Source organism: Phyllobates terribilis, unplaced genomic scaffold (assembly GCF_046119375.1).
Source record: "Phyllobates terribilis strain yellow unplaced genomic scaffold, ASM4611937v1 Scaffold_11__3_contigs__length_659146591, whole genome shotgun sequence".
NCBI lineage: Eukaryota > Metazoa > Chordata > Amphibia > Anura > Dendrobatidae > Phyllobates > Phyllobates terribilis.
Genome location: NW_027362771.1, coordinates 305,052,462 through 306,029,518, shown reverse-complemented (window position 1 = coordinate 306,029,518; position 977,057 = coordinate 305,052,462). Strand labels below are relative to the sequence as shown.

The 977,057-nt window shown below is 43.3% G+C and overlaps 2 protein-coding genes across 3 annotated transcripts; both read right to left on the bottom strand.

The window, feature by feature from the left end:
- Window positions 1-13,447: 13,447 nt before the first annotated feature.
- On the bottom strand, window positions 13,448-104,143 carry LRGUK (leucine rich repeats and guanylate kinase domain containing). Of its 2 annotated transcripts, XM_073652486.1 has the most exons (21): window positions 103,840-104,143; window positions 93,236-93,343; window positions 86,848-86,929; window positions 86,072-86,172; window positions 85,813-85,894; window positions 72,779-72,903; window positions 63,179-63,322; window positions 60,168-60,248; window positions 46,090-46,176; window positions 44,632-44,721; window positions 42,896-43,002; window positions 36,716-36,835; window positions 25,148-25,244; window positions 24,838-24,951; window positions 24,537-24,738; window positions 23,806-23,916; window positions 22,561-22,688; window positions 20,481-20,569; window positions 19,480-19,614; window positions 18,413-18,582; window positions 13,448-13,837 (listed from the first exon to the last, which is right to left on the bottom strand). In XM_073652486.1, the coding sequence occupies exons 1-21, from the start codon at window positions 104,023-104,025 to the stop codon at window positions 13,650-13,652; spliced, it is 2,547 nt and encodes an 848-aa protein (XP_073508587.1). In that variant the 5' UTR covers window positions 104,026-104,143; the 3' UTR covers window positions 13,448-13,649. The 2 variants fall into 2 exon arrangements, with proteins under 2 accessions (XP_073508587.1, XP_073508589.1); XM_073652488.1 differs by lacking the exon at window positions 44,632-44,721 and having other exon boundaries at window positions 13,449-13,837.
- Window positions 104,144-134,420: 30,277 nt separating this feature from the next.
- On the bottom strand, window positions 134,421-631,643 carry EXOC4 (exocyst complex component 4). The gene is made up of 18 exons (XM_073652485.1): window positions 631,529-631,643; window positions 619,419-619,608; window positions 616,212-616,406; window positions 571,743-571,927; window positions 568,709-568,815; window positions 567,202-567,445; window positions 559,847-560,021; window positions 515,446-515,591; window positions 513,807-513,895; window positions 431,587-431,677; window positions 305,967-306,186; window positions 268,059-268,195; window positions 248,552-248,707; window positions 230,312-230,490; window positions 204,409-204,550; window positions 198,773-198,951; window positions 194,790-194,949; window positions 134,421-135,205 (listed from the first exon to the last, which is right to left on the bottom strand). Exons 1-18 carry the CDS (start codon window positions 631,594-631,596, stop codon window positions 134,968-134,970), a joined length of 2,901 nt encoding a protein of 966 aa, XP_073508586.1. The 5' UTR covers window positions 631,597-631,643; the 3' UTR covers window positions 134,421-134,967.
- Between the last annotated feature and the right edge of the window lie 345,414 nt (window positions 631,644-977,057).

Below are 977,057 nucleotides of genomic sequence, written 5' to 3'. Positions count from 1 at the left end.
AAGGCCAGTGATGTGATCTATAGCAAGAGATTTTTACGTCATGTACCGTATTAGACATACTGTGAAGCTGGGAATACCCCAGGTCCCTATTATTTTTCAGAGCCGGCTGGAGGCGCTCACTCAGCTATTTCTGTATCTCCAATTCATTTTTATGGACAGTGACCTTGTGTGGTCTGATTCCTGAACATTAAAACCCTCACCGTTCAGTATTATCTAACTAATGTACATGTATCGTTCTGGGTTTCTGGAATTGTACTAGATCAGCCAGGCATTGCTGAGCGTACTTTAAATTGTCAGTCAAGTATGGAGACGCTAAACCTTCTTTCCATCTTGGCTTCATATCCTAAAGAAGTTATGGGGAATTTGCCAGAACATTTTTACTTCAGAAACTCGTGGTATTACAATACATTAATTTATCGCGGCCATGTCTCTATACTCCTAGTGCGCCAACGTTCCCATAATGCACTTCTTGATTTATATTGATGTGCTTTAAAGCACCACTCCAGTGGTTTTTTTTTATTTTATTTTACCGCTGGAGTGGTGCTATTAATCTAGTGTTCCTGCCCGTACTGTCATGCTTACCAGCCTCCATCTTCACTTTCTAGCGCTGCCGCTCTCCGTAGGTCTCTAGCAGTTGTGCTCCAGTGTCATTTTTCAATGCCTTGTTCTGGCTTTCCTAGACTTACAGTGAGCGCTTGTGACCGTTACTACTGACTTCTGGACAGTCAGAAGTTGTGGTCACAAGATGGTGCTGCAGGACCAGAGCGGTGCCGATATAAGGTGAAGACGCCCGGCGGATAAGTATAATACTGCAGGCACTGACCTTAGTTTAGAAGCGCCACTCCTATGCTGAAAAAAAACAAAATGCTGGAGTGGCGTTTTAAAGTTTGATGTCTAGATTACTACAAAACAGGTATAATTTATATTGTTGAAATAGGAACTAAATAGCCATATCGCTAGTTTCAGTAGTAAAATCTCCCAGAAAAATGAGAATGAAATCTATTGTGTGTAAGCCATGATTTTAGGCTTGACAGAGGGTAATGACCGGAAATCCAGAAAAGTGTTCGTATATCACCCCAATAATCTTCACCTTTTTTTTTTTCTCCTCCAGATACCTTCACATATCTGTGAAGAACAGCAGGTCAATTTAGATTTGCAGCTTTTCGAATCCATACTTTTGTACCAAGCATTGTATGGCAGAATGTACGGATGACATAAAGCTCATCTTATACAGTCTGTTGTGGCTGTTGAAGAGGTCTTACAATGTGTTTATGAACAATACTACCTAACTATCATTTATAAGCTGCAGATTCCGGGTCCATCAGTATTAGAACAAATGTGTCTTACAAGCCGTACTATTGATCTATGGTCGTTTTTAAGTCTAGTAGCCATTTAAAGGGAACTTGGCACTAGAATAACGCTGCCCAAACTAGGGGCAGCATGAATCAGACCTGGCTGCACGATTGGAGCAAAGTATGTTTTACTCTGAAACAACCTGGCGAATCAGAGAAAACATAGTATGACAAGCCTGACGGGAGACGATAGGGAGAGACCAGACTAGTCTGGCACTTCCCCTGGCTGATTTCTCCCTGCTTGACTCTAGTTCATTGACAGGTCTCTCCTTATATACAAAAAGGAGACACTTGTCAATCAACTGAAGGGGGTGGGGAGAAATTGGCTCCGGACTAGACTAGTCTTGTCTCTCCATATAATGCCCAGCAAGTTTTTCAAATTGTTTTCTCTGAAATACCACAGCATTTCAGAAAGACATACACTTCAACCCATATTTTGGGCAACATGAATCGACTGACAGGTTTCCTTTAAGATGCTAAGCATAGATTTAGACGAACAGACAGTCCACTACGGAAGCAATAACAAGCTAGATTCTGCCTTATTCTTGTACGAAGGTTAGTTTTACTTTTGTTTGTGTCTTGTGTATCTATAGCTTATCAATTATATAAAAGGAAGTCAAAAGTAGAGTAGTAAAATATATAACGTGTCTTCTGTCCTGCAGATGATATTGTAATTTATTTATACGCTGACAGATTAGGAATGCAAATCTTTTGGCAGTTCAGCCTTTTCAGGCTTCCTGTTTCCTACTAGTATTTTTATTTTCTCTTGTATCTGATCAGAGAGTAATAATATCGATAAAACAGCTGATGTTGGTTACAATGGATGAAGAGATGCATATATTAAAGAAACACTCCCGTCTATTATATTAAATGTGTGTGTATGTGCCTGTAATGTAGTGTGAGTGTATTAATATTCTCACCTACCGCTGCTCTCTCTGGGATCCAGCGTCCTTCTGCTTAGTTTCTCAGTGATCTCATCACAATTCAGAGTAACCCATGGTCAAAATTCATCTCTCCACTGTCAGCTGTGCGTTTGGGCCATTTTCGTGATATATGCAGGTCCTACTGTTGGGACTTGCATTGACACTTGTGGATATGGCATAAATGTACAAGATGGGAATACACCCTTACATTATCCTCCTTAGGCCTGATTCAAATGTTAGTACTTGTCATCCATGTGGTATCCATGTTTTCAACGCACTGCACATAGTCTATGGGGCTACTAGCTTGTCCGATTTTCAAACAGGAAAAAAAAAATCCTGTTTTTCACAGACTATTTGCTAAGAGACACTTCAGCTTCCTTCCGTTATTTTATGTTTAGCATAGTCAAAAAACATGACGTGCATGGTAAAAATCAGGTACATGGAATGCAAATGGGTAAAAAACAGTCCAGCACTCAGATTCAAAATGGTCATGCAAGTGTAATGAAGGCCTTATGTGGATAAGAACATTAGCCTTCATAGGGGATACTTTAGCATCGCCTCACCATATTCCGTATTATTGGTTGCAGAGAACTGTGTGACAATTTTAGCCTCAAATTCTGTGCACTTCATTTGTATCCCTAATCTGTTTTGTTTTAATTGCTGTTACCAATTGTATGTATTAGAAATGATCAATATGACCAAACATTTATGGCAACATTTAGTGGTTTTTCTTTTTAATGTATTACAGGTGTTCAAACAGAACTTGTTACTTTCTGGAAAACTTTGTGATATGAAAGGAGTTCAAAATATAAATCTTCTCATTTTATGGAAAAAGAGAATAAATCGAAATTTAGTTATAGTTCTGGACTTTTAAAAGGGTTGTCTAGGTTTGGCACAAACATCTAAAGTCATTCTATGTGACTGCAGACTTGTGAATCCTCACATCGTGTAAAGAGTGCGCAGTCAGGATTCCCTGATGCCGGCGACAAGACCACGCGATCATGTGACCACAAGTATTTAATAAGTATACTTCCAGCCACATTCCAACTAGAAGTGCCTGGCATCGCTCAAATCACCCCTTTAAGAATCGAGAAGCTGAAGTTGGGGCTCTCTGCTGTCTAACTATTTGACAGTTCTGAGACTTTCTGCTTCTCAGCTGGCAGATTCTGTGGGGATAAAATGGAAATCTTCAGCATGTAAACACATGAGATATGCTTTTGTCTTTGAAAACAGTTGGAGAGGCTGTTCTCCTGCTCTCACGTCTTCTTACCTAACTTATAAGGAGAAGGCTAGAAACAGCAACTGTACTTCTGTCACAGGTTCCTTCCTGACTATTGGCCCGTCTAAAAAAAAAAAGTCAGTAGATGGCTGACAAATTAGCAAAATGCGCATTTGATGAGTGTGCTGATTTTTAACTGCTCAAAAAAAACAGTTCTAGGCAGCACTTTCTCCTGTGTAAACAGGTAAAGAGCTGTCGATAACATTTATATTCTGTGCTCACTAGACAGGCCATTAGACCTCCTCCATTGGCACATGTAAACCCACCATTGTTTTTTTTAGGTCTCTCTGTATACAGTATGTAGTGAGGCTCGGCTTAACCCTTTGCAAGCAACTGAATCCTTCTTTTGCTACATTCTGTTTGAGGTGAAGACTAGTTTCCTGGTTGGAGGTGAGGTATATCTTTGCTTGATTTGTGTTTTGCTGAATTACTTTTGGTGAACTGGTGAGAGAAATATGTGAATCAATTCTCCTATCATATTCTATGGATCAGAAAGTCAAAAACGGACCAAATCCTGTCATTCTGATCAAAGGGATCACTTTCCATCCAGATGCCGTCAAGAATCAGCCCCCTCTTCCCTCCTCAGTGTTGCCATCTCCCAGTGAAGAGAATTAGTGTTGAGCGAACATGCTCGGATAACGTGTTATCGAGGAGTGCCAAACAAACAGGCATTCCCCACATGTGTTGTGTCTGTCTACCGCTGGAAAACATAAACCGAAAATACTCGGATAAGACCGAGCATGCTCGGATAACACGTTATCCGAGCACATTCTATCAACACTAAAGAGAATCTTTCCAGATTTTGTGCTCATTATGGGAAAGTGAAACCTGTGTCCTGGTAAATTGAGGGAAAACATCGGATTTGTTAATTATCTATATTTTAAGAAAAGACTTGTAATTTCATGTACTGTCCATGTTTTTTTTTTGGTTCTAACCAGTAAGTCCTTTTTAGGCCACATTCACATATTCAGTATTTGGTCTGATTTTGGCTTTCAAATACGGATGTAAAATACTGGAGTGGAAGAATCAGAGGAAAAGTATAATAGAAACACGTGCAGCACTTCAATATTTTACATCAGTCTTTGTAAGCCAAAACCAGGAGTGGGTGAAAAATACAGAACAAGTGAACTTGGCCTTAACAGAACACCAGGCCTAGTGTTTCTCATTTGTCTTTTATATGCAAATTGCCTTTTAGAGAGGAAGAGGACTTGAACTCTAGTGCCACCTATTGGAAGTAGCGATCCTCAGAGGAGAATGCACGGCATACAAGTCTCCTCACTCTGAACATGCCAGGCCTGACTTGTCACTCTACACAAGGAGAAATGTTACCCCTGAGATGTCATTAGTCTTTTAAAATTTCATTGAAAGAAATCCTCTTATTTGCCCGTTGCCCAGTATGACTACCGTCAGGAAGTCTAAAAATGTCTCCATTCTAACACCGCCTCCAGATACATTTTGTGTTGCGTCGCGCAGCCTTTGTGTGTTTTTAAAACGCATTTAATAAAATTACATACGTTTAACGGCATTTTTTCAGGACTATGTTAGAGCTAGTTTTTAGTTAGTCGATAGAAATGTACCAAATCCTGCTTTAAAAAATAAAATAAATCAACTTGTATAATTAATTTTCATAGGAATTTAGAAATGTTAATAAAATATTTTATGATCCTCAATCAATTGACCCTTATTTATGGAAAAATAAATAACCAGGATGTTATAGTAATCACAAAAAAAATAGTTATCAGCTCTCATGTTATATTTTATCTAGGTTCTTTACATGATGGTGAGAAAAAGTTTTGTTAAACTTTTATTAATCAGAGTCTGGAAAAATAAAGGAGTCAGAACTTTTGCTTCCAACTACTTATTTTTTTTTCATGCGTTTTACTTTACTTTTTTTTTTACTTGCTTTTTTTCTGGCATAGCTAACATTTTATAGAAGAGTGTATGGGTAACAAATATCATACCTAGAGGATACAGCTTTTAAAGAAAAATGATGAACTCCAAAAATGCTATACAAACATCAAAGTGTTATGTAGACATTTCAATATTTTCCTAAAAACTGGACAAAGAAATATATCGGAGAATTTTTCTCTTCCCCTTTGGGCTGTGATCAGTTCCTAAGGGATAGTAGATTTCCTGATCCATATGATCTATATGCAATCATGCTCAGATCTACTGCTTTATCAGCTCTGTCTCGTTTAGAAGCTTTGAATATTTTACGAGGATGTTTATTATGTTTGCTATGTAAAACATTGTAGCCTTTAATCTTAGTTTCCATGTATGCACCTATTATGTTTTGCTTTTTTTCTGTTTTTACAAGTACATGGGTTTGTGGAAGGTGTAAGAAGCTGGTTGGAGTGAGGTGTTAAGTATGTCTCCAAGTGCTCATATCAAAGAGAAAAAAATATTTTTGCCTAATTTTGTCTTGTATTAAACAAAACTGCTTTTTTATACTTCCTGCTATTTGGCTTTGACAAAACTTTGATACAGTTATGTGGAAACACACTAAAAATGCATATGCATCTTTTTACCTGCGGATTTTCCACATCTAATGCAATTCAATGGGGAAAATCTGCACATAAAACTAATCGTACCAACAAGAAAAATTGACATGAGGCAGACTTCAAATACGCACCGCGGATCAGTTTACGCAACATACAAAAAAAAGCAGAGTCTGCATGAGATTTCTATGAGTCCCATCCATTCTGCTCGAACTTTAAGATGCTGCCTTTTTTTGTGCAGCATCAATTACTCATTATAGGCACTTAACCTTAGGGTATGAACACACTATTTTTGGAGCAAATCCAACCCCCCACCACCCAGGAAAATCACATGCGCTTGAAAAGCTCTTCCTAATTATCTGTCTAGTAAAACCACTTTGCTAGTCGTATGTTTAATGTTTTGGGCATTTTTTTTTTCTGCTTCAGAATTTGAGATACCTATGGCAAAGAAAGTGTATCTCCCTTCTTTTAAAGGGAATCTGTCAGTAGGGTCAACCCTCCTAAGCTGTCTATATGGGCATGCAGGTCAGCTGAATAACATGATACTTTGAGGTCTGCGATCTGATGTCTTATTCCAGAGAAATCCAGGTTTTTCTTATATGTAAATGAGCTGTTAAGATCTATGGGCGCCAGACACTGATCTGCATGAGAATCTGTCTCCAGAGATTATTTTACAAGAAAGGGGGCATTACCAGTGTGAGACAAGTAATCCCTGACACAAGTAATCACTGACACTTTGCTCTCTAAATCACACATAGCTCTGCAGTGAAATCAGAACACAATACAACAGAAGTGTTGTTTGTCTCATTACAAACATATTTGCCTATACTTCTTATAATTGACACAGTACAGCAGAGTTAAATCTCTTCTCATTGCAAACATATTTGCAGTTCTGCTGTAATACCCCTGCCCCTCACTGGCTGCCTGTGACATGGAAGCTAGGACTTTCAGGCTGCACTGCTGGTGAAAAACGATTTTGTGGCCAATGATGTAAGACATGTGTCTAGCAATAGAAATGGACGTGTTCCTAGGTCTGACTGACCTTTTCCTCAAGAAAAATACATTATATAAAAATACAGAAGACAATGGTTTAAATCAGTGTTTCCCAAACTCCAGTCCTCACGGCCCCCCACACGTCATGTTTTCAGGATTTCCTTAGTATTGCCCAGGTGATAGAATTATTATTAAGGCATCAGAAACTGCCACAGGTTCTCTCACCTGTGCAATACTAAGGAGATCCTGAAAACACGATGCGTTGGGGTCCGTGAGGACAGGGTTTGAGAAACAGTGGTTTAAATAGATAAAAAAAGGTACCAAATGGGAGATACCACCCAAGAGAAGTCTGCCAATTTGAACTTAAAATCAAAAGCAATGAACTGGAATATAAGTTTGTGTGCATGTAACGTGTAGGTGCATGTACATATGGGCCAATAAACAGACAACCTAAGATAAAACAAAATGAGCAAATACCCTGCAGTAAATAAATAGCAATAGTGCATGAAAATAATATATGGTGCTTGCTTAACATAATTTTTGTAGCGTCGGCGTCCCTGCCTCCTGCTAGGCAGGGACGCTGTTCCCCTCACCTCTCCGCTCCGTGCCCGGCGTCTTCCTCCTGCTCTGCTGGCAGCGCGCGCTGCTTCCCGGCAACTGTGCTTAGGGCGCGCGTGCGCGCTCCCCCTCTCTTAAAGGGGCCGCGCGCGCCGTCCTAAGGAGTCCCCGGCCAATGGCCGGAGGACCTCACCATATATAAGGCACCTCCTCCAAAATGGAGGTGCCCAAGCAATGTTGTTGCATAGCCTATCACTCTGCTTCAGCCCTCAGGTCCCGTTACCAGATACCTGCCAGTTACCTGCTTGATACCTGCCTGATTCTTGTCTATCTACTTGCATTCCTGCGGTCCGACAGTCTGCCTACCAGCCCTGCCAGTCTGTCTATGGATCTGATTGCCCGCTCACCTGGGAGCGCTCATCTGCTACCTGCCTGCTAGCCTACCTGGAGGCTCTGCCTTCACGTGCTGTGACCACCTGCCTGTCCAGAGACTCTTACCCGCTCACCTGGGAGCGTCCATCTGCTACCTGCCTGCTAGCCTACCTGGAGGCTCTGCCGTCACGTGCTGTGACCACCTACCTGTCCAGAGACTCTTCCCCGCTCACCTGGGAGCGGCGTCCGCCTGCTACCTGCCTGCTAGTCTACCTGGAGGCTTAGCCATCACTTGCTGTGACCACCTGCCTGTTCAGAGACTCTGGCCCGCTCACCTGGGAGCGTCCACCTGCTACCCGCCTGCTAGCCTATCTGGAGGCTTAGCCGTCACTTGCCGTGACCACCCGCCCGTCAAGAGACTGTCCCCGTCACTTGCCGTGACCTCCTGCCCCTCTACCCAGAGACTGTCCCCGTCACTTGCCGTGACCTCCTGCCCTCCTACCCAGAGACTGTCCCCGTCACTTTCCGTAACTACCTGCCCGCCTTCCCTGGGAGCCACCCGCTTCCTTACAAGGACTGCCCCTTTGTATCGTTGCTCAGAGGTTCCACCTCCCAGACCCTTTCCAATTTTGATTAAAAAAAAGCCATCCCACTGTGTCAAGGTGACACTATTCAGGACGGTCCTAGTATTAAAACCTTACCATGTGTCTAATCACAAAAATGTCCTGTTACTCACTGAACTCCGCAATGTTCAGGGGCCCGCTCGCTGCAGCGAATTATTCTCTCCTGCTCCTCAGCGTGCGATCGCCTCAAGCCACCGCTTGTGCTGATGAAGAAATGGCGATCAGATGGATTACGGCATGGGACACTGGATTATTTCAACTTCGGACAGGTGAGGGATATTGTGTTTTTTATTTCTGGTTTGTTTCAGGGGACAATGGCTTCAGGGAATTAGGTGAGTATAATGTGTTTTTTATTTTACATTTGTTGTAGACAGCAGGGGCTGAATACATCTCTCAACATTGTCCCTTGCTAGTGCTGATTGCAGCGCAAGCTGGGGACAATGATGAGGGATGCCTCCAGCACCCGGTGCTGGGGAACAGCGGGAACTGTATTGCTGTTTCCCAAGCGCCGGTACATGTCCCACTGATGACACACGGATGTCATCCGTGTGTCAGTGTGAACGTGTATTGGATGTTTTGCGGTTCGTGCGGCATGCAAAGACATGTGAGTGTGTTTTGCCCATGAACACATGGTCCGTGGAAACACTAACGTGCGCAGTCCCATTCATTTGAATGGGTCTATGTGTGTGTCTCCAGTACGTTTGAAAACTGTCACCACACGTACTGGAGACACGGACGTGTGAAAGAGTTGGGGTCTTAGTCCTTCTTGGCCCTTATTCACATTTACGTCATTAGACACATGTTAAAGGGGTTGTCCAGTCAAAAGTGATAAGTCTGCAGTCACATGAATCCCCCCAGCGCAGGCACTGTGCGCTGCAGGGATTTGCCGGTATGAGACCCGGTAATGGAGGGTACGTGTTATACATACCCCGCCCAGTGGGCGTGGCCTTGTGCTCCATACACTTGTATTGAGCAAGGCCTCACCTTCTAGTCAGACACACCCACTGGCCGTCCACATCACTAGACTGGGCGTGGCCTCGCTCCTTAAAAGTAAATGGAGAGATGCGGCGCTGAATGGCCAGGGGTATGTATAACGTATACTTAGCCTCCGGTCCCGGGTCTTATACCGGCGAATTCCCGCTGCGCACTGTCTGCGCTGGGGAAAGTCATAAGTCTGCAGTCAAACAGAGTGACTGCAGACTTTTCACTTTTGACCGGACAACCCCTTTAAGGTTTTAATACTAGAGGTTAGGACCATCCCGAATAGGGTCACCTTGATGTGGTGGGATGGCTTTTATGTTATTTTTTTATCAAAATTATGTTAACCAAGTACCCTATATTATTTTCATGCACTATTGTTGTTTATTTACTGCAGGGTATTTTCTCATTCAATTTAAAATGAAATAGTTCATTTCCTAAAATAATTAATAAAAACATTTTAGGAAAGCCAGGTATGACAGGGTTTAAACCTAGCACTGAAAGTCCTGATCCATGTGTACCTGGCTATGGCTAGAGCCAGGCCCTGTGTTCCTTTTTAGTCAGCTGGAGAAGCTGAACAGAGTGGGGTGTGTAGGAGCTGGTGAGACCAGATAGAATCTCTCTGAAAAGAGAATGCACAGGCCATGTGTAAATGTGGAGCTGAATAGAAGCCATTGTTGATTTACAGACTGTGCCTGCGACAACTCATGCCCATGCTGTGGTGTGAGTACAGCCATGTTAATGTACTGTGCCTACCCTGACAAAAGGACTGTGAGGTTTATTATATGTTTTGGGCTGAAGAAAAGCTGTTATGTTTTGATTTTCTTATGTTAGAGAAAGCATGATCATTTAGAGTGCGGAGAAATGCAATAAACCTTACCTTGTTTTGCACCAAGACCCATGCCTGGGCTGAGCATGTGCCTACACATTGATCTCCTGGCAGTCTTCAGAAAAATGGCACCTGTGGCTGCACATGCGCAGATTTAGATCTCTGCTTATTGAAGAGCCAAGATCTCAATCTGCGCGTGCATTGCCTCCGACTCCATTTTACTTCAAGACTGCCAGGAGATCAACATGTGCAAGCGCCGTTCGCAGCTAGGTTGGCAGCAGCATGAAATTTAAACCAGGAGGACGATAAAGACAACAGGAGGGACAGAGGCAGAGCCGAAGACCATACCCACAGTCTTGCCCCAATGCACAAAGCTATGATTATAACTTCAAACCCTGATTACACAAAACAGATTTCTTCGCCACAGGTATGGTTTTAATCAGTATTACAGCACCATTATAGCTAATTGTGTACTTAACAAAATCCTGCTGACAGGTTCCCTTTAAAAGTTCTTTTTCTGCTCTTTTAAACTTTCTGTTGCAAATAGTCTTTTTTTTACCCTTTTATTTCTAAGAAACAGAGATGGGTTCGGACCTGGGACACCCTCTACGCACAAGGTATTTTGCTACTGCATCAACTTATAAAAAAAAAAAAAAAAACATAACAGCTTAATTAAATCAGTTCAATTTTAATTCTTTTTTACATTGTGTTCTATACATTGGGATGGTGTTATTTAAAAGCAAAATCTGTTATATATTCTGTGTATTTCATTTATGCAAATGTAGGCTACGTTTTATTTAGGACGGATCCCGTTCTTTATCAATAATTATAAAAAAATAATAAATCAAATTATGGACATTATAGTCATTATAGCAATTTTTTGTTTTTAACCCCTAAGTTTTTGTTTTTAGTGTCTACACTGAACTCTTTTATAAAAATATAAATCAGAAAATAAGTGAACTTGTAATGTCTGATTTCCTGCTAGCTGGTAGATGTCGTTCACACACAAGTGCAATAAGGGTGCAGGGTAAGGGTATACATTAACCTGCAAACTGGGCAAACCATGAATCTGATGAGCACAACTAACGGCACTGTGGCTGGTGTGAGTGTGCGGTATGTGAGTTTGGGGTATCCTACCCTCAATCAGGCCTGGATTTGTGGCTGTGATTTTGACTCCGCTCAATTGCAATTTCTTGTGTGCTGAATGATGATTGTGACTGTTACTACAATTTAATATATCAGCACCCAATCTGCAGGAAGGTAATCGGCACCTGAAAACCATCAGCATGCAGGGTCTGTGAGCACAGAGGAGACCCTTGTGCACATTTAAGAGCTACAGTGCAAGTCCTGCTTTTTCTGCTGCAAATGGAAATTCCAAAATTCATATGCAACGTCTCTATTTTGTAATAATGAATATCTTCCTATTACCCTCATCCATGTAACTTGGTGCAGCAGTTAGGCCAAAATGTACTTTTTTTTTCTTCTCTTTTAAGACATGCGCACACCTGTATTAAAGGGAAAAAAAAGCTGTGCTTTAAGTGTCTTTACAAGTGTTTTGTGTTGCTGTTATTTTATCACATTTGAAACTTGCAGAAAGAGAGAATACCCCAAAATTGTATTTGTGCCATTGCTTTATTTCGACTGGAAATGTATAAATAAATGTATAACTAGGCACTATATTATTTCTGGTATTTTCTGACATTGTCCAAATAGTGCTGACTGTGATAGCACACACCCAACTGACAAGGGGGTTGGTACTGCCCAGTTGTCAAATTCTTCATGCATTTACAGGAGGAATGACAACACAGTTATATGAGAAGACGCTCCTAGAATTATTTCATGTGTTAAGGCAAATATTAATTAAAGCACACGTAACACGAGATCAGACAGGTCCTCTTTAATGTGAAAATATCTTATCAAAAGGTGTAGCTCATCAGTAGATGCAATATATGCTGTAAGTATAGTGTAAATTGATCTGCATAAAAATATATTTCTAACATTTAAGATTCAAAATACAATCTGAAAAATTATTAATTTATAAATAATCTAATTTAGGCTGTGTTCACACCTGGGTTTTGTTTCTTTGTTCTGTTTTAGGGACAGAGAAAAGGAATTAATATCTGTTACATGAAGGATGCAGAACGGGTTTGACTGGAATCAGGTTTTAATACAAAAACTTCTGCATGGTGCGGTTTTTGCTCTGTTAAAAAAAATGGACACAAAACAGAACAGTCAATAGCGCCCGCCGGCATCTGTCTTCACCTATTATGTAACAGCTCCATATTCCACATAAATTCTGTTTCTCTACTCCTAAAACAGAATAGAGAAATGGATCTCAACACACAGGTAAAGCCAGGACCTTACATTGTGATATTTAGGCAATACAGGAACATGTGTCACCCACACTAAAATCACAGTGACACATTGAATGCAATGACTTCCTATGGTGTCGCGTTGCGACCTGTGACATATCATGATACAGAGTCACGTTTCCAAATGTGTTTTGATTTTCTGCCTCTGGTCATAAGCTGCATGCGATACAACTGCCGTAGACTTCAATGCAAGTTGCGCGCAATATATGACTTTGTCTGAAACTTGGCCGCTTTATTTACAGCACAATTGTAGGTCTAATTTAGTCTAGCAAATGTTTTTGGTCTGGTGACTTCTCCGAGAACTGCTGTCATGTGACAAGTATCGCTCTGTAGCCACAACCTTAAAGGGAACCCATCATGTGAAAAAACTGTATTAACCTGCAAATATGGGGTTAATATGTAGGTTTATAGCATTTTGAAGCTGCACGGCACCTGCACGGAGAGCCCCGCTGCCAGGAGAAAATGAACTTTATTCCTCCCAGCAGCGTTTGGCTTTCAGCCATAGGGGCGCGGTCGGAGCGGCTTCAGACACTGCTTAGTACATGGTGAACGGCAGCTGAAATCACGCCACTGCACTGACTAACAGCCAGCTCTACAGTGCAATAGTGCGGAGCCGACTGTCAGTCAATGCCGGAGCATGGTTTCAGCCGCAGTTCACTATGTACTAAGCAGTGACCTGAAGCCGCTCTGGATGTGCTTCAATGACTGAAAGCTCAAGGCTGCCGGGAGGAATTAAGTTTATTTCCTCCCGGCAACTGGGCTTTTAGTGCAAGTAACAGGCAGCTGTAGAACCCATTTAACCTACAGACTAGCTCCATATCTTCAGGTAGATAGCGTTTTTTTACATGACCAGTTACCTTTAAAAACAAAATCTAACTTGTTGACTTCTTGCGCCCCAATGGAATAGGGGGGAGAATTGGTTTGTTATTGGAGCCTGAGCGACTTGTATAGACCCAGGGTGAAGAGGATGATGATTTGGACTTGGAAGCACTGATATCAGAGTGATTTGAGGATGGAAGCCGTGGAGTCTCTGGAGTATTTTCTATGTATTTCAGGTCACCTGTCAAGAGCACAAAAAAAATGAAGATATACAAGTTAGGTATGTAGCAATGCCATGTCCTTAGTTCTGATATACAGTACAGACCAAAAGTTTGGACACACCTTCTCATTTAAATATTTTTCTGTATTTTCATAACTATGAAAATTGTACATTCACACTGAAGGCATCAAAACTATGAATTAACACATGTGGTATTATATGCTTATCAAAAAAAGTGTGAAACAACTGAAAATATGTCTTATATTCTAGGTTCTTCAAAGTAGCCACCTTTCGCTTTGATGACTGCTTTGCACCCTCTTGGCATTCTCTTGATGAGCTTCACGAGGTAGTCACCGGAAATGGTTTTCACTTCACAGGTGTGCCCTGTCAGGTTGAATAAGTGGGATTTCTTGCCTTATAAATGGGGTTGGGACCATCAGTTGCGTTGAGCAGAAGTCTGGTGGATACACAGCTGATAGTCCTACTGAATAGACTGTTAGAATTTGTATTATGGCAAGAAAAAGGCAGCTAAGTAAAGAAAACGAGTGGCCATCATTACTTTAATAAATGAAGGTCAGTCAGTGCGAAAAATTGGGAAAACTTTGAAAGTGTCCCCAAATGCAGTTGCAAAAACCATCAAGCTCTACAAAGAAACTGTCTCAGATGAGGACCGCCCCAGGAAAGGAAGACCAAGAGTCACCTCTGCTTCTAAGGATAAGTTTATCCGAGTCACCAGCCTCAGAAATCGCAGGTTAACAGCAGCTCAGAATAGAGACCATGTCAATGCCACACAGAGTTCTAGCAGCAGACACATCTTTTCAACAACTGTTAAGAGGAGACTTTGTGCAGCAGGCCTTCATGGTAAAATAGCTGCTAGGAAACCACTACTAAGGACAGGCAACAAGCAGAAGAGACTTGTTTGGGCTAAAGAACACAAGGAATGGACATTAGACCAGTGGAAATCTGTGCTTTGGTTGGATGAGTCCAAATTGGAGATCTTTGGTTCCAACCACCGTGTCTTTGTGCGACGCAGAAAAGGTGAACGGATGGACTCTACTTGCCTGGTTCCCACCGTGAAGCATGGAGGAGGAGGTGTGATGGTGTGGGGGTGCTTTGCTGGTGACACTGTTGGGGATTTATTCAAAATTGAAGGCATACTGAACCAGCATGGCTACCACAGCATCTTGCAGTGGCATGCTATTCCATCCGGTTTGCGTTTAGTTGGACCATCATTTATTTTTCAACAGAACAATGACCCCAAACACACCTCCAGGCTGTGTAAGGGCTATTTGACCAAGAAGGAGAGTGATGGGGTGCTACGCCAGATGATCTGGCCTCCACAGTCACCAGACCTGAACCCAATCGAGATGGTTTGGGGTGAGCTGGACCGCAGAGTGAAGGCAAAAGGGCCAACAAGTGCTAAGCATCTCTAGGAACGCCTTCAAGATTGTTGGAAGACCATTTCCGGTGACTACCTCTTGAAGCTCATCAAGAGAATGACAAGAGTGTGCAAAGCAGTCATCAAAGCAAAAGGTGGCTACTTTGAAGAACCTAGAATATAAGACATATTTTCAGTTGTTTCACACTTTTTTGTTAAGTATATAATTCCACATGTGTTAATTCAAAGTCTTAATGCCTTCAGTGTGAATGTACAATTTTCAGAGTCATGAAAATACAGAAAAATCTTTAAATGAGAAGGTGTGTCCAAACTTTTGGTCTGTACTGTAATTACATTTGTTTTATTCATTGTAATGAACCGGTCTCATGCAAATTAATCATCTAGTAATACTATTTAACTGGACAGCAGTTCAGTGCTGATCTTTTTCATTTATACTGTATCAGCACAGCTGACATTTGATAATATATTCTTATGCGGAAGCTTTGATGCAGAAATGTAAGCAATTGAAAATTTGTTCCCTTGATCTAAACCAGGGGTCCTCAAACTTTTTAAACAGGGGGCCAGTTCACGGTCCCTCAGACCATTGGAGGGCCAGAATATAGTTTTTAAAATAAACTATGAACAAATTCCTATGCACACTGCACATATCTTATTTTGAAGTAAAAAAAACAATACAGGAACAAATACAATATTTAAAATGAAGAACAAGTGAAGTTAAATCAAACAGTATTTCAATAGGTAGGTAACTGTACCCAATAGGCAGCATAGGTCCCCAATAGGCAGGTAAATATCCCCAATATGCAGCATAGGTCCCCAATAGGCAGCATAGGTCCTCAATAGGCAGGTAAATGTCCCCAATAGGCAGCATAGGTCCCCAATAGGCAGCATAGGTCCTCAATAGGCAGGTAAATGTCCCCAATAGGCAGCATAGGTCCCCAATAGGTAGGTAAATGTACCCAATAGGCAGCATAGGTCCTCAATAGGCAGCATAGGTCCTCAATAGGCAGCATAGGTCCCCAATAGGCAGGTAAATGTCCCCAATAGGCAGCATAGGTCCCCAATAGGCAGGTAAATATCCCCAATAGGCATCATAGGTCCCCAATAGGCAGGTAAATATCCCCATTAGGTAGCATAGGTCCCCAATAGGCAGGTAAATGTCCCCAATAGGCAGCATAGGTCCTCAATAGGCAGCATAGATCCCCAATAGGCAGGTAAATGTCCCCAATAGGCAGCATAGGTCCTCAGTGGGCAGGTACATGTCCCCATTAGCCAGCATAGGTCCCCAATAGGCAGGTAAAAGTCCCCAATAGGCATCATAGGTCCCCAATAGGCAGGTAAATATCCCCATTAGGTAGCATAGGTCCCCAATAGGCAGGTAAATGTCCCCAATAGGCAGCATAGGTCCTCAATAGGCAGCATAGATCCCCAATAGGCAGGTAAATGTCCCCAATAGGCAGCATAGGTCCTCAATAGGCAGGTAAATGTCCCCAATAGGCATCATAGGTCCCCAATAGGCAGGTAAATATCCCCATTAGGTAGCATAGGTCCCCAATAGGCAGGTAAATGTCCCCAATAGGCAGCATAGGTCCTCAATAGGCAGCATAGATCTCCAATAGGCAGGTAAATGTCCCCAATAGGCAGCATAGGTCCTCAGTGGGCAGGTACATGTCCCCAATAGCCAGCATAGGTCCCCAATAGGCAGCATAGGTCCTCAATGGGGAGGTAAATGTCCCCAATAGGCAGCATAGGTCCTCAATGGGCAGGTAAATGTCCCCAATAGGCAGCATAGGTCCTCAATGGGCAGGTAAATGTCCCCAATAGGCAGCATAGGTCCTCAATAAGCAGGCTGTTTCCCCCTTATAATGCCCTATGCAGGCTGTTCCCCCCCCTTATAATGCCCCATGCAGGCTGTCCCCCCCCTTATAATGCCCCATGCTGGCTGTTCCCCCCTTATAATGCCCCATGCAGGATGTCACCCCCCCCATATAATGCCCCATGCAGGATGTCACCCCCCATATAATGCCCCATGCAGGATGTCCCTTTCTCCCACCATATAATGCCCCATGCAAGATATCACTCCCCTGTCTTTATAATGCCCCATGCAGGATATCACTCCCCTGTCTTTATAATGCCCCATTCAGGATGTCACCCCCCTCCCCCCCTATATAATGCCCCATTACCGCTCTGCGCTGCCTGTGACGGCTCAGGGGAGGGCGCGGTGTAAAGACGTCACCGCACCCTCTAACCTGAGACGTCACAGGGAGCGCAGAGCAGGTAGACAGCGGATCTGCGGAGGCACGGGGAGAGGTAAGTATCCGGCTGCCAGGGCCCTGACCAAGCGGGGGGGAGCGGGCACTGGCACTGCTCTCCTCCGCCCACAGCCCGGCGGGCCGGATAAAAATCCTCCGCGGGCCGCATGTGGCCCGCGGGCCGTAGTTTGAGGACCCCTAATCTAAACAGTGTTGTTTGGAAACATGCATGTTGATTTCTGCAAGCCTTATATTGGGACAGTTGCAGTAATGTGTGTAACAAATTTGCTATGTGTGAACAGGTTGCAGAATGCGGTTTACAGACAAATCTTTTCGGCCACGGCCCCACTATCAGTATTTGGTCAGTATTCGGTCAGTATTTTTTCTCAGGAGTCAGAGCCAAAACCAGGTGAGGAACAATCAGAGAAAAGGTATAATGGAAACAAGTCACCAATTCTGCATTTATCACCCACTCCTGGTTTTGGCTCCCACTCCTGAGAAAAAATACTGACCAAATACTGACCAGATACTGATAGTGGGGCCGTGGCCTTAGAGTTCATCTCATGGCACAGCCTCCTGCGGCTCCTCTGCCCTCCTGAGGGATCATCTAAGCGTTCCTTTTATCAAAGTCGATTGACTTGATTAGAATAGAACGTATATGATTGTGACAAGCAAGCGAATATGGCTGTTGATAGCATTCTGCAGCTTGATATGTACTGTAATATAATGAAGCTTCAGATATGTAAATGGAATTTTGCAAGAGATTTTACATGAAAATAGATGGATTTCATTGAAAAAGTTGAATATAACTTTAAAAAAGGGCTTGTCTTTGTAAAATAACAACTATAATCTACGGTGGGTGCTGCAAATTGTTCTAGTGGGAGATTCGATTACTGACATTACTGGAGGGACCTTTGTCTTAAAACTAAAAAGTAAGACCGTACCAACCTGACGATGTATCCTGCCCAATGCCAGACAAATCCAATGGCTCTATGTTATTATCTGGAGGCGAATTAATATTAATGACCGGAGTTGACTGAGACGACGATCTTCTTGCAGAGAAGGCACCAGCTGAAGACAACAAGGACAGCCCAGAGCTGGGCCTTGAATCTCTAGAACTGAAATTATTACACCAGATGGATATGTATCAGTTATATTAGTGTTGTGTAGGTTTGTAAGCAGAACCAAAGATTTGTTACCAGAATGCACAATGCAAGCAGCACACATTGTTAAATAAATCACTTAGACCCAATGAGGCTGGTGTATTTATTGTGAAATCAAGGACAGCATGGTTGTATAAATGAGAATGTTATAAGTCACCAGTCCAGCTTATATTAAAATTATTATTTTAACCTCTAAGGCAGGAAAATGTTCATAAAGAATTACACAGCCACTCTGTAAAAGCTTTAGCCTACGCTCCCCCCTCACATGACATGGCTTAAATGCTATGATTTCTTTAAAAAAACACATAATAGAAGTCTAATCCTCTAATGTCTCATTTTCTATGTTAGGGTAAGGATTACAAAGGTGTATACACTCATTAGAATTTAGGTGAGGTTTCAATAGGATTTATGTGTAGTCCTATGAACAACCACTAATAAACACATAGTATGCCTGGCACTAAGCAAAATGTGAACAAGCTTTGCACCAGGTCTGACCAGTAATCTACTCCAATTTTTAGAACAAATTTCTGCTTTAGAGAACACAACCTTACTTGCCACTTTTAAGAATAAAGAATCCAGAATGTCTTGGGTATCCTATAATACATGCTACAACATTCAGGCAACCTCTTGTGCCCCTTTTACAGCTGTGGCACATTGATACATCTACCTCATTGTAATATCATAATGACTTTTGCCACGTAGGAATCTCAGCTCTGCTGTATCTGTACAGAGCCAAGGATACTATGGTACAGTCATGGTATGGTACAGGTGGTATGGATACAGTCAGGACTGCTTAATGAACATTGCTTGCAGCAATGGTAACATCTTTGATAACGTCTCTTCCATTGTTACCTGCTCTCAGGACTGGCTGGTGGATAACTACGTTCTGCGGTAACATTGCTTCCACTTGGCTTCATGGATGAACATGATGTTGGATCTAGAAGACGTCTGTGGGTCCCCAAGGTTGCAGGAGCTGTTACAGGACCTCTGTACAGTGAGGAAAAAAGATTCAGAATGACTATGTGCTATGATGTTAAATCAGCAGGTGACATTTTATACTAACTGTGTGCTGAATTATTAGGCAAGTGGGTATTTTGACCATTTCATCATTTTTTTTGCATATATAAACTTGAATGCTCATTGGATGAAGCAGATCATGTGATGTGTATTTGTGTAATGACGGAGGATGAGCCCTAAGGATACAACACTCTTTATCACGGTGTGCAGAATTATTAGGCAGCTGTTTTTTCTCAAGCAAAATGTGAAAAAAAAGAGATTTAACTGATCCTGAAAAGTTAACAATTGTTAAAAGTCTTCCAGAAGGATGCAATTCAGGAGGAAAAGGGAGGGGGTGGATATGTTCCGGGTGTTGCGATGGAGGAGACCAACCTATTCACAAGATGAGACGTTTAATGGCACTACGCGTTTCAGAGACGGTCCGTCACCTTCATCAGGTGCACCGAGGGATGCAGCACTTTAGAAATTGCTAAGATATTGGGTCGTGATCACAGAACCGTCAAGAGCTTTGTTGCAAATAGTGAACAGGGTCGTAAAAACGTATTGAGAAAAAAAGACGCACATTAACTGCCAAAGAAGAAGCAAACGTGAAGAGACCAGGAACCCATTATCCCCAGTGCTGTCATATTCCAGAACTGGAACCTCCCTGGAGCGCCAGAAGTACAAGGTGTTCAGTGCTCAGAGACTCTTTAGTCCGATTTACGGACCAGACAAATGCTTCTGCACTCGTCCGATTTAGACGGGCACACAGAGCTGCACATGGATCCGGTTACAAATTTGCGGACATGACTGGCCCAAGTTTTCACACGGCTATCTAAACCGGGCCTCAATCTCACCTTTGAAACAGCTGGGTGTATGTCCCTGAGGTCTTCCCCGCCAAGGCCTGTCGTGCTGCTTGCTGTCGCCTTTGCACTGAGGCTTCTTCCTGATACGGACAGACACAAGTGCAGTTATATAGTTGGGAGGGAAGTGTTGCCCATATGTTCCCTTACAGTGGAAGCATTTCTGCTGCTGAGATGTGCAAGAATCTGCATCTATTACCTTTATCATCGCAATTAGTGAAATTCATACCAAGCCCGGAATAAGGTCAGTTTCACAGTGTTATTCTGGCCAGTATTTCGAAGACAAAAGCAGGAATGGGGCTCGATGAGAAAAGAGCTATAATGCAAATATTTGTCTCTTGTCCATGTTTTAGAACCACTCCCTGTTTTGCCTGAGTTATACTGATGAAAAATATTGATCAAAATACTATTATTATTTGACAGTGACATAAAGGGAATCTGTCACCAGACATCTAACTAGAGATTAAACCTATCGAGAACAATAACCAATTTATGAGTCCAACTAAGGAATGAAATAACACGAGTCCAAGTGTAGTCTCAGTCTCCACAAACCCAGCAGCTTGTACTGATCAGTGTGAGATCTCAGCAGCAGGAGGAGCACTGAGGAGCTACCAGTCAGACTAGGTGGGCAGAGAATTTTCATAAAAGGATTATACAGCCATTTTGACATGGATATTCAAAGTCATCATAGCATTCTTATCAGGTCTACATTAAATAGAAATATACTAATTTGGTGCAACTAGATAATTAGATTGGAAGTTGTCTTATAATGAGAGGTTAGAAAAATTGGGCTTATTGGGCTTAGGAAAAAAAAAAAAAAAGACACCTCAGAGGTGATCTCACTTCAATGTATAAATACAGTTGATATAAAAATCCTACATACCGCTGTTAAAATTCCAGGTTTATGTAAAAAAAAAATCATTCAAGAAGAGTTATTGCAGAACTTTTTCCACCTTTAATGTCACCCATAATCTGTACAATTCAATTGAAAAATAAACTGAAATCTTTTCGGGTGAAAAAAGAAAAGTAAAGAACTAAAATAATGTGGTTGCATATATATGCACGCCTTTAAACTAATACTTTGTTGAAGTACCTTTTAAATTAGGACAGCATTCTGTCACAGTAAATGATGGCAGCAGTGTACTGACTACCATTTACCATGAGATTAAACGTGATTGGCTAATTCTGAACACAATCACATCTACAATTATAAGAGGGTGTTCACACGAATGCAATCACAACCATTTAGTTTTATTATATTTCCCCCCCCTCAAAATGATTGTTTCTCAATGGATTTGTATAGATTATGGGCAACATTAAAAGGTAGAAAAAATTCTGAAATGATTCTTCTCGGTGTGATTTTTTTTTACAAGACCAAAACCTTGCATTTTAACACATGTGTGAAGATGGTTTATATCCACTGTACATGTGTGGTTAATACAAAGAATGGACACATAATTTATTCCAAGAACTTTACAAAATGATGAAAGGACATAAAATTAAGTGTGGAGGGAAGGAAATTCCAGCATCTAAACAGGAAAGGGTTCTTTACAGTTAGAGCAGTGAGGCTGTGGAATGCCCGACCACAAGAGGTAGTAATGGCACTATAACAGCATATAAAAGGAAACTGTGACAGGATTTTTGCTAACCTCTCTGAGAGCAGTATGATGGAGAGCAGAGACCCTGATTCCAGCAATGTATCACTATATCAAAACTGCTGCAAGCAACCCGGTAAATAACTGATGATCAACCAGTTCTCTAGATGCTTGCTGGTTATAAATAATCCATACATAGATAATGTATAATTAATTAATTAATTAAGAAAAGTTGAACTTGATGGACCTCTGTCTGTTTTTAAGTATGTAATTAAGGTCCTAGAGATTTATTTAGAAACGTATACAGTTTATATTGTGAAATCTGATGACAGATCTGCAGAAGACGCACGCTCAAATCTGAGCTGTGTTTCTTGTAAAACATTACTAATATACATAGCATTGTACTTTAAGTTTTCAGCTGAGGACATGAAGACCACTTTTACTATAAAAATCAAAAAACTGCAGAAAGACGTGCTTACTGCGGGGGTCTTCTGTGGTGACACTTTTACAAATATTTTCGCAGAATAGTTTCTTGCAGCAGAATCCTGAAACTCATTGTTTTGTGAAGGTCCATTTGGTGAAGATCCAGTAAGTGGTTTTCCAAAATCTAGAAAAACAATGCAACACTATATGTACTATATTTGGCTACATTAATAGACAATACCCATGGTGGTCTTTTTGGAAGAATCTATTCTAATCCTGTATAGCCGCTTATTAATAAACTGAACACTGTGGTCTCAGACATCCGTGATTTTTCACACATACAAGGAATGGTCCAAGTGTTTCTCATCCGATTTTCATCAACATTTGGTCTGAGTTTTCGTTTTTCATCAGTGATTTTCTCATATGTAAAAATAAATAAATTGCAAAGCTTCATTATTCATTACAATGTTAATCACTGACATGGTTGGTATACTAAAGCCATCAATGTACTCTTTGTGATTTTCACGGACCCATAGACTTATATGGGTAATTTTGATCCGCGATTCCAATCAAAATGCGACATATCTCCAAGATTATTGCACTGACACACAGTCCGCAAAAAAACACGCACATGTAAACGGCCCCATAGATTATAATGGGTACGTGTTTTAGCTGTCAAAATCATGGAAGTGAAAGACACACGATCTAATGCGTCCATACTGTCAGGTTTCCCCACAGATTATAGCTGACTACTGTGTGTTCTGACAAGTGCACACTTTGGCCCCAACTTCTTATAATCTTTGCTCCATTTTTTTAATAACTGTTTTATTTTTTTTTTATTTTTTCTTTTATTCTTTTTTTTTTTCTTTTGACAATGTGGGCATGCTTTTCATTTTCCTTACCCAGATGTTTTAGCCCAATTCATCATTTGTGTTTTTTTTTTTTAAATGTCGAGCACAATTTCACTCTAGTGCCCTACTGGAGTACAAAATCTGTCCGGTTTTATTTTTGCACATTTTAATACTAACATGTGACATTTCAAAAGGTCATATGACTTTTGCGCTAAAAAGTTACTAAAAAAGATAGACAAGAAAAAAAAAGCATCCTTGATTCCTTGCAAAAGTCATCAACTCACGTGCACAATTTTGAAGACTTTGGCACAAAAAACGGCAATGAATACCACAGGATAAAAAAGAAAAGCAGTTAAAAAAATGCAAAGGCCTTTGTGATCGGCTTATTGTCAAAGGGCCGACCTAGCAAGTTGGGATTATGCAAAGCAAAAACCCTTAAAACAGACTAACCAGTGGCAGATTTTGCTGTGCCAGAACTCTCATTAGACACTGCTGGTTCTATTAGGCCAAGGTATTCTTTTACCAATACTCTTAACTTGCTATAGGCTTCATCTAAATCATCTGTAAAAAAAAGGAAAAACAGTTAAGACAGCTTATTTTTACAGTTTTACAGAACATTGACAATTTCGCAAAAAAAAAAAAAAAAAAATTGCTGTACTAAGCATATCATAATCATTTACCAGCTTACATGCTTTTATTATAAGGAATATGGTGAAATAGTATAAGTGAAATAATAATAGAAAAAAGGCCATGGAAAACTAGAAAAAAAAACACATAAAAAGAATTAAGAATGGCTTCACCTACATATTTTTTTTCTGCATATAATGCTTAAAAAAATAATTAAATTGGGGATTTCAACTCTGAAGCTTTTTGGGGCTTTTCCCAACACATACCTTCACATTTCCTTTGGTCCTGTTTTAACAGTGTGTTCTGTCGGCCTCTATATGTCCGGCATGCCCTGCATACCTTTGTTTAACTGTATGGTATGTAATATTATTTTTTATACAATGGGTCCCTATGGTTGGCAGATGCCCAGTGACACACCCTGACTTTGGCATCGTAAGGCATAAACCTTGTGAACGTATGCGTCTGACAGGGACCAAATAAATTACTGCAAAACTAAAAACTGTAAAAGGTGCCACCTGATCCTTAAATAGGATCAACATAACATTGCTCATTACCAATATTAATAATGGCATCAAAGAAGCCAGGGTGATCCTGGTGTATATTCATGTACATATCCACTCTGGACACTGCAACATCTATTTCAGGTCTAGTGAACAAGCCCTTTCTTCTCAGCCAGCCTTCATACTTCTCCTTGTTCATTGGCAGAAGCAAAATGCAGCGTGGTTCAAAATACGAGTTCTTCAAGCTCCTTACACCCTAAAGACAAAAATAAAATTCACGAAAAAGGTAAGAAGGTGCACAAAATAATAAAAATTTGCTCTGAAAGTCTGCAGTTGGCTCTGTAGCTGGACATACCTCAATCTCCAAGTGCGTGCAGCAGGCGAGACCTTCTCTCGCCACTGATTCTACAGCCTCTCTGCTCAGACCATAGTAGTGTCCACTGTATTTCATGGTTAGGAGAAACTGACCCTAAAATAGGAGAGATGTGAGACAACACAAAATATGCTTGGCTTGTGGTTAGCAACAAACGCCACATTTAGCAGGTTACTAAAATCCAGTACATTGACCCTTTTGTGTTTACAGACACAAGTGACCACAAGAGATATCCAAGACCCTCAGAGATCAACTGCTTTGAAGTCTATATTAATACTTGATATTTTCTTACGGAGCAAGTCATTTCATCAAACGTTTCCGGTGCGACAAAATGGTAATCAAACCGCTTTTCTTCTCCAAAGTATGGATTTCTAGTTGTATGACAGGGCCTGAAATGTAAAGAAATAATAATACTGCTACTCTGGATGAAAAATTACCAATAAAAATACATATAGCCACTATGCAGATTAATCATTATACATATTCACAGCATAGCCACAATATTGGACTTGTACTACATAGTCTGGTTGCCTCTTTCAAAATAATCATCAGTGTGGTGCGGCTATATTTTACCCACTGGTGAACAAAACTAGATTTTAGCCTAGAATCTGATGTAGAATACCAGAAATTTAGTGTTTCTTGTAAATCAATGGCAAATTTAAATATAATCACATAATCCCCAGAGTTATTTTACTTTACTTCAATGTGTATTTTCAAATGTACAGTTAAAGTAAGCAATAAAGGCCTCCATATACATCAGACCATCGTCAACCAGAATTTGCACTTTTAACTTTTCTTTGTATGGTAGATGAAGGCATTGTGACAAATGCTGTGCCGCCAGGTATATGTAAGCTGAAAAATACAGGTTACCATTACACAATATACAGAGCAACTACAGGATACTCCTCCTTGAGTGTGCTGAATTACAGCACCAGTATACACTTTCAAGTAAAAACTCATGAATTTCTTTTCAACATAAAAACTGTAATAATTGTAAGCAGGTGCTATTTACGGTCTAAAATCAGTGTGCTATATATTGCACAGCCGCATGTGTCAGACTATGGTTGAAATTAAAACAAGATGGAACATATGGATTTTATCATATTTCAAAGTGATCTTTAAAACCAAGCATCCTAAAGTACATTGTTCATAAGCGGGAGGCTAAATCGGTCAGTCTTAAATCTTCAAGCATGGTTTTGGTGTAGTCTTATTGATTCTGTTAAGATACAATACCTTTTGAAATACTCCACCCAAGTGAATAATTCTTCAATTGATTTTACAGCTTATCCTCATCATATTTTTCTACTTATTCTAAATTTAAAGTCAGCATATGAAATGTCATGTACTGGTCGTGTTTTCATAGCTCTGAAACCAGGAACAATGAATAATAAGATGTAACTAACAAAAGTTCCGTACTTAAACAGAATATATGCAAACATATACAGTGGCATGAAAAAGTTTGGGCACCCCAGGTCAAAATTACTGTTATTGTGCACAGTTAAGCAAGTTGAAGATGAAATTATCTCTAAAAGGCCTAAAGTTAAAGATGACACATTTCCTTTGTATTTTAGGCAAAAAAGAAAATATATTGTTATTTTTTACATTTTATAAATTACAAAAAGGAAAATGGGCTGATGTAAAAGTTTGGGCACCCTTGGAGATTTGTGTACTCAGATTACTTTGACCAAGGTTTCAGACCATAATTAGCCTGTTAGGGTTATGGCTTGTTTGTTATCATTGTTAGGAAAGGCCAGGTGATGCAAATTTACCAACTTTGTAAAAAACAGCCTCCTCTAACCTTGTGCCAAAAAACAGCAGCCATGGGTTCTTCTAAGCAGCTGCCTAGCACTCTAAAAATGAAAGTGGTGGAGGCCCACAAAGCAGGAGAAGGTTATAAGAAGATAGCAAAGCATTTTCAAGTTTCCCTTTCTTCATTTTAAAATGTAATTAAGAAATGGCGGTTAACAGGAACAGTGGAGGTCAAGATAAGGTCTCAAAGACCAAGCAAAATTTCAGTGAGAACTGCTTGTAGGATTGCTAGAGAAGCAAATCCTAACCCCCGCTTAACTGCAAGAGACCTTCAGATAGATTTTGCAAATTCTGGAGTTATGGTACATTGTTCTACTGTTCAGAGACACCTGCACAAATATGGCCTTCATGGAAGAGTCATCAGAAGAAAACCTCTTCTGCATCCTCACCACCAAATTCAGGGTCAGAAGTATGCAAAAGAACATCTAAACAAGCCTGATGCATTTTGGAAACAAGTCCTGTGGACCGATGAGGTTGAAATAAAATTCTTTGGCCACAATGATCAAAGGTACGTGTGGAGAAAAAAGGGCACCAAATTTCAGGAAAAGAACATCTCGCCAAACATTAAGCATGGGGGTGGATCAATCATGCTTCGGGGTTGTGTTGCAGCCAATGGCACGGGGAACATTTCACGGGTAGAGGGAAGAATGGATTCAATGAAATTTCAACAAATTCTTGATGCAAATATAACTCCATCTGTAAAAAAGCTGAAGTTGAAAAGAGGATGGCTTCTACAAATGGATAATGATCCTAAATACAAGTCAAAATCCACAATAAACTACCTCAAAAGGTGCAAGCTAAAGGTTTTACAATGGCCCTCACAGTCCCCTGATCTGAACAACATTGAAAATCTGAGGCTAGACCTCAAATTAACACAGCAAAAAAATGGCAGCAGTATTTACCTGCCCAGCTCTCAGAACTAATGCATTACCAGGATGCAGCAAACCCATGTAATAAATATGGCGACAACACATGTGCAAAGTAGTGATGAAACAACCACTCACAACCTACCAGTTCCTGGAGAGGGTGATTGCTTAGTATTAATATTGCAAACAAAAAGGGCTTGTATAGGGTGCTGGTCACACACAGGTAGTGCAGAGTGTCTGGCTTACAGCCTATTACTGACGCCCATACTATTAAATTAGGCGGGCTGCCCAGCACTTTGTAAGTGAACCCCATGAGGACAGACACCCCAGTTTACAAGGCCTATGTTAATGGGCCTGGCTTCACCCGGACTCTAAATAACATCTACCAATACCTCATATATATTATATATATATATATATTGGATATTAGATCTCAAATTAGCAGTGCATGCAAGATGACCCAGGAATCTCACAGAAATGGGAGAATTTTCCAAGGAAGAACGGATGAAAATCCCTCAAACAAAAATTGAAAGACTCTTGGCTGGCAACAAAAAGTGTTTACAAGCTGTGATACTTGCAAAAGAGGGTGTTACTAGGTACTAACCATGCAGGGTGCACAAACTTTTGCATTGGCCTATTTTCCTTTTTGTAATTTTTAAAAATGTAAAAAATTACAATATTTTTCCTTTCTTTTGCCTAAAATACAAAGGAAATGTGTCAACTTTAACTTTAGCCCTTTTAGGGATCATTTAATCTTCAACTTGCTTAAATGTTCACAATAACAGTAATTTTGACCAGGGGTGCCTAAACCTTTACATGCCACTGTAAGTTATGCTACGAATAAATAAATGAAAAAAATAATAAAGGAGCATAGTGTATCTGGCACTGCCGGATCCATAAAAGGCCAATCTATGAAAATATAGAATTATTAACTTATATGGTAGATATCGTAAAAAAAAAAAAAAAAAATTGTTCTTGGTTCCCACAAAAAATGCAATAAAAACTGATTAAAAGTTGCATGTACTAAAAAATGATATCAATGGCATCAATGAAAACTGTAGCTCGATATGCAATAAACAAGACCTCATACAGCTCCATTGACGGAAATATATAACGTTTACGGGTATCTCGTTACGGGTTTGTCTCGCCATTTCCCAACATATTTTTTTAAGCCACTAAAACAGTAAAACTATAGGTTTTGTATCGCTATAATAATACTGATCTGGAGAATCACATTGCCAGATAATTTGTACTGCACAATGAGTGCTGTAAAAACCAGACTAAAAACTATGGCAGAATTGAGTTTTATTTATTTATTTATTTTTTTTTTTCACCATTTCATCTCACTTGGAATTTTCTTCTCCTTTTTTAGTAGAGTATAATGCTAAAATGAATGGTGTCATGTAAAGCTACAACTTGTGGGGAAAAAAGTAGCCTTCATGCAGCTATGTCAACGAAAAATAAAAAGTTATTGCTCTTGGAAGAGGAGGAAATAATGTAATGCAAAAACAATACATCAGCTGCATCCTTAAGGGATTAAAATTCACCACCAAACCTCTGTGACATGTATAGAATCTCAGAGGCCCTGTATTTTGATAAATTACAGTAACTATTCCAGATATAATCTTTCCTTAATAAAATCTGCATACAGGGGCTTGCGAAAGTATTCACCCCCTTCGCTTTTTACCTATTTTTGTAATCCGAATTGTGTGTGATGCATCAGCACTAAATAGTCTAAGTTGATGAAATGAAGTGAGAAAAATATAGGCATAAAATAAATTTATGTGGTCAAATAACTAAAAATTGGCATGTGCATATGTATTCACCGATTTTGCTATGAAGCCCCTAAAAATTTCTGGTGCAATTACCTTTATAAGTCACATGCTTAGTGAAAGGAAGTCCACCTGTGTGCAATCTAAGTGTCACATTGTCTGTCAGTATATACACACCTTTTCTGAAAGGCCATAGAGGCTGTAACACCATTAAGCAAAAGGCACCACTAACCAAACAACACCATGAAGGAAAGGATATCTACAAACAAGTCAGGGACAAAGTTGTTAAGAAGTACAAATCAGGGTTGGGTTCTAAAAAAAAAAAAATCATCCCAAACTCTGACGATCCCCCGGAGCACCATCAAATCCATTATCATCAAATGGAAAGAACATGATACCACTACAAACCTGCCAAGAGAGGGCCACCGACCAAAACTCTCAGCTTGGGCAAGGAGAGCATTAATCAGAGAGGCAGCACCGAGACCAAAGGTAATCCTGAAGGAGCTACAGAGTTCACAAGCAGAAACTGGAGTATCTGTTCATACATAAGATGTACACTCCATAGAGGTAGCCTTTATGGAAGAGTGAGAAGAAAAAATACTTTACTTACACACAAAAATTGTAAGGTTCGTTTTGAGTTTGCCAAAAGACATGGGGGAGACTCCCTAAATGTATGGAGGAAGGTGCTGTGGTTAGATGAGACCAAAATTAACTTTTTGGCCACCAAGGTAAGTGCTATGTCTGGTGCCAAACCAACACAGCTCATCACTCCAAGAACACCATCCCCATAGTGAAGCATGATGGTGGCAGCATTATGCTGTGGGGATGTTTTTTGGCAGCAAGGATAGGGAAAATGATCTGAGTCGAGGGGAAGATGGATGGTGCGAAATACAGTGATATTCTTGAGCAAAACCGTTTCAGTCTGTGAGCGATTTGAGACTGGGACAGGGGTTCACCTTCCAACAAGACAATGACCCAAAGCATACTGCTAAAGCAACACTCGAGTGGTTTAAAGGGAAACGTGAAAATGTTTTGGAGTGGCCAAGTCAAAGCCCACACCTTAATCCAATTGAGAATCTGTGGTCAGACTTGAAGATTGCTGTTCACTAGAGTAAATCAACTAACTTAACCCTCCGTCAGGGGCAACTGATCTGACAGGCGCAGCTCACTTAGTTTCATTTCTCTATTTTCAGTGGTTTGTCTGGGAAACACCCTCCTCCCAGTACCTTCCTAACTTTAAAGGCTGTGTGAAACCTGAGAAGCCATTTATTACATTCCTATTAAGGTAACTGATCACTTTTAGAGCATTGAAATTTTAAAAAAAGGAAAATATAGCCAATTTTCTAGCCTGTGCCAGACAGGCGCAATGCCCCTAAACTCGTTATGAAACATATTGCCCCTGACGGAGGGTTAAAGGAGCTGATGTAGTTTTGACTGGAGGAATGGACAAAAATCCCCATGGCAAGATGTGGAAAGCTCATAGACACTTATCCAAAGCGACTTGCAGCTGTAATTGCTGCAAAAGGATACTCTACAAAGTACTGACTTTGGTGGGGGTGAATAGTTATGCACACTGAAGTTTTCAGTTATTTTGTCCTATTTGTTGTTCGCTTCTCAATGAAAAGAAAACCAAATGTTCATAGTTGTAGGCATGTTCTTTACATGAACTGATGCAAACCATAAAAAAACAAGTCAGGAACAAAGTTGTTGAGAAGTACAAGTCAGGGATGGGTTATAAAAAATACCCCAATCTCTGATGATCCCCTGGAGCACCATCAAATCTATTATCATCTAATGAAAAGAACTCTCAGCCCGGGCAAGGAGGGCATTAATCAGAGAAGCATCATGGAGACCAAAGGTAACCCCTGAAGGAGCTGCAGAGTTCCCAAGCAGAGACTGGAGTATCTGTCCATTTGACCACAATAAGCCGTACACTCCATGGAGGTGGCCTTTATGGAAGAGTGGGCAGGCAAAAAGCCTTTACTCACGCACAAAAATTGTAAGGCTTGTTTTGAGTTGCCAAAATACACGTGGGAGACTCCCAAAATGTATGGAGGAAAGTGCTGTGGTCAAATGAGACCAAAATGTAACTTTTTGGCCACCAAGATGAATGCTATGTCTGGTGCCCAACCAACACAGCTCATCACCCCACAAACTCCATCCCCACAATGAAACATGGTTGTGGCAGTATCATGCTGTGGGGATGTTTTTTGGCAGCAGACACTGGGAAAATGGTCCAAGTCAAGGGAAAGATGGATGGTGTAAAATACAGGAATATTCTGGAGCAAAACCTTTTTCAGTCCGTCAGTGATTTGAGATTGGGACGGGGGCTCACTTTCACACAAGATAATGACCAAATCATACTGTTAAAGCAATACTCGAGTGGTTTAAGGGAAAACGTGTAAATGTTTTGGAGTGACTTAATCAAAGCCCAGACCTTAACCTCTTTATGACGTGGAACGTATTAGTACACCCCACGTCATAACCCCCTGTTCAGCGCGGGCTCCGGCGTTGAGCCCACATTAAACTGGGCACATGACAGCTGATCAATACAGCTGGCATGTGCCCACAACAGCCACGGGTGGAATCGCGATCCACCCGTGGCTCTTAACTAGTTAAATGCCGCTGTGAATCTCAGTTTTTTCACACGGGAAACCTGTAGCAAGTGACGTTACTTTTGCTGGAAGCGGCAGTCTTTTTTTTGGAGTGTCTCAAATCAGAGCAGCCGGCCGAAGCAATGGAGACACCGAAAGCACCATGGATTGAGGTCTGACAGGTTATTCCCCACTCAGCGACTCATTTCTACGTTCTAACAGATTTGGAACGATCCAATTCACATCTAAGCACAGGTAGGTATAGGAATTTTTTGGGGAGAATTCTATGCATCTGTCATAGATGATAATTATTCATTGTATTTTAACTATATTTATTCATTTAGCTTCGGGCATAAAGAGATTCTTTAGCGCATTTAACCTTTATTCAAACTTGAAGATTGCTGTTCACCAGAGGAAACCATCCAACTTGAAGGAGCTGGAGCAGTTTTGCCTTGAGGAATGGGCAAAAATCCCAATGGCAAGATGTGGAAAGTTCAGAGATTTATCCAAAGCGACTTACAGCTGTAATTGCCGCAAAAGGAGGCTCTACAAAGTACGGACCAGTTATGCACACTGAAGTTTTCAGTTATTTGTCCTATTTGTTGTTTTCTTCACAATAAAAAAACAAACAAATGTTCACAGTTGTAGGCATGTTCTTCACGTGAACTGATGTAAACCCTCAGAAAAACAGTGAAATTCCAGGTTATAAGGTAGCAAAACACATAGAATGCAAAACATGCCAAGGGGGGTGTAATGTTCTCATTTTATGTTAAAATCTGAAACCATCTAAATCAGTATAGAGGTCTGTGTTTTTTCATCATTGTTAGCTGGCTTTTAGCAGAGCTCATATCTCCTGCATGTCTTCACAATGGAGCTTGTAATAACTGGGCAGTGCAGAATTGTGATTCAAGCTGAGCTGTGCTTGTTGTCTGCTGCTGACAGATCAGTAATGTGAAACTGCCAATGCTACTCAAATTGATGCATATGGCAGAAGTTAATCCTTTCCCTATATATAAACAGAGCAGCATTAGCAGTTTTACATCAATGATCTGTCAGCTGCTTGCAGCAAACAGCTCAGGTCTGCAATGCCTGGTAATTACAATCTCAGTTGTGGAGAAGTGAAGATGAGTTGATCTCTGTTAGAACCAGCTAATTACATAAAACTACACTGGCAGCAGTAATGATGCAGATGGCAGAATATAAAATCATAGGTACTGCACGGGAGCCCAGAGTGCCAGAGTGGACAGAGATAAACATTCTGGTAGACTGTGATGCTGTGAAAAAGGAGTAGTACCACGTTTGGTAATACTTCAAGTAGCTTTCATTAGCGCGTTTCAGGTTCGTACCAAATCCCGTCTTAAAACTGAACTACATGTAAACATATGTAGTTCCGTTTTGAGAAAGGGTTCGGTATGAACCTCAAATGCGTTCATACTCCTTTGCGAACTACTCCTTTTTCACAGCAGAAAGGTCTACCAGAATGTCTATCTCCTACTATGCCTCAATATACATGCAGAAGCTGCTTAAATTTTATCTGCAGACGTGACTGCAGCAGTTGAATAATCAATGGGAATTTATTGGAGTTGTAACATACACAACCCAATCAGGTGAGCAACTCCTTCACCTCCAAATTTCACTTTTAAAATACTTTGTTACTCTATGTGCGCTTGCCTTTTTCTTCAGTGTGCACAGAGGTATAGAGTGTATTCTTCTTGTGGCTCTAGTGCAGAGCTGGGCAAACTGCAGCCAACAGGCCACATCCGGCTGTCTGGCTATTCCAGTCCAGCCCGCAGACCAAGACAGCTGAGGGGCTGAAACAGTGGCCCGCCCACCGGCCGCACCATGTCCTCGCCCACCGTCCGTCCATTGCCATCCACTGTCACAGTTATCCGCATCCTTGAGATGCAGAAAGCGGTATATATATTGGTGGAGGAAGGGCCGCCACTGGCTCCTTCTGCCACCAATCAGCATGTGCGACTGAGCTAGCCAACATGATGACATCATTTCACCGAGTCAACTGTGTGGAGACTCAGTGCACTGGAGACGGGAACAGGGTGGAGGAATGGGAGCAAGCTGAGTATGTGTTAGTTCTTTCTTTTTTTTAAATATGTGTATGGGATGTTTGCATGTATATTGGAAGCTACGTGGGCTCATACTGTATGTAGGAAGCTATGTGGGGGCTCATATTGTATGTAGGAGGCTATGTGGGGGCTTATACTGTATGCAGGGGGCTATGTGGGGGCTCTCACTGTGTATAGAAAGGCTATGTGGGGTCTCATACTGTATATAGGGGGCTATGTGGGGTCTCATACTGTATATAGGGGTCTGTGTGTGGGCTCATATGGTATATCCTTAATTCTGCTCAATATTAAGTAATACAATTAATATAAAATAATTATAATCAATAAGTTGAGCGGAATTAACTTCAGCCTATTGATTTGGCCCTCCTCAACAGTCACAGTCTCTCATGTGGTCCCTTGGGAAAATTAATTGCCCATCACTACTCTATTGGCATGTTTTGTAAATACAACTTTACATCTTCGTCGGACAGGGTACTATACAGAGGGAGAGAGTGCACTGAAGCAACAAGGGAATTCTACACTTTGATTAGCTTGATAATAATTCGAAGAAGTTTGCTTCGGCTAGGAAGGAGTACACTGGAGGGAGGAAGGGATCTGCAGTATTTTGGAGAAGCCCATTCAGCTCTGTGAAGATGGATGCACAAAGGAGCAAACAGAGATGAAGTACATAAAGTTACAAGAAATTTTCTGTTGTGCTTAGTGTCTATATTAACAATAAGTATGCATTTACTGAGCTTTGTGAAAATAATGTGATTCTGGGAATAACTTAACAGCAAATTAAAAATAAAACTGGAGTCCTATCTCCAACAAACATTTACATTTGATTGCTGATTTCTGTTACAGTAACAGCATGGCCGAGTTCACTTTTGCACAGAGCATATACACCTGAACTGCAAAATAAGTTTTTTTTCTTTCATTATTCTCAATGGGGTACATACTCAAACGTTGAAACACACAGCAATACATTTCTATATGTCTAAAACTATGTTTTCCCATTTGTTCCATTAAGAGCTAGTTAAGAAAGGAATAAAAAAAATAAGATTTTTTTTAACACATATAGAAATAAATGGAAATTCAGACAGACGTAGCTCCATATATTACATAAGCTTGCATACGTTGTTTTTAATGAAATCGTCCTATACATATGTCATATGTGAACCTAGCCTTATACATCGTACTAGTGTCTGCTGTACACACCACTTCAAAGGAAACTTGTCAGAGCACCAAAAAGGATATAGAATCAGAGTACGCATTGCAGGGTATATTGTAATGCGAGGGCACAGAGGTTTAGATATAGGCATCACATCAAATCACTATTGTCTGTGTATCACACCTGACATCACGTCACTGGATACATCTTTTTGTGACCTAAAGACTATTATTCTTTACTGCAAACATTCCATAAAAAATGGAATGGGACATCTATTTTATATTAATTATTATTAATGGCCAAAACTAATCTATACCTGATGCCAGCTCTTGTAGAAATGTACATTCCATACATTCATGCTTCACTCTCCTGGCAGGGGTGCTCCTTTTCTCCTAAATCTATGTTTGACATTATTCTGTTCAAACAATGTATATAAGATTTAGTATCAGATCTGTTTAATCTTCTGCACGATCACATCTGTGCGGCTATGGCAATTAGAAAAATGTGGATTCCACACAGGGTACAAAAAAAGAATTACTCTTTTTAATCCTTTTTAGAACATGCATTTTCAAGAATTTGCAGTGGTATGGTGTATTGACATCAGTACAGGTTATTTTTGGCACATTACAAATAATTTGAATCCATATTTTGAATAATATTGTCGAAGACTTGTAATATTATCTAAATCCATTGGCAAATTTTATCAATTTTTTTTTTATTAATTTTGAATATTTTCATGTCAATTTAAATTGGTTTAAAAATATTTTCTGCCTGAAAGTACTTGTATTACCACACTGACACCTTGTGGCCAATATTGACAGTGCAGTTTTATGTAACATTGAATTATTTTTAAGTGTATTCTTATCTTGAATAACCAGAAAAACTATAATTGAAGCCCTGTCATCAGATATTTTTAAGCTTTTTATTTGTGCGCCAATACAGGTATCACTCCAATATTACTTTTTTGGCTAGCTTCTTTTCTTTTTACTCACTTAAGTAAGTAATTACCCCAATGAAGAATTATCCTTCAGTCAATAAAGAATTATCACCATTTTTAGAAGATGCTTATTAAAGGGGTAGTTTACTTGGCTATCTCCTGCAGTCCCCTTGAGAATCAATGGAGCAATGGTGAGCAAGTCCGTTCCATTCAGACTCAGTGCCCTTTCTAAGGATCAGTGGAGTCACAACGGTCAGACCCCAACTGATCAGTAGATGGGATTAACCCTTTAAAAATATATGCAAGTCTACTTATTTTTCTATTTTGAGTCCATTGACACATATTTGCTCCAATTAAGAAACACTTCACTTGTTCAAGGTCTAAAGTTCTGCCGATTTTGGATGTTTTACTACAGATGTAACGCACTCAAATGAACAAATTTTCCATTTTTTCCCTAATGCAGTTTAGCCCAGACAGATGAAGTAAGTCATTTATAAAAAGTGGTCAAGGGCTCAGTCCCTAAACTCCAGGGTTCTGACTGTAAAGAAACAAGTCACAAGGACTTGCTTAAATTTACATTAAAGCACTAAAATATTATTATTATCTGCCTGATTCAAAGCACATTGTACCCAGTAAAGATGAATGTCTTACCCGTAGCGGAAGAACTCCTTGAACTCTCTGCACATTCTGTGAGCCAATTCCCGCTTCCCACAAGACTGGGGCCCTGTTAGAATGAGCATGGGGTAGGGGGTGTCCAGATTGGGCAATGTACTGTAATAAATGAGAAAGGCTTGTCATTGTGATTTGTAGGTGTGTGTCAATCTGTTATTGATCTGATACACGTGTACATGTGCCTGTTGTGTTACGTTTTAGCAGCATTGTAACATGTAAGTAGATTTACCCCTAATCTGCTGAGTTTTAACATTCATTAGAACAAGAATGTATGGAAACATACACTAATTACAGTCAGTTGTAGAGGAGGCCACGGGGGCAATTGCCTGGGGGCAACATTTCCATGCCCTTATACCATGTCAAATGATCTGGGGCCTGGCTCAGTGAGTAGACCACTTCTTCTTCCATTGTGACCATTGTACTGTGAGCAGTGGGTACTTCGCTCTCCTGGTGACCAGTGAATGGACTGTGTGAGGCAGCGGCTGCTTTGTCATCTTGGTCGCTGCCACTAGTACTTGTGCAGAGCGCAGCAACCTAGAAAACTTTATTACCGGCTGCTATACTCTGCAAGGGCAGCGACCAAGATGACAAACAGATGTAACACAGTCAGCAAGCTGAGGATACAGTGAAGTGGGGAGATCTGTGAAGCGGTCAGGTTGTGCATGGGCACTATGGCTTTGTGACATAGGCCACCTTTCTTCCACTGATGATCCATGCCAGAAAACGTCAGCATTGTGCAGCATGGGTAGTGCAAATGGGAGTGGGAAATTAAGGGAGGATGTGAGTGGTAGGTCATTGGATGCGCATAGAGTAGTGGGGTTAATAGATGGAGTTGTATGATGTGATATGAGATGTATAACAGCACAGCATGGTAAAACAAAAAAGGGGTAACCAGTGTAATGGGCAAAAGACAGCACTAGAAGTCGTCAGTATAAACACTAAGCAGATAAACCAACCTGTCATTCAAAGGCATATGACATTAAAAGGTAGAAATAGTACAGTCATATGAAAAAGTTTGGGCACCCCTATTAATCTTAAGCTTAATGTTTTATAAAAATTGGTGTTTTTGCAACAGCTATTTCAGTTTGATATATGTAATAACTGTTGGACACAATAATGTTTCTGCCTTGAAATGAGGTTTATTGTACTAACAGAAAATGTGCAATCTGCATTCAAACAAAATTTGAAAGGTGCATAAGTATGGGCACCCTTATCATTTTCTTGTTTTAAATACTCCTACCTACTTTTTACTGACTTACTAAAGCACTTTTTTTGGTTTTGTAACCTCATGGAGCTTTGAACTTCATAGCCAGGTGTATGCAATCATGAGAAAAGCTACTTAAAGTGGCCACTTGCAAGTTGTTCTCCTGTTTGAATCTCCTCTGAAGAGTGGCATCATGTGCTCCTCAAAACAACTGTCAAATGATCTGAAAACAAAGATTATTCAACATAGTTGTTCAGGGGAAGCATACAAAAAGCTGTCTCAGAGATTTAACCTGTCAGTTTCCACTGTGAGGAACATAGTAAGGAAATGGAAAAACACAGGGACAGTTCTTGTTAAGGCCAGAAGTGGCAGGCCAAGAAAAACATCAGAAAGGCAGAGAAGAAGAATGGTGAGATCAGTCAAGGACAATCCTCAGACCACCTCCAGAGAGCTGCAGCATCAACTTGCTGCAGATGGTGTCACTGTGCATCGGTCAACTAAACAAGGCACTTTGCACAAGGAGAAGCTGTATGGGAGAGTGATGCGAAAGAAGCCGTTTCTGCAAGCACGCCACAAACAGAGTTGGCTGAGGTATGCAAAAGCACATTTGGAGAAGCCAATTTCTTTTTGGAAGAAGGTCCTGTGGACTGATGAAATCAAGATTGAGTTATTTGGTCATACAAAAAGGCGTTATGCATGGTGGCAAAAAAACACAGCCTTCCAAGAAAAACACTTGCTACCCACAGTAAAATTTGGTGGAGGTTCCATCATGCTTTGGGGCTGTGTGGTCAATGCTGGCACTGGGAATCTTGTTAAAGTTGAGGGACGCATGGATTCCACTCAGTATCAGCAGATTCTTGACAATAGTGTTCAAGAATCAGTGATAAATATGAAGTTACAAAGTGGATGGATCTTTCAGCAAGACAATGATCCAAAACACCGCTCCAAATCTACTCAAGCATTCATGCAGAGGAACAACTACAATGTTCTGGAATGGCCATCCCAGTCCCCAGACCTGAATATCATTGAACATCTGTGGGATCATTTGAAGAGGGCTGTCCATGCTCGGCGACCATCAAACTTAACTGAACTGGAATTGTTTTGTAAAGAGGAATGGTCAAAAATACCTTCATCCAGGATCCAGGAACTCATTAAAAGCTACAGGAAGCGACTAGAGGCTGTTATTTTTGCAAAAGGAGGATCTACTAACTATTAATGTCACTTTTCTGGTGAGGTGCCCATACTTATGCACCTGTCAAATTTTGTTTGAATGCAGATTGCACATTTTCTGTTAGTGCAATGAACCTCATTTCAAGGCAGAAACATTACTGTATCCAACAGTTATTACATATATCAAACTGAAATAGCTGTTGCAAAAACACCAATTTTTATAGAACATTAAGCTTAAGATTAATAGGGGTGCCCAAACTTTTTCATATGACTGTAAAATGTATGAAGCACTAACACAAGTTCAGGGGGAGTCCCTGGCATATGCAGGACAATTAAGGGGAACCTGTCAACTGATTCATGATGACCAAACTATAGGCAGCATGAATCAAATAATGGAGCGTTATTGCAACGTTGTACTTACTCTGAAATGCTGTGGTGTTTCAGAGAAAACTTACTTTAAAAAGCTGGCCTGGGACTTTGTGTCTCCACTCCCCATGACTGACAGGTCTTTAGCTATACACACACACATAGACAGAGACCTGTCAGTCTATGGGAGCCGGTTGGGAAGATGCTGCCAGGAACCTGCTAGGGACCAGCCAAGAAACATAGTCCCATTGTGAATATGTTTCATTTCAAATGTTGCAGTGTTTCACAGTAAACCATACATGGCTGAAATAATGCAAACAGACTCAGATTTATTTTCTCACTGCTTTTACACTAAAGAATCTCTGGCAGAGAGTTCTATAGGTTCCCTGATTTACAGTAAAGAATCCTTGCTTTTTAAAAAACAAAAACAAAAAAAAAACTCACTTCATCCCTCTAGTACAGGGGTCCTCAAACTTTTTAAACAGGGGGCCAGTTCACGGTCCCTCAGACCATTGGAGGGCCAGAATATAGTTTTTTAAAAAAAACTATGAACAAATTCCTATGCACACTGCACATATCTTATTTTGTAGTAAAAAAAACAATACAGGAACAAATACAATATTTAAAATGAAGAACAAGTAAAGTTAAATCAACCGGTATTTCAATAGGTAGGTAACTGTACCCAATAGGCAGCATCGGTCCTCAATAGGCAGGTAAATATCCCCAATAGACAGGTAAATGTCCCCAATAGGCAGGTAAATGTCCCCAATAGGCAGCATAGGTCCCCAATAGGCAGGTAAATGTACCCAATAGGCAGCATAGGTCCCCAATAGGCAGGTAAATGTACCCAATAGGCAGCATAGGTCCCCAATAGGTAGGTAAATGTCCCCAATAGGCAGGTAAATATCCCCAATAGGCAGCATAGGTCCTCAATGGGCAGGTAAATGTTCCCAATAGGCAGGCTGTTTCCCCCTTATAATGCCATATGCAGGCTGTTCCACCCCTTATAATGCCCCATGCAGGCTGTTCCCCCCTTATAATGCCCCATGCTGGATGCCACCCCCATATAATGCCCATGCAGCATGTCACCCCCCCCATATAATGCCCCATGCAGCATGTCACCCCCCCATATTATGCCCCATGCAGCATGTCACCCCCCCATATTATGCCCCATGCAGCATGTCACCCCCCCATATTATGCCCCATGCAGGATGTCCCCTTTCCACCCATATAATGCCCCATGCAGGATGTCCCTTTCCCCCCTATATAATGCACCATGCAGGATGTCACCCCCCATATAATGCCCCATGCAGGATGTCACCCCCCATATAATGCCCCATGCAGGATATCACTCCCCTGTCTTTATAATTCCCCATGCAGCATGTCACCCCCCCATATAAAGCCCCATGCAGCATGTCACCCCCCATATAATGGCCCATGCAGCATGTCACCCCCCATATAATGCCCCATGCAGCATGTCACCCCCCATATAATGCCCCATGCAGCATGTCACCCCCCCATATAATGCCCCATGCAGCATGTCACCCCCCCATATAATGCCCCATGCAGCATGTCACCCCCCCATATAATGCCACATGCAGCATGTCACCCCCCCATATAATGCCCCATGCAGGATGTCACCTCCCATATCATGCCCCATGCAGGATGTCACCCCCCCATATTATACCCCTTGCAGGATGTCACCCCCCATATAATGCCCCATGCAGGGTGTCACCCCCCATATAATGCCCCATGCAGGATATCACTCCCCTGTCTTTATAATTCCCCATGCAGCATGTCACCCCCCATATAATGCCCCATGCAGCAAGTCACCCCCCCATATAATGCCCCATGCAGCATGTCACCCCCATATAATGCCCCATGCAGCATGTCACCCCCCATATAATGCCCCATGCAGCATGTCACCCCCCCATATAATGCCACATGCAGCATGTCACCCCCCTATATAATGCCACATGCAGCATGTCACCCCCCATATAATGCCCCATGCAGGATGTCACCCCCCATATCATGCCCCATGCAGGATGTCACCCCCCCATATTATACCCCTTGCAGGATGTCACCCCCATATAATACCCCATGCAGCATGTCACCCCCCATATAATGCCCCATGCAGCATGTCACCCCCCCATATAATGCCACATGCAGCATGTCACCCCCCTATATAATGCCACATGCAGCATGTCACCCCCCCATATAATTCCCCATGCAGCATGTCACCCCCCATATAATGCCCCATGCAGCAAGTCACCCCCCCATATAATGCCCCATGCAGCATGTCACCCCCATATAATGCCCCATGCAGCATGTCACCCCCCATATAATGCCCCATGCAGCATGTCACCCCCCCATATAATGCCACATGCAGCATGTCACCCCCCTATATAATGCCACATGCAGCATGTCACCCCCCCATATAATGCCCCATGCAGGATGTCACCCCCCATATCATGCCCCATGCAGGATGTCACCCCCCCATATTATACCCCTTGCAGGATGTCACCCCCCCCCCATATAATGACCTATGCCTCCATACATTAAAAAAAATAAAATAAATCCAATACTCACCTCACTCCTCCTCACCTGCTGCCGCTGCTCTACTCTGGTCTGGACTCCAGCGTCCCGGCGTCGTCGTCCCGCTCTGCGCTGCCTGTGACGGCACTCAGGAGGGCGCGGTGTAAAGACATCACCGCACCCTCTGACCTGAGACGTCACAGGAAGCGCAGAGCAGGAAGACAGCGGATCTGCAGAGGCACGGGGAGAGGTAAGTATCTGGCTGCCGGGGCCCTGAGCAAGTGGGGGAGTAGGGCGGGCGCTGACACCGCTCCCCTCTCCTCCGCCCATAGCCCGGCGGGCCGGATAAAAGTCCTCCGCGGGCCGCATGTGGCCCGCGGGCCATAGTTTGAGGACCCCTGCTCTAGTAGATAACACTGCTACCACAGGCATCATGTATCAGACGCTGGTTGCATGATTTCTGCCATATAGGTTTAACTCTGAAATGCTGTGGCGTTTAAGAGAAAAACAAAGTTTAAAGAACACTGGGGACCAAGGCTCTTGAGAGACCAGACGGACAGGCAGGTCCTTGGCAGTGTCTCCCAGCCCACAGCCCTGGAGTTGTAGGCTTCTCCCTGCCTGTGTGTATAAGAAGAGACCTGTCAATCACTTGCAGCAGACAGGGAGAAGCTGCTGGGGACAAGCCTGTCTTACTAGTCTCCTGTGTGGCTCGGTCCCCAGCAGCTTTTAAATCATGTTTTTCTCTGAATCACTACAGTGTTTCAGAGTTAAACAAATATAGCTGAAATCATGCAGCCAGCATAGATCAGGCAGCATGTATCGGCATTCAGGATCCCTTTAAATATTCAAGATGGGCAACTATGATCATCAAGTATAGAAATTACCTGTCAAAGATCTTCTGTGGTTGGATCATACAGTACATAACATTGGCCATATGATCTCTGGCTGCAATTACCTCTGGAGGAGGGTCATACTTATTCACTGCTGCCACCTAAGTATTGTCCAGAAAGTAAAATAACACATATATTACTTTCAACAGATAGCTACCCAGTCATCATCAACAAAGGCTTTTGTACAAAGTATTAAGTAAATGTCAATAAGCGTGTTCAATACTTTTCTCCCTATGTCATTTCTCATTGTTACACAACTTAATTTATGGACATCTATGGTTTGATTTATTTGCCTGTGTGGATTGGATGGGTTGTTACTGACATCTGGTGAGAATATCATGTCAATAGCACCTTTAGAAATATATTTACTGTATTTAGAAAATTGGTGACGTGTTCAATACTTATTTCACCTGCTGTATACATACTTTGTATATAAAGAACATATGCTTGTATAGTTACTCTGTCCTTCAATTGTCTAAAATTGTGGATAAACCTGAAATGTTTTAGGTGCAATATGCAAGGCAGCCACCAGGAATTTCAGGGCCCCATACAGGCAAAATTTTCGTGCCCCCCTGGGAATCCGCCCAGGCTTCACCCCAACTCCGCCTCCACCCCTCGAACCTTCCACAATTCCACCGCCCACTCTTGGAAAAACTCTACTTCTGCACTACGTCCTCACCAATCACACATTAACAGTTCCCATAGAACACCATATCACACATTAACAGTTCCCATAGAACACCAAAGCACACAGTAATAGTTCCCATACAACACCATATCACATACATAGCCAGCAGTTTTTGTTTTGGACAAAAGATTTTTTTAAGCCGCCACCAGGACAAGGTAGACTTTTCTGGCCGGGACCTACTCTACTCTAACCTATTAAACATTTCTTATAATACCCAATATTCTTTAAGTATATTTTTCTTTAAGGGAATGTGTAACATACATTTTTAAAAAATGACCAATAATACCACATACAAGGAACAAATACTGACACACCATTACCAGACCACATATTACTACCACGTAGTGACCGAATAATATCACATACAATGAATACCGCTACACCATAACCAGACCACATATTATCACCACATAGTGACTGAATGTCACACACAAGGAACAAATACCGCTACACTATTACCAGGCCACAAATTAAAACCACTTAGTGACCGAATAATACCACATACAAGGGACAAATACAGTCACACCATGACCATACCACATATTACCATCACATAGTGACCAAATAATACCACAGACAATGAACAAATACTGCCACACCATGGCTGGACCACATATTACCATGACATAGTGACTGACTACTACAATACTGATCATTAATAAAAAGAAAAATGCTAATATTACCATAAATGCCATTATACACAGGAGCTCTGTACATAGTATCAGTGTATAGTCTAAGTGTACAGGTAATACAGGGATCACTAGTGACATTATACACAGGAGCTCTGTACATAGTATACAGTGTATAGTCTAAGTGTACAGGTAATACAGTGATCACCAGTGACATTATACACAGGAGCTCTGTATATACTGTCAGTGTACAGGTAATACAGTGATCACCAGTGACATTATACACTGGAGCTCTGTATATAGCGTCAGTGTACAGGTAATACAGAGATCACCAGTAACATTATACACAGGAGCCCTGTGTATAGTATACACAGTGTATAGTGTCAGTGTACAGATAAAACGACACGTCTCACCAGTGACGACTCTAGTTGAAGTCCTTCATCTTCGCTTTTCTTGTTCATCCAGCACAGACAGCCATCACTTCTTCCAGCCAGGACTCGTCTCTGCAGAAAATAACACATAGTTATCTAGAGCAATTTCCAGAGCACATTCCCCAATTTTTACCCATCTTCTACACTGCACCAGATGAAGAAAAAAAGCGACATAGTGTCGCTCTGCACAGTAACAGGACCCCCCTCCCCACTGAAAACAGTATCCTCAAAAATAAAATACATCGCAGCAATAATAATATCGCTTAAATAGCCCCTACAGTAATAATGTCCCACATCCTGCTCCCATATGTACTCCATTCTGGACCCCATATGTCTTCATCCTGCCCTCAATATGTTCTCCCATCCTGTCCCACGTCTCATCTCCCATTCTGCTCCAATGTGTCATATAACCCATTCTGCCCCCATGTGTCAGATATCCCATTCTGCCCCCATGTGTCAGATATCCCATTCTGCTCCCGTGTCCCATACATCCCATTCTGCCCCCGTGTCTCATATATCCCATTCTGCCCCAGTGTCTCATATATCCCATTCTGCCCCCGTGTCTCATATATCCAATTCTGCCCCCATGTCTCATATATCCCATTCTGCCCCCATGTCTCATATATCCCAATCTGCCCCCGTGTCTCATATATCCCATTCTGCCCCCGTGTCTCATATATCCCATTCTGCCCCCGTGTCTCATATATCCCATTCTGCTCCCATGTCTCATATATCCCATTCTGCTCCCATGTCTCATATATCCCATTCTGCCCCCATGTCTCATATAACCCATTCTGCCCCCATGTCTCATATATCCCATTCTGCCTCTATGTCTCATAAAAACAAAAGTTCCTCCTTACCTTGCCGCCGCTCCAGGGGAGATGCTCCTTTCTTGATTTGATGCACGGATGCCAGCCAGTCACAGGCCGACACTAACGTCATACGCCAGTGAAGTGCGCGCTGACGTCAGTTGTCGGCCTGTGATTGGCTCGCTGCTGTTAACTACTGCCGTGCAGGTAGACTCCCGCACGGCAATAGATTTAAAGTGAACCTGTGTCCGAGGACGCAAGTTCAGTTCTCTGGGGCCGGGTGAGCAGACGGGGGGCCCTGTCCGAAGCCCTCTGCTTGCCGGGCCCCATACGCCAGTAAGGGCAGCAATGCCCTGATGGCAGCCCTGGCAATATGTGAACATTCTCTTAAAACATTAATACTTCTTATTACACTTCCATATTTTCCTTCATTTTTTTCTGTTGCACACTTAGCAGCCTGGTGTGTATATTCAAGATGCTGATTGTACGGAAATGTCTTTCTCAGCTCATGTCATTCCTCTGGGATAAGCTATATTTTCCTCACTGCATCACCAATGTAATTACTAGGCAACACTGATTGCTTTAGGAAGATGTTTATTAATTGGTGGAAAGCAGGTGCAGAGATAAATACCTTCTCTTCAACTCTGATCTTCTTCTGATCCAGTTCAGTTAATTTCGGCAGCATAAACAGCACTGACAGCCAATATTCCGCTTGTTCCTAAAAAAACAACAGATCTAATGAAAAATCAATGTACAGTACAACTGCACTATACACATACAGTACAGACCAAAAGTTTGGACACACCTTCTCATTTAAAGATTTTTCTGTATTTTCATGACTATGAAAATTGTACATTCACACTGAAGGCATCAAAACTATGAATTAACACATGTGGAATTATATACTTAACAAAAAAGTGTGAAACAACTGAAAATATGTCTTATATTCTAGGTTCTTCAAAGTAGCCACCTTTTGCTTTGATGACTGCTTAGCACACTCTTGGCATTCTCTTGATGAGGTTCAAGAGGTAGTCACCGGAAATGGTCTTCCAACAATCTTGAAGGAGTTCCCAGAGATGCTTAGCACTTGTTGGCCCTTTTGCCTTCACTCTGCGGTCCAGCTCACCCCAAACCATCTCGATTGGGTTCAGGTCTGGTGACTGTGGAGGCCAGGTCATCTGGCGTAGCACCCCATCACTCTCCTTCTTGGTCAAATAGCCCTTACAGAGCCTGGATGGAATAGCATGCCGCTGCAAGATGCTGTGGTAGCCATGCTGGTTCAGTATGCCTTCAATTTTGAATAAATCCCCAACAGGGTCACCAGCAAAGCACCCCCACACCATCACACCTCCTCCTCCATGCTTCACGGTGGGAACCAGGCATGTAGAGTCCATCCGTTCACCTTTTCTGTGTCGCACAAAGACACGGTAGTTGGAACAAAAGATCTCAAATTTGGACTCATCAGACCAAAGCACAGATTTCCACTGGTCTAATGTCCATTCCTTGTGTTTTTTAGCCCAAACAAGTCCAGCACTTGAGTAGGTTAAGCAGCCATCTTGGTGCTGATTGAACACCTGTAGAAAGGGATCTAAGGGGTAATGTTTCTCCTTATGGAGAGTGACATACCAGCTCTGGCACATCAAGGTAAGGAGGCTTATTCGCCATGCAATGCTCCTCTGGGAAGTTTAATATGCAAATTGCCTCTTCAGAGAAAAAGAGGACTTGTACTCTATAGCGCCACCTATTGGAAGCAGCAATCCTACAAGTCACAATCAACCCTTTAACGAGTCGTGCAATATGACTTAGGATAAAAGCCAAATCAGAATCTCAATTTGCAGACACGGTGTTTCGGGCTGTTGGCCCTCGCCACCTAGCCAAATCAGATCTCATACTTTGCACTGACGAGGGTCAACAGCCCGAAACACCGTGTCTGCTTTTAACAGTTGTTGAAGAGATGTGTCTGCTGCTAGAACTCTGTGTGGCATTGACCTGGTCTCTAATCTGAGCTGCTGTTAACCTGCAATTTCTGAGGCTGGTGACTCGGATAAACTTATCCTCAGAAGCAGAGGTGACTCTTGGTCTTCCTTTTCTGTGGCGGTCCTCATGTGAGCCAGTTTCTTTGTAGCACTTGATGGTTTTTGCAACTGCACTTGGGGACACTTTCAAAGTTTTCCCAATTTTTCGCACTGACTGACCTTCATTTCTTAAAGTAATGATGGCCACTCTTTTTCTTTACTTAGCTGCTTTTTCCTTGCCATAATACAAATTCTGACAGTCTATTCAGTAGGACTATCAGCTGTGTATCCACCAGACTTCTGCACAACACAACTGATGGTCCCAACCCCATTTATAAGGCAAGAAATCCCACTTATTAAACCTGACAGGGCACACCTGTGAAGTGAAAACCATTTCCGGTGACTACCTCTTGAAGCTCATCAAGAGAATGCCAAGAGTGTGCAAAGCAGTCATCAAAGCAAAAGGTGGCTACTTTGAAGAACCTAGAATATAAGACATATTTTCGGTTGTTTCACACTTTTTTGTTAAGTATATAATTTCACATGTGTTAATTCATAGTTTTGATGCCTTCAGAATGAACGTACAATTTTCATAGTCATGAAAATACAGAAAAATCTTTAAATGAGAAGGTGTGTCCAAACTTTTGGTCTGTACTTTACATATTCGGCAGAACAATGCCGAGCATCAAGCATAGCTCATACTGGAAAGACAAAAAAACGCTTTCAAAATTACCAGCAATTTCAGAATGTTTGCCACAAATGGCAGTAATATACACAAGCACTTTTTAAATGGAAAAGTTCAGAAAGTAGGTCAGGGTTCAAGAAAGTAGGATGGTATTATTAATCTGAATATCAGTGTCAAAACTACACATGGGCGCCAGTCAATGACAGCAATTATATATATATATTGTGACAAAGTCACTGGCAAAGAACTGGAGGGAAGATGTGTAGCGCTGAGATTGTTAGCTCCATTAATATAAACATAGGAAAAGTGTTCCAGCACACAAAGTGATGAGGTGTTAATCAGCCATGTTTATTGCTAGGGTGATTAAACACTTGCAGAGAAGGAGGCGGTCAGAGGATAAATTCCCAGCCTTTGAGAGCATTTGGTTTGGGGTGGGTCTGGAGGCACAAGTGCCGGAGCTGTATTGCCATGTGAAGGAAAGCTAAACATTGGGTTGTTTGTTCCTGAAGTGGACGGTTACCCGTAGCAACAAGGACTGTGCCATACATTATGTTTTGTTTTTCCTGTTAGGCCGGGAAGGCAGCGTTTGTTTTGCTAACTTTGCCGTGGTTTATGCCAAACTCTTAATAAACCACGGGAGATTTAAAGAGACAGTGTTCCTGTGTCTGCCTCTATGTGCAGCCAAGTGAGCTGATCTACCACAGTTGGTGCTAGAAATGCAGACAAGATTCCCACAAAGTAAGTGTGATTGTTATGGACAGACTTCATGTCCTGGGTGATGGTGGCTGTAAGAATAGAACAGCGGTCAGACAAAATGGAGGAGCTCATCAAGCACCTGATCCAAAGCCAGCACCAGCAGCACCTGCAACAGCTGGCACAACAGAAGAAAAGTAAGCTGCTTATGTAACAGCTGCAGCAGCAACAGCACCAACAACAGCTTCAACAGCACCAGCAACAGAGCCGACAACAGCAGCAGCCGACTGGTTTACTCACAGAGGCGGTTGGTGGCACGGCGGCAGCTCCAACACCAATTTCAGCTGATGATTTCTCTGTAAGAAGGTGGTAAGGAAAGCCTTGGAGAAAATGACCCCGGGTGACGACAGAGGCCTTTTTAACCGTGTTTGAAAGGGTCGCTGTTAGGGAGAAACTCCTGCCAGAGTAGTGAATGGAAGTCCTGGTGCCATATTTAATGGGGGAACCACAAAAGGCCTACTATGATTTAGCCTTACAAGATGCCAAAAAATTTGAAAAATTGAAACAGAAATTTTGGCGCCCTTGGGGGTGACAATGTCTGTCAGGGCACAACGGGTCCACCATTGGGCATACCACTGTGACAACGCCCCCTCCCCACCCCCAAATATTTGATCTGCTGCACCCTGTCCAAAAGAGGTTACAGCCGGAGTCCTCTACACCAGCGCAGATGGTGGAGCGAGTTGAAATGGAACGGTTAGTGCACTCCCTTCTGAGCCCGATGCAGACTTGGATTGCCCAGGGAGATCCCCGAAATGCTGTTAACTTGGTCGGACTGGTCAAAAGATATCAGGGGGTCGACAGGTCCTTGGGGAGGCAACTCATTCCATACTGGGGGGAGGAGGTTAAAAAAGGGTTGGGGCGTCAAAAGTCCAAGGAGGCGGCAGAGGTCATGCCAAGGCCCTCATCAAGGGATGTAATTTGCTGGAGATGTCACGGCAAAAGTCTTTTAGCTGCCCATTGTCCCCTGACCACCGAGCAAATGGACTGTAGCATGGGATGCCGGTGTTCATTTTACACATAACCAGCTCTCAGTGTGTACTGTCCACCCTTCAAGGGGCCCCAAGCTTGTCCTATAAAAGTGAATGGCCTGTATATGACTGGACTACTAGATAAAGGGAGTTTGGTGACTCTCGTGAATGCCACACTCCCTCTCCAATTGATCCCTGGGAAGAAGGTGGGTGTCCGCTGCATTCAAGGGGATGCTAAAGACTATCCCAGTGGCCAGAGTGGTCGTTGAGACGGCCCAAGGGGCAGAGTCACATGAGGTCGGCGTGGTCCAGAATTTATTACACCCAACTATCATAGGTCGGGACTTTGTGTTGTTTTGGGACTTGTGGGAGAAGGGCAGAGACCTCGATTGCTTGGGTAAGAAACGTGTTGGCCCTAAAAAAAGTCCCAACAATTTCAGAGTCTGACGATTTTCCTTCTGTGTTATGGGTGAAGAGGAGAAGATAGTGTCACATGAGGCAGACATTCCTGAGATAGGGGTGACCAGAGAAAATTTTGGGTTCACCCAACATAGGGATCTAACTCAAAAAGAGGCGTTCAATAAGGTAACAGTTATAAATGGCATAACACAGGAGTCGGGGGCTGACACCAGGTTTCCCTATTTCATGTTGAGTGGGGACTTATTGTACCAAGTTACTAAGGTGAGAGAGAAGATAGTGGAGTATTGTTGGTACCAGGACCCTATAGACAAAGGGTTTTGGACAGGGCCCATTCACATGTCTTGGGGGTCATCTGGGAGTGGACAAAACTCAAAAATGGGTCATGCAGAGGTACTATTGGCCCAGATGTCACTGTGAAATCCTAAGATATTGCAAGTCCTGTCCCACCTGCCAGTTAACCGCTACCACCTCTCCCTTCCAAAATCCTCTCATATCACTGTCCATCAAGACAGGGCAACAGAGAAACCACGTTGAAGCTCCAGGTTGGCTGGACAGACCAAAAGATGAGACTAAAGGTGTCACCGTGGCAGAGACACTGTCACCGGCCCAGAAACAACAGTGCCGATGTAACATACCTGGCGGCGTCCTTGCATAGTGGTCCATCTCCCACTGTGCAAGAGCGCGCACTTGATCTCCAGTCCAGGGTGTCTCTCTGGCTTCCCTCCATGCTGTCTGTTTGCTTCTGTGTCTGCTGCTTAAGGGCGGCACCCGATCACTTCCTGCTTTTTGTACCTGCTGCAGGCACACCCCTTGTGCGTCCTCAGCCTATTGCTGTCTATCACCTGGTATTTAAACCAGCTGCCCCAATTAACTGATGCCTGAGCATCTTGCCCTGTCAGTTGGCTTTTGTCTCTGACATGCCAGGTCCTGTCTATGTTACCAGTCTTGCAGTATCTGTTTCCATGTCTGTACTGTGTCCTATCTGTGTACCTTAACCTGCAGTCTGTACTCGTTCCTTGCCTGTTCGTTCCGCCTTCCTGGAGGCTGTATTTCCAGGCCAGTCTGAACACGCTCCTTGCCTGTTCGTCCCGCCTCTCTGGGGGCCGTATTCCCAGACCCGCTCCTGTATCCCGCTGCAGTGTCGGTCTCCTCCATACACTCAGTTCCAGTCTGAACTCTCTCCTATCTTTTACCTGTTTTTTCTCTATGTCCGTTCCTTTCCTTTTTCTGCAGAGTCTGTACTCGTACCTAACTCCTGCTCATTGTCACTGTGAGTTTGTGGTCCACTCACTACTTCTCTGCAAGTACCCTGTGGGTATCTGGTTCTGCCTTTCTCTTCTAGTCTGTTCTGTGTGAACAGAGCCTTGTCCACCGCGTCTGCGGTTTTCGCTTTGCTCAGCTCTGTCCGCCGCGTCTGCGGTTTTCGCTTTGCTCAGCTCTGTCCGCCGCGTCTGCGGTTTTCGCTTTGCTCAGCTCTGTCCGCCGCGTCTGCGGTTTTCGCTTTGCTCAGCTCTGTCCGCCGCGTCTGCGGTTTTCGCTTTGCTCAGCTCTGTCCGCCGGGTCTGCGGTTTTCGCTTTGCTCAGCTCTGTCCGCCGCGTCTGCGGTTTTCGCTTTGCTCAGCTCTGTCCGCCGCGTCTGCGGTTTTCGCTTTGCTCAGCTCTGTCCGCCGCGTCTGCGGTTTTCGCTTTGCTCAGCTCTGTCCGCCGCGTCTGCGGTTTTCGCTTTGCTCAGCTCTGTCCGCCGCGTCTGCGGTTTTCGCTTTGCTCAGCTCTGTCCGCCGCGTCTGCGGTTTTCGCTTTGCTCAGCTCTGTCCGCCGCGTCTGCGGTTTTCGCTTTGCTCAGCTCTGTCCGCCGCGTCTGCGGTTTTCGCTTTGCTCAGCTCTGTCCGCCGCGTCTGCGGTTTTCGCTTTGCTCAGCTCTGTCCGCCGCGTCTGCGGTTTTCGCTTTGCTCAGCTCTGTCCGCCGCGTCTGCGGTTTTCGCTTTGCTCAGCTCTGTCCGCCGCGTCTGCGGTTTTCGCTTTGCTCAGCTCTGTCCGCCGGGTATGCGGTTTTCGCTTTGCTCAGCTCTGTCCGCCGGGTATGCGGTTTTCGCTTTGCTCAGCTCTGTCCGCCGCGTCTGCGGTTTTCGCTTTGCTCAGCTCTGTCCGCCGCGTCTGCGGTTTTCGCTTTGCTCAGCTCTGTCCGCCGCGTCTGCGGTTTTCGCTTTGCTCAGCTCTGTCCGCCGGGTCTGCGGTTTTCGCTTTGCTCAGCTCTGTCCGCCGCGTCTGCGGTTTTCGCTTTGCTCAGCTCTGTCCGCCGCGTCTGCGGTTTTCGCTTTGCTCAGCTCTGTCCGCCGCGTCTGCGGTTTTCGCTTTGCTCAGCTCTGTCCGCCGCGTCTGCGGTTTTCGCTTTGCTCAGCTCTGTCCGCCGCGTCTGCGGTTTTCGCTTTGCTCAGCTCTGTCCGCCGCGTCTGCGGTTTTCGCTTTGCTCAGCTCTGTCCGCCGCGTCTGCGGTTTTCGCTTTGCTCAGCTCTGTCCGCCGCGTCTGCGGTTTTCGCTTTGCTCAGCTCTGTCCGCCGCGTCTGCGGTTTTCGCTTTGCTCAGCTCTGTCCGCCGCGTCTGCGGTTTTCGCTTTGCTCAGCTCTGTCCGCCGCGTCTGCGGTTTTCGCTTTGCTCAGCTCTGTCCGCCGCGTCTGCGGTTTTCGCTTTGCTCAGCTCTGTCCGCCGCGTCTGCGGTTTTCGCTTTGCTCAGCTCTGTCCGCCGCGTCTGCGGTTTTCGCTTTGCTCAGCTCTGTCCGCCGGGTATGCGGTTTTCGCTTTGCTCAGCTCTGTCCGCCGCGTCTGCGGTTTTCGCTTTGCTCAGCTCTGTCCGCCGCGTCTGCGGTTTTCGCTTTGCTCAGCTCTGTCCGCCGCGTCTGCGGTTTTCGCTTTGCTCAGCTCTGTCCGCCGCGTCTGCGGTTTTCGCTTTGCTCAGCTCTGTCCACCGCGTCTGCGGTTTTCGCTTTGCTCGGCCCTGTCCACCGCGTCTGCGGTTTTCGCTTTGCTCGGCCCTGTCCACCGCGTCTGCGGTTTCGCTTTGCTCGGCCCTGTCCACCGCGTCTGCGGTTTCGAATTTGTCTCCCAGTCTGTACTGGACCCTACCCAGCCTGCGCTCTAGTCTGCCTGTCTCTGTATTCCCCGGTGTGGGTCAACAGCTGTGTCCGGAGTCTGACCTGGAGTAGACCCTGGTTCCTCTGCTCGGTTCCTCCCTGGTGCACTGGCGTCGTATGCCGTCGTGCGACCTTGGTCGGATCGGGAAGATACTTAGTTACGCCCCTCCAGGCACTCTCCGGTTCATGGCACAGTGGAATCACTACATAAACACGCACACGCCAGTCAGTCCGGGCGTGTGCATTACAGCATGCTCAGGCCATGGTTCCCGTTGAGCCCCACGGCCTTCGCTCTCTGAGACTTTTTTCCAGCGAATACGTGCATTAAAAATAAAAAATGTTTTGTTTTTTTTTATCTCTAGCTGAGTTCCAGGCGAATTACGCACCCGTCCAGATGGATCTATCAGCTCTCGTTCCTGCGGATCCGCCACGTTACTATGGGGATCCAAGACAGAGTCGTGCTTTTGTGGAGCAATGCATGCTACACTTCAAGGTTTACCCTCTCTATTTTCCTTCCGATTGGGCTAAAGTGGCCTTTATGATTGACTACCTAGCGGGTGATGCCTTGAAATGGGTCACCCCCCTATGGGAAGCATGGGATCCTGTCGTCCTTGACCTGCAGGCCTTCCTGGTGGCCTTTCGTATGGTCTTCGAGGACCCTAACCCTGAAGCCCCTGCTGAAGCTTCACTTCCCAATATCCCGGAGCAGCCCCGACGGGTAATGTGTGTGGGTAGCGCACTAGTCCTCCTGCCCGAAGAGACTACTGCCCACCCAGAATCCAGACAGGATGACTACGCTCTCCGGAATACTTCTCACGATCTCAAGAGGCAGTCCAGACGTGTTAGGCGTAGAGGCAAGCCGTCACGCCAGGGTCTGTTCTCCCAAAGACCTCCTGATTCCAACCTTGAGGTTCCTGCTGAAGCTTCATTTCCCGGTATCCCGGAGCAGCCCCGACGGGTAATGTGCGTGGGTAGCGCACCTGTTCTCCTGCCTGAAGAGACTACTGCCTACCCAGAATCAACACAGGAGGACTTCCTGCATCCGGTATCTGATGCTTCACCCACTTTAACCGGTGAGCCTGTCCAAGGGTACTCTGAAGCAGTGATTACCTCCGAGTCTGTGCATCTCTGCTACCTGGCGGAGGACCCCCTGTTGCCTCCTGAATCCTCCGGGATACCACCTGATGACAAATGGAGAGAGACTTCCCTACACCCGGTACCCGATACTTCGTCCGCTCCGTCCTGTGAGCCTGACAATGGGTACCTCAAAGCGGTAGTTAATCCCGAGTCTCTATACCCCTCCGACCAGGCGGAGGACCTCCAGTTGTCTCCAGAGCCCTTCGGGGTGCTACCTGGTAGCGAATGGACAGAGCCTTCCCTATACTCTGTACCTGATACTTCGTCCAGTGAGTCCGACCTAGTGTACTCTGAAGCAGAGGTTATCCCAGAGTCTCTACACCCCTCCGACCAGGCGGAGGACCTCCAGTTGTCTCCTGAACCCTTCGGGGTGCTACCTAATAGCGAATGGACAGAGACTCTCCTATACTCGGTACCTGTTACCTCGTTCGCTTCATCCAGCGAGTCCGACCTAGTGTACTCTGAAGCAGAGGTTACCCCCGAGTCTCTACACCCCTCCGACCAGGCGGAGGACCTCCAGTTGTCTCTTGAACCCTTCGGGGTGCTACCTGATAACGAATGGACAGGTACTCTTCTATATTCGGTACCTGATACCTCGCCCGCTTCATCCAGCGAGTCCGACCTAGTGTACTCCGAAGCAGAGGTTACCCCCGAGTCTCTGCACTATTCCGACCCGGCGGAGGACCCCCAGTTGTTTTCTGAATCCTCCTGGGTACCACCAGATAACAAGGTAACAGGGACTTTTCTACACCTTGTACCTGATACCTCGCCCATTTCATCCTGTGAGTTTGACAAGATGTACCCCGAAGCAGAGGTTACCCCCGAGTCTCTGCACTCCTCCAACCCGGCGGAGGACTTCCAGTTGTCTCCTGAACCCTCTGGGGTGCTACCTGATAATAAGTGGAGAGAGACTTCCTTGTGTGCTGTTCCTGGTACTCCACCCGTTTCGTCTGTTGCTGAGGATGGCTGGATAGGAGGTAGCATCCTAGCTACCCAGATGAGACCAGTTTCTCCAGTGGACAGTGGAAGTGATCTCCTTGAAGTAAAGGATTGGCCCTCGAATTCCCTGCGGAACATTCTGGCAGGCCTGAAGAAGAGGGGGCGTAAGGGGGGGGGTACTGTAACATACCTGGCGGCGTCCTTGCATAGTGGTCCATCTCCCACTGTGCAAGAGCGCGCACTTGATCTCCAGTCCAGGGTGTCTCTCTGGCTTCCCTCCATGCTGTCTGTTTGCTTCTGTGTCTGCTGCTTAAGGGCGGCACCCGATCACTTCCTGCTTTTTGTACCTGCTGCAGGCACACCCCTTGTGCGTCCTCAGCCTATTGCTGTCTATCACCTGGTATTTAAACCAGCTGCCCCAATTAACTGATGCCTGAGCATCTTGCCCTGTCAGTTGGCTTTTGTCTCTGACATGCCAGGTCCTGTCTATGTTACCAGTCTTGCAGTATCTGTTTCCATGTCTGTACTGTGAACTATCTGTGTACCTTAACCTGCAGTCTGTACTCGTTCCTTGCCTGTTCGTTCCGCCTTCCTGGAGGCTGTATTTCCAGGCCAGTCTGAACACGCTCCTTGCCTGTTCGTCCCGCCTCTCTGGGGGCCGTATTCCCAGACCCGCTCCTGTATCCCGCTGCAGTGTCGGTCTCCTCCATACACTCCGTTCCAGTCTGAACTCTCTCCTATCTTTTACCTGTTTTTTCTCTATGTCCGTTCCTTTCCTTTTTCTGCAGAGTCTGTACTCGTACCTAACTCCTGCTCATTGTCACTGTGAGTTTGTGGTCCACTCACTACTTCTCTGCAAGTACCCTGTGGGTATATGGTTCTGCCTTTCTCTTCTAGTCTGTTCTGTGTGAACAGAGCCTTGTCCACCGCGTCTGCGGTTTTCGCTTTGCTCAGCTCTGTCCGCCGCGTCTGCGGTTTTCGCTTTGCTCAGCTCTGTCCGCCGCGTCTGCGGTTTTCGCTTTGCTCAGCTCTGTCCGCCGCGTCTGCGGTTTTCGCTTTGCTCAGCTCTGTCCGCCGCGTCTGCGGTTTTCGCTTTGCTCAGCTCTGTCCGCCGCGTCTGCGGTTTTCGCTTTGCTCAGCTCTGTCCGCCGCGTCTGCGGTTTTCGCTTTGCTCAGCTCTGTCCGCCGCGTCTGCGGTTTTCGCTTTGCTCAGCTCTGTCCGCCGCGTCTGCGGTTTTCGCTTTGCTCAGCTCTGTCCGCCGCGTCTGCGGTTTTCGCTTTGCTCGGCCCTGTCCGCCTCGTCTGCGGTTTTCGCTTTGCTCGGCCCTGTCCACCGCGTCTGCGGTTTCGCTTTGCTCGGCCCTGTCCACCGCGTCTGCGGTTTCGCTTTGCTCGGCCCTGTCCACCGCGTCTGCGGTTTCGAATTTGTCTCCCAGTCTGTACTGGACCCTACCCAGCCTGCGCTCTAGTCTGCCTGTCTCTGTATTCCCCGGTGTGGGTCAACAGCGGTGTCCGGAGTCTGACCTGGAGTAGACCCTGGTTCCTCTGCTCGGTTCCTCCCTGGTGCACTGGCGTCGTATGCCGTCGTGCGACCTTGGTCGGATCGGGCAGATACTTAGTTACGCCCCTCCAGGCACTCTCCGGTTCATGGCACAGAGGAATCACTACATAAACACGCACACGCCAGTCAGTCCGGGCGTGTGCATTACAGCCGAAAACTGCTTCAGCGAAACCGGGAACTGTTTTCGGAGTTGCCAAGACGTAAGCAGGTTGGTGAACACGGAATCCTGACGGAACCACATGTGCAGGTGAACCAAAAGCCGTATAGAATCCCCGAAGCCCATTGCAAGGTGATTTCAAAGTAAAGGGCTAAAATTGACACGTATCCGATACCCCGTGATGATGAACTCATATCGAAGCTAGAGTCAGCCAGATACATCACCTCCCTGGACCTACCGAACGGTTACTGACAAATCATCCTCTCTCATATTGCCAAGAAGAAGACAGCCTCTTTTACACCTGACAGTTGCTTCTAGTATACCAGAAGCCCATTAAGGATGCAAAGAGTCCCAGCTATCTTCCGGAGGGCCAAAAACCAGATCTTACCCCCTCACAAAAGGTACGTTGCAGCTTACCTTGACGATATTGTGATATTCAGCCCAAACTGGGGAAGTCATCTGCAGCAGGCCTAGGCGGTGCTGGGTGTGCTGAGGAAAGGGGGTTTTACCATAAACCCAAAGCAGTGTGCCATCGGGAAAAAGATGGGAAAATATCTGGGCTACATCGTTGGAAAAAGCAAAGTAAAGCCGCAAGTGAATAAAATGGAGGCAGTCCAAAACTGGCCAAAACCGGTGTCCAAGGATCAGGTTCAGGCATTTCTGAGAATGGTGGGATGCTATCAGTGGTGTATCCCGCACACCTGACCGATCTTCTTAAGGGTATAAAGACATTAATCGCCAAATGGCCTCTTGAAGCAGGGATGGCATTCCAAACTCAGGGCTACAACTCTTCATCTTTCATGTGGAACACAGGACTGGGAAGCTGCACGGTAACGCAGATGCCCAGTTTAGACTTCCATGTTTGGTGACTGAAGGAGCAAAAACCTACGGCTTTGAGCAGAGGGGGGGATATGTGACAAAGTCACTAGCAAAGTACTGGAGGAGAGATATGTAGCATTGAGATTGTTAGCTTCAGTAATATAAACATAGGAAAAATGTTTACTTTATAACAGCAGCTTGAAAAATGTTTTTAAAATCTGAAATGTTGCCTACTGAAATGTATGTTCAGCAAATGCTCTCAATACTTGGTCGAGGCTCCTTTTGCATCAATTACTGCATCAATGCGGCGTGGCATGGAGGCGATCAGCCTGTGGCACTGCTGAGGTGTTATGGAAGCCCAGGTTGCTTTGATAGCAGCCTTCAGCTCGTCTGCATTGTTGGGTCTGGTGTCTCTCATCTTCCTCTTGACAATACCCCATAGATTCTCTATGAGGTTAAGGTCAGGCGAGTTTGCTGGCCAATCAAGCACAGTGATACTGTTGTTTTTAAACCAGGTATTGGTACTTTTGGCAGTGTGGACAGGTGCCAAGTCCTGCGGAGAATGAAATTTCCATCTCCAAAAAGCTTGTTGGCAGAGGGAAGCATGAAGTGCTCTAAAATTTCCTGGTAGACGGCTGCGCTGACTTTGGTCTTGATAAAACACAGTGGACCTACACCAGCAGATGACATGGCTCCCCAAACCATCACTGATTGTGGAAACTTCACACTAGACCCCAAGCAGCTTGGATTGTGTGCCTCTCCACTCTTCCTCTTCCTCCAGACTCTGGGACCTTGATTTCCAAATGAAATGCAAAATTTACTTTCATCTCAAAACAACACCTTGGACCACTGAGCCACCGTCCAGGTCTTTTTCTCCTTGGCCCAGGTGAGACGCATCTGGCGTTGTCTATGAGTCATGAGTGCCTTGACACAAGGAATGCGACACTTGTAGCCCATGTCCTGGATACATCTGTGTGTGGTGGCTCTTGAAGCAATGACTCCAGCAGCAGTCCACTCCTTGTGAATCTCCCCCAAATTTTTGAATAGCCTTTTCTTAACAATCCTTTCCAGGCCGCAGCTATCCCGGTTGCTTGTGCACCTTTTTCTACCACACTTTTTCTTTGCACTCAACTTTCCATTAATATGCTTGGATAAAGCACTCAGTGAACAGCCAGCTTCTTTAGCAATGACCTTTTGTGGCTTACCCTCCTTGTGGAGTGTGTCAATGACGGCCTTCTGGACATCTGTCAAGTCAGCAGTGTTTCCTATGATTGTGGAGCCTACTGAAACAGACTAAGGGACCTTTTTAGTCGCTTATGAAGCCTTTGCAGGTGTTTTTGGTTAATTATTCTAATTGAGATAATGACTTTTGTGTTTTCATTGGCTTTAAGCCATAATCATCAATATTAACAGAAATAAACACTTGAAATAGATCATTCTGTTTGTAATGACTCTATATAATATATGAGTTTCACTTTTTGTATTGAAGAACTGAAATAAATTAACTTTTTGATGATATTCTAATTTTGTGAGAAGCACCTGTATATACACACACACACACACTCTCACAAAATACTAATATAGTGCATAACAAACAGCCAAAATTGTTCGTGGAGTGAATTCAACAGGGAGTGGCATGATTCCATCATGTAGCTGCAGAAAATTCATTTTAAAGGGAATTTGTGAACAAGTTTTTATATATGGCAGCAGTGGCATTGCTGTATATGCACTTGTCCCCCCAATAAAAGTTATACCTTTTTTTAATAACAATTGGATTTTCCAGTGAGAAATCTTCTGTGGAATGCACATGCAAATAAGGGTTAGGAGTACTCTGGTGACATGCCTACACATTTTCAGTGAAACAAACCCAGCGTACTTCTATATATATTTGCACATGATTTCCATGCTAGATTTCTCATGAAATCTGAAAAAATAACCTGAAGAACCTGATTTCTCAGGAAATCTAAAGAAGAACAGTATAATTGTCTCATATCACTCAGTACATTGGCATATATGCCATATTTACACCTTCAGAGTACTTATTTTATCAGCTTACACACTGGCACATTATAATTATAGTAAAAAATATGGTATTATAAAAAATTAAAGTTGGGTGACACCACTTACCTGCACTGGATTTTTTATTAGATTTAGTATGTGCAGCATAGGTAGTTCTTCAATAAAAGCAATCTCACTTATCTGACAAATCTGTCAATGGAAACATTGTAAAATAGAACCAAAATAAACATTAATATAGTCTTATTGCCAGTATTTTACTAGGTCAAATATCAAAGTGCTTGTAAAAAAAAAAAAAAAAGAGAGAATGAAGAGAGTTTTAATTGATCGCTTACTGCACCTTGTCTAGGTTACTGGCCACCTCTGCGATCAATCGGAGGTAGCCGGTCTTCTAAGCAATGAGTGCAGCGCTTTCTAGCTCTTTGCTATAGAGCCTGCAAGTGCTGCAATAAAGCTGGCCAGATGCCAGGACCTAGTCAAATGCAGTACTCCGACGTTACTCCAATACTGTGCAGGCACAGCTGCTTTTGCTTGCAGCGCAGTTCAGGCAAGAGGTGCAACCAAACTGTAGGTTCGAATTGTCAATCATCAGGAGCACATCAACCCCCAGCAAACAGAAAGCCAGGAAGCTGGGAAGCAATGTGCTCCTGAACACAAAAACAAATCATTCAACTCACCTCTAAAAAGTGGTCAGACTGCAGCTACCTTTACTATTTTCATATATCCCCTTAGGGACGTTTGAGTCAGTCAATAAAAGGGAACATAGAAAGAGCTTTTTTTATTTTGGAAGACGGATAAACTTGACTTGAATGGGCACTGTGTAATGCTTTATTTCACCTATGATGGCATTGCTGAGAAACTTACTAGCCAGATGTCCCCACTGATACAGCTTATTAATAAAGGTCCCAATGGGGTAAAACAGGCATTTCATTGTGAAGATTTGGGACTGTCTGGTGTGAACCACTCTACACCTCACTTTACACTCGTCTTTCTGTGTTTGCAACTTTTGTTTTGGGTAAGGGACCTTTCTAACAAGCAAAAATTGTGAAAAAGTGAGAAAAACTGATGTACAGTTTTTTTGAACTGTAACATGAAATAGAGAACAAAAGGAGAACAGAGATCCATTGACAAGGGCAGTATTTTGGGGTATTTTCTAACATATTGTCTGGTTCTCGAAATTTCTAACTATTGCAGATACCATAGTTTGGTAAGCATATTTGTGTAAAAAGCTTTTCCGACGGCAACTTTCAGCACCTGATCATTCATCTATATAACATCCAACGCAAGCCATCAAACAAAAGCGTCTGTGTATCTAGCCTACAACATACGTCAGGCTCGTTTCCCGATGTACAGTGCCTACAAGTAGTATTCAACCTCCTGCAGATTTAGCTGGTTTGATAAGATGCAAATAAGTTAGAGCCTTCAAACTGCAAACAAGAGTAGGTTTTATGAACAGAAGCATAAATCTTACAAACCAAAAAGTTATGTTGCTCAGTTGAATTTTATTAAATTTTAAACATAAAAGTGTGGGTCAATTATTATACAACCCCTATGTTTAATATTTTGTGGAATAACCCTTGTTTGCAATTACAGCTAATAATCGTCTTTTATAAGACCTGATCAGGCCGGCACAGGTCTGTGGAGTTATCTTGGCCCACTCCTCCATGCAGATCTTCTCCAAGTTATCTAGGTTCTTTGGGTGTCTCATGTGGACTTTATTCTTGAGCTCCTTCCACAAGTTTTCAATTGGGTTAAGGTCAGGAGACTGACTAGGCCACTCCAACACCTTGACTTTTTCCCTCTTGAACCAGGCCTTGGTTTTCTTGGCTATGTGCTTTGGGTCGTTGTCTTGTTGGAAGATGAAATTACGACCCATCTTAAGATCCTTGATGGAGGAGCGGAGGTTCTTGGCCAAAATCTCCAGGTAGACCGTGCTATCCATCTTCCCATGGATGCGGACCAGATGGCCAGGCCCCTTGGCTGAGAAACAGCCCCACAACATGATGCTGCCACCACCATGCTTGACTGTAGGGATGGTATTCTTGGGGTCGTATGCAGTGCCATCCAGTCTCCAAACGTCACGTGTGTGGTTGGCACCAAAGATCTCGATCTTGGTATCATCAGACCATAGAACCTTGAACCAGTCTGTCTCAGAGTCCTCCAAGTGATCATGAGCAAACTGTAGACGAGCCTTGACATGACGCTTTGAAAGTAAAGGTACCTTACGGGCTCGTCTGGAACGGAGACCATTGCGGTGGAGTACGTTACTTATGGTATTGACTGAAACCAATGTCCCCACTGCCATGAGATTTTCCCGGAGCTCCTTCCTTGTTGTCCTTGGGTTAGCCTTGACTCTTCGGACAAGCCTGGCCTCGGCACGGGAGGACACTTTCAAAGGCTGTCCAGGCCGTGGAAGGCTAACAGTAGTTCCATAAGCCTTCCACTTACGGATGATGCTCCCAACAGTGGAGACAGGTAGGCCCAACTCCTTGGAAAGGATTTTGTACCCCTTGCCAGCCTTGTGACCCTCCACGATCTTGTCTCTGATGGCCTTGGAATGCTCCTTTGTCTTTCCCATGTTGACCATGTCTGAGTGCTGTTCACAAGTTTGGGGAGGGTCTTCAATAGTCAGAAAAGGCTGGCAAAAGAGATCTTTAATCCACACATGTGAAGCTCATTATTCTTGGTGCCTGAACTACTTCTTAATACTTTAGGGGGACCAAACAGAATTCTTGTGGTTTGAGGGGTTGAATAATAAATGACACTCTGAATTAACTTTTAACATTTTTAAAAAAAAAAAAAAATAAAATTTGCTGCAGTGCATTTCCCACTTCCAGGCTGATCTACAGTACAAATGTCACAATGCCAAGTTAATTCCGCATGTGTCAACCAGCTAAATCTGCAGGGGGTTGAATACTACTTGTAGGCACTGTATACTGTAACATCGCCCAATACTTAAAGTTATCCGATCCGTGTACTTTCCTATTATAATGAATCTACTATATTTGTCACTTTATTTAAAATGGACCAATACTATAAACTGGATGTTATAGACAAAACTAATGTGCTATTATTTTCTCTGCAGAAGTAACACACACAAACACACACGTATGTGCTATTACCTCATTGTCTTCAATGTTAAGAGTCTGCAGAAATTTCAAACCCTCCAGACCTTCAAGACTAGTGATCTGGTTAGAGGAGAGGTCCAGCGTTTGTAATGATTTCAGATTTTCCAAGCCAGTGATGTTCTTAATTTGATTTGAAGCCTTGAACATAAATGAAAAAACATCCGTAAGAATTAGAGCCGTAATACTTATTCTCACAAATTCAGGAGAAAAACCTAGAGCTCATCCTCATGTAAATCCCCACCACTTCAAACTACACATCTGCAACATAAATCTGAATGCCATCCGCAGAAATCTGCCACAGATCATGTTTGCAAATCTAACAAGAGGGAGCATTAAAGGAGTTTTTCTGGAATAGAAAATAATAAAGAAATAAAATGGCATAATAAATGACTCCATAGTTTTAATTAGAAAATTACACTTGTATAGTTTAGAGATGTAATCACCATAGCATATTAAAATGGCCTATGTCTTGTTACACTGACACAGACCTGTTCTAGAATGTTAAACGAAGTGACAAAGCATGTGCAGTAGAAAATTCCACCCCTCCTTTCATGTAAAGGTAGATGTGCTCCCAGTAGATATTCTGATCTAATACTGGAGATACCAGGGATGCTGACATAAGAAGAGGCAACCCAAACTCCTGTCCACCACGTCTGATCTAATACCAGGGATACCAGGGGTGCTGACGTAAGAAGAGGCTGCTCACACTGCTGTCCATCCGTTCTAATATAATACTGTAGGATAATAGGAGTGCTGAGGTAAGAGACTGCTGGTGTTGTCCACATTGTCTGATCTAATACTCAGATTTATAAATTGCTGCAAAATATGCTAATGCAAGAGAAATGAAATTACAATTATTAATACTGGAGAGACAAGGAGTGCTGACATAAGAATAGGTTGCTCATATTACTGTCCACATTGAATTTCTGATCTAATACTGGAGATACCTGGGATACAGACGTAAGAAGAGGCAGCTCACACTGCTGTCCACCTTGCCTTTCTGTTCTAATACTTGGGTGCTGAGGTAAGAAAACGCTACCCATACTGATATCCACCCTGTCTTTCTCTTCTAATAATGGAGATACCGGTGGTGCTGAGGGAAGAAGAGGCTACTCACACTGCTGTCCACCACGTCTAATCTAATACTGGAAATAACAGGTGTCCTGAGGTAAGAAGAGGCTGCTCACACTGCTGTCCACCCTTTCTGGTCTAATACTGGAAATAACAGGTGTCCTGAGGTAAGAAGAGGCTACTCACACTGCTGTCCACCCTTTCTGGTATAATACTGGAAATAACAGGTGTCCTGAGGTAAGAAGAGGCTGCTCACACTGCTGTCCACCCAGTCTTTCTGATCTAATACTGCAGATACCAGGGGTGCTGAGATAAGAAGAGGCTGCTTACATTGCTGTCTACACTGTCTTTCTGAATGCTGTGCTGCTGCTATGACCCAGAGATATGAGCTATAGGTTATCTCCAGATCACATTAGCAGAGCTTCCTACTGCACATGCTCACAGGCACAGGCCATTTTAATGTACTATTACCTCGCTAGACTAAAGAAGTGTGATTTTAAAATTAAAATGTACCTAGGAATTAATTTATAATTAAATTTTCTCACTTGATTTGATATCCTTGAAGCATGAATGCACACACACTGCATATTTGTTGCTTTTATCTTCAAACGGCAAATCACCAGCATAGTACAGTGCCAGATATTCAGGTAGTTCTAGAGCTCCTGTTCTCTTCCTCTCCAAGGAAGCTATTTGCATATTTAAATGCCATGGGGAGCATGTAAGTCCCCCTACGCCGACTTGGCACTCTCCACTAGGAGAACCTTTACCCCTTAGACCTCCTGTCAAAGGCCTCTCCACCAACCAAACTAGTACTCCTGCTTTGCACTAATGAGGGGCAAAAACGATGAAACAAGTATCTGAATATTTGTTGCATGTAAATTAAACTGTCGTGTAGATTTTCAAATTTGCAACATGTCAAGTCTATTTGGGGAGATCATTGCAGACTTCACCCTTGCAATATCTGTGGCAATTATGCAATAAAATCACTGGCATATAACACATACAGAGTAGTTTGTGGTAAGTACGCCATGTATGCAGGGACCGAAAGGGGAAAAAAACACTATGAATTTAGACTGCTCTTGAAGGATTTTAGACACATTATTATTTTCTACTACAAACAGTATAAATAAAAGTTAGATATCTTGGTACAGAAACATTACGTAAGGAAACGTAATATTTATTGAATGAAGTCAGTGAAGGTTCAGAGCTTATAAAAGGAAAACATTTGAAATATAAGATGCATAACAAGGTTATACCCAGATGCTATTTTTTAGAATATCATTCTTGCCTCTGGCTGTAGGAGATTCCGCTGGCATTTGTACAATTTCATATACTGTTTCACAAACGAAAAGGAATCATTTAAAATGATATCCGATAGAAGCGATCCATATGACAAGGGGATAAACTGTGCTCGCCGATAGTGGAAAACATTTATATAAACCATTTCTGAGATTTCACCTCCTGCTGATACCTAATGCATTGTGACTGGAACACAGCCACAGACAACATGAACCAAATGACAAATGAACAAGAGGATGCTGGAAACATATTGATGTCAGAGAGATAAAATGACTAGGTTAGTCAATGTATTTGTTCAAAGTGTCCCCATAATATCGCACTGTGTGTTAATAAATGTTACACATTTCATTCTGTCTTCACATCTATAGAAATACAAATATTCTGTAAGAAAACATAATACACTATTGGGTGCTTAAATAAAATTATTTGTACCAGCTTTTGGCAAAGTGGCTCATTTTTGCCTGTGCCTGTTTTGAATGCAAATTTTGACTTTTTTTTTTTCATTTTACACCACTGCAGAGGATTTCTGTTTAAGACGGGAGTATGAAAGTGTTGGTAAATTACACCATATAATCCTAGAATCTCGCACTGTTGATATCTAGCTCTCCATCTGGTCTTTTGTAACCTTTTATTAGCCAAAGCAAAGAGAGCAAATGCAAAAAAGTCTCCGACTAAGAAAAAAACATATTTAAAGGGAACGTGTCATCAGAAAAAGACCTATTGCTTAAAATCAGGCTTTTGTGTTATATGTATTTTTAAAACCTCTCTGGCAATTTTTGTTCACGCATCATAATCTCTATTAAAAATAAGAAAAATAAATATTCTGCAATTTTCAAACTGGCCACTGGGATTTTAATAGACTAACTTCCTATTGTTTCAGGAAATAACATATGTACATAGCAATAATGGTCAGCTTCTGAGCCTATCTTTTGTACTGACGTTGTCAAATGAGGCTGTACATTGGTCATTATAAAGGGAGGGTGAGTAGGATGAAGTGTGAAATCACCTATTGTGAAGGGTGGATCATTTTTATCAGCTGTGTATAGAAGTGTTACCTGTCATTGTAACCCTGTCTCTGATAATATGGAGCTTTGCTGAAAGCTCTTCTTGAAAGATCAGTCAAAAAAATAAACCTCAGTGGCAAGTGTAAAAATTGAAGAATAAGATATTTTCTGATTATACACTTCCCTTTAATGGTCATCCATTTATTTGGATAAGAACCAGTTTATATTTCTTGCAGTATCAGCTCTGGAGAGATGTATGGTAGCTCACAGTTCTCCGGCAATGTTCTCCAATGTTCTTCAGATAAAAAAGAGGGGTACAATCACAGTAACTATTGTAATTCCCTCATCTATGGTCAAACAACAACTACAAAAGTATAGCAGACCTTAACCCCTAAAGGACCGAGCCACTTTGTAAGTTAATGGCCAGGCCTCATTTTTTAAATCAGACCACTGTCACTTTAGGAGGTAATTACTCTGGAACGCTTCAACAGATCCCGCTGATTCTGAGATAGTTTTTTCGTGACATATTGTTCTTCATGATAGTGGTAAAATTTATTCGATATGACTTGCGTCTATTTGTGAAAAAAAAACGGAAACTTGGCGAAAATTTTTTAAATTTTCACTTTTCAAATTTAGAATTGTTATGCCCTTAAATCAGAGAGATATGTCACACAAAATAGTTAATAAATAACATTTCCCACATTTCTACTTTACATCAGCACAATTTTGGAAACCAATTTTTTTTTTTATAGGAAATTATAAGGCTATGTGCCCACGATGCAGAAATGAAGCAGAAAATTTCTGCAGCATTTCTGCATCTCTCTGGCAGAAAAAAACGCATGCAGATTGTGCATGCGTTTTTCCTGCAGAATACATGCGGAATACATGCGGATTCACATGCGTACCCACATGCGTTAACGCATGCGTTTCCGCATGCGGACTGACGAGCACTTTCCAGGCGATAGCATCACTTGGAAAGTGCTTGACAACTAGGTCACACTGTATAAATCCATGCAAACGGCATGGATTTATATAGTGTGACCGTAAAAATAAAAAAATAAAGCTATACTTACCTCCGATGCCCCGCCGCGTGTGCTGTCGCGCTCGTCCTGGCTTCTTCCGGGTTGCCGGCATCTTGCGAGACAGCCTGCGGTCACATGACCGCGATGTCATCTCAGGTCCTGGAAGGAGAAGCGCTGCAGGGGCCGCCGGACAGGTGAATATAAACTTTATTTATTATTTTATTCTTTTTTTTACAGGTACAATGGTACCCAGGTCTGGATGAGAGTCTCCTCTCCTCCAGAACTGGGTACCATCTGCACATAGAGACGCATAGAAGCCGCTTGTACAAATGTACAGACACGGATTCTATGCGTCTCAATGCAAGTCAATGGCGGCAATTCCGCTGCGCTTCCGCAAAATTAATGAACATGTTGCGGATTTATTTGCGCTGCAGAAACGCTGCGGAAAAATCCGCAGCATGTACATTGACATTGCGGAATGCCATTGGGGACCATGGGGTGCGGATTACCATGCGTTTTTGATGCGTTTCCGCTGCGGAAACTACGCAGCGGAAACGCATGAAAAACGTATCGTGGGCACACAGCCTCAGGGTTAAAAGTTGACCAGCGATTTTTCATTTTTCCAACAAAATTTACAAAAACATTTTTTTTTAGGGACCACATCACATTTGAAGTGACCTTGAAGGGTCTATATGACAGAAAATACCCAAAAGTGACACAATTCTAAAATCTGCACCCCTCAAGGAGCTCAAAACCACATTGAAGAAGTTTATTAGCCCTTTAGGTGCTTCACAAGAACTGAAGCAATGAGGAAGAAAAAAAAATAACATTTAACTTTCTTTTCACAAAAAAATTAATTTAGACCCATTTTTTTTTTTTTTCACAACGGTAACAGGAGAAAATGGACCTCAAAACTTGTGCAATTTCTCCTGAGTTCACTGATACCCCACATGTGGGTGAAAACCACTGTTTGGGCGCACGGCAGGGTTCGGAAGGTAAGGAGCGCCATTTTACTTTTTGAACGCAAAATAGGCTGGAATTGAGAGCAGACGCCATGTGGCATTTAGAGAGCCCCTGATGAACCTAAATAGTGGAAACCCCCCACAAGTGACCCCATTTTGGAGACTAGACCCCTCAAGGAACTTATCTAGATGAGTGGTAGGCACTTTGAACCCCCAGGTGCTTCACAGAAGTTTATAATGTAGAGCCATGAAAATAAAAAAAATCAAATTTTTTCCACAAGAATTTTCTTTTAGCCTCAAATTTTTTATTTTCACAAGGGTAACAGGAGAAAATAGACCTCTCATTTTGTTGTGCAATTTCTCCTGAGCAGTCAATACTCTACATGTAATTGGGAACTACTTTTGAGGCACAGTGCAAAGGTCAGAAGGGAAGGAGCACCATATTATAGTGCAGATTTTACTGTTATGGTTTGAGGGTGCTATGACCCACTGGGAGAGCCACTGAGGTGCCAGAACAGCAGAATCCCCCATAAGTGACACATTTTACAAACTACACCTTTCAATGAACTCATCTGGGGGTGCAGTGATCATATTGACACCACGGGTGTGTCACAGAATTGGGCAGTGAAGAAAAAATAATTACATTTTTACCGCAAAAATTTAGTTTTAGCTCCAGATTTTACAATTTCAAATGGGGATAATGGATAAAAATGGCACCAAAGTGTGTCCCACAGTTTCTGCTGAATGTGGCAATACCCTATATGTGGCTGTACAGTACTGCTTAGGCAAACGGCGACACTCGGGAGGGACGGAGTGCTATTTGCCTCCTGGAGCGCAGATTTTCCTAGAATAGTTTGCGGACTTCATATACAGAGCCCCTAAATGCTAGAAGAGCACAATCTCCCCTCAAGTGACCCCATTTTGGAAATTATACCTCTGCTAAAGATGTGGATGCTAAATGTGGTTTAGGCACACACTGGGGCTCAGAAGGGCAGGGGCATTAGAATTTCGGAGCACAGAATTTGCTGAATTTCTTTTGGGGACAAAGAGCCATTTCACCTTTCCAGAACCTTTCTGCTACCAGTAACGTGGAAGCCCCCTATATTTTCATTGACAGATGATGGACCTGAGTGTTTGTTTTTTTGTGGACTGAGTTGAAGCTTTTATTGGGAACATTTTACATAACATTTGGGATCACATTTATCCGGCGCTCTACGCTGAGCAATTACTATGGGGTTTCCATCTAAATCTCTGAGTAACGCGATTCAGGTGAAACCCCTCAGGGATCCATTCACTATAATGAAGCAGCAGAGTTACTCTGGACTCCATCTGGCCTCTATTCAGCATTGTCCTTCTTTTCAGAGGAGCACAAAACTGCGGCCGGCCGCGCTTTTATGCTTACATAAAGATGGACACCGCCGAATCACAGGTCAGATGGTGTCTACAGTGCCTCCATCCGCCTCATTACAGGGAATCTTGCTCTGGGACAGTCATGTAAGGGCTTGTTTTTTGCAGGACGAGTTGATGTTTTTATTTGTACCATTTTCAGGCACATGACATTTTTTGATCGCTTTCTATTCCGATTTTTGGGGAGACAGAATGAACAAAAACGAGCAATTCAGGAATTGTATTTTTGTTTTTTATTTATGTCGTTCCGCGTGTGGTAAAATTGATAAGGCAGCTTTATTCTTCGGGTCAGTACGATTACAGCAATACCTCATTTATATAGTTTTTTAATGTTTTGTCGCTTTTACACAATAAAAATAGTTTTGCATCGCTGTATTCTGAAAGCTATAACTTTTTTATTTTTCCACTGATGGGGCTGCATGGTGACTTGTTTTTGCGGGACAAGATGACATTTTCAGCGTTACCAATTTTATTTATATTTGCTTCATTGATCGCGTTTTATTCCACTTTTTTCCAGTGGTATGATGATAAAGCATAGTTTGCCTCGTTTTTTGGGGGGATTTTTTACGGCGTTCACTGAAGGGGTTAACTAGTGTGACACTTTTATTATTATTTTTACATAAAAATGTGTATTTATTAGTGGCATTTTTTATTATCATACAATATTATATATGTATATATTACATATTTTTAAGCTGTTTTTTACTTAGTCCCTTTATGGGACTTTCACTTTTTCCCCTTTGATCACAGGTATAATGCATTACAATGCACTAGATTGCAGTGCATTATACCTATAGTGAAAGCAACTGAGACCATGCTGTGAGCATGGTGTCAGCAGCTTTCCATAGCTTGGTGACAAGGGGGTTGTCATGGTGACCTGGGGGTCGTCATGACGACCCCTGGTCACCATGGCAACGAACGGGCCCCACGATTACATTGCGGAGGCACTGATCTGAAGGTAGAGGGAGCTTCCAGCCCTCTGCCTGCCTCTTGAATTCTGTGATCGCACTCGATCGCAGCATTCAGGGGGTTAACAGCCAGGGGCGGTGATGACACCGCTCCTGGATGTTTAGTGCCGGAGCACAGCCACCAGCAGTGCTGACCTCCGGCACTGGTCGGGCAGGAGGAGCTCATATTACAGCATCTCCTGCACTATCATGCTGACATCGGTTAGTCAGATTGACTGACCCGATCACAGCTATCTGGGTGTGGGGACCACCAGCATGGGTCCCTGCACCTCTTCCCCTGCTGCTCAGCTGTCACAGACAGTTGTCGGCACTTAACTGTCACTTAGGGACAGTTCAAAGCTATGACGGACACTGCACGGCAAGGAGCAGGAACTTATACCCACTCATGCCGTGCAGTGTCCATCATTGAACCTTATGGGGTTAAAGGGAACCTGCCACCATGAAAATGCAGTCCAATCTGCAGGCACCATGTTGTAGAGCAGGAGGAGTTGAGTAGGTTGATATATAGTTTTGTGAGACAAGATTCAGTATAACCTGTGTTTTCATCATTTAAATCTCTGCTCTTTCTGAGATTTTCAGTCCAGTGGGCGGTCCTATCAGTGACTGACAGCTATCTGTATAAAAGTGCATACAAAGATAGCTGTCAGTCACTGATAGGGCCACCCACTGGACCAAAAAACCCAGAAAGAGCAGAGGATTAAGTTTAAATGAACACATTATATATATAGTTTTGTGAGAAAAGATTCAGTATATCTATCAATCTACTCCGCTCTTCCCTGCTCTATAACATGATGCCTCAAGATTGGACTGCATTTTCCTGGTGACAGGTTCCCCTTAAGTAAACTCTACTACTGAACCCATTCACTTCTCCTCTTGGTCCTCAACAGCTACTACCCCATGGGAATATAATATGATAATATAATCTAGCTTTTTAATCTAACCTACAGAGATCCCCCTAGCCTGTCTCCTACATCCAACTTGAATTAATCTCCTGATACCAGCCCAAATGTAACCTCTAGTCTGGTGACAAAATTGACCTTTGATTTATTCTTCTAGGCTCATATCCCTCGCTTCTGCTATCAACCAACATGCTCGTTGGTTTTAAGCTCTATTGCAGCTCATACATCCACCACCCTTTGTCTTCATCCGTCAATCCGATTAAATTGTTACATTTTGTTTCTATTATTCCTAATAATTATATGGTAATCTACCCCACTTCATGCTGTGTACCCTGACGAGATTCATACACTCTATGTCAAAAGGGTTGTCCACTACCGGACAATCTCTCCTTAATCAATTCAGGATCCAAATTCAAATAGAAATAATGTATACTCGCTCCCGCAGTGGCGCCGTTCCAGCGATGTCGGCGCTACTGCTCCTGGAGTGTTACGTGACATTGTGGTGTCAAGTGCCCGCTGCAGGCAATCAACAGCTGCAGATTGGCTGTAGCTGGTAAATATTCCATCAGAGCTGACTTCTGCTCTAGTAAAATAGTGAATGCTGCAGCCAAAAAGCAGTCGCTGATTGGCTGCAATAGGGCACGAGACGCAACAATGTCACGTCACCATTCAGGAACAGTGGTGCCAAAATCGCTGGAATGGCACCGCTGCGTGAGGTGAGTATCCACTGTTTTTATTTTAATTGGGGCACTAAACTTATGAATGGATTGTACGGTAGTAGACAGTTCCACTGACAAAGAGTGATGAATCTTGTCAGGGTACAGAGTATGAGTGGGTTGGACAACATCTTTAATGATTATGATTACTATTAGCCCTGTTTAATAAAATAATGCAGCATTCATGTTTTCCAACACAATGACAATGTGGATTATACAGCAAAATAAACCAGACATATAACATACCAAGTTGAGCATTCTGATGGGCAAGCTACCAAATCCATTGATGGTATGTATATTATTGTGAGCCAGGTTGACGTGCTTCAAACTGGTACATTTTTCCAAGCTTATTATCTCCTGTATGTTATTATCTTACAAGTAAAGAAAAGGTTAAAGAATAACACGGTACACATTATGGGTTATAGATATACGGCACTCCTATGGAGGTGGTGCTCAAGTAGGGTTCCATTCTATTAATGATGTTTTCAAGTACTTGGCACTCAGAAGAGAACATATGCAGATAATGGTTTTATTATAGGCAATCCAAAAATAACATAAAGTTTAGGTCCTGTACTTGGAACTTCTTCAGATGTGGATTGTCATGTGGTAAATGCCAGAGCTGCGGAGATGAGCGCAAGGAAAATGTGACCGCAATCGCAAGGAGAGAGGCGGTCACACATCCATTGCGCTCATCTCTGCAGCTCTGGCATATACCACATGGCAATACACATCTGAAGAAGGTTCAATTACAGGACCGAAACGTTACGCTACTTTTGGATTGCCTATCATAAAACCATTATCTGCATATGCTCTCTTCTGAGTGCCAACTACTTAATAACAATATTATCGGAGTGGAACCCAACTTGAGCACCACCTCCATAGGAATGCCGTATGGATTGCCTAAAATAAAACCATTATCTGCATACGTTCTCGTCCGAGAGCCAAGTACTTTATAACATGATATACGTTATGTTAGGAGCTAGCGATCCCAACTGTTATTGGCGATATAACCATACAGTAAGTGATACTGTAGCCTCGGTAATATTGGATTTATTTATGTGAAGATTTTGCTGCATGTGACCTCAGTTTTTATTGTTGCCAAAAGTTACTACATTACAAATACAGGATGGAAATTTTAATCTTTAGGGATGTTAAAACAGAAACAGTAAAGTCTATGCAGTCTGATATCTGAGAAGAAATAAGAAAATATAACTTTGTTAGGAATTCTATTATCTGCAACCTCATACTCTCCTGGGGTGTACTACTGTCAGAGAGAGAAGCAGGACTCCTGAGAGATCTCAGATCAATGAACAAAGCTACTTTACAGCACATGTAAACATTGCCAACAGTCAGGGACTGAAAATGGGAGCAAAAGCTCACAGGGACCAGCCTCACGAAAGAATTCCGTCTACATATCATCTTTTGCTATATGTACATCATGCTTGCTTTGGACCCTCTATATTAGACCACAGGGAGAGCCGCTCTGAAAAGGCTCATGCTCTGTTAGACTTGTGTTTTTTTTATACTACAAGGACAGCCATTCATCTGAATAGCCACCAAATATTACTACATTTCTGCTAAAGCAGTGGGATGAGGCTTCCTCCAGCAAAATCAGCCATTTGCTGGAGGTGTCGGTAGCAGAATACTTTGAGCATCCCAGGGGCTGCATTTGGAAAGGGGCTGTCTTCGATAACACAACTCCTGCATTGCCTTAAGTGTATTGCTTAAGTGTGAGATATGAATTATACCTGAATTGAACCTGAAGGGAACTGGATACTTGGACACTGTAAACAATGTTTGTGTTTGTCTTCTCTCTCACCCCCTTAATCCTTCACTTCTTACAGCCATCCCTAATCCCTACACCTAGCAAGGAACTCTTCATCTCTCCCTCCTTCCTCCCCCTCCATCTCACCTCTTCCTCTGAACTATTCCTCAACATTCAATCCTGTGTCTCTAAGCACAGACAGCCACATCATGCTCTCTCCTGCACCCACCTACTAACACTTTCTCTGCTCCTTCTCACTGCTGGCGATATCTCCCCAAACCCTGGCCCTCCTCACCACGTCCCCACAGTCACTTCCACCTCCTATCCACGATCTATCACAAATTCTCACAACTCTTTTAACCTCATACACATCTGCCCAGCCCCCGCTTCCCAGTTCCACTAACAGGAGCTCTCTGGACTCCGTCTGCAACAAACTTTCCTAGATCCATTATCTCTTCATAACTAACAAATTTTCCTTCCTCTGCATCACCGAAACCTGGCTCACCCCCTCAGACAGAGCCTCTCCAGCTGCACTTTCATATGGTGGATTCCACCTTTCCCACACCCCCACCCCATTGGCAAGCATGGTGGAGGAGTTGGCTTTCTCCTGCCAGATAACTGCTCCTTCACCAAAATCCCAGCCACAGTCCATTACTCTCCCCTCTTTTGAAGTACACTGTGTGCACATCTACTCCCCCTCCAACCTCCAACTGGCTGTCATTTACCACCCCTCCAGGATCAGCCACCACCTTCCTAGACCATTTCACCACCTGGCTACTTCACTTCCTTTCCGCTGACATACCCACTATAATCAAGGGCAACTTCAACATCCCCATTGACACTTCTCTCTCAGCTGCCTCTAAGCTTCTATCCCTCACTTCCTCCTTCAGCCATACTCAATGGTCTTCTGCAGCCACTCACAAAGATGGCCACACTTTGGACCTCATCTTCACCCACCTCTGTTCCCTGTCTACCGTCTCTAACTCACCCCTCCCTCTTACTGACCACAACCTACTTACATTCTCTACCCTCTCCTCTCCAGGTCAACAATCCCCACTCCACACATTAGCACACCCTCGCAGAAACCTCAAACACCTTGACCTACACTCACTCTCTGAATCCCTCCTCCCTCTTACAGACATCAGTTCCTTTCATGAAGCAGATGTTGCTGCTGCATTATATAACACCACAACAACTGCAGCTCTCAATTCGGTCGCCCCCCTCACACATACCAAAGCTCGTACAATGAATAGGCAACCCTGGCACACCAGCCTAACCAAGGAACTGAGACGGGCCTCCAGGGTTGCTGAGCGTAGATGGAAAATGGTCCCACTCCAATGAGCACTTCATCGCATTCAAACAGTCCCTCACTACCTTCAAGTCCACACTCACTATAGCAAAACACACATACTTCTCATCTCTCATATCCTCCCTGTCTCACAACCCCAAACAACTATTCAACGCCTTCAATTCTCTCCTCCACCCCCCAGCGCCTCCTCCCTCTCCTCTCATCTCAGTCGAAGATTTTGCCTCATTCTTCAAGCAGAAGATTGACACCATAAGATAAAGTTTTTGCCTAAAGTCCCCCTAGCCTCTCCTCATACCTACTCAATCCTCCTCCTCCATAACCAGCTTCTCCATCATTATGGAAGATCAAGTTTCCTCTTTACTCTCCAAATCACACCTCACCACCTGTGAACTTGACTCAATCCCGTCCCACCTCATCCCCAACCTTACCACTATCTTCATCCCAACCCTAACCCACCTTTTCAACCTGTCACTAACAACTGGTGTCTTCCCCTCATGCTTCAAACATGCCTCGATCACACCCATCCTCAAAAAGCCCCCCCTTGACCCATCCTCTCTGACTAGCTATCGCCCCATATCACTTCTCCCCTATGCCTCAAAACTACTGGAACAACATGTCCACTTTGAAATGTCCTCCCACCTCTCCTCCTGCTCTCTCTTTGACCGCCTCCAATCTGGCTTCCAACTGCACCATTCTACTGAAATTCCCCTGACTAAAGTCACCAACGACTTACTAACCGCCAAATCCAAGCGACACTACTCTGTCCTCCTCCCCCTAGACCTGCCATCTGCCTTAGACACAGTGAATCATTTCCTCTTACTAGAGAGTCTCTCATCTCTCAGCATCACAGAGTTGGCCCTATCTTGGATTTCTTCATACCCAACAGACAGGACATTCAGTGTCTCCCACTCACATATAAACCTCCTCATCTCGCCCACTATCTGTCGGTGTACCCCAAGATTCAGTCCTAGGACCCCTCCTCTTCTCCATCTACACCTTTGGCTTGGGACAGCTCATAGAGTCTCACGGCTTTCAGTATCACCTATATGCTGATGACACACAGATCTACCTCTCCGGACCCGACATCTCTTCCCTACTAACCAAAATCCCACGATGCCTGTCCGATATTTCATCCTTCTTCTCTGCTAGATTTCTAAAACTTAACATGGACAAAACAGAATTCATCATCTTTCCACCATCTCATTCATCCCCCCACCCGACCTATCTATCAACGTCAATGGCTATTCACTCTCCCCAGTCCCGCAAGCTCGCTGCCTTGGGGTAACCCTGGTCTCGCCTTCAAACCACATATCCAAGCCCTTTCCACATCCTGCCAACTCAAACTCAAAAATATCTCCCGGATCTGCACATTCCTCAACCACGAATCTGCAAAAACACTACTGCATACCCTCATCATCTCCCGCCTCGACTACTGCAACCTCTGGCTCTGTGGCCTCCCTTCCAACACTCTTGCACCCCTCCAATCTATCCTAAACTCTGCAGCCCGACTAATCCACCTGTCCCCCCGCTATTCCCCAGCCTCTCCTCTCTGTCAATCCCTTCACTGGTTCCCTATTGCCCAGAGACCCCAGTTCAAAACCCTAACCATGGCATACAAAGCCATCCACAACCTGTCTCCTCCATACATCAGTGACCTAGTCTCCTGATACATGCCTGCACGCAACCTCAGATCCTTACAAGATCTCCTGCTCTACTCCCCTCTTATCTCCTCTTCCCACAATCGAATACAACATTTCTCCCATGCATCCCCCCTACTCTGGAACTCTCTACCCCAACATATCACACTCTCGCCTACCGTGGAAACTTTCAAAAGGAACCTGAAGACCCACCTCTTCCGACAAGCGTACAACCTGCAGTAACCCTCGCTCCACCATACCGCTGCACAACCAGCTCTGTCATAGAATCATAGAGTTGGAGGGGACCTCCTGCGTCATCTGGTCCAACCCCCTGCTCAAAGTAGGATTCACTAAATCATCTCAGACAGATGTCTGTCCAGCCTCTGTTTGAAGACATCCACTGAAGGGGAACTCACCACCTCTCGTGGCAGCCTGTTCCACTCATTGATCACCCTAACTGTCAAAAAGTTCTTTCTAATATCTAACCTGTGTCTCCTCCCATTCAGTTTCATCCCATTGCTTCTAGTCTTTCCTTGTGCAAATGAGAATAAAGATGATCCTTCTTCAATGTGACAGCCCTTGAGATATTTGTAGACAGTTATTAAGTCTCCTCTCAGTCTTCTTTTTTGCAAGCTAAACATTCCCAAATCCTGTAACCGTTCCTCATAGGATATGGTTTGCAGACAGGTCACCATTCTGGTCGCTCTTCTCTGAACTTGCTCCAGTTTGTCAATGTCTTTTTTAAAATGTCATGCCCAAAACTGGACGCAGTATTCCAGATGAGGTCTGACCAAAGAGGAGTAAAGTCCGATAATAACTTCACGTGATCTAGACTGTATGCTTCTGTTAATACATCCCAGAATTGTATTTGCCTTTTTTGCTGCTGCATCACACTGTTGACTCATGTTCAGTCTATGATCTATTAGTATACCTAAGTCTTTTTCACATGTACTTTTGCTTAGCTCTATTCCTCCCATTTTGTATATGCTTTTTTCATTTTTATTGCCCAGATGTAGTACTTTGCATTTTTCCCTGTTAAAAAACATTCTGTTAGTTACTACCCACTGCTCCAATTTATTTAGGTCTTTTTGAATCCTCTCCTCTCTCTTCTCTAGTGTTAGCTATCCCTCCTAGCTTTGTGTCATCAGCAAATTTAATCAGTTTACCCTCAATTCCTTCATCTAAATAATTGATAAAGATGTTGAGCAATACAGGTCCCAGTACAGAGCCCTGTGGTACCCCACTTGAGACATTCATCCAACTGGATGTGAAGCCATTTACGACCACTCTTTGAGTCCGATCACTAAGCCAGTTATGAATCCACCTAACAGTTGCCTTGTCCATTCCATACTTGGTCATTTTTTCAATAAGGATGGTGTGAGATACTTTGTCAAATGCTTTGCTGAAGTCAAGATGTAGTATATCTACAGCATTTCCCTGATCCACCCAGTCAGTGATTCTGTCATAGAAGGAAATTAAGTTAGTCTGACATGACTTGTTAGTTATAAACCCATGCTGACTCTGGTTAATCACTTCATTCTTATCCATGTACTTACATACATGTTGTTTAATAATTTGTTCAAAGTTCTTTCCTGGTATAGAAGTCAGACTCACCGGCCTATAGTTCCCTGGGTCCACCTTCTTCCCCTTTTTGAAGATAGAAACAACATTTGCTCTTCTCCAGTCTTCTGGGACTTCTCCTGTTCTCCAAGAATTTTCAAAGATTATGGAGAGTGGTTCTAAAATTTCTTCTATGACCTCCTTCAGTACTCTGGGGTGTAATTCATCTGGACCTGGAGACTTGAACTCATTTATGTTAGCTAAATATTCCCTCACAATCTCTCTGTTTACAGATAACTTGGATTCTTCTATTCCTTTAATAGGACAGTGAAGATCAGTTGATGTTACATTTTCTTTCTGAGAGAAAACAGATGCAAAATAGGAATTAAAAAGTTCGGCCTTCTCTACATCCTTTCTTACCATTTCACCATTTTCATCCTGTAAAAATCCTATAGCATCTTTGACTTTTCTTTTACTTTTGACATACCCCCAAAATCCTTTTTTATTGCTTTTGACATCTCTTGCAAGCCTTAATTCATTGTCAGCTTTAGCTAACCTGATACGTGCCCTGCAGGATCTGCAGACTGCATTATAATCTTCTTTAGATATGCCTCCCTCTTTCCATTTGATAAACATTTCTTTCTTTCTTTTTAGCATGTGTTTAAGTTCTGTGTTCATCCATCCTGGTTTCCTTAAATGCATTCCATTATTCCTACTTTTCGGGATCGTTAACGATTGCGCTTTGAGAATCTCATTTTTAAAAATTTCCCATCCTTCCAGGACATTTTTGTCGTTAAGGACATCCAGCCATTGGATCCATCCTATTCTCTTTCTGAGTCACTTAAAATCAGCCTTTCTGAAATCTAACCTTGAAGTTTGAGTCTTCCCTTGTCTTCCTCCTCTAGTTATCCAAAATTCTATAATAGCATGATCGCTGCCTCCTAGGGTCCCAGCCACTTTTACCTCCTCAACCATTTCATCCCTGTTTATAAGGATTAGATCCAAAGTAGCAGATCCCCTTGTTTTCTCCCCTACCTTTTGGAAGATAAAGTTGTCAGCAAGAGAGGATAAGAATTTGCTTGACCTGTTAGTTTTACTTGAGAGAGATTCCCAACAAATGTCTGGATAGTTTAAATCTCCCATGACCACTACGTCATATTTTTTGGAGAACTTGGTCATTTGATACATATAGAGTTCATCCGTATCTTCAGCTTGCCCAGGTGGCCTGTAGTAAATGCCTACAATGGTGTCCTTTCCGTTGTTCTCTCCTTGTATTCTTACCTAAACAGTTTCCACAGAACTCCCAGTCTCTGCTTCAATCTCTGTGCTGATATACGCTTTTCTAACATACAATGCGACACCTCCTCCTCATTTATCAAGTCTGTTTCTTGCAAATAAGTTGTATCCTTTTAGCCTTGTATTCCAATCATGTGTATCGTCCCACCAAGTTTCAGTGATTCCAATGACATCATATTCCTTTTCCTGCGTTAGTAGTTCCAATTCTCCTTGTTTGTTGTTCATGCTTTGTGCATTTGTATAAAAACATTTTAGTTTGTGATTGGTTTCTCTTCCTCCCATATTTGTCCTCACCTACTGTATCCTCACCCATCCCTTGTAGACTGTGAGCCCTCACGGGCAGGGTCCTCGCTCCTCAAGTACCATTCACCATCAAGTTTTGTTCAAGATTATTGTAATTGTTCTTGTATGTATACCCCTTTTTCACATGTAAAGCGCCATGGATTAAATGGCGCTATAATAATAAATAATAATAATAATTGTCACACATCATACTACAAATACATGTTGCATTTCACGTAAGCACATTACTCCAGCAGTGTTCAACCCCCCACCCCCCAAAAAAATTCTATATGTAAAGTGTTCCCTAATACATTAAATACACATAAATTATAGAAAATAGGCATTAATGATGTTTAGCTATGTATAACAATAAATATGGAAATGAGTATCCATACTATATGGCAGCATTATTATAAAAAAAAACATCCAGAAAACACTTTTAATGGTGAATATGGCCTCACCTAATGTCTGTTTGACCCACCCTACACCCGGTTTGTTACTTTCCAGGTCGGTGCAGTCACTGCCACTTTCCTATTGAGTTTGACTATCTGAAAATGTTTACTTGCTACCTCTATGGCAATGGTACACAGTACTGTCTCCTGTACCAATGAGTAGACAGTCACTAGGTTTTTCCTGACCTCAGCAGAACTGATGGGAATGGAAAAGCACCACAATTACATTATGGAAGGAGGATACCCATAGTATGATCTAAATGTATAATAAGAACCTTACCCTCAAAGCATATAACATTTATAGTAGTAATGCAGTTTAAAATAATCCAATATTCAATGTTTGCATGGTGCTGCTGGATCTGTGTGTTTCTTTGCTATGGCATTGCACTTAAAGCCGATTGGCACGTGCCCATCTACTTTACTTTGTTAGGAAACTTTTAGAATCTTCATTTAGATAAGAACTGTTAGGTATTTTATTATATGTTTTTACATACTGTACAAATAATTCCAGAAAATTATGTATGAGTTTAGTGTGAATATTGCAAATTAATATGATATAGGGAATGGCAAGTATCAAGCTCATCTATATATATATATAATTGTCTTATCCCGTCTGTCTGTCTGTCTGTCTGTCCAGGAAATCCCGCGTCGCTCATTGGTCCGGCAGCCGCCAATCAGCGCCGCAGGATTTCTGAAAAAAGATGGCTTCCATTAGCGGTTCATCTGCGGGACGGAGCTCAGCGGCGATGCAGCCGGGAGATGAGCGCCGCGAGGCGCTCATCTCCCGGCCGGTAACAGCAGAAGGACCCCGACCGCTGGACCCATCTGCGGGACGGAGATGCAGCCGGGAGATGAGCGGCGTGAGGCGCTCATCTCCCGGCCGGTAGCAGCGGAAGGACCGCCGGCGTCGCTGACCTCCATGCGGAAGGGAGGACCGGGGAGCGGCGCTGCGGGTCGGGATACTTCTGCTGCGAGCGCCCACTCATGTCCCGGGTTCTCGCAGCCGAAGTAGCCGCACAGGCAGCCGCTCCCCGGTCCTCACCAAGACGATTCGATGATTGGTCGCGGTCTTCAGACCCGACCAATCACTGATCTTAACGCAAAAGTTAAATACTGCAGTGCTGATTGGTCACGGACGCTGCCCGCGACCAATCACCGATTTGGGCGCCACATTTAAATATCGGCCACGACCAATCAGCACAGCAGTGTTTAAATGTGGAATCAAGATCGGTGATTGGTCGCGGCCGATATTTAAATTTGGCGACCAAATTGGTGATTGGTCGCGGGCAGCGCCAGTGACCAATCAGAGATTTTTAACACAAATGTCCGGACCTTAGTAACACCATGCGGATACTGTGGGGACATCAGCGGCTAGGGTGTGAAGGGAGGACCGGGGAGCGGCGCTGCCTGTGCGGATACTTCCGCTGCGAGAACCAGGGACATGAGCGGGCGCTCGCAGCAGAAGTATCCCGACCCGCAGCGCCGCTCCCCGGTCATCCCTTCAGACCCTAGCCGCTGATGTCCCCACAGTATCAGCATGGTGTTACAAAGGTCCGGACATTTGTGTTAAAAATCGCTGATTGGTCGCTGGCGCTGCCCGCGACCAATCACCGATTTTGGCGCCAAATTTAAATATCGGCCGCGACCAATCACCAATCTTGGCTCCACATTTAAACACCGCTGTACTGATTGGTCGCGGACGCTATTTAAATGTGGCGCCAAAATCGGTGATTGGTCGCGGGCAGCGCCAACGACCAATCAGCGATTTTTAACATAAATGTCCGGACCTTTGTAACACCATGCGGATACTGTGGGGAGATCAGCGGCTAGGGTGTGAAGGGATGACCGGGGAGCAGCGCTGCGGGTCGGGATACTTCAGCTGCGAGCAGTCGCTCATGTCCCGGGTTCTCACAGCGGAAGTAGCCGCACAGGCAGCGGTGCTCCCCGGTCCTCACTAATACGATTCCGCTCCCCGCTCCTCACCAATACGATTCGCTGATTGGTCGCGCTCTCCGCACGCGACCAATCAGTGATCTTGGCGCTAAAGTTAAACACCGCTCTGCTGATTGGTCGCGGTCGCTGCCCGCGACCAATCACCGATTTGGGCGCCACATTTAAATAGCGGCCGCGACCAATCACCGATCTTGCCGCCACATTTAAACACTGCTGTGCTAATTGGTCGCGGACACCAGAAACCGTCCAATCAGCGAGATTGGCGCCAAATTGAAACAACGCTCTGCTGATTGATCGCGGTTGCTGGCCGAGATCAATCAGCAGTATTGGCGCCAAATTTAAACACCGCTCTGCATCGCTCCGCTGATTGGTCGCGGTCGCCGGCCGCGACCAATCAGCAGTATTGTAGCCAAATTTAAACACCTCTTTGCTGATTGGTCGCGGTCGCGACTAATCAGCGATTTTGGTGCCAAATTTAAACACGCTCTCCATTCCTCACTAACACGGTTCGCTGATTGGTCGCGGTCAATCAGCGATTTTGGCGCCAAATTTAAACACCGCTCTGCTGATTGGTCGAGGCCGGCGACCGCGACCAATCAGCAGAGCGGGGTTTAAATTTGGCCCCAAAGTCGCTGATTAGTCGCGTCTGACGGCCGCGACCAATCAGCAGAGCGTTGTTTAAATTTTGCGCCAAAATTGCTGATTGGTCGCGGCTGGCGGTCTTGACCAATCAGCAATTTTGGCGCCAAATTTAAACACCGCTCTGCTGATCGGTCGCGGCCGGCGACCAATCAGCGATTTTGGTGCCAAATTTAAACACCGCTCTGCATCGCTCCGCTGATTGGTCGCGGTCGCCGGCCGCGACCAATCAGCAGTATTGTAGCCAAATTTAAACACCTCTTTGCTGATTGGTCGCGGTCGCGACTAATCAGCGATTTTGGTGCCAAATTTAAACACGCTCTCCATTCCTCACTAACACGGTTCGCTGATTGGTCGCGGTCAATCAGCGATTTTGGCGCCAAATTTAAACACCGCTCTGCTGATTGGTCGAGGCCGGCGACCGCGACCAATCAGCAGAGCGGGGTTTAAATTTGGCCCCAAAGTCGCTGATTAGTCGCGTCTGACGGCCGCGACCAATCAGCAGAGCGTTGTTTAAATTTTGCGCCAAAATTGCTGATTGGTCGCGGCTGGCGGTCTTGACCAATCAGCAATTTTGGCGCCAAATTTAAACACCGCTCTGCTGATCGGTCGCGGCCGGCGACCAATCAGCGATTTTGGTGCCAAATTTAAACACCGCTCTGCATCGCTCCGCTGATTGGTCGCGGTCGCCGGCCGCGACCAATCAGCAGTATTGTAGCCAAATTTAAACACCTCTTTGCTGATTGGTCGCGGTCGCGACTAATCAGCGATTTTGGTGCCAAATTTAAACACGCTCTCCATTCCTCACTAACACGGTTCGCTGATTGGTCGCGGTCAATCAGCGATTTTGGCGCCAAATTTAAACACCGCTCTGCTGATTGGTCGAGGCCGGCGACCGCGACCAATCAGCAGAGCGGGGTTTAAATTTGGCCCCAAAGTCGCTGATTAGTCGCGTCTGACGGCCGCGACCAATCAGCAGAGCGTTGTTTAAATTTTGCGCCAAAATTGCTGATTGGTCGCGGCTGGCGGTCTTGACCAATCAGCAATTTTGGCGCCAAATTTAAACACCGCTCTGCTGATCGGTCGCGGCCGGCGACCAATCAGCGATTTTGGTGCCAAATTTAAACACCGCTCTGCTGATTGGTCGAGGCCGGCGACCGCGACCAATCAGCAGAGCGGGGTTTAAATTTGGCCCCAAAGTCGCTGATTAGTCGCGTCTGACGGCCGCGACCAATCAGCAGAGCGTTGTTTAAATTTTGCGCCAAAATCGCTGATTGGTCAAGACCGCCAGCCGCGACCAATCAGCGATTTTGGCGCCAAATTTAAACACCGCTCTGCTGATCGGTCGCGGCCGGCGACCAATCAGCGATTTTGGTGCCAAATTTAAACCCCGCTCTGTATCGCTCTGCTGATTGGTCGCGGTCGGCGGCCGCAACCAATCAGCAGTATTGGCGCCAAATTTAAACACCGCTCTGCTGATTGGTCGCGACTAATCAGAGATTTTGGTGCCAAATTTAAACACGCTCTCCAGTCCTCACTAACACGGTTCGCAGATTGGTCGCGGCCGCCGCCCGCGACCAATCACCGATATTGCCGCCAAATTTAAACACCGCTTTGCTGATTGGTCGTGGTTGCCTAACGCGACCAATCAGCGATTTGGGCGCCAAATTTAAACGCCACTCTGCTAATTGCGCCCCGTCGGCCGCATACCTATTCTAGAATACCCGATGTGTTCGAATCGGGCCACCATCTAGTCTACTATATAATCGGCTTATCCTCTCTGTCTGTCCGTCCAGGAAATCCCGCGTCGCTGATTGGTCCGGCCGCGGCCAATCAGCGATGCAGGATTTCAGAACAAGTCGGGAGATAGCAGGGCTGACTCCGCCCATGTGGTCATGTGACTCACCAACTGCCCATGACGTACTGAACATGTTTTGTCAGTCACAGTGTGTGATGTACTTCTGTCACGTTCAGTGAACACGTTCTGTCAGTCACAGTGTGGCGTACTTCTGTCACGTTTCATTCACCGTGGAGACCCCTGGCTGCAGCCGCAAATAGTCGTGATGTAAGCGGAAGCAAGAGCCGGCTGCAGCCGGGGGACTAACGTGCTGGCTGTGCGTGGTCAGCGATGTTGTCACAAGCCGTATTGACAACATGACGTAATTACAAAATTCATTAGGGGCCCCGGGGGGATACATTGGGGGGTTAATTTAAAGTAATGCACAACCCATTTAAACACTGCTTCACTGATTAGTCGCACCCGGTCGGCCACATACATATTCTAGAATACCCGATGCGTTAGAATCGGGCCACCATCTAGTATTTTATATTTGTCCAGTTTTAAGAACATACGGTAAATGGATTCATAGTAGTTACAAAAAGGATACTATTTAGTATGAGTGTGGTCAGAGCACTGTGAGCTGATAAATCCTTCATACTGGTTATATCATTGAATGATAAATCCACCACCTGAAAAAAAAGGATGAAAAAAAACATTATGTTACATATACACAAAATAACATAAAAATAAAATCAGAGATAGAAAGATATGAATAGATAGATAGATAGATAGATAGATAGATCTCAATGGCAGGGATATATTTCAGCAGACGGTAAATATATTTCCTGCACTGGATCGTTCCTTACCATCAAATTCTTGGGGGGGATGAAGTCAAAGAACGTGCTCAGCTTATTCTTTGAGGCATTTAGCTCAGTCAAGTATGGCATGAAACTGACACAAGACAAGTCTAGGAGGAAAAAATGGACACACTCATAAACACATGCCCATTAGCTTTATATAAGTTCTCTCGGTATGTATGCATACAACATACTGAAAATTGGTTGGTATGTCTTTCATGTCACTGCAAACCCATTGAGGGAGATTTATAATAATTAGCACAAAGGAAAAGTGGAAGAGACCCTCACAGAGACTGAAAACTTTGGCAGTGGTCCATGGAAAAATTAAATCTGTAATATAAGGGGTCGCCATTTCATCTGCAGCCAATGAAACATGGTGAAATGTTCCCTGATACATTAAGTCTCTGACACTAACAGGGGCCTAATAACAGATCGTTGGCCACCCTAATAGCATTGTATGCCTACCTGAATTAAACATTTTATCATTTTTTTAAGTAATATAAATGCTCCCCATTTAGATCATAGAAATTAATCAAAAGGGACGAGAAGCAAGCAGATGTTCAGGACAAGTCCCATTATATGTTTCAAGTTTGTGAAATGACCTACCAGCTTGTATCTAGTGGGGGAATTTATTTCTTAAATTGCCAAAAAAACAGCAGTAACCTAGTTTTACACATAAAACTCCATACACCCCCTTCCTTCTACCTCATTGCTCATGAGATCATATGAATTAACGTTTGCTGCAGACCAGTTTATGGACCAGCTTCTGCCCCCTAGATACATACCAGTGATTTCATTGCAAGACACATCCAACTTCTGTAGGTGGATGTAACTACATAGAATCTGAATATCAGATAATTTATGATCCTGAAAGAATAAGAATAACATATTACAAAAGGAAAATGTGTATGATATGAAAAAAAATGCAAAACATTCACAATTTAATGGGGCATTCTCATGTTATGAAATTGGTATTGTTAGAAAGCATGAAAATACAGTGGCATGTAAACGTTTGGGCACCCCAGGTCAAAATTACTGCTATTGAGAACAGTTAAGCAAGTTGAAGATGGAATGATCTCTAAAAAAAATAAAGGGAACACTACTTAAACAACAGAATATAACTCCAAGTAAATCAAACTTCTGTGAAATCAAACTGTCCACTTAGGAAGCAACACTGATTGACAATCAATTTCACATGCTGTTGTGCCAATGGAATAGACAATAGATGGAAATTATTGGCAATTATCAAGACACCCTCAATAAAGGAGTGGTTCTGCAGGTGGGGACCACAGACCACATCTCAGCACCAATGCTTTCTGGCTGACGTTTTGGTCACTTTTGAATGTTGGTTGTGCTTTCAGACTCATGGTAGCATGAGACGGACTCTACAACCCATAGAAGTTGCTCAGGTAGTGCAGCTCATCCAGGGTGGCACATCAATGCGAGCTGCGGCAAGAAGGTTTGCTGTGTCTGTCAACGTAGTGTCCAGAGGCTGGAGACGCTACCAGGAGAAAGGCCAGTGCACCAGGAGACGTGGAGGGGGAAGTAGGAGGGCAACAACCCAGCAGCAGGACCGCTACCTCCGCCTTTGTGCAAGGAGGAACAGGAGGAGCACTGCCAGAGCCCTGCAAAATGACCTCCAGCAGGCCACAAAAGTACATGTGTCTGCACAAACGGTTAGAAACCGACTCCATGAGGGTGATAAGAGCGCCTGACGTCCACAGATGTGTTTGTGCTCACAGCCCAACACACTGTGCAGGACGCTTGGCATTTGCCACAGAACACCAGGATTGGCAAAGTCGCCACTGGCGCCCTGTGCTCTTCACAGATGAAAGCAGGTTCACACTGAGCACATGTGACAGACGTGACAGAGTCTGGAGACGCCGTGGAGAGCGATCTGCTGCCTGCAACATCCTTCAGCCGTGGGTCAGTAATGGTGTGGGGTGGCATTTCTTTGGAGAGCCGCACAGCCCTCCATGCGCTCGCCAGAGGTAGCCTGACTGCCATTAGGTACCTAGATGAGATCCTCAGACTCCTTGTGAGACCATATGCTGGTGCGGTTGGCTCTGGGTTCCTCCTAATGCAGGATAATGCCAGACATCATGTGGCTGGAGTGTGTCAGCAGTTCCTGCAAGATGAAGGCATTGAAGCTATGGACTGGCCCGTCCGTTCCCCAGACCTGAACCCGATTGAGCACGTCTGGGACATCATGTCTCGCTCCATCCACCAACGTCACGTTGCACCACAGACTGTCCAGGAGTTGGCGGATGCTTTAGTCCAGGTCTGGGAGGAGATCCCACAGGAGACCATCCATAACCTCATCAGGCGTTATAGGAAGGTCATACAGGCACGTGGAGGCCACACACAATACTGGGCCTCATTTTGACTTGTTTTAAGGACATTACATCAAAGTTGGATTAGCCTGTAGTATGTTTTTCCACTTTAATTTTGGGGGTGACTCCAAATTCAGACCTCCATTGGTTAATAAATTTGATTTCCATTGATGATTTTTGTGTGATTTAAAACTATGAATTAACACATGTGGAATTATATACTTAACAAAAAAGTGTGAAACAACTGAAAATATGTCTTATATTCTAGGTTCTTCAAAGTAGCCACCTTTTGGTTTGATGACTGCTTTGCACACTCTTGACATTCTTTTGATGAGCTTCAAGAGGTAGTCACAGAAATGGTTTTCACTTCACAGGTGTGCCCTGTCAGGTTTAATAAGTGGGATTTCTTGCCTTATAAATGGGGTTGGGACCATCAGTTGTGTTGTGCAGAAGTCTGGTGCATACACAGCTGATAGTTCTATTGAATAGACAGTTAGAATTTGTATTATGGCAAGAAAAAAGCAGCTAAGTAAAGAAAAAGGAGTGGCCATCATTACTTTAAGAAATGAAGGTCAGTCAGTCCGAAAAATTGGGAAAACTTTGAATGTGTCCCCAAGTGCAGTTGCAAAAACCATCAAGCGCTACAAAGAAACTGGCTCACATGAGGACCGCCCCAGGAAAGGAAGACCAAGAGTCACCTCTGCTTCTGAGGATAAGTTTATCCGAGTCACCAGCCTCAGAAATCGCAGGTTAACAGCAGCTCAGATTAGAAACCAGGTCAATGCCACATAGAGTTCTAGCAGCAGACACATCTCTTCAACAACTGTCAAGAGGAGACTTTGTGCAGCAGGCCTTCATGGTAAAATAGCTGCTAGGAAACCACTGCTAAGGACAGGCAACAAGCAGAAGAGACTTGTTTGGGCTAAAGAACACAAGGAATGGACATTAGACCAGTGGAAATTTGAGCTTTGGTTCCAACCACCGTGTCTTTGTGCGACGCAGAAAAGGTGAACGGATGGACTCTACATACCTGGTTCCCACCATGAAGAATGGAGGAGGAGGTGTGATGGTGTAGGGGTGCTTTGCTGGTGACACTGTTGGGGATTTATTCAAAATTGAAGGCATACTGAACCAGCATGGCTACCACAGCATCTTGCAGCGGCATGCTATTCCATCCGGTTTGCGTTTAGTTGGACCATCATTTATTTTTCAACAGGACAATGACCCCAAACACACCTCCAGGCTGTGTAAGGGCTATTTGACCAAGAAGGAGAGTGATGGGGTGCTACGCCAGATGACCTGGCCTCCACAGTCACCAGACCTGAACCCAATCGAGATCGTTTGGGGTGAGCTGGACAGCAGAGTGAAGGCAAAAGGGCCAACAAGTGCTAAGCATCTCTGGGAACTCCTTCAAGATTGTTGGAAGACCATTTCTGGTGACTACCTCTTGAAGGTCATCAAGAGAATGCCAAGAGTGTGCAAAGCAGTCATCAAAGCAAAAGGTGGCTACTTTGAAGAACCTATAATATAAAACATATTTTCAGTTTCACACTTTTTTGTTAAGTATATAATTCCACATGTGTTAATTCAAACTTTTGATGCCTTCAGTGTGAATGTACAATTTTCATAGTCATGAAAATACAGAAGAATCTTTAAATGAGAAGGTGCGTCCAAACTTTTGGTCTGTACTGTATGTATATTTTATGTATTATTAAATAAAAATCATTATTTTAACATATGTGTGGTCATAGCTGTAGGATTGTGTGATAATTGCTATTTCTCTGGCCTACCTGCTTGCTGACAACTTTGTAGGCTTTATTTCCTCTCTGATGTCTTATGAAAATACTTGATCTATAGCTCAAATGAAATTAAACGAATGCAACATATTTTTAAGAATTTACAATATTTTCTATTTAGTGACAGTTGTACATGACATTAGAATTCCTCACTTGGTCTCTAGTGAGAAGAAATATTCCCTGGTGGTGCTCTCTGATGCCTTGGAAGCAAATTCAAAATAAATGATAACTTCTCTATTTTTAATATAACAATCACAGCAGAAGCTTTTTATGTCCCATGATTCCTCATGTATTTTTAGGTCACTGGAGGACACCGGTTTGGAACAAATTATGGTAAGGTCTTGTGGAAAGCCATATTTTAGATGCATTAAACCATTGGATTTGACATTACTCATTTTGACAGTCAGTTGTATTGAGATCGTATCAGCAGAACTGAACAGATTTTCAGAATTCATATTTGTATCCTAAAGCCTTATTTAATCTTTTGGCTTTTTCACTTTTCATATTCCTAATTACTTTCCAATCTACCTTTCACACATTTAGTCAATATTTGAATCTTATGTATGGAGCAAAAACAAACACTGGGCAATGCTCCATCACTAATGTATGACCTGAAATTCATAATGTATGGAAAAAACTGAGGATATTTTTCTATTCACTATACAAAATAAAAGATAAATGTTTCCAGAGTAGGAAAAACTACAATATATATATTTATTCTGTAATTTCAATAACTCAATAAATTGTTGCAGGAATTCTTCATCTAGAAAGTGTATGAGAGAAAGTCAATAAGTGAATCTTGGAAATTTTATTTGGAGTCAATTGCCCCCATCTTATTATAAGTTAGCAGCACAGCATCTAAGTAGGGAGCACACCTTTGGGTATAAAGTGTAACAATGACTTAAAAAGCGTTTTTTCCATCTTACTGTCATTTATATCATGTAGTTTTTCTTTTTTTTTGCCATAGTTCTCCAATGAATGAACTTGTGTTGTGGACAGTGAAGTGTGCCTTTCAGTTTTTCCACTACAGACATACAGTAATGGCCGAAAGTGTTGGCACCCTTGAAATTGTTCCAGAAAATGAATGAATTATTGCAATTGAACATGTTTTGTTATACACATGTTTATTTCCTTTGTGTGTATCGGAACAACACAAAAAAAAAACAGAGAAAAAAAAGTCAAATTGAGCATAATTTCATACAAAACCCCAAAAATGGGCCGTAAAAAAATTGTTGCCATTTTTCGTTCAAACTCACCTGTAGCAAGTAATAGGTCTGGCAAAATATGAAAATCACACCTGAAACCAGATAAAAAGGGGAGAAGTTGATTCAATCTTTGCACTGTGTGTCTTTGTGTGCCACACTAAGCATGGAGAACAGATAGAGGAGAAGAGAACTGTTTGAGGACTTGAAAACCAAAATTGTTGAACAATATCAACAATCTCAAGGTTACAAGTTCATCTCAAGAGATCTTGATGTTCCTTTGTCCACGGTGAGCAACATCAAGGAGTTTACAACCCATGGCACTGTAGCTAATCTAACTGGACGTGGACAGCAGAGAAAAATTGATGAAAGGTTGCAACGCAGAATAGTCCAGTTAGTGGATAAGTAGCCCGAAGCAAGTTCCAAAGATATTCAAGCTGTCCTGCAGGCTCAGGGTGCATTAGTGTCAGTGCGGACTATCTGTCGACATTTGAATGAAATGAAACGCTATGGAGGACCCCACTGCTGACACAGAGACATAAAAAAATCTAGACTGCAGTTTGCCAAAATGTACGCGAGTCAGGCAAAATCCTTCTGGGAAAGAGTCTTGGGGACAGATGAGACCAAGATAGAGCTTTTTGGTAAAGCACATTATTTTACTGTTTACCAAGAATGGAGGCCTACCAAGAAAAGAACACATCAAATATGGTGGAGGTTCAAAGATGTTTTGGAGTTGTTTTGCTGCATCTGGCACTGGGTGCCTAGACTGTGTACAAGGCTTCATGAAATCTGGAGATTACAAAAGGATTTTGGGTCGCAATGTAGTGCACAGTGTCAGAAAGCTGGGTTTGCATCCTAGGTCATGGGTCTTCCAGCAGGACAATGACTTCAAAAATACTTCAAGAAGCACCCAGAAATGGATGGAAACAAACCGTTAGAGAGTTCTGAAGTGGCCAGAAATGGGTCCGAATCTAAATCCCATTGAACACCTGTGGAGAGACCTGGAGCAGTTTGTAAAAGAAGAGTGGTGCAAAATTCCAGTTGAGAGATGTAAGAAGCTTGTTGATTGTTATAGCAAGTGATTGATTGCAGTTATTTATTCCAAAAGGGCGTACAACCAAATATTAAGTTGAGGGTGGCAACAATTTTGTTGGCCCAATTTTGGTGTTCTGTGTGAAATTATGTCCAATTTGCCTTTTTTTCCCTTTGTTTTTTGTGTTGTTCCAATACACACAAAGGAAATACACATGTGTATAACAAAACATGTGTAATTGCAATAATTTTGTGGGAGAAAAACTTAATTTTCTGGGACATTTTCAAGGGTGCCAACACTTTCGGCCATGACTGTATATGGCAAATCAGTATTATGGGCAGGGTGCACTAAATTGTCAATCTAAATCATATACATAATAAGGCATACTTATTACTTTCCATCTACACTCAGGGATGTGGTTGTATTGCGCTTTGTGTATTGTTTTAAATAATTTTATATTCCCTTGTTTGTCTATTGGTGTTAATAAAAATGTATTTTTTTTATCAATTAGGCGTGCACATCTGATATGTATTGGTCTTTTTCCTTCCTTCTGTATATGGCAAATCCATTGGCTATTAAAAAAGAATAATTGCAGATCCCACTTTTGGGCCTCCATCTATCATGAGAACATGACTCCCATACCCCATCAGGTGAACTGTCCACATGCTGCTTCCTGCCAGAACAGATTCAATGGAAAGGTTTCCATAATTAATGTCCATGCACTTTCTGGAAACAGCAAAGTGAAGCTTACTTGACTTTCTACATTTATGATATGTCCTATGACAAGTATTAATACTGCTGATACTTACGGACAAGTACAAATGCAGATAAACTTGCTCACTTCCAAGAGCTGAACGACCTAACATGGAGAGTCCTTCAGAAATCGTTTCCTCTTTTAGTACACCATCAAATTGCTCCTTATTGAAAAGAAAATAATCTCATTTAAGGCAGATTAGATCACATATTGCTGTAAACATTTCTGATAAATATTTAGAATATAATCTTATTTGATCGCCATTATCTTTGGTTAAAAAAAATCCTTAAATCCCAGGCTGCGATTTTCACCCCTTTATTCATTTTTAAATCCACACAGCCTTGTCGGTCTACTCCGTGGAGGTCCTCTGGAGGCGAAGCCACTACTAATGAGCCAGGTAAAACATGGACAGATGGAGGTAGAAAAGGAGGAAGACTACATGGATCACTACCTTAATAAGAGGCCTTCATCTGAACCGAAATTCAGAGTTCTACTAAGGGCTCATACCCATATGTGTGAAAAAAAAGTTCCAATATCTGGACCGAAAAAACGTACGAGTGTCATGCGATTTTCATGCGAGAGCAATGTGATTTTCTCACCTAGCAGCCGATTTACATCCAAATGCGATCAGATTGCAATGCGATTTTAACATGGACTCAATTACACAGTTTTCCAAGAAGATATTCTTCACTACATGATTATATATATGATAGATACATATACAGATAGATAGATACATAAATAAAAATATATACTTAGATATAAATATGTGAGATATATCTTCAGTGCTTTGCTTGTGTTAATTACTGTACATGTCATTTATTATTAAATTAAAGATTTTTAGAAAAAAAAATGGCGTGGGGTCGACCGTAATTTTATTAACCAACAGAGGGAAAGCAGACAGCTGGTGGCTTCCCAGGCTATTAATATCAGCTCTCAGCTGTATACTTAGCCTTTACTGCTTATTAAAATGGGGGACCCAAAACAAAAATTTAAGTGGGGTCCCCCTATTTTAACAACCAGCAAAGGCTAGGCAGACAGCTGAGGGCTGATATCAATAGTCTAGGAAGGGGCCCATGAATATTGGTCCCATCCCAGACTACAAATATCAGCTCTCAGCTGTCTGCCTTTCCCACGGAACGCGCACCGACGTCATTGAGATGATCGGAGTTCATTGGATATGAACTCCGATGACATTTCTGCCGCCACCGTGGGGACTTTCTAATGCTCGCGGTGACGTCAGTGAGGTGAACGGAGTTCATTGGATATGAACCCTGCTCAACTTCATCATGTCACTGCGAGTCAATGGGCTAGTAGAATAGAATATACATCACCTGCTGGTTAAATGGGAGGAGTGCAAGGTCAGACAGGAGGCAGTTACCTGTTCACACTTAGGATGTGCTGGTCAGTTTTCTTATTACATATTACTATAGGAGGTTGTAACTGCCTCCTGGCTGACCATGCACTCCTCCCATTTAACCAGCAGGTGATGTACAGTATATTCTATTCTACCAGCCCATTTAAATTGTAGGTGTTTTAGTCCAGAAGTGACACGTTTTGTCCAGAGTTGTAGGCTTGTAGCCGAAGAGAGGCATGTAGGCAGAGTAGTACCCATCACACGGGAGGTCACCTTGCAGCGGTTGATGGGCACACATGAATTGGCCAATTTATGAGCTAAGAACCTCCATTTTTTGTAAGTAAAGCTTACTGAGTAATAACACAGTTTAGATCAAATGTTTTTATTGTCTTTATGTATCTTAGCCATAATGGAGTGCTGCTGCTCTTTCTTTCTATATATATTCTATGTATATCTATCTATTCTCTCTCTTCTATAATGTCAGGTCCCGCTGTGATTTTACTGTACGCGGCTAATGAATTGTTGGGTTTTCAAGTAGACGGGTACATAAAAATCAGATGCCATTCGCATGGGCCGAGTGACGTGTGATTTTTTTCTCGCACCCATTGACTTGCATTGGCGAGTCTCGTCCGAGATACGCGGCAAATCGCAGCATGCTGCGATTTTTTTTTTCTCAGTCCAATTTCAGCTGAGAAAAAAATTGCAGATGAGATGTGCCTCATAGAATAACATTGGTTAGAGTGCAATCTGATTTTTTATCGGATTGCACTTGTCCATTTTTCTCAGATCAGTATGAGCCCTAAGGAACAGATACAGAACAGACATGTTTCGTCTTCATCCACTCAGAGGAGGTATAAACAAGAGAAAAGAAGTTGTCCACAATCTAGTTTTACGATAAAAAAAAACATGTCTCCTGGACAGGTTTAGCAATGAACATTATAAGATATTAAAGCCCACTTTTTTTTAGAACATCTTGAACGTCACTTGTACAACAATCATATTTATTGAAACCAGGAAAAAAACCATCGCGAAGCAAATCGTAAAGGCCCATCTCGTTTTTTAACTCAGATTTCAAAAGAGTTTAAAAAAAAAATATTGGCAAACCGACTCCAATCTGTTCTGCCAGGCATCATTACTCACATTACTTATTCACAAACTGGGCTCACCCTTGGATGATACCTCACATATAACATTAGAACAGCGACTGCAGCCATTCTTCATTCATGCAATACTACGCAAAACAGAAACATATCAGTCAGCTTGGACACTGATAAAGCTTTCGATCATGTTTCTTGGGCCCACACTAAAAGGATTATGACATTTTGATACTTTGGAAAGCACGTTTATGATGCAATTCAAGCCATTTACCCAAACCCAATGTCCATGAACAATCACCTCTCCCTTCCCTTGTCTAATAATAGAGGAACACATCAGTTGTCATCCCCGTTATTATTCAACCTAGACATTGACCCCGGCTTCATTCGCTGCAAGCCATTCATACATTAAGACGGGTTCTGTAGTGACCAAACTACTTGCTTTTCCACATGATACCCTTCTACGTATGGTCAATCTGAAGCAGGCAATATTTGGGGCCAGTGGCGTAGCTAGAGTCTGTAGAGTCTGATAGGACTAGTGCAAAATGTTGACTTGGGTATCCCCAGCATGTTGGTTAAATGTATGGGCCTTTGTAACATTTTAAATACTATAAAGACATATGTGTTGTTCCCCCACCCATTATGTAATAATGTCTCCCCATTCTGGGCCCCTTCAAGGTATATGTGTTCCCCATCCTGGGTCCATTCCTGGTATATATGTTTCCCATTCTGGTACATATGGCCCAATCCTGGGTTCCTTCCTGGTATATATGTCCCCCATCCTGGGCCCCTTCCTGGTATATGTGTTATATATGGCCCCCATTCTGGTATATATGCCCCCATCATGGGCCTCTTCCTGGTATATATTTCCCCTATCCTGGGCACCTTCCTGCTATATATGTCCACCATCCTGGAATACATGCCCCCGTCCAGGATTGCTCCCTGGTATATATGTCCCCCATAATGGCATATAAGCACCCATCTTGGGCCTCTTCCTGATATATATATTCCCCATAATGCTATATATGCCCCCATCCTGATCATCTTCCTGATATATATCCCCCATCCTGGTATACACAGTACAGACCAAAAGTTTGGACACACCTTCTCATTTAAAGATTTTTCTGTATTTTCATGACTATGAAAATTGTTCATTCACACTTAAGGCATCAAAACTATGAATTAACACATGTGGAATTATATAATTAACAAAAAAAGTGTGAAACAATGGAAAATATGTCTTATATTCTAGGTTCTTCAAAGTAGCCACCTTTTGCTTTGATGACTGCTTTGCACACTCTTGGCATTCTCTTGATGAGCTTCAAAAGGTAGTCACTGGAAATGGTTTTCACTTCACAGGTGTGCCCTGTCAGGTTTAATAAGTGGGATTTCTTGCCTTATAAATGGGGTTGGGACCATCAGTTGTGTTGTGCAGAAGTCTGGTGGATACACAGCTGATAGTCCTACTGAATAGACTGTTAGAATTTGTATTATGGCAAGAAAAAAGCAGCTAAGTAAAGAAAAAGGAGTGGCCATCATTACTTTAAGAAATGAAGGTCAGTCAGTCCGAAAAATTGGGAAAACTTTGAAAGTGTCCCCAAGTGCAGTTGCAAAAACCATCAAGCGCTACAAAGAAACTGGCTCACATGAGGACCGCCCCAGGAAAGGAAGACCAAGAGTCACCTCTGCTTCTGAGGATAAGTTTATCCGAGTCACCAGCCTCAGAAATTGCAGGTTAACAACAGCTCAGATTAGAGACCAGGTCAATGCCACACAGAGTTCTAGCAGCAGACACATCTCTTCAACAACTGTTAAGAGCAGACTTTGTGCAGCAGGCCTTCATGGTAAAATAGTTGCTAGGAAACCACTGCTAAGGACAGGCAACAAGCAGAAGAGACTTGTTTGGGCTAAAGAAGACAAGGAATGGACATTAGACCAGTGGAAATCTGTGCTTTGGTCTGATGAGTCCAAATTTGAGATGTTTGGTTCCAACCACCGTGTCTTTGTGCGACGCAGAAAAGGTGAACGGATGGACTCTGCATGCCTGGTTCCCACCGTGAAGCATGGAGGAGGAGGTGTGATGGTGTGGGGGTGCTTTGCTGGTGACACTGTTGGGGATTTATTCAAAATTGAAGGCATACTGAACCAGCATGGCTACCACAACATCTTGCAGCGGCATGCTATTCCATCCGGTTGGCGTTTAGTTGGACCATCATTTATTTTTCAACAGGACAATGACCCCAAACACACCTCCAGGCTGTGTAAGGGCTATTTGACCAAAAAGGAGAGTGATGGGGTGCTACACCAGATGACCTGGCCTCCACAGTCACCAGACCTGAACCAAATCGAGATGTTTTGGGGTGAGATGGACCGCAGAGTGAAGGCAAAAGGGCCAACAAGTGCTAAGCATCTCTGGGAACTCCTTCAAGATTTTTGGAAGACCATTTCCGGTGACTACCTCTTGAAGCTCATCAAGAGAATGCCAAGAGTGTGCAAAGCAGTCATCAAAGCAAAAGGTGGCTAGTTTGAAGAACCTAGAATCTAAGACATATTTTCAGTTGTTTCACACTTTTTTGTTAAGTATACAATTCCACATGTGTTAATTCATAGTTTTGATGCCTTCAGTGTGAATGTACAATTTTCATAGTCAAGAAAATACAGAAAAATCTTTAAATGAGAAGGTGTGTCCAAACTTTTGGTCTGTACTGTATGTACCCCATCCTAGGCCCCTTCCAGGTATAAATGTCCCACATCCTGTTATATAAGCCTCCATCCTGGGGCTCTTCCTGGTATATATGTCCCCCATCCTAGGCCTCTTCCAGGTATAAATGTCCCCCATCCTGGTATATAAGCCCCCATCCTGGGCCTCTTCTTTGTATACATGTCACCCATCTTGATATATATGTCATGTCACCCATACTGGGCCTTTTCATGTTATATATGTCCCCTATTCTTAGTTCCTTCCTGTTACATACTGTGCCTACAAGTAGTATTCAACCCCCTGCAGATTTAGCTGGTTTGATAAGATGCAAATAAGTTAGAGCCTTCAAACTGCAAACGAGAGTAGGTTTTATGAACAGAAGCATAAATCTTACAAACCAAAAAGTTATGTTGCTCAGTTGAATTTTATTAAATTTTAAACATAAAAGTGTGGGTCAATTATTATACAACCCCTATGTTTAATATTTTGTGGAATAACCCTTGTTTGCAATTACAGCTAATAATCGTCTTTTATAAGACCTCATCAGGCCGGCACAGGTCTGTGGAGTTATCTTGGCCCACTCCTCCATGCAGATCTTCTCCAAGTTATCTAGGTTCTTTGGGTGTCTCATGTGGACTTTATTCTTGAGCTCCTTCCACAAATTTTCAATTGGGTTAAGGTCAGGAGACTCACTAGGCCACTCCAACACCTTGACTTTTTCCCTCTTGAACCAGGCCTTGGTTTTCTTGGCTGTGTGCTTTGGGTCGTTGTCTTGTTGGAAGATGAAATTACGACCCATCTTAAGATCCTTGATGGAGGAGCGGAGGTTCTTGGCCAAAATCTCCAGGTAGGCCGTGCTATCCATCTTCCCATGGATGCGGACCACATGGCCAGGCCCCTTGGCAGAGAAATAGCCCCACAGCATGATGCTGCCACCACCATGCTTGACTGTAGGGATGGTATTCTTGGGGTCGTATGCAGTGCCATCCAGTCTCCAAACGTCACGTGTGTGGTTGGCACCAAAGATCTCGATCTTGGTCTCATCAGACCATAGAACCTTGAACCAGTCTGTCTCAGAGTCCTCCAAGTGATCATGAGCAAACTGTAGACGAGCCTTGACATGACGCTTTGAAAGTAAAGGTACCTTACGGGCTCGTCTGGAACGGAGACCATTGCGGTGGAGTACGTTACTTATGGTATTGACTGAAACCAATGTCCCCACTGCCATGAGATCTTCCCGGAGCTCCTTCCTTGTTGTCCTTGGGTTAGCCTTGACTCTTCGGACAAGCCTGGCCTCGGCACGGGAGGACACTTTCAAAGGCTGTCCTGGCCGTGGAAGGCTAACAGTAGTTCCATAAGCCTTCCACTTACGGATGATGCTCCCAACAGTGGAGACAGGTAGGCCCAACTCCTTGGAAAGGGTTTTGTACCCATTGCCAGCCTTGTGACCCTCCACGATCTTGTCTCTGATGGCCTTGGAATGCTCCTTTGTCTTTCCCATGTTGACCATGTCTGAGTGCTGTTCACAAGTTTGGGGAGGGTCTTCAATAGTCAGAAAAGGCTGGCAAAAGAGATCTTTAATCCACACATGTGAAGCTCATTATTCTTGGAGCCTGAACTACTTCTTAATACTTTTGGGGGACCAAACTGAATTCTTGTGGTTTGAGGGGTTGAATAATAAATGACACTCTGAATTAACTTTTAACATTTAAAAAAAAAAAAAAAAAATTGCTGCAGTGCATTTCCCACTTCCAGGCTGATCTACAGTACAAATGTCACAATGCCAAGTTAATTCCGCATGTGTCAACCAGCTAAATCTGTAGGGGGTTGAATACTACTTGTAGGCACTGTATGTCCCTGTTTTACGGCTGTTCCCCAACGCAAAAAAACCAAAAAATATTCTACTCCCCTTCCCCACTCCCACGTTTGTAGCTGGCTGCTATGGGCAACTTATGGATGTCAGTGGCGTGCACCACCTACCGACGTCAGCTGACGGTCTCTGATTGGCTGGCGGCATGAATTACAGTTCAAGGACCCGGTGGGTCTCTGCGCCGCAATACATTTCAGCAGAATGCTGGCATCTGCGGGTCCCCCTCCCACATGAGCCCGGTCACGAAAGCACACTCTGCGATCACTATTTTTACGTCTCTGCTTGGGGTTATATCTATGATTGAGTTCTTTACTAGGATGTCAGTATTTAACGAGTAACCATAGATTACATTTTTATTTCATAATTCAATATTCCACATGAAAATAAGCAGCTGTGTAATATATCTTATCAGAGAGATCTGCTTCTTTCTTTGCCAGAATTAATCAGTCATTAACAAAATTCTCAATTCTGAGGTAAAATCTGTATTCAGTGAGCACACACCTTCCCATTACTGAGACTGGAGATGGCAGCTGCTACTGATACAATCCTATGCAGACAGGAGGAGGGAGGAGCTTTGTCTCAAAGGTAAATTTAGAAACATTTGAAGCACTGCTTAAATTTTGGGCAGCTAAAAAAATGTTGTGGCACCTTCTTTCCATTTCAATGGAGCCCGCCTGCCTAACAGTGTGCATGTGCGGTGCCCGCCTGCCTAACAGTGTGCATGTGCGGTGCCCGCCTGCCTAACAGTGTGCATGTGCGGTGCCCGCCTGCCTAACAGTGTGCATGTGCGGTGCCCGCCTGCGTAACAGTCTGCATGTGCGGTGCCCGCCTGCGTAACAGTCTGCATGTGCGGTGCCCGCCTGCGTAACAGTCTGCATGTGCGGTGCCCGCCTGCGTAACAGTCTGCATGTGCGGTGCCCGCCTGCGTAACAGTCTGCATGTGCGGTGCCCGCCTGCGTAACAGTCTGCATGTGCGGTGCCCGCCTGCGTAACAGTCTGCATGTGCGGTGCCCGCCTGCGTAACAGTCTGCATGTGCGGTGCCCGCCTGCGTAACAGTCTGCATGTGCGGTGCCCGCCTGCGTAACAGTCTGCATGTGCGGTGCCCGCCTGCATAACAGTCTGCATGTGCGGTGCCCGCCTGCATAACAGTCTGCATGTGCGGTGCCCGCCTGCATAACAGTCTGCATGTGCGGTGCCCGCCTGCATAACAGTCTGCATGTGCGGTGCCCGCCTGCATAACAGTCTGCATGTGCGGTGCCCGCCTGCATAACAGTCTGCATGTGCGGTGCCCGCCTGCATAACAGTCTGCATGTGCGGTGCCCGCCTGCATAACAGTCTGCATGTGCGGTGCCCGCCTGCATAACAGTCTGCATGTGCGGTGCCCGCCTGCATAACAGTCTGCATGTGCGGTGCCCGCCTGCATAACAGTCTGCATGTGCGGTGCCCGCCTGTATAACAGTCTGCATGTGCGGTGCCCGCCTGTATAACAGTCTGGATGTGCGGTGCCCGCCTGTATGACAATGTGCATGAGCAGTGCCCGCCTGTATGACAATGCGCATGAGCAGGGCACGCCTGTATGACAATGTGCATGAGCAGTGCTCGCCTGTATGACAATGTGCATGAGCAGGGCACGCCTGTATGACAATGTGCATGAGCAGGGCACGCCTGTATGACAATGTTGCATGAGCAGGGCACGCCTGTATGACAATGTGCATGAGCAGGGCACGCCTGTATGACAATGTGCATGAGCAGGGCACGCCTGTATGACAATGTGCATGAGCGGTGCCTGCCTGCCTGTATGACAATGTGTATGAGCGGTGCTCGTCTGTATGACAATGTGTATGAGCGGTGCCCACCTGTATGACAATCTATACGAGCGGTGCCCGCCTGTATGACAATGTGTATGAGCGGTGCCCGCCTGAACAACAATGTGTATAAATGGTGGTTGCCTGAACAAAAGTCTGTATAAGCTGTGCCCACCAGTAAAACAATGTGTAATGATGGTACACGCCTGTATAACAGTCTGTATGAGTGGCGCTCGCCTGTATAACAGTCTGTACCACCGGTGCAAGCTTCTATAACAATGTGTATGAGCAATGCCCGCCTGCATAAGTGTTGCCATCCCGTATAACAGTCTGTACCGGTGGTGCCAGCCTGTATAACAATGTGTATGAGCGGGGCCTGCCTGTATAACAGTCTGTAACAGTGGTGCAAGCTTGTATAACAATGTGTATGAGCGGTGACCGCCTATAAACAGTCTGTATGTTGCTACCCCGCTATATGTGTTGCTACCCTGTATAAAAGTCTGTACCAGTGGTGCCAGCCAGTATAACAATGTGTATGAACTGGGCCCGTCTGTATAACAGTTTGTATAAGCTTTTCCCCCTGTATAACAGTCTGTACCAACGGTGGCTGCTTGTATAACAGTCTGTACCAGCGGTGGCTGCTTGTATAACAGTCTGTACCAGCGGTGGCTGCTTGTATAACAGTTTGTATGAGTGTTGATCCCTGTATAACAGTCAGTACCAGCGGTGGCTGCTTGTATAACAGCCTGTATAAGAGTTGCCCCCTTTATAACAGACTGTATAAGAGTTGCCACCCTGCGACCGCCTGTGCAAGTGGCGCCCGTCTGTGCAACCGCCTGTGCGAGCGGCGCCCGCCTGTGCAACCGCCTGTGCGAGCGGCGCCCGCCTGTGCAACCGCCTGTGCGAGCGGCGCCCGCCTGTGCAACCGCCTGTGCGAGCGGCGCCCGCCTGTGCAACCGCCTGTGCGAGCGGCGCCCGCCTGTGCAACCGCCTGTGCGAGCGGCGCCCGCCTGTGCAACCGCCTGTGCGAGCGGCGCCCGCCTGTGCAACAGTCTGTGCGAGCGGCGCCCGCCTGTGCAACAGTCTGTACCAGCGGCGCCCGCCTGTGCAACAGTCTGTACCAGCGGCGCCCGCCTGTGCAACAGTCTGTACCAGCGGCGCCCGCCTGTGCAACAGTCTGTACCAGCGGCGACCGCCTGTGCAACAGTCTGTACCAGCGGCGACCGCCTGTGCAACAGTCTGTACCAGCGGCGACCGCCTGTGCAACAGTCTGTACCAGCGGCGACCGCCTGTGCAACAGTCTGTACCAGCGGCGACCGCCTGTGCAACAGTCTGTACCAGCGGTGCCCGCCTGTGCAACAGTCTGTATACCAGTTGCCCGCCTGTGCAACAGTCTGTATACCAGTTGCCCGCCTGTGCAACAGTCTGTATACCAGTTGCCCGCCTGTGCAACAGTCTGTATACCAGTTGCTCGCCTGTGCAACCGTCTGTATACCAGTTGCCCGCCTGTGCAACAGTCTGTATACCAGTTGCCCGCCTGTGCAACAGTCTGTATACCAGTTGCCCGCCTGTGCAACAGTCTGTATACCAGTTGACCCGCCTGTGCAACAGTCTGTATACCAGTTGCCCACCTGTGCAACAGTCTGTGTGGGTGGTGCCCGCCTGTGCAACAATGTTTATGACCACTGATTCAGTCACAGACAATAGTGAGATCTAGTCCTATATTCTACCACTACCAGCAGACCCTCCAATCTGAGACTTGTAGGTCCCCACCTTTCAGGGATCGCAGCTGGTAACTGTTCGCATAGATCCAGCACAGACAGTGTCTTACCTCCATCTTGCCCTCCTCGTCTTCCTCGCTGCTGTCACTGTCAGACTCCCTGGGGTCCGCACAGTAGTCAGGACTGGGAGTCCCCCAGCTCCCTGCGCTCCTCGCTCGCTGCTCAGTCTCCATCTCTGGGGGCCTAATGTGGGAGAAGTCTTCCTGAAACCTCGGACTGAGCACCGCCACCGCCATGGTCCTCGCCACAGGCCCACAGTCTCCGGTACAGCGTCTAAGTTCACTGTGCTGCCGGGAAACGGGACGCCCTACTGTCCGCCGCCATGTTGTATACACACTGGTTACTAGGCGACTAGACCCTGGGGCGTGTCTGCAGAGCAAAGTATGCCGGGAATTGTAGTTTTACTCCCCAGCAAGCGGTAACGCTGTACTTGTATATGTGTGGTGAAGTAGTGTGCACATGACGGGAGGAGCTGAGAGGAAGCTCTGGGGACACTTTGGGACATTTGTAGACATGTGTGACTGGTAAATGAAGCTGCTTACCTCAGAAAAGGGCCCATGTGCAAGAACAATATATGGGGCTTAGCAGCCCAAGAGCTCCTAAAAATGCAAAATTGCACCTGCTTTGGACGTTGAAATGGGCCCCCCTTACGTTTTGGGCCCCTGTGTGCGGGTATTAAATGCTCCTATTATCCACCAGGTACCTAGACTCCTATAGGACTCGGTATACCATAAACTTCACCATGCAAGGTGCTGCTGACACCTTGCTGTCCATTCTTATAGATTCCTTGAAATTTGTCAGGAAAAATAGCCTCACATGCAGCAAAAATGTTCTCCTCAAGGCACGGACCCCTCGGCAGAGCCTGTTAGACCCCCCGGGACTGAGGGACAATAGGGTCCTTTGGGCGCTGGTGCTCTAGGTTTATATAGGCCCCTCATCGATTTCAACATTTCCTCAGCCCATAGATTCGCATTGGGGCCTGGTTTTGGCGGCACGAGCTGTGGGATTTATTGATCCCAGTCTGGAATCCTCACCGCTTACTAATCTCATTTGTTTGGGAGGCTAAGAGACCAAAAACAGCAATTCTGACAAATATGCTCTTTTATTTCTTGGATTTTCCCAGAAAAGTAGCTTGATTAGAATCTATATACAATTGTATATGCATGGATGTGTGTAGATAGATATGTATAGATAGCTCTATCTATACAGATATATCTAAGTTTACATATACACACACACACAACTTTTTATTCCACGTATTTCTCTTTTTTTTTGTACTCACCCTAGGGGAGTGTCTATAATATTGCAGTATATTATGTAAAATTCTCCCATAATATCCAACCACAGGCTAATTTGGCATCATGCTATTTCCCCTAAAAGCAAAAGTCACAAAACAAGATAAAACACCAAAAAGTTGCTTCTGGAGCAAAAACATCAGTAATTTCCTCATAAAAAAAGCTTGGTGGTTTCACACGCATCTAAAAGATGTTGTGTGCACATATGCTAAGGCTGCATTCACACATCCTTGTGAAATGGCCGTGTGGCGTCTGATCTCTTCTCAGACAACACACAGACCCATAGTGTTTCATGGATCAAGTTGATGGGGATCCATGAGAGACGGATGTAAATCAAATGTTTTCCGATTTGCTTCTGTGTCTCACAAATCAAGTTGAATAACAACGTCACCCACTAGGGATTTTTTTTTATTGACCTGGAAGTAAAAAAAATGAAAGAGAAAAATAAAGAAGCCACTAGGATGACACCTAAAAAAAAAATCAGTCCATTTCTCTGAGGTGTAACACTCAGCGGTGTGAATGCAGCCTAAATCCAACTGATTGATCCCTTTTCTTCCGTAATCCGTTGGTATCCACTGAATGAGTCTAGAGGCCCCTATAGACATTAGCTGGTTGGTCATCTGTCCAACTAAAATTATCCGGCTCAGCCACAATACATCTAATGTTTTTGGCCGTTTTTATGCAATTTTTGCAAAACTTTACACTTTGATGCACAATGACAAGAAAACAGTCATAATTGTAAAGTGCCTGTATTACACAGACTCATCTTGCAGGGTAAGCATGGAGTACGGTATATACAATTCTTTGCAGTTCATTATTGACTTATTCCATCTGATATTACTATTTATGCAATTGTCTGAAATAAAAGACTTTCCTTAATGTACCCAGGTATGCTGTGGTTCTCGATGATTAAGACTGGCATAATGCTTTCAGTGGGATTGTTAATCAACATGTGGTTCTTCATTGACTTGCAAATTTGATTGCTCAGATACATCCATTATTTATACACTAGTCAATTTTCATATTAGACCTGTAATGCACTGAATAGTGTTCTGTGCAGAAATTAATAATGAGTTGTACATCGTGACTTCTGACACTCATTTTTGCTGATATAGAAAATGAATTCTGCATTTTTTTTGCACAAATTAAAGCAAATGCTTTGTTCAAATGTGTTTAAAAAGTTATTCCTAAAATACTTAGGTATCCCCTAGCCACAGGATAGAGGATAACTAACTGATCGCTCCAGGTCTAACTGCTGGAACCCTGAGCACCAAGAACAGGGTTCTGGAACCTGGGAGCCCAACTTTGAATGGAGATGAGGTGCACGTACTTGACCATTGTCAATTATAGTCTATGAGCACTGTACTCTGCTTTCTTCAGTCTCATAGACAATGAATGCAGGAGAGGTGCTGTTGATTTACCATTGTCAATCCTAGTCTATGAGCACTGTACTCTGCTTTCTTCAGTCCTAGAGACAATGAATGGAGAGGAGGTGTGCGTGCTTGACCATTGTATATGGGAATTGTACTCTGCTTTCTTCAGTCCTTTAGACAATGGAGAGGAGGTGCACGTGCTTGACCATTGTCTATGGGTATTGTACTCTGCTTTCTTCAGTCCTACAGACAATGAATGGAGAGGAGGTGCACGTGCTTGACCATTGTCTATGGGTATTGTACTCTGCTTTCTTCAGTCCTACAGACAATGAATGGAGAGGAGGTGTGCATGCTTGACCATTGTCGATCATAGTCTAAGAGCACTGTAGTCGGCTTTCTTCAGTCCTGCAGACTGTATGTAAAATACATCAGATTTTCAGCAAGGACATACGCATACGAAATTCCGCTGTGTTTCTTGGGAACTTAGCCCAAGATGGCAGTGTTTCCTACTATACTTGTATGACAGTAGGTTTTCCATGTGGTGCAGACCTATCGCCAGGGCCCAGCAATGGAAGTGCAGTGTCTGTCTACAGAAATCAGGATATGCCTTAGCCATTTTTAATGGCTGCTAAACATTGACTTGCAGGGTAGTTACATGTAGGTGGCACTGGAGAGACAGTTTTCGTCAATTAGGCCACATGCACATGACGCACCCCCTGGACCGTGGGGTACCCGGTGCCGGGCCGGTAGATGCTGGGGGTTGTAGTCACAGTGGCGGTGACCCGGTCCGTGACCTAGGGCGATCAATCCAAGGGAAATTTATATGTAGAGGTTTTATTAAAGAGTCCGACTACGCCACCTGTGGAATGCGGCTAAAGGGGGGGGGAGCCGCCGCTGCGGAACAGTCCTCTGAAGCTGGTGGTATTGCAGCAAGGATGTTATGACTCCCCACAGGAAGAGCTAGCTTCAGGGCAGGGTGTGGATGTTGGTGCTTGTACAGGGTGTCGTAGTGCAGTAATAACCACAGAGTCAGTATAGTGCAGTCCCAGGGTCTTTACTGATGACAATTAGGCAAGCCTGGATTGGGGTACTGGCTAGAGGTAAGAGTCCGGTCAGCCTGGAAGCAAACATAGAGTCCTCCTTGCCAGGTGAAGTTGTAGGCCTCCCCTTCTCACTATACTCTTTGGCTTTGCTGCTTGTAGCTGTGCTATAGCCCACGTCCCTGAGTGTAACGTTCTGTGCTCACCCGTATGGCTTGCAGCTCGGGCCTTACTCTTGCGTTGCTCCTACGTAGCGGTGCTGGTCCCTCTGTGCTGCTGAGCCTCCGGGCGTCTGATGGGGCCAGGAGACTTTCAATCTCCTGCCCTACGGTATTCGCTGCTGGGCCTTCCGTGCCCCACAGCCTCGGACTCCGGTGTCCGGTCCTCTGTGTTTCTCTAGCTAGGACGAGCTACCTCAGCTCCAGTCCCTAGCTCTTGTCTCCTCGACGTCCTAAACTCAACTCTTCACACTAAGACTCACTAACCCCGCCCCCAGATCCCAGTTGCCAAGGGGAGTGGCTCCCCTTGCTGGTCTGGAGCCAGGAAGTGTTGCATGTTTAGTATCCCTGACTAGGGGACGCCTGCTTGCTTCCAGGCATGACATTACCTCTTTTTAGGGAGGCAAAGCCACTGTGGCAACCGGACCCCTGGGGTGCCACACACACGTTCAGTATTTGGTCAGTATTTGTAAGCCAAAACCAGGAGTGGGTGATAAATACAGAAGTGGTGACGTGTTTCTATTATACTTTTCCTCTTATTGTTCCAATCCTGGTTTTGGCTTACAAAACCTCATGTGAAATATTGACCAAATACAGAACATGTAAATGTGGTCTTAGGCTGAGTCCCTGATTCAGCATTGTCTTTGTGCCTTTTTTTCTTGAGTAACAATAGGTTTTAGTAGTGACTTTTATATTTGCACTGTATCTATTATTTAATTTGCACGTTTTTTAAATTAATCACTTGGTTTTGTCTATTTTTGTTTGTTCAGTATTTTGGGTGTGGGTTTGGTTGCCTTCATTTTATTTTTGCACAGCTGAAGACTAATGCAAACCACTTTTCCCCCTGTTGCCAATTGTTTTTTGCTTATATTTTTTCCTCCCCTTCTTCCAAGAGCCATAGTTTTGTAATTTTTTGTTGAAATAGCTGTATGAGTGTTACGGGTCCGAGTGGTGGAACCTCTGTGCCGAGGTGCAAGGAGGGACCCAGAGGGGCGTGACTAAGTATCCACCCGAACCGACCCTGGTCGTACGGCAACTAACGACACCGTGACCAGGGAGGATCCGGGCAGAGGGACCAGGTGCTACTCTGGGGACGACCTTGTAAGAGAGCAGGTGGCTCCCACGGGTCAGAGGGCTGGGACTGACCGATATGGTGGATGGACACGGCAAGCAGGTGGAAGTCTCTGGCAGCTGACAGGAGGTCACAGTTCGAGAAAGCTGGGCAAGTAGCAGTCTTTAGGTTTACCAGGAAAGTGGTCACAGCAAGTGACGGCAGGGTCTCCCGGCAGGCTGGCAGAAAGCAAGCAGGTGCTCCCAGGTGAGCGGGCTGACGGACACAGCAGGTAACAGGCAGGTAACTGGTGGACGCTCCCAGGTGAGCAGGCAGACAGACGAGACAGGTAACTGGCAGGTAACTGGTGGACGCTCCCAGGTGAACGGTCTGACAGACGAGACAGGTAACAGGCAGGTAACTGGTGGATGCTCCCAGGTGAGCGGTCTGACAGACGAGGCAGGTAACAGGCAGGTAACAGGTGAGCGCTCCAGGTGAGCAGGCTGGCAGGCTCGGCAGGTAACGGACGGATAACAGGCTGGCAGGCAGGACGAGAAGTCAGGCTAGCAGCGAACCTGAGGGCTGAAGCACAGGTAAGACACAGTGCAAACAACTTTGCTCGGGCACCTCCATTTTGGAGGAGGTGCCTTAAATGTGGGAAGTCCTCTGGCCATTGGCTGGGGACTCTTTAGGAAGATGCGCGCTGTCCCTTTAAGAGGGGGGGAGTGCTCGCGCGCACGCCCTAAGCACTCTGCTGGAAGAGGAACGCGCACCGGCCAGAGCAGGGAACGGAGCGCAGGGAGAAGCCGCGCCAGGAGCCGGAGGGCGGGAGAGACGGCGTCCCTGTCTGACATGGGACAGGGACGCCGCTGCGCCGACAGAGACAGGAGCGCTGGAGGGGCCCATGCGAGGAGCGCGGAGGTGAGAGGGACGGCGTCCCTGCCTAGCAGAAGGCAGGGACGCCGATGCTACAATGAGGACTTGTTTTTTTGTGGGACGAGTTGTAGTTTTGAATAACACCACTTATTTCACCTTAGAATTTTTCCACGTTTTTCCAGTAAATTGTAAGTGCTGTGAAATCGGACCAAAAAACCCCCACAATTTTTCTGTTACAAATTATTTTTCTGGCACTCATGGTAAAAATGACCTGGCAACATGATTCTTCAGGTAAGGCCACGGCCCCACTATCAGTATTTGGTCAGTGTTCGGTCAGTATTTTTTCTCAGAAGTGGGAGCCAAAACAGGTGAGGAACAATCAGAGAAAAGGTATAATAGAAACAAGTCATCAATTCTGCATTTATCACCCACTTCTGGTTTTGGCTTTTATTTTGGTGGTGAACAAAATTCCAAAATTGAAAAAAATAGTTTGTGTCGCCACTTTCTGAGACCCATAACTGTGTTTTTTCATCGATTAAGTGTAAGTGGTATGAGGGCTTGTTTTTGGAGTGGCGTGTTGTCATTTTTATTGACGCTGTTTTGGGGTACATACAATGTTGTGATCACTTTGTATTGTATTTTTATGTAACAGTGCGGTTACTGAAAAACAGCAATTCTGCTGTTTTAATTTTTTTGTGCTGTTCAGAGTTTATGATAGGGCTTAAATGTTTTAATCTTATGATAAATTGGACTTTTACGATTTTGCAATACCCAATGAGTTTTTCAGTTTTTTCCAGTGTCTATATTTCTAATGGGGAGGGAGGAAGGTGTGATTGAAATTCTTTTTCAATGTTGTTAAAAATGAAAAATTTCTGTTCACTTTTGTAACTTTTTTTTAAGCTCCTTAAGGGAGTTGAACCTGCAATCATTCAATATTGCAGTATATAGATAAAATGACATGCCCCTGGCTGCCATGGCAACATACTGGCACACCGCAATCATGTTGCAGGGAGGAACAATGGGTGCCCGGAAGGGCACAACCTCAGGACTGCGTGCCCTAAATGCCGCTGCCAGAGACTAACAGCAACATTAAACCTCTTCCCGACATTGGACGTACCACTATATCCTATTTTGCAGTGTTTTCCCTTAAATTGACATACCGGTACGACCTGGCGATTGTGTGGGCACAGGAGCGGTGCCTGAACGATCGACGCCGGGAGCTTGGCTTAGGCTGCCCACAACGCTCACAGCTGTATAATCCTCTAAATGTGGCAATCAATAGCGATCGCCACATTTAGAAGGCTGGGAGAGGGAGGGAGCTACTTCTTTCTCTTCCGATCGACACCCCCCGTGATGTAATCACAGGCTGCCCATGGTTGTCATGGCAACCGGAGGTCAAGGAGCATGGTCTAAAAGGTGTTCTGTTAGTGTAACACTGACAGGTATAATGCATTATACCATTGACTACAGTTATAAAAGTTAAAGTCACATAGAGGGACTAAGTACAAAAAAAGTAAAAAAAAAAGAAAAAAAGCTTTTTTAAAAAAGTAAAAATATTGAAAAAAAACACATGAAATAACAAAAAAGTGAGAAAAAATATTTTACCAATACAGTGGCTTGTGAAAGTGTTCACCCCTTGGCTTTTTACCTACTTTGTTATATTGCAACCAGTGTTTAAATATTTTTGTAATCCGATTTGTGTGTGATACATCAGCACTAAATAGTCCAAGTTTGTGAAGTGAGAAAAATATAGGCATAATAAATTAAATGTATGGGATCAAATAACTAAAAATTGGCATATGAGTATGTATTCACCCCTTTTGCTATGAAGCCCCTAAACGTTTTTGGTGCAAGCAGTTACCTTTATAAGTCACATGTTTAGTGAAAGGAAGTCCACCTGTGTGCAATCTAAGTGTCACATGGTGTGTCACTACATATACACCTTATCTGGAAGGCCACAGAGGCTGCAACACCATTAAGCAAAAAGCACCACTAACCAAACAACAACATGAAGACAAAGGAGATCTCCAGCCAAGTCAGGGACAAAGTTGTTGAGAAGCACAAGTCAGGCTGTGTGCCCACGTAGCGTTTTTCAAGCGTTTTTGATGCGGAATTTCCGCAGCGGAAACGCTTGTAAAACGCTTGGTAACCCGCACCCCATGGTCCCCAATGGGATTCCGCAAGTTCTATGCACATGCTGCGGATTTTTCCGCAGCGTTTATGCTGCGTTCAAAAATCCGCAGCATGTCAATTAATTTTGCGTTTCCGCAAGCAGAATTGCCTTTGTCCAATGCATAAAAAACGCAAGGCAATTCCGCATGTGGAAAACGCGTGATAAACGCGCGAAAAATGCGCGATAAACGCGTGCGGAATTCCGCATGCGTTTTTCCGGGAGAGGACTTGCAGAAATGAAGCAGAAATTTTCTGCTTCATAAATGCAACGTGGGCACATAGCCTGAGGGGTTGGGTTATAAAAGATATCACAATCTCTGATGATCCCTTGGAGTACCATCAAATGGAAAGACGATGGTACCACAACAAACTAGCCAAGAGAGGGCCGCCCACCAAAACTCTTAGCCCGGGCAAGTTCACAGTTGTAGGCATGTTCTTTACATGAACTGATGCAAACCCTCAAAAAAACAGTGAAATTCCAGGTTGTGAGGTAGCAAAACACAAAAAATGCCATGGGGTGAATATTTTTGCAAGCCACTGTACCTCCCAACCTGAACGTATGGCTAGATCTAAGGTCGTGAACGGTTTAATGGACAACAGTGTAATCTCATATGTAATGACTGTTGTAGGATATTTAATGGTCCATAATCTATGGTTGGTCAACCAATTAGTAGGATTGACAATGCAGTCGGGCAATGTTCCCCTGTTATTAGCCAAACCCAAACTAGTCCATCAGATTGTCAGATAGAGAAGCATGAATCGCGCAGTCTGGTGAACGAGAATGGATTTAGCTTTGCACAACTTCATGCGATGCGTGTCATTATGCCTGGTGATGTAAGGCTTGCATATATTTGCTCAGCGATGGAAACCCTTGCCATGAAGCTACCGGTGGGTGCACAGTTTTTGTGCTGAGGTTACTGCCAGAGGGGGATTGAAACTGCAGTCATGAGTCATTGTTGACTTTTCTGCACTATGCACTTCAGCACTGGGTGACCCCAGTCTGTAACTTTACGTGGTCTACCACTTGGTGGATGTGGTTCCTAACCACTGCGGGGGCGATTCATTAAGATGTTTACGCCAAATGTCTGGCATAAAAACCTTATTAAGTCGCAATATTTTTGCGCAACTCAGAAGTTGTGTCAAAATATTTAGACTTTGGGAGTTTACATGCCAGTCCAGGCACGCCAATATGAGCATTTTATGGTTACATCCGCCTGTCAAATTCATCATAAGGTTACATCACTAAAGTGGCATATATTTCTCCACAAATGTACACCAGCACTTGGCTACCGTACATTTCTGGTAGTCACGTACGCTGATGCCTGACTTATTAAGCCTAAATGAATCAGGTCCGTGCACTCCAGTAGGCGCTTCATTAAGTCTTTTTAACAATACAACTCACAGTTGATCATGGCTTATTTACCTATTGCAGCATTGGTGGCTATTGCAGTACCACTACAACCCCTGGCAAAAATTATGGACTCACCGGGCTCGGAGGATGTTCATTCAGTTGTTTAATGTTGTTGAAAAAAAGCAGATCACAGACATGGCACAAAACTAAAGTCATTTCAAATGGCAACTTTAGGGCTTTAAGAAACACTAAAAGAAATCAAGATTAAAAATGTGGTACTCAGTAAGGGTAATTTTTTTCAGACCAAGCAGAGGGAAAAAATTATGGAATCACTCAATTCTGAGGAAAAAATTATGGAATCATGAAAAACAAACACACAAAAGAACACTCCAATACATCACTAGTATTTTGTTGCACCACCTCTGGCTTTAATAACATCTTGCAGTCTCTGAGGCATGGACTTAATGAGTGACAAACAGTACTCTTCATCAATCTGGCTCAACTTTCTCTGATTGCTGTTGCCAGATCAGCTTTGTAGGTTGGAGCCTTGTCATGGACTATTTTCTTTAACTTTCACCAAAGATTTTCAATTGGATTGAGATCCGGATTATTTGCGGGACATGACATTGGCCTTATGTGTCTTCTTTCAATGAATGTATTCACAGTTTTTGCTCTATGGCAGGATGCATTATCATCTTGAAAAATGATGTCATCATCCCCAAACATCCTTTCAATTTATGGGATAAGAAAACTGTCCAAAATATCAATGTAAACTTGGGCATTTATTGAAGATGTAATTACAGCCATCTCCCCAGTGCCTCTACCTGACATGCAGCCCCATATTATCAATGACTCTGGAAATTTTCATGTTCTCTACATGCAGTCATCTTTATAAATCTCATTGGAACGGCACCAAACAAAAGTTCCAGCATCATCACCTTGCCCAATGCAGATTCGCGATTCATCAGTGAATATGACTTTCATCCAGTCATCCACAGTCCACGATTGCTTTTCCTTAGCCCATTGTAACCTTGTTTTTTTCTGTTTAGGTGTTAATCATGGCTTATGTTTAGCTTTTCTGTATGTAAATCCCATTTCCTTTAGGCGGTTTCTTACAGTTCAGTCATAGACATTGACTCCAGTTTCCTCCCATTCGTTCCTCATTTGTTTTGTTGTGCATTTCCTGTTTTGGAGATATATTGCTTTAAGTTTCCGGTCTTGACGCTTTGATGTCTTCCTTGGTCTACCAGTATGTTTGCCTTTAACAACCTTCTCATGTTGTTTGTATTTGGTCCAGATTTTAGACACAGCTGACTGTGAACAACCAACATCTTTTGCAACATTGCGTGATGATTTACCTTTTTTTAAGAGTATGATAATCCTCTCCTTTGTTTCAATTGACATCTCTCGTGTTGGAGCCATGATTCATGTCAGTCTACTTGGTGCAACAGCTCTCCAAGGTGTGATCACTCCTTTTTAGATGCAGACTAACGAGCAGATCTAATTTGATGCAGGTGTTAGTTTTGGAAATGAAAATTTACAGGGTGATTCCATAATTTTTTCCCTCTGCTTGGTCTGAAAAAATTACCCTTACTGAATACCTCATTTTTTATCTTGATTTCTTTTAGTGTTTCTTAAAGCCATTTGAAATGACTTTAGTTTTGTGCCATGTCTGTGATCTGCTTTTTTTCAACAACACTAAACAACTAAATGAACATCCTCCGAGCCCGGTGATTCCATAATTTTTGCCAGGGGTTGTATAATTCATTGAGCTCCTTGGAATGATCTATTCGTTCACTAATGTCTGTAAGTGCAGATTTCATTGATAGGGGTGTTATTTTATATACCTTGTCGCAATGGGACTGTATTCATTCATTTAGGCTACATGGCAATTTTGACCACAACACAGGTAGCGTTGTGTGTGTCAATACTTTTAACCGCTTTTTGCAGCCAAATGTTACAAGTCTTTAGTGAAACTCACTTTTTCTTTTTGGTGCTTTTTTGGGAGTGGAGGGTGGGTGGGTTGGTTGCTTTTTTTGGGTCAGTGGCAATTTTTCTGAAAATGCAGCATGCTTTAGGAATGGTGTTATCTTTGGGGATTTTGCAACAGGCTTCTATAGAGCTTCAAAAACATGAGAAATAAATGCATGTTACAAATGTAGCAAGATAAAGGACACCACAAAAAAATAGCACTCAGAATTCAAGGTACAGTATTTTGTTTTTACAATCAAGAAAAAGGAAAAAGAAACAATAGAATTAAATTGTGCATGAAGATGGCCCAAAAGAAAATGAAACAACCCAGTGGATGAGCAGTGGGCTATGGTTGACCTCCTGTATCTACATCCCCCAGTTATATGGCTAGATTTTTGACCCTTCAAGCAGGTTTAATAAATGGGTTCATTCTGCGATGATACTGCAGCCATCTACATCTAAATGATGCACTTAGATTATCATAAATCAATCCAAAAATAATTTCTACGTTTGTTGCTGTCTCATGATTTATGTTTCAGGCCAGCTAATTATAAGTTTTTCCTGTTTGGGATCAATGTAAAGATATGCTTGTATTAATTAGAATTTGGGTGCAGAAAATCCTTGACAGTGATTAATGCTGGTGGCTGCAAAGCCTCACATATATGTAGGTTTATGCAATACTAATTGGCTATTTCAGTCACAGTGCATGCACAGCGAGGCATTCAGTTAGATGCGTTCTGCTCCTGCTTCCTCTGGGAAAAGGTTTGCTATTTTTTGAAATGTGCTTACTTGCACCGAGCATAATTTCTGACTATGGTAAACTGGTTCAGCTATCAGAATGCAATTTAATAGTTATTGTTCACGGATGGGAAAATAGTTTATATAAGATCAGGACATTCTCCACCGGGTATATATAGTATTTACTCTTTCACATGTAACGCTTCCATGTGATTATTCCAGGTTTCCCAACACCTGACATTACGCCATAGTCAGGTGTAGGGTTGACTGAGGCACATTACTATTATGTAGCAGTGGGAAACTGGTAACAGGAATATTAGGAGAAATATGAATAGTTTCATTAGTGCACGAAGAAAAAGACATAAGTCGATCAGGTTCAACCTTTTATACTTCCAAACCCCTAACTGATCCACCAGAAAAACTACCCAGTATTGACCAATTTGTTACAGAGCTGAAAAATCCATCCTGAATGGCTACTGGCAATCAGCCCCTACTTTCCTCCATTCTACATCACCTTAATCTGTCTGCTGATATGGACTGGTGATCTAAACTTATTTTAGTGAAGACACCCCAAAAATAATACATCTGTACCATCTTTACTTAAACTCTGAACTGTGCCATTTCTCTGGAATTCTTCCTGAATATTTATAATTTTTTTAACCCCACAAAGTATGGCAGCACTGTTTGGACTGTGTCAGACTTTGTATCAAGCTCTCTCAAATGGTAACACCTTGTTGTCAATTTAGTCATAGATTTCTACGAAGAATAACAGAGGAACAACGCATTGTACAACTATTAGAAAAGATACTCCAGAATGGGTATTTTATGTGAAATACAGTTATTTGCTTAAATACACAAGTCCAGAGTGCTGACAGTTCCTATTTTGGGTAACAAACACAAAATGTAGTTAATCAGATCCAAATAATTTTTTTTTATTATTACACAAAATACAAAGGCTCCAATTTATCAAGACTGCTGTTTTTTATGCCAGTCTAGACGAGGGGGCGGAGTGAAGTGCGAAGCACTTGAATCAATTTTGAGGTGTGAAATGCCAAATGTCTCGCCACAAATCTTACTCCAGTCAGTGTCTGGGATAAGATATGTGGTGTAAGGTACGCGACCACTGTTCATGAATTTGATGAGCGGAAGGGGGGGTATAGTCACCCCGCCCCAGCTCTGCCCAGTTTGTCAGATCTGGGCAAAAGTAGCATAAAAAATGCCAACTAGACTAGCTTTTAATGTCAGTTTTCTGGGGTAAAATCTTTTAACAATGTTAAAAAAAAAGGAGCTCGACCCCCAAATGAAGGACACTCCGAAATGTGAGTTGGGGCATCAGGGCGTCACATCCTGGGCCATGGGTAAGAACTTGTATTTAATACTCAATACTTTACTCCACATTTGATTTATGGCGAATCAATTCACAACCACTAATATTCACTTGATCTGAAAACTTTTTTCATTAACTATGAGTCCATGTGTGTAATCAGGCGACACTTGTCACATTGACATTTGAATCTTGGTATATGCAAGTGTTTTTCCTGTGATTCTGACTTCACGTGGCCTCTATGATCAATGCATATAGTGTGATATATACAACTATGCCCTTTGCTTGTTGAAGAGCATAGTACCATAGTGTTGTGATTGTATTTCAGTCCTACTTACATACTCCATGGACTCAGGTTTTGCCTCCCTGTACTTGCTTTGAGCTCATCTTGTTAATCTCATTGTAAATATGATATGGAAAACAGTTTCCTATTTTGGCAGCAATGCCATTTAGAATTGCTTTTGTTTTTAGTTTTTTGTATTTTTTGATCTAAATAAACTTTTGACTTTTATATAACTCTTGAAGAGATATTGACTCAATTTTTGGTTTGTGAATGATAGGAAATGTTAAAAATGAGGTACATGATAGACAAACAGATCAAACATTTTTTATATTAATATTAATATATTTTATATTAATTCTTGACCCACTTCTTTTCAGTTGCACATGTTTTTTTTCTAATTAAATTATGGCTGCCTAGTACATGTTTACTTATTGTGCCTGGAATTTTTGCATCTTGCTATCATGTATGTACACCCTCCATCATGTAGTTCTCCCCTTTGGTTGTTGACTGTATTCTTTGTGTATTAAAACACGTTTTTTACTTGGATCTGATTTGCCTTTTTGTTTTGGGCACATCTGTTATATTCCATGCACCATTTGTGGACACCTAATAGTGGCATACATTTAGGAACTATCACGCTAAGCTTGCGAGCAGGGCCCTCACTCTTTTTGGTATCTGAGTTTTATGTTTTATTCTGTAATGTCTTTATTGTCTGTACAAGTCTAAAAAGTAAAGTGTTACTGAATATGTTGGTGCTGTAGAAATAAAAATTATTATTTTTATTCTAGCTATAAGGTTACTTTTTTTGTTGTCCACTTGGTGATTTGGGATGAGAAACATTGCTTTATAGGTGGTAGAATAGTCCCAAAAATTGCACCATACAGATTAGTGATGTTTCAGGCGTATAGTAGACAAGCCTTTGTCGTCGGCTGTACATGGAAATGAAGGCACAGTGTGTGACACATAAAAAAGCTCATTTTTTATCCCAATACTTCATAAGTGTAAAATAAAAAGTATGGCGATCTTTGCGGAAATAATGAATTCAAGGGTATCAGGAAATGTAAAGCAGTATGACCCCTCCGTTATACTGTACCATCATATATGTTCCTCCATCACCGAGAATAGAATATATACATAATATTTTATCTCGGCCTCATCTGAAGTATCTGCTACTTAGTGACTTGTAGCTTTGTATCCTTGTTCTTTTTTCCCTTGCGCATTTATGACCCCTTGTTCATATTATCAAGCAGCATAGTCGGTAGTTCTTTACAGTATAATAGATGAGAAATGTTATTACATTAGAATTTATTTAGTCCCATCCACAGATGACGTTATAGCTTAATGTTGATGTCAGACCCTACCCCTAACCTCTACCTCACCATACTGTTTTAATGGGAAAAACACAATCCACATAAAATACATGAAAAGAACACAATAAAATAGAAATGTTTCTTTTAAAACAGTTGTATTGTGGTATGTGATTTCTGCTATTCCAGGTCAATAATGGTGGGGTTGTGCTATATGACCCCAGTTGTGACATCACCTCGGACCATTGGCGGGTATGTGCTATACGCCCCTGCAATAAACAGCTGTAAATACATACAGCAGCATGATGAGAGATTAGGAGGCATGTTTCCTCTGGTGACTGAGGGTTTGTCACCTGTGCTGCTGTTTTCTCAGTTCAGATATTGGTAATGGTAGATAGAATTTACATATCTACTGGGATGGAAGATTTTGCAAACTTGGTTGAGTGTAACAATTGAATATAAAAGAAAATCTCCATCTCTAATATTAGAAAAAAAAAAACGACCTGCAACAAACATGAGCTGAAGGGTCTTTTTATCTTTAAATATTCCAGAAATATTTAAAATAGGAAAGCCAGGAGTGTACATAGCATTGGTGCAACCTGTGCAGCCGCACAGGGGCCCAAGAGGTGAGGGGGCCACTACAACCTCCAAAGCAGGTGCAATTTTGCATTTTTAGGAGCTCTTGGGCTGCAAAAGGCCCATATATTGTTTTTGCACAGGGGCCCTTTTCTGTCTGTGTCTGCCAGTGGGGAAAACACAGCGAGGTTCGGTATTAAGAGGGACCTCACCAGGACAGGAGCAGGATATAGGATGGTCAGAGATGTCATTGGGGTAGAACAGAATGGTAAGAATATAAGGCTAATAAGTAGTGGCAAGATGGTGATAACTTCACAGCAGTACACATTAAAGGGGCTTCTCCACTACCTAGAAAACTTCTTAAAATGAAGTAGTCTACTTTGTACAACAACATAACATATTTATATCAATATACTCATGAAGGAATCAACGACAATATGCGATTCAGAACACAACAATGATATATTAACCCGAATGTGGGCCTATACAAGAAGACACCCACTAGACCAGAGTATTGAATAAACCAAAATTATTTTATTAAACACACATGACAAAGTTAAAATAACCAAGTACTGCAAAAGAGGGGAAAGACAGTACACAAAAATTCAATGAAATATCCAATGAATTCCAGGGCAGGATTGTATAGATAATATCAGATATATATGTATCAATCAAGGAATACAATGTAAATATAAAGTGACCAGTGCATAGTTCAAAAAGTTGATCACATAAGTCAATCAAACAGCTTTACATGATTCCATATCTGAATTAATGTGAGCCTATATACCCTAGATGCCTACACTCAAAGTGCAAGTGCAAAAAGACATAGTCCACTGTTTAAGAAATAGTAATATACATGTAGGTCAAAGAGTGTCACCTGGATAATGATATGGACTGTCTTTCCCCTCTTTTTCGGTACTTGGTAATTTTAACGTTGTCACATGTGTTTAATAAAATAATTTTGGTTCATTCAATACTCTGGTCTTGTGGGGGTCTTCTTGTATAGGCCCACATGGGGGTTAATAAAATAACAAATACTCAACTTGTGATGTCACATGAGCCCAACAACCGATCAGTGACCACTAGTGATGAGCGAGCATGTATTGTTAACCCTTTCAGCTCGCACACTCGGGTGCTCGCCAAGTAGTTTCGGCGTGCTTGGCATCTATGTCAGTGTTGCCGCGGCGGCATGTGTCACGGCTGTTAGACAGCCGTGACACATGCCGCCGTGACACTAACATAGATGCCGAGCATGCCGAAACTACTTGGCGAGCACCCCAGCATGCTCGCTGAAAGCGTTAACAATACATGCTCGATCATCACTAGTGGCCACTGTTAGTCTGCTGTACTATTACTTTTTCCACTTGTTCGAGGTTCATCTGAGGCAAGTGAGAGCGTAGCAGCCCAATAACAGCCGCTGTTTGGTTGTAGGGCTCACATGTCATAACAATTCTATTCTATTGCTTTTTGCTTCTAATGGAAAGCTTAAACGCAGTGTGAACAGAGCCTAGAATTTCACATATTCATACACATTCTGCTGGGTTTCAGTATAGAATTATAGTGATTTAAGATATTCTCGTAAACACTACTAATCACTTACTGGAAGATTTACTTAGACTTGTGTTTTCTATAAGTAAAATGTGAATGCTTTAGAACAGACCTGGGCGAAGTGCGGCCTGCGGGCCACATCAATTCCTCTGGCTGTTCCAGTCTGGCCCATGGACCGAGACAGCCGAAGGGCTGTAACAGTGGCCCACGAGACGCCCTCTGTCCATTTGCTGCTGCTGCTTTCTATCACGGCTCTCCGCAACCTCTGGATATATTGGTGGAGAACATCACCGCTGGCTCCATATTCCACTGATTAGCTTTTAAGCCAGGAGTCGCGATGACGTCATTTCATCGCATCAGCTGTGCACTCTGGAGAGTCCATGCATCGGAGAGAGCAGAGGCAGAGCTGCAGGGTAACAAGAGCAAGGTGAACATGTGGAGTTTTGTTTATTTCATGTGTATGGGATATCTGTGGTCGTATATACAGTGGCATTTAAAAGTTTGGGCACCCCTGACCAAATTTACTGTTATTGTGCACAGTTAAGCAAGTTGAAGATGAAATGATCTCTAAAAGGCCTAAAGTTAAAGATGACACATTTCTTTTGTATTTTAGGCAAAAAATATATATATACAGTATATATATATATATATATATATATATATATATGTTTTCATCTTTTACATTTTAAAAATTACATAAATGAAAATGGGCTGATGTGAGGGCCATTGTAAAACCTTCAGCTTGTCCCTTTTGAGGTAGTCTATTGTGGATTTTGACATGTGTTTAGGATCATTATCCATTTGTAGAAGCCATCCTCTTTTCAACTTCAGCTTTTTTACAGATGGTGTTATGTTTGCATCAAGAATTTGTTGAAATATCATTGAATCCATTCTTCCTTCTACCTATGAAACGTTCCCTGTGCAATACAACCTGAAAGCATGATTGATCCATCCCCATGCTTAACGGTTGGCGAGATGTTCTTTTCCTGAAATTCTGTGCCCTTTTTACTCCACACATACCTTTGATCATTGTGGCCAAAGAGATCTATTTTAACCTCATCAGTCCACAGGACTTTTTTCCAAAATGCATCAGGCTTGTTCAGATGCTCTTTTTGCATACTTCTGATGCTGAATTTCATGGTGAGGATGCAGGCAAAGTTTTCTTCTGATGAGTCTTTCATGAAGGCCATTTTTGTGCCAGTGTCACTGAACAATAGAACAATGTACCACAAATCCAGATTCTGCTAAATCTTTCTGTAGGTTTTTTGCAGTCAGACAGGAGTCCTGATTTGCCTCTCTAGCAATCCTACAAGCAGCTCTCACTGAAATTTTGCTTGGTCTTCCAGACCTTATCTTGACCTCCACTGTTCCTGTTAACTGCCATTTCTTAATTACATTTCTCACTGAGGAAAGGGCAACTTGAAAACGCTTTGCTATCTTTTTCTTGCCTTCTCCTGCTTTGTGGGCTTCACCATTTTCAGAGTACTAGGCAGCTGCTTAGGAGAACCCATGGCTTCTGTTTTTTGGCACAAGGTTAGAGGAGGCTGGGTTTTTATAAAGCTGGGAAATTTGCATCACTTGGCTTTTTCTAACGATGATAGTGAACAAGCCATAACCCTAACAGGCTAATTAAGGTCTGAAACCTTTGTCAAAGTTATCTGAGCACACAAATCTCCAATAGTATCCAAACTTTTGCATCGGCCCATTTCCCAATTTTTAAAATGAAAAAAATAAAATAAATAATACTATGACAATATATAGATTTTTGCCTCAAATACAAAGAAAATGTGTCATCTTTAACTTTAGGCCTTTTAGAGATCATTTCATCTTCAACTTGCTTAACTGTTCACAATAACAGTAATTTTGACCAGAGGTGCCCAAACTTTTACATGCCACTGTAGGGGAGGCTGTTTTGGGCTCATACTGTATATGGGGGTTCATAAAAGGTTATTTGGGACTCATGCTGTATATATGAGGCTACGTGGGGCACATGCTGTATATTAGAAGCTACATGGTGCACATGCTGTACGTCAGAGGCTATGTAGTACACATGCTGTATATCAGAGGCTACGTGGGGCACATGCTGTATATCAGAGGCTACATGGCGCACATGCTGTATATCAGAGGCTACATGGCGCACATGCTGTATATCAGAGGCTACATGGCGCACATGCTGTATATCAGAGGCTACATGGCGCACATGCTGTATATCAGAGGCTACATGGCGCACATGCTGTATATCAGAGGTTACGTGGGGCACATGCTGTATATCAGAGGCTACATGGCGCACATGCTATATATCAGAGGTTACGTGGGGCACATGCTATACATTGGAGGCAACATGGGGCTCATGCTGTACATGGGAAGCTAAGTGGGGGCTCATACTGTATATAGGGGACTGTGTGGGGGTTTTTACGGTATATAGACGGCTCTCTGTGGGCTCATACGGTATATAAGGGGATGTCAGCATACTTAATTCTGGCCAATATTAAGTCATACAATTAACATTAATATAAAATTAGCCTATTGGTTCGACCTTCCACAACAGTCATGGTCGCTCATGTGGTCTCTCGGAAAAATTAACTGTCCACCCCTGCTTTATAACAAATTTCGGCACCAAATTCACACACAAGATTTAACCCCTTCCTGCTCTACGACTTACTATTAAATCATAGAGTGGGTGCGGATGTACAGAGGGGGCTCAGGAGCTGTTTTGTACAGCCTACACCTGCCTCTAACAGTGAGAGTTTTGATTGCTGCTGTTTAACCATTTAGGCTATGTGCACACAAAGCGATTTTAATGCGTTTTTACGGCGTATTTTCCGTACGAAAATGCATTAAAATCGCTTGTAATAATTCTGCCATTTACTGCAACGCAAATCCGCAAAATCGCGACCATTGACTTGCATTGGATCACACTGGATCGCATAAGATCCGCATGACTACATGTAGTCATGCGGATCTTATGTTATTAATGCGCGGATGGTACCCGGGTCTGGAGAAGAGGAGACTCTCCTACAGACCCGGGAACCATAGTACCTGTAAGTAAAAAAATAATTAAAATAAAAAATAACCTTATACTCGCCTTCCGATGGCCCCCGCTCTGCTCTCGGCGTCGCTGCTGGCTCCGTGGCGGGTACCGGTAACGTAAAAGGACCTTCCATGACGTCAGTGGTCATGTGACAGGTCACGCGACCGCTGATGTCGGTCGCGTGACCTGTCACATGACTGCTGACATCATGGAAGGTCCTTTTACATTACCGGTACCCGCCACGGAGCCAGGAGCGACGCGGGGAGCAGACCGAGGCCGCCAGAAAGGTGAGTATAAGGTTATTTTTTACGTTCTAATTCTTTTTTTTTTTTAACATTATGTTGGTCACACAATATAATTCCATGCCGGTACGCTCAGGAAAATTCTGGAGCATTTCTGCATCGTGGGCACATAGCCTTAAATGGCACTATCTCTGACAGCAGCATGTCGCGATCCTGGTGTAGCATCTGTTCAAGCACCCATCCGCCGCCACCACCCTACAATATGGGGTGCAGATGGGTTGTCATAACACTAGGGGAACTGAAATCAAAACACCAGAAAACCGTAAATTCATTTTTTTGGGTGCTGCATCTCCCCAAAAAAATTCATAAGAAAGCAATGAAAATGTCATATACAACATAAAATGGAAAACTTCCCATGCAAAAAAACAAGCGTTCATACATCTCCATCCACAGGAGAAGAAAACTGCTGTATATTTTAGGCTTCTGAAAAGCCAAATATGGCCAAAACCTTGTCTCATTTTGTCTCCTCACTTTTGTGATGTCTTTTTAAATACTGGAGTAAGGACCACATTTTTTAAGGATTACTTTATGGTGCCTTGGACATTTCTGAATTCTACAGCCATTGGAGCTGGTGGGAGGCCCTATCAAGCAAGCACAATTTTATCAACGGTGCATGGAAACAACATATTGGACTCAGAAAAATGCAGTGTTCTGGTTGTCAGAAAATGGGGACACAAAGCAATTTTTTTCTTACGAAAGTTCAGAATTTTTTATGCCACTAATATAATAAAAACTATATGTTTGTTATCGCTGTAATTGTACTCTCCTGGAGAATCATGGTGTTAGACCAGTTTTACCGTACAATGAAGGAAGTAAAAGCAAAACCCAAAAAACTATTTTGAATTTAATTTTATTTCAAAATTTCACCTCACTTGGAATGATTTTTTCCCCTATTTCCCTGTATTGAATGGTATAATTCATATATATAATAATATAATCATAATAATTCACATATAATAATAATAATATATATAACTCGTCCTGCGAAATACAAGCCCTCAATAGAATTATGCTGACGAAAAAAATAAAGTTACGCTCTTGGAAAAAGGGACGAAATAAATGAAAGTTCAAAAACAAAATCTGTCTGCATACTTAAGGAGTTAAAAAATGCATCGTACGGAGGCCCTACACCCTCCCTCCCTCTTACACCCTACACTAGAAAGAATCCCAAACATAATTTTATCTCAAATATGGTAAGCACCAAAATGTGAGACTGTTTATGTTAAGAAAAAAACTAGCCAAAGACATTAATATATCGGCACTACTGTTTCATAGTTTTACGGTCGACAGAAGACACAAGTTCAACCTATAATTACAGAGGAAGGCAGAAACCTTACAAAGTGGATACCAATTACCCTATATCAGGGGAAAAATGTCTTCCCAGCTCCACATATGCCAATCAGCCTGATACTCTGGTGCAGGGTTCCCCAACTCCAGTCCTCAAGGCCCACCAACAGGTCATGGTTTCAGGATTTCCTTAGGATTTCCCAGGTGATAATTACATCACCTGCACAGGCAATAATTCCATCACCTGTGCAATACTAAGGAAATCCTGAAAACATGACCTGTTGGTGGGTCTTGAGGACTGGAGTTGGGGAACACTGCTCTGGAGTAAAATCCCATCACAAAATCTAGTACTCATATAACGTGTAATATTATCCAGGTCCTCCTTGAACTTGTTTAGTGAATTGACTATTGCAACAGAGAAAGTTCCTAGGTCTCACTGGTCTTACAGTAAAGAATCACAGTCTGTGATGATGATTAAACCTTTCTCCTTTAGACGTAGAGAGGATGCCCTTTGTTCAGTCCAATATGACCTCATTAATGTGTCAGTGTTTTGAATTAGTATTTGTAAGCCCAAAGCAGAAATTTTACCCAAAAAGAAAACCTGTAATTGAAAGATTGGCTAAGAAATACTGACCAAAAATGCTGACGTATGAATAGAACCCTCGATGTATGGAGCTCAGGAGCTTTAACTGAGCAAACATATGTACATTTTAATTAGATCACAACATATATTGTTTATATTCTTGATAGCATTTAACAAAAATAGTGTGTACGAATTTTTTAGTGTTCAAGAAAACAAAGTTTATCTCCTGCAGTCCCTTCTGGGATCATTAAACCATTACCACAGCTAACATGCAGTATATTAGAGGATAGCTTATAACACAGACTACTGGACAGGAAAATGGGAACAGAAAACTGCCGATGGGCTTTCAGAATGCAGAGAAATACGTATTTTTCTTTTGGTTCCTCTTATTTCAAGGTAACTAAACTACATTGCAAATGGTATTCTATTTTTTTCTAGTTCTATTTGCAAGAAAGCTTTAAAAGTATAGCTCCACTTCAGGAAAACTTTTGATGAAAATATATAGCTGAACAGTCAAAGATATTTTGCTGTATATACACTCTTCAACATTGAAATTGCAACACCAAGAAAGAAAAGTCGTGGAGTTATGGAAATCAAATGATCGATAGACATGTTAATGATATGCAAATGATGAAAAAATGCAAAGCAAATTTTTAAAACATTTCGATTTATGTATTTAGTGAGAACACCGAAATACATGCACTTACACAATCTGGCTTCTATCAATTGAGTTATTAATGGTTATCTGAGGAATGATCTGCCATGCTGAATACACTTGGGCATGCAAATCATCAAGATCCGCTGCTGGCAGCTACCTTTGCAATTGCCATCCATTGATGTCCTAGATGTGCTCGATGGGATACTGGTTCGGAGATGCTGCAAGCCATGTAGCACATTTAGGCTACGCAGGCTGCTCACAGTAGCACGAGTAACTTGCAACTTGTCTTGTTGGAAAATGACATTTGGGGACACTATGCCATTGAGCACATCTGTGACCTCATTGGTCAGCAATTGCAGTGGGATCTGCCAGTTGAGGATCTTGATGATTTTCATTCCCAAGTGTATTCAATGTGGCAGAACATTCCTCAGACCTCATTAATAGCATGCTAAGACTTGAAAGGCTTGATGCTGACTGCCAAATGAATAGCAGGAGGTGGAAATTTACCAGTAGGGGGGCATGTTCTAGAAAGGCACTATAATTATTTTTGTAATTTAACAACAAAAGTGGGGTAAATTATAGCAGAAATGTACTCCAGTAAACATGTGCCCCTCTTAATAAATGTGAGCTCTTCATGATGACTAGTGTACAAAGCACTTAGAAATAACACCTGTATCATTATATACTGTTATGTTACCAGATCTGTGTGCATGTTTTGACTGATTGTCTGGGAAGACTCTACAACAGAACTTGGTGATACTTGGAGAAATGTATAGCGGATCCATGCTGTGAAGATAAGACTATTTATAGGGCTTGGCCACCTTTGCGGACATTTATTTTTCTTAAACATATGTATTTTTGGCTAAAAATATTTTTTGCAATTGAGTTTCATTATAAATTTTGCACTGTTTGGCTTTTAGAGGCGCTTTATTTCCTGCAAATTCAACTTTAATGTGGTCATAAATCAGCAAAGAGGAGCTCGGAAATAGACAGATGAAAGTTTCAGACTTTCCAAGAAAAGCAGCAAAATGGGAGGTGTTTTACAATTAGAGGAGGAAGATGGACTGGTCTGGTCACTTGTTCCTCCACCAGCAGCCATTGTATGGACAAAAGTATAGATCAGTTTGTGAGAAAAGTGGCACTAACAAGAGAAAGCAGCAGATCTCTTTACCTGAGAATCCGTCAGTGAGCTCATTCTGACAGTCTATGGCTAGGTTCACATGTCCAGTAATCATCCGTTAGAACGGATCCAGCAACATTCCTTTGGCAAAAAAAAGTTGTGCAGCTTTGTTTTTTTTTTTAACATTGAAGTCTATGGATCCGTTAATTAGCCATCCGTTTTCTTTCATTTGAAAAGGATCTGTGTTTTTGCTTGTTGGATCAGTTTCAAATGGAAAATTACACATGGCTATTTAAAAAATCTGTTGTCCATAGACTTCAACGATAAAAAAAAATAGATCCATCTGAAATCAGTTTTCTAAAAACGGACAACAAAGTTGTGTCTGCAAAACTTTTTTGCCAATGGATACTACTCTCAACATTGTCCCTTGCTTGCGCTGCCTGCCGCACCCGGCACTTGGGAACAGCGCGAACTGTACCGCTAATTCCCAGGTGCCGGTGTGTGTGATACTGATGACACATGGATGTCATCCGTGTGCACGTGTGTGGGTTGTTTTGCGGTCCGTGCTGCATGTAAAAAAAACGGACACATCTGCATGTTTTGCCCACGGACACACGGTCCATGGTAACCCACTGACATGTGCACTGAACCTTTCATTTAAATGGGTCTACATGTGTAAGTGTCTCCAGTACGTGTGAAAACTGGCACCACATGTACTGGAGACACTGCGTGTGAATGAGGCCTCACAAGGGAGGACTGTGTAAGAAAGAGAGGGCGCTGTGAATAACAAAAATAATAAGAATATGTTATGTAGGGGATGGTGCTGTGCATGACAAGATAATACTGTCATAATGAATGGCACTGTACATAACAGAGGACGCTATATAGCGTATTTTTTGGATTATAAGACGCACCTAGATTTTAGAGGAGGAAAATAGAAAAAAAAATTAAAGCGAACCGGTCATGTCCTGTGTAGTATCTAAACTGCCCCCATTGCGTTGTTAGTGATGCAATGTGCATCACTAACACGCTTTTTTCATTAAAATCGGCGCTAATATAATGTTTAAAAAACACTTTATATGTTTATATCTTACCTGCTCGTTTAGTCATAGGGGTGTGATTCCTCCCATTTAGTCAGGGTTAGCGCCGCCCACACATTTGAATTCTGCTCCCGGCTGGCGTAAGCATGTGGCGCTTGTGCAGTTTGTCATCGCCAGCTGCGCTTGTATCTCTGGGAGCCGCGCATGCGCTTTGACAAGATGCTCCGGCTGCAGACAGTGAAGCTGGGAACTACACAGCTTCACTGCGCACTTAGCTGCTCGTCACAGCGCATGAGTGGCTCCCAGAGATACAATCGCAGCTGGCGATGACAAACTGCAAAAGCGCCACATGCTTACGCCAGCGCAAGACGGGAGCAGAATTCAAATGGCATGTGCAGTGCTGGCCCTGACTGAATGCGGGGAATCACACCCCAATGACTAAGCGAGCAGGTAGGATATAAACATATAAAGTGTTTTTTACACATTATATTAGCGCAGATTTTAATGAAAAAAGCCTGTTAGTGATGAACATTACATCACTAACAACGCAATGGGGGCAGTTTAGATAGTACAAAGGACATTACAGGTTCCCTTTAAAGCAAAAAATGTGGTCATGGCACTGTTATGGGGGAGGGGGTCTGCTGCTGACACTGTCATAGGGGTAATGTCCCCCAGTCCTGTATCTATATCCCCCATCCTAGTATATATGCCCCCCCCTTCCTGTTATACATGGCCCCCATTCCCATCCTGGTATACATTGTCCCCCATCCTGGTATGCATGGCACCCCCACTCTGGTATACATGGCCCCCCCACCCTGGTATACATGGCCCCCCCATCCTGGTATGCATGGCACCTCCATTCTAGTATGCATGGCACCCCTCATCCTGGTATTCATGGCACTCCTCATCCTGGTATGCATGGCACCCCAATCACCGTGCAGACAAAAAAAATAAAAGGATTCTATTCCCCTTCCTTCGCTCTGCTCCATCACTTCGTCCTGTTCTTCTGCCAGCAGCTGATTGCTGTGTCTGAGCCGCACATGACGTCACTGCCATGCGCCCTTAGACGCCGAGATCAGCTGCCGGAATAGTCACTGCTCCCCACGCCGGGACTATGGACGTGGGGAGCAGTGACTATTTACTCTCCTTAACAGCGCGCACAGTGACAGCCCAGTCACGGCTCCTGCAGCGGCCGGGCGATCAAGTGTGCCCATGGGAGTGGGAAGTAGTGAATATTCATGCGCTTTAAAAGCGGGCACACGTGATCGCCCGGCCGCAGCAGGAAGCCGGCGGCTGTGCTGACACAGTGCACGCTATTAAGGAGAATGAATATTTAGTGCTCCCATGGGTGTGGGGAGCAGTGAATATTCATTTCCTTTCAACAGCGGGCACACGCAATAGATGAAGCCGCCGGCTTCTGCCTCCTGTGCCCCGCTCCTCCGCTGCTGCTGCTCCTTGCCCATCCACAGCAACACATATACTTTTGGACTATACCACGCACCCCCCACTTTCCTCCAAAATTTTCAGTGCGTCTTATAGTCTGAAAAATACGGTATATGTGTCAAATGTCGGTGTGCTGCCCAATTTTTTTCTCAGACAGTGCACAGACTCATTGAGTATGTCCTATTCTGATCCTCATAATTAGATCAGAAATATGCACTGAGTCTCGCAAATCTCATTCTTGGATCTGTGATTTTCATGGATATGTGAATGGATCTGCAAAACTGAGTCCGTGTGGCATCCGACTAAAAAACAAACCTGGCAACTCACAGACATTTCACATGAATGCAAGAATGTGACCTAAGGGAGATTGTTTTACAAATAACAAAATTAATTTAAGTTTAAGTCATACAGTATAGAGAATAAATACTTGCATTCAGTGACCACTGATGTCGCGTCTGATTAGTAGTTTTCTGTTGTTTCTTGTCCATCTGGTCAGACCTTCATGTCGACATCTTCCAGCCACGACCCATCTTGTCAGACTGATGACTACAGCCCTAAAAATAACAAGGTTAAATATATATCCCCTGCACTGCGTCCCTGAATACAAATATGTACCGCGCCATTAATATACTAATAGCCATGCAGCATTCAAAATATAAAGTGATAAATAACCCAGTGCTGTGCTCCCCATTGAGTATAATTTCCGCATCCAATAAATATAAATTAATTAGTCATTGTGACTCTCTCCCAATTCATTTGAAGGCTATGTGCACATGTTGCGTTTTTGTTGCTTTTTATCCCGCATAGATATTTTATGGATAATGTCCAAAGTTTTACAGTACAAGCAAAGTGGCTTCCAGTAATAATGTCCCCCCAAACTAGGCCCTTTCCTGCTATAATGCTTGCCATCCTGGTCCCCTTCTTAGTATAATGTCCCCCATCCTTGTCCCCTTCCTGGCGTAATGTGCCCAAATCCTGGTCCCCTTCCAGGGGTAATGTGCCCCATCCTGGTCCCCTTCCTGGCATAATGTGCCTCATCCTGAGATAATGTACCCCATCCTGGATGCCTTCTTGGGGTAATGAGCCCCATCCTGGTTCCCTTCCTGGGGTAATGTTCCCCATCCTGGTCCCCTTCCTCGAGTAATATGCCACTCCCTGGGGTAATATGCCCCATCCTGGTCCCCTTCCAGCATAATGTGCCCCATCCTGGGTAGTGTTCTCCATCCTAGTCCCCTTTCTGGGGTAATGAGCCCCATCCTCGTCCCCTTCCAGGGGTAATGTGCCCCATTCTGAGCCCCTACCTGGGGAAATGGGCACCTTCCTGGGGTAATGTGCCTTATCCTGAACCCTCTCATGGGGTAATATGTCCTGTTCTGTTCTTCTCCAACACATTAAAAAACACCCCCAAACGATTATGCTCACATTCCTCCGTTCCCATGACACGTGGCGTCCTCTTCTTTATCTGGCACAGGAGCCGGCAGCTGCCAGCTTCTGATTGAGTGGTGGCACATATTGCAGAACAGGGAATCATTGAGTTTTCTGTGTCGCAAAACATTTCGGATGCACATCCAGCTGAAAGTTGTTGTTGGTGACAGCGGGCCTCCCTCAATCTCCGGGCCCCGATGCAGCTACACCGATGATATGTCTGCCCCTGCCTCTTATGTAGCAAAAACTGTAACTAAACCAGGGGTCTCAAAGTCAGTCAGGTAAATTCACCACACATAGAAAAAATTTGAAGTTGACGGGCCGCATTCTGAATGAGGCAAAATGACGTTTTTAGTCATACCATTTTTTTTCCTACCTGACTTTTTATTTAATTTCTTAGTGTGTCAGTATAATGAAAAAGCCATTTTTCACGTTTTTAATTTATTTTAGCTTGAGTCGTTCCCGATGCAGTGATACCAAACGTGCACTTTTTTACTTTCATTTTTACATAAACAGCGTTATTTTTTTTCATACACAATTTTTTTGTTCAACTTTTACAATATTTTTTTTTCTTAATCACTATATGGGACTTTAACTTTTATTTTCCTGATCGCTGATGTAATATCCTGCAATACTTTTGTACTGCAGGATATTAGATCTGTCAATTTTACACTTACTGCAGGGCCTTCCAGGCCACCGTACCTGGCTGACCTGAAGGCCATTTCTTGGCCTCAGGTTGTCATGAAAACTACGGAACCCCGCGATTGAGGGGTGCCAATAGGTTTGAAGAGGAACCACCCTTCCTCAAATAACCATCTAAATATCGCTATCACTATTGACATCACATGTAAGGAGTTAAACAGCCGCAATTGGTGCAAGTATCAATTGTGGCCATTGCAGCAGAATGTCAGGTATGCTATACAGCTGATACCCACAATTGATTGTGTCAGCTCGTGAGCATCATCGTGTTGGACATACACAGCAGTTTGTGGGAAGTCTCCTCCCGCTGCAACATACATGAATGGCGGATGTTGTGAAGGGGTGAAAAAAATCCTCTTCAAATTAACCCACCACCAGCGATCGAGCAGCACAGGAATCCGATGCCTTCGCTCTGACACATTGCTGTCCTGAAAAATATCTTGTGAGCTCCGATACCCCACGGGCCACAGATGTCAGCCTCAGGTGCCACACATCTGGGCCGGGTTTTTTTATCTAAACTTTTTGGCAATTGTTAATTAGTCCTGTACATCGGCGTGGAGGAATTTTAGCCTATTCCCCCTTAAAAAGCAGCTTCAACTCTGTTATGTTGGTGGATTTTCTCCCATGAACTGCTCGCTTCAGGTCCTTCCACAACATTTCTATAGGGCTGAGGTCAGAACTTTGAATTGGCCATTCCAAAACTTTAACCTTATTCTTCCTTAACCAATCTTTTGTAGAATGACTTGTGTGTGTTGGATTGTTGTCATGCTGCATGACTCACGTTCTCTTCAAATTCAGCTCATGAACAGATGTCCTCATGTTTTCCTTTAGAATTAGCAGGTAGAATTCATCGTTCCATCAATAATAGCAAACCGTCCTTGCCCGGATGCAGCAAAACAGGCCCAAACCATGATACTACCACCAGAATGTTTCAAAAATAGTGTGAGTTTTTAATCTATAGTGTTTTTTTCTCCAATCAGAACACTTCTCATTTAAACCAAAAAGCTCTATTTTGGTCTCATCCACTCACAAAACATTGTTCCAATAGCCTTCTGGCTTGGTCAAGTGATCTTTAGTAATCTGGAGACAGACAGCAATGTTATTTTTTGGAAAACAGTTGGATTCTCCAAGCAATCTTGCCATGCATATCATCGATGTTCAGTATTCCCCAGATGATAGACTCATGAATATTAACACTAGTTAATGTGAAAGAGGCTTTTAGTTGCTTAGAGGTTACCTTGAGTTACTTTGTGACCTCGTGGACTATTATACGCCTTGCTCTTAGAGTGATTTTTGTTGGTCGACCACTCCTGGGGAGGGTAATAATGACCTGGAATTTCCTCCATTTGTACACAATCTGTCTGTAAATTTGTGGAATCCAAACTCTTTATTTATGGTTTTATATCCTTTTAAAGCCTAATGATCATCAACAACTCTTCTTCTGAGGTCTTCCGAAATATCCTTTGTTCGTGCCATGATACACTTTCAGAAATGTCTTGTGAAGATAAGACAATGTTAGATCCTTGTTATTGAAATAAAAACCCACTAACACCTGATTGTTGTTCCATTGACTGAAAACACCAGATTCTAACTTCACCTTCACATTATGTGAAAATTCTAAAGTTTCACATACTTTTTCCATTTACAGATGTTTGATATTGGATCATTTTCTTCATTTAAAAAATTACCAAGTCTAATATTTTTGACAAATTTGTTTTATTTGGTTCTATTTATCTACTTTTAAGATTTGTGTAAAAATTTGATATAGTTTTAGGTTAAAGTTATGCAGAAATATGGAAAATTCTGAAGGGTTCACAAACTTTCAAGAACCACGGTAAATGATCATTAAACCCTAAAGGGATTTTCCCAACATTGAAAGTGGTCACCTATCCAAGGTCATCTGTCAGTCACATGCGTAACCACCACTCCATTCCGACACTTGGAAGCTGCACTCTCAGTGGTTCCTGCGATTGGACACTCTCACTGATCAGAAAGGTGGATAGGTGATAACTTTCAATGTTGGTGATAACCTTTTTAAAATTCAGAAGATACCTTATTTTTCTTCAATAACCCTCAACCTTGACCTCCTGAGCAGAGGTTTTCTTGTTCATCATCTTATTTATAGGGGGCATTTAAGGGCCTTCATTTCCTAGCACACCATCATCCTCCTCACCTATATCACATGGTACAATCTAATAAATTAACTGGAGTAAATACGGTCATTGAAAACAAAACACCACACAATTTAATAGTGCCATAGTGATTATATTAGTTTTAAACATGAAAACATAGTAAACTTATACCCAAGAATTAAAAATGCTGACAATATCAGATTAAAATACAGAACATGCAAATTCAGAGAAACATTAATAAATGGTAATCATATCTTGTTGCTGCTAGCTGTAATAATTTCAGACTCTTCTGACATGGTAGTGTGCTAGCAAAACCTTGCTCCTTCTGTTATTATTCACACAGTGGTTATCTTCTTGTCTTTGGTGGCCTGCTTGATGGCAGCCTGTTCACAAATGATCTCCTTGAGTCGTTGCAGCCTCATATTTTGGGTAGTTTGGTCACCTACACCTGTCTGACTGCGATGAAGAAGACTGAGGGCATTGATGTACTCCAGCTCGGTATATTTCACCCCTTGGTCCACCACTAGATTTAGCAGCTCATCGGCAGTGTTGTACATCATTTCATAGTACTGCCTGCAAATTGAGAAGATAAAGTCAAAACATAGAATCAGTGCAACGAGAGAAACAGCAGATTCTCTGATGGGATATATTACAAAATTTCTAATAGTTGTACTATTGATTTGAAACTGTTTTTAAATCTGCTCCGATTCGCTGCTATCCTCCTCTAATGAAAACCCCCAGGGTTTTCGTTACCCTATGCTGCCACTAGATCTGTCCTGCAGTAGTTCTTAAGCTGTCGATCAAACACGCTCAGCTGCACCTAGTGACTCTGTCTAATAAAAATCTCTAACATAGAAACAGATTAGATGTGAACAGGTGCTTACTAGGAGCCGCTTTCGCTATAAAATACTAACAAACAAAGCAGCACACTGCAAAGCTAAGATGCGAACATGAAATATATGAAATTTGAATAGTATTACTGCTCTAGAAAATAGAAATAAATGAGAAATCTTAGCGCATAAATTGGCCAATTCATGTGTACCTGGTAGCCGTGATAAGGCGTTTCTCATACTTAGCGTTGCAGTGTGCTGCTTTATTTGTTAGTAATAAAAATCTCTGACAGCTGGATTGTGGCACAGCTCAGCTATACTATGCTGAAGATTCCCTGATACCAGCTGCATTTGCTCCCAATTACCCAGTCTAATTTTTGAAGAACAGATGCATCTATGATCCTAACAAAACATCCTCCAGACTCCATCTTGGCATCCTCATTACTCTGACAATTGTGCGGTAGCCACATTTCAGCTATTCTATGCTGAGCTCTGCTGTGCATGCAGGGGAGCGTATGATTATGCTCTGGAAATCCCCATGAACCACCAATGAAATGTGGAGTTTATCAATATTAATGACTAATGTCAAATATTCAAAACTATCAATGGTCAAAGCATCCATAGAAATAACAATTTCCTGTGTTGAGATCTCATTTATTTCTATTAGTTAACCGAAAAAAATGAACTGGAGTTTAAGGTGGTATACAAGCAAAATATAAGAGCATGTTCACACTGGCCATTAAACAGAAAAAGCCTAAGATAGAAACAAAATGAACATATACCCTGCTGGCCAGTGTGAACATCCTATATTTTGCATGTATACCAACTTATACTCCAGTTCATTTTTTCAGTCAAATTTCAGGTTTCTGCACTTGGTGTAGGTAAGGATGTGGCCTCCCTTTCTTTGAGCTGGACATTACTTTATATAGCTTCCCATGGCTGGGTATCCATATTTGGGACCTGGTCCTGCTCTGCCCTTATTCACATTGACATCATTTTTGACACATGGTAAGGTTTTAATACTAGAGGTTAGGACTGTCCCGATTTGGTTACACCTTGACGTTGGGGTGGGATGGCTTTTACGCTTTTTTTTTATATGAAAAATGGTATTTACTAAGTAAACTATGTTATTTATTTGCACTATTGCTTTTACTAACTTACAGCAGGGTATATGTTCGTTTTGTTTCTATCTTAGGTTTTGTCTATTTCTATTAGGTAGCTCACAGGGGAGGGGCCTGCATCACTAAGGAGAAGCAGGGGGTTGCTGAGAAATGGAGTTTTAGCAAATAAGAATAGGACCCACAGAAGAAGGTGAAACAAATGTGGAAGAAAATCTTTATATTGGGTTTGTACTGTATATTAACAATAGTGATGCAGATACTGTGCTTTGTAAAAAATGTTACCATTATGGGAATAATCTTTTAATCTCAGAATAAAAATAATACAATTTTGAAAGCACCATTGAATCATTGGCACATAACGTGCCAAAAATTCACTTTTGTGTATTAATGATTTCCTCATAGCTCATTCATTTAGTAAACCCTTGTAATATTCGGAACAATTTATAACCACATTCTGTATGATTATCTATCATTGTACTAAGGGATAAAATATCCCTAGTGTTGTAGAAATAAATCACAGAAATTTAATAATGTATGATTCCTCTACATCTTACTTGCGTCTTCCATTTCTAGTCATTTTTCCCCTTCATCAACTTGTATGTTTTGAATTTTGAGTGATACAAGATTTTGTCTACTACTAGCTGAATACTGATTTACTGAAAGAAAGTAGATGCTTCAAAAGTAACCCTTTATCCTCCTAGCAAAGCTGTCTGCATCTTCTGAAAGATGAACTATATGCTGTCTCCTAGATTGTAAGCTTATGTAGGCACATTCCTAGGTATCATGTTTCTGTATACATTAAAGAAGCACAACCATTAATATTGTTTTTTTATTAAGTGTGTGGTGTGTGTGTATTAAAATACTCACCTACCACCACTTTCTCAGAGATCCAGCGGCGTTCTGCTCCACTTCTCAGTGACGTCACCCGGAAGTGGCTTTTACAATGCAAGTCTATGGAGTGTCAGAACGAGGGTACATAGGCTTACCCTGTAAAAGAGACTTCTGGTGAGTCTGCATTGTGGCGACGTCACTGAGAAGAGGAGCAGAACGGTGCTGGATCCTGAAGAGAACAGAGATAGGTGAATATATTAATACACTCACACTAAAAAGAACTACATATATATATATATATATATATATATATATATATATATATATATATATATATATATATATATATATATATATATATATATACTCACACTTAATGAAAAAAATATATTAATGGGAGTGCTTTTTTAAGTCTTATGTTTATTAATATTATATTCATTTATTGGCGTATATTTAAAGCAATGAGAGTGTCAATAAAACTTAACCTTTAACAAACATCTAAAAGAGCCATGCTCAAAAAACAAGTAAGTATAAAACTGCACACATGGTAACAGCATACAATATTGACATATAAGTGCTCACAACGACAACCGTGCAAGTAAAAAAACAGGAAAATTCTCCTGAGAAGAAGCCCGTAGAATAGTGCTGGAGGTAGAGGAGAAGGTATGGTAATTGTAATAAACCTATAATCGTGAGGCTATTAGGCACATTTTAGGAGGAACTATACATGCCTTTACTAAGGTTCAGTACCACGGCATGGACTGTTTAAGGACCCGTTCTTTGGACTATATGCTTCTTCCCCCTGTAATTACATATTCCCCTGATGAGGCCTCTGTATCAAGGCCGAAACAAGTAGGGAGGGACTTTGGGGGTCACTTGTGTAAGGTCTACACTTGTGTACTTCCCTTGTTAGGGCAGGAGCTCTTACAAAGGGCACGACAGGGGATTTTAAGTTTATTACAATTACCTTCTCCCCTGCCTCCAGCACTATCCTACGGCCTACTACAGTGGGTACAGCAAGTATTCAGACCCCTTTAAATAGACAGGTGTGTGCCTTTCCAAATCAAGTCAAATCAGTTTAAATAAGCACAGCTGGACTCCAATGAAGGAGTAGAATATGAGTGTCTGAGCAAAGGGTCTGAATACTTATGACCATGTGATATTTCAGTTATTCTTTTTTAATAAATTTGCAAACATTTCTACATTTCTGTTTTTTTTCAGTCAAGACGGGGTGCAGAGTGTACTTTAATGAGAGAAAAAAATGAACTTTTTAGAATTTGCCAAATGGCTGCAATGGGGTCTGAATACTTTAAGTACCCACTGTATATAGGAATAGAGAGCAGTTTGTCTATTAGGCACTAACAATGGCCACCGGCACTCTATTCCATGTAATTATTGAATAATCAGAGAATAAGTAGAATGTCTGTTGTACAACTTAGAAAGCATTTTAAAGAGCCATCTGATGAGACACTTCAGAACTACTGCTGTAAACCTGTAAAGGCAAATCACAATGGGTCCTCTAGTGAGTGTCAATGAGGTTCAACTACATCACTGGTAACATGCGCAATTCACCTGACTAGGCTACAGGTATTTTGTGATCAGTGAATGCAATGAAATCGCGCAGCAACACTCATGGCAAAAAGTTGATGGCAAATACAACCTTTCTTTATCCTTTACACTTGCCAAACAAACTGCGAAACAAGATTTATCTAATGTACAACTGATTCAGAAAGTCAACCTGACAAGAACAATCAACTGTGGTCTATACTTGGACATGTGGAAGGTCAACCGTCTGGCAAGTATAGTCTGGTTTTTAGAGACCTTAAAAGAGAAACCATTAAACTGCAAAAAATCAGTTTTGAAGAGCAGAAAACAAATACTGGTAAAGTTTATATTTTATCAGGACTTGCAGAAAATCCACTGCATATTACAGCAGCAAGATTTCAAGAAATGTCCTTTACAACATCGCTACTGTAATATGCTGAAGATTTTCTGCATGTCCAGAGGGAACGTAGCCCTAGCAGTATTTGGATTCCGCTAAACAGAACTAAATTTCTGTATATGTTCCTTGAAACATGAATGATGTCAGATTTCGGTCTCCGCACCTTTTCTACACACCGACTCAACCACATTGCCTTTATTTTATAAAGAGTGCTCATATGTGTAAAACGTTCAGGAAGTCAGAATCGGTAAAATACAGTTTCTGCCTTCTGTTGGGTGCTTGGCAAGCAGCGACATCTCCAGCACAGTAAAAACCAGGATGAGAATAAGACTGTAAAAAGGAGAATTGGAGATCATTACCTGCTTCCTGTCATCCACTGTACATGAACAGCAGATGTTAGAGATGTGTTTATGGAGTGGGCTCAAGAGCCGCGTCAGCTCCATACATGACAAGTGCTGGCGGTGATGGAGACAGTTGCCAGCTGTATAACTGTAGCAATCAAAGCTACCTTCAATTGCTGTTGGTTAACACTTCGACACTGCATTTAAAGAGAACTTGTCATGTCTCCAATTGGTTCATCTGCAGGTTAATTGCGTTACAATGCTGCTTGGCTGCCTTACTAGAAGTTTGGCTACCGCTGGCTCTCAATCAAAGTGATGGGACGAGCTTACAGTCGCCTTTCACAATGCTGTGAGCGATGATTGCAGCTGCGCTGGCACGTTTCAATGACTGAAAGCTGTCGACTCCAGGGATGAATATAGTTCATATTCACCTGGTAGCTGCGCTTTCAGTAAGGCAACCAGACAGCATTGTAATGCTATTAACCTGGAATTAACACTACATCTGCAAGTTAAGTATTTTGGAACATGATTGGTTCCCTATAAGTGGTTTACTCTGGGGAAATGGGTCAATGTGCCATGGTTATCAGAGTAGACGGGGGCATACTGAAGACATTCATCACCACCTTCTTTGTGCTCCTCTGAAGCCCATCTACAAATGAAACTGACAATATACTGCAAAACTAAAGTACTGTAGATTATTGCATTTGCAATCAAACAACTGCAGGTTTAAAGGGAATCTGCCAGCAGGTTTTTGCTATGTAATCTGAAGACTGCATGAGGTGGGGTTAAAACACAGATTTCAGTGATGCCTCTCTTATCAAGCTCTGAGGTTATGTTTGCTTACAATGATTGTTTTAGCACCAGTAGCTTATCATTGCTCATTGCTGTGAATAGCTGGTCCTGTGAGCCCTGGTCCGACACTCCCCCTCCTGTGATAAGCACTTCACGGTCTATGGACATTGTATATACAGAGTCTGCTGTGGGCGGAGTTAGCTTTCTCAGCTCTGCTTCATGCTACATCTAAAAGCTCTGCAGCTAGTAATCTAAGTGATACATCGTTGGATGTAGTTTATCTTTGCCTACATCAGGCTGCTCTCGGATGAGGTAGCCAAAACCTGCTAACAGATTACCCTCAAGTGCCCTAGGGGGAATAAAATAATGGAGCTGCTTCTCTATGGTGCGGCTGTGATGCTAGGTGGTGTTGATGTTGCTACCTGCAACTGATTTTCCAGATTTGCGTCAGTCTGGAGCGCAGTCGACTCTTTGCAATGAATTTCGAAATTAAGACTAGGGGCATATACATCACAGGAGGGGCTGTGGGGCATACACATCACAGGAGACGCTGGGGGACATACACATCACAGGAGACATGAAGGCATATACATCACAGGAGGGGCTGGGGGCATACACATCACAGGAGGGGCTGGGGGCATACACATCACAAAAGGGGCTGGGGGCATACACATCACAGGAGGGGCTAGGGGCATACACGTCAAAAGACGCTGCGGGGCATACACGTCAAAGGAGACATGAAGGCATATACATCACAGGGGGGCTGGGGGTATATACATCACAGGAGACATGGAGGAATTTACATCAAAAGAGGGGCTGGGGGCATACACATCACAGGAGGGGCTGGGGGCATACACATCACAGGAGGGGATGGGGAATTGACATCACAGGAGGGGCTGGGGGCATACACATCACAGGAGGGGCTGGGGGCATACACATCACATGAAGGGCTGGGGGCATACACATCACAGGAGGGGTTGGTGGCATACACATCACATGAAGGGCTGGGGGCATACACATCACAGGAGGGGCTGGGGTCATTTACATCACAGGAGAGGCTGGGGGCATACACATTACAGGAGGAGCTGGGGGCATTTACATCACAGGAGGAGCTGGGGGCATTTACATCACAGGAGGAGCTGGGGGCATACACATCACAGGAGGGGCTGGAGGCATACACATCACAGGAGGGGCTGGAGGCATACACATCACAGGAGGGGCTGGGGTCATTTACATCACAGGAGAGGCTGGGGGCATACACATTACAGGAGCTGGGGGCATTTACATCACAGGAGGAGCTGGGGGCATTTACATCACAGGAGGGGCTGGGGGAATTTACATCACAGGAGGGGCTGGGGGAATTTACATCACAGCAGGGGCTGGGGGAATTTACATCACAGCAGGGGCTGGGGGAATTTACATCACAGGAGAGGCTGGAGGCATACACATCACAGGAGGGGCTGTGGGAATTTACATCACAGGAGAGGCTAGGGGCATACACATCACAGGAGAGGCTGGGGGCATACACCTCACAGGAGAGGCTGGGGCCATACACATCACAGGAGAGGCTGGGGGCCATACACATCACAGGAGAGGCTGGGGGCATACACATCACATGAGGGGCTGAGGGCATACACATCACAGGAGGGGCTGAGGGCATACACATCACAGGAGGGGCTGAGGGCATACACATCACAGGAGAGGCTGGAGGAATTTACATCACATAAGGGGCTGGGGTCATATACATCACAGGAGGGGCTGGAGTCATGCACACCACATGAGAGGCTGGGGGCATACACATCACAGGAGGGGTTGGGGGAATTTATATCACAGGAGAGGCTGGAGGCATACACATCACAGGAGGGGCTGGGGGCATACACATCACAGGAGGGTTGGGGGCATTTATATCACAGGAAGGGCTGGGGGCATACATATCACAGAAGGGGCTGGTCAAGGGCCATATACATTACAGGAGACGGTGGGGTTGTCGCTGCGGTCTACATTGGTGGGATGGTAGTGCAGAACGTGCTGACTCCGCCCACAAAGTACGTCCTCGTACTGGCCAGCGTGAGGACGCAATCCTTTATTGCATGCGCTTTAACGTTCAGTAGTGAATGCTGAGCGCGTGTGTGCATGCTGCAAGCAGTAATTGAAGAGTCCCCGGCTGGCAACTGTATCAGGGAGTTAGAAGACGACAGTTGATGCTCAAAGTTCTGTGGAAAACTGTAAGGCACACTATTTAAATTGCCGCTGAAACGCATTAAAACAGCTTGGTAAGAGGTCTGCCATGCTTAGCAATGATAATCCGCATGTGCTGTGCACATGATGTGGAAATTTACACTGCGGATTATCATTGCGGCACAAACCGCAGCACAACCAATTTAGGCGCGATTTCGCGGCGAAATTGCGCCCATTGATTTGCATTGAATCGCAGCAAACCCGCATGTATAATATCTATACATGCGGATTTGTTGCATTTCAATGTAATCAATAGGCGCAAAATCACGCTGCGGCTGATACCTGGGTCGGGAGAGGAGGCTGCTACTCCTCTCATCCGACCGCTGCTCTGGCTGATAACAGTGAGAGCAGTGTGGATGGGAGAAGCGGCAGCCTGCTTCTCCCAGCACGCGTGCCAGCGGCAGTGTAAAAAAAGAATCAAAAAATAAAAATATAAACCTTCATACTCACCTCTCCGGTGGCCCCCGGTGTCCTCCTGGGCGATGCTGTCACATCGGCGGATCGCTGTACACTGTGGGGCGCGGGCTCAGGCCCGCAGTGTGCTTCCGGGACCTGCGGTTATGTCACTGATCACCTGATGGTCACATGACCATCAGGTGATAAGTGCCGCAGCAATCAGATGATGGTCACGTGACCATCAGCTGTTTGCTAAAGCCGGTAATCAGCTGGTCGGTCTCATGACAGATCAGCTGATGCTGAGCATGGGAAGATTCACAAGAATTTTCCCACACTCGCTAGTTCACCGGGGCTCATCAGCTGATCAACCCCAGTGACCCCCTGCATCACTGTATACTGACAGGGGGCGATTTTACACCCCTGTCAGTATACAGTGCTGTATTCTACAGGTGTGACATCAGTGATTGCTGATGTAACAGGTGTAGAAATGATCCGGATCGTCGTGGGACCTTGGCATTATGTGGATTACGTTGTTGACAGCGGACAGGTGAGGAATATTGTTGTTTGTTTTTTTTTAGTTTTTTTTCAGGAGATCGAGGCCTTCGCGGAAGCGTATAATAAAAAAAAATTGTAGAACTGTGTCTGTATTATTTCACTAAAATTCTTTATTCTGGCCGTGTCTTTTATTGAAAACGTGATGACCATTTTACTACGCGGTTAGTAATGGGGTCGTCTTATAGACACCCTCCGTTACTAACCTGGGCTTCACGTCAGCTGCCAATACAAGGCTGACGTGAACCCCAACCCCATTACCCCCTGCCACCGCTACAGGGCAACCTGGAAGAGCGAGGCTAAGTGCCAGATTTGGCGTATCTTATGGATGCACCATTTCTGGGACAGCTGAGGGGTGATATTAATAGCCGCGGAGGGGGCAAGTATTCATGGCCCCTTCCATGGCTATTAATATCAGCCCGCAACTGTCTAGTTTAGCCTTTGCTGGCTAGATTTTATAGGGGGACCCCACGTCAATTTTTTTCTGGGGTCCCCCTCTAATCTAGCCAGTAAAGGCTAAACAAACAGCTGTGGGTTGATATTAATAGCCATGGAAAATTGTTGGCTAATGGCCCCATCCGTGGCTACTAATAGCAGCCCCCAGCGGTCGGCTTTCCCTCTGCTGGTTATAAAAATGAAGCGGGAGCCCATGCCATTTTTTATTTTTATTTTAGGCTTTGTGCCCATAATTCAGACGTGGCACCGCTTTGGACGCAAATTTTTCCTGCGTCCAAAACGTTGCATTCTATTGAACGCAGGTAAATCCATATGTGTTCACTGAACCATGCGGATTTACCACATTCAATACTTTCTAGTGGTCAAATTTCTGTTGTGGAGACTAGCGACTCCACAAGAGAATTTGACATGATGCGGTCCTGAAAGACGCACCACATGTCAGTGTCCGCGGGTGATTCGCAGCCTCTGATGCACGCATAGCGGACATGAGATTTCTAGAGATCCCATCCACTATGTGGTAACATCTGGACGCTGCGGGTTTGACGCTGTATAAACACGCAGCGTCAAACCTGCAGCGGCTCCTGACTGTGGCTACGTACCCAAACTCACCCGCAGCATGTCAACTTCTGTAGCGGACAGATTTTGACTGATTGAAGTGTCATTATATGCGGTGGATTCACATTTACCGACAACAAAAGTGCGGCATTATAACTCCACGTTTTGGATGCAACATATATACGTTGTGTCCAAAGCGCTGCTGAGTGCTGATCGGGGCGGGGGGACATAGGGGCTAACGAACCAGCTGTAAGATGTTAATTATGGCCAGGGAAAATGTTTGCCTAGTGGAACATTCCCAGGCTAAAAAAAACAGCTCACAGCAGAAGCATAAATTACGTGAATAGAAATGCTAATGAGGATTGGGTGAATGGGACTAACTGACACCCAGCTCTTTTGTTTGGTGATGTTAAGATGTCAATCAGACCTTTTCATGACCAAAGTAAAGAAACACACAGACACAGTGTAAACACTTTATTTGAAATACAACATACCTATTCTTTAATCATTTAAATGAACCAATATACTCACCCCAGTTCTTATGGTAATCCAAGGGCTTAAGCAATGTCCTACAAACTTTATTTAGCTCCAAAAATCATTCATTGATGCTTAAAAACGCTTAAAAAAACACATATAAAAACGGCATGCGTTTTTTCTGGCAAGGAGAGACAAAAACGCTCAGGAAATTTCTGCTTCAAATCTGCATCATGGGCACATACCCTAACTGTTGTTTCAGGAGAACTAGGAGAGTAGCAAAATGTATGTGTCTGCCTTTAGCTCCTTCCCCCTCTCCATAGAATTTTAAAAGCACTAACTCGTATCTCAGTAATGTAGACATCAGTCTTCACTGAATACAGATTTTACCCATGAATTGAGAATAAAAGATCAATCCAGGTGGAGAAATAAGCATATTTCACTATTAAGATATATTACAAATTTGCTTATTTTCACCTATACTATTGATTTATGAAATAAAAATTAAAATGACGGTTACTCTTCCATGAATAATCAGTATGCAATAACCTCTCATGAGCCCTCTAGTGATGGTGGCATTCAGAAATCAGCATCTGAAAAATAGCACTACAATGATTATAAATCTATATTAATTCATTAATCAGCACCTAATTGTGGATCCAATTAGAATATAATAAAAAGAAGTTCAATGCGGTAGAACTGAATCTCCATAGATGTAAAGCACATTAATCGAGATCGGTGGTGGTAAGAATGCTGCAGGAATACAGGTCTCCAATTTCAAAAGAAAATCAAAACAAAAACTGATTTCATGTGGTTTCAAGTAGTTCAAATAATAAATATATCTCTTAATGCTGTAAGTGTATGCATGTTACATTAAGGCTCAGCACAGTGAGAGAATGAAGTATTTTGTGAAAAGATCACAGCCGTGAAGTAAATAGGTAAGAAAATGAGATTGGAGACTTTGAGGAAGGGGGTAATAGAAAAGAAACAATAGATGTATCGGATACAGAAAAGGCAGTGGAATGATCTCTGGAGCTGCAGGAGCTCACATGTGCTATTAATACCTCTCTATTTAAATGCTAATTTTCACCTCTCACCTAGCACCGTGGGAGGAGGGCCTTTAAGAAAGACCAAGAGAATTCACAATGAAATCCTAATTTCTCAGAGATATTCAATCTCTGCTCTACAGAATGACCTGAGCGTTTATGGCGTGTCCTGATACATCATTGTCTTACGTTGCTGCAAGAATGAATTAAACGTTGGTGGCCCTAGTTACCATTCACCTGATGGGTGAAATGCAAAGAGTCAGGCTTACAAAATCTGAAGTGTCACTTAATTTCTCAATGAATTACCGATTGGCAGAATTAATAGTTTTTAGATTATTTCTGCATGTGGATATTAACCCTTTTACTGCAGACAAGGAAGACAATTTTAGCATATATCATTACAGCATTTTATAGCTGTGTTTTATGCTGATGTCTTGCACTTGCCTCTATTTGGGAAAAGCTTAATCTAATACCTAACCTGCAGAAATCCTCTGTATGCTAGTATATACAGTACTGTGCAAAGGTTTTAGGGAAGTGTGGAAAAAATGCTGCAGAGAAAGAATGCTTTAAAAAATAGAAGCGTTAATAGTTTATTTCAAGTTACAAAATGCAAAGTGAATGAACAAAAGAGAAATCTAAATTATATCAATATTTGGTGTGATCACCCTTTGCCTTCAAAAGAGCATCAATTCTACTACAACCACTTTCAAAAAATCTGGGATTTTGTAGGATTATGATAAGGTTTAAGACTAACCAATTAAACCCAGCATGTGATCATTATCATAATTTTCATAGTCATTACCTGAAACAGAAAAGCTGTAAATGAAGTAGTGGGTGAAGAACAGCCAAATTCTCCTACAAAGGTGAGGTTGTGGAAGTCAGTTTCATGTCACAGGTCATACACCAAGACTGAGCACAGTAACAATACACAAGGTAGTTATACTGCATCAGCAAGCTCTCTCCCAGGCAAAGGTTTCAAAGCAGACTGGGGTTTCAAGATGTGCTGTTCTTGCTCTTTTGAAGAAGCACCAATAAATGGGCAACACTGAGGACCATTGACACAGTTGTGACTCAACAATGCACAATGACAAGAATTGTGATGTAGGAAAAGGGCAGAAAAGGGCAGGTGTTCTGGACTGATGAGTCAAAGTTTGACATATCTGACTTTAACAGAAGGCAGTTTGTGCGCGGAAGGGCATGAGAGCATTACAATAATGAGTGTCTCCAGGCAACAGTGAAGCATGGTGGAGTTTCATTGCAAGATTTGGGCTTTATTTCAACAGATGGAGTTGGAGATTTGGTCTGGATTAATGATGTGCTCAATGCTGAGAAATACAGGCAGATACTTATCAATCATGCAATACCAGCAGGGAGGCATCTGATTGGCTTCAAAATTATTCTACAGCAGGACAACGGCCCCAAACATACAGCTAATGTCATTAAAGGGAATCTATTGGCAGGATTTAATATGCCAAACTATTTATATGTGCATGTAGCTCTTTCAAAGACAAGTCCAGCAATACCTTTACATGGCCAGTCCGTTTCTCCATTACTGAGAAATCAGCACTTGAATTGATATGCAAATGACTATGGTAGATTTGAAGCCTCTGTCACTGCAGCTCTATTCCCTGCCCAGTGCTGCCTTGTCCTGCTTGACTGACAGCCTCCATGCTGTGTGATTTGAGGCAAAGAAGCGGTCAGTCAAGCAGGAACTGGAGCTGCAGTAACAAAGGCTTCAGATCTACCATATCAATTGCATATCAATTGAAACGATGATTTCTCAGTAATGGAGGAAAGGACTGGCCATGAAAAAGGAGCTACATGCACATATAGTTTTGTATGTTAAATCCTGCTGTCAGATTCCCTTTAAGAACTATCTTCAGAGTAAATAAGAACCAGGAGTCCTGGAAGTAATGACATGGCCCACACAGATCCCTGATCTCATCATCATCAACTCTGTCTGGGTTTACATGAAGAGGCGAAAGGATTTGCACAAGCCTATATTTACAGAATATCTGTAGTGAATTCTCCAAGATGTTTGGAACAACCTCCCTGCAGATTTCCTTCAAAAGCTGTGTACAAGTGTTCCTAAAAGAATTTATGTTATTTCTAAAGAAAATGGTGGTCAAATGAAACATTGATTTAATTTAGATTTGTTTTTTATTCATTCATTTTCCATTTTGTTAATTGCTAAAAATATACTATTAACACTTTATTTTTCATAACATCCTTACTTTGCAGCATTTTTTACGCACACCTGGCTTAAACTTTCGCACTGTAAAGTATGTCAATATCAATGCCATGTGAAACATATAATATATGATTCCCGTATGGTGTTTTACATTTGAATGAGTTCCAAGGCATTTAAATTGGTACTCTTTATCGGTACTTCGGTTCAGTAAAACAGTACTTTTGAGTATTTTTAGATACATTCATATACACAGATCCTATTTTTCTGCCTATATTGACTTCTTTGGGGAAAGTCTTCACCCACTAAATACAGCATATAATTTTTATACCATGCAACAGTACACACGGCATGTAGAAAACCATCTAATATATATAATCGTCTTATCCAGTCTGTCTGTCTGTCCAAGAAATCCCGCGTCGCTGATTGGTCCGGAAGCGGCCAATCAGCGACGCGGGATTTCAGAACAAGATGGCGGCCTTTAGCGGCTCATCTGCCGCACAGAGGTCAGCGGCGATGCAGCAGGGAGATGACCGGCAGCGCCGCTGACCTCCATACGGCTACCGTCAGAAGATCAGCGGCTAGGGCCGCTGATCTCCCGACGGCAAGTGTGAAGGGTGGACAGGGGAGCGGCGCCGCCGGTCGGGATACTTCTGCTGCTCGCAGCCGGGAGATGACCGGCGCTAGCCTGTTATATCCCGGCGGCTCGCAGCAGAAGTACCCGCACAGGCAGCGCCGTTCCCCGGACCTCACTAATACGGTTCGCTGATTGGTCGCGGCTGCTGGCCGCGACCAATCAGTGATATTGGCGCCAAATTTAAACACCGCTCTGCCGATTGGTTGCGGCCTCCGGCGGCGTCCAATCAGCGATTTTGGCGCCAAATTTAAACACGCTCTCCGGTCCTCACTAACACGGTTCACTGATTGGAAGCAGCCGCCGGCCGCGACCAATCAGCGATTTTGGCGCCAAATTTAAACACGCTCTCCGGTCCTCACTAACACGGTTTGCTGATTGGTAGTGGCTGCCGGTCCTAGCCGCGACCAATCAGCGATATTGGCGCCAAATTTAAACACCGCTCTGCTGATTGCGCCCGGTCGGCCGCATACATATTCTAGAATACCCGATGCGTTAGAATCGGGCCACCATCTAGTCTCTATATAAAAATGCAATGTAGACCAGTATCTTGCTCATTCATTGGGTGATTGCCAGCCTATTCAGATGAACCCATAGTTGGGAACAATTGTTCCTAGGAACACTCATATTTGTATTATTGCCTGCCTAAATGGGCTTTAACTGATGTAAATTGGATGTACAGTACATGTCAGTTTTTTAAATTGTTATCTTTTGGAGGTGATGGTGCTGGAATTTCTTTACAGTTGCTTGAGGATTACCTATGCAGGCAGTGCAAAAGTTGAGAGTTTACTGAAAATATCTACTATTTTAAAGGGGGTTTTATACATCCTTCCTCAATAAACTGTCTTTAGTTCTGACTGCAAGAACTAAAAAAATCTATCTTAACTTTATAACTGTGTTAACAAAACCCAATGATTTAGAGCACTGTAATAAAAAAAATCGTAGATCTGTCCCCTAGATCATGAAAGTTATTAATATATTCTAAAATTTAAGAAACAAATGAAATTTTATTCTAAGTACTTAAGCACTTCCCTAAACCTTTCTACAAATCACTGCAAAAACAGTGTTAAAGGGGTTAGAAACATTAGAAAAAAAAAAAAAAAAAAGCTTTGTTTCCAGTAATGGCCTTACTTAAGTGGGGCTGAGCTGCAATTCCAGAGACTGCCAAAAGGAAGAGGGGCGCTGTTTCTCTATAATAATTATCAAAGGAGATCTTTTTGTCTCATCAGATCAACCCCTTTTCAGGCATTTCAACATATAAGCAGATATTTAATAATAGGGATACATGCTACATGACACATACTACGGGACTTCTGACGTTCTATATTACATGACACGGCAGTTGATACAGCTCACCGTACCGCAGCGCTTTGTGATCCTACACATTGATATTGCATACTGAATACATTCTATAGCAGTCTGTCATTCATTATATACACTACAAAAAGCTTCTGTTCACAAAGATGAAACAGCAATGAGAACACAGTGATATTTTAAACATTAAGAAGCCCATTAAGTGCAATTAAATCAGATTTCCTTTTTTTAAATCCACTGATACAGGCACTGGGTTTCATAAACTTCACAACCGTCTGAAGTACGGCCTTTTTCATTTTCCACATTGAACTTTATGGGGTATTAAATAAGCTCTCTCAGCACTTATCTAAATCTTTAATTAGTTCTATAATATAGTGATGATATCAAGGCTAATTAAATTTATATAGATAAAGAGCTGTGGAAATTATAACCGACTGAGCTGGAAACGTAGCCCTGATAATAAATTTAATGGTTTGGGTTGATAAGTGCAATTTTAGATCACTAAATTTTAATTCAATTTACGTGTTGTGTGTTCGTAGGCTAGGAATAAGGAAATCACAGGCTGGGCAGGTAATCTTTCCTGAAAAGACCTTTCAGTGGTCCAGCTGCCCATCTGAATCCTGGGTTATTAATGGTACCCCTTCTACAAAGGCTGCGACATTAGCATATTTACTGCATAAAGAATAGAAATTATCTCTACCATATGCCACTTTGTTACAATTTCCTCAGTCCTTCCCCTTCATGTGCATAAATTAAGGGTGGGGGACACTGGGAAGCAGAGGAAGCCGAGGAGGAGTCAGCAGTTTGCCATAAGGCGCTCTTGAAGTCAGCTTTCCTCAACACAATATGAACATGGTTGAAGTCATCCCCGGAGAGCTCGGATTAACCTGCTATTCTCTTTAGCCGGTGAGAAGTCAGAGTCAGACCGTGTGATGTGATGAAAATGTGAGCAAAATGGCTGCTCCGTGGTTCTTCTCTCTGGTGGCCCTTTATGAATGCTAAGCCCATATGGCCATAGTCTGTTCCAAGCATTTTTCGGTCTTGATACTTAAATAAAAGCCTAAATAAAAACTGCATATAAAAGATCCATATTAATTAATGTGCTGTAACAGTTTTACTGTCAAGCTAATTATGAGATAACATAACCGATTATGACTGTTAATGGGCTTCTTTCCGGTACCAGGCTCGTGCAGTCAAATATGGCTCTTGGAAAAATTGATGGCCGAAAGTGGTTTATGTTGACAGAGAATCAAAAGTCCCACCGGGAGAGAAGATGGATTAATGTGCATGTGACCAACGTCGGCAGCCCTTCTGGGACCAGAGACAATAATACTCTACTCACATCTCCATTCATTTGTGTAAGTCAATGTGTCTAAGATGAGACCACAGGAATGGATTAGAACCTGCTCAGCAAAACATGGTCGTCCCGTGACAAATTCTAAGCAAAATGCACCCTATGTTATTATTATAGTGTCATTTATTCCATGGTGCTTTACATGTGAAAAAGGGGTGTACATACATGAACTATTACAAAGATCTTTAACAAAACGTGACGACGACAAGTACAGGAGGAGAGAGGACCCTGCCCGAGAGGGCTCACAATCTACAATGGATGGGTGAGGATACAGTAGGTGAGGGTAGAGCTGGGATTCACGGGAGAAATCTTGTATGCGATTGTGGGAAGAGGAGATAAGAGGGGAGCAGAAAAGGAGATCTTCTGAGGATCGGAGGTTGCGTGCAGGTATGTGTACCGGGAGACTAGGTCAGAGATGTAAGGAGGAGACAGGTTGTGGATGGCTTTGTATACCAGAGTTAGGATTTTGAACTGGATTCTCTGGGCAATGGGGAGCCAGTGAAGGGATTGACAGAGAGGAGAGGCTGGGGAAAGGCATGGGGACAGGTTGGATTAGTCAGGCAGCACAGTTTAGGATAGATTGGAGGAGTGCGAGAGTGTTGGAGGGGAGGCCACAAAGCAGGAGGTTACAATAGTGGAGGCGGGAGATGATGAGGGCGTGCACTATTGTTTGTGCAGATTCATGGTTGAGGAATGTGTGGATCCGGGAGATATTTTTGAGTTGGAGTCAGCAGGAAGTAGAAAGGGCTTGGATATGTGGTTTGAAGGAAAGATCAGAGACCAGGGTTACCCCAAGGCAGCGAGCTTGAGGGACTGGGGAGAGTGGACAGCCATTGACATTGATAAATAGGTCAGGTAGGGGGCGATGAATGAGATGGTGCAAAGACCATGAATTCTGTTTTATCCATGTTAAGTTTTAGAAATATGTTAGAGAAGAAGGATGAGATAGCGGACAGACATTGTGGGATTTTGGTTAGTAGGGAGGAGATATCCGGTCCAGAGAGGTAGATCTGTGTGTCGTCAGCATAGAGGTGGTACTGAAAGCCATGAGACTCTATAAGTTGTCCCAGGCCAAAGGTGTAGATGGAGAAGAGCAGGGGTCCTAGGACTGAACCTTGGGGGACACCGACAGATAGGGGGTGAGATGGGGAGGTGATGTGTGAGTGGGAGACACTGAATGTCCTGTCTGTTAAGTATGAGGAGATCCAAGATAGGGCCAAGTCTTTGATACCAAGAGATGAGAGAATCTGTATTAAGAGGGAATGGTCCACTGTGTCGAAGGCAGATGACAGGTCTAGGAGGAGGAGGACAGAGTAGTGTCACTTGGATTTGGCGGTTAGTAGCTCGTTGGTGACTTTAGTCAGGGCAGTCTCAGTAGAATGGTATGGTCGGAAGCCAGATTGGAGGCGGTCAAAGAGAGAGCAGGAAGAGAGGTGGGAAGACAGTTCAGAATGGATGCGTTGTTCCAGTAGTTTTGAGGCATTAGGGAGAAGTGATATGGGGCGATAGCTTGTAAGAGAGGATGGGTCAAGGGAGGGCTTTTTGAGGAGGAGTGTGATCGAAGCATGTTTGAAGCATGAGGGGAAGACACCAGTTGTTAGTGACAGGTTGAAAAGGTGGGTGAGGGTTGGGATAAAGACTGTGGTAAGGTTGGGGATGAGATGGGACGGGATTGGGTCAAGTTCACAGGTGGTGAGGTGTGATTTGGAGAGTAAAGAGGAAAATTGGTCTTCCGTAATGGTGGAAAAGCTGGTTTTGTAGGAGGAGAATTGAGTAGGTGTGAGGAGGGGCTGAGGTGACTTTAGGCAAAAGCTTTGTCTGATGGTGTCAATCTTCTGCTTGAAGAATGAGGCTAAGTCTTCGGCTGAGATGAGAGGAGAGGGGGGAGGCGCTTGGGAACGTAGGAGAGAATTGAAGGTGTTGAATAATTGTTTAGGGTTGTGAGACAAGGAGGATATGAGAAGTATGTTTGTTTTGCAGCAGTGAGTGTGGATTTGAAGGTAATGAGGGACTGTTTGAATGCTATGAAGTGCTCATTGGAGTGGGATCTTTTCCATCTACGCTCAGCAACCCTGGAGGCGCGTCGCAGCTCTTTGGTTAGGCTGGTATTCCATGGTTGCCTGTTGATTGTTCGAGCTTTGGTATGTGTGAGGGGGCATGTGGGCTCCTGGCACTGTCACTAGAGGCTTAGAAATGTGAAATAAGTACAGTTCTCTGTAGTGGATCTCTAGAATATGGCTTCTCTGCCTAGTAATACTTTAGAGAATGGGGAGACCCCCGTGGAATTTGAACAGCCGTCCATTAGTGATGAGTGAGTGTGCTCGTTTAACCCTTTCACCGAGCACGCTCGGGTGCTTTCCAAGTATCTCCGGCGTGCTCGTATATTATGTTCGAGTCACTGCGTCTGCATGATTTATGGCTGTTAGACAGCTTCAACACATGCAGGGATTGCCTGTTTGTTAGGTAATCCCCACGTGTTGAGGCTGTCTTACAGCTGTAAATCATGCAGACGCAGGGACTCGAACACTGAAGATACTTGGAAAGCACCCAAGCGTGTTCGGCGAAAGGGTTAAACGAGCACACTCGCCCAGCACTACCGTCCATCTGTAACACGATTACAGGTATCTAAAGGTTTCAAAAATACAGTATTACCAATGTGTCCAAACTGTTCAATAAAGGTTACCTGGGGAGTATCCAACTATATGAGCAGAGTGCCCAAATCTTCACATATATGAATTTTTTAGTCCATTATGGCTAACGCTTAAAAAATAAAAAACGACCAAGTATTAGTGATTGTTTCCTACAGATCTCAGTACAAACCCATAGAGTGGTATGTATTTTTCTCAGCTGTTAGATTCTACTATGAAAACAGATCTAATGTGCCATTTCTTTTTCTACCGTTTGCGCGAAAAACGGTATTTAATCCTTATAACATCTTCTTGTAAATGCTTAAAGGTTTCTGTCTAGAGACTTTTCTGTCACATGCATAAATCCATCACATTATCCCAAGGGGCTGGCAGAGTCACACGCTACATTTTTACAGCTCCACATGAATATGCAATCTTGATGCTAACACGGATCTTGTCACTTTCTCTCTCCCCCATATGACAATCAAAACTTTCTTCTCATGTAACTTATTCAGAGGAGCTATGGCTTTTATAGAATCTGCGGCTGTAGCTGGGAGACAAGGCAGTCACATAACAGGGGCTAAACTGCCATTTAGTAGCATAAGCAACTACAATTTAATGGCTCAAGAAAAAAATAAAAGTTAAAACAATTTCACTGTCTGTTCACTTAAGTATTGTATGGGGGCGGTAAATGCCGACCTGTCATCATTTGCTGTGAAAAAGTGTAAAAAGCTTATTATAGCAATGTAGGTCAAGCAGGAGACTTGGATAAAATACTACAAAATAGGAATGCCAGTATTGTTTAATGTAAAAAGTGGTATCTTTAATAAGTGTGATTTAAAGTGCCGTGGGTTTGCATAGGACACATTCTAAATCCAAATGAGTATGTTTAAAGGGAACTTGTCATGTTGAAAATGGTATCTGATCTGCAGGCAGGATGTTCCGGAGCAGGAGGAGCTTATCAGATTGATAGACATTTTGTGGAAAAAGATGCAGCAAAACTTGCATTTTACTCAATGTATTCCTGGTCCCTATATGCATACGATTCCAGTGGGCGGTCTTAATCAGTGACTGACAGTCTTCCCTGTATGACTGTGCATGTAGAGATAGCTGTCAGTCACTGAGTAGGACCGCCCACTGGACTCCTATGCATACAGACAGCAGGGATTTCAATGAATAAAATACAAGTTATACTGAATCTTTTACAGCAAACCTGCATATCATTCGGCTCAGCTTTTCTATTCCATGCTGTCCACCGGTCAGCCTACGTGTACGATGTGACAGGTTCCCTTTAAGGGTTTAAAAATTCGATCATTTCAGCATCACTGTGAGGTTCACCTCGGATCTTTACAAGGCTTCCCTTGGGAAGTAGTTTCACCAGAGCGATCATTTACATGATTGCCTGTAATATGGAAGGCACAGGCGGAGGAGATGTGCAATTTTTTCCTCCTGCAATCTTTGAAACATTTTAGCACCCACACTCGACCAGTCTATGAAACCTCCGATTATACATCTCCCATGGTGAAACAGCATGAGTGGATTGAGTGTTAGGATTGTTGGAAGTCTAGAAGTTCTGCTCTTCTCTTCATGTGAGTGTGATGGATATAGAAGGATACAAAATCATTAAATGGGTATTTCTTTTCCATAGTTAACACATGCAACTTATTTGATTTGTCAATTATCCTGTAGAGGTAATAAAACTGTGACTAGTCTAGATTAATACAATTCACACAACCTGAGAGCTATGCTTTTTTTTTTAAATTTTAGCAGTGATCGTATGCTCAATATAAAAGGTCTACATTCTTGCCATTTCTACCAGTGTGAAGTAGCCCAAGTACTGAAATACCAGCAAATAGCCAAATGATCTACCATTTTCAAGAGTGCACAAATCCTCCACAATCAACAACCGGGTGATTTGAGAAATTATGTATTCAAAAATTACAAAACATATTTTATTAAGAGTAATTAAAAGGCAAAAAGATACACAGGGTCAAAAATGAGTAGAAAAGGTGACACTCGCAGCAGTAGGAGATATAATATATAACATCCAAGTGTACAGTAGTAGTCAAGTTAGGATAGAACAAAGTTATAACCAAAGAGAGTAAATGTAAAATATCAGTGTGGTCTTAAAGGGAATCTGTTACCAGGTTTTTGCCACCTAATCTGAGAGCAGCATAATGTAGTGCCAGAGGCCCTGATTCAAGTGATATATCACTGACTGGGCTGTGTGCTGTAGAGTTGATAAAATAACTGTTTTATCAGCAGGAGATTATCATTAGAGGACTAGTAAACCTCCTACCAGGTAGTCAAGTATATTCATGAGCTCTGTATAACCCTGCCCCCACCAGTGATTGGCAGCTGTGTACACTGTATATGTGCAAAAAGCTGCCAATAAGTGGTGTGGAAGGGGTTAAACAGAGCTCTACTGTCACAGCACTGTTAGATCTGCAGCAGATAAAACAATGATGGTACCAAAATGACGGTAAGCAGACAAGTAAGTGGCATCGCTTGAATCAGAGTCTCTGCCAGATGGGGTCACAAAAACCTTGTGACTAGTGATGAGTGAGGGTGTTCGTTTAACCATTTAATTGAGCATGTTCGGGAGTATCTTTGGTGTGCTCATACATTATGTTCGAGTCCCTGCACCTGCATAATTTACAGCTGTAAAACAACCTCAACACCTGCAGGGATTGCCTGTTTGTTAGGGAATTCTCACATGTGTTGAAGCTGTCTTACAGCTGTAAATCATGCAGATGCAAGGACTCAAACATAATATACGAGCACGCCGAAGATACTTGGTAAGCACCCGAGCATGGTCGGTTAAAGGGTTAAACGAGCACGCTCGCTCATCACTCCTTGTGACAGATTCTCTTTAATAACAACTGCATAGTGTTTGTTATATACTAGAAATCAATAATACATCAGATAGAATACCATTGGGCGGTGAAAAGTACTGAACAATAGGTGTATAGACGCATATGTATAAAAAAAACCCTACCCATAAGGTCTGGTGCTGAAGTGGAGCCTGCCCCGACTCGAATTTTAGTGCCATGCTTTCTACTGGGAGTGGTGTCAAATCAGCAGGCAGCTGCTCTCAAATCCCCCCCACCTAACCAATCGCCAACATTTTTTGGAAGGAGTAACTTTTCAAGAATGCAGTAAAGAAAGCAAAATCACTGTTAAACATGTTTTTGGAGGGAGGTAACCAATAAATGACCTGTGATAACAGTTTAAAGGTACAGGGTGGAATTTGGAGGGGTTTACTGCCCAAAACAATTTCCTCTTAACCAGGGTTAAAGTTCACCAACAGTCTTGAATTCTTTTAAATACATTTCAGAACATGTGAAAAAACTAAACATGAACTTCACTGACCCTGATACATCTATTAAAGGCCACTTGTAACACTTAAATGTAATATATTTACACCTAACAAAATGTACTCACGGATGTCACCCATACAGGATTTATTCTTACCGGTATGTCACAGAATATGGATAATACGCACAAAGTTGTCCAACAGTGTGGTTAATAAACACAATGATCACTAACAGAGAAGAATGGATTTTAAGACATATTGCAAAATAATTCTGGAATTTATCAGACTACTGACATTGCCTCTATTTGTGAGCTTCCTTGGAGGTGAGAACTCACCCTGTGAGACTGACTTTTGCAAGTTGATACTGCCACAACTTGCTGCAGTAATTGATAGTGTTTCTTAGAGGTTTGTAATGATGGAGTACAGTGATGATAGAGAACACAATACAGGGATAATGTCACAGAACAGAAATACAGAAACATACAAAGTATAAGAGCGCATGGATAATAAATCGTGTTGAGCAAACGTGCTTGGATAAGGTGTTATCCGAGCACGCTCAAGTCCTAACCGAGTATTTTCGGTGTGCTCATGAAATATGTTCGTGTTGCCACGGCTGTATGACTCGTGGCTGTTATACAGCTGCAACACATGCAGGGATTCCTTGTTTGTTAGGCAATCCCTGCATGTGTTGCCCGCAAGACATGCAGCCGTGGCAATGTCAACATATCTGACGAGCACGCTTAAGATAGTCAGGATTCGAGCGTGCTCGGAAAAAAATGTATCTGAGCACGTTCAATATTAATAATAAACTCTCTATAGCCATAGCAATGTGATTTCATAGTGCAGGGACCAGAAACATTTTTATGCGACAGAGTGGTCACTGGATCCTTTCAGGGCCCAGATTTGACTGCAAACTCTAGTTAGTCCCAGGCTTGGATGGACCAACAGGGGTACAGGTGAATTCCCTAGTGGGCCCCTGTGCAGGAGTGGGCCTCCAGCCCTCCACCATGAGCAGCACTTGTCACAGCTCACTTAATTCCATACAGACACAAACAGCATCTCATCATTTACTTCATAAATTAGCTATTTAAGCAATGTTACATAGTGTGACAAAGTCACTGGTAGTGTGTCAGAAGGGAGGTATGTGTCACTGAGACTCTTAGCCTCAGTGATGTGAAAACATGCAAGTTCTCCTGCACAAGTAGGTGCAGAGAGAGTTAATAGAACCACATTTAGGCTATGTGCCCACGATGAAGAAATGCTCCGGATTTTTCCTGAGCGTTTCTGCATCTCCCTGGCAGAAAAAATGCATGTGGATTGTACATGCGGATTGTACATGCGTTTTTTCTGCCAGGGACAAGCGTTTGTCAAGCTTTTTTAGCATGCGATTTTAGCATCACTTGGAAAAGTGCTTGAAAGTTGGTCGCACAATATAAATCCATGCAACCGGCATTGATTTATATTGTGTGACCAACATAATGTTAAAAAAAAGAATTAGAACGTAAAAAATAAAAAATAACCTTATACTCACCTTTCCGGCGGCCTCGGTCTGCTCCTGTTGACGTCATGGAAGGTCCTTTTACATTACCGGTACCCGCCACGGAGCCAGCAGCGACGCCAGGAGCAGACCGGGGGCCATCAGAAGGTGAGTATAAGGTTATTTTTTATTTTAATTATTTTTTTACTTACAGGTACTATGGTCTCCTCTTCTCCAGACCCGGGTACCATCCGAGCATTGAATTGCATAATATCCGCATGTGCACATGCAGTCATGCGGATATTATGCGGTCCAATGCAAGTCAATGGTGGCTAAAACGCCGCGATTCCGGAAAATTAATGGTTGTGTTGCGGATTTTTCCGCAATGATAATCCGCAGCGGAAATTTCCGCAGCATGTGCACAGCACATGCGGATTATCATTAGGAAATATGGCAGACAACTTAACATGCGTTTTTAATGCGTTTTTGCGGCGGAAATGGTGCAGCGGAAACGCATTAAATCTGCATCGTGGGCACGCAGCTTTACAAGGGAATGTTTTCAATGGATAATGAAGTGTGGGAGGGACGTTATCCACCATCCCTCCAATCAGGGGAGGGTCTGGGCCTTAAATATCCAGCCCTGGCACTCAGGTGTGGTCAGTACCTGGGGAAATTTTGCTCCAGGAAGGAGCTAGCACATGCTGTGCTGAACCTGTGTGTAGCTAATTGTGAGCGGCCAGATCTTGGCCGAGATATGGACTGTGCTGCAAGTTTTGTATTTTGTTTTGTCTCTTTAGCTGAATGGGCTGTGCTTTCTTTATGGACTCCAGGGTGGTTTATAACTGCTAAATAAACTAACCCGAAAATTTAAAGAGACAGTATCCCATGTTTTACCTCCGCATACAGCTGAGCTTGTTGCTATACCACAATAGATACATAGGCTGGCTGAGATAAAGAAGAAGGAGACCACCCAGTATACTCCCTCCACAGGCCCTGCCTTCTTAGCTGAAATGCCCCTACCCCACCAATCATCTTGTAGAGTCTTGCTGCCCGTGGCATGCTACTAAGCGAGTACATATTCACGGGCACGGTCCAGGCTTCAGGCTACTCGGGGGACTCCCTGAACAGAAACAGTTCGAGGCAGAAACAAGGCAGCAGAACTTTACTACAAAAAAAGTGTCTGCGTGTCTTCTTTCGTAGTAGGTAATTAAAATATATTAATATTCAATAACTGTTGTCGTTACCCCTTTGTGGTGTGTAGGGGCAGAGCTTCTGGACCTGCTGGCAGTTGTAGTTTGGTCCACAGAATGCTTTAGACCAGGTATGTCAAACTCAAATACACAGAGGGCCAAAATTAAAAGCTTAGACAAAGAGAGGGGTCAACCTTGATAATTATTTAAAAAAAATATTTACAATTGAGGAAGTTTTGCCTTATCAAATATAACGATGAACCTTTTCATATGGAAAGAAACAAAGGGGTTGTCCCTCAAACAAACTAAATTTTAATAGATCTTAGCACATTGAAATGATAATATAATACGTAAGAGCAGTAAAAAGCATATGGCCCAATGGCCTAATTTAAATAAGTAATAACAAAGGATAAAAAACCTTAAATAATGCAGATAATAAAGTATGATGCCAACAAAAGAGCCCCCCAAACACAGTAAGACACCCCCACAATACCCTCCACATGCACGGTATGATGACTCTACTGTACCCTCCCTCCAACCACACCGGAAAAATATGATGACCCCAACTGTAATCCCCACACGGCATAATGGACTCCACATAGTTCTCCATAAAGTATAATGGGCCTTAAATAGTCCTCCATACAGAATAATGGCCCCACATAGTTCTCCATGCAGTATAATGAGCCCACATAGTCCTCCGTACAGAATAATGGCCCCACATAGTCCTCCATACAGTATAATGGGCCCCTCATAGTCCTCCATACAGAATAATGGGCTCCTCATAGTCCTCCATACAGAATAATGGGCCCCTCATAGTCCTCCATACAGAATAATGGCCCCACATACAGTAGAATGGGCCCTGTATTGCCTTCCATATATTATAATGGCCCCACAAAGTCCTCCATACAGTCTAATGGGCCCTGCATTGCCTTCATATAGTATAATAACCCCACATAGTCCTCCATACAGTATAATGGGCCCTGAATTGCCTTCCATAAAGTATAATGGCCCCACATAGTCCTCCATACAGTATAATGACTCCACCTAGTCTTCCATACAGTATAATCCGTCCTGCATTGCCTTCCATACAGAATAATTGCCCCACATAGTGCTCCATACAATATAATGGCCCCACATAGTGCGCCATAGAGAATAATGAGCCCCACATAGTGAACCATACAAAATAATGGCCCCACATACTGTATGGTGCACTGTGTGGTGCACATTATACTGTATGGAGCACTGTGTGGGGCCCATTATACTGTATGGTGCACTATAATGGGCCCCACACAGTGCTCCATACAGTATAATGTGCACCACACAGTGCTCCATACAGTATAATGGGCCCTGCATTGCCTTTCATACAGTATAATGGCAGCACATAGTCCTCCATACAGTATAATGGGTCCTGCCTTGCCTTTCATACAGTATAATTGCCCACATAGTGCTCTATATAGTATAACTGCCCCATATATGAAAAAAAAACATCATCTCTCCTCGTTCCCCTGCTGCTCCAGTCTTTGCAGCGCATCTTCTGATCCTCTGCACAGCTCCGCACTACGGGTGTGCTGAGACGTTAGATGCAGAGAGAGAATGATGGCTATCATTACTTTCAACTGTATCGGCATCCAGGATGCTGATTCAGTTGAATGTGCGATGTCGGGCTACGGGGCCCGCTCACCATTGCGGGCCAAATGTACTCATCCCCATAGGCCAGATTTAGCCCGCGGCCAGAATTTGACAGCAATAGTTTACCTGCAATAATGTGCAGTCATTAACAATCAATTTAAAAATTGCAACATTTTGTGGTGGAACTGCATGCCAATAAGGATTCTGGCGACACTGTGGCCACTACTCATGCATTTACCCTATAATAAATATGGCACAAAATGCAATCTCTAGAATTCTTACCAATTAGGGGTGTCCATTAATTCTCACCCACCACATTCTTTATATGCAGCACTTGCAGGAAAATGAAGGTAGAGTTAAAAGATGACTTTATTCATGACCATTTAAAAAAGGGGGGAGGGGAAGGAAACAAGTAAAATTACAGGGGAAACAAGTATTGGTAGTGGACAGCACAGGTGTACGCATTTCAAGCTTTATTGGCTCTTAACCCTCAAAACTATCTGGCAGTCTGAAGGATGAGTCTGGGTTTGGCGAAAGCTGCCTGATTGCATTATGCCAGCTGTTAAACACTTCACGCCAGAGCCTGTTTTTGCCTTCGTGACCAGGCCAATTTTTTCAATACTGACCACTGTCACTTTATGAGGTAATTACTCTGAAAAGCTTCAACGGATCCCACTGATTCTGAGACTGTTTTTTTGTGACATATTGTACTTCATGATTGTGGTAAAATTTCTTCGATATCACTTGCGTTTATTTGTGAAAAAAATTGAAAATGTTGAAAATTTTGCAATTTTCAAACTTTGAATTTTCATGCCCTTAAATCAGAGAGATGTGTCACACAAAATAGTTAATAAATAACATTTCCCACATGTCTACTTTACATCAGCACAATTTTGGAACCAAATTTTTTTTTTGTTAGGAAGCTATAAGGGTTAAAAGTTGACCAGCGATTTCTCATTTTTCCAACAAAATTTACAAAAACATTTTTTTAGGGACCACATCTTATTTGAAGTGACTTTGAGGGGCCTTTATGGCAGAAAATACCCAAAAGTGACAACATTCTAAAAACTGCACCCCTCAAGGTGCTCAAAACCACAATCAAGAAGTTTATTAACCCTTCAGGTGTTTCAAGGGAATTTTTGGAATGTGGAAGAAAACAATAAACATTTAACTTTTTTTCACAAAAATGCTACTTTAGACCCAATTTTTTTATTTTCACAAGGGTAACAGGAAAAAATGGACTACACAATTTGTAGTGCAATTTCTCATGAGCGCGCTGATACACCCATATGTGAGGGAAACCACTGTTTCGGTGCACTGCAGGGTTCGGAAGGGAAGGAGCGCCATTAGACTTTTTGAATGTAAAATTTGTTTGAATAATTAGCGGATGCCATGTTACGTTTGGAGAGCTCCTGATGTGCCTAAACAGTGGAAACTCCCCATAAGTGACACTATTTTGGAAACTAGACCCTTTAGGGAACTTATCTAGATGTGTGGTGAGCACCTTGCACCCCCAGGTACTTCACAGAAGTTTATAATATTGAGCCGTAAAAATAACATTTTCACATTTTTCCCACAAAAAATGTTTTTCATTCCCTAATTTTGCATTATCATAAGGGTAACAGGATAAATTGCACCATGAAATTTGTTGTACAATTTCTCCTGAGTACGCCGATACCCCATATGTGGGGGAAAACCACTGCTTTGGTGTACGGCAGGGTTCGGAAGAGAAAGGAGCGCTATGTTGGCTGGGATAGGCAGCAGACACCATGTCACATTTGAAGAGTCGCTGACATGCCGAAACAGCCGAAACCCCCACAAGTGACCCCATTTTGTAAACTAAACCTCTCAAGGAATTCATCTAGGGAAGTAGTGAGTATTTTTTAATTTTTAAATTTATACCATTGGGCAGTGAAGAAAACATAATTATATTTTTACCACAAAAAAATGTTTTACCCTCAGATTTTACATTTTCACACAGGGCAATGGGTAAAAATGGTGCCGAAATGTGTCACACAATTTCTTCTAAAAGTGTCAATACCCCATATGTGGCTGTATCGTACCGCTTAGCTATACGGCGAGATTTGGGAGGGACGGAGCGCTATTTGACAATTGGAGAACAAATTATTGTAGAATAGGCATTTGGATTTGGGAGCACAACATTTTCTGAATTTCTTTTGGGGGGGGGCAAGGGCCGTTTCGCTTTTCCAGAGCCTTTCTTCTACCAGTAACTTGGAAGTCCCTTATATTTTTAACAGATAACGGACCTGAGTGGGGACTAGCTTTTTTTGAGGACTGAGTTGAAGCTTTTATTGGGAACATTTTACGTAACATTTATCCGGCGCTCTAGGCTGAGCACTTACATCGGGGTTTCCATCTAAATTTCCAAGTGATGTAATTCAGATGAAACCCCTGCAGGATCCATTCACTATAATGAGGCAGCAGAGTTACTCTGGACTCCGTCTGGCCTCTGTTTAGCGGTGTCCTTTTTTCAGAAGTGCACAAAACTGTGGCCAACCGCACTTTTATGCACGCCTAAAAAAACTGACACCGTGGGATCACAGGCCAGGCGGCATCCACAGTGGCCTATATTTGCCTCATTATAGGGAATCTTCCGTCATGGGTTCCGTCTGAATCACGTATTTCAGAGATTTACACGAAAACTCTGGTGTAAGTGCTCAGCGCAGAGCGCAGGATAAATGTGAGCAGAGCCTTACTGTGATCTTTGGGAGACATAATAAACAAATCAGTAGCAGGTGAAGAATTGGTTTTATTTATTTTTTACGCCGTTCCTCGTGCGGTATAAGTGATGAGGTTACTTTAGTCTTCGGGTCGGTGCGATTACAGAGATACCAGATTTATATCGGGTTTTTATGACTGACAGCTGTCACACACTAAAAGACGCTTTTTTTTTGTTGCAAAATCTAGTTTTTGCATCACCATATTTTGAGAGCTATAATTTTTCCATATTTCGGCCGACAGAGTCATGTGACGGCTTGTTTTTTAAGGGACGAGTTGACATTTTTATTGGTACCATTTTTGGCTACGTGACATTTTTTGATCGCTTTCTATTCTGTTTTTTGGGAGGTAAAATTAACAAAAACCAACAATTCAGGAATTGTTTTTTGAGGTTTTTTTTTATGCCGTTCTGCGTGTGGTAAAAGTGATAAGGCAGCATTATCCTTCGGGTCAGTACGTTTACAGCGATACTACACTTACTGTATTTTTTTTTATGTTTTGGCGCTTTTAAACAATAAAAAATTTTATAGAAAAAATATGTTTTTTGCATCGCTTTATTCTGAGAGCTATAACTTTTTTATTTTTTGGCTGATGGAGCTGTATGGCGGCTTTTTTTTGTGGAACAAGATGACGTTTTCAGCGGTACCATTTTTATTTCCATTTTGATCGCATTTTTTTCCACTTTTTGTTTGGCGATATGATGAAAAAGCATAGTTTTTTGCTCCGTTTTTTATTTATTTTTATTACGGTGTGCACAGAAGGAGTTAATTAGTGTGACAGTTTTATAGATCGGGTTGTTTCGGAAGCGGGGATACCAAATATGAGTACTTTTTTTGTTTTTGCAAAAATATAAGGATTTATTGGTTTAATATTTTATTTATTTATTTGTATTTATTTTGTGATTTTTTTTAATAGTTTGAAAACATTTTTTAGACTTTTTTTTTTTTTTACATTTTTACTTAGTCCTCTATGGGACATTAATTTTTATTTTTCTAATCACTGTTCTCATGCAATGCAATAGACATGTATTGCATTGCATGAGAGCTCTGCTGACAGTTTTACATTGTCAGTGTCTACCTCCCGCTAGACTTCAGCTGCAGGCTGAGCCTAGCAGGACACCATTTATGGCAGATCCGGAGGCAGTCATGTGACCTCCGGCTGCCGTGACAACGGCAGGTCCTGTCAGACATCAGGGGGCCGTTGGAGAGGTAAGTGGGCGACCCCCTCTCCTCTCACTATCATCTAAATGCCACGATCACTATAGATCGTGACATATAGAAGATAGCAAAGGGTTAACATCATTGGGACCTGATCCAAACAGGTCCCGATGATGTCCCCTGTCAGAGCTGTCGCTCTGCACTGCACCCGCAGCACTTGCAGGACCCTGGGGGTCCTGAGGGCTGCGGGACCACCGAACGTTCATAAATATCGGCACTGCACAGAGCCCAGGCAGCGCCAACGTTTATTTACAGTGGGCGGTCGGGAAGCGATTAAGTACTGTATGTTGGAAGAGGGAAATGTCGCAGGACTTTTGTCAATATAGTGTGTCTTTATTAAGGGAAGGATTAATCTGCCAACAGGAGGTAATACCCCTTGGCTTTGTCCATAGGGCAGTGTATCTGTAAATGTTCAAAAACAGGAAGCCGCCATAAGAAAATTACTGATTGTTTAAATCGAGTTTTTGTTTTACATGTATTTTTTTTTTATATATTTTTTCCTATTTCCTCTATCACGATTATTATCATTAAAAAACGACACAAGCTTTTTTAGACTCATACTTCCTGTTCTTTCAGGAAGAGTTTATCTAAGGCAGGATTACAATGACTGATACACAGCTGACAACACAGGATCCACCAATCACAATGAGTGATATCACAGCTGACCCTGCTCCCCTTCTGAACACCCTCATTAGATGCTTCAAGGGAATTTTTCAGTAGGACCAACCCTCCTAAGCCATCTGTATGGGCATGAAGGCCATAGGAAGCTGAATGAAATGATGTCCTTGATATCTGCGATCCAATGTCTTACTCCACAGAAATCCACATTTTTCTTACATGCAAATAAGCTGTTACAATCTATGGGTGGGCACTGATCTGCATAAGAATCCGCCTCCAGAGCTTATTTTAAATGAAAGAGGGAGTTACTAGTGTGACATGTAATGACTGACAGTCTGGTCCCATAACCACACACAGTCTGCAGTGAGATCAGAGCTAGCACAGTATAGCAGAGCTAACAAAGTGCAGCAGCAGTGAACCTTGCCTCACTTCAAACATTTGCAGCAGCACGTGTCCTCTCACAGTGCTGTCAGCTTTACTGCAGAACTGTGCCTGATAATAACCAACACAGTACAGCACAGTTACCTCATTACAAACACAAGCACATTTGCAGCTGTCTTCTCACAGTGCTGTCAGGTCTGCTGTGCTGCCCTTCCCTCACTAATACCTGTGAGATGGAAGCTGAAGCACTGTTAGATGACCGCAGCTGCAAATGTGTTTGTAATGAGACAAATTTCACTTCTACTGAACTGTGTTAGTTCTGATTTCACTGTAGTGCTGTGTGTGATGAGAGCAAAGTGTCAGCCATTTCTTGGTTCACACCGGTAACGCTTCCTCTCATTGAAAATAAGCTCTGGAGCAGATTCTTCTGCAGATCAGTGTCCGGCCAATAGATCTTAGCAGCTCATTTATATAAGAAAAACGTGGATTTCTCTGGAATAAGGTATCGGATCGCTGATATCAAGGTGTCATTTTATTCAGCTTCCTATGACCCACGTGCCCATATAAGCTTAGGAAGGTTGATCCTACTGATAGATTCCCTTACAATACAAAAGTCTGTTCATTGTAGCTAATGTCCATGTCTTGTTTCCTGAAACCACAAGAAGTTAAAGTCTAAAAAAAATCCCCAGTGGCCAGTAAAAAAAATTGAAAGATGTATATTTTTTATTTTTAATATAGATTGTGATATGGGGAAAAAATATTGCTAATGATAAAAAATACATTTAACACAATAACCTGATTTAAACATTAGGTCATTTTCTGATGTTGGATTCCCTTACGTTATCAGATTCATCTATTGTAGATAGAAGATGGGAAGCAGGAAAAGGGGGATGCAGCTGCAGTATCTCTTCTTCAGCATGTCTGTCACACTGTATGCTGTGAGAGGAGAGGGAAAACAGCAGAGCAGAGTCTTCCGAATAACACAGAGAAAACAGATCACCTGATCTCTAGTCTGGCAGATCGGGTTCACATGAGGACTTCAACCAGATGACTTTCCTACCCATAACTCCAGTTGCATACAACACAGATCATTTTTCAGCACGTACACCCTACGGTCTTCCTAGGTCTGTGTAGTAATGAATGCTCATTCCATTATAATTGCTGGACTTGGCTTCTGCTGTCAGAGATGGCTAATGCCTGGTCTGCTCACATGACTCCTTCACCAGCGGCCATTGTATGGACAGAAGAGCTGGTCGTTGGTTTTTGAGGCATTGGAAAGCTGTACTAACAAGAGAACATGGCCAACCTCTATAACTGAGAATTCATCAGTGACCTTGTTCTGACAGTCTATATAACTCTTATCTGTCTTTTTGTGAGCTCTTCGCAGTTGATTTATGGCCACAGATTACATTAAAGTTGAATGTGCAGGGAAACCAATAGCCTGTAAAAGCCAAACGGTGCAAAAATTATAATGAAACAGAATTGCAAAATAACAAAAAGAAACCCCAAAAGGTGGCCAACCCGTTTAAATGAGGACATAAGACCTCAAGGCGTAATAAACAGTAACAGATTAGATAGTGACAATAAGTGTGGACAAAAAGAAAAAATATATCTGATCATCATAATAGCATACCTCCCAACTTTTGAAGAAGAGAAAGAGGCACAGTGCATTCGGCACATAGTGATACACATCTTAGTCCACGCCCTTTTTTTTTGTTATTTAACATATGTAATAAAATGTTATATTATTTTTTGAGGGGTGGGGGCTCTATTTTTTAGATATTTGATAGATGGCTAGATACAGATATGTGATAAGATAGATATGTGATAAGATAGATAGATAATTACATTTCTTATACAACATAATTTGTTGACTAAAAGCTCATAACAGATCTCTGGGAAACATATTTCTGTTTTCTTTATTATACATATTTTTCACTATAGTTGAGGCATCTTTAGGAGCCTCAGTTAGGCTGTGTGCCCACGATGCGTTTTTTAAGCGTTTCCGTAGCGGCAAAAACGCTGCAGAAACGCATGGTAGAAGGCCTGCCATGTTCCCCAATGATAATCCGCATGTGCTATGCACATGCTGCGGAAATTTCCACTGCGGATTATCATTGCGGAAAAAAACGCAGCACTACCAATTATTTCGCGGAAGTGCTGCGTTTTCGCCGCCATTGACTTGCATTAGAATGCGCCAATTCTGCAAGACTGCATCTGTACTTGCGTAATTGGCGCGTTCTAATGTGCAGATGGTACCCAGGTGTAGAGGAGAGGAGAGTCTCATCCACACCCAGGTACTATTAAAAAATCTGTAAAAAAAAGAATAAAATAAAAAACAAATATATATTTACCTTCCGGCAGCCCGCGGTGCGCTCCTCCTTGCTTCCCAGCACTTCGCGGTGGATTGAAGGACCAACGCTGACGTACGAGTCATGTGACAGGTCACGCGACGCTGACGTCCGCAGGTCCTTCAATCCACCGCTGCCGGCAAGGGAGAACGGAGTGAGCAGGACACCGGGGGCCATCGGAGGGTAAGTATACATTTATTTTTTTAGTTTTAACCACTCTCTTGGGTCACACTATATAAATCCATGCCGTTTGCATGGATTTATATAGTGTGACCTAGTTGTCACAAGCACTTTCCAAGTGATGCTAATCGCTTGGAAAGCGCTTGTCAATCCGCATGCGGAAATGCCAGTGAATAACGCTCCATTTCCGCATGTCCCTGGCAGGAAAACGCCTGTACAATCCGCATGCATTTTTTTCTGTCAGGGAGATGCAGAAACGCTCAGGAAAAAATCCTGAGCATTTCGGCATCGTGGGCACATAGCCTTACAGAGAAGATATCCAGCAAGAAGTCACTGGCAGGGCTGATTTTGGTGTAAAAGGACCCAGCTGTTCTGCGTCAGGAAGAGACTCAGTGACCATGTGACCTCTGGGTCTAATAGAAGCCTCGGCTGTGTCACTGCTTCTATTCAGCATGCGGAGGCTCATTGAGCTGTATGTGATTGTAGAAGAGAAGACAGATAGTGGTGATATTCTGCTTCTGTCTTCTCAAGGGACAATGCGACTCCTGGCAGCACTGGAAGAGGATTCAGCTCACCTGCACAGCACTGCGCAGTTGAGCTCAGCAGGTCAGTGCTGACACTGCACAGAGCTACACTGATGTTGGCCGCGCAGTGCACTTGGCTCACCAAGCAGGACAGAGACCCAAATCTGGGACTGTCCCACTGGATCTGGGACAGTTGAGAGCAATTTAATGGTAATAATATAACAGCAAGAAAAAAATAAGTATGTGGCCTTAAAATGTGATTTTGTCATGTTGCTAAATGAGGATTTTACTATAAGGTATGCAGGGGCGTTCATAGAAATCACGGGGCCCCATAGCAGAGGTTCTAATTGCCTGTCTCCCCCCACAAAAAAAAAATAACAAAAAAAACCCCAATAATATTTGGTGGGGTCACAGAAGAGCATATCTCACAATTTTGCAGCCCTTACAAAGTAATTTTCCTCCTACTGAAGCCCATAGATTCCCCCTTCATTGCACCCATACCGTCTCATGCCAACAAAAGTGCCCCACAAACACTGTATGCAGGGCTGTGGAGTCGGTAAGCCAAACCTTCAACTCCGACTCAATTTCCAACTTTATGGGGGCGGAGCCTGGTAGGCAATGTGAGCGGTCGTGCTTTCCGCGCTCTCCCGCCGTTACCCGATATTGCAGTGGACCCGCAGCCGTCACCGTCAGTCTCAGCCGACCGGAGGGAGGAGGAAGCGCTGCGGAACATCAGAGAGGTAGCTGCGACGTGCGGAGAGGTACAAAGATGACCCGCCAAAGGCAGAAAGACATGGGCTGGGGAGATGGAAAAGGCTCCCAAGATGGCGCTGAGAAGAAGGAGGAGGCGACCAGAGCCAACGCAGCTTACCAGCATCGCATGAGTGCAGCGGCGAGGCTGGAAAGGTATGCACGCAATGTGGAAGGAGACAGACAACAGGAGCTGGATAAAGGAGAGGAGATGGAGGAGGATGAAATGATGGGGCAAACAATTGAAGGGGAGGAAAATATGTCCCAGGAGGGTAGTCATATTGATGGAGAAGCCATGTCTGAAGTAACACAGGAGGAGGGTGATGCACAAGAAAACCCCACCATTAAAGACGTATTTGCTGTGGTGTCTTTTTGCAAACAGGCACTAACCACATTAACACAGCAAGTCCTAGGAGTGCAATCTGAAGTAGCCACTATTAAAAAAGACATGCAAAAGTCTAATATCAGGACTGGCGAGGTAGAAACCAGAGTGGGAGAAAATGAAGATCAGATTAATAAACTTACAAAATCTGAAAAACAATTTAAACAACAAATCTCAGAAATTATGGCCAAAAATGATGACCTGGAGAATCGCTCCAGAAGAAACAATATCAGAATAGTTGGAATACCAGAGAAGTCTGAGGGAAGAGATCACACTGATTTTATTGAGAAATGGCTGAAGGAAAGATTTGGAGCGGATTCTCTTACTAAACTTTTTGCGGTGGAGAGCGCTCACAGAGTGCCAATGCAGCCTCAACCCCCAGGAAAAGGACCACGTGCTATAATAGCCAAACTACTTCACTATAGAGACAGAGATATTATTGTCCGTAAAGCAAGGGAAAGTGAAGAGATCACAATAAACGGCCAACAAATTGGCATATATCCCGATTATTCGGTAGCTGTACAGAAACAGCGAATGCAATTTGGAGGAGTAAAAAGACGGCTAAGAGAACTGGGTGCAACGTACTCAATGCTGTTTCCAGCCAAACTACGAGTGGTTGCTATGGATAAAGTTTTCTTTTTTACAAAGCCAGAGGATGCAGCAGAATGGATCGATGTTAATGCTAAGCCTATACAAGCGGGAAAATGAGAGTCTGCTAAGACACTTTAAATATTCTTTAAGAGGAAGGTCGGCTGAGAATTCTTATTGAACGGATGTATGCAGTGACTATTTAATAATGGGAACTACCTATTTGGACAGATGCCTTTTTACAGAGTATAATAGGCAACCTTGTAGCGCTGTCCTGGACAAGAGAACTGGAGGGGGGGGGCTTTTATTTTTTGCTCCCTGCCTTCTAGTCATATTTTTGCTATCTACTTTGTTGATTCAGGACCAATTTTGAGTTGGTTTTTGTTGTCCTGTTGATATGAGTTTAAAATCTTTCCCTCCTTCGTGAAAGAGGAGAGGGGGAAAGAAAGGAGCCACTGCATGGTGTACGGATGTCAAATTCGAGCCCTTGGTGAAGGGCAAGACGGTGGCGGGGGGGAAGAATATTAATTATATTAAGAATATTTGATACTTAAGATTTATGATACTGATGGCTAAAATTTATAGAAAGTACCTTTGGGAGCGGCCGGAGGGGAGGAATTATAAGTGAAGTAGTTAAGGGGAATCTCTAACTTAGGAGCCCAAACAGGAATGGAGAACCCACAGCTCCTAGAGAGCACTCAAAGTTGGGAGGAGATGAAGGGAAGGGAGGGGAGGAGTGGGGGGAGAAGGGAAGGGGGAAAAACACTGACAGCAAAGGAGAGAAATAGAGGAAAAGGAAACATTGTTAATTGTATTTTATGGGTAGTTTTAAAGTTATAAGCTGGAATGTTAGGGGTTTATCGGAGAAAACCAGAAGAGCAACGATATTTAAAAGCTTGCAGGACCAAGGGGCATCAGTAATTTGCTTATTAGAAACTCATCTACTTAAGGAAACAACTCAGGTTACAAATAGGAGGTGGATACAGAAAGCATATCACTCTACCTTTTCTAATTAAGCCAGAGGGGTCTCAATTCTAATTAATAGGTCCACACCTTTTGAAGAATTGGATGTTTATATTGATCCAAAAGGGCAGGGAGTAGCAATTAAAGGGATCTTTTTCGGAGTCACAATGTGTATAGCGGCACTATACATCCCCCCCCCCTTACTCTAGCACCAAAATTAGACTAATGCGAGAATACGCTGAACGACGAAGAACATTACCGTTTTTGATGATGGGAGACTTTAACCCCTTACTTACCGGGGACGTATTAGTACGCATATTTGCGTACTGCCCGTTCAGTGAGGGCTGCTGCGCTGAGCCCTTACTGAACGGAGCACATGTCAGCTGATTCTTACAGCTGACATGTGCCCGCAATAGCCGCGGGTGGAATCGCGATCCACCCGCGGCTGTTAACATGTTAAATGCCGCTGTCAATCTCCGACAGCAGCATTTAACGCGCGCTTCCGGGTAGCGCGTCATAAGCCCCGCCCACCGGCGACCCCGTCACGTGATCGCGGGTCGCCGATGGGCGTGCATGACAACCCAGGGTCTGCAGCAGACGCCTGTGGTTGTCATGATCTTGTCGCTATGAGCGCCACCTAGTGGTCGGCGCTCATAGCACAGGACCATTTCTGCTGCATGCAGGGGACCTGCTCGTCCCCTGTATGTAGCAGAGGCGATCAGACAACTGCTGCTTCTAGTCTCCTATGGAGACTATTGAAGCATGCAGTAAGTGAAAAAAAAATGTTTTTAAAAATATAAAAAAAAATAAAAAAATATAAAAGTTTAAATCACCCCCCTTTCGCCCCATTCAAAATAAAATATATTAAAAAAAAAACCACATACACATATTTGGTATCGCCGCGTTCAGAATCGCCCGATCTATCAATATAAAAAAAGAATTAATCCGATCGGTAAACGGCGTAACGAGAAAAAAATTCTAAACGCCAGAATTACGTTTTTTGGTCGCCGCAAAATTGCAATAAAATGCAATAACGGGCGATCAAAACATCAGATCTACCCCAAATGTTATCAATAAAAACGTCAGCCCGGCGCGCAAAAAATAAGCCCTCACCCAGCCCCGGATCACGAAAAATGGAGACGCTACGCGTCTTAGAAAATGGAGCTATTTTTTTATTTATTTTTTTACTAAATTTTGGAAATGGTTTTCACCACTTAAATATAAAAGAACCTATACATGTTTGGTGTCTATGAACTCGTAATGACCTGTAGAATAAGAAGGGCAGGTCAGTTTTAGCATTCAGTGAACGTGGTAAAAAAAATAAATAAAAAACAACTGTGGTATTGCACTTTTTTTGCAATTTTACCGCACTTGGAATTTTTTTCCCGTTTTTCCCGTACAGGATATTGTAAAACTAGTAATGGCGTTGAAAAGTACAACTCGTCCCGCAAAAAATAAGCCCTCACATGGCCATATTGACCAAAAAATAAAAACGCTATGGCTCTGGGAACAAGGGGAGCAAAAACGAAAATGCAAAAATGGAAAATGCTCCGGGGCTTAAGGGGTTAATAACGTAACTGATCATTTATGGGACAGGAGTAAGAGACAATTAAACATACAGGAAAGCATTAATACAGTCTTTGGCCACTTCATAAAAGAAATTGGAATGATTGATACATGGAGGGTTAGGAACACAGGGAAACGAAGCTATTCATGCCACTCCACATCATATGGTACGTTATCACGCATAGACTTGGCATTGGCAGATGAACTACCAGGCTCCATGATAAAGGAGGTAAAATACCTCCCTGGAATAATTTCAGACCATAGCCCAGTCATGGTAACCATTGGGTACGGATCTCAAAAAGGAATAGTTAGAGAGGGATGGAAAATTCACCCCGTATGGTTACAACACCTTAATGCTCAGAGTATAGAAGCAGAATTGAAAGAATTTTTTACTAATAATGATGGTAGTACTGATAACTTGATAGAATGGGACGCGATGAAGGCCTTTCTGAGAGGATTATTGTTTAGAGACATTTGTAGGCGTAAATCACAAACTCAAAAAGAAGAAAAGGAAGGCCTAAAAGCATTGGAAAGGGCGGAGGAAGAAGCCACAAATAGTAATATTCCTGAGGTACAACGCAGTCTTAAAAATGCGCAGGATAAGATAAATAAGATCCTAATTGATAAAATGACAAAAATGCAGGCGTTTCGGAAAGTTAACTTCTATGCTGAAGGGGAAAAGGTTGGGCATCTATTATCGGTTATAGCATCGGCACAAAGGAACAGTTCCTTTATCCATGAAATGACTGACGATAAGGGAAAGATCACTACTGAATTAGAGGGAATATTAGGAATCTTTAGTGACTTCTATAAAAAACTTTATTCATCGGAAGGGATGGGGACTTCTGAGGAGATAGATAATTTTGTTAATCCAATTACGCTCCCTAAACTAAATTCTGAAAATAGAGAAAGGCTGGACTCTCCCATTACCATTGAGGAAATGGAGACTGCTCTACATGGCATGGCTAATGAGAAGGCCCCAGGTATAGATGGGCTACCATCAGAAGTGTACAAACTATTTGCTGAAATCCTGCTGCCTAAACTGTTGAAAGTATTTGAAGAATCAAATGAGGGGGGAATACTACCGGCTTCTATGAGAGAGGCGGTGATAGTGGTGATCCCTAAGGAAGGGAAGGACCCTAAAATACATGAATCACACAGACCAATCTCGTTACTGACAGCTGACGTGAAAATACTGGCCAAAATCCTAGCTAATAGGTTAACCAGGGTAATTTCCTCACTAATACATCCGGATCAGTCTGGCTTCATGCCCAATAGATCCACTGCGGTTAACATTAGAAGATTATATCTTAGTCTTCAACTTAAAACCGATAACCCAGGCCGTAGAATAATTACATCACTGGATGCCCAAAAGGCATTTGATAGTGTACAATGGAACTATTTATGGACAGTTATGCAAAAATTTGACTTTGGACCAAAATTTATTAAATGGGTGCAATTATTGTATTCACAACCCACTGCCAAAATAAGAATTAATGGAGCAATATCCACTTCATTCCATTTGGGTAGAGGAACCAGACTGGGGTGCCCACTGTCGCCGCTTCTCTTTGCCATGGCAATTGAGCCTTTGGCTGCAATTATTAGGGAAACAAAGGAGATCCAAGGGTTTAAATACGGAATGTTAGAGGAAAAAATTGCTCTATATGCAGATGATCTATTATTATTTCTGAGTGACTCAGATAAATCATTGAGCCATGCCATGCAGATAATTGAGAGATTTGGGATGATATCCGGGTTGAAGATTAACTGGTCCAAATCAGTCTTATTTAGGGTAGATCAAGACGCCGAGCTGACAAATAGAGGGAAAGATGTTGATAGCTTGAAGAGTAAAAAGGAATTTAAGTACTTGGAAATACAAATATCTTTACCGGTTACAGAATATCTTAATATTAATCTATCGCCACTACTTCAAAAACTGAAAACTAAAATAGATATATGGAATAAACTACACTTAACGGTAATAGGGAGAATTAATCTTTTCAAAATGATTTTGATGCCCAAGTTACTATACATCCTACATAACGCTCCAATTTGGATATCTAAAAAGAGATTTAAGTCCTTAAATGTAATAATCAGAGCCCTGGTATGGGGGAAGAAACAGGCGAGAATAAAGCTAGAAACTCTCCAACGACCTAAAGAGGAGGGTGGTTTGGCACTACCAAACCCGGAGATCTATTATCTAGCAGCGCAGAGTCAACATTTTAGAGGATGGTCATGTTTGGGATCTGGTGGATCTACAAGAAGAATTTTGGAACATTCCATTGGAGAAAGACAAATACTTGAGGGATTGGAGGGAGGTGAATTAAATAGGTTGGGGGAAAAAATGCCTACAATGGACCTTATTCATAAAACCTGAACATGGTAAAGAGAGTGAGGGGAATAAAGGGATTGACTAAATCTACCCCTATATGGAATAATAATAATCTTCCAGAGATGCAAAAGATTGGTACCATAAGAGAATGGATAAATAAAGGAATTAATTATATGTATCAAATAATGGAAGGAGAGAGTGCTAAACCCTTCTCCCAGTTACAAAAAGAATTCTCGCTGCCAAATTCAGAATGGTTTCACTATAGACAGATAAATCATGCAATCCAAACCCAAAAAATGAGGAAACGTATGGCAGTGGAACCAGATCTAGTTATGGAATGTATCTGTCAAGAGGGGACCACCAGGGGAGTAATCTCGGGCATGTATAAGGACTTGATGCACACTTTCATGCTGGAGTATCCAATAAAATCAAAAAATAAATGGGAAAAGGAAGTAGGAACTATAGGGGATGATATTTGGGAAAATATATTGGAATATATACCTATGCTTTCGATGAGCGAACCTGCTAGACTGTCACATATTTATGTAATCCACAGAGTCTATAGATCTCCATTAATTATGCATAAAATGGGGTTGAAAGATAACTCGGAATGCCCAAGATGTAGAAGAGAGGAAGTGGGCATATATCCTATGATGTGGGAATGCCCTAGACTATTAAGATTCTGGACTGTGGTCCTTGCTGAGATTGAAGGTGGGTACAGATGTGAGGTCCCAGGAGATCCTGTTACATGTCTGTTGGGCTATGTAGAAGAATTACTAGCTGATAAAAATACAAAAATAGCCATTGCTAGAGTACTCTTCTTTGCTAGGAACGTTATAGCAAGAAAATTGATAGGAGCTGATCCTCCTTCTGAGGAAGAATTCCTTAGACAAATGCAATTTATTATACAAATGGAAAAGGGAATATACGAAAAAAGAGGGAAGCTGAGTACTTTTGAAAAGATATGGGAGCCATGGATACAATACAAGGGAATTTGAGAACACTGACTCCAAACTTACAGAATACAGTATAAATTAACACTTAAATAATATACCACTGGTTTTCTACCATAGTTGATTAATAGAAATTTCTTTATTGTGTGAAGCTTTCTATTTCTCTCTCTACTGGCTAGGGGAAGGGGTGCTGTCGGAAGGTGTGGGGGGCGGAGGGATTGTTGGAATGTTCTTGTTCATTATTTACCCTTTAAAATTAATGCCTTGGAAATTATTGTATGCCTAAATATGTTCAATAAAAATTTATTTGATTAAAAAAAACTCCACAGCCCTGCCTCACTATGGAGCAAGTACATAAAGTGCAGCACAGATTCATCTCAACTAAAAGCCGAGACCCTTAGATCAGGAACAGAACAGACATTTATAGGACATTTCATAACTTTACCAAATTCTTATGAAAACATTTACAGCACATCCTGCATTGTACTACTGTACCAATTTATTATATATTTTAGTAGTCCGTCCATTTTATACTGACCCCCTACTCCACCAAAATGGACACCAACTCAGACTCCAGAGCCCTGACTGTATGATATATCAAAAGTGAATTCCTCCACAGTACCCTCCTCCAGGTGCACAATATGATGACTCTACTGTTACACTCACCCCCCCCAGCAAAGTATGGTGACCCCAACATAGTATAATCCCCCAACTGTGATACCCACACAGCCCTCCATGCAGTATAATGGGCCTACATACAGTATAATGGTCCCCACAAGTCTCCAGCCTGTAAAATGGCCCCCACTAGCCCTCCAAACAGTATAATTGACCCCACACAGCCCACCGCAGTTTGACGCACCCCACACACACCTTCACGCTGTATAATTGCTTGCATACAGTAGAATGGCCCCCACATAGCCCTCCATAAAGTATAAAGGCTCCTATATAGACCTCCAAATATTATAATGGCCCCCACATAACCCTCAAAATATTATAATTGCCCCATATAGCCTTCCATATACTATAATGGGCCCCACATAGCTTCCATATACTATAATGGGCCACACATAGCCCTCCATATAGTATAATGCACCCCCATTGTCCACATATAGTAAAATCCAGCCCCCGTATTCCTGCGTGTATTACAATGCACCCTCCACAGGCCTCCATATAGTACAATGCACCCCCATAGTCCTGCGTATATTATAATGCACCCCCATAGTCCTCCATGTAGTATAATGCACGCCCCATAGTCCTCCATATAGTATAATGCCCCCCATAGTACTCCTTATACAAGTGCTTCTCACTAAATTAGAATATCATCAATAAGTTCATTTATTTCAGTTCTTCAATACCAAAAGGGAAACTCATATTATATAGTCATTACAATCAGAGTGATCTATTTCAAGTGTTTATTTCAGTTAATGTTGATGATTATGGCTTACAGCCAATGAAACCACAAAAGTAATTATCTCAGTAAATTAGAATTAACAAAAAACACCTGCAAAGGCTTCTGATGTGTTTAAAAAGGTCCCTTAGTCTGTTTCAGTAGGCTCCACAATCACGGGGAAGACTGCTGACTTGAAAGATGTCCAGAAGGCAGTCATTGACACACTCCACAAGGAGTGTAAGCCACAAAAGGTCACTGCTAAAGAAGCTGGTTGTTCACAGAGTGCTGTATCCAAGCATATTAATGGAAAGTTGAGTGGAAGGAAAAAGTGTGGTAGAAAAAGGTGCACAAGCAACCGGGATAACTGCAGCCTTGAAAAGGATTGTTAAGAAAAGGCCATTCAAAAAATTGGGGGACATTCACAAGGAGTGGACTGCTGCTGGATTAATTGCTTCAAGAGCCACCACACACAGACGTATTCAGGACATGGACTACAAGCGTCGCATTCCTTGTGTCAAGCCACTCTTGACCAATAGACAACGCCAGAAGCGTCTTACCTGGGCCAAGGAGAAAAAGACCTGGACTGTTGCTCAGTGGTCCAAGGTGTTGTTTTCAGATGAAAGTAAATTCTGCATTTCATTTGGAAATCAAGGTCCCAGAGTCTGGAGGAAGAGTGGAGAGGCCACAATCCAAGCTGCTTGAGGTCTAGTGTGAAGTTTCCACAATCAGTGATGGTTTGGGGAGCCATGTCATCTGCTGGTGTAGGTCCACTGTGTTTTATCAAGACCAAAGTCAGCGCAGCCGTCTACTAGGAAATTTTAGAGCACTTCATGCTTCCCTCTGCCGACAAGCTTTTTGGAGATGGAAATTTCATTCTCCAGCAGGACTTGGCACCTGTCCACACTGCCAAAAGTACCAATACCTGGTTTAAAAACAACAGTATCACTGTGCTTGATTGGCCAGCAAACTTGCCTGACCTTAACCCCATAGAGTCTATGGAGTATTGTCAAGAGGAAGATGAGACACCAGACCCAACAATGCAGATGAGCTGAAGGCTGCTATCAAAGCAACCTGGGCTTCCATAACACCTCAGCAGTGCCACAGGCTGATCGCCTCCATGCCACGCTGTATAGACGCAGTAATTGATGCAAAAGGAGCCCCGACCAAGTATTGAGTGCATTTACTGAACATACATTTCAGTAGGCCAACATTTAGGATTTTAAAAACATTTTTCAAGCTGTTGTTATAAAGTATTCTAATTCACTGAGATAATGACTTCATTGGCTGTAAGCCATAATCATCGACATTAACAGAAATAAACACTTGAAATAGATCACTCTGTTTGTAGTGACTCTATATAATATATGAGTTTCACTATTAGTATTGAAAATCTGAAATAAATTAACTTTTTGATGATATTCTAATTTAGTGAGAAGCACTTGTAGTATAACGCACCCCCCATAGTCCTTCATACAGTATAATGCAACACCTAGCCCTCCATATAGTATAATGCACTCCTGATAGTCCTCCATATAGTATAATGCTCCCCATAGTACTCCATATAGTATAATGCACCCCCCATAGTCCTTCATACAGTATAATGCACCCCCTAGCCCTCCATATAGTATAGTGCACCACATAGTTCTTCATATAGTACAATGCACGCTCCATAGTCCTCCATCTAGTATATTGCACCCTATAGTCCTCCACATTGTATTCTGGCCACCACAATGTACTCACTCATTTAAAAAAATAAATAAATACAATACTCACCTCTCCTCATTCCCCTGCTGCTCCAATCTCTGCAGTGAGCATTCTGAAGCTTTGTCTTCACTGCTGTGCGCTGAGACGTCAGATCTCAGAAGCCGAGGGGGAATGATGGAAGAGGGCTCTCTCTTTCATCATTGCTTTCACCTGTATCAGCATCCAGGATGCAAATAGTTGAACGTGCGATGACGGGCAGATACGCCACTGAAGGTATGATAGGGCGAGATCGAGAACTCTATGCCCCAAAAATGACTTATTTAATATGAGTACCTCCTACACCCTACTCTTCTTTAAGAATCAGAACATAGGATGTCACCAGACCACATAAAAAATATAACAGGAAAGAAAAGAGACAGAAAGGAAGAATAAGGAAGAAAAGAAGACTAGGTAGCAAAAAGGAAAAATTATTCCCAACTTTACAGTGGACAGCATCTGTTTGCTACAGAAAGAAATCTCATATTCTCTGAAAATTGGATACATGGTAGCCAAGATTTCTCAAATAAAGGATACCGCAGAGCTTCTTACTAAGGTTAGGTTCACAAGAGCCTACAAAAAATCTTTCAGAGTTTCATCCAGAAAAGTAGGACGATTTTTTTCTCACTTATCATCCGTATGCAATCAGTTTCTTACAGCAGCAGGTATTAATTATTTACAAGACAATTTACAGTTTCCGATGTTACAGAATTGCAATTTATCAGTAAAAATCGTATGCTACATTGTGGCTGTGTATGACATCTAATTTTTGTTTTTGCCCACCCACAGACTTGAATGGGTGAGTCTCATCTGATTTAAGTTAGAAACTTGTGCATGCTGCAATTTTTTTCACAGGCAGATTTGGTCAGTGAAAAATATCGCTCGTTTGCAATGCCCCACTGAATAGCATTGGTCCGAGTGCTGTCCATTTTTTCGACAGAAAACACTCGGACTGAAAATACGGTCTTGTGAATGAGCCCTAAACAAGGTCCTTGAGAGTTTTAATGTAATTTGATCAATATTAAGTCTTCCAATCTCCTGCAATAGTATTTTGGCAGCAAAGAACAAATATGAGTTTAATGTAATAAGAGATATCTAACTCGCAATAAATGATACTGCTGTGTCACATTTACCAGAACCTGGCACTAGATGGCAGTACTACCCAAGAAATTCTTCTCCGCACGCTGTGGATGAGGAGAGTGCCTTGTAGCTGTTTTGGGCCATTTATAATAACTTTACACACACAGAAATAACTTTATAGTTTGTGAAGCCATCTGTTGTTTTCCTAGACTAAAGAAAAAAAACTCAAGCCATTGCTGGACTAAATTATTGACAATATTACAACTCACAGTTTAATGTCTTCATATCAAATAAACTCCAAGCAGGGCGTCAAACAGAGTGACAATGCTGGCTGGCAAGACTGGTAGATTGCTTTTAACATTCAATAGTAGAAATACCACCATAAAGGAAATATTAATGGTCAGCAAAGTATTTAAAAAAATGCACTTCACGCTCAAACATTTTAACACTAAGCTAGCCAATGTGTAAGTAAATCTGCAGACTGTTCACATCCCATGATTGAGCTCATCCACATTATGGAGCGGATTCCCCCACTTGAGGCTGTTCTCTGTAAGCCAGAGTGCCAAGTCACTTTGTAAGACCAGCTACTGCTCTGCAGATGCAGCTCATCCATTTATTACATGGTTGGCTGTCAATTTGAAGAAAGGGTTAAAGGAGTTGTCCACTATGAGGACTACCGCTTCTCTCTCTGAATTTTTGCCCCAGTTGAAAGCGCTTCTCCAGCGGTGTTGGCACTTGTGTGGTTACGTCATGTGAGCCTTGTGTCCAATCAGCACTGGCGTCAATGTCTCCTCATTAATAGAAAGTCAGAGCTGCGGCTAGCTTCTCGCTTTCTCTTGATTACTTACACGTCTGAAGGCGGAAACAGAGACAACAACGCCAGGTGCTTATATTTTAATGGGGGCAAACATTCAGAGTGAATAAACATAAGACTAAGGGAACTTCGCCCATTACAGATTCAGAATAACGGTAAGTCTGTATAATAGCATTTCTAACATTTGATTAGACAATACATCAATCAATAACCTTGTATAAGTTACATAGATATAGCAGAAAGAAAACAGGAAAAGGGGGGAAAAAGAAAGAAAGAAAAAGGAAAAGGGTTGGAATGTCACTGCTTTTCACGTCTTGATAATCTGAAAACCTTTATCATGTAACTAATCAGTAGAATCACCTTTTGTCAGTCAGGTCTGAAACTGCTGAGATTCTTTGAACTGAATCCAAGGGTGCAATGTAGCAAGCCATACTGAGTCCGACCTGCTATCATAAGCCCCGAGTTCCTCTACTCGCCGGAGAGCATTCACCGCCTCCACCTAGTCCATCCTTTTTGGTGAGCGAGGAGACTTCCAGAGTCTAGGAATGATTTGTTGAGTGGCTAACACAAAATATGGCAATAGGCCTTTCTTAATTTTAGCAATAGATCCTAGAAACACAGATAGAAGAGCTATCTATGGAGTTAGCTCAACCCGGAAATTGGGTAGGCAATTGTAGAGTGAAAGTATGTCATTTAGTGATGAGCGCAAGTCCTCGTTACTTGAGTCTGCCTAGGGTGCGCGGGTGTGCACAGAGTATTGGGGGTGCTCGAGTGACATGCTAGAGCCCCAGCAGCAGCATGTTTTGTGGCTATTAGACAGCAACAAAACATGCGGGGATTGAATGACAAACATAGGCAATCCCCGCATGTTTTGTGGCTAACAGCCGCGACACAAGCGGCTGTTGGGACTATAACATGTCACTCAAGCACTTGCAATACTCTGTGCATACCCGCGCACCCTAGGCAAACTCGAGTAACGAGAACTTCCGATCATCACTAATGTCATTCCAAAGAGGACTCCTTGACGGCTCCACCAAATATGTAACATTTACCCAGCCATGCAGGAATACCTCCAGCATATATCTGACACCTTTGGGTAAATTCTGTGTAGTTTCACAGGTGTTCTGCACCACTGGGTCAAAATCTTATCATTCAGTTCCTGGAGCCTACAGGACAGTGTCAGCCTATGGGTGAGTATGAAAGACTTAGTCCACCTTTCGAATGGAACTCGACAATCCTTTTAAAGGGACTCTTTCATCAGGTTTAGACTGGCTTATATGAAGTTCTCATAAAGTAGTGACAGAGACCCTGCTGTCAGTGATGTATATCTTACTTTTTTTTATAAAATCCCTGGTTATCTGCTCAAGCGCTGGAATCCTCTATCTACCGTCCACCGGCCGCTGACTCACAGATGTCCCCCAATTATGTACATATGGAGATTGGTTTCAAACAGCAGCATGGCAGGGGGAAAGGAGATCCATTGCTCATGAACTCTGAGATTTCAGCAGCACATAATTCAAGAGGATGCAAGAGTAAGAGTAATCCAGCAGTAGAACCAAAGCCTTTGTCATACGTTTTGCTGCCCTCACATATGGCAGCGTAAACCTGATGACAAACCTTCATGATATAACCCAGGACTTCATTATATATGTGTCAGGAATGATGAAAATAAGAATGAAAAGAGTGATCAGAAAGGGAATTTGTCAAAGTGAGGGTTTGGGGTGGGCTTCATTTGTATTAAAACCGCCTTACAGAACATTTATGAAAGATATAAGAATTAAGTTAATGTGGGTAAAAAAAACCAGGCATTTATTAGAAGCCAATTTTCAGCAATCTTCTTGTGATTTCCTATTATCTGAGCAATTTGGTCACTTTCCCAGTTAAAAATGCTGACTCTATGGGTCTACTACTAAGAATTAGCCTTAGTGGGATCCTTCAACTCTAAAAACCCAGCAGTGACACTAATGGAGACTGACACAGTGTCATTATGTCATTATACAGCTGATACCGGGTTTCAATACTTGAAAGGACATCAGGCCAATCCAGCTCAGTGTCAAGAGAAACAAGCATGCAGAGGAGGAAACAAGGAGAGAAAAATTCTAGCTTCTAATGATGTCACAAGGAGGTTCTCACTGAATATGGATTTATACAGTTTAATAGAAATTCAGTGAGAGCTACACAAAATTAGTGGTGGCTTTAAGCAGACAGATTATTATTAATATTTTTTTCTGGCAGTCTTAAAGGGGTTTTCCCACTAACAAAGTACATTTTACTCAAAAAATGCTACTTTCTGTGAGGTAAAACATCTCCCCGCAATGTCACCTCATAGAAAGAATCAGCTGTGTTCCCCTGCTGTCCTGTATGTATACTCTTTTGCGTCCTCCCCTGCCCAAGAGATGGGGTATGATCAGACTGTCCCTGCATGGTCAGGATACATTACGCAGTACACAGCAGGGGCACATTTATACGATTATCTCAGAACAGGAACTTTTTTTTTTTTTTAACACCTACAGTTGTGGAACTTATTTTTCTTCCTAGATCTATTGATTAAAATGTACTCTATTCACAGCGAAAACTGCCAAGGCCTGATTCATTAGTGCATTTGCAACTGTTTTACAGTCATGGCCGAAAGTCTTGGCTCTTGGCATAGCATTTTAAGATCTCTCCACAAGTGTTCAATGGGAATTAGATCTGCTGTCCACTTCAGAACTCTCCAGCACTGTGTTTCCATCCATTTCTGGATGTTTCTTCAAGTATGTTTGGGGTCATTGTCCTGCTGGAAGACCCATGACCTAGGATGCAAACCTAGCTTTTTTAACACTGGGCACTACATTGCTACCCAATCCTTTGGTAATCTTCAGATTTCATGATGCTTTGCACACAGTCAAGGCACCCAGTGCCAGAGGCATCAAAACAACTCCAAAACACCTTGGAACCTCCACCATATTTGAGGCATTCTTTTCTTGCTAGGCCTCATTCCGTTTTCAGTAAACAGCAGAATGATGTGCTTTACCAAAAAGCTCTATCTAGGCCTCATCTGTCCACAAGACGCTTTTCCAGAAGGATTTTAGCTTACACACGTACATTTTGCCAAACTGCAGTCTAGCTTTTTTCTGTCTCTGTGTCAGCAGTGGGATCCTCCTGGGTCTCCTGCCATAACTTGATTGGGACTGCATATCCACCAACCAGATTATCCTTCATCAATTTTTCTCTGCTGTCCATACCCAGAGAGATTAGTCACAGTGCCATGGGTTGTAAACTTCTTGATTGTGTTGTGCACCATGGACAAAGGAACATCAAGATACCTGGAGATTGACTTGAGAACCAAAATTGTTGAAGAATATCAATAATCTCAAGGTTACAAGTCCTCAGACAGTTCTCTTCTCCACTTTCTGTTTTCCATGCTTAGTGTGGCACAAACAATGCAAAGATTGAGTCAACTTCTCTTTTGTATGATTTCAGGTGTGATATTCATATTGTCCACACCTGTTACTTGCCACAGGTAAGTTTGTACAAGCATCACATTCTTGAAATAAAGTTGTTTACCCACAATTTTGTTCAGCCTATTTTTGGGGTTTTGTGTGAAATAATGTTCAATTTGCCTTTTTTTCTCTGTTTTTTTGTGTTGTTCCAATACACACGAAGAAAATAGCCGTGTATAACAAAACATGTGTAATTGCAATAATCTGGGAGAAATACTTATTTTTCTGAAACAACTTCAAGGGTGTCAATGCTTTCGGCCATGACGGTCCAGTATTTTGCACCATGTTCATCTTTCCATTTACACATTTTTTGAAGTCTCTTTTATATGTGTACGTCTGTTTGTTTGTTTTTTAGTTCGTTTTTTTTTATTTTTGCCTTATTCATCACTTGCAACTTTTCAAAAAGTCTCAAAATTTAAATGTACTTTAATTCCCCTTGAAAGGATTCTATTTTCTATTTTCATCAGGAATTTTTGACCAATGTTTGTGACATTTTGAAAAAGATGCGAATTTTTGCTCTAAAAAGCCACAAAAATGGTTAAAGATAGAAAAAAGACCGTTTTTTGACTTTTTGCAAAATTCATGAACCGTGTGTGCCATTTTGATGAATATGGGGCAGAAAACGTCAGCGAATACAAGATAAAAAAAAGCGTGACTTAAAAAAACCTGCAATTGATGAATCAGGACCATAATGTATAGCTATAGATAGAATCCGGATACTACTAATGGCACTCATATTAAACTGCCTACAACCGATATATTAACAATCTAAGGCCAACGTCTTTACTGATTATAAGTGATGAGGAAGGGATGAGCAGTTAAGAAAACCTTATAAACCCCCATAACAAATCACAAGGATACACCTGTGTATGCATCTTCTTTTTCCAATATGATTGTTCAAACTAATGCCCTGGAAGCTAAATGTGCATGTGGCAAATAAGTGGCTGATTGTCTGGGTGGATGCCAGACTACAATAAATTACAAGGATTGCATTTGTCTTACACCCTATGTACAAAGTGTGACACTGCATCAAAATTCACATGATCATCTCCACAGCGGTTTATCCTCCACAAAGGAACATGTCCTTAAGGGTAGTGATCAGTAATGAAGTTTCTCCCAGAGAGAACAAAAGCGCTGCTCAGTGCAGTAGGGAAGATGAGCATATGATCCTCACGTCAAAACTACCTCCCCCAGCTACATCTTACAGTTCAAGAAGCGCTGCAATGTAATAAATAAATCCCAGCAAAACAGTCATTTATATGGTTGATATAAAATGGACGATCTACAAAACAAGATGTGGCAGAATGCTATGGTGAAAAGCAGCCAAACAAGCAGAACATGCCATTCACCAAATCTAAAGGCAATGGAAATTATTGTTGAAATGCCTCCTATTGATTGATCAAAATGAAAGAATGATACTCGCCTGCACTGATCCTCAGACGCTCCCATTTCGACGCTTGCCCTGCCCACATCAGTTTGTGCTTCTAAGTCATACCGCTGGAAATGCCAGCTCAGCTAATCACTGACTGAGGGGTGTAGCGGCTGTGACAGAGGTTGATTTTAGGGTATATTATCCTTGACAACCTCTGTGTTGCATCAGTTAGTGAGGGGGTAAATGGAGTGGTCACAAGGTGGGGCCCACCCAAAGCAACCTCCACTCTTAACAGTATTAGCGTGTATAGGACACTCAGCATAGAACCATGGTCTCCCTACCTTACTACGCTCTGTTCTGTAGGCCACAGGGGCATGCACAGGACATTCAGCGTCCTGAAGCTGACGCCACTGTATCGAACTTCCTGAGCAGGGACACTGACTGTGCCAGAGGACTCTTCAGGATATGAGTTAGGGCTCATACCCATAGGTGTGAAAAAAAACAATCGGATTTCTGGATCGAAAAAACGGACGAGTGTCATGGGAGTGCTATGCGATTTTTCACACCTGGCATCCGTATGACATCCGTATGCAAAGCGTTTTTTTTCTCTGCAACTATTATTCTGCAATCATTTACAGGACCATTTACAGAGTTCTATGCTACAGAATGGTAATGTAGCCGTAAAAATGGCATACGGATGGTCTGTATGTCGTTCGTTTTTTTTTCTCGCACTCATTCACTTGCATTGGCGAGTCTCGCCCGATATATGTGGAAATCGCAGAATGCTGCGATTTTTTTCTCATTCCGATTTCAGCTGAGAAAAAAAAAATCGCAGATGAGCTTGTGCCTCTTTGAATAACATTGGTCAGAGTGCAATCTGATTTTTTATCGGATTGCACTCGTCCGTTTTTCTCGCAAATGAGTATGAGCACTTAGGTGAGTATATACATGCATTTTTTATTTTAATTTCTTCCACATTACAACATTTTTGTGGGGCAACTCAATGGGTATAATAGGTAAATATGGGAGGAGTTCATGTGGCATTATTAGTTCTACGCCCGGGTGGCGAGCATTTTTAATGATATATGCTCCCCCATCTTGGTCCCCCATCCTGGTCCATGCTCCCCCATTCTGATCCCCAATCCTGGTCTATGCTCCTCCATCATGTTATGTTCTCCCCCATCCTGATCCCCCATCCTGGTCTATGCTCCTCCATCCTGTTATGTGCTCCCACATCCTGAACCCCCATCCTGGTCCATGCTCCCCCATTCTCATCCTATTATGTGCGCCCTCATTCTGGTATTGGCGCCCCCATCCTGGTCCGTCCTCCTTTTATGTGCTCCCCCATCCTGGTACCCAATCCTGGTATATGCTCCCCCATCCTGTTATGTGCTCCCCCATCCTCATCCTATTATATGCGACCCTATCCTGGTATTTGCGCCCCCATCCTGGTCCTTCCTCCTGTTATGTGCTCCACTATCCTGGTATATGCGCCCCCATCCTGGTCCCCCATTCTGTTATGCGCTCCCCCATCCTGTTATGTGAGCCCCCATCCTGGTATATGCTCCCTCATCCAGGTCCCCCATCCTGTTATGTGTTCCCCCATCCTGCGTCCCCATCCTGTTACACGCTCCCCCATCCTACACCCCCCACCCTGTTATATGCTCCCCTATCCTGCGATATGCTCCCCCATCCTGGTATATGCTCCCACATCCTGGTATATCCGCCCCCATCTTGCGCCCCATGCTGGTATGTGCTCCCCCATCCTGCACCCCATCTTGTTATATTCTCCCCCATCTTGCGCCCCATCCTGTTATGTGCTCCCCCATCCTGTTATGTGCTCCCCCATCCTGCGCCCCATCTTGTTATATTCTCCCCCATTCTGGCATATACTCCCCCATCATGCGCTCCCATCCTGTTATGTGCTCCCTCATCCTGGTATATGCTCCCCCTTCCTGCGCCCCCATCCTTGTATATGCACCCCCATCCTGCGCCCCCATCCTGTTACGTGCGACCCCATCCTGTTATGTGCACTCCCATCCTGGTATATGCTCCCCCATCCATCCATCAATTAAATAAAAAAAAACATTCCTACTCACTTTTCCATCGCATGTGCATATCGTACTGTCTGGCGCCAAATGTGTATTCAGCTAAAATGGTGCCGGATAGCGCGCTGTGCGCATGCGCCGATTCCGGCGCCACACTCCTCCCCTGGCCTCTGGCCCTAACAGAGGCGCCGCGGCAACACTCCTCCTAGTCAGGTATGCGTTTATGGTGCCGGAGATCGCGGTATGCGTTCAGTGCCTATGCATACTGCGATCTCCGGCGCCACACTCATCACCCCTGTCTGGGATATGGAAGGGTTCTTTCTGTCTGGGGCCTGACTGCGCAGGCGCAGTCTATAGAGGCTTCGGACAGACAGACACATCCCTGATTATATTATAAATATGGGGGTATCAGAGGGCAATATTGAGTAAAGCTGGAGGATCAGAAAGCATTACACTGTGTTCCAAATTATTATGCAAATAATATTTTCTCAGATTTTCCCAAATTACCTATATGAATTGCAGTCATTGTAATTTTCCAGTCAAATAAATATTAGAGTACAATTGAAAGGTTGTTGTACAAACTGCCTATGATAACTGTATATTTTTAAAAAAATAAACTCAAACTGCACTCAAAATGCATGTTCCAAATTATTATGCACAGCAGAGTTTTCAACCTTTTCATTTTAATAAAGAACAAAAAAATTGTCATTTTTGAAATTATAAGCATTAGCAGGTTATTACAAACTGAAATCAAACAGTTTTCACCTCAAAACTTTACTCTAGGTGATGTTACATTTGCACATAGGACCACTTGTTCGAAAGGAGCTTCTGAACTCTCTCGTCCATTGAATTTGTCAGGTTTTGGATGGTTTCTGCTTCAATTGTTTTGCATGAGGACAGAATACCCTCCCAGAGCTGTTGCTTAGATGTGAACTGCCTCCCGCCATCATTGACACTCCTTTTGATGATGCTCCAGAGGTTCTCAATGGGGTTGAGGTCAGGGGAGCATGGGTGCCACACCATAAGTTTGTCCCCTTTTATGCCCATAGCAGCCAGAGATGCAGATGTGTTATGTGCAGCATGAGACGGGGCATTATCATGCATGAAAATGATCTTGCTGTGGAATGCACGGTTCTTCTTCTTGAACCATGGAAGGAAGTGCTGTTTGAGAAACTCAACATACATTATGGAGTTCATCTTTACCCCTTTAGGGATCCTAAAAGGGCCGACAATCTCTCTCCCCGTGATTCCAGCCCAAAACATTACTCCACCTCCTCCTTGTTAGCGCCGTAGCCGTGTTTGCATGTGGTGTCCATCAACCAGCCATCCTCCACTCCATCCATCTGGACCATCGAGATCATTTCATGCATGATCAAAGTGTCACCAGAGTGTCAGCATAGTGTGATCTGATTGTCTCGGATGAGAGAATCCTAGAACACTGGGAGTAGAAGATGGAGAACTAAATTTCTCAATCTTCTTACATGGAAATCGGACTGCACTCTGAGGTTTACCACGGACTCATTGACTTGCAAGCCTGAATGTAAACGGAATATTGGAAAAAAACTCGACATGCAGCAATTTTCTCCTTGAACAGACTCGAGGAAAAAATGGGACATGTGCACTACCCCATAGACTAACATTGGTCTGATGTTTTGCCGGGTTGTACTCGGACGGATAGCCGTCTGCGCCTGCCCTTATTGGGATGGATGCATTGTTGGCGCTCAGCTTCAGATTCTGTGATTTGCTTTTTCTTGGCATTTGCTCTTTAAATTATCAAGTAATTCAATTATTGTGTGTAGCATTTCTCTCCATACATATACAGTACATATAACATGGATACACTTAGGATAATCTAACTGTTGCTGATATTAACAAGTGATAGCAAGTAAGACGGGAAGTAAAGGCATTTACCTAACAAAATGAGATGCTGGAACACACACAGGCAGAGAACATGCGTGGGACAACTTTCATTAACACGAACGGCAGGGGATCCCTTCCAGAAGCTTGTGTGTCATGGATAATTCATTTCCTGTTGTACATATGACTCCTGACACATTGTCACTGACGGATAACAAGACAAACTGCAGCAATTAGCACCCCCCTTTTACAAGATTTGGCAGCTGCACCCAGCTCTGGCTCCCACCACACTACATGAAATAAGAAGGTCAGGGGACTACTGTCTGTTATTACAATGCAGACGTCAGACGCATCCAAGTGCATCACACTTCGCTTTGAATACTCATTGAAAAATGTTGCTGCTTGACTTGTATCGCAAAATACACGGGAGCTACTGTATATTTCCATTTATCAGAAGATGAAATGTCTGACAGAGGAGACGCTGTGTGCTTCACCAGCCCATTTGCAATAATGAAATGTACGCCCTTAATGGGAAAGAGCACGACTGTTAAAGTTTGTGAAAACTGTCAGCATTGTATTTTTCTAAAGAAGAGCGAACTTATTCGAGTGGAACTGAATTCTCTTCAAATTTTATATTATTTTAATTCCACTGTGCAAATTCATCAAAATGGCGGCTGGCTGTCCATTTTAATGGATTGCAAAGGGCTGGCATAAGGTAAAATAATACCTCACCCCTCACCTGTCTCAGTTCCCACATAGTCCACCATCCAGTCCTCCGCACCTCTTATTTTAGCTTTTCCCTGATGAAAAGCATCTTTCCTCTTTGGCTTGACTAACTTTATGTCGGGGCTTCCGGCGCCAACCAGGCTTCTGACATGACAGCGCACCATGCCGTCATGATTTACGTCGCGATGATGGCATGGCGCACAATGATGTCAGTAGCTTAATTGCCGCAGAAAGCCCTGGCATAGAGTTATGCAGGCTGAAGAGAATGTGCCGAAGAGAGAATGGGAAAGGAAGAAGTGTTGATGACGGGCAGCACGGTCGGTGGTTTATTAAGAATTCATTTTTTTCTTTTCTACATTCTATATTGTTACCATGCTCCGGTGCAGGGGTCCCCAACTTGTGGCTCGTGCCTGTCTGCCAGGTTAGTGCATTAGCACCAGGTCTAGCAAACAGCTATAAAAAGCAGGTCTCCACATGGTGACTTTTGTACAAAACAGAGCCTTGAGGGCACTGAATGGAATAATATTTACGCATGACACTTGATGAATTATATATATATGTACCCGTATCCCCACCCCCCTTCCCCCCCAAAAAAGAATAGTATTACAATATTACCGAAAAACATAAAATATTCAATTTCCACAAACCATGTAATCTTTCATACAACTCTATTCTAACCACTGCCTTATGTTTATCCTATTTTTATCTTTTTTTTTTGCAGAGAACTGCTTATTTTAATCTGATTCATAACATCACATTGCCCTGTGGGAGCTCAGATGGCATTTATTAAGAGCTAAGCTATTAAAGGGAACCTGACATACTGCCTGTAGATCGGGCAGCATGTATCAGGCGCTGACTGTATGATCTCAGCAAGGTATGTAGGACTCTGAAATGCTGTGGAGTTAACGTGAAAAACATATTTTAAAAGCCACCGGGACCTACTGGAGACTAATTGGACAGGCAGGTCTTCAGAATCTTTTCCTCGCTCACTCCCTATAAGTGATAGGTCTCTCCTTGCTTTTGTGTACAGGAAAAAAATTGTCACTTTAGGGAAATAGGAAGGAAGAAGCCGCAAGGGACCACCAGCCTGTCCCACTAGTCTCCAGTACAGCTCAGTCCCGGCGGCTTTTAAAGTATACTTTATTCTGAGATGCCGCAAGATTTCAGAGTCAAACATTCATGGCTTAAATCATACAGCCAGTGTCTGATACATGGTGCCTGTGGTTCAACCAGCAAATATAAGCTGTCAAGTTGCCTAAAGATGTCCTCCAATATGGATAATCACCACTCTGTAGAAGGGTCTCCTGATTAAAAACATTTCTCAAAGTGTCCCCTCCCAGGTGCCTTCTTCAATAAGCTGTTATCTGTTGGAAAATCACTCGGTAAGATCAATTTGATGCAGCACCACCACAGGGAAACTTATGAATTACACAACCCTCAAACCCTCACTGAAATCAATACATTCTCTGTGTAATGAAAGGATGTCCTTTGTTACAGATCTCCACTCTGGCCAAGAAATGAGGATCCTTAAGAAAATTTATTTCTGGTCCCTCACTTTGAATGGTTAGTTTAACAATGGAGCTTTATTTGAAGTATACCTATCATGTTTTTTCTTTTACTGGTCTTTATTCTACCCCCATTCCAAATCTTGCAGATTAGTGGGGGTCCAGGACTTGAGATATCCACTGATCATTTAAAAACTGCTCCAAAGTGCACATGCACAGAGTACTATATGTTCCTAATAAGTTTTGTGGTACACTTCATAGCAATTAGTGATGGTCTCATGACCAGGACTCTCCCTGACCTGCAGGCCATGTAACAAAAGGTAGAACATATTGGTATAAATAACGTTGGCACACTTTAGTCTTGTATTGACTATGTGTTATAGGAGTCTGGAAGCCATATTGGACCGATTCTATCTTTTTTTTTTTGCTTGGAAACGTATTTTGTAAGTTGGTGAAAACGTTCACCACGTAGCCTAGCATTTTATGTAAATTCTTATTATTTTCACATACATTCAGAATCTAAAACCCTTATTTTCTCTCATGGGGTTAAACGTGCCTTACTTTAATGTGAACATAAACTGGCCATCACTTCTGCTTAAGAACATTGATTCATGGAAACGCTATTGTTGGAAATTTTGCTGTCTAAACATAATCATATCCAAGCTTCCGGAGAACTGTTAACCCATTTTCTCAAAATGTCAGCAAAGCTATGCCTATCTGCAGTGTCAGCAAAAAAAAGAAGCAACCTCTCAAAAAAATAAAAAAGGTTCATTCATGGAAAGAACGGGTCTGCCAATTATTATACTAGTCCACCAGTCATATAGATAAACCTCTTGCATACTCGAAAATGTTATGTGACGCATATAGTAGAAAATACACTGCAGATAAAAGGTAAATGGCAAAACTCCTTTCCTTATGTAGTTTGTTATGCTCCAGACTCTCTTCTGACTCTCTTCTTTATAAAAGTGTCTAGTACATTTTTACAACAGTTTTAAAATGCTAAAACTGCTCTAGTAATAGAAAATAAGCAAAAAAAATGTAACTTCATCTATTACAAGCATCATTGCTGCTTTGTAGAGTCAATGAGGAGAAAAAGGTTGGTGGCAATAAAAACAAAAAAATGTCAACAATTAAAGCTAACCCAGCTGGAGCATATTGTGCCAGCAGTGATATGTCTGTGGTGTTAGATTGCATGTTCCCATTTTTGGCCATGGGACATTGAGTAGAGTAAAAATCTTAATATTGTGACAATGATTAATGCTGCATTTGGTAAAGAAAGTGCATTAGCCACATTACCGTGCAAAATCCAGATCAGCTTCACGGGACATAGTGATATTGGTGAGGTTTTGCTGGAGGACGAATATATTTCGGCACATCTTTTTTATTCCAGACTCACTGATGCGCTTGAAATATTGGGCTCCATTAATGAGGATGCAAGAAATTAAATGGCCTAAACCTGTGGAAGGGAGGGAAAATAGGAAAAGAGTCAGCTCACCCCTACAGAAGTCCGAGGCTTGGAACCAGCAATGCCAAAGGATTATCAATCAAAAAAGGAAAGGATGTTCCAGCGCCAGGATCTTCGTAAAATCATGAAATTGTAATGATTAAAGACGCTCCGTTTGAAACGCGTTTTCTATGACAATGTGTCCCTGTGGGGTTGTGACTTGTTTATAGTATTTTTAGACTTACCTAATAAATTTGATGATTTTAAGAAGATCCTGACGCTGGAACATCCTTTCCTTTTTCATGTGGAAGAGACCAGGGTAGAAAAACAGACATTATTTTGCTTCAAAATGAACACGAACATGGAAGCCAAAACCCTAGAAAAAGTAGGGCTGTGGAGTCGGTAAGCCAAACCTCCGACTCCTCAATTTCCATGACACAACTCCAACTCCGACTCCCTCATACATGGCTCCTGTTTAAGTGATAAATTTACTGTAGCACAGATTAATCTCAGCTAAAAGTCTAGACTCTTAGATCAGGAATAGGACAGACATTTATAGGACATTTCATAACTTACCAAAATTCTTATGAAAAAATATTCTCCACAAACTGCATTGAACTACTGTACCCAATTTATTATATATTTTAGGAGTCTGAGTCCGTCGATTTTATACCGACTCTACCAAAATGGGCTCCGACTCCACAGCCCTGAGAAAAAGTATGGAATATTTATATAAAACATGGTATCTCTCTTAATGGCTACATCTTCGAAGATTGAGTTATGTAACTATGTTTCGTTACAGAGATGTTTGCATTTCCAACTCTGCTAATGAGGCAGATTTTGGCCTGAGACGATCTGTACACAGAGCTATGGCATGGTATTAGCAATTTGCACAGTGAACGGAGCAAGCCAGTGCAGAGGGTGACAATGCTCAATGTCACACCACCTGCCCCTTTCAAATTGGAGTGCCAGAAAAGTAATAATGGGAAATGAAGAAAGGAGAGTATTATGTTTATTAGTTTTGTCATCAACAGTGCTAAAGGGGTGGTCAGAAACTAACACTGATTTAGTCCTACATCTATATCTACAGCCATGGCCAAAAGTGTTGGAACCCTTGCAATTGTTCCAGAAAATGAATTATTTCTCCCAGAAAATTATTGCAATTACACATGTTTTGTTATTCACATGTTTATTTACTTTGTGTGTATTGGGACAAAAGAAAAGAGAAAAAAAGGCAAAGTGGACATCTTTTCACACAAAACCCCAAAATGGGCCGGACAAAATTGTTGGCACCTTTCCAAAAAATTGTCGTTAAACAACTTTATCTCAAGCATGTGATGCTCGTTCAAACTCACCTGTGGCAAGTAACAGGTGTGGGCAATATGAAAATCACACCTGAAATTAGATAAAAAGGGGAGAAGTTGATTCAATCTTTGCACTGTGTGTCTGTGTGCCACACTTAGCATGGAGAACAGGAAGAGGAGAAGAGAACCTTCTGAGGACTGGGAACCAAAATTGTTGAACAATATCAATAATCTCAAGGTTACAAGTCGATCTCCAGAGATCCTGATGTTTCTTTGTCCATGGTGTGCAACATAATCAAGATGATTACAACCCATGGCACTGTAGCTAATCTCCCTGGACGTGGATAGCACAGAAAATATGATGAAAGGTTGCAACGCAGGATAGTCCGAATGGTGGATAAGCAGCCCCAATCAAGTTCCAAAGAAATTCAAGCTGTCTTGCAGGCTCAGGGTGCATTAGTGTCAATGCAAACTATCCGTCGACATTTGAATGAAATTAAACGCTACGACAGGAGATCCAGGAGGACCCTAGTGCTGGCACAAAGACATAAAAAAGCTAGACTGCAGTGTGCAAAAATGTATGTGAGAAAGACAAAATCCTCTGGGAAAGTGTCTTGTGGACAGATAAGGCCAAGATAGAGCATTTTGGTAAAGCACATCATTTTACTGTTTACTGAAAACGGAAAGAGGCCTACAAAGAAAAGAACATAGTACCTAGTCAAATATGGTGGAGGTTCAAAGATGTTTTGGGGTTGCTTTGTTGCTTCTGGCATTGGGTGCCTTGACTGTGTGCAAGGCATCATGAAATCTGAAGATTACCAAAGGATTTGGGGTCTCAATATAGTGCCTGGTGTCAGAAAGGTGGATTTTCATCCTAGGTCATGGGTCTTCCAGCAGGACAATGATCCCAAACATACTTCAAGAAGCACCCAGAAATGGATGGAAACAAAGCACTGAAGAGTTCTGAAGTGTCCAGCAATGAGTCCGGATCTAAATCCCATTGAGCATCTGTGGAGAGATCTTTAAATTGCTGCTGGGAGAAGGCGCCCTTCAAATATGAGACACCTTAAGCAGTTTGCAAAAGTAGAGTGGTCCATAATTCCAGTGGAGAGGTGTAAGAAGCTTGTTGATGGTTATAGTAAGCGATTGATTACAGTTATTTATTCAAAACGGTGTGCAACCAAATGTTAAGTTGAAGGTGCCAACAATTTTGCCTAGCCCATTATTGTTTTTTTGTGTGAAATTATATCCAATTTGCCTTTTTTTTGTTGTTGTTTTAATAATCGCTGCAACAGAACGGACACTCTGAGATGGAGTTTCCTTCACTGCTAAGTTCAAAGAGTGAGGTCAAGCGAGTTCAATAGTGTGGGGGATCTGCTGTGTTCACACATGTATTTTGATTACCCAGTTGTTATGTATGGTTGTCCTGAGGAAGGAGTCGATGGACTCTGAAACGCGTAGACAATAAACCTACATTTTTATCCATACTAATGGTTTATCGTGACTTCAGAGAGCGCAGAAACAACTTCCTTTCCCAGCACCTATCTCTGACATATCCATAGGAAGCTGCAGCATTTGGAGTCCAGGCTTTATAGGTGTTGTGTCCCACACAACCCTACTAGGTGAGCAGTGTTTAATACTTTACGTAACATTTATTAATTGGATAACACCCTATTGCGTTCTTGCATTTTCCATAGAATGATGATAAATTAGCGGAAATACAAGGACCAAGGTAAATAAAGAAACAGCACAGTAGTACAAATCAGGTAAGGACTTTGAGACTGGCTAGACTCTGGTTGTTTCAGCATGAAGCAAAATGAGATAACAGGTTTGTCATTCTGGTGTGGTGCGCAGTGATTAATGACTCGCTACATCATCTATAAATAAACAGAGCACTTCCAAGCAGTGGCCTAACTTGAAGATCATGGGCCCCAATACAAAAGCTCCAACGGGGCCCGCAATTATTGCAAATTTTGAAAAGCATTGGTCCTTTAATATAGGCCAAAGGGACTTTTTGGGCCCTTAGGCTCAAAGGCCTGGGTGCGATTGCAAGCCCTGCATCTACTGTACTTACGCTCCTGCTTCTAAGCATTTTTTTCATATGTACAGTTAATACACAAGCTTAAATAAAACAAACCAGGAAGCAGCAAATATTTAAATCACTAAAACACACATTTCCGTAACGGTAATCTGTCAATAGGATACCCTCCTAAATCGTCTGTATGGGCGTGAAGGTCAGAGAAAGTTGAATAAAATTATATATTGATATCTGTGATCCGATGTTTTGTTTCAAAGGCATCCACATTTTTCACATGTCCCCAAAAATCTGCCTACAGAGCTTATTTTAAATGAAAGGGGGCATTACCAGTATGAGACATGTAATGACTGACAGTCTGCTCTGGTGGTCTACATGCGTCACACTGATAACTCACTCTTTCATTTAAAATAAGCTTTGGAGGCAGATTCTCCAGGACATCAGTGTCCGGCCCATAGATCCTAACGAAAAAAAAACAACACATTTTATATTATACCTTCAAAGATGTACTGGAACTTGTGCTGCTGGAGACTAGCACCCATCGCCTCTTCTACTCCACTTATGTCCTTGTTCAGTCTCACAATAAGAGGGTCATAATCCATGCTTTCCACGTTTGCTACAATTGCATAGTTTCCTTGCTTGGCCAAGGGAATAAGATAATGGAAGCAGTGAACTCTGAAGAATAAAAAAAAAAACAAGAATATGTTTCCATCTTGTAAATGCATCTCATATTCTCGACTTCTAAAGTTATCTTTCAAATGTCATTTTTGAAATGAAAAACATTATGAATAAATGTTAGACACCTTGCGTGAGCAGCAAATAAAAGACTTTTTGTAGCACAGTATTAGGGTCAGATAATGCTGTAGAGCTTAAGGAAAATTTTCATTTCTTGACGCTTTTAAGGACACAGTGCTGCAGGTCACATTTTCTATATCCTCAGACATGTCGTCGAGTCAGATTTTAATTTACCTGCATGGAGTTTCTCAAAGATCACCTGGAAAATAAAGCTTGTGATTGATGCCTTCACAGTACACTTTGTTAATTCCCAGCACGGAGAACGAAAACTCTCTCATGAAAGGATGACCTGTGGGTCGCATACAAAATGTCAAATGCCTCTCAGCCCGGCACCATACACATAGGTGTGCAGACGTTTCCTCAATGAACTTTTCAGAGACCTCCCTATTATAGAGAACTTGTAATAGAAATGTTTTGGGCAAGATTGCAGCAAACAGGAGCTTAACTTGCTCTGACTGCAACCTTTACCAACACCTCTATAAGGATTAAAAATGCTAAGCAGAAATGAAATTGTGGAGAACGATTTCTGGCTCCACGAACTCCACAACAATTTAGAAGCATAACCGACTAAAAAGAAAAAAAAACACTTTCACAGTGTGGGACCAATATTTCACAAAATCAAGTTTTTTTTTCCCACGCCTTAAACATTGGTCAGTGGGGTCGCAAATCCCTTGTTTTTAAGCTTAGCAACTTGTCCATACAGTGCCTTTGTGTGTTTTTTTTTTTTTTTTTTTTTTAGATACAAAGGATGGACCTCAACAATCAAAAATTAATGTTTAAAACAGTTTCCATAGAACAAAAATATTGACAGCAAATGCTATGCTCAAACGGTGCTTTTTTGCAGCGGTTTTTTTGCTCCTTTTTTTAATGCAAATTCAAAGCTGAGGCTTATCATATTAGCAAAAACTATGAGATTTCAGAAATCTTATGCACAAGCTTGTTACTTTATACCCGACTGAATTGAAAAACTGCTGTGTTTTTATATCTGTAACGTAAATTTTTTCATCGTTTTTTTTTTACCCATACAAAGCAATGAGACAAAAAATGATGCAAAAAATAAATAAAAAAATGCAACAACTTTTGTTTTGCAGTGTTTTTGGTAAATGAAACTAACTTTATTAAAAATGTAATGTAGATAACGCATATATGTAATCCACACCCAAAAAAGCGTCTAAAACGCTGAAAAATGTGGCTTTTTCCTGCCACGAAAGCAGGTTTTGGCTTAGACGACATTGATGATCTAACCCTAGAATAGGTCATCATCAATATCAAATTGGTGGGGGCCAAACGCCCAACACCCCCACTGATCAGCTGTTATTTGCTGCTCTTGAATACGCACTTCCACATTACCCTGCAGTCGCCACTACACTTTCAATGGAGCTGCACTTTGCTGCTCCGTTCCATGTGTTTACATCTGACCACCAGCGAAACAAATAATAGCTGATCCTGCAGGTGTCAAGGGTGGGATCCCCACTGATCTGATATTGATCACCTATCCTAAGGATGGGCCATCAGAGTCTTCTGACTGGACAACCCTTTTAAAGGTGCACCTTAGATGAGCATTGGCCAAATCTGCAGATTTTTGTGTGCCATGTCCATAAAATGTGCATTTGTGTGTCCCAAATGTCCTTATTAAAGGGCAAACACATTATCATCATTAATACTTTGCATAGATTTCAACATATTTGATCATTTTTTTGTTTTGCATATTAAATAAGCCATCTCCAGTTAACCCCTTCACGATGGGGCCAATTTCAGTTTTTTCCTCCCCTTCTTCCCAGAACCATAACTCTTATTTTTCTGCTCACATAGCCATATGAGGGCTTGTTTTTGGCAGGACAAGTTGTACTTTTGAATGGCACCATTCATTTTACAATATAGTGTACTGGAAAACAGGAAAAAATTCCAAGTTGGGAGAAATTGTGAAAAAAAAAATGCAATTCTGACATCGTTTTTTGGGAATTGTTTTTATGGTGTACATTTTGTGGTAAAAATTACCTTGCAATATAATTCTACTCACCAGTATGGTTATGGTGATACCCAACTAGTTCATTTTTTTTAAAATTATTTTAGTGTTAAAAAAAAAATCTGAAGTTTTCAAGAAAATTTTTTTGGGGTTGTGTTGCCATTTTCAGAGAACATTTTCAACGTTTTCATTTTTCGGTTGATGGAGATGTGTGATGGTTACTTCTTGCGTGGCGAGACGACATATTTATTGATACCATATTGGGATATTTGTGATGTTTTCATCGCTTGTTACAGCATTTTTTATGGACTTGCAGCGACCAAAACCTGTAATTTTGGCATTCTTGAATTTTTTTCAATTACGGTATTAACTGATTGGGTTATTTTTATATTTTGATAGATCAGACTTTTCTGAACGTGGCAATACCACATGTGTATTTTTTTAATATCTTTATTTTAATAAGAGAAAAGGGGTTAAGTTGAACTTACAGGGAAGGAAATAAGCATTTGATCCCTTGCTGTTTTTGTAAGTTTGCCCACTGACAAATACAGCCAAGGCAACAAAGGAGTGGCTCAAAAAGAAGCACATTAAGGTCATGGAGTGGCCTAGCCAGTCTCCAGACCTTAATCCCATAGAAAACTTATGGAAGGAGTTGAAGCTCCTAGTTGCCAAGCGACAGCCTCAAAATCTGAATGATTTAGAGATGATCTGCAAAGAGGAGTGGACCAAAATTCCTCCTCACATGTGCGCAACCCTCATCATCAACTACAAAAAACGTCTGACTGCTGTGTTTACCAACAATGGTTTTGCCACCAAGTATTAAGTGTTGTTTGCCAGAGGAATCAAATACTTATTTCTCACTGCAAAATGCAAATAAATGTATCTAATTTATACAATGTGATTTTCTTGATTTTTTTTGGATATTCTATCTCTCAATGTTAAAATTAACCTACCCTTAAAATTATAGACTGTTCATGTTTTTGTCAGTGGGGCAAGCTTACAAAAATAGCAACGATTCAAATAATTATTTCCTTCACTGTATTTTTTCATTCATATTTTTTAAAACTTTTTATTTACATTTCACTGTTCTTAATAATCCCCTTAGAGAACATAACACTGCAATCGTCTGATCGCTTGTGCATCACTGTATAAAGCAAAAATCAAAGTCTCCTTTGAAGCCCGGCCACAGGCAGGGTTTCAAAGGACCTCCGTAATGACAAGCACAGAGGTCTTCAATAAGCCCCTGTGTGTCATAGCAACACATCGGTGACCTGTGATCATGTCACGAGTGCATTGAATGACGGGCCCCCATGCAGGATTATGCTATATGTCGCTCTGAAAGATTGACAGTGGCATTTAACAGGCTAATGTGGCGCCCCTGAGGGTTCAGTCGCCACAGGGGTACTGCACCTCAGAATGAGGTGTGGTATCTCCTCTCCACACAGGACCCCAACCACACACTCAACACTACACCACTCCAGTTCTGAAGGGGGCCTAAAAAGCACCATAGTGCTGCCCTGGGCCGGAATGGAGGAGTTGGGGGGAACCAAAGTTAGGGGGAACCATGTAGTGAGTGAGGGTGGAGGAAGCACTTTACTTTAGCACTTAATAGAATCATATATAACAGGAGGCCATTTTAATAACCGGGTCTTTGGTCGTGGGTCTTTGGGACGGCAAGTCAGCACAAAGCTGCAGCCGGCTTAGGGGTCCACGGTTCCGGGTCTCAGGCCTCGAGACGGGGGACTGGGGCAGAGTTATAACCGGCTCTGTCCCCGGTCAGAGTCCAACCAAGAAGGCCCAGGAGGGGAGCAGAGGAGATAGGCTCCACAGGCAAAAGGATCTCAGGGGGTGCGGACGGAGCGGAGTCGCCACCTGCATACCTTATTCTGGCCCAGCCAAAGAGACTCTGCCGCAAGAGGGGGTACCGGTCCCCGATTATCTGACTTTGCACTTCACGTCTCTGTCGGAAAAGTCCGGAGGCTTATGTGGATCCCAGGGGGATACGGACGGAGCGGAGTCGCCACCTGTATTCCCTAATCTGAGTTCATCCAGAGGGACCTGGCCTTACGCCAAGTTCTCACCACTAGTAACCAAGAAGGGCACCCAGTCGGTCCGGGAGCTACACGCTACCCATCAAGGACATCGCAGTACCCGTACGGGACACAGTGGGGGACACAAGGCGGGAGAAGTTCAACTAGAGAAGAACACTTTAGAGCGGGGGTCCTGCCAAGCGCTCCTGAACTACCTGGAGTGTGCTGAACCCCACCCTGGCGGCCTCAGCTCGCAGTATGACAGCAAAGAGAGAAGCTCTGAGCGGAGAAAGCACTACCGTGAGTAAAGACTTGGATGACTTCAAACACTGCCTCGGTCTGTTCTTCCCTCCGCGGCTCTGCACCTGCCAATGCTCTATTCTGCATCCCTTCTTTTACGCTGCCCTGAGGCCCCGCTCCACCTGTGGGGAGCTGCACCACCTAAGCAGCCTGAACACCGGCCTCAGAGGACTGTCGCAGCGCTGGTGATCCTCACCAGACACCACAGGTGGCATCACGAACATTTCCCCCCCTTCCCATACACCTTACCCTCATTATTCCTTGCTTTTAAGAGTGACCCCAGGGTACGGGCCCGGGAGCCGGCCACCGCGACATCCCCCAAAACTAACAGCAAGGTCCGGGCGCCGAGTAGTCGTCACCCATCCCCTGGGCGCGTCATTAACAATTGCATGCAGAGCTCAGGTGCACCTGTGATTGTTAGAGGCAGATCCTGGCTGTAACACACAGCACATGAGCCCGTTCCATACACCCACTTCCAATGTACTTGTTCGGCAGATATCGTGAAGGGGTTAATAAAGCATGCACACTTGCCAAGCTGTATGTGTATGGGTGCAGTTAACAACTGATAACAGCTATCTCAGGCTGTGTACACATTTGCAGTGAGTTTCTCTGTAACATTCTCTAGTAAATGACTTCTTTTGTACCTTCTAGCTTTATCTGCCAAATTTGACACTGTATCCTACCCATCTCCATCATCATCCTGCTCCTTAGACAACATGCTGACAATCAATATACTGCAATTTATACCATCTGCACCTAAAAACATCCCTCATATCCATCGCTCAACACTGACACTGCTAAAAAAAACAATAATAACCCAGGTCTTGGTTCTTTCTTGCCTTGATTACTACTGAACAGTGTGTTGGAATTGCAGGATATCCCTATTTCATTGGGGTCTTAATACAATTCTTTCTACTAGATCAAGAGTAACAAGGTTTTCGAAAAAGAAAAATTTCACCAAGCGAGAAGACCACCATGTACACAACACAAAAGTATCTTATACCTTCAATGGCCATCTGAAGGAAGATAATAAAAACCTACCTGACTTCCAAATGCAAAACAAGCAGACAGCGGTCCGACATGTCCTGGAAGGAATTAGCCAGTTCATTGAGAGTCTGCAAAATGATCTCAGACACAGCAGGAATGTCCACACTGCTCAGACTGTCGGCACCAGGAGACATTGCTGGAAGGTGAAGCATAGAAAGAAATATTACTTGGTTAAATATTAGGATATTATCTGGTTGTAACACTAACAACTGATGACCTTATTTGCATACTATATACAAATCCAAATGGAAAAACATAATGCTTACAACGTGCTTTACATTAAAAACTTTCTGCATCACAATTTATAGAAAACCACTTTTATTTTGTAGATTGTTGTGCAAAAAAAACCAAAAACATTATAAAATAACCATGTATTTTTCTTCTTTGAAAGGATTGGATTGTTAACACCAACCATTGAAAGTATAAAGCTGGCCATAGTCGTCAACTCTTTTTCATCTCTTGCCACGTTGAATTTGTAACACGTCTGACCCGTGTTTCCTAATCAGATAAATGACACCACAGGTGCTGGCGGATGTTTGATGCTGCTACATTCAATATCATCCTACAGCTGTTGGCAGCCCAGGGTTGAATTTAGCACCAGCGTGGATCTCAGAGATCGGACCTCTCCATTTATTACTTATTTAGTGGGGTCATGATCATGCTCATAATTCAAAGTATAACATAAATTATTTATATCCCCTGAACCAGATTGGGGAAACATCAGGACAAATAAGAACAAGCAAAAACACGGAATAGTGATCAATAAGCGGTCAGTCTTAAGTGTTTAACCACCAGTGTGGGGGGGACAGCCTTGTCAGAGCAGGGACTACGCTTGCAGGCAGGTAAACCAGTAGTCAAGGCTGGGACTGGCCAATGGGAGAACAGGAGAATCCTCCGGTGGGCCCCTGTACAAGACTGAGCCATCACCCTTATATGAGCAGTACTTGGCACTATACATTTGAAGCACTATGTACAGACAAAGGAAGCATCTTATTCATCTAACAATCTACCCAGTTCATTGTTATATACATTTGTGATTTACAATAATGTGACATTTGCATGTAGGAGAAAAGTAGGGCCTTGGAGTTAATTACTGGTGGGCCCTTGGCACCCCAGTCCGACACTAAGGCCACGGCCCCACTATCAGTATTTGGTCAGTATCAGGTCAGTATTTTTTCTCAGGAGTCGGAGCCAAAACCAGATGAGGAACAATCAGAGAAAAGGTATAATAGAAACAAGTCACCAATTCTGACTGAATATTGACCAAATACTGATAATTAGGCCGTGGACTAAGTGAGACAATAGGAAAAGTATATTGATATCCTGCACCATGGAGCTGGACTCATGGCAAGGAAATAAGTAGATGGGCCAACTGTGAGTAAATACATGTTTGGTACCGCTAGTGTCTATTTTATCATGCTTCGCATGGAAATTGAAAAAAAATACCCTCAATGTTAAAATACACGTATTTCGAACACTAATTAATTCTCTATAATACACAAAAGGAGAAAGTAACAGAGGTATTCAGAGTGGACAACCAGTGAGGACAAGACGGCAGGTATATGTATTTGTATCAGGAAATGTGTTTTATAATTGGTTGGTTTTACATGAAAAGACAAATTATAAGAACACAAAAATGTCTTAGAAGAGCAAAAGAGAAAAAAGTTCAACTAAGAACCAAGAGTAAACTACTGTCAAATGCGCAAAAGAAGCAAATGTTTGTTTTTAATTATAGCGGTGTTTGAGGCAAACTTTACTCAGAACCATTTTCAGATTTCCAGCAGTATGTGATTCATAATTCATTTATCATGTTTTAATAATAATTAGGTTTGTTAGAAAAGATGAATAACAAGTACAGACAGAAGCCACGGGCACTCAATGTGTCGGCTCTCACAATTCTACATTGGGAAAAGTAAACCGCAACTATTTGATTTGGGCTTTTTTTTTATTATCTTAAAGACGAAAGTAATAAAATGACAAAAGAAAAGATAAGGGGCTGTTGAAAAAAAAAAAGACTTGTGAAACTCTTAAAGTATGATTTCAGATAGGAACACATGCAATGTATTTTCTCTAATTATATCATAATACACCAAAATTAACGCAGATTCATATCACTGCCAAAAATTAGGCCTGCACACCACTAACAGGTCAGTCATTTGTCTGTATGTGGTTTTAGATGAAAAAAACAGTACAGATCACAGTGCAAGATCAAGGGAAATATTTAGTAATATTTTTTAGGGAATGATTTTCTATTCTTCATGTAGTTACATGCACCTCAGGGGGTGGAAGCTACTTACTAGGTTAATATTGACAACAAATCTGCAACAGATAGATTTTAAGATCTCAAGAGTCAGAATGAATACTGCAAGACTTTTGGGGCACACTGCTTTTTTTTTTTTTTTTTTTTTTTTTTTATAGTTAAAAGTGAATCTGTCAGGAGGTTTTGGCTATGGAATTTGATAGCAGCATAAAAAAAGACAGAGCCTGAATCCAGGGATGTATCACTTACTGGACTGCTTGGTGCAGTTTTGATAGAATCCATGTTTTGTCTGATGGTGATGTAGCAGAGCTAAGACTCCTAGGCTGTGTATATCCCCCATCTGCACCCCTGACTGGCAGCTTCCTGTGTAAATTGTAAATTGTGAACTAGCTGCCAATCAGTGGTGAGGGTGGGGTTACACAGATTAGCCTGACTGGTCTGCACATTAGACTTAGTCTTCTAGTGATTATCTCCTGCTGATAAAACACTATTGAAACTACAGCAAGGCCTAATAAGTGACACATCTCTAGAATCACACACTCTACTCTCAGTTTAAATAGCAAAAATCTGCTGACAGATTCCCTTTAACCAAAGGAAGGGCAAATTTTTTTCTTCCTAAAAAAATTTCAAAAAGTAATGAAAAAAATATATTTTTAATTCACTTTTAATAAAAAAAAGTAGCATAAATCAACAAACAATGTGGACATATTTGGTATCACTGAAATCGTATCAACCCAAACAATACAGTGAACAGATGATTTACGGTTATCGGTAAATGGCGTAAAAAGATGGCATGATTGATTTTTTTTCTCCATTAAACCCATAAAAAAGAATAAAAAAAATCAAATGCTGAGGCCATGTTCACATGTAGCGTAAATGCAAACTAAAAATTAAAATTTTCATATAGAAAAAAGAGAAAAGTTATGGCTGTTACAACTATGAATGACTGAACAAAAAATAAATCCACAGGTCCCAATCATCCTGGCAAGAGCGGGACAATCACAGATATAAGCCCCACTGTCCCAGGCGGTCTCCTGAATGTCCCTCACTACCACTATGCTACTTCTGACACCTCCTCCCGCCAGGGTAGAAGAAAATGGTAAATGGGTGTACCCAATTTTTTTAGCTATGGCACGCATAGCACGCCACATAGTTCATCCCTCTATTTGTTCTATGAAAGTTGGGAGGCATGCTAATAAATATTTGCCATATGGATGCTCTAATAGTGTCAAATATGGACAGCTTGATCATCAAAAAATGCAACAGGGTCTTATCTGGTGATAGAAGATATTGGGGTGCGGGAAGGGGCTCACCTGATGAGGTTGTGTGATACACGACTGTAATAGCTCAAAATATCAGCGGCTGTAAGCCCACGGGAGGAATCCGATCAAATATGGACCTGTATTGTAGTTCCCTAGTATGTCTATGTATCTTGCATAATCATAAAAATCAGCAGTATATGAAGACGGAAGACTATTTCTATGTTTATTCAGACTATTTTACTTTAATTTTAGCTTTAATTTGTCCATATAGCTCCAATATTAGCTAAACCTGCACAGTAAGGCATACATAAAAATCATAGGTCCTCATAGCAAAAGTCCTAAAATCGGACCATCTCTCCTTCTTTGTCACAGCATGTAGAAGTCTGTAGGTAAATAAGCAGCTTAATCTGCTGTTTCTGTCCAAAATGTCTGTTGGACCTGGGAGTTGGGATCAGAATTCAGAAGTGGGCGGCTGCTGGGCAAAGAAGGGACAAGTCAGCTGCTGCATGTTCTGCCTCCATCGGAGGTACACCAAAAATGCTTTGGATTTGCAAACTTGTTTAAATATGAATAAAGAAAATTGTGAGAAAATATTTTGTTATTGGGAATAACAGTTTAATCTGCTACTGTAGTGTAACTTTTAGATAAAAGTCAAAAGGATGCCCAGGAGTAAAAATTTATGAAATGGTTTTATAATATTCAAAAGGGGCAAAAAAGCATATGTATTTTGTACTAATTAATATTACTTTGCCCATGGTCAATTATGGATATCTCCCTTGGATATGAGTGAGTGAAGAACATGGTTTACATTCATGATGGCTGACTATTCAACATTATGACTTGCACACTAAACATCCTATTACAGGAGGTGTAAATATAATGAAAAATGGAAACAAAGTGACATGTGGAGCTGGGGGGATTCTATTCCATAAGAGCAGTGATAAGTAGCACCCACCGACACTTCGGTAAACAGTGATGATGGAGAGAGTTCAGACTGTCACCCATGATGTAAAGCCCACTAAACACTCTATTAGTTTTTCATTTGCTGAATTAATGTTCTTTACGGGCCGCGTGCGCCGGCTGCTTAATGAATTGTCTCGTTAAAGCAGCCTGTGGTGCTGTTGGGCTGCCTGTACTCCAAGGCATAAATTCAGACGAGAAATGAGCCATTGTAAAGAGGACATAACTCCTCTAGAAAAGGGTTTTGATCTTCAGCATTTGTACAGCCTTGGGAATAACTGAATTATCAGTAAAAGCCACACTGGGCCTGCATCTACATAATGTGCCAGGACATGGTTTCTCTGAACTATGGTTGTGTCATTCCTAGTCAAGTACAGCTTCCATCCTCTTTTACGTGTTCCTCGCAAGCAGAGCTGAGTTATTCACTGCTCAGTAATGAAGTTTTGTTTTATTTACTTGACTACTTAGCAATACCCAAAGTTGTAACGCAGATTATGATCAATTATGATTCTGCAAGAAAAGCAGATGGTTCTATTATATTATATACACATCAGTAAAGATTTGTCAGAACTAATCTAGGGTAAAAGTTAAGGAAATTCATGTATGTAGAGATGACATTTTTGCACTAATTCTTCATATGTTGTCTATCTCCTTTTCATTGCACGACAAACCACAGTTTGATTGGGACAAACAGCAGGTTAGGGGTGAAAGGTCAAGGAGTCTCATCCCTCCATCTAGGCCAGAGTTTCCCAAACCTTAGTCCTCAGGGCCCACCAACAGATAATGCTTTCAGGATTTCCTTAGTATTGCTAAAATGATGAAATTATGATTGAACTGAAATTGTGATGGAATTATTATCAAGGCATCAGAAATTGCCACACGTTCTTTCACCTGTGCAAAGTTAAAGAAATCCTTAAAACATGATCTGTTGGGTGCCGTGAGGACTGGAGTTTGGGAAACACTGATGTAGGCTATGAAGAATTTTCGAGACTGGAAGTACAAGAGTGCGATGTGATATCAAATCAAAACTGAGGCCCAATTCATCAAGACCGACAATTTTCTTGCTACCATACGCTCCTAATTCATAAAGAAGTGCAGGCCTCCTCATTAATCTGCAGCATCTGATGAGTGGCATCTGCCTCTGTGCACCAAGATTGAAATCTGGTGTAGGGAACGCCACAGTTTGTTATGAATTAGACGAACTGGGGCATCACGCCACTGCTGTGCCCCCGTTCTGCCTCAGCTCAGTCTGTTTTGGCAGAGCTGGGAGAAACTGGCCAAAACTTGCAAAATTTTGGGGCAACTTCGAGCTGCGACAAAATCTTGCAACTTTTCAAAACTTTTATGGTAATTTTTTTTTACATAAAAGCTTTGATAAATCGAGGCCAGCATCTTTATATTTTGGACTCAATTGAATCCCTTGGGGAGAGAAAAAATTAACCAATATCGTAGAACACATCATGAACTCTACAGTGGTTTTGTATCGTAACCATATAGACCTATCATAAACCATAACACCTTTTCCTAATGGACTCTTCCGACATTCAATCAGGTCAGTTATGCTCTGTCGTCCCTCTTTTTGTCATGAGAATTATTAATGCATGCAGTGCTATTCTTCCCATAAAGACTGACAGAATCTGTGATGGAAACTCCAAAAAGGGATGTGAAATGCTAGTATAAATCACAGATTTGTCATTAAAATGTAATGGTCATTTTAAATTTTATTTCATAAATCATTCGCTCTGCCGGCACCATTATAGTCTATGGCAGTGTTCCCCATCTCCAGTCCTCAAGGCCCACCAACAGGTCATGTTTTCAGGATTTCCTTAGTATTGCACAGGTGATGGGATTATTGCCAGTGCAGGTGATGTAATTATCACCTGGGAAATACTAAGGAAATCCTGAAACCATGACCTGTTGGTGGGCCTTGAGGACTGGAGTTGGGGGACACTGGTCTATGGCCCCGTTGGCGCAAACGTCCGAATCCCGTTTTGTGGGGGGATTCGGACACAAGCCCTGACAGGACCCACGTACGTGTAACTAAATGCAACGTGGAATCAACTTTAGAAAAAAACTAAGAATTTCAGATCAGCTGATAGGACCCATTGAGACAGGCCAATACAGGGGAACAAGTATTCTTAAGAACACTAGTTTCCCTTTTACAGTATCATCCTGTCCAAACATGAAAGCAATCATCAGATGAATTCATCGGGCTAGATGATTTTTTTTAGGCTGGCTTGCAATTCAACATTCTCGGCAGCACATTGTTCTGAGTAAACAGGACATGCTGCCGATAACACGATGCCTAATATATAAACTGTAAAATGATGCTCAAAGGTGTTCATGCTTTGGATAAAACTAGTAGGCTATATCAATTAAATTCACCAGCACCATGCCATATTTCAAGAGGTAATGCTCCTTTACTGTATAAGATTGAAAAATGCTAACAATTGCCAAGCTAACTTCTGTTTCATGTTGCAGCGTTGGTGTTGCAAGTCGGTATTATTTGTACTTTACCCAAAATAAATACTTCGTTATTATTAGAATTAGCTCTGCATCTCTTGTTTATTGATAATCCCACGGCTGTTAATTCTCCAGTTTGTGCCCACAAAGTATTTTGGGCGTGTGTAAAGTGTAAAATTATTCACAGCTAAATTTCAGGTATCAAAAATGTGCACTCTTTAGAATGACCCTGTAACTAATTTCACCTTAATTATCTATCATTTTATTCCATGCTTATGTTAATTTGATAATCTATTGCAGTCTGCATTAAATTACAGACACCGTTGCTAAGAGTGTGACCACCATAAATATGAAATATAGCCTATTATTCCATTATTATTCAGATGCAGAACTCAAAATACATTGGGGTAACATTTTACTATTTGAATAATGAAGAAACCAACACATAAAAATCTAATGCCACTTACAGGCAAAGTAAGAAGTGCACTACAGCTCTGCAGAATTAGTGATTTGCTGAGCAAACTGAAAAAAAGTCAAATCTCAGAAATGCTATTTATTACACAAGGCTGAATGTAATGGAACATAACATTTCACATTGCTTTTTCCTTATTCTTTTTATGCTTTCTAATTTAAAAACTACATCATTGGAAAAAGTAAAATAAAATAAAAAAGTAACCAATGGAGCATCCATTATAAATGTGTTTTGTAGTTTTGAAATGTTAATTGTAACAAAGAAATATAATACCACTGAGTGTGTAATGATCTGTGACTTGCAGTAGATCAGTTCATAGAGGATCTCATTAATTAGTAGGCAGCATATCTTTACCAGACACATAATAAAAGATTACATTTATTTAACCCTTGTAATAACGTGTATTGTGCTTTATGAATGGTAACGGAATTAGCAAGGGACTTTTTCCATATTAAAATAGACCTATTCAGTAATCATTTTACAAGCAGATCTATGTGTACTGTACGATTTTAATAGTCTGGAGGCTTGATTTTATATACTTGTGGAAATGGGACTGAATGAAAAACCTAAATTAAAATATTTGAAGGTTTCTCCCAATAGGTTTCTTCATGAAGTGTGTGTATATAAAAAAAAGCAAAGAAGTGTTAATAGTTTATTTTTATCAAGTGATAAAATGCAAAGAGAATGATCAGCAGATACATCAAATAAATATTTGCCTTCAAAATGGAATCAATTCCTCCACGTGCACTTGCACAATATCTGGTATTTAGTAGGGTTATAGTGAGATGTATGAGTAACCAATTATATCAGGCAAGGGATAATGATCATTATGTTAAAACGTATGTAAAGACATACTCATTAACTGAAACAGAAATAGAATAGCTGTGCAGAAGGCTTAAAACTGGGTGAGGAACAGCTACAAAAATGAGGTTGTGGAAGACCGTTTCATGTCACAGCTCATTCACCATGGCAAGACTGAGCACAATAAAAACAAGACACAAGGTAGTTATAATACATTAGAAAAGCTCCTCCCAGGCAAAGATTTCAAAGCAGACAGAGGTACCCAGGTACACCCATCTACTGTTTGGAGAAGTCTGGTCAGAAGTAGTCTTCATGGAAGAATTGTGGCTAAAAAGACATACTTTTGACATAGAAATAAGGCTAAGTAATTGAGCTATGCACGAAAGCTAAAATGTGCAATAAATGGCAGCAGGTGCTCTGGACTGATGAGACAAAAATTGAAATCTTTGCCTTTAACAGAATGCAGAGTATACATCAAACAGTTCAATAATGAGATTCAGCAGGCGACAGTGAAGCATGGTGGAGGTTTCTTGACTTTTAGGCTGCAATTCAGCAAATGATCTGGGGATTAATGGTGTTTGGAAGACTGAGAAATACAATCAGATAGATAATGCAATACCATCCGGCAGGCATCTGATTGGCTCCTAATTTATTTTGCAAGAAAAAGACCCAAAACATAAAGCAAATGTCATTATGGACTATATTCAGAGTAAAGAAGAACAAGTCCTGAAATTGATGACATGGCCCCCAAAAAGCCCTGATCTCAAAATCACCCAGTTTGCCTGTGAATAGCATGCACGATTTTTGCAAGCCTACTTGCACAGAAGATCTGTGGTTAGTTCTCCAAGATGTTTGGAACAACCACCCTACCAAATTCCTTCAAAAAACTAAAAAACTGGTGCTAGTATACCTAGAATTGATCCTGTTTTTCAGGTAAAGGGTGGTCAAACCAAATATTGATTTGATTTCTCTTTTGTTCATTCAATTTGCATTTTTTGTTAATTGATAAAAAATAATCTATTAATACTTCCACTTTTGAAAGCATTCTTGCATTGCAGCATTTTTTCTACATCCATCTGTTTAAGTCTCCTGCACAGTAGTATTTATTTATATTTATATATATATATATATATACATATATATATACATACACACACATTATATATATATATATATATATATATATATATATATATATATATATATATATAGTACAGACCAAAAGTTTGGACACACCTTCTTATTTAAAGATTTTTCTGTATTTTCATGACTATGAAAATTGTACATTCACACTGAAGGCATCAAAACTATGAATTAATACATGTGGAATTATATACTGAACAAAAAAGTGTGAAACAACTGAAAATATGTCTTATATTCTAGGTTCTTCAAAGTAGCCACCTTTTGTTTTGATGACTGCTTTGCACACTCTTGGCATTCTCTTGATGAGCTTCAACAATCTTGAAGGAGTTCCCAGAGATGCTTAGCACTTGTTGGCCCTTTTGCCTTCACTCTGCTGCCCATCTCACCCCAAACCATCTCGATTGGGTTCAGGTCTGGTGACTGTGGAGGCCAGGTCATCTGGCGTAGCACCCCATCACTCTCCCTCTTGGTCAAATAGCCCTTACATAGTCAAGAAAATACAGAAAAATCTTTAAATGAGGTGTGTCCAAACTTTTGGTCTGTACTGTATATATATATACATATACAGTACAGACCAAAAGTTTGGACACACCTTCTCATTTAAAGATTTTTCTATATTTTCATGACTATGAATCTTCGATGTTACTCAAACTAGTTGATGCAAAAATGAATACTTCTCACATCAACAACTACTACATCTAGTATTATTTATGAACTTCGAGCGATTTTAGCATCACTTGGAAAAGTGCTTGACAACTTGGTCACACTATATAAATCCATGCAACCGGCATGGATTTATATAGTGTGACCAAGTTAATAGTTAAAAAAAAGAATAAAAATAAAAAAACAGCTCACCTTCTGATGGCCCGCGGTCTTCTCTCCGGTGCGTCTCTTATACGGCTCGCAGTGGTACAAAAGGACCTTCCATGACATCATTTAGTCATGTGACAGGCTACGCGACCGCTGACGTAAGTGGTCGCGTGACCTGTCACATGACTAAATTACGTCATAGAAGGTCCTTTTACACCATCGCGAGCCATCGGGGAGCCAGGATGCACGGTACAGGAGACCGGGGGCCATCAGAAGGTAAGTATAATGTTTATTTTTTTATTTTAAATTCTTTTTTTTAACAGGTACTATGGTACCCGGGTCTGGATGAGAGTCTCCTCTTCTCCAGACTCGGGTACCATCCGCACATTGAATCGCTTAATATCCGCATGTGCACATGTAGTCATGCGGATATTAAGCAATTCAATGCAAGTCAATGGCGGCAATTGCGCCACGTGTCCGCAAAAATAATGGACATGCTGCGGAATTTTCCGCAATGATAATCCACAGCGGAAATTTCCGCAGCATGTGCATAGCACATGCGGATTATCATTGGGGACCATGGGGCACGTATTACCAAGTGTTTTTTAAGCGTTTTCGCTGAGGAAATTCCACGGAAAAAAAAGTTTGAAAAAAGCATAGTGGGCACGCAGCCTTAAGCTTCTTGTAATAGAAACAAGAAAAACCAAAACTGCATCTAATCCTCTGTTCAAATTAGCATTATACAATTCCATGGGTCAACAAAATTGCCAGCAGTAAAGAACCCCCCCTTCCTTCCACCATGGGCGCTCTCCTGACCTCATTGACTTCAATGGGGGTCACAGGGTCTCATGGTATCTGACATTTTACTGGGCAAAATTTTTATTTCATAAAACCAATGCAGATATGAATAGAGACTTAAACTTTTGGTAGAGTTGATATGTTAAAGGCTTCTTTGAAGTAAATTTACCTTTTCAGCTCATGTTTCTTTTAGATCTTTCCTCTGTATAAGGGCTCGCTCACACCACCGTATAAATCGGATGAGCGATATCCGATTTTTTTTATTGGATATAACATTGAACAAATGTTATTCAACGCGGCAGCTCTTATGACCGTTTATTTCCACTGACAGAATCGGCCTGTGAAAAAATCACATCACTCTGAAATCGGATGGGTGGGCGAAAAAAATCGGATGCCATAAGGAACCACATTAAATCATCCTATTTTTACGTATACATTGCAATTCTGTAACATAGGAAACTGTAAATGGTCTTTTAAATGATTAATAGCTGCTGAGTAAAAAAAATAGATTGCACACCGATGTCAAGTGAGAAAAAAATGGTACCACTTTTCTGGATGAAAATCGGATGGATTTTTTATACTGTTGTGTGACCCTAGCCTAGCCTAAAAGAGAGGAAAATGTTTAAGAACCCAACAGAATACAACTGAAAAGAAACTAGGAATTAAAATATGCGTGCTAACAGTATTGCTGCAAAAGGGAGGCAAGGAAATGGCAAGTTTTATAAAACAAGGCATAAGATAAAAGGCCTATAGATTTATGACATACAGAGACCATTTATCTTTAGGCATAAGCTCAGTGCAACAGTGTTGCCCTAAGTCCTAACAATTCATAGTGATCATTTGGTTCACAAGTAGTGTTGAGCGATACCTTCCGATATCAGGAAATATCGTATCGGATTGGATCGGGCCGATACCCAAAAAGTATCGGATATCGCCGATTCCGATACCGGAAACCAATGCAAGTCAATAGGACACAAATATCGGAATGAAAATAAACCCTTTCTTTCCTTGTAGGTTAATTCTACATGAAGCAAAACAACTAAGAATAATGTAGAATGACATGAAAAGCCGGCAATTCATCAGCGGCATACACCGGTACCCGACAATTTACAACAGAAAGAATAGAGCATCACACATAGATTAGATAGATAGAAACATGTCAGTCACATATATATGAAGTACAGTGACAGTGTTGCTTACTGTACTTGTCATTTAGTGTAAAGGATTTATTAAAAAAAATATTAGTGTTTTCGTGCACCGTCTCTTTAAAAAAGCCGGCCGGCAATTCAGCAGCGGTACCCGACAATTTAGAACAGAAAGAATAGAGCATCACACATAGATTAGATAGATAGAAACATGTCAGACACATATATAAGAAGTACAGTGACAGTGTTGCTTACTGTACTTGTCATTTAGTGTAAAGGATTTATTAAAAAAAATATTAGTGTTTTCGTGCACAGTCTCTTTAAAAAAGCCGGCCGGCAATTCAGCAGCGGTACCCGACAATTTATAACAGAAAGAATAGAGCTTCACACATAGATTAGATAGATAGAAACATGTCAGTCACATATATATGAAGTACAGTGACAGTGTTGCTTACTGTACTTGTCATTTAGTGTAAAGGATTTATTTAAAAAAATAATAGTGTTTTCATGCACCGTCTCTTTAAGAAAGCCGGCGGGCAATTCAGCATCTGTACCCGACAATTTAGAATAGAAAGAATAGAGAATCACACATAGATTAGATAGATAGAAACATGTCAGTCACATATATATGAAGTACAGTGACAGTGTTGATTACTGTACTTGTCATTTAGTGTTAAAATAAAGGATTTATTTAAAAAAAAATTGGCGTGGGGTTCCCCTTAATTTTAGGCTCTAACGGAGGTTAAGCAGACAGCTGGGGCAAATGTTTGAAGCCTGGGAAGGGGGTAATACCCACGGAGCTTCCCAGGCTACTAATATCAGCCCCCAGCTGAATACCTAGCCTTTACTAGCTATTAAAATGGGGGAACCCCCCCCCAAAAAATAACGTGGGGTCCCCCCTAATTTAATAGCTAGCACAGGCTAGGCAGACAGCTGGGGGCTGATATTAATAGCCCAGGAAGGGTGCCATGAATATTGGCCCCCTCCCAGGCTAGAAACACCAGCCGTCAGCCGCCCCAGAAATGGCGCATCCATAGGATGCGCCAATTCTGGCACTTAGCCTCGCTCTTCCACGCTGCCCTGGTGCGGTGGCAGGGGGTAATAGGGTTGGGGTTGATGTCAGCTTATAATGCCAGCTGACATCAAGCCCAGGTTAGTAATGGAGAGGCGTCTATAAGACACCCCCATTACTAACCCCATAGTCAAAGTTAAAAGAAAACACAAACACCCAGAGTAAAGTCCTTTAATTGAAATAAAGACACAATTCTTTATTGTTCTAAATTAAACCATACTTACCATCACGGCCATTCCAGCTGAAGCCAACGATCTCCTGCAATAAAAGAAAAATAATAAAGCAACCTCATCCTTACCTTTCCATGGTTCCCAGGACAGCTTCAGCTCTGCTACATCGAGATGACAGGCTGGACCACAGCAGAAAGCTGCCATCCAGCCTGTCATCCCGCAGACACTGAGAAGCGCAGGCATGCTTGCGCTCCTCAGTGTCTCTCTGTGACGTCATCCAGATGAGCCGAGTTCATGTCCAATGAACTCAAATTATGGGGTCACGCCAATATTTCATGGGGTGCCATGAATATTGGCCCCCTCCCAGGCTAGAAACACCAGTCGTCAGCCGCCCCAGAAATGGCGCATCCATAGGATGCGCCAACTCTGGCACTTAGCCTCGCTCTTCCACGCTGCCCTGGTGCGGTGGCAGGGGGTAATAGTGGTGGGGTTCATGTCAGCGCCAGCTGCCATGAAGCCCAGGTTAGTAATGATGGGCGTCTATAAGACACCCCCATTACTAACCTACAAAGTGTTAAAAAGAAAAAACACACTACACCCAGAAAAAAATAATTTATTTGAAATAAAACACACAATTTTATTTAATTCTTAGTTTACTAAAAATAATAGTTACCTGTCCACGTTCCTGCGCTGATCTCCCATGCACAGCTGTCACATCTGGAGATGGTGACAGCTGTGCATGGCTGCTGTAAGCTCACGCTGCCGGGAACACGTCCGCTCCCGGCAGCGGGAGCCACTGACTGAGGTCACCGGAGTGCATTCAGGCAGCGCAGCTCCGGAGACCTCCTTTACGGCACTGCTGTACCGTGGGAATTTCTCACGATACAGCAGGGCCGTAAAGGAGCTAACCGGAGCAGCGCTGCCTGAACTCCGGTGAACCCTTACGGCCCCGTCATTCTAGCGGCGGCAGCGGTTCAGAGCGGTCACATTCTATGTGGCTGCTCTGAACTGGAGATCTTCGTGGGACACTCGTGGACTGCTACGGAGGGGTAAGGATAAGGTTGTGGTTTATTATTTTATATTTTATTACAGGAGATCGATGGCTTCGGGGAATTAGGTGTCTAGGTGAGTATAGGTGTAGTTTTTTATTTTTTACTTTATTTTAGGTGGCGATCGGCGGGGACAGGTAATGTATGAACTAATTTATTTTAGGTAACCACTGGCCACCAATGACGTGTATTTAACATTTATTGGGGACACAGTAGGGCAATTTAAATAGCAGGATCAGGCTGATGGGAACTACTGCTCCCATCAAGCTCATCCTGCTGGCAGGAGTGGACGGGGGACAGACATAGGCCGATGGGAGTAGTAGTGTCACATCGGCCTATGTCTGCCTGCACGCACACACCCGCACAGACACCGCACACATCGCACAGACACCGCGCACACCCGCACACACACCCCGCACACACACCCCGCACACACACTAATCATGACGGGTCTGGGAGGTGAGGCTGACCTGTGCGGCCGTGGGAAAGTTCATGTGAGTTCATGCAGTCAAGCATGAACTCACATGAACCCTCTGAGGGCAACGCGGCGACTTCAAATGAACAGCTGATCGGCATCACCTGATACCTCAGCTGTTCATTTGAAATAACCGGCGGGAAAGCGCAGCACAGAACGGGAAAGCCGGCGGTGAAGTCTTTTCACTGCCGGCTTCCCCGCCCGGGTCCTTCACTCCCCGCTCCTTGGTGCTGCGCTCCCCGCCCGGTCCTAACTTACGATCGGGATGGGAGGTGGCGAGGGGAGCGGAGGATCGGGGTCGGAGGCTGCGGGGAAACAGTATGGGGCTGTGTGATTGTTTAAAAGCCGGCGGCTTTTTACCGCGCGCCGGCTTTTAAACAATCAGGAGAATTCTCCCCCGCTGGGATGGCATTCTGATGACAGGCTGGATCGCGCTGCCATCCAACTTGTCATCCTTCACAGACACTGCAGAGCGCAGGCATTATGGGAACTTCCGATTCCGGTATCCGATATTGTAAAAGTATCGGAATTAAGTATCGGAATTCCGATACCGCGAATATCGGCCGATACCCGATATTACAGTATCGGAATGCTCAACACTATTCACAAGACTAACAAATGTTACGCTAGTTTACATGGTAGAATCCAATCTGTTAAACGACCAGTGATCGGTACAAGTTGAGTAACGGTCATTAACTAGCCTGTGTACACAATCAAAAGACCGTTCTATATGTACAAAACAATCGTTAATATAACGTGTGCCCATAGAACGTCACGGGTGTTCTGTGGCTTTGTCGGCCTACTTAGACAAACGCTCGTTCCCCAGTTATTGGTACGTTTAAATTTACCATTAGTGTTGAAATTACACTACCGTTCAAAAGTTTGGGGTCATTTAGAAATGTCATTATTGTTGAAAGACAAGCACATTTTTTTTCAATGAAGCTAGCATTAAATGAATCAGAAATACACGCTATACATTGTTAATGTGGTAAATGACTATTCTAGCTGCAAACGTCTTGTTTTTATTGCATTATCTACATAGGTGTATAGAGGCCCATTTCCAACAACCACCACTCCAGTGTTTTAATGGTACATTGTGTTTGCTAACTTTGTAAGAAGGCTAATAGATGTTTAGAAAACCCTTGCACAAGTATGTTAGCCCAGTTGAAAACGGTTTGGCTGATTTGAGAAGCTATAAAATTGAACTTCCTTTGAGCAAGTTGAGAATCTGGAGCATTACATTTGTTTGTTCTATGAAACTCTCAAAATGGCCAGAAAAAGAGAACTTTCATGTGAAACTCGACAGTCTATTCTTGTTCTTAGAAATGTATGCTATTCCATGAGAGAAATTGCCAAGAAACTGAAGATTTCCTACAAAGGTGTGTACTACTCCCTTCAGAGGAGAGCACAAACAGGCTCTAACCAGAGTAGAAAGAGAAGTTGGAGGCCACACTGAGCAACAAGACAAGTACATTAGAGTCTCTAGTTTGAGAAATCTACTCCTCACAGCTCCTCAACTGGCAGCTTCATTAAATAGTACATGCAAAATGCCAGTGTTAACGTCTACAGTGAAGAGGCGACTCCGGGATGCTGGCCTTCAGGGCAAAGTGTCAAAGAAAAAGCCATATCTGAGACTGGCTAATAAAAGGAAAAGATTAATATAGGCAAAAGAACACAGACATTGGACAGAGGAAGATTGGAAAAAAGTTTTATGGACAGACAAATCAAAGTTTGAGGTGTTTGGATCACACAGAAGAACATTTGTGAGACGCAGAACAACTGAAAAGATGCTGGAAGAGTGCCTGCCGCCATCTGTCAAGCATGGTGGAGGTAATGTGATGGTCTGGGGTTGCTTTGGTACTGGTAAAGTGGGAGATTTGTACAAGGTAAATGGGATTTTGAATAAGGAAGGCTATCACTCCATTTTGCAACGCCATGCCATACCCTGTGGACAGCGCTTGATTGGAGCCAATTTCATCCTACAACAGGACAATGACCCAAAGCACACCTCCAAATTATGCATGAACTATTTAGGGAAGAAGCAGGCAGCTGGTATTCTATCTGTAATGGAGTGGCCAGCGCAGTCACCAGATCTCAACCCCACTGAGCTGTTGTGGGAACAGCTTGACCGTATGGTACGCAAAAAGTGCCCAACAACACAATCCAACTTGTGGGAGGGATTTCAGGAAGCATGGGGTGAAATTTCTCAAGATTACCTCAGCAAATTAACAGCTAGAATGTCAAAGGTCTGCAATGCTGCAATTGGTGCAAAGGGAGCATTCTTTGACGAGAGCAAAGTTTGAAGGAGAAAATTAATCTTTCAAATAAAAATCATTATTTCTAACCTTGTCAATGTCTGGATTATATTTTCTATTCATTTTGCAACTCATTTGATAAATAAAAGTATGAGTTTTCATGGAAAACACAAAATTGTCTGGGTGACCCCAAACTTTTGAACGGTAGTGTATGTTCACTCTTTTTTTCCTCTTCAACTGTGATTTAAAGCTTTAACTCTTCAATTTTTAGAAATAATTCTTGCTTTAATAATTTCTGCGCATAAACTGTTTCTATGGACTTGACATTTGCAAAAGGCCACACAAAATTTCCCTTCTCTATTTCATACATAATATTTGACAGTGTCAGGAATGGTTACATTTCCTAATTCGCCACTGTGGCCGTATCCATAATCCTTAAATGTAATTGTTAACGAAGGAAGGTGAGTTTCTATTCCTTTAAAACACAAGAGGGAAGAAAATGACTTGTCGCACCTGACTGCTCCAGTAATACAAAATCCAATTGTGAGTGAGGGGAGATAAGAGGAGAGAAGTGGAAGGGCCATCACATCAGCAAACACTAAGTAATGAACAGGGCTGCCACTGTCTGCCATGATAAAACACTCCATTAGCTGCGCTGGTTTAAAATGAGTGATAATTGTGGCACCACAGCAGTGGAAAGTGATTGAATTTTTATCTCTAGTCTGGCGTCTTGACAAGCTGACCATGAGGCACAGATGTCCCCTGCGTACAGCATTATACACAGTGTGTGTCCTGTGCAATTGCCACTGCGGGGAGAACAGTTCTGCAAACACTGCACCAATTAACACGTTAACAGCACAACCTAAAGCAGCATAGGCAGTAATCCGTGACAGGAAAAACCATATTACCTCTGGTATTTAGACATGTGCTTGGTCCTGAAATAGCCAGCTGTAAAATGTAATTATTACACAGAAATAAAACCCAAGACAAACAAAATGAACACATATCCTGCTGTATGTAAATAAGTAAAAGCAATAGTGCATATAAATAATGTAGGGTACTTAGTAAACACCATTTTTGATCCACAAAATCGTAAAAGCCATCCCACCAGCATCCAGGTGTACCCAGGATGGTCCCAACCTCTAGTATTAAAATCTTACCATGTGTCAAAGTGACATCAATGTGGATAAGGGCAGAGCAGGACCAGGTCCCAAATATGGATACCCAGCCATGGGAAGCTATATAAAGTAATGTCCAGCTCAAAGAAAGGGAGGCCACATCCTTACCTACACCAAGTGCAGAAACCTGAAACTTAACCGGAAAAAAATGAACCGGAGTACAAGTCGGTATCCATGCAAAATATAAGAGCATGTTCACACTGGCCATAAAACAGTCAAGACCTAAGACAGAAACAAAATGAACATATACCCTGCTGTAAGAAAATGAGTAAAAGCAAAAGTGCATAGAAATAACATAGGGTACTTAGTAAACACCATTTTTGATCTTTGAGCTGGACATAATGTTTATAGATTCCCATTTCCTGGGTATCCATTCAGGACCCGGTCCTGCTCTGTCCTTATTCACATTGACGTCACTTTGACACATGGTAAGGTTTTAATACTAGATGTTAGTGTACCATCCTGATTGGATACACCTTGACGCTGGTGAGATGGCTTTTACACTTTTTTTGGATTAAAAACAGCGTTTACTAAGTATCCTATGTTATTATATGCACACTATTACTATTACTTACAGCAGGGTATATTTTCATTGTGTTTGTGTCTTGGGTTTTGTCTGTTTAATGGCCAGTGTGAACATGCTCCTATTTTGCATGCCAATTTATACTCCAGTTCATTTTTTCGGTTATATTACTCAGAAATAACAAAAGTGATACTAAAAGCAAAGAATAAACAATATATAATGCCCCCTTACAAAAAGCCCTTAGTGTTACTTTCTCAAGATGATAAACATTATACTATGCTACGGTTTAGCCGGCCATACACATTAGATGGCTGCCATTAAAATGATGCTCGGGCAGATTATTTGGCTGACAGCCATCTCTGCCACACACAAGTGCGATGGCTCCGCAGAGCCCCTCGGTTCTCGAAGAGAAAGCTGTCAACAGACATCCCTGCCGGCTGCTTATTTCAGGGACTTATCTCTGGAACAAAGCGATCAGCAATCCAAAATTGGTACCCCTACAGACATTAGATAGTTGGCGAAACCCGTCAATATTGGTGGGATTGGCCAACATTACTCTACTGTGTATGCGGGCCTTTTAGTTAGATTTGTTTACTGGTGACAACCCTTGTAGAAGCTGTCTTCGCATAGGCTGTCACTAAGTTTTCTTACAAACAGAAAACAATTCTTAATAGGGTTATCATTCATATGATACTGATAACCTATCCTCACCAATATCACATGAGTGGGGGTCCGACACCCAGCACCCCCAGCGTTCAGCAGTTATTACCTACATAGGACATTACACTGTGCAGATCTTTTCATTGTGTAGCAGCCATTGCCAAGCACTGCACATCAGTATAAGTCATAAATATCTTATGATCGGAGACTCCCTTTAACAACCTAAAAGAATAGAAATATTGTTTACAATTTTCTTAGAATAAAGGAAACCAATTTCATTGCTGCTGTTCTGTTGTAAGAATTGTGTCAGGAAAAAATATCAATAACTGCTGACAAAGTTACGTGCTGTACAAAGTGTGGCAGATGTATCAATTTAGGAATCCATTCTCACACTGGAGTGCTTGTAGCTAACAATTATTTTTTCCCCTAACAAAATAGTTGTCTAAACTGGCCACCAACCATTTTACCAAGTACAATAACTTAACTCCCACATTGGTGAAAAAAAAGTGCATGCACGGCTGCAGGTGAGTCTGCTGTCTGTATCTGCACATGCACTGAAGGCTTTTAGGGTATTTTATCTATTTTTATTTATTTTACTCACTTATACAGACATTATGGGCACTGTCCCCATTGGGGCTCACAACCTAGGTTCCCTATCAGTATGTCTTTGGAGTGTGGGAGGAAACCGGAGAACCCGGAGGAAACCCACGCAAACACTGGGAGAACATACAAACTGCAAAGCAACAGTGCTAACCACTGAGCCACCGTGCTGCCCAAAGTAATGTAATGACTCATGTGAACAAGGCCTTTGGATTGCTATGGATGTGGTGGCGGTGTCCTGTGTTCACACTGCTGATCCATAGGCAGCAGGGGGCCTTAACATACAGAGAATCGGTGATTAACAAGGTTATTTATGACCACTTAGGTCAATAAAGAATAGTTTAGGGCATTGTAGAAATTTGGCCTGAAAGAGGTGAACCCTTTAAGCTCTAGTTTTGTGTGTGAATATGACTGGGGGAAGGAAAGAGTCACATTCAAAATCTTTTACCAAGGTGAAGAATAGCCTAGCCTAGCCGTAATGAGAAAAAGTCTAATTATTATAAGGCATATATAATTTTTCTCATCACTTTAAGCTAGCATAGGTGAATAGGGTTGTGGTGGGCATCTGGCCCCGTCTTCAATGCTGCATAGCTCCTCATCACATATTCTATTTAGGTTTACAACTGCCTGACCCCCATTAAATGATTAAGGATTTAAAGATTTCTTAGAGTTCAGACACTGTAACCTTTTGTTTCTTCAAAGGAGTAAATAATTCTACCTGAACTTAGAGATCAGCAGAGTTAATGTCATGAGCTCCAACCTGTGAGAGAAGCCAGCCATATTAGACTATTACATACAGAAGATTGGAAAAGTGCAATGTATACAATTAACACACTATTTTACATTGTTTAAGTATCAAACTCAGTTTATGGCACTGATTCACCAGTGCCATACCTCAGGTTACTCATAAGATCAACCCATCTATCTCAACAGGTGCTGGAGAGGTTAGGCACAAGTGTGATCATTATTTCATTTAGACTCTGTGCATCCTAGCCTAGTAGCCCTTAGTAAGGCTTCCACGAACAGGCTTTGCGCTATCCACTCCATCTGGCCAGGTTTTTGCTTTCACCCTATTACAGGGATCTGAATTTACACAGTGGCCCTGGAGTGGCTGCTGGCTGATGGGGTGGGCTGGCATTAACACAAATGAGATCAGAAACAGTAACAGAATAGTCAGGTAGAAGGACTGTCCAAGGACAGGCTGAGTTCAGGACCAGGAGTCCATAAGCAGGCAGTGGCCCCTAGAGTGGCTGCTGGCTGATAGAGCGTGCTGGCAGGGAATGGTCATAAAGCCATATTAATACAAAGGAGGTCAGAAACAGGAACAGAATAGTCAGGTAGAAGGACTGTCCAAGGACAGGCTGAGTTCAGGACCAGGAGTCCATAAGCAGGCAGTAGCCCCTAGAGTGGCTGCTGGCTGATGAAGCGTGCTGGCAGGGAATGGTCATCAAGCCATATTAATACAAAGGAGGTCAGAAACAGGAACAGAATAGTCAGGTAGAAGGACTGTCCAAGCACGGGCTGAATTCAGGACCAGGAGTCCATAAGCAGGCAGTGGCCCCTAGAGTGGCTGCTGGCTGATGGAGCGTACTGGCAGGGAATGGTCATCAAGCCATATTAATACAAAGGAGGTCAGGAACAGAATAGTCAGGTAGAAGGACTGTCCAAGCACAGGCTGAGTTCAGGACCAGGAGTCCATAAGCAGGGCACTGGCAGAGAAACAAGGGTGAACCTGTGTAAGGGAACTTCTCACTGGCAGCTTGAGGCAGGAAGCCAAGGGTTTAAATAGTGTGAGCCCATTTTTCACAGAAAGGAGATAATTAGAAAACCAAGTTCAAAAATTAACCCCCAAGTTTCTCTGCTTCAACGGCATCACTACTCCCAAAATTTCAACCCATACTGCTACACAGCCACCAAACATCGCCCATAATAAAGATGTAATGAAGGCGCAGAGTGGACTAGTGGCAGGAGGAATGGGTACACACATATGTTTGCAACAGACTCTGCCTTTAATTAATGGTTTCTTAGCCAATATTGTTCCCTCCCCTTTATTATTTGCCTAATGCCAAGTGCAAAAAAGGTTTATAAGTTGGGGGCCTCTCTGAAATCTGTAGCAATTTACAGTACAATGCAAGTAAATGGGTTTTTCAAAAACCCAGTCACACGATGCGGAAAAAAATCAGCACGAAAATAAAAGCACGTAACAAATTTCAAATCTGCAGGATGCTTATTATTATGTGGATCTTCATTGCGGCTTTCGCCCTTATTCAACGCTTAATTAATGGAAAAGAGTGAAATCCGCGGCCAAGTCCACAACAAAATCTGCAAGTAACACATGCAGTGTGAACACAGACTGATAGAAATGTATTAGGTTCATTTAACCATCCATACTGTTAATTCCCCCATACACATCAGACTAATGTTGATCAAACCAATAACGACAGGCTCAGCCAACAGTCTAATGTGTATGGGGGCCCCGGAAAATTGATCGTCAGGGGAAGCTTTTATTCTAAAAACAGAGATAAACTGCCACCATACATGTCTAGAAGAAGGTTTCATAGAGAACACGCGAGCGCTGAGACGAACAAACGCTCCTGTTCATGGAAGAGCCGGACGAGATAGCTGCTGTCCGAACATCATTTGGTGACAGCCATCTAATGTGTATGTCAGGCTTTAGGCTTCACCCCTAATAATACAGAAAGCGGATGAAATCCACTGTAAAACCCATGGTAGACCAGAATATGCTAAGGTTTATAAACCTACAGATCAAGGCCTGACTGGTAAAATAATTCTGAAAAGGGAATCTGTCTCCAGGTTTTCGCTACCCTATCTGAGAGCAACATAATGTAGGGGCAGAGATGCTGATTCCTTAATGTTGAGCTCTACATAGCCCTGCCCACACCACTGATTGACAGCTTTCTGCCCACGCACAGCGTACACAGAAAGCTACCGATCCGTGGGGGGGTATACAGAGCTCATCAATATGCTGGACTACCTGGCAGCAGGTTAGTAGTCCTCTAGTGCTAATAAAACAGTGATTTTATAAAAAATACACTAAGCAACCAAGTAAGTAACACATCACTGGAATCAGGGTCTCTGTCTTCACATTATGCTACTCTCATATTAGATGGCAAAAACCTGTGACAGATTCCCTTTAATCACTTTATATGAAGAGGCTACTCACAAACATATTTTAAGTGGGGATAAAATAGAAAAAGTAGGTCTGATTTTTACTACTCTGGTTAAAGGTATAAGTAGAAATGTCAGTTTTCAGACATTCAGATTTTCCAGCAGTGCCTGAAGATAGTAAACATTTTATTTTGCATCATTCCTTTTCTAAACACAGAAAAACAAAATAATTCCACATCCTGGCACCTTGAATGTAACAGCAACGTCTTGGAATCAAAGGAAGACATTCTTCAAGGCTTGTTGCTACCTTGTCAGATCCTTTAGAAACACGCAAATTCAAGAAAATGCTGATTTTTCCATCTCCTCAGGAGCAGAATTCCTGTCTGACAAGCAAAGTACTCTAACAGGTAGGATAATTTCAGTAAAATTAGGCATACAATGGCACAAAGTTAGAAAGTGTCCTTTAGCAAATGACCAACTTTCCTAAGAAGGCATAACACTGTAGGATTTAAATTCTTAATACCTTAAAATATGTATGTTAATATAAGAAACATATATTATTTAATAGACTTTTCTTCAAAATTTGCATTTTATTATGTAGGGATAGGACTAGCATATGCACAGTTCTGACAGTCTTCTCTATTCATTGCATAGTTGGAGCACTAAATAATACATCTTTACGACTTTATTCACATGATGCGTTCGTTCTCAATGAGTTTTTGATGTGATTTTCAGAAAACGCGGTAAAAACGCTTAAAGCGCACCTGTCAGCAGGATTGTACTCAGTAAACTACATACACTGTCAGGTGGGCGCCATTACACTCATTAAAATGATACCTTGGTTGATGAAATCCGTCCTGTGGTTCTTGTGTAATCTTTACTTTCAGTTTGGAGACAGTAATATGCCCGTGCTTCGTGGCGGCGTTCTATCTGGTGCTCTGCTTACATATTCATCTGTATGCTCTTATGACAGTTCACTGATCGTTCACTGACCTGTCTCCTATTTTATATAATACATCTAGTAGTGCAGGTTTAGGTAAAATAGGAAGCAGGTCAGTGAATGCACAGTGAGCTGCCATAAGAGCATACAGATGAATATGTAAGCAGAGAACCAGATAGAGCGACCTCCCCAGGAAAAAGACTATGGGGTCAGGGCTCCTGGAGTTCTTAAAGCCTCTGGATCACTCCCACTCCTGCTTCCTGTCTGCGCCCAAATCTGCTCCCCTGGTCTCTCTTGGCTAAGAAACTCCCAAAACTAAAAAGGGCCATACGTCCTTACTGGACGGTCCTAAGGAGCCGGATCTGTGTCGAATTACACTGTACCTGGAGATCTCTATAAAACCTGCCACGTAGTGCACAGTGATGGTCATGGGTTTGTCTTGAATATTCTTCACAATAATAATATTACCAGAACATACCCACTTTATAGTACCTGATGTTACATTATCTCATATCTATATCCTGCCTAATGATAAGTGCACATAACAGTAGAAAGAGGCATCAGTAGAATGTCATCATATGGTTAACGGATGCTGCACTACTTCAATTCAATATCATGCCTAATACAAAGTAGATGTAATAATCAAAAGAGATATCAACAACACAATATCATATGTTTACCTACATGTTGGTATGTTAGGCTGTACATGCACATGCCGAACACAGTGCGGTCTCGCATTCCACTACCCTGACGCACGTTTCATGCCATACCACTTTCTCAGGGGGCGTATTTTTTGTGTGTTTTTTAAGTATTTCAATAAAGTGGTTTTGATTTTATGTATATGGGCAGTCATTTGGTATATCTCATCAATAGACTATGAAGATGTAAATTGATATTTATTACATTTTTTTTCTGCTGTGGTTTTTGTCTACTTTTGGTATGTCATGGATTAAAGGGAATCTGTCAGTGGGATCAAGCCTCCTAAGCCATCTATATGGGCATGCAGTTCATAGGAAGTTGAAAAAAAATTATACCTTGATATTTGCAATCTGATGTCTTATTCCAGAGAGATCCACGTTTTTCTTATGTAAATGAGCTGTGAAGATCTATGGGCCAGACATAGATCTCTATGAGAATCTGGCGCCAGAGCTTGTTTTAAATGAAAGTGGGCGTTACCAGTGTCAGACATGTAGATCAGGAAAGCAGACCGTCAGTCATTACATGTCTCCCACTGGTAATGCTTAATTTCATTTAAAATAAACTCTGGAGGAAGATTCTTAGAGAGATCTATGTTCGGTCCATAGATTTTAACAACTCATTTACATATTAAGAAAAATGTATATTTCTTCAAAATATAACAGCACATTCCAGATATCAAAGTATCATTCTATTCAATGTTCTATGAATTGCATGCCCATATGGACAGCTTAGGAGTGCTGATCTTACTGACAGATTCCTTTTAAATAAAACTCCTTTGTTTTGGAAACTTCCAGTTACTTAGCTTTGATAAAACTTTATTGATAAAGTCATATGCGAATTACATGCGTTTTTGGTGTATTTCCCTGCAGACCTCGGCCATGCTCACATAGCATCATTATGGGCTCTCAGCACTTCCTCCTGTCTGCGTCCACCACTCAGTACTACAGTACAGTATCAATGTTTAATTTAAGAGTTATATGTAGATGTGAAAAAACAATGACCTCTATCAGGTTTATCAATTAATATTACTTACTCTGTGCACTAGGCAAATTTGAAATGGCAAACTTTAGTCTTCCTGCAAGCCACTCCAGACTCTCATGCAGGTTGGCAAGGGCTTTCAAGTCACTAACATCAGTCATAATCTCATTCTGTGAAATTAGTTTATCTCCAAGATTACCAATAAGGACTTCTGACTCTTTAGCAAATGCAGCCCTACAATTGGGAAAGAAAAAGTTCTTACATGAGTATGTGAGAATGCTGACATCATATAAATTGTAGAATGTCATAGCATAGATTATGTTATAAAAAAATGATATATATATATATATATATATAAAATTATAATTATTATTTATATAGCACCATTAGTTCAGTGCTTTACATGAAAAGGGTCACATACAAAATATAGATAACACTTACAGTAAACAAACTAACAATGATAGACTGGTACAGAGGGAAGAGGACCCTGCTCTTGCAGGCTTACATTCTACAGAACGGGGAAGGAGACAGTAGGGTTGGGGGGTTGCAATAGCTCTGGTGGTGTTGAGGTGGCAGTGTGATCATTACAGGTAACCTTTCTTGAAGAGAAACAATCATGACAAAAGGGATATGACAAACAATGACATATGTAAATCAATCATCATAAACAAAGTACATCATTGGTAAAGGGAAAAAAGAAAGGAAGAGAAAGAGATGGGGACAATATAGAATTGGAGGAAGGAAAGGTACATCAGCATTCCGTTTCACATAGAACATAGTGTATTATTGTAGCCTTGATCTTAAAGCACCACTCCAACATTCTTTATATTGCAGCGCTGGAGTGGTGCTATTAATGTAAGGCCCCTGCACTTAGTCTTATACTTACCAGCTGGAGTCTTCTGCTGTTCTGCGCGCTGCTCTGAGCAGTCTCCAGCAGTTTGTAAACTACCGGATCGCTCCAGTGCTTGCTGGAGGTCACTTTTTAATGTACATTGCTCAAAAAAATAAAGGGAACATCCTATATCTGAATGAATGAAATATTCTCATTGAATACTTTGTTCTGTACAAAGTTGAATGTGCTGACAACAAAATCACACAAAAATCATCAATGGAAATCAAATTTATTAACCAATGGAGGCCTGGATTTGGAGTCACCCCCAAAATTAAAGTGGAAAAACACACTACAGGCTGATCCAACTTTAATGTAATGTCCTTAAAACAAGTCAAAATGAGGCTCAGTATTGTGTGTGGCCTCCACGTGCCTGTATGACCTCCCTACAACGCCTGGGCATGCTCCTGATGAGCTTGCGGATGGTCTCCTGTGGGATCTCCTCCCAGACCTGGCCTAAAGCATCCGCCAAATCCTGGACAGTCTGTGGTGCAACGTGACGTTGGTGGATGGAGCGACACATGATGTCCCAGATGTGCTCAATCGGATTCAGGTCTGGGGATCGGGCGGGTCAGTCCATAGCTTCAATGCCTTCATCTTGCAGGAACTGCTGACACATTCCAGCCACATGAGGTCTGGCATTGTCCTGCATTAGGAGGAGCCAAGGGCCAACCGCACCAGCATATGGTCTCATAAAGGGTCTGAGGATCTCATCTCGGTGCCTAATGGCAGTCAGGCTACCTCTGGCAAGCACATGGAGGGCTGTGCGGCCCTCCAAAGAAATGCCACCCCACACCATTACTGACCCACTGCCAAACCAGTCATGCTGAAGGATGTTGCAGGCAGCAGATCGCTCTCCACGGCGTCTCCAGACTCTGTCACGTCTGTCACATGTGCTCAGTGTGAACCTGCTTTCATCTGTGAAGAGCACAGAGCGCCAGGGGCAACTTTGCCAATCCTGGTGTTCTGTGGCAAATGCGTCCTGCACGGTGTTGGGCTGTGAGCACAACCCCCATCTGTGGACGTCGGGCCCTCATACCACCCTCATGGAGTCGGTATCTAACTGTATGTGCAGACACATGCACATTTGTGACGTGCTGGAGGTCATTTTGCAGGGCTCTGGCAGTGCTCCTCCTGTTCCTCCTTGCACAAAGGCGGAGGTAGCGGTCCTGCTGCTGGGTTGTTGCCCTCCTACGGCCCCCTCCACATCTCCTGGTGTACTGGTCTGTCTCCTGGTAGCGCCTCCAGCCTCTGGACACTATGCTGACAGACACAGCAAACCTTCTTGCCACAGCTCGCATTGATGTGCCATCCTGGATGAGCTGCACTACCTGAGCAACTTCTGTGGGTTGTAGAGTCCGTCTCATGCTACCACGAGTGTGAAAGCACAACCAACATTCAAAAGTGACCAAAACATCAGCCAGAAAGCATTGGTACTGAGATGTGGTCTGTGGTCCCCACCTGCAGAACCACTCCTTTATTGAGGGTGTCTTGATAATTGCCAATAATTTCCATCTATTGTCTATTCCATTTGCACAACAGCATGTGAAATTGATTGTCAATCAGTGTTGCTTCCTAAGTGGACAGTTTGATTTCACAGAAGTTTGATTTACTTGGAGTTATATTCTGTTGTTTAAGTGTTCCCTTTATTTTTTTGAGCAGTGTAAGTCTAGGATAGCCTCGTTCTGACTCTCATAGACTTGCATTGAGAGCTTGTGACTGTGCCTTCTGACTTCTGTCAGTCAGAAGTTGAAGCACAAGATAACGGTGCGGGACCGGAGTGGTGCTGGGAAGAGCTGGAGATGGCAGTGGTAAGTATAATATTGGGTGCAGGGATCTTAGAAGCACCACTCCAGCACTGCAATAGAAAAAAAGAAACCCTGAAGTGGTGCTTTAAGATAGTCATGTCTGTCTGTCATAACATGATGGGCAGAAAGATCTGCACAAACCTACATCTTCAAATGATCTGTGGATAGTTCACCAAGATGTTTGGAACAACCTCATTGCTGTGGTCTTTCAAAATCTGTGTACAAGTGTATCATAAGAATTAGCTCCTTTTTCCACATCTGTCTAAAATTGTTACACAGCACAGTGTGTAAATAAGTACACACTGCCTCTTGCTTCTCGTAGCCCGTCCTACTCCTACTGTGTGTCCTCTGAAATCTAGGACGGGTTATGATTGATGTTAGCTAACATTTTGGAATCCTGACAGAGTGCAGAAGATAAAATATACCTTTTTGCCATATAAAAGGTATGTAGAAAAATGTTTAATATTTAAATGTGTAGTATTTATTTTACTTTAGTACATTTCTCGGAAAACCCCTTTAATCTGAAAGCAGCATAATATGGAGCAACAGAGCCTGATTCCATGGATGTGTCACTTACTAGGCTGTATATTGTAGTTTCAATATAATCAGTACTTTAACAGCAGGAGATTATCACTGCAGGACTAGGTCTCACGAGCAGGCCAGTCAGGCTAATTTCTGTAACCCCGCCCACCAGTGGTGTGGGCGGGGTTACACACAGCTCAACATTTTGACTACTTTTACTATGGAGAAAACAGGGATTCTATCAAAACTACACCAAGCAGTACAGTAAATTATACATCGATGAAATCAGGTTCTCTGTCCCAACATCATGCTGCTCTCAGATTACATAGCAAAACCTGCTGACAGATTGTTTTTAAGTAGATCTCTTAGACCTTAGAAGACTGGTGTACTTACTCTGAGAATACACATCAGAATGGTTGCATAATCCTGATATAAAAATTACCATTTTATTTTTAGGTAATAAGGAAGGAAATCATGACCTGAAACGCGTAGATGTCAGCACTAGTCTATTTGCCTTCACACTCTCATATGTCCTATGTTAGAATAAAGAAGAATCTGTCTCCGTGGCAGAGCCAGAGTCCGAGCCCCGAATGGATTGGGTTAACATCAACGGTGAGCTGCAACTCATGCTATTTACTATTTGAATTATATTTTTAGGAATGTTGGCAACTTTTTGCTTTGTCCTTATGCTGGGCACTTTCTAAAAGCTATATTAGTGCATTTATTGCCATTTTCTCTCCACATAAATTATGTGAATACTTGTTGACTTGTCTGCATTAAACTGGAAAATTATATTAATATGGCAATTTTCAGTTAGTTGGTACAATTTTGATCCCAGTTAATTTTACTTCTTGCAGTTACAGAACATATAATTTAGAAGCATATTATGAAAACTCCTCCTGCTGATGGCAGATTTCAGCCAATGGACTGGAGTGATGGACAGAAATATATATCAAATAAGATAATTCACACACATTAGACACGAATGGGTTAGGATAAATAACTAAAAACGAAATAACACAATAAATAATTGGGCTTTCTCCCATTTACTCTAAATCCATCATCAGGCTGTTAAAAAAAAAAAGTCACTAAAGTGGTCATGAGCACAGTGCTAATCCTACAGAAAATATGAAAATATCTGCATTAAACTTTAACACCTCAAATAGAGTTTAGTGGTTGACATGAAAGATAATAAGACTGTCAGTTATTTCACAGTAGAGTGCTCAAGACACAACTAGAATAAACCAAGCTAATAACGGCCCACATCAATCAACATATCTGCACTGGTTGGCACATTGTATTCCAAAATAATTCTTAATCTCCTATGTTAAATATTTAAAGGGAAGATATCATCGGAGTCATGCTGCCCAAACCGCAGGCAGCATTAGTCCAAGCCTGGCTGCACGATTGCAGCTAGGTATATTTGTCTGTGAAACACATTTTAGAAAGTTGTACTTTAAAGATCTGGCCGGGGACCATAGCCAGAAGTGAGACTAGTCCCCTAGCCGGCCTCTCGCAGCACTGCTCAAGGTGACTGATTGGTATGTCATTATGGGTAAGGCCAGTCCGTCACCTCTAGCAGCACGGGGAAACATCAGCCGGGGGCAGAGGTAGACTGGTCTCGTATCTGGCGACAGTCACTGACCGGCGCCTTTTTCAAGGTATAAAAACCAAGTAACTTGGTTTTTATACCTTGAGAAAGGCACAGGTCCAGAGCAGAAATATGCCAGTTTCCAATTTTGCCATCATACGTCTGGAAGAACCCTTTGCTCCAGCTAGGGACAGCAGCGGCGGCTTTAAACGCTTTTATAGGTGTTGTGCCCGCGCACAACACCCTTAGGTGAGCACTACCATCACTTATCCTTTAGTAGACAGTATTGCCCTATTTTGTGTGCGCTTCTGCCACTCTCCAAACCTTCTCTATGAAAATACTTTGTCATCATACTAATTTTCTTTATATGAACTGGAAGACTCATTCCAATTCACCTATACTAATCACAAACTGTTGGCTAATTTTATTTCTATCATATGTAATTACATGTCTTAAGCGCACCAACTAATGTTGGATTAGATTTCAAAGCAGCCATCCAGCTTGCATCCTGTGTACTTTGGCATTTCACAGTCTATGTGGACCAAAAAGTTACTACTGTGATGGTGTAGCTACAATGATAAAAAAAAGCAGTTCCGACTGATAAAAAGAAAAGATTCGAAAATGCACTTTATTTCACTCATTACATGTTTTGAGTCAGAAAATTACAGTCTAGCAGTGGTTACAAAAAAGGCACGACCCTACAATTGTCTCTGTAGATGGGGAAATGATTTTACATGGTCTCCTGATCTACCCTGTACATTATAATTCTCATTTGACAGCGATACCATTGGCACCCATGGAGTGACTGCAAACGCCGCAGCTCTAGTTTTCAGCACCTTGCTCAGTAAGACCAGCACCTGGATCAATGACATAACCAGTGCCATAGCTGTGGCCCCACTTTGCTGATAACCAACCCAAACTTTGATTACTGCCTGGTGGGTTTCTTTCGGCTATTGGACTCCAGTGCAGCTGCTGGATCGAGGTTCTTGCCCCTTTAAAGACCAAGCATTGCAGTAACCTTGCACTGTGTTCTCGTATAAGAAGTAGCCGCAAGTCACCGAATGTAGCAGTACAGTGGAACACTGCCTATAACCAAATCTTTATTAAAAGTAATAAATCTAAAAATGAAATTCTGCAGGAACAATTGTGTCTAAATTTCTAATTTTCAAGACGCACTCGATGATCAGTTTAAAAACAGCTTTTGACTTTAGCCATCAATTCCCTAAATAAAAGAAAGCCAGACAACATTCTCCAAGTAAAAAAAAAAGGAAGGGGAAAAACAACTATGTTCATTTAGGTTCAAAAAGATTCCACGTGTCCTTGTAGGAGCAAAGCATTCAGGGCTGCCAATTATTCTGGATGTTTGGACTGTACTGATTAAGCAGTTAACGGCAGCGCATTCTATAGAATAACCTCTATGGACACATTTTCCTCTGCTAATATTTGCTCCTACATTTACATTCCCATTCTAGGTAATATTTAAGTGTAGGTGTGTTAATCCGCACAACATACGTTAACAGAGATAACAGCGACTTTGCCATCATTTACTGATAACACTGACTGTCTGAATATGCCTTTTGACTATGGCGGAGCAGGGGACAGCTGTAATGATTTGTTATGCCTCCTACGTCTCCTCGTCTTCTGTTCTCGCACATCAAAGTCAAGCCTGCTAATAATAAATGTACTTCTAGGGCTGAAATTTCTGTTCTGTTAATGAAATGAGAGGTAACCTTTATATGACTTGAAGGACACCAAGTGCCAAACAGTCCTTAGGGCTTTAAAAACTAATTATACAAGGAGAATCCGTCCATTATTTCTTTCTTTGCCCTGGTGAGCAGAATGTGCTTAATATGCTGAAACCGTGACTGCTTACCTTGCTTGGGTGATGGCTGTTGACTGACGCATCCTATAAGCTGAATGAAACCCCAGGCACAGAACTCTTGAATGCTGGAGTGATCAGCTAAGTGTGGATAATGCCTACAACCCAAGTATCAGTCTCTGCCAGGGAAGTAGCCACAGGGGTGCAAAAAGAGCCACAGTGGTGCAAAAAGAGCCACAGGAGTGCAAAATGAGCCACAGGAGTGCAAAATGAGCCACAGGAGTGCAAAAATAGCCACAGGAGTGCAAAATGAGCCACAGGGGTGCAAAAAGAGCCACAGGGGTGCAAAAAGAGCCACAGGAGTGCAAAAGAGCCACAGGGGTGCAAAAAGAGCCACAGGAGTGCAAAATGAGCCACAGGGGTGCAAAATGAGCCACAGGGGTGCAAAATGAGCCACAGGGGTGCAAAAAGAGCCACAGGGGTGCAAAAAGAGCCACAGGGGTGCAAAAAGAGCCACAGGAGTGCAAAATGAGCCACAGGGGTGCAAAAAGAGCCACAGGAGTGCAAAATGAGCCACAGGGGTGCAAAATGAGCCACAGGGGTGCAAAATGAGCCACAGGGGTGCAAAAAGAGCCACAGGGGTGCAAAAAGAGCCACAGGGGTGCAAAAAGAGCCACAGGAGTGCAAAATGAGCCACAGGAGTGCAAAATGAGCCACAGGGGTGCAAAATGAGCCACAGGGGTGCAAAAATAGCCACAGGGGTGCAAAAATTGTCAAGGGGGTGCAAAAATAGCCACAGGGGTGCAAAAATAGCCACAGGGGTGCAAAAATTGTCAAGGGGGTGCAAAAATAGCAGTCACACCCAGGTGTGCCCCTCTACCACACAAGAAGATATGCATGTAATAAATGGCACTTAGAAGGTGGGGACAATGATATAGATTTTACATTGGAACCCAGAAGAATACAATAAATAAATATGACCTAAATGTCTGTAAGGATGGGTTTGCATTGCTACTGCAACATTGGGATATAAGTGTGTATCAAATAACTGAAATAAAAAATATGCAGTGAAAAAAGGAAGCATCTGTTGACCAAAAGAAAAGTAGGTGCTATTGTAATTTCTATTAAAAAAGTCATTTTTTCTAGTAAAAATAACTAAATGAACCAGGACTCAGACATAAACATGCATAAGGTAGACACTTTTGCTAAATATTTGATAGATAAGCAATAATGTGATAAATGTGGCTGAGTAATAGGGATCCTGTCAACGAGTTAAAATGCAGGTATCACATTTCCCTTTGTCCTGGTTCTGAGTCTCCAACAGCTGTATAAAAAAATAGTTGGTCTAATCCCAAAATGGCCCCTGTGCTAGAACAATATATGGGTCCTTTAGAGTCGATAAGCTAATCATAATGCATAATTGAACCTGCTTTAGAGGTGGCGGTGGCTCCTCTTAACTCATGGACCCCTGTGCATCTGCACAGGTTGCACCAATGGTATGTCCACCTCTGATATAGTATACTCTGGTCCATAGAAGTAGTACATACTACGGGCCATGGTCCGTGTAGAAATATGCAGATGTGCACTAACACTTTGGCTACAATTGGTCCACGTGCCATCAGTGTGTGGTTCATCAAGCACACGGATGGAAAACACGCTACTCTGAACAAACCTGTAATCTTCTAAACAGTATTTGAAAGAAGCAGTGAACGTTATTTTGAAACAATAATATAATTTGTGCACATTTTAGGAGACAGGTTAAGTTCTGTAAGCGAATACATCTGGTAAATGGTAGGCTTATGGTTCTATCAGCGTTGAATAATGTATCACTTGTCATTGAGAATCGAGGACAAGCCAAGTTTATTCAGCTCTGCGTTATCTCTTGCCTTAGGTAGCAATGCCATCATATTTACATACTGACCATGAAGCAGGAAAAGTTGCATGTTAACTACATTCTGGTACTCTAATCCCCAGCCTGGCACTTATTAACAAAATCTGTGCACAACTGAAAAAGCAAGTTCTGACATCTCCTGCAGCTACACACATCCTAATCTCAAAACACATGTGCTTATCATGGAGCCAAACCTGAGAGAAGCAAAATAGAAGACAAGACATAGATTCGTGCCTACACCACGTCAGACCCAATATTAACTTGTTTGGATGTTAAAACACGTACAATTAGTATGGTATTGGTATTCATAGGAGAGTGTTTAAGATGTTGGATATGTCAAGAAAGGCGTAGCAAGCCGAACTCCATTTTGCTAAAATTGTTGTGAAGTTTATTTAAAAATCTCATTAAAAACAACATGTTTCTGAGCTCTAAACCCTTTTTTCAAGGAAACATTGATCAATATAGGACAGATCCCATAATCCATGTTAAAATAACAGGAAACGGAGCAAAAAACCTCATCAGAACTACCTCTTGTGGACAAGTCCGAGTGAACATGACCTACAGACAAAAACAAGTAGTAATAAAGAATATGCAGAACATAGTCTACATTCACCTACCATGGTGACTTACAAAGGAATAGTAACGGCGTGATCGTAGTATAATGACTATAATGAATGCTTTGAGCACCAGATAGACAGATGATTGCTCATAGAGTGGTTTTCCATGATCTAAAGGGTGGGATACCATAATCCACATGGTTGGATTGGGGTATCGCTTCATTGGTGTTCAGTGTATTTGATGTGGACTCCCTACTGGCTAGCAAGTGGGGCTATGGAGACATCCCACTGTGCTCAAATCAATGTCTGCAGTCATTACACTGCAATCACACTATTATTATACCTCTGTGTGTCCCAATGGCAAGTGAATACGGGCTATGTATTGTATATTGTCACGTGTCTGTATGTCATATTCACTCCCAAGGGACGGTTATGCTAAATGTTTAGCTCTATTCTCTAATGTTTAAACATGTATCATGGCCCTTTTTTGCTTATATATTGATCTGTTAGGGATCATTGACACATCAGTTTGTTCCGGCGGCTTCACTTTTTACCAATGCCGCTCCGGTCCCGTGGCCGGAAGTCATTACGTCACAAGAGCTCAATGCAAGTCTATGAGTGCCAGAACGAGGCCAAAATGAGGCTCTCATAAAGATGTATCGAAAAGTGACCTCTGGCGCGCTCCATGAAACAGTGGAGCTGCCAGCAAGTCACTTTTCGCCAGAGACTGACGGAAGCGACGCTGGAAAAGGATGAAGGTGGCGGCAGGTGAGTATGAGACAGAGGAATTACATTTAAAGCACCACTCCAGCAGTGCAATAAAAAAAATGCTGGAGTTGTGCTTAAAATAAACTTTACAAGGATTTGATCTAAATGGACTACAGCGTACTATGCTTTCCATGAAGTATCCTACAGCCTATACCATTGTCATACTACTTGACAGATCTTCAAGTGAAGGTGACACTCGAGCAGAAAGGGACTTGGATATTGGCGGGAACCACCGACTATACTTGCCTACATGCGATGCCATAGTATAAAGTCTATTGAGCAAACCTCATCAGGTTAGTATTCTACCTATCATCTGTGATTTTTCTTTTCCTAATTTGTTGTACTAACCCGATGCAGGGCTTATATGCGTTTCCTTTTTGTTCATATAGGCTACTCATATCTGATCTGAAAAATGTACAAGGCTCTAGATTAAGAAATGCATGGAAAACTGGATTTTCTACAAACGTTATAGCACAAATCCTAAAGTATAAATGTTCCCCTCTTTGGAATGATAACAGGAGGTAAACACACTAGTGTAATTTGCTTTACATATAGGATCTCTTTATAATATAGGATCATGTTATCATTGCAAAACTTCATATTAGGTTCCAAAATGAGAGATTCAACACCAGAAGTACAATTAGATTTAGTTCTGTAGAGAAGATGAATTGTTTCTCCGGTGGCCATGCTGCTTGATTGCAACTTTTGTAAAAGCTTGATTGTGAAGTGTGGTAATCCAGGGTGATTATCACAAGAGATTAAAGCAGAGGACTATTCTCTGTTTACACCACAATTTACAACAGCATACAGCTCGGCAATCAGACAAAAATTGCTTCAGTAAATTCTGTTTTGACCTGGATTTGAGAAAAAAAAGACCAGGATGATAATCCCTAAATATGTATGTTGCCATCATCAATCAAAAACAGTAAAATTAGCAATCAGCACATGATTATGCAACAACAGGCAAGCAATATTAATCACAACAGATGAATAATCTGCTCAATTTAAATAGCCTGTACATCAAATATGATGTGTACAGCCGGAAAAGCAAAATTACAAAAAAAAGTCAGTTTTTTTTTGTTGCCCAAAATATGGAGCATGGCTTGCACTGTGTAGTGATGTAAAAACATTAATTTCTCCGTATGCACCGTATGGTTGTAAGTTTGTCAGGAAAGATGTCAGGTCTGTCAACAAACAACTCTCTTCAAAATTGCAAGAGAGAACAGAATATTCATTAAGGTGGAAATGGAACTTCATTGTAAATACATATAGATGATCATCAGCCATAAAGTATAAATGATAGTACTGCAGAACTTGCATTCACAGAGTAAATCACACTGCAGGGAAACCATCTAAACCTTTATCAAAAATGCATCTTTATACAAGGCTAAAAAGGATACGGTCTAGCCTCTCATTACACTCTAAGGTTATGTGCACACCCAGTTTTTCAGGGAGTTTTTGCAGTAGAAACTGAGCGGAAACTCTCCAAATTCTCCTCCAAACTCCTCAAAATTTTGAGTTTCTGCTCCAAAAACTCTGCAAAAACATTCTGTGCGTACACACCCTACATGCCAATTCTGCTTGAATTCTAACATCTTGTTTACCATTTTTACTCAGTGTTAGATTGTCCAAAGTTTCCCATATGCCATAGATAGTTGAATCCTTGCATAACCTACATCTACACACGTGGTCAAAATTGTTGGTACCCCTCGTTTAATGAAAGAAAAACACACAATGGTCACAGAAATAACTGGAATCTGACAAAAGTCATAATAAATTAAAAATCTATGAAAATGAACAAATGAAAATCAGACATTGCTTTTCAACCCTGCTTCCAGAGAATTAAAAAAATAAATTAAACTCATGAAATAGGTCTGGACAGAAATGATGGTACCCTTGAAAACAATGTGACAAAAGGGACATGTTAAATCAAGTTGTGTCCACTAATTAGCATCACAAGTGTCTACAATCTTGTAATCAGTCAGTGGGCCTGTATATAGGGCTACAGATACTCACTGTGCTGTTTGGTGACATGATGTGTACCACACTCAACATGGACCAGAGGACGCAAAGGAAAGAGTTGTCTCAGGAGATTAGAAAGACAATTATAGACAAGCATGTTAAAGGTAAAGGTTATAAGACCATCTCCAAGCAGCTTGATGTTCCTGTGACTATAGTTGCACATATTATTCAGAAATTTATGATCCATGGGACTGTAGCCAACCTCCCTGGATGTGGAGGAGGAAAATTGATGACAAATCAGAGAGACGGATAATATGAATGGTAACAAAAGAGCACAGGATAACTTCTAAAGAGATTAAAGGTGAACTTCAAGCTCAAGGAACATCAGTGTCAGATCGTACCATCCGTCGTTGTTTGATTCAAAGTGGACTTCATGGGAGACGACCAAGGAGAACACCATTGTTGAAAAAAAATCATAAAAAAGCCAGACTGGAATTTGCCAAACTACATGTTGACAAGCCACAAAGCTTCTGGGAGAAAGTCCTATGCATAGATGAGACAAAAATGGAAGTTTTTGGCAAAGCACATCAGCTCTATGTTCACAGATGGAAAAATTAAGCATATCAAGAAAAGAACACTGTCCCTACTGAGAAATATGGAGGAGGCTCTGTTATGTTCTGGGGCTGCTTTGCTGCATCTGGCACAGGGTGTCTTGACAGGTACAATGAAATCTCAAGACTATCAAGGGATTCTAGAGAGCAATGTGCTGCCCAGTGTCAGAAAGCTTGGTCTCAGTCGCAGGTCATGGATCTTGCAACAGGATAATGACCCAAAACACACAGCTAAAACACCCAAGAATGGTTAAGAGGAAAACATTGGACTATTCTGAAGTGGCCATCTGTGAGCCCTGACCTAAATCCTATTGAGCATCTTTGTAAAGAGCTGAAACATGCTGTCTGGAAAAGGCAACCTTCAAACACAAGACAACTGGAGCAGTTTGCTCATGAGGAGTGGGCCAAAATACCTGTCGAGAGGTGCAGAAGTCTCATTGACAGTTACAGGAATCGTTTGATTGCAGTGACTGCCTCAAAAGGTTGTTCAACAAAATATTAAGTTAAGAGTACCATCATTTCTGTCCAGGCCTATTTCATGAGTTTAATTTTTTTTTAAATTCTGTGGAAGCAGGGTTGAAACGCAATGACTGACTTTCATTTGTTCATTTTTATAGATTTTTAATTTATTATTACCTTTGTCAGATTCAAGTTATTTCTGTGACCATTCACAGAGCTCGTACCTCTTCAAGACAAATTCTAAAATATAACTTTTAATATCTGTATTAAATTATTGACAGTCATAAAATAACAAACCACAACATCAGTGCACAATGAGAGGAGGGGATAGTGCCTCACCCTATTTAGGCCCTATCTCACCCTATATTGACGGCCAATGGGGTACAGAGATTCTTAGTGGAGAACACACAGTTTCTTGTGACACATAGAAACAATGCTAAAAATACTCAAAAAGTTTTTATACATCTGTAGCCCTGATCAGTATAATTTGGCCACAGACACAAAAGGGTGCATGCATATAATCAAAGCGCATAACATGGATCAATTTTTAAAATTTTTTTGTTTGCTCGAAATCATGCCGCATAGAAAGATAAATCTTAAAATGCACTACTAAATTTCCATGACATGGACAGAGGATCCATTTCAAGATAATATTCAATGCCGGATCAGCTTATATATAGCTCATGATCTCAGTTAATAAATTGTCCTAGACCATGGATGCATTTAATACAAATAATTACCAAACCTATACATATATGACTTAATGCCTGCACAACTAGGATTGCATGTCATGAATGAAAATACAGTTAGGTCCATATATATTTGGACAGAGACAACGTTTTTCTAATTTTGGTTCTAGACATTACCACAATGAATTTTAGACAAAACAATTCAGATGCAGTTGAAGTTCAGACTTTCAGCTTTCATTTTAGGGTATCCACATTAAAATTGGATGAAGGGTTTAGGAGTTTCAGCTCCTTAACATGCGCCATCCTGTTTTTAAAGGGACCAAAAGTAATTGGACAATTGACTCCAAGGCAATTTCATGGACAGGTGTGGGCAATCCCTTCGTTATGTCATTCTCAATTAAGCAGATAAAAGGCCTGGAGTTGATTTGAGGTGTGGTGCTTGCATTTGGAAGGTTTTGCTGTGAAGTAAACATGCGGTCAAAGGAGCTCTCCATGCAGGTGAAACAAGCCATCCTTAAGATGCAAAAACAGAAAAAACCCATCCGAGAAATTGCTACAATATTAGGAGTGGCAAAATCTACAGAAAGAAAGCACTGGTGAACTCATCAATGTAAAAAGACCTGGGCGCCCACGGAAGACAACAGTGGTGGATGATCGCAGAATAATCTCCATGGTGAAGAGAAACCCCTTCACAACAGCCAACCAAGTGAACAACACTGTCCAGGAGGTAGGCGTATCAATATCCAAATCTACCATAAAGAGAAGACTGCATGAAAGTAAATACAGAGGGTTCACTGCACGGTGCAAGCCACTCATATGCATCAAGAATAAAAAGGCTAGACTGGACTTTGCTAAAAAACATCTAAAAAAGCCAGCACAGTTCTGGAAGAACATTCATTGGACAAATGAAACCAAGATCAACCTCTACCAGAATGATGGAAAGAGAAAAGTATGGCGAAGGCGTGGTACAGCTCATGATCCAAAGCATACCACATCATCTGTAAAACACGGCGGAGGCAGTGTGATGGCGCGGGCATGCATGGCTGCCAGTGGCACTGGGTCACTAGTGTTTATTGATGATGTGACACAGGACAGAAGCAGCCGAATGAATTCTGATGTATTCAGAGCCATACTGTGTGCTCAGATCCAGCCAAATGCAGCCAAACTGATTGGCCATCGTTTCATACTACAGATGGACAATGACCCAAAACATAAAGCCAAAGCAACCCAGGAGTTTATTAAAGCAAAGAAGTGGAATATTCTTGAATGGCCAAGTCAGTCACCTGATCTCAACCCAATTGAGCATGCATTTCACTTGTTAAAGACTAAACTTCAGACAGAAAGGCCCACAAACGAACAGCAACTGAAAACCACCGCAGTGAAGGCCTGGCAGAGCATCAAAAAGGAGGAAACACAGCGTCTGGTGATGTCCATGACTACAAGACTTCAGGCAGTCATTGCCAACAAAGGGTTTTCAACCAAGTACTAGAAATGAGCATTTTATTTACAATTATTTAATCTGGCCAATTACTTTTGGTCCCTTTAAAAACAGGGTGGCACATGTTAAGGGGCTGAAACGCCTAAATCCTTCATCCAATTTTAATGTGGATACCCTCAAATGAAAGCTGAAAGTCTGAACTTCAACTGCATCTGAATTGTTTTGTTTAAAATTCATTGTGGTAATGTTTAGAACTAAAATTAGAAAAATGTTGTCTCTGTCCAAATATATATGAACCTAACTGTATATCGTGCACATATGACTCACTGCCTGTACAACTCAACGCGTTTCCCCTTTTACCAAGGTTCATCAGGAGTATCTTATTTGGCAAATTTTCAAAGACATAATGTATAATGTCAAGGTTTACTTATCTGAGTCCTCCATATGTAAAAGCACAGAGTCTCCACCATCTCTCTGTAGAGTATTTTGGGAGTCCAGGAAGAGTCCCCACTATAATAAATGTGCTAGAATTGGGGTATTATTTCTGTGACCATTGTGGGTTTTTCTTTCATTAAAAGAGGGGTACCAATAATTTTAACCACATGTGTATGTATCAGTCTTCTGGCAGTGGCTTGTCTCCTGTCCGTGTGCTGCCCAAGCCTCCTGTTCGCGCTGCCCAAGCCTCCTGTTCGCGCCGACCAAGCCTCATTTCTAAAATTAACTTACAAAGTGCATAAATAATATACATTTTTTGCAAATATAATTCACCAAAAACAGTGCACACAACACACAAACAAATTCTTAAACGCACAGGATATGTACAGTGGTTTTCTACAACAACAATGAACATTTGTATTATGCTTTTCTCACAATGGACTTAAAGCGCATACAGCTGATCCTGTTGTGCCCTTAAAAAAAATGAAGGGGTGGAGGCCACCTAACACTTTCTAAAAAATAACCCTGAAACATCTCTTACCCTTAGATAATGATGTCTAGCCCTAATTATACCTAGATCTTGCCTCTATCCTTCCTAGGTATTTCCTCACAAAGTAGCTTCAATACATCAGGGGAATAGTATCCAGGGATAACAAAATTATGAGTGTTAGGACAAGGCAAGGATGGCAATTTGCCCCTGGTGCTGTTATAATCACTCCCCCAACCTACTAGTAAGGAAGAGGAGAGAAGCTGTCACATCTCCTCCTATTGATAAAATAAAAATCATATATGAATGGATTTTATCTTGAGAAAGTGCCAACATTGCACGCTGTCATATGCAGATTGCTCGTTGAATTCACTTATTGCTTCTGTAGAGGAGTGGGGTAGAAATCCTGCATTTGCGGACAGCAGGAGAATTGTGTGTGTGCTTTTCTCATTCATCCAGTACACAAAATACTAAATGAACAAACTGAGAATTTTTATAGAACCCCATTTTTGGGACCAGTGGAGGTGCCAGGAGTCCCACAGATAATCTTTTCACCTATCTCGTAGGTTGGTGATAACTCTCGATAAGGGAAGGGAATAATCCTTTACGGAATTACTGTGTGCTTTGCTTTTGTGTATACTGTCTCTACTAGACATTTATTCTTTTTCGCTGCAGTTTTCCTAGTTATACATATTGATGGACTTGCTCTATTTACATACGAAGAAAACTGAGTAGGAGGAAAAAGCAAGTTACAGAGAAATCAAATTCTCTTTTTTTCCGTCCAGATTTGTTGACTGAATGCAAGAATGATTTAAAACACTAATTTCCTCAATGGATTGATCAGATGGGTTATCAGCACCACCGTTTTTACCTATACATTAACATAATAAATACCACCACACAAAGACAATAGGTGTTTTATCGCAAATAAAAAAAATATGTATTTATTAAATAAAGATTAAAAAGAACAATCCCACAGATTATAGCAATGGAAGACGACAAAACATCAAAACATGAATATCATATTTATAAAGACATAGTAGTCAAGATATATATAGATTTATAAAACCCAAAAATCAGAAAATCCTAATAATTGCACGCAAATATTGCACAATCTATGTGGTTAGCATGAATCAAGGGGAATGTAAGTGTCTATAGAAGCTACTAAGAGGATCATTTCATGAATTCAAGAGCCCAAATGGGTGCACATATATAGTTTATAATATCCAAGCACGATAAGAGATCCCCTATATGTAAAGAAAAAAATATGAGTATGCCCTCTGATGAAGCAAGGGCAAAAGGTGCATTGGGGCACAGGACCACATCCCATATCTATTCATTTGGACATGTAAGTTGCCTTGTCACTACTCCTCTTCCTTTTTGGATGTTTCTTTACATATAGGGGATCTCTTATAGAGCTTTGATATTATATACTATATATGTGCACCCATTTGGGCTCTTGAATTCATGAAGTTATCCTCTTCCATTGCTATACTCTGTGGGATTGTTCTTTTTAATCTTTATCGAATAAATACATACTTTTTATTGGTGATAAAACACCTATTGACTTTGTTTGGTGGTACTCATTTATTGGTGTTGCCTTTTGTGACAAATATAATTTTCAAATTATTTATGCTCCTGAAGTTGGTAGTCATTAGCATAATAAAGTATCAAAACAGAATTTGTATGTTGAGGATGGTGCAGAAAAACCTAGCTAAAAGGAACCAATAGTTCCTAATAGATGCTGTACTCTATTACCAGAATTGGTACCCACTGTAAAGACTGCAAAACCACTAAAATAATGTTACGTGAAAAATATTGCACTTAAACATTTATAAGAAATAATGAAATGAAAAAATAGAACTCAATACATGTATTCTCAAAATTAGAATAAAGCTTCGCTTTTCAGATGGATGTACAACATCCCAGCATTTGAAAATATGTAGAATTGAAGACTATACTATTGTTGCCACAGATATGAGAACATTAACAGATGTACTGTGACTAAAAGGGCATATACACTGCAGGATAATCGTGAATGAGCATTGTTAAAAACGCTTGTTTTTACAATTGTCTTGACATGTAAACAGAGCGAATCAAGTGTATTATGCCAAGTACTGCTTATATAGAGGGTCCACTCATGCACCGAGGCCCACCAGGGTATTCACCGATTCTCCTGTTGGCCAGTCCTAGTCTGCTTACGAATATGTCAGCAAAATTGGGAGCAGACTCACAGTTATCTCAAGTATTCATCTTGTTGATGAATCTGGTACACACTGTACTAGGGAGCACAGTAGTGTTAAATCTCCCACTATATGTAAGGCAGTAATATCGAAATGAACTGTGTAACAAGAGGAATAACTGTATACCGTATAAAATCTTCTTCGTCTTCTCTTTTGGGTCTAAGCTGCTTCGGTTGAGTCATGTTCAGCCAGTTGGGAAGTGACTTTAAAAGTCGTGTAATGTCATCATCCTTGGCCCAGGAAGCACTGATCACAAATTTCTCATCAGATTGTACAATACTCCTAGGAGAGAAATAAAAAAAAAAGATTGTTTTTAATACCATTGACCTGTAATGTTTTTTCATAGGCAGTTATGATGTAATTTAAAGGGACTTACAATACTGAAAAAAATGCCCATGCTTAGAAATACCTCTAAACATCATCAAATACTTTGATCATCACAACAGACACTCTCAAGAACCTTTCTGCACACACCATTTATTTCCCCACTTCTAATAGACCTGTGTCCCATAATTTTTTGTTCTTGCTCTACAAGCAGTTATTGACTCACCTCCGTGGTTAGATCTTGTTCTGAGCAGACTGACCATCTATGGGAACAGCACATTGGTCCATAAACACAACATAATTCATCCTTGCAAGAGGATAAAGGACCAGTCTATGAATGTTATGACATTCATCTATGTCAATAATTCTTCGGACATACAGGTGCATCTCACTAAATTAGAATATAATCAAAAAGTTAATTTATTTCAGTTCTTCAATACAAAAAGTGAAACTCATTTATTTTATAGAGACATTACAAACAGAGTGATCTATTTCAAGTGCTTATTTCTGTTAATATTGATGATTATGTCTTACAGCCAATGAAAACACTAAAGTCATTAACTCAGTAAATTAGAATAATTAACAAAAAACACCTGCAAAGGCTTTCTATGCGTTTAAAAAGGCCCCTTATTCTGTTTCAGTAGGCTCCAAAATCATGGGGAAGACTGCTGACTTGACATATGTCCAGAAGGCAGTCATTGACACTAAGTAAATGCAAAGTAAATTTTGTATTACATTTGAAAATCAAGGTCCCAAAGCCTGGAGGAAGAGTGGAGAGGTACACAATCCAAGCTGCTTGAGGTCTAGTGTGAAGTTTCCACAATCAGTGATGGTTTGGGGAGCCATGTCATCTGCTGATGTTAGTCCACTGTGTTTTATCAAGACCAAAGTCAGCGCAGCTGTCTACCAGGACATTTTAGAGCACTTCATGCTTCCCTCTGATGACAAGCTTTTTGGAGATGGAAATTTCATTCTCCAGCAGGACTTGGCACCTGTTCACACTGCCAAAAGTACCAATACCTGGTTTAAAAACAACAGTATCACTGTGCTTGATTGGCCAGCAAATTTGCCTGACCTTAACTCTATACAGAATCTTTGGGGTATTGTCAAGAGGAAGATGAGAGACACCAGACCCAACAATGTAGACGAGCTGAAGGCTGCTATCAAAGCAACCTGGGCTTCCATAACACCTCAGCAGTGTCACAGGCTGATCGCCTCCATGCCACGCCGCATTGATGCAGTAATTGATGCAAAAGGAGCCCAGACCAAGTATTGAGTGCATTTTCTGAACATACATTTCAGTAGGCCAACATTTCAGATTTTAAAAACATTTTTCAAGCTCTTGTTATAAAGTATTCTAATTTACTGAGATAATGACTTTTGTGTTTTCATTGGCTGTAAGCCATAATCATCAACATTAACAGAAATAAACACTTGAAATAGATCAGTCTGTTTGTAATGACTCTATATAATATGAGTTTCACTTTTTGTATTGAAGAACTGAAATAAATTAACTTTTTGATGATATTCTAATTTAGTGAGATGCACCTGTAACATACTGTTGACTTATCCTTATGATACGTCATTAGTCTTAGATCGGTGGGGGTCAGACACCCAGCTCCCCCTCTGACCAGCTGTAATTTGCTCCACTGGCAGCTGGATGTAAAAGCTTTGTATAGGTCAACAACATGTTGAGCCCGGAAAACCCCTTTACTGAAAGACTTTCTCTATTAGCACTTCAAACCCTGCCCAACATTGTAGATACACGTGTTCTGAGATAGCGCTGGTGTATGTGATAGGAACATAAAGCGTAGTCCCAATGGGGACTGTAAACGATGTGAATGGTACCAATCTATCTACAGATCTGTGGAATTTGTTGAAAAAAATATATAAAGCATGGATAGATAAGACTCTCTCGAGTAAAATATTGCAGTATATGCTAAAACACTGCCAGGGCATATTCTCATCTGAAAAATATGTATGGTGCAATATAGGATAAACGCTCATCTATACTTAAAGGGGTTTTCCCACAAACAAAAGTTCATTTTAATCAATTGATCTTGGAATAATAATAAGATCCACATTTGGATGCGTTTAAATAAAATGTTCATGTGCTGAGATAATCTTATAAATGTGCCCCTGCTGTGTACTGTGTAATGACTGTGTCAGACCGTGTACAGGAACATGGTCTGATCATACCACAGCTCCTGGGCAGGGAAGGAAGCAAAAGAGTACACAGACAGGACAACAGCAGATTCTTTCTATGAAGTAAAACATTGTTTAAAAATTGAAGGGAAATGTTTTATCTCACAAAAATAATCAGCTATGATCCCCTGTTGTAATGTCTGTATTGTCTTTTCCTTCCTCCCCTGCCCAGGAGCTGTGGTATGATCAGACCATGTTCCTGCATGGTCAGACACAGCCATTACACAGTACATAGCAGGGGCACAATTATAAGATTATCTCAGAAAAGGAACATCTTATTCAAACACATCCAATTATGGAAGTTATTATTATTACAAGATCTATTGATTAAAATGAAATTTTGTTTGTGGGAAAACCCCTTTAAGTAAACACAAGGTAAAGTCTTTCAACTATTAATTAAATGGGTTTACTACAATGTACAATTTAACCATTGTATATGGGAAAGCTATTCACATTGTGAAATAAAAAAAATGGTGAGGAATTATAACACAAACTTATTTTTATTGAAGGGTCTATAAGTGCACCAAATTAATGGCTCACACTCTATTACATATTTGGCGCATCTTCCCTTTATAAACGTCTAGTGAAACGCTAAAAGTATGTTCACACTACATCTTTTCCGCTCATAAGAACATCGTAAAATGCACTAAAAAAACATTCCAAAGAATCATTTTATTTGTTTCAATGGACAATCCACTTGCTGTTCATATGTTCATCATTTTGAGCATCTTTTAAATGCTTCAGGCTTAGAAAGAAAACGTTTAAAAGAAAAGACTTGTCCTTCAGGCGTTTCCAGCTAGGAAAACACTACATACTATACAATATAAGTCAAATATGATGACTAAAAAACATGCTCAGAAGATGCCCAGGCCTTTTTCTGAGAATTTTATATTTTGCCTTAAAAATGCAAGCAATTTAATCATTGCTTAATGGATTTGAAAATTAAAAGAAATGTCAATAAAAAGACGCCTGCAAACCACTAGAAATACATCAAAATGACCGACGTACAAAAAATGTGGACAAAGCGCATCAAAAAATGACCAGAAAAATTGTCATGCTTAAAAAATGCAAGGCACAAAATTCAATTCTTGAAATGTCTTCCACTTCAAGAATGGACAGATTTGACCATCAGAAAAAGATACAGTGTGAACATACCCTAAAAGTGTCTACAATCGCCCAGAATCTATACTAAATTAACCTTCAAATTACTTACCTGGCCAAAGCACTCAAAATTGTTTAAGAGGACCAGATCCAACATGCTTGGATTAGTAAAGGACAGTAGATCATTAGTATGTCATGCCAGTTTAGGATTTAGTTCCTCACCATTTTTAACATTTCTACTCCCAACCAGTTAAACTGTTCGTTACATCTGGAAGCTGAAAACTATTTTTCAGACTGTTTTGTCTCAAACTCCCGACAGATAGCACTTATACCCAGAAACAGTACAAAGCACAGCTGTGTAAGGGGAAGACAACGATAGACTTCCAGCTTCTAAATTTAAACAAGTGACAGACACAATTCTCTAAACTAGAGGGGAGGAATAAAATACTTAAAGCAAAATGTTCTAAAAGGTAGAATAAAATTCTCAGCATGTAGAACATGTTACATGTGTTTTTATGTCCATAAGAATGGATAGTAATTTACATGCATTATAAGCTGGATATAAATGTTCATGCACTGGCAGTAAGGATAATAAAACCTATGCGGTGTATACTGTTGGTTACATTGTCACAATAAGTTCGTTGGGCACATTTCACGCATTGTTAAGCTATTTTCGAGCCACTTTGCACTTGTAGAAATTTAGTGTAGTACAAGCAGCTGGAACCCTACCTTTTAGCCACTTCAGAGAAATGAAAAATAACAAAGAAACAAATATGTATATGGTCTTATAAGGCAACATTAAGGCTGTGTGCCCACGATGCATTTTTTAAGCGTTTCCGCAGCGGCACAAACGCTGCAGAAACGCTTAAAAAACCCATGGTTGAAGGCCTGCCATGTTCCCCAATGATAATCCGCATGTCCTGGCACATGCTGTGGAAATTTCCGCTGCGGATTATCATTGCGGAAAAAAACGCAGCACTACTAATTATTTTGCGGAAGTGCTGCGTTTTTGCTGCCATTGACTTGCATTAGATCGCATGGATTACGCATCACTGTATATGTAGCTGCGCATTACATGCATTCTAATGTGCGGATGGTACCCGGGCTTGGAGAAGAGGAGACTCTCCTCCGGACCTGGGTACCATAGAACCTGTAAAAAAAAAAGAATAAAATAAAAAATATATATTTACCTTCTGATGGCCCCCGGTGCGCTCGTCCTTTCATGCCGGCAGATCGCGATGTACTGAAGGACCTGCTCTGACGTCATAGTCATGTGACGGGTCACGTGATGCTGACGTCGGCAGGTCCTTCAGTGTACTGCTGCCGGCAAGGGAGAACGGAGTGAAGCAAGACAGCGCGGGCCATCAGAGGATAAGTATATATTTATTTTTTTATTTTTTGACATTCTCTCGGGTCACACTATATAAATCCATGCTGTTTGCATGCATTTATATAGTGTGACCAAGTTGTCAAGCACTTTCCAAGTGATGCTAAAATAGCTTGACAACCCGCATGCGGAAATGCATGTGAAGAACGCTTCACATCCGCTTGTCCCTGGCAGGAAAGACGCATGTACAACCCGCATGTACAATCCGCATGTACAATCCGCATGCGTTTTTTCTGCCAGGGAGATGCAGAAACGCTCAGGAAAAATCCGGAGCATTTCTGCATCGTGGGCACATGGCCTTAGCGCTAATGCATGAAAAACATGGTAACAAAATTCCAAGACTGTGTAGTGGTCATTTGCAATTATTAAAGGGAATCTGTCGCCAGGTTTTCGCCACCTAATCTGAGAGCAGTACAATATAGAGGCAAGAACCCTGATTCCAGCAATCAGTCACTTACTGGGTTGCATGCCGTAGTTTTTATAAAATCACTGTCTTAAAAGCGAATTATCAATAGAGAACTAGTAAACTTGCTGCCATGTAGCCCTCGGTGAGCTCTGTGTATCCACGTCCACACCACTGATTGGTGACTTTCTGCCTATGCACAGTGTACACAAAGCTGCAAATCAGTGATGTGGGTGGGGTTATACAGAGCTCAGCATTCAGATAACTGGTAGATCTGCAGTAGCTAATACAAAGATTTTATCCAAACTACAGCACTCAGTAAAGTAAAAGACACATTGATTAATCAGGGACTCTGCCCCTACATCATGCTGCTCTCAGATGGGGTAGCAAAAACCTGGTGACAGATTCCCTTTAAGTGTAACTAAAGCTGATAGCAATCATTAGTGATAGTATTTGGTCCCATAGTTTAATAAATAGTCCAATTAGCAATAAACAATACTAACAATAAACAGTTATAGCTTAATGTATAATCATTAACGGGTGAATGCTAGTAAGAAATCTCATGAATCCAATTGAAAACACTTGGAAATATATTTTTATAACTTCTATAATAGCGAATATCCAATATAATTACACAGACCATCCAACTGAAAAAAAGATGCTTGTGGATTGGAGCTTAGCCAGTATAATTAGGTTAATTGTTACTTCCAAAAGCTATTATCAGCTAATTAATTCACAGATCTCTGATACAAAGGGAAAGCCTTCTATGACATCTCTGTTATCTTACTAGCAAAGAGGGAAAGAAAACTGGTTCAACCTCAATAGCCAATAATATTCACTGTTCACTAACGATTTCACAATTGCTAATGATATGTTAGACTTTGGTGGGATTGCTTCTGACTGATGGAAATCTTATAGGGCAATGCAATTGCACAATATATCACAGTTTCATAGGTTGAAAAAACCCACATAGGTCCGTCAAGTTCAGCCTTTCCCCACCAGTTATGCATTCTTTATCGCTAGATTATTTAGAACACACAATGCCATTTGTAGTGAGAAAAGCATCTAGCTGTTATAGTGTCAGCCATTACTACCTCTTGTGGTCGGGCATTCCACAGTCTGACTGCTCTGACTGTAAAGAACCCTTTCCTATGTAGCCGCTGGAATCACCTTTCCTCCATATCCTTATTGTGCTAAATGGCACTCACAATCAACATCAGTATAAGAAGCATCAAATACTTTCATGTTTGTTTTATGTAGCAAATTTGATTATGAAATGTAATTCATATTTCTGTAACTCAAAAGTTTCCATATAGCATTTTAATAAATTAATTTATTGCAAAAAGTTTCATTGTTAATGTACACCAAAGTAAATATACACCTGAATAAAGTGTTGGAGGTGCTCAATAATACACACTATATGATCAAAAGTATTGGGGCATATCTCTTAAAGGGCTTTTCCCACAAACAAAGTTCATTTTAAATTAATAGATCTTGGAATAATAATAATTTCCACAATTGGATGTGTTAAAAAATGTTCCTGTGCTGAGATAATCTTATAAATGTGCCCCTGCTGTGTACTGTGTAATGGCTGTGTCTGACCCTACAGGAACATGGTCTGATCATACCACAGCTCCTGGGCAGGGGAGGAAATAAAGGAGTATACAGACATTACAGCACAGGATCACAGCTGATTATTTCTGTTAGGCAAAACATTTCCATGTCTGATTTTTACCTCACAGAATGAATCAGCTGTGAATCTCAGTGTTGGACTGGGCTGCCAAGGCCCCACCAGTAACCAACTCCAGGGCCCAACTTTTCAGCTATATGAAAATGTGACATTATCCTCAATCACAAATTTACTGGGTAGATTGTTAGATGAATAAGATGCTGCCTTTGTCTACACATAGTGAATCAAGTGTATTGGGCAAGTACTGCTCATATAAGAGGGTGGTGGCCCACTCTTGAAAGGGCCCACTGGAGAATACGCCTGTGGGCCAGTCCAAGCCTGGATGTGATCCCCTGCTGTCCTTCCTCCCCTACCCAGGAGCTGTGGTATGATCAGACCATGTTCCTGCACGGTCAGACACAGCCATTACACAGGACACAGCAGGGGCACATTTATAAGATTATCTCAGCACAGGAACATTTTATTTAACACATTCAACAGAACTTATTTTAATTCCAAGATCTATTGATTAAAATGTACTTTGTTCATGGGACAACCTCTTTAATCAATGAATTTAGGTTTTCGATTCAGTCCAATTGGCATAGGTGTATAAAATTCAGCACCTTAATACGAGGTCTGCCTTTACAAACATTTGTGAATGAAAGGCTCGTTCTACAGGGCTCACTGCATTTGAGCATGGTCCTGCAATAGGACGCCATTGTTACACGTCAGTTACATTTTTTTCCCTCCTAAAAATTCTACCGTCAAATGTTATTGAATGTTGTGATGTTATTGAAAAAAAAATGGAGACCATGTAAAGTTACAGATTGAATCGCTGAGTGCTGAGGCACCAAGACCCGATTCATTAAGACTGACGTTTCGCTAACCAGTCTTAATGATGGACGTGCAGGAATAAGTTGCACAAAATTTATTAAGATGTGCATGGCACTTAATGAATCTGGCTAATCTTCTAAGTGGTGTTCGCCTTGCCAGAAATGCTACTCCAGTCAAGGATGTCATGACGTGCCCTGACTTCTGAGGCCTGGTCGCAACTACAAGTCCTGTTCTAGAGTTAAAACACCGAAACATGTTTGAGGAAAGAAAAGGCCCTGCAGATCAGACAAGCGAGCAGCGGGGATGCCGAGACAGGTGAGCGGTGAGGTGACTATTTGCGAATTGGATTTCCCGGAAAAATCCATACAATTTGGCAACTTTGAATCTCACCAGATCCACTCCTCTCTAATAAGCACTATTTTTCTTGTGACCGTTTCTTGCAGAGCCATGACCCTCCATGGCATTCTCCATCGCAGGTGAACTCTCTGATGCTTCCAGTTTCAGAACCCATCTCTATCAATTTCCCTTCATCTTTACAATATGGTAGCTCAGGCTCCAATATCTTGTAAGCTTCCACCTTCATTTCAGTCTAATGAAACTGTCTGATATTCATCCAGAAAAAAACAGATGCTTTTTATATAGTGGTCAGTATGCAATCAGTATACAATCTGTATGGCATCAGTTTTTTACATCAGCAGTTATTGACATTTACAAGACCAAATACAATTTTCTCTGTTAAGAATTGCAATGCATCTGTTAAAAACCTGATCAGTATGGGATCCGTTTTATTCTGTGCACCCAGAAATCTATGTTTTTAAAAATGACCTTAAATGGGTCCATATTGCTTCTGAACCCATGGACAAATAGGAGAGTCTCATCCAAAATACCAAGGAAAATAATACATACTGCAATTTTATCAGGTGCTCATAAAAACGCTCATCTGAACAGCCCCATTGAATAACATTGGTCTTAGTGCTGTCCGTGTGATGTCAGCTTTTTCATGAACTGCGCTCGGACCGAAAATACAGTAGTGTGAACACGTCCATAGATGCAGCTGACATAAAAACATCCACCGTAAAACCAACAGTATGGCTCCAAGACAGTGGCACTTCCTATTTGACACCAAATCCTCTCAAATAATGACATTCAAGAATCCCATTTCTGGTGTCTTCAAATATGCAAATAGTCTCTTCAGATAGGAATAGGACTAGAACTCTAGTGCCACCTACTGGAAGTAGCAATCCTAAAAGTCAATACTGACCCTTTAACGAGCCTTGTCATATGACTTAAGATAAAAGCCAAACCAGAATCTAAACTGGCAGACAGTGTTTCGAGGTATTGCCCCTCATCAGTCCACAATATGAGATCTGATATGGCTGGGTGAGAGGCTTAAGACTGAGATCTAAGGGGTAACATTTCTCCTTGTGGAGAGTGACAAGTCAGGCCTGGCATGTCAGAGTGAGGAGACTTATACGCCATGCATGCTCCTCTGGAAAATTAAATATGCAAATTGCCTCTTCAGAGAGGAAGAGGACTAGAACTCTATAGCGCCACCCATTGGAAGTACCAATCCTAAAAGTTCAATAGACACAGGAAAAGGCGACACGGCTGAGGCAATGCGCTTTTGATCGCAATAGGGGTGCCTGGACTACATAGTGTCCATAGTCCATTTCAGTTATAAAGAGGGCAACATCATTACATGCTGGGCACAGTGACATCAATAACCGTGCTTTTCAATGCAGAACATAGTGTCCCTTACAAATTGCACTTTCAATTCACCTCCCTTACGAGACTACTAATATAAGTAACTTGATGTCATTCACCCTACAAGGTAGTTTCCTACACGGCAATTTACTGATGAAAAAGTTAATGAGGTGTGGCAGGTAAAGTCAGTGGACGGCAGGTGTCTGAAAAGTTCCTGATCTCACCTGACATCAGTGACAGTGCAGCACAATAATGTCTCTGCTGGAATGAAGGTGCCATTGCTTTTCCTTTGCCTTTTTCATGTTTTATCACGTCTCCATCATATAAGAGAGTTCCATTTAAGAAAAGAAAGATGACTATTCATAACATGGTTGGAAATAATGAAAAAACATGCCCACAGGGACCCAGTAGTTTTCACAGCTAAGAATTTAATACAATTCGATCAAGTCTAAGTTTTGACAATATTTGCAGTTTAAAAATAAAGAAAAGGAAAATATTTTTAAAACCCTTTATTCAGCTTTTTAATGTTCTATGTGAATGCAAATAGTTAATTATGCATCAGAACATAGTAAGTCCTAAAAAAACACAGTTTTCACAGCAATATGTAAATGGATTTTTTTCTTTTTTTTTTTTTAAACCAAAATCCCATTCACAGTGATGTAGCATCTGGTGACTATTGTAATTTACCACAGAATCAAGAATGCCATATGCCATGTCTGCCTAAATCATCTACAGTCAACGCTAATGTATTCAAAAATGACGCTAATGGATTGTGGTAATCGATCAGGGCAGGAGAGAGATTTGGGTTACCTACATGGAATCCAATTATGGCTAACATTCTCTGCTCTCACCAATAGTGGTGGGATCCTTGTTGTGCCCCCATGACATTTATCAGATTTACTGGAGAGGTGAGACAACCTTTTCCAACCGAAAATGCTGAGAATTTCAAGAGTATTAGAAAATTGCATACCATTTTATTATACAATGACCAAACTAACTACAGCCTTCTTTTAGAAGCAATATGGGTCTACATAAAACGATTTTTAAAGACCTTTGAACTTATAAACTTCTTACACAAAAATAGCAGGAATGAGGATAAAAAAGTTTCCCATTTTTATTTTCTCAACTCTGGGCACCGAAATTACTGGCGCCTAATGTGTTACATTCTTTATCATTCAACAGGGTGTTTAATGTTGTTCAGCTCTGTGTGCATGTATATTCATCCCACTATGATGCCCACAGAGATGAACAAAAAAAAGCCCAGTGGAATGGAAAAAATAAAAATATTGCTACTTTGTGCAGGGATGTACAGTTTATAAAGGTCAAATGATCTGAAAGATCTTCTTTAAAAGGGGCTGATTCATCAAAGCGTTTAAGACAGAAATCTGGCGTAAAACACATTAAAAGGTCGAAAAACCAACCGAAGGTTACACATAACTGTTGCGACTTTTGGCGTTTTCCTGCTCGTTTCAGCCAGCCCCGACAACATAGGTGGAGCAGGGGTTGGATAGAGAATGGCGATGCCAGTTCGTCTGATTCATGACCAGATCCATTAATGGAGTAAGATTTGTGGTGAGGCGCATGGAGACACGTGTAAATTTTTAAGATGAGCCTGATTCATTAAGAGGCATGCACCTCATAGTGAATGAGGCACCTCGGACTTCAACATGACCCCCCCTCACCACAACTGTCATGAACAAGGTCGGTCTTAAAGGAGTTGTCCACTACTTTCACCTTCATGCCCTATCCATAGGATAGGGCATCAATGTATGATCGGCCGAGGTCCCGCACGCAGCACCCCCGCAGATCAGCTGTTATCGTGCAGGCGGTCACTGGCCGGAAGTCCTTACCTGCGGTGCCTGGCCGTCCATCTGTAGTGGCCGCTGCGGGGTACTGCACATCCGCCTCCCATTGAACTGAATAGGAGGCGGATGTGCAGTAACAAGTGCCGACCACTACAACTTGTCGGCCAAGCACTGCAGGTAAGCACTTCCAGCCGGTGGCCGCAACCAACACCAATAGCAGCTGACCATCGGGGGTCCCGGGTGCGGGACCCGGCCGATCATGTATTGATGCCCTATCCTACGGATAAGGCATCAATGTGAAAGTAGTGGACAATTACTTTAATGAATTGGGGCCATAGTATGTAAAAATAAGATGCTCTCAAATCACACTAACTACTAATAAATTCACAAATGTAAAATGTTATTAATATGAAACATCTCAAATATTTATCCCGCACACCGTAACCCTACTGCCATGAGATCTTATAAGATGCTTATGTACAGCTTTCTAAATCACAGTTCTTGTGGAAGTACTAATTTATGACTCATTAAATTATAGGTACATAGCTATCTTTAAATTAATAAATTAAAGCCTATTATTAAATTATAGGTACATGGCTATTCTATTAAAGGGCCACCTGCATACCTTTGTTAGAAGGCCTATGGGTGCTATGTACACTCACAGTAATAAAGGAAATATTTCATAGCATTAGAAAAAAAAAATACTGGGAACAGACCAGGATAAACAAGCTTCAAGTGGATCTGTCACTAGATGACAAAATACAAACACCATGCATTATAAATTCAATGTCTTAGACTTGTGTCATTATTGCAAACCAAGAAAAGTAAAATACCAGATTAGGGGAAGATGTCCAATTATAGCATAAAATCAGATCTGAGGACTCATCTCCACCAGATGACCCCCTGTCAGATATACTTGTACTTTACCAACTACATAAAAGATGGTTTCTGAGAAAAAGAAAAAGCAGAGTTCATAATATATAAAAATGTACAAAAGAAGATATACATATGATGGGAGCAACAGTAAACATAAGGTCACGGTCCCACTATAATCTTTACCAGGGCCTTTAAGAACACACTCTACCCATCCAGAAACTTGCTCACTAAGGGTGCCCCACACATGAAATAATTGGTCTTCCTGGATTTCCAGATTTGTGGATTTTGGTGAGCATATAGAATGTCCCTATTCTTGGACTCTCTGGTATCAGGTCATCGGCTCTTATGGATTCATCAGGCAGACAAGATACCAACATGTTTAGTTCCTTGTAACAGTCCTGTGTAGGGTCAGGCTCCAATTTTTTGTAGTAGAGTGTGTCATCAGTTGTCTGTTTGCTTCCTTCATGTAGTCTGATGTGTTCATCATCACTATCGCACCACCCTTGTCAGCATGTGTCCCATGGATTTATGTCATTCTACATCAACTAAGGAATGTGGTCCTCAGAACTTTGGGGTCAACGTAACCCTGGACCAGACCTCAATCACAATAAAATCTTCACAGTCCTTATCTAAGAACTAATCCAATATTTACAGCCAGAACTGTTTATCTTTCTCACACAGTAATAGCTCTGCTTTACGTTACCTGTCTCATCTATTACATTATTTCTGTGTGCCATTGTGTATAAATATGTGACTTTTCAGATTTTGGGTTATACTATGCCTGATGAAGAGGCTTGACAAGTCTCGAAAGCTTGCAACTGGTTACCATCTTGTCAGTTAGCCATTAACCACTTAATGACCACATCGCCTGTATGCAGTAGAAATGCTCATGTTCTATGAGCGCCGACCACTAGATGGCGCTCATAGCAATCTTTACATGAGAACCACAGGGGTCTGCTGCAGACCCCGGGTTGCCATGCCTACCCATCGGTGACCCGCGATCACGTGACGGGGTCACCGATGGGCGGGGTAAGTGACGTGCTTTCGGCGCGGCACTGTTAAATGCCACTGTCAAAGATGGACAGCGGCATTTAACTGGTTAATAGCCGCGGGTGGATCGCGATTCCACCCGCGGCTGTTGCGGGCACATATCAGCTGTATAAATCAACTGAAATGTGCACGGTTCAGCGTGGGCTCAGTGCCGGAGCCCCCGTTGAACCGGCCTTTCCGACATGGTGCGTACTATTACGTACCACATCGGAAAGGGGTTAAAATGCATCAACCACTGAAGACTCTCAAATCTTAATATTTTTCTATCTATTGACTAACACGGTACAAAAATATGTATTTTCCCTGGATCTATATTTGTGTAGTAACAAGTGATTTTTATTACAAATGACAAATTGACAGAAATACCTATACATGAAAATTCTTCATGAACAATTGGTAAAAGCTACAAATTAGACACTAAAAGTATTTGATCCAAGTTAGCAAGTTATCACCTATCCATAATATAGATAACATGCTGATTGCTGGGGGTCCCACCATTTTTTAGAATCGAGTGGCGGTTGAGCATGTGCTCTACTGCTCCATTCATAGCGTATGTGACTGCTGGAGATAGCTGGCAGTATCATAGACAATGAATGAAGTTGTGGTGCACATGCTCAAACATAGCTCCATTGAAGAAAGACATTGCAGTGCCTGGTTTTTGAAATCGGGATTGTGAAGACACGGGGTCTTCCGTGGGAGTAAAACCACTCAGACAACACAGGGTGAGGGTAAAACAGTGTGGCAATACTTTCCTAAGGATCCTAAGGATAGGCCATCAATGTAAAAGTAGTGGACAACCTCTTTAAGACAAAAACGTCACGCCACACTAATAGAGCAGCACATCTGCCCTATTTGTGTAAGTGGAAGGTCATTGACTTTGTACTGAGAGCGGCTGGGCTATGAAAGTAGTATAGGCACCACGACGCCATTTTCAAACAGGGTAGCTACATCTGTATATCCTGTTAGAAAGGTCCACAATGACAGGCTAGCAGAAGAATAGTCCTCTGGAAAAGGATCAGAAGTATAGAAAGTGTTTGGTCCAAGTAAAGGAAAGCTTTTGATATATTTTATTTTCTGGTACTATTTATCTTTACTATCTTTACATGACTGTATAAAAAAAAAAACATTTAACTAATATGCCCAAAATTTTTTGGATTGTAGAAAAATAAACACATGGCATGCTCCATGGTAAAGCATATGTGAGTGAAAATAACACTGAGCAATGCCATTTTCCACATGAGGGGATTAGGGCTAGTGGACTGATCATTATGTCGTGCTACAGGAAGTTAGCATTCTAGATTTCTATTAGCACCGTGCCTGGCAATGTACTCTGCTAATCCAATCATCAAAGCCATCACCAATAATTTGATTTCTTATTTCCCATTTGCAAATGCACTAACGTAACTAACATACAATTTCACTCTGAGCCCTTGGAGAACCAGAGGGTATCACAGACAAAGCTCTCCTGACTTTCCAGGACAGCGACACTGGTCTTCATCTAGAACATTAACTACAAAGTATAGATTGTTCATGGCGTGTGTGTGTGTAATTGCTTTCTCCCAGTATCCAGCATGCAAAACTAATTACGTTCTGCAGGTCCCCAGCGATACACTAAACACACAATCCGTTTACAGATTTCATGATTTAGTTATATTGTGGTTGGTATAAAATGCCGAATCTAACATGGCAGTTAAGAATATGATAATTGAAGAGTTATTATGCTATTTATTTAACCAATGGCTCATACACTGCAATAGATGTATGGCCTATTGTGTATAACAAGCTGATAATAAAATGGCAATCAGACAATATACATCAACAATTAAGATATAGTATGTAAACACTATAAATGTAATTTCCAATCAAATGTGGCTCAATGTGCTTTTTTAATGGAGCTATCCAGGAATATTTATATTGGGCTTTTTGCTTGATTGGACTTGATTGAGGGGTTTTACCCCATGTCCAATTTATTGTACAAATACTGCCTGAAACATCTGAATGATCTGTAATCTGTTAAAAAGGTTATCCACTACTTTTTGATTGATAATCTATCCTCAGGATAGGTCATCAATGTCTGATCGGCCGGGGTCCGACACCCAGCACCCCCGCCGATCAGCTGTTATCAGTGTCGGCAGCCGCAAGTACTCACTTGCGGATCTGGCAGTCTTCTGGTAGTGGCCAAGGCTTGGCACTGCACACCCCCTCTTATTCAAGTCAATAGGAGGCGGATGTGTAGTACCCTGCGGCGGCCACTATCAGAAGACGGAGCAGCTCCGCAAGTGCGAAGGACGAAGGCCATCGCCGCCGACACCGATAATAGCTTATCGGCAGGGATGCCTGGTTTCGGCTACAGTCGATCAAACATTGATCATCAATCAAAAAGTAGTGGACAACCTCTAACTTTTTCTCAGTTTAAAGGCACAGTATCCATCTGCAGTATATTGGTCTGTCGGTATTGCCGGTAATAATAAGCATTCACTTACTGGCTTTGTAAACTTCAAGAGAAATGTTAGCTGCACAAAAATACATCAGTCATCAAGGAGATTTCCGGGCACAAAAAAATCAAACAAATGACCTGGCAAACTGTTTCCAAGTTGCAGTGCTCTCTGGCTTCTGTGCCAGAGCCGTATCCCCTTTACAGCTCATATACTCCCACCCTCAGCGACCATCCACTCCACAGACAAAGTACTATACTGAGACTCCTATACAGTCTTAAGATGAATACATTACAGCCCACACCGATCCTAACAGTCTTCCAACATGCTGCAAGACTGAGTCTCCATGACTCTAGGACACCCCACAACAACAATGGCCGCCACACAGCACCAACACCAAGTGAAAGGAGCAGGAAAACTCACCTTCCACATGCTCTTAGACTGTGAGCTGAGAGTAAAGGTACTGACTGAGAGGTTCACCATGATGTGCTAGTGGGCTTCATACAGTCTGATCAGACAGATCACTGTTAAACTAAGAACCTTATGTTCAGATCTGTAAATTTTTGCTAAGCCGCATTAGATCAATCTATGATTTTTTGGATGTGCAGTCCATGTCTTATTTTCCATAGTTCTAGCACCCCAGTAAGATGCAGCAAATTCATTAAGAGGCATATGCTACTCAATCACACCTTTCACTAAAGCTAGCATGCAAAAGGATGAACTTCATGAATAAAAGCCTATATGTTGCATACGGACGCATAAGAGGTCCAAAAACTTCATGTACCTTTATTACATAATGCAACTGTAAAGAGGAAATACAGTTGTGCTCAAAAGTTCACATACCCCGGCAGAATTTTTCCTTTCTTGGCCTTGTTTCAGAGAATATGAATGATAACAAAAAAAAGTTTTCTCCACTCATGGTTATTGGTTGGGTGAAGCCATTTATTGTCAAACTACTGTGTTTTCTCTTTTTAAATCTTAATACAACCAAAAATATCCAAATGACCCTGATCAAAAGTTCACATACTTCAGTTCTTAATATCATGTATTGCCCCCTCTAACATCAATGACAGCTTGAAGTTGTGGATGAGGTTCTTTAATTTCTCAGATGGTAAAGCTGCCCATTCTTCTTGGCAAAAAGCCTCCAGTTCCTGTAAATTCCTGGGCTGCCTTGCATGATCTGCACGCTTGAGATCTCCCCAGAGTGGCTCAATGATATTGAAGTCAGGAGACTGAGATGGTCACTCCAGAACCTTCACTTTGTTCAGCTGTAGCCAATGACAGGTCGACTTGGCCTTGTGTTTTGGATCGTTGTCATGTTGGAAAGTCCAAGTACGTCCCATGCGCAGCTTCCGGGCTGATGAGTGCAAATTTGCCTCCAGTATGTGCTGATAACATGCTGCATTCATCTTTCCTTCAAATTTTACCAAGTTTCCTGTGCCTTTGTACCTCACACATCCCCAAAACATCAGTGATCCACCTCCATGCTTTACAGTAGGAATGGTGATCCTTTCATCATAGGTCTTGTTGACCTCTATCCAAATGTAATGTTTATGGTTGTGGCCAAAAAGTTCAATTTTGGTCTCATCACTCCAAATTACCTTGTTCCAGACGTTTTGAGGCTTGTCTCTGTGCTATTTATTGTAGGCGAGATACTTTGTGGCATTTGCGCAATAATGGCTTTCTTCTATCGACTCGACCATGTTGCCTGTTTTTCTTCAAGTGCCTCCTTATTGTGCATCTTGAAAAAGCCACACAGCTAGTTTTCAGACAGTCCTGAATTTCAGCTGATGCTATTTGTGGGTTTTTCTTTGCACACCGAACAATTTTCCTGGCAGTCGTGGCCAAAATTTTTGTTGGGTTTACTTGACCGTGGTTTGTTTTTTACAGAGCCCCTGATTTTCCATTTGTTAATCACAGTTTGAACGCTGCTGACTGGCATTATCAATTCCTTGGATATTTTTTTGTATCGCTTTCCTGTGTTATACAGTTCAACTACCTTTTCCCGTAGATCCGTTGACAATTCTTTTGCTTTCCCCATGACTCACAACCCAGAAACGTCAGTGGCTGGATGAAAGATGCAAGAGTCTGTCTGGGTCCCAGAAAGTCACTCAGCTTTTATGCACACACACTTATTACAAGCAAACAGGTCACAGGTGAGGATGTTATCTTTAGTAACCATTCAAACCCATTTGTGTCAAATTCTGTGCACGTTATCAGGCCAAAATCACTGGAGTATGAACTTTTGATCAGGGTCATTTGGATGTTTCTGGTTGTCATTAAGATTTAAAAAGAGAAAACACAGTAGTCTGACAATAAATGGCTTCACCCAACCAATAACCATGAGTGGAGAAAAAGTTTTTTTGTTATCATTCATATTCTCTGAAACAAGGCCAAGAAAGGAAAAATTCTGCAGGAGTATGTAAAGTTTTGAGCACAACAGTAATTCATTCTTGATTCCATTAGCAAAACCACAATGCTGTGACATTACATATGATATTAAATTTATTTTTTCATACTTGATCCATCCTATATCTTTATTGGATGGATGGTGTCATTGCCCAACAATCTGTAGTATTTTTAATGTCTAACTGTGTATATTTATCATGTTGATTTTTAAATACGGTCTAATAACATTAAAATATAATATATACACCTTCTTAATATGCTGAACTCTGCGCATTTTTTGTATAGGTTTTCTTAAAGGTCTACGACAAGTTAACCGTGTCGTATCTCTCTCCGTCTATCCCTGCAGCTGTGTGTGCATCACATCAACAGGACAAGTTTTAATTGTCTGCTTGTATGCACATCTTTTTCCATTCACTGCCAGTAAAGCAGGGATGTTGAAAACCATCAAGAAATTAAAACTGAGTTTTGTAAAAGGCTATATAACTTTTTGTTACACAATAAATAAATGGTATTAGAAATAACTTAATTTATTTGTGTTTGGTGCAAACCAGAGTAAAATATATATCACATGGTTGCCTTGTGCCTCTGGGGTCCAAGCTAAAAATTCAAACAGCGTTTATGGACCCCATTCATTAAGACTGGCGTGTCTTAATGAAGGCACTGCTAGATTTAAAGGGAATCTGTCATGTCAGATAACACTATTAATGGTTAAAGGTTAATTGCATTATCGGACATGACAGGTTCTCTTTAAATGTGCCTAATTCATTAAGGAGGCGCGCACTTCTTCTTCATGAATTAGGCGCATCTTACAAATACCATGCACCTCTGCCAAAAGTGTTACTCCGGTTAGGGACTGGAGTATATTTCTGGTGTAGTTTACACTATCAAAGTGGAGTAAATTTTGATGAACTTGCCAGGCGATCTTCACCACAGCCCACCCAAGCTCCATCCACTTTGGCGGAGCTGGCTGGGATTGGTTTAAAAATGGCAAAAGTCACAACATGGAACAGGCTGCCACGAGAGTTATCCTTAAATGGAAATCTTGAAACAGAGGCTGGACAGACATCTGTCTGAGATGGTTTAGTGACTCCTGCAGGGGGGACACGATGATCCTGGCGGTCCCTTCCAACTCCACCTTTCTATGATTCATTTTAAGGCACGTTCGAATTGCAAAAAAATTGCATAATTTCAAAGTGGTCTATGCCAGAAAACTGGTGAAAAAGCCTTAAATAATGGAACCTTATATATGTTCTACATTTTTAATGGGTTTCCTGGTACTCCCGTCTCCTTTCATACTTCAAAAATATACTGATAAGAAAAGAGTGTGAGTTCCAATGGGGACATGAACTGATATGAGTAGTAATCTCTGAGCAGAGTTGTGGAATATGTTGACGCTACATAAGTAGCAAGAAATGAATAAGGAGATAGTACCTGAATGCTGCGCCGCAGGTGTCCTTATACTCCTGGAGTTTAACACAAACCATATTCAGAAACTGATCCGAGTAAGCACTTAAGTCACGCATTAAGTTCATCAGGTCCTGAATACTCTTCTCCACAATGAAGGTGCTCTGGAAGATAATGCAATAACAATACAGCACATTAGTTATTTCCCACGTGAGGAACAATGGATTTTTTTACAGTCAAAGATCTTCATGAATAGTCTGCTACTTTTATAGAGTAATTAACTGAATAAAAAAGATGATCTTATTAGCTAAAGGGTCAATAATAGTCAAGATCTATGATGACTGTATGATATCTCCTCCTGCTAAAGAGCGTCAGGAATAATGAAGAATTTTGTTTAAGAGTGCTTATCACAAGTATGACAGCATGACAAACTGATAACATTTAGGAATTGTTAGCATATATAAGTTTCTACAAAGAGCAGTAGCTGCCATATATTGGGGGAGATATGACAATATGTCATCCCATATGAAAGCTACAACGTCCTCTCTGACACTGCAACTTGCAACAGATTCAACAGCATGAAGCATTTCATGTTAATCATTTTCATGTTGCTGTAAAACAATGCCAGGTTGGTTATAGGAGCAGTCCAGGGATTCTATCTTTTTAAATGTACCATGTCAGTAGTCCCCAATAACTTGAAGGCTAGGTGTACACGGTGTCTACAGTATAAGACAGGAGCTTACACTATATACACTGTAAGAATACCACATGCCCCCATTCACCAGATGGAGGACAAGAGTGTGCACTTTTGGTCTCAGTTTGGCCGGTATGTGTCTGAAACAACCAAAACAAAAGATCCGATATGAGGTCAAAAAATTACCTGAGCAATATATGGTATAAAAAACCTTTCCAAGGGTTGGTGTGCAGTGGAGATGCAGAGAAAAAGATGGGTGAACACAAAAAAATATAGACATAAAAACAGAATATAAAAGTCTGTATCAAAAATATGTATATCTACATATATGGGGGGGGACCAGTTGAGTACATATATGAACATTAATCATACTGTCACATGCTGGGGTGTAAGCATATAACTATCATATCAGATATAAAGCACTGTGGCTGAAAGTGCCCAATAATATGCAAAACATGTCTCATAGATGGTGAGTAAATATAATGGCACGGGAGGTGAGTATAGGTATTATTGTTTTATTGGGGGAAAACATGCAGATGGAGAAGGGGTAGTACTAGTAGTGGATAACGCCTTTAAGTCTTTTACTGGCCAGCCAAGCAGTGGAGTATTTCGATGCATGCGATTGAGCATTGTCCTGCATAAAAATCAAGGTTTTCTTAAAAGAAGCAGACTTTTTCCTATATGACTGCTTGAAGAAAGTGTCTTCTAAAAACTGACAGTAGGTTTGGAGGTTTATTTTGAGTCCATCCTTTGACAAAATCATCTTTAATTAATTCCAGCCCATAGCAGTACCGACCTCCACTTTACTGGTGTCTGAGTGGAAGTATGTGCCCATTACTGATCCAGCCATGGTTACATAGATCTGGTCCATCAAGAGTCACGCTCATCTCATCAATCCATAAAACATTTCAAAGTCTGCCTTCAGATATTTCTTGGCCAAGTCTTGACGTTTCATCTTATGTGTCTAAGGCTGTGTGCACACAGTGCGTTTTTGATGCTTTTCTGCGTCATTTTTCCCGCACAAGAAATACACCAAAAACGCTAGGTAATCTGTGTGCCACCTAATGCAATGACAATCCTGAAGTGCTGTGCACATGATCAGGAATTTTCCTGAAAGAATTGTCATTGCGTTTAAATCCGCAGCATGTCCATTCTTTTTAGCGTTTCTACAGTGTTTTCGGAACATTGACAATTGAACGGCAGCAAAACCGCAGGTATAAATATATCTTCGGATTTGCTGCGGTTGTTTGCTGCGTATTTGACTGACTCAATTCAAGTCAATGAGTCAAATATGCTGCAAAAACACACAAAGAATGGTACCCAGGCCGGAGAAGAAGACTCCTCCCATCATCCGACCGGGCCGGAGAAGAAGACTCCTCCCATCATCCGACCGGGCCGGAGAAGAAGACTCCTCCCATCATCCGACCGGGCCGGAGAAGAAGACTCCTCCCATCATCCGACCGGGCCGGAGAAGAAGACTCCTCCCATCATCCGACCGGGCCGGAGAAGAAGACTCCTCCCATCATCCGACCGGGCCGGAGAAGAAGACTCCTCCCATCATCCGACCACAGCTCCCGCTGATAATAGAGAGAGCGGCGCGGCTGAGGGGAGAAGTACTCTCCTCAGCCGACGCCTCTGCGCAGGGTTTAAAAATAAAAACAAAAGTAAAAATCTACATTAAAATAAAAAGCACATTTCCTTCTAGTCCTGTAGTAATACTCTCCTGCTGATAAAACACTGATTTTATACAAACAGCCTAGTAAATGAGAGACCGCTGGAATCAGGGTCTCAGCATCCACATTATGCTGCTCTCAGATTACATAGGAAAAACCTGCTGACAGATTCCTTCAAGGAAGTTACTTGAGAGGTTTAAGGTAAATTATCTAATCTGTAAAAAGTCAACATTCCCTTTTAATTAGATGTAAATTGTATCATCCAGAAATCTATCAAGAAACGTGTCTCATCCTTGTTTCAATCGCAAGTTGCATACAGTTACTTCCTATTATCTGAAAAGCATTAAATTCCCACTGAGAGATTTTCGAACATTACTCATTCCCACTGTTGTCAGTGATGGGGTCTCTTCAGCAGGGGGCTCCAGTGACCAGAGGTGGCAGCTCTCATTAGGGAAGAGATGCTCATCTATAAATCAAAATGTCAGCATAGCAAGAGCCTGCTGCTGGTGGCAGGCTGGAAGAGCCGCTGCGCTATGCTCCATACAGCTTCACCTGTCTTTGGGGAAGGGCTGCAGCTAATCATCCATTATACACTGACACCTTTTGCTGACTCAGCTCCTACTGTCCTCCTTCTTGCTCACACTGGGAGACGTCTGATTCAGCTGATAGAATCTTGATAACTCTACATTGCTAGAAACTTATTGGAAAATCTTCCCGGCTAGTCAGGAATGATAACTGAAATGACGCCTGCACGACAGAATGTATACCCTAAGTAGAGAAATCGAGGGTATATTACGTATCATTTAGAGGAGAGCAGGAAAAAAAAAAGAAAAAAGTTAAGTCATTTAGAAAATATGACCGGAAAAATATCTTAATTCAACAGTTTATTCTAGAATATTTATGTCATTGCTTCCATTGCATTTAGATCTGCTGTTTTCTCTTTATTCATCCATTAAAGGGAACCTGTCACCCCCCTGGGTGATATCAGACCTCCACTTTGGCCATACAGGGTATAGAAAAGTAAATCTATACATACCTGTATGGCCCATGGTAGAGGTCTGAATGAAGAGAAATGTAGTTTTATCGCCTTGGTTTGTCACAGGCTTGGCGTCCCCCGGGACTGACGCCTACACAATAGAGCACTGTGGCACTGTGCTCAGCCAAACGGGCCCGGGAGGAAACAAAGCACGCTCCCTGTGAGCCGCGCTTTGCGCATGCGCCGGGAGGTGAGGGAAAAAAGTGCACGTCACAGGGACCTGTGACGTGCGGGGAGGGGGGGAAATATGGTAAATATGGACATAGGCGGGGAATTGGTGGAATAATAAGCAGATGGGCGGGGATAGCTTGGCATCCGGGGGACGCCAAGCCTGTGAAAAACCATGGCGATAAAACTACATTTCTCTGTATTCAGACCTCTACCATGGGCCATACATGTATGTATAGATTTACGCTTCTATACCCTGTATGCCCATAGTAGAGGTCTGATAACTCCAAAGTGGTGACAGATTCCCTTTAATCCTAAAACATTGTAGAACATTTTTACACTATAGTGAGTATTTTAGCCCATCCCAGCCTTGTGTAGGTTTACAATTTTGTCCCTGGTGTCCTTAGACAGCTCTTTGGTCTTGGCCATGGTGGAGAGGTTGGAGTGTGATTGATTGAGTGTGTGGACAGGCGTCTTTTTTCCAGGTAACAAGTTCAAACAGGTGCAATTAATACAGGTAATGAGTGCAGAGTAGGAGGGCTTCTTAAAGAAAAATTAGCAGGTCTGTGAGAGACAGAATTCTTGCTGGTTGGTAGGTGATCAAATACTTATTTCATGCAATAAAATGTAAATTAATTATGAAACACCGTTGTTCCTGATGTCCAATTCTACATGCAATAAAGGACTTTTAGCCTATGGGCATGTTGAATACTGCTGTTCTATTTATCTTCTAACTTTGATAGGGAATTTAGATTGTGAACCCCAAAGGGGACAGTGATGATGATGTCTATAAAGCGCTGTGGAATTAATGGTGCTATATAAGTGAGTAAACTAAATAAATGTATGATGTAACCAGCACCAGATTCGTAATGCTATGAATTTCCAAAGTTGCTTTAGACATCTCCCCCAAGAAAAAATAAACTGATAACATTCAAAATAGGAGGGGATTAAAAAACAGACATTCTCACAGTTTTATTACATTGTACAGTATCTGTACATGGGCACATAGTGTTGCCTTTGTTTCTTTATAGTATGCAGATGTGAGAACATGCCTCAGATTAGACGGATATTACTGCCTAACATTGTAAAAGTTTAGTTAACAAAATGCAGAACCTCTATTAACCTATAATAGAAAAAAGCACTTTGTTTAATGCATTACCAACTGCAAATAAATTCCCTCTCACACCATATATTTCCCCTTCATTCTTGTATACTAAATACTGCAGAAAAGGACATTAAAAAACATAGAAAAAAGTACTGCTGGTAGAGGAATATTGCATTAAATGGTAATTTGCTGATCATTAAGTCGTTCTCATCAGCAATCTACAATATCTCATCCCCCTGCCATTCAGGGACACAGACTGCTGTAAAAAGCTGCATTGCGTTCGTGTTGTAGTTGGCTCTGCAGATCTCTGCAGTGTGGCTGACAGTCAGCAGAGACTGGAGCTGTTCATGCCTTCTCCGCGCAGCTCAATAATACACTGAATACTCTGCCAGCCACTATTGTGTCGGAAATCTCACACAACCAACACATTTTCTCCTGGATTTTACACGTTAAAGTTTATAACTTTATAATGCTGTAATTACTAAATAATCTCCCAAAACCCTAGGAGATGGGTAAAAATAACTCTTTCGTACTAGTTATTCCCTTTTCCGGCACAAAACGTTTAGAAAGCTTTCTAGACACTAATCTAAGGCTAAGTTCAGACGAGTACTAAATTTGTGGATGTGACTGGTTCCGCACAGCCAACGGGCAAAAGAGCAACCTACTATTTACATGCACAAGTCTAGGAAAATAGCCCATGTGCAGTAGCAAGTACACCATCACTGGTCTGTGTGCGGGCCATTGCACACACACCGAAAATATGCTGTTGTGAACTTGGCCTAACACAGACTACTTGTCTACACTTACATTGCACTGGCAGCCTTGCCAACTTAAGCATTGAAGTCGAGATACCTGTAAAAGGAATATGTCAGTAGGATCAACCCTCCGAAGCCATCTATATGGACACGCAGGTCATAGGAAGAGGAGAAAAAATTATACCTTCATATCAGATAACCGATGTCTTATTCCGGAGAAATCCACGTTTTTCTTATATGTAAATGAGTTGTTCCAGGCTATGGGCCGGCCACCGGACACTGATCTGCATGAGAATCTGCTCCAGAGCTTACTATAAATAAAAGGGAGCAGTACCAGTGTGATGTGTAATGGCCGCTCTCTGCTCTCCTTGCAGAGCTGTGTGTGACTATAACCAACATCTGCGACCTCTCAGTGCTTCTGCTTTCATCTCACAGGCAGCTAGTTTTACAGTGCAGCAGAGCTGTGGGAGCTGCAGCAAATGTGTTTGTAAGGAGACAAAGTTCAGTTCTACTGCATTGTGTTAATTAGGGCCCTTTCACACTGCGTTTTGTCCCATGCTTGTTGGTTCCGTCGGGACTTACGTCCAAACTCCCCCCCCCCCCCCCTTAAGAAACAGGATTCGGGCGTGTGCGCCGACTGGGCCATTGACTATAATGGTGCCAATAGAGTCAACGTCTGCTCTATCATGCATCATTTACAGGGGTATACACCTACTGGAGGCGGACACTCATATGCAGTCTACTACATCTGAGTCGTCACCAATGTTGTCAATCACTGCTTCTTTTATTGAAGAAGCTACAGCAGAGTCTATAGCGGCTAGGGAACTATGCACTGGAACACTGGAAGCTTATAATGAACTGGTTACGGACATTCAAAACAATGAATTGAGAAATTGAATTTCACCTCGATTGGAGGGCAAATGAGAGGAGTTACACCTTGGACAGAGGATTGTGCCAAAGAGAGAAGCAGCTGAGGCTACAATAACAACCTACTTCTCTGATCCTAAGTCACCAAGTGGTCAGCACATATAAGTGGTGCTTTCTGATATTAACAATGATTTAGGCCACTGTCATATAAAATCTGTTGATTCAAATTTAACCTCACAGTCAGATACATAGTTAATAATGTTGAAAAAACACAAAATGTCTATTAAGTTCAACCGAGGAATGGGAAAAGATAAAGGGAAGAAGTACAACCACAATGCATGATCCAGTCTGACGTAAAGGAGCTATTTTTTTCCATCCTGGCCCAAATGTTCAGAAAAGAACCTTACACATGCTTTTATGTTTTCTTCTAAAAAATATCTAAGCTCTTTTGAAACCATCAAGGGTTCTTACTATGACGAGCTGTAGACTATTACACAGATTAATAGTTCTTTTGGTAAAGATGTCTTGTCTCTTCCGGAGATTGAACTTTTCTTTCTCCAATTTGATGGAATGCCCTTTTGTCTTTGAGGGGGTTTTACAAGTAACAACTTTTGTATAGGTCATTTATGCACCGATACAAGTTATTCATGTCCACCCTTATATATCTCTTCTCAAGACTAAATAAATGTAATTATTTTAAAGAAGTTGTCCATAACTTTTTATTATCCCCCCAATGTATTCAGTCGGTACCGATAAGGCTATGTGCCCACGATGCAGAAATGAAGCAGAAAATTTCTGCAGCATTTCTGCATCTCCCTGGCAGAAAAAAACGCATGCAGATTGTACATGCGTTTTTCCTGCAGAATACATGCGGATCCACATGCGTATCCGCATGCAGATTGACAAGCACTTTCCAGGCGATAGCATCACTTGGAAAGTGCTTGACAACTAGGTCACACTGTATAAATCCATGCAACCGGCATGGATTTATACAGTGTAAACTGTAAAAATGAAAACAAATAAAGCTATACTCACCCCCGAGGCCCCGGCGTGGCTGCAGCGCTGCTTCCTGGCTGGTTCCCGGCTGCCGGCATATCGCGAGACAGAGCGGTGAAGGGCCTGCGGTCACATGACTGTGACGTCACCGAAGGTCCTTCAGCGCTGCTGGCATTCAGAGAGAAGACGCCGGACAGGTGAGTATAAACTTTATTTGTTATTTTATTGTTTTTTTACAGGTACAATGGTACCCAGGTCTGGATGAGAGTCTCCTCTCCTCCAGAACTGGGTACCATCCGCACATAGAGACGCATAGAAGCCGCTTGTAAAAATGTACAGTCGCGGTTTCTGTGCGTCTCAATGCAAGTCAATGGCGGGAGTTCCGCTGCACTTCCGCAAAATTAAATGACATGCTGCGGATTTTTGTACGCAGCATGTGCATAGAACATGCGGAATCCCCTTGGGGACCATGGGGTGCGGATTACCTAGCGTTTTACAAGCGTTTCCGCTGCGGAAATTCCGCAGCATAAACGCTTGAAAAACGCTACGTGGGCACACAGCCTAAGTGTTTTTCTAATTACCTTCTGCTGTTCTTTTTGCCTGTGAGTGGCGCTACCGTGGGCCAATCACAGGCATCACGTGACCCCCCGCTGATGTCACATCAAGTGTGACGTGACATCAGTGATACGGTCCCCATGGTGGATGCTGGGCTGTGGGCGGGGTTACCCCGCACATCACACCCAGCATTCACCGCGCGCTTTCCCAACGAATGGAGAGAGGGAAAGCGCACGGTGGATGCTGGGTGTGACGTGCGGGGAATTACAGAAGGTAATTACAAAAACCCTTATGGGCACATTGGGGGGATAATAAAAAGTAGTGGACAACTCCTTTAATCTTTCCTCATAACTAACATTTTCCATGCCACTTATCAGTTTTGTAGCTCTTTTTGTACTTTTTCTAACTCCAGGGAATCTTTTCTGTGAACTGGTGCCCAGAACTGAACTGCCCATTCCAGATGATGTTGCACTTACACTTCGTGAAGTAGTAGAATCAGATCTTTGTGTTGCGAGTCCAAACCTCCTAATAAATGACAATATCCTGATGGCCTTAGAAGCTGCATGCTGTTATTTAGTCTGTGATCTGCAAGTGCACACAGATTCTTCTTTACAAGTTGCTCTTTGCCCACATATTATTAGTACCCAGGTGCATAACTTTACATTTCTTAACATTAAACCTCATCTGCTAAGTAGATGCCGAAACACTCAGTTGGTCCAAGTCAGCCTATAACTTATGAACATCTTCAATAGACCACTATACTAGATAGTGTTGTTTCTACTTTTACATATGACACAAACTATTAATCCCATCTTCTATATCATTAATAAATAAGTTGAATATCAGACCCAGCACTGAACCTTGCGGCACATCACTTATAACCGGGGACCAGTTTGAGTAGCAGTCATTCATCAAAGCTCTCTGAATGTGGTCTTTGAGACAGTTTTTGATCCAATTACATACCTTGCTTCTAAGTCTGTAGACATGTTGTCACGCAACACGTGGGAAAGACTTAGTGCAACACAAAGGGAAGAGGGAAAGGGAGCCCAGACTCTAGGGAAAGGGGGGAGTGGAGACCTCCTAGGCTGATCTAGTATCACCCTGTCTCCACTAACATCCCTATATTGGCTCTTCAACAATCGCCGCACGCGAACCTCGCCCTGTCTTTCCCTGGTGTTAAGGCCTGGCTAGGGAAGGGAGGGGGTTGAGCGCTAGATGAACCCCACTGACCACTAAAGACAACAAGGGGGAACAAACAAGGGAAGATAGCTTAGCTTTTAGTCGACATAGGAGAGATGAACACCCGTCCTCAAAGCTCCAGAGATGATGAAGTAATGCACTTGCTCCGAGCCTTCACAAAGGGTAATGAGTATAGCCGGCACCTCCCTCTAGCAGACAGCAGGTATTTATACACCCAGGCCAGGGTGTTAATTAGCCAGAGGAAAGTAGCAGCTGGGTCCTAGAAAGACAGCCTCTAAAAAGCTGTCTGTAATGCCAAACGTAAAGATCTCCTACAGCCAACTGCAGGGCGACTGTCTGTCACTTCTGACATACCCGTGACAGTACCCCCCTCTATGAGTGGCCTCCCGACACTCAGGACCGGGTTTCTCAGGAAAAGAGGTGTGGAATGAACGAACCAACCTGGGAGCGTTCATCTCGGATGCTAAAACCTACATCCTCTCCTCTGGATCATACCCCTTCCAATGCACCAAGTATTGTAGAGAACGACGTTGGAGACGAGAATCTACACTCCTCAAAATCTGGAACTCCAGATTACCATCAACCATTACTGGGGGCGGAGGTAGAGGTGAGGGCTCAAGAGGTTCCACCATACTTTTTAAGTAAGAACCTGTGGAACAAGTTGTGGACCTTAAGGGCCTGAGGAAGTTAAAGACGAAACGCTGCTGGGTTAATGACGGCAGTTATTTTATAAGGACCAATAAACCTAGGTCCCAACTTCCAAGAAGGAACTTTCAATCTTATATTCCTGGTAGACAACCACACAAAGTGATTCACATTCAGGTCCGAACCTGGCAAGCGTTTTCTGTCAGCCATCCGTTTATACCTGTCTCCCATGATCTTTAAATTACTCAGAACACCCTGCCATACCGAGGAGAGCGATGAAGAAAACTGTTCCTCCTCAGGAACTTCCGAAGCTCCTCTCCCACTAAAGGTACCAAACTGTGGATGATAACCGTATGCACCAAAGAACGGTGACCTGCCAGTGGATTCTTGACGATGATTATTAATGGTAAATTTTGCCAGTGGTAAGTAGGATGCCCAATCCTCCTGATTTTCAAAGACGAAACACCTGAGGTATGTCTCCAAATTGTGATTGACACGCTCGGTCTGTCCATTCGACTGAGGGTGGTAGACAGAGGAAAAGGACAGCTGCACCCCCAGTCAAGAATAGAATGCCTTCCAGAACAACACAGAGTTATGATGTTCCTTAATTACTTTGCTGCGCAAATTAGATGGTACAAATAATATTCCTGAAGGGCAGGAGGCATAACCTAAGCCATAATCTGAGCATCCAACACCTCACCCTCCAGTTCAGGATACAGTGCTGAAATGACTACACCTTTCTGAAATATAGGGGCAGGGTTCTCATGGTCACCACCACCAGGGGAGCTCCGGGACAAAGCATCAGACTTGACATTTTTGACCCCTGGACGAAAAGTGACAACAAAATTGAACCTAGCAACAAACAGGGACCCTCCAACCAATGTCGCCATTCTTGAAACGCCAATTTGATCGCCAAAAGTTGCCTACTACCCACGTCATAATTTCTCTCAGTCGAAGACAATTTTTTAGAAAAGAAGGCGCATGGACGCCATTTATTAGGGGACATACTCTGAGACAACACAGCCCCAACCCGACATCCGATGCATCAACCTCCACAATAAAGGGTTGGGAAACATCGGGTTGACTGAGTATAGGTTAAAATGATTCTTTAAGGAAGATAAAGCCTAGAGGGACGCATCCGACCATTTGGAAAAATCAGACCCCTTCTTAGTCATGTCAGTAAGGGGTTTCACAATTACAGAGTAATTTTGGATGAATTTCCGGTAAAAATTAGTAAAGCCCAGAAAACGTTGTAGAGCCTTCAGATTCTCTGGACGGTCCCAAGAAGGACTGCAAGGATCTTCTCCGGATCCATCCGAAAATCAGAAGATGACAACAAGTACCCCAAAAACTGCACCTCCTGAAGAGCAAAAACACACTTTTTCCAGTTTGGCATAAAGTTTGTTATCCCTTAATTCCTGGACCACCTGCTTAACATGCCCCCGATGTGTCTCCTAATCAGGTGAGTAAACCAAAATATCGTCATGATAGACCACCACAAACCTCCCCACCAAATGATGGAAAAATGATGGAAAATATAATTTATGAAATGCTGGAATACCGCAGGTGCATTGGTCAAACCGAAAGGCATAACCAGACTCTTGAAATGCCCTTCAGGGGTATTGAACACTGTTTTCCATTCGTCCCCTTCTCTGATTCTAACCAGATTGTAGGCTACCCTTAAATCCAACTTGGAGAATACCTTAGCTCCTACAACCTGGCTGAACAAATCAGGAATCAGAGGAAGAGGGAATGTTTCATGGATGGTAATTTGATTTAATTCCCGGAAATCTAAACAGGGACGTAGAACGCCATCTTTTTTCTTCACAAAAAAGAACCCTGCCACCACGGTCGAAGATTAGGGTCTGAGAAGTCCCTTCTCCAGACTTTCCGCAATGAAATCCTTCATGGCTTGTCTCTTAGGGCCAGAAAGATTATGCAGTCTGGACTTTGGTAGTTTAGCTCCGGCGGTCAGGTTAATAGGACAGTTATATGCACGATGAGGAGGCAAATCCTGACACCCCCTCTCAGAAAAAACGTCCTCAAAACCAGACAGAAAAGCAGGTAATATTTCCGTAGAGACAGTAGCAAGGAAAACATCTAAACAATTCTCATGGCAGTAATCTCCCCATTCAGTAATGCCATTCCACCAACGGATTATGTTTAACAAGCCAAGGAATTCCTAAAACAATAGGTGTGGGAATATTGTCAAGGACATAGCAGGCACACCTGACATGCAGAAAGGCGGGTACTGGCAGGTAGAAACGCAGGCAGGATAGGGACCAGTACAGACTGGGATACAGGAACGGAGCCGCAGGTGCGGTAGACAAGCAGAGCGGAGCAAAACCCGCAGATGCGGTGAACAAGCAAAGAAGAGCAAAACCGCAGATGCGGTGAACAAGCAAAGCAGAGCAAAACCCGCAGATGCGGTGAACAAGCAAAGCAGAGCAAAACCGCAGATGCGGTGAACAAGCAAAGCAGAGTAAAACCCGCAGATGCGGTGAACAAGCAAAGCAGAGCAAAAACCGCAGATGCGGTGAACAAGCAAAGCAGAGCAAAACACGCAGATGCGGTGAACAAGCAAAGCAGAGCAAAACCGCAGATGCGGTAGACAAGCAAAGCAGAGCAAAACCCGCAGATGCGGTGAACAAGCAAAGCAGAGCAAAACCGCAGATGTGGTAGACAAGCAAGGCAGAGCAAAACCCGCAGATGCGGTGAACAAGCAAAGCAGAGCAAAACCGCAGATGCGGTGAACAAGCAAAGCAGAGCAAAACCCGCAGATGCGGTGAACAAGCAAAGCAGAGCAAAACCGCAGATGCGGTGAACAAGCAAAGCAGAGCAAAACCCGCAGATGAGGTAGACAGGACAGGGCTCTGTTCACATGGAACAAACTGGAGAACATAAGAAGATAGCTAGAACACAGGAGTTAGATACAGAGGCAGGGAAACAGAACGCGCAGAACCAGATACACACAAAGTACTTGCAATGAAGTAGCGAGTGGACACAAAACTCACAAACAGAAGTACAGAGACAACGAGTTGGAGTTAGGTGCAGGTTCAGATACTGCAGGAAAAGGGAAAGGTACAGACATAGAGACAAACAGGTAACGGACTAGGACACTGTTCAGACAGGATCTGAACCAGGAACAAGATACAGGAACGAGCCTGGGAACTCAGCCCCCAGGGTGGCGGAAACTGACTAAAGTCACAAGTACAGGTAGCAGGTGTTATGCACACGCCCGGACTGACTGGCGTGTGCGGGTGTTGTGGTTCCACTGGACCATGGACCGGAGAGTGCCTGGAGGGGCGTGACTAAGTATCTGGCCGATCCGACCAAGGTGGCACGACGGCATACGACGCCAGTGCACCAGGGAGAAACCGGGCAGAGGGACCAGGTGCTACTCCAGGTCAAACTCCGGACACGGGGGTTGACCCACACTGGGATTACTGGAACAGGCAGGTTAGGCTGGCACAGACTGGTGGATGTAAGCAAACACGGCAGGTATGCAGATGGGTGGATACAGGCGAGTATGCAGGCAGGGAGGTACTGGCCGAAAGGACGGGCTGGAGCACAGAAAGGTTAAGACCCAGTACAGACTGGGTCACAGAACCGCAGATGCGGTAGACAACCACAGCAGAGAGGGAACGCCCGAAGCGGTGGGCAAGAACAGAGCAGGACGGGGCTGCAGGAGCAGCGAGCAGAAGCAGGGCAGGACAGGACTGCCGGAGCAGCGGGCAGAAGCAGGGCAGGACAGGACTGCCGGAGCAGCGGGCAGAAGCAGGGCAGGACAGGACTGCCGGAGCAGCGGGCAGAAGCAGGGCAGGACAGGACTGCCAGAGCAGTGAGCAAAAGGGTCAGAGCAGAGCAAGGCTGCTGGAGCAGTGAGCAAAAGGGTCAGAGCGGAGCAAGGCTGCGGAGCAGTGAGCAAAAGGGTCAGAGCGGAGCAAGGCTGTGGAGCAGTGAGCAAAAGGGTCAGAGCAGGCTAGAACCGCCGGAGCGGTAAGCAAAGGAGTCAGAGCAGACTAGAACCGCCGGAGCGGTGAGCAAAGGAGTCAGAGCAGGCTAGAACCGCCGGAGCGGTGAGCAAAGGAGTCAGAGCAGGCTAGAACCGCCGGAGCGGTAAGCAAAGGAGTCAGAGCAGACTAGAACCGCCGGAGCGGTGAGCAAAGGAGTCAGAGCAGGCTAGAACCGCCGGAGCGGTGAGCAAAGGAGTCAGAGCAGGCTAGAACCGCCGGAGCAGTGAGCAAAGGAGTCAGAGCAGGCTAGAACCGCCGGAGCAGTGAGCAAAGGAGTCAGAGCAGGCAAGGCTGAGTAGGGGGGACAGGGCTCTGTTCACACGGAACAGACAGGAAGGGAAAGGCAGAGCCAGACACCCACAGGGTACTTGCAGAGAAGTAGCGAGTGGACCACAAACTCACAAACGGGAGTACAGAGACAACAAGCAGGAGTTAGGTACGAGTTCAGACTCTGCAGAAAAAGGAAGGGAACGGACATAGAGGCAAAACAGGTAAAGGATAGGAGAGAGTTCAGACTGGAACTGAGTGTACGGAGGAGACCAACACAGCAGCGGAATACAGGAGCGGGTCTGGGAATACGGCCCCCAGAGAGGCAGGACGAACAGGCAAGGAGCATGTTCAGACAGGACAGACAAGATACAGGAGCGGGTCTAGGTAATCGGCCCCTAGAAGGCGGGAGGAACAGGCTAGGAGCGTGTTCAGACAGGTCAGACAAGATACAGGAACGGGTCTAGGTAATCGGCCCCTAGAAGGCAGGAGGAACAGGCTAGGAGCGTGTTCAGACAGGCCTGGAAATACAGCCTCCAGGATAGGCAGACAAGAGAACACAGAACGGGACCTGGCACCTTCAGAGTGCAAGCACACACTGAATGAAACACTATGCTCAGGCAGGAATAGATGGGAGCAGCTGAGCTATATACCAGGTGACAGACAGCAATAGGCTGAGGACGCACAAGGGGTGTGACCCACAGCAGGTACAAAAAGCAGGAAGTGATCGGGCGCCGCCCTTAAGCAGCAGAAACAGACACAAACAGACAGCATGGAGGGAAGCCAGAGAGACATTCTGGACTGGAGATCAAGTGCGCGCTCTTGCACAGTGGGAGATGGACCACCATGCAAGGACGCCGCCAGGTATGTTACAGTACCCCCCCCCTTACGCCCCCTCTTCTTCAGGCCTGCCAGAATCTTCCGCAGGGAATTCGAGGACCAGTCGTTCACTTCAAGGAGATCACTTCCACTGTCCACAGGAAAAACTGATCTCATCTGGTTAGCTAGGATGCTACCTCCTATCCAGCCATCCTCAGCAACAGACGAAACGGGTGGAGTACCAGGAACAGCACACAAGGAAGTCTCTCTCCACATATTTTCAGGTGGCACCCCAGAGGGTACAGGAGACAACTGGAAGTCCTTCACCGGGTTGGAGGGGGACAGAGACTTGGGGGTAATCTCTGCTTCGAGGTACATCTTGTCAAGCTCACAGGAAGAAATAGATGGGTTATCAGGTACATAATGAGGAAAAGTCACTGTCTCTTTGTTATCTGGTGGTACCCCGGAGGATTCAGGAAACAACTGGAGGTCCTCCGCCGGGTCAGAAGAGTGCAGAGGCTCAGAGAAAACATCTGCTTCAGAGTACACTAGGTCGGACTCACTGGACGAAGCAGGCGAGGTATCGGGTACCGAGTATAGGAAAGTCTCTGTCCATTCACCACCAGGTGGCACCCCGAAGGGTTCTGGAGACAACTGGCGGTCCTCCGCCTGGTCAGAAGGGTGTAGAGACTCACGGGTAACCTCTGCTTCAGAGTACACTAGGTTGGACTCACTGGACGAAGCGAGCGAGGTATCAGGTACAGAGTAAAGGAGAGTCTCTGTCCTTTCGCTACCAGGTAGCACCCCGAAGGGTTCTGGAGACAACTGGAGGTCCTCCGCCTGGTCGGAGGGGTGTAGAGACTCGGGGGTAACCACCACTTTGGGGTACCGATTGTCAGGCTCACAGGACGAAGCGGACAAAGTATCGAGTACCGAGTGTAGAGAAGTCTCTCTCCATTTGTCATCGAGTGGTATCCCGGAGGATTCAGGAGGCAACAGGGGGTCCTCCGCCAGGTAGTAGAGGTGCACAGACTCAGAGGTAACCACAGCTTTGGAGCATCCTTGGACATGCACACCGGTTAAAGTGGGTGAAGCATCTGATGCCGGGTGCAGGAAGTTCTCCTGTGTGGAGTCTGGATGGGCAGAAGTCTCTTCGGGCAGGAGAACCGGAGCACTACCCACGCACATTACCCGTTGGGGCTTCTCCGGGATACAGGGAGATGAAGCTTCAGTAGGGACTTCAAGGTTGGGGTCAGGAGGTCTCAGGGAGGACAGACCCTGGCGTGACGGCTTGCCTCTACGTCTAGCACGTCTGGACTGCCTCTTGAGGTTGGGAGATGTATTCCGGAAAGCGTAGTCACCCTGTGAAGATTCTGGGTGGACAGTAGTCTCATTGGGCTGGAGGACTATTGCGCTACCCACACACATTATCCATCGGGGCTGCTCCGGGATATTGGGAGGTGAAGCTTCAGCAGGAGCCTCCGGGTTAGGATCATCGAAGACCATTAGAAAGGCCACCAGGAAGGCCATTAGGTCCAGGAGGATCGGATCCTGTGTTTCATATAGGGGGTTGATCCATTCCAAGGCATCACCCGCCAGGTAAGACATAATGAATGCCACCTTAACCCGATCGGTGGGAAAACATAGAGGGTAGAACTTGAAGTGTAGCATGCATTGCTCCACAAATGCACGACTTTGTCTTGGATCCCCATAGTAACGTGGCGGATCCGCAGGAACGAGAGCAGATAGATCCATCTGGACGGGTGCGTAATTCGCCTGGAACTCAGCTGAGAAAAAAAAATAAATTTTATTTATTTATTTTTAATGCATGTATTCGCTGGAAAACTTCTCAGAGAGCGAAGGCTGTGGGGCTCAACGGGAACCATGGCCTGAGCATGCTGTTATGCACACGCCCGGACTGACTGGCGTGTGCGGGTGTTGTGGTTCCACTGGACCATGGACCGGAGAGTGCCTGGAGGGGCGTGACTAAGTATCTGGCCGATCCGACCAAGGTGGCACGACGGCATACGACGCCAGTGCACCAGGGAGAAACCGGGCAGAGGGACCAGGTGCTACTCCAGGTCAAACTCCGGACACGGGGGTTGACCCACACTGGGATTACTGGAACAGGCAGGTTAGGCTGGCACAGACTGGTGGATGTAAGCAAACACGGCAGGTATGCAGATGGGTGGATACAGGCGAGTATGCAGGCAGGGAGGTACTGGCCGAAAGGACGGGCTGGAGCACAGAAAGGTTAAGACCCAGTACAGACTGGGTCACAGAACCGCAGATGCGGTAGACAACCACAGCAGAGAGGGAACGCCCGAAGCGGTGGGCAAGAACAGAGCAGGACGGGGCTGCAGGAGCAGCGAGCAGAAGCAGGGCAGGACAGGACTGCCGGAGCAGCGGGCAGAAGCAGGGCAGGACAGGACTGCCGGAGCAGCGGGCAGAAGCAGGGCAGGACAGGACTGCCGGAGCAGCGGGCAGAAGCAGGGCAGGACAGGACTGCCGGAGCAGCGGGCAGAAGCAGGGCAGGACAGGACTGCCGGAGCAGCGGGCAGAAGCAGGGCAGGACAGGACTGCCGGAGCAGCGGGCAGAAGCAGGGCAGGACAGGACTGCCGGAGCAGCGGGCAGAAGCAGGGCAGGACAGGACTGCCAGAGCAGTGAGCAAAAGGGTCAGAGCGGAGCAAGGCTGCCGGAGCAGTGAGCAAAAGGGTCAGAGCGGAGCAAGGCTGCGGAGCAGTGAGCAAAAGGGTCAGAGCGGAGCAAGGCTGCGGAGCAGTGAGCAAAAGGGTCAGAGCAGGCTAGAACCGCCGGAGCGGTAAGCAAAGGAGTCAGAGCAGACTAGAACCGCCGGAGCGGTGAGCAAAGGAGTCAGAGCAGGCTAGAACCGCCGGAGCGGTGAGCAAAGGAGTCAGAGCAGGCTAGAACCGCCGGAGAGGTGAGCAAAGGAGTCAGAGCAGGCTAGAACCGCCGGAGCGGTAAGCAAAGGAGTCAGAGCAGACTAGAACCGCCGGAGCGGTGAGCAAAGGAGTCAGAGCAGGCTAGAACCGCCGGAGCGGTGAGCAAAGGAGTCAGAGCAGGCTAGAACCGCCGGAGCGGTGAGCAAAGGAGTCAGAGCAGGCTAGAACCGCCGGAGCAGTGAGCAAAGGAGTCAGAGCAGGCAAGGCTGAGTAGGGGGGACAGGGATCTGTTCACACGGAACAGACAGGAAGGGAAAGGCAGAGCCAGACACCCACAGGGTACTTGCAGAGAAGTAGCGAGTGGACCACAAACTCACAAACGGGAGTACAGAGACAACAAGCAGGAGTTAGGTACGAGTTCAGACTCTGCAGAAAAAGGAAGGGAACGGACATAGAGGCAAAACAGGTAAAGGATAGGAGAGAGTTCAGACTGGAACTGAGTGTACGGAGGAGACCGACACAGCAGCGGAATACAGGAGCGGGTCTGGGAATACGGCCCCCAGAGAGGCAGGACGAACAGGCAAGGAGCGTGTTCAGACAGGACAGACAAGATACAGGAGCGGGTCTAGGTAATCGGCCCCTAGAAGGCGGGAGGAACAGGCTAGGAGCGTGTTCAGACAGGTCAGACAAGATACAGGAATGGGTCTAGGTAATCGGCCCCTAGAAGGCAGGAGGAACAGGCTAGGAGCGTGTTCAGACAGGCCTGGAAATACAGCCTCCAGGATAGGCAGACAAGAGAACACAAAACGGGACCTGGCACCTTCAGAGTGCAAGCACACACTGAATGAAACACTATGCTCAGGCAGGAATAGATGGGAGCAGCTGAGCTATATACCAGGTGACAGACAGCAATAGGCTGAGGACGCACAAGGGGTGTGACCCACAGCAGGTACAAAAAGCAGGAAGTGATCGGGCGCCGCCCTTAAGCAGCAGAAACAGACACAAACAGACAGCATGGAGGGAAGCCAGAGAGACATTCTGGACTGGAGATCAAGTGCGCGCTCTTGCACAGTGGGAGATGGACCACCATGCAAGGACGCCGCCAGGTATGTTACAGCAGGCCTGGGTATACAGCCCACAGGGTGGCAGAAACAGACTAGATACAGGACAGGACCTGGCAATTCAGTTGCAAAGACAAACAGTGAAGGTGTTGCTCAGGCACCTCCTACTGGGTGGAGGGGGTTTAAGTATCCAGTGACTCACAGCAATAGGCTGGTGATGTATTAGGACTGTGCACACAGTAGCTATAAGAAACAAGCAGAAAGCCGTGCAGACGCCCTAAGCAATCAGACAAGAGACATGGCAGAGCAGGTACTGGAGCAAAGAGTGCAACATGAACAGACAGGTAAGATTGCGGTCTTGCATGGTGGGAGGTGGTGCACCATGCAAGCATGCCGCCAGGGATGTTACATAATGCCAAACGTAGAGATCTCCTGCAGCAAACTGCAGGGTGACTGTCTGTCACTTCTGACATACCCGTGACACTTGTGGTCCCCAATCTTTCTTACCTTGAGAGCGACATTCAGCTCTGATAGTGTCATGGGCCACAACCAGGACCTCTCCCCTCAGCCCCTGGAGTATTGACATCCAGCTCCTGCTCTCCCTCTTTCCAACAGTAGCGACGCCCAGAGCCCCCATTAACAATATAATGACAGCCATAGCTTCCCCATAGAAATCCCATTGAGGCAGTATTCCTAGATCCAGGGGTTCTCACCTTACCTACCTTTGGTATTCTTGCATCAGGAACACCCACCACACTATTGCATCGAGCTTCAAGCATCTCCTCTGACTGGCAGTATCATCCTACACAAAAACTAGTATGTAGCATATGCTCATCCAGATCTGGTATTCTGTACAGGTCTACTCAAAATACTCATCAACTGTAAACCTGCTCTTCATAGCTGTTTGCTAGACCTGATGCTAATGCACAAAGCTGGTAAACAGCCTCCAGGCATACATCAATGGCTCATAAGCCACATGTTCGGGACCCCCTGCTGTGGGCCTTAATTTTCCCATTAGGTGTCTGAGTGGGACAGTGTCAGAAGCCTTTGCAAAATCCAAAAACTCCATATCCACAATTTTCCCTCTATCCCAGTTTCTACTCACCTCTTCCCTGTGGCCAATCAGCACTGGCTTCACTTTGGATTTGTCTTGCTTGCCTTCGCTATCTGACTTACCTTATTTCATTACCATTTTACAGATTCTATTCAGCTCTATATGTCTTTTAAATGCTATCGCTGACCCCCCTCAGATTTATTTTAAATGCCTATTTTTGTCATTAGCAATCATCCTAACTGTAGGTGTAAGTCATGCAGTTTAATTTTTGCCGTCTATATTTGATACCTATAGGAATACAATTTCCAGTCTCACTGACCAATATAGACCTAAAGTGCTCCTATTTATCACTTGTATCACTATCTGACAGTAGCTGCTCTCAGTCAATGTCCTGAAGTGCTGACTTTTAAAAAATAAGTGTTTTTGCCCTACCTGCCAGAGTATGTATTTTACAGTGTAAACAAAAAAAAATTATAATTGTGGTCACTAGTACCAAGGTTTTCGCGAACACTGACATTGTTAGAAATGAGCAGATCCATCAGACCATCACCTTTTGTCGGGTCTTCAGCAGACTGACCCATAAAATGATCCTGCCACGAGCAGAGGCACTGTTTCCACTCTGCAGATGAAGCAGAATGACTACCCAAGTAAATATCTAGGTAGTTAAAATCTACCATTATCAAAATTGTACCAGCCTGCACCTTCTGATTATGAAGAAGGCCCTCCAACTCACTTACAATGTTGGGGGGTCTTTAGCTTACACAAAAATAAAATTTTCAATGATTAGTTTCTGGTGTCATTTCACCCACCTGGTTTCTACTTCCTTACAATTATACGCCTTTCTTTCCTCTGTCACACTCCTAACATACAGACATACTTCTCCTTTTTTTCTATTTGACCAGTCTTTCTGAAGTATTGTAAAACCAGGAAGATTTACAGCCAGTCATGTGAAGTGTCCAACCACATCAATATGTTCCTTCCTCCAGTACCTACTAAGGCTTCAAGCTCTCCCATTTTGCTTGTAAGGCCACAGCCCCACTATCAGTATTTGTTCAGTATTTTTTCTCAGGAGTGGGAGCCAAAACCAGGAGTGGGTGATAAATGTAGAATTGGTGACTTGTTTCTATTATACCTTTTCTCTGATTGTTCCTCACCTGGTTTTGGCTCCCACTCCTGAGAAAAAATACTGACCGAATACTGAACAAATACTGATAGTGGGGCCGTAGGCTCAGACTTTTGGCATTTGTGAACATACACTTTATGTCTCCATCCAGTTTTCCCACATTCAGATTTAGAAATGCTAACGCCTAAAATTTTATGGGCACATTTGTATTCATTGTTTGTTTATATTACATTCATCTGTCAAGTGACCTAATCTTCCCCCCACAGTCCACATCTTCAACTAAGAAGTCTGACCCCTCTGTAACATGTATACCCCCTTATTTTCTACCTTGTCGCCCCTCCTCCCTCACCCCATCTCTAGTTTAAATACCCCGCCATCCTTGCTACAATTGTCTTCCGCAGCACAGCAGAGCCCCTTCCATTGAGGTTCAATTTATCTGCAGAATAATTTTTGTATCCCGATGAAAAGACAGCTCAGCGTATTATGAACCCAAATCATTCTTGTGTGCAACAAGACTTAAAGGGGTTTTACAATATTCAGACAACCCCTTCTCAGTCACTATGCTTCCCCCTTATAAAATAATAACAGAAATTCTGGCAGTGTTGGCACGGGCTTTCCCGGGGCCGCTTCACTATAATTTCCTACGGACAAATCAGACACCGGAAGAAGTGACAGAGCAGTCGCAGCTATCACTTCCTCCAGATGTCTGATTTGTCTGATGGGAAGAGTGAAGCAGCCGCTGATTGTTCTGTCACGCGAGTACTGCAGCCAGTGCCACGCCAGCCAGTGCCAACACCGCTGGAATGGCGCCCACGCTAGAGGCAACTTATACCTGTTATTTTAGGGGGGGGGATTCTGATTAAGAAGTGGTTGTCCAAGTAGTGATCAACCCTTTTAAGCCGTGAATTTAGCTCCCTATGTTCCAACTGTCTCCCCTGTGATGTACAAGGCGCAGACAGCACTGCAGAGACTACTACTTTGGAGATCCTTCCCTTTAGCTTGCAGCTTAATTCTTTAAAATTATTTTAGAGGATCATTCACTATAGTTTTCATTTCGGAGACCAACACCCTTTCATTATCACCCATTTTAGCAATTTTGCTTGGAAAAAGAGAAACAGGAAAGTAGCATTCCTTTTTCTTAGACCCCCTTTCCAGTACTCATTACTACATTAACGCAGATGCTTGCCTGCTCGACCCACTTCTCCACCCTCTACGTCTTCCCCACTAATTGTTTGCTCTGTGAGTAGCATGCTCATGTCAAGATGGTCAGTGTTGCAATTTGCTCCTCCAGCTCTCTAATATGGCACTTCTCCAGTTGTGCATATATATGGCAGACTGTGCACTGAAAAAAGCCTCCAATCATGCCATCTATTATCCAATCGAACATGAAAGAAAACAGTGAAGAAAAAAGGTAGGAATAAAGTAGTTACAGGCCTTGAACTTCATCTCCTGTTTTTTCAACTTCTGTTGCAAGGCTCAGATTGAGTGCTCTGGTTTAATTTAACACCCGAGAACAATTAAAGAGAATCTGTCATGAGGTTTTTGCCACCTAATCGGAGATCAACATAAGAGCAACACGAGAGGAACATAATCGATGGGACAGAGAGACTAATTCCATTGATTTGCCACATACTGGGCAGCTTCTGATAAAATCACTGTTTTATCACCAGGAGATTATCACTATAGGACTAGTAAATTTGCTGCCATGTAGTCCTGCATATTCATGAGCTCTGTATAACCCTTCCTCACCACTGATTGGTAGTGTTGTGGATCTGGAGGTACAGTGGGAAAAATAAGTATCTGATACACTGCCGATTTTGCAAGTTTTCTCATCTACAAAGAATGGAGATGTCTGTAATTTTTATCATAGGTACACTTCAACTGTATGATTTTTTCATAATTAATTTGCATTTTATTGCTTGAAATAAGTATTTGATACAATAGAAAAACAGAACTTAATATTTGGTACATTTTGTTTGCCATTACAGAGGTCAGACGTTTCATGTAGTTCTTGACCAAGTTTGCACACAGGGATTTTGGCCCACTCCTCCATACAGATCTTCTCCAGAACTTTCAGGTTTCAGGGCTGTCGCTGGGCAACATTGAGTTTCAGCTCCCTCCAAAGATTTTTTATTGAGTTCAGGTCTGGAGACTGGCTAGGCCACTCAAGGACCTTGAAATGCTTCTTATGGAGCCACTCCTTAGTTGCCCTGGCTGTGTGTTTCAGGTCATTGTCATGCTGGAAAACCCAGCCACGACCCATCTTCAATGCTCTTACTGAGGTAAGGAGGTTGTTGGCCAAAATCTCGCGATACATGACCCCATCCATCCTCCATTCAATACGGCAATTCTCTGCAGAAAAGCAATCCCCAAAGTATGATGTTTCCCCCACCATGCTTCACGGATGGGACGGTGTCCTTGGGGTTGTACACATCCTTCTTCCTCCAAATACGGCGAGTGGAGTTGATATGAAAAAGTTCTATTTTGGCTTCATCTGACCACATGACCTTCTCCCAAAATGCGCCTAGATATGTGCTGGCATGAGCAGGGTGCCCTGCAGGATTTTAATCCATGGCGGAGTAGTGTGTTACTAACGGTAATGTTTGAGACTATGATTCCAGCTCTTTCCAGGTCATTGACCAGGTCCTCTCGTGTAGTTCTGGGCCGATTCCCGACCTTTCTCAGAATCATCCTTACCCCACGAGGTGAGATCCTGCATAGAGCCTCAGACTGAGGAAGATTGACAGTCATAATGTGTTTCTTCCATTTTCTAATAATTGTGTCAACAGTTGTTGCCTTCTCACCAAGCTGCTTGCCTATTGTCCTGTAGCCCATCCCAGCATTGTGCAGATCTACAATTTTGTCCCTGGTATCCATAGACAGCGTTTTAGTCTTGGCCATGGTGGAGAGGTGGGAGTGTGATTGAGTGTGTGAACAGGCGTCTTTTATACAGGTAACGAGTTTAAACAGGTGCAATTAATACAGGTAATGATGAATGTAGTAAGAGGGCTTCTTAGAGAAAAAGTAACAGGTCTGTGAGAGCCAGAATTATTGCTGGTTGGAAGGTGATCAAATACTTATTTCATGCAATAAAATGCAATTTAATTATGTGAAAATCATACAATGTGATTTTCTGGATTTTATTTTTAGATTCTGTCTCTCACAGTTGAAGTGTACCTACGATAATAATTACAGACCTCTCCATTCTTTGTAGGTGGGAAAACTTGCAAAATTGGCAGTGTATCAAATACATATGTTCCCCACTGTAGATTCCCTTTATCTCCTCCTCATAATTAGGCACACACAGGAAGAAAGGGTTTTTAAGGGAAACAGTCAAGTCTGCAGATATAGAGAGTTAATCTGCAGGTTAACAACACTATGTAGGTGCCCAGCTGCTGTACTGAAAGGGTGGCACTTGCGGGAAAATTAACTTTATTTCTCCTGCCAGCTCTGCACTTTAGAGCCAGCTGTCAATCAGTGCCGGGGTATGCTTACAACTGCAGCTCTCAGTGCTGTGAGCGGTGACTGTTATTGCTCCGGGCACACCTGCATGGCTGAAAGACAGCTGATCCCTGGAGAGAATAAAGTTCCTTTTCTCACGGGTGCTGCACTTTCAGTACTGCGACCGGGCACCTTCATAAAGCTATTAACCTGCAGATTAACCCTATATCTCTAGATTGATAACGTTATTGAACCTATGAGGTTCCCTTTAAATTGTATCAATAGTTATGACACAGGCTGCAGAAAAGAAACCTCTACTAAAGGAAGAACCAGACCACAGGATTCACACTCAGCAACAACAACTCTTTTTTTTATTGTTTATTACTCTACTACATTCTCAGACCAATTGGTAATCAAGCCTGAGAGACTGAGGTCTTACAATTCTCCAAATAAATGGTGACATGGATCACTGAAACATCCTTTGCTTCAATAAAATGTAAACTACAAAGTCATATTGTGAGCAGTGATCCATTTATAACATTAGGTTTAAAATCTGAATATGGAGCTTTGCAATAAATTATCTTTTTGGAATTTGCCTATGGTAAACTATGTTAAACTAAATCTTAAACAAGGTTTGGGAACACTATAGTAGGCAGGGGTTGTCACATCACATGTTTATGTGATATGATGAGACATACATGCATGGATTGAAAATTTGTGCGTTAAAAGACTTATTGGCCAAAATAATCCTGAATGATTTGCAGCCTTCTCTACTATGCACACAGTTACAAACACTCCTCAAATCAATTTTCTCATCTTAGGTCAACACATTGTTCAAGACGAAGACTCATTTTCATCCTACAAATATTGCTCCGGATGCAGGTGTGAAATAAATCAAATTTCCCTGCTCTTAGATTGCCTTTTTCCTTTGCAGTTTCATCAACTCTGGTCAGTTGCGATGTCAGGCTTCATTTAAAGGAGACAGTCCTTTCTCTCAGCTGCATATCTGAGATGAAGGCGAATGAAGATAGAAGATGTGAGCGACACATTCTATGCGCTCTCTCTCTGCGCTGCGGAAGAATGACAGCTGGATCTCTATCACTCGAGAGCTTATTACAAAGAAGGGTCAAATGTAACTCAGGTCCCAGAACGATGACTGGCAGCAGGTCAATGAGTTGACATTTCCATATAAACAGCCCACCAACACCATAAGGAGCGTTTAGAAAAAAAAATACAATCTTGTGCTAGCTGGACCTTGATAATGTCATTAATATGGGTCATATACTGTAATGTAATTACCTTGGTACAATCTGCTTAATATGGACAGGAACATTTGGTGCCTTGTAATTTGCTAGATCTGTTTTGCTAGAAACATGGTAAAACAATTTCTTTCTTACGCTGTAGACTACAAACTCCTACCGCTACTCATCTGAAACTGGTATAGCATAATACTTCAATAAAGTCCCCTAGAGTATAGCTGCTCACAAAAGAACCCTTAATTTATTTATTTTTTTAAATCAGATTTTCTAATTATCACACTGTTTTTAAATTAAAAACATAAGCTAATTAATTTCTTCATTTTCTAGTGGTTGCAGCAGCTTTGGTTACTGAAGTCCCAAGACAAGACAACATACTAACTACTGTTGCCAGTGAGAAGAAAAAATAAGTACAGTATTTTTCGGACTATAAGATGCACCACAAATTTTGGGTGGAATATAGAAAAAAAATTTTTTTTATAAGATGGAGGTCAGTCTTACCTGGGGGGCGGTGGAGCGAGGGTCACAGGAGGCAAGGTCCTTCAGGAAGCCGGTGCTCCAGCAGCGGGGAGTTGCGGTGGAGCAGGATTGCAGGGTCCTCAGTTCCCTCCCTCAGGAACCTGGCGGTTGCAGCAGAAGAGATGGCTGAGGCCTGATGCCTGACTGGGGGCCGGGGGCCTAGCTGAGGCCCAATACATGGTTGGAGGCCTGGGGGCTGGCTGAGGGCCGGGCCCTGGGGCTGGCTGGGGCAATCGGGGCCTGCCGGGACCGGGGTCTGGCTGCGTGACGCCGAGGCCTGCCTGGGGACTGGGACCGGTGGCGGCAGCAGCAAAGGAGGAGGAGGTGAGATGCTGCGGGTGTCCGGCTGGGGGCCGGTGCGGGTTGTACTGGATACGGGCCAGGACCGGTGAGCGGCGCAGGATTCAGGTGTGCGCGGCCATCTTCCTGAAGCGGTGATCTACAGGAAAATGGCCGCCAAAGCTACAAGTCAGCGCATGTGCCGGCTCGGGCGGCCATTTTCCTGTAGATCACAGCTTCAGGAAGATGGCCGCGCACACCGGAAACCTGCGCTGCTCACCGGCCCCGGACCGCAGCCAGACACCCGCAGCATCTCACCTCCTCCTCCTTTGCTGCTGCCACCACCACCACCACCGACAGTGGTTCTTGAAGGAGGGAGGCCCCGCAATCCCGCTCCACTACCACCACAGGTGCACAATGTTCGGACCATAAGACGCACCCCTCATTTCCCTCCCAAATGTGGGGGGAAAAAAGTGCGTCTTATGGTCCGAAAAATACAGTATTTAGTAGGCTCTAAAGCTCATACTGGTGGCTGCAGGTGATCAGCATTTTATTTTTTAAATCCATGTCTATGCTACAGTTTTGGAGCAAAGACACGTGACTTCAATCCCAAAAAAGATATATTAAGAAATTAATTAGTTCAAACAATTTAGGCTATTTAGATAAATAAAGGTTCAGAAAATCCTCTACCAATCCAATGTAACCTGAGGCTCTACATCCACTGCAGTCATTTTTTCGGCTTACTGTATCTGCAGTCAATCTCCTAGTTCTTAAATCTATCTTCCTAATTTAGCCGAACACTGGGAGTCATGTTCCTTAACAGATACAGGCTTTATGGATGGAACCTCCCTGCCCTATAGTCACATTTCCACCAGGACCTTCTCCAGCAATGACTACTGGTACTTCCATCAAGTACTGCTGTATTTATTCTGTGTGCAGCGCTGGTGATGGAAGAGCTGTCATGGCAAATAGCACTAAGCACCACAGTGTCTGTCCAGCCAGAGGTACTGGTGTGGCTGAGACTGGCTACCTGCACAACAATACCAATGCCAGCCATTGGCCTATCAGTCAGCTAGCAGCTGACATCTGCGTCCCGGCGCAGCGGCGTATGAAGTCACTGCCATGTGCAGATGTCAGCTGCTAGCCTCTGATAGGCCGACGGCTGGCATGGATATTGTTGTGCGGTGAGCCAGTCTCTGCGTGGCAATATACTTCAATTGAATGTGCGTGCAAGGACAAACATTCAACTGAAATAAAGCGCTGATGTCCGCGACTCCTAGACCGGGCCGCGATTGTCAAGGGCTCTATGGTAACTGCGGCCTGCATGTGCAGAAAGGAAGCTGAGGGAACGGAGGACAGGTGATTAGAATCTTTTTTTTCTCTTAAGTGTATGTGAAGAGCGGCACAGGTTACATATCTACAAAGTGGGGACCAGTGGATGGGGACAAGTCTACAATATGGGGACCTGGATGGGGACATATCTACAATGTGAAGACCTGGATGGGGACAAGTCTACAATATGGGAACCTGGATGGGGACAAGTCTACAATATGGTGACCGGGATGGGGACATACCTAAAATATGGGGACTTGGATAGGGACATATCTAAAATATGGGGATCTGGATGGGGACATACCTACAATATGGGGACCTGGATGTGATCATACCTACAATATGGGGACCTGGGTGGGGACATAACGACAATACAGGGACCTGGGTGGGGACATACCTACAATATGGGGACCTGGGTGGGGACATACCTACAATATGGGGACTGGATAGGGGACATATCTACAATATGGGGACTGGATAGGGGACATATCTACAATATGGGGACTGGATAGGGGACATTATGACAAGATGGGGACGAGGATGGGGCACATTACTACAAGATGAGGATCAGGGTGGGGTATTACTTCAAGTTGGGGACGAGGATAGGGCATATTACTACAAGATGGGGAACAGGATGGGGCATTACTACAAGATGAGGACCAGGATGAGGCATTACTACAAGATGAGGACCAGGATGGGACATTACTTTAAGATGGGGACCAGGATGGGGGACATTGCGACAGATGGGGACCATGATGGGGGACATTGCGACAGATGGGGACCAGGACAAGGCACATTACTACAAGATGTTTGCCATAATTACTATATGGTGCTAATTCTAAGACAATATTACTATATGTGGCCAATTGGGGGAAACAAAATTGTAAAAATTAAAAAAAAAAATTCTAAATAAAGCATGAAAAAATATGTTGCCACTAAAAATGATGTTTTATATATAAACTAAAGTAAACAAAAAAGTGCACGTTTGTTATGGCCACATCCTTAATGACCCAAGCTATAAAAAAATAAAATAAACACTGCAAAAATGTTCAAAAGGTGTATAGAAAAAAAAATCACTAAAAATGTCACCTTGTCCTGCAAAGAATGTGGGCCCCCCAAATTCAAATTTTTTTCGTGTGCAGTCCATATACCCAGCCGAGTTGGAGACTCCTGGGTTAAAGGGTGAAGGCAACAGTTGGTTTGGGACCTGCTAAATGGAGTGGATTATGCAAAATCTGTCAGTGGAAGCCCCATTAATTTTTTGCTGGGTAACCGCGTACTGTACACCGATACTCCTATTCTCATAGACCTCTATTTATATCTTATCTGTGGCCATCATAGTTCTGTTAAGAGACCAGATTCTGTGAACCCTGTGATCTAATGGTAAATTATTTGTTTTTGACAGATAGGAGCACATAGTTTGGAGCAAATAGAGACCTCATACAGGAAAATAACTGCAAAAAAAATCCAAAGCTCATTGTGTGTGTTAATATAATCAAATGTCACTGAAATTAGGCAAAATACCCTAAGGCTATGTGCAGGGGAGTACATAGGATTCATGCCTCCCCCCCCCCCCCAAAAAAAAAATGTAAATAATTGTCAGGGTCACAGAACAGCAGATCACACAACCTTCCAGCCTTTACATAGTAATTTTCCTCCTGCTGACGTCCTAGGCCCCTCTTTCATTGTCCCATAAAGTGTGATACCAACAAAAGTGTCCCCCAAACACAGTATGATACCACCATGGTGGATTCCTCCACATGCGCAGTATAATGACCCTACTGTACCTCACCTCAACTCCAAGGGCAAAGTTTGCTGACCCCAACACAGTATGATCCCCCAATTGTGAGCCCTAGAGCTAGAGAGGATGGTAGGTAATAAGGGAGGGTGTTATACATAATAAAAGTTGAAACTATATAACTAAGGACGGCGCTATACATAATAAGAGAGTACACTATATTCTAAGGGTGTATGCTATACATAATAAGTGAGTACACTATGTACTAAGGGACTGTGCTATACATAATACGGCTACATTCCTGCATCTGTGTGCAGTGTCAGTGTGCTGCCCTGTTTTACAGACGCATTGAGCATGTCCTATTCTAATCCTCAAAATCGGATCAGAACAGGACATTCTCTGACCCTCACAGATCTCATTCTCAGATCCGTGATTTTCATGGATGTGTGAATGGATCTATCAAACTCTACAAGTCCGTGGACCATACGATAAAAAAATCTGACATTTCACACAAATGTGAGAATGTGGCCTAAGGGATTTTACATGTAACATTATCACTCCAAGTCACACAGTGCAGATACAGAATAATATTTACATCCAGGCACTTACCGCTGATGTCTCGTCTGATCAGAGTCGGTTTATGCTGCTTCTTCTCCATCTGGTCAGACCTTCATGTCGACATCTCCCAGCCGCGACTTGTCTTGTCACGATGATCAGTACAGCCATAAAAATAACAAGGTCACATATATTGTATATATACTTGTGTCTCCCCCACACTGCGCCCCTGAATACAGATATGTACCTCACCATTAATACACTATTAGCCACTTAGTAATCAAAATACAAAGTGATAAGCAGCACTGTGCCCCCCATTAACTATAATCTCCACCTGCCAATAATATTCAGTCTCTGTGACTCTCCCCAATTAACTGTAAGGCTATGTGCACACGGAAAATATACAAGCACCGCCATCATTGCTCTGTCCCAGCACCCCCATCATTGCTCTCTCCCAGCACCCCCGTCATTGCTCTCTCCCTGCACCCCCGTCATTGCTCTCTCCGAGCACCCCCATCATTGTTCTCTCCCAGCAACCCCCGTCATTAATCTCCCCATCCCCGTCATCAGTCTACTAATCCCCATCATTGCTCTCCCCGCCCAATCAGCCCCATCACTGCTCTTCCATGCCCCACCATTGCTCTCCCCAGACCCATCAGCGCTCTCCCCAGACCCATCAGCCCCAGCATTGCTCTCCCCAGCCCCATCAGCCCCATTATTGCTCTCCCCAGCGTTTCAGTAAAAATAAAAAAAAAACACTTACCTCTCTGCCCGTTCCCCCGCAAGCTGCAGCATCACTGCTCTTCCCAGCCCCACCATTGCTCTCCCCAGACCCATCAGCACTCTCCCCAGCCCCATCAGCCCCACCATTGCTCTCCCCAGCCCCATCAGCCCCACCATTGCTCTCCCCAGACCCATCAGCCCCACCATTGCTCTCCCCAGCCCCATCAGCCCCATTATTGCTCTCTCCAGCCCCATCAGCCCCATTATTGCTCTACCCAGCGTTTCAGTAAAAATAAAAACTAAAAACACTTACCTCTCTGCCCGTTCCCCCGCAGGCCACAGCATCCTTGTTGTCTGCAATTTCCTCCCTCACACAGGCCCGCGCTGCATGATGACGTCATCAAGCAGCGTGTGCCTGTGTGAGGGAGGAAGCGGCGGGCAGGAATCAGTGGGCGGATCTCTGCAGCTCCGCTGCCATTCTGTCCTGTCAGCAGCGGAGCTGCAGGGATCGCTCCCTGCCTGCCACGAGCAGGGAGACGCTGCACCAGCGGGCCCCCCGGCGCAGCTGCACCAGCAGCGGTATGTCGACCCCTTGACTGCTATGGGCCCCCCCAGTTCACGGGCCCCATAGCAGTTGCGTGTTCTGCCGCCATTGGCGGTATGCCATTGGCTATGTGCCCACGATGCAGAAATGCTCCGGATTTTTTCCTGAGCGTTTCTGCATCTCCCTGGCAGAAAAAAACGCATGCGGATTGTACATGCGTTTTTCTTGCCAGGGACAAGCGGAAGTGAAGCGTTCTTCACATGCATTTCCGCATGAGGGTTGACAAGCGCTTTCCAAGCGATTTCAGCATCACTTGGAAAGTGCTTGACAACTTGGTCACACTATATAAATCCATGCAACCGGCATGGATTTATATACTGTGACCGAAAGAATGGCAAAAAATAAAAAATAAATCTATACTTACCTACTGATGGCCCCCGGTGTCTTTATTCGATGCATCTTGGTTTGCCGGCAACTCGCGGTAGCTTAAAGGACCTGTCGACGTCAGCGTCGCGTGACCAGTCACATGACTAAATGACGTCACGGCAGGTCCTTGAGTCCACCGCGAGCTGCCGGCAAGCTGAGACAAGCACACCGGGGCCATCAGAAGGTAAGTATAATATTTATTTTTTATTTTATTCTTTTTTTTTAAAGGTTCTATGGTACCCGGGTCCGGAGGAGAGTCTCCTCTTCTCCAAACCCGGGTACCAACCGCACATAGAAACGCATGGATTCCGCATCTGCAGATGCAGTGATGTGGATTCCAAGCGTTTCAATGCAAGTCAATGGCGGCGAAAATGCCGTCTCGGCTTGCCGGCAACGTCTGAAAATGACCTGCCGTGACGTCATTTAGTCATGTGACGGGTCACACAACCGCTGACGTCTGCAGGTCCTTTAGTCTACCGCGAACTGCCGGCAAGCCGACACGCATCGAATAAAGACACCGGGGGCCATCAGAAGGTAAGTATAATATTTATTTTTTACCATTCTTTACGGTCACACTATATAAATCCATGCCGTTAGCATGGATTTATATAGTGTGACCAAGTTGTCAAGCACTTTCCAAGTGATGCTAAAATTGCCTGGAAAGCGCTTGACAACCCCCATGCGGAAATGCAAGTGAAGAACGCTTCACTTCCGCTTGTCTCTGGCAGGAAAAACGCATGTACAATCCGCATGTACAATCCGCATGCGTTTTTTCTGCCAGGGAGATGCAGAAACGCTCAGGAAAAAATCTGAAGCATTTCCGCATCGTGGGCACATAGCCTAAAGATGGGTTTGAATGCAAAAATTGTGAAAATTTTACTTGTGGGAGTAACATGTTAAGGAGATAAAAAAAACAACAACTTGACTTTCTCTTGGGAATGGTATTGTCTACACCAAGCCTACAGCGATTTTTTTCTCTACTCAGAACACTTGATCCTAGCAACTGAGCGGACAGTCACAAAGCTGTATTGCTGCTTTAAACTAGGACTAAACGCTAAATGGTTTTACCTTGATTATTTTTAAAAATGTGCAAAGGCAAAGGATTGACTGGCTGTAAGGTCAGGTGACTTATAAACATGTCGCCACGCCACCAAATGTGATAGCATTTCACAACAGTTCCTTCCTTCTGAGAAAGTAGCGGACCATGGAATCTCTTCACCTTTTCAATGTATCACAAGTTTTAATGCCAGGTCTTCAATAACTGTTGCAACCACTGCAAACGTACGCGCTCTGTTTCCCTCTCCAGCATTAACCACTACTCTCTATCGTAGCCAAGCTTTATCCAGCCACAGCTTTTCCAAACAGTATGACTGTCAGCATCTGATGTTATCCAGCAGAGCTGGTCTTCCTGGCAATCGACGGATATCAATTTATAGAGGGCTCCAGCCATTTACTTCGGACTCTGCTGCTTGAGCTGCTCCACAGCGGTGTTCATATATTTTACTGGTCACAATAGCATGGTGTTATGTGAACTCTCTGCCCGAATCGAATGGGTCTACAAATATAGCAGACTTGGGGCACTTCATTAGGACCCCTGTTGCTATAGCAGTCTAACAGCAACCAGCAATCTCTTTGCATCAACACAACATTCTCAAGGGGTATATATATAAAAACACTAGTGCAAGGGACACTTTCATGAGGATCGGGAGGAGTGTCACACAGCAGACCCAGCTATATATATTTAGGGAGTCTCTCACCAGTCCACTGACTATGCTTCTATAGAGCTGGACACACATGCCAGTCATGACCAGGGACAAACCGACCATAACAGCAGACCACACGGCCGCTATGTGGCCTGTAAGCCAGGGGAACACGGCACTGCTCGGCATTTACCCCTGCCCCCGCCAGTTATGATGATTTATGTAGCATTCGCATCCTCAGGACGAGGATACCATTGAATAGAATGGTGGATCAGGGAGCCAAAGGCCATCATACTGAGTGTGAGTGGGGGGTGGGGGAGATCATACTGAATGGGGGGCTGGCATTGGGGGCATGATACTGAGTGGTGGGCTGAGATTTGGGGTCATCAAACTGAATGTGGGTGGGCTGTGAAGGCCATTATACTGAAGAAGGGGCTATGGGAGCATCATACTGAGCAAGGGGGCTGGCATTGGGGGCCATCATACTGAGTGGGGGATGGGCTATGGAGTCATCATAATGAATATGGGTGGGCTGTGGGGGACATCATACTGAGTGAAGGGCTGGCATTGGGGGCAATCATATTGAATGGAGGGCCAGCATTCGGGGATATTATACTGAGTGGGGGGGTTGGGATTTGGGGCCATCATACCAAGTGTAGGGTGGGCTGTGGGGGCCATCATACTGAATATAGTAGCTGGAGGAGTATCATACTGAGGATCAATCATAATGTATAGGGTGCTGAGGGGGACAAAGATACTGTGTGGTGTGGGGGGCTGTAGGGTATTATAATGAGGGGGATGATCATAATTAGTGAGAGCTGTGGAAGCATCATACTAATGGGCCATCATACTGAGGGGCTGTATGAGGGGTATCATATTAAGTGAGGACCATCACACTGAGTGGGGGCTCTGGGAGCATCATACTGAGGATCCATCATTCTGAATGAGAGATGTAGGAACATCATCCCGAGGGGATATGGGGGCAATGATATGAAGAGATGGCTATGGGGGCATCATGTTGAGAGGGTGCATTATAATCCATGTGTATGGGTTTCGGCTCTTCTGAGAGCATCAAACTGAATAGCTACTGACCCATTATATATATATATTCCATATATATATATATATGTATGTAAATATATATATATATGTGTGTAAATATATATATATATGTGTGTAAATATATATATATATGTGTGTGTATATATATATATATATATATATACACACACACACACACACACACACACACACACACACACACACACACACACACACACATACACATATATATATATATATATATATACACACACACACTTTGTGGTGTGGGGCCCTATTAAAACTTTTGCTATGGATCCCCATGAATTTTATGTCCGCCCCCTGGTCATGACACAGGCCTTGAAAAATATCTGGGAAGGACCAAAATTTTCAAGCATTTTTGATAGATGACAAATGCTGATTTTACAATAAAATACATTGCTCTTGTCTCCTTTGACTTGTTTCATTTCAACAGCTCTCTTGATGATAACCCTTAGCTTTGATCCCGACTATCTTGCAGCAAAGTGCAATCCTTAGTCTGTGACTTAAAACTTAGTGTGAAACTTACCCATATCAAGCGGATTCTCTCCAAAAAACTTCTCAAAAACGACATCATAAACTATTGAAGAGGTTTTGAAAAATGCCTTAAGCAATGTCACGTCCTTGAAGAGGAAGGACACCTCTCTAAACTAGACTTTACCCATTGCAAAGCCTGCAAAGAAAGATTCATGAAAAACTATAAACTAGTTCTCAACTCTTCAAAACCACTTAGAAAAAAAAATCTCTTCCAAAAAATCCTCAAAACAGGTGAGTTTCCTATTTGAAAACCTCATGGTTGTTGACCATCTCAAAAAACTCAGTGTGAATATAGCCTAAAAAGTGAAGGTCAGGGGGTCCCTTTTACGCCCTACTCCAGTCTAGCCTGCACCACACACACTGCGGCTTTCACTTCTCTAATAAGTCATAACAACGCACTGTAAGGATTCCCAAATTACAAAACTGCGAACAAATATAATATTCTCACACGCATTTTTTTCTGCATGAAAAATGCAGGCGATGGATAGAAAATCACAGGCTATTGCATGCTTTTTGGTGTATTTCTTATAAACTTTTTGATGCATCTTTGGTACCAAGGCATTCTGAACTCAATGTAAAACAGCAGTAAAAAAAAAAAAAAGCTGAAAGAATTGACATGCTGCGATTATGCCTGCAAAAAAGAAGTTGTGTTTTACAGTACCAGCAAAAATTATGACATTTCAAAAATCTTATGCACACGCTTGTTTTTTTTCCTAACTTAATTTGAGTACTGTAGGGCTTTCAAATAAAACTAGCTTTACTAAACATGTACTCTAGACACATCAGAAAGGCAATCTGCACCAAAAAATGAACCAAAAACGTACCATAAAAAGCTGCAAGCACCCTGCAAAATCGGAGATTTGAAAGAAGCAAAAACAGCTGCGTGTGAACATAGCCTAAGATTGCAAGAATAAAAAAAACGTACTGTGTGAATGAGATTTTAGAAATGTAAGCAAGCTCATGAGCAATGTAATTGCTACACTGCATAGCACTGAGTACAAGAAAAGAAAACGGTGTAAAAACATGTCACTGATGAGCTTGAGCGAGAGACCCTCCGTGTGGGTTCACAGTATGTGTCACAGACCTTATAAAGCATTTTCTGATAAATTATGTAAGCTGCTTTGTGTAAATAAAAAAAAAGGAAATACATTTTTATATTATGAGTAGATCAGTGGAGCAAAGGTTAAAAACAAGTGTCTTTTACAGCCAAAACTTTTCAGAGGGGAACTATTGATCACTCCTCCAGCTGACAATCTGCTCCAACATTAGTGCTTGAATGTGCAGAAATGAGAACTCACGCGGGTTTATATCGAGACATGTAAATCGATGTGTCAACCTAGGAGGAGACGTGGGTATAGTCTGTCGATCAGAGGGGAACACGGGTTACTGCCAGGGAAATGTTCTACAGTGGATTCTCCATGTTCAGTCTACTGTCTGAGCTGTCAGAGAATGCTGCTCATTTCATGGGGTGATGGAAGGGGGTAACGACACAATTCTAACGTTCGACAGAGCAAGTTTGAACCACAGTTGAGAGGAAATGTGTTAAATAATTCTGCAATTTAACGTGTGAAAAAAAAAAGAGACATCGAAATTTAAGACAGAATATCATTTGGCAAGCACAATTATGACATTACATTCTTATTCACCAGACTGGAGGATACTAACAGAATGTGATGGAGAAATACAATAAAAAAAGTAACCAATTAAGTGCAGGAGGCAGCAGAAAAATACGGTCAACAAAGCAGACCCAATCCAGACAAACGAAAAAAAATGTATTCACCCATATCTATGGGATTTCAAAGTGCCAGTGTACTCAGACCAAGCCATTCACTGAGCAGAAGGTATTCTAGTGGAGTTACTTACTTCCTATTTGGGAAAAAGAGATGAGATCTACTATATGCAATGGTTACCTGGCCAAAAGTTTATAGATATCTTTTCTATTTATTTTTGACCACTTCATTTACAAACCCTTGTTAACAGAATTCACGAGTAAAGCTATACCATACACATAGAAAATATAAGCAGCAGCGCAAATTATACTTAAAGGGGTTTCCCACGAACAAAAGTTATTTTTATTCCAAGATCTAGTGAATAAAATTAAGATCCACATTTGGATGTGTTTAAATAAAATGTTCCTGTGCTGAGATAATCTTATAAATGTGCCCCTGCTATTTACTGTGTAATGGCTGTGTCTGACCGTACAGGAACATGGTCTGATCATACCACAGCTCCTGGGCAGGGGAGGAAGCAAAGGAGTATACAGACATTACAGCAGGGGATCACAGCTGATTCTTTTTGTGAGGCAAAACATTTTTTAAAAACAGGCAGTGACATATTTTACCTCGCAGAAAGAATTAACTGTGTTCCCCTGTTGTCCTGTCCGTATAGTCTTTTGCTTCCTCCCCTGCCCAGGAGCTGTGGTATGATCAGACCATGTTCATGCACAGTCAGACACAGCCATTACACAGTACACAGCAGGGGCACATTTATAAGATTATCTCAGCACAGGGACATTTTTTTAATCACATCAATTGTGGATCTTATTTTTATTTCAAGATTTAGTGAATAAAATGATCTTTTGTTCGTGGGAAAACCCCTTTAAGGGCTTAGTAACTTTTAGCATGGCGCTTCCATGTGACACCACCCTTCTGACAGATCAAGCAATCTTTTTGCTTTATTATTGCATGTGCTGTTATTGTAAAGTGGAAAATTCTTGCAAGCATACACAGCTTAGCCACAAAGCAGTAGGACACACCAGCTCACAGGAAAAAAGGCCACCGAGTGTTACTCTACTAGCCTTCACAGGCGCTACAGGAATGGACTAGTTGATTATTAACTTTGGCAACCACTGATTCACCTTTACATACCTGTAACAGTGGCCGCTGGACACCCAAAATTTTCATAATGTCAGCACTAGCCAAAAGCTTCAAAGGATCTGACACCTTGGTGACTCCTTCGATTTCTTTGTTGATTTCTGCCAGCACTTGATTTAGGAAGATGTTCTTGATGTACATAGTAAGAAACTCTCGCAGGGGACATTGTTTTGTTGGTCCAAAACCAATGGCATGCTCGATCTCTTGAATAAACCTGAAAAGATAAAGCAAAAAGAAAAATATGGATCATTATAACTAATATATTGTGCATAAATTAAGTGATTTTTCTTAAAATGTATTTATTTATATATTTTTCTTAATACATTAGTCTTACTAATAAAAGTGAACTAATGGAAAAGACTCAACACAGTATAGAAAAGCCCACTGTGGTTTATTTTAAATAAATACTATATATATATATATAATACAGACCAGAAGTTTGGACACACCTTCTCATTTAAAGAAATTACTGTATTTTCATGACTATGAAAATTGTACATTCACACTGAAGGCATCAAAACTATGAATTAACACATGTGGAATTATATACTTAACAAAAAAGTGTGAAACAACTGAAAATATGTCTTATATTCGAGGTAGTCACCAGAAATGGTTTTCACTTCACAGGTGTGCTCTGTCAGGTTTAATAAGTGGGATTTCTTGCCTTATAAATGGGGTTGGGACCATCAGGTGTGTTGTGCAGAAGTCTGGTGGATATACAGCTGATAGTCCTACTGAATAGACTGTTAGAATTTGTATTATGGCAAGAAAAAAGCAGCTAAGTAAAGAAAAAACGAGTGGCCATCATTACTTTAAGAAATGAAGGTCAGTCAGTCCGAAAAATTGGGCAAACTTTGAAAGTGTCCCCAAGTGCAGTTGCAAAAACCATCAAGCGCTACAAAGAAACTGGCTCACATGAGGACCGCCCCAGGAAAGGAAGACCAAGAGTCACCTCTGCTTCTGAGGATAAGTTTATCCGAGTCACCAGCCTCAGAAATCGCAGGTTAACAGCAGCTCAGATTAGAGACCAGGTCAATGCCACACAGAGTTCTAGCAGCAGACACATCTCTTCAACAACTGTTAAGAGGGGACTTTGTGCAGCAGGCCTTCATGGTAAAATAGCTGCTAGGAAACCACTGCTAAGGACAGGCAACAAGCAGAAGAGACTTGTTTGGGCTAAAGAACACAAGGAATGGACATTAGACCAGTGGAAATCTGTGCTTTGGTCTGATGAGTCCAAATTTGAGATCTTTGGTTCCAACCACCGTGTCTTTGTGTGACGCAGAAAAGGTAAACGGATGGACTCTATATGCCTGGTTTCCACCGTGAAGCATGGAGGAGGAGGTGTGATGGTGTGGGGGTGCTTTGCTGGTGACACTGTTGGGGATTCATTCAAAATTGAAGGCATACTGAACCAGCATGGCTACCACAGCATCTTACAGCGGCATGCTATTCCATCCGGTTTGCGTTTAGTTGGACCATCATTTATTTTTCAACAGGACAATGACCCCAAACCCACCTCCAGGCTGTGTAAGGGCTATTTGGCCAAGAGGGAGAGTGATGGGGTGCTACACCAGATAACCTGGCCTCCACAGTCACCAGACCTGAACCCAATCAAGATGGTTTGGGGTGAGCTGGACCGCAGAGTGAAGGCAAAAGGGCCAACAAGTGCTAAGCATCTCTGGGAACTCCTTCAAGATTGTTGGAAGACCATTTCCGGTGACTACCTCTTGAAGCTCATTAAGAAAATGCCAAGAATGTGCAAAGCAGTCATCAAAGCAAAAGGTGGCTACTTTGAAGAACCTAGAATATAAGACATATTTTCAGTTGTTTCACACTTTTTTGTTAAGTATATAATTCCACATGTGTTAATTCATAGTTTTGATGCCTTCAGTGTGAATGTACAATTTTCATAGTCATGAAAATACAGAAAAATCTTTAAATGAGGTGTGTCCAAACTTTTGGTCTGTACTGTATATACTTACACATATACACACACCATATCACCATATGGACCAAAGTAAGACATTTTAACCATTGCATTCAGGTTTTTTATTCCCATTGCCACAGCAGTGAAAAATCAAGCGCATAGTCATGCAGTCTACTTCTACAATATTTGTGAAAGAATGGGTCATTCTATAGACATGAAAGTGAATGTAAAATTGTAATACAATGCCAGCATTGCAGCAAGTTAGTGTGCAAAATTTCTTCCATTCCTAAAGTGGAAGCGGTTAGGAATCACCGCCAAGAAGTGGCAGACAACGTAAAGGTATAGTGAGGTGGCTGAGTGCTGGGGCACATAATGCTTAACAATTGCCAATGTTCTACTGCCTCAGAGATCCAGACCACCTCTGGTACCTAAAATCAGCAGAAAAACGTGCACCAGGAACTTTAAGGCATGAGTGTTTATGGCCAAGTAGCAGCAAGCAAGCCTTGCATCACTAAGCACAAACATTGGATAGAGTGGTGTAAAGTACCCCACCACTGGACTCTGGAGAAGTGAAAACATGTTCCATGGAGTGACTAAACATGTTTCTCTACCTGACAGTCTGATGGACGAGTTTGGGATTGGCAAATGGCAGAAGAAAGTTAACTGCCTGACTGCATTGTGCCACCTGTAAAGGTGGAGGAGAGATAATGCCATGGGACAGTTTTTCAGGGGTCAGCTTAGACATCTTAGTTAAAGTAAAGGAAACCTTTACAACACATTTTGCACAAGTGTATGCTTTCAACTTTACGGGACTGTTTTTGGTTAGGCCTAATTCGATCCCTGCATGACTGTGCCCAGTGCACAAAGCAAAGTCCATAAAGGCATGGTTGGGCGAGTTTATTGTGGAAGAAGCTGACTGCCCACACAAAGCCCTGACCTCAACCCATAGAACACCCTTAGGTCGAACTAAAACATAGATTTACAGACGAGCCCTATTGCTGAACATGATTTAACTAATGCTCCTCTGGATGTGCAAAAATACCTACAGACAACCTCCAAAATCTTATAAAAAGTGGAAACTTTTTTTTGGGCTGCAAAAGGGGAACCAACTCCAGATTAATACATATGGATTTAAAACAGGATGACATATAAGCTCCTGAAGGTGTAATATATAGGTTTTGTCCATGTAGTATATACTATTTTGTTTGAGGAGAAATGGAAAGGGTATACCCAGCATTTCATATGGAGTATAATTTAGAAATAATTAAAGCTAATCACTTAAAATACATCAAAGGTAACTCCTAATCATTTCCAGTCTTCATGTAACAGTGATAGATGTGTTTATATCCCAAGAGCACTGAATATGTATAAATGCACCTGTACCGAGTGTCCCCAGAAACTGATCCTGGCAGCTGTGGCTTGAAGATAACTTTCATAAATTTAAGATATGTAAATGGGGGTGTCCTTTTTCAGAAACTTAATAACATTTAAACATTATCCATATTAATCTGAAGAGTTAGGTCGGCCATGAAGAAGACATCCTGTCTATTTTTTGGAAATGAAGGGTTTTGAGAATGCGGAATGTTTTGCCTTTTATAACAGTCACATGACGAATCACGACCAGGAATATAACACAGGATTCTGGAGCCTTTTGTTTCCTCATGTAGAATAAAAAAATAACAGACAAACTTGACTCAGAAGTGTGCAAAATGTAGTGACATCCTCAAAACCTGCTCTGCACATTGAGTAAAGGTAGATTAAATTCTGCGCTAGGGCACATAATGGGTTAAAATCATAAAATAGTCATCTATTGCTTGCAAGCACCGCTGCCCTGGTGTTCCCAGCCTTTCTGCAGTGATAACATCACTCACATCCTTGAACAACCACTGCAGTCAATCACTGGCCTCAGCAGTAATGCTTTTATGTCCATCACATAACCGCAAAGGTAGTGGTCAAGTAAAAAATTACCATGATGTCATTACTGCTGGATTGGGCGGTTGAAAAGGTAAGACGTTTTACTACTTTAATACATATTGGGTTTTTTTTAACCTAAACAACCCATTTGATCACTAGATTAATAAGATCACTTGGTAGTAAAATTCAGGATCAAACAAATCTCCCTGTCCACAAATGGATATTCCATTGTTTAGAAAATCAACTTTGAATCTTTATGTAATTGAACCTTCACATGCACCAAGGGGGTCAATTGTTGGCAAGTGCATCAATCCTCGATATTATTGCCCCCTGGCATGATTTACCTCTTTCCATAGGCACTGAACATATATCAAACAAACCCCATAGGGGTGGAAGAAGCTCTCCGCTACTGGGCACCTGCAGCCTTATTTATGAAAAGAATCAAAGTTGATTTTCTCAGAAATTAAGAATCTATTTGGGACCAGGATGGCATGTTTTAACTTATTTTTTACGACCATATCCAGCAATTTAATTAAAGTAGTGACCCTAAAGCTGTGTTCCCAAGCACTCAAGGGAACGTAGCCGAAAGGTCTTGACAAGTTCCATTTAAAACAAAAAGTTTAAAAAAAACATATCATGACAAAAGAGGAGAAAAACTGGCATATATAACAGTTCTATATCTTTCATGGCGCGGTTCTCAGGGTTCTATATGGAAATTCTGAAATTAATGGAGGTTTTGTGTTTTTTTTTTAATTACCCGTTATGTTTGTAAAATCACCACCAGCAATGTATAAGAATCATTGACCAGGTGACATATGATTATTGTATACATTTCTAGGTGGTTGTGAGATAGCTGGGAGGTGGTTTTCTGAGTATTTAGGATGAATTATACGTTTGATGATTGTTGGCGCACACTGGGTTGCGGCTGGTAATAGCTTTCCTTGAGTGAAATCCCCGCTGTTTGTGCATGAATGCAGAAATCCACAGCAGACACCCAGCTTCTTGCCTTGCTACCTCAGCGCTCTGCTTCTCAGCAGCTGCCTTTATTATCCCCATTTACAAGTTATATCTCCCTATGGTCTTTCCCTGCATTAAAGAGAAAAGGTTTCGCAGCGCCACATACAGAATAAAGTCTGTGACAAGACACTCTAGAATCCATTCCCGAAAAGTCATAACAGACTTACAAAAATGGTTTTATTTTTTTTACAGCTTTTAATGTAGTAATATAGACCAGAAAAAAATAAGAGCCTAACAAAGAAAAAAAGAGGAAAAAAGAAAAATGTGAGTGTGGAAGGCCCATCACTCGTAGCCAGTGATTGGATCCCACTGCCATGTGTGGATTATGACATGCCAACTTAAAGAGAATTGCTGGCATTTAGTAGGATATTTTAAAATTCAGGATCTATTTATTTTAAGGCCACGGCCCCACTATGAGTATTTGGTCAGTATTTGGTCAGTATTTTTTCTCAGGAGTGGGAGCCAAAACCAGGAGTGGGTGATAAATGCAGAATTGGTGACTTGTTTCTATTATACCTTTTCTCTGATTGTTCCTCACCTGGTTTTGACTCCCACTCCTGAGAAAAAATACTGACCGAATACTGACCAAATACTGATAGTGGGGCCGTGGCCTAAGCCATATGCTATTACTTGAGAGTTTCCCGATGGAATGGCAAAACACTAATATATGTCTGAACTTCTCATCGGTTGTACATGACAAGGAACACTGTCAAGGCACAAAGTTCAAGTAAGTTGCAAACACAGCATTAAATTAAAAAAAAAAAAAGTCTTTATTTAATGCCAAAAAACGTGGTTTTAACCAACCATAACCCGAGACATCTAGCAATGTTTAAAGATCTCACAGATACATATATGCATACTAATAATGCAGATAATAAAGAGGGGGGAGGAATAGCCATAGGATAAAATCCATTCAAGTCTGCAACTAACAGAAATAATTGGAGGCACAAAACGCTTTTTCTAAAAGTGGGAACAGAATACAGATTTCGAATTTCAACTTGTTAACATGTATTTTAAAACTTTTTTTGTTCCATTCTACATATAACCAACATATTTTTATTTTGCTACAATGAATTTTCCCTTTTCCGGGATGTAGAAATACTTTATATTTTCATCTGAAATTTCGTTCTCCACTTTGTGGTCTTCATGTCCATGCAGAGCACTGGTAGATCATGAAGTTCGGGTGGGCCAAGTATTACTTAGTTGCTTTCAATTCCCATGTAAGCAACACACGCTTCTGGGAGCGTGGACTTCATTATTATCAGATTAGTTATGCTACAGTTGCCTGCGCTTCTGCGGCTTATTTCAATCAGACAATAACGGTATAATAACTGGCTTTGTGTCTGTCAATCCAATTACTTCCTACTTTGTATGTGCCGACATTCTATTAAAACTCACAGACACATGTCAGGCTTTATTATTACCATCCGATTGTATAATTAACTTCTACACAGGAAATGCTTATCAATGAAATGAAAGTTTGCCACCTCCTGGTACAGCAAAGAAAATTAAAATAAAAAATAAAGTGAAAAAAAAAAAAGATATAAACAAAGATAAATAGAAGTAATTGCACGGGAAAAGCAACAATGCTCATTAAACCTCTTCATTTATCACATGCTGGAAGGCTTGACATTTGTATGTTGAGTAAAAATATATCATAGAGATTGTCTTGTCACCTAATTCAGAGACCCGAGCAACAATTAAAAAGCAATCAACCTCTAAAATAATAATCAGCATTTAGAATAATGAATTTTTTTTTGGCAAAGTAGCCCAAAGAAAATTCAATAGTATTTGCTCCAATACTACTTTTTTTTTAAAGAGTAATCATCATTTTAATTTTTATTTCATAAATCAATTAGTACACATGTAAGAAACTTTGTAATAATTCTTATCAGAGAAATCTGCTTCTTTTTCCATATGGACCAATCTTTTCATTCTCAAAATTTTCAATTTACAGGTACAATCTATGTTCAGTGAAGACTGATTTTTCCATTACTGAGATAGAAGATAGCAGTTACTATAGATAAGATTCTAGGTTGATATGAGCAGGAGGGAGGAGCTATGCTGGTAACCCCCTCCCCTTTCCTCTCTCCCCTCTATATAAGAGATGGCAGTTGATACTGAAAATTCTATGCAGAGGGGAAAGAAGAAAAGGGAGGAGTGAGCAGCAGAACTTCTCCCTCCTGCTCATATCAACCTAGAATCTTATCTATAGTAACTGCTATCTTCTATCTCAGTAATGGAAAAATCAGTCTTCAATCAATACTGATTGTACCCGAGAATTGAGAATTTTGAGAATGAATGATCAGTTCTGGCAGAGAAAGAAACAGATTTCTATGATAGGGTATTACAAAGTTGCCCATTTTATGTGAACATTTGATTGATGAAATAAAAATTAAAAAGAAGGTTACTCTTTAAATCTTCGAAAATATTTGGTCAATAATACCCATACCTTTATGGTGGTAAATTAAAAAATTATATTCAGTGAAATGAACAGGGTTTTGGGTATAAATTGGTCAAAATAATATATTTTAAGAATATGAATGTTTAAATAGTAGCTTGTGTTGTAGATTCAAGTGCAGGTTCAGCTTTCCACGTGAATTGCAGGATAAATCTAGATAAAATCTACAAATGATAGTGTGTCATTCAATAAGTTAGACCATTCAAGGGATTGCCCACTACTAGGACAACTCTTTCTCAATCCCTATGTTTCCTATGTTTCTCCCCAGCAAAATAATAACACATATAATCACCTCCAGTTCCAACAGTGTCGGCACTAGCTCTAGAGTAACATTGTTATGTTACACGATCCCTGCGGCCAATCAGCGCTGGCTTCACTCTCCTTTCCTACAGACGTAAATGACGCCTGGAAGAAGAGAGAGATGCGGCTGCCCTTCCATTTCCACTGGATGTCTTAATTTGTTCAAAGGAGGAGAGAGTGAAGCCAAATCTGATTGGCCGCAGAGAGTGCGTGACAATGTCACGCCAGCCCTGGGAGAGCTAGTGCCGACCTCACTGGAACAGCACCGGCACCAGAGGTGAGTATAAGTGTTATTATTTTACTGGGGGAAAACAGGGATTGAGAAGGGGTTGTCCAAGTAGTGCACAATCCCTTTAACATTAGACCAGTGGATGTTTAACTCCCAGTAGCCCTACTGAGCATTGTAGGCCATCAATATCAAAGTCCCAGAAAATATTACACAACAGACTATAATCCATTCTTCTGATCTGCCACCTTCTAAAATCAAAATACACTTTAGGTCAGTTTCTAGTTATTTCTAGCAATAATACAGGCACATACAATGAAGGGTTTACAGTTTTGTATTAATAATTAGAGGAAAAAAATAATAATAGGTGATTAGTTGTAGAATTACATTGGAAAGTTGATGTTCTTCATGCACCCTAAAGTCCATGTTGCATCTAGAGATTTGTAGCTGGTCATACCCGAGAGCACTTTTGCTCTGTTCCCTCAGTGTAAGCAGTCTGTAGTAATAATTTATCAGAGCAGTCTCAGGGAAGACTGACCCTCCATTTATCAATAGTGCACTTAGTGTGACAGTGTGTGCAAGCCCAACAACCTTAAAATACTAATTAAAGTTAATGTATTCAGTTTATATGGTGCCGATTTCCTTCTCTTTCACTTATTGTGGTTGTTTAGTTAGTAGCAAACCCATATTAATTTATAAGAAATAGTAATAACAGCTAGAAGGGAATTGTATGCCAAACGAGGGAAGGGGGAACAAGTTTAGCTATGATATAACTTATGATAGAGTTGTAACATTAATAAATGATTATTATTATTAATGCCACTGCATACTGTATGATGCATATGAATAAGTAATCTGTCTCTCAATGAAACAATATACACAACTACATCATGATTAATTGCTCAAGGTCAATTTAGCAAACTAAAGACGACCTGTAATTAGCTTTGCAATATATGCTTATAAAGAAGATGCCGTTGCTTGTGACTGAAGAGGCAAGGGCAGCAATGGTCTTAAAAATACAGAAGAATTAAATGCATGAGATTTTTGTATTGCTCTCAAAAAACAAGTCTGAAATGTTATGGAAAGAAAGAATACATCACATTCAGATTTCTATGCTATTTAGGGTCTATGAATAATAGGGTGACATTTATTACGAGTATGTAAATGGAGGCTATAAGTGGTTGTCACTCAACATCTGATGCATACAGTACAGACCAAAAGTTTGGACACACCTTCTCATTTAAAGATTTTTCTGTGTTTTCATGACCATGAAAATTGTACATTCACACTGAAGGCATCAAAACTATGAATTAAGACATGTGGAATTATATACTTAACAAAAAAGTGTGAAACAACTGAAAATATGTCTTATATTCTAGGTTCTTCAAAGTAGCCACCTTTTGCTTTGATGACTGCTTTGTACACTCTTGGCATTCTCTTGATGAGCTTCAAGAGGTAGTCACCGGAAATGGTTTTCACTTCACAGTTGTGCCCTGTCAGGTTTAATAAGTGGGATTTCTTGCCTTATAAATGGGGTTGGGACCATCAGTTGTGTTGTGCAGAAGTCAGGTGGATAACAGCTGATAGTCCTACTGAATAGACTGTTAGAATTTGTATTATGGCAAGAAAAAAGCAGCTAAGTAAAGAAAAACGAGTGGCCATCATTACTTTAAGAAATGAAGGTCAGTCAGTGCGAAAAATTGTTCTGTTGAAAAATAAGTGATCGTCCAACTAAACGTAAACCAGATGGAATATCATGCCGCTGCAAGATGCTGTGGTAGCCATGCTGGTTCAGTATGCCTTCAATTTTGAATAAATCCCCAACAGTGTCACCAGCAAAGCACCCCCACATCATCACACCTCCTCCTCCATGCTTCACGGTGGGAACCAGGCATGTAGAGTCCATCCATTCACCTTTTCTGCGCCGCACAAAGACACAGTGGTTGGAACCAAAGATCTCAAATTTGGACTCATCAGACCAAAGCACAGATTTCCACTGGTCTAATGTCCATTCCTTGTGCTCTTTAGCCAAAACAAGTCTCTTCTGCTTGTTGCCTGTCCTTAGCAGTGGTTTCCTAGCAGCTATTTTACCATGAAGGCCTGCTGCACAAAGTCTCCTCTTAACAGTTGTTGAAGAAATGTGTCTGCTGCTAGAACTCTGTGTGGCATTGACCTGGTCTCTAATCTGAGCTGCTGTTAAGCTGCGATTTCTGAGGCTGGTGACTCGGATAAACTTATCCTCAGAAGCAGAGGTGACTCTTGGTCTTCCTTTCCTGGGGCGGTCCTCATGTGAGCCAGTTTCTTTGTAGCGCTTGATGGTTTTTGCAACAGCACTTGGGGACACTTTCAAAGTTTTCCCAATTTTTCGCACTGACTGACCTTCATTTCTTAAAGTAATGATGGCCACTCGTTCTTCTTTACTTAGAATTTGTATTATGGCAAGAAAAAAGCAGCTAACAGTCTATTCAGTAGGACTATCAGCTGTGTATCCATCAGACTTCTGCACAACACAACTGATGGTCCCAACCCCATTTATAAGGCAAGAAATCCAACTTATTAAACCTGACAGGGCACAACTGTGAAGTGAAAACCATTTCCGGTGACTACCTCTTGAAGCTCATCAAGAGAATGCCAAGAGTGTGCAAAGTAGTCATCAAAGCAAAAGGTGGCTACTTTGAAGAACCTAGAATATAAGACATATTTTCAGTTGTTTCACACTTTTTTGTTAAGTATATAATTCCACATGTGTTAATTCATAGCTTTGATGCCTTCAGTGTGAATGTGCAATTTTCATAAAATGTCATGAAAATACAGAAAAATCTTTAAATGAGGTGTGTCCAAACTTTTGGTCTGTACTGTATGTAAAATAAAACGTAAAACAGGAATTTATTAGCACTCACAATAATGGTGTTTGAGTGTGGATATGTCCTAATCTCAGAGGCATGCCAACGAGTAAGGGTATAAAGTAGTGCAACAAATTAAAACTTTGCCCTGACACACTTTTTTTTATAGTACGAAAAATATTAACTTGAATTTTTAAGTAGGTTCCACCTTCCTATACCTTCATATCTGCAATCCCCATGGACCAGGGCTGTGGAGTCGGTAAGCCAAACCTCCGACTCCTCAATTTCCATGACATCGACTCCACGACTCAGACTCCCCTCATACATGGCTCATGTTTAAAGGGAACCTGTCACGTCCTAGTTGCTATGTATACTGCCTCCATTCAGGGCCGGCTCCAGGTTTTTGTGGGCCCTGGGCAAAAGAGTCTTAGTGGGCCCCTTTAACACACACCACGATTCATTATGCACAAATAGCGCAGAGAAATATATATATACAGTACAATGCCGAAGATTTCACTTCTTACATTACATGAGTGATATCTATTGTAAATTCCACAATAGCTCAGAAACCGGCAAATTCTCTCAACGCACAGTGCAGACCGGACAGTATAGTCCTCCATACAGTATTATGGGCCCCATATATTGCTCCATGCAGAATACTGATCCCCATATAACGCTCCATACAGGATACTGGTCCCCATATAACGCTCCATACAGGATACTGGCCCCCATATAACGCTCCATACAGGATACTGGTCCCCATATAATGCTCCATACAGGATACTGGCCCCCATATAACGCTCCATAGAGCATACTGGCCCCCATATAATGCTCCATAGAGGATACTGGCCCCCACATAATGCCCCATGCAGGATGTCACCCCCCCTTATAATGCCCCATGCAGGATGTCACTTGTTCCCCCTCACCATATACTCACCTCACTTCTCACCTGCTGCCGCTGCTCCGGACTCCTCACCCTCGCCGGCGTCTTCCCGCTCTGCGCTGCCTGTGACGGCTCAGGAGAGAGCGCGGTGAAAAGACGTCACCGTGCCCTCTGACCTGAGACATCACAGTGCAGCAGCCGCGGAAGTGACCGGAGCTGCTGCGGAGGCACAGGGAGAGGTAAGTATTGTGCCGGGGCCCTGAGCAAGCGTGGGGAACGGGAACTGACACCGGAACCGCACCGCTCACGGGTCCCATAGCGTGCAGGGGGAGCCCGACGATGAGTGGGCCCCCCCGCCTGCTCAGGGCCCCGGCACTTGCCCGCTGCTGACGCCAGCCCCGCCTCCATTGCTTTGTTAGTCATGTAATGTGCATCACTAACAAGATTTTTTCATTAAAATCGGTGGTAGCATAATGATTTTATAACATTATATACACTTTGTCCTACCTGCTGTATTCAGTCATAGGGGTGTGATTCTCTCATTCAGTCATGGGCAGCACTGCATTCACTCACTGCTGGCACCGCGCATATATTATACTGCTCCTGGCAAGGTTGTGTCTAGATTGGAGTTGATTTTTTGTGGCCCTCACTCCAGCAACTACGATCTAGTCTCCTCAGCAGTGAAGCGTCCAGATTGGAGGTGATTTTTTTGTGGTCCTCAATTTAGCCTCTCCGATCTAAACACTAAAGAGTGAGGGCCACAAAAAATCAACTCCAATCTAGACACAACCTTGGTAGGAGCAGTATTCAAATACATGGGCGGCGCCAGCAGTGAGTGAATGCAGTGCTGCCCATGACTGAATGAGAGAATCACACCCCTATGACTGAATACATCAGGTAGGACAAAGCGTATATAATGTTATAAAATCATTATACTACCACCGATTTTAATAAAAAAAAAGCTCGTTAGTGATGCACATTGCATCACTAACAAAACAATGGGGGCAGTTTAGATAAACTTAAAGGGAACCTTTCACGTCCTATGTGATAAATTTACTGCAGTAAAATGGTAAGATCAGGCATTTAATCATTATGATACAATAATCAAGCTATTTAGAAAGAACATAAGATATATTTATGAGCTAAGAGGAAAAACTAACTAAAACATCAAGCATATAGAGACAACATATACTGGACTATTGATTTATGCACAGTTTATTGAAAGTTTAGATCTGCTTTAAGAAGTACTTACCTTAATCCTGCTTTTCTGTTCACTCCAGCAGTTCTGAGATGAGTGCAGGCATTCCTTCCCTGTGTGTTTGTTTTTTTTCCCCTTATCTGTAGAGGAGGAGCTTCACTACTTATCATGTACATAAACTGCAGCACAGATTCATCTCAGCTAAAAGTCTAGACCCTTAAATAGGAATAGGACAGACATTTATAGGACATTTCATAAATTTCCCAAATACTTATGAAAAAATATTCCCCACAAACTGCATTGAACTACTGTACCCAATTTATTATATATTTTAGGAGTCGGTCCATTATATACAGACTCCACGACTCTGACTCAACAGACCTGCCATGGACAAAGCAGGGAGGAAGAGAAGCAGCTACTCTGACAACATGAGATCAGCAGAAGACGCAGAATTGCTGGAAGGGGATGTCAGTGACCGCTCTCAGCCTGCAGAGATCAGTGTTGGGCAGAACAGGCAGGTAGTTAGCAACTGTTAGTTCTTAGGCACATAGTAAAAAAATAAAAAAGTCCCAGATAACCCTTTTAACAATTTGAAAGGAATACTGATGATGAGGTTGATGAAAACCAGGATAAATACTTGAAGTGTGATCTGCACAATGCCTGGATGGAAGAATAAATTGATAATTATGTGACCATCAGTAGATATCCACCGCTGTCATCATTTCACACTATTACAACCTTTGTGATATGGTACAATCTAAGTTCAGCAGCAATCTATTATTTATGGCACAACTCTAGAGCTGTTGCTCTCACCTCATTAAAGAGTATAGTCATTAAAAATGTGTCTTTCAGTTGCCAAGTGAAATCTCGCTTTGTGTTGATCATGCGGTTTTATCATCAACGATGCATGATCTAGCAAAACATTGATATTTGGACTGCGCCTACAATTTTGTGAGTTGTGCAGGATGGAATTATGTGGATGGATTCATTTGCTTTTCTTTCTTAATCTGTTCTTTTAAATCCCTTAACACGGTAATGGTATTTTCTTGATATAAAGATGCCAAAAAATAATGTTAACATTTTTATCAGAAGAGAGGAGAAAGGAACATGAAATGAGGCTTTATGCACGACGTGTGATTAAAAGCTTACACTAAAAGGGCCACAGAAATAGCATAACATCCATGGACTTTCATATACATTTGGCTTTGACAGAGCAGTCAAAGTATCAGGACTTAATCAGGGACTGTGTTAGGGAATTAATGCTGAGCAATTATATTATAGCCTGGGGAGATAGTAGCACAAACCGCTTATACACACAGGAAAATATCTACAGAGATGTCATTTCATGATTAAACCATTAGTTCACTCTGAATTGCAGGACCTTCATTTTATTTTACAGGAAACTATCCTATAAATTCTCATCATCCTGATCTGAGGCAGCCTCAAATTATAAAGTCACGAGAAAAATTAAGTACACCTTCTTTGAATTCTATGGTTTTATCAGTAAAAAATAATTAAAAAACAGCACCATATGGTCCTTTGAAAGTCTTAGGAAAACTTGGTAAATACAACCTCAAATGAACAACACATGACTAATAAAATGATATCATTATTTATTTAATAAAAACTAATGCAAAAGCAATGTGAGAAGAATTAATACACCCCATGAATCAATAGCTTGTAAAATTACCCCCGCCTCCATCGTGCTAACAGTTGGTAGGAGGTGGTTGTGCAGATACGCAGTTTCTGGTTTTTTGACAAACGTGGCATAGAGCAACATGAACAAACATCTCCACTTTGGCTTTGCGTGTCCCAAGGATATTGTTGTTCCTGAAGTCTTGTGCTTGGTTCACATACTACTTTGCAAACTTTAGCCATGTGGTTATATATTATTTTTAGAATGGAGAAGCTTTCTCCTTGCAACTTTTCCAAACAAGCCATACTTTTTCACTCTTTTTCGAATTCTATTGTGATGAACTTGAACATTTATCATGCTGAGGCCTTTAGAGTCTGAACTAGAGCTCTTAGATTTTTTGCAATCTGAGCATTGCATGGTCTGGCTTTAGTCTGTGTGCCCACGATGCGTTTTTTAAGCGTTTCCGCAGCAGCAAAAACGCAGCAGAATGGCTTAAAAAACGCATGGTAGAAGGCCTGCCATGTTCCCCAATAGTAATCTGCATGTGCTATGCACATGCTGCGGAAATTTCCGCTGCGGGTTATCATTGCGGAAAAAAACGCAGCACTACCAATTATTTTGCGGAAGCGCTGCGTTTTCACCGCCATTCACTTGCATTGGAACGCATGTAAACCGCTTCACTGGATCTGTACATGCGGATTACATGCGTTTCAATGTGCGGATGGTACCCGGGTGTGGAGGACAGGAGACTCTCCTCCGGACCCGGGTACCATAGAACCTGTAAAAAAAAGAATAAAATAAAAAATAAATATTATACTTACCTTCTGATGGCCCGCGGTGTGCTTGTCTTCGCTTGCCAGCAGCTCACGGTGGACAGAAGGACCTGCGCTGACGTCATTTAGTCATGTGATGGCAGGTCCTTCAGTGTAGTGTACGGTGAGCTGTCGGCAAGCCAGGACGGAGCGAAGCAAGACTCCAGGGGCCATCGGAAGGTAAGTATAGATATTAATCCATGCCGTTTGCATGGATTTATATAGTGTGACCAAGTTGTCAATCACTTTCCAAGTGATGCTAAAATCGCTTGGAAAGCGCTTGTCAACCCACATGCGGAAATGCATGTGAAGAACGCTTCACATCCGCATGTCCCTGGCAGGAAAAACGCATGTACAATCCGCATGCATTTTTTCTGCCAGGGAGATGCAGAAACTCTCAGGAAAAAATCCGGAGCATTTCCGCATCGTGGGCACATAGCCTTAGGGTGAAATTGTTGGGACATCCATTCCTGGGAAGATATTCAACTGTCTTGAATGTTTTCTACTTGTAAATAATTTTTCTCACTTAGAACCTTAAATTGTTTGGAAATTACTTTATAACCTTTCTCAAATTGATGGGCAGCAACAATTGCTTTCCTAATATCTTTGCTGATCTCTTTCATCCTTGACATTTTGTTAAAAACACTAGAATTCCCCCAGACCTGTAAATTTCAGAAACTTATTGTTTTATATAGGTGATCACAATTACTAATTAAAGGGAACCTGTCATCTGAAAAAAACACTATTAACCAGCAAACATGGGATTAATCTGCAGGTTAATAGCGTTACTATCCTGCCCGGTGCCTGCATGCAGCCAAATGAAGTGGGGAGAAAGTGAACTTTATTCTCCAAGCCAGCATTCGGTTTCAGTCATGGAGGCAGGGGCGCTGCTGATTAAGTCACTGCTCTGAAAATACAGAGCAGCCGCTGTAACCGCGCCCCCGTCCCTGACTGACACTCCCTCTGCATTGGGGCTCAGCTGTCAGTCTGGGCCGGGGGCGCAGTTACAGCGGCCTTTCTGTATTCTCAGAGTGGTGACTGAACAAGCGCCGCCACCATCTCCATGAAACCGAATGCAGGTGAGGAGAATAAAGTTCATTATATCCCTGCAGCATTTGGTTGCGTGCAGGCGTCGAGCAAGTTAGTAACGCGATTATCCGCATATCTACAGGTTAATAGCGTTATTTCTGGTGACTGGTTCCCTTTAACAGATAATCCCCGGCATTTGATTTGAAGCACCCGGTTGCTACTTACCAACTTAATTCCTATGCAAGCAGTAAGGGAGAACTTCATTTTTCACACACACTGCTTCATTTTAGCCTAGTTTTGTAAAAATGTTGATTGTCCTGTGTTCTTGTTCATTTGCGGTTGCATTATCTAATTTTAAAACCTACTAAGGATGAGATTGTTTTATGATTATGTCCTGATTGTAAAACCATACGATTCAAAAAAGGTTTACTTAATTTTTCATATGACTATAGAAGTTGAAACTGCTACTTAAGGATGACAATTTAGAGGATCAAGACCTTTAAAATAAAATATAGGTCCTAAAGTTCAGTGAGAAAATAAGTGGATAACTCTTAAAATATATTTCTGGAGAGATTTTCATTTGTGCTGGAAAACCAACTTTCGCGTCCTTTTGTCCACTATACCATACAATGAACCTCCTAATATTTTGAAAGAATGCACCATTATTAAACTTACTAGTATGTGGGTTTAAGAGAGGGGGCTTCATCGAAAACTAAAAACAAAAACAATCTAAATCTATCTTGACCAACATGAAAACATTAATTACCTTTTAGATGCGTGTTTAGGTTCAAAATGATGCTTTAATTCAATAACATATTATTTCATCATTTCAACCATATACATAACTAGATATAGTTTGCAGTTAAAGGGTACCTGTCACATTCAGAAACACTTTTTACCTACAGAATTGTGGTAATCTTCAGGTAAATTGTGTTTATATCCTGTGTAGTGCGCTTACTGGAGCAGAGGCTACAGGAAGAAAATGAAGTTATATTCTCCCTGCAGCTGCTTGCTTCCAATCAATGGGGCTATGCAGGAAGCTATAATAGTCACCACTCACTGCATAGTGTGCACAGCTGTAGTCCCCTGCACGTTCACGGACAGCCTGCTTTACACATATATGATGGAGAGCAGGCAGTCAATCAAAGTGCCGGGGAGTAATAAAGCAAGCTCACTTTATACTGTTACAGTTCCCTGCACAGCACTGAAGACTCTAAGAGGGCAGCTGCAAGGAGAATAAATCGGAAATACAAAATTAAAACTTTGGAGTGGCCTAGCCAAAGTCCTGACCTTAATCCGATTGAGAAGCTGTGGCATGACCTTAAAAAGGCGGTTCATGATCGGAAACCCTCCATTGTGGATTTATTACAACAATTTTGCTGAGATGAGTGGGTCAAAATTCCTCCAGAGCGTTGTAAAAGACTGCATTATAAAAGACTCATTGCCAGTTACTGCAAACGCTTGACTGCAGTTGTTGCTGATAAGGGTGGCCCAACCAGTTATTAGGTTTAGCGGGCAATCACTTTTTTACACAGGGCTCTGTAGGTTTCTTTTTCCCTTAATAAAGACCTTCATTTATAAAACTGCATTTTGTGTTTACTTGTGTTATCTTTGTCAAATACTTACATTTCTTTTATGATCTGAAATATTTAAGTTTGAAACACATGCAAAAGAATAAGAAATCAGGAAGGGGGCAAACACTTTCACACCACTGTATTTTATTAAAGAAAAATGCCTCTTTCTCCACTTAATAGATTTCTCTTATATGACTTCACTGTTCAAATCTTTCTTCAGAGAAGAAAGATTTTCAGCTCACTGCGGAGTCAGAGAACAGTTGATGTTCATAGAAGTGTATGGAGACGGGAGTGGGAGGAGAAGGGGGATGAGGAATGAGCTTAAGATACTAGAAAAGAGATATAGAGAAAACTGCTCTAAAAGTGAATGATACAGATCATAAATCATATAACAGTCAGAAATAGTGCTAATCCCCATGTACACACAAACGATAGCTTGCCCTAAAGTTATCTGAAACTACAGTAACACTTTAAACCTCTACTCTTTTTATGCTCAAATGGGGGCTGCCACACTCAATGACTGAGGCTCTCCTTAGCATGCTCTATAGTATGCTGCCCATAATCAAACTGCATTTTCAATGTGACAGGTTCCCTTTAAAGGGGTACTCCCATCAAAGATTTAGATCACACGCTTGCGCTTCTGTTATTACTCCCATAAAAATGACTAGAGGGAGCAGTGTAGAAGCAAGCTCACCTTTCTACTCATTACCTGTCTGAACGTGGGAAGGTGAGGGAACCTTGTACTTTATGAAATCAGTTTTGGGAAGTCCCTAATCCTGTTTGATAATTACTGTGTCGGAGTGCACAAAGCAATGGAACATATATACATGGTTTGACAGCCTGGAGTGGGGAAACTAGGGTCGTCAGCACAGAGCCTTAACACCCAACTTAAGAAATTTGAACACCGCTTGAGAGCCAGATCTTCTCATCCAACATCAGTGGATCGGCTCATAAATGGTCTTTCAGCTTAAATGAGTACATCTTTCAACAGTCTCCAAAATATTGTGGAAAGCTTTGCTAAAAGAGTGGATGCTGTACTGTAAAAGCAAAACACAGGGCTCAACTCCATATTAACTCCCATGGTTTAACAATGGGATGCTCATACAGGTGTCCACATAATAAAGAGGCAGAAATGGTTTACCTGTAAAATCTTGAAGAGCAAATCAACACAAACTTTACGCAACCTTTACAGTTTCATCTCATTGTATATTAATAATGTAACACTTGATTAATCATCAGCACTATAATTTGCTTCAAGTGTACAGTATAACATAAAAAAAGACATACAAAGGAAAGAATGTGTGTGCTAACAGAACAAAGGCTATCATTTAAAGGCTGTGCTTGAAAGCCCAAGTACAAAAGAACAAGCATTTCAACGGCTTCAGTAGTTGTGGTTTGTGTTACCTCAATTTGTCAATGAAACAAAGAACTAAGCAGGAAGAAAATAAGAAAAGATGTGATGGTTATAGATTGTATACAGAAGGCAGCACACGAGTCTGGGTGGCAACTTTTTTTCTAATAAGATGCCTTCTGAGGCAATGGCTTCTTGTGGCATTCACATCTCATCGTATGAAGGACAGAATACATTCTTATCGTTCCACCTTCTCCTCTTCCTCTCTGAAGAGACAATTTGCATATTTAATTTGCCAGAGGAGCATGCATGGCGTATAAGTCTCCTCACTCTGACATGCCAGGCTTGGCTTGTCACTCTCCACAAGGAGAAACGTTACCCCTTAGACCCCCTTCTTCCTAAAATAACATAACCAAGTTTATGCCGACAACAAGTGTTATTTTTCATTTCCACACTACATTACTCTCTTATAGAAGTCAGCATAGTCTAGATTTTATAAAATCATTGTTTTATCAGCATGAGATTATCACTAGAGGAATTCTTTGCCTACTACAAGGTAGTCCAACCTCACCACAGATTGTCAGCTTTCTGAGTATGCCTAGTGTACACAGAAAGCTGTCAATCAGTGGTATGGGTGGGGTTATACAGAGCTCAGTATTCAGAGAACTGCTAGATCTGCAGCAGATGAAACAGTTTTGATTAAAAACTGTAGCATCAAGTAAAGTGATACATCACTGGAATCAGGTATCTGCTCTCAGATGGGGAAGCAAAAACCTGGTGAAATATTTCCTTTAAGTGATTATGTACTGTAAACTCCGTTTTCGCATGTGCAGTACCCTGGAATTAAGGTGAGCTTTAAAATATATGCTTTAAAATATATGACAATAAAATAAAAAAGCCCCGATTAGAATTTTGGCTACAATACAATAAAAGTTTATTTTTGTTACAAATTTTCAACTATTTCTATTATTATAGTAGTCACAGGCCGATTTACACAATCCAATAATTTGCAAATGGTGTTCAAACATCAACCTTTGTAAATAACCTGCCAAACTGTCGAAAAATGGGCAAAATGCTTGTTTGTCAAGTAATTGGATTGATCATAGAGGCTATGTAATCAATGTCATTAAAAACAATTTGGTCCGGGCAAACAGGGAATGGGCTGTCGACAACATGACTGCTGCATGGAGATAGAACAATAATATTAACGAATGTTCAGTCCTCATATAGTTTATAGTACAAATCCTAAGTGAACAGGTTAACAAACACCACTTGATTTCAATACAGTCCATCGACACTCGTTTATGTGGAGAAGGTGAGCGCATAATGTTTATTTTTTTACCATTCTTTTTAACTATTAATTTGGTCACAGTATATAAATCCATGCCGGTTGCATGGATTTATATAGTGTGACCAAGTTGTCAAGCACTTTCCAAGTGATGCTAAAATCGCTTGACAACCCGCATGCGGAAATGCATGTGAAGAACGCTTCACATCCGCATGTCCCTGGCAGGAAAAACGCATGTACAATCCGCATGTACAATCCGCATGTACAATCCGCATGTACAATCCACATGCGTTTTTTCTGCCAGGGAGATGCAGAAACGCTCAGGAAAAATCCGGAGCATTTCTGCATCGTGGGCACATAGCCTTAAAGTAAGTTTACGAGAGCCTTGTTCTGAGTCTCGGAGACTTACATTGAGAAGTGACTGGCTGGTCACAAACGTAGTCATTTGGTCCAGAAGAGGGTTAAAGCGGTGCTGGAAATTGCGGAAGATGGCAACTGGTAAGTATTTTAGTACACACAAGGAACATACATTACTGATACCTAACTGATGGTAAAATAAAAAAAAATGCTGGAAGGGAACGTTAAATGTTCCTTTATAGAGGTATTGTTGCAGTCAGAAAACTGAAATACAACAGCTTAGGGTAAGCTTCCATATATCTAGGTACAATAAGCAGTAAGGAAGATTTATCAAACAGGTGCAAACATAATAGTAGTTAAAAGCAAATAGTCAAGGTGATCTGAAAATGTTGATGCCTGGAATCAATCATCAGAGATTCAACATATCTATGGTAACATTTTATTTTTCTAAGAAGCCATAAGTATAAAAGTATTCCTGATGTACTCAATACAGCTATAGTTCACCATGTCTTTCTTGCAGAGTTTAGCATTCCAGTACTGGCAGCAATAGGTAGCAGAGATTCTTACAAGTCACGATGGCGCAGGGAACTAGAGGTTCTTACTAAAAAGGAGCACTGTGTCTTTCTCAAGTATATTATTGTAAAAATGCTCCAATTCATTTATGGTGCTGTTTTCTTAGAAAATGTGAACAGCAGGTCCACATTAAGCATCAATATATAAAGAGCAAGAAAACCCACTGTGCATACTAATGAATATCATAGTGAATGGAACTTTACTACAAGGATCAAAAGAATAACATTTTTGGTCGATTTGCATCCAGGGGTTGCTACTCGATGCATACAAACCATGTGGGTAGTATACACATTTACAGGAGGTTATAAAAACACTGTTTTTCCCTAAAGCCATTAGTTGTTTTACGACACTATCCAAGTTGGCGTTTTCAAGTCTAACTGGAATAGAACAGACAAGTTAAAAGAAAAATACCACAACTCCTCTGTTTAAGAATAGCAGATGTTGGAATGGGCAGTATGACCATATCTGCCGGCCCAATAAACTTTACAATGAAATTAATCCTTTAATGACCACGCCTAAAATAAAAGGGCAATCATCAACCATTTTTTTTAAAAAAAAATTTAAACAAGGCGGAGCATAGCCTCGCTCAATACAAGCGTATTGAGTGAGAACGTGTCCACTAGACGGGTTCTGCCCAGGAGTATGCATATCGTATACTTGACAGCCATTTCAAGTGCAGACACAGGCAAATCCTTGCGCTGGGGAGATTCATAAGTCTGCAGTTACACAGAGTGACTACTGACTTGTCATTCTAGACTGGACAACCCTTTAACCGGTTCCCGACCGCCCACTGTAGATAAATGTCAGCACTTGCTGGGCTCTATGCAGCGCCGACGTTTAAAAACGGTGGGTGGTCTCGCAGCGCTCAGGACCCCCAGGGTCCTGCAAGCGCTGCGATTCCGGTGCAGAGCGTTAGCTCTGACAGGGGACATCATCGGGACCTGATTGGATCAGGTCCCAGTGATGTTAACCCTTTGCTATGTTCTATATGCCGCGATCTATAGTGATCGCGGCATATAGAAGATAGACAGAGGAGAGGGGGTCGTCTTACTTACCTCTCCGACGACCCCTGATACCTTCCAGGACCTGGGGTTGCTATGGCAGCTGGAGGTCACATGACCGCCTCCAGATCTGCCATATATGGTGTCCTGCCTGGCTCAGCCTGCAGCTGAGGCCAGGCAGGAGAGACTCTGACTGTGAAACAGTCAGCGAAGATCTCATGTAATGTAATACATGTCTATTACATTACATGAGATCAGTGATCAGAAAAATAAAAATTACTGTCCCATACAGGGACTAAGTAAAAATGTAAAAAAAAGTAAAAAAAAAAATGTTTTTAAACTGTTAAAAAAAAAAATCACAAAATAAATAAAAATAAATAAATAAAATATTAAACCAATAAATGCGTATATTTTTACAAAACCAAAAAAAGTACACATATTTGGTATCGCCGCGTCCGAAACAACCCGAGCTATAAAACTGTCACACTAATGAACTCCTTCTGTGCACACCGTAATAAAAATAAATAAAAAACGGAGCAAAAAAATATGCTTTTTCATCATATTGCCAAACAAAAAGTGGAAAAAAATGCGATCAAAAAGGAAAATAGAAATAAAATTGGTACCGCTGAAAACGTCATCTTGTTCCGCAAAAAAAAAGCCACCATACAGCTCCATCAGCCGAAAAATAAAAAAGTTAAAGCGCTCAGAATAAAGCAATGCAAAAAAAAATATTTTTTTCTATAAAATTGTTTTATTGTTTAAAAGCGCCAAAACATAAAAAAAAATACAGTAAGTGTAGTATCGCTGTAAACGTACTGACCCGAAGAATAAGACTGCCTGATCACTTTTACCACACGCAGAACGGCATAAAAAAAAAAAACTCAAAAAACAATTCCTGAATTGTTGGTTTTTGTTAATTTTACCTCCCAAAAAAAGGAATAGAAAGCGATCAAAAAATGTCACGTACCCAAAAATGGTACCAATAAAAATGTCAACTCGTCCCGCAAAAAACAAGCCGTCACATGACTCTGTCGGCCGAAATATGGAAAAATTATAGCTCTCAAAATATGGTGATGCAAAAACTAGATTTTGCCAAAAAAAGCGTCTTTTAGTGTGTGACAGCTGTCAGTCATAAAAACCCGATATAAATCTGGTATCTCTGTAATCGCACCGACCCAAAGAATAAAGTAATCTAATCAGTTATATCACACTAGGAACGGCGTAAAAAATAAATAAAACCAATTCTTCACCTGCTACAGATTTGTTTATTATGTCTCCTAAAGATCGCAGTAAGGCTCTGCTCACATTTATCCTGTGCTCTGCGCTGAGCACTTACACCAGAGTTTCCGTGTAAATCTCTGAAATACGTGATTCAGGCGGAACCCATGACGGAAGATTCCCTGTAATGAGGCAGATATAGGCCACTGTGGACGCCGTCTAGCCTGGGATCCCACGGTGTCATTTGTTTTAGGTGCGTGCATAAAAGTGCGGTTGGCCACAGTTTTGTGCACTTCTGAAAAAAAGGACACCACTAAACAGAGGCCAGACGGAGTCCAGAGTAACTCTGCTGCCTCATTACAGTGAATGGATCCCGCAGGGGTTTCATCTGAATTACATCACTTGGAAATTTAGATGGAAACCCGATGTAAGTGCTCAGCCTAGAGCGTCGGATAAATGTTACGTAAAATGTTCCCAATAAAAGCTTCAACTCAGTCCTCAAAAAAAGCTAGTCCCCACTCAGGTCCGTCATCTGTTAAAAATATAAGGGACTTCCAAGTTACTGGTAGCAGAAAGGCTCTGGAAAAGCGAAATGGCCCTTGCCCCCCAAAAGAAATTCAGAAAATTTTGTGCTCCCAAATCCAAATGCCTATTCTACAATAATTTGTTCTCCAATTGTCAAATAGCACTCAGTCAACCCCCAGATCTCGCCGTATGGCTGAACGGTACGATACAGCCACATATGGGGTATTGCCACTATTAGAAGAAATTGTGTGACACATTTCGGCACCATTTTTACCCATTGCCCTGTGTGAAAATGTAAAATCTGAGGGTAAAACATTTTTTTGTGGTAAAAAATATAATTATGCTTTTTTCACTGCCCAATAGTATAAATTTAAAAATTAAAAAATACTCACTACTTCCCTAGATGAATTCCTTGAGAGGTGTAGTTTACAAAATGGGGTCACTTGTGGGGGTTTCTGCTGTTTCGGCATGTCAGCGACTCTTCAAATGTGACATGGTGTCTGCCACCTATCCCAGCCAACATAGCGCTTCTTTCTCTTCCGAACCCTGCCGTACACCAAAGCAGTGGTTTTCCCCACATATGGGATATCGGCGTACTCAGGAGAAATTGCACAACAAATTTCATGGTGCATTTTATCCTATTACCCTTATGATAATGCAAAATTAGGGAATGAAAAACATTTTTTGTGGGAAAAATGTGAAAATTTTATTTTTACAGCTCAATATTATAAACTTCTGTGAAGCAGCTGGGGGTGCAAGGTGCTCACCACACATCTAGATAAGTTCCCTAAGGGGTCTAGTTTCCAAAATGGTGTCACTTGTGGGGGGTTTCCACTGTTTAGGCACATCAGGAGCTCTCCAAATGCAACATGGCGTCTGCTAATTATTCAGACAAATTTTACATTCAAAAAGTCTAATGGCGCTCCTTCCCTTCCGAACCCTGCAGTGCGCCCAAACAGTGGTTTTCCCTCACATATGGGGTATCAACATGCTCAAGAGAAATTGCACAAAAAAAATTGGGGTCCATTTTTTCCTGTTACCCCTGTGAAAATAAAAAAAATTGGGTCTAAAGTAACATTTTTGTGAAAAAAGTTAAATGTTAATTTTTTTCTTCCACATTCCAAAAATTCCTGTGAAGCACCTGAAGGGTTAATAAAGTTCTTGAATGTGGTTTTGAGCACCTTGAGGGGTGCAGTTTTTAGAATGGTGTCACTTTTGGGTATTTTCTGTCATAAAGACCCCTCAAAGTGACTTCAAATATGATGTGGTCCCTAAAAAATGTTTTTGTAAATTTTGTTGGAAAAATTAGAAATCGCTGGTCAAATTATAACCCTTATAGCTCCCTAACCCAAAAAAATTTGGGTTCCAAAATTGTGCTGATGTAAAGTAGACATGTGGGAAATGTTATTTATTAACTATTTTGTGTGACATATCTCTCTGATTTAAGGTCATGAAAATTCAAAGTTTGAAAATTGCAAAATTTTCAATTTTTTCGCAAATAAACGCAAGTGATATCGAAGAAATTTTACCACTATCATGAAGTACAATATGTCATGAAAAAACAATCTCAGAATCAGGGGAATACGTTGAAGCGTTCCAGAGTAATTACTTCATAAAGTGACAGTGGTCAGAATTGAAAAAATTGGCCCGGTCACGTAGGCAAAAACAGGCTCTGGTGCAAAGTGGTTAATCTATTGTTGATGCTTCTATTCTATTCATAGAGGTATGTAACCAGCAAAAGAGAAGACAGTAGCAGTTATAAACCTCTTCTGTCTTCCCCACTAAAAACCTGGCTGTGTCTGAGCTTTAATCCACAGCAAGAAAAGATACAATATTTAAAACTGCATGTGGGCTGGACTTGACAATTAGCACAGTTGCAGAAGCGTAGCTAGGGATTCAGCCGAGGGGGAGCGAAACATCTGAGTGGACCCCTAACCAGGTAACTGTGTGTACAACTAGGGTGGCGCACCATAATCATAGCTATAGGATAACCTCAGCAGATGACTTTGCTATTACTGAAAATCTATATACAAAGATTAACACTGATATTACCGCCATATAGAGATCATATAGTGGTAGATACCAGTGCTGCAGAACACATAAGAAATTACAGTACAATTTTGATAGTGAATAACAGATGACATTCTTTCTGGTGGAGTTATTCACTTTTCCAGTCTTATCCATCCGGCCCAGACCGACATGACAACTTCTCCAGCCACGACTCGTCTACAGAGATTACAACACAGATACATTTGACTTTTCACATTTCCAGCACCTTCCCCATCTATTCCCAACCTGCACAAACTCCTCATCCTACCGATACCCGAATACTGAAGCACGCTCACTCTGCCTGCAAAGAATGTCCCGACACTGGCACTGGCCAGTGTCAAGATGTGTTCCTTCATGGTATGCGCCGCAGCATTCAGTAGTAAATACTGGGTGTGAAATCTCACAGTGTAAGGAGAAATTGTAAGTAATTGGAATTGTAAGGAATTGGAATCACAGTGTAATTGTATGAATTGGAATCAAAGTGTAAGGAGCAATGCGGTCCTTGGAAATCTGCCTGGTGAGAAGTCTGTTTTTTTTTATTTTATTTCCAGCAAAATAGGGAAAGTATTCCAACTCTAATGCGACATGACCCTAAGGCTATGTGCACACGATGCAGAAATGCTCAGGATTTTTTCTTGAGCGTTTCTGCATCTCCCTGGCAGAAAAAAACGCATGCGGATTGTACATGCGGTTTCCTGCCAGGGACATGCGGAAGTGAAGCGTTCTTCACTTGCATTTCCGCATGTGGGTTGACAAGCGCTTTCCAAGCGATTTTAGTATCACTTGGAAAGTGCTTGTGACAACTAGGTCACACTATATAAATCCATGCAAACGGCATGGATTTATATACTGTTACCCGAGAGTATGTCAAAAAACAAAAAAATAAATGTATACTTACCCTCCGATGGCCCCCGCAGTCTTGATTCCTTCCGTCCCGGCTGCCGGCAGCGGTAGAGTGAAGGACCTGCCGACGTCAGCGTCGCGTGACCCGTCACATGACTCTGACGTCAGCGCAGGTCCTTCATTCCATCGCGAACTGCTGCCAAGCAAGGAGGAGCGCACCGCAGGCCGCCAGAAGGTAAGTATATATTTATTTTTTATTTTATTGTTTTTTTTTAGAGTTTTCAATGGTACCCAGGTCCGGAGGAGAGTCTCCTCTTCTCTAGACCTGGGTACCATCCGCACATTAAAACGCATGGAATGCGCATCTACTTATGCAGTGATGCGTAATCCATGCGGTCTAATGCAAGTCAATGGCGGCGAAAACGCAGCACTTCCGCAAAATAATTGGTAGTGCTGCGTTTTTTTCCGCAATGATAATCCGCAGCGGAAATTTCCGTAGCATGTGCACAGCACATGCGGATTATCATTGGGGAACATGGCAGGCCTTCTACCATGCGTTTTTTAAGTGTTTCTGCAGCGTTTTTGCCGCTGCGAAATGCTTAAAAAACTCATCGTGGGCACACAGCCTTAAACTGTGTATTCAGTGTTCTCCACAAACTGATCATGGTGATTTATCCACAATACTATATTCATTTTTACACTTACCTAAATGGATCAGTGACAAGACAACAAGTTTTTGCGTGTTATAAAAGTTGGAAAATATTTGCTGCCTCCTTAAAACACTTGACATCTGGAGAAAATTGCACCCCATAATTGTATTTGCATACTATGTAAACATCTTAGTCTGAAATCCTCTGTCCTTTCTAGAATCCATTTGTTACATGGAAACAGAGGTATGCTGTGAACAATTGAATATTAGGTGCATAAGCGTTGGACTTATAAATTGATGCAGCTGTACTGGAACTACGAGCTGAAAAGATTTAATTATATGGTTTGGGCACTTAGAACAGAGGCGTAATTGGAAATAACAAAGCATAGAAATGCTAATAAATGCTATTGTGTTTGGTGCAGAAAGACAGGAGATGTCTACATGTAAGCAATTACAAAGGGCAGCTAGTCACAAAGATAGAGATCACACTTTCAAAACATTGTGATGATTTTATTTGCAGACGTGAGATCCAACTTTATCTCAAGTTTTATATCAGGTCTAAAAACATAACTGAACTTTTTTCTAGAGTAACATCTGTAAGAATTAATCTAGGCCTTGTAATACATTTTAGGTTTTCCTGCACTATTCAGTATCCATATTATTTCCGCATTGAATTGGTCTTCAAAAGGCTGGCCACTAACTTGACTTAATAGTTTTGCCATAAATACTTAAAGGGGTTGTCCACTGCTCAGACAACCCACTTCTCAATCTCTATGCTTCCTTCAGTAAAATAATAAACCTATACTCGCCTCTAGTGCTAGTGCCGTACCAGCACGATCTCCGCTGAGGCTCATGTGACATTGTTGTGTCATGCAATCACTGTAGCCAATCCGCCCTGACTTCACTCTCCTCTCCTACAGATGTAATTAACATCTGGAGGAAGTGGGGGAGCAGCAGAAGCTTGTACTTCCTCTGGATATCTTGATTTGTCCAAAGGAGGGGAGAGTGAAGTGGCAACAGAGATCGTGTGACAAAACAATGTCAAGCGAGCCACAGGAGACCTAGTGCTGACACCACTGGAACGGCGCCGGCAGCGGAGGGAAGTATAAATATTATTTTACTGGGAGGAAACATAGGAATTCAGAAGATGTTGTCCGAGATCCCCATATACCTTTTTTGTCAAGTTTCATGTCTTTCTGCTTCACTTCCTGTGCACTTGCATCAGCTCTGTTGTCAAAACGATTCCTTTTCAGAATCCTCTGCTCCTTTCTTACTACATGTCTGGGATCCCAAACCACACTGAGGGACGACACCGGGGAGATCACGCAATATCTCGTCGTTGCCGTCCGCCTTTCGTCCGGAGTCGCGAGCACGCTACGTGGATATCGGCAAACAACCAGTGAGCGTATGGCGCCACACCTCGGGGACTCCAAAGCCTAGAATCCGTGTTTAACGCCTTCCTTAAGGTCGCTGTCACCTTCACGATAGCCCAATTATTAATATTCGCTGCCACCACCGGCCGAGTTTGAAATATAATACAGGCCTGGCCGGACGCCTGCATTTTGGTAGCGTATATGGCTTCGGGGAAGGGAACGATTACAGAACAAAAGAAACAGAACTATTAAATTTTATGTTTAATCCAAAAGGGAGGCAGTGTTTAGGAAAAATATATACATAAGGATGTTACAAAGGAGACATTAAAATACATACGCAGTTACATAAAATAAACAGGATGAAAGAAGATAACTTACACTATACGATCATGGAGAAGATTCAATATAGGTGGAGGAGGGGCTCCCCATATGGATTATGCTGTTATTGAACAAGACCCGTTGCTTATAATTCTTATTCCCCCCTGGCAATGAGTGCTCCTGTCTTCTCCCCTTAGGCATAAGAGAATCCGTGGAGATGTGCCCACACACCCCTTGTGGTGACATCATGTGGGCCAGACTCCAGCCTGTACATTTTTATTAAAAACGCTAACTTCTGCAATAACTCATCGCTCGGTCGCAGAAGCTTGCAAACTACGCCATTTTTTCCCTTATGATTTTATCTTTATTTAGAGACCACACATCACATAGCTGCAGTCTGCTATTCTGGTGTTTTTGCGCTTCAGCTCCCTGATTTTGCCTACAGCCCTGGAAAACTACCTAAACATTCCTGGACTGATTTGGTCACTAAGCATATGGGTCCCGTTACTGTCGGACGTATGGAACTCATAATATTTCATAGTTCATATCGGATTCAGCGCGTCTGCAAATTTCCCTTTAAGGCTCGGGAAGCAGCCTCACAGTTACACGCAAATTAGTGCAAGCCAGCGTTTTAATTACCTTTTGTGTCTTTCAAAGACAAGATGCTTGCTTCCTAACGAAGTTAAAACACTCCTTGGCTGGCATTGTTCCCATACGCTATATCCCAGGCGTGTGTTAATTGGGGCTTTTGTGCTGAGGAAAATGGGACAGCTCGGTGCGGACAAGTGGTGATAATTTGCAGTAAGACACTGTATAATTGTCATCTCTGGACAAACACTACAGCAGAGGGCATGGGAGAAGGGGCTAATATTCTGTTAATATGTCCCTGACATTAATATGTTCCTGACACTACATATCCCATCATTCATTGTGTTGGGCTGCAAGCCTGCACAGACCTGTATCTCTGCCCAAACCCCTCCCCCAGCATCTTACAGGGCACAGAAGTAATGCATAAAGCACCAGCCCTTCCAAAAATGTCATCTCTTACTTGCCCGAACTGACTAATGGACTGGATAGATGGATGGGTGGAAGGATGGATGGATATATAGATTGCTATAAATATATATATTATATATATATATTATATATATATATATATTATATATATATATATATATAGGTGGATGGATGGGGAAACATCTAAAAATATTCAAATTATAAAAGGGAATACAGCAGGGTGTACATAAATCACCCAGGGAACCCAGCAGTGTGTACATGTATTTACACCCTGCTGTATATATACAGATGCAAGGAAGAGCTGGTTCTGTAAGAAGAGCTGGGTCTGCAGCAGCAGCATTCACAGAAACCGAGTGAGCTCTGCTGAATGCAGCCTTGCCCACCTGTGTGGCAAGCCCCGCCCACCCCATCAGTTTCCAGAGCCCAGAAGTGAGAATCTGACCAGACATCACAGGAAACTAGGAGATTCTCAGCCAGAGATCATGTGACAAGAAGACCAGCACTGGTTATAGCAAAATTTGATGAAGCAAAGTAATTAGGGAAATTGCAGGTCACATGAAAAGGACATGTAAAGTAGTGGCCGACCTCTTAAAGAATATGTAATCCTATGAAGTTATCACACATTCCTTTTTCTATATGTGGAAACATCCTTCATTATTTTATTACGTACAGTGGCATGTAAAGGTTTGGGCACCCCTGGTCAAAATTACTGTTATTGTGAACAGTTAAGTAAGTTGAAGATGAAATGATCCCTAAAAGGCCTAAAGTTAAAGATTACACATTTCGTTTGTATTTTAGGTAAAAAAAAATATATAATTTATTACATTTTGAAAATTACAAAAAGGAAAATAGTCTGATGCAAAAGTTTGGGCACCCTGCATGGTTAGTACCTAGCAGCACTCCCTTTTGCACGTATCACAGCTTGTAAACACTTTGTAGCCAGCCAAGAGGTTTTCAATTTTTGTTTGAGGGATTTTTATCATTTCCTTGGAAAATTATTCTAGTTCTGTGAGATTCCTGGGTCATTTTGCATGCACTATTTTGAGGTCTAGCCACAGATTTTCAATGATGTTCAGATCAGGGTACTGTGAGGGACATTGTAAAACCTTCAGCTTGGGCCTTTTGAGGTAATCTATTGTGGATTTTCACATGTGTTTAGGATCATTATTCATTTGTAGAAGCCATCCTCTTCAACTTCAGCTTTTTTAAAGATAGTGTTATGTCTGCATCAAGAATTTGTTGAAATTTCATTCAATCCATTCGTCCCTCAACCCATAAAATGTTCCCCTTGCCATTGGCTGCAACACAACCCCAAAGCATGATTGATCCACCTCAAAGTGTTATGATCTGCTACAGGGACTAAGGAAAGACAGGAGAACTGTCCCTACAATAGAACTAAACTAGATCCCTACGATGTAACGGGGAACCTGATCCTGCGATCAGACCCGCTAAAGTCCTCGGCTAGTCTGAACGAAGACCTATAGATGTGAGGGAGGGATCCCTACAAGAACTAGGGACTGGGATAAGTTTGGACACCTCCTAGCAGAAATAGTAGCAGTCAAAGACAAACACACAACAAAAAGCATAGAGGTCAGAAGACCTAGCAAAACTAACAGAGAACGGCAACAGAGCACCAAGCTAGCTCAAGAGTAGTAAATACAATGAAGTCCAGCAAGACCAGGAGGGCGGAGCCGGATTAAATAGGCAAAAATGGTCATGTGACCAGCAAACTAAAAAAAACCTAACAGGAGAGTTCTAACACAAAGGACTTGTTTCTAAAATGCATCAGGTTTGTTTAGATGTTCTTTTGCATATTTCTGGCTCTGCATTTTATGGTGAGGACGCAGTAGAAGTTTTCTGAAGATTCTTCCACGAAGGCCATATTTGTGCAGGGGTTTCTGAACAGTAGAAAATTGTACCACAACTCCAGAAGCTGCTAAATATTTCTGAAGGTCGTTTGCAGTCAAGCTGGGGTTCTTATTTGCCTCCCTAACAATCCTATGAGCAGCTCTCACTGAAATGTTGCTTGATCATCCAGACCTTATCTTCACCGCCACTGTTCCTGTTAACTGCCATTTAATTACATATTGAACTGAGGAAAGGGCAACTTGATAACGCTTTTCTATCTACTTATAGCCTTCTCTTGCTCTGTGAGCCTCCACCATTTTCAGAGTGCTAGGCAGCTGCTTAAAAGAACCCATGGCTACTGTTTTTTTGCACTAGGTTAGAGGAGGCTGGGTTTTTATAAAGCTGGGAAATTTGCATCACCTGGCCTTTCCTAACGATGATAGTGAACAAGCCATAACCCTAACAGGCTAATTAAGGTCTGAAATCTTTGTCAAAGTTATCTGAGAACACAAATCTCCAAGGATGCCAAAAATTCTGCATCGGCCCATTTTTGTTTTTGTAATTTTTAAAAAGTAAAAAATTACAATATATTTTTTTTGTGCCTAAAATACAAAGGAAATGTCATCTTTAACTTTAGGCCTTTTAGAGATCATTTCATCTTCAACTTGCTTAACTGTTCACAATAACAGTAATTTTGACCAGGGGTGCGCAAACTTTTACATGCCACTGTATGATGGCTGTATTCTCCCAACATGGGTTAATGATCCGGTGAAAAATAACTTGTCTTTCACATCAATTATGTAGGGTATACACACAATTGTATTTTGGATGTGTTTTGTACAAATCTCTAAAAAGCATCCTATTTTTTTTCTAGCTGTATGCCTCTATATAATAATATGCCCCTAAGGCCGTATGTAGGATAAACCACAAAGACTGGTGCACAGGTTCATATTACCCTATTGAGGTTTAATCCACTATGACCTGTATCTAAAAAATCCACTAGAATTTTTCATCTGTCTACAAAGAGATGCTGTTAAAAAGAGCAATATTACCCTAAAGATAGCTCTGACAGGATCCACATTAGTGAGTAACGAGACTGCAATGCCCAAAAACACCCTGTTTTAGGAATCAGTATGGTTCACAGCATATACTTCTGTATGACATAGCAAATGTATTATGGGGCAGAGTTGCAATTCATTGCTAAGATCTAAGAAAAGATATTAGAGAATTGATATTTTAGGCGGCATTTGGGGTAATGTTTTTATTGAAACAAGAAAGCGCATAACTGGTCTTTATATCTAACTGCACATTATAATGATCTTTATAAAACGGTAAATAATAGGAATATATATACACTGTTCAAAAAAATAAAGGGAACACTCAAATAACACATCCTAGATCTGAATGAATGAAATATTCTCATTGAATACTTTGTTCTGTACAAAGTTGAATGAGCTGACCACAAAATCACACAAAAATCATCAATGGAAATCAAATTTATTAACCAATGGAGGCCTAGATTTGGAGTCACCCCCAAAATTAAAGTGGAAAAACACACTACAGGCTGATTCAACTTTAATGTAATGTCCTTAAAACAAGTCAAAATGAGGCTCAGTATTGTGTGTGGCCTCCACGTGCCTGTATGACCTCCCTACAACGCCTGGGCATGCTCCGGATGAGGATGCGGATGGTCTCCTGTGGGATCTCCTCCCAGACCTGGACTAAAGCTTTCGCCAACTCCTGGACAGTCTGTGGTGCAACGTGACGTTGGTGGATGGAGCGAGACATGATGTCCCAGATGTGCTCGATCGGATTCAGGTCTGGGGAACGGGCGGGCCAGTCCATAGCTTCAATGCCTTCATCTTGCAGGAACTGCTGACACACTTCAACCACATGAGGTCTGGCATTGTCCTGCATTAGGAGGAACCCAGGGCCAACCACAGCAGCATATGGTCTCACAAGGGGTCTGAGGATCTCATCTCGGTACCTAATGGCAGTCAGGCTACCTCTGGCCAGCACATGGAGGGCTGTGCGGCCCTCCAAAGAAATGCCACCCCACACCATTAATGACCCACTGCCAAACCGGTCATGCTGAAGGAGGTTGCAGGCAGATCGCTCTCCACGGCGTCTCCAGACTCTGTCATGTCTGTCACATGTGCTCAGTGTGAACCTGCTTTCATCTGTGAAGAGCACAGGGCGACAGTGGCGACTTTGCCAATCCTGGTGTTCTGTGGCAAATGCCAAGCATCCTGCACGGTGTTGGGCTGTGAGCACAACCCCCATCTGTAGACGTCGGGCCCTCATACCACCCTCATGGAGTCGGTTTCTAACCGCTTGTGCAGACACATGCACATTTGTGGCCAGCTGGAGGTCATTTTGCAGGGCTCTGGCAGTGCTCCTCCTGTTCCTCCTTGCACAAAGGAGGAGGTAACGGTCCTGCTGCTGGGTTGTTGCCTTCCTATGTCTCCCTCCACATCTCCTGGTATCTGCTCCATGCTCTGGACACTGTGCTGACAGACACAGCTACCCTTCTTGCCACAGCTCGCACTGATGTGCCATCCTGGATGAACTGCACTACCTGAGCAACTTCTGTGGGTTGTACTGTAGACACCGCTTCATGCTGCTGTACCTCTAGGAGTGAGAGCAATGGCAAAATGAAAAAGTGACCAAAACAACAGCCAAAAAGGATGAGAACAGAGAAATGGTCTGTGGTCACCACCTGCAGAACCACTCCTTTATAGGGGGTATCTTGCTAATTGCTTATCATTTCTACCAGTTGTCTGTTCCATTTGCACAACAGCAGGAAAAATTGATTCACAATCAGTGTTGCTTCATAACTGGACAGGTAGATTTCACAGAAGTGTTATTGACTTGGAGTTACATTGTGTTGTTTAAGAGTCCCCTTTATTTTTTTGAGCAGTATGTATATATATATATATATATATATATATATATATATATATATATATATATATATATATATATTGTAATGCAGCGCCTTGCTACATTGCTAAAATGTCCAGGGGGTGTGTTTTGGCTGACCATGTACCTCCCCTCAGGTGACTGATCACATGACTGTGACATCTTCACAGGTCCTGTGTGCACAGAAGGATATATAAATCTGGGTGGTTTTGAAACAGTTGGAGAGGCTTGGTGAGGCAAGAGGCTAGATCCCTGTGTTTGGGACGCCAGTAGCCCTGGAAGGCACGTGGCTTGGAGACCACGGCTGGGGGAGCCTTAAAGCCACAGCTGTGGCAGAGCAGAGCTGAGAGAAGCAGCTAAGACCCGGCAAAGGTAAAAATGGTTCTTTATATGGACATTGATGCTGTATCTTGCTGAAGTCTGTATCTGAAGCCAAGCGGGCACAGCTGCCACTGAAAGGCTCTAGGATAGTAAGTGTGTAACATTCCTGCAAGCCACTGAGACTATATTATAAGCAGTTTATGACGTGTAATAAACTGCCGTACTTTAGTTTACTGGAAAACTTGGCTTGTGTGCTTAAATTGACCCGGTGAAGTGAGTGCCCCCCCCAACATGATCAATACCGCTACTTTACAATATATATATATATATGTATGTATATATATATATATATATATATATATATATATATATATATATATATATATATATATATATATATATATATATATATATATATATATATATATATATATATACACATACACACACACACACACACAGAGTACAGACCAAAAGTTTGGACACACCTTCTCATTTAAAGATTTTTCTGTATTTTCATGACTATGAAAATTGTACATTCACACTGAAGGCATCAAAACTATGAATTAACACATGTGGAATTATATACTTAACAAAAAAGTGTGAAACAACTGAAAATATGTCTTATATTCTAGGTTCTTCAAAGTAGCCACCTTTTGCTTTGATGACTGCTTTGCACACTCTTGGCATTCTCTTGATGAGCTTCAAGAGGTAGTCACCGGAAATGGTTTTCACTTCACAGGTGTGCCCTGTCAGGTTTAATAAGTGGGATTTCTTGCCTTATAAATAGGGTAGGAACCATCAGTTGTGTTGTGAAGAAGTCAGGTGGATACACAGCTGATAGTCCTACTGAATAGACTGTTAGAATTTGTATTATGACAAGAAAAAAGCATCTAAGTAAAGAAAAACGGGTGGCCATCATTACTTTAAGAAATGAAGGTCAGTCAGTCTGAAAAATTGGGCAAACTTTGAAAGAGTCCCCAAGCGCAGTTGCAAAAACCATCAAGCGCTACAAAGAAACTGGCTCACATGAGGACCGCCCCAGGAAAGGAAGACCAAGAGTCACCTCTGCTTCTGAGGATAAGTTTATCCGAGTCACCAGTCTCAGAAATCGCAGGTTAACAGCAGCTCAGATTAGAGACCAGGTCAATGCCACACAGAGTTCTAGCAGCAGACACATCTCTTCAACAACTGTTAAGAGGAGACTTTGTGCAGCAGGCCTTCATGGTAAAATAGCTGCTAGGAAACCACTGCTAAGGACAGGCAACAAGCAGAAGAGACTTGTTTGGGCTAAAGAACACAAGGAATGGACATTAGACCAGTGGAAATCTGTGCTTTGGTCTGATGAGTCCAAATTTGAAATCTTTGGTTCCAACCACTGTGTCTTTGTGCGACGCAGAAAAGGTTAACGGATGGACTCTACATGCCTGGTTCCCACCGTGAAGCATGGAGGAGGAGGTGTGATGGTGTGGGGGTGCTTTGCTGGTGACACTGTTGGGGATTTATTCAAAATTGAAGGCATACTGAACCAGCATGGCTACCACAGCATCTTGCAGCGGCATGATATTCCATCTGGTTTGCGTTTAGTTGGACGATCACTTATTTTTCAACAGAACAACGACCCCAAACACACCTCCAGGCTGGGTAAGGGCTATTTGACCAAGGAGGAGAGTGATGGGGTGCTACACCAGATGACCTGGCCTCCACAGTCACCAGACCTGAACCCAATCGAGATGGTTTGGGGTGAGCTGGACCGCAGAGTGAAGGCAAAAGGGCCAACAAGTGCTAAGCATCTCTGGGAACTCCTTCAAGATTGTTGGAAGACCATTTCCGGTGACTACCTCTTGAAGCTCACCAAGAGAATGCCAAGAATGTGCAAAGCAGTCATCAAAGCAAAAGGTGGCTACTTTGAAGAACCTAGAATATAAGACATATTTTCAGTTGTTTCACACTTTTTTGTTAAGTATATAATTCCACATGTGTTAATTCATAGTTTTGATGCCTTCAGTGTGAATGTACAATTTTCATAGTCGTGAAAATACAGAAAAATCTTTAAATGAGGTGTGTCCAAACTTTTGGTCTGTACTGTATATCTATATTTATATTACATCTTCCTAACAAAATATATAAGCTATGAAATGGTCTTGTGATTTGAAACCAACTATTATGAACCTTTATCAGCACAGCTAATTGTCAGATTTAATGGCTTTCCAACAACGCTCATTACGATAATTAGCCAGCAGGCTACAAGTGATCTGCAGCCGTCTTTTCATGGAGAGGAGCGAGTGCATCAGTGATATTATTACATTAGAGGTTCCAGGGGAGGTTATGAGATCAGATAGGCAATTATATTTTCTTCTGCGTCAGTGCGACTGCTGCAGGGGATACCTTTAACGCATAGATGCTTTTTTTATTTCCTACGTCAAGAAGCTTACTGTAATAAAATAAGAGCTACATGATTATTATGTATCGTAAAAATGTCTTTTTTTTCTGTAGTTCAGATATAGGTTTGTTGGTGCTGTATACTAGCACTTCATCTTGCTTCTGTAAACTATAACAAACATATTGAATATCAAATAACAAGTTAAGAGAATTTTCTTTGTATGCATAACTTTTCAGCACAACTTAAAAGCAGTTTTCCCACGAACAAAGTACATTTTAATTAAAGGAATTTTACCATATAAAATACGGCCACCACCATTAGGGCCTCTTTTACAGCATTGTAGAATGTGGTAAAAGTCTCCAATCCAGTCTGCAGATCACAAAAAAGACCTTTTAATATACGCAGAAGGCGCGGTCCGGTCTGATGGGAGTCTCTGGTCTTGATCCCGTGCTTCCGCTCTTCTTATGATCGCCGTCCTCCTTCCCTGCTTTGTGTGGAGGATGCATCCTACATTATCCACACAGTGTCCTCATCGCACTCCTGCACAAGCGCACTTCTCTCTGCCCTGACGAGGGCAGAGCAAAGCACTGTAATGCGCCTGCGCTGGGAAAGGTCAGAGCGCCGATGACCTGGAAAAACGTCTAGTGCATGCACACTACAGTGCTTTGCTCTGCCCTTGGCAGGGCAGAGGGAAGTACACTTGCACAGGAGCGTGATGGGGACGCTGTGTGTATAACGTAGGACTCGTCATCCACACGAAGCAAGAAGACGCCCATCGGATCAGACAGGACTGCGCCATCTGTGAGTATAATAAAAGGTCTTTTTTACAATAACATTGTTATATGTTATTTAAAAATCTCTGTTTGCAGGAAGCCCCACATATAATAAACACTTCCTTTCCTTCTGTTTAAGTGGATCTGTCAACAGATCTTACACTAAGATATTACAATATAACCTGCATACATTATTAACTCTCTTAGAGCTGATGAGAATGGTGAATATACTTTGAAAATCCATTTCTGAATGGCTGAATAATCCTGGTATTGTATGCATTTTGTACTGTGAAACCTGGAAACCGATCTGATTTAAATCAGCAGATTACATGCCAAGCATACGAAAAACGACTCGCTTATCAGAGTTACCACTAAGCTGCATTGATGAAAATTATTGGATTTTAATATGCGAACTCCTTGGATCTCCATGAAGATAGACTATCACCAGGAGTGTCTTGAAATGAAAATGCAGGTTCAAAAAACTTACACAGTTCTAAAAGTTATAAAATGGCACTCATTTATGTGTATGCATAAATAGCACCATTTTCTTAAGTAAACATATATTCCTCATAAATGTAAATATATAACAACTCTATTTAAACTGGAATTACAATTAGGTCTATTGATGCCATTAAATGACAGATTGATTACATGTAAGACAACCAGTGGTCGTTTAATGGCCTGATTACACAGGCTGAACGCAATTCCGTGCGCACAGAATGATTGCGAATACAATCATTTACACAGGACAATGCTGCCGAGAACAATCATTTTTAAGCAAGCTTAAAATCAGTTCACCTGATGAACAAGCATTTTGACTGTTTGATGGGTGACTGCCACCCTATATAGAAAGACTGATCGGAAACAAGCTTTCCAGGACCACTCATTCCTGATTGTCAACCAGTGTAAATTGACTCCTAAATGTCCTCAGTATTAAGAAATCTTAAAAGTGGGGGGTTTGTATACAAGTAAGCTGTCTATATTTAAAGAATTGTGCCTTGTCCTGTCATGTACATGGAGCCTATTAATAGTACACATTTTTTTACGATTTGCCATGTGTATTTTGATAGTAACACACATCACAGTCATCTATAACTAGTAAACCTTAGTCAGACGTCCATCTTTTTTTTGCCTGCAAGATAAAAAAACCTGTTTCTCATCAGGGTGCGGAATCCAATTATCTCCAGTTTTGGTCCATATGTCTTTTTATAACCTCAGTGTATTATCTGCAAAAAAAAAAAAAACCTAAACAAATTCAAAGCTCCTTCTACCCATTAAAGGGGCTGTCCAACACTTGGATAACCCCATCTCAATCCCTAAGTTTCACCATTCTAAAATAATAACACCTATACTCACCCCTGGTGCTGTTCCAGAGGTGTCTGCATTGGCTCTCCCAGAGATCGTGAGACCTTGCTATGTCATGCGATTCCTGCGGCCAATCAGCACTGGCTTCATTCTCTCCTCTTACGGACAAACCACATACATCCAGAGAAAATCAGAGCTGCATCTCTCACACTTCCTCTGGATGTATGTGATTCATCCAAAGGCAGGAAGGGAGAAGCGATCGCTGATTGGCTGTAGGGATTGCGTGACATAATGACACGCGATCCCCAGGAGATAAAGTGCTGACACCGCTGGAACGGCACTGCACTGGAGGTCAGTATAAGGCATAGCATTTTTTATGTGTTTTCGAAGCAGTTTTTCAGCACGGAAATGCATCAAAAACACTTGATCGGTCTGCCAGCTATTGCAATGGCAATCCTGATGTGCTGTTCACATGATGCGGAAATTTCCGCTCAGGATTGTCATTGCCGAAAAAAATGCAGCATATCCTTTATATGCAGCGTTTCCCGCCCATTTAGTTTAACTGAACCGCAGAAAATCCACAGGTATATCATCTGCGGATTTTCTGTAGTTCAATCAAAGTCAATGGGTGGTGAAACGCTGCGAGTGGTACCCAGGTCGGCAGAGGAGGACTACTACTCCACTCATCCTACCGACACTCCCGCTGATAACAGCGAGATCGGCGCACGGCTGAGGGGAGTAGTAGTGTCCGCATGTGAGCCAGCGGGCACGCAGTGTAAAAAAAGAAAAAGAAAAAAAACAAAAACACATTATTCTCACCTGTCCGGCGCCCCCCGGTCCTCGCGTTGTCTTCAGCCCGGCAGTACACTGATGGGAGCGCGCTCGCTCCCAGCAGTGTACTGCGCTGCCAGGACCTGCGGTCATGTGAGCTCTCAGATGAAGATCAGAGAGCTCACGTGATCTCACTTTACGGCACTGGGGCTGATTAGCTGATGAACCTCAGTGACCTCACTCCTGCAGCAGCAAGTACACTGACAGGAGTGATTTTACACTCCTGTCAGTATACATTGCTGTCTTCTACTGCAGTGACATCAGTGATTGCTGATTTCACTGCTGTATAAGTGACCCAGATAAGCCCACAGCTGTCTGTTTAGCCTTTTCTGATTAGCTCTTATAGGGGAACCCTACATCAATTTTTTTCTGGGGTCCCCTTGTAATCTAGCCAGTAAAGGCTAAACAAACAGCTGTGGGCTGATATTAATAGCTAGGGAACATTGTTGGCTAATGGCCCCTTCCCCGGCTACTAATATCAGCCCCCAGCGGTCGGCTTTCCCTCTGCTGGTTATAAAAATGACGCGAGAGCCCACTCCATTTTTTTTTAAACTTTAGGCTCTGTGTCCACGATCTGGACGTAGCAGCGCTTTGGACGCATATTTTCGCTGCGTCCAAAACGTTGCATTCTATTGAACGCAGGTAAATCCACATGTGTTCACTGAACCATGTGGATTTATCGCATTCAATACTTTCTAGTGGTCAAATTTCTGTTGTGGAGACTAGAGACTCCGCAAGAGTATTTGACAGGCTGCGGTCCTGAAAGACGCGCCGCATGTCAGTGTCCACAGGTGATCCGCAGTCTCTGATGCACGCATAGTAGACATGGGATTTCTAGAAATCCCATCCACTATGCTGTAACATCTGGACGCTGTGGGTTTGACGCTGTATAAACAAGCAGCATCAAACCTGCAGCGGCTCCTGATCGTAGCCACGTACCCAAACTCACCCGCAGCATGTCTCCACTGCAAATTTTGACCGATTGACGTGTCATTATATGCGGTGGATTCACATGTACCGACGACAAAAGTACGCATTAGAACACAGCGTTTTGGAAGCTGCGTCCAAAGCGTTGCTTGTTGCTGTTCATGGAGATGTAGCGGCTAACGAAACTGCTGTGAGCAGTTAATTATAGCCAGGGACCATGTTTGCCTAAATGGCACCTTCCTAGGCTAAAAATAGTAGCTCATAGCGGTCTCAAAAATTACATGAATGGAAATACTAATGAAGATTGGGTGAATGGGATTAGCTGACGCCTAGCTCTTTTGCTTGGTGATGACAAGGTGTCAATCAGACCCTTTCATCACCAAACCTAATTAAAGTAAAGAGTTAATTAAAAACAAACAGACACAGACTAAACACTTTATTTGAAATATAACAGACACATTCTTTAATCATTTAAATTAACCAATATACTCACCCCAGTTTTGATATTAACTGTATTTAGCTCCAAAAAGCATTCATTGATGTACAAAAACGCTTAAAAAAAAAAGTATCAAAACCGCACATTTTTTCCGCGCAGTTTTTCCTGCCAAGTGTTAGAACCTTGCTGTTAGGTTTTTTTTCCTTTGCTGGTCACATGACCTTGTTGGCCTATTTAATCCTGCTCCGCCCTTCTGGCTTTGCTGGACTTTATTGTATATCTACTTTCTGGCTAGCCTGTGCTCTGTATCTAACTCTGTTAGTTTGCTTGGTCTACGGACCTCTATGTTCTATCTATTTTGTTTGTTCTTCTGTCTGCTACTATTTCTGTTAGGAGGTGTCCCATATTCCTCCCAGTCCTTAGTACCTGTAGGGATTTCCTCCCCACATCTATAGGTCTTCGTACAGACTAGATTAGGACTTTAGCAGGTCTGATCGCAGGATCAGGTTCCCTGTTACATCGTAGGGATTCAGCTGAGTCTTATAGTAGGGACAGATCTCCTCTCTTTCCTTAGCTTTGGTAGCAGAACATAACAGTAAGTCCAGCCTGCAAATTCTCTAAGGAAAGATTTTTTTTTTTTTTTTTTTTTTTTTTTTTGTTCCATCATGGTGTCGGTTCAGGATTTGGCTAAACACCTGCAGGGACTCTCTCTGGAAGTGGCCGAGCTCCGTCAGCACGTGAGTAACTGTCCTGGAGCATATTTCTTGGAGCCTAAGGTATGTTTGCCGGATTTATTTTTTGGTGAACATCGAGAATTTTTTTCATTTAAAAATGCTTGCTTATTGTATTTTCGTTTGAGACCCAAGTCCTCTGGGGATGAATCCCAGCGCGTAGGGTTCATAATGTCACTTTTGCGCAAAGAGCCTCAGGAGTGGGCCTTTTCTTTGCAACCTAGTGATACATGCTTCAGATCAGTGGATAGTTTTTTTTCTGCTTTAGGACTATTATATGATGATCCTGACCGTGTCGCATCAGCTGAGACTGAGTTGAGACGTTTAAAACAAGGATCAAGTAATGTAGAAAAATATTGTACACATTTTCGTCGTTGGTCCACTCAAACAGGGTGGAACGATTCTGCTCTGAAAAGTCTATTTCTTGCTGGGCTCAGTGAAAGGGTTAAAGACCTGCTAATTGCTTATCCTACACCTGAGGATTTGCAACAGGCTATGCAATTAGCTATACGGGTGGATAGGAGACTGCGTGCTAGGGTTAATGAGAGCAAATCCTCTGCTATGTCAGTTTCTGGTTATGATAATGTGTGTACTAACAGTGGTGAACCGATGGAGATTGGATCGGTGGCACCTCGCTCTCAAGAAAAAGATCGTCGTTTTTCAGAAGGCTTGTGTTTCTATTGCGGGAAATCTGGTCATTTGATTAAAGGCTGTGAGCTCCGTATAAAGAAAGAAAAAAAAATGGTCAGTCACGCCCGTATTGCCTGTTTAAATTCCAAGGGTATATTTTTAGCTGCTTCCACGATTGCTCAGGAAAAATTAATGGAATTTCGGGTGTTTGTTGATTGCGGGTCTACATTGAATGTAATTGATGGGGGATTCGTGGAAAAACTCAATTTAAAACCTGAACCTTTATCATCCCCCATTGCTGTGGTTTCTGTGGATGGCTCCCCTTTGAAGAATATTACTCTCAAGGTCAGTGAATTTCCTCTCACTATTAATGGTGTTCACCATGAGAAATTGGATTTAGTAGTGTTGAATAACTTGCCTTCTCCAGTAATATTGGGTTTGCCCTGGTTAAAATTTCACAATCCTGTACTGGATTGGTCTACCAGTGAAATTAAATCCTGGAGCCATAAATGTTATGACAAGTGTTGTAACGGGCGTATTGCAGCTTTGGATAGGGGAGAATTGCCTGTTCCTATTCAGGATTTTTGGAGAGTTTTTTCTGAGAAGGAATCGCAGGTTTTGCCTCCCCATAGAGACTATGATTGCTCTATTGAATTTGTCCCTGGAGCGACTCTTCCTAAAAGTCGTTTATTTAACCTTACTATTCCTGAGAGGAAGGCTTTGGAGGAATACATACAGACAAGTTTGGCCGCCGGTCACATTAGGCCCTCTAAGTCTCCTGTGGCGGTTGGATTTTTTTTTGTAAAAAAAAAGGACGGTGGTTTACGTCCTTGTCTGGATTTCCGTGAGATTAACAAAATTACGGTACGCAATCCTTACCCACTGCCATTGATTCCTGATCTGTTTAACCAGTTATTGGGGGCCAAGTGGTTCTCTAAAATTGACCTTAAGGGGGCATACAATCTGTTGCGCATGAAGGAGGGTGATGAATGGAAGACTGCTTTTAACACTCCTGTGGGTCATTTTGAGAATCTGGTTATGCCTTTTGGTCTTACTAATGCTCCTGCATTTTTTCAGAATCTGATTAATGACATCCTTAGACCTTTGATTGGTAAAAATGTGGTTGTGTATTTGGATGACATTTTGATTTATTCGCCAGATCTGGAGTCTCATTGGCGGAGCGTGCGTGAGGTATTACAGTTATTAATGGACAATTCGCTTTTTGCTAAGCTGGAGAAATGTGAGTTCGCTGTACAGAGAATTAGTTTTTTGGGCTACATTATCTCCAGCAAAGGTTTTGAGATGGATCCGGTTAAGGTTCAGGCTGTGCAGGAATGGCCTAGGCCTATTGGTTTGAAATCGATACAGAGGTTTTTGGGTTTCGCCAATTACTATAGAAAATTCATAAAAAATTTTTCTAGTATTGTCAAACCTCTGACTGATCTCACCAGGAAAGGTGCTGATGCGGTTCAGTGGTCTTCTGAGGCCATTGAAGCTTTTGTGTATCTCAAGGAGAGGTTCACCTCTGCTCCCATCCTTATGCAGCCTGATGTTACTAGGCCGTTTTTGGTTGAGGTTGATGCTTCCTCTGTGGGGGTTGGCGCAGTATTGTCTCAGGATAACGGGGATGGATTACATCCTTGTGCCTTTTTTTCCAAAAAATTTTCGGAGACTGAATTGAATTACGATATTGGTAATCGGGAATTATTGGCTATTAAACTCGCATTTGAACACTGGCGCCACTTCTTGGAAGGTGCGGAATTTCCCGTTCAGGTTCTTACGGATCATAAAAATCTGATATATCTTGATGCTGCCAAGCGCCTGAATGCCCGTCAGGCTAGGTGGGCACTGTTTTTCTCGCGGTTTAATTTCTCCGTTACTTACATCCCTGGTACTAAGAATGTTAAGGCGGATGCCTTGTCTCGCAGTTTTTCTCCCATAGTCGGTGCTGAGAAAGAGGAAAACATTTTACAAGAAGGTGTTGTGATAGCTGCTTTAGACTCCGTTTTGGAAGATGAGATTCTTAAAGCTCAGGAGAATGCCCCATCTAACACTCCTCATGGGAGGTTGTTTGTGCCTGGGACCTTTAGGAGAGATTTGTTTGTTGAGTGTCACGAATCTCGGTTGGCAGGTCATCCCGGAATCTCTGAGACCAAGAGACTGGTGGGTCGCAGTTTTTGGTGGCCTGGATGGCAGAAGGAAGTCATTAAGTGGGTGCGCCAATGTACTATATGTGCTAGATCCAAGTCCTCACATACTCCTGCTGCGGGGTTGCTTTGTCCTTTGGAGGTCCCCAGTGCTCCTTGGACACATTTGGCTATGGACTTTATAACTGACCTTCCCCCCTCTGAGGGTTTTACTGTCATCTGGGTGGTCGTGGACCGTTTTAGCAAGATGTGTCACTTGGTTCCCTTCGTCAAACTGCCCTGCGCTAAAACTCTCGCTAAGGCCTTTGTCAAGGAAATTGTCAGACTTCATGGCGTTCCTACTGACATTGTTTCTGATAGGGGTCCTCAGTTCGTGGCTCGTTTTTGGCGTGCCTTTTGTGACAGGTTGGGAATTCATTTGTCGTTTTCGTCCGGATACCATCCTGAATCTAATGGCCAAACAGAAAGGAAAAACCAGGATGTTGAGCAGTTCTTGCGTTGTTTTGTGGCAGACAATCAAGAGGGGTGGTCTGAGTTTCTGCCACTTGCCGAATTTGCTCTGAACAATCATACATCTTCTTCTGCTGGTTGTTCGCCTTTTTTTTGTTGTTCTGGGAGACATCCGTCGTTTGGGTCGTTCTCCAAGTTGGGATCTGCCGTGCCTGAGGAGGAGAATTTTTCCGGTGATTTGGAAAGAGTTTGGACGGATGTGCGTGGTAATCTTCAGGAGGCCAACAGAAAATCTAAAGACTACTTTGATAGGAAACGACAGGAGGTTTTGTTCGCTGTTGGTGACATGGTTTGGTTGTCCTCTAGGAATCTGCGGTTGAGGATTCCTTCTAAGAAATTGGGTCCCAAGTTTGTAGGGCCCTTTAAGGTGCTTCAGGTTGTCAACCAATCTGCTGTTAGGTTGGAGGTTCCTACCTCCTGGAGAATTAATCCGGTCTTTCATGTCTCTCTGTTAAAAAAAGCTGTCGTGTCGGATGGTGACGCCTCTGCCTCTGTTCCTCCGGTGGTGGAGGACGGGGAATATGAAATTTCTCGCATCCTTGACTCTAGACGGTATAGAGGTAGTTTGCAGTATCTTGTGGCCTGGAAAGGTTTCGGACCCGAGGATAACTCTTGGGTGAGGTCAGATGATGTTTCCGCGTCCAGACTTATCAGAGCGTTTCACAGGAGATTTCCTGATAAGCCTGGTCCTAGGGGATCCGGAGGATCCTCTTAGAAGGGGGGGTACTGTTAGAACCTTGCTGTTAGGTTTTTTTTCCTTTGCTGGTCACATGACCTTGTTGGCCTATTTAATCCTGCTCCGCCCTTCTGGCTTTGCTGGACTTTATTGTATATCTACTTTCTGGCTAGCCTGTGCTCTGTATCTAACTCTGTTAGTTTGCTTGGTCTACGGACCTCTATGTTCTATCTATTTTGTTTGTTCTTCTGTCTGCTACTATTTCTGTTAGGAGGTGTCCCATATTCCTCCCAGTCCTTAGTACCTGTAGGGATTTCCTCCCCACATCTATAGGTCTTCGTACAGACTAGATTAGGACTTTAGCAGGTCTGATCGCAGGATCAGGTTCCCTGTTACATCGTAGGGATTCAGCTGAGTCTTATAGTAGGGACAGATCTCCTCTCTTTCCTTAGCTTTGGTAGCAGAACATAACACCAAGGAGATGCAGAAACGCTGCAGAAAATTCTCCTTCAAATCCTGAACGTGCGCACATAGCCTAAGTATTATTATTTTAAGAGGGGGAAACAGGGATTGAACAGTAAAAAGCAAAAGTATCTCAAATGACACACAGATTGCATCTGAGTGCTATAAGTTTCTTTCACAGTCCTATTTACTTGATCTGTATATTGAATAAAAAGTGGATATATGTGTTTCGATAATCGGTCCAAAAAAAACAGACATGTGAACTTCCCAAAAAATAGTATGGCCATATTTTTTTATACTTAAGAAACACGGAGAGAACACACTGGTGATCACAGACATGTAAATGGGGCCATAGGCTGGTCCATGTGCATGTGGCTTTTGCTGCAGATTTTCTGCTGATTTATCATAGATTTCAGCCTGCTACACTGACAAGTGTGAAAACTTGCGGTGAAAATTAACACTACATACTGTGGATGTAAGAATCTGCACTGCAGGTCAATTTATATGGGAAAAAAGTTTGAAGCATGTGAACGAGTTACTGGCACTGTGAACTGTTTCACGGATAAAATCCGCAACATTTCTGGACACAGCCTAAAAATAACAGAGCAAAACACCTTCAATCCAAAACTTGATAATTTCTAACTTTACTTGTCTATAGTGATGAGCGAGTGTACTCGCTAAACCCTTTCACCGAGCATGCTCTGGTGCTTACCAAGTAGCTTCGGGGTGCTCGTAAATTTTGTTCCAGTCCCTGCGTCTGCATAATTTAGGGTATGTGCATACGATCAGTACTGTCAACGCTTTGAATGCAGCATAATTTACGTTGCGTCCAAAGCGGTGCACGTAGGTGAATCAGCTTGTGTTCATTGAACCATGTAGATTCATCACATTCAATACATTGCACTGATCTAATTTCTCTTGCGGAGACTAGCGACTCCGCAAGGGAAATTGACATGCTGCGGTCTGGAAAGGCGCGCCGCATGTCCGGGCCCGCGGGTGATCCACAGGCGCACAGAGACGCAAAATAGGCATGGGATTTCTTGAAATCCCATCCACTTTGCTTGTAATGTAGAACACTGCAGTTTACACGCAGCGCAAGTGCAATGCGTCCAATCCGCAGTGTTTACTGATCGTGTGCACATAGCCTTACAGCTGTAAGACAGCCTGAACACATGCAGGGATTGCCTGTTTGTTAGGAAATCCTCACAAGTGTTGAGTCTGTCTTACAGCCGTAAATCATGCAGGCTCAGGGACTGGAACATAATATACAAGCAAGCCGAAGCTACTCGGTAAGCACCCGAGCATCCTCGGTGAAAGGGTTAAAAGAGCACGCTCGCTCATCACAACTTGTCAGATAAAAAGACAATGTTCCAAATGTCAGATTAGTGTGATCACAAGATCCATCATTATAATTGTTTGATGTTAAGTATATTTTAGAAAGTATATAAATCAAATGCTTGAAAAAAAAGTGTTTAATTCCCAACGGGTGGGCCTAAGAGAAAAAAAACTCTCCTTGAAGAATATAACTGTTTCTTGCCACAGTTAATGTGCAATTAGGAATCAATAAAGTCCCACTTTCTCAATGATCCTTGACATCTAAATGTGGCTTGCAGCCAGACATAGTTTGCATAATTGAAAGACAAAGCCTACAGTAGTAAATGGAATACATATACACAGCCAAATACCACGCTCTGCTGCAACTCATTTCACTCTAATATTTCGCTAGATGAAAGTTTCAATAACTTGCTTTAAACCGCCAGTAGCCAAGTACAGAGCAGCGCTCACTGACTCTTGGACTAAATTTCCCAGAACTCCTCATCTAGCCTAGTGCTTCAGCTAGTTTAATTACTTTTTCACATTTGTGGACAAGAAGCACATCCACTGAAATTGAGTCTTGAGAAACCGGCGATATATATTTTTTCCCCACACACCCCCATTCTATGTGCACTGAAAGATATCTCATAAACTTCCCAAGTTTGTTAATAAAGGAATGGCTGCTGGTTCTGTCAGCCTGCGGTAATAATTGTTCCAAAGTCCTCGAAAACTCAATGTTATTAAAAAATATATATATATATAATATTAACATGTAGCCTGAAGGGGGCAGTTGAAATTCCAATCAAAACAATATCAAGAAAAATGTATCCATTCCCCAGCATGGAATAGTAGGTTAGAGTACTTTTATCTGTAATCTCTATTAAAGTTACAGAGCTAGAGGAACAGGAGAATTTCTTATCTTCATGAGTTATTGAATAAAGCCCACAAGTTGCAGCCTTTTTACTCACACTAATATTTTGTGATACATTGCTTTTATAATACAAGAAGACAACAAACTACAGAACGATCCGAGCTCATTTAGCATCCCATCGGCAGTAGTGAAGTGGGTAACAGGGGACCAATGTTTTATACCATGTGTCCTCTTCATCATCACACTGATGCACTGCCCTGCTGAAGTACACTGCCACTTTCACCATTGTCTCCACTCGTAGTCTCTGTACAGGTCATCTGGTATTCACAATGGGGTGAAGGCATCGCTTAATCAAAATGTCTTACCAACAAATGTTGGCAACTAGTCTAATTTTATCCTAGAATAGCTCAGAAAACTAAGCCTCTTCTGACAAGTCTGTCTTAGGGTATGTGCACATGGCATCTTTTTCAGGTGGATTTTGCACAAAATCCACCTAAAACCGCGCCCCATAAAATGAACATAGTGGACAGCAATGTCCAAACAAAGTTGATGTGCACATGTTCCACCTTATGTCACTTCTTTTAACCGCTCCAGAGTTTGCAAAAAACAAGGGACATGCATATATAGTTAACAGTATAGAGCAGTGTTTCCCAAACTCCAGTCCTCACGGACCCCATCAGCTCATGCTTTCAGGATTTTCTTAGCATTGGCCAGGTGGTGGAAGTATCATTAAGGCATCAGTAATTCTCTTACCTGTGCAGCACTATAGAAATCCAGAAAACATGACCTGTGGGGGGCCGTGAGGACTGGAGTTTGGGAAACACTGGTGTAGAGCAAAGACCACCAGGGGAAAAACCACCACAAAAAAGGCGAAGTCACCTCAGGAAAATGACCACAAGCAGCTTCACCTGGGAAAACTCAGGCTGTGACGTAACGCGGATGTAACACAGCCTTAGCAAATATTTGCATACCCCAAGTAATCACAATCCTGGAGCATCTTTTCTTAGAACTCGGTGTTGTGCCCTTCCTCTGTTGTGGTTTGTGGAAAGCTAGAAGTGAATGGACAACTTGATGTTCCCATTCTCCTTACTTAATGTTGTGCTCACACATTCAGGTTTCTGCTACAGGTTTTGAAGTCAAAAGTTAGAAGTGAATTCAAGAGAATGAGAAGTCTCAACTTTTTCTTTATAGGAGTCTTCCATTTATTATCCGGTTTTGACTTAAAGTGAACCAGACAGGTCCCACATGCCCTCCAATCTGGCACCATTCAGCCATGTGTGATTAAACTCCCTGCCTAACCAGCTCTGTGTAACATTATTCAGTTAAATAAATGCTTTAAGTATTTATAATGTCCCCGTTTCTTATGATAATGAGTGCTTTGACTAGTCCATGAGGCATTAGTTCCCCAGACTAGTCGACCCTTTTTCCATGCTATCACGCCCCTATGGGCGTGATAACTAGTGTTACGCGAACATGCTCGGATAACGGGTTATCCAAGCACACTCAAGTTCTGAGTATATTCGGCGAGCTTGCAAAATATGCTCGCGTTGCCGCAGCTGCATGATTCGCGGCTGTTTGACAGCCGCGAGACACGCAGGGATTGTGAGACTAACAGGCAATCCCTGCATGTGTTTAGGCTAACAACCGCGAGACACGCAGCCGCGGCGAAGCGCGCATATTTTGCGAGCACGCTGAAAATACTCAGAACTTGAGTGTGCACTAGAGATAACATAATTTGCATGAGGCGGCCTCATTGGCAGCTCATGAAAATTTGCGCTCTTGCAACACTCATTCTTGCAGTGTCACCGCGTCTCTGAAGCCAGGTGTACGCTTCCCGGCTTCAGAGACACAAACTGTGCATAACCAGAAGCCATCTTCTGAACATGTGTAGTGAAAATCTCTGAAGCCAAGTGTATGCTTCCTGGCTTCAGAGGCGCACTGCGCATGACCGGAAGCCATGCAAAAAACTGCATAAAAAACCTGAATATTGCAACCAGGACCGGCTCCAATTTTCTGTGGGCCCTGGGCGAAAAAGTCTCAGTGGGCCCTTTTAACACATACCACTATTCATGATGCACAGATACCACAGAGAAATATAGATATAGTACAATGCCAAAGATTTCACTTCTTACATTACATGAGTGATATCTATTGTAAATTCTACAACAGCTCAGAAACCGGCAAATCCTCACAGAGCACAGTGCAGACCGGACAATATAGTCCTCCATAAAGTATTATGGGCACCACTAAGTCCTCCATACAGAATAATGGACTCCATATAATGCTCCATACAGAATAATGGGCTCCACCTAGTCCTCCATACAGTATTATGGGCACCACAGAGTCCTCCATACAGTATTATGGGCACCACAGAGTCCTCCATACAGTATTATGGGCACCACAGAGTCCTCCATACAGTATTACGGGCACCACAGAGTCCTCCCATCAGTACTATGGGCACCACAGAGTACTCCCATACAGTATTATGGACACAACAGAGTCCTCCATACAGTATTATGGGCACCATAGAGTCCTCCATACAGTATTACAGAATACTGGCCCCCATATAATGCCCCATGGAGAATACTGGCCCCCCATATAATGCCCCATGGAGAATACTGGCCCCCATATAATGCCCCATGGAGAATACTGGCCCCCATATAATGCCCCATGCAGACTGTGCCCCCATATAATGCCCCAGGCAGGCAGTGCCCCCATATAATGCCTTACGAAGGTGCCCCCATATAATACCCCATGCAAATGCCCCCATATAATGCCTCCTGCTGGGCCCCCATATAATGCCTCATGCAGGTGCCCCCATATAATGCCTCCTGCAGTGCCCTCAAATAATGCCCCATGCAGATGCCCCCATATAATGCCCCATGCAAGCTGTCCCCCCATATAATGCCTCCTGCTGTGCCCCCATATAATGCTCCATGCAGGCTGTGCCCCCATATAATGCCTCCAGCTGTGCCCCCATATAATGCCCCATTCAGATGCCACATATAATGCCTCCTGCTGGGCCCCCATATAATGTCCCATGCAGGTACCCCCCTATAATGCCTCCTGCTGTGCCCCCATATAATATCCCATGCAGATGCCCCCATATAATGCCCCATGCAGGTGCCCCCATATAATGCCTCCTGCTGGGTCACCATATACTACCCCATGCAAATGCCCCAATATAATGCCCTATGCAGATGCCCCCATATAATGCCTCCTGCTGGGACCCCATATACAGCCCCATTCAAATGTCCCAATATAATGTCTCCTACTGGGTCCCCATATAATGCCCCATTCAGGTGCCCTCATATAATGCTTCCTGCTGGGCCCCCATATACTGCCCCATGCAAATGCCCCAATATAATGCCTCCTGCTGGGCCACCATATAATGCCTCCTGCTGTGCCCCCATATAATGCCTCCATACATAAAAAAAAAATAAAAAAAATGAGATACTCATATGCCTGCTCAGGGCCCCGGGTGCTGGCGCCGGGCCTGATTGCACCCCAGCCTTAAAGAGGTTGTCCAGCCTTCAGTACAAATCTGCAGGCACTATGTGACTGCAGACTTGTGAATCCTCATATTACAAGCACTGAACGCTGTGAAGATTCTCTGGTGCCTGCAACGGTGGATGCATGCCAACTAGACGTGCCCGGCCTCGCTCACTGCAAGCTCATTCAAAGAGGCTGGACACGTCTAGTTAGAATGTGGCCATAATGCAAATCGCACACTTGTGGTCACATGACCGCTGGCACCCAGCGCGGGGGAATCCTAACTTGTCTCGTATGTATACAAACACCAGGGATTTCAATAAATAAAATACAAGTTAGACTGAATCTTTTCCAACACACCTATGTCTCATTCTGCTCAGCTTCTTCTCTATAACCTGAATTCCACAGGTCGGATTGTATGTACAATGTTTCCAAGATGGTTAATGTGGGGGCAGTTTTATCACAGTTACTGAAACTGGAGATAATAATGTTCTGCAATAAATAAAAAATGAAACAGATTGCTGCATCATCTCACCCGAGTTTCAGGATTCTGTGTGACCTTTTTCATTATAACCTATAATAAAAGCTGAGGGCCATTAGGAATCTGCTCTCAGCGACTATCAGTGACACAGTAAAATACAGAAATCTGTTTAGGATAACTAAATGAGAGCCTCGTGAGATCAATGCTTCAATGCAGACTGCATTATGAATTTATTTGTTCAATTGCTAAGCTGAAATGCCAAAAATGTATCACGTCAGAGCAGAAAGAAGCTTTTCTATAGCCTAGAGCTACTTGGCCTTCCTCATCCCGGCTTGTGAATGAAATCTCTTTTTATGTCAGTCTAATACCAGGGGAATCTGACTACAGATCTGTCACTGTAACATTTATTATTTAAGCTAATCTTAACCTTCTGCCTGGTCACTATACATGTACTTACAAAACTCTTCTTGGATCCTCAGGGGACAGCCATGCCATGGAAACTTGGTGGAAATTGTTCATCAAGAGATTGTCAAAATGGTCCCTTTATTACTAAGTCATAATTAACGGTGCACGTGTCAAACATGGCAAAATTAGAGATCTGAGATGGTGCCAGATGAGAGAACAGCGCAGAATTGTGAAAAAGACCCTGATGCTGGAGACTATGAAGCTGATTCTACTCCAAAATCCACATCAAAAACAATTCAAACATTCTCTGAATAAGCATCCTATTGATTCCAATGGGAAAACATACCTTTACCACCTATGGTGAATTTTTTTATGTAAAAAAAGCTCCAATGATAAATGAACATCATTATTTACCAGCTGCAGGGGGGTTCAAGCCCCGTTATCCCTATATTGGTCCCTGTTGCCCTTCTTCTGCAGATTTAAAAAAACTTTATCCCTACTTTGCATATAGGGAGAAAGTTGCCAATCAGTGGCGAGTGAGCAGAAAGAGACGCAGGTCATGACTATGGAGGACTCGGGAGAGCACGCACAAGATGCAGGGGAGTGCAGTAGTCAGCTATTGCTACGCCTGATAAATGGTGACTTTATGACAACTTAAAGAAATCCAATAAATGACTCAGAAATAGTATTGGAGTATTTCCCCCTACTTTATGATGCCCTCCGTACGGACACCACAGCCCTGGTAACAGATTCTCATTTGGTTTGCATCTTTACAGGAAGCTTCCAGATTGTGCTTAAAGAAAATGGAGAATTGATCAAATTCACAGATGGCATTAGTAAACTTTTAGGTTCCGCTGCGCTTTACGAGTAAAAATGATCTGATTCTTCTATTACCATGTGTCTCACTGTACATGATCATTAAAGAGAAGAAGAAAAAGAAAAAAAAGAAGAAAGAGAAGAACAAGAACAGCAACAACAGTTGGATGCAAAAAAGAAGAACAGTTGGTTGGAAAAAAGAAAAAAAATCTCTAGTTGTCTGGTCTTGTTTATTTGGGGCCAATTTTGTTTTAAGCTGACAACCTAAAAAATATAAGATAAGCGTTTGCTAAAAGACATGTCTGAGAACCTCACATATAAATTTGAAGGTGGCCATGAACTCAATAAAGTAGTCCATTGCTTTTCCTCTCAAATCCAATTGACAAATGCATGCTCTGCTTGGCTGAGCGTGCATATGTTTTCACAGACTGGAAAAAAGGAATAAGTCACTGAAAATAGATTAGGCATTTTGGAAGTCCAATATACTCAATCCTTCATTCTTCTGATATATGTCATTAGGCTAAAATCGTGTGGCTTTAGATAGTCAGCGGACGCTGCCGAAAACTGCGGGCTTGTTGACCTTCATATAATGTGCATTGGCACCTTTACTTTTAGGTTGTATGCCATTAAACTGGTCAGTCTGGTATTTCTCAGCTGGATTGCCATTGGCGTCTGTGTGAAATTGGATAAATGCATAAATAAAGGGGGTTCATTTTTGCAGAAATTCTTCATGACACCTATTTGTGACTTACATATTATGTTGAAGGGTGTTATGTTTAGGTTTACACTAAATGGAGAAGCGTAATATACATACATGCATGGCTGCATACCCAGTAAGTAACCCAAACTATTATAAACAATCAGGAAAAAAATTAACTAATTAACAGCAAAATTCTATGCTCAGACTCTGTACCTCCCTCCATGTCTCTGCTGGCATCAGGCTGTAGATGGTAGCATTTCCAAATCTCTGCAGTGCACACTTGTAAATGAGCCACGTGGATGGGAAGCTGAATGCAGCCGTGAGTTAATAGTATAATATCAGCATCGAGAAGAATGAAGTCTGGATGCACTCTGTTATACCACGATAATAGCATCATGTTTCATTATCTGCTTTCTCCCCTTGTATTCTATTTCCTATAACTAACCTAATTCATTATAGCTGTCAGGAGATTTTGTGACACATTACCAAGAAGCTGCTCGGTTTCATCAAGTTAATTGAGACTGTTTTCACCAGTTAGTTAGAATTCCGGCTGGAGGAGCAAACAAGGGCACGAAGCAGCGGCAAAAGTACATGCCACAGATCAGAAGATAGGAGAACTGTACACATTGTATCTTCCCTGAACATGATTCCTTATGTTACGCAAGTCGGAAGCGCAGTCATTTGTGTAGTATGATCTACCCAGAAAAGTAGGGATTACTGCCGCTGACACACATGGAAATAATAGATCCGATTTCATGGCCTGATCAGATGATTGGATCACAACTAAGCTGTCCGCTAACTGTTCATATATTAAAACACTAAGGCTTTATTCACACGTCACAGCTTGTCATCTCTGGGCTGTCAGTTTTTATTTTCACTGACCAAATATGTTTATTTTTCTTATTTGTTTAAACTTTTAAATTGGAAATGAGGGTGATTTAAACTTATATTTTGCTAAAACTTTACAATTTTTTTTAAAAAAATTCTCAATATACTTTTAGCCCTTATAGTGGACTTGAACTTGCAATCATTACACTGCATATAGGCTATACTGCAATAACATAATGTTGCAGTGTATAGCGACATCATGAGTTCAGCTAGCTGAGCTTCCTAGGAGAACCAAGATGGCAGTTCTGGGGGCCTTCTGGCTGCCAGTACAACTCATTGGATCCCTACGCTGTTTAAATGCCGTTATCAGACATTGGAAGCAGCATTTAAATAGTTAAAAAGAAGAGGGCATAGCGTGCTCTGGCCGCTGTTGTTTACAGGTAGATGCTGGCTGTGTAACACAGCCGGCATCTGCCTGCTATGATGCCCACTCAGTTCCTGAGCCAGCTTCATACAGTCATATGAAAAAGTTTGGGCACCCCTATTAATCTTAAGCTTAATGTTTTATAAAAATTGGTGCTTTTGCAACAGCTATTTCAGTTTGATATATGTAATAACTGTTGGACACAGTAATGTTTCTGCCTTGAAATGAGGTTTATTGTGCTAACAGAAAATGTGCAATCTGCATTCAAACAAAATTTGACCGATGCATAAGTATGGGCACCCTTATCATTTTCTTGTTTTAAATACTCCTGCCTACTTTTTACTGACTTACTAAAGCACTTTTTTTGGTTTTGTAACCTCATTGAGCTTTGAACTTTATAGCCAGGTGTATGCAATCATGAGAAAAGCTACTTAAAGTGGCCACTTGCAAGTTGTTCTCCTGTTTGAATCTCCTCTGAAGAGTGGCATCATGGGCTCCTCAAAACAACTGTCAAATGATCTGAAAACAAAGATTATTCAACATAGTTGTTCAGGGGAAGGATACAAAAAGCTGTCTCAGAGATTTAACCTGTCAGTTTCCACTGTGAGGAACATAGTAAGGAAATGGAAGAACATAGGGACAGTTCTTGTTAAGGCCAGAAGTGTCAGGACAAGAAAAACATCAGAAAGGCAGAGAAGAAGAATGGTGAGATCAGTCAAGGACAATCCTCAGACCACCTCCAGAGAGCTGCAGCATCAACTTGCTGCAGATGGTGTCACTGTGCATCGGTCAACTATACAACGCACTTTGCACAAGGAGAAGCTGTATGGGAGAGTGATGCGAAAGAAGCCGTTTCTGCAAGTACGCACAAACAGAGTCGGCTGAGGTATGCAAAAGCACATTTGAAGAAGCCTATTTCTTTTTGGAAGAAGGTCCTGTGGACTGATGAAACCAAGATTGAGTTGTTTGGTCATACAAAAAGGCGTTATGCATGGTGGCAAAAAAACACAGCATTCCAAGAAAAACACTTGCTACCCACAGTAAAATTTGGTGGAGGTTCCATCATGCTTTGGGGCTGTGTGGTCAATGCCGGCACTGGGAATCTTGTTAAAGTTGAGGGACGCATGGATTCCACTCAGTATCAGCAGATTCTTGGCAATAGTGTTCAAGAATCAGTGATAAAGTTGAAGTTACGCAGTGGATGGATCTTTCAGCAAGACAATGATCCAAAACACCGCTCCAAATCTACTCAGGCATTCATGCAGAGGAACAATTACAATGTTCTGGAATGGCCATCCCAGTTCCCAGACCTGAATATCATTGAACATCTGTGGGATCATTTGAAGAGGCTGTCCATGCTCGGCGACCATCAAACTTAACTGAACTGGAATTGTTTTGTAAAGAGGAATGGTCAAAAATACCTTCATCCAGGATCCAGGAACTCATTAAAAGCTACAGGAAGTGACTAGAGGCTGTTATTTTTGCAAAAGGAGGATCTACTAAATATTAATGTCACTTTTCTGGTGAGGTGCCCATACTTATGCACCTGTCAAATTTTGTTTGAATGCAGATTGCACATTTTCTGTTAGTACAATAAACCTCATTTCAAGGCAGAAACATTACTGTATCCAACAGTTATTACATATATCAAACTGAAATAGCTGTTGCAAAAACACCAATTTTTATAAAACATTAAGCTTAAGATTAATAGGGGTGCCCAAACTTTTTCATATGACTGTACATCTCCCACGACCACATGCTATGTATTTATGTTATGCCTTGTTCTCACTGGTGATGTTCGTGTGGATACTGGGACTTGTCAGTTTTCCAGCTAGTTGTAGTAAGTTTTCTTGTTGTCACTGTTGCCGTGAACCCTCCTGCTGCTTGATGTATTTTCTACACTTCTGATGGAAGGATCACATTGTAGTAAGTTTGGAGTTGTGTCTGTGCAATTTAACAGTCAAGTAGGCATCAAAGCTTGCAGTTCTGTTTCTTTACTAGCGAAAGACTGCCAATTAACCCATAAACTTATAACCTAAATGCAGGATTACAGGGCTTGTGTCAAGAACGGCTTGTCAGATTTCATTTTATAGAGTGCACAAACAAAAAAAAAAAAAAAAAGAGAATAAAATTTAAAAAAAAAAAAAAAAAACTGTCATCAAGGAATAAAACTAATCTGTCACCAGGATTTATTCCTATAACCTATTTCCACCAACTTTGTAGGCATCACAAAGTAGGAGCTGAAGGCTATGTTCACACGTTGCGTTTTTGCTGCGATTAAAAGCTGCGGTTTACAGGAACAGCAAAAGCTATGAGATTTCAGAAATCTCATGCACACACACTGTTTTTTTTTTCCTGACTGAATTGGAAAACTGCTGCGTTTTTGAAAACTGCGGTATGTGACTTCTTTCAGCGTTTTTGCAGTGTTTTTTTTACCCATAGAAAGCAATGAGTAAGTCCAAAAAAGCAGCAAAAACGCAGGTATCAGGTTTTGTTGCATCTTTAGTGGAAAAATAGCAGGTAAAGCAGGATGTGAAGCCCGTTTACTTTAGTTATTTTCCTAATTTTAAATCATAATGTCTTGGTGTCATCACCTGAGAATGGCAGTTAGGATTAGTACAGTTTAATTAAATTAGTGATATGTGTAAATTAAACATCGGCTGACCACTGTGTTAAATTGAACAATACCTGACAAACTCAGGGGCTGACCAAAGTGTGAAAATAAACAGTGCCCTATAAACTCAATTCTTTGTCAATGTCTCAGGTAAACTATTCCAGACCAATTTAACTCCCCCCACTCTTACATTTATAATTGTGTATTTTTTTCATGTACTCATATGAATATTTTTGTTCAGAATAATCAATATTTTTTCAGACCGAAAAATCTTTTTCCACTAAATAATTTGATCAAATTGCACTTTTTCCAAAAAGTTTTTTTGGTTTCAGATAAGTCTTGCATTGCTGCTTTAACGCCTTGCATTGTTCATGCTTCTGTGGCGGAAGCTAAGCTGAACTTTGGGATTCTGAAAAACGCAGAAAGAAAAGCAGCAAAATCTGCTTTTTGCAAGCAGCTTCTTTACTGCCAAGGGAGCAGGTTTTGGCTGCAGAAAAAAAAAGCGCAGCAAAAACGCAACATGTGAATATGGCTGAAGAGGTCTCTAGGTTTTAGTGCATATGTCACTTTGATGCCAATTCTAACATTTCTGCAGTTGCCAACCAACGGGTTCTTTATTTGTTACATAGTTGAAGAACTGTCCTGCTAGTTCAACCACTCAACTCACAGCTTTAGGACACGGCCCTGCTATCAGCATTTGGTCAGTATTTTTAATCAGGAGTGGGAACCAAAACCAGGTGAGGAACAGTCAGAGAAAATATATAATAGAAACAAGTCACCAATTCTGCATTTATCACCCACTCCTGGTTTTGACTCCCACTCTTAAGAAAAAATACTGACCGAACACTGATCAAATACTGATAGTGGGGCCTTTGCCTTAAGGAGAGGCATTTTTAGGCCAATAAGATGTTAATATTATTAGCCGCTATGTTTCCTACTTGCTATGGTTTCGTGAGCATTAATAGCAACGAACCAACCTCTTCTGCAATTTTAAATGGAATGTTCCACATAATTTGGTCTGTGGGATTGTTTGCTAATGCGACACCTGTGATTGACTGCAGGACCAGGTCAATTTCAGATCTACTGCATGCCTTTATATCTAGAATTCCAATATAGATCTTCAGAACCAAGTTGTCCTCATTTATCAAAATGGTTCTGAATGCTAAATCTGTTAAATCAATCACGTCTGAGGTATCTACAATAAAACATCTTTGGGAGAATAATTTAAAGGGGTGACTTCTCATGCAAGTTCCACTCTAGTCATCTGCAATTCTGACCTTCTTGGACAAAACAGCAGACATTGTGATGTTTTCTGACTGCCAGTCTACTTTTAGCGAACGCTTCCTGAAAACGTATACTGGAAGATAGGCTCACACAAGAAGAACTGGCATAGTGTGAAATGGGTTTAAAAAATTCCTGTGAAAAATTGTGTTTTGTGCACTTCTTATTTCCCCTCAGCCGAGGGTTTACTGTACAATGGTCGGTCAGGCCTTGCCTCATGAGTCGTCTGAGAGGTGAGGCAGTTCTCTCCTAACTCTCTTTTCTTCTTTTTATGCTTCTCCTTAGGAAAAAAGGACACACACTTCTTCTGTTCGCAGCCACTCTGTGGGTACACCCTTACAAAGGCAGATGGCTGAAAATGCGTCCTCCTCCATCAGCTGCTGCAAAAGTTCTGAAGAAAACTCGCAGTGGTGTGATATTGCCCTATGTGACCACTTGGATGGTGGCTGCCACGACCTATCAACTGGCATTGGATGGCTGCTTCAAGTTGAGCAAAGCAGTGAACCAGTAAACATGCAGGGTGTTAATTATTTTGTGGGTAGTTCCTACAATTGGTAAAACACTCAGCACAAGTAACAGTTCTTTACAAGTAGCCTGTGGATGATGTAGGAGTCATTATCAAAATTAATCAACTTAAGAGGTGGTGACTAGTGTTGCGCGAGTATGTTCTGTCTGAGTATGCTCGGGCCGAGCTCCGAGTATTTACAGCTGCTCGGTGATATGGTTGAATCGCTCCCGTGTGCATGATTTGCGACGGTTTGACAGATTTAGTACATGTGAGGAATGCCTATTCTTACACATTCCTCACATGTAATAAAGCTGTCAAACAATTGCAAATCATGCACACGGGAGCGATTCAAACAAATCACCGAGAAGCTGTAAATACTCGGAGCTCGCCCGAGCATACTCAGAACAGAACATACTCGCTCAACACTAAATAGGAGGGAAAAGCTGTCCTTGCACTGAGACTCAGCTTTACCCTACGCTGGGGTGGGTGCCCTATTCCTTATGAATAGACCCATCGAAACTTCTGCACTGAACTCAAACGAAGACCTGTAGGAAGGGAAAAGGGGTCCCTAAAACATCTAAAGACTGGGAGCAAAAGCAGGAGACCTCCTAACAGAAAAGCTAGTTGCAGAAACAAAAATTAAAGATAACAAAACTGGTGGAACAAGAAGTCCCAGGATAACAATAGTCCAAAGCAAGAAGAACTAAACAAGGCTACTTAACCAGAGCACGAGCGTTGCAACACTAATGTCCAGAGGGGGACGGGAGCCAGGTGCTGAGTAATAAAGAGTGCAGAGATCACGTGACCAAGAAACCCAGCACCAGAGGAAAAGACTAGAAGCCAGCAAACCACAACAAGATGGCCGATAGTAAAACAAAATAGATTCTAACAGTACCTCCCCTTTTACGAGGATCCTCCGGATCCTCTAGGCCGAGCCTTACCAGGAAATCTCCTGTGAAAAGCCTTAATTAGCCTTGAGGCCGAGACGCTCTCGGCCTTCACCCAGGAATTATCCTGGGGGCCGAAACCTCTCCAGGACACAAGATACTGTAATCTTCCTCTATGCCACCTGGAATCCAAAATGCGAGAAATCTCAAATTCACCATCCTCATCAACAGGAGGAATAGTAGGCTTCTCCTGCTTATCAGGCGTGTCCGCCTTCTTAAGTTAGGACACATGAAACACAGAATTAATCCTCCAGGATGAGAGAATGCCCAACCTCACTGCTGCCGAGTTCACAATCTGAACCACTTTGAAAGGACCCACAAATTTAGGCACCAGTTTTTTAGAAGGAATTTTCAAACGAAGATTCCTAGAGGACAACCAAACCATATCCCCAACAGCAAACAAGGATTGCTTTCTTTTTTTGTCAAAATACCTTTTTGATCTCCTGTTAGCCTCAAGGTTCAGGCGTACACTGGTCCAAACTCTCTCCAAATCACCAGAAAAATTGTCCTCCTCCGGTACAGCAGCCCCAACTTTGGAAAATGGACCAAAAGATGGATACCAGCCAGTACAACAAAAAAAAGGAGAACAAACAGCCGAGGAAGAAGTATTATTATTAAGGGCAAACTCCGCAAGTGGTAGAAATTCTGACCACATTTTCTGATTGTCTGCCACAAAATATCTCAAAAACTGCTCGACATCCTGGTTCTTCCTTTCAGTCTGTCCATTGGACTCTGGATGATACCCCGACGAGAATGACAAATTAATTTTCAATCAGTCACAAAAAGCACGCCAAAAGTGAGCCACAAACTATGGTCCTCTATCGGAAACAATGTCAGTGGGAACACCAAGGAGCCTAACAATCTCCTTCATAAAAGGCTTAGCAAGAGCCTTGGCGCAAGGAAACTTGTTGAACGGAACCAGATGACACATTTTACTAAACAGGTCCACAACATCCCAGATGACAGAAAAACCCTCCGATAAGGCAGGTCGGTGATAAAATCCATGGCAAGGTGCATCCATGGCGAACTAGGAACTTCCAAGGGGCATAGCAACCCCGCAGCCGGAGCGTGAGAGGCCTTCAACCTAGCGCACACAGAACACTGACACACCCACTTGATGACTTCCCTTTGCCACCCTGGCCACCAGAAACTCTGACCAATAGACTTCCTAGTTTCCGAAATACCTGGGTGACCCGCCAACCGAGACTCATGACATTCAACAAACAGCGGTCTCCTCAAGGCTCTAGGTACAAACAATTAACCACACGGAGTGTTAGTTGGTGCCGCACTCTGAGCTCCTAGGATGCTATTCTCCAACTCAGAATCCAATGCGGCCACCACCACCCCTCTCTGCAAAATACACTCCTCCCTCACAGCATTCACCGCTGGAGAGAAACTACAAGACAAAGCGTCAGCCTTAACATTCTTTGACCCCGGGACAAAGGTTACGGAAAAATTGAACCGGGCAAAAAACAGTGTCCACCTAGCCTGACGGGCATTCAAACGTTTAGCTGCGTCCAGATACATCAAATTCTTCTGATCAGTGAAAACCAGTATAGGATGTCGAGCCCCCTCCAAAAAGTGTCGCCAATGCTCGAACGTGAGTTCAATAGCCAACAACTCACGATTCCCAACATCATAGTTGAGCTCTGTCTCGGAATTTTTTTTTGAAAAGAACGCACAGGGATGCATCCCATCCTCACACTCCTGGGACAGAACAGCCCCTACGCCTATAGATGAGGCATCCACCTCAACCAAAAATGGCTTGGTCTCATCCGTCCGGATAAGAACAGGAGTAGAGCTGAACTTCTCCTTGAGATACTCAAAAGCTTCAAAAGCCTCAGTGGACCATTGGACGGTATTAGCACCCTTCTTGGTAAGATCAGTAATGGGTTTAGCGATGACGTAGAAATTCTTTATGAATTTCCTGTAATAATTGACAAACCCCCAAAACCTCTGTACGGACTTCAAACCCTCAGGCCTCGGCCACTCCAGCACTGCCTGAACTTTCACCAGGTCCATCTCAAAACCATCACAAGAGACAAAGTAACCCAAAAAACTAATTTTCTGGACAGCAAACTGACACTTCTCCAATTTAGCAAAGAGTGTGTTATCTCTCAAAATCTGAAGACGTTCGCGGACTCTCTGCCAATGAGACTCAAGATCCGATGAATAAATCATAATGTCATCCAGATAAACAATAACACTCCTACCGATCAAGGGTCTCAGAATGTCATTGATGAAATTTTGAAAAAATGCAGGAGCGTTAGTAAGCCCAAAAGGCATCACCAAACACTCAAAATGTCCTTCCAGGGTGTTAAAAGCTGTCTCCCATTCATCTCCCTCCTTCACCCACAGCAAATTATATGCCCCACGAAGGTCAATCTTAGAAAACCATTTAGTTCCGGTCAATTGGTTAAACAAATCCGGAATAAGTGGTAACGGGTATGGATTGAGCACAGTGATCTTATTAATCTCCCGAAAATCCAGACATGGCCTAAGACCCCCATGCTTCTTTTTGACAAAAAAGAACCCAACCGCCACAGGAGACTTAGAGGGTCTTATGTAACCTGCAGTTAAACTAGTCTGAAGGTACTCCTTCAAAGCCTCCCTCTCGGGAATTGTCAGATTGAACAACCGACTCTTAGGGAGCTTAGCATCAGGGACGAAGTCAATAGCACAATCGTAGTCTCTGAGGTGGTAAAGCTTTTGACTCCACCTCCGAAAAAACTCTCCAAAAATCCTGAATGGTTTCAGGTAACTCCCCCTTCACAACAGCCGCAATGTGAACATTACAACACTTACCATAACACCCTGACCCCAGGAACTTATGGAACCAGATGACCAGTCGAGCAAAGGATTATGCATTTTTAACCAGGGCAACCCCAGGACGACCGGGGAAGGCAACTTAGCAAGTACAAATAAGTCAATCTGCTCCTGATGTTCCATATTCATAGTAAGCAGAAACCCAGTGACCTTTCGAAGAATGCTCCCATGCTCCAGGGGAGTATTATCAATCGCCACCACAGGAAAAGGAGACGACAAAGGTTCAGAATCAAACGTATACTTTTAAAAAAATTGTTGATCAATCAAATTAAGTGCAGAACCACAATCCACCATAACCTGAAACTCAATCAAACGACCCTGACAGGTGGCATTACCAGGAAAAAACACCCCAGCAGAACGTAAAAACGCAATGCGAACTGGAGTGTTATTTCAACTGACCATTTTTTAAAGCATTGTGAGGTTTGCTTAAGGAAAGAAAAAAAAAATTATCAGCCTTACCACAATACAAGCAAAGTCCCTCAGAGAACGTCCTGTCCCTCTCCTTTGAACAGGATGACATTGCCCCCACCTGCATAGGTTCACCAGTGTCGGCAGAAATATCGTGAGAAACAGAATCCAGCAATACAGGAAACGTCTCCTCATTCTGTCTGGCCCTCAACCTTCTATCCACATGGATAGCTAACTGCACGGCAACTTGCAGAGTATCAGGTGCAGGGAATGCAATGAGCAAATCTTTAACCCTTTCACTCAAGCCTGCCAGAAACTGAAACTTGAGTGCAGGGTCGTTCCACCTGACCTCTGCAGACCATAGTCTGAACATGGTGCAATAACTCTCAGCATCAAGAGAACCCTGTTTGAGATGTCTGAGCTCTGCCTCAGCTGATGTAACCCGGTCAGGATCATCATATAGCAAACCCATGGCATCAAAAAATGCCTCCACAGAACTCAATCAATGATCATCAGGAGACAAGGAAAACGCCAAGATTTGAGGTTCGTTACGCAATAGAGACATAATTACTACACGCTGTAGTTCACTACCAGAAGATCTAGGTCTGAAAATACAACAAACAAGCATTTTTAAATGAAAAAAAATCCTGTCGTTTCCCCGAGAAACGATCAGGTAATCCTACCTTAGGTTCTTCATTGAGTTCTGCAGGGTATTTACTCACGTACTGCTGAAGATCGGCAACCTCCTGAGTCAACACTTGCAAGCATTGAGCAAGCTCCTAGATGGTAACCATACTGAAGAAAATCCAGGAAGAGGAGAAGAAGAAAAAAAAAAACCTTTTTTTTTTTCTTTTTTAAACCGGGCACTAAGGAATAGGAGGGAAAAGCTGTTGCTGCACTGAGACTCAGCTTTATAGCCCCACCGAAACTCCTGCACTGAACTCAAACGAAGACCTGTAGGAAGGGAAAAGGGGTCCCTAAAAGATCTAAGGACTGGGAGCAAAAGCAGGAAACCTCCTAACAGAAAAGTTAGTTGCAGAAACAAAAATTAAAGGAAACAAAACTGGTGGAACAAGAAGTCCCAGGATAACAATAGTCCAAAGCAAGAAGAACTAAACAAGGCTACTTCACCAGAGCACAAGCGTTACAACACTGATGTCCAGCGGGGGACGGGAGCCAGGTGCTGAGTAATAAAGAATGCAGAGATCACGTGACCAAGAAACCCAGCACTAGAGGAAAAGACTAGAAACCAGCAAACCACAACAAGATGGCCGATAGTAAAACAAAATAGATTCTAACAGGGAGAGGATCTTTGTACCTATTCTGGTCTCTGGTTAAAAGATGAGGATTCTGATCAGGGCCCCATCTGATAATGCACAATTTTCTAATAGGGCATTTGAAAAGGAGTTTTCTAAACCAAACAACTCCTAGTAATTCTTTGGCGGCATAGATTTTGTTTCTCTTTAGCTCACACTTTACTTACATTTCTATTCCATAAAATGTATAAGCATTAATACACACAATGAACGTAGTGTATCACTCTCATTTCTACTGGTAAGCCTAAGCCCAGCTCCACGGGTTGCAAATTGAAATGTTTAGTGGCCCATCGCAGATAGATTGAATCTGAAAAGAATATGGCAATAAGTGTGAACCGAGGCATCAATATAATACAGTGAACCTCTCAGCAATGACAGCGATGATGGAGGGAGAATGGGTGAGCATTTGTTAAACTTCTAGCAGTGTGAGAACAACCTATCATTTTTCTGCTTGTTCTTCCAAACGCCTCAATCACCAGCCGAACAAGTCACTGAGCAATAATGCAGTTCATTTTCTGTCGGTTTTGTGTGCAATTTAGACAAGCTGTATGTTTTACTCCTCCCCCTGTCTCTCCGACTCATGTATACTCTCAGTTTTCCCCTGGCGAGATGTTGCAGCGTAATTGTTCTGCTTCTTAAGAAATACTACTTTAAGCATGCCAATTGTGCTACCTTTACAATTATTATGGTGCTGGGTGATTTAACATATTGTTATTAAATGTACTGTGCTTGTTTTTATCGCTACGTCTTTTCTTTTAAGCTGTCAATATCATGACAGAAGATCCAGGAGTAACTTGCAATGATATCAAAGAACGTTACCATGGCACGAAAATTACCAGGCAATTTAGACAAGCCATATTATTTGTCACACTTCGTAAAAAGGCCCAGCAGATACAAAGCTGCAAGCTAAAGTTTACTGTGACTTGCTCTGGTGGACTAGATGTGTTAGCTTCTTTGCTAATACTCATCCTATCCATTCATGAGTATTGGCCAAAAGAGGTGTATGTGTGTGTGTGCGCGTGTGTAACATCTTTCATTGCATTGCTCATCTGTTAGCCTGTCTGTTACAATGGAAAGGAGAACATTAATGAAGACTTCACATCTAAAGAACCGGTCATCATGATTTAACCTGTTAAAGAGACATGGCCCTGATATACTGGATATCTGTAATGAAAAAATCTGTTGCCCAATTTTTGTTTGATTTACTTTAGAAGTTTTGGTGCAGTAGCCTCCTCGTACATTGAGGAGGGACTGTGAATAGGGTGTTCGGATCTGCTGCGACCCCTCCGCTTTTGTATGAGCCTCCTTTTTGAAATTTCGCACTAGCACCGCCCTTGCCAGGGGAGGCTCTTGCCCATATTCATGTCCCAGCATTCTCCAGCAAAATGGCACCCCCGCTCACTGACTGATAACCATGATGGGCTCTTATAGTCCCTACTAACCCTGATGGACCCTTATAGGCCCTACTAACCCTGATGGGCCCTTATAGTCCCTAATCCTGGACCTTGTATATCAGAGTAGAGAGACCACCGGACAGGAAGCCATGAGATCTATACAAATTGGAAAAAAACTAGTGTTCTTAAAGAACAGTGATTCCCAAACTTCAGTCCTCACTGCCCCCAACAGACCATTTTTTCAGGATTTTCCTAATATTGCACAGGTGAGAGAACCTGTGGCAACTTCAAATGTCTATTATAATTCCATCACCTGTGTATTACAAGGAAATCCTGAAATCATGATCGGCTGGGGGCCGTGAGGCCTGGAGTTTGGGAAACACTGTTCAAAAATGTAAATATGGCCCCTGTCATGTAATTTGAACAGCAGCCTGTCTGAATCATGTCAGGACATGATGCAGTCTGAAGCAATATAGCTCCCGAGAGCGGTGTCTCAACTGACAGAGGAGCTGTAGTGTAAGCACCCGAACCATAAATTCCAGAGAAGGGCTGTGACATCAGAAGAGTAACTTCTCCTCAGCTGACTAAATACAAAGGATTTTTTCCTTTGCCTCAGTCGTCCATGCACACTCAAGTCAGCTGAGAAGATTATTTTCTTTTCCTGTCACAGTACTTCTCTGGCAGCTCTGGTGTGTGTGTTTATGATACATCTCCTCTCTCAGTTGAGACATAGGTTTCAGGAGAAGTGTTTCTTTCGACTGCATCAGATCCTGACACATGAATATGATGGGCTGCCGTTTGAATTACGTGATTGGGACCATTTCTTTACGTTTTTGGAGAAACCTTTTAATTGGTACTGTGCTAATTTGCAGCTTTGCCATGCGGACAAAGATGCTACTTGTACATTAATACTTAAGTACAATAACAATAGAACTTTGCTTTCACTTTAGCTATCGCACATTGATATGGAATGGACTCACTTCAGAACAAATGTTTAATATTTAGTACTATAAAACTTTAAAATTGCTGTCCAATAGTCAAAACCCCCTTATTAATTGCCCCCGAATGCGTCACTGAAGTCACTTGCACTGAGTGAAACCATGCACATTACGGTGCACAGCGAGTGATGTGAGGATTCCCAAGTCAGCAGTCACAGAGCGTGACTGCAGACTTTTGTGAAAAACCTGGACAATCCCTTTAAGCGATTTTACCTACCATACATAGTTTAACTTTAACACGTAACCCATGTCTGTCCCCTAAGAGCTGCAGATACCCAACAACTGAGCACTTGGCATGTTTCCATGATTGACAAGAGTGCGTTGTATTAGCCATAGCGTTAGCTCATCACTTACATACCCCAATGTATGTGCATTTTACAAAACGCTCATGTCATAAAAGCTTTCTCGGTTAAGGAACAATTTAATCTATTCCCAGCAGTGAATCCTAATGAAAAACTGCTTTATAGCCCTATTTAAAGTGCTGACCTCTTTGGAAGACATCTTTCAATAAAACTAAAGGAAAAAGGTGGACAGCTTGGGGACTCTTTCAGTGTGTAATTTATTACTGAATCCTTTGAGCGGATTGGAAGATAAAGACCGGTCCCTTGTCAAAGTATGAAAACTTAGCAATGAATGATTACCACAAAGAAATGACAAAAGGCTTTGTCAAAAGCTGACAAGTAAAATAAGGAAGTGATGAAAGCCAGGCGTTCATTATCTGAGCACCTTGCAATTGTGTGTTTTATCTTTTGTGTGTGTGTGACAAAGTCTTCAGCTGGCTACTATTAAAGCGCTCTGATTAAAAGAATCTGCATGCAAATTCTTACTGTCATCCTTTCCTTAATTACAAGGATTTCAGAAACAGATGTTGGACATTAAGGATTGTGCCTATTATCATCTCTATTTCTTTGCTATTTTCTGCATTGCAGTACAATGTGGCAGGCAATAGTCATGACAATCACCATACAAAGCAAGGGGCTATACCCAGTATCCCAAATAAGATGAAGAATTGCAAGGGAACGCTTTAGGATAAGACTAGGGACCTAGCTAAAATCTCACTGCCTCTGGTGCAACAGTCAGCTTGTGCTCCCATGCCATTACCATCTTTTATGACAAAAGTAAAACAATTTTTATTAATTGACATATATAGATACAGTCTTATTTTAGCCATACAAGGTGATGTACCGGTAAGTAAATTTGGCATGTGAGTACTGCTGCAGGGCTCACATGTTAACACAACACTGCAGAGACTGCTCCTGAAATCCACAGCCCCATTTTCAGGATTGCTGAGGATACAAGTGGTCATTTAGTAGGTTATCCACTATCCTACTCATAAGAGTTAACTTCTATCTGGATTCTGAGACTAACCTTTTAAAGGAAATCTGTCACCAGGTTTCCGCTACCTACTCCGAGAGCAGCACAAAAAAAGGGGCAGAGACCCTGATTCCAGAAATTTATCACTAACTGCGTCCCCCTGACCCGCGCCACCAACGTGAAGGCTGGAAATTATTTACTCTTTAGCGCTCTCGAGTTTACTCCTTCTACACACCAACATCAGGTTTATAGGAGATTTTTGCTCCCCTCTCTTGAATTTATCTCTGCACTAATTATATAGCACTTTTTTCACTTTACATTTATTATTGTACAGACTCGCGTTTCTTATTTATTATTGTGCAGATGTGTGTGCTTTTTATCCATTTCTGGAGCATTTATTATTATAGGTTTATGTATTTATACTTTATTATATTTTTCTGGACCCACTATTGTTATATTTACTGGTATTGAGCTTGTATATTTACCTGCCAGGGACATCCTATACCCTATTGTGGGTTTTGTGTACTATCAGTCTTGTATGACTGTTTAATTGTTTTTAAATTGTTCTTACAGTCTGTTAATAAAACTATATATTTTGTTGTATTTCTGATGATCCCTGTTTATAGCATGGCCTTTTTCTCTTTGTTGTCACATTTGGTATGTACTTGCTATAGGTGATCCCATTACTTTATTTTGTGGTGCCCTCTTTTCTGCCTTCTTAGTAAAATGCTTAAAGCTGTAATAACTTATATATCGAGACTAGAAACAGCATATTATGCCCGAAGGAGTAAATTCAAGAGTATTTAGTATGGAGGGGCATACAACAACATATTTTATTGATGCCCCATTAGGCAATGGGTAATGCCTTTCCGACAGAAGGCATAAAAAATAATCATTATAGGCTCTTTACCCCCTGGGATACTTTTGCATAATAAATTGAGAAGGATTAGCCATTTTTGGTGCAAATATGTTGCTAAATGATAAATAGATGTCAAGCGTGCATAAATTATTATTCAAATGCATAAAAGGGATAATGTAAAAACAGATCAGTAATAACTATAGTTCTCACAGGATAAGGTATGATGTCATTTTTTATCAGAAACAAAAGACAAGTTTTGACATTGCCAGAACTGTCCAGACACCTAGTAGATGATATTTTTCAGTAACAGAGATGACCTCCTAATACTATTCATTGAGAAGGGCGCCATAAAGGATATAAATCGCATAAAAGTACCGGCAGAAAAGGGAAAAGGATCCTAATTCTTCTACCACTTAACTTTATGTTATCCTCGATCTAGTAAATGTATAAATTAACACTCTCTTTCAGTTCAATATCTCTTCATTTTATTCAGTCTTATTCATGAAGTGTTCTGAGAAATGAAGTCATTTGACCTAGCCATTATTCTCATGTCAGCCATTAGACAGTGAGACAATACCTACTAACATTTATACACCTTTCCCAATGTACCATAGGTCTTTTCACAGCTTCTGAACATCTTTCAATAAGACAAACTTTTGGTTAGAAAGCGTAGGAGGAATCACCGCTTCTTAGAAGCACTTAGATTTTCTACTAAGAGGATGCTACATTCATAACTTTCCATTAGCTGCAAAAGAAAATCTCATGAAACATGTATCTAAAATATGTCTGACCAAAATAGGCACTGTGAAAATGCCAACAAATATTCTGATTAGCAGCAGAAAGAATACCGAGAGTCATGAAGGGTCATTAATGTGATGGCAACGAGCCATACCAATGGAGGTTAATGGAGTTGTACTTTCTCAGGAAACTTTTGTTTAGAAGCTTTAAAGGGGTTATACGGGACTAGCGGTATTTCATTTTTTATTATGGGCCTAAGTAGATACAAGCAGGTAGCTGCTAACTACTAGCATGTTCTCCTGGCACCAATCTCTGACGGCACAGAGTGGTCAGAGACCGCTCCTCCCAGTTACACTGTGACTTCCAATGACATCATGTCGACAGAGCAGCTGCTTATCTTCTGCTTTGTTGACGGGGCGTGACTGCCGATGTCATGCTGATTGACAGCCTGTTTCTTACTGGATAAGGCCTCTTTCACACGTCCAGATATTTCCGGAACTGGAAAAATCAGAACCAGAGATTTCAGTGTCCGTGTGTCGCATCACTATAACACGTACCGGCGCCTCAGAATCAGCGGTACAGTTAGCGCTGTTCCCAAGCGCCGGGTACTGGAGGCAAGTCTTATCATTGTCCCGATTTCATCGCAAGCAAGGGACAATGATGAAAGCTGCCTCCAGCACCCGGCGCTTGGGAACAGCGCAAACTGTACCGCTGATTCCCAGGCACTGTGTTATCGGTGTGAACCGTTTTGTGACCCGTGCGGCATGCAAAAAACGGACATGTCAGCGTGTTCGCCCACGGACACACAGTCCATGGAAAGACAACGACATATGTGCAGACCCATTCATTTGAATTGGTCTACATGTGTACATCTCTAAAGTACTTATGAAAACTGTCACCACAAGTACTGGAGACAGGGAAGTGTGAATGAGGCCTAACTGCAGGGAGCCGGCTGTTAATCAACATGACATCAGCAGGGACTCCCTGTTCACAGAACAGCCTGGAAGAGGAAGAGCTGCTCTGTTGATGTGCAGCAGCAGAATTGCCAGCAGGGGAGGTCTGATCGCTCTGAGCCAGCGCCATAGAGAACAGATAGGTCGTTAGCAACTACCTACGTATGTTATTAGCGCCATTAAAACAAAATTAAAATAGTCCCTGAAAACATCTCTTAAAGGTGTTCTAGATATTTCTATAAAAAAAAAAGACTGAATATTATTTACCCTCTCCGTGTCAATTGCCGACTCTCTGCCACTGACCTTGTTCCTGTTTGGCTCTGCCTTTGCCCTCGCTTCTACTGTTTGGCTGACATTGTGTTGACATTGCTGAAGCCAGTCATTGAGCTCAGCATCTTACACCGTCTACACATGAAGAGTGCTGAGCTCTTTGATTAGCTGCAGCGCTGATCTCCCAGCAAAAAACAGTGATCGAGGCAGTAGCGGAGAGTCGGTGGGACCCTGAAAAAATTAAAAAAAATGACTCACTGGTTTTTTTTCTATATAAATGACCGAAGCTTATACCCAAAAGTTTTCCTTAAGTAGGTAATACATGAAACTGGTTGTCCATGAGTTGAGAAGGATTGGCGCTTTTGTCAGCACCACACGTGTCCATAGCTTGTATGAGGTACCACAGCTCAGCTCCATTCACTTTCAAGGAGCTGAACTGTAATACAATACAAGAACCCATGGACAGGTACGGAGCTGCTTCTGAAAGAAAGCGCCAATGTTCCTCAAATGTAAGACAACGCCACACGCATTCTGTAAACAGATCAATTGAAACTTTGTGACTTGTACATATATCCAAATCCTAACATAAAAAGCTCCTGCAGGCTTTGGACTAGTAAATGTGCGGGATATTATTTTGGTATTTTGTAGTGTCATGAACAATCTGAGCTGATCTGGAAATAAGGTTACTTGTTGAAAGGCCAATTCTAATAAAACAGAAATCTGAATGCTGTAACTACTTGAAATCTAAAAACAACATGCATCACCAATCCACAAGAGATCTTCCGTATGATTGATAGGAGTCGCACTTTTAGGATGCCCACTAATCATAAAAACGGGGGCCAAAAGTCTTCAGTCTAAATCAAGTCACTTCCTACAGGAGTGGTGGGGGTGCATGTGCACATTCTCCAATAACACTCTCTGGATCGGTATAGATCTCAGCAGATGAACAACACCAACTACATTATTTATGGAACCCTCCCTTCAAAGCTCCCAGGTCGGATAATGTTATTAACCTGCAGATATAGGGTGACTCTGCAAGTTAATAGCATTATGAAACTGCCATAGCCGTTTTACTGAAGATCCACCACCCGGTGGTAACATTATTCCTCCTTTCAGTCATGCAGGCAACTACAGTCATCGCTCATTATAGTGGCACTTTCACTGACAGCTCGCTCAGCAGAGCATCAGTGCAGACCCGGGGCTGTCAGTCAAAGTGCAGGAGCATGCTTACAGTTTCCACTCAAAGTATAGTAAGCGATTACTGAAGCCGCGCCGACGCCTGCATGACTGAAAGCTGGTGGCTCTCAGGAGGAATACAATTAATTTTCTCCTGGGAGCTATACTTTCAGTACAGTGGCCGAGCACCTTCATAACGCTATTAACCTACAGAATAACCCTATTTCTATGGGATAACAGCATTATCCAACCTGACAGGTTCCTTTTAAGGCACAATTTCCTGTGATTACTCACTGGTATCAATGCTACCAGTTTCTTGAAGTAAAAATAAATAAGTCACTTAGATCAAATATGGCATCCTCGGAGAGAGAAAAGAGAATGATATTGATCTGGAGCATTTTCCATAAATTGCATCCAATACAACCAGCTAAATAAATATTCCCAATTAATTCAAGGTTTCGACATACAGCACTACATTTTGGGGCATCAGGGACGCCTGTATTAAGCTAAATTGACACTTCCATCTTTCACACACCATATCCATCTTAATGTCATTATAAATGCCGTTTTTACTTTCAACTTGCTACTGGATTTTCTTAACATACGGAGACATTCTTTCTTAATATTAGGTCCCCCAAGTACAGCACTCAAATTATACAGCTCTATGTAAAGAGTTAAAGCCATTAGTTGCATATACAGTGGCAAATTAATGTTTTGGTACACAGGTCAAAATTATTGTTATTGTGAACATAACACCACCTGTAAAAAAAGACAAAGTTGAAAAGAGGATGGCTTCTACATATGGATAATGATTAGAGATGAGCAAACTTGCTCGGATAACGTGTTATCCGAGCATGCTCGTGTGTTATCCGAGTATCTTGTAGTGCACAGACATGTTTGAGTCCCGGCGGCTGCACGTTTTGAAGCTGTTAGACAGCCGCAACACATGTGGTGATTGCCTGTTTGTTAGGCAATCCCCGCATGTGTTGCGGCTGTCCAACAGCCACATACAGCTGCAGGGCCTCAAACATTATCCAAGCACTACAAGGTCCCCTGATCTGAACATTATTGAAGATCTGTGGCTAGACCTCAAAATAGCAGTGTATGCAAGATGACCCAGGAATCTAACAGAACTGGAAGAATTTTCCAAGGAAGAATGGATGAAAATCCCTCAAACAAGAAGTGAAAGACTCTTGGCTGACTACAAAAAGCATTTACAAGCTGTGATACTTGCAAAAGGTGCTACTGATACTGGCCATGCAGGGTGCCCAGAGTTTTGCATTAGCCCATTTTTCTTTTTGTAATGTTTAAAATGTAAAAGATGAAAATATATATATTTTTTGCCTAAAATACAAAGAAAATGTGTCATCTTTAACTTTAGGCCTTTTAGAGATCCTTTCATCTTCAGCTTGCTTAACTGTTCACAATAACAGTAATTTTGACCAGGGGTGCCCAAACTTTTACATGTCACTGTATAAAGTTTAGAAAAAAAAATGCATTCTATATAATTGTGCAATGTTTTTCTAGAATTATAAATTAAAGCAAACATATTATTTGTAATAAGCCCTATTAGATAAAGCATCACCCGAAAGCTCCCACTTCAGTCTGGTGCTCATTAGTTCACACATGGTTGGTTATTATGAGAAATTAAGCAGCTGACCTGGAAGAATTAGGGCAGAATGGTGCAATGATTTTATTGCCTTTTATCTACCTGATGACACTAATAAAAAGAGTCGGCTGCACAAACAATGTCTGTTCTAATCGAACCAATGTAGAACTGTGTGAATTAGAATGTGAAAAGGAAAAATACAGAATCATGGGAAAGGGTTAAGGTGCATTTATTCTAAGATTATAATGACCATTACACAAAGATTTTGCAATATAAACAGGATATCGGTCACCCGATCCACAAGCAAAACTCTCGTTCGTGGGGTGAAAATATTTATAAGCTGGTCTAAAGCACCACTCCAGTAATTTTTTTTATTTCAGCGCAGGAGGGTTGCTACTAATCTACCGCAAGTTCCCTGCCCCTAGTCTTATACTTACCAACTCCGTCTTCCGCTCTTCCCAGTGCAGCTCCTGTACCTTACTGCCATCTATTTTATAAGTGCCTTCAAGCTGTAAGTCTATGAGAGTCTTGTTCTGACTCTTTTAGATATACTACGAGTTGTGACTTCCGGATTGCTCCAGCAAACACTGAAGTGATGCAGCCAATCACAAACTGCTGGAGACCAACCAAAGTGGCGCTGATAAAAGATGAAAAAGGTGACTGATAAGTATTAGACTAGGGGACTAGATGCTTCGAATAATAGCATCAGTCCAGCACTGCAATAAAAAAACAACAAAAAAAGACAGTTGGAGTGGTGCTTTAAAACTCATCATTCTCGGAAGCACATCGTCTTTTGTAAACCGGATTCGTGCTGCCGACAACAATGGTAGCCTATGTGCATTGAAAGATCTTTACACATTGTTCAGTGCACATCATAAGTGTGGTCTGACTATATAAAAAGGCAATTATAAGACTGTCCACCACTGACGAACATCAATGTAAATGGACCAAATCTTTTAAGGAGCAGATTTTGTCTGATGCACAACTCAAACGCTCAACCTTTCTGAAAAGAAGCCAGTGCTATAAAAATAATGCTGCTGATATACACAAGTGGCAGGTATAACACAAATAATCTTGTTTCAATGCTACATGTCAAGGGCTAGAATATATTAATTAAATAAAGTCTTGAAGTTGAGGCTTTAAAAGCAGAAAAAATGGGCAAATGTAAAGATTTCATGTAAAATTTAAGAAAAGATGATTAAAAACTAGAGCTGGAAAATTATTTATTTTTCTGAAGGTCACTACAAAGGACCTCAGCGGAGAAAAGGTTATTCAGACAGATATTGGAAAGGGTTCTTTACAGCAAGAGTAGTGAAACTTAGCAGTAATGGCAAATACAATTGGGCAGCACGGTGGCTCAATGGTTAGCACTGTTGCTTTGCAGAGCTGGTGTCCCGGGTTCAAATCCCACCAAAGACAACATCTGCAAGGAGTTTGTATGTTCTCCCCGTGTTTGCGTGGGTTTCCTCCGGGTTCTCCAGTTTCCTTCCACACTCCGAAGACATATTGATAGGGAATTTAGATTGTGAGCCCCAATGGGGACAGCGATGCTGATAATGTCTGTTAAGCGCTGTGGACTTAATTGCGCTATATAAGCGAGTGAAATAATAATAATAAATGACAATATTCAAATAAGAGCTGGATGCTTATCTAGCAAATTGCACTTGACACTATATTAAAAGTTGATAAAGCATTTAGAGACAGTATGAGGACCAGGCAAGTCTTGGCAATGTCAGGTCCCACTGGGCTCGAAAGCCCATGGTGACCTAGATAAATACATTTTATGCTAAAGACGGGATAGAGCTTGGTAAACTGGAAAAGTTCATCTTTATCGACATGGGTTTTTAAGCCCAGTTTGTTATTAATTTCTAAGCAATAGTATCATACTGCAGATTGGCTCATAATCAACTCCTGACATGCTAAAAGTGCATCTGTTTCGTTTTTTCCAGGTTTGGTATCTGTGGTGACACGGCTTCGCCAGTGACTCGTAATCACCCTAAATGTTGCTCTATAAGGAAATAAGGTTATGGTAATTCTTGTCCGTGAGGCCATCGCTTATTTGTGGATTCCATATCTTTTTGTATTCAGTTACAGAGCGCTATATTCGCTCCTGCTGAAATCAGAGATCTAACCAATAGCAATGAACTCGCTTATAAGCATCGGACTGGAGACTTCTCGGCTAATTTTACACCAATATACAAACATTACAGGGAACATGGTAGAAGAACCCCACTACCATACATGCCTAGGACAAAACAAAGCAGAGACTGATTCTGTTCTCCATCCTCCTGCTGGGCTACCTTGACACCCCACTGGGCAATACAGTGTTGAGCACAAGGCACACCTTCCAGAGCTGCTGCAGCTTTTTTCTGACATGTTTCCTGGGGAGATCAGATTTTAATTTTTTTGTTTTTCATGTACAGAAATGTATACACCATACATTTAACTTTGACAGGTAAAGGTTCTTCATGAAACCACAGTATATAATTCCCGATCATGGACACACTCTCACAATAATGAGATTCCATTTCCGGTTTCTATATGCAATACTTAAGAACAAGTGATCTAAAAATATAAAATTATGTAGAACAAATATGATAATGGAAACATTTAAGAAATCAGAAAATAGTAAGACAATATACCCTTCAGTACAGTACCTAAACACACATGTAATCAGAAAATGACCAATTGTTTAAATCAAAATTCTTATGTAAAATGTACTTTTTTATTTTTGTAATTTTCAGTATTACGCTCTATATACATTAAAAAAAAACACTAAATCTTGCATTTTTCACTATGGCCCCTAGGCCTTATATTAAAGGAGTTGTTAAAAGAACAAACGGATGATCAGTCCTGGCAGAAAAAGAAGTGGATTTCTCTAATAAGATACATTACAAAGTCTTTTATTTTTATGAGAACTATTGATTTATGCATAAAAAATATATATAACGAAGGTTACTCTTTAAATATAGTGAAAGGAAAAATTAGAAAAAAAAAACACAATCAAAAAGGATTAAAAATATATTGACATAAAAACCTGATCAGATTACATATTCCCTTTAAAGTGTGTCCCACTTCACATTTTATAGAAAAATCTGGAAGCATTAATATGGAGCAAGTTAAAAGGAATCTGTCAAAAGGTTTTTGCTACCTCGTCTGAGAGAAGCATAATGTAGGCAAAGAGAAGCTGAATCCAATGATATATGAATTAGATTACTGGGTGCAGCATTTCACACACAATCAGAGCTTTTAGATTTAGAAATACAGCAGAGCTGAGGAAGCTAACTCCGCCCACACTAGACTCTCTATATACAAAGCCCATAGACTGTGAGGTGCTCACCACAGCAGGAGGTGTCAGTGATAATAAGTAACTGGTACTAAAACAATCATTGCAAGCAAATAAAACCACAGAGCTTGATAAGAGAGGCATAGCTGAAATCTGTGTTTTAACCCCTACAGCATGCTGTCTTCAGATTACACAGCAAAAATCTGCTGACAGATCCCCTTTAAATAAAGAAAACTATTGTAGGACAAGGCTATGGTGCACTGCATCACAACTTCTGTTAAACCTTATATCCATATTACCATGACTTCCCCAAAGCTTAAATCACGACAGTTTTTTCAGGAGTCTGAAGGCTTGTCCGTAATAATATATGGGGACTATCATGGCGGTGTGTAAACTATGCGACTTGTAAACAGGTTTGGTTTGTGGTTTAATTGTAAGATTGAGATTTCCTTCCCGCGCCCAGACCACATGCATCACTCTGCTCAGACCTACATTAGGAATTGTAATTCTTCCTTTATTAGGTTCAGCGATATAAATGGTGACCAAGGGAGCCCTGAGAATTTTGATAGTTATTTCTTCGTTGAAGTTGTGCTAGTCTTCCTGCAGAGAAGATAATCACCAGACTTCATCCTTGTGTGCTTTGCAGGGACCATGACTCATTAAATTGCGGTTTATAAGGCTGAATAAACTGAAGACTTAACCATTTCCCCATTACACAAAAACAGGACTGCAAATCCCCCCTTTTATTCCTAAGATTACTGCAATGAATTGAAATCAATTATTTGTGAGCATTCATTATTTCCCTAAAACTCTTGGTGTAAGACAGGACAAAAAATCCAAATATTACCGTAGAAATATGAGGTTATGTCACAATAATGCATTACTAACACAAAGTGGGCTCCTACAAAGCACGAGTCACAAGGCAGCAAACAAATATGACTTTTAAACTAGGACACAACCCGTCTTTATGGCTCGAAGCAAATTTTACCTGACAACAAATAATCTATGAAGACTGAAGCTGCGGGGAACAGTGAATTGAGGACAGAGGGCAGGGAGGTCAGAATTATTCTCGAATCCCTATGGCTAGGCAATGCGCACAGCTCCTTGTCGCAGGAGAAAACCTTGGATCACAAATGGACAGCACGTGAATTGCACAATTCTAGAACTAAGCTTCAGCACTTCATCAATAAGAAACAAATAAATCCCCACTCTAAAACACAGAACCTATACTGCGTTTATAACCAATACACAACAGTGGAGTCAAAACTGGAAAAAATGTGTTGTTAAAGGGAACCTGTCATAAGGTTTCCAGTGTATGGGTGCTGTTATGCTGATTACATCCATAACCATGCTTTAAAAATCTCAGTTTGCTTTTCAGAGACATAATGTTTAATAGTTAAAGGGAATCCATCAGCAGACTTTAGCTAGGTAATCTGAAGACATTAGGAGATAGGCTGAAACACAGAATTCATAGATGTGTCACTTATTAGGCTGTCTGCTGTTTACTTACAATGAAGGTTTTACCACCTGGAGATAATCATTGCCTGGACTAGAGCTCACGCCCCCTCCTCTGATAAGCAGCTCACTGTCAATAGACAATGTACATAAAAAGCTGTGACGTGGGCGGGGTTAGCTTTCTGAGCTCTGCTACATGTTACATCTAAAAACTATGTGTCACAACGGCTGCACCCAGTAAAGTGATACATTGTTGGAAACAGGGTCTCTATTCCTACACTATGCTGCTCTCAGATAAGGTAGCAAAAACCTGGTGACAGAATCCCTTTAAGACTGTCATAGTTTGCAGAGTGCGCCAGACATTGACCATCTTCTTTACTAGGACAACTGGGGCAGGAGCGAGCAAACAGTGTTTTTCGAGCATCTTGATCTTTCCCACACTAGTAGTCCTAGTGAAGAAGACTGTCAGTGTCTAGCACGATCTGCAAGCTATGCAGATCGCTCCATACAACTACAGCCTTCCTCATCAAGAGCTGTGCATGCACAGCCACAGGGAATGATGGCGCTTACATTACATTGCAGGCGGAAAGAAAAGTGACTTGTCAATCACGGACAGGAGACAGGTGTTGGGCAGGGACAATAGGGAGGACAGGCAGCAGAGCTATAAGTGCAATGCTCGCCCACTGCATTTGCGGCTCATTTGCATAACAACTGAACAATACATTTCTCTGAAACATACCAGATTTCTAAATTAAAGCTATGGATGTAATCAGCATTACAGCACCCATACACAGATTGGGTTTTTCTACCCCAAACTAATGCAATGACAGGTAACCTTTAATAAGAGAAATGAATTTACAGTGTATCTAGTAGGCACACTGGTTACCGGTACCAGGGTACCTTACATGTTATAAACTTAATTAGATATAAATACACATTTCTTCCATAGCTTATACTATTATGCACTATACTTTATAATATAATTTATTTGTATTCATTTTACTATTGCATATGGACCATTTATTCGTAACTTTTTCCCTTTTGGCCTTGATGCCAGACTATTTTTTTTCCTACTGTCACGTTCTAGGAGCCATAACTTTTTTATATTTTTGGCGACAGTCATATGAGGGCTTGATTTTTTTCAGGATGAGTTGCATTTCTCAGTGACATGATTTTGGGGTACATAGCATTTATTAAAATTTGATAAAAAATTTATTGGCAGGAATATAATCAAAACAGTTCTGCCACTGTCTTTTTTTGGAAATCAAGGTCCCAGAGTCTGGAGGAAGAGTGGAGAGGCACACAATCCAAGCTGCTGGAGGTCTAGTGTGACGTTTCCACAATCGGTGATGGTTTGGGGAGCCATGTCATCTGCTGGTGTAGGTCCACTGTGTTTTATAAAGACCAAAGTCAGCGCAGCCGTCTACCAGGACATTTTAGAGCACTTCATGCTTCCCCCTGCCGACAAGCGTTTTGGAGATGGAAATTTCATTCTCCAGCAGGACTTTGCACCTGTCCACACTGCTAAAAGTATCAATACCTGGTTTAAAAACAACAGTATCACTGTGCTTGATTGGCCAGCAAACTCGCCTGACCTTAACCCCATAGAGAATCTATTATAGAGAATCTATGGGGTATTGTCAAGAGGAAGATGAGACACCAGACCCAACAATGCGGACGAGCTGAAGGCTGCTATCAAAGCAACCTGGGCTTCCATAACACCTCAGCAGTGCCACAGGCTGATCTCCTCCATGCCACGCCGCATTGATGCAGTAATTGATGCAAAAGGAGCCCCGACCAAGTATTGAGGGCATTTACTGAACATACATTTCAGTAGGCCAACATTTAGGATTTTAAAAACATTTTTCAAGCTGTTGTTATTAAGTATTCTAATTTACTGAGATAATGACTTTTGTGTTGTCATTGGCTGTAAGCCATAATCATCAACATTAACAGAAATAAATACTTGAAATACATCATTCTGTTTGTAATGACTCTATATAAAATATGAGTTTCAATTTTTGTATTGAAGAACTGAAATAAATTACATTTTTGAGGATATTCTAATGTTGTGAGTAGCACCTGTATATAATAATAGTATTTGGCCTAAGGAAGATATCAATTTGATATCGAAACGTGTAGCCTGATTGTCTTACCAATTTAGGGACCTTGACTTAATCTTCAATTCTTTAGAAGGTCATTATTAGCAGTACATTCTTCTATACTGTTAATGAGAGGGGAGGGAAAGGAGGCGGGAGAAGAGTAAGAAACAGTGAAAGAGTGCCACCTTCACAAGCAGACCAATGCTGACTCTTTCTAGTAAGTGTTTTATCCCACCCCACAACTATTCACAGCCATACTGCTGAGTACTGATGTACAATGCCCTCCATGCTGCTGAGGCCTCTAATGTAGTCCTACAGGAAGACAGGACAGAAGCATAGGAACCCCTCAGTCACACTTACTAGCTCAAAGACAACCAAAAATTAAAGATAAAGCCTGCAGCCTGGAAAGCTAGTGACAAAGCAAAGTTACAAGTCATATAATGGCAAAACATAGTGTTCTTCTGTACACACAAACAACTCCATAAACTAAACAGTCACCTGAAATGACTGGTATGCCTAACATGGTGCTTTAACGGTGTTTTTTTTGGGGGGAGGTGGGGGTGGAGGTGCTGGGGGACCACACAGAAGAAAGCAGATATTGCATTTTAATGGACTTGCACTGTATATTAAACAGGGGGTGATGAGAGTTGTTTGGTAGATCTAACCATGTTCCTGTTTTCGGTCATCCAAAGATTTGCAAATTTTTGAATGCTTTAGTTTGCATCTTATTTGATACTGAATTCTTACTTTGGAACTTTATACAAATGGACATACGTCTTTAATCCCTTCACCCCAGAGAGATTTTCTGTTAGTTTTTTTTCTTTGAACGTTTGTGAGTTTTTTTTTTTAAACTATATATTTAATTTATTTTTAAACTTTTTACTATATTTAATAGTCCCATTAGGGGAATTGAAGCTGCGACGCTTGTGCTATACATAGCCGTGCTTCGGCACTGCTATGTATAGCAGAAATCACAAGCTCCTATGAACGTCGGCCATGAACCGGCGTTCACAGGAGGATCGTAATGACAGACAATGAAGTCATCAGCAGATCCTACCGGCTGTCATGGCAACCCATCAGCGTCCAGTGATCACGTCACGGGCGTGCCAATGTGAGCGTGGAGTGACGCGCACACCTGTCGGCACGTGTTAAATGCCACTGTCAGAGTTTGATCTCCACTCCACCGACGGCTGATAAAGGCACATGATAGCTCATTAAATCAGCTGTTATGTTTGGGGGAAAGATGCAGGCTCAGCGTGTGAGCCCACATCAAAGGCAGGGACCCTACATATGACAAAATATAGGATATATATTGTGAAAAGATTAAAATATTTCTACAATGGCAGAAACAGAACATTTGCTTTTAACATGCATTCTCAATCTTTGGGACGCTCAAATTTTGAGATATACAGAATACGATTCTATCATAAATCACTTTTTGACGCAGTCATTTGAAGTAAATGGAACATATCTAAAAGAATGAAGAAAAACAAAAGATTTCACTTTAGACTTGCAAAAGGGTCCTGTCAGAAGTGTATGAGAAATAGCAATGCCTCTATCAGCGTAGCACACCAAAACAAACTCGTAAATGTTAATACAATCTGCAAAAGGTCAGGTTAGTACTTTAAGAAATGTCTATTATGGAGAGTTAGTACAGAGCTCTGGGGTAGCACAAATAATACCGAGAAAAATAGTTCCTTTTACTTCTACTGTAACATTACATGCCAATTTATCCCAAGCTTCAGGCTATACATATGAAGGAGGAAACAAGTTATGAAAGGTTTTGCACTTGTAGTTGGGTTAAAATAATGAAATCAACAAAAATGTACAAACCCCTGTAACGAAGCAGAAAATTATAGTTCTACTATCCTCATGTGCTGGCAAACTATGTCACATTTATTCACAATGTACAAAATGATACTGGAAAACGGGTAATTGTAGAAGATAAGTATTAATAAGAGCGTTTAGTCAAAAAAACATTATCAGTCCAATAAACACATAAAACATAAAAGTAAGTTATATAAATGTGGGTTACAACCAGGGGCAAATGTATTAAGGGTACGAATGTAACAGTAGCACCCATGTCCTTGAGCATAAGGCAGTCCATGGCCTCCATGCTACATAGGATTACACCACTATGATAAAATTCCTTATGGTGGCGGTGTAGGTACAGATTTTACAACATCAATGTTAAAGGGAATATATCAGCAGGTAGATGTAATCTGAGGGCAGGATGAAGTAGGGTCTGAGACACGGATTTCAGCGTTGAGTCACTTATTAAGCAGTATGCAGTTTCTATACATTAATTTATTCTATCAGCAGGAGATAAAAAGTTTTTACCACAGCCGGACTAGCTGCTCACGTATCAAGTGGTCCAACCACACCCACAGCACCGATTAGCAGCTTATTGTTAACATACAATGCACATCGACATTTCGGGTTCTGTCCGGGGCTAGCTTTATGAGCTCTGTTACATACTACACCTAAGAACTCTTATTGTATCACAACTGCTGCAACCAGTAAACTAAGTGACACATCACTGGAATGAGGGTCTCTTTCCCTAAATTATGCTGCTCTCAGATGAGGTAGCAAAAACCTTGGACAGACTGGTGGACGTTCATATGATCGTATAGTCAGAGTCCACTATTTCAGAGAATAGCAGGTTGTTACTTTTCTTAACAATTACAACATGAAAAAGAACTTGTTGAATAATCTCCCATGTGAATTATTACATATTGAAACCTTGTTTGGTTTTATTAATTGCCATGCAATAACGGAAAACCCAATCATTTAAACCACATAAACTATGTAAACTACATAAAAGCGCTGTTCCCTTTTCCCAATTGTTAGCACAGTTTGACATTACGTTGAACATTTCTTCTGCCCGCGAATCACCCCCGTCTATTTTATGCCCACTGTGCACATTAGGCATCTTGCCGCCTATTGTTTCAGAGCAGGAGCCCTGCTGCGAGCAGCCCAATAAAATAAACCATTGTGGCTGCTGTCCTGTTGTTTTTAATAGATGTGCCTAATGGTCTCTGAAATGCAAGTGAGACTCTGCTGAGGAATCTGAGTCACTATTCACAAACATGTATATTGGGGGCAACTTTTGACAAATGAAGTCTCCTCCAAAAGTCAAAGGTTTAAGGTCTCCTTATATCCCAATGAAAGTACATGCTGAATGATTACAATGTCACATGTCATTAAGTAGATGGTGGCTTAATGTTTCATTAATGTGGAAATGATGTAACTTGAAAAAGCATCATATGATACAGTGGGTACAGAAAGTATCCAAACCTCTTTAAATTTTTCACTCTTTGTTTCGTTGCAGCCATTTGGTAAATTCTAAAATGTTCATTTTTTTCTCATTAAAGTATACACTGTACGCCATCTTGACTGAAAAAAACAGAAATGTAGAAAATGTTGCAACTTTATTAAAAAAGAAAAACTGAAATATCACATGGTTATAAGTATTCAGACCCTTTGCTCGGTATTGAGTAGAAGTACCCTTTTTAACTAGTCTTCTCACACCTGGATTTGGGGATCCGCTGCCATTCTTACTTGCAGATCCTCTCCAGTTCCATCAGGTTGGATGGTGAACGTTGGTGGACAGCCCTTTTCAGGTCTCTCCGGAGATGCTCAATTGGGTTTACGTCAAGGCTCTGGCTGGGCCAGTCAAGAATGGTCACAGAGTTGTTCCGAAGCCACTCCTTTGTTATTTTAGCTGTGTGTTTAGGGTCATTGTCTTGTTGGAAGGTGAACCTTCGGCCAAGTCTGAGGTCCAGAGCACTCTGGAAGAGGTTTTCATCCAGGATATCTCTGTACTTGGCCGCATTCATGTTTCCTTCAATTGCAACCAGTTGTCCTGTCCCTGCAGCTGAAAAACACCCCCATAGAATGATGCTGCCACCACCATGTTTCACTGTTGGTATTGTATTGGGCAGGTGCTCAGCAGTGCCGGGTTTTCTCCACATATACCACTTAGAATTATCACTAAAAAGTTCTATCTTCATCTCATCAGACCAGAGAATCTTATTTCTCATAGCCTGGGAGTCCTTCATATGTTTTTGAGCAAACTCTATGCGGGCTTTCATATGTCTTGCACTGAGGAGAGGCTTCTGTCCGGCCACTCTGCCATAAAGGCCCGACTGGTGGAGGGCTGCAGTGATAGTTGACTTTGTGAAACTTTCCCCCATCTCCCTACTGCATCTCTGGAGCTCAGCCACAGTGATCTTGGGGTTCTTCTTTACCTCTCTCACCAAGGCTCTTCTCCCACGATTGCTCAGTTTGGCTGGATGGCCAGGTCTAGGAAGACTTCTGGTGGTCCCAAACTGCTTCCATTTAAGGATTATGGAGGCAACTGTGCTCTTAGGAACCTTGAGTAATGCAGAAATTCTTTTATAACCCTGGCCAGATCTGTGCTTTGCCACAATTCTGTCTCTGAGCTCCTTGGGCAGTTCCTTTGAGCACATGATTCTCATTTGGTCTGACATGCACAGTGAGGTCTTATATAGACAGGTGTGTGGCTTTCCAAACCATGTCCTATCAGTTTAATTAAACACAGCTGGACTCCAATGAAGGAGTAGAACCATTTCAAGGAGGGTCACAAGGAAATGGACAGCATGTAACTTAAATATGAGTGTCTGGGCAAAGGGTCTGAATACTTATGATCATGTGATATTTCAGTTTTTCTTTCTTAATACATTTGCAAAAAATTCTACATTTCTGTTTCTTTTCAGTCAAGATGGGGTGCAGAGTGTACTTTAATGAGAAAAAAAATGAACTTTTTAGAATTTATCAAATGGCTGCAATGAAACAAAGAGTGAAAAATTTAAAGGGGTCTGAATACTTAGGGTACCCACTGTATATACCCAGCACAATCATTATAAAACACACAGTGACTGTATGTGTTATTTAACGTTATACATGTTAAATACATGACTAGCCTTGTATTCGCTCTTACAATATAGTTTCTACCATAAGCATAAATACGGCTATAAGTTTAAGACCACATTGGACAGTTGGACTCATGCATGGTCAGGAATGAATATGAGCAGCATTATAGCAGTTAAAACAGAGGGAGGTATTTCTATCAGGCCGACTGTCACCTTTAGCCTTACCAGACCATGAATATATTCTCAAAAGGGAGAGAGGAATAGGCTGCTACCAGACATAGGGTTTAGACAACTTTCTAGCTCAGTATATACCATTACTGTAAAGAGAGCCTTTACAGTAATGGTATGTACACTCAGCTTGTATACCCAAAAGGTTTTGCTAGACTGACATCCTGCTGCGTAATACAGTACCAGCGTACGCTGGCATGTGCTAGAGTAAGTCTGCAGTGTAAATTAAGTCGTGCTGCAGCTTTGACAACTGGAGCCTGTCAATTTATGTTGCAGTTCCTCACAGTAGATTTCACCCTTTGTTTCTGTGGCAAAACTGTGAAATCCACTGCACCATTTGTAGCAGAGTTTGCAACTGTGGAAAATCAGTAGCACATCCAACCTGTGTGGACGTACCCTAAAAGTGATTTAAAGCAAATCTGTCGCCAGGTTTGGCCGATGAGATACGGCAAGCACTTTTCAGCCCTAATATACAGCATTCTATAATGCTGTATATAAGCCCCCGATCCGACCTGCAAGAGACACGTCCCTACATCATCCACAGAGTAAAATACTGCCGTGCACAGGCGCCGGGGCTCTTTGACCTTTCCCGACACCTGAGCACTGCAGTACTTTACTCCGCTCTAGTGAGGGAATGCAGTACGCCTGCGCAGGAGCACGTTGCCGGGAAGACTGCGTGGGTGACGTAGGGACACGTCATCCACACAAAGCAAGAAGGAGGACAGAATCGAAAGAATTAGGGAGGCACCAGACCAAGATGAACACTACCCATGTTAGTATAATTAAAGCTCTTTTTCTAATCTTGCAGGTCAGATCGGGTATATGCTGTATTATCAGGCCTGAAAAATGCTGGCCGTATCTTATATCGGCCAAACCTAGTGACAGGTTCCCTTTAAATAGGATATAAAAATATTACAATTTGAGAGTCCTCACAGGTTGGGACCTGAAAAGATGGTAACAAATAGAGAATATGCCTATTCCCCATGCATACCTGTTTTAGTAAATATCTGTAATTCACAGGAACTAACAATTCTCAAACATAAATTAACAACTGGGCGTTACCATGTCCATGGTGGAAGTGGGGTAGGTTGTTTCCTACACTGTCTGACACTATAGAGTTCCTGAATAAATAACATGAGAAAAGATATTTTAGAACACTTGAATTACAGATAACGCAACTACTGTATCACTCGAGCAGTAATGGTTCAATTCTCCTGCTCTTTTGACATTTTGTGCACTACTGACCAGCTGTGCATAGCTTTTGTTCCCTGTAGTGTGGGCAAGTTTCTCTGTTTCAATGTTAATAAATAAGCATAATAACAAATTTGGGCACAAAACTTTACAAAATTTTGATGTGTGAACATAGCATGACCAGCCACAATGCACACCGGTCCATCGGCATTTGACAGACATATTATATGACGAGTGTGAAGGTGCTGGTATGTACAGTGCCGGCAAAAAAAATCTTTACACTTGCGCAGCAAAAAAAAACTTTACATATAAAATCCACATCATATTTTCACTTTTTAAAAGTGTACAGAATGGGGGAGATTATAAAAAACTGTCTAATATTAAAGCTGGCTTTGTTGCAAATATCAACCAATCAACGCTCAGTTTTCACTTCTCTGGTAAAGCGAAAGCTGCACTCTGATTGGTTGTTATGTGCAACTCAGCCAGTTTTGCTACTAGGCAGTCTTTTATTATCTCCCTCAGTTTTTTATTATCTCCCACAATGGGTCGAAAGAAGCTTAAAATGGAAGAGAAATCCCGTGCCTTGACTCTGCTTGAGAAGGGGGAGTCGGTGATTGCTGTAGCTAGAGATTTGGGAGTGTCAAGAGAAGCAATTTATCAACTGAAGAGGTTGGCAGCATCATTGCCTCCTGGGATGGTACCGCAGAGGAAGTCAGGCTCTGGCGCACCTAAGAAGACTTCACCAAGGACTGATAAGCTTCTGAAGCGTGAAGTGATGTCACATCCTTCTATAACTGCCGTTGAACTAAAAAACAAGTACCCTACGCTCCTCCAGAACATCGCAACTAGGACAATTCGTCACCGCCTGCAGAAGGACCTGGGTCTACCAAGTTGCCGTGCCGCAAAGAAGCCCCTGCTCACAGCAGCAATGAAGAAGAAAAGGCTTGCCTTTTGTAAGAAATATCAAGATTGGACATCTGAAGAGTGGAAGAAAGTGATGTTTAGTGATGAGAGCACTTTCAGGCTGGTCAGGGGAGGCTCAAAGGTTGTGCGTCGTCCGAGTAAAGTGTCACGGTATGACCCAAAATATACAGTTAAGACAGTTAAACACCCTGACAGTGTGATGGTGTGGGGTGCATTCAGTGGAAGCATGGGCAGGGTGGGTTTGTACTTCCTTCCCAAGAATGTAACTATGATAGCAAGCAATTATATTACTGTTTTGGAAGAACACCTGCTTACTTTTTGGGTCATACATCAGTGTGATTACTTTATGCATGATGGAGCCCCTGTCCACAAGGCCAAGGCCGTGAGAAAGTTTCTCAGTGACCATAACATTAACATTTTAGAGTGGCCAGGTAATTCCCCTGACCTTAGCCCCATAGAAAATGCCTGGAATTTAATGAAAAACAAGGTTCAAGAGACACGACCCAGCAACATCAACAATCTAAAGGAGGTGCTGAAGACACTGTGGGCAAACATGGACTCCACATACTTAGCAAGCCTTGCTGAATCCATGCCTAAACGACTGCAGATGGTGATAAAATGTAAGGGTGACATGACAAAATACTAATTGTAATAAAATATCCACAATAAAACACTTGAATCCACTTGAATATTAAGATTTTGTGGTTTCATTGAATTTGTAAAGTTTTTTTTGCCGGCACTGTATTCCACTTCCAGAATTTGCAACTTTTATCACTATGAAAATATTTTTCCAGAATAGGAAATGTGCCACCCATGTGTCAAAGGGCTTGACCAGACTGCCTTTTCTTAACTTAGCTTTTTATCCATTAAAGGGAACCTGTCAGATCCCCCATGCCCTTCACCCCAGCAGCATTCACCTATGTATGAGTAACTTCCTTGCCTAACCAGTCCGGTATAACGTTATTGAGTGAAAACGAGGTATGATAAAAAGCATTTATAATGTCACCGTTTGCGATGCTAATGAGGGCTTTGACTAGTCAGCCCTCTTTCCATGTGATCACGTCCCTGTGGGTGTGATAACATAATTTGCATGAGTGGCATCATCGCCAGCTCATGCAAATCTCGCTCATGCACGGCGCTTATTTTGGCAGCATCACTGCGTCTCTCTGAAGCCAGGTGTAGGTTTCCCGGCTTCGGAGGCACGCACTGCGCATGTCCGGTAGTTTAGAAGATGGCTTTCGGTCATGCGCAGTGAGGGTCTCTGAAGCCAGGAAGTATACACCTGGTTTCAGAGACGCAGTGACACTGCCGGAATGAGTGGCGCGCATGCGTGAGATTTGCATGAGCACCTATGTGCACCATAGGGGCGTGATAACATGGAAAGAGGACTGACTAGTCTGAGGCAACTAATGTCCCGTCGACTAGTCAAAGCCCTCATTACCATAGCAAACGGGGACATTATAAATACTTTTTTTTATACCTTTTCTTCACTCAATAACGTTATACAGGGCTGGTTAGGCAGAGAATTTGTTCATACATAGGAGAATGCTGCTGGGTTGGAGGGAATGGGGGACCTGACAGGTTCCCTTTAAGAATAGGAGGGCTTTCCAAATACTTGTGATAAAAAAAAAAAAATTCCACCGCACATAAATGTTGCAGCTGTGTTTTTTTCCTCCATGTTATATGACTGAATCTGGAAAAGAGACTTCAAGACAGAGACTCTAATTTTAACAGAGCCTAAGCTAGGATGACCTTTTGACAACACGGCATGACCAAGAGACTGTACAGCAACGTTCTAGAGGAGTAGAAGAACCGAAAATACACAGTGAAGTAGTTTTGGCTAGACCCATAATGACTCAGTTAGCTCATGAATGTGTCCTGTGCATGGGGAACACTGACAGTTTATAGCTCCTGTGCAATGCATGTTATTTGGTTTTTCACATTATTCCCTACTGGCTTGTACAATGTATGCATATATTAATCCATTATACACATGCAAATTGCCTTTTCAGAAAAGAAGAGGACTAAAACTCCATAGCGTCACCTGTTGGAAGCAGCAATCCTACAAGTCACTATCGACTGTAACGAGCCTTGACTTGGGATAAAAGCCAAATCAGAATCTCAATTTCCAGACACTGCTTTGGGGTATTTCCCCTTGTCAGTGCAAAGTATGAGATCTGATTTGGCTAGCTAAGAGGCTCTGGACTGAGGTTTAAGTGGTAACATTTTTCCTTAGACCTCAGTCCAGAGCTTTTCACCTAGCCAAATCAGATCTCATACTTTGCACTGACGAGGGGCATTACCCTGAAACATCGTGTCTGCAAATTGAGATTTTGATTTGGCTTTTATCCTAAGTCATATTGCACGACTCGTTAAAGGGTCGATAGTGACTTGTAGGATTGCTGCTTCCAACCAGTGGTGCTATAGAGTTCTAGTCCTCTTCCCCTTTGAAGAGGCAATTTGCATATTTAAACTCAGAGAGGAGCAATGCACGGCGAATAAATCTCCTTACATTAGCATGCCAGGGCTGGTATGTACTCTCCACAAGCAGAAACGTTACCCCTTAGGCCTCAGTCCATTATACACACACATTTATACATTGCACAGGCATGAGCATAGTGCACACAAGCATATAATCACATACACACATATAAAATACGCATTCACCTATCACAAACCCATATAAATTTATGTGAAGCACTTGTTCAGGCTGTCAAACACTTTTTGTTTTCACTTTCTTACATGTTCATCACTACATATTTTTATATTTTAAAAGTACATGTCACAATATGAAGCCCTGTATTTCCAGAGACAAGATGCAGATTTTTTTAGGCATAATTTTGCCACGCACATATGTAAGCTTCACATTTATATTAATCTTCGCAATTATTTAATTTAGTAAAAATGTATTACAAAAATGGGATTATTAATTGTATTGTCGAACCATTATTCTTTATTTAAAAGGGTTGTCCTATAATGGTCAACCCCTTTTCAAAGTCCTAAAAAAAAAGAGCATACTTACATGCCGAACCAGCGCCACCCCTCCACTCTGAGTGCTGTGTCCCCTCCAGCAATATTGTGACATGGTTTGTCATGTGAGTGCTGCAGCCTATTACCCGCTGCTGATTGTTTAAATCACGTGAGCACTGTAACCTATTTCAGAAGATCTCTGGGGGACACAGCACTGGAGTGATGGAGCAGCACCAAGCCGGGTGGCATGCTGCAGGGAGGCAAGTATGCTTCAAATGTAAGTGTGAAGGCTGAAGAGCTCACCTGACAGAAACAATGTCATGAGATCCCTGAACTCAGAGCTTAGCCAGTATGACAGGTAATTGTGCTTTTTTATTTTATTATTATTTATTAACTGAAGAGTGGTTATTCAATAGTGGACAACCTAACCCCTTTAACTTTATGCTAAGGTTTATGCCTTCCTTGTTACTAGTCCTGAGTTTGATTCCTGGATAAGATCAGCTTGAAGAAAAAAAAAATAATAATTAAAGTACCACGCTGGTTCTTTTTCTATCATTTCAGCAGCAGAGCTGGTTTCCTGCCCCTTGTAAATTATGTACAGCTGCCGTCTTCTGCTCTTCCCAACATCACTCCGGTCCTGTTCCACCATCTTATGACCACAGGTCCTGACTGTCCGAAAGTCAAAATTAACGGTCAGAAGCTCTCAATATAAGCCTAAGAAAGCCTCATTCTGACACTCACAGACTTGCATTGGGGGGTCACCTCGGCTCATCTAACAGCCGTATGTGAGGCAAATTTTGAATTCATCTATATTATCAATCTGCATGGTTTTCTACTCTATCCTATAATAGGTCCACAAGTATTTAGTCAGCTAAAGAATTTTCAGATTTAGCCCGGAACAATATATTAGAGCAAAAAAACAACTAAATTTTAGTGCACATTTTCAGCTTTAATTCAAGGGATTTTTACAAAAAATATTAAAACAGTTTAGAAATTAGAGCCTTTTTTTTTCTTACAGCCAATTGAAAGTGGTGAGATGCACTGAATGGATATAAAGAAAAAAAGGCAGAACTATAATGAAAATCTCAGGGGTAAACACAGCACCGTTCAGACGGCAGCTATGATTACAAAGCAATATCTATAGACCCGAGCGACAATCAACGTGGGATTACTGAACGATGGCCTGAAATAGAGATTATGAATCTCTCATTAAGGTTGGCAAAACTAACAACTGCATTGACAGGTTAAAAATAGCCTTTGAAATTGCATTTCAAGGAGGATTTGCTAAATCCACAATACGTGTGTGTAGTGATACACACAGAGGCAGAAAATAACAGATTGATGACTTTTACAGGTGGCTTGTCAGTCATGTTTAACATGACCCAGGAAGGTGGCCAACACAGCTGTGACAAAAGCCAGCCCTAGGAAACCCCCCATACACGTTCGCTTGTAGCCCAGATTCAGAACAAACTGTCACATTCTATTCCGGTATTATGGCACAGAGAAGATAAGCTTTAGGAAGGCTGTTAAAGGCTGTCAGAAGCAAAGCTAGCCTACTGAATGATGTTACAAATGACAGTGACATGGCAAGTGGAATCTGACATCTTGCCTCTCCTCTCAGCACTGCAGGGGGGTTCTGCTCACAGGCTTGAAAGAAAAATTTGGAAAGCAAGCAGTGCTTTGGACATGAGAGCAAACCCCAGGAAATGAGCAAACAGGTCTTACAAAGGAGCTGAAAGCCATATTTGTGCTACATAATGAAGATCACTGATGAGCTATGATAGACACCATCTCGGCATGAGGTGCGGAAAACATGTCGAAACCACGTGTAAACATTCAACATCCCTATATTTCCAAGTCACTAATACTGGGGTAAATTGGCTTAAAATGCAGGAATATATATTTCCATAATTTAAATGATCACTGTTGTTTTAACAAACTGTGCATAAAGAATAGTACAGGGAAATGTAAGAAACTTTGCAATAATCTTATCAGAGAAATATACTTCTTTCTCTGCTTATGAGCCACTCCTCCTCTCATCCTCCATACTCAACATCCACTCAAAAAGACGTCTCAGATCAGTCTTAGTTAAAGTAAGATAAACTTTCAGCATAGTGAGGTGTCCAGTTACGAAGCCTTGTAAATTCTAGGGAAATGGGGAAGAAGAGCACGCAGCACACAGAGAGAAAAGCAGATAATTTTCGTAGAAGCTGCAGCACTATTTTACTTGAAAGCTGGATTCACAGCCACACAGCTTAAAACTGCTGTAAAATGTCCTCTATGCTGATGCTACTGGCTCTCTGCTACAAAGAAGTGCAAGAATACCCCCATGTCTGTGAAGTTTGCATAGAAAACACCATAGCAGCTAGTCTCCACCAGCCAGCTCAGAGAAAACTGATTAGAGAGGGCCTGCATACGGGAAAATGGTGAAAAATGCAGTATGCAAGCCATAGTGAACAGAAATACTGTTATTCTTTATGTATACACACAAGCCAGCTTGTTATGAAACATCACCTGAAATTATAGCCGTTAAACATTAATATTCTTCAAATGGAGATATGGGGCATAGCCAAAACCCTGAAAACATATCCATATATCATTATTCCTCAACGCACCAAATTTTATAGTAGGCATTGTGACAAACTCAAATTTGCCCATTTAACTGCCATATAGGTGAACATGATTTATCCATTTAGAAAACATTTATACTGCTCCAGAGTCAATTGGTGTACGCTTTACCCCAGCCCTGCCTACAATTGGCATTGTACCTGATGATTTTAGTCGTGTGTGTCTCATCCCGACCATGGAAACTCATTTCATGAAGCTTCTGGCTCACAGTTCTTGTACGAAGGTCATTCTCCGAGGCAGTTTGGAACTCAGGAACTAGAGAGTGGATCAACAGAGGCTAGGCATTTTTTTATATGTAACGTCCTTCAACGCTCCGTGAATCCGCTCTGTTAGCCTGCATGGTCTACTGTTTCATAGATGAGCAGTTGTTACTCCCAAATACTTTTAATTGATAGGAACAGCACTTACAGTAGACTGGTGCCAATCTGGCAGATCAAATATTTCACAATCTTGGCAAAAGGTTTAATCCTTTAGCCTCATACACAAAGTTTCCTATGGAATGGGTCACACTGCATGAGATTGTAAAGACATGATCTAGTTTTTCCTCGGACATTTTGCAATTGCCAGAAAAAAACGACAGTGCTTGATAAATATGGAGTTTAGCCTGAGCTTTAAAATGAGAGAAACTGCACTGATAAAAATGCCCCTCAGTTACTTTACAAGTGTTGACCCTGTTATCTCAGATTGAGGATTTTACTTGCACATTATAAACTGTCACACAATTTAGTGCTCTTTTAGGGTATCTGCCCACGGTTAGGAGCCGCTGCAGGATAGAAGCTGCGTGTTTATGCAGCGTCAAACCCGCAGCGTCTAGATGTTACAGCATAGTGGATGGGATTTCTAGAAATCACCATGCATCTCTGGGAACCTGCGGCTTACGCACGGAAACGGATATGCAGCACGTCTTTCAGACCTGCAGCATGTCAATTTCTCTTGCAGGTCCGCATGTGGACTTTCCCCATAGACTAAGCTCCATGAGGAAAGTCCGCATGTGAAGAAAAAATATGGAGCCACTCCTTTGCATAATGAAAGGAAGCCGCGAGGCTATTCCACAGTGTCGGGGCCGGCTCCTGAACGTATCTACATACCCTTAATTAAATACTTCTAAATTTTCAAAATTCATTGAATGAAATGCCCACTGATGTACAGTACAGACTAAAAGTTTAGACACACCTTCTCATTTAAAGATTTTTCTGTATTTTCATGACTTTGAAAATTGTACATTCACACTGAAGGCATCAAAACTATGAATTAACACATGTGGAATTATATACTTAACAAAAAAGTGTGAAACAACTGAAAATATGTCTTATATTCTAGGTTCTTCAAAGTAGCCACCTTTTGCTTTGATGACTGCTTTGCACACTCTTGGCATTCTCTTGATGAGCTTCAAGAGGTAATCACCGGAAATGGTCTTCCAACAATCTTGAAGGAGTTCCCAGAGATGCTTAATAGTGTTGAGCGAGTATGTTCTGTTAACCCTTTCGCCGAGTATGCTCGGGCCGAGCTCCGAGTATTTATAGCTGCTCGGTGATATGGTTGAATCGCTCCCGTGTGCATGATTTGCAACTGTTTGACAGCTTTATTACATGTGAGGAATGTCTATTTCTTACACATTCCTCACATGTAATAAAGGTGGCTACTTTGAAGAACTTAGAATATAAGACATATTTTCAGTTCTTTCACACTTTTTTGTTAAGTATATAATTCCACATGTGTTAATTCATAGTTTTGATGCCTTCAGTGTGAATGTACAATTTTCATAGTCATGAAAATACAGAAAAATCCTTAAATGAGAAGGTGTGTCCAAACTTTTGGTCTGTACTGTATGATGGTAAAGTATATTAATATTCATGCAAAAATGATTTAGCAACTCTCCATCTGTCTTCAGACTGTTTATTTTTCACTCAATACCAATATTTTCAAAATACCCAACGGTATAATACATAACAAATGATTTAATCAATGTATAGATAACTAATGCCTAATTGTTGAGTTTTGACATTATTCAGTAATGAGAAGCTTTGTCTCATGTTACCTCGGATTTCATGACATGCATAAAAACACTTATCTATCTGCTCTTATACAGATCAACAGACTCCTTGTTGAGCTGCAGTGTTCTTATAGGTCAGGGGGACAGCATGAAACTTCTAGAAAGAGTTTATCCATTTAATCCCAGATAGTAAGCGGTAGTCATTATTGGCATTATCACTAACTTCTACATTTTGGTGCTCAACATTTCAGGTACTCTTTTGGTTTACACCATACATTGCTTGTCCCACAAGGAGGTCAACCTGAGCCTTTTTCACATCATGATTGACTCCATTTAACATGAGCTGGGTAAAAAGAACGTACTAAATAGGTTGAATCGAGGCTGTGATGGATGACTAACAGATGAATTCAGTGGTCTCCAATATTCCTTACCTTGAGAATCACATTTAGGTCTGAGAGAGAGTCACAAGCCACATCCAGAGCCCTCCTGTCCCCCCAAGTGTTGACTTCCAGCTCCCGCCTCTCCCACAGTAGTGACACCAAGAGCTCCCATTATCGGTATAATGAGAGCCAAAGCCTCTCCACACAAATACAGTAACACCAATGCTGTACATATGAATCCAGCGGTTCCCATATTAGCCCCAGTGGGTTTCTTACACCAACACTCCCACCACGCTATCACATCACGCTTCTATCACCTTATCTATCTGGCAGTATCATCCTATCGCCATGTTAATTTATCTCTCCAACCCCAAGGCCAGTATATGCACCATCTGGACACCTGTTCTTCATAGTTCTTTGCTAGACCTGGAGCTAGTGCACCTAGCTGGCAGATAGCCGCGGACCACACATCATGGGCTCGCGAGTCACAGGTTAGAGATCACTGGCCTAATGTCATCTGCTGCCCACACAGACTATTATGATATGGGTTAAAAAAAATAAGTCATGAGCTTTTCAATTGTTTTACCTGAAATATCCAATACACAGATGCCATTGTATCAGATTGGTAACAAATGTCAATGTTAGGCTGCATTCACACATCCATTTGAAATGTCCATGTGCTGCCCAACTTTCTATCGGACAGCACACAGACCCATTGAGCAGTGAATCTATTCAGACATTTGTTATCAGTCTGTGTGCTGTTAGATAAGAATGTGGACAGCACACTGACACTTCATACTGATGTGTGAACACAGTCTTAGGCATCCATTTAACAAATTTATCACTCATTGTCTATATTAATATGTCATTAAAAGGTATTAAACAGTTCATGATTTACCTGTTTAACGGATGCCTGTGAAAAATGGCATACAACAGCATACATGACAGACTTTAATGTTAAAAAAGCAAACATGTAACAAAACTTATTTTTACTTGTCTCTGTGGGATGGTATGGCATAGTCTACTACGGTATTAGATTCATTTTTGTAGCAGTACAGTGATATATACCATCCAGACGGAGGTGAAAAGAACAGTGGCTTGGTCTTTAACTTGTAATAAAGAAAACCCTGTAGACATATTTAGCATGCATGTCGGGCAGTTATCCTGACATGCAAGCTATACGTATGGCAAAAATGTCATGAGCACAGTGGCGAAGATAAAAAAAAATAAACAAAATTAAAAACAATGGACAAATTATAAAAACATTTTCTTTGGTGAAATCCATGGAAACACTTCATGAGTCCACTTACAACTCCATCTTGTGAAGTTCCACACAAGTGAAACTTCAGTATGGGAGGGGTAATGCAAATCTGAGTATTTAATGGGATTTATTGACAAAAATACAATTTATTTTAAGAGATAATAAATGAAGAGGAGAAAAAAGGAACCAATCTGTGCCATATATCCTCAACTCACTAGCCCAACTCTCCTCCTAAATATTAATCTTAAACTGCACCTGCCTTTTCATCTGTCTCCCCATCCTCCATGCACCCAATAACACACGGTAACTGCTCTTAGACACTGGCTGATGACCCTGTTCTACCTATTGTGTCCCCCCATTTCCATATAGATTGTAAGCTTGCGAGCAGGGCCCTCACTCCTCCTGTAACTGTTGTAATGTGATACATTGTATTGTTTAATTGTCTGTACATGTCCATACCTAATTGTAAAATGCTGCTGAATATGTTGGCGCTATATAAATAAAAATTATTATTATTATTATTATTAAGTGTGTCTTTACTGAGAAGGGATCCCAGATGACCCATCAGGAACATGTAACTAGAAAACCTATACTATTTCTCAGCCGCATAATTCCCCTTTACTGGGGGTTAATAATGTAATCCTTACAGGTTATAGAATAGGATGACTGATTAGAAAATATATCATAAATGGACAGAACAAAGTATTATTTATTGATCTGGTCAATCCCAAGAATCCAGTGACCTTTCTTACATTATCATTTAATCACATTGAAAATCTAAGAACTTTATTCCATTACAAACACAATTCTGCTTGCAAAATGGACAGACAGCTTTGTTTCTGTGTAAATACACAATATATATTCATTTATGTAGCATTTAGTAATGAACTTTGTGTTCCCATGATATGAAAGCTTACCGGCTACATACAGTATATGCATATGCTGGCACATTGGTAGAGATCGTGCTAAATCAGTAATCCTAAAGACCAGTATCAATTTTAATAATATTTTATTACTTGCGATCTATATCACTTGCATTATTTCTTTCATCGATATGTTTATTACATGTTCTATATGTTTCTTAAATACAGAATCTAAAACGCTAGAATTATGGAAGTGGTACAGAGAAAATCAGAACAAATCTATATTCACAGTCTTTGGAAAAAAAATTTCATTTACCTTAAAGGGAACCTGGCACCAGAATAAATACAATTAACCTGCAGACAGCGTTATTAACCTGCCCGGCGCCTGCACGTAGCTGAACGCTGCGGGGAGAAAATTAACTTTATCTTTCCCCCCTACCAGCATCATTCAGGTTTCAGTCACGAGGGTGGCGCTGGCATGGGTTTAGACATTTACAGTATTCTGTAAATACAGAGTGGTGGTCGTAATCGTGCCCCCGGCATTGACTGACACAGAGCGCCGCGCCGCCCCCGTGACTGAAACTAAAATTCTGCCGGGAGAATAAAGTTCATTTTCTCTCCGCAGCGTTCGGCTACGTGCTGGCACCGGGCAGGTTAGTAGTATTTTTTTCTGGTGACGGGTTACCTTTAAGGCATTTGGAGATAAAGTGGTCTCTAATATGAAAAATTCCCTATTAGGCCTTATTCAGACATCTGTGTTGCACGTACATGTTCTATCCATTTTTTTTTCACGGATGGAACACGTACCTATTATAATCTATGGTGCTATTCAAATGTCCGTGGTTTTTTTTGCACAGTGTGTCTGTGCAAAACTTAAAGAGACATGTCCTTTCTTCTGCTATCATGGATGAAAACAGCCAATATAAGTCCATGAGTCCATAGAAAACACGCACAGCACATGGATCTTATGCGCCGTCAGTTTTCTGTCCATATTTAACATTGCAAAGACTAGGAGAAGCTTTGTAATTTATCCATAGTGAAAAACACTGATGACACACTGATGGTAAAAATGGACACACAGACCAAAAACTGAAGACACGCTGATCCAAAACACTGATTACACAGGTACAATTTTTTCACGTACGTGATTAAACATGGACGTGTGAATGAGGCCTTAGCCAAAGTTTAGTGCATCAGTTCACATGTCCTGCTTTGTCAAGAAAGTGAAGGTATTTTACAGTAGTCCATTGATTTGAACAGATGCCACAAAATGATATTCTGTCAATTCCTCTGCAGATAAAGGCTGATGAATTAAAGTCCCGTTTATGGCAGAACCCCCTTCAATACTACTGAGGATGATTGCATGAAAAGTATTGCGTGACAAATTCAAATTAGTACATGGCGTATCTAAACCAAACAAAAAAGAAAACAGTTTCTCAGTAATGGAAGACCCAGTATAAGCAGTACTGAAAAGGGATGGAAAAAAAGATTATCCTCTGCTGAAAACAGCCAGACTGGAAAGATTCTCCCTGTTCTACTATGAGACTCTTTATAAACCCCTCGCCTAACATCTCAAAGCAGTATTCATTGTGTTAATTACTTGTTTATCTGCGCCAATAAATACCTTAAGAGTTGATGTTTCGATAATTCATGAAGCCGGAAAGACCCCACGCAATGTGGAAGCTATTGTCCGACCTCGCTGCCTATCACAGACTTAAAGCTACTTCCTAAAATACCAGTTTTTAGGCTTGCATCATTATTCTTGCAACACATCATTCATCAGTATAAAGTGGGATTTATGTTACGCAGAGAGGCCCAGGAGAATACTACGAAGGTGACGAACCTCATCAATAGAGCCGAATTAGACAATTTATCATCCATGTTACTCTGTACAATGCCAAAAAAGGCCTTTGATGGAGTCAAATGTACCATTATGGACAAGATCCTTTGCAGTGTAGGCCTCAAATCTAACATGGTAACCTGGATTTTGTTCCTTCACGCATTACTATATGCCAGAATCCAGGTGAATGGTATCCTCTCAGGGAACATATATACTGTATACCTATCTTAAACTCAACAAGGGTGCGCCTTTTCAACTTTGATATTCATACTTGCCTTAGAAAATTTTCTCAGGCAATTTCAAGCAAAGACGAACATCTCAGATTTTCTCTTTCCAATCTTATGTAGAAATTCCATATTTTACCTCAACTGTCTAATTTTAAAATTAACTTTTAGTTTTAAATAGGTTTCTTTGACACTAATATATCCCAGCACTCACATTCCCCAAAATGTTCACTCTTTGAACTAACTCAGTTTCTCAACTTTACTACAGTCCATTCAAGAAAACGGTCTCAGAGGGTCTAAAAAAGGCATTCTCGTGATATGGAAGGTGCACGATTTTCAAAATCAACATCTTAACAACTTACCTAGAATACTTTACCTCTTCCAAATGCTCCCATTGTCTTTACTTTACACCTAGTTTAAATTTGTGTGGAAAAATAAACCTGCCAGTCTTAAACGCTCTTTGCTTTGCAGACCCAAATCAGGAGTGGACTAGGTCTCTCTGTATTCACATCAGATCATTTTGTGTCACAACTCACAAATCTCCTAGACTTTTTTTGTCCCTCTGAAGAGAAACAGTGGATAACATAAAGCAAAATTTTTCCTATATTCCCCTTTCGACTACATCCTGACTAGATCTTCCCCTCACTGCACACCTAAAAGAGAGCTCTACGATTGGTTCCACAATATTTTGCTGTGCTACCAAATTAATCACTCAAATTAGGCTCTTACCTCGTCTCTTTACTCACTATTGGAAAAACTAAAATTCTCGCCTGGATTAGACGATCCTACTTTTTGAATACAAGCTAATCCCATCAGATTTGATGGGATGGAAAGAATGGACTGCTATAGACCAAGTTCTTTCTGTACAGAACCCCAGCACCCTAGGAACTAGAATAGTTCATCAATTTGCCCAGTACAATAGATCACTGAAACCAAAATCAGCATTTATATATAAAGTATTTGAGAATCTATTCCTTAGCAAGGATCCATTCATATACACTATTTCTACTTTGTATCTCTTCCTACAAACAGCTTAAAAAAAATGAAAATTAACCGGCCATCTTGCCCAGAACAGACACAACATATTTTTCTCTTACGACATAAATCAAGCTCTTGTTCCATTGGTATTGACTACAAGACTTCATGCTATGTTTCCAGGGGTGACTTGCGTTGGAGGTGTGTTTAGAAAAATGGTTACATTCTTGATATCTTTTGGTCATGTAAAGATCTTTCTCCGTTTTGGGACACAAACCAGAGCGTAATCCATAAGATTACTGGTTTGACCATGGAGTTAGGCCTGGCTCTATTACTTCTCACTCACTGTGAGATTGCACTACAAACCTACAAATGCTCTATTTTAAATCATCTTGTCTTCTCATGGCGGTCAGATTGTGTATCCCTTTTAGTATGGAGAAAGTGTAGACCTCGTCTCATCACTCTCTGGATTTCTAAGATAAATGACGCTAAGCAGATAGAGGACTTTTTCGCTTCCTTGCACAATTCATATGATACATTCTTGAAGACGTGTTATTACTAGGAGGAGTTCCACCCAGCAAGGCTCTGTGCTAGGAAGGATTCTTTTTAATCTTTGTATTAATGACCTTGTGGATGGGCTTGAGAGTAAAGTGTTAAAGTCTTTGCTCACCAAACTATGTAGGAAATTAAAAACGGACTTTGACAGTATATTACAAAATGATCTGGATAAGATGTCTGAATGGGCAAAAACTTGGCATATGAGGTTTAATGTTGATAAATGTAGAGTAATGCACCTAGGTTGTAGTAATCCTATTGCTGCATATACAGTGAAAGAAATAAGTACCGTATTTTTCAGACCATAAGATGCACTTTTTTCTCCCAATATTTGGGAGGAAAATGGGGGATGCGTCTTATGGTCCGAACATTACCAGCGGTGGTGGTGAAGTGGGATCGCAGGGCCCTTCAGGAACGAGGTGGTGGTAGTGGTGGCGGCGTCAGCAGAAGTGAGGCACAGCGGCTGGGGCTGGGGCCGGGACCTGTGCCTGGCCGGTACTGGGGCTGGGGCCTTTACCGGGCTGCGGCTGGTGCCGGGCTGTGAGCAGCGTCGGGTGGCGAAGCAGTGTGCGCGGCCATCTTCCTAGAGCTGTGATCTACAGGAAAATGGCCGCCCGAGCCGGCGAATGCGCAGACCGGTAGCTCCGGTGGCTATTTTCCTGTAGATCACAGCTCTAGGAAGATGGCCGCGCACACTGCTTCGCCACCCGACGCTGCTCACAGCCCGGCACCAGCCGCAGCCCGGTAAAGGCCCCAGCCCGAGGCCCCTGCCTCAGCCCGGTACAGGCCCGAGCCCAAAGCCCCGGCTTCAGCCAGGGCCAGGACTCGGCCCCATCCCCAGCCCGAGGACTCGGCCCCATCCCCAGCCCGAGGACTCGGCCTCATCCCCAGCATGAGGACTCGGCCCCAGCCCCAGCCACAGGACTCGGCGACCAGCCCCAGCCACAGGACTCGGCGCCAGCCCCAGGCACAGGACTCGGCGCCAGCCCCAGCCACAGGACTCGGCGCCAGCCCCAGCCACAGGACTCGGCGCCAGCCCCAGCCACAGGACTCGGCGCCAGCCTGAGGACTCGGCCCCTGCCCCAGCCACAGGCCTCTGCCTCACCCACAGGCTCCAGCACAGAAACCGGCCAGGCTAAGGGCCTCAGCCAGGCACAGGCCATGGCCCGGCACAGGCTCCACAGCATCTGACCTCTTCTGCTGCAGCCGCCGACTTCCTGAGGGACCCTGCCTCCTATGACCCTTGCTCAACTGCCCCCCCAGGTAAGATACCATACCTATTCAGACTATAAGATGGACCTCCATCTTATAAAAAAAATTTTTTGTCTATTTTCCACCCCAAAATTTGAGGTGTGCCTTAGAGTCCGAAAAATACGGTATTTGATCCCTTGATGTTTTTGTACATTTGCCCACTAAAAAGACATGAACAGTCTATAATTTTAAGAGTAGGTTAATTTTAACATTGAGAGAAAGAATATCCAAAAAAAATATTTAAGAAAATCACATTGTATACATTAGATTAACTTACTTGCATTTTACAGTGCGAAATAAGTATTTGATCCCCTGCAAACCATTATGAGTTCTGGCTACTACAGACCAGTTAGACACTCCTAATCAACTCGTTACCTGCATTAAAGACAGCTGTCTTACATAGTCACGTGTATAAAAGACTCCTGTCCACAGACTAAATCAGTCAGACTCTAACCTCTACAACATGGGCAAGACCAAAGAGCTTTCTAAGGATGTCAGGGACAAGATCATAGACCTGCACAAAGCTGGAATGGCCTACAAAACCATAAGCAAGATGCTGGGTGAGAAAATGGAAGAAATACAAAATAACTGTCAATCGACATCAATCTGGGGCACCATCCAAAATCTCACCTCATGGAGTATCCTTGATCATGAGGTAGGTGAGAGATCAGCCTAAAACTACACGGGGGGAACTTGTTAATGATCTTAAGGCAGCTGGGACCACAGTTATCAAGAAAACTATTGGTAACACATTATGCCTTAAAGGTTTAAAATCCTGCAGTGCCCGCAAGGTCCCACTGCTCAAGAAGGCACATGTGAAGGCTTTTCTGAAGTTTGCCCATGAACACCTGGATGATTCTGTGAGTTATTGGGAGAAGGTACTGTGGTCAGATGAGACAAAAATTGAGTTCTTTGGCATTAACTCAACTTGCCGTGTTTGGAAGAAGAGAAATGCTGCCTTTGACCCAAAGAACACCATCCCCACTCAAGCGTGGAGGTGGAAACATTATATTTTGGCGGTGTTTCTCTGCTAAGGGCACAGGACTACTTCACGGCATCAATAGGAGAATGGATGGAGCCATGTACCGTAAAATCCTGAGTGATAACCTCCTTCCCTCCGCCAGGACATTAAAAATGTGTCATGGCTGGGTCTTCCAGCAAGACAATGACCCAAAACATACAGCCAAAGTAACAAAGGAGTGGCTCAAAAAGAAGCACATTAAGGTCATGGAGTGGTCTAGCCAGCCTCCAGACCTTAATCCCCTAGAAAAGTTATGGAGGGAGTTGAATCTCCGAGTTGCCAAACGACAGCCTCAAAATCTGAATGATTTAGAGAAGATCTGAAAAGAGGAGTGGACCAAAATTCCTCCTGACATGTGTACAAATCTCATCATCAACTACAAAAAAATGTCTGACTACTGTGCTTGCCAACAAGGGTTTTGCCACCAAGTATTAAGGGTTGTTTGCCGGAGGAATCAAATACTTATTTCTCCCTGCAAAATGCAAATAAATGTATCTAATTTACACAATGAGATTTTCTTGATTTTTTGGGGGGATATTCTATCTCTCAATGTTAAAACTAACCTACCGTTAAAATTATAGACTGTCCATGTCATTGTCAGTGAACAAATTTACAAAAACAGCAAGGGATCAAATAATTATTTCATTCACTGAACATTAAATGAAAGTAAACTCGATACTACAGAAGAGGAGAATGACTTGGGTATTCTGATTACAAGTAAGCTGAGCAGCAGTACTCAATGTCAAGCAGCAGCTACAACAGCAAACAAGACTTTAAGATGTATAAAAAGAGAGATAAAATCCCATGAGCCTATCATATTGTTACCCCTGTAAATCACTTGTAAGGCCACATCGAGAATATGGCATCCAGTTTTGGGCTCTACATTTTAAAATTGATATTCAGAAGTTAGTCAGTTCAAAGGGGGGCAAAAGCAAGAGGTTGGAAAAGTTGGGATTGTTTAGCTTAGAAAAAAGACGTCTTAGAGGAGATCTCATTTATATGTTGTGGTATAGCGACAAGCTCAGCTGTATCCGGAGGTAAAACATGGGATACTGTCTCTTTAAATTTTCGGCTTAGTTAGCAATCATAAACCACCCTGGAGTCCATAAAGAAAACACAGCACATTCGGCTCAAGAGACAAAACAAAATACAAAACTTGCAGCACAACCCGTATCTCGGCCACTCACAATTAGCCACACACAGGTTCAGCACAGCATGTGCTAGCTCCTTCCTGGAGCAAAATTTCCCCAGGTACTGACCACACCTGAGTGCCAGGGCTGACTAATTAAAGCCCAGACACTCCCCTAATTGGGGGGATGGTGGATAACGTCCCTCCCTGTACTTGGTTATCCACTGATAACATTCCCTTGTAAATGTGGTTCTATTAACTCTCTCTGCACCTACTTGTGCAGGAGAACTTGCATGTTTTCACATCACTGAGGCTAAGAGTCTCAGTGACACATACCTCCCTTCTGACATGGAATAAAAATGTATGCCCTTGTTGATGCCAGTAAGACCTACACTTACAACCTGGAAGTTTATGCAGGAAAACAACCAGAAGGTCCTTACTGTGTTAGCACAAACCCAGTGATGTTGTAAAAAGACTGGCTGAGCCCTTATTTGGATCGGGTCGCAATATAACAGCTGACAATTGGTTTTCAAATTGTGATCTGATTGATTATCTGAAAATGCAGAAGCTTTCATATGTCGGAACTGTAAGAAAAAATAAAAAAGAATTGCCTACACAGTTTGTAAGTGTGAAAGGGAGACAACAGTACAGCAGTATGTTTGCATTCCATAATGGAAAGGTTTTGGTTTCCTATGTACCACAAGCAAAAAAAATTGTACTTCTTCTATCAACACTTCATGATGATGATGCTATTGATCCTGGGACTGAGGCACAAAAAAAACGGAGATAATTACATTTTATAATGCAACCAAAGGGGGTGTTGATACAGCTGATCAGATGTGCTCAACTTTCAACGTCAGCAGAAACACCAAACGCTGGCCAATGGTCATATTTTTTGCTATGTTGAATTTGGGTGGTATAAATTCACAAGTCATTTACCTTGAAAACAAGCTTGAACCACTCCGTAGATGATTCCATCTGAAAAAATTGGCCCATGAACTAGTGCTTGGAGAGCTACGCAGGAGAAGTATGAAAACAATCGGTATCCCCTCTCGCCTTCAAGTTCAGCTCAAAAGATTCCGCCCAGAAGATGATAGTGAAAATTCACCACCTGCACCACCTCCCAAAAGAAGGAGATGCACCACCTGCACCACGGAAAGCGGAATCAGAAGGCTTTCTAATTATGAATGTCACAAATGTCATAATGCAATCTGCCTGACACATGCAAAAATGATGTGTAATTCTTGCTCTTTGCTCTGCAAGTGTAATTTTTCTGGGGAAACTTCAGGATCTAATTCTGATTGAATATGTGTTTAATAGTACTTAAGGTACCTTAAAATTAAGTTTGTTTCCATAAATTTTCTTTGTAGAGTTTTTGGACAGAGTCGAACTGGGGACTATTTGGCGGGAGTTTTGAAATGTTTGTATTTCAGAGTTATTAGTTTTATGTTAAGTAAATGTTTTTTTTTTGCACCTGATTATGTGTAGTCTCTTTTATTACATCCCTATGAAGGTCACTGATCACTTTTAGAGCACTGAAATTGCAAACATTAGATATTATAGGTATTTTTCTAGCCTGCGCCTGACAGTCACATTGTATGTGAACTCATTAGAACCGATATTGTATGTGACGGAGGGTTAAAACTGAGTATTTGCTGGAGGGAGAGACTTCCCTCATTACATGATATCATGTTAAATTTGTGCCACCATACAGGGTGGTCCAAAAGTAGGTGGACAGAAAGTGTAATAAGGTTATGAAGGGGGAGATTTATCAAACATGGTGTAAAGTTTAACTGGCTCAGTTGTCCTTAGCAACCAATCAGATTCCACTTTTCATTCCTCACAGACTCTTTGGAAAATGAAAGGTGGAATCTGATTGGTTGCTAAGGGCAACTGAGCCAGTTTCACAAATCTAGTTTTCACAGATAGATCACCCCCATATCTGTTTTCTTTTCAGATAATACATACTGACAAATAATTTAAATACAGATCAAAGAAAATGGATTATAACAGAGTATTGGAAATCTCTAAATGCTGAAACCGTTAGAGCAAATTGGGTTGAAACATTTGGTACTCAAGCCCCAAAGAGACAAACCATTTACCGCATTCGTGACAAATTCAATGCCACTGGCTCAATCCTTAATGCTCCAATAACGGGTCGACCCAAAACAGTCTGTACAGAAGATAATAAACAACTTGTTGCTGAAACATTTATTCAGAGTCCAAAAAAGTCCACCAGAAGAGCCTCTGTGGAATTGGGAATTTCACGAGCTTCTATCATGCGAATCCTGAAATCTATTGGGTGGAAAGCTTATCGTCCACGTCTAATTCATGGTTTATTGGAGGATGATCCAGACAGGCGGCTGCAATTTAGTGTTTGATAAATCTCTCCCTTCAAAACCTTATTACACTTTCTGTCCACCTACTTTTGGACCACCCTGTATATTATGTACATTATATATTCTCTTTTTTCATTATGGTTCACATTGTATGCAGGGAATGTTTACCCCTGCCCCATATATATATTATAATAATATATATATATACAATATATATATAATAATATATACACATATATTACATAATAATTATATATACATATATGGGTACATGGATTTTTTGGGATCTAACAAGGGGGAGAGGTATTACTGTTTCCCATTAATTTTGAAACCACTCCTCTTGCATGTTTCACAAAGATTCCATGAAAAATCACCCTGCGGGTGCCATTGCATGCTTCAATTTGCTGGTGCAACCAGGGGTCTTAAAAGAAATGAATTGAGCAAGGTCTGTTTACACCTTATTCCCTGATATTGAGATCAAAGTGCAATGGTACTCACTTGGTAAAGAGGCAGGTACCAAAATTGAAATTGGTAATTCAATTGCCAGTTTGCATTTACACAGATCAATGTGTGGATCTTATGACCAACATTTTTAGCATACTTGAAGATCTTTGATTGTGATTTTGCCCATTTAAAGTGACCATCTATCACTATTTACAGATTGAGACACTTATAAAGTACACATTATCTTGTTTATTTTATCCTTGCTTGATACAACTTCATGCCGACAGCAGGAGTGGATGCCGTCTCCAGAGATCCTATTAAATTTAGGAGGTATATTCTGCTGAACCATGCCATTTCTGACCCATTATCAGTCAAATGATTACTATGCTGAATTTCCATTGACTTGTCTAATCAGCTGGATCAATGTGGTTAGGTCGGTGTGCAAGAAGTATATTTCCTTTTCTACATCACTTGGAATTTCCTTCACCATTCTCACTGGGGCTTGTGTGGGATGTGCGCTCATAAATAATTTAAGACCAAGTACTGTATGTTAACACATAGCTTATTGGATGTGTTTGATGTTTTCTCATTCATTTTACTGTTACTTTGAAACGCTGCATTTTTTTCTGCACAAAAAATGCCCATTAAAAAAAATGCAACATGTGAACGTGCACCGAGGTTAGACAGATTAGACAATCCGAAAATGCACAACATTTATCACAGTGGCTCATGCTGGATCATAAACTTTGCGTATCTTAACGATTTAAGCCAAAAGAGCTGAAGCACTTCTTTAAATGGGTGGATTTTAGAAATATCCTTAGCAGCACCCGCTTTTCTAGACACTTTCGAAAAATGTCTAGTGAGGGCAAAAAGTGTCTAACACCCTTAAAGGTTTATTCCCAACCATGGAAGGATACTGTCAGATAGTGTTTGTAAAACCAAGTGCTTCAGCAATTTATTGCTAATTAAAATTTTCAGCCGTTCTTTTTGTTTACAGCTTGTTGCCAAGCTATTGGTGTGTATATGTGAATGTAGCAGAGCTATTGGTGTGTATATGTGAATGTAGCAGAGCTATTGGTGTGTATATGTGAATGTAGCAGAGCTATTTGTGTGTATATGTGAATGTAGCAGAGCTATTGGTGTGTATATGTGAATGTAGCAGAGCTATTGGTGTGTATATGTGAATGTAGCAGAGCTATTGGTGTGTATATGTGAATGTAGCAGAGCTATTGGTGTGTATATGTGAATGTAGCAGAGCTATTTGTGTGTATATGTGAATGTAGCAGAGCTATTTGTGTGTATATGTGCATGTAGCAGAGCTGTTTGTGTATATATGTGCATGTAGCAGAGCTGTTTGTGTGTATATAACACTGCAGAGACACATACTACCAATAGATTTATTACCTCCCTATTCTACCCTAGTGCATTAAAATTAGTGATAATGACCTCTCCACTTTACACCGCCAGGGAAGTCTAAACCTGGGATGTGTCTTATGGTAAGGAGCGTCTTATAGTCTGAAAAACACTCTAAGTATTAAAATCTTCTATGGGATCCCAAAAAATGTTGCAAATTTAACACAGATTCACTTAAGTGTATTATCTTAGAAATTGCTCTAGAACCAGGGTGTGTTCGCACAGCTGGCTCCCAGGAGCACTACTATATATGTGAGGATTTGAACATACTGTCATATTTTGGACATAAAAGGTCAAAGTCGATTTACAAACCCGATCTTGACTAATCAAATGTTGCACCTTTTTTGACAGCCTGTCTAGTATTAATGTATTGCATATTAGTTTCCTTCTTTTTTTGTTAAGATGAGAGTTTTTAGATGCTGTCATCAAGAATGAACATACTTATCTTAACATTTTTAGAAGCTGTCAGCCTTTGTAAAACAGAAATTGCCCAGGAATGTCAGCTTCGATGAGACACTAATGTAGAAACTTGTTAAAAACACTTTATGTTACAATTTTCTCAGATGGTCTAAATGATCAACAATTATAAATGAAAAGGCATAGAGGAAAAAAAACAAAATATTCACATTCTTTTGTAAAGTGTCAATAGCAAAAATAAAGAGAGACAATGGGAGAACCAACAAAACTGATACACACAGGTGGTATGACAGGTACATTTGTAGCAAACATCAAAGGAACATTCAGTGCAAAAGATGAACATATGTTTTGGAATATAGTGCTCTTCACTATTTGGTGAGCTTGATCATAATATCAAGTTAATGGGCAGCGTAACTAGGCAATCAGCGTAGATGAGAACGTTCATTTGGCGCTTGCTATAACTAAAGACCCCCATACCTAGTAGAGCAATGTTGACTGAACAAGCTGATAATTATGTGTTTGGCCGACGGTCTAATGTGTATGGGGACGCCAGACAACTGATGGTCGGGAGAGATGTTCATAACCCATGCCTGATTTCGGACTGCCGATTGCATTGTTGTCCCTTAGATAAGCCACTGGTCAACATGTCAGTCGGCGGCTTTCTCAAAGAGAATACAGGAGTTCTCAGCCAAGTGAGTAGTCTTGTGTAAGTAAGTGTTGGCTGAGAAGGCTGTCGGACAAACAATTGGCCAAAGCTTTGTTCTGCCGACAGCAATCAATGAGTATGGCCAGCCTAAGATTTAAAAATTTAGGTGTACTTTCAATGAGCAAGAACTTACATTTTAGGTAATTGTATTCACAGGAACATTTCTTAATGGCAAAAATCATGTTTATAACAATTCAGACTTGCTTCCAAAACTAGGTTCACAAGGGGTCACCCATAAGCTGTGCTAAAAATCAGTTTTTATCATTACTTGTGGGCTACCAAAATGATTCCCTGTGTAGAGAAAGGTCGTGCAACATTTGCAAAAACTTGGACAGGATCAGAAGACTTCCAATTGTTGTAAGTGAGAAGGCGCTCAGGTGACTCCTTTTAGGTTAGTCATTTTAGTTCAACGAGGTCCCTGACATGCGAGTAGTCCGGGTTCATATTGTATCACTACCATAAAAACAGCCAGTAAATGTCAACTGACCACCAAGTTTCTGTGTACAAGTGAGCGCATAAAAGCTTAGCAGTCATTAACACACATTTGGTTTTAAGAAACTATGTAGCTTTGTGTGCTTGGAACAGTAATTTATGGATTCACTCCTAAACTCCAATATTACATAGATTCTGAGGTGGTGGTGGTGGGGGGGGGACATGTCATCACGGTTATGCAGACTAAACTAAAGCCTGGTTGTTTTAAACTCATAATTAGAAGTTTTGGGCTCTGTGCATCAGGGCGGGACTGTGGGTAGGGTCTTCGGCTCTGCCATGGTCTCTCCGCTGTCTCTGGTGTCTTTATCCTCTTCCTTATTTAAATTTTGCACTTGCGCTATCCTAGTCGCAGGCAGTGCTTGAGTAGATTAACCTCTAGTGGTCTTCAGGAAAATGGCACTAGTGCTGGCGCAGATTAAGATCTCGACTCCATGACGACGAGCTGAGATCTCAAGCCGTGCATGCGCCACCTCCGGCACCATTTAACTGAAGACCGTTGGAGGTAAATCTGCACATGTGCAGCTACCATTTTACTGAAGCCCACCGTGAGATCAATCTCCGCAAGCACCGACTGCAATTATGATGGTGCAGGCGAAAGACTTAAATAAGGAAGAGGATAAAGACACTAAAGGCAGCAAAGGGGCCGGGAAGAGCAGAAGACCCTGCCCACAGTCCCGTCCTGATACAATGAGACAAAAACGTCTAATTATGATTTTAAAGCAACCAGGCTGAGAATTTTTCACTGAATATAAGTATTAAATCAGTATAACAGTGTCATTATGGACATACCTTTAGTTTAGAATGCATAACCGTGATGACAGTTTCTCTTTAAGCATGTATGGTGGGAAAGGTTTCAGTGTACACTAACTGTGACTATTGGGCTCATTTTCAGAAAGAGACAAGTGTGTGCCTTTTTGATTCCTGCTGCCAGTTTGTGACAGAATCCTGCAAATAAAAGTATGCAATAGTATAGAAGACGTCATCATTATTTCACCGCAATCATTTAAAACTTTCTACTATATATACAGTACAGACCAAAAGTTTGGACACACCTTCTCATTTAAAGATTTTTCTGTATTTTCATGACTATGAAAATTGTACATTCACACTGAAGGCATCAAAACTATGAATTAACACATGTGGAATTATATACTTAACAAAAAAGTGTGAAACAACTGAAAATATGTCTTATATTCTAGGTTCTTCAAAGTAGCCACCTTTTGCTTTGATGACTGCTTTGCACACTCTTGGCATTCTCTTGATGAGCTTCAAGAGGTAGTCACCGGAAATGGTTTTCACTTCACAGGTGTGCCCTGTCAGGTTTAACAAGTGGGATTTCTTGCCTTATAAATGGGGTTGGGACCATCAGTTGTGTTGTGCAGAAGTCTGGTGGATACACAGCTGATAGTCCTACTGAATAGACTGTTAGAATTTGTATTATGGAAAGAAAAAAGCAGCTAAGTAAAGAAAAACGAGTGGCCATCATTACTTTAAGAAATGAAGGTCAGTCAGTCTGAAAAATTGGGAAAACTTTGAAAGTGTCCCCAAGTGCAGTTGCAAAAACCATCAAGCGCTACATAGAAACTGGCTCACATGAGGACCGCCCCAGGAAAGGAAGACCAAGAGTCACCTCTGCTTCTGAGGATAAGTTTATCCGAGTCACCAGCCTCAGAAATCGCAGGTTAACAGCAGCTCAGATTAGAGACCAGGTCAATGCCACACGGAGTTCTAGCAGCAGACACATCTCTTCAACAACTGTTAAGAGGAGACTGTGCAGCAGGCCTTCATGGTAAAATAGCTGCTAGGAAACCACTGCTAAGGACAGGCAACAAGCAGAAGAGAATTGTTTGGGCTAAAGAAAACAAGGAATGGACATTAGACCAGTGGAAATCTGTGCTTTGGTCTGATGAGTCCAAATTTGAGATCTTTGTTTCCAACCACTGTGTCTTTGTGCGATGCAGAAAAGGTGAACGGATGGACTCTACATGCCTGGTACACACCGTGAAGCATGAAGGAGGAGGTGTGATGGTGTGGGGGTGCTTTGCTGGTGACACTGTTGGGGATTTATTCAAAATTGAAGGCATACTGAACCTGCATGGCTACCACAGCATCTTGCAGCAGCATGCTATTCCATCCGGTTTGCATTTAGTTGGACCATCATTTATTTTTCAACAGGACAATGACCCCAAACACACCTCCAGGCTGGGTAAGGGCTATTTGACCAAGGAGGAGAGTGATGGGGTGCTACGCCAGATGACCTGGCCTCCACAGTCACCAGACCTGAACCCAATCGAGATGGTTTGGGGTGAGCTGGACCACAGAGTGAAGGCAAAAGGGCCAACAAGTGCTAAGCATCTCTGGGAACTCCTTCAAGATTGTTGGAAGACCATTTCCGGTGACTACCTCTTGAAGCTGATCAAGAGAATTTCAAGAGTGTGCAAAGCAGTCATCAAAGCAAAAGGTGGCTACTTTGAAGAACCTAGAATATAAGACATATTTTCAGTTGTTTCACACTTTTTTGTTAAATATATAATTCCACATGTGTTAATTCATAGTTTTGATGCCTTCAGTGTGAATGTACAATTTTAATAGTCATGAAAATACAGAAAAATCTTTAAATGAGAAGGTGTGTCCAAACTTTTGGTCTGTACTAATACATACATATACACACACGCACATACAGTGGTGACCAAAAGTATTGGCACCCCTGCAGTTCTGTCAGATAATATTCAGTTTCTTCCTGAAAATGATTGCAATCACAAATTCTTTGGTTTTATTATCTTCATTTAATTTGCTTGCAAGGAAAAAACACAAAAGAGAATGAAGCAAAAATCAAATCATTGATCATTTCACACAAAACTCCAAAAATGGGCCAGACAAAAGTATTGGCACCCTCAGCCTAATACTTGGTTGCACAACCTTTAGCCAAAATAACTGCGAACAACCGCTTCCAGTAACCATCAATGGGTTTCTTACAATGCTCTGCTGGAATTGTAGACCATTCTTCTTTGGCAAACTGATCCAGGTCCCTGATATTTGAAGGGTGCCTTCTCCAAACTGCCATTTTGAGATCTCTCCACAGGTGTTCTATGGGATTCAGGTCTGGACTCATTGCTGGCCACCTTAGAAGTCTCCAGTGCTTTCTCTCAAACCATTTTATAGTGCTTTTGGAAGTGTGTTTTGGGTCACTGTCCTGCTGGAAGACCCATGACCTCTGAGGGAGACCCAGCTTTCTCACACTGGGCCCTACATTTTGCTGCAAAATTTGTTGGTAGTCTTCAGACTTCATAATGCCATGCACACGGTCAAGCAGTCCAGTGCCAGAGGCAGCAAAGCAACCCCAAAACATCAGGGAACCTCCGCCATGTTTGACTGTAGGGACCATGTTCTTTTCTTTGAATGCCTCTTTTTTTTTCCTGTACACTCTATGTTGATGCTTTTTCCCAAAAAGCTCTACTTTTGTCTCATCTGACCAGAGAACATTCTTCCAAAACGTTTTAGGCTTTCTCAGGTAAGTTTTGGCAAACTCCAGCCTGGCTTTTTTATGTCTCGGGATAAGAAGTGGGGTCTTCCTGGGTATCCTACCATACAGTCTCTTTTCATTCAGACGCCGACGGATAGTACGGGTTGACACTGTTGTACCCTCGGACTGCAGGGCAGCTTGAACTTGTTTAGATGTTAGTCGAGGTTCTTTATCCACCATCCGCACAATCTTGCGTTGAAATCTCTCGTCAATTTTTCTTTTCCGTCCACATCTAGGGAGGTTAGCCACAGTGCCATGGGCTTTAAACTTCTTGATGACACTGCGCACGGAAGACACAGAAACATTCAGGTCTTTGGAGATGGACATGTAGCCTTGAGATTGCTCATGCTTCCTCACAATTTGGTTTCTCAAGTCCTCAGACAGTTCTTTGGTCTTCTTTCTTTTCTCCATGCTCAATGTGGTACACACAAGGACACAGGACAGAGGTTGAGTCAACTTTAATCCATGTTAACTGGCTGCAAGTGTGATTTAGTTATTGCCAACACCTGTTAGGTGCCACAGGTAAGTTACAGGTGCTGTTAATTACACGAATTAGAGAAGCATCACATGATTTTTCAAACAGTGCCAATACTTTGGTCCACCCCCTTTTTTAGGTTTGGTGTGGAATTATATCCAATTTGGCTTTAGGACAATTATTTTTGTGTTTTTTCATTGAAGACAAATTAAATGAAGATAATAATACCAAAGAATTTGTGATTGCAATCATTTTCAGGAAGAAACTGAGTATTATCTGACAGAATTGCAGGGGTGCCAATACTTTTGGCCACCGCTGTACATACATACACACATATATACAGTGAAGTAAATAATTATTTGATCGCTTGCTGTTTTTGTAAGTTTGCCCACTGACAAAGCCATGAACAGTCTATAATTTTAAGGGTAGGTTAATTTTAGCATTGAGAGATAGAATATCCCCAAAAAAAAAAATCACGAAAATCACATTGTATAAATTAGATAAATTTATTTGCATTTTGCAGTGAGAAATAAGTATTTGATCCCCTACAAACCATTATGAGTTCTGGCTCCTATAGACCATTTAGACACTCCTAATCAACTCGTTACCTGCATTAAATACAGCTGTCTTACATAGTCACCTGTATAAAAGACTCCTGTCCACAGACTAAATTAATCACTCAGACTCTAACCTCTACAACATGGGCAAGACCAAAGAGCTTTCTAAGGATGTCAGGGACAAGATCATAGACCTGCACAAAGCTGGAATGGCCTACAAAACCATAAGCAAGACGCTGGGTGAAAAGGAGACATCTGTTGGTGCAATAGTAAGAAAATGGAAGGAATACAAAATAACTGTCAATCGACATCGATCTGGGGCACCATCCAAAATCTCACCTCGTGGGGTATCCTTGATCATGAGGAAGGTGAGAGATAAGCCTAAAACTACACGGGGGGAACTTGTTAATGATCTTAAGGCAGCTGGGACCACAGTCATAAAGAAAACCATTGGTAACACATTACGCCTTAAAGGTCTAAAATCCTGCAGTGCCCGCAAGGTCCCCCTGCTAAAGAAGGCACATGTGAAGGCTTTTCTGAAGCTTGCCAATGAACACCTGGATGATTCTGTGAGTTATTGGGAGAAGGTACTGTGGTCCGACGAGACTAAAATTGAGCTCTTTTGCATTAACTCAACTCACCGTGTTTGGAAGAAGAGAAATGCTGCCTATGACCCAAAGAACACCGTCCCCACTGTCAAGCCTGGAGGTGGAAACATTATGTTTTGGGGGGTGTTTCTCTGCTAAGGGCACAGGACTACTTCACCGCATCAATGGGAGAATGGATGGAGCCATGTACCATAAAATCCTGAGTGACAACCTCCTTCCAAACGCCAGGACATTAAAATTGGGTCCTGGCTGGGTCTTCCAGCAAGACAATGACCCAAAACATACAGCCAAGGCAATAAAGGAGTGGCTCAAAAAGAAGCACAATAAGGTCATGGAGTGGCCTAGCCAGTCTCCAGACCTTAATCCCATAGAAAACTTATGGAGGGAGTCGAAGCTCCGAGTAGCGACAGCCTCAAAATCTGAATGATTTAGAGATGATCTGCAAAGAGGAGTGGACCAAAATTCCTCCTCACATGTGCGCAACCCTCATCATCAACTACAAAAAAAGTCTGACTGCTGTGCTTGCCAACAAGGGTTTTGCCACCAAGTATTAAGTGCTGTTTGCCAGAGGGATCAAATACTTATTTCTCGCTGCAAAATGCAAGAAAAATTACCTAATTTATACTATGTGATTTTCTTGGTTTTTTTTTTGGACATTCTATCTCTCAATGTTAAAATTAACCTACCCTTCATATCCCTTTATGGGATATGCATGCCAATGCAAAGCCCCAGGCACCACATATTCCATTATAAAGCATTCTGGCACTGGTCATATAAAAAAGTCTTATCCACTTCATTGTTACAGCAATTCTTACTTGTATAACAATGTAATCACTTTAGATCACCAGAGATGAACTTATTCTTTCAGGCTACATTTCCTTGCTGTTAATTATTAATTGATACTAATAAGATGTGGCTGATATTTGTACAGGCATGTTCCCATTGCTAAATTGTGTGTGCTCAGAGCCTGTTAGCCTAACTGCCAGTCTAACCCAATGCCCAGCACATAGCACTCCCCTGGCGCAGCCCTACAGACATCGGTAAAGGAGCGCTCTGTAAAACATATGTTTGATCATGACTGGCCTCCAGAGCCAAGTGCTTCTGGGTCATGAATGGTAAGAAAGCACAACAGAACTGTAATACATACCGATAGAAGACATTACTACAAGGTTTAAAGATCAGCAATGTAGGGGGATAATGAAACTACGAAAGTATAATATCCAGGTGACATTATCCCCCAATGACTGGGATGATTCAGTGTGCAATCCGTAGTATGGAAAGAAACTGGTGTTAGAGGATACCAAAATATACAAAAATGGGCACTAATCCCACATCCTAAATGTGCCAAAACAAAGCTAGTGTCATATGGATTGAAAGTCTAAGACCGTGTTCACATATGGTGTAAATGCTGTGTTTTTACTTTTTAATCAGCATGTTTTCTGCAGGTCTCTGAACCAAAATAAGCAATAACAATTTCCATCGATTTCTGCATTTTTTCTTTGTTTTTTTTTTACATGCATTTTTTCTGGTTCCCCATAAAAGCCTAGAAAGAAAAAAACACAAACTTGCACAGTTCAACATAGTCTTTCAATGCATAGTGAGCAGGATTTTTCATGAAATCACGAACTTTGGACAGTTAAACGCAGCAGATTTTCTGCACAAAAAACACAAAGGAAAAAAATACAGCATTTATGCTACATGTGAACACAGCCTAAAAAAAACAAGTTTTAATCTAACCTCCTACACGTTGCATAAAATAAAATATAGCTTACCATGAATTTATGAAAGAATACTTAAATTGAAATTATAAACCATGTTTTAATCCAAAGTACTGTAAATAAAAACCATTAAAATAATGAATCTCAAGTTTACAAACTGGAAAGCTATGGACATGCTCACCTTCACACACGGTGCTTCGATAAATGCATCTTGATTTATTCTAAATCCTCATTCAGACATCTGTGAATTTTCTCATATGTAAAAACAAGGACTGTTATTCATCGGTGTTTAGGGTCTGAGTATCATCAGTGTTTGGCTCGTGAGTCAGTTTTTAAAAAAATGAATAAATAGAAAAGCTTTTCCTATTCATTGCAATGTTAAAGGGAACCTATCACATGAAAAAATGCTATTAACCTGCAGATATGGGGTTAGTTTGCAGGTTAATAGTGTTCTGTACCGGCCCAGGGCTGGCAATAAGCTGAATGCTGCCGGGAAGAAATCAACTTTATACCCCCCGGCAGAGTTTGGGGTTCAGAGAGCAGTGTCTGTAACGGCACTCCCTGCCCTGACTGACAGCAGATCAGCATTAGAGCCGGCTGTCAGTCAGTGCCGGACGGGCGGTTACAGCCTCCACTCACTATACACAGAGAAGCAACTGAACACCGGACCTGTTGGAAGAAATAAAATTAATTTCCTCCTGGCAGCGGGGCTCCCTGTGCAGACGCCAGGCATGTTCAGAACGCTATTAACCTGCAGATTAACCCCATAACTGCAGGTATATAGTGTTTTTTTTCATGTGATAGGGTCCCTTTAGTCACAGAGAACACACAGATTGTGCACGGATTACATCTGCGTGCTGTGAAAAACACAAACCGTGTATAGATAATTTCGATCCATGATTTGGACCAAAAATAGACAGGTCTCCTTGATTTTCTGCAGACACAACATCTGCAAACAAACACTGGCATGTGTTCAGTTCCATAGATTATAAGGCTATGTGCACACGATGCAGAAATGAAGCAGAAAATTTCTGCAGCATTTCTGCATCTCCCTGGCAGAAAAAACGCATGCAGATTGTACATGCGTTTTTCCTGCAGAATACATGCGGATCCACATGCGTTTCCGCATGTGATTCCGCATGCAGATTGACAAGCGCTTTTCCAGGCGATAGCATCACTTGGAAAGTGCTTGACAACTTGGTCACACTATATAAATCCATGCAAACGGCATGGATTTATACAGCGTGAACCGTAAAAATTAAAACAAATAAAGCTATACTCACCCCCGATGTCCTGGCGTGGCTGCAGCGCTGCTTCCTGGCTGGTTCCCGGCTGCCGGCATATGGCGAGACAGAGCGGTGAAGGGCCTGCGGTCACATGACTGACGTCACCGCAGGTCCTTCAGCGATGACGGCATGCAGAGATGCCTTCGGAAAGGAGAGTATAAACTTTATTTGTTATTTTATTATTTTTTTCACAGGTACAATGGTACCCAGGTCTGGATGAGAGTCTCCTCTCCTCCAGAACTGGGTACCATCCGCACATAGAGACGCATAGAAGCCGCTTGTACAAATGTACAGTCGCGGTTTCTATGCGTCTCAATGCAAGCCAATGGCGGGAGTTCCGCTGCACTTCCGCAAAATTAAATGACATGCTGCGGATTTTTGTACGCAGCATAAACGCTGCGGAAAAATGCGCAGCATGTGCATAGAACATGCGGAATCCCCTTGGGGACCATGGGGGAAGGTTTACCTAGCGTTTAACAAGCGTTTACGCTGCAGAAATTCCGCAGCATAAACGCTTGAAAAACGCTACATGGGCACACAGCCTAAGGGTACGTGTTTTGTGAAAATTGTGGATAAAACATATACAGTGAGGAAAATAAGTATTTGATACACTGCCAGTTTTGCAAGTTTTCCCCACGTACAAAGAATGGAGAGGTCCGTAATTATTATCAGGTACACTTCACCTGTGAGAGACAGAATCTAAAAATAATAAACAGAAAATCACATTGTATGATTTTTACATAATTAAATTGCATTTTATTGCATGAAATAAGTATTTACCAACAAACAATTCCGGCTTTTCACAGACCTGTTAGTTTTTCTTTAAGAAGCTCTCCTACTCTGCACTCATTACTTGTTCTAATTGCATCTGTTTGAACTCGTTACCTGTATAAAGACACCTGTCCACACACTCAATCAATAACACTCCAACCTCTCCACCATGGCCAAGACCAATGAGCTGTCTAAGGACACCAGGGACAAAATTATAGACCTGCACAAGACTGGGTTGGGCTACAGGGCAATAGACAAGCATCTTGGTGAGAAGGCAACAACTGTTGAGACAATTATTAGAAAATGGAAGAAACACAAGATGACTGTCAATCTTCCTTGGTCTGGGGCTCAATACAAGATATCGCCTCGTGGGATAACGATGATTCTGTGAAAGGTCAAGAATCAGCCCTGAACTACACAGGAGGACCTGGTCAATGACCTGGATTAAAATCTTGCATGGCACGCAAGGTCCCCGTACTCATGCCAACACATGTCCAGGCCCGTTTTAAGTTGGCCAATGACCATATGAATGATCCAAAGGAGGCATGGGTGAAGGTCATGTGGTCAGATGAGATCAAAACAGAACTTTATGGTATCAACTCTGCTCACCATGTTTGTAAGAAGAAGGATGAGTATAACCCCAAGAACACCATCCCAACCGTGAAGCATGGTGGGGGAAACATCATACTTTGGGGGTGCTTTTCTGCAAAGGGGTCAGGAGGACTGCACGGTACTGAAGGGAGGATGGATGGGGTCATGTATGGCGAGATTTTGGCCAACAACCTCCTTCCCCAAGTAAGAGCATTGAAGATAGGTCGTGGATAAGTCTTCAAGCATGACAATGACCCAAAACACACAGCCAGAGTAACTAAGGAGTGGCTCCGTAATAAGCATTTCAAGGTCCTGGAGTGGCCTAGCCAGTCTCCAGACCTGAACCCAATAGAAAATCTTTGGAGGGAGTTGAAACTCAATGTTGCACAGTGACAGCCCCGAAATCTGAAAGACCTGGAGATGATCTGTATGGAGGAGTGGGCCAAAATCACTGCTGCAGCGTGTGCAAACTTGGTCAAGAACTACAGGAAACGTCTGACCTCTAATTGAAAACAAAGGTTTCTGTACCAAATATTAAGTTATGTTTTTCTATTGTATCATATACTTATTTCATGAAATAAAATGCAATTTAATTATGTAAAAATAATACAATGTGATTTTCTGGTTTTTATTTTTAGATTCGTCTCTCACAGTTGAAGTGTACCAAAGATAAAGATTACAGACCTCTCCATTCTTTGTAGGTGGGAAAACTTGCAAAATCAGCAGTGTATCAAATACTTATTTTCCCCACTGTACGTGAGAAATGTATATCTGCATGAAGTGTAAGTGAGCATGGACATAATAGGCATAATACTTTCAATGATGCAGGTGTATGAAAGAAAGTGTCAAAATCTTTTTTTTAATAAAGGCCATATAAAAATAATACAGAATTAAAGGGAATCTGTCAGCAAGTCTTTGCAATTTAATGTGAGAGGAGTTTAATATAGGGGTTGAAATCCCGATTACAGAGATGTATCACTTATTAGGTTGTGTGCTGTAGTTTCAAGACAATCAGTTTTTTAACTGTAGGAAATAATCACTAGAGGACAAGGTGTCGTGTGCTAGCCAGTCAGGCTAATCTGTGTAACCCAGCCCCCAACACTGATTGGCAGCTTGCTGACAATGCACAGTGTACACAGAAAGCTGCCAATCAGTGGTGTGGGTGTGGTTATACACAGCTCAGCATTCTGAGCACTGCTACATCTAAAGTAGAGAAAACAGGGATTCTATCAAAACTACACCAAGCAGTCCAGTAAGTGACACATCGCTGGAATCAGGCTCTCTGCCTCAACATTATGCAGCTCTCAGATTCCATAGCAAAGACCTGCTGACAATGGTCACAAGTTCTCAATGTAAGGCTATGAGACAGTTGTTCTTGCTCTCATAGACTTACAATGAGTTGTTACTTCCGGATCTCCCAGCAGACAGCAGTGATTCGGCAGGTCACAAACTACTGGAAACAGACAGAAGCAGTGTCAAGAGCAGGTGAAGATGGCGGCTGGTAAATATGCTACTTAGTACAGGGAACGTAGCTCCTCTCCAGTAGTAGAATAAAAAAAAAACACTGGAGTGGTGCTTTAAAACAGTCATCACACAGATTGCATGTGGAAGGCATCCGTGTGCGGTCAGTGAATTTCACGGTCCCAAAGACTTGTGTGGGTAATTCTGATCGCTGACTCGGATCAAAAACGGAAATGTCTCAGTGATTGTTTTTTGTATTTACTGTACAAGCCCTTTTTTATTAGGAGACTGGAAAAAAATCACTATAACTTTGTTTCCATTTTTAAAAACCTTCCTGCTATACCAGACACAGAAACTGTACTAATTCCAATTGTGTAACAGCTCTGGACACTTGCATCTCTCTGAGGGATTACTTCATTACATTACGCCCTGATAGAACCTACACTTTTAACTGATTACTTCTGTTCTGTGTAATACGATTAAACTGAACATTTTAGGAGTTCATCAAAGTTTACAAGAAAAAAAAATCATCAAGAACTTTGGTGAAACTTTGAAATGATTGACCTACTGTCAGCAGCACTCTACTACTCACCACGAGTTGTTGGGTGCCACATTGTTCAGCATCAGGAGAAATTAAATTTAATTTCACCTCTCCAGCTCGACCTCTGACCGGGCTCCAACTCCATCAGATCAAAATAGAAGCTTAATCATTTCTCTATCTGTTTTGGTCTCTCCATCTCTCCCTGTGTTGACCTCGTAAGCACCAGCAGCATGCTTCAGCTAAATTGTCCACTAAAAATGTGTTGTTCAGATCAATGGAAGAAATTCACAGCACAGAACATGCTGTAATAAATAGGTCACCAGCATGGCAGTTGCAAATGTACAACTGAGATATTAAATTAACATTTCATTATTACTAATGAAAAAGACATATAATTCCAAATAACCAGCAGAATTTGAAATCCTTATCTTCTTACAGTGGACCGCTCATCAGATTTCCCAATACAAACTGCATATGTTAATAAATAGGTCTCTTAGAACTGATGAGGCTGATGTGATTACTTTGAAAATCGACATTAGAATGACTATATAATCCTGAACTTAATTTGACCATTTTAATAAAACAGAGATGGAGCAGTAAAACTTTCAAAAAAGCATTATACAGCTGTCCTGACATGGATTTTCAAAATAATTATATACCAGCCTCATCAGGTCTAACAGAACTGCTGTAAGGGAATATGTCAGTAGGATCAACCCTCCTAAGCCGTCTAAATGGGCATGTAGACCATAGAACGTTGAATAAAATGAAACCTTGATATCTGTGATCCGATATCTTATTCCAGAGAAATTCATATTTTTATTAATATGTAAATGAGCTGTTAAGATCTATGGGCCGGATACTGATCTCACTGACAATCTTATTTTATATGAAAGAGGTCGTCTCCAGTGTGAGACATGTAATCACTGACAGCTATAATCATACTTTGCAGAACTGATCTTTGCCTCATTACAAACACATCTACAGCAGCAGTTGTCTTATCATAGCGCTGACCGCTCTGCTGCAGCGCTGTGCTAGATATTAAATAACACTTCTGCAGCTTTCACCTCACAGGCCCACCAAGAGAAGAAACTGAATGTACCGTGACACCAAGTCACCTGCCGGGTCATGCCAGCATGGGCTACCCAGTTCTCACAATATCACTAACATGTAAATTGACCTCCTTTCCCTTTTTCTAATGAAATAGACGTATAGCCTCTTTTTCCTCACAGGAGAAACAAAAACACAACAAAGCAAAGAATCATAATGACTTACTTGAGCAAAGGGTGAAATATGATGGTAATGTTTCTGGCTCCTGGTTTGCAGACAAACCTTGATCCTCCACCAATTAAATTGTCATGGCCACCTAAGTAATAGAAAATAATAATGATAAAGTAAAATTAAAATTAGGCCGAATACTATAATGCTTAATTCCAGCATAATGTCTAAGCCTGTGTATTTAAAAGCCAGCACACTATTATTATTGTGAAAATTTTAATTATAAAAGGTTTTATACTTCAACAAAAGGGGACCCAAAAAAGCTTTTATATAAGTAACATAAACAGAGCAGGTACTCACCCTCTCTGAGTCCAGCACCAGCTCTCTGCTGCTCGTCTCAGCATTTTGGCTGAAGTGATGTTGTCAAATCAACAACTGACATCACCGCTGCAGCCAGTCACTGAGCTTAGCAGCTCTGTCGATGTAGACATCATGAATCACTAAGCTCAGTGATTGGCTGGACTTATAAAGCGCACTACTGCCCTGACGTCACCGATGCAGCCAAAACACTGAAAATGGAGCAGCCAAAACACTGACAATGGAGCAGCCAAAACACTGACAATGGAGCAGCCAAAACACTGACAATGGAGCAGCCAAAACACTGAAAATGGAGCAGCCAAAACACTGACAATGGAGCAGCCAAAACACTGACAATGGAGCAGCCAAAACACTGACAATGGAGCAGCCAAAACACTGACAATGGAGCAGCCAAAACACTGACAATGGAGCAGCCAAAACACTGAAAATGGAGCAGCAGTGGAGAGCCAGGTGCTGGATGTGGGCAGGGTGAATATATGTTTGTTATGCATATAAAAGCATTTGGGTTCCACCTTTCTTAAAAAGGAAAACTCCTTTAAGTAATAGTGGAATGTAAATAAAAATAATTACCTTTCTGTAGGTCTACAATTTGCTTACTGCAGAGTCGATGTGGACACCAGTAAGGTCAGCTATTCTAGACCGCTACTGTATGCCTACAGAGTTTCAATGCTTATTTATTGCTTTGACATAAAATAGTATATATTACTGCCACTGTGTCTTGAGAAGACAGATATATTAATGTAATCCAAAGCACGCCATACAGATTAGATTAATGTCAGTGAAAGATTTGCAGCAAAAACTGAGATCTAACCGCACAAAAGGAAAATATCCAAATTAAATATAATAGTAGCAGCAAAGGGCATAGATAATTGTAAAATATAACTTTTAATAGGTAGATTAAGGCAATGTATAACACTCAATACTATCATGTACAAAACAAAAAAAAAGAAAATACTAAAATAATCCTCATCAGAGAAGGCTCAAACCCTTTAGGAGAAAGGGTAGGCTTCTCCTTAGAAGAAATGGATGACCAGCTAGATAAGATCAATGTTAACTAATATGTATTGCCAGGATTAACAAACTAGAGTGTGTAGGTCCTCTAGTATAAGATTGGTCGGTAACAGTCACGCCTGGGGATGGTGCAACCGCTTCAGGAACATGATCGCTGGTATTTTCTTAAAGCAACTTCGCCTGGGAAAACTCAGATCTAAAAGGTGCCGTGTGCATGTAGCCTAACCGTATGAAAATTCTGATGAGTATACTTTTCACCAATTTATTCAAAACTAGGCCATCAATGTGGATAAACCCAATTCTAGGAGGCATGTGCTAGGATATGAAATACAGATATGAAATATACAGTTTCACATATGTAAATTAGAAATCCTAGCAATAGGTCAATGCTTTTACCTGAAAACACTTGTCTTACTTTAATACAAGTAGCCGATGAACTTAAAACATAAGATATGACAATAATAAATAATTGAAAAAAGAAACCCTTAAGAATTGATAGAATGACGTTTGTACAATAAACTAAGTTTGAGGCCAATTAAAAATACATATGAATACACAAATTATTAAGAATCATCATATTAATATTATACCATTGTCACTGAACCAGAACAAAAATATGCCTTTTACTCTCATTAGATTAATCCCAGATGTAGAACCTCTGAGACTCCAATGTAAATTCTCCAGTAGGCCTTTACACGGAATAATTGACAGTCCTTCAAAAAACAATTTATGATTTGGTCAGCAAAATATACTCGTCAAGAAACTTTTAAAAGAATCATCATGCACTCGTCCTAGAAGATATGTATGACAGCAGCTTGGGAAATAGAGTTCTACAATCTAGTTTAATTAGAGAGGAAATGTTTAATCTGGGTTATAATCTACCGGTTCAATACGCAAAGAAATCCCGAAAGACAGATAAAGTAGACACACTTCACCATTTTAGACATCCTTTCCACAAGGTAAATTAAATACATATAGGTGGATTTTAAGTGACTTAAAAATGAATGTTAGATATTTAACTGCTATAAAAGGTGTCATGTTCTGAAAATGAAATTGTGTTTAGGGGGGAAAAACAAAAATGGTCCAGTAAATCACCACTATAGGAATTACAATATGAAACTATTTACCAAAACAGCATTTTCTTTCTTTAAAACTTAAATAAAAGATAAGCTTTAGGTTAAAGCGCACCTGTCATCAGGATTGTGCTAAGTAAACTACATACGCTGTCAGGTTGATGCCGTTACAATGATTAAAATGATATCTTGGTTAATGAAATCTGTCCTGTGGTTGGAGATAATGAGATGCTCGTGCTTCGGGGCGGACTGTGGGTGGGGCTTTCGTTGGCGCTCTGGCATTATCTTCATTGCACTTGTGCAGTTCATATTGTAGTCTTTTAAAAAAAATAATTTAACCCCAGCAAAATGGCACTGGTCCACGAGCAGTAGCATTTAACGCTTGCCAATACATTCTACTGCGCACGCGCCACACCATTTTATTGGAGCAAAATTATTTTTTATGCTCCAACAAAATGGCCGCAGCGCATGCGCAGTAGCATCTATCAGCAAGCGACAGATGCTACTGCGCATGCGCGGGTGCCATTTTGCTGGCGTTAACTTTTTTTTTAAAGACTACAATATGAACTACGCAAGCACAGTATTTAAAGTATGAGGCGGGTCACTGAAGGATCAGTGACCTGTCATATACGCCACAATAATGAGGATAATGCCAGAGCACCAAAGAAATTCCCGCCCACAGACCAGCCCAGAGCACGAGAATCTCATTATCTCCAAACTGCAAATAAAGATTAAACAATAACCACAGGACGGATTTCATCAACCCAGGTATCATTTTAATCAGTGTAAGGCGCCAAGCTGACAATGTAGTTTACTTAGCACAATCCTGATGACAAGTTCCCAAGATGAGCTTTTGATGAGTTTTGATACTGTGTATTTTCACCGTGGAATAAAAATGCAATCTTACAGTTACAGCAAAGTGGATGGGATATATAGAAATCGCATGCCGACTGTGCTTTTTATTAATATCATTAAACTGTAAAAAAAAACTTTTAAACTTGTAAAAAAAAAAAAAATCAGAAATTTGTATGAAAAAAACATCTTATACCCATATGTTTCTTATTTTTCCTTGTTTTTTAAAGGGAATCTGTCACCACGAAAATGCTGTCTAATCTACAGGCATCATGTTATACAACAGGGGAGCTGAGTAGATTGATGTATGGTTTATAAAAAGATTCAGTAAAAACTTGTGTTTTAATCACTTAAACCTCTGTTTTGGGTCAAGTGGGCAGTCCTATCAGTGACTGACAACTTCCTTTGTATAAGAGAGCAAAGAGAAATAAAAATCTACCACTGATAGGACCACCTACTGGACCAAAAATCCCAGAAACAGCAGAGTGTGAAGTGATTAATGTAGCATCGGCGTCTCTGCCTCCTTCCGGGCAGAGACGCCGTTCCCCGCAACGCCGCGGTCCCGGACCAGCGTCTTCCTGCTCCCCTGTGGTGTGCACCGCGCGCAGCTTCCCAGGCACTGTGCTTAGGACGAGCGCGCTCCCTCCCTCTTAAAGGGGCCGCGTGCCGTCCTAAAAAGTCCCCGGTCAGTGGCTTCTCATATATAAGGCACCTCCTCCAAAATGGAGGTGCCTGTGCAAGGTTGTTGTTCTGTGTGCTAACACTTGCTCCAGCCCTCAGGTCCCGCGGCCTGTCAGTCCTGCCTGCCAGTCTGTCTGTCAGTCCAGCCCGCCAGTCTGTCTGTTCTGTCCTCCAGTCTGTCTACAGTCGTGTCCGCCAGCCTGCTTACCTGGAGCATCAGCCAGTTACCTGCTGTGCCCACCAGCCTGCTTACCCTGAGCAACTATCTATCTGTTACCTGTTGTACCCGCCAGCCTGCAGCACCTGCCAGCTATCTGCCGTGCCCGCCTGCTTGCGAGCTGGTTAACGACATCTTCCGTGATCTCCTGTATTCTTGCGTGGTGGTGTACCTGGACAATATCTTGGTTTTTTCTCCGGATCTGCCCTCACACCGGAGGGATGTTCGTCAGGTTCTGCTAAGGCTCCGGCAGAATCGCCTACACGCTGAATTCGAGAAATGCCTCTTTGAGCAGACTTCCCTACTGTTCCTGGGCTATATTATATCCGAGACTGGTCTGCGGATCCCGAGAAGGTGTCTGCTGTCTTAAAGTGGTCCCGACCCGAGGGGTTGAGGGTGATTCAGCGATTCCTGGGCTTCGTAAACCATTACCGCCTCTTCATTCCTCATTTCTCCTCCCGAACTGCTCCCATCTCCGCGCTCACCCGTAAAGGAGCAAATCCCAGGGAATAGACTTCCGAAGCGGAGAAGGCCTTCGTCTCCTTTAAACAAGCCTTCTCCTCCGCCCCTGTGCTGCACCGTCCGGATTGCAACAAGCATTTCTTCCTGGAGGTTGATGTATGGGTGAGATTCAAAGATGTCTTGGAGTTGTGTTGCATCCTCTGGCACTGGGTGCCTTGACTGTGTGCAAGGCATCATGAAATCTGGAGATTACCAAAGGATTTTGGGACGCAATGTAGTGCCCAGTGTCAGAAAGTTGGGTTTGCGTCCTAGGTCATGAGTCTTCCAGCAGGACAGTGACTTTAAACTTACTTCAAGAAGCACCCAGAAATGGATGGAAACAAAACACTGGAGAGTTCAGAAGTGGCCAGCAGTAAGTCCAGATCTAAATCCCATTGAACACCTGTGGAGAAATCTTAAAATTGCTGTTGGGGGAAGGTGCCCTTCAAATATGAGACCTGGAGCAGTTTGCAAAAGAAGAGTGGTGCAAAATTCCAGTTGAGAGGTGTAAGAAGCTTGTTGATGGTTATAGTAAAGTGATTGATTAAAGTTATTTATTACAAAGGGTGTGAAACCAAATATTAAGTAGAGGGTGCCAGGAATTTTGTCCGACCCATTTTTTGGGTTCAGTGTGAAATTATGCCCGAATTGGCTTTTTTCTCTGTTTTTTTTTGTGTTGTTCCAATACACACAAAAGAAATAAATATGTGCATAACAAAAGGTGTATTTGCAATAATTTTCTGGAAGAAATATTTAATTTTCTGTAACAATTTTAAAAGGTGCAAACACTTTCAGCCATGACTGTATATATATATATATATACATGGAAAAGTGAAAAGGGAAGGGAAATTCTGCTATTGTAATATTCATATATATAGTACAGTATGAATATAACAATAGCAGAACCTCCCTTCCCTTTTAACCTTTCCATCCCATTTCTATCTCCCTTTTCTTTCCTTCTCTACCTAATTTTTCTTCAACTGATGTTACCTATTTCTATAATTATATTACTGTATATACATATATTAAAAAAACAACTTGGTTTATATTTTTATTTTCTTTACAGCTTCTGGCATGCAAAGGTCTCATTGAGACTCAACCATTCTATAAGATCAACACCGCAAAGCACATACTTTATCTAATCCCAAGTGAAGCGAGAGGAGATAAGTTATGAGACACAATTTACAGAATTGATTGCATACGACAGACCAAAAAAAATGACTCCAGCCCAAATATTAGTATATTGACTGCTTGTCGGCTGGAATCCATTGCCCCCGAGTAATTATCGTTGCTGAGGCTCACACAGTTAATAGCCATCTTCAAACTTTGCGCATATTCCAACTGGATAATTTAAATGTAAATGAGGAGTGAAATGCTCAAACAAAATCTGTACTTTGCTCCCAAGGTGAAGGCAATTTTCAATTTTTCTCCTTGCATCAAGGAAAATTAATATTTTGGAAACATCTATTTTTGAAGGGTTGTGTTCTTAAAAATAAAAAAGATAGAGCACATATTTAAAGCAAGAACACATTTTTATTGCGTCGTACCCACAGAACATCATTTCAAATTCTAAGCTCAAACAAATTTTAGATGGAAACCGGCCAAATAATGTCTGAAAAATCTTACTAACTTTACAAGTTCTCATGGCCTGCCTTCTGCATTAAAAACTCCCTAATATGAAAGGGAATAGATCACAGTTCCATACTATTTAACCCTTTCCGGGTACCAAAATTAATTTTTGTGATTTTCTTTTGCCATCGCCACTTTCCTAGAGCCACAACCTGTTTATGTTTCTGTGGTCAAGTAGGACAAGTTGTAGATTTATATATTGGAGGACAGAAAAAAAAAAATGTGTTGGGATAGAACTGTTACAGCGTCTACGGTGTGGTAAAAACTACACATTACTTTTAGACTTTGCAGTTCCATATGGTTATGGTGATACCAAAAATACTGTGATTATTTAATAGTTAGAACATCTACAGAAAAGGTGAGAAAATCTACAAAACTAAATAAAAATATTTAATATTTATTAAAACGGTAAATACCATTTTAACAATCCACAACATAGGTGATAATTTGGTGATCACTAGCTTTCTCACCTTCAGGACCCCAACTTATTGCAAGAACTGGAGTCTGAAATTACCTGTCAAAACAGAGCTGTGGCCAAGCATGAGCATTTCATTTAAATTATTTCTAAAGGCCGCTTCAGATTTCCATGAAAGTCTGTACAAGCACAGACTGGCCGCAGCTCTCCCACCCTTAACAGACTTAGAGTATTCAATTGGTCTTCATCAATCCCCTGAGTAACATGAAAAGCCAATGGCACCCTGCGATCACTTTGTATAGAGCTAGAAGAAAGGGGTGATAAAGTTACTCCCCCATCTAATTACTTAGATGCTACGGTTACTACTGACCAGACCATTAAAGGGAATCCGTCAGCAGGTTTTTGCTATGTAATCTGAAGACAGCATGCTGTAGTGGTTAAAACACAGATTTCGGCAATGTCTCACTTATCAAGCTCCTTGATTTTGTTTGATTGCAATGATTGTTTTAGCACCAGAAGCTTATCATTGCCGTGACTAGCTGGTTGCCTGCCTCCTGGTCTGAGTCCTCCCCCTTCTGTGATGTGCACTTCACTGTCTATAACCATTTTATATACAGAACATACATAGAAAAACAGAGTGCCTTCTCAGTTCTAATGAATAGAGTGAAACATTTTCCAATAAAATACAAAATTTTATTATTAAATTATTAAAAACATGAATGCATGTACAGTACAGACCAAAAGTTTGGACACACCTTCTCATTTAAAGATTTTTCTGTATTTTCATGACTATGAAAATTGAACATTCACACTGAAGGCATCAAAACTATGAATTAACACATGTGGAATTATATACTTAACAAAAAAGTGTGAAACAACTGAAAATATGTCTTATATTCTAGGTTCTTCAAAGTAGCCACCTTTTGCTTTGATGACTGCTTTGCACACTCTTGGCATTCTCTTGATGAGCTTCAAGAGGTAGTCACCAGAAATGGTTTTCACTTCACAGGTGTGCCCTGTCAGGTTTAATAAGTGGGATTTCTTGCCTTATAAATGGGGTTGGGACCATCAGTTGTGTTGTGCAGAAGTCAGGTGGATACACAGCTGATAGCCCTACTGAATAGACTGTTAGAATTTGTATCATGGCAAGAAAAAAGCAGCTAAGTAAAGAAAAACGAGTGGCTATCATTACTTTAAGAAATGAAGGTCAGTCAGTGCGAAAAATTGGGAAAACTTTGAATGTGTCCCCAAGTGCAGTTGCAAAAACCATCAAGCGCTACAAAGAAACTGGCTCACATGAGGACCGCCCAGGAAAGGAAGACCAAGAGTCACCTCTGCTTCTGAGGATAAGTTTATCCGAGTCACCAGCCTCAGAAATCGCAGGTTAACAGCAGCTCAGATTAGAGACCAGGTCAATGCCACACAGAGTTCTTGCAGCAGACACATCTCTACAACAACTGTTAAGAGGAGACTTTGTGCAGCAGGTCTTCATGGTAAAATAGCTGCTAGGAAACCACTGCTAAGGACAGGCAACAAGCAGAAGAGACTTGTTTGTGCTAAAGAACTCAAGGAATGGACATTAGACCAGTGGAAATCTGTGCTTTGGTCTGATGAGTACAAATTTGAGATCTTTGGTTCCAACCACCGTGTCTTTGTGCGACGCAGAAAAGGTGAACGGATGGACTCTACATGCCTGGTTCCCACCGTAAAGCATGGAGGAGGAGGTGTGATGGTGTGGGGGTGCTATGCTGATGACACTGATGGGGATTTATTCAAAATTGAAAGCATACTGAACAGGCATGGCTACCACAGCATATTGCAGCGGCATGCTATTCCATCCGGTTTGCGTTTAGTTGGACCATCATTTATTTTTCAACAGGACAATGACCCCAAACACACCTCCAGGCTGTGTAAGGGCTATTTGACCAATAAGGAGAGTGATGGGGTGCTACGCCAGATGACCTGGCCTCCACAGTCACCAGACCTGAACCCAGTCGAGATGGTTTGGGGTGAGCTGGACGGCAGAGTGAAGGCAAAAGGGCCAACAAGTGCTAAGCATCTCTGGGAACTCCTTCAAGATTGTTGGAAGTCCATTTCCGGTGACTACCTCTTGAAGCTCATCAAGAGAATGCCAAGAGTGTGCAAAGCAGTCATCAAAGCAAAAGGTGGCTACTTTGAAGAACCTAGAATATAAGACATATTTTCAGTTGTTTCACACTTTTTTGTTAAGTATATAATTCCACATGTGTTAATTCATAGTTTTGATGCCTTCAGTGTGAATGTACAATTTTCAAAGTCATGAAAATACAGAAAAATCTTTAAATGAGAAGGTGTGTCCAAACTTTTTGTTTGTACTGTATATCTCAATGAAGCAAGGTGCCCTCAAACAAATCAACTGATGGGTATACAAGAAATTACACATGAGCACATACCCTGCATGCAGAGTAATCAAAATAACATGGCATACTTAGCTCTATATGAACCCATCAGATGAACGCCCTAACGTACGTTTCGCCTACTTCTTCAGGAGGCGATGTGATGATCACAGGTCATGTTATTCTGATTACTCTGCATGTCTTTTATAACTACATCCTATATCCTTTCATGTTTTCCTGGATTTGTTAGTTTTGAGCCATATAGGATACTAATTTACACATAGTCCTATGGCATTTTGACTTCTACTATATTTATGGATCATTAGGGTAGTATACTTTAGACCAGGGGTCTCAAACTCGGCTGGGTATATGGGCCGCACATGGAAAAAATTTTAATTTGGGGGGCCGCATTCTTTGTTCAATGTGACATTTTTAGTGATACCATTTTTTTTGTGTACACCTTTTGAACATTTTTGCCGTGTTTATTTTTTTATGGCTTGGGTCGTTATGGATGTGGCGATAATAAACGTGCACTTTTTTGTGTTTACTTTAGTTTACATATAAAACAGCATTTTTAGTGCCCAATATTTTTTCATGCTTTATTTTATTTTTTATTTTTTTACAATTTTATTTCCCCCAATTGGCCACATACAGTAATATTGTCTTACAATTAGCATCATATAGTAATAATGGAAAACATCTTGTAGTAATGTTCCCCATCCAAGTCCCCATCTTGTACTAATGTGCCCCATCCAGGTCCCCATCCTGTGGCTATGTGCCCCATCCAGGTCCCCATCCTGTGGCAACGTTCCCCATCCTGGCGCCCATCTTGTACTAATGTGCCTCATCCAGGTCCCCATCTTGGGGCAATGTGCCCCATCCAGGTCCCCATCCTGTGGCAATGTTCCCCATCCAGGTCCCCATCTTGTGGCTCTGGTCCCCATCTTGTGGCTCTGGTCCCCATCTTGTGGCTCTGTGCCCCATCCAGGTCCCCATTATGTGCCCCATCCAGGTCCACATCTTGAGGCTATGTGCCCCATCCAGGTCCACATCTTGAGGCTCTGTGCCCCATCCAGGTCCACATCCTGTGGCTATGTGCCCCATCCAGGTCCCCATCTTGTGGCTCTGGTCCCCATCTTGTGGCTCTGGTCCCCATCTTGTGGCTCTGTGCCCCATCCAGGTCCCCATTATGTGCCCCATCCAGGTCCACATCTTGAGGCTCTGTGCCCCATCCAGGTCCCCATCCTGTGGCTATGTGCCCCATCCAGGTCCCCTCTTGTGGCTATGTGCCCCATCCAGGTCCCCTCTTGTGGCTATGTGCCCCATCCAGGTCCCCTCTTGTGGCTATGTGCCCCATCCAGGTCCCCTCTTGTGGCTATGTGCCCCATCCTGGTCCCCATGTTGTGGCTCTGTGCCCCCTGTGCTGTTCTTCACACACATAAAATAGAAAAAAAAAAAAGATGATTCTCACCTGTCCTCCGTTCCCTTGGCGGCCTTCCTGCAGATGTGGCCCGCAGGCACCACAGAGTCCGACCCCTTGACGATCCCGACCTGGTCCAGGAGGAGCCGCCGACAGCAGTGCTGCATTGCCGCACAGAGACTGTCTCCCAGCACAGCATTTTCAATGTCAGCCGCCGGCCAATCAGAGGCCAGCAGCTGACATCTGCATATGGCAATGACGTCATACTCGCTGCGCCGACACGCAGATATCAGCTGCTGGCCGCTGATTGGCCAGCGGCTGGCATTGGAAATACAGTGCTGGGAAACAGTCTCTGTGCGGCAATTCAGCGCTGCTGTCGGCGGCTCCTCCTGGACCTGGTCGGGATCGTCAAGGGGTCTGTGCCTGCGGGCCGCATAAAGCAGCCTCAGGGGCCGCATGCGGCCCGCGGGCCGCGTGTTTGAGACCCCTGCTTTAGACATTATGTGCTCATGTGTAATTTCTTGTATACCCATTTGTTTGAGGGTACCTTGCTTCAATGAGATATACATGCATTCATGTTTTTATTTAATGATAAAAATATGTATTTTATTGGAAAATATTTCACTCTACTCATTAGAACTGAGATGACACTATGTATGTTCATTGATTTTCGAGTTTTTCCAGTCACTATTATGGATCTGGTAGAGGAATTCTTTTCTTCCTTTACATACAGAGCATGGTGTGACCAGGGTTAGCTTTGTCAGCTCTGCTTCATGCTAAATCTAAAAACTCTGTCTCAGAACTGCTGCACACAGTTAACTAAGTGATACATCATTGTATTCAGGGTCTCTGTCACACACAGTGTGGGAAAGACTAAGTGCAACAAGAAGGGATGAGGGAAGAGTAGCCCAACCACTAGGGAAAGGGGGAGTGGAGACCCCTACGCAGATCTAATATTACCCTACCAGTCCTACCATCCCCATATAGGTACCACACCTATCGCCGAACAGGAAACCTAATCCCTGTATAACCCTAGAGCTAGGCCCTAGATAGGGAGGGGGGTGAGCACTGGTCTATAAACTAAAGACAACAAGGGAGACAAACAAAGGGGGGGAAACTTAGCTTGAGCAGACACCAGAGAGATAACACCAAACGTCCTCCAATGGCACCAGAGAGGAAGCTAGCCGACTATTGCTCCAAGCCTTCACAAGGGAAATGAGAATATCACTGGTGACTCCCTGAAGCAGACAGTTTCTAAACACCCCGACCAGGGAGCGTCAATCAGAGCAGGAGGGAGGTTGCCGCTGGGTCCAAAAGTCAGAAGGATTAAGAAGGCATCTGCAAGGACAAACGCAGTGACCTTCTGCAGCCAGGTCCAGAGCGACTGTCACATCTGACACACTTGTGACAGTCTTTTTACCTACATCAGGCTACTCTCAGATGAGGTAGCAAAAACCTGCTGACAGATTCCCTTTAAGCTGTCTACATGGACATGTAGGTCATAGAAAATTGAATTAAATGATAGCTTGATATCTGTGATTAACAGATAATAAGATAACGTTTTATTTCAGAGAAATCCATTCATTTCTTGTATGTAAATGATCCATGCGTCAGACACTGATCTGCACGACAATGTGCCTCCAGAGCTTATTTTAAATGAAAGTGGGCATTAACTGTGTAATATGTAATGGTTAACACTTTGATGTTATCACACACAGCTCTGTAGCGAGAACAGAACTATCACACTAAAGCAGAAGTGAAGTTTATCTCATTACAAACACATTTGCATTAGCACTTGGTCTCTCATAGCACTGTCAGATCAGCTGCAGAGCTGTGCCTGATTATAACTAACACAATGCCTGTGAAGCACAGTGAGGACAAATGTAGTGCAAATGTAATTGTAATGAGACAAATTTCACTTACGCTCTACTGTGTTAGCTTTGCTGTACTGTGTTAATTCTGATTTCACTGCAGAGCTGTGTGTGATTATCAGAGCAAAGTGTCAGTCATTATTTGTTTCACACTGTTGATTTCATTTAATTTAAAATAAGTTCTGGAGGCAGATACTGTAGTGTGAACATAAAATGGATATTTTGAGTCCATATTGAAATATACAGAATGCATTGAAACCAGCATTGGACTAGTTAGATATTCACAGATAGATAAGGCTTATTCTGTTAAAGCCTTACCTGATGTTTAGACAGACAATGTTCATAGTAACCAAATCTTGAGAACTGTTTACTCACATTGTCTGAAAATTCACCTCTCAAATAGTGCTATGTTTATTGTTTGTTATTGTAAAACATGGAGATTTGATTAATTTTTGTCTGCAGTTTACTTATGTGATTCCTGAGAGCTTTTGAATTGTGTGGGTTTATTGACCCCATATTCTGAGAGCCTGTATTACGGGTTCATCTTTTGCCAAAGGCTGGTCACTGGAGGTTAAAGGTGAACTATACTTACTAGTGTAGATTCGCAAAAGGGGGGTGATCTAAACTTTTATATTTTTTTAAAAACATTTTTTTTACACTTTTTGCTTGCTTCAATAGTCTCCATAGGAGACTAGAAGCAGCAATTACCTGATCGCCTCTGCTACATAGAGGTGATGAACAGATCACCTCTATGTAGCAGAAATGCTCCAGTGCTATGAGCGCCGACCACTAGGTGACGCTCATAGCGATCAGCTCATGACAACCATTGGGGTCTGCTGGAGACTCAGGGTTGTCATGCCCACGCATTGGTGACCCGCGATCACATGACGGGGTCACTGATGGGCGGGGTAAGTGACGCGCTTCAGGTGCAGCGATGTTAAATGTTAACAGCCGCGGGTGGATTGCGATTCCACCGGCAGCTGTTGCGGGCACCTGTCAGCTGTAATAATCAGCTGACATGTGCCCGGTTCAGTGTGGGCTCAGCGCCGGAGCCCGCGCTGAACAGGGGGTGACAGCCTGGTGCGTACTATTACGTCCCAGGCTGTAAAGGGGTTAAAACACAGATTTCAGTAACGCCTGTCTTATAAAGTTCTATAGATTTAGCACCAATAGCTTATCATTACTGTGACTAGCTGGTCAGTGAGCCTTGGTCCAACAAACCCCCTCCTTTGATAGGCACCTCAATGTCCATGGACTTTGTACATGGAGAGCCTGGTGTGAGCAGGGTTAGCTTTGTCATCTCTGCTTCATTGCTAAATCTAAAAGCTCTGATTGTGTCAAAACGGCAGCACCAAGTAATCTAAGTGATACCTCTTTGGATTCAGCTTCTCTTTGCCTACATCAGGCTGCTCTTAGATGGAATAGTAAAAAACTGCTGACAGATTCACTTTAAGACAGCCAGTCCGTGCTGCTTATGAAGCGGGCTTAGCACCTCGCACACTGAATTCAACTGCTTCTAACTTCAACCGTACATATAAGGAGGATATTTAGAAAGGATTAAATTCGGTGTCTACAATAAACATTTTTTATTACCATTTTCAATTGGGAAACTAGTTAAATAAGTATGAATATGCGTTTTATCGTATTAGCCCAGCGCGCAGGGGCACGCCATTCACTTATCCTCTATTAGAAGGACTGGTAAATATCCCGCCTTAAATCGGTAAAGCACCGGGACAGATTGCCTTGATAAAGGCCTGATGTGTGCCGAAACGTTGGCATTTGTTTGTCTCTTGGGCTAATACAATAAAACGCATATTCATACTTATTTAACTAGTGCCTAAGTTTTACTTCTTTCGCATTGATCAATTTTGTTCCTTATTAGCACGAAGATTCACCTTGGTGTGCAGGCTTCTTTATACTATCTGATTATTTTCAATTGGGGTTCAAGTCTGCAGTCACTCTATGTGTTCTTGTGACTGCGCGCTGTCAGGATTCTTTGGAGCCAGGATCGGGCGGTCATCTGACTGCAAGTATGTGATTTTCATTCTTTCGGTCACTTTCCAACTAGACCTGTCTAACCTCATTAAATTAACTTGTATTGTGTAAGGCAAGAAAGTGAAAGACGTCTGTTTCCAACATGAAAATGGACTCTTTTTAACCCCTTAAGGACCCCAGTTTGTTTACATGTTAATAACCTTGCCAGTTTTTGTAAATCTGTTATGTGTGAATATTTCATGGAATAACTCTGAATATGTTTTGCATAATCAAACAATTTTCGCATTTTCTTTTTTGGCAACTTGTACTTTTTTTTTTTGCCATAAAATTAAATGAATATGCTTTGCGTCTACTTAAGAAAAATGATGAAAAATTGCAAAAAAAACCCCAATATTTTCCCTACTTTTAATTGCTGCATGTTAAATATGTGTATACACTCTATGAAAATATAGTACTAAAAGTATATTTGCATATATTTTAATGTTACATTAATTATTTTACATAGTTTTTCATTTTGAGCAGATTTCAAATCTTATAAATACAACAGTAATTTTATGATTTAGCAGTAAATATAGATTTTTTTTTTGTTCTTAGCCAAGAATGCATAGGCTAAAAAGTGGTAGAATGTTAGAAATGCCCGATAAAGGATCCCATTTTGAACATTAGAATTGTTGACATACATATCTAGGAGTGTATTAAGTATTTTTGTGAACATGATGCAAATAAAGTAAAAAAATTATAATTTTTCCACAAATATGTCACATTTATGACAGAATTGCTTATGCAAATGCAAGAAAATTAGGGAAATGCACCCCAAGTTTTATTGCACTATTTCTCCTGTGTTCAGAAATACCCTCAAATGTGGCCCTAATCAGCTTATTGGACACACAGCGGTGCCCAAAATGAAGAGAACTCGTATTGGCTTCCAGGGCCCATCACAACCCTCAAGATATTCATCTAGGGGTATAATAGGAATTTCAATTTCAAAACCCTTCACAACCCACATGACATTCATCTAGAGTTAAAATGAGAATTTACATTTTGAGCCAACTTTGCTGAAATACAAATTAGGGGTAGCCAATATTATAATAAATGTGGTGAAATTAAAGTAACAAACGAATTAGAAAATAAAAGAATGAAAATAGAACAATATTGTATACCCGAAAACATTCCTGGATACATGCCGTGCCAAGCCAAAGCTATGCATCGCACAAGTACCCTATGTCCTTTGGCAACTGTTTTGGGGCTGTCTTTTATGAACAGTTGGGGTGGAAAAATGTCCTGTAATAATCCTGGAAGTTGATGCCTTAGTGTTCTTACCCTTGTCTCCCAAATAACTATTTTTTATGTCCTCCTACCAGTGGTGCAACACCTCTTCGGCAAGGTCCATGCCTCTTACACTTTCATTACACTGCAGTATGCAGGTTGGTTTGGATATGGTGGAGTCTGAACCATGCACAGGTACAGAGCCGCTGTCATTTGCATGGATGGAGGTTAAAACACTGACATCTTTTTTTGTCCCTTTATGTAACCACCATCAATGCACCATAATAAAGGGCCCTATACTCACCGGTCTTTAATATTACATTTACAAGGGGCTTTGGAAGCCATGTTGGCATCGCATGATTGTGCCACTTTTTTTTCTCTTCATGGCATTTGAGAAGGAGTACACTTGGATAAAGTTGTCAGTAAGTAAGAAAGTAGAACCCCTTTTCTAGTAGTGGATAACACAAGTCCCATAATAAATACCCTAAATTGATGGGTATAGCTAGGAGTGTTTTCACAGATTTTACAAACCTTAAAGGGGTATTCCCATCTCCAAGATCCTATCCCAATATGCAGTAGGTGTACTAATAATAATATTAGCAAATACCTCCAATTAGAAATGTAGTATAGTATTTTTGATTCGCTATGTCTCTTTCCTCATGTGCAGGCATCGCAGGACCTTTCCTCATGTGCAGGCATTGCAGGACCTTTCCTCATGTGCAGGCATTGCAGGACCTTTCCTCATGTGCAGGCATTGCAGGACCTTTCCTCATGTGCAGGCATTGCAGGACCTTAGGTATCCATGGCTACGTCCACTGATAAAGTCACAGTTAGTTAGCTAGTTGCTAATGGTCATAACCATGGATACCTACGGTCCTGCAATGTCTGCACATGAGGTAAGAGAGATAGCAAATCAAAAATACTATACTACATTTCTAAATGGAGATATTTGCTAATATTATTATTATTATTACACCTACTACATATTGAGATAGGATATTAGAGATAGGAATACCCTACCTGTCCATTTTGCTTATAAGATCCTTATGAAACATGTGACAGCACCAGTCTAATCAAAAGATGAGCCACAGATAGCAAGGAAGCAGTTTTCTCGCTCCTGTCCAGTGGCCAAAAATTACCAACCTGGCCACTTGGATCCTGGAAATCGATTTGCACCAACTCTACCCATTAGCAATTATAAATCTTTCAGAATGCCTAGCAATGCCGAATATATCAAGGGAAAATTACACTGGCATACACAAATGTTCTCATTAAATCTTTCTCTCTGTGAAACACAACTGATAAACTTGTACTCAACAAGCTATCACAGGAGCAGGAAAGACGCTTCACTTTGAAGCCGGCACAGAACATGCGACCATGTCTGGTGTTATGACCCTCTATGAAGACAATCTTCAGCTCAAAGCAATCTACGGTTTATAATGGCTACTGCTTTCATTACAATTCGGGATCAGAGAACTGAAGCACAGTGATCTTTAGAGTGTCTGCACATTGCTTCTGAGAACAACTGTGTGCTCTCCAGTTTAAAAAGTAGTCTGAACTCTCTCAGACATGAGCAAAAGATCAAAACTAACAACAGCACCGGCTAACCTTATTTTACCTGGCACTGACATTTATCCACAGACTGTCTGCAAATGCAAAGTTTTGTCACAATACCACCAACTTATTGCTTGATATTCTGCAGTGGGTTAAGGATATATCCTTCCATCATCTGTAAATCAGAACTGACTCGGGAGATAAATATGTCCATGAGTAATCTTCTAGGCATACTTATCTGCAGCAAAACCCATCCATAAACAAAGGCTTCTTACTGTATATAAAAGGCTTGTGTCATTTTATAAAGTCTGATTTACATTATATAACAAATTAACATTACGCTGTTTCTCTCAGACTAGTGTTTGCTTTAATTTTATTATACTTTTCCCCTCTTTATACCGACTGTAGGGGATGTCCAGCCTTAGGGTACAAGTACAAGTCAGCAGTGCCTCAACGTGAGGATTCTCTGGTGCCGGGAGTGCATACTTACATAGGTCCAGCCACATTCCGACTAGACATGGCCGGCCTTGCGTAGTTTACTTGCTTTGAACGAGGCGACGCAAGTCTAGTCAGCACGTGATCGCATGTATGCAAATCAAATACTTGGTCACACGCCCACCACTCCCAGCAAGGCACCGAAGAATCCTCACAGCGCGCAGTGTGGATTCACAAGTCTACAGTCACATATAGTGGCTGTAGACTTGTACCCCAAAGCCGGACAACCCCTTTAAGGAGGGGGAAAATACAACAGAGTAAACAATGATAAACTTAAAGGAACAGTAGCAGAAAGGTTTCATCCCATCTTTATTTTTAACAAAATTTAGAAAGAAGTACCTTCTAAAGCTGACGATAAACAAGATAATCGTTGGCTAAATGTTTGTTCGGCCAAAATCTCTCCTAACTTTCCCATACACATAAATGATTAGCTCAGCGAATGGTAGAAAGATGCTGCCAAACTAATCTGTCAGTGGTTTATCTCCCATAAAAACCAAAGGATAGATTTTTCCAATTTCAGGAGGCCTCCATACAAATCAGATGTTTGGCCAGCCCCGCCAATATCGGCGAGCTTTATTCTTATGTGTATGGGGGGCCTTAAGTCAGACTCAATGACTGCTACTAGGCGCAAAGGCAGAACTTGATGCTCTTGTGACCAGATGAAAAACAAATAACAGGGGCCCCCACTTACTATAAGCTAGTTGTAAGGCTATGTGCTCACGATGCAGAAATGCTGCATATTTTTTCCGCTTCTCCCTGCAGGAAAAACGCATGCGGTTTTTACATGTGTTTTTCCCGCCAGGTAGGAGAGTTTGTCAAGCGTTTTTGCATGCATTTCTGCATGCGGGTTATCAAGCGCTTTTCCAAGCGATTTTAGCATCACTTGGAAAAGTGCTTGACAGCTTGTTCACACTATATAAATCCATGCAACCAGCATGTATTTATATAGTGTGACCAAGTAATAGTTAAAAAAAAAAAAAAAAAGAATAAAATGGTAAAAAATAAAAAAATAAAGTTTATACTCACCTTCCGGTGTCCTCCCGGTGTTCTCTCTGCCACGTCCGGTGTGCTGGGCAGCTCGCAGTGGTGTGAAGGACCTGGGGTGACCTAATTGAGCCATGTGATGGGTCACATGACTCAGTGACGTCATGGCAGGTCCTTCACAACAACACGACCCATACAGCAGACCAGACGGAGGGGAGAAAATACCGGGAGGACATCGGAAGGTGAGTATAAACTTTATTTTTTATTTTACATTCTTTTTTTTACAGTTTCTATGGTACCCAGGTCTGGATGAGAGTCTCCTCTCCTCCAGACCCGGGTACCATCCGCACATAGAGGCGCATAATATCCGTATCTGCAAATGTACTGACACGGATATTATGCGTTTCAATGCAAGTCAATGGCGGCGATTACGCTGCGTGTGGGCAAAATTAATGGACATGCTGCGGATTTTTGAGCGCAGCATGGGCATTGACATTGCGGCTTGTCATTGGGGACCATGGGGGGCGGATTGCCAAGCGTTTCACAAGCGTTTATGCTGCGGAAACTCCGCAGCATAAACGCTTGTAAAACGCTATGTGGGCACATACCCTAACACTGGCAAATGTGAGACAGTGGTTCTTGGCCTCCTGAGACATAAGAGCCCAAGTGTGACTGCTACTTCTGAAATCCATACAGCAATGTCTCTGTCTAGGAAGTACTTCCTCAAGCTGTATAGTATAGCACAGTGTATGATCAGTGTCTCAGGACTGCTGATGTATTATAAGGGGGAATATAGCATAGAAACGATAAGAAATGGCTCTGTGTGACGATAGAAGAGCTCAGCAGGGCTGTGCAAGATTACAACAACCCATAACTAAAGGTTCAAATGACATTACGCTTTAATTTTGTGCTAATAAAAGGATTGGATTAATATGGCAATGCTTACCTAAGGGTTTGCAAAGTAAAAGATTCAGTATATAGGTGATAAATGCTAGATCGGTGTGAGTCCAACCACAAAGTTCCTTTGCCCCACGACTATGGCTAAGGGAAGCATATTAGCATTTGGTGTAGCTTCAGAAATCCAACTTTCACGGATCTAAAATTTTAAACTCACTCAGTGAATATAAACTTTACGCCAGACTACTCCTTTAAGGAACTGATAAGTAATCCCTTCATAAACATTATACCATGATCCACTTCAGAGCAAAACCTTAATCAAAACACAGTTAAAGTGTTGCATCATGAAAGCAACACATTTTGAAAATGAAAGTTGCCATGAGAATCTGCAAATTTCTGTAGGTTTGGTATCAGAAACCCCTGGCGATCTGCTATTATTGCTATTTAGGAAGCCATTTGGTGTCATTTGATAACACAAACAAGATAAAAGAACAACTTATGCAGATTTCATTTTCAATAGATAAAATATGAAAATAAATGGGAGAGGTTTAGTAAGATACAGTAGGTGCACTAGAATTTTGGCTCAATATGCACCAAATAACTAGAGCACACGACTCGCACAACATTATGTTTTAGATGCTTTTTAAATTCTATTTCAGACAATACTGGCAACTCAACTGGCAAGTGAGTGTGGCTTAAAGGGAATCTGTCAGCAGTTTTTGCTATTTAATTTAAGAGCAGAATAATATAGGGCAAGTGAGCCTGATACCAGGGATGATTGTAGTTTCAATACAATCACTATTTTATCAGCTGGAGATTATGACCAGGCCTCATGTGCACAGCAGTCAAGTTAATCTGTGTAACCCCGCCCCCTCCACTGATTAGCAGCTTGCTGACAATGTACACAGGAAGCTGACAATCAGGGGTGTGGGTGGGGTTATATTTTTTTCTTATAGTTAAAGTATGAATCTGAGTGGACCATTATACCTAGTAAGAGGGTTGTGCACAAAGAAAATTTGATTTTGGAAAGTATAATAAGAAAAATATTGTTATTGTTGAAATAAGTATAAATTGTATGATTTTCTTTATGTACTTACGGTACCTATTTTGGCAAATCGTCTTGATAAAATATTTAATAATCTTTAATAAAAATACAGTTTAAAAAAAAGATGTGCCAAATCTATAATCTAGCATGAGCCTTTGTTTATATTTATGCTTTACACATATTCGGATTAATAAATCTGACACATTGCGCATAAATGGAAAAATAAAATGTACAAGCATTTTAGTCAACAACAATAAATAAAGAGAGATGTGGTATCACCCAAAAAAAAGTTTATCACTATCCACAAGATCTACGGTAATTTCCAGTGGTTCATATTATTAAGCCAAAATTGCTTACAAAAGGGAAGAGTTGACTATGTAACCAATAAGACAAAATGGAAGAGAAGAGAGGGATAGATACACAAATGCCAGCAACTAACATGGTAAGTCAACCCTCGACAGACATTAGTAGTTTCAGGAAAACAGCCAAGACTTTAATCACATTTCTTTTCAAACACAGCCAGGGATTTGGAATTGCTGTTATTCCAGGAGATGACCCTAATACAGTGCTTAATCAAAGTCGTTGCCAGCGAGAGAGCATCCTGCAGGCTTTAATAAAAACCAATTTCACAAAAGTCACTATGTCAAAATCATGCTGAACCTGATTAAAAAAAAATACCTTGGAAGGGAGAGAAAAAACACAAAAAAGGAAATGCGCACTTTGCATCTAAGGACAATAACAATAATACAGAGAACGTCTCTACAGTAAACAGGTGTTTTATGGGTTTATTTGATCAGGGAGATCCCATTATAAGCGCTAATCACTTGAAATCTATTTCATTGCTTTCCAGATTCTCAAAACGCTGGCATCAGCTGCATACTGGAGGTCTTGTTAGTGTATATGGAAATTGAGAGAGAAATTACCCTATGCCGAGCTCAACATAACCTGCAAATGCAAAGGTTACAAACATAGTAAGGTCAGCCTTGTGTCTCACTGATAAAGGAGAAATAAATGCCTGTGACACACTAGTGTCTTATGGAAAATCACAGCTCATTCTTACAACTACTGGATGAAATCCTAATTTACCATCCTAAAAGGGACAGTGAACCTATAAATGCATGATAATCATAAAAATCAGACAGGATTAAAACACATATTTAAGTCTTCAAGACATTCTTATGCCTTATAAAAAAGATGTTATAAAACAAAAATTGAGTCACCTCCTCTACCCTTTGAATTTTGATTGAATGCTATGAAAGGGTAGATTCATTAAGAAAAACCAGTGATGCACCTTCTCACCACATTACCATATATAATGTATATAGTTTAGGTCCAGCTCTGTTGATGGTAGAGAAAACAGGTGCTCTAACAGCCAGCTGGTGCATGGTCCTATCATGTGAACACAGTGTCACTTGGGAGACCCCAGATTGTTTTTTGGACTATAATGCTAAATCTGATATCTCCTGAGTAATACATAGCTGGCATAAAGTAATAGAGGTACCGTATTTTTCGGACCATAAGGGAGGAAAATGGGGGGTGCATCTTATAGTCCGAATGTAGCTGGGGGGTATATATATTGAGCGGTTGCGGCGGAGGAGTGGGGCACAGGAGGCAGCAGACGCCTGCTGTAGCCTACACTGTCCACGCTGCTAAAGAAAATGAATATTCACTGCTCCCCACGTCCATAGGCGTGGTGAGCACTGAATATTCATGCTGCTTAATAGCGGCACACAGTGTATCAGCAGCGTGGCTCCTGCTGCTGCTGCTACGCTGTGTGCCGGCTATTAATGAGCATGTAGTCACTGCTCAACACGCACACAGTTCCGGCATGGGGAGCAGTGACTTCCAGCAGCTGATCTCTCCTTGTGAGCCGCGCATGGCAGTGACGTCATGCGCGGCTCACATGGAGAGATCAGTGCGGGCAGACAGGACGCAGCGCTGGAGGAGAGAGAAGAGAGGTGAGTAGGAGTGTTTATTTTTTTATGTGCAGTCTGATGGGGATTAGGGGGACCATGCATACTAGGATAAGGATGAGGGGGCCATACATACTGGAGTAAGGATGAGGGGTTCCATACATACCAGGATAAAGATGAGGGGGCCATGCATACCAGGATGGAGGGGTTCCATGCATACCAGGATAGGGATGAGGGGTGCCATGCATACCAGGATAGGGATGAGGGGTGCCATGCATACCAGGATAAGGATCAGGGGTGCCATGCATACCAGGATAAGGATGAGGGGTGCCATGCATACCAGGATAAGGATGAGGGGTGCCATGCATACCAGGATAGGGATGAGGGGTGCCATGCATACCAGAACAAGGATGAGAGGTGCCATGCATACCAGGATAGGGATAAGGGGTGCCATGCATACCAGGATAAGGATGAGGGGTGCCATGCATACCAGGATAGGGATGAGGGGTGCCATGCATACCAGGATAGGGATGAGGGGTACCATGCATACCAGGATAGGGATGAGGGGTACCATGCATACCAGGATAGGGATGAGGGGTGCCATGCATACCAGGATAAGGATGAGGGGTGCCATGCATACTAGGATAAGGATGAGGGGTGCCATGCATATCAGAATGGAGGGGTGCCATGCATATCAGGATGGGAGCCACGTATAATAAGAAGGGGGGGCATATCTACCAGGATGGGGGATATTATCAGAATTGGGGGACATTACCCCTATTCCAGTGTCAGCAGCAGACCCGCTCCCCCTTAACAGTGCATCGTGACCACATTTTTTGCTTATATTTTTTTTTCTATTTTCCTCCTCTAAAACCTAGGTGCGTCTTATGGTCCGGTGCGTCTTATAGTCCAAAAAATAAGGTATACGTACCACAGGTGAAATACAAATTCTCAAAATAATATAAAATGTATCATTTACTACAGCTGATGAGTATGTGTTGTAATAGGCATATCAGATTGAAAGAGAATCCGTCAAAATGTTTTGGTATAAAATATGAGAGTAGCATTATGTAGGGATTGAGACCCTGATTCCAGCGATGTGTCACCTACTGGGCTGCTCACTGTCGTTTTGATAAAATCACAGTTTATATGCTGCAGATATAGCAGTTCTCTGAATGCGGAGCTCTGCATAACCCCTCCCACACCACTGATTGGTAGCTTTCTGTGTACACTGTGCTGCTAATTAGTGGTGGGGGTGAGATTATACAGAGCAGGAGGACTACATAGCATGAGACAACTAGTCCTCTAGTGATAATCTTCTGATGATAAAACACTGATTTTATTGAAACAACACCACACAGCTCTGTAAGTGACATCACTGGAAGCAGGGTCTCTGCCCCTAAATCATGCTGCTCTCAGTAACACAGTAAAAACCTGATGATTCTCTTTAAGAGAATCAGTGTTTTGTTTGATATTTTTCCTCTTAGTTTTACAATATTAATTTCTCAAACAATTTTTTTTGTGAGTTAGACTAATTTCCAGAATTACTGGCTTACCTCAAACACTTCTTTGGCTAAATGGTGGGTACAAATTCTCACTCTAAAATCTAATGAAAAGCCTTCCCAGAAAAGTGAAAACTGAATAGTTATTAAGAGTAGTTGTCTCAATTTAACCATCATAAGTTAAAACCTTAGATAGGTATAGTGGTCATTTGCCCATTTACTTTTGGCCATATACTGTATTTAATTTTCATTACACCAGCAATATGTTTGATACTGGTTAAATGTTTGGTCCAGTTTGTTTCTACCTTAATCAGCATGTAACAGGTTAAAACAATCTATAGATCCTTGTGATCATCTCACATATACTGTATATCAGGTACAGATAATGATTTTGACCAAGTTTATCATGGCTAACTCTTGTATATTTGCAATGTATGTGATTTCAAAGGACAGATCATCACACGCTCTATCGAGACGCGGTGCGAGAATGTGTGCTTGACATTTCGGCCAGCTGTTCCTTTACAAATTACAGTTAAATAAGTAAATGAGACTCAAAAACAAAAATATGCATCCTATTAGCTGAGCCACTAGGGAAGAAGCAAAGGGAAGTGAGGCAGGTAGGTGTCAAGACAAACCTTTGACACTGACAAGTAATTATGCTTTAATACTTTTAATTGCACCCATTGGGTATGAGGCACAATTAAAAGGTGATTGAACATGCCTTAAGAGCCAACTTTCTTCTTGACTTATGCTCTCCTTCTGTACACATCCAAGACATACGTAATCAATTTTTTATTCCAGTCCAATCACTTTCCTACCTGACAGGTCTAGAACTCCTGCTAATGAGGGTTTGGAGACCCACCACACCCCGTGAAAAAGGAAGCAAATTAATATTTTACATTCAATTACTGAGTATGCAGAACCAAGTGTCACTGCTAAATAATTCCAGAATACAGATTTCAATGTGTATGGACATCTCCTCCTCATCAGCAAAAGGGAACAAATGGACATCTGGCTTGTTCATTAATTATAAAATCCAAGAGACCTTTCTTCTCAACTATACAAGGAATCTCAAAGTGCATATGTCCGCCAAGATAGAAGGTAAAAAACAGAGCTGGTTACAAGCAGCATATTCATTTAAAGGATTAGGACATATCAATATCTAAAGGTATCTATATATAACCATTAACGTCTTGCAGCTATTTCGCTCCACTGCCCCACATAGACATACTCTATTACACCAAGCGGGTAGTTATACATTGAAAGGAAGTTTGATTCAGCAGCAGCTTATTTCATGTAAAAATAAAGAATTGGACATGTTAAAATCCAATCATTACAATCTTCTGTTCCAATTTCTGACCTTGAAAGAATGTTGGGGGACCACGATACATATTAGATCACACATGTCAAACTCTAGACCGCAGGGTGATTATGTATGGCCAGCGACGCCAGCACACCCCCCCTTCACCATTTAACTGTATGGAGGACTATGTGGGGCCATTATACTGTATGGAGGACTATGTGGGGCCCATTATATTGTATGGAGGACTATGGGGGGCCCATTATATTGTATGGAGGACTATGTGGGGCCCATTATACTGTACAGAGGACTACGTGGGGCCCAACAGACCGCATGGAAGACTATGTGGGGCCCATTAGACCGCATGGAGGACTATGAGGCTCATTAGACCGTATGGAGGACTACGTGGGGCTCATTATTCTGTATGGAGGACTATGTGAGGCCCATTATACTGTATGGACGACTGTGGGGCCCATTACACTGTGTGGGGATCACAGTTGGGGCATCATACTGTGTTGGGGTCATCATACCGTACGAGTGGAGTGTACTGTGGAGGAATTCACTGTGGGGATATCTACCGTGTTGGCATTTTATTTAATTTATTTTACTCACTTCTATAGCACCATTAATTCCACAGCACTTTACAGACATTATGGGCACTGTCTCCATTGGGGCTCACAATCTAGGTTCCCTATCAGTATGTCTTTGTGGGAGGAAACCAGAGAACCTGTAGGAAACTCACGCAAAGACGGGGAAAACACAAACTTCTTGCAGATGTTGTCCTTGGTGGGATTTGAACTGCCATGCGCGGCTCACAAGGAGAGATCAGCTGCCAGAAGTCACTGCTACCCACGGCGGGACTGTGTGCGCGGGGAGCAGTGACTTCATGCTCCTTCATAGCCGGCACACAGCGTAGCCGCGCTGCGGCTCCTGCTGTGCTATCGCGTGTGCCCGCTTGTTAAAGACCATGAATATTCACCCCTCCCCACACCCATGGGCGTGGAGAGAGGTTGAATATTCATGCCCTTTAACAGCGGGCCCAGGCGATTCCGGCAGCAGCAGGAGCCGCGCTGCGGCTACACTGTGTGCTGCTATTAAGGAGCATGAATATTCAGTGCTCCCCACGCCCCATGGGACAGTGTAGGCTGCAGCGGGCGGCTGCTGCCTCCTGTGCCCCGCTCCTCCACCGCTACCGCTCCCCCCACACCCCACATATATATACACCCCCCCCCTACATTAGGACTATAAGACGCACCCCCCATTTTCCTCCAAAATTTTGGAGGAAAAAAGTGTGTCTTATAGTCCGAAAAATACGGTATATAATTTTTAACTACTTTACAGAAGAAAATAAAAAATGAACATTGGGCTGTTCTAAAAAATAGCAGTGTCTGCATTTGTCTTGAACTCACAATATGTACTCTTTCTTTTAGGATTTAGTATTCCTATGAATCATTAACCTAATATTTAGATGTATAACCACAGTTTTTTTTAGAACTGCGTCACATCTATGTTGCATAGAGGCAACCAACTTCTGACACCTTTCAACTGTTATTCTAGCCCAGGATGCTTTTACATCTCACAATTTCTTGGCATTTGTTGGCTTTTACTCAGAAACGCCATTTTTGAAGTCACCCCACAAGTGTTCTATCGGATTAAGGTCCGGGCATTGGGCTGGCCACTCCATAACCTCAATTTTGTTTACTGGTGTGTTTAGGGTCGTTGTCTTGTTGAAACACCCATTTAACGGGAATACCACTTCAGCGTAAGGCAACATGACCTCTTCAAGTATTTTGATATATGCAAATTGGTCTATGATATCTAGTATGCAGTAAATAGGTCCAGCACCATAGTAGGAGAAACATGCCCATATCATGATGCTTGCACCACCATGCTTCACTGTCTTCAGAGTGTATTGTGGCTTGAATGCAGAGTCTGGGAGTTGTCTGACAAACTGTCTGGGACCCTTGGACCCAAAAAGAACAATTTTACTTTCTTCAGTACACAAAATGTTTCTCAATTTCTCATTAGGCCAGTTGATGTGTTCTTTGGCAAATTGTATCCACTTCAGTACATGTCATTTTTTAATAGTGGGACTTCTTGCTAAGAGATTAGCTTCACACAGGTGTCTTCATACTGTCACATTACTCACAGGTAACTTGAGACTGTCCTTGATCATCGGCTGAGCCTTTGCCATTCTGGCTATTCTTCTATCCATTCGAATGGCAGTCTTCCGTTTTCTTCAACGTCTCTCTGGTTTTGCTTTCCATTTTAAAGCATTGGAGATCATTTTAGCTCAACAGCCTTATCATTGTCTGCACTTCTTTAATAAGTTTTACCCTCTCCAATCAACTTTTTAATAAAAGTACACTGTTGATCTGAACAATGTCTTGAACGACCCATATTTCTCAGGCTTTCAAGGAGAAATGCATGAACAACATGTGATGGCTTCACCCTTAAATAAGGGCCACCTAATTCACACCGGTTTCTTCAAAGAATGATTGACCTCACAAATTGAACTCCACACTGTAGAATACACCCCCTTTCAATTAATTATTCAAATACACCAGACTCAAAAACATGCAGATCATGAATCAACGGAGTCTGTTGGTTTTCTTAGAATCTACTGCACCAACTTGTAAATTGTTTGACAAATGGTAATACAATTTATACCAAAAAACAGTGATTAGCCTGGTTAGTCATATTGGACTGCTATTATTTTGAACACTACGGTACATTTGACTACATACTAAAAGTCCTCCTCACAAATCCTAAAAGTAGACAAAGAGAATCATTATCAACTAAGTAAAAGAAATTTAAGCTTGCCATTTTGAAGAAAATGATCCATTATCATACGTCAGTGAGTGGTAAAAGTATATCATCTTTTAAGATTAGTAAAAAATTTGAAGATGAAATTAGAGCCTGGTGTTTTCGATCAATGGGATGACAATTGACTGTGAGTGGGTGACCTGTTTTACTTAAAGAACAGGGATCTATCAAAGTCTGATTTTGATAATGCATGTTTGTGTAAGTGTATCAATGCACAAATAAAGGAGATTTCTGAGGACCTCACAAGAAGAAAAAATGATGCTTCATCAAGCTGAAAGGCTACAAAACCAGCTCTAAAGGGTTATATATATTGTAAGGAGGCTAATGGTCGATGGGAGGTATGTGTCACAGAGATGGCTGGTCTCTGTGATGTAACCCTGAGTGTTTCTCTAGTGTATGTAGCACTATGAGGATTGTTTGCTGCATCTGGGAGCCGGGTTATGGATAGTTTAGAGAGTTGAGCGGGTCTAGCTACCCACATACCTAAACTCTACGTGTAGTTAACGGCCTATATAATGGAGGCTGTTTGGCACATGGTCTGTGTTTGGCACATGGTCTGTGTTTGGAGGAAGAAGGCCTCCTGTGTGTTGTCTCCAGACTGAGCTGTGTGCTGGATGCTTACTAGCCTGCATGACCACAGGTCCGGCTTACCAGAGACTTAGCTTAAAGGACTGTTTTCATTTGCTTTTGCCTGCACTAAAGGCTGTTTGTTTGCATTTTGCTTTTGACGATTTATGAAGCTCATAAACCAGTTTGGACCCCTTTAAATTTTTCACTCTTTGTTTCATTGCAGCCATTTGGTAATGTGTAAAAAGTTCATTTTTTTTCTCATTAATGTACACTCTGCACCCCATCTTGACTGAAAAAAAACAGAAATGTAGAAATTTTTGCAAATTTATTAAAAAAGTGCATGTCAGACCAAATGAGAATCATGACCTCAAAGGAACTGCCCAAGGAGCTCAGAGACAGAATTGTGGCAAGGCACAGATCTGGCCAAGGTTACAAAAGAATTTGTGTAGTACTCAAGGTTCCTAAGAGCACAGTGGACTCCATGATCCTTAAATGGAAGTTTGGGACCACCAGAAGTCTTCCTAGACATGGCCTTCCAGCCAAACTGAGCAATCGTGGGAGAAGAGCCTTGGTGAGAGAGGTAAAGAAGAACCCCAAGATCACTGTGGCTGAGCTCCAGAGATGCAGTAGGGAGATGGGAGAAAGTTCCACAAAGTCAACTATCACTGCAGCCCTCCACCAGTCGGGCCTTTTTGGCAGAGTAGCCCGACGGAAGCCTCTCCTCAGTGCAAGACATATGAAAGTCCGCACAGAGTTTGCTCAAAAACACATGAAGGACTCCCAGACTATGAGAAATAAGATTCTCTGGTCTGATGAGATGAAGATAGAACTTTTTGGTGATAATTCTAAGCGGTATGTGTGGAGAAAACTAGGCACTGCTCATGACCTGCCCAATATAATCCCAACAGTGAAACAGGGTGGTGGCAACATCATGCTATTGGGGTGTATTTCAGCTGTAGGGACAGGACGACTGGTTGCAATTGAAGGAAACAGGAACGCGTCCAAGTACAGAGATATCTTGGATGAAAACTTCTTCCAGAGTGCTCTGGACCTCAGACTTGGCCGAAGGCTCACCTTCCAACAAGACAATGACCCTAAGCACACAGCTAAAATAACAAAGGAGTGGCTTCAGAACAACGCTGTGACCATTCTTGACTGGCCCAGCCAGAGCCCTGACCTAAACCCAATTGAGCATCTCTGGAGAGACTTGAAAATGGCTGTCCACCAATGTTCACCATGCAACCTGACGGAACTGGAGAGGATCTGCAAGGAAGAATGGCAGAGGATCCCCAAATCCAGGTGTGAAAAACTTGCTGCATCATTCCCAAGACGACTCATGGCTGTACTAGCTCAAAAGGGTGCTTCTACTCAATACTGAGCAAAGGGTCTGAATACTTATGACCATGAGATATTTCAGTTTTTCTTCTTTAATAAATTTGCAAAAATTTCGGCATTTCTGTTTTTTCTTCAGTTAAGATGGGGTGCAGAGTGTACATTAATGAGAAAAAAAAAATAACTTTTTAGAATTTACCAAATGGCTGCAACGAAACAAAGAGTGAAAAATTTAAGGGGGTCGGAATAATTTCCGTACCCACTGCGTGCGTGCATGTATATATATATATATACACACACACACATACATACATACATACACACACACACAGGGTTGTCCAAAAGTAGGTGGACAGAAAGTGTAATGAGGTTATGAAGGGGGAGATTTATCAAACATGGTGTATCGTGAAACTGGCTCAGTTGCCCTTAGCAACCAATCAGATTCCACATTTCATTACTCACAGACTCTTTGGAAAATGAAAGGTGGAATCTGATTGGTTGCTAAGGGCAAATGAGCCAGTTTCACAAATCTAGTTTTCACAGATAGATCTCCCAAAAATCTGCTTTCTTTTCAGATAATTCAGATAAAACATAATGACAAATAATTTAAATACAGATCAAAGAAAATGGATTTTAACAGAGTATTGGAAATCTCAAAATGCTGAAACCGTTAGAGCAAATTGGGTTGAAACATTTTTTACTCAAGCCCCAAAGAGACAAACCATTTACCACATTCGTGACAAATTCAATGCCACTGGCTCAATCCTTACTGCTCCAATAACGGGTCGAACCAAAACAGTCTGTACAGAAGATAATAAACAACTTGTTGCTGAAACATTTGTTCAGAGTCCAAAAAAAGTCCACCAGAAGAGCCTTTTTGGAATTGGGAATTTCACGAGCTTCTATCATGCGAATCCTGAAATCTATTGGGTGGAAAGCTTATCGTCCACGTCTAATTCATGGTTTATTGGAGGGTGATCCAGACAGGCGGCTGCAATTTAGTGAGATTATGCTTAACGAAATTGAAGAAGATCCAGTAATTTTAGATAACATTATGTGGAGTGATGAAGCTTCATTCAAATTATCCGGCCATATTAACAGACATAATTGTATTTACTGGTATAATGAGAACATGGATTTAACAAAAGAGCAACAACTAAATGAGCCTGGTGTCAATGTTTGGGGTGGTATTTCAAGTTTTGGTGTTTTAGGACCAATATTTTTTGATGGAACAGTCACAGGAGATAAGTATCTCGAAATTCGAATGAATCAAGTTGTTCCCCAGTTACAGCAACAGCCTAATTCAAACGACCTTTTTTTCCAACAAGATGGGGCCCCTCCACATTATTCAAGAGTAGTCCGCGAGTATCTTGATGAAATATTTCCTAATAAATGGATTGGCCGAAGAGGCCCACTTGATTGGCCGGAACGTTCATCAGACTTGACCCCAATGGATTTTTTCTTTTGGGGAGTACTCAAGGACAAAGTTTATAGTCGAAAACCAAAAAGTGTCAGTGATTTCAAAAATTACATAAGAGATGCATTTCAAGAAATTAATACCCAAAGAGACTTGTGCAAAAAAGTTTGTCGAAGCGTAAGAGGCAGACTTCAAAGCTGTGCAAATTGTAATGGAAAACAGTTTGAGCACCTGCGTTGATAAAATTTAAGGGCTTTTGTATTATTGTTCAGAATAAAATTTAATTGTCAACGTTATGCTTGTGCTAGCAAATATAATTTTATATATAAATCAAAATAAATGTTATTACTTTCTGGCCACCTACTTTTGGACACACCTTTTCATTTAAAGATTTTTCTGTATTTTCGTGACTATGAAAATTGTACATTCACACTGAAGGCATCAAAACTATGAATTAACACATGTGTAATTATATACTTAACAAAAAAGTGTGAAACAGCTGAAAATATGTCTTATATTCTAGGTTCTTCAAAGTAGCCACCTTTTGCTTTGATGAATGCTTTGCACACTCTTGGCATTCTCTTGATGAGCTTCAAGAGGTAGTCACCGGAAATGGTTTTCACTTAAAAGGTGTGCCCTGTCAGGTTTAATAAGTGGGATTTCATGCCTTATAAATGGGGTTGGGACCATCAGTTGTGTTGTGCAGAAGTCAGGTGGATACACAGCTGATAGTCCTACTGAATAGACTGTTAGAATTTGTATTATGGCAAGAAAAAAGCAGCTAAGTAAAGAAAAACGAGTGGCCATCATTACTTTAAGAAATGAAGGTCAGTCAGTGCGAAAAATTGGGAAAACTTTGAAAGTGTCCCCAAAAGCAGTTGCAAAAACCATCAAGCGCTACAAAGAAACTGGCTCACATGAGGACCGCCCCAGGAAAGGAAGACCAAGAGTCACCTCTGCTTCTGAGGATAAGTTTATCCGGGTCACCAGCCTCAGAAATCGCAGGTTAACAGCAGCTCAGATTAGAGACCAGGTCAATGCCACAGAGTTCTAGCAGCAGACACATCTCTTCAACAACTGTTAAGAGGAGACTTTGTGCAGCAGGCCTTCATGGTAAAATAGCTGCTAGGAAACCACTGCTAAGGACAGGCAACAAGCAGAAGAGACTTGTTTGGGCTAAAGAACACAAGGAATGGACATTAGACCAGTGGAAATCTGTGCTTTGGTCTGATGAGTCCAAATTTGAGATCTTTGGTTCCAACCACCGTGTCTTTGTGCAACGCAGAAAAGGTGAACGGATGGACTCTACATGCCTGGTTCCCACCGTGAAGCATGGAGGAGGAGGTGTGATGGTGTGGGGGTGCTTGGCTGGTGACACTATTGAGGATTTATTCAAAATTGAAGGCATACTGAACCAGCATGGCTACCACAGCATCTTGCAGCGGCATGCTATTCCATCCGTTTTGCGTTTAGTTGGACCATCATTTATTTTTCAACAGGACAATGACTCCAAACACACCTCCAGGCTGAGTAAGGGCTATTTGACCAAGGAGGAGAGTGATGGGGTGCTCCGCCAGATGACCTGGTCTCCACAGTCACCAGACCTGAACCCAATCGAGATGGTTTGGGGTGAGCTGGACCGCAGAGTGAAGGCAAAAGGACCAACAAGTGCTAAGCATCTCTGGGAACTCCTTCAAGATTGTTGGAAGACCATTTCCGGTGACTACCTCTTGAAGCTCATCAAGAGAATGCCAAGAGTGTGCAAAACAGTCATCAAAGCAAAAGGTGGCTACTTTGAAGAACCTAGAATATAAGACATATTTTCAGTTGTTTCACACTTTTTTGTTAAGTATATAATTCCACATGTGTTAATTCATAGTTTTGATGCCTTCAGTGTGAATGTACAATTTTCATAGTCATGAAAATACAGAAAAATCTTTAAATGAGAAGGTGTGTCCAAACTTTTGGTCTGTACTGTATATATAGTTAGGTCCATATATATTTGGACAGAGACAACATTTTTCTAATTTTAGTTCTAGATATTATCACAAATAAAATGTTCATTTCTAGTACTTGGTTGAAAACCCTTTGTTGGCAATGACTGCCTGAAGTCTTGAACTCATGGACATCACCAGACGCTGTGTTTCTTCCTTTTTGATGCTCTGCCAGGCCTTCACTGCGGTGGTTTTCAGTTGCTGTTTGTTTCTGTCTGAAGTTTAGTCTTTAACAAGTGAAATGCATGCTCAATTGGGTTGAGATCAGGTGACTGACTTGGCCATTCAAGAATATTCCACTTCTTTGCTTTAATAAACTCCTGGGTTGCTTTGGCTTTATGTTTTGGGTCATTGTCCATCTGTAGAATGAAACGACGACCAATCAGTTTGGCTGCATTTGGCTGGATCTGAGCACACAGTATGGCTCTGAATAAATCAGAATTCATTCGGCTGCTTCTGTCCTGTCTCACATCATCAATAAACACCAGTGACCCAGTGTCACTGGCAACCATGCATGCCCAAGCCATCACACTGCCTCCGCCGTGTTTTACAGACGATGTGGTATGCTTTGGATCATGAGCTGTACCCACGCCTTCGCCATACTTTTCTCTTTCCATCATTCTGGTAGAGGTTGATCTTGGTTTCATCTGTCCAAAGAATGTTCTTCCAGAACTGTGCTGGCTTTTTTAGATGTTTTTTTAGCGAAGTCAAGTCTAGCCTTTGTATTCTTGATGCTTATGAGTTGCTTGCACCTTGCAGTGAACCCTCTGTATTTACTTTCATGCAGTCATCTCTTTATGGTAGATTTGGATATTGAAACGCCTACCTCCTGGACAGTGTTGTTCACTTGGTTGGCTGTTGTGAAGGGGCTTCTCTTCACCATGGAGATTATTCTGCGATCATCCACCACTGTTGTCTTCCGTGGGCGCCCAGGTCTTTTTGCATTGATGAGTTCATCCAGTGCTTTCTTTCTTTCTCAGGATGTAAAACTGTAGATTTTGCCACTCCTAATATTGTAGCAATTTCTCGGATGGGTTTTTTCTGTTTTTGCAGCTTAAGGATGGCTTTTTTCACCTGCATGGAGAGCTCCTTTGACCGCATGTTTACTTCACAGCAAAACCTTCCAAATGCAAGCACCACACCTCAAATCAACTCCAGGCCTTTTATCCGCTTAATTGAGAATGACATAACGAAGGGATTGCCCACACCTGTTCATGAAATAGCCTTTCAGTCAATTGTCCAATTACTTTTGGTCCCTTTAAAAACAGGGTGGCACATGTTAAGGAGCTGAAACTCCTAAACCCTTCATCCAATTTTAATGTGGATACCCTCAAATGAAAGCTGAAAGTCTGAACTTCAACTGCATCTGAATTGCTTTGTTTAAAATTCATTGTGGTAATGTCTAGAACCAAAATTAGAAAAATGTTGTCTCTGTCCAAATATATATGGACCTAACTGTATATACACACACACACACACTGTAGTGTGGCAGTGTTCACACTGCGGTAATGAGGCAGTGGCCCAAGGAAAGTTCAACGTAAATGTCTTTATTTTTGCAAAACTCACAAAATAATGGTAAACGGTAACCTCCGGATCGCAGCCGGGACGTCTAAGAACAGTCGGTTTCCAAACCCGTTGCCGAGGGCAACTGCACCGCCATATCACTCTGAGGTGCGTCAGAAGCTTTGCCTTCTTGGGCTCTGTGTTCACGTCACACAGGCCTATACTGCACAGAGCCTCCTGCTCTGCAGCTTGCAAACACAAAACGGACACAGCCAAACCTTTGCTGCAGGTTTTTAAATGAAAACTGAGGACATGAACCACTTGTAAGACCCGGCTGGAGGGAGCGATCTGCCCCACTTCTATCCTGTAGATCGCTCCAAAAATAAAAGCCCATGTCAGGTTTTCTTAATCCAACTTGGTCAAATAGCTTGACCAAATTCAAACTTACTTCTATTTTGCACTGTAACCAGACCCGTGTCAGTGATTGCAATGAACTTTAGCGGTTTCAATAATTCTCTATGCGCATCCTGGGGGATACATACCATCAGTCGCATATGATCCCCCTCGCTGCCTCACAATACACACACATACTATCTACATGCAAATGGAGGAAATTCAAGCCCATTATTACCCTCCTCAGGAGAGGTCAACCAACAAAGATTATTCCAAGAGAAAGGCCTATAATAGTCTGTGAGGTCACAAAGGAACCCAATGTAACTCTATGCAACTAAAGGCCACTCTCAAATTAGCTAATGTTTATACCACTACTCTCCAAAAACAACATTATTGACTGTCTGACATTTGCTAAAGATCCCCTGGACAAGTCAGAAGCCAAATGGAATAATGTTTTGTGGACATATGACAGCAAAAGAGAGCTTTCTGGTTTAAATGACAAATGTTATGTTTGGAGAAATATAAATACTGCACTACAGCTTTTGCTACAAGCCAGGATGGCTTGCTATCATTGATGGAACAATGAGAGATTAATAATATCACCAAATTCTACAATTTGCAATAAAAAAATTATATTGTGGTACCAGGTTAGCCAGAAAAATATATGTAAACACTGTTTCGTCAAAAAAAGACAAAATATTCTAGAACTAATACCTTTATTGGCTAATCAGGAATGTTATTATATGAAAGCTTTTGGGTAACAGAACAGAGGTTGCTTTATCAGACATTTTTACAAATGAAAGACTGGGACAAGAGAGCAGCATTTAGAAAATGCTACAAGGCATTTTTACATGGGGTGATCTATCATTAACCCTTTCCCTAAAAATGGACACAACTATCAGACCAGATTCAAGGTGATTTCTTGCAATCGGACATACAGTTACGTCCCGGGCATGGCACAGGCTTAGGAATTGTGATTGTGCTATCTGCAGCAGGAGCTAGCTGTTATACAAAGCTCCTGTTACGTGTGCTGATGAATGTTCATTATAGAAGAACTTGTCCACTCTCGTGAACTTTATTGCTGAAGCACTTTTAGAGTTTTATGTGAATAAAGCTCCTTTTAAACTGACCTTTGGGTGTATTCCCATTTAGTGTATAGCTGCAAATTATCCACAGTGAAAAAAGGGTGGATTTTCCACACATTTCATCAACAGCATTACAAAGGCTAGAATCTGTGCTGACATATGCAAGATAAATTGATATGGTACTGATGTCATATTAGCTGGAAAGGCTATTTTACACTTAAGATTTTTTTTTTTACGCTGCATGGGGATAAGATTTAGTTAAATCTCATTTACAATGTTGGTAGTGTTTAAAGCAGTGGATTTTACAAAATTAAATCCACAGATTAAAATCTGCTGCATTTTGGCTAACATAGGAGAACACTTGCTTTTTCTATCTGCTGTAATTTTCCTATTGTGGCAGATTTTATCTTACATAGTGTACAGCTTGATGCCAAGGAGATCGACCACCAGAGCCAGATGGCGCATGCGCAGTAGTTACATGTCAGGATGAGGAGTTAACTAAAAAGATACCAGCAACATCTCTCCAGCCCACTGATTTCTATACAGCAGTTGGCAGCTCATCTCTCTCCCCATCTGTTTCAGGTCCAGACCTTCTATCATAACTGCAAAATCACCAGCCCCCACTGCAGTTTCCAGAGCAGTTGTCCTAATGATGGCCCTCACTTTCCGAAGCAAAGTGCTTGTTCCACTGTTATCTATGCATATAAATATAGTGATAACGGTATACACTTCAGAACAATCACTGAAAGACCTGAGTGTGTCACAGTAGCAGGATAAGCGGAGCAGAAAGACAAATCTAATGAACCAGAATAGTCACTCAATGCTGTTTCTTTACCATATGTGTTCCATTGTGGTTTTGCTGCCTTCAGTATGAATCTACAATAGGTGTGTCCAAACTTTTGAATGGTACTGTATGGAGCATTGCACCATTTTCAAAGCCACAATGCCAACAGATGTCAGATAGCAAAGGGTAAATTGAAAGGAGTATTGTTATGTACCAGTACCAACTTATTTTTAAGTTTTCCTAGGCATAGCAAACTTAGATTGTTTATGCATGACAATGAAAGTCTTCTGTTTTTCTACAGGGTTATGTACAGTTCTTAAAGAAAACCTAGATCTCCTCGACTAGTCTGCTGAGTTAGGAAGCCATAAGTGAACTAGACTGTGTGCAGAGGTACGGACTCCAACAAGAAGAGTAGGAAATGACTGAAATTAGCAGTATTTTCAACAAGAATAAATAACAGCGTGTAAATGAAAGTATTCCAACAAAGAGAGCCTGATTTCATGGTGTTGCCCATTCATTGTCACTAAGGTGGGTAGTCTATCACTTGACATAATGAGGTCAAAGTGCAAATAGTCCAATGCCTTCCAAATGATGAACGTTTCCCTCTGAAGCCCAGTTAGCACACTTAGATAGAGGCTTAGCAATCACTGTCAACAGATGGGGAGAACCAACCGGGGACCCGCCTATATGACTAGTCACCAGCCCAGATATTAAAATTATGGTTTTCTTTGAAATGCTGCAGCAATTCAGAGACAAATATACATGGCTGTGATCGTACAACCAGTGGGTGATACATGCTACACACGGTTTGGGCAGCATGTATCACCTAACAGGTTCCCTTTACGACTAGTTGTATGTAATAGATGGAAGAAAGAAGCTGGGCAGATCATATATAAAATAACACAACAATATATTATTTAATCACCCATTGATGGCCAACATTGTATTTTAATGGGGATTTCAGTTAAAAAAAACAAAAACAAACATTCATTATATTTTGAAAATGTCTTTACCATTTGCACAGTTTGAGATTTCTGCTTGCTCTCAAGGAGTAAGAACCTTCATAGTGCATGCAATCTTTACTGGTTATGTGATGGATAACGCACAGCTAGGAAAACTGTACTTAAAGGGCTATTCCCATCTCCAAGATCTTACAATATGTAGTAGGTGTAATAATAATAAAAAAAGGTTATTGTATATTTGTCCTGGTCAAGTTACGGACACACGGGTGAGGAATAACAGCTTAAAGTGGTATTCCCATCTCTAATATCCTATCCCAATATGTAGTAGGTGCAATAATAATATTATCAAATTCCTCCAATTAGAAATGTAGTATAGTTCTTCTGTTTCGCTATGTCTCTCTCCTCATGTGCAGGCATTGCAGGACCTTAGGTATCCATGGTTGCGAACATTGATATAGTGACAGTTAGCTAGTGGTTTGTGGTCGTAACCATGGATACCTAAGGTCCTGCAATGCCTGCACACGAGGAACGATACATAGCGTATCAGAAAAACTATACTACATTTCTAATTGGAGGTATTTGCTAATATTATTATTACACCTACTACATATTGGGATAGGATATTAGAGATGGGAATACCACTTTAAGCTGCTATTCCTGCACCCTTGTGTCCGTAACTTGACCAGGACAAATATACAATAATCTTTTTTACAAAAAACTAGGAAACTATTAAAGTGAAGCACAACTTGGAACATGAATGTTTCTAATAATTGTAAATTAATTTACAAGAATATCATTTTTCTACTTTTCATTACATTATTTTTTTTGCAAATGTTTCATGTAAAATAACAAACCAGAATGGGTATATACAGTATAAGCTTATTTACACTAGACATTTGCTACATGTTATGTTATATGGATTCTATTTTATTGCAGTCTTAACATTAAAAAAAGTTCCTGACAAAGAAACATATCTATACTCTTGACGTTGCTGCTTACGTCTCCGGAGCCAAGTGAAATGAAACATACAAGGAGCATGAATGATAACCCTCTAACAGCACAGGGCAGCCGCTCTTACTATTATGCAGAACATTATTTAAGGCGAGAGTGTCACATTTTACAGCGAACTGCATAAAACAATCCTGCTTTACAGATAGCGCCGAAGTCCTGCTATATGTTATAGCTCAGTGAGCAAAAATAAGTGCATCTGATGGGGCCATTTTTTTCTGACAATGATTTAAGTGCCTTCCATAATCTAATAACAGTTCGGTTTAAGGAAGGGGATAAAATGGAATAACACGCTTAAAAACAAAATTAGATTTAAACTAAAAATCTTTAAAGCCATTTGACATCTCATCTACGAAGAAGGGTTGAATATTTTACACGTTAGTGAGCAGGACCTTAAGACCATGATTTCATTTACGTAATGACATAATGGCTATTTTTTTTTTTAAGACGGAACTGGGTCTCTAACTAGAATTTAGGAAAATAAATAGGATAAATAAAACAGGCCCTGTATTTGGGTGCTTCGTACAATAAATGCAATAAGTAACAAAAATATTGCTGCATTTGTATTTCTTTTCCTGCATTTGACATTTCAATAACCCAATTGACATTAAACTCCAACCCATCTGCTTTTACCAATCAATACCATCCACTAGCTCAAAAGCCTTTTAAAATTCCCAGCTTCATACAGCCACAATGGTTGCAGAGCACAGTACATAGGGGTCTCCATTATAACAGGATAAAACTTGGGTTCAAAATTATTAATTAAATTGCAGCATGAATCTATAAATTTTGTGTGTCATTTTTTACATAAGGTTATATAGACATACCAAGCTACCTACGTGTCTGCATATGCTTGCGTTGCAGACAGATTCAGCAGGCTGCCTGCTATTACATGCATTATTTTGGTTCATAGCACCTATTGCTTGCCGATGCTACTGCGCACGCGTGGGCGCCATTTTGCTTTTGGAAAAAGAAACTCGCCTGCAGAAATATGGCCCGCGCCTGCGCAATAGTATTTCTCGATTGCTGAGAGATGCTACTGTACATGCGCGGTGCCATATTGCTGCACCCAAATTCTTTTTCCAAAAGCAGAATGGCGCCCGTGCGTGCGCAGTAGCTTCTCCCAGCAACCGAAAGATGCTAGTGCGCATGCGCGGGCCGCCGCGGCCATTTTGGGGAATGTAAATTTCAAATTGGCAGAGAAATTACAATGCAATATTTATAATAGTAGGCAGGTGACTGAAAGCACAGTGGCCTGTCAAAGGCCAGAGATAGAAATACATAATGAGAGCACCAGTTACAGCCCCTCACTAAAGTCCCACCCCAGAGCACGAGCAAATCATTATGGCAGAACTGAAAATAAAGATAATAAAAGAACCGCTGGATGGATTTCATCAACAAAGGTATCATTTTACTCAGTGTAATGGCGCCCACCTGACAGTGTATGTAGATTACTAAGCACAATCCTGCTGATAGCTTTCATCTAATTTGTGTGTAAAAAAAGGTATACTGTTGGGCAAGAAAAATGCAGATGTATAACAGTCCAATGTATAACAGACAGTTTTTAATATATATTTATCTTCTCAGAGTATGTGCACACGTTAAGTATTTGGTGCAGAAATTTCTGCATCTATTGGGAGGAAAAACGCATGGGCAAAAACGGTATTTTTTTACTTACATTTTTAGTGCAGATTTTTTCACCACTCATTAGTATGGGTGAAATCTGCAGCAAGAATGCCAAAACAATTGACATGCTGTACAGTCATGGCCAAAAGTTTTGAGAATGACACCAAAATTATATTTTCACATGATCTGCTGGCCTCTGGTTTTTATTAGTGTTTGTCTGATGTTTATATCACATACAGAAATATAATTGCAATCATATTATGAGTACCAATAGGTTATAGTGACAGTTAGAATGAGTTAATGCAGCAAGTCAATATTTGCAGTGCTGCCCCTTCTTCTTCAAGACCTCTGTAATTCTCCCTGGCATGCTCTCAATCAACTTTTGGACCAAATCCTGACTGATAGCAGTCCATTCTTGCATAATCAATGCTTGCATTTTGCCAGAATTTGTTGGTTTTTGTTTGTCCACCCGTCTCTTGATGATTGACCACAAGTTCTCAATGGGAATAAGATCTGGGGAGTTTCCAGGCCATGGACCCAAAATCTCTATGTTTTGTTCCATGAGCCATTTTGTTATCACCTTTGCTTTATGGCAAGGTGCTCCATCATGCTGGAAAAGGCATTTTTTGGCGCCAAACTGCTCTTGGACGGTTGGGAGAAGTTGCTCTTGGAGGACATTCTGGTACCATTCTTTATTCATGGCTGTGTTTTTAGGCAAGACTGTGAGTGAGCCGATTCCCTTGGCTGAGAAGCAACCCCACACATGAATGGTTTCAGGATGCTTTACAGTTGGCATGAGACAAGACTGGTGGTAGCGCTCACCTCTTCTTCTCCGAATAAGCTGTTTTCCAGATGTCCCAAACAATCGAAAAGGGGATTCATCAGAGAAAATGACTTTGCCCCAGTCCTCAGCAGTCCACTCCCTGTACCTTTTGCTGAATATCAGTCGGTCCCTGATGTTTTTTCTGGAGAGAAGTGGCTACTTTGCCGCACTCCTTGAAACCAGCCCTTGCTCAAAGAGTCTCCGCCTCACAGTGCGTGCAGAAGCACTCACACCAGCCTGCTGCCATTCCTGAGCAAGCTCGGCACTGCTGGTAGTCCGATCCCGCAGCTGAAACAGTTTTAAGATACTGTCCTGGCGCTTGCTGGTCTTTCTTGGGCGCCCTGGAGCCTATTTGACAACAATGGAAGCTCTCTCCTTGAAGTTCTTGATGATGCGATAGATTGTGGACTGAGGTGCAATCTTTGTAGCTGCGATACTCTTCACTGTTAGGCCATTTTTGTGCAGTGCAATGATGGCTGCACGTGTTTCTTTAGAGATAACCATGGTTAACTGAAGAGAAACAATGATACTAAGAACCAGCCTCCTTTTAAAGTGTCCAGTGATGTCATTCTTACTTAATCATGACTGATTGATCACCAGCCCTGTCCTCATCAACACCCACACCTGTGTTAATGGATCAATCACTAAAACGATGTTAGCGGCTCCTTTTAAGGCAGGACTGCAATGATGTTGAAATGTGTTTTGGGGGTTAAAGTTCATTTTCTGGGCAAATATTGACTTTGCAAGTACAGTAATTGCTGTTAAGCTGATCACTCTTTGACATTCAGGAGTATATGCAAATTGCCATTACAAAAAATGAAGCAGTAAACTTTGGAAAAATTACTATTTGTCTCATTCTCAATACTTTTGGCCATGACTGTAGATTTACATCTCCAAATATACAAGTCATAAATAAGCAACGTCTGATGGAGACTTCAGGATTCTCACTCACCTTGCTAGCACAGGAAACCCTTCATGTTTTGTGACAAATCTGCACTGAAAAAAAGCAGCAAAAAAAACTACATATGCACACAGCCTTAGAATAGTAAAAAAATTCAAAATAATAATAATAAAAAAAAATCTTGAAATGTATCACAAAAATGGCTGTTGCCTACTCTGGTGTTTAGTATGATGCACCCACAATCTACTAAGAGAGTTCAGGGATTGGGCTTTCAGATATTAATGTGTTTTTAATCTAATGTATTAAACCATTCTAATGGTACACCGTTGAGTCGGTAAATATACATCTTTTAATAAGATGTTTTGTTTTTTTTTCTTTTTTCTTACAGTGAACCTATTATAAAAGATTTTATGACTCAAATTAATGATATGTACATACAAAAAAAAACTGACCTGCACCCCGTTACAGAATAAAGCAAGTTTGACCATGTGCAAGCTGCTGTGACTGCCTAATATACAGAGAAAGGAATACAGCAGCACTCTAAGTACTAAGATGCATGCAAACATTTAATATATGAAACAGACTGTATTACTGTCATATAGAATATACTTATAGGATACAGGTACTTCTTGCAAAATGTGCCAATTCATGCGAGTTCACCACAATAAAGTGCTTGTGGGCTAAGTACCTTCATTTTATATTATTATATATTCTATATGGCAGTCATGTAGTCTAAATTTAATGTACTCAATATTTGCATACATCTTAGCGCTTACAGAGTGCTGCTGTATTCTTTTGTTGGCATATCATGCAGTCATAGCAGCTTTGACATTTGCTTTATTTTGTTAGGCGGGGTTGGTCAGTTTTTATTTTTTGTAGTATAAGGAAATTTGAAATTTGTTGTGGCTGGTGTGCACACATGAATTGGCCAATGTGTGTGTGTTAAGTACCTTCATTTTATGAAGCAGTAATGCAGTCTAAATGTGGTATATTCAATGTTTGCATACATCTTAGCACTTACAGAGTGCTGCCATATTCTTTTGCAAGTATGTATGTATAGGTGCTTTGAGGCTGAACTCCATACCATGGTTTTAGAAAGTTATTTAGGTGTTTCTCTGCAATCCAACACTGAAATATTATGCAAATGATATGCAAGTGCTTTAGGGTGGGACAATGCCTTTGCAGCTCTCTTGCCCTTCTTCACTTCTCCCCCTCCCTCTCCTGTGTCAAACTGATAAGTCACCCTTTTTCAGTGACCTGCTTCCCCTAAACAAGATCTCTCACAAGCGCCATTAGTACAAGGGGCGGCACATATGCAGATCGACTCACTGGGTCGAGCAACGTCATGAAAACCTTCCTGCGTATTCACCATCTGCCCTTTCGTATTAAAAAAATAAAATTACGTGAAAAAAAATAACGGCAATAAAGATTGAGAAAGAAAAGCAAACTGCCAAGGAAAGTAAAACTAATCCAAAAATATTCTTCAGCTATCTAAACAATAACAGACCCAAAAAATACAGTGTAGGCCCCATAAAAAATTATCTGGATGAAATTGTAGCAGAGGATGAGGGAAAGGCCAATGTTTACATAGATAGACATGTTAATGATAGGAATATGATGAAAAAAAATGTTAACAAAATTTTCAAAATTTCTTGATTTATTCAGTACAGAGAATGAGCACCATGTGCAGAAATACAGGCATTCCCACACCTTGCTATGCTATCACTGGAGTTGCTGGAGAAGAAGCTTCAAAAAGCTGATTTTTAAATTTATTTTTTTTTTAAGGGGGTGGTCCGACAACCCTTTTAAAGACCTTTTGCACATGGCAGAGCCATGGTAACAGAGCTTATAAGAAGCATGCAGAGTCTTGAAGGCTCAGTACTATGGAACAGAAGGCACTTTGTGTGCCACTGTATGGCTCCTCCAAATGGTACCCTATTGATGGGATATTCATAGCTGAAAAATGGAAAATATAATAGAATGAGGGCTTTACATTCCGAAAGCATCATTGGTTGATAGACTAAATATTTTACTACTAAATGGCTGCAATGCTGATTAATAGGCGTTGATTCCATGCACTATGTATAAAACAAAGACTACAAAGTGTAGAACAAATCCTCTTGAGGTGACATCGATGTCCTTGATTAAAGTTTACAGAAGCTAGCTGGTTCTATCACCGATGCAGCTGATGAGCATCTTATTTGGACGCACACAGAGCGGTGATTTCCATCCACTTTACTAATCAGCAAGTGCCGATTAGCTACTAATGCGGTGGTGATGGTCGAGAAATGACAGCTCTAGGCTGATTAAAACCTGGGAGAAGATCTTCAGTAGTGGCCCAATGAGAGCACTGGATATCTACTGCAAAACAAAGGTGACTGTGATACCAAGAAAACAAGAGCAATTACTAAAAAAGCTCATCAGTGCCTAGATTGTAGACACCTCTTCAGTACTGGAATGGCAGATGCAAAATCCTTTTCACAGCTGGTTATAAATGTGCCTGTCCTTCCATTTCTCTGGATAATTCAGCTTCTTAATTTCATTTACAAGAATTGTTTTTGAAATGCACAACTAAAAAGGATGAAGTGAAGCTGGTAGAAGACAGCAGCTTACACCGCAGGCGGGAGCAGTGCATTCATGTTTTGAACTTTGTAGCACAGAATAAAAAGTTTATTCTAATTTAATAATGTTGATTAATCAGGTCACTAAAAAGAAAGGTGCTTCAGTCAACAAGAAAATGTGTCATCATATGTGAATGCATGCATGTGAATAAAACTGAAGATGAAGAGAACACAGCTCATTTACCAGTGTAACACAAAATACTGAAAAAAAAGGGTACTAAGGTTTCAGGAACTGACAGAGACTAGATTATTAATTTCTATTATTCAGGGGAAAGGAATAGGCTGCGGTTTTTACATATATTTTATTTAGTTAATCTATTTTCACATAAAAAAAGACTGAAGATAGTACATTGTATATTTAAATGGTTTGTCCAGGACTATTATATATTTACTATAGGCTTAAAAACTAACAGGCAGGTAGCTGCTAACAGAGACAACTTCCTACCTGTTCTTTCCGGCACCGGCTCAGAACGGTCTCCGACCACTCCTGCGGGTGATTCAACTGCTCCATGTCAAAAGAGCAGCTCCTCTGGGTTGCTCTGTCGACGGAAAGTCGCTGCCGAGGGCATGATGATTGGCATCCGGCTCTCACAGTTAGGCAGCATAACGTCATGCGAGGTGAGGATAAGACTAAGTGCAACGCGAAGGGAAGAGGGCGAGGAAGCCCAAAAGCTAGGAAAAGGGGGAGTGGAGACCCCTAGACTGATCTAATATCACCCTGCCTACCCTACCATCCCTATAGTTTCCACACCTATCGCCGAGCAGAACCCTACGCCCTGGATGTCCCTAGTGCTTGGTCCTAGATAGGGAGGGGGAGGGGCGAGCACTGATCAAGCCCCACTACAAAATAAAGACAACAAGGTAGACAAACAAAGGGGATAAACTTAACTTGAGCAGACACCAGAGGAGAAACACTAACTGTCCTCCAAGGGCACCAGAGAAGCAGGTAGCCATCTGATAGTGCTCCAAGCCTGCACAAAGGTACATAGAAGTATCACCGGCGATTCCCTGGAGCAAACTGAGTGTTTTTACCTCCCAGGCAAGGGTGTGTCAATCAGGAGCAGGAGGGAGGTCGCCGCTGGGTCCAAAAGGAAGAAAGATTAAGAAGGCGTCTGTAATGCCAAGCACAGTGACCTTCTACAGCCAGATCCAGAGCGACTGTCTATTACACCTGACACACCCGTGACAAATGGAGCCACATGTCAATCAGCACGACGTCGGCAGTCACACCCATCGACAGAGCAAAGAGGATGAGAAGCCCATGCTCTGCAATCGCAAAATAAGAGGAAGCTGCTGAATTGCCAGCAGGAACAGTCTATAACCATTCTTTGCCGACAGACATTGGAATTGGGAACAAACAGGCAGGCAGTTAGCAACTACCTGCCTGTTAGCTCTTAGGCCTGTAGTAAAAAAAAAAATTATATATAGTCATGGATAACTCCTTTAACAAAAAGGAATTACCTGATAAATACCCTACTACATCAGTGCTATTGCTCTAGTGCTAACCGTTGGTCTCAGTTTACTTCCTGAAGCAGCAATCTGCACTCTCCCCAGGTGCAAACAAGAAGAGAAAAGGGGGACAATAAAGGCACCAAGCACGCTAAATAATTGAATATGGATGCAATATCATGAAAAAAGTATATAAATTTTATTAGGACACTAGACACAACCATTTAAAAGCATCATTAAAAAACTTAAAAGACAGAAAAAAGGACACATAAACAGAAGAATCCTCTTACATAAATAGACCTATCAATCCGATACGATCTTTGATAAACAATTGATCTGTTAGAAATATTTGCAAATATTTGGCAAATTATCCCGCAGTGAGTTCTTTATTGGGGGGTATTATCTCCTCTTGGACTTTGGTCCAGCACTGGTATTAGTGGACTCTCTTTTTGACTAATGGGCGTGTGTGTTTTTGGAATATATATCACAAACGTTTTAGGATACTGACATTATACCCCTGAGGAAGCCATGTTTGGATGGTGTAACACGTAGGAGTCGTATATTTGACATCTCCTTTTTTCTTCTGTGGATACATATGGTTTGTATTTTTTGATTCCTCCTTAACTTGGGACCTCTCTCTTTATACCCTATCATATACTTATTTATTAGGTATCCCATTCTCTTTGGGACCATATATTAGGTATTAAGATATGTAGTGGTCCTGGAGGGTCTATTTAAATCACTTTATTATACAAACATCAGACTTATCAGGTTATTTATTATATTTGCCAAATATTTCCCACAGATCAATTGTTTGTTATCAAAGATCATATCGGATTGATATGTCTATTTATGTAAGGGGATTCTTCTGTTTATGTGTCCTTTTTTCTGTCTTGCAAGTTTTTTAATGATGCTTTTAAATGGTTGTGTCTAGTGTCCTAATAAAATTTATATACTTTTTTCATGATATTGCATCCATATTCAATTATTTAGCGTGCTTGGTGCCTTTATTGTCCCCCTTTTCTCTTCTTGTTTGCATAATATTTACATAGGGACTTAGGCACAAGCGTGTATTTAGATATTTGTCGTGTTGGGTCAGATACTATTTATCCACTCTCCCCAGGTGACCATTGCAGCCAGGCACTAATCTAAGCAGTCTGGTGTGGTACATGCCAGCATGACCACTGAGACCAGTGACTGGCTGCAGTGGTCATGTGGGTAAATGGCAAAAAACTGCAGAAAGAGTTCAGACCACCTGTACAGTTGAACCGCTGTACCAAACTGTACTCTCTCCCAGGCTGCTAACCGATGGCAACTTTGTCTCGGCATTACGGAAAAAGCAGGGGGGATCCAGTGATGCGACCAATTTCAGCGCAGCATGAGCAGCTTGTAAAACAGAGCTTACAAAGGCCACGCACTCCTTACCTAGGTAACCGGCCATGCTGGGACTGTAGAGTGGCTGGAACCAGATAATCTGTATACTATAAAATTATAAATCCCTTGGTTATTGAAAACTGGGAGAATTTTTGTTAGGCCACGTTCACATGCTCCGTATTTGGTCACTATTTTACATCAGTATTTGAAAGCCAAAACCAGGAGTGGGTGAAAAATGCAGAAGTGGTGACGTGTTTCTATTATACTTTTCCTCTTATTGTTTCACCCCTGATTTTGGCTTACAAATACTGATTTAAAATACTGACCAAAATCGGAATATGTGAATGTAGCCTTAAAGTGTAAGTTGCAAAGTTGCTTATCTTTACAAGCTCTTTTTAATATTACCCATTTTTGAACTAGAGACAACCCCTTAAATATCCATGCTTAGCCAAGCCAAAAAATTACATACTAAAGGGAAGAGCAGGTGTCAATTATCCTAAAAAACATTTAATGTTATTGTCTCCTGTAACACTTTTATTGATGTGCAATGACCTGTAATGCATGGGTCTAAATCAGATGTGATCAATGCTAGCAAAAACATAGATGACATTTTTAAAGCATGACAATAGACTGTGGAGATGTCAGATAACAGAGTTGAATATCAAACGTATTGTTATCTAATGTGCGCATCATGTTTCAGTAAACCTAAGATCCTCATAGCAAATAAAGGTCAACCTTGTAAAAAGCTCAAAAGGCAGCAGTGTGAAATGGTCAGATATGTCAGATCACCACTAGGTGACAGTAATGTTATGATCATTCATTAAACTCAACACCATCCAGAAATAAATGCACATTTACAGATTTTGTATGACACTTTTTGATTTCAGATGGGTCTGATTGTTTTTTTTCACAGTGTAATGTGCAATTATTTTTTGAATTCTGAAATGTGGCATTTATAATCAAAATATTTAGTATAAAGGGCGCTCATGTCAACTAAGCAGCAAAATATATTACGAGAACAGAAAAATTACAGGTCCAATGCAGGTCTCTAAAGTGACAGTCACGAATTTCACCAATCAGAATGTCCTAATCATTAGAGGTTACACAATCACATGAATAAAAGTATGGCAAGCTATAGTACTCCTAAGAAGGGGGAACAGGAAACAAACATTCATTATAAAGTTCAGAAGAACTAAGAGAGTTAAAACCAATCTATAAAAAAAATGACCCTAAATGACTTAAAAGGAACCTGTCACCTAATTCATTAAAAGGAACATGTCACCTAATTCATGCTGCCGAAAAAAACAAACAGCAGCATGAATCAGACCTCCGGTGTTTCAGACAAAATATGCCGCATTTTTCGGACTATAAGACGCACCGGACCATAAGACGCACCCCAAATTTTAGGGTGGAAAATAGGAACAAAAATATTTTTTATAAGATGGGGGTCCGTCTTATAGTATGAATAGGTATCTTACCTGGGGGGGACGGTAGAGCTGGGGTCACAGGAGGCAGGGTCCTTCAGGAAGCCGGCGGAAGTGGAGGCATGATGGTACCTGGTGGTTGGGGGCCTGGTACCCTGGTATCTGGGGTGCTGGTGGCCTGGCGCCTGGCACTGGGGGACAGGGTGCTGGTGGCCTGGTGTTATGATCTGCAACATAAACTAAGGAAAGATAGGGGAAAGCTGTCCCTACAGTAAGACTAAGCTGAATCCCTACGATGTAGCGGGCTGCCTGTTCCTTGTGAACAGACCCGCCTTCGTCCTCGGCTAGTCTGAACGGAGACCTATAGAATCAAGGGAGGGGTCCCTAAATGAACTAAGGACTGGGACAAAAATGGGACACCTCCTAAACAGAAGTTGTTGCAGAGCAAAAAGGACAAACTGACAAAAAGTACTAAAGGTCCCAGAGGACCAAGAACTGACAGAGATAGGCACCGAAGCACCTGGCTAGAGAGACCGTCTAAACAACACTGAAGTCCAGCAAAGCCAGAAGGGCGGAGCTGGAATATATAGGCAGCTGGTCACGTGACCACAAAACACAAGATAGCAAAAACTAACAGGAGGGTTCTAACACCTGGGGTGCTGGTGGACTGGTGCCTGGTACCTGGGGTGCTGGGGGCCTGGTACCCGGGGTGCTGGTGACCAGTTGCTGGTGCCTGGGGGCCGGGGTGCTGGTGGCCTGGTACCTGGGGTGCTGGTGGCCTGGTACCTGGGGTACTGGTGGCCTGGTAGCTGGGGGCCTGGTACCTGGGGTGCTGGTGGTCTGGTGCCCTGGTCCTGGTAGCCTCGTATCTGGGGTGCTGGGGGCCTGGTGCCGGGGCCAATGTATTGCTGTGAGCGACAGAGCAGAGTGAGTGGCTTCTGGTGGCCGCGGCCATCTTTCTGAAGCTGTGATCTACAAGAAAATGGCCGCCGGCTCAGCAGAGCGCATGCACCGGCGGCCATTTTCCTGTAGAGTACAGCTTCAGGAACACGGCCGTGGCCACCGGAAGCCGCTCACTCTGCTCTGTCACTCCGCTCACAGCGATACACCGGCCCCGATGCCCGGCCCCCAGCCAGATACCAGCCCGCCTCACCTCTTCTTCCGCCGCCACCCTGCGATCCCGCTCCACCACCACCGGTAAGTTGCATTCGGACCATAAGACGCACTCCCCATTTTCCTCCCAAATTAGGGGGGAAAAAAGTGTGTCTTATGGTCCGAAAAATACGGTACTTCAAAGATCCGGCTGGTGACCGTAGCCAGAGTAGACGACTCCGGCTTTGCCCCGGTCTGGCTTCTCCCAGTGACACTGCAGATGACTAACCTGTCACTACTGCCAAAGTGTTGGAATTAATCAGTAACATGATTACAGCAGTTAGTGATCAGTAACTGTTTTAATGTTGCGGGCAGCGCTCCTTTATTCAAAATCATGATATCTCACTTTCAACTGCAAGTGCTGCCCTTGAGGGTCATTGGAAACCACTAAACTAAAGTTCAGCCCTGAGTCAGGTCCTTTTTGCTGTGTAAAAATTGAATTTTAATTCTTTTTTTAAAGTAAACATTTTGAAAAAGGCTTATTTTGGGGATTACTATGTATGAATTAGACAAAATGCACATTGAATCTTTATTGATGGTCACTCCTAAATGGTATCTGTTTTCTTAGGATTCAAATACAGTTGAATGGTGCACTGGGACACAGAAGCCCAAAAGGCCTTGTCCTGCGGTTCATCTTTATAGGCCATTTAGACCTGTGATCAATGACATCAGGAAAGCAGCAGTTAAATTACGTCACTTTGCCCAACTATGTAAAGCTGCTAACAGCTCAAGCTGAAGGCCCGAAAAAGGCTTTATGCCGGTAACGCACCCCTGGAAGTCACAAAGAATGGGAGTTTGGCAAGTGTGGAATTTCTTTTCAATACACCTAATTTTGTGTGTACTGATTAGAAGGACAATGGTAGGGTACTTTTATTATTTGGGTCCATCGGCAAAAGTTACTTTTTAATACTACAGCACTACCAAAGGGGGTGGGGGGTGGGGACTCTGGCACAGTTACTTTTCGGGACTATGGGTAGCAATATTATTACTGAACGCTTTTTTGGTTGCAAAGATTACTGGGCACAATATTTTAGAGAACTGGCAGCAAAGCTGGCATGCACAGTGTGGACCCCTTGAAAAAGGTTTTCCTACCGAAACGTGCGTTGGGGTGACGGTAGCAGAGCCTGTCTGGTGGCCTTAACCAGGTACATAGCTATTTTAGCTTATTTATGACCAATTGTTTGTATTACTTCCATCTGTATAAGGATTTTAACCCTTTTGTTTCTGGGTATTTTGATTTTGATGGGATATTATTGTTTTGGGGGTACAATTTGGAAAAGGTATTCTTGATGGGTGGTATATATTTATTAATACATGTGACCCTGTTGCTGTCCCCCTTATATTTCCACTTGCTATATAGGCTGACCTTTCGGGCGCTGTGTCACAGTTTTTAACATTGTTTTATTCATGTGGATCCAGCACTCTGTGTCTACTCTGTCGTCCGCATTTATCTTTGTAATTTGTGTTTACTACATGTGTTAATAAAGGAATTTTCTTACTTCTTTACAATTTTGAACTTGTGTGGCCATCTTTTTGTTTCTCTGCTTCACAGAGGAACAATCCCCCCTTTCCTTTACTGTTACAAGATGATGGCCCGTTCTCTTTATTAGTCCTATATGCAATAACATGGGTCCATTGGGATTAGATTTATCTTCACTGTGTTGTTTGCATCTGTGTTTCTGTCTCTCACAGTGTTTGTAGTAGCCGCAAACTAGCATTTATGGGCACTTTTAGCGGGCAGCAGAAATGGGAATTTGTGTACAGAATGTGTGGATGTACCGATATCTAAAATAACTCATCAAAGCAGTTTAGACAAGGTGGAGAGAGAACAAAGTGTAACAGGATTTCTCAATGGTACTATCTCAATAGGGATTTTGATACTTGTCCTATTACATGAAATAGTTATTATTTTCATGAAAACAGATTAGTATGGGCAAGATGCCGAATTTTATCCAGCGTGTAGAGGCCAGCACCGTCTTTTAAAGTTACGTCACTTGCGGGATTGCCACTGATCTCCGCACGCCAGGTAATATTATAACTCACAGTGACAGTGCGCTCTGGTGCCGGCTGGTTACTGCTGATCTGAGCTGGCAACAGGGAGTGCAGCGTCACTATGCACAGGAAACTAGCCTAGCCCCTAAAAAGACTGCAGCCTCTGCCCCTGATAACGCTTCTTTGAGTATCCCAGCATGTACTGGGATTCTCAAACGAAGCATCATCAAAAAAGGGAGTAGAAAAAAAAAAGCAGTTAGATAGTGTAGTTAAGAACAGTTGGGAATTTTTAATTCAAGTAGTTCAGAAAATAGTTTAGATTATGGTATTCGGTTGGGATTTAGGATTTAAATTACTTTATATGTCAGACCACCCCTTTTAAGGAAACCCCTCACCAGGTTTGTGCTACCCTATCTGAGTGCAGCATGATGTAGGGACAGAGACCCTGATTCAATCAGTGTGTCACTTACTTTGTTGGTTGCTGCAGTTTTGATCAAATCAGTTTTCTCTGCTGTAGATCTACTAGTTATCTGAACACTGAGCTCTGTACATTCCCATCTACACCACTGATTGGCAGCTTTCTGTGTACAATGAGTATAGGCAAAAAGCTGCCAATCAGTAAAGGGGGAAGGGTTATACAGAGCTCATGAATATGGAGAACTACATGGCAGCAGTTTTACTAGTTCTCTAGTGATAATCACATACTGATAAAACAGATATTTTAGCAAATCTACAGCAAGCAGACAAGTAAGTGACACATCGCTGGAATCTGGGACTCTGTTTCCAAGTCATGCTGCTCTCAGATTAAATGGCAAAAACCTAGTGCCAGATTCCCTTTAAATAAATAAAATCATCCCAGTATTCTTTGTATGGTACATGTCAGACAAAAGTCGGCAACGTTTTTTTTATTGCAATAGGGAATAAGAGGATCATGACCATAATTTTACCACGATTTATGTTTATTTGAAGCCCTAGAATTCCAGTTACAACTGAATGGTGAAGGTTGAAACATATTGTATTATAAGAAAACATAAAATATCTCTAACCTTTGTAGTGTATGTAATCCCTAGACTCCATCACACATCATTTTTAATATTCAGAACTCATTAAATTAAAAGAAAACAATACTGAGCTTTCATGTGATTTTCTACAAGTAAATTAATTTATATAATTTTCTAAGTATTTGTTCCACAGGTAGAGAGGCAATGAATGAATCCAATTGTTTGAAATATTTATGAGACATATGTAGCATACTCAACACATCAAAGCATGGATGATTACTCTCAAACAATTACAACATTGTCAATTCTGTCATTTCTATTCATAAGATACAGTGAAATTTCAAAAGCGAACAAAGTTTTTCAATAGATCTATAAAAGCTTCATGAGACAGAGGTGAAGCACTTCAACAGTTGCTACTGAAAAGAATAATAAAACCATATATTCCAGTATCTATTAATATGTTTTCATGGTAAAAGTTCTTTTTCTTGTTGATAATTCTGAAAATTAAAAATAATAAACCGTAAAATATTATGAGATCTATTATTTCAGGTATATACATTTGTTGTACTGATCACAAAGAAAAAATGTATGCCCAGATTCATCAAGATTGGAGGTTTTCAAACAGATCTTGATAAGGGGGAGGTAGAGTCAGACATTCCTGATTCATTAGGAGGCGGATGTCTGTGGCTGGATTTGACAAGTGGGAGTAACCATCCCCAGTCCTGCCACAGCTCCCTTAACTTCGTCAGAGCTAGGCAAAAATGGCGTGAAAACATCTAAGTTGCCAAATTTTTAGCACAGCCTTGCATTGAAACTTTTCAACACCAGAATTCTGGCCAACAGATTTACCTGTAATTTTGATTTACTGCTTGATCTAAGCATCTAGCATGGTGAGATGCTACTGTATGCTCCACAATACAGCAGCTGTGGCAACTGTGCCAACCTCAGACAGTATTGTACAATCAATTAGCATTTGACCTGGAAATGATACGGTCATTGGGGTCCTGTGATTAGGTGATTATACTGGCTGAAATGCCCCAAATCTACCATGTATAAGGACTTTTCAGACCTCTAATATGGCAATACAGGTGATAGAAATGTGAATCTATACTTACCTGTATGGCCCATATTAGAGGTTTGCTTTCCCTGAAATAGCTTTTTATTAAATCCGTTTTGACAAGCTTCCAGTCCGGGGGACGCGAAGAAATCTCCGCCTATTAACTTAATTTCCATATCCCCCTCCCCTACATATCACAGGGCCCTGGGACGTGCAGTTCCTGGCCGGATCCGGCGCAATTTACTTTGTACACAAGGCGCAGCAATCCCTGCCGTCTGTGTAGCGTTGTAGAGCAGGAAACTTGTGCGCAGGCGCCGGTGAGTCACACTGCCTTCCTGTCGCCAGCGCAAAAGGGGAGGGGAGGGATATGGAAATTAAGCTAATAGGCGGACCGGAAGCTTGCCAAAACTAATTTAATAAGAAGCTATTTCAAGGAAACTAAACCTCTAATATGAGGCATACAGGTAAATATAGAGTCACATTTCTATCACCTGTATGCCCATATTAGAGGTCTGAAAAGTCCCAGGGGGTGACAGATTCCCTTTAATTTCAGAAAGGCAAGCAAACACAATCATATTCTTACACCTGACAATGCTAGCAAGGACAGAATTTCAAGCTTTGGATACATCCCTTTCTTGGTGTGGTATTTTACCCCAAGTGCAGCCTCAGGTGGTCTTAAACAGTTTATGGCATTAGGTGGTTTGAGAAGAATGAACTAATTCTACAGTCTCATTAATTCTTTATCCACCTTTTTTAATATGTGACTTTTTACACCTCAATGTTGAATGAATAACCCTCACTATTCATAGAAGAATGGGAAAGTCTAACCCTCCTAATCCTAAACATATTCCTACTAAAAAAAGAGCTAGTATCACCTTCTGCGCAGGCAGGGAGAGATGTCAGACACTGGAAGCAGATTGGAAGGAGCAACTGGAGACCCGCCTGTCTGTTAGTCTCCTGTGCGGCAAAGCCCTGGCGGCTTTTAACCCCTTAAGCCCACGGGTGGTTTGCACGTTAATGACCGGGCCAATTTTTACAATTCTGACCACTGTCACTTTATGAGGTAATTACTCTGGAACGCTTCAACGGATCCCATTGATTCTGAGACTGTTTTTTCGTGACATATTGTACTTCATGATTGTGGAAAAATTTCTTCGATATCACTTGCGTTTATTTGTGAAAAAAACGGAAATTTGGCGAAAATTTTGAAAATTTTGCAATTTTCAAAATTTTAATTTTTAAGCCCTGAAATCAGAGCGATATGTCACACAAAAGAGTTAATAAATAACATTTCCCACATGTCTACTTTACATCAGCACAATTTTGGAACCAAAATTTTTTTTTTGTTAGGGAGCTATAAGGGTTAAAAGTTGACCAGCGATTTCTCATTTTTCCAACAAAATTTACAAAAACATTTTTTTAGTGACCACATCACATTTGAAGTCACTTGGAGAGGTCTTTATGACAGAAAATACCCAAAAGTGACACCATTCTAAAAACTGCACCCCTCAAGGTGCTCAAAAAAGTGTTTTTTTTTTCACTTTTTCATTTTTACGAATCAATTTGTGAAGCACCTGGGGGTTCCAAGTGCTCACTATGCATCTAAATAGGTGCCTTGGGGGGTCTAGTTTCCAAAATGGGGTCACTTGTGGGGAAGCTCCAATGTTTGGGCACACAGGGGCTCTCCAAACGCAACATGGCGTCCGCTAACAATTTGAGCCGATTTTCCATTCAATTTGTTAGCGGACACCATGTCGCGTTTGGAGAGCCCGTGATGTGCCTAAACAGTGGAGCTCCCCCACAAGTGTCCCCATTTTGGAAACTCTACCCCTCAAGGATTTTATTAAGGTGTATAGTGAACATTTTGAACCCAGAGGTACGGCACAGAATTTGTTTACATTAGGTCATCATATTGAATAAGTTGTCATTATTCTTGAGCGCAAGTGCTCGCTACTTGAGTTTGCATCGGGTACTCAGGTATGCACCATGTACAGCGTGTGCTCGAGTGACATGCTCGAGTCCCTGCTCCGCATGTTTCACGGTTATTAGACACCCAAAAAAAAAACATGCGGGGATCGCTCGTGCATGGCAGGCAATCCCCGTAAAGTTTTTTGGCCGCGAAGCATATGGGGCTCGAGCATGTCACTCAAATACCCACGATACTCAATGCATACCAGAGCACCCGATGCAAACTCAAGTAGCGAGCACTTGCTCTCAACACTAGTCGCCATATCGTCATCTTTTTTTTCTTACTTTTGAAAAAAATCCCAACCTCAGCCCTAACCCTAGCACAACCCTAGCCCCAGCACAACCCTAGCCCCAGCACAACCCTAGCCCCAGCACAACCCTAGCCCCAGCACAACCCTAGCCCCAGCACAACCCTAGCCCCAGCACAACCCTAGCCCCAGCACAACCCTAGCCCCAGCACAACCCTAGCCCCAGCACAGCCCTAACCCTAGCCCAATCCTAACCCAAGAGTTTATTTTTGACGCTGTTCCTTGTGCGGTATAAGTGATTAGACGACTTTATTCTTCGGGTCGGTGTGATTACAGCAATGCCAGAATCATATGGGGTTTTTATGACTGACAGCTGTCACACACTAAAAGACGCATTTTTTGTAAAATCTAGTTTTTGCATCGCCATATTTTGAGAGCTATAATTTTTCCAGATTTTGGCAGAGTCATGTGATGGCTCGTTTTTTGCGGGATGACTTGACGTTGTTATTGGTGCCATTTTCAGGCACGTGACATTTTTTGATCGCTTTCTATTCCGATTTTTGGGAGGCAGAATAAACAAAAACCAACAATTCAGGAATTGTTTTTTTTTTTTTTTTTTTTTTTTAATTCTGTTCCGCGTGTGGTAAAATTGATGAGGTATCTTTATTCTTCGGGTCAGTAAGTTTACAGCGGCACCACATTTGTATCATTTTTCTATGTTTTGGCGCTTATACACAATAAAAGCTATTTTATAGAAAAAAATATTTTTTAGCATCGCTTTATTCTGAGAGCTATAACTTTTTTATTTTTCGGCTGATGGAGCTGTATGGCGGCTTGTTTTTTGCGGGACGAGATGACGTTTTCAGCGGTATCATTTTTATTTATACGCGTCTTTTTGATCGCGTGTTATTCCACTTTTTGTTTGGCGGTATGGTGATAAAGCATTGTTTTTTTGCTTCGTTTTTTTTTTTTTTTTTTACCGTGTTCACTGAAGGAGTTAACTAGTGGGACAGTTTTATAGGTCAGGTTGTTCCGGACGCGGCGATACCAAATATGTGTACTTTTATTGTTTGTTTTTTTTTTATAATAATATTTATTGATGGGTACATTATATTTTTATTTTTGGTGGATTATTTTTTTTATTATATTTTTGCAAATTTTTTTTTTTTTTTTTTTTTCCACTTTCACACAGTTTATACACTTTATTACTTTGTCCCACTCTGGGACTTTCACTTTTTTTTCTCTGATCACCTGCATGGCACAGGAATGCAGCACCATCCCTATGCCATGCAAGCTGTCAGAAATGCACAGTGTGAAGATTGCTTGGAGATGCACTGCACATGTCCAAGCAATCTTCCTGCTGTCTGGTGACCCGGATGTTGTCATGACGACATCGGGTCGTCATGGCAACACCCAGGAAGCCTTTGCAGACTGCGCTGGAAGCCGGAAGAGGAGGTGAGTATCGGCGATCACCTCCCCTTGCCCCCGCAATGCCGCGATCGACTTCGATCGCAGCATCGCGGGGGTTAATGTGCTGGGAGCGGTGCAGGACAGCTCCCTGCACATAGTACCGGGTGTCAGCTGTGACAATCAGCTGACACCCGGCGGCGATCGCGCACGCACAGCCTGTGTGCGCGCGCGATCGCCATGACGTACTAATACGGGTCTGGCTCTTAAGTCCCAGGGCACAGACGCGTATTAGTACGGCAAATGTTGTTAAGGGGTTAAACTATGTTTTTCTATGAACTGTCCCAGCGTTTCAGAATTAAACATATAGCGCTGAAATTATGCAGCCAATGTCTGATACATGGCTTTTACAATTTTGTTTATCAAAATAGTGCCAACTAAGTACCCTATGTTATTAACATGTATTATAAATATATGAGAAGGTATCTCAAAAAGGCAACACGCCTAATAGTTTTTTAGGAAAAGGCTTGAAAAAGGTTCTGTGAACCGAAACGTTGCTGTTTGGGCTCAATAAAGTCCATTTTTTCTCTAAAAAACTATTAGGAGTGCTGCCTTTTTGATATACCTTCTTTGATAAGCAACAGTTTGGACAGACTGTTTGGAGGCTTGGCACCCATCAGTGAGTTATTATTAAATGGTGCTGTTATCAATATATATATATATATATATATATATATATATATATATATATATATATATATATATATATATATATATATATCTATCTATCTGTATGCCTCCCGATACGTCACCTGACCCTACCTGCAAACCCCATGCTGCATATCTGACTCTCTTTCCCAAACTGTATCTGTCTGTCTCCCGGGACGTTCCCTGTATCCACTATCTGCTGTGTATCCACTGATCCTTGTTAATTTCATTTCATTGTATCTGTCCTTAGTATGTTCAGTCTAATCTGCATGTTCATCACCTCAATCCTTTGATCCGAATACACACTGGTCCCTAGCTGTCTGTTTCCTGAATTAATTTAGCCTCTGTGTCCTAATTACTCCCCCCCCCCCCTCCACCCATGCTTTTGTGAGCAGTGTCCCTGCGACTCCTCTCCTTCTGCACACCTGACCCACCTAATGTGCTGGACAGAGCTCCATAAATCAAGGGAGCCAAGTCTGGCACAGGCGGGTCTGGCTTTTAAAGGGTTGCTTTTTAAGGGGCTAAAAATGAAATATGCCAGAAGAGACCAGAAGGTATAGATAACTATCTACTATTTATACTTAGATTCTCTTTCTCATTCTCCCTTACACTTTCATCATGCTTACATATGCCCTTCCTGTTTTTGCCCCACTAATCCTCACTCTCTTTCGCTATCCCCAAACACCAGCACCCTCTAACCAAATCATCATCTCTCTTTCCCTCCTACCTCCCCACCTAACCTCATCTGCAGACCAGCTCCTCAACCTCAGATCTATCCTACCAAAGCATAAAACAAGCCGGACACTCTCCTCCTCCAACCTGCTCTCCCTCTCTCTGCTTCTCCTCACTGCTGGCGACATATCTCCCAATCCTGGACCCCCACAGCTTGCACCTTTCACCAATTCCCCCACCTATCGCATCAAACAAACTGCAAACTACAGTAACCTTTCTTACGCAAAACCTGTCCCCCTGACGCCCACCCCGCTGCTCTGGAGCACTCTGGAATGCACACTCTGTCTGCAACAAGCTCCATTTTGTCAACGACCTCTTTACCTCTTCTTCCTGAGCATCACGGAGACATGGCTGACACCCTCTGACAGTGCCTCCCCTGCTGCGCTGTGTTACGGCGGCCTCCACTTCACCCACATTCCTTGCCCTGGTAACAGACATGGTGGAGGAGTGGGTCTTCTCCTCTCTAACAACTGCACTTTTAACCCTACTCCTCTTCTTCCCTCCCTTATTCTCCCTTCTTTTGAAGTCCACTCTGTCCGCATTTACTCTCCCTCCAACCTCCAAATGGCTATCATATACTGACCGCCGGGCCCGATCACTGCCTTTATTGACCAATTCTCCTCCTGGCTTCTTTACTTTCTCTCTGCTGACATTCCCACAATCATCATGGGCGATTTCAACATCCCCACTGACACTCGCCAGTCAGCAGCATCCAAACTCTTGTCGCTTACTTCATCCTTTGGACTTACTCAGTGGTCCTCCTCAGCCACCTACACAGATGGACACACACTAGAGCTCATCTTCACCCGACTCTGCTCCCTATCTAACCTCACAACCTCCCCCCTACCCCTATCTGACCATCATCTGCTCACGTTCTCATCCCTGTCCTCCTCACCTGTCACCCATGTCCGGCAATTAGCAAACCCCCCGCAAAAACCTTGCACATCTAGACACTCACACACTCTCTGACTCTGTTCTACCACTGACATCCATATCTTCACTCCAAAACACAGACAGCGCCACTGCTTTCTACAATGCCACTCTCGCATCAGCTATTGACTCAGTTGCCCCTCTTGTGCGTGGCAGAGCGTGGCGAGTCAATAGGCAACCCTGGCACAACAACCTCACTAAACAGCTTCGACAAGCATCCAGGGTTGCGGAGCGGCGGTGGAAGAAAACACATACTCAAGATGACTTCAGTGCATTCAAACAAGCAACACTCGCATTCAAATCAGCACTCTCCTCTGCTAAACAGGCGTACTTCACAACCCTCATATCCTCCCTATCCTACAACCCCAAACAGCTATTCAACACTTAACTCTCTCCTCCGCCCTCCACTGCCCCCTTTGACCTCCGTCATCTCTGCTGAGGAGTTTGCCACACACTTCAAAAACAAGATTGACCAAACAAGGCAAGTCTTTACTGTCCGACCACCACAACCTCTTTGTTTTCCACACCATTGCCCTACCCCCATAACCTCCCTTCCCAACATCACGGAAAGAGACCTTACTTGTCTCCTCTCCAAATCACACCTCACCACATGTGCACTCGACCCCATCCCATCCCACCTCTTCCCCAACCTCACCCCCACACACTCATCCCATCCCTAACCCATCTCTTCAGCCTCTCACTATCTTCTGGTACTTTCCCCGCTGCCTTCAAAGATGCCACAATCATACCCATCCTCAAAAAGCCATCCCTCGACCCAACCGCCTTGTCCAACTATCGCCCCATATCGCTGCTCCCATTTGCCTCCAAACTCCATTGCGCAACACGTTCACGCTGAACTTTCCTCCCACTTTTCATCTAACTCTCTCTTCGATAACCGACAATCCGGCTTCCGCCCCCACCTTTCCACCGAAACTGCCCTTACCAAAATCACCAATGACTTACTTACAGCCAAAGCCAACAGACAATTATCTATACTCCTTCTTCTTGACCTATGCTCTGCTTTCGATACGGTTGACCACTGCCTCCTACTACAGATCCTCTCTTCCTTTGGCGTCAAAGACCTTGCCCTATCTTGGATCTCCTCATACCTTTCTAACCACATATTTAGCGTCTCCCACTCCCACACTACCTCCTCACCCCGCCCCCTCTCTGTTGGAGTGCCTCAAGGCTCTGTTCTAGGACCCCTACTCTTCTCAATCTATACCCTTGGCCTGGGACAGCTCATAAAATCCCATGGCTTCCAGTACCATCTGTACGCTGATGAAACCCAGATCTACCTCTCTGGCCAAGATGTCACCTCTCTGCTGTCCAGAATCCCAGCATGTCTAGCAGCCATATCCTCCTTCTTCTCTTCTTGCTTCCTCAAGCTCAATGTGGACAAAACTGAACTCATTATCTTTCCCCCATCTCGCATATCTTTCCCACCTGATCTTTCAATCACAATAAATGACATCACTCTTTCTGCTGTACCGACAATCCGCTGCCTCGGATGTGGGATATCCCCTTTGTACAAATTTGTCCTTCATATGAAACGCTCCATTCCCCAGTCGCAATTCAAAAGAATTGAAAGAATCGTCACTGACGATCATCTTAAACAAACAAGATTACAGGAGATGAAGGACAAATTTGTACAAAGGGGATATCCCACATCCATTTGGAATCCGAACTTCCAAAAACCTAAGCGTCCTAATCCGCCTATGAGAGACCGCATCCCTTTTGTACATACCTATCACCCATATGCATATTTAATCCATAAAGCTATCAGACGACACTGGGGCATCTTGAGTACAGGTTATCCAGACATCCCCTCTTTTCAGACACCATTCTTACCGTGCTTCAAACGATCCACAAACCTGAGAGATAGCCTTATACGGGCAGACATAGGAAGCCAGAATTTAGGTCCTAGACAGAGGTTCCTCCAGAACCCCAGAACCGGTACCTTTCCCTGCCTGCAATGTAGACAATGTAACAATGTGTTACGAGGTGATACTCTTCACCACCCACTGTCTGGGAAGAGATATAAGATCAAGGACTATTTCACATGTGACACGTCATTCGTTGTCTACCTGATTAAATGTCCATGCGGTCTTATTTACGTTGGGGAAACTACGCAACCGATTAGAGATCGTATCTCTAAACATAAATCAACTATCCGCTGCAAGAACCTGTTATTACCCATTCCATTCCATTTCATTTCCACTCAGCAGGTCATCAAATCTCACAACTCAAATTCCAAATACTAGAGCAGGTTTCAACACCGCGTAGGGGCGGAGATCGTGTACGCCTTCTCAAACAGAGGGAGGCGTTTTGGATACACGAATTACAATCCCTTACCCCCAGGGGCCTCAACAGAGATTACGACCTATTATCCTTTATTTGAAACACAGTGATTGGTTATACTATTTATGTGATACACTATTGATATTCTTCTAATGATTGTGTACTTTGTTTCAGATAAACATATTCTTTGTATATTCATCTGATGTCACCTCCACATGTCATCCTGCCACCTGGACACAGGACCACCCAAGCACAATGCACCCTGTCTAAGCGATTTGTTCTCCACATATCTGCTTTGTAAAAATCGCTTCTCAAGCTCCCCTCCTCTTCCTTTTCCCTGGTGGAACGCAAGTCCTTATACGTGGAACGCACTTGACTTCCGGTTTTCGCGTATCCGGTGACGTCACTTCCGGAAACGTCACTTCCGGTTCTCCGTGGAACGCACACACATACAGCAACGTTGCTGGGTGCGTTCCACTCACCTCACTGGCGAATTCAATCACGCCCTCCCCAACCTTAGGGCTTATAAATAGCGGCAATTTCGAACCCATGAGGTCACTCCTCCCACAACTAGCGGTGGACTCCGCGTTGGAATCACAGGACCACTTCCAGGACGCACAGGTACACCCCAATAGGACAGTATGCGGCACCCCCTATTAGTATTGTGAGCTCTGGTTACTCACTTTGACTTACATCCTCTCACAGGACTTACCTGTACTCCCAGTGACACTTGCCTGTTTCTCTGGATTCACTCCAATCCACACCTGGTATGTGTCACTTTTGAAGCTTCCTCACTGTTATTATGCTATGTTTTATGCATGTTCTCAATGCCGGCGTATGATCACTATGCAATTTTGATCTGTTCCTTTATTTTTGTAATTTCATATTATAATCTATGGTGTCCATTTATGCTTATAGATTGTATTGATGAAGGCCACTGACTGGCCGAAACGTCTACTGTTTTTTTGGGATTGGACCATGATTGTAATAAACTTTCACATTGAATATACCTTGAGTGCCGAGGTTATTTACTATATTATATTGTATCATCTCATCTGAATCGAACCCTTCTTTTTTCATGCTTATCCTTAGTTTCACTACATAGTTTCAAAACTTGTGTTGAATAAACAGTTTGAAACAAAAAAACATGGATATGTTCTCATCCTGCAGTGTGTATTATCACCTTATTCTATCCATTTATCATAAACTGACAAAATGAAGAACATTGCTGTTTACATCACTCTAATATGCCAGTATTGTACTGATGGAAATCGTCTGTTCAATGACCAGAACTTGCCCTGTGCAGTCTTATTCTACAAGATATATTTGATGGATTTAATGAAGCCTTATCCCTTTGTTTTCCCCAACAACTCTATATCCAGCTCTATATATCACTTTCTAAAAGTATTCATTAAGTACTTAGACAACATTCAAACAATTTGTCTTCAGATGATGCAGCAGCTCATTATAGTCACAAGATGATTACACACATCCCATGTATACACACACATGGAAGAGACTGAAATGTTATTGTCTGGCAATTAGGCTCATGGATCCCTCCATAAACATTAGCATTTAGGTCAGCTGAACGTGCGGATCATTCTCTATGAAGGAAGGAGGCTGCGCAGATGGAAGCCATTTTTGGCATCATTGTTACGAAGGATAAACCTTGGAAAAAGACAATCCACCTTGTCTCACTTCTTTCCTTACACAGCTCAAAAAATCCATAATCAACTAAGGCTGCAGAAATGGTAAATTGTGCCAACAATAAATGAATATCTAGAGCTAGATGTAGGTTTCTATTAAATCTCCCTGATTTTAAATTGCTCTCTATCCTTTCCCCTCATACTTTGGTTCATTTTAAGTATGGTAAGTGAGACAATTACCCTCGCTATTTTAGTAGTTAGGATTTCTAATGGTTTTCATCTTGATGTTCTCAGTGCACTGACTTTCTTGTGAGCCTGCGGAAGATGTGTATGATACACACCAGCCAATCTTACAGGAGATTCAAGGGGCAAGTTCCAGCAGTAGCAGCCTGAATGAAAGATAAGACAAGGAGGGGGTTGATGGCCCTGTACTCACTGTAGCCACGTTGTAGTCACGGATGTGTTCTAAAACATCTTAAAAAAGGCACAAACTGCACATCTGATCTACATATAGTGTTTGTTCTCACTACTGTTCATGCGTCTAAACCCCTTAAAGTGAATTTGTCACCAGGTTTTTTGTCACTTAATCCAAGACCAACATGATGTAGAGACAGAGACCCTGATTTCAGTGATGTGTGCACTTACTGGGCTGCTTGTAGATTTGATAAAATCACAGTTTTGATCAAGAAATCACTAGCGGACTAGTAAACCTACTGCCATGTAGTCTTCCATATTCATTAGCTCTGTATAACCCTGTCCCCATCACTGATTGGTGGCTTTCTGCCTATGCATAGACAGCTGTCAACAGTGTAGGGTTATATACAGCTCATCATTTAGAGAACTGGTAGACATGTAGCAGAAAAAAAAGTGAAGCAAACAGCCCAGTAAATGATACATCACTGGAATCAGGGTCTGTGCCTCTACATCATACTGGTCTCAGATGAGGCAACAAAAGCCTGGTGGCAGATTTCCTTTAAATAAACAAAAAAAATCACAGTATTTGCTCCCTTCATCCTTTTAAACTTATTTAGTCTCATTTTAGAATTAAAATTGAGAAATATATGTGAAAAATCTTCAGCGTCTCAAGAGAAAAGCCATGTCCCCTACCTTGTCTTTACTGTCCTGTGTCTTATTGTAGGAAAATTGATCAGTCGGACAGTAGGACAAAAGATCACTAAGATCCACTATGAATTTTTTTATTACTGTCAGTTTCCAAAAAAACAGAACTTTTTTGTCCACTTAGTACTTGCTTTTAGAAAATTGGTGTACACATAATTTGCTGATAAATTTTATTAACTCTGAGAAGCAATAAGAGAAAAAATAAGTTATTATCCATCTTCATTCGTTAGGTTAGTACAATTATGTATTACTCCTGAAAAAAATAACACTTTTTTTTTATACAGACATTAGCTATTGTGCCACCATATTTTAAGTCATATTTTTTGGACTACAAATGTAGACTCAATAGTTACTTAAAATTATTAAAATCAATCAGCATTGTTGCAAAGAGTATCACTGTAGCAGTGGTCTTAAGGCCCCGTCACACTAAGCGAGATCGCTGCTGAGTCACAAGTTCTGTGACGCAACAGCGACCTCAGTAGCGATCTCGCTACGTTTGACGCTTAGCAGCGACCAGGCCCCTGCTGTGAGATCGCTGGTCGTGTCGGAATGGTCTGGACATTTCTTTGATCGTTGAGGCCCCGCTGGGTAGCATGCATCGGTGTGTTTGACACCTTACCAACGACCTTGTTGACGACTCAGACACAGAAACACTTAGGCGTGCATCGTTATACAGATCATTACGGGTCGAAGCATCGTTGCTGCGTCGTTAGGAAGATCTGACTGTTTGACATCTCACCAGCGACCACATAGCGACGCAGCAACGATCCCTGACAGGTCGTATCGTTGTCGGGATCGCTGTAGCGTCGCTTAGTGTGACGGGGCCTTTACATGAGAAAATCCTCTTACTTTCCCCACCAAGCGAACTGAAATCCCAACCATTCAACATTAGCTGCAGAAAGTTAACAAGATCCACAAGAACATCAATGACAGACACAGCATGGTATCTCTTGCTTTAGCTTCAAGGAAAAAAACCCTCAATTTAACTATCTCTGTGCAATTCTCCCCACGGCAGTGCTTAGGATGCTTAAGAATTCATTTTAAATATCCCAATTAGTCAACAAGTATGAAAAAAGACCACATTAAAAGCACTATTAGGTTAATTTCAACATTGAGAGACAGAATATCCCAAAAAAAAAATTCAAGAAAATCACATTGTATAAATTACATTTATTTGCATTTTGCAGTGAGAAATAAGTATTTGATCCCCTACAAACCATTATGAGTTCTGGCTCCTACAGACCAGTTAGATGCTCCTAATCAACTCGTTACCTGCATTAAAGACAGCTGTCTTACATAGTCACCTGTATAAAAGACGCCTGTCCACAGACTAAATCAGTCAGACTCTAACCTCTACAACATGGACAAGACGAAAGAGCTTTCTAAGGATGTCAGGGACAAGATCATAGACCTGCACAAAGCTGGAATGGGCTACAAAACCATAAGTAAGACGCTGGGTGAGAAGGAGACAACTGTTGGTGCAATAGTAAGAAAATGGAAGAAATACAAAATGACTGTCAATCGACATCGATCTGGGGCACCATCCAAAATCTCACCTCATGCGGTATCCTTGATCATGAGGAAGGTGAGAGATCAGCCTAAAACTACACGGGGGGAACTTGTTAATGATCTCAAGGCAGCTGGGACCACAGTCACCAAGAAAACCATTGTAACACATTACGCTTTAAAGGTTTAAAATCCTGCAGTGCCCACAAGGTCCCACTACTCAAGAAGGCACATGTGCAGGCCCGTCTGAAGTTTGCCAATGAACACCTGGATGATTCTGTGAGTTATTGGGAGAAGGTGCTGTGGTCAGATGAGACAAAAAATGAGCTCTTTGGCATTAACTCAACTCGCTGTGTTTGGAGGAAGAGAAATGCTGCCTATGTCCCAAAGAACACCGTCCCCACTGTCAACCATAGAGGTGGAAACATTATGTTTTGGGGGTGTTTCTCTGCTAAGGGCACAGAACTACTTGGGAGAATGGATGGAGCCAAGTAAAATCTTGAGTGACAACCTCCTTCCCTCCGCCAGGACATTAAAAATGGGTCGTGGCTGGGTCTTCCAGCAAGACAATGACCCAAAACATACAGACAAGGCAACAAAGGAGGGGCTCAAAAAGAAGCACATTAATGTCATGGAGTGGCCTAGCCAGTCTCCAGACCTTAGTCCCATAGAAAACTTATGGAGGGAGTTGAAGCTCCTAGTTGCCAAGCGACAGCCTCAAAATCTGAATGATTTAGAGATGATCTGCAAAGAGGAGTGGACCAAAATTCCTCCTCACATGTGCGCAACCCTCATCATCAACTACAAAAAAAGTGCTTTAGTAAGTCAGTAAAAAGTAGCTAGGAGTATTTAAAACAAGAAAATGATAAGGGTGCCCATACTTATGCACCTGTCAAATTTTGTTTGAATGCAGATTGCACATTTTCTGTTAGTACAATAAACCTCATTTCAAGGCAGAAACATTACTGTGTCCAACAGTTATTACATATATCAAACTGAAATAGCTGTTACAAAAACACCAATTTTTATAGAACAATAAGCTTATTTGTAATAAATAACTTCAATCTAGAATTTTGGACCACTTTTTTTTTTGCTAACTGCTCCAGGTCTCTCATATTTGAAGGGTGCCTTCTCCCAACAGCAGTTTTAAGATCTCTACACAGGTGTTCAATGGGATTTAAATCTGGACTCATTACTGGCCACTTCAGAACTGTCCAGCGCTTTGCTTTCAGCCATTTCTGGGTGCTTCTTGAAGTATGTTTGGAGTCATTGTCCTGCTGGAAGACCAATGACCTAGGACACAAACCCAGCTTTCTGACACTGGGCACTTTATTGCGACCCCAAATCTTTTGGTAATCATTAGATTTCATGATGCTTTGCATACAGTCAAGGCACTCAGTGCCAGAGGCAGCAAAATAACCCAAAAACATCTTTGAACCTCCACAATGTTAGACTGTATGTACCGTGTTTTTTTCTTTGTAGGCCTCATTCCATTTTCAGTAAACAGTATAATGATGTGCTTTACCAAAAAGAGCTATCTTGGTCTCATCTGTCTACAAAACGCTTTCCAAGGAGGATTTTAGCTTACACATATCTTGGCAAACTGCAGTCTAGCTTTTTTAAGTCTCTGTGTCACCAGTGGGGTCCTCCTGCGTCTCCTGCTATAGAATTTAATTTTATTCAAATGTTTACGGATAGTTCGCGCTGCCACTGATGCACCCTGGGCCTGCAGGACAGCTTTAATTTCTTTGGGACTTGAATGGAGCTACGGTCCAGGTCCAGGGAGATTAACTACAGTGTCATGGGTTGCAAACTTCTTGATTATATCTGGAGATGGACTTGTAACCTTGAGATTGTTGATGTTGTTCAACAATTTTGGTTCTCAGGTCCTCTGACAGTTCTCTTCTCCTCTTTCTGTTCTCAATGCTAAGTGTAGCACACAGACACACAATGCAAAGATTGAGTCAACTTCTCCCCTTTTTATCTGGTTTCAGGTGCAATTTTCATATTGCACACACCTGTAACTTGCCACAGGTGAGTTTGAATGAGCATCAAATGCTTGAAACAAAGTTGTTTATCCACAATTTTGGAAAGGTGCCAACAACTTTGTCCAGCCCATTTTTGGGGTTTTCTGGGAAATTATGTCCAATTTGCCTTTTCTTCTCTGTTTTTTTTTGTCTTGTTCCAATACACACAAAGGAAATAAACATGTGAATAACAAAACATGTAATTGCAGTAATTTTATGGGAGAAACACTTTATTATATGTAATAATTTCAAGGGTGCCAACACTTTCTGCCATGACTATATCTATTTTTAATACACACGCACACACAGTAACAGGGTAAACAAGGTAAAGATGACACATTTCCTTTGTATTTTAGGCAAAAACAAAAAATATATTTTTCATTTTAAAAAGTACAAAAAGGTAAGTGGGCTGATGCAGAAGTTTGGGCACCCTTGGAGATTTGTATGCTCAGATAACTTTGACCATGGTTTCAGACCTTAATTAGCCTGCTAGGGTTATGGCTTGTTCACCATCATCATTAGGAAAGGCCAGGTGATGCAAATTTCCCAACTTTATAAAAACCCTGTCTCCTCTAACCTTGTGCAAAAAACAGCCATGGGTTTTTCTAAGCAGCAGGCTAGCACTCTGAAAATGAAAATGGTGGAGGCTCACAAAGCAGGAGAAGGCTATAAGAAGATAGAAAAGCGTTTTTAAGTTGCCCTTTCCTAAGTTCGAAATGTAATTAAGAAATGGCAATTAACAGGAAAATATGGTCAAGATAAGGTCTGGAAGACTAAGCAAAATTTCAGTGAGAGCTGCACGTAGGATTGCTAGTGAGGAAAATCAGAACCCCCTCTTGATTGCAAAAGACCTTCAGAAAGATTTCCAGATTCTGGAGTTGTGATACATTGTTCTACTGTTCAGAGACACCTGCACAAATACGGCCTTCATGGAAGTGTGAACAGAAAAAAACCTCTCCTGCATCCTCACTATAAAATTCAGCGTCACAAGTATGCAAAAGAACATCATCTTGACGGTTCCATGCTTGGCAAACTTCTTAACATTGGCCACTTTTGAAACTGGGATACCAAGGTCTTTGGAGATGGCCTTATTCCCCTTGGAAGTCTCGTGTTTGCCAATACCAATAGCAGTTCTGATGTCCTCAGACAGCTCCTTCGTCTTCACCATTGTCACAAAGGATCAGGGCCTACCATTGGGCTTTTTAAACAGTGAAGTCATCATTCATTGGCTAATTCATGTTACATGAGCAGTGACAATAAATCATAGGAGAATCTCTTTTGTGATTTGCCACAGGTGACTTAAATTGTGTTTCCATAATAAATTAATGTAAAGGGGGCCAATACCAGTGACACAGCAAGCTTTAGGTCTTTCTATTTTTCCATCCAATTGTTTTTGGTTTTAAATTATTGTTTAGTATTTAGGAGTGCTCTATACAAAAAAAAAACAACAACTTCCACTGGATTCTTTTTTTTTCCCCAAGAGATATTCCACCACATTGTGTACTTAAATGATGAGCAGGACTGCATATGTCTCTATATTATATACAGTACAGACCAAAAGTTTGGACACACCTTCTCATTTAAAGATTTTTCTGTATTTTCGTGACTATGAAAATTGTACATTCACACTGAAGGCATCAAAACTATGAATTAACACATGTGGAATTATATACTTAACAAAAAAGTGTGAAACAACTGAAAATATGTCTTATATTCTAGGTTCTTCAAAGTAGCCACCTTTTGCTTTGAGGACTGCTTTGCACACTCTTGGCATTCTCTTGATACAGAAAAATCTTTAAATGAGAAGGTGTGTCCAAACTTTTGATCTGTACGGTATATATATCTCTCTCTATCTCCGGAAACAGCACGTTAATGGAAATCATTGAAAAAGGTGGACTTTGTTCACAAAGTGGAGTATGTATATGCACAGAAACAAAAATACATTTTCTGTTTGAGAGCATCTAATTCTACAAGTATGGAATATAAAAGGTACAGCTCAAAACAGAAGTTTCTCTTCAGGATTGGCTTCCTTACACACAAACATGTGACATTTAAGAGGTAAAGGAATTGTCCAGTCTTGTGACAAAAATCTGAAATCACTATGTGACTGCAGACATCTGAATCCTTACAGCATGTGTCCCGCACGATATCAGGATTCTCCGATGTCTTTGGTGAGTGCGGAAGGTCATGTGACCGCAAGTATGCGATTACATACATGTGGCCAAGTACCAACTAAATTAGCTCGACCTTGCTCAATTCACTTGTATTAACCGGTTCCCGACCGCCCACTGTACATAAACGTCGGCGCTGCCTGGGCTCTGTGCAGCGCCGACGTTTAAAAACGGTGGGTGGTCCCGCAGCGCTCAGGACCCCCAGGGTCCTGCTAGCGCTGCGGTACCGGTTCAGAGCGATAGCTCTGACATGTGGCATCATGGGGACCTGATTGGATCAGGTCCCCATGATGTTAACCTGTTCCTATCTTCTAGATGCCGCGATCCGATCGCGGCATTTAAAAGATAGGGACAGCCGGTGGTCGGCGATCGGGACCCCCCACATACCTGTCAGCGGCGGGGATCCCGGTGCTGTGACCTCTGACATCATTGAGACCTCATTGGCTCAGGTCTCGATGATGTCAGCGTCACACCAGCCAATCAGAGAGATCACCAGGGAAGTTTGTTTTAGCAACAAACTTTCCCGGGCGATCTGCCTGATAAATGCAGTTTCTCCTCCGATCTCAGTGAGAGAGCAGAGGAGAAACAGTGTGACAAGAGCTGTCAGCCTTGCCACTGTGAAAGTAAAAAAAAAAAAAAAAAAAAAAAAAAAAGAAAGTAAGAGTTAGGGTTAGTGAGTCTGTCAGATCAGTCAGTCCTGTCAGATCAGTCCAGTCAGTCAGTCCTGTCAGATCAGTCCAGTCAGATCTGTCAGTCCTGTCAGATCTGTCAGTCAGTCAGTCCTGTCAGATCTGTCAGTCAGTCAGTCCTGTCAGATCTGTCAGTCAGTCAGTCCTGTCAGATCTGTCAGTCAGTCAGTCCTGTCAGATCTGTCAGTCAGTCAGTCCTGTCAGATCTGTCAGTCAGTCAGTCCTGTCAGATCTGTCAGTCAGTCAGTCCTGTCAGATCTGTCAGTCAGTCAGTCCTGTCAGATCTGTCAGTCAGTCCTGTCAGATCTGTCAGTCAGTCCTGTCAGATCTGTCAGTCAGTCCTGTCAGATCTGTCAGTCAGTCAGTCCTGTCAGATCTGTCAGTCAGTCAGTCCTGTCAGATCTGTCAGTCAGTCCTGTCAGATCTGTCAGTCAGTCAGTCCTGTCAGATCTGTCAGTCAGTCAGTCCTGTCAGATCTGTCAGTCAGTCAGTCAGTCCTGTCAGATCTGTCAGTCAGTCAGTCCTGTCAGATCTGTCAGTCAGTCAGTCCTGTCAGATCTGTCAGTCAGTCAGTCCTGTCAGATCTGTCAGTCAGTCCTGTCAGATCTGTCAGTCAGTCAGTCCTGTCAGATCTGTCAGTCAGTCAGTCCTGTCAGATCTGTCAGTCAGTCAGTCCTGTCAGATCTGTCAGTCAGTCCTGTCAGATCTGTCAGTCAGTCAGTCCTGTCAGATCTGTCAGTCAGTCCTGTCAGATCTGTCAGTCAGTCAGTCCTGTCAGATCTGTCAGTCAGTCAGTCCTGTCAGATCTGTCAGTCAGTCCTGTCAGATCTGTCAGTCAGTCAGTCCTGTCAGATCTGTCAGTCAGTCAGTCCTGTCAGATCTGTCAGTCAGTCCTGTCAGATCTGTCAGTCAGTCCTGTCAGATCTGTCAGTCAGTCCTGTCAGATCTGTCAGTCAGTCAGATCTGTCAGTCAGTCAGTCCTGTCAGATCTGTCAGTCAGTCAGTCCTGTCAGATCAGTCCTGTCAGATCTGTCAGTCAGTCCTGTCAGATCTGTCAGTCAGTCCTGTCAGATCTGTCAGTCAGTCAGTCCTGTCAGATCTGTCAGTCAGTCAGTCCTGTCAGATCTGTCAGTCAGTCAGTCCTGTCAGATCTGTCAGTCAGTCAGTCCTGTCAGATCTGTCAGTCAGTCCTGTCAGATCTGTCAGTCAGTCCTGTCAGATCTGTCAGTCAGTCAGTCCTGTCAGATCTGTCAGTCAGTCAGTCCTGTCAGATCTGTCAGTCAGTCAGTCCTGTCAGATCTGTCAGTCAGTCAGTCCTGTCAGATCTGTCAGTCAGTCCTGTCAGATCTGTCAGTCAGTCCTGTCAGATCTGTCAGTCAGTCCTGTCAGATCTGTCAGTCAGTCCTGTCAGATCTGTCAGTCAGTCCTGTCAGATCTGTCAGTCAGTCAGTCCTGTCAGATCTGTCAGTCAGTCAGTCCTGTCAGTCAGTCAGTCCTGTCAGTCAGTCAGTCCTGTCAGTCAGTCAGTCCTGTCAGATCTGTCAGTCAGTCAGTCCTGTCAGATAGTCAGTCCTGTCAGATCTGTCAGTCCTGTCAGATCTGTCAGTCAGTCAGTCCTGTCAGTCAGTCAGTCCTGTCAGATCTGTCAGTCAGTCAGTCCTGTCAGTCAGTCAGTCCTGTCAGATCTCTCAGATCTGTCAGTCAGTCAGATCTGTCAGTCAGTCAGATCTGTCAGTCAGTCAGATCTGTCAGTCAGTCAGTCCTGTCAGATCTGTCAGTCAGTCAGTCCTGTCAGATCAGTCAGTCAGTCCTGTCACATCAGTCAGTCAGTCCTGTCAGATCAGTCCGGTCAGTCCAGTCAGATCAGTCCGGTCAGTCCAGTCCGGTCCCGTCCTTTCAGTCCGGTCCGTTCAGTCCAGTCAAAAAATATAAAAATAAAATGGCCCGTCAGACTTATACCGCAGAAGAGGTGTATGCCCTGCTGTGTTCTGACACTGATGACAGCGCAATCTCAGATGGAGATATGGATTTTGAGGGCTTTAGTAGCGGCGACACTGAGAGCCCAGAAATGAGCAGTGATTCTGTTCCATCCTCAAGCCCAAGGACCAGTACAGCAATAGGGGCAAATAGCGCTACTGGAGAAACGTCTCCAAATCAGGGAACACTGCCCAGTACAAGCGCTGTCCCTGCTACTAGTGAATTGGCGCACGCCAATGTACAAGGGGCGTTGCCACATGATCTAGCATTTCCCAGATGGGAGGCTTCAGATTCGGCTGCTCCATTCAGCCCTGATTTCAACGCCATTCCTGGTATAAATGTGGAGGTGGAAGATTTTGGACCAATTCATTTTTTTAATTTGTTTTTTACAGACAGCTTGCTAGAGCATATTGTCGTGCAAACAAATTTATACGCGTCCCAATTCATAAGCCAGAATCCCCGATCTTACTATGCTAGGGCAAATTTATGGACACCAACTAATGTCCCGGAAATAAAAAAATTTTTAGGACTTACATTTGCCATGGGGCTTGTTAAAAAACCGAGCATTCGATCCTACTGGTCCAACCACCCTGTTCAAGCCACCCCTATGTTTTCAGTCATTCTGCCTAGGACCCGTTATGAAATGCTCATGCGGTTTTGGCATTTTAACGACAATAGTCAATGCCTGCCCAGAAATGCCCCAGAACATGACAGGTTATATAAAATTAGACCCATCATTGAAAATTTGTCAGAAAAATTCTTAAGCCTCTACACCCCAACACAAAATATTTCTATAGACGAGTCCCTTGTAAAATTCAAAGGAAGACTGCACCTCAAGCAATTTATCCCATCTAAAAGGGCAAGGTTTGGAATAAAGCTCTATAAAATGTGCGAAAGTTCAACCGGATACACATCCGCTTTTCGCATATATGAGGGGAAAGATAGCCAACTAAACCCACCAGGATGCCCTACTTATCTGGGGACATCTGGAAAAATTGTTTGGGAGCTGATAAGTCCATTTTTTCAAAAAGGCTACAATCTATATGTGGACAATTATTACACCAGCATACCCCTATTTAAAAGTCTGGTTGAACACAACATCGGGGCTTGTGGGACCATCCGTAAAAACCGTCAGGGGTTTCCACAACCATTGGTCAACCAAAAGTTTCAAAAGGGGCAGTCAGGGGCTGTACGCAACGGAGAGCTGCTTGCCCTGAAATATAGGGATAAAAGGATATTTTTGTCCTCAGCTCGATCCACACAGATGCCACAAGGGCCACTGTAGAACTAGGATCCACCACTCTGAAGCAAAAACCTGTGTCAGTCATTGACTACAACAAACACATGGGGGGTTTGGACCTTGCAGACCAGGTTCTACAGCCATACCAGGTATCAAGAAAGTCCTATACCTGGTATAAAAAGTTGGTTATTTATTTGTTTCAGGTGGCCACATACAATTCTTTTGTGTTGTACAAAAAAGCAGGAAATTCAGATCCTTTTCTTGATTATCAAGAAAAGGTAATTGAAAATCTTGTCTTTCAAAGTGTTAGCCCCGCTCATCCATTAGAATCTGAGGATGTGAAAAGACTCACTGAGCGACATTTTATTGCACTTATTCCAGCAACGGAAACAAGAAGGAACCCCCAGAAAAGATGTCGTGTATGTACTAAGAGAGGAATGAGGCGTGATACCCGCTACTATTGCCCACAATGCCCATCATTGCCAGCCTTATGCGTCACTGACTGCTTTAAAATCTTCCACACAGAACCACGTTTTTAAACTGTAAAAATGTATCCCAATTTGTCATTCAAACATTTGGTTCATTTAGTGAATGACACATTCGAGTAGAGCTCACTTAATTTCCAGGGGGGGTTCTCCAGAATCTAAACCTTCCATTGCGTGCTTGTTTCTGGAAATCATCCATTGAGTTAAAATGGTCACTAAACCCATAGATGAATTCCCAGAGGGGTTTCATTTCCAAAATGGGGTCACTTCAGATTCTTTAGCTCTGGTACTCTGAAAAGTGCCAGAACAGCATAATCCCCCCTGAAGTGACCCCATTATAGAAATGACACCTCTGTGGGAATTCATCTATGGGTTTAGTGACCATTTACCTATCTACTTATTTTCCCACCACTAGATTAATTTATACAGAGGAGTAGATTGTAAAATTCGGTCACTTGTTGTGGGTTTCCTCTGTTTAGGCACCTCAGGGGCTCTCCAAATGCAACATGGCGTCCGCTATCCATTCCAGTCAAATTTCCATTCCAAAAGTCAAATGGCGCTCCTTACCTTCCAAGCCATGCCGTGCGCCCAAACAGTGGCTTTGCACCACATATGGGGTATCAGCGTGCTCAGGAGAAATTGCACAACACATTTTGGGGTCCATTTTTTCTGGCTGCCCTTGTGAAAATTAAAAATTTGAGGCTAAAGTAGCACTTTTGTGTTAAAAATGTGTTTTTTTATTTTCACACTTCAACATTATAAAATTCTGTGAAGCCCCTGGGGGTTCAAGGTGCTCACCACACATCTAGATAAGTTGCTTGAGGGGTCTAGTTTCCAAAATGGGGTCACTTGTTGGGGGTTTCCTCTGTTTAGGCACCTCAGGGGCTCTCCAAATGCAACATGGCGTCCGCTATCCATTCCAGTCAAATTTCCATTCCAAAAGTCAAATGGCGCTCCTTACCTTCCAAGCCATGCCGTGCGCCCAAACAGTGGCTTTGCACCACATATGGGGTATCAGCGTGCTCAGGAGAAATTGCACAACACATTTTGGGGTCCATTTTTTCTGGCTGCCCTTGTGAAAATTAAAAATTTGAGGCTAAAGTAGCAGTTTTGTGTTAAAAATGTGTTTTTTTATTTTCACACTTCAACATTATAAAATTCTGTGAAGCCCCTGGGGGTTCAAGGTGCTCACCACACATCTAGATAAGTTCCTTGAGGGGTCTAGTTTCCAAAATGGGGTCACTTGTTGGGGGTTTCCTCTGTTTAGGCACCTCAGGGGCTCTCCAAATGCAACATGGCGTCCGCTATCCATTCCAGTCAAATTTCCATTCCAAAAGTCAAATGGCGCTCCTTACCTTCCAAGCCATGCCGTGCGCCCAAACAGTGGCTTTGCACCACATATGGGGTATCAGCGTGCTCAGGAGAAATTGCACAACACATTTTGGGGTCCATTTTTTCTGGCTGCCCTTGTGAAAATTAAAAATTTGAGGCTAAAGTAGCAGTTTTGTGTTAAAAATGTGTTTTTTTATTTTCACACTTCAACATTATAAAATTCTGTGAAGCCCCTGGGGGTTCAAGGTGCTCACCACACATCTAGATAAGTTCCTTGAGGGGTCTAGTTTCCAAAATGGGGTCACTTGTTGGGGGTTTCCTCTGTTTAGGCACCTCAGGGGCTCTCCAAATGCAACATGGCGTCCGCTATCCATTCCAGTCAAATTTCCATTCCAAAAGTCAAATGGCGCTCCTTACCTTCCAAGCCATGCCGTGCGCCCAAACAGTGGCTTTGCACCACATATGGGGTATCAGAGTGCTCAGGAGAAATTGCACAACACATTTTGGGGTCCATTTTTTCTGGCTGCCCTTGTGAAAATTAAAAATTTGAGGCTAAAGTAGCAGTTTTGTGTTAAAAATGTGTTTTTTTATTTTCACACTTCAACATTATAAAATTCTGTGAAGCCCCTGGGGGTTCAAGGTGCTCACCACACATCTAGATAAGTTCCTTGAGGGGTCTAGTTTCCAAAATGGGGTCACTTGTTGGGGGTTTCCTCTGTTTATACACCTCTGGGGCTCTCCAAATGCAACATGGCGTCCGCTATCCATTCCAGTCAAATTTCCATTCCAAAAGTCAAATGGCGCTCCTTACCTTCCAAGCCATGCCGTGCACCCAAACAGTGGCTTTGCACCACATATGGGGTATCAGCGTGCTCAGGAGAAATTACACAACACATTTTGGGGTCCATTTTTTCTGGCTGCCCTTGTGAAAATTAAAAATTTGAGGTTAAAGTAGCAGTTTTGTGAAAAAAAGTTAAATGTTCATTGTTTTCTTCCACATTCCAAAAATTCCTGTGAAGCACCTGAAGGGTTAATAAACTTCTTGAATGTGGTTTTGAGCACCTTGAGGGGTGCAGTTTTTAGAATGGTATCACTTTTGGGTATATTCTGTCATAAAGGCTCCTCAAAGTCACTTCAAATAAGATGTGGTCCCTAAAAAAAATGTTTTTGTAAATTTTGTTGTAAAAATGAGAAATCGCTGGTCAACTTTTAACCCTTATAGCTTCCTAACAAAAAAAAATTTTGGTTCCAAAATTGTGCTGATGTAAAGTAGACATGTGGGAAATGTTATTTATTAACTATTTTGTGTGACACATCTCTCTGATTAAAGGGCATGAAAATTCAAAGTTTGAAAATTGCAAAATTTTCAAAATTTTCGCCAAATTTCCGATTTTTTCACAATCAAACGCAACTGATATCAAAGAAATTTTACCACTATCATGACGTACAATATGTCACAAAAAAACAATCTCAGAATCAGGGGGATCCGTTGAAGCGTTCCAGAGTAATTACCTCATAAAGTGACAGTGGTCAGAATTGAAAAAATTGGCCCGGTCACGAAGGCAAAAACAGGCTCTGGCGCGAAGTGGTTAAGGGACACAGTGCATGTCTAGTTGGAATGTGGCCGGAAGTATGTAAATCACATACAGTACTTGCAGTCACATGACCGACCACTCTCAGCCTCAATGCCTAAGACCGTGCGCTGTTGTAAAGATTGAGAAGTCTGAAGTCACATACAGTGACTGCAGACTTATCACAAAATGGGAAAACCCTTTTAAGATGCTGTGGATTTTATTTTAACAAGTGACAAAATAAAAACAGTAAAAAGCATCTTAGCATAAAATACGACGGTAACGAATATTGTCACTGATACCTATAGCGATAAGAATATTTGGAAACTGACAAGAGAAATAGAAGAAAAATGTGTTTCTATATAAGTTTTACAATGGAAAAATACCAATGTTTTATATCAATCTTAAGTAGGAGGAGAAGGGAATGAAAAATAAAGTATTGAAACCAACAGTATTCTTTAAATTGGATGACTGCATTTGAAATCACGGCATGAACAATGTCAGTCTGAACAAAGCCTTTAACATGGTATAATCATGAATGTTCAGCCTGGATAAACCGTATTTAGAAAGATTTTATTAAGGAGAATAAACTGAGTCCTTTCCCCTCTGCATGTACCATATTGACTATCCATTTAATCCAGCTCAAATGATCCCACATGAAATGTCATGCGTCTCTGACAGAAATAACATTCTGGATGCATGGTCCTGCCAACAGGAACATGTGGCCAAAACATATGAGAATCCTAGCATAGCCATTTCTCGCTTTATTCCATTACAGCAAATGCTGTTTTATTACATAAGATTTTGAATATAAATGTGGAAACATAAGGATGTCAGAGAAGCATTTATACAGCATAAAACTACAGCATCAGGCATGCAATATTTGCCCATGGATCCATAAGGATAATTTAATAATTTTTGGCATAGAGCTCAAAAAATTTATTTAGAATAAAAAAAGAGGAATATAACAAAATAAAATATTTGTCAACTAATCTGACTTTTTAAAGGGTCGACATTGACTTTTAGAATTGTTACTTCCAATAGTTGGCACTAGTGTTCATGTCCTCTTCCTTTCTGAAGTGATTATTTGCATATTTAAATTCCAAAGAAGAGCATTGCATGGTCTAAAAGTTTCCTTACCGCAGACTTGGTGCTTTCTGCAAGGAGAAACTTTACCCCTTACAAACCAGTACTCCTGCTTTGCACTAATGAGGAGCAATCACCCTGAAACACCTGTCTGCAAATTGACCATTTCTCCAAAGCATTTTAGGAGCCATATGTCAACATTACAAAGCCAGGCAACATGTTGCTTGGGCTACTGTGAGCAGCCTGCGTGGACTAAATGTGCTACCGTGTCCTGTAGCGCAGTGTTCCCCAACTCCAGTCCTCAAGGCCCACCAACAGATCATGTTTTCAGGATTTCCTTAGTATTTCCCAGGTGATGTAATTATTACCTATGCAGGTGATGTAATTATTACCTGTGCAATACTAAGGAAATCCTGAAAACATAACCTGTTGGTGGACCTTGAGGACTGGAGTTGGGGAAGCCTGCTGTACCGTCTCCGGACTTGTGTCTCTCATCAAGCACATCTAAGACATCATTGGTCAGCAACTGCAAAGGGAGCTGCCAACAGTGGATCTTGATAATTTGCTTGTCCAAGTGAATTTAGTGTCGCAGAACATTCCTCAGACAGCCATTAATAACCTCACTGATAGTATGCCAAGGCGTGAAAATATGTGTATTTCTAAGCTTGGCAATCAGTTGATGACTATAAAAAAGCACTCCCACTAACATTGGTATTGCTTAAATGTGTGTGTATGTGCCTGTAATGTTGGGTGAGTCTATTAATATACTCACCTACCACTGCTCTCTCCAGTGTCCAGCGACGATCTTCCGCTCTTCTGAGTGACGTCACCGCAAATGAGACCTGCTGGCTCATTCTAGACTCTATGCGTGTGCAGGAAGTCTCATTTACAATGAAAGTCTATGGAGCCTCGTTCTGATGCTCCACAGAATGTAAAACTCACTTCCGGGTCACGCAGAGTGACCGGGAGGAGCCTACAAAGGGGTGACGTCATTGAAAGAGCTGAAGAACGGCTTGGGACATCGGAGAGAGCGGCGGTGAGAATGTTAATATACCCACACTACATTTCAGACATATACACACATATTTAAATAATAAAAATGTTAGTGGGAGTGCTTCTTTAAATCAAGATGTTTTCAAAATTATGTCTCCCCTTTTTCAGCATTTGCATATCATTAACATGTCTATCGATCCTGTGATTTCTATAATTTCGCAACTTTTCCTTCATGGTGTTGCAATTTCAATGTTGAGGAGTGTATATAAATACACACTGTATATATACCCATATTACCTATACATCCATATAACATTTCATATATTATACTTTATATACATTTACATTATTTTTTGTGATTTTTCACAAAATAGTGATGCTATTCAGTGCTGGAGGCCACAAGCTGATGCTTCACCTCTATGAACCTAATTTATTATTTCATCAGGGAATATACTGATATAGAAATTCCCCACACCACCCCCATAATATTTTAATAACAGACCTTCCAATTTCTCTGGAGAAATGTACTGAATTACAATCGATGGCATAGTAAACTGCCTTTTGTGCACTTTTGGTCTCGACTGTGAATAGGTCAAGTAAAATGGCATATAACTGAGTGAGGGGAGTTTATATTCTATGCACAAAGTATGTTTATGAATATGAAAATGGCACAAAATGATTAACTTAAAGTCAAGACAAGGATTTTTACGAGAAAGTAAATGACATCTGAATTGTCGGATAAGTTATCCATTCGGTATTGTTACTGGTTCTCCACCCCCTCCTCCCCAGGATGAAGTCTTAATGAAATCTAACCAACAAAATCAAGAAACAAATTATTTTCTTGCACGTTGAAACCCTCCGCTGTCAAGTGTCTGACCCCTGTTTGATAATCTTATTTCCTGAGAATCAAAAAGCTGGAAATATAAGCTTCCCAGAGTGTTAATTGCAGCCCTGCTCTGTTGCTAATCAAAAAATTGGATGTTTTGCATGAAAATACTCTACTAATTAATTCTCAGTCATAAAGCTCCTGGTTTTAATAAACCCTCCTTGATTGGATGGTCTTTGTAAAGAGACTGCGGCTAATCCAAGGCGTTGAGGGTGGGAGGGGGGGGGAGAGAAAAAAAAAGGAAAAGAAATAAGTGGCCTTATAAAGCCTGGATAAAGTGATTGCATTAATAGCAAGGAACAATCCTGACTCTGCTGTGTTCTAGAAAAAGAAAGATATTGACCAACTAGTGCTCTGAAAACAAGGAAGGAAATAGAAGAGTTAGCACTTCTTCAAGGATTTCACAAAGGAAACTAGTTCTTGATCTACCTGGAAAATATCAAAGCTATCAAATGAAAAAAATAAAAAAGCAACATTTCCAGGCACAATATAAATAAGTATAATACTGGAAGCCATAATGTGGCTTGGGGGCCACATTCAGTTTGTGATCATCTTTCATAAAGAAGTATCGAAGATGTAAAGTGTACCTTGAAGTTCCCCGCTTTTGCTGTACAATTCTCTCCTTTGTTCTCGCAGATAAGCGCTCATACTTATTGCGTGTGAAGAGGACTCAAACCTTAAAAAAAGAACAAAACAAAAAAAACAAATAAGTTACATATACGCAATTACTTTAAACCCACACCTTTACACTAAGGATGTGTTTCCACATAGGGTTAAGTTAACAAAAAACACAAGTTTTGATAGGGGAGTATCAGCTCCAAACGCACAGTAAAAACAAAAAAAACCACTATGAACCCACCCTTAAGGTTCCGGCACATAGGGCAGATTTGTTTCATTGAAAGTTGCATGGCAGATTTTACTGCAGTTTTTCAAACCTCATAATGGTGGGTTAAACCAGCAATAAAAATCAGCAAAAAGCATTGACATTTTAAGGATTTAAAATTTTTACTGCATTTTAATCTTCGCAGGAAGCAAAAGAGATTTGGCAAAATCTCATCAACTTTGTTGTTAAGTTCAGAGCTAATGAGCTACCTTGCTGGAAAATCCATAGCTAATAAGTTATGTGTGTGCAAGGAAGCCTGAGTGCTCACATCCTGACTTCATTTTAAAGCAGTTGTTCGAGTTATAGATATTGATGACCTATGATAGATAATTGATATCAGATTGGTGGCGGTCCGACACCCTGCACCCCCAGTGATGAGCTATTTTTAGATCAGACAGTGGGCAGCCGTAAAGGGAGTCTGTCAGCACAGAATGACTGTTCAAACCAAGTACGGGCGCCCTGTGATCCACAGAGGGGCCAATCATTTATATACACCTTCCCACCTGCTTGGTTTCCATCTATCTCTGCCCTTCTCTGGCCCTATGAAGCCAGAGCGGTCAATCAAAGAAGAGGTGGGTTGAGATAGAGGGAAAACAAGCAGGTGGGAAGGTGTATATAAATGACTGGCCCCGCTGTGAAGCATCGAGCGCTGGCACTTATTTTGAACAGTCATTCTGTGCTTACAAAGTCCTTTTAATCAAATCAACAGAGTCAGAGTCAAACAGCACAGCTCCATTTATTATTTAGTGGCCGCTGGCGATAACTGCAGGTCAGCTGCTATCCTACTGTAGAAATTAGGTCATCAATATCATTAGCATGGACAACCTCTAACCGAAATGGAATACAGAACACAATGGATGGAAATGGAGCTTTTTTTCAGTCATTTAAATACTGGTAAAGTATGAAAACATTATTATTATTATTATTATTATTATTATTATTAACAACAAAAAAAAAAGACTATCATTTCTTAAAGGGAGCCGGTCATGTAAAAAAGAAACACTATTAACCTGCAGATATGGGGTTAATCTTCAGGTTAATAGCGTTCTGAAGCTGTCAGGCGCCTGAACTGAGAGCCCCACTGCCGGGAGGAAATGAACTATATTCCTCCCGGCAGGCTCGGGCTTTCAGTCATAGGGGTTGGGCGGCATGGCTTCAGTCACCGCTCAGTGCATAGTGAACGGTGGCTGTAACCGCACCCCCGAATCTGACTGATAGCAGATTCTAACAGCTCTGTTAATGCAGTACAGAAATTAAAAATTTACAACCTATTATTTCTTATACCTTGTCTACAACCCTCTCGATATGATAAACTCTAATAAGAAAACTACACTATTACGTACTTAAAAAGAGAATTTTTAGGCCTTTGAGGCTTCTTCTTTGCAAAAAAAGCTGCAAATTCTCGTCCAGTGCTAGCATAGCTTAGCTGCGAAGATGGTTCAGAAGGCGTCTTTGTGTTCTTCATATCCAGATATTCGGTCAAAAGAATCTGCAAGAAACAATAGTTTATAAAGTTTACAACAAAAATGATAATAATAAGGGCTCTATTTACTTCAGCAATAAGAAACTGCCTATGTACAAATATATAAGTATTCGTATATGCAAGTATATGAACAGGTTGTGGAGAAAGACCGAGTTGTTAAAAGATCTTTTGAATCCATTTAGATTATCTTAAGATCGCATTTTTTTGTGCTATGTACGGTATCTACAGTACTTGACTTTTCTGCTGCTTTTACCAATAGATTGCCACCAAACCAAGAAGACCTTCCGTCTTGGTTAGGTGTTAAGTTTGGCTTTGGGATGGGAGAGTATATGGATGAAAGAAATGGTAGAGTAATTTTCAATTTTTCTTAGCAGCTAAGCTTTCAATTGGGTTTTTGAAATATTATGACCTGTAAATGGTATGTTCTCAGATTTGCCTTTGCAAAATCCAACATATTTACTGTCTGTGTTGGATATCATACGTTGGGCGCTCAGATTTTGGCTGCATCTGCGTCTTGCGAGAACCCCAAGACCGCAAGTGCCGACACCACTGGAACAGCGGCAGCACAGGAGGAGAGTATAAGCTTTTTAATTTTATCGGGGCCAAACATTTAGATCAAGAAGGTTTTGTCCTAGTAGTAGACAACCCCTTTAAAGGTTAATCAAAAAAAGGAGAAAAAAAGTAAAGAAAGTAATAAGATACTGTACCTGAAGTCTAAATATTCCTCATAAAAAGGTGAAAAATACAGGATACATAACATTTCTGCACTATTGCTTAAAACATTCAAATAATAGAGACTGGCTATGAACGGAGCGTCTACGGGACACTACCGATAGAAGAAATTTCCTTTCAACTCTGTATAAAGTCAACTTCAGCCTTAAAAAATTGCCATTAGAGGTAACGACTAAACAAGCTACCTTGATACTGTAAAAAAAAAAAAAAAAAAAAACATTACCGGAAAAGCTTTAAGGGTAATTTAGGTAATGAAATAGCTGCCAGCAGAATTAAATCCATTAGCAATGGCAATTGTACAATTAGAAACACCATTAATGTAGTTTTGCTAACGTTTCTTAACTCAATGAAAACAAAAATTAAAACCTTTAACTTGATAGAAGCACTTTAGCAAACTCTGGGAGAGGGCATTTAATTGCTTAAGCACCATAAACTACTAAAATGCTTCAGGCAAATAAGCTTCAATGTCTTGAATGTTCACTTAATAAGACCATTTCAATTATTAACCCTTAAACTAGCTATATACTTGAGAAAGCTGTCATTAGGCTAATATCTATTCTTTCTGACCCCTCTCATGCACACTCACCTGAGAGGAGCATGCTTGTGTATGTGTTTTGAATGTGGAGAGAGGACCAAGACACCTGTTTTATCCTTTGCCTAAAATCCAACAGCTTCTCAATTTTTTTGCTCCAACCTTCTTCAGCCGGGAAAAGATGAAACACCCCACAAACACTGTGTGATGCTTTGGTGGAGTCAAAATCTGTGGATTCAACCAACATTACTCTACTGCAGTGTTCCCCCAAACAGATCATGTTTTCAAGATTTCCTTAGTATTGCACATGTGATGAAATTATCACCTGGGCAATCCTAAGGAAATCCTGAAAACATGATCATTGGTGGCTCTTGAAGATTGGAGTTGGGGAATACTCAATAAAACGGACTGTGCAGGCACTCTTGAAAATTGTGACAATGAAGGGATTTTACTTTCAGTAACTTTTTTGCTCACACTCCTTGACAGTTCACAAAAAAACAGTTCAAAGTAAAAACAGTATATAAAAAAAAAAGGTTAAAATAGCAAAACTAAAATTCAAGACCTCACGGAAAAAAAATCGCCACACAGATACACATATTAATAAACATACAAAAACACACAAGTAGTGCCATTACGCCTAGTGAAATATCAAAATTAATCTAATCTAGCTGTTTCTGCTTCCAATTTAATGGAAATTGGGAAGACTAATTTATTCAGCATACCACATATCATTCCTAGTTGGTTATATATTCGTACACTGGAGAAACTTGGGAGACGCACATAAATATTTTAATTAATTTTTAAATTATCATTTCTATGTTCTCATTTTTGTGTAGTGATGATTTTTGTGACAGCAATAGCTTAGCATTCTAATTTTTATGAAATGCTATAATATCAAAGCAAAGTCATGAAATAAACAAAAGCGTTGTAAAGATTTAACAAGGCTCTATTTTAGAAAATACGTAGAGATTATTTTTTTTCTCTCATTTGAAAATAAGTCGGACTTTAACCAATAAAGGTCAGACCTAATTAGGGCCTAAGGACCAAGCATTCTTTTTTTGATCATTGGGGATGAGTTTTATGTTTAAAGGTAACCTGTCAACAGAATAAAAACATATTAAGCTGTAGATATGGGGTTAATTTGCAGGGTATTGGCGTTATTAACCTGCACGGCGCCGAACACTGCAGGGAGAAAATTAACTTTATTCCACCCGCAGCGTTGCGCTTTCAGTCACAGGGGTGGCGCCAGTTCAGTCACCTCTCTGAGAATACAGAGAGGCGGCTCTAATCGCACCCCTGGCCCTGAATGACAGCCGGCTCCAATGCATGTATACTCAGATCGGTGACTGAATCCGTCCAGGCGCCACCCCCGTGACTGAAACCAGAATGCTGCTGGAGCAATACACTTAATTTTCCCCCTGCAGCATTTGGCTAAGTGCAGGCGCCGGGCAGGTTAATAACGCTATTAGCCTGCAGATTAACCCCATATCTGAAGGTTAATACGATTTTTTTGGATACAGGTTTCCTTTAATGGCTGCCGGGAGAAATAAAGCTCATTTCTACCCAGCAGAGGAACCCTCAGTGCAGGTGCTGGGTAGGTACATAACGTTATCAACCTGCAGATTAACCTCATAACTGCAAGTTAATAGCACTTTTTTTTACAAGACAGGTTCCCTTTAAATAGAAAACTATTAAAACTTTACCTTGAAAACTAGGAAGTCAGAAGGTGAGCTCAGAATGTTTGGCTTCACCAGTCATGTGCTGTAGTCGTGCCATCAATACTGCAGGGCAAGTAGGGCTCATTTCCTTATTTTTAAATTTATTTATATTTTATCAACCGCAAATTAAAAAAATAAACCAGGAAAAACCCTTTAATTAGTTTCTCTTTATTCAGCCTTTTGCATGTGAGGCCCAAATAAATGGCAGATTAAAATTTTTCTACTACTGGATATCACAATGAAGCAATCTTACTGCTGCAGCTTTACATTTGGGCAATAATAGATAATAAGTAGTGTTGAGCGAGTAGGTTCTATTAACCCTTTCGCCGAGTATGCTCGGGCTGAGCTCCGAGTATTTACAGCTGCTCGGTGATAAGGTTAAATCGCTCCCGTGTGCATTATTTGCGACTGTTTGACAGCTTTATTACATGGGAGAAATGTCTATTTCTTACACATTCCTCACATGTAATAAAGCTGTCAAACAGTTGCAAATCATGCACACGGGAGCGATTTAACCTAATCACCGAGCAGCTGTAAATACTCGGAGCTCGGCCCGAGCATACTCGCTCAACCCTAATAATAAGTATACGGTATTCCACTGGGTTATACTCAACAGTTAGGAACAAAAGGAATAGAATCCCTGCTCTACCTATGAACCAGGCAGCAGGCTACTGCTGACTGCAATTAGTTTTGAGGGAGTGATTACTTTTACGTTTTTTGTCCTCCATTTCTGTGCTAATAGTTATGTCTTATTAGAAAAATGTGCCCTTGCAAGGATACTATTTGTATGGGATTGTCCCTGTCACAGGCACCACTGACAAAATGCTTCTAATGGAGCATCTTCTTTGTTTTTGTCTAATGGTCGTTATTCCGCTGCATTAGCTTCAGAAGAAGAGACGCAAATAAAAAGATCCCAGTGTTTATCGCTTTACTTACTTGAGGGGAGCTTGTTAAACTGACTTATTTTGGCACCCTGTCTCATTAGCTCCATGAAACGCCCCTCGAAAGAAAATGCTACAGCTCACGCCTAGAGGTTCTGCTAAATAAAACTCGGGTTATGTAACGAAACACAAATGTATTTCTTTGATTTCAGGTACATTAACAATCATGCTACATCTTCAAAACATGGAGCTTCACAGCAATCTAAAAAAAAAATTACAGTTTTAAAGCTGTCGGTTTTAAAGAAAGCAAACTGAAAATCTAATATTAGCACTCAAGCAATACATTAAAAAAGACATGATTAAAAATGTCTCTGATGTTGAGATCGGGCAAAATAGAAAAAGATTTCATATATCAATTGGGGTCCCCTGGGTGAATGGAATCTACAAGATTGGTGATAACACATGCTTAATACCACTTAACAGAGAGGCCTTTGGGCCCACCATTCTCAGAATCAGCGGATGTCTCAACAGCTTGACCCTCAGTGACCATATATTTATCACCTAATGTCACGGGTGTCAGATCTGATAGACAGTCACCCTGCAGTTGTCACGCCAGGTTTGGGAAAGACTTAGTGCAACACAGATTGAAAAGGGAAAGGGAGCCCAGACATTAGGGAAAGGGGAAAGTGGAGACTTCCTAGTCTGGTCTAGCGTCACCCTGTCTCCCCTAAAGTCCCTACATTGCCTCCTCAGCAATCTCCACACACGTGCCTCGCCCTACTCTCCCTGGAGTATGGCTACGGCTAGGGATGGAAGGAGATGAGCACTAGTCAACCGCCACTAAAACTCTATAGACAACAAGGGTAGACAAAACAGGGGAAAAGTCTTAGCTTTAGATGAACTCCAAATAAGCACACGGCCCCAAGCTCCAGAGAGGACGAAGCACTGCTCCTGCTAAGCTTCACAAGTAGAAATGGATATAGCCGGCGACTCCCTCTCAGACACACCAGGTATATATACACCCAGGCAGAGAGCTAATTAGCAAGAGAGAGGTAGTCACTCGGTCCTAAAGTGGCAATGACAAACGTAGAGATCTCCTGCAACCCACTGCAGGGCGACTGTAACCTCTGACACACCCGTGACAGCAGTTGGTTGTAGAAGATCTCTCCGTTTGGCATTACAGACACCTTCCTATTCTGTCTCACGCTAGGACCCAGCAGCTACCTCCCTCCTGCTCTAATTGGTACCCAGGTCTGGGTATATAAATAGTTTCACTTTGCAGCAGGGAGGCGCCAGTTATACTCACATGTTTCCTTGTGAATGCTTGGAGTTCTCAGACTGCTAACTTCCTCTGTGGTGCTAGGAGGACGTTTTGAGTTGAGTTATCTCTCTGAAGTCGGCTAAAGCAAAGTTACTTTCCCCCGTGTTTGTCTCCCTTTTTGTCTTTAGTTATTAGTGGGGATCGACTAGTGGTCATCCCCCCTTCCCTATCCAGGGCCAAGCGCTAGGGAAATATAGGGTCAAGGATCCTGTGCAGCGATTGGTGAGGAACCAATATAGGGACTGTTAGGGGAGACCGGATGATATCAGATCAGCCTAGGAGGTCTCCACTTCCCCCTTTCCCTAGAGTCTGCGCTCCCTTCCCCTCTTCCCTTTGTGTTACACTTAGTCTTTCCCACACAATGTGTGACACCTAACCTCTGGATAGGCGAAAGATCTTGTTTAAAGTGATAGATATTCTTTAAAGGGAATATGTCAGCGGGTTTTTGATATTTATTCAGAGAGCAGCATAATATAGGGCAAGAGAACATGATTCCAGGGATGTCTCACTTACTTGGCTGTGTATTATAGTTTAAACACAATTAGTGTTTTATCAGCAGGAGATTATCACTGCAGGACTAGGTTTGAAGTGCAAGTCAGTCCAGATAATCTGTGTAACCACGCCCCCCACCACATACTGGCAGCTTGTTGACAGTGTACTCAGGAAGCTGCCAATCAGTGGGGTTATATACAGTTTAGCATTCTGACCACTAATATATCTACAACAAAGAAAGAAAGAATTCTAGCAATACTACACCAGCAGCTCAGTAAGTGATTCATCGCCAGAATCAGGCTTTTTGCTCCTACATCATTCTGCACTCAGATTACATAACAAAAACCTGTTGACGGATTGTCTTTAACCCCTTCCCGACCCGTGTCACACCGTTTGTGACATGGAAAACAGTTCGTTCCCGACCCATGTCACAGCGTCTGTGACATGGAGGGAAAGACCCCCTGCAGCGCCTGCGAGCGGGGTCGCTCAGGTGTCACAGATGCTACTGCAACTGGACATCCTGAAGTCGACCCCCCGGGGGGTGGATTAACCCCCCCGTGCCTGGGACCCCTCCGATTGGCTGTTTCATTTTCACTTTTAATGAAACTGCCAATCGGTATGAATTAAATATTTCACCAATGAAAATTGGTGTAATATTTAAATCTGGGCATGGCCTGATGCTTACAGCATCAGCCATTGGCTGGGGGGGGTGTCACCTCTGTCCCCCCCTCCCCCCAGATCTGATTGGGGGGCTAGCGTCACATGGATACTAGCCCCAATCAGATGTGGAGGGAGTTTTTAATGATGGCCGCAACTGCCCGTCCATGGATCGGGTGCCGGCCGTTGTGGACCCTCTGCTGCTGCCCCCCCGTGGACCCTCTGCTGCTGCCCCCCCGTGGACCCTCTGCAGCTGCCCCCCCGTGGATCGCCTGCTGCCGCCGCTGATCGCCTGCTGCCGCCGCTGATCTGCATCAGGTAGTATTGCCCCCGCTCCCCCCCGACCCCCCCTCCACTCCACCCTGCCCCCCCCTCCACCCCCGACCCCCCCTCCACTTTCATACCTGCACCCCGACCTCCGCTCCCTCTGCTCCCTCTCCCACGTCTTCATCCACCGGCTGCTGCTCTCCTTCTGACAGCCGGTGGACTGTGATCACAGCAGCAGCAGGCTCAGTGTAAATGCCCTGCTCCTGTGATCAAACCCACCATCCCCCAGTCCCAGTGATATCACCCCCCACCTCCCAATAATCACCCCTCCCCCAGTGTTCACCCCCCCTGTCCCCAGTGTTCACCCCACCTGTCCCCAGTGTTCACCCCCCCTGTCCCCAGTGTTCACCCCCCTGTCCCCAGTGTTCACCCCCCCTGACCCCAGTGTTCACCCCCCCTGACCCCAGTGTTCACCCCCCCAGTGTTCACCCCCCCTGTCCCCAGTGTTCACCCACCCTGTCTCCAGTGTTCACTCCCCATCCCCAGTGTGCACCCCCCCATCCCAGTGATCATCCCCCCCCCCGCAAACCCAGTGATCACCCCCCTTGCTGCTGCCGGCTCCTGCCCCAGTGATCACCCCCCTTGCTGCTGCCGGCTCCTGCCCCAGTGATCACCCCCCTTGCTACTGCCGGCTCCTGCCCCAGTGATCACCCCCCTTGCTGCAGCTGCTGGCTCCTCCATCTCTTCAGCCCCCCCCCTACGCCTGACAGCCCCGTACGCCTGACAGCCCCCGTACACCTGACAGCCCCCGTACACCTGACAGCCCCCGTACGCCTGACAGCCCCCCTACGCCTGACAGCCCCCCTACGCCTGACAGCCCCCCTACGCCTGACAGCCCCCTACGCCTGACAGCCCCCTACGCCTGACAGCCCCCACACGTGACTGCAGAAGGTTACACCAAGCACACACACACACACACACGTACACTCACACTATAATAAAGTTTCGATTTTTTTTTTTTTTTTTTACACACGCACACAGCACACAAAATGTCCCGCCCGTCCCACTCATCCCAGTCTAGGGCGTACTCAGCTTAGTAGGCTATGTCAGGTTGGTGTGTGTGTTGTAGTGTGTGTGTGTGTGTGTGGTGTATACACTACAATATACCACACCGCACACCAACCTGACATACACTACACAATGGTGTCCACTAACAAATTGGAACCATGTTGCGTTTGGAGAGTCCCTGTGTGCCCAAACATTGGAGCTCCCCAACAAGTGACCCCATTTTGGAAACTAGACCCCCCAAGGCACCTATCTAGATGCATAGTGAGCACTTGAAACCCCCAGGTGCTTCACAAATTGATTCATAAAAATGAAAAAGTGGAAAAAAAACCACTTTTTTATTTTTACGGATTAATTTGTGAAGGACCTGGGGGTTCCAAGTGCTCACTATGCATCTAGATAGGTGCCTTGGGGGGTCTAGTTTCCAAAATGGGGTCACTTGTGGGGGAGCTCCAATGTTTGGCCACACAGCGGCTCTCCAAACGCAACATGGTGTCTTCTAACAATTTGAGCCGACAATTTGTTAGCGGACACCATGTTGCTTTTGGAGAGCCGCTGTGTGCCCAAACATTGGAGCTCCCCAACAAGTGACCCCATTTTGGAAACTAGACCCCCCAAGGCACCTATCTAGATGCATAGTGAGCACTTGGAACCCCCAGGTGCTTCACAAATTGATTCATAAAAATGAAAAAGTGGAAAAAAAAACACTTTTTTATTTTTACGGATTAATTTGTGAAGGACCGGCGGGTTCCAAGTGCTCACTATGCATCTAGATAGGTGCCTTGGGGGGTCTAGTTTCCAAAATGGGGTCACTTGTGGGGGAGCTCCAATGTTTGGCCACACAGCGGCTCTCCAAACGCAACATGGTGTCTTCTAACAATTTGAGCCGACAATTTGTTAGCGGACACCATGTTGCTTTTGGAGAGCCGCTGTGTGCCCAAACATTGGAGCTCCCCCACAAGTGACCCCATTTTGGAAACTAGACCCCCCAAGGCACCTATCTAGATGCATAGTGAGCACTTGGAACCCCCAGGTGCTTCACAAATTGATTCATAAAAATGAAAAAGTGGAAAAAAAAACACTTTTTTATTTTTACGGATTAATTTGTGAATGACCTGGGGGTTCCAAGTGCTCACTGTGCATCTAGATAGGTGCCTTGGGGGGTCTAGTTTCCAAAATGGGGTCACTTGTGGGGGAGCTCCAATGTTTGGCCACACAGCGGCTCTCCAAACGCGACATGGTGTCCGCTAACAAATTGAATGGAAAATCGGCTCAAATTGTTAGCGGACACCATGTTGCGTTTGGAGAGCCCCTAATGTGCCTAAACAGTGGAGCTCCCCCACAAGTGACCCCACTTTGGAAACTAGACCCCCCAAGGCACCTATCTAGATGCATAGTGAGCACTTGGAACCCCCAGGTGCTTCACAAAATGATCTGTGAAAACAAAAAAGTACTTTTTTTTTCACAAAAATTTTCTTTTAGCCTAAATTTTTTAATTTTCACATGGGTAACAGGATAAAATGCATCCTAAAATGTATTGGTCAATTTCTCCTGAGTACACTGATACCTCATATGTGGTCGTAAACCACTGTTTGGGCACATGACAGGGCTCAGAAGAGAAGGAGCGCAATTTGACTTTTGGAGCTAATTTTCCATTCAAAAAGTAAAATGGCGCTCCTTCCCTTCTGAGCCCTGCCATGTGCCCAAACAGTGGTTTATGACCACATATGAGGTATCAGTGTACTAAGGAGAAATTGACCAACAAATTTTAGGATGCATTTTATCCTGTTACCCATGTGAAAATTAAAAAATTTAGGCTAAAAGAAAATTTTTGTTAGAAAAATAAAAATGTTCATTTTTTTCTTCCATGTGGCTTTAGTTCCTGTGATGCACCTGAAGGGTTAATAATCTTCTTGAATGTAGTTTTGAGTAGCTTGAGGGGTGCAGTTTTTGGAATGGTGTCACTTTTGGGTGTTTTCTGTCATGTACACCCCTCAAAGGGACTTCAAATGTGATGTGGTCACTAAAAAAATGGCTTTGCAAATTTTGCTGGAAAAAAGAAAATTTGCTGATGAACTTTGAACCCTTCTAACTTCCTACCAAAAATTTTTTTTTTTTCAAAAATTGTGCTGATGTAAAGTAGACATGTGGGAAATGTTATTTATTAACTATTTTGTGTCACATCACTCTCTAGTTTAGCAGAATAAAAATTCAAAATTTGAAAATTGCAAAATTTTCAAAATTTTTCCCATATTTTTGATTTTTTCACAAATAAACGCAAATATTATCGACCTAAATTTAATACTAACATGAAGCCCAATATGTCACGAAAAAACAATCTCAGAATCGCTAGGATCCGTTGAAGTGTTCCAGAGTTTTTACTTCGTAAAGGGACACTGGTCAGAATTGACAAAAATGCCAAGGTCTTTAGGGTCAAAATAGGCTGGGTCCTGAAGGGGTTAAGAGAATACTCCTTTTACATCTCAGCAGAAACCGCATAGATACAGACATAATACAAGTATGAATGCTTTCATGAAACCAGCCTAGGGGTCATAAACAAAGCAAGTTAATTCTTGCAATAGTTCACTTCATGCAACAATTGCTTTGTAAGGCTACTTTCACATGGACATAAATGCAAAACAATTTAAGAAGTAGAATCGACACTGTATTAGAAAGGTTACACATCTCCCATGTATTAGACCCACTTCTGGCTTGGCCAACAAATACTTCTGGGTAAAAGTGACCTAAAGTAAAAAGAATTTGCCAGTTATGAGGTGGCTCAACTTAAAATGATTCTCAGAGAATGGAATCAAATAAAGAAAAAAAAATATTAAGAATAAAGTCCTAAATACCTTTAAAGGGGTTGTCCACTACTGGACAACCCAGTCTTAAGAGAGTACTCTTCAGAGAACTATAAAGGCTCATAACCCCCTTCATGTGATTTTACTACTACTCACTGTAACCTCACGTCACAGCACTGCTGCTGCACCTGACTGCTCTTCTTCTCTTCTGGGATGGTATGTCAGATCAGGGGACGTGGATTGCTTCTTGCTCCTTATGCAAGCCAGCCCCCTGACCAAGGTTCATCATAACTAACAACGCTGCACACTGTATTTTTTTTTTATTTTTTTTTTTTAACGCTAAAGCATGTAAACACGACATTTGAATTGCATTACCACTCTAGAACATAGAAAAAAATGAAGATTCATGTATGCCCATAAGCCAATGACAAGGCGATCCTCTTTGCTGGGTACCTATCCTAATGCGATTCCTCTGCTGGGCTGATAGCCTACATTTATATGGGTAAGTAGGATTCTGCTGTAATTAAAACAGCCACGGGCTGAGAGGTGGAGCGCTCAGTCAGAGGGCCTATATAGAAATAACAAAAGACTGACCATCACGTTCAAACAGAACACTGGTCTGGTCATACTAAGAGTAGCCATCTCCATACATAACTAACAAAAAAAAGTGGTTCTCTGTATATAAATACATATATGAATATAAATACAGAGTGCAGTTTTATTTGTTAGATATATATACGAGTGTTCTGTTTGGAAGTGACGATCAGTCTTTTGTTATTTATAAGGCTTATCACAGACTGTGAGCAGGTTATATTTACCCATTCTCGTCACTCACCCTACTAAACTATAGGGCCATAACTATACAGTATGTCATAAGAGCTGTGAAGGAATACAGAACAAGCTATAGCAGTGCATAATTTATACTGACATAGCCCAATCTGCACTAACTGCCTGCACCTTCATAGGTTGTGTGTGACCTGTCATCAAATGTGGAGCAAGAGATGGAGAAGCAACATGAGAGAAATGGCAGAATAACACAGTAAGTAGAGGAAGGGGGAGGAGGGACATCCAACCCACACACAGCCTGTGGTTAGCATTGGAGAGGGTCTAGCATAAGGAGCAAGAGACCAGCCATCCTGATCTGTGACTGCAAAGAGGAGACTTGGTCAGAGAGCTGGCTTGCATAAAGAGCAAGAAATAAAACATGCCTTCTGATCTCTGCTGTAGCATCTTAGAAGGGAGGGGGAGCACTCAGGAGCAGCAGCACTGCTATAATACGAGGTCAAAATAGGTAGTAGTAAAATCTTATGAAGTGGTATTTAAGAATAGGAAGAAGGATATGAACCTATTTAATTTTAGAGGAAATATGGATTAAAATTAATACTTCTTCTTAGAGTACTACTTTAAAGGTTCATTTACACTTAACAATTTGCAGTGTTCGACAACATCTGACCAGCAACATTGCCAGTTGCTGGTCATTTCATAACCAGTTTACACAGGCCGACCCTGCTAAGGATGTTTACAGAATAGTCAGTAATAATTGGTCATTCAGTGCTTATAGGTTGCCACTGTGCTTTGTAACGCAGGGTCTTTTTTTTTTTTTTTTTTTTTTTTTTTTTTTTTTTACACAGGACATTGCAATGTAGAGAATGGTAATTTTTGTGCAAATTAAAAGATCACTTCACCTGACAAAAGAGCATTTTGCTCATTTGTCAAGTAATCCACAACTGCAGGTGTCTTGTGACACAGCCCATTATCCTTTAGAAAAAAGTGGATGGGGAATGAGCAGCACAGAGAGCAAACAAGCAGAGGCAGGCAGAAAAACATGGTGCAGAGCTCAGCAACAAGTGTTTTAACTCATATCAGAGCTTGACTCTGATCAACATAGCTCAGCTCTGCTGTAGAATATCCTCCATATTGCTGCAGCTTGTGTCTGTGAGCTAAAAAGTGAATGATGAGCAGGCATCCCACTGTCTGAGCTGTGCCGTGTATACAAGAAACCACTACAGCCTGTCTCCTCTCCCTATAAAATAGTAGATTGTAAGTTACAGACAGACCATGCAGAGGAGAAAACTGCTGAGAATGCAGGGTAGAAGTCACATAACGGCCAGAATTATGTTATTCCTCATGCACACACAAACAGGACACCTTACTCTGAATAGTTACTTGAAAGCACAGCTACCCTTTTAAAAAGCACATATCAGCTGCTGATCCTCTCTTTCCAAATGTGATAGAGTCAGGCCACCACAGATTAAGATTTTCTCATCCTTTTGAAAAAATATTTCTAAGAAATAAGGAGTACTTTATGACTTTTGTGGCAGCTAGGTCTCTACAATAAATGCTACAGCTGCTGTAGAACCTCTTTTTAAAGAGAGAGAGAACACTAAATGTCAGAGAGTGGTCGGCACAGAATACTTGCTTCCTTCCTACAGAAGCATGAGTGACAAATGTAGAACAACTCAATGCAATGATGGTTATTATAAGAAGATATTACAGATACGCCAATGGAAAATTTCCACTGACGCGCATTCTATGAAAATGATGATACAATTAATGATATTATAGAATACAATGTGACCGACACGAGAATCTTCACCTATATTTCTGCGGAAGGCTTGGAACTAAAAATAAAACAGGATCCCATTCTGTCCTTCTAGGCTAGTTATGCTCACGGTAATAGCACTACATCAAACAGATAGAAGAAGGAGGGGAAAAACTTTGTACAGAAGAAAAAAAAATCCAAGGTCATTTTTGGCAGGCATGACCTTGAGAGCCTTTGCAGCAGACAGATTTCACTATAACAAGCAAAGCTTTATTCTTCCACACATTCACCTACGCGATATCTTACACTCACGGTGTAGTCTGAAGTTAGCTTTACTCTGATCCTCCCTCAAGTCATAAGAAATATAAGGACCTATTATATCTGACTGTTCCGTTCCAGGCACTCTCTACAAGAGCAGCCTCAAGCCATTTATAATTGCCCCAAAATGCATTTTTTATGGAACGAGCAAAAGTTTGCCTTAACCTAATGATTCTATTCGCAAAAGTAAAAGCTTAATAAGAGCATGTGTAAAAATGTCTCAAGAAAGAAGCGGTCAAAGTCCAAACATGAAGTCACCGTGCACCTAAAAGTAAAATGCGCCATTAACAGCCTCCCAGCATTGATCTAACACACACCATTAGAACACGATCAGGAATTACATTCTCCTTCTCAACACATTCGACTGGACACATTTCACAACAATTATCAAGAATAGATTTTTACACAGGACTCCGGATCCAGTATGTCATCACAAAAATACACTTTAATTTAATTTAAAAACATAAATAAAAAAATACATGAAGTGGGAGCAACGGCATAGAAAAACAGTTTATTTCTCATCTAGCGGTCCCCCTGTACAAGGAACATTAGCTCAGGTTGTCGTCCTGTCTGGTAGACACAATTTTATTAAGTGTACCCATGTGCAGGATATCGCTATAGAACAGACTGCCTCTATGCTACACAGGTTTGTTTCAGTTTCTCCCAATAATCAATAAATTTGTGTAATGGATCAGATGCAATAAAATGAAACTCCAAATATTTCACATTTATTTGAATTGTAACCTTACTTCTAAGATGCTAGCAACCTAAACTGGGCGCTTATTTTACCTACTGGCCCTATAGCGCTTAATTAGGCTGCATGTATGGAATATATTCCTTCATCCCATACTGTCTCATTGCAATAATCACCAATAACCTAGAGAAGGGCTTCTCAAACCATTTCTTCTGAGGCCTCATCAGACAGATGAAGTAGATGTCTGGGCCTCACTGTCGGCTAAAATATAGCTCAACTGACCCTTTATTTGTCTACTAAACTCAGAAAAATAAGTCTATTACATCACTAAACCATCTAATGCTGCTGGCAGCCTGTGCACTCATTGTAACTTATAGGAAAACGGCCTCCCCAGCCGAACCTCACCAAAAACTAAGGGACTAAAAAAGATAAAATTCCAATACTGCTTTGTACAGCAGGTTACATGCCATTTATATAGAATACACATGTATAGGTGTATCTCACTAATTTAGAATATCATCAAAAAGTTAAGTTATTTCAGTTCTTCAATACAAAAAGTGAAACTCATATTATATAGTCATTACAAACAGAGTGATCTATTTCAAGTATTTATTTCTGTTAATGTTGATGATTATGGCTTACAGCCAATGAAAACACAAAAGTCATTATCTCAGCAAATTAGAATAATTAACAAAAAACACCTGCAAAGGTTTCCTAAGTGTTTAAAAAGGTCCCTTAGTCTGTTTCAGTAGGCTCCACAATCATGGGGAAGACTGCTGACTTGAGAGATGTCCAGAAGGCAGTCATTAACACACTCCACAAGGAGGGTAAAGGTCATTGCTAAAGAAGCCGGCTGTTCACACAGTGCTATATCCAAGCATATTAACGGAAAGTTGAATGGAAGGAAAAAGTGTGGTAGAAAAAGATGCACAAGCAACTGGGATAACCGCAGCCTTGAAAAGGATTGTTAAGAAAAGGCCAGAAGCATCTTACTTGGGCCAAGGAGAAAAATACCTGGACTGATGCTCAGTGGTCCAAGGTGTTGTTTTCAGATGAAAGTAAATCAAGGTCCCAGAGTCTGGAGGAAGTGTGGAGAGGCACACAATCCAAGCTGCTTGAGGTCTAGTGTGAAGTTTTCACAATCAGTGATGGTTTGGGGAGCCATGTCCTCTGCTGGTGTAGGTCCACTGTGTTTTATCAAGACCAAAGTCAGCGCAGCTGTCTACCAGGAAATTTTAGAGCACTTCATGCTTCCCTCTGCCGACAAGCTTTTTGGAGATGGAAATTTCATTCTCCAGCAGGACTTGGCACTTGTCCACACCGCCAAAAGTACCAATACCTCGTTTAAAAACAACAGTATCACTGTGCTGATTGGCCAGCAAACTCGCCTGACCTTAACCCCATAGAGAATCTATGGGGTATTGTCAAGAGGAAGATGAGAGACACCAGACCCAACAATGCAGACGAGCTGAAGGCTGCTATCAAAGCAACCTGGGCTTCCATAACACCTCAGCAGTGCCACATGCTGATCGCCTTCATGCCACGCTGCATTGATGCAGTAACAGATGCAAAAGGAGCCCCAACCAAGCATTTAGTGCATTTACTGAACATACATTTCAGTAGGCCAACATTTTGGATTTTAAAAACATTTTTCAAGTTGTTGTTATAAAGTATTCTAATTTACTGAGATAATGACTTTTTTGTTTTCATTGGATGTAAGCCATAATCATCAACATTAACAGAAATAAACACTTGAAATAGATCACTCTGTTTATAATGACTCTATACAGTGGTGGCCAAAAGTATTGGCACCCCTGCAACTCTGTCAGATAATACTCAGTTTCTTCCTGAAAATGATTGCAATCACAAATTCTTTGGTATTATCTTCATTTAATTTGCTTGCAAGGAAAAAACACAAAAAGAGAGTGAAGCAAAAATCAAATCATTGATCATTTCACACAAAACTCCAAAAATGGGCCAGACAAAAGTATTGGCACCCTCAGCCTAATACTTGGTTGCACAACCTTTAGCTAAAATAACTGCGAACAACCGCTTCCGGTAACCATCAATGAGTTTCTTACAATGCTCTGCTGGAATTGTAGACCATTCTTCTTTGGCAAACTGCTCCAGGTCCCGAGTATTTGAAGGGTGCCTTCTCCAAACTGCCATTTTGAGATCTCTCCACAGGTGTTCTATGGGATTCAGGTCTGGACTCATTGCTGACCACCTTAGAAGTCTCCAGTGCTTTCTCTCAAACCATTTTATAGTGCTTTTGGAAGTGTGTTTTGGGTCATTGTCCTGCTGGAAGACCCATGACCTCTGAGGGAGACCCAGCTTTCTCACACTGGGCCCTACATTATGCTGCAAAATTTGTTGGTAGTCTTCAGACTTCATAATGCCATGCACACGGTCAAGCAGTCCAGTGCCAGAGGCAGCAAAGCAACCCCAAAACATCAGGGAACCTCTGCCATGTTTGACGGTAGGGACCGTGTTGTTTTCTTTGAATGCCTCTTTTTTTTCCTGTACACTCTATGTTGATGCTTTTTCCCAAAAAGCTCTACTTATGTCTCATCTGACCAGAGAACATTCTTCCAAAACGTTTTAGGCTTTCTCAGGTAAGTTTTGGCAAACTCCAGCCTGGCTTTTTTATGTCTCGGGGTAAGAAGTGGGGTCTTCCTAGGTATCCTACCATACAGTGACTTTTCATTCAGACGCCGACGGATAGTACGGATTGACACTGATGTACCCTCGGACTGCAGGGCAGCTTGAACTTGTTTGGATGTTAGTCAAGGTTCTTTATCCACCATCCGCACAATCTTGCGTTGAAATCTCTCGTCAATTTTTCTTTTCCGTTCACATCTAGGGAGGTTAGCCACAGTGCCATGGGCTTTAAACTTCTTGATGACACTGCGCACGGAAGACACAGGAACATTCAGGTCTTTGGAGATGGACTTGTAGCCTTGAGATTGCTCAAGCTTCCTCACAATTTGGTTTCTCATGTCCTCAGACAGTTCTTTGGTCTTCTTTCTTTTCTCCATGCTCAATGTGGTACACACAAGGACACAGGACAGAGGTTGAGTCAACTTTAATCCATGTTAACTGGCTGCAAGTGTGATTTAGCTATTGCCAACACCTGTTAGATGCCACAGGTAAGTTACAGGTGCTGTTAATTACACGAATTAGAGAAGTATCACATGATTTTTCAAACAGTGCCAATACTTTTGTCCACCCCCTTTTTAAGGTTTGGTGTGGGATTATATCCAATTTGGCTTTAGGACAATTCTTTTTGTGTTTTTTCATTGAAGACAAATTAAATGAAGATAATAATACCAAAGAATTTGTGATTGCAATCATTTTCAGGAAGAAACTGAGTATTATCTGACAGAATTGCAGAGGTGCCAATACTTTTGGCCACCACTGTATATGAGTTTCACTATTTGTATTGAAGAACTGAAATAAATTAACTTTTTAATGATATTCTAATTTAGTGAGATGCAACTGTACTTTGCATTATAGGAGGGCCACATTGTCATACTGCACCAATCCGGGGGTCATATTAAATATTAAAGGGGTATTACCTTCTGTGACATATAGAAAATATACATTACAAATGTCTGATAGGTACGAATTCTACTTACAAGCCTTTTTACCTCCAAAAATCAGCACTCCTAGGGTTCGCTCACATCTGCGTATAAAATCGGTAAGTGCAATGTAAAAAAAAGAGAAAGAAAAAAATTGCAATGCACATCTCATAGGAAACCCGACATTTCACCAACCTAGTAGAGTAAATTCATTGCATGACCCGTCGGAATAGAATAGATATATAGATGGAATACAGCAGATAGAAAGATGTCAGTGAGATATACAATTAGTGCAGTGTGTGTGTAGTTTAAAAAAAAAAAAGGCGTGGGGTCCCTTTCATTTTTATTAACCAGCTGAGGGGAAGCAGACAGCTGGGGGCTGATGTTATTATTCTGGAAAAGGGCCAATATCCATTAAGGTTTCCAGTCTATTAAAATCAGTTCACAGCTGTCTGTATAGCCTTTACTGGTTATTAAAGGGGGGGGGGGCATCCAAAAAAACTATGTGGGGTCTCCCTTATTTTTAATAACCAGGAGAGGCTAAGCAGACAGCAGTGGGCTGATATTAATAGGCTGGGAAGGGGCCATGAATATTGGCCCCCTCCCAGACTAATAACACCATCCCCTAGCCTAATAATATCAATAATGTTTGGGAAGTCCCCCCATTTTAATAACCAGTAAAAGCTATGCAGACAGCTGTGAGCTGATATTAAAAGCCTGTGAAGCTCCATGTTTATTGCCCCCTTCCCATACTTTTAAGACCAGCTCTTAACTGTCTGCTTTCCCTAAGCTGGTTAATTAAAATAAAGGGAACCCCAAGCTATTTTTTTTCTTTTATTTATTAGCTAAATACAAATACAGAAAACTATACACTCAAAGCACTGATTATATATCTCACTGACATACTTCTATCTATATCTGTATATAAGATTGTGTTATTAGTTAGAAAACTAGCTTGAAATGACAGAAAATTACTGCATGTAAAAGCTGATGTTAAAAATGTATGGCTTACGGATTGCATAAGCATGTCATACAGATGATAGGTGAGGAAAAAAACTCATGACACTCGCCAACTTTTCTGTCTGAGTATCTCAGCTGCTCTATATATGCAGATGTGAGAGTAACCTTGGGCTATGCTCCCACAAAGAGCTTTTGATGTTGCAGGTTTTCTGCATCCATTAAGTAAAATAAGTTACTTGCAATTTTCAGAAAAGAAGAAGAGTAAAAAACTCACCAAAAACTCATTGTGAGAACGTAGCCTTATGGTACATGCACGCGGAGTTTTTTTTAGGAGGATTTAGAACTAGCTTCGGCTCCTAAATACACATTAAAAACCGTATCAAATACTCTTTTTGAATGCGACTGATTTTAATGGGAAAAGCTCTTTTGTGCACAGTGTTGTTTATTTCACATTATTTTGAATATTTTGCAGTAAATCTAATACAAACATTATTCAAAAAAAAATTTGAAGCATTTACAGAAAAATCCATTTCTAAATCCTCGCAAAAAAAAACCTGCAAGAATAGGCCTTAAAGAGGAAGAGGTCATGCATGCACATGGCTCTCCACAAAAGATCATTGGTTTTTTTGCTTAATGCCTAATGTAGGGGTGGGTAATCTTTTTTCTGTCAAGGGCCACTTGGATATTTACATCATCCTTCGGAGGCCGTAGAAATTGCGCACTAACTCGGCCCACAAAAGTACATCCTGACGCTGGCACTGGTGTCAGGACGTAATCTTTCACTGCATGCGTCTTAGCATTCAGGAGTGAACATTGCATGCATGTGCTCCCAGAGCTAGAGGAAATTAATGGGCCGGCTCAAGCACTGCAGTCCCCGGGAATCTGCCCAGGGGCCGGATAAGTGGTCATCGAGCTAAGTAAATGGCCCACGAGCCTGAGGTTCCCTACTCCCGGCCTAATGTTTCAGAACGCCCACAGACACGGGAGGCCACCTGTCTGATTACATACTCCTTTCTCAAGTTCCGAAGGGGTTAAGAGACCACATTCTCCTGACCTATGAGGCATCCAGAGATGTCTACACCGTGCACCATTATTACTTGCCAGTCCCTGCTCCTCAGCTGCTGCCACTACTTCTGTGTTTGGCTGTTCACACATAGTTAACCTGTCAGACAAGCATTTTTCTGTCCATATGGTTGGGAGCTGCACAGAACGATAATGCGGCTCGCTTGTGGCCCCCAGACCGCAGATTGTGCATCCCTGCATTACAGTATTTTATCAGCTGTAATACAATTTGAAGCTGATTAATCTAGTGGGGTTCACATGGGACCTTGCCCTACCGGGTTCACAATGGGTTTACCCTATGGTTTGTGCGTAAACCATGAAAGTTCCAGTTTCTGCTTGAGAAAGGCTCATAGTAGCTGAAATGTTGCAAGGCTGAAGGTTTTTTTCCACTTGAACTGCTGAATCAGTCTCCATATTCCATGGGCATAAGGGGCATTCAGCATTCAGACAAATTCCCGCATGGGGTGCACCATTAATCTTAACTGTGTATCTATGGCTGCCGTTTCTCTTGGCTTTATCTATGAGTGACAACATTCATCAGCCTTTTTTCACTTAGGTCATGAACTATTTAATATCTCTTCATGACAAATCCAGGAAACAGTTGGCCTAAGAGCTTGTCGGTGACAAATACATTAAACCATTGTCTACTACAGTCATCCATCACCCATAGGCGATAATTAAGAGGTGTACAATCTGTGGCCCACATGACCCCCAACTTTTGAACCCCTCAAAGATATGGTCCCCTGTGTCTGGTGGTGCACGCATGTATTTTCCATGCCAGAGAGAGGAGAAGTAGCATATGTGCAGGAGCAGAAACAGATAGGTACTAATAGTACAGTGTATGCCCATCTTTGTGGCCCCCATTCAATATACTGGCAGAATAGGAGTCTCTTGACCCTGGCATGACACACCAGAAAGAATTAGATGATGTGAAAAGAATGACATGTATGATTGCTGCTACTCGTAATACGGTTAGGAGTAGCGAGAAAAATGCCATTTCACCAATTCACATGAGCTACATAAATATGTATACATGGACTTTTTATAGTGAGAATGGAGAAAGGGACTTCCATTCTACTTATAGGTGGTGGTCTTGAACCCAGAACTGCCACCTAAAAACACTTATTACAATCAACTTTCAATATGCAATAAATCACTCTGATATTAACATCCCTGTGATTTTTAATGTGGCCCCTGGCATCAGGCCAGAAAAGGTTGGTGGTGTACACCTGCTATAATGGCATCGGTTTTAAGCATTAAGCAGATTTTGTTGCTGTCAATTGATAACAGATGCCACTGTTAGGCATCCATTACAGCCTCAGGTTTGATGTATATGTAACATGCTTTCCCAGCATACAGGTTAAATGAAGGCCATTGGGGCAAACTGAACATTGCCATAAAGCAGGAATGGGTAACCTCTAGCCTGCGTTTTATGGCACATGACATTTGGTCTGTCCCTCAGGGAGATTGATTCACCAAGGGCTGCTGTCCCTTTAATTCTAACAGAGTATGCACATGCAGCATTCCCCACTTAATGACGCAGCACACACGACGCTGGTCAATGCAAGCGTCAGGACATACTTTGTGGGTGGAGTTACCGAGCTCAACAATCCTACAGCAGTCGCAGTGTCTAACATGATATATACAGCAGTCGCAGTGTCTACTACATGATATATACAGCAATCTCAGTGCATCCTACGTGATATATACAGCATTCTCAGTGCATCCTACATGATATATACAGCAATCTCAGTGCATCCTACGTGATAGATACAGCAACCTCAGTGCATCCTACATGATATATACAGCAACCTCAGTGCATCCTACATGATATATACAGCAATCTCAGTGCTTCCTATGTGATGTGTGAAGCATAGTCTCAGTGTCTATGTGATGTATGTGGTAAAGTCTGTGTCTCCTATGTGAGGACTACCGCAGTCTCAAGGTATGCTATGTGATGTATATTCAGCAGTCTCCGTGTATCCTATGTCATGTATACAACAGACGTTCTACAAATTGAGTTCTATAAACGTTACATGAGCAAAGATTAATTTCCCACTGTGAGGAGACCTGCAGTCAAATGTACATCTGTGTTCGGTACAACTTACTGTTGCAAATAGTTCTTTAAAAAATGTATCGCATAAAGTGGACTGTGCTACTGAATGAAGCAAACCTGGAAAAGCAGTTGTGAGAAGCAAGATAATCAATACCACATAACATCAAAGTCTCACCAAAGAGAAACAGTTCCCGCTATCATCTTCATTAGGGGTGAGTTAATTAAATGTTTGACCAAATATAGCAGGATCAATTTTAGGTTGAAAATTATATGGCCCACAAATTATATTGTAAGTATTCAAATGGCTCATAGCAAATATATAAAAAAAAAATCTTCCCACCCCTGAATTAAAGTCTATGAACATCTGTTCACAGATTTTTGAATGCAAACTTAAGTAACCTTCTACATAGTTTTCATTAAAGATTTTCTACCATTTTGCTGCTGCAGAGAGTCTACTTTATGTAGTTGAAGGGTCTCCAATAATGTAAAAATCCAAGTTCTGGCTTCTGACAGCTCTTTCTCCTCTTGCCCTCCCTTTGCTCCTTGTTAGATAACAGCAGAGATTTAAATCATGTAGAGAGGGAACCTAGTATATACAGTTTAAGGGAGAGCAGATAAAACAAGTTAAAGAAAAGGAGGAAAGTATATTAACCCCTTCACAACATCTGCAGTACATGTACGGTGCAAGCGGGTGTATGGGGCGGGCACACAGGGTTAGCCCGCCCCATAAGTGGCAGGTCATGGCTCCGTGTTATAGACTGGACCTGCCTCTAACAGCGAGTGGAGCGGTGCCACTGTCAATCTCTATCAGCGGCACTTTACATGAGTTGGCATGGGGGCGGGTTATTCCATGTGCCCATTGGTGCGCCTGTGATGTGATCGCGGGTCGCCAATGGGTTGCTATGATACCCAGGAGTCTGTTGAAGACCTCCATGGTTGTCATTATAGAACTCCTTTGAAACCCTGCCTCTGGTCGTGCTTCAAAGGAGACTGTGATTTCTGGGATATACAACGATGCCTTGACATCGCTGTGTATCGCACAAGCGATCATATGATCGAAGCTTCAAGTCCCCTAAGAGGACTATTAAGAAAAGTAAAAAAGAGTTAAAATATATGAAATGAAAAGAAAACAAGGGGAGCTGTGACAATGTAGAGTCAGTAGGGAGAAAATGTACATGGGGACGGAAATAATGGAAAGCTGCTAGTTGGAGTTTGCTACAAGCCTCCTAATATAGCTGAACATGTAGAGGATGAAATGCAACAACAAATTAAAAAAGGCAGCAAATAATAATATGGTCCTAATTATGGGGGATGTTAACTACCCAAACATTCAATTTGACATAGAATCTTCCAGTTGTGCTAAAAGCTGCAAGTTCTTATCCACAATTCAAGACAATTACCTCTCAGCTGGTAGATGAACAAACCAGGGGAGGTAATCTGCTGGATCTGGTGCTGTCAAATAGACCAGATACTATTTTAGATCTACAGGTCAGGGAGAATTTGGGAAGAAGTGTCCATAATACGGTAATTTTCAATGTAATTTTCAATCAAACATTCAAAAGGGGAAATGCAAAACCCGGAACTTTAGGAAAGCGGATTACAACCAATTAAGGAAACAGCTTAATCGTGTAGACTGAGACCATGTCATGGTAAATGGGGATACCGAATGTAAATGGGGCAGGTTTAAGGAAATACTACTGGAATCCCGTAGAAAATTTATACCCTCTGGTAATAAAATGTCAAGGAATAAAAAGAAACCAATATGGATAAATAAGACAGTACAAAGCTTAATAAAACAAAAACAAAGGGCATTCAAAATCTCGATGGCTGAAAATACAGAAATAGCATTTCAGGAGTATAAAGATCTAAAACAGAAATCTTGCTAGTAAAGTTATCTACAGAGAAACAAATCGCCAGCGACATTAAATAAATACATCAATGCCAAAAAAAGATGGTATCGGCCCTTTAAAAGACGATAATAACAACATAATTATAGAGGACAAAGAAAAGGCTGAGATATTAAACAGGCACATCCATGTTCACCAATGTACTGAATGTTCCAGGGATCTTACAACAAGGCAAAAATCAAAGTTCACCACCTGATACAACTAGTTTAACATAAAAAGAAGTGCGCCTGCATGTGAGCAAATTAAAAATTGACAAATCCCCCATCCCAGATGGCATTCATCCACGGATACTGAGAAAATTGAGCTCAGTAGTTGACAGATCGCTGGATCTCATATTCTTAGACTCTTTTGTAACAGGGTAGGTGCCACAGGATAGGAGGATAGCTGATGTGGTACCAATATTTAAGAAAGGTAATAAGGATCCAGGTAACTACCGTCCATTAAGTCTGACATCAGTAGTGTGCAAAGTTTTTGAGGGCATTATAAGAGATGACCTGCAGAGACATATCGCAGAGAATAATATAATAAATGAAAATCCGCACGGATTCATGAAAGAGAAGTCGTGTCTAACTAATATGTTGGGGTGCTATGAGGAGGTAAGTGCAAATCTGGATGTTGGTAATACGGGTGATGTGATTTATCTGGACTTTGCAAAGGCATTTGACACTGTACCACAAACTTATACTGAAGCTACAGAAGCAAGGACTTGGGGGAACTATATGCAGATGGGTAAGGAATTGCTTAAATGACAGGAAAGAGTCGTCAAACTGTGCGTTATCTAAATGGGATATAGTCAGCAGTGGGGTGCAGCAGGGATCTGTGCTAGGACCGATTCTTTTTGACCGCTTTATTAATGACCTTGGGGATGGGATTGACAGTAAAGTGTCAGTCTTTGCTGACGACACCAAACTATGTAGGATATTAAAATCTGATCTTGACATTATGATATTGAAGAACGATCTGGACAAGATGACTGAATGGACAAACACTTAGCAGATGAGTTTTAATGTAGATAAATGTAAAAGTAATGTACCTAGGACGGAGTAATCCTATTGCTACATATACATTAAATGGGAGTATACTCGGGACTACAGAACAGGAGAAAGATTTGGGTATTCTGGTTACAAGTAAGCTGAGCAGCAGTACTCAATGTCAAGTGGCAGCTGCAAAAGCAAACAAGATGTGTAGGAAGAGAGATAAAATCCCGCGAACCCAACATATTGTTACCCCTTTCTAAATCACTTGTGAGGTTACATCTAGAATATGAGATCCAGTTTCGGGCTCCACATTTTAAAAAAGATATGATGAGAGGTTGGAAAAGTTGGGCTTGTTTATCTTAGAGAAAAGAAGCCTCAGAAGAGATCTAATTTATATGTATAAATATATGTATGGTCAATACAAAGGACTGGCACATGGCTTAGTATGGTCTTTAGAAGGAATAAGGACCAGGGGGCACTCACTACAGGTGGAAGAAAGGCGATTCCGGCACCTAAACAGGAAAGGGTTCTTTAAAGTTAGAGCAGTCAGACTGTGGAATACCCGACTGTCAAGGTAAAATATATATTATAGAAAATCAATTAGTTTATTTTAATAGATTACCTAATCAGTGTGAATTAATATAGAGATGATGGAATAATCTATGTGTATGTATGTATGCAAATGTGTATATGTACATGGATTATGTTAATAGTTAATGAATATATAACTAACAATTTCTGTTCTTATTGTAGGCATGAACAACTAAATGTCCATGGCTGATAACAGAGAGATTCATGTCGAGCTGGCAAAGATGGCGCTGAGAGACGACTTCACCCCTCCCATCAGAATTCCTAAGGCGTTACTGAGGCCAAGAGATACATGGATGAGCAAATTGCAGTGTGCCGAGTTATCAGAAAGAGCAATGAATTTTACTAATCCCACCTAGAAGGAGAATGATATTTAACCCCATGTCTACGTAATAAAGTATGCCATTTTGCGTGGTTCAGTCTGAGTGAAGTTTTTCAACCAGATAAGCAAATTTGTTTTTTTAGCTTCTTTGCATGCACTCGGACATCTTTAATTTGGAGGAGAGCAGTTACCTGGTGTATCTTAAATTGGTGAAACCTCCACATGACCACAAGAGGTATTAATAGCTGACACTATAACAGCTTTTAAATAGGGGGTGGATGATTTCCTCAATACACATAACATTGTTGGTTATAGTGAAATTTGTGAGAAAATGTATAATTGGTGGAGGAAGGTTGAACTTGATGAACCTACATAGGTTGAAAAAATATGTAAAATTCAAATCACCCCACTAAAAATAAAGATACCGTAATAAAAATAAAAATACACATATGTAGTATTGTTGCGTTCAGAAAAGTCCAATCTATCAAAATATAAAAATAATTAACCTGATCCGTAAACACCGTAAATGAAAAAAAATTAAAGAACGCAAATCTCACAAATAATGCTGTAACAAGCAAACAAAACGTCACATCTATTTCAAATTTAAACGTTTTGCGTCTTGGAAAATGGCGACAACACCCCCAATTTTTTTTTTGCAAACTTCTGGGTTTTTTTTTCCACCACTAAAATGATAAAAAACTGGACATGTTTGGCATCACTGTATTCTGATGAGCAGAATCATATTGGGAGGTCATTCTTATCAAAAAATGTACACTGTAAAAACATTTCCCAAAAACTGTCAGAATTCAGTGTTTTGGGTTTTTTTCACAATTTTTTTTTCCCGTTTTCAAGTACACTACATGAATGGTGTCATTCACAAGTACAACTCGTCCTGCAAAAAGCAAGCCCTCATATGTCTATGTGAACAGAAAAATAAAAGAGTTCTGTCTCTGGGAAGAAGGGGAAGACCAAACGAAAATGTAAAAATGGAAATTGGTCTCGTTGTGAAGTGGTTAATAGCAAATATGTGGAGTATAGAATGGGTACTGATATATGACCTAATTAAGACAGTATCACCCAGGATTCACACAGACTTAACATCCAGCCTATATTACTGGGAGAGACACTCTAAAATCAAGATCAAACTGAAAACTGCATATCAGGGGGTCTAAAAATGAAGGAATGAAGGTTGCAGACTGAATTTTACTACTATTTTATTGGATTAAGCTAAGCACCAACTTACGTAAAAAAATTTTTAACATGTCAAAAGTGTCCATAGCCTTCCAAGTAAACATGCTTCTATTTGCCTTTCTACAGCTCTGTTCGCACTACTACTGTACGAGTCTAAATGTTTTTTTTTTTTAAACTATACATTCTCATCTAACGCAATGATGATGCAAGTAACCTGCGATTGTAGCAGGAGCATGAAAAGCTACATTCATCTTTTAAAGTCTACAAGGAAAAGATGAGATGTACTTCGCAGCAGCTAGAAGCAGAGCTTAATCCCATGGTGAGCCTGCTGCTCAGCTTATGCGATTATAGGGCCTTTCATGCACCAGAACCTGGATATCTGTTACCAAACAGAAGAGTATCCAAAGCAGTGGAGATAATACTAAAAGGGATGAGAAAGACCCCTTTAGAGGTTGAAAGGGATCTTGTTAGGTGTCAAAGCTTGAAGTGGTCTAATGCCAAAATGGCAGAATAACTGCGCTATACTTTACAGGAGAGATCAGGCAGCATGCCACTACAAGCTGTGCTAACAGCTTCTCTGAAGGGATAAACAGCGGAGACCTATGTGAGCTGATTTTTACTAATACCTCTGAAGAACATGATGAAAGCAATTGGGGATATTAGGAGGCAGAGACAACATATTAGAGCATTATCTTGTCTATTGGCTTACAGCCCCTTGCAAAACCATTCAGAAAAACAGTCTGTCAAAGAGTAAAAACTGGTAAATTTAATTACAGAACTGACTGCTTTGAAATGCTTAGTCGGTGCATTTTGTGATTCATTTATACATTTATTTCTGGTGTGACACTTCAATCTTTGTAGAATGGCAGGACGCTGCAGAGAAAGCAAAGATCTCCTACATTACAAGTATATAAAGGATGCCGGGGCAGTACATGCTGAAATTAAACAATGTAACCAGCACACAACCACAATTTCTATTCAATTGTTCTGATATTTTCTATAGATATTCTTTAAAAACTGTTTCTAAACTATCCCATTATGGTCTCATTCAGTTGTCAGCGATTTATCTTGTATGTATGATTTCCATCAGTGTTTTGGATCTAAGTTTCATCAGTATTTGGTCAGTGTTTCATCAATGATTTTCTCATACGAAAAGAAAAATTGCAAAGTAAAAACAAACATCACTCAGATTGCCACCTGTGTTGTCAGTAATTTTTCATAGACCCATATACTTGGGTGGATAATTTTGATCAAAAACAGACGTCTCTGTGATATTTTTTGTGAATACAGTCTGCAAAAAACACAGACATTAGAATAGCATCATAGACGTTAATGGATACGTGTTCCGCTTGTGAAAACAACGGATAGAACACGCACATAATTCATAGATGTATAAATGAGCCATAAATCCAGAAGGTTATCCATTAAAAAAAAGCTGCCAATGTTCAGGATTTTAGGAAAATGAAAATGGGCAATACAAAGGCTTTGTCATTTCCTCTTCTCTAAAACTAAACCAACGTGAAATGCATCCCTTGTATCGCAATATGGTACAATGTCCAGTGGTTGCCTAAAAGCAAAGGAATTGTAACAAAAAACGTAGAGCTTACATGTCAAACTCTGGCCCGCAGGGTGCTTTTATTTGGCTAGCAACACCAGAACCACCACCCCTATGTGGGGCCCATAACTCTGTATGGAGAACTATGTGAGGCCCATTATACTGTATGGAGGACTATGTGGGTCCCATTACACTGTATGGAGGACTATGTGGGGCCCATTATTCTGTATGGAGGACTATGTGGGTCCCATTACACTGTATGGAGGACTATGTGGGGCCCATTATTCTGTATGGATAACTATATGGGGCCATTATTCTGTATGGAGGACTATGTGGGTCCCATTATTCTGTATGGAGGACTATGTGGGTCCCATTATACTGTATGGAGGACTATGTGGGTCTCATTATACTGTATGGAGGACTATGTGGGGCCCATTATACTGTATGGAGGACTATGTGGGGCCCATTATTCTGTATGGAGAACTATGTGGGGCCCATTATACTGTATGGAGGACTATGTGGGTCCCATTATTCTGTATGGAGGACAATATGGGCCCATTATTCTGTATGGAGGACTATGTGGGTCCCATTATTCTGTAGGGAGGACTATGTGGGGCCATTATTCTGTAGGGAGGACTATTGGGGGCCCATTATTTTGAATGGAGGACTATGTGAGGCCCATTATACTGTATGGAGGACTATGTGAGGTCCATTATACTGTATGGAGGACTATGTGAGGCCCATTATTCTGTATGGAGGACTATGTGGGGCCCATTATTCCGTATGGAGGACGATGTGGGTCTCATTATACTGTATGGAGGACTATGTGGGTCCCATTATTCTGCATGGAGCACTATGTGGGGCCCATTTTTCTGTATGGAGCACTATGTGGGGCCCATTATTCTGTATGGAGGGCTATGTGAGGCCCATTATTCTGTATGAAGGACTTTGTGGGGCCCATTATTCTGTATGGATAACTATATGGGCCCATTATTCTGTATGGATGACTATGTGGGCCCATTATTCTGTACGGAGGACTATGTGGGCCCATTATTCTGTACGGAGGACTATGTGGGCCCATTATTCTGTACGGAGGACTATGTGGGCCCATTATTCTGTATGGAGGACTATGTAGGCCCATTATTCTGTATGGAGGACTATGTGGTGCCCATTATTCTGTATGGAGGACTATGTGGGGCCCATTATACTGTATACTGGTTGGCCTGTGACTTTATGCAAGTATTTCATTTTGGCCCTCTGTGTATTTGAGTTAGACATCACTGATGTAGAGGAATTAACTTATATAAAACTGTAAAATACTGTACAAAAGGTGAGAGTATACTTTAAAGTAATAGATTTGTGCACAAAATTCTAGAGAAGTAATAATTCTCTCTCCCAAGTGAAACCACTTGTCACGGATAGGCCTCTGGACAAGCAGTGAACATGTTCTTGTTCAGCGAGATAGAGAGCGGGATGTTGTCTACAAAGATCAGCACAGTTCAGCTAGGCCCAAACTACATTTTGCCCACTGCCGGCTGCATATGTGCCTACTAGTGCGTTCACATGTGGCGTTTTTGTTGCTTTTTTTGTATGCATTTTTGCAGATGAAAATAAGCAGCGTTTTACAATACCAACAAAGTAAATGAGATTTCTGAAATCTCATGCACATGCTCTTTATTTTTTCATTGCAGATTTGAACTTACAAAGCATTTTTTCAAATCTGCCACGTCAATTCTTTCAGCGTTTTTTGCCCATTCAAATGAATGGCAAAAATGCATGCAAAAAAGCAGCAAATCCGAATGCGCAATTATATGCAGCGGTTTTCATACCAACACTGTTTTTTTTCAGTAGAAAAATCTGCTGTAAACACTAAACATGTGTCTATATACACTGAAAGTGAATGCCGAGGTATACATCCACTATAGGAACCCACATTAAAGAAAAGCATACCGCATGGTGGACATTTCTTTACTGTAGCCCGCTATACAGGTGAGCACAGTCTGCTGCATTTTGCTATACAGCTAAATGTTAAGCAGGCACATGCTGGCCAACTGGAGACTGAAAGAAGCCACCTTTGGCCTTCATCTGGTGAATGGAGGCATATGTGCTCAGTACAATGTACATTGGGAAATGCTCCTGACATAACCTATAGTCTAAGTGCACACGTGCAATGGTCACCTAGCCTAACCCTTGCTCCATTACATGGAGAGGAGGGAGTAGGGATCCTCTCATTATCATTTTAGAAAATCAATGATACGATTTACACTTTAATTTTTGGGGATATGCTTATAATACAGTTCCAGCATGAGAGTGCATATATTCATGCGCATTCTGTACACTCTATTAAGAAAACCCCTTATTTCTCATTGTTATTCCCAGCGCAGGATGTTTTCTTACCTAGTATGTCATTCTCCATATCCCTAGCGTTGAATTACACGGGCTCATTGATAGTTCTACCAGGTCTCATTCACCAAAAGGCCACGGTGAGTTTTGCGCTGACAACTGAGCGCTTAATTGTGTTGTTCTGTGAACCATGAATATTCATTGCAGCCGAGTAACAATTAAACGCTCTGTCACCATGCATGTAAAGCAGAGGAGAGGGCATGTCGGACCTGCAATCTGTCAGCCTGGCTGCCACAAGCAAAATGACAGAGCCTTAGTGATGAGGAGTTAAGACATATGAAAGGCAATGTTTATCCAGAAGGAGGGTTACTGTAGGCAGTGAGCAATTAGGCGCTCCTCAGCCAGCAAGGAACTGGCAGGAGGTGTTCTGCTGCTAATGCCAGTTTGCCAGTCTACTACCACTCTGCAAAAAAAACAGGAGACCCAATGTGATTCAGTGATCTACGCATAGGTCCAGCCAGGCAAAGGATAAGTCAGTGTGCAGTGACTGATGATTCCCTGAATCTATGGCAAGAAAAGAATGGATGAAGTAAGTCTGTGCCACTGTAAGAAGGCAGATTTTCTACACTTCAGTGCAGATCTGTCCGCTTAATATGATCTGCTACGCAAGAGCAGCTCACAGCTACAGAACTGTCCTTCTATTAGCACACTGCCTTTCTCTGCAGTGTCTTATATACACAACAGTCTGTCAAAGACTGCCCTGCCGCATTTGTAGGCTCCCAGGTGCAACGGCAACTCATCGGCACTGTGATCGCAATGAGGGGCACTCATGGGCTTATAGAGTGGGCCCATCCCCAACATGAATCACTTACGTTCCACATTTGTTATTGACTTCAGCACAGCATCTAAGGGTTAAAAGGTTAGGATCGAAGGTTCCTCTGATGCCGGCTATTAAAGCAGGAGCTTAGCTGTCTAACAGGTTAAGTTTTTGATTAAAAACTGTTTTAATCTGCTGCAGATCTTGCAGTTCTCTGAATGCTGAGCTCTGTATAACCCGCCCGCGCCACTGATTGGCAGCTTTCAGTGTACACTATGCATTAATAGAAAACTGACGATCAGTGGTCAGGGTGGGGTTGGACTACATGGCAGCAGTTTTACTAGTCCTGTAGTGATATTCTCCTGTTGATTAACAATGACTTCATAAAAACTACACTAAGCAGACCAGTAAGTGATACATTACTGGAATCAGGGTCTCTGCCTTTAAATTATGCTGCTCTCAGATTGAGTAGCAAAAACCTGGTGACAGATTCCTTTTAATAAATTGTGGTATTGCATATGCAGACGTTGCCTTGGCCAGTGCTGCCCAACTAAAGGCCAAAGGATAGCATAGAATATTTGGCAAGGGAAGGCAAAATCAACTAGTGTAACAATCCTCATTAAATGATCAGACTTGATCTTTCAGGTACACATTGTACTCAACCAAGAATAAAGAAGCTCCCCTAGATCAAGCTGACTTGTGGGGAAATAAATGTGTCTTTTCCATGTTCAAAAGTTTTGATGTGTGTGGGCTTTTTATATGTCTGTATTAGTGTTCACTCCATGTGTATTTGCCAAAAATGAGAACAGATCTCTGAGGTTCTGCCATAAAAATTTGTTCATCTTTCCAAGGCATTAAATATACCATGGAACACTGAAGATTATCATCAAAAGTGGCTCAAATTTTGCCCAAGAGAGACATTACCTAGAACAGGATGTCCCTCAAAAATTTATGAAAAGACAAGAGGAAAATTGGTCTGGGAGTCTACGAAGAGGCCTTCAACAACATTAAAGGAGCTGCAGGAATTTCAGCAAGTACTGGTAGTGTAATGCATGTGACAACAATCTCACATTCTTCATATGTTTAGTCAGGACCGTTGTTTTTTTTTTTTTTTTTTTTTTAACTATAGGCCTAAAAACTAAACAGGCAGATAGTTGCTGAAAGATGCAACTACCTGATTGTTGTACTCGGAGCAGGCTCAATGTGGCCACCGACAGCTCCTGCCGGCGATTCAGCTGCTACATGTCAACAAAGCAGCTCTTTTTCCGAGCTGCTCTATGGGGCTTTACTTCCAAAGTAATGCTGAATGACAGCTGGCTTCCTGCAGTTAGGCAACGAGGAGCCGGCAGTCAATCAGCATTACGTCAGCAGTCACACCCCATGAACAGAGCATAGCAGAAGAGAAGCCGCTGCTCTGTCAATGTGACGTCAGCGTAAGCCATTGAGCTGTCGACAGGAGAGGTCTGTGACCGCTTTGTGTTGGCAGAGATCGGTGTTGGACACAACAGGCAGGTAGTTAGCATCTACCTGCCTGTCAATTCTTAGGCCTCTGCTAAAAAGCTGAAGATGAACAGGAATTTCACCTTTCAGCATGATAATGACCCTAAGCATACCTCTAAATCAACTAAAGAATGGTTTCACCAGAAGCGGATCAGACTTTTGGAATGGCCCAGCCAGAGCCCAACCTGAATTCAATATCTATGGCCTGACCTGAAGAGGGTGCTGTACACAGATGTGGAGGGCACTGTACACAGAGATGCCCTCAGCGTCTGACAGATGTGGAGCATGACTACAAGGAAGAGAGGGCAAAGACTGCCAATTCTAATTGTGATATGCGGACAGACTCCTACCCAAAAAGACTGAATGCTGTCATAAATTTAAAGGGTACAGTTTAAAGGTATACGTATTTATACAAATCGCATTATTTTAGCTCTTTATTTTTTATTTTTATTTTTTTTTTACACCCGAAAAGATTTTTATTTATTTTTCAATGGAATCGAACAGATTATGGATGATAAAGGGGGAAAAAGTTCTGAAATTATTCCTCCCAATATGATTTTTTCTTTTTACATGACAAAAACCTAGCATTTTAACAGGGGTGTATAGACTTTTATATCCACTATATAACAAAATATATGCCACGCTGCGCATCTACAGAGTTGTGCAGTTAGAAACGGATCTCTTGTGCAGTCAAGTTCAGTACAAGCTAATAGATGTTCTGCAGCACACAGACTATCCTTTCGCTATTGATCCTGCAGTTGTTTCCTCGATCAACAGGTAATGATGAATGAGACAAATCATCTCAGCAGCAGGAGAAAAGAGAACTGAGGACAATGAGAACCGAGTGGTAGAGGGAAATAGGTTGTGTGTTTATGACATCTTTTAGGCTGTGTGCCCACGATGCGTTTAAGCGTTTCCGCAGCGGCAATTCCACTGCAGAAACACTTAAAAACGCATGGTAGAAGGCCTGCCATGTTTCCCAATGATAATCCGCATGTGCTGTGCACATGCTGCGGAAATTTCCGCGGCGGATTATCATTGCGGAAAAAAACGCAGCAATACCAATTATTTTGCGGAAGCGCTGCGCTTTCACCACCATTGACTTGCATTGGAACGCATGGATTCCGCATCACTGCATCTGGCAATGCGGAATCCATGCATTTCAATGTGCGGATGGTACCCGGGTGTGCAGGAGAGGAGACTCTCCTCCGGACCCGGGTACCATAGAACCTGTAAAAAAAAGAATAAAATAAAAAATAAATATTATATTTACCTTCTGATGGCCCCCAGTGTGCTTGTCTTCGCTTGCGGGCAGATCGCGGTGGACTCAAATACCTGCGCTGACGTCATTTAGTTATGTGACGGCAGGTCCTTCAGTGTACCGCGAGCTGCCGGCAAGCCGAGACGCATCGAATCAAGACTCCGGGGGCCATCGGAAGATAAATATATATTTATTTTTTTATTTTTTACCATTCTTTTATGGTCACACTATATAAATCCATGCCGTTTGCGTGGATTTATATAGTGTGACCAAGTTGACAAGCACTTTCCAAGTGATGCTAAAATCACTTGTAAAGCGCTTGTCAACCCGCATGCGGAAATGCATGTGAAGAAAGCTTCACATCCGCATGTCCCTGGCAGGAAAAACGCATGTACAATCCGCATGCGTTTTTTCTGCCATGGAGATGCAGAAACGCTCAGGAAAAATCCGGAGCATTTCTGCACCGTGGGCACATAGCCTTACACACAGGTGAACATGCTGAGTTTTCCAAAGGAGGAAGACACTTCACTAAATGCTGCCATTTTTTTTTGCCCCAAGCATCTTTTTTCGGTTCGTACCCAGAGCACTTTTTTGTCTATCAGCAGTTTTTTTAGCCAACCCACTGCCTCGTATTGTGAAGTATAGCGCATCTTCAGAACTAAAAACTCATTAAGAATGTTCAGGTCGCTTCTTTTGGCGTCTTTGGAAACCTGAAGTGGTTAAAAGACACTCAAAAGACTGAACATATGAAAAGCAAGTCATTTTTCATAGAAATGCTTAGGTTCATTCATTTTAGTGCTCTCTGGGTGCTTTAACAGACGAGTTTCACAATGGATTCACTTGAAAAGGACATTGTGTGCACATACCCTAAAGGTAGTCATGTACCTAAAATGCCTGACAACCACATCTCCTTTATGCCCATACACACTGGGCTCAGGTCCCAGTAGGAAAAGCAAAATAAGGTACCTCTGACAGTGGCTCATCTCCCTTGGGAACATAGTGATTAGATATGATGAAATGAACCATGCAAAGCATTCTTTCTCCATACCCATTAGATTGTTGGTGGTCCCACTGACTAACTTTCTTGAAATGTATATGGCCAGTATAGTTTCATAGTTTTTCAGGTTGAAGCTAGACATAAGCTATAGTTTGAACTCTATGAACTTAAAGCGAACCTGTCAGCAGGATTTTGCTATGTAAACTACAGGCAGTGTCATGTTGGGGCAACTGCACGGATTAATATGATACCTATGGTGAAGCTGGGGTGGCCTGTAGGCAGGTCTTATCATGCTGATCTGGCCTATAGCACCAAAGCAAGACCCTGCCTACAGTCCCGCCCCGGAGCACAGACATATCATTAACTCAAAACTGCAAACACTGATTACACAAGACAGATTTCTCCACCTCAGGGGTCATATTAATCAGTGCAGCAGCCCCAACATGACACTGCCTGTAGTTTACTTACAAAAATCCTACTGACAGGTTTGCTTTAACATTTAAAGGGGTTTTCCAGGATTAGAAGGACATGGAAGCTTTCTTGCAAAAACAGCACCACACCTGTGTTCAGGATGTTCTTGATATTGCAGTGCAGTTCCATTCACTTCGATAGAGCTGAGCCACAATACCAGACGCAGCCGACGGTAACAGATGAGAAGCAGGTTCTGGAAGAAATCAGTCATATCCTTTTAATCTTGGACAATCCATTCAAAAGTGGTAACTGGTTGCCTAATAATGTCAGCTCAAAGAATGAAAATTGATCTTATGGCAAGAAAGTACAGCCACTGAGTCTGCCGGCATCCATGTACATGAGATTTTTGACATATCTCTTCAAAGTCTAAAGGATATGCCAACAAAAACATATATATGGCTACCCATATACCCATGTGGTCATCGACAAGTGTAGTCACTAAGATCTGTCTGCATTTTCAATCATGAATGAAAACGACTAGAATGAGTAATCTTGCCGTTTGCTCTTCTGGTATATTTAAATATGATCAGCCGTCATTCTCAAGCTTTCATTCTGACAGCAGTTAAATGTCTGCGCCCAGATGAAAGGAGGTTTTTCTATTAATTTAGAAGGCAAGACTCAAGCCACCAACACGTAGAAAGGCTCTTGTATTTCATTACAGAAGTGCAATGATGAATTTAAAGAGAATGAAGAGTATCTGACATCTGTTTCCTAGGTGTTCCTGCTGTTTTAAATCATAACCATTCTTTGGTGCAGCATATTTTTATACTCTTTCTTTCCAAACAGGGAAGCTAAGGAAGCAGAAGCGCCAATGCTGCTGCAATAAATAACAGAGAAAGCTTGATTTGTGCTGCGGTGAGTACATTAAAGCCAATTATCTTCAGAAGGAAATTGAATAAGGAGGCAGCATATAATAAAAATGACAACCTGGGCTTGTCTGAAAAACATCCTGCAATTTGTATTCGATGTGCATTACTTGAGGAAAAAAGTAATCACTTTAATTAAGAACATTGGAACACAGTTCTAAGTAAATTAGGGTTTAATTAAAAAAGGAAAACATTTACAGAAACCGTTACTGCCACGCTTAGTGATAAAACAGTGAAAAGCATTAACCTGTCCCAAATTAAAAGGACTTTCCTGCAGTGGAGGTAGCATTAACATTACTGACCATGTTTCCCAATGAAATCATGCAGGAAGATAATTTCTCCAACTTAGCAAAGTGTTACACTAAGCGATTTTACTCTAATAACACACCGGCAATTGCAGCTAACAGCAATTTGGTTCTGCGGATTGAAAGAACTGAAAAATGCAGTTCTACTGAAATCAATGGATTCTGACAACAAGCTGGCACAGGGAGCAGAATATATGTTAATCTGGAATTTCTAACTTTTTTTTCCCCTCATTTGCTTCATGTTAAATTTGAAGAGTTACAAAAAATTGATGGTGTATCAACCAGTGTCTGCTGAGTTTTCTTAAAGGGGACCTATCACCAGATTTTACAGGCATCATGAATCAGACGCTGGCTATGCGATTGCAGCCAGGTATTGTTTGAACTTGAAGCATTAATGGGAAAAGGACTGGCGACTAGTGTTGAGCGATACCTTCCGATATCAGGAAATATCGGATCAGATTGGATCGGGCCGATACAGATACCGGAAACCAATGCAAGTCAATGGGACACAAATATCGGAATGAAAATAAACCCTTTCTTTCCTTGTAGGTTAATTCCACATGAAGGAAAACAACTAACAATAATGTAGAATGTATTGGGGGAGGTGGTTGCCCAAATCGATGGGAACAGTGCTCACAGTGAAACATGAAAAGCCGGCAATTCAACAGCGGCATATACCGGTACCCGACAATTTAGAACAGAAAGAATAGAGCATCACACATAGATTAGATAGATAGAAACATGTCAGTCACATATATATGAAGTACAGTGACAGTGTTGCTTACTGTACTTGTCATTTAGTGTAAAGGATTTATTTAAAAACATAATAGTGTTTTCATGCACCGTCTCTTTAAAAAAGCCGGCCGGCAATTCAGTTGCGGTACCCGACAATTTTGTAACAGAAAGATAGAGCATCACACATAGATTAAATAGATAGAAACATGTCAGTCACATATATAATAAGTAAAGTGATAGTGTTGGTTACTGTACTTGTCATTTAGTGTTAAAATAAAGGATTTATTTAAAAAAAAATTGGCGTGGGGTTCCCCGTAATTTTAGTCTCTAGCGGAGGTTAAGCAGACAGCTGGGGCAGATGTTTGAAGCCTGGGAAGGGGGTAATACCCACGGAGCTTCCCAGGCTACTAATATCAGCCCCCAGCTGAATACCTAGCCTTTACTAATGGGAGACCCCCCCCAAAAAAATGACGTGGGGTCCCCCCTATTTTAATAGCTAGCAAAGGCTAAAACACACACTACACCCAGAAAAAAATAAAATAATTTATTTGAAATAAAACACACCATTTTATTTAATTCTTAGTTTACTAAAAAAAAAATAGTTACCTGTCCACGTTCCTGCGCTGATATCCCATGCACAGCTGTCACATCTGGAGATGGTGACAGCTGTGCATGGCTGCTGTAAGCTCACACTGCCGGGAACACGTCCGCTCCCGTTAGCGGGAGCCACTGACTGAGGTCACCGGAGTGCATTCAGTCAGCGCAGCTCCGGAGACCTCCTTTACGGCACTGCTGTACCGTGGGAATTTCTCACGGTACAGCAGGGCCGTAAAGGAGCTGACCGGAGCAGCGCTGCCTGAATTCCGGCTAACCCGCTTATGCTTTACGTCCTCGTCATTCTAGCGGCGGCAGCGGTTCAGAGCGGTCACATTCTATGTGGCTGCTCTAAACTGGAGATCATCGTGGGACACTCATGGACTACTACGGAGGGGTAAGGATAAGGTTGTGGTTTATTATTTTATATTTTATTACAGGAGATCGATGGCTTCGGGGAATTAGGCGTCTAGGTGAGTATAGGTGTATTTTTTTATTTTTTACTTTATTTTAGGTGGCGATCGGCGGGGACAGGTAATGTATAAACTAATTTATTTTAGGCAACCACTGGCCACCAATGAAATGTATTTAAAATTTATTGGGGACACAGTAGGGCAATTTAAATAGCAGGATCAGGCTGATGGGAACTACTGCTCCCATCGAGCTGATCCTGCTGGCACGAGTGGACGGGGGACAGACACAGGCCGATGGGAGTAGTAGTGTCACATCGACCTATGTCTGCCTGCACGCACACACCCCCAGACATCGCACAGACACCGCACACACCAATCATGACGGGCTGATGGTCTGCGAGGTGTGGCTGACCTGTGCGGCCGTGGGAAAGTTCATGCGAGTTCATGCAATGCAGTGAAGCATGAACTCACATGAACCCTCTGAGGGCACCGCGGCGACTTCAAATGAACAGCTGATCGGCATCAGCGGATACCTCAGCTGTTCATTTGAAATAACCGGCGGGAAAGCGCAGCACAGAACGGGAAAGCCGGCGGTGAGGTCTTTTCATTGCCGGCTTCCCCGCCCAGGTCCTTCGCTCCCCGCCCGGTCCTAACTTACGATCGGGATGGGAGGTGGCGAGGGGAGCGGAGGATCGGGGTGGGAGGCTGCGGGGAAGCGAGTATGGGGCTGAGTGATTGTTTAAAAGCCGGCGGGCGGTAAAAAGCCACCGGCTTTTAAACAATCAGGAGAATTCTTCCACGCTGGGATGGTATTCTGATGACAGGCTGGATCGCAGCTGAGCGCTGCCATCCAGCTTGTCATCCTTCAGAGACACTGCAGAGCGCAGGCATTATGGGAACTTCCGATTCCAGTATCCGATATTGTAAAAATATCGGAACTCAGTATCGGAACTCCGATACCGCGAATATCGGCCGATACCAGATATTACAGTATCGGAATGCTCAACACTACTGGCGACTAGTGTTGAGCGAGTATGTTCGTTTAACCCTTTCGCCGAGTATGCTCGGCCGAGCACAGAGTATTTATAGCGTGCTCGGGCTTTAAGTTTTCGTCGCTCCGTGGACATGATTTGCGACTGTTTGACAGATTTAATACATGTGAGGAATGCCTTTTTTTTCCAGCATTCCTCACATGTATTAAATCTGTCTAAGTTGCAAATCATGGTCACGGAGCGACGAAAACTTAAAGCCCGAGCATTCTATAAATACTCGGTGCTCGGCCGAGTATACTCGGCGAAAGGGTTAAACGAACATACTCGTGCAACACTACTGGCGACGTTTTGGTTTAAACTTTGCTTTGAAAAACTGGCCAAGGACTCAGCTGAGTAGTCCGAGGCTGATCCCAGCCGGCTTTCCCCACCCTGATCCTTTTGACTCACTGGTCTCTCCCAATATTTGTATGTAGTAGGAAAAGGATGGTAGTGGTAGTTTGCGCTGCTGTGGCTGAATAAAGGAGTGCAGAAAACGTGGTAATGGCTGATCATGCAGTTTTTATTCTTAGAGAAAGGTGCTCAGAAATGCATTGGTAATAATAAAAACCAAATCCCAAGTGCCAGTTTCCATTTTTGTCATTATGCATCTGGAAGAACCATTTCCTCCGGCCACTGGGCTGGAGCAGTGGCTTTCCACAATTTTGTAGGTGTTGTGCCTGTACACAACACCTTCAGCTGGTCCAACTTCGAAACTTTTAGAAAATAAACTACTTGATCAACCATTACCACGCTTTCTGGCTTCATTTATTCAACCACTGCAGCAGCTGTCAAATCCTGATTTCTCAGTTGTAGGTTAAACTACCCTTAAAAGGTCAGCAGATTCCTATATCCCTCACTTACCTCAATTTGTCCATCGGAAAAGACTATCTGCACTTGGTGTTCTCCTATCTCTTTATACACTGTGTGCAGAATTATTAGACAAGTTGTATTTTAGAGGATTATTTTTATTATTGATCAACAACTATGTTCTCAATCAACCCAAAAGACTCGTAAATATCCAAACTTAATATTTTTGGAAGTTGGAGTGGGCTTTTTTTCGATTTGGCTATCTTAGGAGGATATCTGTTTGTGCAGGTAACTATTACTGTGCAGAATTATTAGGCAACTTAATAAAAACCAAATATAATCCCATCTCACTTGTTTATTTTCACCAGGTAAACCAATATCAGTGCACAACATTTAGAAATAAACATTTCTGACATGCAAAAACAAAAAAAATTTGTGATCAATATAGCCACCTTTCTTTATGATGACACTCAACAGCCTTCCATCCATAGATTCTGTCAGTTGCTTGATCTGTTTTCGATCAACATTGCGTGCAGCAGCCACCACAGCCTCCCAGACACTGTTCCGAGAGGTGTACTGTTTTCCCTCCCTGTAGATCTCACATTTTATGATGGACTACAGGTTCTCTATGGGGTTCAGATCAGGTGAACAATGGGGCCATGTCATTATTTTTTCTTCTTTTAGACCTCTGCTGGCCAGCCACGCTGTGGAGTAGTTGGATGCATTTGATGGAGCATTGTCCTGCATGAAAATCATGTTTTTCTTGAAAGATACCGACTTCTTCCTGTACCACTGCTTGAAGAAGTTGTCTTCGAGAAACTAGCAGTAGGTCTGGGAGTTGAGCTTCACTCCATCCTCAACCCGAAAAGGTCCCACAAGTTCATCTTTGATGATGCCAGCCCAAAACAGTACCCCACCTCCACCTTGCTGGCGTCTGAGTCGAAGTGGAGCTCGATGCCCTTTACAGATCCAGCCTCTGGCCCATCCATCTGGCCCATCAAGAGTCACTCTCATTTCATCAGTCCATAAAACCTTTGAAAAATCAGTCTTAAGATATTTCTTGTCCCATTCTTGACGTTTTATCTTATGTTTCTTGTTCAAAGGTGATAGTTTTTCAGCCTTCCTTACCTTGGCCATGTCCCTGAGTATCGCACATCTTGTGCTTTTTGATACTCCAGTAACGTTGCAGCTCTGAAATATGGCAAAACTGGTGGCGAATGGCATCTTGTCAGTTTCACGCTTGATTTTCCTCAATTCATGGGCAGTTATTTTGCTCCTTTTTTGGCCAACACGCTTCTTGCGACCCTGTGGGCTATTTGCCATGAAACGCTTGATTGTTCGGTGATCACGCTTCAAAAGTTTGGAAATTTTAAGACTGCTGCATCCCTCTGCAAGACATCTCACAATTTTGGACTTTTCAGAGCCTGTCAAATCTCTCTTCTGACCCATTTTGCCAAAGGAAAGGAAGTTGCCTATTAATTAAGCACACCTTATATAGGGTGTTGATGTCATTAGTCAACACCCCTCCTCATTACAGAGATGCACATCACCAGATTTACTTAATTGGTAGTTGGCTCTCAAGCCTATGCAGCTTGGAGTAGGACAATATGTATAAAAAGTATCATGTGATCAAAATACTCATTTGCCTAATAATTCTGCACGCGGTGTATTTGTAAATAAGTAGAGATCTGTCAGTCACCTTTAGCGGGGTGGGTAGAATCCACCAGGGATTTGGCCTCAGACTAGTGAGCCGAGACATATAAGCTCTGGCTACCTTTTCAAAGTATATTTTACTCTAAAATTCCTTAATATTTCAGGAGAAAACATCTGTGGCTGCAATCGTGCCATCAGTATCGAATTCATGCTGCTCGTGGTTCAGCAGCACAAATTTGATGGCTGGTTCCTTTTAAGCTCTGACTATTGGTTCCCCAAAACACAATTATGGTATTCCCGCCAAACTAACATCAGCCTGCTCAAAGATGTTTTACAAGGCGGTAAACATATTTGGGCTAAATTATAGTACTGGAGAAGATTTTCAGAATACTTTACCCACTCCTACACCACTTCTTTGAGGTAGGAATGGCATTAAGAGTTGGTCCAAAACCCAAAAGTAAATTTCAAATAATAAATATTTAAAAGCTAATAACTTTTTTTTTAAGTTAAGTCATGGTAAAATTCACTACCATTCACTCTGTACTGAAACTTAGTGTTCTGTTTATATTACCCACTTCCACTGACGATTTGTTTAAAAATCCCCAGTGCATGATGGGATATGTAAACGGATCATCATCCACTGGCTGAAACTGCTGTCACTCCCATTTCTGCCCTGAAATGAAGAGTCATCGAAGGGGAGGGGCTGGGACATTCTGACACTCCCCTTTCTTCATTTGTCGCCCTGAAACTAAGAGTCATCAGCTTCGTTTGCATATCCCATCATGCACCGGGGATTCTCGAACAAATCATCATAGGAAGTGGGTAATATAAACCGAACCCTAAGTTGCAGTATAGAGTGAATGGTAGGGAATTTTACCATGAGTTGAATTACAAAAGTTAATCGTTTTTAAAGATTTATTAATTAAAATTTACTTTTTGGTTTTGACTAACCCTTTAAGGGTTTCCCAGGACTGAAAACATTATTTAGGGGTTAACCTGTGATAATAAAAATGAGAACTAAGAATATAAGCATCCTATACAATAGACACTATCTCTACTGCCTTCTTGTCATTTAACTTATTTTTCAGTTCATTCTGACTCAGAAAAATGCAAAATAAATAAATCTCTCAGAAAATTAACAAGCTGTTGACTGATCCATTAATGGGTTACATATTTCTACATTTTGCGGGTACGGTTATGGATGGAATATGGTAAATAACAGTTTGTGCTTAATCCTTGTCGTACCCTATTTAGGTTGAAAAAGAAAATTACACCCACAATCTGTCATTTTCCATGATAAGAAGAGCAAGTCTTTCATTATTCACGTATACAAGGTACATAGACACTCTGGTCTCGCCTCCTCTCTTTCTTCGTGGCTGTTGAACAATTACGGGGCTAATGCTTTCTTTGCACAAGAAGAAAGCATTACTACACAGATGTAATAACACTTATGACATTTCGACTCCATGACGTTTTATGGACAGTAATAAACATCAATCCTATTAAAAATGAGGCTATTTAAAAGGAGTAGTGAAAAGATTTTCATTCAATGGATAATCCTTGGTTTTTCCCTTCAAATGTAAAAAATAAAATAGGGTTTTTACTGAGATGGAAAAAAATTGGGTCAAGGGGAGTAAATAACATAAAATAACAAAAGGACCATTACTTAGCTGACAAATCCCCTACTCCTCCTCCGCTGTAGTTCTGGAGCTCCTCATCAGTCTGTTCACGTCGTTGCATTGATATCAAAATGGTGGAGCTGAAGTGGCATGCAAATTCATCAGGTAATTCGTGGTTCTTTTGATATTTTATGCAATTTGCTCCCTTTAGTCTATTTTAGAAAAACTCCATTACTGAGTTATTACTAGAATAGCAAGTCCTAGAAATAGGGAATAACTTGCCGAACAAGTCTCTGCAACCACAAGAGCACAGTTCTGCAATGTCTCATCTTGAATGGAGTGGTAGGGCGCAGCATGCTGAGTCTCTGCTCCATTCTGTGACTATAGAACTGACGGAGAAAGCCAAGCACAGTGCTCTGCTAATTCAGGGAATAGACAGGGAATGGAGCATGTGCCCCTTCACTCCATTCAAGGAGGAATTTTGCAGAACCCCGTTTTTGGGATTTCGGCATTTCCCATGATAACTCTTTAAATCAGAACGGACATGGAAATTGTCACCCTACCCTACAAGAATATCTATGAAGCTACATTAACATCCAAGTGAACGTGAGCTCCAATCTTGAATTTTACCTGGATAACTGTTTGAATTTTCACCCAGACCTCGGCCATGTCATACAGTTTAATGTCGCCATCCTGACTTGTGGGAGAAGTCACAGTCTCCTGCAGATATCCCAGAACTACAGAATGAGCTGAGGCCACTGCATTAAACTTATCAAACAGAAGCTCCAAAAGTTCCAGAAGAAGCCTGATGGAAATAAAGAATAAAACAAGTTAATATGAAGCAGATTAGAATCAAATGAACCATTTCTTTACTGTTAATAAAGCTGAACAATCCCTACCAGAATGGATAGAGTCGCCATGCACTTGATGAATGCAGGCAAGGTAAGTTGGGGACAGTACACCCATGTATTGATTATAGAGTATTAGTGCTGTCCTTGGGCTCATTGTGTTACTGTTTGGGCTATAGGCTGGAAGAAGATAGTGATCTAGTGTGTGGGTGGAAACTGTCCTCGTGCCACATGTATATTACTGTTACACTGCGCCACAGCCGTTATGTAATCATATATCCTATACGTCAGGCATACTATTCTTTGGCCACAAATCCCTCAAAGGGTTATTTCTAGTGTTGAGCGAGTATGTTCTATTAACCCTTTCGCCGAGTATGCTCGGGCCGAGCTCCGAGTATTTACAGCTGCTCGGTGATATGGTTGAATCGCTCCCGTGTGCATGATTTGCAACTGTTTGACAGCTTTATTACATGTGAGGAATGTGTAAGAAATAGACATTCCTCACATGTAATAAAGCTGTCAAACAGTTGCAAATCATGCACACGGGGGGGGGGCAAAAGGTGGCTACTTTGAAGAACCTAGAATATAAGACATATTTTCAGTTGTTTCACACTTTTTTGTTAAGTATATAATTCCACATGTGTTAATTCATAGTTTTGATGCCTTCAGTGTGAATATACAATTTTCAAAGTCATGAAAATATAGAAAAATCTTTAAATGAGAAGGTGTGTCCAAACTTTTGGTCTGTACTGTACATCTTTTCTTATAACCAGTAACAATCTTTAACCCCCCCACCTCACCTTAATCAACCCTTATTATTGAACGAAAACAGCACTCTCATAAACTCATCCTCTCCAGGGCTTCCATAACTTATCAAACATAGTCTTTTTTCCTTTTAGTATAAATTTATTTTTCTAATTGAATAATAAAAGCCGCCTGTCTTATAAACTCTTGTCGTGTTGGAGGCTCGTCCTGTATCCAATGCCTCGTAATGACTTTCCGAGCAATATTCAGTAATCTGGCAATAGCAATCTTGAACACATTATTAACTTTGACCTCCTCCACATACCCCAGGACATATATCAAGGGATCCCTGTCTATTATACATCCATACGTCCCCTCTATGGTATGGAGGACCGACGACCAGTAGGAAGCCAACCTAGGACAAAGCCACAACATATGAAGGAGTCCTGCTTGTTGCACCTGGCACCTTGGACACCTTGAGGTCGGTCTTAACCCTGCCAATATCAGGGGGGTTTTATACACTATGTATCACAAAGAGCTGCGAACGTCTTCCCGGCTCACTTAGGGATAGCTGCGGTACACATTCCAAAACTGAATCCCACTTCTCCTCCTCTATGCTCCCTATGTCTTCCTCCCATTTTGATTTGGCCTTAATAGGGTATTTATTTAGATATGTATGCACTAGGTCTCTATAGACCTCTGAGACCACCCCTTTGGCTCCTCCCTCCCCACAAATGTATTCCACTAGTATATCTCTCTGAACTGTCATATTAACCGATTTACTCTGTTTAACATACGCATGTTTGATCTGTCTATGTTGGAAGCTACATGCGGTGAGCATCGCATATACCATCCTCATATTCTCAAATGTTCTGAAGACATTTTGCTCCAGCAGCTGGTAAACATATTGAATTCCCATTCCCCTCCAATTTTTAAACTCGCCCATTTTATCAAATTCAGGCAGTTTATCATTTTGCCAAATGGGGGAAAAAGTTGTTAGATATTCCACCCCCCTAATTTTTTTAATTCCTTCCCATACCTTGTGCATTAGTGATAGTGTTGGGTACATCAATCCTAGCCTTCTAAAGCTTCCCGACTCTAGACACTGCACTAGTGGATTTTTTCCAGTCACCCTTGTCAGTACTCTCTGCACAGATCCTTCCCCACCAATTTTACTCCACCTTCTTAGCTGTTGGCTTTGAGCCGATAGGTAATAGATCCAAGGATTCGGGAGCACCAGCCCTCCTCCATCCGTAGGCCTCTGCAAAACTTCTGCCCGAATCCTCGGTTGCCTTTTCCCCCACACTAGATCCCTAAATATAGAATTTATTCTGCGAAACCTCTTTTTTGGTAGCCACACGGGAGCATTGTGCAGCCTGTACAGTATTTTCAGCATCAAGACCATTTTGATCAAATTTATCCTCCCTGCTACCGACAGGTGAAGTCTACACCAGTCCCCCGTCTTGGCTCTAAAACTCTCCAGCAGCGGATTTATATTCAGATCTACATATTTTGATAGTGGAAGTGTCACCTGTATTCCCAGGTACTTGAACTGTTTTACTACTGCCAGTTGTGCCCCTTCTGCCACCAACAGGTCCTGCCTCTCGCCATCTACCGCCATCATATTTGACTTATCCCAGTTGATCTCTAGACCTGATAGTGTCCCAAATTTCTTGATAAGATTCATTGCACCTTCCAAAGATTTCCATGAGTCCTCCAAAAAAAAGTAATACGTCGTCCGCATATAAGGCTATCTTTTCTTCCACTGTACCATACCTAAATCCGTGCACCGAGGTTGCTTTTCTGATCATCTCTGCCAATGGTTCCACCGCCAGCGCAAATAGCAGCGGGGACAGCGGACACCCCTGCCTCGTTCCCCTATGTAAGGTAAACTCTCTGGAGACCTCCCCATTGACTTTGATCTTAGCAGTCGGAGAGGTATACAATAGCCGCACCCAAGAGGTATAGACCGGTCCAAATCCCATATGCTCCATCACTTTCCATAAATAGTTCCATTCTATGCTGTCTAACGCTTTACACGCGTCTAATGAGACCACCACCCTACGAACCGCGTTATCCGACGGCAGCGGCAAACTGAGATACAATCTTCTCAGATTAATTGCCATAGACTTATTCGGCATGAAACCGGACTGATCAGGGTGTATTACCGTCCGGATCACACTCGCCAACCAGCTGGACAAGATTTTTGCCAATAATTTGACATCTGCCGTCAGCAAGGATATGGGCATATAGGACTTGGCAAACCTCATATCTTTACCTTCTTTAGGGATCAGGAATACTATGGCCCCCCTCATGGATAGCGGCAGTGAACCCCCCCCCCCCCCTCCCAATGCCTCATCGAAAACTTTTTTCAGTTTAGGGGCTATTACTTCAACCAATTGCTTGTATACCTCGCTCGGGATAGCATCCGCCCCTGGAGCCTTGTCATTCGTCATGGCCACTATAGCCTTTTCAATCTCTTCCATTGTAATGGGTTCCTCCAGTCTCCGCCAGTCGCTCTCACTGATGCTGGGTAAAGTTGCTTCTTTTAAAAACTTCTCTATATCTTCTGCTGTAGCTCGTGTATTAGAGGCATATAGGTGCATGTAAAATTGTCTAAACACCTCCAATATCTCTGCTGTTCTGGTTATCTCATTTACTTTGGCTATTTCTACGATATCCTGTATATTGTATATCAGTTTTTTTGGGTGGTCCAACACTTAAATACATGGTCAGCACATGGTCCATTATACATTCAAGTTGTTATGAACACACAATTTATAAACTTTTTCTAGCTTCTCAATTTTTTAATTAATTAATAAAAGTTACATTTTATATATTCTGTTCACACATTTCCCACTTTCACTCCCCTCTCATAAAACACAGTGTGTGAATATAAGCTTATAAGGGTTGTCTGAGCATAAATATTGATGACCTGTCTATATGATAGGTCATTAAAAGAGAACTGGTAGAAGTCCAACAACAGGCATCCCCTTTGATCAGTTGTTACGTGCTCCGATAGCGGACAGATACAAACACTTTGAACTAGTCCATTCTGCAGCACATGGCTATGGCTGTTACACTTTGAATGGAGCTGTTCTGCAGCACATAGCTATGGCTGTTACACTTTGAATGGAGCTGTTTGCATCTAGCCACCAGCGGGGCAAATAATAATTGATGGGTGGGGGGTACAGAGTGTTGGACCAGTGCCGATCTGCTTTTGATGTCCTATGTTATATAAAGGTCGTCAATACCTATGCCTGGACAACCCCTTTAACTCCCAAGGATTTAGAAAGTGATGACCAACAAAGTCATATGTGTGATGGTTAAGTGTACGCATATTTCTGACCACATTAAGTATATTCAGCAATACTGTTCAGAAGAGAATGTATTATATCATTCATCACAACTTACAAGAAAGGGGTCTTAGACATAGTTTACTATTGATACCATTCTTGCCAATATATAATGTTCATCTGCATAAAGAATATTCATCATGTAACATTGCATCAAAGTAACTTATAATAGGAAATTTGTCAGCAGGTAATTTGTATAAAGCAGCGGCATTAGTAAGTGCATTGAGGTGAATAAATCCTCCACTGTGGCAATAGGTTTTGCAGCAATGCAGAACAGTCAATAGCAATAAGAATCATAAGATGTGATAACCAGTAAGATCTTATATAAAAGTGACTGGTGAAAACAGCCACAGGGACATTGTGACTTAGGGATAGACTAAAGAAAAGAATAGACAAAGTCTGTAAATGACAGATACCCATAGGCTTCTTATCCTGAAATATATGACCTTATTAGAAATGACTGGCACGCTTCAACCCAACCACCAGAAAAGTAACAAATTCTAACATAACCATAGACTGCATCACAAAATACTGACCCAGACGAGACCCCAAAATAAATACAGATCTCAGACAAAACTGCAGATTAACAAAAGATTGTAGCTTGTGAGCAGGGCCTTCGCTCCTCTTGGTATCTGTCAAATTACCTTATTTTTCGGACTAAAAGGCGCAATTTTTTCCTCCAAAATTTTGGAGGAAAGTGGGGGGTGCGTCTTATAGTCCGAACCTTCTATTATATACTGTCTTGTTGCTGTGGGTAGTGGGGTTATGGGGGGGGGGCAGCAGCAGCGGAGGAGAGAGGTACAGGGGGCAGCAGCAGCTACTGCAGCCTACACTGTCCCCGCTGCTTAAGAAAATGAATATTCACTGCTCCCCACGCCCATGGGCGTGGGGAGCACTAAATATTCATTGCCCTTAATCACGAGCGTACAGTGTAGCTGCAGTGCGGCTCCAGCAGTGCTCTGCCGACATTTGTGCCCGCTACTAGAGAGCATGAATATTCACCCCCTCTCCACGCCCATGGGAGTGGAGAGGGGGTGAATATTCATGCTCTTTAATAGCGGGCACACGCAATCGCCCGGCGGCAGGAGCCGCGCTGTGGCTCCAGTGTGCGCCCGCTATCCAGGAGCACGCCGTCACTGCTCCCCACGCACACAGTCCCGGTGAGAGGAGCAGTGACTCTTTCGGCCCAGCATCTCCCTGTGTGAGCGTGCATGTCAGTTACGTCATGCGCGGCTCACATAGGGAGATCGGTGCTGGCTGCAGAGGAGGACACAGCGCTGGAGGACAGAAGAAGAAAGGTGAGTAGGAGTGTATATTTTTTTGTGTAATGGAGATGGAGGTGCCAGGCATACCAGGATGTGGGGGTGCCAGGCATACCAGGATGTGGGGGTGCCAGGCATACCAGGTTGTGGGGGTGCCAGGCATACCAGGATGTGGGGGTGCCAGGCATACCAGGATGTGGGGGTGCCAGGCATACCAGGATGTAGGGGTGCCAGGCATACCAGGATGTGGGGGTGCCAGGCATACCAGGATGAGGGGGTGCCAGGCATACCAGGATGAGGGTGGCCTTGCATACTAGGATGAGGGGTGCCAAGCATACTAGGATGAGGGGAGTCATGCATACCAGGATGAGGGTGGTCTTGCATACCAGGATGAGGGGGGCCTTGCATACCAGGATGAGGGGGGCCTTGCATACCAGGATGAGGGGGGCCAAGCATACCAGGATGAGGGGTGCCAAACATACCAGGATGAGGGGTGCCAAACATACCAGGATGGGAGTATTAGAACAGAATTAGGGGATATTACCCCTTAAACAGTGTCAGCAGCAGACCCACTCCCCCTTAACAGGGCATCATGACCACATTTTTTGCTCCCTATTTTCCTTCTCTAAAACCCAGGTACGTCTTATGGTCCGGTGTGTTTACTCTGTTATGTCTTTATTGTCTGTATAAGACCCCTCTGAAACGTAAAGAGCAGCAAATTACCCTGGTGCTATATAATTAAAAATTAATAATAATAATAATAATATGCCAGAATAAATACATACAACAAAGACACTGAAAAAATACAGACTCCGTTCTCTGTTCCCCAAGTAAATATGACATCTAGAATAAATACATATCTCAGATCAGTTCACAGATTATAGACCCATAAATAAATGAGGACCCATAATAAACCCAAACCTCTATATCAATTCACACCTTAGACTAAAACCCACAGAATACAGACCCACTGAATAAATACAGACCACAGATCAGACTCACCCAACAGCCCCCCAAAAAATACACTCCCCATATTAGATTCTAATATAAATACAAGCCACAGATCAGATTCCAATATAAAAACAGACCCCCAAATATACATATGCATGCCACAGTTTTATCATGTTTTTTTTTCCCAAAATCTAGCAATGCCATGTCATTGTGATGTGCGCTAATGGTCCCTTCTAGCACCCCATATCTATATTGTGGTGGTGGCCCCTATACGATTGCCTATCGTCGTCTACCCATTTTGACAAATGGAAGAAAATATGAGGCTGCAGGCTTACAATACCAAAAATGTATTTGCTGTTTGATAACATGTAGACATATCTGCACAGGAGCTGTAGAAATAAAACAGCATTTCTTGATTAAGACCTGATGCAAAGTTATTTCATTTTAGATTTATTGAAACAAAAAGAAAGAAAGTGGTCATGATGTACATAGGCTTTATTGAGCAAAATGTAAGGAAATCACCTTGCAAGTCTTCCCACAACCCTCCCTGGGCAGAGTGGATAGATCTTTTATTCTGACACATTCAGAGGAAAATAACAAGTGATATTTTCTTCCTCATTAGAAGGCATAAAAAATGTGGGCATGTTTCCAGAAGTTTTGCCACTTTGTAACACACCACATGGTCTATAATCTCCTGACTATTTATCTCCATGTTAAGTTACTTTTCCACAGCAGAATAAGAGGTTTTCTTAGTGCAGGGATGGGATGCAGAACATGTAGAACACTGATCACTCTGCTTAGAAAGTCTGCAGGACACATCTTACCGTGGCTGGTTCTCCTGAGTCACGGTTTCTCCTCGCTGATAGCCGCTGTCTGCCACCTGAGTGGTAGAACGCTTTACAATCTGCTTTAGCTCATTTTCTAGGCGCTCCTTTATGGCTTTCACAGTCTCCGGGATCTTTTTCAGCTTTGCTAGACCTTTAATAAGAACTCCCATAAATACTGTGCTGTTCTCCTCAGGGTCCGCATCAGGATCTTCTTTGATGTCTTGAAGGCTCAGGTCTTTAACTGTAAAAATAACAAGGAGCTATGAGATACAATCACAGGTCCAGATAAAGCAGCCATTAACGGGATATTGCTGTTGAACCAGTATATTTTAGTCACCAGGTGCCACACTAGGTGTCTGAAATCAGCCTGTTCAATGGGAACTTGTCACTAGGTTTAAAGGGGTTTTCCCACAAATAAAAGTTCATTTTAATCAATAGATCTTGGAATAATAATAACTTCCACAATTTGATGTGTTTAAATAAAATGTCTCTGTGCTGAGATAATCTTATAAATGTGCCCCTGCTGTGTCCTGTGTAATGGCCGTGTCTGACCGTGTACAGAACAGGGTCTGATCATACCACAGCTCCTGGGCAGGGGAGGATGCAAAAGAGTATACAGACATTACAGCACAGGATCACAGCTGATTCATTTTGTGAGGTAAAACATTTCCCTGCCTGTTTTTAATTTTTTTTTAACTTCAAAGAAAGAATCTTTTGTGATCCTATGCTGTCCCACTGTCTGTATACCTTTTTCTCCCCCCTGCCCAGGAGCTGTGGTATGATCAGACCATGTTCCTGCATGGTCAGACACAGCCATTACACAGTACACAGCAGGGGCACATTTATAAGATTATCTCAGCACAGGAACATTTTATCTAAATACATCCAATTGAGATTATTATTATTCCATGATCTATGAAAACCCCCTTAAGTGGGTAGAAGGGCAACACAGTGCTATAGAATATGATGATTGCAATATATTAAGAGGATAACAATTTTGATGGGAGGCGTGCTTCTTTAACAGATAATATAGGTTACTACATAACTTTATACAGTTTTGGATCAGCATATTTCATGACAAGGTGCCTTAAAGGGGGCATTCACTTTCTCTTGTTAATGCTGTTTACCTCACGCACTGACCAGCTCTTCTGTCCATACAATGGATGCTGGTGGAAGAGCATGTGACCAGACCTGTCCATCAGCCTCCTCCAATTGTAAAACACCTAACATGGGAAAGCTGTTTTACTACTGGAGGAGGCTGATGGACAGGTCTGGTGACATGCTCCTCCACCAGCAGCCATTGCATGGACAGAAGAGCTGGTCAGAGAAAGAGAAAGTGGACGACCCATTTAAAGAGCAAATAGCAAAGTCCTGAGCGAAATCAATATGAAGAACACCCTAAGAAAGAAGTGTAATAGAAAATCCTGTGTCACTGGAGTTTTCTTTTAAATGTTTTAGACATACAACATAAAAAATCGGGCAAATAACCATCACAATATCCTACCAGTGGAGCAGCCCGGAGAGCCAAACTGAGAAGTATCTAGGAACTTGCGTGGAGTAGACAAGTTTGTGACATCAAGAAGGGGAAGCGGGGAATCTTTTGGAAGTGAACTGCATTATAAAAAAAAAAAGAAAGAAAATCACTGAATATCCAAATTGACGATCAATTAACCCTCCACACCACCACAATCCCCAAAGGCGTGTGACACATGTTGCATGAATTAAAGTCTATCTACGCTGCTCATTCATAGACATGGGAGTATGGACAAAGAAGTGTAAAAAGACAGAGTGTCCCTCGAGATCTTGGTTTAGGGACATAGAATAGTAAACAGCCAGAATATACTAAAATAAAATTTAACCTTTAATTAAATATGATAAAATATAAATAATATATTCAAGTGCTCATGGTGCCAAGCGCTCATAATAAAATCCCGATCTTACCCAGGGCTTGATATTTCCGATGAGTCCAGGGTACGAGGCAACTTGGTTAGGAAACCGGAATACAATTCAATGTTCCCTATGTACTCTGTCGTGCCCTGTTAGTCTCCCGCTCTCACAAGAGCAGTACTTAAGTGTAGGCTAATTTAATTAAAGTAAACCCATAAAAACAGCCCTCCCAACGCGTTTCTGCCTTGATAGAGAGGCCTCATCAGGGGAGTGTACTTGTGTTTATCCAAGAAGGACAAAACTGTCCGTCCCTAAATGGGGCAAGAAAACAAAGGGAGCCAAAAAAGACTCCTCGCACCAAACCGAAAAAGCAATCCAAGTGCTGCAGTGGCAGCCACATGGTAAAAAGAGACCGTACAGAGTGCTGCCTGGTCAGAAAGGAGAGATGTACGGTCTCTTTTTACCATGTGGCTGCCACTGCAAAATTTCTATTTTTTTGTTTAAATACGTATTTTAACATAAAAAATCAGTGCCAATTTAAAAAATAAATATGAAGATTTGTGGTCAGGTTCCTTTTAATAAAAGAATACTACAAATCTATGTGAATATATATATATAAAATATACATGCGCACTATTGGGAACCTGACACACAGAATTTAGTTTAGAATATCTTCTTAACACATAAGGATGTGAACACCATATCAAACCATCTGCAAATCGAAGGATCCATTTGTAATTCGTCTTGTGCACTCAGTAAGAGTCCTCCAACATCTATTAGATTTGCAGTGCAGCAAACTCTGAAGAAATGGCTACATCAGCATTCTGTGTACTTCTTGGCTGACTGATTTCCCTTGGAAAATGAAGGAGATTCTACAGCTTCAATATGTGCTGACTGGTGACCTTATATGATAATACAGCTCCTGAGGGTAATGCCCTCAAATTAAAAGCATCAGAAAAAAATGTCACAACGGAACTATGCTCCACTCAAACAATACCACAATGTATTTCTTAATTAAAGGATATTTTAGAGGAAATCATACTAGTTATGTAGACAGCATACCAGTTGTGCTACAAATTTAATGAAGGTAGAATAAAGCCATACATATACAGGTTAACTATGATCTGAGCTAATAGTCTAAAATGTCTGGATTTAATTGGATTCATAAAAGGACACCAAGGGCCGATCCATCAATGCATCTCCACTTTTTTTTGTAATTTTCTTGTCTGTTTTTCATTTGCCCCCAATTCTTTTACTTTGAGCATCTTTCAAGGTTCATTTTATATGCGTTCGCTTGTTTGTTTGCCATCGTGGATGGACTTTAAAGGGGTCTTCCACTACTTTTGACATCCTTTCATATGTCCTAACTGTTCCTAACAGTTTTCTAATATACTTGCTTCTGTGAGCGCTTCTCTGTGTGGGTCATATATTCCTCTGTTGTCATACAGAGATAGATGCTGGGAAAGGAAGTTGTTTCTGCGCTCTCTGGAGTCAGGACAAACCATTAGTATGGATAAAAATGTAGGTTTATTGTCTACGCGTTTCAGAGTCCATCGACTCCTTCCTCAGGACAACCATACATAATCATTTGGTTATGTATGGGTATCCTGAGGAAGGAGTCGGTGGATCACAGACTTCACTCTCCTCTTCTGCTTGGATGTCATGCGTGACTCTGCTAATGCTTTGGAGTGCTGGCCCCTCAGCTGACAAGCCCTGTGATACGCTTTATAATGACAAGCAGCACAACGCATTGCTTTTCAGCCAAAGTGCCAGCGCTCCAAAGCATCAGCAGTGTCAGATCAGGCTTCGCTCTCCTCCTCTGCTTGGATCCTTCTGATGCTTTGAAGCGCCAGCCCCTTCAGCTGAAAAGGGCTGTAATATGCTTTCTAATAACAAGCAGCACTTGTCAGCTTCAGAAGGATCCAACTAGAGGAGGAGAGTGAAGATTGTGATCTGAGCATGTTTGGTCAGACTGCTGTCAAGCATTGAAAGGTAGCCCTGCCGCCACCAATGATGTCCTCTTCACATTTCATCAGATCCCGGTTCCTAGATCGGAAGTAGCAGAACCTGCATGACAACAGAGGACTATATGACCCACACAAAGATGTGCTTACAAAAGCAGCGCAGGTAATAAAAGTATATTAGAAAACTGATTGTTAGGAAGAGTTAGGACTTATGAAAGGGGTTCAACTAGGAGTGGAAAAACTCTAAGGTTTGTAGATTTTTTCACCTTGTTCATCATTTACAACTTTTCAAAAAGTTGCCAAATTTGTTGCAAATGTACACCAGTTATTCTAAAGCAATTTTTGCGAAATTTTAGGAAATGTACGACTTTTTGCGATAAAAAGTCACAGAGAACTCTTCAAAGGCTCATCATTCTTTCTCTGTCCTCGAAAAACTCCCAAATTGACTTTGGGCAAAAACATGTGCAAGATGGATTGCTAGAGATGCTATACATTGACTGTGTGAGTGGATCCAGAACTACCAGAATGTCCGACAGCACTTGGATGTTTATCTTAAACTGGATTGGTACTCTGATGGCATCAGAGATGGAGAAAAGCAGCTCGGTAGCAGCCACGTCTCTCCAATACTGGAATCTTAACCAGTTTAAAAATAATAAAACACATTTAGGCTATAATTTGTCACCATACCCGCTTCTATTCTTGTCCTGGTTCCACTGCCCAACACGACTGGTGGATTTAATGTACAGGTGACGATGCAGCTCATCAATCAGAACGGAGTGCAAGTTCATCTTCTTACTGTGAAGTTCAAGACGCAGGTCGCTGAGACCTTCCACCTGTAGTAGGGGTCCTTCCAGCGAGTCCACTGCAGACACCTAGTCCAAAACAAAAACATAAGCAAGCTATATAAATGTGCATGTTGATTGTTCAGTATTTTTTCGGTTCATAATATTTTAATAAGTCCTCCCATACAAGAGCTGGAAGTTGTGCAGGAATGAAAAAATAATAAAATGCACATAATGTTTGGATTAAAAAAAACAAAACATAATTGAGGCATGGAGAAAGGACGCACAAGGAGGTAAACACCGGATCACTTCACTAATAACAGCCCTGTAGTGAACGATATGGACATCAAAAAGCTGAAAAGGTAAATAAACGAGAAAGTAATTTACAATATGAGCATAGTGCACACAATGTACGTCAGTCAGCTATAACATTGAAACCACATGTTGAGTATTGTGTATTCCCTTTATGATGCCAAAACAGATCTAAGCAGTCAAGGTATGGACTCCACAAGAGTTCTGTGGTATCTGGCACCGAGATCTTAAAGGGAACATCCAGGACTGTGATACTGATGACATATTCGGAAGACCCCACCCCACACACACATCATAGACTAAAGTCCACTAGACTCACTGATATAGACTGATTTGGTTGATATTTCTGGGAGTCCTGGACAATTTATTGTCACTGTTATTTACAGATTTGGCACGCGATTGACCCAGGCTCGGGAGCACCGCTCAGCTACATCAACTAAAGCAACTATTGTGACAAAGAGCCAGGAAGGGTCAAAACGTCTTAAGTCTGTCGCTCACCTCCCAGCACCATTGACTTAGTTTTGCATGTTTTTTTGCACTAAATAAAGTAATTTTGCCATCTTCACATCCAAGAGTGTGTGATGAATTACTCAGCTTATGCTGTTGTTTCAATGCAACAAATGTTTTATCAGCAGGAGATAATCACTGCCATGACTGGTGCCCACGTGAAACCTGGTCCAACTCCACACCCACCAATGATTAGCAGCGGTCAATATACACAAAAAGCTGTAGTATGGGCAAGATTAGCTTTCTGAGCTCTGCTACATACTACATTTAAAAACTCTTGATTGTATCACAACTTCTGCCCCTAGTAAAGTGATACATCGCTGGAATAAGGGTCTCTCTTTCTACACTATGCTGTTCTCAAATGAGATAGCAAAAATCTGGTGACAGAGTCCTTCAAGCACCCATAATGTGTCCATTCAAGATCTAACTTTGATTTATAAAAACTGGCTGCTTATTAACACCATAACTGAGAAGCCATGCACTGATTGTGTGGGAGCAACAAATGGGGACACTTCCTGAAGATTCATTATACACACCACTGATTAACCTCTGAATGGAGAGGAAATACAAATATATTTACACTGCTCAAAAAATTAAAGGGAACACTCAAATAACACATCCTAGATGTGAATGAATGAAATATTCTCATTGAATACTTTGTTCTGTACAAAGTTGAATGTGCTGACAACAAAATCACACAAAAATCATCAATGGAAATCAAATTTATTAACCAATGGAGGCCTGGATTTGGAGTCACCCCCAAAATTAAAGTGGAAAAACACACTACAGGCTGATCCAACTTTAATGTAATGTCCTTAAAACAAGTCAAAATGAGGCTCAGTATTGTGTGTGGCCTCCACGTGCCTGTATGACCTCCCTACAATGCCTGGGCAAGCTCCTGATGAGGTTGCGGATGGTCTCCTGTGGGATCTCCTCCCAGACCTGGACTAAAGCATCCGCCAACTCCTGGACAGTCTGTGGCGCAACATGACGTTGGTGGATGGAGCGAGACATGATGTCCCAGATGTGCTCAATCGGATTCAAGTCTGGGGAACGGGCGGGCCAGTCCATAGCTTCAATGCCTTCATCTTGCAGGACGGCTGGCACACTCCAGCCACATGAGGTCTGGCATTGTCCTGCATTAGGTGCCAACCGCACCAGCATATTGTCTCACAAGGTGTCTGAGGATCTCACCTCGGTACCTAATGGCAGTCAGGCTACCTCTGGCGAGCACATGGAGGGCTGTGCGGCCCTCCAAAGAAATGCCACCACACACCATTACTGACCCACTGCCAAACCGGTCATGCTGAAGGATGTTGCAGGCAGCAGATCGCTCTCCACGGCGTCTCCAGACTCTGTCACATCTGTCACAAGTACTCAGTGTGAACCTGCTTTCATCTGTGAAGAGCACAGGGCGCCAGTGGCGACTTTGCCAATCACTGTGTTCTGTGGCAGATGCCAAGTGTCCTGCACGGTGTTGGGCTGTGAGCACAACCCACATCTGTGAACGTCGGGCCCTCATACCACCCTCATGGAGTCGGTTTCTAACCATTTGTGCAGACACATGCACATTTGTGGCCTGATGGAGGTAATTTTACAGGGTTCTGGCAGTGCTCCTCCTCTTCCTCCTTGCACAAAGGCAGAGGTAGCGGTCCTGCTGCTGGGTTGTTGCCCTCCTACAGCCCCCTCCACGTCTCCTGGTGCACTGGCCTGTCTACTGGTAGCGCCTCCAGCCTCTGGACACTATGCTGACAGACACAGCAAAACTTTTTGCCACAGCTCGCATTGATGTGCTAGCCTGGATGAGCTGCATTACCTGAGCAACTTCTGTGGGTTGTAGAGTCCGTCTCATGCTACCACGAGTGTGAAAGCACAACCAACATTCAAAAGTGACCAAAACATCAGCCAGAAAGCATTGGAACTGAGATGTGGTCTGTGGTCCCCACCTGCAGAACCACTCCTTTACTGAGGGTGTCTTGATAATTGCCAATAATTTCCATCTATTGTCTATTCCATTTGCACAAAAGCATGTGAAATTGATTGGCAATCAGTGTTGCTTCCTAAGTGGACAGTTTGATTTCACAGAAGTTTGACTTACTTGGAGTTATATTCTGTTGTTTAAGTGTTCCCTTTATTTTTTTGAGCTGTGTGTGTGTGTGTGTGTGTGTGTGTGTGTGTGTGTGTGTGTGTGTGTGTGTGTGTGTGTGTGTGTGTGCGCGTATATATATGCACTTGGCAGCCAAATATAATATATATATTTATAAATTTATTTATTTATATATTTGGCTGCCAAGCACCGCGGACAGGCAGGAGTAAGGGCTCATTCACACACAAGTTCCAAAGAAATTCAAGCTGTCCAGCAGGCTAAGGGTGCATCAGTATCAGCTCAAACTATCCGTCGACATTTGAAAAAAATTAAACACTATGGCAGGAGACCCAGGAAGACCCCACTGCTGACACAGACATGAAAATGCTAGAAAGCAGTTTGCTAAAATGTACGTGAGTAAGCCAAAATCCTTTTGGTAAAGCATCTTGTGGACAGATGAGACCAAGGTAGAGCTTTTTGATAAAGTCTTCTTTTGTTTACCGAAAACAGAATGAGGCCTACAGTCAAATATGGTGGAGGTTCAAACATATTTTGGGGTTGAATTGCTGCCATTGGCACTGGGTGCCTTGACTGTGTGCAAGGCATCATGAAATCTGAAGATTACAAACGGATTTTGGGTTGCAATGTAGTGCTCAGTGTCCGTAAGCTGGGTTTGATTCCTAGGTCATGGGTCTTCCAGCAGGACAATGCCAAACTTACTTCAAAAAGCACCTAGAAATGGACTGAAACAAAGCACTGGAGAGTTCTGAAGTGTCCAGCAATGAGTTCGGTTCTAAATCACATTGAACACCTGTGGAGAGATCTTAAAATTGCTGTTGGGAGAAGGCGCCCTTTAAATATGAGAGCCTTGAGCAATTTGCAAAAGAAGAGTGGTGCAAAATTCCAGTTGAGAGTTGTAGAAGCTTGTTGAGGATTATAGAAAGCGATTGATTACAGTTATTTATTCCAAAGGGTGTGCAAACAAATATTAAGTTGAGGGTGCCAATAATTTAATCTGGCCCATTTTTGGGGTTTTGATTGAAATGATGTTCAATTTGCCTTTTTTTCTTTTGCTTGTTCTTTTTGTGTAGTTCCAGTACACACAAAGGAAATAAACGCGTGTATAACAAAACATCTGTAATTGTCTGGGACAAATGTTTCATTTTCTGGAATAATTTCAAGGGTGCCAACACTTTCAGCCATGACTGGATAGTTTTTTCTATAAGTACAACTTCTGATTTTGGTATACAAACACTGATGCAAAATACTGACCAAATACCAACATGTGAATGAGGCCTTAGATTAAGGGTACCTTACCTTAGCTAACAGTTTCTTGGTGCAAAGGTGCATTGTTTAACAAGATAAATAATTTTAATAAAATTTAACCTATTGCTTATTCAGTTCTTAATAGAAAATGGTTCACTGGGTTTACAGGAGCCAGGAAGCTATAAACCATATACAGTGGTGTGACGATACAGCCTACAATCTTAATTAGCCAGACGATTAAATTTGTTAATCCAAGAGAAATACACTATTGTGTTTAAATTGACTTGTACATTTTTGTGTATTTCTAAAGGACAGACCAGTATTTGTATAACCCTGATTGCTGTCTCCTCTTGGTTTGGTGAACAATGTTGTTTGTTACTATGCTAATTACATATTATACTAAGTCAGCTAGATGTTTATTTACAAGAGCTCCCTGTGATACCAACTATGTAAAATGATTAGCTCAAACAATAAGACCTGAGTAATGCCCTCCCTAGCACCTTACCTGTGAATGTGTACTTGCACAGACAACTGCAACTATTTTTAAGGAATATGTGCTTCTGTAGCAGTCAGACTTAAAACACAGAGAATCAAGGAGCAGCAAGAGGACACACCGACTCTGAGACCATCAGCTTGGAAGCATGGATTTTACCTAAAGAGACACAGATTTGTATTCTACATGACTCGGACCATTTCATTACTGCCGAAAAACATCCCCACAGCATGATTCTGCCACCAAATTTGACTGTGGGGATGGTGTTCTTGAGGTCATGAGTTTTGTTGCTTTGGCGCCAGACATAGTATTTACCTTTGTGGCCAAAAAGTGCAATTTTGATCTTATCTGACTACAGCACCTTCCTCCATATATTTGGGAAGTCTCCCACATGTCTTTTGGCAAACTCAAAACGAGCCTTACAACTTTTGTGTGTAAGTAAGTAAAGGCTTTTTCTGCCAACTCTTCCATAAAGGCTACTTCTATGAAGTGTATGGCTTATTGTGGTGGTATGGACAGATAGTCCAGTCTTTGCTTGAGAACTCTGCAGCTCCTTCAGGGTTAACTTTGGTCTCTGTGCTGCCTCTCTGATTAATACCCTCCTTGCCCGGACTGAAAGTTTTAGTGGGCTGCCCGCTCTTTGCAAGTTTTTGAGGTACCATGTTCTTTACATTTGATTATGATGGATTTGATGGTGCACTGGGGAATCATCAGAGATTGGGATATATATATTTTTTTCTATAACCCAACTGTGGAGACACAGGGGTCTCCCGTGGGCATAATACTACTCAGACAAAACAGTGTGGCAATACTTTATTGAACCACCAAAAAGACAATAAAATATACAACAGTCCCAGCAAAATAACCAAGATGGTGCAAATTAGAGTCTCACCCTTCCGCTGACTCTCCGGTATTTGAGCAGTTGCTTCTTTGGGGCTTCCAGGGCCAACCACCGAAACCAGTGGCACTCCAATTTTGGCGGGCACCCACAGAGAGGAGGTAACGATAAGTTAGGAGGCTGAAAATCCATTGAGGTAAGTGGCCAGGAGACCAGAGGGTCCCTACCTGGCTTCTCTGAATATATTCATGGAACCAGGTGACCGGAGGGTCCCAACCTGGCTTTCTCCGAGAGTATCCATGTGTTCCAGGTGACCAGAGGGTCCCAACCTGGCTACCCCAAAAGTATCCATGGGTTCTGTGATAATGGAGCAGATCTGTATTTCTCCAGGCAGGTGCCACGGTCCCTTAAGCTGGCATCCTGTAAAATCCAAATCTGTGATCCTCTTGAAGGAGAAATGTTGTCCTAGCTGTTGCTCTGGCAATTCACTCTGATTCCTTTTGCAGAACGATAGAAATCTCTTTTTATATGTACATCTATAGCTCAGGTCAACATTCACAGGTCAGAGAGGAAGGTGGCATGGGCTTATATTGTCATTTTATCACTTAAAAAGCTAAGTATAGAAAGAATGAAAGGAACACATTTTGCTTCCAACTAAAGAAATCGGCTTTAAACTAGAATTTATATTCTGTGTCAATATGGAAACTGTTTAGACAAAAGGCTAATTATTTGTATTAACATTCTGGCATTGTTGTAAAGCAATCAGGAGAAAGTGAGTGGAAAAGAACATTTGGCATGAAATTATAAACAAATGTTCTAGCCGATGCATTTATTAGATACGGTCATTTACTTGCACCATTATTCTCTTCTCATCTGGTTACTGTAGACTTGAAATTGTATTCCTACCAAAGACTTATTGAATATTATTACATCCTCCAAAACTTAGGCCAACATTTTATTCATTTTTTCTTAAAAATCTTTTTTTTTTTTTTTGTTAATCTCAATATGATGATTCTTTAGCTAAATCACTGGCTGGTTTCAACAGATTATGTCTACACAATATAACACACTGATCTTTTGGGACTGTTATCCCCAGTGCTATTCTTGAACCTTTTGTCCCCCAATTCATCAGTTGTCGCCATTATTATTACAGAAATGTATGCCAATCCATAACTAGGATACATGTCAGTCTATGGTGCACGGCACCTAAAAGATGGCCAAATGCAATAAATGGTGCATGCCAAATGAAGTTGGCACTGTTCAATCAAGACTGAGGTACAAAACGCTTCTTGATGAATCGAGGTCATGGCCTCCAAAGTTCAGCGATAGGGCAAGAAAGACTATTCCAGGAGTCAACTTTCATAGACATCAGTTTGTCCTGTTATCAATGTACCAAGTTAAGTCGCTATACAAGATTAAAGGACTCAGGTTGTATTTAGTGTTACAGGTTAGCCCCATACAACTTCAATAGTCATTTTTTCTATGGGTGTAGAGACAAATTTTGACCCCACAGGTGTTTTCAAAAATAATTATGCTGCAGAGTGATGACTGCAAATATGGAATTTTAATGCACAACACATTGTATCCAGCTTGTGTTGTTAAAGAGGTTGTCCACTACTTTAGACTACCCCCCCCCCCCCAATGTATCCCCCCGGGACCCCTAAGACTTTTTGTGAACACCTTCCGTTGCAGATAATGCCTGTGAGTGGTGCTATCACTGGCCGTTAACAGGCATCACGTGACCCCGACCCCAGCCGGCTCTGACATCCGCTGATGTCAAGACAAGTGCTGGCAGCAACCGGGGGTCTTTTTCTTCCTGGTTTCAAGGTGGATGCCAGGCTGCGGACGGGGTTGAAAGCACAGATTTTGATGGATTAGTTTCAGGTGATCCATGTTGCACCTTTGAGAAAGAGAAAAAAAAAGTGTGGCAGGAAGATGGGAAAAAGCAGCATTTTCTGTGTTTTTTTTTTTTGGTTTTTTTATAGTGATAATGTGACAATTTTTTCTTGCTGGGTTCATTACGGAAGCAGCAATGCCGATTATGGGTACATTTTTTATTTATACATAATGGGATGTGAACATTGTATACCTTGATCGCTGGTCTTAGAAACTACAATCAGTTTTGTTCTGACACATGGCCTGTTTGATCTGCAGAGCCTAAGAGACCACTGCAGCTGGCAGGACCCACCCAAGCCCAGTACTTGGCTCCAAGTTGTTATAACAACCATAGGAACCATCTGAGCGCATCAAAGAAGTGCCAATGGGGGTGAAATAGGGACCACGCACCCTTTGTTAACCTTCTAGATGCCACTGATACTACTGACAGCACCATCTAGTGCGTTAAAGAACCATGATTGATGCTAGCAACAATCATGGTCATTAATGCAGCAGGATTTCAGTTGTAGCATACAGATGACACCCCATCAGCCTGCACCTTTTAGGGGCACTAATGTGTTTTTCAGCACCATAAAAGAATGGAAAGAATGGTGCTTAGGAATAAGGCCCCTTAATGACTGCCAAAAAAAGGCATTCTGATGTTGATTAAGGGGCTAGACCAATTTTTCTTTAGGACACCTTCACAGTTGTATTTTGACATTCCATTTGTCTGTTCCATTGTTAGGAAACCAATCAATTGTATGAAAGGTGCAAACAGAAGCAGAGGGGCCCCACAGATTATTATGTGGTCTGAGTTTTGTTTTATGTCAGTTTTTATAACTACAATAAAATCTTAAGTACGCTGCGTTTTTTCCTGTTCTAAAAACGGACACAACAAAACCTAAAACAGACCCCTTAATAATCGAAGGAACCCCCTTGCTTCGAATGTAATGAATTTTGAATTAGATCAGTTTGTCTGTTCCTAAAATAGAAGAGACAAACGGAATTCTAAAAGGCAAAATGAACATAGCTTTAGTTAGATCATGTACTAAACTGGTCAAACAGCACATTCAATTCCTGCACATCGTACATGCTCGGATGCAGTCACCTTGTACTGACCTTGGATACACTTGCAAATCGTAATCACATCCATAAAAAGATTTTCTAATGTAAATTGGCTAGTCTTTTCTTATAAATCACAGCTCATATCTCATGTGCTTAGCTTATGCAAATAAAATTACAGACCTTCTCCAAGACAAGGACCAACCTTCATTGTTTTAGTGGCCTTAGAAGACTGAACGCTAAGAAAACAGTATAAGGGTGAGCATTTATTATAATAATAAAAAAAATTAAAAAGGAGTGCGGTCACCATTTATCTAGGAAAAAAATCCTCTTCTACAATTTGGGAATTTTTTCTAAAATTAGTAGAAAGCAAGATTTCCTATTAGATGTTGCTGTTTTATGGTACATCTGCACAAGATATATCCGCTGTAGCATTACTGCAGCAGCATACTTTGCACCAAATCGTGTGGATATTGTAGAGGGTATTTTTTGGATTTACAAAATATTTTATCCTTTGCAAAAAAAAAAAAAATCAAATCCACAGAGATGGTCAATTTATGCTGCTGATTTTCTTAAATATAGTGCTGCTAAAAGGAATCCATAACAGATTCTCTGTTCTGAAAACATGCTCTGTAATTATCTCTCATAGGAACTTAGAAAAAGTTTGGAAAGGCTAACAAAATAATTTTATTGTATGCGCTAGCAAGCTAATTGCCCCCATACTTAGTAGACTAATATCAGCCAAACCCAAGGATATTGAACGGTATGTCAAGACAGTCTTATGTGTATGGGGACCCCATGACAGATGAACAAAGGAAAAATTAAGATTCAGCATGTCCAATTTCAGACAGCCAATACCTTAGTTCTTTAAAAAATAAGTCACCCACAGAGATGTTTGGCAGCAGCTCTCAGGAAGAACCCAGGAGCACTCAGCAAAACAATTGCTCCTGGGTATGGGAGGGTTGGGGGAGATAGAGGTTGGCCAAATGATGGTCCTACAGCTATTTAAAGTGTATGGGAATGGGTTGTGGGGGGTCATAAGGCCCCTATTTAGCAAAAAAACACTGATAACCAAGGTGTTCTTGACATGATCGATAATTATCACGTTTTCATGCTGCTCCAAAGCTCTTAGTTAAAACGGTCTTTGAATACGATTAGGGTTTTGTTCTGAATAATGGGCATTTATAAAAGGAGTCAGCATTAGCATGTGAAAAAATAAAAGTCGGAGTCCAATGTGGAATTTTAGCTTTTTTCACAAGCCGATTTTTGTGGAAAAAAACGTGTGACTATTAGATATTTTACGACAGACACTCTTGGCTGAAGAAAATGGACATGGTTAGCCAAACAAATAAACTGTTGGACAAATTTGAAAATTCTGACTTAATAAAAAAAAAATAATAATAAATAAATAATAATAATAAAAAAAAAAAAAAAATAATCACATTTCTAACTCCAGTAGAGGTGTGGCATAAAAGTGGAAAACAGCTAAGGAAAGATTATATGTGAAGATCCGCCATATTTATCATACATTGTGCGACATTGATACATTTACATTTGAAAGTTGAAAAATTCCCATCATGATAAATTCCCACTAAAATGCTTAACACAAAGACACTCAATAATAAAGTATGCAAACAATACTGCAAATGAAATTATAAGAACAGAGCAAAACAACGGATAAAAGAAACATTGAAACAACTTCAATTTCCACTAGATAGAAAGTTACTGCTGATTACGATATGAGACATGGAAGGCAAACGTGTGATCACCCCATGCGCTACCAAATTACATAGAAGGACTCTGTAGAGCAATCAGAGAACAAATTAAAACCAGGCAATAAGTGAATCTTTTCTCACCACTTCAGTATCAAACCGTATTAACCTTCCAGGACCCATCTGGTGGGTAAAGGGTCATAAGAGAAACGATACCCAGTACCACTGTGATATCAGACATAACTACCTACAGGTTTTTAATTAATCTGTATTCATTCAATTGAAAATCCCTTATTGGATGAGCTAACACTTGGGTGATCATGCTCTAGGGAAATACAGCGTGTGCTGCTGAATTAAGCGAAAGGGCGAATGAGTTGGGGGTCAAGAATGTATGAATGCAAATGAAGGCAACCTAGGAGAAGATAGAGGTAATGGGCATCCGTAATGATAATGGGAAGTGAAAGATGCAGGCAGAGAAAGGGTGGGGGGGGCTACAATTAGACACATATAGGCACAAGAATACTTGTCAGTGGTGTTAAAACTACTGTTCTTATGTATAATTAGGAGCGGGTTCAGCAAACTTGCAACTCTCAGGGGGTTATAGAATTTCATGCATAAATGATTATTTAGCACTATAATGAAAAAAAAATAGCCTTGGTATTAATTAAAGGCAAAAATTAAGACATTTCCATGGCCTCATTTAATTCATTAAAAGAAACCTCTCACCATGCAAGTGCATCATGATTTCTGGGCATTTTGTTGGAGAGTAGCAGGAGCGGAGCAGATTTATAGATAATTAGGAATAGATTTAGCATTACTTGAACTGTATTCAGAATGTATACTCATTCTGGGATTAGGAGTCAAGTAGGTGGACCTCATCAGTGATTGACAGCCTTCCCTGTATAAGTGTGCAGAGATACCGGCCAATCACTGATCAGGACTGTTCGTTGACTCCTATTCTGAGAAATGCAAAAAGTAATTGCTTGCACAAGACTGAGTTAGTGAAAACGTTTTATGGATTCAACACGGTGTTAAAAAAAGGCTTTTATATAATTATTTTGAGAAGTCCTATATTCAAGACCACCAATTCCAGTGCTGTCACCTTGCCTTTGCTCTAGTCTTTGTTAACAGGCTGCAATGGTACCGACCGCTGCTGCTTAATCACTGGGCTCAGCAGCTCGCGCTGTCCGTATTGGCAGACACCAGTGATTGGCTGCAGCAGTCAAGATCTCGGTAGTCATGATATCATCACCGCAGCCTGTCCACACAGACCAGAGCTGTGACGGGGAGACATTGATGGATATGGGGAATGAGAATTGCTGTGATGGTTTCATTTATGTTCTGTAAAGCCATAAGAACATTTTTTTTTTAAAAAAAATACAATAGGAAATATTTTTTTTAATCAATTATTGGTATAAAATTAACTGGAGTAATAGTTTTTTATTACTCATATTTGCTTGTGAGCAATGTGTCAGAGCGCAACACTAAAGTAAATATGGCAGACACGTGCCACAGGAGACCGACCCCCATCTCATGTGCTGTGGTTGCATCAGCTGTGGACTGTACAAGTCCCTGTGATTGACAGCTCACAGCAGAGCTCTGGAGCCAGGAGCCTATCTATTGTAGCACAGCGCTATGAGCTCAGCTGCCATTTCCCTCTGTCAAAGCTCACTCTTAGGCCAAGTTCACATGGCCGTATGTAATCGTCATCCAGAAAACTCGGGATGATTTTTTTCTCCCTTGTCATCCGTGTACAATGTGTATACAATGTGTATACAATCTGTTTTTTAGAGCAGCTATTAATCATTTACAAGACCATTTAAAGTTTCCCATGTTCAAGAATTGAAAAGTATCTGTAAAAAAGGGATACTATACTGTGTCATGTATTAAGCACCTCAATGAATAACATTGGTCTGAGTGCTGTCCGTTTTTTTTATGGGTAGCTCTGCATTCAGACTGAAAATTTGGTCTTGTGAACAAACCCTAAATTACAGTGTTCAGAGCGGAGTACTCACACTCATCAGCTACTGTGAGCTGAACACTGTAAGTAGCGGTGACGATAGGTCGGAAGCCAGGACTTTTAGGCTATGTGCACAGGTTGAGTATTTGCAGCAGCTTTTTCTGCAGTAAAAATCAAGTGTTGAAAGGAAAACGATGTATAAAATACATGCATTTTTTTACCCGTTTGGGGGTTTTATATTCATTTTTTTCCCATTAATTTGAATTTGTGATAGTATCACAAAACTGATGAAAGAATTGAGATGCTGCAGTTTTGAAAAAACACTGATAGTTGAAGTCTGCAAAAAAAAATAAGCAGCATGTTCATATCATTTCAGAAATCTCATTCACTTTGCTGGCACTGTAAAACAATTTTTTTCTGTGCCTAAAAAAAACAGCAAAAATGCAGTCTGTGAACAAGCTCTTGTGAGCTTGACCAGATTTTATGTTGTTGCTGCATGCAGGACTTTATTAATCCTTGGCAAAAAGGTCTACATTTCTGTTTTTTTTTTCAGTCAAGATGGCGTACAGTGTATACTTTAATGAGAAAAAAAAGGAACTTTTTAGAATTTACCAAATGGCTGCAATGAAACAAAGAGTGAAAAATTTAAAGGGGTCTGAATACTTTCTGTACCCACTGTATATCAAGAACATCTCAGGGTTTTTTACCCAGAAGTCCATCAATATCAAAAAATCCATCAATGTCACAAGAAAGAAGACTGACATTGTTGCAGTGGGTGAGCCTGGTCCCATTTACTTGAAACGGACTGCGCAGCACGGCCCTGCAGTGCCAGGCGCAGCAGCTAGAAGCTATAAGGGGCTGCAGTCACAGCACTGTGCAGGAGGCTCCAGCTGTCTGACTCAGCACTACCCAGCACAGCGGGTGGCCAGAATGCCACTGTGAAAAGGAAAAATAATGAAGGAGGAACAGTGCTTTAATTTTTCAGGAACAGGGGGAAGGTTTTCCAGACCTAGTGCCCCCACCATTTATACATTTTTGACATAACCCTAGCAATATATTATCAATTTATAAGATGAGAAAATTCCATTAAAATCACTTATATTCTGTTAAAAATCCTCTGTGGATTCTTACAAGCATGCTAGAAGCAGACAAAAGCTGGAATCACAAAACACTGGCTTTGTTTGCTTCTGCCTCTCGCAATAGTTTGCACATAAAACTGAACGTCTGCTATAATTTCACTGAACTACAGCAGACGGAGGGTAAAACCAGCTCCATAAAGCTGTCAAAATACTACTTCATGTTTACCCCATCCAACTGGGAAAAAGCTGCCATTCTTCTTTTAATAATTCTTCCTGGCATTAATCAGTCATTGTACATTAGAAGCAGCAGCTGGAGTGTTCCGAGTGATAATGAAACCTGCAACAAGCCATCTTCAGCCGTCTCTCGCAGACAATAAGGGAATTAAAATTTCAATTTAAATGCAGAGGTCTGAAACACGCTTCAGTGGCAAAATTACTTCAATTAATGTGAACTGAATATAAAGAGATGACTGCGCCAAAGGTGATGCAGCAAACTTGAGAGTTGTGTCAATTAATGAACCCAGAGTTAAGCCTTAGTGTGCGGCTGCCTTCCAGAGGTGTACATCATAGGATTTTACTTCTGCTACACAAACCTTTAACCCTTACACACGACCATGTATCAGCACCATGAGACTGCACAGCTTTGAGACAGAAGACAACATGAACAGGAGTATGTGTGCGTATGTATGTATGTATGTGCATTATATAAATATAAAAATCTGTTCAGTCACGTGTGTGTGTACATATGTACACTTATATAATATACAGGTGCTTCTCACTAAATTAGAATATCATCAAAAAGTTAATTTATTTCAGTTCTTCAATTCAAAAAGTGAATCTCATATATTATATAGAGTCATTACACACAGAGTGATCTATTTCAAGTGTTTATTTCTGTTAATGTTGATGATTATGGCTTACAGCCAATGAAAACACTAGAGTTATTATCTCAGTAAATTAGAATAACTACAAAAAACACCTGCAAAGGCTTCCGATGCGTTTAAAAAGGTCCCTTAGTCTGTTTCAGTAGGCTCCACAATCATGGGGAAGACTGCTGACTCGAGAGATGTCCAGAAGGCAGTCATTAACACACTCCACAAGGAGGGTAAGCCAAAGCCACAAAAGGTCATTTGCTAAAGAAGCTGGCTGTTCACAGAGTGCTGTATCCAAGCATATTAATGGAAAGTTGAGTGGAAGGAAAAAGTGTGGTAGAAAAAGGTCCACAAGCAACCGGGATAACCGCAGCCTTGAAAGGATTGTTAAGAAAAGGCCATTCAAATATTTGTGGGAGATTCACAAGGAGTGGACTGCTGCTGGAGTCATTGCTTCAAGAGCCACCACACACAGACGTATCCAGGACATGGGCTACAAGTGTCGCATTCCTTGTGTCAAACCACTCATGACTCGTAGACATCAGAAGCGTCTTACCTGGGCCAAGGAGAAAAAGACCTGGACTGTTGATCAGTGGTCCAAGGTGTTGTTTTCAGATGAAAGTAAGTTTTGCATTTCATTTGGAAATCAAGGTCCCAGAGTCTGGAGGAAGGATGGAGAGGCCACAATCCAAGCTGCTTGAGGTCTAGTGTGACATTTCCATAATCAGTGATGGTTTGGGGAGCCATATCATCTGCTGGTGTAGGTCCACTGTGTTTTATCAAGACCAAAGTCAGCGCAGCCATCTACCAGGAAATTTTAGAGCACTTCATGCTTCCCTCTGCCGACAAGCTTTTTGTAGATGGAAATGTCATTCTCCAGCAGGACTTGACATCAGTCCACACTGCCAAAAGTACCAATACGTGCTTTAACCCCTTTCTGACATGATACGTACTAATATCTGTGCCCTGGGCCTTATGGACCAGATACGTATTAGTACGCATCGGCGGTTCCGCCCGCACACAGGCTGTGTGGGTGGAATCGCCGCCGGGTGTCTACTGACACCCAATGCTATGTGCTGGGAGTGCGGGACCGCTCCCAGCACATTAACCCCCGAAATGCTGTGACCCTGTCTGTGGCTGGGTCCCGTGGCTGTCATGATGACATCCGGGTCACCAGACAGCAGGAAGATACTTTAATCATGCGCAGTGCACGATCCCAGTATCTTCTGCCTGTGCAGTGCTGACAGGCTATATAGCACAGGGATGGTGCTGCATCCCTATGCTATACAGGTGATTATCCTGCAAAAACTGAAAGTCCCATAGTGGGACAATGTGTAAAAGTAACAAAAAAAAATAAAAAAAAATCAGAAAGTGAAAATAAATAAATAGTAAAAATATGAACAAAAATATGAAAAAAATAATCCCCAAAAAATAAAAATATATTGTACCCATCAATAAATATTATTATGAAAAAAAACAACAACAATAATAAAAGCACACATATTTGGTATCACAGAGTCCGGAACGACCTGACCTATAAAATTGTCCCACTAGTTAACCCCTTTAGTGAATACGGTAAAAAAAAAAAAAAAAAACTAAGCAAAAAACAATGTTTTATCGTCATACCGCCAAACAAAAAATGGAATAAAACGTGATCAAAAAGACGAACGTAAATAAAAATGGTACCACTGAAAACGTCAACGGAACGGCATAAAAAAATCCCCAAAAATACTATTCCTGAATTGTTGATTTTTATTATGCCTCACAAAAATCAGAATAGAAAGCGATCAAAAAATGTCACGTGCCTGAACTCAAATTAAAATATAAGCTACCTAGCACGGATTTTTTCCAATTTCATTTTGGTTAAAGATACCATTTAGGTTCTTTTAAATAGTAAGTCACAGTTTTCTGAAATTATTGGCCTACTTGATGGAAATCCTACCTGCAAACTTTTATGGAATACAAGTTACTTATATTTTCATTTTAACAATAATATCTCCCTCGAAAAACAAGCCCATATGATTAAATGGGAACTAGATTTGAAAAAAAAATCATTCTCTTCAGATCAATGGGAAAAAGCTTTAAAACTTACATACGCTTCAAACATTTGCATGACTTTACATGAGTCGTAATACAAGATCTTCACTAAATGGTATTTTACACCAATTAGGCTGTCAAAAATTAATACATATCATTCTCCTAAATGTTGGAGAAACTGTGGATATAATGCCGACTTGATGCATGTCTATTGGAACTGCCCCAAAATTAAAAATCTCTGGTATCAGGTGTCTCAACTAATTAACCAACTTCCTAACTGGAACCTACATTAATCACCTCAAATGGCGTTACTCTCCCTTGAAATGGACCAAGTTCCCCCTTCCACACGGTTTATTCTTTTACATATTTTCCAAGTTGTGAAAGTATCGATAGCAGCTCTATGGAAAAAAACATTTCCCCCTAAATTTAATGATATTGTTCAAAAAATAATGCTACATAAAACTTATGAATATAAATTTGCAATTGCAAACAATATGTTTGAAAAGTTCCATAACAAATGAAATATTTGGTCTCAAGTAATTCCTTAAATTGTATTCTTTGGATTATAAACCTAACTTTGTGATATGGATATCGTGATTAGTAAATAAGTTTTCTTTCGTACTTGTTATTTGTTTTATCTGTATTCTTGCCTCAAAATTGTACAAATTGACCACTAGCAGCTAGCTAACTAACTGTGACTATCAGTGGATGCAACCATGGATGCCTAAGGTCCTGCGATGACTGCACATGCGGTAAGAGACATAGCGAATCAAAAATACTATACTACATTTCTAATTGGAGATATTTGCTAATATTATTTTTATTATACCTACTACATATTGGGATAGGATCTTAGAGATGGGAATACCCCGTTAAGGTTAGGGTTGCGCTAGAGTTAAGGTTAGGCTTGCGCTAGAGTTAAGGTTAGGCTTGCGCTAGAGTTAAGGTTAGGCTTGCGCTAGAGTTAAGGTTAGGCTTGCGCTAGAGGTAAGGTTAGGCTTGCGCTAGAGGTAAGGTTAGGCTTGCGCTAGAGGTAAGGTTAGGCTTGCGCTAGAGGTAAGGTTAGGCTTGCGCTAGAGGTAAGGTTAGGCTTGCGCTAGAGGTAAGGTTAGGGTTGCGCTAGAGGTAAGGTTAGGGTTGCGCTAGAGGTAAGGTTAGGGTTGCGCTAGAGGTAAGGTTAGGGTTGCGCTAGAGGTAAGGTTAGGGTTGCGCTAGAGGTAAGGTTAGGGTTGCGCTAGAGGTAAGGTTAGGGTTGCGCTAGAGGTAAGGTTAGGGTTGCGCTAGAGGTAAGGTTAGGGTTGCGCTAGAGGTAAGGTTAGGGTTGCGCTAGAGTTAAGGTTAGGGTTGCGCTAGAGTTAAGGTTAGGGTTGCGCTAGAGTTAAGGTTAGGGTTGCGCTAGAGTTAAGGTTAGGGTTGCGCTAGAGTTAAGGTTAGGGTTGCGCTAGAGTTAAGGTTAGGGTTGCGCTAGAGTTAAGGTTAGGGTTGCGCTAGAGTTAAGGTTAGGGTTGCGCTAGAGTTTAGGTTAGGGTTGCGCTAGAGTTTAGGTTAGGGTTGCGCTAGAGTTAAGGTTAGGGTTGCGCTAGAGTTAAGGTTAGGGTTGCGCTAGAGTTAAGGTTAGGGTTGCGCTAGAGTTAAGGTTAGGGTTGTGTTGGGGTTGGGATTTTTTCAAAAGTAAAGAACAAAACAGACGATATGGCGACTAGTGTTGAGCGCAAGTGCTCGCTACTTGAGTATGCACTGAGTATCGTGGGTGCTTGAGTGACATGCTCGAGTCTCCGCCCCATATGCTTTGCGGGCAAAAAAAACTGACGGGGACTGCCTGCCATGCATGAGCGATACCCATATGTTTTTTTGGGGGTGTCTAACAACCGTGAAACATGCGAGGTGGGGACTCAAGCATGTCACTGCAGCACCCGCGATACATGGTGCATACCTGAGTACCCGATGCAAACTCAAGTAGCGAGCACTTGCGCTCAATACGAATGACAACTTATTCAATATGATCACTGTCAGGGGAATATTAATATCAGGAAAATGTTCTCCCATATTTGCTTGACATAGATATTCACCCCCCTCCCTTATTCCCCTTTTGCTCAGCACAAAAGCCCCAATTAACACACGCCTGAGAAATATCCTACACAAACAAATGACAGCCAAGGAGTGTTATAACTTCGTTAGGAAGTAAGCTCTTGTCCCTAGCACATGCAAGGGAGGTAATTACTGGCAGGATTGCACTAATTTGCTTGCAACTGGGAAAGTTGTTTTCCCGAGCTTAACAAAGAAATCTCCAGACAATCAGACTACGAAACGAAATATGAAATATTGTAAGTTCCATGCATCTGACAATAATGGGAACTATATTTCTAGTGACAGAAACAGCCGAGGAATGCATACATAGTTTTTCATTGTTGCAAGCCAAATCAGAGAGCTGTAGCGCAAAAACACCAGAATAGCAGACTGCAACTATGCGATGTGTGGTCTCTAACCGAAGATAAAATCATAATAGAAAATATATCGCTTTTGGGCTTCTGGGATCAACGCACGATGAGTTATCCCAAAAGCCAGGTTTTTAATACAAATCTGAAGATTGGAGACCAGCCCCTGTGATGTCATGATGGGGGGGGGTCTCTCCCTTCAGCATAAAATAGTTTGTTGAGGCTGAAGCCGTGTTCTTTGCCAGGGAGTATATGTCTATCATAGCGGAGGACCCTGTTCGATAATAGTTTAAACGGAGCGTCTCCCCTCCACCTATATTGAATTGTCTCAGCGATTGTCTAGTGTAAGTTTCTCCTTTTTTATCCTGTTTTATTTGTGTAACTGCTTATGAATTTTAATATCTCCTTTGTACCATCCTTGTATATATTTTTTCCTAAACATTGCCTCCCTTTTGGATTAAATATAAAATTTAATAGTTCTGTTTCTTTTGTTCTGTAATCGTTCCCTTCCCCGAAGCCATATACGCTACCAAAACGCAGGCGGCCGGACAGGCCTGTACTATATTTCAAACTCGGCCGGTGGTGGCAGAGAATAATACTAATTGGGCTATCGTGAAGCTGACAGTGACAGTACGGAGGGCGTAAACATGGATTTCAGGCTTTGGAACCCAGAGGTGTGATGCCATACTCTCACTGGTCGCTTGCCGATATCCACGTAGCGAGTAGTCAGGGTCGCGTGCTCACGATTCCGGACGAAATACTGACAGCGTGACGGCATGGTGAGATATCGCGTGATCTCCCTGGTGTCGTCCCTGTGTGGTGATCCCTGACAAATTGGTGGCAGCGGTGGGATATTGCGTGATCTCCGTGGCATCATCCCTGTAGGTGATCCCTGACAATCACCTAATGTTATCAATTTCTGTGTCGTACATCTGTGTTCAAAATGTTCACTATACCCCTTGATAAAATCCTTGAGGGGGTCAGTTGTTGGGGGTTTCCACTATTTAGGTGCAGCAGGGGCTCTCCAAACGCGACATGACGTCCGTTCTCAATTCCAGCCAATTTTTCGCTCAAAAAGTCACACATTGCTACTTCCCTTCAGAACCCTGCCGTGTGCCCAAACAGTGTATTTTCCCCATATATGGGGTATTGGCGTACTCAGGAGAAATTGCACAAAAGTTTTTGGGGTCCATTTTCTCCTCTTACCATTGTGAAAAGAAAAAATTTGGGGCTAATACATCATTTTTGTGAAAAAAGTTAGATTTTTTTTATTTTCACGGCTCCATGTTATAAGCTTCTGTGAAGCACCTGGGGCTTCAGGGTGCTCACCACACATATAGATAAGCTTCCTGAGGGGTCTAGTTTCCAAAATGGTGTCACTTGTGGGGAATATCCACTGTTTAGTCACATCAGGGGCTCTTCAAATGCTACATGGCGTCGGCTAATCATTCAAGCAAATTTTACATTCAAAAAGTCAAATGGCGCTCCTTCCCTTCCGAGCCCTGCCGTGCGCCCAAACAGTGCTTTTTTCCCACATATGGGGCATCTGCTTACTCAGGAGAAATTGCACAACAAATTTTGGGGTCCATTTTTTCCTGTTACCCTTGCAAAAATGAAAAAATTGGGGTCTAAATTAAAATTTTTGTGAAAAAAGTTAATTGTTCATTTTTTTCTTCCACTTTCCAAAAATTCCTGTGAAGCACATGAAGGGTTAATAAACGTCTTGCATGTGGTTTTGAGCACTTGAGGGTTGCAGTTTTTAGAATGTTGTCACTTTTGGGTATTTTCTGTCATAAAGGCCACTCAAAGGTCCCTAAAAAAATGGTTTTGTAAATTTTGTTGGAAAAATGAGAAATCGTTCGTCAACTTTTAACCCTTATAACTTCCTAACCCAAAAAAATTTTGGTTCCAAAATTGTGTTGTTGTAAAGTAGACATGTGGGAAATGTTATTTATTAACTATTTTGTGTGACATATCTCTCCGATTTAAGGGCATAAAAATTCAAAGTTTGAAAATTGAGAAATTTTCGCCAAATTTCAGTTTTTTTCACAAAAAAACGCAAGTTATATTGAAGAAATTTTACCACTGTCATGAAGTACAATATGTCACAAAAAAAACAATCTCAGAATCAATGGGATCCGATGAAGCGTTCCAGAGTTATTACCTCATAAAGTGACAGTGGTTAGAATTGTAAAAATTGGCCAGGTCATTAACGTGCAAACCACCCTTGGGGGGTAAAGGGGTTAAAAACAACAGTATCACTGTGCTTGATTGGCCAGCAAACTCACCTGACCTTAACTCCATAGAGAATCTATGGGGTATTGTCAAGAGGAAGATGAGAGACACTAGACCCAAACAATGCAGACGAGCTGAAGGCTGCTATCAAAGCAACCTGTGCTTCCATAACACCTCAGCAGTGCCACAGGCTGATCGCCTCCATGCCATGCAGCATTGATGCAGCAATTGATGCAAAAGGAGCCCTGACCAAGTATTGAGTGCATTTACTGAACATACATTTCAGTAGGCCAACATTTCGGATTTTAAAATCATTTTTCAAGCTGGTGTTGTAAAGTATTCTAATTTACTGAGATAATGACTTTTGTGTTTTCACTGGCTGTAAGCCATAACCATCAACATTAACAGAAATAAACACTTGAAATAGATCACTCTGTTTGTAATGACCCTACATAATATGTGAGTTTCACTCTTTGAATTGAAGAACTGAAATAAATTAACTTTTTGGCACCTGTATATATGTGAGATATATATATATATATATATATATATATATATATATATATAAATAAACACACACTGTATATGTATGTATATATATATATATTATATATATATACATTATATACATACATATACAGTGTGTGTTTATTTATATATATATATATACATATATACACAGTACAGACCGAAAGTTTGGACACACCTTCTCATTTAAAGATTTTTCTGTATTTTCATGACTATGAAAATTGTACATTCACACTGAAGGCATCAAAACTATGAATTAACACATGTGGAATTATATACTTAACAAAAAAGTGTGAAACAACTGAAAATATGTCTTATATTCTAGGTTCTTCAAAGTAGCCACCTTTTGCTTTGATGACTGCTTTGCACACTCTTGGCATTCTCTTGATGAGCTTCAAGAGGTAGTCACCGGAAATGGTCTTCCAACAATCTTGAAGGAGTTCCCAGAGATGCTTAGCACTTGTTGGCCCTTTTGCCTTCACTATGCGGTCCAGCTCACCCAAAATCATCTCGATTGGGTTCAGGTCTGGTGACTGTGGAGGCCAGGTCATCTGGCGTAGCACCCCATCACTCTCTTTCTTGGTCAAATAGCCCTTACACAGCCTGGTGGTGTGTTTGGGGTCATTGTCCTGTTGTAAAATAAATGATGGTCCAACTAAACGCAAACCGGATGGAATAGCATGCCACTGCAAGATGCAGTGGTAGCCATGCTGGTTCAGTATGCCTTCAATTTTGAATAAATCCCCAACAGGGTCACAAGCAAAGCACCCCCACACCATCACACCTCCTCCTCCATGCTTCACGGTGGGAACCAGGCATGTAGATTCCATCCGTTCACCTTTTCTGCATCGCACAAAGACACGGTGGGTGGAAGTAAAGATCACAAATTTGGACTCATTAGACCAAAGCACAGATTTCCACTGGTCTAATGTCCATTCCTTGTATTCTTTAGCCCAAACAAGTCTCTTCTGCTTGTTGCCTGTCCTTAGCAGTGGTTTCCTAGCAGCTATTTTACCATGAAGGCCTGCTGCACAAAGTCTCCTCTTAACAGTTGTTGTAGAGATGTGTCTGCTGCTAGAACTCTGTGTGGCATTGACCTGGTCTCTAATCTGAGCTGCTGTTAACCTGCGATTTCTGAGGCTGGTGACTCGGATAAACTTATCCTCAGAAGCAGAGGAGACTCTTGGTCTTCCTTTCCTGGGGCGGTCCTCATGTGAGCCACTTTCTTTGTAGCGCTTGATGGTTTTTGCAACTGCACTTGGGGACACTTTCAAAGTTTTCCCAATTTTTTAGACTGACTGACCTTCATTTCTTAAAGTAATGATGGCCACTCGTTTTTCTTTGCTTAGCTGCTTTTTTCTTGCCATAATACAAATTCTAACAGTCTATTCAGTAGGACTATCAGCTGTGTATCCACCTGACTTCTGCACAACACAACTGATGGTCCCAACCCCATTTATAAGGCAAGAAATCCCACTTATTAAACCTGACAGGGCACACTTGTGAAGTGAAAACCATTTCCGCAGACTACCTCTTGAAGCTCATCAAGAAAATGCCAAGAGTGTGCAAAGCAGTCATCAAAGCAAAAGGTGGCTACTTTGAAGAATCTAGAATATAAGACATCTTTTCAGTTGTTTCACACTTTTTTGTTAAGTATATAATTCCACATGTGTTAATTCATAGTTTTGATGCCTTCAGTGTGAATGTACAATTTTCATAGTCATGAAAATACAGAAAAATCTTTAAATGAAAAGGTGTGTCCAAACTTTTGGTCTGTACTGTATATATATATATATATATATATATATATATATATATATATATATATATATATATATATATATATATATATATATACATATACACACACACACTGTGGCAAGTCGACTCGCTCGGCTCTCCTGGAGGCAGACTCAGGACACACGTTCTCAGGTTTCCTCTCTGCTGGTTTATTATCAGCCATAAACTCATGCAGGTTTCACAGGAAAAACAAACATTGACCCCTCTGGGTTAAACGAAAAAAAAAAAAAAGTATAACTCAGTCCATAGATGAGCGGGTTCCGCCAGCTCTCGGTAGCATAAACTGCACTGCTAAAGTCCATGTGAAAAGCTCTGCAGCTTCCACAATACTGTCTGGAGACTTCCCTCTCAAGAACACACTCCAGAGAAAAAAAAAAAAAGGGACTGAGCTTTTACTCATTGCTCAGCCACACCCTGAGGGGAGGTAGGGGGAATGGCGTCCCGCCCTCTTTGCCATTCCCATAAAACCGCACACCCTTTAACAGAGTAAATCTACCAGCATATAACACGCTGGCAGAAAAATAAAGTAGGTCTTAGTTCACACAGGAGAGCATCCTGAGTGACACATACCTCCCCTCACATATAAAACCAGTGACACTGTCACATATTCCCCCCCTCTGCCCAAAGCCGGGGGTTTGGGCACCTTCTGACACCAGGCAGGGAATCCTAGAGAGGGCATCTGCATTCCCATGTAACTTCCCGGGCCTATGCTCCACGTGAAAGTTAAACTCTTGAAGTCCTAGGAACCATCTAGTTACCCTGGCATTTTTACTCCTCTTCTCCCTCAACCATCTCAACGGGGCATGGTCTGATACTAATCTAAACTTCCGGCCTAGTAGGTAATATTTCAGTGTATCCACGGCCCATTTTATGGCTAAACACTCTTTCTCTACTATGGCGTAGTTCTTCTCGCAGGAGGACAGCTTTCGGCTTAGATAGAGAATGGAATGTTCTTCCCCATTTATCTCTTGGGAGAGTACAGCCCCTAGACCAACCTCTGAAGCGTCCGTCTGGACCACAAATTCTTTCTTGAAGTCTAGCGCGACCAGTACCGGCTGCTTGCACAATGTTAGCTTCAACTGTTGAAACGTGGTCTCCGTTTCTTCCGTCCATTTCACCATGGTTGATTTGGTGCCTTTTAGAAGATCCGTTAGTGGCGCGGCAATCATGGCGAAATTCGGGATAAACCGCCAGTAGTATCCTACCATTCCTAGGAATGCTCTCACCTGCTTCTTCGAGAGTGGTTGCGGCCAGGTTTGAATTGCCTCCACTTTCTTGACTTGCGGCTTTATTTCGCCTCTCCCAACAACATAGCCCAGGTACTTGGCCTCCTCCTTCCCGATGGCACACTTTCTTGGATTTATGGTAAATCCTGCCTTCCTTAGCGCGTCCAGAACGGCCTGTAGTTTAGGTAGGTGACTAGCCCAGTCTGGGCTAAAGACCACAATGTCGTCGAGGTAGGCTGCGGCATACTTCTTATGTGGGGCTAGGATCCGATCCATAGCCCTCTGGAAAGTGGCTGGGGCCCCTTGTAGTCCGAACGGCATCCGCGTGTATTGAAAACACCCATCAGGTGTTGAGAAAGCAGTCTTCTCCTTAGCCATCTGGGACATGGGGATCTGCCAGTAGCCCTTCGTCAGGTCGAGAGTGGTGATGTACCTCGCCGGTCCAAGCCTCTCGATGAGTTCGTCGACGCGGGGCATCGGGTACGCGTCACACTTGGATACCTCATTCAGCCGGCGGTAGTCCTTACAAAACCTCCACTCTCCATTGGGTTTCGGCACGAGGACGATTGGGCTCGACCACCCACTCTTTGACTCCTCTATTACTCCGAGGTCTAACATCCTCTTCACCTCGGTCGAGATCACCTCCCGGCGTGCTTCCGGAATCCGATACGGCTTCAGATTCACTCGTACGTGCGGCTCTGTCAGCACATCATGCTCTACCACTTGAGTATGCCCCGGCAACTCTGAGAACAGCTCCCGATTCAGCTGTAGCAATTCTCGACACTGTTGCTTCTGGGCCGACGATAGAGTCTCTGCAATAGTGACCTCCTCCACCTTGCCTTCTGCTGCGGCTCCCAGGCAAGGAGTTTCCACAGGTTCACGGTCCCGCCACGGCTTGAGCTAATTTACATGATCTATTTGATGCGGCTTTCTTCGGCCAGGCTGGTGGACTTTATAATTAACCTCGCTGACTTTCTCCACCACCTCGTATGGACCTTGCCACTTGGCGAGGAACTTGCTCTCGATGGTAGGGATCAGCACCAAAACACGGTCCCCCGGCAGGAACTGTCTTAGTCTCGCCGACCGGTTATAGACCCTCGCCTGGGCTTCCTGCGCCTGGAGGAGGTGTTCCTTCATGATGGGCATCACCTTTGACATTCTCTCCTGTAACTGGGCGACATGTTCGATGATACTCCGGTGTGGTGTGACTTCAGCCTCCCAAGTTTCCTTGGCGATGTCTAGGAGACCTCTTGGATGCCGCCCATATAGGAGCTCAAATGGAGAGAAGCCAGTGGAGGCTTGAGGAACTTCTCTGACCGAGAAAAGCAGGAATGGGAGCAGGTAGTCCCAGTCTCGCCCATCCTTTTCAACAACCTTCTTGAGCATCGCCTTTAAGGTCTTATTGAAGCGTTCCACTAGGCCGTCTGTCTGTGGATGATAAACCAAGGTCCGAAGCGGAGTTATCTGAAGGACTCTGCAAAGCTCCTTCATCACCTTGCTCATGAAGGGGGTTCCTTGGTCTGTCAGAATCTCTTTTGGTAGACCTGTCCGAGCAAAAATATGAACCAGCTCTCGGGTTATACTTTTACTGGACATGTTCCTTAGGGGAACCGCTTCCGGATACCGAGTCGCATAGTCCATGATGACCAGGATATATTGGTCGACCAGGATATATTGGTGGCCCCGAGCTGATTTAACTAAGGGGCCCATGAGGTCCATGGCAATCCTCTCAAAGGGAACCTCTATCACAGGTAGTGGGACTAAGGGGCTACGGAAGTGGGAGGAGGGAGCGGTTATTTGGCAGGTGGGGCAGGACCTACAATAGTTTTGAACTTCCCGATAACACCCTGGCCAATAAAACCTTCTCAATATCCTCTCCTGAGTTTTCTCGACCCCTAGGTGTCCCCCCAGGACATGTGAATGGGCCATATCTAGCACCCGCCGTCTGAATGGCCCCGGCACTAACAGCTGTTCCACTATCTCACCGCCCCTCAGTTTGGCCACCCGATATAGCAACTCCCCCTGCACTGCAAAGTGGGGGAATATGGTGTTGGCCCCCAGCTCTTGGGCAACCCCATTACATACAGTAACCTGGTCAAAAGCCCCTTTTAAGGTCAGGTCTCGAACTTGAGCAGTCCCAAAGTTCTCTTTGGACATATCTAACGCAGGGAGGTCGGCCTCCTCGGTCACCGTCTCACCCTCATCCCCGACAAGGACGCACAGTGGGAACTCCTCCATCTGAGACTTCGTCGGGGGTTCTTCTTCAAGGACCTGGCTTTTCCCCATACTACTTAGTCCAGTTCCCTTCCCCCACAAGTCCCAGAATAAGGAAAAATCGCGGCCCAATATGACGGGATGTATCAGGTCCTTTACTACCCCGACTTCATGGGACTGGGCACCACAGTCTGTACCCACTGTTACTGTGGCCATGGGATAGTCCTTGGCGTCACCATGGATGCACCGAACGCCCAGGGTTTTGGAAGGGATCAACTGATGGGGAAGGGATGCTCTGATCAAGGTCACCAGACTCCCGGAGTCCAACAGCCCAAGCACTTTTACTCCATTAATGGACACTGCACACGCCTGCGACCCCTCGCCGGGTTGACAGTCCACGCTACAGGCTGGATAGGCATAACAGGAGACCCGTCTGCCTAGGCTGCAGTCCATGGGCTCAGGGGATATTTGACACCTGGCGGCTACATGTCCAGGGTTGTGACATCGCCAGCAAACTATATCTTTACCAACTGTTCTAAAGGCACCTTCAGTAAGAGTGGAACGTCCCCCAGTGGTGGCTCTAGACCCCTTCCGTGGTGAACCTGCCCCCTTTTGGGTATCCCAGTAGGGAGAAGTGACTGCATCCGGTTTCCCAAGAGATCTCTCGACTACCTGGTACCTCTCTACCAGGCCAATGAAGTCATCTGCGTTCTGGGGATCACCCTGGGCAACCCAGGTCTGTACTGGCTTGGGAAGGGAATGCATGAACCTGTCAATCACCACCCGCTCAACCATCTGGGCCGGAGTGGAGGACTCCGGTTGTAGCCAATTCTGAACAAGATGCAGGAGGTCAAACATCTGCGAGCGAGGGGGTTTGTTGCTAGCATACGCCCAGTGATGAACTCGCTGGGCTCTTACCGCCATATTTACTCCTAGACGTGCTAAGATCTCTGTCTTTAGTTTGGCATATTCCTTAGCATCTTGCAGCGCCAAGTCAAAATACGCCTTCTGGGGTTCACCCGATAAATATGGCGCCAGAACCTCTGCCCACTGTGCTGGAGGAAGTCTCTCACGATCAGCCACCCTCTCAAAAACAGTCAGAAATGCTTCTACATCATCCCCAGGGGTCATCATCTGCATGGCCCACCTTACCGCCTTCCTGACGTGAGAATCATCAGTCGGCCCTGGGGGTGGGGCAGCTGCCCTGCTCTGAATGGCGTCCGCCAAAAGCTGTATCTGCTGTTGCGCCTCCTGCTGGTGCTGCTGCTGTGACTTTTGCTGCAACTGGATCTGCTGAAGCAACAGTTTGGTCGTCTCCTGGTGCTGCTGCTGCATGCTCCGCTGGGCCAGCTGCATACTCTCCTGGTGCTGCTGTATATATATACACATACACACGGTGCCTTGAGAGTTACCCCATGAACTTTTCCACATTACACCCACAAACTTAAATGTATTTTATTGAGATTTCATGTGATATACCAACACAAAATAGCAAGTGTGGATGGCCATGTCTTGGTAAGTTTACAGTTGTGCCAAGCTCCTTCCATATAATGATTGAACAGTGCTCCATGAGATGTTCAGAGCTTGGGTTTTTTTTTTTTTTGTTTGTTTTTTTGTTTTTTTTTTTAGAATCTAACCCTGCTTTAATCTTCTCCACAACTTTATCCCTGACCTGTCTGGTGTGTTCCTTGTTTTGAATGATGCTGTTTGATCCCCAATGTTCTCAAACAAACCTCTGAGGTCTTCACAGAATAGCTGTAGTTATACTGTGAATAAATTACATACAGGTGGACTCAATTTAACAATCATGTGACTTCTGAAGGCAACTGGTCACTCAGGATTTTATTTAGGGGTATTAGACTACAAGGGGCTTAGTACAAATGCACGTCACAATTTTCAGATTAATATTTTTAAAATATTTAGAAATCATGTATCATTTCAATTACGCCTCAAATACTTGCTACATTGTGCTGATATATCAAATAAAATCCAAATTAAATACGTTTACGTTTGTGGATGTAACAAGAAAAAAATGTGGAAAAGTTCACAGGGTGTGAATACTTTAAGGCACCGTACATACATATAATAATATATTAGTCTGTTCAGTTTGGTTTAATCACCTCTGTCGATGCTCCAAGCAATTACAAAGGACATAACACAATTCTGAGAAAGTCAAGTTGTTAACTCCATGGTAAACATCGCAGTCTGACACAAAACAGAGAGAATCATGTGTAGACAGTGTCATCTTTACTGCAATCAGATACAAGAAAAATGGAGATCGTTGCCTGCATTAGTTACGGTAATATCTATAGCAAGTCTCTAATTAATACTAGAAAAACCTACCCAGGATGTCTATAGTTTTAAACGTCTGTTTTATATCGAGGGTCGCAAATACAATTAAAATGATTCAACCCCCAGTGTAAATTAGGTTTATTAGAAAAATGTACACACTTCCTGCCATTTGCAAAAAAACAATCAAACAAGAACATCATAAATAGCTCAACAAAATAACATAAGTGATTTCTCCAAATTATTTTATTCTATTTTTCAAAATGATAACAAACAGAATAAAACATTAAAATATCCCTCCTCCGCCACCTCACCACAATTCCTTCCCACCATGTATCTCAAACAATTCTTTTAATGAGTGAAGAAGAAGTCACATAATATCCTGCTATCACATGCCAGAACTGTGGTACGTTAAATGAGTTGTCCACATTTGGGGACAATTTTTTCTTTCTTAAATGCATGTATTTGGGGCTTAAAAAAAAAAAAAAACATTTTTGCAATAGGTTTTCACTAAGAATTTTAAAACCTTTGCCTTCTACAGCCTCTGTGATTCGCAGTCTATTGCCAGCTGCAGAACCAGTTAATGGAGTTGGCCAATTATCAGATGTGTTGGGCACTTCCTATTATATAAGTCTGACAGGTCCTTCTCCTGCACGTGTATGAAAAAAACTGCACTAACAATTGCAGCTGGAGGAGAATATGACCAGATCAGTCCATCAGCCTCCTCCAAGGGAAAAACTGCTTTTTTATTTGTAATGGACAGGTCTGGTGACATGCTCCTCCATCAGTAGACAGTTTATGGACTGGAGAACTGTGCAGTCTGTGAGGAAAGCTGCTTTAACAAGAGCAGGAGGAGAACCCGTCATATCTAGTAAGAGTCACAAAACCATGTCCCCAACACCTGCTAAAATAAAGATAAAAGTGGCCAACCCCTTTAAGTCTCCATTCATCCTAATGTGTGGGATGAAAGTAGCAAATAAGTACGAGGAAAACGCATATAAAACTATTGCACGAATAATGGGAGCAGAAGGGTGGCTGTGTTTCAGTTATAGGGTACTTCTATAGGCACAAGAGTAGCGCCGAATGTACAGACACATTTATAAACAACAGAACATTGATCTCTGAATTTCTGGCCTGTGGAGCCTCCTCCAAATTCTCTGAGATGGGTAGATTTGAAGTCAATAATCTGGACTAGGTCAGCGTTAAAGAAGCGAGACATGGGCTTTAAATTTATTTATAGTGCACCGCATTAGGAAGACATTTCTCTAACTTGAGCATGGTGTTGATTTTAGACATAAATTCTGACATTGTATGGTTGCAGAATCTGCTCCAATGAAAGACTTTGAATTTGTTAGTAATGGTATCTATAACTGATTGTCTCCTCCACATGTATTTCTGAAGCGCACCACAGAAAATTATAACATCCATAGAAACGGTGTGGTCAAAAACATTATTGATAAGATTGAGCACCTCTCCCAAAAATGGGTGTAGAAGGTCAATCCATAAAATATGCAACAGATCTGTATAAGGGGATTTACTTCAATCACATATCGAGTTTTGCCCACAACCCATTTTGAGGAGAGTTTTGTAGATAGGTAGTATTGAGATAGTCTTTGTGCTTCACTCATTGAGAACCTAAGGATATCTACGCAGGTGTTCACTAATTAGGCCTCTATTTTGCTCACACTTGTAATATACACTCCCTCACCTTCAGAGTAAATTTCAGTAGGCATTCATGTGGATGACACGTCCTACATCATCCACACTGTCCCCCATCGCACTTCTGTGCTGGCGTACTTCTCTCTGCTCTGCCGAGGGCAAAGTATTGTAGTGCGCATGCGCCAGAGCTCTTTATCATTTCCACGCACATGTGCATTACAGTACTTTGCTCTGCCCTTTGTAGGGCAGAGAGAAGAACAATTGCGCAGGAGCGCGGTGGAGAACACTGCGTGGATGATGTAGGACGCATCAGCCACAGGAAGCAAGAAGGACGACAGCGATCGCAAGAAGAGAGTAGGCATTTGATCAAGAGCAGCGAATCCCATCGGACCAGACCGCACCATAGGGGAGTATAATAAAAGCTATTTTTGTGTTATGCAGACTGCATTGGGGACTTATATAGAACACTAGCTATTGAACCCCATCTACGCCCGGGTGGCGAGCATTTTTATTGGTATATGGTCTCCCATGCTGGTATGTGCTGCCCCCCTCCTTGTATTTGTGCTGCCCCCATCCTGTCTCCACCATCCAATCCTGGTATGCATGGCACCCCTCACCCCCAATCCCAGTGTGCGTGGCACCCCTCACCCCCCAATCCCGGTATGCGTGGCACCCCTCACCCCCCAATCCTGGTATGCGTGGTACCCCTCACCCCACAATCCCGGTATGCGTGGTACCCCTCACCCCACAATCCCGGTATGCGTGGTACCCCTCACCCCACAATCCCAGTATGCGTGGTACCCCTTACCCCACAATCCCGGTATGCGTGGTACCCCTCACCCCAAAATCCTTGTATGTGTGGCCCCCTCATGCCTTTCACAATGTACACACATACAAAAAAAATAAACACTTACACTCACCTTTCTTCTCTGTACTCCAGCGCTGCCCGGCGCCATTTTGCTGAAGACACACTGTAAATGTGTCTTAAGTAAAATGGAGCCGGATAGCGCTATGCTCACGTGCCGATCGGGCGCCTCACTCCTGCCCCGGTCTCCTGCGAAGAGAGGCGCCGCGGCAACGCTCCTCACGGTCAGGTAAGTATGCAAGTATGGCGCTGGAGATAGCGGTATGCGTTCAGTGCCTACGCATACCACGATCTCCGGCGCCATACACCTCCTCTTACCTGTAACGGCTGGATGCCGGCTTCTGTCTGGAGCCAGACTGCGCGTCACACATGCGCAGTCTATCGAGGCTTCAGACAGAGGGACGCATCCCCAGTTATATTATAGATTCTAGACAGGTTCACTTTAATCCCCAGAAACTTATGAAGAATTTAGTTAATCATTGGCCCCAATCTTCTCACTCTTATGATCTGAATCTGCATCGAAACATTATAATGAAACACTGCAAAGAGCACTGGATGAAGCTGCGCCTCTTACTCTTATAACAACTCAGCACAGATGGCGGTAACCTTGTCACACACCTTGTCAAACATATTTTCTCCAGCAGTGTTCCAGGTGCACCGAAAGTCTGTGGAGAAAATCCAATCTGGCTGAAGATTTCATCTCTTATAAATTTATGCTTAAAACATACAATTCTGACCTTCACCTCTCCAAACAAGCCTACTTCAACACCCTTATTACCTCATTATCCAACAATCCTAAACGACTGCTACTTTTCATTCCCTCCTCAGTCCAAGAGTTCACACCCTAACCACCAACCTCAGCGCTGACGATCTGGCCAATTATTTCAAAGAAAAGACTGACCATATCCGACAGCAAATTTTCTCCCAATCTTCAAATATCATGCATTCTCTTCCCTCAAGCACTTCACCTAGCTCACTTTCAGTCTTTCAACCGGTCACGGAAGAAGAAGTTACCAGGTTCCTCGCATCTTCTCGCCCTACTATCTGTACCAGTGACTCTATTCCCTCACATCTCCTTCAGTCCCTCTCCCCTGCTGTCACCACTCACCTAAAACATTTAACCTCTCTCTCTCTCTCATTTGGTAGCTTTCCTTTTTCCTTCAAACATGCCAGAACACATTTATTACTTAAAAAAAACATCCCTCCACCAGAACTGTGCTGCTATCTACAGACCTGTCTCTATTCTTCCCTTAATTTCTAAACTTCTGGAACGTTTGGTCCACTCCCTAATCTGCCATCTCTCGGATAATGCTCTTCTTAACCCTTTACAATCCGGTTTCCGCTCTTTACACTCTACTGAAACTGCACTCACTAAAGTCTCTAATGATCTACTAACAGATAAATCTAATGGTCACTGCTCTCTGCTTTTTCTCCTGGATGTCTCTGCAGTATTCCACACTGTGGATCACCAGCTCCTCTTCACTATGCTCCACTTGGGCTCTGGGGTACTGCTCATTCTTGGTTCTCCTCCTACCTCTCTGACATCTCCTTCACTGTATTTTTCAGAACCATCTATATCAAGGGTCTCAAACTCAGCCGTGTAAATGGGCCGCACATAGAAAAAAATGGGCCGCGTTCTTTGCTGGAGAAGACATTTGATACCATTATTTTTCTATATGACTTTCTGATCATTTTTTTAATTTTGGCATGTTTGTTTATTCTCTTTATCATGTGTGTGTTATGGTACAGATCTTTTTTACTTCAGTTTTTACATAAAACAGCATTTTTAGTGGCAAAATGTTTTTCTGTTATTTTTTCATATATATATTTTTTAAATATCCAAAATAAAGTATGTTTTCACCTGGCTGGTATTGATATGCACCGCAATACATTTCAATTGAATGTGCGTCCGAGGACTCACATTCAGTTGAAAAGGAACGTTGACATCGGCCGGGCCATGATCATCTTAGGCCCTGATCTATATGCGGCTGACACTCAATTATACACACAGTCTCCTGACTTCACCCCTGCATTACTGCAAAATACCAGTGATTGTCTTTCTGCTGTCTCTAGCATCATGTCCACCCTCTATCTGAAACCAAATTTGTCAAAAACTGAACTCCTTGTGTTTCCTCCAAGTACTAACTTTTCCAAACCCAATATTGCCATTTCCGTGTGTGATTACTCCCCAGCAGCATGACCTATATTTTGGGGTTATATTTGACTCCGATCTTTCCTTCACTCCCATATTGATCGCTCGAACACTCATGTCACCTACACTTCAAAAACATGTCTAGAATTTGACCTTTTCTTACCTTGGACTCTGAAGAAACTTGATTACTGTTGCTCTTATTCATTCTAGTCTGGACTATTGCAACTCTACTAATCGGTCTCCCTCTTACTAAACTCTCACCTCTCCAAACCATCATAAATGCCACAGCCAGGATCATATTCCTCTCCAACTGCTACACTGATGCCTCTAACCTGTGCCAGCCATTGCACTAGTTGCCCATCCACTACAGAGTCCAATATAAATGAATCACTCTCACCCACAAAGCTCTCCACAGTTCTACACCACCCTTCATCTCCCTCATCTTTGCCTATCACCCTACCCGTGTCCTCTATTTCGCTAATGATCCAAGACTAACATCCTCAATAATCCAAGCCTCCCACTCCTGTCTCCAAGGCTTCACACAAGCTGCGCCAATTCTTTGGAATGCACTTCCCAGGACAATTTGGTTAATTCCCAATACCCACAGTTTTAGACATGCCATAAAAAAGCCACTTCTTTAGACTGGCCTACCGCCTCACCTCACTTATCTAACTATTTCAGTTTTGCCCTTCCAAATTTTTCTTACAAATCTGGTCTCTCGTAGTAGCATCTGTTTACACGCCCTTCCCATACACTTAATCGCCCTCTGTGTCTGTACTTGTACAGATACTGGCTAGTGACCGGTTCATGCAGAGTTACTTGAATACCTCATTTATTATATTGATGGCTGGATCATACAATACAATACAAGCATTTTATACCATTTACCTTTTGTGTCTCCTCTATTTCCTCATAGATTGTAAGCAGGGACCTCACTCCTTTGGCATCTGTTAAATTAGGTGTTTACTCTGTTATGTCTTTACTGTCTATACAAGTCCCAAGTCCCCTCTGAAATGTAAAGTGCTGTGGAATATGCTGGTGCTATTGAAATAAAAATTATTATTATGATAGTCAAAGCTTTTTAAGATATTGGATCAGTCGCCAAAGAAGAGAAGCATATCATCTGCGTACAAATTAAGTTTCTATTGATGATGCGTGAGAGACAGCCTGAACTTTTGGATAAAGCCTAATTGCTGTAGCCAATTGTTCTAATGCTATGGAGCCCCACAGCGATGACAATGGGCACCCTTATAAAAAAAGGAAAAAATCTGAAGGGAGGTCATTGGCTTTATTTGTGTGGGCAGAATAAAGACGCTTAACCCATAATATACCTTTCACCAAAAGACAATATGAATTAGTATTGATCATAGAAAAGTCCATTCAATACTATCAAAGAAAGGCTTTTCCAGTGTTAAGAGCGGTGACAGTCTTATGTTGGTTCTCGATGGTGGGCAGCTGCAAATTTAAGTACAACCAATGGATATTCACTGCTTTTAAAAGATGCTGTATAAAATCACCTTGATGTTGGTGGTTAATACATTTGATTACTTTACTGGCCAGCAGTTTGGCTAGAATTTTAATGTTGATTGCCAGGAGAGACATCGTGATATGATTCAGGAAGCTGATGATCCTTCTCAAGTTTAGGGATGACAACAGTGACAGCTTAAGTCATACATAGCTGAAGTCTACACAAGTGAAAGGACTCATTGTAAACCTCAAGCAAGTAAGAAAGTAGAGTCTTAAAGACTATCACTAGCAAACCATGTCCCCCTGGTGATTTCTCATTTGGCATTGATTCTAGAGCATCCTCCAGCTCTTCTAACAGGAGATATCTATCTTACATAACTTAGCATCCTACTCTGATAATTTGGGCAAAGAAGACCTTAAAAGTTTTTCAACATTTCAATCATGGGATGTCATTCTGAGGCATAAAGAAAGGCATAAAAATCTGTAAAAATATATTTAGGATCTCAAAAAAAGATTGAACTAGAGAGTGTCTGGAGAAGTCTTAAAGGAAACTGGTCATCTCCAAAAACGCTATTTACCGACAGAAGTAAGGGGTAATCTGCAGGTAAATAGTATTTAAATCATGTCTGTCAGGCTTACTGTAGACCGTGCTATAATAATAATTTAATTGATATTCTCCCTGTAGCTGCTTGCTACCAGGCACTGGGGCAGTACAGAGAGAAGTTACAGTCATCACTCATAACACAGTGAGAGCACCATAATAACTCCCTGACACACTGATTACCTGCCATTTCTGCAGCACGCGTGAGTGTGTGCAGAGCTAGCAATCAACGTGCCATTGAGTGATTAAAGCGTGCATACTTTGGGAGGCCTAGGATGATCAAGATCGGCCTCCAAGGCACTAAGTGCAGAGGGGGACACAACCAACAGAAAATAATAGTTAGAATATTGGCTCCCAGATGTAAATCGTGAAAAGGAAGTACTACGTGAGAGGGTACCAGCCCTTTCCCAATAATATGCAAGAACTGGCATCAGAGTTGCAAATTAAACAAGACTGTCAAAAACCAGGAGGCATTCATGAAAGAGCCATGATCTGACATATACAGTGGGTGAAGTAAGTATTGAACACGTCTCCAATTTTCTAAGTAAATATGTTTCTAAAAGTGCTACTGAGATGAAATTCTCACCAGATGTTGGCAACAACTCATCCAATCCACACAGGCAAAGAAATCAAACCATAGATGTCCATAAATTAAATTATGTATAATAATGAGAAATGACACCAGGAAAAAAGTATTGAACACACTTTCTGAAATTCAATTAATACTTCGCACAAAAGCCTTTGTTGGTGATGACTGCTTCAAGACATCTCCAGTATGGAGACACTAATCGCATGCATTGGGAAGGTGTGATTCTGGCCCATTCTTCTACACAAGCACTCTTTAAATCCTGAATAGTGTTGCACGAACATGCTTGAATAAGGCATTATCCGAGTACGCTCGAGTCCTGAGTATCTTCGGGATGCCCGGAAAATATGTTCGGGTCGCCGCGGCGGCATGTCTTGCAGCACATGTGGGGATTGCCTGTTTGTCAGACAATCTCTGCATGTCTAGCAGATGTAAACAGCCGTGAGACATGCAGCCGTGCATGCTGCAGTGCAAACAAATTTTCAAAGCAAGCTGAAGATACCCTGTTAGGACTCGAGCGTGCTCGGATAACGCCTTATCTGAGCATGTTCGAGCAAAACTAATCCTGAAGGTTCAGTGCCCTCCATCTATGAACTCTGAGCTTTAGTCCCATCATTACATTTTCTATTGGATTCAGGTCAGGTGATTGCTAGAATGGCCCAGCCAGCTTTATTTTCTTTGACTGAAACCAATTGAGAGTTTCCTTGGCTGTGTGTTTGGGATCATGAGAGGTTTGTGTGGCACCTTGGTAACGAGACACCCTTTTATAGGCCATCAGTGCAACCAGCTGAAATTATTTTTTACTAATATCTTTGCTTTCTAATTACTGATACATTTCAGCTGGTGTCATGACTTTCCATGGCTTTTTGCACCTCTCTTTCTTCATGTGTTGAACACTTTTTCACTGTCATTTCTCATTATTACACATACCTTAATTTATGGACTCTAGGTGGATCTAGGTACGTGCAACAGGCGTTTGCACTCAAAAGACATTGAAGTGAGGATCTATAAAAACATTTGGTTCACAATATCTGCATGGAACTTGCTAGGAATGCACCCACTCACATGGTGCGCTAGGTATGCCCCTTTTCCTCCAAATTATACACAAAATGTGAGTTATAATGACAACTGCAATCTCAGAATTATTCAACCCCTTCATGACAAGTGTCTTTAATAATTACTACAGCATCCTTTGGCTTTTATGACCTACTGCAAATGTTATCCATAGGCAGACACCAGAATTTGGCAGCATTCCTGAGGAATCTTAGTCCACTCCTTGTGGCCAATGTCCTCCAGTTCACTAATATTCTTGGGTTGTCAAAAGAGTGGTCCAAAAAGATGATTGCCTTGCACAAAAAAAAAGGAACTGAATGTTCCTAGAGATAAGGTTGGAAGAAGAGTTCACAAGATCAGAGTTAAAGGAACATTGGCTATACTATCTGGATGTGGTAGAAAGAGGAAGCCATCATTGGCTGCCACCAGATTCCAGACAATCAGAAAGTCAAAAACCCTTGAATGACTGCAAAGGAACTGCAGCAAAATTTGGTGAAAGCAAGCACTGTAGGTTTCAGTTTGTACAATAAGACACATAATAAACACTGAAGGCCTCCATACCTGAATTCCAAAACGTACACTTCTACTGACGGAAGCCCAAGAAAATTCAGCTCCAATATACTCAAAATTATATGACCGAGACACAGAAGATTTTGTTCTATGGAATAATGAAACAAATCTGGAATTTTTCGGGCAAATGAATAAGCAGGAAAAATGAAGCATACACTGAACACAATACCCTACCTTCAGTGAATCATGGCAGTGGCTCGGTGATGCTCTTGAGCAGCTTTGTTTCCTCTGGCAGAATGTGTAGGGCAAGATGGATTTAATCAAGTATCAGGAAATCCCAAAAGAAAATGTCATGCCTTTTGTGAGAAAGTTGAAGCTTGGGTGTCATTGGACCTTCCAAGAGGACAAGTCCTGGGAGATTCTAGAGTTGCAGAAGCAACTTAATTCAATCCCACAGAAAATCTTTCAGATTTGAAGAAGGTGTTTCCAACAAGCAAACCCAAAAATATCTGTGAACTGGAGACCATTGTCCATGATGACTGGGCTAAGATACCTCAGGAGCATTGCCAGAATTTGATATCTCGAAACGCATTATGGTTGCAGAAGGTCATAACAGCCGAAGGGTGCTTCACTAAGTATGCTTGTCAAGAAGGGATTGAATAATTGAGATAGAAACAGTAATTAAATGTGGCATTTGGTATTACATTTGGAGAAACCAATTGATGTTTTAGTTGTGCCAAGCTATTTAAATTATTCATGTTTGATTGTTTTACTTGCAAATAGCAGAAAGTTTGTAAATTTTGCTAATAAAACTAAATTTTTAATGGTAGTTGCGTAATTTATATTGCAACTGTACATGACACAAAAAGCAGACAAAGAGGTAGGAAGGTGCAGGGATTGTGGATTTCTGTTAACCTTGTATAAAGAATAGCTAAAAGCTTCTCCAGTCCTGGCAGCATTTAAACTGCTTTTTACATGAAACTATATATCCCCGTTGTCCATGCTGCTCTCAGAGTCCATGGGAAACTCAACAGATACACTTTAAGGCAATGTTCCCACACGTTGTGTTTTTCAGCGTATTTTGCTGCAGATTTTTATGCAAATTTTCAGCTGCGTTTTGCAGTACCAGCAAAGTCTATGAGAAACCAGAATTCTCTGTTCACACATCTTGTGTTTCCTTGCTGCGTATTTTGTGGCTTGGTTGTGTTCTTGGAAAATAGACCATGTCACTTCTTTCAGCGTTTTTTCACCCATAGAAAGTAATGGGTGATGAAAAAACACTGAAAAAAAGCACCAAAAAAACGCAGCAAAACCTACAGATTTGACGCAGCCGATTTCCTGACAGAGATCAGTTTTGCTGCAGATTTCTGACTGATGGCAAACAAGATTTGTTATTTTACATACCCACATACCGTACAGACCAAAAGTTTGGACACACCTCATTTAAAGATTTTTCTGTATTTTCATGACTATGAAAATTGTACATTCACACTGAAGGCATCAAAACTATGAATTACCCCATGTGGAATTATATACTTAACAAAAAAGTGTGAAACAACTGAAAATATGTCTTATATTCTAGGTTCTTCAAAGTAGCCACCTTCTGCTTTGATGACTGCTTTGCACACTCTTGGTATTCTCTTGATGAGCTTCAAGAGGTAGTCACCGGAAATGGTCTTTCAACAATCTTGAAGGAGTTCCCAGAGATGCTTAGCACTTTTTGGCCCTTTTGCCTTCACTCTGCAGTCCAGCTCACCCCAAACCAACTCGATTGGTTTCAGGTCTGGTGACTGTGGAGGCCAGGTCATCTGGCGTAGTACCCCATCACTCTCCCTCTTGGTCAAATAGCCCTTACACAGCCTGGAGGTGTGTTTGGGGTCATTGTCCTGTTGAAAAATAAATGATGGTCCATCTAAACGCAAACCGGATGGAATAGCATGCCGCTGCAAGATGCTGTGGTAGCCATGCTGGTTCAGGATGCCTTCAATTTTGAATAAATCCCCAACAGTGTCACCAGCAAAGCACCCCCACACCATCACACCTCCTCCTCCATGCTTCACGGTGGGAACCAGGCATGTAGAGTCCATCCGTTCACCTTTTCTGCGTCGCACAAAGACACGGTGGTTGGAACCAAAGATCTCAAATTTGGACTCATCAGACCAAAGCACAGATTTCCACTGGTCTAATGTCCATTCCTTGTGTTCTTTAGCCCAAACAAGTCTCTTCTGCTTGTTGCCTGTCCTTAGCAGTGGTTTCCTAGCAGCTATTTTACCATGAAGGTCTGCTGCACAAAGTCTCCTCTTAACAGTTGTTGAAGAGATGTGTCTGCTGCTAGAACTCTGCGTGGCATTGACCTGGTCTCTAATCTGAGCTGCTGTTAACCTGCGATTTCTGAGGCTGGTGACTCGGATAAACTTATCCTCAGAAGCAGAGGTGACTCTTGGTCTTCCTTTCCTGGGGCGGTCCTCATGTGAGCCAGTTTCTTTGTAGCGCTTGATGGTTTTTGCAACTGCACTTGGGGACGCTTTCAAAGTTTGCCCAATTTTTCGGACTGACTGACCTTCATTTCTTAAAGTAATGATGGCCACTCGTTTTTCTTTACTTAGCTGCTTTTTTCTTGCCATAATACAAATTCTAACAGTCTATTCAGTAGGACTATCAGCTGTGTATCCACCTGACTTCTGCACAACACTTCTGGTCCCAGCCCCATTTATAAGGCAAGAAATTCCACTCATTAAACCTGACAGGGCACACCTGTGAAGTGAAAACCATTTCCGGTGACTACCTCTTGAAGCTCATCAAGAGAATGCCAAGAGTGTGCAAAGCAGTCATCAAAGCAAAAGGTGGCTACTTTGAAGAACCTAGAATATAAGACATATTTTCAGTTGTTTCACATTTTTTTGTTAAGTATATAATTCCACGTGTTAATTCATAGTTTTGATGCCTTCAGTGTTAATGTACAATTTTAAAAGTCATGAAAATACAGAAAAATCTTTAAATGAGGTGTGTCCAAACTTTCGGTCTGTACTGTACACTTGCAGGCTTCAGGTGTTCTGAGTCCGGATACTGCAAGTGTATAAGCTGAATTTCTCAGAGGTCTACACAGATGTCACCGGAAAATTGTAAGTAGATATACCAAATGGACGGTTCAGTTAATCAAGAGCAGTACATTGCCAAAGTGCGTTCAATACAAGTCCCTCCAAAATATTCCATCAAATCTCCCACAGGAAAAAGCAGCAGGGCTTCTACAGATATCTCCCTGACATCTACAAGGACCCCGGTTATTATGGATGCATCGGTACGACCCTGCCTCTCCTTGTAGGAATGTGAGCTGGACAGTGGGCTCTGTACGATCCTAGTGCTGGATCCAACCTTGCCAAGCATCTCCTCACCTACTAATCCAATCTTTCCTGTATTCTTTTTTTTTATTGTTCCCTCTGACTCTAGACAGATTGTTTGAGGAGAATGAAGAAGTTTTGTCACATTTACAGAGACAAGTCCAAATTTAGACTTCTTTTATGTGAGGAAAATGCCACTTTTCCATAATTATATACAGAGGAGCAGACACAATATGGGGAGCAGGAGAAATTTGAAGACATAAACCACAATATGGGGAGCAAGGGGTGAGATGAGGATCGTGTATGGGGGGATGGGTGCGGATACAGTATGAGGAGGGAGGGTAAAATGTATACGGACACAGTATGGGGAGTCGGAGGGATGTGTGAGGAGGTAGTATGGAAAGTGAGAGGGTAAAAGTATGAGGGGGGGGATGTGTGTGGAGACAGTATGCGGGCAGAAAAAAGTGTGAGTGGGCACAGAATAGAGACTGAGTAATGGGGTTGTGTGGGGGGGGGGGTTGCATGGGGGACAGTGTAAGGGCACAGCCAGGAAGGATTAGTACGCCAAAGAGGGGGGAGTGATGTGGGGGCACAATATAGAACCTGGGCCCTATAGGGAGGACACAGTGTGAAAGGACAGTGTGAAGAGGGGGTCCAGTATGGAAAGGAGAAGGCAATGTGGAGGGCATGTACCATAAGAGGGACAGTGTAAGGGGTCATATTTTGTGCAGGGAATATAGTGATTATTTATTCAGGGGCTCAGCATAGGGCAGATATTTGTATTCAGGAGCATTATAATGACACTGCTATCTTTCAAGGCATTGTGTGCGGTTGTGCTGCAGAAGACCAGTAAAGATTGAAGTCTGCCGAGACGTGGTGAGGATGAGAAAACTCATTATGTAATCTGGACAAGATGAAGAAAAGAAAGAACGACTCCAGAGACAACATATTATCTATGAGATACCTGGATGTAAATGGTTTTTGTGATACTGACTAAATTTTCATATTTTTATTTATGTTAGTTAGCAGCATTAAAGGGGTTGTCCAAGTTTGTGATGAGTCTGCAGTCATGCTATGTGACTGCAGATTTCTGAATTCTCACAGTGCGCACTGCACGCTGTCAGGTTTCTCTCGTGCCGGTGATTTGTATACATGCGGTCACGTGCTGACTAGACATGTGTCTGGCCCCGCTCAATTAATTTTTATTGAGCGAGGCCACGCATCTAGTTTGAATGTGGCCAGAAGTATACAAATCCATACTTGTGCAAGGGAGAATCTTAAAAGTGTGCAGTGCATGCTCTGTGAGAATTCAGAAGCCTGCAGTCACAGAGTGACTGCAAACTTTCATCTCAAACCTGGACAAGCTCTTTAATTATAAAATAAAACCCTTTATCAAGCCAATCCTGACCGTGTGTAATATACTCACTGTCAGGATCCAGCTCTGCTTGCAGGTTCCAGCAGTCATCACATGTCACTTCACTCATATGTGATTTTCAATCTTAGGGTCAAGTGACAACGAGCTTCTCTTCCAGCTTCTCTGTTTTTCACTGAACATTGAGAGAATTAGGTAGAGCAGCTTGTTGGCACATGACTAAGTGTGCAAATCGCATACAGTATGTGCTTGGGGCAAGACCGCCATACTGAGTTCTTGCCCCGGGTGCCAGAAAACCTAGATACACCTCTGATTATATACACATTACAACACCTGATGCATTTACATGTACTACTCATTAATGCATAATAAGTAAGAAAGATGAGTGTACACTCATGTCGAAGCCTGAGGAATACGCAGCCCTCAGGGGAGACAGCAGTACAGAATACTGCTCCTTTCACCATATATCACATGCGACCATATAGATAAATGGGCGGGAGAGTTGGATTGTCGTCAAGTTCTGCCTGTCTACCATATATCTGTTTAATATTAATAAAAGTGATTTTGTGTGGTTATACACAATAACAAATCAAGGTAATTTAGCAATTATTTTGGAGTGCGCAGTGAACTTTCATACATCATATGATTTTTTTTTGGAGGGGGTAGTAGTTCCCTAGTCTACTCGCACCTCTTCCACCTAAGCGTTATATTCACTCCAACTTCTCTACACTCTACTGATTTATGCAAACAGAACTATGACATTATGTATGTTTGGAAATAACGGTATGAATTAACTATCTAAGCTTCATCACCAGTGATCTTGTAGGGCTAAGGCGATTTGGCCCTTACTTAACACAGGTTGGCGTGGCCAAAGATCATTTTATGCTGCTCCTACATGGCAGCATAATGTAAGTGAATGGGGTTACCCACAAAGTGTCCTGATAACGATGAGTAAGTCACAAAAAAAAAACACAATTGCTTTCAACTTTTTGAAACTTGCTTATTGTGGTCTCCGTATCTTGTGGGTCGCAATGCAACCCCAATCACTTACATTATGTTGCAATGTAGCAGTGGCATGAGGCAATCTTTGGCAGCGTGACTTATGTCGCGCCCAAAGTTTCTGTATAGCCCCAGCAGCCATATGATCATCTTTCCATGCAATCTATAAATATATTTAACATGCACACAAACAATCCCAGTCAATTGGATTAGAACAGTGTTGCCTCAGCTGCATTCATTGTCTATAGGAATAACTGAGCGCTACACACGAGGTCCCATAGACAATGGTGCACTATCACTCCATTAAAGATGGAGCTGCAGACCCCCATTCTCAAGATAACAGGGGGTGCCAGCAATCAGCAAGGTATCCTCTATCCTATGGATGCCTCCAGAGCTTATTTTAGATGAAGGTGGAGTTACCAGTGTGATGTGTGATGGCCGCTCTCTGCTGTCCTGATCTCACTGCAGAGCTGCCTGTGATTATACCGGACTCATCTGCAGGTACCTCTCCGTGCTTCAGCTTCCATCTCACAGGCAGTCAGTGGTGCAATATTGTTGAAATACAGCAGAGCTGTGAGAGCTGCAAAATGTGCTTGTAAGAAGACAAAGTTCAGTTCTCCTGTTCTGTGTTAGTTACATGTCTCACACTGGTAACTCCCCCTTCATGTAAAATAATTTGTGCAGACGGAGTCATCTTCTAGACAACATCCTCCCCACAGCCAAGAAGAGGTCATTTACATATGAGAGAAACATAGAATAAGACATCGGATAGCAGATATCAAGGTATCATTTTATTCAGCTTCCTATGACCTGCAGGCCCCAATAGACGCCTTAAAAGGGTTGATTTTACTGAAGAATTCCCTTTAAAGACAAGTAGTTGGTCAACATCTTATTTAAAAAAGCCTCAAAAGACAAATGTTGTAATAAGATAAATCACAGTTCTTACCAGCATGTCGGTGGCATTTAGGTAGTGTTTACTAGCCATACATTGCTCGAGTTTCTGGGGCACTTGCTTGATATTCTCAATTTCATCCAGAAGGTTCAAGACATGCTTGTGTTCAATCCCCTCAATCCACAGCTTTCTTAGCTCATCTCGCTTGCAATGAAGGAGCATCTTACAGGACAAAAGGTTCTCTTTAACCTGCCAGAAAAAAAAATACAATTGCCATAAGCAAAAATATATAGTTATAAAGTTATCTTGTAAAATAGCAATGTCACAATTTCAAGTTATTTTATGTCCCAACAACATATATAAATCAGTAAACTTTTATTACTTGATATTGATGTGTGGAATAGGACCATCAGACAGTACTATTCCATGCACCACAAAAAAGGTATACTAACCTATAACACGCCAACTGAGGGCAAAATGACATTCACTAGGCCTCGGTGGGAAAAATGGGAGCTTAAAGGGGTATTTCCATCTCCAAGATCCTATCCCAATATGGAGCAGGTGTATTAGCAAATACTTTCAATTAGAAATGTAAAAAAGTTTTACTGATTCACTATGTCTTTCCTCCTGTGCAGGAATTGCAGGATCTTTGGTATCCAGGGTTACGACGACTAACAACTAGTTAACTGTCACTATATCAGTGGTTGTAACGCTGGATACCTAAGGTCCTGCAATGCCTGCACATGAGGAAAGAGACATAGCAAATAAGAACTATTTTACGTTTCTAATTGGAGGTATTTGCTAATATTATTATTCACCTACTACATATTGAGATAGGATCTTGGAGATGGGGATAATCCTTCAAAGAAACATTTTACATAAATGCAAGCAGCTTTTTGGACACTCCAAAAATACATTGTGAAAGCTGCTTAATAGGCATAACAGATGCACTTTCTTCATATGTCTGTAATAATGCTGCAACCCAGTAGATGTGACCTATTGATGGACTTGTGGCCCCTATCAACCAATCACAACTTTGCTTTCTGTTCTTGAAATGCTATAAAAGGTTAAAAGGGACTCTGTCAGCACAGAATAACTGTTCAAACAAAGTATCACCGCTCGATGCTTCATGGTGGGGCCAATCATTTATATACACCCTTCCACCTGATTGCTTTCCCTCAATCTCCACCCCCTTTCTTTGATTGACAGCTCTGGCTATACAGGGCCAGAGAAGGGCAGAGATAGAAGGAAACTAAGCAGGTGGGAAGGTGAACTTAAATGACTGACCCCACCATGGAACATAGAGCGTTTGTACTTGGTTAGAACAGTCATTCTGTGCTGACAGAGTCCCTTTAAATTTGCCACATGTTTGGTTGCTATGGGCAACAAGACTAATTTTTCCTTTTGATGATTCTGATAAATGAGGCCCATAACTGAATAAAAGCATTGTTATATTTGACTACAAGGAAAACAATTTACAGTACCAGTTATCTCTCCACTCATTCTCTTCTAGACTCATCACAGTCCGGCTTCAGCCACTTACATTCTACAGAAACTGCACTCATCAAAGTAACCAATGACCTTCTGACAGCAAAACGTAATGGTGACTACTCTCTGCTCATTCTTCTTGACCTATCTGCAGCTTTCGACACTGTTGACCACCACCTCCTACTCTCTATGCTCCACTCAAATCGGCATAAAGGACACTGCCCTCTCCTGGTTCTCCTCCTAAATATCTGACCGCTCTTTCAGTGCATCGTTCGCTGGCTCCACTTCTTCCCCCCTTCCTCTCACTATTGGGGTTCCTCAGGGTTCAGTCCTTGGCCCTCTTCTCTTCTCTCTCTACACAGCCCCAACTGGACAGACCATCAGCAAATTAGGTTTTCAGTACCATCTTTATGCTAATGACACACAACTATACAACGCATCCCCTGACCTTACCCCCACACTGTACTAGAGAACACCAGTGACTGTCTGGCTGCAGTTTCTAACATCATGTCCGCTCTCTATCTGAAACTCAACCTTTCCAAAACTGAACTACTTCTGCTTTCGTCGTCTACTCACCTCCCTAAATCTGACATCTCCCTCTCTATGTGTGGCACAACAATAATGCCGAGCCAGGAGACGCGTTGTCTGGGCGTTGTGTTTGACACCAATCTTTCCTTCACCTTCCATATACAATCTCTCGCCCGCTCTTGTCGCTTGCACCTGAAGAACATCTCTAGAATCCGCCCCTTTCTCACCGTGGAAACAACAAAAACCCTAACTGTTGCCCTAATCCACTCCCGCCTTGACTACTGTAACTCTCTATTAATTGGCCTCCCCCTCACTCGACTTTCCCCTCTCCAGTCCATCCTTAATGTTGCAGCCAGGGTCATCTATTAGGCTAATCGATACTCAGACTCCTCCGCTCTGTGCCAGTCATTGCACTGGCTGCCCATGAATTATATGATCCAATTTAAATTGCTTGTTTTCACCCACAAAGCTCTCCACAGTGCGGCACCCCCCTACATCTCTACCCTCATTTCTGTTTATCGGCCTACTCGTTCTCTACACTCGGCAAGCGACTTTCGACTAACATCCGCACTAATCCGTACCTCCCACTCCTGGCTTCAAGACTTCTCCCGAGTTGCACCTATTCTCTGGAATGCTCTACGCCAAGAAATTAGGATGAACCACAACTTACACAGTTTTAGGCGCTCCATAAAAACACACCTGTTTAGGGCGGCCTATCACGTTCCCTACTCGAAGTCCTTTTATATTCTTATTGCCCATCCCTTATTTCTCCAAACATAAGTCTCCATCGAACCCAAAAGCACTACAGATACTGGCCGGTGACTAGTTCATGCAGCCTTTATCTATACCTCATCTTACAAGCAGGGTCATTATTTTTGCTTTAATTATTGTATTATCTAAATAAATGGGGGAGTTACTGATGTGATGTGTGATGGCCGCTCTCTGCTCTCCTGATCTCACTGCAGAGCTGTGTATGAATGAAAGCAGACGTGCTTTATAGCAAGTGGTATAATTTTTTTTCCTGTACACCTTTGTTTGATATAGTGTTGTCTACTATGCCATTCCATAACCCCCACCACCATTTTTTTTTCATATATTGAAATACATCAGATTAAAATAGGACAAAAGGACACCCTTTTAGCCACAGTCAGGTGAATAAAGCCCTATAGATACTTTTGGCCTAAACCCCCAGGATCTTTTCCAGTGTAATAATATAATTTCACGTACACATCACTAGTGGCTTACCTGCTTGATCTTATTGCGGGAGTTGGTAATACGCTCGGTGATGTTTTGGTAAGTGCGTATGGCAGTCGTGAGCTCAGTAAAGTGCTGCTCAATCTTCTTATCCAGGTCTTTATCACAGCTCTCGTATGCCGCCTCCAGACGGCCCCTCTCAGTCGCTCTGTCTTCAACATCATCACTTGTTGAAAGGGTCCTGGAAGAAAAGCCTTGGTTATGTTAAGGCCTGTAACACATGCATGAGATGCTGATGAATTCATGGGTCACCCCTATAGTTTTCTTTACAACATATGATGCCGGCATACATTGGCGAGGGATGTCCTAACTCCCTGCATTTCTAGGCAAGTAATACACACCATCTTATCACATCTTATACCTCTACACCCATGCATGCTTAGCCCAAGCTGAGTACAAGAAAAGCGATCAAAACGTCACATGCACCCCAAAATAGTTTCAATAAAATGGTCAGCTCAATAAAACAAGTTCTTAGCCAAATCCATGGATATAAAAATAAAGAAATGCAACAACGATTTTTTTTTATTTAAAAAGAATAAAAAACTGAACAAGTTTGGTGTCTCTGAAATCATACTGACCTTGAGAAACACAAAACGATATTGCATTTTTTTTTCATAATTTCACAGGACTTTTTTTTTTTTTTTTTAGAGTTATTCAGCACATTATACGATAAAATAAATAGTGTGATCAAAGACCCAAATCTTCCCACAAAAAGACAAGCACTTGCACAGTTATGTCAATGGAAAAATAAAGTTAATGCTCTTGGAACAAGTGGTGAAAAAACACAAAAGTACAAAAGGGCTAAAGGGGTTAATTATTGTTATACTCTCCATTTACAGAATATCGCTACATTCATCGAGTTCAATAGGAGCATTTAAAATAATCCATACATGTCAAACTCCGGCCCGTGGGCCAAATGTGGCTCGCAGGGTGGTTTCATTTGGCCCTCGACACCAGAACCACCACCCCTATGTGGGCCCATAGGACTACGTGGGGCCCATTATACTGTACGGAGGACTACGTGGGGCCCATTATACTGTACGGAGGACTACGTGGGGCCCATTATACTGTATGGAGGACTACGTGGGGCCCATTATACTGTATGGAGGACTACGTGGGGCCCATTATACTGTATGGAGGACTACGTGGGGCCCATTATTCTGTATGGAGGACTACGTGGGGCCCATTATTCTGTAAGGTGGACTGTGTGGGGCCCATTATACTGGATACTGGTTGGCCCGTGACTTTGTTCTTCTTAATTTTGGTCACCTGTGTGTTTGAGTTTGACATCCCTGAAATAGAGAACACCATACTGAAACTATCCATTTTTCACAGATTACATAAGTGAGCCTTTAACCCCTTCACAAATCATATAATGTAAATTTACGCTCTATGGGCTCAAGAGGTGTATGGATTGTGCTTTGTACCAGAGCCAACACCATGCCCGACAGATGCAAACTGTGTTATTTAGCCAGCATCAGCTACTAACAGCAGCGTCCAGAGTGAGCTTCAATCCCTGCTGCTTATATGCTGCGGTCAATCACTGACAGCGGCATTTAAACAGCTAGGTTATGGATGCATGCATGTAACATGATGCACTCACCGCACCTTTCCCACAGGCGATTGTAAGGTGTCCATGTGTCACCATGCAGCAGGGGGCCATGCTGAAGACCCCCTTTGCTGTCATGTTGATTTTCGTATGAAGCCCAGCCACCTTTTGTGCCTATATTTCATAATGAAAGGCCAACAAACCAATACTTTTTCATGTGGTGGTGGCGCTCGCACCGCACTGTGGACACGCCGCCGGTGGCGCTCGCACCGCACTGTGGACACGCCGCCGGTGGCGCTCGCACCGCACTGTGGACACGCCGCCGGTGGCGCTCGCACCGCACTGTGGACACGCCGCCGGTGGCGGCGCTTACACTACACTGTGGACACGCCGGTGGTGATGGTGGCGCTTACACTACACTGTGGACACGCCGGTGGTGGTGGCGCTTACACCACACTGTGGACACGCCGGTGGTGGTGGCGGCGCTTACACTACACTGTGGACACGCCGGTGGTGGTGGCGGCGCTTACACTACACTGTGAACACGCCGGTGGTGGTGGCGCTTACACTACACTGTGGACACGCCGGTGGTGGTGGCGCTTACACTACACTGTGGACACGCCGGTGGTGGTGGCGCTTACACTACACTGTGGACACGCCGGTGGTGGTGGTGGCGCTTACACCGCAATGAGTACACGCCGGTGGTGGTGGCGGCGCTTACACTATACTGTGGACACGCCGGTAGTGGTGGCGGCGCTTACACTACACTGTGGACACGCCGGTGGTGGTGGCGGCGCTTACACTACACTGTGGACACGCCGGTGGTGGTGGCGCTTACACTACACTGTGGACACGCCGGTGGTGGTGGTGGTGGCGCTTACACTAAACTGTGGACACGCAGGTGGTGGTGCTTACAGTACACTGTGGACACGCCGGTGGTGGTGCTTACACTACACTGTGGACACGCCGGTGGTGGCGCTTACACTACACTGTGGACACGCCGGTGGTGGTGGTGGCGCTTACACTACACTGTGGACACGCCGGTGGTGGTGGTGGTGGCGCTTACACTACACTGTGGACACGCCGGTGGTGGTGGTGGTGGCGCTTACACTACACTGTGGACGCGCCGGTGGTGGTAGCGGCGGCGCTTACACTACACTGTAGACACGCCGGTGGTGGTAGCGGCGGCGCTTACACTACACTGTGGACACGCCGGTGGTGGTGGCGCTTACACTACACTGTGGACGCGCCGGTGGTGGTGGTGGTGGCGCTTACACTACACTGTAGACACGCCGGTGGTGGTAGCGGCGGCGCTTACACTACACTGTGGACACGCCGGTGGTGGTAGCAGCGCTTACACTAAACTGTGGACTGACTGGGCATGGGGAGTATTTGATAACTTACATACTGAAATAGCAAACTATTTAATAGATCACATAAACTGTCTTAATAAGGAGCAATGAAAACAACATCGTAGAGACGATTCAGTTCCTTCCTGCGTCTCATGAGTTCTCAGCATCCTGCACATTTACACAATTTCCTGTGGAGTCCAACTCTCTTCCGCACTTATTTTTATAAATCAGACATGGAAGGATCTAACACTGCATTATAAATATATCCCCTACAGTTATCCAGATGAACATCACCACAACCTCTGCATGGCACGAAATTATGGAGGTTTTCTCCCCTAGAGGCAGAGCAGCAATGTCTATAAGGCTACATGCACACATCCGTGTGACATGGCACACAGCACAATAACCCATAGAGTTTCACTCAGCCAAACACACATTAGTTTTAAAATAGGGTCCGTGTCTTTAGTGAGACTCCGAGCTAGTCCTATTGTCATCCGTTTTGCGGATCAGACTCTGCAATTAAAAGCCGAGTCTGAAACCGGCGAATCCCTGCAGCACACAGTGCGTGAGCAGGGGAGATTCACAAGTCTGCAGTCACACAGAGTGACTGCAGACTGATCGGTTTGGACCGGACAACCCCTTTAAAGGCTATGGGGGTCCGTGAGACACGGATGAAATTAGGAAGACAGACTTTGTGCTTCAGATTACATTCCAAGCTTCTTCCATTTTTAACTGATCCATTGTTGAGTCAATGGATTAAAAAAGTTCTCACGGTCTATGGGCTTGAGTAAAAAAAAAAAAAAAAGAGGATAAGAAAAAAAGTCTGAGGCAATGAAGATGCAACTGGGATGACTCTAGGCAGAAAAAAATAATAAATCCATTTCTCTCAGAAGGTAACACACACGGATGTGTGAATGTAGCCTGACAATCAGTGCCTTACATCTTTGACGGCGCCGTTTCTGCAGCGGGTATATGGATATTTTACATTAAAGACCATTCAGAGGTTTTCAAAATGTTGGTACAAATCTACTATGAGAAACGTACTGTAATTGCTTTAGTGCTTTACTTTTTGGAGTTATTCCTTCCCTGAAGAGGTTTTGAAAAGTTTTAGGGTATGTGCACATGAGGTCTTTTACACGCTGGCGCACTGGTGGAGTATTTAAAGCAAAATTCGCTTCAGGAAAAAGGCGGCTGACTTTTTTCTAAAGTGTCTTCTTTAGCACTTTTGTTGTAGTTTTTGAGGCAGTGTCTTTTTTTTCATTTATTTTTTAACTGTACATAAAAACGAGTGAATAGCATAAAAATGAAAAAAGACTGACCGTCATTTCCAAACAGAGACCAGGTGTGTACAGGTGCTTACTAAGAGTAGCCATCTCCATATATAACTAATAAAGTAGCACTCTGTAGCGCTATAGTATGCACACAAGAAATATATGAAATTGAAATTGCATTACTGCTCTAGCTAATAGGAAAAAAACTAAGATACTTCGCACCAGGGCTGTGGAGTCGGTAAGCCAAACCTCCGACTCCAACGCCTCAATTTCCATGACTCCGACTCCCTCATACATGGCTCATGTTTAAGTGATAAATTTACTGTAGCACAGATTCATCTCAGCTAAAAGTCTAGACCCTTAGATCGGGAATAGGACAGACATTTATAGGACATTTCATAACTTTCCCAAATTCTTATGAAAAAATATTCCCCACAAACTGCATTGAATTACTGTGCCCAATTTATTATATATTTTAGAAGTCAGAGTCGGTCCATTTTACACCGACTCCACCAAAATGGGCTCAGACTCAGACTCCACAGCCCTGCTTAGCACATAAATTGGCCAATTCATGCATGCCCAGTAGCCAACAACAAGGCAATCATCTTTGCTGGGAACCTATCCTAAAATGATACATTTCCTGGGCTGCTAGCTTGCAATTATGGGTAGGTAGGATCCTGCTGTGATTAAAACCACTAATGGGTGGAGTGCTCGGTCAGAGAGCCTATGTATACAGATATCAAACACTGACCATCACTTCCAAACATAGAATAGGTGTGCACAGGTGCATTCTAAGAGTGACAGTCAGTCTTTACAACTTTATTTGTTAGATGATGTATAGACCGGTCACTTCTTTTAGCCTGTTCATGACTTTCGAAGCCTTAACCGGCTCAAAAGAAGCTAAAAAATACTGAACATATTAACTGCAGGTCTTTTGCCATTGCATTGCTTGTGCTAATACATTTTTAAGTTCTCTTACAGGTATACTTCAGGTGGAAGTCACTTGAAAAAGACGACACAGGCACATACCCTAAGAAGAGTTTTTCATGGGCATCACTTATTTTTTTGCAGCCTTTTGATTTGACAAGTGCATAGTTTGAAGAGCATTCCATGAGAATCCACTTCAAAGTCGAGTGTCATGCACTTTCTTTTTCCATCAGGTGTTTTTCAAAACCTAAAGTAAAAAAAGAATGCTCAAAAAACTCTTCATATGAACAGCAAAGTGGATTTCCCTTGGAAACTCTTCCTATTAAGTTCTAAGTGTTTAAGGAGGGTTATAGGAAGGATCAGCTCTCAAAAAAAAAAAAAAAAAAAAAAAGAATAAACTAAAAATTAATGTGAACATTTGCTAATTGAAAATTAGGATAAACATTGTGCAATACTCAGCAGAACTGTGCCAGGAATTACGGCAGCTCACTGCAGAGCGAGGGCAAGAACCACTACAACACACTGGTATGCCACCAGATGGTCCAATATACAGCAAAACTAACACTGGAATGATCTTGTATACTGCACAGCTAGAATAAACAGTCCTGTATACTGCACAGCTGGCATTGGAGTGGTCCTGTATAGAGTTGGTACAAATTTATTCGCATGACCAGTTCAACTGGCCACAGCAGTAGTCTGCGGCCGATGGATGAGAGAGGAAGTGCTACTCCTTACCTGGTGGCATGCGTGGCTCTTCTGATTATATGACCTGACAAGACGTCAAAAATGCGTCACGCTGCAAAGTTAACCATGTGCTAGGCTAGCTAATCAAAACATGAGCCGCAGATGCTGGCAAGCAAGAAGCAATACTCCCTCTCCTGTCCAGCAGCCATAGATCACAGTCATACCCGATGGAATAAGATGGCGAATCTATTAACACCAGCTCTAGTCCCCTATACTGTGCAGCTGGCACAGGAATGGTGATAGCACAGCACACAGCAAAGCTGGCACAGGAACAGGGTTACTAAGTAGTTATATTTTTATTCAAATAACTTCTCTATGTCCCCGCACGCAGCACTGCCGGGAGCTGGAATAACCCCGCATATAAATACCACAGCCAGGCGCTGGAATGACCCCGCATATACCACAGCCGGGCGCTGGAATGACCCCGCATATACCACAGCCGGGCGCTGGAATGACCCTGCATATACTACAGCCGGCCACTGGAATGACCCTGTATACACTACAGCCGGCCACTGGAATGACCCTGTATACACTACAGCCAGGCACTGGAATAACCCTGCATATACTACAGCCGGGCACTGGAATGACCCTGCATATACTACAGCCGGGCACTGGAGTAACTCTGCATATACTACAGCCGGCCACTGGAATGACCCTGCATATACTACAGCCGGGCACTGGAGTAACTCTGCATATAGTACAGCCGGGCACTGGAATAACCCTGTATACACTACAGCCGGGCACTGGAGTAACCCTGCATATAGCACGGCCGGGCACTGGAATAACCCTGCATATACTACAGCCGAGCACTGGAATGGCTCCGCATATACTACAGCCGGACACTGGAATTACCCTGCATATACTACAGCCGGACACAGGAATGACCCCGCATATACTACAGCCGGACACAGGAATGACCCCGCATATACTACAGCCGGGCATTGGAATAACCCTGCATATAATACAGCCGGGCGCTGGAATGACCCCGTATATACTACAGCCGAACACTGGAATGACCCCGCATATATTACAGTCGGACACTGGACTAGCCCTGTATACACTACAGCCGGACACTGGAATAGCCCTGTATACACTACAGTTGGACACTGGAATAACCCTGTATACTACAGCCGGGCACTGGAGTAACCCTGCATATAGTACGGCCAGGCACTGGAGTAACCCTGCATATACTACAGCCGGACACTGGAATAACCCTGCATATACTACAGCCGAACACTGGAATAACCCATAACCCTGCATATACTACAGCCGGACACTGGAATAACCCTGCATATACTACAGCCGGACACTGGAATAATCCTGCATACACTACAGCCGGGCACTGGAGTAACCCTGCATATAGTACGGCCAGGCACTGGAGTAACCCTGCATATAGTACGGCCAGGCACTGGAATAACCCTGCATATACTACAGCCGGGCACTGGAATAACCCTATATACACTACCGCCGGGCACTGGAATAACCCTATATACACTACAGCCAGGCACTGGAATAACCCTATATACACTACAGCCAGACACTGGAATAACCCTGTATACACTACAGCCGGGCACTGAAGTAACCCTGCATATAGTATGGCCAGGCACTGTAATAACCCAGCATACACTACAGCTGGGCACTGGAGTAATCCTGCATATAGTAAGGCCAGGCACTGGAATAACCCTGCATATACTACAGCTGGGCACTGGAGTAATCCTGCATATAGTATGGCCGGGCACTGGAATAACCCTGCATATACTACAGCCGGGCACTGGAGTAATCCTGCATATAGTATGGCCGGGCACTGGAATAACCCTGCATATACTACAGCCGGGCACTGGAGTAATCCTGCATATAGTACGGCCGGGCACTGGAGTAATCCTGCATATAGTACGGCCGGGCACTGGAGTAATCCTGCATATAGTACGGCCGGGCACTGGAGTAATCCTGCATATAGTACGGCCGGGCACTGGAGTAATCCTGCATACAGTACGGCCGGGCACTGGAGTAACCCTGCATACACTACAGCCGGGCAGTGGAGTAATCCTGCATATAGTATGGCCGGGCACTGGAATAACCCTGCATATACTACAGCCGGGCACTGGAGTAATCCTGCATATAGTACGGCCGGGCACTGGAACAACCCTGCATACACTACAGCAGGGCACTAGAGTAACCCTGCATATACTACAGCTGGGCACTGGAATAACCCTGCATACACTACAGCCAGGCACTGGAGTAACCCTGCATATACTACAGCCGGACACTGGAATAACCCTGCATATACTACAGCGGGCCCTGGAATAACCCTGCATATACTACAGCGGGCCCTGGAATAACCCTGTATACACTACAGCCGGGCACTGGAATAACCCTGCATATACTACAGCGGGCCCTGGAATAACCCTGTATACACTACAGCCGGGCACTGGAGTAACCCTGCATATACTACAGCCGGACACTGGAATAACCCTGCATATACTACAGCCGGGCACTGGAATAACCCCGCATATACTACAGCGGGCCCTGGAATAACCCTGTATACACTACAGCCGGGCACTGGAGTAACCCTGCATATACTACAGCCGGACACTGGAATAACCCTGCATATACTACAGCGGGCCCTGGAATAACCCTGTATATACTACAGCCGGACACTGGAATAACCCTGCGTATACTACAGCCGGACACTGGAATAACCCTGCATATACTACAGCCGGACACTGGAATAACCCTGCATATACTACAGCGGGCCCTGGAATAACCCTGTATACACTACAGCCGGGCACTGGAATAACCCTGCATATACTACAGCGGGCCCTGGAATAACCCTGTATACACTACAGCCGGGCACTGGAGTAACCCTGCATATACTACAGCCGGACACTGGAATAACCCTGCATATACTACAGCCGGGCACTGGAATAACCCCGCATATACTACAGCGGGCCCTGGAATAACCCTGTATACACTACAGCCGGGCACTGGAGTAACCCTGCATATACTACAGCCGGACACTGGAATAACCCTGCATATACTACAGCGGGCCCTGGAATAACCCTGTATATACTACAGCCGGACACTGGAATAACCCTGCGTATACTACAGCCGGACACTGGAATAACCCTGCATATACTACAGCCGGACACTGGAATAACCCTGCATATACTACAGCGGGCCCTGGAATAACCCTGTATACACTACAGCCGGGCACTGGAATAACCCTGTATACACTACAGCCGGGCACTGGAATAACCCTGTATACACTACAGCCGGGCACTGGAATAACCCTGCATATACTACAGCCGGGCACTGGAATAACCCTGTATACACTACAGCCGGGCACTGGAGTAACCCTGCATATACTACAGCCGGACACTGGAATAACCCTGCATATACTACAGCGGGCCCTGGAATAACCCTGTATATACTACAGCCGGACACTGGAATAACCCTGCGTATACTACAGCCGGACACTGGAATAACCCTGCATATACTACAGCCGGACACTGGAATAACCCTGTATACACTACAGCCGGGCACTGGAATAACCCTGTATACACTACAGCCGGGCACTGGAATAACCCTATATACACTACAGCCGGGCACTGGAATAACCCTGCATATACTACAGCCGGACACTGGAATAACCCTGCATATACTACAGCCGGACACTGGAATAACCCTGTATACACTACAGCCGGACACTGGAATAACCCTGTATACACTACAGCCGGGCACTGGAATAACCCTATATACACTACAGCCGGGCACTGGAATAACCCTGCGTATACTACAGCCGGACACTGGAATAACCCTGCATACACTACAGCCGGACACTGGAATAACCCTGTATACACTACAGCCGGGCACTGGAATAACCCTGCATATACTACAGCCGGACACTGGAATAACCCTGCATATACTACAGCGGGCCCTGGAATAACCCTGTATACACTACAGCCGGGCACTGGAGTAACCCTGCATATACTACAGCCGGACACTGGAATAACCCTGCATATACTACAGCCGGGCACTGGAATAACCCCGCATATACTACAGCGGGCCCTGGAATAACCCTGTATACACTACAGCCGGACACTGGAATAACCCTGCATATACTACAGCGGGCCCTGGAATAACCCTGCATATACTACAGCCGGACACTGGAATAACCCTGCGTATACTACAGCCGGACACTGGAATAACCCTGCGTATACTACAGCCGGACACTGGAATAACCCTGCATATACTACAGCGGGCCCTGGAATAACCCTGTATACACTACAGCCGGGCACTGGAATAACCCTGTATACACTACAGCCGGGCACTGGAATAACCCTGTATACACTACAGCCGGGCACTGGAATAACCCTGCATATACTACAGCCGGGCACTGGAATAACCCTGTATACACTACAGCCGGGCACTGGAGTAACCCTGCATATACTACAGCCGGACACTGGAATAACCCTGCATATACTACAGCCGGACACTGGAATAACCCTGTATACACTACAGCCGGACACTGGAATAACCCTGTATACACTACAGCCGGGCACTGGAATAACCCTATATACACTACAGCCGGGCACTGGAATAACCCTGCGTATACTACAGCCGGACACTGGAATAACCCTGCATATACTACAGCCGGACACTGGAATAACCCTGTATACACTACAGCCGGACACTGGAATAACCCTGTATACACTACAGCCGGGCACTGGAATAACCCTGCATATACTACAGCCGGACACTGGAATAACCCTGCATATACTACAGCGGGCCCTGGAATAACCCTGTATACACTACAGCCGGGCACTGGAGTAACCCTGCATATACTACAGCCGGACACTGGAATAACCCTGCATATACTACAGCCGGGCACTGGAATAACCCCGCATATACTACAGCGGGCCCTGGAATAACCCTGTATACACTACAGCCGGGCACTGGAGTAACCCTGCATATACTACAGCCGGACACTGGAATAACCCTGCATATACTACAGCGGGCCCTGGAATAACCCTGTATATACTACAGCCGGACACTGGAATAACCCTGCGTATACTACAGCCGGACACTGGAATAACCCTGCGTATACTACAGCCGGACACTGGAATAACCCTGCATATACTACAGCCGGACACTGGAATAACCCTGCATATACTACAGCGGGCCCTGGAATAACCCTGTATACACTACAGCCGGGCACTGGAATAACCCTGTATACACTACAGCCGGGCACTGGAATAACCCTGCATATACTACAGCCGGGCACTGGAATAACCCTGTATACACTACAGCCGGGCACTGGAGTAACCCTGCATATACTACAGCCGGACACTGGAATAACCCTGCATATACTACAGCGGGCCCTGGAATAACCCTGTATATACTACAGCCGGACACTGGAATAACCCTGCGTATACTACAGCCGGACACTGGAATAACCCTGCATATACTACAGCCGGACACTGGAATAACCCTGTATACACTACAGCCGGGCACTGGAATAACCCTGTATACACTACAGCCGGGCACTGGAATAACCCTATATACACTACAGCCGGGCACTGGAATAACCCTGCATATACTACAGCCGGACACTGGAATAACCCTGCATATACTACAGCCGGACACTGGAATAACCCTGTATACACTACAGCCGGACACTGGAATAACCCTGTATACACTACAGCCGGGCACTGGAATAACCCTATATACACTACAGCCGGGCACTGGAATAACCCTGCGTATACTACAGCCGGACACTGGAATAACCCTGCATATACTACAGCCGGACACTGGAATAACCCTGTATACACTACAGCCGGACACTGGAATAACCCTGTATACACTACAGCCGGGCACTGGAACAACCCTGCATATACTACAGCCGGGCACTGGAATGACCCTGCATATACTACAGCGGGCCCTGGAATAACCCTGTATACACTACAGCCGGACACTGGAATAACCCTGTATACACTACAGCCGGGCACTGGAATAACCCTGCATATACTACAGCCGGGCACTGGAATAACCCTGCGTATACTACAGCGGGCCCTGGAATAACCCTGTATACACTACAGCCGGACACTGTTATAACCCTGCATATACTACAGCCGGGCCCTGGAATGACCCCACACACAGCACTGGAATTGCTCTGCATCTGTCATAGAAAACAACGTGCCCATCAGACGCCCAGAGCACCACACCCCGTCATAGAGCAGGGACAGGACACTGACCCACCTAATGACAGAGATCAGTAGCCCTGAAGGGTCGTTGCTCTTGCTCATCTGGCCCCTGTATCCGGACATCTTTACGTCTTGCTTCCTCCTCTCACACCAAAACACACTGACAATGTACTACTGCGCAGGCGCGGGAACGCCTCAACCAATGGCAATCTCTGCACAGCCCGGTTATCGGAAGGTACAGGCTAACTCCTAGTATGCTAAAGGACCTTTCATGACGTCATGACCATGTGATCAGTTAGATGTGCGGGAGGAGCCAGGCTCCTGGGTATTCTGCAGTTGGAGAGATATGTGTGACACTAATAGCACCGGATGTGAGCTGTGCAGTGTACAGGGCCGGTCTCAGCAACTGGTGCTCCCACCCATTGATTATTTGCCCAATTTTTTTAAAACACAGGACAAGGGCAGGAGGAGAACATGCTTATCTTTCATACGGGATGGTTTTGATCTAGGGTGTTTTTCGTTTGCTACATGTCATCTGTTGCTTCTCTGTACTATAGTACATTGAATTTTTAGCGTGTGTGTGGTTTCTCCTTCATGCCTCTATGCACATTGGCACTTTATGTATTATTATGGTATTTTATATTACATTACTAATATTGAGGCAACTATTGCATTGTCAGGGCTGTGGAGTCGGTATAAAATGGACCGACTCCTAAAATATATAATAAATTGGGTGCAGTAGATCAATGCAGTTTGTGGGGAATATTTTTCCATAGGAATTTGGGAAAGTTATGAAATGTCCTATAAATGGCTGTTCTATTCCTGATCTAAGGCTACATTCACACGCAGCGTTTTTGCTGCATTTTTTGAGGATACGTTTTTCAGCTGCAAAAGCAGATCAGCTTTTTAAAAAACCGCATCACATGAAAGGTTTTTGAGCTCATAGATCATGTTTTCAATAGCAAAAGCTGATTAGAAAAACGCCGAACAAACTGACATGCTCATTCTTTGTGAGGATCCGTTTTTGAGCCCAAAATCGGATCCTCACAAAACGATGTGTCTGAATGTCATATCTTGAAACCCATTGACTTTGCTGGGATGCCCAGAGACACTGCATTTTACTGCAAAAAACGGATCTGCAAAAACACTGTGTGTGAATCATGGCCGTAGCCAGCGAGGGGCAGGGGGGGGCAGCTGCCCCCCCTAGAAACAGGGGCACGCACCTATCAAAACTCACTTGTATGCTGCAGTGCTCCCGTCCTGCACTGGCTCCATACTGCTGGGGGCAATCTCCCCTCCTCTGTCCTGTTTTCTGCCGTCTTCACCAGAGAGAGGAGGGGGACGGGTGCCTGCCCTGCACAGGATCCGATTCCTGGGCCCCGAGCTGGAGAAAGTGAAAGTACTACTGCTCATCTCTGTCACAGGAAGGTAACTAATGCTAATATTGTAGGTGATTATTATGTGCTCTCTGTACAATGTGTGTGAACTGTATGTGCGATATATGCAATGTACTATTTGCTGTCTGTAGCTGTTATCTGTCTATCCCTCCATCTATCCCTCCATCCATCCCTCTATCTATCCATCTATCTATCCATCCCTCTATCTATCCATCCCTCTATCTATCCATCCCTCTATCTATCCATCTATCTATCTATCCATTCATTCATCTATCCCTCCAGCTAGCCATCATTATATTCTATCTAAATATCTTGATTATTGTATCATAAAAATGATTAAATGTCTGCTGTTCACATTGTACTACAATAAATTTTTCACTTAAATATAAGCAATATATGTGGGAGTCGGAGTCGTGGAGTCGGAGTCGGTGTAAGGGAAATTGAGGAGTCGGAGTCGCAGGTTTGGCTTACCGACTCCACAGCCCTGATTTGTGTTCCTTATTTTCCTGTGTCACTTGGTAGATCAGGGTGGCCACAACTTTATTATAATTTGTGCGGTCAGTTTTGGAAGCTTTGGGCTTTTTTAAGTGTTTTTAATCTATTTTGGCTTGTTGTTGTACATCAATAAAAATTGTGAATTAGTATTTTTAAGAGATCCTTGTTTATTGCATATTCTTCGTTTCTCTTTTATTGATTCACCAAGTATGCAATTGGTTGATCTCTATACGTATTTTTGGCGGTGCCTGCCCTCATCTATTCTCAGAACATCATAATAATCTCAGCTACTGCAGAACCTCATAATACATCTGGATGATAATTACAGTCAAAATAATCTGTAGAAGTTTCTTCAGCCTCAAAAAAACATGGATGCCTCAATTTTTTTTTTACGGACAGGGTAAAAAAGTGCCCAGACTGTACAGACATTTTTGGACGGTTGACAACCCTGGCAGAACCTCATAACACACCTCAGCTGCTGCAAAACCTCATAATATACAGTTGAAACCAGAAGTTTACATACACTATATAAAAAGACACATATGCATGTTTTTCTCAATATCTGACATGAAATCAGAATAAACTTTTCCCGTTTTACGTCAATTAGGATTACCATAATTTTTAATATTTGCCAACTGCCAGAATAATGAGAGAGAATGTTTTATGGCATTTTTATTACTTATTGCAAAGTCAAAAGTTTACATACATTTCATTAGTATTTGGTACCATTGCCCTTAAGCTGAATGACTTGGGTCAAACCTTTGGGATATCCTTCCACAAGCTTCTCACAATTGTTGGTCGAAATTTGAGCCCATTCCTCCTGACAAAGCTGATGTAACTGATCCAGGTTTGTAGGTCGCCTTTCTCGTACGTGCCTTTTCACCTTTGGCCATAAATTTTCAATAGGATTGAGATCAGGACTTTGTGATGGCCACTCCAAAACATTGACTTTGTTATCCTTAAGCCCCTTTGTTACCATTTTGGCACTATGCTTCAGGTCATTGTCCATTTGGAAGACCCATTTCTGCCCAAGCTTTAACTTCCTGGCTATTGTCTTAAGATGTTGCTTCAGTATTGCCACATAATCTTCTTTTCTCATGATGCCATCTATTTTCTGATGTGCACCAGTTCCGTCCTGCAGCAAAACAACCCCACAACATGATGCCACCCCTGTGTTTCACAGTTGGGATGGTGTTCTTAGGCTTCCAAGCTTCTCCCTTTTTCCTTTAAATGTAATGATGGTCATTATGCCCAAAAAGTTCAATTTTAGTTTCATCAGACCACAGGACATGTCTTCAAATATTAAGATCTTTGTTCCTGTGTGCATTTGCCAACATTAATCCGCCTTTTTTATGTTTCTTTTGGAGTAATAGCTTCTTCCTGGCAGAGTGGCGTTTCAGCCCATGTTGATACAGTACTCGTTTCACTGTGGATATTGACACAATCTTACCAGCTTCCGCAATCTTCTTCACAAGGTCTTTTGCTTTTGTCCTTGGGTTGATATGCACATGTAGGACCAAAGCACGTTCACCTCTGGGACACAGAACCCGTCTCCTTCATGAGCGGTATGATGGCTGGACATTTCCATCTTCTTTGTACTTCAGTATAATTGTTTGTACAGATGAACGAGGCACCTTCAGGTAGCTTGAAATTGTACCCAAGAATGAGCCAGACTTGTGCAAGTCCACAATTCTCTTCCTGATATCTTGGCTAATTTCTTTAGATTTTCCCATGATGCTACACAAAGAAGCAGTGTGTTTCAGGTGTGCATTAAAATACTTCCACAGGTGTGTCTCTAATTAACTCAGATGTTGCCAAAAAACCTATCAGAAGCATCCAAATGCATGACATCATCATATCGGCAGTACAGAATTGTTTAAAGTCATAGTAATCTTAGTGTATGTAAACTTTTGAGTTTGCAGTAAGTAATAAAAATGATTTAAAACATTCTCTCTCTCATTATTTTGGCATTTAGCCAATATTAAACAAAAATGGTATACCTAATTGATCTAAAACAGGAAAGGTTTATTCTGATTTCATGTCAGATATTGAGAAAAACATGCATATGTGTCTTTTTATATAGTGTATGTAAACTTCTGGTTTCAACTGTACATCTCATATACTGCAGAACATCATAATACACACCTCAGCTGCTTCAGAACCTCATAATGCATCTCATCAGTTGCAGAACATCATAATACACCTCAGATGCTGCAGAACCCTGTAGCGCCTAAGATAATTAAAAAAGATGAAACATGTGCACAGCAATATCTTTTTGACATTGCTGTGCATCATGTCCCTTTACTGTGGTGCTTTTTCAGGTGAGTTCCTCAGCGGACCTGCCTGAAAAAGACAGTGTGTACATAGCCTAATAACAAACTACTGTATGACTAGACATGATAGAAGAAACCTTTTTTCTTATTTATTGAATTATTGCAAGATGACAACAGATGACTGGCAAATATGTTGCAGAAACAGTAATACATACTGTATTTCTTTTTTGAAATGTACACAACTTTAAACTCATCTCAACAAACATAAAGAGGAAGGATAGGGAGAGAATCTACTCAATGTTGTGATAAAAGTAAAGAAATAAGATTGGAGCCTGGTGACCATTCATGGGAGTATAGTCAAATGGCAAAAAGATCCCTCTACACCAGGTGTGGGCAATTAATTTTCCTGAGGGGCCATATGAGACAGTGACAGTTGTGGAGGGCTGAACCAATAGGCTGAAATTAATGTTGCTCAATATTTCTATCAACATATTAATTATAATTATAGTAATAATAATTATATTAATTGTATCACTTAATATTGAGCAGAATAAAGTATGATGACATCCCCCTATATACCGTTTAAACCCGAATACAGCCCATTCTATATACCGTATAAGCCCCACACCCCCTCCCCATGTCCAGCATGAGACCCCCATAGCCTCCCCATGTCCAGCATGAGACCCCCATAGTCTCCCCATGTCCAGCATGTGACACCCATAGTCTCCCCATGTCCAGCATGAGACCCCCATAGCCTCCCCATGTCCAGCAACAGACCCACATAGCCTCCCCATGTCCAGCCATACACTCCCATAGTCTCCCCATGTCAAGCCACAGACCCCCATAGTCTCCCCATGTCCAGCCACAAACCCTTAAAGCCTCCCCATGTCCAGCATGAGACCCCCATAGCCTCCCCATGTCCAGCAACAGACCCCCATAGCCTCTCCATGTCCAGCCACAGACCCCCATAGTCTTCCCATGTCCAGCAACAGACCCCCATAGCCTCCCCATGTCTAGCCACAGACCATACACATGGAAAAAAAAACACCACATAATCACCTCGCTCCCGTTCCCCCGGCGCTGTGCCTCTGCTCCTGACTGTCTCCGATGCGCTGGCGCGTTGAAATGACATCATCACATCAGCAACTACCAATGCAATCAGCGGCTGAGCGCAGTCCAGATGGAGACAGCGGTGATAGCGAGCGGGCGGGCACGGTGCTGTCCGTTGGCCACTGTCTCATACCTTCGGATATCTCTGTCCGGTCTGCGGGCCGGACTGGAACAGCCAGAGTGCCGAATGTGGCCTGCGAGCCGCACTTTGCCCAGGTCTGCTCTATGCCATGTCAGAAGATAAAAGCCAAGTTAAAATGTAGAATTATACATCTTCTGTTCTTGAGTTTTAGCCTCTCTGTGAAAGGGAAATAAACAGTGCAATGGCTCAGTTTGGAGATACCCCCTGCTGAGAGGATCAGAACGTTGTCAGTAGGTAGCAGGCACTCCATTGAGTTAGCATCACAGCAGATGATAGTTCCCTGAACGATAAAGTTGAAGTTCAATATGGCATTTAGTATCTAGAAGTAGGTAAGGAGCTCCAAGTGCTACAGGTTTGAAAATGGCAAATACTTATATATGTGATTTTTTTTTCTCAAAATACAACTCTTCATGCTTTAACTCTTGCAAACTCATCAATAAAATTGTTCAAGTCCAATAAGTTTAACACATTATTTTCAATAGATATCACGGCATAGGAAGGCAAACTGTCCACAGACATTGTTGATCTTAAATATATCTTTATTAGTTTCAGTTTTGAGAAACTGCGCTCCCCTGATGCAATAGAAACGAGGATTTTAAGAAGAATTCTGAGAGCTAATCACATATTTGAAAATATATTCATGAGGCCATGAAAAAATTGAGAATCTGCATTGGTATTAAAGTTCCTTCAGGAACAAGTGCATGAATATGCCTCACAAGTGCTGCCAATTGGCAGAGACGTTTCCAACTGCAAACATCTTTTCTCCAGTTCATCTCTTGTTGGGAGTTTTTTTATATCATATAGGAAACCCGAAATTTGATAATGAGTTTCCATTTGTTGAAAACGTTCCTCCAAAGAGTTATTAGCTGTATGTACTAAAACATTTAAAAAGTCCACCCCGAATTTTTGCGTTGGGTCAGTGAGAGGTTGATCTTCTCCTTTATACTAAAATACGTTTTTTCTAATTCTAACTCGGGAATTTGTCTTTAGGACAGGACTTCTGCCAGTTTTTGTGCTGTGCTGCCTTTAATGAACTTTTAAACCCTGTTATGAGGTCCCCACTCTCATATTGCATAGCTTTATTAACTAACTATTAATGCCACTATGAAGTCATATTCAACAATTTGCCTCGTGGCTTGCTTTTGGTTCCGTACTGGAATCTTCTGCAAGGGCAAATAATGTCTCTTTGATAATAATAATAATCTTTTTATTTATATAGCGCCAACATATTCTGCAGCTCTTTACAACTCAGACAATTTACAGACATTATGGGCACTGTTCCCAATGGGGCTCACAATCTACATTCCCAATTAGTATGTCTTTGGAGTGTGGGAGGAAACCTGAGAACCGGGAGGAAACCCACACAATCACAGGGAGAACATACAAACTCCTTGCAGATGTTGTCATTAGTGGGATTTGAACCCAGGACCCCAGCGCTGCAAGGTTGCAGTGCTAACCACTGAGCTACCGTGCTACCCATCTTGTGGTACACACAAATTTTAAGAAGTTGTTCACTACTTTATATGAACCCCCCCAATGTATCCCCCCGGGCCTAGAAGTGTTTTTGTAAATATCTTGTGGTACCTTTTCTGCCTCTGAGCGGCGCTATCACTGGCCGCTCAGAGGCATCATGTGACCCGTCACTGATGTCACATCAAGTGAGGTGTCACATCAGTGACTCGCTCCCCGCGGTGGACGCCGGGCTGTGGTCAGGGTTAGCCTGTGCGTCACACCCAGTGAATGAGGAGAGGGAGAGATCGGGGTGGATGCCAGGTGTGATGCGTGGGATAACCCCGCCCACAACCCAGCAGCCACCGGTGGAACACGGAAGAGGGACCCTTGGCTGCAGCCTGGACTTGCCGTGACGTCAGCGGATGTCAGAGTCGGCTGCAGCTGGGGGGTCACGTGATGCTTGTGAGCAGCCAGTGATAGCGCCTCTCACAGGCAAAAAAGGCACCACAAGGTATTTAGAGAAACACTTATGGGCCCTGGGGGAATACATTGAGGGATCATATAAAGTAGTGGACAACCCCTTTAACAGTGAAATCAGATACTTGGTCAGACAAAATTTTCCATCTTTTCTATGAACCTGAAAAAGCATTGTAAATGCACTGGATAATACCAAAAAGATCTTTTGACCACTGGTTAGTAGTTGCAGATGAAGCATGGTCTAAGTTCAGGTTATGACATCCACATGGCACAAAAACCGCCCTAGAATTTCTACGGAGTATGTTTGCGTGGACACCATTTTTCTTTCCTGACATATTTGCACAATTGTCCATGGCAATCAGTATCGGACTGGAGTGCCAAGGGCCCACCAGTAACCTCAACTCCAGGGCCCCACTTTTCAGCTACATGCAAATATGACCTTATTCTCATTCACAAATTTCTATAAGAATGAACTGGGTCGATTGTTAAATAAATAAGATGCTTCTTTTGTCTGTACATAGTGATTCAAGTACCATATTTTTCGGACTATAAGACGCACTATAATACGCTGTGTGCCGCTATTAAGGAGCATGAAGTCACTGCTCCCCACGCACACAGTCCCGGCATGGGGAGCAGTGACTTCCGGCACCTGATCTCTCCTTGTGAGCCACGCAGGGCAGTGACGCCATACGCGGCTCACATGGAGAGATCAGTGCGGGCAGACAGGATGCAGTGCTGGAGAAGAGAGAAGAAATGTGAGTAGGAGTGTTTATTTTTTTATGTACAGCCTGATGGGGATTAGGGGGACCATGCATACTAGGATAAGGATGAGGGGGCCATACATACCAGGATAGAGATGAGGGGGCCATACATACCAGGATAAGGATGAGGGGGCCATACATATCAGGATAAAGATGAGGGGGCCATGCATACCAGGGTAAGGATGAGGGGGGCATACATACCAGGGTAAGGATGAGGGGTGCCATGCATACCAGGATAAGGATGAAGGGTGCCAAGCATACCAGGATAAGGATGAATGGTGCCATGCATACCAGGATAAGGATGAAGGGTGCCATGCATACCAGGATAAGGATGAGGGGTGCCATGCATACCAGGATAGGGATGAGGGGTGCCATTCATACCAGGATAAGGATGAAGGGTGACATGCATACCAGGATAAGGATGCGGGGTGCCATGCATACAAGGATAAGGATGAGGGGGCCATGCATACTAGGATAAGGATGAAGGGTGCCATGCATACCAGGATAAGGATGAGGGGTGCCATGCATACCAGGATAGGGATGAGGGGTGCCATGCATACCAGGATAGGGATGAGGGGTGCCATGCATACCTGGATAGGGATGAGGGGTGCCATGCATACCAGGATAAGGATGAGGGGGCCATGCATACCAGGATAAGGATGAGGGGTGCCATGCATACCAGGATAAGGATGAGGGGTGCCATGTATACCAGGATAAGGATGAGGGGTGCCATGCATACCAGGATAGGGATGAGGGGTGTCATGCATACCAGGATAGGGATGAGGGGTATCATGCATACCAGGATAGGGATGAGGGGTGCCATGCATACCAGGATAGGGATGAGGGGTGCCATGTATACCAGGATAGGGATGAAGGGTGCCTTGCATACCAGGATAGGGATGAGGGGTGCCATGCATACCAGGATAGGGATGAGGGGTGCCATGCATACTAGGATAAGGATGAAGGGTTCCATGCATACCAGGATAAGGATGCGGGGTGCCATGTATATCAGGATGGGGATGGGAGCCACGTATAATAGGAAGGGAGGGCTTATCTACCAGGATGGGGGATATTATCAGAATTGGGGGACATTACCCCTATTCCAGTGTCAGCAGCAGACCTGCTCCCCCTTAACAGTGCATCGTGACCACATTTTTTGCTTAAATTTTTTTTCTATTTTCCTCTTCTAAAACATAGGTGCGTCTTTTGATCCGGTGCGTCTTATAGTCCAAAAAATACGGTATATTGTGCAAAATACTGCTCAGATAAAAGGCTTGTGGTCTTCTTCTGCACAGGGGCCCACCGGAGGATTCTCCTGTTCTCCTTTTGGGCCAGTCTGAGTCTGATGGCAATCATCAATGTCCAGATCTTTGTTTGATAAGAACATAAAGATAACATCTGACAATCCTCTTGCTGTTGTGTCTCTAACACTTTTGTAGCCAAGGAAGTATTCTTTGATCTGATACTTTAATAAGTTTTCCTCAAGGAACCGAATTGTAAAAGACATTTCCTCCAAACGACAAATGTTTGTGATAAATTCAAGTATTAAAGAATAATATTTAGCCTTTTTACATTGGTCAATAATTGTATTGATGACCTATTTGGCCACTAAATTAAATTAATTCATTTTGAATTGTTTTCCACAATAGTGGTCTGTAGTTTCTTTAGACACTACTTGACAAAGGTGCTCAGACATAACCACATCATATTTCCCCAGAAGTTGAACAATAGCTAGAAAATTTCCATTGTTTGGAGTGAATAGTCAATTTGAAGAACCTCTAAATACCAGATTCATTTTAGCTAATAACTGGGTGATTTGCATTAGTTGCTTCAAAACATCTAATTAGTCACCCCAATGCTTTTGTTGCTGGATTTTTGGTAGTGTTGTTCAATGGTCTTTTAGATTCCAGTATGCAAATTGCCTCTTCAGAGAAAAAGAGGACTTGAACTCTATAGCGCCACCTATTGGAAGCAGCAATCCTACAAGTCACAATCAACCCTATTGTAGCATCACCGTCACGGCCCTGGTCCGGCGTCTTCCGGCTCCCGTCCTGCAGCTACTGTGGCGCGCACTGCGCGCTGCTTCCCGGGCACTGTGCCTAGGGCGCGCGCTCCCTCCCTCTTAAAGTCCCCGGCCAATGGTCTGAGGACTTCCCCTATTTAAAGCACCTCCTCCAATATGGAGGTGCCTGTGCAAGGTTGTTGTTCCGTGTGCTAACATTTGCTTCAGCCCTCAGGTCCCGCTGCCTGTCAGTCCTGCCCGCCAGTTTGCCTGTCAGTCCTGCTCGCTAGTCTGCCTGCCAGTTACCTGCCGTGCACACCAGCCTGCTTACCTGGAAGCACCTGTCTGTTATCCGTTGTGCCCGCCAGCCTGTCTACCTGGAAGCACCAGCCAGTTACTTGCCGTGCCCCCCAGCCTGCTTACCTGAAAGCACCTGTCTGTTACCTGTTGTGCCTGCCTGCCTACCTGGAGCACCTGCCTGTTACCTGTCGTGCCCACCAGCTTGTCTACCCCAGCCTTCCAGCCGTGCTCATCCGCTGTACCGGTCAGTTCCTGCCATCTGACCCGTGGGAGTCACCTGCTCTCACACAAGGTCAATCCCAGAGTGGCACCTGGTCCCCCTGCTCGCTCCCTCCCTGGTTCACAGAGTCGATTGAGCCGCCGTGCGACCTTGGTCAGGCCGAATAGGTACTTAGTCACGCCCCTCTGGTCCCTCCTTGCACCGAAGCACAGAGGTTCCACCACCCGGACCCGTAACACCTATAAACTGTGTTTTCATCCATTCTTTCTGGTATATGTCTCATGTGATTTCAAAATGGTGAAGTCCAGTCTTGTGACCATTTTGAATCTATGCATGATCGAACTTTGATGTCAAAGGGTTTACAGCAACACCAGAATACTTTATTCACAGTTTTCGAGTAACTTAACCATTGTCTAGGTTGATATTCCCCATTATTCAGCGCTCTTCTCTAAAGGTCTTTACAGAAATAGCAATTTTTGTTATCTTTTTCTTTTTAATCAATATTCTTAACCTGCACAAGCCCTGTTTGCATAATAAAATCTATAACAGCAGATTTTACTTTGAGCCATAATTCTGGATCTAGGTCTATACCGTCAGATAGGGAAATATTTTCTGTATCCCATGACTCATCTACATTTCCAGTACTGATATTACTCTCTAGCTCTTCATTAATTGTGTATGGCAAGGATGAGTTGCACTGTTCAATAAGACCATTAACATTATCATTGCTCTCTGCACATGTATCACATTCTGTTGTGCACTGTGCACACATCTGTCTATATAAGACCTCACAGCTCACAGTGCATGTCAGACCAAATGAGAATCATGAGCTCAAAGGAATTGCCCAAGGAGCTCAGAGACAGAATTGTGGCAAGGCACAGATCTTGCCAAGGTTACAATAGAATTCCTGTATTACTCAAGGTTCCTAAGAGCACAGTGTCCTCCATAATCCTTAAATGGAAGAAGTTTGGGACCACCAGAAGTCTTCCTAGACCTGGCCGTCCGGCCAAACTGAGCAATCGTGGCAGAAGAGCCTTGTTGAGGGAGGTAAAGAAGAACCCCAAGATCACTGTGACTGAGCTCCAGAGATGCAGTAGGGAGATGGGAGAAAGTTCCACAAAGTCAACTATCACTGCAGCCCTCCACCTGTCAGGCCTTTATGGCAGAGTGGCCTGATGGAAGTCTCTCCTCAGTGCAAGACATATGAAAGCCCGCATAGAGTTTGCTCAAAAACACATGAAGGACTCCCAGAGTATGAAAAATAAGATTCTCTGGTTTAATGTGACGACGATAGAACTTTTTGATGATAATTCTAAGCGGTATGTGTAGAGAAAACCAGGCACTGCTCATCACCTGCCCAATACTATCCCAACAATGAAACATGGTGGTGACAGCATCATGCTATAGGGGTGTTTTTCAGCTGCAGGGTCAGGACGACTGGTTCCAATTGAAGGAAACATGAATGCGGCCAAGTACAGAGATATCCTGGATGAAAACCTCTTCCAGAGTGCTCTGGACCTAAGACTTGGCCGAAGGTTCACCTTCCAACAAGACAATGACCCTAAGCACACGGCTAAAATAACAAAAGGAGAGGCTTCAGAACAACTCTGTGACTATTCTTGACTGGCCCAGCCAGAGCCCTGACCTAAACCCAATTGAGCATCTCTGGAGAGACCTGAAAATGGCTGTCCACCAGCGTTCACCATCCAACCTGATGGAACTGGAGAGGATCTGCAAGGAAGAATGGCAAAGGATCCCCAAATCCAGGTGTGAAAAACTTGTTGCATCATTCCCAAGAAGACTCATGGCTGCACTAGCTCAAAAAGGGTGCTTCTACTCAATACTGAGCAAAGGGTCTTATGACCAAGTGATATTTCAGTTTTTCTTTTTTAATAAATTTTCAAAAATTTCTACATTTTTTTTCAGTCAAGATGGGGTGCAGAGTGTATTTTAATGATAAAAAATGAACTTTTTCGAATTTACCAAATGGCTGCTATGAAAGAAAGAGTGAACAATTTAAAGGGGTCTGAATACTTTCTGTACCCACTGTATTTCAGTTCTTCAATACAAAAAGTGAAACTCATATATTATATAGAGTCATTACAAATAGAGTGATCTATTTCAAGTGTTTATTTCTGTTAATGTTGATGATTATGGCTTACAGCCAATGAAAAGACAAAAGTCATTATCTCAGTAGATTAGAATAATTAACAAAAAACACTTGCAAAGGCTTCCTAAGTGTTTAAAAAGGTCCTTTAGTCTGTTTCAGTAGGCTTCACAATTATGGGGAAGACTGCTGACTTGACAGATGTACCTTCATTGTCTGCGCCGTTGCATCCAAATAACCTGTTCACAAAATCAAAGTATGTCATTGGGTTGGAAGGGGCTAAACAGGCAGTTTTGATGACATCACAAAGCACATAAACATCATAGACATCATGTGACATCACAATTGGTATAGAATGTACAAAGTGTAACACCTGAGCCATCTTGTTTCATTAGAGCCTGACAGCTTGAAGGGAACAATCCAGGTAGGGAACTCTTCACTTATGACGTCACTCATACATTGTATAGATGGGGGGTTAGTAGTGGGATTCAGAACTGCATCATTAACCTGAAAATCGCAGCAAATGGCGCTGGATCATGTGTCCCATGCTGTGATTGCTATAATGATTCTGTGATTTAAAAAAATATATATTATTGACCAGATTCCAAGGAACTACTGCACATTTGGGTGCTTTAGTAAGGCAGTGTGAGCCCGGCCTAACAGGGGTTACCAATCAGGGCAAACCCTTCCCTAAATGAGGACTTTCTGGTCGATCAACTGATCATCTGTCAGAGTTCTTGAAGACCCTCAGCAATCGGCTGGTTTTGCCCTCTTTGACACTCATCGGCTGGTTTTGCAATCTATGACACCCATGTGCTCTAATAAAAGCATATAGAAAGGGGTAGGTCAGTTGAGACAACTCCATTTGGTTCAATTTTTGGGTAGCTTTGCCATTAATGTTGTCAAAACATAGCGTTTTTATAACATAATGTAATTGCAGACTGCTCCAGTTCTCCATTGTCCACTCTCTTGGTCCTGTTGGCTCAAAGGTGACCTGGAACTGACTTTTTATCAAGCTGAGGAATTGCAGTATGGCGTCCTGGGTTTTCCTTTACTTCATAGAGCAGTAGGTCATGCGGATTAGAATAAAAGGGTGGAAATGTTTAGGTTATAACGGTCGCCATGACTCAATTAAAAATGAGGCTGGTGGTTATTTGCAGCCTGTGATTTTGTTTTATTAATTCAATTCTTCCTTGATGTTGGAAACTTGATACATAACACAGCAGTGGCAGTTATTATGACATCATAGGGCACATGACATCACAGGGCACATGACATCATAGATATCACATGACATCACAATTGGTACAGAATGTATAAAGATCTAATCCTGAACCATCTTGTGTCCCAGAGGCAGCAGCTTGAGGAAGGCAAGTCCAGGTAGGCAGCTGTTCACTTAACACTAAGGCCCTATTCACACATTGTGTAGCTGTGGGTGTTTGTGGTGAAGTTTAGAACTGCACCATTTACCCCCCAAAAATCTCAGCAAACATCTCTGAGAGACGTGTTCTCTCTTGTGTATCAGAATGATTCCTTAAATAGGACCTGTCATTTAATCCTCTTTTTTGTAATGATAGGTGTTATGTCTCATCTAGTTCAGATGAGCAGCTGTAATGAAGCACGGACAGATGACAGTGGCGCAGCAGGATGGCAGAGCAGAAACAACAGAGAACGTAGTAGCTTGATGGCAGCAGGAGGACCAGAACTGGAACCACAAGATATCATGCAGGAGGACCAGAACTGGAACCACAGGAAATCATGAGCAGAACTGAAGCAACGGCAACTAGCGTAATAGAGTTACAGACTCTGATCAGACTTTGATCAGAGTGGCATCAGTTATTCTCAGACATGGAGAGGAGAAACAAAAGGTTTCTCACCTTCTCCCTTCTGTCGGTAGGTGAAAATCAGACCACACTCAGATGTCATCAAAGCGCGGTCCAATTTTTTCACAGACCCATAGACTTGCATTGCCATTACCATATTTTGCGGACTCTAAGACGCACTAGACCATAAGACGCACCCCAAATTTTGGGGTGGAAAATATTTTTTTTAAATAAAATGGTGGTGCCTCTTATAGTCCGTTTAAAGGTAGGTTACTGGGGGGGGGGGGGACGGCGGCGGTGGAGCAGGGTTACAGGAGGCAGGGCCGCTGCTTCAGGGGGAAGGCGGCGGCAGGAGTGGGGCGATGCTGCAGGCCCTGGGCTCTCCTAAGATGTCGGTGAGCAGAGTCCCCTTTCCTATTGATTGCCCTGCAGTGGGCTCTGGGAAATTGGCCGCTGGAGGCGACCCATGCGCAGATTGAGATCTCGGAAGATGCATGTGCCTCCTCCAGGGTCCATTTTCCCAAAGCCCACTGCAGGGCAATCAATGGGAAAAGGGACTCTGCTCACCGTCTTATGAGAGCCCAGGGCCCGCTGACACTGGCCTCCTGAAGCAGCGACACTGCCTCCTGTGACCCCGCTCCACCGCAGCCACCCCTCGGTAAGCTTCCTTCACATATTGTATATTAGATTGTAAGCTCCTAGGACAGGGTGTACATTATTCTGCATGCTCTCAGGAGCAGCCTGTATATTGTATATTAGATTGTAAGCTCCTAGGACAGGGTGTACATTATTCTACATGCCCTCAGGAGCAGCCTGTATATTATATATTAGATTGTAAGCTCCTAGAAGCAGGGTGTACATTATTCTGCATGCCCTCAGGAGCAGCCTGTATATTATATATTAGATTGTAAGCTCGCAGGACAGGGTGTACATTATTCTGTATGCCTTGAGGAGCAGCATGTATATTGTATATTAGATTGTAAGCTCCTAGGACAGGGTGTGCAATGTTCTGTATGCTCTCAGGAGCAGTCTGTATATTATATATTAGATTGTAAGCTCCTAGAAGCAGGGTGTACATTATTCTGCATGCCCTCAGGAGCAGGGTGTATATTGTATATTAGATTATAAGCTCATAGGACAGGGTGTACATTATTCTGCATGCCCTCAGGAGCAGGGTGTATATTGTATATTAGATTGTAAGCTCCTAGGACAGGGTGTAGATTATTCTGGATGCCCTCAGGAGCAGCCTGTATATTGTATATTAGACTGTAAGCTCCTAGGACAGGGTGTACATTATTCTGCATGCCCTCAGGAGCAGCCTGTATATTGTATATTAGATTGTAAGCTCCTAGGACAGGGTGTACATTATTCTGCATACCCTCAGGAGCAGCCTGTATATTGTATATTAGATTATAAGCTCCTCGGACAGGGTGTGCATTATTCTGTATGCCCTCAGGTATATTGCATATTAGATTGAAAGCTCCTAGGACAGGGTGTGCATTATTCTGCATGCCCTCAGGAGCAGTCTGTATATTGTATATTAGATTGTAAGCTCCTAGGACAGGGTGTACATTATTCTGCATGCCCTCAGGAGCAGCCTGTATATTGTATATTAGACTGTAAGCTCATAGGACAGGGTGTAAATTATTCAGCATACCCTCAGGAGCAGCCTGCATATTGTATATTAGATTGTAAGCTCCTAGGACAGGGCGTAGATTATTCTGCATGCCCTCAGGAGCAGCCTCTATACAGTATATTAGATTGTAAGCTCCTAGGACAGGGTGTACATTATTCTGCATGCCCTCAGGAGCAGGGTGTATATTGTATATTATATTATAAGCTCATAGGACTGGGTGTACATTATTCTGCATGCCCTCAGGAGCAGGGTGTATATTGTATATTAGATTGTAAGCTCCTTGGACAGGGTGTCATTATTCTGCATGCCCTCATGAGCAGTCTGTATATTATATATTAGATTGTAAGCTCCTATGACAGGGTGTACATTATTCTGTATGCCCTGAGGAGCAGCATGTATATTGTATATTAGATTGTAAGCTCCTAGGACAGGGTGTGCAATGTTCTGTATGCTCTCAGGAGCAGCCTGTATATTGTATATTAGATTGTAAGCTCCTTGGACAAGGTGTGCATTATTCTGCATGCCCTCAGGAGCAGTCTGTATATTATATATTAGATTGTAAGCTCCTAGGACAGGGTGTGCATTATTCTGCATGCCCTCAAGAGCAGTCTGTATATTATATATTAGATTGTAAACTCCTATGACAGGGTGTACATTATTCTGTATGCCCTGAGGAGCAGCATGTATATTGTATATTAGATTGTAAGCTCCTAGGACAGGGTGTGCAATGTTCTGTATGCTCTCAGGAGCAGGGTGTATATTGTATATTAGATTGTAAGCTCCTAGGACAGGGTGTGCATTATTCTGCATGACCTCAGGAGCAGTCTGTATACTGTATATTAGATTGTAAGCTCCTAGGACAGGGTGTGCATTATTCTGCATGCCCTCAGGAGCAGTCTGTATACTGTATATTAGATTGTAAGCTCCTAGGACAGGGTGTGCATTATTCTGCATGCCCTCAGTAGCAGTCTGTATACTGTATATTAGATTGTAAGCTCCTAGGACAGGGTGTGCATTATTCTGCATGCCCTCAGGTGCAGCCTTTATATTGTATTTTAGATTGTAAGCTCCTCTTGAGCAGGGTGTACATTATTCTGCATGCCCTCAGGAGCAGTCTGTATACTGTATATAAGATTGTAAGCTCCTAGGACAGGGTGTGCATTATTCTATATGCCCTCAGGAGCAGCCTGTATATTGTATATTAGATTGTAAGCTCCTTGGACAGGGTGTGCATTATTCTGCATGCTCTCAGGAGCAGTCTGTATATTATATATTAGATTGTAAGCTCCTAGGACAGGGTGTACATTATTCTGTATGCCCTGAGGAGCAGCATGTATATTGTATATTAGATTGTAAGCTCCTAGGACAGGGTGTGCAATGTTCTGTATGCTCTCAGGAGCAGGGTGTATATTGTATATTAGATTGTAAGCTCCTAGGACAGGGTGTGCATTATTCTGCATGCCCTCAGGAGCAGTCTGTATACTGTATTAGATTGTAAGCTCCTAGGACAGGGTGTGCATTATTCTGCATGCCCTCAGGTGCAGCCTTTATATTGTATTTTAGATTGTAAGCTCCTCTTGAGCAGGGTGTACATTATTCTGCATGCCCTCAGGAGCAGTCTGTATACTGTATATAAGATTGTAAGCTCCTAGGACAGGGTGTGCATTATTCTATATGCCCTCAGGAGCAGCCTGTATATTGTATATTAGATTGTAAGCTCCTAGGACAGGGTGTAGATTATTCTGGATGCTCTCAGGAGCAGCCTGTATATTGTATATTAGACTGTAAGCTCCTAGGACAGGGTGTACATTATTCTGCATGCCCTCAGGAGCAGCCTGTATATTGTATATTAGATTGTAAGCTCCTAGGACAGGGTGTACATTATTCTGCATACCCTCAGGAGCAGCCTGTATATTGTATATTAGATTATAAGCTCCTCGGACAGGGTGTGCATTATTCTGTATGCCCTCAGGTATATTGCATATTAGATTGAAAGCTCCTAGGACAGGGTGTGCATTATTCTGCATGCCCTCAGGAGCAGTCTGTATATTGTATATTAGATTGTAAGCTCCTAGGACAGGGTGTACATTATTCTGCATGCCCTCAGGAGCAGCCTGTATATTGTATATTAGACTGTAAGCTCATAGGACAGGGTGTAAATTATTCAGCATACCCTCAGGAGCAGCCTGCATATTGTATATTAGATTGTAAGCTCCTAGGACAGGGCGTAGATTATTCTGCATGCCCTCAGGAGCAGCCTCTATACAGTATATTAGATTGTAAGCTCCTAGGACAGGGTGTACATTATTCTGCATGCCCTCAGGAGCAGGGTGTATATTGTATGTTAGATTATAAGCTCATAGGACTGGGTGTACATTATTCTGCATGCCCTCAGGAGCAGGGTGTATATTGTATATTAGATTGTAAGCTCCTTGGACAGGGTGTCATTCTGCATGCCCTCATGAGCAGTCTGTATATTATATATTAGATTGTAAGCTCCTATGACAGGGTGTACATTATTCTGTATGCCCTGAGGAGCAGCATGTATATTGTATATTAGATTGTAAGCTCCTAGGACAGGGTGTGCAATGTTCTGTATGCTCTCAGGAGCAGCCTGTATATTGTATATTAGATTGTAAGCTCCTTGGACAAGGTGTGCATTATTCTGCATGCCCTCAGGAGCAGTCTGTATATTATATATTAGATTGTAAGCTCCTAGGACAGGGTGTGCATTATTCTGCATGCCCTCAAGAGCAGTCTGTATATTATATATTAGATTGTAAACTCCTATGACAGGGTGTACATTATTCTGTATGCCCTGAGGAGCAGCATGTATATTGTATATTAGATTGTAAGCTCCTAGGACAGGGTGTGCAATGTTCTGTATGCTCTCAGGAGCAGGGTGTATATTGTATATTAGATTGTAAGCTCCTAGGACAGGGTGTGCATTATTCTGCATGACCTCAGGAGCAGTCTGTATACTGTATATTAGATTGTAAGCTCCTAGGACAGGGTGTGCATTATTCTGCATGCCCTCAGGAGCAGTCTGTATACTGTATATTAGATTGTAAGCTCCTAGGACAGGGTGTGCATTATTCTGCATGCCCTCAGGAGCAGTCTGTATACTGTATATTAGATTGTAAGCTCCTAGGACAGGGTGTGCATTATTCTGCATGCCCTCAGGTGCAGCCTTTATATTGTATTTTAGATTGTAAGCTCCTCTTGAGCAGGGTGTACATTATTCTGCATGCCCTCAGGAGCAGTCTGTATACTGTATATAAGATTGTAAGCTCCTAGGACAGGGTGTGCATTATTCTATATGCCCTCAGGAGCAGCCTGTATATTGTATATTAGATTGTAAGCTCCTTGGACAGGGTGTGCATTATTCTGCATGCTCTCAGGAGCAGTCTGTATATTATATATTAGATTGTAAGCTCCTAGGACAGGGTGTACATTATTCTGTATGCCCTGAGGAGCAGCATGTATATTGTATATTAGATTGTAAGCTCCTAGGACAGGGTGTGCAATGTTCTGTATGCTCTCAGGAGCAGGGTGTATATTGTATATTAGATTGTAAGCTCCTAGGACAGGGTGTGCATTATTCTGCATGCCCTCAGGAGCAGTCTGTATACTGTATTAGATTGTAAGCTCCTAGGACAGGGTGTGCATTATTCTGCATGCCCTCAGGTGCAGCCTTTATATTGTATTTTAGATTGTAAGCTCCTCTTGAGCAGGGTGTACATTATTCTGCATGCCCTCAGGAGCAGTCTGTATACTGTATATAAGATTGTAAGCTCCTAGGACAGGGTGTGCATTATTCTATATGCCCTCAGGAGCAGCCTGTATATTGTATATTAGATTGTAAGCTCCTAGGACAGGGTGTAGATTATTCTGGATGCCCTCAGGAGCAGCCTGTATATTGTATATTAGACTGTAAGCTCCTAGGACAGGGTGTACATTATTCTGCATGCCCTCAGGAGCAGCCTGTATATTGTATATTAGATTGTAAGCTCCTAGGACAGGGTGTACATTATTCTGCATACCCTCAGGAGCAGCCTGTATATTGTATATTAGATTATAAGCTCCTCGGACAGGGTGTGCATTATTCTGTATGCCCTCAGGTATATTGCATATTAGATTGAAAGCTCCTAGGACAGGGTGTGCATTATTCTGCATGCCCTCAGGAGCAGTCTGTATATTGTATATTAGATTGTAAGCTCCTAGGACAGGGTGTACATTATTCTGCATGCCCTCAGGAGCAGCCTGTATATTGTATATTAGACTGTAAGCTCATAGGACAGGGTGTAAATTATTCAGCATACCCTCAGGAGCAGCCTGCATATTGTATATTAGATTGTAAGCTCCTAGGACAGGGCGTAGATTATTCTGCATGCCCTCAGGAGCAGCCTCTATACAGTATATTAGATTGTAAGCTCCTAGGACAGGGTGTACATTATTCTGCATGCCCTCAGGAGCAGGGTGTATATTGTATATTAGATTATAAGCTCATAGGACTGGGTGTACATTATTCTGCATGCCCTCAGGAGCAGGGTGTATATTGTATATTAGATTGTAAGCTCCTTGGACAGGGTGTCATTCTGCATGCCCTCATGAGCAGTCTGTATATTATATATTAGATTGTAAGCTCCTATGACAGGGTGTACATTATTCTGTATGCCCTGAGGAGCAGCATGTATATTGTATATTAGATTGTAAGCTCCTAGGACAGGGTGTGCAATGTTCTGTATGCTCTCAGGAGCAGCCTGTATATTGTATATTAGATTGTAAGCTCCTTGGACAAGGTGTGCATTATTCTGCATGCCCTCAGGAGCAGTCTGTATATTATATATTAGATTGTAAGCTCCTAGGACAGGGTGTGCATTATTCTGCATGCCCTCAAGAGCAGTCTGTATATTATATATTAGATTGTAAACTCCTATGACAGGGTGTACATTATTCTGTATGCCCTGAGGAGCAGCATGTATATTGTATATTAGATTGTAAGCTCCTAGGACAGGGTGTGCAATGTTCTGTATGCTCTCAGGAGCAGGGTGTATATTGTATATTAGATTGTAAGCTCCTAGGACAGGGTGTGCATTATTCTGCATGACCTCAGGAGCAGTCTGTATACTGTATATTAGATTGTAAGCTCCTAGGACAGGGTGTGCATTATTCTGCATGCCCTCAGGAGCAGTCTGTATACTGTATATTAGATTGTAAGCTCCTAGGACAGGGTGTGCATTATTCTGCATGCCCTCAGGAGCAGTCTGTATACTGTATATTAGATTGTAAGCTCCTAGGACAGGGTGTGCATTATTCTGCATGCCCTCAGGTGCAGCCTTTATATTGTATTTTAGATTGTAAGCTCCTCTTGAGCAGGGTGTACATTATTCTGCATGCCCTCAGGAGCAGTCTGTATACTGTATATAAGATTGTAAGCTCCTAGGACAGGGTGTGCATTATTCTATATGCCCTCAGGAGCAGCCTGTATATTGTAAGCTCCTTGGACAGGGTGTGCATTATTCTGCATGCTCTCAGGAGCAGTCTGTATATTATATATTAGATTGTAAGCTCCTAGGACAGGGTGTACATTATTCTGTATGCCCTGAGGAGCAGCATGTATATTGTATATTAGATTGTAAGCTCCTAGGACAGGGTGTGCAATGTTCTGTATGCTCTCAGGAGCAGGGTGTATATTGTATATTAGATTGTAAGCTCCTAGGACAGGGTGTGCATTATTCTGCATGCCCTCAGGAGCAGTCTGTATACTGTATTAGATTGTAAGCTCCTAGGACAGGGTGTGCATTATTCTGCATGCCCTCAGGTGCAGCCTTTATATTGTATTTTAGATTGTAAGCTCCTCTTGAGCAGGGTGTACATTATTCTGCATGCCCTCAGGAGCAGTCTGTATACTGTATATAAGATTGTAAGCTCCTAGGACAGGGTGTGCATTATTCTATATGCCCTCAGGAGCAGCCTGTATATTGTATATTAGATTGTAAGCTCCTTGGACAGGGTGTGTATTATTCTACATGCTCTCAGGAGCAGTCTGTATATTATATATTAGATTGTAAGCTCCTAGGACAGGGTGTACATTATTCTGTATGCCCTGAGGAGCAGCATGTATATTGTATATTAGATTGTAAGCTCCTAGGACAGGGTGTGCAATGTTCTGTATGCTCTCAGGAGCAGGGTGTATATTGTATATTAGATTGTAAGCTCCTAGGACAGGGTGTGCATTTTTCTGCATGCCCTCAGGAGCAGTCTGTATACTGTATATTAGATTGTAAGCTCCTAGGACAGGGTGTGCATTATTCTGCATGCCCTCAGGTGCAGCCTTTATATTGTATTTTAGATTGTAAGCTCCTCTTGAGCAGGGTGTACATTATTCTGCATGCCCTCAGGAGCAGTCTGTATACTGTATATAAGATTGTAAGCTCCTAGGACAGGGTGTGCATTATTCTATATGCCTTCAGGAGCAGCCTGTATATTGTATATTAGATTGTAAGCTCCTTGGACAGGGTGTATATTATTCTGCATGCTCTCAGGAGCAGTCTGTATATTATATATTAGATTGTAAGCTCCTAGGACAGGGTGTACATTATTCTGTATGCCCTGAGGAGCAGTCTCAGGAGCAGTCTGTATATTATATATTAGATTGTAAGCTCCTAGGACAGGGTGTACATTATTCTGTATGCCCTGAGGAGCAGCATGTATATTGTATATTAGATTGTAAGCTCCTAGGACAGGGTGTGCAATGTTCTGTATGCTCTCAGGAGCAGGGTGTATATTGTATATTAGATTGTAAGCTCCTAGGACAGGGTGTGCATTTTTCTGCATGCCCTCAGGAGCAGTCTGTATACTGTATATTAGATTGTAAGCTCCTAGGACAGGGTGTGCATTATTCTGCATGCCCTCAAGAGCAGTCTGTATATTATATATTAGATTGTAAACTCCTATGACAGGGTGTACATTATTCTGTATGCCCTGAGGAGCAGCATGTATATTGTATATTAGATTGTAAGCTCCTAGGACAGGGTGTGCAATGTTCTGTATGCTCTCAGGAGCAGGGTGTATATTGTATATTAGATTGTAAGCTCCTAGGACAGGGTGTGCATTATTCTGCATGACCTCAGGAGCAGTCTGTATACTGTATATTAGATTGTAAGCTCCTAGGACAGGGTGTGCATTATTCTGCATGCCCTCAGGAGCAGTCTGTATACTGTATATTAGATTGTAAGCTCCTAGGACAGGGTGTGCATTATTCTGCATGCCCTCAGGAGCAGTCTGTATACTGTATATTAGATTGTAAGCTCCTAGGACAGGGTGTGCATTATTCTGCATGCCCTCAGGTGCAGCCTTTATATTGTATTTTAGATTGTAAGCTCCTCTTGAGCAGGGTGTACATTATTCTGCATGCCCTCAGGAGCAGTCTGTATACTGTATATTAGATTGTAAGCTCCTAGGACAGGGTGTGCATTTTTCTGCATGCCCTCAGGAGCAGTCTGTATACTGTATATTAGATTGTAAGCTCCTAGGACAGGGTGTGCATTATTCTGCATGCCCTCAGGTGCAGCCTTTATATTGTATTTTAGATTGTAAGCTCCTCTTGAGCAGGGTGTACATTATTCTGCATGCCCTCAGGAGCAGTCTGTATACTGTATATAAGATTGTAAGCTCCTAGGACAGGGTGTGCATTATTCTATATGCCCTCAGGAGCAGCCTGTATATTGTATATTAGATTGTAAGCTCCTTGGACAGGGTGTATATTATTCTGCATGCTCTCAGGAGCAGTCTGTATATTATATATTAGATTGTAAGCTCATAGGACAGGGTGTACATTATTCTGTATGCCCTGAGGAGCAGCATGTATATTGTATATTAGATTGTAAGCTCCTAGGACAGGGTGTGCAATGTTCTGTATGCTCTCAGGAGCAGGGTGTATATTGTATATTAGATTGTAAGCTCCTAGGACAGGGTGTGCATTTTTCTGCATGCCCTCAGGAGCAGTCTGTATACTGTATATTAGATTGTAAGCTCCTAGGACAGGGTGTGCATTATTCTGCATGCCCTCAAGAGCAGTCTGTATATTATATATTAGATTGTAAACTCCTATGACAGGGTGTACATTATTCTGTATGCCCTGAGGAGCAGCATGTATATTGTATATTAGATTGTAAGCTCCTAGGACAGGGTGTGCAATGTTCTGTATGCTCTCAGGAGCAGGGTGTATATTGTATATTAGATTGTAAGCTCCTAGGACAGGGTGTGCATTATTCTGCATGACCTCAGGAGCAGTCTGTATACTGTATATTAGATTGTAAGCTCCTAGGACAGGGTGTGCATTATTCTGCATGCCCTCAGGAGCAGTCTGTATACTGTATATTAGATTGTAAGCTCCTAGGACAGGGTGTGCATTATTCTGCATGCCCTCAGGAGCAGTCTGTATACTGTATATTAGATTGTAAGCTCCTAGGACAGGGTGTGCATTATTCTGCATGCCCTCAGGTGCAGCCTTTATATTGTATTTTAGATTGTAAGCTCCTCTTGAGCAGGGTGTACATTATTCTGCATGCCCTCAGGAGCAGTCTGTATACTGTATATAAGATTGTAAGCTCCTAGGACAGGGTGTGCATTATTCTATATGCCCTCAGGAGCAGCCTGTATATTGTATATTAGATTGTAAGCTCCTTGGACAGGGTGTGCATTATTCTGCATGCTCTCAGGAGCAGTCTGTATATTATATATTAGATTGTAAGCTCCTAGGACAGGGTGTACATTATTCTGTATGCCCTGAGGAGCAGCATGTATATTGTATATTAGATTGTAAGCTCCTAGGACAGGGTGTGCAATGTTCTGTATGCTCTCAGGAGCAGGGTGTATATTGTATATTAGATTGTAAGCTCCTAGGACAGGGTGTGCATTATTCTGCATGCCCTCAGGAGCAGTCTGTATACTGTATTAGATTGTAAGCTCCTAGGACAGGGTGTGCATTATTCTGCATGCCCTCAGGTGCAGCCTTTATATTGTATTTTAGATTGTAAGCTCCTCTTGAGCAGGGTGTACATTATTCTGCATGCCCTCAGGAGCAGTCTGTATACTGTATATAAGATTGTAAGCTCCTAGGACAGGGTGTGCATTATTCTATATGCCCTCAGGAGCAGCCTGTATATTGTATATTAGATTGTAAGCTCCTTGGACAGGGTGTGTATTATTCTACATGCTCTCAGGAGCAGTCTGTATATTATATATTAGATTGTAAGCTCCTAGGACAGGGTGTACATTATTCTGTATGCCCTGAGGAGCAGCATGTATATTGTATATTAGATTGTAAGCTCCTAGGACAGGGTGTGCAATGTTCTGTATGCTCTCAGGAGCAGGGTGTATATTGTATATTAGATTGTAAGCTCCTAGGACAGGGTGTGCATTTTTCTGCATGCCCTCAGGAGCAGTCTGTATACTGTATATTAGATTGTAAGCTCCTAGGACAGGGTGTGCATTATTCTATATGCCCTCAGGAGCAGCCTGTATATTGTATATTAGATTGTAAGCTCCTTGGACAGGGTGTGTATTATTCTACATGCTCTCAGGAGCAGTCTGTATATTATATATTAGATTGTAAGCTCCTAGGACAGGGTGTACATTATTCTGTATGCCCTGAGGAGCAGCATGTATATTGTATATTAGATTGTAAGCTCCTAGGACAGGGTGTGCAATGTTCTGTATGCTCTCAGGAGCAGGGTGTATATTGTATATTAGATTGTAAGCTCCTAGGACAGGGTGTGCATTTTTCTGCATGCCCTCAGGAGCAGTCTGTATACTGTATATTAGATTGTAAGCTCCTAGGACAGGGTGTGCATTATTCTGCATGCCCTCAGGTGCAGCCTTTATATTGTATTTTAGATTGTAAGCTCCTCTTGAGCAGGGTGTACATTATTCTGCATGCCCTCAGGAGCAGTCTGTATACTGTATATAAGATTGTAAGCTCCTAGGACAGGGTGTGCATTATTCTATATGCCCTCAGGAGCAGCCTGTATATTGTATATTAGATTGTAAGCTCCTAGGACAGGGTGTAGATTATTCTGGATGCCCTCAGGAGCAGCCTGTATATTGTATATTAGACTGTAAGCTCCTAGGACAGGGTGTACATTATTCTGCATGCCCTCAGGAGCAGCCTGTATATTGTATATTAGATTGTAAGCTCCTAGGACAGGGTGTACATTATTCTGCATACCCTCAGGAGCAGCCTGTATATTGTATATTAGATTATAAGCTCCTCGGACAGGGTGTGCATTATTCTGTATGCCCTCAGGTATATTGCATATTAGATTGAAAGCTCCTAGGACAGGGTGTGCATTATTCTGCATGCCCTCAGGAGCAGTCTGTATATTGTATATTAGATTGTAAGCTCCTAGGACAGGGTGTACATTATTCTGCATGCCCTCAGGAGCAGCCTGTATATTGTATATTAGACTGTAAGCTCATAGGACAGGGTGTAAATTATTCAGCATACCCTCAGGAGCAGCCTGCATATTGTATATTAGATTGTAAGCTCCTAGGACAGGGCGTAGATTATTCTGCATGCCCTCAGGAGCAGCCTCTATACAGTATATTAGATTGTAAGCTCCTAGGACAGGGTGTACATTATTCTGCATGCCCTCAGGAGCAGGGTGTATATTGTATATTAGATTATAAGCTCATAGGACTGGGTGTACATTATTCTGCATGCCCTCAGGAGCAGGGTGTATATTGTATATTAGATTGTAAGCTCCTTGGACAGGGTGTCATTCTGCATGCCCTCATGAGCAGTCTGTATATTATATATTAGATTGTAAGCTCCTATGACAGGGTGTACATTATTCTGTATGCCCTGAGGAGCAGCATGTATATTGTATATTAGATTGTAAGCTCCTAGGACAGGGTGTGCAATGTTCTGTATGCTCTCAGGAGCAGCCTGTATATTGTATATTAGATTGTAAGCTCCTTGGACAAGGTGTGCATTATTCTGCATGCCCTCAGGAGCAGTCTGTATATTATATATTAGATTGTAAGCTCCTAGGACAGGGTGTGCATTATTCTGCATGCCCTCAAGAGCAGTCTGTATATTATATATTAGATTGTAAACTCCTATGACAGGGTGTACATTATTCTGTATGCCCTGAGGAGCAGCATGTATATTGTATATTAGATTGTAAGCTCCTAGGACAGGGTGTGCAATGTTCTGTATGCTCTCAGGAGCAGGGTGTATATTGTATATTAGATTGTAAGCTCCTTGGACAGGGTGTGCATTATTCTGCATGACCTCAGGAGCAGTCTGTATACTGTATATTAGATTGTAAGCTCCTAGGACAGGGTGTGCATTATTCTGCATGCCCTCAGGAGCAGTCTGTATACTGTATATTAGATTGTAAGCTCCTAGGACAGGGTGTGCATTATTCTGCATGCCCTCAGGAGCAGTCTGTATACTGTATATTAGATTGTAAGCTCCTAGGACAGGGTGTGCATTATTCTGCATGCCCTCAGGTGCAGCCTTTATATTGTATTTTAGATTGTAAGCTCCTCTTGAGCAGGGTGTACATTATTCTGCATGCCCTCAGGAGCAGTCTGTATACTGTATATAAGATTGTAAGCTCCTAGGACAGGGTGTGCATTATTCTATATGCCCTCAGGAGCAGCCTGTATATTGTAAGCTCCTTGGACAGGGTGTGCATTATTCTGCATGCTCTCAGGAGCAGTCTGTATATTATATATTAGATTGTAAGCTCCTAGGACAGGGTGTACATTATTCTGTATGCCCTGAGGAGCAGCATGTATATTGTATATTAGATTGTAAGCTCCTAGGACAGGGTGTGCAATGTTCTGTATGCTCTCAGGAGCAGGGTGTATATTGTATATTAGATTGTAAGCTCCTAGGACAGGGTGTGCATTATTCTGCATGCCCTCAGGAGCAGTCTGTATACTGTATTAGATTGTAAGCTCCTAGGACAGGGTGTGCATTATTCTGCATGCCCTCAGGTGCAGCCTTTATATTGTATTTTAGATTGTAAGCTCCTCTTGAGCAGGGTGTACATTATTCTGCATGCCCTCAGGAGCAGTCTGTATACTGTATATAAGATTGTAAGCTCCTAGGACAGGGTGTGCATTATTCTATATGCCCTCAGGAGCAGCCTGTATATTGTATATTAGATTGTAAGCTCCTTGGACAGGGTGTGTATTATTCTACATGCTCTCAGGAGCAGTCTGTATATTATATATTAGATTGTAAGCTCCTAGGACAGGGTGTACATTATTCTGTATGCCCTGAGGAGCAGCATGTATATTGTATATTAGATTGTAAGCTCCTAGGACAGGGTGTGCAATGTTCTGTATGCTCTCAGGAGCAGGGTGTATATTGTATATTAGATTGTAAGCTCCTAGGACAGGGTGTGCATTTTTCTGCATGCCCTCAGGAGCAGTCTGTATACTGTATATTAGATTGTAAGCTCCTAGGACAGGGTGTGCATTATTCTGCATGCCCTCAGGTGCAGCCTTTATATTGTATTTTAGATTGTAAGCTCCTCTTGAGCAGGGTGTACATTATTCTGCATGCCCTCAGGAGCAGTCTGTATACTGTATATAAGATTGTAAGCTCCTAGGACAGGGTGTGCATTATTCTATATGCCTTCAGGAGCAGCCTGTATATTGTATATTAGATTGTAAGCTCCTTGGACAGGGTGTATATTATTCTGCATGCTCTCAGGAGCAGTCTGTATATTATATATTAGATTGTAAGCTCCTAGGACAGGGTGTACATTATTCTGTATGCCCTGAGGAGCAGTCTCAGGAGCAGTCTGTATATTATATATTAGATTGTAAGCTCCTAGGACAGGGTGTACATTATTCTGTATGCCCTGAGGAGCAGCATGTATATTGTATATTAGATTGTAAGCTCCTAGGACAGGGTGTGCAATGTTCTGTATGCTCTCAGGAGCAGGGTGTATATTGTATATTAGATTGTAAGCTCCTAGGACAGGGTGTGCATTTTTCTGCATGCCCTCAGGAGCAGTCTGTATACTGTATATTAGATTGTAAGCTCCTAGGACAGGGTGTGCATTATTCTGCATGCCCTCAAGAGCAGTCTGTATATTATATATTAGATTGTAAACTCCTATGACAGGGTGTACATTATTCTGTATGCCCTGAGGAGCAGCATGTATATTGTATATTAGATTGTAAGCTCCTAGGACAGGGTGTGCAATGTTCTGTATGCTCTCAGGAGCAGGGTGTATATTGTATATTAGATTGTAAGCTCCTAGGACAGGGTGTGCATTATTCTGCATGACCTCAGGAGCAGTCTGTATACTGTATATTAGATTGTAAGCTCCTAGGACAGGGTGTGCATTATTCTGCATGCCCTCAGGAGCAGTCTGTATACTGTATATTAGATTGTAAGCTCCTAGGACAGGGTGTGCATTATTCTGCATGCCCTCAGGAGCAGTCTGTATACTGTATATTAGATTGTAAGCTCCTAGGACAGGGTGTGCATTATTCTGCATGCCCTCAGGTGCAGCCTTTATATTGTATTTTAGATTGTAAGCTCCTCTTGAGCAGGGTGTACATTATTCTGCATGCCCTCAGGAGCAGTCTGTATACTGTATATTAGATTGTAAGCTCCTAGGACAGGGTGTGCATTTTTCTGCATGCCCTCAGGAGCAGTCTGTATACTGTATATTAGATTGTAAGCTCCTAGGACAGGGTGTGCATTATTCTGCATGCCCTCAGGTGCAGCCTTTATATTGTATTTTAGATTGTAAGCTCCTCTTGAGCAGGGTGTACATTATTCTGCATGCCCTCAGGAGCAGTCTGTATACTGTATATAAGATTGTAAGCTCCTAGGACAGGGTGTGCATTATTCTATATGCCCTCAGGAGCAGCCTGTATATTGTATATTAGATTGTAAGCTCCTTGGACAGGGTGTATATTATTCTGCATGCTCTCAGGAGCAGTCTGTATATTATATATTAGATTGTAAGCTCCTAGGACAGGGTGTACATTATTCTGTATGCCCTGAGGAGCAGCATGTATATTGTATATTAGATTGTAAGCTCCTAGGACAGGGTGTGCAATGTTCTGTATGCTCTCAGGAGCAGGGTGTATATTGTATATTAGATTGTAAGCTCCTAGGACAGGGTGTGCATTTTTCTGCATGCCCTCAGGAGCAGTCTGTATACTGTATATTAGATTGTAAGCTCCTAGGACAGGGTGTGCATTATTCTGCATGCCCTCAAGAGCAGTCTGTATATTATATATTAGATTGTAAACTCCTATGACAGGGTGTACATTATTCTGTATGCCCTGAGGAGCAGCATGTATATTGTATATTAGATTGTAAGCTCCTAGGACAGGGTGTGCAATGTTCTGTATGCTCTCAGGAGCAGGGTGTATATTGTATATTAGATTGTAAGCTCCTAGGACAGGGTGTGCATTATTCTGCATGACCTCAGGAGCAGTCTGTATACTGTATATTAGATTGTAAGCTCCTAGGACAGGGTGTGCATTATTCTGCATGCCCTCAGGAGCAGTCTGTATACTGTATATTAGATTGTAAGCTCCTAGGACAGGGTGTGCATTATTCTGCATGCCCTCAGGAGCAGTCTGTATACTGTATATTAGATTGTAAGCTCCTAGGACAGGGTGTGCATTATTCTGCATGCCCTCAGGTGCAGCCTTTATATTGTATTTTAGATTGTAAGCTCCTCTTGAGCAGGGTGTACATTATTCTGCATGCCCTCAGGAGCAGTCTGTATACTGTATATAAGATTGTAAGCTCCTAGGACAGGGTGTGCATTATTCTATATGCCCTCAGGAGCAGCCTGTATATTGTATATTAGATTGTAAGCTCCTTGGACAGGGTGTGCATTATTCTGCATGCTCTCAGGAGCAGTCTGTATATTATATATTAGATTGTAAGCTCCTAGGACAGGGTGTACATTATTCTGTATGCCCTGAGGAGCAGCATGTATATTGTATATTAGATTGTAAGCTCCTAGGACAGGGTGTGCAATGTTCTGTATGCTCTCAGGAGCAGGGTGTATATTGTATATTAGATTGTAAGCTCCTAGGACAGGGTGTGCATTATTCTGCATGCCCTCAGGAGCAGTCTGTATACTGTATTAGATTGTAAGCTCCTAGGACAGGGTGTGCATTATTCTGCATGCCCTCAGGTGCAGCCTTTATATTGTATTTTAGATTGTAAGCTCCTCTTGAGCAGGGTGTACATTATTCTGCATGCCCTCAGGAGCAGTCTGTATACTGTATATAAGATTGTAAGCTCCTAGGACAGGGTGTGCATTATTCTATATGCCCTCAGGAGCAGCCTGTATATTGTATATTAGATTGTAAGCTCCTTGGACAGGGTGTGTATTATTCTACATGCTCTCAGGAGCAGTCTGTATATTATATATTAGATTGTAAGCTCCTAGGACAGGGTGTACATTATTCTGTATGCCCTGAGGAGCAGCATGTATATTGTATATTAGATTGTAAGCTCCTAGGACAGGGTGTGCAATGTTCTGTATGCTCTCAGGAGCAGGGTGTATATTGTATATTAGATTGTAAGCTCCTAGGACAGGGTGTGCATTTTTCTGCATGCCCTCAGGAGCAGTCTGTATACTGTATATTAGATTGTAAGCTCCTAGGACAGGGTGTGCATTATTCTATATGCCCTCAGGAGCAGCCTGTATATTGTATATTAGATTGTAAGCTCCTTGGACAGGGTGTGTATTATTCTACATGCTCTCAGGAGCAGTCTGTATATTATATATTAGATTGTAAGCTCCTAGGACAGGGTGTACATTATTCTGTATGCCCTGAGGAGCAGCATGTATATTGTATATTAGATTGTAAGCTCCTAGGACAGGGTGTGCAATGTTCTGTATGCTCTCAGGAGCAGGGTGTATATTGTATATTAGATTGTAAGCTCCTAGGACAGGGTGTGCATTTTTCTGCATGCCCTCAGGAGCAGTCTGTATACTGTATATTAGATTGTAAGCTCCTAGGACAGGGTGTGCATTATTCTGCATGCCCTCAGGTGCAGCCTTTATATTGTATTTTAGATTGTAAGCTCCTCTTGAGCAGGGTGTACATTATTCTGCATGCCCCAGGAGCAGTCTGTATACTGTATATAAGATTGTAAGCTCCTAGGACAGGGTGTGCATTATTCTATATGCCCTCAGGAGCAGCCTGTATATTGTATATTAGATTGTAAGCTCCTTGGACAGGGTGTATATTATTCTGCATGCTCTCAGGAGCAGTCTGTATATTATATATTAGATTGTAAGCTCCTAGGACAGGGTGTACATTATTCTGTATGCCCTGAGGAGCAGCATGTATATTGTATATTAGATTGTAAGCTCCTTGGACAGGGTGTGCAATGTTCTGTATGCTCTCAGGAGCAGGGTGTATATTGTATATTAGATTCTAAGCTCCTAGGACAGGGTGTGCATTTTTCTGCATGCCCTCAGGAGCAGTCTGTATACTGTATATTAGATTGTAAGCTCCTAGGACAGGGTGTGCATTATTCTGCATGCCCTCAGGAGCAGCCTTTATATTGTATTTTAGATTGTAAGCTCCTCTTGAGCAGGGTGTACATTATTCTGCATGCCCTCAGGAGCAGTCTGTATACTGTATATTAGATTGTAAGCTCCTAGGACAGGGTGTGCATTATTCTATATGCCCTCAGGAACAGCCTGTATATTGTATGTTAGATTGTAAGCTCCTTGGACAGGGTGTGCATTATTCTGCATGCTCTCAGGAGCAGTCTGTATATTATATATTAGATTGTAAGCTCCTAGGACAGGGTGTACATTATTCTGCATGCCCTCAGGAGCAGTCTGTATATTGTATACTAGATTGTAAGCTCCTATAAGCAGGGTGTACATTATTCTGCATGCCCTCAGGAATTATCTTTATACTGTATATTAGATTGTAAGCTCCTAGGACAGGGTGTGCATTATTCTGCATACCCTCAGGAGCAGTCTGTATACTGTATATTAGATTATAAGCTCCTAGGACAGGGTGTGCATTATTCTGCATGCCCTCAGGAGCAGTCTGTATACTGTATATTAGATTGTAAGCTCCTAGGACAGGGTGTGCATTATTCTGCATGCCCTCAGGAGCAGACTTTATATTGTATTTTAGATTGTAAGTTCCTCTTGAGCAGGGTGTACATTATTCTGCATGCCATCAGGAGCAGTCTGTATACTGTATATTAGATTGTAAGCTCCTAGGACAGGGTGTGCATTATTCTATATGCCCCCAGGAGCAGTCTGTATATTGTATATTAGATTGTAAGCTCCTAGAACAGGGTGTACATTATTCTATATGCCCTCAGGAGCAGTCTGTATACTGTATATTAGATTGTAAGCTCCTCTTGAGCAGGGTGTACATTATTCTATATGCCCTCAGGAGCAGCCGTTATATTGTATATTAGATTGTAAGCTGCTCTTGAGCAGGGTGTATTTGTCTTTTCCTTCCCAGGGTTGTCTCTCTTGAGCTTATAATTAATGCAGATATACAGCAATATGCAGCAGGACAGACGTGATCCAGGGAAATGTCCGATCGCCACAACTGGGGTCAGGAAGGAATTTCCCCCCCCCCCTGAGGCAGAACTCTCCGGGGGGTTTCTTCGCCTTCCTCTGGATCTTTGGGTCCAGTGTCTCTCAGCCGGTCCTCAATGACCACAGCCAGTTCTGCGGTCTCTATGAGGCCTGACCTGAGAGTCATTGCGATCATAGTTTAATTTCTTAAAGGGCCAGTAATGTTTTTATTACAATGTTGCTTATTGCTATTCCAATAAAAGGTAAAAGTAAAGAAAATAAAAGTGTCATGTGAGGTTTTTTTTGTCTTCACTTTTTTTTCTTTTTTTTATACATTTACAATGATGGGAGTGATCATTACTATCCTCAGTATTCCTCAAGTAGAACCAGGTTTAGAAGCCTAAACCATTTTGGAAAAATGTTCTCTGGTCAGATGAGACAAAAGTAGAGCTTTTTGGGAAAAAGCATCAACATAGAGTGTACAGGAAAAAAAAAGAGGCATTCAAAGAAAAGAACACGGTCCCTACAGTCAAACATGGCGGAGGTTCCCTGATGCTTTGGGGTTGCTTTGCTGCCTCTGGCACTGGACTGCTTGACCGTGTGCATGGCATTATGAAGTCTGAAGACTACCAACAAATTTTGCAGCATAATGTAGGGCCCAGTGTGAGAAAGCTGGGTCTCCCTCAGAGGTCATGGGTCTTCCAGCAGGACAATGACCCAAAACACACTCCCAAAAGCACTATAAAATGGTTTGAGAGAAAGCACTGGAGACTTCTAAGGTGGCCAACAATGAGTCTAGACCTGAATCCCATAGAACACCCGTGGAGAGATCTCAAAATGGCAGTTTGGAGAAGGCACCCTTCAAATATCAGGGACCTGGAGCAGTTTGCCAGAGAAGAATGGTCTACAATTCCAGCAGAGCATTGTAAGAAACTCATTGATGGTTACCGGAAGCGGTTGTTCGCAGTTATTTTGGCTAAAGGTTGTGCAACCAAGTATTAGGCTGAGGGTGCCAATACTTTTGTCTGGCCCATTTTTGGAGTTTTGTGTGAAATGATCAATGATTTGATTTTTGCTTCATTCTCTTTTGTGTTTTTTCCTTGCAAGCAAAATAAATGAAGATAATAATACCAAAGAATTTGTGATTGCAATCATTTTCAGGAAGAAACTGAGTATTATCTGACCGAATTGCAGGGGTGCCAATACTTTTGGCCACCACTGTATACCCCGGGGTATAAATTGGCCTAGGCCAGTTTATACCCCTCCTGGTCAGAATATACCCCAGCTGCTGTAGATCAGATTTTTCATGCTTTTGAGAACCATTGAGTGATATACTCAAGAACGGGGCCCCAGTCAGCGCAAGGGGCCCCAGGCAGCACACAGGGGGCAGAGACAGCGCACGGGGCCCCAGACAGCGCACAGAGGGGCAGAGACAGCGCGCAAGGGGGGAAGAGACAGCGCGCAAGGGGGGGAAGAGACAGCGCGCAGGGCCCCTGTGAGCTGTCTCTGCCCCCCTTTGCGCTGACTGGGACGCCCTGTGCGCTGTTTGGGACCCCCTGTGCGATGTCTGGGGCCCCGTTCTTGAGTATATCAGTCAATCCTGTGCGATGTCTGGGGCCCCTGTGCGATGTGTGATGTCTGGGGCTACTGTGCGATGTCTGGGGCCCCGTTTTTAAGTATATTAAAGATTAAAGTTTATTAAAGATCAGATTTTTCATGTTTATGAGCACCATTGAGTGATATACTCAAGAATTACATAATTTTTCAACATTTTATTGTTTCAAACTCTAAACACACAGACTTTTTTTTACTTGAACCAGAAAACCTTGACAGTTCATAAAAAACTTGACTGTTCAGGATATAATAAAAGTTATAACATTCTGAAAATTTAGCTTATAAATGTACCTTTACATGGGGCGAATATTGGTTCCAGAGAGGCTTTCGGCCGATAATCGTACACATGGCTGGTGACAGGACACTACAATATAAACGTTCAAAGGTAAACACTGATAACATTAAAATGATTAGCAAACACTGATAACAATATTAAAATGATCATGCTTGTTTTCAAGATAAAGTGCATGTTCTGTTGTTGACTGCAGATTGAAGCTTGCGGGATAGGTCAACCAATCCATGGTGTCACCGACTTTTGTGTGGATGACGATGTCACAACTCAACAGATTTGCTGTGGCCATAATTTCTGCATCAGTTGCCCAGACTCCATCACGAGAGATGCCAGAGGTGTTCACATATTCATTCACATCTTGATTAAAGTATTTTTTTTTGGACAAGTCAGTTTTCATGTGGTAGATCACTCTAGCTCTGAGAAGGGAGTAGTTGTCCTCTGTTCCTGTTAGGATATAGCTGATGGCCCGAAAGTAGCAGTTTGCATCACCTTTGGTTTTATATGCATGTTTTATATGTATGCCTTGGTTGTCCAAGATCTCTTGTGCATCCAAAGTACACAACCCTACTAAATGTAAGGTCAAGAGTGGTGGTAAGATACTTCCTTCCTGAACTTGGTAGTGGGTTGAAAGTCTTGCTTTGCTTGTGTTTCTGTGTGGTAGAGTCACTGGGACAGTCATCAGGGGACTGGGGTGGTAGAGAAGTCTCTTCATCCTGGTAAATCTTAAGGTTACTGGCATGGTAGGTGTTGCTTAGTATCTTGCCAGTCCAACCCAGCGTGGTTCCATCTTTGAACCCATGCGATGAATACGACATTGATTCTTGATATAAACAATGGTGCCAGCAGTGATTTCTTTGTTGCTGTTGTGTCGGCGATCAAAGGCACACTTTTGGTGTTCCTGAGCAGAATGGATGTTGGTACAACCCCTGGCAAAATTTTTGGAATCACCGGGCTCGGAGGATGTTCATTCAGGTGTTTAATGTTGTTGAAAAAAAGCAGATCACAGACATGGCACAAAACTAAAGTCATTTCAAATGGCAACTTTAGGGCTTTAAGAAACACTAAAAGAAATCAAGATAAAAAATGTGGTACTCAGTAAGGGTAATTTTTTTCAGACCAAGCAGAGGGAAAAAATTATGGAACCACTCAATTCTGAGGAAAAAATTATGGAATCACCCTGTAAATTTTCATTTCCAAAACTAACACCTGCATCAAATTAGATCTGCTCGTTAGTCTGCATCTAAAAAGGAGTGATCACACTTTGGAGAGCTGTTGCACCAAGCGGACTGACATGAATTATGGCTCCAACACGAGAGATGTCAGTTGAAACAAAGGAGAGGATTATTAAACTCTTAAAAGAAGGTAAATCATCACGCAATGTTGCAAAAGATGTTGGTTGTTCACAGTCAGCTGTGTTTAAAATCGGGACGAAATACAAACAACATGGGAAGGTTGTTAAAGGCAAACATACTGGTAGACCAAGGAAGACATCAAAGCGTCAAGACCGTAAACTTAAAACAATATGTCTCCAAAACAGGAAATGCACAGCAAAACAAATGAAGAACGAATGGATGGAAACTGGAGTCAATATCTGTGACCGAACTGTAAGAAACCGCCTAAAGGAAATGGGATTTACATACAGAAAAGCTAAACAAAAGCCATGATTAACACCTAAACAGAAAAAAACAAGGTTACAATGGGCTAAGCAAAAGCAATCGTGGACTGTGGATGACTGGATGAAAGTCATATTCAGTGATGAATCGCGAATCTGCATTGGGCAAGGTGATGATGTTGGAACTTTTGTTTGGTGCCGTTCCAATGAGACTTATAAAGATGACTGCATGAAGAGAACATGCAAATTTCCACAGTCATTGACGATATGGGGCTGCATGTCAGGTAAGATGGCTGTCTTTACATCTTCAATAAATGCCCAAGTTTACATTGATATTTTGGACAGTTTTCTTATCCCATCAATTGAAAGGATGTTTGGGGATGATGACATCATTTTTCAAGATGATAATGCATCCTGCCATAGAGCAAAAACTGTGAATACATTCCTTGAAAGAAGACACATAAGGTCAATGTCATGGCCTGCAAATAGTCCGGATCTCAATCCAATTGAAAATCTTTGGTGGAAGTTGAAGAAAATGGTCCATGACAAGGCTCCAACCTGCAAAGCTGATCTGGCAACAGCAATCAGAGAAAGTTGGAGCCAGATTGATGAAGAGTACTGTTTGTCACTCATTAAGTCCATGCCTCAGAGACTGCAAGCTGTTATTAAAGCCAGAGGTGGTGCAACAAAATACTAGTGATGTATTGGAGTGTTCTTTTATGTGTTTGTTTTTCATGATTCCATAATTTTTTCCTCAGAATTGAGTGATTCCATAATTTTTTCCCTCTGCTTGGTCTGAAAAAAATTACCCTTACTGAGTACCACATTTTTTATCTTGATTTCTTTTAGTGTTTCTTAAAGCCATAAAGTTGCCATTTGAAATGGCATTAGTTTTGTGCCTTGTCTGTGATCTGCTTTTTTTCAAAAACATTAAAAAACTGAATGAACATCCTCCAAGCCCGGTGATTCCATAATTTTTGCCAGGGGTTGTACTTACAGTTGAGTGGATCCTGTTATGAACGGTTGTGAGTGTATTTAGCACATCAGGGTTGGCATCATCTGAAAGAGACATGACACCCAGAGTGTCATTTGCTCATGAATTGAGGTCAATAGGAAGCTTAGCCTTTCGTCCATACATGACCTCAAATGGAGTGCACTTGGTTGAGGCATTCACAGATGTGTGATAGGCAAAGAAAACACCAGGGATAAACTGGTCCCAGTTGGTTCCTTGGTCATTGACAAGCTTGGTAAGAGATTCTTTGAGTGTTCGATTGTCACTTTCCCGCTGGCCATTTGTTTGTGGGTGGTAGGCCGATGAAATGCGGTGATCTGTTTGAAAATGATCCGTCAGGTTGTCGATGATCGAGTTCACAAACTCTCTTCCCTAGTCGCTAATCAAAGTGTCCATACAGCCTAAGCGGCAAGTAATGGTGTACAAAAATTTTGCTACTGACATGGCACTCTTGTCTGGAACAGCTGTTGCTTCAGTCCACTTGGAGAAATGATCAGTGACAACAACTATATTTTTGTTGCCGTTTGATGTTTCCTAAAGAGGACCGATCTTATCAATCCCAGCTAAGCTTCATACTTTTTCAGGCACTGGTATACTGTTGAGTGGTGGAGCTTCTTTGCTGATTTTGGGACTTGTGACAAAACATTTTTGACAGGCTTTGACATGTTGGTGAACATCGTTCTTCATTCCCTTCCAGTAATTACGGTCAGAAATGTTGGCAAATGTTTTATCTCTGACAAAATGGCCACCAGAAGTTGGGTTGTCGTGACAGGCCTTCAGGATATTTGGCAGTCGGCTTTCTCTGCTCGATATGGCTTAGATGTTTGTCTAAACTGGGACTTGGCATTTGAACGTTTCTCTGGAGGTAGATCGTAGATCCACTGGGGGTACTTTTGTTCTGTTGGAGTGTAGAATCTCAAAAGCTGATCATACAGTTGGTCTTCCATTGTTGTCATAATTGGAAAACTTATTTTTTTGTTGGAGGCGTTCCAAGTTCACTTTATATACCTTATCAGGATAGAATAGGAACTCACACTGGAGAACTTAAAGTGCATATCATAGCGAGCAGGGAGAAACATACATAACAAGTTACAACACATAACATTAACTATGCACTGATGGAACTGCACCATCTACTGTCAGTTCAATGTAATGCTTCCAACACATGCTGTAAGTCTAGTCCAGCCGTTCCCATGCACTAGATTTGTTGCTGATTTTCCACAGGGAAAAAATCAGCAGCCAATCTGCATCAAAATCCGCATCCCAATGATGTGCATTTTTTGTGCAGAATCACAGCAGATTTCTCCGTGTCACGTGGAAGAGGGAAATCTGCTGCAGACCGCATCAAAATCTGACAAAAGCCGCATGAAATGGTATATGGTTAGTGTATGTGCATCTATATATACTGTAACACTACAGCAGCAAAAACACACTAATATTCTGCCCTAGAGGAGTATAGACCATGGGTATATTATAGCCAAGGCCAAACTATACCCCTGGGTATAAATTGGCCTAGGCCAGATTATACCCCTCCGGGTCAGAATATACCCCAGCTGCTGTAGATCAGATTTTTCACGCTTATGAGAACCATTGAGTGATATACTCAAGAACGGTGCCCCAGACATCGCACAGGGGCCCCAGACATCTAACAGGATTGAGTGATATACTCAATAACGGGGCCCCAGACATCGCACAGGGGCCCCAGATGTTGCACAGGGGCCCCAGACATTGCACAGGGGCCCCAGACATCACACAGGGGCCCCAGACATCGCACAGGATTGAGTGATATACTCAAGAACGGGGCCTCAGATGTTGCACAGGGGCCCCAGATGTTGCACAGGGGCCCCGGATGTCGCACAGGGGCCCCAGACATCGCACAGGATTGAGTGATATACTCAAGAACAGGGCCCCAGACATCTCACAGGGGGTCCCAGTCAGCACACAGGGGGTCCCAGATAGCGCACAGGGTGGCAGAGACAGCGCACAGGGGGGCAAAGAAAGCTCACAGGGGCCCTGCGCGATGTCTCTTCTCCCCCTTGCGCGCTGTCTCTTCCTCCCCTTGCGCGCTGTCTCTGCCCCCGTGTGCACAGCCTGGGGCCCCTGTGCGCTACCTGGGGCCCCTGTGTGCTGCCTGGGGCCCCTGTGCACTGACTGGGGCACCGTTATTAAGTATATCAGTCAATGGTTCTCAAAAGCGTGAAAAATCTGATCTACAGCAGCTGAGGTATATTCTGGCCCAGTGGGGTATAAACTGGCCTAGGCAAATTTATACCCCGGGGTATAGTTTGGCCCACGCCAGAATATACCCGGGGTATAATCTGGACTAGACCACTTTAACCCCGGGTATATTCTGGGCGGGGGGGTTATTCTGGCCTGTTACACCGGGACACAGAGCCGCCGAACACAAGAGACACAAGCAGTGTCGGACTGGGGTGCCAAGGGCCCACCAGTAACCAACTCCAGGGCCCCACTTTTCAGCTTCATGCAAATGTGACATTATCCTCAAACACAAATGTATATAACAATGAACTGGGTAGATTGTTAGATGAATAAGATGCTTCCTTTGTCTGTACATAGTAAGTCAAGTATATTGTGCCAAGTGCTGATCATAGAAAAGGGTGGTGGCCCAGTCTTGTACAGGGGCCCACCGGAGGATTCTCCTGTTCTCCTGTGGGCCAGTCCAAGCCTGCTGACAAGGGGTTGATATTCAAGTGTCTTCTGTGCCCTGGAGTCACAGCTTGGAGTGGGAAGCTTCAGCAGAAGATGACGTTGGCCCAGACTGACAGGATGGTAAGACACAAAGCCTCTCCTGTGGAAGTTCTGGAACAGTATTGTTTTATAGAAATCAAAAATTCATATATGAACATGTTGGCAGCAGTGGTCACCTGCCAAAAGTGCCGGTCACATATCCACAAGCTGTGTGCACAACGGCCTGCCAGTGACATGCACTAGTGCAGTCTGTACCTGGCAGGGGCAAGCTGCAATCTCACATAGACCTTAAGTCTATATGAAGAATTGCTGAAGTCCCCTGGTACACTGGTTAATATAGGGTCAGTTTCCTGTCTGTTGAACATGGGCATCATACTGACCCAATGTACAGTACAATTGTTCAAATGAGCCTGTTACAACCCTTAAAATGAATTGCAGTCCTGATTCCCAGTGCCAGTGAGCGGTCGCGTGATCGCTTGTATGTGATTTGCGCTGCTGTTGTAAGCAGCATGTACACAGAGTTTGTGGCCCATAGGATTACTATTCACCCCATACACTGCTCTATGCGTGTGCTGCTTACAAGAGCAGAGTACTGCAGAGCAGTGTTTAGAGCAATTGGTTGGGGTCTCAGAACCCTAACGCCCACCAATCACAAGCTATTTGCAGTGCCTATTGTATATTTAACAAAAAAATTGTTATAATACTAAATAAAATGACTGTTACACTTTAAAGAACTATATTCATTTTAATGCCGATCTCTGCTGTCAGACAGTGATCACAGCCGGCTACTGCCAGCGATTCAGCGGCTTCTGCGGGGAGAAGCCCCCTGTCAATCATCATGACGTTGGCAGTGATCTCCCATCAACAGAGCAGCCTGGAAAAAAAATATGCTCTGTTTGTGTGAAGCAGCAGAATCCCATGCCAAAGCCGTCTGGGACCCCTCTATGCCAGCACTGGGTAGGACAGGCAGGAAGTTAGCAACAATCTGCCTTTTAGCTCATAGGCCCATAGTAAAAAAAGAAACAGTTCCGGATAATCCCTAGAGTTTTGAAAAAATCCATTTCTCCTAACTACAGTATTATTTCCTCCAATATGTAAAGTAGTGAGAGTCTGGAAAACTTGATAAGTGATAGGCCACGATAAGCACATCCAAATATGACGTATCAATGGCATGACTGCTTTGTGTCATATTTAGTGATGAGCGAGTGTATTCGTTACTATTCGCTATTTGCACGGATAGTACGGTATTCGGGTTACTCGTTATATTGCGAGTATTTGTGTACTCGCCTCACTATATTCGGATGCTCGCACTGCAGTTTTGGCGCCTTCTTTGCAGCCACTAAACATGCTCGGCTTCTTAACCAATCACAGTAATGCCGCAGACATCTTGGTTGTGGTATTACTGTGATTGGCTGGCCGCCCAGCGTCATAGGGTCTATTTAAGCCCTGCCGTCGCCATTTTGTGCACATTGTGTCCGGAGCCTGCGTTCTATAAGCATAGGGAGAGATCACTGAGCTGCTAGGGAGAGCGTTTAGGCCTCTTGATAAAACAAAAGCCCTTTTAAGGGCTACCTGCAGTGTATACTAGATCAGTGTAGAGTAGGGAGGGAGAGATACTCGAGCAGGGACAGTTTAAAGGAGCCACTCACTTACACCTTAATACCACCAAAAAATAGCTATTTTCAGAGCTGAAGACACACAACAAAGTCAGAGTACAGGGAGGGAGAGATTGTATATTAGGTAGGGAGAGGTTAAAGTGTTCTTCCAGTGTCCATCCTCAAACAGCTCTTGTCAGAGGTAAAGCAATATTTTTCCAGCACACACAGTAGTAGCATTTTGTGCTGCCTTTTCTTTTTAAGCACTGCTCTATTTTAGGGGTCAGAGCCTGACTTCTGCTGTCCGCATTAGTCCACTTAAAAAGGCGGTTAGTGCCTAACGCAAAGCAGTAGTCCAAACATTTCCTACGGCCGGCTACAAAGCATGCACCAGCCCATTTTCCCAAATGTTTTTGGGGTGACAGCCTGCCTTCTGTCCACATTAGTCCACTTAAAAATGCGTTTAGTGCACTACGCAAAGCAGTAGTCCAAAGATTTCCCTTCCTGCTACAAAGCATGCACCAGCCCATTTTCCCAAATGTTTTTGGGGTGGCAGCCTGCCTTCTGTCCATATTAGTCCACTTAAAAAGGCGGTTAGTGCCTAACGCAAAGCAGTAGTCCAAACATTTCCTACGGCCGGCTACAAAGCACGCACCAGCCCATTTTCCCAAATGTTTTTGGGGTGGCAGCCTGCCTTCTGTCCACATTAGTCCACTTAAAAATGCGTTTAGTGCACTACGCAAAGCAATAGTCCAAACCAGGGGTGGATTAAGAGTAGCAAGGGCCCCGGGCAGTTTAGAAGGCGCGGCCCCCCCCACACCTGATTTATCACGTGACATGTCACATGATCCCCTGTGATAGATCATGTGATAGTTCACGGGAAATTAATTTGGCACAATATTAATTGTGCTGCCCCATCTGAGAGCAGCACAATATAGGGGCAGATACCCTGATTCCAGCGATGTGTCACTTTTTCAGCTCCTTGTTGTCATTTTGAGAAAATCACCGTTTTATCTGCTGCAGATCTAGCAGCTCTCTGAATGCTGCGCTCTGTATAGCCCCGCCCACACCACTGATTGGCAGCTTTCTGCCCATGCTCAGTGTACACAGAAATCTACTGATCAGTGATGGGAGTGGGGTCCTACAGAACTTACTAGTCAATTACCTTTTGACAAATCAATGATTTTATCAAAACAACACTAAGCAGCCCAGTAAGTGACACATTACTGGAATCAGTGCCTCTAACCCTACATTATGCTGCTCTCAGATTAGGTGGCAAAAACCTGATGACAGATTCCCTTTAAAGGAGCTGTAAAGACAAAAAAAGTTTGTATTAAAAAAAATACAAGCCATTTGTGAAATTAACTTTTTTTCATTGTTAATTCACATTAGACTGTATCTTCAACCCTTTTGTCAGCAGGTCTTATTACAGACTCTGAATAGGGCAGCTCTCTCCCTCTCCCTCAGCAGAAAGTCACAGCATGGTTAAAAAACGGGATCTTTTATGATTTTCTCATAATAAATAAAAAAGGACATGCAAGTCCTCCAAACTATTTTCCGTTTCTCTATAGGGGAGGTCCTAAATCTTTCTTGTTCTTTAGTTGATCATATGTCAAAAAGGCAAAGCATTTACTATGAACTCGCCTAAAAAAAATATACACTTGGAGAGTAATATCATCATCTGCATTTAAATATTCCTTGACTCTAAGGGCTCGCTCACACTGTCGTATAACACGGCCGAATGCTATGTGATGTTTTATTGGATAGGACTCGGCCCTATGTTATACTATGGGACAGTGCAGATCTGCGATTATTGGCATGAGAAAATAATCTCATTTGATATTCGGACCATGTGCACCCATACAAGTCTACGGGTGCACGTAAAACATTGGACTGCACTCGGATGTCATCCAAGTGCAGTCCGATGAACACTCACAGAGACTATGGAGAAGATGGAGAAATTAAGTTCTCCATCTTCTCCATATCTGTGCTGCGAGAGAATCGGATCACACTCAGTTGAAGCTCTGACAGAGTTTGAGCCAAGTGTCATTAGCATAATTGGCCCTATTCTCTTGCATGAGAGAATATATGGCTTAGTGAGTGGATCCTAAAACTGAATAGTAGTGACGGACAGGCACCTCACAAGCAGGATCCATGTAGCTCTCAGATGTCATGTAGGTAGGGCTTCATTCCATGGGGTAGGGCTTAATTTCAAGGTATATAAAAAAATGGACTTCAAATAAAAATTAAATGAACACAAAAAGCACTAATTGAATTATTTTTTTTCGTATTTATGTTTGCAGCCCCTTTAAAAACCCTTTGAGGACCAAGGCACATATATGTCCCATAGTTTTAAACTGGAAAAAAATTTGATTGAATAAAATTTAAGGTCCTCCAAGGTTTAAGTAGGTCATAAATTCATATGAATACTTGCTCATACAATTGCACATGCCAAAAGATGAAGAAGAACAGAATCAAAAATATGACATTAAGTGGAGCACTTACAGGTATTCAAGGTGAAAGAGACCAGCAAAGGCATCGTCTCGAATGACAGTAAATGAGTTAGAATTCAGCAAGCTGAAAATGAAGACAGCAGGTTAGAAGCGAACCAGACTTTATGGTGCTCAGAATTAGTCAAGCAGAATTTATTGACTGCTGTTGCAAAGCACTGAGACTCCCGCAGTGTATAGATGGCGCCGTGCAGCCTCCTGCTGTGTATAGATGGCGCCGTGCAGCCTCCTGCTGTGTATAGATGGCGCCGTGCGGCCTCCAGCTGTGTATAGATGGCGCCGTGCGGCCTCCCGCTGTGTATAGATGGCACCATATAGATGGCTACTTGCGGCCTCCTGCTGAGTATACGTGTATAGATGGCTACGTGCGGCCTCTTGCTGAGTATAGATGCCGCACGGCGCTCCCCCCAGAGACAGCAGGAGGCCGCACAGCGCCATCTATACTCAGCGGGAGACCTCACGTAGCCATCTATACACAGCAGGAGGCCACATGGCGACATCTATACTCAGCGGGGGGCCGCACGTAGCCATCTATACACAGCGGGGGCGCACGTAGCCATCTATACACAGCGGGGGGCCGCACGGCGCCGTCTATACACAGCGGGGGGGCCGTACGTAGCCATCTATACACAGCGGGGGGCCGCACGTAGCCATCTATACACAGCGGTAGGCCGTACGGCGCCCCCCCCAGAGACATCAGGAGGCCGCACGGCGCCAACTATACTCAGCAGGAGGCCGCATGCAGTCATACACACACACAAACATATACAGACACGCATAAACACATTTGAAACACAAAAATGCATACAGACAGACATCACACAATGATATTTGCCCACACACACACACAAACAGACAGACATCACACACACACCTGCCCACACACACACACCTGCCCACACACACCTGTGTGTGTGTATGTATAGTGTGTGTGTGTGTGTATAATGTGTGTGTATGTATAGTGTGTGTGTATGTATAGTGTGTGTGTATAATGTGTGTGTATGTACAGTACAGACCAAAAGTTTGGACACACCTTCTCATTTAAAGATTTTTCTGTATTTTCATGACTTTGAAAATTGTACATTCTCACTTAAGGCATCAAAACTATGAATTGACACATGTGGAATTATATACTTAACAAAAAGTGTGAAACAACTGAAAATATGTCTTATATTCTACGTTCTTCAAAGTAGCCACCTTTTGCTTTGATGACTGCTTTGCACACTCTTGGCAATCTCTTGATGAGCTTCAAGAGGTAGTCACCGGAAATGGTCTTCCAACAATCTTGAAGGAGTTCCCAGAGATGCTTAGCCCTTGCTGGCCCTTTTGCCTTCACTCTGCGGTCCAGCTCACCCCAAACCATCTCGATTGGGTTCAGGTCTGGTGACTGTGGAGGCCCGGTCATCTGGCGTAGCACCCCATCACTATCCCTCTTGGTCAAATAGCCCTTACACAGCCTGGAGGTATGTTTGGGGTCATTGTCCTGTTGAAAAATAAATGATGGTCCAACTAAACGCAAACCGGATGGAATAGCATGCCGCTGCAAGATGCTGTGGTAGCTATGCTGGTTCAGTATGCCTTCAATTTTGAATAAATCCCCAACAGTGTCACCAGCAAAGCACCCCCACACCATCACACCTCCTCCTCCATGCTTCACGGTGGGAACCAGGCATGTAGAGTCCATCCGTTCACCTTTTCTGCGTCACACAAAGACACGGTGGTTGGAACCAAAGATCTCAAATTTGGACTCATCAGACCAAAGCACAGATTTCCATTGGTCTAATGTCCATTCCTTGTGTTCTTTAGCCCAAACAAATCTCTTCTGCTTGTTGCCTGTCCTTAGCAGTGGTTTCCCATCAGTTATTTTACCATGAAGGCCTGCTGAGCAAACTCTCCTCTTAACAGTTGTTGTAGAGATGTGTCTGCTGCTAGAACTCTGTGTGGCATTGACCTGGTCTCTAATCTGAGCTGCTGTTAACCTGCGATTTCTGAGGCTGGTGACTCGGATAAACTTATCCTCTGAAGCAGAGGTGAATCTTGGTCTTCCTTTCCTGGGGCGGTCCTCATGTGAGCCAGTTTCTTTGTAACGCTTGATGTTTTTTGCAACTGCACTTGGGGATACATTCAAAGTTTGCCCAATTTTTCGGACTGACTGACCTTCATTTCTTAAAGTAATGATGGCCACTCGTTTTTCTTTACTTAGCTGCTTTTTTCTTGCCATAATACAAATTCTAACAGTCTATTCAGTAGGACTATCAGCTGTGTATCCACCTGACTTCTGCACAACACAACTGATGGTCCCAACCCCATTTATAAGGCAAGAAATCCCACTTATTAAACCTGACAGGGCACACCTGTGAAGTGAAAACCATTTCCGATGACTACCTCTTGAAGCTCATCAAGAGAATGCCAAGAGTGTGCAAAGCAGTCATCAAAGCAAAAGGTGGCTACTTTGAAGAACCTAGAATATAAGACATATTTTCAGTTGTTTCACACTTTTTTGTTAAGTATATAATTCCACATGTGTTAATTCATAGTTTTGATGCCTTCAGTGTGAATGTACAATTTTCAAAGTCATGAAAATACAGAAAAATCTTTAAATGAGAAGGTGTGTCCAAACTTTTGGTCTGTACTGTATATGTATAGTGTGTGTATGTATAGTGTGTGTGTTTGTGTGTGTATAATTTGTGTGTGTGTATTTTTTTTTAAGTTAGAAACAAGTAAAATGCATGTGGCATCAATATCAAGACTCCAGATATAAGGGCCTATTCACACTGAATTTTGCAATGCATTCATCTCCTCTTTCCAGGCTTCTATCTAAATCCCTGAAAAATGGCATTCAGATGGGCCTCGACATAGCCATTGATTTGAACAAAGGCAAACCGAGGCTAAAGTCTGAACCTTTAGGCTCCATTTGCTCTGCTTTCAGATGTCTCATTTCAGACAGCACAATCCTGAATTTCAGGGATTCAGTTGTAAGCCTTGTGTAAAGACCTGAATGCAGCGCTGGATGTAGTGTGAATAGGTCCTTACATCCTACACCACCTCAGGGGATTGTTGTTATGGAGTATTGCCCCTGGTTGGCCGCAGTTATGACCACCACCAGGGCTCGCGGTCACCCACCCTAGCTTTGGTATTCTGGGGAGCTGGTATAATGAATATCTGAGAAGAGCCCTAGAGAAGCAAGAACATTGGACAACCAAGAGGTGGTGGCCTCAAGTCAGGTGTAGTGTTCAACAGGGCAAGACTTTCTAACCTGCCCACACACACACACACATACACACACACACATATATACACACACCTGCCCACACACACACACACACACACACACCTGCCCACACACACACCTGCCCACACACACCTGCCCACACACACACACATATACACACACACACACCTGCCCACACACACACACACATATACACACACACACCTGCCCACACACACACACATATACACACACACACACCTGCCCGCCCACACACACACACCTGCCCGCCCACACATACACACACACCTGCCCACACACACACACCTGCCCACACACACACACACACACCTGCCCACACACACACACACCTGCCCACACACATATACACACACACACACACACCTGCCCAAAAACACACACACCTGCCCACACACACACACACACACACCTGCCCACACACACACACATATACACACACACACCTGCCCACACAGACACCTGCCCACAAACACACACACCTGCCCACACACACACCTGCCCACACACACACACACCTGCCCACACACACACACACCTGCCCACACAAGACACCTGCCCACAAACACACACACCTGCCCACACACACATCTGCCCACACACACACTCACCATCCCCCGGCTCCATTCCTCCTGCCTGCTCTGTCTCTTTTCCGGTGCAGCACTGTAGGCCGGGGCGCACTGCGTGACGTCACAGCTAGGAGACACAGCCGCGCACAGGGCCGTGTCTCCTAGCAGTGACGCGGCCGGGCCAGCACAGGGAAGTTAACTGCTGCAGTGCTGGCCCGGCCGATGAAGAAGTAGCGGCGGCCGCTGCTGGGGGAGCGGTCCGGGCCCCCCCCTCCCGCCACTGCTACCGCTATGTGTTGCGGCGGCCCGCACATATAATGAGGGCAATCCGGCATTAGACACCACGCCTGGAGCTGCGGGCCCCCTGCCGGCTCGAGGCCCCGGGCGGTCGCCCGGATTGCCCTCATTATAATCCGCCTATGGTCCAAACATTTCCTACTGCCTGCTACAAAGCATACACCAGCCCATTTTACCCACTATTTGGCTGTGTCAGCTAGCTTGACTTATGCTATCAACATCTGAAAATCTGTTAACAAAACCCAAAATGCCCAAAAAAACTGTTTTTAAGGGACTTGGATGTATTTGAGGACCTACGGCCAGACAAAAGCCACTTGGAGGAACATCATTTACTGTCTCCAGAGGTGGAGGCTGATGATGATGAGACACAGTTGCCATCAGGTCAGGCTACAATGTCAACTGGGAAGGAGGATGAGATTGAAGACGAGGTGGTCGATGATGAGTCCACTGATCTGACCTGGACCGTTGGCATGCATAGCCATGATAGCAACACAGAGAAAGATGGATATGTAGCACCAACACAGGCACCAAGAGGTCGTGGTTTGCCCAGAGTGAAAACTGGGTCAACTGTTCCCAAGAGCACCCCCTCTGTGCGCCAAGTCAGGGCAAGGGGGCGTTCAGCTGCTGTGTGGATTTTTTTTTCTGAAAGTCCTTCAGAGAAAAACATTGTAGTCTGTAGCATCTGCCATACCAAGTTGAGCAGAGGCCAGGGCAAAGGCAACCTAAGCACCACCAGTATGTGAAACCACATGGCAGCCAAGCACCCCAGTAGGTGGGTGGAACACCAGGGTACCAAATCTGCGTCTGCGGGTCAAACCAATGCCATGTCGCCTGGGCTATGTCCTTCAGAATCTGCTGTTCAGGAAGCAAGCGCTTATACCTCCTGCCCACAAGCTGCAGTTGCTAGCACACAACAAACATCAACCACATACACTTCCTTGTCCCAGCGAAGCGTCCAATTGTCCGTGCCTGAGAGCTTGGAAACAAAGCGTAAATACCCTGTGGAGATGTTGCCGTTTAGGCTTGTGGGAACACAGTCTTTCCGTGATCTCTTGGCTTTGGCTGCCCCACGATACAGTGTTCCCAGCCGCCACTATTTTGCTCGGTGTGCCATTCCTGCGTTAAACAATCTGAACCGTGCTCTCACCAATGCCGTAACCAGTAAGGTCCATCTAATAACAGACACCTGGACAAGTTATTGTGGACAGGGACAATACATTTCTGTCACAGCACACTGAGTGAACCTGGTGGAGGTTGGGACAAAGGCACAAACTGGAACATCACACATCTTACCCACGCCAAGAATAGCGGGCTCAACTTCTGTCAGGATTTCCACCTCTTCATATTCCACTTCCTCTCTCCCCTCCTCCTGCTCCTCATCCTCTGCTGAATTACCCTCACCATCACTGCCAAGCTGGGACCAGAACAGCAGCGCATCGGCAAAACGGCAACACGCTCCGCTGAAGCTGATCTGTTTAGGTCAGAAAGCACACACTGCGGCAGAGCTGTGGCAAGCTTTAAAACAACGGACCGATCAGTGGCTCTCCCCGCTGCACCTCCAACCCGGTCTGGTCGTCTACGATAATGGGCGTAACCTAGTGGTGGCTTTAAAGGTCGGCAAGCTGGTACACGTGCCATGCATGGCTCACATGCTGAACCTAGGTGTTCAGAAATTTCGTAAAACTTACCTTGACTTGCCATACCTACTTGAGAAGGTGAGCCGTATTAGCGCCCATTTCTGCCATTTCGCTACCGCTTTTGCTGCTTTTACAGCACTGCAAAAGCACTAGAATTTGCCAAGTCACAGACTCATTTGCAACAGGCCCACGCTGTGGAACTCAACCTATCATATGTTGGCTAGGATTAGTGAACAGCAGTGGGCAGTAGCTTAATACCAGCTTCAACATGTCCGTCAGACTGAGAGTCAGCCACCACACATAATAACTGTCTAGTGGGTGTGGATCGCTGACATTTGTGAGGTTCTTGAGAACTGCACCAACCTCGTGAGTGGGGATCAGGCTATTATCAGTGTAACCATCCTGCTGCTGTGTCTCTTGAAACAATCACTGTATAATCTTAAAGAGGAAGCTTTGAGTGCCTAGCATGTGGGTATGGAGACAGATTTCCCAATGGGTAATACTACCCAGCCCAGCGAATATTCTGAGGCAACATTGGGTGATGAGTGTTAGAACTCTCCTGTTAGGTTTTTTCTATTTTGCTGGTCACTTGACCTTTTTGCCTATTTAATCCTGCTCCGCCCTTCTGGCCATGTTGGACTTCATTGTAATTTCTACTCTTAAGCTAGCCAGGTGCTTTGTAACCTTTCTCATTCAGTTTAGCTAGGTCTTTTGACCTTTATGTTCTATGTTGTGTGTTTGTCTTTTTACTTCTACAATTTCTGCTAGGAGGTGTCCATCTTTCTCCCAGTCCCTAGTTCTTGTAGGGATCCCTCCCTCACATCTATAGGTCTTCGTTCAGACTAGCTGAGGACTTTAGCGGTCTGAACGCAGGATCAGGTTCCCTGTTACATCGTAGGGATCTAGCTTAGTTCTATTGTAGGGACAGATCTCCTGCCTTTCCTTAGTGCTTGTAGCCTATCATAACAGTAAGTCCAGCCCAAAAATATCTCTAAGGAAAGACCTCCAGTTTCCATCATGGTGTCGGTTCAGGATTTGGCTCAACGCCTGCAGGGACTCTCTCTGGAGGTGGCCGAGCTCCAACAACACGTGAGTAGCTGTTCTGGAGCGCATTTTGTGGAGCCAAATGTACGATTGCCTGATTTATTTTTTGGTGAACAACAAGATTTTTTTTCCTTTAAAAATGCTTGTTTATTGTATTTTCGTTTGAGACCCAGATCCTCTGGTGATGAATCACAGCGCATAGGGTTCATAATGTCATTTTTGCGCAAAGAACCTCAGGGATGGGCCTTTTCTCTCCAACCTAGTGATCCGTGCTTTAGATCAGTGGATAGTTTTTTTTCTGCTTTGGGGTTGTTTTATGATGATCCTGATCGTGTCTCATCAGCTGAGACGGAATTGAGACTTTTGAGACAGGGATCAGGTAATGTGGAAAATTATTGTACTTACTTCCGTCGGTGGTCTGCTCAGGTGGGGTGGAATGATTCAGCTCTGAAAAGTTTGTTTCTTGCTGGGCTAGGTGAAAGGGTTAAGGATCTGCTTATTGCTTATCCTACACCTGGAAACTTGCAGGAGGCAATGCAATTAGCTATACGGGTGGACAGGAGACTGCGTGCAAGGGTTAATGAGAGTAAATCCTTTGCCATGTCAGCTCCTAGTCTTGAGAGGGTCTGTACTGACATTGGAGAGCCGATGGAGATTGGGGCGATGTCACCCCGCTCTCAGGAAAAAGACGGCAGGTTTTCTGAAGGTTTGTGCTTGTATTGCGGAAAATCTGACCATTTCATTAAGAACTGTGTGCTTCGTATGAACAAAGAAGAAAAAAAAAAGGTCAGTTACGCCCGTATAGCCTGTTTAACCCCTTAATAACATCTGACGTACTAATACGCGTCTGTGCCCTGGGACTTAAGAGCCAGACCCGTATTAGTACGTCATCGCGATCGCGCGCGCACACAGGCTGTGCGGGCGCGATCGCCGCCGGGTGTCAGCTGATTGTCACAGCTGACACCCGGTACTATGTGCAGGGAGCGGTCCTGCACCGCTCCCAGCACATTAACCCCCGCGATGCTGCGATCGAAGTCGATCGCGGCATTGCGGGGGCAAGGGGAGGTGATCAGCGATACTCACCTCCTCTTCCGGCTTCCAGCGCAGTCTGCAAAGGCTTCCCGGGTGTTGCCATGACGACCCGATGTCGTCATGACAACATCCGGGTCACCAGAGAGCAGGAAGATTGCTTGGACATGCGCAGTGCATCTCCAAGCAATCTTCACACTGTGCACTTCTGACAGCCTTCATGGCATAGGGATGGTGCTCCATTCCTGTGCCATGCAGGCGATCAGAAAAAAAAAAGTGAAAGTCCCAGAGTGGGACAAAGTAATAAAGTGTATAAACTGTGTGAAAGTGGAAAAAAAAAAAAAAGTGCAAAAATATTATAAAAAAATAAAAAAAATAATACACCAAAAATAAAAATATAATGTACCCATCAATAAATATTATTATAAAAAAAATTAAAAAAAAAACAATAAAAGTACACATATTTGGTATCGCCGCGTCCAGAACAACCTGACCTATAAAACGGTCCCACTAGTTAACCCCTTCAGTGAACACGGTAAAAAAAAAAAAAAAAAAAAAAACGAAGCAAAAAACAATGCTTTATCACCATACCGCCAAACAAAAAGTGGAATAACACGCGATCAAAAAGACGCATATAAATAAAAATGATACCGCTGAAAACGTCATCTCGTCCCGCAAAAAACAAGCTGCCATACAGCTCCATCAGCCGAAAAATAAAAAAGTTATAGCTCTCAGAATAAAGCGATACTAAAAAATATTTTTTTCTATAAAATAGCTTTTATTGTGTATAAGCGCCAAAACATAGAAAAATGATACAAATGTGGTACCGCTGTAAACGTACTGACCCGAAGAGTAAAGCTGCCTCATCAATTTTACCACAAGCGGAACAGAATAAAAAAAAAAAAAAAAACAATTCCTGAATTGTTGGTTTTTGTTTATTCTGCCTCCCAAAAATCGGAATAGAAAGCGATCAAAAAATGTCACGTGCCTGAAAATGGCACCAATAACAACGTCAAGTCATCCCGCAAAAAACGAGCCGTCACATGACTGTCTGCCAAAATCTGGAAAAATTATAGCTCTCAAAATATGGCGATGCAAAAACTAGATTTTACAAAAAATGCGTCTTTTAGTGTGTGACAGCTGTCAGTCATAAAAACCCCATATGATTCTGGCATTGCTGTAATCACACCGACCCGAAGAATAAAGTCGTCTAATCACTTATACCGCACAAGGAACGGCGTCAAAAATAAACTCTTGGGTTAGGATTGGGCTAGGGTTAGGGCTGGGTTTGGGGCTAGGGTTGTGCTGGGGCTAGGGTTGTGCTGGGGCTAGGGTTATGCTGGGGCTAGGGTTGTGCTAGGGCTAGGGCTGGGGTTGGGATTTTTTTCAAAAGTAAGAAAAAAAGATGACGATATGGCGACTAGTGTTGAGAGCAAGTGCTTGCTACTTGAGTTTGCATCGGGTGCTCTGGTATGCATTGAGTATCGTGGGTATTTGAGTGACATGCTCGAGTCTCTGCCCCATATGCTTCGCGGCCAAAAAACTTTACAGGGATTGCCTGCCATGCACGAGCGATCCCCGCATGTTTTTTTTTGGGTGTCTAATAACCGTGAAACATGTGGAGCAGGGACTCGAGCATGTCACTCGAGCACACGCTGTACATGGTGCATACCTGAGTGCTCACTATGAATCTAGATAGGTGCCTTGGGGGGTCTAGTTTCCAAAATGGGGTCACTTGTGGGGGAGCTCCAAAGTTTGGGCACAGAGGGGCTCTCCAAACGCAATGTGGTGTCCGCTAACAATTTGAGCCGATTTTCCATTCAATTTGTTAGCGGATACCATGTTGCATTTAGAGAGTCCCTGTGTGCCCAAACATTGGAGCTCCCCCACAAGTGACCCCATTTTGGAAACTAGACCCCCCAAGGCACCTATCTAGATGCATAGTGAGCACTTGGAACCCCAGGTGCTTCACAAATTGATTCGTAAAAATGAAAAAGTGTTTTTTTTTTCACTTTTTCATTATTACGAATCAATTTGTGAAGCACCTGGGGGTTCCAAGTGCTCACTATGCATCTAGAAAGGTGCCTTGGGGGGTCTAGTTTCCAAAATGGGGTCACTTGTGGGGGAGCTCCAAAGTTTGGGCACAGAGGCGCTCTCCAAACGCAATGTGGTGTCCGCTAACAATTTGAGCCAATTTTCCATTCAATTTGTTAGCGGATACCATGTTGCATTTAGAGAGTCCCTGTGTGCCCAAACATTGGAGCTCCCCCACAAGTGACCCCATTTTGGAAACTAGACCCCCCAAGGCACCTATCTAGATGCATAGTGAGCACTTGGAACCCCTAGGTGCTTCACAAATTGATTCGTAAAAATGAAAAAGTGTTTTTTTTTTCACTTTTTCATTATTACGAATCAATTTGTGAAGCACCTGGGGGTTCCAAGTGCTCACTATGCATCTAGAAAGGTGCCTTGGGGGGTCTAGTTTCCAAAATGGGGTCACTTGTGGGGGAGCTCCAAAGTTTGGGCACAGAGGGGCTCTCCAAACGCAATGTGGTGTCCGCTAACAATTTGAGCCGATTTTCCATTCAATTTGTTAGCGGATACCATGTTGCATTTAGAGAGTCCCTGTGTGCCCAAACATTGGAGCTCCCCCACAAGTGACCCCATTTTGGAAACTAAACCCCCCAAGGCACCTATCTAGATGCATAGTGAGCAGTTGGAACCCCCAGGTGCTTCACAAATTGATTCGTAACAATGAAAAAGTGTTTTTTTTTTCACTTTTTCATTTTTACGAATCAATTTGTGAAGCACCTGGGGGTTGCAACTGCTCACTATGCATCTAGATAGGTGCCTTGGGGGGTCTATTTTCCAAAATGGGGTCACTTGTGGGGGAGCTCCAATGTTTGGGCACACAGGGGCTCTCTAAATGCAACATGGTGTCCGCTAATTATTCAAGCAAATTTTACAATCAAAAAGTCAAATGGCGCTCCTTCCCTTCCGAGCCCTACAGTGCGCCCAAACAGTGTTTTTTCCCCAAATATTGGGTATCTGCTTGCCCAGGGGAAATTGCACAACAAATTTTGCGGTCCATTTTTTCTTGTTACCCCTGTGAAAATAAAAAAAATTGGGTCTAAAGTAACATTTTTGTGTAAAAAGTTAAATGTTAATTTTTTTCTTCCACATTCAAAAAATTCCTATGAAGCACCTGAAGGGTTAATAAAGTTCTTGAATGTGGTTTTGAGCACCTTGAGGGGTGCAGTTTTTAGAATGGTGTCACTTTTGGGTATTTTCTGTCATAAAGACCTCTCAAAGTGACTTCAAATGTGATGTGGTCCCTAAAAAAATGGTTTTGTAAATTTTGTTGGAAAAATGAGAAATCGCTGGTCAACTTTTAACCCTTATAGCTCCCTAACAAAAAAAAATTTTGGTTCCAAAATTGTGCTGATGTAAAGTAGACATGTGGGAAATGTTATTTATTAACTCTTTTGTGTGACATATCGCTCTGATTTCAGGGCTTAAAAATTAAAATTTTGAAAATTGCAAAATTTTCAAAATTTTCACCAAATTTCCATTTTTTTCACAAATAAACGCAAGTTATATCGAAGAAATTTTTCCACAATCATTAAGTACAATATGTCATGAAAAAACAGTCTCAGAATCAGGGGGATCCGTTGAAGCGTTCCAGAGTAATTACCTCATAAAGTGACAGTGGTCAGAATTGTAAAAATTGGCCCGGTCATTAACGTGCAAACCACCCGCGGGGCTTAAGGGGTTAAACACTAAGGGGGTATTTCTTTCTGCTAATACTGCAGCTCAGGAAGAATTAATTGAATTTCGGGTATTTGTGGATTGTGGTTCTACTCTGAATGTGATTGATGGGGGATTCTTGGAAAAACTTAAATTAAAACCCAAACCTTTGTCATCCCCTATTGCCGTGGTTTCTGTCGATGGCTCTCCCTTGAAAGGTGTTACTCACAAGGTTTATGAATTTCCCCTCACTATTAATGGTATTCACCAAGAAAATTTGGATTTGGTAGTATTAAATAATTTGCCCTCTCCAGTAATTTTGGGGTTACCCTGGTTAAAATTGCACAATCCTGTACTGGATTGGTCTACTAATGAAATTAAGTCCTGGAGCCCTAAGTGTTATAACAAGTGTTGTAACGGGCGCATTGCTGCTGTGGATAAAGGGGAATTACCTGTACCTATTCAGGATTTCTGGAAAAAAAATTTCTGAGGAGGAGTCGCAAATTTTGCCTCCCCATAGAGACTATGATTGTACCATTGAATTTGTCCCTGGAGCGACTCTTCCTAAAAGTCGTTTATTTAATCTTACTATTCCTGAGAGAAAGGCTTTGGAGGAATACATACAGACGAGCTTGGCCGCCGGTCATATCAGACCCTCTAAGTCACCTGTGGCTGTTGGATTTTTTTTTGTTAATAAAAAGGACGGCGGTTTACGTCCTTGTCTGGACTTTCGCGAGATTAATAAAATTACTGTACGTAATCCCTACCCACTGCCATTGATTCCTGATTTGTTTAGCCAGTTAGTGGGGGCCAAGTGGTTCTCTATAATTGATCTCCGGGGGGCATACAATTTGTTGCGCATGAAGGAGGGTGATGAATGGAAGACTGCTTTTAACACTCCTGTGGGTCATTTTGAGAATCTGGTTATGCCTTTTGGTCTTACCAATGCACCAGCATTTTTTCAGAATCTTATTAATGACATCCTTAGACCTTTGATCGGCAAAAATGTGGTTGTGTATTTGGATGACATTTTCATTTATTCGCCTGATCTGGAGTCTCATTGGCTGTCACACTGTCACAGAATACTGGAGGTAGGGGGCCTAAGCTGACCCTAAGCTGGGGCCCTGACTAATCCCTCATCCTGGAGGTACTGTTAAAGGTACAGAGGTCCAGGCCGCCAGCGTAACCCCTACCTCCTGAGGATCCCTGCACCACAGTAATCTAGTCCTGAGAAGGACCCCGATCACAACAATTGGGAACCAGCGATAATATGCCCACACACAGTATTTAGACGAACGAGACAGTACAAGGGAAAAACCAAAACCACCTTGCATACAACTTCAACAAAACTACAACAGAGGGAACACCAACGGGAAAGGAGATAAATGATAAAGCGAGGAAAGGGAAATAACACTTTCAAATACACTTATCTCAGCAACTCCAAACACCACGATCCGCTCTGTAAGTCTGAATGAAAAGCTTTCACCGACACCTCACAAACAGACCAGCAGGAATATAAAGGAGTCTCACTAACGAAGCATTGATTGCAGCTGGGCGAGGCTGGACCTCAGCTAGCCCAGAGAGAGAGAGAATTAACTCCTTCACTGCCGAGAAAACACAAAGCACCAACAAGTCAGCTGCGAGAAGTCAGGCTGTGTACTCGTGACGATCTTCGTGGCAACACACCCGTGACAGTACCCCCCCTTCTACGAGGGGCCTCCGGACCCTCAGGGCCAGGTTTATCCGGGTGAGTCGTGTGGAAGGCCCGAACTAATCGGTCTGCGTTAATATCCGACGCAGGAACCCACATCCTCTCCTCAGGACCATACCCCTTCCAATGAACCAAGTACTGAAGGGACCGGCGATTAAAGCGTGAATCAATGACCCTCGATACCTGGAACTCCAAGTTACCATTGACAACCACAGGAGGGGGAGGTAAAGGTGACGGTACCACCGGCGCCACATACCTCTTAAGCAATGATCTGTGAAACACGTTGTGAATTTTAAACGTAGGGGGGAGGTCAAGACGGAATGCCACCGGATTAATAACAGAACTGATTCTGTACGGCCCGATGAACCTGGGACCCAGTTTCCAGGAGGGAACCTTAAGTTTAATATTCCTGGTAGACAACCATACCTGATCGTTCACACTTAGGTCCGGACCAGACACTCTCCTCCTATCAGCCATACGTTTGTATCGGTTCCCCATAGTATTCAGATTCTTCAGCACCCCTCTCCATACTGAAGCGAGAGATGAGGAAAATCGTTCCTCCTCCGGAACCCCCGAAGAGCCCCCCCTACTGAAAGTACAAAACTGGGGGTGAAAACCATATGCCCCAAAAAACGGGGACTTACCAGTGGACTCGCTTCGCCTATTATTGAGAGCAAACTCTGCCAGAGGTAGGAAAGAAGACCAGTCCTCCTGGTTCTCTGACACAAAACACCGAAGATATGTCTCCAAGCTCTGGTTCATACGTTCCGTCTGACCATTGGTCTGAGGATGAAAAGCCGACGAGAATGACAAATGCATCCCCCGCCGTGCACAAAACGCCTTCCAGAACTTGGACACAAACTGAGACCCCCGATCAGACACCACCTCGGAGGGTACCCCGTGAAGCCTCACAATCTCCCCAATGAACACCTGCGCAAGAGTTTTAGCATTAGGGAGAGCCGGAAGAGCGATAAAATGTGCCATCTTGCTGAACCTGTCCACTACAACGAGTATGACCGTTTTACCCGAAGACGGAGGGAGGTCCGTAATAAAGTCCATAGACAGATGAGTCCAAGGACGCTCCGGGATCTTCAAAGGTAAGAGGGCCCCAGACGGACGGGTATGTGAGGTCTTAGAGCGCGCACAAACCCCACAGGACGCGACAAAAGTTACCACCTCTTTATGTAAGTTAGGCCACCAAAACCGACGCGAGAGGAGATCCACAGTTGCTTTACTCCCCGGGTGTCCTGCAAAAACTGAGTTATGGTGTGCCTCGATCACCTTTTGTCGCAACTGATCTGGAACGAACAGTCTCCCCGGAGGTCCAACAGGGGCGTCCCCCTGAGCCTCCAATATCTCCTCCTCCAGCTCAGAGCATACTGCCGAAACCACCACCCCCTCCTGAAGAACAGGAATCGGGTCGTCCGTATTCCCGGCCCCAGGGAAACTACGAGATAAGGCATCCGCCTTTACATTTTTAGACCCAGGACGATATGTAACGACGAAATTAAACCTGGTAAAAAACAATGACCACCTAGCTTGTCTGGGATTCAGACGTTTAGCGGACTCCAGATATAGCAGGTTCTTGTGATCGGTGATGACGGTGACCGGATGAACTGCCCCCTCCAAAAAATGGCGCCACTCCTCAAAAGCTAACTTAATGGCCAGGAGTTCCCTATTGCCGACATCGTAATTCCTCTCAGCGGACGACAATTTTTTAGAGAAAAAGGCGCACGGATGCCACTTACCAGGGGACGAACCCTGTGACAATACTGCTCCCACCCCTACCTCGGAAGCGTCTACCTCTACAAAGAATGGCTGAGACGCATCAGGTTGAATGAGTATGGGTGCCGAGGCAAAACATTTTTTCAAGGAGGAGAATGCTTGACAAGCCTTGTCAGACCACCTAGAAAAATCCGTCCCCTTTTTAGTCATGTCTGTGAGAGGCTTAACCACGGACGAGAAATTACGAATGAACTTCCGGTAATAGTTAGCAAACCCCAGGAAACGTTGTAGTGCCTTAAGATTCTCCGGCCGATCCCACTCAAGAACTGCCCGCACTTTCCCAGGGTCCATACGAAAACCGGACGCAGAAACCAGGAAGCCTAAAAACTGGAGTTCCTGTACGGCGAACACACACTTTTCCCACTTGGCATACAGTTTATTATCCCGCAAGATCTGTAACACCTGTCTAACATGCTCCTGATGAGACACCAGATCCGGCGAGTAAATTAAGATATCATCCAGATATATGACAACAAACTGTCCCACCAGGTGGCGAAAAATATCATTAACAAAGTGTTGAAACACCGCCGGGGCATTAGTCAGACCGAATGGCATGACAAGGTTCTCATAATGCCCCTCCGGAGTGTTAAAAGCCGTCTTCCACTCATCCCCCTCCTTCATCCTAATCAAATTGTACGCCCCCCTGAGATCCAACTTAGAGAACCATTTGGCGCCCACGATCTGATTAAAGAGATCGGGAATAAGTGGGAGCGGATACGGATCTCGGACCGTAATCCGATTAAGTTCACGGAAATCCAGGCAAGGGCGTAGGCCTCCATCTTTCTTCTTAACAAAGAAGAACCCCGCGGCCACCGGTGAAGATGAAGGTCTAATATGCCCCTTAGCCAGACTTTCAGAAATATAATCCTTCATGGCCTGCCTCTCAGGACCAGAAAGGTTATACAACCTAGCTTTAGGTAACTTGGCCTCAGGGAGCAGTTTTACAGAACAGTCATACTCGCGATGAGGAGGTAGTTCCTGACACCCATTCTCCGAGAATACATCCTCAAAGTCTGCCAGAAATGGAGGTAAGACCCAAGGAGTAACCGCACCGATGACCGTGTTCATGCAGTTTTTATTACAGAATTTACTCCATTGGCTTATCTCTCTGGTTTGCCAATTAATAACAGGGTTATGCTTAGCTAACCAAGGAAGGCCCAACACTATAGGAGTGGGAAGACCCTCCAACACGTAGCAAGACAACAGTTCTTTATGTATTGCCCCCACTTGAAGTTTTACGCCATGCACAGCTTGCAAAAAACTTCCCTGACCGAGAGGCCTGGCATCGATCGAGAATATGGGGATGGGTTTAGCCAACTCACTCAATCGCATACCTTGAACCCGGGCAAACCGAGCATCAACCAGATTAGCCCCGGCCCCACTATCCAGAAGAACAGATATCCTCTCAGTTCTCGTACCCACCACCACCTCCGCCGGTACGAGAAACTGAGACGAACCTAGGGACGAAATACCTACTCCCAGATTGCCGTCCACCACACAACCTGGGATCAACAGTTTTTTCGACGACTCTTTACTCAGCAAGGGGCGGGATGGACACCCCCCAATAAAATGTCCCTTTTTCCCGCAGAGGAAACACCTTCCTGTCTTATGGCGCACCACCGGTCCCCTTCCCCGAAATGATGTCCCTCCTAATTGCATAGGCTCCTCCGGACTGACCAGGGGAACCACCATATGAGGGGACCTTGTAAGAGGTGGAGACATTACAGGGGGTAGAGTTATCCCGCACCTCTCCCGAAGCCGTCTGTCAACGCGAATAGCAAGGGCCATAGCGGCTTCCAGTGACGCAGGAGAGTCATACTGTGCCAACACATCCTGTAATTTGTCGGATAAACCATGACAAAACTGGCTCCTAAGAGCCGGGTCATTCCACTGGGTGTCCGTGGCCCACCTACGGAACTCCGAACAGAATTCCTCCGCCGGACGATCTCCCTGCTGAATCCTACGTAACTTAGACTCAGCAAGGGAGATCCGATCTGGGTCATCATATACGAGTCCCAAAGCAGCGAAAAACCTATCCACTGACTGGAGAACTGGGGAGCTAGGGGGAAGAGAGAACGCCCAAGATTGTGGGTCCCCTTGTAGGAGCGAGATGACAATTCCCACCCTTTGTTCTTCACTGCCCGATGACCGAGGCCGCAGCCGAAAGTACAATTTGCATGCCTCCCGGAAAACAAAAAACTTGTCCCGCCCCCCAGTGAACCTGTCAGGGAGAGCTACTTTAGGTTCTGGTCCGGCTTGCTCCAGAGGATGCAAAACCTTGGACCTAACGTCCGCCAGCCCCATGGACAAACTCTGCAACTGCTGAGCTAGACCGGCTACTGGATCCATGGTAGCTGGAGAAAAACTAAGTTGGTCGGTGAAAATGTCACACTGTCACAGAATACTGGAGGTAGGGGGCCTAAGCTGACCCTAAGCTGGGGCCCTGACTAATCCCTCATCCTGGAGGTACTGTTAAAGGTACAGAGGTCCAGGCCGCCAGCGTAACCCCTACCTCCTGAGGATCCCTGCACCACAGTAATCTAGTCCTGAGAAGGACCCCGATCACAACAATTGGGAACCAGCGATAATATGCCCACACACAGTATTTAGACGAACGAGACAGTACAAGGGAAAAACCAAAACCACCTTGCATACAACTTCAACAAAACTACAACAGAGGGAACACCAACGGGAAAGGAGATAAATGATAAAGCGAGGAAAGGGAAATAACACTTTCAAATACACTTATCTCAGCAACTCCAAACACCACGATCCGCTCTGTAAGTCTGAATGAAAAGCTTTCACCGACACCTCACAAACAGACCAGCAGGAATATAAAGGAGTCTCACTAACGAAGCATTGATTGCAGCTGGGCGAGGCTGGACCTCAGCTAGCCCAGAGAGAGAGAGAATTAACTCCTTCACTGCCGAGAAAACACAAAGCACCAACAAGTCAGCTGCGAGAAGTCAGGCTGTGTACTCGTGACGATCTTCGTGGCAACACACCCGTGACATTGGCGGAGCGTACATGAGGTATTACAGTTATTAATTGACAATTCGCTTTTTGCTAAGCTAGAGAAATGTGAGTTCGCTGTACAGAGAATTAGTTTTTTGGGCTACATTATCTCCAGCGAGGGCTTTGAGATGGACCCGGTGAAAGTTCAAGCTGTGCAGGAATGGCCTAGGCCTATTGGTTTGAAATCGATACAGAGGTTTTTGGGTTTCGCCAATTATTACAGAAAATTCATTAAAAAATTTTCTATTATTGTTAAACCACTGACCGATCTCACCAGGAAAGGTGCTAATACGGTTCAGTGGACTACTGAGGCCATTGAAGCGTTTGTGTTTCTAAAGGAGAGGTTCAGCTCTGCCCCCATCCTTATGCAGCCTGATGTGACTAAGCTGTTTTTGGTTGAGGTTGATGCTTTTTCTGTGGGGGTCGGTGCGGTGTTGTCTCAGGAAAACAAGGATGGAGTACATCCCTGTGCCTTTTTTTCAAAAAAATTTTCTGAGACTGAACTTAATTATGAAATTGGTAATCGGGAATTGCTGGCTATTAAACTCGCATTTGAACACTGGTGTCATCTCTTGGAAGGTGCTGAATTTCCCATTCAGGTTTTCACTGATCATAAAAATCTGATCTATCTTGATGCTACCAAGCGCTTGAATGCCCGTCAGGCTAGGTGGCCACTTTTTTTTTCGCGGTTTAATTTTTCCGTTACTTACATCCCGGGTACCAAGAATGTTAAAGCTGATGCGTTGTCTCGCAGCTTTTCTCCCATGGTCGGTGCTGAGGAGGAGGAGAGCATTTTACAAGAAGGTGTTGTGATTGCTGCATTGGACTCCGTTTTGGAAGATGAGATTCTTAAAGCACAGGAGAATGCCCCATCTAACACTCCCCATGGGAGGTTGTTTGTGCCTAGGACCTTTAGGAGAGATTTGTTTGTTGAGTGTCATGAGTCTCGGTTGGCAGGTCATCCAGGAATTTCTGAGACCAAGAGACTTGTGAGTCGCAGTTTTTGGTGGCCTGGATGGCAGAAGGAAGTCATTAAGTGGGTGCGTCAATGTACTGTGTGTGCTAGATCTAAGTCTTCTCATACTCCTGCTGCAGGGTTGCTTTGCCCTCTGGAGGTTCCTAGTGCACCTTGGACACATCTGGCTATGGACTTTATTACTGACCTTCCCTCCTCTGAGGGTTTCACGGTCATCTGGGTGGTCATGGACCGTTTTAGCAAGATGTGTCACTTGGTTACCTTCATCAAACTGCCCTGCGCTAAGACACTCGCTAAGGCCTTTGTCAAGGAAATTGTCAGACTCCATGGTGTTCCTACTGACATTGTTTCTGATAGGGGACCTCAGTTCGTGGCTCTTTTTAGGCATGCCTTTTGTGACAGGTTGGGAGTTCATTTGTCGTTTTCATCTGGATATCATCCTGAGTCTAATGGCCAGACAGAAAGGAAGAATCAGGATGTTGAGCAGTTCTTGCGTTGTTTTGTGGCAGACAATCAAGAGGGGTGGTCTGAGTTTCTGCCGCTTGCTGAATTTGCTCTTAACAACCATACATCCTCTTCTGCTGGGTGTTCGCCTTTTTTTTAGTGTTCTGGGAGACATCCGTCTTTTGGGTCATTCTCCAAATTGGTATCGGCTGTGCCTGAGGAGGAGAGTTTTTCCGGTGATTTGGAGAGAGTTTGGACGGATGTGCGTGGTAATCTTCAGGAGGCTAACAGAAAATCTAAGAGGTACTTTGACAGGAAATGTCAAGAGGTTTTGTTTACGGTTGGTGACATGGTTTGGTTGTCCTCTAAGAATCTACGGTTGAGGATTCCTTCTAAAAAATTGGGTCCCAAGTTTGTAGGGCCCTTTAAGGTGCTTCAGGTAGTTAACCAATCTGCTGTTAGGTTGGAGGTTCCTACCTCCTGGAAGATTAATCCGGTGTTTCATGTTTCTCTATTGAAAAAAGCTGATGTATCAGCTAGAGACGCCACTGCCACTGTTCCTCCGGTGGTGGAGGACGGGGAATATGAAATCTCCCGCATCCTTAATTCTAGACGGTATAGGGGGAGTTTGCAGTATCTCGTCGCTTGGAAGGGTTTCGGTCCCGAGGATAACTCATGCGTGAGGGCGGATGATGTTTCTGCTTCCAGACTTGTCAGAGCGTTTCACAAGAGGTTTCCTGATAAGCCTGGGCCTAGGGGATCCGGAGGATCCTCTTAGAAGAGTGGGTACTGTTAGAACTCTCCTGTTAGGCAAAAAGGTCAAGTGACCAGCAAAATAGAAAAAAACGAATTAATCCTGCTCCGCCCCTCTGGCCATGCTGGACTTCATTGTAATTTCTACTCTTAAGCTAGCCAGGTGCTTTGTAACCATTCTCAGTCAGTTTAGCTAGGTCTTTTGATCTTTATGTTCTATGTTGTGTGTTTGTCTTTTTACTGCTACAATTTCTGCTAGGAGGTGTCCATCTTTCTCCCAGTCCCTAGTTCTTGTAGGGATCCCTCCCTCACATCTATAGGTCTTCGTTCAGACTAGCTGAAGACTTTAGCGGGTCTGATCGCAGGATCAGGTTCCCCGTTACATCGTAGGGATCTAGCTTAGTTCTATTGTAGGGTCAGATTTCCTGTCTTTCCTTAGTGCTTGTAGCCCATCATAACAATGAGGAGGGTGAGGAGGGAGAGGACTTGTTTTTCTGTGCGACCGAGGGGACTCGTAATGCTACAGAGGGGAAACCCAACCCAAGCTTCATGTCTGTCCATCCTGGATGGGCTGGAGAGGAGGAGGTGGAGGAAGAGGAGGAGGCGAGTCAGTGTGAGGAGAGGATGGGTACTGTTTTTACTGTTGGGGACACAGAACATTTGCCTTTTTGCAGCTTGGCCCACGCGTGGTACACATTTTATCCAACAACCTATACTGGTTGGCCACCTTTCTCGATCCACGGTACAAGAAGAAATTTCCTTCTCTCCTTTTGGAGTCACCAAAGAGTTTTACAATGGAATCGTTCAAGAGGGCCGTTGTAGATCAGTTGCTGAAAACATCACCCTCAGACAATGCTGGTGGCAGAGGTATCAGCTCTTTTCAACACCAAGAGATAATGGGGAGAGACACGAACACCAGCTCCAACAGAGATGGGGGGAAAATGTGCACAAATCTGGCAATTTTCAATAAACCAGCACAACAGCAAGGGCTATCTGTGCCTGTAACAATGCCAAGGAGGGATAAGTTGCAGAACATGGTCAAGGAGTACTTAAGTGACCATACGTGCGTCCTTTCTGACGCTTCAGTTCCCTTTAATTATTGGGTGTCTAAGCTGAACACTTGGCCCGACCTCTCCTTATATGCCTTGGAGGTGCTGGCCTGCCCGGCTGCTAGTGTGGTGTCAGAGCGTATTTTCAGTTCTGCTGGGGCAATCATCACTGATAGACGCACCCGCTTCTCCATGCTAAATGCAGACAGACTTACTCTGATTAAATTCAACAAGGACTGGATATCTCCACAGTTTGTAATTCCTCCAGATGACAGCAAGCCAACCTAAATTCACCAAAAATGCAGATTCATGCTACTGCTGTTAACGTCACCCCTTTCCCATAAAAACCTGTTTCCTTCCTTCGTCAACCATGACTCAGCCCATAGGGCTAATTTTTACAAACTCTATGCACATTGTGCAGTGGACAAACCAGAACAGTATTCCTACTCCAGCCTAACTACTATTTGTGATTGGTGGCCCTTGGGATGGTGGCTTCCTGCGTCAACCATAACTCAGCCCATAGGGCTAATTTTTACAAACTCTTTGCACATTGTGCAGTGGACAAACCAGGACAGTATTCCGACTCCAGCCTAACTACTATTTGTGATTGGAGGCCCTTGGGATGGTGGCTTCCTGCGTCAACCATAACTCAGCCCATAGGGCAAATTTTTACAAACCCTCTGCACATTGTGCAGTGGACAAATCTGGAATGTACAGTGGTCCTACCAAACTAATATTTTTCACTGAAGGCCCTTGTCACAGGTTGTGCCACATTGTGACTGAGATAGGGGATACATATTCAATAGAAATGTACTGTCAGTCACCCTATTTGGCAAAAAAACATGCCTGACTTGTGCCACATTGTGACTGAGATAGGGGATATATATTCAATAGAAATTTACACTGACTTTTGATGACCGACTGAAAACTTGAATTGAGGGCAGGACCGGCTCCAGGTTTTTGTGGGCCCCGGGCGAAAGAGTCTCAGTGGCCCCCTTAACACATACCACAAATCATGATGCACAGATACCGCAGAGAAATATATATATAGTACAATGCCAAAAATTACACTTCTTACATTACATGACAGATATCTATTGCAAATTTCACAATAGCTCAGAAACCGGCGAATCGCTCCATACAGAATACTGGCCCCCATATAACGCTCCATACAGGATGCTGGCCCCATATAATGCTCAATACAGGATACTGACCCCCATATAACGCTCCATACAGGATACTGGCCCCCATATAACGCTCCATACAGGATACTGGCCCCCATATAACGCTCCATACAGGATACTGGCCCCCTTATAACGCTCCATACAGGATACTGGCCCCCATATAACGCTCCATGCAGGCTGTGCCTCCACATAATGCTCCATGCAGGCTGTTCCCCCCACATAATGCCTCATGCAGGCTGTTCCCCCCTTATAATGCCCCATGCAGGCTGTTCCCCCCTTATAATGCCCCATGCAGGATGTCACCCCCCCCTTTTAATGCCCCATGCAGGATGTCATCCCCCCATATAATGCCCCATGCCTCCATACATAAAAAAAAAAAATCAAATACCTCACTTCTCACCTTCTGCCGCTGCTCCGGACTCCTGAGCATCACCGGCGTCTTCCCGCTCTGCGCTGTGACGGCTCAGGAGAGAGCGCAGTGTAAAGACGTCACCACGCCCTCTGACCTGAGACGTCACAGTCAGAGGACGCGGAAGAGACTGGAGCTGCGAAGGCACGGGGAAAGGTAAGTACTGTTTCGCCGGCTGCCGGGGCCCTGAGCAAGCGGGAGGGGGGGGCGCTGACACCGCTCTCCTCCGCTCACAGGTCCCATAGCGCGGCGGGGTGCCCGACGGCGAGTGGGCCCCCCTCCTGCTCAGGGCCCCGGCTGGCGCCGGCCCTGATTGAGGGCCACAACTACTACAGTACTCCATCGTAGATAATGTTTATCAAAGGAGGCCCTTGTCATGGAATCTTCCTGCACCTATGACACAGCCCCCAGGAGTAATTTTTGGAAATACGATGCACATTCTGTACTGAACCAAGTAGTACAATATCAAGAAGTCTTCTCTTCCTATATAATCTGGGGAATATTGACAATCAAAATCTCTGAGCCATTTGGAGAAGCTTCTCCAACCCAACCTGGAGGGGGGGCAACATATACCCTTTGTCCATTGACTTGCACAAGTGATATATTTGAGCTCGTCATCCAGTTGACAGAGTTCAGCCATACCTGAGGATCGCAGGCAGCACTCACTGCTACCTTCTAGTACTCCATGTCTCTTGGCCTTTTTCTCTGTAGTCTCTGCCCTTAAATTAGTTAAATAATAGAGTGAGGGCCCTACAATATGAATAAGTGAGGGCACTCTCAAATCTACACAAAAGGGACCTCCAAAATTTCTAGAGGAGGGCACTTCAAAATGTATGTTACAGGGCCACACGAGGGCTCTCACAAAACTCATCTTTCCTGCCTACTGCAGGAGGAGGAGGGTGAAGCCCAACGCTACAATGGGCACATTGTAAACTGCTATGGCATATGTATTCCACTATCTGAGTGTCAATGATGGAGGGACCACCCAAATGTCTAAGTAACAGCTGTCCCTCCAAAACGCATGTTACAGAGCCACCTGGGGCCTCTCAGGTCAAAGATCAACATACCTACTAGTACGTTCTAGCTGTGCTTCTAAAGTGCTGGGGAATAGCGAACTAAAAATGATGTATGACAGAGGGACCTACAAAATGTATAAGTCAGGGCCTTCCCAATTGTAAAAGGCGAAAAAAAGCCACAACAGTATGTGTGAACAAAGGTTAAAATTAGTGTTGAGCGTGTATGTTCTATTAACCTTTTCGCCAAGTATGCTCGGGCCGAGCTCCGAGTATTTACAGCTGCTCGGTGATATGTTTGAATCGCTCCCTTGTGCATGATTTGCGACTGTTTGACAGCTTTATTACATGTGAGGAATGTCTATTTCTTACACATTCCTCACATGTAATAAAGCTGTCAAACAGTCGCAAATCATGCACACGGGAGCGATTCAACCTTATCACCGAGCAGCTATAAATACTCGGAGCTCGGCCCGAGCATACTCAGAACAGAACATACTCGCTCACCACTAGTTAAAATGGATATTTTTTGGGTTTCTCTGGTTTATTTAGCCTTATATACAAGTGATTATGCAAGAAAAACTGTTTCTTAACCTTTTTGGCCTGTTAAATGCAATTTAGGTTAGGTTTGGTAGTTGTTCTTGTGTGTCTGTAAAAGTGGCATAACACTGCGACAAACTTATTCCCAGAAACCATATGTGAGTCAGAAATGCATGCAGGCACATTCTCCAGGCTCTTCCCATTCTGTTTCATCACTTTCACATCCATTTCAGCCTTTTCCTCAGGCCCCCAGACCACTTTGTAGGGTCCAGCAGAAAATTAGTCGCATTTCCCATTGACTTACATTGTACTCGCTATTCTGAACGAATACGCGATTATTACCGAGTACTCGTTACGAGTATAGCGATTACGAATATTACGGTACTCGCTCATCACTAGTCATATTCAGTTCTTAAATTTCGAATTTACATTTATTGTTTACATTTTATAATTGTGTTCTAAACTAGTAATAAATATAACAATCTATATGTTTACATAACATTGTTGCATTATGAAGGTGGGGGGCCCAGAAATATTTATTGCACAGGGGCCCTCTGCAGTCTGTGTCCGCCCCTGGTACAGTGGGAGGTCCGAATGAGTGACTGACAGCTTTTTTGTAAGCTTGCTCATACAGAGATAGCTGTCAGTCAATGATATGAAATATTACTCTATTCAGCTTCTCCTGCTCTATAACATGATGCTGGCAGATCAGACTGTATGTCTAATGTAATGTTCCCTTTAAAAAATCAAAGCGCATTCATGTCCCCAGAAATCCAATATGATAAATACTGTGTCCATCCGTGTCCCCGGTGATCTATTGTGATAAATGCTGAGTCCATTCATGTCCCCGGTGATCTATTGTGATAAATGCTGAGTTCATCAATGTCCCCAGTGATCCATTGTGATAAATACTGTGTCCATCCATGACCCCGGTGATCCATTGTGATAAATACTGAGTCCATCCCTGTCACCAGTGATCTATTGTGATAAATGCTGAGTCCATCCATGTCCATGGTAACCGAATATGATAAATACTGTGCCCATCCATGTCCGTGGTAACCTATTGTGATAAATACTGAGTCCATCCATGTCCATGGTAGCCGAATGTGATAAATACTGTGTCAATCCAAATCAATGGTGGGCCAATGTGATAAATACGGAGTACATTCATGTCCTCGGCGATCCAGTCTGATAAATACTGAGTCCTTCCATGTCCTTGGTAACCGAATGTGATAAATACTGTGTCAATCCAAGTCAATGGTGGTCCAATGTGTTAAATGCTGAGTGCATCCATGCCTCTGGTGGTCCAATGTGATAAATACTGAGTACATTCATGTCACTGGCGATCCAGTGTGATAAATCTTGAGTGAAATGTCCATGTCCCTGGTAATCCAATGTGATGAATACTGAGTGCATCCATGTCCCTGGTGATCCATTGTGATACATACTGAGCACATCCATGTCCCTGTGACCCAATGTGATAAACACTGAGTCCATCCATGCCCTCGGCAATCCAATGTGATAAATAATGTGTCCATCCAAGTCAATGGTGGTCCAATGTGTTAAATACTGAGTCAATCCATGTCTTTGGTGGTCCAATCTGATAAATACTGAGTCCATCCATGTCACTGGTGGTCCAATGTGATAAATACTGAGTGAATCCATGTCCTCGGCTATCCAATGTGATAAATACTGAGTCCTTCCATGTCCCTGGGGATCCAATGTGATAAATACTGAGTGAATCCATGTCCTTGGCGATCCAATGTGATGAATACTGAGTGCATCCATGTTCCCGGTGATCCATTGTGATACATACTGAGTACATCCATGTCCCTGTGACTGTTTACCGAAAACGGAATGAGGCCTACACAGACAAGAACACAGTACCTACAGTCAAATATAGTGGAGGTTCAAAGATGTTTTGGGGTTGTTTTGCTGTCTCTGGCACTGGGTGCCTTGACTGTGTGCAAGGCATCATGAAATCTTTACTCACTCTGGGATCTTTCCTTTTTTCAACACACCTTCTCTTTTGTAGGTAGTTTACACTCTGCACTGCCCTCCTGTTCTTTAGGAGGAACGTGAAGCGCTCGATGGCCTTTCAGGCAGTTTAGGTCAGAGCTACCATCTTCTAGTCTGTGGTTAGGGCTATCTCTGCTCACGCAGGAACCATTAGGGACTGCGGGTGAGGATTTCTAGTCTGTACAGGAACTGGCAGTGTCAGTTGCAATTTTTCGTTTGTTACCTATTTTCCCAAGTGAGTTGCTATACTATCTTAACAAAGTGGAAGCCAGAAATGGATAATGGCTGCAGAGGAAGAAATTAAATCCATGCATGGCAGCCAAGGGTGTCTGTCACTCACACAGATAAAAAGAGTTAACCCAAGTACTAAGCATATTGATGTGAAGTGGCATTTTATGACGTGTCTGCAAGAACACAGACTTTAGAACTTCCACTACTACCAAAATAAGTACATGATAGTGGAATTTTTTTTGCAAAGCCAATGACTGATAGGAGAAACATTCTGGACTGATGAGCCGAACTTAGCTGTTAAGAATAGATATTGGAATATGAAATATGACCCTTAGTGGGTACAATTATTACACCTACATTACGTAACATCTTAGCTTGTGCTTACACTAGATGAAAAGCATAGTGGATTTGTGAGTTGGTATGTTATTATGTTATTTGTTCATTTAACTGATGTTTCTAAAAAAAAAAATAGCCAACTGAAATTATGTAACAAAGAAACAATAAACCATCTATAATGGAGGGGTACTCATGCTATCAAAACTGCTTTTGACAAATAGACTATATCTCAGTGCACATTTATAATCACAATGATTTTTCCTTTTGAATTTTCTTTTCATTTTTACATTTCTGAAAAACAAATGATCTTTTTGCTTGTCTGGTAATTTTGCAATTTATTGTTTTATAATTGTGGAGGTTGTACTAATATTCTACAGAAAATAAGAACTTTTTGGTAGAACGTGACAATCAACAAAGAGCAGAAAAATCCAACTTTTGTACAGGGAAAAGTGTCTTTTGGAACATTCATCAGCTTACTGTTCTGCTGATATGATAAAAAGTCAGAATAACCTTGATTTAACAAAGAAGACAGCAATGTCCTTGTAATTGGCGGATGCAAGACAAACAAGTCCTTTTGTACCGCATGCTCTTCATTTTTTTTCTTCATTTACAAGATTTCAGAAAATAACAATGCAGAACATTTGCTCTTTTATTCCTAAAGTGAGATTTAGATGTTACCTATATGCTTCAGTAGAGAGCATGCAATAAATGGGCCATAGCGAACACTATCTGGGTCATTAGTCATAGTCACGGACCTATGTGTTTTATGTTATATGGTTGGCAGGGGAAGTGTAAGGTGTCCAGGGGTTTTTTATGGCTCTGTTCACTGACCATATGCAATTCATTTACTCTGTTCATCTACATAAGAAAAAACCTTGGTCAGATGTGAAAATATCATAGATATTATGGAGAAATATGCCAAGTGCATTAAATATATAAATAACAGAGAAACTGCAATAAGCTAACAACTGGAATACTATATCTTTCTGCACTTTATTTCATCCATATCTGCATATATGTTCCCTTCTAAACACTTATTAACTTCATTCATTGACTGAGCACATTACTGCTTTATTGATACAAAGCGTTCAGAGTACATTCATTTGCAATGGTTCTGTTGCGCAATTTACAACATCTAAAGTGTTTTGAATAGGATTTTATGAAATCATATTGACAAAAAGTGATTAAAAAGAATCTGTTAGGCTGTGTGCCCACGATGCGTTTTTTAAGCGTTTCCGCAGCGGCAATTCCGCTGCAGAAACGCTTAAAAAATGCTTGGTAGAAGGTCTGCTATGTTCCCCAATGATAATCCGCATGTGCTGTGCACATGCTGCGGAAATTTCCGCTGCAGATTATCATTGCGGAAAAATCCGCAGCACTTCCAATTATTTTGCGTAATTGCGGTGTTTTCGCCGCCATTGACTTTCATTGAATCGCTTAATATCCGCATGACTACATGTACACATGCGGATATTAAGCGATTCAATGTGCGTATGGTACCCGGGTCTGGAGAAGAGGAGACTCTCCTCCAGACCCGGGTACCATAGTACCTGTAAAAAAAAAGAATTAAAATAAAAAATATACATTATACTCACCTTCTGATGGTCTCCATAGTGATGCATCCTGGCTCCCCGGCAGTTCGCGATGGTCTAAAAGGACCTGCCATGACGTCATTTAGTCATGTGACAGGTCACGCGACCGCTGACGTCAGCGGTTGCGTGACCCATCACATGACTAAATGACGTTATGGCAGGTCCTTTTACACAACCGCGAGACAACAGGAAGACCGGACGCATCGGATAAGGAGACCGGGGGCCATCGGAAGGTGAGTATAATGTTTTTTTGTTACCATTTTTATTCTTTTTTTTAACCAACTTGGTCACACTATATTAAATCCATGCCGGTTGCATAGGGAGGCGCGGCCAGACTCTGCGGGAATTTTAAACCACTGTGTCCTGCAGATCTTGCTTCCCTGACCTATCCCCTGTGAACAGTGGATATATTAGGCAGCTCCTCCCTCCACATCTTGCCTGAGCTTAGGTCCTAGTTGCAGTTTGTTACTAGTTTCCTGTCAAGGTGCATTATTGTTTTGTTCTTCTTCTGTTACCGACCCGGCTTGTTTTCCCGTTTTGTCTGATCTCTCAGTTCCTGACCTCGGCTTTGTATTCTGTGCCTGCGCTACCAGTCTCGTCCTCGGACTGTCTGACCACATCCCTGTCTTCGCCCCCTGTGCCTCATAATTGTGCCTTTGACCCGTTGGTCAGCTGCTGCAGGTCCGGGAACTGCCCTGGAGTGGTACTGTCCCGGGTGTGTCAGAGATGACAGACAGTCGCCCTGCAGTTGGTTGCAGGAGATCTCTACATTTGGCATTACAGACATCTTCTTAGAGGCTGGCTGTCTCTAGGACCCAGCGGCTACCTCCCTCTGGCTAATTAGCTCCCTGGCCTGAGTGTATAAATACTTGGTGTGTCTGAGAGGGAGGTGCCGGCGATATTCATTACTACTTGTGAGGCTTTAGCAAGAGCAGTGCTTCATCCTCTCTGGAGCTTGAGGCTGTGTGCGCATTTGTCTGGAGTCATCTAAAGCTAAGCAATCCCCCCCTGTTTGTCTACCCTTGTCGTCTATAGAGTTTAGTGGAGATCGACTAGTGCTCATCTCCTCCCGTCACTAGCCTTAGCCATACGCCAGGGAAAGTCAGAGCGAGGCACGCGTGTGGCGATTGGTGAAGAGCCAATATAGGCACGGTAGTTGAGACAGGGTGACACTAGACCAGACTAGGAGGTCTCCCCTTCCCTCTTGCCCTAGAGTCTGGGCTTCCTTTCCCTCTTCCCTTTGTGTTGCACTAAGTCTTTCCCACACCTGGCGTGACAGGTACCTGGTCACTACCCTAACGGTCCAAACCTATCCTCACTATCAGAGGTTCTAGTGAAGACCAGGTAGTCACTTAGTCATGCCCCTCCAGGTTAACCCCATCCAGTGGTGCAGTGGGTCCACAACCACTGTGGTCTAGTCCTGTTTGAGGAAGTTTGTTCACAATGGGAGCGTGAAGACCAGCTAATGCAGGCAATTAATGTGGTGGCAACTCAGCTGCAGGATTTGTTCACCTCAGTTCCCACTCTGTTCTGCACCTCTGCCGTGACCAGCCACATCCTCTCCAGTGGAACCGCCTAAGGCTCCAGTTTTTGGTGGAGCGGCTAAGCTCCAGCTTCCACTTCCATTCTACTACAATGGAGACCCCAAGGAGAGCTGCAGCTTTATAAACTAGTGCCATATTCAGTTCACACTCCACACCCATCTCTTTCCATTGGACCAAACCAAGATTGCGTTTATGATCTCGCTGGTGCCCGAACAAGCCCTGGCTTGGGAAAACCCCATTTGAGAGGGTGGGGTCCATAGATCCATTACTTAGGGAAGTTCCTGGAGAAGTTCCGAGCGGTGTTCGAGGTTACATGCCGCATCTCCTCAGTCGCCTCGTCCCTTTTGACTCTAAGACAAGGTGCAGACACTGTGGCTCAGTATGCTTTATTCTTCCATACCCTGGCTGCGGAGCTGGCTTAGAATGAAGAAGTCCTGGTGGCGACCTTCTGGCAGGGTCTATCTGGTTGTATTAAGGATGAATTGGCAGGCAGAGATTTGCCATTTTCCCTGGATGCTATTATACAACTGACTATAAGGATTGATCTCCATTTCCATGAGTGAGAGCTGGAACAGGCTCAAGTATCTTCTCGTGTTAGAGGACTACCCAGGCTGGCCATCCTTTCCGGTACACCTTGCTGCTGCAGGTCATACCTGCTGCTATAGAGCCGATGCAAATTGAACTGGCCAAACTTTCTGTACAAGAGCAACAACAAAAGTATAGAGAAAATGAGTGCATGTACTGTGGAGGCAAAGGGCATTATATTTGTCAGTGCCCAGTGAGGCTGGGAAACTCCAGCACCTAGCGTTGGCAGGAGAGATGACCCTAGGTGAGAAAGTGTTACGCTCGCGCCCGGACTGGCTGGCATGAGCTTGATTAGTGATCCCACTGGACCATGAATCGAGGAGTGCCTGGAGGGGCGTTGTTAGAACCCTCCTGTTAGCTCTTTTTCTATTTTGTTGGTCACATGACTTTCTGCCTATATAATCCAGCTCTGCCCTTCTGGCCTTGCTGGACTTCAGTGTTACATTTACTCTTAAGCTAGCCAGGTGCCTTGTACCTAACTCTGTAGTTTGCGTGGTCTTTTGACCACTAGTACTTTTTGTTTGTCTTTGCTCTGCTACAATTTCCGCTAGGAGGTGTCCAACTATATCCCAGTCCTTAGTTCTTGTAGGGACCCCTCTCTTATATCTATAGGTCTGCGTTGAGACTAGCCGAGGACTTAGGCGGGTCTGTTCACAAGGAACAAGTCCCCCGCTGCATCGTAGGGAATCAGCTTAGTCCTATTGTAGGGACAGTTTTCCTTTCTTTCCTTAGTGCTTGTAGCAGTTCATAACAGTAAGTCCAGCCCAAAATAAAACACTCTAAGGAAAGTAATCCAGATATCAGCATGGTGTCTGTTCAGTAGTTGGCTCAACGCCTGCAGGGACTGTCTTTGGAGGTGGCCGAGCTCCAGCAACATGTGAGTAGCTGTCCTGGAGCGCATTTTGTCGAACCGAAGGTAGGACTGCAAGATTTTTTTTATGGTAAACAGCAAGATTTTTTTTCCTTTAAAAATGCTTGTTTATTATATTTTCGTTTAAGACCCAGATCCTCTGGGAATGAATCACAGCGCATTGGGTTTATAATGTCACTTTTGCGTAAAGAACCACAGGGATGGGCCTTTTCTCTACAACCTAATGATCCGTGTTTTAGATCTGTGGAAGATTTTTTTTCTGCTATGGGGTTGTTGTATGATGATCGTGATCGAGTCTCATCTGCTGAAACGGAATTAAGACGTTTGAAGCAGGGATCAGGTGATGTGGAAAAATTATTGTACATACTTCAGAAGATGGTCAGCCGAAGTGGAATGGAATGACTCAGCATTAAAATGTCTGTTTCTTGCTGGTCTAGGTGAAAGGGTTAAGGATCTGCTGATTGCCTTCCCAAAACCTGGAACCTTGCAGGAGGCAATGCAATTAGCTATACCTGTGGACAGGAGACTGCATGCTAGGATTAATGAGGAGAAATCTACTGCTATGGCAGCTCCTAGTTTTCAGAGGGTCTGCTCGGAAGGTGGAGAACCGATGGAGATTGGGGCGATGTCACCCCACTCTCAGGAAAAAGACCACAGGTTTGCTAAGGGATTGTGTTTTTATTGCGGTAAATCTGACCACTTTATTAAGAACTGTGTGCTTCGTTTGAACAAAGAAAAAAAAAAGAGGTCTGTTATGCCCGTATAGCTTGTTTAAACTCAAAAGGAGTATTTCTTTCTGGAAGCACCTCATTCCAGGAGGAGTTGATTATATTTCGGGTATTTGTGGATTGTGGTTCTACACTCAATGTGATTGATAAGGGATTTTTGGAAAAATTTAAACTAGAATCCAAACTTTTGTCATCTCCTATTTCTGTGGTTGCAGTTGATGGCTCTCCCTTGAAATGTATTACTCACAAGGTTTTTGAATTTCCCCTCACCATTAATGGTATTCACCAAGAGAATTTGGATTTGGCAGTATTAAATAATTTGCCTTCTCCAGTGTTTTTGGGGTTACCTTGGTTAAAATTGCACAATCCTGTACTGGACTGGTCTACCCATGAAATTAAGTCTTGGAGTCCTAAGTGTCATGATAAATGTTGTAACGGTCGCATTGCTGCTGTGGAAAGAGGGGAATTACCTGTACCTATTTAGGATTTTTGGAAGTTTTTTTCAGAGGAGGAGTCGCAAGTTTTGCCTCCTCATAGGGACTATGATTGCACCATTGAGTTTGTTTCTGGAGCTACTCTTCCCAAGAGTCGCTTATTTAATCTGACTATCCCTGAGAGAAAGGCCTTGGAGGAATACATACAGACAAGCTTGGCCGCCGGTCACATTAGACCTTCTAAGTCTCCTGTGGCTGTTGGATTTTTTTTTGTAAAAAAAAAGGATGGCGGTTTACGTCCATGTCTGGACTTTCGCGAAATTAATAAAATTACCGTACGCAATTCCTACCCACTGCCATTAATTCCTGACTTGTTCAACCAGTTAGTGGGGGCCAAGTGGTTCTCTAAAATTGATCTCCGGGGGGGCATACAATTTGTTACGTATGAAGGAAGGTGATGAATGGAAAACTGCTTTTGGTTTTACCAATGCACCAGCGTTTTTTCAGAACCTTATTAATGACATCCTAAGACCGTTGATTGGTAAGAATGTGGTGGTGTATTTGGATGACATTTTGATTTATTCGCCGGATCTGGAGTCTCATTGGCAGAGCATACGTGAGGTATTGCAGTTGTTAAGTGACAATTCGCTTTTTGCTAAACTGGAGAAATGTGAGTTCGCTGTGCAGAGAATTAGTTTTTTGGGCTACATTATCTCCAGCGAGGGCTTTGAGATGGACCCGGTGAAGGTTCAGGCGGTGCACGAATGGCCTAGGCCTATTGGTTTGAAATCGATACAGAGATTTTTGGGTTTCGCCAATTATTACAGAAAATTCATTAAGAATTTTTCTATAATTGTTAAGCCGCTGACCGATCTCACCAGGAAAGGTGCGAATACTGTTCAGTGGACTACGGAGGCCATTGAAGCTTTTGTGTATCTCAAGGAGAGGTTCAGTTCTGCCCCCATCCTTATGCAGCCTGATGAGACCAAGCCTTTTTTGGTCGAGGTTGATGCTTCTTCGGTGGGGGTCGGGGCTGTTTTGTCTCAGGAAAACAAGGATGGAGTGCATCCCTGTGCCTTTTTTTCAAAAAATTTTTCTGAGACTGAACTTAATTACGATGTTGGTAATCGGGAATTGCTGGCTATTAAACTCGCATTTGAACATTGGCGTCATCTCTTGGAAGGTGTTAAATTTCCCATTCAGGTTTTCACTGATCATAAGAATCTGATCTATCTTGATGCTGCCAAGCGATTGAATGCCCGTCAGGCTAGGTGGGCACTTTTTTTTTCGCGGTTTAATTTTTCTGTTACTTACATCCCGGGTACCAAGAATGTAAAAGCTGATGCTTTATCTCGCAGCTTTTCTCCCATGGTTGGTACCGAGGAGGAGGAGAGCATTTTACAGGAAGCTGTTGTGATAGCAGCATTGGACTCCGTTTTGGAAGATGGGATTCTGAAAGCCCAGGAGGATGCCCCGTCTAACACTCCCCATGGGAGGTTGTTTGTGCCTAGGAACTTTAGGAGAGATTTGTTTGTGGAGTGTCATGAGTCTCGGTGGGCAGGTCATCCAGGAATTTCTGAGACTAAGAGACATGTAGGTCGCAGTTTTTGGTGGCCTGGGTGGCAGAAGGAAGTCATTAAGTGGGTGCGTCAATGTGCTGTGTGTGCTAGATCTAAGTCTTCACATGCTCCTGCTGTGGGGTTGCTTTGCCCTCTGGAGGTTCCTAGTGCACCTTGGACGCATCTTGCTATGGATTTTATTACTGACCTTCCTGCCTCTGAGGGTTTCACTGTCATCTGGGTGGTCATGGACCGTTTTAGCAAGATGTGTCACTTGGTTCCTTTCATCAAACTTCCCTGCGCTAAGACACTCGCTAAGGCTTTTGTTAAGGAAATTGTCAGACTCCATGGCGTTCCTACCGACGTTGTTTCCGATAGGGGACCTCAGTTCGTGGCTTGTTTTTGGCGTGCCTTTTGTGACAGGTTGGGAGTTCATTTGTCATTTTCATCTGGATATCATCCTGAGTCTAATGGACAGACAGAAAGAAAGAACCAGGATGTTGAACAGTTTTTGTGTTGTTTTGTGGCTGACAATCAAGAGGGGTGGTCTGAGTTTCTGCCACTTGCTGAATTTTCTCTTAACAACCATACATCCTCTTCTGCTGGGTGTTCTCTTATTTTTGTTGTACTGGGAGACATCCATCGTTTGGGTCATTCTCCAAATTGGTATCGGCTGTGCCGGAGGAGGAGAATTTTTCCAGTGATTTGGAGAGAGTTTGGACTAATGTACGTTGTAACCTTCAAGAGGCTAACAAAAAATCTAAGAGGTACTTTGACAGGAAACGTCAAGAGGTTTTGTTTACGGTTGGTGACATGGTTTGGTTGTCTTCTAAGAATCTGCGGTTGAGGATTCCTTCTAAGAAATTGGGCCCGAAATTTGTAGGGCCGTTTTAGGTACTTCAGGTAGTTAACCAATCTGCTGTTAGGTTGGAGGTTCCCACCTCCTGGAAGATTAATCCAGTGTTTCATGTTTCCTTATTGAAAAAAGCTGAGGTTTCGGATAGGGACGCCACTGTCTCTGTTCCTCCGGTGGTGGAAGACGGTGAATATGAAATTTCTCGCATTCTTAATTCTAGATGGCATAGAGGGAGATTGCAGTATCTCGTCGCTTGGAAAGGTTTCAGTCCCGAGGATAACTCCTGGGTAAAGGCGGATGATGTCTCTGCTCCTAGACTTATCAGAGCGTTTCACAGGAGGTTTCCTGATAGACCTGGGCCTGGAGGATCCGGAGGATCCTCATAGAAGAGGGGGTACTGTTAGAACCCTCCTGTTAGTTCTTTTTCTATTTTGTTGGTCACATGACTTTCTGCCTATATAATCCAGCTCCGCCCTTCTGGCCTTGCTGGACTTCAGTGTTACATTTACTCTTAAGCTAGCCAGGTGCCTTGTACGTAACTCTGTAGTTTGCTTGGTCTTTTGACCACTAGTACTTTTTGTTTGTTTGTCTTTGCTCTGCTACAATTTCTGCTAGGAGGTGTCCAACTATATCCCAGTCCTTAGTTCTTGTAGGGACCCCTCCCTTATATCTATAGGTCTGCGTTCAGACTAGCCGAGGACTTAGGCGGGTCTGTTCACAAGGAACAGGTTCCCCGCTGCATCGTAGGGAATCAGCTTAGTCCTATTGTGAGAGTGTGAAATGTGATAACAGCAGGAGAGCACTAGGACCCTGTGACTTTTGCCTGGCTGGGCTCAGAGGAGGGGCAGTGCTAGAAACTGTGTGTATTTTAAGAGCGTCTGATGTGTGAGTCTAGACAGGACAAGTGCTGAGCTGGGGAAGCTGTGTGGCTCTGTGGAGTTTTGTGGAAGTCCATACTGAGTGGATTATAGACTTTGTGCTGCAGAAGTCACGTGTTGAGTGATGAAGGGACTGAGTAATCCATTTCTGTGACTGAGCACATGGTTGGTGTACTGGATAACAGTGAGAGACTTTGGGAGGAAAGAAGGTTTCTGGTGCCATTTCCACTGAAAGGATATTGACAAGACTTTGTGAAGAGATCTTCCCAGACCTTAATCTGAGGCTACAGGACTAAAGTCCCCGGCGTGTGGGCTCGGCATCGGCCGACAAGACAAGGAATTGTTGCTGTTTTGTGAACTTTGTTTTTGTTTTGGTGCCAAAGTTTTCCGGGACTAGCTGCAGCCACCGTGATTCACAGGCCTGTGATAGACTGCATCTGAGGTTAACGGTACCATAACTTTAAGATATCTGGGTATCCTGATAATAAGGGTATAAGAGCAATTGATATAGTCTCATGCATTATTATTGTTCATAGTGGTAGGATTGTATGCAGTGTGCCATCTCAGGGGGTCCCCATATACTGCCCTCACTAGACTGACACAGTGTTTAGGTAAAATTGTTCCAGATCTCTAGAATAATTCACACAAGCTGGAAACCTTGAGATTGGCACATTGACTTCAGCTTTTGCTGATTGTGTGTAGATAGTAGAGACAGTGTCCCAGGTAGAACCTGAGACTGATTCATTCAATACTGAATTTTAGTCTGATCCCTGTTTTAGTAAAGAAAGTGTTGTTTATTTCTGTCTCTGTCTCAGTTTGTGACTCACTGGATCTCTCTCGGACCTCCGGTCATTACATTTTTGGCGTAGTCGGCAGGATCCAGTGCTTGTCATGGACGGAGGCGAGGGAAGAAATGACTCTGCCGCACCAGCAGCCCCCCCGTTGGTAGCGGAACCCCTGGCAGCCGCGACGACTGTGGGAGGATATGTGCCGGTAGGAGCTTTACTCCAGCACATGCCGAAATACGACGGGTGTAACATGCCGTTGCAGGATTGGGCTGAGAGGGTTCGGAGTGTGCTGCGGATGTGTAATCTGGCCCCCGCATTACGGGCAGAGTTGGCATTCAATGCACTAGAGGGCGACGCTAGGCGGATGGTGATGGTACGTCCAGAGTCAGAGAGGAGCACGTTAGAGAAAATCTTGGAGCTGTTAGAGGGGAGTTCAGGAGGCCGGGCTCGTGTGGCCCAGCTTCGTTCCTTGATTTTCAATCGGCCCCAAAGGGAATGTGAGACTTTGATGCAGTACTCGAACACTTTACAGGAAACGTTGAATGAGGTGCAGCGACTAGACCCAGGGGCCATGGGGGCATTCCGAGAGGTAGACCGCTTACTCCGGGATCAATTCATAACGGGGTTAGCCAATAGACTCCTTCGAGACAAACTGATGGAGATGTCCCGAGTTACCCCGGAATTATCCTTCTGGCAGATTTATCGGGCCGCGGTGGAAAGGGAGGAGGAGTCTACTCTGGTGGCCAATGGGGCAGTGGACAGTGCACAGCTGGAGGGAGGCCTGGCGCCATTTTCAGGAGGGGGTGGACTGGTAAACGTTGTACAGGCTCTGCGTGCCGAACTGAAGGAGTTAAAGCTGGAGGTGTCTAAACTCAGAGCTGGGCCGGTCCCTACTCCTACGGAAGGGTCACCCACCCCGTCCTCTGGAATGGTGGTTCCACAGTCTGCCAGGTCGCCCCCCTCAAATGATCCAAGTTCTCGTCCACGAGGAGCAGTCACCTGCTGGAGGTGTGGGCGTCGGGGACACATCTCCCGGTACTGCCGGATGTCTGCAGCCCCGGAGCCTCCTTCGCCGGCGTTAAACTCCCTGCTGCTGCCATGAGAGGGCGAGCAGCAGCGGCCCACCCCACACAAAGCCCTCGACGGGAAGAACAAGATTTGTTCGCATGCAGTCCAGTGCTGGAAGCAGAGTTTGAAGGGCGGAAGATGAGATGCTTGGTCGACACAGGATCCGAATGTACCATAATGCCCTTAGAGGTGTACGAAAGGCACTTCAGTCAACTCGTGGTTCCCGAGGACGGCCGAGTGATAAGGCTTACAGCTGCTAACAATGGCCAACTGACGGTGAAGGGGATCATGTGGATGCAACTGAAAATGTTTGGTCAAGTGCTGGGTCAGAAAGGGATAGTGCTGGTGGACCACCATCCCAGAAGAGGGATGGAGGTGACGCTCGGAATGAACGTTCTGAGCGATTTAAATCATCAGATGTATGCCAGGGAGGGACCCCGATACTGGGCAAGTGCTACCCACCATCGACCCACCCAGAGAATGTTACACCATCTAGTGCTGAGTTGCGATCTGCTGAAGAGTGCGGTCCCTGGGGGTTGGGTGGGCCTGGTCCGAGTGCCATCGTGGACCACGATCTCGCTAGCGCCCTGGCATGAAGAACTCTTAATGTTACCGGTGGGGGCCTGCGCAGAGGCTAAATGGGCTTGAAGTACTCATCGAGCCAGCCCCAGAGAAGTCCTCGTTCGCCAAGGCGCATGTGGCCCGGTCTCTGGCGATTGTGAAGAATGGACGGGTGCCAGTCAGATGTATCAACGTTTTAGATGAGGCTGTTACAATTCCTGCTGGGACCATTCTGGCTGAATTGTTCGTGCCAGCAGGGAAGGTGCCTGATAAGACAGTGTTTGAACTTCGCTCAGATGAACAGTCTTCCTGGACATTCGCGGTTGAAGTAGGCCAGACCGAATCTCCTACCGAAGAATGGAATGGTCGTGTGATCATGGACCAGATGGGAGTGGATCGGGAGAAACTGACCCCCGTGCAATTGGAGCAGCTGGAGAAGGTCTTGTGGGAACATCAAGAGACCTTTTCGCGACATGCGGAGGATTTCGGTTGTTCCCGGACGATTGAGCATGAGATTCCCACAGGGGATACTCCTCCTATTAGGGAATGTTATCGTCAAATCCCCCCAACACTCTATCAAGAGGTGAAGCGCATGGTGGCCAGTATGCTTGACAGCCAAGTGATCCGAGAAAGCCAGAGCCCCTGGGCGGCCCCTGTGGTCTTGGTGCGGAAGAAGGATGGAACCCTTCAGTTTTGTGTGGACTATCGCAAATTGAATGCTCACACGGTGAGGGACGCATATCCATTACCTCGCATAGAAGAGTCTCTGTCGGCATTGGGTCGGGCCAAATATTTCTCGACATTGGATTTAGCAAGTGGCTATTGGCAGGTACCAATGGCCGAAAAAGACCGAGCCAAGACGGCGTTTGTCCTACCAATGGGGCTCTTTGAATTCAACCAGATGCCCTTCCGGCTCACTAACGCCCCGGGAACTTTTCAGCGCCTGATGGAACATTGCTTAGGTGATCTGAATTTTGAATCAGTCCTGATATACCTAAATGGCATTGTGGTGTTCGGGGCCTCATTTGAAGACCATCTTGAGAAGTTACGTCAAGTTCTCCGGCGGCTCAGTTGTTATGGCCTAAAAATAAAACCAAAGAAGTGCCAACTGTTACAGAGTCAGATTGAGTATCTAGGTCACGTGGTGACTCCGGACGGGGTTCTGCCCGCGACCAGTAAGGTCATGGTTGTGCAAGAGTGGCCACCCCCCCGTACCCTGCGAGAGGTTCGGGCCTTCTTAGGTTTAGCGGGGTACTATCGGCGATTTGTACCTAAGTTTTCACAAGTAGTGAGTCCCCTGAATGAGCTCTTAAGAGGGACGGCACAAGGCCCCCAAAATCGCCCCATCCCATGGGGACCCCAGCAGCGAAAGGCATTTGAGAAGGTGAAGGCCGCCCTAACGAGTGCTCCGTTGTTAGCGTATGCCCGGTTCGATTCCCCTTTCCTGTTATATACCGATGGCAGTCTGCATGGGCTGGGGGCGGTACTAGCACAAGTGCAGGATGGTCAGGAGCGAGTAATCGCCTATGGCAGCAGGTCTTTGAGAGACACTGAACGCAACCCAGCTAACTACAGTTCGTTTCGCCTAGAGCTACTGGCCCTGGTGTGGGCGATGACGGAACGCTTTGCCGAGTATTTAACGGGAGCTGAGGTGCTGGTCATGACTGATAATAACCCTCTGGCTCACCTAGAAAACGCAAAGCTGGGAGCGTTGGAGCAGCGGTGGGTCACTCGCCTTGCTAAGTTTAACTATCGAATTAAGTTTCGATCTGGGCGGGAAAACGGAAATGCGGATGCACTCTCAAGGGTGCCCCTTGGGTCCTCGGGGCAAAATGTTGATGACCAGCTGGAGGACACTGAAACCCCTGACTTGGGGCAGATACCTATCTTCTGAAGTGTGGTACATTCAAGTGGGGTGGCGTCAGGGATGCCGTGTGTTCTGGGGAAAACACCCTCGGATTGGGCGAAGGACCAGAACGATTGCTCTGACATTGCACTAGTGCGCAGTTGGGTACAAAAAGGGGTCTGGCCGCGTGCAGAGGAAAAGGCCAAGCTGTCTGTGGAAGGAGTGAAACTACTGCGACAGTGGGATAAGTTGTGCGTGGAACAGGGCCTCTTATACCATAAGGTGTACCTGCCATCTTAGCTGCAGCACCGGTACCAGCTAGTAATTCCTATGGGGATGGGTCCGGTAGTCGCTCGCGAGGTGCATGAGAAGGGGGCCCACTTTGGGAGTGAAAAGACACTCCAGTGGCTGCAGCGAGTCCTCTATTGTCCTGAATTGGGGGAGATGGTGACAGAGGAGTGTCGGCAGTGTCGGGTCTGTGGTCTCAGTAAGAGCCCTGAGCTGCGGGCGCCCACGCAATCTATTAAGACTTCCGCTCCTTTAGAGCTGCTCATGATTGACTATGTCCTGATAGGATACTCAACGTCTGGGTATTCCTTTTGCTTGGTAATGACAGACCACTTCACCAAGTATGCTGTAGCAGTGCCGACAAGAGATCAGACGGCGGAGTCGGCGGCTGAAGCCGTGTGTCGATATTTCATTCAGATGTTTGGGTGTCCGCAAAGAATACACTCGGATCAAGGGGCATGTTTTCAGGGGGCATTGATGAAGGAGCTGTACCAGCTGTATGGTGTCGCACAGTCAAGAACGACACCTTACCATCCCCAAGGTAACGGAGCTTGTGAGCGCTTTAATCGGACTCTGTTGCAGATGTTGAGGACGTTGGAGGGTAAACAACAGGTACGCTGGCCTGAGTATGTTCCCGAATTGATGTGGGCCTACAATAATAGAGTGCACAGCACTACTGGCTACTCACCACACATGTTGATGTTCGGGAGGCCAGGGCTGGACATTGAGGATTTGAGCATGCCAGATCCCTCCTCCAATCCCCCTCGGACCGCATCAGAATGGGTTTGGGAACACCGGCGGAGATTGAGGGTGGTGTATCAGGTGGTGGGTGATCGACTCAGTCAGGTGAACCATAGGGACACGCGCCCCATGCAAACCGAGCCTTTCTCCCCGGGGGATAGAGTGTTGGTGAGAATCAAACGACGGTTCGGAAAGCTGAGTGAACGGTGGGAGGCGACTCCGTACCTGGTAAAAAAACGACTGAGCCCTGAGATTCCAGTCTACGAGGTTGAACCGGTGGGGACAGGGGGACCATCCCGTAATCTTCATCGTAACATGCTACAACAGTGCTGGTTTAAAGATGTCGTCCCCATTTCCCCGGAACCACAGGCCGTGTCCCGAGGGGTGGGCATCCCTAATACTCTCGAATTTGATGGTGGGTCTGTCTCCGCCCCTGCTTACTTGCCCCCTGCGACCGATCTGTCCCCGTGTGGAGAGAGTATTGAGAATGTGGTATGTCCTTCAGAGAACGGGGAATCAGGTCAGTTACCTGATCCGTATGATGTGGCACAGGGCGCCACACCTCAGGAGGGAGCAGCCTCATTGGCTCCCATTGAAGAGACTTCTGCTCCCTCGGGAGCCGAGCCTGTTAGGGTGGGTCTCAGGAGAACTACTCGAGCTACGGTGGGTATACCTCCACAACGCTATGCACAAGACAACTTTGAGTGGGGAGGTGTGTCGAGGACGCCAACCTCTAGTGCGGTGGCATGTGAGAGTGTGAAGTGTGATAACAGCAGGAGAGCACTAGGACCCTGTGACTTTTGCCTGGCTGGGCTCAGAGGAGGGGCAGTGCTAGAAACTGTGTGTATTCTAAGAGCATCTGATGTATGAGTCTAGACAGGACAAGTGCTGAGCTGGGGAAGCTGTGTGGCTCTGTGGAGTTTTGTGGAAGTCCATACTGAGTGGATTATAGACTTTGTGCTGCAGAAGTCACGTGTCGAGTGATGAAGGGACTGAGTAATCCATTTCTGTGACTGAGCACATGGTTGGTGTACTGGATAATAGTGAGAGACTTTGGGAGGACAGAAGGTTTCTGGTGCCATTTCCACTGAGAGGATATTGACAAGACTTTGTGAAGAGATCTTCCCAGACCTTAATCTGAGGCTACAGGACTAAAGTCCCCGGCGTGTGGGCTCGGCATCGGCCGACAAGACAAGGAATTTTTGCTGTTTTGTGAACTTTGTTTTTGTTTTGGTGCCAAAGTTTTCCGGGACTAGCTGCAGCCACCGTGATTCACAGGCCTGTGATAGACTGCATCTGAGGTTAACGGTACCATAACTTTAAGATATCTGGGTATCCTGATAATAAGGGTATAAGAGCAATTGATATAGTTTCATGCATTATTATTGTTCATAGTGGTAGGATTGTAAGCAGTGTGCCATCTCAGGTGGTCCCCATATACCGCCCTCACTAGACTGACACAGTGTTTAGGTAAAATTGTTCCAGATCTCTAGAATAATTCACACAAGCTGGAAACCTTGAGATTGGCACATTGATTTCCGCTTTTGCTGATTGTGTGTATTTAGTAGAGACAGTGTCCCAGGCAGAACCTGAGACTGATTCATTCAATACTGAATTTTAGTCTGATCCCTGTTTTAGTAAAGAAAGTGTTGTTCATTTCTGTCTCTGTCTCAGTTTGTGACTCACTGGATCTCTCTCGGACCTCCGGTCATTACACTATTGTAGGGACAGTTTTCCTTTCTTTCCTTAGTGCTTGTAGCAGTTTATAACAGGCGTAACTAAGTATCAACTCGGTCCGACCAAGGTCACACGGCGGCTCAGTCGACTCTGTGAATCAGGGAGGAACCGAGCAGAGGGACCAGGTGCTACTCCAGGTCAGACAGCTGTTGACTCCCACCGGGGAATGCAGGATCAGGCAGGTTAGGCTGGCGTACAGACAGGTGGGTACTGGCAGGCACGCTGGTATGAAGACAGGTGGGTATTGGTACTCACGGCTGGAATGCAGACAGGTGGGCACTGGCAGGCACGGCTGGCAAGCAGACAGGTGGGCACTGCCAGGCACAGCTGGCATGCAGACAGGCGGGTACTGGCAGGTAGGAACGCAGGCAGGATAGGGACCAGTACAAACTGGGACACAGGAACGGAGCCGCAGGTGCGGTGGACAGCAGAGCAGAGTGAAACTGCAGATGCGGTGAACAAGCAGAGCAGAGCAGAACCGCAGGTGCGGTGAACAAGCAGAGCAGAGCAGAACGGTAGGTGCAGTGAACAAGCAGAGCAGAGCGGAACCGCAGGTGCGGTGAACAAGCAGAGCTGAGCGGAACCGCAGGTGCGGTGAACAAGCAGAGCAGAGCGGAACCACAGGTGCAGTGAACAAGCAGAGCAGATTGGAAGCGCAGGTGCGGTGAACAAGCAGAGCAGAGCAGAACCACAGGTGCAGTGAACAAGCAGAGCAGAGTGGAACCGCAGGTGCGGTGAACAAGCAGAGCAGAGCGGAACCGTAGGTGCGGTGAACAAGCAGAGCAGATCGGAACCGCAGGTGCGGTGAACAAGCAGAGCAGAGCGGAACCGCAGGTGCGGTTAACAAGCAGGGCAGAGCGGAACCGCAGGTGCGGTGAACAAGCAGAGCAGATCGGAACCGCAGGTGCGGTGAACAAGCAGAGCAGAGCGGAACCGCAGGTGCGGTGAACAAGCGGAGCAGAACAGAGCAGAATGTGCAGGCAGACAGGACAGGGCTCTGTTCACATGGAACAGACTGGAAAATACAGGAAGATAGTTAGAACACAGGAGGTAGATACGGAGGCAGGGAAATGGGACGCGCAGAACCAGATACACACAAGGTACTTACAATGAAGTAGCGAGTGGACACAAAACTCACAAACAGAAGTACAGAGACAACGAGTTGGAGTTAGGTGCAGGTTCAGACACTGCAGGAAAAGGGAAGGTTCGGACATAGAGATAAACAGGTAACGGGCTAGGACACTGTTCAGACAGGAACTGAACCAGGAACAAGATACAGGAACGAGCCTGGGTACTCAGCCCCCAGGGTGGCGGAAACAGATTAGAAGTCACAGATAGGTAACAGGCCTGGGTATACAGCCCCCAGGAGCGGAAACAGACAAGATGCAGGAGGGGACCTGGCATCTCAGTTGCACAGCACACACTGAATGAAAGTGTTGCTCAGGCACCTCCTACTGGGTGGAGGGGGTTTAAGTATCCAGTGACTCACAGCAATAGGCTGGGGACGCATTAGGACTGCGCACACTGTAGCTTTAAGAATCAGGAAGCAACAGCGCCGCCGCCCTAAGCCAGCAGACAAGAGACATACAAACAGCAGGTACTGGAGCAAAGTGTGCAGCCTGGCCTGATAGGTAAGATTGCGGTCTTGCATGGTGGGAGATGGTAAGCCTTGCAAGCACGCCGCCAGGAATGTTACAGAAAGATTGCTCTCCAAAACTATTGATCGAGTTCACCTTGGTCTGGGAAGAGAGGTTACTCTCCCCAGCAGCCCATCTAGACTCCGGCTCCGCTGCCAACTTCATCCATCAGGACCTGGTTCTTCAACTTCAGCTTCCTACAGAAAAGCTAGATCATCCCCTGGCTATTGCCTCCATTGACGGACAACACCTAGCAGAGCCTATCTGATATATCACGCTGCCAGTCATGTTGCAGATTGGAGTCCTGCATTCCGAAAGAATTTCTTTCTACGTGCTACCTAAATCTGTAAACTCTGTTCTTCTGGGCCTTCCATGGTTGCGTTTCCACTAGCCCGTCTTTGACTAGTGGAAATCGGCCAGATGTTTCAATGGGGATCGATTTGTGTTACCAATTGCATTGCCAAGGTCTTGCCCAAGGCTCCGCCTTCCATGCATTCGAACCTTTCTTATCTGCTCACCTATTATTGTGCCTTTGCAGATGTCTTTTGTGAAAAGAAGGCAGAGGTCCTGCCACCCCACAGACCCTACGACTGTCCCATAGATCTTCAGTCTGGTGATAGAGGATAACTTGCCAGAGACTCATGTCATGTCAGAATACACCCAAGAAAACATCGACATGGGATTTATCCGTAAGTCATGTTCTCCTGCCGGTGTCAGCTTCTTCTTCGTTCCCTACGTCCTTGTATTGACTGTTGGGGCCTTAACAAAATCAACATTAAAAACAAGTATTAGCTGTCTTTGATTTCAGAACTATTTGACAGAATCCGTGGGGCAAAGATTTTCACTAAATTTTATCTAACAGGGGGCTTATAACTTGATCCGGATCCGCAAGGGAGATGAATCGAATATGGCCTTTAATACCGTGTTTCAGTAATTCATTAACAACACCTTCCAGGACCTCCTCTATATTTCCGTGGTTGTGTATTTGGACGACATTTTGATGTTCTCACCTGATCTACCTACCCACAGAAGACATGTCCATCAGGTTCTTAAGCATCTATGGGAGAACAATTTGTTCACCAAATTGTCCAAATGTGTCTTTGAAAAATCCTCCTTACCATTCGTTAGCTACACTGTCTTCAGCCAGAGTCTTGAAATGGAACATGAGAAGGTTTCTGCTGTTCTCCCCTGGCCTCATCCTCAAGGCTTGCGTGCGGTTCATAGGTTTCACCAACTTCTACAGGCAATTTATTCCACACTTCTCATTCCTCATGGCACCCATCTCCGCCTTAACCAAGCAGGGGGTTAATGCCAGGCTCTGGTCTGAATCGGCTGTGTAGGCCTTCCTGCACTTGGATGAGGCCTGCGCAAGAGCTGCGGTGCTGCAGCAGCCCAGTCCTAACAAGCAGTTTGTCCTGGAGGTGGATGTCTCCTCTATCGGTAGTGGGGCAGTCCTTTTGCAAAGGATTTCTTTGGGGAAGTCTGTCACCTGTTGTTTTTTCTCTAACCTGTTTTCACCGGCAGAGCAAAACTATACTATTGAGGATTAGGAACTACTGGCCATTAAGATGGCTCTTGAAGAATGGTGACATGTTCTGGAAGGCACCAGCTCTCCGGTAATTATGTACACAGACTATAAGAATTTAACTTTTCTGCACTTGACCCAAAGGTTAAATCCTGGTCGAGCCAGGTGGGCACTCTTTTCCTCTCATTTCGACTTTGAGTTGCACTTTTGTCCCACGGAGAGAAATGTTAAAGCCGATCCCTTGTCTTAATCATTTGATGTGACTGATTCTGAGGAGGAATCACAGCACATCCTTAACGCGACTCCTGTTCTTTTAAAAGACATTCCTCCGGGTAAGACATTTGTTCCTACTGCTAGGAGGAGGAGAATTCTGTGCTGGGGACACAAATCCAAATTGGCCGGCCACGTGGGCATATGTAAGTCTACTGAGCTGATTGATTGTCGTGGTCCTCACTGACTAAGGATGTTTGGGACTTTGTTTCCGCCTGTCTACTGTGTGCCAGAAACAAGTCTCGCAGGATCAAGCCTTCTGATCTCCTTCAGCCTCTGCCGGTGCCTTCCATCTCATGGCAACACAGAGCTATGGATTTCATACTGAATCTGCCCCTCTCTGAGGGTTATGCCATCTGGATTGTGGTGGACTGGTTTTCCAAGATGGCTCACTTCATTCCACTGGCCGGTCTTCCCTCCCCTCCCAAGCTCGCCACACAGTTCTTTTTCGCCTGTTCTGTTTCGTCTCCATGTTCTTCCCCTCCATACTGTTTCTGATAGTGGTACAGTGTCCATTTTAGGACATGATCAGATATCAAAATCAGACATCAGAATGATGTCAGTTTGAGGCTAAATACCCTGTCTGAGAACTGATTCTGACAATTGATTTTGACGAGTGATTTTGATGAGTGATTCTGACGAGTGATTCTGATGAGTGATTCTGACGAGTGATTCTGACAAATGATTCTGACGAGTGATTTTGACGAGTGATTCTGACGTGAGCAGCTTATCCCCCCCCCCCAGCTCTTTCAGCTGCTCGTAAAACCCGGCTCTATAATCTGGGTTCTTTAAACACCTCTCAGCATTATGTGTGCTGGAGCCTGCTTTTCCGAGTCCTACATCACCAAGGCTTGGCACCTTATTGACACATAGAGTACAGACCAAAAGTTTGGACACACCTTCTCATTTAACCCCTTTACCCCCGAGGGTGGTTTGCACGTTAATGACCAGGCCAATTTTTACAATTCTGACCACTGTCACTTTATGAGGTAATTACTCTGGAATGCTTCAATGGATCCCCCCGGTTCTGAGACTGTTTTTTCGTGACATATTGTACTTCATGATTGTGGTAAAATTTCTTCGATATCACTTGCGTTTATTTGTGAAAAAAAGGAAATTTGGCGAAAATGTTGAAAATTTTGCACTTTTTCATTTTTACGGATTAATTTGTGAAGCACCTGGGGGTTCCAAGTGCTCACTATGCATCTAGATAGGTGCCTTGGGGGGTCTAGTTTACAAAATGGGGTCACTTGTGGGGGAGCTCCAATGTTTAGGCACACAGGGGCTCTCCAAACGCGACATGGTGTCCGCTAACAAATTGAAAGGAAAATCGGCTCAAATTGTTAGCGGACACCATGTTGCGTCTGAATAGACTGTTAGAATTTGTATTATGGCAAGAAAAAAGCAGCTAAGTAAAAAAAAATGAGTGGCCATCATTACTTTAAGAAATGAAGGTCAGTCAGTGCGAAAAATTGGGCAAACTTTGAAAGTGTCCCCAAGTGCAGTTGCAAAAACCATCAAGCGCTACAAAGAAACTGGCTCACATGAGGACCGCTCCAGGAAAGGAAGACCAAGAGTCACCTCTGCTTCTGAGGATAAGTTTATCTGAGTCACCAGCCTCAGAAATCGCAGGTTAACAGCAGCTCAGATTAGAGACCAGGTCAATGCCACACAGAGTTCTAGCAGCAGACACATCTCTTCAACAACTGTTAAAAGGAGACTTTGTGCAGCAGGCCTTCATGGTAAAATAGCTCCTAGGAAACCACTGCTAATGACAGGCAACAAGCAGAAGAGACTTGTTTGGGCTAAAGAACACAAGGAATGGACATTAGACCAGTGGAAATCTGTGCTTTGGTCTGATGAGTCCAAATTTGAGATGTCTGGTTCCAACCACCGTGTCTTTGTGCGATGCAGAAAAGGTGAAAAGATGGACTCTACATGCCTGGTTCCCACCGTGAAGCATGGAGGAGGAGGTGTGATGGTGTGGGGGTGCTTTGCTGGTGACACTGTTGGGGATTTATTCAAAATTGAAGGCATACTGAACTAGCATGGCTACTACAGCATCTTGCAGCGGCATGCTATTCCATCCGGTTTGCGTTTAGTTGGACCATCATTTATTTTTCAACAGGACAATGACCCCAAACACACCTCCAGACTGTGTAAGGGCTATTTGACCAAGAAGAAGAGTGATGGGGTGCTACGCCAGATGACCTGGCCTCCACAGTCACCAGACCTGAACCCAATCGAGATGGTTTGGGGTGAGCTGGACCGCAGAGTGAAGGCAAAAGGGCCAACAAGTGCTAAGCATCTCTGGGAACTCCTTCAAGATTGTTGGAAGACCATTTCTGGTGACTACCTCTTGAAGCTCATCAAGAGAATGCCAAGAGTGTGCAAAGCAGTCATCAAAGCAAAAGGTGGCTACTTTGAAGAACCTAGAATATAAGACATATTTTCAGTTGTTTCACACTTTTTTTGTTAAGTATATAATTCCACATGTGTTAATTCATAGTTTTGATGCCTTCAGTGTGAATGTACAATTTTCATAGTCATGAAAATACAGAAAAATCTTTAAATGAGAAGGTGTGTCCAAACTTTTGGTCTGTACTGTACCTCCCTCCCATCCACGACCTGTCCAGCTGCAACCTTACATACCCCCCTTCTGCCCAAAGCCGGGGGGCTTGGCTCCTTCTGCCACCATACAATAGACCCTTGATAGGGCATTAGCATTCCCATGTTTTTTTCCTTGCCTATGCTCTACCTGGAAACTAAAATCTTGTAGGGCTAGAAACCACCTAGTTACTCGGGTATTGTTCCCCTTCTTTTCTCGCATCCACCTCAGTGGGGCATGGTCCAACACTAACCTGAACCTTCTACCTAACAGGTAATACCTCAGAGTGTCTAACGCCCACTTGATGGCTAAACATTCTTTTTCCACTATGGAGTAGTTCTTCTCACACGAGGACAGTTTCCGACTGAGGTACATTATCGGGTGTTCCTCTCCGTTAATATCCTGGGACAAGACTGCTCTTTGGAGAAGTTGGGCACCACCAAGACTGGCTATTTACAGAGGGCCAGTTTTAATTCCTGGAAGGCCGCTTCAGCTTCCGGGGACCACTTAGCCATAGCCGACTTCATCCCTTAGCGGGGTTGCTATCAGGGCAAAGGTAGGGACACATCTTCGATAGTAGCCCACGATGCCTAGAAATGCCCTGACCTGCTTCTTTGAGAGGGGCTGTGGCCAGTTCAGGATCGCCTCGACCTTATTTATTTGTGGTTTTATTTCCCCTCTACCAACCAGCACATTTCTTTGAGCTGATGGTAAAGCCTGACTACCTTAGGGCATCAAGCATGGCTTGAACTTTGCCAAGATGACCTTCCCAGTCCTGGCTGAATATGACAATGTCATCTAGGTAGACTGCTGCATAATTTTTGTGGGGTGCTAAGGTCCAGTCCATGGCTCTCTTGAAGGTGGACAGAGCTCCCTGCAACCCAAACGGCATCCTGACGTATTGATAACATCCGTCTGGCATAGAGAAGGCCGTCTTCTCCATGGCCTCTTTGGACAGGGGAATTTGCCTATATCCTTTGGTGAGGTCCAGGGTGGTGATGTACTGAGCGGGCCCTAGCCTTTTGATAAGCTCATCTACCCTAGGCATTGGGTAGGCGTCGAACTTCGAGACCTCATTCAGCTTTCTATAGTCGTTGCAAAACCGCCATTCCCCATCTGGTTTCGGCACTAAGACTATAGGACTGGATCAGCCACTCTTGGACTCCTCAGTGACTCCCAGGTTAAGCATCCGCTTCATTTATTTCAAGATCACCTCTCTGCGGGCTTCTGGGATCCAATATGGTTTTAGGTTGACACGAACATGAGGCTCTGTGAGTACTTCATGCTCTATGACCTGGCAACTCCAAAAACAGGTCTTTATCTTGCTGCAACAACTCCTGACATTGCTGTTTCTGTGAGCAGGACAAGGTGTCTGCCACCTTAACATCTTCCACGTTGACGTCAGACTTGGCTACCAGACAAGGAGATTCTACTGGTTCTCTGTCTTGCCACAATTTAAGCAGGTTAACATGGTAAATTTGGAAGGGCTTCCTCTTCCCCGGTTGGTGGATTTTATAGTTGACTTCCCCAACTTTCTCTACCACCTCATAGGGGCCCTGCCACTTGACCAGGAACTTGCCCTCCACTGTGGGCACTAACACAAGTACTCAATCTTCTGGGTTGAACTGTCTCACTCTGGCTGACCTATTATACACCCTGGACTGTGCCTCCTGTGCCTTGAGGAGGTGCTCCTTCACAATGAGCATCACGTTGGCAATCCCGTCTTTCATCTGGGCAATATTCTCCACCAGGCTCCTACAGGGAGTGGTCTCAGCTTCCCAGGACTCTTTTGCCACATCAAGGAGTCCTCGAGGGTGTCTGCCATAAAGTAGTTCAAATGGGGAGAAGCCTGTGGAAGCTTGGGGAACTTCTCTGATGGAGAACAACAGATAGGGAAGCAGACAGTCCCAATCTTAGCCACCCTTCTCCACTGCTTTCCTCATTATCGCCTTCAAGGTTTTGTTAAACCTCTCCACCAGTCCGTCTGTCTGGGGATGGTACACTCAGGTTCTGAGCTGTGCAATCTGTAGTGTCTTGCACAATTCCTTCATGACCTTCGACATAAATGGAGTCCCTTGGTCCGATAGAATCTCCTTAGGCAACCCCGTTCTGGAAAATATATGGACTAACTCCCGGGCTATACACCTGGCGGAGGAGTTTCGTAGTGATATGGCCTCAGGATACCGTGTAGCATAATCCAATACCACTAGGATATACTGATGCCCTCGGGCGGACTTGACCAGGGGCCCCTCTAGATCCATTGCTATTAGTGATGAGCGAGTATGTTCTGTTAACCCTTTCGGCGAGCATGCTCGGGCGAACACCGAGTATCTTCAGCATGCTCGGGTGTTATGTTTCAGTCTCTCTGTGTGCATTATTTGCGACTGTTTTACAGCTTTAATACATGTGAGGATTGCCTAAGGAATAGACACATTGCTATGCATTCAAATGGGACCTCGATGACAGGTAGCGGACAGGTTAGCTGGCATGTGGGGCAAGAACGACAATATCTCATTATTTCTCTGTAGCAAACGGGCTAGTAAAATCTCTGGAGAATCCGTTCCTAAGTCTTATCTGTGCCCAGGTGACCACCCAACACATGGGAATGAGCTATGTCTAGTACCCTGCGTCTATAGGGCCCTGGCACTAGCAACTGCTCTGTTACCTAACCCAGCCCACAGCCTGGCATCCACCGTGGAACCAGGAAGAAAAAGACCCCCGGTCACGTGATGCCTGTGAGCGGCCTGTGATAGCGCCGCTCAAAAGCAGTATCTGCAGCGTAAGGTAATTATAAAAATCCTTAGGGGCCCTGGGGGAATACATTGGGGGGGTTAATATAAAGTACTGGACAACCCCTTTAATATGGCATGAATTAAAATCACTTTTTTATTGTGAAATCATGATTTATTGGACAGTTTTGCCACCAGAATGAAAACCACAAAGGAGTACAAATACTGGCACTTTACTTGTATGATATTTAATTTCTCTGGTTCCCTCATCATTTTCTTATTAACGATACCTTGTTTTTGGGCACATGACTCGCCCCCAGGGCCGGGGGGTACTCGGCAGCCGGGCCTATGGATGCCGGTGGGGGATATCATGGTGGCTGGCCCGGTCCGTGGCCCAGGGCGGTCACCAAAAAGGGGGGTTATTTACAGGGGATTTGTGAAGTGTTCGTGACGCCACCTGTGGAATGCCGCTAAAGTGAGCCGCCGCTGCGGAGCAGTCGTCTGAGGCAGATGTTAGGGCAGCTTACGATGGAACGGCTCCCCACAGGTGGAGCGGGCCTCAGGGCAGCGTGGGGTAATGGATGGTGGTGCAGGGGAGAGAGGGCCAGGAAGAAATGACAGACACCTTCACGGTGGTGTGCTTCGGTACCTTTACTGGTGTAGGTGCAGGTATGGTCCAGGGTACTCGGTAGGCAGGGTGTACTTCTGGACTCTCCCCAGTGAGCGGGTATAGGGCCTCCTGATCCGTTGCTTCCACTTGCTAAGCTTCTGACCTGCCTGGAGCTAGGCCTGGCTTAGTTAATGTCTCTCTCTCTTGCACCTGCTGACCTGGTGGTATGGCCTTCTCTTGGAGATCACTCTCCCTGGACGCTGGGGCCTCCATGACTCCTAGCCCTGGTACTGTAGTCAGCGTTTGGTCGACCTGGGAATTGTAGTCCTCCAGGTGTCCGGTGGTCCCTACTGGGTATAAGAGACCCGGTAGGTGCGGACCCAGTGTCCGGTGTATATTTCGGGGTGAGCCTGGTACGCTCCTCTGCCCCCTCAACTCCTCTCTCTTTTCCTCTTTGCCTTCGGCCACACTCAGGGCCCTCACTCCTCACTCGTGCTGTAGGCCTTGGCTCACCTAAGCACAGCAGCCAGCATGCTGCTTTTTCACTGGTCTAAGTGCCAGCACACTCTCTAACAACTAACTACAATTTGAGCTGCCTGGCTCCACCCTCCCTATATATACCCCTAACGGGCTCCCTCTGGTGGTCTGAGGTGGTAGGGTGGAGGTGTGTGAATGTGTGCGGGCCTCTTGTGGAGAAGTCCATCCATGCACCCTACTGGGTTCTGCGGCACCTGTGCGTAGCAGGGCGCCGCACACACCCATCTAGGTAGATTAAAAAGATTAAGGTGAAAGATTTTCTTTCATTACTTTATTGTTGCTAAAACCCTATGGGTTGCTCTTTCTATTGCTTCCTGTTTTTGTCCTGAGGATTTAATTAGAAAGTGACTTCAGCCAATATCCATCACATCATCTCTGCTGCACAATCTGATCTGGGTCACTTGTTCTTCTCCTCATCTCTTTCTTAATACTGTGACTTTTTAACAAGTGTTTCCTTGGACAATGAATACGGGCTCAAATGTGTGGGTCAATTATGTTCTCCACTGACTCTGGTAATTACTTGCATTGAGTCAATATAGTTTGGGATCAACAAATCATCTTAGAATTATTTGGGTCATTTACTTGCTGCCCTTGTTTTTCTGTTATGGCCTTTGTATTTTGGTTAGATGGTGCTACAGCAATATCAATAATAACACTTTCAAAGAGATGGATTTCTACAAAGTAAGAAACAAATTGAACAATCTAATTGAAGAACATGCAGGCAATGAATATAGTTGGTAAAATAAACATGGCTATATGTTATGCCCTAGCGATATAAAGAGTCGGACATGGTGATTTTACTTTTCTCCCACATAGAGTCTGTCTAAAAATATAACTAAAATGCCTGGAGCAATGCATGGGGTGGTCAGTTAAAAATATTCCCACAATAAAACATTTTTAAGATTTTAGCTACTAAGTGAGGCGAAAACTAGCCAAGGTTAAGCAGGCAACTGTGGACTTGTATTACCAGGCTGCCAAGATCCATGGATATTGTGCCCTTCCCAGCCTAAAAATACAATCTTGCAGTCACCACAGAATTGGCGCATCACATAAAATGCGCCAATTCTGGCACTTTGCACGGCTCTTCCCAATTGCCCTGGTGTGGCGTCTATCAGACACCACCATTACTAACCCGGTACTAAAAACACACACACAGAGAAAACCACTTTAATTGAATAAAGACTCCCTCACACTGTCCCTTGTTCACCCATTTATTGGAAAAATAAAAAATTCCATGCAGGTACGAAGTAATCCAAAGAATCTGAAGTAGTGCAGAAAAGAATACCTGAAAAACATAAAAAGACAGGAATAAAGACAAAAGACTGTCCCTCGTTCACCAATTTTTTACCCAAAATGTTGCCAAGCAGGTCCGATGTAGTCCACGTTTCTCGAATCTGTCTTTGGCCTGTGAATAGCAGTAAAATTCCTGCTATTCACAGGCACCGGGTAGTGACTATAACACTCATCAGAGCCGCCGAGTCTTGTTGCGCTCAGCGAGACCTGCGCATGATGATGAGCGAAGATTTAAAAAAAATATCCATTGTTAATATTAGTAAATTAATTTATAACAATTTAGATATGATTTATCCTAAGTCATATTGCACGACTCGTTAAAGGGTTGATTGTGACTTGTAGGATTGCTACTTCCAATAGGTGGCGCTATAGAGTACAAGTCCTCTTTTTCTCTGAAGAGGCAATTTGCATAACAATTTAGACAAATTCAGAAATATTAATGATATAAATATACTTTTGTTGTATCAATCTGAGGCCCATATTTATATAAAAACAGTGAAACAGTAAATGTCTTATTATTATTATCAGCTATTTACTGAGCAGTTGGAGCTGGAGTTGGAGTGTGGAAAAATAGCTGAGCCACAGGTGCACCTTGGCTTACTGAGACCACAACCCTGATACCTTTGCAACTTGTCAAAGTGTTTTAGCACCATATGTAAATTAGGCGATGTGAGTCTGCTGGGAGTTGGATACAGAGGAAGGGCTCTTTTAGCTGTCCAATCAGTCCGATGTCAGATCACATTGCACAAACTGGCCGCACATCTCCTGACCTGAACGTGACAGCTTCATATATTTCTATGAAGCGGTCATGCTCAGGTCAGGAGATGTGCGACCAGTCCGTGCATTGCGATCCGACATCAAACTGATTAGCACGAACAGCTGATACAGCCTAAAGATTCTGATATATTCATGAGTGAGGGAAGAAACCTCACATCCAGCAAGTTGACTGATGGTCTCACAGAATCATAAACTGATTAGTGTTTTCCGGTACCTGTACAATATAGCAATTTGTACACAAGCCTAGATCCAACAGAACTACTGTGCATGTTCAAAGAAAAGTACTTGCTGGAGAAAAAAGGATGTCGGTCAAAAGGCTTGAGCCCCTGTTACTGACAGGCCTTCTGTTGGGTTTTGTAATATTTTGTAGACAGATATTAATTTAAGAAGTACTTGTAGATTTTCTGTAGAAAATTTTGTTCTTTGACTGGCATAAGAAAAGTCAGTATACAGATATGTCTGCATTAAAAGTTGAAGTTGTCACTGAATTAACACCTGTCTTCTGTATTGGGTTAAATTGCAACACTTTACTACTGACATGGGTATTATCATTGCACTTTATAACATCTATGTTATTCTTTGAGTAGGGATTCATTCTCTCTGGTAGGCATTAGGCCTTAAGTAGCGTTCACACAAGCAATACAGTTTTCGTCCAAACACATGCAGGTTTATTGCTTTCTACAGCTTGCACAGCACCAAAACAAGAAAATCATAAACATAAATCCCTAGCCTTGTCCAGGCACTAGCTAAATAATATAAAGCCGGGCTACTTCAGACACCGCTGAGCTAGCTCCAGTTCAGTCAAACAAAATTGCTATAGTCCATATCAATCCTGATACTTGCAGTTTGGTGCACATGGCCTGTGCAGACTCATCTCAAAAAGATTTTGGCTTGTTTCTCTTTTGATCATTAAACACATCCAGTCTGCCCAGCCTCCCCAGCAGACTGAATTAAATGAACATCTAGCCTGTTTATATGCAGAGCTAGTCAGGTGTAGTAATCAAAGCATGCTGAGCTAGGATTTAACTCTAGCCTACCTGGAATTGCTACATTTGATATAACTATTTGTTAGGCATCTGCTGGATTTGAAATGGGTTCAGAACCATCAATGGATCCTGTGGTCTCACATTCCAGTCCAGCCAGGGATGATGCTGCTCAGCATCATCATCAGTCCCAACGCCTAGCTGGTGCACGAGATGTACAAGTTGTCTCTTGGGTCTTTGTTCCTAGCAACATGAAGCGTAGGTTGCAGAGGGAAACAGGGCTGCTACAGCCTAAGTCCAGGATTCACTGCACTGAGCATGCTCGTGACATGGCGGACCGTGATTGGTGGTTTGGGAGTCAGCTGATCCGGTGACCTGGCACCGCCTGATTGGTCGCGGGTGACGTCACCAATAGTGCGACGGTGGGCAGGGCTTAATCTTTAAATAGCCTGCCCACAAACATGGTGGCGCTTTCTGATCATTGAGCTGTGATGGTGTTGTTGTGTGGACGCTTGGTCGTTTGCGCTCCATGTGTGCTTCAGCTTCTGTCAGGCAGGTTTAGCAGGGGATAGGCAGCCTTAGATGGAGGGAGGCAGGTAGCTTCGTCTGACAGTCTGGCTCCGACAAAGGGGCGCCATACACCCCTAGCAGTCTGCAGACTCCGTATTCCCGGCACCGCCTGTAAGCCACGTGGAGAGATACTCCTCAGTCCGGTAGCGCGCCGGCTGGGAGCACGAATACGCTGGCGTGTATCACACACGCATCCTAGTGCCTGCTGTGTAGTCCCTGTGCTGTAAACAGGGCTACAGATACATTATTTATCGCACATCTCTCATGCAGTTAACGGAGATAGTGCGAATTCCTATTCCCGTTCCGGTGTGCAGTAACACGGAAGGGATGGTTATTTCAGTTGGTTGTTTTACCTTCTTACCTGAAAGGTGTTCAGCCGCAGTCCTCCAGGCTGCATCGCGGACCCCGGGTTCGGTTGCTTTCCATTATTTAATAAAGTTGTTTGCAACCGTCCCCTTAACAACTATTTATGTCATTTGTCCTGTCAACAGGTGGTCTGCATAGCTTCTTGTTCATTATTGTGGGTATATCCTTGTTTTTAAATGTTACTATTAAAAGTTATATTTTAACAATAGAATCTCTTAATCTTATTTACTGACTTTAATCTGAGACACTTACATTCGGCACTATGGTTTGGGTGTTTATTGCTGTATAATAGTCGGTTTACTGGACATGGCTGGTGTTTTTGTCAGTAGGCTGAATACTGAGAAGTGGCCAACAGAGGCTAGGGATATTTTTTTTAGAAAAAACCTTCACACATAAAAAGTATACACCGATGTATAATGCTGCAGTGAGCTAACTAACTAAAATCTACAAGGAACAAATGGTGAGAGATACAGAGTCTCTAATATTACATCAAGTATGGCATTGTACCTCAGGGGCTTCACATCACTCTTCTCCCTGCATTATGGCACAGAAGCTCAATTCGGCCACGGCCCCACTATCAGTATTTGGTCAGTATTTTTTCTCAAGAGTGGGAGCCAAAACCAGGAGTGGGTGATAAATGCAGAATTGGTGCACTTGTTTCTATAATACCTTTTCTCTGATTGTTCCTCACCTGGTTTTGGCTCCCATTTCTGAGAAAAAATACTGACCAAATACTGATACTGGGGCCGTGGCCTTAATATCTAAGTGGGAAAGGGAGGCCACAAATAGTTCCCTTAAATTCATGCAACTCTTTTTGGAGGAGGAGAAAAATAATCTATCTCTGCTAAATGATGAATTAAATGAACAGATAGAGCTCACAAAAAAAATACAAAATGAGGTGGACTTTAACACTAACGAGAGTGCCCTCCAAAACACGATTGAAAGATTACAGTACCATCTGAAGGAATGCAAACATAAACAGTACCTAAGGGATCTCCAAGATTTTTAGGAAAATAAAGCTTACCTGTGATGCTGAGTCACTTCTCACATACAAGCTGTGAGTCAGAGAAGTCAAGGAGTCCAAGGTCAAGAGCCAGGAGGGTACATCATAAGCAAAGCATAGTCAGGTCACAGTAAGGGGTCAGAATTCCAAGGTCAGAGTATGTCAAGGTAAAAGGGGTAATGCAAATGGGGAGTCAAAAGGTAGATACAGGGTCCAGCAAGAAAAGATCAGAATGCCTGAGCTCAGAGGACAGAGAAAACACACCACTGAGCTGAAAGCTATGACTGGCAGAGGTCTGGGACTGACAGTTTAACTAAATAGCTAAGTAATCACTAAGAACAGTGAACGGTTGAGCTGTCTATCAAAATATTGACAGCTCAGCACGCCCTTGCACTAGATTGGATGACTGAGCTGTCAATCAAAATTCTGACAGCTCAGCACGCCCCTGCACTAGATTGGACGGCTGAGCTGTCACTCACCAAACTGACAGCTCAGCATGACCCTGGTTCTATAAGGCAGCAAAACTGTCACTCACTGCATCCAAGACACACTGAGAGGAAGAATAGTGATGGTACCCCCTTTTCTAGAGGGGCCACCAGACCTCCAGGTTTCCCAGGAAACTTCAGATAGAAGGCCCTGACTAACCGATTGGCCTTCACATCTCGAGCTGGGACCAGGATCTCTCCTCGGGTCTGTATGTCCTTCATTGGATTAGGTATTGAGAGGGAATTTCAGACCCTACGAGAATCCACGATCCTCTGAATCTCAAACTCTAAGTCACCATCGACTGAAAACGGTGGAGGCAGTGGTGACGGGGACACTGCTGAAGGGACAAACTCTTTTAATAAGGATCTATGGAAAAAGTTAGGGATCCGAAGAGACGGAGGAAGCTTTAATCTAAAAGCCATTGGGTTGACCACATTCAGAACTAATTCTACAAAATGAGGATGAATGTAATGCACACGCCCAGGCTGAGTGGCGTGTGCGTGTATATGTAGTGATTCCACTGTGCCATGAACCGGAGAGTGCCTGGAGGGGCGTAACTAAGTATCTGCCCGATCCGACCAAGGTCACACGACGGCATACGACGCCAGTGCACCAGGGAGGAACCGGGCAGAGGGACCAGGTGCTACTCCACGTCAGACCCCGGACACAGCTGTTGACCCACACAGGGCAATACTGGAACAGGCAGGATAGGCTGGCACACCGACTGGTGGGTATAGGCAGACACGGCTGGAATACAGATGGGTGGATGCTGGTGAGCACGACTGGTATGCAGGCAGGCGGGTATGCAGGCAGGGGGGTACAGGCAAGCACGGCTAGAGTGCAGACAGGGAGGCACTAGCAGGTAGGAACACAGGCGGGATAGGACCCAGTACACACTGGGACTCAGGAACAGAACCACAGATGTGGCGGACAAACACAGCAGAGTGAGGCCGCCCAGAGTGGTGAGCGAGAGCAGGGCAAGACGAGACCGCCTAGAGCGGTGAGCGAGAGCAGGGCAAGACGAGACCGCCTAGAGCGGTGAGCGAGAGAAGGGCAGGACGAGGCCGCCTGGAGCGGTGAGCGAGAGTAGAGCAGGACAAGGCCGCCTGGAGCGGTGAGCGAGAGTAGAGCAGGACGAGGCCGCCTGGAGCGGTGAGCAAGAGTAGAGCAGGACGAGGCCGCCTGGAGCGGTGAGCAAGAGTAGAGCAGGACGAGGCCGCCTTGAGTGGTAAGCAAGAGTAGAGCAGGACGAGGCCGCCGGAGCAGCGAGCAAAGGGTCAGAGCAGAGCGAGACTGCCGGAGCAGCGAGCAAAGGGTCAGAGCAGAGCGAGACTGCCGGAGCAGCGAGCAAAGGGTCAGAGCAGAGCGCGACTGCCGGAGCAGTGAGCAAAGGGTCAGAGCAGAGCGAGACTGCCGGAGCAGCGAGCAAAGGGTCAGAGCAGAGCGAGACTGCCGGAGCAGTGAGCAAAGGATCAGAGCGGAGTGAGACTGCCGGAGCAGTGAGCAAAGGGTCAGAGCGGAGCAGGACTGCCGGAGCAGTGAGCAAGGCAGAGCAGGCTAGAACCGCCGGAGCGGTGAGCAAGGCAGAGCAGGAGGGACAGGGCTCAGTAAACACGGAAGGGAAAGGCAGAACCAGATACCCACAGGGTACTTGCAGTGAAGTAGCGAGTGGACCACAAACTCACAAACGGAAGTACAGTGACAACGAGCAGGAGTTAGGTACGAGTTCAGACTCTGCAGAAAAAAGGGAAGGTACGGACATAGAGAAAAACAGGAAACAGGCTAGGAGAGTATTCAGACAAGAACAGACACAGCAGCAAGATACAGGAGCGGGTCTAGGTATGCGGCCCCTAGAAGGCGGAACGAACAGGCTAGGAGCGTGTTCAGACAGGAACAGGCAAGATACAGGAACGGGTCTAGGTATGTGGCCCCTAGAAGGCGGAAAGAACAGGCTAGGAGCGTGTTCTCACAGGCCTCGAAATACAGCCTCCAGGATAGGCAGAAGACAACAGGCTAGAAGATAATACAGACAGGACACAGTTCAGGACACAGTTCAGACATGGGAACTGATACCGAAGGCAGGAAACATAAACGGGACCTGGCATATCAGTGACCAGAAGCCAACTGACAGAACACAATGCTCAGGCAGGGTTTCTTGGGAGGAGATGGGTTAAATACCAGATGACAGACAGCAATAGGCTGAGGACGCACAAGGGGTGTGCCCGCAGCAGGTACAAGAAACAGGAAGTGATCGGGCGCCGCCCTTAAGCAGCAGAAACAGAGGCAAACAGACAGCATGGAGGGAAGCCAGGCTAGCAGACTGGACTGGAGATCAAGTGCGCGCTCTTGCACAGTGGGAGATGGACCACTGTGCAAGGACGTCGCCAGGTATGTTACAATGAAAACCATATTTATAGAAAAACGGTGAGGTTCCAGTGTACTGATTAACCCGACTGTTAAAGGTGAACTCAGCGAGAGGTAAGAATGAGGACCAGTCCTCCTACTGAGCCGCCACAATGCACCTTAAGATTTGTTTCAAAGATTGATTTGTCCTCTCAGGCTGACCGTTGGTTTCAGATTGGTAGGCAGAGGAAAATGACAAATCAATCCCTAGTTTACTACAAAAAGCTCTCCAGAATTTAGAAACAAATTGCACTCCCCAGTCAGACACAATGTTAAGAGGAATCCCATGTAACCTTACAATATGAGAAATAAACAACCTGGAGAGTGGTACCTGCATTATGTAATCCTGACAAAGGAACAAAATTAGCCTGTTTCCTGATTCGGTCAACCACCACCCAAATAGAAGTTTTCCCACCAGACAGAGGCAAATACGTGATGAAATCCATGGACAGATGAGTACATGGTCTTTCTGAAATTGGCAATGGAGTCAATTCCTCGGCCGGTTGTGACAGACTTTAATGAGTGCACAAACTTCACAAGCGGATACAAAATCTTTAATATCATTATTCATAGACAGCCATGAAAAAAGTCTAGCAATAGCTTTGACCTCAGGATGACCCCTCAAGATGGCATCATGAAACTCCTGAAACAGACGCAATCTTAGATACACAGGCATAAATTTGGACTCTGGAGGAGTGGAAGGAGTTAACGACTGGATTTTACGGATCTCCGCTTCCAACTCTGAGGATACCTTGGAAACCACTATGCCCTGAGGAAGAATGGAGGATGAAGGTTATGGAGGAAAAACTGAATCGAGACTGCGAGATAATGGATCAGGTTTCACATTCTTGGACACCGGCCTGAATGTGATAGAGAATTTAAGCCTAGAGAAAAACAAGGACCATCTGGGCTGTCTGGGGGTTAATTATTTCGCTGATTCAATGTAAGCTAGATTCTTATGATCAGTGGTCACTGTAACTTGAAGAAATGCCCCTTCAAAAATGCCTCCATTCTTCAGAAGCCAGTTTAACAGAAAGTAACTCACGTTTCCCAACATCATAAATTCTTTCAGCAGACAAGATTTTTTTAGAAAAAAATGCACATGGACGCAGTCAGAGTTTTGGACCACTCCGATAAAACGTCCCCCACCTCGAAGCACCCACATCCACAGTGAAAGGTTCTTGGAGATTAGATTGAACAAGAATAGGAGCAGACAAGAAACACTCTTTTAATCTTTCAAAAACCCTATTAGCATTAGGCGACCAAACCTTGAGATTGACCCCCCTTACGTGTAAGGTCAGTAAGAGGTTTAGCGATCTGAGAAAGGACCTTGATGAATTTTCTATAATAGTTGGCGAATCCAAGAAACTAATTGATCTTCTATAATATATATATTTTACCTTGACAGACCCCCCTAAAATCAATTATTTGCTTTTAATATCCATATGCTAAAAATCAGAGGGGAGAAGGAATTGACCCTATGTTAAGACTATTCTGGAACCCTATGATGTGGCGGGCGCCCCGTCCCTTTTAGACAGACCCACCGACATTTCCTAAATCTAACTCAAACAGAGACCTACAGGAAAGGGATGGAGACCCTAAAAGATCTAGTGACTGGGTAATCGAGGGCCACCCCTAACACAGAAATATGGATATTAACTTTACAAACCCATTTACTTCCGGTAATCTCTCTGGTACAACACCTTTGTTCTAAGAGGAACTGTTTGTTCATAGGCCTCTTCATTAGATTCTTTGGACAAGACGCTGACAAGTACTGCTGCATCTACTGTTTTGGCAATTAACCTCTTGACACAGGGAATCACACAGATCAGCAATACACTAATTAGAATTATCACACTTAGTAAAATAATTCCCCCTTGGATTAACCAACTCTTCCAATCTCTCATCCAAGAAAAATATTTATCCCAGGGATCAGTCACACATGAATTCCTTTCCAGTTCTTCACTTAAATCTGTCAATTTTTTGAGAGCCTTAGTAACTTTCCCTGTGGGGCCGGTATTGTCTGGGATATAAGTAAAACAATGCTCACCTATCATTTTGCATACCCCTCCTTTTTCTGCAAGTAACATATCCAGAGCTATTCTGTTTAGGAAGGCCATGGTAGATGTGGGTGCTAGTGGGTCAGCTATCCCTTGTAAGGCATCTTTGGTGTAATTGACAAATCTTTGTTGGTTATAATATATGTAATTTATCCAATCTACATTCTTGTTAACTGTTATTATGGGTATTATCGACTCAAATCCCGCCTTCACTTGGTCTCGGGCCTTGAATTCGTCTGGCACCCCCCTAGGCACTCCGAGAACATCAATATATATAGGTGGGTCAAAACTGCCTTTGGGGTTAACTTCTCTCTTGGCCCTGTATGTACCTGCAAACGCAGCCTTTATTTCCTCTTTGGATTCCTGGGACTCAGATATAAGGTAAACAGACATTATTGCTTTAGTTAAGGCACATTCCCCAGTCCATTTGCCCTCCAGTCTAGTCCTAATCTTCATGTCACCACAAATCCAGTACAAGTCACTCAGAGATTGTGTCTGATCCTGTGCCTCTGTACCCGCTATAGTACTGTAATTCCCACAGTAACCTTGCGTAAAATTCCCTAAGAAATTCCCACTCCCCCGGGTATTTTGTAAACAATGTAATTTCCTGGGTAGATGATTATTCCCTGTCCGGAGCTTGATATTCCGGCGTAAATGAAATATTTCATTCTCCAGGGGATGCAGACACTGGAATTTGAAGTCCTGTTGGTATACATATCCAAGAGACACCTTTGCACCTCCTCTGGGAAAATTAGAGGGACTGTACTCAAATGTGGCCTGGCCTTTGAACATACATAACAATCACTAAAGTTATGTTGGGTTGCTGTATACTTCATTCATTCTAACCACCAGTTATGATCTGAAAATCCTGTTTCTATGGTTAAGGTATCCTCATAGGTGGGATTGGCTATGGTTACCGTACCTTCTATCCTGTGATGCCGAGGGGCTAATGGGTTTATTTTCGGACCCACTTTATTAGGAATACTGGCCAATTTGAACTTTCCCATACCTCCCATCCTTCCTTCACTCCAGGATACTAATATATATATATTCCTCCCTCTTACTCTGTAGGGTTCTCTATGGTGATAGTCAACCCATTACATGTACCTATAACCCTACACCCAGGTTTAAATTGTCTTTTTAGTAGTTTGAAATGGTCAAGCAAAGATTTCCCGTTATTATCCTTTTTGTCCTTAGCAGATTGTGGTTTGTATCCCCAGTCGTAGTCACCTGTGTTCTACCCAACAGCACCCCAGTAATCACATTTTTGTCCCCAGTAATTGTCAGTGACACAGATATATTGGTCAGCGTCCACCCACAAAGCTCTTAACTAGTCACTACTCAATCTTTCATACTCCCTACAAGATACTATCCCACAGTAATCAAATTGAAAAGTCACCACATTCAAGGAAGTGTTGTACCAGAAAACTGGAATATCATTCTCTTTAGTAATAATTGCTTGGAATGCACGTGTTACCGTAACAAAGGCTTCCCCCCATAGCTACTGTCATCAGAAAAAGGAACATCAGGGTTGTGGGTCTGAGACCGCCTTCTTGCAATGGGGTGCGTGGACCCATGATGTTTGGCCTTCGACCTTCACAGCTGTAGGTGATGTAAACAACACTTGGTAGGGCCCTTCAAATCTGGCATCCAGTGTGCCTCGCATGTGATTTTTTATCCAAACAAAATCTCCAGGCTGGATGATGTGAGTACCTGGTTCAAGATCTGAGGCTGGAATAGAAGAGTACACTGTAGCATGTGTTAGTTTTAACTCTTTAGCAAGTCTGACAACAAAATTCACAAGCTTATTATTCCCTGAATTAAGCTGCTGTGGGTAATATCGACCCATACTAGGTGGCCCCCCAAACAAGAACTCATATGGTGTGAGCCCTGTGGGTTGTCTCGGGGTATTTCGGGCTGAGTATAGGGCAATAGGTAGCACCTCCGGCCATGGAAATGACAATTATTTACTGGCTTTAAGAATTTTGTTTTTCAAAGTGCCATTCATCCTTTCAACTTTGCCTCTACTTTGAGGATGATAAGGAGTATGCAGGCCCAAATCCGCCCCAATCATCTCCCAGATTGATTTGGTAACTTCTGCAGTGAAGGCGGGTCCTTGATCACTTTCAATCCCTTCTGGAATCCCGAATCTGCAGATAAGTTCTGCCAGAAGCCTTTTCACTGTAGTTCTAGCAGTCATGTTGGCTACTGGGTATGCTTCTGTCCAGCCGGAAAACATATCCACCACCACCAGAACATATTCATATCTTCCACTCTTGGGTAATTGCATATAATCAATTTGGATTCTCTGGAAAGGATACTGTGACTTTGCCAGTTTCTTCTTTGGCACATGTTCTGTTCTTCCGGGATTACAAGTGTTACAAATCTCACAGCTCCTAGTATAGTTTGTAGCAAGAACTGAGATCTTGGGTGCAATATAGAGTTTATTGATAGCTGAAATCATCTGATTCTTCCCTCTATGTACCCGTCCATGAGCCCACTGAACCACTGCAGGATACAGTGCTCTTGGCAGACATATTCTTCTTCCCACTCTCCAGATTCCGTCATTACAAAACGTTCCTCCCCGTCCAATCCATCCTTGTTTTTCTTCTTCTGTTACTGCATTCTGCCGGTCCACTAAAGTCCTGTGTGCCGGATTCTCTTCCAATCTTTGCTCCTCTTCATCTTACTCCTCTTCTTCTTCCAACCCCAAATTTCTCATTCCCGTTTCTTACTCATCCCCTCGTTGTCTCTGACTTCTGGTGAACACAAACACCTCCGTACCCCCCGACACCTCTGCTTCCTCTGGAAATATTGGTTCCATAGCTGTGCTTTTGCTGTGATGTTAGTCAGATGAATCCCCTTGGCTTCCTCCAAATTCGGTTTCCCATGAGCTTTAATTTTGATCACAGCCACTTGCCTAGGTAACTTCAGAGTTTCTAGCAAACTTCTCACTGCCGTTGCATTCCGGATTGGAGCTCTACTGGCTGTCTTGTAGCCCCTCAGGGCCCATATCAGGCCAAAGTTGTGGGCAATCCCAAATCCATGTAGATATTAGCCACTCGACTCTCTGTCTGTACGCATTTGCAGGCTTCGGTCAGAGCATACAGTTCGGCCTCTTGGGCTGACATATAAGATGGCAGTGGTCCAGCAGAAACAACCGTTGGTGGGGACACCACCGCATATCCGGTATGGTAAGTTCCATATTCATCTGCGTATCTGGACCCGTCAGTACACAGTATCAGATCCGCATCAGGCAGTGGCTGTTCAGAGACAGTAGGTAGGTGAGAGGTTTCTGCCTTCATGACCTCAAGCCAATCATGGTCACTCAAATCAGGTTATTCATGGTCTTCTGAGATCGCCCCTAAGTCTTCAGAGCAGTCCCCCGTTGACAGAGGAAGCAGAGTGGAAGGGTTCAAGACAGTACACCGCCGAAGAGCTATATTTTCTGGTAAAAGGAGCTCACATTGGATTCTGACACGACGTTGCATAGATAGATGGTTGTGCTGGGTTTGTGCAAAGATAGTTTTCAAATCATGAGGGGCCGGTATAGTTGTAGGATGGTCAAGTACGCATCTGCTGTTCTGTGGAGGAGTTCTGTAGCTGCCAGCACTGCTTTGAGACATGTTGAAGCTGTTTGCGCCACTGGATCCAATTTACTGGAATAATATCCGATGGGTCTCATGTGGCCTCCATGTTTTTGTGCCAGAACTCCTGAGGCATGATCACACGCTTCAGAGACAAATTGAAAGAATGGAAATTCATAGTTGGGAACCCCCAGTGCAGAGGCTGAAATGATGAGTTCTTTCAACTGGTCCATTGCATCCTCAGCTTCTTGGTCAAAATGCAGGTCAAGTTTAGAAGAGTGGACCCAATCATATAGAGGTTGCATGAGAACTGACGCGTTAGGGATCCACTGTCTGCAGTATGAGACCATTCCCAGGAAAACTTGGAGTTGTTTGACAGTTCTCGGGTATGGGTTGTCACGGATGGCAGTTTTCCGCTCTTCAGTGAGATGCTTGGTATATGCAATGACCCAAAAACGCAACTTTGGTACAACACCATTGTAGCTTTCGCAGAGTAACTTTGCATTAGATGGTGGCCAGAAATCGGAGCAAAGAATAGCTGAACCTGTGGCAAGTTTGGTCATCGGGACAACAGAGGAGTAGATCATCAACATATTGTATCAATGTGACAGGGTTCTCACTCTTCCAGGGTTGGAGACAGGTAGTTAAGGCCAGTGTGAAGTGATGAGGGGAGTTCTGAGCTCCTTGAGGCATAACGGTCCAGGTGTACTGTACTCCTCTGTGTGTAAAAGCAAAAAGATACTGACAGTCTGGATGCAGAGGCACACTGAAGAAGGCGTTTGCCAAGTCGATTACTGTAAAATGCATTGCCTCAGGGGGAATTTCACTGAGTAATGTATATGGATTTGGCACCACTGGGGTCTCCAGGATTGTAACTGCATTCACAGCTCTCAGATCTTGCACCATCCTAAATTTATCCGGTTCTCCTCTTGCAGTTTTCTTCTTCACTGGAAACAATGGAGTATTAGCAGGAGAAACACAGGGAATTAATGGTCCTTTCTTGAGTAATTCTTGGATCTGGGCATCTAATGACGCTTCTTGGGCTGCTTTCAGTGGGTACTGTGGGAATCTGGGAATCCGTGCACCTTCTTTCAGGAAAACTTGGACTGGCGGGACAGGCAGCCGGCCTATATCATCAGGACCTTGAGACCAGAGTTCAGGTGGTATGCAGTCAAGATAATGCTGTGGTATGGCGGTTATTGCAGATTTGATGACACACAATAGGAGGGCATGTACCTTTGTTCCTCTAATAGGTAAAGTTCTGTTGCCTACATCTATTTTGACAGTAGAAGTCAGTCCAGATTTAGTGGGGACATTTTCAACTGAGGTCAAGGTGAGTACGGGTTTGCCACTGTCCTATGCGGGGTAATTCTGGTCTTCCCCCACAAACCAGCGTGGTGGGTCCCTGTTATTTTGGTACATCTGTTGCGTGGCTGGGCTCTGTAATTCTGCACAGGTTTTCTTGGCATTGTTTCATACTCTCTCTGTGGTGGCTGCCGTGATGGCTGTCTTCACTCTTGGCGGGAGTACCGTGGATTCCCTTGGTAGCATGGAGAATCTCTTCTTTCAAATTGTGGGTTGTAGGAGAGTGGCATCGAGCCATAGAAAGGATCCCCTCTATTCTCTGGACATCCTCTTCTGAAATGATCTGGTTGGTTACAATGATGACACATTGGTTCCCTTAGTCTTAAACTCGGTCCTCTGTACATTTGTGGAGGACCCATCCATTGTGGGGGTGGAGTGGTATAGTTTTTGTGGGTATCCTGAGGGATATGGCAACTGTTCTTGTTGATTATCTGCAGGTTGATAGACTGCTAGAGCAGCTGGAGCAGGAGCAGGAACAGGAGTCGGTGTAGGTGCTGGAGTAGGCTCTGGAGCAGGCCTTGGTACAGCATTCAATTGTTTCTCTATAGCTTTAGCAATGAGGAGTACCTTTCGCGGGGACATGTCCACATATTCTGGTCTGGAGTCTGTAAGCTTCGCTGCGATTTCCTCTCTGAGTCCCCCGACAAATGAAGTGACTAGCAGATTCTGTTGGATCCTCTGACCTTCATCGAACCCTTGATCCTTGAACAGAGTATGGATTCTGGTGTAAAATTTTTCGACATTCTCCCCTAATTCTTGAGTACAGTCCAATACACTGGTAGATGAGTCTGTGAGCCGCTCCTTGGCCCATTGCTGAAGTTGTTGACAAAAAGCTCCTCCTTATTGGTAAGTCTCCTTGTCTGTCACTTGGCTGTCATTCAGAGCTACTTGAATTATTAGCCAGAAGGCATCTCCCGCTCTAATGCTAGTGATTTCATGAAGATCTTTCCAAGTGGCTGAATAAGTTTGTTGAATTTGTCTGATTCTTCTGTAGAACGCCATAGGGTGTCTGTCTGGGTCAGGTAGTTGACTAATCACTTGATTAACTTGTGAGGATGTGAATGCCGATAAGTCGTGTATTAAGAAGCCATTAGGGCGCGAGCATGCGGGGCCAACCAATCCTCTGTTAAGTCGTGTATTAAGTCGTGGGACACGCGAGGAGTGAAGTTGCTGATAAGTCGTGTATTAAGACGCCATTAGGGCGCGGGCACGTGGGGTCAACTAATCCTCTATTAAGACATGGAATACGCGGAGAGCCAAGTGCATTGTTAAGCCGCATATTAAGATGTCACTAAGACACGGGGGCGCGGGATGTTCAGTGCTTCATTAAGTCGTAAAGAATCAATTCAGTGCTTGGTAGGGAGTGTAGGGACCTGTTACAATTCTACTTGTGTATCAGCTGCCTGGTCTGATCATAAGTCTAAGTGGACGGAACGCCTGGACCCAAAATCATGGAAAAGCTAAAGACATTGTTTGTGTCGCAGGGGTCGCTCGATCAGGAGCGACAGGACCCCAAAGATATAGTTGCTAGAAGAGAAGGAAGGAAATATGTAGCGAAAACCAAAAACGTAATTTCAAGGTGTGGGTAGATTACAGTACAAGATGTTGAATGCAGCAATTTGTGAAAACAGGGGAAAACTGGAAGATAATGGGTTGTTGCAAAGTGCATACATGTGGAAAAAGGTTGCGCTGAGTTTATCAAAAGAAGGGTTTGTGGAAATTAAGGATAGGGATAACAAAGGGAACATAACTGGTTATTTCTATGTTAGAGAGATGCCTCCACCACCGCCCTATAATGGCGGCGCCATGAATTGTTAGGTGTGTTCTAATTGTGGCCAGCAGAATTCATTGTCAGCAGAATATTGTGCTGCATGTCACGCGCCCCGTCCAGGAGGCCCAGGAGGCCCACCCCTCGCTACTACCCAAGCCACTTCTAGTGCCCCATCCTCATCCGTTATACCTATGTCCGCCCAAAGTTCCAACCCTTCCTGCAGCGGGCATGTTACTACATCCATTGCATCACCTCCGGGCCTCTGACCAGATGTTAGTGAGTGTTTTCCTTCCCAGTGGCATGCACCCTCCCTGTAGTGTGCTGCCTTCCGGTGGCAGCCATCTTGGCGCACCCGGAAAAAAGGCCGCAATACACACTACACCCGGAACATCAACCGCAACATTTACTCTTATACCAGTGTGTCTGGTTGTCACTCCGGATGGTGCGTACTATGTCCCAAAAGACTATGTCCCTCTCTAGCCTCATTTGCCTAGTGCCGAAACTCTATTTAATAGTCCGGAGTTCCGGCAGGCCCTTAACCGAAGGAGAAATACTATTGAACCGGAGGAGCCGTGGGATGAAGAGGCGGCAGCACCACCACCACCACCATCAGCGTCCACACTTGTGACATTTCCGTACACCAATATCAGAATTCTCTCCGAATCGGGAGGATTCCCGTGCCACCCTTTCAGATGAAGAATACTCACAGGTGTGGAAACCATGGACAAAAAGAATGATTTGGAAGTCATCAATGGTACTAACAGCACGTCTGGGGGATCTGGTAACACGGCGGGTGGATGCTATAGTTAATGCAGCAAACCCTAGATTACAACATAGGGGAGGAGTGGCTAAGACTATTGTGCAAGCTGGGGGTAATGCTATTCAGGAAGACTGTAACAGGATTGTACATTCTTCAGAACTGGTCGAGGCAACAGACCTGGTAGCCACCAGACCAGGGAGATTACCATGCAGGCTTATCATTCATGCAGTAGGTCCAGTGTATGATGAAGATCATCATGATCAGTGTGTGTAACAACTTAGAGCTACAATCAACAATATTCTGAACTATGCTGGAGCAAGGAACCTTACTTTTATTGCTCTTCCTGCTATAAGTTCTGGAATGTATGGCTTTCCTATGCAAGCCTGTGCCCAAGCAATAGTCCAAGCTATACGGGAGTATAGAGGACTAACTACGTTGGAGGAGATAAGACTAATCAGCAATGACTATCATAAATCTCAAATTTTCACCCGAGCTGTGGAAAGTGCCACAGCTAGGTCAGACCCACTCAGCCGCCAGATGACCTCAGAAGTTAACCCAAATAAACTATTTCCTAGACAAACAAACCCTCCTCCTGTAAATCAGAATCTCCAGTGCCAGATCACTGCGTTATAAACAAAGAAATTTTCCTAAATTCTCAAGCGTATACTTGTACGCCCCTGCGTACAAATATCGTTCTAATGGGACGGAACACCTCAGAAACCACTACACACCAGTGTTCTTGGAATCACACAGCGAGGACCCACCAAGTCGCACGGGGCTGTCCCTAAGGGCCAATCTAGACAATAATGCCTTAGGAATTCCGATGGGAGGGGTGAAGTCATCTCTCAGCGCCATCTTTGCCAACTCGACATGAATCTCTCTGTTGTCAGCCATGCACATGCATACGTCATTCCCAGGAAATCATTTAGTTGTTAATACTAGAGATGAGCGGTGTTCGACTCGAACTGTTCGCCAATCTCAAATTCGAGCTGTTTTGGGCGGTGTTCGAGCCGTTCAGCGAACACGAACGATTTGAAAAAAATTCGGCTGTTCGAGGTTATGTTCGATAACTGTTCGTGCACCAAAATCATAACTGGATTTTTTCTCAGTAATGCTGAAAATTAATGTTAAAACGCAGTTTGAGTGTACATCGGGGCGGGGGGAGGGGCAGGGGATGGATCTCTGCAGGAATAATGAAGATCTCCATTTTTTTTTCTCTTTCCCGCATTTACAGTGGGGAGGTGCAGTCTGTCAGCCTATCAGCAGCGCACACACGGCGCGCACTGCTTTTTTTCACACAAGCAAGGGCATGTGTCAATGGCATTGTATGTCACATGTCCTTGCCCTATAAGACCCAGCCATTTTCCCCGTCACCACCATTTTCTCATTGCTGCAGCTGCGTGTTAGACGGCACCGCTGTTGCTGTGTGCGCTATACTTTGTTAATTTCAAGCCAATTTTCGCACAAATCTACAGATAGCTTGGGAGTAGGGAAGAGTTGTGATTGCAGTCCTTTTAAGGACTAGGTTACATCATTTCCTACGACTTTTATCAGGCAGGTCTGTGCTCTTAAATAGATAGGTTGTGGGAGTAAAGGCTAATTGTAATTGCAGTCCTTTTCAGGGCTAGGTTACATCAGTTCCTATCATTTTTTGCCAGGCAGGTCTGTACCAGTGCTGTGCAAGTTTTTTTCACAGTATTTGGCTAAATATAGCAAAGCAAATCCTTTTTGGCCTATTGCAGAGTGTGTTAGTCAGTGGAGTAGCCTATCTGTGTTGCAAGCTACACCACGTGTGTATAGAATACAATTTTTTTTACTGCACATAGTGAAGTAAAACCTTTTGGGCATAGCATCATTCTATTAGTCCATCTATACTAACCTCCACCAGGTTGCAAATTCAATATAATATTTTTCTGCATCGAGCTCTGAAAAAATATTTCAGCTTCTAGCAGTGTGTGGGACTTGTTCTATTAGTCCATCTATACTGAGCTCCATCAGGTTGCAAATTCAATATAATTTTTTTCTGCATCTAGCTCTGAAAAAATATTTCAGCATCTAGCAGTGTGTGGGACTTGTTCTATTAGTCCATCTATACTGACCTCCATCAGGTTGCAAATTCAATCTAATTTTTTTCTGCATCTAGCTCTGAAAATATATTTAGGCTTCTAGCAGTGTGTGGGACTTGGTCTATTAGTCCATCTATACTAACCTCCACCATGTTGCAAATTAAAAATAATTTTTTTCTGCATCTAGCTCTGAAAAAATATTTAGGCTTCTAGCAGTGTGTGGGACTTGGTCTATTAGTCCATCTATACTAACCTCCACCAGGTTGCAAATTAAAAATAATTTTTATCTGCATCTAGCTCTGAAAAAATATTTAGGCTTCTAGCAGTATGTGGGACTTGGTCTATTAGTCCATCTATACTGACCTCCATCAGGTTGCAAATTCAATCTAATTTTTTTCTGCATCTAGCTCTGAAAAAATATTTAGGCTTCTAGCAGTGTGTGGGACTTGGTCTATTAGTCCATCTATACTGACCTCCACCAGGTTGCAAATTAAAAATAATTTTTATCTGCATCTAGCTCTGAAAAAATATTTAGGCTTCTAGCAGTGTGTGGGACTTGGTCTATTAGTCCATCTATACTAACCTCCGCAAGGTTGCAAACTAAAAATAATTTTTATCTGCATCTAGCTGTGAAAAAATATTTAGGCTTCTAGCAGTGTGTGGGACTTGTTCTATTAGTCCATTTCTACTGACCTCCATCAGGTTGGAAATTCAATCTAATTTTTTTCTGCATCTAGCTCTGAAAAAATATTTCAGCTTGTAGCAGTGTGTGGGACTTGTTCTATTAGTCCATCTATACTGACCTCCATCAGGTTGCAAATTTAATATAATTTTTTTCTGCATCTAGCTTTGAAAAAATATTTCAGCTTGTAGCAGTGTGTGGGACTTGTTCTATTAGTCCATCTATACTGACCTCCATCAGGTTGCAAATTCAATCTAATTTTTTTCTGCATCTAGCTCTGAAAAAATATTTAGGCTTCTAGCAGTGTGTGGGACTTGGTCTATTAGTCCATCTATACTAACCTCCACCAGGTTGCAAATTAAAAATAATTTTTATCTGCATCTAGCTCTGAAAAAATATTTAGGCTTCTAGCAGTGTGTGGGACTTGGTCTATTAGTCCATCTATACTGACCTCCATCAGGTTGCAAATTCAATCTATTTTTTTTCTGCATCTAGCTCTGAAAAAATATTTAGGCTTCTAGCAGTGTGTGGGACTTGGTCTATTAGTCCATCTATACTAACCTCCACCAGGTAGCAAATTAAAAATAATTTTTATCTGCATCTAGCTCTGAAAAAATATTTAGGCTTCTAGCAGTGTGTGGGACTTGGTCTATTAGTCCATCTATACTAACCTCCACCAGGTTGCAAATTAAAAATAATTTTTATCTGCATCTAGCTCTGAAAAAATATTTAGGCTTCTAGCAGTGTGTGGGACTTGGTCTATCAGTCCATCTATACTGACCTCCATCAGATTGAAAATTCAATCGAATTTTTTTCTGCATCTAGCTCTGAAAAAATATTTAAGCTTCTAACAGTGTGTGGGACTTGGTCTATTAGTCCATCTATACTAACCTCCACCAGGTTGCAAATTAAAAATAATTTTTTTCTGCATCTAGCTCTGAAAAAATATTTAGTCTTCTAGCAGTGTGTGGGACTTGGTCTATTAGTCCATCTATACTGACCTCCATCAGGTTGAAAATTCAATCTAATTTTTTTCTGCATCTAGCTCTTAAAAAATATTTAGGCTTCTAGCAGTGTGTGGGACTTGGTCTATTAGTCCATCTATACTAACCTCCACCAGGTTGCAAATTAAAAATAATTTTTATCTGCATCTAGCTCTGAAAAAATATTTAGGCTTCTAGCAGTGTGTGGGACTTGGTCTATTAGTCCATCTATACTGACCTCCATCAGGTTGCAAATTCAATCTAATTTTTTTCTGCATCTAGCTCTGAAAAAATATTTAGGCTTCTAGCAGTGTGTGGGACTTGGTCTATTAGTCCATCTATACTAACCTCCACCAGGTTGCAAATTAAAAATAATTTTTATCTGCATCTAGCTCTGAAAAAATATTTAGGCTTCTAGCGGTGTGTGGGACTTGGTCTATTAGTCTATCTATACTGACCTCCATCAGGTTGCAAATTCAATCAAATTTTTTTCTGCATCTAGCTCTGAAAAAATATTTAGGCTTCTAGCAGTGTGTGGGACTTGGTCTATTAGTCCATCTATACTAACCTCCACCAGGTTGCAAATTAAAAATATTTTTTATCTGCATCTAGCTCTGAAAAAATATTTAGGCTTCTAGCAGTGTGTGGGACTTGGTCTATTAGTCCATCTATACTGACCTCCATCAGGTTGCAAATTCAATCTAATTTTTTTCTGCATCTAGCTCTGAAAAAATATTTAGGCTTCTAGCAGTGTGTGAGACTTGGTCTATTAGTCCATCTATACTAACCTCCACCAGGTTGCAAATTAAAAATAATTTTTATCTGCATCTAGCTCTGAAAAAATATTTAGGCTTCTAGCAGTGTGTGGGACATGGTCTATTAGTCCATCTATACTGACCTCCATCAGGTTGCAAATTCAATCTAATTTTTTTCTGCATCTAGCTCTGAAAAAATATTTCAGCTTGTAGCAGTGTGTGGGACTTGTTCTATTAGTCCATCTATACTGACCTCCATCAGGTTGCAAATTCAATCTAATTTTTTTCTGCATCTAGCTCTGAAAAAATATTTCAGCTTGTAGCAGTGTGTGGGACTTGTTCTATTAGTCCATCTATACTGACCTCCATCAGGTTGCAAATTCAATATAATTTTTTTCTGCATCTAGCTCTGAAAAAATATTTCAGCTTGTAGCAGTGTGTGGGACTTGTTCTATTAGTCCATCTATACTGACCTCCATCAGGTTGAAAATTCAATCTAATTTTTTTCTGCATCTAGCTCTGAAAAAATATTTAGGCTTCTAGCAGTGTGTGGGACTTGGTCTATTAGTCCATCTATGCTAACCTCCACCAGGTTGCAAATTAAAAATAATTTTTATCTGCATCTAGCTCTGAAAAAATATTTAGGCTTCTAGCAGTGTGTGGGACTTGGTCTATTAGTCTATCTATACTGACCTCCATCAGGTTGCAAATTCAATCAAATTTTTTTCTGCATCTAGCTCTGAAAAAATATTTAGGCTTCTAGCAGTGTGTGGGACTTGGTCTATTAGTCCATCTATACTAACCTCCACCAGGTTGCAAATTAAAAATAATTTTTATCTGCATCTAGCTCTGAAAAAATATTTAGGCTTCTAGCAGTGTGTGGGACTTGGTCTATTAGTCCATCTATACTGACCTCCATCAGGTTGCAAATTCAATCTAATTTTTATCTGCATCTAGCTCTGAAAAAATATTTCAGCTTGTAGCAGTGTGTGGGACTTGTTCTATTAGTCCATCTATTCTGCTCTCCATCAGGTTGCAAATTAAAAATAATTTTTATCTGCATCTAGCTCTGAAAAAATATTTAGGCTTCTAGCAGTGTGTGGGACTTGGTCTATTAGTCCATCTATACTGACCTCCATCAGGTTGCAAATTCAATCTAATTTTTTTCTGCATCTAGCTCTGAAAAAATATTTAGGCTTCTAGCAGTGTGTGAGACTTGGTCTATTAGTCCATCTATACTAACCTCCACCAGGTTGCAAATTAAAAATAATTTTTATCTGCATCTAGCTCTGAAAAAATATTTAGGCTTCTAGCAGTGTGTGGGACATGGTCTATTAGTCCATCTATACTGACCTCCATCAGGTTGCAAATTCAATCTAATTTTTTTCTGCATCTAGCTCTGAAAAAATATTTCAGCTTGTAGCAGTGTGTGGGACTTGTTCTATTAGTCCATCTATACTGACCTCCATCAGGTTGCAAATTCAATCTAATTTTTTTCTGCATCTAGCTCTGAAAAAATATTTCAGCTTGTAGCAGTGTGTGGGACTTGTTCTATTAGTCCATCTATACTGACCTCCATCAGGTTGCAAATTCAATATAATTTTTTTCTGCATCTAGCTCTGAAAAAATATTTCAGCTTGTAGCAGTGTGTGGGACTTGTTCTATTAGTCCATCTATACTGACCTCCATCAGGTTGAAAATTCAATCTAATTTTTTTCTGCATCTAGCTCTGAAAAAATATTTAGGCTTCTAGCAGTGTGTGGGACTTGGTCTATTAGTCCATCTATGCTAACCTCCACCAGGTTGCAAATTAAAAATAATTTTTATCTGCATCTAGCTCTGAAAAAATATTTAGGCTTCTAGCAGTGTGTGGGACTTGGTCTATTAGTCTATCTATACTGACCTCCATCAGGTTGCAAATTCAATCAAATTTTTTTCTGCATCTAGCTCTGAAAAAATATTTAGGCTTCTAGCAGTGTGTGGGACTTGGTCTATTAGTCCATCTATGCTAACCTCCACCAGGTTGCAAATTAAAAATAATTTTTATCTGCATCTAGCTCTGAAAAAATATTTAGGCTTCTAGCAGTGTGTGGGACTTGGTCTATTAGTCCATCTATACTGACCTCCATCAGGTTGCAAATTCAATCTAATTTTTATCTGCATCTAGCTCTGAAAAAATATTTCAGCTTGTAGCAGTGTGTGGGACTTGTTCTATTAGTCCATCTATTCTGCTCTCCATCAGGTTGCAAATTCAATATAATTTTTTTCTGCATCTAGCTCTGAAAAAATATTTCAGCTTGTAGCAGTGTGTGGGATTTGTTCTATTAGTCCATCTATACTGACCTCCATCAGGTTGAAAATTCAATCTAATTTTTTTCTGCATCTAGCTCTGAAAAAATATTTAGGCTTCTAGCAGTGTGTGGGACTTGGTCTATTAGTCCATCTATACTAACCTCCACCAGGTTGCAAATTAAAAATAATTTTTATCTGCATCAGCTCTGAAAAAATATTTAGGCTTCTAGCAGTGTGTGGGACTTGGTCTATTAGTCCATCTATACTGACCTCCATCAGGTTGCAAATTCAATCTAATTTTTATCTGCATCTAACCCAGCCAATACTTTTGGCCTAATACCACAGTTTGGCCACTCAGCTCTGCTCGGTTCCCATCCAATGTTTTTTTGTGCAAACAACTCCAGAGTTGTGAATTAGTTAACCACCAAAATGAGTGGAAAAAGGTCTGCTGCTGGTGGAAAGGGGAATAGGCGTGTTGGGAAGGGGAAAAAAGGTTGTGTCCGTGGGGTAGGTGTTAAAGCAACAGTAACATCTGCAGAAGAAAGACTATCTTCCAGCCAAACTAAAATGTCTACTTCTTTTAGCGGACAATGTGATAAGATTCCTTTCTTACGGCCACGCCAATCGCTACAAATTCCAGATGAGGCACAAAAACACCAGGTGCTTCAACGGATATCAAGTGCTTCTTTAAGTGGGCTCTCCTCCACCTCAACTTCAACATCACAAATACTCCAGTCCTCAGAGGTGTCACCCCAATCGTACTTGCTTTCTCACAGCTCCCAAGTCTCCAGCTGCCCGTCTGAGTATGGGGTAGAACAGATGGTTGAGTCTGCAGAGCTGTTTACTCATACTATAGCCTGGGAATCAGAGGTCGGCTCCAGAGCTTCTGTGAATCCAGACGAGGAAATGATCTGCACTGATGCCCTGAATCTTTACGAGTCGGATCCAGGACCAGACGCAGAAGGTTCTGACCATAATGTAGACCCTCGTTCCCAAACTGTAACTCCTGTTGGTGGAGACAATGAGGAAGACGATGATGAGACTCAAATACCTGATTGGAGCGACAACTTTAGTATTTTGGCAGGGCAGGAACAGGTTGGCTCTGAGGACGACGGGTGTGATAACACACAGGGTGATGATGATGAGGTTGGAGATCCAACTTACTGTCAACCCACAGTCAGCCAAGAGATGAGGTCAGCAGAGTAGGTGGAGGAGGATGCTAGTGACGACGAGGTCAGGTTGCACCTTCCTGGACAGAGACGTAGTACTGGAAGCACGTCAACAACTGCATCCTCAAACACAACTCTGCCTCTGACCACAAGTCGTGGTGGCTCTTCAGGTTGCATGGGTGCTAAGCCTTGCATAGCCTGGGCATTTTTTCAGATCGATAAAGATGACCCAACTCGTGTTATCTGTAACATTTGTCAGCAAAAGCTAAGTAGAGGCCAAAAAATACATAGTTTGAGTAGTTCGTGCATGAACCGGCACATGGACATGAAGCATAAGTTGCAGTGGGAAGCTCACTGTGCTACAATGCGGCCTAGCCGGCCGGGCCAACCACTGTCTGCCCCATCTTGTGCATCTGCGGCCTCTTCATCCTCTGTGACTGGGGGTAAAGCAGTCACACCTGTTTTGGGACGCAGACCTGCCACCTCTTTACCCGCAACAGCCAGTGTGATTGGCAGGTCATCATTTTCTTAGGAGGTGGTAACACCAGCTGGTGTTGAGCGCTGTCCGACTTCGATAGAACCACCTTTGGATCAAGGCAACCTAACATGTCCGCCTGCATCTTCCTCACAGACCGGCAGTTTGCCGGGGACACCCTTATCAACCCCGTCTAAGCACAACAGCCAGCCCTTGGTCCCTCAGATGTGGACAAGTAAAAGACCATTTCCTCCTAGCCATGAGAAAGCTAAGAGGTTGAATTTCACCATCTGCAAGCTCTTGGCTACAGAAATGCTGCCTTTCCGCCTGGTGGACACAGAGGATTTTCGAGACCTTATGTCCGTCGCAGTGCCCCAGTACCAGATTCCCAGTCGGCACTACTTCTCAAAGAAAGGTGTGCCTGCGCTCCACCAGCATGTCACACACAGCATCACCCTGTGTATGACAGGGTGCATTTCACCACAGACACTTGGACGAGTAGGCATGGACAGGGGCGTTACATGTCGCTGACTGGGCACTCGGTAACTACGGTGACAGCAGGACAAGGGGCTGCTGTCCAAGTCTTGCCGTCCCCACGAGTTGTGCGTCAATCCTCTTTATCTCAAAGTTCCTCCACTGCTTCTGCCTCCTCAACCTCCTCTCGGTCCTCCACCTGCACCCAAAGCCTGTCTGGTCATGCCACAAGCTTTCTAACTGCGTAGAAGGGATCCTGCACACCTCCTTACTATGCTGGCAGCAGGGCTCAACGTCATCAGGCGGTTTTTGCTTTGAAATGTCTGGGAAATGTGAGTCACACAGCTGAGGAGTTGTGGTCAGCTCTGGAGAACCAGTTTCATGAATGGTTGTCTCCACTGGACCTGAAACCAGGGAAGGCCGTGTGCGACAATGCTGCAAACCTGGGTGCGGCCCTTCGCCGGGGCAATGTCACACACGTGCCTTGTATGGCTCACGTGTTGAACCTGGTTGTCCAGCAATTTTTAGCCCACTATCCCGGACTAGATGGCCTTCTGCAGAGGGCACGGTCGCTGTGTGCTCACTTCCGCCGTTCGCATCCCGCAGCTCAGCGACTTACATCTCTACAGAAGTCTTTGGGCCTGCCACTTCACCGGCTAAAATGCGATATACCTACCCGGTGGAATTCAACTCTGCACATGTTGCAGTGACTGTGGCAGCACCGACAAGCCCTGGTGCAATACGTTCTGACGTATAGCCTGGGCCAACGAGATCCAGAGGTGGGGCAAATCACGCTGGAGGAGTGGTCACAGATCAGGAACCTATGCACCCTTCTGCACAGTTTTGAAATGGCGACGAAGATGTTTAGTGCTGACGATGCCATTATCAGCATGACTATTCCGGTGATTTACATGCTGGAGCACATGTTAAACAGAATTCGGAGTCAGGTGGTGGCACAAGAGGAGGTGGAGGAAGTAGAGGAGGAGGAGTTGTATGCGGAAGGGCTAACATTTGCAAGGTCCAGACGGTTGGCAGCACCAAGGCGGCAGGCATGTGAGGGTGGGGGAGATGGTTTTACCAGGGCGCATGGTAGCAGCCAAACTAGTGAGGAAGGTGCCGGAACCCAGGAAGAAGTGAAGGACGAACTGATGGAAGACTCATCAGATGAGGGAGACCTTGATCACATTTCTGTTGTGCAAGGTTGGGGTGAGAGGGCAGAGGAAGGCAGCATGATTGTTACCTCGCCACCAACACAACAGGGACTTGGTGCTCCTGGATGCGCAAGACACATGAGTGCCTTCTTGCTGCACTACCTGCAACATGACCCTCGAATTGTGAGAATTAGAAATAATCCTGACTACTGGGTTGCCACACTGTTAGATCCCCGGTACAAAAGTAAATTTGCAGAAATTATTCCTGCCATAGAAAGGGATGCTCGCATGCAGGAGTATCAGCAGAGACTGTTGCAGAATCTTACATGTGCTTTTCCACAAAACACCAGTGGTGCACGTAGTGAATCTCACAGTTCCAACTTGCCAACCGTGGGACCGTCGAGTGTTCAGCACTCAAACCGTACCAGAAGCACAGTATCTGCTGGTAACATTAATTTTGCGGAATCATTTCACCACTTTTTTAGCCCATCCTTTGCAAGGCCACAGGAGACAAAAAGTCTGACACATAGTCAACGCCTAGAGACGATGGTACAGGAGTATCTCCAAGTAAACATTGAAGCCATGACTGTGTCACTAGACCCTTGCTCTTTTTGGGCTTCCAATCTGGATAAATGGCCGGAGCTTGCCACTTACGCCTTGGAGATCTTGTCATGCCCCGCAGTCAGCGTTCTGTCTGAACGTGTGTTCAGCGCTGCTGGTGGTGTGCTGACAGATAAGCGCACGCCGCTCTCCACTGATAATGTAGACAGACTCACGTTCATAAAGATGAACAAATCATGGATCCGAAAGGACTTTTCTACGCCTGTGTCATCCTGGGGAGAGTAAAAGCTTGATGATTTGTTAAAATCACATCACCAACCGTTTTAAGCTTTAAAATTACTAATCATGTTTATCTGTATCTTGGCTGGAAAATAATTTGAGCTTTGTAGCAGTGTGCAGTACTGATTCTATTAGGCCATCTATACTAAGCTCCACAAGATTTAAAATTACTAATCATGGTTATCTGTATCTTGGCTGGAAAATAATTTGGGCTTTGTAGCAGTGTGTAGTACTGATTCTATTAGGCCATCTATACTAAGCTCCACCAGCTTTCAAATTAATAATAATTTTTAGCTGCATCTAGCCCGGAAAATAATTTTGGGTCTCCTAGATGCGCAAGACACATGAGTGCCTTCTTGCTGCACTACCTGCAACATGACCCTCAGATTGTCAGAATTCGAAGTAATCCTGACTACTGGGTTTCCACACTCTTAGATCCCCCACACTCTTCGATCAACCTTTTCATTTTAATAAAGAACAAAAAATGGTCATTTTTGAAATTATAAGCATTAGCAGGTTATTAGAAACTGAAATCAAACAGTTTTCAACTCAAAACTTTATTCCTTGTGATGTTACATTTGCACATAGGACCCCTTGTTCGAAAGGAGCTTCTGAACTGTCTCGTCCATTGAATTTGTCAGGTTTTGGATGGTTTCTGCTTCAATTGTTTAGCATGAGGACAGAATACCCTCCCAGAGCTGTTGCTTAGATGTGAACTGCCTCCCGCCATCATAGACACTCCTTTTGATGATGCTCCAGAGGTTCTGAATGGGGTTGAGGTCAGGGGAGCATGGGGGTCACACCATAAGTTTGTCCCCTTTTATGCCTATATCAGCCAGAGATGCAGATGTGTTATGTGCAGCATGAGACAGTGCATTATCATGCATGAAAATGATCTTGCTGTGGAATACACGGTTCTTCTTCTTGAACCATGGCAGGAAGTGCTGTTTGAGAAACTCCACATATATTATGGAGTTCATCTTTACCCCTTCAGGGATCCTAAAGGGGCCGACAATCTCTCTCCCCATGATTCCAGCCCAAAACATTACTCCACCTCCTCCTTATTGGCGCTGTAGCTGTGTTTGCGTGGGGTGTCCATCAACCAGCCATCCTCCACTCCATCCATCTGGACCATCGAACGTTGCACGGCACTCATCGGTGAACAAAACAGTTTTGAAGTCAGTCTTCATGTATTGTTTGGCCCACTGGAGCCGTTTCTGCTTGTGTGCAGTGGATAGAGGAGGTCGACAGGATGGCTTACGCACAGCTGCAAACCTCTGAAGGACTCTGCATCTTGTTGTTCGGGGGACCTTGGAGGCACCAGCAGCTTCAAAAACGTGTCTGCTGCTATGACAAGGCTTTTTTGCCGCTGCTCTTTTAACCTGACGTAATTGCCTGTAGGAAAGAGTCCTCAATTTTACCTTATCAGCACGCACACGTGTGTACTGTGAATCAGATACATTCTTCTTGATTGTGCGATGATCAGGATGAAGTGTCTTGGCAATGTTGATTGTAGTCATGCCTTGACCTAAACTCTCCACAATTTGTTGCTTCTCAGCAGCCGACACATCCTTTTTCTTTCCCATTTTGGCAGAAAATGTAGGCTGCTTAATAATGTGGGACAGCCTTCTTAAGTAGTCTTGCCTTTCATTGGACACACCTGCCAAACTAATTAGCACAGGTGTCTGCAATTGCTTACAGTGATATAAAGAGCCCTGACACACATCACCATCAATGAGTTTTACTGACAAACAAAAAAATTCTTCCTTTATCACTCCTAAACACTTTTTGCATTATAATTTGGAACACAGTGTACATGTGGTTTTCCCCAAAACACCAGTGGTTCACGTAGTGAATCTTACAGTTCTAACTTGCCAACCGTGGTCTGTATGGAGTTGTTCAATAAAGGGCCCAAAATTAAGATAACATAGATGGGAGAGGTCTCTATGAATAGGAATTCCTAAGTATTTGATACCCTGTGAGGGCCAGGCAAAGGGAAAGTTGGACTGGATGGAATCCTGTATGGATTTGGGGAGGGAGACATCGAGGGCCTCAGACTTCGCTGCATTGATTTTAAAATTTGACCATGTAACAAAGTGATCTATTTCAGCCATAACAGCAGGGATGGATATATGTGATTGAGTGATATATACTAGGACATCATCAGCAAATGCAGAGCACTTGTACTCGGTGCCTCCCACCTCAATCCACCTAATATTGGGGTTATGGCGAATTGATGAGAGCAGGTGCTCCATCACTAGGATGTATAAGAGAGGGGACAGAGTACATCCCTGCCTTGTCCCATTGGTGATTATGAAAGGTGATGAAAATGTTCTGACTCGCCCCCTGGGCCTTGGGACACACGGAGCCGGACCCTTTTTGGTGGATGCTGGTGGTTGTAGTCTCCGTGGCGGCGACCCGGTTCCATGGCTCAGGGCGGTCAAACCAGTGGCGGAACTATTTATGTGGTTTTGATGTTTAAATGTCCGACTACGCCACCCGTGGATTGCTGTCAGAGTGAACCGCCGCTGCAGGGCAGACCGCTGAGGCTGGTGTTGTGGGTGCAGCAGAGCGTAGTATAACTCCCCACGGGAGGAGTATAGCCTCAGGGCAGTGTATGCGGAGGATGGGGATAATGGTGCAGGGCAGCAGCAGTAACGACACGGAGTCAGTGATGCAGTCCAGGGCCTTTACTCACAGTTCTTATTATCCAGACTACTTCTGCAGGTAACGGCTGCCCACGTCGTACTGTGCTCACCAGGTGAGGGGCTCAGACAACTCCCAGATAACTTTGGAGCGCTTCACAGGACCCCCTTTGTGTGTCCTTTGTCTGGCCTTTCTTACCAACGCTTCTGTCCGGCTGCCTCGGGCCTCCTCTTGGTAAACTTGGCGCCAGTTTCCCTGACCCTATGTGGTGCCTTCCTAGCGGGTGTAGCGAGGGGCTGCGCCACATAAAATGTCACGGCCTCCGGTTTCTAGCTGAGGGTCGTTTCCCGCCTCCACTAGTTTCGGGGACCGGTCTCCCCCTTTGGCCTGACCCCTCCACGCAGGTGGATTCGCCCGTCCGCACCCCTAGGATCCCTTCGTTCCTCGTTCCTGGAGCCTTCTCCGCTCCTCTTCCTTCCTTCTCCCTCTTCCAGGCCTGGGCCTCTGTTACTAGGCCCGCCTCCGGAGCAGAGCTCATGCAGAGCCCCTGCTCCCTGTCACTTCTGCTCAGACTTCTCTGCACTGAACTAAGATGGTGCCCACCTTTTATACTCCCTTCTCAATGCACCCAGGAACTTCTTCCTCCCTGCTCCTGCACTACAGGGTTCCCCTTCCTCGGTGTTCCCTCCCCCCACTCCAGCCAGGGACAGGGACTGTCGTGCCCATCTCAGGGGCATATTGGTCGCCCTGCCCCACGGCAATGTGGTGTCAGGGTCCTGTTCCACACTCCATCCTTACCTGAGTGTGAGATATCACAGCTCTGGGTGAGGTGCAATACCTCTGTAGCAACCGAGCCCTCGGGGTGCTACAGTTCCATTTATCTTCAGCCTAGGTGACGTATTGCGATACAGGGCCGTGATTTTGGCTATAAAAGGGTCCCCTAGACCCCTACCCCAAACTTTTTAAGAGAATAATATATGGCGTGCCAGGAGACTCTATGGAATGCTTTCTCAGCATCCAACGAGAGTATCTAATTACAAATTTTTAACTGCGTCTAGCCCAGGAAATACTTTGTGCCTAGTAGCAGTGTCTGCTAGTCAGCGGATTATCCCAGCTGTTAAGCAAGCTACACCACCTGTAGTTTGGACACTTAATTTTTTCAAAGGAAATGCTTCAGGACCCAGGGATACTCAGTGAAGAGCATCAGGAGGCACCCCAAGGCATAGGGGCAGGGACTGGTGGTAGGACGTCTTGCGGTGGAACGCCGAGCTCGATCCTTATAAAAGCTTTTTAACTGCAGCAGCTTTAGTGAACGCTACTGGAGCTGAAATTACGCGGCTGCTGGCATGAGACTTGCCCTCCAATAGATCCTTGTAAAAGGATTTAAAGTGTATTCATTCAAATTAGAGAGACAATTTAAATTGAAAAGCTTAGACTTGCCTCCACCACAGGGGGGCTCGCTCGACCCACCAGCGGACAGGCACCAGTATTGGGAGAGGGGGGCTGGCAGTCAGGGTCCACCGCAGCTCTGGCACAAAGCCGGCGACACGGAGGTCGCACGGGCAGGAACGGACTGGCCGTGTCGGCTTCGCACTTTTTTGGTTTTAGAAGGGCATGACATGCCTATATCTGTGTCTCCCCCTCCTTTTACTCCTCCACCTCTTTTCTTTTCGCATGACTATATGTACTTGTCACTTTTCCATGTGTTAGTTGTGTCTTCTGAGCAGTTTGTCAGGTTTTGGACACCTTTGAAGGTGTTTTCTATGTGTTTTTGTTTGCCTGCCATTGGTTTTAACGGTGTTCGAAGGTGTTCGACGAACAGTTCGGCGAACATACGGGTGCTCGACGAACCAAACCGAACTCGAACAGCACGGGGGTGGCTCAACACTAGTTAATACCTACAATAGTTATATATTCATTAACTATTAACATAATCCATGTGCATATACACATTTGCATACATACATACACATAGATATTCCATCATCTCTATATTAATTCACACTGATTAGGTAAGCTATTAAAAGAAACTAATTGATTTTCTATAATATATATATATATTTTACCTTGACAGTGAGATGATGATCCTCAGTAAAGGATTATCATTTGTACCGACCAATGACTTTTTGTCTGTTTTACTGGATTAAGGATCTTTTTGCTAAGAAGCTTAAATGGTGGAAGTTTTTCTCACAACAGAATAAATGTTTGTGCAATGAGTTGAATATCCCTTTGGACTTGATGTAAGGGAATTAGCTTCTTTGAACGAATCCCTGCAGAAAACACAGGTAGGGTGCCTTTTACAATTCTCAAAAGTATGAACATTAAAGGGGTTTTCCGCTACTTTTTCACCCCCCATTATATATCATAGCTCTTCAAAACAATACCTTTTGTAATACACTTGTATTAGATGTATAGTTTCTATGAGAGCATCTCAGCAGGGATCACATGGTACTGGATTGTTATGGAGATTCTTCCTCCTTTGTTTAGTCTGATACTTCCTTTTCTGGGCACAGGAATCATACAAACTGAAAGGAAGTGGTCACTGTGCTCCTGGTGGTGGGTGTAGACGTTTTGGATTGAATGACAGCTTGCCTGAGCATGCGTCCTGATGAGTGACGAGGGAGGAGTTAGGGTGGAGAATGGAGAGGGCATGATAAGTGCTGGCTTACAGGCCACTGCAATGCATGATGGAACTTGTAGTATTAGAACACGGTAATCCTGTGGATAGAAAGTGATTGCTCTAAGCATCAGAACTGTAGCTGGTGACACCAAGTGATGATATCTGCATGATAAAGGTATATATTACTATAATAAGCGTTATGTCACTCTCCACAAGGAGAAACGTTACCCCTTAGACCTCAGTCCAGAGCCACTCATCAAGCCAAATCAGTTCTCATACTTTGCACTGATAAGGGCCAACAACCAGAAACACCGTGTCTGCAAATTGAGATTCTGATTTGGCTTTTATCCTAAGTCATATTGCACGACTCGTTAAAGGGTTGATTGTGACTCATAGGATTGCTGCTTCCAATAGGTGGCGCTATAGAGTTCAAGTCCTCTATTTCTCTGAAGAGCCAATTTGCATATAATAAGCGTATGGATCAGGGCTGGCGTCAGCACCTGGTGCACCCAGGCAAGTGCCGGGGCCCTGAGCAGGCGGGGGGGGCTCACACACCATCAGGCACCCTGGCGCGCTATGGGACCCTTGAGCGGTGCGTTGCCGGTGTCAGCTCCCGCTCCGCCCTGCTTGATCAGGGCCCCGGCAGCCGGCATAATACTTACCTCTCCCTGTGCCTCCGCAGGAGCTCCGGTCTCTTCCATTGCTGCTGCACTGTGACATCTCAGGTCAGAGGGCGTGGTGACATCTTTACACCGTGCTCTCTCCTGAGTCGTCACAGGCAGCGCAGAGCGGGAAGACACCGGCGCGGGTGAGGGGTCCGGAGCAGCGGCAGCAGGTGATAACTGAAGTGAGTATTTGATTTTTTTTTTATATGTATGGAGGCATGGGGCATTATATGATGGGGGAACAAGTGACATTCTGCATGGGGCATTATATGGGGGGTGGGAACAAGTGACATCCTGCATGGGGCATTATATGGGGGGGGTAACATCCTGCATGGGGCATTATATGGGGGGAGAGGTGACATCCTGCATGGGACATTATATGGGAGGGGGGGGAGATGACATCCTGCATGGGGCATTATATGTGGGGGAGAGGTGACATCCTGCATGGGGCATTATATGGGGGGAGAGGTGAGATTCTGCATGGGGCATTATATGGGGGGAGAGGTGAAATCCTGCATGGGGCATTATATGGGTGGGAGAGGTGACGTCCTGCATGGGGCATTATAAGGGGGGGTGACATCCTGCATGGGGCATTATGTGAGGGACAGTATTCTGTATGGAGCGTTATAAGGGGGCCAGTATCCTCTATGCAGCATTATATGGGAGCCAGTATCCTGTATGGAGCATTATATGGGGACCAGTATCCAGTAAAGAGCATTATATGGGGACCAGTATCCTGTATGGAGCGTTAAATGGGGACCAGTTTTCTGCATGGAGCAATATATGGGGCCCATAATACTGTATGGAGGACTATACTGTCCGGTCTGCATTGTGCCTTGAGAGAATTTGCCGGTTTCTGAGCTATTGTAGAATTTACAATAGATATCGCTCATGTAATGTAAGAAGTGAAATCTTTGGCCTTGTACTATATATATATTTCTCTGCGGTATCTGTGCATCATAAATCATGGTATGTGTTAAAGGGGTCCACTGAGACTCTTTCGCCCAGGGTCCACAAAAACCTGGAACTGGCCCTGGTATGGATGCATTCACTGGCACATAATAGCAAGATTAATGAATAAAAAATTAAATGTGTTAGGGTAGTGGATAACTTCTTTAAGATGCCCCCAGTAACTGGAGACTTATCACTAATATACATACTTAGAGATAATCCAAGAAAAATGACGCCTCCACACAAAAATAAATAAATAAATAAAAATTATGAATTAATTAAAAAAAAAAGAAGTGCTGAAGCTGTGTGCTCCCAAAAACAAAGACTGTTTATTAAAAAATTGTACCATTAAAACACAACGCGTTTCGGCTATAACAACCTTCATCAGTTCATCACGTGTCTATAGAGGAATGAAACATGCAGCCTTCTAATACTCTCTCCAATTGGAAAGCGGGTGGGCTTGTTAATTGTTAACATACCAACAGTTTCTGTGTATGTTTTATATAGCCTATAGCACTCACATACTCTACATTGGTACTTAGATAGCTATTGCAACAATCAAAAATGCAAGAAATAAATGTGAAATGATTACAATAATTAATACTGACAGTTCATATCAGCAAAAAATACACTGCTCAAAAAAATAAAGGGAACACTCAAATAACACATCCTAGATCTGAATGAATGAAATATTCTCATTGAATACTTTGTTCTGTACAAAGTTGAATGTGCTGACAACAAAATCACACAAAAATCATCAATGGAAATCAAATTAACCAATGGAGGCCTGGATTAAAATTAAAGTGGAAAAATACACTACAGGCTGATACAACTTTGATGTAATGTCCTTAAAACAAGTCAAAATGAGGCCCAGTATTGTGTGTGGCCTCCACGTGCCTGTCTGACCTCTCTACAATGCCTGGGCATGCTCCTGATGAGGTTGCGGATGGTCTCCTGTGGGATCTCCTCCCAGACCTGGACTAAAGCATCCGCCAACTCCTGGACAGTCTGTGGTGCAACGTGACTTTGGTGGATGGAGCGAAACATGATGTCCCAGATGGGCTCAATCGGATTCAGGTTTGGGAAACGGGCGGGCCAGTCCATAGCTTTAATGCCTTCATCTTGCAGAAACTGCTGACACACTCCAGCCACATGAGGTCTGGTATTGTCTTGCATTAGGAGGAACCCAAGGCCAACCGCACCAGCATATGGTCTCACAAGGGGTCTGAGGATCTCACCTCGGTACCTATTGGCAGTCAGGCTACCTCTGGCGAGCACATGAAGGGTTGTGCGGCCCTCCAAAGAAATGCCACCCCACACCATTACTGACCCACTGCCAAACCGGTCATGCTGAAGGATGTTGCAGGCAGTAGATCGCTCTCCACGGCGTCTCCAGACTCTGTCACATCTGTCACATGTGCTCAGTGTGAACTTGCTTTCATCAGTGAAGAGCACAGGGCGCCAGTGGCGACTTTGCCAATCCTGGTGTTCTGTGGCAAATGCCAAGTGTCCTGCACGGTGTTGGGCTGTGAGCACAACCCCCATCTGTGGACGTCGGGCCCTCATACCACCCTCATGGAGTCGGTTTCTAACCATTTGTGCAGACATATGCACATTTGTGGCCTGCTGGAGGTCATTTTACATGCCTCTGGCAGTGCTCCTCCTGTTCCTTCTTGCACAAAGGCGGAGGTAGCGGTCCTGCTGCTGGGTTGTTGCCCTCCTACGGCCCCCTCCACATCGCCTGGTGTACTGGCCTGTCTCCTGGTAGCGCCTCCAGCCTCTGGACACTACGCTGACAGACACAGCAAACCTTCTTGCCACAGCTCGCACTGATGTGCCATCCTGGATGAGCTGCACTACCTGAGAAACTTCTGCGGGTTGTAGTGTCCTTCTCATGCTACCACGAGTGTGAAAGCACAACCATCATTCAAAAGTGACCACAACATCAGCCAGAAAGCATTGGTACTGAGATGTGGTCTGTGGTCTCCACCTGCTGAACCACTCCTTTATTGAGGGTGTCTTGATAATTGCCAATAATTTCCATCTATTGTCTATTCCATTTGCACAACAGCTTTTGAAATTGATTGTCAATCAGTGTTGCTTCCTAAGTGGACAGTTTGATTTCACAGAAGTTTGATTTACTTGGAGTTATATTCTGTTGTTTAAGTGTTCCCTTTATTTTTTTGAGCAGTGTATATACCTAACAGGAGCCCATACATTCTCCTACCTCCAATAGTATATACCTGGTAGGAGCCCATAGATTCTGCTGACTCCAATAATATATAACTGACAGGAGCTCATACATTCTGCTGTCTTCCAGAATGTATGGGCTCCTTCCTGGTCCTGACTACAGCCCATACATTCTAGCTGGCTCACTAGTGAAGACGCTAGAATGTATGGGCTCCTTCCATGTCCTGCAGTCCTACTGGCTCCAATAATATATACCTGACAGGAGCCCATACATTCTGCTGCCTCCAATAATATATACCTGACAGGAGCCCATATATTCTGCTGCCTCCATCTCCTTAAGCTCAAAATAGAACCAAAGTCATCACATTAACTATATAGGTGTAGCAAACCTCGACAGCAATAACAATAGTGGAAAGCGCCATTCATTGACTTGCCTCCTGGCAAGTTATTATGGAGCTGCATAGCAACAAGACACACATCGATGTTGGATCGATGCTAGTGATGGGCGAGCACTAAAATGGTCGGGTGCTCAATGCTCGGGTCGAGCACATTGGAATATTCAGGTGCTCGACCCGAGCAACGAGCTCAATGTAAGTCTATGGGAAACTCGAGCATTGTTCAGGCGGCTCCCCCTCTGCAGAGGGCCTAAAAATTGCTCAAATCCATGGGAACAGTGCTCAAATGGCATGGGAACAGCATGGGGAAGACCCCTGGAAGCATTTCTGACTCTCAGGTCACTGCTGTCAACAATATTGACAGAGGTATTACTCCACTTTTACGGACTCACAATAAAACATACTTAAACAAAACCAAAATGGAGTTTCCTGGGAAATATGTTAAGGAACATCCTTTCGAGGGTAATGACTTGTATATAAGGCAAAATAAATAACCAAAAACAAAGATATTCCTCCGCACCTTGGGCTATGTTCACACGTAGCGTTTTTGATGTGTTTTTTCACTTTTGCGTTGTTTTCAACCGTGACTAATGCATTCACCGGGAAATGTCATTTTAACATTTTATAGCCTTATTTGGCCATGTGGTGTGTGAGGCATGATCAGACACATCTTGTTTCATTTATGAAGGAGGGACTCTGAAAATCACAAAGCCTATTTTTATTGGGCCATCAGGCAGCTTTTACTATTTTTAAAGGGCCAGCAGTCGGCCCTCACTATTCTTAGAGAGCCATCAGCCGGCTATGCTTTGTTGTTCCCATTACTAAAGAGTGAGTCTCCTACACTGTATGCAGTGAGTGGCAGAGCTGCCCAAAATTTGGACGCACCCCAATACCCCTTTGAAAATTTGGATGCACCCCAATACCTCTTTGAAGAGACTTAGAGGAGGGCCTCCTGAAAACAATGTTCCCATTATTAAGAAGTGGGTCTGCCATACTGTTTGACTATGCAGTGAATGCAAGGGCTGCCAAAAATTTGGACCTACTCCAATGCCCCTTGGAAGAGACGTAGAGGAGGGCCTCCTGAAAAAAAAATGTTCCCATTTTTAGGAAGTGGGTCTCCCATACTGTTTGCCTATGCAGTGAATGCAAGGGTTGGCAAAAATTTGGATGCACTCCAATGCCCCTTGGAAGAGACGTGGAGGTCAGAGGGCCTTTTGAAAACAATGTTCCCATTATTAGGAAATGGGTCTCCCACTGTGTTTGCCTATGCAGTGAATGCAAGGGTTGGCAAAAATTTGGAGGAACTCCAATGCCCCTTGGAAGAGACGTGGAGGTCAGAGGGCCTCTTGAAAACAATGTTCCCATTATTAGGAAGTGGGTCTCTCATAGGGTTGGCCTATGCAGTGAATGCAAGGGCTGCCAAAAATTGAGAGGCACTCCAATGCTCCTTGGAAGAGATGTGGAGGAGGGCCTCATAAAAAAATGTTCCTATTAGAAAGGAGCGGGTCTCTTATACTTGTAATGCCCATGCACTAAGTGTATGGGCTGACAAACATTTACCCCTGGGGGGTATACATGAACATACTGTATAAAAAAATGTTTTCACAGGCATCATAAACACCCTTTAAAAAAATTACGCGGGTGTTGCATCACGGACCACGGTCACCCTAGCGATATGGTGGTGGAGGATGAGGAGAAGGAGGAGGACAAGAGCAAACAGCCAAAATCAGGAAGAACAAAGCCATGTGTGGGCGTGAAAAGGTGCATGGGAATTCACCTCCCAAAAAAAAGACACTGGATTTGAGTTTATGTTACGCTGTTATCATTCGGTGGTGTTGAGAAGTCTGGCCCAATCCAGCTCTTGTTCATTCTTATAAGAGTCAGCCTGTCAGCATTTTCAGTTGACAGGCAGATGCGCTAATCATAAGTTATAATTCCACCAGTGGCACTAAAAACCCGCTCTGATTAACCGCTAGCAGCAGGGCAGGACAGGACTTCCAAGGCGTAGAGAGCCAGCTCATTCCACGTATCCAGCTTGGATAACTAATAATTATAAGGCACAGAGGAATCATGGAGGATGTTGGTACAGTCGACAAGGCACTCCCTCAGCATCTTCCCAAACGTTGCATTCGTTGTGAGAGTACCCCGCGCCTCAGGGCCTGTGCAATGGGAGGGGCTGAGAAAATTCTCCTAAAACTTTGTACCCCTGCCTCTGCTGGATTGAAGTTGTGTCTCTCTCGCCTGTAGTCCTTGGTTGTCCAACGAACTGTGACCTCTGCCGCCAGTGGTTTCAGATGGGAATTTTTTTAATAGTTCCGCAACACTGGCCTTCTGGTACTGCCCCATTTTTGTAGACCTGTCTGCCTCAGGAATAAGAGATATAAAGTTCTCCATGTAGCATGGGTCTAGAAGTGTCACCAACCAGTAATGACTGTCACCCAAAATCTTGAGAACGCGAGGGTCATGGGAAAGGCAGCGTAACATAAATTCAGCCATGTGTGCCAGACTGCTAACCGGCAAGACTTTCGTGTCCTCACCAAGAGGACGACTGACCATGCTCTCCTCCTCCTCCTCCTCCTCCTCTATGTCCTCTATGTCCTCAGGCCATCCACCCTGAACAGACGGTATGACAGCTGTGCAGGTAATACAGTCTATAGCGCATGAAACTAGCTCCGGTTCTTCCTCCTCCTCCTCTTCCTCATTGTCACCCAATCCATGTTGGGATGAGATGAGGCTTGGCTGTGTGTAATCACCCTGTATGGTTCCTTGCTCCATCTCATCGTGCTCCGCCTGCAATACATCCTCTTTGATTGTGAGCAGAGAGCGTTTCAGAAGACAGAGAAGCGCGATGGTGATGCTAATTATGGCGTCATCGTCGCTCACCATCTTGGTGGAGTCCTCAAAGTTTTGGAGAATGGTACATATGTCTGACATCCATGTCCACTCCTGAGGTCTTATGTGTGGAGTCTGAACTGAATACCGATGGCCTTGTTGATACTGGTATTCAACAACTGCCCTTCTCTGCTCACAAATCCTTCCCAACATCTGCAGTGTAAAGTTACAATGCGTGGGGACATCACAAACCAGTCTGTGAGCCGGAAGCTGCAAATGCTGCTGAAATACGGCAAGAGGGGTGTAAGCTGTAGGTGACTTTGTAAAATGGGCACACAGCCTGCGTACTTTAACAAGCAGATCCGGCAGCTCCGGGTAGGATTTAAGAAACCACTGAACCACGAGGTTAAGCACATGGGCCAGGCATGGTACGTGTGTGAGCTTGCCTCGCCTCAGAGCCGCCACCAGGTTCCGGCCATTGTCATACACGACCATGCCTTGCTGTAGGTTCAGCGGTGTGAGCCACAGATCTGCCTGCTCTTTCAGAGCTGTCCACAACTCTTCAGCATTGTGCGGTTTGTCACCTAAGCATATTAGCTGCAGCACAGCCTGTTGCCGCTTGGCCGAGGCAGTGCTGCAGTGCTTCCAGCTTGTGACTGATGTGGTTATTTCGGAGATGGAGGCTGAAGAGGAGGAGGAAGCTGAGGAGGATGAGGTGTGGGGGCAACCCTGTTTGACCTAGGGCCCACAATCCTTGGCGTCAGGAGGACGTGTTCTGTCCCAAGGTCCGACTGGGTTTCGGCTTCCACTATGTTAACCCAGTGTGCCATCAGCGAGATGTACCGTCCCTACCCACAAGCACTTGTCCATGTGTCCATGGTTAGGTGGACTTTCCCGGTAACTGCGTTGTTGAGGGCACAGCTAATGTTTTGGGACATGTGCTTGTGTAATGCGAGAACGGCACACCGGGAGAAATAGTGGTGGCTGGGGACCGAGTACCGAAGGACGGCCACCGCCATCAGGATGCGGAATGCTTCCGTCTCCACGAGCCTTAAAGGCAACATTTCGAGCACAAGCAGTCGTGAAATGTGAGAATTTAGTAGTGTGGCTTGTGGGGCGTTGGCTGCATATTTGCGATTGCGTTCCAAGGACTTTAAACAGTTTTAAATACCTGGCCTGTAGGTAACTATTTTGAACAGCAAACTAGAGTCAATAGCTTCACTGACACACTGAAACAAATTTTTAATGGAGGCCAGAAATGGCAGTATTTTCTGAAAACGTATATGTGATCCGTGCGACAGAGAAAACTGAGTTTTAAACACCTGGCCTGTAGGTAAATATTTTGAACAGAAAACCAGTGTCAATAGTTTCACTGACACACTGAAACAAAATTTCAATGGAAGCCAGAAATGGCAATTCTTTCAGCACAATTATATGTGCTCCATGTGATGGACAAACCACAGTTTTAAATAGCTGGATTTTTAGAGCTGCAATATGGAAAGGACCTTTCTGTATTCTGCAGTGCCAACAAGCAAATGGTGCAGAAAAACGGTGTTCTCTGGGTTGCTTTTAAAGCAAATAATGAGGATTAAGATCCCGAAAAAAATTATTCCTGGCCCCTGAGACCTGGGCCTATGTCTATAAATATCTAACAGCAGCAGCAGATAAAACTGGAATGGAGCCTCTTGTGCTATATGCACTGCAGTCTGCTATATACACTGCCTGCCTGCCTATATACAATGCCTGCCTGCCTACAGTGGGTACGGAAAGTATTCAGACCCCTTTAAATTTTTCACTCTTTGTTTCATTGCAGCCATTTGGTAAATTCTAAAAGGTTCATTGTTTTTCTCATTAGGCTAAGTGCCCTCGATGCAAAAATGCTCTGGATTTTTCCTGAGCGTTTCTGCATCTCCCTGGCAGAAAAAACGCAAGTGGATTTTACATGCATTTTTCCTGCCAGGGACAAGCGTAAGTGAAGCGTTTTTGACATGTATTTCCACATGCGGGTTGTCAAGCGCTTTCCAATTGATTTTAGCATCACTTGGAAAGTGCTTGACAGCTTGGTCACACTATATAAATCCATGCAACCGGCATGGATTTATATAGTGTGACCAAGTTAATAGTTGAAAAAAAAGATTAAAAATAGTAAAAAATAATAAAAAAAACCCATTATACTTACCTTCTGATGGCCCCCGGTCTTTTCTCCGATGCGTCCGGTCTCTTCTACGGCTCGCGGTGGTCTGAAAGGACCTGCCATGATGTAATTTAGTCATGTGACAGGTCACACGACCGCCGACGTCAGCGGTTGTGTGACCCGCCCATAGAAGAGATCGGACGCAGCGGAGAAAAGACCAGGGGCAACTCCGAAGGTGAGTATAATGTATTTTTTTATTTTAATTCTTTTTTTTTACAGGTACCATGGGTCTGGAGGAGAGTCTCCTCTTCTCCGGACTCGGGTACCATCCGCACATTGAATCGCTTAATATAAGCATGTGCACATGTAGTCATGCGGATATTAAGCGATTCAATGCAAGTCAATGGCGGCGAAAACGCCGCGTTTAAACAAAATAATTGGTAGTGCTGCGGATTATTCCACAATGATAATCCGCAACGGAAATTTCCGCAGCATGTGCATAGCACATGCGGATTATCATTGGGGAACATTGCAGACCTTCTACCAAGCGTTTTTTAAGTGTTTCTGCAGCGGAATTGCCGCTGCGGAAACGCTTAAAAAACGCATAGTGGGCACACAGCCTTAAAGTACACTCTGCACCCCATCTTGACTGAAAAAAAACCCCAGAAATGTAGAAATTTTTGCAAATTTATTAAAAAAGAAAAACTGAAATAGCACATGGTCATAAGTATTCAGACAATTTGCTCAGTATTGAGTAGAAGCACCATTTTGAGCTAGTACAGCCATGAGTCTTCTTGGGAATGATGCAATAAGTTTTTCACACTGAAATTTGGGGATCCTCTGCAGTTCTTCCTTGCAGATCCTCTCTAGTTCCGTCAGGTTGGATGGTGAACGTTGGTGGACAGCCATTTTCAGGTCTCTCCAGAGATGCTCAATTGGGTTTAGCTCAGGGTTCTGCCTGGGCCAGTCAAGAATGGTCACAGAATTGTTCTGAAGCCACTCCTTTGTTATTTTAGCTGTGTTCTTAGGGTCATTGTCTTGTTGGAACGTGAACCTTCGGCCAAGTCTAAGGTCCAGAGCACTCTGGAAGAGGTTTTCATCCAGGATATCTCTGTACTTGCCCGCATTCATGTTTCCTTCAATTGCAACCAGTCGTCCTGTCCCTGCAGCTGAAAAACACCCCTATAGCATGATGCTGCCACCACCATGTTTCACTGTTGGGATTGTATTGGGCAGGTGATGAGCAGTGCCTGGCTTTCTCTACACATAACACTTAGAATTATCACCAAAAAGTTCTATCTTCGCCTCATCAGACTAGAGAATCTTATTTCTCATAGTCTGTGAGTCATGTGTTTTTGAGCAAACTCTATGCGTGCTTTCATATGTCTTGCACTGAAGAAAGGCTTCCGTCGGGTCACTTGGCCATAAAGGTCCGACTGGTGGAGGGCTGCAGTGATAGTTGACTTTGTGGAACTTTCTCCCATCTCCCTACTGCATCTCTGGAGCTCAGTACAGTGATCTTGGGGTTTTTCTTTACCTCTCTCACCAAGGCTCTTCTCTCATGATTGCTCAGTTTGGCTGGACGGCCAGGTCTAGGAAGACTTCTGGTTGTCCCAAACTTCTTCCATTTAAGGATTATGGAGACTACTGTGCTCTTAGGAACCTTGAGTAATGCAGAAATTCTTTTGTAACCTTGGCCAGATCTGTGCCTTGCCACAATTCTGTCTCTGAGCTCCTTGGGCAGTTCCTTTGAGCTCATGATTCTCATTTGGTCTGACATGCACTGTGAGCTGTGAGGTTTTATATAGACAGGTGTGTGCCTTTCCAAATCAAGTTCTATCAGTTTAATTAAACACAGCTGCACTCCAATGAAGGAGTAGAACCATCTCAAGGAGGATCACAAGGAAATGGACAGCAGGTGACTTAAATATGAGTGTCTGAGCAAAGGGTCTGAATACTTATGAATGAAAAATTTAAAGGAGTCTAAGTACTTTCTGTACCCACTGTATATACACTGCCTGCCTGATATATCTCTGCAGATGGATTAGTCCTCAGAAGGACTGTTTGTTGAGATGGTTATGTGTCGCTAATATAGTTTGGTATACCTACACTAACTAGAAACAAGCAAATCTCTCCCTAACTCAGCAGCACCTCTCCCTACACTGTCTGATTCTGGAGTGACTGTGACAAGCACAGCGGCGCCAGGTCTGATATAGACTTGATGACGCTGTGCGGCCAGCCAATCACTGTAATGCCACAACCAACATGGCTGTGGCATTACAATGAGTGGCAGACAATCCCTGCATGTTCATTGGCTCTCTAAAGAGTGCCAAACATGCAGGGAGGGGACCCGAGCTCCTGCCGAGCAACCCCAGAAATACTCGGCGAGCGCCGAGCATCTCGAGCAGTGAGATGCTCTGGCGAGCACCGAGCAGTAGCTAGCATGCTTGCTCATCACTTATCGAGGCTTCAACCTGAACGTGATGTCATAGGCTTGAGCCACTCTACGAGGCACGACAGGGAAAACTAGGATCAGTCGGGCATCCATGCTGATGTGACTTCTCAAGTGGCTCCACGAATTACAACAACCTGTCTTCTAGTTTTGGCCAGATTGAAACAATTTGCTATTGATACGGGTATTAGCATTTCAATTTTTAGCATTTATGTCATGCTTTGATATACAGTGGGGAAAATAAGTATTTGATACACTGCCGATTTTGCAAGTTTTACCACCTACAAAGAATGGAGAGGTCTGTAATTTTTATCGTAGGTACACTTCAACTATGAGAGACAGAATCTAAAAAAATCCAGAAAACCACATTGTGTGATTTTTACATACTTATTTCATGCAATAAAATGCAAATTAATTATTTGATACAATAGAAAAACAGAACTTAATATTTGGTACAGAAACCTTTGTTTGCAATTACAGAGGTCAGACATTTCCTGTAATACTTGATCAAGTTTGCACACACTGCAGCAGGGATTTTTGCCCACTACTCCATACAGATCTTCTCCAGATCTTTGAGGTTTCAGGGCTGTCGTTGGGCAACATTGAGTTTCAGCTCCCCCCCAAAGATTTTATTGGGTTCAGGTCAGAAGACTGGCTAGGCAACTGCAGGACCTTGAAATGCTTCTTATGGAGCCACTCCTTAGTTGCCCTGACTGTGTGTTTCGGGTCATTGTCATGCTGGAAGACCCAGCCATGACCCATCTTCAATGTTATTACTGAGGGAGGGAGGTTGTTGGCCAAAATCTCGCGATACATGACCTCATCCATCCTCCCTTCAATACAGTGCAGTCGTCCTGTCCGCTTTGCAGAAAAGCACCCCTAAACTATGATGTTTCCCCCACCATGCCTCACGATTGTGATGGTGTTCTAAGGATTGTACTGATCCTTCTTATTCCTCCAAAAATGGCGAGTGGAGTTGATACCAAAAAGTTCTATTTTGGTATCTGACCACATTACCTTCTCCCATGCCTCCTCTGGATCATCCAGATGGTCATTGGCAAACTTCAGACAGGCCTGGACATGTGCTGGCGTGAGCAGGGGAACTTGCGTGCCCTGCAGGATTTTAATCCATGACGGCACAGTGTGATAATAACGGTAATATTTGAGACTGTGGTCCCAGCTCTCTTCAGGTCATTAACCAGGTTAACCCGTGTAGTTCTGGGGTGATTCCTGACCTTTCTCAGAATTATCCTTACCCCATGATGCAAGATCTTGCATGGAGCTCCAGACCCAGGAAAATTAACAGTCATTTTATGTTTCTTCAATTCTCTAATAATTGTGCCAACAGTTGTTGCCTTCTCAACAAGCTACTTGCTTATTGTCCTGTAGCCCTTCTTAGCTTTGTGCATGTCTACAATTTTGTCCCTAGTGTTCTTAGACAGCTCTTTGGTATTGTCCATGGTGGAGAGGTTGGAGTGTAATTGATTGAATGTGTGGACAGGTGTCTTTTATACAGGTAACAAGTTCAAACAGATTCAATTAATACAGTTAATGAATGCAGAGTATGAGGCCTCTCATTCTCTCGTCTCTGGTCTGATCTCAGGCCTTTGAGAGACAGAATTCTTGCTGATTGGTAGGTGATCAAATACTTATTTCATGCAATGAATGATTCTTATTTTTAGATTCTGTCTCTCACAGTTGAAGTGTACCTACGATACAAATTACAGACCTCTCCATATTTTGTAGGTGGGAAAACTTGTAAAATCATCAGTGTATCAACTACTTATTTTCCCCACTGTACCTATGTCATGCTAGGTATGTGGAGAACCTAGTGTATAACAACAGGAAAAGGGGAGGGAGCTCTACAACTAGGGAAAGGGACAGTCGAGGCCCCTAAACAGAATGACTAACCCTGACTACCCTATAGACCCTAAATATGTTCTGCACCTGTCGCCAAGCAGGTAACCTGTCCCTAAGGCTAGGCAATAGGTAGGGAGCGGGAGAGGTGAGCACTAAGTCAGCCCCACTACAAACTAAAATAAACACAGGGGAATCAAATAGGGGAATACACTTAGCTCCAAGATGACACCGGAGAAAACACGGCAAGAATCCACGAAGGAACTCCAAGGTAATTCTAGTCGACTACTTGATTCTCAGGCCTGAATAGGTATAACACTCTATCACCAGCAACTCTCAGGATCTGAGTGTATTTAAGGACACAGCAAGGAATTGCTGATTAACAGCAGAAATGTGAGGATACCTCAGGGTCCTAAAGGATTCAGAATAAAATACCCGATAGGACTAGCGCTCCCAGACTTGCAAGGATTGGAAAATTAACTCTTTATCTTCAAAAGATTTATTTCACTCTGTTGTCTCGATATAGTATATATTAAAACAATACGTTTCGGCTATAGAATAAAACATAGCCTTCTTCAGGTATGAACATATCTTAGAATATATGAGAGTTATATAGTCTTCACAATTGCACCTGGTTGTGTTAATTGGATTAGATTAACCAACACAATCGGACAACACAGATGGTCAGATCACGCTTGAACGCACACAGACATAATGCCAAGTTCGGACTCCTAACGCATAGTCTGTCAAGACATCTCCTAACAACTCATGATAAGAAATTTGTAGTGAAAATAACGCCAGTGGAAGAGATTCCTTCAGATAAACCTGATAGAATCCATCAATTGAATAGGAAAGAGGCCTTCTGGATATATAGGCTACGCTGTCTATATCCAGACGACCTCAATGATAAAATCAAAAACGTGTAAAAGTTTTTATTTTTTATTTGTTTTTATTTTTTTTAGATTTTTTTTTGTCATTTTTATTTATTTTTTTTATTTTTTTATTTTTTTTAATTTTTATTTTTGTTAGTTTTTTATTATCTTTTATATTTTTTTGTTTTTGATCATACTATGCATTCAATGGCGATTCTAATGCTACATACTGAGAACCAATTGGATATTGAAATATTAGAGATACCTATATAAGCTTCCTAAAGAAAAGAAAGAAAAGTAGGGAGAGGGAATAATGGAATAATAAAAAGAAAATACATTTTATAGATAATGTATGATAACTTGGGGAAAAAAATTTTTTTTTTGAACCTGCACATATATACTGTATGTTTAGTAAAAGTAGCTGACATGATTAAACTGAAACAATACTCGGTATCTATATGGTTAATCTGATCCAATTAACATAACCAGGTGCAATTGTGAAGACTATATAACTCTCATATATTCTAAGATATGTTCATACCTGAAGAAGGCTATGTTTTATTCTATATCCGAAACGCATTGTTTTATTGTTTTAATATATACTATATCGAGAAAACAGAGTGAAATAAATCTTTTGAAGATAAAGAGTTAATTTTCCAATCCTTGCAAGTCTGGGAGTGCTAGTCCTATCAGGTATTTCATTCTGAATCCTATCCTACGGATCCCTGGCTGGGAGATCCTGTCACACCTGTGATGAAGCTGCATACCTAAGGAGTTGGACACTGAAACAAGACCGTGAGGTCGACATGCAGTATTACAAGATAATTTAACAGGTGAGCTTAAAACCTTTTCTCTTTTTCTAATCTATATAGAAAATCTACACTTAGATCTGCGCTTGTTCTTCGACCTCCCCCTATCTTTTAGACCCCACAGCCTTGAGGTTGCAACTGTTGTATTTTCAGGGTCCTAAAGGGAAAGGTATAATCCCCAAGCAAGGTGAGGATTACCGCTGGGTCCAAATGAGAGAGGAATCATAAAAGGGTCAGGGAGATGTTTGTAAGGCCAAACGCAGCCGGACACCGTATGACTGTCAATCCTGACACACCTGTGACAACCTATCCATCTCATTAGTCCTGTAAACAGGTGGTCTGCATAGGTTCTTGGTCATTATTGTGGGTTATCCCTATTTTTAAATGTTACTATTAAAAGTTATATTTTAACAATAGAATCTTTTAATGCTGTTTACTGACTTTACTCTGAGAGACTTACATCCGGCACTACGGTTCAGGTGTATATTGCTGTAATATCTTTGCAACTTGTAAAAGGTTTTTATCACCATTTGTAAATTAGGCAATGTGAGTCTGGTGGGAGATTGATACGGAGGAAGGGCTCTTTCAGTTGTCTGAACGGTCTGATGCCAGATTGCAATGCACGGGCTGGCCGCACATGTACCTGACCCGAGCGTGACAGCTTTATATATTTTTATGAAGCTGTCACGCTTGAGTCCAGAGATGTGCAGCCAGTCCGTGCATTACAATCCAACATCGGATTGATTATCACAAACTGATGAAAGAGCCCGGAGATTCTGATGTACTCATGAGTGAAAGGAAGAAACCTCACCTCAGTAAGTTGACTGATGGCCTCAGCAAAAATCTGGGATATTTGTTGTGCGTGAATATGCTGTAAGCATGTGTCAAAAGTGCAAAAGAGTGATACAATGATATACTAGTTGAGACAACTTATTATCGGTAAATAAATAATACATGAAGACAAGTATTTTGTAGTGTAAACACCAAGATGAGTCACGTGACAAGTGATTGGTCCAAGCAACCGGTCGACTAAGTGATCTGTAGGAGAGAGAAAAGTAGAGGATAAAGAATTAAGCAGGTCAAACATTAAATAACATTAGTATTGTTGGCATAAACCACCTAGAATTAATGGGGAAGTAGAAAACATTCATGTATTCATACTAAATCAAGTTTGCTTATAAAAACCAGTGAAAAGAAGTTCCTCGTTTAGTCCGTGTGGAGCAAGACTTTTCAGATTTAAGATCCATTTGGATTCCCGACGCAGAAGCTCCAGGGTGATATCTCTATCGTGGATGTTTGTATGTACCCTTTCTAGCCCCATAACACGTATCCCTTAATTTTGCTGTTGTGGTGATGTAAGAAATGTGCAGCATTTGGTGAGGTTGTGGAAGACAGTTTCATGTCACAGATCATACACAATGCCAAGGCTGCTCACAGCAACAAAACTCAAGGATACTGTATGAGCAAAGTCTCTCCCAGACAAAAAAATAAAAACAGATTGGGGCTTCAGGATGTGATGTTCAAGCTCTTTTGAAGAATCACCAAGAAGTAGGCAATGTTGAGGATCGTAGATGCATTGTTTAGCCAATGAAACTTAGTGCAGCAGAGAAATGATACATCATGATTACTTCACCTCAAATTCAATAAATGTCTGGCAGTGCTATCAGCTCAGAACTGTCAGCAACTAGCAGTGTCAGACTGGGATGCTTAGGCCCCGCATGTAGAATTGACGAGAAAACAATCACAAACTAAAATGTTTTTATACAAATGCACAAAGCATGGGCAACAAACAAGGAGAATTGGAACTACTAATGCAGGAAAAGGAATATGATGTCATTGGAATCACTGAAACTTGGTGGGACGATACACATGATTGGAATAAAAGGCTAAAAGGATACAACTTATTTGCAAGAAACAGACTTGATAAACGAGGAGGAGGTGTTGCATTGTATGTTAGAAAAGCGTATATCTGCACAGAGATTGAAGCTTCAGAGACTGGGAGTTCTGTGAAAACTGTTTGGGTAAGAATACAAGGAGAGAACAACGGAAAGGACACCATTGTAGGCATTTACTACAGGCCACCTGGGCAAGCTGAAGATATGGATGAACTCTTTATGTATCAAATGACCAAGTTCTCCAAAAAATATGACGTAGTGGTCATGGGAGATTTCAACTATCCAGACATTTGTTGGGAATCTCTCTCAAGTAAAACTAACAGGTCAAGCAAATTCTTATCCTCTCTTGCTGACAACTTTATCTTCCAAAAGGTAGGGGAGAAAACAAGGGGATCTGCTACTTTGGATCTAATCCTTATAAACAGGGAGGAAATGGTTGAGGAGGTAAAGGTGGCTGGGACCCTAGGAGGCAGCGATCATGCTATTATAGAATTTTGGATAACTAGAGGAGGAAGACATGTGAAGACTCAAACTTCAAGGTTAGATTTTAGAAAGGCAGATTTTAAGAGACTCAGAAAGAGAATAGGAGGGATCCAATGGCTGGATGTCCTTAAGGACAAAAATGTCCAGAAAGGATGGGAAATTTTTAAAAATGAGATTCTCAAAGCACAATCGTTAACAATCCCGAAAAGTAGGAAGAATGGGAAGCATTTAAGGAAACCAGGATGGATGAACACAGAACTTAAACACATGCTAAAAAGAAAGAAAGAAATGTTTATTAAATGGAAAGAGGGAGGCATATCTAAAGAAGATTATAATGCAGTCTGCAGATCCTGCAGGGCACGTATCAGGTTAGCTAAAGCTGACAATGAATTAAGGCTTGCAAGAGATGTCAAAAGCAATAAAAAAGGATTTTGGGGGTATGTCAAAAGTAAAAGAAAAGTCAAAGATGCTATAGGATTTTTACAGGATGAAAATGGAGAAATGGTAAGAGAGGATGTTGAGAAGGCCGAACTTTTTAATTCCTATTTTGCATCTGTTTTCTCTCAGAAAGAAAATGTAACATCAACTGATCTTCACTGTCCTTTTAAAGGAATAGAGGAATCCAAGTTATCAGTAAACAGAAAGATTGTGAGGGAATATTTAGCTAACATAAATGAGTTCAAGTCTCCAGGTCCAGATGAATTACACCCCAGAGTACTGAAGGAGATTGTAGAAGAAATTTTAGAACCACTCTCCATAATCTTTGAAAATTCTTGGAGAACAGGAGAAGTCCCAGAAGACTGGAGAAGAGCAAATGTTGTTCCTATCTTCAAAAAGGGGAAGAAGGTGGACCCAGGGAACTATAGGCCGGTGAGTCTGACTTCTATACCAGGAAAGATCTTTGAACAAATTATTAAACAACATGTATGTAAGTACATGGATAAGAATGAAGTGATTAACCAGAGTCAGCATGGGTTTGTAACTAACAAGTCATGTCAGACTAACTTAATTTCCTTCTATGACAGAATCACTGACTGGGTGGATCAGGGAAATGCTGTAGATATAGTATATCTTGACTTCAGCAAAGCATTTGACAAAGTATCTCACATCATCCTTATTGAAAAAATGACCAAGTATGCAATGGACCAGGCAACTGTTAGGTGGATTCATAACTGGCTTAGTGATCGGACTCAAAGGGTGGTTGTAAATGGCTTCACATCCAGCTGGATGAATGTCTCAAGTGGGGTACCACAGGGCCCCGTCCTGGGACCTGTATTGTTCAACATCTTTATCAATGATTTAGATGAAGGAATTGAGGGTAAACTGATTAAATTTGCTGATGACACAAAGCTAGGAGGGATAGCTAATACTAGAGAAGAGAGAGAGAGGATTCAAAAAGACCTAAATAAACTGGAGCAGTGGGCAGCAACCAACAGAATGGTTTTTAACAGGGAAAAATGCAAAGTACTACATCTGGGCAATAAAAATGAAAAAAGCATATACAGAATGGGAGGAATAGAGCTAAGCAACAGTACATGTGAAAAAGACTTAGGTATACTAATAGATCATAGACTGAACATGAGTCAACAGTGTGATGCAGCAGCAAAAAAGGCAAATACAATTCTGGGATGTATTAACAGAAGCATACAGTCTAGATCACGTGAAGTCATTATCGGTCTTTACTCCTCTTTGGTCAGACCTCATCTGGAATACTGTGTACAGTTTTGGGCACCACATTTTAAAAAAGACATCGACAAACTGGAGCAAGTTCAGAGAAGAGCGACCAGAATGGTGACTGGTCTGCAAACCATGTCCTATGAGGAACGGTTGCAGGATTTGGGAATGTTTAGCTTGCAAAAAAGAAGACTGAGAGGAGACTTAATAGCTGTCTACAAATATGTCAAGGGCTGTCACATTGTAGAAGGATCATCTTTATTCTCATTTGCACAAGGAAAGACTAGAAGCAATGGGATGAAACTAAATGGGAGGAGACACAGATTAGATATTAGAAAAAACTTTTTGACAGTTAGGGTGATTAATGAGTGGAACAGGCTGCCACGAGAGGTGGTGAGTTCCCCTTCAATGGACGTCTTCAAACAGAGGCTGGACAGACATCTGTCTGAGATGATCTAGTGAATCCTGCTTTGAGCAGGGGGTTGGACCAGATGACCCAGGAGGTCCCTTCCAACTCTACCATTCTATGATTCTATGATTCTATGACTCTAGCGCCCCACACTACAACTAAATGCAAATACCTATTAGGCATTATCCTTGTTAGGCTATGTGCACACGATGCAGAAATGCTCAGGATTTTTTCCTGAGCGTTTCTGCATCTCCCTGGCAGAAAAAAACGCATGCGGATTGTACATGCGTTTTCCTGCCAGGGACATGCGGAAATGAAGGGGTTACCCACTGACATTTCCGCATGCGGATTGACAAGCGCTTTCCAAGCGATTAGCATCACTTGGAAAGTGCTTGTGACAACTAGGTCACACTATATAAATCCATGCAAACAGCATGGATTTATATAGTGTGACCCGAGAGAGTGGTAAAAATAAAAAAATAAATGTATACTTTACCCTCCGATGGCCCCCGGTGTCCCGCTCACTCCGTTTTCCCTTGCCGGCAACAGTGAATTGAAAGACCTGCCGATGTCAGCGTCACGTGACCCATCACATGACTCTGACGTCAGCGCAGGTCCTTCAACTCACTGCAAAGTGCCGGGAACCAAGCAGGAGCGGTGCGCTGGCCGACAGAAGGTAAGTATACATTTATTTTTTATTTTATTCTTGTTTTTACAGCTTTTTATGGTACCTGGGTGTGGAGGAGAGTCTCATCTTCTCCACACTCGGATACCATCCGCACATTAGAACGCGCCAATAACGCAAGTACAAATGCAGTCTTGCGGTATTGGCGCGTTCTAATGCAAGTCAATGGTGGCGAAAACGCAGCATTTCCGCAAAATTAATGGACATGCTGCGGATTTTTGAGCGCAGCATAAACGCTGCGGAAAAATCCGCAGCATGGGCACAGCACATGCGGATTTCCATTGAGGAACATTACTGCCCTTCTACCATGCGTTTTTAATGCGTTTCCGCAGCTGCAAAAACGCTGCGGAAACGCATTAAAAACGCATTGTGGGCACACAGCCTTTGAGCGGAGTGTCGACTGTAAAATTTAGATGACTCCTACACATCTACTGGGTTAACACTAGTGATGAGCGAGCACTAAAACGCTCAGGTTCTCGTGTCTAGCAAATTGGAATGCTCGAGTGCTCGGTCCGAGTAACGAGCCCAATGTAAGTCTATGGGAAACATGAGCATTTTTCTGGCGGCCCCCCCCCCGCAGTCTGCAGAGGGCCTAAAAATTGTCCAAATCAATGGGAACAGTGCTCAAATGACATGGGAACAGCATGGGGAAGACCACTGGAAGTATCTCTGACTCCCAGGCCACTGCTGTCAACAATGTTGTCAGAGGTATTACGCCACTTTTACGGACTCACAATAAAACATGCAAAAACTAAACCAAAATGAATTTTCCTGAAAAATATGTTAAGGAACATCCTTTCCAGGATAATGACTTGTATATAAGGCAAAATAAATACACAAAAACAAAAATGCTCCTCCACACCTTGGGCTATGTTCACACATAGCTTTTTTGATGCGTTTTTGCACTTTTACATTGCTTTCAACCAAGACAAATGCATTCACTGGGAAATTAAATTTTAAAATTTTACAACCTTATCTGGCCTTGTGGTGTGTGACATGGGAACAGCATCGGGAAGACCCCTGGGGCTGGAAGCACCTCTGACTCCCAGGGCACTGCATAAAACTGTGGTCATCTAATCAGACGTGATCTTATATTACTGTGGTAATAATACAGACATTTTTGGCAACGTGACAAATCTTAAGCTCCATTTGAAATGGGCAAGGTGTGTGTCAAGGAACGGGGAAGTGGATGTTATGGTGATGGTGATAGTGCACGCAGAGGCCGTGGCCAAGATGAAACTGTGCCTGATGAGGGAGCACAACAAACACCCACATCATGTCGAACTACCTTCCTGTCCCAATATCTAGGGGGCCCTGGAACACCACTATTGAAGCCAGAGCAGTTTGAAAAAGTTGTTGGTTGGATAGCAGATAATGCTTCCAGTCAGTTTGCCATGGTCCAGTCTCAGTAGATGTGAGTCTGGATCACATTATTATTATTACTTTACCGCCATTTATTCCATGGCACTTTACATGTGAAAAAGGGGTATACATCGCAAAAACAATTACAATAATCTTGAACAAAAATGTGACAGCCACTGGTACAGGAGAGCAGAGGACCCTGCCCGTGAGGGCCCAGTCTACAAGGCAAGGGTGAGGAAACAGTAGGTGAGGATAGAGCTGGTCTTGCAGCGGTATGGTGGAGCGAGGGTTACTGCAGGTTGTACGCATGTCGCAAGAAGTGGGTCCTCAGCTTCCTTTTAAAGCTTTCAACAGTAGGCGAGAGTCAGAAATGATGGGGTAGAGAGTTCAAGAAGAGACTAGGTCACAGATGTATGGAGGAGACAGGTTGTGGATAGCTTTGCATTCCAAGGTTAGGGTTTTGAACTGGAGTCTCTGGGTAATGGGGAGCCAGTGAAGGGATTGACAGAGAGGAAAGGCCGGGGAATAGCAGGGGGACAGGTGGATTAGTCGGGCAACAGAGTTTGGGATAGATTGGAGGAATGCAAGAGTGTTAGAAGGGAGGCCACAGAGCAGGAGGTTGCAGTCGTCGAGAAGGAAGATGATGAGCGCGTGCACTAGTGTTTTTGTAGATTTGGGGTTGAGGAATGTGTGGATCCGGGAGATTTTTTTACTTGGAGTCGGCATCTTCCTCACCTTGAAACTCCTTCCTCCCACCATTCCGAGTGCTCTGAGACAACTGATCCAACACTTGGACACTTCGAAGAGCTGTTTTGTTCATCTTTCCATTTATAGATTCTGGACTCTCGCTTGGTCCGCTCAGAAAAGAGCTTGGATATGAGGCTTGAAGGAGAGATTTGAGTCCAGGGTTACCTCAAGAGCTGTTCACTTTTCCATCGCTAAATTTGGGCCTCTCTACCAGCTAGCTTCAAGCAGGGCAACAGAAAATCACATGTAGCGATTTGAGGAGCCATGGTCACCCGAAGGTGACAGTGGGAAAGTGCAAATACTGTCGCAAGAGGTGGATAATGATGAGACACAATGTACAGAAAGTCAGGAGGAGGACCAGGGTGTGGAAGTAGAAAACAAAGCAGTGGACGATGAAGTCACTAACCCAACTTGGCAAGGGGACATGTAGAGCGAGGACAGCACCACACAGGGGGAGGGAGGCATAGCACCACAACAGGCAGGAACAAGCAGTGTGGTGGCAACAGACATAAGGCGGGCAACTGCTCCCCGGAACACCAACACAATGGAATTTGCCAATACAACTGTTAGGTCTTCCCGAGTCTGGTTCTTTTTTAAAGACTGTTTAGATAACCCCAAAAAAGGCCAGTTGCAACATCTGCCAGACCAGCATCGGCAAAAGCACCAAAACTACCAGCCTGACCACCACCAGCATGCTCAGGCACAAGACAGCAAAGCACCTGACAAGCTGGGCCAAACACCAAGGTCCAGAAACAGTGTCTGCGAGTGACACCACTGCCTCTTCCGCTGTTGTGCGTGCACGCCAACCCCCTGTCCATGGCGCATGCGAAGATGCCTCCCGCCCTGCACCTGTCATTGCAGACTTGAAACCATCACCGTCCATGTCCTTGTCCCTTTGCAGCGTTCAGTTGTCCCTACCACAGTTCTTGGAATGCAAGCGCAAGTATGCAGCCAGCCACCCACCCACAGGCCGCAGGACTGTATGCTTAGGCGAAAACCTGCACACCGTTGCAGAGTTGTTGAAAGCTGTATCAGAGAACCTGGTGTCAGCTCTGAAGCTAGGCAAGCTCGCACATGTACCATGCCTGGCCCATGTGCTCAACTTAGTGGTTCTGCAGTTTCTCAAAATCTACATAGATCTACCAGAGCTGTGAAAGTATGCCACCTGTGTGCCCATTTCAGAAAGTCAGCTACAGCTTTCGCCGCCCAGGCAGGGCTTCAGCAGCGTTTGCAGCTTCCAGCTTACCGACTGGTGTGTGATATGACTATGCATTGGAAATCAACGTTGCAGATGTTTGGAATGATTTTGAGCAGCAGAGTGCAGTTATTGAGTACCAGCTTCAACACGTCCGTCGGCATTTAGGTCAGCCTCCGCACATAAGAGCTGATGAGTGGGCATGGATGTCTGACATCCGTGCCCTCCTCCAAAACTTTGAGGACTCCACCAAGATGGTAAGCGGCGATGATGCCATAATTAGCGTCTACTGAAACACTTGCTGCTCACAATTAAAGAGGAGGCATTGCAGGTGGAGCAAGGAACTGTACAAAGTGATGCTACCCAGCCAAGCCTCATCTCAGCGCAGATTGGGTGATAATGAGGAGGAGGAGGAAGAGAACATAGACAGTAATACTCTTGGTGAGAACAGGGAAGTCTTGGCTGTTGGCAGTCTGGCACACAAGGCCGACTTTATGTTCCACCTGTCTTTACCGTAACCATCACATTGTACGCATTTTTGCATTACAGAAAACTAGCACTGCACGAGAGAATTCTTGGAGACGGAGGTGTAAGGTTCTGATTAAGGAGGATGTCTATCTTAGATCAGTTGCAGAACGGAGGGCACAGGAGGGGTGATACACAGAAATGAGGGAAGAGATATAGGACAGTGCAGAACTGTCGACAGCTTGGTGGGTGAGAGAGATGAGTTTGTATTGTATTCTGTAGTGATTGTTTAACATAACCCCTGCAATTACCTGCACAGGGTAGAGGCGTCGGTGAAGCGGCTTGATAGAAATATGACCCTGTCTGCTGCATTCAGAAGGGATTGGAGAGGAGACAGTTTGTTTAGAGGGACACCGATTAGAAGAGAATTGCACTAGTGAATAAGAGTGACAGTAAGAGTTTTTGCAGTATCAAAGGTGAGAAAAGGTCGACTTCTGGAGAAGTTTTTAAGGTTCAAGTGATATAACCAAGTGAGTGATTTTCCAAGTCGAGTAAAGGAAAGTTGTGTGCCAAATATGACTCCAAGATAGCAGGCGTGCCGAGTGGAAGTTATGGTGGCAGCACCTAAAGGAAATTGCAAAGTCAGGTAAAGGTAGGTTAGTAGAGGGAGGAAGCAGAAGGAGTTCATTTTGGGAGATATTAAGTTCAGGCTCTTGCTGAAGAATTCTAACAAAAAAAAAAAATTCCCATCTGACAACGCTGGCGGCAGAGGTCACAGTCAGACAGTTCATTGGACAACCAAGGAGTACAAGTGTACAGGTGAAGAAGACATAAACCAGAGACAGAGGCAGGAGAATGCTGTCAAAGGTCAGACCATCCCAGCTCCCAGGCCCTGATACACGGGGTACTCTGACAAGGAGGGAAAAGTTTTGAAAGATGCAAGCTGGACACGTGGCATGAACTGTCTTTCTACACCTTGGAGGTCCTGGCCGATAGCGTTTTGTCGGAGATAGTTATTAGTGCCACCGGGGGCATTATAAATGATAAAACTGATAGGCACATCCGCCTGTCAACTGAAAATGCTGACAGGCTGTGTAGCATCTGCGTCTCTGCCTCCTGCCGGGCAGAGACGCTGTTTCCCTCACCGCCGTGGTCGTGGTCCGGCGTCTTCCTGCTCCCCTGCTGCTGTGACGTGCACAGCGCGCAGCTTCCCGGGCACTGTGCTTAGGGCGCGTGCGCGCTCCCCCCCTCTTAAAGGGGCCGCGCGTGCCGTCCTAAAGAGTCTCCGGCCAATGGCCCGGAGGACTTCTCCTATATAAGGCACCTCCTCCAAAATGGAGGTGCCTGTGCAAGGTTGTTGTTCCGTGTGCTAACACTTGCTTCAGCCCTCAGGTCCCGCTGCCAGACAGTCCTGCCCGCCTGTCTGTCTTACAGTGCAGCCTGCCTGTCTGTCTACTGTCCAGCCCGCCAATCTGTCTAATAGTTGTGCCCGCCAGCCTGCCTACCTGGAGCACCTGCCAGTTACCTGCCGTGCCCGCCAGCCTGCCTGCCTGGAGCACCTGCCAGTTACCTGCCATGCCCGCCAGCCTGCCTACCTGGAGCACCTGCCAGTTACCTACCGTACCCGCCAGCCTGCCTACCCCGAGTCCCTGTCTGGCTATCCGCCATGCCCGCCTGCTTGCCTACCCGGAGCACCTGTCTAGCTGTCCGCTGTGCCCGCCTGCTTACCTACCCAGAGCACCTGTCTGACTATCTGCCGTACCTGCCTGCTGATCTACCCGGAACACCCATCTGCCTTCCTGCCGTGCTCATCCGCTGTACCGGTCAGTTCCTGTCATCTGACCCGTGGGAGTCACCTGCTCTCAAACAAGGTCGGTCCCAGAGTGGCAACTGGTTCACCTGCTCGGTCCCTCCCTGGTTCACGGAGTCGACTAAGCTGCCGTGTGACCTGGGTCAGGCAGAGTAGGCACTTAGTCACGCCCCTCTGGTCCCTCCTTTCACCGAAGCACAGAGGTTCCACTACCCGGATCCGTAACAGTTTGCACAGGCCATGGAACCCGGTGGCCCCCAGGCTCCTTCGCTCTCTGACCTGTACCAGGAGGTCTCACGTCAGAGATCCCAACAGGAAACTATCCTGTCCTATCTGTGGACTGTCAACTCCCGCCTGGACACGCTGTCCACCCCGTCTGTGTCCGTCTCTAGCCGAGCACCAACCACTCCTGCGGCACCTCAACCCAGAGGCGCTGTGGCACCCGGCTTTGGACCCCGGCTCTCTGCGCCTCCACATTTTGGTGGTGACCCCGTCTTATGTCGGGGCTTCATAAACCAGTGCATGCTGCACTTTGAACTCCTGGCACACCAGTTCTCCTCTGACCGGGCAAAGGTGGCGTTCCTCCATGTCTCACCTCACCGGGGAGGCATTGGCATGGTTAAACCCTCTGTGGGAAAGAGGGGATCCCCTGGTGTCCGATCTTTTGGCTTTCCTCGCTGCCTTCCTGAAGGTCTTCGATGAACCCGGACGAAAATATTATACTGCCTCCTCACTTCTCCGTCTCAGCCAAGGGAGTCTCACTGTGGGCCAGTATGCCATACGTTTCCGAACCTTCGCATCTGAACTTGCCTGGAACAACGAGGCCCTGGTGACCACCTTCTGGGAGGGTCTTTCCGGACGGATCAAGGATGAGCTAGCCAGTCATGACATCCCTTCCACCCTGGACGACTTGGTGTCATTAGCTACCCAGATTGACATCCGTTTTCTGGAACGTGCTAAGGAGACGACCCGAGAGAGAAGATTTCCACGTCTCGCTCCTACATTCCAAAGGCCAATCCCGCAACCAGCAATCCCCCGGGCATGTTCATCAGAGCCTATGCAAATTGAACAAACCAACATGGTCAAGTCTTGCCTGGAGACACACCGAGACCAGGGGAGTTGCTTCTACTGTGGCAGTATAGAGCATCTTATCCGTTCCTGCCCAATGAGGCCGGGAAACTCCAGTGTCTAGGACCACTCGGAGAGGTTGTCCTAGACAAGAGTAAATCCTCTCCGTCCTTGACTGTCTGTTTCTATTTCCAGTGGTGAGACCCGCTTCTTTGGGACTGCCCATCTGGATTCCAGAGCCGCTGGGAACCTCATTCAACAGGCTGTTGTGGAGTGGTATCAGATTCCTACCGTACGTCTGGCTGAACCGTTGGCGGTTGCCTCCGTGGATGAGAGGCTTCTTCTGGAAACCATCTTGCTTGTCACAGAGCCTGTAACCCTTCAGGTGGGAATGCTGCACTCGGAGAAGATCTCCTTTCATGTGCTGTCCGGTGTCTCTCACCCTCTCTTGCTTGGTCTACCCTGGTTACAAAGACATGAGCCCGTCCTGAATTGGAGATCTGGTGAAGTGCTCCGTTGGGGTCAGGAATGCCATGAGTCCTGTCTGGTTCCGATTCTTCCTGCTCGAACCTCGGTCTACTCTAGATAATCTACCTGGTTTGCCCGCACCCTACTGGTCCTATGCAGACGTTTCCCGTCTCCTCTTCAGTGGACAATCTTGCCGCGGAATCTCATCAGCAAATTTTCGGCTATTTGGGAAGATACAAGATCTGCACTTCTGCAGTCCTCTGAGCCGTGAGGCAGAATGTGTACAGAGACCTATTAAATCCATTGGAGTGCATTGCAGTCACAAACTCACCTGCGGCTGCAATGCAGGAATGAAGGTGAGCAATGACCTGGTCAGACTACCTGGCTAAGGCAGATTAAGTAAAACCCGGCAGTGCCTTCCAGCCCGGGTTTTCCAGTGGCTCTTGCCACAGGTCCTTTAAATCCCCTGCACTAACGATTAGTGTTGTTCTATGTTGGAACCTGCTAGGAGCATAGCAGGAAAGCTCAGCAGGATTGAGTGTGGATGAACCCCCGCCTGGGAAGGCTCTGCACCTGTCAGGCTCTGAGCAGCCCGATGCGCCATTGCCCCCAGCAACCGTTGTTTATGGACTCATGTTAACCTGGCTGCGAACCTGAGGACTTTCTGTTTACCCGTCAGTTGCTGAATAAAAGATGTTTATGTTGGACTTGCTTGGGTCACTGCCTCAGTTACTGCACGGTGTGAACACCGCCGCCTTACAGAGCGGATGAAGAAACATGCTGATAAGAGACGTCTGGATCCGCCTCAATTCCGTCCAGGAGACAAGGTCTGGCTTTCCTCCAAATATGTCCGTCTCAAAATACCTTCTTATAAGTTGGGTCCGCGGTTCATCGGTCCGTTCGAAGTTCTAAACCAAATCAATCCCGTGGCTTACAAACTGAAACTCACGGTCACCTTACGGATTCCCAACTCCTTTCATGTATCCCCCCTCAAACCAGCTGTCCTTAATTCCTTCTCTGACGATCCACGTACCACTCCAGCTCCAGTGTCCGCTGAGGACGTCTTTGAGGTAGAAAACATTTTGGCCACCAAGAGGGTAAGAGGAAAGTCTTTCTTTCTTGTGGATTGGAAGAGGTTTAGCCCGGACGAGAGGTCTTGGGAACCCAGGAAGAACATTCATGCCCCTCATCTTCTTAAAAAATTTCTCACGGGCCTAAAGAAGAGGGGGCGTAAAGGGAGGGGGGGGGGTACTGTAGCATCGGCATCTCTGCTTCCTGCCAGGCGGAGACGCCATTCCCCTCACCGCCGCGGTCCTGGTCCAGCGTCTTCCTGCTCCCCTGCTGCTGTGACGTGCACCGCGCGCAGCTTCCAGGGCACTGTGCTTAGTGCACGCGCTCTCCCTCCCTCTTAAAGGGGCCACACGCGCCATCCTAAAGAGTCCCCGGCCAATGACCGGAGGACTTCTCCTATATAAGACACCTCCTCCAAAATGGAGGTGTCTATGCAAGTTTGTTGTTCCATGTGCTAACACTTGCTTCAGCCCGCAGGTCCCGCTGCCAGTCAGTCCTGCCCGCCTGTCTGTCTACTGTCCAGCCCGCCAGTCTGTCTAATAGTTGTGCCCACCAGCCTGCCTACCTGGAGCACCTGCCAGTTACTTGCCGTGCCCGCCAGCCAGCCTGCCTGGAGCACCTGCCAGTTACCTGCCATGCCCGCCAGTCTGCCTACCTGGAGCACCTGCCAGTTACTTGCCGTGCCCGTCAGCCTGCCTACCTGGAGCACCTGCCAGTTACCTGCCGTACCTGCCAGCCTGCCTACCCGGAGACCCTGTCTGGCTATCCGTCGGGCCTTCCTGCTTGCCTACCCAGAGCACCTGTCTGGCTGTCCGCCGTGCCCGCCTGCTTGCCTACCCGGAGCAGCTGTCTGACTATCTGCCGTACTTGCCTGCTGATCTACCCGGACCACCCGTCTGCCTTACTGCCGTGCTCATCCACTGTACCGGTCAGTTCCTGTCATCTGACCCGTGGGAGTCACCTGCTCTCACACAAGGTCGGTCCCAGAGTGGCACCTGGTTCAACTGCCCGGTCCCTCCCTGGTTCACGGAGTCGACTAAGCCGCCGTGTGACCTGGGTCAGGCCGAGTAGGCACTTAGTCACGCCCCTCTGGTCCCTCCTTGCACCGAAGCACAGAGGTTCCACCACCCGGATCCGTAACAGGCTGACTCTTATAAAAATGAACAAGGGCTGAATTGGGCCAGACTTCTCAACACCACCAGATGATAGCATCAAACATAAACTCAAATCCAGTGGTTATTTTTTGGGGGGTCTATTCCCATGCACCCCTTCACACCCAGACATGTTACATAGTTACATATAGTTACATAGTTTATAAGGACATCACCACTTCCTCTCCCAGCTCTGACCGTAAAGAATCCCCTTCTATGCTGGTGCAGGAACCTCCTTTCCTCCAGACGCATAGTGTGCCCCCTCGTCTTTGTCACCGTCCTTGGTATTAACAGGTCATGGGAGAGATCTCTGTACTGCCCCCTGATGTATTTATACATGTTTATGAGGTCTCCCCTAAGCCTTCTCTTTTCCAACATAAATAGGCCTAATTTTGACAACCTCTCTGGGTATTCTAGTCCCTCCATTCCCTTTATCACCTTAGTCGCCCTCCTTTGTACCCTCTCTAGCTCCAATATGTCTTTCCTGAGCACCGGAGCCCAGAACTGTGCACAATATTCTAAGTGCGGCCTTACCAGCGCTTTATACAGAGGAAGAACAATGTTCTCATCATATGCCCCTATTCCTCTTCTGATGCATGCCATGACTCTATTTGCCTTCGCAGCTGCTGCCTGACACTGGGCACTCCAATTTAATTTGCTGTTAACCAAGACGCCCAGGTCCTTCTCCATGTCAGATTTCCCCAACGGTTTCCCATTTAATATGTATGGGTGACTGCTGTTTTTCTTTCCCATGTGCATGACCTTACATTTATCGGCATTGAACCCCATTTGCCATTTTTTGGCCCAACTCCCCAATTTATCTAAATCCTCATCTGTATTAACTACTTTACAAAGTTTAGTATCATCTGCAAATATTGCTATTTTACTATGCAACCCTTCCACTAGATCATTAATAAATATATTAAATAATATAGGGCCCAAGACAGACCCTTGAGGCACCCCGCTAGTAACCCTGACACACCCTGAGCTTACTCCATTGATAACCACCCTCTGCTTTCTATCACTCAGCCAGCTATTTACCCACTTGGGTATACCCTTCAAGAATTGTTCGATTTTATGTCGCCCTCCTCCTTCTCCTCATCCTCCACCACCATATCACCAAGGAGACCGTGATGCAACACTCACATAATTTTTTCAAGGGTGTTTCTGAATAGAGACGAGCCAATATTTCAATATTCGGATTACAATCGCCGTTTTTGCAATATTCACCGATGTAATTGTCGAATATTCGCCGAACATTGCCAAACGCCATTGGATTCAATGGGTGCCAAAACCAAACACCTTCTAGCGGGACCAAAAGCTGCCAAAACAGATCAATTTAGGGGCAGTCACCAGGAAAGTGCCATCAATTGACCCAGAGTACAAGCAGTATAATTATTATTATTCATTATAATAGCGCCATTTATTCCATTCTGCTTTACATGTGAAAAGAAGTCACTGACTGGTACAAGAGCAGAGAGAACCCTGCCCGTGAGGGCGCACAAACAGTCTATAAGGGATGAGTGAGGATACAGTAGATGAGGGTACAGCTGTTTGTGCAGCGGTATGCTGGAGCGAGGGTTACTGCAAGTTGTAGGCTTGTCGGAAGAGGTGGGTCTTCAGCTTCCTTTTAAAGGTTTCAACAGTAGGCGAGAGTCTGATATGTTGGGGTACACAGTTCAAGAGTAGAAGTGATGCACAGGAAAAATCTTGTATGCGATTGTGGGAAGAGGAGAGAAGACAGGAGTAAAGAAGGATCGGAGGTTGCGTGCTGGTATGTATCAGGAGTAGTGTTGAGTGATACCTTCCGATATCGGGAAATATCGGATCGGATTGGATCGGACCGATACCCAAAAAGTATCGGATATCGCCGATTTCGATACCGGAAACCAATGCAAGTCAATGGGACAGAAATATCGGAATGCCATCCCAGCGTGAGAGAATTCTCCTGATTATTTAAAAGCCGGCGGGCGGTAAAATGCCGCCGGCTTTTAAACAATCACACAGCCCCATACTGCTTCCCCGCAGCCTCCCACCCCGATCCTCCGCACCCCCGGCCACCTCACATCCCGATCGTAAGTTAGGACCGGGCGGGGAGCGCAGCACCAAGGAGCGGGGAGCGAAGGACCCGTGGCGGGGAAGCCGGCAGTGAAAAGACTTCACCGCCGGCTTTCCCGTTCTGTGCTGTGCTCTCCCGCCGGTTATTTCAAATGAACAGCTGAGGTATCAGGTGATACCGATCAGCTGTTCATTTGAAGTAGCCGCGGTGCCCTGAGAGGGTTCATGTGAGTTCATGCTTCACTGCATTGCATGAACTCACATGAACTTTCCCACGGCCGCACAGGTCAGCCTCACCTCCCAGACCATCAGACCCATCATGATTGGTGTGTGCGCGGTGTCTGTGCGATGTCTGCGGGTGTCTGCGTGCAGGCAGACATAGGCCGATGTGACACTACTACTCCCATCGGCCTATGTCTCTCCCCCGTCCACTCGTGCCAGCAGGATCAGCTCGATGGCAGCAGTAGTTCCCATCAGCCTGATCCTGCTATTTAAACTGCCCCATATGTAATTTTTGCCCCTATACATCTTTTATTCTTTTAGGCCCCCATATAGTTTTTTTTGTTTTTGGTCCCCAATAAATTTTAAATGCATTTCATTGGTGGCCAGTGGTTACCTAAAATAAATTAGTTTATACATTACCTGTCCCCGCCGATCGCCACCTAAAATAAAGTAAAAAATAAAAAACTACACCTATACTCACCTAGACACCTAATTCCCCGAAGCCATCGATCTCCTGTAATAAAATATAAAATAATAAACCACAACCTTATCCTTACCCCTCCGTAGTAGTCCACGAGTGTCCCACGAAGATCTCCAGTTTAGAGCAGCCACATAGAATGTGACGGCTCTGAACCGCTGCTGCCGCCGCCAGAATGACGGGGCCGTAAAGCAGCCCCGTCATTGCATAAGCGGGTTCGCCGGAGTTCAGGCAGCGCTGCTCCGGTTAGTTCCTTTCCGGCCCTGCTGTACCGTGAGAAATTCCCACGGTACAGCAGTGCCGTAAAGGAGGTCTCCGGAGCTGCGCTGACTGAATGCACTCCGGTGACCTCAGTCAGGGCTCACGCTGCTGGGAGCGGACGTGTTCCCGGCAGTGTGAGCTTACAGCAGCCATGCACAGCTGTCACGATCTCCAGATGTGACAGCTGTGCATGGGAGATCAGCGCAGGAACATGGACAGGTAACTATTTTTTGTAGTAAACTAAGAATTAAATAAAATGGTGTGTTTTATTTCAAATAAATTATTTTTTTCTGGGTGTAGTGTGTGTTTTTTCTTTCTAACACTTTGCAGGTTAGTAATGGGAGTGTCTTATAGACGCCCATCATTACTAACCTGGGCTTCATGGCAACTGGTGCTGACATGAACCCCACCACTATTACCCCCTGGCACCGCACCAGGGCAGTGTGGAAGAGCGAGGCTAGGCATCAGATTTGGCGCACAAATAGGATGTGCCAAATCTGGGGCGGCTGAGGGCTGATATTATAGCCTGGGAGGGGGCCTATAACCATGTCCCCTTTCTAGGCTATTAATATCAGGTCGCAGCTGTCCGCCTAGCCTTTGCTGGCTCCAATTTATAGGGGGACCCAATTTTTTTTTTCTTTTTTTGGGGTGGGGGTCCCACCTGTAGAATGGGCTGTAAGGCCTAAGCTAACTGCTGCGGACTGATATTAATAGCAAGGGAAGGGGCCATGATCCTTGGCTACTTCCCAGACTATTAAATCAGCCCTCAGCTTTCTCTCTTTTCCATAAAAATACGCGTGAGCCCACCTTTTTTTTTTTTTTTATATACATTGATTAGGGGTTGGACTAGGAAATGACATCAAATTGGCCTTTTTTTTTTTTTCTTCACTAACTTTATTTGTCTTCAAAAATGCTTCAAAAACGCGTCAAAAACGCACATAGAATCCGCATGCGTTTTTCTGACAAGGAGATTCGGAAATGGTCAGGAAAATTTCTGCTTCATTTCTGCATCGTGGGCACATAGCCTAATATTGGCGTGACCCCATGAATTTCGGGCTTAGGGCCAGCGGATAATACAAAGCTGGCCCTAACCCCTTTATTACCCAGTGAGCCACCGCACCAGGGCCCTGGATGAGCTGGATACAGCGCCAGAAGATGGCGCTTCTATGAACGCGATATTTTCTGGGGTGGCTGCGTATTGCAGTTCGCAGCAGGGGGGTCCACAAAGCTTGGGCCACCCTGCGCTGTGGATTCCTGCCCCCAGCTGCTTAGTTGTACCTGGCTGGACACAAAAATAGGGCGAAGCCCCACGTATTTTTTTTTTTTAATTATTTCATGAAATTCATGAAATAATAATAATAAAAAAAGGGCTTCCCTATATTGTTGTGTCCGGCCAGGTACAAATAGGCAGCTGGGAGTTGGGGGCAGCTCGTTCCTGGATGCTGTACCTGCTGGCATACAAAAATATGGCGAAGCCCACGTCAAATTTTTTGGGAAAAATTAATTAAAAAATAAATAATAATTTAGGGACGGCATCTTTATTAACCCCTCAAGTGTCATTTAGTGCTAAAATAAAGGATTTATTTAAAAAAAAAATTGGCGTGGGATCCCCCATAATTTTAGTCTCTAGCCCCCTCCCAGGCTAGAAACACCAGCCGTCAGCCGTCCCAGAAATGGCGCATCCATAGGATGCGCCAATTCTGGCACTTAGCCTCGCTCTTCCACGCTGCCCTGGTGCGGTGGCAGGGGGTAATAGTGGTGGGGTTCATGTCAGCGCCAGCTGCCATGAAGCCCAGGTTAGTAATGATGGGCGTCTATAAGACACCCCCATTACTAACCTACAAAGTGTTAAAAACAAAAAAACACAAACACCCAGAAAAAAAAAATTTATTTGAAATAAAACACACCATTTTATTTAATTCTTAGTTTACTAAAAAAAAATAGTTACCTGTCCACGTTCCTGCGCTGATCTCCCATGCACAGCTGTCACATCTGGAGATGGTGACGGCTGTGCATGGCTGCTGTAAGCTCACACTGCCGGGAACACGTCCGCTCCCGGCAGCGTGAGCCCTGACTGAGGTCACCGGAGTGCATTCAGGCAGCGCAGCTCCGGAGACCTCCTTTACGGCACTGCTGTACCGTGGGAATTTCTCACGGTACAGCAGGGCCGTAAAGGAGCTAACCGGAGCAGCGCTGCCTGAACTCCGGCGAACCAGCTTATGCAATGACGGGGCTGCTTTACGGCCCCGTCATTCTGGCGGCGGCAGCTGTTCAGAGCGGTCACATTCTATGTGGCTGATCTAAACTGGAGATCTTCGTGGGACACTCGTGGACTACTACGGAGGGGTAAGGATAAGGTTGTGGTTTATTATTTTATATTTTATTACAGGAGATCAATGGCTTCGGGGAATTAGGTGTCTAGGTGAGTATAGGTGTAGTTTTTTATTTTTTACTTTATTTTAGGTGGCGATCGGCGGGGACAGGTAATGTATAAACTAATTTATTTTAGGTAACCACTGGCCACCAATGAAATGCATTTAAAATTTATTGGGGATCAAAAACCAAAAAAATATATGGGGGCCTAAAAGAATAAAAGATGTATAGGGGCAAAAATAACATATGGGGCAGTTTAAATAGCAGGATCAGGCTGATGGGAACTACTGCTCCCATCAAGCTGATCCTGCTGGCACGAGTGGACGGGGGAGAGACATAGGCCGATGGGAGTAGTAGTGTCACATCGGCCTATGTCTGCCTGCACGCAGACACCCGCAGACATCGCGCACACACCCGCACACACCCGCAGACATCGCACAGACACTGCGCACACACCAATCATGATGGGTCTGATGGTCTGGGAGGTGAGGCTGACCTGTGCGGCCGTGGGAAAGTTCATGTGAGTTCATGCAATGCAGTGAAGCATGAACTCACATGAACCCTCTCAGGGCACCGCGGCTACTTCAAATGAACAGCTGATCGGCATCACCTGATACCTCAGCTGTTCATTTGAAATAACCGGCGGGAGAGCGCAGCACAGAACGGGAAAGCCGGCGGTGAAGTCTTTTCACTGCCGGCTTCCCCGCCCGGGTCCTTCGCTCCCCGTTCCTTGGTGCTGCGCTCCCCGCCCGGTCCTAACTTACGATCGGGATGTGAGGTGGCCGGGGGAGCACAGGCTCGGGGTGGGAGGCTGCGGGGAAGCAGTATGGGGCTGTGTGATTGTTTAAAAGCCGGCAGCTTTTTACCGCCCGCCGGCTTTTTACCGCCTGCCGGCTTTTAAGCAATCAGGAGAATTCTCTCACGCTGGGATGGCATTCTGATGACAGGCTGGATCGCAGCTGAGCGCTGCCATCCAGCTTGTCATCCTTCAGAGACACTGAACTTCCGATTCCGGTATCCGATATTCTAAAAGTATCGGAACTCAGTATCGGAACTCCGATACCGCGAATATCGGCCGATACCCGATATTACAGTATCGGAATGCTCAACACTAATCAGGAGACTAGGTCACAGATATATGGAGCAGACAGGTTGTAGATGGCTTTGCATGTCATGGTTACGGTTTTGAACTGAAGTCTCTGGCCAATGGGGAGCCAGTGAAGGGATAATAGATTGCAATCTTATAGATTGCTGGAGCCAGTCCACAGTAAAAAAGCAGCCATAGAGTGTCCAGGAACCGTCCCACATACTTTTCTTAGCCATGGCTGCTTCTCGGCAGGGTTTTAGGGCCCACCAGGTGGGCCCTGGCTTCTCCATTAGGAGAGTTCATTATAGCGCAAACTTTGCAGCTGCTATGGGGCTCTTGAGTGGGGGAGAAAGGTGGGCCCTCAAAATCAAATCCTCTGGTGGGCCCAATGTTTTTCACTGACACTGCTTCTCGGTGAGAGTTGTATTTCACCACAGCCATATTCTTTAGCTCAGTGAAAGGACTGGCATAGAGGGAAACCGTATCTACTTCGGCTGTCATTTCTCCGCCACCAGGTTCCACCCATTGTCACACATGACCATGCCTGGCTGTATGTTCAGCTGTGAGAGCCACAGATCAGGCTGCTGTGTTACAGCTTTCAACAACTCTGCAGCGGTGGGCGGTTTGTCACCTAAGCATTAAGCATATTATCTTCATCACAGCCTGTTGCCACTTGGCCAAGGCACTGCTGCAGTGCTTCCAGCTTGTGACTGGTGTGGTCATTTTGGAGATGGAGGCGGAACCGGAGGAGGAGATGCAGGAGCTGAACAATGTGATTGAGGTTACATTGGCGAGTCTTGTTTTTATACCAAAGAAAGATCCTACTGTGTTTTTATTTATTTATTTTTTTTTACGTCTCTTCAAATTGTATTGGAGTGCGTCCTAATTTTGGCTGCCCTTGAAATTGTTGCATATGCAATAACAGTATAAGAGACACACTCCTTAATAATGGGAAAGACAATTCAAATAGATACTATATTCTAGAATATTAACTGTCTTATCTGAAATTCTTTTACCGGTGAGGTATCGCAGTATGGATAGTGTATTACACCGATCCAGCCAGGTATTATTGCCGAATACTGCATGCTGCTGCCCAAAAATTTTTAAAATCTATTCTATTCCCTATTGATAATGCTGTCAGATGCATTTACAATAGGAACAGGTGCTGCTAGGTGGTATCGTCACCAGCTACACATGAGTGTTCATTCTGGTCGCATAAATGTCATCCACAGTCCATAACTTTATTTTTTTTCATTTCTTTGGCCTTATATATAAGTCATTACCCTGGAAAGAATGTTTCTTAACATTTTTTCATTTTAGCTTGTTTTTTGTATGTTTTTTTTTTTTTTTTTTGTCAGTCTGCAAAAGTGGCGTAATACTCTGACAATATTGTTCACAGATATGCTATTTGTCAGCGGCCAATTGAGAATAGGTTTGAACCCTCAACTGCAATACTTTAAATGGAGTGTAATATTTGACACGCTTACAATAATTGCTGGATTATTAGGGCAGTCATATGGGATAACGTCTGATGGCCACGATTTCAGGCAGTTGCCTAATATCATGGTATTTGTCAGCGACCAAATGTCAAGTGGTTCAACAAAACACAGGTGGCTGACGTTAAAAGGAGTGGAATATTTGGCACGCTCCACAAAATTTCTGCATTATTACTGCAGTCATATGGATCACGTGCATCTGATCATTGAAAAAAGTTCCCCTGCTTCCACAATACAGCAATATGAACAAAACGAAAAAAATCTGGATGTATTCTGTGAATAAGCAAAAGAAGCTGTAAAATGGTGTACACTGACACACTGCTACAATCTATAAATGGAGGACAATATTTTCCACGTTCACTACAAATGGCTGGATTTGAACTGCAGTTATATGTGATACGTCTGACAGAGAACCACGGTTTTAAATAGCAGGCCTGTAATTTACTAATACTATTCTTCATAGACACCTAGTGTGAATAGCTTGACCGACACACTGCAACGAAATGAAAATGGAAGAAATAGCTGATTTTGGAACAGTCTTATAGGTGATATGTCTGACAGAGAACCACGGTTTTAAATAGCATTCCTGTAATTTACTAATACTATTCTTCACAGACACCTAGTGTGAATAGCTTGACCAACACACTGCAACAGACTGGAAAAGGGAGCCAATATTTTCCATTTTCAGTTTAAATTTCTGGATCTTTATCGCTGAAATATGGAACAGATCTGGCTTTATTCTGCAGTGAGAACAAGCTAATGGAGCACAAAAATGGTGTACTCTGGATTGCTTTTTAAGCAAATAACCAGGATTAAGATAAAAAAAAAAATTGCCCTGGCCCCTGATATCTGGGGCTATGTCTACAAATATCTGTAATAATTACAGCAGCAGCAGACAGGACGTTCAATGGACCCTCTTGTGCTGTATCATGCACTGCAGTCTGCCACATACACTGCCTGCCTAAGTCCTGCTATCACCACTGAATATATGCAGCTGGATTAGTCCTCAAAAGGACTGTTAGCTCAGTTATACAGTTATATGAAAAAGTTTGGGCACCCCTATTAATCTTAAGCTTATTGTTTTATAAAAATTGGTGTTTTTGCAACAGCTATTTCAGTTTGATATATGTAATAACTGTTGGACACAGTAATGTTTCTGCCTTATAGAGCCAATACTTTGTAGGACCACCGTTCACTGAAACTACAGCTGCAATTTTTTGGGGGTATGTATGTACCAGTTTTTACATATAGAGGCTGAAATTTTTGCCCATTCTTCTTTGAAGAAAATATACTTTAAAGTGCTCTTCACGGCACTGCTGCAGGTGACTGACAATAGTGACAGACCTGTCAATCGAAGTTGGCTGGCCCTTTAAAGTCTCTGAAATGCCAGTGTTTTTCAAGTAAAACATACCTTGAGGCCACGGAATAATCCATGCTTCCTGAATCAGGTGACATGTTCCCTTAAATTAAGAATAAAACCCCATATAGCTACACTGTCACACTGCTGCCAGTGGAGAATTTGTTGGAATTCCTACTCAAACTAATGCTTCAGGGCCCCAAAAACTACTTCTACAATTCATTAGTGGCGTATCCTGTGGATATGCTGTAAATGTACAAGAGAATACCCCTTTAATGATAGTAGCCCTTTAAAAATATTCATGGGCTTAGAATTGAGAATCATTTTGTGAAAAGTATACGCTTAAATTAAATTTCTCTGTGACCAAGTATTAGTATTTCACGTCAGTTTTCTTTCTGCGAAGATGAGATTCTTTTTCTCGTCCTGCCATTGAGCTGACAAGTTCTGATTGGCCCCTGGCAGTGACTGGCAGCTGGAGACAAGTGGAACAGAATAAATACAGGTGTATGAAGATTTCATTGTGGACAGGCATCTGTTCCTGAACTAGAGAACATGAGGCTGTTTGCTCTTTCAATTACAGTGCAGACAGGCATGGTATTACTCACTTTCTTTCCCTCGTCAAAGCTCCATAACAATTACGCTTCTTTTCTCCAGCAGTCTGATCATTCTGACAAACAAAGGACCAAGAAAAACTGTTCCTTTCGATATTAGAAAATTTACTTTTTTTTATCTAGAACGCTTGAGTGTTGAAGTTTTTTTTTTATACAATAAGGCTATTGAAAATTTGGCTTTCTTTCACAGCCTTTAATGCAGCATGTAAGAATCCCTGGGAGGTTAAGAAACCACTTCTAGCCGATATCTTCCCATCTGCCTGTCAACATGTACTTCATGGAGACACTGAGGTTCCTTGTCAAAATCCCATTGCCACAATTCATATCTTGATGTCAGAACTGGCGGTCTTATTTTTTTCCTTGTCAGAGTTAATCTCTTTAACAGTAAAGTCGTGCCCGAACATTCAGAGGAGCACCTCCTAGTTGCTTGTTGTATAGTTGACATAACCTGTGTGACTTATATGCAATGCACATTGATTTTACAGATGACAGATGCGCAAACTGTGGTTGTAAACTTTTAGATCAAATTTGAATAATCTGAAGTAACTGGGTTCATGTGTTTTGACGTTACACATCAAATGGTCACGGCATGTGACAATCTGAATCATGATCTCTCGGAATATTTTCTATGCCCCATGTATCTAGTGGTTTCCAGTAAGCTAGTAATGCTCAAACTCTCTACCATGGAAAATTATCCCAACCCTACTGTAAAAAATGTAAGAGTTGAAAGAGTTGACCAGATTTAAAAGAAAATGGATGCTTTCTTCTTCAAACAGCACCTCCCTAATCGATGAGTTGCACCATGTATTGTAGCTCAGCTCCATGCAGTGAATACAGTTGACGTGAAATTACACACACAACGTGATGATAGGTGTGGGCGCTGTTTTAAAAAGACAGCATCCATATTTTTCTAATCCTGTACAACCACTTTAACCAGGGTTTAACCCCTTAGTGATAGAGCCAATTTTGACCTTAATGACTAAGCCAAATTTGAGAAATCTGACCAGTGTCTCATTTTATGTGGTAATAACTCTGGAACGCTTCAACAGATCCCACCGATTCTTAGACTGTTTTTTTTTTTGTGACATATTGTACTTCATGATAGCGGTAAAATTAGTTCGATATGACTTGCATTTATTTGTGAAACAATTGAAAATTTGGCAAAAAACTTGGAAAATGTAGCAATTTTCAAACTTTAAAATTTTATGCCCTTAAATAAACTGAGTTATGTCAGACAAAATAGTTAATAAATAACATTTCCCACATGTCTACTTTACATTAGCACAATTTTTTAAACACATTTTTTTTGTTAGGAAGTTAGAAAGGTTAAGAGTAGTGATGAGCATGCTCGCTACTGCTCGGTGCTCGCCCAAGCATCTCACTGCTAGAGATGCTTAGCGCTCACCGAGTATTTCCGGGGTTGCCCGGCGGGAGCTCAGGTCTCCTCCCTGCATGTTTGGTGCTCTTTACAGAGCCAATGAGCATGCAGGGATTGCCTGCCACTCACTGTAATGCTGTAGCCATGTTGGTTGTGGCATTACAGTGATTGACTGTCCACACAGCATCATCAGGTCTATATCAGACCTTCGCATTGCTCGTCACAGTCACTCCGGAATCAGACAGTGTAGGGAGAGTTGCTGCTGCGTCAGGAAGAGATTTGCTTGTTTCTAGTTAGTGTAGGTGAACCAAACTATATTAGAGACACATATCCATCTCAACAAACAGTCCTTCTGAGGACTAATCCATCTGCAGAGATATCAGGCAGGCAGTGTATATAGGCAGGCAGGGTATATAGCTGCTGCTGTTAGATATTTCTAGAAATAGGCCCAGGTCTCAAGGGCCAGGAATAATTTTTTTGGGATCTTAATCCTCATTATTTGCTTAAAAAGCAATCCAGAGAACACCGTTGTTCTGCGCCATTTGCTTGTTGGCACCGCAGAATACAGAAAGGTCCTTTCCATATTACAGCGCTAAAAATCGAGCTATTTAAAACTGTGGTTTGTCCGTCAATATATAATTGCGCTGAAAATACTGCCATTTCTGGCATCCATTAAAAATTAGTTTCAGTGTGTCAGTGAAGCAATTGACACCAGTTTGCTGTTCAAAATAGTTAACTACAGGCCAGGTATTTAAAACTGTGGTTTGTCCGTCACATGGATCACATATATGTTTTCAGAAAATACTGCCATTTCTGGCCTCCATGAAATTTTTTTTTCAGTGCGTCAGCAAAGTTTTTGACACCGGTTTGCTGTTCAAAATAGTTACCTACAGGCCAGGTATTTAAAACTGTGGTTTCTCCGTCACACGGATTACATATAACTTCGCTTCAAATTCAGTCATTTGTAGTGAGCGTGGAAGATATTGTCCTCCATTTAAAAAGGGCAAGGCGCGTGGCAAGGGACGGGGAACTGGATGTGATGGTGATGGTGATGGTGCATGCAGAGGCCGAGGCCAAGGCCGTGGGCAAGCTGAAATTGTGCCACAACAAACACCCACATTTTCTCGCCCGACCTTCATGTCCCAATTCCTAGGGGACCGCAGCACACCACTATTGAACCCAGAGCAGTGTCAAAAGGTTGTTGGTTGTATAGCGGATAATGCTTCCAGTCAATTTGCCACCACCACCATCCTGTCTTCCACATGGTCAAGTCTCAGTAGCTGTGAGTCTGGACTGCATATTCCTCACCCTGATCCTCCTTCCTCCCACCATGCCGAGTGCCCAGAGACAACTGATCCCACACTTGGACACTCCGGAGAGCTGTTCACTTTTCCATTCATAGCTTCGGGCCTCTTGCCCTATCCTCTTGAACTGGGGCAAGAGGAGATCGCATGTAGCGATGCCCAAATATTTGAGCAGCCACGGTCACACGAAGGTGACTGTGGGAAAGTGTCACAAGAGGTTAACGATGATGTGACAATTGCCAGAAGGTCAGGAGGAGGACCAGGGTGCGGAAGTGGAAGATGAGGTGGTGGATGATATAGTAACTGACCCAACCTGGCAGGAGTACATGCAGAGCGAGGACAGCAGCACACAGGGGGAGGAAGGCAGAACACCCCAACAGGCAGGAAGAAGCAGTGTGGTGGCCGCAGACAGAAAGCAGGCAACCATTCCCCATAACACCAACACGAAGGAAGTTGCCAGTACAACTGTTAGGTCTTCCCGAGTCTGGTTGTTTTTTAAAGACTCTGCCGATAAAAAAAGGTCATTTGCACCACCTGCCAGGTCAGCATCAGCAGGGGTGGCAAAACTAGCAGCCTGATCACCACCAGCATGATCAGGCACACTGGGTTAACATACTGGAAGCCGGGACCCAGTCGGACCTTGGGACGGAAGATGTCCTCCCGACGCCAAGGATTGCGGGCCCTAAGTTAATCAGGGCTGCCCCCACAGTCTACAGCTCCTGCACCTCAATCTCCTCAGCCTCCTCCTCTTCAGCCTCCATCTCCGAAATGACCACATCAGTCACAAGCCGGAAGCACTGCAGCACTGCCTCGGCCAAGCGGCAACAGGCTGTGCTGAAGCTAATATGCTTAGATGACAAACCGCACAATGCTGAAGAGTTGTGGACAGCTCTGAAAGAGCAGGCAGATCTGTGGCTCACACCGCTGAACCTACAGCCAGGCATGGTCGAGTGTGACAATGGCCGGAACCTGGTGGCGGCTCTCAGGCGAGGCGAGCTCACACACGCACCATGCCTGGCCCATGTGCTTAACCTCGTGGTTCAGAGGTTTCTCAAATCCTACCCGGAGCTGCCGGATCTGCTTGTTGAAGTACGCCGCCTGTGTGCCCATTTAAAAAGTCACCTATAGCTTCCGCCGCCCTTGCTGTGTTTCAGCAGCGTTTGCAGCTTCCGGCTCACAGACTGGAGTGTGATGTCCCCACGTGTTGGAACTGTACACTGCAGATGTTGGGAAGGATTTGTGAGCAGAAGAGGGCAGTTGTTGAGTACCAGCATCAACAAGGCCGTCGTTATTCAGTTCAGACTCCACACATAAGACCTCAGGAGTGGACATGAATGTCAGACATATGTACCATCCTCCAAAACTTTGAGGACTCCACCAAGATGGTGAGCGGCGATGACGCCATAATTAGCATCACCATCCTGCTTCTCTGTCTTCTGAAATGCTCTCTGCTCACACTCAAAGAGGATGCATTGCAGGTGGAGCACGATGAGATGGAGCAAGGAACCATACAGGGTGATTACACACAGCCCAGCCTCATTTCATCCCAATTGGGTGACAATGAGGAAGAGGAAGAGGAGGAGGAGGAGGAAGAACAGGAGCTAGTTTCATGCGCTATAGACGGTACTACCTGCACAACTGTCATACTGTCTGTTCAGCGTGGATAGCCAGAGGACAGAGAGGAGGAGGAGAGCATGGTCACTCGTCCTCTTGGTGAGGACACGGAAGTCTTGCCTGTTAGCAGTCTGGCACGCATGGCTAAGTTTATGTTAAGCTGCCTTTCCCATGACCCTCGCGCTCTCAAAATTTTGGGTGACAGTAATTACTGCTTTGTGACACTTCTAGACCCGTGCTACAAGGAGAACTTTATATCTTTTATTCCTGAGGCGGACAGGTCTACAAAAATAGGGCAGTACCAGAAGGCCCTTATTGCGGAACTATTAAAAAAAATTCCCATCTGAAAACGCTGGCGGCAAAGGTCATAGTTCATTGGACAACCAAGGACTACAGGTGAGAGAGACACAACTCCAATCCTGCAGAGGCAGGGGAACACGGTCGAAGTTCTGGGAGAATTTTCTCAGCCCCTCCCATCGTACAAGCCCTGAGGCGCAGGGTACTCTCACAAGAAGTGCAAAGTTTGGGAAGATGTTGATGGAGTACCTTGCCAACCGTACCAACGTGATTCCTCTGTGCCTTATAATTATTGGGTATCCAAGCTGGATACGTGAAATGAACTGGCTCTCTATGCTTTGGAGGTCCTGGACTGCCCTGCCGCCAGCGTTTTATCAGAGCGGGTTTTTAGTGCCACTGGTGGAATTATAACTGATAAGCGCATCTGCCTGTCAACTAAAAATGCTGACAAGCTGACTCTTATAAAAATGAACAAGGGCTGGATTAGGCCAGACTTTTCAACACCACCGAATGATAGCAGCGTAACATAAACTCAATTCCAGTGTCTTTTTTTGGGAGTTGTATTCCCATGCACCTCTTCACATCCACACATGGTTATATGCTTCCTGATTTTGGCTATTTTCTCTTGTCCTCCTCCTTCTCCTCATCTTCATCCTCCACCTTCATATCACCAGGGTGACCGTGGTCCGTGATGCAACACCCACATAATATTTTTAAAGGGTGTTTATGATGCCCGTAAAATTTATTTTTATACAGTATTTTCATGTATAACCCCCAGGGGTAAATGTTTGTCAGCCCATACACTTAGTGCATGGGCATTACAAGTATAGGAGACCCGCTCCTTTCTAATGGGAACATTTTTTATGAGGCCCTCCTCCACATCTCTTCCAAGGGGCATTGGAGCGCCTCCCAATTTTTGGCAGCCGTTGCATTCACGGCATAGGCAAACACAATGGGAGACCCACTTCCTAATAATGGGAACATTGTTTTCAGGAGGCCCTCTGACCTCCACGTCTCTTCCAAGGGGCATTGAAGTGCCTCCAAATTTTTGGCAACCCTTGCATTCACTGCATAGGCAAACACAATGGGAGACCCACTTCCTAATAATGGGAACATTGTTTTCAGGAGGCCCTCTCACCTCCACGTCTCTTCCAAGGGGCATTGGAGTGCCTCCAAATTTTTGGCAACCCTTGCATTCACTGCATAGGCAAACACAATGGGAGACCTACTTCCTAATAATGGGAACATTGTTTTCAGGAGGCCCTCTTCTAAGTCTCTTCAAAGGGGTATTGGGGTGCATCCAAATTTTCAAAGTGGTATTGGGGTGCGTCCAAATTTTGGGCAGCCCTGCCACTCACTGCATACGCAGTAACAGTATAGGAGACCCACTCTTTAGTAATGGGAACAATAAAACATAGCCAGCTGATGGCTCTCTAAGAATAGTAAAGGCCGCCTGATGGCCCTATAAAAATAGGCTTTGTGACTTTCAGAGTCCAGCCTTCATAAATGAAACACGATGTGTCTGATGATATCTCACACATCACATGGCCAGATAAGGTTGTAAAATGTTAAAATGACATTTTCTGGTGAATGCATTTGTCACAGTTGAAAGCAATGCAAAAGTGCAAAAACGCATCAAAAACGCTAAGTGTGAACATAGCCCAAGGTGTGGAGGAGTATTTTTGTTTTTGGTTATTTATTTTGCTTTATATACAAGTCATTACCCTGGAAAGGATGTTCCTTAACATATATCCCAGGAAAATCCATTTTGGTTTTGTTTTTGTATGTTTTATTGTGAGTCCCTAAAAGTGGCATAATACCTCTGACAACGTTGTTGACAGAAGTGACCTGGGAGTCAGAAATGCTTCCAGGAGTCTTCCCCATGCTGTTCACATGTCATTTGAGCACTGTTCTCATCGATTTGGGCAATTTTTAGGCCCTCTGTAGACCGCCAGGGGGAGCCGCCTGAAAAATGCTCGTGTTTCCCATAGACTTACATTGGGCTCGTTGCTCGGGTCGAGCACCCGAGTATTCCAATGTGCTCGACCCGAGCATCAAGCACCCGAGAATTTTAGTGCTCGTCCATCACTAGTTAAGAGTTGGCCAGCGATTTCTCATTTTTTCAACAAAATTTACAAAACCATTTTTTTAAGGACCACATCACATTTGAAGCGAGTTTGAGGGTCTTTATGACAGAAAATACCCCAAAGTCAAAAATGTGTGCTTTGGGTCATTGTCTTACTGGAGGACCCATGATCTTCGACTCAAACCAGGTTTTCTTACACCTGGTAGGACATTTCGCTCTAAAATCTCTTGATAATTCTCTGATTTCATGATTCCTGTTATATGGTCAAGGCCTCCAGTACCAGACGCAGCAAAACAACCCCACAGCATTATGGATCCTATACCATGCTTAACTTTTGATAAGGTGTTCTTTTCCTTTATAAGCTTCATTGTGCCGTCTGTAAACAAACTGTTGCTTTGCATTGCCAAAAAGCTATATTTTTGTTTCATCTGTCCACAGAAAATTTTCCAAGAAGGATTGTGGTTTCTCAAGTTACTCTGTGGCAAAGATCAGTCGTTCCCTTTTATGTCTTTTCTTCAGCAATGGTTTCTTCCTTGGCCTTCGCCCATAAAGCTCTGCTAGGTTTAGTGTGCGACGTATGGTACTTGGTGAAACCATGACCCCAAGATATCTCTTGTCAATTTCCCGCTTTCTCCCATGTCCAGGGAGGTTATTGACGGTTCAGTGTTTGGCAAACTTATTAATAATATTGCGCACTGTTGAAACTGGGATACCAAGGTCTTTGGAGATGGCCTTATACCCATTGGAAGTCTTGTGTTTGCAAGTAATAGCAGTTCTGATGTCCTCAGACTGCTTATTTGTCTTCACCATATTGACAAAGGAACAGGGCCTACCATGTGTTTTTTTAAAACACTGAAGTCATCATTCATTGACTAATTCATGTGACATGGGCACCAACAATTAATCACAGGTGAATCTCTTTTGTGATTTACCACAGGCGAGACAAAATGTATTTCCATACTAAATTAATGTAAAGGGTGCCAATACCAGTGACACAGCAAGCTTTAGTTTTTTCTATTTTTCCCTCTCATTGTTTTTTGTTTCAAATTGTTTATCATTTGCTCTTTTTTATTTAACAAAAAAGCTATGCAAAACTATACAAAAAGACTGTTTACTTGATTCATTTTTTTCAGGAGATATTCCACATTATGTACTTAAACTTCATGGGTGCCAATAACAATGAGCAGGAATGTATTTGCAGAACCTGTGTGGTTCAAGAGCAACAGGAATCCACCATAAATGTATTTTTTGTTAATTATACTCTGTAATGTATTTATCCAGGGAGCTAGTGAGTAGTTTGATACCACCATTTTTTATGCAGTTAATGCAACACAAGTTTGAAAAATCACAATTTGCATTTTTCTCACTGTCACATTCATTAATCTTTTTTGTACTTTCTGAGTAACACACCTCGAATTTTATTGCACTAGTTTTTGTAGTACAGTAATTGTTGATGTACACGTGGTACTCTTGGTAAAGAAATGGCGTCATTAGTTCCCAGACAATTTTACCTGGGATGGCAATTGTCTGGGGGGCATTTTGGTGGGTTTATTTGGCTGTCCCTTCCTTCATATATTAGAAAGGTGCACGTGTACCCTGATGTGCTGTCGCACATTTTGTGCAATTTTACAATGTAATTTGCACGCTTGGAGAGGATAAATTGACAGAATGGCAGACGGACCTTGAAACTCATGAGGGACTCATCGACTGCAACATTTTGCTCTGGGGTATAGGAATTTAGAAATTAATCTTTTAGAAGGGAAATTAGGGGTATCAATTTGTTCAAGCAAACGTATTTGGGGTCATTTCTTGGGAATTGTCATTAAAATTAAGGAATCTCATTAGGGCTTCATAACGGGCTTGCAAGATGACAGCTGCAAATACAGAGGTACGGTGGACAGATTTTGTTGGCCAGTAGGAACGGAGAGTGGATTTTTTTTTACTAAACCTATGTTGAGGGTAAGGCCCAGAAAGTTTTTTATTTCAGGGACATTTGTGAGGATCCATGAACGGGAATGAAAGGATGTTTTTTTTTGGAAAATACACTGTTGGGTATATAAATTAGTTTGGTGGGCAACTAATTGTAGGACTTCTGGGGTAACAATAATTTGGAAAAATTCAAAGGGGGGAAAATTAGTGACATCTAATTTTATTCTAGAGGCTGCTGAAAAAGGGGGAATTTGAGGGGAAAATGCATTGTTGGGTTACAACAATGGAGGGGGGGACGGCGGAACTTGGTCGTGCCTCTGACGATTCAGCAGTTACGACTGACTCTGCTACCATTAGACCGTGGAGGAAGAGGAGTTGTCACTTGCTGAAAACTGTTCTGCTTCAGAAGCAGATTCAGTTTCACTCCCGGAACTGTCGGAGCAAAGCAGGGTGTATGCCTGCTCCACAGTAAACGTTATTTGGGCCGTTGAATTCTGTATTTCTTGGTTTTGGCTCATCTGCAATCAAAATAAACTTTTTGACAGAATGAGAAAGTAATGAAAAAAAAATCACCTGACATCAAGTCAGAAATCCATATATACAAATACAAGAAAAAACAAAGACTGCCCAGCACCTCCTGACAGAGTGATACAAATTTGAACCAAGTGCAAGCTGCTATGACTGCATTATATACAAACTAGCGTACCAATGAATACGGCAGAACTCTGTGAGCTAATATATATGCAAACACAGAATATATGAATTTTAAACAGCATTAATACTTATAAAATTGAGGTACTTAGTGCAGAAATTTTACAATTCATGTGAACCCACCAGCCATGACAATGCGACCTTTCTTTAATGGGACCCTGATCTAATTTCATCAAACATGATTCTCCCTGGCCAAAAGCCTACAAATCCATAGGGCAGGTAGGATCCAGCGCTAATTAAAAAAGGCCTTAACCACTTCGCGCCAGAGCCTGTTTTTGCCTTCGTGACCGGGCCAATTTTTTCAATTCTGACCACTGTCACTTTATGAAGTAATTACTCTGGAACGCTTCAATGGATTCCCCTGATTCTGAGAATGTTTTTTCGTGACATATTGTACTTCATGATACTGGTAACATTTCTTCGATATCACTTGCGTTTATTTGTGAAAAAATCGGAAATTTGGCGAAAATTTTGAAAATTTTGCAATTTTCAAACTTTGAATTTTCATGCCCTTAAATCAGAGAGATATGTCACACAAAATAGTTAATAAATAACATTTCCCACATGTCTACTTTACATTAGCACAATTGTGGAACCAAAATTTTTTTTGTTAGGGAGCTATAAGGGTTAAAAGTTGACCAGCGATTTCTCATTTTTCCAACAAAATTTACAAAAACATTTTTTTTAGGGACCACATCATATTTGAAGTCACTTTGAGGGGTCTTTATGACAGAAAATACCCAAAAGTGACACCATTCTAAAAACTGCACCCCTCAAGGTGCTCAAAACCACATTCAAGAACTTTATTAACCCTTCAGGTGCTTCACAGGAATTTTTGGAATGTGGAAGAAAAAAATGAACATTTAACTTTTTTCACAAAAATGTTACTTTAGACCCAATTTTTTTTATTTTCGCAGGGGTAACAGGAAAAAATGGACCCCAAATTTTTTGTGCAATTTCTCTTGAGCGTGCTGATACCCTATATGTGAGGGAAAACCACTGTTTGGGCACACTGCAGGGTTCCGAAGGGAAGGAGCGCCATTAGACTTTTTGAATGTAAAATTTGTTTGAATAATTAGCAGACGCCATGTTGCGTTTGGAGAGCTCCTGATGTGCCTAAACAGTGGAAACCCCCCACAACTGACACCATTTTGGAAACTAGACCCTTTAGGGAACTTATCTAGATGTGTGGTGAGCACCTTGAACCCCAAGGTGCTTCACAGAAGTTTATAATATTGAGCTGTAAAAATAAAATTTTCACATTTTTCCCACAAAAATGTTTTTCATCCCTAATTTTGCATTATCATAAGGGTAATAGGATAAATTGCACCATGAAATTTGTTGTGCAATTTCTCCTGAACACACCGATACCCCATATGTGGGGAAAACCATTGTTTGGGCGCACGGCAGGGTTTGAAAGGGAAGGAGCGCCATTTGACTTTTTGAATGTAAAATTTGCTAGAATAATTAGCGGACGCCATGTTGCATTTGGGGAGCCCCTGATGTGCCTAAACAGTGGAAACCCCCCACAAGTGACACCATTTTGGAAACTAGACCCCTTAGGGAACTTATCTAGATGTGTGGTGAGCACCTTGCACCCCCAGGTGCTTCACAGAAGTTTATATTATTGAACCGTAAAATAAAATTTTCACATTTTTCCCACAAAAAATGTTTTTCATCCCCTAATTTTGCATTATCATAAGAGTAACAGGAGAAATTGCACCATTAAATTTGCTGTGCAATTTCTCCTGAGTATGACGATACCCCATATGTGGGGGAAAACCACTATTTGGGTACATTGCAGGGTTCGGAAACGAAGGAGCGCCATTTGACTTTTTGATTGTAAAATTTGTTTGAATAATTAGCGGATGCCATGTGGCATTTGGGGAGCCCCTAATGTGCCTAAACAGTGGAAACCCCCCACAAGTGACACCATTTTGTAAACTAGACCCCTTAGGGAACGTATCTAGATGTGTGGTGAGCACATTGGGAGACATAATAAACAAATCAGTAGCAGGTGAAGAATTGGTTTTATTTATTTTTTACGCCGTTCCTCGTGCGGTATAAGTGATGAGACTACTTTATTCTTCGGGTCGGTGCGATTACAGAGATACTAGATTTATATCGGGTTTTTATGATTGACAGCTGTCACACACTAAGACGCTTTTTTTTTGCAAAATCTAGTTTTTGCATCGCCATATTTTGAGAGCTATAATTTTTCCATATTTCGGCCGACAGTCATGTGACGGCTTGTTTTTTTGCGGGACGAGTTGACATTTTTATTGGTACCATTTTTGGGTACGTGACATTTTTTGATCGCTTTCTATTCCGTTTTTTCAGAGGTAAAATTATCAAAAACCAACAATTCAGGAATAGTTTTTTTGAGGTTTTTTTTTATGCCGTTCTGCATGTGGTAAAAGTGATAAGGCAGCATTATTCTTCGGGTCAGTACGTTTACAGAGATATTACACTTACTGTATTTTTTTATGTTTTGGCGCTTTTACACAATAAAACAATTTTATAGAAAAATTTTTTTTTTTTGCATCGCTTTATTCTGAGCTATAACTTTTTTATTTTTCGGCTGATGGAGCTGTATGGCGGCTTTTTTTTGCGGAACAAGATGACGTTTTCAGCGGTACCATTTTTATTTCCATTTTGCTTTTTGATCGCATTTTTTTCCACTTTTTGGTTGGCGATATGAGGAAAAAGCATAGTTTTTTGCTCCGTTTTTTATTTATTTTTATGACGGTGTGCACAGAAGGAGTTAATTAGTGTGACAGTTTTATAGCTTGGGTTGTTTCAGACGCGGCGATACCAAATATGTGTACTTTTTTTGTTTTTGCATAAATATACGGATTTATCGGTTTAATATTTTATTTATTTATTTTTATTTATTTTGTGATTTTTTTTAACAGTTTGAAAACATTTTTTGGACTTTTTTTTTACATTTTTACTTAGTCCCTGTATGGGACATTAATTTTTATTTTTCTGATCACTGATCTCATGTAGTGTAATAGACATATATTACATTGTATGAGACCACTGCTGACAGTTTCACACTGTGTCTCCTGCTGGACTCAGCTTGCAGGCTGAGCCTAGCAGGACACCATATATGGCAGATCTGGAGGCGGTCATGTGACCTCCAGCTGCCATAACAACGCCAGGTCCTGGAAGGTATCAGGGGTCGTCGTAAGTAGACGACCCCCTCTCCTCTTACTATCTTCTATATGCCGCGATCACTATAGATCGCGTCATATAGAAGATAGCAAAGGGTTAACATCACTGGGACCTGATCCAATCAGGTCCCGATGATGTTCCCTGTCAGAGCTATCGCTCTGCACCGCACCTGCAGAGCTTGCAGGACCCTGGGGGTCCTGAGCGCTGCGGGACCACCCACCGTTTTTAAACGTCGGCGCTGCACAGAGCCCAGGCATCGCCGACGTTTATCTACAGTGGGCAGTCAGGAAGCGGTTAAGGTGTATTCACACAGCAGTTTTTGCTGAGTTTTTGAAGGAGAAAATCTTCAAAACAGCAAAAGCAGTACAAAAACCACTTGGATTGGTTTTGATTGGAAAGCTACTATTAAAAAATCTCAGTAAAAAGATCCCAATGTGAACACAGCCTTAGAAGGGTGATTAGACAAAAATAAAGGCAGTCTCTCCCTCAAATTGTATACTTAAAAAACAAAGCCTGGCCAGTACTTCCTAAGTGAATATTGCAATTGTGAATGGATGCTAGCTGCTACAAATGCATTATATACAGTTGAAACCAGAAGTTTACATACACTATATACAAAGACACACATGCATGTTTTTCTGAATATCTGACATGAGATCAGAATAAACCTTTCCCGTTTTAGGTCAATTAGGATTACCATAATTTTTAATATTTGCCAACTGCCAGAATAATGAGAGAGAGAGAGAATGTTTTAAGGCATTTTTATTACTTACTGAAAAGTCAAAAGTTTACATACATTTCATTAGCATTTGGTACCATTGCCCTTAAACTGAATGACTTGAGTCAAACGTTTGGGATATCCTTCCACAAGCTTCTTGTAACATACCTGGCGGCGTCCTTGTATAGTGGTCCATCTCCCACTGTGCAAGAGCGCGCACTTGATTTCCAGTCCAGACTGCCACTCTGGCTTCTTTCCATACTGTTTGCTTTGCTCTGCTCTGGTTGCTTAGGGCGTCGCCCGCCGAACTTCCTGTTTCTTGTAGCTGCTGCAGACACACCCCTAATGCGTCATCAGCCTATTGCTGTCTATCACCTGGTATTTAAACCAGCTCCTCCTTGGAATCCTTGCCTGAGCATCTTGTTCTGTCAGTTGGCTTCTAGTCACTGATGTGCCAGGTCCTGTCTATGTTTCCTGCCTTGCGGTATCAGTTCCCGTGTCTGAACTGTGTCCTGTCTGTGTACTCTAGCCAGCTGTCTTTCTGCCTTTCCTGGAGGCTGTATTTCCAGGCCCGTGTGAACACGCTCTTAGCCTGTTCCTTCCGCCCTCTAGGGGCCGCATACCTAGATCTGTTGTCTGTGTCTTTGCCCAGTGTCTGTTCCTGCCCTAACCATCTTCCAGTCTGTTTCCCGTTTCTCTCTACGCCCATATCTTCCCTTTTTCTGCAGAGTCTGAACTCGTACCTAACTCCTGCTCGTTGTCATTGTACTTCCGTTTGTGAGTTTGTGGTCCACTTGCTACTTCACTGCAAGTACCCTGTGGGTATCTGGTTCTGCCTTTCCCTTCCTGTCTGTTCCTTTGCCCTGCCATGCTCGCCGCTCCGGCGGTTTCTGCCTGCTCTGCCTTGTTCACCGCTCCGGAGGTTCTTGCCTGCCCTGCCTTGCTCACCGCTCCGGCGGTTCTTGCCTGCTCTGCCTTTGCTCACCGCTCCAGACGGTCTCGCTCTGCTCTGCCTTTGCTCACGGCTCCAGGCGGTCTCGCTCTGCTCTGACCCTTTGCTCACTGCTCCGGCAGTCTCGCTCTGCTCTGACCCTTTGCTCACTGCTCCGGCAGTCTCGCTCTGCTCTGACCCTTTGCTCTCTGCTCCGGCAGTCTCGCTCTGCTCTGACCCTTTGCTCACTGCTCCGGCAGTCTCGCTCTGCTCTGACCCTTTGATCACTGCTCCGGCAGTCTCGCTCTGCTCTGACCCTTTGCTCACTGCTCCGGCAGTCTTGCTCTGCTCTGACCCTTTGCTCACTGCTCCGGCAGTCTCGCTTTGCTCTGACCCTTTGCTCACTTCTCCGGCAGTCTCGCTCTGCTCTGACCCTTTGCTCACTGCTCCGGAAGCCTCGCTCTGCTCTGACCCTTTGCTCACTGCTCCGGCAGCCTCGTCCTGCTCTACTCTCGCTCACCGCTCCAGGCGGTCTCGCCTCACTCTGCTCTTGCTCGCCGCTCCAGGCGGCCTCACTCTGCTGTGTTTGTCCACCGCATCTGCGGTTCTGTTCCTGAGTCCCAGTCTGTACTGGGACCTATCCACTCTGTGCTCCAACCTGTCGTACCTGCCAGTACCTCCCTGTTTGCATACCAGTCGGGCTTGCCAGCATCCACCCGTCTGTGTGCCAGCCTAACCTGCCTGTTCCTGTATTCCCCGGTGTGGGTCAACAGCCGTGTCCGGGGTCTGATCTGGAGTAGCACCTGGTCCCTCTGCTCGGTTCCTCCTTGGTGCACTGGCGTCGTATGCCGTCGTGCGACCTTGGTCGGATCGGGTGGATACTTAGCTACGCCCCTCCAGGCATTCACTCTCCGGTACGGTCCAGTGGAATCACTACATATACTCGCACACGCCAGTCAATCTGGGCGTGTGCGTTACACTTCTCACAATTGTTGGTCGTAATTTGAGCCCATTCCTTCTGATAAAACTGGTGTAACTGATCCAAGTTTGTAGGTCGCCTTGCTCGCACCTGTCTTGTCAGCTTTGCCCATAAATTTTCTATAGGATTGAGATCAGGGCTTTGTGATGGCCACTCCAAAACATGAACTTTGTTATCCTTAAGCCACTTTGTTACCATTTTGGCAGTATGCTTCGGGTCATTGTCCATTTGGAAGACCCATTTCCATCCAAACTTTAACTTCCGGGCTGATGTCTTGAGATGTCGCTTCAGTATTGCCACATAATCTTGTTTTCTCATGATGCAGTAAAACAACCCCACAACATAATGCTGTTTCACAGTTAGGATGGTGTTCTTAGGCTTCCAAGTTTCTTCCTTTTTCCTCCAAACGTAACGATGGTCATTATGCCCAAAAAGTACAATTTTAGGTTCATCAAACTACAGCACATGTCTCCAGAAATTAAGGTCTTTGTTCCTGTGTGCATTGCAAACATTAATCTGGCTTTTTTATGTTTCTTTTTTTTAGTAATAGCTTCTTCCTGGCAGTGTGGCCTTTCAGCCCATTTTGATACAGTACTCGTTTCACTGTGGATATTGACACAATCTTACAAGCTTCCGCCATCATCTTCACAAGTTCTTTTGCTTTTGTCCTTGGGTTGATATGCACATGTTGGACCAAAGCACATTCATCTCTGGATCACAGAACCCATCTCCTTCCTGAGCGGTGTGATGGCTGGACATTCCCATCTTGTTTGTACTTGCGTATAATTGTTTGTACAGATAAACGAGTCACCTTCAGGTATCTTGGCACCTTCAGGTATCTTGATATTGTACCCAAGGATCAGCCAGACTTGTGCAAGTCCACAATTCTCTTCCTGATATCTTGGCTGATTTCTTCAGACTTTCCCATGATGCTACAAAAAGAAGCAGTGTGTTTCAGGTGTGCATTAAAATACATCCAAAGGTGTGTTTTTGATTAACTTAGATGTTGCCAAAAAACCTGAAGCTTCCAAACATCATCATATGGGCAGTCCAGAATTGTTTAAAGGCATAGTAATCTTAGTGTATGTAAACTTTTGACTTTGCAGTAAGTAATAAAAATACCTTAAAGCATTCTCTCTCTCTCTCATTATTCTGACATTGGGCAAATATTAAAAATTAAGGTAATTCTAATTGACCTAAAATGGGAAAGGTGTATTCTGATTTCATGTGAGATAGAGAAAAACATGCATATGTGTCTTTTTATATAGTGTATGTAAACTTCTGGTTTCAACTGTATATATATATATATATATATATATATATATATATATATATATACAGTACAGACCAAAAGTTTGGACACACCTTCTCATTTAGAGATTTTTCTGTATTTTCATGACTATGAAAATTGTACATTCACACTGAAGACACCAAAACTATGAATTAACACATGTGGAATTATATACTTAACAAAAAAGTGTGAAACAACTGAAAATATGTCTTATATTCTAGGTTCTTCAAAGTAGCCACGTTTTGCTTTGATAACTGCTTTGCACACTCTTGGCATTCTCTTGATGAGCTTCAAGAGGTAGTCACCGGAAATGGTCTTCCAACAATCTTGAAGGAGTTCCCAGAGATGCTTAGCGCTTGTTGGCCCTTTTGCCTTCACTCTGCGGTCCAGCTCACCCCAAACCATCTCGATTGGGTTTAGGTCTGGTGACTGTGGAGGCCAGGTCATCTGGCGTAGCACCCCATCACTCTCCTTCTAGGTCAAATAGCCCTTACACAGCCTGGAGGTGTGTTTGGGGTCATTGTCCTGTTGAAAAATAAATGATAGTCCAACTAAACGCAAAACGGATGGAATAGCATTCCACTGCAAGATGCTGTGGTAGCCATGCTGGTTCAGTATGCCTTCAATTTTGAATAAATCCCCAACAGTGTCACCAGCAAAGCACCCCCACACCATCACACCTCCTCCTCCATGCTTCAAGGTGGGAACCAGGCATGTAGAGTCCATCCGTTCACCTTTTCTGCGTCGCACAAAGACACGGTGGTTGGAACCAAAGATCTCAAATTTGGACTCATCAGACCAAAGCACAGATTTCCACTGGTCTCATGTCCATTCCTTGTGTTCTTTAGCCCAAACAAGTCTCTTCTGCTTGTTGCTTGTCCTTAGCAGTGGTTTCCTAGCAGCTATTTTACTATGAAGGCCTGCTGCACAAAGTCTCCTCTTAACAGTTGTTGAAGAGATGTGTCTGCTGCTAGAACTCTGTGTGGCATTGACCTGGTCTCTAATCTGAGCTGCTGTTAACCCGCGATTTCTGAGGCTGGTGACTTGGATAAACTTATCCTCAGAAGCATAGGTGACTCTTGGTCTTCCTTTCCTGGGGCGGTCCTCATGTGAGCCAGTTTTTTGTAGCGCTTGATGGTTTTTGCACTTGGGGACACTTTCAAAGTTTGCCCAATTTTTCGGACTGACTGACCTTCATTTCTTAAAGTAATGATGGCCACTCATTTTTCTTTACTTAGCTGCTTTTTCTTGCCATAATACAAATTCTAACAGTCTATTCAGTAGGACTATCAGCTGTGTATCCACCTGACTTCAGCACAACACAACTGATGGTCCCAACCCCATTTATAAGGCAAGAAATCCCACTTATTAAACCTGACAGGGCACACCTGTGAAGTGAAAACCATTTCCGGTGACTGCCTCTTGAAGCTCATCAAGAGAATGCCAAGAGTGTGCAAAGCAGTCATCAAAGCAAAAGGTGGCTACTTTGAAGAACCTAGAATATAAGACATATTTTCAGTTGTTTCACACTTTTTTGTTAAGTATATAATTCCACGTGTTAATTCATAGTTTTGATGCCTTCAGTGTGAATGTACAATTTTCAAAGTCATGAAAATACAGAAAAATCTTTAAATGAGAAGGTGTGTCCAATCTTTTGGTCTGTACTGTATATAATGTTCACTTTCAATTGTTTATTTTCATCTGTTAAAATGGGAATAATAACCAAATAACTCAAAATGTCCAAAAAACATTTCTGACATTTATATTTATTATTAAAACAATAAATAAATATCAGTGACCAATATAGCCATTCTTCTTTTTGATAACAGTCATAAGCCTTCCATCCATGGAGTCAGTCAGTTGACAATCAACATTTTGGGCAGCACCAACCACAGATTCCCAGACTTTGTTCAGAGAGATGTAATGTTTTCCTTCAAAGCAAATCTCCTGTTCAAGAAGGGGCCACAAGTTCTGAATAGAATTTAGGTCAGATGAGGAAATGAACATGTCATTATTCTTTCATCTTTAACCAATTTACGACCTTGGAAGTAAAGGTACGTCTAAAGTTGTCTACCTGCCTTTGATGAGGGCTTCTGCACTGAGCCCGCATCTTTCCTGCTTTCCCGGCTCATGACAGCTGATTTGATCAACTAGACAACTTTACTTTACCCTAGTTGCTGCAAATCACCCTAATATCGCTCATCAACACTTGCAAATTACTTTTAAAAATTAAAGTAAGTGAATTTCAGGCAAAAATTTAATTAGACAGTAAAATACACATGAGAGTGGTGTAGGCTGCTGCGTACATTTTTAGAGATTAGACTTCCCTAAAACAGTGAATAATACTGAATGTTGTCTACAATCTGGCAAGTTTACTTTGAAACAGGAAATATAAAATAATATGAATATTAAATATTCTTTGCAAATTACAAATAAGCAAATTGGAGAGAGTTTCAAGGAGCGGTGGGGCCCTTATTGCTGCTTTATATTACAACTACCCAAATCCTATTTTAATGGCTATTAAGTGTTCAAGGGCTGACATTGAGGACATTGAGCCACCTTTTAAACTCAACCAAAAGAAACTATTTTTTTACGGATATTACAGATCATTATGTGTAACAATTACAGGGGGTGAGACTTTGAATAAAACTAGTTTTTATTTTTTCTATAGAACGCATCGTCACCCTAGTGTGCCTATCCGAGTACCCTGTATATCTGGACCGCTAAAACCAGTCTCCGAATGAGTGCTTTCTGAGTCTCCATGTCAGTAACTGTTCTGCAGAGGATCCAGAACCTATTAGCCTGAATGGAGGTTAGCAGCTGCAGTATTGGGGACTGCCTAGGAGTGGTACCTGGCGGCTACCTACAGCCAAGTCTAACTCCACAAGTAGGAGCTTCAGTGATCACCTGGTAGCCGCTTAGCTACGCCCCTCCTAGGTAAATCCGGCCCCGTGGCACAGTAGGTCCATGAACCACCTGTACCACCTGTGTGCGTAACACCATGTCACTGATCACTGAACAATTTGTACTTCTGGCGCTCCAGGGAGGTTGCAGTTCTGGAATATGACAGCACTGGGGATAATGGGTTTCTGGTCGCTTCACCTTTGATTTTTCTCAACTCTTTGGCAGTTAATGTGCATCTTTTTTTTCTCAACATGTTTTTATGACCCTGATGACTGTTAGTAATAAAACCCTTGATGGTTCTGTAAACATGCCCCAAGATCTTAGCAATTTCAAGACTTCTGCGTCCCTCTGTAAGACTTTTAACAATTTTTTACTCAATTAAATATCTCTTTTGGCCCATTTTGCCTGAGGAAAATAAGCTGCGCCTAATAATTCTGCACACTTTGATCAATGGAGTTGTATCCTTAGGTCTCATCCTCCCTCACTACACAAATACACATCACCTGATCTGCTTCATCCAAGAAGCATTCATGCTTATACAGCTTGGAGTTGGAAAATATGCATAAAAAGGATAATATGGTCAAAATATTCACTTGCCTAATAATTGTGCACATAATGTAGATAGCTAAATCTATATATTGTAAGAAAGCAGGAGGTAAGGTCCTGAATGGCAGATATGTGTCACAGAGTGGTTGGCCTTGGTAATGTAAAGTCTGTACTGAGAGAGTTTTAATTCGACTGGATTTTGGGTCCGGGGTTTAGTAGCAACCAAAAGAGTCTGGGTGGGATAGGTCATTCTCATAATCCAGCCCAGGGTTTACAAGCCTAATGACATGCAACTGGGTTAGCTCAGCAATGTGGAGTTGTGCTGGAACTGAACAGAGGTGTTTATGAACATGTTTAACCCCTTTACGACGTGGTACGTAATAGAACGCACCACGTCGTAACCCACGGTTCAGCGCGGGCTTCGGCGCTGAGCCCGCACTGAACCGGTCACATATCAGCTGATTTACACAGCTGGTATGTGCCCGCAACAGCGGCGGGTGGAATCGCGATCCACCTGCTGCTAACTAGTTAAACGCCACTGTCAATCTCTAACAGCGGCATTTAACAGCGCCGCGCCGGAAGTGCTTCACTTACCCCGCCCATCGGTGACCCCGTCACATGATCGTGGGTCACTGATGGGTTGTCATGACAACCCGGGGTCTGCAGCAGACCCCTGTGGTTTTCATGTCCAGATTGCTATGAACGCCGCCCAGTGATCGGCGCTCATAGTAAGTGATTAAATCTGCTACATACAGGTGATCTGCTCATCACCTGAAAGTAAAAAAAATGTTTTTAAAAATATTGAAAAAATAAAAAAAATATAAAAGTTTAAATCACCCCCCTTTCGCCCCATTCAAAATAAAACAATAAAAAAAAACACATACACAAATTTGGTATCGCCGCTTTCAGAATCACCCGATCTATCAATATAAAAAAAGAATTAATCTGATCGGTAAACGGCGTAATGAGAAAAAAATTAAAAACGCCAGAATTACGCTTTTTTTGGTCGCCGCAACATTGCAATAAAATGCAATAACGGGTGATCAAAACATCGGATCTGCCCCAAAATGGTCTTAATAAAAACAAGCTCTCACCAAGCCCCAGACCACGAAAAATGGAGACGCTACAAGTCTCGGAAAATGGCAACATTTTTTTTTTTTTTTTTTTTTTTAGCAAACTTTGGATTTTTTTTTCATCACTTAAATAAAAAAGAACTTATACATGTTTAGTGTCTACGAACTCATAATGACCTGGAGAATAATAACGGTAGGTCATTTTTAGCATTCAGTGAACGTGGTAAAAAAACAAAAAAAACAACTGTGGAATTGCACTGCAATTTTTTTCCCATTTTCCAGTACACGATGTGGTAAAACCAGTGATGTCATTCAAAAGCACAACTCGTACCACAAAAAATAAGCCCTCACATGGCCATATTGACAGAAAAATAAAAAAGTTATGGCTCTGGGAACAAGGGGAGCAAAAAACTAGAATGCAAAAGCGAAAAATTAAGTCATTTAGTGGTTAATACTACTTGGGCTTATTCTGCCTGAAATACCAAGATTGCTGAGGATGCAACATCTAGTTTGTTTATTGTACCTGAAGAAAGGACTATTTATGTGATGAATTTGTACTGAAAGAAGGCTGTTTTCTTTTTGGAACTATAAAGTTTATGATTGAAAATAAACTTTATGTTGTTTTGATATAAAAACCCTGTGCATGTGCATATCCAAGCGGCTACCAGAGAGCTGAAACCCTACAATATGTACAAGTGCTTCTTACTAAATTAGAATATCATCAAAAAGTTAATTTATTTCAGTTCTTCAATACAAAAAGTGAAACTCATATATTATATAGAGTCATTACAAACAGAGTGATCTATTTCAAGTGTTTATTTCTGTTAATGTTGATGATTATGGCTTACAGCCAATGAAAACACAAAAGTCATTATCTCAGTAAATTAGAATAATTAACAAAAAACACCTGCAAAGGCTTCCGATGCATTTAAAAAGGTCCCTTAGTCTGTTTCAGTAGGCTCCACAATCATGCGGAAGACTGCTGACTTGACAGATGTCCCGAAGGCAGTCATTGACACACTCCACAAGAAGCTGGCTGTTCACAGAGTGCTGTGTCCAAGCATATTAATGTAAAGTTGAGTGGAAGGAAAAAGTGTGGTAGAAAAAGGTGCACAAGCAAACGGGATAACCGCTGCCTTGAAAGGATTGTTAAGAAAAAGCCATTCAAAAATGTAGGGGAGATTCACAGCGATTGGACTGCTGCTGGAGTCATTGCTTCAAGAGCCGCCACCACACACAGACGTATCCAGGACATGGGCTACAAGCATCGCATTCCTTGTGTCAAGCCACTCATGACCAATAGACAACGCCAGAAGGATCTTACCTGGGCCAAGGAGAAAAATACCTGGACTGTTGCTCAGTGGTCCAAGGTGTTGTTTTCAGATGAAAGTAAATTTTGCATTTCATTTGGAAATCAAGGTTCCAGAGTCTGGAGGAAGAGTGGAGAGGCCCACAATCCAAGCTGCTTGAGGTCTAGTGTGAAGTTTCCACAATCAGTGATGGTTTGAGGAGCCATGTCATCTGCTGGTGAAGGTCCACTGTGTTTTATCAAGACCAAAGTCAGTGCAGACGTCTACAATGAAATTTTAGAGCACTTCATGCTTCCCTCTGCCGACAAGCTTTGTGGAGATGGAAATCTCATTCTCCAGCAGGACTTTGCACCTGTCCACACTGCCAAAAGTACCAATACCTGGTTTAAAAACAACAGTATCACTGTGCTTGATTGGCCAGCAAACTCGCCTGACCTTAACGCCATAGAGAATCAAATCTATGGGGTATTGTCAAGAGGAAGATGAGAGACACCAGACCCAACAATGCAGACGAGCTGAAGGCTGCTATCAAAGCAACCTGGGCTTCCACAACACCTTAGCAGTGCCACAGGCTGATTACCTCCATGCCACGCCGCATTGATTCCGTAATTGATGCAAAAGGAGCCCTGACCAAGTATTGAGTGCATTTACTGAACTTACATTTCAGTAGGCCAACATTTCGGATTTTAAAAACATTTTTCAAGCTGTTGTTACAAAGTATTCTAATTTACTGTGATAATGACTTTTGTGTTTTCATTGGCTGTAAGCCATAATCACCAACATTAACAGAAATAAACACTTGAAATAGATCACTCTGTTTGAAATGACTCTATATAATATATTAGTTTCACGTTTTGTATTGAAGAACTGAAATAAATTTACTTTTTGATGTTATTCTAATTTAGTGAGAAGCACCTGTATATATGGTGCTGGTCAGTCTTTATATTTTGTAGTACACCGTTGATGATGCCAGATTTGAGATTCCTCTCATCAGTCTTAGGCTATGTGCCCACGATGCAGAAATGAAGCGGAAAATTTCCACTTCATTTCTGTATGTCCTTGCCCGGAAAAACACGTGCGGAATTTCACACGCGTTTTTCGCATGTTTTTGAAGCGTTTTGGACATGCGGAATTGCCCTGTGTTTGTCTAATGCATTGAGAAGGCAATTCCGCATGCGTAAATGCACAAATAATGGACATGCTGTGGATTTTTCCGCACATTAAAAACGCTACCGAAAATTCCGCAGCATGGGCATAGAACATGCGGATTGACATTGGGGACCATGGGGGACGGATTACCAAGCGTTTTGCAAGCGTTTACGCTGCGCAAATTACGCAGCAAAAACGCTTGAAAAACGCATCGTGGGCACACAGCCTTAAGGTATGTGCAAACAACATTTTTCTTAGCTTTTAGAGAAAAAAAAGACACATCAGCGTTTTTGGGATGTTTGTGACTGCCTGCAGTTTTTTATCGTTTTCTGTTGAGCATTCTTCTTTATTAACATTTTCTAGTTTGTTTGTTTTTTTAACTGTATTGAACAATAAGAAACCGCTAACGGTTTTTGAAGCAAAAACTCTCAAAAAGACACGAGGGCAACTTTTGCGAGTCTTTTGAGCCTTCTCATTGACTTGTATTGTAAAATATAGAGTATCTTTAGAGTGGAAAATGCATGAACAATGGTCTGCTCAATTCTTTTAACCACTTGGCATCTTTGGACAAGGAAAATGGCTTGCATTCTGATCTTGTCCTTGATGTGACCTCTTGGTATTGACCCTACATGATCACTTTTCTTGACTTGGGTTCACTCCTCTGGCCAGCAGCCCTTCCGTGGAAGCAATCCAGTGGACCCCATGATAAGATCAAATCCCTGTACAGGGGTTAAGGGGTGAAGTCTGGGATTCCTCTGGAAGCTGCAGACGGAGTGGCTCATTTCAAGCCCTTTTGAGCCTGCGGCCACTGACAGACTTGACTGTTTCCATGTTGTGGGTATGGCTTTTTGGCCTAAGTTTAAGTGGTCTGATACTGTGTTTTGGGGGCATAAAAAAGTGGATCAGGTTACTACATGGGGGGGTTGCATGTCGTTTGTCTTGCACAGGGAATGTGCAGAAGCTGCGTGCACAGGGATTGCATAAGTAAGGGGGTGATGTTGGGGGTCTTGCGCAGGGAAGGTAGCGATGCATGCATGGTACTGCATGTTCTGGGGCCTTTCAGGGAAGGGGTTAAAGCGGTTATCCACTACTAGGACAACCCTTGTTCATACCCCACGCTTGGCCCCGATAAAATAATAAAGCTTATATTCACTTCCTGTGCTAGAGCTGTCCCCACGCTGTCGGCACTCAAGGTCCAAGGTCCCGACACCACTGGAACGGCGCCAGCTCGGGAGGTGAATATAAACTTTTTTTTATTTTATCAGGTCCAAGCATGGGGGATGAGAAGGGGTTGTCCAAGTAGTGGATAACCCCTATAACCCCTTTCTGACCCAGGGCATACTAATATGTATCTGTGCCCTGGGCCTTATGGGTCTGATACGTATTAGTACGCCTTGGCGATTTCGCCCGCACACAAGCGGTGCGGGTGAGATCGCCGCCGCGTGTCAGCTGATTGTTACAGCTGACACCCAGTGCTATGTGCCAGGAGCGGTCCCGCACTGCTCCCGGCACATTAACCCCCCGAAATACTGTGATCGAAATCGATCGCAGCATTCGGTGGCAAGAGGAGGTAAGCGTGATACTTACCTTCTCTGCCGGCGTCCCGCGGCGTCTGAGTCCGGTCCCGGATGTTGCCATGGTGATCCGATGTCATCATGACAACATCCGGGTCACCAGGAGGCAGTACGTTGCTTTGGTTATGCGCAGTGTGCGACCAAAGTAACTTCTCCTTGTGCAGGGCTGACAGGCTGCATAGCACAGGGATGGTTCTGCATTCCTGTGCTATACAGCCGATCAGGCTGCAAAAAGTCCCATAGTAGGACAAAGTGTAAAAGTAAGAAAAATGTCAGAAAGTGAAAAAAAAAAATTGTAAAAATACAAAAAAAAATGAACAAAATAATCAAAAAAAAAAATATATATATTGTACCCATAAATAATTTATCTTATGAAAAAAAAATAAACCAATAAAAGTACACATATTTGGTATCGCCGCATCCAGAACGACCTGACCTATAAAACTGTCCCACTAGTTAACCCCTTTAGTGAACATGGTAAAAAAATAAATAAAAAACGAAACATAAAACGATGTTTTATCATCATACCGCCAAACAAAAAATGGAATAAAATGTGATCAAAAAGACGAATGTAAATAAAAATGGTACCGCTGAAAACATCTTCTTGTCCTGCCATACAAGCTGCCATACAGCTCCAATGGCCGAAAAATAAAAGTTATAGCTCTCAGAATAAAGCGAGGCAAAAACAATTCTTTTTTCTAAAAAATAGTTTTTATTGTGTAAAAGCGCCAAAATATAAAAAAAATATATAAATGCAGTACCGCTGTAAAGGTACAGACCTGAAGAATAAAGCTACCTTATCAATTTTACCACACGCAGAACGGCATAAAAAACAAACAAAAAAACAATTCCTAAATTGTTGTTTTTTGTTTATTCTGCCTTCTAAAAATCAGAATAGAAAGTGATCAAAAAATGTCACGTGCCCGAAAATGGTATCAATAAAAATCTCAACTTGTCCCGCAAAAAACAAGCAATCACATGACTTTGTCGGCCGAAATATGGAAAAATTATAGCTCTCAAATTATGGCGATGCAAAAACTAGTCTTTGCAAAAAAATGTTTTTTTAGTGTGTGACAGCTGTCAATCATAAAAACCCAATATGAATCTGGCATCGCTGTAATTGCACCGACCCGAAGAATAAAGACGTCTAATCACTTATACCGCATGAGGAACAGCGTAAAAAATAAACTTTAGGGTTAGGGTTGTGCTAGGGTTAGGGTTAGTGTTGTGCTAGGGTTAGGGTTGTGCTAAGGTTAGGGTTGTGCTAGGGTTAGTGTTGGGCTAGGGTTAGGGTTTTTCTAGGGTTAGGGTTTTTCTAGGGTTAGGGTTGGGCTAGGGTTAGGGTTGGGCTAGGGTTAGGGTTGGGCTAGGGTTAGGGTTTGGCTAGGGTTAGGGTTTGGCTAGGATTGGGCTAGGGTTAGGGTTGGGCTAGGGTTGTGATAGGGTTAGGGTTGTGCTAGGGTTAGACTAGGGTTAGGGTTAGGCTAGGGTTAGGCTAAAGTTAGGCTAAGGTTAGGCTAGGACTAGAGTTGCGCAAGGGTTTTGCTAGGGTTAGGGTTGGGCTAAGGTTTGGGTTGGGGTTGGGATTTTTTCATAAGTAAAGAAAAAAAAATGATGACGATATGGCGACTAATGTTGAGCGCCAGTGCTCGCTACTTGAATTTGCATCGGGTGCTTGGGTATGCACCGAGCATAGCGGGTGCTCGAGTGACATGCTCGAGTCTCTGCCCTAAATGTTTTGCAGCTGTTATACAGCCAAAAAAACATCGTGGGGATTGTATGCCATGCACGAGCGATCCCCGCATGGTTTTTTTGGGTGTCTAATAACTGTGAAACATGCGGGGCAGGGACTCGAGCATATCACTTGAGCACCCACGATACTTGGTGCATACCCGAGTACCCGATGCAAACTCAAATAGCGAGCACTTGCACTCAAGACTAATGACAACTTATTCAATATGATGACCTAATGTTATCAAATTCTGTGTCGTACCTCTGGGTTCAAAATGTTCACTATACCCCTCGAGTCTCTGCCCTAAATGTTTTGCAGCTGTTATACAGCCAAAAAAAACATTGCGGGGATTGTATGCCATGCACGAGCGATCCCCGCATGGTTTTTTTGGGTGTCTAATAACTGTGAAACATGCGGGGCGGGGACTCGAGCATATCACTTGAGCACCCACGATACTTGGTGCATACCCGAGTACCCGATGCAAACTCAAATAGCGAGCACTTGCACTCAAGACTAATGACAACTTATTCAATATGATGACCTAATGTTATCAAATTCTGTGTCGTACCTCTGGGTTCAAAATGTTCACTATACCCCTTGATAAAATCCTGGAGTGGTGTAGTTTCCAAAATGGGGTCACTTGTGGGGGGTTTCCACTGTTTAGGCACATCATGGGCTCCCCAAACACAACATGGCGTCCGCTAATTATTAAAACAAATTTTACATTCAAAAAGTCAAATGGCACTCCTTACTTCCCGAATCCTGCTTACTCAGAAGAAATTGCACAACAAATGGCATGGTGCAAATTCTCCTGTTACCCTTGTGAAAATGCAAAATTGGGGGCTGAAAAACATTTTTGTTGGAAAAATTTGAAAATTGTATTTTTACGGCTCAATGTTATAAACTTCTGTGAAGCACCTGGGGGTTCAGGGTGCTCACCACACACCTAGATAAGTTCCCTGAGGGGTCTAGTTCCAAAATGATGTCACTTATGGGGGGTTTCCACTGTTTAGGCACATCAGGGGCTCCCCAAACGCAACATGGCGTCCGTTAATTATTCAGGCAAATTTTACATTCAAAAAGTCAAATGGCGCTACTTCCCTTCCGAACTCTGCTATGTGCCCAAACAGTGGTTTTCCCCCACATATGGGGTATCGGCTTACTCAGGAGAAATTGCACAACAAATTGCATGGTTCAATTTCTCCTGTTACCCTTGTGAAAATGCAAAATTGGGGGCTGAAAACCTTTTTTGTTGGAAAAATGTGAAAATTGTATTTTTATGGCTCAATGTTATAAACTTCTGTGAAGCACCTGGAGGTTCAAGGTGCTCACCACACACCTAGATAAGTTCCCTGAGGGGTCTAGTTTCCAAAATGGTGTCACTTGTGGGGGGTTTCCACTGCTTAGGCACATCAGGGGCTCCCCAAACGCAACATGGCGTCCGCTAATTATTCAAGCAAATTTTATATTCAAAAAGTCAAACGGCGCTCCTTCCCTTCCGAACCCTGCCATGCGTCCAAACAGTGTTTTTTCCTCACATATGGGGTATCTGCGTGCTCAGGGGAAATTGCACAACAAATTTTGCGGTCCATTTTTTCCTATTACCCCTGCAAAAATAAAAAAAAATTTGGGTCTAAAGTAACATTTTTGTGAAAAAAAGTTAAATTGTTGAATGTTCATTTTTTTCTTCCACATTCCAAAAATTCCTGTGAAGCACCTGAAGGGTTGATAAACTTCTTGAATGTAGTTTTGAGCACCTTGAGGGGTGCAGTTTTTAGAATGGTGTCACTTTTGGGTATTTTCTGTCATAAAGGGAACTCAAAGTCACGTCAAATGTGATGTGGTCTCTAAAAAAATGGTTTTGTAAATTTTGTTGTAAAAATGAGAAATCGCTGGTCAACTTTTAACCCTTATACCTCCCTACTAACAAAAAATTTTGGTTCCAAAATTGTGCTGATGTAAAGTAGTCATGTGGGAAATGTTATTTATTAACTATTTTGTGTAACATATCTCTCTGATTTAAGGGCATAAAAATTCAAATTTTGAAAATTAAATTTTTTACATTTTTGCCAAATTTCCGATTTTTTCACAAATAAACGCAAGTGATATCGAAGAAATGTTACCACTATCATGAAGTACAATATGTCATGAAAAACAATCTCAGAATCAGCGGGATCCGTTGAAGCGTTCCATAGTAATTACCTCATAAAGTGACAGTGGTCAGAATTGTAAAAATTGGCCCGTATATTAACGTGCAAACCACCCTCGGGGGTAAAGGGGTTAATGTAGCATGTTGTGGGTTTTGCACAAGGAAGAGGGGTGATGTTGTATGTCATTGGTCTTGCACATGGAATGTGCTGATGCTTCATGAACAGGGCTGCATGATGGGGGGCTTGCACAGTGAAGTGGCTGATGCATGCAATGCACTGCATGTTGTGGGGGATTGCATAGGGTAGTGATATTACATGTTTGGGGCTTGCATATGTAAGTGGATGATGTTGAGGGTCCAGCACAGGGAAGGGGGTGATGCATGCATGTGCTGCATGTTGTGGGGCCTTGCACAGGGAATGAGATAATGTTGCATGTTGGGACCTTGCATATGTAAGGGGGTTTTGTTGCATTTCATTCCTCTTGCATATGGAATTTGACTGAAGTTGCATACACAGGGCTGCATATTGGGGGGCTTACACAGTTAAGGGGTGCATCTTGAATCATAATATGTGTTAAAGGGGCCCACTGAGACTTTTTCACCCGGGGCCCACAAAAACCTGAAGCCGGCCATGGTAGCTGGGTTTCACTGGTTGCAGGTTTGAGCTGATGGCATTGCTGGACATCCTCTGATTTTGAAGTGAAGTAAACATTATGTGTCTTTTATCCAAAAGGAGAAAATTAGCGGCACTGGATACCACATATTGTAGGTGCTAATCTTTTTTATTAAAGTATGAATAAATTATGCTTGGCAGACAGAATCCCAGTTGTCAAATGTTGATTCTCTTGAACACCCTCTTTCTAAAGGCCTCATGATTAATAAAAAGATTAGCACCTATGTGGTATCGAGTTCCTCTAATTTTCTCCCTTTGAATTATGCACTATTGTTTTCTGTGAGCGGAGCACCGCTGCCTGTGTTTCTTTTTGCCTGTGTTAGGGGATGGCTCGCTGGTCCATGGATTCTGCATTTTCCCTTTGTCCTGTGAAGTTGCTGGAGCCTAGAGCTTGAAGTGCTGATGAGAAATCCTTTTCCTACTACTATGTGTCTATTATCTGCTGCACTTAGTTTCCTTGGCCATCCACTGTGTCTACTTTCCTCCTCGTTGTCCATTTCTTCATGCTTCTTCAAAAAAGCTTGAACAGCACATCTTGAAAAAGACCTTGCTGATGCAGTATAACTACCTTGTGTCTTGTTGCTGTGTGCGGTCTTGCTATGTGTATGATCTGTGACATGAAAGAAAAAAATGTCCTGAAAGTAATTATAAAACCTCCACAGAGCCCTGATCTCAACATCATTGAGTTTGTCTGGGTAATTACATGAGGAGGCAGAAGGATTTCTGCAAGCCTCCATTCAATCTGCATTAAACTTACATACTAACCTAGATTGACGAGTTATCCAATATATTTAGAACCATCTCTCTGTTGAGTTCATTCAAAAACTGTGTGCAAGGGGACATCACATCCACACCCCGCAAAGCAATTGGGAATGGGATAACTATGGCAGCCAGAGTCCTACTGAAACCCCCATTGCTGCCATCTAAGTATTCCTGTGAAACTCAGCCACAGCTTCATAGGAGACCGCAATTTTCACTATACTGCAATACTTTTGTATCGTACTTTGCTTATGTGGCACCCCAGGGGTCTGGTTTCCACAGTAATGTAATGTTATGTCTGAGAGCAGGTGGGAGGTCCTTTGGTCAGGGATCCTGTGCATGCCACACCTCCTGCCCAGTCTTGGGAGGGGAAGAACTTCCCCTATATAAACCCGGGGCTGAAGCAGGGTTAGGAGTCAAGGAGAGTAGAGACAAGAAACAGCAGAAGCAATACTACTACGAGTCAGGGGCTGGCAGCTGCAGAGCTCGCCCTGACTGAGAAGCTTTCTTACCGGACCCGGCGTCCGAGGCTGTGGGGACTAACTCTTACCCAGCAGCAGAAGCCGACCGGCAGGGGATTTCAGGTCCTCAGGCCCAGAAACCCGAAGGCACGGTCACACGCGTGGGACCAGCACCGCCATCGTGGAGCGGAAGCCATTAGAAGGCCCCGAGTCACCGGCCATACGGGTGAGCACCACACGGTACACTCAGGGACGTGGGCTACTTATATCCGCTTCTAGCAAGGTAGCCAGAAGAGTACAGTCAGTTTGGGAGGCCTACAACTCCGCCTGGCCAGGGGAGATCCCATCTGCTCAAGGACTGACCAGGCCCCGTTCACTAGCAAGTACTCCGGGAGGGTCTATCGTTGTTACCAGTAAAGACCCTGAATTACACCGCACCGTCTCTGAGTGGTTCCTGCTACCCCCATCATCCACATCTGCTGCCCTGAGGCCATACCCCTCCCGTTGGGGGTTATACCATCTACGCTGCACCATCCATCCACCGGCCTCAGCGGACTGTCCTGCAGCGGCAGCTCCATAGCTGCATTCAACGGGTGGCGTAGTCGTCCTGCATCTACCGCTGTTACATCGCCGCTCAGTTTGACTCCCTGGGCACGGACCGGGTCACCGCCACGAGACTACAACCCTCAAGAGATCCGGGTCCGGGTAAGCTCCCACGTGCGCAACGCAGCGCGACACAGGCCCAGGGTCCCGTCAACTTTGGCGTAGTCGGCAGGATCTCGTGCCCGCAACCACCGGGTACTGCGTGCCTGAAAAAAAGACTGTTCAAACTTACCTGTGGTGAAGATTCCCACCATCCGGCGCCATCTTCCGCTTCCTTCCCGCCATCGGTGGAGTTTTCCCGCCATCCGGCGCCATCTTCAGCCTTCTTCCCGCCATACGTGGAGTTTTCCCGCCATTGGACGCCATCTTGAGGACGCCGCGCGGGAAGAAGAGGGGCGTGGACTCCGAAAGCACGCGAGAACTGAAGCCCCGCCTCACGTCCGGACGTTGCGTAAGGTCCTGGAAGGAGCCCAGCAGACGCCGACGTCACAGGAGCGCGACGGAAGGTCCTCAACCCTGACGATCCACTGCGGAGCCGCGGCCTACGGAAGAGGATCATCGCAAGGTAGGCCACGGTCCACTAGGGGGGAGAAGGATGCCGGATACGGAGGAGAGCTTCACCGCTTCAACCCCCGCCAGCGCCACCGCTGTTGCGGTCATGCCTTTCACCATGCCCTATATCCCGGGGGCAGCCTGGCTACCCCAGTACTCAGGGGAGTCACATACCCTGCATGACTTTAGAGAAAAGCTGGATAGCCTCTTCCAGGTGTACCCCCTCACAGAGGAGCAAAAAGTGAGCATCCTGGTGGCCCAACTAACCGGGGCAGCCAAAAGAGAAGTAAAATCCTGGCCACCTGGGAGGAAGACTGTCGCAGGGATACTAACCCGGCTGAAGGACACCTTTGATACCCGCACCTCAGCCGAGATTAAGCTTAGATTCTACGGGTGCAAGCAGCGAGCGCATGAGAGTATAAGGGACTATGCACTAAACCTACAAGAGGCCCTGAGGGCCATTAAGCAGACCGACCCTGATGGAGTGGGAAACGAGGACAGGCTGTTGACCGAACAGTTTATAGAGGGACTGTATTGTAATACCCACCGAACCCAGTTGCGGGCAATGGCCTTACAGGATCCCCATCTGGGCTTTGCACAGTTCAAGGACAGAGCCATCCGGGTGCTCCGAGAACCGGCACCGGGTGGCGTTGTGACCCACAAGCGCCCTGCTATCACTTACCACCAGGAGGCGGCGCCCTTGTCAGCAGGGCCTGTGGGAGCTGATGCGCAGGCTTTGGACAATGACCCGGCTCCAGACCTACACCATCAGGTCCAAGAGCTAGCTAAGAGCGTTGCTGCGCTAACCCGAACTGTGCAGTCTTTACAGGCTTCCACCCCAGGGAAGATCCAGCTGGCATCCGGACCGGAGGACATCCCGTGGCGTCGACCAAGGAGGACCCCACCGGCCAGAGGAAGACCCAGTGACCGATACAGCGAGGACGGACGACCCATCTGCCGCCGCTGCAATCAACCTGGACATATGGCAAGGTACTGTTCTTTAAACGGGCACAACCTGGGGTAGAGGGCCAACCCCCAGGAAAAAGATCACCAGGCCCATCGAACTAGCGCGACCGATATGTGGGAGGACGTCCAGTCTTGCCTGTGGTACTGGATGGCATTCCCATGAGTGCCCTACTGGACACCGGGTCACAGGTCACCACCATCCCGTACGTGCTCTTTAAGCAGTACTGGAATGACTCGGATATTACCCGCTACCCTGACGACGACTTGAGTATCATCGCCAGCAATGGCCAGCCCATGCCACAGATCGGATTTAAAGAGGTGACCATCAAAATTGGTAGAGTCGAACTGGCAGCACAGGGACTGATCATTGTAGATATTGACAAACATGAGAGTCACCCAAAAATAACTCTAGGAACTAATGTAATTGAAAATTGTCTTGCAGAGGTGATTTTCCTTTTACAGCAGGTTGCCAAGAACGCCAGCTCCGGCGAGCAGCGGGTGCTCCAGAAAGAGATCCGGGCACTGATGCGACGGCAACAGGTGGAACTCTCCGGCGGAATCCTTGGTGGATCTACCGGGAATCCTTGTACAATTAGTTGGAGCGTAACCCAGGATGGACTAGAGACTGTTAAGGACTCGGGGTAGGACAGACCCCTACCTGGTTACGTCTCCCTGTTTTGGTGAAATGGACACCTTGCTTTCTTCAAAGACTGCACCCGGTTACGGACATGCCGTGACCACCTTTATGTGTTTCTTATTGTATTGTTATTGTTATATCTTGTTATGTTTTTCTAAAATGTGTTTAGTCCCGGAGTACTAAATTTTACTAGGGGGGAATGTGGCACCCCAGGGGTCTGGTTTCCACAGTAATGTAATGTTATGTCTGAGAGCAGGTGGGAGGTCCTTTGGTCAGGGATCCTGTGCATGCCACACCTCCTGCCCAGCCTTGGGAGGGGAAGAACTTCCCCTATATAAACCCGGGGCTGAAGCAGGGTTAGGAGTCAAGGAGAGTAGAGACAAGAAACAGCAGAAGCAATACTACTACGAGTCAGGGGCTGGCAGCTGCAGAGCTCGCCCTGACTGAGAAGCTTTCTTACCGGACCCGGCGTCCGAGGCTGTGGGGACTAACTCTTACCCAGCAGCAGAAGCCGACCGGCAGGGGATTTCAGGTCCTCAGGCCCAGAAACCCGAAGGCACGGTCACACGCGTGGGACCAGCACCGCCATCGTGGAGCGGAAGCCATTAGAAGGCCCCGAGTCACCGGCCATACGGGTGAGCACCACACGGTACACTCAGGGACGTGGGCTACTTATATCCGCTTCTAGCAAGGTAGCCAGAAGAGTACAGTCAGTTTGGGAGGCCTACAACTCCGCCTGGCCAGGGGAGATCCCATCTGCTCAAGGACTGACCAGGCCCCGTTCACTAGCAAGTACTCCGGGAGGGTCTATCGTTGTTACCAGTAAAGACCCTGAATTACACCGCACCGTCTCTGAGTGGTTCCTGCTACCCCCATCATCCACATCTGCTGCCCTGAGGCCATACCCCTCCCGTTGGGGGTTATACCATCTACGCTGCACCATCCATCCACCGGCCTCAGCGGACTGTCCTGCAGCGGCAGCTCCATAGCTGCATTCAACGGGTGGCGTAGTCGTCCTGCATCTACCACTGTTACATCGCCGCTCAGTTTGACTCCCTGGGCATGGACCGGGTCACCGCCACGAGACTACAACCCTCAAGAGATCCGGCTCCGGGTAAGCTCCCGCGTGCGCAACGCAGCGCGACACAGGCCCAGGGGCGCGTCACTTACACTATATACTGCTGTACCAATCAGAAGATAGCAAGTTCAAGTCCCCTAAGGGGGCAAAGTAAAAAAAACTTAAAAAGTTTTAAAAAATATAGATAAAAATATAAAAATTTCAAGCATGCTCCTTTGAATAAACATATTTGATAATGCTGCATCAGTAAAACTTCAGTCTATCAAAATATAAAATTAAGTAAACCATAGAGTAAACACTGTAAAGGGAAAAACAAATCAGAACACCAGAAATGTAGTTTTTCAGCTGCCACATTTCCCAAAATAATGCAATAAAGCACATTCAAAACAAAGGTACTCCAAATTGGTATTAATAAAACCATCAGCTCTGGGCACAAAAAAAATGCAAAGAAAAACAGAAAAATAAATAGTAACCAAAATTCCTAACATTTTTTTTATAAACTTCTGAATTATTATTGTTTATTACTTAAATAAAATAAAAATGAAGCAATGTAATTATATTGACCTGAAGAATCATGTTTCCAGGTCACATTTACCATACAATGAATGCTGTAAAAACAAAACTGAAAAAAACTATGGTAGAATTGCATTTTTTTCAACATTTCATCCCACTTGTATTTTTTTTCCTGTTTTCAAATATATTGTATGTTGAGTGGATGGTGTCATGTAAACTGCAACCTGACACACTAAAAACCAGCCTTGATATGACTATGTAAACAAAAAATTAAAAGTTATGGCTCTTAAAAGAAGGGGAAGAAAAAATAATAATCAGAAAATCGAAAGTTGGCTGAAGAGTCAAAGGGTTAATTTAGCATGCCAAGCAGTCATCAAAGTAAAAGGTGGCTACTTTGAAGAACCTAGAATATAAGACATATTTTCGGTTGTTTCACACTTTTTTGTTAAGTATATAATTCCACATGTGCTAATTCATAGTTTTGATGCCTTCAGTGTGAATGTACAATTTTCAAAGTCATGAAAATACAGAAAAATCTTTAAATGAGAAGGTGTGTCCAACTTTTGGTCTGTACTATAGCTGTATGAGGGCTTGTTCTTTGCTGATGCTTAGCTATATTTGTCAGTGCCATCATTTTGGAGTAACTACAACGTCTTAATGTTTTTATATGTATGTATGTCTGTAATGTTGTATACCTTCTCTAAATACCGTGTTCCAGTATATCCTCAACAAAGTTTTTTCAATTTTTTTTTGGCCATAGATCGTTTTTTTGCTGTCTAGCTCCTCTGTATTGGCTAAGTTTGGCGATTGGTCTTTTCACATGTGCCCGTAGGTCAGTGAAAATATGAATATGAATTTGTTAGTCAGTATATTCTGGCTATACTATATATATACAAATATATGTTTTCTACTGCCTACTTTCAATAGTTTTTCTTATTCTATCTGAGAGGTGGCATGCCCAAAAGAAACAGCAATTCTGGCATTTTCTTTTCCTGTTTTTTTTTTTTTTTTTTTAAACCGTTCACTAATCAATTTAGTTGACATATTAACTTTATTTTTCAGATCAATACAATAAGACTACCAAATTTATAGATATTTTTTATGTCTTACTACTTATAAAAAATATGATTTTTTTTCATGTATAAGTTTTTTTGGATGGCTTAATATGTTCCAAAACCTATAACTTTTTTATTTTTCTACATAGACAAAAGTTGTGTGTTGGTTTATTTTTTTTGCGAGACCAGCTGTGGTTTTCACTGGATCCATATTTGAGTACATACAACATTTTGATCACTTTTTATTTCATTTTTCTTGAGAGCCTGAATAAGCAAAAAACAAAAATTCTGGTATTTTGTGTATTGTGTATTGGGCAGAATTCATGGTTCCAATTAACACAGCAAGTCTTCCAGGTCCTGAAACAGCAAAACAGCACCAGACCATCACACTACCTCCACATTTTACTGTTGGTATGATGTTCCTTTTCTGAAATGCTGTGTAACTTCTACGCCAGATGTAATGGGACATACACCTTGCAAAAAGTTCAACTTTTGTTTAGTCAGTCCACAGAGTATTCTCCCAAAAGTTTTGGCGATCATCTAGATGTTTTTTGGCAAAACGGAGACGAGCCTTTATGTTGTTTTTGCTCAGCAGTGCTTTTCGTCTTGGAATTCTGCCATGCATGCCATTTTTGTCCAGTCTCTTTCTTATGGTGGAGTCATGAACACTGACCTTAACTGAGGCAAGTGAGGCATGCAGTTCTTTGGATGTTGTTGTGCGGTCTTTTGTGACCTCTTTTATGAGTCGTCGCTGCGCTCTTGGGGTAATTTTGGTCGGCAGGCCACTCCTGGGAAGGTTCACCACTGTTCCATGTTTTTGCCATTTGTGGGTAATGGCTTTCACTGTGGTTCGCTGGAGTCCCAAAGCATTAGAAATGGCTTTATAACCTTTTCAAGACTGATAGATTTCAATAACTTTGTTTCTCATTTGTTCTTGAATTTCTTTGAATGTCTAGCTTTTTGGGATCTTTTTGTCTTCTTCACATTGTCAGGCTGGCATTTAAGTGATTTCTTGATTGAGAACAGGTGTGGCAATAATCAGGCCTGTGTGTGGCTAGGTAAATTGAACTCAGGTTCCCAAAGATGTGATAAAGCACAGTTAATTTATGTTTTAAGGGGGGGGGTTGTGAAGACACGGGGTCTTCCGTGGGCGTAACACTACTCAGACAACACAAGGTGATAGTAAAACGGCGTGGCAATACTTTATTGAACCAGAAAGTGGACAATAAACAGATAGAACAGTCAAGCAAATACCCAAGATGGTACAACATTACAGTCTCACCCTTCTGCTCCGCCCACCTGGGATAGAACAGCTGCGACTTTGGGACTTCCAGGGCCAACTACCTCAACCAGTGGCCCCTCGCTTCTGGTCGGGTCCCCACAGAGAGAAGGTAGCAGCAACCTTAGAAAGCTAGCACTCCATCAAGGTACAAGGCTAGGAGACCCAAGGGTCCCTCCCTGGCCTCTCCAAGAGTTTCCATGGGGCCGGGTCCCTCCTGGCAACCCCAAACAACATATCAATGGGGCCAGGTGACTTCATCGTCCCAACCTGGTCTCCCCAAAATGTATCCATGGTCTCTCTGATGGTCAATGGAGCAGATCCGTATCTTTCCAGTCAGGGCTATATACCCTTAGGCTAGAATCATGTATAATCCAAATCTGTGTCTGTTTGGGTAAAGCCATACTACCAAGCTGATAGTGTGAAGAGAGTCTGAGTGTCCTCTTGCTTCTCCTTGATTCTCTGTTTTTAAGTCTCTCCACTACAGAAGCACATGTCCCTTAAAATAGTTACAGTTGTCTTTCAAGTACATATTCACAGGTAAGGGGTTGGAGATGGCATGCTCATGTCTCATTGTTTGAGCATTTAATGAATTTGCTTAGTTTGTCCTCCTGTCTTGTGAGTCAATAAGTCACAGGGTCCACAAAGGTTAATCAACAAAATTAGTAAACATTCATTGTTCCGGAATCAAAGAGGAGAGAATAATCAGGGATATACAAATATTGGTCTGTTCTTATTGACCAGGCACATAAATACACAAAGATTTACAAGTCAACCCAAAGATAATAGTGTATTTCTCTTGGATTAACAAATCTAAACGTCTGGCTTATTAAGATTTTAGGCTGTATCGTCACAGGGTGCAATCACTTTTTCACACAGGGCCCTGTAGGTTTGGATTTCTTTTTCTCTTAATAATAAAGACCTTCATTTAAAAACTGAATTTTGTGTTTACTTGTGTTATATTTGTCTAATATTTCAATTTGTTTTGTGATCTAAAACATTTAAGTGTGACAAACATGCAAAAGAATAAGAAATCTGGAAGAGGGCAAACACTTTTTTACACCACTGTACATGCATCACTTGGAGCAAACCTCCAGCCGATACTGTTAGTCACAGATGTCGGCTATGTAATATAGTTGGCATTGATTGCCTTATAGTGGTAGCTTAATAATAATAATAAGAATAATTTTTATTTATATAGCGCCAACATATTCCACAGCACTTTACAATTAAGCGGGGACATGTACAGACAATAAATTCAATACAAGGTGAGACAGTTTAAACAGTTACATCAGGAGTGAGGTCCCTGCTCGCAAGCTTACAATCTACAAGGAAAAGGGGGGACACAATAGGTGAAAAGTGCTTGTTATTTCAGGTCTGGCAATTATAATAAGTCGGGATTATCATATAAACCTGTATGATCCTGTCATCAGCCTGTATGTTCAAGTGCAATACTCAATTACCGAGTGCAGTTATCGTGTGCATGGAGGGTGTAGAGACAGATGAACAGTAGGGAGCAGATTCTGAATAGTATTTAGGAGGGAACAGGGGAAAGTTAGTTTACTGGGTATTTGAGGTGGTAGACTTGTTTAAAGAGATGGGTTTTTAAAGCGCGCTTGAAGACATCAGGGCTAGGCATCAATCGGATCGTCTGGGGTAGAGCATTCCAGAGAACTGGCACAGCACGAGAGAAGTCTTGGAGACGGAGGTGCGATGTTTGGATTATGGGGGATGTTAGTCTTAGGTCATTTGTGGAACAGAGGGCACGTGTAGGACGATAGACTGAGATGAGAGAGGAGATGTAAGGTGGTGCAGAACTGATCCTTAGATCCACCTTAGATCCTGAGCCCTCTGCATATACAGCCACCATGGCAATAACGTCCAGTTACAGCATTTTACATTAAGGAGTTAAAATACTTTGTAGAAAAAAAATATTTTTCTGTTGCTAAATTCTGGGAAACAACCGTTTTACTTTTTTGTTGTCAGAGCGATATAAAAGCTTATATTTTACAGGATGAGTTATAGTTTCTATTGGAACCATTTTGGGTTATATGTGACCTTTTGATTAGTTTTTATTACATGAAAGTCATAAATTTTAAATATATGAAATAACGCTCATTTTGCACACATGTATGATAAAACAGAAAAAACTACGCATGGATAGAACATTTTTAAAATGTCTATTAGTCTGAGATCGCTTCTGGGAGGGAAAAAGGGCAGGAATAGTGAAAAATCCACAATGGTAAGTACCTTGATCAAATGGGTTTCGCTGTGATTCCTCCAATATGCACACGATCATCCTGTCTGAAGTTCCAGGGCTGAGTAATGATCAGAAGTGTAACGGGTCCGGGAGGCGGACTGTAACGGGTCCGGGAGGCGGAACCTCTGAGCTACTATACAAGGGGGCGGCCCTTGTAAGGGAGCGGGTGGCAGTCTCTGGGTGAACGGACAGGGAGTTACGGCAAGTGATCAGGGCAGTCTCTGGGTAAGGGGTAGGTACGACCTGTGATGGCAGAGCCTCCGGGTAGGCTAGCAGGCAGGTGGTAGATGTGTGCTCCCAGGTGAGCAAGCGAGAGTCTCTGGAATAGCAGGTGGTCACGGCACGTGACGGCGGAACCTCCGGGCTGGCAGGCAGGTAGGTAACGGAGAAGCGCTCCCAGGTGAGCGGGCAAGAGTCTCTGGAATAGCTGATGGTCACCGCACGTGACAACGGGACCTCCGGGCTGGCAAGCAGGCAGGTAACGGAGATGCGCTCCCAGGTGAGCGGGCAAGAGTCTGGAGTAGCTGGTGGTCACAGCACGTGACAACGGAGCCTCCGGGCTGGCAAGCAGGCAGATAACGGAGAAGCGCTCCCAGGTGAACGGGCAAGCTGGTCCATAGACAGACTGACCGGAGTAGTAAGGCAGACCGTCGGACCTCAGGCAAGCAGGCAGGTAGCTGATATGCGCTCCCAGGTGAGCGGGCAGGCTGGTCCTTTAGACAGACTGACAGGAGTAGTAAGGCAGACCGTCGGACCTCAGACTGGCAGACAGGTAACAAGTATTCAGGCAGGAATCAGGCAGGTAACTGGCAGGTACTGGCAGGTAACTAGCAGGAAACTGGCAGGAAACTGGCAGGAAACTGGCAACGGGACCTGAGGGCTGAAGCACAGGTGAGACACAGGTGCAAACAACATTGCTCGGGCACCTCCATTTTGGAGGAGGTGCCTAATATATGATGAAGTCCTCCGGCCATTGGCCGGGGACTCTTTAGGGCGGCGCGCGCGGCCCCTTTAAGAGGAGGGGAGCGCGCGCGCGCCCTAAGCACAAGGGCCGGGAAGGAGCGCGCGCTGAGAGCAGAGCAGGAGGAGGACGCCGGGACGGAGCGCGCGCTGACAGCAGAGCGGGGGAAGGAAGCCGGGCACGGAGCAGAGCGGTGAGAGGAGCAGCGTCCCTGCCTAGCAGAGGGCAGGGACGCCGACACTACAGTACCCCCCCCTTTAGGCCCCCCCTTTTTTAGGCCAGACAGAAATTTAGCTAGGATGAGAGGGGCATGGATGTTCTCCCGGGGCTCCCACGTTCTCTCCTCAGGACCAAACCCCTTCCAATCTACCAGGAAAAAGGTCTTTCCTCTTACCCTTTTGGTGGCAAGAATGTTCTCTACCTCAAACTCGTCCTCAGCAGAAACCGGAGCAGGAGGCGTACCTGTAGACTTGGAAAAAGAGTTAAGTACCACAGGTTTGAGGAGAGACACATGGAAGGAGTTAGGGATCCGTAAGTTGGCCGGGAGTTTCAATTTATAGGCCACCGGGTTGATCTGACTGATGACCTCCAGTGGGCCGATGAACCGAGGCCCTAACTTATAGGAAGGGATCTTGAGCCGGACATATTTGGACGAGAGCCAGACTTTATCCCCAGGGCGGAATTGAGGAGGGTCCAGACGTTTTTTGTCAGCGTGTCTTTTCATACGCTCGGATGACAGAAGGAGTGCGGACCGGGTACTCTCCCATATGGAGGAAAATTTGTTAACAAGAGATTCCGCAGCCGGATTGTCCGCCGAGGTGGAGACGGGAAACGGGATCCGAGGATGCTGACCGTAGACTACAAAAAACGGGGATTTGGAGGAAGACTCGCTCTCGTGATTGTTGTACGAGAATTCGGCCCATGGCAGGAGATCCACCCAGTCAGAATGGTGGGCATTAACGAAGTGCCGAAGGTAACTGGTCAGGTTCTGATTGATCCGCTCCACTTGACCATTAGACTGTGGGTGGTAAGCGGAGGAGAAGTCCAGGGTGACGTCCAGCAATTTACAAGTGGCTCTCCAGAAACGGGAAGTGAACTGTACCCCACGATCCGACACGATGTGACGGGGCAGGCCATGAAGACGGAAGATGTGGCCGATAAAGTCTTTAGCCAGCTCGGGTGCAGACGGAAGACCTGGCAGTGGAATGAAGTGAGCCATCTTGGAGAAGCGGTCAGCGACCACCCAAATGACCGTACAACCGGCAGAGACGGGCAGATCAGTAATGAAGTCCATCGCTATATGCTGCCAGGGGGCAGCAGGTACTGGCAGAGGTAGGAGGCGGCCGGCCGGCAGGTGTCTCGGAACTTTGTTGCGGGCGCAGGACACACAGGCAGAAACAAAGTCTATTACATCCTTGTGCAGGTTAGGCCACCAGTAGTGCCGGGTAATAAGCTGGAGGGTCTTTTTCTGACCGGCGTGGCCAGCTAGTTTAGACGAATGACCCCAGTGTAGAATCTTCTCCCGATCAGGTACTGGTACGAACGTCTTACCAGGAGGAAGACGATTTAGACTCACGGGAGCCACCTGCATTACTCTGGCGGGATCGATGATATGTTTCGGATCCTCCTCGAGATCAGACACCAGAAAGGATCGAGACAAGGCATCCGCCTTGACGTTTTTGTCAGCCGGGCGAAAATGAAGGACAAAATCAAAACGAGCAAAAAACAAGGACCACCGGGCTTGGCGCGGGTTAAGTCTCTGGGCATGCTGGAGGTAAGCCAAGTTCTTGTGGTCAGTGTAAATTATTACCGGGTGAAGAGCCCCCTCGAGCAGGTAACGCCACTCCTCCAATGCCAGTTTGATGGCCAATAACTCTCGGTCTCCTATGGAATAGTTGCGCTCAGAGGAGGAGAAGAGTTTAGAGAAGAAGCCACAAGTTACCATCCTCCCGGAAGATGATTTTTGAGTAAGTACCGCTCCGGCTCCAGAGGAGGAGGCGTCAACTTCCAGGAAGAACTGCTTGTTGCCATCTGGGCGATGCAGCACCGGGGCGGAAGAGAAGGCCTGTTTAAGGGAAAGAAAGGCCTCCTCTGCTTCGGGTGGCCACTCTTTGGGATTAGTACCTTTACGGGTGAGCGCAGAAATTGGGGCCGTCCGGGAAGAGAAGTGTGGTATGAAGAGGCGGTAGTAGTTGGCGAAGCCCAGGAAACGCTGAATGGCCTTCAACCCCTCCGGTCGGGGCCATTTCTCGATGGCAGACAGTTTCTCAGGATCCATTTGAAGGCCGGTCTGAGAGATAATGTAGCCCAGAAACGGAAGCGAGGTCTGCTCAAAGAGGCACTTCTCAAATTTAGCGTAGAGATGGTTCTGCCTTAGCCTGAGCAGGACCTGACGAACGTCCCTCCGGTGAGTCTGGAGATCCGGAGAGAAGACCAAGATGTCGTCCAGGTACACCACTACGCAGGAGTAGAGAAGGTCCCGGAAGATGTCATTGACCAACTCTTGAAAGACGGCAGGAGCGTTACAGAGACCAAAGGGCATTACCAGGTATTCATAGTGGCCGTCCCGGGTGTTGAATGCCGTCTTCCATTCATCCCCCTGACGAATACGAACCAGGTTGTACGCCCCACGAAGGTCCAGTTTGGTGAAGATCCTAGCCCCCCTCAGACGATCAAATAATTCTGGAATGAGCGGAAGGGGGTACTTATTCTTCACCGTGATCAGGTTTAGGCCTCTATAGTCTATACAGGGACGGAGAGAGCCGTCCTTCTTTTTGACGAAAAAGAAGCCTGCTCCCGCCGGGGAGGTAGATTTCCGGATGAATCCTCTGGCCAGATTCTCCTCAATATATTCGGACATTGACCGGGTCTCAGCAGCGGATAAAGGATAGATACGCCCACGGGGAGGAGTAGTACCGGGTAGCAGATCGATGGGACAGTCGTATGGTCTATGTGGTGGTAATGTCTCTGCCTCCTTTTTATTAAAGACATCTGCATAAGACCAATAAGGAATCGGAAGTCCAGGTAGATTAGCTGGGGTAGGAGAGGGACGGACGGGATGGATGGGAACCAGGCAGGTTTTATGACAGTCTTGTCCCCAGCGAAGGACCTCTCCGGTTTGCCAGTCTAGCACGGGTGCATGTCTCTGGAGCCAGGGCAGACCTAGCAAGAGGGCGTGAGAGAGTCCAGGCAGAACATGAAAGGAGATACTTTCAGAATGCAGCATTCCCACCTGCAGGGTAATGGATTCGGTGATGAGTTGAATGGGGCGAGGTAAGAGGCCCCCATCCACGGCAGCGACAGACAAGGGTACAGCCAGAGGTTTGGTGGGGATGCGGTATTTCTCAACCAGGGACTGTGAAATAAGGTTCCCGGCTGCTCCAGAGTCAAGTTGGGCTAGTTCGAAATAACGGTTCTCCCCGTAGATGATCGAAACTGACAACAGCAGGGATGGAGAGGATTTATTCTTGTCTAGGTGGACCTCTCTGAGCGAACCTAGACACAGGCGTTTCCCGACCTCTCCGGGCAGGCACGGATCCGGTGCTCCTTACTGCCACAGTAGAAGCAGCTCCCCTCGGCACGGCGTGAGTCCTGACGGGTTTTGACCATCTTGGTCTGGTCGACCTGCATAGGCTCAGGAGAGTGTACCTGGGGAGAGATGGAGGGAATGACGGGTCTCTGGAAAGTAGGAGCTAAACGTGGAATCCTTCTCTCACGGGTGACCTCTTTGGCACGCTCCTGGAACCGTAGGTCAATCCGGGTGGCAAGAGTTATTAAGTCATCGAGAGTGGTAGGAATGTCCCGACCGGCAAGTTCATCTTTAATACGGCCGGACAGACCCTCCCAGAAGACGGAAACCAGAGCGTCGTTATCCCAGGCCAGCTCCGAGGCAAGGGTACGGAACCGTATGGCATATTGGCCCACGGTGAGACTCCCCTGACGGAGGCGTAGCAACGATGATGCAGATGAGGTCTTCCGTCCGGGTTCGTCGAAGACTTTCCGGAAAGCCGTGAGAAAAGCAGGCAAGTTGGACACCAGGGGGTCTCCTCTCTCCCATAGAGGATTCAGCCAGGCCAGGGCCTCCCCGGTGAGATGGGACATGATGAAGGCAATTTTGGCCCGGTCGGAGTTAAACTGGTAGGACAAAAGTTCAAAATGCAGGGTGCACTGATTCAAGAAGCCCCGAGCCTGGACGGGGTCGCCTCCGAAGCGAGGAGGTGCAGAAAGCCGGGGTCCGGGGTAGGATACCATAGTATTAGTGAGCAGCGGAGCCGCCGGATTGCAAGATATGGCACTGGCGGAGGTTGTTGGTGGATCAGACAGAGTGTTCAGGCGAGTATTAACATTCCGCAGGTGACCCAGGATGGCCTCCTGTTGGGACCTCTGACGGGACAGTTCAAGACCGAGGTCCGAGAGCGAGGGAGCTTGGGTGCCACCGGGTTCCATGGCCCGAGCAAACTGTAACGGGTCCGGGAGGCGGACTGTAACGGGTCCGGGAGGCGGAACCTCTGAGCTACTATACAAGGGGGCGGCCCTTGTAAGGGAGCGGGTGGCAGTCTCTGGGTGAACGGACAGGGAGTTACGGCAAGTGATCAGGGCAGTCTCTGGGTAAGGGGTAGGTACGACCTGTGATGGCAGAGCCTCCGGGTAGGCTAGCAGGCAGGTGGTAGATGTGTGCTCCCAGGTGAGCAAGCGAGAGTCTCTGGAATAGCAGGTGGTCACGGCACGTGACGGCGGAACCTCCGGGCTGGCAGGCAGGTAGGTAACGGAGAAGCGCTCCCAGGTGAGCGGGCAAGAGTCTCTGGAATAGCTGATGGTCACCGCACGTGACAACGGGACCTCCGGGCTGGCAAGCAGGCAGGTAACGGAGATGCGCTCCCAGGTGAGCGGGCAAGAGTCTGGAGTAGCTGGTGGTCACAGCACGTGACAACGGAGCCTCCGGGCTGGCAAGCAGGCAGATAACGGAGAAGCGCTCCCAGGTGAACGGGCAAGCTGGTCCATAGACAGACTGACCGGAGTAGTAAGGCAGACCGTCGGACCTCAGGCAAGCAGGCAGGTAGCTGATATGCGCTCCCAGGTGAGCGGGCAGGCTGGTCCTTTAGACAGACTGACAGGAGTAGTAAGGCAGACCGTCGGACCTCAGACTGGCAGACAGGTAACAAGTATTCAGGCAGGAATCAGGCAGGTAACTGGCAGGTACTGGCAGGTAACTAGCAGGAAACTGGCAGGAAACTGGCAACGGGACCTGAGGGCTGAAGCACAGGTGAGACACAGGTGCAAACAACATTGCTCGGGCACCTCCATTTTGGAGGAGGTGCCTAATATATGATGAAGTCCTCCGGCCATTGGCCGGGGACTCTTTAGGGCGGCGCGCGCGGCCCCTTTAAGAGGAGGGGAGCGCGCGCGCGCGCGCCCTAAGCACAGGGGCCGGGAAGGAGCGCGCGCTGAGAGCAGAGCAGGAGGAGGACGCCGGGACGGAGCGCGCGCTGACAGCAGAGCGGGGGAAGGAAGCCGGGCACGGAGCAGAGCGGTGAGAGGAGCAGCGTCCCTGCCTAGCAGAGGGCAGGGACGCCGGCACTACAAGAAGGTTCAGTCCTGAATGATCCACACTGTAATGTCCCGCAGTGCTGGGAGATGGTCTGATCAGGTCTCCTGTCTTCAGCGTGGATCTTGTGCGTGAAAGTGTCTATAACGCTCTGACTGGTAGTGCTCTTTTAGACACGAGATAAACTGTGAATTCACTTTTCGTACGGCCAATACATAAAACTTTTGACATGAACATTTTATACAGTAAATGATTCCTTTACTATAACTAGTAATGCAATCTTTAACCCCTTTACTCCTGAAGGTGGTTTGCACGTTAATTACCAGGCCAATTTTTACAATTGTGACAACTGTCACTTTATGAGGTAATAACTCTGGAACGCTTCAACTTATCCCACTGATTCTGAGTTTGTTTTTTGTGACATATTGTACTTCATGATAGTGGTAAAATTTCTTCGATTTGACTTGCATTTATTTGTGAAAAAAAAAAATTGGGGGAAAATTTTTTACATTTCGCAATTTTCAAAATTGTAATTTTCATGTCCTTAAATCAGAGAGATATGTCACACAAAATAGTTAATAAATAACATTTCCCACAAGTCTCCTTTACATCAACACCATTTTGGAACAACATTTTTTTTTGTTAGGAAGTTATAAGGGTTAAAAGTTGACCAGCGATTTCTAATTTTTCTCAAACAAAATGTACAAAACAATTTTTTTTAGGGATCACATCACATTTGAAGTGACTTTGAGGGGCCTTTATGACAGAAAATACCAAAAAGTGACACCATTCTAAAAATTGCACCTCTCAAGGTGCTCAAAACCACATTCAAGAAGTTTATTAACCCTTCAGGTGCTTCACAGGAATTTTTGAAATGTGGAAGAAAAAAATGAACATTTAACTTTTTTCACAAAAATGTTAATTTAGACCCTAATTTTTTTATTTTCACAAGGGTAACAGGAAAAAATGGACCCCAAAATTTGTTGTGCAATTTCTTCTGACCACACCAATGCCCCATATGTGGGGGAAAACTACTGTTTGGGTGCACGGCAGGGCTTGGAAGGGAAGGAGCGCCATTTGACTTTTTGAATGTAAAATTTGTTTGAATAATTAACGGTATGTTGCGTTTGGGGAGCCCCTGATGTGCCTAAACAGTGGAAACCCCCCACAAGTGACCCCATTTTGGAAACTAGACCCTTCAGGCAACTTATCTAGATGTGTGGTGAGCACCTTTACACCCCAGGTGCTTCACAGAAGTTTATAACATTGAGACGTAAAAATAAAATTTTCACATTTTTCCCACAAAAATGTTTTCCAACCCCCAATTTTGCATTTTCATAAGGGTAACAGGAGAAATTGCACCATACCATTTGTTGTGCAATTTCTCCTGAGTAAGCTGATCAGGGCAGTAACTACAACCAGGGCAGCCGGGGCACTGCCCCGGGGCCCCAACCACCCAAGGGGCCCCAAACTGATGGTAAAAAATTGTATTTTAATACTTTAATTTCTCATAACATACCCAGCTCCTATATTCCTGTCAGACAATGTCACCCGGAGGACAGGAGAGACTATCATTTCAGTAATTTGCAGGAGCTCTGCCAGCTGTCAATGAATGGAAACCTGCACTGGCCTGGAGAGTCTCAAGATTTGTAACAATATGTTAGTCTGGAAATCACAGAGAGTTGGCAAGTCAGGCACAGTGCACACTGACTGTAACTAACTCTCAGCATCATTGAGAGGAGACAGTCTCAGCAGACACAAATATCTGTGACAAACTGTGAGAAGCCCTGCTATTTAATAAACATATACAGTTATTTGAAAATTGTGCAATATTTGGAATTATTCACCTTATTAATTTTCCAAACATATTCACTGAATATTTAACTTCTAAAACTTGCATCATAAACAACAAAATCTATTAAAGGTCTTGCGGAACGTGGTGAAGCCTGTGTGTTGTATACAACAATGCGTAGCAGGCTTCACCACGTTCCGCACAACCTCTAGTGATTGAAATGTTGAGGGGCCCCACTATGAAGTTTTGCCCCGGGGCCCAGAAGTTTATAGTTACGGCACTGAAGCCGATACCCCATATATGGGAGAAAACCATTGCTTGGGCGCACCGCAGGGTTTGGAAGGGAAGGCATGCCATTTGACTTTTTGAATGTAAAATTTGCTTGAATAATTAGCGGATGCCATGTTGTGTTTGGGGAGCCCCTGATGTGCCTAAACAGTAGAAACCCCCCACAAGTGACACCATTTTGGAAACTATACCCCTCAAGGATTTTTTCACGAGGTATAGTGAACATTTTGAACCTAGAGGTACGACACAGAATTTGATAACAGTAGGTCATCATATTGAATAAGTTGTCATTAGTCTTGAGCGCAAGGGCTCGTTACTTGAGTTTGCATCGGGTAGTCAGGTATGCACCATGTATTGCGGGTGCTCGAGTGACATGCTCGTGTCCCCGCCTCGCATGTTTCACGGTTGTTAGACACCAAAAAAAACCATGCAGGAATCGTAATGCATGGCAGGCAATCCCCACAAGGTCTTTTTTGGCCGCAAAACATTTGGGGCGGAGACTCGAGCATGTCACTCGAGCACCCACGATACTCGGTGCATACCCGAGCACCCGATGCAAACTCAAGTAGCGAACACTTGCGCTCAATACTAGTCGCCATATCGTCATTATATTTTTTCCTTTCCTTTTGAAAAAATCCCAACCCCAACACAACCCTAACCCTAGCACAACCCTAACCCTGACACAACCCTAGCCCTAAAGTTAAATCTTCTTCCTTAGTGAGTGTGAACAAGCTGAGTGTGACCGGAACGTAAGTGCAAACGGAAGTAAATGTGTGACTTGTGATTCAGTGACTTTGGATTCAGGGAGTTTGGAAGAGAGGAAATTGGATAGAATTGCTGTCTGTATTTTATTAATTCTTTACATTTCTTTTTACTTAACATTTCTGTCTAGTGCAATCCTCATTAGGAAATGAGCTGCATTATTGACAATGCTATCCAGTGTACATCTTTGCACTTGTATGCAATCCTTGAACAGCCGGTCGTGGGTGCATACTGCTGTGCGAGATGTTTGCACGTTGTGCGTTTGAAAGCCCAGGTACTGGATCTAAATGAGCAGCTGGCAACACTGAGATCCATAGACAATATGGAAAGGAGTCTACTGCTCACTGAGCAGCTGCTCACTGGGGTAGATGTGGGGGAGGATGGTAGTATGGAGCTGCAAGATGGTTAGGCAGCTAGCTGAGTGACAGTTAAAAGGGGGGGTGGAGGGAAGAGTGCCAGGGAGGCTAGTCCTGATCTGGCACACCCCAATAAGTTTGAAAAGTTGGCAGATGAGGGGGGTGTCAGTACAGGGGTACCACTGCTGCAGCAAGGCATGCCCTCTGAAATCCGGAGGAGTGTCAGCTCCAGTAAGGGGGGAAATAGGAGAGCAGGGCAGGCAAGGCAGGTGCTGGTAGTGGGGGCTCAATTATTAGGGGAACAGATAGGGCAATCTGTCACAAAGACAGGGATCGTCGAACAGTGTGCTGCCTACCTGGCGCTAGAATCCGGTACATTGCTGATCGGGTTGACAGGTTACTGGAAGGGGCTGGTGAGGACCCAGTGGTCATGGTGCACATTGGCACAAATGACAAAGTTAGAGGTATGTGGAAGGTCCGTAAAGATGATTTAAGGGAATTAGGCTGCAAGCTGAAAGCAAGGACCTCCAAGGTGGTATTCTCTGAAATACTGCCTGTACCACGTGCCACGCCAGAGAGGCAACATTAGATTAGGGAGATAAATAAGTGGCTTAGGAATTGGTGTAGGAAGGAGGGGTTTGGGTTCCTGGAGAACTGGGTCGACTTCTCAGTTGGCTACAGGTTCTGCGCTAGGGACGGCTGCACCTCAATGGGGAGGGTGCAGCTGTGCTGGGGGAGAAAATGACTAGAAGGTTGGAGGAGTGTTTAAACTAGGGATTGGGGGGAGGGCATTCATTTTATAGGTAGGAAAGATAGTGCAGATAGTGACCTGGGCACAAATAAAGAAATTGGGGGTGGGGTTAAAACAGTCAATATTGTAAGAAGGAATAGAGGTACAGAGAGATACATAAAATGCATGTACACTAATGCCAGAAACCTCACCAACAAAATGGAGGAATTAGAATTAATTTTGTTGGAAAATAATTATGACATGGTGGGGATACCTGAGACATGGCTGGATGAGAGCCATGACTGGGCAGTTAATTTACAGGGCTATAGTCTGCTCAGAAATAACCGAACAAACAAGCGAGGGGGGTGTGTGTTTATATGTAAAATCATCCTTAAAAACCATCTTGCGTGAGAATATATGTGAATCTAATGAAAATATAGAGTCCCTGTGGGTGGAGATAAGGGGAGGGGGAAAAAATAATAAGTTACTGATAGGGGTTTGTTATAAGTCTCCAAAAATAATGGAAGCAGCGGAGAATATCCTCATAAAGAAAATAGATGAAGCAGCGACTCAAGGAGCAGTCATTATTATGGGGGACTTCAACTACCCTGAAATACATTGGGCAACAGAAACCTGTAGTTCCAGCAAAGGTAATAGGTTTTTGACAACTATGATAGACAATTACCTTTCACAACTGGTTCAGGACCCAACAAGAAGGGGGGCACTGCTAGACCTAATATTAACCAACAGGCCAGACTGCATATCAAATATACGAGATGGGGGTCACTTGGGTAATTGTGATCACAAAATAATAAGTTTTCATGTATCCTTTAATAAGATGTGTAGTAGAGGGGTTACAAGGACTAAACTTCAGGAAGGCAAATTTCCAACGGTTGAGAGATGATCTTAGTGCAATAAACTGGGATGATATCCTGAGACATAAAACTACACAAAGCAAATGGGAGACATTTATTAGCATCCTGAATAGGACCTGTGCACAATATATACCCTATGGGAATAAACATGCTAGAAATAGGAGGAAACCACTATGGCTAAATACAGCTGTAAGGGGCACAATAAGTGACAAAAAGAAAGCATTTAGAGAACTAAGCAAGTAGGTAGTGATGAGGCATTAAATAAATACAGAAAATTAAATAAATTCTGTAAAAATCAAATCAAGGCAGCAAAGATTGAGACAGAGAGACTCATTGCCAGAGAAAGTAAAAATAATCCCAAAATATTATTTAACTACATAAATAGTAAGAAACTAAAAAATGATAGTGTTGGCTCCCTTAAAAATAGTCTTGGTGAAATGGTGGATGAGGATGAGGAAAAAGCCAATATGCTAAATGATTTTTTTTCAACCGTATTTACACAAGAAAATCGCATGATAGAAAACATGATCAGTGATAACAAAAATTCTAGATTAAATGTCACTTGCTTAACCCAGCAGGAAGTACGGCGGCGTCTAAAAATCACTAAAGTTGAAAAATCCCTGAGCCCGGATGGGATACACCCGCGAGTACTGCAGGAATTAAGTACTGTCATAGATAGACCATTATTTTTAATCTTTAAAGATTCCATAATAACAGGGTCTGTACCACAGGACTGGCGTATAGCAAATGTGGTGCCAATATTCAAAAAAGGGACAAAAACTGAACTTTGAAATTATTGGCCAGTAAGCTTAATCTCTACTGTGGGTAAAATCCTGGAGGGTTTTCTAAGAGATGCTATACTAGAGTATCTGAAGAAGAATAACCTCATGACCCAATATCAACATGTGTTTACGAGGGACCGTTCCTGTCAAACTAATCTGATCAGTTTTTATGAGGAGGTAAGTTCCGGACTGGACCAAGGAAATGCAGTGGATGTTGTGTATATGGACTTTTCAAAAGCTTTTGATACGGTTCCACACAAAAGGTTGATACATAAAATGAGAACAATGGGGATGTAGCGTCGGCGTCCCTGCCCTCTGCTAGGCAGGGACGCTGTTCCCCTCACCTCTCCACTCCGAGCCCGGCGTCCTCCTCCCGCTCTGCTGGCAGCGTGCGCTCCTTCCCGGCCACAGTGCTTAGGGCGCGCGCGCGCTCCCCCCCTCTTAAAGGGGCCGCGCGCGCCGTCCTAAGGAGTCCCCGTCCTAAGGAGGACTTCACCATATATAAGGCACCTCCTCCAAAATGGAGGTGCCCGAGCAATGTTGTTGCACTGTTCACTACTCTGATTCAGCCCTCAGGTCCCCTTTCCAGTTACCTGCCAGTTTCCTGCCAGTTTGCTGTCTGATTCCTGCCTGTTATCCGCTTACCTGCTTGCTAGCCTGAGGTCCGACGGTCTGCCTTCCGACATCTGTCAGTCTGTCTATGGACCAGCTTGCCCGCTCACCTGGGAGCGCTCATCTGCTACCTGTCTGCTAGCCTACCTGGAGGCTCCGCCGTCACGTGCTGTGACCACCTGCCAGTCCAGAGACTCTTGCCCGCTCACCTGGGAGCGCTCATCTGCTACCTGCCTGTTAGCCTACCTGGAGGCTCCGCCGTCACGTGCTGTGACCACCTGCCAGTCCAGAGACTCTTGCCCGCTCACCTGGGAGCGCTCATCTGCTACCTGCCTGTTAGCCTACCTGGAGGCTCCGCCGTCACGTGCTGTGACCACCTGCCAGTCCAGAGACTCTTGCCCGCTCACCTGGGAGCACTCATCTGCTACCTGCCTGTTAGCCTACCTGGAGGCTCCGCCGTCACGTGCTGTGACCACCTGCCAGTCCAGAGACTCTTGCCCGCTCACCTGGGAGCACACATCTGCCATCCGCCTGCTAGCCTACCTGGAGGCTCAGCCGTCACAGGTCGTACCTACCCTTTACCCAGAGACTGCCCCGGTCACTTTCTGTGACCTCCTGCCCATTTACCCAGAGACTGTCCCGGTCACTTGCCGTGACCTCCTGCCCGTTTACCCAGAGACTGTCCCGGTCACCTGCTGTGACTACCTGCCTGTCTTCCCTGGTCGCCACCCGCTTCCTTACAAGGATCGCCCCCTTGTATAAGTTGCTCAGAGGTTCCGCCTCCCAGACCCGTTACAGTTTGCTCGGGCCATGGAACCCGGTGGCACCCAAGCTCCCTCGCTCTCGGACCTTTGTCATGAACTGTCCCGTCAGAGGTCCCAACAGGAGTCCATCCTGAGTCACCTGCGGAATGTCAATTCTCGCCTGGACACTCTGACTGCTCCACCAGCAACCACCGCTAGTGTCTTGACTCGTAACTCCGCTCTGGCTCGGGGCTTCATAAACCAGTGCACCCTGCACTTTGAACTCCTGTCCCACCAGTTTAACTCCGACCGGGCCAAAGTAGCCTTCATCATGTCCCATCTCACGGGGGAGGCACTGGCTTGGCTAAATCCTCTATGGGAGAGAGGAGACCCCCTGGTGTCCGACTTGCCTGCCTTTCTCACGGCTTTCCGGAAAGTCTTCGACGAACCCGGACGGAAGACCTCATCCGCATCGTCTCTGCTACGCCTCCGTCAGGGAAGTCTCACCGTGGGCCAATATGCCATACGGTTCCGTACCCTTGCCTCGGAGCTGGCCTGGGATAACGACGCTCTGGTGTCTGTCTTCTGGGAGGGTCTGTCCGGCTGTATTAAAGATGAACTCGCCGGTTGAGACATTCCTACCACTCTCGATGACTTAATAACTCTTGCCACCCGGATTGACCTACGGTTCCAGGAGCGTGCCAAAGAGGTCACCCGTGAGAGGAGGTTTCCACGTCTAGCTCCTACCTTCCAGAAACCCGTCACTCCCTCCGTTTCTCCCCAGGTACACTCTCCTGAGCCTATGCAGGTCGACCAGACCAAGATGGTCAAAACCCGTCAGGACTTACGCCGTGCCGAGGGGAGCTGCTTCTACTGTGGCAGCAAGGAGCACCGGATCCGTACCTGCCCGGAGAGGTCGGGAAACGCCTGTGTCTAGGTTCGCTCAGAGAGGTCGACCTAGACAAGAATAAATCCTCTCCATCTCTGCTGCTGTCAGTCTCAATTATCTGCGGGGAGAACCGTTTTTTCGAACTAGCCCAACTTGACTCTGGAGCAGCCGGGAATCTTATTTCACAGTCCCTGGTAGGAAAACACAGCATTCCCACCAAACCTCTGGCTGTACCCCTATCTGTCGCTGCCGTGGATGGGGGCCTCTTACCACGTCCCATCCAACTCATCACCGAATCCATTACTCTGCAGGTGGGAATGCTGCATTCTGAGAGCATCTCTTTTCATGTTCTGCCTGGACTCTCTCACGCCCTCTTACTAGGCCTACCTTGGCTCCAGAGACATGCACCCGTGCTTGACTGGAAGACCGGAGAAGTCCTTCGTTGGGGACAGGACTGCCATAAGACTTGTTTGGTTCCCGTTCATCCCGTCCGTCCTTCTCCTACCCCAACTAATCTACCTGGACTTCCGATTCCTTATTGGTCATTTGCTGATGTCTTTAATAAAAAGGAGGCAGAGACATTACCCCCTCATAGACCATACGACTGTCCTATCAACCTGTTACCCGGTACTACGCCTCCCCGCGGGCGTATTTACCCATTGTCCGCTGCTGAGACCCGGTCGATGTCCAAATATATTGAGGAGAATCTGGCCCGGGGATTCATCCGGAAATCTACCTCCCCGGCGGGAGCAGGCTTCTTTTTCGTTAAAAAGAAGGATGGCTCTCTCCGTCCCTGTATAGACTATAGAGGCCTTAACCAGATCACGGTGAAGAATAAGTACCCCCTTCCGCTCATTCCGGAGTTATTTGATCGTCTGAGGGGGGCTAGAATCTTCACCAAACTGGACCTCCGTGGGGCGTACAACCTGGTCCGTATCCGTCAGGGGGATGAATGGAAGACTGCATTCAACACCCGGGACGGCCACTATGAATATCTGGTAATGCCCTTTGGTCTCTGTAATGCTCCTGCCGTCTTTCAAGAGTTGGTCAATGACATCTTCCGGGACCTTCTCTACTCCTGCATAGTGGTGTACCTGGACGACATCTTGGTCTTCTCTCCGGATCTCCAGACTCACCGGAGGGATGTTCGTCAGGTCCTGCTCAGGCTCAGGCAGAATCACCTCTTCGCTAAATATGAGAAGTGCCTCTTTGAGCAGACCTCGCTTCCGTTTTTGGGCTACATTATTTCTCAGACCGGCCTCCGAATGGATCCAGAGAAACTGTCTGCCATCGAGAAATGGCCTCGACCGGAGGGGTTGAAGGCTATTCAGCGGTTCCTGGGCTTCACCAACTACTACCGCCTCTTCATACCGCACTTCTCTTCCCGGACTGCCCCAATTTCCGCGCTCACTCGTAAAGGCACTAATCGCAGAGAGTGGCCGCCCGAAGCAGAGGAGGCCTTTCTTTCCTTAAAACAGGCCTTCTCTTCCGCCCCGGTGCTGCATCGCCCGGACGGCAACAAGCAGTTCTTCCTGGAAGTTGACGCCTCCTCCTCTGGAGCCGGAGCGGTACTTACCCAAAAATCGTCTTCCGGGAGAATGGTAACTTGTGGCTTCTTCTCCAAACTCTTCTCCTCTTCTGAGCGCAACTATTCCATAGGAGACAGAGAGTTATTGGCCATCAAGCTGGCATTGGAGGAGTGGCGTTACCTACTCGAGGGGGCTCTTCACCCGGTAATAATTTACACTGACCACAAGAACTTGGCTTACCTCCAGCATGCCCAGAGACTTAACCCGCGCCAAGCCCGGTGGTCCTTGTTTTTTGCTCGCTTTGATTTTGTTCTTCATTTTCGCCCGGCTGACAAAAACATCAAAGCAGACGCCTTGTCCCGATCCTTTCTGGTGTCTGATCTCGAGGAAGAACCTAAACATATCATCGATCCCGCCAGAGTAATGCAGGTGGCTCCCGTGAGTCTAAATCGTCTCCCTCCCGGTAAGACGTTCGTTTCAGTACCTGATCGGGAGAAGATCCTACACTGGGGCCATTCGTCTAAACTAGCTGGCCACGCCGGTCAGAAAAAGACCCTCCAGCTTATTACCCGGCACTACTGGTGGCCTACCCTGCACAAGGACGTAATAGACTTTGTTTCTGCCTGTGTGTCCTGCGCCCGCAACAAAGTCCCGAGACACCTGCCAGCCGGTCGCCTCCTTCCGCTTCCTGTGCCTGCTGCCCCCTGGCAGCATATTGCTATGGACTTCATAACTGATCTCCCCGTCTCTGCCGGTTGTACGGTCATTTGGATGGTCGCTGACCGCTTTTCCAAGATGGCTCACTTTATTCCCCTGCCAGGCCTCCCGTCTGCACCCGAGCCGGCTAAAGACTTTATCCGCCACATCTTCCGTCTTCATGGCCTGCCCCTCCACATCGTGTCGGATCGTGGGGTACAGTTCACCTCACGTTTCTGGAGAGCCACTTGTAAATTGCTAGACGTCACCCTGGACTTCTCCTCCGCTTACCACCCACAGTCTAATGGTCAAGTGGAGCGGATCAATCAGATCCTGACCAGTTACCTCCGGCACTTCGTTAATGCCCACCATTCTGACTGGGTGGATCTCCTGCCATGGGCCGAATTCTCTTACAACAATCACGAGAGCGAATCTTCCTCCAAATCCCCGTTTTTTGTAGTCTTCGGTCAGCATCCTCGGATCCCATTTCCCGTCTCCACCTCGGTGGATAATCCGGCTGCGGAATCTCTTGTTAACAAATTTTCCTCCATGTGGGAGAGTACCCGGTCCGCACTCCTTCAGTCGTCCGAGCGTATGAAAAGACATGCTGACAAAAAACGTCTGGATCCTCCTCAATTTCGTCCAGGGGATAAGGTCTGGCTCTCGTCCAAGTATGTCCGGCTCAAGATTCCTTCCTATAAGTTAGGGCCTCGGTTCATCGGTCCTCTGGAGGTCATCAGTCAGATCAACCCGGTGGCCTATAAATTGAAACTCCCGGCCAACTTGCGGATCCCTAACTCCTTCCATGTATCTCTCCTCAAACCCGTGGTACTTAACTCTTTTTCCAAGTCTACAGGTATGCCTCCTGCTCCGGTTTCCGCTGAAAACGAGTTTGAGGTAGAGAACATTCTGGCCACAAAAAGGGTAAGAGGAAAGACCTTTTTTCTAGTAGATTGGAAGGGGTTTGGTCCTGAAGAGAGAACGTGGGAGCCCCGGGAGAACATCCATGCCCCTCTCATCCTTGCTAAATTTCTGTCTGGCCTAAAAAAGGGGGGGCCTAAAGGGGGGGGTACTGTAGCATCGGCGTCCCTGCCCTCTGCTAGGCAGGGACGCTGTTCCCCTCACCTCTCCGCTCCGAGCCCGGCGTCCTCCTCCCGCTCTGCTAGCAGCGCGCACTCCTTCCCGGCCACGGTGCTTAGGGCACGCGCGCGCGCTCCCCCCCTCTTAAAGGGGCCGCGCGTGCCGTCCTACGGAGTCCCCGGCCAATGGCCGGAGGACTTCACCATATATAAGGCACCTCCTCCAAAATGGAGGTGCCTGAGCAATGTTGTTGCACTGTTCACTACTCTGATTCAGCCCTCAGGTCCCGTTTCCAGTTACCTGCCAGTTTCCTGCCAGTTTCCTGCCAGTTTGCTGTCTGATTCCTGCCTGTTATCTGCTTACCTGCTTGCTAGCCTGAGGTCCGATGGTCTGCCTTCCGACATCTGTCAGTCTGTCTATGGACCAGCTTGCCCGCTCACCTGGGAGCGCTCACCTGCTACCTGTCTGCTAGCCTACCTGGAGGCTCCGCCGTCACGTGCTGTGACCACCTGCCAGTCCAGAGACTCTTGCCCGCTCACCTGGGAGCGCTCATCTGCTACCTGCCTGTTAGCCTACCTGGAGGCTCCGCCGTCACGTGCTGTGACCACCTGCCAGTCCAGAGACTCTTGCCCGCTCACCTGGGAGCGCTCATCTGCTACCTGCCTGTTAGCCTACCTGGAGGCTCCGCCGTCACGTGCTGTGACCACCTGCCAGTCCAGAGACTCTTGCCCGCTCACCTGGGAGCGCTCATCTGCTACCTGCCTGTTAGCCTACCTGGAGGCTCCGCCGTCACATGCTGTGACCACCTGCTTATCCAGAGACTCTCGCCTGCTCACCTGGGAGCACACATCTGCCATCTGCCTGCTAGCCTACCTGGAGGCTCAGCCGTCACAGGTCGTACCTACCCTTTACTCAGAGACTGCCCCGGTCACTTGCTGTGACCTCCTGCCCGTTTACCCAGAGACTGTCCCGGTCACTTGCCGTGACCTCCTGCCCGTTTACCCAGAGACTGTCCCGGTCACCTGCTGTGACTACCTGCCTGTCTTCCCTGGTCGCCACCAGCTTCCTTACAAGGACCGCCCCCTTGTATAAGTTGCTCAGAGGTTCCGCCTCCCAGACCCGTTACAGGGGATAGGGGAAAATATATGTAAGTGGGTTAAGAACTGGCTCAGTGATAGAAAACAAAGGGTGGTTATTAATGGAACACACTCAGACTGGGTCACAGTTAACAGTGGGGTAACACAGGAGTCAGTATTGGGCCCGCTTCTTTTTAACATATTTATTAATGACCTTGTAGGGGGCATACAGAGTAGTATTTCAATATTTGCAGATGACACTAAACTCTGCAGGGTAATCAATACAGAGGAGGACAATTTTATATTACAGGAGGATCTATGTAAACTAGAAGCTTGGGCTGATAAATGGCAAATGAGCTTTAATGGGGATAAATGTAAGGTAATGCACTTGGGCAAAGGAAATAAAATGTATAATTATATGCTTAATTGTAAAACACTGGGCAAAACTGTCACTGAAAAGGACCTGGGTGTATTGGTGGACTACAGGCTCACGTTTGATGGCCAGTGTCAGGCAGCTGCTGCAAAGGCAAATAAAATAATGGGATGCGTTAAAAGAGGCATAGATGCTCATGAGGAGAACATAATTTTACCTCTATACAAGTCACTAGTGCGACCACACTTAGAATACTGTGTACAGTTCTTGTCTTCAGTGTATAGAAAAGACATTGCTGAACTGGAGCGGGTGTAGAGAAGAGCGACTGGGGGGTCTGCAATGCCAAGACAGGTTATTACACTTGGGGTTATTTAGTTTGGAAAAACTAAAGCTTAGGGGTGATCTTATTACTATGTACAAATATATGAGGGGCAGTACAAAGACCTTTCTACTGAACTTTTTACTCTGAGGCCTGAGACAGGGACAAGGGGGCATCTTCTACTTCTGGAGGAAAGAAGGTTTAATCATAATCACAGACGTGGATTCTTTACTGTAAGAGCAGGGACACTATGGAACTCTCTGCCGCATGATGTTGTAATGAGTGATTCACTACTAAAATTTAAGAAGGGCCTGTATGCCTTTCTTGAAAAGTGTAATATTACAGGTTATATGTACTAGATTCCTTGATAGGGCGTTGATCCAGGGAACTAGTCTGATTGTCGTATGGAGTCGGGAAGGAATTTTTTTCCCCAATGTGGAGCCTAGTGTTTGCCTCATGGTTTTTTTTTGCCTTCTTCTGGATCAACATGTTAGGCTATGGGTTGAACTAGATGGACTTAGTCTTCTTTCAACCTTAAAAACTATGTTACTATGTTACTGTTACTATAAAGTTTATTTTTTAAACCGTTCCTCGTGCGGTATAAATGATTAGACGACATTATTCTTCGGGTCGGTGCGATTACAGCGATGCCAGATTCATATCTGGTTTTTATATTTGGCAGCTGTCATACACTAAAAGACGCTTATTTTTGCAAAGACTAGGTTTTGCAATCATTTTTCCCTATATCGGCTGACAGTCATGTAAGGGCTTGTCTTTTGCGGGACAAGTTGACGTTTTTATTGGTACCATTTTCGGGCACGTGAGATTTTTTGATCGCTTTCTATTCCAATTTTTGGGAAGCAGAATGCAATTCAGGAATTGTTTTTTTGTTTTTTTTTTATGCCGTTCCACGTGTGGTACAATTGATAAGGTAGCTTTATTCTTCGGGTCAGTACGTTTACGGCGGTACCACATTTATATAGTTTTTTTATGTTTTGGCACTTTTAAACAATAAAAACTATTTTATAGAAAAAAAAAATCTTGTACTGCTTTATTCTGAGAGCTATAACTTTTTTATTTTTCGGCTGATGGAGCTGTATGGCAGTTTTTTGCGGGACAAGATGATGTTTTTAGAGGTACCATTTTTATTATATTCGTCTTTTTGATCGCGTTTTATTCCATTTTTTGTTTGGCGGTATGATAATAAAGCATCGTTTTTTGCTTAGTTTTTTTACCATGTTCACCCTAGGGGTTAACTAGTGGGACAGTTTTATAGGTCAGGTCGTTCCAGATACCAAACATGTGTACTTTTATTTTTTTTTCATAATAATATTTATTTATGGGTACAGTATATTCTTATTTTTGTGGATTTTTTTCATTTTTAAAAAAACATTTTTCCAATTTTTTTTCACTTTATGACACTTTTTTTACACTTTGTCCCACTATGGGACTTTCATTTTTTGCAGGCTTATCACTTGCATAGCATTTCTATGCTATACTGCGTGTCAGCTCTGCACAGGCAGAAGTTACTTTGATCGTGCACTGCTCACGATCAAAGTAACTTCCTGATGCCTGGTGACTCGGATGTCGCCATGATAACTACCGGGACCCGGCACAGACAGCATAGGTTGCGCTTAACTTCCCTTGCTCCCGGAATGCTACGATCGACTTTGATATAAGCATTTTGGAAGTTAATGTGCCAGGAGCGGTGCGGCACCGCTCCTGGCACATAGCACTGGGTGTCAGCTGACACCCGGTGGCGATCGCCCTGCACCGCTTGTGTGCGGGCACGATCGCAGCGTGTATAATAGTACGTATCTAGTCCAATAGGCCAAGGTCACTACGACGTACTATTACTGAGCACATGAGAAAGGGGTTAATAGTCTACACTTCTACTGCATTAAATCTCTACTGTTGTATTTGTCCTGCTGAATTTAATTTGATTACTTTATTTGTGTTGCCAGTGGAACAGCAAATTGTAAATTTTTTGCGAAAAATCCATACCTTTGGATGCATTTTTTCTCCCTGTGTGCATAGATTTGTGATAATAGTTGGAGCTAAAAAACTGGCTAGATTTTTTACTTTTGTAAATACGAAAGTGGGCTGATCAGGAATGAGTTTCACCAATGATTTTTACTATTAATTTTTTTTTCAATAATTTGCAGTCTTTTGTGTATTGTGTTATAATGGTTATATTGATATTCATATGTTCGTTATTTTTACCTTTTTTTTATTGTTATTTTCATTATGTAATATTAATTCTTGAAATAATCCCTCTATTTTGTCTCATGTCATTTAAAGAGTTTTCCCCTATAAAGTTTCTAAACAAATTTTTTTAACATATGTTGTGATTCTTCTTGGAAGTCCTCTATTTTTTTGCCGGTCGGGACATTCCTACCACTCTCGATGACTTAATAACTCTTGCCACCCGGATTGACCTACGGTTCCAGGAGCGTGCCAAAGAGGTCACCCGTGAGAGGAGGTTTCCACGTCTAGCTCCTACCTTCCAGAAACCCGTCACTCCCTCCGTTTCTCCCCAGGTACACTCTCCTGAGCCTATGCAGGTCGACCAGACCAAGATGGTCAAAACCCGTCAGGACTTACGCCGTGCCGAGGGGAGCTGCTTCTACTGTGGCAGCAAGGAGCACCGGATCCGTACCTGCCCGGAGAGGTCGGGAAACGCCTGTGTCTAGGTTCGCTCAGAGAGGTCGACCTAGACAAGAATAAATCCTCTCCATCTCTGCTGCTGTCAGTCTCAATTATCTGCGGGGAGAACCGTTTTTTCGAACTAGCCCAACTTGACTCTGGAGCAGCCGGGAATCTTATTTCACAGTCCCTGGTAGGAAAACACAGCATTCCCACCAAACCTCTGGCTGTACCCCTATCTGTCGCTGCCGTGGATGGGGGCCTCTTACCACGTCCCATCCAACTCATCACCGAATCCATTACTCTGCAGGTGGGAATGCTGCATTCTGAGAGCATCTCTTTTCATGTTCTGCCTGGACTCTCTCACGCCCTCTTACTAGGCCTACCTTGGCTCCAGAGACATGCACCCGTGCTTGACTGGAAGACCGGAGAAGTCCTTCGTTGGGGACAGGACTGCCATAAGACTTGTTTGGTTCCCGTTCATCCCGTCCGTCCTTCTCCTACCCCAACTAATCTACCTGGACTTCCGATTCCTTATTGGTCATTTGCTGATGTCTTTAATAAAAAGGAGGCAGAGACATTACCCCCTCATAGACCATACGACTGTCCTATCAACCTGTTACCCGGTACTACGCCTCCCCGTGGGCGTATTTACCCATTGTCCGCTGCTGAGACCCGGTCGATGTCCAAATATATTGAGGAGAATCTGACCCGGGGATTCATCCGGAAATATACCTCCCCGGCGGGAGCAGGCTTCTTTTTCGTTAAAAAGAAGGATGGCTCTCTCCGTCCCTGTACAGACTATAGAGGCCTTAACCAGATCACGGTGAAGAATAAGTACCCCCTTCCGCTCATTCCGGAGTTATTTGATCGTCTGAGGGGGGCTAGAATCTTCACCAAACTGGACCTCCGTGGGGCGTACAACCTGGTCCGTATCCGTCAGGGGGATGAATGGAAGACTGCATTCAACACCCGGGACGGCCACTATGAATATCTGGTAATGCCCTTTGGTCTCTGTAATGCTCCTGCCGTCTTTCAAGAGTTGGTCAATGACATCTTCCGGGACCTTCTCTACTCCTGCATAGTGGTGTACCTGGACGACATCTTGGTCTTCTCTCCGGATCTCCAGACTCACCGGAGGGATGTTCGTCAGGTCCTGCTCAGGCTCAGGCAGAATCACCTCTTCGCTAAATATGAGAAGTGCCTCTTTGAGCAGACCTCGCTTCCGTTTTTGGGCTACATTATTTCTCAGACCGGCCTCCGAATGGATCCAGAGAAACTGTCTGCCATCGAGAAATGGCCTCGACCGGAGGGGTTGAAGGCTATTCAGCGGTTCCTGGGCTTCACCAACTACTACCGCCTCTTCATACCGCACTTCTCTTCCCGGACTGCCCCAATTTCCGCGCTCACTCGTAAAGGCACTAATCCCAGAGAGTGGCCGCCCGAAGCAGAGGAGGCCTTTCTTTCCTTAAAACAGGCCTTCTCTTCCGCCCCGGTGCTGCATCGCCCGGACGGCAACAAGCAGTTCTTCCTGGAAGTTGACGCCTCCTCCTCTGGAGCCGGAGCGGTACTTACCCAAAAATCGTCTTCCGGGAGAATGGTAACTTGTGGCTTCTTCTCCAAACTCTTCTCCTCTTCTGAGCGCAACTATTCCATAGGAGACAGAGAGTTATTGGCCATCAAGCTGGCATTGGAGGAGTGGCGTTACCTACTCGAGGGGGCTCTTCACCCGGTAATAATTTACACTGACCACAAGAACTTGGCTTACCTCCAGCATGCCCAGAGACTTAACCCGCGCCAAGCCCGGTGGTCCTTGTTTTTTGCTCGCTTTGATTTTGTTCTTCATTTTCGCCCGGCTGACAAAAACATCAAAGCAGACGCCTTGTCCCGATCCTTTCTGGTGTCTGATCTCGAGGAAGAACCTAAACATATCATCGATCCCGCCAGAGTAATGCAGGTGGCTCCCGTGAGTCTAAATCGTCTCCCTCCCGGTAAGACGTTCGTTTCAGTACCTGATCGGGAGAAGATCCTACACTGGGGCCATTCGTCTAAACTAGCTGGCCACGCCGGTCAGAAAAAGACCCTCCAGCTTATTACCCGGCACTACTGGTGGCCTACCCTGCACAAGGACGTAATAGACTTTGTTTCTGCCTGTGTGTCCTGCGCCCGCAACAAAGTCCCGAGACACCTGCCAGCCGGTCGCCTCCTTCCGCTTCCTGTGCCTGCTGCCCCCTGGCAGCATATTGCTATGGACTTCATAACTGATCTCCCCGTCTCTGCCGGTTGTACGGTCATTTGGATGGTCGCTGACCGCTTTTCCAAGATGGCTCACTTTATTCCCCTGCCAGGCCTCCCGTCTGCACCCGAGCCGGCTAAAGACTTTATCCGCCACATCTTCCGTCTTCATGGCCTGCCCCTCCACATCGTGTCGGATCGTGGGGTACAGTTCACCTCACGTTTCTGGAGAGCCACTTGTAAATTGCTAGACGTCACCCTGGACTTCTCCTCCGCTTACCACCCACAGTCTAATGGTCAAGTGGAGCGGATCAATCAGATCCTGACCAGTTACCTCCGGCACTTCGTTAATGCCCACCATTCTGACTGGGTGGATCTCCTGCCATGGGCCGAATTCTCTTACAAGAATCACGAGAGCGAATCTTCCTCCAAATCCCCGTTTTTTGTAGTCTTCGGTCAGCATCCTCGGATCCCATTTCCCGTCTCCACCTCGGTATATAATCCGGCTGCGGAATCTCTTGTTAACAAATTTTCCTCCATGTGGGAGAATACCCGGTCCGCACTCCTTCAGTCGTCCGAGCGTATGAAAAGACATGCTGACAAAAAACGTCTGTATCCTCCTCAATTTCGTCCAGGGGATAAGGTCTGGCTCTCGTCCAAGTATGTCCGGCTCAAGATTCCTTCCTATAAGTTAGGGCCTCGGTTCATCGGTCCTCTGGAGGTCATCAGTCAGATCAACCCGGTGGCCTATAAATTGAAACTCCCGGCCAACTTGCGGATCCCTAACTCCTTCCATGTATCTCTCCTCAAACCCGTGGTACTTAACTCTTTTTTCCAAGTCTACAGGTATGCCTCCTGCTCCGGTTTCCGCTGAAAACGAGTTTGAGGTAGAGAACATTCTGGCCACAAAAAGGGTAAGAGGAAAGACCTTTTTTCTAGTAGATTGGAAGGGGTTTGGTCCTGAAGAGAGAACGTGGGAGCCCCGGGAGAACATCCATGCCCCTCTCATCCTTGCTAAATTTCTGTCTGGCCTAAAAAAGGGGGGGCCTAAAGGGGGGGGTACTGTAGCATCGGCGTCCCTGCCCTCTGCTAGGCAGGGACGCTGTTCCCCTCACCTCTCCGCTCCGAGCCCGGCGTCCTCCTCCCGCTCTGCTGGCAGCGCGCACTCCTTCCCGGCCACGGTGCTTAGGGCACGCGCGCGCGCTCCCCCCCTCTTAAAGGGGCCGCGCGTGCCGTCCTACGGAGTCCCCGGCCAATGGCCGGAGGACTTCACCATATATAAGGCACCTCCTCCAAAATGGAGGTGCCTGAGCAATGTTGTTGCACTGTTCACTACTCTGATTCAGCCCTCAGGTCCCGTTTCCAGTTACCTGCCAGTTTCCTGCCAGTTTCCTGCCAGTTTGCTGTCTGATTCCTGCCTGTTATCTGCTTACCTGCTTGCTAGCCTGAGGTCCGACGGTCTGCCTTCCGACATCTGTCAGTCTGTCTATGGACCAGCTTGCCCGCTCACCTGGGAGCGCTCACCTGCTACCTGTCTGCTAGCCTACCTGGAGGCTCCGCCGTCACGTGCTGTGACCACCTGCCAGTCCAGAGACTCTTGCCCGCTCACCTGGGAGCGCTCATCTGCTACCTGCCTGTTAGCCTACCTGGAGGCTCCGCCGTCACGTGCTGTGACCACCTGCCAGTCCAGAGACTCTTGCCCGCTCACCTGGGAGCGCTCATCTGCTACCTGCCTGTTAGCCTACCTGGAGGCTCCGCCGTCACGTGCTGTGACCACCTGCCAGTCCAGAGACTCTTGCCCGCTCACCTGGGAGCGCTCATCTGCTACCTGCCTGTTAGCCTACCTGGAGGCTCCGCCGTCACATGCTGTGACCACCTGCTTATCCAGAGACTCTCGCCTGCTCACCTGGGAGCACACATCTGCCATCTGCCTGCTAGCCTACCTGGAGGCTCAGCCGTCACAGGTCGTACCTACCCTTTACCCAGAGACTGCCCCGGTCACTTGCTGTGACCTCCTGCCCGTTTACCCAGAGACTGTCCCGGTCACTTGCCGTGACCTCCTGCCCGTTTACCCAGAGACTGTCCCGGTCACCTGCTGTGACTACCTGCCTGTCTTCCCTGGTCGCCACCAGCTTCCTTACAAGGACCGCCCCCTTGTATAAGTTGCTCAGAGGTTCCGCCTCCCAGACCCGTTACAGGGGATAGGGGAAAATATATGTAAGTGGGTTAAGAACTGGCTCAGTGATAGGAAACAAAGGGTGGTTATTAATGGAACACACTCAGACTGGGTCACAGTTAACAGTGGGGTAACACAGGAGTCAGTATTGGGCCCGCTTCTTTTTAACATATTTATTAATGACCTTGTAGGGGGCATACAGAGTAGTATTTCAATATTTGCAGATGACACTAAACTCTGCAGGGTAATCAATACAGAGGAGGACAATTTTATATTACAGGAGGATCTATGTAAACTAGAAGCTTGGGCTGATAAATGGCAAATGAGCTTTAATGGGGATAAATGTAAGGTAATGCACTTGGGCAAAGGAAATAAAATGTATAATTATATGCTTAATTGTAAAACACTGGGCAAAACTGTCACTGAAAAGGACCTGGGTGTATTGGTGGACTACAGGCTCACGTTTGATGGCCAGTGTCAGGCAGCTGCTGCAAAGGCAAATAAAATAATGGGATGCGTTAAAAGAGGCATAGATGCTCATGAGGAGAACATAATTTTACCTCTATACAAGTCACTAGTGCGACCACACTTAGAATACTGTGTACAGTTCTTGTCTTCAGTGTATAGAAAAGACATTGCTGAACTGGAGCGGGTGTAGAGAAGAGCGACTGGGGGGTCTGCAATGCCAAGACAGGTTATTACACTTGGGGTTATTTAGTTTGGAAAAACTAAAGCTTAGGGGTGATCTTATTACTATGTACAAATATATGAGGGGCAGTACAAAGACCTTTCTACTGAACTTTTTACTCTGAGGCCTGAGACAGGGACAAGGGGGCATCTTCTACTTCTGGAGGAAAGAAGGTTTAATCATAATCACAGACGTGGATTCTTTACTGTAAGAGCAGGGACACTATGGAACTCTCTGCCGCATGATGTTGTAATGAGTGATTCACTACTAAAATTTAAGAAGGGCCTGTATGCCTTTCTTGAAAAGTGTAATATTACAGGTTATATGTACTAGATTCCTTGATAGGGCGTTGATCCAGGGAACTAGTCTGATTGTCGTATGGAGTCGGGAAGGAATTTTTTTCCCCAATGTGGAGCTTAGTGTTTGCCTCATGGTTTTTTTTTGCCTTCTTCTGGATCAACATGTTAGGCTATGGGTTGAACTAGATGGACTTAGTCTTCTTTCAACCTTAAAAACTATGTTACTATGTTACTGTTACTATAAAGTTTATTTTTTAAACCGTTCCTCGTGCGGTATAAATGATTAGACGACATTATTCTTCGGGTCGGTGCGATTACAGCGATGCCAGATTCATATCTGGTTTTTATATTTGGCAGCTGTCATACACTAAAAGACGCTTATTTTTGCAAAGACTAGGTTTTGCAATCATTTTTCCCTATATCGGCTGACAGTCATGTAAGGGCTTGTCTTTTGCGGGACAAGTTGACGTTTTTATTGGTACCATTTTCGGGCACGTGAGATTTTTTGATCGCTTTCTATTCCAATTTTTGGGAAGCAGAATGCAATTCAGGAATTGTTTTTTTGTTTTTTTTTTATGCCGTTCCACGTGTGGTACAATTGATAAGGTAGCTTTATTCTTCGGGTCAGTACGTTTACGGCGGTACCACATTTATATAGTTTTTTTATGTTTTGGCACTTTTAAACAATAAAAACTATTTTATAGAAAAAAAAAATCTTGTACTGCTTTATTCTGAGAGCTATAACTTTTTTATTTTTCGGCTGATGGAGCTGTATGGCAGTTTTTTGCGGGACAAGATGATGTTTTTAGAGGTACCATTTTTATTATATTCGTCTTTTTGATCGCGTTTTATTCCATTTTTTGTTTGGCGGTATGATAATAAAGCATCGTTTTTTGCTTAGTTTTTTTACCATGTTCACCCTAGGGGTTAACTAGTGGGACAGTTTTATAGGTCAGGTCGTTCCAGATACCAAACATGTGTACTTTTATTTTTTTTTTCATAATAATATTTATTTATGGGTACAGTATATTCTTATTTTTGTGGATTTTTTTCATTTTTAAAAAAACATTTTTCCAATTTTTTTTCACTTTATGACACTTTTTTTACACTTTGTCCCACTATGGGACTTTCATTTTTTGCAGGCTTATCACTTGCATAGCATTTCTATGCTATACTGCGTGTCAGCTCTGCACAGGCAGAAGTTACTTTGATCGTGCACTGCTCACGATCAAAGTAACTTCCTGATGCCTGGTGACTCGGATGTCGCCATGATAACTACCGGGACCCGGCACAGACAGCATAGGTTGCGCTTAACTTCCCTTGCTCCCGGAATGCTACGATCGACTTTGATATAAGCATTTTGGAAGTTAATGTGCCAGGAGCGGTGCGGCACCGCTCCTGGCACATAGCACTGGGTGTCAGCTGACACCCGGTGGCGATCGCCCTGCACCGCTTGTGTGCGGGCACGATCGCAGCGTGTATAATAGTACGTATCTAGTCCAATAGGCCAAGGTCACTACGACGTACTATTACTGAGCACATGAGAAAGGGGTTAATAGTCTACACTTCTACTGCATTAAATCTCTACTGTTGTATTTGTCCTGCTGAATTTAATTTGATTACTTTATTTGTGTTGCCAGTGGAACAGCAAATTGTAAATTTTTTGCGAAAAATCCATACCTTTGGATGCATTTTTTCTCCCTGTGTGCATAGATTTGTGATAATAGTTGGAGCTAAAAAACTGGCTAGATTTTTTACTTTTGTAAATACGAAAGTGGGCTGATCAGGAATGAGTTTCACCAATGATTTTTACTATTAATTTTTTTTTCAATAATTTGCAGTCTTTTGTGTATTGTGTTATAATGGTTATATTGATATTCATATGTTCGTTATTTTTACCTTTTTTTTATTGTTATTTTCATTATGTAATATTAATTCTTGAAATAATCCCTCTATTTTGTCTCATGTCATTTAAAGAGTTTTCCCCTATAAAGTTTCTAAACAAATTTTTTTAACATATGTTGTGATTCTTCTTGGAAGTCCTCTATTTTTTTGCCGGTCGGGACATTCCTACCACTCTCGATGACTTAATAACTCTTGCCACCCGGATTGACCTACGGTTCCAGGAGCGTGCCAAAGAGGTCACCCGTGAGAGGAGGTTTCCACGTCTAGCTCCTACCTTCCAGAAACCCGTCACTCCCTCCGTTTCTCCCCAGGTACACTCTCCTGAGCCTATGCAGGTCGACCAGACCAAGATGGTCAAAACCCGTCAGGACTTACGCCGTGCCGAGGGGAGCTGCTTCTACTGTGGCAGCAAGGAGCACCGGATCCGTACCTGCCCGGAGAGGTCGGGAAACGCCTGTGTCTAGGTTCGCTCAGAGAGGTCGACCTAGACAAGAATAAATCCTCTCCATCTCTGCTGCTGTCAGTCTCAATTATCTGCGGGGAGAACCGTTTTTTCGAACTAGCCCAACTTGACTCTGGAGCAGCCGGGAATCTTATTTCACAGTCCCTGGTAGGAAAACACAGCATTCCCACCAAACCTCTGGCTGTACCCCTATCTGTCGCTGCCGTGGATGGGGGCCTCTTACCACGTCCCATCCAACTCATCACCGAATCCATTACTCTGCAGGTGGGAATGCTGCATTCTGAGAGCATCTCTTTTCATGTTCTGCCTGGACTCTCTCACGCCCTCTTACTAGGCCTACCTTGGCTCCAGAGACATGCACCCGTGCTTGACTGGAAGACCGGAGAAGTCCTTCGTTGGGGACAGGACTGCCATAAGACTTGTTTGGTTCCCGTTCATCCCGTCCGTCCTTCTCCTACCCCAACTAATCTACCTGGACTTCCGATTCCTTATTGGTCATTTGCTGATGTCTTTAATAAAAAGGAGGCAGAGACATTACCCCCTCATAGACCATACGACTGTCCTATCAACCTGTTACCCGGTACTACGCCTCCCCGTGGGCGTATTTACCCATTGTCCGCTGCTGAGACCCGGTCGATGTCCAAATATATTGAGGAGAATCTGGCCCGGGGATTCATCCGGAAATCTACCTCCCCGGCGGGAGCAGGCTTCTTTTTCGTTAAAAAGAAGGATGGCTCTCTCCGTCCCTGTATAGACTATAGAGGCCTTAACCAGATCACGGTGAAGAATAAGTACCCCCTTCCGCTCATTCCGGAGTTATTTGATCGTCTGAGGGGGGCTAGAATCTTCACCAAACTGGACCTCCGTGGGGCGTACAACCTGGTCCGTATCCGTCAGGGGGATGAATGGAAGACTGCATTCAACACCCGGGACGGCCACTATGAATATCTGGTAATGCCCTTTGGTCTCTGTAATGCTACTGCCGTCTTTCAAGAGTTGGTCAATGACATCTTCCGGGACCTTCTCTACTCCTGCATAGTGGTGTACCTGGACGACATCTTGGTCTTCTCTCCGGATCTCCAGACTCACCGGAGGGATGTTCGTCAGGTCCTGCTCAGGCTCAGGCAGAATCACCTCTTCGCTAAATATGAGAAGTGCCTCTTTGAGCAGACCTCGCTTCCGTTTTTGGGCTACATTATTTCTCAGACCGGCCTCCGAATGGATCCAGAGAAACTGTCTGCCATCGAGAAATGGCCTCGACCGGAGGGGTTGAAGGCTATTCAGCGGTTCCTGGGCTTCACCAACTACTACCGCCTCTTCATACCGCACTTCTCTTCCCGGACTGCCCCAATTTCCGCGCTCACTCGTAAAGGCACTAATCCCAGAGAGTGGCCGCCCGAAGCAGAGGAGGCCTTTCTTTCCTTAAAACAGGCCTTCTCTTCCGCCCCGGTGCTGCATCGCCCGGACGGCAACAAGCAGTTCTTCCTGGAAGTTGACGCCTCCTCCTCTGGAGCCGGAGCGGTACTTACCCAAAAATCGTCTTCCGGGAGAATGGTAACTTGTGGCTTCTTCTCCAAACTCTTCTCCTCTTCTGAGCGCAACTATTCCATAGGAGACAGAGAGTTATTGGCCATCAAGCTGGCATTGGAGGAGTGGCGTTACCTACTCGAGGGGGCTCTTCACCCGGTAATAATTTACACTGACCACAAGAACTTGGCTTACCTCCAGCATGCCCAGAGACTTAACCCGCGCCAAGCCCGGTGGTCCTTGTTTTTTGCTCGCTTTGATTTTGTTCTTCATTTTCGCCCGGCTGACAAAAACATCAAAGCAGACGCCTTGTCCCGATCCTTTCTGGTGTCTGATCTCGAGGAAGAACCTAAACATATCATCGATCCCGCCAGAGTAATGCAGGTGGCTCCCGTGAGTCTAAATCGTCTCCCTCCCGGTAAGACGTTCGTTTCAGTACCTAATCGGGAGAAGATCCTACACTGGGGCCATTCGTCTAAACTAGCTGGCCACGCCGGTCAGAAAAAGACCCTCCAGCTTATTACCCGGCACTACTGGTGGCCTACCCTGCACAAGGACGTAATAGACTTTGTTTCTGCCTGTGTGTCCTGCGCCCGCAACAAAGTCCCGAGACACCTGCCAGCCGGTCGCCTCCTTCCGCTTCCTGTGCCTGCTGCCCCCTGGCAGCATATTGCTATGGACTTCATAACTGATCTCCCCGTCTCTGCCGGTTGTACGGTCATTTGGATGGTCGCTGACCGCTTTTCCAAGATGGCTCACTTTATTCCCCTGCCAGGCCTCCCGTCTGCACCCGAGCCGGCTAAAGACTTTATCCGCCACATCTTCCGTCTTCATGGCCTGCCCCTCCACATCGTGTCGGATCGTGGGGTACAGTTCACCTCACGTTTCTGGAGAGCCACTTGTAAATTGCTAGACGTCACCCTGGACTTCTCCTCCGCTTACCACCCACAGTCTAATGGTCAAGTGGAGCGGATCAATCAGATCCTGACCAGTTACCTCCGGCACTTCGTTAATGCCCACCATTCTGACTGGGTGGATCTCCTGCCATGGGCCGAATTCTCTTACAACAATCACGAGAGCGAATCTTCCTCCAAATCCCCGTTTTTTGTAGTCTTCGGTCAGCATCCTCGGATCCCATTTCCCGTCTCCACCTCGGTGGATAATCCGGCTGCGGAATCTCTTGTTAACAAATTTTCCTCCATGTGGGAGAGTACCCGGTCCGCACTCCTTCAGTCGTCCGAGCGTATGAAAAGACATGCTGACAAAAAACGTCTGGATCCTCCTCAATTTCGTCCAGGGGATAAGGTCTGGCTCTCGTCCAAGTATGTCCGGCTCAAGATTCCTTCCTATAAGTTAGGGCCTCGGTTCATCGGTCCTCTGGAGGTCATCAGTCAGATCAACCCGGTGGCCTATAAATTGAAACTCCCGGCCAACTTGCGGATCCCTAACTCCTTCCATGTATCTCTCCTCAAACCCGTGGTACTTAACTCTTTTTTCCAAGTCTACAGGTATGCCTCCTGCTCCGGTTTCCGCTGAAAACGAGTTTGAGGTAGAGAACATTCTGGCCACAAAAAGGGTAAGAGGAAAGACCTTTTTTCTAGTAGATTGGAAGGGGTTTGGTCCTGAAGAGAGAACGTGGGAGCCCCGGGAGAACATCCATGCCCCTCTCATCCTTGCTAAATTTCTGTCTGGCCTAAAAAAGGGGGGGCCTAAGGGGGGGGGTACTGTAGCATCGGCGTCCCTGCCCTCTGCTAGGCAGGGACGCTGTTCCCCTCACCTCTCCGCTCCGAGCCCGGCGTCCTCCTCCCGCTCTGCTGGCAGCGCGCACTCCTTCCCGGCCACGGTGCTTAGGGCACGCGCGCGCGCTCCCCCCCTCTTAAAGGGGCCGCGCGTGCCGTCCTACGGAGTCCCCGGCCAATGGCCGGAGGACTTCACCATATATAAGGCACCTCCTCCAAAATGGAGGTGCCTGAGCAATGTTGTTGCACTGTTCACTACTCTGATTCAGCCCTCAGGTCCCGTTTCCAGTTACCTGCCAGTTTCCTGCCAGTTTCCTGCCAGTTTGCTGTCTGATTCCTGCCTGTTATCTGCTTACCTGCTTGCTAGCCTGAGGTCCGACGGTCTGCCTTCCGACATCTGTCAGTCTGTCTATGGACCAGCTTGCCCGCTCACCTGGGAGCGCTCACCTGCTACCTGTCTGCTAGCCTACCTGGAGGCTCCGCCGTCACGTGCTGTGACCACCTGCCAGTCCAGAGACTCTTGCCCGCTCACCTGGGAGCGCTCATCTGCTACCTGCCTGTTAGCCTACCTGGAGGCTCCGCCGTCACGTGCTGTGACCACCTGCCAGTCCAGAGACTCTTGCCCGCTCACCTGGGAGCGCTCATCTGCTACCTGCCTGTTAGCCTACCTGGAGGCTCCGCCGTCACGTGCTGTGACCACCTGCCAGTCCAGAGACTCTTGCCCGCTCACCTGGGAGCGCTCATCTGCTACCTGCCTGTTAGCCTACCTGGAGGCTCCGCCGTCACATGCTGTGACCACCTGCTTATCCAGAGACTCTCGCCTGCTCACCTGGGAGCACACATCTGCCATCTGCCTGCTAGCCTACCTGGAGGCTCAGCCGTCACAGGTCGTACCTACCCTTTACCCAGAGACTGCCCCGGTCACTTGCTGTGACCTCCTGCCCGTTTACCCAGAGACTGTCCCGGTCACTTGCCGTGACCTCCTGCCCGTTTACCCAGAGACTGTCCCGGTCACCTGCTGTGACTACCTGCCTGTCTTCCCTGGTCGCCACCAGCTTCCTTACAAGGACCGCCCCCTTGTATAAGTTGCTCAGAGGTTCCGCCTCCCAGACCCGTTACAGGGGATAGGGGAAAATATATGTAAGTGGGTTAAGAACTGGCTCAGTGATAGGAAACAAAGGGTGGTTATTAATGGAACACACTCAGACTGGGTCACAGTTAACAGTGGGGTAACACAGGAGTCAGTATTGGGCCCGCTTCTTTTTAACATATTTATTAATGACCTTGTAGGGGGCATACAGAGTAGTATTTCAATATTTGCAGATGACACTAAACTCTGCAGGGTAATCAATACAGAGGAGGACAATTTTATATTACAGGAGGATCTATGTAAACTAGAAGCTTGGGCTGATAAATGGCAAATGAGCTTTAATGGGGATAAATGTAAGGTAATGCACTTGGGCAAAGGAAATAAAATGTATAATTATATGCTTAATTGTAAAACACTGGGCAAAACTGTCACTGAAAAGGACCTGGGTGTATTGGTGGACTACAGGCTCACGTTTGATGGCCAGTGTCAGGCAGCTGCTGCAAAGGCAAATAAAATAATGGGATGCGTTAAAAGAGGCATAGATGCTCATGAGGAGAACATAATTTTACCTCTATACAAGTCACTAGTGCGACCACACTTAGAATACTGTGTACAGTTCTTGTCTTCAGTGTATAGAAAAGACATTGCTGAACTGGAGCGGGTGTAGAGAAGAGCGACTGGGGGGTCTGCAATGCCAAGACAGGTTATTACACTTGGGGTTATTTAGTTTGGAAAAACTAAAGCTTAGGGGTGATCTTATTACTATGTACAAATATATGAGGGGCAGTACAAAGACCTTTCTACTGAACTTTTTACTCTGAGGCCTGAGACAGGGACAAGGGGGCATCTTCTACTTCTGGAGGAAAGAAGGTTTAATCATAATCACAGACGTGGATTCTTTACTGTAAGAGCAGGGACACTATGGAACTCTCTGCCGCATGATGTTGTAATGAGTGATTCACTACTAAAATTTAAGAAGGGCCTGTATGCCTTTCTTGAAAAGTGTAATATTACAGGTTATATGTACTAGATTCCTTGATAGGGCGTTGATCCAGGGAACTAGTCTGATTGTCGTATGGAGTCGGGAAGGAATTTTTTTCCCCAATGTGGAGCTTAGTGTTTGCCTCATGGTTTTTTTTTGCCTTCTTCTGGATCAACATGTTAGGCTATGGGTTGAACTAGATGGACTTAGTCTTCTTTCAACCTTAAAAACTATGTTACTATGTTACTGTTACTATAAAGTTTATTTTTTAAACCGTTCCTCGTGCGGTATAAATGATTAGACGACATTATTCTTCGGGTCGGTGCGATTACAGCGATGCCAGATTCATATCTGGTTTTTATATTTGGCAGCTGTCATACACTAAAAGACGCTTATTTTTGCAAAGACTAGGTTTTGCAATCATTTTTCCCTATATCGGCTGACAGTCATGTAAGGGCTTGTCTTTTGCGGGACAAGTTGACGTTTTTATTGGTACCATTTTCGGGCACGTGAGATTTTTTGATCGCTTTCTATTCCAATTTTTGGGAAGCAGAATGCAATTCAGGAATTGTTTTTTTGTTTTTTTTTTATGCCGTTCCACGTGTGGTACAATTGATAAGGTAGCTTTATTCTTCGGGTCAGTACGTTTACGGCGGTACCACATTTATATAGTTTTTTTATGTTTTGGCACTTTTAAACAATAAAAACTATTTTATAGAAAAAAAAAATCTTGTACTGCTTTATTCTGAGAGCTATAACTTTTTTATTTTTCGGCTGATGGAGCTGTATGGCAGTTTTTTGCGGGACAAGATGATGTTTTTAGAGGTACCATTTTTATTATATTCGTCTTTTTGATCGCGTTTTATTCCATTTTTTGTTTGGCGGTATGATAATAAAGCATCGTTTTTTGCTTAGTTTTTTTACCATGTTCACCCTAGGGGTTAACTAGTGGGACAGTTTTATAGGTCAGGTCGTTCCAGATACCAAACATGTGTACTTTTATTTTTTTTTTCATAATAATATTTATTTATGGGTACAGTATATTCTTATTTTTGTGGATTTTTTTCATTTTTAAAAAAACATTTTTCCAATTTTTTTTCACTTTATGACACTTTTTTTACACTTTGTCCCACTATGGGACTTTCATTTTTTGCAGGCTTATCACTTGCATAGCATTTCTATGCTATACTGCGTGTCAGCTCTGCACAGGCAGAAGTTACTTTGATCGTGCACTGCTCACGATCAAAGTAACTTCCTGATGCCTGGTGACTCGGATGTCGCCATGATAACTACCGGGACCCGGCACAGACAGCATAGGTTGCGCTTAACTTCCCTTGCTCCCGGAATGCTACGATCGACTTTGATATAAGCATTTTGGAAGTTAATGTGCCAGGAGCGGTGCGGCACCGCTCCTGGCACATAGCACTGGGTGTCAGCTGACACCCGGTGGCGATCGCCCTGCACCGCTTGTGTGCGGGCACGATCGCAGCGTGTATAATAGTACGTATCTAGTCCAATAGGCCAAGGTCACTACGACGTACTATTACTGAGCACATGAGAAAGGGGTTAATAGTCTACACTTCTACTGCATTAAATCTCTACTGTTGTATTTGTCCTGCTGAATTTAATTTGATTACTTTATTTGTGTTGCCAGTGGAACAGCAAATTGTAAATTTTTTGCGAAAAATCCATACCTTTGGATGCATTTTTTCTCCCTGTGTGCATAGATTTGTGATAATAGTTGGAGCTAAAAAACTGGCTAGATTTTTTACTTTTGTAAATACGAAAGTGGGCTGATCAGGAATGAGTTTCACCAATGATTTTTACTATTAATTTTTTTTTCAATAATTTGCAGTCTTTTGTGTATTGTGTTATAATGGTTATATTGATATTCATATGTTCGTTATTTTTACCTTTTTTTTATTGTTATTTTCATTATGTAATATTAATTCTTGAAATAATCCCTCTATTTTGTCTCTTATGTCATTTAAAGAGTTTTCCCCTATAAAGTTTCTAAACAAATTTTTTTAACATATGTTGTGATTCTTCTTGGAAGTCCTCTATTTTTGTACATTTCCTCTCTAGTCTAATAAACAGACCCCTATGGATATTTTCCAATCATATAGGTAAATAGCATCTACTTGTTAAAATTTAACTATTACTGTCTGTGGGTTTTTTATAAGATTTGATAGCCAATTGGTCTCCATCTGTGTATACAGTAATATAAAAAAATTACCAATGGAGTGCTGTAGTTAGAAGTGAAATTTAAAAGGAATTCATTTTTGTTGATATTGATTAAAAATTCATTAAGAGATTCTTCACTCCCAGAACAAATAAAAAATATATCTATGAATCATTTCCAGAGGACCAAATCACCATCAAGATCTCCAGCTGGTGGCAAGACTCCATGTTCCCACCAACCAAGGTAGAGATTTGCAAAACTTGGGGCGAATCTGGTCCCCATCACAGTTCCCTACCACTGTAGATAATTATTTCAAATACAGTGACCAATCTTATGTGTGAGTATGAACATAATTGTATCCTTGATAAAAATTAATCTGTTCCGTGGGAATTGTTATTTTATCTTCACTAGTGTTAAGAAAAAATTCTACTGCATCACAATCCTTTCTATACTGTATGTTAATGCATTTGAATTGCTGTGATGTTAGAATATGTTGTTTTTACCCTTCAGTCAATGTTTTTATTTCCTTTTTAAAATGCATGTTAGGTTCTGAATTAAATTTTTTATATATTTTTTTTGCCTGAGGAAGGTGAACGCTACCACCGAAACAAGTAGGATATCTGTTTTCATTTGGCATTTGAAAAATTCCGTAAGAGAGTGACGTCACTTGTGCCTGTTAGAATCTATGTTGTTTATCTATTGGATATCTTGTTGTGGTTTGCTGGCTTCAAGTCTTTTCCTCTGGTGCTGGGTGTCTTGGTCACGTGATCTCTTCACTCTTTATTACTCAGCACCAGTCTCCCATTCTCCGCTGAACATCAGAGTTGCTACGCTTGTGCTCTGGCTAAGTTGCCTTGTTAAGTTCTTTGTGCTTTTGACAATTGTTATCCTGAGACTTCTTGTTCCACCAGTTTTGTTCCCTTTAATCTTTGTTTCTGCAACTAACTTTTCTGTTAGGAGGTTTCCTGTTTTTGCTCCCACAAGGGGCTATTCACAAGGAATAGGGCAGGCACCCCAGCGTAGGGTTAAGCTGAGTCTCAGTGCAGGGACAGCTTTTCCCTCCTATTCCTTAGTTCTAAGTTGCAGAACATAACAGTGCCAAAGCGTAGGTTTTTTATCTCGTGTCTAAAGGAGTGCTATCGGTCGGAGCGCTATAAACACTATCAAAGACAAGATCCACACTGAAGACAGGAAACCCAATCCAACCATCTTCCGACATTGCAGGACATTATTGAGTGAATCATCTGGACTGCACCTTCTGATCATTAATCAGACCTGGAACTTCAGACAGGACAAGAGTGTGCATTTTAGAGCAATGATAGTGAGACTGTGTGCCCACTATGCGTCTTTTAAGCGTTTCCACAGCGAAAATTCCGCTGCAGAAACGCTTAAAAAACACTTGGTAGAAGGTCTGCCATGTTCCCCAATGATAATCCGCAGTGGAAATTTCCGCAGCACTACCAATTATTCTGGGGAATCGCGGCGTTTTCGCCGCCATTGACTTGCATTGAATCGCATAATATCCGCATCACTACATGTGCACATGCGGATATTAAACGATTCAATGTGCGGATGGTACCCAGGTCTGGAGAAGAGGAGACTCTCCTCCAGACCCAGATACCATAGTACCTGTAAAAAAAAAAAAGAATAAAATAAAAAATATACATTATACTTACTTTCTGATGGCCCCCGGTCTCCATAGCGATCCGTCCTGGCTCGCCGGCAGCTCGCGATAGTCTAAAAGGACCTGCCATGACGTCATTTAGTCATGTGACGGGTCACGCGACCGCTGACGTCGGCAGTCGCGTGACCCGTCACATGACTAAATGACGGGCTTATGTTTTTGTAGCATTTATCAATACTATTTTGGGGTTCATGAAACTTTTGATAGCTATTTATTCACTTTTTCTAAGTGAATTCATAAAACAGCTAATCTGACTTTTAATGTTTTATACTAGGTGGGAAAAATTGCACGCTTATTTTGTAGTTGGGTCATAGTGGACACAGCGTTTCCAAATATGTATGGTTTATTTATACTTTATTACTTGCTCACAACATAATCCAGAAATGTAGAAAAAGAAAAAAAAATAACATTTATTTTGCCATATTCAAAGAGCCATAACTCTTATTTTTTTCAGCTAAGAGAGTGAACGAGGGCTTTTTTGTGCTTGAAAAACTGTAATTTTAGCTGGTATTATTTTTGTACTAGAGACTTTTTGATCACTTCTTTTTGTCCAGTTATTTTCAAGGTCAAGTGACCCAAATATAGCAATTCTGACTTTACTTTTTATTTTCTATGTTCACTGGGAGAGCTAAATGAGTCCTTAGATCTTTTAGGGACCCCTTTCCCCTTCCTTCAGGTCTTCGTTTGAGTTCAGTGCAGGAGTTTTGGTGGGGCTATTCACAAGGAATAGGGCACCCACCCTAGAGTAGGGTTAAACTGAGTCTCAGTGCATGGACAGCTTTTCCCTCCTATTCCTTAGCTCTAAGTTGCAGAACATAACAGTATGTCCAGCCACGTTTAAAAAAAAAAAGGAAAAAATATATATTTTTTTCCTCTTCCTGGGTTTTCTTCAGTATGAGTACCATCCAGAAGCTTGCTCAATGCTTGCAAGGGTTGACTCTGGAGGTTGCCGGTCTTCAGCAGTACGTGAGTAAATACCCTGCAGAACTCTATGAAGAACCTAAGGTAGGATAACCTGAGTGTTTCTCGGGGAAATGACAGGGTTTTTTTTCATTTAAAAATGCTTGTTTGTTGTATTTTCGGCTCAGACCTAGATCTTCTGGTAGTGAACTACAGCGTGTAGGAATTATTATGTCTCTATTGCGTAAAGAACCTCAAATCTGGGCGTTTTCCTTGTCTCCTGATGATCATTGTTTGAGGTCTGTTTAGGCATTTTTTCATACCATGGGTTTGCTGTATGATGATCCTGATCAGGTTACATCAGCTGAGGCAGAGCTCAGACGTCTCAAACAGGGTTCTCTTGATGCTTAGAGTTATTGCACCCTGTTCAGATGATGGACTGCAGAGGTCAGGTGGAACGACCCTGCACTCAAGCTTCAGTTTCTGGCAGGCCTGAGTGAAAGGGTTAAAGATTTGCTCATTGCATTCCCTGCACCTGATACTCTGCATGTTGCCATGCAGTTAGCTATCCATGTGGATAGAAGGTTGAGGGCCAGACAGAATGAGGAGAAGTTTACTGTATTTCTGGATTCTGTTTCTCACGATATTTCTGCCGACACTGGTGAACCTATGCAGGTGGGGGCAATGTCATCCCGTTCCAAGGAGAGGGACAGGAGGTTCTCTGCGGGACTTTGCTTGTATTGCGGTAAGGCTGATAATTTTTTAAAGCAATGCGAGGTTCGCTTAAGGAAAGAAGAAAAAAAAAGGTCAGTAGAAATAACACTCCCGTTCGCATTGCGTTTTTACGTTCTGCTGGGGTGTTTTTTCCTGGTAATACCACCTGTCAGGGTCATTCGATTGAGTTTCAGGTTATGGTGCATTGTGGTTCTGCACTTAATTTGATTAATCAACAATTTCTTGAAAAGTATAAGTTTGGTTCTGAACCTTTGTCGTCCCCTTTTCCTGTGGTGGCAATTGATAATACTCCCCTGGAGCATGGGAGCATTTTTCGAAAGGTCACTGGGTTTCTGCTTACTATGAATATGGAACATTAGGAGCAGATTGACTTATTTGTACTTGCTAAGTTGCCTTCCCCGGTCGTACTGGGGTTGCCCTGGTTAAAAGTGCATAATCCTTTGCTGGACTGGTCGTCTGGTTCCATAAGATCCCAGGGTCAGGGGTGTTATGGTAAGTGTTGTAATGTTCACATTGCGGCTGTTGGGAAGGAGGAGTTACCTGAACCCATTCAGGATTTTTGGAGGTTTTTTTCTGAGGTGGATTCGAAAGTTTTACCACCTCATAGAGATTACGATTGCGCTATTGACTTCATCCCTGATGCTAAGCTCCGTAAGAGTCGGTTGTTTAATCTGACAATTCCCGAGAGGGAGGCTTTGAAAGAATACCTTCAGATTAGTTTAGCTGCAGGTCACATAAGACCCTCTAAGTCTCCTGTGGCGGTAGGGTTCTTTTTTGTCAAAAAGAAGGATGGGGGTCTAAGGCCATGTCTGGATTTTCGGGAGATTAATAAGATCACTGTGCGCAATCCTTACCCGTTACCACTTAATCCGGATTTGTTTAACCAATTGACCGGAGCCCAATGGTTTCTAAGATTGACCTTCAGGGGACATATAATTTGCTACGGGTGAAGGACAGAGATGAATGAAAAACAGCTTTTAACACCCCGGAAGGTCATTTTGAGTGTTTGGTGATGCTTTTTGGGCTTACTAACGCCTCTGCATTTTTTCAAAATTTCATCAATGACATTCTGAGATCCTTGATCGGTAGGAGTGTTATTGTTTATCTGGATGACATTTTGATTTATTCATCGGATCTTGAGTCTCATTGGCAGAGAGTCCGCGAAGTTCTTCAGATCCTGAGAGATAACATACTCTTTGCTAAATTGGAGAAGTGTCAGTTTGCTGTCCAGAAAATTAGTTTTTGGGGTTACTTTGTCTCTTGTGATGGTTTTGACATGGACCCGGTGAAAGTTCGGGCTGTGCTGGAGTCGCCGAGGCCTGAGGGTTTGAAGTCCATACAGAGGTTTTTGGGGTTTGCCAATTATTACAGGAAATTCATAAACAATTTCTCTGTCATCGCTAAATCCATTACTGATCTCACCAAGAAGGGTGCTAATACAGTCCAATGGTCCACTGAGGCTATTGAAGCTTTTGAGTATCTCAAGGAGAGGTTCAGCTCTGCTCCTGTTCTTATCCAGACGGATGAGACCAAGCCATTTTTGGTTGAGGTGGATGCCTCATCTATAGGCGTAGGGGCAGTTCTGTCTCAGGAGGGTAAGGATGGGGAGCATCCCTGTGCTTGCTTTTCAAAAAAATTTTCTGAGACAGAGCTCAACTATAATGTTGGGAATCGTGAGTTGTTGGCTATTAAACTCGAGTCCGAGCATTGGCGACATTTTTTCGAGGGGGCTCGACATCCTATACAGGTTTTCACTGATCATAAGAATTTGATTTATCTGGACGCAGCTAAACGTTTGAATGCCCGCCAGGCTAGGTGGGCACTGTTTTTTGCCCGGTTCAATTTTTCCATAACCTTTGTACCGGGGACAAAGAATGTTAAAGCTGACATTTTGTCTCGTAGTTTCTCTCCAGCGGTGAATGCTGAGAGGGAGGAGTGTATTTTGCAGAGAGGGGTGGTGGTGGCCGCATTGGATTCTGAGTTGGAGGATAGCATCCTAGGAGCTCAGAGTGCGGCACCAACTAACACTCCGTGTGGTAAATTGTTTGTGCCTAGAGCCTTGAGGAGAGCGTTGTTTGTTGAATGTCATGAGTCTCGGTTGGCGGGTCACCCAGGGATTTCGGAAACTAGGAAGTCTATCGGTCGGAGTTTCTGGTGGCCAAGGTGGCAAAGGGAAGTCATCAAGTGGGTGCGTCAGTGTTCTGTGTGCACTATGTCGAAGGCCTCTCACGCTCCGACTGCGGGGTTGCTGTGCCCCTTGGAAGTTCCTAGTTCGCCATGGACGCACCTTGCCATGGATTTTATCACCGATCTGCCTTTATCGGACATTTTTTCTGTCATCTGGGTTGTTGTGGACCGGTTTAGTAAAATGTGTCATCTGGTTCCGTTCAACAAGTTACCTTGCACCAAGACTCTTGTTAAGGCTTTTGTGAAGGAGATTGTCAGGCTCCATGGTGTTCCAACGGACATTGTTTCCAATAGAGGACCACTCTTTTGGCGTGTTTTTTGTGACAGATTGAAAATTCATTTGTCATTCTCGTCGGGGTATCATCCAGAGTCCAATGGACAGACTGAAAGAAAGAACCAGGATGTCGAGCTGTTTTTGAGATGTTTTGTGGCAGACAATCAGGAAATGTGGTAAGAATTTCTACCACTTGCAGAGTTTGCCCTTAATAATCATACTTCTTCTTTGGCTGGTTGTTCTCCTTTTTTTTTGTTGTACTGGCAGGTATCCATATTTTGGTCCATTTTCCAAAGTTGGGGCTGCTGTACCAGAGGAGGACAATTTTTCTGGTGATTTGGAGAGGGTTTGGCCTAGTGTACGCCTGAACCTTAAAGAGGCTAACAGGAGATGAAAAAGGTATTTTGACAAAAAAAGAAAGCAATCCTTGTTTGCTGTTGGGGATATGGTTTGGTTGTCCTCTAGGAATCTTTGTTTGAAAATTCCTTCTAAAAAACTGGGGCCTAAATTTGTGGGTCCTTTCAAAGTGGTTCAGATTGTCAACTCGGCAGCAATGAGGTTGGGCATTCCCTCGTCCTGGAGGATTAATTCTGTGTTTCATGTGTTGTTACTTAAGAAGACGGACATGCCTGATAAGCAGGCGAAGCCTACTGTTCCTCCTGTTGATGAGGACGGTGAATTTGAGATTTCTCGCATTTTGGATTCCAGGTGGCATAGAGGGAGATTACAGTATCTTGTGTCCTGGAGAGGTTTCGACCCCGAGGAGAATTCCTGGGTGAAGACTGAGGACGTCTCGGCCTCAAGGCTAATTAAAGCTTTCACAGGAGATTTCCTGGTAAGGCTTGGCCTATAGGATCCAGAGGATCCTCGTAAAAGGGGAGGTACTTTTATAATCTATGTTGTTTATCTATCGGCCATCTTGTTGTGGTTTCCTGGCTTCTAGTCTTTTCCTCTGGTGCTGGGTGTCTTGGTCACGTGATCTCTTCACTCTTTATTACTCAGCACCTGTCTACCATTCTCCGCTGGACATCAGTGTTGCTACGCTTGTGCTCTGGCTAAGTTGCCTTGTTAAGTTCTTTGTGCTTTTGACAATTGTTATCCTGAGACTTCTTGTTCCACCAGTTTTGTTCCCTTTAATCTTTGTTTCTGCAACTAACTTTTCTGTTAGGAGGTTTCCTGTTTTTGCTCCCAGTCCTTAGATCTTTTAGGGACCCCTTTCCCCTTCCTTCAGGTCTTAGTTTGAGTTCAGTGCAGGAGTTTCTGTGGGGCTATTCACAAGGAATAGGGCACCCACCCCAGCGTAGGGTTAAGCTGAGTTTCAGTGCAGGGATAGCTTTTCCCTCCTATTCCTTAGTTCTAAGTTGCAGAACATAACAGTGCCAAAGCGTAAGTTTTTTTATCTCTTGTCTAACGGAGTGCTATCGGTCGGAGTGCTATAAACACTATCAAAGACAAGATACACACTGAAGACAGGAGACCCGATCCGACCATCTCCCGACACTGCAGGACATTATTGAGCGAATCATTTCGGACTGCACCTTCTGATCATTAATCATACCTGGAACTTCAGACAGGACAAGAGTGTGCATTTTAGAGCAATCATAATGAGACTGTGTGCCCACTATGCGTTTTTTAAGTGTTTCCGCAGCGAAAATTCCGCTGCAGTTTTCGCCGCCATTGACTTGCATTGAATCGCATAATATCCGCATCACTACATGTGCACATGCGGATATTAAGTGATTCAATGTGCGGATGGTACCCGGGTCTGGAGAAGAGGAGACTCTCCTCCAGACCCAGGTACCATAGTACCTGTAAAAAAAAAAAAGAATAAAATAAAAAATATACATTATACTTACCTTCTAATGGCCCTCGGTCTCCATAGCTATCAGTCCTGGCTCGCCGGCAGCTTGCGAGGGTCTAAAAAGGACCTGCCATGACGTCATTTAGTCATGTGACGGGACACGCGACCGCTGACTTCGGCGGTCGCGTGACCCGTCACATGACTAAATGACGTCATGGCAGGTCCTTTGATACCATCGCTAGACACCGGGGACACCGGACGGATCGGATGAGGACACCGGGGGCCATCAGAAGGTAAGTATAATATTTCTTTTTTACCATTCTTTTACGGTCACACTATATAAATCTATGCCGGTTGCATGGATTTATATAGTGTGACCAAGTTGTCAAGCACTTTCCAAGTGATGCTAAAATAGCTTGGAAAGCTCTTGACAACCCACATGCGGAAATGCATGCAAAAACGCTTCACTTATGCTTGTCCCTGGCAGGAAAAACGCATGTAAAATCCGCATGCGTTTTTTCTGCCAGGGAGATGCAGAAACGCTCAGGAAAAATCCAGAGCATTTCTGCATCGTGGGCACTTAACCTGAAACACATTTGATCAAGTTACTTCCCATTGTGTATTTTTCACTATTCCTGCCCTTTTTCCCTTCTCAGAGCGGTCTCAGACTAATAGACATTTTAAAAATATTCCATCCATGCATAGTTATTTCAGTTTTATCATAGGTATGTGCAAAATTATCGCCATTTTTATATATTAATTTATACGTTCAGTTTTTGTTACGCATGAACAGGTAGCACGGGGAAATCTTGCATCTTCTTTATGCACATAAGTGGAAGCGCTTGTGCATCTGTATAGAAATTTAAAGGTGACATAAAAACACAGCCTACAAAATATCAATGTTTTTACGTATTGCAATATTGAAATAGAAATAAAAAAAATAAAAAAAAGTCTAAGGCTGTATGAGGGCTTATGTTTTTGTAGCATTTATCAATACTATTTTGGGGTTCATGAAACTTTTGATAGCTATTTATTCACTTTTTCTAAGTGATTTCATAAAACAGCTAATCTGACTTTTAATGTTTTATACTGGGTGGGAAAAATTGCACACTTATTTTGTAGCTTGGGTCGTAATCGACACAGCGTTTCCAAATATGTATGGTTTATTTATACTTTATTACTTGCTCACAACATAATCCAGAAATGTAGAAAAAAGAAAAAAAATAACATTTGTTTTCCCATATTCAAAGAGCCATAACTCTTATTTTTTTCAGCTATGAGAGTGAACGAGGGCTTTTTTTGTGCTTGAAAAACTGTAATTTTAGCTGGTATAATTTTTGTACTAGTGACTTTTAGACCAGTTATTTTCAAGCTCAAGTGACCCAAATATAGCAATTCTGACTTTACTTTTTATTTACTATGTTCACTGGGAGAGCTAAATGAAAAGATGCTTTTATAGTTGTTGACCTTTTTTAGATGCGGTGATGACAAATATTTATTTTTTTTCCCAATAATAAGGGGCTTAATAGAAAAAAAGGGCTATTTACGTTTTTTTATGATCTTTTTATATTTTTCTAAACATTTTGTTTTACATTGCTAGTTTGATACACACATCACCTAGTGTTGCACAGGGAATGTTAGGTGGATCACACATCATACATCTCTCTCCTTTTCCTGCAGCCTGATAGTTTCCCGAGTTCGCCTTCACAATTGGTATAGTCAAAAGGATGGGGGCATTTTAACAGGTCATATATCAGACTGGATCGCAATTTCAGCAGCGATTCAGGACTAATTTTAAGGCCACGTTCACACATTCAGTATTTGGTCAGTATTTTGCATCTATATCTGTAAACCAAAACCAGGAGTGGAACAATCAGAAGAAAAGTATAATAGAAACACGTCACCACTTCTGTATTTATCTCCCACTCCTGGTTTTGACTTACAAATACTGATGTAAAATATTTGCCCAAATACTGAAGGTGTGAACATGGCCTAAAGCTAAGAGTCCAAACCCAAAGAATCACATGTAAAGCGAGAGTCAGGAGTGGAAGTTGCTGACACACATGCTATTCTCATGTTGATCCATGATATATTGAGTTAGGTCAGTCTCATTTTAAGGTGGTCTCAGCTTCAAAATAAACTCCAGATTGCTGCTATAGCTGCAATCCAGGCTGAGACATTGCCATCAGTAGCAAGAACGTAGCTCATATGTCCTTGGCTACTGAGTTGCCACCATACAAGGAAGTGTGAGATAAGTCTCTGGCAGGGAAAGTGTTAAAACCTGTATTTTGACACATTTAGCTAATGTATGGGAGACCTGCCTCTTCTTCACCCTAAAGTTTAGGGATATGTTCACACAGTTTGTTTATGTGGATTTTGAAACAGATCTACTTTAAATTCCACATCAAATACAGCTTCAAATATTTTTTTAATATTGTTTGCTGTGGATTTTAATGTAGATCTACTTCAAAATCCATGTAAAAAAATTGTGACAACATAACTTAAAGCTGCATTTTTTTCTGTTATTAAATTGTTGACAACCTGCATGACCTGCATTACTTTGCACTTTGCATAAAGTAGGTTGGCAGCAGCTGATGATAGCAGAGGATCCGCTTCAATTCAAATGCTCCATCTAATTAGTACTTGCACATTTCTTTTTTAAATTCCATATGAGTAGATCAAATTGAAATGTAATTTTCATGAATAAACACTCTTTTTAGGTATTCACAAGTAGTACACTGTACATATTAAAAAGCTGAACATAAACCCAGGGCTTCATAAGCAGCACATTACCCCCTGCTTTTTATTCTCAGCACCAGAATTCCTTTACTTATGTGACTGAATACCAGCACCTTCCTTGCCATCCTCCCTGAATGTAATAATCTTGTTTTCCTCTTATTCCGCTCTGTTTATAATCTGTCTCGCTTTTGTTACAGAACAATCACATTTGGTCTTTATCCTACGGCACTTGCACATGGGGTTTTTATCTTCTAAAGACAATAATGGAAATGAAGGCATTTTACATACTTCCAGTGCACAAGCCTCAAAACAAATGGGTTGTTGATGTGGTTTACATTTTAAGCATAGCCCTTTTAATTGGTTGTATAAAAGGGCACCGGATGAATTTCCATGCCTATTACATTGTGTGTTCTGATCTCTCCATAGCAGCATAATCAGTGTAGCAACATTTCATTCATTTACTGGTGTGAATATCATTCCTAAGCCTATATTGATGGCTCCGCAGACTACAGTGATGTTATCAGCAGCTATTTCATGAATCGGTTAAATATGATTGACATCCTGTAGTTGAAAATGTGAACTATTTATAGGATATACTAATTATTTTTCTTAAAAAATGGTCTATCTTTTATAATAATTAATATTGTGAGTTCTTTATTCTCACTAGTCAGAGGGCAAACTCGCTCATGTTATTCACCCCTTTATAGATGTCCTATTTGGCCAAATGTAAGTCGTAAAGGATTAGATGCTTGGTTTTCCTCTATTGGTGTGGAGAGTTTCTGGAAATGCATAAAGATTATACTGTGATAATGATAATAATAGATCATGGCTGTCTATTAGCTAAATTATATCAGTCCACATATTAAGTGAATCAGAAGATATATCAATATTTTTTTTTATACTCGGTGTGTTTACCAAGTATTTTCTTATAGTTTATTGCTCTCCAAAGTTTGATCAATGTGTTAACTTACCTTTTTAAAGCGAACCAGTCAGCACCATTTTGTAATAAAAAGTAAAGACATGGTTTTCTTCAACTAAGGTATCAATTTAGCAGCATTATAGCGCCACTGCTGCCATGTCGTTACTTTACATTATAAAATCTTCTTGACATGTTCTCTTTAAAGTGATTAGAACATTTAAGACACCAATGCCTGAAATCATGTATATGAGTAACGTGACCAGCCGAAACTAAACAGATTTGTCCTTGAGTCACCATAATAGGCTCCATGTAGCTAAACAAATACAATACAATTATAATACAATTTCAACATAACTTAAATATTAAAGAGGTTGTCCCATGAATGAAAGTTCATTTTAATCAATAGACCTCGGAATAATAATAACTTCCCCACAATTGGATGTGTTTAAATAAAATATTCCTGTGCTGAGATAATCTCATAAATGTTCCCTTGTGTAATGGCTGACCATGTACGGAACACTGTCTGATCATACCACATCTCCTGGGCAGGGGAGGACGCAAAAGAGTATACAGACATTACAGCACAGGATCACTGCTGATTCTTTTTGTGAGGTAAGACATGTCACTGCCTGTTTTTAAACAGTGTTTTACTTCAAAGAAATAATCAGCTGTGATCCTGTGCTGTAATGTCTGTATACTCTTTTGCTTCCTCCCCTGCCCAGGAGCTGTGGAATGATCAGACAGTGTTCTGTACACGGTCTGACACAGTCATTACACAGTACACAGCAGGGGCACATTTATAAGATTATCTCAGCACAGGAACATTTTATTTAAATACATTCAGTTGTGGAACTTATTATCATTTCAAGATCTATTGATTAAAATTAAGTTTTGTTCGTGGGAAAACCCCTTTAAACATGTTTAAGAACCCTGCTGGTGAAGTGTGCATGATCCTATATACCTCAGCAGCTGAAACCAATGCAGCAATTATATTGGAAATTCCTCTGTAGGTAGAGCTTTTAGAGGAGACACAATGGTTCTTACACTTTGCCGTTTTTTTTCAAATCAGGGCGGCAATCGATTGGAGACAAAGCATACACAGGGATCTGTCTGTGTGCAAAGCCTGTCTGATGTGCATTCAGTATCATGGGGTCTTTATTGTCTTAAGAGAAAAGAGGAAGTTACAATACCTAACCACAAAAAGATACAAAAAAGCCTAACTGACTTCATGAAGACTGGCTTAAACCAGTCTTCCAACTGTCTTCAACAGCTTGTCAGGAAAACCAATTTCCTGTTTATGTTACATTTATTAACAAAGCTGGTACTGAGCATAGAAAAATACAGATATTAAAGTTAGATATATAGATATAAATTGTTTAAATGATAATCAAAACAAGCTATAAAAGATTAACCATAACCCATAGAAAATGTAAAAATATGATATTTTCTGCTTCTCTTTTGATGGAAAATGGGTACATCAAATGATTTAAAATACAGTACAGTACTTCAAGAAGTAGTCACCGGAAAAGGTCTTCCAACAATCTTGAAGGAGTTCCCAGAGATACTTAGCACTTGTTGGCCCTTTTGCCTTCACTCTGCGGTCCATCTCACCCCAAACCATGTCGATTGGGTTCAGGTCTGGTGACTGTGGAGGCCAGGTCATCTGGCGTAGCACTCCATCACTCTCCTTCTTGGTCAAATAGCCCTTACACAGCCTGGAGGTGTGTTTGGGGTCATTGTCCTGTTGAAAAATAAATGATGGTCCAACTAAACGCAAACCGGATGGAATAGCATGCCGCTGCAAGATGCTGTGGTAGCCATGCTGGTTCAGTATGCCTTCAATTTTTAATAAATCCCCAACAGTGTCACCAGTAAAGCACCCCCACACCATCACACCTCCTCCTCCATGCTTCACGGTGGGAACCAGGCATGTAAGGTCCATCCGTTCAGCCTTTCTGTGTCGCACAAAGACACGGTGGTTGGAACCAAAGATCTCAAATTTGGACTCATCAGACCAAAGCACATTTTCCACTGGTCTAATGTCCATTCCTTGTGTTCTTTAGCCCAAACAAGTCTCTTCTGCTTGTTGCCTGTCCTTAGCAGTGGTTTCCTAGCAGCTATTTTACCATGAAGGCCTACTGCACAAAGTCTCCTCTTAACAGTTGTTGTAGAGATGTGTCTGCTGCTAGAACTCTGTGTGGCATTGACCTGGTCTCTAATCTGAGCTGCTGTTAACCTGCGATTTCTGAGGCTGGTGACTCGGATAAACTTATCCTCAGAAGCAGAGGTGACTCTTGGTCTTCCTTTCCTGAGGCGGTCCTCATGTGAGCCAGTTTCTTTGTAACGCTTGATGGTTTTTGCAACTGCACTTGGGGACACTTTCAAAGTTTGCCCAATTTTTCGCACTGACTGACCTTCATTTCTTAAAGTAATGATGGCCACTCGTTTTTCTTTACTTAGCTGCTTTTTTCTTGCCATAATACAAATTCTAACTGTCTATTCAGTGGGACTATCAGCTGTGTATCCACCAGACTTCTGCACAACACAACTGATGGTCCCAACCCCATTTATAAGGCAAGAAATGCCACTTATTAAACCTGACAGGGCACACCTGTGAAGTGAAAACCATTTCCAGTCACTACCTCTTGAAACTCATCAAGAGAATGCCAAGAGTGTGCAAAGCAGTCATCAAAGCAAAAGGTGGCTTCTTTGAAGAACCTAGAATATAAGACATATTTTCAGTTGTTTCACACTTTTTTGTTAAGTATATAATTCCACATGTGTTAAATCATAGTTTTGATGCCTTCAGTGTGAATGTACAATTTTCATAGTCAAGAAAATACAGAAAAATCTTTAAATGAGAAGGTGTGTCCAAACTTTTGGTCTGTACTGTATACTGTATATACAGTGAAGGAAATAAGTATTTGATCCCTTGCTGTTTTTGTAAGTTTGCCCACTGACAAAGACATGAACAGTCTATAATTTTAAGGGTAGGTTAATTTTAACATTGAGAGATAGAATATCCCCAAAAAAATCAAGAAAATCACATTGTATAAATTAGATAAATTTATTTGCATTTTGCAGTGAGAAATAAGTATTTGATCCCTGTGGCAAACAACACTTTATACTTGGTGGCAAAACCCTTGTTGGCAAGCACAGCAGTCAGGCGTTTTTTGTAGTTGATGATGAGGGTTGCGCACATGTGAGGAGGAATTTTGTTCCACTCCTCTTTGCAGGTCATCTCTAAATCATATAGATTTTGAGGCTGTCGCTTGGCAATTCGGAGCTTCATCTCCATCCATACATTTTCTATGGGATTAACGTCTGGAGACTGGCTAGGCCACTCCATGACCTTACTGTGCTTCTTTTTGAACCACTCCTTTGTTGCCTTGGCTGTATGTTTTGAATCATTGTCTTGTTGGAAGACCCAGCCACGACCCATCTTCAATGCTCTTACTGAGGGAAGGAGGTTATTGGCCAAAATCTCGCGATAAATGACCCCATCCATATTCCCTTCAGTGCGGTGCAGTCGTCATGTCCCCTTTGCAGAAAAGCACCCCCAAAGTATAATGTTTTCCCCACCATGATTCACAGTTGGGACGATGTTCTTAGGGTTGTACTCATCCTTCTTCCTCCAAACACAACGAGTTGAGTTAATGCCAAAGAGCTTAATTTTTGTCTCATCTGGTCAGAAGGGCCTGTACATGTGCCTTCTTGAGCAGGGGGACCTTGCGTGCACTGCAGGATTTTAATCCTTTAAGGCGTAATGTTTTACCAATGGTTTTCTTGGTGACTGTGGTCCCAGCTGCCTTGAGATCATTAACAAGTTCCCCCCCGTGTAGTTTTAGGCTGATCTCTCACCTTCCTCATGATCAAGGATACCCCACGAGGTGAGATTTTGCATGGTGCCCCAGATAGATGTCAATTGACAGTCATTTTGTATTTCTTCGATTTTCTTACTATTGCACCAACAGTTGTCTCCTTCTCACCCAGCATCTTACTTATGGTTTTGTAGCCCATTCCAGCTTTGTTCAGGTCTATGATCTTGTCCCTGACATCCTTAGAAAGCTCTTTGGTCTTGCCCATGTTGTAGAGGTTACAGTCTGACTGATTAATTGAGTCTGTGGACAGGAGTCTTTTATACAGGTGACTATGTAAGACAGCTGTCTTTAATGCATGTAACGAGTTGATTAGGAGCGTTTAACTGGTCTATAGGAGCCAGAACTCATAATGGTTTGTAGGGGATCAAATACTTATTTCTCACTGCAAAATGCAAATGAATGTATCTAATTTACAGTGGGGGAAAAAAAGTATTTAGCATGACAATGATCCCAAGCACATCGCCAGGGCAACGAAGGAGTGGCTTCGCAAAAAGCATTTCAAGGTCCTGAGGTGGCCTAGTCAGTCTCCAGATCTAAACCCTATAGAAAACCTTTGGAGGGAGTTAAAAGTCCGTGTTGCCCAGCAACAGCCCCAAAACATTACTGCTTTAGAGGAGATCTGCATGGAGGAATGAGCCAACATACCAGCAACAGTGTGTGAAGAATTACAGAAAACGTTTGACCTCTGCCATTGCCAACAAAGGATATATAACTAAGTATTGAGATGAACTTTGTAGGTGACCAAATACTTATTTTCCACCAAAATTTGAAAAAAAAAATTCTTTCCAAATGAGACAATGTGATTTTCAGGATTTGTTTTATCATTTTGTCTCTCATAGTTGAGGTCTACCTATGATGTCAATTACAGGCCTCTCTCATCTTTTTAAGTGGGAGAACTTGCACAATTGGGGACTGACTAAATACTTTTTTCCCCACAGTATACAAAGTGATTTTCTTGATTTCTTTTTTGATATTCTATCTTTCAGTCTTAAAATTATATACTGTTCATGTCTTTGTCAGTGGGCAAACTTACAAAAACAGCAAGGGATCAAATAATTATTTCCTTCACTGTATATATTTCTTTAAAGAATGTTTTTATTAACATTTTTCAGATTCTGAAAAGTTACAAAATCTGTCTTTCAAGGATTTACGAACGTGGTGAGGTAAGAATTCTAGAAAACTCTCCCAAATGTCAAAGAAATTTTGAACTCTTTGCTCCTTTTAAAGAGACGCCTCCACTCTGTCTATTTTCATGAAAAAGGCAGTTTTTCCAAAAAACAATTTGTATGGATGGGTTTGCGAACTAAGCCATGTGTAAAGAATTGTTTTGGATCCTGCTGCTGCTACCATGTGTAAAAGTTTCCTTACATCAGGATTGCATCGACATGTTTGAGGATCCAGATATCCAAAAATGGCCCATAAAGGGGGCAAAATTGGTCAGGTGATTAGATACAAAAGCATGGATCTCTGTCCAAAACGACTGTATTTCTGAGCAAGACCACATGCAGTGGTACAGGTCAGCCTCGGGGGCATTACACTTGAAACAATTTGATGTAGGGAAAATACCGATCCTATATCCTCTAATAGCTATAATGGGCAACAACACACACCCGCTTTATGAACTGTTTGCGAAACAGAAGAGCACATTCAGCAATCGCCTAATACAACTAAGGTGTAAAAAGGAAAAATACAGGAGATCGTTTGTTCCAACAGCTATGGGGGTGTTTAACAAATGTCTGAAAAGCAATGTCTAAAGCATTCCAAATGTTTTGTTATTATATGTGTCATGTTCGAGATCTGTGTTCTGCTGCTGTGATACCGCAATTTCCTCCGGGATAAAATAAAGTATATCTTATCTTAATTGGAGTAATACAGGCCAAATGACAGAGATTGAGAAGCATTTCTATATATCGCACTGAAGGAAGAAACTTATGGTTATAATCAGTCACTGTAAGTAGGATTGGTGTAGTGAGTTCTGGTATATCCCTCGACCATTTGGTTAGTGACGTTGAGTGGGTGACATGGTCTATTGGTTTGTTAAGGAGCTTATAATACCTTGATATTTGGCTTTTTGAGGGCTGAGATTGTGAAAAGAATATCCTTTATTGTGGTTCCACTCTGTGTCGATAAGGTGGGGCAGAATAGTTGCTCCATATGTTATCCTTTGGACTTACTCAGTGGCCCTCCTCAGCCACCCATACGGACGGACACACAATAGAGCTCATCTTCACCCGACTCTGCTCCCTATCTAACCTTAAAACCTCCCCCTATCCCTATCTGACCACCATCTACTCACTTTCTCATCCCTGTCCTCCTCAGCTGTCACTCATGTCCAGCAACTAGCACACCCCCGCAGAAACCTTGCACAGCTAGACATCCACACACTCTCTAACTCTATTCTACCACTGACATCCATATCTTCACTTCATGACACAGAGAGCGCCACTGCTTTCTACAATGCCACTCTTGAATTAGCTATTGACTCGGTCGCCCTCTTATGCATGGCAGAGCGTGACAAGTCAACAGGCAACCCTGGCACAACAACCTCACTAAACAGCTTCGACAAGTGTCCAGGGTTGCGGAGCTGCGTTGGAAGAAAATATATTCTCAAGATAATTTCACTGCATTCAAACAAGCAACACTTGCATTCAAATCAGCACTCACTTCTGCTAAACAGTCCTACTTCACAACCCTCATATCTTCTCTATCCTACAACCCCAAACAGCTATTCAACACTTTCAACTCTCTCCTCCGCCCTCCACTGCCCCCTTCGACCTCCGTCATCTCTGCTGAGGAGTTTGCCACACACTTCAAAAACAAGATTGACCAAACACGGCAAGTCTTTACTGTCCGACCACCACAACCCCTTTGTTTTCCACAAAGTTGCCCTACCCCCATAACCTCTCTTCCCAACATCACGGAAAGAGACCTTACTTGTCTCCTCTCCAAATCACACCTCACCACTTGTGCACTCGACCCTATCCCATCCCACCTCCTCCCCAACCTCACCGCCGCACTCATCCCATCCCTAACCCATCTCTTCAACCTATCACTATCTTTTGGTACCTTCCTCGCTGCCTTCAAACATGCCACAATCACGCCCATCCTCAGAAAGTCATCCCTCGACCCAACCACCTTGTCCAGCTATCGCCCCATATCGCTGCTCCCATTTGCCTCCAAACTCCTTGAGCAACACGTTCACGCTGAACTTTCCTCCCACTTCTCATCTAACTCTCTCTTCAACAACTGACATTCCAGCTTCCGCCCCCACCATTCCACCGAAACTTCCCTTACCAAAATCACCAATAACTTACTTACAGCCAAAGCTAACAGACAATTATCTATACTCCTTCTTCTTGACCTGTCCTCTGCTTTCGATACAATTGACCACTGCCTCCTACTACAGATCCTCTCTTCCTTTGGCTTCAAAGACCTTGCCCTATCTTGGATCTCCTCATACCTTTCTAGCCGCATATTTAGCGTCTCCCACTCCCATGCTACCTCCTCACCCCGCCCCCTCTCTGTTGGAGTCACTCAAGGCTCTGTCCTAGGACCCCTACTCTTCTCAATCTATACCCTTGGCCTGGGACAGCTCATAAAATCCCATGGCTTCCAGTACCATCTGTACGCTGATGACACCCAGATCTACCTCTCTGGCCCAGATGTCACCTCTCTGCTGTCCAAAATCCCAGCATGTCTAGCAGCCATATCCTCCTTCTTCTCCTCCCGCTTCCTCTAGCTAAATGTGAACAAAACTGAACCCATCATCTTTCCCCCATTTCGCATATCTTTCCAGCCTGATCTGTTTATCACAATAAATGACATCACTCTTTCCTCAGTACCGACAATCTGCTGCCTCAGAGTAACCATTGACTCTGCCCTGTCCTTCAAACCTCACACCCAAGCTCTTGCCACCTCCTGTCGCCTCCAGCTCAAAAATATTTCCAGAATCCGTCCTTTCCTCGATCCTCAATCTACTAAACTGCTTGTGCATGCCCTCATCATCTCCCGCCTCGACTACTGCAACATCCTACCAGGTAGCACTCTCGCACCCCTCCAGAATATCCTTAATTCTGCTGCGCCACTGGTCCATCTCTCGCCTCGCTACTCCTCTGCTACCCACCTTTGCAAATCCCTTCACTGGCTCCCAATTGCCCAGCATATACCGTTCAAACTATTAACACTGACCTACAAAGCCATCTATAACCTCCCTCTCTCCTCCGTACATCTCTGAACTAATCTCCTGATATATTCCCTCACGTAATCTCCGGTCCTTCCAAGACCTCCTTCTCTCCTCCACACTTATTCATTGCTCACCAATCGCCTCCAAGATTTCTCCCGAATAGCCCCCATCCTATGGAATTCTGTGCCTCAACATGTCCGATTATCCGCCACACTTGGATCCTTCAGACGGAACCTGAAAACCCATCTCTTCAAACAAGCTTACAGCCTGCCATGACCTTGCTTGCTGTCACCTCAACAACACCGGAGCTATTGCAACCCCTCATCCTACTGTCTCCTTCCCCATTCCTGTGGAATTTAAGCCCACGAGGGCAGGGTCCTCTTCCCTCCATACCAGTCTATCATTGTTAGTTTGTTTACTGTAAGTAATATGTGTATTTGGTATGTAACCCCTTATTATGTACAGCACCATGGAATCAATGGCGCTATATAAATAAATAATAACAATATTATATCTTAGCTTGTAGACAAGGTAAGTATGCAAAAGAGATTTTGGGGTATTTTGAAATTAAGCTCTGACATAGTTAGTATATGTCGATGTGAATTATCTAATAAATTATCAATAGATTTAAGTCCCATTTTATACCAAAGGTAAAAAGTATGATGAGATTTTCCATGTTGGAAATTAGGGTTTTGAATTAGGGGGTGGTGGTGGAATAGTTAGGGTGTAATGACGATTGTCTGGTCTTCTGTCATGCTCTCCAGGTTGATATTAATAAAAATTAATTTGGAAGTTATCAGGCAGTTGGGAAAATGGCAGGTGAAGTGCCAATGTGAGAGATATATGAGAGCCGAACAGTTGATCAATAGAACGATCTGTGAATATCGATGTAACATGCAGCCAGTCTCCAATCACTCTAAGGAGAGAGGCCAAATTATACAATTTTATGTTGGGGAAATTTATGCCACCATTTAGCTTAGGTTGAGATAGCATATGAAAAGGAATTCGAGGACGCCCCCCACCCCCCAAATAAAGCATCAATACAAATAATTGATTAGTTTTAATTCTTTTGGCTTTAGGTATATGGGTAGGGATTGGAGTAGGTAAAGCAACTTGGTAAATTCTACCATTTTAAGCAAATTTACCTACATAAGAAAGGGTATAATGGTGCCATATCCTTAGGGTGGATTCTAGTGACTAAATGTAGGGATTAATATTAGATGAATATAACTGTAGGGGAGATCTAGTGATTGTGATCCCTAAGTAGGTAAGAAAGTTTGTTTTCCAAGTTATTGGTATATTTGTTGACCAAAGGGATTTACTGGGACCTTTGAGGAGGAGAGCCTCTGACTTGCCTGTGTTTAAAGTGTTGCAAGATCATCTAGCAAATTCATTAAGGAATGTTTGGGGTTTGAAATCATTAGCATGATGCCATCTGCAGAAGCTGCAATCCCAAATTTTGCTTCACCAATTTTAAGACATTAAAACTTGAGGTGTGTTAAAGATGATAGAGTAATGGGTCGAGGGCTAAATTAAATAAAAGAGGAGATAGGGGGCAACCCTGGCGTGTTCCTCTAAACATGTTGAAGTATGGAATATTAATACCATTCACTGTTTTCTGGGTCACCACCTCCTGCTGAGTATATGTGAGGAGGTTGTAGAAAGTAGCCCCAAAACCACGCTCTGAAAGTGTGGCATGCAGGAATGGCCAATACAAAATTTCAAAGGCCTTCTCTGCAACAAGACCCAACAATATTAACCCCTTTACTCCCGAAGGTGGTTAGCACGTTAATGACCAGGCCAATTTTTACAATTCTGACCACTGTCACTTTATGAGGTAATAACTCTGGAATGCTTCAACGGATCCCACTGATTGTTTTTTTTTTTTTACATATTGTACTTCATGGTAGTGGTAAAATTTCTTCGATATGACTTGGGTTTATTTGTGAAAAAAATTGGAAATTTGGTGAAAAGTTTGAAAATTTCGCAATTTTCATGCCCTTAAATCAGAGAGATATGTCACATAAAATAGTTAATAAATAACATTTCCCACATGTCTACTTTACATCAGCACAATTTTGGAACCAAATTTTTTTTTGTTAGGAAGTTACAAGGGTTAAAACTTGATCAGCGATTTCTCATTTTTCCAACAAAATTTACAAAACCATTTTTTTAAGGACCACATCACATTTGAAGTGACTTTGAGGGGTCTACATGACAGAATATACCCAAAAGTGACATCATTCTAAACATTGCACCCCTCAAGGTGCTCAAAACAACATTCAAGAAGTTTATTAACCCTTCAGGTGCTTCACAGGAATTTTTGGAATGTGGAAGAAAAAAAAATGAACATTTAACTTTTTTCACAAAAATGTTACTTTAGACCCCAATTTTTTTATTTTCGCAAGGGTAACAGAAAAAAATGGTCAGTACATTTACAGCGGTACCACATTTATATCTTTTTTATGTTTTGCCGCTTTTACACAAAAAAACTATTTTATAGAAAAAAAATTTTTTGTATCGCTTTATTCTGAGAGTTATAACTTATATTTTTCGGGTGATGGAGCTGTATGGTGGCTTGTTTTTTGCGGGACAAGATGTCGTTTTCAGCAGTACCATTTTTATTTACATTCGTCTTTTTGATCGTGTTTTATTCCATTTTTTGTTTGGCGGTATAATAAAGCATCATTTTTTTGCTTAGTTTTTAATTTATTTTTTTTACCATGTTCACTAAAGGGGTTAACTAGTTTGACAGTTTTATAGGTTAGGTCGTTCCGGATGCAGCGATACCAAATATGTGTACTTTTATTGGTTTGTTGTTGTTTTTTTTCATAATAATATTTATTTATGAGTACAGTATATTTTTATTTTTTTTCATTCTTTTTTTATATTTTTACATTTTTTTTTTCACTTTCTGACACTTCTTTTTACTTTTATACTTTGTCCCTCTATGGGACTTTCATTTTTTGCAGGTTGATCACTTGCATAGCACAGAGATGCAGCAGCATCTCTGAGCTATGCTGCGTGTCAGTGCTGCACAGGCAGAAGTTACTTTGATTGCGCACTGCGCATGATCAAAGTAAATTACTGATGCCTGGTGACCCGGATGTCATGACGACATCAGGTCACCATGTTAACTACCGGGACCTGGCACAGACAGCGTGGGACGCCGGAGAGAAGGTAAGTAGGTCGCACTTACCTCTCCTTGCTCCCGGAATGCTGCAATCGACTTCGATGGCAGCATTTTGGGGGTTAATGTTCTGGGAGTGGTGCGGCACGGCTCCTGGCACATAGCACCGGGTGTCAGCTATGAGAATCAGCTGACACCCGGAGGCGATCGCCCCGCACCACTTGTGTATAGGCGTGATTGCAGTGCGAGTAATACTACGTACCTCGTTCAATAAGGCCCAGGGCACTACAACGTACTATTATTGATCACGTCAGAAAGGGGTTAAAGGTGGATGTGACTGATCTGCATATACAGTGGCTGCTATGATCTTTGCTATATTTTTAGCAGCATGTCTACATCTATTGAAGCCTCGTTGAGCTGGATTCAAGAGATGTGGTAGATAGCTGTGAAGCTGAGTCACAAGGATTTTTGCCACATAGTTAAAAATAATTTATTTTAAAGGGAGTCTGTGAGGCATGATGACTGTTCAAATTAAGCCCGTCACCTTGTAGAGGACTGTACCCTAAGAAAAATTGTAGCTTTATTGTTAAAATGCGTTAGCTCGATTTCATTAACTCATTCTTTATTCCAATATTCTAATTAGGTGCTCATTGCAGCCTTGGTGTGGCCACATAGTTTGGTGTACCATCCCACTTAAATGTCTTCAAACTACCTATGAAGGAGCATAATTTATTGACAGTGCTGGCTTCACTTGTGTGGAAAAAATGACATGTGTTCATGACTCTCTAGGTCAGCACGATTACTGGAATATCAAACTTGCTTATTTTATTTTTTATTTTAGTGGTGAAAAAAATTAAGAAATTTGTAAAAAAAAAAAAATAAAAAAAAAATTTGTGTTCACTTTTTCTGAACCCTGTATCGTTTTTACTTGTCCATCAATGTAGCTGCATGAGGGCTTGATTATTGTGTGATGAGCTGATGTTTTCATTGATGATGGTGGGGTGACCGAAAATACCAATTCTGGCGTTTTGATTTTTTTTCATTTACTGATCAGGTTAATTAATTTAAGGTTAATTGACATCTTTTAAATGCCACTTTCAGTGATTAACAGCAGCATATAAATGGTTAACAGTTGGAACTCAGCTCAAGCTGCGGTTGTTAGAAAAAGATGAGGCAGATACTGCATATTTAATATATCTGGCCTCAGACACATGTGGAGAGAGCTCAGCTCCTAAGCCCCCTCCACATGCTGTCACCCCAGCATGGATGTACAATTATATCCAATGTGCGAAAGGGTTAAGCTTTTGGTGGTAGTGCTCTAAATTAGACTTACCTAAGGGTTTGAATCTTGTCCTCTTCTTTCTGTAACCAGTGTCTTGAATTGCCGTTTATTGTTGCGTGGGTTGTGCCTTATAATTGAAATCATACACATTATTTTACAGCTATAATAATATTGTGTGCAGTATCCTTTTCATTTATCCAGAAGAACAGAATTGATGTTTGTCACATGCAGAGTAATGCAAGCAGCGTGCTGCACTGGGCTCCATCCATCAGCTATACAACAAGTAATGCAGGGTGGCAGTGAAAGCCATGCCAGTAAATAACTCACATCACTGGAAACTAATGTGTTTTTAATGAATTTGATTTGTGAGGGCTGGAGTAACTGCTGAAAGCACATATTACAGCTGCTGCTTTGACTTGTAATGACGAGTCTAATACAGGTAAAATAAAGCAGAGGCAGGGAAACAGATGTTTGGTTTTGGTGCTGCAAATGCACTTTACTTTTAGAGGTGATGATGTCTTTAAAGCGCTGTGGAAATTAATGGCGCTATAAAAGCGAATAAAATAAATAAATGTGTAACAGCAAGACTACAATATTATGCAATGTATAATACATGATAAGGACCAAATCTGAGCTAGCCCAACAAAGGATCCTTCAGTGGGTCCTAAATGTGATATGGTATTAGGGCTATAACATGCAGCAGAAGCCGTGCCCTACTAAAGAAAACATTTCAGTGGATAAATTGCCGGTGGGGTTTATACTTTGTTTTCAATGGAAAACAAGGCTAAAGGTGCCGATAGACAGTTTGATTGACAGAATCACTCCTATTAATTTTTTATGCAGTAAATGTATGTGTATGTAATGTAGTGTGAGTCTATTAATATACTCACCCACCGCTACATATTCTGGTGTCCAGCGCCGTTCTGCTCAGCTTCTCCATGACGTCACCACTCTGCAGACTGGCTGCCTCACGCTAAGCTTTGCATGACCCAGAAGTGATTTTACTAGCCTATAAAAAAAAATTTGGTCCAATTTTCATCCCGGAGAGTGGGACGATTCTCACTTGTCATCTGTGAGCTGTCCATATATAATCAGTTTTTTTACTCAGCAGCTATTAATTTTTTACAGATCCATTTACAGTTTTCTGTGCTACAGAACTTTAATGTATCCTTAAAAATCGGATGCCATACTGATGGTCCGTATGGCATGCAATTTTTCTCGCACTGTACCAATTTCACATGCCGAATACAGCTGAGAAAAATACGCAGATCTGCACTGCTTCATCGAATAACACTGGTTCGATTTTTTATCGGATTGCACTTGTCCGATTCATACGCTAGTGTGAGTAACCTCTTACAATGTAAGTCTATGGACAGTCAGAATGGGTTTCCATAGGATTTTACTGTAAAATAGACTTCCGGCTCAGGCAGAGAGCATAGAACAAGCCGGTTAGTCAAAATTGCGGTGATGTCATTGAGAAGAAGAGAAGAGTGGTGGGACACTGGAGAGAGCGGAGGTAGGTGAGTATATTAAAACACTCACACTACATTACATGCATGTACACACAGTTTTACTGCATAAAAAGGTTAGTGAGAGTGCTTCTCTTATTCCCTGCATACTCATGATGAAGACATGCAGGGTATGTGGACATGATAGAACAGTCTCAGATGGATACAGCCTATTTTGGCTTCAATACTAAATAATTTAGTCAGAAATTTTATCTCCATGTTTCAAAAGCAATGACTTTTTAATTTTACTGCCAAAAAAGCAACATTGGGGCATGTTTTTAAGCAGGATGAATTTTATTTTTCAATGTAATTTTCAATGGGCACTGTAAGGATTCACTCTCTCTGGTAGGTGTTAGGTAGCGTTCACACATAGGCAATCCAGTTTTAGTTCAAACACGTGCAGTTTTAATTACCTTCCACAGGTTGCACAGCAGCAAAACATACTCATAAGCATAAATCCCCAGCCTTGTCCAGGAGCTAACTAAACAGGACAGACCCTGGCTACTCATACACAGCTGACCTAATCCCAGATCGATCAAACAAAATCTCTATTGTCCATAGCAACCACTGATACATGCGGTTCCCTGCACACGGCCGGTGCATTTAATCATACTCACATACAGTGGTGGCCAAAAGTATTGGCACCCCTGCAATTCTGTCAGATAATACTCAGTTTCTTCCTGAAAATGATTGCAATCACAAATTCTTTGGTCTTATTATCTTCATTTAATTTGCTTGCAAGGAAAAAACACAAAAATGAATGAAGAAAAAATCAAATCATTGATCATTTCACACAAAACTCCAAAAATGGGCCAGACAAAAGTATTGGCACCCTCAGCCTAATACTTGGTTGCACAACCTTTAGCCAAAATAACTGCGAACAACCGCTTCCGGTAACCATCAATGAGTTTCTTACAATGCTCTGCTGGAATTGTAGACCATTCTTCTTTGGCAAACTGCTCCAGGTCCCTGATATTTGAAGGGTGCCTTCTCCAAACTGCCATTTTGAGATTTCTCCACAGGTGTTCTATGGGATTCAGGTCTGGACTCATTGCTGGCCACCTTAGAAGTCTCCAGTGCTTTCTCTCAAACCATTTTATAGTGCTTTTGGAAGTGTGTTTTGGGTCATTGTCCTGCTGGAAGACCCATGACCTCTGAGGGAGACCCAGCTTTCTCACACTGGGCCCTACATTATGCTGCAAAATTTATTGGTAGTCTTCAGACTTCATAATGCCATGCACACGGTCAAGCAGTCCAGTGCCAGAGGCAGCAAAGCAACCCCAAAACATCAGGGAACCTCTGCCATGTTTGACTGTAGGGACCGTGTTCTTTTCTTTGAATGCCTCTTTTTTTTCCTGTACACTCTATGTTGATGCTTTTTCCCAAAAAGCTCTACTTTTGTCTCATCTGACCAGAGAACATTCTTCCAAAACGTTTTAGGCTTTCTCAGGTAAGTTTTGGCAAACTCCAGCCTGGCTTTTTTATGTCTCGGGGTAAGAAGTGGGGTCTTCCTGGGTATCCTACCATACAGTCCCTTTTCATTCAGACGCCGACGGATAGTACGGGTTGACACTGTTGTACCCTCGGACTGCAGGGCAGCTTGAACTTGTTTGGATGTTAGTCGAGGTTCTTTATCCACCATCCGTACAATCTTGCGTTGAAATCTCTCGTCAATTTTTCTTTTCCGTCCACATCTAGGGAGGTTAGCTACAGTGCCATGGGCTTTAAACTTCTTGATGACTCTGCGCACGGAAGACACAGGAACATTCAGGTCTTTGGAGATTGACTTGTAGCCTTGAGATTGCTCATGCTTCCTCACAATTTGGTTTCTCAAGTCCTTAGACAGTTCTTTGGTCTTCTTTCTTTTCTCCATGCTCAATGTGGTACACACAAGGACACAGGACAGAGGTTGAGTCAACTTTAATCCATGTTAACTGGCTGCAAGTGTGATTTAGTTATTGCCAACACCTGTTAGGTGCCACAGGTAAGTTACAGGTGCTGTTAATTACACGAATTAGAGAAGCATCACATGATTTTTCAAACAGTGCCAATACTTTAGTCAACCCCCTTTTTTAGGTTTGGTGTGGAATTATATCCAATTTGGCTTTAGGACAATTCTTTTGGTGTTTTTTCATTGAAGACAAATTAAATGAAGATAATAATACCAAAGAATTTGTGATTGCAATCTTTTTCAGGAAGAAACTCAGTATTATCTGACAGAATTGCAGGGATGCCAATACTTTTGGCCACCACTGTATGTCAGTGTGGGCTCACCCGAACATATTAAACTCCTTTGTCCCAGAGCAGACTTCATAGAGATGCTATTGTAGAATATCTTAATGATAATAACTGTCTAACTCCATATCAACATGGATTCATGAGAGATCGCTCCTGCCAAACAAACCTGATCGCCTTCTACGAGGAGGTGAGCTCACAGCTGGACCGGGGAGAGTCAGTGGATGTTGTATACCTTGACTTCTCCAAAGCGTTTGATACCGTGCCACACAAAAGGTTGGTATATAAAATGAGAATGCTTGGCCTGGGGGATAATGTGTGCAAGTGGGTAAATAGCTGGCTGAGTGATAGAAAGCAGAGGGTGGTTATCAATGGAGTAAGCTCAGGGTGTGTCATGGTTACTAGCGGGGTGCCTCAAGGGTCTGTCTTGGGCCCTATATTATTTAATATATTTATTAATGGTCTAGTGGAAGGGTTGCATAGTAAAATAGCAATATTTGCAGATGATACTAAACTTTGTAAAGTAGTTAATACAGATGAGGATAGGGCACAGCTGCAAGAGGATTTAGATAAATTGGGGAGTTGGGCCAAAAAATGGCAAATGGGGTTCAATGCCGATAAATGTAAGGTCATGCACATGGGAAAGAAAAACAGCAGTCACCCATACATATTAAATGGGAAATCTGACATGGAGAAGGACCTGGGCGTCTTGGTTAACAGCAAATTAAATTGGAGTGCCCAGTGTCAGGCAGCAGCTGCGAAGGCAAATAGAGTCATGGCATGCATCAGAAGAGGAATAGGGGCATATGATGAGAACATTGTTCTTCCTCTGTATAAAGCGCTGGTAAGGCCGCACTTAGAATATTGTGCACAGTTCTGGGCTCCGGTGCTCAGGAAAGACATATTGGAGCTAGAGAGGGTACAAAGGAGGGCGACTAAGGTAATAAAGGGAATGGATGGACTAGAATACCCAGAGAGGTTGTCAAAATTAGGCCTATTTACGTTGGAAAAGAGAAGGCTTAGGGGAGACCTCATAAACATGTATAAATACATCAGGGGGGCAGTACAGAGATCTCTCCCATGACCTGTTTATACCAAGGATGGTGACAAAGACGAGGGGGCACACTATGCGTCTGGAGGAAAAGAGGTTCCTGCACCAGCATAGAAGGGGATTCTTTACGGTCAGAGCCGTGAGACTCTGGAACTCTCTGGGAGAGGAAGTGGTGATGTCCAACTCACTTAATGAGTTCAAGAGAGGCCTGGACGCCTTTCTTGAGAACAATAAAATTACATCTTATGCTTAGTGATAGTTAATTAATCCAGGGATTTAATCTGACTGCCAGATTGGTGTCGGGAAGTGAATTTTTCCTCAATGATGTAAATTGGCCTATACCGCATGGTTTTTTTTTTTACTTCCCCTGGATCAACGCTGCGGAATAGCTGCAGTGCACAAGAAATAGACTGAACTGGATGGACGCTTGTCTTTTTTCGGCCTTATAAACTATGTAACTATGTATAGACACAAGAGGCACAATCCCACCAGTTGAGGTATCCCCTTCAACCCAAGCTCCAGCAGCTTCCAGTGCCAAACAGAAATGTTCAACTCCGAGCCCCTTTCACACTGAATATGCTGCAGCTTCCACATGGTTCTCTGCAGCTCTCACAAACAGACTGCTTAGTGCAGTCTCCATTCAGAGAGAGACCCTGGCACGTCGACCCTCTCTCTCTCAGTTACAGCTCACATTTTGGCTGGTAACTCACCAGTAGCACACTCAACTCTGCTTCATCAAGCGGACTGACACTCCCTCAGGAGACGGCCACTCCATGAACCTACTTCCTGCTTCTTAGAGAAAACCTGCAGGTGCATCTAATCAAGACCCTGCAGAGCTGGGATTTAATCCTGTCCTTCCCAGCTATGCTATAGTATATATAACTTATTTATTAACTTCTTTTTACTTTTTCTGGAGAGAAAAGAAAAATGATGCCATTTGTTTCTTACTCGGAACATTTTTTATGCCTAATGGTGAATTGCATAACATGTATGCATGTATACACGTTTACATGTTTGCATGTCCACAAAGTTTAACCAAGGGAAGCAGTAGAATAAAGGGAAAGGATATCGGTACAACCATAATGCATTAAGCAATCTGCCCTAAAAGAGCTAATTTTTCTCTCCTTTTCCCAAGTGTCAATCTACTGAATGAACGTTTGGAACAAGAATTATTCAATGCAATTGCTGTGAGACCAAATCTATAACTTTATGTTTTATAACTTTTGCACAATAAAAACACTTAATAAAACATTTGTTGCCTTATACTGAGTGACATACCTTTTTTTTTTTCATTTATGAAATTGTGTGAGGGCATTCGAGTCAATTACATGGCAGACATGCCATGGGAACCGAGAAGCATCCGTTGTTGGGGGGCTGATGGATTGACAGAGGTAGCCTCCTTTTTCTATTTGACCAATAGACAATCACTTGCTGTTAACCTTGGCATCCAGGGGGTAAACTGCTGGAATTGGAGCTAGCTCTGATCTCAGTTGTAGTAATGTGATGATCACAAATTAACCTATACATTGACCTCCATCCCACTCTCCATTCTAGTGGTTCCACTTCGATACCCTGCTGCTTTTTATTTACTTGTCAGCAGAGATGGCATGCTATTTACACACACGACCACTGCAGCCAATCTCTTCCTTTACCGGTGAACTGCAAAAGACCACTCAGGCTATTGGCCCATTGTCTATAGAAGTCAAATTTGTAGAAGGTACAAGTAGCCAAGCAAACGGAGACTGGCATGGACCACTGGAGCAGCAACGATGGAGTTGTTTGGGATATAAAGAGTATCGGTTCCTTTACGGTTCTATCAATATCGCAATGCTTGCCTTTAACTACATTTCTGAATTTGCCTTTTGAGATCATTTTTGGAATGCCTTGTACGAACAGTTCTTAGTAGCATAATACCCAGTGATAACTTGGTTATTTGTTTTTGCTAATATTCAATATTATTATCACTTGATTATCAGCTTTGGGTGACATCATTTGGTTACTTATTTGGATTGTGCTAGACTGTTTCCACCCTGTGCTCTGGCATGCTTTCATACAGGGCAAACTCCCTGGTAGCGTCTTATGAAATGTAATAGATATGTGAACATTCTGTCTAGTGTTCAGTGATAAATTGCCAGCATTGTGTTTCCAAGCTCCACATGGAATAGGGATTTGTGCTCAGTGTTTCCTAGAAATTGCCGTTAGACATTGATTGGCTGTTTGTTTAGTTATTCCCTCTCGTGGCTGCCACTGACCGGTGTGTTTACCAGATTAATTTCATTGTCGTAGTCTGCATTGTCAATCTGCATTTTTATATTGCTGTCAAAGGATTTGCTGGTGTGAGTAATAATAATAGGTTCACAAAGCTAGTGTCAGTGTGTAAAAACTGAACAATATTTTAACCCTTTACCACCACAGCCAGTTTTTGGTATTTTTCACATGATATGTTTTGCTTTATGAAGTAAAAATTTTGGAATTCTAGTGATATTTTAGATAGTTTTTTTGTGACACATTGAGCTTCAAGTTATTGGCAAACTTAGGTCGATGTGTTTTGCGTTTTTTATGATAAAATCTGAAGTTTGACAAAAATGTAGAAAAATTTCCAAGTGTTGGATCAAAATCATCAATGCAAGTCTATGGTCAGTAAAAAAAAAAATAGGATCAGACTCGAATGACATTCAGGTGCGGTTCGATTTTCACAGACTGATAGAATGGAGAAGATGAAGATACTTTTTTCTTTTCTCTCCATGTCCAAAAAAACTGATGCCACTGTGATCAGAATAATCCATTTTTTTTGGATGTGGAGAAATCGGTAGTGTGAACCTACCCTTAAACAGATAGTCATACTACATTTCCAGTGCACCGATGAGCGCATAGAACAGGGGCGTATTGCTAATGCCACTGTCAGAGTTTTACAGTGGAATTTAACAGGTTAACAATCGCGGGTGGCGAGAAGACTTAGAGTCAGGTCCTGGCTGTAATGCACAGCCATCATCTGCCAAATATGGGGCATACTCACACCACTCTATACATCCGTTTCCAACTTGCGACGTACATATATGGTGCATGTCGTGAAGGGGTTAAGCCATTAAAGCTGTATGAAGGTTTATTTTTTTGTGGAACGAGTTAATATTTTCAGTCAAACCGTTTTTTTCAACATACAACATCTTAATAGCTTTTTATTCAATTTTTTGTGTGAAAGTATGGAGAAAAATGGCATATTTGGGGTGTTTTTTACTTTTTTTTTTAACAGTGTTAAACTGTTAACTTTTGCAAGTTTTCCCACCTGTCCATACACCACAAAGAATGAGGATTTGGCAGAGGATACACTCACATGGTTATTGCAGGAAAATATGGCCAAGGCAGAAGCTCCACCCAGTTGCTATGGTGAACTTTGACGAAGTGCCGAAGGAAGCTAGTGAGGATCTGATTGATACGCTCAACCTGGCGTGGATAATAAGCCGATGAGAAATCCAAAGTGACATTCAACATCTTGCACATGGCTCTCCAAAAATGTGAAGTAAACTGAACTCCTCTATCCGAGATCCTAGCACTGGCGCAGAGGGAAGACTTGGCAAGGGAATGAAGTGAGCCATCTTGGAGAAGCGTGCAGCGATTGCCCAAATGACAGTACAGCCGGTCGATACAGGAAGATCTGTGATGAAATCCATCGCAATATGTTGCCACGGAGCAGAAAGAACGGGTAGAGGAAGAAGTCGACCAGTCGGAAGTTGCCACCACAAAGGTCTTACCAGGAGGAAGATGGGACAGATCAAATGGGCGACAGTCATTATTCTGGAGGGCACAATGATGTGTTGAAGCTCCTCCTCCTTGATCGGTAGACAGGAATGATCGGTAGAGTTCGTCTGCCTTTATATTTTTGTCTGCTGGAAGAAAGTGGAGAGTGAAATTGAAGCGGGCAAAGAACACAAACCATCTGGCCTGACGAGGATTAAGTCGTTCAGCGGACTGCAAGTAGGTGAGATTTTTGTGGTCCGTGTAGATGACCACCGGATGCAAGGCCCCCTCAAGTAGGAACCGCCACTCCTCCAGCGCCAGTTTGATGCAAGCAGTTCACGATCTCCAATGGAATAATTGTGCTCCGAAGGAGAGAAGAGCTTGGAAAAGAAGCCGCAGGTCACCATTCACCCGGACGAGGATTTCTGGGTTAGAACTTCTCCGGCCCCTGAGGAAGAGGCATCAACTTCCAGGAAGAACTGCTTGTTACAGTCAGGACGATGAAGCATCGGGGCAGAAGAGAAGGCACTCTCCGCCTCGGGAGTCCATTCCTTGAGATTAACCCCTTTGTGGGTCAGGGCAGAGATGGAAGCAGTCCAGGAGGAAAAATGAGGGATGAACAGGCGATAATTAGCAAACCCCAGAAACCGCTGAATAGCCTTTAACCCCTCAGATCTGGGCCACTTGAGAATGGCGGACACTTTTTCAGGATCCATCTTTAGCCCAGTCTCCGAGATTATGTATCCCAGGCAGGGAAGATAAGTCTGTTCCAAAAAGCATTTCTCGAATTTGGCAAACAGATGATTCTTCCTGAGTGTCTGCAATACCTGTCGAACGTCCCTTCAATGTGGGGGCAGATCAGAAGAGAACACCAGGATATCGTCCAGGTACACTACCAATCATGAATATAGAAGATCTCGGAAGATGTCATTCACCAGTTCTTGGAAGACTGCTGGTGCATTGCAGAGTTCGAAGGTCATCACGCGGTACTTGTAGTGGCCATCCCGAGTGTTGAATGCCGTCTTCCACTCGTTACCCTAGCGAATCCGGATCAGATTGTAGGCGCCATGGAGATCGAGCTTAGTAAAAACCTTGGCGCCCTTGAGGCGATCAAACAACTCGGAGATGAGAGGCAGAGGATACTTGTTTTTGATGTTAATCTGAGTTAGACCCCTATAGTCGATACAAGGGTGAAGAGAGCCATCCTTCTTCTTGACGATGAAGAATCCTGCTCCAGCCAGGGAGGTGGTTTTCTGGATAAATCCCCCAGGCAAGATTCTCTTCAATGTATTCGGACATGGCATGAGTCTCGGCTAATGACAGGGGGTAAATTCGACCTCGGGGTTGTGAGGCACTTGGGATGAGGTCAATAGAACAGTCATACGGCCTATGAGGAGGTAGTGTCTCAGCCTCCCTCTTGTCTAAGATGTCGGAATATGACCAGTAGGGTGCCGGTAAGCCGGGCAAATTAGCTGGAGTAGACGAAGGTCAAGCAGGTTTTGTGACACTCCTGACCCCAGTGGAGCACCTCTCCCGAACTCAAATTCAAAACCACCTCATGCGTCTGAAGCCAGGATAGACCAAGCACCAAGGAATGTGAGAGACCGGACAGCATATAGAAGGAGATTTTCTCCGAGTGAAGCATTCCTATCTGGAGAACTACAGGCTCAGTGACGAACAAGATGGACTCTGAAAGGGGCCTCCCATCCACTGAAGGAACCGCTAACGGATTAAAAAGACATTGAATAGGGCACTGGTACTGCTCCACAATGGCCTGTTGAATAAGATTCCCAGCGGCACCGGAATCCAGATAGGCAGTCTCGAAAAAATGTATCTTACCACAGCTTATCGATACAGACAGAGTCACGGATGGAGAGGAAAAAATTTTTCCCAGGACGACCTCTCCAAGCGATCAAAGGCACTGGAGTTTCCCGGTCTCTCTGGACAAGAGCGGATTAAATGCTCCGAACTGCCACACTAAAACCATCTTCCCTCGGCGGGGAGGACGTCCTGGCAAGACTTGACCATTTTTAACTGGTCTTCCTACATAGATTCAGGGATGGATGCCGAGGCAGAGGCTTGTGGAGAGACTGGCCTTTGGAAAGTTGGTGTAAGGTGCAGAGATTTCCTCTCACGGATCACCTCCTTAGAACGCTCCTGGAACCTGATTTCGATCCGTGTGGCCAAAGACATCAGGTCGTCCAGAGAGGTGGGTATGTCACGACCAGCTAGTTCATCCTTGATTCGCCCAGAATGACCTTCCCAAAAGGTAGACACCAGAGCCTCGTTTTTCCAGGCAAGTTCAGACGCGAGTGTCACGGGTGTGTCAGAGGTGACAGGCAGTCGCCCTGCAGTGGTTTGCAGGAGATCTCCACGTTTGGCAATGCAGACAGCTGCCTAGATAGGAGGCTGGGTTTAGGACCCATTGACTACCTCCCTTTAGTCTGGGTGTATATATACCTGGTGTGTCTACGTGGACGTCGCCGGTTATACTCATTTCTACTTGGAACTTGGCTGAAGCAGCATCACGTCCTCTCTGGAGTCTTGAGGCCGTGTACCCTGTTGGAGTTCTTCTTAAGCGAAGTTGTTATTCCCCTGTGTTGTGTTCCCCTTTTGTCTTTAGAATGCTAGCGGAGGTTGACTAGTGCTCATCTCCTTCCACCCCCAGCTATAGCCTTACGCCAGGGATAGTAGGGCGAGGCACGTGATCGGCGACAGCTGCGGACGCTGTATAGGGACGTTAGGGGGAGACAGAGTGACACTAGTCCAGATTAGGAGGTGACGTCTTCAACCTTTCCCTAGTGTCTGGGCTCCCTTTCCCTTTTCCCTCTGTGTTGCACTCACACCTGGCATGGCATTATAACCAGCCAAGCATGTTTTTTTTTCTTTGTGTGTTTTTGGGCACCTTTTTTTTTTTCTTATTCCCTTTAGTATGGGATCAGTTGCAGAGTTCACAGAGCAGTTACGCTGTCTGTCTCTGGAGGGGAATGACCTCCGCTGTGAGATTCAGCAGCAGTATCACCGGTTACAGGCCGCCAATATAGTGGTTTCTGCTGGTAGACCTGTCCAGTCTGAACTCAAGGTTGCCCTCCCGGACAGGTTTTCAGGAGGTAGGGACAAGTTTTTGTGTTTAAGGTGGCATGCAAATTGCACTTCAAACTTTGTCCCTACTCCTCTGGTAATGAGGAGCAATGGGTTGGTATTGTGATCTCTCTACTGCAGGGCAATCCTCAGTCATGGGCGTTTTCGTTACCGCAGGACTCAGTTTGTCTCCAGTCTGTGGATTGTTTTTTGGTGCTCTTGCCCTCATCTATGAAGACCCTGACTGAGTCGCCTTGGCTGAGTCTAAGCTACGTCGCCTTCAGCAGGGAATTCAGTTAGTGGAAACGTACAGTTCGGAATTCCATAGATGGGCAACGGATTCCAAATGGAATGATTCAGCCCTTTAAAGTCAATTTTGTGAGAGCTTACTGAATGGTTGAAAGATGCCTTTTCTGTATATGATACCCATCAGTACTTGGTGACTGCCATGTCTTTGGCCATACGTCTGTATAGGCGCCTTCAGGATAGACGGGTGCAACCTTCTTCTCCGGAGCCTTCTTGTCGGGGGTTGTGTACCTGACGCACCCCTGGGCCTGTGTCGCGCTGCGTTGCGCACACGGGAGCTTACCCGGAGCCGGATCTCTTGAGGGTTGTAGTCTCGTGGCGGTGATCCGGTCCGTGCCCAGGGAGTCAGACTAAGTGGCGCTGTATCAGCGGTAGATGTTGGACGACTACGCCACCCGTTGAGTACAGCTAAGGAGCTGCTGCTGCAGGGCAGACCGCTGAGGCCGGTGGTAGGATTGTGCAGCGTGATAGCATAACCCCCAACGGGAGGGGTATGGCCTCAGGGCAGCCGACGTGGACGATGGGGGTAGCAGGAACCACTCGGAGACGGTACGGTGTAGTTCAGGGTCTTTACTGGTGACAAAGATAGACCCTCCCGGAGTACTGGCTAGCGATTGGGGCCTGGTCAGTCCTTGAGCAGATGGGATCTCCCCTGGCCAGGCGGAGTTGTAGGCCTCCCAAACTGACTGTACTCTTCTGGCTACCTTGCTAGAGGCGGGTATAAGTAGCCCACGTCCCTGAGTGTACCGTGTGGTGCTCACCCGTATGGCCGGTGACTCGGGGCCTTCTAGTAGCTTCCGCTCCACGACGGCGGTGCTGGTCCCACGCGTGTGACCGTGCCTTCGGGTTTCTGGGCCAGAGGACCTGCAATCCCCTGCCGGTCGGTTTCTGCTGCTGGATAGGAGTTAGTCCCCACAGCCTCGGACTCCGGGTCCGGTGAGAAATCTTCTCAGTCAGGGCGAGCTCTGCAGCTGTCAGCCCCTGACTCCTTGTTGCACTGCTCCTACAGAGCTCCTGTAGTTTCTTCCTATGCTGCTTCTCTTCTCTACCTCTTCTCTACTCACTAACCCTGCCTCAGCCCCGGGTTTATATAGGGGAAGTTCTTCCCCTCCCAGGACTGGGCAGGAGGTGTGGCATGCATAGGATCCCTGACCAAGAGACCTCCCACCTGCTCTCAGACGTAATATCTCTATCACTGTGGCAACCAGACCCCTGGGGTGTCACATACCTTTGCCAAGGGAGCGGTCTGGGGGTGAACCAGTACTGGGGTAGGTGGAGGAACCTATGCAGTTAGGGGGTGTCTCTACATCATACATCTCCCCGGACATTCACAAGAAAAGAGGCATAGATTTTTTTTTTCTGGGAAAAAGGGACACTTTGTTGGGACCTGTCCTTTAATTTCTAAACAAAAGGAGACTCATTTAACTCTCGGTAGTCTGGAGTTGGATAAACAAGGGGTGCATTTGTGGCCAAACTGCAGTTCCTGCTTTGTCCTGACAGCAGAGTTGGTGCTAGAGAGCAAAACCCCCGAAAATTCTGTGTTTGTTGACAGTGGAGCCAGGGTCCGCATGGTTGATGCTGAGTTTGTGAAAACTCATGGTCTTGCTTACTGTGCTTTAGCTGAACCTATTCCCATCTTTGCCATTGACTCGGCGCCACTTGCACAGAAAGCATTTACTCAAATTGTACATAATGTAAAACTGAGGGTGGGGTCAGTTCATTGTGAAATCACCCCTTGCTATGTTTTGGAAAATCTTCCTACTCCGATTGTTTTAGGTATCCCCTGGCTTGTTAAACATAATCCGTTGGTGGATTGGCAAGCCGGGGAGATTACTGAATGGGGAGATTACTGCCATGAGAACTGTCTGAATGTTTCTATTGCTGCTGTCTCTACGGGTTATACTGCCTGCCTTACTGTCAGGTTTTGAGGACGTTTTTTCTGAAAAGGGGTGTCAGGATTTGCCTCCTCATCGTGCTTATGACTGCCCTATTAACCTGACTGCCAGAGCTAAACTATCAAAGTCCAGACTATATAATCTTTCTAGCCCTGAGAGACAAGCCATGAAGGTTTTCATTGCGGAAAATCAAGGGACATATCAGACCCTCATCTTCGCCCGTGGCGGCAGGGTTCTTCTTTGTGACGAAAAAAGATGGCGGTCTACGTCCCTGTTTAGATTTCCGGGAATTAAATCAAATTACCATCCGTGATCCATACCCTCTTCCTCTGATTCCTGATTTGTTCAGGCAGGTTGTGGAAGCTAAGGTATTCTCCAAGTTGGATTTAAGGGGAGCCTACAATCTGGTTAGAATCAGAGAGGGGGACGAATGGAAGACAGCGTTCAATACCCCGGAATGTCATTTCAAGAGTTTGGTTATGCCTTTTGGTTTGGCCAATGCACCTGCGGTATTCCAGCATTTCATAAATGATATTTTTCATCATTTGGTGGGGAGGTTTGTGGTGGTCTATCTGGACGATATTTAGGTTTATTCACCTGATTTTGAGACCCATCAGGGGCATGTTAAGCAGGTGCTCCAGATATTAAGGGATAACAAACTTTATGCCAAACTAGAGAAATGTGTTTTCGCTGTTTAGGAGGTGCAGTTTTTGGGGTACTTGTTGTCACCTTCAGGTTTTCGGATGGATAAGGAGAAGATCCGTGCAGTCCTTGACTGGGAACGTCCCGAAAACCTGAAGGCCCTACAACGTTTTATGGGCTTTACTAATTTTTACAGGAAATTCATCCAAAATTACTCGGTGGTAGTGAAACCTCTTACTGACATGACTAAGAAGGGGTCTTATTTTTCCAACTGGTCGGAAGTTTCCCTCCAAGCTTTTTCTTCCTTAAGGAATCATTTTGCCATGGCACCTATTCTCAGTCAACCCGATGTTTCTCAACCCTTTCTTGTGGAGGTCGATGCTTCTGATGTCGAGGTTGGGGCTGTGTTTACTTAGGGTTCTTCCCCTGGTAAATGGCGACCATGCGCCTTCTTTTCTAAAAAATTGTCTTCGGCTGAGAGAAATTATGACGTGGGTAATAGTGAACTTTTGGTGATTAAATTGGCGTTCGAGGAATGGAGACACTGGTTGGAGGGGGCTGTCCATCCTATTACTGTTATTACTGACCATAAGAAGCTGTCATATCTCCAGTCAGCTAAACGTCTCAACCTTAGGCAAGCCAGATGGTCCCTGTTTTTTACTAGGTTCAATTTTGTTGTCACTTTTCGTCCAGGAGTCAAAAATGTCAAGGCTGATGCTTTGTCCCGGAGCTTCCCTGGTGGTGGTGACCATGAGAACACTGCCCCGATATTACAGAAAGGGGTAGTTATTTTGGCTCTTTTTCCTGAACTGGAGGGTGAGGTGCTGGAGGCTCAGGGGGACGCCCCTGCCTTCTGCCCTTAAGGAAAGTTATTTATACCACCTGATCTGCGCCGTAAAGTAATCAAGGAACATCATAACTCTGTGCTTGCTGGGCATCCAGGTGGTAAGTCAACCGCGGACCTCCTCTCTCATCGTGTTGTTAAGCTTCACGGGGTTCCCTCCGATGTGGTGTCTGATCGGGGGACCCAGTTTGTTTCCAAGTTCTGGAAGGCATTCAGCTCTTGATTGGGGGTGCAGCTGTCCTTTTCCTCTGCCTTCCACCCTCAGTCGAATGGTCAGACAGAGCGAGTCAATCAGAACTTGGAGACATACCTCAGGTGTTTTGTCTCTGAAAATCAGGAGGTTTGGGCATCCTACTTACCTCTGGCAGAATTTGCCATCAATAATCATTGTCAAGAATCCACTGGCAGGTCACCGTTTTTCGGTGCATACAGTTATCATCCACAGTTTGGTACTTTCAGTGGAGGAGGATCTTCAGGAGTTCCTGAAGAGGAATGGTGTGCTTTGTCACTTTCCTCGGTGTGGCAGGGTGTTCTGTCTAATTTGAAGACCATGGGTGACAGGTATAAACGTATGGCTGACAGAAAACGCTTGCCAGGTCCGGACCTGAATGTGAAGGACTTTGTGTGGTTGTCTACCTAGAATATAAGATTGAAAGTTCCTTCTTGGAAGCTGGGACCTAGGTTTATTGGTCCCTATAAAATTACCGCCATCATTAGCCCAGCAGTGTTTCGTCTTGAACTTCCTCGGGACCTTAAAGTTCACAATGTGTTCCGTAGGTCTTTTCTCAAAAGGTATGTATAACCTCTTGAGCCCTCACCTCTACCACCGCCCCCAGTAATGGTTGATGGTAATTTGGAGTTCGAGATTTCGAGGATAGTAGATTCTCGTCTCCAACTTCGCTCTCTGCAATACTTGGTGCACTGGAAAGGCTATGGTCCGGAGGAGAGGACGTGGGTTTCAGTGTCAGAGGTGAAAGCTCTCAGATTGGTTCGCTGTTTTCACACCTCTTTTCCTCAGAAACCCAGTCCTGAGTGTCCGGAGGCCACTCATAGAAGGGGGGTACTGTCACAGGTGTGTCAGAGATGACAGGCAGTCGCCCTGCAGTGGTTTGCAGGAGATCTCCACGTTTGGCAATGCAGACTGCTGCCTAGATAGGAGGCTGGGTTTAGGACCCAGTGACTACCTCCCTTTAGTCTGGGTCTATATATACCTGGTCTGTCTAGGTGGACGTCGCCGTTTGTACTAATTTCTTGGAACTTGGCTGAAGCAGCATCACGTCCTCTCTGGAGTCTTGAGGCCGTGTGCCCTCTTAGAGTTCTTCTTAAGCTAAGTTGTTATTCCCCTGTGTTGTGTTCCCCTTTTGTCTTTAGAGTGCTAGCGGAGGTTGACTAGTGCTCATCCCCTTCCACCCCCAGCTATAGCCTTACGCCAGGTATAGTAGGGTGAGGCACGTGATCGGCGACAGCTGCGGAGGCTGTATGCAGACAGGATGACACTAGTCCAGATTAGGAGGTCACCTCTTCCCCCTTTCCCTAGTGTCTGGTCTCCCTTTCCCTTTCCCCTCTGTGTTGCACTCACACCTGCCGTGACTCTCTGTGTTGCACTCACACCTGGCGTGACAGCGAGGGTGCAGACACGCACAGCGTACTGGCCCACCGTGAGGTTCCCTTGGTGTATACGAAGAACAGAGGAGGCAGTCGAGGACGTGCAGCCGGGCTCATCGAAAACCCTCCAGAAGGCCACAAGGAAAGCTTGGAGGTTGGACACCAGAGGATCCCCTCTCTCCCATAGGGGATTGAACCACGCCAATGACTCTCTGGTGAGAGGAGACATGACGAATGACACTTTAGCCCGGTCGGAAGCGAACTGATGGGCCAGGAGCTCAAAGTGCAGCATGCACTGGTTGATGAAGCCCCGACATAGAGCGGGATCCCCACTAAAGCGTGGAGGAGCAGATAGTTGGGGTCCAATGCTGGGTTCCACACTGCCACTGGGTTGAGATGCCGCCGGAGTGGATGAAGCTTGGTTAGAGGCAGACACAGCCAGGGCGGACAGTGCATCCAAGCGGGAGTTTACAGTCCTCAGATAGGACACAATTGTATCCTGTTGAAATCTCTGGTGGGAGACCTCTTGGTACAGGTCTGAGAGCGAGGGAGCCTGGGAGCCACCAGATTCCATGGCCTGTGCAAACTGTTACGGGTCCGGATGGTGGAACCACTGTGCCGTGGTACAAGGAGGGACCAGAGGGGCGTAACTAAGGACCTACCCGGACTGACCCTGCTTACATGGTGGCTTAGTCTACTTCATAAGCCAAGGAGGGATCGGGAAGGTGGACCAGGTGCCACTCTGGGACCAACCTTGAGAGAGAAGGCGACTACCACGGGATTGGCAGCCAAAGAGGACAGGCATGGCAGATGGTCTGGCAGATGAGCACGGCTGGTAGGCAGGCAGGTAGTGCAGAAAGATGGACAGGCTCGGCTGATAGAGAGGCTGGTGGGCACGGCTGATAGACAGGCTGATGGGCAGGCCCTGGGACCTGAGGGCTGGAGAAAGCGTTAGCACACAAACTGCAACATTGCACAGGCACCTCCATTTTGGGGGAGGTACCTGAAATAGCAGATGTCCTCCGGCCATTGGCCGGGGACATTTAAGGATGGAGCGCGCGGCCCCTTTAAGAGGCAGTGTGCGAGCCCTAAGCACTGTGCCCGGGGATCTGCACACAGTGCATGCACCCCAGGCAAGCACTTCGTGGGAGCCAGACAGAGGAGTGGAGGCCGCCGCATCGGGGCTGCGGCGGTAAGGGGGTTGGCATCTTTTCCGGGCAGGAGGCAGAGACGCCGACGCTACAACGACTTAGATCACTGGAGGTCCAACTGCCGAGACCCCACTGATCAACCAGAATAAGGCACCTTCGTCACCCATCTGAATGGAGCTATAGCAGGGCCGGCTCCAGGTTTTCGTGGGCCCTGGACAAAAGAGTCTCAGTGGGCTCCTTTAACACATACCATGATTCATGACGCACTCATGACGGCGGAGAAATATATATATACACTGCTCAAAAAAATAAAGGGAACACTCAAATAACACATCCTAGATCTGAATGAATCACATGTTCTTATTGAATACTTTGTTTTGTACAAAGTTGAATGTGCTGACAACAAAATGACACAAAAATCATCTATGGAAATCAAATTTATTAACCAATGGAGACCTGGATTTGGAGTCACCCCTAAAATTAAAGTGGAAAAACATACTACAGGCTGATCCAACTTTGATGTAATGTCCTTAAAACAAGTCAAAATGAGGCTCAGTATTGTGTGTGGCCTCCACGTGCCTGTATGACCTCCCTACAATGCCGGGGCATGCTCCTGATGAGGTTGCGGATGGTCTCCTGAGGGATCTCCTCCCAGACCTGGACTAAAGCATCCGCCAACTCCTGGACAGTCTGTTGGTGGATGGAGCGAGACATGATGTCCCAGATGTGCTCAATCGAATTCAGGTCTGGGGAACGGGTGGGCCAGTCAATAGCTTCAATGCCTTCATCTTGCAGGAACTGCTGACACACTCCAGCCACATGAGGTCTGGCATTGTCCTGCATTAGGAGGAACCCAGGGCCAACCGCACCAGCATATGGTCTCACAAGGGGTCTGAGGATCTCATCTTGGTACGTAATGGTAGTCAGGCTACCTCTGGCGAGCACATGGAGGGCTGTGCGGACCTCCAAAGAAATTCCACCCCCACACCATTACTGACCCACTGCCAAACCTGTCATGCTGAAGGATGTTGCAGGCAGCAGATCGCTCTCCACGGCGTCTCTAGACTCTGTCACATGTGCTCAGTGTGAACCTGTTTTCATCTGTGAAGAGCACAGGGCGCCAGTGGAGACTTTGCCAAGCCTGGTGTTCTGTGGCAAATGCCAAGCGTCCTGCACGGTGTTGGGCTGTGAGCACAACCTCCATCTGTGGATGTCGGGCCCTCATACCACCCTCATGGAGTCGGTTTCTAACCGTTTGTGCAGACCTGCCTGTCTCCTGGTAGCGCCTCCAGCCTCTGGACACTACGCTGACAGACACAGCAAACCTTCTTGCCACAGCTCACATTGATGTGCCATCCTGGATGAGCTGCACTATGTGAGCAAGTTCTGTGGGTTGTAGAGTCCGTCTCATGCTACCACGAGTGTGAAAGCACAACCAACATTCAAAAGTGACCAAAACATCAGCCAGAAAGCTTTGGTGCTGAGATGTGGTCTGTGGTCCCCACATGCAGAACCACTCCTTTATTGAGGGTGTCTTGATAATTGCCAATAATTATATATTATATATATATATATATATATAATATAGTGCGAGTATAGCTCAGAAACCGGCGAATCTTCGTAGCGCACCGTGCTCCATACAGTATTATGAGTCCCATGTAGTGCTCCATACAGAATAATGGACCCCATATAGTGCTCCATACTGGATACTAATCCCCATATAATGCAGTGCAGCAAAGAGCGTGAAGACACCGGAGCTGCAGAGCGGAGGCACGGGGAAGGGTAAGTATTGTGCCGGCCGCCGGCCGGGGCCCTGGCCAAGTGGGGGGCCCACTTGCAGGCGCTGGCACTGCACGCCTCCGCTCACAGGCCCCATAGCGCGCCGGGGTGCCCGACGGCGAGTGGGTCCCCCCGCCTGCTCAGGGTCCCGGCACTTGCCTGGTGCTGACACCGGGCCTGAGCTATAGTGTGTATGGTCGATTATCACTCCATTTTTTCTCTGTGAGACTGCTGGGGAAATAAGTACTGAGCTTAGCCTTTGCCAACAGTCCCACAGAGAATAAATGGAGTGGTGGTCAAGCATACACACTACAGCTCCATTCAGAGAAGGGACAAAATTGCTACAGTCTCACAACCTGTGCAGGTTTCGTAGTTTGGACTCCCACCTATATAGAAGTTTTTACCTATCTACAGGATATGTTGTAACTTCTGGTATCTGGGATGCCCCTTTGACTTTTTTCTACTGAAATAAATATTTATTGAGAGGTTAAACTTAATCAGAGTTGTTGGCTATTAAATAGCATTGAAACTGGCACTTGCATGTCCACTACAAATTGGATGAAATGTATTAGTTATAACTTTGGTAATTCCTAAATAAACATGAATACAATGCAAAAACACAATAATTAAAATTCAAGCAATTAATTCCACAAAGCCCTCGAGGAAAAAATTACCGTATATTCCGGCGTATAAGACGACTTTTGAAGACTGAAAAATCTTCTGTCTAGTCTGGGGTCGTCTTATACGCCGGTAATGCTTTTGAACTTTCAGAAATTGACATGCGGGGATACTCTGGGGGTGTTAATAAGCTGCCGTGGCCGTATCCCTGCCATGTCGGAGTTAATATAAGGTGGAGGGAGTTAAAATACGGCGGCGGTAGGTCCAGACAGTCAGCGCTTCTGTGCTGAAACTGACACATCGCTGCGTATTCCCAGCTCCGGACACAGCGCAGGGCTTCTGTGCCGACAGCTTTCACTTGTCACAGAAGCGCTGCGCTGTGTCCGGAGCAGGGAAGTTCGCATCGCTTCTGTGACAATATATGAAAAGCCGGCAATTCAGCAGCGGCATAAGCCGGCACCCGACAATTTAGAATAGAAAGAATAGAGCATCACACATAGATTAGATAGATAGAAACATGTCAGTCACATATATATGAAGTACAGTGACAGTATTGCTTACTGTACTTGTCATTTAGTGTAAAGGATTTATTAAAACAAATATTAGTGTTTTCATGCACCGTCTCTTTAAAAAAGCCGGCCGGCATTTCAGCATCTGTACCCGACAATTTATAACAGAAAGAATAGAGCATCACACATAGATTAGATAGATAGAAACATGTCAGTCACATATATATGAAGTACAGTGACAGTGCTGGTTACTGTAATTGTCATCTAGTGTTAAAATAACGGATTTATTTAAAAAAAAATTGGCGTGGGGTTCCCCTTAATTTTAGTCTCTAGCGGAGGTTAAGCAGACAGCTGGGGCAGATGTTTGAAGCCTGGGAAGGGGGTAATACCCACGGAGCTTCCCAGACTACTAATATCAGCCCCCAGCTGAATACCTAGCCCTTACTAGCTATTAAAATGGGGGACCCCCCAAAAAAAATGACGTGGGGTCCCCCCTATTTTAATAGCTAGCAAAGGCTAGGCAGACAGCTGGAGGCTGATATTAATAGCCCAGGAAGGGTGCCATGAATATTGGCCCCCTCCCAGGCTAGAAACACCAGCCGTCAGCTGCCCCAGAAATGGCGCATCCATAGGATGCGCCAATTCTGGCACTTAGCCTCGCTCTTCCCACTGCCCTGTAGCGGTGGCAGTGGGGTAATAGGGTTGGGGTTGATGTCAGCTTATAATGCCAGCTGACATCAAGCCCAGGTTAGTAATGGAGAGGCGTCTATAAGACACCCCCATTACTAACCCCATAGTAAAAGTTAAAAAAAACACAAACACCCAGAATAAAGTCCTTTAATTGAAATAAACACACAATTCTTTATTGTTATAAATTAAACCATACTTACCATCACGCCCATTCCAGCTGAAGCCAACGATCTCCTGCAATAAAAGTAAAATAATAAAGCAACCTCATCCTTACCTTTCCATGGTTCCCAGGACAGCTTCAGCTCTGCTACATCGAGATGACAGGCTGGACCGCAGCAGAACGCTGCCATCCAGCCTGTCATCCCGCAGACACTGAGAAGTACAGGCATGCTTGCCCTCCTCAGTGTCTCGCTGTGACGGCATCCAGATGAGCCGACAATGAACTCAGCTCACCTCCTGGACGTCCGTCACTGACAGCGTGGGAAACTTCTACTGCGCATGCGGGGAGCAGGAGAATTTTCCCACGCTGTCAGTGACGTGCATGAGGTGAGCAGAGTTCATTGGACATGATCTCGGCTCATCTGGATGCCGTCACAGTCAGACACTGAGGAGCACAAGCATGCCTGCGCTTCTCAGTGTCTGCCGCATGGCAAGCTGAACGGCAGCGTTCTGCTGCGGTGCAGCCTGTCATGTGAATGTAGCAGAGCTGGACCGGTCCTGGGAACCATGGAGAGGTAAGGATGAGGTTGCTTTATTATTTTACTTTTATTGCAGGAGATCGTTGGCTTCAGCTGGAATGGGCGTGATGGTAAGTATGGTTTAATTTAGAACATTAAAAAATTGTGTCTTTATTTCAATTAAAGGACTTTATTCTGGGTGTTTGTGGTTTTTTTAATTACTTTACTAGAAATTTATGGCGGTCATGTCTAATATTGGCGTGACCCCATGAATTTCGGGCTTAGGGCCAGCTGATAATGCCAAGCTGGCCCTAACCCCTTTATTACCCAGTGAGCCACCGCACCAGGGCCCTGGATGAGTTGGGTACAGCGCCAGAAGATGGCGCTTCTATGAACGCGCCATTTTCCGGGGTGGCTGCGGACTGCAATTTGCTGCGGGGGGGGGGGCCAGAAAGCTTGGGCCTCCCTGCGCTGCAGATTCCAGCCCCCAGCTGCCTAGTTGTACCTGGCTGGACACAAAAATAGGGCGAAGCCCCACGTCTTTTTTTTTTAAATTATTTCATGAAATAATTAAAAAAAAAAGGGCTTCCCTATATTGTTGTGTCCGGCCAGGTACAAATAGGCAGCTGGTGGTTGGGGGCAGCCCGTTCCTGCCTGCTGTACCTGGCTGGACACAAAAATATGGCGAAGCCCACGTCAACATTTTTGGGAAAAATTAATTACAAAATTAATAATAATTTAGGGACTGCATCTTTATTAACCCCTCAATTGTCATTTAGTGTTAAAATAAAGGATTTTTTAAAAAGAAAATTGGCGTGGGATCCACCATCATTATAGTCTCTAGCGGAGGTTAAGCAGACGGCTGGGGCAGATGTTTGAAGTCTGGGAAGAGGGTAATACCCACGGAGCTTCCCAGGCTACTAATATCAGCCCCCAGCTGAATACCTAGCCTTTACTAGCTATTAGAATGGGGGACCCCCCCAAAAAATGACGTGGGGTCCCCCCTATTTTAATATGTTTATGAGTGACAGTTTTCCTGCTATATACCTGCATGTCATAAGAATTTAAATTAAAAAAGGACCATGTTAAATTCAAATCTGTTTTTTTTTAATTTTTACCGGTGTTTGGTATGCGTTGGAAAAGGGGTAGTCTTATACGGTGAATATATCCCAAACTCTATATTTTAACAGGAAAGTAGGGGGGTCGTCTTATACACCAGGTCGTCTTATACGCCGGAATATACGGTAGGTTAATATACAGTAAATAAACATATCACGACTAGTGATGAGCGAATGTGTTCAGTTCACGTGTTATCCGAGCATGCTCGGGTGTTATCCGAGTATCTTGTAGTGCTCGGATAATATTTTTGAGTCCCTGCGGCTGTTAGAGAGCCGCAACACATGCGGGGAATGGTTGTTTGTCAGGCAATCCCTGCATGTGTTGCGGCTGTCTTACAGCCACAAAACATGCAGCCAAAAGGTCTCAAACATATTATCCGAGCAGTACAAGATACTTGGATAACACCCGAGCATGCTCGGATAACACGTGATCTGAGCACGTCCGCTCATCACTAATCACAACCAATAATTATCAATATAATTGGATTGTGCAACAGAAAGCGAATAAGATGACTACCAGTCACACACTAGTATACTAAACAATAATATTGAGGAAGGAGGAGAGCATACAATATCTGGATAAGATAAAAATAAAATATTTATGAGAAAAAGTATTAAAAAATAGAGCAATATGAGTCACAGCCATACATATTGCATAGATGTCACAGACATTATTATTGTACAAGTTTTCAACTTTGTACGGGCTTTCAGCAGGTTTGCAACTTTGCTTGTATTTACTGGCCATTGTTATAATTAATTGGATGAAAATATATCAGCATGCAGATGTGTAACGACCGCGGTCGCAGAGGTCGCGACCGGGCCCGTGTGGGTGAGCTGTCCACAGACGCCAGTAGTAACTTCAACAGGATGTCCATCCTCGGACACACATCTAGTTGAAGTGTATTGCGGCACACAGACCCATTTGGTCAGTGTGCGGCAATACACGCTGCCGGCCAATCAGATGCCAGCAGCTGACGTCGGCGTGCACATGACTGGGGGGCGCACGCTGCCGGCTTCAGAACAGGATTCCACGCGATTTGGGAGCAGAGGAAGGTTGAGTATAATGGTTTCTTTTTCCTATTTATTAAACAGCAGCAGAAGAGGGTCATATACCACTGTATGTCCCTTATCCTGGGACCCAGGATAAGGGACATACAGTGGTTTGCAAAAGTATTCACTCCCCTTGGCATTTTTCGTGTTTTACAACCTGGAATTTCACTGTTTTTTTGAGGGTTTGCATCAGCTCCTGTAAAGAACATGCCTACAACTGTGAACATTTGGTTTTCTTTTTATTGTGAAGCAAACAACAAATAGGACAAAATAACGGAAAACTACAGTGCGCATAACTATTAACCTCCCTAAAGTCAGTACTTTGTAGAGCCTCCTTTTGCGGCAATTACAGCTGCAAGTCGCTGTGGATAAGTCTCTATGAACTTTCCACATCTTGCCACTGGGACTTTTGCCCATTCCTAAAGGCAAAACTGCTCCAGCTCCTTCGAATTAGATTGTTTCTTCTGGTGAACAGCAATATTGAAATCTGACCACAAATTCTCAAATGGATTAAGGTCTGGGATTTGACTAGGTTATTCCAAAACATTTACACATTTCCCCTTAAACCACTCAAGTGATACTTTAGCAGTATGGGTCATTGTCTTGTTATAAGGTGAACCTCCATCCCAGTCTCAAATCGCTGACAGACTGAACCAGGTTTTGCTCAATAATATCCCTGTATTTCGCACCATCCATCTTCCCCTCGACTCGGACCATTTTCCCTGTCCATGCTGTCAGAAAACATCCCCACAGCATGATGCTGCCGCCACCATGTTTAACTGTGGTGATGGTGCTCTTAGTGTGTTGAGCTGTGTTGGTTTAGCGCTGGACCTAGCGTTTACCATGGTGGCCAAAAAGTTCAATTTTGGCACCATCTGACCACAGCACCTACCTCCTTACATTTGGGTAGTGTCCCACATGTCTTTTGGCAAACTCAAAATGAGACTTACAATTTCTGTGTGTATTTAAAGGCTTTTCCCAGCCCACTCTTTCATAAAGGCCACCTCTATGGAGTGTACGGCTTATTGTGGTCATATGAACAGATGCTCCAGTCTCTGCTTGGGAACTCAGCAGCTCATTCAGGGTTACCTTTAATCTCAGCGCTGCCTCTCTGATTAATGCCCTCATTGCCCTCGCTGAGAGTTTTGGTGGGCAGCCCTCTCTTGGCAGGTCTGTTGTGGTATCATGTTCTTTTGTTCTTTCTATTTGATGATAATGGATTTGATGGTGCTCCGGGGGATTATCAGAGATTGGGAATTTTTTTTTTTTTTTTTATAACCCAACCCTGACTTGTACTTCTCAACAACTTTGTCCCTGACTTGTTTGGAGATCTCCTTTCCTTCATGGTGTTGTTTGGTTAGTGGTGCCTTTTGCTTAATGGTGTTGCAGCCTCTGTGGCCTTTCAGAAAAGGTGTATATATATTGACAGACCATGTGACACTTAGATTGCACACAAGTGCTTTCACTAAGCATGTGACTTATGAAGGTAATTGCTTACACCAAAAATTTTTAGGGGCTTCATAGCAAAAGGGGTGAATACATATGCACATGCCAATTTTTTAGTTATTTGATCCCATAAATTCAATTTATGCCTATATTTTTCTCACTTCACCAATTTAGCCTATTTAGTGCTGTTTAGTGATGAGCGAGTTTGCTCGTTTAACACTTTAACTGAGCATGCTCGTATATTATGTTCGAATTCCTGCGTCTGCATGATTTACAGCTGTTAGACAGCCTCAACACATGCAGGGATTGCCTGTTTGTTAGGGAATCCTCACATGTAATAAGGCGGTCTTACAGCCATAAATCATGCAGACACGGGAACTTGAACATAATAAACGAGCACGCTGAAGACACTTGGTAAGCACCCGAGCATGTTCGGTTAAAGGGTTAAATGATCACTCTCGCTCATCACGAGTGCTAATGCATCACACATAAATTGGATTACAAAAACATTTAAACACAGGTTGTAATGTAACACAATAGTTTTGCAAGCCAATGTATACCAGGATAAGGGACATATATACCAGGATGGAAGATATATATACCTGGATGAAGGATATAGATCTATATATAGATCTATATCTATACCAGGATGGGGGGCCCCGGTCTAAATCTTGCATCGGGGCCCATCCAAATTTAGTTACGCCACTGTCAGGATGCATTGTGATTCTTATGTGTTATTTTGTACTAATACATTTTAACTAAGTATTAAACTGTACTGAAACAAAATAATGCATAAGAACCGCAATATGAACATATCGCGATATAGATTCATCCAAATAAATATAATAACTGTCAGTAATGACAAGCAAGGATGGAAACCAAGAGATGTACAATACTTTTAGTTTTTAGTAAATTAGAGTGTGACTGGTAGTCATTATATACTATTTATGTTGCACAACATAATTACACTGCTCAAAAAAATAAACAACAGAATATAACTCCAAGTAAATCAAACTTCTGTGAAATCAAACTGTCCACTTAGGAAGCAACACTGATTGACAATCAATTTCACATGCTGTTGTGCAAATGAATAGACAATAGATGGAAATTATTGGCAATTATCAAGACACCCTCAATAAAGGAGTGGTTCTGCAGGTGGGGACCAAAGACCACATCTCAGTACCAATGCTTTCTGGCTGATGTTTTGGTCACTTTTGAATGTTGGTTGTGCTTTCACACTCGTGGTAGCATGAGACGGACTCTACAACCCACAGCAGTTGCTCAGGTAGTGCAGCTCCTGCAGGATGGCTCATCAATGCGACCTGTGGCAAGAAGGTTTGCTGTGTTTGTCAGCGTAGTATCCAGAGGCTGAAGGCGCTACCAAGAGACAGGCCAGTACACCAGGAGACGTGGAGGGGGCCGTAGGAGGGCAAAAACCCAGCAGCAGGACCGCTACCTCCACATTTGTGCAAGGAGGAACAGGAGGAGTACTGCCAGAGCCCTGCAAAATGACCTCCAGCAGGCCACAAATGTGCATGTGTCTGCACAAAATGGTTAGAAACCGACTCCATGAGGGTGGTATGAGGGCCCGAAGTCCACAGATGGGGGTTTTGCTCACAACTCAACACTGTGCAGGACGCTTGGCATTTGCCACAGAACACCAGGATTGGCAAAGTCGCCACTGGCGACCTGTGCTCTTCACAGATGAAAGCAGGTTCACACTGCGCACATGTTACAGACATGACAGAGTCTGGAGACGCCGTGGAGAGCGATCTGCTGCCTGCAACATCCTTCAGCATGACTGGTTTGGCAGTGGGTCAGTAATGGTCTGGGGTGGCATTTCTTTGGAGGGCCGCGCAGCCCTCCATGTGCTCGCCAGAGGTAGCCTGACTGCCATTAGGTACCGAGGTGAGATCCTCAGACCCCTTGGAGACTATATGCTGGTGCATTTGGCCCTGGGTTCCTCCTAATGCAGGACAATGCCAGACCTCATGTGGCTGCAGTGCGTCAACAGTTCCTGCAAGATGAAGGCATTGAAGCTATGGACTGGCCTGCCCATTCCCCAGACCTGAATCCGATTGAGCACATCTGGGACATCATGTCTCGCTCCATCCACCAACGTCACGTTGCACCACAGGCTGTCCAGGAGTTGGCGGATGCTTTAGTCCAGGTCTGGGAGGAGACCCCACAGGAGACCATCCACAACCTCATCAGGAGCATGCCCAGGCATTTTAGGAAGGTCATACAGGCATGTGAAGGCCACACACAATACTGAGCCTCATTTTGACTTGTTTTAAGGACATTACATCAAAGTTGGATCAGCCTGTGGCTTTTTTTTCCACTTTAATTTTGGGGGTGACTCCAAATCCAGGCCTCCATTGGTTAATAAATTAGATTTCCATTGATGATTTTTGTGTGATTTTCTTGTCAGCACATTCAACTTTGCACAGAACAAAGTATTCAATGAGAATATTTCATTCATTCAGATCTAGGATGTGTTATTTGAGTGTTCCCTTTATTTTTTTGAGCAGTGTATATAGTCTTACGTGATATGTTTATTTACATTAACCTAATTTTTTCCACAAGGGCCTCAAGGAATTGGTTCTTCTGGATTGGATTTTAATTATTGTTTTTGCATTGTATGTAAATTTATTTAAAGATTAATATTTTAAGTAATACGTAATATGTGTTGTTTTTTTTTTTTTAGGTTTGTAAACTTTCTAACTAGTGATGAGAGAGCACTAAAATGCTCGGGTACTCGTTGCTCGGGTCGAGCAAATTGGAATACTCGGGTGCTCGACCCGAGCAACGAGCCCAATGTAAGTCTAAGGGAAACTCGAGCATTTTTCAGGCAGCTCCCCCGGGCGGTCTGCAGAGGGCCTAAAAATTGCCCAAATTGATGGTAACAGTGCTGAAATGACATGGGAACAGCATGGGGAAGACCCCTGGAAGCATTTCTGACACCCAGGTCACTGCTGTTAACAAAGTTATCAGAGTATTACGCCACTTTTACGGACTCACAATAAAACATACAAAAAAGAAATCAAAATGGATTTTCCTGGGAAATATGTTTAGGAACATCCTTTCCAGGGTAATTACTTGTATAGAAGGCAAAATAAATAACCAAAACCAAAAATACTCCTCCACACCTTGGGCTATGTTCACACGTTGCGTTTTTGATGCATTTTTGCACTTTTGCATTGCTTTCAACCAAGACAAATGCATTCACCAGGAAATGTAATTTTAACATTTTACAACCTTATCTGGCCATGTGGTGTGTGACACATCATCAGACACATGCACACAGTGCTGAAAAGACATGGGAACAGCATGGGGAAGACCTCTGGAAGCATCTCTGACTTCCAAGTCACTGCCTAAAAGTGTGTCCATCTTAAGTGATCCTTGGCGCATGCGAAGATTCCTCCCGCCATGCACCTGTCATTGCAGACTTGCAACAATCACCGTCCACGTCCTCGTCCCACTGCAGCGTTCAGTTGTCCCTACCCCATTCCTTGGAATGCAAGCGCAAGTATGCAGGCAGCCAGCCACGCACCCACCCACAGGCTGCAATACTATACTGCCAAATTTTTGACAGCTGTTTGCACTTGAAATGTGGCCTATTAAGCTCGTGGAGGCGGAAGCTTTTCACAACCTCATGCCGGCGGCGGCCGGGTGTCCATAATCGGTCTCCAGCGGCCACTATATTTCACGGTATCGCCTCCGCCTTCCACAAGCACGGGTCCCACAACATTACCCGTGCCCTACCCAGTGCACTTACTGGGAAGGACGGCCTAACCACAAACACGTGGACAGGTGAATGTGGCCAGGGACGGTACTGAGCTAGTCCACAACTTTTTTTGCTGACAGTTGTATTTAGCTCGGTGAAAGGACTGGCATAGAGGGAAACTGTTATGATCTGCAACATGTACTAAGGAAAGATGGGGGAAAGCTGTCCCTACAGTAAGACTAAGCTGAATCCCTACGATGTAGCGGGCTGCCTGTTCCTAGTGAACAGACTCGCCTTAGTCCTCGGCTAGTCTGAACGAAGACCTATAGAATTAAGGGAGGGGTCCCTAAAAGAACTAAGGACTGGGACAAAAATGGGACACCTCCTAAACAGAGAAGTTGTTGCAGAACACAAAAAGATAAACTGAAAAAAATGTACTAGAGGTCCCAAAGGACCAAGCGAACTTGACAGAGAAAGGCACCGAAGCACCAGGCTAGAGAAGCAGTCAAACACTGAAGTCCAGCACAGCCACAAGGGCGGAGCTGGAATATAAAGGCAGATGGTCACATGACCGCAAAACACAAGATGGAAAAAACAAACAGGAGGGTTCTAACAGTACCCCCCCTTTTATGAGGATCCTCCAGTCCCAGGCCTATTCGGAAACCTCCCTTGGAAAGCTTCAACAAACCTAGGAGCAGAGACATCATCCGTCCTTACCCAGGAGTTGTCTTAGGGACCGAAACCCTTCCAGGAGACAAGATACTGTAATCTCCCTCTATGCCATCTAGAATTCAAGATACGAGAAATTTCATATTCGCCATCTTCCACAACAGGAGGAACTGTGACAGTGGCGTCCCTATCAGATACATCAGCCTTTTTCAACAAGGAAACATGAAACACAGGATTAATCTTCCAGGAAATAGGGACATCCAACCTAACAGCAGACGGGTTAACAACCTGAAGCACTTTAAATGGACCCACAAACTTAGGACCCAGTTTTTTAGAGGGAATCCTCAACCGCAGGTTCTTCAAGGACAACCAAACCATGTCACCCACAGTAAACAAAACCTTCTTACGTTTCCTGTCAAAATACTTCTTGGACTTCTTGTTAGCCTCCTGAAGGTTGCAATGTACATTAGTCAAAACTCTCTCCAAATCACCGGAAAAATTCTCCTCCTCCGGCACCGCCGACCCCAATTTGTAGAACGAACCAAAAGACGGATGTCTCCCAGTACAACAAAAAAAAGGAGAACACCCAGCAGAGGAGGATGTATGATTGTTAAGAGCAAATTCTGCAAGAGGCAGAAACTCAGACCACACCTCTTGATTGTCTGCCACAAAACAACGCAAAAACTGTTCAACATCCTAGTTCTTTCTTTCAGTCTGCCCATTAGACTCAGGATGATAACCAGACGAAAATGACAAATGGACTCCCAACCTGTCACAAAAAGCACGCCAAAAGCGAGCCACAAACTGAGGTCCTCTATCAGAAACAATATCCGTGTTAACGCCATGAAGCTTGACAATCTCCTTAACGAACGCCTTAGCGAGTGTCTTGGCGCAGGGCAACTTAATGAATGGAACCAAATGACACATCTTACTAAAACGGTCCATGACCACCCAGATGACAGTAAAACCCTCGGACACAGGAAGATTAGTAATAAAATTGTGAGATGCGTCCAAGGCGCACTAGGAACCTCCAGAGGGCGATGCAACCCCGCCGCAGGAGTATGTGAAGCCTTTGACCTAGCACACACAGTACACTGACGCACCCACTTGATGACTTCCTTCTGCCATCCAGCCCACAAAATTGTGACTGATAAGTCTCAGTCTCCGAAATTCCTGGATGACCTGCCAACCGAGACTCATAACACTCCACAAACAAATCTCTCCTAAAGGCTCTAGGCACGAACAACCTCCCATGGGGAGTGTTAGATGGAGCATCATCTTGAGCTTTCAGAATCCCATTATCCAAACCGGAGTCCAATGCCGCCACCACAACTCCTTTCTGTAAAATGCTCTCCTCCTCCTCGGCACCAACCGTAGGAGAGAAGCTGCGAGATAAAGCATCGGCTTTAACATTCTTAGTAGCAGGGATATAGGTAACAGAAAAATGAAACCGAGAAAAAAAAAAAGTGCCCACCTAGCTTGATGGGCATTCAAGCGCTTGTCAGCATCCAGATAGATCAAATTCTTATGATCTGTGAAAACCTGAATAGGAAATCTAGCGCCTTCCAAAAATGATGCCAATGTTCAAACGCAAGTTTAATAGCCAGCAACTCCCGATTTCCAACATCATAATTCAGTTCGGGTTCCAAAAATTTCCTCGAAAAGAAGGCACAAGGATGTACTCCACCCTTGTTCTCCTGAGACAAAACTGCTCCGACCCCCACCGATGAAGCATCGACCTCGACCAAAAAAGGCTTGGTCTCAGCAGGCTGCATAAGGATAGGGGCAGAACTGAACCTCTCTTTGAGATACTCAAAAGCTTCAATGACCTTTCCTGGTGAGATCGGTTAGAGGTTTAACAATTACAGAAAAACTCTTAATGAATTTCCTGTAATAATTGGCAAAACCCAAAAATCTCTGTATAGATTTCAAACCAATAGGCCTAGGCCATTCCTGCATAGCCTGAACCTTCACAGGGTCCATCTCAAAGCCCTCGCTGGAGACAATGTAGCCCAAAAAAACCTAATTTTCTGCACAGCGAACTCACATTTCTCCAGCTTAGCAAAGAGTGAATTATCACTCAATAACTGCAAAACTTCACGTACACTCTGCCAATGGGACTCTAGATCTGGTGAGTAAATCAAAATGTCATCCAAATACACAACCACATTCTTACCAATCAAAGGTCTCAGGATGTCATTAATAAGGTTCTGAAAAAATGCAGGTGCATTGGTAAGACCAAAAGACATCACCAGATTCTCAAAATGACCTACCGCAGTGTTAAAAGCAGTTTTCCATTCATCACCCTCCTTCACTCGTAACAAATTGTATGCCCCCCGGAGATCAATTTTGGAGAACCACTTGGCTCCTACTAACTGGTTAAACAAGTCAGGAATTAACGGCAATGGGTAGGAATTGCGTACGGTAATCTTATTAATTTCACGAAAATCCAGACATGGACGTAAACCGCCGTCCTTTTTTTTACAAAGAAAAATCCAACTGCCACAGATGACTTAGAAGGTCTAATGTGACCAGCAGCCAGGCTAGTCTGTATGTACTCCTCCAAGGCCTTTCTTTCAGGGATAGTCAGATTAAACAAGCGACTCTTGGGAAGAGTAGCTCCCGGAACAAACTCAATGGCGCAATCATAATCCCTATGAGGAGGTAAAACTTGCGACTCCTCCTCCGAAAAAACCCTCCAAAAATCTTGAATAGGTACCGGTAATTCCCCTTTTTCCACAGCCGCAATGCGACCATTACAACATTTATCATAGCACTTCGGACTCCAAGACTTAATCACATTAGTAGACCAGTCCAATAAAGGATTGTGCAGTTTTAACCAAGGCAATCCTAGAACAACTAGAGAGGGTAAATTATCTAAAACAACCAAGTCCAAAATTTCTTGGTGAACTCCATTGATAGTGAAGGGAAATGCAGCAGTCTTGTGAGTAATACATTTCAAAGGAGTGTTATCAATTGAAATCACAGAAATAGGTGATGGCAAAGGTTTAGATTTCAATTTAAGGTTTTCCAAAAACCCTTTATCAATCACATTAAGTGTTGAACCACAATCCACAAATACCTGCAATTCAATCAAATCTCCCTGCAAAGTAGTATTCCCAGAAAGAAATACTCCTGCAGAGCGTAAACAAGCTATACGGGCGTAACTGACCTTTTTCTTTTCTTTACTTAAACAAAGCTCACAATACTTAATTAAATGGTCAGATTTACCTGAGAGCGGAGTGACATTGCCCCAACCTCCATCGGTTCTCCGCCGTCAGAGCAGATTTTCTGGGGTCTAGGAACTGATATTACAGGAGTCTTTACCTCATTGAGCCTGCACTACAGTCTCCTGTCTATATGAACAGCTAACTGCATAGCTTCCTGCAGAGTCTCAGGTGCAGGGAATGCAATTAGCAAATCCTTAACCCTTTTACTCAAACCAGCAAGAAATAAACATCTCAGCGTAGGATCATTCCACTTAACTTCTGAAGCCCATCTCCTGAAGTGTGTGCAATAATTTTCAACATCATCTGACCCCTGATTCAAACGCCTGAGTTCTGATTCAGCAGATGAGAGTCGATCAGGATCATCATATAATAGCCCCATAGCAGAAAAAAATTCTTCAGCAGACCTTAAACATGGATCATTAGGCTGGAGAGAAAAGGCCCACCCCTGTGGTTCATTCCCAGAGGACCTTGGTCTCAAACGAAAATATAACAAACAAGCATTTTTAAAGGAAAAAAATCTTGCTGTTTACCATAAAAAACATCAGGGAGTCCTACCTTGGGTTCGACAAAATGCGATCCAGAACAGCTACTCACGTGTTGCTGAAGCTCGGCCACCTCCAGAGACAATCCCTGTAGGCGTTGAGCCAAATCCTGGACGGAAACCATACTGATCCCTTAATTTCTTTCCTTTTAGTTTTTTGGGCTGGACTAACTGTTATGATCTGCAACATGTACTAAGGAAAGATGGGGGAAAGCTGTCCCTACTGTAAGAATAAGCTGAATCCCTACGATGTAGCGGGCTGCCTGTTCCTAGTGAACAGACCCGCCTTAGTCCTCGGCTAGTCTGAACGAAGACCTATAGAATTAAGGGAGGGGTCCCTTAAAGAACTAAGGACTGGGACAAAAATGGGACACCTCCTAAACAGAGAAGTTGTTGCAGAACACAAAAAGACAAACTGAAAAAAATGTACTAGAGGTCCCAGAGGACCAAGCGAACTTGACAGAGAAAGGCACCGAAGCACCAGGCTAGAGAAACAGTCAAACACTGAAGTCCAGCACAGCCACAAGGGCGGATCTGGAATATAAAGGCAGATGGTCACGTGACCGCAAAACACAAGATGGAAAAAACAAACAGGAGGGTTCTGACAGAAGCCCTATCTAGCCTGCATGTTATTTCTCTCAGGAAGTCCTGTAATGCATCTTGTTGCAGAAGCAATGGCAGCCCTTCCAACATCAACTCGCTCTTGTCAGTGGTGCTTTGACACACACACATCTTTCTTTGCGCATTTAATTTCTTGAATACAGAGTTGGACAACGGCTTGATCTGTAATGCGGTTTGAGAAATAACATGCATATGCATGTCCGAACCATATTAAAAAAGCAGACAGAGTGTCCTGGAACCTTTCCCCACACTTTTCTTAGCCAGGGCTGCTTTTCGGCAGGGTTGGACGGGCCCACCAGAAAACCGGGCCCTGGCTTCTCCTTCAGGAGAGTTCATAGTGCCGAGGTGAGGCCATGATGATGATAGAGGCCACCATCTGCTTAGTTTTCTGTTAGTTGGAATGCAAGTGCAAGCCAGCCACCCACCCACCCACAGGCCGCAACACTAAACTGCCAGATTTCCTGGCAGCTTTTTGCCCTTGAAACATGGCCTTTTAAGCTCGTGGAGGCGGAAGCTTTTCACAACCTCATGCCGGCGGCGGCCGGGTGTCCATACCTGGTCCCCAGCAGCCACTATATTTCCCGGTATCGCCTCCACCTTCCACAAGCACGGGTCCCACAACATTACCCGTGCCCTCCCCAGTGCACTTACTGCCAAGGACCGCCTAACCACAAACACGTGGACAGGTGAATGTGGCCAGGGACAGTACGGAGCCAGTCCACAACTTTTTTTGCTGACAGTTGTATTTAGCTCGGTGAAAGGACTGGCATAGAGGGAAACCCTATCTAGCCTGCATGTCATTTCTCACAGGAAGTCCTGTAATGCAGCTTGTTGCAAAAACAATGGCAGCCCGTCCAACATCAACTCGCCCTTGTTGGTGGTGCTTTGACACACACACACCTCTTTCTTTGCGCATTTAATTTCTTGAATACAGAGTTGTACAATGGCCTGATCTTTTTTTGCTGACAGTTGTATTTAGTTCGGTGAAAGGACTGGCATAGAGGGAAACCCTATCTACCCTGCGTGTCATTTCTCACAGGCTGTGTGCCCACGTAGCGTTTTTCAAGCGTTTATGCTGCGGAATTTCCGCAGCGGAAACGCTTGTGAAACGCTAGGTAATCCGCACCCCATGGTCCCCAAGGGGATTCCGCATGTTCTATGCACATGCTGCGGATTTTTCCGTAGCGTTTATGCTGCGTACAAAAATCCGCAGCATGTCATTTAATTTTGCGGAAGCGCAGCGGAACTCCCGCCATTGACTTGCATTGAGACGCATAGAAACCGCAACTTTACATTTGTACAAGCGGCTTCTATGCGTCTCTATGTGCGGATGTTACCCAGTTCTGGAGGAGAGGAGACTCTCATCCAGACCTGGGTACCATTGTACCTGTGAAAAAAAGAATAAAATAACAAATAAAGTTTATACTCACCTGTCCGGCGTCTTCTCTCTGAATGCCGACATCGCTGAAGGACCTGCGGTGACGTCACAGTCATGTGACTACAGGCCCTTCACCGCTCTGTCTCGCGATATGCCGGCAGCCGGGAACCAGCCAGGAACGAGCGCTGCTGCACACACCGGGACATCGGGGGTAAGTATAGCTTTATTTGTTTTAATTTTTACGGTTCACACTGTATAAATCCATGCTGTTTGCATGGATTTATACAGTGTGACCTAGTTGTCAAGCACTTTCCAAGTGATGCTATCGACTGGAAAGCGCTTGTCAATATGCATGCGGAAACGCATGTGAATCCGCATGTGGATCCGCATGTATTCTGCAGGAAAAACGCATGCACAATCTGCATGCATTTTTTCTGCCAGGGAGATGCAGAAATGCAGCAGAAATTTTCTGCTTCATTTCTGCATCGTGGGCACATAAAGCTGCTTGAACTTGAAATGTGGCCTTTTAGGCTCGTAGAGGCGGAAGCTTTTTGCAACCACATGTCTTATGCCTAGTGTCCATACTCGGTCCCCAGACGTCACTATTTCTCCCGATGTTGTCTCCGTCTTCTACAAGCGCGGGTCCCTGAACATTACTGCTGTTACTTTTCTGTGGGAATTTGCTTGCCTCCTACCAGCCTGGAATATTTCCAGCAAACTATGGTACGACGCCATGGTATTAGCACTGCCCCCAGTACCAGTAGTGAAGCCATCCCCAATTTTCTTCTCAGGAATTTTATTTGGTAAACTGAGTGGCTGCTCAAATACATTTTCTCACAAAGGAGCTGAAGATAGAGTGGCAGCAGGTGCAAGTTTCTCCAGCCTGTTAGATATTAGAGGGTGAATGGCAGCACATTGGATCAGTGGTTAGCACTGAACATTTGCAGCGCTGAGATCCTGGGTTCAAATCCCAGCAAGGACAACATCTGCAAGGACTTTGTATGTTCTCCCCGTGTTTGCGTGGGTTTCCACCTCAGTAAAAAAGCAGCCATAGAGTGTCCGGGAACCTTTCCACACACTTTTCTTAGCCAGGACTGCTTCTCGGCAGGGTTGGACGGTCCCACCAGAGAATCCTCTGGTGTGCCTTGGCTTCTACCTCAGGTGAGTTCATGATAGCACTAACTTTGCAGCTGCTATGGGGCTCTTGAGCGGGGGGAGAAAGGTTAGCCCTCAGAATTAAATCCTCTGGTGGGCACAATGTTTTTCAATCTGAAACAGCTTCTCAGTGGGAGTTGTATTTCACTACAGCCATATTCTTTAGCTCGGTGAAAGGACTGGCATAGAGGGAAACCGTATCTACCCGGGCTGTCATTTCTCCGTCACCAGGTTCCGCCCATTGTCACACACGACCATGCCTGGCTGTATGTTCAGCGGTGAGAGCCACAGATCAGGCTGCTGTGTTACAGCTTTCAACAACTCTGCAGCGCTGGGCGGTTTGTCAATTAAGCATTAAGCATGTTATCTTCAGCACAGCCTGTTGCCGCTTGGCCAAGGCAGTGCTGCAGTGCTGTCAGCTTGTGACTGATGTGGTCATTTTGGAGATGGAGGAGGAGGTGCATGAGCTGAACAATGTGATTACATTGTTGTTAAATTGGTGACGCTGTTTATTATACTAAAGAAAGATCCTATTGTTTTGTTTTGTTTAAGTTTTTTTTTTAAGACAAATGCATTCACCGGGAAATGTCATTTTAACATTTTACAACCTTAGCTGGCAATGTGGTGTGTGACACATCATTACACTTCCTGTTTTATTTATGATGGAGGGACTCTGAAAGTCATAAAGCTTATTTTTATAGGGACATCAGATGGCCCTTACTATTCTTAAAAGGCTAGCAGTCGGCCCTAGCTATTGTTAGAGAGCCATCAGCCGGCTATGCTTTGTTGTTCCCATTATTAACAAGTGGGTCTCTTATACTGTTATTGCGTATCCAGTGACTGCAAGGGCTGCCAAAAATTTGGACGCAACCCAATACCCCTTTGAAGAGACATAGAGGAGGGTCTCAGTAACTAAAATGTTCCCATTATAAAGGAGCTGGTCTCCTATAGTGGTAATGCCCATGCAGTGAGTCCAACGGCTGACCAATTTTAGGAAAAACCCCACTAAGAATTTAAAGACACACGGAGAAGGGCCACAGTAAAAAAGGTATTACATGTTCCCATTAGAAAGGAGAGGGTCTGCTATACAGTTATAGGGTATGCAGTGAGTCCAGCGGCTGACCAATTTTAGGAAAAACCCCACTAAGAATTTAAAGACAAACGGAGCAGGGCCACAGTAACAAGGTATGACATGTTCCCATTAGAAAGGAGAGGGTCTGCTATACAGTTATAGGGTATGCAGTGAGTCCAACGGCTGACCAATTTTAGGAAAAAACCCACTAAGAATTTAAAGACACATGGAGCAAGGCCACAGTAACAAGGTACGACATGTTCCCATTAGAAAGGAGAGGGTCTGCTATACAGTTATAGGGTATGCAGTGAGTCCAACGGCTGACCAATTTTAGGAAAAAACCCACTAAGAATTTAAAGACACATGGAGCAAGGCCACAGTAACAAGGTACGACATGTTCCCATTAGAAAGGAGAGGGTCTGCTATACAGTTATAGGGTATGCAGTGAGTCCAACGGCTGACCAATTTTAGGAAAAACCCCACTAAGAATTTAAAGACACACGGAGAAGGGCCACAGTAAAAAAGGTATTACATGTTCCCATTAGAAAGGAGAGGGTCTGCTATACAGTTATAGGGTATGCAGTGAGTCCAGCGGCTGACCAATTTTAGGAAAAACCCCACTAAGAATTTAAAGACAAACGGAGCAGGGCCACAGTAACAAGGTATGACATGTTCCCATTAGAAAGGAGAGGGTCTGCTATACAGTTATAGGGTATGCAGTAAGTCCAACAGCTGACCAATTTTAGGAAAAACCCCACTAAGAATTTAAAGACACACGGAGCAGGGCCACAGTAAAAAGGTACGACATGTTCCCATTAGAAAGGAGAGGGTCTGCTATACAGTTATAGGGTATGCAGTGAGTCCAACGGCTGACCAATTTTAGGAAAAACCCCACTAAGAATTTAAAGACACACGGAGAAGGGCCACAGTAAAAAAGGTATTACATGTTCCCATTAGAAAGGAGAGGGTCTGCTATACAGTTATAGGGTATGCAGTAAGTCCAACAGCTGACCAATTTTAGGAAAAACCCCACTAAGAATTTAAAGACAAACGGAGCAGGGCCACAGTAACAAAGTACGACATGTTCCCATTAGAAAGGAGAAGGTCTGCTATACAGTTATAGGGTATGCAGTGAGTCCAATGGCTGACCAATTTTAGGAAAAACCCCACTAAGAATTTAAAGACACACAGAGAAGGGCCACTGTAACAAGTACGACATGTTCCCATTAGAAAGGAGAGGGTCTGCTATATAGTTATAGGGTATGCAGTGAGTCCAACCGCTGACCAATTTTAGGAAAAACCCCACTAAGAATTTAAAGAGGCCACAGTAACAAAAAATTCCCATTAGAAAGGAGAGAGTCTCCCATAGTGTTGGCCTATGCTGTGAATGCAAGGGCTGCCAAAAATTTGGAGGCACTTCAATGCCCCTTGGAAGAGACGTGGAGGAGGGCCTCATAAAAAAATGTTCCCATTAGAAAGGAGCAGGCCTCCTATACTTGTAATGCCCATGCACTAAGTGTATGGGCTGACAAACATTTACCCCTGGGAGGTATACATGAACATACTGTATAAAAAAATTTTTTCACAGGCATCATAAACACCCTTTAAAAAAATTATGTGGGTGTTGCATCACGGACCACGGTCACCCTGGTGATATGGTGGTGGAGAATGAGGAGAAGGAGGAGGACAAGAGCAAATAGACAAAATCAGGAAGCGTATACCCATGTGTGGGTATGAAAAGGTGCATGGGAATACACCTCCCAAGAAAAGACACTGGATTTGAGTTTATGTTACGCTGCTATCATTCGGTGGTGTTGAGAATTCTGGCCCAATCCAGCCCTTGTTCATTTTTATAAGAGTCAGCCTGTCAGCATTTTCAGTTGAAAGGCGGGTGCGCTTATCAGTTATAATTACACTAGCAGCACTAAAAACCCGCTCTGATAAAACGCTGGCGGCAGGGCAGGCCAGGACCTGCAAGGCATAGAGAGTCAGTTCATTCCACGTATCCAGCTTGGATACCCAATAATTATAAGGCACAGTGGAATCACGGAGGACATTGGTATGGTCGGCAAGGTACTCCCTCAGCATCTTCCCAAACTTTGCACTCCTTGTGAGAATACCCCGCGCCTCAGGGCCTGTGCGATGGGAGGGTCTGAGAAAACTCTCCCAGAACTTTGACAGTGTTCCGCTGCCTCTGCTGGATTGAAGTTGTGTTTCTCTCGCCTGTACTCCTTGGTTGTCCAACGAAGTGTGCCCTCTGCCGCCAGTGTTTTCAGATGGGAATTTTTTTAATAGTTCCGCAACAAGGGCCTTCTGGTACTGCCCCATTTTTGTAGACCTGTCCGCCTCAGGAATAAGAGATATAAAGTTCTCCTTGTAGCGTGGGTCTAGAAGTGTCAACCAGTATTGACTGTCATCCAAAATTTCGAAAACTCGAGGGTCATGGGAAAGGCAGCGTAACAAACTCAGCCAAGCGTGCCAGATTACTAACAGGCAAGACTTCCGTGTCCTCACCAATAGTATGACTGACCATGCTCTCCTCCTCCTCCTCCTCTGTGTCCTCTGGCCATCCACACTGAACAGACTGTATGACAGCTGTGCAGGTAGTACCGTCTATAGTGCATGAAACTAGCTCCTGTTCTTCCTCCTCCTCCTCTTCCTCATTGTCACCCAATCCACGTTGGGATGAAATGAGGCTTGGCTGTGTGTAATCACCCTGTATGGTTCCTTGCTCCATCTCATCGTGCTCCACCTGCAATGCATCCTCTTTGATTGTGAGCAGAGAGCGTTTCAGAAGACAGAGAAGCAGGATGGTGACGCTAATTATGGCGTCATCGCCGCTCACCATCTTGGTGGAGTCCTCAAAGTTTTGGAGGATGGTACATATGTCTGACATCCATGTCCATTCCTGAGGTCTTATGTGTGGAGTCTAAACTGAATACCGACGGCCTTGTTGATGCTGGTACTCAACAACTGCCCTCTTCTGCTCACAAATCCTTCCCAACATCTGCAGTGTAGAGTTCCAACGCGTGGGGACATCACACACCAGTCTGTGAGCCGGTAGCTGCAAATGCTGCTGAAACACTGCAAGGGTTGGCGGAAGCTGTAGCTGACTTTCTAAAATGGGCACACAGGTGGCGTACTTTAACAAGCAGACCTGGCAGCTCCGGGTAGGATTTGAGAAACCGCTCAACCACGAGGTTAAGCAAATGGGCCAGGCATGGTACGAGTGTTAGCTCGCCTCACATGACCATGTCTGGCTGTAGGTTCAGCGGTGCCAGCCACAGATCTGCCAGCTCTTTCAGAGTGGTCTATAACTCTTCAGCATTGTGCGGTTTTTCACCTAAGCATATTAGCTTCAGCACAGCCTGTTGCCACTTGGCCGAGGCAGTGCTGCAGTGCTTCCAGCTTGTGACTGATGTGGTCATTTCGGAGATGGAGGCTGAAGAGGATGAGGAGGCTGAGGAGGATGAAGTGCAGGAGCTGTAGACTGTGGGGGCAACCCTGATTGACCTAGGGCCCGCAATCCTTGGCATCGGGAGGACGTGTTCCGTCCCAAGGTCCGACTGGGTCCCGGCTTCCACTATGTTAACCCAGTGTACCGTCAGCGAGATGTACCATTCCTGCCCTAAAGCACTTGTCCACGAGTCCGTGGTTAGGTGGACTTTCCCGGTAACTGCGTAGTTGAGAGCACGGCTAATGTTTTGGGACACGTGCTTGTGTAATGCGGGGAAGGCTCACCAGGAGAAATAGTGGCGGCTGGGGACCAAGTACCGAGGGACGGCCGCCGCAATCAGGTTGCGGAATGATTCTGTCTCCACGTGCCTAAAAGGCAACATTTCGAGAGCAAGCAGTCGTGAAATGTGAGAATTTAGTAGTCTGGCCTGTGGGGCGTTGGCTGCATATTTGCGCTTGCGTTTTTTTGACTGGGGTATGGACAACTGAACGCTGCGCTGGGACAAGGACATGGGCGTGCTTCCTGATGCTGCTACTTTAGAGTGCGCAACGACAGGTGCAGGGAAGGAGGCATCTTCGCATGCACCATGGACAGGGGATTGGCTTGCATGTACAAGAGTGGAAGAAGCAATGGTGCCACCTGCAGACACTGTTCCTGGACCCTGGGGTTAGGCCCACAAAGTCAGGTGCTTTGCTGCCATGTGCCTGATCATGCTGGTGGTGGTCAGGCTGGTCGTTTTGCCACCCCTGCTGATGCTGGCCTGGCAGGTGGTGCAAATGGCCTTTTTGGGGTTATCGGCAGAGTCTTTAAAAAACAACCAGATTCGGGAAGACCTAACAGTTGTACTGGCAACTTCCTTCGAGTTGGTGTTACGGGGAACGGTTGCCAGTCTTCTGTCTGAGGCCACCACACTGCTTCTTCCTGCCTGTTGGGGTGCTCTGCCTCCCTCCCCCTGTGTGCTGCTGTCCTCGGTCTGCATGTCCTCCTGCCAGGTTGGGTCAGTTACTATATCATCCACCACCTCGTCTTCCACTTCCGCACCCTATTCCTCCTCCTGACTTTCTGGCAATTGTGTCTCATCATCGTCCACCTCTTGTGACACTTTCCCACCGTCGTCTTCGTGTGACCGTGGCTGCTCAAATATTTGGGCATCGCTACACGCGATCTCCTCTTGCCAAGCTTCAAGTGGACCGGGCGAGAGGCCCGAATTTATAAATGGAAAAGTGAACAGCTCTTCAGAGTGTCCAAGACTCTGGGCACTCGGCCTGGTGGGAGGAAGGAGGATCAGGGTGAGGAATATGCGGTCCAGACTCACGGCTACTGAGACTTGACCGTGTGGAAGACAGGGTGGTGGTGGTAGTGGCTAAGTGACTGGAAGCATTATCCGCTATCCAGCCAACATCCTTTTGACACTGCTCTGGGTTCAATAGCGGTGTGCTGCGGTCCCCTAGAAATTGGGACAGGAAGGTCAGGCGAGAAGATGTGGGTGTTTGTTGTGGCACAATTTCAGCTTGCCCACGGCCTTGTCCTTTTCCTCGGCCTCTACATGCACCATTACCATTACGTCCAGTTCCCCATCCCTTGCCACATGCCTTGCCAATTTTAAATGGAGGACACTATCTTCCACGCTCACTTCAAATGACTGAGTTTGGAGCGAACTTATATGTGATCTGTGTGACGGAGAAAACAGAGTTTTAAATACCTGGCCTGTAGGTAAGTAGTTTAAACAGCAAACTGCTGTGAACTGCTTCACTGACACACAGAAAGACATTTTTAATTGAGGCCAGAAATGGCAGTATTTTCTGACAACGTATATGTGATCCGTGTGACGGAGAAAACAAAGTTTTAAATACCTGGCCTTTAGGTAAGTAGTTTGAACAGCAAACTGCTGTGAACTGCTTTACTGACACACTAAAGGAAATTTTTAATGGAGGCAAGAAATGGCAGTATTTTCTGACAACGTATATGTGATCCGTTTGACCGAGAAATCACGGTTTTAAATAGCTGGATTTCTAGCGCTGTAATATGGAAAGGCAGAATTGGAATGGAGCCTCTTGTGCTATATGCACTGCAGTCTGCTATATATCCTGCCTGTCTGCCTATATACACTGCCTGCCTGATATCTCTGCAGATGGATTAGTTAGTCCTCAAAAGGACTGTTTATTAAGATGGATATGTGTAATTTACGGTTTTTCTCCCTACACTACCTAATACACAAGCAAATCTGTCCCTGACGCAGCAGCACCTCTCCCTACACTGTCTGATTCCGGAGTGACTGTGACGAACATGGCGGCGCCACGTCTGATATAGACCTGATGACGCTGTGCGGCCAGCCAATCACTGTCATGCCACAACCAACATGGCTACGGCATTATAGTGAGTGGCAGGCAATCACTGCATGTTGATTGGCGCTCTAAAGAGCGGCAAGCATGTAGGGAGGGGACTCGAGCTCCCGCCGAGCAACCCTGGAAATACTCGGCGAGCGCCGAGCATCTCGAGCAGTGAGATGCTCGGGCGAGCACCGAGCAGTAGCGAGCATGCTCGCTCATCACTAGTAAGCATGGCGAACGCTACTGATAGAATTAAAAAATCAGTAGATGGTCAGAAAAAAATATATAACTGAGCCATAAGGTGAGCTGTAAGCTATACCTGGAGGGTAAGGAAACAACCAAAAACCCCACGCGTATCGCCACTGCATGAGTGGCTTCATCAGGGGAGGCGTTTGGTCTGACATGCACTGTGAGCTGTGAGGTCTTATATAGACATGTGTGTGCCATTCCTAATCAAGTCCTATCAGTTTAATTAAACACTGCTGGACTCCAATGAAGGAGTAGAACCATCTCAAGGAGGATCACAAGGAAATGGACAGCTTGTGACCTAAATATGAGGGTCTGAGCAAAGGGTCTGAATACTTATGACCATGTGATATTTCAGTTTTTCTTTTTTAATAAATTTGCAAAAATTTCTACATTTCTGTTTTTTTTCAGTCAAGATGGGGTGCAGAGTGTACTTTAATGAGAGAAAAAATGAACATTTTAGAATTTACCAAATGGCTGCAATGAAACAAAGTGAAAAATTTAAAGGGGGCTGAATACTTTCCGTACCCACTGTAAATATACATAGCACAATGTAGGCACCTATATGCTTTGTCTGTATAATGTAGATTTCAAGATAGGAAGATATTCCCTCCATAATTGCGTTATACCTAGTTGCTTTAAAAGGAAGAAGTGTGGATGGTTTCAATAATTCAGGTAACAGATCTTTGGAGTTGGTAAGGTCATGTTGCATACAGGAAAACTCTCACTTGTTCAAAGCCAGTGCGTTCTCTGTAAGTTCCCTATTATGTCCTTGAGACACAAGTATGTATAATAATATAAGCTTTGGGACCCTTTAATCTTGCTGGTATTCAGCTAATAGCTCATAAGCTTAAACAAGCTGCTTTTACCGTCTGACTTCCAGGCAGCACATATCTTTAATCAATCTACCGTATTCGCTGCTTATGCAGTCTTATTGATCTGTGCCCTGGGGAGAATCGATGTATGTAACCCATGTTATTTCATTTAAACGGAAACTTGTGCGGATGGGGTGGGAGTTTAAGGACATTTTTCAAATTTATTTAATTTTTATTCATCAATTTTTTCTGACCCTTAATTGTTAGCATAAATTGTATATACATTTCATCACTAACATTCTTTAATTTCAATTTGACAACATGGCCCATTCTGATTTCCGTAAGGTTTGGTGTGGTCATAAAGATTTTGTGTAAACTCAATCACCATCCACATATTTGTTCCTTTTCGAACTGGATGTTGATATTGATGTGGATGATGATTTAAATCCACACAGGATCTTTATGACAACAAGGGATTTGATAGAAATCAAAGGGCGACATGTTATCATTATAATGTTGAATGCTGTAAATGAATAAGTAAATGCAATAGTGCATATAAATAACATTGGGTACTTAGCAAACACCGTTATTGATCAAAAAAAGCGTAGAAGCCATCCCACCAACGTCAAGGTGTACCCAAGTTCAGGATGGCTCTAACCTCTAATATTAACACCTTACCCTGCGCCATAGTGACGTCCTGTGTGAATAACGACTGAGAAGGACCGGGTTCCAAACATGGAAACACAGCTAGCGAGATGCTTTTAAATGTGATAACCAGCACAAATGAAAGGTGACCATACCTTTACCTGCACTCAATGCAGAAGCCTAAAGCTAAAACCAAAAGAAATGAACTAGAGTCAAGTTGGTATGCATGCAAAATAGAAGCATGTTCAGACTGGCCAAGAAACAGACAAAAACCAAAACGGAAACAAAATAATTAGGACCATCCCGAGCTTGGGTACACTTTGATGTTGGTGGGATGGCTTCTATGCTTTTTTTTTTTAATCAAAACTGTGTTTACTAAGTACCCAATGTTATTTACATGCACTATTGCTTTTATTTATTTATTTACAGTAGGGTATTTATTTTATTTTTTTTCTGTTTTGTTTTTTGCCCATGACTTAAAGAGTCTACCTCCCCAGGTGAGACCATACCACATTTACGCTTTTTTTTTTTTAATCAAAAACGGTGTTTACTAAGTACTAGTGATGACGCAGGGACTCAAACATAATAGAAGAGCATGCTGAAGATACTCGGAAAGCACCCAAGCGTGCTCGGTTAAAGGGTTAAACGAGCACACTCGTTCATCACTACTAAGTATCCAATATTATTTATGTGCATTATTGCTATTACTTATTTATTTACAGCAGGGTATTTATTTTATTTTTGTTTTGGTTTTTGTTTGTTTCTCAGCTTCTATTTTGCATGCATACCAACTTGACTCCAGTTCATTTCTTTTGGTTTTATCTTTAAGTCATAGGTCTATGTGAGGATCATGGACCGGAGGCGACTGTGCAGCAAAGAGGGTTTTGATGAATGACACCCTTTTAATTTTTTGCTTGTTTCTTGTAGTTTTAAACCTGGAATCAACTCCAGTCCTGTCTTCAGCTCTGTCTCATCCTGAGTAACGCCTATCTGAGACCACAGACTCAAAAGGCTACCGTGGACATATTTGCCACTCCGTCTGGTAGATTACAGAGAGATACCGATATCTGGTTTTACAACAGGACCCAGTGGAATGCTACCACGGAAGAGCTGTCGTCCAGAAGCTGGAATGGTCGCCAAGCAGGGTCAGAGTCAAGAGGCCACATCAAGGACAAAATCAGGATTCGTAAGAATAGTCAGAAAAATAAGCCGAGGTCAAAAGAGGAAAACATTAAAACCAAACAGGAGCAGAAGACACACACAAGTAACCAGGGAAGCACAAGCTATATCTGGCAACTTCCAGCAGCAAGCTGGTGGCCTTTAGTAGGGTATGCTCTCCAATTGACTGGAGCACAGAGCTGAGAATTTCAACTGGAAGCACACACACCCATACTGCCTGACCGGATAGCACTACAGGTCACAGCCACTCTAACCTTAGAGTTTCTGGTTCTGACATCTCTATCACCAGCGCCGCCTGAAGCTTGAATACGGCAGCTCCTGGCGACAGAAGCAGTAATTGCAGGAGCAGGTTCTGATGGAGATGTGACACATCCTCTGGCTTTCTGCATCATGACTGCTAGTTTGTGCTATGGGCTCCAAGGGCTAGATAGATTCTCCAAGCCATATGACGCGCCCCTGGGCCTGTGTCGCGCTGCGATGCGCACGCGGGAGCTTACCCGGAGCCGGATCTGTTGAGGGTTGTAGTCTCGTGGCGGTGACCCGGTCCGTACCCAGGGAGTCAAACTGGACGGCAGTCTATTAGCGGTAGATGTTAGAACGACTACGCCACCCGTTGAATGCAGCTTTGGAGCCGCCGCTGCAGGGCAGACCGCTGAGGCCGGTGGTGAGATTGTGCAGCGTGGTGGTATAACCCCCAACGGGAGGGGTATGGCCTCAGGGCAGCCGACGTGGATGATGGGGGTAGCAGGAACCACTCGGAGACGGTACGGTGCAGTTCAGGGTCTTTACTGGTAATAAAGATAGACCCTCCCGGAGTACTGGCTAGTGATTGGGGCCTGGTCAGTCCTTGAGCAGATGGGATCTCCCCTGGCCAGGCGGAGTTGTAGGCCTCCCAAACTATCTGTACTCTTCTGGCTACCTTGCTTGAGGCGGGTATAAGTAGCCCACGTCCCTGAGTGTACCGTGTGGTGCTCACCCGTATGGCCGGTGACTCGGGGCCTTCTAATAGCTTCCGCTCCACGACGGCGGTGCTGGTCCCATGCGTGTGACCGTGCCTTCGGGCTTCTGGGCCTGAGGACCTGAAATCCCCTGCCGGTCGGCTTCTGCTGCTGGGTAAGAGTTAGTCCCCACAGCCTCGGACGCCGGGTCCGGTAAGAAAGCTTCTCAGTCAGGGCGAGCTCTGCAGCTGCCAGCCCCTGACTCGTAGTAGTATTGCTTCTGCTGTTTCTTGTCTCTACTCTCCTTGACTGACTAACCCTGCCTCAGCCCAGGGTTTATACAGGGGAAGTTCTTCCCCTCCCAAGACTGGGCAGGAGGTGTGGCATGCACAGGATCCCTGACCAAAGGACCTCCCACCTGCTCTCAGACATAACATTACATTACTGTGGAAAACCAGACCCCTGGGGTGCCACATTCCCCCCTAGTGAAATTTAGTACTCCGGGACTAAACATATTTTAGAAAAAACCTAACAAGATATAACAACAATAATAGTACAATAAGAAGAAACACATAAAGGTGGTCACGGCATGTCCGTAACCGGGTGCAGTCTTTGAAGAAAGCAAGGTGTCCATTTCACCAAAACAGGGAGACGTAACCAGGTAGGGGTCTGTCCTACCCCGAGTCCTTAACAGTCTCTAGTCCATCCTGGGTTACGCTCCAACTATGTACAAGGATTCCCGGTAAATCCACCAAGGATTCCTAAAAATAACTGGAAACACAAAATTATACACAAGCAACAATACACAGATAAACATAAATAAAACAATTTATACACTTCAAATCCTCCAGCGTGCGGGTAACTGGCCTCTAGTGGCCCTAGTGGACCTACGGAGCTGACTGTCTGGCCCTGAACTACAGGGTGTAGGAGCTGTCAAGGGTAAACTGGGCAGCTGTCTACCGGCTCTTTGTCTCACTAGGGGTACGGCAGGCTCACTATAAGCAGAGGGTTGATCCTCCTGTTCTGCTTGTGTGGAGTCTTCTGCCTCCTGGACCGGCTGTTCTTCCAGCTCTACCTGTTGCTCCGTAGGTGCTTGGGATGCTGGTTGGAGGAAGGTGAGTACGGGTACCACAACTGCACCATTGACTTGAGTCCAAGACCGAGGGAAGTCCCCGAGCACAGTACTAACCATATCTTCCCTTTCCTCTACGGGTCGATGGTCTTCTTGTTCCTCTTCAGGGTTCCTCAGTTGTTCGGGACACTTCTTCAGGTGGTCCTGGGATACAATGGCTGTGGTTTCCCCTCCGTCTTTACTGATGGTACAAACCTTCGGGTTCTCGTGGCTTGAGGGCAGTGCGGTGTACGGGTCCTTCTCCCACTGGTCATCCAACTTGTGGAGCCGTCTCTTCCTCTTCAAGACCTGCTCTCCGGGTACCAGGGGAACAGCGGGAGCATACTGGTTGTAAGTTTTCTCTTGTCTTTCCATAGCCTGACAGAGACTTCGCTCCACGCTCTCCTGTACTCTCCGGTACTGCTGCTGCCTCTCTGTGTCCCAGTCTGTTTCTGGTGAAGTGTCCTCGGGTGTCAGGACTCCCATTTCCAGGTCAACAGGTAACTTACCAGGTCTTGCCCTCATTAGGTAAGCCGGGGTACAGTTGGTGGAATCTACCGGGATGTGGTTGTATAGGTCCACCAGATCGGGCAACTTCTCAGGCCACAGACTGCGTTCTTCCAGGGGCAACGTTTTTAGAAGATCCATTACCACCTGGTTCATTTTCTCACAAAGTCCATTAGTTTGCGGATGGTAGGGTGTCGTCCTTATCTTCCGGCAGCCATACAGATTGCAGAATTCCTGGAAGACCTCCGCTTCAAAGGCAGGTCCCTGGTCCGTCAGCACTTGGTCCGGGTACCCATGTGGACGGCAAAAGTGCTGCTGGAAGGCTCTAGCTGCTGTTTGAGCCGTTAAGTCCTTGACGGGGACGACAACCAGAAACCGGGAGTAATGATCCACGATGGTTAACGCGTAGACGTAGCCACTTCTGCTTGGGGTCAGTTTTACATGATCCAAGGCTACCAGTTCCAACGGTTGCCGGGTGACGATGGACTGCAGGGGAGTCTTCTGGCTGGCACGGTCCTTCCTTCTCAGGTTGCACGGGCCACAGTCTCTGCACCACTTCTCGATGGTTCCCCTCATGCCTACCCAGTGGAACCGCTCGCGCAGCAGGAACTCCAGCTTCTTCCACCCGAAGTGTCCAGCTCCGTCGTGGTATGCCTCCATCACCATGGCTGCGTCTCTTCGTGGCACCACTACTTGCCAGAGTAATTCATGCGTCCGGGAGTTAACCATTCTGCGGCACAACTTCCCTTTGTAAAGGAACAGTCGACTCTTCTCTGCCCATAGTTGTTTGGCTTCCTCCGGAGCGTCTGGTTCAAGGCGAGCCTCCGGCCGAGTCAGCATCTCCTTCACCAGTCGGACGGCAGGGTCGCGGTCTTGCGTTTCCGCCCAGTTGTAGTGGGGTAAGGGGTTCAACGTAGCAGCCTGCTTACTCCTTACCCGGTGGGAATACTGGATAGTCCCATGACGGTGGAATGCAGGGAGTTCAACTTCTTCCAGCCCCTCCGGATCTTCTCCTCCGTCCGGCAGGTTGGGCATCCTGGACAGGGCGTCCGCGTTGGTATTGGAGCGTCCTGCCCGGTATTTGATTGTGAACTCGTAGTTGGACAGACGGGCCATCCACCTCTGCTCCAGGGCACCGAGTCTTGCCGTGTCCAGGTGTGTCAACGGGTTGTTATCTGTGTACACGGTGAACCGGGAAGAAGCGAGGTAATGCTTAAAGCGCTCGGTGACTGCCCATACTACGGCCAGGAACTCTAACTTAAATGAGCTGTAATTCTCGGGGTTCCTTTCGGTGGGTCGCAGTTTTCGGCTGGCGTAGGCAATTACTCGTTCCTTCCCCTGCTGGATCTGGGACAGTACGGCTCCTAGCCCGATGTTACTGGCGTCGGTGTAGAGGATAAAGGGCTGGCTATAATCCGGGTACGCCAAGATTTCGTCCCCCGTGAGGGCCATCTTCAGCTGGCGGAAGGACTCTTCTTCCAGCTCCTCCCATTTGAAGGGCGGCTTCTGGTTCTTGGCCTTCCGGGACTGGCCTATCAGGAGGTCCTGCATAGGTGCTGCCTTTTTGGTGAAACCGGGAATAAACCTTCGGTAGTAGCCTACCAACCCGAGGAACTGCCGCACTTCTTTTACGCTGGAGGGGCTTGGCCATTCCTTAATTGCGGTGATCTTATCAGGGTCGGGAGCCACTCCGTCAGCGCTCACCACGTGTCCCAGGTACTGCACCTTTGGTTTCAGGAGGTGACACTTGGAGGGTTTCACCTTTAGGCCGTAACTTGCCAGAGCTTCGAACACTTCCGCCAGGTGTTTCAGGTGGTCCTCATACGTCTTGGAATATACGATGACATCGTCCAGGTACAACAGGACCGTCTCGAAGTTTCTGTGGCCCAGACAACACTCCATTAGTCGTTGGAAGGTTCCCGGTGCGTTGCAGAGTCCGAACGGCATGCAGGTGAACTCGCTAAGTCCCATCGGGGTGGTGAATGCGGTCTTCTCCCGGTCCGCCTCTGCTACAGGAACCTGCCAGTACCCGCTAGTGAGATCCAAGGTAGAGAAGAAGTTAGCAGATCTTAAAGCAGCCAATGACTCCTCTATCCTTGGTAAGGGGTACGCATCCTTGTGTGTGATACGATTGATTTTCCGGTAATCTACACACATCCTCATGGTGTTGTCTTTCTTTCGGACTAAGACTAGTGGAGCTGCCCAGGGGCTACAGCTATCCCTGATCACCCCAGCCTCCTTCATGTCTCTAAGCATCCCCTTGGCGTGTTGGTAGTGGGCAGGGGGTACGGGTCGATACCTCTCTTTTATAGGAGGATGGTCTCCCGTGGGGATGTGGTGTTCTACCCCCTTGACTCGCCCGAAGTCTAACGGGTGTTTACTGAACACTCTCTCGTACTCCTGAACCACCCGATAGACTCCTTGTTTCTGGTGTGCGGGAGTGGAGTCAGTACCCAGATGTAGTTGCTGACACCAGTCCTCCATGTTTTTCTTAGAGCCGTTACCTTCCTCCGGGTGAGATGGAGGCAAGGGTTCCACAGATTGTATAGAATTTTGGTTAATGGTATATAATTTGGCTAGCGTGGCATACCGGGGCAGGTACACTTCCCTCTCCCCGATATTTATTATGCGAACGGGCACCCTCCTATGGCGTACATCAACCACCCCCCGTGCTGTCAAAATGGTGGGCCTACTGTCCGAGTAAACTGGTTCTACCATTGCCTGGTAATCTCTACCTCTCAGACCAATAGCTGCCCGGCACCAAATCATCATTTCACTTTTTGGGGGCATGGCAATAGGAAAAGGGTCACACATTCTTACGCTACCAATCTCACCGCCGGAGAGTTCCACCTGTTGCCGTCGCATCAGTGCCCGGATCTCTTTCTGGAGCACCCGCTGCTCGCCGGAGCTGGCGTTCTTGGCAACCTGCTGTAAAAGGAAAATCACCTCTGCAAGACAATTTTCAATTACATTAGTTCCTAGAATTATTTTTGGGTGACTCTCATGTTTGTCAATATCTACAATGATCAGTCCCTGTGCTGCCAGTTCGACTCTACCGATTTTGATGGTCACCTCTTTAAATCCGATCTGTGGCACGGGCTGGCCATTGCTGGCGATGATACTCAAGTCGTCGTCAGGGTAGCGGGTAATATCCGAGTCATTCCAGTACTGCTTAAAGAGCACGTACGGGATGGTGGTGACCTGTGACCCGGTGTCCAGTAGGGCACTCATGGGAATGCCATCCAGTACCACAGGCAAGACTGGACGTCCTCCCACATATCTGTCGCGCCAGTTCGATGGGCCTGGTGATCTTTTTCCTGGGGGTTGGCCCTCTACCCCAGGTTGTGCCCGTTTAAAGAACAGTACCTTGCCATATGTCCAGGTTGATTGCAGCGGCGGCAGATGGGTCGTCCGTCCTCGCTGTATCGGTCACTGGGTCTTCCTCTGGCCGGTGGGGTCCTCCTTGGTCGACGCCACGGGATGTCCTCCGGTCCGGATGCCAGCTGGATCTTCCCTGGGGTGGAAGCCTGTAAAGACTGCACAGTTCGGGTTAGCGCAGCAACGCTCTTAGCTAGCTCTTGGACCTGATGGTGTAGGTCTGGAGCCGGGTCATTGTCCAAAGCCTGCGCATCAGCTCCCACAGGCCCTGCCGACAAGGGCGCCGCCTCCTGGTGGTAAGTGATAGCAGGGCGCTTGTGGGTCACAACGCCACCCGGTGCCGGTTCTCGGAGCACCCGGATGGCTCTGTCCTTGAACTGTGCAAAGCCCAGATGGGGATCCTGTAAGGCCATTGCCCGCAACTGGGTTCGGTGGGTATTACAATACAGTCCCTCTATAAACTGTTCGGTCAACAGCCTGTCCTCGTTTCCCACTCCATCAGGGTCGGTCTGCTTAATGGCCCTCAGGGCCTCTTGTAGGTTTAGTGCATAGTCCCTTATACTCTCATGCGCTCGCTGCTTGCACCTGTAGAATCTAAGCTTAATCTCGGCTGAGGTGCGGGTATCAAAGGTGTCCTTCAGCCGGGTTAGTATCCCTGCGACAGTCTTCCTCCCAGGTGGCCAGGATTTTACTTCCCTTTTGGCTGCCCCGGTTAGTTGGGCCACCAGGATGCTCACCTTTTGCTCTTCTGTGAGGGGGTACACCTGGAAGAGGCTATCCAGCTTTTCTCTAAAGTCATGCAGGGTATGTGACTCCCCTGAGTACTGGGGTAGCCAAGCTGCTCCCGGGATATAGGGCATGGTGAAGGGCATAACTGCAGCAGCGGTAGCGCTGGCGGGGGTTGAGGCAGTGAAGCTCTCCTCCGTATCCGACATCTTCCTCCCCCCTAGTGGACCGTGGCCTACCTTGCGATGATCCTGTTCCGTAGGCCGCGGCTCCGCAGTGGATCGTCAGGGTTGAGGACCTTCCGTCGCGCTCCTGTGACGTCGGCGTCTGCTGGGCTCCTTCCAGGACCTTACGCAACGTCCGGACGTGAGGCGGGGCTTCAGTTCTCGAGCGCTTTCGGAGTCCACGCCCCTCTTCTTCCCGCGCGGCGTCCTCAAGATGGCGTCCAATGGCGGGAAAACTCCACAGATGGCGGGAAGAAGGCAGAAGATGGCGCCGGATGGCGGGAAACTTCACCGATGGCGGGAAGAAGGCTGAAGATGGCGCCGGATGGCGGGAATCTTCACCACAGGTAAGTTTGAAAAGTCTCTTTTTCAGGCACGCAGTACCCGGTGGTTGCGGGCACGAAATCCTGCCGACTACGCCAAAGTTGACGCGCCCCTGGGCCTGTGTCGCGCTGCGTTGCGCACGCGGGAGCTTACCCGGAGCCGGATCTGTTGAGGGTTGTAGTCTCGTGGCGGTGACCCGGTCCGTGCCCAGGGAGTCAAACTGGACGGCAGTCTATTAGCGGTAGATGTTAGAACGACTACGCCACCTGTTGAATGCAGCTTTGGAGCCGCCGCTGCAGGGCAGACCGCTGAGGCCGGTGGTGAGATTGTGCAGCGTGGTGGTATAACCCCCAACGGGAGGGGTATGGCCTCAGGGCAGCCGACGTGGATGATGGGGGTAGCAGGAACCACTCGGAGACGGTACGGTGCAGTTCAGGGTCTTTACTGGTAATAAAGATAGACCCTCCCGGAGTACTGGCTAGTGATTGGGGCCTGGTCAGTCCTTGAGCAGATGGGATCTCCCCTGGCCAGGCGGAGTTGTAGGCCTCCCAAACTATCTGTACTCTTCTGGCTACCTTGCTTGAGGCGGGTATAAGTAGCCCACGTCCCTGAGTGTACCGTGTGGTGCTCACCCGTATGGCCGGTGACTCGGGGCCTTCTAATAGCTTCCGCTCCACGACGGCGGTGCTGGTCCCATGCGTGTGACCGTGCCTTCGGGCTTCTGGGCCTGAGGACCTGAAATCCCCTGCCGGTCGGCTTCTGCTGCTGGGTAAGAGTTAGTCCCCACAGCCTCGGACGCCGGGTCCGGTAAGAAAGCTTCTCAGTCAGGGCGAGCTCTGCAGCTGCCAGCCCCTGACTCGTAGTAGTATTGCTTCTGCTGTTTCTTGTCTCTACTCTCCTTGACTGACTAACCCTGCCTCAGCCCAGGGTTTATACAGGGGAAGTTCTTCCCCTCCCAAGACTGGGCAGGAGGTGTGGCATGCACAGGATCCCTGACCAAAGGACCTCCCACCTGCTCTCAGACATAACATTACATTACTGTGGAAAACCAGACCCCTGGGGTGCCACACATACATCTGGGTGAGCAGCACAGACCAGAGGAGACAATTCAGTAGAGTCTTGACAGATGACATGTGGATCAGTGAGGACAAGGACAGCAATGTATGCAGGACAGCAGACAAACAAGTGGAAGAGTTAGCACATGTAAGGTGCCCCAGCGAGGTAGTCGTGGGCGAGCTGTGGCCCCTGCTTGCTCTGGCACCCTATAGACAATGTGTGTCCTCTCTCTGATGTGCTGCGGTGTATGTGGTGCTCTCCACTTACTTCAGACCATCCGGTTGCGTCTGTCTCCAAGCATTTTTGTTCTGGAACCAGGGCAACAACAAATTTAGAGGACACAAGGTTCTTAACCATAACTGGGACTTTACTTGGGGAAGAGGAATATGCACAATATTTACAAGCAGATATAATGGATAAGGCCCAACGGGTTGTCATCTTTCCCACAGGTACTGGATACAACTTCAGCCCTGGTTCCCTCTTTAAATGAAGCATCGCTGTTGCTCTATTCTCTAGCCCTAGACAATCTTCCTCACCAGTGACAGTATATCCAGATCCTAGTTCTCCCCATGTCCTAGCTTTCAGTCCTAGCTTCTTCTGCAGCCTGCAGACAGAATGTGCCCTGGGTCCTCAATACCTCTGTTGAGTTTCTCCAGCCAGCTAAGGGGACTCTTGTGTAGGGAATCTTCACTCTGGTGATCCTACTGTCTGGGGTATGGGGCTCACGTCTGCCCTAGCAGCCACTATACTCAGGCTGCCTGTACTGGTCCCAGTCCAAACTCTCACTGACTGTTTCTGGAAACTCACCACAGGTTTCCTAAAGTGCCCACCCATTATGGGCTGTTCTCTTACACAATTAACCCCCTTCACTTTCATACATGTCTGCAATCCTACTAGCAGACTTAACCTATCAACTGCACCCGGGACAGTGGCATCTTGTGGCTGGTTGCCAATACTACAGCCCACAAGGAAACATATTATCACTAAGGCATTTACTTACATCTTATGCCTAGCAAAAGCACTGGGTTCCCCTTTACTCTACTGGGCTGGATTATCACAGATAACCCCTTAACTAGACTTAACTGCAGCCCAGAGAGATATAACTACCGGGAACATACTCTTTTAACTCTTTCAGTCCCATAGGGAAGCTACGTCCTTCCCCACTACTACACACATATGAAGCAAAGTCAGAATACGCACAAGAACAGTAGCAGCATTGAAAACTGGTATCTTCTGGCAGTGAATCAGTTCATCACAGCAATGCAGTCTGGTATTTTCCGGCAAAGCAATGATTAAACACAGTAATAGTAAAGAAGTAAATCCAGTCTTATATCTTACAGCAGGTCAATGGTTAATAACACTGATGTAACAGAACAGAGAAGTAAATGCAGTTTGGCATCTTCCAGCAAGGCAATAATTAATTGCAGGAATGCAATGAAGTATAGGCAAACTGTAGATTTGCTTGAAGATATGTGTTCCATTGATTGCAAAAGTCAGGTATGAACATTTGTGAGAAGTTGGTAACTTACCTAGAGTTTGGTGCAGAAAACACTTAAGTAAAATGAGCTGAGTATGGAAAAATCTGTTGGAGAAGCATGGAAATCAGGAGAAGCTGAGGAGATGACAAACAATTGGCAGGAACTGGAACAAGTGAAGTAGTAGCAAACTCTGGACGATGTTGAGGTAACTAAAACATGGCTACTTAATACCCGAGCACCTAGCTTCTGCCAAAGTCGGTCTTAAAAGGCCTAGGGTGGTGATGACAGAGGAGTTTGCTGGGTTACCTGAGAAGCCCAGTGTGGACTACTGGAAAGGATTACAGCCATAGGAGAAGGGAATCAGGCTCAGCTCTTGTGTCTGGACAGGTGAGTTACATATTGATGATGAAGTCTGCCAATTTTTCTTACTTTGCTACAAGTTCATAATTACAACCCACTAACTAGCAATTGATGTGTATTGCTGTGGTCTCAGGCTTTGAATCCAGTTGGTAAAGTCCATACCGCCTTGTCAGGATAGAGTGGGGGGTTCAAAGACATTTTATAGATTTCACTCCTCCAAAGTAGCCAGTACTAAAATGATTGTGGCTTAGAAAATTCTCTTATCTATTGAGTAACGAAACATAAAAGATCATCGTTTAGAAAAAAGCTATGTGATATAAAACCATCTTCATATTTTAACCCCTTCACGTCACTGCCACTTTCAATTTTTGAGTTTCCGTTTTCTCCTCCCCTTTTTCTCAGAGCAATAACTATTTTATTTTTCTGTCCACATTGACATGTAAGGGCTTATTTTTTTGTGGGATGAGTTGTACTTTTGAATTACACCATTTATTTTACCACATAGTGTACTGTAAAACGGGGAAAAAATTCCAAATGTGGTGAAATTGTGAAAAAAAACCTCACAATTCTGACATAGTTTTTTGAGAATTGTTTTTATGGTGCACATTTTGTGGTAAAAATGACCAAGCAATATGATTCTCCTCATTAATACGATTATGGCGATACCAAACTTGCAGTTTTTTTAATTTTTTAGCAGTGAAAAAAAAATCAGAAATTTGCAAAACAAAATTTTGGGGCTTGTGTTGCCATTTTCCGAGACCTGTAACATTTTTATTTTTCAACCAATGGAGCTGTATGATGGCTTATTTTTTGCAGGGCAAGACATTTTTATTAGTACCACTTTGGGATAGATGCGACTTTTTGATCACTTGTTACAGCCTTTTTTGTGGAATTGCGGCGACCAAACAAAACTTAATTGTGGCGTTCTTGAATTTTTTCCGTTTACGGTGTTTACCGATCGGGTTAACTGTTTTTATATTTTGACAGATCAGACTTTTCTGAAAGAAGCAATACCACAATACTATATATTTTTACTTTGAATGGGGGAAAAGAGAGGTGATTTGAACTTTTTATTTTTTCACATTTTTTAAAACTTTTTTTTTACTTTTTACTGTTATTGTTAGTCCCCTTAGGGGACTTCAAGATGCGATCACCTGATCGCTTGTGCTATATACAGCGATGCGATAGCAGTGCATTTAACAAGTTAAAGGGGTTTTCCCATGAATAAAAGTTGATTTTAATCAATAGAACTTGGAATAATAATACGTTCCACAACTGGTTGTGTTTAAATAAAATGTTCCTGTGCTGAGATAATCTTATAAATGTGCTGCTGCTGTGTACTGTGTAATGGCTGTGTCTGACCGTACAGGAACATGGTCTGATCATACCACAGATCCTGGGCAGGGGAGGAAGGAAAAGAGTATACAGACATTACAGCACAGGATAACAGCTGATTCTTATGAGGTAAAATATTTTCCTGCCTGTTTTACTTCAAAGAAAGAATCAGATGCAATTCCGTGCTGTAATGTCAGTATACTCTTTTGCTTCCTCCTTTGCCCAGGAGATGTGGTATGATCAGACCATTTTCTTTAAACACACCCAATTGTGGAAGTTATTATTATTCCAAGATCTATTGATTACAATCAACTTTTGTTCGTGGGAAAACCCTTTTAACCCCTTTCTGGCCCAGGGCGTACTAATACGTATCTGTGCCCTGGGCCTTATACGTATTAGTACGCCCTGGCGATTTCGCCCGCACACAAGCTTCTACTAGGGTTCAGTCTCTCTGCCCTTATCCATATGTATGTCACTTGACAAATGGTAAGGTTTTAATATTAGAGTTAGGACTGTCTTATAAGGGTTGCCGTGATCTGGCGGGATGGCTTTTACATTATTTTGATCAAAATTATGTTAACTAAATACCCTTTATTACTTATCATTATTTTTATGCACTTGCAATTTATCCATTTACTTCCAGTTATTTGGGTATTTTGCTAGTCTTTGTTTTTTCTCTGTCTAGTGGCCTTATGTGAACATGCATTTACATTTTGCATGCACATCAATTTACGTTTCAGTTCAGACGTCCAGGTTTTTTCGGTGCGGGCGAGATCGCTGCCGGGTGTCAGCTCATTGTCACAGCTGACACCCGGTGCGATGTGCAGGGGGCGGTCCCGCACGGCTACCTGCATATTGACCCCCAAAATGCTGCAATCGAAATCGATCGCAGCATTCCAGTGGCAAGAGGAGGTAAGCGCGATACTTACCTTCTCTGCCGGCGTCCCACGGCGACTGAGTCCGGTCCCGGATGTTGTCATGGTGACCCAATGTCATCATGACAATATCCGTGTCACCAGGAGGCAGGAAGTGGCTTTGGTCATGCGCAGTGCGCGACCAAAGCAACTTCTCCCTGTGTAGCGCTGACAGGCTGCATTGAACAGGGATGGTGCTGAATTCCTGTGCTATACAGTCGATTAGGCTGCAAAAAGTGAAAGTCCCATAGTGAGACAAAGTGTAAAAGTAATAAAAATGTCAGAAAGTGAAAAAAAAAAATTGTAAAAATATTTTATAAAAATAAATAAATATATTGTACCCATAAATAAATAATCTTATGAAAAAAAATAATAAACCAATAAAGGTACACATATTTGGTATCGCCGCATCCGGAACAACCTGACCTATAAAACTGTCCCACTAGTTAACCCCTTTAGTGAACACAGTAAAAAATAAAAATAAAAAACGAAACATAAAATGATGCTTTATCATCATACTGCCAAACAAAAAATTGCATAAAACACGATCAAAAAGACGAATGTAAATAAAATTGGTACCGCTGAAAAATCTTGTCCTGCAAAAAACAAGCCACCATACAGCTCCAACGGCCAAAAAATAAAAAAGTTATAGCTCTCAGAATAAAGCGATGCAAAAACAATTCTTTTTTCTATAAAATAGTTTTTATTGTGTAAAAGTGACAAAACATAAAAAAAATATAAATGTGGTACCACTGTAAACGTACTGACCCAAAGAATAAAGCTGCCTTATCAATTTTACCACACGCAGAACGGCATAAAAAAAAAATTCCTGAATTGCTGGTTTTTGTTTATTCTGCCTTCCAAAAATCGGAATAGAAAGCAATCAAAAAATGTCACGTGCCCGAAAATAGTACCAATAAAAACGTCAACTTGTCCCGCAAAAAACAAGCCATAACATGACTCTGTCGACCAAAATATGGAAAAATTATAGCTCTCAAAATATGGTGATGCAAAAACTAGTCTTTGCAAAAAAAAGGTTTTTTTTAGTGTGTGACAGCTGTCAATCATAAAAACCCGATATGAATCTAGTATCACTGTAATTGCACCGACCCGAAGAATAAATGGGTAGGGTTAGGCTAGTGTTAGGCTAGGGTTAGGGTTGGGCTAGGGTTAGGGTTGTATTAGGGTTGGGGTTGGGATTTTTTCAGAAGTAAAGAAAAAAAATGATGACGATATGGCAAGCAATGTTGAGCGCAAGTGCTCGCTACTTCAGTTTGCATCGGGTGCTCAGGTATGCATCGAGTATAGCAGGTGCTCGAGTGACATGCGCGAGTCTCCGCTCCAAATGTTTTGCTGCTGTTATACAGCCAAAAAAACCTTGCGGGAATTGCCTGTTATGCACGAGCGATCCCTGCATGTTTTTTTTGGGTGTCTAATAACCATGAAACATGCGGGGCAGGGATTCGAGCATGTCACTTGAGCACCTGCGATACTTGGTGCATACCCGAGTACCCGATACAAACTCAAGTAGCGAGCAATATGATGATGTAATGTTATCAAATTCTGTGTCGTACCTCTGGGTTAAAAATGTTCACTATACCCCTTGATAAAATCCTTGAGGAGTGTAATTTCCAAAATGGAGTCACTTGGGAGGGTTTCCACTATTTAGGCACATCAGAGACTCCCCAAACGCAACATGGCGTCCGCTAATTATTCAAGCAAATTTTACATTCAAAAAGTCAAATGGTGCTACTTTCCTTCAAAACCCAGCCGTGCACCCAAACAGTGGTTTTCCCCCACATATGGGGTATCGGCTTACTCAGGAGAAATTGCACAACAAATTGCATGGTGCAATTTCTCCTGTTACTCTTATGAAAATGCAAAATTGGGGGCTGAAAAACATTTTTGTTGTAAAAATGGGAAAATTTTATTTTTACGGCTCAATGTTATAAACTTCTGTGAAGCACCTGGGGGTTCAGGGTGCTCACCACACATCGAGATAAGTTCCCTGGGGGGTTTAGTTTCCAAAATTGGGTCACTTCTGGGTGGTTTCCACTGTTTAGGCATATCAGGGGCTCCCCAAACGCAACATGGCGTCCGCTAATTATTCAAGCAAATTTTACATTCAAAAAGTCAAATGGCGCGCCTTCCCTTCCGAACCCAGCCATGCGTCCAAACAGTGTTTTCTCCTCACATATGGGGTATCTGCATGCTCAGGGGAAATTGCACAACAAATTTTGGGGTCCATTTTTTCCTGTTACCCCTGCAAAAAAAAAAATTGGGTCTAAAGTAACATTTTTGTGAAAAAAGTTAAATGTTCATTTTTGTCTTCCACATTCCAAAAATTCCTGTGAAGCACCTGAAGGGTTAATAAACTTCTTGAATGTGGTTTAGAGCACCTTGAGTGGTGCAGTTTATAGAATGGTGTCACTTTTGGGTATTTTCTGTGATAAAGGCCCCTCAAAGTCACATCAAATGTGATGTGGTCTCTAAAAAAATGGTTTTGTAAATTTTGTTGTAAAAATGAGAAATCGCTGGTCAACTTTTAACGCTTATAGCTCCCTAATAAAAAAAAAATTTGGTTCCAAAATTGTGCCGATGTTGACATGTTGGAAATGTTATTTTTTAACTATTTTGTGTAACACATCTCTCTGATTTAAGGGAATAAAAATTCAAATTTTGAAAATTGCTAAATTTTCAAAATTTTTGCCAAATTTCAGATTTTTTCACAAATAAACGCAAGTGATATCGAAGAAATTTTACCACTATCATGAAGTACAATAAGTCACGAAAAAACAATCTCAGAATCAGTGGGATCCGTTGAAGTGTTCCAGAGTAATTGCCTCAAAGTGACAGTGGTCAGAATTGTAAAAATTGGCCTGGTCATTAACGTGCAAACCACCCTCGGTAAAGAGGTTAAAATTCATGGACAGAGCACTGCTCCACCTGCGATTGTTAGGGGCACATCCTGGCTGTAATACACAGCCGTCACCTGCCGGGTATGGGGCGGGCTCATTTCGGGAGCATAGTCCATACACTTGCTTCTGACATATACTGTACATGTACGGCAGATGCTGTGAAGGGGTTTAATGTAGCCCAAAGTGGAAATTATATACTGTATTTCTTAGTAGTTTTTAAAGGGAACCTGCCATGTCATTTGTATCATGTAAACTGTCCTCAGGTCATAATTAGTGATGCTATAATCATATGTCAAAACCACTTTATATAGTTATATCTTACTTGCTCGTTCAGTCATAGGGGTGCTCTTCACTGCATTCAGTCATGGTGGTCACCACCCACTCAATTTGAATACTGTCCCCGTGTTTGCGGCGACGTCACCTGAATCCTCGCATTCAAATTCCGCGCTTGCGCACTGTGTACTTTGAGCCACACTTGCACAGTGTGTGTGCCATTATCCACGCTTGCATAATGTGTATTTTTAAGCCACGCTTGTGCATTGTCCATTGGCTCCCCGCCCGTGCGCCATGACGAGCAGCTCCCCGTGCGTGTGCAGTGAAGCTGTCTTTAGATCGAAATCTGTCCCCTGAGTTCTGCCTTTATGGCTCCCATATACCTCATCTACTGAGATTGTCATTAATCTAAAGTGTATGACATACTTAAAATGAATCCTATACTTGCTATAGATATATATGATATACAAAAAATATATATTATATAAATATGTTATAAAAATTAGATTGCTATTTTTAGCCAGAAATCTAATTTGTATAAGCAGGACCATCATCAGGGCTGTACTGGTAGTACTGCAGTTAGAGGCCAAGATCTAAGTAAATAAATGAGGGCTCGCCCCTTTCTGCTATCGCTCACAGCCATCCATAGTCCTAATTTGGTGGACACAACAAGCCACACTGCACATGGCAAAGCCCGCTCTTAATACCAAAGTAAACACATAGGAGAATCCCGTACCCACAACTGCCTAGCTATAGGAACTACCTAACATCTCACACATGCAAGACTGCCCCCAAACTTTGCTTCTGCTTTTCCCCACTTGATGCAATGTATCTGCAAAGCTGTGTTTCTGGAGTGGTAGATGGTGTCCTTGGTTAGTGTCTGGTTGATCTTCATCTCTCCTTCCTTCTTATTTTTCCTGCCCCTTGTTTATGCAGAACTACAGGGGTTTTATGAGTCAAGTCCCCTTCCCCTCCATGCTTCATAACTCCTTTTCACTTTCACCTTATGCAGACTGCTGTTACTTGCTGGCAGCTCAGCAGTCAGGACATTTTGGAAGAGTACAGGAACACTATGCAACACTTTGTGAGACAGTTTACATCACAGGTTTCAAACTTGGCCAGGTAAATGGATAGCACATAGAAAAATGTTGAAGTTGACGGGCCGCATTCTTTGCAAGACAAGATAACATTTTCAGTGATACAAGTTTTTTTCCTTTACGACTCTTTGATTTCCTTTCATTCTATTTTTTTTGTGTCACTGTAATTAAAAAGTTACATTTTATTTTATTTTATGGTGTTCATCATATGGTTTATGGATGATTTATAGCTTTTGACATGTACTTTTTTGTTGACTTTCGTTTTTTACATAAAACATTGTTTTTAGTGGCAAAATATTTTTCCCTTTTTTTCATACTTTATTTTGAAATTTCTTTTAATGTTTACAATTTCTTTACTTATTTTATTTAGTTGCTGTTTCACATTTTTACTTTTATTTGCCTAATCACTGATCTATTATCTTACAATAGTTCTGTACTGCAGGATATTAGATCTGTCAATTTAAACACTGACAGTTCGCCTATTAGATCCAGATTGATGCAGAGCCTGTTCCATTTGCCATGGAAAATACTAGCACCTTGTGATTGTGCAGTGCCCATAGGCTTAAAGAGGAAACCCCCTCCCTCAATTAACAGTCTAGATACCACTGTCACTATTGACAGTGGTGTCTAAAGGTTAAACATCCACGATTGGTGCGAATACCAATTGTGGCACTTGCAGTAGGATATCAGCTATTATATTCAAATAAATTGAAAGACTTGGCACTCTCCCAAGCGACGTACAGTTATATGAAAAAGTTTGGGCACCCCTATTAATCTTAAGCTTAATGTTTTATAAAAATTGGTGTTTTTGCAACAGCTATTTCAGTTTGATATATGTAATAACTGTTGGACACAGTAATGTTTCTGCCTTGAAATGAGGTTTATTGTACTAACAGAAAATGTGCAATCTGCATTCAAACAAAATTTGACAGGTGCATAAGTATGGGCACCCTTATCATTTTCTTGTTTTAAATACTCCTACCTACTTTTTACTGACTTACTAAAGCACTTTTTTTGGTTTTGTAACCTCATTGAGCTTTGAACTTCATAGCCAGGTGGATGCAATCATGAGAAAAGCTACTTAAAGTGGCCACTTGCAAGTTGTTCTCCTGTTTGAATCTCCTCTGAAGAGTGGCATCATGGGCTCCTCAAAACAACTGTCAAATGATCTGAAAACAAAGATTATTCAACATAGTTGATCAGGGGAAGGATACAAAAAGCTGTCTCAGAGATTTAACCTGTCAGTTTCCACTTTGAGGAACATAGTAAGGAAATGGAAGAACACAGGGACAGTTCTTGTTAAGGCCAGAAGTGGCAGGCCAAGAAAAACATCAGAAAGGCAGAGAAGAAGAATGGTGAGATCAGTCAAGGACAATCCTCAGACCACCTCCAGAGAGCTGCAGCATCAACTTGCTGCAGATGGTGTCACTGTGCTTCGGTCAACTATACAACGCACTTTGCACAAGGAGAAGCTGTATGGGAGAGTGATGCGAAAGAAGCCGTTTCTGCAAGCACGCCACAAACCGAGTCGGCTGTGGTATGCAAAAGCACATTTGGAGAAGCCAATTGCTTTTTGGAAGAAGGTCCTGTGGACTGATGAAACCAAGATTGAGTTGTTTGGTCATACAAAAAGGCGTTATGCATGGTGGCAAAAAAACACAGCATTCCAAGAAAAACACTTGCTACCCACAGTAAAATTTTGTGGAGGTTCCATCATGCTTTGGGGCTGTGCGGCCAATGCCGGCACCGGGAATCTTGTTAAAGTTGAGGGACGCATGGATTCCACTCAGTATCAGCAGATTCTTGACAATAATGTTCAAGAATCAGTGATAAAGTTGAAGTTACGCAGGGGATGGATCTTTCAGCAATACAATGATCCAAAACACCGCTCCAAATCTACTCAGGCATTCATGCAGAGGAACAATTACAATGTTCTGGAATGGCCATCCCAGTCCCCAGACCTGAATATCATTGAACATCTGTGGGATCATTTGAAGAGGGCTGTCCATGCTCGGCGACCATCAAACTTAACTGAACTGGAATTGTTTTGTAAAGAGGAATGGTCAAAAATACCTTCATCCAGGATCCAGGAACTCATTAAAAGCTACAGGAAGCGACTAGAGGCTGTTATTTTTGCAAAAGGAGGATCTACTAAATATTAATGTCACTTTTCTGGTGAGGTGCCCATACTTATGCACCTGTCAAATTTTGTTTGAATGCAGATTGCACATTTTCTGTTAGTACAATAAACCTCATTTCAAGGCAGAAACATTACTGTGTCCAACAGTTATTACATATATCAAACTGAAATAGCTGTTGAAAAAACACCAATTTTTATAAAACATTAAGCTTAAGATTAATAGGGGTGCCCAAACTTTTTCATATAACTGTAGGTCGCAGCTCCATGCGCATGACTCCACACGATTCCAGTTCGCACATTCAGTTCTGATGAAGGTCTATAACTAGACCGAAACTGTTCAACGCTATACTGAATGCAATAAAAGGAACTTTATTTTCAATTCTCATTTGAGTGCCAAGTCTTTAAATTTATTATGTGTGGGCTGGACGCCCTACATGTGCACCACCCACATTAAACCGCAAGAGTGCCCGTATATCACTATACGTAGCTATTATATTCAGTTGACACCCGCAGATAATGCTGCTAGCTCCATGAATGTACAGAGGTTTGTGGAAAGTCACCTCATGTTGTGCCGTACAAAAGATGTCGGGATGGGGTTAAAAAAATCCTCCTCTCCATATTCACCTACCATCAGCAATCCAGCAGCATGGGAAAGATGCTCCGACACACTGTGCTTTAATGATGTCATTAAAGGGAATTTGTCACTAGGTTTTAGCTACTTCATCTGAGGGCAGAATAATGTAGGAAAAAAGACACTGATTGCAACGATGTATCACTTAGTTTACTGAGTGCAGCAGTTGTGATACAGAGTTTTCAGATTTAGCATGTAGCTGAGGCCAGAAAGCTAATCCCGACAACACCAGGCTCTCTGTGTACATTGTCTATTGACAGTAAGCGGCTTATCAGAGGAGGGGGTGTGGTTGGACCAGGGCACACGTGCCATGTAGACCTGGCAGTGATAATCTCCTGATGATAAAACCTTCATTGTATGGAAACAGCACATAGCCTAATATGTGTCTCAGCCCCAACCTCATGCTGTCCTCAGATTACATAGCAAAACCTGCTGACAGATTCCCTTTAAGGGGTGCTGGCGGGCGCGCTACCACTTCGGTTCGTTCTCTGCTGTTCCGAGGATGTCTAGGGAGCACCAGTGCCCTGCAGTTTGCAGATGACAGCCTCATGGTCCACATGTGACCCACAAGCAGGATGTTTGAGACACCTGGCTTATAGAATATGGCTGCCTAATAAAGAAAAAATGTCTCTTCAAATACTGTATGCGACATCAAGTCAAGTTAGATATGTATTTTAAATCTGTGAAACAAATATGTTTTGTATTAGACTAGGTAGTGAACATGTAGGTGTATAAGTACATACTTGTATGTGTAGTATGTCTATGTATGTATACAAGTGTGTCTATATGTTTATGTGGGTCTATATATGTGCATAAGTGTGTCTATGTATCTGTACGTCTATGATGTGTACAAGTGCATCAAAAGTATAGTATGTGGCCTGGACTGCAATGCAGGGCACTGCATAAGCGCCTCTACTGAAGTATCATCACTTTCCTTAGTTTACTAATTTAATCCTACAGATATCGCTTCCTATTGCTTCCTTACAAAACCGATCTGTTGCATAAGTGATGCAAACAAAAGCAGAGGAGCTCCATTGATTATTATGGGGTCTGTCTGGTTTTCTTTATGTGAGTTTTTAGAAGACAAAAAGTTCTGCATGATACATTTTGTTTCCGTACTAAAAGCTGACACAACACAGAACCCAAATGGAATCTAAACCATAATAATAAATGGGTTCCTCCTGGTTCCATTTTCATCAGTTATGCAATGGGTCAATTTCAGACATTACCCTTTTGTCTGTTCCTAAAATAGATTGTGCAAAAGGTGTGAACATAGCTGAAGAAAAGAGAAAAATGTCCTGTCTGAACGGAGTGGTGGTCAGACATGCACAACACCTCTCTATTCATTTTCTGTGGGATTGCCAAAAAAACGGAGAGCTCTACCTGGGTCTCTCCAGCAGTCATAAAGAGAATGAATGGAGCAATAGTGTGCTGACCACCGCTTTGTTCAGAGAGGGCATTTCAGTGCTCTGTTCACGACATCAGCGGAGGTCCCTTTTGCTACTCTCTACTGGGTCAGCCCCCTCTTCTACTCCAGAGCCTTGCCACCTAGTATTTTCTCCTTGATCTTTGACGTCGCCAAAAAACATCTATTGCCCCTACCTAACAGAGCATAACCACCTAAGATATGTTTCCCCTATGTAGAATTCAGTGATCATGGCCACAATGTGTCATTCCCATCTCCCAGAGTCTCTGCTATCGTGTCTTCCCCCTTGCTATCCTTCAGAAATTCTTTATGGCGGCCCTGTGCATGAAGACATCCTAACAGTACCTCACCTCTGATTTGCAGGAGCATATTGAAAATTAACAAATCATTTCTTGGTTCCCGAGGGTGATAAACTTCTGCCATAGGGGTCTAGTGTGGCATTTTCCTCTCACCCTACTGAAGTAAACGCTTGGGCGAGCTGACCTTTCAAATTCATGATGGAGTTGGGGTAATACTTTAACTCTCAACAAAACTGTATGTCTGGCTTAATCTGATGTGTAAAAATGGGATTGTTAAATCTGGATCGACAATGTCATTGTATGTTCAACTAAAATGGAATGACTGTGTGCACATTTTTTAATCACATTCTCTCCAAGTTACTGGCAAATCACTTGAGGAATATACAGCGGCCTTAACAGAACACCTACATAAATTATACTTTGCCGTTGTAATATTTTGTTCAATGATTTGAACTTTAAACAATTTGACTTTGAGTGTTATCATCACTAAGTTCAGAAAGTATGTAACTTATTACAATGATAAAATCAAAAGATTCATCTTACAAAGCTGCTTATGCTCTATTGATCCCACATTCAGCAGACGTCAAACTGCTCTTATAATTGCATTTATAAAACAGTTATCCAATCTCTCAGTGGCACAGGGCATTGACTTAGCAGGAGATACTTCAAGGTTCTTTAGAAATTATTTCAAGTAGAAAAAGTGATAATTACAAATACAAATACTTTGAATAACCATAAGATAATGCTAAGACTAAATACAACAGTATGGAATCTGGGGGCTTCAAAATTGAGATAAAAGGGGGTTTCCAATTTTATTTAAGCAAAATATTAGCATTGTATAATGACCATTTCAATAATCTTCAATTTGAAATTATCACCATTTTCATGATTTATATTCAGTATTTATATTCAGAGGCCAAAATCTTATATATGCCTAATGTTTTTCACAGCTTGTATTAAATTATAACATTTACTGAAACTTTTTTATTGGGTAAAAAAGTTTAGCTGTTCTAGTAAGATTTTCCTGACATTTTCTTAGTTGCCTTTTACAGTGACATTATGTTATTATAACTGGACGTCACTGAAAAATTGATGAAAAGACAAAAATAAAATTGGTCCGAGAGGCAACATTAAAAGAGTTGCAGGGATTTCTGGCAAGTTGTAGTTGTGTCCGCCATGTCACAACAGTCTCCTGTATTCTGGCCTGTGGAGTACGGTGAGAAGACAGGAGCCTTTTTTTTTTTATATACAAAGAAAAGCATCCAAGCCCAGCTATGTTTTGCCAAAACCTACATCAAGTAGCAAGTAGGTTATGATAAGTGAGTATACAGACAAAACAGCAGGGACTCTCAGCTGCTGCTTTCTGAGGTAACACATTTCCCAGTAACCAGTCTTGTGAGCTCATCATAAATCATGTCAGAGGGGTGGCCACATACTCATGTGGTTCTGGTCCACTAGAATAATTGGGTAAGATCTAAACATTTATTCCTGGCACTGGCATCACTGAGCATTTTATCACTGTATATATTCTAGATTTGAGTGTGGTTTTTGAACAGAGCTCTTTTAATCATATTCATTAAAAGTTAGGTTTTAATTATTATCCTACTCCTTCTCTTCTTCTGAATAAGTGAATTAACTCTGAAGAGCTAATATTGCCATTTATATTGATGGACTTCTTGCTTTGCTATTGAAAATTCCTAAACCTATGTAGTGAAATGCATGACTAAATCATGCCTAATGGCCTGGAGATCACGGGCATCCAATATTGCCCATCGGCCTTGTTCCTTGTACACATGGATTTCTCATGAATCTCTGATTTTTTTTAATGAAATTATGTACTGTAACTGGGATATTCAAAACCTTTACAATTTCATGTTCAGGAACATTTTTCTAAAATTGTACCACAAATGTTATAGTTGTTTACAGATTGTGAACCTCTGACCATCTTTGCTTCTGAGAGACTCTGCCGCTCGAAAATTCTCTTTTTATACACAGACATGTTGAAAATTGACCCTCCAGCTGTTTTCATTAGTACCACTCACTTTTCCAGCTTTTTGTTAACCCTGTCCTAAGTTTTTGTGAGATATGTTGTTGCCATTAATTTGTAAATTACATAATTTTTTCAAATCAAATGGAAAAATGGCTAACTTTTAAGGACTGATATGTATTGTGTGTGCTGAATAAAATATGTCGTTTGTTGCAGTCTTGTTTCTTCATTACATTTTCAACAGCGTCTCAACTTGTATGGATTTGGATGTTGTACATATAGGTATATACATCTAATGCATATCATATCATTAAAACCTAAATCCACTGCCTAAGCTATAATCTGAAGAAAAAGTCCACTCCTGCATGTGACCCTTCTGCTTTACATACTTAATAGTAGCCTTGAAGTTATGAAATAAACTTACAAAGTATTAAAAAAACATGTTGTACTTGTAGTTCTTTAGTACTATATAGATTACACTTTTCTTGATAAGTCTACCCACATGTACATAGATGTTGCAATATGTCACCAGCTTATTCATCCTTTGCGCAGAAGTGTTGTCCTTAAAAATCATGAAGGTCATACAAAATAACAGATGTAGCAGTTTTTGATGTGGGGTGTATTCATTTTTGCTACAACTAATTTGAGTGAAACTGAAGATTTTGTAATGAAAGTTATATCATTAATCTTACTTTCATCTTATGGGGAAAAGATATTCTTTGAAACTCAGTCTCGTCAAAATTTATGAAATTGTACTTGTGTTCAGCAAAATACTGATTAAAATCTTACTTTTCTAAAGGGGTGTAATCATTTATGCTGAGCATTACATATTTTTCAAAAGGGGTGTACTCATTTATGCTGAGCATTATATATTTTACAAAAGGGGTGTACTCATTTATGCTGAGCACTGTATACTTTACAAAAGGGGTGTACTCATTTATGCTGAACACTGTATACTTTACATTATTCGGATAACTGCCTTCAAACAATACTTAAACATAATGCATGAAACCTGGGAGACATAATTTCGGCATTTATACAGTAATTAGCACTATGTGACTTAATGAATTGCTTAATAAGAATATTTAACTCATTTCCAAACTGATTTGCTGAACACAAAACAAAGAAATTTTCTATGCCTCAGTAATGTGAATATGGTCAAATGCTGTATTGAAATTGCCTATAGCCATCTTTGAGGACATTAGCCTTCTGGCAAATGTGAATTTAAGTGTCATATCGCGTTGTGCTCACTTAATTCTGTATCTGGCCATAGAACAAGTCTGCACTGTTAGTAGGAAAGCTTCTGTATAGTCATTATTGGTGGCTTTTTGAAGACATCCTATTCTAAATGAACCTAATGTAATCTATGCTTATTATTACATATTGTGCTGCAAGCCCCTTCAAAAATGTAGCGGTATATTATATTGTGCACCTCTTACCTGTATCTTATTAATATTCCCATATTCAGTGTGATTTAGGAGCAGAAAATTAAAAACTTTGGAGAGCTGAATCTATCAAAAAAAGGGCCTTGATGGATCCTGAATAAACATTTTTATACAGAAAAAAAAATAGTGCTGCACAGTTTGCTATTTATTTTTCCACAAATACATTACAAATACATACTGTAAATTTGCAATGAAGACTCTCAATGAATAAAGACTGAGCCTTATTGGGATACAGATCTATTAAGCTACAGTATCAACAATTATAAATAATGGCTGTAATAGATATTTAATAACCCCCCTCCCTAAAAAAAAAAACAAAAAAACAACTAAACTCTACTCGGCACATCTACAGTGATCCTGTGGTGTATGGATACCTTGTCAATGAACCATAAAATTAATTTTGTTCTTTTAACACAAAAAAGGGATAGTAATTTTAATTTTATACTTTATCTGTGTGGGAAGGGTTATGTATTTTTTTAAATGTTAAGCTTTATTTATGTATTTTTAAATCCCCTGGAAAGTGATTATTCTGTCCCTCTAATCTGTCTAATATCTAAGCGATCGAAATGTAAAATGTACAATCACTCCCTGGGTAACGAACTTGATGTGTTCTGTAGCTTTGTTCGAAACCCGGATATGTAAGAGTTGGAAGATGGCCCAGAAAGTAAAAAAAAACCTAAAATTTACCTTACCGCTGACTGCTGTGGCTGCTCCACTGCTCGGCCCGCCATCTGGTCCCTTTCTTTAAACAATCTCGCCCCGCTTATCCGATCTTGTAATTTTAGACCAGGACTTCTGGCTGCGTCCAGGCCCTGAAGGTCACTGCGCATCATAAAGTCAATTTGTCAACATCGCAACCTTATGACACGCTGTGATGCAGTGTGAGACAACAGAAAGAAGAGGACCAGACAGCAAGAAGTTGGGTGGCCTAAGTGGTGAGTATTAGTTTTTCCGCTTTAATCAATACTCACCTCGATGTCAGGTCCTCTACTTTCCGTAATCGAGCGCGCTGCATCTTCAGAATCTTCACTATACGCCTGCATCCAGGCTTTTGTGCATCATAAGGTTATGATGACGACATGACTTTATGACTTGCAATGAGCTCCGGGAGTTCTGGTATATAAAGAAAAGCTGGAGATGCAGCCTGTAATGGCAGAAAGAAGAGGAGACCAGACGGTGATCGGAAAGGTCAGTGGTGAGGTGAGTATATTATTTTTTTTCTTTTGAACATCTGAAGTTTGTAACTAGGGGTCGTACGTTAGATGTTTGTAAGTCAGGGACTCCCTCTATAGTCCATTTGGACACCCTCTTTGTATGCAGTAGGTTCAACGACTAAGCTGCTCCATACACTCTAACTTGACATGTGATGTACATCTATGTCACATTTCAGGAGAAGGGAAGGGGTTAAATAATATTAAAATTTCTGATTATACTGTTTGAAAAAAAGCAGCCATACTTACCGTATATTCCGGCGTATAAGACGACCTGGTGTATAAGACGACCCCCCTACTTTCCTGTTAAAATATAGAGTTTAGGATATATTCACCGTATAAGACTACCCCTTTTCCAACGCATACCAAACACCGGTAAAAATTAAAAAAAAACAGATTTGAATTTAACATGGTCCTTTTTTAATTTAAATTCTTATGACATGCAGGTATATAGCAGGAAAACTGTCACTCATAAACATATTAAAATAGGGGGGACCCCACGTCATTTTTTGGGGGGGGTCCCCCATTCTAATAGCTAGTAAAGGCTAGGTATTCAGCTGCGGGCTGATATTAGTAGCCTGGGAAGCTCCGTGGGTATTACCCCCTTCCCAGACTTCAAACATCTGCCCCAGCCGTCTGCTTAACCTCCGCTAGAGACTATAATGATGGGGGATCCCACGCCAATTTTCTTTTTAAAAAATCCTTTATTTTAACACTAAATGACAATTGAGGGGTTAATAAAGATGCAGTCCC

What these genes read in the sequence shown, in the direction of transcription:
- LRGUK (XM_073652486.1), bottom strand. Translation starts at nt 104,025, where the DNA reads ATGGCGGTGGCGGTGCTCAGTCCGAGGTTTCAGGAAGACTTCTCCCAC. An exon ending in CACCACAGAAGACCCCCGCA is followed by an intron (nt 20,570 to 22,560) that starts GTAAGCACGTCT and finishes TGTCCGTATCAG; the next exon opens with GAAGAAGCCTCAGTGCAAAG. An exon ending in TGGGCAGGATACATCGTCAG is followed by an intron (nt 13,838 to 18,412) that starts GTTGGTACGGTC and finishes TGCTCTTGACAG; the next exon opens with GTGACCTGAAATACATAGAA.
- EXOC4 (XM_073652485.1), bottom strand. Translation starts at nt 631,596, where the DNA reads ATGTCCGGATACAGGGGCCAGATGAGCAAGAGCAACGACCCTTCAGGG. An exon ending in TCCAGCGGCCACTGTTACAG is followed by an intron (nt 268,196 to 305,966) that starts GTATGTAAAGGT and finishes ATTATCTTCCAG; the next exon opens with AGCACCTTCATTGTGGAGAA. An exon ending in GCTGATCTGGATTTTGCACG is followed by an intron (nt 135,206 to 194,789) that starts GTAATGTGGCTA and finishes CTCAATTTGCAG; the next exon opens with GCAGTACTATGAAATGATGT.